Below are 1153433 nucleotides of genomic sequence, written 5' to 3'. Positions count from 1 at the left end.
GACAATGGCATTAAGAATGTGTGGGCCAAACAAGAGGAGAAGAATGACACACACTATAAGGCCTAATAGTTAAGGTATGAACCAAGTTAAAGTAGGCAGGGCTGCTTTTATTTGATTCCAAATTTCATCTGTACTACATGCCTATTTTTATTAAACCTGTGTAGCCTTTTTGCTTTATCATATATTTTCTTTACATTTATTTCAATCTCTCCTGAGGGACTGATGTAAGTGCAGCACTACGTATTTGTCGCCACATAAACTTCCCCCTTGTTCTGCCAGAATATAGTCCAGGGCAAGGCGATGGTCTAAAACTACCTTGGGAAGAGAATCTAGGTTCTTTTGTTGGGCCTCAAAGCCTTGAGCAGTCAAAGCTGCAATATTTCCCGAGGAGTAAATGATATTTCATAAGGTTATTTTGTGATAGGCAAAACCTCTCCCTGGGGCCAGAAACCCGACAGCCACTCTGATGCCCACTATTATGAGGCCGAGTGCCTGTTTTTCTTCACCTAGTGCATGAGGGATCAGGTCTGCTGTGGTAGGTTGGTATATTTGGAGAGGAGTAATGAGGAGTCTTAAGACACAAGTTCCAGTTATTTTCCATACATCTAGGCAGGCAATAGCTGTTACCCTGTCTGGGTCCGTGGTGGTTTTTCCACACAGGAAGATATAACCTGAGGGGTACAGGCTGTTCCCAACTCTGTGGTGGTATTTTGGTACGGAACGGATGGATTTTTTATCCATCCACGGGTCTGTCTGGTTGAGGTAGCCTCGAGGGTAGTATCCCAGGAATCCCTGAGCTAAGGTTCACATATGCCCTCTACAGATAAGCAGAGAGGATGTGAAGGGGCTGCAGAGGTTAGATTTTGGAACAACTGAGTTCTCTGGCTGGTGAACAAATCATGGGTGGAATTCCACTTGCAGAGTCCTAATCCCTTTCCTGAATTGGGTGTCCAGTCCGATGGAAGACTGCCACAGGTTGGAATGGACGTGGTTGTGCGCCTCTTGTGTGTACCCACATGGCAGTCAAAATAAACCAAATCTGGGTCAACTGGAGACAAGGTGCTGGCAGAAACTAGGAAGGGTTGCGAGGGTGGCTACAGGTTTTTGGCTGTTGCTAATAGTGGAATTTAGCACTGGGGTCAAGTTAGTTAGCACCTGGGCAACAATATTAGTTTCTTCCCCACTGGGGTTTGGGTGAAAGATCCAACAATTAGTCAGATTTTCACCCAATGCTATTGCCTGAGGTACATGAAGTATGGAGTTTTCTGTCCATTGAGCACAACTGACTGAAAGAAAGAATCAAACAGAGGATGGTCATTGGGCCAAGGAGGGGCTGATAACCAATCCCTATCTCTATAATACTAGTCATTTTAGGAGCAAGCAAAGTGGCTCAGTCCCCAGGGTAACAGACACAATAAAGGCAATAAGTAGAATATCAGAACTAATATGGCAAACAGGCTAGTAGCTGCAAGGCATGAGGAAACTGCCTATCTGGTCAGTCTAGGTCTTCCTCTTGAAGAGGTACTTAAGTCCATCCAGAGGTTTGCAGGTATAATCCTCGTGAGCCTGTAGTTTAAATAACTACCTGGTGCTCAGGCGGTCAGGGTGCTTTTTGTCTTCTTGTCTAGCAAGACTGTGCCCATCGGCATACCTCTTGGTTATCAGCCGGGGCAGATCACCAGCATATGCAGGCACAATCTGAAGGTGGGTGTGATGGATCCAGGGTCAGACATCCTGAAGTTTTTTTTTTTTAATAATTTTTATAGTGCTTTAAGTGAAAGTTTACAAATCGTCAGTCTCTCACATATAAACTTATATACACCTTACTACATACTCCCATTTACTCTCCCTCTAATGAGTCAGCCCACTCCCTCCTTCCAATCTCTCCTTTTGTGACCATTTTGCCAATTTCTAACCGCTTCTACCCTCCCATCTCTCCTCTAGACAGGAGATGCCAACACAGTCTCAAGTGTCCACCTGCTGCAAGTAGCTCATTCCTCATCAGCATCTCTCTCCAACCCATTGTCCAGTCCAATCCATGTCTGAGGAGTTGGCTTCAGGAATGGTTCCTGTCTTGGACCAACAGAAGGTTTGGGGACCATGACTGTCGGGGTCCTTCTAGTCTCAGTCAGACCATTAAGTCTGGTCTTTTTATGAGAATTTGGGGTCTGCATCCTACTGTTCTCCTGCTCCCTCAGGGGTTCTCTGTTGTGTTCCCTGTCAGGGCAGTCATTGGTTGTAGCCGGGCACCATCTAGCTCTTCTGGTTTCAGGATGATGTAGTCTCTAGTTCATGTAGCCCTTTCTGTCTCTTGGGCTCATAATTACCTTGTGAGCTTGGTATTCTTCATGCTCCTTTGATCCAGGTGGGTTGAGACTCATTGATGCATCTTAGATGGCCCTTTGCTAGCATTTAAGACCCCAGATGCCATTCTTCAAAGTGGGATGCAGAATGTTTTCTTAATAGATTTTATTTTGCCAATTGACTTAGATGTCCCCTGAAGCCATAGTCCCCAAACCCCTGCCCCTGCTTTGCTGACCTTCGAAGCATTCAGTTTATTCAGGAAACTTCTTTGCTTTTGGTTTAGTCCAGTTGTGCTGACCTCCCCTGTACTGAGTGTTGTCCTTCCCTTCACCTAAAGTAGTTCTTATCTACTACCTAATCAGTAAATAACCCTCTCTCACCCTCCCTTCCTCCCCCTCTCGTAACCATAAAAGAATGTTTTCTTCTCAGTTTAAACTATTTCTCAAGATGTTATAATAGTGATCTCATACAATATTTGTCCTTTTGCAACTGCAGGGTCAGACATCCTTAAGTTTTGCTGAGGAATGTGTAGTTAGCAGGACTTCATATGGTCCACTCCACTTTGGCTGGAGTTGACTCTCTGGAGTTCTATCGTCCCAGTTCTTCAGCAACACTACGTCTCCTGGACAGATATTATGAAAAGGCATGTCTGTGGGATGAAGCAAATGGCTAGGAGCAAATCAGTTAACAGTTGCCAGGGTAGCAGATAGAATTTGCCCATGTTTGACAAGATCTAACTCCCTGACAATAGGTAAAATGCCACTTAAGGATGGGTACTCTGTTTTAAGGAAGGGCCTCCCATACAGAATTTCATAGGGGCTCAATTTGAGCTTCCTTCGAGGGGCCACCCTTACTCTCAACAGGGCAACTGGTAATAGCTTTGTCCAGGGTAGGTTGGTTTTTTGACACATCTTGGCCAAAGTCTTTTTCAGAGTGTGGTTCATCTTTTCAGTCTTTCCTGATGATTGAGGTCTGCAGGAATCGTGGAGTCTCCACTTTATTCCAAGTAATCCTGAGATTTCTTGTATTACTTGGGCTATAAAAGCACCTCCATTAACATTCTGGATAGAATAAGGAAGCACAAAACGGGGAATGATTTCTTTGAGTAGGCCTTTGCTTACTCTGTGGGCTTTTTCTGTTCTACGTGAAAATGTTTCTATCCACCCAGTAAAAGTGCCTACGAACACTGACAGATACTTGTAATCTCCAGCAGCCTTTGGCATTACAGTGAAGTCTATTTGCCAATCTCCAGGTCCTGTTCCCCTGGATTGTACTTCATTTTTGGCTGTGGGAGGTCCACCCTTCGGGTTGTTTTTGGCAGAAATCAAGCAATTTTGGGTAACCTTCTATATAGCTTTATGCATATCTGGCCCAGTAATTGACCTGCTAAGCCAAGCATGCAGAACACCTCACCTGTGGGTGTTATTATGGGCAGTCAGAATTACAACATACATTAAGTGAGCAGGTATCAGGACAATGCCCTGGCTGCTGAATACCCAACCATTTTATGTTTGTTTTTCACTGAGTCCTCACTCATGTGCTCTATCCAAGTCATGGAGAGAGTATCCTGGATTGAAGTCTGGTAAGTTCATTTTGGGTATTAAGGACATCATAGAAACAGGGGTCTGAGTTTTGGTGGCATGTTTAGTTGCTGCATCTGCCCGATGATTTCCTTTTATAATTTGAGAATCACTCCCTCTGGTGGCCGCAGCAGTGCATTACTGCTTCTTTGGCAGGTTTATGGCCTCTCTAAGTTTAAAACCTGTTCTGAGTGTTTAATTTTCTTATTCCCTGATGCCAAAAGTCCTTGTTCTTTCCAAATGGCCCCGTGTGCATCAAGAACAGAGGTCTATATATTCACCCATCATCCTTTGCTTAGCTGGAGAGTTCTAGTCAAGGCAATCAACACTGCCTTTTGAGCAGACATAACGGGGGGTAAGGCTCTTGCCTCAAGAGTCTCATGCAGGGTCACCACAGCGGAACTAGCCCTCTGGGTTCCAACTTCAGCAAAGCTACTACCATCTGTAAGAATCTTGACATCTGGATTAGCAAGTAGCTGGTCAGACAAATCAAGATGGCTCGAATACACTTCATCTATTACCTGCACGTAGTCATATTCAGGTTCTCCAAGATCAGATGCCGAAAGTAAGGTAGCCGGGTTCAGGGAGAAAACAGCCTTTAAAGTCACATTAGGATTATCTAAGAGTGCTGCCTGATACCTCCCAAGTCTGTCTGCAGTTAACCAGAATCCTTCTTTTTGCTCAAGCACATAAAGGACAAAGTGAGGGGAAATGATTATTGTTGGTTGTTCTAGGGTAAACTTCAGCTTTGCCCAGGAGATCACAGGTGGCTGCTATCGTCCACAAACAAGGGGGCTATCCCTGGGCCATGGTGTCTATAGTTGTTTGGAGAAATAGGCTACAGGCTTCCTCCAAGGGCCAAGAGTTGAGTTAAAACCCCTAGAGCTGTGCCTTGTCTTTCATGTGTATAAAACTCAAAAGGCTTTGGGGTCTGGAAAACCTAAGGCAGGTGCAATCATTAGTTTTTCTTTTATTTGAAGAAACGCCTGCTGGCACTCTGATGTCCAGAGTAGGGGATCAGTATCTTTTCCTTGGACTGTCTGGCATAAAGCCTTAGCAATTAACCCAGTATTTGGGATCCAGATCTTACAAAATCTAGCCATACCCAGCAACCCTCGCAGCTGTCTTTTGTTGTAGGGGTGGCCACTCAGGCTATGGCCTCCTTTCTATGTGTTAGCAGTTCCCTTTGTCCTTGAGACAGTTTAAATCCCAGATACTTTGCAGTGGGGAATGAAACTTGGGCTTTTCTCTTAAAAACCTTATATCCTCTCTCAGCCAAGAAATTCAAAACAGTCACTGTATTTTCATCTGAAGTTTCGGGCTAGAAATCAGGATATCAACATACTGTAATACGACTCCTTTAGGTAATTCTAACTCTCGTAAGTCTCTTCTCAGTGCTTCCCCAAACAGATCAGGGGCATTTTAAACCCTTGGGACAGCACAGTCCAACAGAACTGAGCCCTTGTCCTGTATCTGGGTCCTCCCATTCAAAGGCAAAGATTTCCTGGGATGATGCCTCCAGGGGAATGCAATAGAAGGCATCCTTTAAATCCAGCCCCGTAAACCAGGCATTATCTCCCAGAAGTGCAGTTAGTAGAGTATATGGGTTTGGTACTACTGGATGGATATCTTCCATAAACTGCTGAATAGGCGTGAAGTCTTGAACAAACTGGTATTCACCTGTGCCCAGCTTCTTAACCAGGAATATGGGAGTGTTATAGAGCGACTGGCAAGAGCAGATTAGTCCGTGTTGGAGGAAAGTCTCTATTAAAGAGTTTTATGCCCATTCTGGCTTCCTGCTCCACAGGATATTGTTTCAGGTGGGGTATAGTGCAATTTGATTTTAGCTTTACCTTGATTGGGTTGGCTGTTATCACCTTCCAGGGACTCCAGTAGCCCACACCTCTGGGTTTAGCTTCTGAAAGATCTCTTCAGGTACGAGATCTGAGCTTAGAAGCAGGAGCTGCAGAAAAGTGGCCTGCAGGGCCAAGCCTGGTCTGGGTTAACTTCAACTTGGAGCCATCCAGCCGAAAAGGTAACCTGAGCATTGAGTTTGGCTAGCAAGTCACACCCTAGGAGGGGGATGGGCATTCAGGCACATATAAGCAGCTGTGAGGAGAGTTGCCTCCCCAATATGACAATCCAGAAGTTGCAGAAAAGTCTTGCTAGAGGATCTCCCGGAGACCCCAGTAATAGTCATTTCTTCTGAAAGAGGACCCAAGTGTTAATTAAGGACTGAATATGTTTCCCCAGTTGCGTTCCCACAGTGTCTTAGTCATTTAGTGCTGCCATAACAGAAATACCACAAGTGGATGGCTTTAACAAAGACAAATTTATTTTCTCACAGTCTAGTAGATTACAAGTCCAAATTCAGGGAGTCAGGTCCAGGGGAAGGCTTTCTCTGCTGGCTCTGGAGGAAGTTCTTGTCCTCAGTCTTCCCATGGTCGAGGAGCTTCTCAAGTGCAGGGACCTCGTGTCGAAAACATGCGCTCTGCTCCTGGTGCTGCTTTCTTGGTGGTATGAGGCCCCCAACTCTCCACTTGCTTCCCTTTCCTTTTATCTCTTGAGATAAAAGGTGGTGCAGGCCACACCCCAGGGAAACTCCCTTTACCTTGGATCAGGGAGTGACCTGAGTGAGGGTGGTGTTACAATCCCACCCTAATCCTTTTAACATAAAATTACAATCACAAAATGCAGGACAGTCACACAATACTGGGAATCATGCCTAACCCAGTTGACACATATTTTTTTGGGGACACAAATCAATCAGTTGTAGCCACCTGGAATTCTTGTGGGAGATAGGAATATGCCCGGTAGGCAACAGAGCCCCTGTGTCCCATCACTCTTGGTGACTGTTGGACAGGTGCACTATCTGATGGGCAACCTCTCGATCGGGCTCTGAAGGGCCACTGCGAGGGCGTCCAGGGAATTCTCGCTTCCAGTATCCCTCCTTTTTGCAATAGGCACCTTGTTCGGATCCCAACTTTATTGGCTGACCCATCTGCTGAGGTCCCTAAGGGGGTTTTGGCAGTGAGGGGCACTGGGAATTTACCCCTCTTGACGGGAAGTTACCCAGTGGCAGACTCCCAAGAGTGGATGCCAAGAGCACAGCCTTCTGTTTCATCCTCTGTCCTTCCCTCCCAGCATGTTCTTGGTCTTGGTTGTTGTAGACCTTAAAGGCAATCTCACCCAATTCAGAGGTGTTTTTCCCGAGTTCCCCTTGACGTTTTTGAAGGTTTCTTCTGATACCTGGGGCGCTTTGGCTGATAAAAGTCTTGTTGATCAACCTAGTGTTGGCGGGGTCTTCTCGGTCAATGTCAGAGTATTGGCAGCATGCTCTGAAGATTCTCTCCAAACAGCTGGAGGGATTTTCCTTTTCCCCCTAATTGACCTTCTGTATCTTATTCAAACTCTTTGTTTAGGCACTTCATGCTCTAGTCTGCTGCTCAAGTAATGCCTATAATGGTCAAGACAGGCCATGCCCAACCTGTCATTGGGGTCCCACCTAGGCTCTGTTATTGGAACAGCCTGGGTCACATGCTGCCTGATGTCATTTGGGGGGGTTCAAAGGATGAAGCTTGTCAACTTCTTACCTATCCTTTTTTCATCAGAGGTTAAAGACCACAATCTGCCCTATTGGGGGGGATGAGTGGCAAACACAGAAGCAAAATGAGCCTCTACTTTCTTGGGGTCCTCCCCAAAAGTGGGGAAGTTATTTTTCCAACTGTGTAAGTTTGAGGTGGAGAACGGAGTGTGCATCCAAAGGAAACCCTGTGGCTGCCCAGCATAGTCCATTCCTGCTGGCGTGTGCCTTAACAGATATTGCCCTGCAGGGATAGAAGGCGGCCCCTGGCTAAATTGGGTTCCACTATGGATGTGGGCAGGGGAGACTGATTCTTGGGAAATGGCCCCAGTCCTAATGTCAGATATTGACAAAGGGGGGTACAAAGTGGCTTGAGCCTTTGGTGGCTCCACTGTTGGACTACAGCCCAGGAATGCAGAGTAGGGGGTCGGGGTCTGAGGTGTGGCGCTAGACGTTCTGACTCTGGGGGTTAAGGTGGTGAGGCAGAAGGGGGCTGGTAGTGGACTGAAAGAGTATGGATCCCCATGGTCGTGTAAAACTTTCTTTTCAGTATCTTAGGTAGACTGAACAATTAATTTACACTGCTTCTGTAGATTCTTATTTTGATATGGGGACACAAAGACCTGCACATATGGGATCTCGTCCTACTTCTCCTCTCTTTTACAAGATAAATCTAATTGAAGGATTGTGCTGTAATTCCAAGCTCCGTGTTCCGACCCCCTCTCTCCTGAACCCAGTTAGTACTGACACCAAGCGGTGTTACAGAGAAATATCATTTACTTCTTTTTTCACAGGCTCATAACTAAGATGTGAATGATTCTTAAGAATACACCTTAGACGACTACATTCTGGAATGCTTGCGTGATTTTCATTCTGCGCTCGCGCACACACACACGCACACACAGTAACACAACACTTACGGCAAGGATTTAAAAATTAGAATCACAAAATGAAGAACAGAGCCAGAACCTGAATAGGACTCGAGTCACGTTTTGTCTATGGTCAAAAGAAACAATTAAGACCACACTGTTGAGTTTCAACAACCCAGAAATGTAATCACCGAGGTATCTAGCCAAACATCAACTTCCCAGAGAGCACACAACAGCTGCTTCTAACCCATCGCGGCTAATCTCAACAGATTTCTCAACTTATCCAAGAGACGTCTCAGACCGGACTTATTTCTGATTCTCGAAGAGTGAAGCGCCTCTGGCCGAAGACCGCCTCGGTCACACGGGAAAACTCATCCGTTCCTCCCCAACAAATGGCTCGGTGTACGCTGAGGTCTGGAGGAGAGTTCGTCCACAGTCCGAGACGATACCGGGCTCTGGGCAGGCGGGTCAGGGGGACCTCCCAGTCCCATCTGGGGTGCAAGAATTTGTCACCGAACCAAAGGCGGATCCTGGCCGGTGCGCGCAGAGTGCCACTTACTGGACATTCTCAAATTCCGATTCAGAGTGACCCTATAGGACAGAGTACAAATGACCCATGTGGTTGCCTAGGCTGTAATTTTTACAGGAACAGAACACCAGGTCTTTTCTCGCCCGGAGCCGCTGCTGGATTCCAACTGCCAACCTCCTGGTTAGCAGAAGAGAGCTTAACCATTCACTCGACTCTTTATCATGCAAAGCCCATAGACTAATCCAAATGGCTGGTTGAGTATGGTCGCTCTGGGGCAGGTTGGTGAACCAAAAAACCAAAGCCGTCGCCCTCGAATTGATGCCAACTCATAGCGACGCCATAGGACAGAACAGAACTGCTCCACAGGGTTTCCAAGGAGCAGGTGGTGGATTGAACTGCCGACATTTTGGTTAGCAACCATGCTCTGAACCACGAACCACAGCCTGCAAAACGTTCGCGAGAGAGCAGAGGACCAAGCCTCCCAGAATGCAGCGCTTCCCCACTTCCCGGACCGCCCCCTCCAGCAGCCCAATTACCAGACTCCGAGACCTCCTCTCGGCTCCATTGGTCGGCTTTCCTGGCCGTGAGGACCCAGCGGGGAGGGGGGGAAACCAAGAGAGCCCGCCCCGGGTGTCCCATTTCCCGCCACCGCCAGGCACCGTAAGGACAGCCTAAAGAAGGAGGAGCTCCCGATTGGATACGCGCTATTCTTGTGTAAGAAGATCTAGCCAATCAGAAAGTGCATTTGCTCGCAGTGTTTCCTCCCTTTCCTTCACGTAACCTTTGGTGGCGGGAAAAGTTCGGAAGTTTTCGCGCCGGGGAGGAGTCATTCAAGGACCACCCGAAAGACTTTTTAGCAGTTTCGAGGTCACGAGCATGGCTGGGACTGTGGTGTTGGACGATGTGGAGCTGCGGGAGGCTCAGAGAGATTACCTGGACTTCTTGGATGACGAGGTGAGGAAGGTGCCGGGTTGCGAGGCTCTGGCGCTTGGAGCCCCAGGGGACTGGGCGGCCGGGGGAGGAAGCGGGTGACGCTGCTCCTTTTCCGAGCAGGGACAGGGCCTGGCAGTAAGACCTCCAGGCGCTATGCTGGTGCCCGAGCCTGGCTGCTGGTCCGGAGCCCCGCGGGCGCAGGACCCTTCCACCCCAGTCTTGTAGTTTTTCTTGTAGCGGAGTCAGTCGTTAGCTGGCTTTATATAGGTGACCCTTTAGAAAACTTTCTCCTAAATACAAGTGATGGACGGGTCACACGAAAGGCAACAAGTTCCCTTGAGTGCAAACAAAAGGGCAAAGCCCACCTTGGTCTTTTCGAAATCACTCCCGGCTCTGTTTTGGGAGAAGGTAGGGTAGGAACTGTTTTAGGGCGGTGTTGACTTACAGCGTTGTAGGGTCCCCAGATATTTAGTAACTGACTTGATACTGTTCAGGAGACAGACTTTCTAATTTGGCTGTATTCTTTTCCAATACCGAATAAGATGCAGAAAAAGAGGGTTTTGTATGCAGATAAAGGGAGTTTTACGTACAACCCAAGACTAAAATGTTGATAAAGCACCTTGAAAGAGGCTGTATCTGTAATCAAATAGCTAAGCTCTCCTTTAGTCTGGCTTTGAGAGCTCTTTCATATATATTACATACATACATGATGGGGAAATAATAATACCTTAGTTCTGTACATAGCTTTTAAATGAAAAGGCATTTTAATAAGTGCCTGTTGGGTTTACAATCTAACAAGGTTTCATCTTTCTTTTAGATTTAATATGCACTCGTTTTAATTCCACACTAGAGACTGAGAAATGACAACATACAGAAACATTTTAACAAGCTGTTGATGATAATAGAAATAATAAGTTGGGTCATTATTTTTGAGGAAGTCATAATTCCTACAGTATCCCCAGAAGATATATTTAGAGTCTGAGGCCGGAGAGTGAAAATGTGGCAGAAATTGATGAATGGATGCTTGGGGTTCAGTTCTGCCTTAGAGGTAGCTTTATTTATCTTGCTGTGACAGCTGCCTCTGTTTAAAAACATCCTGTTTTTTAATCTGGTGCCTATTTTGCAGGAAGACCAGGGACTTTATCAAAGCAAAGTGCGGGAGCTGATCAGTGACAACCAATGCCGGCTGATTGTCAACGTGAATGACCTGCGCAGGAAAAATGAGAAGAGGGCTAACCGGTGAGATGCAAAGGTTCCCAAGGGGAAGGCCTGGCTCTGAGTGAACCAGCTTCCTTCCCTCTTCTCCAGATTGTAATAGGCATCCCAGGAGAGGACGTGGATCAAACACGATTGACCTAGAAGCCCTCGTTGCCTCTCCTGCTCCTTTGTTTTTCTTTCAAAAGTAGTTGGTGGACAGTTCCTCCCAAGGGCCTCTTTTTCCAGTATTTTAACTAGGTATCATTTCTACATCTTTCATAAATGAGTTAAAGTGGGCCCTCAGTTCTGATGGGTTTTACTGAGTTTTGTAGAATGGTAGGAGAAAGTAGGAACTGGATTTTCACTCCTTGGCCTTGATGATCTAAGAATGTCCACTTCTGTTTGCAGGGTCACTTTTTTGGAATTTTGGCCTCTCTGCCTAATTATTTTTATTTTTGCTCATATGCAGCCTCCTGAGCAATGCCTTTGAAGAACTGGTTGCCTTCCAGCGGGCCTTAAAGGATTTTGTGGCCTCCATTGATGCTACCTACGCCAAGCAGTATGAGGAGTTCTACATAGGATTGGAGGGCAGTTTTGGCTCTAAGCATGTCTCCCCGCGAACTCTCACCTCCTGCTTCCTCAGTTGTGTAGTCTGTGTGGAGGGCATTATCACTAAATGTGAGTGGGTTAGAGGTGTGGACTAGGGGAATAAAAGTAGATAAACAGGAGAGGTGGAATACAGCTGGATAGCTTGTGGTTTTAGAAAGGTGAAGGATTGAAGTTATGGGGTGAACTGGGAGAAGCTCAGAGTGCAGAGTGATTAGAATAACCTTGAGTGACTACCTGTGCTAACAGAATGATAAGTTCTGCTGAGAACTGGAGAAGAGTGTGGCTTTTGGCATTTTCCTCATTCCAACCCTGAATTCTTAGAATTTCTTAGTTGGAATCAGTCGTTCTTGAATTTTACATAGATATGGTGATATTTGGAGCCCTCGTGGCGAGTTCTCTGTATAGATGTAAACATGAATAACTGACAGGAGTCCCTGGGTGGTGCAAACGGTTAACACGCTCAGCAGCTATCTGAAAGGTTGGAAGTTTGCATCCACCCAGAAGCTACTTGGAAGAAAGGCCTGGCAATCTACTTCTGAAGGATCAGCTATTGAAACCCTGTGGAGTACAGTTCTGCTCTGACGCACATGGGATCACCCTAAGTCAGAACTGACTCCACAGCAGCTGGTTTGATTTTGGCTTGGTATGTATTCAAATAGCTTAAACTAGTTGGAAGAAGACAGTATTTGGAGTCCTTGTAGGCTTACCTGAATGTAGGTCCTTCTATCACTGTCCACTTGGATGACTTCAGATGCATGTTTTTCATTCCTAGGCTCTCTAGTTCGACCCAAAGTTGTCCGCAGTGTCCACTATTGTCCTGCCACCAAGAAGACCATAGAGCGACGTTATTCTGATCTCACCACCTTGGTGGCCTTTCCTTCCAGCTCTGTCTATCCCACTAAGGTGAGGGGAATATAGTGATTGGGCCTCGTTGGGGGCTGGAGTCAAAGATGTCTGTTTTCATGCAAGTTAATTGGGTAATATCTGAAGTCATTCTTCTAGAACTAGATAGGGTGAAAAATAAAAACCCATAGGAAGGATTGGTTGCTGACCAGGTTTTAATATGGAAAGTCTACAGTTTTTATTTTTTTTTTTAAAAGAGTAAACGTTAACTTTAGAAAATTTGGGAAATTGTCAAAAGGTTGAAAAAGGTAAAAGAGTCATCCAGTCTGCATGGGTGTTGTCACAAGGTTATAATCAAATGTCTAGTTTTATAACCTGCATTTTAAATGGAACACGAGAAAGTACTTATGTTATAATGGTACTATTTAATCTTTCCGAATATTATTTTACTGTGTGTATGGTATTCCAACAAACAAAACGTACACCAATTTATTTAGCCTGTTCTCTGCTGACTAGTTAGGGCTTAAAAAGCCCATAATTCTTTTTTTACTATTTCTTTTTGTGTGTGAGTGTTTTTGGTGAAACTTTACACAGCAAATTAGGTTCCTATTTAACAATTTCTATACAAATTGTTCGGTGATATTGGTTATATTTTTCACAATGTATCAACATTCTCATTATTTCCATTTTCAGTAATCTAGTTTCCCTGCCCACCTTACTGTTTCATCTTTGCTTTAGAGTGAATGTTGACCATTTGGTCTCATATAGATGATTTTTTAAGGGAGCATAGTACTCATGGTTGATATTCTTTATTTTATGAGCCAATCTGTTATTTAGCTGAAAGGTCATCTCTAGGAGTAGTTTCGGTTTAAAGTTTCAAGAATATCTCAGGGCAGTAGTCTCTGGGGGTCTCCTAGTCTCAACTGGTCCAGTAAATCTGGACTTTTTAAGAATTGGAGTTCCAGTCTACATTATTCTCCCATTCTATTAGGATCCGTTTATTGTGGCTCTGGTCAGAACAGAGGGAGCCGATAATTCTTGAAGGTGGTTTTAGGAGCAGTTTGGTGGATTTGGGAGAAGGCTGGTTTAGGAAAGGGTTTTGATTTAAACTGAGCAAGATGCAAGGTCTCCTTGTTCTTGGTAGGTGCTTAAGTCAATTTCAACTCATAGCAAACCCATGTGATAGAACTGCCTCGTAGGATTTTCTTGGTTGTAGTCTTTATGGAAGTAGATGGCCAGGTCTTTCTCTCATGGAGCTGCTGGGTGGGTTTGAACTGCCAACCTTTTGGTTAGCAGCTGAGCACTTAACCAGTTGCACAACCAGGGCTCCTCCTTACTTAATGAGGGAAAAAAAAGATGCTTAATATTGATCACCTGATGTCTGAACTCATCCTATCAAAGAAGCTTCCCCTCTGCGTCAGATTTTAATTAAGAGCTCTTTTATCCAAAGCACTGGGAGGCAGTATTTAGACACAGTTTTCTGACGGAGGAATCTAACATAGAACTTCTCCAGGAACCCATAATTTTTGACTGAGGGGGAGTTCTCTTTTTCTGCAAATCACTGTGGCCAAGCTTCTTTGCTTGAGACCTGAAATACAGTGGACCAGGTCTCCTGGAGGTGGTTTAGCGTGCTGCTTGGGAGCATGGGCTTTGGAGTTACGTCTGGTTCAAATCCTGGCTCCGCTATTTACTGTCTGACATGGGGGAACTTCCGTAACCTCTCCCAGCCTCAGTTCCCTTACCTGTATAACGTGAAAAATACCTGCTTTACAGAGTTGTGATGTTGGAGGAGATAATTTCACAAGATTGTAGTATAGGGCCTGACACGTAGTAAGCACTCAGTAAATGATATCTCTTATGTGTGTGTGGTTTTTTTTTTTTAACGAAAAGCCAAATGGCAGGGAAGTAAAATTTAAGATGTTTGTATCGAAGTTTAATATACGTACAGGATAGCTCACATAAATGTACAGTTGATGAGTTTTCACAAGCTGAATGTACCTATATCTATATAATCAGCATCCAAACCAGGAAATAGACCCTTACTGGTACTCAGAAGACCCTCTCAAGCCCTCATACTACCCAAGGGTAATCACTCTCCTGGCTTCTAACAGCATAGGATACTTTTACCTGCTTTTATTCTTTTTGTTGGGCTACTTTTGTTCAACATTGTGAAATTTACCCTTGTGTATAGGTGTATATCACACATTCTCATTGCTGTGTAGTATTCCCTTGTATGACTCCCGCATTTATTTACCCATTTTGGTATTGACAGTGTTTGGATACTTTCTAATTTTTGGCTATTAGAAATTATGCTGCTATGAACTTTTTAGTACCATTGGTGGGTTTTGGTGAACATTTCTGTTGGGTATTACCTAGGAGTGGAAATATTGTGTCATAGTGTAGGGGAAGTAAAAATCTTAATTTAAATGTTAATCTAGTTTGTGTTATTACAACCATGGTCCCTTTAGACTATGGTTTGCCCCTTCAATTAGATGGTTAATTATTAGAACAGATATGAATGGAAAAAGCTGGAGAAACATTTAACTTTTTTTGTTCCTGGATGCTAAAATCTCATTAAGTCGTCTCCAAATTATATTTGTTTCCCATGACAAATGGGTGTGGCATTTCTAAGATGGGGCTGAGGTAACGACTTTTCATTTGCCTTTCTCCAGGATGAAGAGAACAATCCTCTTGAGACAGAATATGGGCTTTCTGTCTACAAGGACCACCAGACCATTACCATCCAGGAGATGCCAGAGAAGGCCCCAGCCGGCCAGCTTCCTCGCTCTGTGGACGTCATTCTAGATGATGACTTGGTGGATAAAGTGAAGCCTGGTGACCGAGTCCAGGTGGTGGGAACTTATCGTTGCCTTCCTGGAAAGAAGGGAGGCTATACCTCAGGGACCTTCAGGTAAAGGGTCAGCCATCAAGTGTTAGGAATGCTTCTGGCAGCTTTAATTTCTGGCAGTATTCTTCGGTTTGCCATATTTCAGAGAGTTATGTCTGACAGATGGAGCACTGTGAGGTGGAATACCTCTATTCTATCAGATAAAGCTAGTGATACTATCTGTCAAAAGTGTGAGTTACTGGTAACACGATCACAGTGTCATAGTTAATGGGAATTTCCCATACACTCTTCTGTCTGAAACTCGGTGGGTCAACAGGGGATAAATGAATTCCAGAGGTGAGGCGTGATTAGCATATTTGGATCACTGACTGAGAAAGAATTAGTTATTGAATTCAGAATAGCTTTCCCCCCGCCCCCCGATTCACTATCCTAGATTAGCTTAAAAAGGTTTGCTGCTACTAATGTTAAGAACTGAAAATAGCAGCTTGCTCTAATTCTCATCTTCGTCCCAGGACTGTCCTGATTGCCTGTAATGTGAAGCAAATGAGCAAGGATGTGCAGCCTTCATTCTCTGAGGATATACCCAAGATCAAGAAGTTCAGCAAAACCCGTTCCAAGGTCTGGGCATCCTTTTGGGATAGCATTGTACCTTGAAATTAGAGATTTGAAGGTGGGGAAGGATTTGTAAGGGTTGTGTTTGGGTGCATGACCATCTTTTGCACTGTTAGGATGAAGGTTGAGTTTTTTTCTCTGAAGTGTTTGATGCTTGCTTCTTACAGTTTTGTCCCATTCAGCAAGTGAAAGGGTGTTTTTTTTTTCCAATATTCTGTTGTATTACCTGCTTGGCTGCTAAGTAGATCTAATGCAAATATTAGAATAGTAGTTAGAATATACCAGTGAGTCTATTTATTGCTCAGGATGTTAGTGATGGCTTAGTAATTCATGTAATATATAATGTGTGTTAATTGTAATACATATGTATTTTGTACATTCCAGGTCATTTATTTGCTTTGGAACTATAAAATATTATTTTTGTTACAGCCTTCCAGTTTATCCCATTTAGAACTGAACAAAATGTATGAGTACGTGATAAAGGTTAATGTTGAAGTACAATGCACATGAAGTTTTAAATGTTTTGAACCTGGGAACAATTTTTTTTTCTGAAGTATTAAACCTCTAAGCAGGTTTTACTGTCCTGTCTGCCTCTCCTATCTGTTTTGTGAATGGTCTGGTCAATGTCATTTATCTCAGAGCAGAATCTTTTGCAATACGAACAGTGTCCATAGTTGTGTATTTTTTCAAACATATTCTGTAAATGAAAGTATAAAGGGGGAGCTCAGCAAAACCCCACTGAATCTCACAGGGCTTTTCACTCACTTGGTTATTCCTCTAGGATATCTTTGACCAGCTGGCCAGGTCACTGGCCCCTAGTATTCACGGGCATGACTACGTCAAGAAGGCAATCCTCTGCTTACTCTTGGGAGGGGTAGAACGAGACCTAGAAAATGGCAGCCACATCCGTGGGGACATCAATATTCTTTTAATAGGTATGATGCTAGGGATTGCTGTGAAGTCTGTCTTACCTTGTGTGTGGTTGTGGGGATCTATAACCTGTGAGACTGTGTATTTATCTGGCAGTATTTCAGTTCCACTGAAGGGCAAAAGGCTAAGAAAAATATTTTTTATTATTGTTTCTAGATTTTCTGATTTTTAATATCTAAACTCTATTTTTCCACAAATGGTAAAGGGAAAAGTGGAGGAAATAATATTAACAACCAGTTATTAAATGTCTTTGATAGAGCTGTGCTAGGAAAGCAGAACTTGCTGGGGGTGGAGGGAGTTAGGCATCATCTCTCAATTTCCTAGAGAGTCACTACTGCCCCCGGAAACCCTGGTGGAGTAGTGGTTAAGTGCTACGGCTGCTAACCAAAGGGATGGCAGTTCGAATCCACCAGGTCGCTTCTTGGAAACTCTATGGGGCAGTTCTACTCTGTCCTATAGGGTCACTAAGAGTCGGAATCGACTCGATGGCACTGGGTTTGGTTTTTTTGGTTTTTGGCACTACTGCCTCCACCCCATTCCAGGAGACCCATCGGTTGCCAAGTCTCAGCTTCTGCGGTATGTCCTTTGCACGGCACCCCGGGCTATTGCCACCACTGGCCGGGGCTCCTCTGGAGTGGGCTTGACAGCTGCTGTCACCACAGACCAGGAGACAGGTAAGAGTGTAAGAGTCTTTAGCAAAGGTCCAGCAGTGAGACTGAGCACTGTTTTTGAGCTTGCTCTAGGCATTGACTTACATTGGGAAAATACAGTTGGGAGGTTAGTTGGGGCCAGATTGATTGATACTGATTATCTGGCAATAGTAGGTAAATTTATGTCTTTGGGGTGGCCCTTTATTGACAAGAATGTCTCCTAAAAGGAGATTTGAAAGAGTTTTGAAGGCGAAACCTTGGCAAATTGGGGAAATAAAAATGAACATTATCCTATTTTATGAATTAGAGGCAGAGATTTGAAAACCAGTGAAAAAGAGAAAATCTATTAAGGAAGTGTGTGGGAGGCCAGCTGCTTAGGAGTCACAGTAGGCTAAGGAGACATTGTTTAGGTTGGGGCAAAAAAGGTGACCCACTCAGGGTTTCCGCTAAATCTCTAGCAGCTGATGCCTTTCACGATGTTCTCCTGTGCTACAGTGAGAGATGGCTAGGAAGGAGACAGAAATCCCTCCCGTGTTCCCCTACAACCTAGAGCTTGGCACATGTGTTTTCCTCCCCACTGCCCAGGGGAGCGCCGTCTGGAAGCAGGGGCCATGGTCCTGGCTGACCGAGGCGTGGTTTGCATTGATGAATTTGACAAGATGTCTGACATGGACCGCACAGCCATCCATGAAGTAATGGAGCAGGGTCGAGTCACTATCGCCAAGGCTGGCATCCACGCTCGGCTGAATGCCCGCTGCAGTGTTTTGGCAGCTGCCAACCCCGTTTATGGCAGGGTGAGTGGAATCAGGCACTGGACTGTCGTCTCACCTTCATTTGGCTTTTCTGAATCACTGGGCTGAGATGTTTATTCTGTGTGACCCAGGGAAGCGAAAGGCCAGAGACTGAGCTTATCATCTTGTTACTGTCCTTTGTTTAGAGCAGCGGTTCCTCACCTTCGTATACAGCAGACTTCCCTAGAAAATAGTGTGTTTTAAAATGACTTTTAAAAAGTCACAAAGTTGAAAACAAAAAATGACCTGCAGTCTCACATCCCAGGTGTCTTAGTCTGGGTTCTCTAGAGGACCAAAACTAGTGGGACATATATGTGAATACATACAGAGAAATTTACTTCAAGGAAGTGGCTCACACAAATGTGGGGGCTGGTAAGTCCCAAATCCCTTAGTCAGGTGGCAGGCTGGAGACCTCTGCTGGCTTATGGGGTGGCGGAGCTGGCGAATCCAAAATCTGCAGATCAGGTGACAGACTGGAGGCTTCTGTAGGCTTACATCCCAAGAACTGGAGGTAGAAGCGTGGGGTGGGAGAGAGAGCACATCAGATCATATCACGGAGTGTGATTATAGTACATTACGGAAGAACACCCAGTTCAGCGTCCACTAAAGCAGTGAGGATCATAGCCTACCTAAGGTAACACAACCTTACTCATCATACTGGGTAACCTATATTGACATTCACATGGTAGGAAAATTTATAAACAGAACAGAGATAAGAGAAGTAAGACTTCTTTATCTCTCTTGTTCCTGTGTGTCTCTCCCAGGAAATAACCGTTATTAACAGCTTTTTGAGTATTTCAGGAAGCGCAAATGTAACCATGTGCTAGGATATTTCCTTGTTTTTTGATATGAATGAGATTACACTGTTTTGTACCTTTTTCACTTTACTATTGTTAAAACCTACCTTAAAGTGCTATTATTTTTGCTTTTAATAATCAGTTGCCTTTTAAATAAATTACAAGAAGAAAGAAAAGGTAATTTATATTTATTCACATTTTTACTGGTTCCATTGTCCTTCATTTCTTCCTGTAGATCCAGGTTTTCATCTGGTGTCATGTCCATTCAGGCTAAAGGACATCCTTTAGAATTTTTTGGAGTATAGATCTGTTGAGAGCTGACAGGTTCTCTTTGCTTTTAGTTACCTGAAAATGCCTTTATTTAACTGTTATTTTGAAGAATGTTTTCACTAGACATAGAATTCCGGAGTGGCTTTTTCTTTCCGCACATTAAAGATGTCATTTCATTGTTTTTTGGTCCTCATTGCTTCTTAGGAGAAGTCAGCATTCCCTCTTTCCCTTGTTTTGTTGTACATGTTGTGTCCTTATTTTTCTTAGCCTCTTTTATGAATTTTTTCTTGATCTTTTTTTTTTTTTTTGCATGATTGTGATGGGGCTTGATGTAACTTTTATTTATATTTATCCTGCTTGGGGTTTGCTGAGTTTTACCTTTTTGTTAACAACTGTAGTCCACTGTATGGATTTATAGTAATTTATAATAATCTATTTGATAGGCATTTGATGGCTTTTTTCCTCTGTTATTATTAATGAGGAAATCCTGGTGACATAGTGGTTAAGAGCTATGGCTCCTGGCGAAATGTTGGCAGTTCGAATCTACCAGATCCTCCTTGGAAACCCTGTGGGGCAGGTTCTACTCTGTGCTGTAGTGTTGGTATGAGTTGGAATTGACTAGGCGGTAATGGGTTTATTATTATTATTATTAATGAAACTGCAATGAACATCCTTCTACATGTATTTGGTTATAATTTTGGAATATATTGGATAAAGGCCCAGAAATGGAATTACTGGGTTAAGAGTTAAACATGTATTTTTATTTTAGTAGGGACTGCCAAATTACCCTCAAAAAAGATTATATCATAATACTTCTGCTATTAAGTAACCCATTGCTATTGAGTCGATTCTGACTCATAGTGACCCCTTAGGACAAAGTAGAACTGCCCCATAGCATTTCCAAGACTATAATCCTTACAGAAGCAGACTGCCACATCTTTCTCCCACAGAGCAGCTGGTGGATCCAACCCACTGACCTTTTGGTTAGCAGCTGAGCGCTTAACCACTGAGCCACCAAGGCTCTTATTAAATAATACTTTTAAATGATTTATATTTATCAACTCCTTTTATCTCCACAGTAACCCTGTGAGTTAAGTACAGTTATTATCTTCATTTTACAAAATAGAAAAGGGAAACATTAAGTAACTTGATCAAGAGTCATAAGCTAGAAAATGGCAGCCTGGTTTTGAATCCAGAGCCCATGCTGTACTCTGGCAATTTATAATCTCACAGTGTACGGGAATACCTGTTTTTAGTGGCACTTCTTAAACATACAGATGCCTGGGCCCCAGCCCAAAGCTTTGAATCCAAATCTCTGGGTTGGGGCTCTTAGTAGCTGTGGTTCAAAAAGGCTCCACAGGTGGATTCTCTTGTGTAGCCTGGGTTGAGAACCATAGGTTTATAAATTAATGGTAAAATGTGTTTATGTCTTTCTGAAGAATGCTACTGAGAAATGTAGGGAGAAAGTGGCAGGCCTTGAAATGGGAACATGTTGAAAGTTGTTATTAATACTGCCCACAAGATTGTTAGGCCCTCTGACTATGAAGGGTGTGTAGGTGGACAGGCACCAACCCGATTGGCCCAGAATTGAAAGAGTTCAGGGTTTCCTGAATCCCAAGGAAAAACTTCATTGATGCCCAAACATTATGATTTATAGGTCATTGACCATTTTAGTTGAGATTTTACTCATTACCTTTTTTTTTCCGTGGTAGTCTCACAAGTTTTTTTTTTAAATTGTACTTTAGATGAAGGTTTACAGAACAAACTAGCTTCACATTAAACAACTAGTACACATATTGTTTTGTGACATTGGTTACCAACCCTATGACATGTCGACACTATCCCTTTCTTAACCTTGGGTTCCCTATTACCAGCTTTCCTATCCCCTCTTGCCTTCTAATCCTTGCTCCTGGGCTGGTGTGCCCTTTTACTCTCATTTCGTTGTATGGGCCTGTCTAATCTTTGGCTGAAGGATGAACCTCAAGAGTGACTTTATTATGGAGCTAAAAGGGTGTCCAGGGGCCATACTCTTGGGGTTTCTCCAGTCTCTGTCAGGCCAGCAGAGCTGGTCTTTCTTTTTTTGTGTTACTCATTACCTTCTGAGTAAGGGACCCCAAAGTTCCCAAGTGCTTCTGTTTTACCCTGCTTGCCTTATTTTTATAACAGGGAAGGGAGAGGGAATCATCTCCATGGTTGATCTTGCCTTGGGAATGAGAGCAGAAGAAAGGCTTGAGGAGGGGGCTGGTTAGATCCACATTCAGGTTGTTAGAGGTGCTTGGGCAAATAGCGGGGCTCTGTTTGCTTGGAATCCCTGGCCACTGCAGACAGCTAAGCACTTAACTATTAACAGGACTCCATACTGATTCATATCCAGTTCAGTCATGGCCAACAAAGTGAAACTGGAACAGACCTGAAGTTTTAAATTTGGATGATCCAGAACCATCAGTTTGAATCTGCCAGGTGATCCTTGGAAACTCTATGGGGCAGTTCTACTCTGTCCTGTGGGGTCGCTATGAGTCAGCATCTACTCAACGGCACTGGGTTGGGTTAGAACCATAACTGGAACGGGAAAAGTCATGGGCCAGAGCCTTGGAATGGGAAACTCAAAAGAGATGTAGTGACCCATTTCAGGAGCCTGATAAATGAGATTGGATCATTGGCAGGACTGAGGAGAGCGACATATATTCAAAGTGGTGCAGTTGGCCGCCATCTTTGAGCAGGATACTATTTCCTACTTTGCGCCAAATCTGACGGGCAAGAGGTTTGGTTGCTATGAAGCATGTTAAGCTGCCCGTGTTTTCTAAGAGGGAGATTAAGCAGGGCTTCGACTTGTAATTTTTCCTGTTCCTGTTATGGTTCTGGTTCACCCAAATTTTAAAATTTGAGTGTTCCAGTGTCACTTCCTCAGCCATGATTGAACTGGGAAGAACTGGTTCAAGCCGTGACTATTAATTAACCAAAAGGTTAGTGTTTGAACTTACCCAGAGGCACCTCAGAAGAAAGGCCTGGTGATCTGCTTCTGAAAGTCATAGCCTTAAAAACACTACGGTTTTCTGCACACATGGAGTCTCTGTAAGTCACAATTGCCTTAATGACAACTGGTTTGGTTTTGGTTTTATTTGCTTGGAAGAAATTAGGTGGAACTTGAGTTAACTTAGTCACCCCGGCTTCAGTTATAGAAGGGTTGCAGGTAGCGAGTGATAATATTTAGTATTTTAATGGCTGTAGCAACTAGCAACAGAAACAGCAGCATCTTTTTAACTGCATCTTACCCGTTTTGTTTAAGGTCTAGCCTTGCATTCTTACTCCTAGAATCAGCCTAGCCTCGCTATCCTTTCTTCCTATTGATGCCACCTCCCTTTTCCTTTTTCTAACGTTTCCCAGTATGATCAGTACAAGACCCCTATGGAGAACATTGGGCTGCAGGACTCACTTCTATCCCGGTTTGACTTGCTCTTCATCATGCTGGATCAGATGGACTCTGAGCAGGATCGGGAGATCTCAGACCACGTCCTTAGGATGCACCGCTACAGGGCACCCGGGGAGCAGGATGGAGATGGTGAGGCAATGAGAATAGCGACTAGTGGAAGTTATCTCAGGCCCAGTACAGGTGGTGGTGGGTGTTTCAGTGTCTTGGTTGATGCTAAAGATGCTCTAGCCTGCTTAGCCACCTCTCTTCTTGCTCAGTGGAGGTTGTCTTAAAGTGTGCTTTTGTCTACTCTTGGGTCTGGGAATACTCTTGACCTTCTGGGGCCAGGTGGTTTCATCTTAGTGTGGGTTCCATGTGTCTGTTTTCCTTCTGGTTTCTTTGTGAGTTTTGCCTCTCTTTCTACCATTCCTGGTGTAGAACAAGAAATTTCATCTGACCTAAGGTTTTCTTACTCCTCTTTCTCCCAACTTGGGTTTTCCAGCTATGCCCTTGGGTAGTGTTGTGGATATTCTGGCCACAGATGATCCCAACTTTAACCAGGAGGACCAGCAGGACACCCAGATATATGACAAGCATGACAACCTTCTGCATGGGGCCAAGAAGAAAAAGTGAGCATTCCTCATACCTCTCTCCCCCTAGGGAACCCGAGATTTGTGTTGTATTAGAACACATGAATGTCTGAGCTCAGTTAGAGCATCATGCTGTCTAGGCCAAGGTCATACTTGAATTTTATAAACACGTGGACCTGTTTTCTTCTTTTCTGGGTCTGTAGATACCCCCTTTATCCTGGCCAGTTGCCTTAGGATGGTTTGTGTGTGATTCAGCTCAGGTTCAGATCATTCCTCAAACAGAAGGCTTTGATTATGTGCCTTACTAATGGTGGATGTGTGCTGTCACCTTCACAGATAAAGGATGGCATATGTCATGTGGCCATATGTGCTGAGTTTATGGTGAAGGGCTGATAGATAGCAAGCATTGGAAGATTTGCAAATGGGTTTGGATAAAGGAGACCATGGCCAGGTGTCTGAAGCATGAAATGTGGGTTCCCACACCTCTGTTTTTGGCCAAGGTGCAATTTTCAAAACTGTTAGTTTAAGAACTCAGAATTTGGGGTCAGAAAACCATTGAGTCCACTTAGCTTCTTTGAGTCATAGTGTTCTCATCTATAAAACAGGGCAAATAATGTCTAACCCACCTCATGAGGTTGTAAGAATTAGATAAGGATACGTGAAATGGTCTTGTAGATATAAATGGCAGTTGTGATAATGGGCTTTAGGCCTGGCTCCTGCTCTGCTACTTGACTTTGACTCTGAGGAGAGGCACAGCCATGACCCAGGTGGGTGGTGAGGTGTGGCAGGACAATGGGACTCACTCTGTGCGGGTCCAGGGAGAAGATGGTGAGTGCGGCTTTCATGAAGAAGTACATCCACGTGGCCAAATTGGTCAGGCCTGTCCTGACACAGGAGTCGGCGGCCTACATTGCAGACGAGTACTCACGCCTACGCAGCCAAGACAGCATGAGCTCAGACACTGCCAGGGTGAGTACCTGATACAGGGGAGATGGGCTTGGGAGTTCCTTAGGTGTGTGGTTGGGAAGTGGTCCCTGCTATCTGGGAACCACTACTGAAAGCATTTTAACTTAGTGTTTCAACCTTTAACTTTTCTTTCTGATCTGATGGGTTTCCGTTACATAATTTTAATCATCTCCTTTTACAAAGGAAAGTGAAATAATAACCTCAGAGATAATGTATCTCATTAACTCAAATGACATTGACTTCTAGAAGCTGTAATTCATTCAGGAAACATATGTTAGAGTTCTGGGAACCAGTCTCTATTCTTACATGTGGGGTTAAACAGCTCAGATCTGGGAGGGGAAGGCAGAAGGGTAGATAGAAAGATACATACATACATATTTATAAACATATACCACAGTGTGATACTTTTTATACAAAAAGGATTATGGGAATACAGATGAAGAAGCTATTAATTCTCCTTTAGACTTCCCAGAAGGGGTACGAATGTCTGGGGAGGTGTCCCAGAGAGTGTGCTATTTGAGCTTGACTTTGACGAATGGTTAGAAGTTTGGCAACCGTAACGGTTATCTAAAACTATTTCTAGTAACTGAATATAACTGCCTAAACCTCTTTGGGCAGTGTAGTCCATACAGGATTTCACAACAGAAAGGCTGATGTCCAAAACCTTACTAAGTGACACTGACATAGACGTTTGGATTTAGATATGATGCCATATCATCTACTCTAGCCTCACACCTGGGACAGGAATTTTGTCCTCTGGAATCCCTGCCAGGACGTCTTAACATTCCCGGTAACGGCATGTTCGTTACATCGCTGCATTGAAATATTCTACTTTTTGAACTTAAACCTGCTTCTTCATGACTTCTGCTTATGAGTCTTAGTTTTGTTTTCTGGGGATTATGTATGACTTACCTTCTTCAGATTAAATATCTCCCTTTGTTTTCACTTCCTGCTCTGATGTGAACATGTTGCAGTGTGTCAGAGGCCCTCTCACTGTACCTAGAACTGAACATAAAATATCACAACTTTTGGTGTGGTCTTAGTGGGACTTGTAAATCCCTCCATTTGGATTCTGTAGTTCTACTAATAACAGGCTAGGATTTCCTTAGGTTTTTAGGTGAGTCAGTAATTGAAGCTTATAATGGCATATAACTGCCAAGCTCTGGTGACTTTATATATTTAGGATCATGCCATCTGCAGAAAGGGATAGTTTTGCTTCTCCCTGATTTGGATAACTTTTATTTCTTTTTCTTGCCTAATTGGTCTGGCTAGGACTTCCAGTACAACATTGAACAGCAGTGGTGAGAGTGGGCATCCTTGTCTTGTTCCTGAACTTACAAGAGGAAAGTTCTCAGTCTTTCTTCATTAAGTATAATATTAGCTGTGTGCCTTTCATAAAGGCCATTTATCATACTGAGGGATTTCCTTCCCACCCCTGGCTTATTGAGAGTTTTTATCACCAAAGGGTATTGAATTTGGTCAAATACCTTTCCTTTGTCGATTGAGAGAACCATGTGGTTCTTTTCCTTTGTTCTCTTAATGCAATAATTGTTACATCCATTGATTTTTCTAAAGTTGAACCACCTTGAATTCCTGGAATAAATCCCACTTGATCACAGTGTATCATCCTTTTGGATTTGGTTTGGTAGTATTTTGTTGAGGTTTTTTGCATCTTTATTCATAAGGTATATTAGTCTGTAGTTTTCTGTCTGGTCGCTTTCTAAATCATTAAGAGATTAAAAATGTGAATATATTTGTTTTCGAATGTGGGTATAAGTGGTAATTTAGAAAACTCCAAAATAACAGTGACCAGGATACCTCATTGAGGGATCATATAGCAAGAGATGGGGAGGTATGATAGGAAGAACTACCCCATGTCCTGAACCCAGCTCTGTAGCTAGTGTTTGGGCCTTGGGCAGATCCCTTTACCTGCCAGGCCACGGTTTCCTTCTGGATAAAATGAGAAGTTTGGATATATCAGGGATGCTTAAGGCACATTAGGGTCACCTGAAACTTCAAAAGCACATGTGCCTGATTCTGAACAGGGATTCTGATTTAATAGGTCAGGGGTGCCTTTCTGACAAGAGCGTTCAGAAGAGAGAAAAGCACCCCACTCGGTTCTGGTATACACCCAGTCCCGTGAGAGCCACTTGGTAAACATGTCTGAATTCTCTTCCTCCTGTGGATTTCAATGAGTTTACCTAACGTTTTTTATTTGTCCCAAATTGCCTCTTTCACACACTTCCCTTCCTGTGACCTTGGACAAATTAATTGAAGCGATTTGAGTCCCATTTCCCTCATCTATAAAATGGGGATGTTAGTACCTTCTCCCCAAGTTATTAAGAGGATTAAATGACACAGTGAATGTAAAAAAAGTTCCTGGTAAGACTCTGTCAGCTGCAAGAAGTGATTATTTTTGTCCCTTTATCGTCTATCTTTCCTGCTGTTAGAGGCCTAATGTTTAGTTATCTTTTTCCTTGTTCACTCAATCCCCCACCAACGTATTTCCCTGATCATTTTGTTTATCTTTCTAACGTCACATGGTATCTACAGAGCATACAGAGCTCTGAATTCTTTGCTTAGACTTTCTGGAGCTTTTCTGGTCGTGCTTTTATTGCTCTTTCTGTACAGTGGGAATGGCGGGCATGCCTCAAATTCTAGATAAGGAGTCCTCTCTTGCTTTCTTCCCCAGACATCTCCAGTTACCGCGCGGACACTGGAGACTTTGATCCGATTGGCCACGGCCCACGCCAAGGCCCGCATGAGCAAGACCGTGGACCTGCAGGATGCAGAGGAAGCTGTGGAGTTAGTCCAGTATGCCTACTTCAAGAAGGTGAGGGTTCAGATGCCTGGGCGGGCTTCATAGCCTCCATGGTGACCCCTGAATTTGAATCGTCAGCAGAAAGCAGCATTAGTCTGCCAGTATTCAGTCTTCCTCTCTCCTTCCTCTGACGCGTGTATACCAGTGGTTCGCAACCCTAGCCGCTTGTGAGAATCAGCTGGGAAACTTAAAAATACTGATGCCACGGTCCCTGGGGCTTCTGGCTTCATCCGTGTGCTGCATCTTCAGTCAGCTGTATCTCTTTTCTACTCAGACTTCCTTTGCCTCCTAAAAGGTGGATATTTCCAAAGGATTGGCCTTGATGCACTTCCTCTTTCTCTTCTACACCTTTCTCTTTGGCAGCCTCCTCAGTCCCATTGATACCTCAGAGATTCACGTTTCAAGTTAAACCCTCAGACTTGCGTCTCAGCCTGCTTCCCTATTTCTCTTTGTGATGTTGCATCTCTGTCGTTTAGATACCAAGCCTTGAAGCCATGACTTTTTTCCTTATTGTCACCCCCTCTACAATTTGGTTCATTGTAGCCCTTTGTGGTCTAATTGTGGGTCTGACAGGCTTCTCCTGGCTTTTTTCTCTTTGCTAGGGTAGGGGTTGTCTTTAATTTCAGTTAAGTACCTGATTTATAAAGGAATGAATTGTTTTCCACTTAACCATTATAGGCTGGACATTCTTTTTCTCCTTTCTTTCTTTAGTAAACATTTATTGGTACCTACTATATGAAAGACACGGAACATACCTCTCAGCATTTTTTTAAGATGAGTAACAAGCCTATCCCCATGCTTCTGGTCCTGGGACTTGGGCACAAGAGAGGTGGTAGGTCATTAGACCCATTCTCGCTGATGGTACAGAAAGGACTCTTATTTGGATTTCATAATTCAGTTCCCGAGCAACAGTGACCCCGCTATCCCACACTCACTTGGCTTGGTCCTAGGTTCTGGAGAAGGAGAAGAAACGTAAGAAGCGAAATGAGGATGATTCAGAGACAGAAGATGAAGAGGAGAAAAGTCAGGAGGATGGTGAACGGCAGAAGAAGAGGTAAGGTGGGTCAGAGGGAAGTAAGATGAAAAGGCTCAGGGTGGAGATACGGTCAGGTGCTGCGTGCTGACACCAGCTTCTTCAGGGCAGGGGGGCCTAGACTGCAGGTTTTAAGGATGAAGATTACCTGGGCAAAGGAGAGAGCGAGCGAGCGAGCAAGCCCCTCTGTTGTGCTTAGTGTGATACTTTTGACCCCTTTGCTGCTGAAGAAATGCTAAATAGCAGGAGTAGTAACCCACTCACTGAGGTTTTGGGACATATGTTTTAATAGCCTTCAGATTATTTTTATTCCCCTTGTGTCTGTAGTTGAATTTATAAGGGTGGGTGGTTTGTAAAGGAAGCATTGGGAAGCAAGACCTGTTCTGTGTTCTAGCACTTATGATCTCTTTCAGAAAAAGCAGTGATTTGTGCAGGCCTGGGCCTAGTGTTTCACTTTGATTGTTGATGCCCCTGTTTTGTTCTCCCTGTGATCAGAGACACGGGATAGGGGTCCTCAAGTCCTTTCTCTTAATTGCTGCGGGTATTTTAGGAAGAAGACTCGACACTCAGAGGCCAAGGATGGGGACTCCTATGACCCCTATGACTTCAGTGACACAGAGGAGGAAATGCCTCAAGGTGAGTGAGCATCCCCTGCTTATCAAAGAACTTGTTCCCTTGTCTCCTGGCCTCTTTTAGTTGCTCCATCTACTGTATTTTCTTATGGCCTCCCATTTAGCTGCCTGCTTTGGGCTCTTGTGTTCACGAGGTTTGCCCCAAGAGAATCTCAGGGATAACCCACAGTAAAAAAAAGTTGTTTGCTTCTTCCTTGGTGACCTGTGCTCTTTTGCCAAGCCTGGTAAAAGCATCCCAGATAATGCATGTTTAGGGCCTCCTACCTGCCTCGATTCCTTTGTCATTCAGTGGGGATTCCCTTTATCCTAACTGTTATGCTCATTGTTCTGGCTGGCCCCATAAGAACCCTGGGAAACAGGAGTATTTAGCAGGCTTGAGGAGTGGTGGGGAAAATAACTTCTGGTGTTTGTGAAAATGGCTTCATCTTGGTGTCTTCCCAATCTCTCCAACTGTGAATCCTCTGAAGTGCACACTCCCAAGATGACAGAACCACAGGAGACTAAAGAATCCCAGAAGGTGGAGTTGAGTGAATCCAGGTGAGTAGGGGAGTCGCTTCTTTGGCTTCATGAATTCCATGTCCCACCCCCTGGAGAAAATATAAGATTAGCTGGTTATCAGTGGAGCTCAAAACTGAAGGCCCAGTGATTTTTAAATCATATTACGTTCTTATTATAATTTCAAATGTACAGAAAAATTACAGAGATAGAAGACTCCTCTATACCCTTTACCCAGAATCTCCAGTTGTTTACATTTTACCATAATACGCACTGTAGGGATTTGAATTATTATGTCCTGTGGGGTCAGGAAGAAGATGTTAGAACAAGAACAAAATTTGCATCCTACTGTAACCTTGGGTTCTTCTAAGGACACAGAATACTCTTTAGAGTGTTTGCGTGGGATATATATATATATATACACACACACACACATCTCTCTATATATATTTCGTTGTTTTCTTTTCTCATTAAATTGTGGCCATTTGTTTTGAGATGAATTGTTCCCATTAGGATTTCAAAAAAAATATTTTATCTGTAAATTTCATGTATACTGGATATCAAAGAAGCTCCATAGCTAAGGTATACTTTTTTCTTTTTATATGTTAGTTAAACACATGCACACACACAATGGGTTTACTGTAAAAAATGTGGAAAACATTGAAAAGTATTTAGAAAAACAAAACAAAAAAACATTACAATCAACTGGAATTCCATCCCCCAGAGACAACCATTGAACCATATCTTCAGGCACTTTCTGAATCAGCTCATATAGCATTCACTGTTTTTAATGACTGCAGAGTTTCTACAGTGTAGATGTGTCAAATTAATGATTTCTCTAATGCTGGACTTGTAGGTTGTCATACAATTGCTGTTTGTAGTAAAACAGTCTTGTATTTATCACTGTACATACATGTAGGTATAGCTGTAAGATGAGTTCCTAGAATTAGAGTCCCTGGGTCAAAAGATATGTGCTTTTAAAATTTGAGTAGATGTTGTTAAATTGCCCCAAAGATGCCTTAACAGTTTACATTTCTACCAGCAGAATATTAGATGGCCAGTTTCCTACACTCTCAAAAGGCCTCTAATTTTAAAATGTCTTTTCTCAATGTGCATCAAGAGTGAAATTCATGGGTAGAGCAGCCATCAGGCAGAAATGTGTGTGTGAGTGAATACTGGGGGACATCTATACTGTATTAGCCTCTTGGGTTTTCTCAACATAGATCTTACCTGAGAGTATTTTTTTGTTGTTTATGCCTCCTCCTTTTTCTCCTGTCTTGGGCAGGCTGAAGGCATTCAAAGTGGCCCTCTTGGAGGTGTTCCAGGAAGCCCACGCCCAGTCGGTGGGCATGAATCGCCTTACAGAATCCATCAACCGGAACACAGAAGAGCCCTTCTCTTCAGTGGAGATCCAGGCTGCCCTGAGCAAGATGCAGGATGACAACCAGGTCATGGTGTCTGAGGGCATCATCTTTCTCATCTGAGGAGTTCTGCTGAGTTTCTCCCATGCTTCTTACCCTCCTCCCGCACCCTGGTCTTTTCCTTCATTCCCTGAATAACAGAGTTAACAATGGTTAATGGAACTGAAGATGAGGGACGAGGGACACTGGTGACATAGCTGATCAGAACTCGATGGAAGCTTTAGAAATGGGTACCAATCCTGCCATGGGGCAACAAAAGAGAAGAAAGTGGGGAACAACTAAGACTTCATTGTGAGTCACTGGATCTTATTTCTCACTTCCCATCCCCAAACAAACCAAACAATTTTTTTTCTGTAAATAACTTGTTGTTGTTGTTGTTGTTGGGGGGAGGGCTGGGACTCAGCTGGTTTCTATTTATCCTTTCTGTATTTTTTGGCTGATTTTTCTTTCTCTCCAGAGCACTCTGGTCTAGAACATGCTTTAGGTTGTTCGATGCTGGTAGAGAGAAGCTTTGAGGAGAGTCATACTGGCCAAGAAAGCTTTCTTTGCAGGAGCACTGGTTAAGACTAATATATATTTTTTGCTTAAATATCCAGAAAGTTGAATAAACTGAACCATTTTTGTAGCATACACATTACCTTAATACTGTGTGTTTTTATATTCACACTGAACTTTGTTTTCCTTCAAAGTTCTGCCCTGTTGGATTTGCTGCTCCCACATTTGCATCAAGCCGCCACAAGGTGGCAGCAGGCTTCTGCGCTTTCTCTTCGGGGGTTAGGTCTTTTCTTGAGGCAGTTTTCCTTTCTTAGTAATACCAGCAGACCAAGCCCTGTGGATATGAAATAGTTAAATGGCCACACGAGACCAGTGAGTGGAAGTTCTAGAGAAGGACTGACTCTTTGCTTGGCTTTTCCAAGTCCGAATCAAAGCCTCTTTGTGGGGAAATAATACCTGATATGTCAGAGGCCTTGAAGTAATGTGACTTCTTGCTCATGAAGTACTGCCTTATGGGATCCTTGTGAAATCACTTAAACTTGGGGGGTTGGCCCTTGGGGCTTGTTTGTCTGTTTGCACAGAAGTTGGTGGAGTGGCCTGTCAGGATCTCACTCCTATTGTATGGTTTGACTAGCTTCTAAAGAATTTTTAAGTTTATAAAGAAAAAAAAAAAGTGCAAATGTGTGAATTTATGGGGGCCTGGGTCACATGGGGAAACCCTGGTGGCATAGTAAAGAATTACCGCTCCTAACCAAAAGGTCGGCAGTTTGAATCCACCAGGCGCAACTGTGGAGTCTGGTGGGGACAGCAGCAACCAGAGGGCGAGAGAGCGGAACCACTGCTCCTTCCTCCTAACCCGGCGCGGAGGAGACGCAGTTGCGTGCACACCCCCACTGCAGCCCCATCCACCCTCCTACTGCCCAGTGTGAAGTGGAGGTAGCACGACTGCAAGCACCCTTCAGGCATGACTCCCTTCACCTGCCCAGTGAGGGCGGATGAGCTGCGGACTGCTTTCGCAACCATCTGCAGCCCCTTCCACCCTCCCACCCTCCCCCCACCTGGCGCAGCACCACCACCCTATGCGCGTCTTCCAGGCATTTCCTCCCCTAACCCACTCAACAAGGGGCAAAGGAGCTGTGACTACGTGTGCAGCCCACTGCAACCACTTCCTCCCTACCCCTGCCCAGTGTGAGGTGGAGGCGGCGCGGCTGTGCCGGCATCCACCAGGTGTGACTCTCTCCCTTACCACGCAGGCCAGTGGTGGAGAGGCAGGAACAGCACGTGCATCTCCTTGCAGCCCCTTCCTTCCTTCCTTCCTCAGCCCCACTGGGTGCAAGCGGAGGCAGTGGAACTGCTCCTGCACCCTCAAGGCGCAACTCCCTCCCTTAAGCCTCTCAGCGAGGGGTAGAGGATGGAGGAGTCGACAGCACTCCCATCCCCTCTGATGCCCTTTCCTCTGTCTCCCTACCCTGTGAGAGGTGGAAGCAGAGTGAGTGCACTGGTGCCTTGGTTATCTAATGCTGCTATAACAGAAATACCACAAGTGGATGGCTTCAACAAAGAGAAATTTATTCTCTCACAGTCTAGTAGGCTACAAGTCTAAATTCAGAGCATTGGCTCCAGAGGAAGGTTTTCTCTGTCGCCTATGGAGGAAGGTCCTTGTCATCAATCTTCTGATGGAGGAGCTTCTCAGCACAGGGACCCTGGGTCCAAAGGACATGCCCTCCTGCTCTTCTTTCTTGGTGATATGGGGTCCCATATCTCTCTGCCCACTGCTCTCTTATATACCTCAAAAGAGACTGGCTTAAAACACTGTTTAACCTTGTAGATTTCATCAGTATAACTGCCGCTAATCCATCTCATTGCATCACAGTGTTAGGATTTACAACACATAGGGAAATCACATTAGATGACAAAATGGTAGACAGTCATACAGTATTGGGAATCATGACCTAACCAAGTTGGCATATTTTTGGGAGACACAGTTCAATCCATGACATTCCACCCTTTGGCCTCCCCAAATTCATGTCCTTGCCTCATTCACCCCGTATAATAGCAAAAGTCTTAAATCAACTCCAAGTCCAAAATCCAAAAATTCCTCTTCATCTGTGAAATCTACAGATTATCTGCTTGCAAAGTACAGATTATCTGCTTCCAAAGTACCATGGCAGAACAGGCACAAGCTAGACATTTCTATTACAAACCGGAGAAATTGGAGGGAAAGAAGGGACAACAGACACGAAGCAAGTCAGCAGAACATATTACATTAGCCCTCAAGGCTTGAAAAGAATCCTCCATTCTCTGAGACCGTTTACACAATGGCCCTGCACTGCAGACTCTAGGTATTGGCCACACTCTCTGGATTTAGAGTGGAGGCCCCTTGGCCCTGGGCTTCAGCCCTGCCTTCCAGGCCCACTGGGACGGCAACTCTACTTCCTTGGCTTTAGGAGCACTATTCTCCTAGTCCATCTGAGTGGCGACTCCACCCTTGGAAACCCCAGAGGTCCTGGCCATAACTTTTAAGATTAAGGCTGCTCGGCTTTCTGTGTTCCTTGTCTCTTTCAGCTTCTGCTTCCTGGTTTCTTGGCCTTTCGGCTCTCTGTCTTCTCTACCCACGTCTGCCCTACTGGGCTAAGTGTTCCAAAGCACTGTAGCTCCACCAATAAGTGCCTGGAGGCACCCTACTGTGCCAGTGAAATTTTCCTGGGAGGCACTCAGCACTCCTGCTCTGTGGTTTGGCAAGGCTGGCTCCACTGATCAGTGCCCAGAGGCACCCCACTCTGCCAAGAAACCTCCTGCACAAAGGCACTCAGCTCTCTTGCTCCATGGGTCAGCTCCAGTGCCGTGTCACGCTGGTCCCTGTTTCTGCTGCTGCTGATCCTCTGCTGCTGCCAGTCCTGTGCTGCTGCTGGTTTTCTGCTGCTGTTTCTCACCAGCTGCACCTTCTCTGGTGTCGACAGTTCTCCTCACTTCTTTCAGAGTCTTCTATCCATTCACAGTTTCAAAACCACTTCTACATTTTAGGTATCTGTTAGAGCAGCACCCTGCTCTCAGTACCAAATTCTGTCTTAGTCATCTAGTGCTACAGTAACAGAAATACCACAAGTGGGTGGCTTTAGCAAAGAGAAATTTATTCTCTCACAGTCTAGTAGGCTATAAGTCCAAATTCAGGGTGGCAGGTCCAGGTGAAGGCTTTCTCTGTCAGCTCTGGAGGTAGGTCCTTGTCATCAATCTTCCCCTGGCCTAGGAGCTTCTCTGGGCAGAAATCTCAGGTCCAAAGGACATGCTCTGCTCCCAGTGCTGCTTTCTTGATGGTATGAGGACCCTGCATCTCCCTGCTTCTGTCTTTTATATCTCAAAAGAGATTGGCTTAAGACACTACCTAATCTTGTAGATCTCATCAGTACAACTGCCGATAATCCATCTTGTTACATCACAGTGATAGGATTTACAACACATAGAGAAATCACATCAGATGACAAAATGGTAGACAATCATACAACACTGAGAATCATGACCTAGCCAAGTTGACAGATATTTTTGGGGGGCACAATTCAATCCACAACAGCTTGCATCTACCTGCTGCACCTTCCCATGTCTCCACACCCACTAACAGATACAGCATGACTGAGCAGACATCCACCCACCATTCCTCCTTCCCTCCTTCCCAGGAGGAAGTAGAGGTAGAGCAACTGCATGCATGTCCACCTGCCTACCCATGCCTCAAACTGGCAAGAGATGATGACCATATCCGCACCTGTTTGCCACACCCACCACACTGGCCACTCTACCTGCAAGGAGAGCACCACTTTCTGTTTCTGTGCCACCAAACTGAAGACAGATGAAGGCCAAAGCCTGACCAACCTATCTTCAGCCTCCCTGCAAGACCGGTAAACAGAGACCTGAGGTCCCACACCTATGGCTGCCCTACTTGCAAGGAGATAGGAAGGAAGTGCTCCAGCACAGTTAGCTCAGTAACCAGAGCACTATGCTAGCCATGGCTTCCAGGGATCATCAAAATAAAACAAAAATAGGACCCATCAAACAATTATATTTAAATAAAATAACCCATAACGTCCTGGAGATAACAGGCAATAGCAAATCACCTAAAGAAGAAGGGTAAGATGATGCCAGCAAGAGACCAAAATAAAGAACCAGAACTCCTCCCTGAGGAAGAAAAGGTAATAGAGCTTCATGATAAGGAATTTAAAATGCTTATTAGCCAAGGAGCAGTGGTTAAGAGCTATGGTTTCTAACCAAAAGGTTGGCAGTTTAAATCCACCAGCTGCTTCTTGGAAACCCTATGGGGTGGTTCTACTTTGTCCTATAGGGTCACTGTGAGTTGGAATTGCTGGCAATGTGTTATAGGATCCTAAAAGGAATCAAGGAAAGCACAGACAAAACTATGGAAAACACAGAACACTGGAAGAATTCAGGAAAACAATACAAGAACAAAATGACAAAATAAATAGACAATTAGAAACTGCCTTCGATTGAATTGTGCCCCCCAAAAATATGTGTCAATTTGGTTAGGCCATGATTTCCAGTATTGTGTGGTCGTCCTCCATCTTACTATTTTCCTATATATTATAAATCTTAACCTCAGCCTGTGGTTAAAGAGGATTAGGGTGAAATGTAACACCCTTGCTCATCACATTCTTGATCCATTGTAAAGGGAGATTCCCTGGGGTGTAGCCGGCACCACCTTTTATCTTACAAGAGATTAAAGGAAAGGGAAGCAAGCAGAGAGTTGGGAAACTTCATACCACAAGAAAGCAGTGCCGGGAACAGGGCACATCCTTTGGAGCTGGGGTTCCTGCATGGAGAAGCTCCTAGTCCAGGGAAAGACTGATGACAATGACCTTCTTCCACAGCTGACAGAGAAGGCCTTCTGCTGGAGCTGATGCCCTGAACTTGGACTTATAGCCTACTAGACTGTGAGAGAATAAACTTGTGTTTGTTAAAGCCATTCACTTGTGGTATTTCTGTTATAGCAGTATTTTTGGAGATGACTAAGACAGAAACCATACAAAAAAAGCAACTAGAAATATAGACACTTTAGAATAAAATTTCAGAAATAGATAACTGAATGGAAAGTCATAGGAGTAGAATTGGAACAATGGAAGAGAGGATCAGTGAAATAGAAGACAAATGCCTTGACACTAATCTGTTCGAGAAACAATTTAAAAAAATGAAGAAAGCTTAAGAGTTACGTGGGACACCATCAAGAGGAATAATTTACACATGATCAGAAGCCCAAAAGAGGAGGAGTCAACAAAAAGCACAGAATTGTTGAAGATTTGCTGACAGAAAACTTCCCTAATATCATGAAAACAAGAAGATAAGCATTCAAGAAGCACAACGAACCTCATACTGGATAGACTCCAAAAGAGAAACACAGAGACATATCATAATCAAACTCTCCAAAACCAAAGACAAAGAATCCTGAAAGCAGCTTGGGAAAATCAAAAGATCACCTATAAAGGGGCATTGGTAAGACCACGCTCTGATAACTTGGCAGAAACCATCAGGCAAGAAGGCAATGGGATGACGTACATAAAACCCTGCAAGAAAAGAATTACCAATCAAAAATCTACGGAGCATTCTGGTTGTATTTCTTCCAAGACAGATTTGTTCATTCTCTTGGCAGCCTGTGGAATATTCAATATTCTCCGCCAACACCACAATTCAAAGGCATCAATTCTTCTTCGCATGTGTGTGATGCAATTGAAAACACCATGGCTTGGGTCAGGCGCACCTCAGTCCTCAGGGTGACATCTTTGCTTTTCAACACTTTAAAGAAGTCCTTTGCAGCAGATCTACCCAGTGCAATGCGTGTTTTGATTTCCTGACTGCTGCTTCCATGGGTGTTGATTGTGGATCAAAGTAAAGTGAAATCCTTGACAACTTCAACCTTTTTTCCATTTATCATAATGTGGCTTATTGGCCCAGTTGTTTTCTCTGTGTTGAGGTGTAATCCATACTGAAGGCTGTGGTCTTTGCTCTTCATCAGTAAGTGCTTTGAGTCTCCTTTACTTTCAGCAAACAAGGTTGTGTCATCTGCATAATGCAGGTTGTTGATGAATCTTCCTCCAATCCTGATGCCCAGTTCTTCTTCATATAGTCCAGCTTCTGGATTATTTGCTCAGCATACAGATTGAATAAGTATGGTGAAAGGATACAACCCTGAGACATACCTTTCCTGACTTTAAGCCACTCAGTATTCCCTTGTTCTGTTCGAACAACTGCCTTTTGATGTATATACAGGTTCCTTTTTTTTTTCATGAGCACAATTAAGTGTTACAGAATTCCCATTCTTCAAAATTTTATCCATAATTTGCTGTGATCCACACAGTTGAATGCCTTAGCATAGTCAATAAAACACAGGTAAACATCTCTTTGGTATTCTCTGCCTTCAGCCAGGATCCATCTGACGTCAGCAATGATATACCTGGTTCCACGTCCTCTTCTGAATCTGGCCTGAATTTCTGGCAGTTTTCTGTTGATATACTGCTGCAGCCGCTTTTGAATGATCTTCAGCGAAATTTTGCTTGCATGTGATATTAATGATATTGTTCATTAATTTCTGCATTCAGTTGGATCACTTTTCTTGGGAATAGGCATAAATACAGATCTCTTCCAGTTTGTTGGCCAGGTAGCTGTCTTCCAAATCTCTTGGCATAGATGAGTGAGAACTTCCAGCACTGCATCCATTCGTTGAAACATCTCAATTGATATTCCGTCAATTCCTGGAACCTTGTTTTTCTCCAGTGCCTTCAGTGCAGCTTGGACTTCTTCCTTTAGTACCATCAGTTCCTGATTATATGCTACCTCTTGAAATGGTTGAATGTTGACCAATTCTTTTTGGTATAATGACTGTGTATTCCTTCCATCTTCTTTAGATGCTTCCTGCGTTGTTTAATGTTTTCCCCATAGAATCCTTCAGTATTGCAACTCAAGGCTTGAATTTTTTCTTCAGTTCTTTTGGCTTGAGAAATGCCGAGTGTGCTCTTCCCTTTTGGTTTTCTATCTCCAGCTCTTTGCAGATGTCATTGTAATACTTTACCTTGTTTTCTTGAACCACCCTTTGAAATCTTCTTTAGCAGCTAATCTTCTCTAGATGCCCAATGTTCAAGAGCAAGTTTCAGAGTCTCTTCTGACATCTATTTTGGTCTTTTCTTTCTTTCCTGTCTTTTTAATGACTTCTTGGTTTCTTCATGGATGATGACTTTGATGTCATTCCACAACTCTTCTGGTCTTCGGTCATTAGTGTTCAATGCATCAAATCTATTCTTGAGATGGTCTCTGAATTCAGGTGGGATATATGCAAGGTCATACTTTGGCTCTCGTGGACTTGTTCTAATTTTCTTCAGTTTCAGCTTGAACTTGCATATGAGCAATTGATGGTCTGTTCCACATTTGGCCCCTGGCCTTCTTCTGACTGATAATATTGAGCTTTTCTATCTCTTTTTCCACAGATGTAGCTGATTTGATTCCTGTGTATTCCATCTGGCGAGGTTCATGTTCATCTTGGTGAATAAGGTATTTGTGATGAAGAAGTTGTTGGTCTTGCAAAATTCTATGCAGTCTCTGGCATTGACTCTATCACCAAGGCCATATTTTCCAAATACTGATCCTTCCTCTTTGTTTCCACCATTCGCATTCCAAACACCAGTAATTATCAATGCATCCTGAGTGCATGTTTGGTCAATTTCAGATGGCAGAATCTGGTAAAATCTTCAATTTCTTCATCTTTGGCCTTAGTGGTTGGTGTGTAAATTTGAATAATAGTTGTATGAATTGGTCTTCCTTGTAGGCGTATGCATATTATCTTATCATTGACAGTGTTGTTCTTCAGCATAGATCTTGAAATGTTTTTTTTGATGATGAATGTGATGCCTCTTCAAGTTGTCATTCCCAGCATAGTAGACCATATGATTGTCCAATTCAAAATGGCGAATACCAGTCCATTTCAGCTCACTAATGCCTAGGATATCGATGTTTATGTGTTCCATTTCATTTTTGACCATTTCCAATTTTCCTAGATTCATACTTCCTACATTCCTTGTTCCAATTACTAATGGATGTTTGCAGCTGTTTCTTCTCATTTTGAGTTGTGCCACATCAGGAAATGAAGGTTCCAAAAGCTTTACTCCATCCACGTCGTTAAGGTCGACTCTACTTTGAGGAGGCAGCTCTTCCCCATTCGTGTTTTGAGTGTCTTCCAACCTGGGGGGCTCATCTTCGGGCACTATATCAGACAATATTCCTCTGGTATTCATAAGGTTTTCACTGGCTAATTCTTTTTGGAAGTAGACTGCCAGGTCCTTCTTCCTAGTCTGTTTTAGTCTGGAAGCTCAGCTCAAACCTGTCTGCCATGGGTGACCCTGATGGTATCTGAATACTGGTGGCATAGCTTCCAGCATCACAGCAACATGCAAGCCCCCACGGTACGACAAACAGACAGACACATGGGGGTCTGTCTATTGCAGGTAATGCTACTAAAATAAAAGGTTATTAAAAAAAAAAAAGTCCCTTTAGTTCAGCCAGTAAGTGCCCAGGGACACCCCACTCCACCAGTAAGCCTCGGCCGAAGGTGCTCAGCTCTTTTGCTCCATGGGTTGGTGAGCCCAGCTCTGTGAAGTGCTGAGAGGAACCTAATTTCACCAGTAAGCCTCCTCTCTGAAGGCGCTCAGCCGTCTCACTCCATGGGTTGGTAAGCCCACTGGTTGTCTCCTGCCTATCTCCTGGTTCTGCTGCCTCTGCTGCTGTTGTTTCTCTGCCACTGCTCTTTCTCTCTGTCTCGTGGGTATAGAAGTTTCTTGGCTTAGGGATCCCAGGTCCAAAGGATGCAGTCCACTCCTGTCTTTTCTGCTTGGTAGTTAGGCCCCCTTCTGCTCTAAGATTGGCTCTCTTTTAAGCCTACCAGGGTGTCAAAATTAACCAATCCTCTCATTAGGGTAAGATATACTTAATTTGCATGGTCCCACCCCTGCAGGGTTCCCTAAACCTTATTTGCTGTCCAATCTCCTTCTTGGGCCACCAGCATCTTATTTATACAGTCCCACCGATTCAGTGTGTGGAAGTCAAAAAGACTATGGCTAGAAGACATATAAAATAATTCAGTGCACTGCAGGTGTCAAGTAGCTAGCCCCTTACCCTGAAGCCATGAGACAAATTTTCTTTGGTTTCCGTGGTAATGGGGTTTTTAATTTATACATTTATTTATTTTTATAAAGGGAAGGCAAAATTGTGGGAGAGTTCAGTTTCATGGTTGTGATACTCTCATAGATGTGAAATCCAAGTACAACTGGAAGTGATAAAGAGAGTACAGTTCTAAAGGAGATGCAGCAGTGGCTGGAAGGGGGAATTTGACAGTAACTGAGCACTTGAAACTGGTCAGGCACTTTGCTAGGTATAGGAATGAGTGCAAAAATACAATTTTCTGCTTTGGGGCCACAGACTGGGGATATGTATGCTTAATACGTTAGTAAAAATTAAAAATATAAGGTATAATTATACACTAAATAAGAGTACACAAAATAAGAGCTACAGGAATTAGGGTGCATGAGAACAGCAGAGGAGGATGGGAGCTACTGATAGAGCACTGCTATGAAGAAAAGCTAGGGGTTTAAGGGTTTCCTTTTTAGATATGTTCCAGAAAGGCTGCACTGTCAGTGGGACTCTTATTCCCTGTCTTTCACCCCTGAGGAAATAGGTACAGAGTGGGAGACTGACTATGTGCACCCAGCATTTTGGTAATGACAGTAATACCACATTTACCTTGCTTACCATTTCAGCTATCTGCAAGCTAACCAGAAATGTAGAAGGTAGTGTTTATTGGACATAAAATAATGTGACTCTTAGGAACTCAATGAATCTTTACATTGAATTTAAAAAAATGTGTACATGCCAAAGACACAAGGAAAATATGAGCCCAAGAGAAAGAAAGGGCCGCATAAACCAGAGACTCCATCAGCCTGAGCCTGGAAGATCTAGATGGTACCTGGCTACCACCAATGACTGCCCTGACAGGGAACAAAACAGAGAATCCCTGATGGAGCAGGAGAGCAGTGGGATGCAGACCTCAAATTCTCATAAAAAGATCAGACTTAATGGTCTGACTGAGACTGGAGGTCATGGCCCCTGGACTCTCTGTTAGCCCCAAACTAAACCTAGTCTTGAAGCCAAGTCTGCAGAGGAAGATTAGATTGGACTATAAGACATAAAATGATATTGGTGACGAGGGCTGTTTTTAGCTCAAGTAGGCACATGAGACTCTGTGGGCAGCTTCTGTCTGGAGGTGAGATGAGAAGGCAGAGGGGAACAGGAGCTGGTTGAATGGACATGGGAAAAACAGGCTGGAGAAAAGGAGTGTGCTGTCACATTGTGAGGAAAGCAACTAGGGTCACATAACAATGTGTGTATAAGTTTTTGTATGAGAAACTGACTTGAATTTTAAACTTTCATTTAAACACAATTAAAAAAAAGAATATTATGAGATTATAAAAAAAAATGTGTGTGTTGTTTCCTAACTTATAGCAAGTTAAAAGAAGTTGGTAAGCATTTTAAGCATTGCTGTCAGGGGGCATCCAGTTGATTTCTACTCATAGATACCCCATGTGACAGAGTAGAACTGCCCCATAGGGTTTTCTCTACAGTAATCTTTTCTAATCTTTACAGGAGCGGGTTGCCAGGTCTTTCTCCTGCGGAGCTGCTGGGTGGGTTTGAACTACCAGCCTTTTGGTTAGCAGTCAAATGTTTAACCATTACACTGACAGGGTAGGTTCTACATTTTCAAGAGGTCTACTGTTCCTGACACCAATCTGAAAGCGGCTATTCAGGTGGAGGCTAACATGTCTTTACACATTGGATGCACCTGAGGGCATTGCTGTTGTCACATAGTGAAGAGACTGTTACTCAAATTAATTACCCAGGTTCATCACAAAAATATTAAATTATGTGTATGCTTCATTAAGGAGCCCTTGTGGTCCAGTGGGCAAGCGCTCGGCTGCTAACCAAAAGGTCAATGGTTTAGACTCACCAGCCGCTCCATGGGAGAAAGATGTGGCAGTCTACTGTAAAGATTACAGCCTTGGAAACCTTCGGGGTAGTTCTACTCTGTTCTATAGGGTTGCTATGAGTCGGAATCGATGGGTTTGGTTTTATGGGTTTTTATGCTTCATTCCAAAAGGGAAGTCTGCATACATTTCTTTAGGTTTGCCATCTGAAACAGTTAAAATAATTTGTGGGGCTTAGGGAAATAAGTTTTTATGTTTTGAAAAATTTAGCTATCATGGATAAACAAGTGCTAATATAAAGGTTAATACGAAGGTAGAAGCCCTGGTGGCACAGTGGTTAAGTTAAGTGCTTGGCTGCTGACCAAAAGGTCTGTGGTTCGAACCCATCAGCCGCTTTGTGGAAGAAAGATGTCGCAGTCTGCTTCTGTAAAGATTACAGCTTTTGAAACCTTATGGGGCAGTTCTACTCTACCTAGGGTTGCTATGAGTCGGATTCGACCCAGTGGCAGTGAGTGAGTTTTTAATATGAAAGTAGTTTTCAAAAAAAAAGAAAATTTTTTTATGTTTATTTTTTTCACTGTAAAAGAGATTGTACCATAGGGAAAAGAGCGTGAGCCTTATAGTGTTGCTGGAATTGAGTCCCTACTCTGCCACTTAACCAAGTAACTTCTGGTAAATTCTGAGCTGCTTGTTATTTCAACTGTACAATGAGGATACTTACTGTCTTGTAGGATGCTTGAGAGAGATACTAACCACCATAGCAGGCAGCAAGTGCCTGCCTAGTATGAAACTATTTGATGATAGTTTCATTATTACTCCAAGTTCCACTAAAACAAAATGATTGATTTTCATAAATGTTTAAAAATATGTGAGTCTGCCATCAAAATTAGGTAAAACTATTTCACTTTTGTTAAGTTCTTGAATTCTTTTCTCTTCCTGCCTTTCCACCCCTTGATGGTTCCTGTCCTGCAATCAGTGTGGTTCTGACTCAAGTGCTTCCCACAGAGAAGACCATGTAGCTTATAGCAACGACCCTTTAGCTTTCTCCCAGTGACTGAAATCTTCTGCAGAAGGAAGGTAATGTTAACTCAATCTTTCCAACAGCCTTGTGAGGTAGGGTAATTTGGTCTTCGCAACAGCCCCTCACACTAGCTCATCGTGTCTTAGTTATCTAGTGCTGCTACAACAGATATACCATAAATGGGTGGCTTTAACAAAAACTGATTTTGTTACAGATTAGGAGGCAAGAAGTCTGATTTGAGGATGCTGGCACTAGGGGAAGGTTTTCTCTCTCTGTTGGCTCTGGAGGAAGGTCCTTGTCTCTTCTGAGCTTCTGATCCTGGGAGATCTTCATGTGGCTTGGCACCTCCCTCCCCCCTCCCCCCTCCCCACCCCAGCTTCTTTCTCTCCTTTGTTTAATCTCCCTTATATCTCAAAAGAGATTAACTCAAGACACACCCTACACTAATCCTGCTTCATTAACATAACAAAGACAACCTATTTCCAAATAGGATTATAACCATAGGCATAGAGGTTAGGATTTACAACACATATTTTTTGGGGACACAATTAAATCCATAACAGGTAGGGTCATTAGGAAACATAGGAGGAGAAAGGCTCACAGAGACTAAAGAGTAGGTAGGATAGGCCCTTCTCATTTCTCATGAGAAGTTTTTTTTTTTTTTAATGTCAGGGTCCTAATGTTCTAATGATTTCAGACTTGTTTTGGAGTGAGATCTACCCAAAGTGTTTGGTCAGTCGAATAAGGCATGTGTGAAATGGGGTCCAGAGAATCACCTGTGTATTGGCTGCCTCACGTGCTTATGAGACCCAATAACAGCTGTGTGTGTGTTTCCTTTCCTTGTCATCTTCTCCTCTTCTCCCTCATCAAGAATCAGGCATCCATCCAAAGACTTCACCAAAAGAGTAAAAAGATTACCTACAGACGGGGAAAAAGTTTTCAGCTATGACATTTCTGATCAGCGCCTGATCTCTAAAATCTACAAGATACTGCAAAAACTCAACTGCAAAAAGACAAATAACCCAATTAAAAAATGGGCAAAAGATATGAATAGACACTTCACTAAAGAAGACATTCAGGTAGCTTACAGATATATGAGGAGATGTTCGCGATCATTAGCCATTAGAGAAATGCAGATCAAAACTACAATGAGATTTCATCTCCAACAAGGCTGACATTAATCCAAAAAAACACAAAATAATAAACATTGGAGAGGCTGTGGAGAGATTGGAACACTTATCCACTGCTGGTGGAAATGTAAAATGGTACAACCACTTTGGAAATTGATTTGGCGCTTCCTTAAAAAGCTAGAAATAGAACTACCATACAACTCAGCAATCCCACTCCTCGGAATATATCCTAGAAAAATAAGAGCCTTTACACGAACAGATATATGCACACCCCTGTTTATTGCAGCACTGTTTACAATAGCAAAAAGATGGAAGCAACCAAGGTGCCCATCAATGGATGAATGGATAAATAAATCATGGTATATTCACACAATGGAAAACCACGCATCAAAAAAGAACAGTGAGGAATCTGTAAACATTTCATAACATGGAGGAACATGGAAGGCATTATGCTGAGTGAAATTAGTCAGTTGCAAAAGGACAAATATTGTATAAACCCAGTGCCATAGAGTCAATTGTATAAGACCACTATTATAAGAACTTGAGAAATAGTTTAAACTGAGAAGAAAACATTCTTTTGTGGTTATAAGAGGGGGGAGGGAGGGAGGGTGGGAGGGGGGATTCACTAATTAGATAGTAGATAAGAACTACTTTAGGTGAAGGGAAAGACAGCACACAATACAGGGGAGGTCAGCACAATTGGACTAAATCAAAAGCAATGAAGTTTTCTGAATAGACTGAACACTTTGAAGGCCAGTGTAGCAGGGGCAGCGGGCTGGGGACCATGGTTTCTGGGGACATCTAAGTCAATTGGCATAATAAAATCTATTAACAAAACATTCTGCATCCCACTTTGAAGATTGGCGTCTGGGGTCTTAAACGCTAGCAAGCAGCCATCTAAGATGCATCAATTGGTCTCAACCCACCTGGATCAAAGGAGAATGAAGAACACCAAGGACACAAGGCGATTATGAGCCCAAGAGACAGAAAGGGCCACATGAACCAGAGACTACATCATCCTGAGACCAGAAGAACTAGATGGTGCCTGGCTACAACCGATGGCTGCCCTGACAGGGAACACAGCAGAGAACCCCTGAGAGAGCAGAAGAGTAGTGGGATGCAGACCCCAAATTCTCATAAGACCAGACTTAGTGGTCTGGCTGAGACTAGAAGGACCCCGGTGGTCATGGCCCCCAGACTTTCTGTTGCCCCAGGACAGGAACCATTCCTGAAGCCAACTCTTCAGACATGGACTGGACTGGACAATGGATTGGAGAGGGATGCTGGTGAGGAGTGAGCTTCTTGGATCAGATGGACACTTGAGATTATGTTGGCATCTCCTGCCTGGAGGGGAGATGAGGGGGTGGAGGGGGTTAGAAGCTGGTGAAAAAGACACGAAAAGAGAGAGTGGAGGGAGAGAGCGGGCTGTCTCATTAGGGGGAGAGTAATTGGGAGTGTGTAGCAAGGTGTATATGGGTTTTTGTGTGAGAGACTGACTTGATTTGTAAACTTTCATTTAAAGCACAATAAAAATTAAAAAAAAAAAAAAGAATCAGGCATAACCTTGTAGGGAAATGGAGAAGATTGAGCACTTTACATAGATTGTACAGAAAATCTCACCAGAGAACAAAAAGTTTGGAAGAAGGAAATAGCTCTGCCCTGGGAAGCATGGGTGCTGCATTTGGGGTCCTTTTCGGACACTAGCTGGGTTATGTGCCAAGGTAGGTGGGCCACTTTCTTGGAGGAAAGTCTTTGGTTTCTTTGTCTGGAGAAAGGAGGTAGTTGAACTAGGTGATCTCTGAAGTCCTGGTAACGCATATGATTCTCAACATCCAATGTCAGTTCTACCCATAAGACAGACACATTAGCCCTGGCACTACTTGATAAAACCTGGGTAGAGCAGGCTGGGGAGGCAGGTCAGACTGAAAAACAGTTTTCTACCATGTTAAATATACCTTGTGAGAGCAGTTTCTGCCCTTCCCTACTTTGTGGGTAGCGCCCTAGGACATCTCCAAAAATCTTAAGGGATTTTGCTTAATTCCTAGATAAATTTTAGAACAAAATTAGATTTTGTTTAATTTCATTTGAATTTCCTGAAATATAAACCTAGCTCACTTTCTTTTCAGGCCTGGTGCCTCAGCGATGAGTCCTGGATTCTGGCTGGTCCATTATTAACCAGCACGTAATCCTAACTCATTCTCTTCAGTCTTTCCTCAAGGGAGAGATTTAAAGTTTCTAAATTCTTTTCCTGAATATTTTTACTATTAAGCCATGAGTATTTTCCCACAACCCCTAGGAGGATATTAGCTTCTGCTGAGATTTACCATTCTGATAATAGTTCTCTCAGCAGGTACTCTTTGTAGCAAGCTAAGCCTTCCTACCTTTAAGCACCAGCATTTAACCTTGCAATACAAAGGTCAGTTCATGCCATCCAAAAGCATGCTGCTAATGGTGGGTAATCTATTAATTTAAGTGAATGAAGTCCTGAATGAGAGCCATAATAAAGCCTGATAAAATCTCAAAGTCCTTTAAAAACATAGTATAAAGTTGGAATTTAACCATGGGCACATTTCTATATTTTAAAGTATTATGAACAAAGAAAACATAACAGTTTATTGAGTGTTCAGGAAAATCATACAAAATTTTTTTCTCACCACCCTAATATAACAGCTATTGTTAGGTGCTGTCAAGTCGGTTTTGACTATGTACAACAGAACAAAACACTGCCAGGTCCTAGACTTCCTCACAATCGTTGGTGTGTTTGAGCCCATTGTTGCAGCCACTATGTCAATCCATCTCTTGAAGGGTCTTCCTCTTTTTTGCTGACCCTCTACTTTACCAAGCATAATGTCCTTTTCTAGGGACTTGTCTCTCCTAATAACATATCCAAAGTATGTGAGACAAAGTCTCATCATCCCCACTTCTCATGAGTATTCTGGCTGTACGTCTTCCAAGAAAGATTTGTTCATTCTTCCGACAGTCCGTGGTATATTCAACATTCTTTGTCAACACCGTAATTCAAAGGCATCAATTCTTTTGTCTTCCAAATTCATCGGCCAACTTTTGCATGCATACAAACCAAAACCAAGCCCGTTGCTGTCAGTCGATTCCAACTCTCTACTCTGCCCTATAGAGTTTCCAAGGAGCAGCGGGTGGATTCAAACTGCTGAACTTTTGGTTAGCAGCCAGCCTCCTAATCACTGAGCTACCAGGGCTCTGTTCTTGATTGAAAATACAATGGCTTGGATCAGGCACACCTTAGTCCTCAAAGTGACATCTTTGCTTTTCAACACTTTAAAGAGATCTTTTGCAGCAGATTTTCCCAAATGCAATAAGTTGTTTGATTTCTTGACTGCTGCTTCCATGGGCATTGATTGTGGATCCAAGTAAAAGGAAATCCTTGACAACTTCAGTATTTTCTCCATTTATCATAATGGGGCTTACTGGTCTAGTTGTGAGCATTTTTGTTTTCTTTTTGTTGAGATGTAATCCATACTGAAGGCTGTACTCTTTTTAAGTAAGTGCTTCAAGTCCTCTTCACTTTCAGTAAGCAAGGTTTTGTCATTTGCATATCATTTATTTTTGGTGAACCTGAAAATCAGTTTTAACAGTAACTCCTCACAATGTATCTAGTGATATCAGCAAGTTACAGATGAGGCATTTTAGATTGAGATTAATAAAGAAAAGTATAGGAAGTTACAGACTTGACTAAGAATGTTTTGGAACCAAGACTTAAAACTGGTTTGTTCCAGTTTGAACCCCTGCTGAGAATTTGCATTTCCACCCCAGATATACTGAATCAGAATCTACATTTTAACAAGATCTCCAGGTGATTCTCATGTGATAAATTATAGGGTCACTCTGAGTTGGAATCGACTGATGACAGCAAGAGGTTTGGTTTTGGTTTTCGCTCTGCTTATGATTCTCAGAACTGGTCCCTAACCAACAGCATTAACATTGCCTGGAAACTAGTTAAATTAGAAATGCAAATTATCAGCAGGGGTTTGAATCAGAACTAACCAGTTCAAAACCCTGTTTTGAACTTGAAGCAGGATTCCTGAAAATCCTACTGTAGAAGAAATGCAAGCATTCGCTTGTCACATTTAACCCTCAAAACCCAAAAACCAAACCCAGTCAAGTTGATTCTGACTCATAGTGACCCTATAGGACAGAGTAGAGCTGTCCCATAGAGTTTCCAAGGAGCGCCTGGCAGATTCGAACTGCTGACCCTTTGGTTAGCAGCCATAGCACTTAACCACCACACCACCAGCGTTTCCTATTTAATCCTAGGGGGCAATAAAAAGCCAAGCGAATTAGAGTTAACATATGGATCTGCATAGGTTCCAAGTTCCCAAGCAAATTTTGACTCTCACTACCGGAAACAACTTCTTCATGTACTTAGTAATGGGGACAGGTGAAGGACTGGCCTTGCTAATAGCTAGCATTTTTTAAGTGCTTACTATGTACTATGTACTGTGCAGCATATAAACTATGTCCTTAAATCTTCTCTACAGTCCTATAAGGTAGATTTTATTATCCCAATTTTACAGAAGAGGCAATGGATTTAGAGATTCAGTAATTTGCCCAGGGTCTTCTAGGTGGTAAATTCAAACTTGGGACTCTGTTGATTCCTTACCTCTCTGCTTTAACCACCACACTGTGTTTCACAGTGCTGGGAGTGCTCTGAGCGGATGGCAGGTGGTGAAAGCTTATTCCTAAGTGACCTCGATGAACAGGGCATTGGAGTTCTAGTGTGATGAGGTTCACGGGAGCTTGAGCTCAAGATGAAGTTGAAAACCTTCTATAGCTGGTGATGCCCTCTGATCAACCTCAGAGGTATCTCTAAGGGCAAAGAAGCCTATTGGACAATGACTGCTATTTCATATTACCTCACAAAGCTTGTATGGTGGTGGGTGCTATATTACTGGGAAATCACCCTTCTGGAACCTGTTTAAAAAATTTTTGTTTTTAAAAAGTTAAGACAGCTTTAACATAATTTTTTTTCCTACTACACAAACAAGGTATTTTCTTTAGAGCAACACTAAAACATTACTATAAAAGAGATGGCCCAAGATGGTGGCTTAGTCAGATATATCATATTGTCTCCCTACAGCAAAGACAGGAGAAATCAATTTAAACAGATATAGATGATAGTCTTGGAACTCTGAGCAGCAAACAGAAGGTTGAGGAATTAGATCGAACACCTGATAGAAGGAGAAACTGGATGGAAACAGCAAACAAGGAGATTTATGGATCACATGTGCCTTACCAGATGGCCTGGTGCAGCATGGCCATCTTAAGACAAAGCAAGCAGCGTGCCTGGGTGAGGAGCACAGGAAGTCAACTTCACAGGATCCCCAAAAGGAAACAGATACGGCGTAGACAAATCTGAAGTGAAAAAAGATGCGTAGAACACAAACCAGGTCTATGGAAGGAAAGTGCAGGAAGGTGGTGAGAGTTCCAAGGATCCAGGCAACCACAGAGCAGGAAGTAAGCCAGAAAATAGGGATAGAACTACTCACCAGCAATGGTTCCCGGTCATTTGGGTTGAAGGTGCTTATGGAGGGAAGTGTCTGTGGAGTGGTGGCTAGAGATACTGGACTCTGGACATCTCCTCCTCACATTGGGTTGGGTCAGGGCCCTGATCTCCAGCTGCACTCAGCAAGGAATGCCCTAGCACTCATGTCAGTGACCAGTGACCAGAGGAATGTGCTCCCCGCTCCCCACTGCCCTCCTGGTGACCAGTGGTGTACCCCACCATGGCCTCCTCACCTGGTGATTCTGCAGTGTGTGTTCACGAGCTGCCAGGTAGACAACCAGCAGTGTACTGTCCCGAGGATTGTGTGTGGCACACCCACTCCCCTGATGCCCTGGTGATAGGTAGTACAAGCTCCTGCCCAGCGCCACCCCCACACACTCAGTAACTGGTGGCTTGAGCTCCTGTGTCACCTGTCAGGAGACCAGTGACCCATACACTCCCACTCCAACCACCTGGCAACTGCTGAGGTGTACCCACAGCACCCATAACCTGGGTACTGGCGAGAGTGCTCTCTTCACTCATGCCTAGTAATCAGCCAGCCAGGAATATCACATCAGCAATGCCCATCGCATCCTGATAGGAGCCATCTGGACCTCTACCAAACAACAAGCAGGAAATCCTAGTGCTGTCCACTAACGTCCACCCAGTTGCAATGTTATGTATCCCATATCCAGAGAGTTCCTGCAGGCCAACTGCACAGGACTGAAACCCCTTGATCCCCCAATTGAGTTGCCAATTCAGGCACACACAGAGGGCCTATCCTGTCTGTTTGGGAAGCACCCCCTCACAGCAGCTATGGAGACATCCTGCCATGATCTCCAGAGGGTGTGCTAACTGCTAGCACCAACCTGGAAGGACTCCGCAGTTCCACAAAGGCTGCGGAAGGACTCTGACCACCCAACACTTGTCACCCAATATCACGGAAAGAACCTCCTCTCCCACTTCCACTCACCTTAATGCCTCGGAGACAGCAAACAATAACAAATCCTATGAAGAAACAGGATAAGATGATTCCAACAAGTGAGCAAAATAAAAGGGCAGAAAACCTTGAGGAAGAGAAGGTAATAGAACTGCCTGATAAGGAATTCAAACTATTTTATTAGAAACCATACAAAGACAGCAACTAGAAACCCAGAAGATTAACAATAAAATATCAGAAATAGATAACTCACTGAAAGCACATAGAGGTAGAATCGAAGCAATGGAAGAAAGAATCGGTGAAATAGAAGACAAATCCCTTGACGCTAATTTGTTTGAGGAACAATCAGAAAAAAGAATGAAGAAAAATGAAGAAATTGTAAGAGTTATGTGGGACACTATCAAGAGGAATAATTTACATGTAATAGGAATTCCAGGACAGGAAGAGCCAAAAAAAAAAAGTATACAGAATTTTCGAAGGTTTATTGGTAGAAAACTTCCCTAATACCATGGAAGATGAGAAGGCTTCTATGCAAGAAGCTCAGTGAATCCCATATGGGATAGGCCCCAAAAGAAAGTTACAAAGACATATCATAATCAAACTTTCCAAAACCAAGACAAAGAAAGAATTCTGAGAGTAGCTTGTGAAAAATGAAATATCATGTACAAGGTGCATCAATAAGACTGAGCACTGTTTCTTGGCAGAAATAATGCAGTGAAGAAAGCAAGAGGATGACATGCATAAAACCCTGCAAGAACAGAATTACCAACCAAAAATCATATACCCAGCAAAGTTGTCTTTCAAATGTGATGATGAAACTAGGACATTCCCAGATAAACAGAAATTAAAGGAATTTGTAGAAACCAGTCAACCTTACAAGAAATAAGGGGAGTCCTTTGGACAGAGAACCAATGACATCAGACAACAACCTTAGGTTAAGCACACGGCAGCATCACCCAGAAACCGACCCAGATAAAAAGCTCTCCAAAGTAAAATAAAACTACAAAATTGAAAATGGGAACCAGAGATGTCAATCTGTAAATGACAACAATTTTAAAACATAAAGGTGGAATAAATTGTGTAGTTAAAGAACTTCCGTATGGAGAAGTCAAGGTGATATCAAGACATAACAGACTGTTTTAAATTTAGCAAGATACAGGTAATTTTCAGAGTAACCATAAAGAAAATTAATAAAGCTACTCACCAAAATAAAGAAGAAAATAAAAAAGACTCAGTAAACACAAAACCAACAACAATGAATGATACAAAAAGAAAATTCACTCAGCACAGAAAATTAAGTGGAACAAAGAAACCATTAGCACCACACACAAAAAAGAAAGCAAAACAAAATAGCAGCAGTAAATTCATACCTATTGATAATCTCACTGACTGTAAATGGTTTAAATGTGCCAGTTAACAGACAGAGAGTGGCAGAATGAATTAAAAAAAAATGACCCTTCAATATGTCGCCTACAAGAGACACACCTTAGACACAAAGACATAAATAGGTTAAAAATAAAAGGATGGAAAAAAAATATATCAACAAATAGTAACCAAAGAAGGGCAGGAGTGGCAACAATAATCTCTGGTAAAGTAGACTTTAAGTCAAAATACATTACAAGAGACAAAGAAGGGCATTATATAATGATTAAATGTCAATTCACCAAGAGGACATAACCATAATAAATATTTATGCATTCAGTGACAAAACTCCAAAACATATAAAACAAAATCTAACAAAGATGAAAAGACGAATAGACAGTTCTACAATAATAGTAGGAGATTTTAACACACAACTTTTGATGATGGACAGATCAACTACAAAGAAACTCAACAAAGATACAAAAGATCTAAATAACACAATAAAAAGAAACTCCACTTCATAGACATATACAGAACACACCACCCAACAACAGCACAATTCACATTCTTTGCCAATGCACAGAATAGACCATACTTCAGGCCACAAAGCAAGTCACAATAAACTAAACACTGAAATAATACAAAGCATTGTCTCTGACCATAACACCATGAAACTAGGAATCAATAATAGAAAGAACAAGGAGAAAAAAATACAGGAAAACTGAATAACACCTTACTTAAAAGCTATTGGGTAATAGGAGAAAATAAAAATGAATGTTAAAAATTTCTAGAATCAAATGAGAATGCAAACACAGCATACTAAAACCTTTGGGACACAAGAAAAGCAGTACTCGGAGGAGAATTTATAACAATAAATGCACTCATCAAAAAAGAAGAAAGGGCCAAAATCAATAGCTTAACCCTACAACTCAAACAAATAGAAAAGGACCAGCAAAAGTAGTCTGCAGTCACCAGAAAAAAGGAAATTACTAAAGATCAGAGCAGAAAGTAATGAAATACAAAACAGAAAAACAATAGAAAGAATCAACAAGACTAAGAGCTGGTTCTTTGAGAGGATCAATAAAATTGACAAACCACTGGTCAAACTGACAACGAAAAAAACTCTGGTGCAGAAGTCTCCGCAAGCCCATAGGATAGATTCAGAATTGAGGGGTTCCTCATTCTATCTGGAACTTTCTCCAGTGACTTCAACCCTGTTCCACCTAGGATTCTCACTCAGTGCACTGGGGGAATGCCCTTCCTAAGTCTCATTGGGGAAAGATTGAGAGCATTCCCCCTGAGAATGGGAATGAGGCAAGGATGCCCTTTATCACCACTGTTATTCAGTATTCTACTAGAAGGGTTAGATAGAGAAATAAGAAAAGAAAGTGAGGTAAAGAGTATCCATATTGGAGAGGAAGAATTTAAACTATCCTTATTCACAGATGACATACTCCTGTACATAGAAAATCCCAGAGACTCCACAAGAAAGTTATTGGAACTAATAGAAAAATTAAGCAAAGTGGAAGGGTACAAGGTCAACACAAAAAGTTGTTTGGGTTTATCTACACTAACAGGGAGGATTTTGAAAAGGATCAAGAAAACAATACCATTTACAATAGCCCCACAAAGGATAAAATACCTAAAAGAAACATAACCAGGAATGTAAAAGACTTATATGAGGAAATCTATAAATCACTACTGCAAGAAACTAAAAGAGATCTACATAAATGGAAAAACATCCCATGGTCATGGGTTGGAAGATTGCGGAAATGTTACTACTACACAAATTAATCTATAAATGTAATGAAATCCTGATCCAAATCCCAAAATGGAAAAACTAATCTCCAACTTTATATAGAAAAAGGCTCTGAATAGCTAAAGCAATACTGAAGAAGAACAAAGCAGGAGGCCTCATACTTCCCAATCTCAGAATTTACTATACAGCCACAGTAATCAAAACAGCCTGGTACTGGTATTACAGACACATAGAACGATGGAACAGAATTGAGATCCCAGAAGTAAATCCATTCATCTACGAGCAGCTGATCTTTGACAAAGGGTCAGAGTCCATCCACTGGGGAAAAATAGTCTCTTCATCAAATGATGCTGGCAAAACTGGATATTGATATGCAGATAAATGAAGCAGGATCTATACCTCACTTCATACACAAAAACTGACTCAAAATGGATCAAAGGCCTAAATGTTAAAACTTAAACTATAAAGTTCTTGAAAGATAACATATGATCATAATTAGGGGTTCTAGTTTTTGCCATAAATAGCCTATCAAACAAAACTAAAAATGCACAAACTACAGACGGTAGATAACTGGAATCTCCTAAAAATTAAATACTTACGCTTATCAAAAGACTTTACCAAGAGAGTACGGAGAATCTACAGACTGGGAAAAAATCTTTGGCAGTGGCATATCTGATAAGGGTCTAATCTCTAAAATATATATAAAACTTCAACAACTCAATAGCAAAAAGACAAATAGTCCAGTTAAAAAATGGGCAAAGGACATGAACAGACACTTCACCAAAGAGGACACTCAGGCTGCCAACAAATACATGAAAAGATGTTTGCGATCATTAGCCATTAGAGAGGCAAAAATCAAAAGTACAATGAGATACCCTGTCATCCCTGCAAAAATGACAATGACCCAAAAAACAGAAAACGACAAATGCTAACGAGGTAGTGGTGGGATTGAAACTCTTATACATTGCTGTTGGGAATGTAAAATGGTACAACCACTATGGAAAACAGTATAACGCTTCCTCAAAAGCTGGAAATAGAAATACCACATGATCCAGCAATCTCGCTCCTAGGTATATATACTAGAGACATAAGAGCAGTGACACTATGTTAATCATGGCATTATTCACAATAGCAAAAAGATGGAAACAACCTTAGTGCCCATCAACAAATGAATGGACAAATTAAAAAATATTGTGGTACTTACATACAATGGAATACTATGCAACTATAAAGAATAACCAGTCTGTGAAACATAACTTGGATGAATCTGGAGGTCATTATGCTGAGTGAAATAAGTCAGTCACAAAAAGACAAATATTACATGACCCCACTATTACAAAAAAAAAATCAGAAAAGGTATACATATAGAAAGCAAAATTCTTTGATGGTTATCAGGGATAGGAGGGATAGGACTGGTGTGACCATTTAGTCTCTTATACATGGCTGAGCTATGTGTATTACTGTTTGTTTTATGGGCCTGACTAACCTTTGGCTGAAGGGTGAGCCTTGGGAGTGGTTTCAGTACTGAGTTAAAAGTGTGCCTGGGGGCCATGCTCTTGTGGCTTCTCCAGTCTCTGTCATACCCCAAAAAACAAAGTAAGTCAGAATTTGAATTTTGTTCTGCATTTTCTTCCAGCTCTGTCCGGGACCCTCTATTGCGATCCCTGTCAGAGCAGTCAGTATTCCGTTATGTGTATGTACCATAGTTTGTTTATCCATTCATTTGTTCATGGGCACTTAGGTTTTTTCCATCTTTTTGCTATTGTGAATAACGCTGCAGTGAACGTGGGTGTGCCTATGTCTAGTCATGTGACGGCTCTTATTTGTCTAATATATATTCATAAGAATGGGATTGCTAGGTCATATGGTATTTCTATTTCTAGCTTTTTAAGGAAGCACAATATCATTTTCCAAAATAGTTGTACCATTTTGCATTCCCACCAGCAGTGTATAAGAGTTCCAATCTCTCCACAGCCTCTCCAACATTTGTTAGTGCCAGTAAAGTCGGAGGGAAATGGTATCTCATCGTAGTCTTGATTTGCATTATTTTTTTAATGCCTAGTGGGAACCCTGTTGGCGTAGTGGTTAAGTGCCCATTGCTGCTAACCAAAAGGTTGGCAGTTCAAGTCCACCAGGTGCTCCTTGGAAACCCTACAGGGCAGTTTTACTCTGTCCTATACAGTCGCTCTGAGTCTGAATTGATTCAATGGCAATGGGTAATGTCTAGTGATCTCTAGCATTTCCTCATGTGTCTGTTAGCCACCTGAATGTCTTCTTTGATGAAGTGTCTGTTCATATCGCAAGACTATCTTTCTGGGGCCAGGCTTTTCATCCTGACCCACCACCCCGAAACTTTGTTGGTTGTCAGTATGACAACTGGGGAGAAAGTACAAGACCAAAAATTGCTGATCCCTGGTTCATGTATAACCCTGGTAGAAACAAGCTGAGGAGAAATTTTGGTGGGAAGAGGCCAGAAAAATTCGATAGTGTTTAGCAGACACTCACTGGGCTTTCCCAGTCTATGTTGACTAATTCAATCTACCTCAGCACAGGAAATCAGCTTTGCTGCTGAGTAAGTGAAAGTCTGCACGAAACATCGTGGAGCCTGCAGCTAGCCTGTGGTTAGCTAGGTTAGGCGACACCCAAAGAGGCTGCTGTTACATTTTGAGATAGGACAACCTCACTTTCCTATTTTTCTCCTCATCCTCACACTTGCCAAAAACTCTTCCAGATTTGGAGAACAGTCATGGTTCTTAGTTTTGAGGGAGTGAAGATCAGAGATTTAAGGGTCCTGTTTTCGTATCCCACCCATCTTTCAAGGAAGGATGCTTGACTCTCAACTTCTTAGTTTCAGAAAATGCAATGTGTTTTGTGAAACCCACCACAATTTTATGGGAAGTCCAGCACTATCCCTAATGTTCCCTAAAGCAGTGCACCTCAGACTTTAATGTGATATGAATCACTTGGGGGTCTTGTTAAAATGCTGAGTCTGATTCAATAGGTTTGGGGCTGCCTGAGATTCTACATTTAAACAAGCACCCCAGTGTTAACAAGCTTGATGCTGCTGGTCTGAGGGCCCAACTTTGAGCATCAAGGCTCTCTTAGATTGCAGTGCGTAGGGGACAGTACTTATGGTCTCGTTCCAGATTCTTGCTTGCCCCACAATTACTGCCTCGCCTCCTGAGGCTGGTGTCCTCTCCACATCACTTTGCTGTCATGTAGACTTCATAAGGCCGTTTGGTATGTAAAGAGTTTTACTTCACACACAGAAGTAATGGAAGGGAATTAAATCTTAGTGTAGACATGGAAATAATTTGAATACTAGACTCACTACTCCTTTTTTATCTTATTTTTTAATCGTACTTTAGGTGAAGGTTTACAGAACAAACTAGTTTTTCATTAAATGGTTTAGTATATATATTGTTTTATGACATTGGTTAACAACCCCACGACATGTCAACATTCTCCCTTACCAGCTTTCCTGTCCCCTCCTGCCTTCTAGTCCTTGCCACTGGGCTGTTGTGCCCCTTTAGTCTTGTTTTGTTTTATGGGCCTATCTCATCTTTGGCTGAAGGGTGAACCTCAGGAGTGACTTCATTACTAAGCTAAAGCGGTGTCCGGGGGCCATACTCTTGGGGTTTTGCCAGTTTCTGTCAGGCTTATAAGCCTGGTCTTTTTTGTGAGTTAGAATTTTGTTCTACAGTTTCCTCCAGCTCTGTCTAGGACCCTCTATTTGATCCCTGTCAGAGCAGTCAGTGGCGGTAACCAGGCACCATCTAGTTGTACTGGACTCAGTCTGGGGGAGGCTGTGGTAGTCCCTTGGACTTACCTTTCCCTCGTGTCTTTAGTTTTCTTCATTCGTCCTTGCTCCCAAAGGGGTGAGACCCATGGAGCATCCTAGATGGCCACTCACAGGCTTTTAAGACCCCAGACGCTACCCACCAAAGTAGAATGTAGAACATTTTCTTTATAAACTCTGTTATGCCAGTTGAGCTAGGTGTTCCCTGAGACCATGGTCCCCACAGCCCTCAGCCCAGCAATTCAGTCCCTTATTCTATGGAGCTACCATGGCCTTGCCTTGTACAGGTTGTGCTGGCTTCCCTAGTATTATGTACTGTTTTACCTTTCACCAAAGTTATCGCTCGTCTTTTGTCTATTAAGTGTTTTTTCATCCTCACCCCTCCCCTCCCTCGTAACTATCGAATATTGTTCCTTTTTGTATTTAAACGTTTTCTGAGTTTTTACAGTAGTGGCCTCATACAATATTTGTCCTTTTGTGATTGACTTATTCCACTCAACATAATGCCCTCCAGATTCATCCATGTTATGAGATGCTTCACAGATTCACTGCTGTTCTTTATCGTTGTGTAATACCCTGTTGTGTGCATGTACCATAGTTTGTTTATCCATTCATCTGTTGATGGGCATCTAGGTTGCTTCCATCTTTTTGCTATTGTGAACAATGATGCAATGAACATGGGTGTGCATACATCTATTCGTGTGATGATTCTTAATTTCTCTAAGATATATTTCTAGGAGTAGGATTGCTGGATCATATAGTATTTCTATTTCTAGCTTTCTGAGGAAGTGACATATCCTCTTCCAAAATGGCTGTACCATTTTACATTCCCATCAGCAGTGCATAAGAGTTCCTATCTGCCTGCAGCCTCTCCGACATTTATTATTTCCTGTTTTTTTGATTTGTGCCAGTAATGCTGGGGTAAGATGGTATCTCATTGTGGTTTTGATTTGCATTTCTTTAAAGGCTAGTGATTGCGAGCATTTCCTCACAAGTCTGTTGTTGGCTTTAATGTCTTCTTTGGTGAAGTGTCTGTTCATTTCCTTTGCCCATTTTTTAACTGGACTATTTGTCTTTTTGTGTTGGATTTTCCTGTAGATTTTAGAGATTAGACCTTCGTCTGATTTGTAATAGCCAATTTTTTTTTTCCCCCAGTCTATAGGTTCTCTTTTTACTCTTTTGGTGAAGTCTTTTTGAGGAGCTTAAGTGTTTAATTTTTAGAAGATCCCAGTTATCTAGCTTATCTTCTGGAGTTTGTGTGTTATTGGTTATGGTTTGTATCGTGTTAATGCTGTGTATTAGGGCACCTAGCATTGATGCTATTTTTTCTTCTATGAACTTTATAGTTTTTGGCTTTATATTCAGGTCTTTGATCCATTTTGAATTAGTTTTTGTGTATGGTGAAGTCTCACTACTCTTAAAGGTTCCCTACCACCTCAGCTACTGAATGTTTCTTACTGGCACTTTTTTTTTCTCCTATTTCTCTTCTTTCTAGGGGTAACTCAAATTCCTGTTATTTTTATGGATTAGGCTCTACCTTTGTGCTTCCAAAAATGCCCATCAACGTAAATTCTCTCTGAAACAGAAGCTCCATCTGGTCTGACATAAAGTTCATGGCTCTCCTGGATGGCAGAAACTGTTGTGGTCATTTTCCAGCACTTTTTTTTTTTTCTTTCTCTCACCCATGTTAAGTACCCAGAACAGTGACTGGTTCAGAGTGAGTGTTCAATAAATGATGCCATTAACAATAAGGTAACTCTGGTGCAGAAGTCTCCACAAGTCCATAAAATAGATTCAGAATTAAGGGGTTCCTCATTTGATCTGGAGCTTTCTCCAGTGACTTCAACCTTATTCCACATGTGATTCTCACACAGTGCACTGGGGAAGCTCCTTTCCTAAGTCTTTTTTTCTCCCTTCTCTTCTTTCTCAGCTTTTACTTCCAATCTCCCTTTCCCATCCCTCCCCTCTTCTGCAACTGTTTTCAAGAAGAGAGAGACAGGGAAAGAGAACGAGAGCAAGCTACAGCGAGAGTACTTCTACATTTTTATCTTCTGTTAACTGTTGCTAGTTGCTGAAAAGTCTGCTCTGACTCATGGTAACCTTATATATAACAGAGTGAAAAACTGCCCAGCTCTGCACCATCTTCATGATTGTTGTTATGTTTGAGTCTATTGTAGTGGCTATTGTGTGGTGCATTTCAAGCCAGGGGGCTCATCTTCCAACACTATATTGGACAATATTCTGTTGTGATCCATAAGGTTTTTATTGGCTAATTTTGGGGGGTAGATCACCAGGCCTTTCTTTCTAGTTCGCCTTAGTCTGGAAGCTCCACTGGAATCTGTCCAGCATGGGTGTCCCTGCTGGTGTTTGAAATACTGGTGGCATAGCTTCTGACATCATAATGAGTACAAGCCACCACAGTACAACAAACTGACAGTATTCTTCATGAATACTCCTTAAACCTAGTATATGATAACATTATGTAACTCATTGTTTTAATGAGGAGTCAGCGTTCTGATTAAAAAAAAAAAAGAAAAATGATCAGAAAAGCTCATAAACTTTTTTAATGTTTATATCAGTATATGCTATAAACAAAAACAAATGAGTTGCTTTTGATTCTGACTCATGGCGTCCCCATGTGTGCAGAGTAGAACTACCCCATGTTGTTTTTAAGACTGTGACTTTTTAGAAGCAGACCTGCATTCTGAGGAGTCTCTGGGTGGGTTAGAACCTCCGCTCTTTCAGTTAGTAGTCAAGTGCTTAACCCTTTGTGTCACTCAGGATATGCTACCGTAAAAAATAACCCCCAAATCCCAAAGGTTTACAAGAACAAAAACTTATTGCTTGATTATGCTTTGATATCCAGTGTGGATCAGTAGGGAGCTCATTATACTCACTCAGGGATCCAGATTAATGGCGGCTCCATCCTCTTACAAAGATACAATTTCCCCAAGTACTCCCACAGTCCCTGAGGCAGGAAAAAAGAGGGGCTGGAGAATGACCTATGGGTATTTAGATTCTTCTGCTTGGAAGTGACTCACTTTACTTTCACTCGTATTTCATTGGCCAAAGCGATTCACACAGCATGCCAAACTTTAAGGAGGCAAAAGAGTATAATCCTCCATGTTCCTAGAAGTAGAGAGAAACAGCATTTTGGTAATCATGAATACGGCCTACCACAGTCCACCCTTCTGTTCACCAAATACTGGGTTCACTCTGCTTGCATATGTAGTATCTTCATGCCCTCCCAAAGGGAGGGCATCTAAAGTCTCATTCTATCAGAGGATCTAGCTCAAAGTTCAGAATTTCTAATGGTACCCTCTATAGCTCATTACATAAGGCCTGCATGGGTGGAATGGAGACAGGAAAGTAGCAAGAAATACTTTTATTTAGAAAGGAAAAGAATAGGAGATGCACAGCGGATTTAGCCTGTAGCCACTTTGAAATTCTGCTGGGCTGACACTGTGGGAACCGTGTAGCCAGGGCATGTTGAAATTCTTTAATTAGACCCCAATTCTGCTTTTTGAGAGAGTAAACCTTATCTACTTCACTGGCTTGATAATAGCCTCAAAACCAAAAAATCAAACCTGTTGCCACTGAGTCAGTTCCAACTCATAGTGACCATCAGAACAGAGGAGAACTATCCCATACATTTTCCAAGGAGCAGTTGGTGGGTTTGAGCTGCTGACCTTTAGTTAGCAGCTGAGCTCTCAACTACTGTGCCACTGGGGCTCCCCATAAAGATTATAGCCTTGGAAATCCTATGGAGCAGTTTTACTCTGTCCTTTAGGGTCTCTAGGAGTCAGAATCCAGCCTAAGGCAACAGGTTTTTTTTTTTTTTTTTTTTTTTGATACCCTTAGTCTCTTTATTCTGAGTTATTTTATCCAATTAAAAAGATTTACTTCCCTCTGATTTTTTTTTTTATTGTTGTACTTTAGATCAAGGTTTACCTAACAAACTGGCTTCTCATTAAACAATTAATACACATATTGTTTTATGACATTGGTTACTGACCCCCTGACATGTCAACCCTCTCCCCTTCTCGACCTTGGGGTCCCTACTACCAGCTTTCCTGTTCCCTCCTGCCTTCTAGTCCTTGCTCCTGGGCTGTTGTGCCCCTTTAGGCTTGTTTTGTTTTATGGACCTGTATAATCTTTGGCTAACAAGTGACCCTCCAGTGTGACTTCAGTACTGAACTAAAAGGGTAACCTGGGGCCATACTCTTGGGGTTTCTCCAGTCTCTGTCAGGCCAGTAAGTCTGGTCTCTTTTTGTGAGTTAGAATTTTGTTCTACGTTTTTCTCCAGCTCTGCCTGGGACCCTCTATTGTGATCCCTGTCAAAGTAGTCAGTGGTGGTAGCCAGGCACCATCTAGTTGTGCTGAGTTTTACTCTGATTCTTGTCCTAAGGAAATTTATTTGGTTGAAAGTTTTTAGTGGATATTTCTCCCTCAAGGCCTTTTTCAATCTTATCTTTATTTTAGGGAGATAGAAATAGTTGCTTTTTGAACCCTGCAGGGCACTGAATTTCTCCACTTTCTTAATCCCTTTTTGTTTTTGTTTGCAAACTTGCCAACTCTTTCCTGAGCTCATCTTTTTCTTGTATTACCTTACAGTAGACAATAGCATATACAACGAACATTCTGTTTTTGACTCTTGTCCTCTAGAGCTGCAAGTTTATTAGGTACAATATCTGCCTCTCAAGTTATTGTAGGCAATAGTTTTATGAAAGGTTTGCTATACTCTAACACAGATCATCATTTATCCAGTCTATAATGCCAGTGTCATCACAGCCTGCCACCTGCCACTGCTGTCAGTGCCATGTATTTTAGCCTTTTGTTATAGTAGCTCCTCATTTCTAGGCACCAATTTCTGTATCAACAGATACACTGCTTTGTTATGACAGCGTACTTTGATTAGATTAAACTTTTTTTGGAAGGATGATAAAACATCTTGAAATTTGAATTTGTAAAACTAAATGTGTACATTGGTACTAGCAATATCCCCAACAATCTCATGCTATTATCTTATTGGTTAACCTATGTGTGCATGCTTTCTTTCTATAACTAGATTTTAAGGTTCATTAAGGTGGAGACTGTGTTTACATGTACTAGTAACTCCAACCATATGTAGTGCGGCTCCACGCATGTGGTAGGACATAAAAGAAGCCTTGCTGAATTGGATGTGTATAGTAAAGAGTTTCACCTTGCTCAAAGGGAGGTCTGGCCTTTGCCTTCAGCTGCTGGGAGGCAATCTCTAAGCCTTTGGAATGTCTTGCCCGATAAGAGTGTCTTTGTTTATCTGTGGGCCTTGGACCACACCACATAGTCTAACAATATGATTTATGGAGGGGCTTTGAGTCGTGAGGTATCAGCTTGACCTCTGGAGAGGCTAGAGACTGAGGTCAGCCACATAGACAGTCAACTATGTCTACTTGACAGAACCTAATAAAAACTCTTGTCATCAAGGCTCAGGTGAGCTCCCCTGGCTGACAATACTCCATGCATATTGTCACACATCATTGCTGGGAGGCGGTAACACTGTCCATGGCTTCACTGGGAGGGGATAACTGGAACATCTGCATTTGGAACTCCTGGACTCTGCCCTACGCATCTTTTCCGTTACCTGATTTTACACAGTATCCGTTCACTGTAATAAACCATAACAATGATTATAACAGCTTTCAGTGAGTTCTATGTATCCTTATAGTGAACTATTAAATCCCAGAGTAGTCTTGGGGAATCTAGAACTTTGCAGTTGGTGTCAGAGGTGAGGACTGACTTGCGGACTTATCTCACACTTCATGGGATGCTTGACCAGCTATCATATTTTATCATGCATGAGGCTGTGTGTAACTTATTCCTGTAACTAGAGTCTTTTGGATTATTTTCTGCAGGCTTTTGAAGTTGTCTGTAGAGGGTCCTGGCTGTCAGTAAAAAGTATGTTGAATAAAATCCTCACTTGCATTATGGAAACTCTCAGAGCTGTGAGAGCCTGAGTCATGGGTAGTCCAGAGGCAGTCAGTTCACCATTGTCAACTGTGTATTCATCATATATTCATTATTGTGTCTTCAATGTTAGTGCATGACTAATAAGAAGTACTCAATAAATGTCAAATGAAATAATGATCTGCATCTGTTGACTCAGAACTTGATGATGGCCGATTGCTAATTTGGCAACCTGATAGATTAGTTATTTTTAACCTGAGGGGGGAAACTGGTTGACCACTGGATATAAAAGTTAGCATTGCTTTCTTCTTAGATAAATGACCATTTGGTTATCCCCTGTGATCCAGCAAATTATTTTGTATAGGATCAGGTACTTTTAATCCAAGGTGAATTTACTGTTTCTTTTTTCAAGAAAGTGGGTGTATTTTTCTATGCATTGAGGTAAGACTCTGAAAGGAGAGGAGCCCACTAAAGAAAGTGGGTGACTCAACCCACTCAATTTAATATGTATTTAAGGGTCTCTTGCATACATTGCTTTGGTAGCATGAGTGATACAAATAAAACTGAAAACGTGCCTCTTGATTTAATGGAGCTAGCTTTACTGTGTACATGGAAGAACATATCTGGTGAAGCCTTGAAAATTCTTTATAAAATGGGCTTAGGAGCTTCAGTCCAGCTGGAAGGGGTTCCTAGGGGATTTGTCTTAAACAAATCTTTGCAGAAAAAATACACTGTTTTAATTTAGACTGTATATTAGAGGATGTATATTTGGGGAAGAAGACTGGTAGAGAATATGGGGGGGGGTACAAATTCACCCTAAATCTAGGAAGACACTAGAGCATCACTCTAAAAAAATATGTAAGCAAGTGTGAGATAGACAAAATATGAGCACTGAGATAATGAAGAAAGGAATGATTCCTGAGAGGATGATTCAAGGAAGTCATCTTGCAGGTGTTAAACTGAACGTTCAGAGGAGAGGAGCAGAAAAGAATCCACGGGCATGGACAGGAACAACATGAATGAAAGGCTTGTGATCACAAAAGAATTTTTGATCAATCTCTGAGGTCCTTCCAAATGAACTCAAGCATACCTTCCTCTTTATTTCCTTCAGTTAAAGAAAATGAAGGAGAGTTGCCCAAATGTTACTATACAGGAAAATAACTTTGTCTTGGTAGAAGGTACCCCGCCTTTTTTTAAAGAACATGTTCAATTTTATTTGATCTTTCTTGAGATAAAAAGTAAGTTACTGTTATTTTGGAGATGTCTGTGTATCCCTATGGTATAATGGCATATAACCAGTTGTCGTCGAGTTCATTCAGACTCATGGCAACCCCATGTATGTCAGAGTAGAACTGTGCTCCATAGGGTTTTCAAAGGCTGTGATCTTTTGAAAGTAGATTGACAGGCCTGTCTTCTGAGGAGCTCTGGATGGATTCAAACTGCCAACCTTTGAGAAGTAGCCAAGCACAACTGTTTGTTCCACCAGGGATTCCTAAACCAGTTGCTGTAGATTAGACTCTGAAATGGTGACCCCATGTGTGTCTAAGCTGAACTGTGCTCCATAGGATTCTCAAAGGCTAATTTTTTTTTTCAGAGTGGTTAACCAGGCCTTTTTTTGGAGACACCTCTGGGTGGATTCGAATATCCAACCTTTTGGTTAGTAGCCAAGCGTGTTAACCATTTCGTTATAGCACGTGCTTAATAAATGTTCATTGATCTGAACCACGGTGAGACAAATTAAATTTCATAGGTCATCTAGAATTATACATCAGAGGATTTAAAGGCTTTTATTTGTTAATTTATTTTGTTTAAAAAAAAAATCATCCTTAATCAGAAGTAGCCAAGATAATGGTCATTTGTATGTTGTATAAAGAACAATTGTTAAACACCAGTAGAGTTCTAGCCATGGGATTAAAAATAGAATTAGTACAGGTAGACTACCTGGAGATACAATTTTGAATCTCTCACTGATGTTATTCATTGTTTGGTTTTGTTTTCCCATCCATTAATGGAGGTAAAGCTAGTTCTCTAGTTTAAAACCAAGGCTGTTCTAAAGATGATTTACCCACCACTTAAATCATGATTCATATTGCATGATTGGTGAATACTGGAAAGTAGAACATAGAGTGTGTGACAAGGGTTGTCAGCAATTTGTGGAAGAACATAAATGATGATGGCGGTAATTTGTATCTTGGTTCATTTCTGTAGTCAATTCATCAAGAATGTTCTTAAATTAGTTAAGAATACTTTGAGGGCAACGAGGGTGGAAGTGAGGTAGAGGAAAAGGAAGGTTTGGTCATTTTTCTGTCATTCTTTTTTAGGGTTCTCCTTTGGTTTCCCTTCAGAAAGTAGAATTAAAAAAAAAAGCTACATTCGTCAGTAATTTTGGGTCAACCACAACTTAAAGACAGTAAGCAGGTCAAGAGAAACAGGGACAGTGATTGCTATAAAACCAACAGGTACTCTCACTGACACAACACAGGCACAGAAAGAGCTTTCTGCACAAAGCAGGCACCCAGAGTAAAACGACAATGGCCATCCCCAGTGACACAGCTGTGGTGAGTATTAATAATTCTTGTCATCACTAGGGTTTCAGGAAAGCAGATTTCTAGGAATTGGGCTTGATTGGGGTCTTTTTTGGGTCTCTTTATTTATTTTCTGTATTTCAATTTTATTTTTAATTTTTTGTTGTACCTTAGATAAAAATTTATGGAAAAAACTAGTTTCTCATTAAACAATTAGGACACATGCTGTTTTGTGACATTGGTTACCAAGCGCATGACATGTCAACACTCTCCCCTTCTCACCCTTGGTTTCCCTATTACCAGCTTTCCTGTCACCTCCTGCCTTCTAGTCCTTGCCCCTGGGCTGGTGTGTCCCTTTAGTTTTGTTTTATGGGCCTGTCTAATCTTTGGCTAAAGGGTGAACCTTAGGAGTGGCCTCATTACTGAGCTAAGAGGGTATCCGAGGGGCCATACTCCAGGGGTTTCCCCGTTTTGTGTGTCTCTTTAAAGAACAGAGCTGACTTCAGTTTTGATTCCACTCTGGTGGAGAAAAAGAAAAAACAACAGTTATAACAGGACACAGAATATAGCTCCTCACTTGATGAATTTTGCACAGGTGGTGTTAAATTCCACAGTTCTTGGCATCACAGACAACTGGACATGGTCTGTCCTGTCACCACCCACAGCAGAGTTAGGTTAGCCTAAAACTCTTATCTCATGGTGGGAGATAAGACAGCATTTTAGGAGATACATACACACACATATAAGCCCTGGTGGCACAGTGTGTTAAGTGCTTGGCTGCTAACCTGCAACGTAAGGGATTGCCACGAGTCGGAAATGACTCGATGGCAGCTAACAGCAACAACATATCTTTTTTTTAACCAAGAAAGCTGGGGTCCAGAGAGGTTTAATGATTCCTCAAAGACTAGAATTAGACAAGAAATGCCCTGAATGTTGGAAATGAAACCACCTGGTGTTGAACTTTGGACAGCTCCTATAGGAGAGAAATTTCTCATGCCTCTGTTAGCTAATTTTTGAATTGCCTAATTCCTTTTGGAGAAGAGAGATGTTAGTGTGATGGAAATCTACTTCACCTGAGTCTGGAGTCTTGCCCGGTGTTAGTCAGGTAAGGCTTGGGAAGAATTTAATACAGAGGGACATGAAAACAGGGCCTGGAAAATCACTGACCATATTATTGCTTTAGATAATTCTTCTTTCATTCTCCTTTTACAAGCTATGCAACTTAAAAGAGCTTGGATTTCATAAAAGGTTCAAGGCATACAGAGGTAACACTATTTTATAAGTGTATATTGTTTCAGAGATTAAAAGAAATGCAGCAAACTGCAGTATTTAGGGGTATAGGCTTTGGAGTCAGACAGATCTGGCTCTACCACTTCCTAAATGTGGGATTTGGGTTTAGCTTTTTAACCTCTCTGTGCTCAGTTTCCTCATCTGTGTGGTAGAAATAATAATGACATCTCCCTCCTGGGGTTTTCATTTTTAAGCTTTTGTCTGGTTTTGATATAATTGAGAATGACTGAATTCTATACTTTAAAATGGCAGATCTTTGCACACTTAGTTTTTAGTTTTAATATTACATTTTAAATGTACAAAAATCAATAAGGGTAGAGAAAGCATTCAATAAGTATTAACTATTATTGGTTAGTTTAAAATATAACAACTAATAAAGATACAGAAAGCATCACAGTAATATTATTATTACCCCTGAGTGGCACAGTGTTCAAGAGCAGTTCAAATCCACCAGCTGTTCCTTGGAAACCCTATGGGCCAGTTCCACTCTGTCTTATAGGGTCACTATGAGGTGAAACCGACTTGACACATACGGGTTTGTTTTTTTGGTTTTGAGACTCTCATCAACCCAGTGAAGTAGATAAGGATTACTTTCTCCATTATCCAGATGACCAAGAGCTCAATTTGGTTAAGTTTTTATTTAACATCACTGGATACCATAAGAAAACCCTGGTGGTGTAATGGTTAATTGCAATGGCTGCTAACTAAAAGGTCAGCAGTTCAAATCCACCAGGCACTCCTCGGAAACTGTACGGGGCAATTCTACTCTGTCCTACAGGGTCGCTATGTGCCAGAATCAACTCAATGGCAATGGAAATGGGGATACCAGAAGCACAAGAATTAGAACTTGAATCTAGATTTTCTGGGTCCACGTACAAAATGCTTCTTTTCGATTGGTTCAGGGGCAAGATTTCTGCATTTAAAGTCATTGTGTCCAGACAAATCTGCTGGGTAGTTTTTTGCTTCAAAGTAATATCTAGTTCTTATTTCTTTGAAGAAACCTGTTGGGTGGTCAGGAAGAAACCTGGCTGGTACAAGTGGCCTCAGAGCAGGATTAGAAGCTGGGAGGTGTAGGCAGAGGGGCCATCCTCCAGAAGTAGTTTAGGCAACTTCTCATGGACACAGGAGCTGGCCAGGTTTTGGAGTTCATTCCTACATGGGGGAGAGCATGAATTGCAGATGTGCTCAGGAGACAAATAGTGTCTCAGGTGGGCTCACATTCGAGTGAGGAGCAAAGCTGGGCTGAGAAGGTTGGTATCCTGTTACTGTTCACCTTCAGTAGGTTTCTCCTATCTGTGTTGCCTGTCCTGCAGAATGATAGCTATTTATCTGCCTCATAAGTGGAATATAAGAATTCAAGTCTATAAAATGCTCTGAGCCAGCAGGAGCCTTATCAAAGCCACCACCTTTTATATAACCACTAAAATCTACCGTTTCAGATCAAAAGCTTTGTGGAGCAAACTAGAATGATTTTCAAACATCATCTGATTTCCTGATAAAGGGCTATGTGACCTACAGTACTCACGCAATTCTGATACAGCTGTGATATTGCTGAAAATGCTCCTTCCTCTAATGAGACAAAGCTAAGATTAAACATTACGAGTAGTTATGTGTTGATATATATATATATTTTTTAATAACAATAGGCTTAAGTGGAAATAGCCCTGTCTACTGACACCCAGGAAGGCACTAACGGACTGGTTAAGTTGACCAACTTATTTATTACCTTTCGGTCACAACTCTCTCACCTGACTAACTGGGATAATTAATACTAGTTCTACCTGCCTCACAAGTTAGTTAAGAGATGCCAGTATTTAAAGAGTTGTGAAAGCGTTTTCTAAAATGCTCTAAGAATATGAGCAATTATAATAATGAATTGTTAGAAACATGGTCATTATTCCAAAACTACATAACCCCAAAGTACAGTTACTTTAAAGCTTTGGTAATGAAATTAGAAATGATTTAGTGAATATGATACCAAAGAGAAAATGCAAAGGAGGAATTTACTTAGGAAACCTAAAGAAGTGATGGGTAGGCTTGGAAAGCTGTCTCAGGACCCCTTTATAACACTTTGTCACTATGGAAGTTGCATGAGGGCAAATCCCATGTCTCGCTTGTCCACTGGGCATTACTAGCACAGTGTTGATCATGTACATACCGATTGCTGTTGAGTCGATTCTGACTCATAGTGACCCTATAGGACAGAGTAGAAGCGCCCCATAGCATTTGCAAGGCTGTAATCTTTATGGAAGCAGTCTGCCACATCTTTCTCTCCTGGAGTGCCTGGTGGGTTTGAACTTCCAACCTTTCAGTTAGCAGCTGAGCCCTTAGCCACTGTGCCACCAGGGCTCCTTCATATACACATTGTTGTGTGCCATCGAGTCGATTCGGACTCATAGCGACCCTATATAACAGAGCAGAACTGCCCCGAAGAGCTTCCTAAACTGTAATCTTTATGGAAGTAGATCACCAGGTCTTTTTTCCCATGGAGTGGCTGGTGGGTTTGAACCACCTACCTTTTGCTTAGCAGACCAGGGCTCCTTTGAAGAGAGTTAGTTACGGGAACTGTCCATCCCCAGTAAGGTGAGGTGGTGACTGTGGGATGAATGAAGCATGGCAGTGACAAAGGGAAGCTGGAGAGGTTTTTAGTTTTTCTTTTAGTTAAGTCTTCACAGAGCGCTTTTCATTCTTCATGCACTTCTGTAACAGCAGATAAACTGATATTTCAATGTTAAGTGTAAAAAAATAAGTTCCAGAGCTAAAGAGATATACTTTCCACATTCTCTGTGGTTGTGCATCATTAGTGCCCTGTGTCTTTCAATTTGCATGGATAATTAGAACTTTGTGATAGTTGGTTTTGCATAATGTTTTTCTTACTGCATTGAACTTAACTATATTACTTAATTTAACTGTATCATTTTGTTCATTCATTCACTCACCCATTCTTTTATTCATCCAGGAAGTATTTCTGGAGCACCCATTCCATGAGATGTTCCTCTGCAAGAACTTTAAACTTAATGGGTGCAGATCCAACATAATTATGAATACTACTTTTCAAGACAATTAAAAAAAATGCTGCTTGAGTGCTAGACTGTAAAAGCTTTAAGATTTTAGGATAATAAACACACTGTTGATAGAATTACTTTACAGAGAGTTCTGGGCAACTGAGTAGGGCCTTGATGGAAGGGTTGGGTTTTGATAAACAGAGGTGGGGCAGGGTCTTCTAGGTGGAGGAAGGGCTGGGAGGAAGCGTTTTGTGTAGAATTCATGGGCTGCGAGGTTGGAAATAAAAATAAGAGCTATAATTTATTAAACATCCATGTTGTGTCATGCAGATTTATAGGTGTAAATGAATAATTTCTTTTTTAAGTGTCAGCACAAAGCTGGTTCCTATGACTTGGATATTGAAGATGTCCCAGATGTCTAACTTTTCCAAGCTGCTGTACCACTTCATCATCTCTAACATCAACTACTCCCTCTCGTCTCAGGATTCTCCCTCCTGTCTTTGGGTTCCCTAATTCCCTGCAATGTCTCACAGAGCTCAGGAATTATATAAAGGAAACGGCTCATCCAGCTGTGGAGGCTGGCAAATCCCAAATTCATGGTTCAGGCAAAGACTTCTCCCTGGCCCTCGGTCTCTGCCCAAAGGCAGTCAGCTTTCTCCCACCATGGGCCAGGAAGCCCACTGCACCATCTCCTGCGGGTCTCTGCTGAGGATCTCTCCTTCTTTGGTGGTGGTGGGCTCTCCTCTCTGGTCTGGAATTGACTCTTTTAAGGCAAAACTGACCAATCCCCTTGATGGGCCACAACTACCTTATCACACAGTCCTGTCCAATCACCTAGGTGGGAATTACGTGACCATGGCTAGAAAGGCCACACATGAAAGTAATTAATTGTACCACAAGGTGGTTTACATAAAAAATTTCACAAAATCCTGTTAATATCATTATAAGATGAATATTATTGTCTAATTGGAAAGAAGAGAAACTAGAGGCTCAGTGAGGAAGTCAGAGTAAGATTCAAATCCAGCCCCAGGCCCTGATGTTCTCTGTCTCACTGTTGGGAGCTCGGAGACTGCAGAGGGCTGCAATCACCAGGCTTGTGAGTTTAGTTCTTAGTTTGATGCCCTGCTATTTTCAGGTATGACTATTACCATTTTCAGGTAATGGTAATAGTTCAAAGAACTGAAGTTCAAAGAAAAGCCCCGAGCCTAGAAAAGGATCTATTTTCCTAGAGCTGCTGTAACAAAACACCACAAAGTAGATGGCTTTAAGCAACAGAAATTTATTGTTTCACGGTTGTGGAGGCAGGAGTCCATATTCAGAGCATTGGCAGGGCAGTGTGCTCTGTCTGCTCTAGGGGAAGATCCTCACCTCTTCCAGCTTCTGGTAGCCCCAGGTGTTTCTTGGTGTTCCTTGGCTTGTGCATGCATCTTCGCATGGCCAGTTTCCCTCTGTGTGTCTCTCTGTGTCTCTTCTCCTCTTTTATAAGATCACTCCAATGGGATTAGGACCTACTCTGCTCTGGCATGAGCTCACGTTAACTGACAACATCTTCAGAGATGCTATTTCCAAACAAGGTCACCTTCACAGGTACAAGTGGCTAGGATCTCAACATTACTTTTTGGCGGACACGATTCAATCCATAACAGACCGGGAATGCTGAGTTCAACGGGAATGTGCAGTATCTCTTTCCAGTAAGCAACACCAGAGGCCCTAGCCAACTGTAACCTCCTCTCTTTTCCAGGTCAAGCCCCTACTGCTGTTGATATTAGGGCTCACCCTCCTGAGGATGGTGGTAGCTTGGAAAATCCCCAAAGCAGGGGCAACTGCCCTCCGAACACCTGAGAATTGCCCCTCTCTGGAGGAGAGCACCGTGGCGCTTGACATTCGCATCCTCAATAAAAACCAGGGTGGTCCCACTCTGCCAAGCATCAACAACCGCTCCACCTCCCCCTGGGATTACAAGTAAGTATAAAGGAGACAGATCTTCACTTTCTTTTAAAAAATATGCTAAGTGGTTCTAGTTATAGAGTTGAAAGTTTAGAAAATATAGACAAATAAAAATAAAAGCACTCACGTTCACTCTTCTTTAAAAGCAGAAATCCTGCTTTACCTGGACCTTCACAGTTTTCTTGCCGTTTTGGGCTAGGTCTGCCTATGTGGTCAAAGGTCCTAATACTTTAATTCCCAGCTTTCACTGACTCTCTGCCTTTGTCTGCTTCATGCAGTCCTAGTTTGAGATTAATAACTTCCTGTGCTGGAAGAGGTCTTTTTAAAGCAGCCCTCATAATTTATCTTCGGATGGAGAGAAGCGGCAACCAGAAAAGTCAACTTAGCCAGATACATTCTAGTTAGACATCAGTCTTCAAGGACTGGGGAGGAGGTAGGAGTGGAGGAAAAAGACCAGTTTGAATAGAGGGATGCAAGGTGAGAATCTTGACAGTATAGCCTCATGATTTTGTCTTAAGGTGTAGGTTCTCAGAGCACCACCTGCACTCTCCAAATCTAAGCATGAAAAGAGAGTCCAGGAACAAGAAGTGCTTCTGGGGATGCCTGCATTTTCTTCCACGTGAGTGGAGTGTGTATCACAGCAAATTGGCTGGATTGACTTTGTTGCCTTCACGCTTCGTGGTAAGGATCTTATTGAGGGAGAAACTGAGAGAAAGCACTGGATTCATAGATCTCTGGGGCTTTGAGAACCCTCTGACAACAGGTGTTGGCTTTCCTTTCCAAGCAGCAAGCCTAGCGGACTATATATTGGGAGACCTAAATATGATATCAGGTTCCTGGGTGGTGCAAACAGTTTACACTCAACTATTAACTTGAAGGTTGGTAGTTCGAACCCACCCTGTGGCACTGCAGAAGAAAGTCCTGGCGATCTGCTTCCATTAAGAGTGTTGTTGATGTTCTCAAATGCCCATCGAGTTGGTTCTGACTCATAGTGACCCTATGCACAACAGAACGAAACACTGCCCGGTCCTGTGCCATCCTCACAGTCATTGCTATGTTTGAGCTCATTGTTGCACCACTGTGTCGATCTATCCCATTGAGGGTCTTCCTTTTTTTTTTTGCTGACCCTTTACTTTACTAAGCATGATGTCCTCCTCCAGGGACTGTTCCTACCTGATAACATATCCAAAGTAAGCAAGACAAAGTCTTACTACCCTCACATCTAAGGAACATTCTGGCTACACTTCTTTCAAGACAGATTTGTTCCTTCTTCTGGCAGTCCAGGGTGTATTCAATATTCTTCATCAGCAGATTACATTTGCTATTAAGATTACAGCCAAGAAAATCCTATGGATCAGTTCTACTCCGTAACACATGGGGTTGCCCTGAGTCAAAATCTACTGGATAACACCCAGTGCTGTCGAGTTGATTCCGACTCATAGTGACCCTATAGGACAGAGTAGAACTGCCCCGTAGAGTTTCCAAGGAGCGCCTGGTGGATTTGAACTGCCGACCCTTGGGTGAGCAGCCGTAGCACTTAACTACTATGCCACCAGGGTTTCCAATCTACTTCATAGCAAGTTTAATTTGATGTTCAACCTCTGAGTAAATGGATAAATAATAATGATGTTGATAATAATAACAACAGCAATACAGATTGAGGTAAAATAAAACAGCTAACATTTATCGAATGCTAACTTTTCACAGTGCGATGCTTTCTATGTTTTTGTATACCTGAATGCTTTCAACAATCCCATGAGAGAGAATCCCCATTTTATAGTTGAGGAAACAGGCCTAGGGAGTTAAGCAACTGCCGGTGGGTGGTGTGTGAACTCAGGCAGTCTGCGTTAGGACATGACTCAGAACATCTTCTGTAGGTGAGCACCCGGTGCTGCGGGCTCTCATCCTCTGTCCACCTCTGCCTCTCTTGCCTCACCATTCTGCTTTTGCCTGCTCCGTCTGCAGCATCACTCGGGACCTGAATCGCTTCCCCTCTTCGATCGCAGAGGCCCGGTGCAGGTCCTTCAGCTGCATTGACGCTGATGGGAAGCCAAACGACTTCATGAACTCTGTTCCCATCCACCAAGAGATCCTGGTCCTCCGGAGGGAACCCCAGGGCTGCTTGCCCTTTCGGCTGGAGAAGATACGGGTGACTGTTGGCTGTACCTGTGTCATTCCCCTCGTCCACCAGGTGGACTGAGAGCTGCATGTCTTCTCAGCTGAAGAGTGGTTAGGGGCTGTAGAAATGTTTTTTTTTTTACCTAGTGCTCTGCAACAAGTCCTGCCTGGTCCCCGATGCCCTCTGCTTCATAGGAATTTTAGTAAGACCTGTATGGAATTCTCAAAGCTCTGTATTAGATATAGTAGTAACTTTCTGGAGGCTCTTTAGAATCATAACATCTTCCTGAAATATTCCAATGTCGCACCCCCCCACCCCCGAAAATGGACGGAGAAATGAAGAAGCCATTAGTCCACTCCCTTCATGCTCTTTTATGACCACCTCCTAGCCATGCAGCCACCCTGATACAGTGCCACACAGAGCTGGGAGCTCTGTTGGTAAAATGGGCCTCTGTTCCATGCAGATGAAAACACAGACAACATAATCAGAATATAGGAGCGTGTGGGTGAGGGCTGGACAGGGTGGGAGGATTTGGTAAAAAAGGGGACAAGGATCTAGTATATATGTTTATTATTTGCTACATATAGATGAGGTTGCCTGGAAGGACTACATATTTATATTTGTAAGGACACTGTGCATATATTTATGACCTGTTGATTATATAAAATTTTAGGAGAAAAAATATATCAAGTACTCATATAATAAAGTCTTGTGATTGAAAAAGACTTTGGGTGTTCGTTTCCAGTCTCACCTTGAACTCGGAGACCTTGTCGCTCTCAAGATTTTCACATTTATATACCTATCATTTGTTTTTCACATTTCCTTATGAGAGCACCTGTGTTGGAGTTATTTTATTACTAATGGTACATGGGATGGACATGAAAAGTTAAGGAAAATGGGGCAGGAAGAACTCAGTATCCCTGGTAATTGCTTATGAAGCAAACATTTACTGGCCACTGCAAATCCACCAGCCACTCCCTGGAAATCCTGTGAAGCAGTTCTACCCTATAGGGCTGCTGTGAGTCGGAATCAACTTGACGGCAAGGGTTTTTTTTTTTTTTCTTTGGCGCTAGCCACTGCGAATACAAAGAACAGTAAGCAAGGCATATGGAAGGGCCACAAGTGTTGGTAGCGGCCATCCACAGAGCCTCCGGTCATTAGGGCCTTGGTGGTCACTTTGTATTCCTTTGTTATGACTTCTGGGCCCTTTGGAGCTTTCACCCATCTCTTATGCTTCTTGGGAACGTAAGAGCTTCCAGACAGTCTCCAGACCACTCTGGGTAACTCAGAGGCTCTCTCTTCCATGTCTTACACAGACATACCACATCACATTTTCTCCTTTCCCACTGCCATGCCATTGGCCCAGAGAACATCAGCATTACTCTTGTCTTCCAGGTCCCAGAGAAGAAGTGTGGCATACATTCTCACTATTCAGATTCCCAACTCCCCAGCTCCCACCTGGGACTTAGATTGAGAATGGGCAGGTGGCAGGAGCCCTGAACCCATTTCTAACTGGGTGGGCAAATTCTATCTAGTCTGTTGGTGAGGGTAGGGATGGAGTGGTTGGGTAGGCTGGCTCTTCGTCTCTTTGCTCCAGAATCTTTTGCTTGTGGTACAAATATTGACTTTTGTACTTAAAATGTTCAGGATTTTGAAATCTAAAAAAAAAGTTTCTCCCATAGCTATCAGCCTTGTGTGTCATGATCTCACAAATTCCTTTTGATACTCAAATCTGTGCAATGAATCTTTTCTCTTTCTTATTTTGCAGCAATAACTTTGAGAGTGGTCCATATAATAAGCAGTCTGTATGGTTTGAGTGATGGGGGAAGTATAGAGGTGAAAGGAAATTGTATGGGAAAAATTACACCTCTGAGCATATCAAGCTATTATCTCATTATATACGTACACAAGCAATTTCATGGTAGGGAATGTTATGAAAACACAGGTGATGATAGTGCACCAGAGCATTTCAGAGAAGAGGTGACTTTTGCACTGAGATGAGCATGAGTTTGCCTGGAGGAAAATGAGGGAAGGGCATTCCTAACAAAGGGAACTGCATAAGCAAAGGCATGGAAGTACAAAAAGTCTGCTGTGCTAGGGGAATAGCAAGCAGTTCTATGTGCCCAGAATATGGGTATATGGGGACACAGTGGTGGACACATAATAAATATTTCTGAAATGAATGAATTCATAAATTAATGTGGCACTAGTCAAAGACAAGTAGGCAAATGGCCCACTTGTGGAGGGTTTTGCATGCTCTGTTACAAGGAGTGATAATAGCATAGCTAGCTGTATTGCCTAAGATAACTCTGGTGGTAGTGAACAAAAGAGATTGGAAGCACACAGGCCAGTTAGAAGATCAGAGAGAAAGTAATTTCTTTCCTATGGTGGGTTCACATTGTTAGAGCACCTATAGATCACCTGGTCAACCTTTCAGATTGGCAGATGAGGCTTGGAGGAATTAGGTGATTGCTTGAGGTCACTTGAGTAGTTAGTGGCAGAAACTACTGTCACCGAGTTTTCACGTTGGTTTTGTAGCACTCTATGGTGCTTCCAATAAAGATCCATTTCAATTATTTCTCTATGTGGCCTGGGGCTGGCCATGGGAGAGAGTACAGAAGAACCTCCACACCCTGCAACTTCAAAATACATTGTACATGGTGCCCCCTGGAGTCTGGAACCTTGAGGTACAGCTTCCCTTCCCAAGCTGTACTGAAAGCAGGCATTAGGGAAACTGCGCGTCCTCTCCTGCTCACAAGGTGGCACAATGCACACACTCCCAGATTCCTTAGCACAGGTCAAAGGGAAATTAATTTTTTTTTTTTTTTTAAGGGGAGAATCTGTCTACTCTGGCAGCGTGGCACTGCTGAGGCTGAATGAGAAGGCTGTGTTCTTCAGCCCTTTCGCCAGCTTTCTGGGATTTGGAAGTTCCCTGTTTTACCTGCAGGGGAAATGGCCTAAGTTGATCGGTTTAGGTGCCATCATAATGTGTGGAGAGAACTTTTCTTTCCCAGTGGAAACCTAAAAGGATATAGCCTTTCTCTTGATATCCAGTTCTTATTTATGAAAGCCTGGCTGAGAGGAAAAGACATATTCATTCATTCATTATTTTTCTCTCTCTCTCTTTCCTCTCTGCCACCTTCCTTAACTAAGACTGTGCTCTTCATCCCGATCCTATTTTCTTTGCTAGGCTTCCTCCCCCACAGTGTTGCATTAAAAACCCTCTTACCTTTCCTGGGCTTCCTTCCCCCCTCTACCCCCAGCTTTGCATTTGAATCCTGCTTTTGCTTGGAGATTACATGTAAACCCCATTGTGCCTGGGTGGTATGATTAAGAATGTTACTGACGTAACTTCTATGAACTCCCGACTTGTAAATCCCTTTAAAAGTAACCTGTCTTCTCATCTTTAGAGAGCAGTCTTGGCAGCAGCAGCTCTGACTGACTCCTTTTCCTTGCACAATGAGACCAACTTGATCTCTCATTTATTGGCCAACATGAGTCATGCCGAGAAGAATCTAAGGTTTCCACTTGATAACATTTCTGGCGAGCCAGCCAAGAGTCATCTGCTCAGTTCCGGAGGTGGATCAGACAAGAGACTGGCCCTGATGTCTGGCACCAACAGGAGATTTCTCCTGGAGACCTTAGAGCAGCTCTGGAAGCAGATCCACCTGGACCCAAAAGATGCCTCTGTGGGAGACACGAAACTTGCCTGCATTGTTTGGTAAGTACCTAGGTAAGGCTGTAGAAGAGTCCCAGGAAGCAGAAGAAATTGACTGTTGACGGCATTAGGAATTTGAGGTAATTTGGTATATAACAGGGTAATTCTTAGGTAAGGCCTTAGAGGAGTCCCAAGAAGCAGGACAAATTGACCACTAAGGGCATAAAAGCTTCAGGTACCTGTTAGGTTGTGTGAGTGTGTAAGTGTGTGTATTCAGAGAATGCGGGATGTTCAAAGGATCCCTAATGCAGCCTCCTAAGATCATCCTTAAGAACTGGGAACAGAGAGACTCAGACAGACACGGCTCTGGCAGCATGCTTCATCCTTTTCTACTTTTGCCTCTTTAAATACATGCCAAATAAAACCTTTCTTTTTGCTTTACTAAACTTTGTGGTGTTTTCACCCTACAAGAGTTAATGGTTAGTCATTGCAAGGATTCTAAAGCCATGAATCCAGTTGACCTCGGGGAGACCTGGACTGTGCAGCAGAAGTTGGCAAAAAAAAAAAAAAAAGAAGTCCTGTCTAATGGACCCATGTGTTCCCACTCCATGTCCCTTTAACACTGGCTGGGTGAGTGCCCTTGGAAAATGAGCCTTCGCTTATTCTTTTTGTTTTCTTTCTCATGTTTTCTTAGGCATGTTTGTTTTGAAAACCAGTTGTTTGGTTCAAGAGCATCTTCCTTAGATTTTGCCTGGTGTTTGGTTAAGAGTGACATTTACTAACTGTTTTGGTGAACTGCAGTTTAGCGTCTGGATTCAGGTGCTTGAAACATTAAAGAGGTAATTCTATTTCCAAAGAGCTCTGGGTCACTATAAGCCACTAAATTTGGACATGGGTACACCAGTAAAAGCCATTAGGGTGGTCACTGGTGCTCATCATGAGTGCTAAAGACTCTTGTGACAGGATAATGTGGTTGTGAGAAAGGCAATGAGACCAGGGTAGAATGACAGGGATATTCGTGAGGGAAAATCATGAGCTTGGAGCAAACAGCAGAACACCACCCCTGGAAAAGAACTTGTTATCAGCAGTATTAATCAGGGCTTGCTTAGCTCACTTAACCACAAGGCTGTTTTTCTTGAGCAACCAGGTGCCAAGCATGTGCTGTGAAGAAGGAGATGACTGCTGTATGACCCTCCACCAGAGGCAAGAGTGAGCAAAAGTCCCTTACAGAGAATCAGACTATGATCTTAACAAAAGGACCTCAACTGGACATGTACAAAAGTGACATGGCAGGCACTATCTGAACAAGAGCGACTCCATCTTGAAAGAAATATGCACATGCACTTCATTATAATGAACTACACCGCTTCCTAGAAGACCATGCCTATTCCCAGAAAACCCAGAATAAAGATGACATGATTATCCTACCCTAAACTATAAGAGCTGTGACCTCCCTGACTCTGGCAAGTCAGTCTTTTGGAGAGGCTTACTCCCCCACTGACTCCTTTTACTTGTCACAAGTAAAATAAACTTGCCAAAGTTATGACCAACTCTGTCTCCCTTGTGTATTCTTACTTGGGGAAAGACAAGGACCCTTTGTGTTAATTGGATATTGGTAATAGCTAGAGCACTAGAGAAATCTGGAAAATAGTGCTCTGTTTTGCCAAATTCTCAGGGGAAGGTGATAGCTTCTGACCTGTTTTATGAAATTCACAGGGAAAAGTTTTATAATATAGTTTCTCAATAAAGAATCACAGTGTTAAAATTAAATCATCAGTAGCTACTTTAAAATACTTTCCAATTAAGGAACTAGTATATTTAAGGTATAAAGAAGAGACTAGGTCTCTAGCCAACAGAATAAATTAATTTCAAAAAAAGAAAACCAAAAGCTTGAACCTTAGAGCTTAATGTTTTTTGATTTATGAGGTTTTTAGGAACTTTAATGTTAAATAATATATAAAACAAAGAATTGGGTTTTTCACAGCCTAGTTTTCTGAGGCTAATTGAGACACTGGTTTAGGGTTCATATTTAAAAAACACTATGAACTTAATGTGCTGGAAGCAATTTAGAATTTCAGTGGCCACTTTGAGAAAATGAGCTTCCATTTGTATTGTGCTATCTTTTAATTTTGGGGGAATTTTTCTTGATGTGCAGGTTTTGTCAAAAGGTCTAATATTCCTTCATCTGAGGCTCTGGTAAGTTAATAATTTTTACCTAGAATCTTTTTTTTTTTCTTCTGTGAATTGAGTCAAGAGAGTGAGGATGGGGCAAGCTCAGGCCTCCCCAACCCCCAGCCTTGCTAGCCAAGAAGCGATAGATTCATTTACAAAATTGCTAAAGGGTTTTGGTATTTACTGGGTAGATAGCCCTTCAAAATGCCTACGCCAACTTAAACATATGTAAATGAATTGGGATGACCCAATCTTGTCTTCCCTGCGTCAACAGAGTAAGAGCAAGAAAAGATCCAGCCTCTCCAGCCCCCAGTCTCTGAAGTCGTATAGCTCCAGGGAAGAAAATTAGATAGATCTTGATCCTAAAAGAACTGTAAATAAGTTCTATTGTAAGAGAGCTCCGTTATTGTTGTTGTTAGGTGCCATGGAGTCAGTTCTGATGGGTAGGGACCCTATGTACAACAGAACGAAACACTGCCCAGTCCTGTGCCATCCTCACAATCGTTATGCTTCAGCCCATTGTTGCAGCCACTGTGTCAATCCTTCTTGTCGAGGGTCTTCCTCTTTTCTGCAGACCTCTACTTTACCAACATGATGTCCTTCTCCAGGGATTGATCCCTCCTGATAACATGTCCAAAGTATGTGAGACGTAGTCTTGCCATCCTTGCTTAGAAGAGAACTCTAAGAGGCAAAAAATAAAAATCACACAATGAGACACATCTAAAATGGCCTAGAAAAATGTTTCCACCCCTAGCCAGAGACTTAAGGTTGTATCCATCTCAACAAATTGGTCAGTTGACTGGAAACTTTGTGATTTCCAAAGTTGGTTGATAAAATCTTTAAGGGCTAATATCAGATTGAGAAAAATAAGAAAAATAGTAAAATTTAAATAAAAACTTGAAATGTTTGAAAAAGCTTCATTTCAACAATTATGTTTTATGGTATACAAGTTTAAAATAATTTCTAAGACCTTTTAGGTAAATTACAGATATTAAATTGAGGAAATAGATATTTGTCATAATTTCAGTTTATATAATTTTGTTTTTTATAGCACTATATATATATATATATATATATATAAACATTTGGGTCTGCTACTGAGTGTGTTCATTTTCGCCGTTTTAAAAGAATGTACTATAACCAAAAAAAAAAAACAAAAAACCCAGTGCCGTCGAGTTGATTCCGACTCATAGCAACCCTATAGGACAGAGTAGAACTGCCCCATAGAGTTTCCAAGGAGCACCTGGTGGATTCGAACTGCCGACCCTTTGGTTGGCAGCTGTAGCACTTGTTTTATATCTCTTATGTACTATAAGAGATATAAAACAAAGACAATGTTTAAGAGGTTTATTAAAAAGAAATTTATTTAATATGATCAAAAGTTTTTTCTGTCTGACTAAAGTTTAATTTATGAGGTTTTTAGGAACTTTAATGTTAAATAATACATAAAACAAAGAATTGGGTTTTTCACGGTTAAAAATACCAAAAATTTTCTTTGATTTCTGAGTTAAAGGGTTAATTTATTCTTCGTGTAATCTGCTTCAAAGACAAAGGTTCAGCCTCTCATTAGGATAATATTCCTGAGTCAAAAACCAAGCCATGTGGCTTGAGACGGAAAAAAAAAGAAAAAAGATTTTTTTTTAAAATAAAGGAAAATTTTATTTAATACATTATAAGTTATATAAAATATGTAGTCAAAATCAAGAGAAACACCTGAATCTCTTTGGGTCAACATTTGTTTTAGTATTTCCTCTTATGTTTCTGCCTAATATTAGACAGCAAATGCATATTATGCCATAATTTTATTATTTCTTTATTGCTAACTTGGCTGCAATTTAATTTTTCTGAATCTACCATCAAAGCCAATGGTTTGACTGGAGCATTCTCATCGTTTACCTATGAAGTCTTTTTATTACTATTCAGGTATTTAGAGACTTGACAATCTTGGCATATCCTGACTATATGATATTATGTCTCAAAATTATTATATAGTGTATTATACCTGGAACTCTTTAAAAATAAGGTTAATAATTATATTTAAAAATATTTTTGTCCGAAGTTTTTTCAAACTGACTTTATTTAGCTCTGAATTTTTATAATTAAGAGTATTGTGTTTGTAAATTAATCACGGCTATATTAAGATTTGTCAGCTGCTGATAAGTTTTTAGTTTGCTGATTTGCTGAAAACATTTGCCCAAAATATCTCAAGAAAAAGATGGACTATATTAGACTTATTAAAAGAACTATGACTAGACTGAATCAAGATTTCCAAAACTCTTATGTAGAAGCTTATGTGTTCATAGACTGCAGCTGATCCAGAATCACATCAAACAGAAATTAACTACGTAAGACTGAGTAAAAGAATACTGAGGGTTTTATGTGGGAATATTGCTAATGTTTTAAGGTCCTACTTTCTGGATATAAGAAACCATTTTTCTTTCTCCTAAAGTATTTATCTAATGGGTTTAAATATTTTAACACTTGAATTAGAAATTATTATTGGTAAACATAGCAAAGTCGTAAATATCATAACCAGAGAAGTGTCTGAAATTCATACAAGTTATAATTTTACAATGTAGAATAGCATTAAATTTCCTATTAGTTCTCTGAAAAAAGTTTTGTGACACTTCTGCTTCTGAGAAAGTGACTGTTAACAGGTAAACCAAGGAGGGGCAGCTTGCCCTCAAGAAGAATGCTTAGTATGTTTTAAACAGATTAACTGAAGACCTCCAACAGGAGAGGTTCATCCTGTATTATCTTATTAATCATGTATCCTCTAATGAAAATGTGAATTCTTCTATACCTTCTGTTTCCTTTAGACAAACTCTGTGTGCTCCTTATGGATATATGTTTTTGTGTGGTGGATTCAACTATACTAGTTTAAATGATCCTTTTCCAACTGACAGTGCGTTTACATGGGCACTCTCTTGTTTAAATTCCTGCTGAATGCTTGGGCAAAGCACATTGAGAATTTTAAGATTACCTTTACATAGTCATAGTAATGATGCTGGTAAATATTGAAAAGGTAAAGTTAAACTATTACACATTATAAAATGAGAGTCAAAAAGAATTGGAAACTTTAATTTCTTATTATGGTATAGTTAAATTGAAAAAATCTTTAAGAAATTTATTAATCTTTATGGGACAAATAACGATGAAGTTGCTAGTGAGATAAAAACACAACAGCAATCTCTGACCTCATTAGCCCAGGTGACTTGAGATAACAAAACAGCCTCAGGTTTTTTTAGCCCAAGAAAGGGTAATCTGTACTGTAGCAAATACCTCTTGCTGTATTCAGAGAAATAACACAAGAGAAATAGAACAGGATACACATACAATTAGACAACAAGCTACTTGGGTACACATTATTACACCCTTACAAACACCAGATTTATTTGGTTAGTTACCATCAAAAATAAATATGTGAGCTAAATCACTACTGCAAGAAATAATAATATTCTTAGTCTGCATCCTGATAGTATTAGGCATAATAAAACTTGTCTTCTATTGTATTACACACTTAAAAAAGCCTCAGACTAAAATGTTGATGTACATTGAGTTCACTCACTTCAGCAACGTGATTGATGTGAATGTTGCTCTTACTTAAGATCCTGGTGAAGAACCAGATGGTATCAGATGGAAAACAGCACTGTGAGTTTAAAGAGCCTGCCATGGCCACCACCTAAGGGCTCAACTAAATCCAGGTATTAATCATCAATGCGTTATCTCTAATCTCCAATCAACAGAAAAGAATGATTTAGGAAATAATGTGGGAGCCATTATTCCCTGTTCTTGAGCATAAAGAATGTGACCCAGCTGGAACTGGACTCACAAGGATGCATAAAGACACATCAAGTGGGTCCTGAGGTATGAAGATAATAGCTATGACAATCTTAAAAAAAAAAAAACAACTTTTAGGGAAACATTCGTATAAACAGGACATAAAAGCCACTCTTTACTTTGAATATTTAATAAATAGTTATAAACCAACAAGAGGTCAATAGCCACAATGAAAGGCCTACATCCAATGTTTGCCCCTCCCCAACAATATGTCAATCAATTTTGAGCTGGGTTATAGTTCAAAATGGACACCTGTCCTGAATGACCAATGTTCAAAAAGAATAGAAGGAATGAGGTAGAGCCCCACAGTGTTGCATTAGAAATTCTGTTTCCTTTGTTGGGCTTCCTTCCCCTCAACCCCAGCTTTGCATTTGAATTCTGCTTTTGCTTGGAGGTTATACGTAAACCCCATTGTGCCTGTGTAGTATGACTAAGAATGTTGCCGATGTAGCTTGTATGAACTTCCTAATTGTAAACCCCTTTAAAGTAGCCTGTCTCCTCGCCTTTAGGGAGCTCTCTTGGCAGCAGCAGCTCTGACTGACTCCTTTTCCTTGTACAATGAAATAAGGTGCCTTTCCTATTCTCCCACCTTGGTCTCTCATCAATTGGCTAATACGAGTCATTCTGAGCAAGAACCTGGGGTTTCCACCAGGTAACACTCTGACTCCCAAGCTGAGATTAAGTGAGACCATTAACTTAGTTTCATACTTGTACCTCCTTAGTCTTTCTCTTTGGTTCCTTTCATTAAATTGTGCTACAGTGCTGTCCTACCAAAGGCCGCAGCTTCAAGAAACAGGCTCCTGAAACATTTCTGTTTTCTCCACCATCTATCAAATTGCTCAGTGTGAGAGATTTGTAAAGTTCCATTTGAGAAATTTCACTTGTAATTTACAGTAGGGAAAATGGTTAAGAAGTTGGTTTGTTCCCCCCCACCAATTAAATAAAAGAAGAGGTAGATTGGCACAGTAGAAAAAATGCGTTTAATATTCAGACAATTCTGGCTTTGAAGCTTGATTCCACCACTTAACGGTTGTATGAGTTTAAACAATTTAGTCTCCCTGAGACCCAGCTTCCTCATATGTTAAATGAGGATGATAAATATTTTAAAGACTTGTATATAAAGTAACAGAAATGATAAAATGTAAATGACTTAAAGATGAGGCCAAGATGGTGGAATAGTCAGATGTTTTCTGTGGTCACTCTTATAACAAAGACTCCCAAAAAACAAGAGAATCAATTATATATGACAATCTAGGAGCCCTGAACATCAAAGACAAAGTTGAGGAGTTGGACTGAGTGGCAGGGGGAGGGAAAGACAGTTCAGAGGCATTAAAGAAGCATCAGACCTGACCTGGCCAGCACTCTTCAGGCTGGTTCAGCTGGTGCACACAGGCAGAGGCAAGCAGCAATGCTCGGGTATTCAACAGCATAGGACCTCATTAGCATAGTACAATAGGGTATATCCCTGAAGCCTATTTTCAGCTGCAACAGCTAAGGGCAAGTGGCAGATTCCTGACATTTGACACTGCTCTGCCCATTAAGCAGGGTCCTCACCTACCTACACCAGGACTGGCGGCTCCACCCACTTCGCCTGGTCACCCACGACAGGGGTCCAAGAATAAGTGGCACCTCCTAGGCCTTATAACCAACAGCATTGGGTACCCAAAGTCTGGCTGCAAAACCCACCCACCTATGCACTCTAGGTGACAGAGACACACCTTCTACCTAGGCACTCAGGGCAGCCGTCAGCCCCCTACATTGCTCAGCATATAACCCCCTACTGAAGCCAGATACCCATGCTGGCTCCAATCACCCCAAGGTAGCCCTGCCCGTCTAGGATGTAGGTGAGAGCCTGCATCACACACTTGGTGACTGATGACCTGGACACTTGAGCTGAATTCACACAAGAAAAGCAAATGGACTCCTGGGCTCACATACCTAATAGCAGCTTTAACTACCTGGTGACAGGATGTGAGAGCATCGAAGATGCCAATAATCAAAGTAGCTCACACGTCCAGCCTATTTGGGCATATCAAAACAGAACAAAACAAGAAGCTAAGACACAGTAAGCAAACATACAATAAATAACTATAATAATTTAGTGATGACTTTTTAATCCGGTAAGTCCCAAGGGAGGTACAGGTTCAGCTGAATTCTCTTCTAGATAGGAAGGAGTGCACATTTTCTCAAACATGGAGACATTTTTTGGGGGCACTCTGTTTGGTGCTAAGGAAAAGGTCATTGAAAAAACGGTAGCTTATAAATTGATAAGCTCTAAATTTGCCTTCACATCTCCAAGCATCATAAAAGGCTGCAGAGAATGAGTCCTTCCTCCTTAAAGAGTGCCAGGAAAACCTGTAATTCCCTCAGACAGTGAGAAGGATCAGGTGTGGAATACTGGCCTACTGGTAGTGGGGAGGAATATTTAAGTATGGAGGATTTTCCTTCATTTATTCCTTATTACACTTGTAAATTTGATAATCAGTAAGGTGATACCTATTTTACTAAGTTGTGATTATGCATTTTCTTATATTTTCAATAGTATTACATTGTATTTGCAACAGAACTTTATTTTTTATGTCTGGAGTATTATTGTGATTTAGGGAGCTAAACCCAACAACAATTCCATTGGGGAGGTGTTAAAAATAACAAAAATGAAAACAATAATAGCAGCTCACATATATTAAGTGTTTGCTATATGTCAGGCACCATGCTATTTTATGCACATGATCTTAGTCCTCAGAATAAGTGTGAGTTTGGAAATATGACCATCCCCATTTTACAGATGAGGGAACTGGGGAAACAGGAACTTCTCCAAGGTCACAAGAACTAGTAAATATTAGCACCAAAGAAAAACCCCATGTTCTTGGACTCCAGACCCCATATTTCCTCATCATCTAATTGGTCCATCTGCATAAAGTTGATGTAGTTACCTAATATTTCTTTAGCAGAGTATTTTCCTACCTGAAAATGAGAAATAGCTAAAATGTTTCTTATGTAGGTCACATAGGGGTCTCAGGATTAACTCTTGATGTACAAAGAACACTGAAGATCTCTTACTCTCTGTCATTCCAGGTATACACTTATATTTACTAGGACCAGATGAATGACCTCAGTCTCATGATTTTATAAGGACTACATGAAGTATGTGCTTTAAAAATGATGACCTATTGCTGACTCACTGGTAGCAAATTAGTGGGTGCTGACTTTTGAGACTTTTGCTCAGTAATGAAGAAGAAAATATTTGGAAACTAAGATTAAAAAAAAAAAAGTGATTTTTCCTTGTTCATTAAGATGTCCCTGCCCACAAAAATTTCTCTCTTCTCTTAACCTGTACAAGCATTGTAATGATATCAGTGATCACAGCATCATGAATGCGTACATGGACATTGGAGCTAGATGGTCAGATTGAAATGCCAGCTGTGCCACTTACTAGCTGGGCGACTTATTAATGATCATGGGCAAGCTGTCCAACCTCTCTTTGCCACCCTTTCCTCAATTTCGAAATGACGACGATAACAGTACCTATTTCATAAGGTTGTTGGGAGAATGGAATAAGATAATATATGTAAAGTGCTTAGAATAGCACCTGGCAAGGTTAGTGTATTAGCCACTGTTATTTAAAAAATGAAAAAAAAAAAAAAAGAGGCTATCTGTTATCACAATAACACATCACTTTTAATTTTTTTGTTTTCTGCCCGCACAGAAATGCTTCACTAGGCTATAACTGTAATATATATGCAATTTGTATTTTGTTAATTTTTAGCTTAGTATCTCTCTCAGTTTGTCATACTGTGGTGGCTTTTGTATTGCTCTGATGCTGAAAACTGTACCGCTGGTATTTCGAATACTAGCAGGGTCACCCATGGTGGACAGGTTTCAACAGAGCTTGTAGACTAAGGCAGACTAGGAAGAAGAACCTGGTGATCTACTTCTGAAAAAATTGACTGCTGAAAAATTGGCCATGGAATACTATCTGATATAATGTCAGAAGATGAGTCCCTCAGCTTGGAAGGCACTCAAAATATGACTAGGGAAGAGCTTCCTTCTCAAAGTAGAGTTGACCTTAATAATGTGGATGGAGTCAAGCTTTCAGGACCTTCATTTGCTGATGTGGCATGACTCAAAAGGAGAAGAAACAGCTGCAAACATCCATTAATAATTGGAACATGGAATTTACGAAGTAAGAATCTAGGAAAATTTGAAGTCATCAAAATTCAAATGGAACCCATAAAGACTGATATCCTAGGCATTAGTGAGCTGAAATGGACTGGTATTGTTCGTTTTGAATCAGATAATCATGTGGTCTACTATGCTGGGAATGACAAATTAAGAGGAATGGTTTTGTATTCATCCTCGAAAAAAATTTCAAAATCTATCCTGAGGTACAATGCAATCAGTGATAGGCTAATATCCGTATGCCTACAAGGAAGACCAGTTAATACGACTATTATTCAAATTTATGCACCAATCACTAATGCCAAAGATGAGGAAATTGAAGACTTTTACCAACTTCTGCTGCCGGAAATTGATCAAACATGTAATCAAGATGCATTGATAATTATTGGTAATTGGAATGCGAAAGCTGGCAACAAAGAAGAAGGATCAGTAGTTGGAAAATATGGCCGTGGTGACTGAAACAACATGGGAGATTGCGTGATAGAATTTTGCAAGACCAATGACTTTTTTGTTGCAAATACTTTTTCTCAGCTACATAAATGGTAACTATACACATGGACCTGGCCAGATGGAAAACATAGAAATCGACTATATCTGTGGAAAGAGATGATGAAAAAGCTCAATATCATCAGTCAGAACAAGACCAGGGGCCAACTGTGGAACAGGCCCTCAATTGCTCATATGCAAATTCAAGTTGAAGCTGAAAAAAAATAAGAACAAGTCCAAGAGAGCTAAAGTACGACCTTGAGTATATCCCTCCTGAATTTAGAAAACTTCTCAAGAATAGAAGACCAGATGACTTGTGGAATGACATCAAGCGCATCATACATGACAAAAGCAAAAGGTCATTAAAAAGTCAGGAAAGAAAGAAAACAGCAAAATGATGTCAGAAGAGACTCTGAAGCTCTCTCTTTGATGTCGAGTAGCTAAAGCGAAATGAAATGATGAAGTAAAAGAGCTGAACAGAAGATTTCAAAGAGTGTCCTGAGAAGACAAAGCAAAGCATTGTAATTTAATGTGCAAAGACCTGGAATTAGAAAACCAAAAGAGAAGAAAACGCTTGGCATTTCTCAAGCTGAAAGAATTGAAGAGAAAATTCAAGCCTCAAGTTTCAGTGTTGATGAATTCAATGGGCAAAATATTGAATGACTCAGGAAGCATCAAAAGAAGATGGAAGAATTACACAGAGTCACTGTACCGAAAAGAATTGGTCGACATTCCACTATTTCAGGAGTTATCATATGATAAAGAATCAATGGTACTGAAGGAAGAAGTCCAAGCTGCACTGAAGGCATTGGTGAAAAATAAGGCTCCAGGAATTGATGTGATACCAATGAAAATGTTTCAACAAATGGATGTAACGCTGGAAGTACTCACTGATCTATGCCAAGAAATTTGGAAGACAGCTACCTGGCAAACTCACTGGAAGAGATCATATTTGTGCCCATTCAGGAGAAAGGTGATTCAACAGAATGTGTAAATTATTGAACAATATCATTAATAAAAGAAGTAAGTAAAATTTTGCTGAAGATCATTCAAAAGTGGTTTCAGTACATCAGCAGGGAACTGCCGGAATCTCAAGCTGGATTTGGAAGAGGTTGTGGAACGGAGGATATCATTGCTGATGTCAGATTGATCTTGACTGAAAGCAGAGAACACCATAAATACGTTTACCTGTGTTTTATTGACTACGCAAAAGCATTCTACTGTGTGCATCCTAACAAATTTTTTTTTTGTTGGATAACATTGTGAAGAATGGGAATTCTGGAATACTTAATTATGCTCATGCGGAACCTGTACATACACCAAGAGGCAGTCGTTCTAATAGAACAAGGTGATACCGTGTGGCTTAAAATCAGGAAAGGTGAATGTCAGGCTTATAGCCTCTCACCACATTTATTCAATCTCTATATATAAAAAAAAAACAACAACCCAGTGCCGTGCAAATAATCTGAGAAGCTGAACTATATGAAGAAGAATGTGTCATCAGGATTCGTGGAAGACTCATTAGCAACTTGTGATATGCAGATGACACAATCTCACTTGCTGACAGCAAGGATGATTTGCCTACACATATAACACGCATGGCACGCCTAGGAAAATAATGGGTGAGGGGGGTGCACGGTTGGGGGAAAAAAAAAAACACAACAACAAATAATGCTCATGCTATTTGTGTAAAATACGGTATATGTTAACATTTTGTGTGTGTGTTTCCATAGCTATAATCTGTCTCAAGCAGGTTGCTTAACTTGTCTGAGTCCCAGTTCTCTCAACTATATAATGGGGATGATAGTAATATGTGCCTCATTGGGTTGTATTGTGGATTAAATGAAATAATAAGTGTAAAAACTTTAGAGCAGTTCCAAGTGCATACTAGCTATTACTAGTCTTCCTTGCTAGTTTAATAGGTCACTTCAAGGGGGCACGTGGATAAAAGCTCTCACCTTTTAGTTCTTGTTTTCAAGGTCAAGTAAATCAGTGCATTAGACAAAGATGGATTTATGAGTTGTTTGGGGTTGTGGCTGTCACAGAATACAAAGACTCTGACTCCACTAGCTTACCTCTGTGGTTTCCTTACGTGCTGTCTGTAGGTGACACACCACAGCCTTTGCATGGCCTGAAGTGAGGACCAGACCCTGATTATAGTGGTGACAACACCAGAAGCCATGTGACCATTTCCCACAACCACATTCTCATGGCTTTAACAGAAACCAGCTCTGGGTAGGCTCTGTGGGCAGAATGTTGGAGCGTGATCTGGATGGGACTGGCACCTTTGGAAGAGACATCATGCCCTTGGCAAAGTCTTAAGATGCTAGCTAATACACCAGACAAGTGTTTCGAGGGGTCCTAGACATTTGCTGATTTCGTGCCCTGGGCTTCACAATACGTAAGAGAAAAAAGGCACAAATTATCCCACAGACCACTTGTCAAATGCCTGGTTACCTCCTGTGGTTGCCTCAAACCCCAAGTGAAATCCATTAAGAAAGCATGGTTTGCTTCTGCCACTTGCTTTTGACCGTCTGTACATATGGGATGCCAAACTTCTGGTTACTGTATTCAAAAGCACATCAAAAATAGAATTTAATAGAAAAGAAAACAGATCTTTTGGATCTATGCTCTTCAGGTTTGTAAGATCTACTAAGTACTATAATTTGATTTTAAGAGTTTGGATAAATTACACATGACTCCTGTCATATGGGAGTGAGCCTCTCTGGGTGAAGAAATGATGTAATTACTCCTACTGTACAGTAAATGAATATCAAGTAATTCCCATTATCCTTATTAATACTGGAACCTGTTTTAATGAAAGCTACCATTTGTTGTACTATGGTGGATTCTGTGTTGCTATGATGCTGGAAGCTATGTCACTGGTATTTTAAATATCAGCAGGGTCACCCATGTTGGACAGGTTTCAGTGGAGCTTCCAGACTAAGACAGACCAGGAAGAAAAGCTTGGCAATCTACTTCCAAAAATTAACCAATGAAATCGCTATGGATCACAACAGAATATTGCCCGATAGAAGACGAGCTCCCTAGGTTGGACAGCACTCAAAATACACAGTGGCTGTAACAATGGACTCAAACATACCATCGATCACGAAGATGGTGCGGGACCAGGCAACATTACATTCTGTTGTACATGAGGTTACCATGAGTTGGAGCCAACTGGATGGTAACTAATAATAATAAAAATGGTTGTTGAATGATTACAGTAGATTAGACACTCTTCTAATTTTATTTCTTTCTCTCATTAATCCTCATAACAACTCTGTGAGGTGAGAGCTATCAGTCTCATTGAATAGACGAGAAAATTGAGGCACAGATAGAGTCAGTAACTTTTTCTTTTTAATTTTTGTTCTTGTCATAGTAAATTCTTTCTTCGCATACAATTTAATATTTTTTTCTTGATGCATTTATATGATTTTTTTTTAAATAACACTCCTTTGCTTAATTTGGAAATTAGGATTTTGACTTTATCTGTCATATTTGTAATAAAATAAAATGTACTGTAGTTATAATAACACATATTTGCTCAATACAATTTTTGAAGTGTACAAGTATAAAAGAAACCCTACATGTACTATTAGCCAACAATTATAAACATTTATCCCAATTATTTGCAGATCACTTTCTTTTTCTACATTATAATCCAAGTTTAAAGCTAAGTTTTCCCATTTAGAGTTTCTAAATTTTTCTAGATCACTTTTCAGCATCAGCAGTTATGACTAGTTCATAATATGTACATGAAATATTCATTTTCACAACAAATATTTATGACCCCAATCTCTTTAATCTGAGAAATATCATGGACTATAAAAAATGTACACCTTTTTTTGCTAAAATTTGATTCTTTAGCATAATTAAATTAAATATTGCTGAAAATTAATTTTTTTTTTTGATGAAAGTCAATCAGATATTTTTTGAAAAATTGTCATTTGGTGCCTGAGAGAGTCAGTACCTTTCTTAACATTACAATAGTCATTTGGTGGTAGAGGCCTGCATTTCATTGCCAAGCTACATTGTCTGTCTGTAGATCCACCACAGACTACTTACCTGTATTGGAGTTTCCAAACAATGGAAGCTACTCTGAGGATTATTCTCTCTGAGTGGTCGGAGTATGTTAATTTCATCATTTGCTAAGTCATACAATTATGGCTCTGTGGCTGTTTTAATAATGACTGCAAATTCTTTGGCATTCCCCTCCTGGAGAGGTGAAGTCTGTGTCCACTAACCTTGTATCTGGATAGGCTTACGGCTCCTTCAACCTATAAAGTATGGCAGAAGTGAAGATATATGTTGCCCAAGGCTAGGTCATAAAAGGCCGTGCAACTTCAACCTGGTTCTTTTTAGGATGCTCACTCTGGGGGAAGCCAGCTGCCATGTAAGAGACCCAACTACCCTGAGACCACTGTGTTGGACAGTCCATGGGTAGGTGCTCTGGTTGACAGTCCCAGATGAACTCCCACCCGGCAGCCAGGGTCAACTGCCAGTCAAGCAAAGGATCCATCTTGGATGTCCAGCCTAATTGAGACTTCAGTTGACTGCAGCCTCAGCCAAAAACTTAATGAACTTCGTGAATAAATAGGACCCTCTACATAACTCGTAGAGCTTAGTGCAAAATAAAAATTTGGGGCCCCTTGTTAAAAAATTATATATATCTCCCTTCCTCAGCAGGGCATTAAACCAAGCATGGGGCCCTTTTTAGCATGGGGCTCTGCGTGACTACAGAGTTTGTACATCAACGAAGCCAGTCTGCTCACGAGAAATCCTAAGAAACAACTGCCCATCTGAGCACTTCTTGAATTTTTGTGTGCAAAATAAATTGGTTTATTTATCCAGCTCACTAAATTTTGGGATAATTTATTACACACTAGTAACCAAATAGCAATCAAATGCAATAGTAATCCAAGGGCAAGCATTTTAGAATGCAATAGCCTAGCATTGTTACGTTGTGCAAATGTTCCTTCAGCCTTCAATTTGTATCAAATTGAGCTCAACTATGCCTAGTCCAGTTCCATTCTTTGATCTTGTGATGGTTAATGTTATGTGTCAATTTGGCTAGGCCATGATTCCCAGTATTGTGTGGTTGTCCTCCATTTTGTGATCCAATATAATTATCCTCCATTTTGTGATATGTAATTATCCTCCATTTTATGTGTTGTAAATTTTAACCTCTATAGGTTAATGAGGCAGGATTAGTGTGGGGTGTATCTTTAGTCACACCTTTACTCTGATGTAGAGGGAGTTTCCTTGGAGGTGTGACCTGTATCCAATGTATATATGGATCCTCTGGCAAGGCTCTCCTTTGCTCTGGATCCTGCTTGGGCTCCTCATTATCCAGTTTCCAGGTCTTGGGACTTGAGCCTGTTGTCTGCCTGCGGATTCTGGGATTCACTGGCTTCCAAAGCCGTGTCAGCCAACAGACTACCATCTGACCTGCTGACTGTGGGTTTGTCAGCCCCTGCAACCACATGTGTCAGGAGAAGCCTCCAGTCTGATGCCTGACACACTGATTTGGGACCTGCCAGGCTCTACAACTGTGTGAGCCATTTCCTTGAGATAAATCTCTCTCTGTATGTTATGTATATACGCTCCACTGGTTTTGCTTCTGTAGAGAACACAGCCTGAGACAGTCTGTCCTTCAGCATGAGTTGAAAATTGTGCCTTTATATCTCTGCTGCACTTTTGGCTACCTCGTGAACAACTGCTAATTAAGGACACACAAACACACATGTCTATCATAACAAGCCATGGTGCACAATAGCACAGTATATCCGTACTTCGAAAGGCGTTTTTCTGCAAAGGACATAGTCTGCAGAGATGCAACTCCTGCCAGCAGTATAAATGACCTTTTACATCACTTTTTATAAAGGGCAATTTAATCCCCAGGAACCACAGCTTCCCAAACTACTCCACTCAACATTTGCATAATTAAAGGGCCCAACAGGGTGCATTTCTCAGAAAAAAAAAAATAGGGGATTTCAAGACACATCTCATGCAAGGCAGAAAAATGCTTGCCTCTTGGAAATGCAGATTTTCAAATTCCACTATCTGTAGCAATGTTTCAAAGATTTTCGAGCACTCTGTTATTGAATAAAAAACAACCCTATAACTCATAATTTATTCTGAAGTCAAATGGAGCTGAATCTCTGGTTCCACTTATCAACCATTAATGAGACTTCTGTACCCCTAGAATATAATGATGAATTGGTGTTCGTAGTGATAACAATCTTAGATATTGTTTTCCAAATAACCAAGAAAATATTAGGTTCAGTTGTGTTGGAGTGCTGTGTGTGTCTGAATTTTTTTTTCTTCGTTGAAAATCTTTTTTGCATGCTGTGGTAGGTTGAATAATAGCCCCTAGAAGATGTCCATATTCTAATCCTCAGAACCTGTAAATATGTTACAATACATGGCAAAAGGGACTTTGAAGATGTGATTAAGTTAAGGATTTTGAAATGGGGAGATTATCTTGGATTATCTGGGTGGGCCCTAAATGAAATCACAAGTATCCTTGCTAGAGGGAGGCAGAGGGAGGTTTGATGAAATCAAGATGCTATGTTGCTGGTTTTGAAGATGGATGGATTGCAAGGAATACAGTTCTAGAGGTTGGAAAAGGCTAGGAAAGCTTTCTCCTCTAGAGTCTCCAGAGGGAGCATGACCCTGCTGACATCTTGATTTCAGTTCGGTGAACTGTAAGAGAATAAACGTGGGTTGTCTTAAACCTCTGAGTTTGCAATAATTTGTTACAGCAGCCATAGGAAGCTATGTGTGTCTGGTTTTGTTTTCTTTTTTGGAAATCTTTCTTCCATGGGTAACTCTTCATCAACTTGAATGTTCGATTAGCCTAAGCATTTTATTCTGCATCTAGAAGAGCATTTATGCTAGAAACAGTGGCATCACGAGGGTTGATATCATCCAATGCAATAACTCATGGTGTCACCCCCCCCATGGACCTCCTCCAGTACCAGATCATACAGAATCCTTAGTAATGTTTATTATCAATTTCAATCATAGACTAATACATGATAATATGGTTGTAAATTGCTTAAATGTAATATTTCTTAGATTATATGAATAAAAATACTAACAACAAAATTGTTTTGTAAAATCATTCTACATTGAATTACAACATTATTAGTTACAACATTACTAGTAACTGAGCAGGAGCCTTTTTTGATTTTTCTCTTTTCCTTTAATTATGATTTCATTCTCAAAAAAGTTATTGATTTGGGGAACATCTAGCTCAACTGGCATAACATAGCTTATAAAGAAAATGTTCTATATCCGACTTTGGTGAGTAGCGTCTGAAGTCTTAAAAGCTTGTGAGCAGCCATCTATGATACTCCATTGATCTCACCCATCTGGAGCAAGGGAAAATGAAGAAAACAAAAGGTACAAGGGAAAGATAAGTCCAAAGGGCTAATGGACCACAACAACCACAGCCTCCACCAAACTGAGTACAACATAACTAGATGGTGCCCATCTACCACCAGTGACTGCTCTGACAGGGATCAGGATAGAGGGTCCTGGACAGAGCTGGAGAAAAATGTTGAACAAAATTCTAACTTAACAAAAACAAAAAAACAAAAGAGAGAGAGAGACTAGACTTACTGGTCTGACAGAGACTGGAGAAACCCTGAGAATTTGGCTCCTAGGCACCCTCATAGCTCAGTAATGAACACTCCTGAGGTTCACCCGTCGGCCAAAGATTGGACAGGCCCATAAAACAAAATGAGACTAAGTGGGCACACCAGCCCAGAAGCAAGGACAAGAAGGCAGGAAGGAACAGGAAAGCTGGTAATGGGGAACCCGAGGTCGAGAAGGTGAGAGTGCTGACATGTCATAGGGCTGGCAACCAATGTCACAAAAAAAATGTGTATTGTTTAATGAGAAACTAGTTCGCTGTCATCTAAAGTACAATTTAACGTAAGTTATTGATATAGGTTCAAAAATATGACTTACCACAATATTGTAGATAGAACACTAGAAAATCTGACAAAATCAGTGACTATAAAAACACCAGCAGCAATGAAAAAAACAGCGTGTTCTTGTAGTGCTTGCAGACAAAACCACTTGATTCCAAGCATCTTAGTAATTGGATGATAATGACAGTTCAGACCAGAGCGCATTATAAGTTTCAAAAAGTAAATTAGCATAGAGTTTCAGCCTTGTAAGTACGTTGATACATGTAAGCTGGGTTTACGAAAAATGTTTCTGCTGTTAAAACTAACTACAGGGATATATATATACATATATTTGTTATTGTACTTTAGATGAAGGTTTACAGAACGAACTAGTTTCCCATTAAACAGCACACATTGTTTTATGACATTAGTTAACAACCCCACAACATGTCAACACTCTCTGTTCTTGACCTTGGGTTCCTTATTACCAGCTTTCCTGTTCTCTCCTGCCTTCCAGTCCTTGGCCCTGGGCTGTTGTGCCCCTTTAGTCTCGTTTTGTTTTATGGGCTGGTCTAATCTTTGTCTAAAGTGTAAACCTCAGGAGTGACTTCATTATTGAGCTAAAAGGGTTTCTGGGGACCATGCTCTTGGGGTTTCTCCAGTCTCTCTCAGGCCGGTAAGTCTGGTCTTTTTTTGTGAGCTAGAATTTTGTTCTACATTTTTCTCTAGCTCTGTCTGGGACCCTCTATTGTGATCCCAACTATAGGGATATTTTTATAAAAAATAATAAATGCCTGATGAAACACTGCACAAGAATTTTATAGACAGCCATTTTGGTGTCACCCGGTGTGGTCTGCGCCCCCTGCATACCCCTAGGGATGACACTGGCTAGGAATTATCAGAAATGATCCACCCATTTGTAATTTCTGTGCCACTGTTCCCTGCTGCAGAGCAGTAATTGTGGTTCATTGTGTTTTAGGTCTTTCTTTTAGTCTATTCCAGACAGTTTGCTTTATTCAGTGTCCAGCCCGGTAGAACAATGTCTTTGGTGGTAGTGGGAGACATGCATGCTGGGAAATGCTTCTGACTCACCCATGCGGTGGGTTCTAAAAGGATGCAGCAAGGATGCTGTTTCAGTTTGACTGCTGTGTTCCTTGTGTGGGGAGACACACAAAGAGCATTCTAAGACCTGAAGCTGGCCTGAAACAAACAGGCAACTTCTTACAGTAACCCCAGGGGAAGGAAGTCAGTGTTGGTGGAGTGCTCCTTCCACGAACTTAAACCGAGATACTTGACCTACATTTTTAGCCTCCAAAGTGACCTTCATTCTACTTGTAGCGGCTCGAGGTTGCATGAAAGTAAACATTGCGTGATGATCATATTTTATATAAAGGTTATTTGAAATTGTTTAGCTTCATCAAACTCCTTGAATTTGGTACATTAAAGGATAATAAGGCAAAAAGTTTGAACGGGTAATTGTCTTTGTGGGTTTGTTAAATTATTTGGTGCAAAAGGCAAGCCCACTAGGGCCTGGTTTAGAGGACAACAGAGAAACAATGAGATAGTGGAACTATACTGCAAAAAGAAGATACTAGGATGTGGGAAGGGGCCTTGGGGACTGGGTGAGAACTGAGAAGAGATGAGAGGTGGAGATGGGGCCCCTTCCACTTCCAGGGCCTCTCATTTTTTTTTTTTTTTTTAATTCTGCTCTTCCTACCAGAGAGTGTTACTAAATGGTAGCAAGGTCCACGTTAGTACTAACAGATAGTTTTCTTCTATGTGAAGCCTGGTGCTTCCATGGACTGGCTGTCCCCTGTCAGTTGTTCTAGGTCTCTGTGGCCATAGAGACAGAGGAGGCAAGGGATTCAGACCATCTAAGACTCACATGGCTCCAGGAATGGCAACTGTGGCTGGGGCTCAAGCTTAGTAAAGCATACTGTTTTCTATGTGGGTGATTTGTGGAGCACTGGGGGCTCTGCCTCTAAAATACATCTTTACATTTTGGTGGAATACCCTTTTTGAAACATCACTTTTAAAAGCTTTTTGAAATAGACACATCTCTAGGAGGATGACACCTGGTCTTGGGGTGGTTCAGTTTGCATTTAACTACTAACCTAAAGGTTGGCAGTTTGAATCTACTCAGCGGCACCACAGAAGAAAGGTCCAGTGATCTGTTTCTGTAAAGATTACAGTGAAGAAAACCCTATGGAGCAGTTCTACTCTCTAACACATGGGGCCACCATGAGTTGGAATCAACTCAATGGCAATGGGTTTCGTTTTGGTTTAGGAGGATGACACATTGAGTTGGTGCAGTAGATTCAATTTTCTAAACTCTGAATACTCTCCTTGTAAAGAGAGAGCATTGTGCTAGCCATTGGGGAGTCAAGTATCAATAAGGCACCATTCTTTCTGTCACAATGCTTACAATTTAGGAGAGACAGAAAATAAGTCAACAAATACAACCCCTGTCAGCTGAGGCCATCATGTCTACTGAAATTTAGATAAAAATTGGTTCAAACAACCTAATGGGCCCTCCTCTCATCTTTCTTGGGGTTTCTGGGGTGGGGGAGAGAATTTTGGGTATCTTTTAGGCCCCTAGGTTTGTTAAGGTGCTGCCCTGAATGTCTGTTCTGAATGTCTGTTCTCACTCACCACCTCCTGTGAGATGGTGCTGCTCCGAGCAGATCTGGATGCTTTGCCTCTGAGAAAAGCACACTTGCATTTCTGTGTGTGGCATGTGTCCTTGAAGGTATGGTGTAAGGGAGGGAGCTGCAATCAACGCATCACTCAATAGGAGACACCTTGTGCTTAAACATTCTTCAGTCTTCACTGGTAATGAGGAATTCCCAGAGGCAAACATTTCTCCACAGGCTCCTTGCCTGCCTTCTAGCAGCTCTGTCCCTGTCTCCATCACACCTGTCTTCTCAGTTCTGACCCAGTCTCTATGGCCATTTCCCACATTCTAGTACCTCCCTTTTGCAGTACATTTCTGCTATCTCTTTGTTTCTCAGTTGTTTACTAAAATCAGGCCTCTGTGGCCTTGCCTTTCGCACCAAATAGTGTTTTGCAAACATTTTTGCTTTGAAGAGAAATTATACCACACCCTTAGGATTAAGTTGGTTGTGGTTTTAAATAGCATTGTCTTTTTTACACTGCTACACAATTTTTTTTTCACAGCAAATTACTTTAATACAGTGTGATAAAAACATCCATTAAATATACACGAAGCAAAGAGTTTAGATAAAATAAAGTGCAATTCACATTTTCTGAGATCAAGAGGTAGTCCAAGAAGGCCTCCCGGAGAAGGTGACATTGATATTATGTCTGAAGGATGAATAAGAGTTTACCAGGAAGACTGGGAGGCAAATAAATGGCTTTTTGGGTGGAAAGTATGGCATTCACAAAGGTGTAGAACCAAAGAATGACACATCATATTTGGGAAATTATGAGTGGTTGGCATAGCAGGAGTACGAAGTGTAGTGAGGGGGGCAGCAGAACGTGTGACTGAAGAGAAAAGAAACTTGTGTGTCATGATAAGAAATTTGGATTTCATTGCCTAGATAAAGGAGAACCATGTCAGGAATTTTCTGGAGTCCCTGGGCACTGCCAACAATTAATGCACTTGGCTGCTAGCTGGAAAGCTGGCAGTTAAGAGTCTACCCAGAGGTGCCTTGGAAGAAAGCCCTGGCAATCTACTTTCAAAAAATCAGCCACTGAAAACCCTATGGAGCACTGTTCTACTCTGACACACATGGGGGCATCATGAGACAGAGTTAACTCCATTGCAACTGGATTTCAAGACTTTAGGCAAGGGAGTGAAATGAGCAAATTTGCATTTTAGAGACTTCATTCTGGAAACAGTGTGAAATTGGGTTGGATTAGGTTAAGCTGGTGGTGTGGAGATGCTGTGGTTGAATTGTTACTGTTAAATCCCAAGAAAGAAATAATGAGGTCCTGAAATGTCAGTGGTCATGGAACTGAGAGAAAAGGAAAGGATTGAATCGGTAGACTTTGCTGATTGCGCATATGAGTTTGGGGGCAGGGGACGGGAAAAGATTAATAAATGGGAGGAGTTTAGGATAACTTTTCAGGGGTCTGATGAGGCCAGTGGGTGGATGCTGCTGCCAAGATGGAACTATTTGAGGAACAGCATTTTTTAAGCTAGGGGAGACAGTGAGTTTTGATGCTGCCATGTTTACATATTTGTCCATTGTTTGGATATGTTAAGTTTGGTTAAATTTATATGCTATAAAAACAACATAATCACATGCACTTATCCATTAAAAATTATTCTGTAAGTTCAGGCATGATATGTGTCTCTGAAGTTTGCTCCTTCTGTTTGATTGCTACTAACCTGAACAAGGATGAGAGCGGAAGGACGTGGTGGCTGAGTCACGCTTCAGGTGCATGGATCCGATTTTCTGATATGTGTTACTGACATAAGCATGGATAATTAATCTCGTTGAGCCTTTGAGTCACATCTGAGTATTCAGCACATGTTTAGACTACTGTCTTTACCTTAGTTCTCCCAAGCATAAAATGCTGCTGACCCATTCCAGGGCATTTAAGGAGTAATCCACAATGAACATTTAGAAATACCATCTTTTGGTTTCCTTCCTTCTTTCTCCCCCTCTTCCCTCTTTTTCCTTCCTCCTTTCTTCCCATTTTTCTATTTTGTTTAGGTCTCTTTGGACTTGTTGATCTGCCAGTATTTGAAGAATTTCAGAAAAATTACAACTGCAGTAACAATTCAGGAATGTTTCAGGTTGGGTCATGAACCATTGTGGGATTGTTCACTTTTGCTAGAAGAGAAGAAAAGTTACTTTTGTTTAATTTTTCTTTAGTGCTTATCTTGAAGCTGATGCTAAAGCAGATGAAGTGTCTGTCTTAGAAGGAAGAGGAAGTTTCTAAAGAGGATGGAATTGGAGTAGCTCTCCTTCTTGCTCTGCTGAATTCATTCGTCGTTATTATTTGAGATGAGAATTTCTACTTCACTACAAATAAGAAAGTACATGCATTTTTTCCCCTCCTTCTTTCTCTCTGGATCTGAGAAAGAGTGTTATCACATTACTATGATAAGCATCGCTATGGTGAGCCACCAATTGTAGGGGGCGGTCATAGACAGTCTGGTTAACCACAAGGCTTGCTGAGAGACAAGATAGACTGAGCCTGGAGAGGTGGGGGCTCATGGGAGTTGATCTGAATGTGACACAGATAAAGCCTAGGTTATCTGGAGCAGTGATGAGCTTCATGAATACTTCACGCAGCAGTATCGGTTCAAGGGTAAAAAGTTACCATGTGCTCTTATGTCATCTCAGAAACTTTGGAAAGTAATCTGAAGCCCTTGGTTAAAGAAATATTAAACAAATGTTTAAGCCCAGTTGTGGACATTGCCCTTCTTGAGAGAGAAAATATATATATTGCAGAATGAATTTAGTCTGCCAATACTTTTCCTTTTCTTTTCTGGATTTGCCCTCAGGTAAAATTGTTTACTCACCACTGGTATAGAGAAATGGTAGTAGACTGAATGCATAGCTTTCAAATATCAATGCAGTTCCTCACAACAGAGCTTTTGCTAAAAGTTGGGCAGCAGGCAGTTTGAAGCTATATTTTGTAGCAATTGGCTGCAGTGCAGGTATTCTTTGTTGCTGCTTGAGGAAGTGTGCTAGGTAGAAACCAGTTTGGTTGCTGTGACAAAGATCCCAAAGTAACAATGGATTAAATAAAATACGCTTATTTCTGTCTCATAGAAAAGTCTAATCCGTACTGTGGTCAGGAGCCCAGGTTTACGTGGTCTTACTGTTCAAGTTCCTGTGTCCCATTATATATTTACTGCATTTTCTTCCTTTGGCTAACTTTTTTTTTCGTACTTAAATAAATATCCTACTGTGCTTTCTTTGGGATGTTTTGGGGCATTTTTGCACTCTGGTCCCCCATATATTTAGTGTGCTAGGAGTCTATGTATGGCAGTGGCCCAAGTACACTTTGGTAATGGGGACAAATGCAGAGCATGACCAGGGGATTCCAGTGTCTGGGTGCCCCCTGCAGATTTCTGTGGGGCCCTGCACCTTGTCGGGGGTGTAGGGAGCTCTGTGAAGGCCTCTGAGAAAGCAGAGAGTGCCTGCAATGGTAAAGTGATTGACTGTTAACCAAAAGATTGGCATTTCAAATCTACCAGCCATGGCACAGGAGAAACACCAAACCTGTTGCTGTCAAGTTGATTCCTACTCATAGCGACTCACATAGGAAGATGTAGAACTGCTCCACAGGGTTTCTAAGGCTGTAATCTTTACGGTAGCAGATTGCCACATCTCTCTCCTGTTGAGCTGCTGGTGGGTTCAAACGGCTGATCTTCTAGTTATTAGTCTAGCACTTAACCACTGCATCATGAGGGTTCCCTCCCTGTAAAGATTACAGCCTGGGAAACCCTATGGGGCACTTCTCCATGGCACACAACAATAACAGCTGCAATGAATTTTTGTACAATGGTACATGACCTAAATTCAAGACAAAGATTTCAGTTGGACATAAGAAGAACTTCTTGCTTTTTGGGTTAATGAGTTAGTGGATTATAGTATTTCCATATTTGAAGCTCTTCATGCATAATTTAACTTTCTCCTATTTTTTGCAGAGGAATAGACTGGAAAACCATTCAATATTTCTTCCAGCATAATAATTTCATAATTATCCTTATAATTACCCAGTTGGACTCAGCTAAGGCCCTATCCCTTTAGGGGGGTACTGGGTGGACAAAGGAGAACGAGTCAGGTTTCTCTCCCACCTTGGCCTTTGAGTATCTAATGCCAGACCAATGACTCAGGTGTCCTCAATAAATGTTAGTTTATGACTGAATCCTTGATACCATCACCTCATCATTCACATTCAGCACACATCCGGGGATGTGCACACCACAGTGCATCGTTAACCCTTCCAGGAACTCATGATAGCAACCTACCTGCAGCATTACGTCATAAGGCATGTGAAGTACGGGTTACGCCTTTGATCTGAGTCTTTTTTAGCTGCTTGCTTTTAACCACAGAGATGTATGGATTTCCCTTACATCACCAAGAATGAGCTTCATGCTTTGAGAACCAGCCTTGTCAGTTCTGCCCTAAATTGAACACCTGGTGAAAGCTGGTGCCTGAGAATGTGGGGAAGCACGAAGACAGACCAATCACCGTTTTAGTAGTTAGCAATATCCTTCCTGATTTGTTCTTTTTTTTTTTAATGTGGTAAAAACATATGTAACGAAACATTTGTAATTCAGTATTTTTTACATGTACAATTTAGTGACATTGATTATGTTCATCTTGTGCAACTGTCACCACTATCCCTTTCCAAATTATTCTATCACCATTAATAGAAATTCAGTGCCCCTTAAGCAATGACTTCCCTTCCCCCCTTCCTACCGTCCCTGGCAACCTGATTTGCTCTTTTTGTGATAGACTCTCAGCTTCTAAACCTGCATTTTAAAAGTGCCTTTAGAGTCAAAGAAACAGAAAAAACACAGGCCAGTCCCTGCTCTCTTGCTCTGTTTCCTAAGCCTTCAATTCCTCTTCTCTCTCCAGCTAACTTTTCCCAGGCTCAGTTCAAATTCTTCCTCCTGACCATCCCATTCAGCAGTGAAGTGTCTTTCTTCTGAAAGTCTTTGACACTTACAATCTGTACCACTCATTTAATCCATATGCTTCCAGGAGACTCCAATTCTTTCTTCACACTTAACTTCCATTCACGCTTGCACTTTGCTCCATTAAATTTTAGGTTCCTCAAAGCAGAATGGTGAAAGCCAAAGACACAAGGTAAATATGAGCCCAAGAAACAGAAAGGGCCACATAAACTAGTGACTACATCACCCTGAGACCGGAAGAACTAGATGGTGCCTGGGTATAACCGATGACTGCCCTGACAGGGAACACAACAGAGAATCCCTGATGGAGCAGGAGAACAGTAGAATGCAGACCTCAAATTCTCATAAAAAGACCAGACTTAATGGTCTGACTGAGACTAGAGGGACCCCAGAGGCGGTCCCCAGGCCTTCTGTTAGCCAAAGACTAGAACCATTCCCGAAGCCAACTCTTCAGAGAGGGACTGGACTGGACTACAAGACAGATAATGATACTGGTGAGGAGTGAGCTTCTTGGCTCAGGTAGACACATGAGACTCTGTGGGCAGCTCCTGTCTGGAGGCGAGATGAGAAGGCAGAGGGGGGCAGGAGCTGATTGAATGGACATGGGGAATACAGGGTGGAGAAGAGGGGTGTGCTGTCTTAATAGGGGGAGAGCAGCTAGGAGTACATAGCAAGGTGTCTGTAAGTTTTTGTATGAGAGACTGACCTGATTTGTAAACTTTCACTTAAAGCACAATAACTAAAAAAATAAATTAAAAAAAATTGTAGGCTCCTTAACGTTAGGAACCTCATCACTCATCTTGGATTCTTTCCATAGCTCCTACCATGGTGTTTTGCTTAAAATAGGTGCTTAACATAATTAAAAAATAAAATATAATTGTTGATCTATATTGCCATTGATCTATGCCTCTGTGGATGACAGTTGTTATATCTGAGAAAGAAAGTCAACTGTGTTTGATCAGCTGAATTCGTCTTATAAATTCTTACTAGAGAATAAATAAGAAAACCTGTTCAACTGGCAAAGCTAAATGTTCTCTGTCTTGCAAGCTCTCCACCACCACTGATGCTCAGGGATGCCTCCATTTTCTTCCAGCTCTATTGCCCCGGTCTATATGTCAGCTTTTCTTATCACTCCCTGTGTGTCCTTACAGCACCACCTCTCCCTACCAAGACACAAGAGCACAAGAGGTCTGGGACTTGTATATCAGAAGTGGGCGCTACCCCAAAATGTGTTACTGTTGTTGTTAGGTGTTGTTGAATCTATTTTCACTCTTAGCAACCCTACGCTACCAGGTCCTGCACCATCTTCATGATCATTGTTATGCTTGAGCCCATTGTTGCAGCCACGGTGTTAATCCATCTCATTGAGGGCCTTCCTCTTTTTCACTGACCCTCTACTTTACCAAGTATGATGTCCTTCTCTGGGGACTAATCCCTCCAGATAACATGTCCAAAATGTGTAAGATGAAGTCTCTCCATCCTTGCTTCTGAAGACCATTCCGGCTGTACTTCTTTCAAGACAGATTCGTTCATTCTTCTGGCAGTCCATGGTGTATTCAATATTCTTTGCCAACACCATAATTCAAGGACATCAATACTTCTTCAGTCTTCCCTATTCATTGCTCAACTTTCACATGCATATGAAGCAATTGAAAACATCATGGCTTGGGTCAGGTGCACCTTAGTCCTTAAGGTGACATGTTTGCCTTTTAACACTTTAAAGAGGTCTTTTGCAGCAGATTTGCCCAATGCAATGCCTCATTTGATTTCTTGACTGCTGATTCCATGGGTGTTGGTTGTAGATCCAAGTAAAATGAAGTCCTTGACAACTTCGATATTTTCTCTGTTTGTCATGATGTTGTTTATTGGTCCAGTTGTGAGGATTTTTGTTATGTTGAGGTGTAATTCATACTGAAAGCTGTAGTCTTTGATCTTCATCAATAAGTGCTTCAAGTCCCTTTCACTTTCAGCAAGCAAGGTTGTGTCATCTGCTGTTAATGGGTCTTCTTCAAATCCTGATGCCCCATTCTTCATATAGTCCAGCTCCTCGGGTTATTTGCTCAGCATACAGAGTGAATAAGTATGGTGAAAAAATACAACTCACACCTTTCCTGACTTTTAACCATGCAGTATCCCCTTGTTCTGTTCGAATGACTGCCTTTCGATCTATGTACAGGTTCCTCATGAGCACAATTCAGTGTTCTGGAATTCTGATTCTTCACAATGTTGTCCATAATTTATTATGATCCACATGGTCGGATGACTTTACATAGTCGATAAAACACAGATAAACATTGTGATGGTTAAGATTGTGTGTCAACTTGGTTGGACCATGATTCTCAGTGTTTTGACAGTCATACAGTGTTGTGAACACTTCCCTGTTGAATTCTGACATGTGATCCCCCCCGTGATGGAATCTGCTGTGAGTAGCCAGTCAGTTGAAAGGGAGTTTCCTTGGGTACTAGGCCTGCATCAAATATAAGCAGATATTCTAGCAAAGCATGGGGGCTTTTTGCTTGTGCTGAATCCTGCAGCTGGCTCTGTTCGTCTGACTTCTGGTTTTTGGGACTTGAGGTAGCAGGTTACCTGCGGTCTTGCCTGCTGATCTTGGGATTCACTAATCTTTGCAGCCTGTGAGCAAGAGCCCTGCTCTGTGACTTGCCGATCTTAGTTTCGCTAGCCGCTGTGGCTATGAGAATCAGGAGAAACCTCTATTCTCACCCATGGACTTAGGACATTCCAGCCTGTATAACCATGTGAGCCATTTTCTTGGTATAAATTTCTCTCTCTCTATATATTTATATGCTTTACAGGTTTTGCTTCTCTATAGAACCCAGCCTAAGACAAACATCTTTCTGGTATTCTCTGTATTCAGCCAGGATCCATCTGACATCAGCAATGATATCCCTCATTCCACATCCTCTTCTGAATCCAGCTAGAATTTCTGGCAGTTCCCTGTCTATGTACTACTGCAACTGCTTTTGAATGATCTTCAGCAAAATTTTACTTGTGTGTGATATTAATGATATTGTTTGATAATTTTCACATTCTGTTGGACCACCTTTCTCTGTAATGGGCACAATTATGGATCTCTTCCAGTCAGTTTGCCAAGTAGTTGTCTTCCAAATTTTTGACAAAGTCATGTGAATGCTTCCAGCATTGCATCTGTTTGTTGAAACATCTCAATTGGTATTTCATCGATTCCTGAAGCCTTATTTCTCCCCAATGTCTGCAATGAAGTTTGGACTCCTTTCTTCAGTACCATTGGTTCTTGATCATATGCTACCTCCTGAAATGACAGAAAGTTGACAAATTCTTTTTGGTACAGTGACTCTGTGTATTCCTTCTATCTTCTTTTGATGCTTCCTGCATCGTTCAGAATTTAGCCCATAGAATCCTTCAATACTGCAACTCAAGGCTTGAATTTTCTCTTCAGCTCTTTCAGCTTGAGAAATGCCAAGGATTTTCTTCTCTTTTGGTGTTCTAACTCCAGGTCTTTGCACATTTCATTATAATATTTTACTTTGTTTTCTCAAGTCGCCCTTTGAAATCTTCTGTTCAGCTCTTTTACTTCATCATTTCTTCCATTTGCTTTAGCTACTCAACGTTCAAGAACAAGCTTCAGAGTTGCGTCTGACATTTATTTTGGCCTTTTCTTTCTTTCCTGCCTTTTTTTAAAAAAATTTTTATCGTGCTTTTTAAGTGAAAGTTTACAAACCAACCTATAATGAGACAGGACGCTTCTCTCCTCTCTCTATTTTTCTGTCAATTCAGCCAGTCTCTGACCACCCCCTGCCCTCTCATCTCTTCTCCAGAGAGGAGCTGCCCACATAGTCTCATGCGTCTACTAGATCCAAGAAACTCATTCTTCACCAGTATCACTTTCTGTCCCTTAGTCTAGTCCAACCCCTGTCTGAAGAGTTGGCTTTGGGAATGGTTCCTGTCTTGGGCTAACAGAAGGTCTGGGGACCATGACCTCTGGGGTCTCTCTGGTCTCATTCAGACCATTAAGTCTGATATTTTTATGAGAAGTTGAGGCCTGCGCCCCACTGCTCTCCTGCTCCCTCAGGTGCTTTCTGTTGTGTTCCCTGTCAGAGCAGTCATTGGTTGTAGCCAGGCACCATCTAGTTCTTCTGGTCTCAGTCTGATGTAGTTTCTGGTTTGTTTGGCCCTTTCTGTCTCTTGGGCTCATAATTAACCTTGTATCTTTGGAGTTCTTCATTCTCCTTTGCTCCAGGTGGGTTGAGACCATTTCATGCATCTTAGGTGGCTGCTTGCTAGTATTTAAGACCCCAGATACCACTTTCCAAAGTGGGATGCAGCATGTTTTCTTAATAGATTTTATTACGCCAATTGACTTAGATGTCCCCTGAAACCATGGTCCCCAAATCCCTGCCCCTGCTATGCCGGCCTTTGAAGCATTCAGTTTATTCAGGAAACTTCTTTGCTTTTTGTTTAGTCCAGTTGTGCTGACCTCTGCTGTATTGTGTATTGTCTTTCCCTTCACCTAAAATAGCTCTTAACTACTATCTAATTAGTGAATACCCCTTTCTCTTCCTCCCTCCCCACTCTCATAACCATCAAAGAATATTTTTCTACTCTGTTTAAACTATGTTTTGAGTTCTTATAGTACTGGTCTCGTACAGTATTTGTCCTTTTGCAACTGACTAATTTCACTCCAGATTCCTCCATGTTATGAAATATTTCACGGATTCATCTTTGTTCATTATCGATGCGTAGTAATCCATTGTGTGAATATACCACAATTTATTTATCCATTCATCTGTTGATGGGCACCTTGGTTGCTTCCATCTTTTTGCTATTGTAAACAGTACTGCAATGAACATGGGTGTGCATATGTCTGTTCGTGTAAAGGCTCTTACTTCTCTAGGATATATACCAAGGAGTGGGATTGCTGGATCATATGGTAGTTCTATTTCAGCTTTTTAAGGAAGAGGCAAATTGATTTCCAAAGTGGTTGTGCCATTTTACATTCCCACCAGCAGTGTATAAGTGTTCCAGTCTCTTCACAACCTCTCCAACATTTACTATTTCGTGTTTTTTGGATTAATGCCAGCCTTGTTGGAGTGAGATGGAATCTCATTGTAATTTTGATTTGCATTTCTCTAATGGCTAATGATGGTCAGTATTTCCTCATGTATCTGTTAGCTACCTGAATGTCTTCTTTAGTGAAGTGCCTGTTCATATTGTTTGTCCATTTTTTAATTGGGCTATTTGTCTTTTTGTAGTTGAGTTTTTGCAGTATCATGTGGATTTTAGAGATCAGATGCTGATCAGAAATGTCATAAGTAAAAACTTTTTCACAGTCTGTAGGTAATCTTTTTGCTCTTTTGGTGAAGTCTTTGGATGAGCATAGATGTTTGATTTTTAGGAGCTCCCAGTTATCTAGTTTCTCTTCTGCATTGTTGGTAATGTTTTGTATACTGTTTATGCCATGTATTAGGGCTCTTAACATTGTCCGTATTTTTTCTTCCATGATCTTTATCATTTTAGATTTTATATTTAGGTCTTTGACCCATTTTGAGTTGGTTTTTGTGCATAGTGTGAGGTATGGATCTTGTTTCATTTTTTTGCAGATGGATATCCAGTTATACCAGCACCATTTGTTAAACAGACTGTCTTTTCTCCAATTATCATCAAATATCAGCGGCTCATATGTGGATGGTGTTGTGTCTGGATTCTCAATTCTGTTCCATTGCTCTATGTATCTGCTGTTGTACCAGTACCAGGCTGTTTTGACTACTGTGGTGGTATGATAGGTTGTAAAATCCGGTAAAGTGAGGCCTCTCACTTTGTTTTTTTTTTTTTCAGTAATGCTTTACTTATCTGTGGCCTCTTTCCCTACCATATGAAGCTGGTGATTTGTTTCTCCATCTCATTAAAAAATGTCATTGGGATTTGGATCGGAATTGCATCGCATCTATAGATGGCTTTTGGTAGACTAGACATTTTTACAATGTTAAGTCTTCCTGTCCGTGAATAAGGTATGTTTTTCCACTTACGTAATTCTCTTCTGGTTTCTTACAGTAGTGTCATGTAGTTTTCTTTGTATAGGTCTTTTACGTCTCTGATAAGATTTATTCCTAAGTATTTTTTTTAATAGTTTTTTATTGTGTTTTAAGTGATAGTTTACAAATCAAGTCAGTCTCTCACATATAAACTTATATACACCTTACTACATACTCCCATTTACTCTCACCCTAATGAGTCAGCCCACTCCCCCCTTCCAGTCTCTCCTTTCATGACCATTTTGCCAGTTTCTAACCACCTCTACCCTCCCATCTCCCCTCCAGACAAGAGATGCCAACATAGTCTCAAGTGTCCACCTGATGCAAGTAGCTCACTCCTCATCAGCATCTCTTTCCAACCCATGGTCCAGTCCAATCCATGTTTGATGAGTTGGCTTTGGAAATGGTTCCTGACTGGGCCAACAGAAGGTTTGGGCACCCTGACCACCCGCGTCCTTCTAGTCTCAGTCAGACCATTAAGTCTGGTCTTTTTATGAGAATTTGGGGTCTGCATTCCACTGTTCTCCTGCTCCCTCAGGGGTTCTCTGTTGTGTTCCCTGTCAGGGCAGTCTTCGGTTGTGGCCAGGCACCATCTAGTTCTTCTGGTCTCAGGATGATGTAGTCTCTAGTTCATGTAGCCCTTTCTGTCTCTTGGGCTCATAATTACCTTGTGAGCTTGGTGTTCTTCGTGTTCCTTTGATCCAGGTGGGTTGAGACTCATTGATGCATCTTAGATGGCTGCTTGCTAGCATTTAAGACCCCAGATGCCATACTTCAAAGTGGGATGTGGAATGTTTTCTTAATAGATTTTATTTTGCCAATTGACTTAGATGTCCCCTGAAGCCATAGTTCCCAAGCCCCTGCCCCTGCTTTGCTGACCTTTGAAGCATTCAGTTTATTCAGGAAACTTCTTTGCTTTTGGTTTAGTTCAGTCGTGCTAACCTCCCTTGTTTTAAGTGTTGTCCTTCCCTTCACCTAAAGCAGTTCTTATCTACTATCTAATCAGTAAATAACCCTCTCCCACCCTCCCTCTGTCCTCCCTCTCGTAACCACAAAGAGTGTGTTCTTCTCAGTTTAAACTGTTTCTCAAGATCTTATAATAGTGGTCTTATACAATATTTGTCCTTTTGCAACTGACTAATTTCACTCAGCATAATGCCTTCCAGATTCCTCCATGTTATGAAATGTTTCACAGATTTCTCACTGTTCTTTATTGATGCATAGTATTCCATCATGTGAATATATCATAATTTATTTATCCATTCATCTGTTGATGGATACCTTGGTTGCTTCCATTTTTTTTGCTATTGTAAACAGTGCTGCAATAAACTTGGGTGTGCGTATATCTATTCGTGTAAAGGCTCTTATTTCTCTAGGATATATTCCGAGGAGTGGGATTGCTGGGTCCTATGGTAGTTCCATTTCTAGCTTTTTAAGGAAGCGCCAAATTGATTTCCAAAGTGGTTGTACCATTTTACATTCCCGCCAGCAGTGTATGAGTGTTCCAATCTCTCCACAGCCTCTCCAACATTTATTATTTTGTGTTTTTTGGACTAATGCCAGCCTTGTTGGAGTGAGATGGAATCTCATTGTAGTTTTGATTTGCATTTCTTTAATGGCTGATGATGGTGAGCATTTCCTCATGTATCTGTTAGCCACCTGAATGTCTTCTTTAGTGAAGTGCCTGTTCATATCCTTTGCCCAATTTTTAATTGGGTTGTTTGTCTTTTTGTGGTTGAGTTTTAGCAGAATCATGTAGATTTTAGAGATCAAGCGCTGGTCCGAGATGTCGTAGCTGAAAATTTTTTCTCAGTCTGTAGGTGATCTTTTTACTTTTTTGGTGAAGTCTTTGGATGAGCATAGTTGTTTGATTTTTAGGACCTCCCAGTTATCTGGTTTCTCTTTGTCATTTTTAGTAATGTTTTGTATTCTGTTTATGCCTTGCATTAGCACTCCTACTGTTGTCCCTATTTTTTCTTCCATGATCCTTATCGTTTTAGACTTTATGTTTAGGTCTTTGATCCATTCGGAGTTAGTTTTTGTGCATGGTGTGAGGTATGGGTCCTGTTTCATTTTTTTTGCCAATGGATATCCAGTTATGCCAGCACCATTTGTTAAAAAGACTGTCTTTTCCCCAGTTAACTGACACTGGGCCTTTGTCAAATATCAGCTGCTCATATGTGGATAGATTTATGTCTGAGTTCTCAATTCTGCTTCATTGGTCTATGTGTCTGTTGTTGTACCAGTACCAGGCTGTTTTGACTACTGTGGCTGTATAATATGTTCTAAAATCAGGTAGAGCGAGGCCTCCCACTTTGTTCTTCTTTGTCAGTAATGCTTTACTTATCCGGGGCTTCTTTATTCCTAAGTATTTTATCTTCTTGGTGGCTACTGTAAATGGTATTGATTTGGTGATTTCCTCTTCAATGTTCTTTTTGTTGGTGTAGAGGAATACAACTGATTTTTGCATGTTTACCTGGTTTCCTGATACTCTGCTGAACTCTTCTATTAGTTTCAGTAGTTTTCTTGAGGATTCTTTAGGGTTTTCTGTGTATAAGATCATGTCATCTGCAAATAGAGATACTTTTACTTCTTCCATACCAATCTGGATGCCCTTTAGTTCTTTATCTAGCCTAGTTGCTCTGGCTAGGATCTCCTGTAAAATGTTGAATTAGAGTGGTGATAAAGGGCATCCTTGTCTGGTTCCCAATCTCAGGGAGAATGCTTTTAGACTCTGTCCTTTTGGGATGATGTTGGCTATTGGCTTTGTATAAATGCTCTTTATTATGTTGAGGTATTTTCCTTCTATTCCTATTTTGCTGAGAGTTTTTATCACGAATGGGCGTTGAACTTTGTCAAATGCTTTTTCTGCATTATTTGATAAGATCATGTGGTTCTTTTGTTTTATTTACGTGATGGATTACATTAATTGTTTTTCTAATATTGAACCATCCCTGTGTACGTGGTATGAATCCCACTTGGTCATGGTGAATTATTTTTTTGATATATTGTTGAATTCTATTGGCTAGAATTTGTTGAAGATTTTTGCATCAAAGCTCATGAGGGATATAGGTCTGTAATTTTCTTTTTTTGTGGCGTCTTTACCTGGTTTTGGTATCAGGGATATGCTGGCTTCATAGAATGAGTTTGGAAGTATTCCTTCCTTTTGTATGCTCTTAAATACCCTTAGTAGTAGTGGTGTTAACTCTTCTCTGAAAGTTTGGTAGAACTCTGCAGTGAAGCCGTGTGGGCCAGGGCTTTTTTTTGTTGGAAGTTTTTTAATTACCTTTTCAATCTCTTCTTTTGTTATGGATTTATTTAGTTGTTCTACCTTTGTTTGTGTTAGTTTAGGTAGGCAGTGTGTTTCTAGGAATTCATTCATTTCTCCTAGGTTTTCAAATTTTTTAGAGTACAATTTTTCATAGTAATCTAATATGATTCTTTTAATTTCAGTTGGGTCTGTTGTAATATTGCCCGTCTCATTTCTTATTCAGATTATTTGCTTTCTCTCTTGTTTTTCTTTTCTCAGTTTGGCCAATCATTTACCAATTTTGTTAATTTTTTTTCAAAGAACCAGCTTTTGGTCTTGTTAACTCTTTCAATTGGTTTTCTGCTTCATTTAATTCTGCTCTCATTTTTATTATTTGCTTTCTTCTGGTGCCTGAGGGTTTCTTCTGTTGCTCTCTTTCTACTCGTTCAAGTTGTTTGGATAATTCTTTGATTTTGGCCCTTTCTTCTTTTTGTATGTGTGTGTTTTTTGACATAAATTAGCCTCTGAGTACTACTTTCACTGTGTCCCAAAGGTTCTGATAGGAAGTGTTTTCATTCTCATTGGATTCTATGAATTTCTTTATTACATCCTTGATGTCTTCTAGAGCCCAGTCATTTTTAAGCATACCAAGTGTTTGATTTCTTTTCTTTGCTATTTCTGTTATTGCTTTCTACTTTTATGGTCTCATGGTCAGAGAAGATGCTTTGTGATATTTTGATGTTTTGGATTCTGCTAAGGCTTGCTTTATGACCTAATATGTGGTCTACTCTAGAGAATATTCCATGTGCATTTGAAAAGAAAGTATACTTGGCTGCTGTTGGGTGGAGTGCTCTGTATATATCTATGAGGTCAAGTTGGTTGATTGTGGCATTTAGATCTTCTTTGTCTTTATTGAGCTTCTCTCTGGATGTTCTGTCCTTCACCGAAAGTGGTGTGTTGAAGTCTGTCTATCTCACTTTTCAATGCTGTCAGAGTTTGTTTTATATATTTTACAGCCCTGCCATTCGGTGCAAAAATATTTAACATGGTTATGTCATCCTGATATATTGTCCCTTTCATCATTATGTAGTGTCCTTCCTTATCCATTGTGGTGGATTTAACTTTAAAGTCTATTTTGTCAGAAATTAATATTGCTACTCCTGCCCTTTTTTGATTGTTGTTTACTTGATGTATTTTTTTTCCATCCTTTGAGTTTTAGTTTGTTTGTGTCTCTAAGTCTAAGGTGTGTCTCTTATAGGCAGCATATAGATGGGTTGTGCTTTTTTATCCATTCTGCAACTCTCTGTCTCTTTACTGGTGCATTTAGTCCATTTATATTCAGCGTAATTATGGGTAAGTACGAGTTTTTATGAGTTTAGTGGTCATTTTGATGTCTTTGTTGTGTGTCATTGACAGTTCCTTTTTCCCACTGAATTTTTTGTACTGAGCAGTTTATGTTTATATATTTTCTTTTCCTCTTATTCGTTGTTCTTAATTTTATTTCTGCCGATTCTCTGTTTTTTTCTTGTATTCTATTTTGATGAGTAGGATTTTAGTCTCCTTTGTGATTACTTGAATATTTACCCCTATTTTTCTAAGTTTAAACCTAACTTTTATTTCTTCATATCGCCTTGTCTTCCTCTCCATATGAAAGATCTATGACTGCGTTTCTTAGTCCCTCTTTATTGTTTTAATGTTGTCTTCTTTTACATAATGACATAGCTGTTTCTGTGTTTTGAGCTTTTTTTAATCTTGATTTATTTTTGTGATTTCCCTGTCTGGGTTGACATCTGATTGCTCTGTCTGGTGTTCTAGTCTTGGGTTGATATTTGATCTTATTGTTTTTCAAACCAGTGAACTCCCTTTAGCATGTCTCATAGTTTTAGTTTGGTTTTTACAAATTCTCTAAACTTCTGTTTATCTGGAAATGTCCTAATTTTGCCTTCATATTTGAGAGACAGTTTTGCTGCAATTTTTTTCCTTCAGTGCTTTATAAAAGTCATCCCACTGCCTTCTTGCCTGCATGGTTTCTGCTGAGTAGTCTGAGCTTACTTTTATTGACCTTCTTTGTAGATGACTTTTTGTTTATCCCTAAATGCTCTTAAAATTCTCTGTTTATCTTTGGTTTTGGCAAGTTTCATTATAATAAGTCTTGGTGACTTTCTTTTAAGATCTACCTTATGTGGAGTTCAATGAGTATCTTGGTAAATATCTTCTTATCTTTCACAATATTAGGGAAGTTTTCTACCAACCAATCCTCAGCAATTCTCTCTGTATTTTCTGTTATCCCTCCCTGTTCTGGTACTCCAAATACTCGTAGGTTATTTCTCTTGATAGAGTCCCACATAATTCTTAGGGTTTTTTCATTTTTTAAAAAATTCTTTTATCTCATTTTTCTTCAAATATATTGGTGCCAAGTGCTTTATCGTCAATCTCACCAATTCTGCCTTCCACTTGCTCAATTCTGCTCTTCTGACTTTCTATTGAGTTGACTAATTCTGTAATTTTTATTATTAATCTTCTGAATTTCTGATTGCTGTTTCTCTACTGATTCTTGCAGCACATTAAATTTTTCATTATGTTCTTGAATAACCTTTTTAATTTCTTCAACTGCTTTATCTGCATGTTCCTTGGCTTGTTCTGCATACTGCCTGATCTCCTTTCTGATGTCTTGAAGGGTTCTGTATATTAATCTTTTGTATTCTGCATTCCGTAATTCCAGGAAATCACCTTCATTCAGAAGATCCTTTGGTTCTTCGGTTGGAGATCTTGACGAAGTGATCATGATCTGCTTCTTTATGTGATTTGTTATTGACTTTGGTCTCCGTGCCATCTATAAGTTATTGTATTAGTTTATTTTATGTTTGCTTACTATAACCTAGCTTCTTGCTTTGTTTTGTTTTGATATGTCCTAATAGGTTGTTTGAGTGAGCAAGCTTGATTATTTTTGCCTTTGAAGCTCTATTATCCTGTCTCCAGATGGCTAGAGTTGTTACCAGGTATATGAGCCTAGGAGTCCATTCACTTTTCTTGTATGGATTCAGCTCGGGTGTCCAGGTAGTTGGTCATCAAGTGTGTGGTACAGGCTCTGTCCTACAGTCTTTGAAGGGCGGGGGTAATTGCTGTAGGTACTGGTATCTGGTTACAGCAGGGGGATACTCTCTGAACAAGGCAGGGGGATAACAACCATCCCCCGAGTGTCTGTGAGAAAAGTGCGTCCCTGTTCCCTAGAGTGTACTGGTGGGTGGGTTCTGCAGACGGACCTTGGGCACCCAGTGCTTTTGGTTGTACAGACTGGGAGGTACCAGTTATCCTTGGACCCCTGTCATGGGTGGCTGGGTGGCCTGAGTGGAGCCACCAGTCCTTAGGCCCCTGATGTGGGTAGGTGAGGGCCCTATTTAGTAGGCAAAGCCATGTCAAACATCAAACACCCACCTCTCCACCACACAGCTGAAACAGTTGCAGTCTGCCAACAAGGCCCATTCTCCTGAAATAGGCCCACACATGTCCATGCAGGCAGGAAGGTATTCAAAGCTGATGGACCGTTTATGCCTGGACAGAAGCCACTTCTGTCCTGAGCTCCCCAGGTTAGTGGAGCTGGCAGATTATCTTTTCCCCAACTGTGAATTTATTCCTTCTCCAAGGCCTGGAGAATGGCTCAGCCCACGCAACAAGACCTATCTCAGGCCCAGGGAAATCGACAGCCAGTGAAGCTGGCTTGGGGGTTGGGGATGCGGTAAAATATACATAAGTACTTAGCTTTTGCTGACGGTGCCGTTCTTCTCTGGTTCTGGAGGTGTGAGTAGGCTGTGTGGCTGGCTGTTCCTCCCTGAGGAAACTGTGGCTGAACGCTACCACCAGCCCGGTGCTGTCACTCCTGGAAGTGGTGCCTGGGGGATCCCAGCGATTCAGGCCTGGCAACTTCTATCTGCTTCTTAACTGTCTCTGCCTCCCCCCGACACTCAGTCCGTTTTCTAACTTTTCCTTTGATGTTCAGGGCTTCTAGCTTGTCATAAATGTGGTTGTTTCACTTGTGTTTTTGGGTCTTTGTTCTAAGAGGGTTCACCGGAAGTGTCTGACTACTCCGCCATCTTGGCACCCTCTTTCCTGCCTTTTTAATGACCTTTTTCTTTCTTCATGCGTGGTATCTTTGGTGCCATTCCACAAGCCACCTGATGTTTGGTCATTAGTGTTCATTGGATCAAAGCTATTATTGAGATGGTCTCTAAATTCCGGTGGGATATACTCAGGGTTGTGCTTTGGCTGTCTTGGACTTACTCTAATTTTCATCAGCTTCAACTTGAATTTGCATAGGAAGAATTGATGGTCTGTGTCGTAGACAGCCCCTGGCCTATTCTGACTGATTATTTTGAGCTTTTCCATAATCTCTTTCCACAGATGCAGTCGATTTGATTCCTGTGTATTCCAACTTTTGAGATCTATGTGTATAGTAGCCGTTTATGTTGTTGAGAAAAGGTATTTGCAATGAAGATGTCTTGGTCTTGCAAAATTCTATCATGTAATCTTTGGCATTGTTTCTATCCCCAAGGATATTTCCCAACTACTACTCCTTTTTCTCTGTTTCCAGCTTTCACATTCCAATCACCAGTAATTATCAATGCATGCTTGATCAATTTCATACTGCAGAAGTTGGTAAAAATTTTCAATTTCTTCATCTTTTGCATTAGTGGTTGGTGTGTGAATTTGAATAATAGTCATATTAACTGGTCTTCCTTGCAGGCACATGGACATTGTGCTATCACTTACAGGATTGTACTTCAGGATAGATCTTGAAATGTTCTTTCTGATAATGAATGCAACACCATTCCTCTTTCATTTGTCATTTCCGGCATACTAGAACATGTGATTGTCTGATTCAAAATGACCAATACCAGTCCATCTCACTAAAGCCTAAAAAAAAAAAAAAAAAAGCCTAGGATATCAATATTTATGTGTTCCACTTCATTTTTGATGATTTCTAATTTTCCTAGATTCACACTTTGTACATTCCACATTCTGATTATTAATGGATGTTTGCAGCTGTTTCTTCTCATTATGAGTCATGCCACATCAGCCAAGGAAGGTCCTAAAAGCTTGACTCCATCCACATCATTAAGCTCGACTCTACTTTAAGGAGGCAACTCTTCCATAGTCATTTTTTGAGTGCCACCCAACCTGAGAGGCTCAACTTCTGGCACTATATCAGACAATGTTCTGCTGCTATTCATAAGGTTTTCACTGGCTAATTTTTTTCAGAGGTAGACTGCTAGGTCCTTACTAGTCTGTCTTAGTCTAGAAGCCCAGCTGAAACCTGTTCACCATGGTTGACCCTGCTGGCATTTGAATGCTGGTGGCATAACATCATACCAACATGCAAGCCACCAGTACAACAAACTGCAGATGTGTGGGGGGTACTAAACTAATAAAAACAGATACTACACTTGATCTTAGCCGGAAGGATAAAAGGAAAGAGCTTTGTCATTGTTGCAGAAAGCAAAGCATGAAGCCTGAAGTGTAGAAGTAGGAATGAATGAAAATAAGCACAAGAATGCTTCTCAGAAAGTCTGTAATAACTCCCATGTAATTTTCCAGCAGCACAGTCTTTTTGAGGTCCTTAGTGGCTAAACCTTAGAATTTAAAAGGAAGGGAATGCTATATACACAAAAGCCCTTTCAGGTTCAATCTATTTCACACTTTCTTTTTAGTTCACAGTAACTTGGCTGAGGACTCTGTACACTGTAGAACCCTGAATAAGAAAATAAGAAGGAAGCAACTCATCATTGAATTGTTTCTTTATGAATGCGCTGAACTCAGAATTTGCTAAATATGTTTGAATGTGTTCACTTGACTGATAGAGTGGTTGAGATTCAGTGATCTTAAGTAACTTACCTAATCCACACAGCTAAATAATAAATGGAGCTGGTATTTAAACCAGGTCTTCCAACTAGTTCTGCCCAGTTTAGTCATGGCCAGCAAAGTGAAACTGAACAGGCCCAAATTTTTAAAATTTGGGTGAAGCAGAAAGATAGCCGGAATAGGAAAAATTACCGGTGGAAGCCTTGTTAGAAACCTAGTCTCCGTCCTAGGAAACAAGGGCAATGTATGTGTTGCAAAGCAACGAAATCTCCTGCCTGTTGGATTTTGAGCAGAGTCAGAAACAATGCTGCCCTGCCCAAAGGTGGTGGCCACCGCACTGCTTTGAATGTGTATCACTCTCCACAGTTCTGCAATAATCCAATCTTCCGTGTCAGGCTCCTGAAAGGGGTCACTACACCTCTTCCAAGTCTCCCATTCCAGGGCTTGAACTTATAATTTTCCTATTGTGGTTATCTTTCTTCACCCAAATTTTTCTTTTCTTCTTCTTCTTCTTTTTTTTTTTTAATGTATTGTGCTTTGGATGGAGTTTTATAGAGAAAATTAGTTTCTCATTAAACAACTAATAACATTGTTTTGTGGCATTGGTTGCCAACCCCTCAATCCATCAACACTCTCTTCTTCTTGACCTTGGGTTCCCCATTTCCATTCGTCCAGCTTTCGTGTCCCCTCCTGACTTCTTTGTCCTTGCCCCTGGGCTGGTGAGCCCATTTAGTCTGTTATACATGGTTCAGCTATGAGTATTACTATTTGTTTTATGGGCCTGTCTAATCTTTGGCTGAAAGGTGAACCTTAGGAGTGGCTTCAGTACTGAGTTAAAATGGTGTCTGATGTCCATACTCTCAGGGTTTCTCCAGTCTCTGTCAGGCCAGCAAGTCTGGTCTTTCTTCTTGAGTTAGAATTTTGTTCTCCCTTTTCTCTAGCTCTGTCTGGTACCTTCTACTGTGATCCCTGTCAGAGCAGTTGGTGGCGGTAGCTGAGCAGCATCTAGTTGTGCCAGACTTATTCTGGTGGAGGCTGTGGTAGTTGTGGTCCATTAGGCCTTTGGACTAACCTTTCTCTTGTGTCTTTGGTTTTCTTCATTTTCCCTTCTCTAGACAGGGTGGGACCAGTGGGGTATCTTAGATGGCTGCTTGTAAGTTTTTAAGACCCCAGGTGCTACTTACTAAAGTATGGTGTAGAATATTTTCTTTATAAATTATTTTATGCCAGTTGAGCTAGATGTCCCCTGAGAGCATGGTTCCCAGCACTCAACTCAGTAATTCAATACCTCAGGGAGTTTGGATGTGTCTCTGAAGCTTTCATGACCTTGCCTTGGTCAAGTTGTGCTGGCTTCCCCAGTATTGTGTACTGTCTTACCCATTACCGATGTTATCACTCATCTATTTCCAAGTGTTTTTCTCTTCCAGGCCTCATATCCATCAAATGTTTTGTTCAGTCTGGTTACCCACAAGTTTTGAAAACCAGATCTGTTCCAATTTCAATTTGTTGCCCATGACTAAACCAGTTTGAAGCCCTGATTAAAACCCATTCCAGCCCGGGCTGTTTGTCCTTTGGGCCCTAGATGCATTGCTCAGAGCTTATAAGCTTTTCTAGGGCAGTGCTTATTTATATTTTTATGACTGTAGTCAAGTTATTCGATGTCCCTATACCTTAGTTTTCACGTCTGGAAAGTAAGGATAACAATAGACCAAACCCTTAAATTTGTTTTGAGAATTCAACAAGATAATGTAATTTTCTTTCCCAAGAAAGGGTGCCCACATAGCATTTTTTTTTATATGTCTTTACATAACTGAGAAAGTGTTTCTGTTGACTTTGCAAAACATCGCTTGATACAGAATTTTTGGTTTAGTCATTCTTTTATGTAACAAGTATTTATTGACCTACATTACTAAGCACTTTTTTTATTTCTTCAGTAAAAATTTTATTGACCTTTTACATACATACAGAGAAATGCATGAATCATAACAGTACAACTCAATAAAATATCACAAATATGTCATTGGGTGGTCAAGGAAGATTTGCCTGAGAAAGTGGTATTTGAGCTGTACTGTTTCTCTTTCAGTACTTTGGAGGTTTTATAGCTCCATTATTCTGGTGTCGGATGTGGGCAAGTTTGAAGTCAATATAATTTTGGTTCCTCATTTGGTATTTTATATTTTTCTCCTGGATATAGGTCTTATATTTTATTTATATTTAAAAATCAATAAAAAAGTTGAATATATTTAGGTGTAGCTCTCATTTAACTAATTTTATTTACAACTAGCTTTCAGATTTAATTTCTATTTTAATCTCTCCCAACTCAGGAATACTTTCTTCTATTATAACTTTCCTTGTTGTTACTCTTTAATTTATTCAGTTTTCTTATTTGGAAATTTCTGTTGTTCACAAGTCCCACCTCTGCTCTTTATCTTTTGTAACTACCATCAATTTATGTTTACCGTATGCTTACTTCTTGGGTAATCTTCACCTTCATTCTGTGGTTCTTCATCAGTGGTTTTCAAGGGCTGTTCTGTGGATGGTTGCTAGACAGAATGTATCAAAACCACCCAGGGAGCTTGTTAACAATAGCTCTTCAGACTCCATCTCCAGAGACTTGCTTCTACTTGACCTGATTTTGAAAAACATGTATTTATACCAGTTTAGTGGTGATGAGAAATGGGGAGATCAAAGAGGATATTCCTGGTGAGCTAGAAGGATAGGCAAAATCCCAGATGTGGGAACCAGTTAGGCATGGCATTGAGTGCTAGTGGTTGGGGGAGGGGTAAAAGTGCTAGCGGTGGGAGGCAGGATGGGCTAAGCCATTAAAAAAAAAAATTTTTTTTTAAAAGCCATTGGGTACCTTTTATGCCTTGCAAGAGAGTTTGCACTTTATCCTGTAGGCATAGAGGAGCTCCTAAGGGATTATAAAAAAAAAAAAAAGGGGATTAGTCAGGGAATAATGTGATCAGACTTCCATTTTAGAGGCAATATCCTAGAAGCATGGAGAGAGAATGATTCTTTATTGCATTAGCACAAAACAGGCATGCCGCAGTTTGTTGTGGGGTATGTCTCAAGTAAGTCATTTGTAGTTTTTTAAAATACCAAAATGTATGAAGACTATCTTTAAAAAATTAGGGTGGATTCAAGATTATTTCTATATTATTGCTCTCACTTGCAACCCAGGGCTTTCTTCCAGGAGAAAGTGGCTGTGCAACAGCTCAGCTGCCTGGAATTGTATAACCCTGAAAGTATGTCATACATGAGATTTTATTCATATGTGCAATGGCAAAGACAATGCTACATGTTCACCAAATCCCATTTCATTTTCCTCTTTCTAGACACACAGAAAGTCTACATTTCTCAATCTCCATGGTGTTCCTTTAGGTCTGTGTGACTGGGCTCTGGCCAATAAGGCTGCTCCTTAAAAATTGCCCACATAGTTTCCAGCCTTCTTTTTTCTTTATTGATTATGCATCCACCATAAACATAATGCTAGCCACATATCTAATTAAAAGTGTAGTAACATTAAAAAAAATTTAAAACAGGTTAAATTTTCATAATTTTTATTTTAAAAATATATTTAGTCTAATGCATCTAAAACATTGTAATTTCAACATTTATCAATACACAATTATTAAAGAGATATTTTACATTTTTTTAATTAAGTCTTTGAAATCCAGTATGTATTTGATACTTACAGAACCTCTCAATTGGGACTAGTCATATTTCAAATGCTCATTAGCTACATGTGGTTAGTGGCTGGTTATTAGACAACGCAGTTCTGGGTGTTACTGCTATAAGAAGGTGGAACCTCTGTCAGCCTTGGTCCCTGAATAACCGGGTGGAGCAGAGTTCCTTGAGGACCTCTGTTGGACAGTAACATGGGCAAGAAATGCACCTTTATTTAAGCTTTGTCTGTTGCAGCATCTCCTAATTACCTACTCTAATTAGGCTCCCCCAAATTTTTGAGAGACACTAAATCACAAAGTGTAAGAAGTAAGGCAGAGGGATGAGTTAGGATCATTTTGCAAAGCAACTATAGTGGTAAACTTGGAGTTAGGGAAGAGGAAGAGGAGGAGGACACAAAAGAAGCTCAGGAAAGGTTTATCATTGATTGGGTGAGAGGAATGAGTGACAGAGAGAAATCTAGGTTTCTGGCTTGGGTGAGTAGGTGATGCCATCCGAGTAGATAAAAAAAGACATGAGTTTAGTTTTGTCTTTGCTGGGGTGGATTATTCAACAAGCAAGGGAAGCACCATGCTCACCTTGCTTATTGGATAACCTTACAGATTTGTGAGTAAACACAAGCAAACCCATGCTTAACTGCTTACTGGGTCATCCATCCCTGTCAGAGATTGTAAATTTAAAGTCTTTGATTCTGTAGGCAGGTGCTGTGGGGTTAGGAGGAAACAGATACCAGCCATACCTAGAAGCAGAATCTTTTTTTTTTAATTGTAGTTTAGATGAACATTTACAGAACAAATTAGCTTCTCATAATACAGTTAGTACACATGTCATTTTATGACATCGATTAACAACCCCATGACATGTCAACGCTCTCCCTTTTTGACCTTGGGTTCCCTATTACCAGCTTTCCTGTCCCCACCTGCCTTCTAGTCCTTGCCCCTGGGCTGGTGTGGCCCTTCAGTCTTTTTTTTTTGTTTGTTTTATGGGCCTGTCTAATCTTTGGCTGAAGGGTGAACCTCAGGACTGACTTTATTACTGAGCTATAACGGTGTCTGGGGGCCATACTCTCAGGGTTTCTCCAGTCTCTGTGAGACCAGTAAGTCTGATCCTTTTTGTGAATTAGAATTTTGTTCTACATTTTTCTCCAGCTCCGTCCAGGATCCTCTGTAGTGATTTTCCTGTCAGAGCAGTCAGTGGTGGTAGCCAGGCATCACCTAATTGTACTGGACTCTATCTAGTGGAGGCTGTGGTAGTTGTGATCCATTAGTCTTTGGACTAATCTTTCTCTTGTGTTTTTAGTTTTTTTCATTCTCCCTTGCTCCGGAAGGGGTGAGACCAGTGGAGTATCTTAGATGGACGCTCACAAGCTTTTAAGATCCCAGATGCCACTAACCAAAGTAGGATGTAGAATATTTTCTTTATAAACTATGTTATGCCAATTGAGCTAGATGATCCCCTAGACCATGGTCCCCACAGTCTTCAGTACAGCAATTCAGTCCCTCAGGAAGTTTGAATGTGTCTATGAAGCTTCCATGACCTTGCCTTGTACAAGCTGTGCTGGATTCCCCAGCATTGTGTACTGTCTTATCTTTCACCAAAGTTACCACTTATCTATTGCCTATTTAGTGTTTTTCCACCCCCACCTCTCCCCTCCTGTGTAACTGTCAAAGATTGTTTCTTTTTGTATGTAACTTTTTCATGAGTTTTTATAGTAGTGGTCTTATACAATATTTGTCCTTTTGTGATCAACTTATTTCACTCAGCATGATGTCCTCCGGATTCATTCATGTTGTGAGATGCTTCAAAGATTTATTATTGCTGTTTATCCTTGCATAGTACTCCATTGTGTGTATGTACCACAGTTTGTTTATCCATTCTTCTGTTGATGGGCATCTAGTTTGTTTCCATCTTTTTGCTATTGTGAACAAAACTGCAGTGAACATGGGTGTGCATATGTCTATTTGTGTGACCACTCTTATTTCTCTAGGATGTATTCCTAAGAGTAAGATTACTGGATCATATGGTATTTCTATTTCTAGCTTTCTAGGAAAGCACCATATTGTTTTTCCAAAATGGTTGTACCATTTCACATTCCCACCACACAGCATAAAAGCTCCAATCTCTCTGCAGCCTCTCTAACGTTTGTTATTTTCTGTTTTTTTTTTTAAATTTGTGCCAGTAATGCTGGGGTGAGATGGTATCTCATTGTGGTTTTGATTTGCATTTCTCTAAAGGCTAGTGATGGCGAGCATTTACTCATGTGTCTGTTAGCCGTAGAAGCAGAATCTTTGATGTGGTGAAAAAATGTGAAATTGTTCACTACAGATGATCTAACAAGCAAGGTAAGCACTGTGCTTGCCTTGCTTATTGGATAATCTGTCTCTGGGCTGATTTTGAGGTGTCTATGAGCTATTGGTTCAAGTTCAGTTCAATATTGACCATCTACTATGTGCCAGGCCATATGCTGATGTCCCTCCACCCAAGGAACCACAAACTGGTTTAGGAGGCCAATGTTTAAACAGATAAAGTCAATATAGCCTGTAAGAGCAGTCATAGAGGATAGCCACAATGTTCTTGGAGCTGAGAAAAGAGGAACCTAATATGGAGTGATGGAGAGTGATGGCTCCAGGAAGACCCTTTAGAGGAGATGATGTCTGAGTGGAGACTTAAAGCATGAGGAGGGAGGTGGGAGTACAACTGGTGAGGAGACAGGGTATGAACAGAGGAGCAGGAGGGGAGAGGGTGGTAGAGTATTCAAGGTGGAGGGGACATCATGACATAGACACTGAGGGCAGGAACATCATGGCAGTCATCACAAGAACTTCACTATTGCTGAAGGGTAAAACATCAGGGAGTTAGCAGCATGAGATGAAGCAGGAGCTAGTGGCAGGTCAGGTTATGGAGGGCGCTGTTTGCCGGGTTTGACTTTGTGCATAGGTAGATGTTGGGGAATGGATTGAAGGGGCAGGAGCAATGAAACAAGAACAGCCCGGAAGTTGTAGCAATAACTGAGATGGGAAATGAGAAAAGATGCAGTTCTGAACCTGGGCAGAGTGGTATTGACGAAGAGAAAAGGATTGACTTGAGAAATTTTAGGAAGTGAAATGTAACGAATTTGGAGATGTGAGGGTGTTGGAAGTGAGGAAGAAGAGAGAAGAGTCAGGGATCCCTCACAGATTTTTTGCTTGTATGACTGGGTGGATGATAGTGCTAACTGGGCAAAATGAAGACAGAAAATAAAAAGCAAATCATGCCAGGGGAAGAGGGGCATGGAAGGCAAATTGCTACCTCTTGCCCATTCCTCTACCACAAAAAAAATTTCCAGGGAAACAATCTACTGGGAAAGAATAGGTCAGGACCACAGATATCTACGCCTTTCTCTTGCCCCACCTCCCAACAAAAACAAAAACAGAAATAAATTTTTATTCCCACACTACCAAAAAAACGAGCCCTGGTGGTGCAGTGGTTAAGCACTTAGCTGCTAACCAAAAAATCAGCAGTTCAAACCCACTAGCTGCTTTCTGGGAGAAAGGTGTGGCAGTCTGCTTCCATAAGTATTTACAGCCTTGGAAATCCTATGGGGGTCTATGGGGTCTCTATGAGTTGGAATAGACTTGATAGCAATGGGTTAGTTAGTTTGTTTTTTGGCCTTATGCAGGGAAAACTGGAAGATGAGCAGTAAGTTTTTAGCAAGAGGTTTTAAAGCCTAAAGTTTGTGAGAAACTGTCAGAAACTGCAGACTACTTTTGTTTATGAAGATGGTGATAAGAAACGGCCATGAGAGTTAAGGTGTAGGAGTACAAAATGGCACTGGAAAGAGGGGAGCTGGAGAAGTCCACCCTGAATTTGGAATTGGGAAAGTGGCTGAGAAAAGCCGCTGGGCTCTGGATGAGGCTGGAACATGCTGGAGAATGAAAGAGTGAAGGAGATAGTGCTTCAAGGACGCCCATGTGCCCAGCCTGGGGGGCAAGTAGGGCAAGATAGCCAGTTGGGCCACAGGGGGAAAACGGTTATGGCCCAAAACTGGAAACTAGCCTGGAATTGAATATGGTTATATTCAATATGTGATTCAGTTTTTATTTTTGTGATTATATTCAACATCTGATTCAGTTATCTTACTTGGACTGAACCATTCTCACACTTTGTGTGTCCTTCTCCAACAGCTCCTTTGTGGTTCAAAGGCTACATTGGATCAGGTGCTAGGGAATAGGAGGGAAGGTCCTTGGGGCATGGCCTGAGGAAGAGAAAATGTTTCTCTGTTGATCTTTGCGGGGCATTAGGTTCAAAGGAAGTCTGGATTGGGATCAGAGACTGGGACAAAACCAAAAGCCATTTGCTCTGGAGTGGGCTCTGACTCATGGCGAACCTATGTGTGTCAGAGCAGAACTGCACTCCATAGGGTTTTCAGTGGCTGATTTTTTGGAAGTAAATTACCAGGCATTTCTTCCAAGGCACTTCTGGGCGGATTCAAGCCTCTAACCTCCTAGACTGAAAACAACATCTCCTCTTGGCACCCCTCGTCCTTCTTCATGTCAAACTCAGGCCATAGTTTTAGCAGGGTCTTTTCTTTTCACTACAAGATCTTCAATAAAGGCATGCCATTTTCCCAGGCCCTTATTCTATTTGCTTAAACCATTTCCGATTGCTTGTATCCACAGTATCGACACAAAAGTCACAGTCCTCAGCTGTCTTAAAGGCATGTAAAATTGAGAACTTGCATGTAAAATTGAGAACTTGGACCTGCTTGGATCTAGGGCATTGTTACTCAGAGGCATGCTTTATTTTGCTCTATAGGCTAATTTACACGCTCTCCCACATAGGGATGAGTTGAGTTCCCTGAAGCACTTTTAATGAGAAAGAATAAGGAAACAAATGTTCTCCAAAAGCTTTATTATTACCAAGTGTTTTTGTTACACGGGTTGAATAGAGCAGATTTAGACTTGCTGTCTTTTCTGTGAAACCTCAACAATTTATAAAATTAACTTAATGAAACTAGGTTTGATTTTTCTCTTTTCAGCCATGTCATGCGCTCCTAAGTGACAAAGAAGAGAAAATCCTATATCCATAAATAGAAAGAACTTGGAATTTCCAACTACCATTTAAAAAAAAAAAATTTTTTTTTTTAGGACTTCCTTAGGCAGAACAGATAATCCTACTATTTCATCTTTCTCTAAAGACTTAAGAAACATAAATAGATTCATAAATAGCTCATATAAATATAGGTTTCACCCCTTAAATAATAAAATTCTCAAGTCTAGAATCTTGTCTCTAAAAAGAAAACAAGGTAGGCAATACATAAAATGGAATTACCTGCCTTAAAGTTATCTGAAGGAATATTAAATACATAAATAATTTAAAGCCCTTAGAAAAGCAAATAAGAAGCAAAACTTGTACTCATTCTAAGCCTTGGTGAGTTGGTTAGAAAAGCATTTGGGACTGTGAAGGGTGAGGGTTCCTGAGAGGCTGGGTCTGCTTCCCAGAAAGCCTAACTGCTTCAGGGCAGCCTCAGGTCTGACGCGTAACTCTCAGCTCATGTGCTGGATGATGGGGGTAACGCAGGTGCAGCCCACAGTCACCAGCATCTTCTCCAGTCTGAAGGAGCGGGGACATTGCCCATTTTCTCTTCTCAGGACCAGGATCTCTTGCTTGACGGGGACGGAGTTCATGTGGTGGTTCACTTGCCCGTCAGCGTTGACACAGCCTAAGTGGAGGCACTTCGCCTCCCAAATCACAGAGGGGTATCTCTCGGGGTCCTCATTGCGACTGCAGGGGAGACAAAAGTCAGGAGGGAAGTGAGTTCCTGGTAAAGCAGGAAGGAGATCAAACAGGAATAAAAGAAGGGAGGGAAGTTCAAGGGTGACAAATTATAAGCATTACATGTTCTGTAAGTGCTGTGAGTGTGAAGACATTTGGAGGAAAGCTGGATATTCAGGCACATGAAGTATTATTGAAAATAAGACACATTTCAGTGTTTCCCAGTTTCTCGGAGGAATGAACAAAATAAGATAGGCGGAGACTACAGAAGGAATTTAAGTTTGACACAAAGGATAATTTATTTAGAGTACAGTTGATAGAAAAAAAAGACCAAGGCAAGCGTCGATTTGGAATTATCTGGGAATAAGACAGCTGTTGGTCTGACTTGATGAAGCCTTTCTATGCAGCAGGGAATGCATCATAATTTTATCTAAGGATGCATTCATAGGACAGAGCCCAGAGTGAATATGAGGGCTGGAAACAAAAACGCAAGCCCCTCGGTAACCTTCTCTCTTCCATCTGAATAACTCATTTGTTTTGCACAAAGCCAAATGATCAAAATGCATTTTGCATTTCATCTCTAATGGGGTCCAAATTCTCAAGGACACAGCAATTATGGGTGTGCTGGGGATGTAGATCCAGATCTAAAGATCAAACTCAAAAAGGGATGGAAATACCCTACATGATACATCCTTCACTGGGGCTAAGCTCATTTTCCCAATTATAATATGACCAAGAAAAAAAAGAAAAAGAAAGGTGCAAGAACACTAGTTAATCACTAGTTATTTGGTAGCTCTGGCAAAGAATATTCAAGCATTAATCCCCTGTCTTAAACATCTATTTTTTTCTAGAATAAATAATAGATTTGGAGTCTTTTAAATATTAGAAGAGTGACTATCATTAATCTGGGTGGAGTTTTGGTGTCAGTGAGAATGAGATCAAATGGGATATGTGGTGTCAGGGGAGGGTCGTTTGTTCTACCAAAGAAGTCTGCGAAATGAAAAGTCAAATCCTTCAAGGTTTGACTGATGATTTTGAGTGAACAAAATCATTCTCAAGAAGATTTAACTGAAGTCTCTAGTGCATAAGGGTGCTAAAGAACACATAGATACGTACTGGAGACTCCAGGGTGAGGTGGAGCGCTTGTAGTAATCTGAGGACCTTCTGGAGTTTGTGTTCGGGTTCCGGTTAGTGATGTTAAGGTTGAGCCTCACAGTATGGGGAAAATTCTTGTCCTCAGCATTTGGGCATCCTGGATTCCGTGGGGCTGCTGGTCCTGCTATCACCATAGCCAGCATACTCAGCAGTAGAAGTAGTGACTGGAAAGACAAGAAAAGTGGAAGGTAGGATTAGTATGTGGATTTTGTTAATAAATTAATTGTGATAGTGACTGCATTGCTAATCATAAAGAACATACTGTGTTCTAGGACAATCTATATTAAATTTTCAGATCTGTTAAAGAAAATTCTGGTTATATGGCCCAAACTACGTAAGACTCTGAAGTTTTTAGAGTATTAAACATTCTTCTTTTAACTTAGGAAAGGCACATTATGCATCCTAAACCAAATCCGTTGTTGTCAAGTTGATTCCGACTCATAGCAACCCTACAGAACAGAGTAGGGCTGCCCCACAGGGTTTCTAATGCTGTAATCTTTATGGAGGCAGACTGCCACATCTTTCTCCCACAGAGTGGCTGGTGTATTCGAACCGCCAGCCTCTTGGTTGGCAGCTGAGTGCTTAACCACTGTGTCACCAAGGCTCCTTACACTATGCATAGGCTGGCAGTAATTTTACTAAACATGGCAAGTAGTGCCACGTCATCCACCTCTCAGCACATGTGTCATTACCAGGTGAATGGGAGAATAGTAACCTTGATTTTCTAGCTGGGAAAGTCCTCCTGCACCATTCTTGGTCCTAGCATTCTGTTAAACCCTATGTGAAGTCAAGCCCTTGAAAGAAAGGGCTATAGGAAACCAATGTGGTATCAATATTCATGGTAGACACACCGTTGGTACCACTGATAAACATCGAACCAACAAGATCCCCCTCATATTTTCTTATGTGTATTTTCCAGTTTGTCTAAATTAACGTGTTGATTCTACAATAAAATCAGATTTCAAAAAAGATGCTTTAGTTTAAATATTTTAAAAACCTGAAGCCCTTTTGTTCTAAAACACAGTTATACATATATCTAATTAGAACAAGTAGTTTTGATGCCCAAATCTTTGGTATAGGATAATGAAGAGAAAGATCATTGCCACAGTTTTTAAATCCTCAAGGATAGTGACCCATTGTCTTATGGGTTAAAAAAAAAAATGCCTTAAGGGAATTATATTAAATGATTTGTACTCAGGAAAAAAAGACTTTCAATAAACATTCTCACTGTACAGCATCACATGACACTTCTTATGTGGTTTAGCCCTAATATAGCTGTCTTTCAGTTTTAATCTCATCTTTCAAACTGATGTGTATCAGTTCTTGAAAATGTTATACAATGACTTAAGTATCTAACAAAGATTTTTCATTTTCCATTCTACATATAATATTCTTGGATTTCCCACAGTTAAAATACAGAATTTCATGGCTATAGCCCAGAAATATTATTTGGTACGAATCAACAAGTACATTACACATTATTACAGAACTTACCAGAGACGAGATCCTCACAGAAGACATGGTAGCTTCTCCTGGTTGACTGGGGATGGATGACCTTGTGCCTGCTACAAGGTGCGCAAAGTGTGGCGCTGCCGTCTCTCTTTTTATAGAACTTTGCTTCTTCTGTGGTCACTTACGTTGGTGTATCAGAGTGGGTTTGGCAATGACACCATTTTGGTTAAAAGTTCCATCCCCAAATGAGGTCAAAGAAGAACCTCCTCTTTGTGACGAGTAATACCTGCTTCTGAAGGAAAATGGGAAGGGCAGAAGTTCATGTTTCAAAGGCTAGGTCCACTCTTCATTCTCCAAGGAACCATTACTTGTTGGAAGCCTAGCAAAGATGCTTTCCTATGGGCTGATATCATTTATTTATGGGCATATATGGAAATGCTGTAAGAGCTATGCTCTATTTTAATTGCTCATAGGGAAATAAAAGTTTGACATAATATACAAGTCTTCTGGTGTCACGTACCTTGATTTCTCATTTGATCTTTCCTTTCCTCACTAGATTCCCTGGCCTGATGTCAGGACGACAATTCCAGAAGCTACTCAAGTTCCCTCCATATAAACAAAGGAATGAACAAATAAATAATTTAATGATGACAGGGTATATCATATGTAATTGAACTTAACAGCTGTTTTGTTGAATGTCTACTCTGCTCTAGATTCTAAAGATATGATGTTTACTATATGTCTAGCACAGCATGTGACCAAGCAAGTTGTTAATATTTGGTGTTTTGAGGCTCAGTCTTGTGCAGTTCTTTAGAGGAGTGAGATGAAGATGGAGAAGAGAGGAGAGGCAAGTGGACAAAGGGAGGGAGGAACTGAAAATGAAGATAGAGCCATGAAAAAAAAGCCAAGGAGATGGAGAAAAAGGAGGGCAAAGGGTAGCAGAGCAGAATAAAAACAAGAATGTAAAGGAGGAATGAGAGGACATAGATGGAAAGATAGAAGGAAATAGCCGTCTCTCTTTTTTTCTAAGATGAAATTTGATTTCTGGTCTTTGGGAATAGCTGCTGCGCAGAAATACAGAGGTCTAGCACAAAGATGATAAAGGTGAGGGGTCAGTGGATACAGATGTGGCTGGCTACATGTCATTCCTCTTTTGGCTCCCTTTCCCCAGCTCCCGGGTCCTCTCAGCTGATATCTCCTATTCTACACAGTACGCAGGGATGCTGATCCACATTACTAACTCAGCAGTTGGGATGTACAATAAGTTTACCTGTTTGTTCTTATGATCAGCCCTTCATGCCTGCCTCTACTCTACCTCAGAGAACTGACCCCTGCAGACTGCTTTCTCAGATTCTCCGTTAGCTGGCTTTCAGTTGGGTTCAGCCAAAGGGAGACTGAGGGCAGAAAAGTGAGAGTAGGGAGAAGGGAAGGGGAGGAAGAAGCCAGGGTGTTTTTCCCCTCAGTCTCTCAGAGTACTCCCTGCTTCCTTTATACCTCCAACCTTGCAGTGGTCTTGCTGATGTCAATCTTCATTACCCATACAAACAGTTTCATTTATTAAATTCTTTCTGTTACAAATACCTGAAGTGGCATCTGTTTTTCTGGTTAGATAGGCCCAGAATGATCTTCTGAAGGAGGCCATGAGCAGCCGAGTTTCAGTGGTAATGGTAAATAACCTCAACAGGCTAAGCAGACAGAAGAGCAAGTTGAATGCAGCTTCCCTCGATTTCCCTACTTCTACTGTTGGCCCTGGAGCCCTGGTGGCACAGTGGTTAAGAGCTTGGCTGCTAACCAAAAGGTCGGTAGTTCAAATTCACCAGCCCCTCTTTGGAAAACCTATGGGGCAATTCTACTTTGTCCTATAGGGTCACTGTGAGTTGGAATCAATTTGACAGCACCTAAAACAACAACAGTGTTGGCCCCAACCATCATTCCTTGAAGACATGGAGTCACTGTGAGTCTGCCTATTCTTCCTCTATATGGGATCAGGTAGCAATCTCAGAAGCTGCAGTGTCTCTCGCACCTGTCCGCTATTCCCGGGCCCACTGTCACTCCTCTAACTCAGACTCTTACCCATTTGGACTGTTTTAATATCTACCTTTGCTTTTCCCAATTCCTGCCCTTTTACCACCTCCAACATTCCTCCAACAGGGATTTCCAAAGCACTGCTCTGTTTGTGCCTTTTCTTTTCCCTTTATCTTGCATACACAATGAAATGTAAACCACTTGAGTAAGTCTATGAGTTTCTCCATGATTGTCTGCAAACTTCCTTTCTAGCCTCTTCTCCTACCATGCTCTGTGTGACCTAGGCTCATGGAGTCCTGATTTTCCTCCAGGTCTCCACTTAATACCTACATGCCTTTTGTTAAGGAACCGCCTCTGAAATAATCTTTCCCTTCCTCACTTTATAAAAAGTAGTATTCATTCTTCAAGATTCTGTGTCCTCTAGGTCTGGAGGTCTTTCCTGATTTCCTCAGTTGGAATGAACAGCTCTCACCTAGCTTATACCTAGCTCTCTAGTAACCCTTTTTTTTTTTTTTCTTGGCTTTGACAAACAGAAGTTTATTTTATCACAGTAAAGTATGCTAAAAGTCCAAATTCATGGTGTCAGCTCCAGGGGAAGTCTTTCTCTCTCTGTTGGTTCTGGAGGAAGGTCTTTGTCATCAATCTTCCCCTGGACTAGGAGCTTCTCTGCACAGGAATCCCGGGTCCTAAAGGACACACTCTCCTCCCGGTGCTTCTTTCTTGGGGGTATGAGGTCCCCAGCTCTCTGCCTGCTCCCCTCTCCTTTGATCTCTTGAGCTTGTCTTTTAGACCTAGTAACCTTTGTTTCACTTTGTTTTATTTGGCTTTAAAAAATATTCTTGAGACATAGGTACATCTCATTTTCTAGATTTGTTTTATAATCCTTTACTGCCAGTGTTTTACTGATCTCTGTAACTCCTGTGGGGCTAGTGTACTGCTTTATACAACATAGGTCTGAATACATTGCTTTTGTGTTGCTCTTTCCTTTCTGATACACAGGCATTCATACAAAATTCTAGTGAATAGCATGTCATGTGTTCACATATCTTATTTTTCTGCAAGACAGGTAACCATCTTATCAGTCTTTGTATCACCTAGCATCCACCACCACCAGTTGCCATTACGTTGACTTTGATTCATGTGAGTCAGAGTACAGCTGTGCTCTACTGGGTTTTTTACCATAAATTTTATTTATTTTGTTGTTACTGTTGAGAATATACACAGCAGAACATACATCAATTCAACAGTTTCTACAAGTACAATTTAGTGACATTGATTACAATACATTTCAGTAACATCAATTACATTCTTTGAGATGTGTGATCACTCTCAACCACATTTTCCAAATTGTTCCTCCCTCATTAATATAAACTCACTGCCCCCCTAAGGTTCCTATTTAATCTTTCCAGTTGCTGTTACCAGTCTGATGCCATATAGATAGTTCTTAAAGGAGCATAATTGTCAAGGTAGACTATTTTTTTTTTTTAGTAGTTAAGCTAAACTATTGTTCGGTTTTCAGATGATTTCAGGGGCTATTTTTGATGTAAGTTTTAAAGATTATCTCAGGGTAATAATTTCAGGAGTTCATCCACCCTCCTATGGCTCCAGAAAGTCTAGAGTCCATGAGAATTTGAAATTTTCTTCTGCACTTCCCCCTTTTTATGAGGATTCTTCCATGGCAACTTTGATCAAAATGTTCAGTCATGGTAGCTGGGCACCATCCAGTTCTTTTGGTCTCATGGCAAAGGAGGCAATTGTTCATGATCCATAGGGTTTTCAATGGCTATTTTTTTTTTTTAATTAACTTTTATTGAGCTTCAAGTGAACGTTTACAAATCAAGTCAGACTGTCACATATAAGTTTATATACATCTTACTCCGTACACCCACTTGCTCTCCCCCTAATGAGTCAGCCCTTCCAGTCTCTCCTTTCATGACATTTTTGCCAGCTTCCAACTCTCTCTATCCTCCCATCCCCCCTCCAGACAGGAGATGCCAACACAGTCTCAAGTGTCCGGCTGATATAATTAGCTCGCTCTTCATCAGCATCTCTCTCCTACCCACTGTCCAGTCCCTTTCATGTCTGATGAGTTGTCTTTGGGGATGGTTCCTGTCTTGTGCCAACAGAAGGTTTGGGGACCATGACCGCCGGGATTCCTCTAGTCTCAGCCAGACCATTAAGTATGGTCTTTTTATGAGAATTTTGGGTCTGCGTCCCACTGATCTCCTGCTCCCACAGGGGTTCTCTGTTGTGCTCCCTGTCAGGGCAGTCATCGATTGTGGCTGGGCACCAACTAGTTTTTCTGGTCTCAGGATGATGTAGGTCTCTGGTTCATGTGGCCCTTTCTGTCTCTTGGCTGATTTTTTTAGAAGTAGATTTCCAGACCTTTCTTTCAAGGAGTCTCTGGTTGGATTTGAACCTCCAATCTTTTGGTTAGTAGCTAAGCATGTTAACTGTTTATGCCACCCAGGGACTCCATCACCTAGCATAAAAAAAAAAAAAAAATAGTGTCTAGTAAATAGTACATGCTCCATATTCCGACTGATAGACAATATAAATAATGTTATTTGGGAAGCTCAGAATCTTGTATATTCTTTTGGGGCCAGCTACATTCCAGTGACCATGTCTAATGCCTTGACTCTCCATACCGATCTTTCTGAAAGTAGTGTGACAAGGGTGTAGCCTATTCTAGAACATCCTGGGGTGGAGAATTCCTCACTTGTTGCTTTCTGGAAAAGATGAGGTGGAGGAGAGTGTGTTTGCTGTCACTTCCTTGGTTGAAGACAGCACAGGTGATAGTAAAAGGGAAAAGCTGACTCTAGCTGTTTTCTCTACCCCTGCCTCCTATTCCAATGAAATTCAGCCTGTGTGCTGTTCTTTGGCATGCCAACCCTTGCTTTAAAACCAGAATGCGGAAACAAGCTGGGTTTTTCCGAAAGTGTGACAATGACAATTTTGAAGTGGTGGCCAGATCTGGGTGTGCCCAGCCTTGTGTGAGGCCGATTTCCCAGATGCATGCTTAAACCAGAAGCCTGTGGCTCCTAGAGAAGCAGTTGGAAGCTCAAAGAGAGTGTGCTTAGCAGGGAGGGGCTCTTCTGTATTTGTCTGGAAGCTAGCTCAGGTTAGGACCCCAGGCTGTTGAGGTAGAAGGAATGCTGGACTGAGAATTAGGACTCTGAGAACATTGGGTGAAATAACATCTTTGTTTCAGTTGTGGCTCTGCCATTAAATATTCATACTCTTGGATTCTTTTCTTATTTGAAGCTCAGCTTCCTGCTCAATAAAAAGAGAAGTTTTGCACCAGGTAATCTTTGATGGTCTATGACTTTTGGAGAAAGAAAGCATTGAAAGAACAAATGGAAGCGTCAATTAAGGGGTGATTATTTTACTTAGTGAGGTCCTCAGATTTGTCAGTCTTGCTTCTCTGAGGACTTGTGAAGAGATAGCCACATTAATATGGAACTGCAAGTTGGGAGTTGGGAGCTTGGAGGGATGGGAAGAAGGTGTAGATCTAGAGACCGGGAAATATTCCAGGAGCCAAATGCACATGAAGAGATGACATTGATGAAGCATTTGTGGGCTTCCAGGGCTGAAGGAAATTATTTTCAAGGCTTCTTGAAATGTTTAGACCATTAAACAGTGCTCCTTTCTGCTTATAATAGAGAACAATGAGAGGCACAGAAGAACATTTTCTTCCTTTTGTTTCCAGGAGAGAGTATTATGGAGTCTCTGTCTCAATTTGGTGGAAAGTTAAAGACTGTTAAAATAAAATCAATGAAAAAGTTATATATATATATATATATATATATATATATATTTGTTTTTATTTATTTATTTTTTCTTAAGTAGCAGGGTTACTATTAAGAGACTATTGTCTTTTTGATTTCTATTCTGCAGCTTTTCTATTAAAAAAATGATGGTCTTGGTATAAGAAAAGGCACATTGCCATCATTAGTGAGGTATTAGTATAATTTAAAGACAGCAGCTATTTGAAGAGGTAAGTGTTATTTTGTTTAATGCTGTGTACATTACCATGCAAGACCCCCTCTCTCTTGGTGTTGATCTAATATAGAGAGGATAATGAATAACTGGAGAGAATTTTCTTGGGCTTTAAACCTAGAAGGCTGATATTTTGAAAATGAGCTAGCACACAGAAGCAATGGCAAACACACACTTAAAGGAAGATATGGTTTAAGGGAGGAAAATATCTGCAATAGAGAGTCATCTGGAGCTCACTGGGGACTTGAGAAAGTCAGGAGTTAATTAAGATCCAGATTTGGATCCAGCTTATCAAGAGCTGGGAGTACCTGGGTGGTGCAAATGGTTAATGCACTTGGCTGCTAACCGAAAGGTTGATGGTTGGAGTCTGCCCAGAGGCACCTTGGACGAAAGGCCTGGTAATCTACTTCCAAAAAATTAACCATTGAAAACCTTATGGAGCACAGTTCTACTCTGACACACATGGGGTTGTCTTGAGTTGGAGTCAACTTGATGGCAACTGGATTTTTTTTTTTTAACCAAGCTGTAGATCATCTACCCCCAACTTCAAGGTTTTGATACTGTTCATATCAGAGGCTCAGCTATAAGATTAAAGCCGTTGTCTAGTTTAACAGGTACAAAATTAACATAGTTTATTAAATAGGATGTATCAGTCTTAGTATCAGCCTGATAGTATCATTGTTCCTTTTCAGTGTAACACTGTTTGCCCTGTATTCATTATGGTTCTGCTCCAGAAGGCCATCCAGAGCAGTGAATATATGGATAGGGACACTTCTTGGGGTGAGTACAGGCATCAGTAGAATCTTTGGTGGAGAAACTTCCATTCCTTATATGGCAAGATGAATTAAAGGACTGATTAACAATGAGAACATTTTAACAGGGTCATAGTTAATGGGCTGATGTGGTGAGGGGTGAGAGATAGGAGGCAGAATCTTTTGTTTATAGCATTTGGATTCTGTTTTTTCACCGGCCGTCACTGTCATAGATTGAATTGTGTCCCCCCTCCCCACCAATATCTGTCAATTTGGCTGGGCCATGATTCCCAGTATTGTGTGCTTGGTACCATTTTGTCATCTGATGTAATTTTCCTTCGTGTTGTAAATACTATTTCTATGATATTGATGAGATGGGATTAGTGGCAGTTACATTAATGAGGCAGGACTCAATCTACAAGATCAGATTTTATCTTAAGCCAATCACTTTTGAGATATAAAAGAAAGAAGCAAGCAGAGAGGCAGGGGGACCTCATACCATCAAGAAAGTAGTGCTAAGAGAAGAGTGCGTTCTTTTAACTCAGGGTTCCTGCGCTAAGAAGCTCCTAGTCCAGGGGAGGATTGATGACAAGGACCTTCTTCCAGAGCAAACAGAGAGAGAAAGCCTTCTCTTGGTGCTGACGGCTGAATTTGGACTTGTAGCCTGATAGACTGTGAAAGAATAAATTTCTCTTTGTTAAAGCCATCCACTTGTGGTATTTCTGTTACAGCGGCACTAGACAACCAAGACAATTGTTCCAGCTCTTAGTAGCTTGTTTTCCCTGATGAAAACCCTCTGTGAATAGCCCCCATAGGTAGCTAATTTGCTTTCTTGTACTTTGGAATTTTCATGCTGCCCCTACTTAGTCTAGACCAGATTATATTTCTCTGATGAAATCAGATCACAAAACTGCTTGGACATGTTGGAAAAAAAAAAAATCCATACAACCAGTAAAATACTAAACAGCGGTTACATCATCCACATAGAGTGATTGAAAGGCATTCTGCCGCTGGCGACTTCCGAATAGTGTGTAATTCCATTGTCATTTGGGTAAATGAGGTTTGCTCTTACACATCCTTTTTGCCAACCCCAAACACGGAGATAATGTAAGAGATCAAGCCGCGCGAGAAGGAAGACACGTCACATCACATCATCTTAAAACAACCGCAGTCCATCACTGTTTCCCCAATCCCTTTACTAAAATGCACACACCGAACATGTGAGCATGTCAATTTCTCCTTTGAGTAATAACTATTTAACCTCATGGAAACCAAGGCTCTTCCTTAGGTGGGTTTCTCACTAGTTTTTTACTGAAACACTGATTTAAAGTGGGTCAGAAAACTTTCCATTTTTTTTTCAAACAAACAAATTTAGAATTCTACACATATACATGAGCAGGCACATGCAAATTTGTCTTACGGGTGGCCTTCCTTTTGGTAATGCTGACTTCATCTGATACCCTAAGAATTAAGGTCAGCAAGTGACTGAAGCTTCAAGTTTGAACGGATGTCACTGAAAAGTAAGTCTAAAATTAAACAAGCAAACCAAACCACACACTGTGATTAGGCTATCAGGTTATCAAACTTTATTTTCTTTTCAGCAGTTTTGAAGTTAACATAATTTAGAGACAACCACAAGGTGTTATCTAAAAGGAAAGATATAGCATATGAACCTGGAACAAATTGCTAGTTGGTTTTTCTTATTTAAACAATACAGAGGATGCTATGGTGAAGTAGCTAATATGTGAAGTGGAAAGGTGGTGAACTCAATACATAATGATGCTACATTCCTTTATTCCAAAGTTCTTCAAAGAATTTTGGATGACTTATAGTAAAAGTTTAGGTAATAAAGTAGAATGAACCAGGCCCAAGGAACATAGAAACACAGGTAAAAGTCAAGGTCTGGGAAAAGAAAACCCCAAAGTCGTGGTCCATAAGGACCAACATAGTTATTACAAAAATAACGTACATCTACTACATTTGTTTGCCAACAATGCCCTCCCCCCATGAGGTGTTTTCGTAAGGTCCTTATGCTAATTTTTTAACAGCAATATGTAAAAAAAATTGGTATAGAGGCACTTAGGAAAATACCTTGTGAGGGGAGGGCGTGGTGGGCAAACAAACATAGAAGACGTGCATCATTTGGGTAAAAATACAGCACTTTAGTTGAGGTTTACATTTGCCTCTGAGCTTCCAGGCAGCCAAATAGAAAAGGGAAGCATGCTCAATTACATACTGTATTTTTATGCAAATAATGTGCACTTTCTACCTTTGTTTGCCAACCATGCCTTCCCTTCATGAGGTATTTTCATAAATGCCACTAGGACAATTTTTTTTTACGTGTTCTGTAAAAAAGTTAGCATAGTGTGCTTACAAAAATACCTCTTGAGGAGAGAGTGTGGTTTGCAAACAAATGTGGAAGGTGTGTGTATTATTTGCATAAAAATACAGTAGTTCCTATTATGAGAAAGGAAAAAGCTGGCTAATTCCTTAGAGGAGGTGAAGTTTTTCCTATCAATACATTCTGAAATAAAATTTTTGTCCAGAGTTTATGATGGACTCCTGGTTACTATACGGGTTAAGAAAAAGTTTTCAGCATCAGACGTTGCCATGATTGAGCTTTAGCTTCACTTTAGTATCTGCATGATCTTGGGTAAATTATATCACCTAAATCTCACTTTTCATACCTACAAAATGGGAATAAAAAATTGTGCTTTGTAGGTAGTTGTGAGGAGTAAATTAAATAATACACGTGGCCTGATATGTATTAAGTGCTCAATTAATGTTGATAAAATATTAATGTTTATAGGCACATAAGGGCATGAGAATCCGGCAGGGTTTATCCAAACTTTCTGAGGAGAGACATTGGATCTGAGAGATACTAGATTTCTGCCCATCTGTCTACCCTGTGAGGGAGTAGGGAAATTTATTCAGGCTGCAAGGTGGTCTGGATGATATATTTGTTCATTCAACGGGTGTTTCTTCAACACCTAATATGTGCCAGGTACTGTGCTACACTCTGAGTATATAGCAGGGCTCAAGCAGACAAGGCCCTGAATTCACAGAACTAACATTCCAAGTAATCCAGGCCCTTTACTCCTATTTTGCATCTACCATACTATTTGCCATTAATGAATCAGGCAGGGCTGGAGTCCCTGGGTGGCACAGTTAATGCACTTGGCTGCTAACCAAAAGGTTGGGAGTTCGAGTCTATCCAGAGGCACCTTGGAAAAAAGGTCTGGTGATCTACTTCTGAAAAATCAGCTATTGGAAACCCTATGGAGAAGAGTTCTGCTCTGATACAGGGGGTCACCATGAGTAGGGATTGACTTGATGACACCTGGCTGGTAATTAGACAGGGTACTTAGCTTGGAAAATAGTATGCTGGATATTGAACACAGGTGTTCTGGTTACTGGAAAATAGTCCATGCTACAAATTATTGAGATACCTGGTTTATATATTATTACACTGACAAAACGGGAGTTTCAAGGTTTATCACATATTGTATTGAACTTAACCCAGAATTGCCATTCTCTGTGTGTGTTTATGTATACAGTGTTTCTTCTGATCACGAAAGTGATACATGCTCATTTGTATACCAAATAATAGGGTGTGGAGGGAAAGAAAGAAAGAAGGAAAGCAAAAAGGAGAAAGTAAAAATTAGTTCATAATCTACTTAGAAATGAGTGTTTGGAGTATATTGCTCCTGTTATTTTACAAAATTGGGATCATTTTGAGTTGTATTGTTTTAATTTTCTTAAATACTATTTATAAAATGACAAGCATTTTATTTTACAAAGTTAGGCCATATTATAATAATGTTTTATAATCTGCTTTTCTCACTTCACAATGTGATGCAAACATTTCCCCATATTTTTGTTCTTTTTTTTTGTTTGTTTAAAGATGAATAGACTATTTTTTACAGCAGTTTTAGGTTTACAGAAAGATTAAGAAGAAATTACAGAGGGTTCCTGTATACCTACCCCCTCCTCATGTCTCCTCTTACTAACATCTTGCATTAATGTGGCACATTTGTTACAATTGCTGAACCAACACTGATACATTATTATTAACTGAAGTACATAGCTTAATTAGGGTTCCCTTTCTGTGTTGTGCAGTCCTGTGAGCTTTGACAAATGTGTAATGTCATGTGTCCATCATTACAATATCATACAGAATAGGTTCACTACCTGAACTCTCCCCCCCGCCCCCCCGTGCTCCACCTATTGATTTCTCTCTGCCTCCTGAACCCCTGGTAAATCACTGATTTGCCTTTTCCAGAATGCCATATAGTTGAAATTATATACTGTGTAAGTTTTCAGGCTAGCTTCTTTCATTTAACAATATACGTTTAAGTTCCTCCATGTCTTTTTGTGGCTTGATAGCTCATTTCTTTTTATTACTAAATAATATTCCATTGTATGGCTTCAACGAGTTTTCTTTTTTGGGAATCCATTCACTTACTGAAGGACATCTTGTTAGCTTCCAAGTTTTGGCAATTATGAATGAAATTGCTATAAACATTTGTGCGCAGTCTTCTGTGTGAACTTAAGTTTTCAACTTATTTAGATAAATATCAAAGATCTCAATTGCTGGGTTATATGGCATGATGACTAAGATTGTGTGCCAACTTGGTCGGGCCATGATTTTCTGTGTTTTGGCAGTCATATAATCTTGTGATCACTTCCCTGTTGAGATTTGATATGTGATCACCCCCATGATGGGATTTGCTGTGAGTAGCCACTCAGGTGAAAGGCAGTTTCCTTGGGCATGTGGCTTGCATTGAATATAAGCGGACTTTCTGGCAGGGCTCATGGACTTTTTGCTCATGCTGGATTCTGTTGCTGGCTCCTGTTTTTCTAACTTCTGGTTTTTGGGACTTGAGCTAGCAGCTTACATTTGGTCTTGCCTGCTGATCTTGGGATTCATTGGATCTTTGCAGTCTGTGAGCAAGAGCTCTGCTCTCTAGCCAACTGATTTTGGGTTCACCAGCATCTGTGGCTATGTGAATCAAGATAGGTCTCTATCCTGACCCACGGACTTGGGACATTTCAGCCTCTACAGCAGAGTGAGCCATTTCCTTGATATAAATCTCTCTCTCTCTCTATAGGTATTTATATGCTTTACTGGTTTTGCTTCTCTAGAGAACCCAGCCTAAGACATTTGGTACTGAGAGTGGCTCTAGAAAAACAAAATTGTAAGGATGAGTTTTCTAAATTGGTTCTCAAGTCTGGTTAGTCTTAAAGATGTTGATGACTCTGCTTCTAGTAGTGAAGAGGGCACTGCTAATTCGTGGCATTAGGTGGCAATACAAATACACAAAATATCACCAGCAATAGATCAGGTCCTGGTGAGAGGTAAGGCTCTGGGTCATGGCATACAATTTTATCATAATGAGAAGTATAAGAAAGTGGTTGGTTGGTCCTATTTTTGCTAGATAAGCTGTAAAAGAAAGAGGTGCACTTAGGGCTTCAGAATCAAAGCTCAAGTGCCACATAAATGACTTCAAAGTTTCCCCTTGTCCTTTGAAAGAAAGTCGTATTTCTTGTAGTAACAGAGGAGATATTGCTGAAAACCAAACACAGAGTCTTATTGTAAGAGTGGCTGAATTACAGTGCCAACTCAATTGCTAACCTTGAAAGGTGTCAGAAGTTAAAGGGAAGGTATTGATTGGGAAGAGATGGGATCCTGAATCTTGGGATGGGGATATACGGGCAGATAATCAGGAAGCTGAGCCCCTAAATTCTGTTGAATCACTGCTGCCAACAAAACCAGCCCTCTCATTCCCATTTGAAGAGATTACTCCAGATTTGTTTGATAAACCACCCTTCCCAGTAAAACTATTAGCCCCCTCCACTCCCATCTAATGAGAATAACCCAGCTGCTTCTAAAGAGCCCTTGTCTGAGTCATTGCCTGAGGCAGATGCTTTATAAGACAATGCTGAATGTTCTCAAAACAATTCCACACTACAGATTTTGACTTCTAGGCCTATAACTAGATTTAAGTCCTAGTGAGTTCCAAAAGGTGAAGTACAAAGTGTAACTCCAAAAGAACTGCTTGACTTTTCTAATATGTACAAATAGAAACCTGGGGAATATGTGTGGGAAGGACTATTAAGGGTGTGGGATAAAGGTGCAAGGAACATAAAGATGGATCAGTGTGAGTTTATTGGTATGGTCCTACCAAATACAGATTTTTTATTCAATGTTCCAGCTCAAGAAGTTAGGAAAGGATCTAATAGATTATTTGGTTGGTCACTGAAGCAGGGATTATGAGGTGGCCTACACTAAACCAAGTTGAAGTACCAGACTTGCTCTCGTGTACTAGACAGTATCCAAAGGCTTAGGGAAATTGGCATGCTAGAGTGGATTTTTCAGGTTAGACCCACAGGCCCACGCATGGCATGCCCAGAGGTTACAACCTTTACCACAACTGTGAGGAATAAATTTGTGAAGGGAGCCCCAGCATCCTTGAAGACTGCTGTGACTGCTATTTTATGTAAGTCAGATTTCACATTGGGAACTGCCCTAACTGAATTAAGACGTTTAAATACAATGGGGTTGATTGGACCCCCTGGTGGTAGGGGCCAAGTGGTGGCACTCAATTGACAAAGACTGGGCATGGTTACTGTAAAGGACAGCAGAGTCAAAGCAGCAATCAGAACATGGTATGACTTATATGGACTTATTACATTGGGTACTTAGCCATGGTGTCCCTAGGAGTGAAATAGATTAGAAATCTACTAAATATTTATGTGATCTGTACAAGTGGATGAATTCTAGGTCAAGTGAACAGCAGTCTAACTTGAATCGTCAGAACAGAGAGTCACAGTCCCTCAATCAGTCCCAAGACGTGAGCATGTTTAAAGATCCACAACCCCTTGAATGAAGGGGAGGCAGTTTACCCTTGAGGAAGGACTCCAATACGCTACCAAAAACATACTGTTAATCTTTCTCCTAGCCTTCCCCAAAGAGGTCTGTGGCCTTTTACGAGAGTGACTGTTCACTGGGGAAAAGGAAATAATTAGACTTTTTAGGGATAACTGGATACTGGCTCTGAGCTGACACTAATTCCAGGAGACCCAAAACATCACCGTGGCCCACCAGTCAGAGTGGGGACATATGTAGGTCAGGTTATTAATGGAGTCTTAGCTCATCGTCTTAGTTATCTAGTACTGCTATAACAGAAGTACCACAAGTGGATGGTTTTAACAAAGGGAAACTTATTCTCTCATAGCCTAATAGGCTAGAAGTCCAAGTTCAGGGCACCAACTCCACGGGAAGACTCTCTCTGTTGCCTCTGGAGGGAGGTCCTTGTCATCAATCTTCCCTTGGTCTGAGACCTTTTCCGTGAAGGAACCCCGGGTCCACAGGACACACTCTGCTCCTGGTGTTGCTTTCTTGGTGGTATGAGGTTCTCCACCCCCCACCACCCACTTCTCTCTCCTTTTATCTCTTGTAAGATAAAAGGTAATGCAGGCCACACCCCAGAGAAACTCCCTTTACATTGGATCAGAGATGTGATCTGAGTAAGTGTGTTACGTCCCACCCTAAGCCACTTCGACATAGCCTAATACTGCCTCATTAACCACAGGCAGAGGTTAGGATTTACAACACACAGGAAAATTATATCAATCAGAAAATGGAGGACAATCACACAACACTAGGAATCATCGCCTAACCAAGTGGACACATATTTTTGGGGACACAGTTCAATCCATAACACACATATCCATCTCACGGTAGGCAGTGGATCCCCAAACCCATCCTGTAGTGATTTCCCCAGTTCCAGAATGTATAATCGGAATAGAAAAACTCAGCAACTGGCAAAACTCCCACACTGGATCCCTGACAAACGAAGTAAGGGCTTTTATGGTAGCAAAAGTCAAGTGGAAGCCATTAAAATTGGCCCTACTTGGAAAAATAGTAAACCAAAAGAAATACAGCATTTCTGGAGGGATTTTGGAGATTACTGTCGCCATTAAGAACTTGAAGGATGCAGAGGTGGTGATTTCCACCACATCCCCATTCAACTCACATTTTTGGCCTGTGCAAAAAAACAGATGGATCTTGGAGAATGACAGTAGGTTATTGAAAACTTAACCAGGTAGTGATTCCAATTGCAGCTGCTGTTCCTGACGTGGTTTCATTGCTAGATCAAATTAATAATATGCTGGCACCTAGTATGCAGGTATTGATCTGGATAATGCCTTTTTATCCATACCTGTTTTGAAGGAACACTGAAAGCAGTTTGCCCTCAGCTAGCAAGGCCAATAATATATGTTCAGCTGCCTACCCCAGAGCTACATCAACTCTCCAGCCCTATGTAGTAATTTAGTCTGCAGGGAATTTATCGCCTTTCTCTTCTACAAGACATCACACTAGTCCATTATGTTGATGACATTATGCTGATTGGACCTAGTAAGGAAGAAGTGTCAATGACTGAGCTTATTGGTAAAACATTCGTGTGCTAGAGGATGGAAAATCAATTTCACCAAAATTCAGGTGTCTTCCACCTCAGTGAAATTTCTAGAAGTGGTGTGGGACATGTCAAGATATTTCTTCTAAAGTGAAGGATAATTTATTGCATCTGGCCCCTTCCACAACTAAAAAGGAGGCACAACGCCTGGTGGGCCTCTTTGGATTTTGGAGGCATCATATTCCTCATTTGGTTGTGCTACTCCAGCCTATATATCAAGTGACTCGAAAAGCTGCTAGTTTTGAGTGGAGCCCAGAACAAGAGAAGGCTCTGCAACATGTTTAGGCTGCCTTGCAAGTTGCTCAGTCTCTTGGGCCATATGACCCAGCCGACCCATTGGTGTTTGAAGTGTCAGTGGCAGAAAGAGATGCTGTTTAGAGCCTTTGGCAGGCTCCTATTGGTGAATCACAGCATGGACACTTAGGATTTTGGAGCAAAGCCCTGTTATCCTCTGTAGATAAATATTCTCTCTCTCTCTCTTTTTTTTTTTTTTTTGAGAAAGAGCTTTGGCTTTTTACTGGGGTTAGTAGAGACTGACGCTTAAGCATGGGACACCAAGTCACCATGCAGCCTGAGCTGCCCATCAGGAACTGGGTGTTGTCTGACCCACATAGTCATAAAGCTGGATGTGCATGGAAGCACTCCATCATTAAACAGAAGTGGTATATACAAGATTGGGCCTAAGTAGGACCTGAAGGCACAAGTAAGTTATATGAGAAAGTGGTCCACATGGCCTTAAGGGCAGTTCCTTGTGATCAGTTAACTGAGGAAGAGAAAACTCATGTCTGGTTTACAGGCAGTTCTGCGTGATATGCAGGCATCACTCAAAAGTGAACATCGGCAGCATTACAGCCCCTTTCTGGGACCTCTTTGAAGGACAATGGTGAAGGGAAACCCTCCCAATGGGCAGAACTTTGAGCAGTGCACCTGGTTGTTTGCTTTGCTTGGAAGGAGAAATGGCCAGAAGTGTGATTGTACACTGATAGATGGGCTATGACCAATGGTTTGGCTGAATGGCCAGGGACTTGGAAGGAACATGATTGCAAAATTGGAGACTAGGAGGTATGGGGAAGACATATGTGGTTAGACCTCTCTGAATGGACCAAAGAAGTGAAAATATTTGTGTCTCATATGAATACTCACCAAAGGGTGATCTCAGCAGAGGAAGATTTTAACAATCAAGTAGATAGGATGGCTCGTTTTGAGAATTTCTGCTTTGTGTGTGTGCATCAAATGTTTTTGTTTTCTTCGCTTATAAAATATAAGATGTAAATAGGTCAAGAGGATTTTCAGTTGTATGTGTGTTTGTTGTATCATGTTAGGCACAAGTATGACTTTATAATTGTCTTTATTCAGAGATTATACATGGTTTAAGGAGATGTGTATAGGTGCCAAGTTGACAACGGGTGGACTGTGATGGTTAAGGTTGTGTGTCAACTTGGCTGGGCCGTGATTCTCAGTGTTTTGGCAGGCGAATAATGTTGTGACAACTTCCCTGTTGAGATTTGATATGTGATCACCCCTCTGGTGGGATCTGCTGTGAGTAGCCAATCAGTTGAAAGGGCATGTGGCTTGCTGTCATGCAAAATGTCCCCCCAAAATGTGTGTCAACTTGGTTAGGGCATGATTCCCAGTATTGTATCATTGTCCTCCATTTTGTGATTGTAATTTTATGTTAAAGAGGGTTCGGGTGGGATTGTAACATCCTTACTAAGGTCACATCCCTGACTCAATGTAAAGGTATTTTCCTGGAGTGTGTCCTGAACCACCTTTTATCTTACAGGAAATGAAAGGGAAGCAAACAGAGAGGGGGGACCTCATACTACCAAGAAAGAAGCACCAGGAGCAGAGTGTGTCCTTCGGATCTGGGGTTCCTGCACAGAGAAGCTCCTAGTCCAGGGGAAGTTTGATGGCAAGGACCTTCCTCCAGAGCCGACAGAAAAAGCCTTCCTCTGGAGCCGATGCCCTGAATTTGGACTTGTAGCCTCCTAGACTATGAGAAAATAAATTTCTCTTTGTTAAAGCCATCTACTTGTGTTATTTCTGTTACAACAGCACTAGATGACTAAGACAGAATTTGGTACAGAGAGAGTAGGGTGCTGCTCTAACAGATACCTAAAATGTGGAAGCAGTTTTGAAACCGTGAATGGATAGAAGACTCAGAAGGAAGTGAGGAAAACTGTTAACACCAGAGAAGGCACAGATGGTGAGAAGCAGTAGCAGAGGGCCAGTAGCTTCAGTGAACTGGCAGCAGCAGAACCAGGGAACCAGTACCAGATGGCGTAACTCGAGCCATATGTCCAATCTGTTATGTTTGGGCAGGATCAAGTTGTACAAAAATGGCTGCTGGGGTTCAGACCGGTGGCTAGGTTAGCAATGCTCCTGAAGAAGAATAGTGGGGGCTAGGTAGACATTCCAAAAGGTGTGTGTACTCTAATTAAATTTCCTCTTAAAACAGAGTAAAAACATATGCAGATGGCAAAATAGTTTTTCTCTTGCATATCAAGTCTTGGCAAAGGTGCATCCAGTTCTTTGAGCTTTGTTATTTCTCCTCAGAAGTGATTAGTTTCATTTTGTGGTTTATGACATTATGTTTTCATACGTGTGTGTAATACAAATTTTGGGGGGCCTACCTCCACTAGATTTAAACTACTTGATGGCTTTTTTGCAGTCATAATTCTTAGCTTTGTACAAAGATGCTTTATACACTACTGTTTACTACTTTTTTAAGATGCTTTCTGTACCTGAAAAGGCTGGATGTAGAACCATTGCCTCTCACCTTGAAAAATAGTTACATGGTTTATACAGATATATGCGGATACTAAAGGGCCCTGGTGACAAAGTGGTTAGTTTGTTGCTGGAATTCACCAGCTTCTTTGCTGGAGAAAGATGTGGCAGTCTGCTTCAGTAAAGATTAAAAATCCAGTGCTAAAGATTACAGCCTTGCAAACTCTACGGGGCAGTTCTACTGTTTTATAAGGTCACTATAAATTGGAATAGACTTGATAACAATGAGTTTTTGGTTTTGTGTGAATCCTACTGAACCTATGTGTTTTTTAGGCTTCCTTTGCTAAAATCTGCTGCATATGACATTGGGATCAAATGTGGTGAACTTAACACCTGAAAATGAAAGATGGGTGGGGGTGGGGAATGGAGAAGAGCCTTACCTCAGCTAAACTCAGCATCTTCCAGAGACAATGAGGAAACAGCCATGAGGGAAGTGATTGACAGACCATTTGATGGAGGTGAAAACCTCACTCATCTCCTGCCTTTTCGGTTGTTGCCAGAAAACGAACTTGAACAAAGCGCCTGGTGCATGCATAGGGAGACTCTGCAAAAGCATTTATTTGGGAGCCTGAACAGAAATGATCACAACAGAAATGTACTGCCCATTAGCCGTCCTAATACCACAAACATCTCCACCTACCCATCAATCCATTGACCCATCTATTGATCCATCCATCCATCCATCGATCCGGCCGTCCGTCCGTCCGTCCATCCATCCATCCATCCCATCCAAGAAACATTTATTAAAGAATGGATTGTGTAAAAAGCATTAGGAATATAAAGTATTAGAAGGAGCACTGGTTGAAGCATACACAAAGTAAACAAACTATAGGCACATCTGCATTAACTCTGTTGCCTACTAGCTATGCGATTTTGGTCATGTTACTTAAAGTTCTCTAAATCTCAAGTTCCTTGTCTTTAAAATGGCAGTAATAATAATAGTATTACATCGTAAAGTTATTTTAAGGATTGGAAGAGATACTATATGTAAATTTCTTTGGACAGAGCCATAAATATTATTTATCATTATTTTTAATCATCATCATATTCATCATCAACGACAAGTTCTTATGAGTGCTTAAAATTGTATGCATTGTGGAACATCTAGAAAGAGGGCAAGTCCTGCCTACCACAAGTTGTCACTCTACAGAGAAAATTGCTTCATGTGGTGTGTGTCCGTCTTAGTTTCCTAGTGCTGCTGTAACAGAAATACCACAAGTGGGTGACTTTAAAGCACAGAAATTAATTTTCTCACGGATCAGGAGGCTAGAAGTCCAAATTCAGGGCAACTTCCTTCCTTGTCTATTTTATCTTCTAATAGCTGCCAGCAATCCTTGGAGTTACTGGGTTTGTAGATATATCTGTCTTCATTATCTGTCTTTCTCTTCCCCTTCTGTGTGTCTCTCAGTCTATTCTGGTCTTTTTGTACCTCAGGTGTGATTAGGTTTATGTGACTCAAATTGGTTTTGCAGAAGAGGAAACTTAGGGAAGGGATAGGGTGTAGTGGGGAGAGTGAAGGGGCCATCTTAGCTGAAAAACGGGAAAACATGGCTTTGCAGCTGTTAGTGAGAAGAACCCCCTTTCTGCAGCTCTGATTGAGGTTTGCCATATGGACCTTTCACTTATAGCACCCTGACCCCGAATATCTATAACTGAACTGTCCTTTGATCTCATGCCAAATCCATAAGGCTGTAACTCTAATTAATCTCTGACTAATCCATCATTCCTAGAGCAGTGGTTCTTAACCAGGGAGAAGGTTGGGAGTTTTTACAAAATACTCCGTCCCCCAATTGAGGGCACATATTGGGTGTTGTTATTTGCTGTCAAGTAGGCTCCAACTCATGGTGACCTTATGTAGAACAGAAAGAAACTTTGCCCAGTCCTGTCCCATCTTTATGATTGTTGCTATGTTTGAGTTCATTGTCATGGCCATTGTGTCAATTCATTTTATTGAGGGTGTACTTCATTTTTACTGAACCTCTGCTTTACCAGACGTGATGTCCAAAATGAAAACTGTTGCCACAGAGTTGATTCAGACTCATAGCAACACTCTAGGACAGAGTAGAACTGCCCCATAGGGTTTCCAAGGAGTAGCTGGTGGATTCAAACTGCCAACTTTTTGGTTAGTGACCAAGCTCTTAATCACTGTACCATCAGGGCTCCAGATATGCCACTTGTTTTTTTTTTTTTAAAGTGCATTTGATATTTAGTTCTCTCTTTCTCTGTGCATGCATGCATGTATGAGTATGTTTATCTTCCCAGGAATACTCTAAGTTTATTTGGGGTATTTTGGGATCAGACATGTGAGTGCAAATCCTGATTCTTCCATAATCTGTATTATCTAAAGTAGACTACACAACTTGTTAAATCACGGTTCTCCGTCTTTAATTTATTAACTGATAACAGATGATAATCTAATAAACTCATTGCAGGTGTTTAAGAAATACTGAACACTGAGAAGAATTGAGATTGATAATATTTAGTGGCAGAAGAATTTATATTGAAGACCAAAGTGTAGCAATGTATTCAAAATTCCCCATGTACAAAATATCATTAAAAAGAAAGGTTTTTCAAAAAGAGACACTTAAGAAATAATGAATACAAATTTAACTAAATGGAATTCATTGGTACATTAGATCCTATGTTAGAAATACAAGATACAAGAGTAGAATGTCAAATAGGTTTCAGGCAATCAAGTCCAAATAAGGGCAGGGAGAAGAAGGATCCATAGTTTTTATTATTAAGAGATAATATTAAAATTATTAAGAGAGATGGAATTCATAGTTTATATCCTCTAGAAGGAAGATCAAATGTTGCTGAGTTAAAAAACTATGCTAGTACTGTAATTTAAACTACTAGGTTACAACATGTTAAACTTTGAATGTTAGTAAAATAGATGGATTCAGTTAAAATGATCTTATGACCTATTTTCTAAGGAAATAAAGTTTCACGTTTACTTACAGAAACTATGCAAATGAAAAGAGATGGTAACTCAATGATGACAAACTGACAGGATGAGTGAGGCAAATGAGTTGTAATTTCCCTATAAAATGATTTTCTGATTGAAGTAAAAAATCTGACGATTCAATCCTTACGAAGAAATAAAAAGATATCTATTAACGAAAACTTACAGGATGGCTTGGAAACATTCATAGTCTCGCGAATATACAAAAAACAGCGTGTAACGGGAAAGACATATTGAATAAGAGCCGAGTGATACTGAATTTATGTCTCAAACAGCATAGCAATTAAAAAGACAGCCTGGAAGATGTATCAAATAAAATGTTGGAAATATAAGAAGGAATGGAATTGTAAGTGGAGTTAAGTCTTCACTGAACAATGAAACAGCAAAAAAAAAAAAAAATTATTTATCTTCAATAAAGAAATAAAATAAATTTATTTAATGATGTCAAAATGGAAAGGAAAAATGGTCAGGAAATAAATAGTTTTCTTCAAAAGTTTAAGAATCTTTTACGAAAATGGGCATGATTATTAAGTTTGTTCTTCAGATGTTTTCAATGTGCGATTTTGAAGAGTATCCACATCCTAGCATGACCAAGGAAGGAATAATCCTTCTTTCTTGCATGTGGTGTATTAAGAGGCCTAGGGTGCCCTTGGATGCCCCCTAGACATCTGAGTAATGAACAGACTAGGACCCCCAGAGGCTATACGATTTACATGGCACATTCTTGGTTATCAGAATACATATTTCAATAATAATAATACTGTGGACTGCCAAAAGAATGAACAAATCAGTGTTAAAAGAAATATAACCAGAATGTCCCTTAGAAGCGAGGACAGTGAGACTTTGACTCTTACACATCATTGGGAAGCACCGATCACTAGAAAAGGACATCATCATGTTTGGTAAACTAGAAAAAAAAAAAAAAAAACTAGAGGATCATTGAAAATGAGAGAAACCCTCAATAAATGGATTGAAACAATAGGCACAACAATGGGTTCAAACATACCAATGGTCATGAAAATGGTGCACGACTGCGCAACTTTTCATTCTGTTAGACGTAAGGTCACCATAAGCCAGAGCCAATCTGATGGTGACTAACAACAACATAATAAAAACAATATTAGGTGAACCTGGAAATCCTCTTGGAAAGCCATACTCCATCGTTCTACCTCTCATGTATCTGTAGATGAGTGAAAATCTTCTTGCGGACATGCTTGATTAGATATATTGGTCTTAGATCTGTTGCTGTAATAGGGAGCCTGAAGTGGGGTAGGGATTGAGGACAACTAATACAGTTCATTTTTTTCATGAGATTCGCTCCACATTTGGGTGACGGCAAGTTCTATTTAGCCTCTTAAGCATCAGGGCAGTGAGACTGGTAAACTGTGTGGGCAAACTGTCTTCCACATTGGGGCTGGCAGAAGGGGAGTGAAACCTTCTTACTGTCCAGTGAAAGGAGAGCTTTAGAGGCCAAAGCACAGGATGTGTTTTAATTTAGGAAGACTGAACCCAGACTAAACCCAGAACACTTCACGGCATGGTCAGGTTGTCACATTTCTCTCACAAGGCGGTCACTATGGTGCTTGAAATGCTGTTGTTGGAGGTAAATTTCTTTGCAAAAGGGCAAGCTTTGCTCGTTCCCTGGAAACTCTCTTTTAAAATGAAGATGACTCAGGGGTAGAATGACTTTAAATTACGCACACGATGGTGTGGGTTACTTGGTAAAAGTCTTTTCTGATATTCCAAGAATGCCTAGGGAGGGATGTAAAAAAAGAGCATATAAAAGGAATAAATAATAAAATCTTTAAAAAAAAATTCTTTTTATTGTCCATGAAGATCGTGTTCTAATTATAATTCCATTCCTTCTTATATTTCCAACATTTTATTTGATACATTTTCCAGGCTGTCTTTTTAATTCCTCTGTTGTTTGAGACATAAATTCATTATCCTTAGGCTCCTATTAAGAACACTGGGGGCGCGGTGGTTAAGCTCTGGGCTGCTAAGTGAAAGGTCAGCGGTTGGAATCTGCCAGCCACTCTGCAGGAGAAAGATGTGGCAGTCTGCTTCCATGAAGATTTACAACCTTGGAAACCCTATGTAGGCAGTTCTACTTTGTCTTGTAGGGACACTATGAGTTGGAATCGACTTGAAGGGTATAGATAAAAAAAAAATAGATAGGCTCTTATTATTCAATCCATCTTCCCCATTGCATGTTGTTTTTCTTATATTCACAAGACCCTGAAAATTTCCAAACCATCCCCTAAATTTTTACCAATATATATCTATTTAATTTTTTGTAGGGATTAAATTGCCAGACTTTTTTTTTTTTTTAAACTGAGAAAGATAAAGAATTGCATTTTTTTACTTTAAATTTTATTGTGTTTTAGGTGAAAGTTTATAGCGTAAATTAGTTTTTCATTCAAAAATTGTTTTGTGACATTGGTTGTAATCTCCACACTGTGTCAGCTCTCTCTCCCTTTCCACCCTGGGTTCTTCATGTCCATTTGTCCAGGTCTCCTGGCCCTTCCTGCCTTCTGGCCTTCGCTTTTGGGCAGGTGTTGTCCATTTGGTCTCATATGCTTGATTGAACTAAGAAGTACATTCCTCATATGTGTTTTTGTTTGTTTTATAGGACTGTCTAATCTTCGGATGAAAGGTGGATTTCAGGTGTGGCTTCAGTTCTGAATTAGCTTTTTTTTTTTTTTTTTTGGGGGACCATAGTCTCAGAGTTTTCTTCAATCTCTGTCAGACCAATAAGTCTGGTCTTTTTATGTGAATTCGAATTTTGCTGTACACTTTTCTCCTGCTCTGTCCAGGATCCTCTACTGTGATCCCTATCAGAGCTATCAGTGGTGGTAGCCAGGCACCATCTAGTTCTTCTGGGCTCAGACTAATGGAGGTTGTGGTTCATGTAGTCCATTAGTCCTTTGGACTAATATTTTCCTTGTGTATTTGGTTTTCTTCATTCTTCTTTGCTCCAAACATGATGGGACCAATAGATGTATCTTAGATGGCCGTTTACAAGCTTTTAAGACCCCAGACACTACTCTCCCACGTATGATATAGAAGATTTTCTTTATAAACTATATTATGCCAATTAACCTAGATGTCCCTAGAGACCATAGTCCCCAGCTTTCAGAATTGCTGAAGTTTTAATTTCAGTCAGTTGCTTCAGTTTTTATATTTATTAAAATAAAATAAAAATTCAGTTCCTCAGTCCCACTACCTACATTCAAGTGCTCAATGGTCTCAGGTGGCTGATGTCTACTGAACTGGGCAGCATAGCTTTAGAAAGCTCCTTGACAGAGGCGTTTGTGATGATGGAGGACTCTTGGCATTTTCTTTGGGGCTGCTCTGATCTGTGACTATTCAGGGGAGTCTGTCACAACCGTGGTTATTCTTAGACCTGAGGACTAGTGATAGCATTGATTCTTGGGTGCTGTTTGATGGGTGTTGTGGACTGAATTGTGTCCCCCCAAAATACATGTTGGAGTTCTGACCCCATATCTGTGAATACAATCCCTTTTGGAAATAGAGTTTTCTTTGTTATGTTAATGAGGCCATAACAGTGTAGGATGTGTTGTAAGCCAATCACTTTCAAGATATAAAAGGAACAGGTTAGACACAGAAGCAAGCAAGTGGGGGAGAGGGAATAGATGCCACGTGGAGATCTCCAGGGAACACCAAGAAGAATGCTTGGGAAGCTGAGACAAGGATTTGGCCCCAGAGCAAAGAGACTTAGCCTTCCTCTAGAGCCAGGGCCCTGAATTTAGACTTCTAGCCTCCTGAAGCGTGAGGAAATGAATTTCTGTTCGTTAAAGACACCCATTTGTGGTGGCTAAGGCAATGAGGTTGGAGATCTGTTTATTAGGTGGTCCCTTTGGGATGTCTCCAAGCTTGTATTAGAAAATGCTTCATTATGGCTGGTTCTTTCTAGGCAATAGAGCCTAGTAGTTGGTTAAAAGTGGTGCCAAGAAAACAGAGTTCATTAAGCAGGTTTATTGAGTGATTTATCTGCTATCAAAGGAGCGTTTGGACTAAAAGCTCATTTTTGGGAAACGAGGAAAGGTTTTTAAAGACAGTGAGGGAGGCTCTAACAGAGAAGTTCTGAGTGATTGGTTAAGCTAGAGGTCTTTAGTTTTTAGTGAGGAATTATAAAAGCAGGGAAAGATAAATCATTGGTTACTATGGAGCACTGGTTTCTTTATGATTGGTTGGCCTTGGTTCAACTGGATCAGAAGGACTTTTAACTGTTAAACTGATATAAATCAGGTTCTCTTGTTCCCGTTAGTGCATTCCAAAGTCTGTGGCGTTTTATCTCCTGAGAGACGCATGACTTTACTCAGGACACCAAGTCTGGCTTTACTCAGGGCACAGGGTCTGACTCTACCCTAGGACACCAGGTCTGACTTTACCCTAGGTCACCAGGTCTGACTTTACTCAGGACACCGGGTCTGACTTTACCCTAGGACAACAGGTCTGACTTTACCCTAGGTCACCAGGTCTGACTTTACTCAGGACACTGGGTCTGACTTTACCCTAGGACACCAGGTCTGACTTTACTCAGGACACCAGGTCTGACTTTACTCAGGACGCCAGGTCTGACTTTACCCTAGGACACCAGGTCTGACTTTTACTCAGGACGCCAGGTCTGACTTTACCCTAGGACACCAGGTCTGACTTTACTCAGGACACCAGGTCTGACTTTACCCTAGGACACCAGGTCTGATTTTACTCAGGACACCAGGTCTGACTTTACTCAGGACACCAGGTCTGACTTTACCCTGGGTCACCAGGTCTGACTTTACTCAGGACACCAGGTCTGACTTTACTCAGGACACCAGGTCTGGCTTTACTCAGGACACCAGGTCTGACTTTACTCAGGACACCAGGTCTGACTTTACCCTAGGTCACCAGGTCTGACTTTACCCTAGGTCACCAGGTCTGACTTTACCCTAGGTCACCAGGTCTGACTTTACTCAGGACACCAGGACTGACTTTACCCTAGGTCACCAGGTCTGACTTTACTCAGGACACCAGGTCTGACCTTACCCTAGGACACCAGGTCAGATTTTACCCTAGGACACTGGGTCTGACTTTACCCTAGGTCACCAGTTCTGACTTTACTCAGGATACCAGGTTTGACTTTACCCTAGGTCACCAGGTCTGACTTTACTCAGAACACCAGGTTTGACTTTACCCTAGGTCACCAGATCTGACTTTACTGAGGACACCAGGTCTGACTTTACCCTAGGACACCCAGTCTGACTTTACCCTAGGTCACCAGGTCTGACTTTACTCAGGACACCAGGTCTGACTTTACCCTAGGTCACCAGGTCTGACTTTACCCTAGGACACCAGGTCTGACTTTACCCTAGGTCACCAGGTCTGACTTTACCCTAGGACACCAGGTCTGACTTTACCCTAGGACACCAGGTCTGACTTTACCCTAGGTCACCAGGTCTAACTTTACTCAGGACACCAGGTCTGACTTTACTCAGGACGCCAGGTCTGACTTTACCCTAGGACACCAGGTCTGACTTTACTCAGGACACCAGGTCTGACTTTACCCTAGGTCACCAGGTCTGACTTTACCCTAGGACACCAGGTCGGACTTTACCCTAGGTCACCAGGTCTGACTTTACCCTAGGACACCAGGTCTGACTTTACCCTAGGACACCAGGTCTGACTTTACCCTAGGTCACCAGGTCTAACTTTACTCAGGACACCAGGTCTGACTTTACTCAGGACGCCAGGTCTGACTTTACCCTAGGACACCAGGTATGACTTTACTCAGGACACCAGGTCTGACTTTACCCTAGGACACCAGGACTGACTTTACCCTAGGACACCAGGTCTGACTTTACTCAGGACACCAGGTCTGACTTTACCCTAGGACACCAGGTCTGACTTTACCCTAGGTCACCGGGTCTGACTTTACCCTAGGACACCAGGTCTGACTTTACTCAGGACACCAGGTCTGACTTTACCCTAGGTCACCAGGTCTGACTTTACCCTAGGACACCAGGTCGGACTTTACCCTAGGTCACCAGGTCTGACTTTACCCTAGGACACCAGGTCTGACTTTACCCTAGGACACCAGGTCTGACTTTACCCTAGGTCACCAGGTCTAACTTTACTCAGGACACCAGGTCTGACTTTACTCAGGACGCCAGGTCTGACTTTACCCTAGGACACCAGGTATGACTTTACTCAGGACACCAGGTCTGACTTTACCCTAGGACACCAGGACTGACTTTACCCTAGGACACCAGGTCTGACTTTACTCAGGACACCAGGTCTGACTTTACCCTAGGACACCAGGTCTGACTTTACCCTAGGTCACCGGGTCTGACTTTACCCTAGGACACCAGGTCTGACTTTACCCTAGGACACCAGGTCTGGCTTTACTCAGGACACCGGGTCTGACTCTACCCTAGGACACCAGGTCTGACTTTACTCAGGACACCAGGTCTGACTTTACCCTAGGTCACCAGGTCTGACTTTACTCAGGACACCAGGTCTGACTTTACTCCGGACACCAGGTCTGACTTTACCCTAGGACACCAGGTCTGACTTTACTCAGGACACCAGGTCTGACTTTACCCTAGGACACCTGGTCTGACTTTACCCTAGGACACCAGGTCGGACTTTACTCTAGGACACCGGGGATAAATTTTGTACAGCTCTAAAAAATCGCCCTGGGAAAATGTCTGAGGTTACTGTGAGATTAGCCAAAATTTATGGCTTGGGTTTGAACATTTAAGAAAAGCCAAGTTTTAGGAGCTAAGTCCTGGCTAAGCCTTTTACTGGCTATGCAACCTTGGGCCTATTATCTAACTTCGTCATGCCTCAATCATCTCATCTGTAAAACAGGGGTAGCAATAGTACTTCATACGGTTATTATATAGAGTAAATGCATTTATACATGTAAAGCACTTATTAGTGTGCTTGGCACATGCTAAGCACTCAGAAAGTGTTTGCTCTTATTATTACTAACCACGGGCTAAATGCACCCTTTGATCTCTAGGGTTTAGTGTATGCTGTTCCCTCTCTTGCAAACACTCTATCTGCATTATGTCTCTTGTCCTTTCTGTCCCAGTTTAGGTTTCACTCCTCTAGGGGAAACCTTGCCTTACTTCTCAGACTGGCTTAGGCAAGCCTCCCCTCCAGCCCCCACCACGGGTTCCACAGCACCCTGCTCCCCCTCTTTTATAACCTTTAATCCTCAGTGCATGTCTGTTTGCTTGTGTGTATCTCTGGCCTGTGAAGGCACATGTCTATTTTGTTCTCCATTGTATCCTCAGAGCCTGACATATAATGTTTGTGTAATGATAAAAAATAATATTACTAGTGGCTAACATTTGCTGAGTACTCATTAATTAAAGTTTGCATATGTTCTATAATTCTTTGAAAAGGTACTACTATTTCCATTTTATAAATCTGGAAACTAAAACTTAAAGAGGTCAAATAAATTCTACAAAGACAACCAGAGAGAAAATGGCAGAAATAGAATTTGAAGTTAAGCTGCCTGACTCTGAGTGCATACTCTCAGTGGACCCTCTGGCTTGGGTACCCCCTGAATGGTGCCTTCCAGTAGGATCTTGCACCTGTTAGCTGAAGTTCCCAATATCTGGCCCAGAGGCTCAGGAGGCTAGTTTTTACTTTTTTTTTTTAATAGCAGCTCTCTGCAGCAACCCCCTCCTACCCCTACTTTCTTACTCTCCTGAGGTCTGCACGTAGTCATTTGCAGCATAATTTAGGTTGGAAGGACTGAGTAAGATTCTCATTCATTCAATTCTTGGGGTTTAATCAGACTTACACAACCCTCTGTTCTACATAAGCCCTCCAATTGACTCTTCACTATGCTTCAATTACATGTCAGGTGGGGCTGGAATGTGTAATTTTTTCAGATAAGTGGGATCTTATTTTATGAGTAACTGCTCTTGTTGGCCTGGGCGTAGTTTATTCCCTGGGGAAATCTGGTTCTATATTAATCCTGTAACTCCTGAATTTTTTTTCTTGGCATTATTCCTTCAAAATGGATAATAACTAGATTAGTTGCCACCAAGTTGATTCCGACTCACGGCGACCCCATGTGTATCAGAGTAGAATTGTGCTCCATAGGGTTTTTAATGGCTGAGTTTTTGGAAATAGGTTGCAGGCCTTTCTTTCAAGGCACCTCTGGGTGGACTCGAACCTCCAATGTTTTTGGTTAGCGGGAACTAACTACATGTATATTAATTAATAGAGTGTGTTCTTTTATGTTTAAATCCTTATTGGTAGCATATATTGTAGGGCAGAAGTTCTAGAGAGAAAAGGAAATTGACTCTTTAATAGGGCTTTTTACAAAGACAGGTACTTAATGAAGGCTGATAAACATGCTCTGAGGAACCCTTAATCAGCTTGTGCCTGAAGGCTGAACCATCTTTCCTATTATCAGCTACTGTCATCTGGTGGCAAATCTGAGGAATAGCAGAAACCTTCAACAGCCACAATAATTTTCTCTTTTTATTTCTGGCAAAATGGATTGAATGCTTTCACTGTGCTTGCCTCTGGCACATGATCAAGTTATGCATACCTTGCCAAAGCTAGGATTTATTACAAACTAACACCTTAAGTCATCTCTTCAGTTTATGGAAACCGTGGTGGAGTAGTGGTTAAGTGCTACAGCTGCTAACCAAAAGGTCAGCAGTTCGAATCCACCAGGAGCTCCTTGGAAACTCTGTGGGGCAGTTCTACTCTGTCCTATATGGTCGCTATGAGTTGGAATCGACTCAGCGGCAATGGTTTTTTTTTTTTTTTTGGTTTTCATTTTATAATAATAATAATCAATACTTACATTGAAAGCATATTGAAGACCAGGGCCAGTTTTAAGTGCTTTAGATGAGTCATCTCTTTTAATCTTCACGTGACTCCTATGAGGTGGACTATTATCTCCATTTTATCCCAGTGAGGCATCGACAGATTAAGTAACTCGCCCCAAATCACACTGCTGCTAAGTGGTGGAGCCAGAATTGTAATGTTAGAGATCCGATTCCCCTGCCCACGGCCTTATCCACTGCTTTACAACGGACACTTAAGCTAAGCTGGCCTACAACAGGAAACAATCTGGAAGTGGGAGGTTCGGGTGTAAATTTTATCTTTACTAAAAACCAGTTGCTGTTGAGTGGGGTCCAACTCATGGCAAGCCCATGTGTGTCAGGGTAGAGTTGTGTTCTTCTACTACCTAATTAATGCTTTGTTCCAAAGAAGATTTCTATCAGTAGGCATCTGACCTTGGTCACCCTCCCCTTCTCTGGGTCTCATGAATAAAATCATTGGATTGGACTGTATCGATACACCTTAGAATAAATAACTTTACCGATTCCCATGTTGCTGGTGTGAACACGGATTTTAGTAATATTGACAATATGATATGGAGGGTGAGATTCACCACCTAGATTTCAGCGAGGGAATCTTTTTCAAGACAGAAGCTCTAACTCCAATGGTGTCCTGGCCGTTTGAAGAAATTTCTTTGAATACATCTCCATCTAATAATCAAGTACTGGTTATTCATAGCAATAGCATAAAGTTTGAAATACTGAGCTATTTAGTTTGTTGAACTTTGTTGTATTGTCCTTTTGCCTTGGCTACCAGGAAGCTCCCGGCTAAGTTTAATGCTTCACTGTGTGACCATCTTTTCCCAAGTTCCAGGATATTTCCCTTATGAATGCATTTCAAATGATACTCTTTGACTTTGTCTATATGTACCTTAGGACCTTAGAGAGTACCTAAGCTTCAAGTGCATGATTATAGCCTTTGATTTTGCAGTTTCATCATCTTCAGAGTGGAGATAGTGACGCCCACCTCGCGAGGTTGTTTTGAGGATTAAATGAGATGGGGAAGAAATTTGAATCCCAGAGCCGAGGGGCAGATGTGGGGCAGCCTGCTGGGCTCACTCATTTCTAAATGACTCACTTCCACACACCAGCTTCAGAGGGTACACAAATTCCTGTCTTAGCAAAATTATAAATGCCTACATCATGGGCCTTTAGAGTCACTTATGTCAAATTGAGGAGCCCCGGTGGCACAGTGGTTAAGTGCTTGCTGCTAACCAAAAGGTCAGTGGTTTGCATCCACCAATGGCTCTGTGGGGGAAAGATGTGGCCGTCTGCTCCCGTAAAGATTTACAGCCTTGGAAGCCCTATGGGGGAGTCCTGCTCTGTCCTACAGGGTCAGTACGAGCAGGAATTGACTCAACAGCAATAGGTATGTCAAAATGGCAAGTGCCCAGAGGCTACTGTATATATTCTTTGGGGGAAGTAGGAGTGGCAAAAATGATAAACAAAGATGCATGCCTGTTGAGCGAGCAGAAGTAAGGGGCTCTACAGGGTTCAAGTCACCCAGAGGCACCTTGGAAGAAAGACCTAGTGACCTACTTCCAAAAAATCAGCCACTGAAAACCCTAGGGAGCACAGTTCTACACTGATACACATGGGGTTGCTAGTAGTCAGAGTAGACTCAAGGGAAACTAGTTTGGTTTGCTTTTCCCTCCAGCCAGCATGGAGGAAAGATTTGCTCGCTCTGTTCCTCCAGTTTGAAGCTTGGCAGCTCTGGCTGGGAGGACTCACATTCCTGCAAACCAGCAAAGGGCTGAAGGCTAGGTGGGGCCTCTGGCACTGAGGGACTCAGCGCCCCCTCCTGGGGGTGATGCTCACAGACTCAGCCCAGTCAAGGGAGACTCACCTGTTGTGATGTATACAATTAAGGTGGAGACCTCGTAGGGAACCAGGGGAACCCATAGAGAAGGCGGGAAGGGAACAAGAGAAGTAAGAGAAGAAAAAAAATGCAACAGAGAAATATTGGAAACTGCTAATGCACATTGATTTTTTTAGTGTTCATGTTTTCTGTCTTTTTTTTTTTTTTTTGATTTCTACCTTGCCATAACTCTCCAAATCAACTCTCCTTGAGACCCTTCGGAATCCCTCTTCTTTATCAAAAAACAATTTCTGTGGATTAAAAAATAGTCTACATTGTTGGTGTTTGAGAGTTAGAGGTGGAAAAGGGGTTATATTCTCCTGCTTAGAAACTTCCTAAAGTACAGCAATTTATTTGGAAGACATACAGTTCAGGAATACAGTATTTGCTCTCAGTATTTAAAAAAACTTTTCCCTTTCTCTTTCCCCCATACTCTCCTCCGCCCTTCTTTCTCTTTCACTCCCCCCGCCCCATACCCCAGCACACCCTGCTCCTTGTCCACATGTGTGTGATGATGAATAAAGCACATTGACGGGTGTCAGTGAGGAGTGACTGAAAGTGCCATTTGTCGCTTGGGAAGGCTGGGAGCCAAAGGAATGTCTGTAATACAAGAAGCTTATTTTTTTAAGGATTCCCTTTCTCCTTCATTCTCTGGACTATGTATTTTTTAACCCTATAAAAGTGTGTGTGTTTGTGTGTGTTCACTGCCACAGGCAGGGGTGAGATGCTGTTTCCATTGCACAGCATAAGTGTTTTACTTTGGCACGTGGCCCTTGTCACTGTGCAGCCCTCTAGTTTGGAAGAGTCAAGCAGACTGTGGGTTACTCTGGCTAGCATGTTTTATTAAGTGCCTTTGGTTTGGGGGTTGAAGACCAGGTAAAGCTGCTCAACAGGTGGTGCTTTTATGGGGTGGTATTTTTCTAATTGTCCCAGGTGCCCGCAGTTGCTGCCTTGGGAAGAGGATACGGAAGGGGAGGGAAGTGGGAAGTGAGACAGAGGTCATGAGGGCTGTCACATATGCTGAACAGCTGAGTCAGGCGGGCCAGGCTACAAGGACATTGCTTTGAGCTCGGGCCACTGGGTAGAATTTCTATGACCAGCAGCAGTCCTCCTAAAAACCTAAAAAAGAAAGGAAAAACGTGCAAACTACCTTAGAAGATACCATTGGTCAGAGTTCATTTGCTCTCTCAGGACTAGCAAATACCATCGACACCTTCTCCTTTAGGTACCTCCTGGATCCTTGGCCTCAGCTCAAACTTTGTGTGTGTTGACCAAAGGAATATTTTAAAAAGCCATTGTGATGAGGCCACTAGTATATTTCAATGAGAACTAAAAAAGACGCCATAAATCTTTAGCTTTAAAAAAAAAAAAACCCACCAAGTCATATGCCCACATCACCTTCACTGCATCTCTCTTCCCCAGCTCACCCTGGAGAGGTAGGCAGACATCTGGGACCGGAGGAAGTTTGGGGCAGGATTGGTGCAAGACCTGGGAGGCATTAGGGTTTAGAGATGGGGTGAGTGTGGTTCTGCATGTAACTTGGCTTATCAGTCAGAGCTCCACAGAGAAGCAGAATCAATAATGTGGGGTGTGTGTGCGTGTGTGCATTTATTTATTTAAAGATTTTTTTTTTTTTTTTTATGAAATGACACGATTGTGGGGGTGGCAAGTCTGAAATTTGTAGGGCAGGCACCAGGCTGGAAATTTGGCAGGAGTTGACACTACAGTCTTGAGACAGAACATCTTCTTCTCCAGGAAACCTTAGTTTTTGCTCTTAAGCCCTTCCAACTGATTAGATGAGGCATACCCACATTATCGAGGGTGATCCTCGTTACTTAAAATCAACTGATGGTAGAAGTTAACCACATCTACAAAATACCTTCACAGCAACATCTCTTTGCTAAATAACTGGCCTAGCCAAGTCGACACATAAAACTCACCATCACATTTGCTAATAAGGGAAAGAAGAAAATTAAAAAAGTTATGAAATAGCTACAAATGTCCAAACATCACTGGGGTCAAAACAGCTGTGTCAGAATGGTCACAATAAAATTTTGGGTTCCCAGGCTAACATGGAAAGAGAGAAAAGCAAGAGAATTTAGACACTAATGTTGAAAATACATGAAAGAAAAACCTGTGGAATGTTGTTCATTTTTCATGAAGAAAGTACTTGTGACATGGTGCACTGAGACAAGTTGTAGAATATCAGGAAGTTTAGGGTGTGTATTTCATAAGGGTGGCTCCACAAATGCACTTTTTATTTATAACAATAAGTTCTTCTATTAAGAGAACAAGAATTTCTGATATTTCAGTTGAAAACTCTAAGCCCATGAGACATATTTGCTGGCCTTTGATAAAGAAAGAACTGCAAACTTTTTTTTTTAAATAGTTTTTATTGTGCTTTAAGTGAAAATTTACAAATCAAGTCAGTCTGTCACATATAAGCTTATATACACCTTACTACATACTCCCATTTACTCTCTCTTTTTTTTTTTTTAATGAGTCAGCCCGCTCCCTTCTTCCAGTTTCTCCTTTCATGACCGTTTTGCCAGTTTCTAACCCTCTCTACCCTCCCATCTCCCCTCCAGACAGGAGATGCCAACACAGTCTCAAGTGTCCACCTGATGCAAGTAGCTCACTCTTCATCAGCATCTCTCTCCACCCCATTGTCCAGTCTCTTCCGTGTTTGATGAGTTGTCTTCGGGAATGGTTCCTGTCCTGGGCCAACAGAAGGTTTGGGGACCATGACTGCTGGGATTCTTCTAGACTCAGTCAGACCATTAAGTCTGGTCTTTTTATGAGAATTTGGGGTCTGCATCCTGCTGTTCTCCTATTCCCTCAGGAGTTCTCTGTTGTGTTCCCTGTCAGGGCAGTCATCGGTTGTGGCCGGGCACCACCTAGTTCTTCAGGTCTCAGGATGATGTAAGTCTCTAGTTCATGTGGCCCTTTCTGTCTCGGGCTCATAGTTATTGTGTGACCTTGGTGTTTTTCATTTTCCTTTGATCCAAATGGGTTGAGACTAATTGATGCATCTTAGATGGCTGCTTGTTAAAACTGCAAACTTTTTGAGGTGAGTGAAAATGGAGCTACTCTTAGTTTCCCCAGAGGAAAACTCAAGGAGATGGGCTTGTCTAGCAGTAGGGAGATTTGTGTGGGGCAGCCTGCAAAGAAAGGCCTGGCAATCTAGTTACAAAAATTAGCCAATGAAAACTTTATGGATCTGAATAGATTATTGTCCGGGATGAAGCAGGACTGGGCGATGTTTTGTTCTGTTGTACGTGGGGTCACCATGAGAAGGAGCCAGCTTGATGGAAACGATAGCAACATAGGAGAATTTCAGGAGCAAACTTCTTTCCTTGGAACATAGGTTATTACCAAGCCTCAGAATAGGGTCTGTACTGGACCTTGGATGGAGTGGCCTCTACAGTGACCCCTAGCCACCCTTGTTTCAGGCTCCTGTGCTTGCTGCCTTCAGGTTGGCACACTATGGGGGTGCAGTTAGTGTCAGAACTCAGGCCTTGCCTTTGAAAGAGTTGTTGAGATTTTACCATAAGCCGTGGTCCTGTTCAGAGTAGGGATGGCATGATATAGTTCCTAACAGATCCCAAACTACATTTCCAATAATGAACTGTGTTCTCTTAGCTATTTTAGTATTTTTGAGCGTGAATACCACTGGGGAAAAGAAATTGGGGGTGGGGTAGGAGACTACTATTTTTTAGTGTGTTAGAAATTTAACCTCTTATGCTGTTTGTTGCTCTGGGAAAAATAAAAAATATAATAATAATAAAAAAATCCCTGCTGCTTACTTATTTGTTATACAAGTAATGCATGATAATTGGGCAAAATTTAGACAATTCAGAGGAGACCTCTCCAAAAAAATCCACCATCTGGAAGCATATACTATTGACCTTTGTTCTAGATTTTTCTCAACATAAGCATACTTTTTTTTTTTTTTTTTAACAAAAATGGATCAGGTTGTTGTTGCTTTTGTATCTCAACAATATGTTTTTGGAATAAATTCCTAGGTCAAAACGTATACACTTGATGCTATGTAAGTGAGGATTCTTGTTTCCAAGCAACACTGTCTTAGGTAAAAAGGGATACAGGATATCCTCAGGAACAACTGGGTCCCGGACTCAAATGCCTTTCAGACCAAAACCGGTATTTCTTCTCTTTGGCTCCTTTTTATGTAACTGTTTAATTCTTCTCTCTCACTGAACATTGGAGAGAAATATGGAGAACAGTTGCTGAAATTTCTTTCCACTTTACCTCTCTGAGGAAACACATCCCTGATTTTCAGAGACCACGAGTTCAAACTCTTATGCAAGAGCTCACTAGGATGGCTTAGATCAGAGAGTGATGTGTGGTGGGGAAAGGCTCTCGTGGAAACTTGGTGAATGGAGTGGAGGAAGGGGCAATTTTAAGGAGAATGGCCAAGAAATGGGAACTGAGCTATAAACAGAGGAAGGGAGGATTCTTGGCAAAGAAAATAACAGCATCTTAAATGGATATGTATTGATAAATTCTGCTCTAGAGAGTCAATCTCCCCCTGCCTACTAGTAGAATTGCCTGTTTGCCAACAATCTTGCCAGCACTTGGAATTATCATCAAAAAGAAAATCTTTGATGAACTGTGTCAAATGGAATTTTTCTATTTGTTCTGAATTCCTGTAAGGTATGTAGTCCTGGGACCATTTTCCATGAATTCCTTCAGGAGGATGCCTTGGGCACTTGCGTGCTATCATTTTCTCCCTCTTAGCTCACTGGATGTGGGGCGGGGGGATCAATTTTGAGGGTGACCCAAAGTCGTGGTGTTTGACTGATGTGATGTGATAGGCTGCCTCTTACTGGCACAGGAACGATGGTTATACAGGAACACACACGAAGGGACACAGCAGCAATAGCAAAACCACATGCCCCACTGGGCGGCCTAACCTAGATTTCTGCCCTGAAAAGGGGCTGTGGCAGGATGAGCTACAGCAGCCCTTGGGCAGGATGCCCAATTCTTTTATTCAGCTTGATTCCTTACTAAAATGTAAAGTTAGCTCTTTTGGGACCTTTAGACAAGACCATCCAAACTTCCAGGAAAACATGTTTTCTTAAATGTTCCACTTCTCTTTTTGGTGGCAAACGGGAGCAGGAATGCTCTTGCTTCCCTCTGGCTTTCCGACAATCATACAGAAACTGGAATTGCAGTTGTATTCTCAAAGGGCTGAATAAGAGGGGCCAGCATGACACCTGGAGTTTGGATGCGGGGCGCTGCTAGAACTGCTTCCATCTTGTGGTCCTGAAAGATGGTGTGGCCAAGGGCAAGGCAGGGGGAATCTGGATAAGAATGTTCACCCTGTGTTCTATGGCCTGCCTATACTCTCTGCCATTGGTATGGAGTGGCTTCTAAGACCACCCAGAAGGTGGGGATGGCTAGGTGTGAGTCGGATTCTTCCAAACATGAAGGAGGACATTATTTAATCTTAGCTTACTAAGGGCTTGCCCAGCTTCGTAAGGCGTGTTAGCCATAGAATTGCAAATTTCAAAATGGCCTTTTTGCTCCCTTTCTTACTGCTTGCACCTACCATAGCTCATCTGACCTTTACCTGCACGGCCTCTGCCTTTCCAGAGAGAAAATGTCCCTCCTGTTAAATAAGTCTAGTATTTCACCTTGTCATGAAATAATTTGTTTTTGTGTAGTTTAATCCTTCCAGATGTCTGACTATGCTTCTAGACCGTTATCATTTCTGCCCTCAGAGGAGTACATCTACTTCTTAGGGAAGCTCCATCACATTACAGAGCTGGGAGGAGAGAGAGAGGCTTGACTCCCACCCTTTTTAATACTGTGTTTAAAGAGATTAGTGGAACTAGTTGAACCAGAAATGACATGATCCCATAGTTTGTGTTTAGAATTAAAAATAATAACAATAAAGACAGTGATCATTTATTAAACAAGTTTTTACTGAAGACCAACTTAATTACAGGTACATTGTCAAATATACAAACTTTTGAGGGCTTATTATGTGCTTAACACTATTAGACCTTTACATGTATTCTCATTTCATTCTCACAAAAATCTTAGGAGGTAGATATTATTATTATACCCCCATTCTACAGAGGAGGAAACCCAGGCCCAGAGAGGTCAAGCAACTTGCTTCAAGTGGCACAGTGGTGAGTGGGGGAGCTGGATTTGAGCCCAGTGCCCATGTCTAAACTCCACCCTGTACTGACTTTTGGAATACACACTCCATGGCCTTCCTGTCCTCAGAAGGACGCATGGTTACAGACTAGCTTCTCTAACAGCACTCTCAAATGAAGGCTTTTCAGACAATTTCTTTGAGATGATAATAGCAGTCTCTCATGTGAAGCATATCTTTTAGTAAATCCTATTTCATATTAGTGATCCATACTGGGATGAATGCATGCGACACACTAGTAGGATTAATAGTTGGGATATAAAAATACCCTGTCACAAGGCTTTATGCATGTATGTATGCATGTTATTTTTCTTCTTCTTCTGATCTTCCCCTTCCAGGTAAGAGTGCCTATGGACCCAACATTGCTTTTGTGCTGTTCCATTTACAACAATGAAATAACAACAGCAAAACAATAGCAGTTACCATTTCTGGAGGGCTTGTATTTGGCTCTTTATAAACATCATCTTTTTTGATCCTTATATCAACTTTGGGTTAGGTATCATATTTCCCATTTTAAAGATGAGGTAGTTAAGGTTTATACAGTGTTAGCTGAGACCCAGAGAGGGTATATCACAACCAAGAAATGAGAGGGGCAGGATTTAAACCTGGGTCTTCTTGACTCTAAAGAACTTGCAGGTAAGCACTGCACTCTTCCGGGTGGGGACTGCAGTGGCACTTACGTGACCGCATTTGTGTCAGAGTGTAGCATGTAAACACGTGCTTACGGAATTCAAAAAGCAAGGTTTATTGAGCACTACCTAAGTTCTCTGCATCCTCTTAAATACATTATCAAGGATATAAATCTTAAAAGAGAAATCAGAAAGACAGGTCAAGATTCTCCCTTAATAGCTAAGAGTTATTGAGAGCTTTCTAATTCCTGTATATATTCTCATTTCATTCTACAAAAACCGTATGTGGAATGTACTATTATTATTATGACCATTTTACAGATCAAGAAACTGAGGTTTGAGTATACTGTTTAGTAAATAGATATCTTGGACTGAATAAATAAATAGAAACTTGATGGTATATTACGTGCCAGGCATATTTAGTGGGCTGTGTAAGAAAAATCATGTCTTGGAACTAGACTTGCTCTGACTTGCAATTCCATTGAATTGTACCATATTTATATGTCCAATTTCTTTAGTTAGACTGTTAGCGCCTTGTTAGCAGAAGACCTGTCTTCTGTGTCTTTTGTTCTTCCCCTGGCTGGCCCAGGGCTGACACAAACTCCATCCTCAAAATCTTTACTGACTGCGCATGTCAAGAGCATGTGAATGTGTCAAGTCGTGGGCGCAGAGGCACAGATCTATATATGCTGAGCATGAAAATCTTGCTCACTTTTGAACCCAGGGCTCCCCTTTTCTTCCTTTCTGGGAGCATGACAGTATGATGACAAAGCCAGAGCCCATTTTCTCAAGGAAAACTTTAGCAGGTAATTTCAGCCACAGGTGAATCTCTTCTGATTTTCCAAGGATTGGACATTGCCAGCCCTGCTGTAGCTGGTTGAAGGGGACCAAACCTCTCAGGAAGACGGACTTGGTTCCGTTTGACCAGCCAGAGCAGGGGGCAGCTACCTTGGGAGGTGACTGCTGCCTCTAGTGTGAGGATACCTTGATATGTCCTGAGCATCATCTGTCCAAACCTGCAACACAGAGAGAACCAATATTAGCATGTATCAAATCCCAGTGGCTTGCCTTGCCCCGAATGTCCTCTCACATGATCTGTGAAAACCATACTTCATTTGTATTTTGCATTGCATAACTTTGCTTTGTTTTCTTTCTTTAATCTTTACTGTTTTTTCAAATGAAAACATTATGAAGAATTAAAATGATATAGCATTGTAGAATATGAAATCTGAAAAAAAAAAAAAAAAAGACAGAAATAAACAAACCGGTTGGATTCAAGTCAATTCTGACTCATGGTGGCCACATGTGTATTAGAGTAGAACTGTGCTCCACAGGGTTTTCAGTGATAGTGTTTTGGAGGTAGATCACCAGGTTTTTCTTCCAAGGTGTCTCTGGGTGAACTCAAAACTTGAACCCTTCTGTTAGCAACCAAGTATGTTAACCATTGCAGCACCCAGGGACTCCTAAAAATCAAAACCAAACCCATTGCTGTTGAGTTGATTCTGACTTATATGACTCTGTAGGAAAGAGTAGAACTGCCCCATAGGGTTTTCACGGCTATAACCTTTACTAAAGCAGATTGCCACACCTTTCTTCCATGGAGTGGCTGATGGGTTTGAATCACCAACATTTTGGTTAGCAGCTGAGTGCTTAACCACTGAGCCGCAAGGATCCTTAAACCCATTAAAACCAAACCCATTGCTGTTGAGTCGATTTTGACTCATAATGACCCTATAGGACAGAGTAGAGCTGCCCTATAGGGTTTCCAAGGAGCTGCTGGTGAATTTGAACTGCCAACCTTTTGGTTAGCAGCTGAGCTTTTAACCACTGTGCCACCAGGCTTCTTATGGACTCCTAAAGTCTCCCATAATTCTCTCTCATCCCATCTCCCAAAGTAAAGTTAACATTTTGGTGTATGGTCTTTGGATATTTTATATTTAAAATTTTGATTTTAAATGTGATATATTTATAAAAGGATATATGTAATGCATATGTAAGTTATGACACAATGATAAAACCAATACCAAATGAACAGCTATCTACTTAAAAAAAGGAATTTTATTAGTCCTATTGAGGCTTCCTGCAAGCTTTATTCAACTTATCTTTTTATGATTTCTCCCAAAGGTAACTATTACCCTGAGTTTGTTTTTATTCCTCAGAATTTAACTGTTTTTCTTTACAGTTTTTACCATTTACGCATATATTCCTAAACAATATTTATTTCTGTATGTAATAGTATCATACTATAGGTATTCTTCTGTGACTTGGTATTTTCACTTAAAAAATAATATTTGTAAGATTCATCCACATTGATGTGGTAGCTGTAGCTGATTAATTTTCATTGTTTTATGGTTTTTCACTATGTAAATATACAACAATTTACTTATTCATTCTCCTGGAGATAGACATCCAGGTTTTTTTTTTGGTTTGACAAATGGGTAGAATTTTTGAGTAAATAGTTTCTCAAGGAACATGAGAAAATCTTTGTTTCTTGTAGATTTTAAAGGAAAAGCCTGGACTCCAGTGTCTAGGAACTTGTAGGTTGATCTTGCAAATGAAAAGCAACATTGACTAGCTCAAAGCATCATTTGGGTAGTTATATTTCTTTCCTTCTGAGGGAAGAAGAATGAAGATTCATATTCTTTGCTAGTTTCTTAGAAATGTGAGGCAGAGCAAGCTTTTCTTCCACCAGGGAAATTACCTAATTAGTCTGTGGCAGTTACTTCTACCTCTAGTGGTCTACAAGCCATTGGTTAGAACCAAACTTTCGTTTGTGCTCGATTTGTTTCTATTGGAAATTGGAGGAGACCATTTTGGTGTTTGTCTATTCTACAAAGACCTCCTTACCCTGAGAGGTCTTCCACTGTTCATGGGGATGGACTCAGCAGCTATATTTGTCCCCAAACCCCATCCTCCTGGCTGCAATGGTTTGGGCCAGGGGCAGATGGACGCCCAGGCTAAATGGGGCCAGTCAGGTCTTCCTCTTGGGAATTTAGCCTCCAGAGAAAATATTCTCCCATCCTGTTATTAGACTTGATTTCCTATCATTTCCATCAGGGGACACCAAACCTGCCTCTACCCCGCCAGGAGGTTCAGTGATACACACATTGTCACTATCAGCTAATGACACAAGGTTGGTATTATTAGCATCTTCTCCTTTCTAAAGTTGACAAAACAGGCTCAGACAAAAAGTCACTTGCCAAAGTCACATCCCTAGGTATGTTAGAAAGAGCAGAAAGCTCTTCTTAAAGGAAATGATAAAATCCACCCCAAAGCTGGAATAGAGCTTCACCCCCATGGAATCACCCCAGAAGTAACAGAGTATCAGAAATAAGTTGCCATTTCCCTGTTGGTGATGTTGACTTTCCTCTTGCTCTTCTGCAGCCTGGCGCCTTCGGAAGAAGAGGGACCAGGGTCTGAGTCGGTCTGCACCTGCCTAACTCAGGAGTGATCTGAAGGAAGGCTCCGCCTCTGAAAAGAGCTGTCCAGACAGGCAGCATTCCAGCCCCAGTGCAGGAAGGGAAGGGCCTGAAGCCCTGAGCAGGACAAAAGTTGCAGGAAGCTCTTGGTCCTGAGAGATGAATTTGACCCCTACTTCCGTGGTAGGAACTCTGGTGGTGCAGTGGTTAAATGTTTGGCTACTAATTGAAAAGTCGAGGGTTTGAACCTATCAGCTGCTCTGCTTCCGTGAGGATTTACAGCCTTGGAAATCCTGTGGGGGTGCTTCTACTCTGTCCTATAAGGTTGCTGTGAGTCAGAATTGACTCGATGGCAATGGGTTTGGTTTTTTTACTTCCATAGTGGGGGTTGGGGAGGGGGCTGGGGGGTGGGCAGTTGGGGGCAAATTACCCAATAAGCAAGGCATGTAATGGCATAATTGTGTTTATTTACTAATCCGTAGTGAACTATTTCTTTGATCAAAGGTGTAGTAAAACCCAGGTGAAGTTGTTGACTACAGATTAGATTAGATTGTCACTATCAGCTAATGACAAGAGGTTGGTATTATTAGCATTATCTCCTTTCTGAAGTTGACAAAGCAGATTAGTAAGTAAACACAATTAAGTCTGTGGTACCTTGCTTACCGTAAGCTGATACATATCATGTTTACTGATTAATCTGACCCCGAGGGCAGTCCTTACTGGGAGGCCCTCACAAATAACTGGCATGACTTATATTTATTGAATGGTTACTATGTGCCAGGGACCGACCCTTTTACCTGCACCATCTCTCTTACTCTCCAGCACAAGGGTTGAATCCTATCATCTCCTTTCCATATGATAGATGAGAAAACAGAGATATAGAGCAGCTAACTAGCTCTCCTAAGATCATAGAGTTAGTAAGTGGGAGAGTCTGGGATTTGACAGGTGGTCTCATTCCTGTGTCTGTATCCATAACGGCTGTGCCCTATGACTTTTGAAGGCCAGGGATTGAACTACTTCAATTACTGAGCAAGGATTTCCAGTTCCTTCCATGGATTAAAGCAGTGATCACCTGAGCACTGGCATTACCTGGGAACATGTTAGAAAACAAAAATTCAGTCCTACCACCTTGGGCACTCTGAGGGTGGGGCCAGCAAGCTGCACTTTAACAAGCCCTCCAGGTGATCCTAATGCAGGTAAAGTGTGAGACCAATTGGACTAGCAGAGGTACCCACTGTTTTCCCTCTCTTTTTAAAGAAGACGTGATTGAGGGTTCAGGGAGCTGATTCAGTAAGAAGGGAACTCTCCCCAAAAAGCGGCCTGCCTGACTTCACCAATGGTGGGGAAGAGGTAGGCAGAAAGGAAAGCTTGAAGGAGCCAGAAGGCTGCCCTTCTATCTTGGGGCCAGGCATTGCCTGCCTCTTATTCCCTCTCCCTGAGGAAGAGAAGTATAATCCAGGGGAAAGAGTGTGGCCTTAATTGGAGTCACACTTATCTGGACTCAAACCCCACTGATGCTTTACTAGCTCTTGCTTTTAGGAAGTGGCATACCTGCTTTACAACTCAGTTTCTATACATGTACTACAAAGAGCGCACCTGCCTCACCTGCTTGTGGCAGGGCTCAGCAATAACGAAGGAGAGGTCCCCAGCACTGAGCCCCTGCTGGACACAAAGGACACTGACAGGGGATGTAGGGAAGTCTTAGAGACAGGCTGTGCCGACTTCACAATTCTGGCTGCTTTTGAGGCAAAGGGTTTCACTCTCAGTTCCAGACTATACGTGTTTCTCTTCCCTCGGCCACACGTATTTTCATTTCATTCGATCAGTTGAAACCATTGATCAGGAATAGCTGAATTGGTTTAACCAGCAAAGTGGACTTCTGGCCAGATGGACTCAGCTTGGAAGCTCTGTCTGGAATACACGAGATATTCCAGAAATCGAAGCTCTCAACAAGGCACCCTAGGGATGGCGACTAGGTAAAACAAACTGGCGGTGGTGAGAAAGTGAGGGAACCGTAAAATCGTGCTGGGCTTAGAGTGATTTGTGCAGGGTGATCTTTAAGCTTCTTTCTTCCGCTAATATTGTCCAGTCTGCGTCCCTGTTCCCTGGCATGTACCCTTCCTGCTCTTCCCTACTCTCTCCTCCTTCTACCAATGACATGTGTCTTGGTGCTACTGCCTGTGGCTGTTCCTCTGGCTAACCTCATCCTAGCCCACCTATCCTCCTCCAGAAACTCCTGGTTAGCTGTAGGGGCGGAGGACAGCCAGGCAGTCTGAGATCAGAACCCAAAAAGCATGTGTGTCCAACTCATCAGTCAGAACAACAAGCATTTTTCAGTGCAAAGTCTTCAATTCTGTATATTGCTGTTCTATCATTTTTCTTCTCTTTTTTAACCTGTGTCCCACCCCACCCCCAGCAATGGACCCGCCCACCTACCCACCCCTGCAACATACCTACAATTTCTGAGCACACTACAGGAAATCATCCTTTAGGGTAGGAATAGGAAAACTATCTTTAGAGCAGGAATGATTTAGAAAAAGAATAGGGCTGCCCAGGGGTAGATTATCCAATAGGCAAAGTAAGCATGGACATACCTTGCTTACCAGATCATCTGCAGTGAACAATTTCACATTTTTTTTTGCCATATCAAAGATTCTGCTTCTAGGTATGGCTGGCATTTGGCTCTCTCCCAAACCCACAGCACCTTGCTACAGAATCAAAGCCTCTTTTCAAATTTACAACCCCTGACAGGGGTAGATGATCTAGTAAGCAAGGTAAACATGGGCTTACATGTGCTTATTTACTAATCTGCAGTGAACAATTTCACGTTTTTCATCACATTAAGGATGTGGTCACCCTCTGTCTATCAGTTTGTCATACTGTGGTGGCTTGCGTGTTGCTATGATGCTGGAAGCTATGCCCCTGGTATTTCAAATACCAGCAGGATCACTCATTATTGTAGAAAGGTTTCAGTGGCGCTTCCAGACTAAGACAGATTAAAAAAAAAAAAAAAAAAGCTTGGTGATCTACTTCTGAAAATAAGGCAACGAAAACCCTTTGGATCACCGAATATCTTCTAAGACTTTGACTCACTTACTTTGGATGTATCCATCAGGAGGAACTGACTGCTGGAGAACATTCATTCTGTTTGGTAAAGCTGGGGGCCAGCAAGATGAGAGAAGCCCTCAAGGAGATGGACTGATAGGATGGTCACAACAATGGATTCAAACATACCAATGATCATAAAGACGGAATAGGGCTGGGCAATGCTTTGTTCTGTTATACAATTATCAAAAACAACACATTTTCTTTGGAGATACAGTGTGCTATAATATGTCGATGTCAGAGACCTTATTCATTCAAAGCACTACTGTTTAAAGGAGGGTTTCTCTGCCTTGGGACTATTGACATTTTGGGCTGGACAATTCTTTGTTTGAGGGATTTTCTTGTATGTTGTAGGATGTTGGCAGCATCCCTCCTCCCTACTCACTAGGTGCCTAACAACTCTCCAGTTGTGACAACCAAGAATGTCTCCAGACACTGCCACATGTTCCCTGGGGGGTAAAATCGTCTCCCATTGAGAATCACTAATCTAAATCTATACCTTTTTTCATTCAGTCCTATAGCTGCCCCATTCCTCCATGTTCTTCTTAGTTTCCCCCCACCCCAAAAAGAGTATAGGTTGGAGTGCCCAGTATAGACGACTGCCTGGAGTCTGGAAGGACAGGTGGGTGGTGTCACCTGTACTCTGCAGCCCAGCCAGGGGCAGTGAGGAGCCTTGGCCCAGGGTGCTGTGTGCTGTGGGCTCTGAGGGGAAGGTGCCTTTCATCTCTGGCCACTCTGCATGCACCTGCCATCTGCCATGTATGGTGTGTATCCTTCCTTCTGCCTTCCCTGACCACCTCTCCCCGTGTCCCTGTCCCACTGCTACTCCGTTCCCTTTTACATGTGCCTCCTGTCAAATCCCCTGGTGTTTCCTTTTGTGGTCCTGCTTAAGGGCACACAGTATAAATGTAGTGTGGGCCCTGCCCCCATCTCATACACACTCGCCCCCAAAACAAGGAAGCAGAGCTGTGGAAAGCCTGAAGCCACCCTGGAGCTGGGGTTTAGGGGGAGGAGGGAGATCACTTTCATGCTTCTTCTCTCTTCCTGGTGTTGGCAGAACCTTGGGTGACTGTAGTCTCCCCTCATGCTTAGTCTTCCCTCTATTAGTCCAACTACTTGGTGTGAGTTCAGACCCTAAAGGGCTGGGAACACAGACTACAGGGAAGAGAGAAGAAAGAAACTTATCCTATTAGATGAGGGAATCAGTATTTTAGGATCTCAAACCTTTTTCTCAAACAACCTCACCAAGAAGCATCACCGTGACAGGACTGGGCTGTGAAGTGGAAGAACAGCAGAGCAGTGGCCAGGAGTTCCAGGTCCATCACAGACTGTGTGACCAGAGGCAAATTGCTTACTGTCATTTTTTCCTGAGCTCATAGCACCTGCCCCCATCTGGTACAATGAAAGTCCTTTGAAGTGGGCAAACTGCCATAGACACAGAATACAAACAGTTATAAAGGAATTATGATTCAGTTTGGAGTCCCTGAATGGTGTAAATGGTTATGGGACTTGGTTGCTAATTGAAAGGTTAGAGGTTCGAGTCCACCCGAGGCACCTTGGAAGAAGGATCTGGTGACCTACTTCTAAAAAATCACCCGTTGAAAACCCTGTGGAGTACAGTTCTACTCTGACACACATGGGATCACCATGAGTCAGAACTGACTAGATGGCAACTTGTTGTTGTAGTTGTATGTTGTGGAGTCTATTACAACTTGTAGAGACCCTATAGGACAGAGTAGAACTGCCCCATAGGGTTTTCTAGGCATGAAATCATTATGGGAGAAGATTGCCAGGTCTTTTCTCCCACTTGGCAACTTGCTAGGATTTTTTTTTTTTTTTTTTATTAGTAGAAACATCTTATTTCTGGAGTAATCTGATCAGGCAAAGGAGGCTAGGAGGGTGAGGGCTGTTTCTGTGAAAAATCTTTAGGTGATGTGGCTTTCCCCACCAAGTGGAGCTGAGGAGTGAGGTCTGGAGCTGCAAGGGGTCACTGGGACAACAGTCAGTGTGCCTGAAACCTTGGGCTGAGAGATGGCACCTGAAGAGGGGGCAGAAGGGGGCATGGGGGAGGAGCCCAGACAGAACCTGGAGGTTCTCCTCAAGTTGGTAAAGGAGACACCTGCTGGCCTAAGCCTCTAACGAGGAAGGTCACCAAGCCTGTGTTCCTGGTGGGACCGTGGGGCCAGCGACGAGGCACTTGCCGAAACCACACACTTCCTTACATTCCATAGCCAAGTAATCCGTATGGGGATATAAAGAAGCATGTGGCCTCGGGAAGCAGTCTGAGACCCAGGCTAGCTTCTTCTGTCATCCAGATGGACGCAGCTGAGCTGCGGCCACTCACATCCTCCCATCTAGGTGGAGACCACTAACTTAGAGGGTAGAGCCACTGGGAACTTATCTCACCCATCCTGCAATTCCCCAAAACCTCCCCAGAACCCCTACTCTGCCAAGGAAATGTCCATGGGAATGACCTTTCTGGAAAACTATTTGGCCTTAAGCATCAAGAACCTGTAAATGTTTTTTCTCTTTGGATTCTAACAATTTCACACTGGAAATCTATTCTCAGGAAATAATAAAAGATGGTGAAAAAAATTGTATGAGTAAGGATTTTCTTTTCAGATATTAATAAAGGGAGGGGAAATAAGATTCTATTTAAACAAGTTATAGGTCACCTACACAATGGAATGTTATTCAGCCCTTAATATTTTGAAAGAACTTTTAATGATTGGGAAAAGTGCTCATGATAAAATGTTGTGTGAAAAAAGCAGGGTATGTATTTCAGATACAATATGAGCCCAATTTTATTACATATGGGAATAGAAAACAGTATTAGAGGAAATATTCCACATTACTAATATAGAATATCTTTGTATGGGATCTTGGGTGATTTTTTTTTTTAATTTTCTAAAATGAATGTGAATTAGTTTTCCAGTAAGATAAAATATAGCTTATTTGAAAAGAGTTTCAGTAAAATTTCATTCTTCCATCTGAAGCCATTTTCAAAGTATCTACCACAGTGCTTTTTCATGGTAGAGAATCAAGAGGTATCGGTTGCTTTAAGGATGAAGCAGTTTGGTGTATTGGATGGAGCAGGAGTGTGGCGTCAACACCTCTGAGTTTAATCTTAGTTATAGTGGGATACTAGCTATATGATTCTGAGCAGTTCACACAATTTTTCTGCTTACTCTTTTAAACAATATTCTGCCATGATTAAACTGATATGTACTCATTCTAAAAAAAAAAAAAATTTTCATTCTAGAAAATGCCAAAAATTCAGAACGGCAGAGAGAAAGGGTAAGTGCCCGTTGTCCCGTCATCCAAACTTCTTTACTTCTAGGTTCTTAGTTTTATAGATCAGTTTATTCATCTTCAAAGTAGACATGCTAATTTTAGGATGAAAATTGAGTGAGACATTATTTCATTTAGTGCAAATAGTGCCTATGAAGTAGATCCACAAACTTTCAACAAATGATGGTCATTGTTATTATTATTAAGGAATAAATCTGCTGTGGAGAAGGGCTGTGCTTTTTGGGATCTGATCTCTTTGCCTACTGCTTGCTTAGAAATAAATGACATCAAGATTTCACTGGTTTATTTAGGTGTGATAATAATCAATCAAACCTGTTTTATTATTAATTAATTTGTTGATGTTGCCTTATGCATTTTAATATATTATTCTTCTAAAATTTTTGACATCTTTAAATTAGACTCCAACAGAGAAATATCCTGCATGTGCCCAGAAAGTGACTGACACTTACAAACACACCCAGGGTCTACTGTACTTTCTACTGTATGTCTGTCCTGGGCCCGCGTTGATGGACTACAGCTGCTGTGCAGTATTCCTAGCCCAATTGTTTACTGTGGGAAGTATTCCTTTGTTAGGCTTCTGCTGCCCCTAGCCCATCACCTGTCCCACAATCCCATCTGTGAGGCCTGAGCTGGCGATAAGTGAAGGACACAGGCAGCTGTCGAGCTGCTCTGGCTAAACGCAGACAGGGTTTTCAGCTTCATAACATCTGATTCCTGCCAGAAAATGAGAAGAACTATGCCAAGAGAAAGATTGGACCCCAAAGAAGGTCTGAAGTCCACTGCACTGACAAAGGTCATTAACAAAATCGAATAGTATCAGTGATACAAATAAGAGCTAACATTCTCTATGACAGAGATATTTTCAGTGTTTTGCATGTATAAGCTCCTTTGATTCTCACTGCTGTATGTAATAGCTATTATTTTTATCTGATTTTAAAGATTAGGGAGATGAGGTTCATAGAAATGAATTAATTTACATATATAAATGTTAAATATAAATATATAAAATAGTTAAAAAAAAAACTAATTGGATTGGAGGGACTATCTCAGATCAGCCTATGGGGAGAAGCTTGGAAGGTAAGAGGAGCTAAGAAAGGAAGAAAGAAGGAAGGAAGGAAGGAAGGAAGGAAGGAAGGAAGGAAGGAAGGGAGGGAGGGAGGGAGGGAGGGAGGGAGGGAGGGAGGGAGGGAGGGAGGGAGGGAGGAAGGAAGGAAGGGAGGAAGGAAGGAAGAAACCATGGGCTTTAAGTTCTATGCACATTTATTCTTCTACAACTTTGCATTTGGGGTGCTGGTGGCCTGGAAACCATCATTTTTCTCAGAAAAAAAGGGAAATATCCTAGGTAACCAGTCAAAATCTTCCTGACTGACCTTGGGAATCACCCGATAACTCATTTAATCCAATGGCTATGTATATTTCTGCTCCAAGAACACAGGTTTCTCCCATGGTCGTATGTAAGCTTCATATGAGTAGAATGTAGGGCTGCTTTTCCTCCTTCAAGTTTGGGGCAGTGGTCAGTCAAATCCAGAGTGTCAGGGGCTGGTAGGGTGGGGAGGCAGAGGGGCCAAAGGAGATTGCCTCTGCCCCTGAGAAGATTTAAATGTCTTATCTCACCAGTGAATCAGGGAATTTAAGAGCTGAGTAAATGTCTATTTTAACTGCTTAAGTCTGTTTGATCAAGATCCTCCAAAGTGTGTGCCGGTGAGTTGTCAGGAGTGAGAGTTTGCAGAGGTAAGAGGGACCACAGACTTTCATGGTCCAGAGAACTAGAAAGAGCCAGCTTCAAGAGCTTTCTTTTCAGGAGTTAGAAGAAGGCCCAGACGGTGATTAATCCATGTAAGAATACAAAAGAAATAGGTTTCCAAGGAAAAGATTTGAGGTGACCAAGACAACATGCTAACCACCCTACGAGACTGTTTATAACATTTGGGTGTGAATTGTTTGTGAAGCCCAGCCTCACAAGGTCAAAAAGTTAGTTCAAATCATACTTCAAAAATGGCAGGAAAACAAACAAAAGCAAAACTTTTTAATAACTAATTACTTGACAGTTAAGAGTCTAAGAAACTAAATTCTTATCAATTTAGACCACATAAAGAATTTTGAACCCCACGGGAAAGTCTGAAATGAACATATCTCTGACTAAAGTTTCATATAAAACCACATACCACTTTTCCTGGAGCCCTGGGGGAACAGTGGCTAAGAGCTCGGCTGCTAACAAAAGGTCGGCAGTTTGAATCCACCAGGTGCTCCTTAGAAACCCTATGGAGCAGTTCCACTCTGTCCTATAGGGTCGCCAGAAGTCGGAATCAACTCAACGGCAATGGGTTTGGTTTCTTGGTTTTGGACCACTTTCCCTGATCACCTAATAAAGGTGAAAGGAAGGAAATTCATGGAGCAGATGAGAAAATGGAGTGAATGGTGAGCTGGAAAAAGAAAACAACTACAACACAACCAAAACATTTCAGACCAGGCAAAAAAGGAGAGAAAAAAAATCTAGGATAGGGAAAGAGAGAGGCATGCTTCTTTGAGTTTTGCACAGGGCAAAAGGCATTGACTGAAATGATGATTGGGTGTAGGTTTTCCCAGACGGTTTATTTATTTATTTTCCCAGTCCCTTTATGCATAAATAGCAGTTGTGTAACCCTACCTGCCCGACTGAAGGTGGACTGAAGATTAATAGTTCACGTGAGGGTCTTGAATTTCTTAAGAGAACAGACCGGTGGCAGTATAAAATATCACTCAACACGTTAATGAGAACAAATTTATTCCTGTCCCCCTTCTTCCATCTTGTAATTGGACAATTGTTCAAAAACTTTAAATGACTAAACTGTCCTTTCCCTTGTTCTGAGAAGTGAATACCAATTAAAAGCATTCGTAACTTAAATAATAGTAAAAGTAGCATCAAAGGCATTCACAGCAGTTGTGGTTCTTTTCCTATTGCTTTCACTGGGCAGGGCAGTGTGTGAACATGAATAACTGACCTATCGTTACAGAGACATGAGGACGGTGATTTCTCAATAATGGTCCTTAGAAAGTTTTTCTGACTTGGGAAAAACTCAAGGACAATTTGAGAAGGGAGAAATCTGAATTAAAGACTAACAAAATGTTAGTCTCCAAGGTTATTTGGTGGTAGATCACTATAGAGAGAAGAACTGTGTGTTCTGGCTCTGTGACCTTGAGTAAGCTCCTTACCCACTTTAAGACTCAAGTTCCTCATGTGTAAACTGAGAAAACAAATGCTTACTCAGCAGGAGGCATCAATGAGATGAATTTATGTTAAGTGCCACAGACATAGAATTAAGAGCCTAATAAATGGTCCCAGCAGTTCAAATCCACCAGCCACTCCTTGGAAACCCTATGGGGCAGATCTACTCTGTCCTATAGGGTCACTATGAGTTGGAATTGACTCAATGGCAACAAGTTTGTCTTGTTTTAGTTATTATTATGAACAATATTAATATATTAACTGAAACACCCATTGCATGGAAGTTCTTAAATTTTATCTACTTTAACCAGTTAGCATGACTATTGCTTTTTTATAAGGAATGGTTCTAGAATACTTGGCAAAGCTTAAATGTTAGAATATATATTCCTCCCACAACTTTGTTCTGCCTTTTTTTAAAAACAACTTTTAATATTTTCATACATTTGAGAAGAATTTGCTAAGATGCAAGGAAGAGGACTCATGGAACAGATTAGAAAATGGAGTGAAAGATGGGCTGGAGAAACAAACCAGAAAAGCAGGGACGGATTACCCAATAAGCAAAGTATGCACGGGTTTAGTTGTGCTTAATTACTAATCTGCAGTGCACAATTTCATGATGTGAAATTGTGCACTACAGATTAATAAGTAAGCACAGTTATGCCTGTGGGTAACTTGCTTAATGGTTGATCCATACCCAAAAGGTATTCATCAGCATCATTTCTGACAAGAATCATTATAGGCTCTGAATTCCTTGGCCCCAATCTCATTTTCAGTACCTTTATGAAAGGGTGTATATTGTAAGTAGCCCTGGTGGCACAGCGGTTAAGTGCTCAGCTGCTAATCAAAAGGTCGGTGATTTGAACCCACCAGCCGCTCTGTGGGAGAAAGATGTGGCAGTCTGCTTTGTAAAGATAGCAGCCTAGGAAACCCTATAGAGCAGTTCTACCTTGTCCCAATAGAGTCACTACTAGTTGGAATCAACTAGACAGCAACGGGTTTTGTTTGGTGTACGTTAAGACGGTTAGACCTTTATTGCCCTCAAGGTATTTGACTTCTGAGGGCAAATCTAGCTTTATTTAATCAGCCCGTTGCTGGTTGAAGAGAGGAAGCCAGGACTCTGTGGAGGAAAATTCCCCCTATCTCACTCTGAATTTTTAATAAGGTATCTCAGCTCTCTTTCCCTTCTTTGGCCTACGATCATGCCTGAAAGTTTTAATCAACTGATTCTTGCTCCTTAAAATGTAATTGGAATTGCATGCTTTTATGGGAATTAAAGGCTTGTAGTGTCTGCAGGTCCTTGGAGGGTGGTCTGCACAGACGCGCCCACCCCAAAGCCTGAGGACTTGTAACCTTATGCACTGGCGCCTACTGCTGGTGTTCTTAGTGGCTGCCCATGAAACAGAAGCTATTCTGGAGCTCATCAAGGTAAAAGCCAAATACTGTCATCTGACTGAGGAGGTAAGAAATAAAGTAGAGGCCACTCCTTTTAAGGCAAGCATAAGATAGTAAGTTGGGATGGGACTTTATTTTTCCAGAGGCTATGCCAGAACATATTGCTAATTTTGGAGGACTGGCCAGTTCTGAATGTTCATTCAATCACGGGCATGCATCCTATTTTAACTTCCTGGGGACAGCCAAGAGCAATGCCAGCTCCACGCATCCACCTTGTCTCCCTGTGGCATTCTGCCATCTTTCTGGGGATAGGTGAGTACTGGTGGCATTTTACAATCACTATTGTCCTTGATCTGCTTCCCATCCAGGAGAACTGCAGCCAGAACTTCAGGGAGGAGGGGGCAAGGGGAACAGAGGGAGCCAACCTCATACTAAGCCACTTATTGAAAGTATTTATGCTTACATCAATTGTGTGAAGTAAATTTCATTTCACATATGATAAAACTGTTTCAGGCAGGTTAAGTAATTTTGAGGCATAGAGTGGTTAAGAAACTTGCCAAAATCACCCAGCTAGTAAATGGCTGACCTATTATGGGGAGCTTCTCTAACCCGAAGCACACACTCGTTCTACTATGTTGTATATCCCAACCTTGCCTTATTATTTGTGCCAGTGAGACACTTAATAAAAAGTCTGTTCCTTACACCCCAAGCCAGAACCATTGACTCAGAATTGCCACTGTAATGCCTGGGGTAACTGTATTTTTAACAAGCACTCCCAGATGATTTCTATGCTCAGTGAATTTAGCTCAGATTAAAGGAAGAATTCCCTAAATTGCAAACTTGGTGACAAATGGTTAGACCCAGAAACAGAATTTTCTCACTCGGCGATATGAGTAGTTAACCTATTAGTAACAGACAGGGCTTCCAATGGGTTCAGTCTGGTTCAAGCCCCTGCTGAGGATTTACATTTCTAACAAGTTCCCAGGGGATGCTAATGCTACTGGTTAGAGACCAGTTCTGAGAACCACTAGTAAAGCAGCGGTCCTCAAAATTTATTATACATAAGAATCAACTGGTGATCTTGTTAAAATATATATTCTGATTCAGTATATTTGGGGTGGAAATGCAAATTCTTAGCAGGGGTTCAAACCAGAATGAACTGGTTTGAAGCACTGGTAACAGAAAGGGGAACAGGTAACTGTTGTCCACACCTGAACACCAATGGGTTACCTTTCCAATGTTTCCTATGCTCAGCCTCCTTCTTTTCTCTTTTCCCATCTTCACTTGTCAAAATTACTCTTTATTTAAGGCTTGGTTCAAAAGACACTTTCTTAACAAAGATTTTCCCCTGATTGTCTCTCTTCCTCTTCTTAGTTCCTACTGGAAACACATCACCTTTTTACCTTGAAGTATAATTCCTGTGTACATGTAATGGACACACCTCCTCTCCTAACCAACCAGTTGACCTGGAGTTGATTCTGACTCATGGCGACCTCATGTGAATTAGAATAGAACTGAGCTCCACAGGGTTTTCAACGGCTAATTTTTTTTTGATATAGATCACCAGTCCTTTCTTCTGAGGTGCTCCTGAGTAGACTTGAACCTCCAACCTTTCAATTAGCAGCTGAGCTAGGGACTCCTCTCCCCTTCTAGGGTGCTGAGATTCTAACTTTTAAGTTTTTGATTCTCATCACCTTTTTACACATTAAAGGCAAAGCAGATAAACCACCACCACCACACTTACAGAGCACTTACTGCTTGCTACCCACTGTTCTAAGCACTGTAACATATCACTTAGAAATAATCTGTTTTGTAGATGAAGGAAATGTTGTTGCCGAGAGGTTGTTGCTTGTTGCATTGAAGGATCTCCTTCAGAAGCTGTAGCCCTGTAGACAGCTTCATACTGTAAGGAGACCTGAGCTCTGTGGATTTAGGAAACAGTGCAATTTTAAATCTTCTAATTTTTTTGCATCAGAATCACTTGGAGGGCTTGTTAAAGCTCAGCTAGCTGGGCCTCACCTCCAGTGTTTTCTGATTCAGCAGGTCTGGTGGGGGACATAGGAATTTGCATTTCTAACAAGTTCCCAGGTGATGCCTATGTTGCTTGCCTGGGGATCACTGCTCTAATTCAATATTTCTGATGCTCAGCAGTTTAGGGCAAGCAACTGGCTCTTACATTCTGAGGTTCCTAAAAATGAGGTGAGAAGAAGGAGGAAGAGCCATACAGAAGCCCAGAGGGTATGAGTCGCCTTCAAGGGTATGATTGTAGTAGCTCTAACCAGTGAGGGTGGAGACAGAGGAAAGTCAACACTCCAAATAGAGAAAAATTCTGCATGGGAAGCTCTCAAGTGTTTTAAACTTGAGATATTGTATACTTCTGGGAATGATCCCTTTGGCTCTCAGTTCTCGCTAATAAATCTTAAGTGAGGTGTGGTGCAGAACAGATATAAATTGAGGCAAATATTTTTCTTGAGAAGGTAGCCAGTAGAGAGTCCACTGAGTCACATTAATCTCACATTATCGTATTTTCAGAGAGATTATGATAATAATGGAGCCCTGGTTGCACAGTGGTTAAGAGTTTGGCTGCTAACCAAAAGGTCAGCAGTTCAAACCCTATGGGGAGGTTCTACTCTGTCCTATAGGGTCGCTGTGGGTCAGAATTCAAGGCAACGGGTATAATGATAATATGACATAATGTAACATAATAATACAGCATAATGATAAAGCTCTTTAACTCCATATCTTTTTTTTTTTTTTTTTTAAATGCATCTATTAAAAATGAGTGAGATAAAGAATTGCTTAAGGTTCAGGGCACAAGTCAGGAGACTCGAGGTCTTGTCCTAGTTTTCAAAAAAAAAAAAAAATGCATTGCTCAAGGACTTAGTTTCTTAAAAAGAGATAACAGTTCACATTCTTTTAGTGGGGACATCTGTGGGATAATATGAAACCTACCCCCATTCAAAAATTGAATATTTCAGATATATTACATATTAAGAATAAATAGCCTTGAGTTTTCTTGAAGGAAAATTCAGCATACATTCAAAATATTTTGCCATGGCACTGAAAGAACAAGCTGAAAGTTCAAGGTTATGTGCTGTCAGCTTCTCACCTACCACTCCTAGAACTGGTAGCTCCTCTTCAGGTCTCTGACAGTCCCTAGGTAATGACCGTGAATTCTCTTTTCCAGAGCTGCCTTTTGCTGTCCTCCTGTCTTCCACACTCACCCTCCTTCCCCTCTGCCTTTGCTTCAAGACCCAGCACACAGAAACAAGTCCATTATCATACCAACCGACATGTCATGCTCAAGCCCCGATAATGCAGGAGGGGGCCATTTCTCTCCTTCATTCCCTCTCACCTAGCTCTGTCTGGTGGACCTGGATCCTAGCAGTCCTTCCCCTCCCATCTGAGTCTCAGAACTTGGAGCTTCACCTGCTAGTATAGATACTGCAGTGCTGGCTTCAGATGACAGAAGCAGATCGCCCGCAGGGCTTCCCAAAAATTCACAAAGAAAGAAAGACAGATGGGCAACACAGGAACGGCCAGAGGACAATTAGAGGAGAAAGCAGCACCCGGGAAAAGCTCAGTACATACCTGGGGGAAAAGTTGCAGGCAGGTCCCTCCTCCTTTCTGTGAGCTTTCTTCTCTGGCATGCTTCAGCCCCCACTGAGGTGTTTAGAGTATGGATTGTCATTTTATTTTATTTTTCAGAGCTGGCAGTGTTGGCTTGCATTCTTCTGCTTTCCTGTCAGAATTCTCTCAAGGAAACGGCAGTTGGTGAGCTCAGAAATGTCAGTCAGAATCTTGGCCTAGTTTGGGGCCTTGAAGATTCTTACAGAAAGTTAAAAAGGTTTCTGGGCCAGTGTCTCCTTTGGGTTTTCCCTCTCCTGCTTCTCACCTTTTCCATCTTCTATGCGTATATATATACATATATATATATTTTTTCATTTTTACCTCAGTAGCTAGCTACTTAAATTGCCTGCCTCTGTCTTTCTGATGGTCTCCTCTTGGTTATGGCTGTGCCTCTTCTTTTCCGGCTCAGCCTAACTTCCCAGTGATTTTCTAAGCACTTAGACCAGTACTTGCACATTTATTACGTATTTTGTCTTCTGCTTATTCCCCTTTCCCGTTTATACCCTTCCTTTCACTCTGTCTTTTTAAACACTCTCCTTCTAGTTTCCCAGAGATGAGTCATCTTTGTCTTTACGCGCATTCCCTATCCTTATAGGATATCTGCCATTTCCCCCTTTTTGTGCCCCGTCTACCCATTTGTCTTTCCTTCTTCTAGTTCTGTCATCTGTTCTAGCTTTACCTCTGACTGACTCCTGTCTATGTGTGATCGAGCTTCAGATCTTTCTTCACTCCTGCCCCCAGCGCTCCTCTTCTCTCTCCTTCTCACTTCTCCCCTCCCCTCTCCCCTTCTCTCCTCTCCTCTGACTCTGTCCTGTCTAGATTATGACCTAGCTTCACATCTCTCTCCTCTACGTCTTGTCTAGGTTATCACCTAGCTTTACGTATCCCTTCTCTCCTCTCCTCTTCTCCTCTTCTCTTGAGGTGGCTGATCCTCGGGAATTCTCCCCCACTGCCTTCTCCAGTCTCTGCCCTTGGAAGGCAAACCTCCTTTTTGTACTCTCCAACCCTCTGCCCATCCCCGGCATACTCTCCCACCTGTTTATGTCTTTTAAGGGCCTTGGTCATGTCCATGCCTTCTGTCCACCTCAATCACCACAGTGACGTTCCTCTGAAAGCTGTTAAATTACACCTCTTCAGCTGTCCCATTGCAAGGAGAAATGCCCTTTGCGAAATCCTTTTTTCAGATAGGCAAATCCATATTCATGTTTCTGTTTATAGAATATCCTGAAATGATGAATATAGCACTTTAAAGAGTAAGAACATTATTTTTTTTCAATTGAATGAATCCTCATCTCTTAATACTGTTTTTTTTTTTTTTTAGGTTGTGTCAGTATGTACTATCTCAGATAGAGCTCTTTTAGCTTGTTTAAAACTTGTTTGAGCCATTTTCAAATGGGAGGGTGGTTGTGGTGCAGTTTATAGAAAACACGGGTACTTTGCGACTTGACTAGATGCTCCATCACATATATTTAGCGAGTGCCATCAAATTGCAGTGCATCGTTTTAAGAACTGGGAATACAAACAAGTGTCTATATCCCCTACCCTTAAGAGACTTACCGGCTCTTTTGGGAATAAAACTTGAATCTGAAAAAATATACAAAAAAAAAAAAAAAAAAAAAGAATGTGCTAATCACCAAGCTGATAGTATAGAAAATAAGTATTATTGGCATTTGGAGGCAGAGATGCGTAAGTAGTGGGCCAGGTAGTGAAAACTTCATGAAGGAGTTTGGGTTTCAGCTGGGTTCTGAAGGATGGAGAGGGCTTCCATACATGGAGAGGTGAGGGAAGGGCTTTCCCAGATGGGGGAACACTTGAGCAAAGGCATAGAGGCAAGAATGTGCCAAGCGTGTTCAGGACATATTAATTGACCTGTGACTGGATCCAATGCTTTGTGGAGGACAGCTTTGGATTAGGGTGGAAAGGTGGCCTGGGGTCAGATTGGGCACAGAGCCACTATTTTGAGAAAATATATTTATGGTTGTTTTTGTCATTATATGATGTCAAGGTGATTTCAATTCATAGCAATCCCATGTGCCAGAGTAGAGCTGCCCCATAGAGCTTCCTAGTCTATAATCTTTATGGAGGGAGATCTCCAGGTCTTTCTCCCTTGGAGCCTCTGGATGGATTTGAACCACCAACCTTTCAGTTATCAGTCAAGCACTTAACCATGGTACCACCAGGGCTCCTCCTACTTATGGTAAACAAATGAACAAAAAAATCAAACCTGTAGTAGTCAAGTTGCTTCTGACTCACAACAACCCTGTGGGACAGAGTAGAGCTGCCCCATAAGGTTTCCAAGGAGTGGCTGGTAGATTCGAACCCCTGACCTTTTGGTTAGCAGCCAGGCTCTTAACCACTGTACCACCAGGGCTCCATACTTTCCAAATTTAAAAAAAAATTGCTTTAGACCACACATTTACAGGTAACCTCATTTACAAAGAATAATGCCATAATATTGATGTGTTTTCTGCAACTTGAATAAATAGAAATTTGGATTCTTTGATAATTACCATCTGGATAACCATGGTGTGAAATCTGTTTATATCAAATATTCATAGAGAAATAGATACCTTTCCAACCCTCAAGACTTAAAATTCCTTTTTAATTTATTTCTGGCATTTATTTGTTACTGGAGGTATGCCTTCATAAGATGTAGAAAATTGTTAACTAGGAAGAGGATAAAATTAGAGCCAATCAGGGCAAGAAGTAATCTTCAAGATTATCTCACTTGGTTGTCTCGTTTAACAGATGAGGAAACCAAGGCCCAAGTTAGTAAAGAGTCTTGCCATTGGTCACATAACTGGAGTCTCCTGATTCTTAAGTTAGTGCTCCTTGTCTTTTTTGACGTAATTATAATTGCTTCTTTGAAAAGTCTTCCCTTCCCCTAGGTGACCACGGGGAAGGGCGGTTGTGGTGGACAGAATACTCAGGCTGACTTATTCATGGCTGGAGGCCACCTGTTAGGGCCCTCCAACAGTCAGTAGAAATTGGGGGGAAGCCCCACAACTGCTGGGGGAATGCAGAAAACTGTTCCATGTTGAAAAGCGTCTTTTGTAGCAGGCTCAGCTACTGAATTTCATAAGGGCGGTAATAATAATAATGAAATCATGGGGTGATAATAATAAATCCTTTGAGATGCTGCCAGAAGTACATACTGCAGGCATTAGACGCCAATGGGCAGCTGCTTGGCTAAATGTGGCCCCCAGTTGTCAAGGAGAGACCCACCCAATACAGGAGAAACAAATCAACAACAATGTACAGGGCACACACGGACAGAGCCATTTGGAGATGAAGTTTGAATTTAGGCAACATCTCTGTTCTTAAGGAATTAGCAATTTGAAAATTTGATCAAAATTTCAAGTTTGTCATAGAGACACGAACTGGCTTGCAAGAATCAGAGATCAAATAAAGTATAATATGTCCTAGTTCATGACCCTGTTTTCAACCAAATGGTTGACATTTGTCAGTGTCATGGAGCTGTACACCCATGAAGGTAGTGTTAGCAATAGGTTTATGTTAATGTCTTTGTTTCCAAAATGGTTTGGTTTTCTCAGAATTAGAAGGTGGGGGAGTTTGCCACTTACTGTATGATTTGCCGGACATAACTGATCCTCAATTCATTATTATTATTAATATTGCTTAAAAACTAGAGGTCATAAAACCTAAACTACCTCCCTTATTAGGTGTGTTGGGAGGATTAAATGAAGTAGCTTATTTGTTCTGAAATATGCCAAGGTGGTTTTGCTTTGTTTGCTTTAATTGCCATTTGAGTGGGTAAGCAATGAGTAGTGAGATAAAAGTAAGGTGTCTGTTGGAGTTTCATGAGGTGAATATTCACATAAATAAGAAGATGGGAATGGATGGAATTTTATAATGGCAATTTCACAAAACTCTTTGAACTAAATCTGAGTTTTATGCCAGAAATCATATAGTATTCCATCATCAAAATCAATGTTAATGATCAATCATTGACAACTTGAGGTTTTTCTTCAATTTTGTTGAAAGCTAAGAAATGAAAACTGTATAACATGCAGAACAACGTTAAACATAATACTAACTAAAACTTAACAGTAGATGGAGTTGGCTGGGCACTGGAGGCGGCAAGGGCTGTTGCTTTAAGGCATTGCCCCTCACTGTAAATTAAGCGGAGATCATGTAGTCTAGTCTTCTCATTTTAAAGTAAGGGAATAGAGTCCTGAGAGGTAAAAAGCGATTTTTTTTTTTTTTTTTTCTCCCTGATGTCACTCATGAATAAGCATCAAAGCTGATCAGAACCCAGACCTTTGGCTCAGGCTTCATAATGTTACAGGGTCTGCCAGGATTATTCTGAAGACCAAGCGAAGCCAAATGAAATAACAATTTTGAAAGCTGTCTGTCAATGGTATAATTCCATACAAATGTGAAGTGTTATTTTAATGAAATGTGCCTCCAATAGCCTGTTACTGCAGAAAACTAATATTCACTCTGGGTGAGGGTGGAGATGTGAGGCCTCAGATACCAGCTGTTCCCCAGGAGGTTTTCTCAGCTGCTGCTAAGGCCAAGTCTGTGGTGGAGGAGTTCAGAAATGGGGTATTCCAAGACTGCCGATTCCATATAAGATCAGGCTAAAGCAGGTCAAAAGTAAAACAGTTGAGGTTATTTGGGAAACAGGTGGGCACAATGGAAAATTCACTGGGTTAAGTGTGTTCTTAAATCAACACAAAAGTTATCCCACTTGCTTGGTTTTGGAAGACAGTGTATGTAGTGTTTAAAAATTTTCTTTCTTTCCTTTCTTCCTTCCTTAATTCCTCACTCCCTCCCTCTCTCTCTTCCTACCTTCCCCCAACCTTCCTTCCTAAACACCTAAGGCTTGTTGTTCAGAACTAAAAAAAAAAAAAAAATTCTGGAACCGTGATTAAATTTTCTTTAGCTTATGAAGCCACCACCTGTCTGTCAGTTTGTTGTACTGTGATGGCTTGTGTGTTGCTGTGAAACTGGAAGCTATTTCATCTGTATTTCAAATACCAGCAGGGTTACCCATGAGTGGACATGTTTCAGAAGCTTCTAGACAAAAACTAGGAAAAAAGGCCTGGTGATCTGATCTACTTCTGAAGATGAACCAATGAAAACCTTATGAATCACAAGAGAACACTGGCTGACTCACTTTCTTTGGACACATTATCAGGAGAGATCAATTGCTAGAGGAGGACATCGTGTTTGGTGAAGTAAAGGGTCAGTGAGGATGTGGAAGACCACTGGTGACATGGATCAGCGCAAAGGACTTGAACGTGTTGGCAGTTATGAGCATGATGCAGGACAGGGCCATGTTTCTTCTGTTGTGCATAAGGTCACCATGAGTCAGAGCTGACTTGATGGCAGCTATCTCTCTCTAGTTTATGAAGAAATATTAAATAAAAATTGAACACCAGTCATGTGATTTTTTTTTTTGTTGTTATTTTACAAGAAAAGAATATGTGATTTCAGTGAAGGATTTTAATTACATTGAAGGGAAACTAAATTTTATTAGGCCCCTAGCTTGGGAAAATTCCGTGCTGAGTGCTTTCACACGTCTTTTCTCATATAATCTTTGCACCACTGCTATTTGCCCCAGATAGATGCTGAATTTCTTAAAGGTAGGGATTATCTTCTTTGTCTTTTCTTTCTTTTTATTGTAAATATTTTATTTACTTCAGGTGAAGCTCCACAGAGCAAAATAGTTTCCTGTTCAGTGATTTGTACACAGGATGTTCCAGGACATTGGCCATAGCCCTCTCAAAGTGTCAGCACTTCCCTCATTTCTGCCCTGGGTTCCCCGTTACATTTCCTTTGGGTTTCCTGCCTCTTCCTGCATTCTTGTCTTTGCTTTTGGGCAGATGTTGCCCTTTTGGTCTCATATAATTAACTCTTCTAAGGAGCTCATTCCTTTTGGGTGTTATTGTTTATTTTGTAGGCCTGTCTACTGTTTGGCTGTAAGGTAGTCTCTAGGAATGGCTTCAGCTCTATGTTAGAAGAATGTCATAGGACCATAGTCTTGGGGGTTCCTCCAGTCTCTATCACACTAGTAAGTCTGGTCTTTTTTATGGGTTTAATTTTTATTCTACATTTTTCTTCCACTTTGCCCAGGACCCTCTATAGTGATCTCAGTCAGAACTATCAGTAGTAAAAGGCAGACACCATCTAGTTCTTCTGGTCTTGGGGTCATGTAGCTGTGGTTCATGTGGTCCATTAGTCCTTTAGACTAATTGCTCCCTTGTATCTTGGGTTTTCTTTACTCTTCTTTGTTCCAGATGGAATAAGACCAATAGTTGTATCTTAGATGGCTGCTCCTAAGCTTTAAGACCCCAGACGCTATTCACCAAAGTAGGATGTAGAACATTTTCTTTATGAACTGTGTTATGCCAGTTGACATAGACTTCCCCCAAGTCTATAGTCCTTAGACTTTAAGGCTAGTAAGTTCATGCCATGAGGTATTTGGTTATGTCTAGGAAGTTTACTATGAGTTGGAATTGACTCGACAGCAATGGGTTAGTTTGGTTAGATTAGGAAGTTTCCATGTCTGTACCGTTTGTGTGCTCTATTGTCTGTATTGAAACACATGCAGAATCTACTAATGTGTATGTAGTAATATCCTCTACAAACCAAACCTATATCTGCAGGTAGATGTGCTCCCTTGCACTCTCTCACTCCTCTTTAGCATACCTCTCTACCTATATATTCATACATAGATTATTATTTGTTAATACTATTGTTGCAAGGTCGTCTACGTTATGGTAATTACTGTGATTGCCCTTTATTCTTGCATTTCTTTCAGTGCCTTACTTTGCCTTGGTCCTGTTGTGCTGACTTCCCCTCTATTGTGTAATGTCTTTTCCTTTACCAGTATTAACACGTCTTCTTTCTAGTCGGTGATTTTCCTTCCCTCCCCCTCCCATCCCATGTAACCACCAAAGAATTCATGTGTGGGTGTGGGTGGGTACATGTGTAGGTGTGTAACCCTTTTCTTGATCTTTTATAGTGGTGGTCTCATACAATATTTGTGTTTTTGTGCTTAACTTATTTCACTCAGCATAATGTCCTCCAAGTTCACCCATGTCATGACATGTTTCGTGGATTCATCGTTGTTATTTATCATTGTATAGTATTCCATTGTGAGTATGTACCACAGTTTGTTTATCCAGTTACCTGTTGATGGACACTTAAGTTGTTTCCATTTTTTTTTTTGCTATTGTGAATAGTGCTGCAATGAATGTGGGAGTGAATATGTCTATTTGTGTCACAGGTCTTATTTCCCTGGGATATATATCTAGGAGTGAGATTGTTGGGCCATATGGTATATCTATTTCTAACTTTTTAAGGAAGCACAACACTGCTTTCCATAGTGGTTGTACCATTTTACTTTCCGAATCTCCCCACAGCCTTGCCAACATTTGTTGTTTTCTGTTTTTTCTGATTAGTGCCATTATTGTCGAGGTGAGATGGTATCTCATAGTTTTGATTTGCGTCTATCTCTCTGATGGCTAATGATCTTGAGTGTTTGTTTGCTGCCTGAATATCTTCTTTGGAGAAGTGTCTATTCATATCTTTGTCCTATTTTTAAGTTAGACTGTTCGTCTTTTTATTCTTGAGGTGTTAAAGTTTTCTATAAATTTTAGAAATTAGACCCTTGTTGGATATGTTGTAGCCAAAAAATTTTCCCAGTCTGCATTTTCTCTTCTTACTGTTTTGGAGAAGTCTTTTGTTGAGCATAAAAAAACAGAAACAAAAACAAAAACCAAACTCATTGCCCTTGAGTTGATTCCAACACATAGTGATCCTATAGGACAGAGTAGAACTGCCTGTAGGGTTTCCAAGGAGTGGCTGGTGGGTTCAAACTGCTGACCTTTTGGTTAGTAGTCTGAACCCTTAGCCACTGCACCACCAGGGCTCCTTTGTGGAGCAAAGGCGTTTAATTTTTAGGAGATCCTGTTTATCTAGTTTATCTTCTTCTGTTTGCATATTTTTAATTATGTTTGGTATACTATTTATGCTGTATATTAGGGCTCCTAGCGTTGTCCCTAGTTTTACTTCCAGGATTTTTATAGCTTAAATTTTATGTTTAAATCTTTGATCCATTTCGAGTTGTTTTTTTGTGTATAGAGTGAGGTACGGGTCTTGTTTCATTTTTCTACAGATAAATATCCAGTTTCGCCAGCACCATTTTTTAAACAGACTGTGTCTTCACCATTTAGTGGACTTTGGCTGTTTATTGAAGGTCAGCTGTCCATAAGTTGTTGAATTTACTTCTGGGTTCTCAATTCTGTTCCATTGGTCTAAGTGTCTGTCCTTGTACCAGTACCAGGCTGTTTTAGCTACTTTGGCTGTATAATAGGTTCTGAGATAAGGAAGTGCGAGGCCTCTTACTTTGTTCTTCTTCTTTAATAATCTTTACTTATTCTTTCCCTTCCATATAAAGTTAGTAATTAATTTTTCCATCTTATTGAAGAATGCTCTTGGAATTTGGGTTGAGACTGCATTATATCTGTAGATCACTTTGGGTATTGTTGGTATTTTCACAATGTTAAGTCTTCGTATCCAAGGGCATGGTATGTTTTTCCACTTATGTAGGTCTCTTTTGGTTTCTTGCAACAGCATTTTGTAGTTTTCTTTGTATTAGTCTTTTATGTCCCTGGTTAGGTTTATTCCCAAGTATTTTATCTTTTGGGGCTATTGTAAATGGTATTGTTCTCTTGATGTCCTTTTCAAAGTTCTCTCTGCTGATGTAGAGGAATCCAATTGATTATTGTATATTGATCTTGTATGGTGCCACTTCATTGATTCCTTCTAATAGCTTTTCTTTACCTTTATTTTGATGACCTTTCTTTCCTTTCCTTATTCCTCTAGCTAGGACTTCCAATACAATGTTGAATAAGAGTGGCAATAAAGGGCATCCTTGTCTCGTTCCCATTCTCAAGGGGAATGCTCTCAGCCTCTCTCTGTTGAGGATAATTTGAATGCTGATTCTGTATAAATTCGCTTTATTATGTTGAGGAATTTCCCTTCTAATTCTATTTCACTGAGTGTTTTTTTTTTAAATTAGGAATGAGTGGTGGACTTTATCAATGCCTTTTCTGCATTGATTAAGATGATTATGTGATTTTTTTCCTTTGTTTTATTTAGGTGGTGGATTGCACTGATTGATTTTCTAATGTTGAACCATCCTTGCGTGTCTGGTATGAATCCCATTTGGTTACGATGTATTATTTTGTTGATATATTGTTGAATTATATTAGAAAGGATTTTACTGAGAATTTTTGTGTCTATATTCATGAGAACTGACACCTTTGAATTGCGGTGTTGGCGAAGATTATTGAGTATACCATGGACCGCCAAAGGAATAAACAAATCTGTCTTGGAAGAAATACAGCAGAATGCTCCTCAGAAGTGAGGATGGTGAGACTATGTCTCACGTACTTTGGGCACGTTATCAGGAGGTATCAGTCCCTGGAGAAGGACATCATGTTTGGTAAAGTAGAGGGTCAGCAAAAAAGAGAAGACCCTCAACAAGATGGATTGACACAATGGCTACTACAATGGACTCAAGCATAACAACGATTGTGAGGATGTCGCAGGATGGGGCAGTGTTTTGTTCTGTTGTACGTAGGGTCATTATGAGTCAGAACCGACTGGATAGCACCTAAAAACAACATATTCATGAGGGATATTAGTCTGTAGTTTTCTGTTTTTAGTGATGTCTTTGCTTTTCTTTGGTATCAGGGTTATGCTGGCTTTAAGAATGGATTTGGAAGTGTTCCTCCCTTTTCTATGTTCTGGAGTAGTTTCAATAGAATTGCTGAGGGTTTGGTAGAATTCTCCAGTGAGGCCATTTGGGCCAGGGCTTTTTTTTTCTTGGGAGTTTTTTTTTTTTGTTTTTTGTAATGATCTGTTCAATTTCTTCTTTTGTTATGGGTCTGTTCAAATTTTCTCCCTCGGTTTTTGTTAGTTTAGGTAGTTAGTGTGTTCCTAGAAACTGGTCCATTTCCTCCAGGTTTTCAAATTTGTTGGAGTACTTCTTTGTCTTTCATAATCTACCACAGCTTTTTGCATTTAGATTATTATTTAAAAAATGTAGCCTATGTCTTTTTTGTTTGTGTACCACTTAATTTTGAGAAAAGACATATCCCCTAACATAATTTAAAATTTATACTTGGATTTTTAAATTATAAATGTAATCATTTGTTGGACATTATTTCTGGTGTATTGTAAATATTAACATGTTAAATTCAAATGTTATATTATTCTTTTAAGTATATCCAATGAAATCTAATCCATAGTAATTTGACACCCACCATATTTGATTAAAGAAATTAAAAAAATAAAAAAACAAGTTCTTCTAAACAATTCAAAAATTATAATGTTCCTTTTTCTTCTGGAACCTGTGTTGCCTTATTTCATTTCCCATAGCAAATTTTATCCTAATGAAGTGTATTACTTGAAAGTATTTTGTTTATCACCCTATCAGATTTTGCTACAGCAAACGTATGTACAAATATGGAAATTAAATTTCAGATTAAAACTTTCTGATTAAAAATTAAAATTAAATTTGTTTTAATTTCCTATGACTATAGAGCTAAGTATTACAAATTTTCTTTTAGGTTGAACTATCATTGCTATTGTTACTAGTATGCAGTTACTCAAAATAGTATAAACATAATACAAATATTAATACTTACTAAACATAAAAATTAACTTTTACTGGAAATATATCTCTTATGAAATTGATATGGCTTTTTTTTTTTTTTATGACTTCATACATTCTGGGATGAATATCACTAATTTTAGAGTGAAGGTTTGACATTGACGCTATCTTTTTTTCCAGTTATAGATACCAGCACTGAGAGCACTTGTTCACATACATAAGAAGATTGGAATGGAAGGAATTTCTTATGGCAATTTCACAAAATTCTTTGAACTACTTCTGAGTTTTATGCCAGAAATCATATCAAATCAATCTATGATCAAAGTTATTATTAATGATCAATCATTGACAACTCAGTGATGTTTTTCTTCAATTTTGTTGAAAGCTAAGAAATAAAAACTACATAATATGCAGAAGAATTTGTTACTGAGTCATGAGAGTATTTTGCTGCGAGAGGCAATCTGCATGGCCCTGAGTGTCCCTGCACATTCTTGCTGGGCATGCCAAGAATGTAAGGTCCTGATTACTTTTAACCCAAGCCATTTCTCAGGGATATGTTTGCAGTGAGCAACCTTGAAATGAGGCACATTTCTTTCCAAAGGGTAGGCTTTGCTTCTGCTTGCTATAAAAGTGGTGAATCCCTCAAACTCAGTGTTATACAAACCCACAGTGTATACAACATCCAAGTCCACCTGCATTGCACGCATGGGACTTAGGGAACATGGGAAGCTGATGCAGTCCAATCTGATACCCATGCTTCTTGCTGTGCATGTCTTCTGCCAGCATCCATGAAACAGGAACAGGCTAGCTGATTAGTTTGTAAGTAAGATATAATCCCAAATCTTTCACAGACACTGACATATTTACATTTTGAATTTCTGGGAGGAATACCAAGAACGCCTACCAAGATTCACTGAATGATTGCTAGTTATACTGGTTACTTTTTTACTTGTAAACACACTGTTTACTTTGATAAATTCAAAGCGTTGGACAAATCTGAATATTGTTAACTTCAATGCACCTTTGTCTATAAGTTATTTTACAAAAATACTTACAAAATATTATCATGCACTTTAAATATATATTCATCAAAGAATGGGAGCCATAGATTTAGTTAATTCAATTTATGGGAATGTCTGCCATTATAACCCGATTGACAAAACCAGTCTTTATGGTCAAACTAACCAGCCAAAATGAACTTATTCAATGTCACATCTCTGTCTTTATTTTTCCAATCCAAATAAAGATGTTAATATGCCTTTCTGGGACACCCATTTCATTTCTGAATGTGACAGTAAATGAGTGTGAGTTTCCTCACACATCTCAGAAAAATGGAGTTCAGTGTGCCTAGTTTCTTAACATTTGCCATCTTAAAGGCAACCTAAGCTTGTTCATGAACAACTAAAAACCATAACCAAACCTGTTGCTATTAAGTCAATTTCAGCTGATAGTGACCCCATGTATCACAAAGTAGAACTGTTCCATCGGGTTTTCTTGGCCATAATCTTTATGGGAGCAGTTTGCTAGGCCATTTTTCTGTGGAGCTGCTGGGTAGGTTTGAACTGGTAACCTTTATGTTAGTAGTCCAGTGCAAACTGCTTGCTCCACCCGGGCTCCTTTGTTCATGAATAAAACAGTATTTACTTAAGGCTTAAAGCATGAATCTGAGCAATGAAGCCCCTCCTGTGCCTGGATATTACGGCAGTCTCATAAGTAGACATTCCTAGTCACTCTTCCCGAAGAAAACCCAAATCAACACAAATAAAAGTAGGAAAGTTTGAAAATAACTCCCCTTAGTCATAAACCTAGTAAAGTCATTGCATGGTATAATTTCAACAGTAATGCTGTTTCCTTTGCTATAATGGTGGACACAAATTATTAAATGACAATATTCTTGTATTCATCAATCTCTAAGGTAGATATTTTGTCTCCCTTAATTTTTGCCACAATCTGCTGAACAATTTCTACCTTTTCAATGAAGCACCATGGTATTTGAATAGTCAGTTTGATTGCAGGAATGCTGTTTCCTGAATTCCCGGATCACATGTCCACCTGCCTGCTGGATATGCGCACATCTCCAGTAGACATCTCAAATGTGAAATGTCTAAAACTGATTCAAATCTTCAACTCTAAAATTTCTTCACCCTCAGCCTCTCCTATCTCTGTTTTTAAGAATTTTTTTTATTGTGCTTTAGGTGAAAGTTTATCGAACAAATTAGTTTCCCTTTTGATAGTTTGTACATAAAGTGTTCCATGACATTGGTTGCATCCCCCTCAATGTGTCAGCACTCTTCACATTTCCTTCCTGGGTTCCCCGTTACCTTTTGTTTGGGTTTTCTACCCCTTTCTGCCTTCTCATCTTTGCTTTTGGCCAAATGTTGTTCTTTTGATCTTGTATAATTGATTATTCTAAGGAATGCGTTCCTCTTAGGTGTTGTTTATCTTATGGGTCTGTCCATTATTTGGCTGCAAGGTGGTCTTCAGAAATGGTTTTGATACCAGTTCAGAAGGGTGTCTTAGGGCCATAGTCTCAGGGGTTTTTCCAGTCTCTCTCAGGTCTGTAAGTCTGGTCTTTTTTGTGAATTTGATTTTTTGTTCTACATTTTTCTCCTGCTCTGTCCAGGACCCTCTGTTGTGATCTTGGTCAGAGGGGTCGGTAATGGTAGCCAGGCACCATCTTGTTCTTCAGGTTGTGGGTTCATGTGGTCCGTTAGTCCTTTGTACTCACTGCTCCCTTGAATCTTTGGTTTTCTTCACTCTACTTTGTTCCAGATGGGAAGAGACCAATAGTTGTATCTCGAATGGCTGGTTGTAAGCTTTTAAGATGCCAGATGCTACTCACCAAAGTAGGATGTAAAACATTGTCTTTATGAACTATGGTGTGCCAATTGATGTAGATGTCCCCTGAGTCTATTGTCCTTTGTCTTCAAGCCTAGAAACTTTGTCCCATGAGGTGTTTGGATATGTCTAAGAAGTTTCCATGATTGTGCCCCTTGTGTGCTCTATTGTTCATATTAACATACACGTGGCACCTACAATTCTGTGCGCAAAAATATTTACAACCAAACCTATATCTGCAGGTAGGTATGCTCCTTCACACCCTCCCACACCTCTTTAGCATCCCTATCTACCTATATATCCATTTGTAGATTGTTTGTTAATACTATTGTTACAGGATTGTCTATGTTACAGTAATTATCTTAAAATCAAACCAAACCCATTGTTGTTGGGTCGATTTAGACTCATAGCGACCCTATAGGACAGAGTAAAACTGCCCCCATAGGGTTTCCAGGGAGGGGATGATGGATTCAGGCTGCTGACCTTTCGTTTAGCAGCCAAGCTCTTAACTACCGAGCCTTCAGGGGTCCTAGTAACTACCTTAAAAAACCAAATCCAAACCCAGTCGATTCCAACTCATGGCGACCCTATAGGACAGAGTAGAACTGCTCCATAGGGTTTTCAAGGAGCGGCAGGTGGATTCGAACTGCTGATCTTTTGGTTAGCAGCCTGAACTTTTAACCACTGCACCACCAGTAATTACCTTAGTTTCCCTTCATTCTTGCATTCCTCTCAGTGTCTTCCTTTGCCTTGGTTATGGTGTGCTGACTTCCTCCATATTGTATTTTCCCTTTCCTTTCAACAGTATTAACATATTTCTTCTGTCTAGTTAGTAATTTTTCTTCTCTCCCCCTTCCATCCCTGTTAACCATGAAAAAAATTTTTTTTTTTTCCTACCTGTAAGCATTTTTCTTTCTTTAAAAAAAAATAATAGTGGTCTCATACTCCCTCGCTCTGTTGATGGCAATTCCATCCTTTCAGTTTTTCAGGCCCAAGTTCTTGGAGTCATCCTTGTCTCTTGTCTTACGGCATGAAGCTAAATGAAGAAATTATTTATCATCCTCCAAGTCTATGAAATTTGAGAGTAACAGATTCTGTAGATTTAAATGTACATGCATGTAAGTTGGTGAAATAAATGCACTCCAGTAGAAAATGATTATGGGCACCAAAGCAGGAGAACAGAGATCTAAACTGAAAAGGGGAGTCCAGGTGACTGTCTTATGTTTTTCAATTACAATTAAAAATCTACTTTATTTGAAACATCTGTCATTTTGAATTACACTTTTTCTTCTAGTAATGGAACGGTATTTCACGAATCAATAATTCCATCTGGGAGACTTATTACACAACAGTATAAATAAGCCGTATTTTTAGCTACATATGTAAATATTCTATTAATATTTAATGGATGTAAAATGAGTAAGGATTAAATGCGTAGAATGCTTCAGTCAGAGGGAACATTTAATTATGTGCAGAAAGTGGTAAGATATCCATTTTGTGTCTGAAAAGGAATTATTTTAAGGCCATATTCAGTTTGGAAGTCACTGTCACTATCAAAGGGGACAGAACCGCTTCTCCATCAAGCTGGAACTTGATGGAAACTTTCACCCTCAGAATAGGGACATGGTCGTATGGAGCCATCCAAATAGGGAGATTACACTCCTGGAGGAGATTCTGTGATGTTTTTGAAGTGGGTCATATAAAACTAAGAAACCAAAACCATAAAACCAAACCCACTGCCATTGCATCAATTTTAACTCACAGTGACCCTAGGCCAGAGTAGAACTTCCCCCTAGGGTTTCCAAAGAGCGACTGGTGGATTTGAACTGCCAACCTTTTGGTTTGCAGCCAAGCTCTTAACCACTATCCAACCAGGGCAAAAGGTAGCTAAATCCATAGAAATATTATTGGTGAAGCCTGAGCTTTAAGTTAATTGCAGCCTGAGAGACTCAGAATTCTCTGCAACTAATATTGAACATTTTAACAAAAAATGGCAATTCTGGTAAGGCCTGTGTGGAACCAAACAACCGTATGGGCACAGCAAAGACAGATACATCAGCTATGCAGAACATGGCCAATGAAAGAGGAATCCAGACAGAGACATTTTAGGTAAAGGGTTTTCACTAATTCCCCATGGAGGAGTTGAGGTTAACATCACATTCTACTCTGTACATTTATTCATAGCTGTTTAAATAGATAATTGTGCCTATCTTCATTGTTTCATTGTTAGCAAATTGTATGCAGCTGCTGTTTTGTAACGTGGGGCTGGCCATTCTCAATGAATCCTTTGGTCTTTACAAAGCCACTAGTTTTAGGTTTTGTTTGAGATAAATTTCTGAGCGATGAAAATGACCTTCAGTAAGCCTTTATTGTCTCAGTTCTGGAGGCTGGAAGTCCAAATTCAGGCTATCGGCTATACTGGTTCCTTCTGAGGGCTCTGAGAGAGAAACTGTTCCATGCCTCTCTCCTCGCTTCTCCTGGCAATCCTTGGTGTTCCTTGGCTTGCAGCTGCCTCTGCCTCCATTGTCACATGACCGTCTTTCTCTGTCTCCCTGTCTCTGTGAATCTTCTCTTTCATAAGGACATCAGTTGTATAGGATAAGGATCCACCCTGATCCAGTATGACCTCACATTTACCTAATTGACAACGTCTTCAAAGACCCTGTTTTCAAATAGAGTCACATTCACAGGTACATGCTTTAGTATTTCAACATATCTTTTGGGGGGACACTATTCAACTCATAACGCTCTCTTTCACTGTAGACCAACTTGCAGCATTGGCTCCCTTGCCTCAGGGCTGGTGCCCGGTGGGAGGCAGTGGTGCCCAGAACAGACTGCCTGGCAGATGCCTGGGAAGGGATGCAAGAGGCAGTGGGGCTGCCTGGTGGGTGGCAGCAGTGCCAGGCAGAGAGAGGCATGCTTTAGAGGACAAGACAGTGCCCAAAGAAATATCAGTAGTACCTAGCAGAAGTCAATGGTAGCTGGGTGCACTTACTTGTGAATATTAAAAAAAAAATCATCCTTGAGGAGTCCCAGAAATTTCAGTGTATTGAGAGGGAATTTAATGTATTTGCTAATTTTGGAGGTGTCGGTAAGTAGCACAGTTTAGGCCCCAAATTGTTACAAAATTTTGTAATAAAGAAATAAAAAACCTCTCCCAATAATGAAGTTCTACTATTTGTTCCCGTATCCCAGTGCCTCCCATTATAAATTATAGTGATTTATAATTAAAAAACAAAACATCTCACAATGATTGCTTACAGTTCCTCCTAACCCTACAGGGGAGCTCAACTCATGACTGAATCTGGTAGCAGGATTCTGCTGAGAGCAAGGGCTAGTGACATTTGGGTTAATGACATCCTGTTTGCTACCACATTCCAATATATGTGGTGGTTCTGGGGAAACTCAGGTTACATATAAAAGCCTTAGTCCTTTTTGAACAACAACTGGTGAAGCCCGTTCCTTCTTCCCTATCAGCTGCCTCTTGAGTTATCACCCCCTTGCACTACCCCTTTTCACAAGTCAAGACGGGGAAGTACTGTTCTTGCAATGACTCCAGGTGAAGCAAATCTTTTCCTCTTTTTCTCCAAGGCAAAAACCTGAATCTCCTCTCTAAACTTCCTGGAGGACTAAACAACAAACCAAACCAAACCCAGTGCGGATGAGCTGAGACAACTGCACAGTCCTCCTGGGAATCATTTCCAGGAGAAATGGGAGGGTGGTCCTCACAATGGCAAGGAGAATGGTGAGTGCAAACTGCCTGGCCTCCCTTCATCCACGAAAACTTGCAGTCCCACCTGTTTCCCCAGCTTAGCCCTGCCCTCAAAGCCCAAGACTGGCAAATTGCCTGGTTAATGTTTAAAGCAAAAACCTGTTGAACAGAAGGAAATTCCCCCTTAGCACGAGAGACCTTCATACCGAAACCCTCTACTAAATCTCTACTGGGCAGGGTGCACTAGAAAATTACCTCAGATAATGCCTGGTGAGAGGCCGTTCAGCTTCTCAGGGAAGAAAATTATTAGCATTTAGGTCAAGAAAGACAAAGTTTTGAGGAAGAGCCTAGAATTTCAGGGAAGGGTGCAGGGCTCAGAAGATTAGTGGGTTTTGGACACGAACATGTCCAGAAGAGGGTCTTGGCTCTTTGAATACAAACCAGGCGCAGGGTTTGCCATGAGGTGGGGCCATAGGACAGCTGGATATTTAAAGGAGTAGTCAGTCAAAAAAAAAAAAAATTTTTTTTTTTTTTAGTCAGCCAGGGTGATTTCTGGAAAGGATGACTCCTCTCAGCTCTTTTGTGATAAGGCAATCATTAATCTGCCCTAACTACACTGAAAGAATGTTTTAGAGTTTTGGTTAAATGTGGCTAATGTGGGCAACAAAAAAAAAGAACTAAGTAAATGTTTGACATTTAGACTGTGACCTGGAGGAGAGAGGGAGATAGAGGGCTCTACTGAAACAAACAGTGTCCCCCTGTCCCATTTTCATGCAGCATTTATTTTATTTTATTTTATTTTATTTTATTTTATTTTATTTTATTGTTGTTGTTGAGAATATACACAGCAGAACATTTACCAATTGAACAATTCCTACATGTACATTTCAGTGACATTGATTACATTCTTCAACTTGTGCAACCATTCTCACCCCCTATTTCTGAATTGTTCTTCCCATGTTAACACAAACTCACTGCTCCCTAAGTTCTCTATGTAATCTTTGATTCCAATTTGATTGCAAATAGACAGTTCTTAAAAGAGCATAATGCTCAAGGTAGACATTCTTTACTAGTTAAGCTAAACTACTGTTTGGTTTTAAGAAGAATTCAGGGGATATTTTATAAGACCGAGAGAACATGTCACAGGGGTGTCTACATCCTTTCTTTCCAGCTCGGAGCATCCTAGCAGGAAGGGAGGTATTATAAAGGGGCACAGGGAAACTTTGGGTATGTTCACTATGGTGATATTAGTCATAGGGAAGAGAGCCCATATAGGTCAGCGGCTACAGAAGACCACCAAAGCAAACCCAACCCAACCCATTGCCTTCAAGCCGATTTTGACTTGTGGCGACCCTATGTGATAATGTGTAGAGCTGCTCCGTAGGGTTTTCTTGGCTGTCAACTTTATGGAAGCAGATTGTCAGGCCTTTCTTCTGCAGAGCCACTGTGTGGGTTCACATTGCCAATCTTTAAGTTAGTAGTTGAAAGCAAACTGTTTGTGCCACCCAGGGACCTTAGAAGTGCACGGGAACAAAGAAGAGTTCTATTTTGCTGTAGACAAGATCTGAGCATGTCTATAGGTGGAGGGGAATCAGTCTGCAGAAAAAGATGAAGGTATTAGAAAGGGAAAGCCTAATTCAGGGTTCTCCACCCTAACAGCTCGCCACTCCCAGAGATTCTGACTTACTGGGTCTGGGGTGAGTCTTGGGCATTCAGGTAATTTATAGAGTAAACTTCACGAGGAGTTGGGAGCTAGTGGGGTTAAGAGCACAGGTGGAGGATATTGTATGACTTTGGTGCATTTTGAAGGTGATTTAGATGCTAAGTTATTTTTGTATTGCTTCACTCTTTTTTTTTTTTCCTGCCAATTTTGACCAGAACAGTGGTGGATAACTGAGATGAGCATGTTTTGCTGAATCTCTGTCTTTCTCTCTCATTTAGAATATGAACAGTCAGGGTAATTCATTCATCTGTTTGTTCATTCATTTAAGAAATATTGTCTGTCCATCTTGCTCTGTGCAAAGAACTTGAGGATACAGCCAAGTCAACGGGCAATTATAATAGAGACTGATAAGTGTGGAGACGGGGGTGGAGAGGACTAAGGGTACATGTCAGAGGGGCTGCTCAACCTTGGAGCGACAGGGGAGTCCTGTCTACGGAGAGAACTAAGAGGTGAGTAGGAGTGAGTGAATGGCAGAGAAGAGAATGGGGAATAAGACTTCCAGACAGAAGGAATAGTCAGGCAAAGCCCTAGGGGTGAAAGCAAGCATGCCATTTTGGGGAACCTGGACTTCAACCACAGGACCCTGGGGGGATGTTGAAGGGTTCTAGCTGGAGGAGTTGTGTCCTTGCCTGTGCTTGAGAAAGGCCAGGCTGGCTACAGGCGTGGAAAAGGGCCAAGGCTGGAGGAAGCGAGACTGGTTAGGAGACTGTGATGGTAATTCAGGCATAAAGAGATGGAGGCCTGAGTGTGGCTGTGTTTGTGGAGGAGGTGAGAGAGGCTGGGTTTGAGAGACAGTGAAGAAGTCTTGACGGGCTTGGTTATAGTGAAGGGGTTAAGGAGAGGGATGAGTTTAGGAAGATGCACATTTTGTTGGGGGGGGCACGATGGTAGATTATGAGTTCAGTTTTAGTATATTGTGTTAATATCCATTAAAAAAAAAATTAGGATGCGTGATATATGGCTTAAACTGAGAGAGAGACAAACAGAGACAGAGAACCTGGACGAAGATTTGGAAATCAGTATATCCTCCCTTTGCTTATAAGGCAAGGAAGTTGGCTGGTCCCTTCTACTCCTGTATATCTATGTCACAGAATAAACAGAAGTTTGGGGAACACTAGACTATGCTACTGTGTGGAGTAAGCCCGTCTTCCTAGTTTTTATTTCTGACCATACCTGCAGAAGCCACAGCTGACAGTCCATGCCATTTGCAAAGTCCAGAGAGGGAGAGACCCACTAATCTTTACACCCCACCCCACACTGAGAACATTTGCTGCCCCTGTGATGGCCATGGCTGGTAGCACACATCTAAGCCCCTGCAGATATAGGAGGGCTGCACGGGGCTGGGTTGATGGCTGAAACCAAAGAAGCCGCAAACCTGTTGTCAAAGCAGCTGCGCGAGCCATAAATTGTGTGTGGAAGCAGAGCCAGTGGCTGTCGCAGGGGAAGGAGTGAAACAGGAGCAGCTACTGCTGGGATTGATTTCCCTTTGGTTTCTTCATCACAGCCCCCGGCTCAGAGCTGCAGGATTTCAGGCCATTTCTTGGAGACAAAAACCCATGCGCTGCATTTTCCTTTGGAGCCCCTTAGGCAGTGTGAGCAGATGAGATCTACCACCCAAGTGGCCGATTCCCTTGCAAGGTCAACAACAAGGCTGCCCTTCTAGGCTGATCAAGGTGCTTCCTATCATGTTGGTTTTTATGGCATAATAAATGTCTTTTTACAGATGAGGGAAAGCAATCCTGCACATTTGTCTCTATTTTCTCCCCTTGCGGACTTCAAGTGAAAACCCCGGCCAATCAGACGAGGTCTTTGACCTATCTCAAGGAGTTCCTGGGTAGGCCAGTTAATGCACTTGACTGCTAACTGAAAGACTGGAGCTTTGAGTCCACCTAGAGGTGCCCAGAAGAAAAGCCTGGTGATCTACTTCTGAAAAATCAGCCACTGAAAACCTGATAGAATACAGTTCCACCCTGACACACATGAGGTTGCTGAGAGAATCAACGGCAACTGGTTTACCTATTTCAAGGAGTGGCCATATACCATACATGAATAGTGGGTTTTTGTGTGGTGTAGAGTTCGTTTATTAATAAATTTCAATTTTAACAAATGCTTTAGTTTACTTGGTGCTACAGAAGAGGGCTTTTTTTTTGCCCATTCATGAACCTTATTTATTTTTAATAATATTTTATTGTGTTTTCAGCAAAGGTTTACACAGCAGTTTAGGTTCTCATTCAACAGTTTCTACACAAGTTATTCAGTGACATTGGTTACATTCTTCACAATTTGTGAACATTCTTATTATTTCCTTTCTGGTTTTTCTGTTTCCAGTAACCTAATTTCCCTGCCCCTTAACATTCTCATCTTTGTTTTAAAGTAATTGCCGACCATTTGGTCACATGTAGGTGATTTTACAGAAGACTTTTAAAGGAAGCAGGTATATAGAAATTCATACTGGTCATTAGAATCATGATCAGAGCAGTGGCTTTCATCTTACATAGTATATCTTACACATATTTTTCTTTTCTTCTATCATCTATCCAGTAAACCTTTATCGAGTGGCTTCTATGTGCCCAGTATCACACTAGGTGCTGTGGATATTGAAATGGATCAGAGGTATTCCCTATACTCCAGGAGCTGTCTACCCTAAGCGGGCTTGTTCTGTATGCCAGTTAACCATAACCAGCTGCATATTACGTTGACCACCAGGTACTGTTGATCTACCTTCATCAAGGCCTGCATTTGGAGTTCTTTCCTAGTTGTACTAATGGATTTGAGTTGGTCCATTTACATGCTATCATCTAGTTCCCTGGTGACTAAAGAATCTTTCCCCCAATAGCTGGCCATAGCTGAGTGTACAATCTGTGATTTTGAAAGGCAGGAAAATCAACTGGAAGGTACCTTTGATAACTTGGACTTAATTAGAATAGGATCCAAATAGCAAAGTAGTATGTACCTCTTATGGGGACTCAATTTCTCTTATCCTACTGAATCCTCCCTATTATCATACACGCATGCTCCAAGATCTTCACAACAACAAAAATCTCGTATAGTAAAATTTTTGAAAAAGCTGTCTAGAGTCTCTGTATCCATGTTCTCACTTCCTATTATCTCCTTTTCTCCTTAACTGTTGGGCTTCTATTCCTCCCTGCAGTGATATTACACTTGCAAGGTCACAATGACTTTCATATTGACCAAGTTCAACTACCGTTTTTCTATTCTCATTTTGGCATTACAGCAGCATACAACACAGCTGATCACTCTCTCCTTTTTGAAAGACTCTCAATTTCTGTGGCCATTCTCAGTTTTCCTCCTACTTCACTTGCTTTATCTTCTGTTACTCCTTTTTGCTCCTTCTCTTTTGCTCAACCTACAAAGATTAGAATGCCCCAGTGACCTCCCAACTCTTCTCTCCCTAGCCAATCCTATACAGTCCCAAGCCTTTAAATCGTATCCATGTGCGGATGCACCAGACTTATTTTTCCAGCCTCAACCTTTCTCCTCAGCTCCAGAATTGCATATCCAACACTTGACATCTCCATTTGGAAGTCTAAGAGATACCTCAAATTTAACATGGCCAAATAGCAATTCTTTGTTCTCATCTCCAATTTATGTTCTTCTCCCACTTTTTCCATCTTAGAAAATGGCACTCAGTAGTTCAGGCCCAAAATCCAGGTTACTGTCATTTTTGATTCTCTTTTTCTTCATTCTCCACATTTAATCATTCAGCACGTCTTCTGAAATATATTCCAAATCTGTTGTGTCCAATCCATCACCACCTTATTCAAAGCCACCAATATTTCTTGTCTGGGTCATGGCCACTCTTGTTTCCCTTCAATTTGTCCCTAGATAAACATAAGATTTTAAAATACATAAATCAGATTATTTAAAATAAGATATTTAAAACGCTCTAATTTGTTGTTAGTTGCCTCAAGTTGGCTCTGACTCATGCGATCCCATGTACAGCAGAACAAAATGTTGCCCCTTTCTATACCACTTTCACTATTGTTGGTATGCTTGAGTCCATTGTTGCAGCCACTGTGTATTTTGAGCAGCTTCCAACCTTGAGGACTCATCTTCTAGCATCATATCTGACAATATTTTGTTTTCATTCATAGGGCTTTCATTTGCTGATTTTCAGAAGTAGATCTCCAGGCCTAGCTTCTCAGTCTGTCTTAGTCTAAAAGCTTAGTTGAACCCTGTCCACCATGGGTGATCCTTCTGGTATTTGAAACACCAGGGACATAGCTTCCAGCATCATAGCAACACACAAGCCACCACAGTACACAAATGGACAGAGGGGTGGTGTAAAGCCTTCTAATAGGGTTTTATTTTAACCCAAAAGCCTTACCATGGCCTCTGAATCCCTCTCATGTCAACCCCTGTACTATTCTTCAGGCACTCTGTCCTCCCTTCTATTTCTTAGCTATTCCTGCTTAAGCCGACTTTAGACTCTTTGCACGTGTTTCTTTTAGTGGACTCTCTGCCCCAGATGTTCATGTGGCTATTTCCTTCTTGACATTTTGGTCTTAGCTGACACATCATCACCTCAGGGTGGCCCTCCTGGAATATCTAAAGACCCTTGTTGCTAGGCAACCTTGTTCATTTCTATGATATCATCTTGTTTTAGTTTTTATTGGTACTTCTCGTTATCTGAAATTTTTCTTGTTCATTTATTATTATTTGTGTGTTGTCTATCTTCCTTCAATAGAATGTATTCTTCATGGGAGCATGGACTTTAACTGTCTTATTTAAGGCTCAATCCCCAGTGCTTAGAATGGTGCCTGGCATATAGTGGGTGCTTCTAAGTCACTCCTCTGCTCATTACCCTTCAATTCTTCCCATCTAAGGTTAAGTAAAGTTCTATACTTAAAAAAAAAAAAATTGTTTAAACAGTTTTATGAAGGTATAATTGACATACAGTGAACTGCATGCATTTAAAGGGTATAATCTGATAAATTCACACCTTTGAAATCATCACCATACTCCAGATAGTGAACATAACCATCATTCCCCAAAGCCTCCTATGCTCTTTGGTCTTGTACTTTTGATGATCTACGTAACTGCAATATCTCCCCTGCCTGTCAACCACCACCACCTTTCTGACTTCCTCTCTTTCCTTACTCCACTCCTGTCATACTGGCTGCCTCACAAATCTTTATCATGGCAAGCAGGCTTTTCTTTCAGGGTCTTTGCGCTGTGGGATGTTCCCTAATTCTTTCAGGTCTTTTTCTGAAGCTTCTCTTGGTTCCCGATCAAAGATTTTAATCCCCACTCTGACATTTTTATTTTCTCCTTGGCATGTAACACTATCTAACCTGCTCTATGTTTTGCTTACTTTCTATTTCTCCCATTAGACTATTAGTTCTTCAAGGGCAGGGGTTTTTGTCTCTTTCATTCATTCATGTACTCCAGTGCGTCAACAGTGCCTGGCACATAGTAGCTCTTAGTTAACATTTTTTGAGTGAATGAAAAATTAGGGAGGGCCTAATAGGTACCACTACAAATTCTGAACTTTATTGGCAACAATTTTAAAGAGTCATAATCAGTTTTTCATGTAAAAACATCACTTTGGAAACTTGGGGCAAATGAATTCAGAGGGTAAGTACATGTATTGAATGACAAGTTAGGGAGGGGCTCTGGCGGTAGTTTAAGGGAGGGACGCTGGTGGCCTGGACTAGGGGTGTGGCAACGGGGATGGAGAAAGAGGCTGGATTTGAAACACTTAGGAGGTTGAGTCATAAAACTTGGTGATTGAATAGAGGTGGGAAGCCAAGGAGAAAGCTGTGTCAAGAATGGATCTAACGTTTCTAACATGAGTACCTGTGTGAATGGTTGTTCTATTCCTGGAGACAGAAAACACTGGAGGAGGAAGAGATTTCGGGCACAAGATCAAGGGCTTAAAGTCTTCGGACTTGTTGAGTTTCGGGTGTCTGAGAGATAGCTGAGTGGAAATACTGTGTTGGCAGTTGAATATTCAGGTCAGGAGCTCAGAATATTCGAGTCATCAGCACATAGATAGTACATGAAAGCATGGGAGTGGATGATAGATAAAAACCGGTATCAGATTGTACCTGTGAGATGGAAATTCACAGAATATTTTTATGGTTCCAGCATGGCTGTTTCTGAGAAGACTCATTTTCTAGATTACTCCTATATTAAGTGTCAGAGTACTCACAATTTCCAACTGGAACCTTCAACTTCAACCTGGGACTCTCCCATCAGACTTGATTGCAATTCTGTCTTTAGGCTCAGCTCTGTTTTGGGATTTCCCTTCTGCCTCACCCCCAGGGCCTGTCCTATCAATAAACCTGGCTGTGAGGGAGGTGTAAGAGGATGGTGACAATCACCTAATCCATCTGCTAGTGGGAGCAATTTCCTCTTGGGATTTCTGGACCTGCATTGAGGCCTAGCATTCGGTTTCACGTGGGAGCAAGGGGACAAGTGCCTCAAGAAATAAAGAGGGCAGGACAAATGGAAGTGTCTTAAATTGGACAAAGATCTTGGGTATAGTTTGGTGATCATTTTGATGTCTTTTTTTTTTTTTTCCTGAATCAATAGCTGTAGGAAATCATGCATTTATTTTAGTGTATTATGGCAAAATATAAAAATACATATAACAAAAAATTAGCCATTTTAACCATTTGTAAGTGTACAATTCAGTGGCCCTAATTATATTCACAGTGTTGTGCAACCATTATCACTGTTTGTTTTCAAAACTTTTTTCATCACCCCAAGCAGAGACTCTGTACCCATTAAGCATTAACGCCCCTGATCCCCTGCCCAAACCCATGGTAACCACTAACCCACTCTCTGTCTCTATACATTTGCCTATTCTAGATATTTCATATAAGTGGGATCATACATTATTTGTCTCTTTGTGTCTGGGGCATTCATGTCTGGTTCATTCATGTCATGGCATCCATAAGAACTTCATTCCTTTTTATGGCTGAATAATCATGCATTTATTTTTAGTTTGAGGTTCCCCCCCTTTTTCTATTTAAATAGATTTTTTTTTTAAAGATTCCATATTTATTGTAAAAAGTTCAGTTTAGAAGGTGAAAAATATGTCTTTTACCCCCTCCACATTTTCCCCCCTTTTTAAACTGGTTCAATTGTTAAATTTTGTTTTAAAGTCACATTTAGTTGGGTTCAGCAACTTAGCATGATTCAGCCTGGTTCCACTCAGGTTTCATAGCAGCAGCTGTTTGCCCTGAATGAATATCTTGCTTGTGCTGGGGTCTTCTATGGGGTTCTCCAGGCAAATTCTGCCTCAAAAGCACCTGGAGTACAGTCAGATCCTTTAATTCTTGGGCAGGAGATTGCAGGCTATGAGGACAGGCAGCTGCCTCCCTTCGGGAGGAGAGAGAGCAGGTGGGGTGAGAGGATGAGGTGCCACCAAATCCCTCACAATGTTTCCCCCGCCCCGCCTCAGCCGAGGCTCCCAATCGGGCTGAATACCACAGAGAGATTTTTTTCCACTGTGAACAACTGTCCCTGGGACATCAAGCCAGGGATCATGTTTCGGGAGTCTCGCATTGCCCTTGAGAATCCGTGTGGATGGCAGTCAAGTATGTGCAGGAGAGAAGAAGGCTCCAAAGAGGGGTGATGAGTCACTGGGCCCTGCGGTGACAGGAGGACTGCTGGCTGGCGGCGGGAGGTGGGTGGGGGCATTTACCTCCAACTTTTGCCTCAGCTTTGCATGGAATAAGTTATCAAAATCATAGCAACACACTTTCACAAATTTATTTGTTTCATTTAATTTTCTTTTTCCTTTTAAATATTTTCACTTCATTTCATTTCAGTTTCCAATTAATTCAATTTCGAAAATAGTATCATGAAATCAAATTTAATAATTTGTTGAAATTAATAGTTGGAATTGACTTGATGGCAACTAACAATTGTATATTTAAAATAACGTTTCTGTACCCATTTTCTTCCTTATCATCATTTGACTCTAGAACATGTCATTAGGGCCTTCACTCCTAACACCATCCATCTCTATTTTTTTTAGTCACAAATGTTAAGCATGAAAACACCCTCTTGGTAAATTTTCAGATAATGTGAATCCTTTACATTTGAGGGCACATTTACAACTTAAAAAGTGTATTCGTGATTATTATCTCATCTTACATTCAAAAGAAACAGATAAAGTACTTTCTTTTATCTGACAGAGGAATAATCTGAAAGACAGAGAATGAGGGACTTGCCTATGTTAACGCTGAAGCAGGAGTCAAACTAGGATCTTTCCCACTCTCCACAGTGGCTTCCCCTCCCCGCATGAGCACAAAGGAGAAGAGGCTCAGTCCCCTAAAAGAGTCCCATTGATAGTAGAATAGAGCAAAAGAGATCTTTAACTAGAAGGTGCTCTCAGCTAAAAGTGCTTATCTTTTGAATGAAAACCAAACCAAACCCTTTGCCACTGAGTTGATTCCAACTCATAGCAACCCTATAGGACAGAGTAGAACTGCTCCATAGGGTTTCCAAAGAGTGGATGGTGGATTCAAACTGATGACCTTTTGGTTAACAGCCATAGCTCTCAACCACTGTGCCATCAGGGCACTGGGGAAGCAGCCCTTCCTGGCAGACTGTTCTAGAACAAGTATGGTACAAGGAGGTGGAAGAAGAGGGAGAAGGTGGCTGCCTGGAAGTTGAAGGCCAGAGGCAAATCTGGTTAATTCCTAATTTAGCTCAATGCCCTTAAATCACTGCCCAACATGCTCTGTGTGGCTCCTGACCTTGGCCCAGCTCTGTTACATCAGGGTGTCTTTCCGAGATTCCAAATCTAGAGACAGGGAAGTGAAGATTGCATTGATTTGGAAATCAAGGGCACCTACAGTGATTCAGGGAGACAGCCAGCTAGAGCTAAACAACAAGCCCAGGGAATTAAAGCAGATTTTACCACGTCCATAGCTCTGCCTCACTCTCTTTGCCCAGCTCATTATTCTCAAAGCAAAGTAAGGGGGTGAGGGCTCCTCTCCATTCCCACCCATTCCCCTCGAGTGCTATTTTATGTGTCTTTATATTCTTTAAGTCAGTAACTGGAACTTGTATTACCCATATTTCATCTACATAAACATGTCTCTGGAGAGAGTTTGGGGTAATGAGGGCAAGGCTAAGAGGATGATTTATCCTGCACCTTGTACTCTGTGAAAGGGACCCTACCTTAACTGGGAGATGTCCTTTGAAGTTTGGCTGGAGGGTAGGTGAGGGGCTGTGATTTCATAACATTACTCCCTGTTAGATAACTAAAATAGTATAGTTAACTCTCATTGCTCCTGAGATGTAAATTGGGGAAAACAGTGCATTCTTAAAGCATGGGGGTAAACTGAGGCTCTGATTAGTTAAAGGAGCCAGTGCCAAAGCCACAAGAAAAATTACACACTGTGTACTCCAGATTTCCCATTTACCAAGTGCCTCTGACAGGAAAGGAGGCCAGTTTAAGGTGATTAAGTTAAAGTGCAATGGGAAAACCACGGGGCTGGGTGCTGGGCCTGTCTTGCCCCCCAGCCAGCTATGTGATCTTGGGCAAGTCATTTTCTGTCTCTAGGTCTCAGTTTCTTCTTTATTCAAATAGATTGGTCTAGGTGATTGACATCTAATTCTAATATCTTCTGATGCAAAATGTAAGGCTTCACAGCCCAGGAGATTGGCAATGCTATGGAGCAGTGGGTCCCTTGATGGTGCAAATGGTTAATGTGCTTGGCTGCTAACCAAAAGGTTGGAGGTTCAAGTCCACCCAGAGGCACCTTGGAAGAAAGGCCTGGTGATCTACTTCTGAAAAATCAGCCTTTAAAAACCCTACAGAGCACAGTTCTATTCTGACACACAAGGGGTCACCATGAGTCAGAACTGATTTGATGGCAACTTTTTTTTTTTTAATGGGGCAGTGGGAAGTCACTTCTCTGCTTTCAAAGACCCTTGACTCTGTTTTGCTTTGCAACCTCTTCGGGCTCCTTTTCCCTCTGCTACCCACCAGTGCAGCTCTACCCAGCTACACACAGCTCCTCTTCTACACCTAACTAACCTCTTTAATTCTGATGCCAGTCATCCTCAGGAAGTAAATTCCTGCTAATGGGATACCTGGCGATGAAGACTGCTAAACTGCCTCAATTTTCCAATGTGACCGAGAAGGACCACGTGAAGAGATGCATTGGAGCAAACATTCCTTTATTTGATCATCTCTCTACAGAAGTGGACTTAAACACCTGGGGTCCCCCAGCTCAGAGTTCCATGAGAAAAATCCTCTGCTCATTCTTGTAGGAAACAATGGTGCCACTGCCTGCTTCTCTGGATGTCTCTAAACTCTTTCATTGGTCCGACATGCCTGAACTCTGTGCTCCTGGTTCATCTAATAAGTTCTTTGGTTAACAAAGGATGCATTAACACTCAAAAGGATAAACAACATGGACCAGGTAGCTAGTCCTTCTGGAAATGATTGCACACTATCAAATTACAAAAAAAGCCAATCTCTAAAATTCCAACTTGTATTTCTGGAATATGTTGCTTCTCTCAAGTAACAGACTGGGGCTTTTTGCACTCAACTCTGTAAACCAGAGTTTTCCAAAGAGTGTTCAGGAACATTAGTTCTAAGGAAAATGGTGGATCTGTGATGAAATAAGTATTTGGGAAATACTTGAACAAACTTAAATTGGATTCCTTTCTGCAGGAATTCTCAGAGCCTTTAATAAGCCAATGTACTTTGTTATTCTTCAAGAAAGGGATTTAGTTCTTAGCATTATTCAAATTCATTTGACCACTGTTATGGATCGAATGTGTCTCCTAAAAATGTGTGTCAGCTTGGCTAGGCCATGATTCCCAGTATTGTTTGATTGTCCACCATTTTGTCATCTGATGTGATTTTCCTGTGTGTTGTAAATTCTTCCTCTACGATGTTTGTTAATGAGGCAGGATTAGAGGCAGTTATGTTAATGAGGCAGGACTCAACCTGTAAGATTAGGTTGTGTCTTGAGTCAATCTCTTTTGAGGTATAAAACAGAGAAGCAAGCAGAGAAACAGAGAGACCTCATACCACCAAGAAAGTAGTGCCAGGAGCAGAGCTTGTCCTTTGCACCCAGGGTCCCTGTGCTAAGAATATCCCAGACGAGGGAAAGGTTGATGACAAGGACCTTCTCCCAGAGCTGACAGAGAAAGCCTTCCCCTGGAGCTGGTGCACTGAATTTGGACTTCTAGCCTCTTAGACTGTGAGAGAATAAATTTCTCTTTGTTGAAGCCATCCACTTGTGATATTTCTGTTATAACAGCACTAGATAACTAAGACAACCACAAAACTATTTTTCACAGATTGCTGTTCTGAGCTACTGAGTTTCACAGAACATACTTTTTTATGATTCCTTCAAATGAAAGAAGTTATTCTAATGGTACACTCTGTGAAGTAGATTAGTGGGAAGGTTTTTTGGGCTAGGTTGGGCACTAAGGTACCTGAAATTTTACATTTTGAGGAAGGAGAAAGTAGCGCCTATGGAAATTAGTTTTAAATTGGTGAATGATTGCTCATGGCTGGTGATGGAAACTGCTATGGTCAATAGAACCTGCTCGTTAGCGTCCCTCCTCAAGTGGTGCCTTGGGGCATACTCCCTACTTGCTGTACCTTAGTTACGCCTTCGCTTTTGAGTGGCTATCTGTTCCTCACCAATGTTGCTACAGCAGTCTGGGTTGGTGTTTATCTTCAAGGGCTCAGTATTGCCCCCTCCCAAACCCAGCAATGGGTCCAGTCAGATCCTAAATTCTTCATGCAATTTTCCTAAATTTGAGAAGTAACATTGGGAGTTTCTAGAAAACAAAATCTTTTAAAGTTACAAAAAAAAAAAAAAAAGAGATAACATTGCTATCATATGTGATATCACTTAAAAACCACTTTTTGTTTTAAAGTGAGAAAACCAAAGTAAACAAAATGAAGACAATAAAAATGACTCATAATCTTATTGCTCAAAGGTTAACTTTTAACATTTCCATGTGAATATCCTTCCAGTCTTTTCTACACATGTATGTACAAATGTATACCCATCCCCACAAACTGATATATTTCCCCAACGTTTTTATGTACATTTTATTTGAACCTCAATTAAGCACCTGTTTTTTGAGTAATCTGGGTCCTTGTAAAGGGGCCAGGAGGAGAGAGAATGTGAAGTGTCAAAGAGGTAACTCAGAATTTAAGTAATCCACTACTAGCTCAGGTCCTCTTGTCCCCCTCTTATGAGAACCATCATGAGTAGCTTTGGCCCACCTGGATAACCCAGAATAACCTCTCCATCTCCCAAGATCCTTAACTTAATCACATCTGCAGAGTTCCTTTTACCTCATAAGGTACTATATCCACAGATTCAGGGGATTAGGATGTGGATCTCTCTGGGGTCCATTATTCAACCTACCACACTAGCTTTTTATTTTTAAAGAATTTAAAGTGAGAGTTAGGTATTTATTTTCTGGAAGTCATGGTCCCCAAAGGCCATGGATTAATCTGGTAATGTGAGAGTGTGTCAGACAGAAGCAGAAAGTGAAGTAAAGCCCACTTGTATGGCTTGCCTTGGCTGAAAGCTGTATTCTGGGGTTGACATAAAGGACTTTGGCCATCTACTGCATCAGGGGGACAATTGGGCATTCCTGGCATGGTTCAGAGCTTGATCCCAGAAGCCTCAGTGTAACATCCTTTCCATTCTGATTTTGAGAACTTAGCACTTCAGAGTGTTCCCTCCACGTCTCTGGCTTGGCTACGTGCCCCCTTTGAAGTTCTGCAGCAGTTGTTGTCTATAAATAAGGCATGCCCAGTGCCTTCAAAGCTCTGGGATAAAGGGCACAGCTCACTTACAAGAATAGTGAGAGGGCAGAATAATGTTAGAGAAGGGCCTAGTTTCACACTTCTTCCCCTACCTCTCCTCAATCCTTCCACCTCCAGCTTCATGTTAAAAATACATGAAGGCCCCAGAGATAATAGTCAAAGCTCTGTCACAGTTGGCACTCTTTCTTAATTCCCTTTAACAAGAAGGGAGAAAAAAAGAATGAGTTTTGGACAGGAGCCCAATAGCCCCCACTGGGGTCTTCAGTCCAGACTTTCCCTGGGCAGCAATGTCTCCTGGACATCTCCCCTGGATTGTAACACTGATGATAATCACATTTATTGGGGCTTACTCTTGTCTTCGAGGAACCCTGGTGGGACAATGGTTAAGCACTTGGCTGTGCACCGAGAGATCGGTGGTTCGAAACTACCAGCCGCTCCACAGGAGAAAAGCTTGGTGATCTGCTTCCATAAAGATTAAACCCACTGCCTCTCCATAAAAGTTACAGCGGAAAAAACACTATGGGGCGGTCACTGTGAGTCAGAATCAACTTGACAGCACCCAACAGTAACAACAACAACGACTCTTGTCTGCAGGATCCCTGGATGGTGTAAATGGTTAACACGCTTGGCTGCTAACCCAAAGGTTGGAGGTTTGAGCCCACCCAGAGATGCTTTGGAAGAAAGGCCAGGTGATCTACTTCCCCAAAATCAGCCATTGAAAACTCTGTGGAGTACAGTTCCACCCTGCCACACACTGGATTGCCATGAGTTGGAATTAACTCCATGGCATTTGGTGTTGGTACCCTTGGAGGCATTACATTGGTTATCTTATCTTATCCTTGTGATTATACTATGGAGTTAGAGTATAAGAATTTCCATTTCACAAATGGGAAACTGGGGCCGCAGAGAGGTTAATCAGTGCTTCCCCAGTTTTTTTTTTTTTTTACCCTTAGGCACACATAGAAAATGATAATATTTGAAGTTTTCCCTGAAGTAAACTGATAAAGCTGCCCAAGGAGGAGGTCTCTCTCTTAGTCATCTATTGCTGCTATAACATAAATACCAGAAGTGGATGGGCTTTCACTAAGAGAAGTTTACTCTCTCACAGCACAGTAGGCTAGAAGTCCGAATTCAGGGCACTGGCTTTAGGGGAAGGGCTTCTCTCTCTGTTGGCACTGGAGGGAGGTGCTTGTCATCGGTCTTCCCTTGGTCTGGGAGCATCTCAGCCCAAGAATCTCAGGTCCAAGTACGCACACTCTTTCCGGCGCTGCTTTCTTGGTGGTATAAGGTTCCCATGTCTTCCTGCACACTTCTGACTTTATATCTCAAAAGAGATTGGCTTAAAACACTGTCTAACTTTGTAGATCTCATCAATATAACTGCTGCTAATCCATCCTATTATATCATAGTGATGGGATTTACAACACATAGGAAAATCACATCAGATGATAAAATGGTAGACAATTACACAATCATACAAGGGAACCTAGCCAAGTTGACAGATATTTTGGTAGGGCACAATTCAATCCATGACAGTCTCCAACTACCCCAGGTACCACTCAGCTGTGGTGCTGGCAAGGACAATATGACAGCACACTTCTGGCTCAGTCAGGGTTAAATAACTTGTCTAAGACTCTAAGACCCTATAGGACAGAGTAGAATTGCCCCACAGGGTGTCCAAGGAGCAGCTGCTAGATTCCAACTTTTGGGTAGCACCTGTAGCTCTTAACCACTGTGCCACCAGGCTTCCCTAAGACTAGTAAATTGTAGAGATTGCATTTGAACCCAAGTTTGTCTGATTTCAGATTCCTTTTTTTAAATATTAGCCTCTCTGGAAGCATCTCAAACTGGAATTGTCATCTTCCCTCTAAGTCATCCCTTGTTATCTATCTTAAGTCAGGTTCCCCAAAAGAGAAGCATGTGAAAAGAATTCTTGGGCAAGTAGCTTATTGAGGAAGTGACTTTAGAAGATAATCCGTAAAGGAAGTGAGGGAAGTGGGATGGGGCAGGGAGGAAGCCAAGCAAAGATGTGGTTTAGCTGAAGTCTAGCCTCAGCCTGATCCCTCGGGGAGCTCTGGCATCACAGAGTTGTTCCTCCTCGAGGCAAGGGGGCTGGCCTTTTTAAAATGTTATTTTAGTTTTGGTGAAAATACATACATCAAAACATGCTCCCATTCAACAATTTCTGCATATATCATTCAGTTACATTAGTTACAGTCTTCACGTTGTGTCAACATTCTTGTTATTTCTGCTGTAATTGTTTCACCCCCATTAATTTTAGACTCATTGCCTCCTAAACTTCTCGCTTATGCTTCAGAGTTATTGTTGTTCCTTTGGTCTCATGTATATATATTTTTAAAAAATCACAATACTTAAGGATAACATTTTTTACTTTTTGAGGTAATCTCTTTTTTTTTTGTTTTGTTTAAAGATGACTTCAGAGGATATTTTTCTTTCAGGCTTTGAATAGTATCCCAGGGCAATAGTCTCAGGGGTTCCTTCAGCCTCAATGAGTTCAGTAAGTCTGGATTCTTTGGAAATTTGAAGTTCCATTCCACTTTTTTCCCCCTTTCTCTCAGGATCCATATATTGTGTCTCTGATTGAAATGTTCGGTGATAATAACTGGGCACCATCCAGGTCTTCTAGACTCATGTTAGAGAAAGAGGTGGTTCATAGAGGCTACTAGTGCTATACTCCAGTTGCTTCTCTGATTCTTGGGTTTCCTTCGTCCTCTGTTGCTCCAGGCAAATAGAGGCCAATTGTTGCACTTGGATGCTGCTAGTAAGGTTTAAGACAAAGGGGCCTTTTGTACTCCATATCAGTCAGTCCCACGTCATGTCAACCTTAGAAGTGCAATGGCTTTAGGCTGCTCTGGGGGGAGGATGAAATCTTCCAGGTATTTCTGGACAAGGTGGCTTCCTCTGCTGAGGGAGTGGTGTGGCTATAAGGGAATCCACACTCACTGCAGATGGAGGATGTTAAACCAGCCTGGTGAAGGGATCTGAGCTGGGCATCAACAGCCATCCACCACAAGATCTCAGTCATAATTTCATCATTTATCTACTTACCCAAACTAAAACCTCAGACTCATCTTTGATGTCTCTCTCTGTTATATTCTGACATTGGTCAAGTCCTCTTGAACCTGTTTTAGAAATTCCTTTCGAATTTGTTCTCTCTTCTTCCTTTCTCTGGCTGCCGCTGGAGTTCAGGCTATTGTCATTTTCCTATTAATCTATTTTCCTTGGACCACTACTAAGACTTCTTCAATTTCTCTTTCCTACATCCATTTTCCCCTTCTCCAACCCACACAGCCACTAGAGATATCCTTTTGTGTCTGTTTATGCCATTCGATGGCCTAAAACATCGACAGCTTTCCAAAGCCTGTCAAATAAAATCGTTATTTCCCTGGCATGGCCAAAAATGCTGTTCCTAAATAGGTCCAGTCCTACATGTCCATTGGTATTCTCAGTCTCCTAGGTGATCCCAGAGCCACACAGAGCTCTTCATCCTTCCTTATACACCAACTAAGTTTCTGTTGAATGAAGAGTGATGATTTTGTTCAGAAGTTTACATGTCAAGTTTGTTGTTGTTGTTGGGTGCTGTCCAGTCAATTCTGACTCATAAAGGTCCCATGTGACAGAGTGGAACGGCCTCATAGGGTTTTCATGACTGTAATCTTTATGAAAGCAGATTAGGTCTTTCTGACACGGAGCCACTGGGCGAATTCAAACCACCAACTTTTTCAGTTAGCAGCTGAGTGCTTAACCATTGCATCACCAGGCTACTATAGAGAAATTGTGTATTTCTGAGGGACTGTTTAAAACTAAACAGCCCTGGTGGTACAGTGGTCAAGCCCTTTGCCGCTAACCAAAAGGTTGGTGGTTTGAACCCACCAGCTCTTCCGCTGGAGAAAGATGTGGTAGGCTGCTTCTGTAAAGATTATAGCCTTGGAAACCCTATGGGGAAGTTTTACTCTGTCCTATAGGATCACTATGAGTTGGAATTGACTCCATGGCAACGGGCTTTGTTTTTGGTACTGGTCTAAAATTAGGATACTGGGACAGGGAGCTCTGCTTTTAATTTCAGGTCTAAAACATGCTACCCATGGGCTTGGACTCTACTTTCTCTTATGTTGCATTTTCTTTAACTTCAAATAATCTAGTGAGTAACTTATCTGATTAAAGTTTATTTGTTTCCTTGCTTTTTAAATGTTAAAAGATCAGAGATTCTTCTATAATGACCAGGTCTTGTCTATTTTGAATCTTCTCAGGTTCTACTTCCATCTCGTATTGAACCCATTTGCACAACTTATTTTGGGCATTCAAATGTTTGGTATATCAATGTCTAAATCTAAAATATACGGGGGAAGCATTCATTTCTTAAGGGTGGTGCTACTGATCTTGGCAGGCAATACCGATACAGAAAACCAATTATAACTATTTTCTTACAGTTTTGGGGAGGAGTGGGTGGAGCTGGCTGTTATTTGTATTAAAATATTTGACATGAGTGCACACTGGTTATGTTCATTAACTTATTCATTCAATATATATTTACTGAGCGGCTACTATGTGCTGGCCCCTGTGAGCAAGATGGACACTGACCTTGTTATAGATAGAATTGTGTCACCAAAAAATATGTGTTGTGAATTCTAACCCCTATACCTGTGGTTGGAGCACTGGCAGTCCAGTGGTTAAGAGCTTGGCTGCTAACCAAAAAGTTGGCAGTTGAAATCCACCAGCTGCTCCTTGGAATCCCTATGGGCAGTTCTACTCTGTCCTATAGGATCGCTATGAGTTGGAATCAACTCGATGGCAAGGTGGGGTTATACCTGTGTTTATAGTCCCATTTGGGAATCAGCTTTCTTTGCTATGTTAATGAGGAAGTATTAGTGTAGGGTGTGTCTTAAGTCAATCTCTTTTGAGATACAAACGTAGCAAATTATGCTCAAAGAAGCAAGCAGAGATGGGGGATGATAAATGCCAGACCACATGAAGATCACCAGGGAACCAAGGAACAAGGACCTTCTTCCCCCAGAGCTAACAGGGAGTAAAAACCTTCCCCTAGAGCAGGCGCCCTGAATTTGGACTTCCAGCCTCCTAAGCTGTTAGAAAATAAATTTTTGTTTGTTAAAGCCACTCACATGTGGTATTTCTGCTATAGCAGCACTAGATAACGAAGACAGTCCCTATTCTGGTGGAAGCCACAATGTTATGGGGGAGACATTCAACTAAGTGGGTATATAGCAGGACATTGAATGAGATTGTCCTTGTTACCCAGCATTTGGTTACTGTGACTGAAAGCTAAGGACAGAAACTATCAAGTACTCAGCATTTAAAGAAAGCTCCTCACTCCTACAAAAAATTAGATTATGCATCTTCTTAAACCAAAACCCATTGCTGTTGAGTCAATTCCAACTCATAACAACCCTATACAGAAGCAGACAGCCACATCTTTCTCCAGCAGAGCTGCTGGTGGGTTTGAACCACTGACCTTTTGATTAGCAGACCAGTGCTTAACCACTGCACCACCAGGGTTCCTGTGCATCTCCTTAGGGTTAATTAAATATGACTGAATAGGCCTTGCAAACATGATTCATGACAGATTGATATTATTGGTCCATGAATGACCCTCTTTAATTTGTTTCTTTATTTGGTTTTAATACTATAAATATCTGTGAATATTCCCCCCAGGCCCCACCACAGAAGATTTTTTAAGAATGTCTACTAGCCAAATCTAAGCTGTCATTTTTTAAATGCAAATGATATATGCTTTGACACTATTTTTCTTGTTGTTATTAGTTGCTGTCCAGTGAGCTCCCAATTCATGGAGACCTTATGTATAACAGAATGAAACGATGCCCAGCTCTGTGCCATGTTCGTGATTGTGGGTATGCTTGAGTCCATTATTGCAGTTATTGTGTCAATCCGTATTACTGAGGCTTTCCCTCATTTTTGCTGACTCTTCTCTTTATCATACTTGATGTTCTTTTCTAGTGAGTGGCCGTTTCTGGTGATGGGTCCAAAGTAAGGGATTTGTAGTCTTGCCATCCTTGCTTCTAAGGAACATTCTAGTTGTATTTCTTGTAAGACTGATTTATTCGTTCTTTGGGCAGTTCTCAGTATATTCAGTATTTTTTTGACAACACCACAGTTTGAACGCATCATAGACTCTACCTTTCAATGAGATAACTGTCGAAGAATTTATGATCTTTTTTTTTTTTTTAAAACCACCACACTACCCATCTTCACAAATAGGCCATCTGAATTGTTTTCTTTAGGTATCAGAATAGCTTTAAGTCTTGCTTAGCAATATGATCCATTACTTGTTGTTTTCATCTTTTATCTCTGGAGATAATCTTATTTCTAGATTTTGGATTTCCCTCAGTTTTGCTGCTTATAGCTCCCACATGTCAGGTATTTGACTTTATGCTGTTCCATCAGTCGTATAGCATTTGCCAGAAAAAGGGCAAGAATTTCATCCATTTTTAAAATAGCTTTCTTTAAGATATAGAACTTGACAGTATCATAATATTCCACTGCTAAAGCAAACATTCTACTGGGCTGTAGAAATGTGTGACTTCAATGTCACTCATAATTTTAAAACTAAGTGTGAGATACACTTCAGAAATCTCAGTTGGGCTCTTGGACTCGGACAGTAACATGGTATTAAACTAGAAAAAAATTAATTGCTTTCGTATTGTTGCTCCCTGCTGGTACGATTTATTTTAAATTCTGCCGAACCCAGGGAGGAGGAACTGTACTGTAACGTAGCAACTGACACATGATGCTTTGCCCACACCTCTCACAGATGCAACAAATCCAAAGAAAAGAATGCTTCCGAGGTCTGGAAAAAATCGGATATCGCAACATCTATTTTATCTGATGTGTCAGGAATTGAGTTATTCACGTAAGTGATATTTATGAGCAGTTAAAGTTTACCCCTTTTGAGTGCCAAAGGTTGTAGAAAGCGTTTAATTTTTCTGGAATAAAATCTGTTTAAAGTGTATTACAGTCATTTCCTTGTGTTCTTAGATGTAGAGTGACCAGCCATTCTGGTTTGTCTGGCACTTTCCTTGTTTTAGCATCAAAAGTTCCCTGCTGTGGGAAAGACTGTGTGTTTACTCTAGGCAAATTTGGACAGTTGGTCATTCTATAGTTAGATGTGAGTGTGGTTTTACAGTTTCCTGATGATTCTGGGTCATCAATATGACCTTTCGCTATGTTGAGTACTGAAATCCCATAATGCCCTCAGGGATGAATTAGGCATTGTATTAGTTTCCTGGGGGCTGTCTTAACAAAATTCCACAAACTGGGTGGTTTTAAAAAATAGAAATTTATTGTCTCACAGTTCTAGAGGCTAAAAGTCTGAATTCAGGGTCTTTTCAGGGCCATGTTCTCTTGAAGTCTCTAGAGGAAGATCCTTTCTTGTCTCTCCAGCTTCTGGCAGTCTCAGGCATTCCTTTGCTTTTTCTTTGCAGCGTAACTCCAGTCATTACATGGTCATCTTCCTTCTATCCATCTCTTCTCTTTTATAAGGACACCACCCATATTGGATTAGGACCCACCCTACTCCAGTATAACCTCATGTTAAATTAACTGACAACATCTTCAGAGACCGTATTTCCAAACAAGTCATGTTTACAGATACCAGGGGTTAGGACTTCAGTATATTTTTTGAGAGACGCAATTCAATCCACCACAGATATATAGCACCATTTGTCCCCAAACTAAATGATGCTAGAGTAGCCAGTAAGCTCTGATCAGCTGAGTGAGAAGCTAGCTACCTGTAGTTCAATACTCTTCCCAAAGTGCAATTTTCACCTGTGCCCCCAGGGGCTTTGGGTTTTGGGACTCCCATCAGGATGATGAAGATATACCCGGAGAATAAGAGAAAAGCTTGCTCCAGAGCTCCCATGCTCTTTGGGGAAGGGGCATGCTAACGTCCTGCTCCCTGATGGCCTTCTATCAGAAATATGATTATAAGTTGAAGAGGACATAATAACACAAGTTTAGTAAGGAGAAATAATAATAATAAAATGACAAAAATACATGAGGATTCCTAGTTTCCATTTAAAACCTAGTTTTGGCTTTTGTTGCTCTCACCTACTCTAGAGTGCTTTTCCCTTAGTGGAGTCACAAGACATCCCAGTCCCTTTTACTGTGTGTCTATATAAGGTACAGTGAAAATGTTTAGAGATACAAAAGGATAAAGATCATTCTGGTCTTTAAGGAATTTGCCATCTAGTTTGAGACATTGGTTGGGTAGAATGTATATAACCCAAATGTTGCCAGGCATCACCGGCTTGTACATACTGATGAGGCCCTATTTATAGAAGCCCCCAAATTTTGATGACCTTGAGCTCTACATTTCCCTGGTGGGAACTTAGTTGTCTCTTAAAACTAAAATATTAGTTTGGGTTTCAGCAGGGAACAGATGATACATTCAGGCTGGAAAATTAATTAAGGGACACTATTTCTCAGAGGTATGGTCAAGGTATAGTATGTACAAGCTAGCAGCAGTAGGAGCTGCTGTCACTCTTAGAACTAAAGGGGTAAAGAGAAGAAGGGTTACCAGAACCCAGGGGAGATGGAAAGAGAAAGAGAGAGCACTATATGGAGAGAGCCCCTTGTCAGAAATTGAGATCTAGTAAGGGTCTGGGTTAGGGATGGAACTAGAAGAAAACATCCTTCTCAAATTTTCCCCCTCCGCACACCTCCCTGGTGTCCCGGTGGTGCTTCCTATTGGTGGAATCGACCAGATGCCAATGGCCAAGGAAGCTCATTGGTGCATTCTACACAGACCATGCTCTAGGGCACGGAGCAGGAGAGAGAGCAGATCTGAAGCATCAAATGGAAGATAGCAAGCACAATGATTCAGTAAGTTCCATAGAGGGTGCCCCTCTTACCTTCCACTTCTGGTTTCTCTTGTTTAATATCTACAGCCTGCAAAGCTACCTAAAGGACACTCACCATTGACTCTGTTCCTGGGGCCATTCATGAGACACCCAAGGTCCTTGTCAGTGGTGTTCTTCTCCAGTGTTTCTGTGTTAGTCTGGGTTTTCTAAGAAGCAGATGCCAAGACAGGATTAAATGTGCAAGGATTTTATTAGGGGAAGTGCCTGCAAGAGAAAATGGGGAGGGAGCTGGGAAAGACTGTGAGAGCAAGTGTGACCCTAAGTGAAGGAGAGTTAGGTGGAAGCATCCTAGACTGCCATGTAGACTAAGGAAGGTCTAGCAAGGTTGTTTGTTTGGGAGTCCTCAAGCCAAAGTCACCTGTCAGAGGAACCCTGAGTCTCCTTTGAATGGTCCTGCTTTAGTAGCTCAGCAGCCCTCAGTCCTTGGCTGGGAACAGCCTGTAGGAAGTGTGGCCTTGGCCCAAATGTGGTGATGGATTTCAGAGCACAGCAGCTGGGCCCTTGATCAATTATGCCTCCTGTAAGTGGAGATCTGTGAGGTGCATTTCGTGACCACCCTCAGTACCCAAAGCTACTAGTCCCCAGGAATTCGGAGTAATGTTGAGATCCAACAGAAAGGGGTGAGAGAATGACCTCCCCACAACTTCCACAGAGTTTATTTCAAAGGCCTGAGGCAACAATTTTTGTGCCCAGAGTTTCACTGAATCTCACAGAAATAGCTCCTTGTGGTATATTGTTATAACAGATGAGTTAGGATAGCTGCCAATGTCAATGTCTGGGTGTAGGCATGGTTAATAATCACCTTAGAGTGGCAGTGGAACCATGCTCATCAATGGGTTAGTGATACCAATGCAATACTTTATTTAGAATTTCTATGTGGCAGTGTTTTGGGGGTGATTAGATGGAAGTGGGGGAGCAGAGGGGGTAGTGCTTATCTGGAGGTTGCGTTTACATGACAAACACACTGTATTTACTTACATATGTGTGTATAGTTTGGGAGCTCTGGGGAGGGTGATGGAGCTCAGGAGGAGGAGTGCTTAAGTCTCCCCAAGCCTCCATTTGGTATGCACACTTCCCCTAAGAGTTCTGAAACTTCTCCTTTTAGGCCTTAGAACATGAAACGGCTCTTTCAACTTCATTTCTTTAGTAGTAGCACTTGATTGCCTACCAAGAAGTTCTTAGAGTCCAGAAACCATTTATCATTCAGAATTCTTTTAGTTAATAGGGAGCCCTGTGGCACAGTAGTTAAGAGTTCAGCTGCTAACAGAAAGGTCAGAGGTTTGCACCCACCAGCCGCTCTGCAGGAGAGAGATGTGGCAATCTGCTTCCATAAAAATTACAGCCTTGGAAACCCTATGGGGCAGTCCTACTCGGTCTGCAGTGTGGTGAATTACTTAATATAGCCCTTCTAGCCATAGTCTTTGTAACTCCCACCAAACAACTGGCTGGGACTATACAAATGAGGTTCTTATGCCCCACCAAGGGGATTGGATTGCTTACTAATAATGTAAATATGGTGTATGGCATCCTTGTGGGAGTTGGACCATGCAATTAAGGTGTATGGAACCCTAATGAGGGAATTGGTCAGTTATGTCATACCACTAGGCTTAAAGGGGAGACACAGAGAGAGGGAGGAGCTGTAACACTAGAGACAGCGAGAGACAGCAGTGCTAGATGGCAGGAACCAGGAGACCAGCAAGAAATGGCTGTGGTGAGGCTTGCTGATCCACGAAGCTAAGAGGTGTAACACTTGCCAGAGAAGGCCCCCAGTGGGGCCCAGTGGTAAAAGGCCCCCAGCAGGGCCCAGCAGCAGAGAATGAGGAGATACTGTCTTGTTCGAGGAACTGCATCCTGAGTTGTTTCTGTTCCAAGTTGATCCTGATCCTGAGTTGTACCCTGTTACTTCCCTAATAAACCACTTAACTATAAGTATGGTTCATGAGTTCTGTGAGATGTTGCAGTGAATTACCAAACCCAAAGACAGGAGGGAGAGTACTGAGGGGAGAGGGAGTAGTTGATGTTAGAGATGATGGAGTGGTACAGCTGTTTGGAAAAGTTGGACATTTGGGACATCTTTAACTTCTGCCTCAGAGGAACCAGCTTTTTGCTGATCCTTATAAAAGAAGTTACTCATTTACTGTCCTATAGGGTCACTATGAGTCAGAATCTACTCCACAGCAACGGGAACCCAAGGATAGATGTGGTTAGTTTCTGAAAACCTTTTGCTGAAGTAGCAAGAAATAAACACGACATGAGGGTTTATGAGAAGATTTTTTATATTATAGGAAAATAACCTGATTATGTTTTTGCCTTTCCTATCAGACAGCAAGCACTTTGAGGGCAGAAACTGCATTAAAAAAAATTTTTTTTTTTGAATCATCCTAGTGATTAAAAAAATAGTTTTCTTTACGAGAATAGAAGGTACCAATAATACTGATGTTGCTTTTTGACTATCTGCCCCAAACATGGTCTGTCCCCACCCCCCATTGCCAACGTACCAGGCAAGCAAATGTGGTTCATATGATGATGCTTGTTAACCTGCACTGGAGACATGCAATGTGGAAACCGAAGTTCAGTAGGCACGCAGGGTGGCAGTAGGTAGGCAAGCAGGCCAGGCAGATTCTTAGCTTGCACCCACTTGCCCAACCTGGCCAGACACCCTCTCTCTGTACTCATGGCTACAGGGCTTTGGAAATCATTCAGGTTGTCACTGGTTGTCAAGCTGTGATATACAGCCAGTGTGTTTATAAGTTCCCACTCTATCTAGTGGATAGTTTCACTACTCTCAACAGAGTTGTGCAGTTTTTCCATAATTAAATCTGGAAATTATCCCCAGTAAGACTCAGGCTACCAAATTTGACCTGAAAGGTTCCTCTCCCAAAAGAAGGCATGAGAATAAAAAAAAGGTGAGAATATCTTCTGGCAGGAATCATCGGACATGGCCTGACATGATTAGGAAGCAGCTGATATAAGTTAGAATGAGCAGTAGGACGGGGACAGAGAAGTTAGAAGAGGACCATGTAGGAAGGTGGTATGGACCTTCCTATGCTCACTGGTTCTCTAATTATCAAGGGAGAGTCAACCCAATGACTGAGAATCATGGCCTGTGTTCTACTGGAAGGCAGGTGGGTGCAAGTCAAGGGCATCCCCTTGGTCAAGAAAGCAAGGTCAGGAGGGAGGGAGGAAAGTTAAAAAAAAAGGAATGCTAGTCAGCCCTTGGAGTCCCTGGGTAGTACAAATGGTTAATGTGCCCGGCTGCTAACTGAAAGGTTGGAAGTTTGAGTTCACCCAGAGGCATCTTAGAAGAAAAGCTTGATGATCTACTTCCTAAAAATCAGCCACTGAAGATCCTATAGAGCCAGTTTGACTCTGAGACACATGGAATTGCCATGAGTGGGAACTGACTCAAAGTCAACTGGTTTTTTTAGTCAGCTCTTCTTAGCAAGACTTTGAATCAATCGCTTCCTTTCTCTGCTTCTTTACAGCCATACCCCTAATGTGAGTATATGAATGTCAGCCCATAGCACAATGTTTTTGGGTTGTTCCTCTTGATAAAGGACCAGAGACTACTCACGAATGGCAATCAGCCCTCTAACGGCCCTCTCATGGGCCTTCTGCTCAGTCACTGACTTATTGGCAAATTCTTTCAAACATTGAATGCCTATTTGTCTCACTGGGTGGACTTTTACTTAAAATTCTTGTCTGGGGCACATGCAGTAAGTGCAGAAAAATGTAGGACACTTTTTCTGTGGTCATTAATACAAGACCCTGAGGAAAAGAGCTTAAGCAGCTTGTGTTAATCATTAAGCTTGCCCTATGGACAGCGTTGAACTTTTACTTTGGCACATATTTGGCCGGGACACAAACGAGTTAGGTGAGTTACAGTTCAGCCTGAGTGAGTACCTGCATGGTAGCTGCAGGCTGGGCTCTAACCAGATAAAATGGCCATCGGTTCTCGGCAGAAAGAAACAAGATCATTTAAAAAGGAAAGATAATTTCTCCCTTGAGTCACAACAAGGCAGAAACAGAAAAAGGTACTGTCTGATTCTCTGCTCTCTGTTTTTAAGAGATTGATTCTCACACCAATGTTGTGGTGAGCAATAGGAAATGGGGCATCTCTAATAGCTACCTTGTAGTCCTATCTCTCATTGTCCCAAAGGAGGTGAAGATCAGAGGGAAGAAGGGAGAGGAAGAGGAGGGGATGAGAGTAGGGAGAGAAAGAGACAACAAGAGAGAATATTTGACCAAATGCACGCAGCTCTTTTCTGTGGTTGAAAATATTATGTTAAAAAGAAAAAAAAAATGTCGACTGAGTTTATCCTTAGGAAGAATTAGTGGATTAATTACACTAGGAAAAATTACATTTATTATTCATTTGTTTGCTTTATTCTGGAGGAAAAGGTGTAGGTCTGAATTTAGGGTTTTAAAGAAAACCAGTGTGGGAATGCATATTTCCATTGTTCTAGGTTTGGGAGAAGCTGCTGAAAGGAAATGTTAAAATTGCGCAGCCAGATTGGAAATAGACTCTGCTGGGCAGAATATATTCTGATGGATGTAACAAGCAAATCAGATCCTGGGCTTTTGGACTAAGTAGCAAATGCTCCCAGGTGCCTTTCTTTCTTTCTTTTAAAAATTATTTTTATTGTACCTTAGATGAAGGTTTATAGAACAAACTCGTTTCTTATTTAAACCGTTAGTACACGTATTATTTTATGACGTTGGTTAACCACCCCACGACATGTCAACACTCTCCCTTCTCAAGTTTATGTTCACTCTTACCAGCTTTCCTATCACCTCCTGGCTACTAGTCTTTGCCCCTGGGCTACTGTGCCCCTTTAGTCTCGTTTTATGGGCCTGTCCAATCTTTGGCTTGGGGGGAACCTCAGGAGTGACTTCATTACTGAGCTGAAAGGGTGTCCAGTGGCCGTACTCTCAGGGTTTCTTCAGCTTCTGTCAGGCCAGCAAGTCTGGTCTTTCTTTTTGGGTTAGAATTTTGTTCTATTTTATCTTCAGCTCTGTCCAGGACCCTCTATTATGATTCCTGTCAGAGCAGTCAGTGGCGGTAGCCAGGCACCATCTAGTTGTACTGGACTCAGTCTGGTGAAGGCCGTGGTAGATGTGGTTCATTAGTCTTTTGGACTAATCTTTCCCTTGTATCTTTAGTTTTCTTCATTCTTCCTTGCTCCTGAAGGAGTGAGACCAGTAGGCTTTTAAGACCCTAGACGTTACTTACCGCAGCAGAATGTAAAACATTTTCTTTATAAACTGTTTTATGGCAATTGAGCTAGATGTTCCCTGAGACTGTGGTCCCCACAGCTCTCAGTCCAGCAATTCGGTCTCAGGGAGTTTGGATGTATCTGTGGAGCTTCCATGACCTTGCCTTGTACAAGCTGTGCTGGCTTCCCCAGTATTCTGCCTTGTCTTACTAGGTACCTTTCTTTATGCAGCACATGCATTTCTAAAAATTGAATGTTTGTGAATTAAATTCTATTCGAAATAGACATAACAATGCAAGGAAAAACTTTGCAATTGAAAGGAATGCTTGCTGAGTCCACCTGGAAATTTTAAAACTCCTTACATAATGCTAATGGCCTCCTCCCCTGCCCTTTTTGCTAACGACTTGAGGGCAAGATACACAGCTTGTTTTTTTCTTTTCCCAGGACCTAGCTCAGTGCACAGAATACAGTAGGCACACAATGAATGTCTGCAGAATGGAATTAAATATAAATTGTTTTATGTATTGGGCTATCTTAATCAGGACATACGTCTAAGAGGAGTTTATTATAAGTTTTTTGCAGTTATCATTTTCTAGGAGTTTATTGCGGTTTTTACATTTCCTGAAATGGAGTAACCACTACTTCTGTTCATCTCAGTGTTTTCTGAAAAAAAAATTAAGTGTGTATTTAGTATATTTAACATGTGTGTGTATACATACATGTATATATGTATATCCTGTTGCCACTGAGTTGATTCCAACTTATCACAACCCCATGTGTAACAGAGTAGAACTGCTCCATCTGGTTTATTGGCTGTAGTCTTCTATCAGGTCTTTCTTCCATGGCACCTCTGGGTGGGCTCAAACTGCTAACCTTTAAGTTAGTCAAACTCATTGCCTTCGAGTGAATTCTGACTGATAGTGATCCTATAGGACAGAGCAGAACTGCCCTATAGGGTTTCCAAAGCTGTAATCTTTACAAAAGCAGACTACCACATCTTTCTCCAGCAGAGCAGGTGGTAGATTTGAACCACCAAACTTCTGGTTAGCAGCCAAGTGCTTAACTACTGCACCACCAGGGCTCTTTTTTTGGGTTAGTGGTTGAGTGCAATTCGATTGCATCAAGGAACATGCATGTCTATATGCATATATATGTATATATAAATATATTAAATATTTGTTATATAAAAATATATACATATAAATATAAAAAACAAAGGCCAGACTGATTCCAACTCACAGCAACCACATAGGATTTCCAATGCTGCAGGTTTCTACAGAAACCAACTGTGGAGCCGCTGATGGTTTTGAACTGCCGACATTTCAGTTAGCAGTCAATTGCTTAAACCACTGTGTCACCACACACACATACACCCACTGCTGTCGAGTCGATTCTGACTTACAGTGACCCTATAGGATACAGTAGAGCTGCCCCATAAGGTTTCCAAGGAGCAGCTGGTGGATTTGAACTGCCAGCCTTTTGGTTAGCATCCAAGCTCTTAACTACTGCACCACCAGGGATCATATATATATATAAAACCCTGGTGGCGTAGTGGTTAAATGCTACAGCTGCTAACCAAAGGGTCAGCAGTTCAAATCCACCAGGCACTCCTTGGAAACTCTATGGGGCAGTTCTACTCTGTCTTATAGGGTCGCTATGAGTTGGAATCGACTCGATGGCACTAGGTTTGGTTTTTTGGTATATATAGATATATAGATGTATATATCACACACACACATATATATACTCAGACCAAAAAAACCCATTGCCAGTTGAGTCGATTCCAACTCATAGTGATCCCATGGGATGGAGTAGAACCGCCCCATAGGGTTTCTAAGGAGTGGCTGATGGATTACAACTGCTGACCTTTTGGTCAGCAGCTGAGTTCTTAATCACTGCTCCACCAGGGCTCCATATATATACATATATATGTATTTAATTCTGTAATTTTTAAAACTTTCAGAAAATTTCAGAGCCAGTATTTTTAAAGATAATTTTGTTTGTGCCCTTTGACTTGCGGTTGCTGGAAAGCAGCTCAGTAAACTTTCTGGAGCAGGCATCAGGGTATTATTTAAGACATAAGACTTTTCAGCCAGGCTTCTATGGATTCAGTCCATCCCACACATGTGTGAAGGCCATTTCTCTCAGACTAGGCCAACTCAGAATTAGAGTATTTAAATATGTATTCATCAATTAGAATTTACTGAACACTGTGTGGGGCCTTAGCACTAAGAGGATTATGGAAATAGAAGTCTAGTCGCTAGATCTCTTCAAGGAATGTCCAATCTAGAAGATGAGGCATATCTAGGCATATCTAGACCAAGCTCTGCTGGACATAAGCTAGAGGTTCCATGGAGGAAATGTCAGTGGGGACTAGAATGACTGGGGAAGGATTCAATGGAGGACGGAGCTCCTGAGCTGGGCATGAAGGAGGGTGAAGACTTTATTAGGCTGAGGAGAGAGTTGGGGATGCCAAGAAGGGTCCAGCAGAAGCAAAGGTGGAGGCTGATGTGTTGAAGGCTTGTCTGAGTGATGATCGGGAGAACACATGGCTGGAATGCACAGTTCAAATTGAAGAGCAATGCAAGGGAAAGTTGGAACGGCTGGATTAGACCAGGTATGGTGGGGCTGAAAAATCAGAGAGATAACCTTACAGTGGTTTCGCTAGAAATAGAGGGTCCATGAAAGGAGAGCTAACATTTGTGGTGTTCTTTGCCCCAGGCCCTATGCTAATTTATATGTATTATTTAATTTACTCTTAATAAAAATCCTAAAAGAAAGTATTCTTATCGTAGTTTTACAAAGATGAAACTTCTTCATTGAATTAAAAAGTTCTCTGTCATTTCGTTGTTGCATGTTGCTATGATGCTGGAAGTTATGCCACCAGTCTTTCAAATACCACCAGGGTAACCCATTGTGGACAGGTTTCAGTGGAGCCTCCAGACTAAGCAGACCAGGAAGAAAGGCCTGGCAATCTACTCCCCAAAATTAGCCAATGAAAACCTTACAGATCACGACAGAACATCGTTCAGTATAGTACTGGAAGATGCAACAATTGACTCAAACACGTCAACAATCGTGAAGACGGCATAGGACTGGCAATACTTCGTTCTGTTATATGTAAGGTTGCCATGAGTTGGACCCAGGCATCATGGATTAGGAAAGAAAGACCTGAAGTCATGAGGTCCAGTGAAGAGGGTCTGACACTTTCTTCCTGTTTCTTTCCTCCCTTTCTCCTCTGCTGTAAGGATAAGAAAATTTCCATTAGATACCATTTTCTGAGCCCATAACCATCCTTAACATTTGCTTTGCAAGACTCTTTACTTTTTTGTGTGGATTGGTTTCTGGAGGACTAAGAGTCTATTCCAGAAAACAAAACAAAACAACAAATGAAACAAAATAAACAAAAACCCAAAACTGCCATTAGTTTTTTTTTTTAATATCTAGAACTTATTACTATTTTTTATTCAGCTTTTGCTCAACAATGAGTTCATGGAAGGGATTATTATGATATTATTTACCCTGCTTACCCATGTATTTCTTACCCATGTATTAAATAAGTAGCCAGGGGTAGGATAGTGGTGGTGATTTTACATAAGATTCTTAGATGGTTCTTTCCTCCAGAGCTTGGAAAGATGGTGGGTCCCTTTGAAGACTCTAGGGCCATATTTGTATGATCTGTCTAATTTCTCCAGTTCCAACACAGCAAAGAAATAGCGTGCAAGCAAAATATGATAATGATAAATTTTCATTTTATTTTTTATAGAGCACAAAAGCTATGCTGGTCCGATTAAAATGGAAAATGCTTTTCATGTCTGAGCAAGCTTAGGAGGCTTCGTTTAAGAGGGCAAGATGACTGTCTGGTTGATCTTCCTAATAAGTATTGAAGGACTCCTTTTGATAGGTGAGTAAAGTTTCTTTTGAAGGGATTACAGATAAAAACATAAGGCCCCACTGCTGTCGAGTCAATTCTGACACATTACTGACGCTCTAGGACAGAGTAGAACTTCCCCATAGGGTGTAATCTTTACGGAAGCAGACTGCCACATCTTTCTCCCTTGGAGCCTCTGGCGGGCTTAAGCTGTCCACCTTTTGGTTAGCAGTAAGCGCTTAGCCACTGCACCACCAGGATGCCTAAAAACATAAGTTATCTTAAGAACTAGTTTGTTGATATTTAAAATATTACTTTGATGGGAGATGTTGAAATGCTTCTAGGTTTATTTTTTTTTCAATAATAATGAGTTCTTAAGAGGGGTTATTGCGATATTATCTGCACTGCTTAAATTTTTTGTTCAGTAATAACATTTTCTGTTTAATAGTTGAGGTTATATAGTAAACAGTTATAAATATATACCTCAATTTTTAATGGCCAGTGAAGGTTGCTGTTATAGTCCATTGCTTTTAACAGTAGCTTATTACATTATTTTTTAAATTCTTTTTGGGTTATATGATGTAATTCTTTTTAGATTTTATTGCTTTATATTCTCAAATGGAGTAGCTTAGCTTGTCTTGGAGTTCTGGTGGCTAAGAGCTCAGCTGCTAACCAAAAGGTTGGCAGTTGGAATCCACCAGCCACTCCTTGGAAACCCTATGGAGCGGTTCTACTCTTTTCTGTAGGGCTGCTAGGAGTAGGAATTTTTTTTTTTTTTATCTTGTCTTAATGATTGATAAATGACCACTTGCATTAAAATCTCCTTTTCTTACATCATGTCTCTAATTTCCTTTGTAAATTTGGTTATCCTTTGTATCTTTTTAATAACATTTGCTTATAGTCTTCTTTAAGCAGAAGTACCCACTATACCTTTGAGGGGGAGAAAATGGGTGGTCTGGCTAGACCTGGTTGTGTAGCTGTGAATGTTTCCTCACCACCCTTGGGTGTCTAGTGGGCCACTTGAATGGCTAATTGTACATAGAAGCCCTGGGCTGGCCACAGTTAAGGTGTCCTGGGTTGTCCTTTGACTTTTCTGATATGGAAATTGAAAAGTATTCTGTAGATAACACTTTCTTTGTCTATGATCTCACTGAGGAGCTGACTGATTTTTGCTAGCTTCCTTGAATTGGCTTTACCTTGACCAAGATGGTTGTACGTCCAGGAGCATCTTTAAAGATGGAAGGATTGATTACTCATGCTCAGCTGATTCCCTTGGGGAATATAGAGGAATAAAATCTAAAAAGAATTACATAACCCAAAAAGGAATTTAAAAAATGAGTGTAATAAACCAAAAATCCAAACCCAGTGCCGTCAAGTCGATTCTGACTCATAGCGACCCTATAGGACAGAGTAGAGTTTCCAAGGAGCATCTGGCGGATTCGAACTGCCGACCCTTTGGTTAGCAGCCCTAGCGCTTAACCACTACGCCACCAGGGTTTCCATGAGTGTAAGAAGCCATCATTAAAAGCAATGGACTATAATAGAACCCTCCATGGAAGAACCCTATCTGACTTAGTACATGAAATCTGTAACGGATTTTGTTTAAAGAAATTCCAGAAATGACCCATGCTTAAGTCGCTCTCTGAGCAAGCAGGGCAAGGGTGATGTTGTTGTTAGGTGCTGTCGAGTCATGTACAACAGAACAAAACACTGCCCAGTCCTGCGCCATCCTCACAATCATTGCTATGCTTGAGCCCATTGTTGCAGCCACTGTGTCAGTCCATCTTGCTGAGGGTCTTCCTTTTTTTTGCTGACCCTCTACTTTACCAAGCATGATGTCCTTCCTTCTCCAGGGACTGATCCTACCTGATAACATGTCCAAAGTATGTGAAATGTAGTCTTGCCATCCTTGCTTCTAAAGAGAATTCTGGCTGTACTTCTTCCAAGACAGATTTGTTCCTTCTTTTGGTGAAAAAAATGTATTTGCAATGAAGTCATCAGTTTTGCAAAATTCTATCCTGTGATCTCCAACATTGTCTCTATCACCAAGGCCATATTTTCCGACTACCGATCCTTCTTTGTTTCTAACTTTCACATTCCAATACCAGTAATTATCTATGCATCCTGATCGCATGTTCACTCTTCTACTGCAGAAGTTGGTAAAAATCTTTAATTTCTTCACCTTTGTCCTTAGTAGTTGGTGCATAAATTTGAATAATAGTCATGTTAACTGGATGTCAGAAGAGACTCTGAAACTTGCTCTTGAATGTCGAGTAGCTAAAGCAAATGGAAGAAATGATGAAGTAAAAGGGCTGAATAAAAGATTTCAAAAGGTGACTTGGCAAGACAAAGTTAAGTATTATAATGACATGTGCAAAGACCTGGAGATAGAAAACCAAAAGGGAAGAACACACTTGGCATTTCTCAAGCTGAAAGAACTAAAGAAAAAATTCAAGCCTCGAGTTGCAATATTGAAGGATTCTACAAGGAAAATATTAAATGATGCAGAAGCATCAAAAGAAGATGGAAGGAATACAAAAAGTCACTATACCAAAAAGAGTTGGTCGACATTCAGCCATTTCAGGAAGCAGCATACGATAAGGAACCGATGGTGCTGAAGGAAGAAGTCCAAGCTGCACTGAAGGCATTGGTGAAACACAAGGCTACAGGAGCTGACAGCATAGCAATTGAGATGTTTCAACAAACGGATGCAGTGCTGGAATTGGTCACTTGTCTGAAGGCAAGGGTAGAGAATGAAAACTGAGATTCCAGAATGGGGAGGGGGGTGGTTAGAAAACAAACTAGGAAATCTTATGTCCATTTGGGATGATAAAAGGAGTCATCCCGACCATGTATTGAGGAGGAGAAACTAGAGGATGGTGTAATGAGCAGGAGAATGAAAATAAGGACAGCTTCTAGAAGTCTCTCTTCTTTGGGAAGTGGAAATACAGGAAATAAGTGATTTTACATAGGGCCATCTCAATAAAGAGTGGGAAAGAGAGGAGAGAGGGAAAGGGGTTTAGTTAGGAACCAAATGTATTCTTGAGGCTCTTCAAAGGAAGTAAAAATTCAGGATTGTCCTGGTGAACACTGGGTTTTCACATTTTTTTTTTTTTAAGATAAGAGGATTAGTCAGGCTTTTCCTGAAAACGAGGGTTCTGAAAGTGTGACCAGCATTACCTGGGAACGTGTTAGAAATGCAAATTTTGGACTCACCCCTGACCAGTCTAGACGTGTGTTAAGAAGCATGTCTGGTGATTCTGATGCATGTTAAATTTTGCTTTAAAACACTGGGGAAGCTGGTGGATTAAATCTGACCTTCAAAACCAGTATTTGTTTTTTCACTTATTTACAGTGCCTGGTCTGAGTTTACATATTGAACCTGAAGAAGGCAGCCTTGCAGGGGGAACGTGGATCACAGTCATTTTTGATGGTAGGTTTGTGTCTTACCAAACGCCACTTTCTTGTTTACTGAATCATGATTATAATGAGTATGAGACTTTGGTGTTTTTCCTTGTCTAAGGACAAGGTGATAAACGGAGCACATGGAACACTTGGCTGACCTGGGAGGGAGGGCTTGAAGGAAGATGGACCAACCAGTCAACTTGTCTTTGCAGGTGCTCACTTGCTAATGCCACAGAAGCAGAGCACATCACACCACCGTATATCTGTGTTCTCTTCCTTATCCCGAACTGCAGGATGTGACTTCTAGGAACCCTAAATACAATGATATATGGAAATGTACAGCATAGCACTTGGCAATGTGTCCCCCAGTATTTTGGTTATCTTGCTTGTGAATAGTTCTATACTTGGGAGCTTCTAAACCATAACTTAGCATACTCAATTCTGCCATAGTAAAGAATAACTTTGAGGGTCGAAATATACTTTCTTGGATTTATATGGGCCTAATGAGAGAAAAAAAAAATTTTTTTTTAATGAGAGAAAACTCTTTCATACAGAATCTGTAAAGTGCCTTTGGAATTAAGGAGTATGAAACTAATGTTGGGAGTCGTGGTGGCAGAGTGAATAAGAGCTTGGCTGCTAACCAAAAGGTTGGCAGTTTGAATCTACCAGCTGCATCTTGGAAACCCAGTTGGGCAGTCCTACTCTGTCCTGTAGGGTCACTCTCGTTGGCAATAGGCTTGGTTTGGTTTAAACGAATCTTTAGGTGAACTCAGTGTCTCACATTGCCCCCGTGTGGCCATGTTTTTATATTATCCAGTGTGGATTGCCACTCTGCTCAGCTTGAGATTTCTCCTTTCCCTTGTGCTTAGGTTTGGAGTTAGATCTTCTTTATCCCAGCAATGGCTCTCAGCTGGAGATAAACCTGGTGAATATGGTGGTGCCTGCACTGCCAGCCATCCCCTGTGACATCTCTCCTGTCTTCTTGGACTTGCCTGTGGTGGTGTGCCAGACCAGGTATGCATGTCCAGGAATAGGAAGACCAGACAGGATGAGTGCTTTTTGTATACCTGGGTAATTCTTGCTGGCAAATTAAAGCAACTCCTGCTGTGATTGCAATTATCAGCTACAGTTTTTAAAATGTTCCATATGAATATAGTTCTTAAATCGTCCCTGCCAGGGCTGTGGGACTCAAGGGAGGATGAGAACATAGAGAAAATTTTTGAGTTATTTTTAAGAACGGATGGGATCGTGTTTCCATTTGCTCTTTGTAGGGAACCCTAAGATTTCAATAAAAGGTGCCACTTTGCCATCTAAAGAACTCATCCGTTAGAATAGACATAATTGTAATAATTGTGCATAAACTCAAAACCAGTCAGAAAGGAGATTTGCTCTAATCCTCAGCATTTGCCACATATGATATTACCTCTATTTGGGACACATTGTACAGGATTCCAGGTAATCCATTGTCCTATTCAACTTTCTGTTGGCCTGTTTAGTTTCCCCTAGCTCATTTTTTCTTTACTCATGTCTTAGAGATGTTACATGAAATGGATCATTGATTTACAGGAAAAAAACTGCCATTTCCTTTTATTTTCTGTTTCCTCTGTTAGAAAGGTTCTCCTTGTTCCACCTTTGCCTACTGAAGTCCTAGCCAACAATACTACAAAGACCACTTCTTCCCTGAACATCTGACTGAGTGTAATTTCTCCATTCTTTGAACGAGGGACAAGAGGGGCTGAAATCCAGTCTGTGGTTACATCAGCTTTGAGAAAGGAGCACAATTTTGTAATTAATATACTGGGTGCATGTTTACATGTGTGTGCATGCGTGTACACTCTTTGCACTATTCATTCTTCTGATTTTGAACTTATTTTCAAAATTTCTAACCATATGTTTTGCTCAAGGATTCAATCTTTAAAGTCTAGTAATGATGAGTGGCTCTAGGAGGTGAAAAGTGAAATATAGCTGTCTTGGTTGGCTCTGTTTCATAAGCACTGAGAGGAAATTTGAAATGGCCAAGTGGGGCTGTAGGCTTAGAAAATTCATGGGTTTTGATTCAAGAGGATATTCACTTCCTTCTCTTAGATCTCTGTTGTCTGAAGCACATGAGGGGTTGTACTACCTGGATGTGCACTCTGGGGGACAGGTGGTAAGCAGCCAGAGCCTGGGACCATGTGACAGCTGTACTTTCAAGGTGAGTTCTAAGGATGGAGGAATGTTAGGGTGTGCCTGTGCTACTGACAAGAGCAAACATTGTAAATCAGCTAGGGAGTCTGCTCTGAGATGGTAAGAAGAAAGGTGGCTGATAGAGGCAGACTCTCTTGGACTATCCTAATGAATGGTACGTATTGAGCACTTGTAGGTCAGGCTTTAGCTAAGTGCTTTATGTCCTTTGTCTCATCTAACGCTCACAACCACCTCATGGGGTAGCTGTTATTATCCTTCTTTTACAGGTGAGTAATCTGAAGCTTTGGGAGATTCAATAATTTACCCATGTTGCTCAGGTAGTAATTGGCAGAACAAGGATTTGAACCTGTACCTGGAATCCTCACCTAAACTGAAGTCCATAGAGGAGCCACAGAGTTTACCATTGTTCCTTTTTACAGTTGAGAATACTCAGAGTCTCAGGATGGTGAAAAGATTCAGGGACACGACTTCTTTGGTGAAGGGAGCCAACTTCCACCTCCCCTTGTTGCTTCATGGTCTATTTGTTGCTCTTTCCAACACTAGACTGGAGAGGCATTTCTTGGTGGAACTGTCCTTCAAACTTAGATAGAGCAAATAAGAAGGAGAAAGAAAGAAAGCAAGAGACAGCGAGAGATATTTAGTTTATGAGGCCAGTGCATGACTTATTTTAGAGCCTGGGTACGTATACTGGGGCTTAATTTTATGTTTGGTTCAGTCTACTATCCATTTGAGATTAATTTTATACAAAAACAATCTCTGAAGAAGTAGGTCCTAAACTTCACATGAAAGAAAGAGAATTGGCAGTTTTCCTTTTTGCATAGTTGTACCTTATATAGACAGACTAGAAAAAAAAGGCCTGACGATCCACTTCCAAAAATCAGCCAAGGAAAATCCTATGGATCACACTAGTCTGATCCTGCTGCGCATGGGACTGTTACTAGTTGGGGGTCTGACTCGGCGGCAGCTAATAACAACCTTATATGGGGGTCTCTGTTTTAAGATCTGTTCTAAGGAGTACACTTTAGCATTTTTTTTTTTTTTTTAGTGCTCTGTTAGAGCAAGACTTCACCCTCTAAATTCATCTCTAATAGCTTCCACATTTTATACTAGCAATTCAGTTTTTGAAATTCAGAATTTTCTATCAATTCACATTCAACAACTTGTTTTGAGTCCAGGAGAATCTTGTTTACCTGAATTTTGCTTCTGCACACATGCAGCAGAGAGAAAAAAATGTCCTTTCTTATTAAGTCCTGCACCACCACCTCTGCGCTGTCTCGGGGAATATAACAGAAGGGAGATAGCTAAGCATGCTCCTTAACCACCACGCTGAGTTTGGCTTTGATGTTCCTTTCACCCCAGACACTAGTTTTCCTACTTATTAAAAGATCGGTAAGGAGAGGGAGGGGAACGAAGACACACACTTCCTAAAATTGCACATTAAAGCAAACAAGTCCTTCCGTGGTTCAGATAGCTTGGTGAGTTGATGAAAAATCACCAGGGGATGTAGTTAATGAGAGGCATTCCAAGCTAAATAAAACACGGCATGTCTCTTTGTTTTGGGACTGGTACTGAGGGAGCCATGAGTATTAAAGATTAATTTCTCCTCACCAGTCCACTCCAAAGAGCCTGCTGCAGGCACTGACAAGTTTGAACAACTCACAGAAGGTTTATCAAGCAGCTGGTGGCTGTGGCTTTCTCATTCTAATCCGCCTCTTCTCCTCTCCCCCATCTTGATGCTGCTGACCTCACTTCAGCTCAAGGATCAGCATGCGGGAAGCTTGATTTAGAAGCTCATTAATTTTTCACTTTGCCATGTCTCTTGCTTGGTGGGTGACCAGGGGCCTGTTTCTCTTAGAAGTGTGCCATTTTAGGTTGTGTCAGCTCAGAGAGAATCACAAGGAAGCCCTTTTTGAGGTTGAATCCCGAGCCTGCTCCACCACTCTCTGAGGGTGTGAAAGCAAGTAACAAGGGTGTCACTATAACCCCCACAAACTTTTGGTAGAAGGATTCCAGGTTTTCTGAGCGATAGGTCTTAAAACATTTCAAGTAGGAAATTGTGAGGTATGTTTTCTGATTTGATTTAGATTCGGTTCTTGCATCTGCCTCAGTTTCTAATGCCTGTGAGTTGGGACAATAATCACTGCTCTACCTCATGAGGCCCCTATGATAAAGTTCCACCTGAAATAACATTGGTATGAAGGTCTTCCCAACAGAAGACAAAGGCCTGGTTAAGGGAAGAGGTGTGGGGATTGTGTGTTTGGCAGGTATGTGCGGAATCGCATTAATCTTTATCTTCTGGAGAGATCAGAGCCAGCTCCAGATTAGCAAGGTCACAGCATGCTTATTTTGACCCCCTGACTGCACATATTTTCTGTGAACTATTTTATAACCCTTTCCGTTAAAAAGGGAGCAGCACTAACCTTGACAACAGACTGTATAGCTATGTGGATCAATACTTAGAACCCAAACTTGTCAAGCTACCATTAAAAATTAAAAAGCCTTGATTTTAAGTATCTGATTAGGGCTGTTGATTAACAACGGAGTTATTCTTTGGTAATATTTGCCCTGGGAAGGTGGACTCCCGGGGTGGTGGAGGCAGACCAAGCAAAACAATTTGGTGTCATTTGTTTTACAAATGGGAAGCACCGTAGATTACGGGGAATGGAGGAGGTTGTAGGCATCTAGAGGAGGTTGGGAGTCGGGGTGGTGGGAGCAGGAGACTAGGTCTGATCCTCGGTGAGTCATTGGCTCACGGGTCAAACCCTGGCCTGGTTAGTCCATCCTTATGCCTCTCCTTTTCTTCACACTGGCCCCCAGCATAATTTCCTGATAGTGATGTGCTAATCTTGTCCTTGCTGTTGTTGTCAGCTGCCGTAGAGTTGGTCCCTGACCCACGGCGACCCCATGCACAATGGAACTCAATACCGCCCAGTCCTGCATTATCCCCATGATCAGTTGCAGATCAGATTGTTGTGATCTGTAGGGTTTTCACTGACTGATTTTTGGAAGTAGATCACTAGGCTTTTTTTCCTAGCCCATCTTAGCCTGGAGGCTCTGCTGAAACCTGTTCAGCATCAGAGCGACATGCAATTCACCCCAGACAGAAGGGCAGTGGCTACGCATGAAGTGCATTTGCTGGGAATTGAACCTGGGTTTCCTGCACAGAAGGCAAGAATTCTACCAATGCCCTATTCTTAGACTAACACAAATGCTTATAGTTGAGATGGAATTCCTGAGATTGTCTCATTCTCCCCTCTGCTTCTAGGCAGTGTATTAGTCATCCCAGTTGGGGCAACTCTGTTCATTCACAAGAATTTGAACATCTTCTACATACCAAGCTATACATGGGGATATGACATTGACTGAATCAGGCACTGTCCCTGCATTTATGGAGATTATGTTTAGTAGATGATGTGCCTGGGGAGACGGGGGCATTGTAAAATGATTGAGAATGCCATGACCAGGTTTTTGCCGGCCCCAACCTCTCCCATTAATGCCATTTTCCTCCTTCTTGAAATATAATATTGCTTCCTATTCCTTATTTTTGAATCATTTTCCTCCCAATGGGCACATTCCAGTTCCCCAATAAGCACTTCACTTACGTGCCTACCCAACTTACCATTTTTCATAGCTTGTTAATACCTATCAAGATGCTGACTGATAATAATTTAAGTTGCACTCCTTCCAGTTAAATAAGTGAATTCTTGTCTAGAAAAATAAAAAGCACAAAACTTCGAGGCTCAAAGGAATCAAGTTACAATATGGAATAAAAAGGTTGATATTCTAAAGCATGGCCTGCTATGTTTCCTTCTGGTAAAATGTGTTCCTGGCAGATGGGCAGATAGAAACAGGCTTGCCAAGGTTTAGGGCAATATGGATCAGGATAAAGAGCTGTATGACCTTGATCAAATTCCCTTTGTCTCGTCTATAGAAGAAATGTAATAATGTCTGTCATCTCAGCTTTACAGAAACACAATGAGGATAAAAAAAAACAGATGCGAAGGTGATTTGGAGAGACATAACTATTTATTATTCTAGACTAATGCTTTACGAGGAACCCTGGTGGCACAGTGGTTAAGAGGTTGGCTGCTAGCCAAAAGGCCGGCAGTTCCAATCCACCAGCCGCTCCTTGGAAACTCTACAGGGCAGTTCTAGTCTGTGCTATAGGGTAGGTGTGAGTCAAAATCCACTCGACAGCAACGGGTAATGCTTTATGAGGACTGACTTTCACTTCTTGTGTATGTGGTTGTGAGATTCTAATGTAATACTCACTTGTGATAATGTTTTCTAAACAGTTTTCCAAGGCACAGACACCCATTATTTACCAAGTTAATCCAGCAAGTGGAGTTCCAGGTAAGAGATCTTCTATTAAAACAGAAATAGTTACGAATCCCTTTGCTGAAAGTTGTTGCAAACTCTTCTACCCAAGTGGACAGTCTCTATAAATGGGCAAATTTAGCTTCTCTGCTGCTGTTTTGAAAATAAGTATCAACTTCTGGTTCACTTTTAACCTGGTTTGGTTTCACCACTGGGCATCTTACTCTATTACTTCACTGATAGCAAAAAGGAATCCAAACATGAAAAGAAAAAGGCCAGCAAAATCAAACCAGGTGATGCAGGAGAATGTAGGAACCAGAAATCATCATTGCTCTTAACTCACTAATCATCTGCATAATGACAAATCTTTATTGAACACTTACTATGTGCCAGACTCTGTTCTAAGCCCTTGATGTGCATTGTCTTATTAGAGCCTCAGGAAACTCTGATGGCACAGTGGTTAAGACCTATGGCTGCTAACCAAAAGATTGGCAGTTCGAATCCATCAGATGCTTTTTGAAAACCCTATGAGGCAGTTCTACTCTGTCCTGTAGGGTTGCTATGAGCCGGAATTGACTCCACGGCAACCAGTTATTAGAGCTTCACAAAATCCTAACAATAGAGGAACTCTTATTCTTGTTCCCATTTTGGAAGATAAGGAAATGAGGTGCCAAGAAGTTACATAATTTGTTTAAAGTCAAACAGCTAATAATTGGTACAGCTGAGATTTGAACCCAGACAGTCAAAATCCAGGGTGGCCCCACATACCCATCATTCTGTCCTGTGGTCAGTAGTGTTGGATACTACTTGAGAGGCCATTAACTCTGATTCTTATCTGGAAAGTTTATTTCTGAGTCAGAAAGCACACAGATATATATGTAGAGGCCAGAACGAGAGAAGAGAAAGGGAGAGAGAAAGCTGGGGGATTTACATAAAAGGAGATGGGCTTGCCACTAAGAAATGGATTCGGGAACTGCTAATTCCGCCCTAAAACTAAGTAGTAAACACAGCTAGGATTATATAAATTTGCCATCTGATTCTTAGCAAACTTACACTTCTATTTCAGTTTTTTCATTTGTTCAGAGGGGTTTGCAGAATGGCCTAAGTGTAGGAACACAACTTGGTAAATTTTTACACGTGGTTGTGTCTAAATGCATAAACTGATCTAGTTGTTTTGAATGGCTTGACTGGTCAAGACTGTCACAATGAATATCTAAGTTATTGAAAAGTATTTGTACAACTTTTTTTTTGTGTGTACAGACACAGATTATGTATGTGTGTTTAAGTTATATTCCAAAGAATATGAACTTAGTGTTATCTTATTACTGTGGCCTATTTACAGATCTGTTCTTCTGTCTAATGAAGACATGATCATGTTTAGTAAAAAGAGATGTGAGCTGTGAAACTCACATGCAGACACTCGAGTCCCTGCTACTCTGGTGTTAGACGGCTTCTGTCTAGATGCAGAAGTCTTGTTAGGGTGAGGGATGAGGATGGAGCGGGCCTCTACAGGTGTGAAATGGAACATCAGCTGGCACTCAGATATGTCAGGCTCATTTCTGCCACCAAGTCTGAGTTCCGCACACCGTTTCCTCCACCTTTGTGGGGAACGATTGGTGTTTGGCCTTGTTAGAGTGGTCCCTCTGGGCAGGATCCACACAGCTGCATCTTTGCGATCACTTTCCAGACGATTACTCTGATTTTGTTTGGGAAGCCTGCCCTGAGTTTGCAGCCAGAAAGATGGGGGAGGTGGTGGGGATAGGAAAGATGATGTTTTACGAGCAGTTGAATTTCTATATGTGGTTAACAATCCTCCACTGTGACGCAGAATCCCCTGGCACCATGGTCTGGCTTAGGCATTAGTCAGCCTCTGGGCGGGGGGCGGGGGGGGGGGTCTTTGTTTAGAAACAAAGCAAAAACTCCCAGAAACTTCTGATTTCTATAACCTGTTACTAGAATTTTAAATAGTGCCCATCAAAGCAAGAAATCATGCCCACCAAAGCTGGGAAATGGATAATTTAGGCCTACTAAAATAAGGAGAATTATTCTGCCCATTGTTGGCAGTAGCAGAGAACTTCAGACTCCAGGCTTTCACTAACTCTATGACCTTTGTCTAAGTCATTAGTTTCCCTCTCTTTCTACCCAACCACCTGTAAAATGGCTATAATAAAACTTGGAAGGTTCCCATTGTTTTAGTACAATCAAAAGGCATCCAAGGACTGCAGATGAAAGTCACTTATTGTTAATAAAACACAGGCATAGAGTAAAGGGAACAAAAAACTTGTTAGTAATGTTTTTGGTGGTCTTAAGGGTCTGTGAAAATAACTCAAATTCCTCTGAGTTCAGACCTCATGAGTCCCTTATTGCTTCCATTTTTGAGATTTGACCTCATTAACTAACACCTTTCTCGTCCCTACACATCATTTGTGATGCTAGAAGTTTACACCATAAACGATTAAATCCTCTAATTGCTTGGAAGGCATGTAATTCCAGGCTGTGGGATTGTGTGGTGAACTTTAACTACATCGCCTTACTATGGTGTGTGTGCTTAAAAACGTTTGCCTTGAGCAGTTCCACAGAACTGAGTTTAGGTGTTTTCCAAATGTGAAAGAAATCAGGCTGTGCAGCATTTGGTAGAGGCTCTCAATTGCTATGAGCACTGGGGGTGGAGGGTCATGCTGAGTGCACCTTGATTAAAAAAAAAAATATATTGGTAATGACTGTATCTTCATTCTTGTGGACTAAAAAGGGGGGGGGGGAATATTAAAGAAAAACTTGCTACCCAATGGAAATCCCTTCAAGTCATAGAGAGAATGCCCAGTCGTAGAAGTTATCCATAGATTAGTGAGTAAGGCAAACATCAACCCTTTTGGGAGCCCCAATTGGCCCTATTTTTGAACATGAGCCTAGGACAGAGTGGGCGCACAGTAAAATATTTTGCATAAATGAGATATGCCAATTGCCCACCCTTTAATGCACAGCTTTACTGCTATTTCATATCCTTTTTACTTGTTCTGTTGTTGTTAGTTAGGTACGGTCAAGTTGGCTTCAACTCACAGCGACCTTATGCACAACAGACTGAAATACTGCCTGGCTCTGCACCATCCTCACAATTGTTGCTATGCTTGAGCCCATTGCTGCAGCCACTGTGTCAGTCCATCTTTTCTAGAGTTTTCCTCTTTTTTGCTGGCCTTCTACTTTACCAAGCATGATGTCCTTCTCCAGGAAATGATCTCTCCTGATAACATGTCCCAAGTATGTGAGACATAGTCTTGCCATCCTTGCTTCTAATGAGCATTCTGATTGTTCGTTCATTCAGGTTTGTCCATTCTTTTGGCAGTCCATGGTATACTCATTATTCTTTGCCAAAGCAACAATTCAAAGGCGTCAATTCTTTGGTCTTCCTTATTCATTGTCCGGCTTTTGCATGCATATGACACAACTGAAAACACCATGGCTTGGGTCAGGTGCACCTTAGTCCTCAAGGTGAGATCTTTGCTTTTCAATACTTTAAAGAGGCCTTTTGCAGCCAATTTGTCAATGCAATGCGTCTTTTGATTTCTTGACTTCTGCTTCCATGGGTGTTGATTGTGGATCTAAGTAAAATGAAATCCTTGATGACCTCAATCTTTTCTCTGTTTATCATAATGTTGCTTATTGGTCCAGTTGTGAGGATTTTTGTTTTCTTTATATTGAGGGGTAATCCATACTGAAGGCTGTGGTCTTTGATCTTCATCAGTAAGTGCTTCAAGTCCTTTTCACTTTCAGCAAGTAAGGTTGTGTCATCTGCATAACGCAGGTTGTTAATGAGTCTTCCTCCAATCCCGATGCACCATTCTTCATATAGTCCATTTTCTCACATTATTTGTTCAGCATACAGACTGAATGGGTATGGTGAAAGGATACAACTTTGATACACACATTTCCTAATTTTAAACCATGCAGTATCCCCTTGTTCTGTTTGAATGATTGCCCTGTGATCTATGTACGGATTCCTCATAAGCACAATTAAGTGTTCCGGAATTCCCATTCTCCACATGTTATCCATAATTTGTTAGGATTCACACAGTCAAATGCCTTAGCATAGTCAATAAAACACAGGTAAACATCTTTCTGGTATTCTCTGCTTTCAGCCAGGATCCATCTGCCATCAGCAATGATATCCCTTGTTCCACGTCCTCTTCTAAATCAGGCTTGAATTTCTGGCAGTTCCCTGTCAATATACTGTTGCAGCCACTTTTGAATGACCTTCAACAAAATTTTGCTTGCATGTAATATTAATGATATTGTATGATAATTTCCACTGATTAGATCACCTTCCTTGGGAATAGGCATAAATATGGATCTCTTCCAGTTGGTTGGCCAGGTAGCTGTCTTCCAAATTTCTTGGCATAGAAGAGTGTGCATTTCCAGCACTGCATCCGTTTGTTGAAACATCTCAATTGGTTTTCCGTCAATACCCAGAGCCTTGTATTTTGCCAATGCCTTTAGTGCAACTTGGCCTTCTGCCTTCAGTACCATGGATTCCTGATCATATGTTACCTCCTGAAATGGCTGAACATCAACCAATTCTTTTTGGTATAGTGACTCTGTGTATTCCTTCCATCTTCTTCTTTTTTTTTAATTTTTATTGAGCTTCAAGTGAAAGTTTACAAATCAAGTCAGTCTGTCACATATAAGTTTATATACACCTTACTCCATACTCCCACTTGCTCTCCCCCTAATGAGTCAGCCCTTCCAGTCTCTCCTTTCGTGACAATTTTGCCAGCTTCCAACCCTCTCTACCCTCCCATCCCCCCTCCAGACAGGAGATGCCAACACAGTCTCAAGTGTCCACCTGATACAAATAGCTCACTCTTCATCAGCATCTCTCTTCTACCCACTGTCCAGTCCCTTCCATGTCTGATGAGTTGTCTTCGGGAATGGTTCCTGTCCTGGGCCAACAGAAGGTTTGGGGACCATGACCGCCGGGATTCCTCTAGTCTCAGTCAGATCATTAAGTATGGTCTTTTTGTGAGAATTTGGGGTCTGTATCCCACTGATCTCCTGCTCCCTCAGGGATTCTCTGTTGTGCTCCTTGTCAGGGCAGTCATCCGTTGTGGCTGGGCACCAACTAGTTCTTCTGGTCTCAGGATGATGTAAGTCTCTGGTTCATGTGGCCCTTTCTGTCTCTTGGGCTCATAGTTATTGTGTGACCTTGGTGTTCTTCATTCTCCTTTGATCCAGGTGGGTTGAGACCAATTGATGCATCTTAGATGGTCGCTTGTTAGCATTTAAGACCCCAGACACCACATTTCAAAGTGGGATGCAGAATGTTTTCATAATAGAATTATTTTGCCAGTTGACTTAGAAGTCCCCTTAAACCATGGTCCCCAAACCCCCGCCCTTGCTCTGCTGACCTCTGAAGCATTCAGTTTATCCCGGAAACTTCTTTGCTTTTGGTCCAGTCCAGTTGAGCTGAACTTCCATGTATTGAGTATTGTCCTTCCCTTCACCTAAAGTAGTTCTTATCTACTAACTAATCAGTAAAAAACCCTCTCCCACCCTTCCTCCCTCCCCCCTTCATAACCACAAAAGTGTGTGTTCTCAGTTTATACTATTTCTCAAGATCTTATAATAGTGGTCTTATACAATATTTGTCCTTTTGCCTCTGAGTAATTTCGCTCAGCATAATGCCTTCCAGGTTCCTCCATGTTATGAAATGTTTCACAGATTCGTCACTGTTCTTTATCGATGCGTAGTATTCCATTGTGTGAATATACCACAATTTATTTAACCATTCATCCCTTGATGGACACCTTGGTTGCTTCCAGCTTTTTGCTATTGTAAACAGAGCTGCAATAAACATGGGTGTACGTATACCTGTTTGTGTGAAGGCTCTTATTTCTCTAGGGTATATTCCAAGAAGTGGGATTTCTGGGTTGTATGGTAGTTCTATTTCTGTTTAAGATAATGCCAGATAGATTTCCAAAGTGGTTGTACCATTTTACATTCCCACCAGCAGTGTATAAGAGCTCCAATCTCTCCACAGCCTCTCCAACATTTATTATTTTGTGTTTTTTAGATTAATGCCAGCCTTGTTGATGGAATCTCATCGTAGTTTTAATTTGCATTTCTCTAATGGCTAATGATTGAGAGCATTTTCTCGTGTATCTGTTAGCTGCCTGAATATCTTCTTTAGTAAAGTGCGTGTTCATATCCTTTGCCCACTTCTTGATTGGGTTGTTTGTCTTTTTGTGGTTGAGTTTTTACATAATCATATAGATTTTAGGGATCAGGCACTGGTCGGAGATGTCATAGCTGAAAATTCTTTCCCAGTCTGTAGGTGGTCTTTTTACTCTCTTGGTGAAGTCTTTAGATGAGCATAGGTGTTTGATTTTTAGGAGCTCCCAGTTATCTGGTTTCTCTTCGTCATTTTTGGTAATGTTTTGTATTCTGTTTATACCTTGTATTAGGGCTCCTAACGTTGTCCCTATTTTTTCTTCCATGATCTTTACCGTTTCAGTCTTTATGTTTAGGTCTTTGATCCACTTGGAGTTAGTTTTGTGCGTGGTGTGAGGTATGGGTCCTGTTTCATTTTTTTGCAAATGGATATCCAGTTATGCCAGCACCATTTGTTAAAAAGACTATCTTTTCCCCAATTAACTGACACTGGGCCTTTGTCAAATATCAGCTGCTCATATGTGGATGGATTTATATCTGGGTTCTCAATTCTGTTCTGTTGGTCTATGTGCCTGTTGTTGTACCAGTACCAGGCTGTTTTGACTACTGTGGCTGTATAATAGGTTCTGAAATCAGGTAGAGTGAGACCTCCCACTTTCTTCTTCTTTTTCAGTATTGCTTTACTTATCCGAGGCTTCTTTCCCTTCCATATGAAGTTGGTGATTTGTTTCTCCAACACATTAAAAAATGACATTGGAATTTGGATCGGAAGTGTACTGTATGTATAGATGGCTTTTGGTAGAATAGACATTTTTACTATGTTAAGTCTTCCTATCCATGAGCAAGGTATGTTTTTCCACTTAAGTAGGTCCTTTTTAGTTTCTTGTAGTAGTACTTTGTAGTCTTCTTTGCATAGGTCTTTTACATCTTTGGTAAGATTTATTCCTAAGTATTTTATCTTCTTGGGGGCTACTGTGAGTGGTATTGATTTGGTGATTTCCTCTTCGATGTTCTTTTTGTTGATGTAGAGGAATTCAAGTGATTTTTGTATGTTTATCTTATAACCTGAGACTCTGCCAAACTCTTCTATTAGTTTCAGTAGTTTTCTGGAGGATTCCTTAGGGTTTTCTGTGTATAAGATCATGTCATCTGCAAATAGAGATAATTTTACTTCCTCCTTGCCAATCCGGATGCCCTTTATTTCTTTGTCTAGCCTAATTGCTCTGGCTAGGACCTCGAGCACAATGTTGAATAAGAGCGGTGATAAAGGGCATCCTTGTCTGGTTCCCGTTCTCAAGGGAAATGCTTTCAGGCTCTCTCCATTTAGAGTGATGTTGGCTGTTGGCTTTGTATAAAAAACCCACTGTAGATGCCCTTTATTATGTTGAGGAATTTTCCTTCAATTCCTATTTTGGTGAGAGTTTTTATCATAAATGGGTGTTGGACTTTGTCAAATGCCTTTTCTGCATCAATTGATAAGATCATGTGGTATTTGTCTTTTGTTTTATTTATATGGTGGATTACATTAATGGTTTTTCTAATATTAAACCAGCCTTGCATACCTGGTATAAATCCCACTTGGTCATGGTAGATTATTTTTTTGATATGTTGTTGAATTCTATTGGCTAGAATTTTGTTGAGGATTTTTGCATCTATGTTCATGAGGGATATAGGTCTATAATTTTCTTTTTTTGTGATGTCTTTACCTGGTTTTGGTATCAGGGAAATGGTGGCTTCATAGAATGAGTTAGGTAGTATTCTGTCATTTTCTATGCTTTGAAATACCTTTAGTAGTAGTGATGTTAACTCTTCTCTGAACGTTTGGTAGAACTCTGCAGTAAAGCCATCCGGGCCAGGGCTTTTTTTTGTTGGGAGTTTTTTGATTACCGTTTCAATCTCTTTTTTTGTCATGGGTCTATTTAGTTGTTCTACTTCTGATTGTGTTAGTTTAGGTAGGTAGTGTTTTTCCAGGAATTCATCCATTTCTTCTAGGTTTGCAAATTTGTTAGAGTACAATTTTTCGTAATAATCTGATATGATTCTTTCAATTTCAGTTGGGTCTGTTGTGATGTGGCCCATCTCGTTTCTTATTTGGGTTATTTGTTTCCTTTCCTGTATTTCTTTAGTCAGTCTGGCCAATGGTTTATCAATTTTGTTAATTTTTTCAAAGAACCAGCTTTTGGTTTTGTTAATTCTTTCAATTGTTTTTCTGTTCTCTAATTCATTTAGTTCAGCTCTAATTTTTATTATTTGTTTTCTTCTGGTGCCTGATGGATTCTTTTGTTGCTCACTTTCTATTTGTTCAAGTTGTAGGGACAGTTCTCTGATTTTGGCTCTTTCTTCTTTTTGTATGTGTGCCTTTATCGATATAAATTGGCCTCTGAGCACTGCTTTTGCTGTGTCCCAGAGGTTTTGATAGGAAGTATTTTCATTCTCGTTGCATTCTATGAATTTCTTTATTCCTTCCTTAATGTCTTCTATAACCCAGTCTTTTTTCAGCAGGGTATTGTTCAGTTTCCAAGTATTTGATTTCTTTTCCCTAATTTTTTTGTTATTGATTTCCACTTTTACGGCCTTGTGGTCTGAGAAGATGCTTTGTGATATTTCGATGTTTTGGATTCTGCAAAGGTTTGTTTTATGACCTAATATGTGGTCTATTCTAGAGAATGTTCCATGTGTGCTAGAAAAAAAAGTATACTTTGCAGCAGTTGGGTGGAGAGTTCTGTATAAGTCAATGAGGTCAAGTTGGTTGATTGTAGTAATTAGGTCTTCCGTGTCTCTGTTGAGCTTCTTACTGGATGTCCTGTCCGTCTCTGAAAGTGGTGTGTTGAGGTCTCCTACTATAATTGTGGAGGTGTCTATCTCACTTTTCAGTTCTGTTAAAATTTGTTTTATGTATCTTACAGCCCTGTCATTGGGTACATAAATATTTAATATGGTTATATCTTCCTGGTCAATTGTCCCTTTTATCATTATGTAGTGTCCTTCTTTATCCTTTGTGGTGGATTTAACTTTAAAGTCTATTTTGTCAGAAATTAATATTGCTACTCCTGCTCTTTTTTTGCTTATTGTTTGCTTGATATATTTTTTTCCATCCTTTGAGTTTTAGTTTGTTTGTGTCTCTAAGTCTAAGGTATGTCTCTTGTAGGCGGCATATAGATGGATCGTGTTTCTTTATCCAGTCTGAGACTCTCTGTCTCTTTATTGGTGCATTTAGTCCATTTACATTCAGCGTAATTATAGATAAGTATGTGTTTAGTGTTGTCATTTTGATGCCTTTTTATGTGTGTTGTCGACAATTTCATTTTTCCCACTTACTTTTTTGTGCTGAGACATTTTTCTTTGTAAATTGTGTTCCTCATTTTCATAGTATTTGACTTTATGTTTGCTGAGTTGTTACGGTTTTCTTGGTTTTTATTTTGAGTTATGGAGTTATTATACCTCTTTGTGGTTACCTCAATATTTACCCCTATTTTTCTAAGTAAAAACCTAACTTGTATTGTCCTATATCGCCTTGTATCCCTCTCCATATGGCGGTTCTATGCCACCTGTATTTAGTCCCTCTTTTTGATTATTGTGATCTTTTACATACTGACTTCAATGATTCCCTCTTTTGAGTGTTTTTTTCTTTTTAAAATTAATCTTAATTTGTTTTTGTGATTTCCCTATTTGAGTTGATATCAGGATGTTCTGTTCTGTGACCTTGTGTTGTGCTGGTATCTGATATTATTGGTTTTCTGACCAAACAACTTCCTTTAGTATTTCTTGTAGCTTTGGTTTGGTTTTTGCAAGTTGTCTGAGCTTGTGTTTATCTGTAAATATCTTAATTTCACCTTCATATTTCAGAGAGAGTTTTGCTGGATATATGATCCTTGGCTGGCAGTTTTTCTCCTTCGGTGCTCTGTATACGTCACCCCATTGCCTTCTTGCCTGCATGGTTTCTGCTGAGTAGTCTGAACTTATTGATTCTCCCTTGTAGGAGACCTTTCTTTTATCCCTGGCTGCTTTTAAAATTTTCTCTTTATCTTTGGTTTTGGCAAGTTTGATGATAATGTGTCGTGGTGTTTTTCTTTTTGGATCAGTCTTAAATGGGGTTCGATGAGCATCTTGGATAGATATCCTTTTGTCTTTCATGATGTCAGGGAAGTTTTCTGCCAGCAGATCTTCAACTATTCTCTCTGTGTTTTCTGTTATCCCTCCCTGTTCTGGGACTCCAATCACATGCAAGTTATCCTTCTTGATAGAGTCCCACATGATCCTTAGGGTTTCTTCATTTTTTTAAATTCTTTTATCTGATTTTTTTTCAGCTATATTGGTGTTAATTCCCTGGTCCTCCAGATTTCCCACTCTGCATTCTAATTGCTCAAGTCTGCTCCTCTGACTTCCTATTGCGTTGTCTAATTCTGTAATTTTATTGTTAATCTTTTGGATTTCTGAATGCTGTCTCTCTATGGATTCTTGCAACTTATCAAATTTTCCACCATGTTCTTGAAGAATCTTTTTGAGTTCTTCAACTGCTTTATCAGTGTGTTACCTGGCTTTTTCTGTAGCTTGCCTTATTTCATTTCTGAGGTCATCCCTGATGTCTTGAAGCATTTTGTAAATTAGTCTGTATCTGGTAGTTCCAGGATTGTATCTTCATTTGGGAAAGATTTTGATTCTTTAGTTTGGGGGGTTGTAGAAACAGTCATGGTCTGCTTCTTTAGGTGGTTTGATATTGACTGCTGTCTCTGAGCCATCACTAAGATATTGTAGTGATTTATTCTATATTTGCTCACTGAGTCTTATCTTGTTTTGTTTTCTTTCAATATATGTAGATGGGCTACTCGATTGCACTGTCTTGATTGTTGTAGCCCTTGACTCACTTATGACCTATTACCAGCTGGTTTGGGCTGTTACCAGATATATATGCCTGAGTCCATTCACTATTCTGGAGTAGAATCTCCAGATATATATGCCTGAGTCCATTCACTATTCTTGAGTAGAATCTGATTTTGGGTCTTCAAGTGTGTGATGCACACTGTCACCTAACCACCTTGAGAAGTAGCGGTGATAGTTGTGTGCACCAGATTCTAGTAGCAGTTGGGGTTCACACTCTAGCGGGGGCAGGATGCTGACAGGCTTCCCCCAAGTGTCAGTGAGGTAGGTGTGTCTCTATTCCTAAAGCACCTTGGTGGGTGGGCTCTGCAGCTGTACCTTAGGCCCCCAACGCAAGTACCTCTACAGATTGGTAGGTGTCACCCTCCTTAGACCCCTAAGGCAAGAGGCTAGGTGGTCTGGGGGGAGCTTCAGCCCTCAGTTCCCTGTTGTGGGTCAGTGAGGGCTCTGTTGAATATGCAGAGATATCAGACCTGGGAAACTTGTCTTTCCAGTAAATCCGCTAAAACAAATGCAGTCAGATCCCTATCAGAAATGCCTTTGCATTATAATAGCCACCTTATTCCCCGTAGGGATGAAAGCCTGAGACTGTGGATCACAGATGCTTGGCTGGAGCTGGTTCTGTGTTTTTAGTCCAATTAGGGAAGGATTTTTGGTCCCTGGGTTTTTTGTGGTTGCTTCTCTCAGGCCAGAAGAATGGGTTAGGAAAAGACCAAAAAAAAAAAGGAAAAGTAAAACCGTGGAGCAGTTCTCCCTCTGGCTCAGGAAATTCCAAAGTTAATGAAGCTGCCTGGGAAGGGGAGGGGAGGGTTCAGAAAAACAGGAGAGAGTAGCACCCCGGAATATAGACAAAGTTACTTATCTTGCTTGGGATGGCTGTTTTATCTGAGATTTCTGAGGGGTGTGTTGTGTGTGTGCGCTGGCTGGGTAGAGATTGCCCCCGAGGGTCAGGCCCGCGTCCTGTGCTTGCACTGTCTCAGAAGCTGCGGTTAGTTCCTCCGCTCCCAGTCCAAAGCCCAGTGTCAAGGTTCCCCGGCTGGGACGCTGCACTCCCGGCTCCAAAAACAGTTGCTGCCTCCCGGCGACTTCTCCTCCTGCCAGCCGTGTCGCCGCGCCGCCTACGGGGACCGGCTGGGCCCCCTCCCGAGGTCAGTTCAGGGGGGTAGGGCTGCGTCCCGTGTTTGCACTGTCAGAGGATGCTGTGCTCAGCTCTGCTGCACCCAGTCCAAAGCCCGGTGCCAAGGTTTCCGGACTGGGACGCTGGCTCCAGGCTCTGAAAACAGTCGCTGCTTCCCTGTAGTTGTTCGTTCTCGGTCTCTGTCACTCAGGTCAACTCTTTAAATCTGTGTTTGTTGGTCAGGGTTTGTAGATTGTCATGTATGTGATCAATTCACTTGTTTTTCCGAGTCTTTGTTGCAAGAGGGATCCGAGGTAGCGTCTACCTAGTCAGCCATCTTGGCCCCCTCCTCCTTCCATCTTCTTTTGATGCTTCCTGTGTCATTTAATACTTTCCCTGTAGAATTCTTTGGTATTGCAACGCGAGGCTTGAATTTTTTTTTTCAGTTCTTTCAGCTTGAGAAACGCTGAGCGTGTTCTTCCCTTTTGGTTTTTATCTCCAAGTCTTTGCACATGTCATCATAAAACTTTACTTTGTCTTCTCAAGCTACCCTTTGAAATCTTCTGTTCAGCTTTTTTACTTCATCATTTTTTCCTTTTGCTCTAGCTACTCGATGTTCAAAAGCAAGCTTCAGAGTCTCTTCTGACATCCATTTAGGTCTTTTCTTTCTCTTCTGCCTTTTTTAATGACCTCTGCCTTTCTTCATGTTTGATGTCATTCCACAACTCATCTGGTCTTCGGTCATTAGTGTTCAACGTGTCGAATCTATTCTTGAGATGGTCTCTAAATTTAGGTGGGATATGCTCAAGTTCGTACTTTGGCTCTCATGGACTTGTTCTAATTTTCTTCAGTTTCAACTTGAACTTGCATATGAGTAATTGATGGTCTATCTGCACTTGGCCCCTGGCCTTGTTCTGACTGATGATTTCAGCTTTTCTATCATCTCTTTCCACAGATGTAGTTGATTTGATTCCTGTGTATGTACCATCTGGCGAGGTACCTGTGTATAGTCACTGTTCATGTTGGTGAAAAAAGGTATTTTCAATGAAGAAGTCATTGTTTTTGCAAAATTCAATCACGCAATCTCTGATATCGTTTCTATCACCAAGGCCATATTTCCAACTGCTGATCCTTCTTTGTTTCCAACTTTCACATTCCAATCACCAGCAATTATCAGTATATCCTGATTGCACATTTGATCAATTTTAGACTACAAAAGTTGGTAAAAATCTTCAGTTTCTTCATCTTTGGCCTTAGTGGTTGGTTCGTAAATTTGAATAATAGTCGTATTAACTGGTCTTCCTTGTAGGCGTACAGATAGTATCCTATCACTGACAGCATTGTACTTCAGGATAGATCTTGAAATGTTCTTTTTGACAATGAATGCAATGTCATTCCTCTTCAAGTTGTCATTCCCAGCATAGTAGACCATATGATTGTCTGATTCAAAATGGCCGGTACCAGTCCATTTCAGCTCACTAATGTCTAGGAAATCAATGTTTATGGGTTCCATTTCATTTTTGATGATTTCCCATTTTCCTAGATTCATACTTCGTACATTCCAGGTTCTGATTATTAATTGGATGTTTGCAGCTGTTTCTTTTCATTTTGCATCATTACACATCAGCAGGTGAAGGTCCTGAAAGCTTTACTCCATCCACATCATTAAGGTCGACTCCACTTTGAGGAGGCAGCTCCTCCCCAGTCATCTTTTGAGTGCCTTCCTACCTGGGAGGCTCATCTTCCAGCACTATATCAGACAATGTTCCACTGCTATTCATAATGTTTTCACTGGCTAATTCTTTTCAGAAGTAGACTGCCGGGTCCTTCTTCCTAGTCTGTCTTGGTCTGGAAGCTCAGCTGAAACCTGTCTGCCGTGGGTGACCCTGCTGGTATTTGAATACTAGTGACATAGCTTCCAGCATCACAGCAACATACAAGCCCCAACAGTACAACAAACTGACAGACACATAGGGGCCTTCTTAATTAGGTCCTGTCTGGGTCTTTCATAACACTTTGTACTTTGAGATATGGAAAAATGTGTAGGACCCTTGAATACCTATTTAGGTCATGTGATATGATATTCTCATACTCACATCAGCAAGTCTAGAGAAAAGTCTTATGAAGTGTGGAGCACCACAAGGCATGCTGATTTAATCCTATATTGGGCGGATGGTCTACACATAGCCAAGAGAGTGGGACAAGGCAGTGTATGAAAACCGCCCCACCCTCCTGAAAGCCTCACACTTTATGGGACTGTGAGGAAGACCCATTATTCCTTCAGTGTTCCACATATAGATAAATCTATGATGGAAATATGCCAGCAATCATGGGGATGATTCAGGAATGGGCAAAGTTTCATTCTGTTGCATATAAGGTCACCATGAGTTAGAGTTGACATAATGGCAGCTACCTATCTATCTCTATGATGGAAATAGTTAATTATTTTAGCTTTCTTATGTGTAATATTGATCACTGGGTCTTACCACTGACTTTACTTATCGTACAGTTTATTAAAAAAGTGTTTGGTTTTTTTGGGACATGATTGGCTTGGCCATATTGAGTAGAGGTAAACAAAAGGAAACCCAGCTTATGTTATACATTTAGAATTTGAGCTAAGTACATTAAATCACAAATATCATCCTAAAACAGGAGAACTAATACATGTGTATGGCTGGTTTATCACCGGAAGATTGGAAACCTTTGATTTTGATGCTGAGTACATTGATAGGTAAGTGTGTGTTTTGTTTCTGTTTGCAAATAATTATAAATACACTGGATTGCTTCCTAAGACCAGCTTCTTTGACAGCAATAAATTGTAAGCAGTTGGCAGAGAGTTGCTATTTTCCTCTTTGCAGTTTGTGGTTGCTGGTGAGCTGGGCATCACACAAACTTTGTTAACGTAATTGTGACTGCTTGATTAAGTTTGTCCGTTTATTTACTGGCAGCTAGTGACTCTGGGCTCAGTGTGAATGGGATTTTCATTTTTGATTCTTAACCCTCCTCCCTGTTTCCCAGGCTGCAATAAATTCTTTATAAAATGATGCTTAATACCATAAGTCCATTATAACTTCCTTGTTTGGTTGTTACTAATTTGTGCATTTAGAAATTCTATTAGTGTGATCAGAGGAAAATGTGGAAGCAGGTACTGAAAGCCATTGAATTTTTAATGTTTTCTGGGAACGATTTGGATGTTGTCTTAGGCTGGGTTATCTAGAGAAACAAAACCAGTGAAGCGTATAAACATATGTATAGAGAGATTTACATCAAGGAAATGGTTCATGTGATTGTAGAGGCTGGAAAGTCCCAAGTCCCTGGGTTAGGCTGGAGGCTTCTCCTGACTCATGTAGCTACAGGGGCTGCAAACCCAAGATCAGCAGGTCAGACAGCAGGGCTCTGGCTCACAGGCTGTAGAGACTGATAAATCCCAAGATCAGCAGACAAGACAGCAGGTAAGCTGCTAGTTCAAGTCCCAAGAACTGGAGATCAGATGAACAGAAGCCACCTGCAGGATCCAAAGTGAGCAAAAGCCCATGAGCCTTGCCAGAAAGTCCACCTATACTGGATGCAGGCCATGCCCCCAAGAAAACCCCCTTTCAACTGATTGGCTACTCACAGCAGATCTCATCGTGGAGGTGATCACATTATATCAGATCTCATTATCAAAGTGATCGCATCATTATATAACCGCCAAACTACACCATAACTGCCAAACCGCTGAGAATTATGGCCCAGCCAAGTTGACACACAACCTTAATGATCACAGATGTCAACGTGACTCTTTTCACTGGAGACTTAAGTGGAAATTGGTGTTATTAAATTATTCATGCTAGGGAAAAAGAAGAAAAAGAGGAGCAGTGTTAAAGTTGTGGCCTTTAAGCAGCTGTCATTATTCAATATATGAAGTAATTACAGTGAGGATTTATAAGATAAAAGGAACATAGTCCTTCTATATGACTAGCTGAAAAGATTCTATACACTGGCTCTAATTTTCTTTTCATCCCTGGAAGGAGTGAGAGTATACTTCTCCTCTGTTCTGTTCTATCTTTCTAATTCTGCTGTAGCTGAAGAGAGCATGATTTGACTACTCACAGGATCTACATTTTGGCATTAAGTACTGGTCAGCTTGTCTTGAAAGGAAATTTCTCTTCCTGTCAGGGACAGGAGTGCCATGTCCATCCTTAACAGTATGCCATGTTCACTACTTGGTCACATCTCAGTACTGGTCCGGGATACAGCCTTCGAAGGGGAAAATATACAAAGCCATAAACTCCACAGTTGTTCTGTATAGATCCAATACAACCAGAGTCAGGTTGATAAAGATTTTTTGGGAAAGGGAAACTCTTCCTCTGCAGTGTCAAAGCATGGATTATGATAACTGCTGAACACCCTTACTCTCAGGCTGAGCATTTGACTCAAGATTTCCTCAGGGACAGTCTTTGATCACCTGTAATAATGCTTCAGAAATCCAGAGGCGAATGTTCCTAATAATGCCTCCTCTAAGTTCTGTCAGGAGTGTTTGCTGGGAGCATTGCACTATTGTCTCCTGTCTCATCTTCCTACTTTTTACCCAGCCCATTGACCTTGGAAGCTCAAGGAGACCAGTGGTTCACTCCTTGCTCTCTTGTAAACAGCAAGACAGAAAGTCGGTGAGTGTCTTTCTTTTCTTTCCAACAAATATGCTTTTAGATTCTTCCACATGAGTACAACACACACATATATGCCTTTTTAAAAAAATATATAACTCATCCATAACTGTTGACTGTCTTATCTTTAAACTTACTGAAAAAACTCAGAATTGATTCAAAATGCAAACTGAAGTGGAATCTAAGAATGGAAATTGAGGTGGATATTGAAAACGAATAGCTAATACTAAGTGCCTACTATAGGCCAAGCCTTGCTATAAGGCTTTAAATTTAAGTCACCTAATAACCTTGTGAGTATATATGGTTATTAGTCCTACTTTACAGATGAGGAAACTGAGGCACAGAGAGGTTAAGTAATTTGCCCAAGGTCTCACAGAGAGTAAGTGGCAGAGCTGGGATTTGAACTCTGGCAGCCTAACCAGCCTACAGAGCTCAGCTCATGCTCTTAGCCACTACACTATAATGACTAGCTATGGTGGGTGGTGGTAGTGGTGGTGGCGTGTGACTGATAATTAAAAAAAAAAGTATCCACACATTCACAGTTCAGATAACTAACATTTTCCTGGATTTTCGCTTTACTCTGAACTGAGCATTTTCACCTTTCCTCGAGGCCATCACAAGAATTACTCTCTATGGCTAAGCTTTTGGGGACTTGCATTTAGTAGAGCCGAATTCCATAATGTGGTTTCTGGTTTCTTTAATGTCTTTGCTCAGGGTTTTTCTTTTTTGGATTTGCACTTGGTAACAGGCCCCCCCCCTTTTTTTTTTGCTAAGCGTTTTGTTATACTTGTCATATAACAGATTTTGGAAAGAAAGAACTAGATGGAGGGTAGGAATAAGTTATATTTTATCTCTCACATTGTGTGCTTGATTGATAGCATATGTATCAGCAATAACTCTAGCTGATGTTACCCTAAGCGTTTGCCCCAATGAGCTCATTATAACTTAAGTATCTACCAATTTTCTCTAGCTGCTTTGTACTATTTTATTTTACCTTACTTTCCAGGCTAAAGAGTCAGAACTTCTGAACTGAGTTGTCTGGTAATTCTTACCTCAGTTTTTTGATTCTTTTCTCAGCTATCCTATTCAGGAAGAGCATGGCCTTGGGACTCTGCAGTGCCGTGTGGAGGGCAATTACATTGGTCTGTTGGAGAAGCAACGTTATTTTAAAGTCTTGTCCATTTTTTTCCCTGTATATATAAAGAAAAAAAAATTTTGGGAATTGGTACTCATGAGGATAGTAATAATAATTAACATTGGACTTAACATTAACAAGGACTCTCTGAGAAACACTATGTGAAGCAGTTTATCTATAAACTAATTTAATCCTCACCATAAGCCTGTGAGGTAGGTGGGATTATTTTCACTTTACAAGTGAGGAAATTGAAGCGAGTAACTGGTGGAGCAGGATTTAAATCCAGCTTAATCTAACTTGAAGCCTGGGCTCTTGTCTGCTCTATTCTACTACATTTGTCCTTATATTGCTGGAAGTCAGTGCAGCTGATGGTGCTAAGCCTATGAAGTGTTTATTTGGGACACCATTAGAAAATTATGGCATGGAAACGAAAAACCAAACCTGTTGCCGTTGAGTCAATTCCAACTCATAGAGACCTTAGAGGATAGAGTAGAACTGCCCCATAGGGTTTCCAAGGAGCACCTGGTGGATTTGAACTGCCAACCTTTTGGTAAGGAGCCATAGCACTTAACCACTATGCCACCAGGGTTTCCTATAGTATGGAGGGTAACTTGATATCTAGAGTCCTTGGTTTTATGGTAGCAGTGGCCTAGCCTAGGCAATTCACGCAGATCCTTGTATTCTGTTTTTCTTTTTGTTACAGGTTCCCAGAACGTTAGCTTCTCAGTATTTAATAAAGGAAAGTAAGTAATTGGGAGTATGAAAACTTGTCTACACTTTACATTATCTATCTTTCTCATCTTGATTTCTTAAAAATTTTTTTTAAATGAAAAATTTCAAACATATACAAACAGAATAGTACAATGAAACCAATGTACCTACTTGACTTCTTTTACTTGGCTGAATATTATTGTGTTCTCATGATGCATCTACAGATACAATACAAATATTTCAATGTGACAATGGCACAGAATTTTGGAAATGACCTCTTAAGAAATATCATAATGTTGTAAATTCACAACTGCCACGTGTGTCTCATGTGAAATGTAGTTTCATAAAATGCATTGTATCATTTCAGGAAACTCTAGCTTCAAGATGGGGAGGGTCCAAATTTGATAGAGCTTTGTAGAGATACTTTATTTTTTTTTTAGAGACAAAAAGTTTAATTTTATTACAATTGTTTTTTAAGTCAGCTATGATTTTGATAAATATTATAGGTAAATCTTTAGAAGTCAAAATTTCAAGATACAAAAGACCGTAAATATAGACTGTAATTCAGCCTAAAGACAAGATTCTAAATCTAATTACCTGTAGTGTAGCTTAGTTTCAGTATTTCAAATATATGTATAATCCTTAAGAGTTCTGTATGCCTTAATCTCATGTTCTGCCACTATATAATTTTCCAAGTGTCTTTCTTAAAAGTGCATTGTCTAGTTGATATTAGTTTCATCATAATGGTAAAAGCACATACTACCTATAGCCAGACAGCCGAAAGTACGGAGATTCTTCTCTCTCCAATTTAGGAAGGAATAAAATTAAAGTCTATTGAGTGTCTCTTACGTATAAGGCCTTTTCACAGTCATCATTTCATTTAATGTTAAATGTGGTATTATTTCACATTACATTACCACATTACACAATACCTGTGAAGTAGGTATTGCTACTCCCACAGGATGATTTTATAGGTCAGGAAACAAACTTTGCCCATCGGTATCATTTTCTAATTATCAGCAGGAGCTGGTGTACAAACTGTCCTAAAGATCACTAGAGACTAGTCCACGATCTTCCCTTTAGGCAGCCAATTTAAAAAATGCAACTCCGTGGATATTGCTGTTTTAACTCCAAACACTACTTCATCTTTTTTGAAGGTCAATGGTTCATAAGAATGCATGGATGATCAGTGCCAAACAGGACCTTTTCCTGTACCAGACATACTCAGGTACTATTTCCTTTCACACTGGACTGCTCATCCCTTCCTTCACATCTCAACATCGGACATCCCTTCCCTTCCTTCCAGCCACTTCTCCATGACCACTAATACCTGAAGTGCTATGGGTTCACTGACCGTTCCTATAGCCATGACCAGGCTTTGGTCTGGGTTGAAAATACACTGACTGTATGAGTGTCAGCTTTAGTTACTTAGTTTCCTAGTGTTGCTGAAACACAAGTACCACAAGTGGGTGACTTTAAAGAACAGAAATTTATTTCTTCACAGTCCTGGAGGCTAGAAGTCCAAATCAGGGTCTTGGCCATGTTGATTCTTTCCTTGTCAGTAGCTCAGGGCATTCTGTGGTTCTTTGGCTTGTAGGTGATTCTCATATGGTGTCTGTCTTCCCCTGTGTGTGTCTCTAATCTTTTTATTACTCAGAAGTGATTAGATTTAGAATTTACCCTACTCGGTCTGATATAATTAACAAAAAATCTCTATTTCTAAATAGGATTTCAGTCACAGTGCATAAACCAAAAAACCAAAACCACTGCCAGCGAGTTAATTCCTACTTGTAGCAACTCTGTAGGTGAGAAAAGCAATCTTTATGGAAGCAGACTCCCACATCTTTCTCCTGTAGAGTGGCTGGTGGGTTCAAACATCCAAACTTTTGGTTAGCAGCTGAGTGCTTTAACCACTGTGCCACTAGGGCTCCTGCCACAGTTATAGGGGATAAGATTCAAACACTATTAATTGGGGGACACAATTCAATCCCAAACAGTTACTATATTGAAAGAAACTCAAGCACAGGCTTCAACACAGAGTCTATGGACATAGACTAAATGAAAGAAAGGGTAGTCATGCCTTGTTCTATGTTCTGATAACTAACAGAAAAGCAGTGGCACTTAAAAATACAAAAGCCCATCTTTCCATTTATTCTGACTCCTTACCTCTGAGGATTCACTCGGTAATTTATGGCTTGCTGATACTGATGCTAAGCAATTGTGTTGCCATCTGGTGGGTAAAATGTCATACTAAAAAATGAACAGGTATTTTATATGGCCCTGGTGGCACAGTGGTTAAGAGCTTGGCTACTAATCAAAAGGTCAGTAGTTCAAATCCACCAGATGCTTCTTGGAAACCCGATGGGGCAGTTCTACTCTGTCCTATAGGGTTGCTGTGAGTTGGAATTGACTTCTTGGCAATAGATTTTTGGTTAGGGTCAATATCTTCTTACAATGAGGACTCACAGGCCAGAACTTTCTTATAGCAGAGGAGGCAGCTGTCTGTGGGGAGAGGGGATGTGGATGACTGCAAAGAGGTCTAGACTGAGTTTCTCAAGGGCCAGCATTCAACTGCTAGTTGTACGAGCTTGGTTAATTCATTTAAGCTTTCTGAGCCTCAATTAAAGGTCTATAAAATGGACAAAGCAATGTTTGTCCTTTTGATCCCAAAGGCTGTTGAAAGAAGCAAATGAGAAAGAATGCTGGGATTCATCCAAGATTTTCCTTTCTTCCTCATCTCCACCTTAATTTAATCACTATTTTTGGCCAATTTTACCTCCACTTCCCATGTTGTTGTTAGTTGCCCTTGAGCCAATTCCAACTTAGGGAGATAGTGACCCCTGCTCCACAGGGTTTTCAAGGCTGTGACCTTTCAGAAGCATATCACCAGGCCTGTATTCTGAGGTGCCTCTGAGTGGGTTTGAAACACATTTCCCCCTGTGTATTTCTTAAATATGAGGTCTCCACTCTATCTCTACAACCCCTGCCTTAATTCAGACCCCATCATCTCTTTCCTGGCATGCTGCAATAGTTTCTCAGGGGTCCCTGCTCTGCCAGATCTGTTCCCTGCTGACCCATGCACTATATAGCCACCACCATTCTCTACACCAAGTACACATCTGATGCTTCTACCTGCTTGCCATCCTCTGATGGCTTTCCATCGCTACAGAGAATGGTTCAAGCTCCTGATCTCTTCAACATCTGTTTCCAGCAATACCTATGTGCTCTGTGCAATTTCTTCTCTCCACAGTCAGGCTTTTCATCTCTACCGCCTCTTCACTTGGTCAGTTTCTAATGCATCCTTTACAATTCAGAGGTCATCTTTAGAAAGTTTCTTTCTACCCTTCCATACTCCCACCCCAGCCCTAAACCTTCCCCCCATACTTTCATATACCCGTTATACCCGTTGCTGTCAAGTTGATTCTGACTCATAGTGACCCTATATGACAGAGTAGAACTGCCTCATAGGGTTTCCAAGAAGCACCTTGTGGATTCGAACAGCCACCCTTTTGGTTAGCAGCTGTAGCTATTAACCACTACTTTCATACAATCTCTAATTTCACTAGCTCTCGATAGTATAATTATACTTTTGTGTAAGATTCTTCTTTACTAGAATTACCCCCTTGAGGACAGGAACTATTTTACAGTCTCTTCATATCCCTAGTACCACATAGTAGGTGCTCTGTGAATGTTGAAAAAATTATAAAGAAGTAGATTAAAATAAGGAGATTATTTTTACTAGTGAAAAAACTAAAAAAGCCAAATCTGTTGCCACTGAGTCTATTCCAACTCATAGTGACCCCATAATAGTAGTAGTAGTGGTGAATTTTGATTTTGCCCCCAAATATCTCATCTGCATTGTCTCGTGGGTAAAATAATTACATAGGAAATGCCTTGATAAAATTAATATTTTGGAATGATTAGCCTTTTTGTACCTTTGGTTTATTAGAGAACACAACCTTTCTTCCCACTGGGGGAATTAAACTTAGAATTATTAAAGTTTGATCAAAGGAGAGGAAAGGACCAGGAAAAATTAAATTCTTGGGCATATGTGGCATATTATCGTAGGAGTTTTAAACAATCAGGAGGCAGCACAAAAGAACTGGGTATGCGGTAGTGAGTGCACATGGTGGGAGGGGGGTGCAGGAGGGGAGGAGTGGGAGGGTACTGATGACAGCATCGTGCATTTGTTTGCTTACAGTAAATTGCAGACTCACGTGATTGGACTGAGGCCTTGTCTGGTCCATCCAAGGCTGATTCTGCCATATGGGGTAGTCTACTGTTCTCTGACATATAAATAAGTCCTTGAGATAGGAAAACAGATTTCTGAAGAAAGCACCATGGTATGGGGGTGAGAGGGGGAGGGTGGTTTGTGAATACCATGAGTGACTCTACATTTCCCCATCCCTAAAAATTTGATCCTTCATATTTCATGTATATATAGTCCTTTTCATATTATGTACATATATATGAGTTGGAATTGACTTGAAGGCAACAGGTTTGGTTTGGTTACTAAACCAAAGCCAAACCTATTGCCATGGAGTTGATTCTGATTTATGGAGCCCCTGTGTGTTACAGAATAAAACTGCTCCATAGGGTTTTCTTTGCTGTACTTTTTACTGAAGCAGATAGCCAGGGCTTTCTTTCATGATGCCCTTAGGTGGGTTTGAACTGCCAACCTTTAGGTTAGTAGTTGAGTGTGAGCCATTCACCTCCCCCAGGGACCTGAATGATTACTACTAGAAAATAAAAATTCTAACTATTGCTGGTCTTAGAAAATTGAAGCAAGAAATAAATTACTGATAGCTTCTATTATTATATTATTTTTTGGGTCACATCCTGATCTGTACTCAGAAGCTTCCTTTTTATTTATCTTGCAGAAATACAATCTGTGTTTCCAGAAACTGGGAGCCTTGGGGGAAGGACAGACATCACAATTACAGGAGACTTCTTTGGCAGCCCTGCCCAGGTGACCATTGCAGGTAACCAAGTTGAAATGAGTGAAAATAGTGGATGTTTTAAATGCTGTAGGCAATTATGTACCTCCTGTAGCATGGGGTGGAAACCCTGGTGGTGTAGTGGTTAAGTGCTATGGCTGCTAACCAAAAGGTCGGCAGTTTGAATGCACCAGGAGCTTCTTGGAAACTCTACGGGGCAGTTCTACTCTGTTCTATAGGGTCGCTATGAGTCGGAATCGACTCAACGGCAGTGGGTTTGGCTTTTTTTGGTTTTGGTAGCGTGGGGACTTTGTGAGGGGGGAAGTAATTTTTGTCCCCTCAGACTCCCCGTGCATTCTGCTTTACCTGTGCTTGGCTGGGGACAGGTGGGATCGAAGTCCTGCAGCTCTGCAAACGTGTAACAGGGAACAGGATGTTAGTTTTCTGTGCTCACAGCTCGTGGGCAGTTCTCTCAGGCGTCTCCATCTTGGGGATATGAGGTGGGGCAAGCTGAGTGACTTCTTTCTTCCTCATGGAGAACAGAAGGGAAAAGCCTAGTTGCCTCATTATAAAGGTTTATTTCCACCAAAAAGGAACTCCTCTCCCCACCCTCCTTGCTCTAACCAGTGACCAACTGCCATCATGTTGACTCTGACTCCTGGCGACCCCATGTGTGTCATGGTAGAACTGTGCTCCACAGAGGTTTCAATGGCTGATAGTTTGAAAGAAGATCTCCAGGCCTTTCTTCTGAGACTCCTGAGTGATCCCAGATTTCCAACATTTTGGTTAGCAGCTAAGCACATTAACCATTTGCACCATCCAGGATACCTCGGTGTGGGCAGGCATTGCTGTGCAGATTCTTCTGGAATGTCTCCTGACAAACGCTTTTGTGGGATCTGTCTAGAAAGTTTTGTTCTGTGAGCTGGGCTGCTCCTTTAGCTGGTGACATCAAGGATCCAGGAAAGTGTCCTCACTTGCCCTCCCAAGGTCAGCTGAGTGGATGGCAGCTGGAACACATGCCGTACATCCTCACTGCATTCCTTTCTTTCTGATTACTATAAGCTGCTCTATGGTCTACTTACTGCTCTACACGCTCCCTTTCCTGGCCTCCTTCAATTGGAGTGACATCTTTTGCTATGCTCTCGACGTCCAGCCCCTTGCCTTAGAATAGGAGCCTGTCTACTTCAGTTTCATTCTGTCATCTCATGACATATATCCCAAACCCAAACCCGTTGCTGTCAAGTCGACTCATAGGGACCCTAAAAGTCAGAGTAGAACTGCCTCATAGGGTTTCCAAGGATGTAACGTTTACGGAATCAGACTGCCACATCTTTCTCCCTTTCTAACCTTTCAGTTAGCAGCTGGGCGCTTAACCACTGTGTCACCAGGGCTCTCTCTCTCTCTCTCTCTCTAAATACACATATATGTATATTTTGTTCTTGTTAGACATTCCATGCGACATTAGACATGTGTCTCCCAGGAAGATCGAGTGCACCACGAGGTCTCCAGGAAAAGGTGCAAGGCTCACTGCTCCTCAGGCAGGTAAGGAAGTCGTATCATCATTCCACAGCTCTCTGGTTACATTTTTATCACAAGGGGCTGGGAGATAGAAATGAAAACATTTGAACTCTGTCTCAGCCATTGGACTGGATAGCTCAGTGAACCCTGGGCCGATGATACCATTGTTGATGGTTCAGATCAAGGAGGCTCTTAGCTTAGGGACACTTTGCACTCCTAGCCCCAGCCAGGTGGATGGCCAATGCGGTTTAGTAAATACCATCATCCAGAAAGCATAACTGTCATTAAGATATTGTTATAGCTGCTGGAAGAAATCCCCACACTCTCCCTAGTTGCATGCCCATTGTTTAAGAAGACAGGAACATTAGAGCATACCCATAGCAGCAGACATTAGACAAGGCAGAGAGGCGGGCACAATGGGGTGCAGTTAAATGTTGACTCTTCTCCCCTGCAGGCAGCCGTCTGCTACTTGGAAAGTGAGGATGTACTGTGATGTTGCCCCCAGCTTACGCATGAAGCGGGCAGAAATGGAGGAGGCAAGGTGGCAGGTTCCGCCTGTCCTTCTATATTTAAAGCTCCCATATCATGGATGCCAATTAAAAGCTTACTATTTTGCTAAGCATTACATCTACAGACTCAAGTGTAGTTAGGAAGTAAGAGCAGTTGGTGTGTTACCCACCCCAGAACCACAGGCTGCACTGTGTATTCCTTACCTGTCCCATAAGAGGCAGACTTAATGGTCAAACTACAGGCAGGTGCATGCCAACTCCAGACACTCAGCACTCAAAAGGAAAGTTGCCCAGCAGGGGAAGAAACTCTTCTAAGGAAAGGCCACTCAGGTGTGGAAATGCATGCAAATCTTTGGCCTGAAAATTCTCCAGGTCCCAGATCTGCAGTTTTCACTCAGGGAAAGCGCCCATCCACGGAAACAAAACTACTGAAACAAGTGCTTGAGAGAATGCGTGTTTCCTGTGTCAGGAAACAGAGTGCCTGTTCCCTCTTTGAGCATTTTCTGCTTTAGCTACCTGGGTAAAAAAAAAAAAAAAACTTTTTTTTTTTTTTTAGAATAATTTCCTAATGCAGCTGTTTTTGAGAGTTAGTTAATAATGTCCTTAATGAAGAGCTTTTGAAGTTTCTTCCATGGAAGTTGAGTAAAATTACTACTTTTAAAGAAGTGGCTCTCAACTGGTGGCTATTTTGTCCCCTGGGGGACATTTGGTCATGTCTGGAGGCATTTCTGGTTGTCATGACTCGGGGTGGTGGTGGTGGTGGTGTTACTGGCTTTAGGAGGTGGAAGCTAGAGATGCTGCTAAACTTTCTACAGTGCAAGAGAAAGCCCCATGACAGAGTCATCCAGCCCCAAATGTCAATAGTGTGAGGTTGAGAAACCCTAATTTAAAGTAATATTCCTAATATATATTCTTATATGTCTGCTTATTCTCTATTTCCCAGTTTTAGGAACAACAGTAGTAGTTTAAAACAATAACATTAAAAAAAAAATTGCCCTTGAGTCAATTCCAACTTATGGCAAACCCATGTGTGTCAGAGAAGATTATGCTCCACAGGGTTTTCCATGGGTGATTTTTTGAAAGTAGGTCACCAGTCTTTCTTCTGAGATGTCTCTGGGTGGACTTGAACCACAAGCTTTTGGTTAGCAACTGAGCATGTTAACCATTTGCACCACCCAGGAGCTCCATAGCTATCCCTTATTGAGCACTTAGTATATTTCAGGCTCTTTATGAATATACTTTAGGCTCCCTTAGTCCTCAGCATATTGTCTCTATGTATAATTAACCACATTTTGATGCATGAGAAAGAGTAGACACGAGGACACTAAGCAGTTGTTCAAAACCTCAGATCTAGTAAGTGGCAGGTCTGGAACCCACAGCTGCCTGATTCTACAGCTTTTACCCTGAAGCCTAGTTAGTATCCAATACATTGCACCTGTGCCTTTGCCCACCAGGTTTGCTTAGTATAAAACTCAAATTAATAAATACAACATCATTTAAAATATCATGCAATAGTAACATGCCATATAATTGGCTCTATGTGCAGGGTCACAAATTAGGGCATAACATGTGAAAAATTAAAATATTGCCAAGTTTCTGAAGGAAAGGGGCTTTAAAGGAATGGAATTCTTAAGATGAACTGGACCTTAACAAATATCGAAGTCCACTCCCAGCTTTGGGAAGCACAAAAAGCCACAAGCACATGATCACTGTATCTTCCTTTTACTCAATCACAGCATTTGTTTCTGCTTTTACATTTTCTTCAGGACTGGGTTCTTTTCCTCGTCACTCCCATTAAAAAATACTTCCCATTCTTTTCCATTCCTCTGAGACTATCTTTTCTCTTACTATTTCTTATTGATTCTCTCCTTCTAAGAGGCTAACTCCTACAGCAAAGAGCATTTTCTGCCTTCTAGAACATTTGTATTATCTAAGAACCAATTGCTAGAAGTTAACATTATATTTAGTATAGTAGAAAACCTGCTGCCATCAAGTCAATTCTGACTCATAGTGACCCTATAGGACAGAGTAGAACACCCCCATAGAGTTTCCAAGGAGTGGCTGGTGGATTCAAACTGCCAATCTTTTGATTAGCAGCCCAGCTCTTAACTGCTGCGCTACCAGGGCTCCTGGTATAGTATAGGGTCAGCTAAAATGGGGGAAATGTTCAATGAGATGGATTGACACAATAGCTGCAACAATGGGTTCAAACATATCAAAGATTATGAAGATAGCGCAAAACTGTGCAACGTTTAGTTCTGTTATACATAAAGTCACCATGAGTCAGAGTCAACTTGACAGCAACTAACAACAATGACAAAAGAACCTCTCACATGACTACTGTATCTGGAACTCAGTTGACTTACCTTTATAGATAATACCTGGGTCATCTTCTACTCTGTAATCTATTGGGGAGGAATGCCCTCTGATGTTTATGTGTTATACATGTCTTACAGGCAACAGAGGGCTTCTTTTTGAAGTTGGAGATGCTGCTGAGGGCTTGGACCTAACTGAAGCCACCCCTGGGTACAGGTGGCAGATTGTCCCTAGTGCTAGTTCTCCATTTGGATTTTGGTCAAAGGAAGGGCAACCTTTCAGGTATGTTGTAGATCCCAGGAAAAGTGGGAATCCCATATCAAAAGCATCTTTACTAGCCTAAGTGAGGCTGGGATATGGATAAGTAAGGTAGTGAGATTTCCAGGGGAGAATTTATAACACTAGCTAATTCAACAACATAGTTTGACTTGTGTCTCAACTGATATTGGACCATCATGCTGTGTATCACAAGGTCAATACAATGACCAATGTAATAGCTGGGGAAGTTCTTGTAAACTCTGAGAGACATTGCTTTCTGTTGTAGCAACTGCATTATAATAATGCTTTATGTCTAATACTGTCTCGAATCTTCATGATGTAGTTGAAATTGCTAGTATTCTAAAGTGGGCTTACAAACACAGAAAGTTTGAGAATTGCTTAGACACACTGTTTCTTTAGTGTGCTCACAATGTTCATGTAGAATAATAGGTCCTTTATTCTTCAAGGAATCTCTCCCCTTTTCTAAATCCTTCTCAAAAATGGGTTTGATGTTGGTCATTATTCCTGAGTGTGAATTTCAGCCAATCTGTGACCTCCTCCATGGATTTCAGCATCTTACAACTCAACTAAATTGTGGAATGAAAGTCTTCATTCCCTGTTCAGGGACTTTCAGGCATTGATGAAGCAAACCTGTTGCCATCGAGTCAATTCTGACTCATAGTGACCCCATAGGACAGAGTAGAACTGCCCCTAGAGTTTCTAAGGAGTGCCTGGAGGATTTGAACTTCTGACCTTTTGGCTAGCAGTTGTAGATCCTAACCACTATGCAACCAGGGTTTCCTGAAGAAGCAAAGTAGGGAAGATATTCTGCAAACTTCTAGAATAGCGTCTCCATTGGCCCTTCAGTCTTGCTAACTAAGCACTGCATACAGGCTCTGGCTATACCCATAAAGGTATTTAACCACCAATTTATGGTTTTAAAGTCGTAGCAATTTGTGGTCTCCTGTAGCACCTAATAATACATTTTTGTCATAGCTTTAAGGAATGCTGGTGGTGAAATGGATAAGAGCCTGGCTATAAAAAGAAAGGTTGGTGGTTTGAACCCACCCAGCCGCCCCATGGGAGGAAGACCTGGTGATCTGTCTCGTTAACATTATAGCCAAGAAAACTCTATGGGGCAGTTCCACTCTGTCACATGGGGTTGCTATGAGGTGAAATCAACTCCACAGCATCTAATAACAACAACGTCATTAGAGCTTTTGATGATGATTAATAATATTCAAATGGAAAACTTTCAGCTATATTTCATATGTGTGGGCTGTTAAGGAGAGAGTTAAACCACCTCCAAAGTTAAAGAAAACAAACAGAATTTTCTCTATGACCTGTAGGGTATATTCCTTTAATTGCCATTCTGAGAAGTCACAAACCAGATAGCAACTCTTCTTCCATTTCCTCTCTCATTTATTTGCTGAAAATTGAAATACTTATTGACTGATAAATCAATTTTATTATATTGATGAACTTTTCAAATACAGTCATGTGTCACTTAACGTCTACTATACGTTCTGTGAAATAGGGTGTTATGTGATTTGGACATTGTGCGAACACCGTATTATATACTGGCAGTCCCTAGATTATGAACGTCTGATTTAACTACAACCCTGCAAATCCTATTATATTAAAACCTTATGGGACCACAGTAGCAGTGGCGAGGGCAAGGTGACTGCTTAGGCCATGGTGAATGATGGGTGGCTGGGCTGACAAGAGCTGGGGTGGGCCAGCACTAGTGTGTGTGAGGCTTGGCCTTGCCTGCCCTCCCTGGTGACCTTCATAGACTGGGCAGCAGCAGTGTGAAGTTCATGCAGCAGGAGATATTCAAGGGCAAGGTGCTGCAGCTGGACATCTGCTCGGCCAACGGCATTGAGTGGCTGGAGGAGGAAACCAAGGACACCTTGGTGGAGAACCTCAAAGGGCACTGCTTCAGGCACTGTGCACATGGGAATCTAGAAGACCTCAGAAGTGCAATGCATCATAAATTAATACAGCTACTTCACAGAGGGTACTGAATGATACCAAAATGATCTCAGAAGAGAACATGGAAGACAAAGATGTCTTATTATTGATGAAAAAGTGGGCCTCAGCTCCACTTCCTAAGATAGCTGATGTCTTTGTGGAAGAAAAGAAGAAACAAGACCACACAGCCCCAGACAGAGATGTTACATTCCGAGCAATGTCAACCTGTCCTCCTACAACACGGACCAGGCCTTGGCCCAGACCAACATGCCAGACTTCCAGACAGAACTCTGGGAAGTCTTGCAACCTTTCATCAAGGTGGCACAAAAATTGCTTGTACTGAAGCCCAGTGCCATAGAATTATTTCTTCATGAAAGAATTTTGTTCGTAATTTTTTGGTGATGTAATGTTTTTTCATTAAAGAAATGCATGCTGAATCATGAAGTATTAGGTAATTTTTGTTAGGTAAAATGGATTTTGATAAATATGTGAGACACATGTCCCCGTGGACTCTGGTGCTAGGATGTGGGGACTTACGTGTCCCAGTGGTCATGTAGCATGCTACAAAGTGTGCTTGCACTGTACTGTACCTGAAAATAACTTATTCACTTGAATATTACCTAATCCTGAAAACTCTCACCTTCCCAGTAACACACAGAAAACTGTAAGTATATTTAAAAGGCTTATCTTGCTGTGCAGAAACCCAAGGAGACAAAAGTTCCACACAAACACTCCTCGAGGATGCACCACCTCATACACTAACCTGTCAACACAGAGATATGGCACCAACCATCTGACAATCCTTTACACAATTATGCATGGCCCTACCCCGACACCAGCACAGATTATAAGTGGGAAAGGAGCCTCTTAATTAACCCCAAATGTGAAAAATATAAGCAGTACTTATATGTTCCACCACACATTACAGGGATTAAGGACTAAATGCCATGCAGGACATGGAAGAGGAGGAGTGAGGGAAGGAAGCTGCCCTGCAGCAGCTCACAAAGAGGGACTTTCCAGAGGCTAGAGCCGTGAAGGCCCTGCAGCTACAGGCGCCTGCTGGGAGGAGTGCGGAAGAAGAAGAGGCCAAAAGCGAGCTAACCTAGGTCTTCAAAAGATCTGAAGGGAAAAGAAACTCCAGGCGTAGGCGCAGGCCGTCATTTCCCTGATGGAAATGGAGTTCGAGGAGAAGGAGGTGATTGACACCCTCTGAGTAAACAATAACCAGGAGAACATTGCTTGTGAGTGGCTGCTGGGAGACCGGAAGCCCTCCCCGGAGAACTGAACAAGGGCGCGGACCCGGACAACCCCTTATTCCAAGCCTTCCTGGACAGCTGCGGGGTGCAGTTGGGTCTGACTAACCTTAAGATGCTACTAGCGTTTGAAGGCGTGCTCGAGAACCCGCTTAACAGCATGCAGTGGATGATGACCCTGAGACAGGGCCAGTCATGCTACTGGTCTCCAGGAGCTTCCGGACCCTGAACCTCATGTAGCACCACCTTGCCGCTCCCTTCTGCAGTGGCCACAGGAGGAGCTGGCCTTGCTCTCACTGCTCGGCTGGCATAGAGGTCCCGGTGGGTTCACTGGTAACAGAAGAGCCATGGTCGGAAGAGCAGAAGGCTGTGGAGACCCTTATGGCTCAGCTGGGGGTGGTGTGAAGAGAAGGGCACCGTGGGAGGGGCTGCTGGAAACCGCCCTCAGAGTCTCGCCTGGATTGTTCCAGGCGGGGCGTCTGCTCCCAGTTTTTAATCTTCTGCTTAAAAACTTGTCATGGTAGTTTGTAAGTCTGCGTTTTTAGCATCTGACAATGTTTACAAAAAGTGACCGACTGTTTCACTGGGACGTGGAATGGTCACCTTTCCCTAAAGAGTGTTCCCCTGTGGCTCTGGAGGCTACATGAATCCACCCTTAGGTGTTTGCGTTAGGGTACATTTGTTATATGAAAGAAGGCATGTTTCAACCCAAAGTGCTCCTATCAGACCTACTTATTTAAGTAGAGTATTTCACGAGCGACTTTTCTTTAATAAGTGATTGCCTTTGATCCTAGAGGGGGAAAAAATAACCTTATGGAACCACAGATGTCTATGCAGTTCGCGGTTGCCGGAAGGGACGTTATGCAGCACATGACTGTAGTTCTTTTTAAGAAACTATTTTTAAAAACAAAACTCTTTCCAAAGATGAAAATAACATATACGTGTACATTAAAGCAAAACAAAAAAAGCTCTTTATATCGTTGAATTGAAGATTTAAAAAATAACAGAAGCAGAAAATATTTTTGGTGTTTTTTCAGGCACTTTAATCAGGAAGATATCTTAGTGCTATCTCTCTCTAATACTATTTTGCTAGAATTTATCTTAAACTTAAAAAAAAGGATCTTATTTTTAAAATGTTTCATAGAATTGCCTGAAACCTTCTTCAAAGTTGCATTTTATGGCTTTTAAATTTGAAATTGTTGACACCTTCCATCAGCTCTTCTCTGTGGTTCATAATATTTTTAATTGGAAAGATACACTCTGCAGGTGTTGAGGTGTCTGGTAAGCTCAGAGCAAGTTCTGCTTGATGACCTCTCTTCATTTCTAATAATAAAAATAACATTTACTATCGATTGAGTTTTTACCAGGGGGCACACCCTGTACTGGCTGTGTTAGGTATGTTTTCTCAGCTAAGCTTCCATCCAGCCCTGTGCCACGGATACCACATACCCAAAGATGTCTCAATTTGCAGCCAGTGTACCAAGATCGATAGCGACATTGAGAACTAGGCAAAGACTACAGGAATAGCAATTTCTAGAGGACTCCGGCCAATCAGGTGGCACAAGGATCAGGTTTTTCTTTCTCATTACCATAAAGAGAAACAAAAGATAATGGCAAGCAGTGGTTGGTTCTATGAGTCAGGCCTTGGTTGCTCTCTCATGACTCTGTGTTCCTCTGCTTCACAGAGCACGGCTCAGTGGGTTCTTTGTGGCCCCAGAGACAAATAATTACACTTTTTGGATCCAGGCAGACAGCCAAGCTTTCCTGCATTTCAGTTGGTCAGAAGATCCAAGGACCAAGGTATTCACCTTCCTTTCATTTTCCTTCTTCTTTCCACCCGCAATCCATTTCTCCTGAAAAAAAAAAAAAAAAGATCAAAACTAAAGCTCTATGTCCTGCAGATGGTTGTAACATGCCATTAGGTGACCAGGGATTTTAATTGTTGAAAGAGAATATGACTGAATGTAATGGCACCTTCCATTTATTGAGCACTTACTGTAAGCCTGGCATGCCAGATCTTTTACATACCATGACTCTAATCTTCACAACATCTCTGCCAGGTACGTATGTTTAGCTCCATTTTCCTGGTGAGGAAATAGAGCTTTAGAGAGATTATATGGCCAGTCCAGGGCCACTTAGATAGTATGCAGCAGATTCAGGATTCAAACCCAGGTTTGCCTGACTCCAAACATGCGCCTTTCCCACTAAGTTTGGGTAGGGAGGCAGCTAGTCTTACATTGCAATATCCTCATCAAGTTTGAAGGATAAGAAAATGTACATTTAGCAAGCAGTAAAAATTTACTAGGGATATTTACAAAGAACCACAATATTTTTTTCTCAGATTATTAGTATGCTTCTATGAAATTGCTTTGCTAGTTGGTAAGAAAAATGTTCTAGATTTTTGTCGTGGTAAAATATTCTACAGCTCTCAAATATTTTAATACTACTTTATGCACAGCATCATATAAACCTAGAGTTTTATGTTAGTTATTTCTACTCTGAATATGTACCATCGAGTCTTGTTTGAGTATTTACCAATTGAGAGAGAGAATGAGGGGTGGAGAAGCATACACACAACCACAGACCCATTTTCAACTGGGCTAACATGTTGGAAGGGAGCCCTGGTGGCACAATGGTGAAGCGCTTGGCTGTTAACTGAAAAGTTGGTGGTTTGAATCCACCCAATGGCTCCATGGGAGAAAGATCTGGCAATCTGCTTCTATAAAGAATAAAACCAAACCCACTGCCGTCAAGCTGATTCTGATTCATAGCAACCCTATGGGACAGAGTAGAACTGCCCCATAGGATTTCCAAGGCTGTAAATCTTTATGGAAGTAGACTGCCACATCTTTCTTTCACAGAGTGGCTGGTGAGTTTGAACCACCAAACATCCATAGGGTGAATTTGAACTGCTGACTTTTTGGTTAGCCGCCACAGCTCCTAACCACTGAGTCTCCAGTGCTCTGCACCAAAGATTACAGCCTAGAAAACCCTATGTGGCAGTTCTACTCTGTCACATGGGGTTGCTATCAGTTGAAATCACCTCGATGGCACCCAGCAACAACAACAACATGTTGGACAAGGCAGACCAGTCATTCTGGTCCCCTTGAGAGAAGGTTCCACTGTGGAGAAGGCCAAAAATCCCTTGTTAGTGGCTGTCCAGACATTTCCTGTTTGAGAAAGAGATGCCCAGAAGCTTCAGAGTATTGATCCTGCTCTGCTTATTTGGATATAGGTGGAAGTGGCCTCCATCAGGGTTGGTACTGCTGACTGGTTTGACTCCTGGGAGCAGAATGGGAATGAAGGGACCTGGCACCGGAAGACCCCCAAATTGGAGCTATTAGGTGGAGTCAGGTACTACCTGGAAGCAGAGCATCATGGGATTGCTCCCAGCAGGGGGATGAGAATTGGTGTCCAGATTCACAACACCTGGCTGAATCCTGATGTGGTCAGCACCTACCTCCGGGAGAAGCACCAGATCCGAGCCCATGCTCAGAGGCTTCCTGAAATACAGGTCTGTGTCTCTTCCCCATCCCATGCGTGGGGCTAGGTACTGGGGCTGAACTCAGGGAGGAAAACAGTCTTAGCCTAATATAAGGATCACTGGCTGGGAGCCAGGAGACCTGAGTTGTAATTACGGATCTGCCATCTAAGGCACAGGATATCTATCTGATGGAGTTGTGAAGACACTCTAAAAAATGCAAAGTCTTACTGTTGAGATTATCTTACTCACTGAATTAGTTTTAGGAATTTAACTTCCAGGTAAGTCTTCTTTGGAAACTTTTCCCCCAGTATAGGATGAGGTCCTCCAAACACACACACAGGCAAACGCACACACAAACACAAACACACACAGGCAAAACATGCACACAAATACATAAACGTGCCCCCCTCCCATGCAACTCCATAGCTTTTTCACCTATTCAGGTCCTACCTGCCCATGTACTGTCTTTTCTAAGCTTACTTTGTAAAGGTCAAGACCTTTGATTCTCTCTGTTGCTGCTCATATTTTTGTTGAACAATTTTGGTGTACTTTTTATTGTGCACTTTTTGGTGGACAAGGATGTATCAACATAAACTTTGCCACCTATAACTTACAGTCTAAAAGTCAGATATATACACCAAGAACCAGAAAACGAAGTAGAAAATAATAAGTGATATGAGAGATTAAAAGCTGTAAAGGCGTTAAACACCATAGCAAAGTGCAATGTGCCCAACAGGTAACGTATTGGAAGCAAAGCTGAAAGTCTGGCGTTCAATGGCAACATTTAAGTCTCACACTCTGAAGTAAAGGCAGGGGGGAGGAGTAGGGACACAGACATGGGTATTATTTCAAGAAAAGCTCTCATTGGAACTTGTGTTCTTCAGCAGTTTCTAGATGATGGTGAGTTAAAAAATGGAAATTATAATAAAATGGAAAGACCAAGGTGAGAAAGTATGCCCCATGTTCTGAGACTGCTTCTCTGGGTTTACTTAACGCATGTGATCTAGTCCTGCTCTTCTTGGATTTTTAGATGCTGAATGTGTCTGGCAGAGGGAACTTCTTCCTTACTTGGGGCAATGTCTCTAGCCAGCCAATCCCTGCAAATGCCACAGCCCATCAGGTGGGAAACTTCTTCAGATAATGGGGGGAGGTGGGAGAACTACAGGTGGTCTTTATGCCGACAGTATGAACTTGCGGTTTTTTTTTTTTTTTCTGTTGAATAGATTCAAACAGCCATAGAGGAGTTACTTGCAGTAAAATGCAAACTGGAACCACTTTCAGCTAACATCCTTCTCCGGCTTGGATTTGAACAAGGTGCTGCCCCTGGTTTGAAAAATTCTGACCCTCTTTCTCACGATTATCTTCTTTTTCTGTAAAATGGGAACAATACTCATTTCCCTTCCAAGGTGCCAGCAGAGTCAAATGAAGCTATGGAAACTGGATTTGGCTACTGAGTGAGTGGCCAAGGGAGTGGCTTGGTGCTTGGGAGGGAGGCGCTTGGTGTGGACATCAATAGAAAGAAAAGGCATTCCTCCTCATCTGTCAGGTGGAGCAACCAGTCCAGTCGCTGTCAAGTTGAACCCAACTCATGACGACTCCATGAATGTCAGCTTAGAACTGTGCTCTGTAGGGTTTTCAGTGGCTGACTTTTCGGAAGTAAATCATCAGGCGTTTTTTCTGAGGTGCCTGTGGGTGACCTTGAACACCCAACATTTCGGTTTGTAGCCAAGCACTTAACCATTTGCATCACCCTGAGAGCAAAGTACTACCCAAATACTTCCCATTGTGCTGTTTGCAAACAGCAGAACTGTACAAATCTTGTTCAATTCAGATTTGTATCTCATTTGAAGAAATCGTTGCATAAGAGAGTAGTCTTAACAAATTCTTAAAATGTGAGGGGGTGTGTGTGTATGTGTGTGTGTGTTTTCATACTACTAAGGTGAACTAAATTCCAGTCAGTATTCCTTCTTTCTTTGTTTCTAAACAGTTTTTCAGGTCATAGTATATACAGAAATGATAATAAATTCTCAGTGCCCATGGGCAGACGATGGGTTTCTCATGGCTCAAGCTTTCCTGCTGGGGGTGCTAGCCAGCTCAAACCCTGCCCAGCTCCCCCAATGGCTGTGAGGGGCCAATGTCAAGGTGAACTTGTAACTCATTCCCTGCACATGTTGGGAAGCTCTTTCTTGTTTTATATCCATGCTTGTCTTCCTCCTGGTCTTTGCTTTTAAACCGTGTTCTACCTTATGTGGACTGCATCCAGGCCCACAAGGTTCCAGCTCTGATGGGGACCACACCAGTGCAACAGAGCCCTTCTGTGGAAGGTTCAGCCTCCATCAGCCTCGACACCTTGTCCTGACACCCCGCGCTGGCCAGAAGGGCTATCAGCTAGACCAGTACGCACATGTAAGTAGCGGTCCTCATGCTTCCAGGCAAGGTGGGCAGGGAAGGATGAGTACTGTTTCTCTGCATTTGAGACTGAAAAAACAGAAGCGCAAAGTAGTGATTGCTGTGGTTTGCCTAACGGGTTTCACGCTGAGGTGCTGGGCCTCTTCTCTTTCAGGTGTGTACCTAACTGAGAGTCCTATTCCCCACTGGTGACTTGTTACATGGCAAGACCTCTGTATTAGCTGTGACACCTATAGAAATTTATATATGCTTCAGTATTTTCTTTGTTCTCCAGGTATAAAAGTTCAGGCTCTGTGGTCAGACTATCTGGGTTTGAATCCTGACTCACCATCTTGCGTGCTCTCACTATGCCTTAGTTTACTCATCTGTAAAATGGGTAACCATGTGTTCTACCTTTCAGGATTGTGGTGAAGATTAAACGAGATAATCTAGTAAAGTGTTTGCAAAGTGAGAAGGCCTGGTTATTGTTATTATTGATGGATTTGCTGACGTATCTCTTGAGCACATCTTAGACCCTTTGGTTGAGTAGCTCTGCTGCCCTTCAAAAAGTAGATGCTGCTCACTTGCCCTTGGGGAACCAAAGTGAGTGAGACTTGCTGGGGTTGCTGAGCTCATGGCAAGAGTTACAAGCCCTTTTCTAGCTGGGCTGCAGTGGAATCCAGGACTAAGTGGTTCACGTCAGGTCACCACCCACCTTCCAGCCCTCACTCTTGATCAGCAGTTCTAAACCAGGGCAATTTTGCCCTTCAGGGGACATTTGACAATGTCTAGAGACATTTTTGGTTGTTACAACTGAACTGGGTATGGGGGTACTATTGTCTAGTTGGTAGAGGCCGGAGATACCACTAAATATCCTACAATGTTCAGGACAGCCCCCACAGCAAAGAATTATTTGGCCCCAAATGCCAACAGTGCCAAGATTGGAAAATACTGCTTTAAAGTCTTCCTATGTCAAACAATTTTGCATGTAACTTAGAGACCAGCGATGCCTGGGAGTGAGTGTTGAGAAACTGGGGGTCAGAGAAGTTAAGGGTCTTGCTCAAAGTTGTACAGGCAATTGCATAAGAACAGGTATTTTCTAAGTGAGACACTAGGCATAGAGTCTTTTCATTCAAATCTTCATTTTAAGCACAGTACTAGGTATTTAATAACGCTGTGTTGAACAAACAACAATTTAATAAAAACTATTTGCCTTTCCAGCTGGTAAGCTCTAGGAAGGCAGGAACTGGGCCCTTTGTTTCTTATAACATGTGGTAAGGTTCTAGGGATGTGGGTTATCCTTGACAACGTATTGATTGCATGGCTACTTCTTGCACTAAGAGAACTGAAGGATTTATTTGGTGTCTGTAGCTGTGCTTTGCACACAAAGGCTTCATGAATGGCATCCTGAAGATGATCCTGACCTTCACAAGTGACCTTCAAAGCATCGTAAAGAACATTACCTGTGACTGGAGTCCCGTGGAGACCAGGCCTGAGAGGTAGCTAATCTGTGGTGGGCTGTGGTAGGAATGCAGTCAGCTGGGATTTTAGCTCTGTGGGGACAAAGGTCCACCTGAGGTCCTAACAGTCTCTTATATTTGGTTCTCGGTACTAACCTGTGATTTTGAACACATTTTACTAGACAAAGAAATTAGATTTAACAGCAGTTAGTTGTTAAGAAGGGAGTACCTGAGTAGTGTATATGGTTAATGCGCTCGACTGTTAACTAAAAGGTTGGAGGTTCAAATTCACCCAAAGGCATCTTGCCAATCTGCTTCCAAAAGGTCACAGCCATGAAAACCCTATGGATCACAGTTTTACTCTGACACATGTGGGGTCACCACGAGTCACAATTGACTCCACAGCAAATATTTTGTTTGTTTGTTTTGTTTTGTCTTTATTCAAACCAAAACCAAACCTGTTGCCATCGAGTCAATTCTGACTCATAGCAACCCTATAGACAAAGTAGAACTGCTCCATAGGGCTTCCAGGGAGTGGCTAGTGGATTCAAATTGCTCACCTTTTGGTTCAATGGCAGACTCTTATCCACTGTGCCACCAGGGCCCCTCTTAGTTCTTAAAATAATATACTAATTCCTAGATGAAGCCTGGCATTTCTCATAGGAATAGGAACATAGAACATTGTATTTGGGAGAGACCTTAGAAAATATTCCTTGACACTGTAGATGAGAAAAATTGGGGCCCAGGGAATATGTGATTCACTAAAGTTCACTCAGTGAGTGAACAACAGAGCCTGGAATACAATCTAGCCCTTGATTCAGTGCTCTTTCCACATGTGTCTTAAGGCTTTTGTAAGTGGTTTAAACCCAAATGAATCCAGTAATGTCCTGGAGTATCTGTCTTCTCTGTGGTTAGAGCCTTAACATATAATTTGCTTAAGACACACAATTGTATTGTAATTCGAAAGTGCCGCTGACATTGAGGATCATGAATGAATGCTTGACTTAATATGTGACTCACTAGTGTTACATCAAGGGTGGTGCAAATGGTTAACATGTTCAGTTGCTAAGCGAAAGGTTGGAGGTTCAAGTCCACCCAGAGGCACCTCTGAAGAAGGGCCTGGCAATCTACTTCTGAAATACCAGCCACTGAGAGCTCTATGGAGCATAGTTCTACTCTGACAGACACAGGGTCGCCAAGAGTCAGGATTGATTTGATGGCAAGTGAAAAAAGTGTTATATCAAAAGCAGAGCTGAACTGTCTTGGATGGGATGGGATGTTTGTGCCTGGGGCACACAGGACTGTTTAGGTGCAGGGGTTCATGGGGCCTCGCCCCTGGCCGCATAGTTTGTAGGCTCCCAGGTTTGAGAAGCAGGACGGTAAGGGGAGAGGGCTGTTGGTGCACACCATGAGGCCCATTTCTGCTGGGCACTTGTTTTTCAGCTGGCACTTCACCTGTACCAACCTCTGGGAGACTTGTGTGCATCCCTCTGGATATCTACAGCCTCTTCCAGCAAACTCCTCAGTGCTGCTTCATCGGATAGACCTCCTTCCTCTGGCTCAGGACATGGGCCTGTTCTATGTGGATGAAATCATTATCACAGACACAAACGTAACAGGTGATCACCAAAGCCACTCTACCCCGTGGGCCTGTCAGTCAGATGCCTACCTCAGATTCATCTGCTCAGGGCAGCTGTTCTTTTAATGGAGTGAGGGGAGGCAAGTGATTCTCCATTTTGCCTGCCTCTGTTCTAAAAGGAAATGGGGTTGGGGTGGTGTGACCTTAGTCCCTGTACTCTCCTGCTAGTCCCTCTTCTTTCTATTAACCACAATGCCTGCTTTTACTACTGGTTCCTGTGCTGCAGACTGGGAACGTTAAGTGTCCATGCTCTTACTGCAACTTCACCACTTTCTTGGTGGAGGCCTTGGTTTTCTCATCTGTAAGATGGATAATAAGGACCCTACCTTATTGGATTACTCTAAAGATTAACTTGAAGTACAATGTGAAGCACTCATCACAGTTCCTGATCATAGTAAATGCTCAATAAATAGAAACAATATTATTATTAAGCCAGCAGTATTTTTCCACCACTTGGGATGATAGATATTTGAGTTAGTATCTGTTATACAAAGTGCTGGAAGGAACAGCCATGTCTGGACCTATAACATGGGCTGATGGTCTGATTTGCGACCCTTGAGGCAAACTCAGTGGGAGTTTGGAGAGTAACCATGTCCTTAAGAGAACACCCTAGTTGTTCTTCCTGCCCATCCTGATTCTTCCACTCATTTAGAGTGCAAGCCTGACCACTTCCTCTATGAAGCCTCCCTTGACCTTTCGGGAACAGTGATCTCACCTGGCTCTGCTTGCCCACAAGAATTTGGCCCAAAATTTTCGTTAGGGGTCCTTCTGAGGCTAGCGTATGATGTGTACCCAGGGGAAGAGAAGCCCAGGGCCATGACAAAATAGTGGACTTTACTTTTAGGACTTCAGGCTTCCACCTTTTACTGACTTTCGCTTTTACATCAAATTCCTTGTGACTCTAGGGCTCAGCTTTGCTGCTTTTTGTAAGTTCTCACTTTCTCCAAGGAGAAAAGGATAAGAAAGTCATTAGCGCTTTGATTGAAATGGATTTATAAAATGGACAGCTTTCAGTCTTTTGCCTAAACATTGCAGAACTGAAGAGAGGGAAGCTTGTGGGTGGGTGGCAAGAGGGTTCTTTATTGCCCCTGAAATCACATCATCTTTGATACTCGTCACAATTCTATCTCTTCTCTGTTTTAATGGTTTAAATCTGTTTGGGCAGCTGGGTCACCGCTTAGCATTCCTAACCCTGTGCATGTTCTGGTACTCTTAGAAAAGAGTAATATTCCAATGGCATGCTGGAGTAACTGCCAGAATTTATTGGTGCCCAAGACAACTGGCTGGATGCCTTTAGTGATCCCAAGTCCTGCCCAGGGCTGAGGGGATCAATATTTCCTATACTGGAATTCAGTGATTGGGAACTCAGGACCAAATACTAGGTGCCTTCTCCCTTTCTCTTTTCTCTTCCTTAAATTCAATCCTGCCCCTCAAAACCCTAGTAGTGAAGGATCCAGAGCCCTTTCTCACTGCCCTGCTTTATTGCCACCAAATCTTCCAAGTATCTGGAATTTGTCCTGAGGTGAGACGAGGTGGGAAGAAGGAACTGAGAAGGTGAGATAAAAAAGGAGACTGGGGGTGGCTTAGGCGAAATGGTCTATTTTCCACTTTATCTAGTTACCCTGTTGGCAATAGCTTTGTTTTGAGGATTATTTATTGGCAATAAAAACTTTACATGCTTGAAATGAATATTCATAGCTGATTCTATGTTGTTTATTTGATCAATTTAACACTTGATTATATTCCCCAATCTAATGTCCTCTATGAAAGTTATTTTCGTCTATGTTTTTTTCCTCCTTTCAGTTGCTGTTGAGTAAACTCCGATTCATGGTAACCCGATGAGTATCAACCCATGTACTCCATAAGGTTTTCAGTGGCTAATTTTGTCAAAAGTAGGTTCCGTTTCTTCCAGGACACCTCTGGGTGGACGTGAGCCTCCAGTCTTTCAGGTAGCAGCTGAGTGCGTTAACCGTTTTCACTACCCAAGGATTCCTATGTAGTGGTTGTTGTCTTTAGGTGCCTTTGAGTTGGAGCCCCCAACTCATGGTAACCCTCTGCAGAAAGAACAGAACAGAAAACTGTCCAGTCCTACACCATGCTGTCAATTGTTGCTATGTTTGAGTCCATTGTTACACCACTGTGTCAGTCCAGCTCCTTGAGGGCCTTCCTCTTTTTCTCTGAACCTCTACCAGGCATGATGTCCTTTTCCAGGGACTGGTCCCTCCTGATAACATGTCCAAGGTACGTGAGATGAAGTCTTGCCATCCTTGGTTCTAAGGAGCATTCTGGCTGTACTTCTTCCAAGATAGATTTGTTTGTTCTTTTGGCAGTTCACGGTATATTCAGTATTCTTGGCCAACACCCTAGTTCAAATGCATCAATTCTTCTTCGGTCTTCCTTATTCATCATCCAGCTTTTGCATGCATATGAGGTGATTGAAAACACCATGGCCTGGGTCAGGTGCACCTTAGTCTTCAAAGTGGCATCTTTGCTTTTTAAAGAGGTCTTTTGCAGCAGATTTGCCCAAGTCAGTACGTTGTTTGATTTCTTGATTGCTGCTTTCAATGGGCATTGATTATGCATCCAAGTAAAATGAAATCCTTGACAACTTCAGTCTTTTCTCCATTTATCATAATTTTGGTTATTGGTCCAGTTGTGAGGATTTTTGTTTTCTTTACGTTGAGGTGTAATCCATACTGAAGGCTGTAGTCTTTGATCTTCATCAGTAAGTGCTTCTAATCCGCGTCACTTTCAACAAGCAAGGCATTGTCATTTTTGTAACATAGGTTATTAATGAGTCTTCGTTCAGTCCTAATCCTGCATTCTTCTTCATGTAGTCCAGCTTCTCAGATTATTTGCTCAGCATACAGATTGAATAAGTGTAGTGAAAGATACAACCCCAATGCATACCTTTTCTGACTTTACCATGCAGTATTCCCTTGTTCTGTTTGAACAACTACCTCTTGGTCTATGTACAGTTCCACATGAGCACAAATAAGTGTTCTGGAATTCCCATCCTTCGTAATGTTATACATAATTTGTTATAATCCACACAGTCGAATGCCTTTGTGTAGTCAATAAAACACAGGTAAACATCTTTCTGGTCTCTTTTGCTTTCAACCAAGATCCATCTGACATCAGCAATGATATCCCTCGACCCATGTCATCTTCTGAATCTGGCTTGAACTTCTGGCAGTTCCCTGTTGATATACTGCTGCAACCTTTTTTGAATTATCTTCAGCAAAATTTTACTAGTATGTGGTATTAATGATATCGTTCAGTAATTTCCAGATTCCATTGAGTCACCTTTCTTTGAAATGGGCATAGATGTGAATTTCTTAAGGTCAGTTGGTCAGGTAACTGTCTTCCAAATTTCTTGGCATAGATGAGTGAGTGCTTCCAGCATTGCATCTGTTGAAACATCTCAGTTGGTATTCCATCGATCCTTGGAGCCTTGTTTTTCTCCAATGCCTTCAGTGCAGCTTGGACTTCTTCCTTCAGTATCATCAGTTCTTGATCATATGCTATCTCCTGAAATGGTTGAATGTTGACCAGTTCTTTTCGGTACAGTGACTCTGTGTATTCCTTACAACTTCTTTTGATACTTCCTGTGTTTTTCAATATTTTGCCCGTGGAGTCCTTCAGTATTGCAACTCGAGGTTTGCCTTTTTTATTCAGTTCTTTCAGCTTGAGAAATGCCAAGTGTTTTCTTCCCTTTTCTTTTTCTAACTCCAGCTCTTTGCACATTTCATTATAATATTTTACTTTGTCTTCTCCAGCTGCCCTTTGAAATCATCAATTCAGCTCTTTTACTTCATCATTTATTCCATTCACTTTAGCAATTCTACATTCAAGAGCAAGTTTCAGAGTCTCTTCTGACATTCACTTTGGTCTTTTCTTTCTTTGCTGTCTTTTTAATGATCTTTTGCTTTCTTCATGCATAATGTGCATGGTGTCATCCCACAACTCGTCTGGTCTTTGGTCGTTAGTGTTCAATTTGTCAAATCTATTCTTGAGATTGTCTCTAATTTCAGTTGGGATATACTCAGGGTCATACTTTGGCTCTCATGGACTTGTTTTAACTTTCTTTAGCTTCAACTTGAACATGCGTGTGAGCAATTGATGGTCTCTTCCACAGTCAGCCCCAGGCTTCGTGCTGACTGATGATGTTGAGCTTCTTCATCATCTCTTTCCACAGGTGTAGTCAATTTGATTGCTGTGTATTCCATCTGGTAAGGTCCACATGCATAGTCGCCCTTTATGTTTTTGAAAAAAGGTATTTTCAATGAATAGGTCATTGGTCTTGCAAAATTCTGTCATGCAATCTCCGGCATTGTTTCTATCACCAAGGCCGTATTTTTGAACTACTGATCCTTCTTCTTTGTTTCCAACTTTCGTATTCCAATCACCAGTAATTATCAGTGCGTCTTGACTGCATATTTGATCAGTTTCAGACTGCAAAAGTTAGTAAAAATCTTCAATTTCCTCATCTTTGGCCTCAGTGGTTGGTGCAAAAATTTGAATAATTTTCATATTATTATTCATATTAATCTCATTATAGTTGAGATTAACTGGTATTCCTTGTAGGTATATGGATATTATCCTATCACTGATAGTGTTGTACTTCAGGATAGATCTTGAAATGTTCTGTTTGACAATGAATGTGACACCATTCCTCTTTAATTTGTCATTTCTGGCATAGTAGACCATAAGACTGTCTGATTCAAAATGGCCAATACTAACCCATTTCAGCTCACTAATGCTTAGGATATCTATCTTCAAGAATTACATTTTACTATTAACTTCCATTTTTTCTATATTCATGCCTTATACATCCCATATGCTGATTTTAATGAATGTTTGAAGCTATTTCTTCTCAGTTTGAGTCACATCACATCAGTAAATGAAAGTCCCAAAAGCTTTACTCCATCTACATCATTAAGGTGAGCTCTACTTTGAGAAGTCAGCTCTTTCCCAGTCATATTTTGATTGCCTCCAACCTGTGGAGCTCATCTTCTGGTACTATACCAGACAGTGTTCTGTGGCTATTCATAAAATTTTCACTGGCCAATTTTTTTAGAAGTAGATCAGCAGGTCTTTTTCTTCCTAGTCTGTCATAGTCTGGAAGCTCCACTGAAACCTGTCCACCATGCGTGACCCTGCTGGTATTTGAAATACTGGTGGCATAGCTTCTAGCATCACAGCAACAAGCAAGCCACCACAATATGACAAACTGACAGTGTATGTAGTGGTGGCTGCCATTTATTTGTCATTTAGTTCTCTGAACTCCATGAGATGGTCCTATTATCCTCACTCTGTATATAAGCAAACCAAGGCTGAGAAGGGTTAAATATCATCCACCAATCACATGGCTGGGGGTGTAGGGGAAATTGGAACTCAGCAATCATTGACACCAGCGCGGAGCCTTCAACAACTCCCTACTCATCAGAGCAAATAAGCGTTTATTGAGCACCTACTCTATGCCTAGGAGCCCTGGTGGTATAACACTTAAGTGCTCAGCTGCTGATCAAAAGGTTGGTGTTTTGAACCCACGCAGGAGAAAGACCTGGCAATCTGCTTCCATAAAGATTACAGCCAAGAAAACCTTACTTTATCACATGGTGTCACTATAAGTCAAAAATTGGCTTAATGGCGCCTACCAACAACAACTCTGTGTGTGGCATTGTGCTAATCATTGGGCGTGCAAAGGTGAATAAGACAAAGATGTTGCCCTTAAACTGTTCGCAGTCTTGATTGTAATCGATCTTGGGGAAGAAGCTGTCTTTTACCCAGTGCCTGTAGAAAAGGATATTAACATCTATTGTGTTGATCATTTTACATTTGCTGACTCACTAATCTCTCTCTGCCATGCAGATTGATGTATGTCATTATCCCCACTTTATAAATGGGAAAACTGAGCCTTAGAGAGGTTTTGTTGATTAGCTGGTGGTTACAGAATTAGTGCAAATGGTTAATGCACTCTGATGGTAACCAAAAAGCTAGATGTTCGAGTCCCCCAGAGGCACCTCGAAAGAAAGGCCTGCAACTTACTTCCGATACATTAGCCATTGAAAACCCCGTGGAGCACAGTTCTACTCTGACACACACAGGGGGTTGCCTTGAGTCAGGGTGGACTCCACAGTAAGTGGTTTGCAAAACTAGAAGTGCAAAAATCAGGGTTTGAGCAGTAGTCTGTCTCTAAATTGCGCTCTTTTCGTGGCACATGTTGTCTTCCACAGGACCACACACGGTGGATAAAGACTTGAGTACTTCGACTATGTGCCTCTGTTAAATGAAGAAAAAAATCAGTCTTCAATAAAATGTTGGTGATTTCATTCGAGCACACGACATTTGTATATCTGCAGCAACTCAAAACTGAAAGTGGCAGGGAGCGCCACCCAGGAATAGGAGGGGAGCGCTTTTAGTAGACAAACCCGGAAGTGAAGCAAGCTAACCCGTGATGGGTTCGAACCAAGTGTTTAACCTTTTAGGACCTGGATACGGAGTTATGTGAAGATTAGCTGAGTTGGCAGCATCTCATTGGTTAGCCTAAAGTTTCCTTTTGCTTACAGAAGGAGTCTTCAGTTAGGAGCCCATTCAGTCTAATGCTGTCTTTTATATTTCTTAATCACTTCATATAATCAAATTAAAAAAAAAATTTATTGCACTTTAGGTGAAAGTTTACAGTGCTGATTAGCTTCTCATTCAAAATTTATACACAAACTGTTTTATGACATTGGTTGCAATCCCTGCGTTGTGTCAGCACTCTCCCCCTTTCCATTTCCACCCTGAGTTCTCCATGTCCATTCTTCCAGTTTTCCTGTCACTTCCTGCCTTCTCTTTGCTTTGGGGCAGGTGTTGCATATTTGATCACATACACTTGATTGAACTAAGAAGCACATTCTCCTATGTGTTATTGTTTGCTTTATAGACTTGTTTAATCTTTGGCTGAAAGGTGGACTTTGGGAGTGGCTTCAGTTCTGCATTAGCAGGGTGCCTGGGAGCCATAGTCTTGGGGGGTTCCTCCAATCTCTGTCAGACAAGTAAGTCTGCTTATTTTATTTTATTTTTTTTGTGAATTTGAATTGTGTTCTATGTTTTTCTCCTGCTCTGTCTGGGACCCTCTGTTGTGATCCCTAGCAGAGCCAGCGGTGGTTGTAGCCAGGCACCATCTAGTTCTTCTGGGCTCAGGCTGGTGGAGGCTGTGGCTTACGTGGTCTCTTAGTCCTGTGGACTAATATTTTCCTTGTGTCTTCGGTTTTCTTCATTCTCCTTTACTCTTGACAGGGTGGGACCAATAGATGTGTCTTAGATGGCCACTTGAAAGCTTTTAAGATCCCAGATGTTAGTCACCAAAGTAGGGTGTAGAACATTTGCATTATGAACTACGTTATGCCAGTTGACTTAGATGTCCCCTGAGACAATGGTCTCTAGCCCTCAACCCCATTAACTCGGTCCCTCAAGGTGGGTATGTCTAGGAAGCTTCTATGACTTTGTCTTGGTCAAGTTGTGCTGACTTCCCCTTTATTGCATATAGTCTTTCCCTTTACCAAAGTTACCACTTGTTTACTATCTAGTTAGCGAATTCCCCTCCCCAGCCTCCCCCTTCCTCGTAACCATCAAAGATTGATTTTTTTTGTGTGTGTGTAAACCTGTTCTTGGGTTTTTATAATAGTGATCTCATACAATATTTGTCATTTTGTGATTGACTTATTTCACTCAGCATAATGCCCTCCAGACTCATCCATGTTGTGAGATTTTTTCAAATTCATCATTGTTCTTAAATGTTGTGTAGTATTCCATTGTGTGTGTATACCACAGTTTGTCCATTTATCTGTTAATTGGCACTTAGGTTGTTTTTATCTTTTTGCTATTGTGAATAACGTTGCAGTGAACATGGATGTGCATATGTCTATTCGTGTGATGGCCCTTATTTCTCTAGGATATATTCCTAGGAGTGGGATTGCTGGATTGTATGGTATTTCTATTTCTAGCTTTTTAAGGAGGTGTCATATAGTTTTCCATGGTAGTTGTACCATTTTACATTTCCATGAGCAGTGCATAAGAGTTCCAATCTCCCTGCAACCTCTTCAACGTTTGTTATTTTCTGTATTTTTTTTACTGCCGGTAACGTTGGGGTGAGGTGGTATTTCATTTTAGTTTTGATTTGCAATTCTCTAATGGCTAATGCTTGTGAGAATTTTCTTATGTGTCTGTTAGCTGCCTGAATGTCTTCTTTGGTGAAGTGTCTATTCATATACTTGACTCTTTTTTTTAATTGGATTATTTGCCTTTTTGTTGTTGAGGTGTTGAAGTATTCTATAGAATTTAGAGATTGTACCCTTGACGAATATGTCACAGTCAAACATTTTTTCCCAGTCTGTTGGTTGTCTTTTTACTCTTTTGGTGAAGTCTTTTGATGAGCGTAAGTGTTTAATTTTTAGGAGCTCCCAGTTATATAGTTTCTTCTGGTGTTTGTCCATTGTTAGTTATGGTTTGTATTGTATTTATATCATGTATTAGAGCCTTAGTGTTGTCCATATTTTTTCTTCCATGATCTTTATCATTTTAAGTTTTATATTTAGGTCTTTGATCCATTTTGAGTTAGTTTTTGTATATGGTGTGAGGTATGGGTCCTGTTCCATTTTTTTACAGATGGGCATCCAGTTTTGAGAGCACCATTTGTTAAAAAGACTGTCTTTTCCCCATTTAATGGACTTTGGTCCTTTGTCAAAGATCAGTTGACTATAGGTGAATGGATTTACATCTGGGCTCTTGATTCTGTCCCATTAGTCTATGTATCTGTCATTTTACCAGTTCTAGGCTGTTTTGACTCCCATGGCTGTATAGTAGGTTCTGAGATCAGCTAGTATGGGGTCTCCTACTTTGTTCTTCTTCTTCAATAATGATTTGCTTATCCGGGGTCTATATTCACTGTTTTAAACAAGATCAGACGTGCATTCTTGGTGTTGCCAGGGAGCTTTGGAAGGAAATGAAGAAAGGATGGTGGTCTGTGCATCAATAGGTTACCTGTAGGAGTGCCTCTGAGGGCACAGGGTGGCTGGCTCAGGGCTTATTGACTTTTACTGTAGATCAATCTTCCTCTCCTTGAGCCATGACCTTGCATTTTCTTTTTGGTACTAAACCAAATAGTGGGTCCTACTGTCTCTTCTTCCTTTGCGTCACGTGGCAGCGGGTGGGTAGGACTCTGTTTTAATGGGTGCTGAGGTCTAAGTAACTCAGCATCTCCAGTTGGGGTTTCCCATACAGCAGGTCTCCCATCCTGAGTTACTTAATAATAATTGGATCTTTGATCTCTAGTTTCTCAGGCTGACTCTGGCACAGCTCGCCCAGGTGGGAATCTGGTGGAATCACTCTCCGTGGTGGGATCCTTTCCAGTCTACAACGTAACTTTCTGGTCGGCAGGGTGTGGCGTGGAGCTCCCACTCATCTCTGCACGGTAGGGAGTGGTCTTTGTTGTCTGTTCCTCCTTAGGCTTGCTAGTTGGTTTTGGGGTACAGAGGTGGGACTCTTATCAGAAAAAGCTACCTGTCTTGTTGCTTAAAGCAGTGGTTCTCAAACTTGAGTTTGACTCCTGTCAGACTAACCTGGAGGGCTTGTTAACACACAGATTACTGGGTCCCACTCCAAGAGTCTGTAATTCAGCAGGTCTTGGATGAGGCCTGAGAACTTTCATTTCTAATAAGGTCCCAGGTGATGCTGATTTTACTAATCTGGAGACCATATTTTGAGAACAAATGGCTTAAAGGATGAAAGCCCTTTGTTTCTAGTGAAATTGTTTTAAAATAGTTCTATTTTTAAACTTTCCATTAGTTCATATTGGCACTGTCATCTTTTTTTCCCTTGCCCTTCATTCCATCTGCATGTATTAACCTTTTTCAAATCCTTTGAAGTGAAATGAAATATTCTGAGTGAAACTTGCTGTTTCTAAGAACTAACCACTAGGTGGCACTAGAGCCCCATAAGCATGACTTCCTGATAGTCAAGCATTTCTAACGACTAAAACCAAACGCAAACCTGTTGCTATTAAGTCGATTCCGACTCATAGTGACATTGTAGGACAGAGTAGAACTACCACCATAGAGTTTCCAAGGCTGTAAATCTTTACGGAAGCAGACTGCCACATCTTTCTCCCATGGAACGGCTGGTGGGTTTCGACTGGCCAGCCTTTCCGTTAGTAGCTGAGCATGTAACCAATTAGTACCTTTTCTAGGTACTAATTACTGTCAATCTGCTCCTGTAAAGATTACAGCCGTGGAAACCCAATGGGGCAGTTCAGCTCCGTTCTATTGTGTCACTAGGACTTGAAATTGACTCAACAGCAATGGGAGTTAACTGTTTACAAAATAGTAACTAAGGATGAGGGTCCTCTGAGACCCTGGAACACATGTATTCTCTAGTTCTTTTTTCACTTAAAGTACAGTAGAATGGGAGGAGGTGAGATGCTCTTCCTTAAAAAAAAAAAAAGTTTCCAGTCTCTCTGCCGTGCTCCAAAATGAGTTCTCATACCTTCCACAGGCTTGGGACCATTCCTTAAAGGCTGGCACAGAAAGCTTGAATTGGTGCTTTACTCTCTTTGACTTAGTGTCCTATGCCCTTCTGGGGGATTAGGAGGAAAGAAGAAGAAAAAAAAATTCGTGTAGAATGAAGACGTAAGAGGTTCAGTGGCTGAAAGGGAGCCTGCCATATTGGCTGTCCTGCTGTCCTGTGCTTTGAACACCAACATCATTAACTCCGAAGCGGCAGAGGCTGATGTAGGTTATTCTGAGCAGGCGCACACTTGGAGTGGTCCTGACAACCTTCTTTTCTGGATTTTCTTCAAGTCCCTTAGCTCCTTCTGAGAGTCACCAGCCTAACAAAGACAGGACAACTTTTAGATTGGGCACTCCAGATGCCTCCCCTAACCTAGACATATCACTCTGTCTGTCTTTGTATGTTTGTATTCGTGTAGGTCAATATGTAGTGCGTAATATTGTTTGAAGGAGCCCTGGTGGCGCAATGGTTAAGCACTCTGCTGCTAACTGAAATGTTGGTGGTTCAGATCCACCTAGTGGCTCTGTGGGAGAAAAGACAGTGATCTGATTCCATAAAGTTTAGGGCCTAGAAAACCTTTTGGGCACTTCTACTCTGTCACGTTGAGTTGCTATGGGTCGGAATTGACTCAATGGCACCTAACAAAATTAACAGCAATACTGTTATTATGAAATGGTATATATTCATTGCTGAAAATTTAGGGAATAAAGAAAAACCCGTAGAAGAAGGTAAAAATCACTCATAATTCCTCTCCTTGGAGATAACACTCATTAACATATTGAATTCATATTCTAATAGCTTTTTTTCCCAAGCCATGTATTTAGTTTTTAAGCATTGAATTGGGACCAGATGTTGCATACTATATGAGTCACCTGCCCTTTTCACCTAAGTGTGTATATTGAATATTTCCCAATTTCACTAAACATCCTTCTAAAATGTAATTTTTAATGCCTGAACAGTATTCCACTGCATGGTGTGTCACAGTTTATTTAACACAATTGTTACATTACAAGCAGGATTAGGCAGGGAGTGTGCTTGTACACGGGGAAGAGATAGGAACTTTGCTAGACGGAATAGCCTGTATGTCACCTGGGATACTGGATGGGCAGAGCATCTGAAGAACACTGACTTTTCTTTTGATTATGCAAATATACTAGAGAAAACCAAGTTCCCTTTCGGCTCTGGCTCAGCATCAGAACCATTACTCTTCCCTCTGGATCCCTGAGCTCTCAGGGTCAGTGCAGAGTCAAGGGTGGAATGCTCTTAGAGAATCCTAGTATTTAGACTACACTTTTCCTGCTGTGATAGGAGAGGGTCACCAAGTTTTTGGGAGCTGGAGCGTATGGCCTGGAAACATGGGAGATTGCCTGGTCTTTGAGGCTATGTTTTGTCTGGCCTGGCACTTCTTGAGGGTTGCTGTTGTTAATGTTATTTTTGATGTGTCACAGCTCGTTGCAGGCTGAAGGAACAGAAGAAGGTTCCAAATTGGTCCAGGAGACAACACAGCGACTACAGAGGACAAGTCCACCCTTAGGAGGACACTTTCGGATTCAGCTTTCAAATACAGTGATACCTGGTAAAAAGGCAATTGGGGCTCAGCATTTCTCATTTACATTTTTAGGGCCATTGTCAGGTAAACAGCATCCCAGCCTTTTAATGTTGTGGATGTGGAAATGGAATGTATTAGCTTCCTTGAGCTACTAAAACAAATGACTACACTTGGTGGCTTGAAACAACAGAAATTGATTCTCTCACAATTCTGGAGGCTAGAAGTCCAAAATTAAGATGCCAGTAGACCACACCCCCTCCAAAGATTCTAGGGTAGAATCTATTTCTTGCCTCTTCCAGCTTCTGGTGACTGCAGGCATTCCCTGGCTCATGGCCATATTACTTCAATTTCTGCCTCTGTGGTCACATCACCCTCTCCTCTTCTGTCTCAAAACCCTCTCATAAGAATATATGTGATTGCATTTAGGGCCTACATGGGTAACCCAGGACAAACCCCTCTTTTCAAGATCTTCAACTAAATCACATATATAGTTTATTACGGTAGATATATATGTAACCAATTGTTTGCCTTTTCAAAATTCTTCATGGGTACAATTCAGTGACATTATGTTTATCATGTTGTTCAACCACTGTCATTATCCATTTCCAGATTTGCCCATCATCCTTAACAGAAGCTCAGTGTCCCCTAAGCAGTGACTCTCCCTTTCCCCTCTCTCTCACCCGCCCCTGTGAGCCACTGATAAACATTGGTCTCTATATGCTTGCCTATTCTAGATATTTCATATAAGTGAAATCATATAATATTTGTCCCTTTGTTAATCATAGTTTTTGCCATATGAAGTAATATTCACTCTGCCTTATAAGATAATACTCACAGGTTCTAGGGATTAGAAGGTGAGCATATCTTTTGGGGGGCTACCATTTAGCCCAATATATTGACACTTGCCCAGATGTGAACTCAGGTGTTTGATTCCTAGGTCTGTACTTTTCTCTCTAGGGGTTCTCTGAGCCAATGGTAGCTGTGGTCCTTCAGCATTACACTCAATGAGGACACCATATATTATAGAGGATTTTAATGGTCATAACAAATGTAGAAAGAGCTTTTAGATGCCACTAACCTGTTGTCATTGAGTCGATTCTAACTCATAGTGACCCTATAGGACAGGGTGTAACTGCCCCAGAGGGTTTCCACTAAAGTAGAACAATATCTAAATATTTAGGAGTACACACATTTCATGAAGAGTGAAGATTAGAAGTGATTATGACATGCTATTTATTTGATAGAAAAAGAGAGCAATCAGAAGCAAGATTCAGGAGAACTCAGGAGTGGCTGTGTAAAAATTGACACATGGTCCAGAAGTCTTTTGCCCTCCCAAGCAGAAAGATGCTGGGCTTGCAAAGAATTCGCTTGGGTGAGAGGAATGGAGGGGTCTGTTGTGATGGAGGAACTTGGGAAAAGTTGAGGGCCCCTAGGTTGTTATGGGTGAATAAGCACCAAGTTCATTACCACTCGGCCATGTTTCTCTGCCATCTCATGGACAAGAGCCACTGCTCTTGGGTAGAGAGACTTTACGTGCCACAGTGTTCTATTGCTAAAGTTCCTCATATCACTGCCCACAAAACAACTGGGGAGAGTCAGCCTTAACCTGGCCTTTTGAAATGATGACATCCCTCAAGTTATGTATTAGTGTCAAAATTTTTTTTAAAAAGATGAGAGTTTTGTTTGCATTTTTGAAATATAAAAAAATCCACTGCTATTGAGTTGATTCCAATGCATAGTGATCCTCTAGGACAGAGTAGAACCGCCCTATAAGGTTTCCAAAGCTATAAATCTTTACAGAAGCACACTGCCACATCTTTCTCCTGAGGAATGGTTGGTGGATTCAAACTGTCCACCTTCTGGTTTGCAGCTGAGGGCTTACTCAGTGCACCACCAGGGCTCCTGTTTAGAAATAACCAACCAAAACCAAACCTTTTGCTGTTGAATCAATTTTGACTCAAAGCAACCCTATATGATAGAGTAGAACTGCCCCATAGGGTTTCCAAGGAACAGTTGGTGGATTTGAACTACAGACCTTTTGGTTAGCAGCCAAGCTCTTAACCACTGTGCCACCAGAGCTCCTTTGGAAATACAGTAGTGTTTTGTTAACGCTTCAGGGCAGTGTGGAATAAGGCAAGGCTGTTGAGTAGGTAGAAGGCAACCTGGCTTTTAATCTAAACCTCTCTCACTCACTTGGTTGGCAAGCATCCGAAGCTCGTTGTATTTCATTTTCCTCATTGCTAAAGTCGGTGTTAGCGTACCCTCCTAACCTACCTCACAGGCTGTTGTGAGTAGCTAATGAAATGGAAACTTTTGGTAAAGCATGAAGCAGGGTTCAATAACAAGCAGAGTTCAAACGCAGAGTGTTGTTATTTCTCTGTGGGGATGTGGAATGGGGAAGCAGGTGGTTGGGCTTAAAGGAAATTCTAATAGAGAAACTGAAGTTGGATGCCAGCATTCCTCAGCTGGGTTGGCTGCGTTTTTATGGGTCAGCTGCTATGTGCCTCTCCCACTCTCTCTGAAAAGTGGCCAACTTTTTTCTGTTTACAGGGCCAGCTAAATTTTTCCAGAGAAACTCCACTATTTAATTAGACTTTCGGGCACTACTAGCGTGTCTGGAGTTTATGCTGAGTTGACAGTGTTGAGATGGTTCGGTCTGATGTGACTGTGTCTTCTGCTCTGTGGTAGTGATACTGATTAAAGGCGTCACAATGTGAAAAGTGGGCCCAGCACCAGTTGCCATTGAGTCGACTGGCTCACGGTGACCTATGCATGTCAGAATAGAACCATCCTCCGCTGGGTTTTCAATGGCTGACTTTTCAGAAGTAGATCGCCAGGTCTTTCTTCTGAGGTGCCTCTCGGGGGACTAGAATCGTCCCCCTTTTGGTTAGCAGTGGAGCACAGTTACAGTTTGTACCACCCAAAACAAAAAATCGAACCCATTGCCGTTGACCCAGGGACTCCAGAAAGTTGGTAGCTACTTGTATTTTCCTGAGAGAAAAATGGTTTAGCTAGGACTGGGGTTCTCTTGAAGCTATATTTTCATCTTGAAGCTTTCCTGCAAATTTTAGTCAGCTTCTTGACATTTATTTCTGTTATCTTTGATGATGAGACCCTGCAAGGTAGAGTAGTGTCTCGTATTTTCTCTATAAAAATCTTTTCCCATAGATGTCCCTGTGCACATTTCTCCGGGCCATCTTCGCAAACTCTTGCAGAGCAGTGCTGATGACTTCACATCCATGTACCTCAATGTCAGTGATTTGACGGTGAAAGAAGATCTAAGCTCTTGCTACGAACATGTGTGGACACTCTCCTGGTCCACCCAGATTGGGGATTTGCCCATTTTCATCAAGGTATGTACGATATCCCTTTTGATGGTATAGATTTGGTGCCCTGGAGCAATTTGTGTAAAAACAAAACATCAGAATTGTACAAATGGAAACTGACGTGAATCGTTAATTTTGTTGGAATATTCACGAAAAGGAGTCCTGTGATTTATCTTTCTGGAAGTTTTTCAACAATTTTTTTGTGTCTTGTATTCCTGATGAAGCAATCTAAACCCACCATCTTCTTTCCCAGCTCACTTTTGGTTGAGAGTACTTTACCCGTACCAGTTGCCATTGAGTCGATTCACTCATAGTGATCCTATAGGACAGAGTAGAACTGCCCCATAGGGTTTCCAAGGTGTAAATCTTTATGGAAACAGACTGCCACATCTTTCTCCTACAGAGCGGCTGGTGGGTTTGAACCACCGACCTTTTGTTTAGCAGCTGATTGCTTTAACCACTTTCACCAGGGTTCCTTGGTCAGTGTCCACCATACGATAATTCTACATCTGTTATTGGGTAATTTAAGCAGATGTGATTGACTTAGATTATCATGGAGGCAGATGGCGTAGCAGAAGGAGGTTTGGAAAAGGATTTGCTGTCTTTGGATAATGACAAAACCAGCTGTGGTTTCATATTTAGAGTTTTAAAAAATAATCTAGTGATCTTCTAGCATTTGGTTATTATAAAATGGAGCCCAAGATGAAATTTTACCCCAGTCATCTGGTTTTCAAATGAGATACTTGGGTGGAGTAGAGGGAAGATGGGAGTCCTTACATTTATTTCGTAACACTTGTTTTCTTACATTCTATTTTAGTGTTTAGGATTGCAAACACATGTAAAATAGAGAAGCACATAGAAGCAAAATATATCAAGACCTATAGAGAAAATAGGGGTATTGTGACTCATTAGACAACTCTGCTTGCAAATAAATTACTCCTCTAGTCTACTGGGGCTTTCATTAGACATTACTTCCTGTTAGGTTTCTAGATTTTAATCCTCTGTCTCCCCATTTTCACTTTTTTAACTGTCTGATTATCTTAAGCAGAATGTGAAAAGACCCCTTATCATTTGTTTTAATCAAGATTAGACTTCTGTTCCATGACAGAATTCACCAGAAATGTAACCTTCTCAGGTCTCTGATGAAAATCTAACTGGAGTGAGCCCTGCTGTAACTACTCGTGTGCTATATGATGGTGGAGTATTTCTTGGCCCCATATTTGGAGACATGTTGGTGACTGCCAACCAGCGCACTCAGGTGAGAGTGGATGGGCCATCCAGAGTGCAGGCCTCAGTCTAACTCAGCCCCTCACTGATTTGTAATGAGGCTCAGTTGATTTATCTCCCAAGGGCCATTTTTCCAGTCAGTAAAACAGGGATAATTCCAGTTACCTTCTTTCTATTCCCACAGAGTCTGTAAAATGCTATTAAAATATAAGCGCTTTGTAAACACAGCATTGGATTATCGTAATTGTTAATGTTATTATTATGGTACAAAAATAAAAGAGAACCTTATAGCTAAATATGATTTATGCCACCACACAGTTGAGTTGGAAAATAAATCAGCTAAGTTGATTCCTTTTCACTTTAAGATGGCTTTTTCTCTTTGTGTCCATATTCCTGTTATAAGTCATCTACTTTTTTTTTTAATTTTTATTGTGCTTTAAGTGAAAGTTTATAAATCAAGTTGAACTCTCATACAAAAATTTACAAACACCTTGCTATATACTCCTAATTGCTCTCCCTGTAATGAGACAGCACACTCCTTCCCTCCACTCTCTCTTTTCGTGTCCATTCGTCCAGCTTCTGACCCCCTCTACCCTCTTATCTCCCCTTCAGACAGGAGATGCCAACATAGTCTCAGTCTACTTGATCCAAGAAGCTCATTCTTCACCGGTACCATTGTCTATCCCGTAGTCCAATCCCTGTCTACAGAGTTGGCTTTCGGAATGGTTCCTGTTTTGGGCTAACAGATGGTCTGGGGACCATGACTTCTGGGGTCATTCTAGTCTCAGTCAGACCATCAAGTCTGGTCTTTTTACGAGAATTTGGGATCTGCATCCCGCCACTCTTCCGCTCCCTCAGGGGTTCTTTGTTGTGTTCCCTGTCAGGACAGTCATTGGTTCTTCTGGTCTCAGGCTAATGTAGTCTCTGCATTATGTGGCCCTTTCTGCCTCTTGGGCTCATAATTACCTTGTATCTTTGGTGTTCTTCATTCTTCTTTGCTCCAGGTGGGTTGAGACCGATTGATGCATCTTAGATGGCCGCTTGTTAGCATTTAAGACTCCAGACGCCACTCTCCAAAGTGAGCTGCAGAATGTTATCTTAATAGATTTTAGTATGCCAATTGATTTAAATATCCCCTGAAACCGTGGTCCCCAAACCTCATCATCTACTTTGAACATGAGAAAAATTTAAAATCCCAAACTACAAAGAATAAGATAACCCACACCTGGGTACCCAAACTAAGAATCGACAATTGTCAATAATTTCATATATGTATTTTGTCTTTGGTCCTCACGTGTAAATTAAACAGTATAGATGAAATTGAAGTGTTCTTTATCACCCATGATGTTCTGGTCCCCCTCCCCTCTGTAAATAAAAACAACAAAACCCGTTGCCTTCTGCTTGACTGTGACTCATAATGACCTATAGGACAGAGTAGAATTGTCCCATAGGGTTTCCAAGGCTGTAGTCTTTGTGGAAGCAGGCTCTCACATCTTTCTCCTATGGAGTGGCTGGTGGGTTTGAACCTCTGACCTTTCCTTTAGTAGCCAAGCACTTAACCACTGTCCCACCAGGGCTCCTTCCCGTCTATAAATAAACAGTCATAAATATAGTGTGGTGCTTTTAGTCCATTTTTTTTATTTGTAGAGAGGCATTCGAGGCATATCTGCTTAACCTTCCTCATCTATTAGTATTGTTTGAGTTCTGCTAGGTTAACATTAGTTCCAGTGAGAGGGGAAGACATACGATTTCTTCTAGGGGACCCACCATTTTAGGACAAAAAAGACGCAAAACGAAATAAACCCTGTTGTTGTTCTTGGGTGCTGTTGAGTCGATTTAGATTCATAGCCGCCCCATATGACAAAGTAGAACTCCCCCATAGGATTTTTTGGCTGTAATCTTTATGGAAGCAGATCACCAGGTCTTTCTCCCCCAGAGCTGCTGGGTGGGTTTGAACCATCAACCTTTTGGTTAGCAGCTGAGCACTTAACTCTTGTGCTACTAGAGCTTCTTATATAGACATGTAGATGGTGTAAGGAACATGCCTGCTTTGTTGGCATTTACCAGTAAAGAAAGGACTTTTCAGAGGGAGTGAGTACTCAGTTGAAAATACAGAGTGTTACAAAGTCCTTGTGCAGTTTTAATTACATTAAATTCACTTCTATATAAGACAGAGAGGGAATTGACCCAAGTTTAGCATATTTAATTGCAGAAATATTAGGTTTCAGTATACCCACCATCATTTTAATAAAACTTGACGTTTTGAGCCATTCACTATAATTTAGGGTTTATTACCAGAAAAAAAAAAAGAAAGGAAACCCTGGTGGCTTAGTGGTTAAGTGCTACGGCTGCTAACCAAGAGGCTGGCAGTTCGAATCCACCAGGTGCTCCTTGGAAACTCTATGGGGCAGTTCTCCTCTGTCCTATAGGGTCGCTATGAGTTGGAATCAACTCGACAGCAGTGGGTTTGGTTTTTTTTTTTCTTTTTTGGTGACACATTTTAATTTTGGAAAACTGCACAAGTACTTTATAAATACCTTTGTGCATATGGAATGCATACATTCGTTTTTAATTCTATTGCGTTTTTCAGGTGGCTGTGCGAGTGAATGATATACCAGCTTATTGCTCAGGTTCCTGTTCTTTTCAGTACCTCCGAGGCTCAACTCCCCAGGTTCATTCTGCATGGTATTCTCATGGTATGATCTGTGGCTTGGCACTGAGTTGGGTGTGAACTTTAGACTCAGAATAATTTTGTTAGAGGCTGTGTGTCTGGGTATGGGGTGGGTAGAAGATGCATCAATTCATGAGGTAGAGGTTGAGTGGTGCAGCAGAAAGTGTATTTTTTTTTTTTTTCTGTCTGGTTAAGCACTGGGCTGCTAACCCAAAGGTCAGTGGTTTGAACCCGCCAGTGGCTCCACGGGAGAAAAGACCTGGTGATCTGCTCTCATAAAAAACTACAGCCTAGGAAACCCTATGGGGTAGTTCTACTCTGTCACGTGGGGTCGCTGTGAGTTGGAATGGACTCGAAGGCACACAACAACAACAATCAAAATGATAATATGGTCATGATTTGGAAATAGAGACAAATGGATTTTTGATGACTTAAAATATTCTTTGTGCCTTGTTTTGGAATGTTCTTTATTTTGATTTTACTTCCATTTTTTATTGAGCTGCGATCTCATTACTAGTTTGAGAAAATTTTAGGTGGGGGCTGGGTATTCCAAGTAAATGCAGATGCCCAACGTTTGGGTCAGCATACACTTCCCTGAATTTTGGGAGGTGAAGGTGAGAGGGAATGAACATTTGATGTCAGAGTAAGGTCTCTTAAATGGAGTGATACCATTAAGAGACTATTTTGTTTGTTTTTCTTCCTTTAAGACAATGACATCAACCTACTGGTTCATATAATTGGAACTGGTTTCTCTGGTGACTCCCAGGCCTTGCAGGTTACGGTGAACAAAACAAGTTGTGAAGTTATTTTCTCAAACTTAACGTATGTGGTCTGTCAGATGGGCGTGCTATCAGTTGGAGAGCACCGTGTCTCGATGTTGGTGAGACCCTCTGGTCTTGCTGTCAACGCCAGCGGAGAAGGCCTCTTCTTACGTGTGGAGCCCAGGCTGGATGCTGTGGAGCCTTCCAAAGCTGCAGAGATTGGTAATGGAGGAGGATACCACATTCCATCTACCCCTCTGAAGCCAGCCTTCTGGCTGACCAACAGGAATATAGTCCTTCCACCAGATAAATTCTGTATCCACTATGATTCACAGCCTTTTGTTTTCTGCCATCAGCATTTATTCTAATGAACAACAGACTTTTGGGCCCTTAAATGAACTCACTTGCCACATAAATGATCATAGTTTGGCTAGCGTTGTCAGGCATAATTGGGTCAGTCACTGAGTAAGCAGGACTATTTAGTCTAGTGGAAATAACCCTGGGTTGGGGTTGAAGGGGTGAGGGGGGAACCCTAGTGGCGCAGTGATTAAGAACTGGGCTGCTCATCAAAAGGTTGGCAGTTTGAATCCACCAGCAGCTGCATGGAAACCTTATGGGGCGTTTCTACTCTGTCCTGTAGGGTCGCTATGAGTTAGAATCGACTTGACAGCAGTGGGTGGGGGTTGAGGGGATGTGTCTGAGTTTTTGTCCTACCCCAAGTCAGATGTGTGACCTTAGAAGTTTCAGTTACTTCTGTGGGACTCACTTTCCTAATTAATGATTGTGATAACCATAATATCATTTATCTTCTAAATGCTTTCAATTCCCCAAAGATGGAATTATTATTCACATTTTTTCAGGTGGTTTTAAGAGGTAAATGATTTGCCCAAAGGTTTCCCAATGGAAAGAGGTGGATCTAAGACAAAAAACTAAGATCGCCTGATGCCAATGCCCTTGTCTGTTGTATAGTACCATGTCGTTTTACTTATACAGTGGGGCTAATGATGCTTGACTTATATGACTTCTAGTTTTCTGGGAGGTTAAATTGAGGCAACTTTAAATTGATGGGAAAGCCCCTTGAACATAAAAGCATTTTGACAAGCGTGAAATAGTGGCCTTTCCCACTATGAGCTTTGCGCATAGTGGGTGCTTATAAATGATTGTTAACTGATGTACACTGGATACTTGGTTGGCATGCAAAGCTGGCTACCGTTTGCGTAGTAGGAATATGGAGGGCAGTAGGTCTTGTTAACATTTAGCCCTGTGGGTAGGGTTGGTGCTGTGAAAACCAGGGACTTTCCAGGACTTGCTCTTTTCTGAGGGGCATGACCAGTTAAAAATGACCCTGTTGGATTGCAAGAATCACAGAAACACTCGTGTTTGCTAAAGCATAATTTTTGGAGCATAAAAATGCTTCCTTAACTCCATTCTTGTTGTTGTTGCTGTTTATTCTGTTGGCCAGAGACATGCTACTGAGAACATTTTTAAAAACTGTGTGTTCTGGTCACAAACATATTGTCCAAAGGAACAACTCATTTCTGGCTCTGTTTTGCCTAGAAAAGTGAACTAAGAGACCTACGCCATCTTGTCCATGTACACAGAACAGCAAGCAGTGGTTGCTCTTACTTCTTGATGATTTAAGGAAGGAGCCAAATGATATGTGGTACTCAGAGTTGAAGGTCATAGTCTATATTAACCCAACAATTATTGGTTTGGGTTCAGGGCATATAATTGTTCCTCACTAGGCTTATGAGGGGCTTTGATCTTCTTACAAAGTTACCTTTGTAGTTGAGGCCACACAAACCTTCTTCAGCTCCCACCTAGATAATAGGCCCTTACAGGGCAGACAGGTGACTGAGTCATCTTTGTATCCTCTATACAGAGTGCCCAGCACAGATAGGGCTACCAACTGCCTGAGTTTTTCCAGGAGTGAGGGATTTCCCAGGACGTGGGATTTGTAGTACTAAAACTGGGGCAGTCCCAGGCAAACGGTTAAGTACTCAGCTGCTGATCTAAAGGTTGGCAGTTCTAACCCACCCAGTGGTTCCATGGGAGAAGGACCTGGTGATCTGCTCACATGAAGAATCCAGCCTAGAAAACCCTATGAGATAGTTCTACTCTGTCACATGGGGTAGCTATGAGTTGAAATCAATGGCATCCGACAACAATAATAACAGCATTGGAGTCTTGCCCCGATTCTTCAGGGTATTATTTCACCCAGTCATATTCTCCCCAGAAGTTTTCTTCAGGTTACATAAGTTTCTTTTTTCTTGCTGATGTTTTTGAGGAAGATAACCTTGTTACTGAACTCTTTTCCCATTCTTAAGGAGTAGTGTCTGTTTGGCAGCCTCTCTTGTACCCCTTGTGGGGAGATGGTGGACAAGAATCATTTCCTTCATCAGTAGTAAGTGGGGCTTCTGTTCACATGGAGTCACCATGAGTTGGAATCAACTCGGCAGCAGTGTTTTCTTGTTTTATCTGTTCAGCAGCTATATGGAGGGCTGCCCTTCAAAATGGGAAAGCATGCCATGATATCATATGATTGGTGCCATCTTGTTTTTTACCCATGTCTGCAGTGAGGATACAGGGATTTCTGTGGTTGCTCTTCAGTAGCCAGCAGAGAAATTCTGATGGCAGAGGGTGGTGATGCCAGTCACTTATATACATTGTGGTGACCGAAGTTTAGTATGTTGTTGTTGTTTCCTGTCAAGTTGATTTTCCACCCATAGGGACCCAGTGTGACAGAGTAGAACGGCCCCTAGGGTTTTCTAGGCTGTGATAGTTATAAGAAGAGATCACCAGGTCTTTCTTCTGTGCAGCCTCTGGGCCTTTTGGTTAGCAGCCCAGCACTTAACCATTGTACCATCAGGGCTCCTTGAATTTGGTATGTGTGGTATCAAATTACAAAGCTGCAAGGGCTAAGGTTGTCGTTTAAAGATGAGGGAAATGAGGACCACTGAGCTAAGGAACAGTAGCATAAAAACCTGTTTTTAATTGGCAGGGAAACCCTGGTGGTGTAGTGGTTAAGTGCTACCGCTGCTAACCAAGAGGTTGGCAGTTCTAATCCGCCAGGTGCTTCTTGGAAACTCTGTGGGGGCAGTTCTGTTCTGTCCTATAGGGTCGCTATGAGTTGGAATCGACTCGATGGCAGTGGGTTTAAGTGGCAGAGTAATCTGGGCCCTGACTCTACTAAGTCCACTACTCTTCCTACCATGATACTCTTTTATGCTTGATTTCTTGGGAAAAGTGTAAGTTTTACAGGATTGGCGGTGATAATATTTAAAAAATCTAGGGCAGTAAGAGTTTTCACAAACCATCTATTTTACTCATGGCAGTATTGTACCTCTATGCTTTATTCTTAAATATCTCCAGGAATGTCTTACTACTTCTCTCTGCTCTCTAGTTACCATTTCTCTCTTTATATATGATAGACTATATATTTAACTTCAGTCTTTGAGGATTGCCTTGTGTTTTGACAAATTAAGGAGATTCATGTTTTTTTGATTTGGTTTAATCTGTCTTGGAGGTGCTTAATTTTTCCTCTGCCTATAGGGCTGTGGATACCATCTGAAAATGTTGTTTTTGTTACAGGGGGTCTCTGGGCCACCATCCGAGGTTCTGGTTTGGAAGGTGTTAGCCTGGTGTTATTTGGGTCTCAATCTTGTGCCATTGATGTCAACGTAAGCAATTCACAAAGGATTCAATGTAAGGTTCCACCCAGGGTAAGTGGAATTCTCTGGTATCTCCTCTGTGGATGGATTACCATTATTAACACATAACATAAGGGTTTGAGTGAATCACTTCTTGGAACAAAATTAACTGACATAAGCTCTCATCATAAAAGTATGTTTATATTGCCTGCCTTGCTATGCAATGGGAAATAGACCCCTCCAGTGGGGCTTGTAGTTAACATCAGTTAATTCTTTTAAAAAGACAACTAAGCAGTCCCAGTCCACATTCTTAATATTATGCCACAGAAGAATGAACAAATCTGTCTTGGACGAAGTACAGCCAGAATGCTCCTTAGGAGTGAGGATGGTGAGATTTTGTCTCAAGTACTTTGGACATGTTGTCAGGAGGGGCCAATCCCTGGAGAAGGACATCATGCTTAGTAAAGTAGGGGGTCAGCGAAAAAGAGGAAGACCCTCAACAAGATGGACTGACACAGTGTCTGCAACAGTGGGCTCAAACATAGCAATTATTGTGAGGATGACATGGGTCCGGGCACTGTTTCTTTCTATTACACATAGGGTCGCTGTGAGTCAGCAGCAACTCAACGCCACCTAACAACAACAACATTACGCCACAGAATAAATCTGTCTAGTGCATATTATGAGTTTGGGTTTGCAAGATTTACACATCTTGTAATCTTACCCTCTTTTAAACAGACAAATAAGTTAATTTTCACCAGCAATTTTGTTTTCTGTGTGGATGTGATGGTGAAACTCGGAAACTTCTAGAATGTCTAGTTCTTATGAAATACCTTCCCAGTTGTTCCCTACTGCCTCTTTCTTCTCTTAAAAACAAGGCCCTGAGCTCTCTCTTTTTTCTTAAGTTAGTGATATATCATGGCCTATTTGTGTCCAGGCCCTTTCCTGGTGCTGCTGGGGAAAGTCATGCTCACAGCTACAGTTGGACTTTCTATAAAGAGTTAACTTTATTGTCATCAACATTCCTAGCGCACCCATGACCCAGGCAGAAGACCTCGCCATGCATTTTCAAAGACCAGTGGTAGTTATTAGCTATGGACTCTATTCAGCCATATTTATCTTTCTCTCCAATGTTTTCTCCTTTTCTTATTTTTCTCTAGCTCTGGGAGCCAGCATGGTGTTAAGTTAAAGACTAACCAGTCAGACTGCATGAGTTTAAAAGTTAGCTCTACTGTTTACCAACAGTGTGACATTAAGACAATTGCTTAGCTTTCCCGTGCCTCAGTTTCTGCATCTTAAAATGGAAATAATAATAGAACTTACCTCATAGGCTATTAAGAGGGTAAAATTACATCAGTTAATATTTGTTAAGTGCTTAAAACAGTGCCTGATATTTTTAAGTATCTGTTAAATAAATGAAATAAACTTTTTGTTTTCCTACTTATTCAATACCTTAGTTTCAACCGAAAGTCAGCTGTAAGAACTTTATAGGACCTTTCAGTATAGGAACAAGTAAGCCATGAACTGTAAGGGCCCTTGAACAGTCATGTAGTTTAGCTTCTTGGGATCCCCAAAAGATGGCCATCTCTTGGACAAATAAAGATCCCTGAGAAGGAGGGTTCAGAATATCCTTTTATCACTGGTTCCACATTTTAATTTCATCTAGCTTCTTAAATGTTATGAAAAGTTAGCTTTTATATGTAAGCTGTATGCAATTCCAACATACGTGGGTGTACCATAATTTAACTAGTTCCCTATTATTGGACATTTATGTAATTTCCAAAATTTTCCAATTGTAAACAGCAGAACTTTGATCAACCCAGTCACTGTACTTTTAGGTACATTTATTTGCTCAGGATAAATTAACCCAAATTCTAAAGCTTTCGATATGTGGCATCCAGTTGTCTGAAAGTCCTTTTCAGTTTATGCTTCAACTCTTATGGTGCTAGTGTCTGATTTCTGGCACTTTTGGCCAACCTTGGGTATTATCACTTTAATATATATTTACTATTTTAATGGGTAACATTTATGTTGTTTCGATTTCTTTACTAGAGAAGATAAACATTAAAAAAACAAACTTTGATTCTGATGAAAGTAATACATGCAAACATTAAAAGGAAATGGTAAACCAATCATGCTCTCCCACCCCCTTTCTGAAACCAGTCCATGCTGTCCAGTGGATTCTGACTCATAGTGACCTAGGACAGAGTAGAACTGCCCTGTAGGGTTTCCAAGGCTATAAATCTTTACTGAAGCAGATTGCCCAAGAGACTACCATAATAAACCAAATTGTTAGCATTGGTTCTTGGATGTGGGGTAAGCTCTCACGTAAACAAAGACACCCTTATCAAGCAGAATATCCCAAGGGCTTAGAGGTTACCTCCTAGTATCTGGGCAAGACCCAGACCTTCCTTTGGGCAGGGTTCATCCTTTACTGCCCAGTAGGTAACTTCATTTTTTTTCTCTGTGAGCGCTTAAGGTTCTTTGATTTGACAATGATACACGTTGGCATGAATCATATTTACTGTGATGAGCATTTGATGAATCCTCTCAATCTGGAGACTCATGTCCTTTAGCTCTGAGACCTTTCTTTGCCTGTATAATAAGTTTTCAAATATTCATTGAACGTTTGTAACTTCTTTTTTCTACTCTGTAACACGTGGGGTCATCACGACTTGGAATTGACTTGCTGGCAATGGATTTGCATTTTTTTTCTTTTTTTGTGAATTACTAGTTTATTGATTTGTAAAAGCTCTTTGTGTATTAAACACATTAATCCTTTGTCAAATATTTCATGTATTTTCATCCTAGTTGGTTGTTTTGCTTTTCAGCTTAGGGTGTCTTTTGACATAGCATCTCTTCTTTCCTGTAAGTTATAGCTGGGATAAACAAAGGGTAAATGGATTATGAACAGGTAGGACTGAAAGAACATGGTGGTGATTGAACATGTGGTGGGGTGTCTTGTTGGGGAGAGAGAGAGGCCAAAGATAATTCTCAGGTTTCCAGCCCAGACTGTCATGGATTAAAAAGTAAATAGTAGAAAGAGTTGAAGAAAACAGAGGTGGACAATTCCTTTGGGAAGTTGGATGTTGGGAGAAAGTGTTACAGGTGAAGAGATTTATGTAGGAGGAGGGCGACATTTAGGAACTTATATACTAGTCTTTACAGAAGCAGATTGCCAGGCCTTTCTTTGGTGGTGCCACTGTGTGGTTTCAAACCACCAATCTTTAGGTTGGTAGTTGAGCTTAAACTGTTCGCACCACCTAAAGACCTGGGCAGTGTATGTTATTGTTGCTGTTTGGTGCCATTGAGTCAATTTCTGACTCATAGCTACCCCATATGATAGAATAGAACTGCCTCATAAAGATTTTGTTGGCTGTAATGTATATGGAAACAGATCACCAGGTCTTTTTCCCATGGAGTTCCTGGGTGGGTTCAAATTGCCAACTTTTTTGTTAGCAGTTGAGCGCTTTACCGTTGCATCACAAGGGTTCTTTGGGCAGTGTATAGAACCTATTAAAAATATCAGTTTCCTTCTAGGATCTTGGGTTCTGCTAAATGTTCTGGATCTTTTTTCACATGGAGGATTTAAATTCTACTTCAGTGCAATTTTTTTCAGTGCAACTGGCTGAGCAAAAAAAACTTGTATTAAATTATTGATCTTTTAGAAAGAACTCTGAAAGGTTACTAGTACTCTTTTCCTGGAAGGCAGGATGCTACTAAAATCTCAAAATGATGAACGTCCTACCAAATGATAAAAATTCAAAGTTGAAAAAAAAAAAAAAAGAAACATAATACATTTTATTCATTTTTTTTTGTTCTGAAATTGGAAACTACAGGACGATTATATTCACATTTCACAACTTAGAAATTTGTCATAATTTAAAGGAAATTAACCTGAAATTTACCTTTTTAATAGTTTTGAAGAAAGGGTTTATTGTGCAAATCTGTGTTTGGAGGGTGGCCTTGGGGAATTTTACTCCTGCATTCTTTGGAGAACAAACTATTTTCAGCCTTCCACAAACCTATTAGCAGTAACCATTTACTTAAGAACAATTGGCACGTTAATTGCAAATCATTCTTATTTACCCTTTAGAGCAGGTCCCTCTGCATCTGTTCAAGTCTGCACTTGGGTAGACACGAGGCACTTGCCACTGTGTGTGTGTGTGTGTGTGTGTGTGTGAGAGAGAGATACTTGCAAGTAGCAAATATATCCTTTAAAAACAACTTTCTTGAAATTAACCTTTTAAACTAATTTGATTTGTACTTCTCTTCCCTCAAGTCAGTCTTATTTACTGAGTTTGATTTAAAAAATTGATTTTTAGGGAAAAGATGGATCCATTGTGAATGTGACTGTGATCAGAGAGGACCATTCCGCAGTTCTTCCCGCAGCATTTACATACGTCTCCTCTTTAAATCCGGTGATCGTGTCTCTAAGCAGGAACAGAAGCAACTTAGCAGGTAAAATACATGACCCTGCAGGACTTTTGTTTTAGAGCATTGATCCTATAAAAAATGCACGCAGTAGCCTGTGGTTTTTATTGAAGATAGTATTATAATTTGGATGGAATTTTTTTTTTTTTTTCCCTGAGAATTAGAGGACTGGTTTTCTCATTTTACCCATCATGGAGTCAGTCTCATATGTGTTTCTCCCTCTGTAAAATTGGGGTCACTTCCATCGTGGAAATGATGTGAGAATTCATAGGTAATTTTTAATTCAATAAATATTTATTAAGTACCTATTGTGTGACAGTATTAAACCCTGGTGCTGTAGTGGTTAAGTGGTATGGCTGCTAATCAAAAGGTCAGCAGTTCGAATCCACCAGGTGCTCCTTGGAAACTCTATGGGGCAGTTCTTCTCTGTCCTATAGGGTCGCTATGAGTCAGAATTGACTTGATGGCAGTGGGTTTGGGTTTTTGGTTATGTGCCAGTATTAAGGAGCTCTGGTGGCACAGAGGTTAAAGCGATCGACTGTTAACTGAAAGGTCGGTAGCTGGAATCCATCAGCGGCTCCACGGAGAAAAATGTGGTAGTCTTCTTCCATAGAGATTTAGAGCCTTGGAAATCCTGTAGGGTTGCTATGACTCAGAATTGATTTTTTGGGATGTGCCAGTATTAATAGCATAGACATGTTGTAGACTTTAATCCTTGTTACAAATTTATAGGATGGTTATTCCCATTTTACAGGTGAGGAAACTTAAAACAGAGAGAATAAGTAACTTGCTTAAGACGCTACCTTTAGTAAGTAGCAGAGATGGGATTTGAACCCAAGCAATCTGGTTGCAGATCCTAAGCAATTAGCCACTTATAGTTAATTATAAAATACTTTTTCTTAAAATTTGATTTGAGTAGAGGATAAAGTGTTCTGATTAATCAAGGATTTTTGTCCTTTGAGACATATTACAGGAAATAATTTAATATTTCTTTGATGGTTCAGATGATATGCCAAGATGGAATTATAACAGTTTCTTACATCATAGCATGTAGATTTGGAAAAATGGCAGGTAACACACCTTTCTGGTTAATTGAATGCCAAATAACAGAGTTTATGGTAGCCATATCTAAAGGTTTATTTTAGAAGACCACCATATTTCCCAAAGAAAGAGCTGGGCTCAATTCTTTTGGTACTATTTTCATTTTCCACTGCTCAAGAGTTCATAAATAAAGGGAAGTGTCCTTTAGCTTCTCAATATTACTCAGATCGGATAGTGTGGAAGAAGAATTTGCTGCCTCAGGCGACCAAAGAATGTAAAATTCCTTAGTGGTATAGATTCTTCCAAAAGAGGTAGAAACGGGAGGAGGGAGCTCCATGTTCTATTCAGAATTCAGTGATTTTGGCTTTTAATAAAATTTTCTACCTATAATGAAAAGGATAAATACATTGCACCAGTGCCTCAAAGGCATCTAGTATTAGATTGACAATTGACCAAGAGTCTAAGGAGTTCATGTTATTGATGTATACAACGTGATGCATTATTTTCGGAGTTTACACTTGTATTTAAATCTTTCTATGGGCAGAATAAAGAAAAACATGCTATAAAATCCACAAAGGATGGGAGCCTACTGGGAAAAGTTTTTTTTGAGCTGGAGTGCTACACATCTCCATTCAGGAAATGATGTTGATAATGATAGCGAAGCCAGGGAGAAAGTGAAGAAAGGAGGAAGAGGAGAGGGAGGAAGAATTCGATGCGCGGGGCCATTAGTGTGGTCTTTGCTGTCAAACAGAGCTGAATGTGAATGAATCCTAACAATCTCTTCTTGGGCAAGATACTGAACTTCTTTTATCTTCAGTTTCTCCATTTGTTAAGGTGGGAATAATTCTTTCCAGTTTATGGTGAAAATTTCAGGTAAAGCAGGTAAAAGTATCTAGCTCAGGAATTGGCATGGAGTAACCAAACCAGTTGCCATAGAGTCAACCCCGACTCATGGTGACCCCATGTGTGTCAAAGTAGAACTGTGCTCCACAGGTTTTTCAATGGCTGATTTTTAGGAAGTAGGTCGCCAGGTCTCTGGGTGGACTCAAATCTCCAACCTTTTGGTTAGCAGCTGAGCTCATTAAGTGCACCACCCAGGAACTCTGGCATGGAGTAAGCACTCAATAAAAATGCTTTGTTGAAGTCAATGCCACCATTCTGGCAGATACTCAGGCTTCAGACTTCTGAGTAGAAACAAGATGGAAAACCCCTGAAGAAGTAAGGAGTATGCGGAAAGAGGAAGAAATTGAAGTTAATTGGGGCTGTTTTATGTGCTGTACTGTCCCAAATACTTTCCCATGGTATCAAATTTAATCCTTACAACTGATAGTATGGGGTAGGGTAGGCTTTATTACTATCTTATTGCTGAAAAATCCAAGGCTCTGGGAGCCCAAAGTGAGTCACTCAAAGTCACCCAGGTAGTTAATAGCAGATCAAGAATTTGGGTACAGACCTGTAATCTTCCCACTGCACTATAATCCTCTGTAAATTTTCTCTTTCAAGCAACCTCTTTCTATTCTTCATTGGCTGTGGGGTCTTCTAGACACCAGCCCTGACACGGTTCTCAAATGCTAGTGGCTAAAAGAAGCAGTTCAGGTGGCACAGTGGTTACCACTCAGCGGTTAACTGAAAGGTCAGTATTTCCAACCCACTAGCTGCTTCACAGGAAAAAAGACCTGGTGATCTGCTCCCGTAAAGATTATAGTTTAGGAAACTCTATGGGGCTGTTCTATTCTGTCATATGCAGTGGCTGTGAGTTGGAATTGACTCAAAGGTACGTAACAAGAATAGTGGTTAAAAGAGCTTTAGAGATTCTTTAGCCCAAGCTGTGTCTCTGTGCACACTGAGACACAGGAAAGGTAAGTATACTTAACTTCCACTTCTGTTGTTACACTTGACAGTCCTCATTGAGACTCCAGGTGACTGCAGACCAGATTTCCTTTATTCTCTTCAGCTTGTCTTACAGAGTGGAAGAATAGCTTCAACCAGATCCTTCCCTTGCTTGGAAACCTCTGGTGGTCTCCACTGTCCACTGAATTAAGTCAAGACCCCTGAGGTTTAACTTTCTTGGTCCTCAGCTGTTGAACCACCATCAACTTGTCCAGCTTCTGCCCTCATGGTGTTCCTAACCTGTTTATCATGTCCTTTGTCTTCCAGTGAACCACCCAGTTTCCTTTTCTTCCCTCCAAGCCAGTGGGTGATTAAATGAGAAAATGCTACAAAAGGCTTTGGGTAAAACTGTAAAGAGTTTAGAATTGAATTATAAGTCCCCTCTTCTCTTTTACTTCCTTTTGGGATTTGTCTTTCAAATTGAATTTACAGCACCATCTTACCTATAAGGCCTTTCCTGATACCCAAAATGTTATTTTGATTTGAACAACCCCATTACATAATTTGCACCCTTTTTATGGTATGTAACTTGAACTAAGGAGCCCTAGTGGGGTGGTGCAGTGGTTAAACGCTTGGCTGCTAATCGAAAGGTTGGTGGTCGGTGGTTTGCACCCAGCAGCCACTCCGTGGGGAAAGATGTGAAGCGATAGTCTGCTTCCTTAAAGATTACAGCCTTGGAAACACTTTGGGACAGTTCTACTCTGTCCTATAGGGTTGCTATGAGTCGAAATTCCACTCGAGGGCAATAGGTTTGAAGGCTATTTGGGCTCCTATTTTATCCCTTTTGAGGGCAGGGTCTGTGTTTCACTTATTTTTGTGCCTCTCGCAGCATCTTCTTCGTGGTACAGAATGAATATCTGAGTTAAAAGAAATCAAATGAACAGTGTCCATAGTATGTTGTTGTTAACTGCCATTGAATCAGCCCTGACTCGTGGCGAGCTGGTTGCACAACGGGATTGATTGGATCGTGGTGATCCATAGGATTTTCATTGACTGTTTTTTCAGAAATAGATTGCCAGAATTTTCTTCCTAGGCCTATAGTATACATGGCATTCTAGTACAGTGAATGATTAAACTGAAAAGGAATTGAAATAGGAGAACTAAGACTGGGCGCAGGCCTTGACTTTTCTGTTATTTAGCTGTGAGGCCTTGGCTGCGTAGCCTGAGTTTACTCAAAAACAAAAGGCCAATCCTACTGTTTACCCCATACAGGCCATCAAGATGGAGTGAGGATCAAATGGAATAACATGTGAAAATGCTCCGTAAGCTGGGAATGACTGTACTCACCACCCCCATCCCCAAATAAATGAATAAACCCATTGCCATCCAACTGAGTCCGACTTCATAGTGACCCTGGATAAGGAAGAACTGCCCTATAGGGTTTCCAAGGCTGTGCATATTTATGGGAGCAGACTGCCACATCTTTTTCCCACAGAGCAGCTGGTGGGTTTGAACCACTGACCTTTCAGTGAGCAGCCGAATGCTTTAAGCACAGCACCACCAGGGCTCCCTCACTGTACTTGCAAGTGGCATTATTATAAGGTTCAGCGTGCACTGAAGGTACAGATTTAGATTTTTATCAAGTAGAAAGAAGAGGCAAGAAAAGGACATGGGATATTATTTTTTGGTTATGAAGATCCTCAGTCTTCAAAAATACTTCTTGATTTGCTTTTGCAAGAAAATAATTTATTGTTTCTTGAGTAAACTTGCTGTGATAATTTTCCTTTTTATGTCCTTGAGGTATAGGCCATAGCTCTGTTAAAATAGTTGTTAGAGTTTCATTAAAAAAAAAAAGTTGTCATTAAAACTCTGAATTAGAGTATTATGCACAGGGTTTAAGAAAAAAAAAATTTTTTTTTTTTTAGCTTGTGTTTAATCATATAAGACAGTTTTAGAATTGAAGAGGTGGTTGAGGTCACAGGCTGAAATTACAGAGGCTAATGGATTCTTCTACACACAGGAGGTGACACCCTTTTCATTGGAATGACGCTGCTGCAGAACTACACAGAGTTGGATGTGGAAGTCCATATTCAGGACACCTGGGCTCGACTTCATGCGCAGACGGCTCAGGGCCTGGAGGTGGTACTGCCCCCCATGGCGGCTGGCCTCCACAGAATTTCAGTTTCCATCAATGGGCTCAGCATTCACTCACAAGGGTGAGGTGAACTCTTGCCATTTTAGGTCTATGGATGGTCTAGTGGTTCAACTTGAGTTCCTATTACAGAGTTAGGTCTTAGTTAGGGAATACATATAAGAGTCATAAAATTTGAACAAATCTGAGAGACCCCGTAGGCCAGTTCGCCCCCAAGATGACCCAGGGGCTTACTACTTGGGGAAAAGGAAACTTCCAGGAACTAAAATTTCATGGCTCTTGGAGTGCAGGTGGTGTGGACATTGTATATGTGAAAAGGGGAAGAGCCTGTTCTAGACCTTTTGTAAGATTATGTCATGGGCTATGAATAAATCATTTGTAATTGTTGCACAAGCCATCTCTTCTACCTCCCCCATCTCCCACTCTGCCTTGAAGGCCCTGGACCAAAAATTCTCCTCATTCAGAAAGTAGCTAAGCTTTATGGGACTGATGTCACCAGGTGATACTGGTCCAGGACAGGCACCACACAGTATTTTTTTCCCCACCATTTCCTTTCGTCTCTGCTAGGTAGTATCATTCACATTTGCTTTACTTCACCACTGCCTCTCTCTTCTTTCTAAAATACATCCATGTCTTTTCCTCACTTTTTTTTTTTTTTAACTCAGTTATTTCAGAACAACTGTCTGTCTTGTAGGGTTGATCTCCATATCCAGTATCTCACAGAAGTTTTTGACATAGAGCCTTGCTGCGGATCCCTTCTAGGTGAGTGGCTCTGATGTGGCTGTTATCGTTTATCCAGGGAGTCTGTACAGGAGACATTCAGGCTTTGTTCCTGGGTTAATTAACCCTTGGAGCTTGTCAGCTGTGACCCTTGAGGCCTGAGACAGGAGCAGGAGAGAGTAGCCTTCCTCATGATCCATGAACCCAGTGGTTCCCTTTGAAGGGTGTGAACATTCGCTGATTCCTTAGCTCAGTAAGCTCAGGAAATTAAAGAATTTTTATGAAAAAGAGATGCGCCTGGCTTTCCTTTTCCTAATGGAAAGAGGCTGAAATATCTACTGGGTAGCACATCTCCAGCGGATATTAGAAAAACAAGGGAAGCGTTTCCTGTGTTAGGCTTTCAGATACTGCATGTGTGAGGAGAGGAGGAACGAGTCTCTGGTGTCTTCACTTTCTTCTAGGGATGCAGTTGAAGGGCCCAGAAATAGTCAGAAACATGAATACCAATATGGGAAATGTAAGGGCACGATAAATAGAGGAATCTCTAAAACCACTAATTTTCAGAAATAATTCAAAGCTATATATTTGCATGTGAATAATCATTGGGATTGTGTGAAAAGCACATTATCCTTTTTGAGTCTAATAAAGTCCTTTTAAAAAAATTCTTAGCTTACCACAGACTTGGTTATGCTGTGGGTTAAATTAATCCAACCTCCCTCCTGAAGATGGGGTTTGACATGTTCCCTGACTAGAGAGCAAGACAAAGTGTATGAATATTAGGAAATTCATAGGCATGATTCAGTGACTTTTGATATGCCATCTATGTCATATATTCTGCATATTCTGGAATATATTCTAATATATATTAGGTAGAATGATGTAACAAATAAGTATATTTTAAGAAATTTGATTTTTCGTTAATTGTAAGTTGAATATATATAGGATAATATACGTATACTATATAGAATAATAAGTCAGATAGTATAGGGGATGATTAAAAGACTTTGGGGATTTTGATTTTTCATTAGTGTATTTAAATTGAATAGAAATGGGGGCTTCCTCCATACAGCCATTTATATTATTTACTTACGTGAACTTCAGCCCCCATGGCTCCCGTAAAATGATCACAGATTTGATATTGGTGGGGTGAGGTAAAATAATTGAGGTCTCCCTAGTGCTTTTTCCCTCCCACTTTCACTGGGACTTACACAGGTGCTATGAGTCCTGGTTCTAAATATCCATTTTAAATTTTGTTTTTGATATTAATGTTTAGGTGGAACCATCCTCAACATTTCAGGAATAGGGTTCAGCCAGGACCCAGCCTTGCTTTGGGTAGCTGTGGGCAATCGGTCCTGTGACATCATGAACTTGACAGAGGAGAACATCTGGTGTGAGACTTCACCAGCCTCTCTGCTGCCTGGTATGGACATGCTTGCTATCCCGGCCCGGGTGCAGGTGTGGGTCGGCAACGTGTCCTTCCCCCACAGAGAGTATACCTTCCTGTATGAAGGAACAGCAACACCTGTGGTCACCGCCCTGAGAGCAGAAACCACGAGTAGCAGCCTGTGGTTCTTTGTGGAAGGAAATAGCATCTCCAACTCCGTGATTCTTCTGGGGAGCTTGCACTGTGACCTTGAGGCACGGTCTTTCAGGAGCAACATGAGCCAGTCTGGGTGCTCCTTTCCTCTTCACAGTTTGGAGGCGGGCGTCTATCCTCTCCAAGTCCGTCAGAAGCAGATGGGATTTGCCAATATGTCTGTGGTGCCACAGCGATTTGTGTTGGCACCTCAGATAATTGCCATCTTCCCTACACAAGGTTCTACTTGTGGTGGGACAGTACTCACTGTGAGGGGCCTGATGCTCAGCTCTAGAAGGAGGTCAGTTCAGGTTGGGCTCTCAGGCCCTTTTACTTGTGCCATTTTGAGTTTGAGTGACCAGACAATCCTCTGCCAGGTTAACCTGGTGGGTGACCCCTTGCCTGAAGCTTTCTTCGCCATGAATGTCACAGTCCTGGTCAATGGGCTAACCAGCGAGTGTCAAGGGAACTGTAGTCTTTTTATTCAGGAAGAGACAACTCCTGCTGTGGATGCCTTGACCACTAACGTCAGTGGGTCTCTGACCACTGTGCTGATTAAGGGGCAGAGGTTTGGCACCACAGTAAATGAGCTTGTGGTCTTTGTGGATGATTATACTCCTTGTAGTGTAACTTTCTTTAATGCAAGCCATGTGGCATGCCAGGTTAGTGACCTGAACCCAGGTCTGCACTATCTGTCAGTGGTTCATAAGAGAAATGGGTATGCTTGTTTGAGAAATGTTTCCAGACACTTCTACATTTTTCCTCAAGTGTTTCATTACTTCCCTAAGACCTTCGGCTTACACGGTGGGGGCCTCTTGACCATGGAGGGTGCGGCCCTGAAAGGACAGAACGCTACATCAGTCCACGTTGGCCAACAGGCCTGCCTTTCAGTGAACATCAGCGCTAAGCTCATCCAGTGCATTGTCCCTGCAGGCAATGGCTCCTTTGCCCTGGAATTAGAGGTAGATGGACATTTGTACCACATGGGAGTCATCGGTTACAGCAAGGCCTTCACCCCAGAATTGCTCTCTATTTCTCAGACGGATGACGTCCTAACCTTTGCAGTGGACCGGATCACAGGAGCTGTGCATGTTAAGATATTTATCGGGATGTCACCCTGTGTGGGTGTCTCTGGGAACCACACTGTTCTCCAGTGCATTGTCTCCTCCCTTCCTGCTGGGGAGTACCCAATAAGAGGTTATGACCGCATGAGAGGGTGGGCTTCTTCTGTTCTGGTGTTCACATCGGGGGTCACTGTTACTGCAGTGACTGAGAACTTTGGTAAGTGTCTTCATGTCCTAGTGCTGTGTAACAAAAATACCACAAGTGGGTAGCTTTAAAGAACAGAAGTTTATTTTCTCATAGTTCTGAAGGCTAGAGGCCTGAATCCAGGGTGTCCGCAGGGCTGTGCCTTCTCTGTGTCCTTCAGGGGAAGATCCTTCCTTGTCTCTTTCAGCTTCTGACGACCCCGGGCTTTTCTTGGCTTGTAAATAGATCCTCACATGCTGTTTTCCCCTGGGTGTGCCTGTTTCCCTGTCTGTCCTTCGCTTTTTATAAGTCACCAATTATGTAGAATTAGGACCCACCCTCCTCTGGTATCATGTCATTAATTTACATGGTAACATCTTCAAAGAAAAACCCTATTTCCCCAAACAAGGCCACATTCACAGGTATGGGGGTAGGACTTCAACATGTCTTTTTGGGGACTCACATTCACAACACTAAGTCAAAACAAAGCAGAGAGAGTACTTTCTTTATGAAAGTGGATTAAGAAGTAGGAAATCAACATTAATCTGAAAGCTAGAAGGAGAGAGAAGAACAGTTGATCACTTACCATCCCAGTTTCTTTTTTGAGACTTGTCTTTTTCATTCTCCACCTATAAGGCTTTGATTTTTTTTTTTTAATCAAGGAAATTGCGTATATTCTCTAAGTGTTTGATGATATTTTAATTTGATGCATTAACCTGACTTAATTTGTTTTAACTTAAACAATACCATGTGTAAGAGCTCATCATTAGATCATTTAAGTAGAATATAAATGTTTTCACCTATTTTTAGACGAAATGTGTCAATTTGCATTATTTAAACTTAAGAAATACACAGGCAGACCCTGGGTGACGAATGTCCGACTTATGAACAACCCGTACTTGCCCTTTAATGTTATGTAAATTTGCCCTCACTTTGAAACATTTGAACCAACCCCTGCTCGCAACAAATTCTTCATCACAGTCGCCTTCACTTGTGCACGTGCAGCTTTTAAATCACTGAAAGGGCTTCGAGCCTTTTCTTGCGCCAAAGTAAGGCTAAATAAGAACCGTGTGCGCCTGTTCCAGCTTACCGACACATCCTTAAAGACACAGTCAGGACGGATCTTGTTCCTAATCCAGGGACTGCTGTAGTTAATTTTTATCAGTTTGTAATATTTCGCAGATGAATTCATACTTTACCAATAATAAGGCTATGGCATTGTGCCATTGCATTTGTTGAATTTCCCTCCTTTTAGAAATACAGAAATTTGCCTTGCCTTTTCTTCCAATGATAGTTTTGGTTTCTGTTCACTTAAAACCTTATGTTCGGGTTACCTCAAATCTCAATATGACATAGAAAACATAGAGGAAATTATGGGAGCAGAATCTTAGACTGATGAGGGACTAACTAGGCCACTTCCTAGAACACTTTTCTCTGGCCTCAGCTGAATGGAATATTGTAGAGATGGGATCTGGGTCCTGTGTCTGTCACTCACTTAGCTGGGTAACTTAGAGCACACTGCCTGTGTGAGCCTCAGATTCCTTATTTGATAAAAGGGTTTGGACCAGATGGTTCCCAAAATACTGTTCTTACTCTCTAAGGGCCATGATTTTTATGGTGTAGAGCAGAGGTATAAAACGCACCCTATGCCAAAAGCGTTATTCTTGAGCTTGTCAGGTGGCTGTGCAAGTACTATATAATAGACTTGACATGAAGCCAGTAGACACCTGGAGCTCTGTGGACTAGAGGGTTCCACCTGTCTGGGAGTGTGGAGCTCAGACAACAACATTTCCCTTTATCGGTTCTCAGACTGGAGCAAAACATGGCATTTGCTTCAGTGCCTGTTAAGGATTATCATGCTTTTACCCATTAGACACAGTTGCCCTCAGACAGTGCTGGTAGGAGAGTAAACTGGAGCAGCATTATTTTGAGGACATTTGGCAATATCCACACACAAAAAAAAAAAAATTCACTCTTCCTTTGACCGAGCAGATTCGCTTTTAAGAATTCGCAATTTGTAACAAACCACATATTACCAAAAAAGTTCCTAAAATATGTATGATTTATTGCAACACTATTAATTTTAGCAAAAATGGGTAAATAATTGAAGTATCCATCAATAGGGCAATTGCTGAACAAATTGTGTCATAATCATGTAATGGAATTCTAAGTAACTAAAAAATGATGAGCTAGACCTAGATAAATAGATTCAGAAAAATGTTTAAAGTATACTTTTAAGTAAAATAAATTGCAGAATAATATGTGTAGGATAATCCTGTTGTATAAAAAAAACTCACCCGTAGAAAATTCTGGAAGGATTCGCAAGAAACTCTCTAAATGGCTACCTGTGAGGAGTGAGGTAGGTGGTTGGGGGGACTTTATACTCTTTTATAAAAAATTTCAAAACTATAGATATTACATTTCAATATAAAAACTGGCACATTTAAAAAACTATTAACATAATAGTTTATTGAAAATGATTTTAATCTAATAGAACAGACTTTAGATCCTGGAAGCCAGAGCCTCAGTGGAGATGAAACTGAGGTTACCAGGGACCTAAAGGCAGTTGTGTGGATTGTGGAGGGCATAGGGAGAAGGATGGGCAATAGGAAAGCAAAGGTTTGAATTTTGAGTTAAGAAAGACAGCTTTGCCTCTATGATTGTGAACTTATTGTTTTGTCTTTAAAGGCTGCCTGGGTGGAAGGCTTGTGCATGTGTTTGGAGCAGGATTTTCTCCAGGGAACATCTCAGCTGCTGTGTGTGGTGCTCCCTGCCAAGTCTTGGATAATGCTACAGTGTCTGCCTTCAGCTGCTTGGTTCTACCACTGGATGGTTAGTAAAAATGCAGGTTTTTTTTTTTTTTTTTAAAGCATATATATGAGGGCGATATTTTTTTGGTTAACACCATTTTTTTAATTAACTGTGTACTGACCACCAGTTTTCTATGAGTTCCTGGGAAAAGAATTTCTCTAATCCCATCAAAAATGGTAGTTAGAATTTAAAAAAACTAAACCCATTGCCACTGAGTTGATTCCGACTCATAGCGACCCTACAGGACAGAGTAAAACTACCCTGTAATGTTTCCAAGAAGCAGCTAGTGGATTTGAATTGCTGACCTTTTGGTTAGTAGCCAAGCTAGGGCCACCTATTAAAATGGTTCATTAGTAACTTTTGTCATAATAATGGGGTCAGTGTTAAATGAACAACTAAAAATGTATCATTAGCATTCTTGACTGCAGTCATACGAAGATGGAGAAAACAATTCTGAATTCTGAGTATTAGTTTCAATGACAGCCATAGGCATTATGGAGGAAACCACCTCCTAGTCTTGTTCAGAGGTGAGGCTGCTGCAGACATCTGCTTATTGGAGGTATTAAGAAAATGAGGAAGACTATCAAGGTGGGCATTTCTGGGATGTTGGCCTTGTGTACTCAGTTTTTTTTTGAATTCTTATTATAGGCAAAGGAATCAATGTTAACCTTATCCTCTTATTCTGTAATTGTCCATGTAATTACCTGATCCCTTATTCAGTAAAATACCATGACCACTCATTATTTTAAGCCATGTGCTATCACGTTAATTGTGGTACTGGAAGATGTGTCTTTGTGGAATGGAGAGATTAGAGAGGAAGTTACAAAGCATTGATATTTCCATATTAGGGTGTCAAGTCACGTGGTAATTACTCATTGAGCTTAAAAAAAAGTCAAAGGGAAGAGATGACCGTTATTACTATAGGACCAGCTTAGCAAGGTGATTATCCTCTTTGCATAATGATAGATTTTGTAAGTGTGTGCGTCAAAACATTTACTCCACATGCTTTCTGTGCAGTGCTTTAATTTATATTCCTAATTTGTCTGAAATGTGAACATAGGCTAAGGATTTACAAAGTGATACAAGTTACATTTCATCTAAGCTTGGACAATAATTATCTGATGGATAATACTATCATGATGGCAGTTTATACTGTATTTTCTTAGACGACAAGAAGAAAAACAAATCCTTGTTTAAAATACAAGAAATGGAGTTTCTGTTATTATGTATATAAGGAGAACATTATGGAAGGGAGATTGATTCCACAACAGAAAACCTAAGATCAGTGAAGATTTAAGTTTATGTTTAAGACATTTTTGTTTCATTCAAACAGTTAAGTGCTCTACGACTAGCCGAAAGGTTGGCGGTTCCAACTCAGCCAGAGGTGTGTTGGAAGACAGGCGTGGTGATCTGCTTCAGAAAGATCACAGTCTTGAAATCCCTGTGAAGGGCAGTTCTCGGGTTGTTATGAATCAGGATTGACTTGATGGCAGCTGTTTCCTTCACCACTCTACCTCTGTGCATAGAACAGTGCTGGCGCAGGGCAGGTGCAGAATTAACGTTTGATAAAAGAATGAATGAAGGAATTGGACAATGGTGGAAACAGAACATGAAGGCTCCACATTTTGGGGTTCTAATCTTTTTAACTAATACCACTACATTTTGATTTTATGTTTAATCTTTCACGTATACTAATTAGTAAACTTTTTCAAGCTCCTGGGTGTTACTTCACAGTAGTTAAGCTCTCAGATGCTAACCAAAAAGAAAGGTCAGTAATTCAAACCCACCAGCCACTTCAGAGGAGAAAGATATGGGAGTCTGCTGCCATAATGCTTTACAGCCTTGAGAACTGCATGCAGTTCTACTCTGACCTGTAGGATGGCTATGAGTTGGAATGGATTTGATGGCAACAGGTTGGTATTATTTCAAGACATTGTAATTTCAGCTGGAAGTACAAAATAAAAATAAGTGGGATTTCAGGGTCAGATAAATTGTGGTATTGGAAGTTTGGTAACTTCGAGGAAGAACAAAAGAAATTATTGTATTTTAAAAGATTCGATTAAGCTGTAGAAAAGGATTTCTCAAAATTTCTTGATTTTTTTTTTTTAAGAAGAAAACGAGTTGGAAGCTATAATTTTATCAGTACCACTAGGTGTCACCAAACACTCATTGATTGTGCAAGGAAACACCAGGGACATGGATGATTTGAATTATTTTCCTCTTTCATAAAAAAAAGGAAAGTCTTTCTAAAGACTTTTAATCACAGTGTCTAAAGATGAAGAGGAACTGGGATCGCCAACTCCAGAATCTGCTCTATTTTAAAAGTTTATTTCAGTGGACAGTTTCATAGCAGCAATCCTTACAAGTGTTTAACAATTGCCAATCTAAGGAATCCATCATCTACCTAACTGATGCTATCCCGTTTTAGGGAAGGCTAGAGAAACTTTTTTTTAGAGAAACCAGCTGGCAGCCCGTCAGAAAGCTGACTGATCTCAGTTCCTCTAAGACAGCATTACCATCATCTGTGAGTTTGTTAGAAATACAAATTCTTGAGACCCATTGAATCAGAAACTGTCCAACAAGAAAACATTTTGGTATTTCTCTTCTGATCCCTTTCTGAAGTCCTACATTTTTTCCCCTAGTTTGCAGCCCAAACTAGGTAACTCCTCTATATAAGCAAGTTCTAGCCATATTGGGTAGTAGTGCCCCTGCATGTAATCTGGTACCATGTTGTTATAATCGGTTACCTACTATTATTCCAAGGTGTGTGTGTGTGTGTGTGTGTGTGTGTTTTCCTTACATGGTTGTGCATAGCTGGACTGTCCTTATTTTATATTTACGTGATTTCTTTTTTCTTCTGTGGTTGACTGCCTTCCCATTTTCATTTTGGTCTTGTGTTTATTTCTGTTAACTTCTCTAATTTACAGAAGGTCACTTTGAATTCTGACCCTCAGTTTGAATTTTATTCCTCAGTTTGACTTTGTACACTAAAGAGAGTGAAGTTTCACATTCCAGATTGTAGATGGTGGCCTACAGCTAAAACTAATTATGTGTTGCTTGTTCTCGTGCCATAGTACCAGTGTGTTTTCTTTTCATGAGTGGGGCAGCTTTAGGTAGAGCTCTAAAGAAAGTTCTTTTGCTACTTTTGGTGTCTTCTATCGTTACTTTTCCCCCACATTTGACTTTTAACAAAAGATGAATTTTACTTTTTAATATGATTTGTTGCTAAACCATCTTGATGGCTGAAAGCAGTACTTTGTGTTTGTTTAAACATCATCACGGCCTTTGATGTTCAGATTTCTTACATTATGTGAATTCTATCACATGACTTTTTTCATGGAATCTTTAACTTTTCCGTGAGTCATGAATAGCTAAATTGATTAAGGTCACACAGCTATTTAGTTACAGAACCTGATTCCCACCCTGGGTACTTTTCAGAATCCACTTTGTCAATTTGTCACTTATAATGAGTTTATTATTTTATAGATGTTGAGCCAGTTTTTTATTTGCCTTGTGTCTTAAGAACTGGAAACTTCTCATGAAACTCCTCACGTTTTGTTTATCTATCTCAGAGTCTCGCTGTCAATCGTTTTCATTGCTATAATTCATTTGAAATGGATTCACAGAAAATCTACTACTAGGTGTCAGATGCTTTGGGATATAACACCAACAACAAGAATATTTGTGTGTTACTAATAACTGCAAACTCTCTCACATGTATTATCTCATTGTCACGTTGCCACAGCACTATGATGTAGGCAGGGCAGCTAGTTTCAAACCCTTGATAGCATTTGTTGTGTACCTGTATGGACAGGTTAGCTGCAGAGGTAGCAGGCTCATAAACTTTTCTTCTTCTTTCTGTTTTTTACTTTATTAAGGTTTTCAAACAGAACTGCTTCTAAGTCATATTTTGCTGAGAATTGTCTTCCTGTTAAAGGTCATTGCCAGTCTGCCTTGTTGATGCTGCTTACACTGTCCCATGACCCAGAAAGAAAGGGCCTGAGTGTCACAGGGCTTCAAGTAGTTGCTTTCCTTCTTCATAAAATGTTAACAGCCATGATTATATTAAAATTAAGAACTTCTGTTAATCAAGAGATCTCATAGAGTAAAAAGCTTAGTTACAAATTTGGAGAAGCTCTTAGTAAACATATAATTTTCATAGGATTAGTACTCAATATATTCAGAGCACAACTCAGTAAGAAAAAGACAAAGAGCCCAATAGAAAAATGGGCAAATGACAAGAATAGGAATTTCATAGAAGAGGAAACACAAATTATTAATAAATAAAGAAAAAGTTGATCAACCTAAAAAGTAATGACGAAAATGCAAATTAAGGCCAATGATAAACCATTTTATACACACTAGATTGACAAAGGAAACCCTGGTGATGTAGTGGTTAAGAGCTACTCCTGCCAACCAAAAGGTCAGCAGTTCAAATCCACCAGGCACGTCTTGGAAATCCTATGGCGCAGTTCTACTCTGCCCTATGGGGTCACTATGAGTTGGAATTGACTTGATGGCGGTGGGTTTTGATTGGCAAAATTAGAAGTCTTATAATTCTAAGTGTTAGTAATTATGTGGAGTAATGGGAACTCATATACAGCTGATAAACCAAAAAACAAAAACAAAAAAACCAGACCCGTTGCCATCGAGTTGATTCTGACTCATAGCGGCCCCATAGGACAGAGTAGAACTGCCCCATAGAGTTTCCAAGGAACAGCTGGATTTGAACTGCTGACCTTTTAGTTAGCAGCCATAGCTCTCAACCACTGCTGCACCAGGGCTGCATACAGCTGATAAGAATGTAAAATGGCACAATCACTTTGGAAAACAATATGACACTACCCTGTAAAGTTGAACTTGTACCCACGCTATGAATAAACAATTTGCTCTCTAGGCATATGCCCTAGAGAAAATTTTGTACATGTTTGTAGTAGCAAAAACTGGGAAATACCCAAAAGTCCATTGGAAAGACAATAGAAAAATACATGGTAGTATTTTTCATGCGGTGCAATATGGAACAGAAGTGGAAATGTATGTATAACAGCTATATACAATATAATGGAAAATCTTGGAAACAATATTGAGTGGAAAAAGCAGGTCCAAGAATATTATTTCATGTATTTTATAAAGTTCAATAACAAGCAAAACTCAACAATCTCTTGTTTATGAATATAAGCCCCTATGATAAAACTATTTTAAAAATGCAAGTGGTTATTTTTGGGCATGAGGAGGGAGGGATGGAATTGGGAGAAGCACATGGGTTTAAGAGTATTACAATGCTTTTAGATCTTATGTTGGCTTGTGGGTTCACACGAGTTTTTCCTATCATTAAAAAAGAAAAAAGTTGCTGTAGAGTTGCTACTGACACATGGCGACCCCATGTGTGTGGAGTAGAACTGCCCCATAGAGTTTTCAAGGCTGTCACCTTTTGGAAGCAGATCAAAAGGCCTTTTTTCTCAAGGCCCTTCTGGGTGGGTTTGGACCACTAAACTATTATAATGATTTATAATTAAAAAAAAAAAACAGTACTTATTTTCTTCTGTATGTATTATATGTAATTAATATCCTGTTACCTGTTGTAGCCTAGTCTATTCTGACTCATAGCCACCTCGTGTGGTAGAGTAGAACTGTCTCATAGGGTTTCCCAGGCTGTAATCTTTATGGAAGCAGGTCTTTCTCCTGCAGAACCACTGGGTAGGTTTGAACTGCCAACCTTTTGGTTAGCAGCTAAGTGCTTAACCACTGCACTACCAGGGCTCCTTATATTTTTTGAAAAAGTAAACGGACTTCATTTTGTGATTGGCTAAGGAAGAATACATGGACTTCATTTGGAAACAATGTGAGGCTTCGGTTCTTTGGGTGGTTATTACCTAACCTAACCTAGCCTAACCTAGCCTAACCTAGCCTAACCTTGACTGTCTCCTGCAGTGTCCTTGGCTTTCTTGTGTGACCTGAAGTCTGAGGAGGAGGGCTGTGAAGCCTCCAGCCACACCTATGTGCAGTGCGATTTGACTGTCACCATGGGCACAGAGAGACTGCCCAAATCATGGCCTTACCTCTACATTTGTGAAGAATGTTCTCAGTGCCTCTTTGAGCCAGATCATAGGACAGAGTCAAACTTTCCATCGTTCTCAGGCCTCTTCATCAGGTAACCCTGTCCTCTCTGTCTCTGGCCCTTCCCCGTGATTACATCGACAGTGGTGTTATTAGGGGGACTCACAGGATGTGGACTGCACCAGGTGACACTGTCAGAGGGGGTGATGCCAATGGCTGTCTATAAAATTTTCGTGCAGTGTTCCACCAGAAATTTATTGTTTTTTATAAAAATATCCCTGTAGGTACTTACAACAACAAAAACATTTTTCCTAAGCCCAGCTTACATGTATCAATATACCTATAAGGCTAAAACTCTATGGTATTTTACTTTTTGAGTTTTTTTTAATGAGCTCCAGTCAGAGCTTCATTCTTACCCAATTACAAGGACTCTTCAAATCACGTGGTTTCATCTGTATGTGCTACAAGCAAATGCTGTGTTTTTTTTATTGCTGCCAATGTTTTTATATTTGCGGTTTCTTGTTACATGTTTAGAAATATAACTTAAGTCTTAAATTCAGGTTTTTTTTTAGTCTTTTCAAAATTTTCTTTAAAAACATTACTGTCTTGCAAATACATATCTGACTTTAATGAAAATTTCAGGGCTTAGGTTTGAATTATGATTTAAAAAAAACAGTGACACATTAAAAAATAAGTTGGTGAGAGGCATTGATTTTAATGAAGTCATTCACGAGTTCACAGCTTCGAAGGCCAGGAGAGGAAAGTTGTGATTTAGTCGCGATATTCAGTAAGTGCTAAAATGGTTATGTATTTGTTCCTGTCTATTTTTATGGTATTATTTCACTTATGAACGTATTTCCATACGCATTTGTCTACAACTTCTACGTTATTTGGGCCATTATTGATCATGCAGAGCTAATCCATTAATGTATCTCATGTAATGGTAAAGTTTAATGTTAAAATGAACATAATTTTGATGTAGTTCTTAAATGTTTTTACTTCGAATTCTGTTGTTTTCTTACTGAATTTTCACTTTAACCACATGAAACTATGTAAATGTAAATACATTTAGAATGTGCGTATGATATTGTAATTTAAAGGTATCATTTTAATTTTGCTAGTTGTTTATGTTACCGCTATTGCCATTACATTCAGTGATGTACGGGAATTACAATTTATGAGTAGCATTAGTACAAAAAAACATTACTAAGAGTTCTGTATGGTCTGGTACGGAAGAAGGTCCGGCAGGGGGGTGACACCATGAGTTACCACACTGGGTGACACCAACCCTCATGACGCCACTGATGGCCAGTGGGCCAGTGAAGCCATCAGGGATGGGAGGGTGAGTGGACTTTGCCCCAGGCCCTGCAACTCTCCTTGGCCGTGTGTCCATTGTGAATTCCAGCCAGCTGCATATCAAAGCATCTCCTGTCTTTTTCAAGTGTTCAAGGGAACATCTGAAAAGTCTGCCCAGTAAACAGCTCGCTTTGTTCTTGCTTAGATTTTAATATTTATCTTCCGATCCAAAGCAACATCTGGTGAATGCCAATGGGGAAAAAGATTAGACATTATGAAAAACAGAAGGCTTTTTTTCCTCTTTCCTTTTTCTTTTCTTTCCAGACAGAGTCACAAGTAGGAAAAAAAAGTCACAGAGAAATCCAGCAGATTGTGCAGTGTTTATTCAAAAGAAGAGGGATGCACAGACGGAATTACTGTAGATTTAGGATTTGGAATCCATAAGCTTGTAAGGATTTTTTTAAACTAAAAAAAAAAAAAAAAAAAGCCACAACTTTCCAGGTTAAACCCTTTTCCCTAAAGAAATTAAAAAAAAAAAAAAAAGTGTGGCTACACTGGTAACTCTAAAACCATTGCTGTTGAGTCAGTTCCGACTCATAGTGACCCTCTAGGACAGAGTAGAACTGCTCCATAGAGTTTCCAAGAGCACCTGGTGGAGTTGAACTGCCAACCTTTTGGTTAGCAGCCATAGCACTGAACCCTTACGCCACCAGGGTTTCCTTATAACTCCGGATGGTCTTCATTTTCAGTAGCAGTTCTTCTGTGCAGTGTGATACAGCTCAGTGCTGAACATTGCCACGTACCTTCTTTATTTCTTAGATGGAGTGGTTACATCTTATTATTTAATGAAGGCCTGTTTCCCATTAAAAAAAAAAAAAGAAAGAAACTAAACCAATGGCACAGATGAAAGATAACCAGCCCTTTTCACAGCAGTCTTACTTCTTGATGAACTGAGACAGTCCATGTTTTAGTATGAAATTGCCATCAGAGGTTTGTATTTAGCCAGAGGAGCAAGGAAACTCCCAGGCTGGTTACTTTCTAGAAGGGCATGAAGAGCCCTGTTTAGGTCACATAAGAAATGGAGTGCTGGAGTTTGGACTCATGAGTTGGATTTCAGAACTCACTGATGTTGGACACTAGAAGCACATGTCAGCAGTTCCTGGCTTCATTGAATTAAGAGTTTATCTGGATCCCTAGAACTATTCTCTGGAGTTCTCCCATGCCCTTCTTCATTCTTAGAGTTGACTAAGGCAACTGAATCTCAGACCCCATTAAAAGCCACACCCCTATCTATTACCCATTGCTGTTGATTTGATTCCTACTCATAGCGACCCTATAGGACAGAGGAGAACTGCCCCATAGTTTCCAAGGACGACCCAGTAGATTCTAACTGCTGGCATTTTGGTTAGCAGCTGTAGCTGTTAACCACTATGCCACCAGGGCTGAGCTTTGAGGGGGTAAATGAGATTTCAAATTCAGAGGTAGCAACTTTCAGGTTAAGTGGGGAGATGGAATGCCTTCAAGTATTTTTTCCTACCTGTCCTAGAGAGCACATACATAAAGATGACTTCATTACTTTGGGGCCTGAATAGACCAACTGAAAGGACAACAGATTAGGAGTTGGGAAGTCTAGGTTGTAAGAACAATCTTTGCTGCCACTTGGACCAAAAATCTTACTTTAGTCCTCCTCACCCTCCCACAAATAAGTGTGTGTGTGTGTGTGTGTGCGTGCATGTATGTATATACATAGACACACATGTATTTAGCCAGTGGTACTACTTAATTCACAGGATTATTGTGAAGGAAAACATTAATAGCTATTAAGAAATTTTTTAAAGTTAGTGTAATTTTGATAACTTGTGCCTGCTTATTTTAGTGCAGGCATTTTGTTTTTTAGAATCTTTAGTGAGGTAATCAGCAACAAACACCAAAAGGAAGTATGAGCTAAAGCTTATTAAAAGTCTAAGTGAACAGAGAAGAGTTTTAACTCTTTTTCGCAGAAGAAGGATGTGTTTAGGGAAGACAGTGCATTGCCAAGAGGCAAATAAAAGGAGGGCAGCGGGACTTACCCCCTTTTGCTCTTACCTTGCCAGCACAGAGCCTAGAAAGGGCAGAAGGTGGCTCGTCAGGACAATGTAAGCCCAAGGCCAAGAAAGGTTGTAAAGGAAGTCTTTCCTTTTCATGAGTTCAAGTCTGTAGTCCCAGATCAGTTATACACGAGGTACAAAGAACTTGCTTGAATGATTGAAGATCCGCTGCTGGTGATGAGCCATGGAGAAAGGGGCATAACAAAGAGAGGTGATAGGCAAGTAGTCCCTAAATTGCCTAAGAAAGGAAAAGAGGGGAGAGGAGTCTAGAAAATTAGACAGCTAAGCTGGACATTAGATAGTCCCTGGGTGGCTCACACGGCTAAGCGCTTGACAGCTAACCAGAAGGTTGGCAGTTTGAACCTACCCAGAGGCACCTAGGAAGACAGGCTTGGCGATCTGGTTCTGAAAGATCACAGGCTTAAAAACTCTATGGAGCAGTTCTACTCTGCACATATGAGGTTGCCATGTGTCAGAATTAACTCAATGGCAGCTAACAACAATAACAAGCTTGACTTTATCCCTGACAAAATTCTATAACGAATGATTAATCAGTTGGTTTGTGAGCCTTCAAAAATGAAAGTAGTTATCTGGGAATGTGATGGTTTGGTAACCCAGCCTCATTTCCCTTCTGATGTGTTTGTAAGTGATTTATGATGGGAATACAGAAAGAGAGCTGCTCAAACTATTCTAACAATCTCCCTGCCCAGTAGCAAAAGAAAGGTTCCAGGCACACAGCCCAGAGTGGCCTGACTCAGACTCAAATTGCTTTGAAGTCAAGTGTTTTATTTTAAAAGCCTATGTGGATTTCACATTCTATTCTATCATTTTTCCATATTTATCTAAATATTACCTTTTGATTTAAAAGTTAAATTATTTTGCTTTTCCTTTCTGAATCTTTGAGTAAAAAGGACTCTCTGGGAGCAAATGCTGTGGCTTTGTCTACCCCCGGTTGATGGCTCGGGAAAGCGGATTTGTAGCTAGATTATAGGCTCAAGATTCAAAATGTATCTGAGCAATGGGTCCAAATCAGTGAGATGAAATGTAACGGTAATGAATGTGAAGTCCCACATTTACATTTCAACAATAATGCCACTACCTCCACCACCAACCACCATAACAAGAGTTGCCTTTATTAGATACTTACTGTGTACCAGGTTCTGTGCTAATCACTTTACATACTTCATTTTATTCAATTCACTCACCACTTCAGTGACATAGGTACTCAATTATTAGTAACTCCATTTTATAAACAAGGGAAGCAAAGCTTAGAGAGTAATGTCTCCGAGGTCATACAGCTGGTATCTGCGCTGAGATTCAAATCTAGCTGGTCTGATACCAAGCCGAACTTTTGCATGTTAATGCTTCTCAGAAAACCAGTTAAATAAATACAGCACGGTTGAGTCCCCAGGTAACTGCATCTCTGAGACTTCTAAGCTTACCACCATCTTAGTATAAATATGGAGGCTACAAGATGAAAACAATCAGAGGTGTTATGGGAGGGATGGCTCAGATAAAGGGAGACCATAGTTCCAGTGGTCAGCCAAAGCTATTTGCATTCAGTGCTGGGTAGCATGATATTAAAATATTGACAACCTGTAGTAGGTTTGGAGTCCCTGGGTAGTGTTAACAGTTAAAGCATTTGACTACTAACTGAAAGGCTAGAGGTTTGAGTACAATCAGATGTGCCTCAGAAGAGAGGCCAGGCTCTCTTCTTCTGAAACTGTGGAGCACAGTTCTGCTGTGACACACATGGGGTCATTGTGAGTTGGAGCCAACTTCATGGCAACTGGTATGTGGTAGGTCTGCAGGACAGTGGGCATGAGGTCATGTGTCGTAGATTGAATTGTGTCCTCCCAAAATATCTGTCAACTTAGCTAGGCCATGAGTCCCAGTATTGTGTGATTGTCCACCATTTTATGTGATTTCCCTGTGGGTTGTAAATCCTATCACTATGATGAAATGAGATGGATTAGTGGCAGATATATTGATGAGATATGCAAGATTATTTAGTGTTTTAAGCCATCTCTTTGAGATATAAGAGAGAGAAGTGAGCAGAGAGACAGGGGAACCTCATACCACCCAGAAAGCAGTGCTGGGAGCAGAGCATGTCCTTTGGACCTGTGGTTCCTGTGCTAAGATGCTCCCAGACCAAGGGAAGACTGATAACAAGGACCTTCCTCCAGAACTGATGGAGAGAGAAAGCCTCCCCGTGGAACTGCCACCTTGAATTTGTATTTCTAGCTTACTGGACTGTGGAAGAATGAACTTCTCTCTGTTAAAGCCATCCACTTGTGGTTTTTCTATTATACGAGCACTAGATGACTAAGACGTCATATCTTGGGTGGATATAGAACTGAGAATATGGTTGCATGAAGAAGGGAAGATAAAGTGGTGAGATGTGATAGTTATCTTGCTAATGATTTGTAGCAAATTGTGGAGGAAATCATTTTCACAATGATTCTAAAAAGATGCTATAGTTTGACATGATTTACAGGTTCTCAAGCTTTTTCACTTTTCTCCATCCTTCCTGGTTGTCCCATGGAAAACCAGAAAGGGTAGGGAAAGAGGAAAAAAGGCCAATGTTTGGCTGGCTTCTCAACTTAAGAACACTTCTCTAGAAGACAGGACACCTGAGTTCTAATCTCAGCACTGCCACAGTTTTGTGTTTGACTTTGTGCAGATCCCCTAATCTGTTTGGTCTACATGTTTTATGCCTCTACCTAATTTACAGATTGAAATGAGATTATACATATGAAATTGTTGGAAACAATATCAGGCATTATTATAACCAATTATTACTATTACTGTATTATAATATCATATAAAACCTCCACTGCCATAGAGTTGATTCCAACTCATAGTGACCCTATAGAACAGAATAGATCTGCCTCATAGGGTTTCCAAGGCTATAAATCTTTACATAAACATATTACCATATCTTTCTCCTGCGGAGCAGGTGATAAGTTCGAACTGCCTACCTTTCAGTTAGCAGCTGAGAGCTTTAACCATTGCATCACCGGGGATCCTTATATTGTAGTTTATAATAATAGTAATATAATCACAGTTATATTATAATAATAGTTATAATAGTTTATAATATAAACTATAACTATTATTAGTAATTATTATTAATCCAGCACTTGTCTGTCAGTTTTTTGTACTGTGGTGGCTTGTGTGTTGCTGTGGTGCTGGAAGCTATGCCACCAGTATTTCAAATGCCAGCAGGTCACCCATGGTGGACAGGTTTCAGTGGAGCTTCCAGACTAAGACAGACTAGGAAGAAGGACCTGGCAATTTACTTCTGAAAAAATTGGCAAGTGAAAACCTATGAACAACAAGGGAACATTGTCTGATACTGTGCTTGAAGATGAGCCCCTCAGGTTGGAAGGCACTCAAAATATAACTGGGGAAGAACTGCCTCCTCAAAATAGAGTAGACCTTAATGATGTAGATAGAGTGAAGCTTTTGGGGCCTTCATTTGCTGATGGGGCACGACTCAAAATGTGAAGAAATAGCTGCAAACATCCATTAGTAATTGGAACATGGAATGAGTGAAGTATGAATCAAGAAAAATTTTAAGTTGTCAAAAATGAAATGGAATGCTTGAAGATTGATGTCCTAGGATTAGTGAGCAAAAATAGACTGGTATTGCTCATTTTGAATTGGATAATCATATGGTCTACTATATTGGGAATGACAAATCAAAGAGGAATGGTGTTGCATTCATTGTTGAAAAGAACATTTCAACACTTATCATGAAATAGAATACTGTCAGTGATAGGATAATATCCATACGACAAGGAAGACCAGTTAATTATTCAAACTTTCGCACCAGCTGCTAATAACAAAGATGAAGCAATTGAAGATTTTTACCAACTTCTGCAGTCTGAAATTGATCAAACATGCAACCAAAATGCATTGATAATTACTGGTGATTGGAATGTGACAGTTGGAAACAAAGAAGAATCAGTAGTTGGAAAATATGGCCTTGGTGATAGAAATGATGCAGGAAGTCACATGACAGAATTTTTCAAGACCAATGACTTATGCATTGGAAATACCTTTTTTTTAACAAGATGAATGGTGACTATACATGTGGACCTTGCCAGGTGGAATACCGAGGCATCAGATCGATTTCATCTGTGGAAAGAGATGATGGAGAAACTCAACATGATCAGTCAGAACGAGGCCGGGGCTGACTGCGGAACAGATCATCAATTGTTCATATGCAAATTCAAGTTGAAGCTGAAGAAAATTAGAGTCCATGAGAGCCGAAGTACAACCTTGAATATACCCCAACTGAATTTAGAGACCATCTCAAAAACGGATTGATGCATTGAACACTAATGACTGAAGACCAGATGAGATGTGGAATGATATCAAGGACATTATACAAGAAGAAGACAGGAAAGACAGAAAAGACCAAAATGAATGTCAGAAAGAATGCTGAAACTTGCTCTTGAACGTAGGGTAGCTAAAGTGAAAGGAAGAAATGATGACGTAAAAGAGCTGAACAGAAACTTTCAAAGGGTGACTCCAGAAGACAAAGTATTATAATGAAATGTGAGGCCTGGAGTTGGAAAACCAAAGGGGAGGAACATGCTTGGTATTTCTCAAGCTGAAAGAACTGAAGAAAAAAATTCAAGCCTTGAGTTGGAAGTCCAAGCTGCCCTGAAGGCATTGGCAAAAAACAAGGCTCCAGGAATTAATTGTATACCGATAGAGATATTTCAACAAATGGATAAAATGCTGGAAGTGCTCACTTGTCTATGCCAAGAAATTTGGTAAACTGCTACCTGGCCACCTGACTGGAAGAAATCTGAATACATGCCTATTGCAAAGAAAGATGATCCAACAGAATGTGGAAATTATCGAAAAATATCACATGCAAGTAAAATTATGCTGAAGATATTTAAAAAAATGGTTGTGGTGGTACATGGACGGGGAACTGCCAGAAATTCAAGCTGGATTTGGAAGAGGCCGTGGAATGAGGGATACCATTGCTGATGTCAAATGAATCTTGGCTGACAGCAGAGAATACCAGAAAGATGTTTATTTGTGTTTTATTGACTATGTAAAGGCATTCGACTGTGTGGATCATAACGAATTGTGGATAACATTGGGAAGAATGGGATTTCCAGAACACTTAATTGTGCTCGTGCGAAAACTGTACATACACCAAGGGGCAGTTGTTCAGATAGAAAAAGGGGATACTGCATGGTTTGAAATCAGGAAGGGTGTGCATCTAGGTTGTATCTTTTCACCATACTTATTCAACCTGTATGCTGAGCAAATAATTTGAGAAACTGGATTATATGAATGAGAACACAGCATTAGAATTGGGGGAAGACTCACTAACGACCTGTGATATGCTGATGATACAACTTTGCTTTTTGTAAGTGAAGAGGACTTGATGCACTTATTGATGAATATTAAAGACTACAGCCTTCAGTATGGATTATGCCTCAACATAAAGAAAACAAAAATCCTCACAACTGGACCAATAAGCAACATCATGATAAGTAGAGAAAAGATCGAAGTCATCAAGGATTTCATTTTCTTGGATCCACAATCAATGCCCATGGAAACAGCAGTCAAGAGATCAAACAATAAATTACATTGGACAAATCTGCTGCAAAAGGCCTCTTAAAATGTTGAAAAGCAAAGATGTCCCTTTGAGGACTAAGGTGTACCTGACCCAAGCCATGATATTTTCAGTTGCCTCATATGCATGTGAAAAAAGCTAGGTAACAAATAAAGAAGACCGAGGAAGAATTGATGACTTTGAATTACGGTGTTGGTGAAGAATATTGAATATACCATGGACTGCCAGAAGAATGAACAAATCTGTCTTGGAAGAAGTACAGTCAGAATGTATAGAAGTACAGAATGTACAGAAGTACAGTTAGAAGCAAGGATGGTGAGACTTCGACTCATGTACTTTGGCTATGATATCAAGAGGGACCAGTCCCTGGAGAATGACATCATGCTTGGTAAAGCAGAGGGTCAGTAAAAAAGAGGAAGACCCTCAATGAGATTGGTTGTCACAGTGGCTGCAACAGTGGGCTGAAACATAGCAATGATAGTGAGAATAGCACAGGACCAGGCAGTGTTTCTCTCTGTTGTATATATAGGGTCATTATGAGTTGAAAAGGACTTGACGCCACTTAGTAATAACAATTTTTACTAATAATCCATGAGTTAGTTGTAATGGTGCCTTAAGCCAGGATTATTCTTAAATAAATCTCACACCTGTTGGGGACAATACCCTTCAATCTCCATATTCTCACCTCTTCTAGACAGTGTATTTTTAGGTTTTCTGTAATGCTACACTGCTGTTTTTCATTTTAAATCCAGTCTGGCTTTTCCCCTTAAAGCCACAGGACTTTTAAAGTGAGTGGCTGGTAGTATAACTGGCACATATATCGAATCTCCTTAGTCTGGGCTGTTAAGTAAGTTTAATTAATTTACTAAGTTAATGTTCCACTGCTAGCAACAGAGCCTCATTGCCATCAGCTGGGAAGAGGGAATTGAAAGCCTAAATGAGCTCATTTTTTCACAGTTGGAATTAGGGACCAGTTAGCCAGTTGTGTGGGTTTTCCAATTTCTCCGTCTGCCCGAGGGGGATTCAGGCAATTCACTTCCCCAACACAAAGTGTGAGTAAGAGCAGGAAGAGGGAAGGGAAAAGAAAGAAGAGGGGGGAACTCTCCCCAACATTTACTTCCATTTTTGGAACTGGAAACGTCATCTGGCCTTTGCTTGTTAAGCTGGGCTTAGGGGAGCTTTTGCTAATGTTCTTAATAGATTGGAAAAGAGAAGGGCCTCAGTGAAAGATATTTACCACGTGTATTTTCATTGCAGGGTGTGCAGATAAAGGGAAAACAAATAAACAATCAAAGAATGGAAACAAAATTACAGAAATTTGCAAAATTTGACAAATGGTGGCCTGTAGTTGCCACAAGCTAATGGCTTGCAATGATTAATAAGAGTAAAAATAATTGCATTTCATTAAGATTGATGACACCCCATTTAACCTCCCCTCTCGTTTCAGCCCTAAAGTGGAAAGAGATGAAGTTCTCATCTATAATAGCTCCTGTAACATTGCCATGGAAACTGAGGCAGAGATGGAGTGTGAGACGCCTAATCAGCCAATTACCGCCAAGATTACTGAGATATGGAAAAGCCGGGGCCAGAACACTCAGGTATAATCAAATCTTTTTTACAGACTGATTCAAACAGCTCAAATTAAATTTGTAATATTGTGTACATTAAAAAAACAATTTAGTCCAAATGGCAGCAATAGATAATATTAAATGCTCTCAAAAGTTTGAGGAGCTGGTCTAATGTACAACCTCTGAATTCATAGTTTTAACTATGGTTAATCATATATTTTCTCAAAAATAAATGAGCTCTGCCTGGTCTCTTTTAAAGTGAATTCCAAACAGATAATCTCAGCATTTTGTCCTGTTTTCTATGTGCATGTTCCAAAGAGGCTTTCTGTGGTTTATTTCTTCATGAAATCAATGGCCTACAATTTAGCCAGACCCTTTGCAATTGGAAGCCTTCCAGATCACTCAGCTATCTTCAGCTTGGTGGGACGGCAGTGTCTGCTGGTCCTTCAGTTCCTTTCTGTTCCCTGGGGAGGCAGAGTGGAAAGTGCAGTTTCTGAGGGAATTATATGGAAGTGGAGGCTGCAGAGGACCTGAGGGTTGTTTTGTCCAGCCCCTCAATTCTTCAGCTTTCCAATTGTCTACACCACTCCCTCCAAGTGGCTCATCTCAGAGTGTGTTCTTAAAACTCCCCAGTGAGAGATTCCACAGCCCCCTTAGGGAATTTGCCAGAATTGAAATCAGAGGCTGAAGGCTCTTTGGAATGTAGCGGATAATCTTTTACAACTCCCCAGGCTTCTTACTGTACACAGATAAAAAATAATATTTATTGAGCAGCTACTCCCTTGGGTGTATTTCTCTTTATGAAAGCGATTCCCAGATTTTCTTCTCTTTGTCTCTTTTATTTGGAACAGACATTTACTGAGTGCCTATTATGTGCCCCACCCCACCCCAGCTTCTCTCATGAATGCTGCTGCTTCAGTTACTAAACCTTCCCAATCCAAAACGATACTTCCTGGTTCGTAATGCATACTTTTCCACAACTTCTGGACTGCTGCTGAAAAATGTGTGTAATTACAAGAGCATGCTTTTCCCGTCCTTCCTAAACTGTGACCTGTCTACTTTCCCCACCCTCCTGGGGCCTTGCTGTCCATTCTTTCACCTGTCCAAGCTCATCACCCTCCTTTACTCTCCCTTCCTGTGGCTGCCCACAACTGTCACTTCTGGCATCATTGCTTCCCCAGAATAGGCCTCTTCCTTTCAATTCACTGCCAATTTTAACTCTTCATCCCCGATATCACTCTCTTCTAGTTGCAGCCTCCACCTCTCTGTGCACCTTTCCCAGCAGCCGGCTGTCAGTGATGTCCCTATTGTAATGAGGTGGGACTGCTGAATCAGGGCTGTATTGTGGAAAGAGGCATGTGGTCAGACAACCTGCACTCCTAGTTATATGACACTGAGCAGTCTTTAAACCTCTCTGGGCCTCAGTTTCTACCTGGGTAATGACATGGCATGGCTGGGATGGTCCCATGAGTAAATGCTCATGGAAGGAACAGAGAGGCAGGTGAGCACAGGGTTAAGTGTGTGATCTTTGGAGCTAGACTGCCTGGGTTTGAATACATTGGTTGCTACCTGGAGGACCTATGCAAGTTATTTAATCTCCCTGTGCTTCAGTTTTCTCATCTGTAAAGTGGGAATAGTAATAAAAACCAAAAAGCAAAACCTGTTGCCGTTGAGTTGATTCCAACTTATAGCAATCCTGTAAGATAGAGGAGAACTGCCCCATAGGGTTTCCAAGGAGTAACTGGTGGATTCAAACTGCTGACCTTTTGGTTGGCAGCTGTCTTAGTCATCTAGTGCTGCTATAACAGAAATACCACAAGTGGATGGCTTTAACAAAGAAAAGTTTCTTCTCTCACAGTTTGCTAGAAGTCTGAATTCAGGGCACCAGCTCCAGAGGAAGGCTTTGTCAGCTCTGGAGGAAGGTCCTTGTGATGCATCAGTCTTCTCTGGGTCTGGAGCATCTGAGCGCAGGAACCTCAGGTCCAAAGGACATGCTCTGCTTCCTGCACTGCTTTCTTGGTGGTATGAGGTCCCCATATCTCTCTGCTCGCTTCTTTCTTTTATATCTCAAGAGGGATTGGCTTAAGACACTACCTAATCTTGTAGACCTCATCAGTGTAACTGCCGCTAATCCATCTTATTACATCATAGTGATAGGATTTACAGTACATAGGGAAAGAAAATATGGTAGACAGAAGACAATATGGTAGACAATCATAAAATCCTACAAGGGAATTGTGACCCAGCCAAGTTGACAGATATTTTTGAGGGACATAATTCAATCCATGACAGCAGCCAAGCTCTTAACCATTGTGCCACCAGGGCTCCAGGGATAATAATAGAACCACTTAATTTATTATGGAGTCCTTGAGTGGTGCAACAGTTAATGTGCTGCATTAAAATGTTGGAGGTTTGGTACACCCAGAGGTGCCTCATAGAAAGGTCTGGTAATCTACTCCTGAAAAGTCAATCACTGAAAACCCTATGGAGAAAAGTCTACTCTGGTAGTGAGGACTACAACATATAAACTACTGAGAACTGTACCTTAAAAAAAAAAAAAAAAAATTTACACCTTGTAAATTCCCAACGTTAACAATTATTGGTAGTAGTAGTAATTATCTTGTAGAAGCTGGCTAGTAGTAGTGCTACTGGTAGTAATAGCTAGCTGATAGTGGTGCTAGAAAATGATATGGAATTATTTTTCTGTTATGCTTGCTGGTTTGACCAGAGCATTTAACATCTTTGATTATGTTTAATTTTTTATTGCCTCAAAGTCTAATTTTGAATTTTTTTTTCCCTTGGAAGCTTAAATACCTCACTCATTCAAAATATTCACGCAACACGTACTTATTGAGTTCCAGCCATGTTCAAGTCCTCAGCCATGCTCTGAGGAAGAAAAAAGTATTGTGAAAGGAGACTCTACCTTTAAGAAATGGTAGGGGAGAAAGGACATGTGGGGAAATAAGAAAGGTTCAAAGAAGGGTACGTGGAGTCAATTCATCGGAGTTGGATGGAACCTTGGACACCATACAGAGCAGCCCTGTCATTCAAGAGATGAATTAACTGAGGCCCATAAAGGGAGGTGACTTGGTAAATGTCACACAGCTAGTTATTTGGCATCATAAGCGATGTAACCATACACCATTGGGGGAAAGTAAGCCATTTAATCTTTAGGAACCAGAGGGGCATGTCTGTCAAAACCTCTTGGGCTCTGCCAGTATGTAAGTAACTTCAGTCCTGAGGGTGGGCAAGGGTAGACTTTATAGATGTTGATTCTAGGTGTGATAAGCATTAGAACCAGATGTTGGTAATGATGTTACAGTTTTAAACAGTTAGTCTGTTGGGAGCAGGGCCCATATTGAGTAGCCAGGAGTACAAAGGGACAGTGGCAGGGCTCCAAGGGATTCCTTTACTTTGGCTCCACTCAGGCAGATGGTTTACCCAGCTGCTTTAGTTGTGATAACTTGAAAAGGTTTCTCTGAACATCTAATATCTGCCATATCAGAGGAAAAAGGAGCCTGAAACAATGCTACTAAAGTTCTCTGAGAAAATATTTTAAGTTTAGAATCCTTGTTGTTAGTTGCCATTGAGTTGATTCTGACTCATGGTGACCCCACGTTTTAGAAAGTAGAACTGTTTCCTAAGGTTTTCTTGGCTGTAATCTTAACAGAAGCAGACCACCAGGCCTTTTCTTCCGTGGAACGGCTAGGGGAGTGTTTCCGGTCAAGTGCTATTTGGAGTAAGTACAAAATAAAGACATGGCAGTTCTGCAAAACTCAGAAAGTTTATTATCCTTGTGTGCTCTCTGAAAAGCTATGTACTCTGGCAAGCTGTAAAATGAATCCAAGAAAGAAGATGATGTGGCGTATAAGAAACAGTGGTGAAAAAAGAACCTGTAGAACTACCAAAAAAAAAAAAAAGTAAAAATGGTTAATAATGTGGCTGTAAAGCTTAACGCGGTTGTTAAGAGTGGGTTCTCAACCAAGCAGAGGCAGGAACCTCCTGTTTCAGGTAGGCGTAATAAAAGAAGACCAAGAAACAGAAGCATAAGCCCCCTCTTTGATAAATGAAGAGACACTTGTAACACAAACCACATTACATGAAGATATAAAGCAAATGGAAGAACGGCAAATGAATTAACAGAGTGGAGGAAAGTCAGAATGAAGTGCCAGCATAGGGAAATTTTGGTGAAAAGTAAGACAATTTGGCCCCACAGAACCCTAGAAAAGCTCTGAAAGTTTGAGAAATCAGGTATCAGCAAATGGGCATGAGGCAGGATGCTGAAACAAGGGGGTTATTTGAAATCCTCTCTAAGGAGTGGTTTGATCCCCACGACAATATGCCTAGCTGGCCCAGTCAGACATCTATTCCTACCCCGTCCTTTATGAGGCAGAGACATGGTTTCAGGACAAATTGAATCAGTGATATATTAACTACGTACTTGATACAAACACGGGAGAGTGGGGATAAAGAATGCAACTAAAGTCTGGAGAATGAATGGAAAGTCTGCTTCCTCTTTTGAGAGAGGTCAACCCTCATCCCCCACTGATTTCTTTTCCTGCCCAGCTACAGAATCTAAGTTCTATTCCTACCAGGATGAAGACTGGAAGGCACTTCTCTGGAGAGATTAAATCAGAGCAAAGACCCACAGATACTGACATTTAGAAACCTCGTGAAGTTCCACTTAACACAGACTGCATACTTAGCTTTTTAGTACATTGCTCTTAAATATGAATGGACAGGCTTCTGGCTCTGGCCATGAGAGAGTAATGAGTTCCAGACATATCGTACTGCCATACCTGACTGTAAAACAAGTCAAAATGTATTTCAGGCATTGGATGACAGCACAAGGCTGTGAACCATGAGAAAAGAGAAAAACATAAGGTGAGCTCCACATTCACCCTGTCTTTCTGTCTGGGGGCACTATCCAGGACACAGCACAGGGCAGAGGAACCCAGAGGGCAATTAGCAGCCCCACTGGGAGGAACATCCAGAGACCAGAGCTCAGGGATGCTGATGTTGTTGGAATTTGCAGGGCAGGGTACTGAGAGGAGGGAGTTGTGTAAAGAAAGGGCTCTAGAAATCTGCATGGGATTCCCTTGGGTCTTTGGCCCAATAGTAAATTAAATATGCACTGAGTACATTCCTGTGAGATCTGGCGGAGAACAACATCTAGGAGGCTCATGGTGAACGATATATTCCAGAGGTTGCACAGTGAGGTTTTGGAGTGCTGACCAGTTAGAGTTGATGAAATGTCATTTCATACCAAGTCATTGAGTTGAGACCCCAGAAAGGTCAAACCTTAGGAACAGGAATAACTCTAGCCTTAAAGTAAAGCTACTCTAAGAGCTTGAAATTGAACCTGAAAACAAAGGCTTACCCTGGATATGGCTGCTCTTCCAGTAAATTAGCTGCCTGCCAGGAAAAACCAAGAACAACAAAAAGCTCAGCACAATTTAAAAGGCCATAACAAAATCCAAACTCTCAAGAACACAGCATTTGCGAAGTCCGACATACAATCTGAAAAAAAAGCCAAACCAAACCTGTTGCTGTCGAGTTGATTCCAACTAATAGCAACCTTATAGGATGGAGTAGAACTGCCCCATAGGGTTTCCAAGGAGTGGCTGGTAGATTTGAACTGCCTACCTTTTGGTTCACTGCCATAGCTCTTAACCACTGCACCACCAGGGCCCCAACATGCAACCCGGAACCTGCAAAAAAGCAAACATAAAAAAATAATAAATTGAAACAGACCCATGGGTGACAGAGATCCTGGAATTTAGCAGACAAGGACTTTTAAACAACTGTTATAAATGTATTCAAGGTTTTACAGAAAAATATGGACTTAATAGGTAAACCTATTAGAGAATTCAGCAAGGAACTAGAAACTATCTTAAAGAACTAAATGGAAATACAGCACTGAAAGAAGTAATATGTATAATGAAAAATTTACTAGGTAGGCTTACGGTTAGATTGGATACTATGGAAGCTAAGACCAGTGACCTTGGAAACAAGACAATGAAAACTATTCCAAGTGAAGAAAAGAGAGAGGCAAAAGGACAGATACTCAGTAATATCTCACCAGCGTTAAGTAGTCTAATAATTGTTTAATTGGAGTTGCAGGAGAGGAGAGGTAGGGATAGAAGGGAGGGATAGAAAAATATTTCGAACAATAATAGCTAGACAATTTTCAAATTTGATGAAAACTACAAACCCGTAGATTTAAGAAGCTTAACGAATTCAAAAGAAACATAAAGAAAACCATTATTGGAGTTTTAAATCACACTAAGATGTCAGTTCTTCCAAATTAATTTTCATATTTAATACAATTCCAATAAAATATCCAAAGAGTCCTTTTTTTTTTTTTTTGGAGAAGTTTCCAGGCTGATTAAAAAATTTTATTGAAATGCAAAAATCTAGCTGAAGTACCTTGAAAAAAAAGAACCAGTTCAGAGGACCTTACACTGTCTGATTTCAAGTCCTACTGTAAAGCTATGTAATAAAGATAGTGTGATATTGGCATAGAGTAGACAGAGAGAGATTAAGGAAAAATAAGAGAGCCTAGAGCTTAACCCATGTTTTTATATAGCCAGTTGATTTTTGACAAAGCCATCTTAGCAATTTAATGGGGGAAATGAAAGTCTTTTCACCAAATAGTACTGGAACAACGGTATGTCCACATGGACAGAAATGAACCTTGGTACCTACCTTACACTGTACACAAAAACTTAATGTCCTGGGGATAATTTGAGATGGATCATGGACCTAAACATGAAATCCAAAGCTATAAAGTCTCTAGAAGAAATCATAAGAACTATCTTTAGACTTTTTAGGAAAAAAAAAAATGATATCATCTTTGGCAAAGATTTCTTAGCTAGGAAATACAAAGCACTAAACATAAGAGAAGGAGCCCTGGTGGCACAGTGGTTATGTGCTTGGCTGCTAACCAAAAAGTCCGCAATTCAAACCCATCCACCGTTCCATGGGAGAAAAATGTGGCAGGCTGCTTCCATAAAGATTATAGCCTTGGAAACCCTATGGGGAAGTTCTACTCTGCCCTCTAGGGTAAGCATGAGTCAGATTTGACTGAAGGGCACACAGCAACAACAAATGTAACAGAAAAAATTGATAATTGGACAGCATCAAAGTTAAAAACTTCTCTGGTCCATCTTCAGGCACCATTGAGAAAATGGATAGACAAGCCATAGACAAGGAGAAAAAATGTCAGAAAGCATATATTTGGTAGAGGACTGTTATTCAGAATGTATAAACAACTCCTACAACTCAATAACATGAAGACAAATAACCCAATAAAGGGTGGCTCAACAACTTAAGCAGAAACTTCATATAGAAAGGTATATTATACTAATGGTCAATAAGCCCTGAAAAGTGCTCAACATCATTATTCATCAGTAAAATGCAGATAAGTATCATGGTTGGGTAGCACCTTCCTTGTGCCCATACTCTCTATCAGTAATGCTAGGCAGTGCTTAACCACTGTACCACTGGGACTCTTTAAGTTAAAGGTACTTTGAATAAAGCTGTCTCTTCAAGTGTGTTACTTAATCTATGAAATATTTTAACAAGATCAAGACTCCCCATCCATTCTGTTGTTGGGTGCTGTCGAGTCAATTCTGACTCATAGCAACCCCACGTGACAGAGTAGAACTGCTCCATAGGGTTTTCTTGGCTGTAATCCTTATGGAAGCAGGTTGCCAGATCTTTCTTCCATGGAACAACTAGATGGGCTAGAACTGCTAAACTTTTGCTTAGCAGCCGAGAGCTTAACCATTGTGCCATCAAGGCTCCTTCCATCCATTTTAAAAAAAAAAAAAAAATCCATTCTAGTGACTACAAAATAGTCCTCAGACACCCTTAATGTTTGATTGGTTACATCACCACCATTTTTTCCCCCACAAATATCTATATTTTTAAATTCATTTGGGATCGTCAATGCACACCTCCCTCAGGAAGATGTTTCTTTTCTTAAAAAAAAAAAAAGGTTTTTCTCCTGCAAAATCCCATAATACTTTATTATACTTGTTTTATAGAATTTATCTTTTTATACTGTAAAAATTACTCCTATTGGGACATCTAGGTCAGTTGGCACAACAAAATGTATTATGAAAACATTCTGCATCCCACTGTTTGGGGTTTTAATGCTAGCAAGTGGCCATCTAAGATGCATCAATTGGTTTTAGCCCACCTGGAGCAAAGGAGAATGAAAAACACCAAAGACATAAATTAATTATGAGCCCAAGAGACAGAAAGGGTCAGGTAAGTCAGAGACTACGTTGGTCTGAGACCAGAAGAACTAGATGGTGCCTGGCTACAACTGATGACTGCTCTGACAGGGAACACAACAGAGAATCCTTGATGGAGCAGGAGAACAGTGGGATGCAGACCTCAAATTCTCGTAAAAAAGACCAGACTTAATGGTCTGACTGACACTAGGAGGACCCCGGAGGTCATGGTCCCTGTACTTTCTGTTAGCCTAAGACTGGAACCATTCCCAAAGCCAACCCTTCAGACAGGGATTGGACTGGACTATAAGACCGAAAATGATACTGGTGAGGAGTGAGCTTCTTGGCTCAAGTAGACACATGAGACTGTGTGGGAAGCTCCTGTCTGGAGGGGAGATGAGAAGGCAGAGAGGGATATGAGCTGGCTGAATGACTATGAGGAGTACAGGGTAGAGAGGAAGAGTGTGCTTTCTCATTAGGGGGAGAGCAACTAGGAGTACCTAGCAAGGTGTATATAAATTTCTGTATGAGAGACTGACTTGATTTGTAAACTGTCATTTAAAGTACATATATATACATATATATATATGTGTGTGTGTATATATATATGTATATATAAAACTCCTATTTATTTAAATGTCTTATCTCCCAACTAGAAACCAAACTCCCTGAGGGTGGATCCATGCTTGTTTCATCTTTGAGGAATGGATGGATCAAGGAGTATATTTGCACTAGGTTACTGTTAAAAAAAACAAAACCACACTGCTTAATTTAATCTCTACTTTCAGCACCTGGGTGCTAACCTAAAGGCCATTGGTTGGAACCCACCTGCTGTCCCATGGGAGAATGATGTGGTAGTCTGCCTGATGGCAATGGATTTTTTAGTTCAAGGAGACTCCTAGAAAATGGTGTAATACAGTGATGTGACAAGTTTTACATTTTCTTTATGATGTGTATAGCTATTTAGAAGCTAATTTGAAAATATTTTTCATTCCCTAATCAATTTTGTTCTCCTTTTTAAAAAAAAGAAAACATTGCTGTAAAGTTGATTCCAGCTCATATCCACCCTAGAGGACAGAGTAGAACTGCCCAATAGGGATTCCAGGGAGCTGCTGGTGGATTCGAACTGCAGACCTTTTAGTTAGTAGCCAAACGCTTAACCACTTGCTTCACCCCTCCCCTCAGATCCCTTCCCCCTTTCCTTTCTTTTCTTTTCCTCCTCTTCTTTTCTTCCGTTAAACTCACTTCCTTTATTGAGGGTTGCTATCAGTTGAAATCACCTCCATAGCAAAGTTTTTTTTTTTTTTTTTTAATCTTCAGGGCTGGGTGCCCATGGAGGGAGGTACTGTTAAAAGCAGGGTGGAGCTTGTTGTTAGGCCAGGGACTTAAGAGGCAGGAACTCAACCATTCCCCTGACCTGGCTGACCTGGAAGAAACTTTCAGGGTTCTTCGTGCCTATATTTTCTTTGTGAGATGAGTCTCTTAATCTATGCCAGCTACCTCTTTCTAGGGGCTGGGAAGGCAGGTGGTTGCACAGCTGAAAGGAGCTTCACCTCCTTAGGGTAACTGGACAGCAGAGACACAGAGGACGCACAGTGAATGGGACTCCTGGGGCCTGGCTTCTTGTTCCAACTGTGTCTCTGTTTGACTTCAAGGTATGTGGCGAGTCACTTAACCTTTCACCTGATTGAGGTTTGTACTACTCGAATTCCAGCTTTTGGAGGGAAGAAGACAATACACATCAAAATGTGGTAGAAGGAGGAACCTAAAAGCTGAACAGAGGCATTATGATATCCTAGTGAGGAACTTGGGTTCTGGAATAAAAGATCTGAGGCTGATTCTGATACTTCTTTGCTATATAAAATTGGACAAATTCCTTAACGTCACAGTCTCTTAATTCCTACTTCATAGGGTTGTGAGAATTAAATAACATGTGTAGAGCGTTTAACACACTGCGTCATTCATTGGAAATCCTCAAAATGTGCCACGCATCACTATTTTTCGTTAAATACCCAATGGGACAACTATACTGGAGAAGGGAACCATTAAAAATCTGTTTTTCAAAGGATATTTAGAGACATGAGGATGTGTCTAAATATAGCAGGCTGCAAAACAATGTGATTCATATTTTTAAAGTCCATCTGTGGGCATAAAGAAAAATGATTGGAAGGACATTCAAGACGTATTTTCGTCATCTGTAATGATGGCCGATAACATCTGTCCTGATATTTGGGTTGTACTGTAGAAATTAAGAAAGATAATAAAACTGTAAATGCTCCCCAAACTGCAAACTTTTATGCAAAGTTAAGGTGTTAACAATTAATGCCATTGTTTATTGCGGTTTTGTCATAAAGAGATCTTGCTGTGTAAAAGAGGCTTTGCCACTTATCTGAAACCAAAACTTCTGTGTGTGTGCGCTTGTCTCTCTCTTGCTTTTTTCTCTTTAAAGAGGGAATTCACAAAATGTTTAGCCTCGCTACAGGCTTAACTTCATCTGAACAAGTTGGTTGTACGTCTCCATGTGTTTCTATTAAATGGGCTCGTGACATTCAGCCTGTTCTTCTCAATCCAAGGTATGTTAGCAGTAAACGAGGCTGTAGTTTTGATGACTTTGTCATATTTTGGAGACCAGGTGGCCCAGTGGTTTAGAGTTCAGCTGCTAACCAAAAGGTTGGCAGTTCCAATCCACCAGCCGCTCCTTGGAAACCTATGGGCCAGTTCTGTTCTGTCCTATATAGTTGCTATGGAATTGACTTGACCACAATTTTTTTTTTGTCATATTTTGGCCCCAAATCTTATTGTTCTTAGTTAATATATGGCTATGTAATTATTACATCACCATATGGGAGTTTAAATCAGTTCAGGTAAACTTCACTTAATTTTTATCTTAAAATAAGTTTCTGTTCTCAGTGGAAAACAGTGAGTTTTATTAACCCTGTGAAAATTCACCTATTAATAACAGACAGAGGGTAGCCCCATTGGGACTTGACATGATTATTTCCTTCCAAAGTACAACTTTTTAAGTTGAAACCATCCTGGTCTAAATAAATACTGCGTGGAATTTTCTCAGTGAAACCTAATATCCTGCAGAAATACATGGGCTCATTTTGGGTATGACTGTGGGAATGGAATGATGAGTTATCTTCTGGGCCTTTGCAAATATGAGACTTTAGCTGGTCCTCAGATAGGCACGAGTGCTATGAAATTGCCTTGGGTGGTGGAACAGCCCCACATTAAGGTTCTTTGGACTCTGCAGGAGAAAAGTTTGGTGAGTGAAGAACCCAAAATGTCCAAATTAGTTTGTTATTGACTCTTTGGGTGATTTTGGATAACTCTATTTTGTAATCTCATGTCTCAGTTTTTTGATCAGTTTCTTGACATGGAAGTCCTTAGGAATGGAACTATCAGTATATTTAATGCTTCGCACGAAGGAAAAGCTTGCTTTTCAGAGGTCCATGGGTTCATTTCCTGAAGACATTGTAGTAAATCACCACCCTCATGAAACCTAATAGGAAATTAAGAGCACCTAATTTAATATAGGTACCCTTCCCAGGTATGAAGGGCCTAAGATAGTAGGTGAATAGGTTTCAGAAATTATATGTAGTCCTACTTTGCATGTGTGGTGGTGGTGGTTTTGTGTGTGTGTGTGTGTGTTCGTGTTGGAGGAAGGCACAGTATGTGTTTCATAAGAGTTTGGTTATGTGGCTTCTTATTAGACATGTTAAACATTTAAAATTTTGCCACAAGTTATAAAATGTCACCAGTTTTGAGTCTAATAAATGCTGCATTTCCATTTACAATAGTAAATAATCATCTCGGTGTTGAGATACAACAGGCAATTCAGTAAATTTTTCTTGGATTTCTTCCTCAGTGATACCTGAGGAAAACGTTATTGGCTCATCCCTCCATCTCTCTCTCCAAGGTTCTTGTTGTTAGTACCACTGCCTGAAGTCTGCTCTTTCTTTAAAGAGTCACTGTTGTTGTTAAGTGGCATTGAGCTGGCTTGACTCATTGAGACCTTATGTATAACAGAACAAAAGGTTGCCCAGTCCTGCACCATCTTTATGTAGATGCCCCTAAAGTGTACCTCTTTGTGGAAGAAACATAGGAAGCCTTGACTAGATAGCTGTAGTAGAGCTGGAGATCAGAGAGTGAAGAAACTTGGGTAAAAGTGTTTTACTTTTTACTCAAATTTAGAAATTAGGGGAATAGGAAGAACATCTCATTTTGGATGAGGGAGAATGTGTTTGTTCAAACACTGAAAATGTTGTAGAAACTGACTCCATTAAATTGAAAATTCAGCTCAGAGAGAAAGAACTCCCTTCTCTCAGGGGGTTGTTTTAGAGGAGAAGAGAAGGGGAAGCAGAAAGAAAGAAGCAGGGGTGTTGGGTAGAATTAAAAGAGTGTTGAACTTGTTTTTAGTAAAAGCTGTTACTCAGAGATAGAGGTTCTCGTAATAGTATTATGCTGTGTATGGGTGGATTAATATTAACTTGCTATTGACTATAAAATGGTTGTCTCAGGTATTTGTTTTGCTACATTTTTTAAAGACTTTATGCTGCTGCTGCTTCTTTTTTTTTTTTTAACCAGTTTGTCCCAGCTTTGAGGGGACTGATATAATCTCATTGATCAGATCAATGAAGGATACATATACTCTACTCATTGATGGTTCATTTAGTTAATGCCTTTCTGTTGCCTTCATGGGTCTCTTCACTGCTGATTGGACGTTTAGGTAGCACCTCTTCTGGCCCCTTGGTTGTCCTTGGCTAAGGTTAGTTTATGACAGGATAGTGACGGGTGTTGATATAGGTGTATCTGACCCCAACACTGGCACAAGGCATTTCTCTGGTTACCCTTCTCTATGGAACCAAAATAAATGCAAGTCAAGGGAAGACTTTGTGGATGAGGAAATCTTTTCCATTAAATATCCACCCAGGGATCACCTTAGCCACCCCAAAAGGAAGGTAATGTGTCCTTTCTAAAGGAGGAAGGAAGTATGTAGAAGCAGCCATTTAATGAGGGAATAAATTGTTCTTAGGAGCTTATACACAAAACAAATAATAATTATCATAATAATAAAAAGGCATGTCTTGAGACCATTAGTTTGCCAAAGACACGCCTGGCCTTCCTGAAAGTATCGTAATCACTGAGCTATTTTCTCCAGGTTCTCCTTTTGATGAGAGGGATGCAGATATAATACAGAAGGAATCATTTTGAAGGGTTTTCTTACTTCCAACTAGGTGCTAGTAACCTCTAAGATTAATGAATATTTAACTAATTTTCTAGAACTGGTTCTCTTTTTTACTAAGAGAATGTATAACATGCTCTCCTCTGGATAACCGTCTCCAACATTCAGTTCTCTTCCACTTGGAGTACAAGGGAACAATACACTTGTCCACCTTCTCAAAATTTTATGTGGCCATATGACTGGCTTAGAATATGGGTGTCGTTAGCTGCTGTGGAGTCAGTCCCTGACTCATAGCGATCCCGTGTACAATAGAACAAAATGCTGCCTGGTCTTGCGCCATCCCTATGATTGGTTGCGAATCAGACCGTTGCGATCCATAGGGTTTTCACTGACTGATTTTTGGAAGCAGGTCACCAGGCCTTTCTTCCTAGCCCATCTTAGTCTATAAGCTCTGCTGAAACCTGTTCAGCATCATAACAACACGCAAGCCTGCACTGCCAAACGAGTGGTAGCTGTGTATAAAGTGCATTGGCCGGGAATCAAACCCAGGTCTCCTGCATGGAAAGCAAAAATTCTACCACTGAACCAGCAGTGCCTCAGAATGTGGGTTGGTTTATTATTACTTAATTTTTTTTTTTGCACCACTGAGGGTTTTGCATTTGTAGGCTACTGCACATAATCTAGCCAGTCCTGGGTGATGACGCCATCTTTCACAAGTGTTTCTGTAGCACTGTGGCTCTCTCACTGCATCCAACCCTGTGCCTTTAATTCTTTTCTGTGAGTCCACATGGAATCATCACCCGTTTTATGTTCTTGGTGGCAGGTATGATAAGCTAGACTATGATATGGGACCATTAGGCAGACTTTATGGACTGATGGAATTTAGTGGGGAAAAACAGCCAGATATTTGGTAGCTGTCAGCCTCTTTCCATCCTCTGAATCCTCATTTTACTCTACTTTCATTTGTTGTGTGCTTCCATTCTCACCCACAGTCCCTATGCCCTGAAAATCCTCTGTGGAATTTTCTAGTGCTGAGAAATTAATCACATTTACAATGTTGTTGCACTTTATTGAGTGGGAGTTTGTGGGGAGACATGAGTCTTTCTGGCATTTTCACCTGTGCTAGGTCTCTGTTTTCTTCTAAGAAACCCTTCAGAATATTATGTGTAAAGAAAATTTGTCCAAATCAATCATGTATCCATATCTCTGTCTGTATAAAAAAAACAGTTGCCATTGAGTTGTCTCTGACTCATGGTAACCCCGTATGTGTCAGGGTAGAACTGTACTCCTTAGGGTTTTCAATGGCTAAATTTTCAGCAGTAGGCCACCAGGCCTTTCTTCTGAGGTACCTCTGGGTGAACTAAAACTTCCAGCCTTTTAGTTAACAGCCAAATTCATTAACCATTTACACCACTCAGGGACTCCATATCTTTATATGTATCTCTGTCTTTATCTGTAGCATCTATATCTACAGTCTGTAGATATCATCTATATTATCTGTATATGTAGTCTCTGTACAATCTATTTATAGTTATTTCCCAAATACTCATATTCTCTCATTTCTCCATTTAAATTTCACTTTAGGATTTTTCAGTCTTGTTATGAAGATTTCAACCATGAGGAACAAAAAACCTGATTCAGGTGGCCTTAAATGATAAAGAGACTTTATTGGCTTATAGAACTGAAAAGTTCAAGAGTCAAGTTTAATCAAGATTCAGCAGCTTAGTGCTCACTAATGAGATGGGTCATTCTGTGTCTCTGCCCTGTCTTCCAGAGAGTCAGATTCAACCTAAGGCTGCTTTCTTTGTGGCCACAAAATTGTTGCCGGTAGCTCCCAGGGCTACTTGCCTCCTTGTTTGTATTTTGTAGAAATAAGAGGGTCTTTCATGAACATAGACTCTGAAGAAGAAAATTTCTTTCTCCAGAATTCCCAACAAATGTCTGCTCATGCATGACTCATTGGTCCAAACTGAGTCAGTTGACCATACTGCTCTGTGGCCCAGTGGCTTTGCTGATTGGCTTTTGCTAATCTTTGTCTAGTGTGGGCCTTACATTAGAGCTAATCTCACTCCAAATGCCAGCAGAAGAATATGGGGGCAGTGATGTCTGGATGGATAATCTCTGGGCTGTTAATTGGTGGGAAGCTGGGGGAATGGATTTTAGGGAGTCAGCCAGCGCTTGACCACAATGACATTGCTTTTCTGTTTATAGATCTAATCTTAAGTTTATTCCTTACTGGTTCTTTTTGGTAACTGAAGGCATCGTTGTTGCATGGACTTTTGACAGAGGTGAAAACAAGGCATCTTTTCTGTAAAAGGAAGTTAGCTAAGAGAAAAGGAAACAGAGTTTGGTAAACCTCCCTTAGAATTCAGTAGAGATGTTTGCTTTTCACAAACAAACAAATAAACAAGCAAACAAGAAAGCATAATGACTACATAAAATACACACACCTTCAGTAGCCTGCAGGACCTCAAAATCAGTTATGTGTTTCTTTTGTGATGAGCATCTTCCTGATTCAAAATGACAGTAGTTGTTTTTATGATGGACCAGCTCCCAATGGGGATGGATCATCACTCAGTTCTGTGTGAGACAACCTTCCTCTAATAATAAAGAAAAGAGCAATCTAGGAAAAGAAATGGGCCATTATAGTGTTTGCCTCTCATAATGGGTATTTCTACTTTACAAATATTAATTAAACCTACCAGCATCACTGTGTAATGAATACCTATTTATACAGAGTGGAGAAGACAGAACCCACTGACCAAGGCCCCTCCATGAATTAATGTCAGAAGCAAAGACCTTGACAGTTGGGGCTCACAGCTCCAGTACCAGTCACCTGACAGCATTGCCATTTAACTTCTCTCCATTCCCAGAGGGGAAAAGCGTGCACAGCCAAGCAGAAGCAAATATATTTTGTTCCGTTTCTGCCTGGCACCGATTAATATGAGTTGGAAGGACACTACCTGATGCCTTTACTAAGACACACAGAATGAATGGAGCAATATGGCCAGTAGAGAGCATGGTACTCCGTTGTCTGGAAAATGAGATTATTGTCCTTTAATCCTTCTCATATATTATTTATGGAACACTCAGAAGATGCTATTTATTGTATTAGCTCCTATACAGGATTTTCAGATAATTGTTTTGAGAAATGACAGAAGACAATGAAATTATGAAGAAACCAAAAAACCAAACCCAGTGCCGTCGGGTCGATTCCGGCTCATAGTGACCCTGTAGGACAGAGTAGAACTGCCCCATAGAGTTTCTAAGGAGCGCCTGGCAGATTCGAACAGCCGACCCTTTGGTTAGCAGCCGTAGCACTTAACTAGTATACCACCAGTGTTTCCGAAATTATGAAGGGCTTGTATAAGATTAATATGTTAAAAAAACCCAGAATGTTAAAACTAGAGGGCACTCTTTGGACTTTGAAAAGTCTTAGGGTTATGTTAACTCTCCAGACAAATGAGATACAACCCCTACGTTTTGGAATTTACTGTCCAATATAGGAAAGATAACATATAAACCCAGTAATTATACTATCCAAAACCAAACCAGCTCATGGTGATCCCATGTGTGCAGAGTAGAACTGCACTCTATAGTGTTTTCAAGGCTGTGACCTTTTGGAAGCAGATTGTCAGGCCTTTCTTCCAAGGCACTTCTGGCTGGGTTCGAACTTCCAACGTTTCAGTTAATAGTTGAGCAATTAACCATTTGTAGCACCCAGGATCTCCTGATAATTATACTATAATTGTATGTGATAAATGTGATAATAAACATGTTTGTATTTCTATGTGGAACATCAGTGAAGGCAGATTTTCTGGCTGGAAAAATCACAGGAAGACTCCTTGGGGAGTATGGCATCTTTATCTGAGCCTAGAAGAATGACTAGGATTTGGGTAAAGGGAGCTAAGGAACAAACGAATGCTGGTGAATACACTAGTATTAAAAAGCCCAGAAGGTGGGAACACATCACTTATATACAAATAATTATATTTGGCTAGAGTGTAAGATTTGACAGGAAGCATTGAAAACAAAGGTTGAAAACCATCATGAGCAGTCTTGGGTGCCAAGTGAAGGTGTCTGGATTTGACCCAGGAGGGAATGGAGAGCTGCCGGAGACTGTATTTTGTAGCTACCACTTCGTGTCAGGAAATGTCCTGTAGAGCCTGTGTCAGAATCAGAATGCTAAAAAAAAAAAAAAAAAAAACCTGGTTTAACTGTGCCTGGCGCCAGGCTAGTCCTAATACAGGTAACTGCTGTTCTCTTGGAGCTCAGATTCAAGTCCCTGAAGGGCAGTGATGTCTACTGAGGCTAATACGTAAGGAAATGAGGCATCTTACAGCTGCAGGTGAGAGAGGGTGATATTCTGAATAAATGTTCTGAAGTTAAGATGGAGAAACACCAGATAGACTAATTGAGTGACAGAAAGCCCTGTGGTTTCTGCTCTGGTGTGGTAGCTTCCTGGGAAGTTACAGAGGCAGGACGTGTTGCCTTGTGGTTTGGGAGTGGGTGATCTGAGTCCTGCCTCCCAGGGTTGGTATTACTTACCTGGGTGACTGTAGCAAGTCCTTGGGAAAACTTTCACAGTTTGAGTTACCCTGTCTGAAATAAGAAACTGGACTAAATGAGCATTTTCCAGTGTAAGTTGTGTGGAAATTAGTAGCAATGGATGTTCCATTAGAAAAAAAAAAGGGGTTCTGTGGCCAAGTAAGTTTGGGAAATGTTGCAGATTTTATTTCACCCTGGGAATCATGATGTGCTGCAGTTTTCCTCTGTTTTTTGATTGTAAGTATCTTATTTATGTTTTTATTCCATGCATCACCTATTGCTTCCCTGTGAAACACTGGGGAATTTTGGGCTAGATCATTTTAAGGTCCCTGGATGGTACAAACAGTTAAGTACTCAGCTACTAACTGAAAGGTTGGTGGTTTGAATCTACCCAGAGGTACCTTGGAAGAAAGGCCTGGTGATCTACAGTTTGAATCTACCCCAGCGCACCTTGCAAGGAAGGCTTGGCTACCTACTTCCAAAAGATCACGATCCCAGCCATTGAAAATCCTATGTAATGCAGTTCTATTCTGACATATATGAAGTTGCCGTGAGTCGAAATCAACTCGATGGCAACTGTTTTTTTCCCCCTACTCTCATATCTGTGATTCTGTGTTACCTCTGAAGGTTTCTTTTCTGTCTGATATTTTATAAATCCAGAGGAAGTTTGCTCCTTCTGTCTGGTTGAGTGAATTTTTTTTATAGCGTAGGATTGATGAACAACCTCCAATCAACTTTCTCTCAGAGTTGAGCCAAGAAGTTCTTAAAAAGTATCTTTAAAAGTGCTTTGAGATCCTCTGAGGAAGGAGATACCTGGGGGATTTGTCATATGACTTCATTAGGAACCTTGTATGCTAAGGAGCCATCAACTTCAGCTTCCTGTTTGGAATCATCATATTGCTAACTTACTCTACTAACCGGGAAAGAGCTGAGGGATTATTTTTTTCTTCTCTTTTGCATCTGTATATGATGTAATTTAACCTAGCAAAAAAGACACTGATTGTCTGTCCCATAGGACTTAATTAACTCCCAACTTCGTGGTGTGCCACAGAAATAATAAGAAAAGTAAAAGTTGTGGTGTTCAGTACCTGTCCACTTCCACCTCTGGTGCATAATGAGATGTCAGGAGCAGTGACATTGATGAGGTATGTGAAGCGTGCTGATTGCAGGAGGCGGCGAGCTGCCTGCTGGGCTCCTGGGAACTCTGGCCAGGCTGGAAGAACCGCCGACCCAGCGAGCAGCCTTTTCCTTCCTATGACAATTTCCAACCTTCTCCCCATGTTCACCTCCCTGCCACCGGAGTGGTGGTTTTGTTAACCTTCAGCTCTGCCTTCTGCACCCTGGTCAGATGTTATGACAATTGTCACAGGGCAGATGCCATGTTTATTAAGTTGCCGGTAGCAAATCCTGGCTGGTAGTGCAGGATTCTACCAGCCAGCCCTCAGGGGAGCCCATTAAGAAATTGCAAGGCTAATAAAAATCATACTGGATGAAATTGCAATCCTCTGGTGTCACTCCATGATGGGTTGAATCCAGTTTTAAATTTTAATGGGAGTGGGGCCTGAAGGTTTGAACTGGGACCCTTGTCCCAGCAGCACTGAATGTTGTACCTTCTTAGCCCAGAGCTGGAATGATGTAGCACCAGGCTGAGCTGGCTTCTCGCCTGGTTGTGAGGTTTCTGCACACTGAGACAGGAATTTATTAATGTTTCTTATGGGCTGAGAATGCACCTCTCCTGTCAAAGAGCCTCACTATGACACGTGGCATAAAATTTGGGCCACAGGGTCCTCTAGCCGCACATCGAAGCCTTCAGGGCCCACCCCCGAGGGGAGCCTTGAGAACGCATGGGGTCCAGTTCCTCGTCTGTGGATAAAATTGTTCTGAAACTTTTTCTTTACTGGTGGCTTCTCGAAAAAGAGATTTGTGGGCTCTCTGAGGGAGCCACTCTAACATTTAAACTTTTCTTCACACTGCATTCACCTATTGAATCCAGGACCATTGCATCAAGAAGTGGTGCTCTCTGCTTTAATCTACTGACTTTGTTGACAGAATTTATAACTTCACCTGGATAAATTGATAGCTTTCAAACATTAAAGCGAAACAGCCAAGTATATAATTGCTGTTTTGAGAAGACTGAGAAGAATGGATGGAAAAACATGCCAGTGTCTTACAGTACTAGGTATGAGGCCGTGTAGAAAAGTATATTTGTATTTTATTGTAAATGTGTAGAAATAATAATAATAATAATAGGAAGAGGTAACATTAAAAGCGAATGGTTACGTCTTTTACATGGAGCCCTGCTGGCACAGTGTTTAAGAACTTGGCTCCTAACCAAAAGGTTGGCAGTTCAAATTCACCATCCGCTTCTTGGAAACACAATGGGGCAGTTCTACCATGCCGTACAGGGTTGCTGTGAGTCAGAACCGATCAAGTAGCAACAGGTTTAGTTTTTGATTTGGTTAAAAAAAAAAAAAATTACCCCCATTTAATCCTTAACATGAAGCTTTGAAGTGATTATTATCATCATCTCCACTTTACAGATTAAGTAACTGCTCACAGAGGATCAGTGGTTTGTTTCAGGACACACAGCTGGTAAGTGGCATAGCAGGGACTCAAACTGAGAGAAGAATCCTAGAACCAGTGCTCTTACTGCTGATTTTCTTCAGAAAAATAATTTCAAAAAAAGAAGAAAGAAAATCTGTTCTCTTTTGTAAATATCCCCCAAATACGTGAAGTTACAGTATAAAGTTATATAAGTAGATCACTTGGGAGTGGAGAAAATATAAGTATATTGAAATCCAAATCCTAAGCTTCCAGCTCAGCTCTGAGCATAGTTCCAGTTCCGCCTCCATCCGCTGCCCATCACAGCGCTGCCCTCTCCTGCCTCCTTAAGGGGATTGTCCTACCACTTGTATTCTAGATCCTTTCCAGCATGACTCTGTGTCCTTCTACCCTTCTGCCCTGTCAGTGGTTTCAATGGAAGTATACATTGTGTGTGTGTATGTTGGTGGGGGTAGTGATGGGCAATCCTCTCTGTAACTACTACAGTAGTATATAAAGTTTTATTGAATGAATACACGAGGTTAACAAAATGAAAATGAATGCCCAGTATATTGAAATCATGTCTCAAAACTTCCATTGTTAATACAAAGGCAACCACCTTTTCACCTAATTACAAAAATGATACATGCTCGGAGTAGAAAATTAAAAAAGAGATAATCAAAAGACAAAAATAAAATAAAATTCCCTAAAATTTCAGCACCCAGTTGCTTTTACCCTGGCCAAGGTGATGCCATGAGCCATTAAAAGGCCTCCTCACCATCTTCACATTGTAACATTTAAGCTGGAGAGTTTGGAGATGACAATTACTGATTTCAATGTCTACAGGCATTGGGTTATAAGTAAGATAATTTGGTGAGGTAATTAAAAGGCATTCTTTATACTTTGAATAGATAAATTTGAAAGGGCCATAAATTCAATACCAACAATGTTTGGGGTGATATATCTATGCCTACGCCTATGACTATGCTGGACTCCTTGGGTGGCACAAACTATTAACTACTACTAAATGAAAGTTCAGCAATTTGAACCCACCCAGAGGTACCTTGGAAGGAAGGCCTGATGATCTGCTTGAAAGGTCACAGCCTTGAAAACCCTATGGAGTGCAGTTCTACTCTGCAACACTTGTGATCACCGTGAGTCAGAATCGAATTGATGGGAACTGGATTTTGGTATGCCTATGGCCCATGGCCTTGACCTGTATGTATAGCATCTATATCTGTATGTCTGTCCATAAAATCCATCATTAAGACAATTTTTAAGACTTCTTTGTTTTATTTCAAAAAAACATCTCTTTCAGCATCATGGGGAATTGACTCTGTTTTCTAAGATGTGACACATTTCTATGGTAAAATTGGAAGAACATCCCAATTGACCAATTTAAGTTAACGTATTTATTGGGGCCCATTTTTTCTTTAAGGAGTTCTGGTGGTGCAGTGGTTAAGCTCTTGGCTGCTAACCAAAAGGTCAGCAGTTCGAACCCATCAGCCACTCCATGGGAGAAAAATGTGGCAGCCTGCTTCCATAAAGATCACAGCCTTGGAAACCTTATGGGGCAGTTCTACTCTACCCTGTAGAGTCACTAGGAGTCAGAATTGGCTCAAATGCAATGAGTTTAGTTTTATTTTTTATTTAACTTTTTTAAATAGACAATTTCGAGTATATAAGACTACAGTGAATAGTATTTTTTTTACTTTTAATTGACAACTAATTTCTATTGGTCACACTTTGAAAAGGGAAATCCGCTAATGGGAATTTAAGGATAATGACAAGTTTTAACCTGGGGATATCTCATAATTTAGTATTTTATAGTACTTAGTGTACAGTACCATAAAAAATGATTATATTTCACATTTATTTGAAACTATACAATCATGAGACAGCCGGGGTTGAGATTAAAATCTGGAGCAAAATTCATGTATAAACAAAGTTTTTCTTTGATGCCCTTTGATTTTCCCTTTCTTTTGTTTATATCTTCGTTTCTACTCTTACTTAAGATTTAAGCGCATAGGATCTAAAACTTCCCATGTGTATCTGCATTTAGAACAGAATTCTTGGACACCCAAATAAGTGAAGTTAAAGTAATAGAAAAACAGGCAGGGGAGACGATTTTTCTGTGTGGGGCGGACTATTTTTGGTATTCCATCACCTAAGCAATAGAGTATTTATTAACTTTAAGGAAATAAATAATAGCCCAAGTATATTGAGATTTTATATGTGACAAGCCCATGCTATATAAGTATTTGATATTTGTTTTCACAGCACTATGGAATAAATACTATTAGTTTCATTTCACAGATAAGGAAATCGATGCTTCCAAAAGTTTAAAGACTTGCCCAGTGCCCCGTGGCTAATGATGTAGAGCTGGGGATTTTGCAGTGCAGTCTGTCTGATGTTAAAACTTGTTCTTAACCATGATGCTACTTGCTGAATAAGTTATTAAAAATGATAGCTAATGTTATGTTGGAGGTGGGGTTGGATGGAAAATAGAGTTAATAAAAAAAAATCTTTTGATAAAGCAATGCTATAAGAGTTCAGTTCAACTTAAAGGGCATAGCTATATTTACCAGGGACCAAAAGGATTTTAATTTTATTTTGTAAATCCTGGCCCAGAAAGGCAAGATTCTTTTTATAGCCCATAGCTGTTTCTCTGGCCCTGAAGTACAGAAGAAAGGAGGGGCCTTGCTCATTCCTACCCTTATTTTGTATGAAAAGACGTCCAGTGGAATAAAACAAAGAAATATGCCAAACAAGGAAGCAAAAGGACTCGGGGAGCAGATATTATCAGTGCTGGGAGAGGCAACATCTGCACAAGGTTGTTAAGACGTAGCAAGTCAAGATGGCTGCGGCAGTAACCACAGGCTATGTGAAGAGATAAATGGTTGACCCCAGCCCGTGTCAGGCTACGATTGATGCCACTATCAGCCCTAGTGCCTTCCCAATGATTTTTTAAAAAAATCTTTGATAGAGTGTGTTATCTAGTTACTGGCATGAGGGCAATAGCCCGGGGGGTGAAGGAAAAAGAAAGAATAAAAGGTCACTCCAGGAGGATAGTCTCTGTCGGACTAAATGAGAAAAAAGGATCTCGCTCAAAAGGGGAGGAAATAAATAAATAACAATAAAAGTGACTGCTAGGTGCGTGGACAGGATAAGTGAAACTGCTGTTTCCCGTTCTTTCTTTCTTTTCCTCGGTTTTTCTCCTCTCTCTCCCCCCTTCCTTCCTTCCTTCCTTCCTTCCTTTTTCCCTTCCCTCCTTTCTTTTTCCCTTCCCTTTCTCTCTCCCAACCTTTCTACTTCCTTCTTCTTCTAAACTGAGATAGACCTTGAGCTATGCTAAGAAATTTAGCAGATGCAGCTACAGATTATTTGTTTTACTCTTAAACTTTTTTTTAATGGTCTGGTTGGGATCATTAAGTCTTTTAAAAAATCTCTAGGAGACATGAAATTAAAGGTCTTAATTAGACCCCAACTCTGCCTGTAAAATAATGACCATTCAAGAGTGAAAGACAATTAAAAAAAAATTTTTCTCAAGATAATGGAAAAATCTGCCTTTATGACATACCATTATTAATTTAATTTTGGTAGATATGTGAATTCAGTTCTCTGGTAACTGTCCTGTCTCCTTTCCCTATGTGTGCATGCTCACGTGCATACTCACACTCCTGCAAGCATACTCGCACGCATGATTTTTTTTCAAATACACCCATACACACTTTTGCAAGTGCAGGAATAAAATTGTTTTTCCTCAGTAGTGCTTCACCAAAAGAGCTCTGTTTCATGATAATAGAAACTTTAATTGGCTTCTTTTAGCTTTGAAACAAATTTTGCAAGGGAAAAAGAACAAAAGGAAGAGCAGAAATAGTTTCTTTTGTTGTTGTTTAAGAGTATGGCTTTAATTAGCATGGCTTCTTTCTTTTTTGTTTGACCTGGAAAATTCCAGTTTTTTTCCCCCACAGAGTTTTTGTAGAAAGTAAAATGTTGGTGCTGGGACAAGGGGCCTGAAGGCAGGCACGAATTCGTGGCATTCATAGTCTTCTTTGAGAAGAACCGTTGTCTGATATAAAAATATCAGTCCCTAACAGTAACTCTGGAAAGAATAGAGAAAAAAATTTTTTTTTGGCAGAGTCCATCCTTTTTTGAGGTCAGAGGATGTTAATAATGTGACTACCTGGCCTTACACTACTGGTTCTCACTAGCCAGTGCTATGGGGGATCGTCTTTAACTGGTAGGAGTTGGAAGACTTGCCCTGCTAACTCTTCCCTTTGTCAAAGATATGAGTAATGGAAAAAAGCATGAGCCTAGGTGTTGGAAGACTTGGGTTCTAGTCCCTGCCAACTCTTTCTACTAGCTGAGAGGCCTTGAGTCTCTGGCTCAATTTCTCAGATCCATAATTTCCCTCATGCATACAACAGCAGTAGTGTCAAACAATATGTACCTTACAAAGTTTTTGAGATTTAAATGAGTTGACATTTGTGAAAACCCTCTGAAAGGACTAAAGCACCATTCGGCTTTTAGGTCTTATATTAACGTTTTTTCTAGCGGTGGCAAAAATGGTTAAGCGCTTGACTACTGAAAGGTTGGTGGTTCTAACCCACCCAGAAGCACCTTGGAGGACAGGCCTGGACATTTGCTTCTAAAAGATCACAGCCCTGAAAATCCTATGGAGCAGTTATACTCTTTCACATGAGGTCTCTATGAGTAAGAATTGACTCCAGGGCAGCTAACAACAACAATAATTGTGGTGGTGGTTGACTGTAATGTGGCCAAAATGCTTGCATAGAAAACTGTCATTTGGTTTGGTACCTTCAAAGCAGAGCAGTGGAATAATGTTTCTTGGAAACTTCTATAGGATTGTTTAAAGTAGTAGCAAGGCATTGTGTATTTTTAGTATTGTTAAGTTTCTAGTTTGACAACACAAAATATATATTGTATAATTTGATTTGTTCACTAATTAGTATATTTGAGATATTAAATTAAAAATTAAAGTTTATTTTTCCAGTGATTTATCTCTCTTTTAATGAGGTATAAATTACACATAATAAAAAGCACAGGGCTTAAGTGTATAGTTCATTGACATGTGTATATATTGTGAAACCCACACTCAAAAATCAAGGCATAGAATATTTTTGTAACCCAGAAAGTTGAGTTTGTTTTCAGTTGTTTTTATTTTGTGTCATAAATGGTGATGTAACTAACTGAATCTTAAAAACAAAACAAAACAAAAAACAACTTATTTATGCTGTTTTTTTAACAATAAGTAGAAGCACGAGAAAGACAATGAGTGAGCTGTGACTGAGCTTGTTCTATATCAGTCCCTAAGTGGTACAAATGGTTTGCCCTCAACTATTAACCTAAAGGTTGGTGATTTGAACACACACAGTGGTTTCTTGGAATAAAGGCCTAGCAATCTTCTTCCTTTAAGATTATAACCAAGCAAACCCATGGAATAGTTCTACTCGATTACATGTGGGGTTGGCATGAGTTGGAATCCACTCAATAGCAACTTTTTTTTGGTTATATATTAGACACTGGGTTAGTCTCATTATAACAGCCTTTGAGAAATCTCCATTTTATGGCTGAAGGACTGAGCTTCTAGGAAATTTGATGACTTCTGTAGGTCACATAGTGAGTAAGTGGTGGGGCTGGGATTTGGATGTGTGTTGCTGCCTCCAAAACCCATTTTCTTCAACTGTCAAAATAAAAACAATTATTATGATTTGAGGACTTGAGGGACTTCATGAAATTGAAGAAATACTGAAAGCCCACATTTTCAGAAAAAAGACCTGAAGGAGAAGAACTTCTCCCTCGTGAGGGGAGAAAACTGATTGGGTAAAACTTTTGATTGGCGATTCAGTCTAACTGGAGCATCCTTCTGCTTCTGGGCTGTATTTTTATTATCATTTCAAATTTATGACAATTTTACCATTATCGAGACAAGTTAGTATATTGCTTAAGGGCATAAAAACTCAAAAATCTGAAAACAGAGGTTCAAAATCCTGGCTCTACCACTTTCCAGCATTTTGTCTTTGGGTGTGTTTCTTTGGCTCTGCAAGCCCTTGTTTCCTCATCTCTAAGTAGGTAATACGGTCTCTCCCTCACAAGGTTGTTCTGAGGGTTAAATAGGGTCACGGGCGTAAAGGTCTTAGTATGCTGCCTGGTGTCTAATAAATTCTCAATATTTATTATTGTTGTTGTTATTGTTAGTATTATTATCACTTCTTCCAGCCTCGTGCCTTCAGCTGTGTGTATTTTACATGCTGTTCTGGTTTTTGTTTTGATATTTCCAAACACAATCAATTTATTTAATGTGCTATCAAAAGGTGGGGAGGGGGAATCTGAGCAAGTGAGAAAACAGGTGGAGACTCTACTATGAACAAGCCTTGTCCCCAGACCTGGAGGGCTTTCTGAGCCCTGCTGGCTGAGTTGGATGCTCTACCGTGGTGTCCACATATCCCCTGTACCACCACTGCCAGTTGCCATGTAGTCAATTCTGACTCATCTGATCCCGTATGTGTCAGCATAGAACTGTGCTACATAGGGGCTTTGTTGTTGTTGTTGGGTGTTGTTGAGTCTATTCTGACTCAGTGACCTCATGCGACAGAATAGAACTGCCCCATAGGGTTTTTTTTTTTTGGCTCTAATCTTTATGGAAGCACATTAACAGGTCTTTCTCCCTTGGACCCTCTGGGTGAGTTTGAACCACCAACTTTTGGTTAGCAACTGAGCACTTAACCATTGCACCACCAGGGCTCAGTGGCTGATGTTTTGGAAATAGATCACTGGGCCTTTCCTCTGAGGTACCTATGTGTGGACTTGAACCTCCAAACCTTTGGTTAGCAGCTAAGTACATTAACCATTTGCGCCATCCGGGGCTCCATATCCCGTTTACCAACCTCTATATCCAGTACCTGCTACTAGTTTCCGTAGATTGTGTGCCCCTTGTGGGCAGTCCTAGCACCTAGCACTGGCCTGGTGCTTGCTAAATAGGTGCTGCATCACTATTTGTTGAATGGATGACATTTCCAAATTTTACTCCTGGTCCAAACTCCTGATGATGTCATATATTTTTCCAGCATTAAAGTAATCATAACATCTCACACTTCTATTTTCCTTGGGGAATGAAGAATACCACGGGAATTAATTATCTGGGCAAATGAAAAAATTCCCTTAAAGTACCAAATCTTGTTTATTTTGGGTATTATCTTCTAAAACATAGGGGAAGCTTTTCGGCCTTTTAAAACAGAATATATGCATTGCAGTTGAGTTGGTTCTGACTCATAGCTACTCTCTAGGACAGGGTAGAACTGCCCCATAGGCTTTCTGAGGAACTGCTAGTGAATTCCAACTTGTGACCTTTTTGGTTGATAGGCAAGCTCTTAACCATTGGGCCACCAGGGCTCCAAATGAAGTATAGGCAATAGAATAAACGTTTTCTTGATGCTTCTGGATCATCAGCATACACTGAAGTTAATTTAGGTTTTAAAAAATAATACCTCTATCCTAGACGGCACAGTGGTTAAGAGCTATGGCTGCTAACCAAAAGGTCAGCAGTTCGAATCCACCAGCCTCTCCTTGAAAACCTCATGGGCAGTTCTAATCTGTCCTGTAGGGTGGTTATGAGTTGAAATAAACTTGATAGCAACGGGTTTGGGTTTTTTTTTGGTTTTGGTCCTACATGGTACTGAAATTGCAGGAAGGTATGTGCCCCTTGCCAGATGACCCATGACTATATTGATATTTTTGTTCCTTCCTTTGCTATCAGGCTGCAGTTTACAGCCCCCACTTCCTTCTAGGTGATCCTTCCATTTTTTTTTTTTTTTGGCCAACTAAGAAGATCACAAAACTTTAAATTGTGATCTGATTCTGAGTGTTGTCCTGAAAGGCTCCTCTTGAAGAAGTGCTTGAGCTCTGGTGTGTGGACATTGTGGCATAGTCCCCTCCCCCTTATTTCTTATTAGTCTTCTGTGCAGCTTTGATTGTGAGATAAGCTGCGTACCTCTCCACCATCAAGTCCCAAAATGCTGTTTCTATAATACTAGAGCCAAATGCTATATATTATTTACATTTCTGTTTTTTTATTCTTAAGAAGAAAAGATAATTATAATGATGCTGATTCCCAAAATAGAACTATTTCTGTTTTTCAATTAAAAATCTAGTTTACGTTCTCATTTTTATAACTGGAAATAAAATGAGATTAAAAATCTAAGATTAAATTGTTAATGTGACCTTCCCCATTAGTTAAGTAACGACTATCACGATATTCACTAATGGTTACCATAAATTACTTAAAAAAAAAAATACCACCCATTGCATAACTTTGAAGTAGTTTATAAGTCATGTGGCATGTGAGAATAAAGGAACAGAAAACATAAAGATTTTTAAAACTATTTAAAAAGAAATTTTAGTCTAAGAGTTTTTAATTTTTCTATGGGAAAGTATCAAGTAATAACAAAAATATCTTTGGGCAAAGAGCCTACCTTTCCTTATCTCTCCTCCCTCCTCCTGTGGTTATAACGTCTCCAAATAAGCTTCATCCTTTTGTGTCTTCCTCAGGCATTTCCTCCTTTGTGTGGTAGGGGTAGACCAACCTCAGTTTAGTGAATGAATCTTGAAATTATATGTTAGTGCTAGTTCACAGATCCTGAACTTTCTTTTTTTTTGTAACTAAGATTTCTTCTCCATTCCTCAGAGGCATTCCAGATTAGGTTATAATTTCTGCTTTTACTTTTACTTGGTCTAGAAATGCCTCAGGCAAAGGATACTCCTAAATTCTCTGGTATAACACTGGCTTCAGGGAACGGCCAGTGGTTCTGAATTTTATACTGACATTAGTACCTGGGCAAGGTTAAGGTCAAGAATCTGTACAAGATTACCGAACATTGGACTTGGGATCATGGCATGAGATTCCAAGTGATGTTCCCACTTTAATACATCGTGGAGGTGGAAACTGACAACATGTAAACTTTTTGTAGGAGCAGGGAATGTATGAGTATTCTTTTATTTCAAACTCATTTCCTCTTTTTCATTTCAGTCCTTTCTAAACAATTCAGTGTGCCTAAGCCTTCTTTGAAAGCCCTGGTGGCGTGGTGGTTAAGTGCTATGGCTGCTAACCAAAAGGTAGGCGGTTTGAATCCACCAGATGCTCCTTGAAAACTCCGTGGGGCAGTTCTACTCTGTCCTCTAGGGTTGCTATGAGTTGGAATCGACTCCGCGGCAGCGGGTTTGGTTTTGTTTTGGGAGCCTTTTTTTGTCAGGAGTAAGGTGAGCAGCTTCATTTTAGGTCTTTCTGTTTGAGAACACAGTAAGTCAACTTGGTTAACAATAGATTCATTTTCATTTGATGAACCAGGGGTTTGGCTAAGAAGGATCCTTGGCCATGTTCTCTAAGGAAATAAGTTAAAAGGTATTTCAAAAATGTTAATGACATAGCAAAAAATGGCCCCTCCTCATAACTAAATGTGCCACCCAAACAAAAAGCAAAGTAGACTTTTGTATTTTATTCTGAATTTAGTTTCTTGTCCCTCTTTGAGATTCGTCCTATAATTTAAAAGAAAATATTTTGTAATAAGTTGAAATGGCTTTAAAATTTTTATCTAAAAGTCAACGTTCAGAGGAAATATCTCCTCCAGTTATAGGGGCTCTGTGCAAGAATCCCACATTTTGCCATTCCATAATTTCCTGGAAATGAGAAACTCAGTTTTGTGCCTTGGTTTCCTTCTATGTCTTCTAAGATTAAAGAGATTCACTCAGTTCATTTACTCTGAAGGGCTGAGGACTAATGAGGTCAGTGTCAGCATTTAAAAAATATCTATCCAGTTGCCAGTAATGCTGAAGATAACAGTATAAACAGCCAATGAAAAGAGTAGTGGTGAATTTCACACCAAGTGAAAAAAAACTGCAAGGAAAAAATATTCTAGCATCATTGAGCTACTCGGCTTTCTCTTTGGGGGAAAAGATCATTTTAATGGTATTACCAATAAAATGTATTTTCATCTTGTCTTTCTAACGAGCAAATTCAAGAGCTAAATCTCCCTGTGGGCTCGATTCTTTTTTCCTTGTGTCCTGCCCATTTGTCATAACTCAAAGTTTTCCGATCTGTCCTTATAATCTAGGTTGCTGTAGAGCAAAGAACTTCATTAACGTTTTCCTGCTAGGCTTGAAAACAATTAGAACAGTGACTAGAAGGAGTTAAAGAGGACCCCCCAAACCCTGAAACCAAACAGACATCACAGGGCAGGGATAGCAGGTAAAGTGGTTGCTATAAACACTTTCTCTTGAAAGCTGTGTCTTTTCAATAAACACACTGTTAGACCTTAGCAAAATATTTCCAGTTGCCTTCATGGGTGGTGCAGTGCTGGAAGCTGTTAGCTCATGCTCAGTTAAATTTCAAATGTCAAAGCTCATTAATAGTGATTTTAGCCAAAGACGTCTTGTAAGGAGCTGTGCAAACTTAACTTCCTCAAATAAAATGAGAAGAAAGATGACCATTTAACATTGGTTTTCTCCCCCCTGCTTTCTTCACCTCCGCTTCAAGTTTGTTTTTGGTTTTATTGACAGTAGGTTTCAAGTTTATATTCTGCATTTCCCTTGTCCTTTTATCCCTCCCTTGGGAAATAGGCCTATTACAAAGGTGTTGCGATGTTTCTTTGAGTTTAGGAGGAGTGTTTTGTCTGTTTGAAGCCGGCCTGGTGGAGTCTGTGAAAGTGCTAAAGCAGAAGGTTCCACTTTTGAGAGAGAAACATACTGTAACATGATTATGTGTTCACATGCTGTTTCCAGCCCTGTCTGAATACAAATGTAAAAGGAGGTCCTGTTTACACAATGATAATGTTTAAAATTAAAATATTAATGTAAGCAAGCACCCCTGTTGTAGTCTGGACAGTTCTCACCACTGTAGTTACCTGGAAAATTAAATGAAAACAAAAAAAAATTTTTTTTTTTGGATCTGGTCTGAATTTACTTATGCAGTTGTGACTGTGGATCAGCCGCTATGTTCAATTCTGTAACAAATGGATTAATAGTTGAGCTATCAATCACAAATTCTACGTTGACTTGGCCTCCCTTTTGATTTGGGGTTTTGCTTGAAACAGCTTTACCGTGCCGCCTCCTTGAATCTTGCAAAGGCTTCCTGGACCCTGAGCAACCAATGCTGAGAATTTCAGCATGTGGTGCAGGAGGCTTGAAAAGGAGCCTGGGCAAAGGCCTCAGAGGTATGCCAGGTGTGGATGTTTTGTAGCCTCTCTTGCAGGGCTCTGTGGCCACAATTCTCCTGAGGAATCTGAGCTTGGGCTGCACTGAGATTTTTATGTGATTCTAATCTGAGTAGAGGTAGAGTGTGGTGGGAAAAGTGTATATGGGTAGTGTGTATTGGGGGATCTCGTTCTATCAGAGGTTTTTTCAGTGTGTTTATGATGATTTCCTCTTCCTTTCTTGGGGGAAAATGCCGATTCCAAATAGCAGCTTATGATCCTTACAGCTTTTTATATTTCTGACCAAAGTAAGGGAATTTTACTTTTTTCCCAACAGTTTATTTGTACTTTTAAAGAAGTTGATTTGGACAAATGTTGCCATGCTACCAAAGGCCATTAATTGTGAACAGGGTACCACCTTGAGATTAGAAGGAATCCACTTACAGTCTTCAAACGGATATGTGTTCAGTTGTTTTCATAAATTTCAGTGAAATTTGGCTCATGGATAAAAGTTTAATAATATGGCATCATGTTGAGTAGGCTGTACTGTTCAGAGTATTATAAGTTTGCATGATTTCCTCTAAAGGCTAAGTAATTAGATATTTCTGCAAGTAGGATCATGGTCTGGGAACTATTCCTAAGAATACTGTCTTTTAGCTGATATCTTCTCTACCTTCTATAAAAATCCAGATTTTGCCCCTCTAAGAGAAGAAATAATATTATTGTGTTATTGTAATAATTGGCTTGTGTGTTGTTCTCTTCTAGACAGAGAGCTTCCTGAGAGCAAGGAATTATATTATTTATCATTTTGTCCCCAGGACCTAGCACAGTACCTGGCTCAATAAGTGTTTATTGGTTGAATATAGTAAAACCTCATTAATTGATACACTAACAACATTGTAGGAATATTTAACTTAAGAGAAAAATCAATTTTATGGACTCTTAGCACATTAATTATTTGCATGCAAATGGAAGCAGTGAATTACAAATAAGTGCTGTCAATTTACTGAAGCAAGTCTGGAGGCACGCTGTTGGGAGAGCACATTGCCAGCAGTTTGAGTTATGCCTTGATTAATATTTTCTATAATATATGGAAAAATAATGAAATGATTTTAATAGAGGATAAAGAAATTGTGAAATTTCAGGCAAGAGACAACTTTTTGGTATCATTGCCATCCATTGTTTGTTGGCTGCCTTTCCGCCTAGTCAGTAAACTGGCTTAGGTCATTAATTTGGTCTAATTATTTTGACAAGTGCCTACTGTGTGTCAGGTACTCTGCTAACGACTTGTAATACACAGATGATTATGATATAGTGCCTGCCCTTGTGGAATCCATACTCTAGCAAGGTAAAACATCGAAGTAAACATGGACCACGAAATTGGTTACAGCAGAGTGGTGGGTGGGCACTGACAAGAGAATAGCTTTTTGAGGGCCTGAGAAGTTCTCACAGGGAGATTTAAAATGGAGCCAGCCTTGAAAGATAATTGTATTGGCAAGGAGAGAAGGAGTGTATGCATAAGCACAGTCATCACATGTTTAGGAAATGGTATGGCTTTGGTGTAGCTTGAGGATGGTATGTGTCCCAGTGGATGCATGGGGAGGTATGGGAGATGAGGCTGGGGAGACCAACTGCAGAGGTGGGAGTTATATGCTTATTTAAATTTGTAGTTTGTTCTTTAGGCACCAAACCGGCTCTCTTCTAAATTCCACACCTATATATGCTAAGTGTGCTGATCGTGGGGGGCCAGGCCAGGTGGACAGGTTTCTGCAGAGCTTGTAGACTAAGACAGACCAGGAAAAAGGACCTGATGATCTACATCTAAAACAATGGCCAGTGAAAACCTTATGAATAGCAGTGGAATATTGTCTGATATAGTGCTGGAGATGAGCCACTCAGGTTGGAAGGCACTCAAAATACAACTGCGGAAGAGCTGCCTCCTCAAAGTAGAGTCAACCTTAACGACATGAATGGAGTAAAGCTTCCGGGACCTTCATTTGCTGAAACACTTACTCATAAATATCAAAGACTACAGCCTTTAGTATGGATTACACTTCAACATAAAGAAAACGAAAATCCTTATAAGGGCACCAATAAGCAACAGAGAAAAGACTGAAATTGTCAAGGATTTCATTTTTCTTGGATCCACGATCAACGCCCATGGAAGCAGCAGTCAATAAATCAATTGATATATTGCATTGGGCAAATTTGCTGCAAAAGACCTCTTTAAAGTGCTAAAAAGCAAAGATGTTGCTTTGAGGACTAAGGTGCGCCTGACCCAGCCATGGTATTTTCAATTACCTCATACGCATGGGAAAGCTGGGCAATGAATAAGGAATACTGAAGAATTGATGCCTTTGAATTATGATGGTAGTGAAGAATATTGAATATGCCGTGGACTGCCAGAAGAATGAACAAATCTGTCCTGGAATAAGTACAGTCAGAATACTCCTTAGAAGCGAGGGTATTGAGACTTGTGTCACGTACTTTGGGCATGTTATCAGGAGGGACCAGTCCCTGGAGAAGGACATTATGCTTGGTAAAGTAGAAGGTCAGCAAAAAGAGAAGACCCTCAATGAATTGGATTGACAAAGTAGGGGCAACAATGGGCTCAAACATAGCAAAGATTGTGAGGATGGCGCAGGACCAGGCAGTGTTTCGTTCTGTTGTACATAGGGTTACTATGAGTTGGAAATGACTCAATGGCACCTAATAACAAATATAAGAGGCCAGGTGTGTAAGTGAGTGAGTGGGTGTGTGTGTGTGTGTGTGTGTGTATGTGTGTGAGAGAGAATGAGTGAATGAATGAATCACGTCAATTTTTCTAGGAAATGAATATTAGCAATGGTGAGGAAAATAGAATGATGTGAGAGTCGAATAGAAGCTGACAGTCCAGATTAGATAGTGCAGTAAATGGTCACTCGTTCAACATTCTTTCATTCGTTTAATAAATATTTATTATAAGTCTGCAATGTGCCAAGTACTGTACTGAACTCTAGGTGCACAAACCGACATGCTCTCTGCCTTCAAGGGGTAAAGAAGATCCAGGTGGGAGATAAGTATCTCGTGAACTAAGGCAGTAGCCCCAGACATGGAGAGAAGAGTGAGAGACATTTGTGAGGCAAACAGACATGGTTTGATGACCTATTGGGTGTCAGAGTTGAAGGGAATAATGGAGTTGTGGATGATTATAGTTTTGAAGTTGGGGAACTTGATAAACTTGGTGGGTAGTGGTGCCATTAACCAATATTTCAAAGTACCAATAGCTGAGTGTGTGTGGGGGGAGGGGAAAATGATGAGTGCAGTTTTATACCTGCTATGAATGAGTGCTTCCTGGAACATACAAATAGAGATGTCCAGTCATTCAGAGTTTAGGAGAAAGTCCAGGACTTGAGATATAGATTTTAGAGTTCGTGTTATGTAGGTGATAATGGAAGCCAAAGGAGGTGGTGACATTATCCAGGAAGAATGTGCAGATGAGAAAGAAGGGGATGGATGCCTGGGAACTGTCAGTATTTGTGGGATGAGTAAAACCAAAAACCAAACCCAGTGCCGTCGAGTTGATTCCGACTCATATAGTGACCCTCCCTATAGGACAGAGTAGAACTGCCCCACAGAGTTTCCAAGGAGAGCCTGGCAGAATCAAACTGCTGACCCTTTGGTTAGCAGCAGTAGCACTTAACCACTATGCCACCAGGGTTTCCGTGATGAGTAAAGAAGGAGACGAATATCTACGCTTGGGTTCTAGATACCATCCTTTACCACCTAAGCAGCACCCAACTTCTTCAGTGGCCCCACCTGTTTTCTGCATTTTCCATCTCTCCATATTAGCTTTTTTCTTAGTACATACCAGTCTAATCTTAAACAAAGAATTCCCAAAAATCCCCCTAACCATTCTTTGGCCCTATAGTCCCTTTTAGCAAATGGTTGAGCTCTATTCTTCCCTCCAGAGCCATGTCTGTTGAGAGGTTTCTACATTGACTACTTCTGGTTCCTCACCTCTGGGCCATTTTCTCCCTAAGCAGCTTGGCTTTGACAGCCCCTCAGCACTGGCCAAGGTCACCCAGAACCTCCTAAAAATACAAGGGCTACTTTTTCCTCCTTATCTGATAATCTGTTTTTGAACACATTGGACTTGATGGACTCTAATAATCACCTAACTTCAATTTATTCCATTGTAATTTCAAAACCTCAACTTTTTCTCTATTTTTTAGAGAACTTCTCTCTCCTTCACCCAGATGAGGTGTGCTTCTGGCTTGGAAGCCTGTAGTGAGGAAATGGTCATTTCTCTCCTGTCTGCATCTCCTTCCCAACTTCTAGGAGTTGGCCCAGGCAGAGAGAAGATTAGGGTAAAAGGACACATATATTTGGTAGGTACAGCTGTTATCTGAAGTATATGTGCTCTGGGTGGGAGAAGTATATTTGTTAACTCTCTCTCATGGGTATTTGTGTGAGTTCATCAGAAATTATCTTTCTGGGGTCTTCGGCTTGCAATTCTCTCTGACTAGTCCATCGCTCTTTGGGGTGGGGATGGGGCTTTGCTTCTCTCCAACAGCCCAGTTAGCCTCTTGGACAAGAACCCTTTTAATCACCCCAGACCTATTTCCTTCAGTGGGGTCCATATCTTATCTCCAGAATGTATTTACCTTTGTCCTTCCAGTTCCTTCTTCTCTCCTGCTGGGGAGGGGCAGATTCAGCCACAGTCTTCTGCCTTTAGACTCTCCAGGTGTAAATCCAATATTAGTGCCTTTCCCATTAAATTCTCCCATTGCTTGTCTTAAAGCCCCTCTCATTTGGTCTAGTTGAGTTGGGAATGGAGATAGAAAATACCACAACATATCAAACATTGTTAAGTAGTCTGGGATAAGTGGTATATAAAGAATCCAATGGAAACAGTAAGCAGGAGGACCAAGAAATGCTTTACAGAGAAAGGAAGATGACCTGACTTTTGAAGACTGAGCAAGATTTTGCGTAGTAGAATAGGGTCAAAAGGCTCTTCTAGATGGAGGTAAGAGAGGTGACCTCCAGGAATGAAAGCATGGAGACGTGAAATAGCAGAGTATGTCTAGGGAGCTACAAGCTACACAAGGGTGATGGACTGAAAGGTGAACAGGGACTAGAGCACAGAGGGCTTGTAGATACAACATATGCTAACAGAAACAAAGGGATATAAACCATATTCCACAGAGCAACTAGGCGAGGAAATATAAAAACCCACCAATGCCATTGAGTCGATTCCGACTCTATTTTCTTTTCTTATTTTTCATTCTTTCATCTGGCTTCAGGACCTTGAGAAAGCCACTTAAAATCTCAGGGATCCATTGTCCTCATCTGAAGACTGAGGAGATTGTTTGGTCTAAATTTCCCTGATTCTAATCTATCTCTGTAGAAGCATTGAATGAACTGGTCAAGCTGAGTTTTTAATTCTTTGGTTTGGTCTAGAGAACCAGAGGACTCCAGAATGTGATTTTATTAAAAAACAAAGAAACATCTCATATAAATTATGTTGTTAGTTGCTGAACAGTCAATTCTGAGCATGGCAACCCCATATGTGAAGAATAGAATTGCTCCGTAGGGTTTTCAAGTCTGACATTTTGGAAGAAGATCACCAGGCCTGTCTTCTGAGGCCCCTCTGGGTGGGTGTGAATTGCCGACCATTTGGCTAGTAGTCAAAGGCTTAACCATTTGTACCACCAGGGACTATATAAATTGGCCTAAGTTCTATTTTAAAAATCTAAATCTCTTGCTTAGTCTGTAGAATACTGTCAAGAGTCATTTATTTTCTGCTTTTACCTCCTGTCCTCTAAACATGTTTCAAGTGCTTTCTTTTCATCTTGGAGTCTTAGAGAGTCAGGCAGGTTTCAATTGTCTGAGCTCATTACCTTGTCTTTAAATGTTTTCAGTTTGTTCAAAAGGTTTAAATAATGTTTTAAACTAAATAGGGTGTAGGTGTATTTGGACATCCAGTAGGAGAAGTTTAAAGACTTAAGGTTAATGTCCCCCATGCCCCAATTAGTTAGGTATCATGGGAAAGAGGAGGGAGTAAGAAAGAAAGTTTCTTTCTGGTTCATGTAACTGAGAAAGAGTTGAAGAGATTTTTCTCAATTTCCTAAAACAAAACCAAATACTAAAAAATTCACGTGAAATTCCATCTGGAGAGGGGGATGTCAGAAAGCTGTCAAATAGCAGGAAATGAGGAATGAAAGTTGTGCCACATGCTTGTCTGCTTTTTCTTGGGGCCTATGGATGAGGCTCATACCTGCTGGAATGCGTATTGATTGCACCATCAAGAAAATTTCAGAAGAGCTTCTTGTGTTGTTGTTGTGTGCCGTAGTGACCCTGTAGGACAGAGTAGAACGGCCCCATAGGGTTTCCTAGGCTGTAATCTTTACAGAAGTAAATCCCTAGGTCTTCTCTCCTGCAAAGTATCTGGTGGGTTTGAATTGCCACTTAACCACTGGCTGTTTAACCATTGTGCCACCAGGTCTACTTAAGAGCTCCTTATACTATGTTAATTTAAAGACCAAGTCTTTTGGTGGGAAAAAAAAAAAAAATCACTGTCATCTGGCTTTTGTCCTGACTCTGCCCCTGCTCAATTCATTGGGTAATCTTGTATGAGTCACTTAGTTTTGTATTTATAAAATGAGATATTAGGCCAGAGATCTAAGCTTTCATTAGCCCCAAATTAATACAGGGGCTTATGGGGACTATAATTCTTAATATTAAGATGTGTTGATAATTAGTGGTGATTGAAATGTCAAAGTTGGAAACAAGGTAGAAGGATCAGTAGTCGGAAAATACGGCCTTGGTGATAGAAATGACACTGGGGATTGCATGATAGAATTTTGTAAGACCAATGACTTATTCGTTGCAAATAATTTTTGAACACCATAAATGGTGACTATACATGTGGACCTCACTGAATGGAATACACAGGAATCAAGTTGACTACACCTGTAGAAAGAGAACAAGACCAGGGGCCAACTGTGGAACAGACCATCAATTGCACATATGTAAGTTCAGGTTGAAGCTGAAGAAAATTAAAACAAGTCCACAAAAGCCAAAGTATGACCTTAAGTATACTCCACCTGAATTTAGAGACCATCTTAAGAATAGATTTGACACACTGAACACTAATGAATGAAGACCAGATGAGCTGTGGGATGACATCAAGGACATCACACATGAAGAAAGCAAAAGGTCATGAAAAAGACAACAAATAAAGAAAAGACCAAAATGAATGTCAGAAGAAACTCTGAAACTTGCTCTTGAATGTAGAATAGCTAAAATGAGTGGAAGAAATTATGAAGTAAAAGAGGTGAACAGAAGATTTCAAAAGGTTGCTCGAGAAGACAAAGGAAAGTATTATAATGAAATGTGGAAAGACCTGAAGTTAGAGAACCAAAAGGGAAGAACATTTCTCAAGTTGAAAGAGTTGAAGAAAAAATTCAAGCCTTGAGTTGCAATACTGAAAGATTCTATGGGCAAAATATTGAACAACAGAGGAAGCATCTAATGAAGATGGAAGGAGTACACAGAATCACTGTACCAAAAAGAATTGGTCGATGTTCACCCATTTCAGGACGGAGCATATGATCAAGAACTGATGGTACTGAAGAAGAAGGCATTGGTGAAAAACAAGGCTCCAGGAATTGATGGAATACCAATTGAGATGTTTCAACAAACAGATACAGTGCTAGAAGTGCTCACCTGTCTGTGCCAAGAAATTTGGAAGACAGCTTTCTGGCCAACTGACTGGAAGAGGTCCATCTTTTTGCCCATTCCTAAAGAAGGTGATCCAACAGAGTGTGAAAATTATTGAACAATATCATTAATATTGGAAACCTTAGTGGTATAATGGTTAAGAGATATGGCTGCTAACCAAAAAGTCCACCAGTCACTCTTCGGAAATCCTATCGAGCAATTCTACTCTGTCCTATAGGATTGCTATGAGTTGGAATCAACTCAATGGCAATGGGTTTGGTTTTTGGTTTATCGTTAATATCACACACAAGTAAAATTTTGCTGAAGATCATTCAAAAGCGGTTGCAGCATACATCGACAGGAGACTGCCAGAGATTCGAGCTAGATTCAGAAGAGGACATGGAACAAGGAGTATCATTGCTGATGTCACATGGATCTTAGCTGAAAGCAGAGAATACCGAATAGATGTTTACCTGTGTTTTATTGATATGCAAAGGCATTTGATTGTGTAGATCATAACAAATTATGGATAACATTGCAAAGAATGGGAATTCCAGAACATTTAATTGTGCTCATGCAGAACCTGTACATAGACCATAGTTCTAACAGACCAAGGGGATATGGTATGGTTTAAAATCAGGAAAGGTGTGTATCACTGTTGTATCTTTTCACCATACTTATTTAAACTGTATGTTGAGCAAATAATCTGAGAAACTGGATTATATGCGGAAGAATGAGGCATTAGGGTTGGTGGAAGACTCATTAACAATCTGTTATATGCAGATGACACGACCTTACTTGCTGAAAGTGAACAACACTTGAAGCACTGATAAACATCAAAGATTGTAGTCTTCAGTATGGATTACACTTCAACATAAAGCAAAAATCCTTACACACAAAAAAAGCAACATCATAATAAATAGAAAATATTGAAGTTGTTAAGGATTTCATTTTACCTGGATCCACAGTCAACACCCATGGAAGCAGCAGTCAATAAATCAAACAAATGTATTGCATTGGAAAAATCTCTTTCTAAAGATCCCTTTAGAGTGTTAAAAAGCAGAGATGTCACTTTGAGGGCTATGATGTGCCTGACCCATGCCATGGTATTTTCAATTGCCTCATATGCATGTGAAACCTGGACAGGGAGTAAGGAAGACCAAAGAGGAATTGATGCCTTTGAATTATGGTGTTGGCGAAGAATATTGAATATACCATTGATGTCAGAACAATGTATAAATCTGTCTTGGAAGAAGTACAGAGAGAATGCTCCTTAGAAGCAGGGATGGTGAGACTTTGCCTCCTGTGCTTTGGACATGTTATTAGGAGGGACCAGTCCTTGGAGAAGGATATTATGCTTGGTAAATAGAGGGTCAGAGAAAAAGAGGAAGACTCTCAATGAGATGGATTGACACAGTGGCTGCAACATTGGACTCAAACATAGCAATTATTGTGCAGGACTGGGCTGTGTTTCCTTCTGTTGTGCATAGGGTTCCTATGAGTCGGAACCAGCTCCACAGCACCTAACCACAGTAACAACATATTTCTTCCCAGTGTTTATATGTTCTTAAAGCAAAAGAGAACCACATGAATAATTAACCCTCAGCAAGTTGAGCAATGGGTTTCCAGCACAGGGGTAATTCCCTGAAATTGGGAGAATTCTGCCAAGAGGCATTTTGCATGTGTTGTGGCAAGGTCTTGTGGCCTCTGATAACTCTCTTGTATTGCTGTTGATTTAGCCAGCCTTGAATTACTAGGTAGATGATTACTGCTGCTTTAAGGCTTGTTTCATGGGGGTCTCTGTGGCTTTTGAATCTCCAAGCTTTGAGGCGCTGCTTGGGCGATAACTGTGCCTGTGGATTGTTTAGTATTCACTAAGGATTTTGCGTTTTCTGGCTTTAAAAACATACGACATGGAAAGTTGTTCAAATGTTTGTATAAACTTATGTGTATATGTGATATGCACATGTTTATACACTATGTGAATTGTATACAATGAATTCCAGGTGACTGCGAAGCAAGTGATTAAAGTGCTATTTTTCTATCTGGAAATTATCTGGAGCTTCATGAATTTTTGGAAGGAGGCTGGGAAAGTTTTCCTTCATGGGATGTGCTCTGAAGAAAGTTTACTGCAAAGGAGAATGGATATACTTCATTAAGTTTATTTATCAGCAGTCGAAGCAGTAAATATTTTTTAAAAAGCTAAAACATAGTACTTTCATATACTAAATACATGGTAGGTGACTCTCGGATGTTGTGCTTTTAATCATGGGGGTGTTTAAACTATGCCTCCACCTGCTTGCTAGTTCATCTTCATGTTAATAACTGGCATATGAAAATTTGGAACAATAAACCACAGATACTTCTTCTTCATGTCGAAATGGCATGTGGTTTTGATCCTGAGAGTGGAGGGTTTCCATCAGACTGCCCTATCTGAAATCTCTGGGCCTATTTCCTCCTTTGCCTGGACTGCTGTTACTGGTAGTTGGTGTTATTCAATTATCTCTACATTTTAACCTTGGTGTTTACCTCTAATGTTGCTCAAGTCAGTAGATGATTCATTGCATCTGGAACCAATAAGCAGGGTTTGGCAGAAAAGGGACAATGTGTGGCGGATGTGTTTGGATGAAAAGGAACAATGCGTTTGAAAGTGGCCTCTAAGAGCTTCGAAATTCAATTATGCCTTCATGGGTCCAGGGGTCCTTACAGCAATGCCTGGCCCACAGTGAGCACTCAGTGAATGTGAGCCGTGGTGACGGTGACGACGAAACACAATCTGTATACAAAGAAAAGCATCTGCGCCCCGGTGGACAGGCGAGTGCCCCAAATTTTAAATTCCTGAGGTTTCATCTCAGCTCTGAAACATATCATTTAATCTTTCCCGGTTTCCTCATTTCTTAAATAGGGCTGATAGTTTTGTGGTATTAGCCTTAAAACTTAAAACCTTGTGTATTAACAAATATCAGGCAATACATGCATGAATGCTAAATGCTAAAACATAATGCTGCTTTGATATCAGGAGATCTCAAAAACTAAATTAACATTTATTTTGTTCTCCCTAAAATGTATATTAGTCTCTCCTCTGAAGCTTAGAGAATTAACAAAAAGTTACTTAGTCAAGGTAATCCCTGTGTGATTAATGCACTTGGCTGCTAATAGAAAGTTTGGGGGTTCGAGTCCACCTAGAGACACCTCAGAAGAAAGGCCTGGCAATCTATTTCTGAAAAATCAGCCAATGTAAACCCTAGGGAGCACAGTTCTACTCTGGGTCACCATGAGTTGACTCGACAGCAACTGGCTACTGGTTATTTAGTCAAAGCCAGTGACGATGCCAGGTAGAGGATGAATTTCTCTGATTTCTGAGTTTGGTCTTTCCCTGCAATTCATTGCCTATTTCTTTAGTAAGGGAATAAAAAAGTCCGATCTTCTTCTGTCCTCAGAAAGCAATGCTATCGAAAGAGTAGCACTATTAATACTAATTACATTTAAATACTGTTCTCAGGAAAAGAGTTGGAGTATGAGCTTTTAAGAATTCTCATTATCTCCCAAAGGATGCATATCATGGCAGGGTTTAGGATCGGGACGGTCTGACTTTTCTTCAGCCTGAATAGAGGCTGTGAAGATGTATCAGTTCTATGGCATTTGAAGTTAACTTTAGTAGTATTAAGTCTTTGTGAGCAAATGAAAGGTCTGCATCAGGTTTTAATTTAAACTTGTGGCATCATAAATTTAAATATTCTGCCTTGCATGTCCAGTGTAGAAGCCCTGGTGGTACAGTGGTTAAAGCTTACCAAAAAGTTGGCAGTTTGAACTCACCAGCCACTCCATGGGAGAATGATGTGGCAGTCTGCTTCCGTAAAGCTTTACAGCCTTGTCAAGGTCATGGAAGCTCCATAGACACATCCAAATTCCCTGAGAGACTGAATTACTGGGCCGAGGGCTGTAGGGACCGTGGTCTCAAGGAACATCTAGCTCAATTGGCATAACATAGTTTATAAAGAAAATGTTCTGCATTCTACTTCGGTGAGTAGTGTCTGGGGTCGTAAAAGCTTGTGAGTGACGATGTAAGATACTACACTGGTCTCACCCATCGGGAGCGAGGGAGAATGAAGAAAACCAAAGACACAAGGGAAAGATTAGTCCAAAGTACTAATGGACCACAATTACCACAGCCTCCACCAGACTGAGTCCAGCACAACTGGATGGTACCTGACCACCACCACTGACTGCTCTGACAGGGATCACAATAGAGGGTCCCAGACAGAGGTGGAGAAAAATGTAGAACAAAATTCTAACTCACAAGACCAGACTTACTGGTCTGACAGAGACTGGAGAAACTCTGAGAGTATGGCCCCCTGGACACCTTTTTAGCTCAGTAATGAAGTCACTTCTGAGGTTGGCCCTTGAGCCAAAGACTAGACAGGCCCATAAAACAAAACGAGACTAAAGGGTCACTCCATCCCAGAGGCAAAGACTAGAAGGCAGGAGGGGACAGGAAAGCTGGTAATAGGGAACCCAAGGTCAAGAAGGGAGAGTGTTGACCTGTGTGGGGTTGGAAACCAATGTCACAAAACAGTGTGTACTAATTGTTTAATGAGAAGCTAGTTTGTTCTGTAAACCTTCATCTAAAGTACAATTAAAAAAAAAAAAAATTTACAGCCTGGAAACCTGATTGGGCAGTTCTATTCTGTCCTATAGGGTTGCCATGAGTCAGAATCCTCTTGATAGCAATGGGGTTTTTTATGTCCAGTGTGTGGGGAGTCATTTCTGCCATGACGGAACCTGGCCTTTTGCCCAGCCCTTGCATCCCAAATTGGTCTTGCTGTTATCTATCCTTGTAAGCAGTGACTTCAATATAGAGGAAAATATTCGACCACCAACATGTTCTCTATGATGATAGCTCTCTAAAGAAAGACATTATAGTAGTATATTCATTTTCTATTGCTGTGTGACAAATTGCCATAAACTTAAAACAGCTTGTATTTATTATCTCACAGTTATGTAGGTCAGGAGCCTATGCACAGTATGACTGGGTCCTCTGTTCACACTCACAAAGCTGAGATCAAGGCCTTGGCCAGGCTACCTTCTAATCTGGAGCTTGGGGTTTTCTTCCAAGCTCATTCAGGTTGTTGGCAGAAGTTAATTCTTGGAGAGGACTGAGGTCCTCATTCTCTTGCTGGCTGGTGGCTGAGGATCTCTTTCAGCTCCCAGACATCCCTTAGCGTGGCAGTTTGCTCCTTCAAGGCCAGTGGGAGAATCTCCTTTTAAAGGCTCACCTGATTAGCTCAGGCCCATCTTCTTTTGATTAACTCAGAATCAACTGATTGGGGACCTTAATCCCATCTACAAAATTCCTACACCTTTGCCTTATAATGTAACCTAATCGTGGGAATAATATCCCAGCATATTCACAGGCTCTACCCTACTCAAGGAGTCCCTGGATGGTGCAAATGGTTAATCATGCAACTACTAATTAAAAGGTTGGTGATTTGAATCCACCTATAGACTTTTTATAGACATTTTTGGAAGAAAGACGTGACAATCTGCTTCTGAAAAGTCACAGCCTTGAAAACCCTTTGGAGCACAGTTCTAGTCTACACACATGGGGTCACTATGAATGGGAATCTACTCCACAGCAATGGGTTTTGGTTCCTACTCAAGGGAGAGGGTTATACAGGACCTGTACATCAGGGGATGGGAATCTTTGGGGCCATCTCAGATTTCTGTTTATCATAGGTGGTATGCTTGAATATGGAGATTGAACAAAGTCTCTAGACATAGCCTTTGTGAAAGTCAAGTTTCTTCTGCTGGCATTACAGTGATCTGTTTTATTTCACTTATTCGTGTGTTCTCCTAGATTGCTAAGGAATGAGCTGAGTCTGGATAATTTCTTTTTCTGGGGACTTCAGTGATGCTAATTTGGTTCCAGGCTCCTTTGAGGGCTTCAGGTGTGAGGTGGCCCTGGGGAGATCACTCCATGAGGGGACCTACACTTTTGGTAGAATACCCAGCTCTTTTTCCAGTATTTCTCAGAACTGTGGCAAGAAGACTGGGAGAAGACTTTGTCTTGTCTGCTCCTGATCCAAATGTAAGGAATTGGTGTGGTATGAGTGGCACAAACCTTTAAGCACTTGCCTACTAGCCGAAAGGTTGGCAGTTCAAATCTACCCAGAGGTATCTCAAAGGAAAGGCTTGGCAATCTAGTTCTGGAAGGTCAAAGCATTGAAGAACTTATGGAGCACAGTTCTACTCAGGAGCACTTGGGGTTGCTATGAGCCTGACTTGGGTCCACAGTAACTTTTTTTTTTTTTAACGCCGGCCCAGAAACAAACCTCATCATGTCCTTGCCCTCTGTGAGCTGTGGGCTATACACCCCCCAGAAGGCAAGGAAACCAGGAAAGGAAAGGGGGGGAACACCAAGTGGACCCAATTTGTTTGCGTTAATTGGAGCCTTACTTTACTATTTGATTGTTCACTAGAAAGTAGCTTGATGCTTCTTTAGCCTGGGAGCTATACGTAATCAACTTTTGTTTCTATAATTTTTTTTTTTTTTTGCCCTTGAGGAGATCATTATTTCTATTGTATGAAGATGGTAGCCCAAACATTAGACATAATTAGGCCAGATGGCAGTGAATACTTCTATTGTAAAATACAGTGATGCTTATAAACTGGTTCTCACTCACTGGGCTACCTCCTTTTTCCCCTGCCACCACATATTCATTTTGTTTCCCTTCAGGTATAAAGTGGAGGAAAAAAGAAAAGAAGGGGAAAAAAAAAAGGTTCCCTGGTGTATGAAACTGAGGGGCTGTCAAAGGTTCATAGCAGGGAAAGTGCACTCCGTGTATTCAATCACGGAAATTAAGTGTTTTCGAAGGTGGTGCAGTCATGGGTCCGTTACATGGGGAAATAACACGCTGTAGTCCATCACTTAAAATGTTAACCTTGTCTCTTACTGGTGACTGGGAGCAGAAACATGTGCTCTGTGCTCGCTGGTTAAATGGCAGTCTGTCAGCTCTGTGGAGAAGGCTAGCGTGTAGATGTCAATCTTAGGATTTGGCTCCATGTGTGTATGTGTGCATGTGGCTTGCAAACATGCACACACTTGCCCATACACACATTCACTTATCTTAAAGTGATCACTGTCACTGAATTGTACATGTGGAAACATTGAATTGGTGTATGTTTTGCTATGTATATTCTCAAAAAAAGAACAACAAAATAAAATTATAAAAACAAAAAGCAAGGAGAAGGAGATGTGAATTCTCGCATGGGAGTTCCTATTTGCTTGACCACTTCACATAAAAATAGCAACTCTCAGCCTAGAAATCACATCTCCTTCTCCTTGCTTTTCTTTTTATAATTTTATTTTGTTGTTCTTTTTTTGAGAATATACATAGCAAAACATACACCATTTCAACCATTTCCACATGTACAGTTCAGTGACATTGATTACGCTCTTCGAGTTGTACAACCATTCTCACCCTCTTTTTCTGAGTTGTTCCTCCCCCGTTAACATAAACTTACTGTCCCCTAAGGTTCCTATCTAATCTTTTGAGTTGCTGTTATCACTTTGATACCATATACAAAAAAACAAACCCACTGCTGTTGAGCTGATTCTGAGTCATAGTGACATTACATATAGATAGTTCTTAAAAGAGCACAGTGTTCAAGGCAGGCATTTTTTTACTGGTTAAGCTAAATGATTGTTTGGTTTTAAGAGGGCTTCAGGGAATATTTTTGGCTTAGGTTTTAAAGATTATCTCAGGGCAGTAGTTTCAGGGGTTTACCCAGTCTTTATGGCCCCAGAAAGCCTGGAGTCCATGAGAATTTGAAATTCTCTTCTGCATTTTCCTCCTTTTGATCAGGATTCTTCTATACAATCTTTGATCAAAATCTTCAGTAATGGTGGCTAGGCACCATCCAGTTCTTCTGGACTCATGGCAAAGGTGGCTTTTGTTCATGGAGGCAATTAGCCACACATTTCATTTCCTGACTCTCCTTCTTCCTCTGTTGCTCCAGGTGAATAGAGACCAATTGTTGTGCCTTCGATGTCCACTTGAAAGATATTAAGACATCAAGTACCACGCAACAAACTAGGAGGTAGAACAGAAGCATTAAACACATTATTAAGCCAGTTAACTGGGATGTCCCATGACACCATGACCCTAAACTTCCAAACCAGGGGACCAAATCTCATGATATTTTTGGTTGAACATAAGCAGCCTCAGAAGCTACTTTTTTTTGGGTCATTTTTGTAAATATATCACACAACTTTTGCCAGTTCCACTTTTTACAGGTGTACAACGTATTGACAGAATTATTATTGTAATTACAACTTAATTACAATAATCGGCTGTGCAACCCTACACTTAATCAGTGCAATTTTTCCGTCACTGTTAACCTCCCTTTCCCCGTCCCTGCCTCCCCTGGTAACCACTAATAAACTTTAGCCTATATATACATTTGCCTATTTTTGTCTTTTTATATAAGTGAGGCCATACGGTATTTGTCCTTTTGTGATTGACTTGTTTCACTTAGCATAATGTCTTCAAACTCCATCCATATGGTAGCATGTATGAAAACTTTGTTTTTTCTGTTGGCTAAGTAGTATTACATTGAATATATGTGCCACATTTTGTTTAGTTATTCATCTGTTGACGAACATTTAGTTTGTTGTGAACGGCGCTGTGATAAACTTTGGTGTACAAGTCTCTGAGTCTCTGCTTTCAAGTCTTTTGGGTATATACCTAGGAGTGGAATTGTGGGTCATACGTTAGTTCTATTTTTAGTTGCTGTTTCTTTTTTTTTTTTTTTTTAATAGTACACATATTTGTTTTATATATTTATCTGTTGTCTCTCTAAAATATAAACTCCATGAGGGCAGGAACTTGTTTTGTTCACAGCTGTATCCCCAGTGCCTAGACCGGTGCCTGGTATGTAGTAGGGGCTCAATAAATGTTTGTTGAGTGCAGAGATCTAGTTACTCTGCAGTTCGAAGTCTGCAAAGAGTCTGTAATTATTGAGATCATATCTTTTAAGAGCAGTCAATAAATGTTAGCTATTTTTATTAGTTTTTAGGATTACACTTCAAGGGAAGAGAGTAATACCTATGTTTTCCAGTTGTGAGGATCAGTGATACTGTAAGTAAAATGTCTAGCACTGTCCTTGGGACATTAGAGGCATTCAACAACCAGTAGCTATCATTATTGTTATTATTTTCTCCAGCAAGTAGAAAGACCCTCAGGCTTAAAACTTAGAAAAAACATTGTTAGAGAAAGAACTGAAGATTCAAATGGAAGAGAAGACAAAGAAAGGCTCTGTAAATTGGTTCTGTCTGCAGACTGCTGTAATCTTCTGAAGGTTAAGACTGCTAAAACAATTTATATATACAAATCATTGAACTGGTATCAGTAATCTTAGAAAAATCTCAGAGCACAGGAAGTATGTGGAATCGGGAGATCAGCCAATAAAATGCCTGGTTTTCTAAGGGGGGCAAAGGTTAAATTTGAATTGGACAGAAGCCTTTGGCAAAATACATCGTTGATGTTTCTTTGAGCAGCCAATGTGCTGGGCAGTGTGGGAGGACTTTCTCATGTTATCGTGTAATCATGAATGGTTTACGAGCGCCGGGAAAAGAAAGTGATCACTTAAAGCTAGCCTGAGCTCAGTAAGAACAAATTATGCCAAACTAATTTAATTTCCTTTTTGTTCCCTACAGGGTTATTGCATTATAGGTCAGAGGCTCTATTCTTAATCCTGGATTTGCAGATGGTTGAATTTTCTACAATGAGCATCTTTTGTTTCATAATGAGCTAAAATAATCTCAGCCTGTGTTAATTTTACGTATAGATTTTTTTTTTTAATGTAATTAATGCGCTGGTGTTCAACTATAAGGCAGCCTCCACCAGAGTCAGGCATCTAATCCTCTGAGCTCCCATAGCACCTTGGTTATCCCTTTAATTATTGAATTAATCACACTTCATTTTAATTATCTGGCTATTTGTCTTTCTTTCAGTTCTAATGGGAGCACTTTAAGAACAAGGACCAGGTCACCTTTGTCTGGGATAGATACCTTTATATTAGCTCATAGATAAAAGTGTTAGGATTTTAATTGGCCAACAAGTTTAATATCATCTAACATTACAGTACAGTTATTAAAATAGCAACAGTTATTAGTTGAGAACAAATATTATTCAATAAACGGTACTAAGATAACCAGTTAACTAGAGAAAAAGCAAAAAATAAAAACAAAGAAAAATGGAAATGTCTATAGAAATAAATTCTAAGTGAACATGAGAATATATATCCACACAAATCAAGAAGAAAATTTGTAATATTTATATCTGAATGAGGGAAGGATGTTCCAGTCATGAAATAATGGACGATGCCACAAAAGAGAAGATAAATAAATGTAGTTTATAAAAATTAAAAATGTGTATGTAAAGGAGTGCTGAAGAAAAGTTAAAAAAAAAATTTTCAGCTTCATATCAAATTACTTTAGTTATTTAAACTATATTTTTAGTTATGGTATAGTGATTATGACCCCAAACAACAGTCGACCATCTGTAAATTCAAGAATGTTTTGGGGGTATCTACTATGTGCCAGGCACTGTTCTAGGCGCTGGGAATACAGTAGAAAACCAAGACAATCTCAAGAAGGTTAGTATTAGTGGGGGTTGACTGACTGTAAACGGATATACAATGTGTTAAAAAAAAAAAAAAGCCAAACTCACTGCTGTCGTAACTCTTAATCACTATGCCACTAGGATTTCCACTATATAATGTGTTAGGTGGTGATAAGTGCTTTGGAGAAAATAAAGCAGGGTAAGTAGTGAAGAGAATGGTGGTTACAAAGACATTGTCTTTTCCTATTTTCACAACTTAAATGCTGAGGAAGAAGGCGGTCTGGGGAAGTGTCAAAACAGCTCGTGCTCGCCTTTGTCATCCACGAGACACCGTGACTAAAATGATTCCCATACCCCACCTCGTTCTCCCTCCAGCTCAACATACATGCTCACAAATAGGTCCTTGCTTTGCCTGGTATTCCAAGTTGCTGATCAATGACTTCTTTCAAGATAACTCTGGTGCTGTTGCAAGTACATTTTAGGTGACATGTAAGATTTGCAAACAGTGCACATTCCCTGAAGTCCAGAGAAGTGCTGACATGCTGCAAGAAGAAAACAAATTGCATAAGCTTCCTAGCTGAGGCAGGGAAGTTTTTGCTTGTTTCTTTTTTAGTTTATTTGGGGCTGTATGTACTGAGGGTCACTAAGAGTCAGAATCAACTTGATGACAGTGGGTTTGGTTTTTTTTTTTTTTTGGTTTATATACTGAGATAAAGATGAGGGCATGTTCCAGATAGTTCTTGTATCTGTGTTCTGTTCTTACATCTCTTATATCTCTATTTCCACCCTGTCCCCATAAACTCAAAGAAGCAAACTGAAGTAAAGGCTGAGCACCTTGGGAACTATGGTGGAAAGAGTATTAGGTGGGTGTATAATGTACTTTTACCTATGGGCTGTGTTGGTGATTCAGAGCATGGTTTTCACCAAAAGTCCATGTTGGTGTCAACAGATAGGCTTTCAAATAAATCGACAGGAAATCTTTTATCAATGCCATCAGCATCCTTTTTCGCTTGATTGGTTCAAAATGATAGGGATTGGGGGATAAAGATATCAGAAGGTGAGTCATGCCCAATACTTCATGGGGCATCTCCCTAGGGGTCCTTTGTATGGAATGATACCACCAGCAGTACTAACAGTACAAGTGAGGAGGAGCTAAGATTCTTAAGCCTTATATGCTTGTAATCATAAATTTACTGGCATGAAAATTGTATGATTATGTATTTGTGGATGTAAATTGCCCTTCTACTTCCCCAGCTACCCGGTAAGTGGGTTGAGGCTAATTTTTTAGGCCTTTTAGTCTTAAACGAAACAAAAACAAAATGAGTGGATTCCAACTCATGGTTACTGGGCTCTATAGGGTTTTCAGTGGCTGATTTTTTTGAAGTAGATCACCAGGCCTTTCTTCTAAGGTGCCTCTGGATGGACTCGAACCTCCAATCTTTCAGTTATCAGCTGAGCACATTAACCGTTTGTACCATCCAGGGACCCCCTTTAGTATTTAATGATTGTTTCGTATTAAATCACAAATCACCAATAAAAACGTATGCATTTCATGATACCTTTATTATGCTAAGGAGAAGTCTGGGCATAGACAAGCTTAGATCTCTTGAAACTGAATGTTTAAAAATTGTATGCATTTGAAATTTATCACATTGAATAGAGAAGCTTCAGGTAAAAGAAAAGTTCAGTGAAGTACTTCCTATAGAGAATGAATTTTGAGTCTCAGGTTCTAATCTAGATGTACTCCCTATCATTTGGTTTAAGTTTAAATAGAACTTGAAAACACAGTAAGGGCTGTGAAAGCATTGAGCCAAACCCAATGGATCAGGAGATCTAAGGGATGGAGCATTTTGAAGTATTTTAGGTCTTATCACCTACTGTATCAGGAAGAGATGTATATGTGTAGTGTCTATAAATGTGTGCATGGGGTTAGCAGGTAGAAGATTCATGTAATAAATTAATCAATTTTTGTTGAGCGCTTACTGTGTATCAGGAACTTGCCAGGGAGGTAGGGATATAGCCATGAGCAAAACAACGTCCCTGCTCTCATTGAGCATATATTTGAGTAAGCTCAATTGATGATCAACAAATAGACAAGTAATTAACTGATCTGGTAGTGATAGGTGCTAGGAAGAAAAATGAAGCAGTGTTAGGGAAGAGGGAGTGATTGGGAGTGCTATTTTAGATAAAGAGACAGGGAAGGAGGTGACATTTGAGCAGAGGCTTGAATGAAGTAAGAGAGTGTGAAGAGTGTTCCAGGAGAGGGCGTGGTATGTGAAGAGACCTGAGGTGGGAGCTGCTTTGTATGAGTCATGGCTGTTTCCACAGCTATGGCCTTTGACTTACCATTTAAGCTCTTTGAGCCTTTACCTTCTTGTCTGTAAAGAGGAGATAATATTTGACCTTCCCAATCACTGGGTTGGGGCTGAATATAGCAATTAAAAATTTATTGTATTTTAGGTGAAAGTTTACAGTGCAAATTGGTTTCTCATTCAAAAATTTATGCACAAACAGTTTTGTGACATTGGTCCCCGCAATGTGTCAGCACTCTTTCCATTTCCCTTTCCACCCTGGTTTTCTGTGTCCATTTGTCCAGTTTTCCTGTCCCTTCCTGCCGCCTTGTCTTTGCTTTTGGACAGGTGTTGCCCATTCGGTCTGGTTTACGTGATTCAACTGAGAAACACGTTCCTCACATGTATCATGTATTATTGTTTTATAGGCCTGCTTAATCTTTGGCTGAAAGGTGGACTTCGGAAGTGGCTTCAGTTCTGAGTTAGCAGGGTGTCTGGGGGCCATAGTCTTGAAGGTTCCTCCAGGCTGTGTCAGACCAGTAAATTTGGTCTTTTTTGTGAATTTGAATTTTGTTCTACATTTTTCTCCTGCTCTGTCTGGGACCCTCTCTTGTGACCACTGTCAGAGCGATCAGTGGTGGTAACTGAGCACCATCCAGTAGTTCTGGGCTCAGGCTGGTGGAGGCTATGGTTCATGTGGAGTAATGTTTTCCATATTCTTTGCTCTGAACATGGTGGGACCAGTAGATGTATTTTAGATGGCTGCTCGCAAGCTTTTAAGACCCAGATGCTACTTACCAAAGTAGGATGTAGAATATTTTCTTTATGAAGTATTATGTCAATTGACACAGATGTCCCTCGAGACCATGATCCTCTCAGCCCTCTCCAGTAACTCGGTCCCTCTGGGAGTTTGGCTGTGTCTAGGATGCTCCTATGGCTTTGTCTTGGTCGAATTGTGCTGACTTCCCCTATATTGTGTATTGTCTTTCCCTTTGCCAAAGTTAACACTTGTCTACTATCTACCTAGTGATTTCCCCTCCTCACTCCTCTCCTCCCTCGTAACCATCCAAGATTTTTTCTTTTCTGTGTATAAACCTTTTCTTGGGTTTTTATAATAGTGATCTCATACGATATTTGTCCTCTTGTGATTGACTTATTTCACTCAGCATAATGGTCTCCAGGTCCATCCATGTTGTGAGATGTTTCGTGGATTCATCATTGTTCTTTATTGCAGAGTACTATTACATTTATGGTTTCTGGGTATTACATTTTATGTACCATAATTTATTTATCCATTCTTCTGCTGATAGGCATTTATGTTGTTTCCATCTTTTTGCTATTGTGAATAATGCTACAATGACCATGGGTGTGCATATGTTTATTCACGTGATGGCTCTTATTTCTCTAGAATATATTCCTACCCAAAAGTAGGATTGCTGAATTGTATGGTATTTCTATTTCTTGCTTTTCATGGAGGCTCCATATCATTTTTCATAACGGTTGTGCTATTTTACATTCCCACCAGCTGTGCATAAGCGTTCCATACTCCCTGCAACCTCTCCAACATTTGTTATTTTCTGTTTTTTTGATTATTGCTAGTAATGTCAGGGTGAGGTGCTTTCTCACTGTAGTTTTGATTTGCATTTTTCTAATGGCTAATGATTATGAGCATTTCCTCATGTGTCTGTAGCTGCCTGAATGTTTTCTTTGGTGAAGTGTCTGTTTATATCCTTTGCCCATTTTTTAAATTAGATTATTTATCTTTTTGTCATTGAGGTGTTAAAGTATTCTATAGATTTTAGAGATTATACCCTTGTGGGGTATGTTGTACCAAAATTTTTTCCCAGTCTGCAGGTTCTGTTTTTACTTTTTCGGTGAAGTCTTTTGATGAGCATAAGTGTTTAATTTTTAGGAGCTTAGTTATCTAGTTTATTTTATGGTGTTTGTGCATTGTTAAAGTTTGTATTCTATTTATGCCATGTACCAGGGCCCCTGGCTTTGACCCTATTTTTTCTTCTATGATCTTTATCGTTTTAGGTTTTATATTTAGGCCTTTGATCCATTTTGAGTTAGTTTTTGTGTATGGTGTGAGTTATGGGTCCAGTTTAATTTTCCCACAAATGGACATCCAGTTTTGCCAGCAGCATTCATTAAAAAGACTGCCTCTTCCCCGTTTAATTGACATGGGTCATTTGTCAAAGATTAGCTGACCATAAGTGGATGGATATACATCTGGGTTCTCGACTCTGTTCCATTGGTCTATGTGTCTGTAGTTATACCAGTACCAGACTGTTTTGACTACGGTGGCTGTATAGTAGTTTCTGAGATCAGATAGTGTGAGGCCTCCTAAAATTTCTTCAGTAATGCTTTGCTTATCCAGAGCCTCTTTCCTTTCCATATAAAGTTGGTGATTAGTTTTTCCATGTTTTTAAAGAAAACTGTTGGTATTTGGATGGGGATTGTGTTCTATATGTGATTGCTTTGGGTAGAATTGACATTTTCATAATCTTGTATCTTCCTATCCATGAGCATGGATTATTTTTCCATCTATGTAGCTCTCTTTTGGTTTCTTGCAATGGAGTTTTATAGTTTTCTTGTATAGGTCTTTTATATCCCTGGTTAGATTTATCCCTAAGTATTTTACCTTTTTAGGGGTTATTATAATGGTATTGTTTTCCTGATTTCCTTTTAGAAGTTCTCTTTGTTGGTATATAGGAATCCAACTGATTTTTTTATGTTGATCGTGAGTGCTGTTAACTCTATCGAATCTTTCTATTAGTTCCAGTAGTTTTCTTGTAGAATCTTTGGGGTTTCTACATATAGGATCATCGTCTGTGAATGGAATAGTTTTATTTCTTACTTTTCAATTTGGATGCCCTCTATTTCTTTTTCTTGTCTTATTGCTCTAGCTAGGACTTCCAGCATAATGTTAAATGTGAGTGGTGATAAAAGGCATCCGTGTCTTGTTCTCTGAATATAGCAGTTTTTGAAAGTTGACAGACCAGGCCAAAATGTTGTAACCAGGGTTTTGAACTGTTTCATCCCTGTTTGAACCCCTGTTGAGAATTTGCATTTCTAACGAGTTCCCAGGCAGTGCTAACACTGCTGGTTAGGGACCAGTTCTGAGAACCACTAGTAGAACAGTGGTTCTCAAAATTTATTGTACATAAGAGTCACCTGGGGATCTTGTTAATATGTAGATTCTGATTCAGTATATCTGGGGTGGAATTGAAAATTCTCAGCAAAGGATCACACTAGAACGAACCAGTTTGAAGCCCTGATTGTAAAATATGGAGTGCACCTGATGACACACAGGTGCTTCAGATGAAGAGATCAAGTCCTTAAAGTTCATATAGAGCTAGATAACAGGTACCCATGCTAAATTATAAGAGACTTAAAATTTTATTAATTAATGAAAGACAATGGGATGAACTTCCTTTGACCCCCTTAAAGAGCTCATTAATGTCTGACTGTTCCAGATCTTTTCACTCTGGGGGCCACGAGCTCTGATGATCTGTTTAATTCTGTGCTGGGGTGTAGATCTGACCATCAAGTCAGAGTCTCAGAAAGAGCTGTGCTGGTGAATTCTTCATACTTCCTACAGCCCATCCACACACCACCCTGTTCAGCTTGGCCTTCATTAAACGCTTGAGCTAGAGAAAACATCTTGGTTCTGTTCTTGGATGTATTTTTCTCCCCTCTAGCCCTTTGTCTTGAATTAGCCCTCAAATATTAATACATAAGTGTCACTTGAGGAGATTATTAAAATTACAGATCCCTGGGTTCCACGTCTTGAGCTTTTGGTTCTGTAGGTTTGTGATGGCATTGAGGAAGCTCTACTTTAAACAGCATTAAGCTGAGAAGCACTGTCTGAAACAGCATCTTTAAAATCAAGAGAGAGAATTTCTCTAGAGTCTGACCTTCTTGAAATCCAGGCCTCTTCTAAGGTTTACCCTCTTATGCAGGTGATTGCCCCTCTTTATCCATTTCAGCCTTTTCTAACCTCTCACCACTTTATTCCACTCTAGTTTCCTCCTGTTCACCTCACTTTCCTCTTTATGCATTCTACATGAGTGAATTAAGGGTTATAAGAATATATAATGGATAGCCTTAATATGAGGCATTTTTTGTAATTTTACCTCCCTGTAACTGAGTTGGAATTGACTTGATAACACATAACAACAACAACAACATAACCAGCTTCAGTGTGAAATCCTATAGAGTTAAAATACTCTCCTACTTTTTGAGTGTGTGGATAGTCATTATGGAGACATGGTTTGAGTGGCCCACAATAATGCTCCCATATAACCCATTCTTCTCTCTCTGGTGTTACAACTGGTTATCACTATGTCTTATGTCTTTCCATCTCTTAAATTGAGATGAGCCATAGACTTTTTTTTCTCTTCTGTAGACATAGAAAATGAAAAGACTATAGATTTCCTAATTCCAAAGACTTGTAGGTAATTGAGTTGGGTGTAGTACTTGGCATTATTGTCCTAAAGGTCGGTATGCTCTCCTAGAAAATCTACAGGTTCTTCTGGCAATATGTTTTTCCATTTTCTCTCTCAGAAATACTCCAGGACACTGTTCTCTGTGTAGGTGAATTTGTTGGCATTATAAACCCTTCTTAATGGTTTCCCATCTGCCTCTAACACCTCCTAAGAGGATCTTCTAGGCAGTTCTTTTATAGGAAGTCATGCTTCACATTTGTTTGGAAGCAGGGTGGAAGAATTGTATGTAGAGAGGACTGTACACATTGTATGTATTACCTTGAGGGAATTGCTTTCTCTATACTGATTTCTTGAATTATTAAAATGCTGGATAATTTAATGAAATATAATTGTATGGAAACGAAAGTAAATCAGACCAAAACAGAATATTAGTATTTTTTTTAATATCTATTAATGATATAAACTCATGGCCTGTATAATGAGTTGGAGCCCTGGTGGTGCTGTGGTTGAGCATTCGGCTGCTAACCACAAAGGCTGACAGTTCGAATGCACTAGCTGCTCCTTGGAAACTCTATGGGGTAGTTCTGCTCTGTCCTATAGGGTTGTTATGAGTCGGAATTGACTCGACAACAATGCGTTTGGTTTTCTGGTTTATACTGATTTCATTATATTTATCATACTTATGAGAACTTTTTTTTTTTTTATGAGAACAGTAGTGGTTCAGTGGTAGAATTCTCTCCTTCCATGCAGGAGACCTGGGTTCAATTGCTGACCTGTGCACCTCAAGCATAGCTATCACTTGTCTGTCAGTGGAGGCTTGTGTGTTGCTGTGATGCTGAACAGGCTGCAGTGGAGCTTCCAGGCTACGACAGACTAGGAAGAAATGTGTGGTGACCTACTTCAGAAAATCAGCCAGTAAAAACCCTATGGATCACAATGGTCTGATCCCATTGTGCATGGAGTCACCATGAGTTGGGGGCTGGCCTGACAGCAGCTAACAACATCATAATTATAGTTCCATAACTGCACAGGACATTTAGACATCTTGACTTCTTGCAGGAGCTGAATGCTGACTGCTTTCTGTGGTTTTCCATCCTTGTTTTGAAAAACACATGACTTCAGTGTGACTGCAAATTAAAAGGAAAGCCAAAAGTTCTGAGATGGGACCGAAACCTGGGATGGAAAGGGGCTGCTTCCTCCTCTGGGCGCCTTCTCTCAGCCTCACTCCCTGCCCCTGACTGGAAGGTCCCAGGCTATTTACTTGTCATCTGAAGTCAGCGGTCATTCTGGCTGTGCACGGGATTTGTTCAGCACTGGTACAGTGAGTGTAGAGGGAAAGGCAGCAGTAATATTTAAAAACAGGAGTGGGAGGATGGATCTGAGCACTTGGGAAGAGGAATGTCCCTATAAAACAGGGACACTTGGCAGTAGAGCCAGTGAAAAATGATGCCAATTACATAAAGCAAAATGCCACCCATCAAGCAGAACATTTTAATTCTCCCTATTCCAGGCTATTTGTGAGTTTTTGTCCAAAACTTGATACATGTCTGTAAGAATAAAAAATGGAATTGATCCCATCTGTTAGGCGGACGGGGGCCCTGTGTTGTGGCGGTGGAGGGAGAGGTAAGAAAACATAACAGCGTGTCGTTGGAGAATTCCAGGGGTCCTGCACAGAGGCACTTCAGGTATAACTTTGCCCCTTCATTAGTTTTCCCTGTTTGGATTAGTTGTATGGGGAAGTGGGACTAATTTTATTGAGATATTTAAAGTTATATTTAAATTAATTTTATTTTCTTTGAGAAGTTCTATGTTGGTGGATCACCTGTGCTATCCTGCTTAAAACAAACAACAAAACAACACAACCAAAAGAAAAACAAAAAACTGTCTGTGTTCCAGGGCAACTTTTCCTTCCAGTTCTGCCAGAGATGGTCGAAGGCTCACAGCTGGTTTCCTGAAAGAGTGCCACAAGATGGCGACAACGTCACAGTGGAGAGTGGCCAGTTGCTACTGCTGGACACCAACACGAGCATCCTCAACTTGCTGCACGTTAAAGGTCTGTGGGGTCTACAGATCGCTGGCATTAAGTATGTAATTCTACCACGCTTAGGGGGCAGGAGGGAGGGAAACTTTTTGGATAAGTTCCAGAACTTGGTTGAACAATTTATTTGCAGATCAAATTGAGATCTTACTATGGAAAGGAAGAAGTGGTCAGAGGGTTCAAAGTGAAAGCCGTTTCTTTTGACTCGGATAAGCACAGAGCTTGATTATTTTAATTTTTTTAAAAAACAAGAAGGTTAACAGCCTTCTTAAAGAAAATGCTTCTTTCTTCAAGCACTTTGTAGTCATGCTTATCCAGGGCAGCCCCCACAATAGAGCAAAATGCCCTGAAATTGGTTAATGCTGCTCCCTTTGAAATTCCCTGCCAAAAAAGCAATGTCTTCCTGCCTTTACCCTGTTGTGGTTTTGACTTTTTGGTCCCATGGAAAAGTCATATAAATAGGCTTTCTTATTGCAAAATTGGTCACATAGCTCTAGGGTCTAGGAAGTTGGAAGACATAGAGAATTCAAATTTCAGCTTTTCCACCATATCACCAAAGGACTAGGTCAGTTATTTCATCTCTTTGCGTATTTGTCTCCTTATCTGTTAAATGAAAATAAAACCATTGTCTACTTCAATGGCTGATAATAAAGAATGGTTATCAAAGTGTCTGTCTTCGTTGGCAAATGAAAATTGCTTAGGAAATGTGATTAGTTATGGCTACCTATAAAACTCTGCACTAAAACACTGTTCTTTACTATAAATATATTTAATACTTACACAAGCATTTGTACTTGTTGAAGTAAAAGCATGACTACATGAAGGGAAAATAAAATATTTTCAATGGACATAAACTGATGTAATTTTGATATCTGTCTCTTACAGACTAAATCAATTTTTTTTTTTTTTCTGATTAGGCATTTTATCATTCTATGTTTTGGAAACTTCAAGGAGAAGTTTCATGCTAAATCATTTAATTAGTGCCCTTCTGGGGAAAATATAGGTCTTTTAGCTGGGCCCTTGCCCTGTGCTTGTGGTGTGTATATGTGTGCATGCATGTATGTGTTTACATGTGTATGTGTGTTTGTGTGTATGTGTGTGTATGAGCAATGTTGCTTTACTGACACCTATAAACTACCTAATATAACAACGACAAAGGAAAACTATGGACTTAAAGCCTTGGGTTAGAGAAAAGAAGCTCGTTGCAGGCCTTTAACTAAGGCTGTACCTACAAGAGTCAAATTCTGCTGGAGCCAGCATGTCCTTCAGTAGTTTAGGGTCTTCCCCTTATATTTATGCAACTATTTGGAAAAAGTTTTCCAGCTAAAAATTGCCCAGTTGAGTTTTGGGATGTACTATTAGTTCCAGATAAATGTTCAATCAAGGAAGGATGTTGAGAGGGCCAGAAACCAAAGATGGAATAGAGGGATCAGAGAGAGAGGAAAGGGCAGGACAAAAGCAGGGGCATGTTTACAGCATACACTTGCCTTCTCACTCTTAACCGAATTCAAGATCTTAGCAACCCAAACACTTGTCCAAACCTATCACCTAGCAATAGTGTTTTTCTTGAATATCCTGGTTTAGGCAATATTTTATCCTTCTATTATTTAGAATATGAGAATAAAATATTCTTATCCTGTAGAGGGGAAACCCTGGTGGTTTAGTGTTTAAGAGCTACAGATGCTGACCAAAAGTTCGGCAGTTCAAATCCACCATGTGCTCCTTGGAAATCTTATGAGGCAGTTCTGCTCTGTCCTATAGGGTTGATATGAGTTGGAATCGACTTGATGGCAATGGGTATCCTGTGGAGGGGAAGAATGAATTAAATGAAGAGTCGCCTTCCTCTCTTGGGGAGTGGGACAGTTGGTAGGACTGTGAGACTAAGTAATGGACACCAGCTTCTGTACAAGTAAGACTACAGGAGGTGTTGGCAGGGAGCAGGGTTGCCGAGAGTAAGACTGAGATTTTTATCATGGACATATAGGTCATGGCTTCTAGGAAGAATGAGAAAAGGGAGAGAATTCAGATCAAATTTGGTGTAACAGATGATTTGCGAGTGTTTATTAAGTGGCCTAGGAACTCCTTGTGTGAGGTATGAGAAAAAGCAAGGAATAATATTTTAATGGTAGTAATGTACAGTCTCACTAAAGAAAAATTATTAGAGGACAAATATAAGATGGTAGAATTTCTGGTTCTAAAATAGGTATTGCAGGCAGTAAAGACAGAATGTAGACTGGAGTGATCAGGGCATCAAAGATGGGAGATTAGAGTTGAATAATGGAGAGAAGGAGAAGAGCATATTATTTGTGTCTGAGATGTGTTTTTATCACACAGGTACCACTATATACACAAGTCAAAATTTGAGGAACTTTCCCATCTTGGTTAATGGAACTGCATGTATTCTGCAGCTCATACCATAACCTTGACAGCATCCTAGACCTTTACCTTTTCTCACATCTCATGCCCAATCCATCATCAAATCCTGCTGACTGAATCTTTACCATGTGTCCCATATAGCAACACCTCCACTGGTACCAACCTTGCTCTAACCACCATAATTTTTTGTCCAGACCATTTCAAATTGCTTCTTCATTGGCTTCTATGTTTCCAATTCTTTATCTTCTTTAATAGCACAATTTTATTTGGAGCAGCCATGTGGCTAGCTTAAAAGCTGTATTTCTTTGCCTCCTTCATAGCTACACATAGCCTGGTAACTAAGAACTGGCCAATCAAATGTAAGAGAAGTATGGGCCGTTTTGGAGCTTTCCTAAAGTAAAGCTGACCCAGGAGGAGGTATGCCTTCTTTGTTCTTCCTTTTTTTTTTTTTCCTCTTCCTGGAGTATAAATACAGTAGTTGCATTTTCAGCTACCATCTTGGACCATGAGGTGACTCATTAAGAATGGGGAAGCAGAAGCCTCGGGCCCTGGTGATGGTGGAGTTGCCATGCCAGCTTTGGACTGACCAACACTGAAGCTACTTTTTGTGATAGAAAACTAAGCATTTCTGTGTTTAAGTCACAGGAATTTGGCTTTCAAATTGTATGCTAAAATAAACCCCGAACAGTTTATTGTCCACACCACACACATCCTTTAAAAATATGTCAGATCTTAATACTTTTATCCTCACACCCTCCCAGGGGCTTCTCATTTTACCTGGGTTTAGAATAAAATCTAAAGCCCTTGGTGGAGGTGTAAGGTACCTGGAGTTGGTTCCGACTCATAGCGACCCTATGTTAAATAGAACAAAACACTGCCCAGTCCTGAGCCATTGCCTCAATCATTGATATGTTTGGGCACTTTGTTGCAGCTGCTATGTCAGTCCATCCTGTCGAGGGTCTTCCTCTCATTCACTCACTCTCTACCTTAGCAAGCATGATGTCCTTCTGCAGGGACTGGTCCTTCCTGATAAAGTGTCCAAAGTACGTGAGACAAGTCTCACCATTGTCACTTCTAAGGAACACTCTGGCTGTATTTCTTTCAAGACAGACTTGTTTGTTCTTCTGGCAGTCCATGGTATATTCAATATTGTTCTCCAGTACCACAATTTAAAGGCATAAATTCTTCTTTGGTCTTCCTTATTCATTGTCCAGCTTTCGCATGCATATGAAACAATTGAAAATATCATGGCTTGGGTCAGGCTCACCTTCATCCTCAAAGTGACATCTTTGCTTTTTTTTTTTTTTTTTAACACTTTAAAGAGATCTTTTGCAGTGAATTTGCCCAATGTAATACATCCTTTGATTTCTTGACTGCTCCTTCTTTGGGTGTTATTGTAGATCCAAGTAAATTGAAATTCTTGACATCTTTGATCTTTTCCCTGTTTATCATGCTGTTGCTTACTGGTCCAGTTGTGAGGGTTTTCGTTTTCTTTACATTAAGGTATAGTCCATACTGAAGGCTGTGGTCTTTGATCTTTATCAGTAAGTGCTTCAAGTCCTCTTTGCTTTCAGCAAGAAAGTTTGTGTCATCTGCATATTAACAGGTTGTTAATGAGTCTTCCACCAATCCTGATGCCACATTCCTCTTAATATAGTTCAGTTTTGGGGATTATTTGCCCAGGATACAGATTGAATAAGTATGGTGGGAGGAAACAACCTTGATGCACACCTTTCCTAATTTTAAACCAAGCAGTATCACCTTGTTCTATTTGAACAAATGCCTCTTGGTCTATGTACGAGTTCTGCATGAGCACAATTAAGTGTTCTGGAATTCCTGTTCTTCACAATGTTATCCATAATTTGTTATGATCCACACAATCTAATGCTTCTGTATAGTCAGTAAAACACAGGTAAACATCTTTCTGGTGTTCTCTGCTTTCAGCCAAAATCCATCTGACATCTGCCGTGATATCCCTGGTTCCCTATCTCTTTTGAATCCAGCTTGAATTTCTGGCAGTTCCCTGCTGATGTACTGTAGCAACCAGTTTTGAATGATCTTCAGCAAAATTTTACTTCTATGTGGTATTAATCATATTGTTTGATAATTTCCACATTCAGAGGTTCACCTTTCTTTGGAATGGGCACAAATATGGGTCTGTTCCAGTTGGTTGGCCAGCTAGCTATCTTCCAAATTTCTTGGCATAGGTGAGTGAGCACCTCCAGTGTTGCATCCATTTGTTGAATGATTTCATTGGCATTTCGTCAATTACTGGAGCCTTGTTTTTTGCCAATACCTCCAGTGCAGCTTGGACTTCTTTCTTCAATACCATCAGTTATTGATTATATGCTACCTCCTGAAATGGTTGAACACTGACCAATTCTTTTTGGTACAGTGACTGTATTCCTTTTATCTTTTTTTGATGCTTCCTGCATCGTTCAATATTTGGCCCGCAGAACCTTCAAAACTCAAGGTTTGAATTTTTTCTTCGGTTCTTTAAGCTTGAGAAATGCCAAGCATGTTCTTCCTTTTTGGTTTTCTAACTCCAGGCCTTTGCATATTTCATTATAATACTTTACTTTGTCTTCTCCAGCCACCCTTTGAAATCTGTTCAGCTTTCACTTTATCATTTCTTCTGTAGGATTTAGCTATCCTATGTTCAAGAGCAAGTTTCAGAGTCTCTTCTGACATCAATTTTGGTCTTTTCTTTCTTTCCTGTCTTTTAAATGACTCTTGCTTTCTTCATGTATGATGACCTTGATGTCGTCTACAACTTACTGGTGGTCTTCAGTCATTAGTGGCTAATGCATCAAATCTGTTGTTGAGATGGTCTCCAAATTCAGATGGGATATACTCAAGGTCGTATTTCAGCTTCAACTTGAACGTGTATATGAGCAGTTGATGGTCTGTTCCATAGTTGGCCCTTGGCATTGTTCTGACTGATGATATTGAGGTTTTCCATTGTCTTTTTCCCCAGATGTATTTGATTTGATTCCTGTGTTTCCCATCTGGTGAGGTCCATGTGTATAGTCTCTGTTTATGTTTTTGAGAAAAAGTATTTGCAATGAATAAGGCGTTAGTCTTGCAAAATTGTGCTTGCATCATTTCTGTTACCAAGGCCATAGTTTCCAACTACTGACCCTGTTCTTTGTTTCCCACTTCCACATTCCAATCACCAGTAATTATCAATACATTCTGATTGCATGTTTGATCTATTTCAGACTGCAGAAGTTGGTATAAATCTTTAGTTTCCTCATCTTTGGCATTAGTGGGTGGTGTGTAAGTTTTGATGATAGTCGTACTAACTGGCCTTCCTTGTTGTATGGATATTATCCTATCACTGACAGGGCTTCACTTAAGGATAGATCTTGAAATGTTTTTGATGATGAATGCAACGCCTCTTCGATTTGTCTTTCCTGGCATTGTAGACCATATGGTTGTGTGGTTCAACATGGCCAATACCAGTCCATTTCAGTGCACTAATGCCTAGGATATTGATCTTTTTGTGTTTGCTTTTAATTTTGATGACTTCCAATTTTCCTAGATTCATACTTTGTACATTCCAGATTCTGATTATTAATGGATGTTTGCACCTGTTTCTTCTCATTCTGAGTTGTGCCATGTTAGCAAATGAAGGTTGGGAAAGCTTTAGTCCATCCACATCATTAAGGTTGACTTTACTTTGAGGAGGCAGCTCTTCCCCAGTCATGTTTTAAATGCCTTCCATTTAAAATGCCCTGAGGGGGCTAATCTTCTAGCACTAAATCAGACAGTGTTCTGCTGCTATTCATAAGGTTTTCACTGGCCATTTTTATTTCAGAAGTAGACTGACAGGTCCTTTTTCCTGTCTGTCTTGGTCTAGAAGTTCCACTGAAACCTGTCCACCATGGGTGTCCCTACTGGTATTTGAAATATCAATGGCAAAGCTTCCAGTATCACAGCAACACGCAAGCCACCACAGTACAACAAACTGACAGATGTGTGGTGGCCCAAGCCCTTACCATGATCAAATATTTAATTCTTTCACTGACCCCATCCTCTGCTCTTCTGTCTCTCAGGGCATTTGCATGTAATGTCCTTTGCTTGGAATATTTTTCCTCCAAATATTCACATGGCCAGTTCACTTGTTTCATTCAGCAATTTGAGAAAATGTTACCATATCACAGAGGCTGTGCTGGCCATCTTCTCTAAAATTTATTCACTCACCATCACTCTCTATCCTTTCATTCTGCTTTACTTTTCTTCATAGCACTTATTACCACATGACATATACATTTACTTTTTATTTTTTTAAACATCTTTCTCCTCCACTAGAATAAACTCAAAAAGGCAAAGGCCTTCATCAATTTCTTTACTATTTACTCTCTCTTCATGATCTAGAATAGTGCCTGATATGTGATGAAGGCTGAAAAAATATATATTGATTGTTGAATGAATAGACAAGTCACAAGGTGCAGCATCCAGTGCTGGATGAAATTGAAGAGGTATATTTTTCAAACCCTTGCTTTCTTAAATATCATTTTTCTCAACTAACTTACCCTTCACTCTTCCCACTTGTTTTCATTGACTCACACACATACATATACACACACATATATATGATAGACACACATATATATGTATAGCACTGTGAGTTGTTAGGAATATAAAATCCATTGGTAAGTTTTTTTTTTGTTTGTTTCTAAAAAGCATTTGGAGAATGCCTTCACTGGTTAAGAACCCCAACTCGTGACTATCTGGTTGATAATGAGTAGCTCTAAATCTCTAACATTTTCTCCTGGTCTGTAATACGTGTGAAAGCACTTGAAGAATAATAAACAGCTATTTGGATATAAGATTGAATCAGTATCATTATCATCATCAACAGCAATTCAGTCTTTGAATTATCTGTGTTACTGTCTATCTTTTTCATATCCATTTATAGTATCAGACAAATAGCTGAGTAGGATTTTCTTTATTATTCTGTTATTTTCTTCAGGATGAGAAAAAGCATGAAACATTTCAAGCCAAATACAGAGTATTATAGTGGAAGTCCTTTTTTGGCCATTTTCACAATATTACAAAGAATACACTCTACATGAAGTATGTATACACTTGGGAAAGGCTTGGTCCTATGTAAAAATGAAACTAGATCACCTAACAGCTATATATAGAGGACCAGGCTCTTATATTAGGAAAACCAACACTTCTACATAGGAGCCTTTACAATTCTTGAACTCTATCTGCACCTTACTCGTATTTCCATCTATAAAATAGAATTGACATTTCTTTCTTAGAAGTACAACATGTATGGTAGGAAGGAGGGTTGTAAATGTCTTTGAGGCAATGGGGAAATGGCACCAGAGACAAAGTTTTGTTCCATTATTTATGGTGCTGTGTGTACTGATCCCTGAACTTTATTAAAAAAATGGCAGATTATTTTGTGACCGTGGTAAGAGCGTCAGCTATATTTATTATGATTTTTACCTTAATTAACGTAGGATTCAGAACTTTTGTCTACTTTTTCCCTCCCTCATTTCCTCTTTTTTTTTTTTTTTTTTTTAGTGGTACTGTTAAACACAAAAGAAAATTAACCCAATCAATTAATACTAATGAGCTGGGATGGAAATAGGCATATTGCCTTGATTTAGTTAATTATATTTTTCGTTCTTTTATGTTAAGATGCCCAACGGCCATAGGCATTGCTGAATTAAAATTTATTATTTTTATTCCAAGTAATTATGATGAGCCATAATAACAAAGAAGGAATGTTACCCTCTTGTCAGAGCCATTAAGCATCTCAGGCAAGGATCTCAGGCTTGTGGTCTGCAGTTGGAAAGCATTCGTATTTCCTGAATTAATCGATGAATGTCTTTCTGATTTGGCGGTCAAGCAGTTTGATGTAAAGTGGCCTGGAGATAATGATTAATAAAGGGTTGATCAGAGACAGTAAACTCTAGAAACCCCTTTCACTTTGCTGTTGGGCTTTCAAAAGGAACTAATTTTTTAATTTCTTACTACTCACAATGCCATCTTTCTAAAATGTTTGAGCAGAAGCTTATATCCAGTCTCTATTGCTGCTTAATAGTGCACTGGTTTTCTTTAATGTGATTTTCTATTTCTTGGTCTACTGGTGTATACTAAAGCAGTTAAGTGCTTGGCAAGCTTTCAAGCCACAAAGAACTGAGTCTGAATTTGCTTACTAGCTCTGTAACCTTGGGCAAGTTGCTTACCCTCTGTCTAAGTTACCTAGTGTTGCTGTAACATAAATACTACAAGTGGGAGGCTTTAAAGCACAGAAATTTATTTTCTCATAGTTCTGGAGGCTAAAAGTCCAAATCAGGGTCTCAGCCATTTTGATTCCTTCTTTGTCAGTAGCCCAGAGTGTTCCTTGGCTCCTTGGCTTGTAGAGGATCCCCACATGGCATGTCTTCCCTTATTTGTGTGTGTGTATCTGTGTCTAAGGCGCTCTTTTTATAACTCGGAGGTGATTAGATTTAGAACCCACTCTACTCAGGTGTGATCTAATTAACATAACAAAGAAAACCCCTATTTCCAAACAGGATTACATCCACAGGTATAGGAGTTAGAATTCCAATGCATATTCTAGGGGACACAGTTTAATACATAACACCTTCCACAAACCTCAGGTTTCTGCTCATTGGGATAATGCCTGATTATAATAACAGAAACATTAAAAACAATGAAAGCTAGCATTTATTATTCATTATTGCATGCCAACATCAAACTATACTGCTCACCTGCTATGAGTGAATAAGAAATGAGGCAGTATTAGTGAAGCCCTGAACACAGTGCCTGCTTGGTTGTTGCTATTTCTTTTGGACTGACGGTAACAGAAGCGATGGCTGAGTATCAGGCCTAACTCTCTATTTTATTAACAGATAGAGTGGCTGCTTCTGTATACAAAGTAAAATGAATTACTGAAAAAATTAGGTCATAAGCACCCTAGATTGCTTTTGTCTCAAGTTATCTTGAGAATGTATATTGAAGTATTTTTCTTTGTGTTGCAAGGCGGGGGGGGAGGCATTTTTCTTTATGTTGCAAGAGGGGGGAAGGCTAAAAATTTTAGCCTTCCCCCCTCTTGCAACACCAGACAGGTGGAAATAGCAGAGTTGATCCATTTTGTTGTCTTCATGCTCCTTTTTACTTTTTACTTTGACTTCATGGAAGCATGATTTTTTGGTGCAGTTTGGAACGTGGTCTCATTTTCTCCAAACTGGTTTTTTAAGTCCAGTTTTGAAGACACTCAGATCTTTTTGAGTCCATTATATTTGAGATTTCTATGGTGTAGAAATGCATATTCTTTGTTTGAGATGGAACATCTCTTGATCAACTATCAGGTTCCTTGTAGATTTTTTTTGTTCTTGGCAAATGTTTGAAAATTCCAGAGCAAAGTATTAAGTGCTGTGCCCAGCACAGTCTTTTTTTATCCCAGAGGTTATATACTTGGCTCCTTCTAGTTAGGTGTGAACTATCCACAGAATCAGCAGGTGCTTGCTTCAGATAATGTTTACAATGAAATGACCTGGGACTGCTGTGAAGCAGGATTTCCCTGGGATGTCACTCTGGTCTCTGTGCATCAGGCCTGTATGAGTCACTGGGCTGATTACTCCCTGCTGAGTTTCAAGGCGTCCCCATACTAGCTTAGATTTGAAGGAAATCCAACTGAAGGTACCTTGGGGTTTTGATAAAAACAAAATATTCTATACTAATATTTCTTTCTCTCATAAATATAGTATATCTTGGTCAGCCTGAGAGGGTTTTGTGGCTGGAAATGTTTGTTGCAAATTGGTAAATTTCAAGTAATTTATCTGCAGTGATTTTATGTTAATGAGGGAGGAACAACTCAGAAAAGGAGGGAGAGAAAGGTTGCGTAGCTGGAAGAATGTGACAGTGTCACTAAATGGTTGTGAGAACAGCATGGAGGAGGTGTCTGACTTCCTCCAACCCCACAAGGGGGAAGGAGAACCAAGATCAGCAGCACAAGGCTGACTTCCATGAGGTGGAGGCCAGACAAGCCTTCTCTCTCTGCCACCTTTACTAATCTGACAACGCCTGTCCCTTCCATAGTACTGTTTACTGAGTTCAATAACTCATTGCAATGGCCACACAGAACTCACAGACCGTACTCACAGAAGGTTTATTAGGGAAGTAGCAGTTACAATGGCTCAAGAACACTCAGGATACAGTTCTTCCAAAAGGACAGCCTCTCCCCAGCTGAGCTTGCAGGCATTCCGCTCTCCCTGGCCCTCAGTGTCTGCCCAAAGGCACTCAGCTTTCTCCCTCCATGCCCACCTTCTCTCTTCCCAGCCCACTGTGAGGTCTCCTGCAGTGAGGTCTCTGCTGCGAGGTCTCTGCTGCCGGCTGCTCCTTCCTTGGTGGTGGTGGTAGGCTCCCTTCTCTGCTCTGTCATTGGCTCTCTTTTAAAGCAAAACTGACTAGTCCTCTTGGTAGACGACAATTCCCTTATCACACAATCACCTGCGTGGGAGTTGCAAGACCATGGCTTGAAAGGCCACGCATGAAAGTAATTAATCGTACTGCAGTTGTGCTTGTTGAAAATGTTGCATGGTGTATGTTTTGTGTATATTCTCAACAACAATGAAATAAAATTTAGGAAAAAAAAAGTGATTTCTCTGCAAGTTGGCTATAAAACAAGATTAGCTCAATTTCCTTCTCTCTCAGTTGAGAAGTAGCTACCCTTCAATTCAACAGTTGGAGGATTATGCACAGGCAATACAATGAACTTGATTCACTGAAGTTTGGTCAGCAAACTGGAGACCTGAGTTCACATTTGAGGCAACCACAGAGTCTCCTGTGGCTTGGATAAAACTTTGGTCATTAAATCAATGCACAAAACAGAAATGATGTTGATTCTCTTCCCTTTGCTGGAAGGGAGTGGCTTGTATATACCTCTATTAGATGTTAATATTCTTTGTATGGGCAACCCTGTGGAGGCAGTGCAGTAAAAAATAAACTTTCTTCCCGTATCTGTAAGCATGATGCCCTGTAAGGGGCTGGTCTGTGCAATAATTTAAATCATTTAATTTGAAGTGGAAGCCTTTTTAAGAAATCGACCTCAGAAAGAATTTACCCAAGTTTTAAAAGCTAAGCAATGTTGATAGACTTAATTCGCTAATAACTTGAATTACCCTTAAATCAATTACTTAAAAATTTAGCATTCAGGCTTTTTTTTTTTTAATCCTTTCTTCCTTTAGGGCAGGTGTGATCTAGGCTATAAGCCTAAGAAGGTAGGATCCAGGTCTGCTTTTGTTTGCCTTTATATTGCCAGCATCTCCTGGCACATAATAGGCACTCAAAGAGTTGTTAAATGAATCAGTGACTGAGTTTTTGATCTGAAGAGGCAGGATTGGACTCAAAGAATTTCTCCATAATCAGAGTCCTTCCTGGCATCCTCAGATGTTAGAGTAGTAGCCCAGACAGCGACTAGTTTTGTTTAGTATTTTTGTATCAGGAGATCAGAGACAAGGGCTTTTTAATGTGGGGGACACTTGGCCCTGAAATGCCTTATTTTTCCCCAGCAGACAATGACTTAGGTTATTACCTCCAGAGAACGGTCCCAGACACACTTGATTAGCCTTAAATGAAAGATAAACCATTGCTGTGAGAAAGGACATGCTTTCAATAGATGGGCACACAGACAGATAGATAGATATTAAACAATTTACAGTTTTATGTCTTGACAACTTGGATATTGTAAAATGAAAAATGCTACTGAAAAGGACCAGTCCCATCCTAGCACAGAAGCTATAATATTTTCAGTAATGAAAGATAAATGTTGCAAACTTCCCTGCTTAAAACTTCCCCTCACTGGCTTTCCATTAGCCCCTAAGAGCAGGTCTAAAATCCGTAGTCTGGCTTATACAGTCCTTGAGGACTGGGTGTCTCCTTACCTCTGGACTGCATTTGTTGATTAATGATACCCAGATCCTGTTTATCCAGAGCTGGGAATGTAACTAGAAACCTGGAATACTTGTATATATGGAGTTCTTGTGCAGATTAAAATATATTGGAGACTGAGCTTTTCGTTACTATTATTTCTCATTTACTGTAATATTCCTGGGGCCAGGTAAAGGTAGGAATGCTCTCATTTTTTAAAAATAAATAAATACTATGAGGAAACAAAGATTATCTTTCATTGCTAAAACTATCATGCTATAGCCAAATCATGTTAACAATAGTCAGTGAAAAATTATACTTGGGACCTTTCGAAAAAACAAATCACTCAGAGAAGTGTAACCAATTGTAGAAGTGGTCAAAATGTGATTGGGTCAATGCTAATTGAACTTTGATAAAGAGAAGGTGGAAGATTATCTTTATGAATGAGTAATGTGCTAGCTAGGGAGAGTTTTACCTGCCTGGCATAGACTTTAGGGAAAAGACAGTACTCTTTTTTTTTTAACCTGTTTCTGAATAGAAATAGCTTTCTTTCTGGAGTCTTAAGTGTCTTTTTAGAAATCCAAGGAACAGCTGAGGGCTGTGAGCACTGAAATGCATGGAAGCACTGTTGGTTAAAGGAAGTAATGGTTTTCTGGAAAGTAGAATGGAAATCACAATTTAGTTAAGTAGTAATTGTTAACAGTAGCTATGATGACAAAGGCATTTGTTTATATCTCAGCGTTTGAGTTCCTCTAAATATTTCTTTGCACTTTGTCTTCCACGAATATGTTGACAGTAATTAGTATAGAGTTCATTTATTTACAAGGTTAATTAATGAGTTTTTCTTTTTATTAAAAAAGGAAAAGGCTGAGTTATAATTTCTGTCTTCGCTCTCAATTATCTGTAAAGTTGTGTCAATTCACTGAAACTAGGGTCTTTCCATCCCCCTGGAAAATTAAGGTTCATTGTGATCTTCTGGAAGCAGGGATTGTATTTTTTACAGCTTTATTTCAGCACTTGCCAGGGTATCTGGAAAATAACAGATCATTAGTAAATGTTGGTTGAGTGAATAAACGAATTAATCTATAATTCTGGCCTTGCAGTTTTCAACCTGTTTTAGATGATATCAAATGTCACAAGACTATGGTTCTCCAAGTGTGATCCTCTATTAGCAGCATCAGTATCACCTGGGGACTTTCTAAAAATGCAAATTCTTGGAACCTGCACCTTACCTATTCTGGGTGTGGGGAGCAGCAATCTATGTTTTAAGTCCCTTAGGTGATCCTGAGGCAGTTTGAGAGATCACTGACCTAAAACAATCAAGGGAAACATATAGGACTGTCAGGACTGGAAGCCAATTCACCTAACCCAGCTATTCTTGTCCCAAAGGCTATGCGACCCTTTGCAAAAAACAGCGGACCTTGGCTGGCCACATTAAATGTGCTTATCCTGAGCATGGCATTTTTAGTTGGACGTGGTTCCCTGTCCTGCCAGGGAAATCTGAGCTGACGAAAACAATTTCTCTCAATTGGTGTTGTTTGTGACTCTGAGTGGTGATTTTATTTCAGATATGTTTTCCCCCTACGTTGCCCATTTGATGGCAGTACCAGGCTAATTAAGGAATTGAAATGTGGTAGCCATTCCAGGGAGGTGTCTGATTCTTTTCCTGCATCTTGAGAACATTTTTGCAAACACTTTCTAGTTCATATTTTCTTTTTTTAATCAGGCAGAGACATTACAATTAAAATACCGTTAAAGTGATTCTGGGAAGTATTGCAATAAGCATGTTTTTTAATTAAAGGAAGAACAGGGGGATGCATAAGCAGCACCAGCTAAAGGGGAAAATTCCATCCGATATCTATTTTAATTGAAATGGGGGGAAAAAAAAAGGGAAACGCAACACCAGCAAGAGCAGCCTGTGCCTGCGTGTGCATGGCTCAGTCCCAGGTTGCTAGGTTTAGGTGTTCAGTGCTTGATTAATTAGTAGCCAGGCAGAGAGTCCATTCTCATTGCCCCCAATCCTTAAAGCCTGATTTATGCCTCACATCCCCCATGAATATGTGAGGGCCCAGGCATCTATTTCCTGAGCTGCTGGTGGATAGGATTATGGAGTGTGGACTGAGATCTTGGGGGTTCTCGTTTGCCAGCCAAATTGATTTTCCGCCTCTCTGGTCGGGGACAAGCCCACCTCGAAGGCTTCCCAGGCCCTTCTCCAGTGGATCAGGCACAAGTCTAATCCGGATCTTGCCAACAAAGGAAGCTATGTGCATCCCCATCACCATGCAGGCTGCAGGCTGCAGCTGCCTTCCCTACATGCCACTCTTCTCTGTCTCATCTCCTTCTGGCCCCCACCCAACAGCAGCACAGGGCAGTAGGCTACAGCAGTGTACCCCACATGTGCCCAGATCATGCTGCCAGCCTGTCTTGTCCAGGCAGAGTGGTATCCCTGAATGGATGGTCACCTACAATTCTCCAGGGGAAAGGAATCCCAGAGGCTCCCCAGACGATCCATTGCCTATTTAACAGCTGAAAAGTAAGGAGATACAGGCTGCTAAAATTTTAAAGGAATTATTTAGGGTTGACGTAAAAGTTGATTAGAGATTAATCAATGGAGATAGTAAATTGGGTAATTTACATCTTAAAATTTATATAGTTCAAGCTTTGGGTAAGTGAATTACCCAGTTTGGTGACACTGATCATATTAATTGGAGTTCTTGAATCCCTCCCTAGGCCATCTCTGGTTTTCCCTCCTCTTAAAAATAGAGTCACTATCTCTGGGTTCATTTCATCACCTGTCATTCACGTCCTAACCCAGCACAGTCTGGCTCTGCCCTCTTCCTCCCTGACCTACCACCAATGGCATAAAGGGTTTGACACCATCAATTACAACCTTCGCAGTTCTTAAAACTCTTCCTGGAGCCTGTATTTCCATAATCTTCTGATTCTTCTTTTCATTCTCCTAATTCTTCGATCCACTCTCAAGAAGCTTGCTACTTCCTTTCCTTATTCTAGTGTTTATATATTGGTGTTTTGAAGTTTTTTTTTTTCTTTTCTTAATTTCTTTTCTGTTATCACTACAATGTCCTCCATGAGAGACCTCATTTTGTTTCATAACTTCAACTCCCCTTCAGTCAACAAATATTGAGTGAGCACTTGTCACATTCCCCATGTACCAGGCACTGTTCTAGACACAGGGGCTATAGCAGTGAACAAAATATACACAAATTCCTGGCCTAATGGAGTTTGCTTATATAAGTAAGCAAATTATATCATTTGTTAGATTTACTTAGTACTTTTTTATGGAGAAAAATTCAGCAAGAAAGGCAGGTATAGGTTACTGTGGGGGAGATTTGCACACAGTAAGTTCAAAGGCTGTGAGGCAGGGAGAACAAGAAGGTTGATGTGGCAGCAGCATTGTGAGCAAGGGCGAAGTAGAGGGAGATTGGGCCAGAGAGGACCAACTCCTGTAGGATTTGGTAGGCTTTTATCTGAGTGTGATGCGCATCATAGAGATTTTTGAGCAGACAGGGAACATGATCTGGTTTACATTTAAAAAAAAATCACACTGGCTGCTATTTTGAGAAGAGACCCTGCAGTGAAGGGCAGGGGCAGAAGCAGGAAGCTGAGTTCAAAGGCTGTTACGAAAATCCAGGGGTGACATGAGAGTAACTGAGACCCCAGAGATAGAAGTGGAAGTAACCAGAAGTGGTTGGATTATGGGGATATTTATAATGTAGAATGTATAAAGCTTTCTGAAGAATTTGTTGTTGGGTGAGTGAGAGGGAAAATTGACTCTATGGTTTTTTCACTGAGCAGTTGAAAGGATGGAATTGCCATTTATGGAGTTGGGAAGGACTATGGGAGGATCTGTGGGGCAATATGAGGAGTTCATATTTTAGACATGCTAAACTGAGAAGCCTAGGAGCCCTGGTGGTGTATGGGTTAAGAGCTATGGGTGCTACTCAAAAGGTTGGCAGTTCAAATACACCAGCTACTCCTTGGAAACCCTATGGGGCAGTTCTACTTTTTCCTATAGGGTTACTATGAGTCAGAATTGACTCGACAGCAGTGGGTCTGATTTTTTTGTTTTTAATGGGACAACCAAGTAGGGATCTTGTGTAAACAGTTGGATATATAAGTCTTGAGTTGAGGACCAAGGTTATAAATTTGAGAGCCATCAGGCATTAGCATAGGATGATGCTTAAAAGCGTAGGACAAGATGAGACAACCAAAGTGGTGTATATAGACTGATAAGAAAAAATGGTCAGAAGACTAAGTCTTGGGACACTCCAAGTGTCAGAAGTTGGGATGATGAGGCAAAATCAGCAGAGGTGCCTGGGTAGGGGGAACCTAGGAGGTAGGAAGAAAATCAGGAGCGTACAGTGCTGGGGAAGTAAGGGGAAGAAGGAGTTTCAAGAAAGAAGGAATACCAAGTGTGTCAAATGCTTCTAGCTCCTTGGGGAAGGTAAGGCAATGTGGTGGCCATTTGTGATCTTGACAAGAGAAGTTTTGGTGGAGAGGTTAGGCAAAGGCCCAACCTGGAAGGGTTCATGAGAGAATGGAAGGAAAGAATTGAAGATAGCAGGTATGGCCAGGTTTTTTTTTTTTTTTTTTTAAAGAATCTTATTGTATAGTAAAATATTTACACTCTAAATTTTTTTCTGCCAGGGAGAAAATTGCTAGAACTGTGCATTTTTCTTAAAACATACACACACACACAACAAATTATTTTGTGGTTGTTACAGAGGATGGCTAATTGTAGGGTTAGCCAAAAGCAGGTTTTGATGTTCTTTGCAAATGTTAGCTAGCTGCTAAAAGTCTCCTTTACTTCCCTTTCCAATAAATAAAAGAGATATTTAATGGGAAGAAGTGATTACATGTAAAGTTGTGTTCATTTATATATTTTAAGGGGGACATAGTAACAATGATGGTTGATTGATTTTTAGAAACTTTCCCAAGGTCACTTGTTGGGCACATTCAGCTTTTGTAACAAGCAATTTCTGGGTCACAGCCAAAGGTGCCCTGCTCTTTATTTCAGCTTTCAGAAATGGGGTCAAGCTCTATAAAATAGAGTCCTCCCACTTCCCTCTCATACTCAAGTCACTCTCCTTTAAAGCAGCCCACTGTATATTTATTTTCAGCTAAAAAACGGTGAGGATGAAAAACTTGGGGCCTTGACGCAGAGCTAAATTAAATATAAACTTCACGTTCTTTCACACAACGCAGCTAATACTTTGATTATCTCTGTAATTATATCAGGTAAAAATAGCTGAATTCCTCATCATACTCTCTTCTTTGTTTACCTAGATTTCCTAATGTGTATCACTGATAACATGAGGAGGGAATGGTTTTTAGCAGGGAATAACAATTATATTAATTAGTCCTGTTTTAATACTCTTACCAACACAAAACATCCATTTTCTTTGGGCTGAGCTTTTCTTCCTTCATTAGTATCATTATTAGTTCCTGTCAGTAGATGATGTTTTTAAATTGCTTCCGTGTCTTTAATATTTTGCTTGGTGATACAAGAGACAAAGCCCAGGTTTAATCCCAGTAGTCTGCCTCAAATCCTTTTTGGAATGAGACAAGGGATATCTACATGAACAAAATTAAAATAAATCATTTATAAACAAGCCATAGGCAAACTTGCTTATGTTAACACATGTTTTTCCTTAAATGTAACTATGAAAACAATCCTAATTAATTAAAAAAGCTACCTGGGAGGGTTTGGGGAATCGGATAGAATATAAGTTGTTCTGTCTTATGGTTCTGGGTTCTAATGCTGCTGCCTGCTTTAGACCTGGAAGGGTTAGATTCTCTCAGCCCATGCAGTGCTCTGGGAAATAAGGAATGTGAGATCAAGCTCAGAAGCTTGTTTTGAAGATCATTTCAGACAACATAACTAAAGATTTTGGTACGTAGTGAAAAAAACAAAACTAGTTGCCGCCAAGTCAATTCCAACCCCATGTGTTACAGAGTAGAACTGCTCCATAGAGTTTTCTTGGCCGAAATTTTTTATATCACCTTGTCTTCCTCTCTATACGAAAGATCTATGACTACATACATTTCTTAGCCCCTCTTTATTGGTTTAATGTTGTATCCTTTTATGTAATAACATCGCTGTTTCCCTGTTGTGAGTGTTTTTTTATCTTGATTTATTTTTGTGATTTCTCTGTCTGGGTTGACATCTGATTGCTCTGTCCAGTGTTCTAATCTTGGGTTGATACCTGATATTATTGATCTTCTAATGAAAGAACTCCCTTTAGTATTTCTTGTAGTTTTGATTTGGTTTTTACAAATTCCCCAAACTTTTGTTTATCTGGAAATGTCCTAATTTCACCTCCATATTTGAGAGACAGTTTTGCTGGATATATGATTCTTGGCTTGCAATTTTTTTCCTTCAGTGCTTTATATAAGTCATCCCATTGCCTTCTTGCCTGCGTGGTTTCTGCCGAGTCGTCTGAGTTTATTCTTATTGACTCTCCTTTGTAGGTGACTTTTCGTTTATCCCTAGCTGCTCTTAAAATTCTCTCTTTATCTTTGGTTTTGGCAAGTTTGATTATAATATGTGTTGGTGACTTTCTTTTAGAATCTACCTTATGTGGAGTTCGATGAGCATCTTGGATAGATATCTTCTTGTGTTCCACGATATCAGGGAAGTTTTCTGCCAACAAATCTTGAACAATTCTCTCTGTATTTTCTGTTATCCCTTCCTGTTCTGGTACTCCAATCACTCGTAGGTTATTTCTCTTGATAGAGTCCCACATGATTCTTACAGTTTCTTCATTTTTTAAAAATTCTTTTATCTGATTTTTCTTCAAACGTATTGGTACCAAGTGCTTTATCTTCAAGCTCATCAGTGCTGCCTTCCATTTGCTCAGTTTTGCTCCTCTGACTTTTCTATTGAGTTGTCTAATTCTGTAATTTTATTGTTAATCTTCTGAATTTCTGATTGCTGTCTCTCTATGGATTCTTGTAGCTCATTAAATTTTTCATTATATTCTTCAATAACCTTTTTAATTTCAACTACTTTATCTGTGTGTTCCTTGGCTTGTTTTGCGTATTGCCTAATCTTCTTCCTAATTTTGTTCCTGAGGTCTTGAAGAGTTCTGTATATTGATCTTTTGAATTCTGCATCCAGTAATTCCAAGAAGGCACCTTTATCCCGAAGATCTGTTGATTCTTTGTTTTGAGAGTTTGTTGAGGTGATCATGGTCTGTTTCTTTATGTGACTTGAAATTGACTGTTGTCTCTGAGCCATCTATAAGTTATTGTATTAGTTTATTTTATGTTTGCTTACTGTACCTAGCTTCTTGCTTTGTGTTGTTTTGATATGTCCAAATGGGTTGCTTGAGTGAGCTAGCTTGATTATTTTTGCCTTTGGAGCTCTGATATCCTGTCACCAGATGACTAGAGCTGTTATCAGTTATATCAGTCTAGGAGTCCATTCACTTTTCTTTTATGGATTCACCTTAGGTGTCCAGGTAGCTGATCATCAAGTGTGTGGTACAAGCTCTTCCCTACAGTCTTAGAGGGGCAGGAGTGATTGGTGTAGGTACCAGTATCTGGTTGCAGCAGGGAGTCACACTCTAAACAAGGCAGGAGGCTGAGAACCATCCCCCAAATGTCTATGAGGAAAGCACATCCCTGTTCCCCAGAGTGTACAGGTGGGTGGGTTCTGCAGACAGACCATGGGCACCCAATGCTTTTGTTTGTAAGGACTGGGAGGTACCAGTTATCCTTGGACCCCTGTTATGGGTGGCTGGGTGACCTGAGTGGAGCCACCAGTCCTTATGCCCCTGATGTGAGTAGATGAGGACCCTATTTAATAGGCAAAGTGATGTCAAATATCAAACACCCACCTCTTCACCTCACAGCTGAAATGGTTGCAGTCTTCTAATAAGGGCCTATTTTTCTGAAATAGGCCCACATAGGTCCATGCAGGGGGGAAAGGTATTCAAAGTCCACCGACTGTTTATACCTGGACAGGAGCCACTTCTGTCCTGAGCTCCCCAGGTTAGTGGAGCTTGCAAATTATCTTTTCCCCCCATTTGTGAATTTATTCTTACTCCAAGGCTGGGAGGATGGCTCCGGGTGCTCAACACAGCCTATCTCAGGCCTAGAGAAATCAACAGCCATCGAAGCTGGCTTGGGGTCCGGGGGCGCGGTAAAGCATAGGCACGTACTTAGCTTTTGCCGAGAACACCATTCTTCGCTGGTTCTGGAGGTGTGAGTAGTTGTATGGCTGGCTGCTTCTTCCTGAGGAAACTGGCCGAGCGCTACCGCCAGCCTGCTGCAGCCACTCCCAGGAATGGTGCCTGAGAGATCCCGGCGATTCAGGTCTGGTAACTCCTCTCTGCTTCTGAATGATCTCTCCCTGTCCCTGCTGCTCAGTCCGTTTTCTAACTTTGCCTTTGATGATCAGGGCTCCTAGCTTGTCATAAATATAATCGTTTCCCTTGTTTTTTCGGATCTTTGTTGAAAGAGGGATTGCCGGAAGCATCTGGCTATTCCGCCATCTTGACCCTGCCTCCTTGGCTGAAATTTTTATGGAAGCAGATCGCCAGGCCTTTCTTCTGCAGAGCAGCTACATGCCAACTGCCAACCTTTTTTAGTAGTCTAGTACAAACCATTTGTGCCACCACAGTTGCAATTGAATTGATTCCAACTCATAGCTACCCATAGGACAGGGTAGAGCTGCCCCATAGAGTTTCCAAGGAACTACTGGTGGATTTGCACCACCAACCTTTTGGTTAGCAGTTGAGCCTAATAAATGTTAAAACCAGTTGTCATCAATTCATTTCTAACTCATGGTGACACCATGGGTGTCAGTAGAACTGTGCTCCATAGGGTTTTCATTGGCTGATTTTTCAGAAGTATATCACCTTGTTTTCCCTGACTGTGCATATAATAGCTTTCCTAAGAGAAATCCCAAGTTCAGTAGAGCATAGGTGCTGTAAGGAAAACTCAAACTCATATCTTCATCATTGTCAGATGGACACCTGACTGCCTTTTTAAAGCAGTGAATGTCAAATTGTTCTAGAGCTGGAAGGTGCCTCAGTCAACATACAATTCTACTGTCTGCTTTACAGGTGAGAACATTGCTAGGTGCTAAGTAGGACAGATTTGAGACCTGGGTAAAATGAGGTCCAGCAATTTTACAGGACTTAATGTGGGTCATGTCATTCAGAGGCCAATAGCGGAGCCAGGGCAGGGATCCTGCCTTCGCTGCTTGCTCATCAACGTCAGTTCAGATTCCCTGAGTATTTATAATGGGGTAGTCTTGCCATGCAAACCCATGGCCTACGAGTTGAAGATAATTAGGTGGGACACTAATGTTCTGTGGCTATGAGTGAAAAAAGAGTTACTAGACAGAATAAGCTTTGACCTGTAGCACAGGTCACATTCCTTACTTCTAGTTCACAGCAGGATTCATAACTACTATTACACTTCTATGTATATTGACAATAGAGGGGAAAATTAAAGTAAAAAATTGCTAGTGGGCCCATTGGATGTTTGGTAAGCAGTATGGTGCCACTCTGGCATTAATCCTGTAGATTGCCAAAGGAAAGCCTCTCATTTCTTGGATAATTTACCTTTGAGTATGATGTACATGCCATATTTCAGAAGCAAAGTCAGGACTAGTGACAGTGAGAAGTTGAAGGCAGATGGTGTAGTAACGCTCAAGTAATGGAAGACTGTAGAAAGTGAGCAGCAACAGAAATAATGGGGGATATGATGAGGAGGAGTGTGATGAGAGCAGCAGACACCACTGCATTAAATGCCTAATAGGTGTCAAACCTTGTACCAGGGATTTACAAGCATTATTTCAATAAATATCACTATAATTCTTTGATGGAGGAACTCTTACCATTCAGATTTTACAGGTGGAAAAACTGGATACCCAGGTGGGGTGTGTCATTCTAAATTGTGGCTGAAAGGGAAAAACCAAAACCAAACCCGTTGCTGTCAAGTCGATTCCGACTCATAGCAACCCCATGTGTTATAGAGTAAAACTGTTCCACAGAGTGTTCTTGCCCATAATCTTTACAGAAGTAGATCAACAGGCCTTTCTCCCATGGTACCATCAAGTGGGTTCAAACTGCCAACTATTAAGCTTGAAGTTGAGCACAAACCATTTAAATAAACATCCTATGGTTGTTACTGAGTTGTGTGGTTTGGGCTTTAGGATCAAAGACTAGAGAGTTTGATGAAGAGGGCTGAAGAAACCTGAAGAGAAATTTTAGAACAGGTCAAGAAAGAAGTGGTCTCCAAATCTGACCATTGGGTCAAGCATTTATTGATCACTATCTCAGTACTAAGATGGAGGTAAACAAAATAACTAAAGGCATTTTAGCCTTTTTCTTCTTTCTTCTCATTCCTCAAGTACATGTTTAACTACTTCTAGTTATGATTTCTGGAAGGCAACAATAGTCCAACTTGATAATTTCTCGCATTGGATTTAGGCGTAGATTTAGTATGCTAAGAGTCTTTGTTTTCCACTGCCCCTCGCCAAGATACTAGAAACTGTCTTTGGTGCCATTTCTGTCACAGTGCTCTCTTCACATCCTTTGTCTACCTTTGGATCATTGAGACAGTATATAGGCTTATAGATTAAGTGTAATAGCACCATCCTTTCAGAGAAAATGTGTGTGTGTGTGTATAGGAAATTTAGGTACTTAAAGCAGATAAGAGTAACACCCTTGTGTGAAACCAAAAGATCAATGATACAGACTGTGATTTAAGCTAAACTGGAACCTGGTCTGGGGACTATCCTGTCTAGGCTTTTTCAGACCCCTGGTGTCGTTAATATAAAACCTTGGTGTGGTGTAGAAGGTCTTTTGCAAACCACTTACAGTAGAGAAATGACTGAGAATTGTCCATTCAGGTAAAAGTGTTTATTTATATGAGATACTTTGATTATTCTGGTGTTATTGAGAAATCTGTGGGAAATGTAAATATTCTAAATCTTTTTGAATAAAGGTATTATAAAGATGAGGGTATCTTTTTACTATCTTAAGTATTTACGCTCACAATATAGAGTAATTTTTTAAAATCGTATTCCTCCGTTACAGAAAAAATGGACTTTAGAGCAAAATAGCATCTGTATCAGTTTAGGTTTTTTGGTTCCAATTAACAGAAACCAACTGTCCTTTAAAAAAGGAAATTTATTGGAAAGGTGTTGTGTAGCTTACAGAATCAATAGGAAGTCTGGAAAACCGGGCACAGAAATAGACATTTCTACACTTTGGAATGAGGTGTTTCCGAAGCAGGAACTTTTTCTAGACTCATCAGGATGACACCATAGGAATTAATGAGATCTAAGCCTTTTCAATCTTTTGCTCCAGATTTCCTTTTCGAAATCTGGGTATGTGACTCAAACTGTGATAGGACAGAGCACCTGGATTGACAGTCCCACTCAGCTGTATTCCATGGAGTAGAGTAATTCCTTAAGGAAATTAGGGTCTATTATCTTATCTAAATAAAGTACAATGATGCTGTCAACTAAAATGCTTCAAATGCCGTGATGTTAGCCCATCATTATAATTCTTTTTGTCATCATTCTTGTAATTTTGGTACATTTTCTTCTACTCCTGTTTGCTAGCTTTTTTCCCCCGCTTAATTTTGTAAGCATTTTTCTCTGTTGCTACATGGTAAAAATAGAAGCTTTCACATCTCTTATTTAACCAGTCTAAAAAAAAATTTTTTTTTTAAGAATGTTGGGCATTTAGGTTATTGTTATAAAAATAAATAAAGCTACAAATATTTAAACTTAGAGTTCATTCCATATTTTGTGTTATGTCCTTATCAGAGAGGAATAGAAGTTGAATGTATTTCATGACTATTTGACTGTGAGGGCCAAAGGAAAGAGAGAACCCAGTCCTAGTGCATTTTGGTATGTCATATTTGGAGGGCTAGCATATATATGATCTCAGAGCTAAAGAGGATTTCCCAGTAACATCTCTTTTATTATCATCAGGAATACTTTGGGAAGGAAGGCATACTAAGGATTACGCATACTTGATAACTAACCTAAGCTGGCTCAGAAATATAGTACTTCTACTCCCAGCTGTCTGATCCACCCTATTGTGCTTCTAGAAGAGAGACCAAGATAAAATAAGTTTAAATCCCAGCAGAAGTATAAAAATGAAGAGAATTTCACCACTTTGGAATTGCCAAGAGGAAACGAGCCTCATCGTCCCAGAGACTGACAATTTTCTTTTTCATTATTAGGAGGCAAGCTGATTTTCATGGATTCAGGACCCATCGAGCTCAGGGCCCACTCCATCCTTGTGTCTCATGGTGGAGAACTCCAGATTGGATCCGAGGACAAGCCCTTCCAAAGCAAAGCTCAGATAAAACTCTACGGGAGTGCCCGCTCCACCCCCTTCTTTCCATATGGAATCAAGTTCCTGGCTGTGAGGAATGGAACTCTTTCCCTTCATGGTGAGTGAGGCAACTGACCAGAGAAAATGAGTTAAAGAGTTGTGTCTAGTCAACGTGGGGGAAATAAGGGAAAATTACAAAGCTATTAAAAAACACACACGTTGGCTACTAGATTCTGAGGAAACAGGTTCAACTAGGACACAGGCAATGTTTCCTTAAATGAGAAATATTAATTGTTCTCATTCCTGTCACAGAATATTTTATGGTTCCCATTTATTCATTCCCCTTCCTCTAAAAGGATTATACACCCCGATCACCTGCTAACCAAACGGTCAGCAGTTTGAACCCACCAGTGGCTCTGAGGGAGAAATATGTGGCAGCCTGCCCAGTAAAGATTACAGCCTTGGAAACCCTATGGGGCAATTCTACTCTGTCCTGTAGGGTCGCAGTGAGTTGAAACTGACTCAATGGCAGTGGGGTTTTTTATGCACTGCTCTGTGACTTGCAGTGCCTCCCCGTGGGTAGAGCTCATTTCCCTGCCTCCATGGAGAGTGGCTTAGGCATGGACTTGCTTTGGTCAACGGAAGGTGAAGGCATAATGTAATCCATGGCCAAGCAGAAGTTTTAAGGGCTGTTGTGATCTTTTGGTCATTTTGCTCTTTTCCTTCTGCTGGAGAATAGCCTGCCCTAGATAGGGGCAGCTCCTTCAGCTTGGGAACTTGAATGAAGACACCTTGGAGCAGAGCTGCAAATGACCTACTGCTGTCAGGCATGTGAGTGAAGAATAAACCTTTATTGTCATAGTCCACTGAGATCTGTGTTTGTCACTGCAGCATAACCTAGTAAAAACTGACTATGCAGTTACCTAGGCTACACTCATGTTTCTGACGTGTTATAGCCTGACATCACAAACTCAACAGAGACAGCTTCAATTTATTGTTGCTGTTTTCCCTTCTGTGAACAAGGTTCATTTACAGTTCTGCTTAGCCCATTTACAGATGGCCTGGGTGTCTGCATTCCTGGGAGAGGGCACGCGTTAGGCTACAGTGTGTTTCTGTTCAACTCCGTATGTCTTCTGATCACCTAATCTCACTTTGCAAAAGAGATTTTTTTTTCCTTCAGATTCAGGAAATTAAAAGTCACAACTGAAAACATGGTAGGATAACCCTTAGTTACAACTGGATAATGTAAGTTTAAAATGCTGCGCTTTAAGTTTGTGTCTTTCAGTGGTTACATAGCATGAGACAAAGGCATATCAAAAAATATGGGCTCCAATAGTGGCCTAATCTCCAGAAAACGTGTTTTCATCTTCACTGGCATTTCAATAATTGCATAACAAAATAGAACCCCACCAAACCCAAACCAAACTCATTGCGGCTGAGTCGATTCCAACTCATAATCACCAGATAGGACAGAGTAGGACTCTTCCTCGTAGGGATTGGTTAGCAGCTAAGCACTCTAGCCACTGTACCACCAGGGCTCCTTAAAACCCTACCACCTATCATAAAATAATTGTTCTAGATACTGCATGTAGCTTTGCTGAGGAGCCTGCCATTTTCCTCTGTCTAGATTCTACTAAAATCATTGATCTACTACAATTACTATGAGAGGAAGTATTTAGGTAATTAACATAGAGTTTTCTTTTTATTCCTTCTTCCAGTTTTTCATCATGCATTTATTAAGTGTTCAGTGTGGGCCAGGCAATGTTCTAGATACCAGGGATCACGTTTTGTATACAAAAGATTTAAAAAGCCTGTAACTACTTGGAACAGAAATACCAAATGCTTAGAATATTGACTGTTACATGCTACTTCAAGGAGGTCTTTTTTTCCTCCTATCTTTATCTGCAAGCACTTCTGTTGCTCTTGTAGCCCAGGATCCATGAGGATCTTTTGTCTGTTCATATGTCAGCCATTGTCTTCAAGTGTTTGTTCTAGTCCAACAGCCGCTTAGGTCAGGAACCCAACATGCTATGGTTTATCACTGGAAACTGCTAAAGGACAGCAAGAGGGCATAGATCAGTGATTAAACCAGCCTTAGACCATCTGAAGGACCCTGAGGATTAACAGGGATCCTCTGATTTGAGAACCACTGTCTTATATGAGGAGTCCCTCAGTGGTATAAAAGGTTAACATACTCGATTGCTAACTGAAAGGCTGGAGGTTCAAGTCTATCCAGAGACACCTCCAAAGAAAGGTCTGGTGACCTGCTCCTGAAAAATCGACCATTGAAAACCCTATGGAGTACAGTTCTACTCCAACACACGTGGGATCCCCATGAGTCAGAACTGATTAGAAAGTAACTGGTTGGTTACCCATTGCCGTCGAGTTGATTCCGATTGCTGGTCTTATATATGATGCAGGTGCCACAACTCTTGCCAGAAATTGAAATTCAAATGAAGAAGAATGCAAACTGCCCTAATTTTACTCTGCCAACTTTTCATTCCAACTGCTTCTCATTTTCATGCTCTAGTATGAAGGATTTTTTTTTTTTTTTTAGTATGAAGGATTAGTGAAAAAGCTCATAAATAAATACACCTTTATGGGCTTGTATTTTAAATGTAACCTGTGTTCATAATCCTTAATGTTTAAACAAATGTCAACTTCAGAAAATCCCTAGTGCCATTGATTGCAATCAATACTGGGCAATTAAAACAAAGTGTTCTAGTTGTTAGGTGCCACTGAGTCAATTCCAACTCATAGCAACCCCGTGTAACAGAGTAGAACTGCTCCGTAGGGATTTCTAGGCTCTCATTTTTATCTTTATGGGAGCAGTTTGCCAGGTCTTTTCTCCGGCGGAGCTGCTGGGTGGGTTCGATCCACCAACCTTTTGGTTAGCAGCTGAGCACTTAACTGTTGCACCATCAGGGCTCCTTAAAACAAGGTAGGTATTTCTAATCTGTTTTGAGATTGTGAAAGTTAAAAAAAAAAAGAGAGAGAGACAGAGATTGCTACCCTAATCCTGTGATGTTACTGGATTTTGAGAGTGCGGATAAGTCCTCTCCCTCTGCTTCCCTCCTCTCCGTTCCTTTCCCTCCCTCTCCCTTCTCTTCCCCAGCCCACCAACCCATTTTGTCTTCCTTTCTCTTCTCTTATCTTCCCAGGGTTTGGCTGTCATCAGTAACTGCTTAGCTCATTCCCCAAAGCCCTCCCAATGTAGGAGTGCCCAGGATCTCATAGGAACCATAGAACATGCCCGTCGAACTCAGGCAAAAGCAAGCGGGTTTCTTCTCTGAGGTGCTACTGCCGCATCTCATTCATTCAACAGAAATATTATGTGGAAATGAGCTCAGCCATTTGGGTGAGCGGGATTCCCTTCCTGCTGTCTCTGCCAGAGAATTGCAACCACACCGTGTCTCATCAGTCCTCCCCCTTCACCACTTCTTCACTGCTCGACGTCGCAAACAGATTTCCCCTCTGGCATGGTGGTATATCATGGTTAAAATTGTTATGTAATTTCACTGGCCTTTTCCCAGGGCCAAAGGTGGGCCTGGTGACACTGGAGCCTTACGGAAAACTAATTTTCTTTTGCTGTCAAGTATGCAAAACATTGAATGACTTGATTCACTGCTCTGCACTCAGAAAATCCCTAATGATGCAACATTCACTCAGCTTCCCAGGGTAAGGTAGTGAGGAGATTCGCCAGAAGACTGAAGACTCTTCTGGGGAAATTTTTAAAATTCAGATTTGTGGGCCTCACCTCCAGAATCTGATTCAGTTGTCCTGAGGTGGGGCCCAGGAATGTGCATGTCAGTGGACCCCTCAGGTGACGTGATTCAGGTAGCCCATTGACTAGACTTGGAGAAACACCGTTTTGGTGGTTAATAATTTTGGAATCAGAAATCAGTCCAGCCCTGCCACTATCAGCTATGACCTTGGGCAAATTAATCTCTTTGAAATCAGGAAAAATCAGCGCCTAATTTTTTTTATCTCAGAGACTTGCTTGGTGTGAAGTGCTCCAGAGTGTTGGCCACACAGTAAGCAATAAGTATTCATTAGTGTTATTTCGATGACATTATCCTTTTTCCCCAAAGCATTGAGCATCGAGCACCAATTATATTTCCTTCTCTTGGGGTAGAGAAGGGGAGCTTCTATTTCAGTATATGGGGTGGGACCAGCTCTACCTAAAGAATTCTCTTGTTAGTAATTTTCTTCTCTATCTCCTTTCATCAGAGCAGGAGGGAGTTTTTTCTTTGGAGATCCTGAGGTAACAACATTCCCAGACATCTTCTGCTCCGCTCCTACCACCCACCGAGTGAACAACACCTTTTGATTTTAATCTCTCTGGGTACAGCTGCTTCCTAGCAGTGGGTAACCACCATGGCCAGCATGGTTACAATAAAGGCTTCTTGGAAACCATTTGCATGAGCCTCAGAATAGCCAGAAGGAGAGCGCTGCCCAGCAAGCGAGGCCTATTGCGTGCATTTTATTCCTAACATCCCGCAGTAAGAGGACTGACAGATTCTAATTTAACTCTAGCTCGGGTTATGTGGAATCACACAAATGGCTCTCTGCACGTCAGTAATACCGCTTTCCCCACTTCTCCCTCCCACCTCATTCTTCACTGTTACCCCTTGCAGCCCTTCTACTCAAGCTGATTTTTATCATAGATTAAAATTGCTAAGCAAACAGGCTTTGCTGCTCAGCTGTCACAAGGAAAGATGGAGTTGAAAGCACTTTTCATGTCTTTCTTTTATTGTAGAAAAACTCTCACTCATGCATACACACCCTCTCTCAGACATGTGTACACACACACACACACACACTGCCACGCCTACATGTACGCACACCCCATGAAGCGCTTTCTTTCCATCTGTTCTGCGAGGCTAGGGACAGGGCATGTTCTGATTCTCTGGTAGAGTTCAGATTGCTTAGTAAATTCTGTCAGCTTCTTGCTTTGATATGTTAATATGACAAAGGGTCACAGGATTCCTCCAAAGCAGCAGTCTGGGGCTTTAGGGTGGTTGTAGTCAAGAAAGAAATTTCATTCCTGCCTTTTGCTATCACTACCCTGTTTGCCAGTTGAGGTTCACCACCCCAAACCAAGTGCCAATCATACGTCACTTTTCAAGGGGGTCGCTGTCAGCCTGAGCAGCTTGAATTTTTGACAATGTAATTACGGCCCTTGCTTCCACAGTGGGAGTCTGAGCAGGATGGTGGGGTTTTATTGATTGTTCAGCAGGGAAATTTATCAATGTCTCTTACTTCATTTTCCAATTCCTCCCTGAGAAATTTGGCTGACAGTTTCTTAGGAGCAAAGCAGTCTTATGGCCTTGACTGGACTTATGTCTTTGTCCTTTTCAAGAAATTACAAGATACAGGCATTAAATATAAACTGAGATTTCACAGAAAAACTAGTAGCTGGGACATAATATAAGAAAACACTAATGCAGTTGTTGCAAACCTAAGAGTTCAGTAGAAATAAATAAGGAAAAGTGGGTTAAACAGACAAGTCTATGGTTTGTTTTCCTTCTGAAAGTACCAAGTGTATGTATTTAAGTTTTATACTTTTCACAAGTACTGTATTGCCAGGACTGTTATTATAGTTGTTAAAGAATGTCTGGCTGTCTTGGAGTGCAAGATAGAGCCTGTCAAGTAAGTATGCCTATAGGAGTGTTTCTCTGGTCAGTGGTTTTCATATTGTGCTCCACAAAATCTGAACTTCCCTGGAGAGGCTTTAGGAGTTACATAAGCAATGACGTATTTGGGAGTCAAACGATAAAGGTTTAAATTGCTTAAATAATTCATTTATTGAGTGTATTGTCCATGTGTTGGTATTCAAAATAATATTTCATTTAAAGAAAGTTCTATTGCTGAATAGTGATTAAGAACAACCCTATTAAGTCATCCTTTTGACTGTCATGTGTGGATCCTTTTGAGTCCAGGGCCTCTCTTTGCATGATTCCAATTTTCCCTAAGACTGATTGAGCCCCTGAACATTTTCTATAAGGTCTTTTCTTTAAAGTGAGATGAAACTTTCCAGAGCCCATTTTCATTTTTATAATCATTCCTTTTTATCCAACAATATATTTTGAGATCTCTGCTTTTTTTTTTTTTTTTTTTATCATTTGATGAATCCTTTCCAATCCTGTCTCTTCTCCATCTATAACATCTCTTGCTCTTTCTTCTTACCTATTTCTTCTGGCTCATTACTCCTTCCTGTCCTTCTAGCCATAGCTGTGGCATGACTTTTTATGTGTGTGTGCATATATCTACATCTATGTATTTTTCAAATACCAGCAGGGTCACCCATGGTGGACAGGTTTCAGCTGAGCTTCCAGGCTAAGACAGACTAGGAAGAAGGACCTAGGGGTCTACTTCTAAAAAAATTAGCCAGTGAACACCTTATGAATAGCAGCAGAAGATTGTGTGATATAATGTGAGAAGATGAGCTCCTCAGGTTGGAAGGCACTCAAAATATGACCAGGGAAGAGCTGCCTCCTCAAAGTGGAGTTGAACTTAATGATGCGGATGGAATAAAGCTTTCCAGACCTTCATTTGCTGATGTGGCACAACTCAAAATGAGAAGAAACAGCTTCAAGCATGCATTAATAATAGGAACATGGAATGTACGAAGTATCAATCTAGGAAAATTAGAAATCATCAAAAATGAAATGGAATGCATAAACATTGATAAAGCAGAGTGTCACTTTGAGGTCTAAGGTGCGCCTGACCCAAGCCATGATATTTTCAGTTGCCTCGTATACATGCAAAGGCTAGACAATGAATAAGAAAGACCAAAGAAAAATCGATGCCTTTGAATTATGCTGTTGGCGAAGAATATTGAATATCCCGTGGACTGCCAGAAGAACAAACAAATCTGTCTTGGAAGAAGTACAGCCAGAATGCTTCTTAGAAGCAAGCATGGTGAGACTTCATCTCACATACTTCAGACATGTTATCAGGAGGCACCAGTCCTTGGAGAAGAATATCATGCTCGGTTAAGTAGAGGTCAGTGAAAAAGAGGAAGACCCTCAACAGGATGGATTGACAGAGTAGCTGCAACAGTGGGTTCAAGCATAATGATTGTGAGGACCAGGCAGCGTTTTGTTCTGTTGTACGTAGTGTCGCTATGAGTTCGAGCTGACTTGATGGCACCTAACAACAACAACAACAACAACAACATATATCTGTATTAATCTTAAATATTTGAGTTGTATGTGATGGAAAGGTGTCCCAGGGCAGTGCAAATAATTAATACTCTTGGTTGCTAACTGAAAGGTTTTTGGAGTTTTAGGCCCATCCATAGTTGCTTTGAATGAAAGCCTTGCCAATCTAGTTCTGAAAAATCATTCCTTGAGAACTCTGTGGAACATAGTTCTACTTGGACACACATGGGGTCGCCATGGGTAGGTATTGACTCAGCGTCAGTTGATTACAATTAAGTGATAGAAAACCAAACAACACCAAACCAGTTGCTGTCAAGTTGATTCTGACTCACAGCAACCCTATAGGACAGAGTAGAACTGCCCCACAGGATATCCAAGAAGCAGCTCATTGATTTGAATGGCTGACCTTTTAGTTAGCAGCCAAGATCTTAACCACTGGGCTACCAGGGCTCCGACTGATAGAAACCCAGTGCAAAAAACCTTCAACAAAACAAAGGAATCAATGAGCTCCTGTAATCAAACATCAGGATGGGCAGGAAGGCAACTGGCCTGGGACATGACTGCATACAGGGGTCCAAACAGCATTAGGATTCAGTCTCTCACCCCTGGTCCCCTTTGCATGGATTGGCTTTGTCCTCTGCTATTCCTTATTGGCTTTATTCACATGTCTTCACATGGGCTTAGGATTCCTACCAGAGAAATTTCCTGGTTTCACATGAGCTTAGGATTTCTACTAAAGAAAAGAAGTCTCTCGTCTATTATTGGTTCAAAAAATAAGCAAGGAACGCCTCAGAAAGTCCAGCTTAATTCACCTAACAGGGTTAGGACTATACATGATGTTCAGGGGAATAAGGCACTGTGATTGCTGCAATTTGAGTTACTTTTTTATTCCTTTACCCCCAGTAAGGCCATGAAAGAAGGTGGTAACTCTGTCTTGACCAGGAAGGGGTGTATATGTATGTATCCATGTGTGTGCATGCATATTTGTGTGTTTGTGTTGGGGAACAGTTCACCAAAAGAAGGGGAGGTGGCCAGTCCCAGAAGCAAGTGTTACTGGGAAAACAAAACCATAGGGATTCCCTAAGCTAGTTAAACTAGAGTCAGAGTCGACTCGACGGCACTGGGTATAGTTAAACTAAAAGCTTAGGTTTTAGAATTCTAGCTCAATCTATGAGGTCTTAGGATAACTGAAACTCACAGGTAGAAATATGCAAATAAAGTACAATATTTATTGCTATATAGACTTAGTGTTTTAGGTTGAAATTAGTTGTCATTTAGGTTGCATTTGGACTGAATGAAACACCTGTGTGAGATAATGTCCATTAAATTCCCAGCACAGAGCTTGGAACGTAGGGGGATACCATCAAAAAGCAGAAGAGGTTGAAAAAACAAACAAACAAGCAACAAAAAAAAAAAGGTTGAAAACTTTTGTACTCCTGATGTTACCCTGAAGCAAAAAAGCTCTATTATCCTGGGATCTTGTGGAATCAAATATTCTAGTATCAACGGCACTGGGTAGTATCTGTTACGGTTTTTCTATCTCCTTTACAGGGATCTTGGATTTCTTCAGTATTGATTAGGTTCCCTGTCTTTCCCTAACACTTATCACTGCAAAATTTTACCTGGGATTTCATGTTATATTAGTCTGGGTTCTCTAGAAGAGCAAAATCGGTGAAATGTAGATAGATAGTTATAAGTAGATATATAGATATAGGTTTACTTCAAGGAAATAGCTCATACGGTTGTAGGGGCTAGCAAGTTCCAAATCTGTGGGTCCAGTAGCAGGCCGGAGATCTCTGCTAGCTCACAGGGTTGCAGGGGCTGGACAATCTAATATCTGCAGGTCAGGCAGCAGGCTAGAGTCTTCTGCAGGCTTATGTCCCAAGAACTAGAGGTCAGATAAGAGAGAGAGTGAGCTTGGCCAGAATATCCATTTATATACTGGAGGCAGGCCACCCCTCCCATGCCCCTCCCCCCAGTAAACTCTACTTTCAACTAATTGGCTGCTCATATCAGATCACAAAATGGAAAGTGATTACATTATGGAAGAGCACATGCCAAATCGCTGAGAATCATAGCCTAGCTAAGAGGGCACATAAAATTAACCATTATACATAGGAAACTTGAAATAGTGTGTAAATCTGGCACAGGGCTAAGCCAATGGAAGACGTACATTTTTAGTGGTGGCTGGGAGATCTGAAACTTTTAGACAGAAGTCTGACTCAGAGAAGACTTTTTCTCTAATTATTATCTTCAGTCATATTCTGATGGATGTCTTTTTCCTGTCTCTTAACAACACCTTTCCAATAGATTTCAAATATTAAAAAAACCAGTCCCAGACTTTACTACACATTTAATGTTCCCTTTCTTCCCTCTTGAGGCTCCAGGCTGGAACACTTGAAGTGGTAGGGGGCATGTTCTCCACCTTCAGTCTTCCTCCTGTCATTCTTACTCTTCCTTCTCCTAGTGTCCAGACAGGTAGGAAAGGTTAGGCAAGAAGATGAACAATTTTTTTTTTAGTTAACAGTGCAGCTGTATTCTCTATTGGGTGTTGCTCCTTCTCTGGATAATACTGACTGGCTGTTGATTTTTTCTTATGAGATGACTGCTTGAGATCATGGAGGCTGTTATGGGGCCTTTCCACTGAACAGTTTTCCAATGTGAAAGCTCCTCTGATTTTGCAATCCTCTTAGCTGTCACCTTGCGGTCCGCCCTTTGAATGAGGTACTAGCAAGTTGGCTTGAGCCTAAGCTGTCTTCCCTAGAATCCACTTGGGCCAGGGGAAACTTAGAAATCCTTCCACCCCAAAGATGTTCCCCTCATCACACTTTTCTCTGTTCTTTTGCCTATAATTCTCTTTTCCCTTTCTCAGATAGGCATGGGCAGCCAAGGAAATCTGCTTCATAGGCAGACTTCCAAACCGGGAGAGAGAAGCCAGTGTCCCCTTCTTGCAGGTAACTTGTCTCTGTGATTGGTTTTTTTGAAGCCTTCTGTCTTTGCTTAATTTGATAAAAATACCATCACACCTCTATGAAGAGAGGAAAAGGCAATGGTTAGCACACCCAGGCTCATGCTTTACTCCCATCCCTGAAGATTCCCTTGAACCTTCTTTATTCCCCACCTTTGTTGCTCCTGTAGCCTGGGGTGGATTCCCTTGGAACTCTTCTCTTTCCCACCCTTATTGCTCATATGTCCTGAGGTGAGGGTGGCTCTAGGGGGTGGCTAAACTAAATTAGCCATATTTTATTAAGCCCCAGGCTGTATCTATTCCTTAACTGTTTATGGCTGGATTACCATATGAATTGCTTATTATCTCTTTGTGCCCTACTTGGGTGGGTCCTCCTGGTAGGTTCTGGGGGAGCAGAAGTCCTTCTCAACAACATGATACATATGTGACAGGGCACTCCAAACGGGCATTGATTAAAGGAAAGAACATCTGTCTTTTTTTTTTTTTTTAATTTGCTGTGCTTTATTTTGGTTTGTTTTGATTTAGGGATGGAGAAGAATAAGATTAACTTGAGGGGAGGTATGTAGTTAACTAAAGGAAAGGGAACTGTGGAAAATTAAAAACCTATTTGTTGCTTTCTGTAATCTTAAATTCAAGCAAGCTTCAACACAGCATTGGTTCTGGTCAGCTGGCATGTTATGGGAAATCATAATTATGCAGCTGAGTTAACACCGTTGTTGTGTGCAGTCAAGTCAGTTCCGACTCATAGAGACCTGATGTGACAGAGTAGAACTTCCCCAAAGGGTTTCCTAGGTTATATCTAGTTATAATCTTTACAGGAGCAGATTGCCAGGTCTTTTTTCTTGCAGAGTGGCTGGTGGGTTTGAACCTCTGAACTTTTGGTTAGTAGCTGAGTGCTTAACCGTTGTGCAACCGGGGTCCTTCCGAGTTAACACAAGTGAGCATGATTCTGGTGTACTTTGGACCCTCAGCATGGTAAGACAGCTGGTAATAAGATAACTGGCTCTCCCTTCAGAGCAGATAAGGATTGGTTTTTAACTGTATGTCCTTTAAAAAGAAACCCTGGCGGCAGAGTGGTTAAGTGCTATGGCTGCTAACCAAGAGGTCGGCAGTTCGAATCTGCCAGGCACACCTTGGAAACTCTATGAGGCAGTTCTACTCTGTCCTATAGGGTCGCTATGAGTCGGAATCGACTCGACGGCAGTGAGTTTTTTTTTTTTTTTTGGTCCTTTAAAAGTAGTACCAACACCACCAACGAAAGTAAAGTGGGAACTTCCTCTGTTCTGTCAAATGACACTTCAAAAAATTCAAAATGCAGTCATTCTAGGCACAGTGCCAGGAATGTATCTGGTAAAATCTCATTCATTTTTAACTCAGATAACTTAGAATTTATAATTGCCTGATGTGGACGAGAATGACCTTGTCTATAAGGAAGAGTTCATTAAATCAATAGTATAATCCACATTTTAAGGAACTTGTTAAAGTACTTTTAAATGAACATGCTGTTTTCAGGGTCTTTAGGATTTTAGATGTTTACATGTAAATGTACACTGCTAATTAGAATGAGTTCTAGCTATTCAGTAATCCAGGTACAGCAGGAACCCCACTTAGGAACACATTGTAAGGTACTTCAGTTTCTATATAGACTTGAAAGTGTTGGTATTAGTTAGGTCTGTTTTGGTTGTAAGTGACAGAAAACTCAATTCAAACAAAAAATAAGGGCATTTCTTGCCTTTTATAACTGAAAGGTCCTCAGGTAGGTCTGAGTTGAGGCACGGCTGAATCCAGGTGCTACAGTGAAGTCATTAGGACTTGTTTCTTGGTGACTTTTGGTTCCGGTTTCCCCTGAGTTGGCTTCATTTTCAGGCAATCTCACCCCTCATGGAGCCAGAAATGGGGCCCTGTGATTCCATGTGAAAGAGGGTGCCTCTTTTCCAATGTTTATTTGAGCCTGAACAAATTTCTGCACTTCCCCAGCCAGTATTTCATATCCTCCCTTTGTGTTTTCTCCCTTAGCATTTAATACTAACTTATTGTATATCAAGAGTTTGTTTATCATACTTACTGTATTTATTTTATTGCCTCCTCCAGTAGGATATATTCATCATGATGGCAGGATTTTCCTGCTTCATTCACCTACGACATTCCCAGTGCCTAGAGCAGTGTCTGGACTGATAGTAGGCTCTCAGGAAATATTCGTCGCATGGATAACTGAATGCATGCCTTGAGCAAAAGCCTCAGGGTTGACCTTGGCTTCCTGTGGCTCATAAACCTATCACTGAACCAACTACCTGCCTGAGAAAAGTGATAGTCTATGGGTCTTGTGGCCCTTGCTGGAACCAGTGAGTGGGGACAACATCTCACGACTACATGGTCTGTGAGCGAGGGAGGTGGTTTCTTAAAATAGATGTGTTTTTATCATAATAAACGAGAATAAAACAAAACAAACAAACAAACAAAAACCCATTGCCCTCGAGTCAATTCTAACTCGTAGCAACCCTATAGGACGGAGTAGAACTGCCCCATAGGGTTTCCAGGGAGTGGCTGGTGGATTCAAACTGTTGACCTTTTGCTTAGCAGCCATAGCTCTTAACCATTATGCCACCAGGGTTTCCGATAAAAGAGAATAATAGGCAGGAAAAACAATAGCTTTTCCACTTCTAAAATATTTGACAATCCAGCATTCTTAGTAATTTGGAGTTGCCTTCCCTCTAATTAGTGCAAATTAATAAGATTTTACTGGATAGTCTGTAATAATATATTTCAAAAATGTTTACTTTGGCTAGGAAAAAACCTAATGAACTACTTCACTGGTAAAGCCAAAGCCCTTAACACAATTAATAGGAAAATTAGGATTTAAAAAATCTATAATAGCATTGTGATGTCTTCTAGATTTGATTATATCTTCAAAGTGTTATTAAAATTGTGAGGTTGACTTCAAGATAGCCTTTAGTCGAAAGACCCAGGACCATGTGCATCCTAATCCCTAATGACCCTTTACCTTTTTGTGTAAAGTCTCTGTCTCAGGCTGGGTTCTCTAGAGAAGCAAAACCAGTAAAGCATATAAATATATTTATATCAAGGAAATGGCTCACATGATTGTAGAGGCTGAAATGTCCCAAATCTGTGGATCAGCATAGAGACTTCTCGCAATTCACGTGGCCACAGAGCTGGCGAACCCAAGATTGGCAGGTTGGAGAGCGATGCTCCTATTCTCAGGCCGTGAAGATCTGTGGATTCCAAGACCTGCAGATAAGCTGATTGCTCAAGTCCCAAGAATCAGAGGTCAGACAAACAGGAGGCAACACAGAATTCAGAGTGAGCAAAAAAGCCTGAACATCTGCTTATATTTGGATGTAAGCCACACCCCAGGGAAACCCCTTTTCAACGGATTGGCTACTCACAGCCGATTCAATCGTGGGAGTGATTACATATAAACACTGAGAATCATGGCCCAGCCAAATCGACACACAATCTTCACAGTCTCTTAGTGAAATATGTACATGCAAGGCAATGGTCAGCAAAGACATCAATGCTCAATGTTAGGATTCAGGCCCATTAGAGAACTTCTAATGAGCAATGAAGCATCATGTGACTCATTCTTTTTACCTAATTTATGAGGGGAACAGGCAGCTAACTTGCTTTTCTTTCTTACTCTAAGGCCACACACAAAACTGAAATTGTCACCTTTGAGGAAAGGCAAATCCAACACAGCCAGTCAGTCCAAGAAGAGAAGAGAGCAAACTTACCTCAGTGTCCGGGGGAGAGCCGGTCTAGCCATCTACTTTAGGCCTTTCTAGGGGACAGATCCTAGGGAGCTGGCTCCTGGCCTGTTTTCCTTATCCTTATGAGGGTAAACAGTAAAAATGGAGACCTTCCTTTAATTTGGCCTAATGAGTTTTCCATTTCCTGGGACTGTGTCAAGTACATCCCAGAAATGACCAGTTTATCACAACATTCTTCCTCTTTGTGGGATTGAGAGGAGAGAGGCTAGGGAAGAGAGTTGTGAGTGTCTCTTAGGTAATGATGAGAAAATTATGATCTTAAGTCAAAAGCAAAGAGCTATAAATGTTATAAATATTAAACCCATTGCCATCAAGTTAATTCCAACTCATAGAGACCCTTTAGGACAGAGCAGAACTGATCCATAGCCACCGGGGCTTCCGTTATAAATATTAGCACTGCCTTAATCTGGGTTATCTGGAAACCCTGGCGGCATAGTGATTAAGAGACAAGGCTGCCAACCAAAAGGTCAGCTGTTTGAATCCACCAGGTAGGTGCTCCTTGGAAGCTCTATGGGGCAGTTCTACTCTGTCCTGTAGGGTTCCTATAAGTCGGAGTTGACTCAAGGGCAACAGGTTTGGTTTGAAATCTGGGTTTTCTAGAGGAGCAAAACCAGGGAAGCATATATAAATTTACATATAGAGAGAAATTTACTTTCAGGCAATGGCTAATGCAATTGTGAGGAAATGGCTCACAAAATTGTGGGGGCTGGCAACTCCCATATCCATGGGCCAGGTGACAGGCTGAAGACCTACTGGCTCATGTGGCTCAGGAACTGGTGAATCCAGAATATGCAGATCAGGCAGCAGGCCAGAGACTTCTGCAGGCTTACATCTCAAGAACCGGGGTGAAGCAGGGTACAGAGGTAGCAAGCTTTGCCAGGACACTTATATACTGGAGGCAGACCCCCTTTCAACTGCTTGGCTGCTCACATCAGACCACAAAATGGAAAGTAGTTACATAGTGTCTGCCAGACCACTGAGAATCATAGCCTAGCCAAGTTGGCACATAACTTTAACCATCGCAAGTATTATAGTAGAATATTTAGACCACAGAAAAGGTAAATTGGGAGGAGATTTCTCAAACTAGAACAATAGGTTTTTTTTTCTCTTTCTTGTGCTTTAAGTGAAAGTTTACAAATCAAGTCAGTCTCTCATGCAAAAATTTATATACACCTTGCTATATACCCCTTATATAGTTGCTCTCCCCCTGATGAGACAGAACACTCATTCTTTCCATCCTGAATTCCCGTGTCTGTTCAATCAGCTCCTGTCTCCCTCTGCCTTCTCATCTCCTCTCCAGACAAGAGCCGCCCACATAGTCTCGTGTGTCGACTTGAGCCAAGAAGCTCACTCCTCACCAGTGTCATTTTCTATCGCATTGTCCAGTCCAATCCCTGTCTGAAGAGTTGGCTTTGGGAATGGTTCCAGTCTTGGGCTAAGAGAAGGTCTGGGGACCATGACCTCCAGGGTCCATCTTATCTCATTCAGACCATTAAGTCTGGTCTTTTTACGAGAATTCGAGGTCTGCATCTCACTGCTCTCCTGCTCCATCAGGGTTTCTCTGTTGTGTTCCCTGTCAGGGCAGACATCGGTTATAGCCAGGCACCATCTAGTTCTTCTAGTCTCAGGCTGATGTAGTCTCTGATTTATGTGGCCCTTTCTGTGTTTTGGGCTCATAATTAGCTGTGTCTTTGGTGTTCTTCATTCTTCTTTGGTCCAGGTGGGTTGAGACCAATTGATGCATCTTAGATGGCCTCTTGCTAGTGTTTAAGACCCCAGACACCACTCACCAAAGTGGGAGGCAGAATGTTTTCTTAATAGATTTTATTATGCCAGTTGATCTAGATGACTCCTGAAACCATGGTCCCTAAACCCCTGCTCCTGCTACTCTGGCCTTCGAAGCATTCGGTTTATTCAGGAGACTGTTTTTGGTTTAGTCCAGTAGTGCTGGCCTCTCCTGTATTGTGTGTTGTCTTTCCCTTTACCTAGAATAGTTCTTGTCTACTATCTAATTAGTGAATACCTCTCTCCCTCCCTTCCTCCCCACTCTCGTAACCATCAAAGGATATTTTCTTCTCTGTTTAAACTGTTTCTCGAGTTCTTTTAATAGTGGCATCAAACAATATTTGTCCTTTTGCAGCTGACTAATTTCACTCAGCATAATGCCTTCCAGATTCCTCCATGTTATGAAATGTTTCACGGATTCATCATTGTTCTTTATCAATGTGTAGTATTCCATTGTATGACTATACCATCATTTATTTATCCATTCATCTGTTGATGGGCACCTTGGTTGCTTCCATCTTTTTGCTATTGTAAACAGTGCCGCAGTGAACATGGATGTGCATATATCTGTTTGTGTAAAGGCTCTTATTTCTCTAGGATATATTCCAAGGAGTGGGATTACTGGCTCGTATGGCAGTTCTATTTCTAGCTTTTTAAGGAAGCACCAAATTGATTTCCAAAGTGGTTGTACCATTTTACATTCCCACCAGCAGTGTATAAGTGTTCCAGTCTCTCCACAACCTCTCCAACATCTATTCTTTTGTGTTTTTTGGGTTAATGCCAGCCTTGTTGGAGTGAGATGGAATCTCATTGTAGTTTTGATTTGCGTTCTCTAATGGCTAATGATCATGAGCATTTCCTCATGTATCTGTTAGCTACCTGAATGTCTTCTTTAGTGAAGTGCCTATTCGTATCCTTTGCCCAGTTTTTAATTGGGTTATTTGTCTTTCTGTAGTTGAGTTTTTGCAGTAACATGTAGATTTTAGAGATCAGATGCTGATCAGAAATGTCATAGCAAAAAACTTTCTCCAAGCCTGTAGGTAATCTTTTTACTCTTTTGGTGAAGTCTTTGGATGAGTGTAGGTGTTCGATTTTTTAGGAACTCCCAGTTATCTACTTTCTCTTCTGGTGTTTGTGCATTGTTAGTAATGTTTTGTATACTGTTTATGCCATGTATTAGGGTTCTTAGCGTTGTCCCTATTTTTTTCGTCCGTGATCTTTATCTCTTTAGATTTTATATTTAGGTCTTTGTTCCATTTTGAGTTTGTTTTTGTGCATGGTGTGAAGTATAGGTATTGTTTCATTTTTTTGCAGGTGAATATCCAGTTATGCCAGCACCATTTGTTAAACTGTCTTTTCCCCATTGAACTGACTTTGGGCCTTTGTCAAATATCAGCTGCTCATATGTGGATGGATTTATGTCTGGATGCTCAATTCTGTTCCATTAGTCTATGTATCTGTCGTTGTACCAGTACCAGGCTGTTTTGACTACAGTGGCGGCATAAAAAAAAAAAAAAAAAAAAAATTTCGTTGTACCAGTACCAGGCTGTTTTGACTACAGTGGGGGCATAATAAAAAAAAAAAAAATTTTTTTTTTTTTTGGCGGTATAATAAGTTCTAAATTGGGTAGAGTAAGGCCTCCCACTTTGTTCTTCTTTTTCAGTAATGCTTTACTTATGCGGGGCCTCTTTCCCTTCCATATGAAGTTGGTGATTTGTTTCTCCATCTCATTAAAAAATGCCCTTGGAATTTGGATTGGAATTGCATTGTATCTATAGATCGCTTTTGGTAGAGTAGACATTTTTACAATGTCGAGTCTTCCTATCCATCAGCAAGGTATATTTTTCCACTTATTTAGGTCTCTTTTGGTTTCTTGCAGTAGTGTCTTATAGTTTTCTTTGTATAGGTCTTTTACGCCCCTGGTTAGATTTATTCCTAAGTATTTTATCTTCTTGGGGGCTACAGTAAATGGTATTGATTTGGTGATTTCCTTTTCAAAGTTCTCTTTGTTGGTGTAGAGGAATCCAACTGATTTTTGTATGTTTATATTGTATCCTGATACTCTGCTGAAGTCTTTTATCAGCTTCCGTAGTTTTCTTGAGGATTCTTTAGGGATTTCTGTGTATAAGATCATGTCATCTGCAAATATATTTTTGTTTCTTCTTTACCAATCTGGATGTGCTTTATTTCCTTATCTAGCCTAATTGCTCTGGCTAGGACCTCCAGCACAATGTTGAGTAAAAGTGGTGACAAAGGGCATCCTTGTCTGGTTCCTGATCTCAAGGGAAATGCTTTCAGACTCTCTCCATCTAGGGTGATGTTAGCTGTTGGCTTTGTATAAATGCCCTTTATTATGTTGAGGGATTTTCCTTCTATTCCTATTTTGCTGAGAATTTTTATCATGAATGTGTGTTGGACTTTGTCAAATGCCTTTTCTGCATCACTTGATAAGACCGTGTGGTTCTTGTCTTTTATTTATGTGATAGATTACATTGATTGTTTTTCTAATGTTGAACCATCCCTGTGTACCTGGTATGAATCCCACTTGGTCATGGTGAATTATTTTTTGATATGTTGTTGAAGCCTATTGGCTAGAATTTTGTTGAGGTTTTTTTGCATCTAAGTTCGTGAGGGATGTAAGTCTGTAATTTTCTTTTTTTTACCTGGTTTTGGTATCAGGGGCATGCTGGCTTCATAGATTGAGTTTGGGAGTATTCTGTCCTTTTCTATGCTCTGAAATACCTTTAGTATTAGTGGTGTTAACTCGTCTCTGAAAGTTTTGTAGAACTTTCCAGTTAAGTCATCTGGGCCAGGACTTTTTTTGGGGGGGGGGGTTTAAATTATGTTTTCAATCTCTTCTTTTGTTATGGGTTTATTTAGTTGTAGAACAATAGATTTTTTTAAAACTGTGAATGACTTCTTTTAAAATCTCAGTTGTTGATGGAATGAAGTAGTGAAAATTATCTGTTTAAGTGTTTATAGTTCCAAAACGTTTTTGCTAGTTTCTTTTGCCAGTGTTATTAATGCACTAATAATTTGCCAAAGTGGGTCCATTTTCTATAGCTGACTGTATCATATTTTGTGTACTCAGTGCAGAAAAGTATCAAGCCCAACAGACATAAAGCTTCCGTAGGGGCAATAACCACCACCAAGATCCATCTCTTTTTCTTGGGTTTCTATGGTGTCCTTTTACCTGCTAGAGCATGAGAACCTTTGCTGACGTTCTGCATCTTGACCTTGCTCACTTATGGAATGCTCACTTGCTCATCTTCTTTTGGAACCCAGAGCTTGGGTTCTGAAAGTGCTTGGGTTTAAACCCCATCTCTGCCACTAACTAGTGGGTGGGCCTTGGAAAAGTCAACTTCTCAGTGTCTGAGTTTCCACATCTGAAAAGTGGAGATGATGCTAAAACATTTCTTATGGTGCTGTTATGTGGCTTAAATAAAATAATACATGTAAAGCATTTTGCATATTTGTGGGCAGCAAGCAACTACTCCAAAAAATGTTATTTATTGTTGTCATTGTTATTACATGCCTGCAGTTTTGATTTGGTGATACTGTCTTATTATTTTAAGAATGTTGGGATGGTATTTATTCTGTTCCAGGAATCTGTTAACCCGAAACCTGGTAGTCATTCTTGCTACTTCCATCTTTATCATTTCCCATATTGTAACCGTCACTGTTATGGATTGAATTGTAACATATGTATTGTAAAATACATATGTATTGTAAATCCTAAACCCTGTAGTGATTATAATCACATTTGAGAATAGGTTTTCATTGTTATGTTAATGAGACAGTATTAGCGTAGAAAGCGTAGAGTGTGTCTTAAATCAGTCTCTTTTGAGATATAAAAAAGATTAAACAAACAAACGAGCAAGCAGAGAGGGGGGTAGAGAGATGACAGGCCACATAAAGATCACCAAGGAAGCAAGGAATAAAATATGAAGAGACAAGGACCTTCCCCCAGAGCTGACAGAAAGCCTTCCCCTAGAGCTGGCACCCTGATTTTGGACTTCTAGCCTCCTAAACTGTGAGAAAATAAATTTCTGTTTTTTAAAGCCACCCACTAGTGGTATTTCTGTTATAGCAGCACTAGATAACCAAGACAATCACCAAGTCTTGCTGATTTTAATTCTTGAATAACTCGTAAACACATCTACTTCTCTTTACCTCCATTACTATCACCCAATTCCATGCTACCATCAACTTGTGCCTGAACTATTATGTGAGCTTTCTAATTTATCTTTTAGTTGCTACTTTTGTCTCTGTCCAATTCATTTTTTACTCTGAAGCCAAAGCTATAATTTAAAAACAAATCTTTTTATATCACTCCCCTGCTTGATACCCTTCCTTGGCTTCCCATTGTTCCTAGAATAAAGTCCGCAATTCCTAACATGGCTATAAGCCTTACCTGATTTGGTCCCTGCCTACACCTGCTTGTTATTCTGCCACCCCTCTGCCCTCCTCTCTGTGCTCTAGTCTCAGTAGCATTGTAGTCTATTGAATGGTTAATGTAGTCTAAGTAGTAAAAAGACTTCACAGTTTTGAATACCAAAAGGAACTCAACTTAGTTTAGGACATGGAAAGCTACACAGGCAAGAGCTTGTGATTTTCCTTCAAAGAGAATTCTTCCATATGCATCATCAAAGCAATCATGTTACTAATATTGCTTTCTGCCTGGTCATGGAGGAAGAGTATCATTGAATTGGGTATTATATTCAATATTTGTTAAAATTGGATTTTACGTAGATCCAGGCAGTTTATAATTTTCAAAGCTTCTTCTAATTTTTTCCTCTCATTTAACTCTCAGAACAACCCTGTAAAATATGAAAGACTGGGACTATTCATTTTAGAGATGTTGAAACTGGGACCCTGAAGGGGAAGTAACCAATATTAATTCCATTCTCTTCATGGGATTAAGATGTTTGTAGAGTTGCTTCTATTTTGTGTACCCGTAACTGGTGCTTATCTGTGGCAGAAAGACAAACAGAAGACACATGTTTCAGGTCTCTGGAACAGTCTTCTCAATTTTAATTTCTTCAAGTTATTTTGGGTTGCAAGTGGGCCTTATTTCTGTGGCTCCCTTTCTTACATTCTTAATAGGGAGTCTGAGAACTTGTTTCTTTCCCACTTTGCCATTCACCTTTTGGTATTTTTATAATTTTCAGACCTCTATGATGGCAAATCTATAAATATTTTCCTTTGTGGTTTCTGCTTTTGGTTCCATGCTTAGAAAACTCTTGCCTATACAAACTAAGGAAAAAAACAAAACAAAAACAAACCCATAGCCGCTGTGTTGATTCCGACTCATAGAGACCCTATAGGACAGAATAGAACTGCCCCATAGCATTTCCAAGGAGTGGCTGGCTGTTGAATTTGAACTGTTGATTTTTTGGTTAACAGTCATCGCACTTAACCCCTGTGCCACCAGGGTTCTTTCCTATACAAGGACAATGTAAAAGTCCGCCTATTTGTTTCCTAACGCTTTTATTGTTTTGTTTATATATCCATAGGCTTTGTGTCTTTAATCCAGAGGCTAGCAAACTACATCTTATGGCCAAATTTAAATAAAATTGTTATTGGAACATGGCCACGCCCATTTGTTGATGTACTGTCTTTGGCTTCTTTGCCATACTACAATGGCACAATTGAGTAGTTGGGACAGAGACCACCTAGCCCACAAAGATGAAAATATTCATGTCTAGCCCCTTCCAGAAAAATAAAACAAAACAAGCGAACAAAAAACTGCCAACCCTTGCTTTAATCCACCTGGAACATATTTTGATGTAGTGTACTAGTCAGCTATCTAACTTTATATTTTTCAAATGATTAATCAGTTTTCTGAACACCGTTCAAAAGTGCTGCTGTGGTAGGCTGAGTAATGGCCACCAAGTATGTTCACATCCTGATCTCCATAACTCAAGAATGTTGCCTTTTATAGTACAAGAGACTTTGTAGATGTGATTAAGTTAAGGATTTTGAGATGGAGAGATTAGCCTGGATTATTCAGGTGGGCCTTATGTAATCACATCAGTCTTTCTAAGTGGGCTGCAAGAGGAGTCAGAGTCAGAGGAGAAGGTGGTGTGATGACAGCAACAAAGATTGAAGTAATGTGCTTTAAAAATGGAGGAAGGGGCCACAAGCCAAGGAACATAGGCAGCTACTACTACAAGCTGAAAAAGGCAAGGAAATTGATTTTCAGAGCCTCCAGAAGGAAGCAGCCTGCTGATACCTTGACTTTAGCTCATTGAAATGGATTTTGGAATTCGGACCTCTAGAAATTTAAGATAATACGTTTTTGTTATTTTAAGCCATTAAATGTGTGGCTTAATTTTTTACAGCAGCAATAGGAAATGAACATAGCAACATTTCCCTGGAAATTCTAAATGTCACTTTTATCATACACTTACTTCTTACTTGATACAGATTAATGTCTTTTATAAGTAAATGTAAAGAACAAATTTAAAACCTGGCAAGGATGTGAATAGATATATAAGAGTAACTAGTGCAAATGGCCAGTTGATATGAATGCATATGGAGAAGGCTTGGGTTTATCTTGTGTTCTCAGTGAATGAGATTCTTTTTTTTTTTTTTAATGAGTTTTCCCCTGTCTTTTCTCATTAGTAATCCAAGAACTGCAAATTTAAACAAAATGATTTTTTTTTTGGTATCAAATTGGCCAAGATTAAAAATGAAAAAAAAAAAAAAGCAATAGAAGATCTGGGGGAAATTGGCACTAGTGTCAGTTACTGCTAGTGGGTGTAGAAGTGTGTACAGTCTTCGTGTAAGACAACTTGGTATTTATATCAAAAGTCTAGGTATATACCTTGATATAGCAATTCCACTGTAGAGAATTCATCCTAAGGAAATAATCATGAATTTGCACAAAAATTATGCTTGAGAATGCTCACGTCAGCATTGCTTAGGAGATCAAAATATTGGGAACAAATTAAATATGGAGAAATAAGGGATTAGTTTATAAAATATACATATTTAAAATATATAGCCATCAGGATGTTAAATGATATATGACAACCCAATACAAACTCAAATATGTAATACAATATATAATATAAAATATGTTCTCAATATATTAAGTAAATCAAATTTACAAAAATAGTATACATAGTATTACTGCATTTTTAAATGAAATTTTGTTAATATATGAACACAGAATAGGAAGAATAGGAAAAATATATATTGACCTATTGTCTTAGTTATCTAGTGCTGCTATAGGAGAAATAGCACAAGTGGATGGCTGTAACAAACAGAAATTTATTCTCTCACTGTCTAGAAGGCTAGAATCCGAATTCAGAGCACCAGCTCCAGGGGAAGGCTTTCTCTCTCTGTCAGCTCTGGGGGAAGCTCCTTGTCATCAATCTTCCCCTGGTCTAGGAACTTCTCAACAGAGGGAGCCTGGGTCCAAAGAACGCACTCTGCTCCTGGCTCTTTGCTTGGTGGTAATGAGGTCCTTATCTCTCTGCTTGCTTCTCTCCCGTTTTATCTCTCATAATATAAAAGGTGATGGAGGCCACACTCCGGGTAAACTCTCCTTACGTCAGATCAGGGCTGTGACCTGAGTACAGGTGTTGTATCCCACCCTAATCCTCTTTAATATAACCTAACCTTGCCTCATTAATCACACACGGAGTTTAGAATTTACAACACATAGGACAATCACAGCAGATCAGAGAATGGTAGACAACCACGCAATACTGGGAATTGTGACCAGCTAAGTTGGTACACAGTTCAATCCATAACACCTATTGTTCCAAGATCTTGGATGGTTGTATTTTCTTCTTTTTATTTTAAACATTGTGTATTTATTGCCTTTCTAAAAAGAAATTGTTATTAAAAATTAGCCCTTTCTTTCCTCGCTGTCAGTTCCACTCCAAAGCATAAACCATAATGATGGCTATCAAAATGATTATCTATCCTGTCAGAAATAAATATGAAATTTTCTGCATTTTTCAGCCAGTGAACAAAAACGGGTGTTAAAGACGTTTCATGAAAACTGTCACCGTCACCAAGTGGTGTTTGCACCTCTAATTGAAGGACTTTCCACTAAAGTTCTGTATGTCCTAAACAAGGCATTTATCAATTGGCCCAAAATCCTCACAGGAGCTAGGAGCAGTGTTCCAGATGTTTCCACTTATCTCACAATGCACTATTTCCTGGGTATTTTGAGCCTTCTCCTTTGATTCTTCTAGCCACTTATTTTGAATCAAAGTAGCAACAGTAAAGCTCAGGCTGGGTAGAAATAAAAGTTAGCCTTTCTTTTTTTTTTCTTTTATACCTCTACAAAAGGTCTTCAATCAAAGTATGGCTCATTGCACCTTCCAAATAACCTTGGTTAGCCTTGGACTAAACCTCTGTGCCAAAGGAACGGTAGACTTGTTTCTAAGCATTGGAACCAGACTTTGTGCCTGATTCCCTTTCATCGTAGTGTAGAAATATTTGCTAATCAGCTGTGGATGCAGCCAGCTGATCTGCACATTTAGAGGATTGCTCTGGCTCGCCTTCTCCTTCCTGCAGGCACATGTTACCCGCTCAGTTGGTACCACTGGAGATGAACCAGTAACGATGCAGAAGGTTCACAGGGCACACACAAAGCTGAGCTCAGGCAGGATTTCCCCCTGCCAGGTTTTGTCTTCATCCAAGGGAGATATCAGAGCAAGCAGTTCTCAAGGGCAAAGGGAAATGGTACATGAAAAATGCCCCCATTCCATCTCTTTGGTCTGCCAGATAGTCTTTTTTTAATGCTAATGTCATAGCTTTCTCTTCAGAAGTACAGCAAATTGGATCGCCTCCAATTCACGAATGGTGTGGGTTCAAAAAGTTTCCTTATTAGTTGGCTGCTTGGAATGTGGAATACATTTTTTCTTAAAGAAATGGTGATGAACCTCATGGTGAGCCACCCAGGTGAACCCTCGAAAGTCTGTTTTACCTAAATGTGTTTGCTGTCTAAAGCTAAGGGGAGTATAGCAGCTGACCACTGTGTATAATACTGATTGTATGGGGAAGTCGGTCCATGTCCAACCTGGGATGCCAGGAACATGTCTCTCTTCATTTGGGCTTTACTATCCCAGTTCTTTTTTACCTTGTCCTAGTAACAGGGCATTCTCAGGCCCTCTGCCCTGGGGGGCTTCTGTGGCCCAGAGGAGGGATCCTGGCACAGTGTGTGTTCTGGGGGCAGAGAGGGCCAGCATAGATGCAAGGTGGGGTAATCAGCAGCAGCTAGCCTTTCTTTAATCCCTCTGATAATTTATCTTCTTTTGTCTTAGCAATGGTGTCTGACTAGAGAGTCCGAGCCAAGTGCTAGGTAGAAGGACAGGGTTTTTCTTCATCCCTCTCTCCTCAAAGCTCATACCCTGCTGCTAAGCACCATACCTTCTGCTAGCAGAGCAATAAAATTAACAGTGAGGAACGGGGCTTAGGCACAAGAAGTTGGGCAGGACTTCCAGACTTTAGCCATAGCAAAAAAGATGAAGATGTTGAGGAATGAATCCCCAAGGAGTTACATGGAGGGGCAAGACTTTCTTTCTACTGCATTATTTTGTTTATTTATGGATAAGTGCTTGACCATTAACGTCAAAGGTAGGAGGTTTGAACCCACCCAGAGGCACCTTGGGTGCACACATAGAGTCGCCATAAGTTGGAATTGACTTGACAGGCAACTGTTTTTTTTCTTTTTTGGTGCGGCTTGATCTTTTGATTTTCTTTTTTCTTCTGCTCCATCTTAGGTTTCTCCTTATCTATCCAATCGTCAAATGACGATGTTCCCACGGGCTTAGTTTCATTTATAACTTTATACTTTCTCCCTACGTAATCCCATATATTCTCATGGTTTAGCCTCTGTTATATATATCTTTATATATCTACCCCCAGTCCTCTCTTCTGAGCTCCAGATTCAACTTTCCTCTTCGATATTGTCTTTACATGTACATTGTAATCTTCCTAAAATCATCACCTAAAGCTTAACATATCTAAAACTGAATACCATTAGAATAAACTATATAAGGGCAAAAATTTCTGACTGTTGCTCACTACTACATTCCTAGTACCATAGTTTTCACAAACAACATGCCCACACATATCACATGCGCAGCGCAACTAGGAAAATAATGCACGAGGGGGTTGCACGGTTTGTAAAAAACATAAAGTATGTATTATTTGCATAAAATACGGTACTTAGAACAGTGCATGGCATATAGCACATTGTTGTTGTTAGGTGCCATCAAGTTGATTTCAACTTATAGTGACCCCATGTAACCAAGTAGAACTGCTCCATAAGGTTTTCTTGACTGCAGTCTTTATGGAAGCAAATCACCAGATCTTTCTTCCTCAGGGCTACTGGGTGGGTTTGAACTGCTGACCTTTCAGTCCACAGCTGAGCACTGAACCATTTATACATAGTAGGTACTTGGTATTCATTAAGTAAATTTGTCATCGCCTTCCTCAAATGTCCCATTTATCTACCAAGTTGTTCCAGTTATGGGCTGGTGAGACATCACTGACATCTTGTCTGTTACCCCTAGATCCAATTGCCCAGTCCTCTTGATTCTCCAAAATATTCCTCAGATTTGCACTCTTCTCTCCAGATCTACTGCATAACTAATCAAACATCCAAAACTTATTGCCTGAACTACTGTAATAAACAGCCTTCTACATAGACTTCCTACTTTCATTTGCTTTCTTGCAGTCTACTCTTCACACAATGTCCAGGGTGACCTTTAAAAACATAAATTTCATCATGTAACTCTCTGTTTAGAATAAGATTCAAGTCCTTTAAAACTGCCCAGCAAGTCCTGGATTATTTTGCCAGTCTCATTGTCTTGGATCAAATTGTGTCCCCCAAATATATGTGTTATAAATTCTAACCCCCTGTTCTGTGGTTGGAAACCCTGGTGGCATAGTGGTTAAGTGGTTAAGAGCTACGACTGCTAACCAAAAGGCTGGGAGTTCGAATCCACTAGGCACTCCTTGGAAACTCTACGGGGCAGTTCTGCTCTGTCCTGTAGGGTTCCTATGAGTTGAAATCGACTCGATGGCAACGGGTATGGTATATCTGTGCTTATAATCCCATTTGGGAATGAGTTTTCTTTGTTTTGAGACAATATTAGTATAGGGTGTGTCTTAAGGCAATGTCTTCTGAAATGTAAAAGAGATTATAAAGCAAGCGAGCAAGCAGAGATGGGGGAAGAGAGACGTCAAGCCACACGAAGATCACCCAGGAGCAGAAACTTAAAAGAGACAAGGACCTTTCCCCAGAGCCAACAGAGAGAGAAAACCTTCCCTTAGAGTTGGCATTCTGAATTCAGACTTCTAACCTCCTAGCTGTGAGAGAAAATAAATTTCTGTTTGGTAAAGCCAACCACTTGTGGTATTTCTTTTCTTTTAAAAAATTTTTTTTCGTGTGTGTTTTAGGTGAATGTTTACACAGCAAATTAGGTTCTTATTTAGCAATTTTTATACAAATTGTTCCATGACATTGGTTACAGTTTTCATAATGTGTCAGCATTCTCATTATTTCCATTCTGTTTGTTCTGTTTTTATTGATCTAGCTTCCCTGCCCCTACTTGCCTTCTCATCTTTGCTTTTGGGTAAATGTTGACTGTTTGGTCTCATATAGTTGATTGTTTAAGGAAGCACATTACTCAGGGGTAATATTTATTTTACAATCCAATCTATTATTTGGCTGAAAAGTAACTTCCAGGAGTGGCTTCAGTTCCAAGTTTAAAGGGTATCTTAGGTGACAGTCTCAGAGGTTTCTCTAGTCTCCATAGGTCCAGTAGGTCTAGCTCTAGCAATTTTTAGGAATTTGAATTTTGTTCTACATTTTTCTCCCACTCTATCCAGGACCTTCTATTGTTTACCTGGTCTATTAGCTACCTGGTAGCCAGGCACCATCTAGTTCTTCTGGTCTCGGGATAAATGAGGCCGTGGTTCGTGTGAGTTATTAGTCCTGTAGACTAGTTTCTTCTTTGAGTCTTTGGTTTCCATCTTTCTCTTTTGCTCTAGATGAATAGAGACCAATAGTTGTATCTTCAATGGCTGTTCGAAAGCTTTAAAGATGATACTCACCAAACTAGGATGTAGAACATTAATTATCTTTCCCCTTTGAACACCATTGCTGTCGAGTCGATTCCGACTCATAGTGACCCTACAGGACAGAGTAGAACTGCCCTATAGAGTTTCCAAGAAGCTCCTGGTGGATTTGAACTGCTGACCTTTTGGTTAGCAGATGTAGCTCTTAACCACTGTGTCACCAGGGTTTCCTAAGAACATTATCTTTATGAACTATGTTAAGTCAATTGTCTGAATTGTCCCACAAGACTATAGTCTTAGACCTCTTAATCTAGTAAACCAGTCCCATGAGGCATTTGGATATGTCTAGGAAATCTCCGTAATTATGCCCCTTATGTGCTTTATTATATATGTGAATATCTATGCAGTACACTCAAACATGTATATACCTATGCCTGCAGATACACCCATAAATGCATGTGCATGTACTCACATGTCCCTTCCTATACGCATATATACCCATGAAATAATACTCATATTTTTTGGTTATTATTACTGTTGTTGCAAAATTGTATATGTTATAGTATTTACCGAAATTGTCCCGTATTCTTGTGTACTTCTTAGTGTCTTTATTTGCCTTGGCCAAATTGTGCCGACTTTATCCATATTGGCTATTGCCTTTCCCATCACCAGAAATAACAAGTGTCTACTATCCGGAAAGTGATTCCCCTCCCACCCATAGTAACAATCAAAGAACATTTCTTTCTGCATATACACCTATTCTTGACTTTTTACAAAAGTGAGACCATACAATATTTGTTCATTTGTATTGGCTTATTTCACTTGGCATAATGTCCTCCAGATTCATCTGTGTTATAAGGTGTTTTGCAGACTCCTCATTATCCTTCATAGTTGCATAGTATTCCATTGTATGTATGTACTTCAATTTGTTTCTCTATTTATGTATATTCCTCTTGTGGTTTCTTGCAGTACTGTTTCATAGTTTTCCTTGTGTAAGTTTTTTACGTCCCTGGTTAGGTTTATTCCTAGGTATTTTATCCTTTTGGAGACTATTGTAAATGGTATTGTTTTCTTGATTTCATTTTCGGAGTTCTTCTTGTTAGTGTAGGGGTGTCTAACCGATTTTTGTGTGTTGGTATTGTACCCTCGCACTTTGCTGATCCTTCTAATTTGTCCAGTAACTTTCTTGTGGAATTTCTGGGATTTTCTATGTATAGGATCATGTCATCTGTGAATAGGAATAGTTTTACTTCTTCCTTTCCGATTTGGATACCCTTTATTTCCCTTCCTTGCCTTATTGCTCTGGCTAATATATTGCATGAAAGTGGTGATAATGGGCATCCTTGTCTCATACCTATTCTCAAGCCACTTGTGGTATTTCTCTTATAGCAGCACTAGATAACTAAGACACATATCATGCCGCCTCATTCTTTGTGCTCCAGATACACTGCTCTACATTAGGTCCTAGAACACACCAAGCTCACTCTTTCCCCATTACTGGCTCTTGCTCATCATGGGACTCAGGCTTTCCCATATTCTGCTTACAACCAGAGTTAGTCAATCTTTGAGGTTAAGTGTGCATGCAGTCTTCCAGAGTGACAAGTCTGCCCAACACTTCTGACACTAACTGCAAGTTTGAGGGTTTCCCAGAAGCACTCTCATTCAACAAATCACTAAAAAGACACACCAGAAACAAACAAAACCCTGAAATCTGTTACTGATGAGTAAATTCTGACTCATTGTAACCCCAGGTATTACAGAATAGAATTGCTCTATAGAGTTTTCTTGTATGTAATTTTAATGGAAGCAGATTGCCAGACTTTTCTTCCATGGTACCACTGAGAGGGTTAGAACTGCCAAACTTTAAGTTAGTAGTTGAGCACCAACTGTTTGCACTACCTAAGTGCCTAGACAGACACACAGAACTTATGAAAAAATATCTATTACATGGAAAGGATACAAATTAGAATCATTCAAAGGAAGAGAAACTGAGAGGGGCCCAAATGTAAAACTTCTGGTTGTCCTCTCCCCATGGAGTCATGGACGGTGTTAACTCCTTCTGGTCACAGCGTATCATAGTATTCACAGAGTATTGCCAACCAGAGATGCTCACCCACACATTCGACATCCAGAGTTTTTATTGATGCTTGATCACATACTGCCCACCTGGCTGACCATTAATCTCCAGTCCCTCCCCCAGAGGTTCAGGCTAATACCTTTAGTCTCCAGTTTCTCTAGAAGTTGGAACTGATATGGAGTGCCCCAAAGCCTCTATCATAAATCATATTATTAGGTTGCCTGTTGGTCAAAGCCTCCACACAAACAAAGGTAGTCCTATCAGGCAGGACATTCTAGGGGCCTAGAGATCACCTCCAAGTAGCTGAAGGCAAAGGCTAGACCTCTCATTAGATAAGGTTAGTTCTTCACTACTCCCCAGCCCCAGCAATATATATCATTTTTCATAAGAATTCTCTCTCCCAAGTTAAATATGTGCACTATGGGCTTAAAAAATTATTAATTACAATAGTATGATTTCTTATTTATCCCAAATATTTTTTATGTGTGTGGCTTCCAGATCACTTTTTGGATAAACTCTACGTTTTTCGGGAAGACCTCTGAGGCACTTGCTGGAGAGTCCTGTGCACCTTTGCAGGTGCACCCTCAGCTAGTGACTCTCCATCAGGTCACCATTTCTTTGGTATGCCTGTACTCCCGCCATTCCACATATGTAGAAGTTACTTGGATGTGCCATGTTCTCCATGCCATTGTACGCACTGTTGCCTTTGCCTGGAGTCCTCTGCCTTACTTTGCCATCTGACCCACTTTGGTTTATCCTTCAAGACCCAGCTCACTTATAACATCCTCTGGGAAGCATTCACGAAACAACCTGTCTTAGTTTCCTAGGGTTGTGATAACAAAATACCACAAAGTGAGTGGCTTATAAGAACAGAAATTTATTTTCTCATGGTTCTGGAGACTAGAAGTCCGAATTCAGGGCCTTGGCAGGGCTGTACTCTCTGTATGCTCTAGGCAAAGACCTTTCCTTGTCTTTTTGAGCTTTTGGCTGCTCTGGGCGTTTCTCTTGGTTTGTAGATAGATCCTCACATGCTGTCTTCCCTGTCTGTATGACTCTTTTCCAGGCCTGTCCTTCTCTTTTATAAGAAGCCACTGAAGAGATTAGAATTGGTACCCACTCTGCTTCTGTTTGACTTCCTTAACTGATAACATCTGCAAAGAAAAACCTTTTGATTTCCCCAAATGAGGGGAAAGAGGTACAAGAGTTAGGACTTCAACCTGTCTTTTTGGAGGACACAATGAAATCCGTAATATAGACCCCTCCCTTGGTGTGAGTGAGGGGCTGCATGTCTGTGTTCCTATAGACTTGGATGTCCCTTTGTCTCAACATGTTAGCATGATGTGTTTGTGATTTTTCTTTGTGTCTGTCCTGGTCATGGGCTTTGGAGGCCAGGGCTTCTGTTCACTTCATCTTCATCTCCCCAGTACCTGACAAATGTTCATCTACACGTAAGAAAGGACAGCATTCATTGTTCTGCTATGGATACTGGTGAAGCTATAACCAGAAGTGAAGGGGAAATGATTTGCATATACTCGAGAAAAATATTTCTAGTCATTTTGTGAGTTTCTTTATATTCTAATGTGAATGTTATTTTAATGAAATGACTTCTTTGTTCCTTTTCTAAACTGTTTGGAGAGATCTTGGCAGTTATTCACTCGCGATAAAGATTGAAGTCCTACAAAATAAACAAACAGAGGACAATTAGTGATTTTAAAGTGTGCTAACCCACAAAGATTATTTTCTTTCTCTCCGTGCACATTTGGTAAGAATGGTTCTCTGGGACTGTGTAATTATGGATGAATGACACTGAAATGCTTGAACAATAATTTGTAGGAAATACAATTATGAGTAGAAGTCATTAGCGGGAGTAAATGAACAGTTTGTTGGTTAACAGGTCAACTTTGAAAGCCTAGAGTGGTTAAACATTGTATTAAATTACAAGTTAAGAGCATAACCCTTTTTAATTTAAGCATATTCATAAATTATTGAGCTTTTCAAACTGCATTTTTATATGTTTTTTTGATTTGTGGTACACAAAGGAAGGGAGCTGCCCAACCTTTCTTAAGAGTTCTGTGCAGTGAGATGACTCACTCACATTTGAAGTGTGTGCAGTGCTTTCTTCATTAGAGAGGTTGGTAGGTCCACCTTGTGTGGCATTTAAATAACATTTGCAAAGTAATGAATATAATTTTTTGAGTATCAAAGCTAATTGGGTACAGTTAATTTACAGTTATTTCCAGAGGCCAGGAGTTCAATTACTTGTCTAGTTCCCTGGGCCTGGATTCAGAAGACCTGATTTCAGAACTTGGCACTGGCATCTTACAACTGTGCAGTCTTGTATTTGAAGAATCTTAGTTTCTTGATCTGTACACTATGTTAGAAAAAAAAAAAAAACTCTTGCCTTAGTGTAAAGCTACCTAGTATGGTTTGGGTTCATTCTAAGTTCTCAATAAATGTTTATGTTTGTTTTTTCCCTGCTATTTACACATTGGATATTATTTATCATGACACAGTGGCTGCAACAATGGGCTCAAGCATAACAACAATTGTGAAGATGGCGCAGAACTGGGCAGTGTTTTGTTCTGTTGTACGTGGGATAGCTATGAGTCAGAACTGACTTGATGGCACCTAACAACAACAAGAACATTATTTATTTACTTGGTATCTGATGGGGCTTCCTAGTGATTTTCCAGAAGACAGTGTTCAAAATAATTAAATCACGTGAATTGAATGCTGATCATATGCCCAGGATTGTGTTAAGAATTGTGACATGTGTAAAGGAAATATAAGACAGTGGCCCTGCATTTAAGTTGCTAAGTGTTGTGGTGGGAAGATAAGATATATATACACTGTAATAACTACAGAATAATTTAGTACTGAAATATATGGTACTGACTGTAGGTTAGATAACTCTAGTTTTCCCAGGACATCCTGAGCCTCCTCAGCCTATGGATATTTCCACATGGTGACCCCATGTGTTACAGAATAGAATTGAGCTCCATAGGGTTTTCTTGGCTGTAATCATTACTGAAGCAGAACACTAGGCCTTTCTTTTGTGGTACTACTGGATGGGTTCAAATTGCCAACATTTCAGTTATTAGTTGAGCACAAATTGTTCGTGCCACCCAGGAACCTCAACAGGACATTGATCTATGTTAATAATTAAAAATGGGTCTCTAAAATTCTCTGTGATTTTGTTTATTCTGACTTCCCTATCATTTATTAAGAATAATTAGTTGAGAAATGTATTTGTTGCTTCTACTCTTGGTTCTTCCATGTGTAGCTTGCTTACTGGCGGTTACATAGTAGGTGTTTATCATATATTGATTGAGTACTGTGATCAATTATTCACAAAGTTTGATAGCATTTTGTCTTTGATAAACATTTTCCTATGCTTGTTAGCTTTTCCGTGCAGACATTCAAGACTGGATCATTGAAATTCACATATATATGCCATACATATAAATAAACTTTATTTCATTTTATTGTTCCCAAAGGTTACAACATACAAACATAGAATAAAATTAAAATTATTTTCTTTTGGGATGATTTATGTCTTAATTTTCACCTGCCCTATAATTAGGAATTTCGAACTCTAATTTTTTTTGAGATAAAATTATTGCCCAAGTGAACTTCAGAAATTATATCATTAACCCAAGGACCTTTCCAAGCCTAGAACAACATTGTTGGTACAAGTGCCTGCACACACACAAATAAATAAAGAGGAAAGTTTAAAATAATTTGAAAATGATTTATTGTCGGCCACCTCTGTAGTTAGCAATTCCAGTCTTATTACTTTACTTCAGTGTAACAAGGGAGGACAGTAACTTGCCATGGGCTAAGGGTAAATTATGGTCTATTGCAAAGGAGGAAGGAAATGTACTAAGAAAAGGGGAAGGAGTTGGGAGTAATCTATGTATTTTCTGAGGTATTGCTTTAGATAATAGTTTGAAAAAACACTTGGCTTTGACTTTTGTTGGAAAAGGCCAGGGTAAGCTGTGAGACAGACTGTCCTCTTCAATCTTTGATAGTTAAGGACTAGCGTGCTTGTGTGGGAGGAACAGATGGAGGCACTTGAGCCTAATACAAACCAAGATACGTAGAGTCACAAGTTCCCTCTGCTTCACCTTAACTTCATAGTCCTATCCTGGCTATACCAAGTTTTAGAGTTGGAATTGAAGCTGGACCAGTGGGTCTGTGCCCAGCATGCAAGAAGCCAAACTCTGAGACGCTGGTCTTGGGAGGAAGAAAGAGTTTATTTTGCAGGCTAGCAAGCGGGAACTCAGAGGTATCGACCTCAGATGGAGTTCCCCAATCTGCCTGAGCAAAGTACAATTTATACTTACACATATTCATTTAGGGGTGGAGGGAAAAGATAGGCAGGATCAGAGGTTTTACCTATTCATGGTTTCTAATGATTATTTATTACGAGGTGGGGCTAAGACTCGGCACAAAGTGGCCAACAGACGAGACACTTTTGAAATGGGCTCAAATACAGTTGATGATGCATTTCCGGTGATTTTGGTTCCTTGGCGTGAGTCTTTTGGTTCCTTGACATAGGTTCTTTTGCGTTATTGAGCATGTGTGGCAGCCCAGGGTTGTTTGTCGGTCATCGTGGTCTGCTCTGCGCATGTCAGGCTACTCTGAGCCAGTTAGATCTGGACTCTTCAGGGCTCTCTAGAGGGTCTGAAAAACAACTTAGAGGAAGCGAGTGAGGTGGTGGTGGGGGGGTGGTGACTGGGAGTGGCCTGATATTTGATGGAATACTAATAAATTAGGTATCTTCAGTGTCTTGAGCCTCCAGAGTCCCCTAACAAAAAGGATCATTTAATACACCAAGATTTAGAACATCCATTTTAAGGTGATTTTGGTTTTCTACTCTATTGACACTTTGTGAAGTAAATTGAAGTCTTCAGATTGGAAATTAGTTATGGACTTCTACATCAGAGAGTCAAGTAATTATTTGTTTTTATTTGAAATAAGGAAAAGATGGAAAAAAATCATCCTCAAAACAGAGTGATGTAGGGAAGGAACAGATAAGACTAGAATACATTGAAGGTCTATTATGTGGCAAGGTCCAAGCTAGATATTTCATAGATTTTTTTTCATTTAATCTCTTACACTCCTATAAAGTAAGAGATCGCTACTTTTACTTTGTAACTGAGGAAGCTGAAGCCCACCCTGAAGTATATTACCCAAGGTTGCATGGTTAGAATATGGCAAAACTGGGATTTTTACACTTTACCCCTTTACCCTGGATTATTTGTCTTGTCACCATGTTACAAATGAGAAAACTAACATTCAAAAAAGTGAATCCTGAAGCTTGTTTTCCCAGGTTCTTCTTTCACAGGCTTCTTGGCTGAATAGCGTTATACTCTTACTAGTCATTAAAATGTCTAAAGGGAAGTTTTCCTTGGGCTACTTTAGGTCGGCTACCAGAAGTAATGGTCACCCATCTTCGAGCAGCTGCCCATGCCTGGGACACAGTGCTGGCTCTAGAAGATGCTGTGGACTGGCACCCTGGCGATGAAGTTGTCATCATCAGTGGTATAGGTGTCGAAGGTGCCAAACCAATGGAAGAGATTGTCATTGTGGAAACTGTGCACAATGCAGACCTCCATCTTCGGTCACCCTTGAGGTACTGAGCTGTCAGCTTGGCTAAGTGTTGATAGAAAAAGATGAGACCTTAGGTGTGTTAAGAGTCTGGATATTTACTGGTCTTTCAAGATATATTTTTATATTAAATAATGTTAGACTTTTTAAAGTTATGGTAAATACATATGTAATTCCACAGCCTTCACATGTACAGTTCAATGACATTAATTATGTTCATCATGCTGTTCAACCATCATCATTAACCATTCCCAATTTTTTTCATCACCCTTAAGAGAAGCTCAGTGCCCCTTAAGCATTGTGTCTTCCTTCCTGCCCCCCTGCTGCCCACTTCTGGTAACCACTGATAAACTGACCACTGTATACTTGCCTATTCTAGGTATTTTATATATAAGTGGAATCGTACAGTATTTGTTCTTTTGTGACTGAGTTATTTCACTCAACCTAGTATTTTCAATGTTGTAGCATGTATCAAGATTTCGTTTCTTTTTATTGCTAATATTCCATTGTATGTATGTACTACATTTTGTTTATCCATTTATCTGATAGAAACTTGGGTTGTTTCCACCTTTTGGCTATTGTGAATATTGCTGCAACAGGCCTTCATAGATACTTGATAGATTTTATCTCATTTAATCTCTTACACCTCTATAAGAGATTGCTACTTTTGCTTTGTCACTGAGGAAGCTGAAGCCCAGTGCATAAGTATCTGTTTGCATTCTTGCTTTTAATTATTTTTGTAGCTGTCTTTGTCATCTAGTGCTGCTGTAACAGAAATAGTACAAGTGGATGGTTTTAACAAACAGAGGTTTATTCTCTCACAGTCTAGTAGGCTAGAAGTCCAAATTCAGGACACCAACTCCAGGAGAAGGCGTTCTCTGCCTGCTCTGGAGAAAGGTCCTTGTCATCAGTCTTCCCCTGGTCTACGAGCTTCTCTGCTCAGGAACCCTGGGTGCAAAGGACTCATTTTGCTCTTGGCATTGCTTTCTTGGTGATATGAGGTCCCCCTGTCTCTCTGCTCACTTCTGTCTTTTATGTCTCAAAAAAGATTGGCTGAAGACACAATCCAATCTTGTAGATTTAGTCCTGCCTTGTTAACATAACTGCCACTAATCCCATCTCATCAGCATCATAGAGATAAGATTTACAACACATAGGAAAATCACATCAGATGTCAAAATGGTGAACAGTCACACAATACTGGGAATCATGGCCCAGCCAAGTTGACAGATATTTTGGGGGGACATAATTCCATCCATGACAGTAGCTCTAGACATTTTGATAAGAAAATCACAAAACATGAAACATTTTTAAGATTTGGACTTCTTAAATAAGTTTCTCTTATAAGACCTTGGACCTTCATCCTTCTTCTAGCACCTGGTCAGTGTAATAATCCACACAGTTCCTGATTTTCACATACTCATACCCATTGTTTGCTCTTTTGTATTCGAGTTTCAAAAGATAAAGTTCCTCAAACAAACAATCACACTAATCTAGTGCCTTACTATTCCTAATAAGATTAACAGTGTGGTGTTTTCAGATATGACTTTCCCCTTTTCTCTTTTTCAGATATTCTTATGACTACACAGAGAATTGGGTGGCTGGAGAGCACCTTGTTTTCAAGGCCACAGTGGCCTTGCTCAGCAGGAGTATTACCATTCAAGGAAATCTCACTGAGGAGAGAATGAGACACCTTGCTTCATGCCAGGGGACCAGTGTTTCAGAAGGTAGAGAAATATTTTACCGGGAAATCCGATGAGTGAACTAGATTGTTCTTGTTGTCAGGTGATTTGTGGCATTACTATGCTTGACCTTCTTCAAAACAGAATAAACCCTTAACTTTTGCATGCCCGTAATAATCTATGGTTTTCAGAATACTCTTGGTAAGTAAGTTGCCATTTGATTTTCTCCCACCTTCCCCCAGCATTTTGAAATATATAGACAAAAGTGTTCATTTTGTAAAGCACTTACTTCTCTGGGGGAAATTTCCCCTTAAAGTATTAAATTTGCGGACTTTCAAGAGAAATTTGGATTCTGTCGAATTAAACTCCCTGGGTGTAATGAAGTCTGAACTCTGTTGCCAGGCCCCTTCTAATCTTCTCAAGAAAACCGTAACACCAAAGTTATGCGCTCAGCAGCACATTCTTACTGATAAGACTTGTAGGACTCTCTGGCTCCCTCCTTTTTCTTTCTTTCTTTTTTTTCTCCCAGTTTGTTTTCTGAGCGAACTACCACATACTTTAGGTAAGTGGTCAAAAAAAGTCCATTTATCTTCTAGTAGAATAAGAATAACAGGCACTGAATCACATTGATGTGCCTATTAAACATCTATTTCAGGGATGGTTAGTTTAGTAGGTTATGTTTTGGTTTCCCAGCCTTTAGATTATGAGGCTTTCACACGTTGTGAAGACATCATTTGTCAACTTTGGTCCAGGATGATGTGGGTGTCAAGGATGACTCCCAGGCACGAGCTCTCGATGGATGATGAGGCTGTTTACTGAGATGGGAAGAGCATAAGGTTTTGGCGTAGGAGGGTGAAGATCATGAGTTCACTTTTGTACATGTTAAGACTGAGATACCAGGTCAGTTATCTAGTTAAAGATGTCCAGTAGTGTCTGGAGCCCAGAAGAAATGTTAGGGTTAAAGATTTGGGACATGTCTGCATATAGGTACATGTGGCTATAATTTGGGGATACGGTTGGGTGTGGAGAGTTGTTAGTAGTGAGAGGCACCTTGACCCCCACTTTCATTACCCAGTCATCACGAACATGTCATTCTTTACAAAATGTTTGGGAGACGCTGGGTTAGAATCCAGTGACTGTCAGACTTTAACGATCTGCCGAATCAGGAACTGCTATCTATTCAGACACTTCTGGTGATTTGTCATAACGGTGGCTCTCAGATCACATGTTGTGAAACATTGTGTTTAGTCCTGCTGTGAGACCATGCTTTTAGGTTTGCACCATTGTGAATCAGCTAGCTCCTAACAGAAAAAGAGAAAACCCTTAATTTCACCACAACGCTTAAGTGTTACTATAAAAATCTCAAAATAAAACTAAATTCATAGACCTTAATTAAAAAATAATATGTTCCTCACCCCTTCTTTGTGTGGTGCTGACTGGGGGAGTTAGGCAGCTAAATCAAACAAGAAGAATCATGATCACTCAAAATTATTATGGATTGAGAATATAAGTCATCAGAATTGTGATAAAGCATACACATAGAAAACATCTCTTTATTCGCCTCTTACTGCATTAATTCCCTGGGCATTATCAAACAAATGGACTCTGAAATTTACTGTGGATTATTTGGGAGTGATACATCATTTCGTATTACTGGCACTTCTTTGCTTCATTAGCATGGACAATGAAGAATCAATTCAGGAGATGATTTCTTCTCTAATCTGAGACTGGTTCACACCATCAAAATGCCACGTGTCAACAAAAAGTGGCCTGGGTCTTGAAGTCACAACACTTTGTAGTAATAGTAGTGGTGGATGTTAACATTTACATGGTCTAGTGTCTTCTTGTCATCACAGAACTCACCCCAAGATGAGCTGGCAGCAAGACTCGATCAGAAGGTGTTGCTCCGGAGGGTTGGTCAGTTATTTCTCTGGAGCTCCTTGCTGTTTCTACAGTGGCATTATTGCTAAGCCCTCAAACATAAAGTAGCAAAGTAAAGGGGAAGCCCCACTGGACAGCTTCAGACTAAAAAGTGCTGTGATTACAGCACCTTGTGCTCACATTTTTTCCTTACAATTATCCACCCCAGAGGTCATTTTGTTTTTTTTTTTAGAGGTCATTTTATTGCACACTCCCTCCAGGGGATCTTTTTGGGTTGAAATAAGCATCTATTTAGCTTGGGCTTGTGGATTATAGTCTGCCTCTTTGTGACAGTAAATTAAGGTGATTGATTTGGGGGTTTCTGGAAATAATAGAGTGAAGGCAACATGTCCTAGTTATTGGATCTTTTAATTAATAATCTACAGAGGATAATCAAAGTGAAAGGGAAGTAAATTATTCAATAAAATAAACAATTATGGTTTGTTCTTTGTGCTGGCAGTGCTTTTCAAACTGGGAGATTTGTCTAGAAGCCTGTTGGACATGCTTCAGGTCCCTTTGACATCATTCTGTGTTTCAGGTAATTCACAGGACTGTTTGTATTCCAAGAGTGAGAAGATGCTGGGATCCAGGGACCTGGGGGCCAGAGTCATCATCCAGTCCTTCTCAGAGGAACCCAGCCAGGTCCAGCTGAAGGGAGTACAGTTCCGGTACTTGGGACGAGCCTTCCAGAAGCATCTGAGCTCATTGACTCTGGTGGGGGCTATGAAAAGTAAGGGAGTCCAGGCCTATGACTTACTTTTCTTTCCTCTCTTCTCCCATGTTCAAGGCACACATGCAGGGGACTGTGATATGGGATATGAGGGATTCAGAGATGGATAGTTGTTTATTTTAAAGATGTTTATACTGCAGTTCAGTTGTTCTGAAACTTCAAGTTACCAGTTGCCTTTGAGTCAACTCCAACTCATGGCAACCCTATTTGTGTCAGAGTAGAACTGTGTTCCATAGAGTTTTCAGTGGCTGATTTTTCAGAAGTATATTACCAGGTCTTTCTTCCAAGGCAACTTTGGGTAAATTCAAACCTCCAACCTTTCAGTTAGTAGCCAAACTCATTAACTGTTTGTACCACCCAGGGACTCCTATCAAATAGTGTTATTGTTGTTGTTAGGTTCCGAATCACAGCAACCCTATGCACAACAAAACACTACCCAGCCCTGCACCATCCTCTCAATCATTGCTGTGTTTTAGCCCATTGTTGCAGCCACTGTATCAATCCATCTCGTTGAAGGTCTTCCTCTTTTTTGCTGACCCTCTGCGAAGCATGATGTCCTTCTCCAGTGACTGGTTCCTCCTGATAACATGTCCAAAGCACGAGAGAAGTCTCACCATCCTCGCTTCTAAGGAGCATTCTGCATTCTGGCTGTACTTCTCTCAAGACAGATTTTTTCTTCCGGCAGTCCATAGTATATTCAGTATTCTTAACCAACATCACGATTCAAATGCATCAATTCTTTTTTGGTCTTCCTTATTCACATTGTTGAGCTTTTGCATGATATGAGGCGATTGAAATTTCCATGGCTTGGGTCAGGTGCACCTTAGTCCTCAAAGTGTTACCTTGGTTTTTTAAAAGGCTTTTGTGTCCATGGGTGTTGATTGTGGATCCAAGTGAAATGAAATCCTTGACAACTTCTGTCTTTTCTCTGTTTATCATAATGTTGCTTGTTGGTACAGTTGTGAGGATTTTTGTTTTCCCTTATGTTGAGGTGTAATCCATACTGAAGGCTGTGGTCTTTGATCTTCATCAGGAAGTGCTTCAAATTCTCTTCACTTTCAGCAAGCAAGCTTGTGTTATCTGCGTATCAAAGGTTGTTAATGAGTCTTCCTCCAATCTTGATGCCCCGTTCTTCTTCATATAGTCCAGCTTCTTGGATTATTTTCTTAACAGACAGATTGAATAAGTATGGCGAAAGGGTATAATGCGGACACAACTTTCCTGACTTTAACCTATGCAGTATCCTCTTGTTCTGTTTGAACAACTGCCTCTTGGCTATAATGTGCCTAAAAGAATCACTTGTGGAGCTTATTAAAATTCAGAGTTAGAGACCCTGCTCTGAAAAATTCTGGTCTAAGATGGGCCTAGAAATCTCAGGTTTTAGCAAATAAACCTTCTGATTTTAAAGCAGGTAGTCCAGGGAGTACACTTTGAGAAACATTGCTATAGGTACAGCTTGAATCCTGCTTCTACCATTTACTAGCTTTGTGATTATAGGCAAGCTGACATTGAATAGTATAGATAATTAGTGCTGTGGTAATTCAGGCCTAGCAGAAAGCACTTCTGTGTGAAGCTGTCCTAAATCAGAGGAATATTCTGCCAGGGAAAATGGAAATAATGGGCTGAGACCTAGATGCTTTTCCTGGGAACATGGAGCAGGTAGAGTGTGCAAATTGTGACCAGAGCTGAAGATGTGGGAGGGAAGCAGGAAACATCAGATCCAGGGGAGAACCAGAAGTAACCAAACCTGTTGTTAAGTTGATTCTGACTTATGGCGACCCCATGTATTAGAGAGTAGAAATGCTCCTTAGGTTTTTTTGTTTTTTTACAGAGGCCTTTCTTGCATAGCACTGCTACGTGGGTTTGAATTGCCAACCTTTTAGTTGGTAGTTGAGCACCAACTGTTTGTGCCATCCAGGGACCTCCAGAAGAGTACAACTAGGTGAAAAACAAGATCAGGACCAGAAGGAAAAGATATGACCAGCTGCAGTAATAAAGGTTCTGAAACCAAAGTTGAAGGGAAGGAAGATCCAGGGTAAAAACCCAATACCAGAATATGATATGCAAAGAGTCACAGAATTGGGGTACAGGTGCTAAGTAGTGGGGACAGCCGCTCCATTTGTGAATTACCCTCAGCCACCTCCGACACCCACACATTCTAGCTTTGCTTCCCTTTTGTTGTTGTTAGGTGCTGTGGCATCAATTTCGACTCATAGTGACCTCATATGACGACAGAGTAGAACTGCCCTTAGGGTTTTCTTCCTTATTCATTGTCCAGCTTTTACATGTACATGGGGTGTCTGAAAATATCATGGCTTGGGTTAGGCTCATCTTAGTCCTTAAAGTGACATCTTTACTTTTTAACACTTTAAAGAGGTCTCTTGTAGCAGATTTGCCCAGTGCAACATGTCATTTCATTTCCTGACTGCTGCTCCCATGGGCAAACCCGTTGCCGTGGAGTCAGTTCTGACTCAGTGACCCTATAGGACAGAATAGAACTTCCGCATAGGATTTCCAAGGAGTGACTGATGGATTTGAACTGCTTTAGTTGTGTATGCAAGTAAAATGAAATCTTCGACGATTTCAATCTTTTCTCCATTTATCATGATGTTGCTTATTGGTCCAGTTGTGAGGATTTTTGTTTCCTTTAAGCTGAGGTGTAATCCATACTGAAGGCTGTAGTCTTTGATCTTTATCATTATGTGCTTCAAGTCCTCTTCACTTTCTGTAAGCAAGCTTGTGTATTTGCATGTCGCAGGTTGTTAATGAGTCTTCCAACAATCCTGATGCTGTCGTGGGGGTTGAGGGTAGGTAGGCATTCATATGAGTTATTGATTGAACATAATCAGAACCCTCCCTTGCTCAGAATTTTCATTTAATCCACCACCCCCACCTCTGCTTCAACCAGAGTGGCTATAGTTTTACCTATTTTTATATATATTAAATGTTGTTTGAAGAAAGGATTCACTGCTTTATAAAAAAGATTGAAAATCAACACTGAATTAATAACATTTTCCCTTGTAGGTATCTGTTGGAATGCAGGCATGTTTCCTGGGAAGGGTAACATATTAACTCAGAGATTAGAAACTTCTGACATGCTGGCCAAAGAATCAGGTTCCTTTTGCTGTTTAGTGCCCTAAAGGCTCTCTTACCTTGTGGGCCAATTGCCTCCAGCTGCTAGAGTTAGAGGCACATTGAAATCTTTGCAAGCTGCTTTTAAAGGCTTACTGGATACCCACACTTCACACATTAATAGCTATTAAGCACTTCAGTACTCATAGGTTGTTCAGATGAATAAGCACATCATAATAAACCAAAAAACCAAACCCGTTGCCGTTGAGTCAATTCCAACTCACAGGGACCCTATATATTATATTGGAGATCTGGAGTCAGGAAAAGTCTGTAGCAGATAGTGTTCCCTGTAGAAGTGTACATGGATGGGTTCCCTTATTGAGGTGGATCCTTGGTTAGTAATGTGAGGTCACAGGTACTAGAGGACCTGAAATGGGAGAAATGTGGAGGCCCACTACCTATGATGACCTTATATTTGAGAATTTTCTGGATAGTCCCAACTTTATAGAAGTTAAATTATTACGTAAACCAAAGAAGTTTTTCCAATAGCCCCTAAATTTGACATTCATATAGTATCTCTTTCATTCTCTGGAAATAATACAAAACTCCCTTTTCAGCGTTTAATTATCCAAATAATAATTTTTTGTTATATTAATTTCTGTTTTCTCCATCAGACTGAAGATACAGAAGTGCAGAGTTCACTTATTCATCGTTTTATCCCCAGCACAATGCATACTGCCTTAAACATACAGTTGATACTAAGTCAATATTTATTCATTCACTGGTCTAGACTTCATAACATGATTTGGGGATCATAAAATGTGCCTGTGGAGCTAGCGTAATGATTTTCCTAAATGTCATTTCCTTTTAGCGTAGTACAGGATTCTTTAGCTTATAAATTTACTATAATCAAATGTGAGAGCCAGCTTCTTCAGGTCAACCCACGACTTCGCTTGCAATGTGGAATTAGAATCTCTAGGTGTCTTGGGTCAGAAATATTGTTGCCTGACAAGTTAGAAATATTAATTCACAGCTCAAGAAATAATGACCACATCTGCTCATGCCAGATACAGTTTTCAAAGATCACGGTTGGCCCGTGAGCAGTACCCTTCATGTTGTCCTTAAATTCTCACTAGCTGCTCTCTGCCTTATTGTGATGAAAGCTGGTGCCAAAGATGGCAGCCAATAGTAAATCTTGGTAGAGATGTACGCTTTTCTGTGGCTTGGCCATATTCTCACATTCTCAGATAGTTTTATTTTTTAACACTTGGCCCATGGATTACACTTTGCTTAACTCACTGGTGTCTTTGAGGCTCGTTGATTTTCTTGATTCGATTGCTGCTTCTAGTTCTTTGTCTCCCGAGTCTCATTATGGTGTGAGGGATGCTTTTAGCTGTAGTATAGCTTGCTTTAGATCTGATAAACAAAACCTAAGGAATCTTTGTGATCCACTTTTATAAGGTCCCTAAACAAAACAAAACAGACCCACTGCTGTTGAGTGAATTCTGACTCACGGGGACACTACAGGACAAAGTAAAACTGCCCTATATCATTTCTAAGGCTGTAAATCTTTATAGAAGCAGACTGCCATATCTTTCTTCCACAGAGCTGCTGGAGAGTTTGAACTGCCAACTGTTTGGTTAGCAGCTAGGCACTTTAACCACTGTGCCACTAGGGCTTCCTAGAAGTTCCCTAGGTAGCATAAATGGTTTGTGCTTCACTACTAACCTAAGTGGTTTAAACCCACCAGTGGTACCAAGGAGGAAAGGCCTAGCAATCTGCTATGGTAAAGATTACAACCAAGAAAACCCTGTTTACCAAAGGACTAATGGACCATATGAACCACAGGCTTTACTAACCTAAGCCCAGAACAACTAGATGGTCCCCAGCTACCACCACTGACCACTGTGATGGGGATCACAATAGAGAGTCCCAGACAGAGTGAGAGAAAAATGTAGAACAAAATTCAAATTCACAAGAAAAGATCAGACTTACTGGTCTGACAGACTGGAGGAAGCCCTGACACTATGGCTCCCCGAACATCCTGCTAACTCAGAACTGAAGCTACTCCTGAAGTTCACCTTTCAGCCAAAGATTAAACAGGCCTATAAAACAAACAATAACACATGTGAGGAACGTGCTTCTTAGTTCAATCAAGTATATGAGACCAAATGGGCAACATGTGCCCAAAAACAAAGCTGAGAAGGCAGGAAGGCACATACTGGACAAATGTACATGGAGAACGGAGGGTGGTAAGGGGGAGAGTGCTGACACATTGTGAGGATTACAACCAGTGTCACAAAACAATTTGTGTATAAATTTTTGAATGAAAAACTAATTTGTGTTGTACATTTTCACCTAAAACACAATAACATTTTAAAAAAGAAAACCTTACTGAGCAAAATTCTACTATGACACACATGGGGCCGCCATGAGTTGGAATAGACTCAGTGGAAACGTGTAGTAGCAGTAATGTAATTCTTACCTTACTGTTTCCTATGCAGATTCCTATGTACAGGGCTGTTCAGTGTGGAACTCCTTCAGCAGAGGCCTCAGCATGTGTGGGACCTTGGGCTTGAAAGTGGACAGTAATGTATTCTACAATATTTTAGGCCATGCACTGATGGTGGGTAAGTGGAACGAATTTGTTTAATTTTGGAATTCTTGATTAGGACATGTAGTTTTTCAAAAGGAATTAACTTAAAATTTTGAACTCCTTATTTATAAAAACTTGGCCTCTGATCATTGGAAATAGGCCATACTTCAAAATTCTAAATTTAAATTTAGTTGTCACTTGTTGGCTTACTAAACTTAACTAAATAGGAAACTGATCTTATAAAGGTGACATTTTAGTTCAAGTTAATAAATATATAATGGGTAGGTTTTAAAATTTACTGCCAGCAATTTTCACAATAAATTCAAAGTCACATAAGTATGTCTTTTATAGTCTCACAGATTGTAAAACCTGGATGTTAATCAAGGATTTAAAAATCTCCATTTTTGTTCCTAACTGCTCTAGCGGTTTGCTGAAGAAGTCCGCATTTCAGAGTCTCCTAACTGGTCACATGTGTCTACTCTTGCCTCCTACGGTTCATTCCATATTTAAAAAAAAAAAAATCTAACATTATCCTTAAAAACCTCACATTCCATCATCTCATTCCTCTCCTTAAAACTCTTTATCAGTTTCTTAATACCATTAAAAATTCTACACCTGGCTGAGAAGACCCTCCTCGGTGATCTGACCTCTGTTTACCTTTGCAAACTTGTTTTGCTCTTTTTCTTCTCCCTCTAAGGAGCTCTGGTGCCGTGGTGGTTAAGAACTCGGCTGCTAAGGAATTGACTTGACCGCAGTGGGTTTTTCTTCTTTTTTTTTTTCCTCTCCCTCTGTACTCTAGTGACACTAGAGTACTCTTTAGTATAAAAAAAAAATTTTAGTATATTTTAGTTTAATTCTTTCAGTGGGCCATAGTTTTTCCTGCCTCAGGGCCTTTGCACAGTTTTTTCCTCTGTTCATACTATTCATCGTTCTCCTAAAAACCAAACTAAACCCATCGCCATCGAGTTGATTCCGATTCCTCGCTCTCCACCAGTCTCCTGGTCAAGTCCCTGTGTTTTAGCCCTTTTAACGCCAATTAGCACATGTCGATTTAATATTATATGACATGTTTGTGATCATCTGTCTAATATCTTTTTTTTTAAACCAAGGACAATATATCCTCAGTGCTTAACACATTAACAAAGTGCATTATAGCTATCTTTGTTGAAAAAACTGAATGAGTTAATAAACAAAGGATCTCTGTAATCTGAATACAAAAGCAAAGTAGAGGTTTTCACTGAAAGTAAGAATAAACTGTTAAATAATTTTATATTTAAATCAATTCCATGATTTGTTTTACTTGAGAATGATCTGTCTGTTGCTGGAAAAACTTACCATTAACTTTATATGGAAAGGGAAGAAGCCCTGGATGAGTAAAGCACTATTGAAGAAGAAGAATAAAGTAGGAGAACTTGTACTACCTGACCTCAGAACCTGCTATACAGCTACAGTAGTCAAAACAACCTGGTACTGGTACAATGACAGATACATTGACCACTGGAACAGATTTGAGAACCCAGATATAAATCCATCTACCTATGGTCACCTGATCTTTGACAAGGGCCCAAAGTCCATCAAATGGGAAAAAGACAGTCTTTTTAACAAATGGTGCTGGCAAAACTGGTTGTCCATCTGCAGAAAAATGAAACAGGACCCATACCTTACACCATATACAAAAACTAACTCAAAATGTATCAAAGACCTAAATATAAAGCCAAAAACCATGAAGTTCATAGAAGAAAAAGTAGGATAAATGCTAGAGGCCCTTACACATGGCATTAACAGGATAAAACCACAACCAACAACACACAAGCTCTAGAGGATAAGCTAATATGCTTATCAAAAGACTTCATCAAAAGAGTAAAAAGAGAGTCTACAGACTGGGAAAAAAATTTTGGCTATTACAAATCAGACAAAGGTCTAATCTCTAAAATCTGCTAGAAAATCCAACACCTCCACAACAAAAATACAAATAATACAATTAAAAAATGAGCAAAGGAAATGAACAGATGCTTCACCAAAGAAGATATTCAAGCGGCTAACAGACGCATGAGGAAATGCTCATGATCACTAGCCATTAACCATAACCATAACCCATTGTCATCGAGTCAATTCTAACTCATAGTGACCCTATAGGACAGAGTAGAACTGCCACATACAGTTTTCAAGGAGTGCCTGCTGGATTTGAACTGCTGACCTTTTGATTAGAAGCCATAGCCCTTAACCATTATGCCACCAGGGTTTAAGAAATGCAAATCAAAACCACAACGAGATACCATGTCACCCCGGCATTACTGGCATGAATCAATAAAACAGGAAATAACAGATGTTGGCGAGGCTGTGGGGAGATTGGAACTCTTATGCACTGCTGGTGGGAATGCCAAATGATACAACTATTTTGGAAAACAATATGGTGCTTCCTTACAAAGCTAGAAATAGATATACCATATGATCCAGCAATCCCACTCCTAGAAATATATCCTAGAGAAATAAGAGTCATCACACGGACAGACATATGCACACCCATGTTCATTGGTGCATTGTTCACAATAGTAAAAAAGATGGAAACAACCTAGATACCCATCAACAGATGATGGGTAAACAAACTGTGTTACGTACACACAATGGAGTATTATGCAACGATAAAGGACAAAGATGAACCTGTGAAGCATCTTATAACATGTATCCATCTGAAGGATATTATGCTGAGTGAAATAAGTCAATCACAAAAGGACAAATACTGTATGAGACCACTACTGTAAATACTCATGAAAAGGTTTACATACAAAAAGAAACAATGTTTGATGATTATGAGGGAGGAGAGGAGTGGGGATGGAAAAACAATTAATAGAGAATAGATAAGTGGGAACTGCGGTTAAGGGTAAGACACTACACGATACTGGGGAAGCCAGCACAACTTGTACAAGGCAAAGTTGTGATAACTCCATAGACACATCCAAGCTCCCTGAGGGACCGAATTGCTGGGCCAAGGGGTGTGGGGACCATTATCTCAGGGAAGATCTAGTTCAGTTGGCATAACATAGTTTATAAAGAATATGTTCTACATTCTACTGTGGTGAGTAGCGTCTGGGGCCATAAAAGCCATCTAGGATACTCGACTGGTCTCACCCCTTCAGGAGCAAGGAAGAATGAAGAAAACTAAAGATACAAGGGAAATATTAGTCCAAAGGACTAATGGACCACATCTATCACGGCCTCCACTAGACTGAGTCCAGAACAATGAGATGGTGCCCAGCTACCACCACTGGTCAACTTCTCTTTCAGGGATCACAATAGAGGGTCCTGGACAGAGCTGGAGAAAAATGTAGAACAAAATTCTAACTCAAAAAGAAAGACTAGACTTGCTGGCCTGACACAGACTGGAGAAACCCTGAGAGTATGACCCCTGAACACCCTTTCAGCTCAGTAATGAGGTCACTCCTGAGGTTCACTCCTCAGCCAAAGATGAAATAGGCTCATAGAACAAAACAAGACTAAAAGGGTGCACCAACCCTGGGACAGGCACTGGAAGGCAGGAAGGAACAGGAAAGCTGGTAATAGTGAACCCAGGTTTCAGAAGGGAGAGTGTTGACATGTCGTGGGGTTGTCAACCAATGTCATAGAACAATGTGTGTACTAACTGTTTGTTGAGAAACTAATTGGTTCTATAAACCTTCATCTAAAGTACAATAAAAAAGAAAAAAATGATCTGTTGAAATGCAAAGCAGTAAAGGTTCTAATCCTGAGGGGGAAAACTGTCTAGTGAGAAAATATGGATCATATAAACATGCTTTAAAACAAACTCCAGCTCTAGAAGTCACAGAGCTATGGACAATAGAGGGAACCACTTGTAGAAAAATCTGATTAGAAAGGAAAGGTACAGAGAAGTCAAACTAACAGATGTAGGATTGACTTTGTTTATTCTTCTTACTTTTGTCTGTGGAAGGGAAAAGTTTGCAGAAACCTGGAGCATAAATCCAGGAAGGTATCCCAACAATATTATTTTAGAGAAAATAGGAAATGCAATAAACACTAAGTAGGCAAGGAAGAAATCTTGCAGGAGGAATTTAGCCTTTAGTGTTTGGAAATTGTGGATTGGGGGCTCTTGATATCTCTTATTTTGTGAGTAAGAGAATTAAAATAATTGTTTTTTAGTATATTATTGACAAAGTACTCAATCTCATAAGAAGTTTGCAAACCCAGACCTGTCAAATGACATGGGAATCCCCGGCCAGGAGGGCGCTGTGGGGCTGCTCCCTATTCACCTTGTGGAGGTGACCAATATTTCCCTTTAGCATGGCCCATCCCTTCTGTTCCAAACCTCAGTGTTTTGTATGTAAGAGTCTCAGGTGCTATCCAGTCTAGTCCTTCAGGATATTCTAGTTATTCCAGGAGAAGAGGGAAGCATGCAGATAGCTGGTGGCCAGTTTGAACATCAAGGGATGGGGCTGGAGCTGACACTAGGGCGTGTGGCACTTGACTATGGAGACATCACTGGGACTGTCCCTGAGACATGAAATAGTAGATCTATTTCTCTGCTTTTTTTTTTTTTTTTTTTAAATGACCTTCTCATCCATAATTCTCTAGAACTAGAAAGTCCATGTGATCTCTAGCTCCTTGTCTGGCATAGATAAAAACTCAAAAGCAAAAACAAAACAATATATACCCAAAAGAAGAAATAGTACTGCAGTTCCCCTTGTTTTCCTGAGTGGCATGAAATGCACTGAGGTAACGTGGTCTTTTGTTTTTAGGGACATGCATGGAGATGGGATACATCTCTTGGGAGACTATTCTTAGAAGAAAAAATGGTAAATATGTAAATTGGTTTTAAATCTATTATAGTCCATTTAAATTATCATATATTTAATAGACTAGCCTGATGCCAAAATGTTAGCTGTCTTAAATTTGTTGAAAATACCAAATGTTTTCTAAATATATATCATATATGTGTGTGTGTATGTACTGTCATATGTATTAGTTGATTCAAGAGTGCTGAGTTGTGTAAATTTTAATTATGGTTATTAATCCCTGTGTTTGATTTATCTTTTTAAAATCAGACTGGTCAGAACAGGGAAATACAATAAGAAACAATGTGATCATCAGTGTTTCTGGTGCTGAGGGCCTCTCCAATCCTGAAATGTTGACATCATCTGGTATCTATATCCGCAATCCCACCAATATCGTGGAGGTAAGATCTTCAGCATTGTTAGGAAGGTCAGAGCTGAGAGGGCATAAAGTTTACTCCAAAAGTTAGTTGAAGTGGTGGCCTCAGTGGTATGGTATGAAATGTCTACTTGCTGCACATTAATATTGAGAAACTAATTTATGATTTTATGTTAAGGGCTTTAGGATAAATACACTCATCATTTCTCATAGAAATCCTGTGAACTTTCTTTGAAACACAATCTATATGGAAGTCAACAAAGTAGGTATTGATATTTTCTGATTGCTTAGAGTAATATAAACTAAAATATCATCCTGAACTATCCACTCTGGGTGCTGACTCTTTGTGTTTATTGATTCTTATACCAATTACTTATTCACTCTTCACTATCTTGCTGTGTGAGTGTCCAAAACTGAGGGTAGGCAAAGTCACAATATGTCTGAGATTATGGCAGATTCCAGGAGGATGGAGTACACTTTCTTGGCTTTGATTTTTTATTCCATTATTTAGTAAAATTGAACATTACTTTTTCTTGGTAAATTTGTCCGAACACTTTAGGAAATTAATTTTTCCGGCTACAGTTTAATCATAGATCTATGAGTGAGGAATTGCTTCAGAGTACTGGGAAGGACCATTTAATTTCTCCTTTCCCAATTATTTTATCCCATGAATCATCAGTGAAAGTGTTAAGGATCTCATTTCTTCCAGGATATTCCTCTTAGCATCTCCTTATCATGAAAACCATGGCCTGTTTCTGAGGAACTGAGAGAACTCACTATTCTGTCTTCCTTTCATCATCTGTGTTCAGTTACCTTCAGCTGACTAACCCCTAATAAAGTTGTGAGTTATCTTCTCAACCCTCCTCCAGACTCTTAATTAACGTTTATTCCAAGCACAGCACTTAACACACTGTTTTAGGTGCCTAATGGGGGCAGCTAATACGCCAGTGAGGAAAGGAGGCAGAACTGCACGAATTTCAGAAAAACCAACTCTAGACCTGGAACAATTGAAACTGTTTAACTTGCCTACAAGTACAGGTCTTGTTGCATAGCTCTGCCAGCAAGCTTTGTCACCTAAAGAATCAAGTTTTGGCATGCCTTCTTTGGTATCGAAATTGTCAAATAAAAACCAAACCTGGACTTAGTAAGGAGGGACTTTATTCAAAAAGATTATTACAAAGGGGGAAAGAAATGCTTCCAATAGAGTGGTATACTGGCTCAGGATGAGGGTAGGCGAGTGTTCAGGGACTTGAACAAAAGAGAAGCTTAACCAAAATTCGGTTAACAAAAATTTTGTTCCATTTGGTCAGTGGAGACAAGCAGTTCAACTAATCATTTATGAGGCAAAAAAATGGGAACTCGGAGGGTCTGTGTCTGGCCTTTTCATATGTAAACAGGAGGCATCCATGAGTCTTATGTAAGTCATATGGAGAAGGGCGATTCTTTGCAATAAGCTGTTTTCTGGAACACAAAGGATGGGGAATTTCTTAACATTCACTCTTTTCCATGATCACAAGGCTCAGGTAAAATTCAATAGTGTCATATCTTGACTACCTAGAGGAAAGTAAACCCTCAGGATTACCCAGGTCATCTTCCTACGGGAGGCTGAAAAGTATCTAAACCCAACATTGGATGCCAGGGGTGCTGTCTGTATGATTTTGCTTTACTGGGTAGCTCACTGTCTTCTTAGTAGGTGTGATAACCGCTAGCCAGTGGGTAGAAGAATTGAGGTTCAGAGAATTAGAAAGCCATCTAAAAAAGCTGATAAGGCCCTGAGCCTTTGCAGAATGACCTGTAGAACAATGCTCAGTCAGCAATGGAAACCCTGAGTCTAAAATGGACTGCTTGCACCCCCTCAGATGCCTTCCATTGCCATTCATTTACTTTCTTCCTCATATACCCACTTTACAAAATTTAATAAAATACAGTGCATGTGTATGATCTGAGAATAAGGTTTCAGGTTAATACAGATTCATTAGTTAGGTTGTTGTTAGGTGCAATCAAGTAGATTTTGACTCATAGTGAACCTAAGTATAACAGAATGAAACGTTGCTCAGTCCTGTGCCATCCTCACAATTGTAGGTATATTTGAGCCCATTGTTGCAGCCATTGTGACAGTCCATTTCATTGAGGATCTTCCTCTTTTTTGCTAACCCTCTACTTGAACAAATCAAGTGTCTTAGTTATCTAGTGCTGCTATAACAGAAATACCACAAGTGGGTGGCTTTAACAAACAAATTTATTTTCTCAAGTTTAGGAGGCTAGAAGTCTGAATTCAGGGTGCTGCCTCTAGGGGAAGGCATTCTGTCTCTGTCAGCTTTGGAGAAAGGTCCTTGTCTCTTCTGAGCTTCTGCTCCTGGGCAATCTTCATGTGGCTTGGCATCTCCATCCACCCCCACCTTCTTTCACTTGCTTGTTTAATCTCTTTTACATCTCAAAAGAGATTGATTTAAGACACACCCTACACTAATCCTGTCTCATTAACATGATGAAGACAGCCCATTCCCAAATGGGATTATAACCACACAGGCATACCAAAAACCAAATCAAGCCCAGTGCCACAGAGCAGATTCCAACTCATAGCCACCCTATAGGACAGAGTAGAACTTCTGCATAGAGTTTCCAAGGAGCGCCTGGCAGATTTGAACTGCTGACCCTTTGGTTGGCAGCCGTAGCCCTTAACCACAGCCACCAGGGTTTCTGACCACACACAGACGTAGAGGCTAGGATTTACAACACATATTTTTTGGGGACACAATTCAGTCCATAATATTCTACCCTTTGGCCCCCCAAAATTCATGTCCTTCCCACATGTAAAACACATTTATCCCATCACATCATCTCAAAACACTTAAATCAATTCCAAGTCCAAAATCTCATCTTCTGAATCATCTAAAATAAATACATGGGTGAGACTTTAGGTGTGTTCCACCTGGGGCAAAATTCATCTTCAAGTTTTCTGTTTCCAAAGCACAATGGTGGTACAGGCACAAGGTAGACATTTCCATTACAAATGGGAGATACTGGAGGGAAAGAAGGGATAACAGGCACCAAGCAAACCTGAAACCCAGTAGAACAAATTCCATTAGTTCTCGTCTTGAAAATAATCCTTTGTTCTCTGAGACCATCTGGGCAATGGCCCCACCCTCCAAATGCTCAGTGGCCACACTGTCTGGATTCTAGGTGGAGGCCCCTCAGCCCTGGGCTTCAGCTCCACCTTCCAGGCTCACTGGGCTGGCAACTCTGCTCCTTTGGCATGGCAGTCCCACCCCCTCAGCTTTGGGTGGCAGCCCAGTCCCGCTGGTACACCTTAAAGGCAGCCCCACACTCCAGAACTGAGCTGGTGAATATCCGACTCTTTGAAACCCAGGAGACTGAGGTCCCATCCTTTGAGATCCGGGAGACCATAGCCCCACCCTCGGAAATTGAGAAGGCCCTGCTTCCCACGCTCATTCCAACAGTTCTGCTGATCTTTTCTTTTCTTGGAGGACAACAGATGTAACTCCTTTGGCCTGTTTCCTGCCTGTGGAATTCCAAGAGGTAGACAGAGTTTTTTCCTTTTGTTCTTTCTCTCTCTCCTTCAGTCTAAGCGAATGGGTCTTCTGCTGTGCTAGTTGGTTAGATCTATCAGCCACAGGCTTAATCTCTTTAAGAAAAGATTGTGTGGCCATGTCCTTGGTGAAAATTCTAGGATACGTGTCCTTAGTTTGTACAACAGCATTTTCCAAATCTTTAAGTTCTGTTTTAATTTTGCACAGTTCATTTTTAAGACCATCTCTTTCCTCTCAGATTTTACTATATGTGGCAAACAGAAACCACATGGCCTCTTTAATATTTTGCTTAGAAATCCCCTCAGCCAGGTATCCAAGTTCATCACTTACAAGTTCTACCTTCCACCAAACATTTGAACATCATTCAGATAAGTTCTTTGCCATTGCATAAAAAGCATCACCATTCGTCCATTGTCTAGTCACATGTTCATTATTTTCTTTTAAAGCCTCACCAGGAGCACATTTAGCATCCACATTTCTACCAACACTTTGTTGATGACGCCACATGTATTCTCTAAGATGATAGAAACTTTCTCTATTACTTTTGTCACTTCCTTCTGAGCCCTCACCAGAATTGCCCTTGATGTCCACGATTCTACCAATAGTCGCTTCAAGGCAATCTAGGCTTTTACTATTAGGCACCTTAAATTTCTTCTAGCCTCTCTCCATTACCCAATTGCAAAACCATTTCCACATTTTAGGTATTTGTTAGAACAGCACCCTTACTTCTTGGTACCGAATCCTGTTCGTTTAGTTATTCAGTACTGCTATAACAGAAATACCACAAGTGGGTGGCTTTAACAAATTTATTTTCTCACAGTTTAGTAGGCTAGAAGTCTGAATTCAGGGTGCTCGCTCTAGGAGAAGGCATTCTCTGTCTGTTGGTTCTGGAGGAAGGTCCTTGTCTCTTCTGAGCTTCTGCTTCTGGTTGATCTTCATGTGGCTTGGCACCTCCCTTCCCCGCATCTCTGCTTTTCTCACTTGCTTGTTTAATCTCTTTTATATCTCAAAAAAATTGATTTAAGAAACACCCTATACTAATCCTGTCTCATTAACATAACAAAAACAACCCGTTCCCAAATGGAATTATAAACGCAGGCATAGAGGTTAGGGTTTACACCACATCTTTTTGGGGGACACAGTCCAGTCCATAACACCAAGCATGATGTTCTTCAGGGATTGGGCCCTCGTGACAACATGTCCAAAGGAAGCAAGATGAAGCCTTGCCATCCTCACTTATAAGGAGCATTCCAGCTATACTTCTTCTAAGACAGTTTTGTTTGTTCTTCTGGCAATCCATGGTATATTCAGTATTCTGTGCCAACATCATAATTCAAATGCATCAGTTCTTCTTCGGTCTTCCTTTTTCATTGTCCATGATAACCAGAGAAAATATTGAAGTTGCCAAGGATTTCCACTGCTATTCATAAGGTTTTCACTAGCTAATGCTTTCCAGAGGTAGACTGCTGGATCCTTCTTCCTAGTCTGTCTTAGTCTGGAAGCTCAGCTGAAAACTGTCCTCCATGGGTGACCCTACTGATATCTGAATACTGGTGGCATAGCTTCCAGCATCACAGCAACATACAAGCCCTCGCAGTACGACAAACTGACAGACATGTGGGGGAAACAGAGAAGGATCAGTAGTTGGAAAATATGGCCTTGGTGATAGAAACAATGCCAGAGATCGAATGATAGAATTTTGTAAGACCAATGACTTCTTCATTGCAAATACCTTCTTTCACCAACATAAACGGCAACTATGCACATGGACCTCGCCAGATGGAACACACAGAAATCAAATTGACTACGTCTGTGGAAAGAGACGATGGAAAAGCTCAATATCATCAGTCAGAACAAGGCCAGGGGCCGACTGTGGAACAGACCATCAATTGCTCATATGCAAGTTCAAGCTGAAACTGAAGAAAATCAGAGCAAGTCCATGAGAGCCAAAATATGACCTTGAGTATATCCCACCTGAATTTAGAGACCATTTCAAGAATAGATTTGACACATTGAACACCAGTGACTGAAGACCAGACAAGTTGTGGAATGACGTCAAGGACATCATCCATGAAGAAAGTAAGAGGTCACTGAAAAGACAGGAAAGAAAGAAAAGACCAAGATGGATGTCAGAGGAGACTCTGAAACTTGCTCTTGAGCATTGAGCAGCTAAAGCAAAATGAAGAACTGATGAAGTAAAAGAACTGAACAGAAGATTTCAAAGGGCCTCTCGAGAAGACAAAGTAAAGTATTATAATGACATGTGCAAAGAGCTGGAGTTGGAAAACCAAAAGGGAAGAACATGCTTGGCATTTCTTAAGATGAAAGAACTGAAGAAAAAATTCAAGCCTCGAGTTGCAATAGTGAAGGATTCCATGGGAAGAAGATGGAAGGAATACACAGTCATTATACCAAAAAGAATTAGTCGATATTCAACCATTTCAAGAGGTGGCATATGATCAGGAACCGATGGTACTGAAGGAAGAAGTCCAAGCTGCTCTGAAGGCATTGGTGAAAAACAAGGCTCCAGGAATTGATGGAATATCAATTGAGATGTTTCAACAAACAGATGCAGCGCTGGAGGTACTCACTCATCTATGCCAAGAAATATAGAAGACAGCTTCCTGGCCAAGTGACTGGAAGAGATCAACATTTATGCCTATTCCCAAGAAAGGTGATCCAACCGAATGTGAAAAGTATAGAACGATATCATTAATATCACACGCAAGCAAAATTTTATGAAGATCATTCAAAAATGGCTGCAGCAGTATATTGACAGGGAACTACCAGAAATTCAGGCTGGTTGCAGAAGAGGATGTGGAACTAGGGATATCATTGGTGATGTCAGGTGGATCCTGGCTGAAAGCGGAGAATACCAGAAGGATGTTTACCTATGTTTTATTGTCTATGGAAAGGCACTCGACTGTGTGGATCATGACAAACTATGGATAACACTGCAAAGAATGGGAATTCCAGAACACTTTATTGTGCTCATGAGGAACCTTTACATAGATCAAGAGGCAGTTGTTCAGACAGAACAAGGACATACTGATTGGTTTAAAGTCAGGAAAGGTGTGCGTCAGGGTTGTATTCTTTTACCATACCTATTTAATCTGTATGCTGAACAAATAATCCGAGAAGCTGGACTATATGAAGAAGAACGGGGCATCAGGATTGGAGGAAGACTCATTAACAACCTGCGTTATGCAGATGACACAACCTCGCTTGCTGAAAGTGAAGAGGACTTGAAGCACTTACTAATGAAGATCAAAGACCACAGCCTTCAGTATGGATTCCACCTCAACATAAAGAAAACAAAAATCCTCACAACTGGACCAATGACCAACATCATGATAACTGGAGAAAAGACTGAAGTTGTGAAGGGTTTCATTTTACTTGGATCCACAATCAACAGCCATGGAAGCAGCAGTCAAGAAATCAAAAGATGCATTGCATTGGGCAAATCTGCTGCAAAGGACCTCTTTAAAGTTTTGAAGAGCAAAGATATCACCCTGAAGACTAAGGTGCGCCTGACCCAAGCCGTGGTATTTTCAATCACATCATATGCATGTGAAAGCTGGACAATGAATAAGGAAGACTGAAGAAGAATTGATGCCTTTGAATTGTGGTGTTGGCGAAGAATATCGAATATACCACGGACTGCCAAAAGAACAAACAAATCTGTCTTGGAGGAAGTGTGTCCAGAATACTCCTTAGAGGCAAGGATGGCGAGACTGCGTCTTACATACTTTGGACATGTTGTCAGGAGGGATCAGTCCCTGGAGAAGGGCATCATACTTGGCAGAGTACAGGATCAGCGGAAAAGAGGAAGACCCTCAGCGAGGTGGATTGACATGGTGGCTGCAACAATGAGCTCAAGCATAACAACGATTGTAAGGATGGTGCAGGACTGGGCAGTGTTTCGTTCTGTTGTACATAGGGTCACTATGAGTCGGAACTGACTCGATGGCACCTAACAACATCAAGAACAAGGGTTTTATTTTACTTGGATTAGCAGTCAACACCCATGGAAGCAGTAGTCAAGAAATCAAACGATGTATTGCGCTGGGCAAATCTGCTGCAAAAGACCTCCTTAAAATCTTAAAAAGCAAAGATGTCATTAGATATATTCCTGACATAGTCATCTTTGATGAACTTAAATTTCTGTAGTTCTCTTGTCATTAGATTATTGACTTTTAGACCATACCTAACACAAGGTCTGGCACTTAGTAGGTGCTCAATAAAAATTTATTGACTGCAATAAATGAATAAATGTAGGGATAATTCTATAACTAAAGAGTGGGAGAAGGAAGAGGAAAGTAGAGAGTAGATTCTGTAATCATTTTGATGACTGAAAAATAAGATATTTAACTTGTTACATCTTTTAGATCCTGCTGAACTCATCCGTTGCTGTTAAATCCTGTGCTGCCCACTCCAATTTTTCAGCTGTGACACCAGCTTTCTGTTATGCTGCCTCTTTTGTCTGCGTATTGGCTGAAATGTGCCATTATTAAAGACATGGGCTACAACTGGGCCTCCTGAGGATGGCACAGGACTGGGCAGTGTTTCATTCTGTTGTGCAGAGGGTTGCTATGAGTTGGAACTTACTTGATGGCACCTAACAACAAAAACAACATGTGCAAAACCTAAAAGTAATGTGCTGCTCCTACCCCTTTACAAACAATAAAGTTCATTTCAGTCATTGAGCAAGCTATGAGTTACTATTGTGTCCTGTGTGGATGAAACACAGAGTACTTTGAATAATATATTTTAGAAATACAACTTGTAGTAATTTCCTAGAGCTGCTATAACAAAGTACCACAAATTGGATGGCTTATAAGAGCAGAAATTTATTGTTTTATAGTTCTGGAGGCTGGTAGTCCCAATTCAGAGTGTTGGCAAGGCCATGTTCTCTCTAAAAGCTTTAGAGGAAGATTCTTTCTCATCTTTCCGTGGCTTCTACTAGCCCTAGCTCTTCCTTGGTGTGTAGATATATCTTCACATGGCTATCTTCCTTCTGAATATTTGTGTCTCTTCTCTTCCTTCATAGGACATCATTCATATTGAATTAGGACCCATCGTACTCCAGTATGAGGACTTCAACATAAGTTTTTGGGAGACACAATTCAATCCATAACAGACCTTTATTCCAAAGGAGATAAGGAGGCTACAGCAACAACTTGGGTGTGTCTGTGCGTGTGAGTGCGTGTGTAATGCATAGAATAGAAACAGATGTGGTAGAAAAACTTGCCATCCTCTAGGATTGTTCAATGGTCTGACATTTGGGAGACAGATTCCTTTATACTGCGGAACTGTTACATGGGTGGTGACTTGGGTTCTGCTACGAGTGGCTCAGAGTTGGACTGCCCCTCAAGGGAACATACCCAAGCCTTGTGTGTGGTCAGTTTTCATGACCTTTCTCCCACCTTGTTTTCCAGTTTTCTCTCAGCCTGGAAAATTATTTTTTAAAAAGTCACTGTATTATTGAGATTAATTGATATTTTTCTACTTTTTGTAATTTTAAACTTTTTATTTAAAAATAATATTATATTTGCCAGAAGTTGCAAAAATAAAAGAGAATTCCCATATACCCTTCGTCCAGACTTCCCCGATAATAATATCTTACATAACCAAAGAACATTATCAAATCCAAACAATTGATGTTGGTAAAGTACTATTAACTAAACTACGGACCTTATTTGAATGTGAAGGTGACCTACTCTTAATGGTTGAGCAACCAACCCTGAAAGCCTAACCTTTCTTCCACATACATGAATCTGACCTTGGAATCTCTGACCTGGCAGGTAGCTAGGGGAAGAAAAGGAGTTGGTCCCTTGGTCTCAGCAGTGATTTGTGGTTGTATATTATTCCAGAATTGCACTGACTCAGACCCTAGGACCAAAACCCATGGCCACAGAGTAAGGAGCTCACCTTGGCTGCCAGCCAATCACCTTTATGGCTCACTCACCTTCAACCCTTCATGGTACAAGAAGATTTCAAGTGTGATACTCTTTTTTTTACTTCTCATAGCCGCAAATGGTCCCTGCCTCCGTGCCCAGAGTATAGCTAAGTCCAAGGCAATTCCTCTGAGAAGCAAAACCTGAACTTTGTGCCTTCTTGCCAGGGAGAATTCATGTGTGATACCCTGTTTGAGTCTTCAATGGCTTTGTGGTGGTATTCTTTTGCATACTTTTAGATAGGCCTTTTGCAAAAACACGTTGATAGAGGTTCGTTTGTAGCTTCTTAGGGTGCTGCACTGCCCAGGCTGTCTTCACTCAACAAAACCAGCATCTCAGTCTCTACTCCTTTTAAGGAGGCTCCTTCTTATCTACTCAGAGGCCCAAGCTTTCCTGAAGACATAACTTACGTCAGTCTATTTCCATAATCTCAAGCTGGAAAGTCTTTGCTGTTGAACAGTGAGTGCTTGTTCACTTTCAGAGGTCCAGAGTATCCCCTATTTATGGACGTGTTGGAAATTTCCTATGGACAGACTCCTGCTTAGGGTATTCTGTGAAAAACCCTAAAGAAGAGCCTTTTGGAAACATCCATTTAATTTGAAGGGAATTTGTTCAGGTTTAGTGAATCAATTTTTTAGGGGATACTGTGTTTAAAGGCCCAGCTTCAGGTCTCTGGCTCCCCCACTCAATAGTAATGTATATTTAAGAGCTGCCTGAAGGGTTAACTCTCTTTTCTCTAGTGACTATAGATGCAGACCTCAAGGAGCTGGCTTACTTGGGCAGTTAATTTCTTTCTGGAATTTCTCTTGCTTGACTGTCCATAATACACTGACTTCTGCAAAGAATTGATTTCCACACAAAATTCCCTGCTTGCCTTAAACCCTTCCCCAGAAGGCGATGGCTGCCTGCATAAATATGTGGTTTTTCCTCATGAATCATTTGTAGCATACCCAACTGGAACTGAGAGTAAAAAGAGCTGGGAACTAATGTGAGCTGACTGTTAAGGGCTTCTTTAAAAGAAAAGTAAGACTAAGACTTATCAGCTACCCAACTAGAAGGAAGGTCAATACTTGGAAAGCATTTATACATGATCATCCAGATGCTCCATAAATACTAGTGGTGCTAGGGGAGATATTCAAGAAATCCGTTCATTCTTGAAAAAACTTACATTCTGAGCACCTGCTCTAGCAAAGGTAATGAATAAAGATGTAACCCCTGGAATACATTCTTGAAATGCTTGAACATTTCCCCTCCTTGTAAAGTCTTGGTAATGAACTAGATTTCACTGGTAATGCAGCACAGGTGTGTGTCCAAGTGAGTTTATCATTTTTGACCTCTAGTGGACCTTTGTCTTTGTTGCATAGTTGCAGAAAAGATAGGTGTTTAAGAAGCCAACCATTTCCTGACCCTCAGTTCTTGTGTACCCACAGCCTTTTCTGTGGCTTATAGGTATGGTAGAGAAAGCTGCTCAGTGCAGGTTATGTGGAAGGTGGAGCTACACGTGTACTGCCCGAGGGTAGATTTCAGCTATGTAATCACGACTGAGAATCAACAGCTCTGGTGATACCTTGAGTATCTATGGGGAATGTAGAGATACGTTAGGCATTTGTATTGTACAACTCAGAGACATTGATTCTTCCTAAAGCTGAGAATCATGTTCTGTTTTGTAGCACAAAGAAAAGAATTGAGATAACAGATTCAATCCTAGTAAATACTCTTTTGGGAAAGCCTAATGCCAGATTCGATTGTTTTTAAAGAGATAAATACCCTCAAAGTAAAGATATTGAAGCATTCTTATTGTAATTAGCCATGTTTTCATATTTAGGTTGGTCTTTCCATCAAAATGTGGAGAAGGGATATTGAGTTATTTAGATAACACATGGCTCTAGTCTAGACTATAGAACAGGGTTTCTCAACTGTGGCAGTATTGCCATTTTGGGCCATATAAATTGACTCGATGGCAACTAACAACGACAATGATTCTTTGATGTGGGGGTCTGTTCTCTGCATAGCAACATCACTGGTCTGTACCTACTAGATGCCTGTAGTATCCCCAAGTTGTGACAACCAAAAATGTCTCCAGTGATTTGCAAATAGCCCCTAAGGAGTAATCATCCTTGGTTGATAACCATTGATCTAGGCTATGCCATCCCAAGATAACTCTAATCTTAGAGATAGCCCCGGATCCCTGAAATCATGCTGGCATCCGGCATGGTAATTCAACCTCATATTCAATGATATCTAAAAGTCATTTTTGCTGAGTACCATGTGGTAAGTGAGACATGTGATTAGAATTTTAAGTAGTGTCAGAAAATTGGAGAAATGCTCAGAATCCAAAATACTGAAACAGTGGAGAGTGGGCAAGCTAGTCCACCAAGGAAGAACACATTCTGTAAAAGAGTTAAAAATGAGGAATGGCTGTCTATTTACAAAAACCCCTGGGTGAAAAAATTCCTTGGAGTCTATGGTGAATAACAGTCTAAAGTAAACAACATCAGGCTATTGTGTCAGCCTGGCTTCCCTGACCAGTTTCCTGGCTGTTGTCCGCTGGCCAGGCTTCTAGTCCCTGGGTAAACTCTGCCTCTGACTCACACTTCCCTGGTGACTGAAGGCCTGGGGGAATTGGGACATTGGTGCATTTGTTTCTTCTCTCACAGGAGGCACAGAGTTGAGTACTGTTGGTTTTAAAACAACTTATTTGAGTTTTTCTCCCATATTGACTTTGCTTGGCTGACTATTTCATGTGCACGCTTGCATGTGTTTGTGTTCCCAGTGAAACATGTGGCACATCCAGAGAGGAATAAGGCTCTTTAGGGGGTCTTCTTCTGTAGGATGTAGGAGTCCCTGGGTAGTACAGATAGCTAAATGCTGGGCTATTAACTGGAAGGTTGGTGGTTCAAACTCACCCAGAGGCTGCTTGGAAGAAACACCTGGCAGTCTGCTTCTGAAAAGGTCACAGACATGAAAATCCTAGGCAGCAGAGTTCTACTCTGAAACACATGGGGTCACCATGAGTGAGAATCAACTTGATGGCAACAGGTTTGGTTTTTCTGTAGGACGTACTGCTGTATTATGATTCCCAATGAGTTATCCAGGTTCAGAGACCTACTTTTAATTATTTCCAAAGTTGCCTTTTCATTTAGGAATTAAAGTTAATAGCATATTAATTAGTCTAGAATGACTGAAGCCACAGCATAAAACAAGTTTACTCAACCTAAGCATAAATAGATAGGTAAGAGCTACAATTAAAATACTATGATTAGAGTCTTCACATTCAGCCCTTCCTTACTATTGTTGTTGCTAGGTGCCATCAAGTCTCTTCCAACTCCTAGCAACCCTGTGTACAACAGAATGACACGCTGCTGGGTCCTCACAATCCTTGCTATACTTGAACCCATTATTGCAGCCACTGTGTCAGTTTCGTTGAGGGTCTTCCTCTTTAAAAAAAAAAAATTTTTTTTTTTTTTTCTACTTTACCAAGCATGATGTCCTTACTGAGGAGGTGGTAAAAACTCCCTGAGCTAGCTGTTTGTGGCTCTGTGAAAGAGTTCTGTCCTTGAGCAGGTCAGAACTTCCTCTTTAACTCCTAACCCTTTCTTGTGCCCCACCGTGTCTTCACCCTTCAGTATCTGCATTGATATTAAATAACAATGGCAGGTAATCTCAGTCTCTTCATCTCTCCTTGCTTAAAATTCCTGTGTTAGTAGCCAGTGTACATTAACTTCAATAATGCTGGAATTTCAGAACACTTTGCCTCTTTAGGAAACCCTGGTGGCATAGTGGTTAAGAGCTACCATGGCTTCTAACCAATAGGTCAGCAGTTCGAATCTACCAGGCACTTCCTGGAAACCCTGTAGGGCAGTCCTCAGTCCTGTGGTCCTCTGTCCAGAATCGACTCAACAGCATTTTTTTTTTTTTTTTGTCTCTTTGAGGAGCTCTGGTGGTGCAGTGGTTAAGAGCTTGCTGCTAACCAAAAGGTTGGTAGTTTGAATCTATCAGGCACTCCTTGGAAACCCTATGAGACAGTTCTACTTTGTTCTGTAGGGTTGCTCTGAGTCTGAATCGACTGGATGGTAATGGATTTTTCCTCTTTAAATGTACTTTTCAAAATGTCATGTCGCCTTGCTTACTGTTGGGAATCGACCTATATCGTTATCCATGTCTCTTTCTCCACTCTGATATGAACATTTCTTTTTTTCTGTGTGGTGAGGAAAGAAGGATTTTTGGTGTGAAGAACGTAATTTTTTATTTAAACATAATCTGAAAAATGCTTTTCCATTTTGGAGAAAGCTATAAGAAATATAGCAGTATCACACACTATTTCAGTCCTGGCCACCAGATAAACCCAAACCAAACCAAACTCATTGCTGTCGAGTTGATTCTGAGTCATAGCCACCCTACAGGACAGAGTAGAATGCCCCATAGGGTTTCCAAGGAGCAGCTGGTAGACCTGAATTCCCGACCTTTTGGTTAGCAGTTGAGCTCTAAGGCCACCAGTTAACAACAGGTCAAAGTACCATTGTTCAATATGTTGCATCCAGTGTTGGGGAGGTTGCAGCAAACTCTCCTGGTCTGCCTTTGACCTGGTGACAGGACTTTGCATCATACTCTACTGTCAGAATTCCTTTTCTTGTGCGTCCCTGCAGGCTCTTAGCATCCTGTAGTTTGGTGTTCTGGCTCTGGGTCCTGCCTTTATTTTTCTACCTAGGCTATAAAAAAAAATAGTCTGTGACTATTTCAGGCTTGAGCACTGATTGAGTTGGCTCTGCCAATTATTAGCTGCTTGAGTTTGTGAAAGTTACTCAACATCTCTGAGTTTCAGTTTTTGTTTTGTTTGTGAAATTTTGCAATAATAACACATAACTCACTGAATTGTGAAAATAAATGAGACTATACAATTTGGTGGAAACCCTGGTGGTGTAGTGGTTAAAGGCTACAGCTGCTAACCAAAAGGTCGACAGTTTGAATCCACCAGGCACTCTTTGGAAACCGTATGGGACGGTTCTACTCTGTCTTATAGGGTTGCTATGAGCCGGAATCAAGCCAATGGCAATGGGTGTTTTTGGTATAGAATTTGGTACCTGGACTGTAGTGGGTTTTCCATAAAGCTAAACTATGAGTATTATTATTGCTTGGTTGTAACTTAAAAAAAGTTAAACTACTTCTAAGGAAAAGAAAAAGGTTCAACATAAATAAAACTCTCACTGAGTTGGGCTATATTTTTGCTGGTTACCAGGTTACTGGTTTAAGCCTCCCACTCTGATTTTCTTGGCTCCAATCTCCTTTAGCTATCAGTGGTGACTCCCATTTGCAGTGGGCCCCTGAAGCAGCTCCAGGTAGAATTGCCAGGAAATGTGGCCTTCCCTATGTGTCTCTCCCTTGGAACATCTCCTAGGACCACTGATGACTTGACAGTTTGGTATCTCTGTCTCAGTCACCTCTAGAAGAGTAGTTCTCAAAATGGGGTCAAAAGACCACCTGCAGCAGAACCATCTGTAGTGCTTGTGAGTGCAGAATACTGTACCCCACAAAACCTCCACATAACTACTAAATCAGAATGTCTGGTGGTGAGGCCCAGAAATGTGCATTCCGCCAGGTTAGAGTTGCCAGATGAGATACAGGATGCTCTTAAACTTGAATTTTAGGTAAACAATTTTTTTTTTTTTTTTGGTATAAATAGGTCCAATGCAATATTTGAGACATACTTATACTAAAAAAAGTATTCACAACTAGTCTGAGATTTTAATTTAACCGCTCATCTCTATTTTTATATGCTAAATCTGGCAAACCTACCCTGGGTGTGCATTAAAATTTAAGAAGCTATTCTAGTGGTAGGTTCACAGTATAGTCCCCACTGAGCGTGGTACAGAGGCAACTATGGTGCTGAGATATTGATTTTTAAAGAAAGATATTCAGTGCCTTGTTGGATTGCACAGTGTCGGAGTCCTACCTGTTTCTATGCTCTTTTCTGTGTCCTGATGCAAATGTCTTTTGGTTCAGGATGAATTCTTCTAGTCCCATAGTTTGTGCTCCTTAGAGACTGAGGTACCACAGAGAGGACACTCCCGGCTTTCTTTGTCTCATACCAGCCAGTCCTTGTCAAATCCCCCAGATGATCAGGGATAAACTTGTGGGGGCCTCAGGGACTCCCATTATTCCTGTAGTACAATCCTTTGGCCAGAGGCAGACTAAGCAGCCTCTTCCTTAACTTGTATTCCCCAGGTAGATGCAGGTATCTTAGCCTTGGACCAACAGCCTCAGGCTGGGAGGGCGTAGAAGCACACAGATACGTGGAAAGTAGCTCAGCAGCTCAATAGTTTCATTTTTCCCTCTAAAACTGCCACCCCAGTGGAACAGCCTGAAGAGACCCCCTATGTTCCTTAGAGTTCATTCTACCTGATGATGGAGAGAGGAAGAGAGGACTAACCTCCTTTCATATGATGGTGTGCATTGAGAGAACTTGGGAGCAATTCAGGAAGGAATAAATAGAAACTTCTATACAACAGCCAACATATCTTTGATATTAGCCAACAACTTTACGTCCTGGAGTATGAGACTGCAAACTCAAAATGCCTCTAGGGGCTAGGCTGATATCATAAATGAGTGAAGTGGGAAGGGTAGGGACTTAGGCAAAATAATCCATGGTGTAAGAAAGTAGGCCCTTCTTAGCTTCAGCTGATCATGGCTACTCTACAGGAGTTTGAGCCCAGTATTTTTAAGAAGATAGGAGTCTGGATTTTTATATAAAGTCTCCTTGTTTTAAAATATTGGAAACAAAAAATTTCATAAATATTGGACAGGCCAAGCAAAATACCTCTGTGTACCTATTAGGCTCTTTGGGAAGCCATTTTTCTACTTCGTCCTAGAGCATATTCCACAGTGAATGAATAAGATAATCTCATTGTGTTCAGCTTGATCAGAATTAGAGCCCCAAACTCTTATGACCTAGTGATGAATTTAGGTTTTGTATGAACATATAACATACATTAAATTATTTGCATAGTGAGTCCTATAAATATTAAAGTGATTAATCAAGACTATAGCTTATTAGGGATATTTGGGTTGTTTTTGAAATCAACCACTGTGCCCCAGGGCTAAGGCATGGTCAGTCCAACCATGTGGCTTTCATCTTACAGCCAAAATAATTGAGTTTTTCCAGTGATCAGAGCGAACACTTTGTGTAGACCTGCCTTCATGGACACATCTTTTGCCTTGGAGAGCCACTATAGATTCTTGTGTATACATACTAAAGAGGAGAGGCTTAGACTAGATGTTACAAGTAACCTTCTCACCTTGCAAGCTTATAAGGAGGCTTCAGCCATGAGATGTCAATTATTGTGGTGGGTAAAATACAGGTTGGTTGAGTGGCCTAGAATAAGAGGAATGGTAGTCTTTGTTTTTTATTCCCTCTGGGGATAAAAAGGAAATCCTGGTGGTGTAGTGGTTAAGAGTTACAACTGCTAACCAAAAGGTCAGCAGTTCGAATCTACCAGGTGCTCCTGGGAAACCGTATGGGGCGGTTCTACTCTGTCCTATGGGGTTGCTATGAGTCAGCATTGACTCAATGGTAGTGAGTTGCTTTTGGTTTGGGAATGAAAAAGAATAAATGAGTCCATGAAAGTGTCAACATACCTTCACAAAAAGTGACTGAAAAAGCAGAATGGGCACAAATAAGAGACTTTTTTTTTTTCTCAGCAACCTTATTGTACATGGAATAACTAATTTTAACTTCTTTAATTTCTGTAGGGGAACAGGGTGTGTGCTGCTGGTTTTGGCTACTTTTTTCATCTTGTGACCAGCAAAACATCACAGGCTCCACTTCTCTCCTTTACCCAGAACATTGCACATTCTTGTACAAGGTAACTTTGGGGAAGTTCATTTATATTTAGGATGTAGGGCTTATGCTTTAGACAAGACACTTCACACAGAGGGTATAATGTTTGTTATTTATGTGAGATTTGACAGTGCTTCTGTGTAAGAATTTTGGTGGTGAAGGGAAGGGAAAGAGACACAGTCACTTGAGATGGCAGTAGGGCAGAGGGCACCTTTGTGGCCAGAGGAGAGTTCAACAGAGAGAGCAATTAAACCTTCAAGAGATTAGGAGCAACTGGCAGTGCAGAGCCCCTGGGAGGCTGGAGTACGTGGGCTCAGGAGCTGAGGTGGAGAAGCTGAGGAGCTCTTTGCCTGGACTCTGTACATTACATAGTACAATTATGTAGTTATATAGTGTAAATATGAAAGTATACATCCCATCTACTATGAACACTCTAAAATGAGGAAGTGAAGAGAAGAGAGGATTCAGATAATTAGGAGGAGGATGGAGGGACTTTCAATCATGTTGGTGTCTTTGTTATGTAGAGGGCAGGGTCATTGCTAAGAACAAGAGAATGGTGCAACAAAGTGGGATAGGGGATTCAAGGAGAATGCGAAAAATGAAGGCTTCAGATGCAATCAGGCCCTGGTTCAGATCTGGATTCTTTTCCCAGTAAATTCCTTTTTTGTTGTTGTTTTTTTAAAGGGTCAGATCCCTTATTTGTAAAATGGGCCCAAACTATATTGAAGATTTGGTCAGAGAATTAGGGATGATTTATGTAATGTATCTAGAAGAGCACCTGGAACCTAGTAAACAAACCAAAAAAACCCAAACGTGTTGCCATCCAGTCGATTCTGACTCATAGAGACCCTATACGACAGAGTAGAACTTCTCGTAGGGCTTCCAAGGCTGTAATCTTATGGAGGCAGACTGCCACATCTTTCTTTCATGGAGCAGCTGGTGGGTTCAAACCACCAACCTTTCAGTTAGCAGCTATGCACTTTAACCACTGTGACATCAGGGCTCCTCCTGAAACCTAGTAGGAACTCAATAATTGATAGCTACTGCCGTAGGCTGGGCTCTCTAGAGAAGCAAAACCAGTAACGTGTATAAATACATAGAGAGAGATTTATATCAAGGGGTTAGAACATCCCAAGTCCTTGGATCAGGATAGAGGCCTTTCCCAATTCACGGAGCTGCAGAAGCTGGTGAACCCAAGATGAGGTCGGACAGCAGGACTCCTGCTCACAGGCTGTGACAGTTGAGGAATCCCCAAAGTCGTCAGGCAAGACCTCAAGGTTTCTCCTGAGTCACTTAGCTAAAGGGGCTGGTGAACTCAAGATAGGCAGGTTGGGGAGCAGGACTCTTGCTTCCAGGGTGTGAAGATCGACGGATCCCAAGATGGGCAGGTAAGCTGCTAGCTCAAGTCCAAGAACCAGAGGTCAGGCAAGGGACAGCTGCTGGATCCAGAAAAAGCCAACAACCTTTGCAAGGCAAGTTGGAAGGAAGTAGGTGGCGGAAGGCAGAGAGATGAAGGCTGAGGGAGTAGTGAGCTGCCACAGGCCCCACCCCGGCCGGTACCACTCAGCAGATTCCATCATGGGGGCGATCACATATCAGATTTCAACAGGGGCGTGATCACAACATTATACAAGTGCCAAAACCCTGAGAATCATGGCCCAGCCAAGCTGACACATAGCCTTACCATCCCAGCTACAAATAATTATGATAATAATAGTATAGTAATCCTACTATGATGGAAAATGATAAGGAGTGTGAAATAGGCAGTATTAAAGGTTGCTAAGCAATGTTGAAATGCCAGTTGAGGCTGGGATTAGTACTTATGTAATGAAATTACCCGTATAATCATGAAACTATTATCCAGGAGTTCTCAGCAGCCCTGGGATGTGAAGGAAGAAGTTGTCCAGAGAACAGCAGTGGGAGGGCATTTCAGGTAGAAGAACAGAAAGTAAAGGGATTATAGGTGCTGGTATCCAGTCTCCTCAGAACAGCGTAAGTCTGGGGGGTGAGGGGAACATGATAGAGTAGCAGGGGATCATGTCTTAAAGCACTAGACAGAGGTGTCCACTCTCCTGGGGAGGAAGGGGGTGAGCCTAGAGAGGGGCCGACACAACAGCAGGGGATCATGGCAGTCTACATCCGGTTGCCATCCAGGAGCAGGTCATGAAGGGTAAAAGACTGGAAAGTCTGAGGGATGGGCGACAAGAGTCAAGAGAGAGGTCACAGGTCTCAGGTCCACTCTCCCCCATTCATTCCCTTTACTTTTGTATTTTCCAGTGAGAAGTGGGAAACATCGAAACTGGCTAAATTTCATTCTTGGGTTTTGTTTTCCAGGTATGGCCTCTTCGTATACCCTAAATTCCAGCCACCATGGGATAATAGCACTGGCCCTACCCTGTTCCAAAACTTCACAGTTTGGGGAAGTGCAGGTGGTACCCAGGTAAACGTTTCTTTAGTTATTATTATTAAAACCTTTATTTTCTTGGGGTGATTTACTATGCATCTTTTATTTAAAGGGAGGTGATTTGCCACTTAGGGGAACATTGCAACATTATCACAGTTTTAAAGAGCCAAAGGCATCATAGGTGTGTGTGGAATCGTCATTGAATGAACCAATTTATAATCAGCAAGCATGATTAGTTGGTTTCCTCTGTGGTGACTTTCCAGCAGCTCTGATAGAGAACAACGGGATCACAGAATTTTAAAAGCAGGAGGGAATCCAGAAGTTATCCATTCCGTCCTTCTCTTCCCCATTTAGAGATAATAAATTAGGGAAGTAGAGAGACTTGTCCAAAGTCACACAGTTAATTAGTAGCACAACCTGGTGTAGATTCTAGACCCCAAATATTGTGCATTTGACACCCTAATATCCCGAATAATACATGCTTCAGGCTTAAGAAAAAGTGCTACTCATCATTAAGAAAAAGTGCTACTCATCATTGGAGCACAAAAATTCCAACACAAAGTGCCATTTTTACCTTTGTAAATGAGTTGAATTTATATTTTTATAAACTCCAGCCCAAAGTGCCATTGTTATCTTTGTAAATGAGTTGAATTTGTATTTTTCCTCAAAAGACATAAAAAAAGGTTCATGTTCAATCATTTAATTTTTATTGTTACAGTGATTTTCTAGCAATACTCACTGTTAACAGCAGCATGTAGATATTGTACAGGATCACTGTTTGGTACTATACAGATGAAATTTTATATATATACACCTGTTCTCTGTGACTTAGAAATCTAGAGCCAAGGATATATAGATGAGGAAATATGTTTACAGGGAATTTGGGAAATGGAATATAAATATAAAACCAAGTCACAATAAGAAAGCCAGGCATTTATTTCATATATTCACCAAGAGAAAGGCAATTGTTGCTGGAAAAAGCATGAAAATATATAAATAGGGTAGCTAACAGGAAAGATTCCAATTATATTCAGTATTCTCATTTGATTTTATAAATATTCTGTTTCTATAAGTACTATGAATATGGGGTGACAAATATTTGTTGGGTGCCCTCTTTTGTGGAGAAGCAATTCATGTCTTGTAGACCCTGTCTTCCTGTTCTTCAATAGCCTTGTTCTAGAGGAAATAAACCACTAATTGTAGCCAGTTCTCAAGTTCTGCAATCAGAAATGCTAAACCTGTGAAAGGAAAAATAGAGCCTTACAGATTGAAATTGAACTCTTGTGTTCTAAATTTAATCATTCAAAAGCTCAAATAATGAGAATGCTTTTAGAACTTCACTTTTTTTTGGAAGGAATAAAGGGGAAATTAAATAACATGACAGTTGCTGTTGTTGGGTGCTGTCGAATCCATTCCAACTCATAGTGACCCCATGCGACAGAGTAGAACTGCCCCGTAGGGTTTTCTTGATTGTAATCTTTATGAAGCAAATCAGTAGATCTTTCTCCCATGGACCTGCTGGGTGGGTTTTAACTGCCAACGTTTTGGTTAGCAGCTGAGCACTTAACCAGTCTCCTATGTGCAAAGCTATTGTAAACTCTCAGTTATTCCTTTTACTTTTAAAAAAGTGTTCCTAATTACTTTCTTCATGGCCTTGGGAAAATCCCCTAAGTTTTCCTATCTCCTGTGTAAAATGAGGATAGTAATAGTCCCTAAATGATAAGTTCTGAGAATTAAATAAGTGCCTGTGTGTACAGTGCCTAGAAGAGTATACTCTTGTCATTTGGACATTAAGTGTCAGATATCTAGATTCTTGAACTGAATATTCCATTAGGTAAAATTTCTAGTTTGTATATGGCTAAATCTATTTGACAATACTGATAGCTAATATTTATTGTGCATTTTCTTATTTAATCCTCATAACAACTATGGGGGGTATACCATTGTTATCCTCCTTTTGTATATGAGAAAACTATCTAAGGGGATATTTTCCTTGCTAAGGTCACACAGCTGAGAATTCCTGGATTCCAACTCTAACAATCTAACCCTTCTCATGTATGTTAACAAGAGTTATCTCAGAAGTGCAGAGTGATTATTTAGAAGAGGGAGAGATGACAGTACACTGCAAAAGCTGTATTCACACCACAAACTGGTGCATTTTGTTGTTGTATTTTGGTTTCCTTGTAAAATTAGCAGTTTCCCTAGGTAATTCTAGGTGTTAACTGATTTTGAATGTGAGTGTATTTGCCAGAACTTGGACTTATGCTTGTAATTGGATTATAACTGTAGTCATTCATTCAGATCATGCCTTGCTTGGTTAAATAAACCTCTATGTCTTTTAAAGAATTATTTTGTTTTAAAACAACAACAACTTCAGGTGAATATACAATAGGGAATGCAAGCTATTCAATTCTTAAAAATTCAAGCAAGACCAGTTGACAGGTAGAAGGACCATACTATGATAAATCAACGATACGTTGGCCATAATAGAAAATTTTCAGTTAAAGATACAAATGTAAACATGACCCTATGTAATGAATACAGGGTGACTGTTTTAGGTTATCTGCTACCCTGATCTTCATGCAGATTTTAAAGTTGGCTGAACAGAGGCCTAAGTGAGGTGAAATGTCTTGCCCAGGATCACATAGTCAGCTACTGGAAGAGCTAACTGAAAACCCAGGCTTCTGCCTACCAGTGACATTCTGTTAATATTTGATCCCTGCTCAGGCATTCTAACCCAAGTAGCCATAAATGTTGGTGCACGTAACATACGTTGGGGCTACATACAGTGAATCAGTCCTCATGCTGAATTACTTATTTCATGTTTGCAAGTTCCTGGCAATGTTAGTTAATATCTACTACACTGAGGAGAATGTTAAGCATCAGAGTTCTTGGGTGCTCTGTTTTCTCTGTTTTGTGTGATTTGGCAACTACAAGTTTATTTTAGATATGTGGGGCATTCATGTTGACCTTTTTAGTATGTTAGTGTCATGAGGAGAAATGAAAAGTGGAGAGGGGGTGTTACCAAAGGGGACCAGTTAGTGCTGACCTCGTGGCAACTTTGGGATGTCTGTAAAGATATGCATGGACAAAAGCTGTTTAAATATGATATAGCATGCTTGTTTATACTTAATCAATAATTAAAGGAGCTACAGAAAGCCTGAAAGAAAAACCAAGCTGTAGACCTTTGCCATAAAACATATGCTGTTATTTTCTAGATTTTTAGAAATAGCAATCTTCACCTAAAAAACTTCCAAGTTTACTGGTGCAGAGATTTTGGAATTGACATCTTGGAAAGTGATGCAAATACTTCAGTTACTGACAGCTTATTACTTGGTCATTTTGCCCACAAGGTAAGTGCCTTACTGTGATTGTTTTAGTTGTCCATCACAACAGAATCGTATGTGTTGGGCTCCCTGGTGACTCGGGATATGTAATTTTAATAGCATTCTTTAGTGAATCTTGTATTTTATTGGTAAAAGTTAGAGCTTTTTATTTGTAACAGTGGTGATATTGACAACAAAATTCAAACTTACACATGATGTCAATGTTATGTGTCCACATAAATCATAAAAGTCATGAGTTAATTGCTTGTGATTTAGAAATATTATCTGTAAAAATTCAGTAATAAATATAACTATTTAGGTTAATTTTCTCTAATCTTACAGGATTATGGAGTAGGATGATTCCATATCATTGCTCTGCATCATTTTGTTCATGGGGACCTTACACCATTTCGGGTACTCTCTAAAAGAGGTACCGGTACCAGTACCAATTACTATTGAGTTGACCCCACGTGTGTCAGAGTAGAGCTGTCAATAGGGATGTCAATGGCTGATTTTTCAGAAGTAGATCTCCAGGTCTTTCTTCCCATGTGCCTCTGAGTTGAGTCAAATCTCCCACCTTTTGGTTAGCAGACAAGCACTTTATCTGTTTACACTACCCAGGGACTCCAAAAAAAGGCAGAATCTGGTAATATAAATTTACTTAAAATTTGCTATAGTGTACTAGGATTTCTTATGTAATTTCTTAATACTACCAAAATGTCTGTTTCTACATCATAAAAGTCAGAATATAGTTGACTGACTTCTCAGCCATTGCAAAGTCCAGGTACCAGAGCTAAACAGAGTACTTCCCACATGAGAAGTACTGGTTCTCTTTAAGGGAAAGCCATGGCTTCCATTGGTCTCTATAAGTTTCCAACCTATAGCAGGTCCCCTAGTTCTTGTTTGTAAAAGAGTTACTTGATGTGCATATTAGTAATCACATTGTCATAAACATCACATATGGAAGAGACCTATAGTACTTCTTTGAACAAAGGAAAGAACATTCTTTTTAGTTCTGAATGCTTTGCCCAACTGAAATGCTAATTATTGACATTTGTATTTTTCCTTGGAGATTATTTACTAGCGATGGATATAAATTTAAGATTAATAAAGTCATTTTCTTATTGAGGATATATTTTCCTATGCTCAATTTCAAACCTGTCTTAGTTAAATGTCTTTTGAACCATTCTTTTCAGGAGGGAAATACCTGCCAGTTTTCCATTTTCTCTAAAAGGATTACTTCCTTGAGAGAGCTGTTTCTTCTGTTTAGACTGCACAGTTTTTAAGAGGAGGAGAGCCAGATTTCAAATCTATGATGCTGGTAGATCAAAGACCCTTAAATTTCCCAGAAACAACCTTACAGTAGATGCTAAAAACAAAATCCCATTAAGCTGAGTAATTAAACTATCCCATTAATTAATGTCACAACAGCTTAACTGATGTTAAATAAACATCATAATTAATGGGAGAATGACAGAAATTAAGATACAAATTATGACCAAAGAGTGCTTATTATGAGATAATTAAAAATAATCACACCCATAGTGTGTGACTTACTGGGAATGCAGTGCAGCTGAGGATCCTTCAGTCTCTTAATAGTAAGTGCAGGATGAGAGGTCCTGACGAAAAGCATTAGGCAAGCTTCTCAGTTTTGTTCTAGGAGAAATGTGGATGCTGGTTACTCATCCATTTCTCAAAATCGTACGATATTAGTGATAAATGTTATTTAAGAGATGATCTAGTTCTAACTCCTGAATTTAGCCAGTTGGAATTTGAGTAGATTCAGACTCATGACGACCCCATGTGTGCAGAGTAGAACTGCTCCCTAGGGTTTTCAAGGCTGTGACCTTTTGGAAGCAGATCACCAGGCCTGTCTTCCAAGGTACCTCTGGGTAGTTTCCAACTGCCAGCCTTTTGGTGACTAGCCAAGGGGTTAACTGTTTGTACCACCCAGGGACTTCTTTTTATTTTATTTTTTTTATTGTGCTTTGGGTGAAAGTTTACAGTTCAAATTAATTTCTCATTCAAAAATTTATATGACGGCACTGGGTTTATCCTTTTTTGACATTGGTTGCAATCTCCGTAATGTGACAGCACGTACCCCTTTTCTACTCTGGCTTCCCTGTGTCCATTCATCCAGTTCTTGACCCTTCCTGCCTTCTTGTCCTGCTACTGGATAGGAGCTGGCCATTTGGTCTTGTATGTTTGCTTGAACTAAGAACCACTTTCCTCACGTGTTATTTTTTGTTTCATAGGCTTGTAGTGTCGGATATGAGTTGGAATTGACTTGAAGGCAATGGGTTTTTTGGTTTAATATTTGAAAAATGGGCTTCAGGAATTGTTTCAGTTCTGGTTTAGGAGAGTGCCGGGGGCCGTAGTTTCAGGGGTTCCTCCAATCTCTGTCAGACTAGTTAAGTCTGGTCTTTTTATGTGAGTTTGAATTTGGTTCGCCATTTTCCCCCTGCTTTCTGGAACTCTCTGTTGTGATCCCTGTCAGGGTGGTCATTGGTGGTAGCCGGGCACCATCCGGTTCTCCTGGTCTCAGGCTGGTGGAGTCTGCGGTTCATGTGTTTTCCTTGTGTCTTTGGTTTTCTTCATTCTTCTTTGCTCCGGGTGGAATAATAGGACCAATAAATGCATCTCAGATGGCTGCTCGAGGGCTTTTAAGACCCCAGATGCTACTCCTGAATTTACAGGTAAAGAAATGAAAGCTTTGAGAAGTCAAATGACGGCTCAAGATTCATGCCTATTATTGCAGAGCTAGGACCACCTTGATATCCTTCCATTCCTGGTCCAGTACTCTTTCCATTAGAAAATGGCTTTGGCAATGAGCACTTAGGAAGAGGAGGATTCTTGGGTTAATTAAATTTAGGATATGCCATTTACCATATCCTCCCTACCCCGTGAAATTTGCACTGCATGTTAATACATTAAAGGCTCTGAGCAATCCTAGAGTTCAGACAAACAAAATATATATTAATCTTTATTTAACACAGTATGTTATGTGTTTATGTCAATTTAAAAAAAAAAAAAAGGTATAACCTGGTAGATGTAACCACCTGAATGTTGTGATTGTAGAACTCTGATTTTACTCACTGTCTTTCGAGTCCCTGCCATTTCTTTAGGAATTCAGATTATTAGAAAATTTGACCAATCCATTCTTAGATCATCTGCCCACATATAATTGTTGGCACAGAATTATCAGTGAATCAAATCCTAGAACAAATACAACTTTCTGGAAGAATTTTCGTCATCAGAAGGATTTTTTTTTTTAGGCATACTTGTATATATGTTAGTATTTTCATACTCCATGTTACCTTTATGTCAAGATGGGTAGAATAATTATCAGTGAGGGTGGCTTTAATATATAAGAAAAAAAGAATGTATTGTAGCATCACTGTACATCCTAGTTTACATGGTCAGTGCTAGTTCATATGTGTTGTTCTGGCATTCTATCTAATTAACATCCCCTTTCTCACTCTCAAAAATGTCCTGGTTTGGACATAAATTATGGTCACTCTACTTTTGGAAGTATCTTTGGGATGGCTGTCTTTTCGTTGTTATTGTAATTAATTTGAGATTAAAAAAAAATATCTATTTAGATACATGCTGATGGGGTTGCTTAATTCTTCCTCCCGTTTCTCTAGGGCTTACTTCTGATTTTCACTTGTGGATTTCTCTTCTTCAATTTTGACTGTTCATCTTTTTGTTTCTCTAAATTCTTTTATAGGGCCCCCTCTCTTCTCAATATACTTGTACTCTCTGGGAGAAATCTCATCTTCTCTCTTGTGGTTTCAGTTACCATCACGTGCTAATGTTGCCCATATATTTCCATTTATTTCTTCCATCTTATTTTGTGCTTCCAGTCTGCAATCCTTTTTTTTTTTCCTTCTGCTTCCCTAATTTAAATTGCCTTGCATTCAATCGTATATTTTTTTCTATTTACTCATTTGAAGCCCTTCATTCTGTTATGATTATTTTAGTTATTGGTCTTAAGTTTTTAACATGCATGTTTGCCTTCACTAAGTCTAAATTACATCAGCACTGTTAAACTTCGCCTGAGCAATTCAAAGACCTGAAACTCCTTTGACTTCTTTCTTCACCCTCCCATCTTCCATGCTGCTATTCTCTATTATTTGTTTCACTTTTTTAAACAAATGTTTTATAGAGATATAATATTCATGGAGAAAAGTACACAAATCATAAGAGAACAGCTCAATGAATTTTTCTAAAGCAAACACACCATGTATATACCTCCCAGATCAAGAAATAAAATATTACCAGGTCCACTGAAGCCTCTTTATGCTTCCTACTAGTCAATAGCTTCCGCTCCTCAGCCAAAGAGAACCGTTATTCAGACTTCTATTGGCGTACGTTAATATTGCCTTTTTTGAGCTTTATATAAATGGAATTATAAAGTATTTCGACTCTTTTGTGCCTGGTTTTTTTCACAAGATTATGTCTGTGAGATTCGTCCATGTTTTTGTGTGTTGCGGTAATTTGTTCTTCTGACTTCTATGTTGTTGGTAGTTGCCATCAAGCAGGCTCTGACTTGTGGTGATGTTACGTTGTAACAGAAGGAAACATTGCCCAGTCCTATGCCATCTTCATCATCTCCTATGATATATGTGAGCCCATTGTTGAGGCTATTGTGTCAGTCCATCTCATTAATAGTGTTTTCCTCATTTTCCCTGACCTTAACAAACATGTCATTTTCCAGCAATTGGTCTTTTCTGGTGTTGCATCCAAAGTAAGCAAGCTGAAGTCTCACCATCCCTGCTTCTAATTGTTATGTAGTATTCCATTTTATAAGGAGCCTTGATGGCACCATGGTTAAGCGCTGGGCTGTTAAGAAAATGATTGGCGGTTTGAACTCATCAGCCTCTCCTCGGGAGAAAAGACCTGGCAATCTGCTCCCATAAATATTACAGCCAAGGAAACTCAATGGGGCAGCTCTGCTCTATCCTGTGTGGTCACTATGAGTTGGAATTGACTCCATCCGTGGCAAACAACAACAATATTCCGTTTTATGACTGCTCCACAATTTTTTTTTTTAAACCAGTGGTGCTATAATGGACATTTGATTGTTTCTGGTTTTGTCTATTACAAATAATGATGCTACGAACATTCTTCTGTAAGTCTTTTGGTGTCCATATGCATGCATTTCTGTTGAGTATATGCTGAGTTGCAAAACTGATGGGTCACAGGGTATCCCCTCAGCTTTAGCGGATAATGCCAAACCACAATCCAAAGTGTCTGTACTTAAACCAGCAGCGTATGAGAAGGTTTCCCAGCTACATCCTGGAATCTCTCTTGACCAACATCCCGTGATTTCCTTCACCTCTCTCTAGTGTTGGAACTCTTGTTCCTGAGTCCCACATCTTCTTCCTTTTTCGTTTAATTTTTCATTTTGTTAGAGAGTAACCTTTAGTAACTTTCTGGAAAAAAAAAAGAGGGTGCATAGAAGGTATGAGTTTTGAGTCATGTATGGAGACCACCTTGTTGGTAGGTTGATGATACAGAATACCATGTTGGAGTTGACTTTTCCTTGAAATTTCGAAGGAGGTGCTCTCTTGTCTTCTACCTTCTAGTCTTGAGGTTGAATAGTTTTACGATATTCTGATTACTGGTCTTACAGATGTAATCTTTTATTTTTCCTCCTTGGAAGATTTTAAGATCTTGTCCTTGTCTCTGGTGTTTTGCAATTTCAATAGGATGTACCTCGGTATGTCTCTTCATTCTAACCACTGTTTTCGGCACTGGGCAGGCCTTCTCAGTCTGGAAAATTGTGTTTTTCTCTTCTGGGAAGTTTTCTTCAATTATTTCTTTGATAATTCCCTCCCCTATATTTTTCTTTTTTCCTTTTTTTTTGAGACTATTATGTGAATTTTGGACCTCTTGAGTTGTTTTTCTAATCTTAAATTTTCTTTCTAATTATCCATCTCTTTGTCTTTGTGTTCTGCTTTGTAGGATATTTCCTCAATTTCTATATTACATTTCTTATTTCTGCTCTCCTATTTTTGAATACTACACATTCTTTTTTGAAAATTCTCTTTTAGATTTCTTCTTGTTCGTAGATATAATACACTTATTTCTCTGAGATTATTGATCATAGTATTTAAGTTTTCTTTTGATTTCTATACTGGCCTTATCTCCTTAGATTTCTTTTCTTCTGTTTTTCTTTTTTTGTAACTATCTTTAATGTTGGAACCCTGGTGGCACAGTGGTTAAGAGCTTGGCTGCTAACCAAAAGGTCGGCAGTTTGAATCCACTAGCTGCTCCTTGGAAACTCTCCGGGGGAGTTCTACTATATCCCATAGGGTGTCTGTGAGTCAGAATTGACTTGACAGAAATGGGTTTGGTTTTGGTTCAGATCTTTAATGTTAAAGGTTTTTGTCAAATTTCTGGTGGCTCTCAAAGTTCAAGTATTTTTAAGAGTGGAACAGTGAAGCACTAACAATCAGGTTAGACAGGGCTTGTTGAAGAGATTTTGTGGAAAGTCCTGGAAGCAGTTTTTGTTTCTGTATTTAAAGATGTTTTGTTAAATTTTGTATGTATTTAATTTTTGACAAACAGTAAAACTGACATTTTGATACATGGTTCTATGAATTTTACCACATATGTAAATTGTGTAGCCACCACCACAGTGAGGATACAGAACAGTCCCATCACCCCAAAAAACTCTCTTGTGTTATACCTTTTTGGTTATATCTTCCTCTCACCTCTGACCCCTGACAGTCGCTAATCTATTCTCTGTCACTATTGTTTTATCTTTTCAATAATTTCATAAATGGAATCAGGTAGTATATATACTTTAGATACTGGCTTCTTTTACTTCTAAGTGACTTTGTTATTCATCCAAATTATTGCATGTATCAATAGTTTATTGCTTTTTATTGCTGAGCAGTATCCCTCTATATGGTTGTACAAATAGTTTGTCCATTCATCTACTGAAGTGCGATTGAGTTGTTTGCAAATTATGAGTAGAGCTGTAATAAACATTTGGAATAGGTTTTTGTGTGAATGTAAGTTTTCATTTCTCTAGGATAAAAACCTAGGAGTTGAGTTGCTGGGTCATATGGTAGGAGAGTATATTTAACTTTATAGGAAATTGCCAAACTGTTTTCCAGAGTGGTTGTATCATTTTAGATTTCCACCAACAATGTATGAAAGTTTCAGTTGCTCCTCATCCTCATCAGCTCTTGATATTGCCACTGTTTTTGTTTTTAGCCATTCTAATAGGTTAAGTGCTCAGCTGCTAACTGAAAGGTCGGCAGTTCGAATCCACCAGGCGCTTCTTGGAAACTCTATGGGGCAGTTTTACTCTGTCCTGTAGGGTCGCTATGAGTCAGAATTGACCTGACAACAATGGGTTTGGTTGTTTTTTTGAATAAGTGTGTAGTATATCTCATAGTGGTCTTAATTTGCACTGGTGGCGCAGTGGCTAAGAGCTCGGCTGCTAACCGAAAGGGCTGCAGTTTTAATCCACCAGCTTCTCCTTGGAAGCCCTATGGGGCAGTTCTGTTCTGTCCTATAGAGTCACTATGAATTGCCCTCTACTCAACAGCAACTTTTTTTAATGCTTAATGATGTTAAACATTTTTTTTTCATGTGCTTGTTTGTCATCTCTATGTTTTCTTTGATGAAGTGTCTTTTCAAGTTCTTTTTCTGATGTTTAAATTGAGTTGTCTATTCCTGTTGAGTTTTGTGAGTTCCTTCCATGTTTTGGATACAAGCCGTTTGTCGGATATGTGATTTGCAAATATTTACTCCCAGTCTTTAGCTTGCCTTTTTATCCTTTTAATTGTTTTTATTCATTTATTATAAATTGTATTTCACGGCCAGTTCTCTTATTTTGCTTTTCTTTCTCTTTCCTTCCCTCCTCCCTCTTTCCTTCCCTCTCCCACTCCCTCTCTCTCTCTTTAAATCACAGGGAAGCCTGTGTATGTCAGCTGGGATTAAAACTCCCAAGAGATGGGAGCTGATGGTATCAAACACAACCTTTGTTAATTTTGATCTCACTGACTGTGTGGCCATCAGGACGTGTTCGGGCTGTTCCCGAGGACAAGGTAAGTTGTTTGAATAGACAGGGCAGACGCTAAGTAAATATCAAGTGAATATGATAAATAGTGGCAAAGCCTTTGTGAGCCATAGTTTCTTTCAGTTACAAGATGGCGTCAGTAGAAACTACTGCTTGGATCCCCGAAAAGAGGTCCTAGAGGTGGCAAGGCGCTCCCATGTGGTTCCTGCAGCTCCCCACCCTCTCACTACTTTGGCACCTGTCACTCTCTGTGATTGTGGTGCTGTGCCTCTGCTGGACTTCATGAAGGGAGGGATTAGGTCTCACTTGCTCAGGGTCATATCATTAGTACCTGAGAGAGCCTGTGCATAGTGGGCAGGTCACTGACTGAATAAACGAATGGGATCGGATTGAGGGACACATGCATATAACCTAACACAGATGCAACCTTTCCTGAAAGAGCCAGGGTTTAGGCACTTAAAGTTTGCAACAGCCCAAGGCTTGTTACATGCACAAAGGGAACCCTACGGATTCCTTCTCACTTGTTAAGCACATCTCAGAGGGGGTGAGAAATAACTTGGAGGACTCATGGTCCAAGGTGAAAAGAGATAGAGAGCTATCTAGTTGATCTGATCATTGTAAACAACCAAATCAAGTAATTCAAGTAAATATGCTCTTGTGGTTTGAATCACCAATTTAGATAACTGTTTGTTTTTTTAATTAAATGAATAATCAGCAAGTCTCCACTTTGCTTTTTTTTTTCTTTTCTGTGTAGGCAGAGCCAAAGATTGTTTTTATTTGAGTAGTATCTGGATTTAAGATTGTGGAAATAATAATAAGAGTAAAAAATACCTTATGGCAAACATTTCAAACCATGACTCCTTAGTTCTTTAATAGCTTCACTGTTTCATAAGACACTGAAAAAAATCACACTGCTTATGAACACTAATTGCTTCTCACTGGATGGCCTTGGCTAAACCATCTCTTTCATATGTTTAAAAACTGTCTATCCCAGGCCCCGTTTAAGGAACTAGGGCTAGAAAGAAGAAAAACCACATAGTTCCTGTCCTGTAGGAGCTCTTGATCCAGGCACGAAAAGAAATGTCTGAACTAGTCATTGTAATACAGTGTAATGAGTGCAGGATTAGAGGACAGAACAAGGTCGGTGAAGGGACCGAGGAAGTGGGTCACGTAAGATTTCATAGGGGTGACTCTCCATCAGGGTTTTGAAAAGTGAATAGAAAGAAGTTTGCCAGGGGGAGGAGGCAGGGAAAGGTTTCTAGGTATTAGGAACAGCATATGCACACATATACTATAGAGAGATGGATAGATAGATAGACAATAGATAGATAGATGATAGACGATAGATAGATAATAGATAGATAGATGACAGATGATAGATAGATAGATAGATAGATAGATAGATGGATAGATAGATAGAGGATAGATGGATAGATGGGTAGATGGGTGGATGAGTGGGTGGATGGATGGATGGATGGAATCCAAAGAACAAATTATGCGTGGGGAATTGAAGTGAAGTCCAAAAACCTGAAGTGTAGAGATGCCAGTGGTTGTTCTATTAGAGGACCTATGGAAGTTGCCAGAGGTAGAATCGTGGAATTTTGGATGCATGACTTAATTCACTGCATGCATTCTAATGAGATATAGAACAAAAACATAAGAGGCTCAGTTTATTTGTATCTTATGCTTTTAAATTTATAGACTTTATTTTTAGAGCAATTTTAGATTTACTGGAAAATTGAGCAGAAAGTATAGAGAATTCCCAAATACTGCCTCTCCTTCTGTCCACAATTTCCTCTATTATTAATATCTTGCTTTAATGTATTACATTTCTTACAATTTATGAACCAATATTTATATATTAACTTAAAGTCCATCATTTACATTAAGGTTCAGTCTTTGTGTTGTACAATTCTTTGAGTTTTGACAAATGCATAATGTCATGTATCCACTATTACAATATCATAAAAAATAGTTTCACTGCCCTGAAACACCTTCTATGTTCCACCTATTCATCCCTCCCTAATCCTCTTAAGCCCTGGAAACCACTGATTTCTGTCTACTGTCTATACAGTTTGGCCTTTTCTAGAATGTCATATAATAGAAATCATATAATATATAGCCTCTTTTTCTTTTTTCTTTTTAATTTTTTATATATTTTTATAGTGTATGTAATACAGCAGTTTACTACTATATGTCTTGGGAGATATGTACTCAATTATTTTTCTTTTAACGAGAGGGGCGTATGAATCAGAAGACCCCTGCCATAGTGTCTTCCTAGGTAACTGGACTAGCAGTCCTGATGAATCACGTGGTGGTGGTGTGAGGGGAAGACTGTCAAGAAGTACAGCCCTAGCACTAACACATAAAAATATGTTACTATTACTCTTTGACCACATGGTTGATTGAATGTCACTTTTGAGGGTAAATGTCTAAAGCATAAATCTCATGAAAAGAGGTTTTGTTGATGGAATTAGACACATCATAGTCAAACCAGAGCAGAAAGATTGAAAGATCAAACCACAGCACATTTGTTGTTGTTGGATGCCATCGAGTCGATTCCGACTCATAGTGACCCCATGTGACAGAACTGCCCCATAAGGTTTTCTTGGCTGTAATCTTTACTGAAGCAGATCACCAGATCTTTCCCCTGAAGGGTTCGAATGCCCAAACTTTTGGTTAGCAGTTAAGCGCTCAAATGTTATGCCAACAGGGCTTCTTATAGCATATTTAGTGTTTAGTAATTAGGAAATTAGTGTTCTGGGTTTCTATATCCTACTAGACCAGAGTTTCTCACGCTCATCTCTATTGATATTTATTTAGGTCCAGATAATTTTTTTTTGTTGTAGGACTGTCTTGTATGTTGTAGGATGTTTAGCAGCATCACTGGCCTCTACCCTCTTGATTCCAATAGCATGCCCCAACCCCTCCATTCCAAGTGGTGCTGCCAAAATTGTCTCCAAATAGTTTCAAATGTTCCCTGGGAGACCACTCCCCAGTTGAGGATCACTGCCCCAGGCTACAGATAACAAGGCAGTGCCAGTGCTGGTCTTGTTTACCTCTGTATCACCAGCACCTACCACAGACCCTGCATATAGTAAATATTCACAAGATTTTTTTTTCATGAATAAATAAGTGAATTTCTTTAAAACTATATAAATAGCAATTTCAAATGTTGAGAGCACTCCAGTGGACTTAGTTGCCATTTGTGACTTAATAGTCTTTCTGTCTTCCAATTTACAGGTGGATTTACTGTGAAGGCCAAACAGTTAAAGTTTTTAAACTCTCCAAATTTGGTAGCATTTCCATTTCCTCATTCAGCAATTTTGGAAGACTTGGATGGGTCTCTGTCTGGGAAAAATAGAAGTCACATTCTTGCTTCTATGGAAACTCTTCCAGCTTCTTGTTTGGTCAATGCAAGCTTCAGTCAGATGGTCCATGGCAGTGTCTGTGGGGAAGGTGTACTCTTTCATCGTATGTCTATTGGCTTGTAAGTCCAATTAACTATACTTTTTAGCTTGTCAATAAGCATGTATGTATTGTTCTGGCTATTGAGGCTTGTAGAAGGGAAATTGTTTTCTCGATTCTCAATTTGAACTATCTTGTTCCACGGAAGTGATAAGGGAATAATTTGACAACTGTCAAATCATGAATTGATGGTTGAGTCAATTTTAGGCTGAGTCAAATGGTAGCTAACTTTCAGTATCACTGGACCTGATCTCAGAGCCATGACCTCTCACTGACATTTTGAACTAATAGCTTCCTCTTGAAAAGACTTGTAACCAACAGAGAATTTGAAATATATTTGAATTAGAAGTATTATTCAAAAATGCCATTAATGTCCATTCTCATTTATATACATGTAAGCTCCCCAAGCTCTTTTTAAGTGTTCAGTGTGCTCCAGGGAAGCAATTGCTAGTGCCTCCTATTACTTGCAAAGTTGCTGCACTCCAGTTCATTTTCCTTGTTAATTTCATGAACTATTGGATTCGTACAATACATTTCCTATTAATATTGAAGCAAGGACTCCTTGGATATGCTACTCAGACTACCATTAAGTCAGCAGCTGAGCTGTTTATAATGCATAATAGGATTGCTTCTGCCCTCTTTAATTTCCAGGTAATGATTGTTGAGTGTCTAGGGTTCCGTTTTTCACCTGTTTCAAATTCATCATATATATTTAGCCACCCTTATTTTCTTCTTTGTTTTAAGTATCCTGACTTCATGAATATTAAGTCAAGTGATTCCAGCAGGCTGCATTGTCATCTTATTTGAATAGGTGAACTCCAGAGAGTGAGAGTCAATGTGGTCAGGATTGCACTAACTGCATCTTGAATGCATATGGAATTAAAATGTTGACGTTCTGTATTGGAAGCCTCAGCAATACTCTGCTAGCTTTAAAGAGTCTGAAAATTTTCCACTTTTGGTTTCCAGACTGTTTATTATTCTATCGAATGTTAATGGGCCCAATTCCAGTGAGTAAAGTAACAATATGGAGGGGTATGTTTTTATTCCTAATGATTTAATTGTATAGAGCATGACTTTTTCTTTATCCTCAGGGGTACAGCCTGATTTTTATTGGTACACTAGTGATTTTTACCAATGATGCTTTCTGAGTGTTTTGAGATTTATAAAACTTTATAATTCATTTCCTATATACTTCTTACAAATGAGGAAAATAAAACAGACTCATGTAGTTTAAAAGCACAAATAGGCTTGTATGATGTTTATTTCCATGCGTACTTCTTCATACTCCTTTTTTACTCATTACATTGAGACCTAGTAGGCTGTCTCTTGGAGAGGTACTTGGCAATATAGTGTTGGAAGGTTATGCAGAGGCAATCCTGCCTGAGCATCCGTTCTTCGAGAGCTTCAGGACAGGTTACTTAAGTACTTACCTTGGTAGATGCTGAGTGATCCCAGCACTCAGGGACTGACAACTTCAATAAGACAATAATCCTGATGTCATATTCTAAGTAGATTTAAAAGGTTCCCCAGTAGAGTGACCAAAAGGTTGGCAGTTTGAACCCATCCAGAGATGCCTCAGAAGAAAAGCCTGGCAATCTCCTTCCTAAAGAGATTCACAGCCATGACAACCCTATGGAGTGCATGGCATCACCATGAGTTGGAATCCACTCTGTGGCAACTGGTTTGTTTTTAGTAGAGTGACCAAGTTGTCCCAGTTTACCCAGAGCTTTCCTGGTTTTAAAATGAAAACCCCATTTCCTAGAAACTTCTCCCCTCAGTCCCAGGGAAACCAGGACAGTTGGTCAGTCTACTCCTTAGGCTTCTCTTTAAAATCTTCAAGTTGAGCCACAGGTTTGTGGACTGCCCCAAATCAGCCCTACAGGAGTCTCAGCATGCTCTCAATTATAAGTCTCTTGGTTTCAGTGTCCTCACCTCTAGGGTAAGGCAGTTGGATTAGATGATCACTAAGGCCCTGCTCGTCAAAGGTTGGTCCATGGACCAGGTGCATCAACATCAACTGGGAGCTTGTTAAAAATGTGGAATCTCAGGCCCCACCCTGGAGCTACTGAATCAGAATTCCCAGGTGATTTGGGTTAAAGTTTGAGACACACTGAAGTCCTTCTAACTTTATCTTTGTATGACTCTATCCCTAGCTGTTTGTGCACAGTGACTTGATCTTTGTCCCAAAGCATTATAACCTCATTAGGAACATATCAGAGCTAATGAGCACTTTGAATTCAGCGTTGATACCAACTTTGCTACATTTCATGGAAAGAGCATTAATTTGTTGTGCTATTTGCCTGGGGGCAAGCACCCTAAGAATTGATTTACAAAGCTCTCATAGCCATGATCTTTTGGGGTTGCATGTTGATGGAGATCTGATATGGCACAAGCACCCTGCTGTCTTCACTTTCAACCATCATTCCTCCCTCAGCAAGAGGTACCAAGGGGGCAGAAGAGTGAGGCCTTACAAAGGACTGCTATAAATCTAGCCCTTGGAGTGTGATTTCTCCGTTGGTAGGCCTCCCTGGTCCTTTTCACTGTAAGTTCTTTGTTTGACATTGATGACCTACTGTTATTATCCCTCACTGTCTTACTTAGGTCTGACAGACACCCAAATTTGTGACACTTCCTGTTTTATAGGTTTCTATGAAACCCTGGTGGCATACTGGTTAAGTGCTACGGCTGCTAACCAAGAGGTTGGCAGTTCAAATCCACCAGGCGCTCCTTGGAAACTCTATGGGGCAGTTCTACTCTGTCCTATAGGGTTGCTGAGTTGGAATCGACTCGACAGCAGTGGGTTTGGTTTTTGGGTATGAGGCTTTGGTTGTTCCATGGTAAATTCTTGCCTTTCTTGTGGGTACCCTCCAGGTTTGATTCCTAAATGCACCTCATGTTCCGCCACCATCCATCTGTCAGTGGAGGCTTGTGTGTTGCTGTTACACTGAACATATTTTAGAGGAGCTTCCAGACTAAGATGGACTGGAAAGAAAGGCCTGGGGATCTACTTCTGAAATCTAGCAGATGAAAACCCTATGGATTACAGTAATCTGATATTATTGTGCATGGTGTTGCCATGAGTCAGGAGCCAACACAATAATAGCTAACGCCAACGATAACTCAGTCCTAGCAGCTGGGTTGACAGAAGCATATAAAAATTTGAAGGTAGCCTTAATATTTGATACTGGATGAAGAAAAAACTCCCGTCTCCTAAAAGGCAGAATCTATTTTTTGTTAAAATGACAACATGCTTGATCTACAAGACTGCTGCTTATATTGTTCTCTCTCACACCAGTGCTAAAATGGGCTCTCTGGAGGTATTCTGGATTGTTCTTTTCCAGCTTCTGTTTCTACCAACTTCCCCATAAGGCAGAGGTGGTGTTAGCCCTACCGATGGAAGTCAGGACATTGGTTCAGTAAACATTTATCTCCAGGGCTCCCACAGTGATGACTCTGATGCCTTGCATGGCTCTTGGTCTTATCAATCCTAACATTTAAATAAATGCTTTCTTTTGTATAGAGATAATTAGATGAAACAAAAATCTTATTACCATTAGATTTTTGTGAGGTCTTTCTAAGTCTCCTTTGTAAGCCCTTCTCTTGTCCCTTGAATGCTGGTGTTTCTTGGGTTCTGTGAAGAGCTTTCCTTTCTTCTCAAGCCACATACTTTTTCGAGGTGATTTTTTTTTTCTCCCACAACCTCAGTTAAAATTCACTGATGATTCCAGACTTTTTTCTTCTAATTTAGACTCCAGAGCCATATATCCAACTGCCCCTGGGATCGACACTGCCCAGTGCAGTTGCTATTAGCTAAATATGGCCACTGAGCACTTGAAATGTGCATAGTCCAGATAGGGTCACTATGAGTCAGAACTGACTCAATTTGTACACAACAACAACACTCTGATGGGGTGCATCTGCCTTTAATTCTTGCCTAACTCTGAAATGGGAGAGAAAAAAAGCAGTTGCCTGCCTTCAGCATGATTCGTGATAAACAAATGGAGAGACTGACTGCCTCTTATTAGAGCTCGAGTATGTGCTCCAGGACTCAGGGCAGAGCCAACATGGCGGTATAGACAGAACCGCAACACCATCCCTCCATAGCAAAGATCCAGAAAGCTAAGTAACAGAGACAGATGTCAATCCTGGAACCCTAAGTGTCAAATGAAGAGATAAAGAACTCAACTAAGCACCGAATGGAATAAGAAAGTGACAGAGAACAGAGAGTGAGGAGACATACAGAGTGGATGTCCCCCGTGAAGTCATACAGCATGGATTTGCCATCATGGACTCCTTAACCACTGAGATAGGTGGGCAGGAAGGACTCCTTAACCACTGAGATAGGGAGTACGAGAAAACAGCTTCAAGGAACTCTCAGCAGGAGACAGAACAAGTGTAACTAGCAATACATGCCTTCTTACTCCTCACCGTTCTTCCCCCTGCTTGGCTTCTGCTGCTTCCTGGCTGTGGTTGCCTGGCCGGGGAGGCACTGGCTCCACGCTGCTTGGTTTCACCCCATGCATAACAGCCGGCCCCTTCAGTGACATTTTTTTGTTCTTGTTTGGCTTTTTTTTTGGTTTCTTCTGTCTCTCTCATCTCCTTCCCATCCTTTCTCTTGAACACCTGGCTCTATGTGCCATCTCCACTTCTTCTTGACAGGCTGTGTAGCACCACTCAGCTGTGAAACAGCTTCCCTGGTCTGCACTGCCGTGTTGGTGGGATCCCTGAGGGCATTTTTCCTTTCTTTTTTGTTTTTCTTCATTTTTCAGTTTCTCACCTCTCTCTGCTTTCCTTTCTTTTCCTGAATACCTGGCACTGTGTGCCATCTCTGCCCCTTCTAGACAGGCTGTGCAGTGCCTAGTGATTTGGGGAGCTGCTTTCTCAGTCTGTGTAGCCAAGCCAGTGGGCTGCCTTGGGAATTTTTTTTCTTCTCTTGTCTCTGTCTACCATCTTTCCGTTCTTTTCTCCTGAACACCTGGTGCTGTGTGCCACCTGTGCTCCTTCTAGATGTGCTGTGCAGCGAGTGCCACACAGCTGGGGAGCCACTTCCCTGGTCCAAGCCACCACACTAGTGAGCTCCCTTGGTGCATCTTTTTTTTTTTTTTATTTTCTCAATTTCTTGTCACCCTCTTCCTTCCTTACCCTTCTCCTGAACACCTGGCATCATGTGCCACCTCTGCTCCTTCTTGACAGGCTGTATAGTGCCACTCGGCTGGGGACCCACTTCCAGTGGGCTCCCTTGGGGCATCTTTTTTCTTTACTTTCTTCTTTTTTTCTTGGCTTCTTGTCTCTCTCTTCCTTCCTTCTTTATCCTTCTCCTGAACACCTGGTGCTGTGTGCCATCTCCTTCCTGATGGGCTGTGCAGTGCCACTCAGCTGGGGACCCACTTCCAGTGGGCTCTCTTGGGGCATTTTTTTTCTTTCTTTTTTCCACTTTATTTTCTTGGTTTCTTGTCTCTGTCTACATTTCTTCCATTCTTTTCTCCTGATCACCTAGCTGCATATGCCTTTCTCCTTTTTTTTTTTTTTTTAAATCTAGTTTCTTATCTCTCTCTCCTTTCCTTCGTTATGCCCATCTAACTGCATTTGCCATATCTGTCCCTTCTTGGCAGGCTGTGCCTCATCGCCTGGCTAGAGAATGATTGGCACATGGCTTCCCTGGATCTGCGCCACTCCAATGGAAGGCTCCCTCGGTGCTTTTTATTTTGGCTCCTGTTTCTCTCTCCTTTTTCTTTTCTTTCCCACACCCACTTAGCTTCACACATCACAACCTCCCCTCTCCTTCCTCCCTATCTGTATTGTGCACTGAACATCACACCCCTGAGCAGCACAGACATGGTCTACCAAAACCTGACCTACGCTGACCCCCAGCCTCACCCTGTTGGCCCCAGTATGTGCCCAAAACAACCCATCCCAGCCCCTCCCCTTGCACTGGATGTGTCCTGCTACACCACAGCTGAGCAACTGGCCCTGCCCATTGGACAAGGCAGTGAGAAGTATCATGTCTACAGATGAGCAAACAGCAAAGAATGCCCAGTCCACCTGCTCAGCCATAACCAAATAAAACAAAAAATCAGGATGAAACAAAGAAATCATCAATCAATAAAGGAAGAAAATAATTACTGAATGTCCCAAAGACAGCAGACAGTATCAAAACATATATATATATATATATAAAAAAACAGGACAAGATGGTTCCATTAAGCATCCAAAATAAAACACCAGATGGCCTTCCAGTAGAAGAAAAGGCACTGAAATTACCTGATAGGGAATTCAAATCTCTAGTAATCAGAGCTATCCAAGAGGGATAAAGCAGACAAAATGAGGAAAAAATAGACAAAATCATGGAAAAGACAGACAAAACAATGGAAGAATTCGGAAAAATAATACAGAAAAATAACAAAATGTCAAAATAGATTCACAACTAGAACTCCAAAAGATAAACAAAAAGATTTCAGAAATGGACAGTGTCATAGAAGGTCTGAGGAGCAGATTTGAAACAATGGAAGACGGGATCAGCAAAACCAAAGACAAATACTTAGATACCATTTTGTTTGAGGAAAAATCAGAGAAAAGAACAAAGAAAAATGAAGAAACCCTGAGAATGATGTGGGATACAATCAAAAGCAAATATTTGCAAGTGAATGGAGTTCAAGAACAGGGGGAGAAAATGGAAAACACAGAGAGGATCATTGAAGAATTGCTGACAGAAATCTTCCCTAATATCATGAAAGATGAAAAGCTGACCATCCAAGAAGCTCCATGAACACCATATAGGATAGACCCCAAAAGAAAATCTCCAAGGCATATCATAATCACATTTGCTAAAACCAAAGACAGAGAAAGAATCCTGAGAGCAGCTTGGGAAAAATGAAAAGTCACATACAAAGGGGAAACAATAAGACTAAGTCCTGATTACTTGGCAGAAACCATGCAGTCAAGAAGGCAATGGAATGACATATAGAAAACCTTGAAAGAAAAAAAAAAATAGCCAACCAAGAATAATACATCCTTCAAAACTCTCATTCAAATATGATGGTGAAATTAGGACATTTCCAGATAAGCAAAGATTAAGGGAATATGTAAAAACTAAACCAGACTTACAAGAATTATTAAAAAGAGTTCTTTGGCCTGAGAACAAACAGCATCAGACAATAGCTTGAATCTAGGACACAAGACCGCATCAGCCAGATACCAGTCTAGGAAAAGAACTCTCAAGGATTAATCAAAACTGAAAGATTTATAACAGGGAACCAGAGAGATTAATCTGTAAATGACAACAACATCAGAACAATAAAAGAGGGAATAAATGGTGTAGTTATAGAACTTTAAAATGGAGAGGAAGGGTAAGGCAATTAAAAAAAAAAAAAAAGGCAATACCAAGTAATAAAAACCTGATTCAAACTTAGGAAGATAAGGGTAAATTTTAAGGTAACCACAAAGAAAGTTAATAAATCTACTCTTCAACATAAAGAATAAAAATATAAAGTCTCCGTAAAAACAAAATCTACAAAAACAAAATAAATTAAAAAAAATCCGCAAACAAAAGGAATTCAGCACAGGAGAGTAAGAGGAACAAAAAAAACGTCAGCACCACAAAAAAAAAAAAAAAAGCAGTATAAAATGACATGAATAAACTCATACCTATCAATAATTACACTGAATGTAAATGGCCTAAGCACCCATAAACAGACAGAGAGTGACAGAATGGATAAAAGAACAGGATCCATCAATACGCTGTCTACAAGAGACACACCTTAGAAACAAAAACATAAATTTATTAAAAATCAAAGGATGGAAAAAAAATATCAAGCAAACAGCTACCAAAAAGAGCAGGAGTGGCAATACTAATCTCAGATAAAATAGGCTTTAAAACAAAATCCACCAAAAAAGACAAAGGGCATAATATAATGACTAAAGGGATGATCCATTATGATGACATTACCATAATAAATATCTAAGCACCCAATGGTAAGGGTCCAAAATACATAAAAGAACCTCTAACAGCACTGAAAACAGAAGTTGACAGTTCTGCAATAATAGTAGGAGGCTTCAACACACCACTCTCAGTAAAGGACAGAATATCTAGAAAGAAACTCAAAAAAGATACAAAAGATCAAAAGGCAGCAATCAGCCAACTTAACCTCATAGAGATATATAGAACACTTCACCCAAGAGCTGTGAAGTACGTGTTCTTTTCCAATGCACGTGGAATGTTCTCCAAAATAGACCACATCTTAGGCCACAAAGGAGCCCTCAACAAAATCCAAAACACTGAGATAATACAAAGTATCTTCTCTGATCACAATGCCATCAAAGTAGAAATTAACAACAGGAAGAGCAAGGAAAAAAAATATCAATTATGTGGAAACTGAGTAACACCTTGCTTAAAAATCACTGGGTAATAGAAAAAATCAGAGCTAGAATAAAAAAATTCCTAGAATTAAATAAGAATGAAAACACATCATACCAAAACCTTTGGGACAGAGCCAACGCAATGCTCAGAGGTGAATTTATAGCAATAGACGCACACATCAAAAAAGAAGGGACAAAATCAAAACATTTAGCTACACAACTCAAACAAATAGAAAGAGAACAGCAAAAGAAGTTCACAGCCACCAGAAGAAAGGCAATAAGATCAAAGCAGAAATAAATGAAATAGAGAGTAGGAAAACAATAGAAAGAATCAACAAAACCAAAAGTTGTTTCTTGGAAAGGATCAGCAAAATCGACAAACCACTGGACAAATTGACAAAAGTAAAACAGGAGAGGATGCAAATAACCCCAATAAGAAATTAAATGGGAGGATATTACAACAGACCCAGCTGAAATAAAAAGGATAATAACAGTATTATGAAAAACTATATTCCAACAAATTTGAAAACCCAGAGGAAATAGACAAATTTCTAGAAACACACTACCTACCGAAACTAACACAAAATGATGTAGAAAATCTGAACAGACCCATAACAAGAGAAGAGGTTGAAAAGGTAAAAAAAAAAAAAAAACTTCCAACAAAAAAAACCCTGGCCTAGATGGTTTCGCTGGAGAATTCTACTAAACATTTAGAGAAGAGCTTACACCAGTACTATTCAAACTATTTCAGAACATAAAAAAGAAAGGAATATTTACAAATTCATTCTATTAAGCCAGCATAACCCTGATACCAAAACCAGGCAAAGACACCACAAAAAAAGAAAATTACAGACCAATATCTCTCATGAATATAGACACAAAAATTCTGAACAAAATTCTAGCCAATAGAATTAGGCATCATATTAAACAAACAAACAAACAAAAAAACCATGACCAAGTAGGATTCATACCAGGTATGCAAGGATGGTTCAACATTAGAAAATCAATCAATGTAATCCACCACATAAATAAAAGGAAAGAATCACCTGATCATCTCAATTGATGCACAAAAGGCATTTGACAAAGTCCAACACTCATTCCTGACAAAAACTCTCAATAAATAGGTATAGAAGGGAAATTCTCCAACCTAACAAAGCGTATCTAAACAAAACCATTATTAATGGAGAGAGGCTGAAACATTTCCCTTGAGAACAGGAACTAGACAAGAATGCCCTTTATCACCACTCCCGTTTAGTATTGTACTGGCAGTCCTAGCTAGAACAATAAGGCAAAAAAAAGAAATAAAGAGAACCCAAATTGGTAAGGAAGAAGTAAAACTGTCCCTATTTGCAGATGATACAGCACTACATAGAGAACCCAAAAGACTCCACAAGAAAACTACCGGAACTAATAGCAAGATTCAGCAGAGTAGCAGGATACAAGGCAAACAGACAAAAATCAGTTGAATTTCTATACACCAATAACGAGAATAATGAAAAGGAAATCAGGAAAAAAATGCCATTTAGAATAGCCCCTAAAAAAATAAAATACTTAGGAATAAATCTAACCAAGGATGTAAAAGACCTATACAAAGAAAACTACAAAACACTGCTGCAAGAAACCAAAAGAGAACTACATAAATGGAAAAACATACCATGCTCATGGATAGGTAGACTCAAGATTGTGAAAATGTCAGTTCTACCCAAAACAATCTACAAATACAATGCAAACCCAATTCAAATACCAACAGCATTCTTTAAAGAGATGGAAAAACTAATTATTAACTTTATATAGAAAGGGAAGACGCCCTGGATAAGTAAAGCACTATCGAATAAGAAGAATAAAGTAGGAAGGCTCGCACTACCTGACCTCAAAACCTACTAAACAGCTATGGTAGTCAAAACAGCCTGGTACTGATACAACAACAGATACATTGTCCAATGAAACTGAATTGAGAACTCAGATGTAAATTCATCCACCTACAGTCACCTGATCTTCGACAAGGGCCCAAAGTCCATTAAATGGGAGTAAATAGTCTTTTTAACAAATGGTGCTGGCAAAACTGAATGTCTATCTGTAAAAAAATTAGACAGGACCCATTCCTCAGCCACACACGAAAACTAATTCAAAATAGATCAAAGCCCTAAATATAAGACCAAAAACTATAAAAATCATAGAAGAAAAAATAGGATGAATGCTAGAGGCCCTAACACATGACATTAACAGGGTACAAACCATAACTAATAATATACAAACTGCAGAATATAAGCTAGATAACTGGGGTCTTCTAAAAATTAAACACTTATGCTCATTAAAAGACTTCACTGAAAGAGTAAAAAGAGAACCTACAGACTGGGAAAAATTTTTTGACTATGGCAAATCCGACAAAGGTCTAGGCTCTAAAATCTACAGGAAAATCCAACACCTCTACAACAAAAAGACAAATAATCCAATTAAAAAATGGGCAAAGAAAATGAACAGACACTTCACCAAAGACAACATTTAAGTGGCTAACAGACACATAAGGAAAATGCTTGACATCACTAGCCAATAAAAAAAAAAATATGTAAATCAAAACTACAGTGTGTACAGAAAACCCCTGGGGGAGCAGGAGAGCAGTGGGATGCAGACCCCAAATTCTTGTAAAAAGACCAAACGGTCTGATTGAGACTAGAAAGACCTCAGAGGTCTTGGTCCCCAGACCGTCTGTTAGCCCAAGACAGGAATCATTCCCAGAGTCAGCTCTTCAGACAGGGATTAGACTGGACTATGGGATAGAAAATGATACTGGTGTCTGGAGAAGAGATGAGAGGGCAGAGGGGGCCAGAAGCTGGTCAAATGGACACAAAAGTAGAGAGTGGAGGGAAAGAATGCCCTGTCTCATTAGGGGGAGAGCAACTAGTAGTATATAGGTGTATATAAGTTTTTGTATAAGAGACTGACTTGATTTGTAAGCTTTCACTTAAAGTACAATAAAAATTTAAAAACATTCATAACAACGACAAAAAACTACAATGTGATACCATCTCACCCTGGCATTACTGGCACGAATCAAAAAAGCAGAAATAACAAATGTTGGAGAGGCTGCAGGGAGATTGGAACTCTTACGCACGGTTGGCGGGAATGTAAAATGGTACAGCCATTTTGGAAAATAATATGGTGCTTCCTTGTTGTTGTTGTTGTTAGGAACCATCGAGTTGGTTCCAACTCATGGCGACCCTATGCGCAACAGAATGAAACACTGCCCCGTCCTACGCCATCCTTACAATCGTTGTTATGCTTGAGCTCATTGTTGCAGGCACTGTGTCAATCCACCTCGTTGAGGGTCTTCCTCTTTTCAGCTGACCCTGTACTCTGCCAAGCATAATGTCCTTCTGCAGGGACTGATCCCTCCTGACAACATGTCCAAAGTATGTAAGATGCAGTCTTGACATTCTTGCCTCTGAGGAGCATTCTGGCTGCACTTCTTCCAAGACAGATTTGTTCATTCTTTTGGCAGTCCATGGTATATTCAATATTCTTTGCCAACACCACAATTCGAAGGTGTCAGCTCTTCTTTGGTCTTCCTTATTCATTGTTGAGCTTTCACATGCATATGATGTGATTGAAAATACCATGGCTTGGGTCAGACACACCTTAATCTTCAGGGTGACATCTTTGCTCTTCAACACTTTGAAGAGGCCCTTTGCTTCCTTAGAAAGGTAGAAATAGAAATACCATATGATCTAGCAATCCTACTCCTAGGAATATAGCCTAGAGAAATAAGAGCTGTCACACCAATAGACATATGCACACCCATGTTCATTGCAGCATTGTTCATAATAGCAAGAAGATGGAAACAACCTAGATGCCCATCAACAGATGAACGGATTAAAAAACTATGGTACATAGTACTACGCAGTGATAAAGAACAATGATGAATCTGCGAAGCATCTCATAACGTGGATGAATCTGGAAGGCATTATTCTGAATGAAATAAATTGATTAAAGGACAAATATTGCATGAGACCACTACTACCGCTCATGAAAAGGTTTACACACAAGAAAGAAACAATCTTTGATGGTTATGAGAGAGGGGAGGGGGAGATGGAGAAACACTAAACAGACAACAACAAAAAAATGTGCCTAGTCCAAGTTGAGATGTGCTATAAGTGTACATTATGAACTGTATTTCAAAGACTTAGTACAAAGAAAAGAGTATAAAATGACTCAATAATTTGTATATTGACTACATTGAAATGATAACATTTTGGATATACTAGGTTTAGTTTCACCTGTCTCTCGAAGCCATGGTTAAGAACTCGGCTGCTAACCAAAACTTTGGCAGTTTGAATCCACCAGCCGCTCCTTGGAAATATACGAGGCAGCTCTACTCTGTTCTGTAGGAGTCACTATGAGTTGGAATAGACTCAACAGCAACAGCAACAGGTTTAGTTTTTTTGGACTACAAAATTTAAAATTAGATATGTGTCTTGCATAGTGGCTTCCATTATATTTCTGTTGAGTAGCAATTCTCTCAATATTTCCACTAGTGTGTTTAATAGGAACCTGAAAGCTACCTTACCAAAATGGAGTTTATGGTCTCTCTTCATAGGCCTGTTTCTCTCTGTGTGTTTAGAGTCCCATTGAGGCGCATCTGCCAGTCATCCAAACAGGGACCATGCAGTCATCCTTGATTCATTTTCTAACCTTATTTCCCACATAAATCACCTACAAAGTCCTGTCGATCTTATCTTCTAAAAAAAAATCCATCTTGAGTCTATTTCTCTTCTTCCCAACTGCCCCCTCTCTAGACCAGGTTGCCCTTATCTCTCACCTGGGTGACCGCAGTGGCTGCTAGCTTGCCACCCTACTGTGTTCTAGTCCTTGAACTTCATAAATGCAGGTCTGGTCTTGCCATCCATTCCCTGGGTTGAAACCTTTTAATGGCTCCCTGGTGCTTCCCCAGGAAAGTCCAGCATCCTTAATGTCCCATGGGCTTTTCTTGACCTGGTCTTTGCCTATAGTTCTAGTGTCATGTCTCAGCACTCTGCCATCCCTTCCCTGCACTCTGTGTCTCAGCCACATCCAACAGCTTCATGCTGTTCAGTTCATAAGGTTCAGATTCCGTGAACTTCACACAGAGGTCATTTTCTCTGGCAAGCTTCCCTGAGCTCCCTTATAGGTTTTGATATCCCTGTTGTGTACTAGTTCTCTATACTTGCTCTAACCAATAATCATAGCTCCTACATAGCTTTATAAGTTTTCCATCTTTCTTAGTATATGATAAGTAGGATGATGATAGGATTTTTTTTATGTTATGATGTCCAATGTCATGTTAAGCATATAGTCCCTCAATAAAATTTGTGTCGAATAAATGAATACAAATAAAAAATTATAGACTGCATCAAATCTTCTTATAATGTCATTATTGTCTACTTCTCTTTCAGGACATGTTCATAAGGAGTCCAGGGCATTTAACTTTTCTTCAGAAGACCCAGAATTAAAATGCTATACCAAGTCTTAGTTTCTAAAATCCTAGGAACATCTAATACTTTGGAATGTCCTTTAATAATGTGCTCTGGGTTTTTGCCTTCCTGGGGCTATCAACATTTCTTCTAACAGCTGATTCCTTCTTCCTCTCTCCCTGCTTTCAACTCAGTCAGCAGTTTGCCTACAGTTGCCAGTTGTTCTCTTGCCCTGGTGTTGTAGACACGTAGAATTGTGTTGAGGGAGAACAAGAACTCAACCCTTACAACCACCATCTTGGGATTACATCTTTGTGTTATAGAGCACTCTATAGCTCCTTCAGTCCTAACAGACTTTTTCAGACATCAACAAATCAGACCTTGAATTCATCTTTCAACTATTGACTAGATGGAGTGTGGGGGAAATCAAAATAGTTTGTTAGATGCTATGGATTGTCCAACGAGTCCTTCTGAGTTTGTATAGGGTGTGCATAAAATAAAGTCAGGAAATGTTCATATATTTGAAGTTATTTTTCAAAGACTGAAGATTAGAGCCATAATTAAGAATCATTTGTGATTCTTAGGTACAAGTCATGACTCACCTACTTCCTAGGTGGGTTCTTGTGGACTAGTTATTTCACCTCTTTTTGTTTCTGTTCTCTCATCAGTAAAATGGGAATAATGGTATTTATGTAGCAGGGTCATTGCTTGGCTTGTAGTAAGTGCACAATAATGTTGGCTTTAGTAAGCCTGTATTTTACCCTTGTGATTTATAAAATAACACATGAGAGTACTATTAATTGATTCAAATACTCTAGATTATTATGTTTCTGGAAACAAATCCCTGGCAAGGGAATTCAGTGTATTCAAATGTACCACAATCCACTTCTTGAAAAATACGGGAATAATTCCCAGTAATCACATGGAAATTATTCCAGAGAACCTTCTAGGTTGTCATACAATCTGGAGTCATGCAAGACGCAGTCTTTGATTCGTTGTACCCCAGCGCCTTCTGTTTCTTCCTTCCTGCTTTGCTTGGAAAAGAAAAGGTTAATGCTCTGTCGATCGCCTTGATTCTTAGATCTTGCTTAATATCCTCTCCTGTAGTGCTTGCGTTCAGTTTTTACCTATGTAACTGCTCTTAATGTGTCAGTGTTCAAAGTATGAGGCACCCCCTGCCTCTGTGAAGGCAAAAGTAAAGAAGAGTTCAAATGGAAATTTTGGCCTAGCTTTTCCTTTAATAATTGCCTGACTCTCCTTCCTAGGGATAAATAGGCATGGCATCACTAATGGTATCTTTTCAGTCCTCAAAAAAACAAAACAAAACAAAAAAAAACCCTGTGAGACAGGAAAATTCCAAGAACTATCCTGGCTTGGCAGCAGAAGTTACAGCAATAAAATAGAAAAAGCTCTAAAAATCATAATGGATGTCAAACTGAGGAATACCTTCAGAACACTGTATGGTTAATAAGGTTCATGAATAATAATGGGGCACAGTGATATGCTGGTAAATGTTTAACAACTGGCTTTTCAGAATAAAAAATCCTGATTTGTAGCATTTATTTATTTCTGTGGTTAAAGCCACCCATATGATGTCACTGCACACAAGCTGGGGAGAAGAGCTAACAATAGCTTCTTGGGAGCCGGGGTCAGTCACCTCTACAACAGGACTACTGAAGACAGATTTTTTATTTTTTGTCCAACTCCCTGTCTGATGTATAGCATTGTTTTTCAATATCCCTGACAAGTACTTGTCTACCTTCTGGTTGAAAGCCCCAATGATGGCATTCTTACATTGTTGTCATTAGTTGCCATTGAGTTGGCTCCAACTCAGGGCGACCCCATATACAACAGGAAAACACTGCCCTGTCCTGTGCCACCTTTACAATCATTAGTATGCTTGAGTCCATTATGGTGGCCACTCTGTATTTTGAGTGGTTTAAATTAGGAGACTCATCTTCTAGCACTATATTGGACAGTATTGTGTTGTGATTTGTAAAGTATCCATTGGCTAATTTTCAGAAGTAAGTTGCCAGACCTTTCTTCCTAGTCTGTCTTAGTCTGGAAGCTCTGCTGAAACATGTCTACCATAGATAACCCCTGCTGGTATTTGAAATATCAGTGGCATAGCTTTCAGCATCACACCAATATACAAGCCACCCACAGTATGACAAACTGACTGACAGGTGCTAGATTCTCATATTTGAGGTGGTCATTCCATTTGGGCTCAGCAGATCAAGAGAAGGGATGCAACGGTGTATCAAGGATCATCTTAGGTAATATCACTCATATCTTTTGTTTCTTTTTGTGGATTAAGAGAGAATGAACAAGGAGTGTTGGCCTAGTAAAAGAGCAGATACATATATTGCAAAAACTGTGGTAGTCTGAAAACAGACTACTTTAAGGAGATACCAGGTTAATTCTCGGGCTTCTCTATGATAAATTATTGCTTTAGCCAACTCCGAAAAAAGGCAGACAGAAATATACATCTGCAAACTCATGGAGGGATGAAGGTGGGATGTGCCTGCTAGAAACACAGGAATCATTAGGTCATGTGACTTGCGTGTCTGTCTCCCAGTTCTGTTTTGTATGTGAGTGTATGTGAGTGTAAGGATTTATTAAATGTTTGGTGAGAGACTGAGTATTACAGTTTCTTTTCTCTTTTTTAGGCATACCTGAAAGGAGAAATATTTAAGTGTTTCTGAATCTATAATGGCATATATGAAAAAAAAAACTTATGAATTACATAAAATATCACTGGATTGTGGCAGGTCAACAGGTGGCTTAGCATCCTGTAACAAGGACTACTATAAACCCAGTGTATTTTTTAAAGAATGCTTAAGCAGAGCTGTGCCACACAAATTTTGTTGGGTGGTCTTAAAATTTGGATTTTGTCCTCTTTGTGTCGTGAAAGATGAGAGCGAGAGCAGCAAGTACCACTATCCAGGAGATGCTTGCAGCACAATTTGAGACTAGCTATTTCAATGTGTCTAGCTTAGGAGATGTGTAATTACAAAGAGTTTATTTTACATTTGTTCCGAATTCAGAGCATTTAGAGCTTAATGCAGTATTTGTCTTGATACATAGAGATATGAACCCTCAGGAAAAGTAAGTTAATGGTAAACACAAACCAGGGAGTTAATATTTGTCCTCATTGGTATTGATGATTACCTGACAAATCCTTTGTGGGCAGTATACATTCGACAGTTCTGTGCAGTACATGGGCACTAAATTACATCACCGTTTTTTTTTTTTATGGTAAATTGGTACTTAGGCTGGGAAGTTTTAACAAGTGACAGTGCTATATTTCTAAAGAAAATTGTCCCTGACTTTAAAAAAAGCTTTTTCTTTTTTTTTTTTTAAAGAACAAAAATAAGACACCCATCCTCCCCACCCCGAAAAGAAAAAGTAACGTGCAAGGCTTGTAGTCCTTTTGTCTTTTTGATTGTATACAGGAGCTGTTGCTGATGCAGAGGCAAGGGTTAATGTTGAAAATGGACTGGTTGCCTCCTGATTTCTTGCACGTAAAGCCATGAGAAGTTCAGGGAGAGACTTCTTCCCCTAGTAATGAAGCTCTCTGCTGCTAATGGCCCATGCAGACTCCCTTGGCTCCTCCAAATTAGAAATACTTTTGTACTCCTTTGCTTCATTAACAGTAAAGAGTGGGAGATTGGTGGCTATTTAGGGCACGGGGAAATTGGTGGCTATTTAGGGCAAGCAAAAATTGTGGTAGTTATGGTTGGTAAATTCTCTTCCTGGTGTTCTTCAACTCTTGATGTTCTTTGGTTGCTTTTTAGAAGAACCCGTCACTGTCACTGCTGGCATTTGGCCTAAAAGGATGGGAGCTGACTTGACTTTTAAGTTTTGACCCCAGGTGATGGTCAGTGCAAGGCATCTTTCCTAGTGGGTTATGGGTCTTTTACATTTTGATTTGCTTTTCAGAATGCAACATATGACCCTTTCCACTACCAGCTAGAATAAAGGTATATTTGGTAACCTCCTTCTCTACGGGTATGGTACTACAGAAAGTTGCTGCTGCATGTGAGTGCCTGTGAACTTGGTTGAGACGGATGGGGATGTTTGACAGGATCACAGCTGTAAGAGAATGGGCGATGCACACAGGGGGAAAAGGAAAGACAATTTAGGATCACGGCGTGCTATGGTAGGTCTCTGCTTGATCAAGGGGTTAGCATCAGACTCCTGGAAGCTGACTGGAAGGAGAAGGGCATACAAAAAAAGGTGTGAAGCTGTCAAAGACAAAGAGAGCCTTATCAAGGCTAATAGTGGTTTGAAAATATTTGAAGAGGGTGTCATATTTATAAGGGCCTTCAGAAACTGGGGAAATGTATAGAAAAATTGTACCTTCCAAAATTGAGATGGCAGTCTATAGAAACTAGACTCATTGAGGAAAAATAACATCCTAAAAACTGATTTATCAGTGTGGTGCTGATGGAAGTTTGAGAAGTAAGATTAAGTCTAGTGAAGGTAAACAGTGGGACTCTTGAGGACACATTGCTAGAATTCAGAAACATTTCTGCAAATAGCTCCTCAATTGATTATATTATAACATATTCAGGCACTTTTTTCTTAATTTTCAAGGTAGGATGCAGAATATCTAAGAAAAGAGGGACAAAATATAGGTTGGTAAGGTAGGAGGTCACTATGCATCAGAATCAACTTGATGACAATGGGTTGTGGTTTAAGGCAGGAGGAATTCAATGTGAACAGATGGGTCAATTGACCAAATAAAATTTTTCTTTTGGTATATAGTTAAAACAAACAAAAACAAACAAACAAAAAACCCAACTACTTGTAAAGTTAATTTAATTGAGAGCATTTGACTAGGGTAGAAAAATATGAATTTTCTTTATTCTTTACATATATTGGGCCAATTTGTATTGGATGATCTGGAGCTTTGGACTCATGATTTCAGTCAGGAGAAGAGAGAACCATGAAGATTAAGGACAAATGGCTGGAAAATACAGAGAGAGAGAAAAGAATAAGGTTTTCTAAAGCCTTCCTAAAGGTTAATATTTAAAAATAAGTCCCATAAGTGGAGTGATCTTTTGTCTGATGATGTGAACTCCCCATCAAGACCAAAAACCCAAACCTGCTGCCGTTGAGTCAATTGCAACTCATACTGACCTTGTAGGACAGGGTAGAACTGCCCCATAGGGTTTCCAAGGAGCAGCTGGTGGCTTCAAACTGCTGACCTTTTGGTTAGCAGCTGGGTTCTTTAACCACTGCATCACAAAGCCTCCAAACTCCCCATAGCTGGATGAAATTTAGAGGGGAATGGATGAAATACCATGGAGGCAAATTTTTAGAATGGGTGGTGTTATGAATTGAATTGTGTCCCCCCAAAATATGTGTTGGAATCCTAACCCCTATACCTGTGGATGTAATCCTATTTGGGAATAGAATTTTCTCTGTTATGCTAATGAGGCCATATTAGTGTAGGGTGTGTCCTAAATCTAATCACTTCTGAATTATAGAAAGAGCGGATTAGACACAGAGGCAAGCTCTTACTAGGGAAGACAGATTCCATGTGAGGACCTTCTACAAGCCTAACCAAGCAACACTGGGCTATGGACAAAGAAGGAATCAACATGGCCCAGACCCTGATTTAGACTTTTAGCCTCTAAAACAGTGAGAAAATAAATGTCTGTTCTTTAAAGTTATCCATTTGTGGTATTTGTGTTACAGCAACGCTAGCAGACTAAGACAGTTGGGAATTTAGAGCCTTCATGCCTGTTCTGACTCTAAGAATGTGATTTAACGATTGTCTATTAATCCTGGTTTAAATCCTGATAGAAATGTGGACAATAAAACAAAAACTAGGTATTCTAATCTCAAAGAGGGGAAAGGGTATTTAATTCTCAGATATCCCAAGTATTTTTCATCCCTTTCATTTCACTGATTAAGGGATGAAATAAACACACATCATCTTGCCAGAAATATGTATCAAGTGCTACAGTGCTAAGGTCAATGCTCTGTACCATGAAAGGCTGGGGTGTGTTTGTAGATGACCAAATATCCTGAATAAATAGAGATAGTCCAGGATGGAAATCTGGCTCACCTGAGGCTCTTCATTAAATGAACTGCGATGGATATGGATACCCTTGGCGATGGGTTGTTGTTAGTTGCCATCGAGTCGACTCCGACGCATGGCAACCCTGTATGCAGAGTAGAACTGCTCCATAGGGTTTTCAAGGCTGTAATCTTTCAGAGACAGATTACCAGGCTTGCCTCCTGAGGCAAATGTACATAACAAAACATACACCAACTCAACAATTTCTAAATGTACAATTTAGTGACACTGATGAGATTTTTCAAGATGTGCAACCATTCTTGCTGTCTTTTTCCAAATCTAACACCATTAACATAAACCCAATGCCTCCTGAACAAAAACTCCCCCTTCCCCCCACCCAACCCTGGTAACCACTATCTTTGGTTTCTGTATATTTGCTGATTTTGTCTAAGTGATTTTATCTAAGTGATTGTCATTTTGCTACTGACTTATTTTGCTTGGCGTGGTGTTTTCAAGGCTCACCCCTGTTGTGGCATGTACCACCTCTATTTTACAAAGAAAGGAAACTGAAGTTTAAAGAGGGTCAGTAATTTGCCCAGATTCACACACTCAGTGCTTGCAGGCCTAGATATCTAATTTACACTCACTTGATTCCAGAACCCGAATGCTTAACACTAAAAAAAAAAATGTTTCTTTTTATAATATGCCACTGGATTATAAACTGTCTTTGGATAGATTCATGCCACACCTCATTTTGAAAACCCAACATCCTCATTCATCTCATTTCCCTTTACTTTGAGAATTTAATTGTCTGCCTGAAGCAAAATGCCACAGTTAAAGATTCTCATGAAAACTAAACCAAAGGGGAACAACAGTCATAAAGTGCATTGGGTTTTTTTTTTTTTTGACTTTTGCTTTGTTTTTTAGGTCCACTTTGACTTTCTTTCAGCATGTGGTTAGGTCTGTTTATGTTCTAGTGAGGTCTTAAAAATCACTTCTGGGGACAAGCTATGTAAAATGATCTTGGACTATAAATTTCTAATTCTGCAGTGTGACATTTACCTATTTCTTTCTTTATACTCTGCCTCAGTTTCCTCATTTGGTAAAAATAAGTTTTTCTAGAACTCTTTTATATTAATTAGGAAAATGGCACTGACTGCTTTTGGAAATTCTCATTCATGCGTTTTTTTTTTTAATTTTATTTTTGGTGAAAATGTATACAGCAACACCAGCTCCCATTCCACAGTTTCTAGACATAATGATCAATGATATTGGTTACATTCTTCACATTGTGTCAACATTTGCATTATTTCTGTTCCAGTTGTCTCACTTCCATTAACTTAATCTCCCTAACCCACAACCTTCTCATCTATGCTTTAAAATAGTTGTTGACCCTTTGGTGAACACAATATTCAAGGATGACAATCTTTATTATTTGGGCTAAACTGTTTCTTAGTTTAAAGGTGATTTCAGGGGATATTTCAATTCAAGGTTTGAAAAACAACTCAGGGCCGTTGTCTTGGAGACTCCTCCAGTCATTCATGCATTTTTCAGTCATATAATAAACCTTACTTGAGTATGCTGTGTGTGCCAGGGTGGAGGATACCTAAGAGGAAGGAAAACATACCTCTAACTCAAGGATCTTACAATCTGTGTTTTTTGAAAAACCAAATCAACAACAATGAGCTGCTATAATAAAAGTGAACACTGGGCATTGTGCAAGCCCACAGGAGAGGAGCCAGATCACCTCTTCATTCTAGAAGATCAGCTGAAGCTGTTCCTGCTGGGTAATGGGACCTAGGCTTCTGAGAATGTAGACATCACATGCCCTGTGTCTCAGTCATTGTTCTCATAAAAAAAACTAGTTGCTATCGAGTGGATTCCAACGCATAGTGACCCGTGTGTGTCAGAGTAGAACTGTGCTCTACAGGGTTTTCAATGGCTAATTTTTTTCAGAAGTAGATCGTCAGGCCTTTTTTCTGAAGTGCCCCTGGGTAGGCTTGCACCTCCTACCTTTTCTGTTAGCTGAGCGTGTTAACTGTTTGCACCACGCAGGGACTCCTTGTTGCTCCTCTAGGAACACCTAGTTATCGGTAATAATATGGATATTTTCTGCTGCTGATGCATTTGGTCTACAGCAAAATTCTGGCCATGGGCATTTCTTTGTTTAATAAATAGTATATATTCCTGGCTCATATAAACTCTCTAAGGGATACTTACTAGTGGCCTAAGAGCTGAGTGTTATACCTGTAGCCCATCAGGCGAGTGTGATGCACAAACAATCCAATAGCAACTTCCTCCAGGGCAGTTTGGACCACTCACTGACTGTTAAAACCACCATAGACATGTACATGAAGAGGGCCTGAGATGTACAGGGAGAGAATACAGTCATGAATTACAACTGATAAAAGAGGAGTACATTAGATCCAGAACTGGCAAATAACTGGAAACCCATTTTATTTATTTTTAATTACCCTAGAACTAATGCACCAGATGTTTCTTATGATTTAACTCTGACTGACAGCAGAAATCAGACAACCACTGTCAGTTACGTACGTGACACGTTGTCAAACCCACATGGCTGGATGGCTCTCCTCTTGGACCAAGAGACCTACACTTTGCGATTTGAGACCCCTTGGATCAGCAGACCTCTGCAGGTAACCCCAGGCATTCACTCAGTGTTACATCCCATCCCCTAAGGGTTCTTACCTTTCCTTCTGTGAAATAAGGGGTTGTAGGTATTAGCATCTTTTCATGCTGATAAAGAAAACTCTGCATCAGCATTTTGGGCCAAATAAACATAACCTGAATATGAGATTTGGTTGCTTTTATAATTTGAAAATTTTAGAATTTGCTTAGGTCTCACCTTGAATGGAGAATGGTTCTGCCAGAAATTTTAATCTTATGGATATAATGAAAAACAGTTCCTAAGCATTCTATAGGATTGCATTCTTATCTTAGGGGTTAAGAATCAACTTACCCCAGAGGGAAGTGTTTGTAGCCTGAGAAAATGGCTTAACAAAAGGCATTTAGACATTGAATACTGCCACCTTGTGGTCAAATATTAACTTGTAAATGAAGGTCTATATGGCTTGTGTGCGTGTGTGTTTCTCAATTTTTTAAACCCTCGTGGCCTAGTGGTTAAGTGTTACAGCTGCTAACAGAAGGGTCAGCAGTTCAAATCCGCCAGGCGCTCCTTGGGAACTCTATGGGGCAGTTCTACTCTGTCCTATAGGGCCGCTATGAGTCGATGGCAGCGGGTTTGTTTTTGGGTTTATGAGTCCTGGGGCCTACGTTGGGCTGAAGGAGTCATATGTTTTGGGGAAGCAAAGATTGGACTAGTGATCCTGAAAATGGATACAGTTTATGCAAAAATAGCAATACAGTGGATTTCCTCAAGCTTCTTTTCTTTTAACACACTTTCTCCCCTCTCACCAAACACATTCCTCCTAAGGGTCATGAAGGCAGTGCTTAGGGAGTTAGAAGCTGCTTTTAGTGTGACATAGTTCTGGGAGAGTCAAAGCAGAATCTCTTGATCCTCTAGTCACGGATCTCAAAAAGGCTGCACGCCTCCCCTTCCTCTTCTTGAGGTTCCAGTGAGGACATTCTGTGGAATTATCGTAACTTGAGGGCAGAGAGGTGGTGATTCTGGAGCTAGATGGCCTCAGTTTATATCCTGGTCCTGCACTGTCCAGTTTTGGGATGCAGGGCAAGTTACTCAACCTCTGCCTGCCTCAATCTCTCCTCATCTGTAAAGAGGGTAGTAACAGTAACCATCACAGTGGGTCTTGCAAGGATTGAATGACTTACAAAAATAAGAATGTGCCCAACACTCTATCAATATTAGCTCTAATGGTTGTAAATGGATGACATTCCCATCACTACCTGCCTCTATAAGTTGTGGAGAAAAATTGGAGAGAAATTCTAGACCTGTTTCTATCTCTTCTAGCTGTACGACCTAGGACAAGTCTGTTCACTTATCTGGGCATTGGTTTTCTTATCTGTTAATTGAGGTTGTTAAACAAGAAGATCCTTAGGGCCTCTTCCAGTTCCTCACAACATTCTATGAATTTGTAACTTTAAAGATGAAATTACTAGGGAGTGGATTTAACTTTATATATATGGAGTGGATTTTAATGTAGGTCCATTCCCCCCCCCCAAAAAAAAAATTACAGTTTGGGTCTGAACTGTCTTATTTCTAAACCGCTCCATCAGCCTTCTCTCTAGTCCTTTTTTGGGGGGGGAGGGGCTTCCTCACTAAATGAGCGCTGTTGTTCTTTTCTCACTCTTCAAGTTCTCGGCGACATTTGATAACTTTGCTCCTGGGAATCACCTCCTGCTGGTGCACACAGACCTGCCACCATACCCTGAAATCCTCGTAAGGTGCGGGAGTCAGGTGGGCCAGCCCCTTTCCTCTCTTCCATCACCTGATCAGGACCAAAGCTGTGACTGGTTCTTCGATAGTCATTTGAGGCAACTCACCTATCTTGGTAAGTATAATTGGGTAAATGTTTTGAGGTTATGTAGTCAGAAACCACTATTCGCTCTTTGGTTACCGACCTTGGTGCTATGAAAGGCTGATGAACTGAAAGGGACAGTTGTGTGTATGGTTAAGTGCATGGGCTCTGCAATCAGAATGCCCACATTTAAATTCCAGCTGCAACACTTAGTAGCTATGGGACAGTGAGTAGGTACTCTCTCTGTAAGCTCAGTCTCCTCATCTGTAAAATGGGATAATAGGACCTACCTCAAAAGATAGGAAATTAAATGAAGGATAGCATGGAAAACACTTCAGTAGAGTGCCTATCTCACCGCAGGTGCTTAGTAAATATTGGTTGCTATTAATAGTTTTGGAGCCCTGGTGGCACAGTGGTTAAGGGCTTGGCAGCTAACCAAAAAGTTGGCAGTTCAAATCCACCACCTGCCCCTTGGAAACTCTATGGTGCAGTTCTACTCTGTCCTGTAGGGTTACTAGGAGTCGAAATTGACTTGACGGCAAAGGGTTTTTGTTTTAGTTTTATTAATAGTTTTAATTTGCTTTAGGGCAGTGTTGTATTTGTGTTTGTACAATGAAAAAATAGCTGCACATGGAAAGACAGAATGGTTGATTGTGGCCACAGGTACAAGGAACCGCAGAGATGACTAGTTGACAGATACAGAGAGAGGAAGACCTGGTAAAATAGGTCTCTAGAATGACAATTGGTCTTACTTGATCCTGGGCAAATTCAGGGGCCCTCATCCACACAGCACGCCCAAGGCCTTGTCACAAATTGGCTGTAAGAATTTAGAGAGCTGGGAAATTTTCCTGAGTTCCTTGTCCTGCTCACATGTGCCTAGCCATATGTTAATGTAATCTGATCTACTGTTAGCCCTAACTATTAAATTTCAATAGCATCAGAGAACAGAGAGCAGAAGCCTGGTGCTTCCCTGGTATTTTTTAAGTATTGGATGAATGGATTGTTGTATGTGGTATCGGCGCTGAATTGTACCATTGAAGTTTTATTTCTGATTTGATCTCTCTGTAATTGTAACCTAAAACTGTAAACACTGGGAATGGACAGAGAACCCTGAGACTAGAGTTTTACCAATAGAGTCTTCAGCTTTAACTATGGACCCCTCAGTTGATGTATATCATGGAACAAAGTTTTAACTTCAAATTGCTTTTCTACTATACTTCGCATGGTTCTGAAGAGCCTCTTGTGTCCATTGGTCAGATTGTGTTCAGTAACTGCAAACTAATTCCAACCCTTAGATAAGCCAAGCATGATAAAGGGAAATTTATCACAAAAAGAAAAAAGATGATTTTAAAAATTTGATTCCCCTTTGTTAGCATAGTTAATTGAGTTGACAGCAAGTTGTAATATTGTACTGTATATGCACATATATGGTGAAAATACACATTAGTGTATATACGTCTATATAGATGTATATATGTGTATTTACATATAATGTAGATGAGTATTTCAATATAAAACATTGCTATTGGGTAGATGATCTTTAGTAAATAAAGTAATTCTTTGTATCATAATATTCTAGTGTTTCCACCTTCAAATAATGAGTGGGAAAAGGAGCAGGAAGTAGCAGAGGGTTGGTTGAATATTTAATAAATTTGGAGACGATTCTCAGTGGTCCAAATAGTGGCTTTTGTGGTCAATGTGCCTTCTCTACCAAGGGTGTGGGGTAGATGCGTAGTTGGAGACATGTATGTTCCCATTTCTGGGCTGGCACAAGAGAGGACGTGGGAGCAAAGGAGGAACAAAGGCTTGCACTGCTCCTTGATGGTGGTACCCAGCGGCTATGTTGAGTTGTGTAGGTTTGGTTATAGTTTTGGATATCCTCTGTGTAAAGTTTACAACATTGCTAGCAAGTTGGTGATTAGGCTACTGTGTTTTCTCCAGACCTGACTGGACTCCCTAATGCCATAATGGCAGTGAGGTAGTTGTCATGGATACCTGTCTTAGTTACCATAAGTGGGTGGCTATAAAGAACAAATTAATTTTCTTGCAGTTCAGGAGGCTAGAAGTCTAAATTCAGAGTATGGCTCCAAGGGGAAGTCCTTCTTTGTTTATTTCAGCTCTTAGTAGTCATGAATCCTTGAAGTTCCTGGGTTTGTAAGTTCATCTGCTGCCTTAGTCGTCCAGTAGCTTCTGTCTTCATTCAGTATGTTCCTACTCTGTGTCTAATCTGCTCTTTTTGTAGCTCAGAAATGATTAAATTTAACACACACCTTACCCCAAAATGACCTCATAAACATAACAAGAAAATACTCTTCCCAAAATGGATCACATCCACATATATAAGGGTTAGGATTCCAACACATATTTTGTGGGGGACACAATTCAATCTCTAACATACTGCAACACCACCCCAAGAAGTATAGTTTCTGATATGTATAGTGGATTTTAAGTATTGATTAAATTGTTGCTTTCGCTTAATTTTCTTTCAGACCATATGACTTTATAGGTCTGTGACTGGGATAATGTTTAGAAAATACATTTTATTTAAGAAGAGAACAGAAGTCAAGCGGTCTTCCTGTGAAAACATGGGGAGAGTTGTGAATCCATGAGTTTCGTTTTATTTTAGGGAAACTGCTTGACCTCCTTCTGTTCGACCAAGTTTCCTCTGTGACTTTCAACAGTGCTGCTCATTTTCCTGGCCGGCGTTTCATTCCCAGACAATTGACAATTGGCTGTGCTTCATTCATTCGTTGACCACTTCTAAGTGGACCATCTTTTGTTTTGTTTGCTTGGAACCTTACCACATCCCGTGGGATAGGAAGTTGTAAAAAATCACAATTATCTTCATTTCCTCCATTTGGCTGCTTCATGTGTCGTTTGAGATGCCTGGCTAATCTTAGATCAAATGAGAATGAGAGAAAAGATCAGAACCCAGGCATTCTAGCTCCTGGCTATGGATCTCTCCACTAGAGTGTGCTGCCCACTAAATAATCATTGATCACTCACCAAGAAAAAAAGGGGGGTGGGAGGAATGGTACTAGGCAGGGTGATGGCAGAAAACTTCTCACTGACCCCCAGGGACAAAGAAAAAAAAAAGAAATCTGCACGTGCAATATATTTTGGTCCTTGCATTCCTCTTCACCAAGGCAAGTTTTATCCTTGTTTAGCAAATGTCTTGATAAAATGCAGATTCTTTGGTAAGCTCCTGAGCAGAGCTTAGGGTTTAGGAATTTAAATCAGTGGCTGGCTGTCTTACCTGGGGCATGCCATCATAATTGCTCCATGCCTCAATGGCTTCATCTATAGAACAAGGCTAAGAATATTTACTTGTCTCTTGAAATTGTGGCACGAAACACCTAAACACGTTCAAGTGTAATTAGCGTGCCAAGTTACTTTACTAAAAATTTTCTCAGCTGACTGTTTTTCTTGAATTTTTGTGTTTACCCAGAAGATCAACAATGTTGTGTGGCTTGAATTCAAGTATACATGTCATAACCTTTCTCAAAGGGTCTTGTTCTACCTCCTTATACTAGATTTTGTGGGATAACTGAGATCCAACAATAAATATGACACATACGATATATTGTTCCCATGATTGAAATTTAATACTATTTAAGCAATTGTTATTTGCGGGATAATATTAACTTCACTCATCTAAAAACATCTCTTAAGGTGAAGGGTTCAGGTTACCTTTCTAAAGCCATTGAGAATTCTGCTCAAGGAGCCTGCTTATAAAACAGACCACACATAAAGTAAAGAACTTATATGTTATAATTTGTGTTTAGACCCACCCATTGCAATATTTGATGTGATAAACTATTATGAACGGCACTTCCAATCTGTAACATCTCCGCCATGTTTGGGCATGACTATGACTGTAATACAAGTGTTCCTTTATGTTTTCAGAGTTGGAAGCAACATCAAGCAAGCCCATTTTTCCATTTACACGATTTGATTTCACTGGTAGCTCATGTCTCTTCCACACAGAGCCAGTTCCCCACTGCCTCTTTTCCTGCTGTTTTTTTTTTTACCAGGGATGTTTCTGTTCATGGTGAACTATTTTTATTTTTTAGTTACATTAACGCTATGAAATAATTAGTCAGCTAATTAATCTGGTTTACAAGCTTTGTCGGATTCTTCAGCTGTCAGTCAGGCCCAGGCCTGAGGCCTACATTTAGTTTCAGCTCTCTTGCCCATGTGATTCCCGTTGCCATGGCTACTGGCTACATCTGCTGACACCCACGCTGTATTTATTGCTTAATTAAGAATTTCACGCTCAGCCCTTATCTGCCTCTAAGAACAAGCACACACTGTTAAGAAATTCCAAATTTAGGACCGGGCACAAGGACAGCCTTTCTTAGTGGCCGGGCTGTATGGAGCCTCTCTAACGATCCTCTCAGCATCCCAGCCGCCACCCTTCAATCAAAAATCATTAAATGGGGCAGAGATAATGAGCATGTAGCATATCAAAAGAAGGATGTTTGCTTGGTCCAAAGGAGGAAAAGCTGCTAGGCCCCACGCTCAGCAACACTTCAAAGGGAGATGAGACCCCTCATCACTGGGCCTGATAAAGCCTCATTTGTTCTGGGCTTGACTTATGCAAAAGGTCTGGTATGTCAGAGTCCCATCTCACAGACGTGGATCCCCCACCTCCTGCCTCCACCAACCCCAGCCCCCGCCCTGGCCTTCCGCACACTCGTGTGTCAGCACTTAGGCAGCTGGGTCCCCCAAAGCATCAGGTGGAGCGTATAATCACTGACCCTCCTCTCACAATGGCCACTTGTAGGGGGGTGGCCAGGAGGAGGTCTCCATCACAATAGGAACACAATTATTGCAGCTGCTGGGGAGGGCGATGCTTCTTCCTGTAGAAATATAATAGAACTTGCCCAGAACAGGAGGAGAAGATTGGGAGGACGTGGAGGGGGTGGAGGGGGGTGGAGAAAACAATCTTGAGTCGATTATTCATATTCTGACTCTTCGAAGCCTGACGCAGAGCTGTGGGGTTCCAGCAGCTGCTCGTACACAGCCCTCTTCTAATAATTGTACATTCTGTCAGGGGTCAACTTACTTTTGACCCTGCCCTTTTATATTGGTAAAAGGCTCTTTAGGGGAAACGGTTGGGTTGTGGCAGGGTGCATTAAACACTCACGGCCCCTTTCCCTTACTTTATCCCCCATCCAACCAGTAGCCGGTGATAAATTGATCAGATTCTGGGCCATTCACAGTTGCAGTCCCCAGTTCACACAGACCCCGCTCACAGCAGAGCTGCAGCTGAGCTGGGACATTGTGCGAGGTGGCAGCTGAGGAGGTCCGCCTGGGAGGACTCTTCAGATCGGACTCAAAAAAGGCACAGCTAGCCAGCCTGGCCAATGCTTGTCTCCAAATGTCCCCGTTACAGAGATAAAGGCAGGCTGTTTGTTGAGGAGCTGGGGTTTTGGTCTATGAGGGCAAGAGGGCTGTGGCTGGAAAGACAGATGGACACGATTTTTTGTGTTAGTTGCCCGAAGAGCTCAAGTCACATCGCACAGAGGGATCAGAGAAGATGCTGTTAAATTGGGACATCCTGAAAATAAGAAATATTTTCCCGAATCTGGGATTAGGTAATCATGGCCACCAACTAGGTTTTTCTTTTCTCAAAGGGAAGAGGGTGCTGGGATGGAGCACACTGCTGGAGAGACCATTCTGTTCTGAAGCTGATCTAGCAGATGTCATGCGAGTCCTTGAGAAGGAACCCTGGCAGCATCTGAGAAGGAGAGGGAACTCAACTGGCTCCCAAAGCTCCTTAGGCGGATTTTGTAGGCAGGTCGGAATCCTAATCTTTTGAAACTCTGCAGCCCTCCCATGCTGAGGCCCTCACAGGCAATCTATAGTATTCTAGTTAATAAATTAATTTACATTCTTATGGGAAACTCATTCCCCAAGGATCCCTAAGGAACTTTACCAGTAGAGGATTGGCTCCAGGGAAATGCTGTAACTTTTACAGCAAAAATATAGATAATGGAAAAGAGCTGGGGATGTGAAAAAGGATATTGCCTTTTAGTTAGAAGCAACTTCTTAAAAAAAAAAAAGAGAGAAGGGAAGAAGGAAGGAAGAGAGGGAGGGAGGGAAGAAGGAAGGAAAACTTAAACCCCAAACCAAACCTGTTTGGTCCAAACCTGTCGAGTAGCTTTAGACTCATAGCGGCCCTATAGGGCAGAGTAGAACCACCCCACAGAGTTTTCAAGGCTGTAATCTTTATGGGAGCAGATGTCCAGGTCTTTTCTCCCATGAAGCAGCTGGTGGGTTCAAACCACTGACCTTTTGATTAGTAGCCAAGTGCTTAACCACTGTGCTACCAGGGCTCCTTAAAGAAAACTTGGAAGTCAGAAATACTTTTTCTAGGAATCACCCAGGTCAAGAAGTTAAGTATTAGCAGGAAGGTGGTAATTGTACAACCAGTGTTCAAACTCAGCTTTTCTGACTCTAAATTCAGTGTTCATTCTAATAAGCCATTTTTTCTTAATCCAAGCTTATATCCCTACCCTTGTAAACAAATTTTTCTTCCTTCTTTTTATAGGAAAAACCTGTACTTATTAACACTGTGCTTCTTAAACTTTAGATATCTGAGTATTACCTTTATAACCTTGTCGTATTCTTATGCCTCTGTACTATCATTTACTTAATGTTTTTCTTAAATCGATCCTCACACTATTTTATTTTTAAAACCCAACCTCTTCTTAAGCAATAATATGTATAAAGTCGTGGGTTTGATGAGCTAGTTGTTTTTTCTAGCATACATTAAAATCCATAGCCATAAACATAAAACATTTTTGTGCCAGCTAAAATAATCACCTCATATTTTATATTTTGGGGGTATAATGTAGTCTGTATGTTTCCAGTATATTTGATGAAAGAATTGTGAGCATAAAGATATCTTTTTCACCTGGGTCTCTTGGTCTTTGCTTGCTAAGAACAACTGCTCTTGAGGAAAAAAACCCTTCATTTTTTATAATACTGTATGGGAGAAGTTGTATAATTCCTTAAATCAGTGTTTTATAAACTTGCTTCATTTGCAGACAGCTGGAATGCTTGTTCCCAGGTCCTTCCCTGGAGATTCTGATTCAGTAGATCTGGGATCCCATTAAAACCAATGGTCATTGAGTTGATCTGGACTCATACCAACCCTGTAGGCTGTAATCTTTAAGGAAGTAGGCTGCCACATCTTTCTTCCATGGAGTGCAGGAGGGTGGGTTCAAACCGCTGACTTTTTGTTAGCAGCCAAGTGCTTAAACACTGCACCACCAGGGCTCCTTTTAGGTGTGGGGTAAACCCAAAACCCATTGTTGTCAGTCGGTTCCAACCCTATAGGACAGAATAGAACTGCCCCATAGGATTTCCAAGGATCTAATTTTTACCGAAGCAGACTACCACATCTTTCTCCTGCAGAGTAGCTGGTGGGTTGCAGCCATGACCTTTCAGTTAGCTGAAAGCCGATGGCTTAACCACTGTGCCACCAAGGCTCCCTAGGTCTAGAGTACGGCTCAGGAAATCACCAATGCCCCACACAAGTGTGGTAAACATTGCTCTGAGTCAAAATAACAATTGTTATTGTTGTTTGAGTTAATTAAAAAAAAAATTTTTTTTTTTTTTTAATTGAACTCTCAGGACTGGTTAATGCAGATACAGGTTTCCCCACTATCTGAAAGAAGAGTGGTCCTATGAAGCCTTTTGTAAGCTGAAATGGTGTACAGCGAAGAAGCAATTACCATTAATTTACATGGGAAAAATTTTTGAACATAACCAGACCCAAAAAACCTACCAAATCATACCAAATAACACATAAACCTAAAGTAACACTAACATATGGTAAAAGCAGGAGTGATATGACAAATACACAGCCTGTATAAAGCAGACATAATGTATGTACAGTGTAGTAGAACATCCAGCTTTATCCTAAGTGTAACACCCTTGCGAGCTCTGTTAGGTTCTTTTGATACTTAGGATGCCTCTTGTTAACGGATACACGGAGTAAATCAAGATGAAGCACAGATGCTCACAGATGTGGTTCAAAGCTGTGGTGGCTTGACGCTGAGATGCTGAGTGTAGCTCCCGGGGAAGGAGCCTGGTGACTTTTAATGGCTTGCTGCAAAACAAATGCAGAATGCTATTTCTGCTTTTCACCTTTTTCCGTAAAAGCGAAAATCCTATTCGGATTTCTTTCAGTTAGTGAAAACAGGTACTGATGCAGGTCTCTCGTAAAAGCCAAGTGGCGTAAAGTGAACTTTTGAAAAGCAGGGGATACCTGTATATCTGTTGTCATCTTGATCATTTTTCTTTCGTTTATCCTTAAATGATTACATACTTCCATGAATGAATTTTGCTGGGAATCACAGACGACTCAAAGGTGACCTTAGGGATTCTTTAAAAGATCACATGTTACGAAGGCCAGGTGACTTCGTGGCTGTCACTGTCTGCTGCCCACCTTTGTGAGGCTGGAATAAGAGAGGAGCGTGGTCTTGATGAATCAAGCCTTAGCTGCCCAGGCACCAATTCGCAAGAATGCCTTCTCTGTGGCTAAGATAAAGAGGTCAACTTCTGGGAGCAAGATCAAGTTCACTGAGCAGGAAGGGAGATACAGAGCAGGAGTATGTATGCAGGTGTGCAAGGCAGATCGGGAAGAAGAGGTGGAGGTAGAAGATAGGGCAAGCTAAGGTGAAAATCTAGAGAGAGGATTGAACCTAACAGCTGGCTTGGGGACAAACCAGAGTCTGGATCCAGGGCAGACAGAGACAGAGAGCAAAGCCATGGGTCAGGGTGGGACTGAACGAAGTTTACAGACATGGTTTGGAGTTACTATTTCAGGTCCTATCCATGTGTAGTCAGTGGCTGACTCATACTAGATAATGGCAGACTGAACAGGAGGCTCTAGTATGTGCATTAACTGCAATGGGAATGTGAGAATGGGAATACGAATGAAGAGTGAAATAGGGAAGGAGCCAGTGATCTGCAAGATGGCAGGTGTGTTTATTTTTCGTTTTAAATTTGTTGTTGCTGCTGTTGTTAGCTGCCATCAAATCAGCCACCAAATCGTGGGGACTCCATATCCAACTGGACGAAATGCTGCCTGGTCCTGCAGCGTCCCCACGATCAGTTGGGAATAGAACCTTGTGATCCATGGAGTTTTTTATTGGCTGTTCTCCTTTCAAAATACCGAGAAAGAATGGGGCCTGCAGGCGCTCGTGTTATATCTAAGTAACTTAATCTTTTTCCTTTTACCAGGAGCCATTTTCTTAGCACATTTCTCTCTTCCTCCTAGATGTCTGTGTTTATAGCAAGCTTAGATCATAGCACTCTTCAAAATAATTAGACAATAATTGACCTAAAGACTGCCTTTTCTTTTTGAGAACCAGATCTTACAATCTGGGAAGGATCAACTACAAAGGGCTCCATTTATAAACAAGGTAGATTAATCATTCTCATATTACAAATACAAAATCAGGAATCATAAGCACTGAGAAAACATATATACAGTATCACAGCTTGTGTAAGACTTTTAGACTCTTCCCAAGTCAATACCTTTATTCTCAAATGATTTTCATCCCTCTTTGTATTTATCCAAATTGGAAATGACACTTAACATTACACTGCCTTTTACAGAGTCAAAGCACTTAGCATATCTGGTTAAATTGCTTACAACTCTGTAATCCTATGGATCATCATGATTAGATGCAGCTGTAAAAAGAGTAAAAGCATATTTCTTGGGTCTTGTTAACTGGCTCCTAGGATAAAGAATATGCCATAGTAATAATGTTGTTGTTGTTAGCTGCCATCGAGGTGCCCCCAACTCATGGTGACCCCTTGCACAATGGAATAAAACCCTCCACAGCCCTGCACCATCCCCATGACTGCTTGTGAATTGGATTGCAATATTGATGATAAAACCCAAAAACCAAACCCAGTGCTGTCAAGTCGATTCCGACTCATAGTGACCCTATAGGACAGAGTAGAATGCCCCATAGAGTTTCCAAGGAGCGCCTGGCAGATTTGAACTGCCGACCCTTTGGTTAGTGGCCATAGCACTTAACCACCACACCACCAGGGTTTCCATATTGATGATAGCTAGCAGTTATTGTTTGTTGTGTGCCAGGCACTGTGCTAAGCATGTTACGTGGGTTTTCCCAACTTTTAGTCTCAATAACTCTGAGGTAGATGATATGATTATCGTATTTTTATGCAAGTAGTGCGCACTTTCTGTTTGTTTGCCAACTGTGCTCCCCCACCCCGTATTTTCGTAAGCACACCATGCTAATTTTTTTTTTTTTTAACAGCAACATGTTAAAAAAAAAAAAAATTGGCATAGCAGCACTTATGAAAATACCTCTGGGGGAGGACACCATTGGCAAACAGACATTGAAGGCGTGTGTTATTTGCATTAAAATACAATATTCTCATTTTCAGATTAAATGGTGAGTAACTTATTTGTTGACCCAGAGCTAAAGAACTGGAAGAGCCAGGAATTCAAGTCAGGCTGTTGGATGCCAGCACCTACGTTCTTCCCCTTTACTCTCTGTTGTCTCACATGGCCCAGCAATGATGTTTGGGAAGAAATGGCCCTTTGACCCAGTGCACATGCTCAGAATCAGCCCCCATGCTCAGAACCAGGCCCCAGATTGACATGCTGAGGTGGCGGTATAGGAAATCAGACTCGTCTAATTTTTCTTACTTTTGGTAACTTTTTTTTTTCTTTTTTAATTTTTATTGTGCTTTAAGTGAAACTTTACAAATCAAGTCAGACTCTCATACAAAAATTTATAAACACCTTGCTATATACTCCTAATTGGTCTCCCCCTAATAAGACAGCACACTCCTTCCCTCCACTCTCTCTTTTTGTGTCCATTCGGCCAGCTCCTGATCTCCTTTACCCTCTCATCTCCCCTTCAGATAGGAGATGCCAACATAGTCTCGTGTCTACTTGATCCAAAAAGCTCATTCTTCACCAGTACCATTGTCTACCCCATAGTCCAGTCCAATCCCTGTCTGAAGAGTTGGCTTTGGGAATGGTTCCTGTCTTGGGCTAACAGAAGGTCTGGGGAGCACGACTTCCGGGGTCATTCTAGTCTCAGTCAGACCATTAAGTCTGGTCTTTTTACGAGAATTTGGGGTCTGCATCCCACTGCTCCCCTGCTACTTCAGGGATTCTCTGTTGTGTTCCCTGTCAGGACAGCCGTATGTTGTAGCTGGGCACCATCTAGTTCTTCTGGTCTCAGGCTAATGTAGTCTCTGCTTTATGTGTCCCTTTCTGCCTCATGGGCTCGTAATTACCTTGTGTCTTTGGTGCTCTTCATTTTTCTTTGGTCCAGGTGGGTTGAGACCAATTGATGCATCTTAAATGGCTGCTTGCTAGCTTTTAAGACCCCAGATGCCACTCTCCAAAGTGGGATGCAGAATGTTTTCTTAATAGATTTTATTATGCCAATTGACTTAGATGTCCCCTGAAACTATGGTCCCCAAACCCCCACCCCTGCTAAGCTGGCCTTTGAAGTGTTCAGTTTATTCAGGAAACTTCTTTGCTTTTGGTTTAGTCCAGCTGTGCTGAGTTCTTCTGTATTGTGTGTTGTCTTTCTGTTCACCTAAAATAGTTCTTATCTACTTAGTAAAAGCCCTTCTCCTTCTCTCCCTCCCTACCCCCTCTCTTAACCATCAAAGAATATTTTCTTCTCTGTTTAAACTATTTCTCGAGTTCTTATAATAGTGGTCTTATACAATATTTGTCCTTTTGCAACTGACTAATTTCAGTCAGTATAATGCCTTCCAGATTCCTCCATGTTATGAAATGTTTTACGGATTTATCATTGTTCTTTATCAATGCGTAGTATTCCATTGTGTGGATATGCCATAATTTATTTATCCATTTATCCGTTGGTGGGCACCTTGGTTGCTTTCATCTTTTTGCTATTGTAAACAGTGCTGCATACATCTGTTCTTGTAAAGGCTCTTATTTCTCTAGGATATATTCCAAGGAGTGGGATTGCTGGATTGTATAGTAGTTCTATTTCTAGTCTTTTAAGGAAGCGCCAAATTGATTTCCAAAGTGGTTGTACCATTTTACATTCCCACCAGCAGTGTATAAGTGTTCCAGTCTCTCCACAACCTCTCCAACATTTACTATTTTGTGTTTCTTGGATTAATGCCACCCTTGATGGAGTGAGATGGAATGTCATTGTAGTTTTGATTTGCATTTCTCTAATGGCTAATGATTGTGAGCATTTCCTCATGTAACTGTTAGCTACCTGAATGTCTTCTTTAGTGAAGTATCTGTTCATATCCTTTGCCCATTTTTTAATTGGGTTATTTGTCTTTTTGTTGTTGGGTTTTTGCAGTATCATGTAGATTTTAGAGATCAGGTGCTGATCGGAAATGTCATAGCTAAAAACTTTTTCCCAGTCTGTAGGTAATCTTTTTACTCTTTTGGTGAAGTCTTTGGAAGATCATAGGTGTTTGATTTTTAGGAGCTCCCAGTTATCTAGTTTTTCTTCTGCATTGTTAGCGATGTTTCATATACTGTTTATGCCATGTATTAGGGCTCCTAACATTGTCCCTATTTTTTCTTCCATGATCTTCATCATTTTAGATTTTATATTTAGGTCTTTGATCCATTTCGAGCTCATTTTTGTGCATGGAGTGAGGTATGGGTCTTGTTTCATTTTTTTTGCAGGTGGATATCCAGTTATGCCAGCACCATTTGTTAAAAAGATTGTCTTTTTCCCATTTAATTGACTTTGGGCCTTTGTCAAATAGTAGCTGCTCGTATGTGGATGGATTTATGTCTGGATTCTCAATTCTGTTCCACTGGTCTATGTATCCGTTGTTGTACCGGTACCAGGCTGTTTTGACTACTGTGGTGGTATAATAGGTTCTAAAATCAGGTAGAGTGAGGCCTCCCACTTTTTTCTTCTTTTTCAGTAATGCCTTATTTATCCTGGGCCTCTCCCTTCCATATGAAGTTGGTGATTTGTTTTTTCATGTCATTAACAAATGTTCTTGGAATTTGGGTCGGAATTGCATTGTATCTATAGATGGCTTTTGGTAGAATAGACATTTTTACAATGTTAAGTCTTCCTGTCCATGAGCAAGGCATATTTTTCCACTTATGTAGGTCTTTTTTGGTTTCTTGCAGTACTGTCTTGTAGTTTTCAATGTATAGGTCTTTTACATCTCTGGTAAGATTTATTCCTAAGTATTTTATCTTCTTGGGGGCTACAGTAAATGGTATTGATTTAGTGATTTCCTTTTCAAAGTTCTCTTTGTTGGTGTAGAGGAATCCAAATGATTTTTGTATGTTTATCTTGTGTTCTGATACTCTGCTGAAGTCTTTTATTAGCTTCTGTAGTTTTCTTGAGGATTCTTTAGGGTTTTCTGTGTATAAGATCATGTCATCTGCAAATAGAGATAATTTTACTTTCTTCCTTGTCAATCTGGATGCCCTTTATTTTTTTGTCTGGCCTAATTGCTCTGGCTAGGACTTCCAGCACAATGTTGAATAAGAGTGGTGATAAAGGGCATCCTTGTCTGGTTCCCGATCTCAAGGGGAATGTTTTCAGGCTCTCTCCATTGAGGATAATGTTGGCTGTTGGCTTTGTATAAATGCCCTTTATTATGTTAAGGAATTTTCCTTCTATTCCCATTTTTCTGAGAGTTTTTATCCTGATTGGGTGTTGAACTTTGTCAAATGTCTTTTCTGCATCGATTGATAAAATCATGTGGTTCTTGTCTTTTGCTTTATTTATATGATGGATTACATTAATTATTTTTCTAATGTTGAACCATCCCTGCATACGTGGTATGAATCCCACTTGGTCATGGTGAATTATTTTTTGATATGTTGTTGAATTCTATTGGCTAAAATTTTGTTGAGGATTTTTGCATCTAAGTTCATGAGGGATATAGGTCTGTAATTTTCTTTTTTTGTAGTGTCCTTACTTGGTTTTGGTATCAGGGATATGCTGGTTTCATAGAATGAGTTAGGGAGTATTCCATCCTTTTCTATGCTCTGAAATACCTTTAGTAGTAGTGATGTTAATTCTTCTCTGAAAGTTTGGTAGAAATCTGCAGTGAAGCCATCCAGGCCAGGGCTTTTTTTTTGTTGGGAGTTTTTTGCTTACCTTTTCAATCTCTTTTAGTTGTTCTACCTCTGTTTGTGTTAGTTTAGGTAGGTAATGTGTTTCTAGGAATTCATCCATTTCTTCCAGGTTTTCAATTTGTTAGAGTACAATTTTTCATAGTAATCTGCTATGATTCTTTTAATTTTGGTTGGGTCTATTGTATTATTGCCCATCTCATTTATTTGGGTTATTTGCTTCCTCTTCTGTTTTTCTTTTGTCATTTTGGCCAAAGATTTATCAATTTGGTTGATTTTTTTCAAAGAACCAGCTTTTGGTCTTGTTAATTCTTTCAATCGTTTTCTTGTTTTCTACTTCATTTAATTCTTCTCTAATTTTTATTATTTGCTTTCTTCTTGTGACCGAGAGGTTCTTTCGTTGCTCTCTTTCTATTAGTTCAAGCTGTAGGGATAATTCTTTGATTTCGGCCCTTTTTTCTTTTTGGATGTGTGCATTTTTTGCTGTAAATTGGCCTCTGAGCACTGCTTTTGCTATATCCCAAGGTTCTGATAGGACGTGTTTTCATTCTCATTGGACTCTATGAATTTCTTTATTCTGTCCTTAATGTCTTCTACAACCCAGACTTTTTTGAGCAGGGTATTGTTCAGTTTCCAAGTGTTCGATTTCTTTTCCCTGCTTTTTCTGTTACTGATTTCTACTTTTATGGCCTTATGATCAGAGAAGATACTTTGTAATATTTCAATGTTTTGGATCCTGCTAAGGCTTGCTTTATGACCTAATACATGGTCTGTTTTAGAGAATGTTCCATGTGTGCTAGAAAAGAAGGTATACTTGGGTGCTGTTGGGTGTAGTGTTCTGTATATGTCTATAAGGTCAAGTTGGTTGATGGTGGCATTTAGATCTTCCGTGTCTTTATTGAGCTTCTTTTTGGATTTCCTGTCCTTCACTGAAAGTGGTGTGTTGAAATCTCCTACTGTAATTGTGGAGCTATCTCACTTTTCAATGCTGTTAGAATTTGTTTCATGTATCTTGTGGCCCTGTCATTGACTTCATAATATTTAATATTGTTATATACTCCTGGTATATTGTCCCTTTAATCATTCCATAGTGTCCTTCCTTATCCTTTGTGGTGGATTTAACTTTTAAAGTCTATTATGGTAGAAATTAATATTGCCACTCCTGCCCTTTTTTGATTGTCGTTGGCTGGATATATTTTTTTCCATCCTTTGAGTTTTAGTTTGTGTCTCTAAGTCTAAGGTGTGTCTCCTGTAGGCAGCTTATAGATGGATTGTATTTCTTTATCCATTCTACCACTCTCTGTCTCTTTATCCGTGGATTTAGTCCATTAACATTCAGTGTCATTAGGGATAGGTATGAATTTAGTGCTATCACTTTGATGTCTTTTTTTGTGTGTTATTGACAGTTCCTTTTTCCTACTTAATTTTTTGTGCTGAGTATCTTATATATTGTCTTTTCCTCTTCTTTGTTTTTGTTGATTTTTTTTCCTGCTGAGTCTCTATTTTTCCCTTGTGTTTTATTTTGATGAGTAGGATAGTTAGTGCCCTTTGTGGTTACCTGAATAATTGCCCCTGTTTTTCTAAGTTTAAACCTAGCTTTTTCTATTTCTTCATATCGCCTTTTCTTCCTCTCCATATGAAAGATCTATGACTACATTTCTTAGTCCCTTTTTATTCTTTTAATGTTGTCTTCTTTTACATAATGACATCGCTGGTTCCCTGTTTTGAGCCTTTTTTTTTTTTTAATCTTGATCCATTTTTGTGATTTCCCTGTCTGGGATAACATCTGATCACTCTGTCAAGTGTTCTAGTCTTGGGTTGATACCTGATATTATTGATTTTCTACCCAAAGAACTCCCTTTAGTATTTCTTGTAGTTTTGATTTGGTTCTTACAAATGCTCTAAACTTCTTTTTATCTGGAAATGTTCTAATTTCACCTTCATATTTGAGAGACAGTTTTGCTGGATTTATAATTCTTGGCAGGCAATTTTTTTCTTCAATGCTTTATGTAAGTCATCCCATTGCCTTCTTGACTGCATGGTTTCTGCCAAGTAGTCCAAGCTTATTCTTAGTGACTCTCCTTTGTAGGTGACTTTTCATTTACCCCTAGCTTCTCTTAAAATTTTCTCTTTATCTTTGGTTTTGGCAAGTTTGATTTTAATATGTGTTGGTGACTTTCTTTTAACATCTACCTGATGTGGAGTTCGATGAGCATCTTGAATTGATATCTTCTCAACTTTCACTATTTTTTTCACTATATCCAGGAAGCTTTCTGCTAACCAATCCCCAACAATTCTCTCTGTATTTTCTGTTATCCTTCCCTGTTCTGGTACTCCAATTACTTGTAAGTTATTTCTTTTGATAGAGTACCACATGATTCTTAAAGTTTCTTCATTTTTTTAAATTCTTTTATCTGATTTTTCTTCAAATATATTGGTGCCAAGTGCTTTATCTTCAGGTTCACAAATTCTGTCTTTTACTTGCTCAATTCTGCTCCTCTGACTTTCTATTGAGTTGTCTAATTCTGTAATTTTATTGTTAATCTTCTGAATTTCTAATTGATGTCTCTCTATTTTTTCTTGCAGTTTATTGAATTTTTCATTATGTTCCTGAAGATCCTTTTTAATTTCTTCAGCTGTTTTAATGTGTGTTCCTTGGCTTGTCGTATGTATTGCCTGATCTCCTTTCTTACGTCTTGAAGAGTTCTGTGTATTAATCTTTTGAATTCTACATCCAGTAATTCCAAGAAGTCACCTTCATCCAGAAGATCCTTTGATTCTCTGTTTTGAGAGTTTGTTGAAGCGATCATGGTCTGTTTCTTTATGTGACTTGATACTGACTGTTGTCTCTGAGCCATCTATAAGTTACTGTATTAGTTTATTTTATGTTTGCTTATAGTATCCTAGTTTTTTGCTTTGTTTTGTTTTGATATGCCCAAATGGGTTGCTTGAGTGAGCTAGCTCGATTATTTTCTCCTTTGGAGCTCTGATGTCCTGTCACCAGATGCCTAGAGCTATTATCAGGTATATGAGCTAATGAGACCATTCACTTTTCTTGTGTGGATTCAGCTCAGCTGCCCAGGTAGCTGGTCATCAAGTGTGTTGTACAGGCTCTGCCCTACAGTCTTAGAGGGGCATGGGTGTTTGATATAGGTACCGGTATCTGGTTGCAGCAGGAAGTCACACTCTGAACAAGGCAGGGTGCTGACAACTGTCCCCAAAGTGTCTCTGAGGAAAGTATGTCCTTGTTCCCTAGAGCATACAGGTGGGTGGGTTCTGCAGATGGACCATGGGCACCCAGTGCTTTTGGTTGTAAGGACTAGGAGGTACCAGTTATCCTTGACCCTTGTCATGGATGGCTATGTGACCTGAGTGGAGCCACAAGTCCTTAGGCCCTTGAAGTGGGTAGGTGAGGACCCTGTTTAAAAGGCAAAGTGGTGTCAAATATCAAACACCCACCTCTCTACCGCATAGCTTACACAGTTGTAGTCTGGCAGCAAGGGTCTATTCTCCTGAAATAGGCCTACACAGGTCCATGCAGGGGGGAAAGATGTTCCAAGTCCACAGGCCATTTATGCCTGGATAGGAGCCACTTCTGTCCTGAGATCCACAGCTTAGTGGAGGTGGCAAATTATCTTTTCCCCCTGTTGTGAATATATTCCTTCTCCAAGTCCGGGAGCATGTCTCAGGGCCCTCAAATGGGCTTATCTCAGTCCCAGGGAAATCAACAGCCACTGAAGCCAGCCTGGGGGCAGTGGGTGCTATAAAATATACGCAAACACTTAGCTTTTGCCAAGAGAGCTGTTCTTCTTTGGGTCTGGAGGTGTGAGTAGGCTGTGTGACTGGCTGCTTCTCCCTGAGGAAACCATGGCTGAATGCTACCACCAGCCCACCACAGCCGTTCCCAGGAGTGGTGCCTGAGGGATCCCAGTGATTCAGGTCTGGTAACTCCTCTCCACTTCTGAACCGACTCTCCCTCCCCCTGCCAGTCTGTTTTCTAACTTTGCCTTTGATGTTCAGGGCTCCTAGCTTGTCAAAAGTATAATCATTTCCCTGGATTTTTTGGGTGTTTGTTGTAAGAGTGATAATTGGAAGTATCTGGCTATTCTGCCATCTTGGCCCCGCTTTCAGTGACTTTTCTCTCTCTCTTCTGGTGTTAAGGTTAATAAAATTAACAACAGCTTTGCAATGTCCTTTTTAGTTTTCCAATGTCCAAGAGGTTCCGTTGGTGGTGGGGACTATTGGGTCACTGAGTCCAGAAACCATTGGTGCAGTGCAGTGTAGACATCTACAGACATGACAGAACATTGCACCAGGAAGCCTTGGCTTACCAAGAACAGTGCATGTAAACTGGGCCTGCTCCAGCTTGGGTAAACCATTGAGTGAATGGAAGAACAAGTAGAACAGCCTGTGATGGGAGTAGATACTTTGAGGGTTAGTCTCGTTAGTCTTTAAGGGTTCATTATCACAGTGATAGCTGCTGTGCCTGAGTACTTCGGGTATTTCTTTTATCCCAAGGGATTTTGGATAAGTTGATTGTTTTTGCTCTGCTTCAAATTTTCTCATCTATGTAGTGAGGGGGGGGGAGTTTACTTTGTTCCTCTCCCCAACTATTTCTCTTACAAGTATAAATCATTCTTTTTTGGGGTGAAACTAATCACTACAAAATGACGAGAGCAGGTTTGAAAAATATGTATGTTTTATGTATCTGTTATTATTTTTCTTACCTCAGTGGCTGTGTTTTAAGGACAAGGTCACAGATGTACTGAAGTCTACAACTCTTGGACATCATTAACAAGAATGAATTGTGTGACACTTTTTAATGAACTGAGTTTTCTTTCCAGATATTTTTGGCAATTTTTTCTAATTTACCTTCTTTTTGATCCTATTAAAATGTTTAGTTCCCTTTACTTGTAGATGGGTATTCTATTGTTATAGCTGTTTGCATATTTTTAGATGTTATTTTGTGCATTTTTTCTCCACTTTTTTTCTGATTAAGACCTAACTTGTTTTCTGTTTTGCATTTTGACTCCTCAAAGTGGGTTATTTCCTGGCTCTAGGACAGTGGGCAGATGTATTTAAAATGTCAGGTAAGTAGTAAGTATCCAGAGTAGAGCACCACCATATTAGGATTTCTGAACTGGCCCATGAAAATTAAGTATCTACATGTCCAGCAATATCTGGTCTCAGAAGGTGTATGAGAAAAGTCCAGCCCTAAACTCTGCCTTGAAAGTTTTGGAAACATAGCCAACTATGATGAAATTCTGAATTCACAGGTAATGCTCAATAAATATTGACTAAGTTGAGAACCAATTTGGGATAAATATCACAGTATGAACTTAGGAATGCTTTTTAATTTTAGAGAATGTAATATAAACATATGTGGGTGAGTTAAACCTTATAGAAAAGATCAGATACTTGACTGGCTGCTATATTTTTTTTTAAGTTAGAAAGGCAGGTGTAATATGTATAATGTAACAGAACATCATAAGCAAAGTCTTGGAATTAGAGATAATAGTACAGGTAGTCCCTGATTTACAATGTATTTGAGTTAAAATGAACTGTGCTTGTGACTTTTTTTTGGTACATCCTATCTTTAGTAATACGTACTACATACAATGTTGCAGCATGTAATTTGCTGATGTCATCATATCTGTAGGTTTATATGTAATGTTTCCAACCCCCAAAGACAAATGAGGATTGGATTTATAAAGATACTGCTAATAAAAGGCAATAATAATGAAAACTAAAAAAAAAAATAAAAAGGGCATTCTGCTTAAGACAGAACTGACTTATAACAAAGTCATTGGGGCAGAACCTTGTTATAAGTCGTGGACTACCTGTAGAATATGTAAAGAACATATTTGCCACGGTACCTGGTTGTAAGATGTGTGCAGTATAAGGAGAAAGCCACAGACTAATGCTTTTTATAATGGGAAATTTTAAAATGAGAATGTTGTAGTTGTTAGCTGCCATCAAGTCAGCCCCCAACGCGTGACAACACCATGCACAATGGAACGAAATGCCGCCTGGGATCAGTTGCAGGTTGGACCATTGTGATCCATAGGGTTTTCATTGGCTTGCTTTTTGGAAGTAAATTGCCAGACCTTTCTTCCTAGTCTATCTTAGTCTAGAAGTTCTGCTGAAGCCTGTTTAATATCATAGCAACACTCAAGCCTCCACTGACAGATGGGTGGTGGCTACACCTGAGGTGTGTTGGCTGGGAATTAAACCTGGGTCTCCTGCACAGAAGGTCGCTGAACCACTGAAAAAAACAAACCAAACCTGTTGCCCTAAGTCAATTCTAACTCATAGCAACCCTATAGGACAGAGTAGAACTGCCCCATAGGGTTTCCAAGGATGCCTAGTGGATTCAAACTGCCAACCTTTTGGTTAGCGGTTGTAGCACTTAATCACTGCACCACCAGGGTTTCCATTATTGCCCCCCAAAATGAGAATGGTGTCCGAAAAAAAAATAGAAGAAAAGGGAGGCCAATGTAATAGAAACCTCAGGAAACCTCATCACAGATTCCTTTAGGGATTATCTTCTTTGTAATGTTCTGAAGCTTATGCTTCATAATTAGAAAGAATGATCCTTGGTCTTCTCCACCCTGTGATGGAGGAAAGAGCTTGGGCTTCCAGGGAAAGTCAAATGAAAACAGAATATGGGGTTGGCCAAGGCCCGGAGCCTGTGAACTGCAACTGCCGTTGGGCCCTCCAGTGGTGCGAGGTGCCAGCACGCATGACTTCTGATAAGGCAGAAAGGTAATTAACCAATAAGAGACAAGGTGTTACTGAAAAGTGGAGTTCATGCACCTGATTACTAATTAATCAGGCATGATAGCACCTTGTAGATGCATTCACTATTTAATTATAGCAGCCTCTCTTGGCAAAGGAGCATATGTTCCCAGCTTAATCTACTGGTTTATACTGACATCAAATTGTCATTATCAGAAAGACTCAGGCCTTTTGATTATTTCCACTAATTTATTGAACATTTAAAATTAATGAACCCCAGGCCTTTTAAATGTGCTCAGTTGGTTTGGAAGATGGGAGGAGAAAGGGGGGTGGAGAAAAGCCTTCATTAAAAGGACAATTTGTTTAGATAAAGGTAAAGCAACTACATTTTGTGGGCGATCTGAATGCTATTGGTAAAAAACACGTGAATTCTAAAAGCTGAGCTTTTGAAATGATGGTAAGGAAATAAAATACGAGGTATGCCATGCTGGCCATGCTTGTCCACCAAAGAACAGATGGTTAACAGTTTTATTTTTCCTGATTATTTATATGCTGATTCTCTAGGAGTAATCACCACAATTAAGTTTAATCAAGTGAAAATAATCAAAATAAAATGTTGGATATCAATAGTTAGATAGCTAACAAGGACTTCAGTTTTTTTTTTTTTTAAATAATTTATTTTTGTTGTTGAAAATATACACAGCAGAACATATACCATTCAATAATTTCTGCATGTACAATTCAGTGACATTGATTACATTCTTCAAGCTGTGCAACCATCCTCACCGTCCTTTTCTGAGTTGTAAGGACTTCAGTTTTTTATTTTGACTGTTTGGTTACCAAAAACAAAACCAAACCCATTGCCGCAGAGTAGATTCTGACTGATAGTGACCCTAAAGGACAGAGTAGAACTGCCCTGTAGGGTTTCGAAGGAGCACCTGGTAGATTTGAACTGCTGACCTTTTAGTTAGCAGCCATAGCTCTTAACCACTGTGCCACCAGGGTTTCCAGACAGGGAAAGGGAGGATTTAGCATAAAGCTACCTTCTCACATGTGAGTATCTTCCATCTTAAGATCACCTTTGCATCACATCTAATTTTTAGTTCTAATTTTTGTGTTCAGTTTCAGGCGAAGGCCAAGTTCAAGTAACTCTCCAGGTGAAGGAAGGTGTTCCCCCAACTATTTCAGGTGAGTATTAACCCACCAAGTAGAAGTGCCTAGTACAGCAGACTGTCCTTCAATAGTTCTTCAAATTTCTTCTCCACGTCTTGTTTATAGATGGGCGGGTATCAGTCCTAATGTTTCAGTGCCTGCTAACAGTCTCTATTGTATCACCACTATAGCTAATACGTGTGTCTGTATGTCTAAGAAAGATATAAGGGCTCATTTATTTTTTAAAACAATGGAAAGTAAGAATTGAAACATGTAAATAAGCACATTTTGTAAATTATGGGCCATATGCGCACACGGAAGTCCAGACCTGCAGATGGGCCATTAGGCCCCCACCAAATGGAAAGAAAAACTCATGGTGTCTCAACACTTTAATTGTTCCCAGTAATTTCAGAAGCCAGGGTAAACAAACACTCCCCAAAAGTCAGCTGGTTCTATATAGTCTTTCTAACTGATAAAAGCAAAATTCTCAAAGGCTAAATGTTTCATAAGTATCTTCTAATGTATTTGTTTTTGTTTATCCTAAGTCAATTTTTAACTGTACATTTGAGGCAGGGATGAACCTTTTCAAAGACTGATTTTTCCTTTGATTTTCAAGGATACTTTTGCATTATGTCAGAGCAGAGCCTATGGTAATCAGAATATGATGTAATTCCTCTAATTAATAAATAAATGCGGTAAAGGTACTGAACTAAAACTATAAACTCTAAGTACTGGTGGTTACTACTCCATGCTTATGAAGAATGTGATTTTACGTTGTTTTTATAACTGTTTCTGAGCTGTCATAGTACTTTGCTCTTTATGCCCCTGCCCTTTATCCCCCTTTTCCTTTACAGTGGCTCCTATTGTATTGCTTACTGAGGGCCTCTTGTGTGGGGTCGGGCAATATCATGGTGACCAAAATGGAATGGTCTTTGACTTGATGGAGTCTTATGGTCTCCTGGGGATGTCAATCAAATGATTAACTAAATAATCAATTAACAACTTTCCTTTATAATAGCTGTTACCAAGAAAAAGTACCCTATAATCCTCTCTTTTTTGAAAATGTTATGTTCAAATTCCATAAAAGAGATTGAATTGGGTGGGTCACTCCCCATCTCGTGGAAGACAAAACTGTTGTAGGGGCTGTCATGCCAGGCTCCCTCAGAGGACACTGGACCATCCATTAATGACCATTCTGGTTAAACCAGCAGTAGGCAGGGTGGCACCATCACACAGCATTAATTTGAAGATTTCTGTATAAGGCGCTCCTTGGAAGGACAGACACTTTGGGTGGCCAGTGTCCATGATTTTCAAGAAGGGGCCAAGTTAATTGGGAGATGCTTCCCTTGGCCTGTCAATTACAACTTGCTAAATAAATAGAAAGTTGATGCTTCATAGATTTGTAGCAATTTAACAAGGAAAACACCTTACAGGCCATCCTATTGAACTGCCTCGTTTTACAAATGTGGACTTGGCAGCCTAGAGATTAAACAGTTTACTTAGTCACATCAGTAGTCAGTGGTTGAGCCTGGATTAGAATTTAAGTTTTCCAACTCAGTCTAGCGTTCTTTTTTTTACCATGTAGTTTCTAAAGTGTTTAAATTGTCTCTCTTTCTCTCTCTCTCTTTTTTTTTTGGTGTATATTAATTTTTATATTAATTTATGTATTAGATTAAAATTGATTATTGCCAGTCTTCCTAGAGTAATATAGAAAATGATTCCAAAACACAGGGAGTTAACAGAATTAATATATTAGCACCTATTGGGAGGAAATTTCAAATACTAACATAATTGCATAACATTGCTTAATTCTCATGGTATGGGGTATATTTTGTGCTAATGTCAAAATTTAAATATGTATATTTTGTTTACTGAAGAGCTTTATGGAAAACAGTAAAATTGCAATGACAAAAATTTGGATTAAAACAAGAATGGAATGATTAACAGAGCTCTATAAAAAAAAATAAAATTTTTTTTTTTAATGCCATATATGGAAACCGTGGTGACATAGTGGTTAAGTGCTACAGCTGCTAACCAAGAGGTCGGCAGTTCAAATCCACCAGGCGCTCCTTGGAAACTCTATGGAGGCAGTTCTACTCTGTCCTATAGGGTCACTATGAGTCGGAATCGACTCGATGGCAGTGGGTGGGTGGGTATGCCATATGTGATACTGGGCAGTATGCCAGTATCCCCATCGGAAATGATTAGGTTTAGCTTTCATTCTCTGATGGAGAGGCCAGTAGGATAGTTGAAAAGAAAATGCCATTTGATCATCAGAGGTAGAATCAATAAAAACCAGTTGGAACATAGCTTTGTAACTTACTGCAACGAGAGATGTTAAGATTACTACCCTGTCTTTAATATGTGTTAAGAGTCATGAGAAGATCATACCCCTTGATGCAGTAATTCCATTGTTAAGAACCTGTCTTAAGAAAATGATCAGGATTATTGGCAGGTTCATGTAAAGATATTTAATACCACATTATTTATAGTTAAAAAGGAGGTGAAAGTAGCCTGAATGCTGAATATTAGGGATTAAATAAATTATGGACTTTTTATGTGACAGAATATTTCCTGGCCATTAAAATTATGTTTGTAAGGTATTTTAATGACATTAGAAAACGTGTATGAAAAACTGCTAAGCTAAGCAAAAAGAGAACTGGATGTAAAAGTGCATATATGATATAATCTGAATTATGTAAAAAGGCTGAGGAATTCTGGAAAGATATACAATAAAAGGTTAATGGTGGTTATCTCTAGGTGGTGGGATTATGGGCAATTATTTTTTCTCTTTCTGTATTTGTATATTATAAATATTTTACAATAAGCATATGTGATATTTATAATCAGATAAAATGGAAGTGTTCAATAACCAAAGTAGGATATATTTTTCATTTAAGTGACAGTAATCTATGAATTGAATAATTTCTTTCTACTCGATAATTGTTTTTAGAGAGGCTTATATCAAAAGGAAACTACTTTGGTAGGTGAAATTATAACCGGCATCTTAAAATAAGGATAGAATTTGGAGGTTATCGTAGTGAATTAGATTTTCGTAGTTACCCTTCCTATTTTCCTTTTGTTTTGTAGTTTCTACCTCTGCACCTGAATCAGTTTTAAGATGGTCCCACCCTGAAACCTGGCAAGGGGTTGAAGAAGGCTGGGGAGGATACAATAATACCATTCCAGGCCCTGGGGATGATGTCTTGATTTTACCCAGTGAGTAAAACAACCCATGAGATTAGATAATCACAGACAGACCAAACCAGAACCAATCTGATTGGGGATTATCTTTCATTAAATATATTCAGAACATAGGAAAGAGTAAGCAAATACATGGGCATTTATGTCTAAACCAAACACAATCAAACCCCTTGCTGTTGTCGAGTCGATTCTGACTCACAGCAATCCTGTAGGACAGAGTAGAACTGCCGTATAGAGTTTCCAAGGAGTGCCTGGTGGATTCGAACTGCTGACCTTTTGGTTACTAGCCGTAGCGTTTAACCAGTATGCCACCAGGATTTCCAAAACCCTTTTTTCTGGGTTAATTTGGGAAGAATTTCATAGACCAGCTGTCTCAGTCATCTAGTGCTGCCATAACTGAAATACTACAAGTGGTTGGCCTCAACAGAGAGAAGTTCATTTTCTCACAGTCCAGCAGGCCGGAAGTCTGAACTCAGGGCGCTGGTTCCAGGGGAAGGCTTTCTCTCTCTGTCGGCTCTGGAGGAAGGTCCTTGTCATCAGTCTTCCCATGGTCTTGGAGCATCTAAGCACAGTAACCTGAGGTCCAAAGGACGCGCTCTGCTCCCAGCACTGCTCTCCTGGTTATATGAGGTCTCCATGTCTCTCTGCTCATTCTGCGTTTTATATCTCAAAAGAGATCGGCTTAAGAGACTACCTAATCTTGTAGACCTCAGCAATATAACTGCTGCTCGTCCATCTTATTACATCATAGTGATAGGATTTACAACATAGAGGGAAATCACATCAGAAGATAAAATGATAAAATCATACAAGGGAATCATGACCTAGCCAAGTAACAGATATTTTTGGGGACACAATTCAATTCATGACACCAGTGAAATCCAGAAAAAATAGCCCAGCCTCGTTTCATTAAAGGTGGAGTAAATAGTCACCATGTCGAAAGGAGTTAGAATAATCCATTAACTGGATAATTTTTCTTCATGTGTCAGAGAACAGGTTTATAGCAACTTCTAGTGTCCTCATGTGTGAAAGACACAGAGGGTATGGAGGATGTAACTTGAGAATGTCTCCATATCTTTTGCCTCTGAGAATTCTTTACATGTAGGACTAAGGAAAAATGACAGATAAGCTCTTCTATTGACATAATAAGGAGCCCTGGTGGCTCAATGATGAAGCATTTGGCTGCTAACTGAAAGGTTGGCGGTTCAAACTCACTCAGCAACTTCATGGGGGAAAGACCTGGCAATCTTCTCACTATGACTGCAGCCTGGAAAACACTGTCTGGAAGTTCTTCTCTGCCACATGCAGTTGCTATGAATTGAAATTGACCAATGGCACCTAACAGCAACAATTGCGATGATTTTTCAAAGGTTCTAGAAAAAGAACACATTAATAAAATCTGTCTATCATCTATCTGTCTACTTACCTACCTATCTACCTATCTAGAACTCTCTCCCTGTGTAGTGAAAAAAAGATGATTGCTCAGATATATATAAACACTTACCTATACTTATGAAATTCTTTTTCCTGAGAGTTCTTGAAACTCCCATAAATCTTCCTAGCTCAAGAAGAAAATGGTGTCCATATAAAAAATATATTTACCTCAAAATATCTAATTCTATTCCTGGCTTAATTTGAACATCTTAAGATAATACTGAATCAAAGAAGGACTATAATAGAAGAACATTTGGACATCTGTGAAGTGACAAATATCTATTGAGAATTGACAGTGTGCTGGGAACTGTTCTCCATGTATTAATTAACTTAATCCTCACAGTAATCCTATGATGTAAATAATATTATTACCCCCCCTTTTACAGACAGAAAAACAGTAGCCCAGGACAGTTGAGTAACTTGCCCAGGGCCACACAGCTTGCAATTTGGCAGAGTCAGAATTTAGCCCAGGCAGTTTGGTTCTACTAAACTACGGAAGTGCATTCCCTTTCTAAAGAACTAAGAGTAACTAAAAGAGAGTAGTTGTACAGTTTGCTTTATTTAAAATGGAGAATGAAGACAGAATGAACAAAACATACTACCTACCTTCTGGACATTGGTGATGTGTCATTGTAACTGTGCATGCAGAGATGAGGCACAGGAGGGTGTGAGTTGACCAGTATGAATTTCAACTATTATTATCATCCAGCTCCCCATCACCCACTTCTCCCAATGAAGGATGTAATTTTTTGGAATAAACAGGCTCATGAGTCATTTCTATATGGAAAGGAGAAATATGTTCTGTCTCAGTCATCTCTTTGATGAATCTTGCCAGTGGATTGACCCTGGGCTGTGGTTTTTCCCATTAAGCAAGCTGGTTCTCCCACCCCATGCAGGAAGCAAGAGAAGCTTTTGAAGGCTGCCAAGCTTTCAGTAGCCTTTGGGGCTTTTATGCCAAGTGGGCGAGGAACTGTTTTAGCAATCTCACTTGGCACTGCAGCTGACTGTATTTACTGTGTGTGCTGGTTCCCTGGAGCCCCTAGCATTCTCCGTCATTCTTCATTCCATTGTTCTTGGTTAGATCGTAAGATGGATCCCAGTTCTTCATGGAGCTGCTCTTAAATAGCACAAATCAGTACGTGGGAAAAAAATGTTGAGGCACAGGCATTGGAGGTGTAAGGTATCTTCCAATTGGTCCTTTTATGTTATTGTGAGACTCTGAGTGTTCAGAGTTTTAAAACAGTTATTGTTCATTATTTTTGTTTTCAAATGAAAACTCCCTAGGTGAGTGAAAACAGATATGTAAGATGTAAAAGTAAAAACTAATAAATTAATTCTTTGTTCTTTGTCTGTGGCCTCTCACCTCTTCCCTAATAAGCCCTCTTCTAATTCCAGAAAATTTCTTTATATTGTCCAGCATTTTAATTCATTGTTCTGTTCAGTTTTGGGTCTTACGTAGGAGCTAATCTGGCTCACTTTTTCTTTCTGATTTTTGGCCAACTCTTACTGATATTTTGACCCCTGATGAACCTTTGTGTTGAATCTACCATTTATCTCTACTTTTTGTTTTGCTTCTCTCTGCACTCTAGACCTTTTCCTGATTTTCCTTGGTTCTTTCATTCCCTGACTTCTTTGACTCAGGTCGGTACATTCACCTGAGTCCAGAACAAAATAAACTCTCAATAAGTATTGCTTGAATAAAGTGCACAACCTCAATGCTGCCATCCGTAATTTAATACCAGGAATAAAGCCTTGAGTTTGACACAGTACAGCTATAACATTTTACAGGTCTGTGGAAAAGAATTCTTACGTCTTAACCTTTGAACAGATTTCTAAGAATTGTGATGTGCTTTTTATAGTGATGATAATGATGGTGTTTGCAACTATATTTTGAGTGATGGGTGTGTACCATGGATTGTGTTAAGTGCTCTACATGGATTTTCTTGTTTAATTCGCACAACTACCCTATGAGTAGGTCCTGTTATTATCCCTGTTTTCACACATGAAGACTCGGAGACACAGAGAGGTTATATAACTTGCCCAGCTTTCACCTAGCTAGTAAGTAAAGAAGCTGGGGCAGAAACTCAGACCATTAGATTCAAGTCCTAAATTTTTACTGCATCTTTTTTAAAACTCACCCTCCATGCCCACTTTGATGTATCCAAATCAGGCTACACTTTTTTATTAACACTGAATTTATACTTCTCTGCCTACTTTTCCCATCATTCCTTTCACTTTGGAATAATAATAATCTATTTTTTTTTTGAGTACCATCTATGTGTCAGAAACTCTATTTGAGGTATTTAATCTTACCAGATCTCTATTAGCTATATTCATGGAAAAACTGGAGAAACTTCCCAAAGAGTTCTCTGATCCAGTGAACCATTGGTAAAAGTATTTGCTTTGTATCTGATAGCAGATGTGGTTATAATTGAAATTATCACCCCCTTTCCAATTCAGTTCAGCAAATATTTACTGAACATGCCTTGTTTCAAGGCACTGTACCAAGTGCTCATGATCTGGAGATCCAGTGACAAGTAAGAAACAGCTGTGACCTCAAATAGCTGGTGACCTAGAAGGAGTAATAAAACCCATACTGCACAATACATAGTAATAACATAGTAAATAGTAAAAAGGCAGGATGTGTATAGAATCAGTGTCTCAGGTGAGTAGAGGAGAGATTTCTTCATGGAGGAAGAGGCATTTGAAGTGGACTTTGAAAGATAGGGTAAGATTTGAGGGGCAGTTATGAGGCACAAGAATATACTGGGAAGTTAGTGGTGCTTCAGTGAATAAAGGATGGGCTGTGGAACAGATAGATATGGGTTCACATTTGAATTCTGATATTTACCAACTGTGTAATATTGGAAGTGTTTTAGATCTTTCTGACGGTCCTCTATAACATGAGGTCTATAATTAATATATCATATTTTGAGAAATTAAACGATATAACATCAGTACACATGACTACTGCATAGGTTATTGGCAGTAATGAAATTACTGATGAGAGCAGTGACTTTCAATGTATTGGTTGCTCTTCTCCTTCATTTTTTCATCTGACTGCCCCTCTTGGCCTCTGGTATTAGCAGCACTTTGTATTTTCTTTCCAATGGCTTATTATTTAATTTTCACAACATCTTTGGAAGCTAAATAGGTAATAACTATTATTACAGTAAAAACCCATCTTTACATAATCTGATTTTAATGGAACTGCTGATTTTACAAAATGAAAGTGACTGGTAAAGAAGATTTAAGTGATACTTTTGAACCTCTAATATAATTTTATGGTGTTTTGTGTATTTTAATTCATTAATAAAGGAAAAGTGGAGAACATTCCCATCATTATTCAAATAGAATAGCATAATTTTTCAATAAAATTCTTAGGGTAAATTGCCTATTTCCATTTTCTGGAAAATCAATTTTATGGAATAACCTTAGACTCATACTATTCCATAAAAACAGGACTTTACTGTACTAATAAAAGATATCACTATCTTAACTATGGTACCATTTTCCTTCAAGGTGTTCTTTCTCTATAGACATTGGATTTTGAAAGAACTGTAAGTTCTTCTCTATGGTATTATATGGAGTAAGCTGAAGTGATCATGAAGGATTTGCTTTTGTAGTTTAGTTTATGATAACTTGACATCCCACGAACAAGAATATCTAACCTTCTTTGCCTTCTGAATATTGTGAGTATTGGACTGAATGTATTCTAGACATTTCAAGGAGTAGGAGCCAGCTCTATCTAACTTACTATGCAAATCTGAAACCTTCATATAGCAAAGCTGGTAAATTGGTGAAATGATCCCACTAGCTGCTACTCCATGGTCCTCAACTGACCTGAGAGGATGTGGTGGGTAAGATGCTTCCAGTGTTGTCTCTGACGGAGTTTCAGCCGTGGCAGAATGGCACCCTTTTCATACAAGGCAGGCTCAATGGAAGGAAAATGTGTTATAATTCGAAATGATAGGATTCTGTTTTTGAAGGGTGCAGATATGATATCATGTAGCCTCTAGCATGTTTTTTTTTTTTTTCATGGTGAAATTCACTGTGTTCCATTTCTGTATTACTTAGAACTGTCCTTATTTGAAGAGATGAATGGGTGCATACTATTTTTACTTTATGATAGTTTTTCTCTTCTGATTTTCAACACTTGGATACTTTAAATGGCAGAGAGGCTTATCAAAGCCATGTGATGTTCAATGTTGGCAATACAGCTGCTAACCAAAGGATCAGCAGTTCGAATCTGCCAGGTGCTCCTTGGAAACTCTGCGGGGCAGTTCTACTCTGTCCTATATGGTCGCTATGAGTCGGAATCGACTCGATGGCACTGGGTTTGGTTTTTGGTTTTTATTAAGATGCAAAGGATTGTGGTTGGTGATATGAGGTAAGGTGGCCATAAATCATTTTTTGGGAGGAGGAATTTAAAAAATATATTGTGGTTATAGAATCATTTGTTTGATTAATCTATTAATTATCTGAGATTATAGCCAATTTTCAACTCATAGTAATCCTATATGAGTCAGAATCAACCCTTCGGCAATGGGTTTGTTTGTTTTTATAGCCAGTTTAAGATGAGCTACACATAGAGAATTAGGTCTGCAACACCCGTTAGAAACCAAATATAAATTTTGGTATTGTCTCTGTAGTTTGAGTAGTTCTTAAAATTTTTATCTTGTACCGTTTGGATGGGACAGAAAAGTCCTGCAGACCAACATCCCACTTATTTTGGATTACTAATAAGTGGAATGAGGAAGAAACTTGGGCTTAAATTACTGGGGTCCTTTTTATAGTACATGGTATCAGTAGGTGACAGCTGGAGTGTGTTTGTTCTGGAAATCTGTATTTCCAGATATACCTAACAAACCACCCAGAAACTTAACAATTTAAAACATGTATTTTATTTTGCTAAAATTTTGTGGGGAAGTGGTAGACTGTGCTGTTCTTGGTTGTAGTTTTTCATGCATTGCAGCTAGATGTTGGCTGGGCTCTGGTCATCTAAAAGCTCAGTTTGGTTTCGTGGACCAAGATGGCTCACTCATGTGGCTAGCAGTTGATGCTCAGCCAGGGTAGCCAGGTGGGGGCTTTGGTTCTTCTCTGCATAGGTTTTAATTTTGTAATAAAATGTTTATTTTATGACAGTTTTAGATGTACAGAAAAATTGTGAAGATAGTATAAAAAGCTTCCATATATTCCACGTCCATCTTCCCCCATTATTAACATCTTGCATTAGTGAAAACAAGGCATTCTTGATCAAAATAAATCAAGCATTCAACAACAACATCATAGTGGTTAAGAGCTTGGCAGCTAACTAAAAGGTCAGCGGTTCGAATCCACCAGGTGCTTCTTGGAAACCCTATGGGCAGTTCTACTCTGTCCTGTAGGGTCACTATGGGTCAGAGCTGACTCAACAGCAGTCGGTTTTGGTATAGCATACTATTTAATCTTATTGCAAAAATGTTTACAATATGGAGTCCTTTAATGAACTGAATGATTATTAAAATTTGTTTGGTTTATTTTGAGGTATATTTACATGGATTTACTTGCATTAAGTAAATACTAGTATATATGTAAAAATATAGATGCATAGGATTGTTGAGATGGTAGGAAACTTCGTGGCTACCTAATGCAATTAAATGGAGCCAAGATAATGCAAGTGTTTTATAATAGTGAAATGCTCTGAGTTATAAGTTGTTATTTTTATCCAGACTCATATGACAATTTGTACCAAGGGTAACAGTAGAATTTCAGTCTCTTGGTTTTCAGCCTAGTGTTACAAATGGCCTACTAAAATTTATAAGAAGGCCTCTTAAAATTAAAATTAGTTATGTTTTAAATTTGTACCCCTAAGATAGGATTGGATTTTTAAGACAACACTTGGAGGCTAGGAAGTTCCTTCTAGTTGCAATGGCCATGATTCAAATGGCTTTTCTCAAATAATAGCAGTAACGCCCTAAGTTACTGACCAAGCCCTGGTACAGAGTACCCTTGCCAGGGGTGGACAACTGGAAGTTGTAATTTAAAAAAAAAAAGTATTTTTATAAGTAAATATATTTTCCCATAAAGATGAGATCTCAATTAAAATAACACCGGAGATTTTTATTTCCTATAAATGAGAAAGGACACATGATAAAAAATGGTAAATACATTGAAGCAGATTTGTACCTTTTCTGTAATCTCAGTTTGTCAATCTCTGCTTGGCTCAATCCTGGCATTTGTTTCTGGGCTAATTAGAACTGACTTAGGATCTTCTCTTGGGACCCAAAGTCACATAGGCCCTGACACTCTTTATGGCTTGCTAACTTGCTGGAACCAATTAGAGTTTAACTCTAATCGAGTGGTTTTTCAAACCCTCTTCTGTTTTCAGTCACCTGAGTGATATACTCTTTGTCATAACCCATTTCTATTAGTACCACAGCAGTTTTCTAGGGGGCAGGAGATACTTCTCAGGGTACACAGATCATAACTTTGGAGGGGAGGTATTGGCAGGTATGAAGGGTGTAAGAGACCCAAGTATTATTTCGGTACTTGCCCCCACCTAGATAATGACCACTTTTATGACTTTATCAACTACCATCTCCAGTTTTCCAGAGATGTGGCCCTAGTGGGTACCTTGTGACCCAGCCTGAAAGGAATATGGCAGGCATCTCTGTAAAACACCCATGATGCTTTTCTTCAGTTAGAGTAGGTGTGATTTTTTTCTACCGTAGCAACTTCTTTCTCCTGTATAATCTCTATATGCTTCCATACACCGTTTAAAACTACTTCTTAATGTAATCGCCCATTCCTCTCCTCAGAACTTTTAAGAACATTTGAGACCTAACAATGCAAATTATAGGCTTCCTAGCAGCAATAAATGCAATGGTAGTTGCTATGGAAAGATATAAATACTTATCATAAACTTGAAGGAATCCTGGTGGTGCAACAGTCAAGTGCTTGTCTGCTAACTAAAAGGTTGGTGGTTCAAACTTACCTAGTGGCCCTGCAGGAGAAAGACCTGGAGATCTGCTTCTGTAGAGATTACAGTCAAGAAAACCCTATGGGGCAGTTCTAACCCATCACATGGGGTCGCCACAAGTTGGAATCAACCTGACAGCATCTAACAACAACACGACATCACATACTTGGTTAAAAACAACAAAAAAACACAGAATCGAAAGGTCTTGTTAATTTATTAGTTGTGAAAGGTAAAGGAGAATGAGGCTGAAAAGATGAATCAGAACTTTTGAGCCTAGGTAAATGGCAAAGGATTCCATCCATAGAATAGAGGATGCAGGGGAAGGCCTAGGCTAGCAAGAAGGTTACTAAGTCCCATTGTAGATATACTAAATTTCATTTACAAATACCTAGATGGTAACTGGAAATGTGAACCAGGAGTTTGGGAGTGAAACCAGGTTTGTGTTTAGATTTGATAATCATCAGAAGAGTTGACTAAGGAAGCCTTGGGTATTGAGCTAGGGTTAGAATCAGTGTGTGAGCCATTGCAGAGAGATATAAGAAATGGGTAGAAGACAGCACCTTAGGTGAAAATCTAGTTTAAGGGGCAGGATGAGAAACCAGAGAAGTAGCAAATGGAAAAGCAGAAGAAGAACTAGGAAAATGAAAGCCAAGAAAGGAGCAAATTTCCCCAAGGTGGTGTAAGTGGTTAGTGGGGTAAATATTCCAAGGAGGACTACCAGTACCAGTTGTTATCAATTGATTCCAATTTGTGGTGATCCTATATGTGTAAGAGTAAAACTGTGCTCCATAGGGTTTTCAATAGGTGATTTTTCAGAAGGACATCACCAGGCCTTTCTTCTGAGGCACCTCTGGGTGTACCTGAGCCTTCAATATTTTGGTTAGCAGCCAAGTGTTAACCATTTTCACCACCCAGGAACTCCCAGGGAGGACTTAGAGGACAGTAATTTAGAAATTGCTTGAGATTAAGCTATATACTCTGAAAGTATCTACAAATCAAATGTAAATTTTATGCCTCATGTCTTCCTTGTCTTACAGTTTCACAGGTTTGGATTGGATATTTATGAAAAACCCTTTAGAGATCAATGTCTTCAAGGAACATCATATCTTTGTTAAAATTAGAAGCAGTTATTCCCTAACAAGACAGCAACATGGCAGCCTGGACATCCTTAGTTCCATCTCTGGTTAGGATATTGCGAAGTGTTCCAAATTAATAGGCTCATGTCATAGGTACATTCCCACAGAACTGATGAATTTGTACAGCTCAATCAGTTCAACTGGGAAAACAGAATAGGGCAAATCCTGTAAGTTATTGCTGTCACTTTCAAAGGGAGCACAGTATCACAAAAATATAAACCAGCATAATAGCATATAAATATGTTATTAAAAAAGATCTAGGGGATTGCACATAACTCTTATCATGAGTTCAATTTATGAGATAAGAATTGATGCTAATGTTATCACTTAAAGCATGCAGCATTGGTCTATCAGAACACATCGGCTAATTCCTCTCAACTTCTGGATACTGAGAGCAGCATCCAGAGATTTTGATTATTTATTTGTGGATGTCAACATTAAGAACTACTATCTTTAAAATCACTAGTAAATAGAGTTTGGCAGCAATTGTACTGGTGTGCCAAGGACTGAGGAGTTTCCTGAGACACAGGACTTTCAGTGCTAATACTGAGAAAGTTCCAGATAAACCAGAATCAGTTGGTTAGCTTATTAATAAATCACCTTGAAAATTCTTACCAACCCTATATTTGCTGCTCTGCAACAAATTTGCTGAGAATTACTGAAATTTTTCCTTGACTTAAATGCATAAACTTATGTTTTACCTGGTTTTTTTTCCCCAAAGAAATTTGTCTGATGGAATTAATATTCTTGAAGGAGACACAGGCATTTCTTACAAGAGAAGCGGACCTGAGTGATAGCATATGTTTTTCCCTCCTGGTTGGGGAAGTAGGAGCCAAGTAGGGAACAGCTGCCCATGGGGGCCCTTAATGCAGAGCAGGGCTTTTTTCACTTGCTGTAATTGAATTACTTCTTTTTCTCTTTGCTTTATGGTCTGTTTTCCATGCAGATATTTTTGGAATGTAGAATTAAATAAATCATGATTTCCCAAGTATTGGTTTAGGTATAGTTACCATTTCTTGAGTTGATTAGACTCCCTTAAGGGAGGTTTTAGAGTTTTCTCATATGCAGTGCTTTAAAGATAAGAAGCGAGGAGGCCACTATAGGTACAGATGGGCCAACAGGGGCAGGAATAGCGTAGGTGGCTCAGTGTTGACCCTTGGGTTACCATACTTTTACATAGTCCAGCGGGTCTTAAGTTTTTGCGTGCCCTCGATCCCTTTGGCAGTCTGGTGAAACCTAGATCCATTATCAAAATAATGCATTGAATGCATAAATGAAAATACAAATGATTATAAAAGAAACCAGCAATATCAAAATATTAAAAAATTTGTAATATAATAATAATATTTGTAATATAATAATATAAATGCTTCTTTATTAGAGCATTAATAAGCAATATATAGTGCTGAGTCTAATAATTATCATTATTTCTCTAAAAATGGCTACCACAATTCCCTTCCCTCCCTGTAAAGGCATGCTGCTGTTCCTCTCATGGAGAGGTGAGGGCTCACTCCCCTTCCCATTAATCTGATCTTAATGATGTCCTTGACCAACAGAATGTAGTAGAATTGATGTTCTGGAACTTCCAAGGTCTAAAGAAGCCTTGCATGAAAAGGTCCCTCATTTGGGTGTCTCACTGACTATTGGGATGCCTCCTCTTGGAACAGTTTTCAGGCTATAGAAATCCCAAATCACGTGGAGAGGCCATGTGTGGGCATACTGGTCAGCAGCTCCGGATAAGTTCCATTCAGTGGCCAACATCAGTTTACAGTCATGTGAGTGATCGTTCTTAGACATCCAGGCCAGTTGAGCTCAGTGATGGATATTGCTGAGTACTCTGAGTTTTCCTTCCTTGCTCTGCACGTACGTACATAAATATCTCCTATTTAATCTTTAGGTCAACATTACTCGGTGTTTCTTTCAGTTTATTAGGATTACATTGAAGCACTGGAAGAGTTAATGGATCTTCTTACTAATCTCATTATACCCAAGAAATCTAAGAGAAATTCAAATCCCTCTACAAAGTGAGTATCGGCTGTTCTTCTTTAAAACTGGCATTTGCACAGTGTGACTGATATTAAGCACAGTTCAGAAATCGTGCTTTTATTGAGTAACTATTGGTTGGAACCACCACCTGTCTGCCAGTTTGCCATACTGTGGTAGCGTGCATGTTGCTATGATACTGGAAGCTGAGCCACTTGTATTTCATATACCAGTGGAGTCACCCATAGTGGAAAGGTTTCAGTGGAGCTTTAACACTAAGTCAGACTGGAAAGAAGAGCTTGGGCTCTTCTGGCCAATGTGGTCACATAGACAGAAACACCACAATGTCCCTCCACAGCAAAGACCCAAAAAACTAAGTAAAACACAGACAAATGTCATTTGTGGAACCTGAAGTGCCAAATGAAGAGATAGAGATCTCGGCCAAGCACCGAATGGAGTAAGAAACTGACAGAGAATGGAGAGTGAGGAGAGATACATGTGGAGGGCCCCATCAGCTAACACAGCATGGATCTTCCATCTTGGGATCCTGTTGGGGATTGGCAGACAGGGAGCATGGGAAAGCAGCTTGGGCAGAACTCCCAGCAGGAGACAGAGCACCAGATAACCAGCGATACACACTTTCCCATCCCGCATTCTCTCCTGCTGCTCTACCCCTGAGCTTCCTGGCTGGCTATGGTGGCTCGGCTGGCAAGGATGTGCAGCATCCATGCTGCTTGGATTCATCCCACCCATGTCAGAGATCAGCAGGCAGGGAGTATGGGAAAGCAGCTTCATGCAGTTCCCAGCAGGAGATGGAGCACCTGGTACAGAGTGATATACACTTTCCTAGTGCCCCCCTTCTCCTCCCCTCTTTGTACTCCACTGCTTCCTGCCAGCCACAGTCTCTTGGCCCGGAGGCAACTGCTATGGCTGGGCCCCTGAGCTGATATTGCTTCTTTCTGTCTCTTTTGGTTTCTTCTGGGCCTTCTACCACCTCCCCCTTCTTTCTCTGGAATGCCTGGCTCTGTGTGCCATCTTTGCTTCTTTTTAAAAGGCTATGAAGCCACGCTTGACTGGGGAACCATCCCCCCAGCCTACGACACCACCCTACTTGGATCCCTGGGGCTTTTTCCCCCCTTGTTTTGCTTTGTTCTGTTTTTTTTGTTTTCTGTTTCTTTTTGCAGCTTGGGAGCCCCTTCTATCCAGGCTGCACTGCACAGCTTAGGAGCCACTCTGCCAATCTGCTCAGCCATGTAGGTGGGATCCCTGGGGGCATTTCTGTTTTTCTTCTTTCTTTTTTTTTCTTTTCTCTCTTTTTCCCTTTCTGTCTGTCTTCATTTCTCAGTTCTTGTCTCTCTACATTTGTCTTCTTTTCCTGTCTCCTGAAAACCTGGTACTGTGTGACATCTGTACCCTGTCTAACCAGGCTGTACTGCGCAGCCTGGGAACCACTTCCCTTGTCTTAGCAGCCCCACTGGTGGGACTCCAGGACTTCTGGGAGCTTCTCTTTCTTTTCCAGATTTTTATCTGGTTATTCTTTTTCTTTCTTTCCCCCTTTTTTTTTCTTTTTGCTTTTTTCCATTTCTCAATTTCTCATCTCTCCACTCCAATGGCAAGCTCCCTTAGTACCCTTTTCTTTTTCTCTTTCTTTGTTTGCTTGTTGGTTTTTGGCTCCTGTTTTTCTCTCCTCTCTCTCCTCTTTTCCATACCCCTATTAGTTCCACACATTACAACACCCCCCCCTTTCCTGCCTACGTGTACTGTGCACTGAACATCACACCTCCAAGCAGCACAGGCATGGCCTAGTGGAACTGGCCAGCACTGATTCCTGAGGCCTGCCCTGTCAGCCCTAGTATGTGCCATAAACAACCCATCCCAGCCCCTCCTCTTCAGCTGCACCTTCCCTGCTGCACCATAGCTGATCGACTGGCCCTGCCATTGGACAAGGAGGTGAAAAGTATCGTGACTACAGACAGCAAACAACAAAGAATGCACAGCCCATCTGCTCAGACATAATCAAATAAAACAAGCAGGATGAAACGAACAAATCTACAATCAATAAACAAAGAAAATAACTACTGAATGTCCTGAAGACAGCAGAAAATATCAAAACATATTAAAAAACAGGACAGGATTTGTCCAGTAGGCATCCAAAATAAAACACCAGATAACTTTCTGGTAGAAGAAAAGGCACTAGAACTGCCTGATAGGGAATTCAAATCTCTAATATTCACAGCAATCCAAGAGTTGAAGCAGAAAGCAGACAAAAATGAGGAAAAAATAGACAAATTTTTTGGAAAAGGCAGACAAATTCATGGAAAATACAGAACAATTCAGGAAAGTAATACAGGAACAAAATGCCAAAATAAATTCACAACTAGAAATCATAAAAAAACAACAATTAGAAATTCAAAAGATAAACAAGATTTCAGAAATGGACAGTGTCATAGAAGGGCTGAGGAGCAGATTTGAAACAATGGAAGACAGAATCAGTGAAATTGAAGACAAACACTTGGATACAACTCTGAGGGAAAATCAGAAAAAAAAATGAAGAAAAATGAAGAAACCCTGAGAATTATGTGGGATACAATCAAAATCAAAAATTCACGAGTGATCGGAGCCTAAAACAGGGAGAGAAAATGGAAAACACAGAGAGGATCATTGAAGAGCTGCTGACAGACTTCCCTAATATCATGAATGATGAAAAGCTGACCACCCAAGAAGCTCAACAGACCCTATATAGGATAGACCCCAAAAGAAAATCACCAAGGCATATCATAATCACACTTGCCAAAACCAGACAAAGAAAAAATCCTGTGAGCAGCTTGAGAAAAACAAAAAGTCACATACAGAGGAGAAACAATAAGACTAAGCTCTGATTATTTGGCAGAAACCATGCAGGCAAGAAAGCAATGGGATGACATATATAAATCCTTGAAAGAAAAAAATTGCCAACCAAGGACAAAATGTCTTGCAAAATATGATGGTAAAATTAGGACATTTTGAGATAAATGGAAATTGAGGGAATATGTATAAACCAAACCAAACATACAAGAATTATTAAAGGGAGCCTTTCCATTGGAGAACAAACAACGTCAGACCACAACCTGAATCTAGGATGCAAGATTGTACCAGCCAGATACCAACCTAGGAAATGAACTCTCAAAGACTATCCGAAACCAAAACAGATTAACCCGAGAGGTTAATCTGTAAATGACAACAAGGTCAGAACAATAAAAGAGGGAATAAACAGTATAGGTATAGAACTTTCTAATGGAGAGAAAGGCAAGGTGATACCAAGTAATAATAGGATTAGGAAGACAAGGGTAAATTTCAAGGTAACCACAAAAAAAGTTAAACCTACTCATCAAAATAAAGAAGAAAAACATAAAGTTTCAATAAAAACAAAATAAATGAAAAAGAAATCCACAAACAAAAGGAACTCAGTACAGGAGAGTAAGAGTAACAAAGACAACATTAGCACCACAAAAAAAAAAAAAAAAAGCACTGCAAAATGACAGCAGTAAACTCAACAATAAAGAACAACAGTGGATCTGTGAAGCATCTCGTAACATGGATGCATCTGGAGGACATCATGCTAAGTGAAATAAGTCAATCATGAAAGGACAAATATTGCATGAGACCACTACTGTAAAAACTCATGAAAAGGTTTACATACAAAAAGAAACAATATTTGATAGTTACGAGGGAGGGGAGGAATGGGGATGGGAAAGCACTTAATAGACAAAATATAAGCAGTAACTTTGCTGAAAGGTAAGATAGTACATGATACTGGGGAAGCCAGCACAACCTGTACAAGGCAAGGCGATGATAGCTCCATAGACTCATCCAAACTCCCTGAGGGATGGAATTGCTGGGCCAGGGGCTGTGGGGACCATGGTCTCAGGGAACATCTATCTCAATTGGCATAACAGAGTTTATAAAGAAAATGTTTCACATTCTACTTTGGTGAGTAGCGTCTGGAGTCTTCAAAGCCTGTGAGTGGGCATCTAGGATACTCCACTGGTCTCACCCCTTCAGAAGCAAGGAAGAATGAAGAAAACTAAAGATACAAGGGAAAGATTAGTCCAAAGGACTGATGGACCACATCTGCCATGGCTTCCACCAGACTGAGTCCAGTACAACTAGATTGTGCCCGGCTACCACCACTGATTGCTCTGACAGGGATCACAATAAAGGGTCCCGGACAGAGCTGGAGAAAAATGTAGAACAAAATTCAAACTCAAAAAGAAAGACCAGATCTTTTGACCTGACGGTAACTGGAGAAACCCTGCGAGTATGGCCACTGGATACCCTTTCAGCTCAGTAATGAGGCCACTCCTGAGGTTCACCCTTCAGCCAAAGATTGAACAGGCCCGTGGAACAAAATAAGACTAAAGGGGTGTATCAGCCGTAGGGCAGGGACTAGAAGGTAGGAGGGAACAGGAAAGCTGGTAATAGGGGAGCCAGGGTTGAGAAGGGAGAGTGTTGACATGTCGTGGGGTTGTTAACCAATATCATACAACATTGTGTGTACTGTTTGATGAGAAACTAGTTTGTTTTGTAAACCTTGATCTAAAGTTCAATAAAATGTATACATGTATACATAAATAAAGAAAATAGCTACCATGAAGAACAAAGAGAAAAAAGGATAGAAACAACAGCACAAGCATGATATATATGGGATATAAAAGGAGAACTTGGAAATCTGCTTCTGAAAATTAGCCAGTAAAAACCTTAGGGATCAAAAAAGAGCATTGTCTGACTCAATTGCTCTGGACATGTCATCTGGAGGGATCAATTGTTGGAGAAGGATATCATGTTTGGTGAAATGGAGGGCCAAGGAGGACATGAGAAACCCCTGGTGTGACTGACTGGCATGATGGCCACAACAATAGACTGGAACATACTGGCAACTGTGAGAATGATGCAGGATGGGCAACATTTTGTTGTGTTGTACATAAAGTCACCAGGAGTCAGAATCGACTCAGTGGCAGCTAACAACAACAAATTATTGGACACATCATGTATTATGTGCCACTTTGCATCATGTTGGGGACAAAATGATGAGCAAAATAGTTCCAGCACCTATCTTTATGGAAGCTACTGCCTAGTGGGGGAGACAGAAATATCATCATATGTGTAATGATAAATTAGTAAAGCTAATAATCGTGCTGCAGGAAACATTCAGAGAGTGATGGAAGTGTCTGACAAAGGGGGTCTGGACTGAAATGGAAGAGGAATTCTTAGTTAAACCATATTATCAGGCCAAAAACAAGCATTTAGATATTCATTATTACTAATAATAACTAGTATAACTAATAATAGGGAGTCCCTAGCTGGCACAAATTGTTAAACACTCAACTACTGGCTGAAAGTTTGGTGGTTCAAACCCACCTGGAGGCTCCTCAGAAGACAGCCCTGGCAATCTGCTTCTGAGCCTTGAAAATCCTATGGAGCAGTTCTCTGACACACGTGGGGTAGCCATATGTCGAAATTGAATTGACTGCAACTAGCAATGGTAACTTTAACCAGCATCTCTCAAAGTATTTCACATGAAAACTAGCTCAGTATAAGCATCATATGGGACCAAGATAACAAAGTCAAGTAAGCTTGGGTAACATTGAACTAAGCACAAGATAAATAAATTTCTTTGCACTTGGTCTTTTGAAAACCTTTTATATAGTAATGTGGAGTATATAAGTTCCAGATATAGCCTGCACTGTTTCTCAAATATGTTTGACCATGTAACCCTTTTATTTACAGAGCAGGATCTCATGATATTTCAGAGAAGTGCTTTGAGTAAAATATACTTTCACACTTAATCTGATTTAATACTCGGAACCATGAGTATTACCATGAGGTTAGGTGAGGTTAGGTAAGGTTAGGTCTTTTGTGACAAAAATCTAAAAACCAGAAGTTTATTTTCCTCTTTCATAAAAGAAGTCTGTTCCACAGTGTCAGAAACTTGGACTTCTATCTTCTTGCTCCACCATCTGTTGCTTCCATTCTTAGAGTCACTCTCAGTGGGCCAATGTGTCTGCTGGAGCTCCAGCCATTGCAACTGCCTTCCAGAATGCAGGAAGGAGAAAGGGGCAATGAAGGGTGTGACCCCTCTTCTTAAGAATTCTTCCTGTAACTATCACATGATACTTCTGTTTACATCTTTTTTGGCAAAAAATTCAGTCAAATGACCATATCTAACTGGAAGGGAAGCCAAGAAGGATAATCTTTTGGCTAGGTGACAATGTGTTCAGCTAAAAATTGGAGCTTTTGTTTCTAAGGACAAAGGAGAGAATTGATACTGGAAGGCAACTAGTAGTCTTTGCCAAAACTATCTCCCATTTTAGGGATGAGGAAAATGGGCCTAACGTGGCATGCCCAAGAAGGAACTTGGAAAGCATAGAGACAGCAGGGCTTCGAACTCTTTCGAACCGGTTCAGTCATGGCTAACGAAGTAAAACCGGAATAGACCCGAATTTTTAAAATTTAAGCGATCGGGAACTATAAGTGGAATAGGGAAAAATTATAGGTCAAAGCCCTAGAATGGGAAACTCAGAAGACAACAAGAAGTCAACAGGAAAGGGAACAGCAACCCTAAAAAACAGCAACCCTAGTGACTGAAATCTCAGAGTGTGGGATGACACTGGAAGACAAAGCCTGCCATCACTCAGGACAGTTTGCATGTCTCCTCCAGGATGGCTAGTGGCTTCAACTTCTGGCTCAGCATGAGTCCTTAACAGTTTAATGAGTGATCTCCTTCAAACCTAGTTCATTTCCTCCTTTGTTTGCCCAACAAAGGCAGTAATGCTCAAGAAGCTCCACTTCATTCGGGAGTTTAAGTGACTATCCTGCCTACTTCAGCCGCGGTAATCTGCTGTACAGTTGTACCATGTCAACTGCTGTTGCTGTTTCCCATCCATTTGACAGCAGCTGTTCTTTCCGTGATGCTAAAGATTTGCACATTTCCATGCCAGCCAGGTTGCACTGTCGTCTCTACAGGTTTTCGGTCATGATCTGCCTGAACTGATCATCCATGTTTACCTGCTCTTAGTTTATGAACATGGCAGTCCCAAACTGTTGGCTGTCCACTTTAGAAGGTTTTCAGACTGCTCCAGGATCATGTAAATCAGCACACATTCAGTTATGAGGAGTGTTGGCAATTGTGTTTTCATTTGGCATTTTTTTAGTTTTTCTTCCAATTCAGGGAAATCTTGCAGATCTGCTCCCATAACGGCATATCAGTTGGAATCCAACATGTGTCCATCTATTTGAAGTGTATTCTCTGAACGCAATTCTACAATGGGTTTTGATAAGGGAGACTTGGATTTGATGTTGTGTATTTTTCTTGTGGCTATCATTGGAAAGCCAACTTTAAAATATTCACTTGGAAGGTTTTCATCCTTTAACTTCCAAAAGTGATATCCATTCTAGCCTCAAGATTTAGAATTTGACAATGACATTCTGTCTTCTGTAGAAATACCTTTATAAGCTGACTGACACCATGGAATTGAGCAAAATATCCTGACGCATGAGATTGGATTATTGCCAGGACTGAGGAGAGCAACACATGTTCAAAGCCATGTGATCAGCTGCCATCTTCGAACAAGACGCTGCTGTCTCCGACTCTGTGCAAAATCCACTGGGCAAGAGAGTTGGTTGCTAATGCAACGTATATACCACCCTTTCTTGATTTCTAAGAGGGAGACTTAAGTTTCTAGCAGGGCTTTGACCTGTAATTTCTCTTGTTCCAGTTATGGTTTCTGTTCACTCAAATTTAAAAAAATTTAAAAATTTGAGTCTGTTCCAGTGTCACTTGCGTGGGTGTGATTGAACCAGGAAAAACCAGTTTGAAGCCTTGAGAGACAGCACAGATTCAAATCTAGACCTGATGATCCCCTGAATCTCTAGTTCACCACACTACCCTTATGTAAACATGTAATTCAGTTGCTATCGAGTTGATTCTGACTCATAATGACCCCATGTGTGTTCAGAGTAGAACTGAATGGTTGTAATATCATGGAAGTAGAGCGACAGGCCTTTCATCTGTGGTGCTCTGGGTGGACTCAAACCTCCAACCTTTCATTTAGTAGATAATTGGAAACTGCACCACTATGGGGGACTAAGAGCCTTTCAAAGGCCATGATATTAAAGGACATTGTGGTATATATGGATAACATCAATGTAAACTATAATTTAAGAGAAATACAGAAATACATATTTTTAGAGGTAAATCTCTGTATATGGAAAATAATGGCACTAGATTAGTGAAAACTGTGAATGGGATGTGACTGCCTGTTGCTTTGGATGTGTTATTAAGACCATGATTCTGTTTGTCAAGCTGCTCTCTCTCTTGTTGAATGGCTTGTCCTCGGTTTTCTTCATTTATCACATCAGTGATGCTCTGCCAGCCTTTTATCCAGTCTAGAGCCATCTGTTTGCCTCTCTTTATTTACATGATAACTTCACCTGATGGCAAGTTAGTGTCTGGGTAGAGAACATTGATCTTTCCTAGACTGAGCTATGTTTTTGTCTGTTTGGTTTAACGACAGTAGGCTAGCCCCTCTGACTGCATTTCTCAGGAAGCAGTGTTGTCTGTAAAGCCCATGCCAAATGTTTGCACCAAGGTGGAGAGCATCCTGCCCTGCACCACTACGGGCTGGCTGTGCTCAGTGGTGCACATGGCAGCAATTGCTTGGCCATCTTCTAGCACGTTATTGGTGCCAATGGAGATGTCTCATCTTTGTGCTTTCAGTGTTTTGCATAGCTCCAGAGCACAGAAGATGTTCTTTGGTTTGTTAAATGAGGGCATGAGTGAATGAATGAATGAATTATTGGATGAAATTCTAGTTAAGTCATGTCCGTATCCTCTGTCCCCATGTTGATGGTATAATTGATAGACTTGTGATGGATTGGCAGTAATGGTTTTTGTTGGCACAGTGAGGGAATGCCTTGGGATGGTTTCTCTAGGGAAATGGTTAAAAGGCTGATGATAGTCCTGAACTGGAGCTCTGGGATTAAGAAATTAGGTACTTTCCCACTTCCTAAAGCCCTTCATAGGGCAGGAGGTAGCATGTGGAAGTTTTTCTTCTCAAGAGATCTCAGGGCATGAGTGACTGGAGCAGAGTTTTCTCCTACAGGTTCAGGAGTGGGTGGTTCCAACCCTCACCTCAATGGCAAATTTTCTAAATAAAATCCTGGGGAAAAGAAAAGTTGGCAGAATCCTATGATGGCACAAATCTTATGGATACTAATTAAACTTAGCATTGTTACTTCTGGCAAGGAAATAGACACAAATACTTCTGATGTAGAGTCGTTCCCAAATTGCTGACTCCCAAACTCTCCTGAGAGTTCATGGGTGGGGCAAAAGATTAAGTGCTTGGTTACTAACCAAAAGGTTGGTTGTTCTCATCCACCCAAAGGCACCTCAGAAAAAAAGCCTGGGAGTCTGCTTCCGAAAGATCTGAAATCCCTATGGAGCACAGTTCTACTCTGACACACCTGGGATCTCCATGAGTCAAAATTGACTTGACAGCTACTTTTTTTTTTTTTTTTTTTGAGAGAAACTGTTCATGAGAGAAAACTGGAAAACTAATCTGTCTCTGAGATTCCAAAGTTTATATAATATGGGAAAGAACTTCCAGAGCCAAAGTTATCCTAGAAGCCCCCTGATGCCCCCTCACTGCTTGGGGGAAATGCTCTGCCTCTGTCCCTCTGTGTCCTCCCCAGGTTGCTTTCCTTGTTCTATAAAGGGGATCAAGAGTTTGCTTCATAATTTGTGTTATTCCTAGGGAGCTGAGGGTAGGGAGTCATCTTCCATCCAACTGTGGTCTATTACCTCAACCATGTATCAGCTACACATCAGGTGGACTGTGGGCATGTTACAGCATCATCATCTTTGATTTCTCTCCTTATCTCTGTTTTCCTTCATTTAGTTTGTTTGGTTTAATGAATGGCATATTGATATCTATGTCAAAAACCAAACCTGTTGCTGTTGCGTCGATCCTGACTCATAGTGACCCTATAGGACAGAAACCCTACCCCATAGGGTTTCCGAGGCTGTAATCTTTACAGAAGCAGACTGCCGTATCTTTTTCCTGGGGAGTGACTGGTGGGTTTAAATTGCCAACCTTTCAGTTAACAGCCAAGTGCATAACCTCTTTGGCACCAGGGCTCCTTTGTGTGCATATACACAAAGTTGTATGTCTAATTCATTTGGTTTAGCTGTCTAATGCCGTGTTTCCAAATGGAATGTGAAAGATAATTCATTGAGATGCAGATAGAAAATATTAGAACCTTTATTTACATTTATTTTTATTCTATCCTTTGAAAAAGTTCTCTTTTTATATGTTTTATGACATATATTTTTATTATATTAGTACTGTAGTGTGTATATGTAATTTATCAATAAATTTATAAGGAAATAAATAATATTGGGAATATATGATTAAAAATACTATTCTAGAGAAAGAATATTGGGCATTTACTTGAGTTTTAATACCACGTTAAAAAACAAAGCCAAACCTATTGCCGTCAAGTTGATTTCAATGCACAGCAACCCAATAGGTCAGAGTAGAACTGCCTCGTAGGGTTTCCAAGGAGTGCCTGGTGGATTCAAACTGCCAGCGTTTGGTTAGCAGCCATAGCTCTTAACCACTGTGCCACCAGTGCCCCAAATATTAGTGTGTATTAACTTTAGTATAGTCACCTTTCAAGGTACTTACTAGTGAAATATTTGCTATATATGGTACACATCGTTACATATGCATGTGATTTTATGTAAGATTTTTAAATTAAGTGATAAAACATAAAATTGGAAATTCGACTTAAAAAACCAGAGCTAAAACCGGATCGTGACCTAAAAACAATGTGATTTTTCATGTGTTTATGTTGAAAGTGGGCTAACCTTTGTGGAAACCTGAAAAACCTAATTGTAAAAAGGAACAAGTTTTAATTTTCCTAGGGTCTTGTCCTTGTGTATCCACGTGGTATAATAGTCAATGGTTTCCCAAAGCTTTCAGGGTAAATTTCAAACTCATTCATTTAAGCTACAAAGCCCTCTTTGATCGCCCGTCACTTTCTGAGTGCATCGTTGGCCTTAATCATGCTCGTCTACTTGCAGTTCTCAGATGGGACCAGCTATTTCTCTTTTCCAGTTATTTATATTTGCTGTTTCCTCTCCTTGCACCTTTCTCCACCTCCCCTTTTCCTCTTGCCTCACCCCTTCCCACTCCAACACTGTCTTCCAACTATTTTTTTTTTTCTTTAACACTCAATATAGTGCCACCTTTTCCAGAAAATGCCTTGATTCCCTCTGTATTCCTATAACACTTTAGGGTGTGTGTGTATGTATACATATATACATATATATATATATATATATATATATATATATATATATATATATACCTTTATCATATTACACTATAGTTTGTACTTCAGGAGTCCTGGTAGTGCAGTGGTTAAGTGTTCAGCTGCTAACCAAAAGGCTGGCAGTTCAAATCCACCAGGTGCTGCTTGGAAACCCTATGGGGCAGTTCTATTCTGCCCCATAGGGTCCCTATGAGTCGAAATTGATTGGACGGCAGTAGGCTGGGTTTTTGGTTTTTCTGTCACCTTGAGCACAAAGGCCATATTTTATTTGGCTTTTTATATCTCTATTGTAAAGTACGGAAACCCTGGTGGCGTAGTTGTTAAGTGCTACAGCTGCTAACCAAAAGGTCAGCAGCTCGAATCTGCCAGGTGCTCCTTGGAAACTCTACGGGGCAGTTCTACTCTGTCCTATAGAGTCACTATGAGTTGGAATCGACTCGACGGCAGTGAGTTGGGTGGGTTATTGTAAAGTACACGGCTTGGCACCTTGTGTTGTTATTGTTAGGTGCCATTGAGTTGATTTCCACTAATAATGATCCCATTGACAGAGTAGAACTGCCCATAGAGTTTTCTAGGCTGTAATCTTTATGGGAGCAAATCGCCAGGTCTTTTTTCCCACAGAGCTGGTGGGTGGATTCAAACCTTCAGCCTTTCATTTAGCAACCATGTGGTTTAGCTAGGCTCCTCACTTGGCACATTATAAACCAAAAAAAAAAAAAAAAAAAAAACCCAAAACAAAAAACAAATCTGTTTTCCTCAAGTCGATTCCAGCTCCTAAAAATGCATTGCTGTCCAGTCGATTTTGACTCATAGCGATCGTGTAGGACAGAGTAGAGCTGCCCTATAGAGTTTCCACGGAGTGCTTGGAGAATTTGAACTGCCACCCCTTTGGTTAGAAGCCATAGCACTTAACCACTACACCATAAGTGCTTGAGCGAGTCAATGCAAGAGTGAGATGCAGGTACTGACTAATCAGTCCCTACTAATGTATTTCTGGAAACCCTGGTGGCGAAGTGGTTAAGAGTTCAGCTGCTAACCAAAAGGTCAGCAGTTCGAATCCACCAGGTGCTCCTTGGAAACACCATGGAGCAGTTCTAATCTGTCCTACAGGGTTGCTATGAGTCAGAATCGACTCGACAGCCATGGGATTTTTTTTTTTTTTTTTTTTTAATTAACGTATTTCTAGGGATTTTGGAAGCTGCGGTGGTGAGAGAGGTGTAACTGCCATACTGAGAATCTTGGAAAACAAGGTTGGGGTCAGTCTCTGAGAACTTTAACAGCTGACTAGGAGGTGCTGACCTCGGCGGGGAGCCCTGGTGGTCTGCCACAGAAACTGGTCCGGGTTCATTCAATAGCAGCACTCATTTAGAAGCCCTGGGCCAGAATGGTACCTTCTGAGAGATGTGTTGCCCACAGGCAAGGATTTGCTCTATGTAAGAGAAAGCGGCATGTTCCTTTCCTTAATGGAGTTCTTTGAACTCTCTTGTTCCCAGGAGGTGCCTCTCATTTCTCCTCTCTCCTGGTGAGCTGGTGGTCTTTCATTCAAGCTACACCTCCACACAGCTTGCCTCTTCCCTCCTCCTTCCTCCTTCCACCTGAGCAGTTGATGGACCTCCTGTGGCTCAGCACCTGAGGAACTGAAGGGCCTGGTGGCTTGCCAATAAGGAGTTTAGAGCTCTCCGGGGATTTACTGCCTACCCAGCCTACAGGCCTCCTGTGGCTTAGCTCTCTAGGTTGTTGACACACCTCCTGTGGTTTTAGCGTGTGAGCAGCTTGCAGGATCTTCTGTTTGCTGGGAAATAGTTTTTGAGGTTACCTTTTCCTCATTTGCATAGTGTGGATGCACCTGTTTTTGTTTGTTTTATTTTTTGGTGAAACTATAAAAGGAAGAGTGTAAATGAGAAAACATTGGTACCTGCTTAGCCCATAAGTTATCATTGGGTTAGCACTATACCAGCCACTTTTATGCCTCTGGACCTCAGAAGTAAGGTGTTATTCCAGTTCTAATACATTTAGCATCAAGTTGGGTCCCTTTTAAAATGCACAAAGCTCAACAGACCAGAGTTGTAGGCTCATAGTTGTGTAGGTTGAGTATTCTATAAGGTGATGCTTCCTGGATGTGTTAGTTTTGTAAACTTTTGCCTTTTTCTCCTTTATTTCTGTGAGATAAGACTTGCAAGCATAATTATGGCTTTCCTTTGTGATAGTTAGGGACCCCTTAAGGGTTTGTTTTGGTTTTTCTGTGTCATATTTGGAAAACCAGAGGTTCCCCATGTAACCTAATGGGAAGGCACCCTCAATAAATTATTTATATAGATCTCTTATTGGTATATTGTCATACCACAGATTGGTGGCACCACAGTGCCACTTGCCTCATTGCTGGCTTGTATTTCTCAAAATCTATATTAAGAACAAACAAACAAACAAAAAATCTGTTGCCATAAAGTCGATTCTGACTCATCGCAGTCCTACAGGACAGGGTAGAACTGCCCTACAGGATTTCCAAGGAGCAGCTGGTATATTTGATCAGCCAAATTTTTGGTTAGCAGCTGAGCTCTTAACTGCTGTGCCACCAGAGCTGCATATTACCAGCCAAAACTTTAAACACATTCAGTTAGTAAGCATGCATTCCAATACTGAAAACGCTTGCCGTAAAAAAAAAAAAAAAATTAAGGAGAAAAAATGTAGTCAAGAAGGGGTTAGAGCTATGGCATTGGCTACTGGGAAGGGGTCCACATTTTGCTGTTTGGGAAAAAGTTAAGGCCTCAGTCGCAGTATTGGTGAGAAAATTACTTGTGACTGAGGGAATTGGAGAGTTCTTTTAGGCTCCAATAATGTGTACGTGGTGTGTATTCAATGATATCTTGAGAGTATGAATGAATTAAAATGGCTTTTAACACTTCCTAAGTGATCTTAACCATCAGAAAGTGCTACTCCAAGGAAAAGTAGGCGAAGCAAGCTATTGCCTGATTGGTTCCAGTGGAATGGGGAAGGAAATAGTTAAAGAATTTCAAACTGTGAAAAAGGGCTTCCAAATTTTTCTGGGAAAGCAGCAGTTTGCACGGAAATCATGGCTTTTATCAATTAACTATGGTTACGAATCTCTTCCCCAAAGTTGTGTGAAAAATGGGGACTTTCTTTCTTTTTTTCCTCAAGAAAAAAGGAGAACCAGGACCAAAGAGTCTCCAGGTAACGCAGAGGTGGAAGAGACTGCTTGGTTCACTTAAAATAGATTTTATTGATAACATACAGTTCACAACATCATGCTTAATCCAAGCCTAACCCAGAGAGGAAAACTTTAAACATGATTTTTATAAATGCTACTATTCCATCATCTTTTTCATTCTTCTCCCCATTCTACCATTTCCCATTACAGGCAAATCTATATCACATTCTATTAATTAGGAGCACGGCAAAAGTTTTAGTACCAAGTGCTGCACTTGTCTTTTCAGGATCCCAGATTACTTGAATGTTCATAGTCAGAAGGCCTGGGTTAAAATCTGACAGCCATAAAGCACAATTAGCAAAAAATGATGCAGGAAATAGCTGTTGTTGTTGTTAGGTGCCATCAAGTAGGTTCTGACTCATAGTGATCCTGTGTACAATAGAACAAAACACTGCCTGGTCCTTTACTATCCTCACAATCATTGCTATGCTTGAGACTATCCTTGCGGCCACTGTGTCAACATATCATTGAGAGTCTTCTTTTCTTTCACTGACCCTCTAGTTTACCAAGCATGACATCCTTCTCCAGGAACTGGTCCCTCCTGATAACATGTCCAAAGTACATGAGATAAAGTCTCATCATCCTCACTTCGAAGGAGCATTCTGGCTGTACTTCTTCCAAGACACATTTGTTCATTCTTCTGGCATTCCGTGGTATATTCAATATTCTTTTCCAACACCATAATTCAAAGGCATCAGTTCTACTCTGGTCTTCCTTATTCAGTGTCCAGGTTTCACATGCATATGAGGTGATTGAAAATATCACGGCTTGGGTCAGGCACACCTTAGTCCTCAAAGTGACTTTAAACACTTTAAAGGTGTCTTTTGCAGCAGATTTACCCAATGTAATATGTTGTTTAATTTCTTGACTACTGCATCCATGGGCATTGATTGTGGATTCAAGTGAAATGAAATCCTTGACAACTTCAGTATTTTCTGTTTATCATGATGTTGCTTATCAGTGCAGTTGTGAGGATTTTTGTTTTCTTCGTGTTGAGGTGTAATCCATACTGATGACTGTAGTCTCAGATTTTCATCAGGAAATGCTTCAAATCCTCTTCTCTTTCCACAAGCACAGTTGTGTCATCTGCACATCACAGGCTAATCAGTCTTCCTCCAATCCTGATGCCATGTTCTTCTTCATGTAGTCCAACTTCTCAGATTATTTCCTCAGCATACAGATTGAATAAATATGGTGAAAGGATGCAACCCCGATGCATACCTTTCCTGATTTTTAAACCATGCACTATCCCCTAGTTTTGCTTGAGCAACTGCCTCTTGATCTATGTACGGGTTCTTCATGAGCACAATTAAGTGTTCTGGAATTCCTGTTCTTCCCAATATTATCCATAATTTTTTATGATCTACGCAGTCAAATACTGTTGCATAGGCAGTAAAACACAGGTAAACATCTGGTATTCTCTGCTTTCAGCCAAGATCCATCTGACATCAGCAATGATGTCCCTTGTTCCACATCCTCTTCTGAATCCAGCTTGAATTTTTGGCAGTCGCCTGTCGATGTACTGCTGATCATTTTTGAATGATCTTCAGCAGATTTTACTTGTGTGTGATATTAATGATATTGTTTGATAATTTCCACATTCTGTTGTATCACCTTTCTGTTGGAATGGGCACAAATATGGATCTCTTCCAGTTGGTTGACCAAGTAGCTATCTTCCAAATTTCTTGGCATAGCAGAGGTACTCAAATTTATTATTTTTTGAGCTAATAAAAAATTATTGTGTATATAGACAGCCACTGAAGGATATAACACCTTGTGGAGATGTCAGATCCTTCATTTAATAATAGTAACTGTAATAACAGTATAATGATAACAGTTGTTGTTGTTGTTGGGTGCTGTCTAGTCAATTCCAACTCATAACAAGCACATGTGACGGAGTAGAATTGCCCCGTAGAGTTTTCCTGTCTGTAGTCTTTATGGGAGCAAATCTCCAGGTCTTTCTCTCTCAGAACCACTGGGTGGGTTCAAACTATAGACATTTCAGTTAGCAGCCAAGTGCTTAAGCATTGTGCCACCAGGGCTCCTTAATAGTAGTACTTCTAGGAATGATATACCCATTGTTGTAATTAGGTAATAGTATGAGATGTTCAAGTTTTACATGCCAGGCACAGTGTTAATTTTTTTTTTTTTTAATATCGTTGAATCTTCATTCACACAGTGACATTGGCACCCCACTTTAAACACAACCAAAAATGCACTAGCCCTATTTACATCTCATATTTTATAAGTGATGAAAACAAAAATATTTGATGTGCACAAAGAAAGCAGAAATACTCATAACAATTACAGTCCTTGTTTCTGTAACTGGTCATGTGGTCGTAACTGGTATTTAGAACTACCTTCTTCCACCACCCACTTCCGTATTCCCTTTGCCCTCAGCAAGCACTTCAGCTGGTTGTGATTCTTTCCCTGGTGGGGTGACCCAAACCTTCATTCCTGAAGGGTTTGGGCCATTAGCAGTCATGTCAAAATTGGATTGCTGTAGTTTTCCATTGACTTTAATCACAGAGCATGGGAGTACTAAGAGACATCCTAAGGGATCTCCTGCATTCCAGACATACTGTTCTTTACCTCCATTATGTAATATCAGTCTGATTTCCTCTTGGTAATCAGGATCAATCACACCAGCCAGTAAGGTAACTCCCTTCTTTGCTTGTTGATCCAGAGGCATAAGGAGCCCAAAGTAGCCAGGTGGCATTCTTAGCTTCCAGTTCAATGGAATCAGTGATGTGTCTCCAGGTAGGAGCATTCCTCCCTTTGGAACTAAGACCCCTAGGCCCACAGAGCATAAGGTCATGGGAACAGGAAGCAAAAATCTCACAAGTGGGTTACTAGGGCTAATAGTGAGTGGTGCCACTCACATTTCCATCCCTTGATTCCTGGACGCATGAATCCTGGCTATGGGGGAAACAGCACCGTATACTGGACATTGGTTTAGAACATTTACAGCCTCCTGGAGAACATTGACCCAACCCAGCAAGGTATTGCCACCTAGCTGGCACTGTAATTGTGTCTTTAGGAGGCCATTCCATCGTTCTGTCAAGCCTTCTGCTTCGGGATGATGGGGAACATGGTAAGACGAGTAAATTCCATAAGCACGGGCCCATTGCTACTCTTCATTCACTATGAAGTGAGTCCCTTGATCTGAGGCAATGCTGTGTGGGATACCATGATGGTGAACTAGGCATTCTGTAAATCTGTAAAAATGGTAGTTTTGCTGGAAGCATTACGTACAGGGAAGACAAATCCATATCCACAGTAATTGCCTATTCCAGTAAGAACAAAATGCTGCCCTTTCCATGATGGAATTTGTCCAATATAATCTACTTTCCACTATGTTGCTGGCTGATCACCTCGAGGGATGGTGCTATATCAGGGACTCAGTACTGGTCTCTGCTGCTGGCAGATTGGGCACTCATCAGTGGCTGTAACCAAGTCAGACTTGGTGAGTAGAAGTCCATATTGCTGAGCCCCTGCGTAACCTCCTTCCCCGCTACCATGGCCACTTTGTGCACGAGCCCACTGAGCAAAGACGAGTGTAGCTGGGGAAAGAGGATGACTGGTTTCCACAGAATGCGTCATCCTATCCACTTGATTATTATAATACTCCTCTGCTGAGGTCACCCTGTGGTGAGGATTCACATGAGACTCAAATATCTTTGCTTATTTGGCCCATTCAGAGAGGTCTATCCACATACCTCTTCCCCATACCTCCATATCTCCAATTTTCCAATCATGTTTCTTCCAAGTCCCCGATCATGTAGCCAAACCATTGACTACAGCCCATGAATCAGTATACAGTTGCACGTCTGGTCATTTCTCCTTCCAAGCAAAGTGAACAACCAGGTGCACTGCTCAAGTTTCTGCTCATTGGGAGGATTCCCCTTCACCACCGTCCTTCAGGGAGGTCCTAGAAAAGGACTGTAGTGCTACCACTGTCCACTTTTGAGTGGTGCCTGCATATCACACAGAACCATCTGTAAATCAGGCTCGAGTTTTCTCTTCCTCAGTCAACTGATCATAAGAAACTCTCCAGGAGACCATAGGTACAGACTGGGAGATGAAAGGTAATGTGACAGGAGTAGAGACCATGGGCATTTGGGCCACTTCCTCATGCAACTTACTTCTGCCTTCAGGTCCTGCTTGGGCCCGATCTCGTATATACCACTTCTATTTAATGATGAAGTATTGCTTTGTACGTCCAACTTTATGATTCTATAGGTCAGATAACAATGATGGGAAGCTCAGGCTGCATGGAGACTTGGTGTCCCATGGTTAAGTATTCGGTTTCTACTAAGGCCCAGTAATCAGCCAAAAGCTGTTTCTCAAAAGGAGAGCAGTTATCTGGAGAGGATGGCAGGCTTTACTCCAAAATCCTAAGGGTCTGCGCTGTGGCCCGGCCAAAAACTCCAAACAACATCTCTATCTGCCACTGCCACTTCAAGCACCATTGGATCAGCTGGATCATATGGCTCAAGGGGCACAGTGGCTTGCGTGGCAGCCTGAACCTGTTGCAGAGCCTTCTTTTGTTCTGGACCCCTCTCAAAACTAGCAGCTTTTTGAGTCACTGGATAAATAGGCTGGAATAGCATACCCAAATGAGGAATATGTTGCCTCCAAAATCCAAGGAGGCCTACTAGGCATTGCGCCTCTTCAGTCGTAGGAGGGGCATTGTGGGAGGGGCCAGATGCAATAACTTATCCTTCACTTTAGAAGGAATATTTTGACATTCCCCACACCACTGGACTCCTAGAAATTTCACCGAGGCAGGAGGCACCTGAACTCCCTTTCAACTGGCTATTCACAGCAGATTCCATCATGGAGGTGATCAAGTTATACCAAATATCATGGAAGTGATCACAACATCATATGACTGCCAAAACACTGAAAATAATGGCCTAGCCAAGTTGACCCAGAACCTTAACCATCATAGATGCCAAGGCACATGGAGATCTTCAAGGAACCAGGGAACAGAAGCTGAAGAGACAAGGACCTTCCTTCAGAGCTGACAGAGGGAGAAAGCCTTCCCCTAGAACCGGCACCTTGAATTTGGACTTCTAGCCTCCTAAACCATGAGAAAATAAATTTCTGTTTGTTAAAGCCACCCAAGTGTGGTATTTCTGTTATAGCAGCACTAGATAACTACAACAACCACCTTATGAGGCACTATTATTATCCTCCTATCAGCTGAGGAAACTGGGATTTGGAGATCATAAAGTTGATTGGTGGTGGGGCCATTGGTGTAACTACTGGGGTGCGGGAGTAGGGTGGGAACCACACCAGGTGACACCATCAGAGGGGGTAATGCCAAAATGATTGTCTGTAAAGTTTTTGTACAGTGTTTCAGCAGAAATTGGTTATTTTTTATAAAAACTTCTCTGTAGTTATAACAACAAAAATATTTTTCATAAGCCCAGCTTACATGTATTAATATACTTACAGAGCTAAAACTCTATGCTAATTCACTTTTTGAACCTTCTAATGTGCAACAGTCAAAGCTGTCATTATTACTCAATTGCAGCGATGCTTCAAATCACTGTTGTTTTCATTGCTGCTGGTGTTTTTATAGTTGCTGATTTTGTTAGATTTTCTGGTGTTTTAGCTACAATAGTGTGGTAATTAGCATAGGGGGGTGACAGTATGAGTTACCACACTGGGTGACTGTCATGGATTGAATCGTGTCCCCCAAAATGTTATAGATTGAATTGTGTCACCCCCAAAATATGTGTCAACTTGGTTAGGCCATGATTCCCAGTATTGTGTGGTTGTCCTCCATTTTGTGATTGTAACTTTATGCTAAAGAGGATTAGGGTGGGATTGTAATATTCTTTCTAAGGTCACATCCCTAATCCAGTGTAAAGGGAGTTTCCCTGGGGTGTGGCCTGCACCACCTTTTATTTTATAAGAGATAAAAGGACAGGGAAGCAAGCAGAAGTTGGGAACCTCATACCACCAAACAGCAGTGCCAGGAGCAGAGCGCATCCTTTGGACCCAGGGTTCCTGCACAGAGAAGCTTCTATCCAGGGGAAGATTGTTGAGAAGGACCTTCCTCCAGAGGCCACAGAGACAAAGTCTTCCGCTGGAGCTGATGCCCTGAATTTGGACTTCTAACCTACTAGACTGTGAGAAAATAAATTTCTGTCTGTTAAAGCCATCCTCTGTGGTATTTCTGTTATAGCAGCACAAGGTAACTAAGACAATGTCTTTCTGCAGGGATTGGTTCCTCCTGATAACATGTCCAAAGTATGTGAAAAATCTTACCATTCTCGCTTCTAAGGAGCATTCTGCATTCTGGCTGTTCTTCCAAGACAGATTTTTTTTTCTTTTTTCCTTCTGGCAGTTCATGATATATTCAATATTCTTAACCAACATCATGGTGTAAATGCATCAATTCTTTTTCGTCTTTCTTATTCATTGTCCAGCTTTTGCATGCATATGAGGTGATTGAAGTTCCCATGGCTTGAGTCAGGCACATCTTAGTTCTCAAAGTGATATCTTTGTTTTTTAAAAGAGTTTAAGTAGGTCTTTTGCACCAGGTTTGGCCAATGCAATAAGTGTTTTGATTTCTTGACTTCTGCTTCCATGAGCATTGATTACGGACCCAAGTAAAATGAATTCCTTGACAACTTCAATCTTTTTTCCATTTGTCATGATGTTGCTTATTGGTCCAGCTGTGAGGATTTTTGTTTTCTTCATATTGAGGTGTAATCTGTTCTGAAGGCTGTGGCCTTTGATCTTCACTAATAAGTGCTTCAAATCCTCTTCACTTTCAGCAAACGAGATTGTGTCTTCTGCATATTGCAAGTAATTATCATGGGGGGTTAACAGTATGAGTTACCATACTGGGTAACAGTCATGGATTGAATTATGTCCCCCCAAAATATGTGTCAACTTGGTTAGGCCATGATTCCGAGTATTGTGTGGTCGTCCTCCATTTTGTGATTGTAATTTTATGCTTAAGAGGATTAGGATGGGATTGTAACACCCTTACTAAGGCTACATCCCTGATTCAAAGTAAAGTGAGTTTTCCTGGGGTGTAGTCTGCACTACCTTTATCTTACAAGAGATAAAAGGAAAAGGAAGCCAGCAGAGAGCGGGGTGCCTCATACTACCACGAAAATAGTGTTGGGAGCACTGCGCATCTTTGGACCCAAGGTTCTCATGCAAAGAAGCTCCTAGGGGAAGATTGATAACAAGGACCTTCCTTCAGAGCTGAGAAGAGAAAACCTTCCCCTGGAGCCGATGCCCTGAATTTGGACTTGTAGCCTACTAGACTGAGAGAGAGAAAGTCTTCCTCTGGAGACGATGCCCTGAATTTGGACTTGTAGCCTGCTAGACTGTGAGAGAATAAATTTCTCTTTGTTGAAGCCATCCACTTGTAGTATTTTGTTATAGCAGCACTAGATAACTAAGACAGGGACGCCAACATTTGAACACAGTAGTTTGCCTCCAGAGCTCTTATGTACCAGGCTAAAATGTGTGTATACTTAGCAATAAAAATTTGGTTTAAGCATTTATATGTGATTTTTACTAAGTTAACAATATATCTTAGAGATACTATTAGATTAGTAAAGAGAAATATACCAAATCCTTTAAAATGGCTGCATAGTATTCCAGAGTAGTAATATACCATGATTTTCCCCAATTTTTCACTTTTACACAAAATACAACAGCAAACATATTTGTGCCTTATTTGTACAAGTGGGAAAATTTCTCCAGGCTGGTTGATTGTGGAAGTGTAGCCCACAGTTTATCTACATTCGAAATCAATCAAGGTTTTTCTTAAAAATGTATAATGTATCTGCAAGAAACAGATAATCATCATGTTATGAAGTTTTTTAGAGCCCAGGGAACAATGGAAAACTTCCCAGTTCATTCACAAGGGTACAGAATTGATTGTAAAACTAGAAAAAGATAAGACAAAGAAAAAAACTAGAGGATAATCTGATTGACATAGATGAGAAGCCCTAGCAAATCATTGTACTTGTGTTTTAGAAGAATCAAAATAATGATTAAATAGGGTTTAATGGTTTTAATGCAAAAATAGTTCTACTTTTGGGGAAAAAAATCCACTCACATAATTCATTAAGGGAGAAAGACATTATATCATTGTTTTAACTAAGGCTGGTTCTTGATCCTGACAAAATTAGAGCTCTCTGTCTACGCAAGACTGCACTTAGATGCTCTCTTATAATTATGAGGCAAGCGTTCAGTAGTTCAGTTCTTGAAGGGGCAGAGAAAGGACAATAATTTCACTCTCCCTTTCGCTTTATCATATGTAACCGCCATATACGCTACTCTGACTCTCTACTGAAAAGTGGGCTTCTTTAATAGTCCAAACAGTCCAAGGGCCATGGGGGTGAAGGATGAAAGTGTTGAGCATTATAATTGTGTGAGTGAGCAGAGAAAACTATTATTAGGGCAGTGGGCAGAGAAAGAATGAGATAGGGTGAATTGAGGAAGAATAACAGTAACAGCATGTTTGGAACACTGAGGGGCAAATTTTTCTCATGTTTCATAGAAGCATTAAAGCAAAGATATATGAAACATAAGCAGATATTTCAGGCAGGACTTTTGAAGGCATTCCATGTTCTCTTTTCTTTGTGGAAGTAATGCAGTCTCCTTTTTGAATGGGGCACAGAGTTATTTTTATGCCTTACTTGAGGGCAAAAGATGACATTTTTAAACTGATGAAAAGACTAGATTTCAGTGAATGATGTTGGACAATTGTCTACCTGTATGTTAAAAAAAAAAATCCTGTCATATCACCAAGTCGTGCCATGTCAGCTGACCTACATATTCTTTCTTTCATAGCTCATTCTTTTCATAGAGCAATTAAAGCACTTTGAAGATATCGTTGTATTTTTTCTGTACATAAGACTGAAATTCATTTGATTTTTATTTATTTGTAGATAATTTATTTTAAGCTTTGAAAAATTTTAAGATTTTCTTTTATTCACTGGATGCTTTTGACCTGAGGATATATCTTTCTTCAATACTGATAATTTGTTTCTTTGGTGATTTTTCTACCTTCTGTTTTGTCTATTCTCTTCTTTTGGAATTCCTAACTTGATGGATATTAGGACTTTAGGGTATATTACTATGCTTTATAATCCCTTTTTTAATGTTTTCTATTTTTTACTCTTTTATTTTCTGGAAGAATCTATGAGGGTGATTTTCCAGTTCAAACTTCTAGCACTATCCAATAGCAATTTACTCAATCTGTTGATTAAAAACAAAAAGAGAAAGAGAAGACTTTTTTCAATTGCTATATTTCTAATTGTTTCCTTTTTTGTGGATGTAGTTTCTAAAGTATCTCTGGAGACATGATTATTTTAGTCTTCTATCTGCTCTGTTGTTTTTAGTTCTTGAGATTATTAAATTTATTATTAACTGTTTCACTTTCATGGTTCTCTGTTTATCTTCATGTTTATAATTCCTCATTTGCCTGTGCATGAATCCTTGTTTCACTTATAAGAAACTTGTCTCTAATTATGATGGAGCAGCAAAATTACAGTAAGGAAAATTCTCTAGAGAGCAGGTAGAGCAGCCATCTATGCAAGGTAGTTTTGTTTTATCCAATTATTATTTTTTAATTGTGCTTTAGGTGAAAGTTTATAGCTCAAGTTAGTTTCTCATACAAAAATTTATATACACATTGTTATGTCACCCTAGTTGCTATCCCTATAATGTGACAGCACACTCCTCCTTTCCACCTCGGATTTCCCATGTCTGTTCAACCAGCTCCTATCCCTTTTTGGCTTCTCATCTGCCTCTGGACAGGAGCTGCCCATTTAATCTCATGTATCTCAAAAAAAAAAAAAAAAATTTTTTTTTTTTTTATCTGCTTGAACTAAGAAGCACACCCTTCACGAGTATCACTTTATGTCCTGTAGTCCAGTCTAATCTTTGTCTGAAGAGTTGGCTTGGGGAATGGTTTTAGTTCTGGGTTAACAGAGAGCCCAGGAGCCATGTCTTCTGAGGTTTCTCCAGTCTCGCTCAGACCATTAAGTCTGGACTTTCTACTAGAATTTGATTTCTGCACCCCATTTTTTCCTGCTCCGTCAGGGACTCTTTGTTGTATTCTCCGTCAAGGTGGTCATTGGTGGTAGCTGGGCACCATCTAGTTCTGGTCTCAGGCTGAGGGAGTCTCTGGTTTACATGGCCCTTTCTGTCTCTTGGGCTAATATTTTCTTTGTGTGTTTGATGTTCTTTATTCTCCGTTGCTCCAGGTGGGTTGAGACCAATTGATGTATCTTAGATGGCTGCTCACTAGCTTTTAAGACCCTAGATACCACTCACCAAAGTGGGATGCAGAACATTTTTTTAATTAACTTTATTACGCCAGTTGACACAGATGTCCCCTGAAACCATGGTTTTCAGACCCCTGGCCCTGCTACTCTGTCCCTCCAAGTGTTTGGTTGCGTTCAGGAAACTTCTTAGCTTTTGGTTTAATTCAGTTTTGCTGACTTCCCCTGTATTGTGTATTGTCTCTCCCTTCACCTAAGATAATTCTTGTCTACTATCTAGTTAGTGAATTCCTCTCCTCCTTCCTCCCCACACTTGTACTCATCAAAAAAGATTTCCTTTTGCGTTTAAACCTTTTCTTGAATTCTTATAACAGTGGTCTCATACAATATTTGTCCTTTTACAACTGACTGATTTCACTCAGCATAATGCCTTCCAGATTCATCCATGTTATCAGATATTTTACAGATTCATCCTTTTTCTTTATTGTTGCGTAATATCATTCCATTGTGTGAATATACCATAATTTGTTTATCCGTTTGTCCGTTGATGGAGATCTAGGTTGTTTCCATCTTTTTGCTATTGTGAACAGTGCTGCAGTGAAATGGGTGTGCATATATCTATTCGTGTGACGGGTCTTATTTCTCTAGGATATATTCCAAGGAGTGGGATTGCTGGATCGTATGGTAGTTCTATTCCTAGCTTTTTAAGGAAGCACTAAATCGATTTCCAAAGTGGTTGTACCATTTTACATTCCCACTGTTTGTTGTTAGGTGCCGTCCAGTCGATTCTGACTCGTAGTGACCTTATGTGCAAGAGAATGAAACACTGCCCGGTCCTGTGCCATCCTCACAACTGTTGATATGCTTGTGCCCATTGTTGCAGCCACTGCGTCAATCCATCTCGTTGAAGATCTTCCTCTTTTTTGCTGACCCTCTACTTTACTAAGCATGATGCCCTTCTCCAGTGACTGATCCCTCCAGATAACACGTCCAAAGTATGTGAGATGTAGTCTCGCCATCCTTGCTTCTAAGGAGCATTCTGGTTGTATGTCTTCTGAGACAGATTTGTTCATTCTTTCGGCAGTCCATGGTATATTCGATATTCTTTGCCAACACCACAATTCAAAGGCGTCAGTTCTTCTTTAGTCTTCCTTATTCATTTTCCAGCTTTCGCATGCATATGCGGTGATTGAAAACACCATGGCTTGGGTCGGGTGCACCTTAGTTCTCAAGGTGACATCTTTGCTTTTCAACACTTTAAAGAGGTCTTTTGCAGCTGATTTGCCCAATGCAATGTGTCTTTTGATTTCTTGACTGCTTTTTCCATGGGTGTTGACTGTGGATCCAAGTAAAACAAAATCCTTGGCAATCTTGATCTTTTCTCCGTTTGTGATGATGTTGCTTATTGGTCCAGTTGTGAAGATTTTTGTTTTCTTTATGTTGAGGTGTAATCCGTACTGAAGACTGTGGTATTTGGTCTTCATCCGTAAGTGCTTCAAGTCCTCTTCACTTTTGCAAGCAAGGTTGTGTCATCTGCATTACACAGGTTGTTGATGATTTTTCCTCTGATCTTGATGCCCCATTCTTCTTCATATAGTCCAGCTTCTCAGATTATTTGCTCAGCATACAGACTGAATAGGTATGGTGAAAGGATACAACCCTGACTCCCACCTTTCCCACCAGCAGTGTATAAGTGTTCCAGTCTCTCCAGAACCTCTCCAACATTTATTATTTTTTGGTTTTTGGATTAATACCAGTCTTGTTGGGATAAGATGGTATCTTATTGTAGTTGATTTACATTTCTCTAATGGCTAATGATTGTGAGCATTTCCTCATATATCTGTTAGCCACCTGAGTGTCTTCATTGGTGAAGTACTCTGTTCATATCCTTTGCCCATTTTTTTTATTGGGTTATTTGTCTTTTTTTGTTGAAGTTTTGAAGCATCTTGTAGATTTTAGAGATTAAATGCTGATTGGATATGTCCTAGCCAATTTTTTTTTTTTTCCCAGTCTGTAGGTTGTCTTTTCACTCTTTTGGTGAAGTCTTTTGATGAGCATACATGTTTGATTTTTAGGAGCTCCCAGTTACCTGCTTTCTCTTCTGGTGTTTGTGCCTTGTTAATTATATTTTGTATTCCGTTTATGCCATGTATTAGGGCTCCTAGCATTGTCCCTATTTTTTTCTCCATGATCTTTATCATTTTAAATTTTATATTTAGGTCTTTGATCCATTTTGAGTTAGTTTTTGTGCATGGTGTGAGGAGTGGGTCTTGTTTTATTTTTTTGCAGATGGATATCCAGTTATGCCAGTACGATTTGTTAAGGAGACTGTCTTTTCCCCTTTTAATGGACTTTGGGCCTTTGTCAAATATCAGCCGCTCATACGTGCATGGACTTATGTCTGGATTCTCAATTCTGTTCCATTGGTCTGTTTCTGTTGTTGTACCAGTACCAGGCTGTTTTGACTACTGTGGCGGTATAATAGGTTCTAAAAATCGGGTAGTGTGAAGTCTCCCACTTTGTTCTTCTTTTTCAGTAATGCTTTACTTATCTGGGGCTCTTTCCCTGCCACATGAAGCTGGTGGTTTGTTTCTCCATCTCATTAAAAAATGCCCCCCTTTTTTTTAGTTCTTTTTTTGTTTTGTTTTAATGTTGTCATCTTTTATATATTGACTTCTCCGTTTCCCTATTTTCAGCATTTTAGCTTTGATTTATTTTTGTGACTTCTCTGACTGGGTTTGTAACTGGTTGTTCTGTTCTGTGTTCTAGTCTTGTGTTGTTATCTCGTGTTACTAATTTTCTTACCTGAGAACTCACCTTAATATTTCTTGTAGTTTTGGTTTGGTTTTTGCAAATTCCCTAAACTTCTGTTTATCTGGAAATGCCCTAATTTTGCCATCCTATTTGAGAGACAGTTTTGCTGGCTATATAATTCTTGGCTGGCAATTCTTTTCCTTCAAGGCTTTATATATGTCGTGCCATTGCCTTCTTGCCCACATGTTTTCTGCTGAATAGTCTGAGTTTAGTATTACTGACTCTCCTTTGTAGATGACTTTTCATTTATCCCTAGCTGCTGTTAAAATTCTCTCATTGTCTTTGGTTTTGATGAGTTTGATTTCCTCTTGGTGACTTTCTTTTGGGACCTACCTTTTGTGGGGTTCAATGAGCTTCTTGGATAGATATCTTCTTATCTTTCATGGTATCAGGGAAAATTTCTGCCAACAAATCTTTAACAATTCTTTCTATATTTTCTGTTATTCTCCCTGATCTGGTATGCCAATCACTTTAGGTTATTTTATAGAGTGCCACATAATTCTTAGGGTTTCTTCATTTTTTTAAGTTCTTTTATCTGAGTTTTCCTCAAATAATTTGATGTCAAGTGCTCTTCACTCTCACCAATTCTGCTTCTATGACTTTCTATTGAGTTGTCTAATTCTGAAATTTTATTGTTAATATTTTGGATTTCTGTTTGCTGCCTATGTATGGATTTTTACAGGCTGTTAAATTTGTCATTATGTTCTAGTATAACCTTGTTAAGTTCCTCTCTTGCTTTGCCTGTGTGTTCCTTGGCTTGGTCTACGTTTTGCCTGATCTCCTTCCTGATCTTTTGAAGAGCTTGTATATTAATCTTTTGAATTCTACCTTCAATAACTCCAAGACTTTTTCTTCCTCTGGGAGGTTTCTTGGTTCTCTGTTTTGGTCGCCTGCTGAAGCCATCATGGGCAACCTTTTTATGTGATTTGATATTGACTGTTGTCTCTGAGCCATCAATGTTATATTTATTTATTTTATGTTTGCTTACTGTGTCCTAGCTTCTTGTTTCATTTTTTTTTTGATATGCCCGAATAGGCTGGTTGTGTGAGCTAGTTTGATTAATGGTGCCTTTGAAGCTCTCACATCCTGTCTCCAGGTGGCTAGAGCTGTTACTAGGTATGTGAGCCCAGGAGTCCATTTATTTTTTTGTGTGGATTCAGTTCAGGTGTCCAGGTAATCAGTCACCTGGTGTGTGGTACAGGCTGTCATCTACAGTCCTAGATGGGCAGGGGTAATTGGAGTAGGCTCAAGTATCTGGCTGCAGTAGGGGCTCATGTCCTGAGCAAGGCAGGGGGCTGATAGCTGCCCCTATCTGGGTGGAAGGTTTGTCCCTGTTTCCTAGAGCACATAGGTGGGTAGGTTTTGCAGCTGGATTATGGACACCCAGTGTTGCTGGCTGTAAGGACTTGGAAGCACCACTTATTCTTGGACCCATGTTGCAGGTGGCTAGGTGAAGTGGGTGGAGCCACCAGCCCTCAGGCCCCTGATGTGGGTAGGTGAGGATCTGCTTAATGGGCAGGATGGTATCAAATGTGTAATGAATCTGCCTCTCCCCCTTATAGCTGATGCAGTTGAAAATAGGATTCAGGTATACAGTCTGTTGTACAGTGTTAATGAGGGCCTATGCTGTTGAAATGGTCCCACACAGTTCTATATGGGCTGAAAGGGATTCAGTGTCCATGGACCCCTTATGCCTGTGCCTAGGCAATGAGGCTGTGCCTGCCCTGAGTTCCTGGCTTAGGGGAGCTGGCAGATTATTTTTTCCTATTTGTTAATTTGTTCCCTCTCCAAAGCTGGGAGAATGATGCAGAGTGCATGACAGTTCCTACTTCTGGCCCCGGGGGTGCAGCAATCACTGGAGCTGGATTGGGACCCAGAGCAGAGTGGTGAGAGGGCAGGTAAATGGGAAAGAGGTACATCCCAAAGGTGGGGGTGGGGCTTGATCCACGCTATAGGTTAGACGCTTGTACTTACCTTTTGCTGATTTAGCTCCGCTTCTTGCTGGTTCTGGAGGCTTGAGCAGACTCTCAGCCCATTGGTCTCTCCGATGTGGAAAGTACATCCTAAGCACCACTGTTTGCCTCACCCCTCACGTGCCAGCAGATCCAGCCTGCAGGATGCTGGTGCCGGCCATGTTGGTTCTGGCAACTCCTTGGTGCTTCTGAACTGTCTCTCCTTTTGCCTGCCATACAGTCCAATTCCTCAGCTTTGTCTTTGATGTTTAGGGCCCCAAGATTGTCATACATAATTGATTCACTTGTTTTTTGGGTCTTTGTTGTAAGAGGGACCACAGGAAGTGTCTGACTACTCTGCCATCTTGGCCCTGCCCACATATCCAACTATTAGTATAGCAAGCAAGAACTGATGTCAGAATAATTGAAACATTGTGCCAAACTGTACTTACAGTGGCAGAGTCAAGATTTCCCTGGATTCCCAGATACTTAGTAGTGGGAATCATTTCACAAATATCCACATGTAAAAAGGGCAAAGATGGAGATAAAATTGGAAAACAGCATTATATAACAAGATATAATGTAGGCACATTAGAAATGGGAAGTCAGAAGAGGCAAGCCAAGTAAGTAAAGATTCACACCTAACTATTTCACGGCAGTAGAACAAAATTGCAAGTGTGCCAAGGACAGGAAGAAAATTCAAGAAAAAAATCTCACATGTACACAACTAAGATTTTGCCTGTAGCAAACTAAAAAGAAATATATATATATATGCACACGCATATATACGTATCATATATGTGTATATATATATATATAATCGATCTATTTCTATTTCAATGTTTAATTTTTTAGTAAACAATACATTTTATAAAGTTCAAAGGACAGAAAAGAATATTAATTGAAAATTCTGCTTTCTCACCTATTTTCCAGCCACGCAATTTCATTTCCTAGAAACAACATTATCTGTCCCTTGAGTATCCTTCCATAGAAATTCTATGCTGCATATACGAAATTAAAAACATATATGTTATCTAGTATTGCCATAACAGAAATACCACGAGTAGATGGCTTTGACAAACAGAAATTGATCTTTCACAGTTTCGGAGGCTAGAAGTCCAAATTCAGGGTGCCAGCTCCAGGGGAAGGCTTTCTCTCTCTGTTGGCTCTGAGGGAACGTCCTTGTCATCAAAATTCCCCTGGTCTAGGAGCTTCTCAGCACAGGGACCCAAGTCCAAAGGATGCACTCCACTCCCAGCTCTTTCTTAGCAGTAGGTGGTCCCTTTCCTCTATGCTTGTTTCTCTCTTTTATATCTCAAAAGAGATTGGCTCAAGATACAACCTAATCCTGTAGATTATGTGCTACCTCATTAACACAACTGCATCTAATCTTGCCTCGTTAACATCATAGAGGTTAGGATTTACAATGCACAGAATAATTACAATAGATCACAATATGGAGGACAATCACACAATACTGGGAATCATGGCCTAGCCAAGCTGACATAAGTTTTTGGGCACATAATTCAATCCATGAGTTTCCATGCTTTGACCCCCCAAAATTCATGTCTTTGTCACAAGCAAAACACTTTCACACCATCATATGATCCCCAAAGTCTTTAATCAATTGCAAGTACAAATTTCATCCTGGAACAAACATTCTTTTCATCTGTGAAATCTACAATACAAATTATATTTCCAAAGTACAGTGGTGGAATGGCACAAAGTAGGTATTTCCATTACAAATGGGAGAAATTGGAGGGAAAGAAGGAATAACAAGCAACAAGCAACTCAGCAGAATACATTAAATTAGTTCTCAAGGGTTGAAAATAATCCTCTGTTCTCTGAGACCATTTAGGCAATGTCCGTACCCTCCAAAATCTAGGTGTTGGCCACACTGTCTGGATTATGGGTGAAGGCCTTTCAACCTTGTGCTTCAGCTCTGCCTTTCAGGCCTACTGGGACAGCAACTGTGCTCCCTTGGATCTGGGTGGCCCCATTCTCCTAGTCCATCTGAGTGGCAGCCCTACCCTGATCCTGGCAGTCCCTGTTCTTCTGCTCCTTGGGCATTGAAGCCACACTCTCTCAGCTTTGGACAGTGGATCTGGCCCCACCCCCCTCGCACTCGTGAATGGCAGCCCCACACTCTGGGACTGAGTTGGTGAAGATCTGACCGTTTTTAACCTAGGAGGCCTTGGCCCCACCCTTTGAGACTCAGCAGGTCGTGATTCCTTCCTTTGAGGTCTCAGAGGTCATGGCTCCATGCTTTGAGACTGAGGCAGGTCTGCTTCCTGTGCTCTTTGTCTCTTCAGCTTCTGTCTCCTGGTTCCTTAACCTCTCTGCCTTTCAGGTCTCTTGGGCCAGCCCAGCCTCTGCCTTGCTTGGGCAAGTGTTACAAAGCTCTTTAGTTCTACCAATAAGTGCCAAAAGGTATGCCACTCTGCCAGTAAGCCTCAGCTTGAAGGTGCTCAGCTCTCTCATTCAGTGTGTTGGTAAAGCAAGCTTCACTGACAAGTGCCCAGAGGCATCATACTCCACCAGGGAGCCTCCTACCTGAAGGCACTTAGCTCTCTTGCTCCATGGGTCAGATCTTGTGCTGTCTTATGCGGGTTTCCTGGTTCTGCTGGTGCCATTTCTCTGCTGCTTCCTCTCAACATCTGCACCATCTCTGGTGTTACAGTTCTCCTCACTTCCTTCTGAGCCCTCACCAGAATTACCTTTGACATCCATAATTCTACCGACAGTCTCTTCAAGGAAATCTAGGCTTTTATTGTTAGGCACCTTAAAACTCTTCCAGCCTCAACTCATTACTCATTTCCAAAACCACTTCGTCATTGTAGGTATCTGTTAGAGCAGCACCCCACTCCTGATACAAAATTTTGTCCTAGTTATCTAGTACTGCTATAACAGAAATACCACAAGTGGATGGCTTTAACAAACAGAAGTTCATTCTTTCAAAGTTTAGGAGACCAGAAGTCTGAATTCAGGGTGCCAACTCCAAGGGAAGGCTTTCTGTCTCTGTGAGCTCTGGGGAAAGATTCTTGTCATCAATCTTCCCCTGATCTAGGAGCTTCTAAGCACAGGGAACCTGGTTCCAAAGGACACACTCCACTCCCAGCTTTTCTTTCTTGATGATAGGAGATCCCGTTCCTCTCTGCTTGCTTCTTTCTTTTGTATCTCAAAAGAGATTGTCTCAAGATACAACCTAATCCTGTAGATTGTGTCTTAACTCATTAACATAACTGCCTGTAATCCTGCCTCATTAATATCATAGAGGTTGGGATTATTACATCAGATCACAAAATGGAAGACAATCACACAATACTGGGAGTCATGGCCTAGCCAAATTGACACATGTTTTGGGGGGCAGGGGGAAGGACGCAGTTCAATTCATGACAATATTCTAATTCCCTTCCTTTTACAAATGATAACGTACTATATACTGTGTTGCATTTTGTTTGAAAAGATATAATTTGAAGATTGTTCCATATTAGTACATAAGATATTTCAATTTTTAGCATATTATTGGGTCATAATTCACATACCATACAATCTACCCATATAAAGTGTACAATTCAAAGACTTGTAATATATTCACAGAGTTGTGCAACCATCACCACAATCATTTTTAGAACATTTTTATTGTCCCAGAAAGACACCTGTACCCTCTAGCTGTAACTCTCCAATTCTCTGTCCCCATCCTCCAGCTCTAGACAACCACTAACCTACTGTTGCTATAGATTTGCCTATTCTGGACATTTTATATAAATGGAATCATGTAATGGTTCTTTGTGGCTGGTTTCTTTCACTTGGCGTAATGCCAGGGTTCACCCATGTTGAAATATTTAACTGGTCTCTATTTGATAACGATTAAAATTTATCAAAATGTATACTCTTCTTTTATAGGTGTTCTATGGATTGCAAGGTTTTTTGTTTAGATGCAGCCAGTTACCCAGTACGTTTCAACTAGAAATCCCAGGCCTTTTTTTTTTGTTAGGCTTGAATCAATTGAGCAATCAAAGGACTATAGACCTTGGTTCAAACGGCTACACCAGGTCTGCCCCTCTGAATTCTTTGGGATCTTATGGAGGAACAGCAGCTTAGCACCTTATCTAGATTAAAAATAAACAAAGGAAGCCTGAAATGAGAGAAGACAGAGAGTCATTTCTATTTTTATGAAAACAGCAGCACCTTCTGGTATTTTCATTTCAGAGTGGATGGATCTGATACAGTTGGTAATTTTACTTAAAAACCTTCCTATTAAATAGATTCACAATAATTTTGAAGAACAGATGGTATAGACTAGAGCAGGAGATAAACACTGTATGTTAAACATTTTATTGATCAATTAAAATATCATAATTTAAAATGTTGATTCTACTATGGGAATTATGTGTTTCTATGTGTGAAACAGAGAGTCTGTATGTAGGGAGTGCAGTGGGAATTTATTATCCAAAGTTTAAATTGGCCTCTTCTCTATAAGGTGAAAAGGAACAGAGTTGTTTTCCTCCTCTCTCCTCCCTTCTTCTCTTTTCTCCTCTCTGTCTCGGTTTCTCTCTCTGTATCCCTCTCCCTTCACACAGACATACACACACACAAATACACACATATCTATATCCTCTCTCTTTCTGTCCCTCCCCCTTTCCTTATCTGCTCCTTCCCCTTCCTCCCCTTCTCTGCCCCAGGCAGGCAGATGCTTTTTCTTTAAGGTGTATGAATCTGGTTTTCAGTCTTGAATAATGTGCCTTTGGGCACCTTCAAAACTACCTCTTCTTCCTATTTTTAAGACCCAATTAAAAAAAAAAAAAAGGCAGAGGAGAATAAGGGAGCCACCTGTGTGGATCTGATGAAAACGGAAGGGTATAAAGTTAGCAGCTCTTTGGAAAGAGTTTAGTTACAGAAGGAATGCATCCTTATCTTCTAGCCCGTCTTTGTTCAGCTTTTCTATAGGAGAATTAACTCTTGAGAATCTCATACCAGCATCTCAGTAAATTAGTCTGCTTGACACTCATTTTCAATCATGTTAACCTTTACCCTGTGAACTATTTATGTATGATGGCTTTTAATCTATTTTTGGAGTACTTTTCTTGGCTGTATCAGCCATCCTCATAAATTATGGTAGCTAGAATATTCAGATAAAATCATTAGATTCTCTGAAAGTTAAACAATACTGTAAAGGAAAGAAAACACCACCAATCATTGTTTAAAATATTTATTTAAAGTTTTTAAAGTAGTCATGTTTGAGTTAAAAAATATTCTTCTCTTTTTATAAAGGAAAATTAAGTCATTGAATAGTCATTCAAATGGTATTAAAATTTATTTTTCCTTTGGTTCACATGTTTTTAGGAAAATATTGGGGACAAGATTGAATGTAGAAGCAAACCCATTAATTATAGAGGGTACCAGAAAATAATGAGCCTACAAATAGTCCTGGTATGTCTTGCTCTGCCTTTGCATGCCATCACTCTTTTTCAGAAGTCTGAGCTATGTCCAAAGTTGTTATAGGCTGTGTTCCCTACAATAGCAGGGTTGTAGTGGAAACTGTCTTCTCCACCTAAGTTATGGGGCCTGATACAGTGAATGCCATACAAGCCTTGGGCTTGCCTGCCCTAAATTATGCCTGTTCATGTGACCCCATCATTATTCCCAGGATCTGTGCCCTTTACCCTTGATCTCATTTCAATAGGATTTAGACAAGTGTCAGACCTTTGGAATGCTACACAATAGTGACCTTGATTCTCTGACTTTGCTGGGGAAAAAAAAAGTGAATTTAAACTTGGTGTTGAAATTATATGGAATGCTTTGTAACTATGGTATTCAAATTATTCTTGGTATAAAAGAACCCCTTGCCCTCTGCCAGAGTTATCTTTCAGCTTGGCTCAGGCTCTATGGTTTTGAGGGCCGCTCATGTGTTTATGGAAGACTAAAGCTTTTTTGTTGTTGTAGTATTGGTGTACGAGGAAATTCACATGATTTTTCTTTAGCTTTAACTTTCCAGATATTATTTCTGAATATTAATTCTTCTAATTGTCAAAATACCACCCTTTCAGAAAAAAAAACAAAAACACTGCTTTATAAAAGATGCTAGCATAAAGATGGTGGATGTTTAGTGCTTGATGGATGGACAAGTGGTAAGGGGGTGTAATTCGGAACCAAGATTCACCACCCTGTGGCTAGTCCTGAGCCCCTTTGGGGGGAATAGCAATCTTTAATTACATCTGGAACTCATTAATTCTTTTTGGAGTCTCTTTCCAGATCAGCTCCCCCATCAGCCTCCTATCGAGCAACAGAAATTCCAGATGGTTCCTTCCATATGCCAGTGCTCATTCTCTCAAGTAGGATAGATTGGTCACCGACAGAGTAGGATGGAATAGCTGTGACCAAGTCAGGGCAAGGTGGCAAGCATTGAGCCACAGCTAATTTAGAGGCGGTCTGTCATTTATGCTTATTAAATAGGTTGTACAAGTAACTACTTCTGAGTGATTACTCTGAAATGTCTTGAGTAATTTCATAGAAAGGATGTTACTTCTAGAGAATACGAAATTTTGATCCCAACTTTCCTCACCTGGAAAGGAAAAAAAAATTTCTGCAAGCTGTCATGTGGTTGAGGATTGGTATGGTTGAGCCTGCAGCTGATCTACTCTGGAGGCCACAGTGGGGTGAATTTTTTCACTTGTGTTACTAGGAATCATAGCTGTGACCACTGAGTATTATCGTGATACAAGGAGAATTCCTTTATAAAAATATTTATAGGGCGTATATTTATTTTTATTTTAGCAGAATTTAGTTAGAAGAGGCATATTGCTAGACTTTCTAACTTGATATAGCTGGGGAAGAAGAAGGGGTCAACTTACCTATAATAAAGGAGTATATCATTATTTCAAATATATCACACAATGTCTGTGCATTTATATATGTCTGCATCTAATAGTGGGAAACATACCTTACTCATCTTTGAATTACCATCACCCACCAAGATTTGGCATATCAGTGGGAAGAAAAAGAATAAAGAAAAAAAGACAGATAGATGGATCCAAGAGAGCTAAAAATGATAAGTGTGAGACAAAGTTTACTAGAAATAAGAGCAAAGCTTCTGCTCTTGTCTTCATCCTATACTTCCCTCTGATAGTTATTAGATTTTACATGTGCGTGTGTGTGTATGTGTATGTGTTTGATATTCTTTGCTGAGCACCTACTATGTGCTAGGTATTGCTCTAAGGGCTGAGCAAAAAAAAAAAAAAAAAAGTGAGGATGGCAGCTCTGGTCCCTGACCTCATGAATCTGTAATAATTAGGCTATTTGTGATTCATGAGAAATTTGTTGGCATATTTGGAGTAGGTAGGGCAATTAAAAGGGAAAATTTCTTCTAAGAGGGGTATGTGGTAAAGATCATAATGGTAATTATAATGTTTTGTATAATTGTCATATTTTAACTGAGATGTATGCTCAAATGAGACTTTAATTTTTTTTTCAAGTGAGTACTCTGTGGATGAAAGAAAGCATTTATTGAATTAATACAATTATTTTGTACAGTCAGACTCAACAATCAGACATTGGTAAGTTTAGTTAGACTACATAAAGGCCACTTGTGTAGAACTCTTGTTTTTAAAGGTATTTGCTTTAAATAATTTTTATCCTGCTTTTGGAGTCGTCTTAAAAGCCCATAAAATATATTGTTAAGCATAGAACATTCTCTAGATATTTCAGTCTCTTGCTTGAATGTTTTTAAAAGTGCCAGAGATGGGATTAGAGCAAATATATTTATTTATGTCTATTTAACCTAATCATTCATTTTGTATCAGTCACTTATAAACTCTTGAATTTAAGGTATGTGGGGGACTAAACTCAACAGATCTAGGCAACATTTATTTAACATTTTTATCTTTGAGGTTACAGTAAGCACTGAGAATTTAAAAAAAGAACATGAATGGTCTGTTCCCTAAAGGAAGTAACAGTGGGGGAGAAAGACATAATTACAACAGTGCGTTGTAGTGCTGTCATGTAAATATGTGCAAAGTGTCATTGGAACTGTTTCCAAAGTGGGAGTCATGGGAGGGATTATGCGTTGATGGATAAGCAGATGATGCTGGATCACGACACACTTTGAGAACTACTGTTCTACATCTACATCATGGTAGACAGGGGGAGCAAGAGAGAACACGCAGGAGAATTTATGGACCACACCTGGAGATACTTCAATTCTGCCTACACATTGTTGGCTACAACTGAGTCACATGATTTCATCTAACTGCGATGGGGGCTGGGAAATGTAGTTTAACTGTGAACCCAGGAGGAAGTGGGAAACAGTTTGGTTTACAACCACGCAGTCTTCTCCGCAGGAAGGTATGGCCAGTCTTGTAGCTAGGGAAGTAGGCATAGGCTAGAAAAGACAGTTTATGAAAAGTGAATTTGCTTGAGCAGGTCCTTAAAACCTGCATTGTTTCCTGGAGTATGAAGTGGAATTATGTTTTAAAAAAGAATTCCTTAAAAATTTTTGCATGTAAAGAGAAAAACAAAGTTTTCACATGTGCTAGTGATTATGGATTATGGCACTTTGTTTTTAAGTAGAAACATTTGATATCTTTAATTCCTGTTTAATTGCTACTAAGCTTCAGAAAATAACCTTTAATGCTTTGGCATACATGAAATATTCACTGTGTTTTAAATGAGAACTTATTATTCATATGTTACTCTATTGTTACCTTCAGTCAAAATCCATGATTATGTCTTCTGATGTTATTTGGAAACTGCTTTTATGAAAGAGGAGATGAAGAATAGTGGTTTTAAGTTGCTTGATGAGCTCTGTAAGCATGCCAAGCTAATGGACGACAGTGCAAATAATTATAATAACCAATATTTATTGAGCATTTACCAGGCCTTTTGCCTTATACAGTGGGAGGTGGGGGAGTGGGAACATCTTACTGGCACTGTTTAAGCACTTTAGATGTATTAACTCATGTAACCCTCACCAAAAAAAACTCTATGAATAAAGTATTTTTATTGTTATGCCCATTTTGTGGTTGGGGTAACTGAGGCACAGAAAACTGTGTTGTCCCACACAGCTAGTAAGTGGCAGAGTTGGGATTCACATCCAAATTGTCAGACTTCAAAGGCCAAGGTCATATCTAGTGAAACTGCCCTTCTGAAACTAGAGACAAAGTAAAGGGACAGGGGCAAGGACAAGAGAGCTTCCCTGTGCGTTTGCACTGAAGTAGGTTTAGAACATTCGTTTGGGGCATAAGTAGTACCTTTTGTCCATAACATTTGACGTGTTAAGCGATAGCAGAATGTATTAATCATGTCTTTTTTTTTTTTTTTTTCTTCTGTCTTTTTATTAAGACCTAGCCTTTAGCAGACTCTTCTTCCGGTTGCTATACCTGTCCTGGCAGAGGTAGCAACTAAGGCATCTCCTGAATTGCCCGGAAAACCTCAGAGTAAAATCACTGGGAGCAGAAGGTGGTTCTTGTTTAGGTTATATATCTGAGCAATTTCTTTTTCTTCTGCAGACAGAACTGTCCTTGTGGATATAGATCTTCCACTCCTCAAAGGCCTCTATGTGAAGGGGACTTTAGAATTCCCTGTGGACAGAAGCAACGTTCTGAGTGTGGCATGCATAGTCATTGCAGGCGGGGAGCTGAAAGTCGGTGAGTAAGGGGCATAAGGACTGGGGCATAAGGGCATAAGCTTAAATGGGAATTAAGGTCTGTCTGTGAGAAGGGGCTCTGGGTTGCTTAATGGGTCTTGGGGACGGCTAAATCAAGGAGTGAGTTGACTACTAAAGCTTTCCCTAGGGAAGCTTTAGATTGGGCAGAGTTGGCTCTTACTGGTCATTCTCTCTTGCCTACCTATTGTCATACCATATCATCAGACCATTGTCATTAGAACATGTTTTGAACCCTAGGATCTTCATACTACTGCTCATTTCAGGACTCTCTGTCTTCTCTAGGCTACACCTTGATTTGCCCTCTTTTTCTCTATATCGGAATTTACATGTGGCTCACTCTCTCAGGACAAATCACTGAATTCGTGTTGAACTTGATATCCTCTTGTCAAAGAACTTACAATAAAATTTCAATTGTTGTCTGAACGCGCTACCTTGGGAAACAGGCCCTGCAGCAAAGGTTATGTGCCAAAACTTTATTGGGGCAAACAATCCCAGAGAAGCAAGAGAGGGAAAGAGAAATGAGGGAGAAAAAGCAGGGAAGCAAGATGGCCACAGCTTCTCAAGAAAACGTGGTGGTTACTGGTTATGTGAGATGCCTTGGAAGAAGCCTTATAGAACCACAAATCTTGGGACAATATGGGGAGGAAGGTGCAGGAGAAGGGCAAGCAATTCACCGCAGATCCTTCTGATCTCCTGCCTTTCTTGGTCCAAGCCTACCCTAAAGCCATTAACTCCCCTATCTTTTTTTGTTATGTTCCCTATTTCTCTGGGCAGCTAGCGGAGGGGCCAGAGATTCAGTGGATGCTAGGAGATAATGCTCACCCAGCTGGGAAGTGAGATCTGGGGTAGTGCATTAACTGGATCTGGTACACTGGCTTACTTAAATTAAAAAAAAAAAAAATTGTTTTGGGCAGGCCCCATACATGGAACTATTCTAGACAATAATGATGTAATGGTGACGAGACATGTACCCTGATTCCAGAGGAGCTAGGTTTGAACTTAGTAAGGCGTTCTGTTTTGACCCAACAAGAAGACTAAAAGAGAATGCCCAGAATCCCTTCTTAAAACCTTTCCCTAAGAAATAAATCTCTCATGGTGAGGAAATATTCACATGTCATTTGTTCAGAAGCACCCCAAGTTTAGGATCTCTTGTGGGAGAAAATTCTAGGCATAACTACCTGTCCAAACCTTACATCACAGTAAGAAGATTCCTGAAAAATCATCGAGCCTATTCTTGAATACTTCCAGTGACAGAAAAAAAAAAAAAAACACCTTTCAAGGCAACTTGTTGCCATTTTTTGAAATCCTCTTGGAATTCTTATCCCTGTATTAAGCCAAAGTTTGTCTTCCTTTAAGTATTGTGTGTTCACGTTCTGCCACTTGAGTCATACAGGGCAAGTATGCAACCCCCTTCCCTTCGATAGCTCTTCATTCACATTTTCTTGAATCTCCTCTTTTCTAGGTTATATGGTTCCTATTATTTTAACAACATAACAATGATCATGAGGATGGCACAGGACCGGGTAGTGTTTCGTTCTGTTGTACACAGGGTCGCTATGAGTTGGAACCGACTCAACAAAACAGCACCTAATAATATTATTTTAACCATGGCTTATAGTTTTTTATTTATGTTTTAAAATAATTTTTGTTTTTTCAGCCTACCATACAAAACTTGAGAATACAAAAAACAAATAGAACATTCTACAAAAGAAATTAAGTGATCATGCATATTCCCAGAACATAAAGATAACCATAGTCAATATTTTGATGTTTTATCTTAAAATATTTTTTTGCACTACACATACAAGCATATGTAAACACAGACACTTTAAAATGTAGAGTATACAGTTTGATAACCTTTTTTGATCCTATATTAACATTGTGAGAATTTCTTTAACTCATATCTTCAAGGCCACAATTTTAATAGCTTTAATACTCCATAACATATATATGAATATATACATATATATAATTTATTTAACTATTTTTCTATTGTTGAACAATAGAATTGTTTATTTTTTCAATTTTTTTTCCTGTAGCACTCTGCAGTAAACAACCTAGCATTATTTATACCTCTGATTATTTACTTAAGATTGACTTTTATAAGTGAAATTACTGGGCCTAAGGATAAGATCCTTTTTCATGGTTCTTGATACATTTTTCCAAACTGCTATCCAGGAAGATTTTACCAATTTGCACCCCCTCCATATTTCTCAGAGATGCGAGGACTTCTCACTCTTCCCAGCGTTGCCTTTAACCACACCTCTGAAAGTATGAAGACAGAGTGAAAGAACTATTCCCAGGTGGGACCTGAACTATTCAGAACAGAATGAGATGAGGATAGGGGTTAACAGCATGGGCTCTAAGTCAGATGGCTTGGGATCACATCAGCTTGGCCACCTACTTGTTGTTTGACCTTCATCAAGTAAACCTCTGGGCACCTCCATTTCCTCATCTGCATAGTATGTGGGGAAACAATGGAACTACTTTAGAGAGATGTTGAAGACATCAAATTCAATACCACATACCAAGTGTTTGGCACAGGTTTTGGCATATAGTCGGTATTCAATAAATGTTAGTTTTATCATCCAGGGAAATAGACATATTGAATTGGATAATTTCAGGATATTTTAATAAAGGGGCTATTTACAAAAATCTAGGTGGGATGGAACTCGTGATAGCAGGGTATACTTACCACCCCTTTCCTAAAGGAGGAAGAGAAGAGAGTCACACCTGGAATGTAGAGGTGGAGAAGGATATGTGGAATTGGTTGCCAGGCTGAGCCATGACCTTTTCTAGAGGAATTCAACCAGCTATAGGTCCAAGGAGGGACCTATGGTACTAAATACCCTGACCTCACTCTCTTTCCTCCCTTTTGCCTCCTGCCTGGGCCCCATTTGGCCAAACCCAAATGGAAGCTAGAGTAAAAGAATGCTCATTGATATAGTGCATACAGGTAAGGAGCCTTCTGGGGAGCAGCACTGAATGGAGAAGGGTAGAACCTGGAAATGGAGATACAAATAGAAGCTCTCCAGCATAGTTAGCATCCCACTACCACAACAGATATGAGTCTTCTATTAACACGGGTTAAACTGTTTAAACTACTTTTTTTTTTCCCCCCAGCTATGTCATGTTTTTGGGCCTCCAACTATGTTGTCAGTTCTAATTCCTAGTCTTTTTTATATGTACTGTCAAATACCTATCTACATCATACATTTGTGTAGGCTTATTTTTCCCTTGAGTTTTAGGGGGATATAAGTGCAATACTTTTTATTTATCTCTTCATTTTATGATTTCAGTCCTCTTTTGACCCTGGGGAAATCCTTTTGAACATCAATCCTTTCTTCTCATATTAATATCATTTGCCCATTTATTTAATATTCTATAGGCTCCTCTTCCAATTAACTGATAGAAGTATTAACTGAGACCAAGACCTGTCTCTTATTACTAAGAAACATTTCTTCATTTGATATCTCCTTGGAATCGACTTGAAGGCAGTGGGTTTATTGCTAAAATTGGTCTTTTTTTTGGTAAGTTATTTTTAGGTTTCTGAGGTCATTTATTACTATAATATAAAACTTGTTTCCTGAAAATCTGTACCTTTGAAGGGAAATGATGCTGTTTTGCTTTACGCATTTAAAATCTAGGTTTTAAATGTGTCTATTCTCAGTGCTATTTTTACCCATTACTAGACAATGGTGTATTCTTTTTCTCCTTCCTTTGTCCATGTGTTCCAGGCCTAGAGGTTGCTTATTGGAGCCCATCTGCCCAATTCTATGTGTATTATGCCTGAAGGAAGACTTTCAACCCATCTGTCCAATTCTACCACACCCTAAAGAAATTCCGACATGAAATAGATAATGAGACTAGTTAGTAAACAAGCTTAATAGAAATGGACATTGGCACAGAGAGGTGCCAGAATATATCTGATGCCATTTGATCCACGTCCCAACGTTGTGGAATTACATTTCTTGGTGGTTCTGCTTTTGAGGCAAGTGGTGCTGGCAAAAAGTGTGTCAATTGACTTTAAGTAGAGTAGAATCATGGAAGGCTGGAATTAAAACGGAAGTTCATGATCAAAGCTTTGCTTAGAGGGCTCCAGCAAATGCCAAACTCAATTTCACTCTTTGTTCGGTGGTTATCTCATTAGTCTGATAAAACACTTGAGATGAGCTTAAAGCATTTCACTTGTGTGTATGTTCTTTCATTCATCATGTAATTTACTCATTGTCTACCATGTGCCAAGTGCTGTGGGAGATGTTGGATGTACAGAAAAAGAAGTCATGTGCCCTAGTTTTCAGAAGGTGTCCCTATAAAACTGTGGAGAAAAACAAGTAAAATCATAATTGGAAGAGTCACCCCTTTAAACCTCGAGGGGACTTAGGATAAGGAAGAGATTTGAAAAGGCACATATTTGTGGACTATACCTTCAGTAAATTGTAAAGAATGAGTATGTCTGGATTGTAGGATTCATCTGGAATGGTGGTGGCAGGTGAGGCTGCTTGACCTTATGTGCCATGCTGAGGAGTTTTGATTTTATCATGAAGGGAGTGGGGTAACCTGCATAGTTTTAGGCTGCAAGCAACATGATTAGATTTGGTTTTAGATATATTACTCCTGGCAGTGTGGGGGATGGATTGGAAGAGGTAAGACTTAGGAGCATGGTAAAAAGTGAGAAGGCTACTGAGTTGTTTTGGAAAGAAATTGTAAGGGATTGAATTAAAGTGCTGGAGCTAAAGAAGAAAGAATGAATTAGAGAAATACTTAGGAGGTAAAAATCAATAGAATTTAGTTTCATTTTGAAATGAGGTGAGGAGTTGTTTGGTGTGAGGTGTCTTATTGGAAAATCTGGGTCAGTGTTGGTACCAAGGCTGAATTCCATTTCCACCGCTTAATAGTTGAGTGACTTTGGGCGAGTTACATAAACTAGCCTTGTCTCAGATTCCTTATTACTAAGATAGGAATAATAATTGTGCCTATTACATAGAGTTTTATGACAATTACATGAGGTAATATTTGTTAAAATGCTTGAGCAGTATCTGGCACATAGTAAGTTCTATACAATGGTTTGTTAAGCACATAGACTCATGTATCTCAAGCTTAGATTTCAAAGAGATGTGTAGTTAGTAATATCCAGTAGGCATATGGAGCCTTGGTGGCACAGTGGTTAAGAGCTCTGCTGCTAGCCAAACGGTCAGCAGTTCAAATCTACCAGCCACTCCTTTGAAACCCTATGAGGCAGTTCTACTGAACTGATTCTACAGAAATGGTTTTCTTTTTTTAGGTTATTCATAGATTTGCTTTCCTTCACTTTGTCCCTCCCTTCTTCTTCCTTCCTTTTTCTTCTCTCTGTCTTTTATACAATGCCAACTCAGGCATTGTTCCTGGCACTTGAGTATTCAGCAGTGATCCCTGCTCTCACAGAGCTTGCATTGTTTTGTCAGGGGAAACAGACAATGGAATATTAAAATAAATGGAGAGAATAAGTTTAGATAACAAGTCAAGCTCTGAAGGAAACTAAGTAAGTATATACGTTGAACAGAGGTTCAAGTTGGGTGTTACCACTCATATGTTAGATAATAGAAATCTTTCTGAAAAGACATTGTGACCTCAGACCACAGAGATAAGAAGGAGCTAGCTCTGCAAAAATTTGCACAAGAGGTTTTCAGAAAGAGGGAAGAGCCAATGCAAAAGTCCTCAGGTAGGAATGTGCTTTGTATAAATAATCATATGGCAGGAAGATAGCCACTGTAGCTGCAGAATAGTAAATAGTAGATATGAGTTAGGAGCCCTGGTGGTGCAGTGGTTAAGCACTTGGCTGCTAATGAAAAGGTCAGTGGTTTGAACCAACTAGAAGCTTCACAGGAGGAAGACTGGGAGATCTGTTCCTGTAAAGATTACAGCCTAAGAAACCTTATGGGGAAATTCTGCTCTGCCCTATAAGGCCACTATGAGTCAGAATCAGTTTGATGGCACACAACAACTACAGACATAAGTTTTCTGGTATAGGCTGGATTTTGAGATACGTTGCGCTGCCCTCTAAATCATTAAAGAATAAAAATGAGGCCAAGTGCTACTTTTTGATAGTCTCACGAGTATGACTTTAACAAGGCAGAAATTTGTTTAGGACCTTCATGAATATTGTAGTTCAGCAACTCATACAATTTCTGGGAAGTTCTCCAACAGTAGACTTATAACTGTGATATTGCAGACCTTAGAGATTGTCTGAATCATCTGCCTCACCGTATAGATGAGGAAGCTGAGATCCAGAAAGATTATTCATTTGTTCCAAGATCTCATAGCTGGTAAACATCAGGACCAGGATTAGAACTTATAGGTACCTTAAATACTTTCAAGTCTTTGCCCTAGTACTGCCTTTACTATATATGAAACCTTTTCTGTCTCCATTCGGTAGATTTCAGTGTTTCTTTCCTTCTGGTCCATCTTACTCATTCATGTCATCACTATTGCATTCATTTTATTGTTATTAAATGGTATGTTTTCATGAAGGTCTTCTCTCCATTAAATGATAGGCTTCTTCAGAATGTTTTGTGTCATACCTAGTGCATAGTAGTCTTCTAATGTTTGTATGACTGATTAACGTATACATAAATGAATGGGTATATCTAGGTCTATCTTTCAGCTCACTGCCTTTTTCTTGTAATATATTGAGTCTTCCTATACTTAAATGTCTGTATCTGTGAGGAAGGAATTATAGTGTTTATGTATAAATGACCACAATAAGTTTATTTTATTTTTTATGAAAGGAACAAAACAAATGTAAAGATACTTTGAAAAAGTTGGTGATCTTGTACAAATTCAAAATATTTTTAATTTTTATAGCCATTTTAAGACAAGAAAACTGATTTAAAAAAATGCCTTCCTCAGAGCCTGTTCAATAAATATTGATTTATTATTTTAAGTTGTTATTCAGGAATGGCTGTTTGAACCCATTCCTTTCATCAGTGTCTCCTGTTAGATGGGACATCAGTTCTATGCTTTAGTACGTGTTCCTTGTTATCTTAGGTATTAATGATGTTAACGTGTTATTGACTCAATTGTTCAACTCGATGGAGACTGTGTTTTAATATTGTACATTTGAAATTTCAAATGAAAAATTCTCTTGCGATGGTTTGTAGGAAAATTTCAGAGAGATAACTAGTAACAATAAATGTCTTTCTTTAAAACTTAACATAATCTTATTTGTTTCCTAAAGTAAGCAACGATATGTTCCACACATTGGTAGCTCTGGGGACTCAGTGGTTTGTTGTTTGTTTGGCTTGCCTAACCAGGTCACATGGTGCACTGCCTAGTTGCTCAGTAATTATACTAAGAACTTGGATTTTTATCCTAAAACTTGTCACTTATTGTTTTGCAGGACCAGTGATGGTTATTTGTCAGCCTGTCTCACATTTGTAGCCAGGAGCCTAAGGTCATCATTAGCACATGACTTTGATTGTCAGGAAATGAAGTACTAGGTGTATGGACGTTTCTTTCATTGCTTCCATGATTGGGACTTTTTTAGTCCTAAAGAAGAAGAAAAATCCATACACAGTTTATTGCCTTCCAAACTGACAGTTCTGTAAGGTTCACTGGATGATTAAGTAATAAGAAGGAAAAAACCAGAGAAAAGTATAGATTAAAACATATCCTCCAGCCTAAAGCCACAATACCTAGTGCTCAGTCCCACTGAGCAGCCAGAAAGAATCTTGTGTGATGATGTTTGTTTAGAAATAATATTTTAAGTAGAATATGTGTGTGTTGTTATGTGTGTGTGCCTATACATTATATATATAAATATATACACATTCTATATATATATTCTGAAATGCCCTCTTCCAAGTTTAACTATGATTAGAAAATAATACAAAAAAATCAAACATATATGTGTATATTTAAGTGTACATAGATACCTACAAAATAGATGAAGGTTTGCAAATTAGCTAACGTGGATCATCAGGTAACACATTCGTTTTTTTTTTACACTGACACTCATCTAGTCAAATTAGTTCTGATAAAATAAAAAGATGACTTCAAAGGCGTGTAACTTTTAAGCATCGTATATACTTAACTTTAAGAGCAAAAGCTTAAAAGGTTTATCCTTTACCCATCCGGGAAATGTCGAACTCCATTTTACTGATCAGAGAGTCCCTGATAAGGCTGGCAGCCCACAGTTCAATAATTCTTATTTCAAAATGAGGTTAAGCATAGAAAGATAGGTCTATTTTCTGATGGATATTAGTTCTTTGGTAGTAAAGCATCACATTATTTTCAAATATATGGGTTTTTAAGCAAAACACTAATACAATGAAACAGTTCTTCTGTCCCGTTGGGCCCTCTGTTAGTCTCTACTAACACATTTACAAAGGAGCCCTGGTGGGCAGTGGTTAAGAGCTCGGCTGCAGTTCGAATCCACCAGCCGCTCCTTGGAAACCCTATGGGGTAGTTGTACTCTGTCCTGTAGTCTCACCGTAAGTTGGAATTGACTTGACGGCAGTAGGTTTTTTTTAAAACACATTTACAAAAATCAGCTTTACTTTAATATTTTTTAAATCAGTGTCTCCCAAACTTTATTTTTTTACTCATGAACCTCTATCACAGTTGTATAAAATTTCTTAGACATTTAGTAATAATTCCATTATTTTTACATGTAAAAGCAAAAACATTTTAAGAAAAGAGATTCATTATATATAAGCTTGTTATAAGAGATTGATTTAAATTTTCATTTTGTGCAGTCTTTAATAACATCTGTAATAAATAGACAAGAACAAATTTTGACTTTTTTTCCTTTAACAAATGAATCATGAAGTTTAATATACTTTGAATTCATTTTGTAGAGGAAAGTATGATTTGACAACAAATACATTCAAACATGACATTTTGTTGTGTTTGGTGATGACTGAATGTATATTAAAGTGTAGACTTACACTTTATACCTACACATAATGTTGTATGTGTTACAGTATTAAAATGATTTTTCATGATTAAATGATTGGGATTTTTACAACTTGGGCTTTAGAAAGCCTTTTTTTTTTTTTTTTTTTAAAGTAGTGTTTGTCCTAAATGATAAGCTCAGATTAAGTGGTTAAAGGTTTTAGTTTTTGTTTTTCTGTATATATATACATATATATAAAACCCGTTGCTGTCAAGTCAATTCTGACTCATAGCCACCCTATAGGACAGAGGAGAACTGCCCCATAGTCTTCCCAAGGAGCTGGCTGGTGGATTTGAACTGCTGACTTTTTTGTTTAGCAGCCTGAGCTCTTAACCACTGAGCCAGCAGGGCTCCATATATATATATAACCACTACACCACCAGGGTTTCCTGATATACATTTGTAATTAAAATATTATTTCTAAACTTCCTTATTAATAATAAAGTTGGTACATGGGAGGGCTTTATTCCTAATAAAAAAAAAGGAAATTGAATATACATAATTGGCTTCATGATTTCTCCCTTTAACGTAGTTTTTTTTTTTTTTTTTTTCTAAGTGCTAGTAACACCTTGATATGCTGTATAAAATCTCTGATCCTATCAATGCATTGGGCAGATACGGTGAGGGTTATCTTCAGAATGAGTTTATGGAATTTTTATGCATTCATTAACATGTGTTTCATCTCCAGCCTTCTTTATGCTTTCTGTCTTAAATTACATGTCCATTGTGAGCATAGGTTAAACAAGAGCTGACAAAAATAAAAGCTATATAATTCTCAAAACCACCACAGTGCTGTTCAGCTGAGTGATAAACTATCGCATGATTGAATTGCAGGATTACTCTCATCTCCACTTGCTGTTCCACATACCATTGACATAGATGCCATTTATGACTTTCATGATGTTTGAGTGCTGGACTCCTTATCAAACCTCTGTGTCTCCTAAACTTGAGTTGATGATGATATTAGTAATGATGACACTCAATATGTGTCAGGCACTATTTTAGGCACTTTATCTCTCTTTTAACGCTCCCAACTTCCCTATAAAGTTATCCTCCCTTTTTTACTGAAGGGGGAGGTGTTCTTGGTAACTTGCTTAAGGTCACATGGCAAGAAAATGGTAGGTCTGGGATTTGAACCCAGGCTGTCTGACTCAGGGGCAGCACCTTTCACCATTCCTCTTTACCCTCTCCCTAGGGTAGCATGATGGTTAATTTTACATGTCAACGTGGCTAGGCTATGGTGCCCAGTTACTTGGTCAAACACTAGGTGCTATTATGAAGTAGTTACATGTGATTAAATCAGTTGACTTTAAGTAAGGCAGGCTATCCTCTGGAATGTGGGTGGGACTTATTTAATCAATTGAAGGTTATAAGAGCAAAAAGGGAGTCTTCTCCAGGGTGTATTCTGCTTCCAGATTATAAATAGACACTCTGTCAGAACTTCTTCACTCTTGTCCTGTCACCTGACTTATAGATTTTGGGACATAAACAACACTGCAGGAATCTCGAGCCTGTCACCTGACTTACAGATTTTGGACTTGCCAGCCCCCCACAGTCTCTTGAGCCAGTTCTTTAAAATCAATCACTCTCTCTTTCTCTACGTGTGTGTGATATTTGTATTGATAATACCCACTATGTGCCAGGCACTGTCTTAGTTGCTTTGTCTCTTTTAACACTCCTAACTTCCCTATAAAGTTGTCCTCTCTTTCTTTCTGATATATTACCGCACCAAACCCATTGCTGTTCAGACTTATACTGACTCTATAGGACAGAGTAGAACTGCCCCATAGGGTCTCCAAGGTTGTAATCTTTACAGGAGAAAGATGAGGTGGTCTGCTTCTGTAAAGATTTATAGCCTTGGAAACTGTACGGGGTCTCTATGAGTTGGAATTGACTGGATGGCAGTGGGTTTGATTTCGGTTTTTTGGAATCTTTAGGGAAGCAGATTATGACACCTTTCTCCTGTGGAAGTGGCTGGTGGGTTCAAACCACTGACCTTTGGTTAGCAGCTGAGCACTTAACCACTCTGTTTCTCTAGAGAATCCTGACTAAGACAAATGGAGAATCCCATCTTGGAAGCATACATATAAGAGAGGCTGGAATATATATGACTTGATGTTCTGGCTTTGTGTTGATTCTTTCACATAGCATCCTTTATATAATCTGAGGGTTTTTGTTGGCTGCTTTTGTTCTTCCTGTCTACAGTGCATTAAAAAAAAAAATTTGTTTGAATTTCCCTCTCCCCTCCACACTAAACTGCTTTATTTTTCTCTAATAATTCTCGCATTGCCCCCAAAAACTTCCTTTCCCCATTGACATTTGTCTGATATTTAAATGTGGAAACCAATGGAATGAGTAGAAAGTTTCATAGGCTCTGTAATTTCCAGTAAGATTTTGTGCCTGCCATAACAATAAAAAGGTGAATATCTTGTGTGTTTCTCCACAGTGGGTGGGTACCTCACAAATGCATAATTCCCAGCTCTTAACCTTGCCCTCCTCAGAAGTAGTTTAAATTAGCTAATCCGTATCTCCCTGTGTTTTCCACAAATGATGGCAGCTCTGAGTGTCTACTGAACTATAATGATCTGTATTCATACTTCCCAGTCCAAATTATACCACTGATAATCTATTTAAATTATCTGTAATGAACTGCATGTCTTTCTCTATAGACTAGATACCAGGTGAAGGCAGACACTGAATCTGCCTTATTTAGTGCTATTTCTCCATCCTCTAACATAGACCCGGCACATGGGAAAAAATAAATATGTGTTGCATGAATGAAGGAGAATGAATGGGGGCGGGGATTGGTCAGAAAAAGGAGCAGGTGTGAAGTGACAAACACTTGTCTAATAGGCCAACAAACAGCAGCTGGGAAATATTGATCAAAAATACTTTTGCGGTATTTAATCAGTTTTTACAACTGGCTTCCTGACTGTATGTTTTGTTTTCCCAACTAAATTGTCAGCTTCTTTAAAGCACATTTAGTTTTTTTTTCTGCTTCTTTTGAATCTTTTACACCTATGTGCACATTGTAGGCACTCTAAAAATTCCTTCATAAATTCTCTCTTCGGAGAGTGGAAAAAAGTCTAGTAAAATTTCCTCCAAATAATTAGTCATTTTGTCTTTTTTTAACCCAGAAAGTCTTTGACCCTAAAGCCTGTGTTCTTTTCATAGCACCGTACTGCCTATTTAATAGTATATTCAATTAAAGGGTGAAGTATTGAGAGAGGAAATATTTTGAGCCATTTCGTCTACGTTTAAAGACACAGAATCCAAAAAATTGTGGTTATAACATTGCTAAATTTGATTATTTCATATTTTGAGACATACAACATTTATCTAGAGTCAGTAGTTCTTGGAAAGAAAGGACAAGTAGGTTATTAGTTTTTTCTTGTCCTCATCCGTACAATGACCTCAACTAATAGTAATATAATTTAAATTTACATGCCGTTCACCCTAACTAGAAGGTCAGTAACTTTTACTTGTCATTCTCTATACAATGATGTCAACTAATAAAAAAAAAAAAAAAAATTTATTATTAGTTGATGTCAATTAATAATATTCAAATTTAAATGGACATAATGCCATTCATCCTTTATTGAGCATTCGGCATGTGCAGGCATGGTGCTGAGCAGTTTTCATGCATCACCAAATGCGGCCATCACAACACTCCGATGAAGTGACCTTTGTTATTATCTCCATTTTATGCTTAAAGAAACAGACCCAGAGAGGTAAGAGTACTTGTGCAGGAACACACAATCAGTCATAGCAGAAGACAGAGCCACAAACACGTTTTTCTGCCTCTGCAGCAGTTACTCTTTACTGCTGCACTTAACTCCTCCTCAACTTGCGCCTTTATTCTCAGTAGGTCCAAGTGCCCTGGGTTAGTCTGGGTCCTATGAGAAGCAGATGCCAAGAAGTGTTTAAATGTGCAAGAATTTTATTAGGGGAAAAACCAGTGTGAAAGGAAATAGGGAGCTTGGTAAGGCTAGGAGAGCTGGCAGAACACAATGCAAGCATGACCCTAGTAAAAGAGAGAGAAAGAGTTGGGTGGAAGCATCAGGCTGCCCTTTAATCTGAGAAGGTTCAGGAAAGCTAGAAGTCCTGTCTCCCAGGAGCAAACCAGGCTTAGTGTCCGCTTGTTAGTAGCAGGAGTCCATGGGTGGGGCAAACTGTTAATGTGCTCAGCTGATAACCAAAAGGTCACCTTGGAAGAAAGGCTTGGAGATCTACTTCCAAAAAATCAGCCATTGAAAAGCTGAGGGAGTGCAGTTCTACTCTGACACACATGGAGTCTCCATGAGTCAGAGTTGACTCAATGGCAACAAGTAGAGTAGTACATGTGGGAGGCCAAGGCGCAGCAACTGGGGCCCCCTGGCCGTGAGGTTCCCTGCAGCAGGAGGCATGCGAGGCACATTCTCATGGCCTTCACATGCCCCAAGAAAGCATCTCTCTTCTGCCAAATAATAGATTACAACAACTAGGAGATTTGGAAGTTGATGGGAGCTAAATCCAGATTTTTTTCAGGCTGTCGATCATGGGGTGATCTGTACAATGTTGCAGTGATGTCAGCACAATGGACCCCATTCAGGACTCTTCTTTCTTAGCCTTGAGTGAATAGTCGTCCTGGAGCCACTAACCCTGTTGTTTCTTCAATTAGTTTGTAAACTCTGAGGAGGCAGGGACTTTGAGGATCTTTTTCATCTTTTATTCACAGCCCAGCAGAGTATATTTTAGAGGCTCAACAAACATTTGTTATTGATTGAAAGGATAACACTATGGTATATTGACTGGCTTGTCATTTTCATACCCAAACAAAAATGTAGCTTACTTTTCAGGGAGTGAATAGTTTATTAAATGAGGAGCTGGGAAAAGTCCCTGAGATTAAAGTTTCATAGGAGGAGCTTCAGTCAATTCACATTTATGAAATAGTCACACCAACAAGGAATCTGATTTTTTAGCTAAACCTTCTGACATTAATAATCTCGATCATCCTTATCTACACTTACACATCCTAGAGAGAGAGGAAACCCAACACATGCAAATAGAGGAAATATCAATTGCCCAAAGCAACAAGAATTAAAACAATAAATATTAAACCTTCAGCTCTCTCACTTTTTATTTTGAAAATTGAATCTAGAAGACATTCAAATATTAAATGAATAATGAAACTATATTATATCCAGCTGAGGAAAAAATAGAGATAGCAGGATAATGAAAGACAAAATGGGGATAGTAAACAAGTTGGGAAAAGAAAGAGAAAGAGGGAGAAGTGGAAAATGTGAGTTGCAGAAGGAGATAAAAAGGAAGGTGAGAAGATAGATACATGATGAAAGGGATAATGTGGGAATGTGTTGGACACTAAGAAGGGATAAAAATGAATGGGCCTGGTTATGTAAGATGCTATCATTGAGAGACGCTAGGTGAGGAGTACATGGGAACTCTACTATTTTCGCAACTACTACTATGTGAGTCTAAGAGGGGGCAGTGGGTAGTTCACTGGGAGCCCTGGGTTTGATTCCCAACCACCACACATCGTGCGCAGCCACCACCCCTCTGCAGTGGAGGCTTGCGTTTTGCTATGATGCCGAACAGGTTTCAGTGGAGCTTCTAGACTGAGATGGACTAGGAGGAAAGGCGTGGTGGTTTACTTCCAAAAATCTGTCAATGAAAATTTCATGGATCGCAACGGTCTAATCTGTAACTGATCGTGGGGATAGTGCAGGACCAGACAGCGTTTCATTCGGCTGAGCCATAAGTCAGGAGTGGACTACACAGCAGCTAACGACAACAATATGAGTCTAAAATTATTTCCAAATAAGTTACAGATGGAGAGAGCCTGAGACTTAGAGAAATTAAGCAAATTGCTTAACCTTATGTACAGACTTTAAAAGATTTTTATAAAAATATATTTTCAAAGAATGTGAATGAATAGCCTGTGGTTTGATACTTATTTTAGTATTCTGTCCATTGTAGGTAAATCAAATATACACTAGGAATTAAAAACTACCGTATTTTTCCGTAAATGACGTGCCCACGTAAATGATGCACCCATACGTATAACGTGCAAAAATGATGAAATTCGGTTGACAAAAATGTGTAACATATGAGGTATTTGCAAAAAATACGGTAATTTAGAAAAGGTAGTTTTCATAACTTAATTTGTCCAGCAATGTTTGCCAATTTGGAGGCTCTGAAGAAAATAGGAATCGTAGGATATGAGAAAAATGGTTATGCTCCAAGTAAAGGCTCAGCTTCCAAAGTCATTACCATATAACCTACTTCCAAAAAAAAAAAAAGGTAGGAGGAAAATATGTAGAATTGATTTGGGGAGATAATTTCTCAACCTAGTCTTTCATGTACAATCGTGGTATCTATGGAACTTCAAGGTTAACTCAGAAAGAAGTACAAATTAGTTAGAAAAACAGTTTTTTGTTTGGGATTTAGTGAACAGAACCTGAAAAAAAAATTTATTAGATGAGTCTAAAATTTGGGTCAATTATTATTCTTTTGCTCAACAAAATACTGCTGAGTGTCTTTGGAATGTAACAGTCACTTAATTTTTATTTATTGTGAAATATGACACACATATACGGGAAATTTTATAAAATAAAAAATATACAGCTCGATTAAACATAAAGCCATCCTGGTAGATGTGTAGTGGGGTCTTGTTTGCATTTTCTTAATTTCTAATGACATTGAATTTATATATTTATTGGAGATTTGATATACTGTTTTGGGAAGTAGCTGTTCTCTTGCCTTTTTTTGTGGTGGATTATCTGTCTTCTATTGATTTCTTGAAGCTCTTTATATATTTTGGAATGCACCTTTTGTCAGGCATATATATGTATTGCAATATGTTATCCCACTTTATGGCTTGTGTTTTTTTTTTTTTTCTTTCTCTCTATTTTTTTTTTTAAGGGAGTTAAAAAAAAATTCGTGATTACCAGGGGCAGGAGGGAGGGGAAAGGGGAAATTATTTCTTATAAAGCATTGAGTTTCTGTTTATGGTTATGGAAAAATCTCATTGATTAAGGGCAGTGGATACGATGCTGACTGTTATAATTGATGTTGCTAACTAGTACCCCTGCAATAAATTGAATTGGCAAATGCAATGTGTTATCTATATCTAGCTTTTGATTATGTGAAAATCTTTATTTTAGTAAGATAAAATCTTTGTTTTAATTTAATAAAATAAATATAAACATTTTCTATTATGCAGTGCACATTTTGATTGAACTATGGTGAGAGAGCATAAGATTTCAGTCCTTTTCCATTTGTTAAACTTGTCTTACGGTCATAATGCGATCAATTTTTGTAAATGCCTTGTGCGTGCTTGAAAATAATATGTATTCTTTATTTGTGATTCTAGTTTTCCATCTATGCCTATTTGCCTATTATGTCAGGTTTGATAATTGTATTATTCAAACCTACCATATCTTTACTCTTATTTTTTGTTTATTCTATGAGCAGTTGTGTTGAATTTGTATTATGGATACATATGTGTATATGTATTTCTCTTTGTAGTTTTGCCAATTTTTGCTTTATATATTTTGAAGCTATGATACTAGGTGCAACATGTTTAAAATTGTTAAAGCTTACTGGTGAAGTGGATATTATTACTATGTGGTTTTTCTATATATATCTAATTGTTTTCTGCAGGAGGGTTCGTTAATATTACTTGGTTCGCCATTTCTGGAATATGGTATTTCAGATGAACTCTGCTGGCAATACACAATCCCTTCTCTCAGTTAGCTCTCCATCTAGAGCAGGAGGCAGATAACAGCCACTGGAGTACAGGCTAGAAGTAATGAGGTAAAGCATGGTATGCTGTGATAGTATGTAGAGGGCCACCTAACTGAGGCTTACTTGACAAAAAAGATGTCCAGAAGATGTGACACCTCAGCTGGATTTAAAAAATAAGAGCCACTAACATAAGGGGAGTGAAGGTGCTCCAGGCAGAGAGTGCGGAGGTGAGGATGGCATGTTTAGGGACTCGTGTGGCTTATATGTTGAGTGTGTCAAGGAGATTGGAGAGGGAGATGTTAGTTTCCACCGAGTCGATTCCAACTCTTGGCAACCTCATGCATGCTGAGTAGAACTTCTCTCTAGGGTTTTCAAGGCTGTGACCTTTTGGAAGATGATCACCAGGCCTATCTTCCGAGGTGCCTCTGGATGGATTTGAACTTCCAGCCTTTTGGTTAATAGTCCAATGCTTAACCATTTGTGCCACCCAGAGAAGGAGAAAGGAGCTCTAAATGAACATTTTTTCCCCCAACTCTTTGCTATTTCAAAGTGTTTTCAAATGTTTGCTATTATAAATAAATAACATTGCACTGCACAACTTTGTGTACTAACCTTTTTCCTTATATATTATTTCCTTGAAGTAGACTTATGCAGCAAGGGGCACAGACATTTTTAGAAGTAAATTACAGTGAAGCCAAGCCTAATGAGTTGATTAGGAGCTAAGGAGGATGAAGGTGAAGAATATAAAAGGCTGGGGAGTTTCATTGCAGAGAGGAGAGATAGTGGAGGGAATAGAAAGTAATTCAGCTTGGGTTGGCTGTTACAAAGTGTCGGGTGTCATGTTGATAGAGTGGGCTTAAGTGTAAACTAGGTTTATATTTAATTCAATCAAAGAAGTTCAGTTAATAAAATAATAAGTCATTTCCTCCTTTTTTTTTTTTTTTTTACCTTTTGAAGTTCATGAAATCCATTTGTACCATATTTCCTGAATCATTACAATGGTTATCTTTCATATATAAGAACTTACTTTCTTCCATCTCCCCAGGTGATTTTTGCATCTGGAACATATTCTGTTTCCCCTCCATTGCCCACCATCATGCTGCCATTCTTATGCCTCCTTGTCCCTATGCTCTAGGATGGTACTCAGTCAACCTAAGGCCCAGCTTCACCCCTTACTAGTGTGTAATCTTCGACATGTGCCTTAACCTCTCTGCCTCAATTTCCTCATGAGAACCTCTAAGATACCCATCATAGGCTTATGAGAATTAAATAAAATCATGTTATGAAAACACCTGGCGTGCCTTTACAGTACAATAACAATTACTTCCTCTCATTATGATTATCTAAATTACTCCAGGTTTAAAATTCCTCTTGCTACTGTTTGGAGCAATGGTTAGGTGCTTGGCTGCTAACCGAAAGGTTAGTGGTTCAAGTCCACCAGATGGTCCCTGGCAGAAAGAGCTGGTAATCTGGTTTCCATAAAGATTACAGCCTAGGAAACCCTGTGGGGCAGTTCTACTCTGCCACATGGACTCCCTGTGACTCAGAATTGACCCAAATTGCACACAACAATAACAACAACAGTTTGGAGCAGCTTGAAAGAGGAAAACCAGGGATGAACTGCATTATCTTGAGATTTCTCTCAGAGGTGGCTACTCTAATTTTGAGACAAAGCCCACGTTGGAGACAGTGCCTCATCATTCTTTGTTAGATTTGAGAGTAAAATGAAGAGTCCAGCATTTAGGGCTTTCCCTTCACCAGCTTTTACAAATTCAAGAAGCACTTCATTTTAATGTCACAACAGCATGTATTTCCTTCTCTCGGGACACTATTCTTTCTTCTCAGTCCCTATCCTCCATCTTTCCCTTCCCCCAAGTTGCAAAGAAAAGAATCCAAACTCTGGTCATTGCAGATACCAAACGATCACGGTAGGCTGACTAATTTTGCCCAGACTTTCTGCAAAAGCTCCACATGTGCTGCAGTTTTGGGTTGCATAATTGATTTAATCTCTGATTTGAAAGGAACGCTGAACTCTTTTTGTGGGACTCTGCATACATTTCTCTAGGGCAAAAACTGTCCTACTTTTTTCTCTCTACTATCTGTTTAGTGGTAGGCCATTTTTTCCCCCCAAGACTCTAAACTACCCTCCGTGAAATAAATGGAATCACAGTTGGAAAACGGCTTACTGGACAGACTTATAACTTGCAAGATAAGAGCTATACCACACACATTTGCTTTGACATTCTCCTCTTCCCTGCTTCCTTTCTTTCTCCTCTAGCACATCCTTATTTTGGCTGAGAGGATACATTAGGGTCTCAGCTGGGGACTGGCATTACCTACACAGAGTGGTGGCATGTCTTAGTACATTCAGCTCCTCACTGGAATTGCACAGGCTGTGGGTTCTAATCCTTGCTCATTCACTGACTTACTGTATAACCTTAGGCAGATTTATCTACTTCTCTGGGTCCTGCTTTCAGCAGTTCTTATTACAGTAATGCCTGTGTAGGCTGGACAGTAAAGATAGGTATGTCGTAGGCCATAAGCTTGCAGTGAACCTTTTGGCCAACCAGGTATATATCACATGCTAACTGGAGCTTTTGTTGTGTGCCGTCCACTCTATTCTGTCTCATAGGGACCTATATGACAGAGTGGACCTGCTTCGTAAGGTTTCCTAGGCTGTAATCTTTACTGTATTTGGCAAACTCATTTTTGATTACAGGCAGTCGGTACGAACAACCAACTTACAACTTGTACTTAAGAATGGACTCATAAGGCCTATTACAGTAAGTTCCAGGGTTAAGAATGCCCAACTTATGGGCAACTTGGACTTAAGAATGGACTGCCATAAAGCCTGTTATATCAAAAATTGGAGTTAAATACAATGGTTCATAATAATGAACACGCACTCTACTTTGTGACACTCATGAAAGCATTGCATGGTTTAGCAGTGTTTCTTAAGTGTTTTATATACGTAAAAAATATGCATATGCATAATGCATAGAAAGGTAAAATACAAACTATATACTAACATTTGATTAACTGACACTAAGTAAGAACTGTATGTACCTGTTCCGACTTACCTACAAATTGGACTTAAGGACAGACTTAGGAACCGATCCCATTTGTAACCTGGGGAATGACTGTATTTTAAAAGGAATTTCTAAATTAAAAAGTTTTCTTTGATATAAGGTGGTTTTTGTGAACCCATTTGATACAGTATCTAGTTTGAGGATTGCTTTTCCACTAGTTACTTCTTGAAAAATTGATCTCATTTATTACTTTCTTTATTCTCAGATACATTTTCTAATGAAAATAACTTTGCCTAAGTCCATACTTGCTAACACTGTTTCAGCAGATTACCCAAACAATTGTCAGACTACACAAGTGACCAAACTGTGCTGTTTATATCAGTAGAATAAACCCAAAACCCATTGCCATCAAGTCAACTCCGACTCATGGTGACCCTATAGTACAGAGTAGAACTGCCCCACAGCGTTTCCAAGGAGCACCTGGTGGATTCAAACGGATGGCCTTTTGGTTAGCAGCTGTAGCTCTTACCCACTACGCCACCAGGGCTTCCTCAGTAGAGTAAAGGCAGAGCTTAATTGCTTACTGCTGTCTGAGTTGTTGTTGTTGTGCGCCATCAAGTCGATTCTGACTCATAGCATGCTATAGGACAGAGTAGAACGTCCCCATAGGGTTTCCAAGGATGTAATCTTTACAGAAGCAGATTGTCACATCCTTCTCCTATGGAGCGATTGGTGGGTTCGAACTGCCAGCCTTTCTGTTAGCAGCTGAGCGCTTAACAACTTTGCCACCAGGGTGTACCATTAATGAGTTTTGTCCTAATTCTACTAAAAGAATTTAGATTTAGAAGATAATCTATTACTTGTTTAATAAAACACTTAGCATAAACAAACCTTTGTTCAAATCTAGACTCTCTTACTGGTGGAAAAATTTGGACAATCCCTTTAACCTTTAAACCTCCTTAAGAAGATTTAAAATCAAGATAAAAAGAATACTTTCTTAGGTTTTGTAAGGATTAAATGCTAAAATGCATGTAAAGCAATTTGAGGATCTAACCATAGACAGTATATCAGTCAGGTTTTGCTATAATGATGGTGTGTAACAAAAAATCCCCAAATCTCAGTGGCTTACACCAAATATTTATGTTAGTCTCAGCCAGACTAGGCCCCAGGTCTATTAAGGTCTGCTTCATACCTCTCCTCGTTCAAGGACTAGAGGCTGTTTATAGAATGTGCTTGTCATGACGGAGAAGAGCACTGAAAGAAGTCTGCTGGAAACTTGCTAAGCTTCTGAAAGCATTAGCTCAGAACTGATGGCATACCATCACTTCTCCCCCAGTTCCACTGGCCAAAGCAAGTTACATGACTAGGCTAAATACTGGTAGCTCAGGGCGGTATATTCTGCCCTAATAAAAAAGAAGAGTGAATATTGCCGAATAGGAATTAAGTCTCCTACAGAGAAGTTTGATGCATCTCATTTTTCTCTCTTACTTTATCTGTATGACTCTTGGCTCTTTTCATGTAGTCTACTTTATGTCATCCATTTTGGCATTCCTGAAACTACACCACAATTTTCCCCCTCTATTTGTCTTAATTTCAAATTACTTTGAATGATATGCTTTTCTTTGCAAACAGGTACTTTAGACAATCCATTAAAAAAAGAACAAAAGCTTCAGATCTTCCTTCGAGCTTCAGAGGAAGTCTTTTGTGACCGTTTCAGTGGAATTCATATTGACCCAGGAACAATTGGTAAGAACATACTATAATATGTATTGAAAATGAAATAAATGTGTGTGTGTATGTCTGTGTGTATCTGACAGAGAAGTACCATTCATAGAGCATCTACTAAATGCAACGCACTCTTCTAGGTAATTTGTATTTTTTATTTCGTTTATTAGTTCCCCTCTGAGTAGTGTCTGTATTACAGATGTCAGAAGTAAGGCTCAGAGGGGGCAAATAGCATGCAGAAGAACTCACAGCTTTATATATATGTGTGTATGCAAGCACTGTATATATATATCCGGAGCTTGGATCTATATCCAGACCGGTCAGACACCAGAACCTGGATAAGAGTCTAAGCTCTCAACTATAAATAAAAATGTCAGATCGGTTCCAACTCATGGCGACCCCATGTACGTCAGCGCAGAACTGTGCCCCACGGGGTTTCAGTGTCCGACTTTTTGGAAATAGATCCCCTGGACTTTGTTCTGAGGCTCCTCTGGGTGGACTTGAGACTTTAACCTTTCAGTTAGCAGGGGAGCGTGTTAACAGTTTGCACTACTCAAGGACTCCCAGCTAGCCATCTAAGCGGTCTGTTTCTCAGCTTTTAAATGATTATGATGTGGTACAGGATTCATTTCTCTATAGACCCTGAGTTTCACAGCCATCTGAGGTATGTTTGACCTGATGTAAAATAGAGCACTTAAATTTTCTTTTGCTGATAAAATGGACACTTTCATATATGGTTTCTATGACATATATTTTTCACATTAACCTCAGGAATGCATTTTACTTGTGTGCCCTTAAATCCTCTGAAAGATTTTCCTGCTCGTATGTTGTGCCTTCTATTTTCAGGGGTTTATGGAAAAGTTCAGCTTCACAGTGCTTATCCTAAGAAATCCTGGACACATCTTGGAGCGGATATGGCCTCAGGAAATGAGAGGTAGGAAATAAGAGTAAGTTAGGAAAGTATTTGTTTTTTTCAGTTTATTTTGCTTTTGCTGGAGGTTGTGTTACAACATGAAATTTTAGATGAAGAATCAGAATTCAGGATGAATAAACAGAACAATAAAGGACTAAAGGGAGAAAAGTAATCTCTATATTGTAATAGAAGGAGAACACTGCAACCAAAGGCGAAGGAGAAACATAGTTTATTCCAGGAGTAAACTTGAGATAATACTTGTTTACTGTTAACAAAATCTCAAAAAATCTAGATTCTCTGAGGCAAGAGATGAAAGGTGAGGTGAGAACACAATAGACTGAGGTGAAAAGGTAGCTGGTTTAGGGAGAGACAGAAGTAAAATGGTAGTGAGAGGAAGCATATGAAGAATCTTACGGAATTTAAGATATAGTAACAGGATTTAATAATGCATCAGAGGCAGTAAAGGACAGAATCACTGCTACATCAAACTGAATAGTTAATGTGAAGAACAAACTGGTGGAGTACTAATTGAATATAGAAGACAAAAACCGAGGGATAAAAGAGACGGTGTTAGAAATAGAGAATAGGAAATGGAAGGCCACACATAGGAAATCACACTCCTTTAATAAGAGACTAGAATAACTACAATGGAAAAAAAAGAATGAAAACTATAACTGAAATACACATAGCAAATCTGAGAGGAGTTAAATTTAACTTGAACAGATCAGTATCAAAAATATAATTGTTACATATCCTCATAGTAAAAGAAAAAGCAGAAAGGAAAATAAAGCTTGCTAACCTTAGAATTCTCCTCTACAACAGTAACTGTAGGAAGATTGTAGTGCTATGTCTACAAACATTTCTGGAAAAAAAAAGATCATGACTGAAGAATTGGGTACTCTGCTAAGAACCATTAACATATGAAAGCTAACAAAAGATATTCTTTGCTTTGAAAAAAGTGGAAAAATGCAACATATAATTCTAATCAAGACATTAACCTGAATTTAAAATTTAAAAATAAGAATAGTATAATACAAAGGATTGATGGTAAGCACTGAAATAATTTAAATATAACATGCTGTAAATATGGTTATTAAAACAAGATACATTCTAGTAATTTTTTCTTGAAAAATAAACTATATAAAATTTGAAAAGTTAATTCTCAGATACAAAATGTACATTTAAAATCTGGGATATAGTAATAAGAAACTGAAATGGGACATAAATTCCTATGGGATTTGCAGCTATAGGAAGTAAATATGAATCAATTTATTCCCTATCGGGATTAAAAATGAAGTATATATTTTTTAAAATAGCTTTTATTTGCTGTTGAGTAGATTCTGATTCATGACAATCCCATGTGTGCAGAGTAGACCTGCTCCATAGTGTTTTCAGGACTGTGGCCTTTCTCAAGCAGATTTCCCAGGCCTCTGGCTGGGTTTGAACTGCCAACCTTTCAGCTAGTAGCCAAACGCTTAACTGTTTATGCCACTTAGGAACTGTGGAAAAATAGAGTATATGGCCTCCAAATCACCAAGGGAAAAGGAATGAAAGAAATTATAAAATAATGAGTAAAATAGGAGAAGAAAAGACAATGAAATAGTAAGAGAACAAAAATAAAAGCCTATAAAAGATAACAGAAATAAGAATACATATCCCAATTATAGAAACAAAATATGCTTTCTGAAATGATCCTGTATTGAAAAAGGGTTAAAAATTGAAATGTAACCATATTTTCTTTTACCAGAGGTAAACTTAAAACCAATTCAGAAAAAGTTGAAAGTAAAGATGAATCATTTAAAATGGAAGCAGAAACCTCAAAATTATTAACAAAAAAAGTGAAAATCAAAATAAAGGTATAAAACTGGTCAAATAAATACATTTTAGATTAATAAAGACTTCATTCTCCAGAGAGACTTTACCAGCCAGGAAAATTTTATACCAGCTAACATATTGTAGAGATATGTAAATCATACTTTAAATAGATCTTTTGCAGCAGATTTTCCCAGTGAAATATGTCATTTGATTTCTTGACTGTTGCTTCTGTGGGCATTGATTGTGGATCTAAGTAAAATGAAATCCTTGACAACTTCAGTATTTTCTGCCATTATCACGATGTTGCTTATTGGTTCATTGTTTACATGATGTTGCTTCTTGAATATAACATGGACTGCCAGAATAATGAACATAAATCTAACTTGGAAAAAGTACAGCCAGACTGCTCCTTAGAAGCCAGAATGGTGAGACGTGGTCTCACGTCCTTTGGGCATGTTATCAAGAGGGACCAGTGTCTGGAGAAGGACATCATGCTTGGTAAAGTAGAGGGTCAGTGAAAAAGAGGAAGATCTTCAATAAGATGGACTGACACAGTGGCTACAACAACGGCTAATAGCAACGATTGTGAAGATGGTACAGGACCTGGCAGTGTTTTGTTCTGTTGTACTTAGAGGCACTATGAGTCAGAACTGACTCAATGGCACCTAACAAACACTATAACTTTGCAGTTTTTAACCATTTAATTAGGTTTAAAAAGATATAGAATATATCGAAACTGTAAATAATAGGGTCGGTATGAGTCAGAATCGACTCGACGGCAGTGGGTTTGGTTTGGTATAAATAATAAAATCAGTTTAATTTATATAGCTATCAAACTCTTTACCTCAGAACCAAAGATTATATATTTTTTCACTGCCAACGAACTATTTACAGTATGTGCAGTATAAATGGAATTTATATATAAAAATAATCATTAATTATTAAATTTAATAAATATGATTAATTATTTTATTAAATTATTGTTTAATTAAATTTAATTATTTTAATAAGAAGAAATGATATAGGATATAATTACAATATAACAAACATAGAGATTAAAACAACACATAAGCCAAAAATCTTAATCTCTTACAAGATGAAAAAAGATGAGAACTCAGCCCTAATAAGTTTTACGTCAGACAGAAGATCAAAACTTTATCCACAGAATACATGAGGAGTAGCAATTATGAGAGTACTCTACATGAGTCATGGCCATCATATTGAATGCTTTCATTGTTGAATAAGAAAGTTCAGAAATAAACACGCTAAGCTGTCAATATGAGAAACCAGATGCAAAATAATCAATAAGCCTAATCAAATCAGTCAGCGCAGGGATGAAGGCAGAAATTAGTGAATTAGAAAGTAGGAAATTAATAGACTTGAATTTTTTTTAAAGGGATAGTGGTTTAATATTTAATTACTTAATCATACAAAGAAAAAAATACATAAAATGAGAAATAGGAATTCAAATATAATAGGTATAAACCAAACCAAAACCAAACCCGCTGCTGTCGAGTTGATTCCGACTCATAGCGACCCTATAGGGCAGAGTAGAACTGCCCCATAGAGCTTCCACGGAGCACCTGGGGGATTCAAACTGATGACCTTTTGGTTAGCAGCCGTAGCACTTAACCACTATGGCACCAGGGTTTCCATAATAGGTATTAAAAAAAAAAAAAAAAAAAAGGTATAGAAGAGATTAAAGTTGTAATGTAAAAAAGTGTATATCTATATGTTGCCATTGGAAACCCTGGTGGCATAGTGGTTAAGAGATAACATTTGCAAACCAAAAGGTCAGCAGTTTGAATCCCTCAGGCACTCCTTCGAAACTAAGAGGTAGTTCTACTCTGTCCTATAGAGTTGCTGTGAGTTGGAATTGATTCAACGGCAATGAGTTTTTTTGTTTGTTAGTTATATGTTGTCATTAGGAGCCCTGGTGGCTCAGTGGTGAAGAGCTCGACTGCTCATCAAAAGGTTGGCAGTTTGAATTCACCAGCCGCTTCCTGGAAACCCTATGGGGCAATTCTACTCTGTCCTATAGGGTTGCTATGAGTTAGAATCGACTCGAAGGTAGCGAGTTTGTTTTTTTCTTTTTTGAGGTTTTATGTTGTCATTTAGAAACTTTTGAGAAAAATGAATTATTTATAGGAAGACAAATTATCGTAATTATCTAAAGTAGAATAAAACTGAAAGAATCAATAATAGTGAAAGACATGAAGTTATCAAAGATTTACCCCCGAGAATGATTTGGCTCAAATTTATAGCAAGTTCTCTCAGTCATTGAAATCAAGCACTTCCAGTGATATATAATGTATTCCACAGCATAGGAAAAAATGTCAAGCTTCTCAATTAATTTTAGGAAGTAAGCATAAAACTAACTTTTAAAACGGCTGCTAAAGATAAACCAGAAAAAGCAATCTAATGCAACATCCAATTGTAAATATAATATAAAAAGTCCTAAATAAAACAGCAAGAAGCAAAACTCAATAATTCATAAAAATTACGATTTATGATTTCAGTAAATGAGGATGGTTCATAATGAAGTAATGCATTAATATAATTTATCTTAACACTAGGTATAAAGTTTTAAAACATGACTATTTGAGCAGAAAACAAAAAGTCATTTATAGATTCAACATACAGTCTTGGGATAAACACTTGTTAAATTAGGACTATAAGAATGCTAAGTAGCCCTGGTGGTGCAGTGGTTAAGCACTTGGCTGCTAATCAAAAGGTCGGCAGTTCAAACCCACCAGTGGTTCTGGAGGAGAAAGATGTGGCAGTCAGCTTCCATAAAGATTTACAGCCTTGGAAACCCTCTGGGGCATTTTCTACTCTTTCCTATAGGGTCGCTATGAGTCAGAATCAACTTGAAGGCAATTTTTTTTTTTTTTTTTTTTAATCATCATCAGAGGAGAAAGCATAGAAACAGGCTCAGGTATGTGGTATTACTTAGAATTTGAATAAATTAGCATTCAATTTAGTTGAAAAACCTGTGCTGGCATAGTTGGAAAAATATAAAATTAGATTCTCTTTCTGTGGTTTACTCAAAAATAAATTACAAATGGATTAAAAAAATGAATGTAAAAAATCAAAACCATAAAATAACTTAAAGAAAATTTAAGTGAATATTACATAATCTTAAACTAGGGAAGACCTTTCAGATCATAACAAGAAAGGCAAAAACCATAGACAAAAACTAAGAGATTTGAAAACATTAAAAAAAAATCAAAATTTCTCTATGTCAATAGCAAAATGTAAATGAAAATTACAAAATAGAAAATCTTTGTAGCATATAGTATTACAGATGGAAGACTAACATTTTATGTGTAAAGAACTCTTAGGGAATAAAAAGAAAAAAATTGTGAACACACCAGAACAATAATTGTTAACGGGTATGAATATATGAGACAAAAAAGAAACTTATATTTGACTAATAAACATAGGGAAAAAATATCCATCCTTTCTAGAATCAAAGTAAACATTAATTGAAACAGCAATGAAATACCATTTTTGAATTTCAAATTAGAGAAGATGAAAAAGAGGAGGAGATGTGGACATTCAGGTGGGAATTAATAGTATTTATTACCCTAGTTTTGTAAATAAAATCAATAAAAATATTTTTATGTGCATATATGTGAGTAGGTAAATGTCTGGAAAGACATAAACCAAAACTAGTTGCCTTCAAGTTGATATTGCACAGCAGTTACCCCAGTGGTGAGATGATAGGTAACTACTGCTTTGGTATGCTTTTCTCTATGTACAAAATTTCTTCAGACAGTAGTTATTCCTTTTGTAGTTATTTTAAATTATTTACTTATTTTCAGTAAAATTTTGTGAGTGCTTGTCCTGTGTCAAACACTCATTTATGATCTGAGGTACAATAAAGAGTCAAACTGCACACGGCCCTGCCCTCAGACATTAATCAAATAAAGATAAAATAGACATAAAACTGCAAATGTGATAAATGTTCTGAAGGAGAGGTAGCTAAGATTCTAAAAAAAAAAAAATCCACTGCTGTGGAGTCGATTATGACTCATAGCAACCCTATAGGACAGAGTAGAACTGCGTCATAGAGTTTCCAAGGAGTGCCTGGTGGCTTCAAACGGCTGACCTTTTGGTTAGCAGCTGTAGCTTTTAACCACTATGGCACCAGGGTTTCCATGATTCTGAAGACATATGAATATGGGACATTGAGGCAGTCAGGGAGGGCAGAGAAGGCTCCCTAGAGAGTGATTTCATAGGGTGGAAAGGAAGGTGAGTGGACAAGAATTGAGCAAAGAAGGGCTATATAGAAAGAGTGCTCTAGCCAGAGCACACACTATTCGATCATTCAACAGATAATTGCTGTGCACCAGTCTGGTTCTAAGCAGTAGGGATATAGAGGCAAATAAGGTAAGATTCCTATCCTCCAAGAGCTTACATCTTAGTGGGGAGACATAGATAATAAACAAGTAAAGATAGAAATATAAATGACACAGTTGCAGATGATAAAATAATCTGGGTGGGAAAATAGAAAACTGGAGGATGTGAGGTGCAAGCTTTCAGATTGAATGGACAGTGAAGGCCTTTTGGAGGAAGGGAAATTTGAGCCAAGATCTGAAGGATAGGAAGGAGCCAGCTGTGTGATAAGAAAGAGCAAAAGAGTGCCCCATGAAGGGACATCCAGCATCTTCCCCAAGGTAGTCTGTGGTGACGACAGGAAGGAGGTCACTGTAGCTGGAGCAGAGTGAGCACAGTGGAGAGTTGTATGGCATGCCCGGTGCCAAGTTATACAGGGCCTTGTTCAGTCTGTGAGAGGTCCAAGGGAAAACCACTCAAGAGTTTTAAGTAGGAGAGTGATGGGATCCGATTTATGTTTTAGAAAACCACTCTGTAGATGATGGATTGTAGGGGAAGCTGGGGTATCAGTAGGAGCCAGTTCATGCCAGAAATCATCGTAGCTAGGACTATGAAGTAGGCAGTGGAGGTGGAAAGGAGAGATGAGTTTCAGATGTGGTTGGAAGATGGGAACTGGCTAGACATGCTGATGAACAGAATGTCGAGATAAGGAAAGAGTACTTTTAACTGAGCAACCAGATGAATGGTGGAAACAGGCACTAAGATGGGAAGACATGGAGTGGAACAGGTTTGTCAGGGTGGAGGGTGGCAAGGAGTCTTGGTTGAGACATACTAAGTTGGAGATGGCCAGTAGACGCCAAGTGGAGATATCGAGAAGGCAATTAGATAAATAACTTCGGGCTCAGGGGGAAAATGATAGGGGGTCATCCTGAAAGTAGAACGATGTTGCTGATGGACAGGACATAGGTAGTGGAGAAGACTGGAGACTGGGAATGAGATATGAGTTATGTGGAAACTTTTTGGATGACCGAGGAAAAGTCAGCATAGATTGAAAAGCAGTTTCCAGAGAGGTAGTTTTGTAGTGGGAGGGAGAGTGGAGAACGTGAGGAGAAAAGAAAGCCACAGGGCTGAAGTGGAGAGGACGGGACTAACATGAGGAGGGTTGCAAGTGCTCACTGTGCACCAGGTCTGACTAGTACTTGCTGTGCTAAGGGTCAGGCCCGTAATTCATTGGAACAGCAAAATATTTTGTTTTTATCTGAAGAAGTTGTTGTACTGTATTAAAGGGTATAGTAGAGGTGGGAGTTGGAACTGACTCAACAGCAGCTACAACAGCAGCAACAATGGTGGAAGGTAGCAATTACAATCATGTTTGTATTTCTAAAAAATCACTGTATTTACACAGTGGACAACTGGAGAGAGGGAAGAAGTAGATCAGGGACGTCAGTTAGAAGTCCAAACAAATTGTAGTCAGGAGCAGCAAGGTAAATGGAGGGAACTGGGCAGATTTAGAGACAGGAGATAAAATGTACAAGTTGGATTGAATATGAGGAATGAGGGAGAGGGCTGCGTTAACATTAATTTTTGGTTTCTGGTTTGCATAGATGGATGGCGGTGCCATTCACCAGAGGGTAACTAAGTTTTGGGGGAAAGATTATGAATTCAGATTTGGTTATGTGAGTTTGAAGTGCCTATGTGACACCCAAAAGGACTTGCAAAGTAGACATTTTTAACAGTGATCAATAAAAAAAAAAAAATTTTTTTTTTTTTTTAGTGATCAATAAGAACCTTTAATTGTAATTGTAAGGTTAGCAAGTTAGAGTTTGGCAGGAGCCATATGAATAGATTTTTCTTATAAGAATGTGTTAAAAACCTCATTCAGAGTCTAAGCTACAGGCTACTTTGAAAGAAACTCAATTTTATTAACTAGAAGAATCCATAGCAATTAACTAGCTACCATTTATTGAGTTCTTATCATGCGGGCTTACTCTGTGTCAGCCCTCTAATAAGCATTTTACATACATTATCTCATTTAAATCTCTCAACGTGATGTTAGGCATTATCATCTGTATTTTACAGATATGGAAACTGAGGCTAGGCAAGTTAAGTAACTTTTCTAAGTTCATAAGACTAGAAGTTCCTGAGACTAGATTTTTACCCTGGTTTGTCTGCTCTCATTGCTTGTGTTCTATGTATTACAAATATTAAAAAACAGAATTGCTTAACATCAGTCCTGAAAAGAAGTACTTTATATTAGTTTGTATGGATGATGCATAATTAACATACTGTATTCATTTTATGGGTATCTGCAAACCATTTCTTTTTTAAACTTGTTTTAAAAAAATTTGAAACAATTTAAGACTCAGAAGAAGTTGATAAAAGTAGAATTTCCATGTACACTTCACTCAGCTTTTCCTGATACCATCTTACGTACCGTAGAATATGATTAAAACCAAGACTGATATTGATACAGTATTATTAACTAAACTGCAGACCTTATACAAACTCTTTCTTTAAACACTGTTCTGTGATCTTCCTTATGTTGAAAGTCAGTTTAACATTTACTTTGAAATATTTTATGAAGTGGGCAGATTTCACTTGAACCACGTTATAAATTTTCACCAACAGAATTAGAGATCTGAGTTAATTTGTGTATAATTGATTTAATTTTATGAATAATAATAGAGTGATCCATTCAGAGGAAAAATTTTATGTTACCTTCATAAGCTTAGACTCAATTCTTACACTGCCAACCCTAATGCCAACAAAAATAAGCTTAGCAAGATATTTTGAAGAAAAAATTACTTTCTTTTTTCCTATGTTATACATTTATTTGTACATTGGAGCGTTCCTTATTGCTGCTTGCATCAGTTGACTATTGAGGGTCCTGTTAAATAAAAGTGTTGGCTATTTTGGATTACACGTGTCAAGACAAGTTATAATTAGACACAGAATTTTTTTTTAATTTTTTTTTACTCATTAGGAATGTTAGATATCTGTTTTACTTGTGGGCCTTTTAAGGGTAACCATGAAGTCTTTGAAATTATGGCTGCTAACCAAAAGGTCGGCAGTTCAAATCCACCAGCTGCTCCTTGGAAACCCTACGGGGCAGTTCTACTCTGCCCTATGGGATCACTATGAATCAGAATCGACTCGATGGCAATGAGTTTGGGTTTTTTTTTTTTTTTTTTGGTTTTATCAATCAACCCCCTAATTACTGGAAGATTTTAGAAGGGCAGTGGCATGGTCCGATTTATGCTTTAATCTGCTTTATGCTGTGTGGAGAATTAATTGTTGGGAATGGGGGGTACAAGAGTGGAAGTGAAGCGACTAATTGTTAAGAAAGTCATGAGAATACTTCAGGTGAGACATGATGATGGCTTAGATTAGGGTGGCAGTGATAGAGGGGGAAAGAAGTGACTAAATACAAGTTGAAGACAGATGGAACGTGATTTGCTGATGAATTGAATACTGGGTGAAAGAAAAAGACAAGAGTCAAAGGTCACTTGAAAATTTTTGAGCTGAGGAGCTAGGTGAGGAGTGGTATCATTTACTGGGATGGGAGAAGACTGGGAGAAGAGATGATTTATAGGGGAGCCTTCCTTGAAGGTTCTTGGTTTTTCTTATCTCTTGTCTTATTTACTTTTTAAAGAAAGACCCTGTATAAAGCATTATCCAGTCTCTTTGTCCTCTTATCCTTTGTTCTTCTCAAGTGGTGCATTAATTTATTCTGTAATTTACAAGAAAATAACGTTCACTGGGACCTAGACCTTTAATTTAAAACCATTGTTAATTCTAGCTATTCTAATATCTCCTTTATCCAATTTGTGACAATATTCCTTGCTATACTTTGTTTGGAATATTTCTTGCTCTTGTCACTTCTGCAGCGTTCCTTCTTTCAGCACTTCACACATGGCTTTCTATTACAACTTTTACACTGCTTTCCTAAATACTTGATAAATGAAATAAGGTAGTTAAAAACACCACTCGCATCTCCTCTTGCCCTTTACGTTGCCTGCTTATCCTTAAAGATTCCATTACATTTCCCACAAGGCTTTCACTCTTCCCTCCAGCAAACACTGATTTTCCCACCATCTGAACCACTAAAACATATGCTTTTATGATTCATAAATTTAATAACAGTGTGCTTCCCTAGTGAGTGATACTAAGCTGCTTAAGGTATCTATGTCCTGTTCCTCCAAGTGGCTTTGATAAGGTGGGGGAAATATCTTTTATTGATTCGGTATCTCACTTAGCATCTAGTACATAAAAACTTGTCGTGGAGTTGATTCCGACTCATAGGGATTCATAGTGACCCTATAGGGCAGAGTAGAGCTGCCCCCCAGGGTTTCCAAGGCTTTAATCTTTATGGAAGCTGACTGCTACATCTTTCTCCTGTGGAGCGCCTGGCGGGTTCAAACTGCTGACCTTTTGGTTAGCAGCAGAGCACTGCATCACTGTGCTACCAGGGGTCCTCTAGATAGTAGGATTTAAATTAGGCTTCCATTTGACTCAGTAGCACACAAAAACATTAATGACAACATTGAATTGATGTTTCTTTTTTGCAAATCAAAACTTATTGAGCATCTTGGCTCACTGGCATGTTGTCTAATAAATGAGAATCTTGTATCTTAATTTCAGAAATTACTGTATTTTATTTTGCTTATTACTTGAATCTCATTATTATAAAAAACACTTTGTGTATTAGAATATAGAGTTGGTGACCTTTTCCATTTACAGGCAGGAGCTCAAGATCACATATGTAGCCTCCACAAACACATGGTTCCTTCTGGCCCGATGAACTACCAGTTTTAATCTTGTATTGGAGTATTCTACAAAGAAAAAGAGCTTGAGCTTTGAAAGCAGGCCAACTAAAATAATTCTGGCTCTACAATTAACTAAATATCTACCTGTGGTTAAATTATTCTTTCTAAGCCTCAGTATCTTTTTCTATTGTATGAAGATAATAACATCTAGCTAATAGAGTTTTTTTTTTTTTTTAATAGAGTAGTTATAAGGACTGTATTCGTTTGTTAGGGCTGTTGTAACAAAAAAATATATAACTTAGGTGGCTTTTAAGAACAGAAATTTATTTTCTCATAGTTCTGGAGGCTAAAGTCCAAATCAATGTGCCCCCTCCAGGCTCTCTAGGGGAAGATCCTTTCTTGTCTTTCTCAGCTTCTGGGAGCCCTAGGCATTCCTCGTCTTATAGATACATCCTCACATGGCCATCCTTCCATCCTTCCTCTGTGTATCTGTATCTCTTCTCTTTTAAAAGGACACTGCTCAGATTGGATCAGGACCCACCCTACTCCATTGGACCTCATGTTAACTGATAACATCTTCAAAAGCCCTCTTTCTGAACAAGGTCACATTCACAGGTACCAGGGGTTCGTATTTCAACATATCTTTTTGGGAGACACAATTCAATCCACAACAAGGACTAAGTGAATTAATCTATGCAAAGTGGTTAGCACAGTTTTCAGCAAAAAGTAAGCCTCAAGATCTGGTAGTTAATGTGTTAATCAGAATTCTTTTAGATGAAAGTAACAGTAACCCTCCCTAATCCATTTGGAAGATTGCACCAACTCCACCTTTCTATCTCCCTCTATCTAGCTCTCTTATTTCTACATTTCAACCTCATTTGATTTTACTGAATAATGGCTTTTTCTGCTCTGTAGGTTGCAAGTAAGCCCAGAGTTCTAGGACTCTTCCTACCTTCCCCGCAAGACAGGAGATTACTCTATTCCCTTAGTTTCAGCTCAAAAGTACTGGGGAAAGATTTTGATCCAGCAGAGGTTGGATCTCATGTCTATGTTTTGGTGAAGGGCTATGGGACTATAATCTATGGCTCTCACTAAGATCACTTAGTATGTTGGGTGAGCAGAGAAATTCTCAAAAGAGATGTGATGAATTTTCTGGATGAGGGAGAAGGAAGGTCAGGTAGACAAATAATTGACATCCACTATGAGTTGGAATCGACTCGACGGCAATGGGTTTGTTTTTTTGTTTTTTTATAGCTATTATTTAGAGGCCTAGTGGTGCAGTGGTTAAGCATTTGGCTACTAACCAGAAGTTCAGCAGTTCTAATCCATTAGCCACTCCTTGAAAGCCCTAAGGGGCAGTTCTACTCTGTCCCGTAGGGTCGCTACGAGTCAGAATCGACTCGATGGCAACAGTTTTTAAAAAAAAATTTATAGGTATTATTGGAGCCCTGGTAATGTAGTGGTTAAGAGCTCAGCTGCTAACCAAAAGATTGGCAGTTTGAATCCACCAGCCACTCCTTGGAAACCCTATGGGGCAGTTCTGCTCTGTCCCTTAGAATCGTTATGAGTTAGAATTTACTAGTTGGCAATTGATTTGGTTTGGTTTTTGAATGCTGCAAATAGCTTTTTAAAAAATTTTGCTTATTTATTGTTTTAGGTATGTTTTGCTCTCCTCTCCCTTGTAGCCTATAGGACTCTCATTAATATTAATCAGAGACAGGGGATACATCTGGTATTCAAGCAGTCATTAAACCTAGGATTTCTTGAAATGGGTGAAGAGTAACCATAGTGGTAGAAGACTAGGACTAGAAATAGTGTATATTGGAACTTAAGGAAACTGATACTTGAATAGAAGAACCAACTAGGCTATTGACCATGGGACCACAAGTTTTTTCTGAAGTTACCACTGTTGCTACATGGACATAGAAGTGGAAGGAGCCACACCCTCTTGACATCTGCATATGGTCCTTATGAGGTATACAATCCCACAGCTTCAGGAGTATAGAGGAAAGATAAATTTTTATGAACTTGTACGTTTTAGAAGCCTTAGTGGAAAAGATTGGCAAGTTCATTTCATTTTTTAATATAAAGCTTGAATTAATACTTTAGTGATTCCTTTTTCTCTTGGCCTAGAACCTTGCTAGGTGCTATGAGGTTTACCTAGCAAGATAGATCTGTTTTCATTAAATACTAACAAACAATATCAAAGTTGAATAACCACAGAAGACAAGAGTATGCTATTAGTCACAAGTTAGTAGTATCTGTTGTGTTAAATTATGGTGGTACGGAAAGGGTGATGGGCTTTTAGTGAAGAGACTCCCATAGGAAGACTTCTAGAAGGCATTGCAACTCATGTCAGTCTTTAGGAATGAGGGAATTGAAAAGCAGAGTAAAGACAGGATATTTTAAAGTGACAGATAAGAAACACATAGCTGTTTCTTAGAAAAGCTGATTCATCTGGTTGGGAGAAATGGCTTATATTAGGGATGATTTTTAATGGCTTATGTTAGGGATGATTTTTAATCTCATCAAAGAATTTATCAGAACATTATGGTGATCTATTGTCTGAAGAGATTTATTAAACAATATAAATAATAATAAAAAGATTAGGTAACGTGGACTACAAAGGAAAAAAAAATTTTTTTTTTTACTTAAATTATACTGCTGATTGACTTTGGCGTGACTTTATACCCATAGACTTATTTTCTTTTCAAAGAGTATTTTTTCTATATATGTTAAGTTTAGGAAATTTATATTTAAGTGAAAATCACCAATAAGCCCATCATCCATAGGTGGGCTAATATTTTAACATGCATCTTTCTTGTCATCTGCTTTTTGTGCCTACATTACTTTTATTAAAAAAAATAAATAAATGGGGCGTATTATTTATATCCTTGTTTCTTTAATAATACAATAAAACCTGTGAAAGCCAGAAATCTGTCAGAGAAGGAAAACTCAAATATTTTTCACTAATTGAGAGTGATAGAAAAGTAGTAAGATTATACTCTGTCAAAGGCAGAAAACTTGCGAGACCCGGAAAAACAAGACAGTCCCCTTGAGTTCCAGCTCTCACAGGTTTCACTGTACATCATGAACAGTTTTTCTAATAACTGAATGTTTTGCTACAATGTCCTTTTTAATGACTGCATAATATTCAGAGTCCCAGTGGTACAGTGATTAAGTGCTGTGGCTGCTAACCAAAATGTTGGCAGTTTGAATCCACCAGCTGCTCCTAGAAAACCCAGTGGGACAGTTCTACTCTGTCTTATGGGGTCACTATTGGTTGGAATCCACTTGATGGCAGTGGGTTTTTTTTTTTTTTTTTCCTTTGGTTTTACATAGCATTCAGTTATACAGATTATAGACTTTTTGTAATTTCATCAATTATCATGACATCATTATGAAATCGATAAGCATGGCTTATTATTACCAGTTAGCAGGTGAAAAAGGAAGGATCAGACAGGTGAAGCGAATGTTGGTTAATGAAAAGAGCCAAGCAAGTGAGGTGATATTGGTTAGTGATCAGGGCCCTGAACTTAATCTGGAGTCTTTCTTTGTTCCACTTCAACCTCTGGCACCAATCAGATCTTGAGTTTTATTATTTAATCTCCTTCAATCTTAGTTTCCTCCTCTTGAAAGTTAGGAGTTGCTTTACTATTCTGTAACCGTGAGTTTCCTAAAATGTCATAGCAAATCAGAAACAGAGCTAGGACTAAATTCTTTCATTAAAATTGCATCATCTTATAGTTGTCTTCCTCTCTATGGCTCCTATGGCTGTCTCTCAGTTTTTTTAGCCTCAGGTTTGAATTACTCACAGTATTTGATTCATACCATTGGCCCATAAATGACCCCCTTTATTTGTTTCTTTATTCATTTTTAATACTTTATGTTAAGCACCTATGAAACCCCCACACAAATCTTTCAAGATATCTACTAGCCAAAATCTAAGTTGTCATTTTAAAAATGCAAATGGCATATGCTTTGTTTTCCATTATGCTTCTAGCACCTACTATAGTGCCTGGTGCATGCCCATTCCTCAATCAATATATGCTGTGCAATTGAATGGTCTTCACATGGACCCTGTTGCCTGGATAAACAGTTACTGGTAGAGGAGAATCTACTGTCAAAGCTTGCTAAAAGTTGAGCATTAATTAAAGAGGCAGGTAATTAAAATAAACCTATACCCGTGGAGGTGGGCAATGACAGTGAATGGAGAATAAAAACCAAACCCACTGTAGTCAAGTCGATTCCGACTCATAGCAACCCTATTGGGTTTCCAAGGCTATAAATCTTTGCAGAACCAGACTACTACACCTTTCTCCCATGAGGCTGGTGGGTTTGAACCACCGACCTTTTGGTTAACAGCCGAGCTCTTTAACCACTGTGCCACCCGGGCTCTGAATGGAGAACAAAGCAGTCATATTCACTAGGGAAAGCGAGGCAGCAATGAAAGACAGAACAGAAATTTTGCTAAATGTGAGTTTTTTTTAAGCTAGTAAATGGCAGTTCTAGATTGACAACTGGATCTAGAATTTGATCCTCAGGGTCTGGCTGATCCTAAAGGAATGAACCTTAAACCATGACGATAAATGTTTTAAAAATGACATTTTAAGTCTTCAGAAAGTTTGAGAAAAGATCCCCTCTAAAATACCTTTATTATTCAAACCATTTCCCAATCAAGGAGAAAGATTGCTGTTCTAGGAAATCATGAGCATAAGGTGTGTCCTAAACCCTGGACCTTTTACTCTTTCTCGTTTCTTTTCCTTGTACTTCACAGCCATGAAATATTGTTGCTGTCCCTATAATATATCTACTTATCAACCAGAAATTGACTCCATTAGAATTAAACTTTTCTCAAAAGTTCTTTTTCTTTGCCACGCCTATTTCAGTCTCCTAGTGGGAATTGTTTGCCACACTGGACGTCATTTCCTCTCTGTGTAGTTAGCAGGTGATCTGTGTCGCACTATCAGTATATTTGATGCTATCTTTATGCTGTTACAGAATTATAGTAAAGGATGCAGTAGATTGGCAACCCCATGATAAAATCGTCCTTAGTTCCTCCTCTTATGAACCTCATGAAGCGGAGGTCCTCACTGTGAAAGAAGTCATGGGCCACCACATTAGGATCCAGGAACCTCTCAAATACCGGCACATTGGTAAGGCTTTGGTATGTTGGTTAAAGGAAGTGAATGAATCGGGAAGAATGAGTTCAGCAACCTGCTGAGGGACCTCAGATCTGTTTGCCATTCAGAGGGGATGGATGATACCTTACTGTTGCCCTAGACTTTTCCAGGGAGGCTTTATCTCTTATTCCTTCATTAATTTTATTGCCTAATTTTTAAAGAATACTTGCAGGTGAGGGAATTTTTTCTTTCTGTTTGTAATGGTGAGTCTCAAAGCAGAAGTGTTGGAATCTTGTTCAAGGTCACTGAGTAGATGCAGGGCCAAGATGGAATAAAACTCATGGATGCTAAATTTCCAGTTCATTTCCTGGCACAGTGAATCAGTCACTTAGAACGTGGTAGTTACTGTAAATAATGACTTCATTTTTCTTACTTAGGCATGTGTTCCTCCTGACATGAAGTACATTTTATGTGTTGGTGACTACTACTACTATGACTCCACCAAAAAAAAAAAAAAAAGTCAAATCCCTTTTTCGTTAAAAAAAGGAGTACTGAATATTTTATGCACTATTTTTTATATACTACACATAGTTTAAAATTTTTATACACTACACACAGTTTTTAAAAATGTTTTTATACACTACACACAGTTTAAAATGCATTGCAGGTAAATAATAAATAATTATACACCTCCTAAACCAAAAACAAAAAACCTCCTAGTTTAGTCTAAACCTGATTCAGGAAATATAGCTAATAATTAGTAAAACATGGAAATAAGGGGGTAAGAGAATACATGTTTTCAACAGAAGATATCCAAACCTATTTCTAAATCATAACTCCAAGGATAATTTTATTTTAAAAAATGTAGCCAAGAAAAGAAAAATCTTCAGCAATCCTTGCCGGTAAGATCCAGGTGAAATGCAAACAGAGGACAGGGACACAAAATAGCGAACCATGTCGGCTCTCACTGCTGGGGAAATTTGTTCAGAAGTACTGAGTTTAAGACCCACCGTGAGAGGTCACTGCTGCTACTGCTGCTTGGTGCTGCTTCTCTTTGTCCTTTTCCTCTTACACATTGCTGCCCTAGCACTGTCACCACCCTAGTTGATCTGGGATTCCTCATCCACTTGAAAGAGGCCCATGGACAATGAAGAACCAAGCACTGAACCTTCACCCTGATGTATTTAAGTAAGGAGATTGGGGACCTGCTAATTGGCCAGGTCTGCCCCAACTTCCGGCACCAGTGGCCTGTCCCAGGACCCACCATTATTGCGAAAAAATGAATTCTTGCTCACACACTCTTAACTCTGATCCCAAAGAGAGTCAAGTGAACGGGCTTTTCATTTCTCAGCTGACATTTGTGGAGAATGCCTGAGGAAAAGCAGACTTTAATGTTGGTAGGACTTCCAAAGGGAAGGAGTGTTTTCATTTATCACGTTCACTGGGTCCCCAGCTGGTGGTTTCTGAAATAGGTTTTTAACATGTTTTTTCTTCCTAGGAAGTGTCCATATCGTGGAGCATGGCCAATATGTTCCTTTGGCTGCTGAGGTAGGACTATTGACTCGAAATATACAGATCCAGTCTGATATATCATGTAGAGGGAGACTACTTGTGGGGCCCTTTAGGAAGCCCAGCAGAGAAGAATTTTCAGGTAAATGAAATTTTTAAGTGACTTTGCTTTACCAACTGGAGCCCATTGATCTGGGACAGTCAGAAGTTCCAAATGTGAGAATTTTCATTTGCAAACCAAAATATCTGAATTAGATGGCTCCTCTGGGCTCTGAGATGCTACGAATTTTCAGCCCTAATCTGTGCTTAATTATCAGTGTGATATTAAAATAATATACTAGTAATCGGCACATATGTGTATTTTTGCCTCCAAGAAAATGTCTTCGGCAGATGTGAAATTTCCTCTGCTTTGAAATTATAGATGATTTAATGACTGCTTGAATTTTATCTATTTCCCAAATTTCTATTACTCTTTCCCAGTAGCATGCTACATCTGATGGCAGGCATGAGCTCATGCTATAATCTGGAATAATCCATATTCTAGATTGCTTTAAGGATCAGTTTAATCTCTCTCACTTCTTCCCAGTTGTAGCCCTTTTGGAATGCCACAGACCTATTTGATCAGGACCTTGTTTCTTAAACTTGTATTCCTTAAATATTATTTCTAAGTTGTTCCCTGATCAAATAAGTTTGGGAAAGGCTTTATACTATAGCTCTGTCTTAGAAGGTCACTACGTACATGAATATAATAAAGACTCTGAGAAGCCGTTGAATAAAGGATCTAACCACTTCCCAAATATATTGAGCATGGAACACTTTGTTGCACATCTGTTTCTCCACTTTGGTGTAAAGGACAGTGTTTGGGCCTTAAAAGTACAGGATTTCTAGTCCTTACAAGAACTCTCCCTCTATATTCTTCCATAATTTCTCAACCACAATGATCCTGCCCCCAGAGAACATTGGCAATGCCTGGAGATGTTTTTGCTTATTGCAACTGGTTGCTTCAGGCATCTAGTAGGTAGAGGTTAGGATGCTGCTAAACATTCTGTGTTGAACAGGATCACCCACACAACAAATGGCCTCTCAGTAGTATCAAAGTTGAGAGACCCTACTCTAGAAGACTGAAAAAAAAATCTCGGTCCTGGTTCTATAACAATGAGGCCATCCTGCAGTTTATAAAGATAGAGAATCAGGGAGAGGAAAGCATGACAGTGTCCCAGGTACCTGAAAGTGCAAGCCAAGCTGGAACATGGTCATAGGAACAGGACAGAAGCCAATTCATAGAGCTTTGTATTAAACTAGAGCTGAGCCAACAGCAAGATTGACTTGATCCTGAAGCTCTGACATTGCTCATTCAGAATTTCTTAAATCATTCCAGGACAAGGGAAAGAAAAGCAATACTGGATTCATCTTGTGGGCCAAGAACGATGCTAGTTTTCACACTTATTATCTCACTGAATGTCTTAGGCTGGGTTTTTTAGAGAAGCAAAATCAGTAAAGTGTATAAATATGTATATATACAGGGAGATTTATATCAAGGAAATGGCTCATGTGGTTGTAGAGGCTGGAGCGTCCCAAGTCCGTGGGTCAGAATAGAGGCTTCTCCCAATGCTCATAGCCACAGGGCCTGGCAAACCCAAGATTGGCAGGTCAGAGAACAGGGCTCTTGCTCACAGGCTGTGAAGATTGATGAATCCCGAAGATTGGCAGGCAAGACTGCAGGTAAGCTGCTGGCTCAGGTCCCAAGAACCAGAGATCAGATGAACAGCAGCCAGCTGCAGGATCCAGAATGAGCAAGAGCCCACAAGCCTTGCCAGAATATCCACTTATGTTCAATGCGGGCCATATGCCCAAGGAAACTCCCTTTCAACTCATTGGCTACTCACAGCAGAGCCCATCATGGAAGTAATCACATAATATCAGATCTCATCATGGAAGTGATCACATGACTGTCCAACCACTGAGAATCTTGACCCAACCAAGTTGACACACAACTTTAACCATCACACTGAATCTTCAATATTGTGAGAGAGGTTTTTTTCCTTATTTTTGTAGACATGGAACTGAATTGATAATAAAGTTGCTAGTTTATTTGTATAACTTCTTCATGAGCATGTGAGCTTCCTGAGGGTCAGGCTGGGCTTTTCACTTCTTTTTCTAGCAGAGTACCTGCTGATTATTAGGTGCTCAATAAACATGAATGGATAAAATAAATGAAGCTTAAGAAACATCATTCAGCTAGTAAGCAATAGAGATAAGATTCAAATTCAGGAGTGACTCCAAAGCCCTTGAATTTTTAAAGTAAACTTCTAATTTTGGAATAATATATACTATATGTAATAAGAATAATACATATTTGGATTTCACCAAGTTTTCCACTAATATCCTTTTTCTGTTCCAGGATCCAATCCATGTTTCCCACATTGCATTTGGAACCCTTGCGTTTTTGTCCATGACATACTCCAGAGCCTAGATGAGGTTGGATCTGCAGGTGTAAATCAAGGGTGCCAGCTCTGGGTGTTAAATTGTTGTAGGTCAGAAAGCAGGCCAGGACTTCCAGTTCCTAGTTTTATTTCCAAGGACTGTCATTCTTCTCCTCTGACCAATAACATCCAGCAAGTTGCACTCAATTTGCTAGAAAGTCTTTTAGAGATGTGATTTTCAAAAGGAAAAATAAGAATAAAAAAAAAGTGTAGAAAAAATTATTGCTTAATTCTTCACTTAAATGCTAAAGGTTAGTTTTCATTCACTGGCTAGTATTCACACAGTAAAAAGATCTTGTATAGTTTAAAACTATGGATTGTAACCATGGAAATGTGACATAAAAAACCACTAATTACAATAATACTTATACATTCCCTTGATATAAATTCTAGAACCACCTACCATTCTAGAAAATGAGCTATTTATGTGTAGATTTACATTGCATTTGTAATCTTTTGTACTAAAATTCCACGGATGCAGTTTTGATAACCCTTTCAGCTATTTGTGAGGGCACTTGAATTACAGAAAAAATGATATCACCAGACGAATAACTTTAGGCTTATTTATCATCCTGTGAATATTTCTACACCCTCTGCTGGTACCTCAACAAACAGTGTCAGTTGAGAAATTTAGGTATGTTGAAATCGTGTCTGGCCACAGAGACTTATGTGGTCTTTCACTTCCTCTGTCCTTTCCACAAGGACTTAGTTCTCCATATCAGTTGATTTGCAGGGATTCTAGTTTCTCAGCTGTGAAAAGGAACGGGAATGTGGAGAGTTTGGGTTGGACTACCTTTGAGCTTGAAATACTGTTACTAAAACACGGTGAAACTGAAACTTCAAATGGATAGCCCCTCAATTTTTAGTGAGAAAAATAACTTTATAGCTTACCTTTGACATTCATTCATTCATTCACTCAGTTTTAACAAAACAAGTGAGGACCAAAGTAGTAACCAAACTAAGGGCACATAGCTAATTATTGGTACCCAGCTGTAGTCCAATTACATGAATCCCAGTGCAGAGCTGCTATTTTTATGCCACCACATCTACTCTCCCCAGTGTCCCCCCACAGGGGTGAATGGTACAGCCTCTGCATCCACATGCCTAGGTCCAAAATCTATCTTGCAATTAACCCTTCTTTGCCTCAGTTTTCTTATCTGGAAAATGCAGGTAGCAACTGTATCTACCTCATAGATTTGTGTGAAAATTATAAGTGTTTATATGTGTGTGTGTGTGTATATGGAGCCCTGGTGGTGCAGCGCTTAAGATCTCGGGCTGCAAACCAAAATGTCAGCAGTTAATCTACCAGCCAATTCTTGAAATCCTATAGGGCAGTTCTCCTCTGTCCTGTAGGGTTGCTGTGAGTCGGAATCTACTTAATGGCAGTCAGAGACGGGAGTGTGTATATGGCTTAGAACAGTGCCTGGCACAAATGAATACTATATGTGAGTTAGGTATTGTAGTTATTAATTTACTTCATTTTCCCCGTAATTATGTTGTTATCTGTTTTACCAAGAGTATGTACACTGACTTATTAGTGCTCACTGTGTTTTTTAATTAACTTACTGGGTACATTTTATACTGTATTTTAACAGTATCTCCTTAAAATAGTACAAATAAAATCCCCAAATGAGACTTAATAATCAACTATCCTCTCCTTACATAAAAGCCAAAACCAAACCCAAACCCATTGCTGTCATGTCGATTCTGACTCATAGTGATCCTATAGGACAGAATAGAACTGCCTCATAGGGTTTCCAAGGAGAGGCTGGTGGATTTGAACTGCAAATCTTTTGTTTAGCAGCCAAGCTCTTAACTGCTGTGCCATCAAGCCCCCCGACATAAAAGATGTAGAAAAACTTATTATTGTGAAAATGAAACAGGGAATATGATGTGGCTAGGACAAAATACAGAAAATACTTCACAAGGCTTTTGAAATGATTTTAAAAGTATGTTACGCTTCTATCATGTCTTGGTCATGATAGAATATAATGTTTCTGGACATGATTGAACAGAAGTAAACTTTGCACTTAAATACTCTTCTTCAGAAATGCTTGAAATACTTTTTAGAGTGGCCATTATATTCATTCATGCAGTATCTCTGTGAGGATGGCTATGGCCTTTTCACATGGTGTCACTGAAACATGGAGAGGGAGACATGATTTTGAGGTGAGTGGCCAGGAGCTCATATTCCCTTCATTCTTATCCAATTTCTTGCTCTAGCCCTGCAGACAAACGCACAGAATCTTAAGCTAGCTGTGCCCATTTCCAAATTCTATCTCTTTTCTCCCGGTGTCTACTCTTCTATCCCCAACTACCAGACTCTTCAGCTTGGACATGAAACCTTTTCAGGCACTAATGTGATATTTCTAAGGATTCATGTTTTGTCAGTGAAACCCAGTGGCATGAAAGATTGTGCTGGCGCTGTGAATACACTGTTAATTTAACTAAAAATCTGCATACCCTGATGCTCACAAATAGACCATCCTATGGCCTTTTGTAGAGAAGAAGAAAGTGCCTGATGACATGCATTTTGTTTGCAGGAGTCCTTCAACTTTTAAATGTGGAAATTCAGAACTTTGGGTCGCCACAGTACTCATCCATTGAATTCACTAACGTGTCGGTGGGATCCTGGATGATATCTTCTACAGTGCACAAGAGCTGCGGTGGGGGCATTCATGCAGCTGCCAGCAATGGCATTATTTTGAACAACAACATAGTGTTTGGCACAGCTGGCCATGGCATTGATTTGGAGGGTCAGGCCTGTTCTGTCACTAATAACCTTGTGGTACTGACAACACAGTCAGCGTGGTCCACCGTTTGGGTAGCAGGAATCAAAGTGAATCAGGCAAAGGACATCAGCCTCTGTGGCAATGTGGTGGCAGGTTCTGAGAGGATTGGCTTTCACATCCGAGGCCACAGGTGTTCCCTTCATGAAACACTTTGGTCTGACAATGTGGCTCATTCAAGCCTTCATGGCCTTCATCTCTATAAGGAAAATGGACTGGACAACTGTACAAAAATCTCTGGCTTTCTGGCTTTCAAGAACTTTGATTATGGTGCCATGCTACATGTAGAGAACAGTGTGGAGATAGAGAACATCACTCTGGTAGACAATGCTGTTGGTCTTTTGACAGTGGTGTATATGTCTTCTGCTCCACAGAGCTCCATTGAAAATATACAGATTGTGCTTAGGAATTCTGTTATTGTGGCCACTAGCTCCTCTTTTGACTGCATTCAGGACAGAGTTAAGCCTCGCTCAGCCAACTTGACATCAACAAATCATGCTCCTTCCAATCCAAGAGGGGGTCGAATTGGTATTTTGTGGCCTGGATTCACCTTAGAACCAAACCAGTGGCCTCAGGAACCGTGGCACAGAGTGAGGAACAGCCATTCAATTCCAGGAATCATGAAACTTCAAGGTAGGAAGTTTGGGTTTATCCAAGCAATTTTATTCTGTGTACCTGTGCAAGGAGCCTTTTTAATAGTGTTCTGAAGTTTTATCAATGAAAGGGTACAGTGTGGTCTAGTGCCAGCTGTCCAATTAACAATCTGTTTGGGCATTGATAAACACAGTGGTGGTTTACCATGACAGTGAGTGATTCCTTATAAAGTCACTGATTTATACATTTTGAAGAGCTTTCACAGAGATTATTTAATTTGATCTATATTATGTTTCTCTTAGGGGTTATTGGTCCTATTATACAATTGAGAAAACTGAGAGTTGGATATTGTTCCTTGTCTGAGGTTGCTTGGTAGTTGGTAAGGCACCTAGGGTTAAAGTGAAAGTTATACCATAGCCTGTGCAGTTCATCTTCTAATCAGATTGCTTTCTATTGTGCTCATTCCCTATACACTTAAACTGTCTCTGGCAGTTGATTTATATTTAAAGTGAATAGATTTTGATCAAGTCTTTGATAGAAATAACCACACTTAAGGCTTTAATGGAAACCCTGGTGGTGTAGTGGTTAAGTGCTACGGCTGCTAACCAAAGGGTTGGCAGTTCGAATCTGCCAGGCACTCTCTGGAAACTCTATGGGGCAGTTCTACTCTGTCCTATAGGGTTGCTATGAGTCGGAATTGAATCAACGGCACTGGGTTTGGTTTTTAGTTAAGGGCTTTAATGTTTTAGAATAGTCTTGTATTTTGCAGTGTCCATATCTTGAAGAATTGCAGATATTTTAAGTAGAGATTTATACAAACTTCTGGAATTATCCTGGATAGCTTACACTAACTCCTGAACATGAATTATTATCAGAGTTCTTAGTTGTGCAATCTGTATTTGTAGTTGGTAATTTACATGATATAATTTTATTTCTTTTTAATTTTAGGTGTCACCTTTTCTAGTTTTGTGAAGAGTTGCTACAGTGATGATGTAGATGTCTGTATTCTGGCAAATCCAGAGAACACTGGAGTCATGCACCCAATTACGGCAGAGAGGACCAGGATGCTAAAGATCAAAGATAAAAACAAGTTCTACTTTCCTCCATCACAACCCAGGTATCATGTTTAGTATGTATAGGAAGCCCTATTTATGAAAACTTTGGCAGTTCTTCAAATCCCTGAGCATGTTAAAAAGAATAAAATTATCAGTGGGAATAGTGGTGAGTCCTTCTAGAAAGGTACGGTAGATTGATTTAATGGCCCCAATTCTTTACTCCTCCTATATACCTGCCCTTTGATATATGATTTTTGCAGAGTCTATTTCTCTACACCTTGAATCTGGGCTCAGCAACTTTCTTTAGCTAACAGGAATGGCAGAAGTGATGGAATACAAGTTCCAAATCAAGGCTCTAAGAGACTTCGCTTGTTTCCAAGCGTCCTTTTGTAATTCTGGCTTCCCTGCAAGAAGGAGAAGCCCAGGCTAGCCTGTTAGTCCTGGGAGAGGGTGAGGGAGTGAGGAAGCTAAAGAGCAGGGAGATTGAGTTGCTTTTTCTTCTCCCCAACATTGGGGAGAACTTTAATTAGAAAAAAAGAATCAAGAGAGATCAACTTAATGAGAAAAGTTTGTGTTTGGCCTAACACCAGCCTCTTTTTGTTGACCATTCCTGAGCCATTTTAGGTTCCTAAACAGTTAGATATGAATTTTGTATTATTCTGTCATTTTTCTTCTACTGTCTAATTTTCCTTATGCTCTTGTTTACCTATAGGGTGAAATAGTTATAAAGCTAAATGATAATAGCATCTAATTTTCGTGCTATTTAACACCTGTCACATGATTGGCATACAATAGATATTTAATGTTACTAATGGTACCTAACAGAATTAGACCAGGGGAATAAGATAAATTCTCTATAATTCAGTGTTGTAATTACCTATTAGTTGTTTACATATTCCATTTGACTCTAAATTCCAAAAGCACAGGAACCATGTCTATCTTTATCACCATTGTATTTCCCAAACCTATTGCTAGTAGGTTTTCAATGGATATTTGTTGAATGTGAGTATCTATCTTTGCTTTGTCTATAGCACAAATATAATTGGTATTTATAATGATGACCCTAAAATACTACAAGGCTCCGAAGTACGTAAAGAAATAATTATGTTATGCCCAGTAGTTATTAGAGTTAGGAGTATTTTATTCTATTTTGCTTCCTAGAAAATTAGCACTTTATGTAAAGATTACATATCCAGATATCTAGAATATTTGGTTAATAAGAACCTTTTCTTCTTGACAGCATAACTGGGCAATAACTTATTTTGTATAGAGTTTATGTGTGTGTGTGTGCTTTAAGTGAAAGTCAGTCTCCTATACAAAAAGTTATACACACCTTGCTATGTGCTCCTAGCTGCTCTCCCCCTAGTGAGACAGCACATTCCTCCTTTCCACTCTGTATTCCCCATGTCCATTTAACCAGCTCCTGTCCCCCTCTGCCTTCTCATCTCGCCTCCAGACAGGAGTTGCCCACATAGTCTCATGTGTCTACTTGAGCCAAATACAGTTTTATTTCATATCTATGTAACACATTATTAATATTAAAATCCTGTTGAATTTCTTTTTCAGAAGATCAGTACTATGAACATATGTTTTCTTCTTGCTGTTTATTATGATATCAGAGACTTTCTTTTGATCTATCTTCACAGGACAGATTTAGAAACAGTGGTCTGCCCTGAATGGAATTGTGAAAGTCCGAGGAAATATCTCTTCAAGGATCTGGATGGGAGAGCCCTGAATCTGCCTCCACCAGTTTCTGTATTTCCTAAAACAGAGGCAGAATGGACTGACTCTTTCTTCAACACAGGTCAGTTGTATCTGAATAAGAAAAGGAAACATTCATGTGAAGGAACTGGCTTGGCTGTTTTGTCCAGTGGGAACAAGATTTACTGGAGAGGAACTAAATGAGCTTTAGAGTTGGAGTCTGTGCTAATATGCTGTTCAACACACCTGTCTCACAGGAATGTTGAGAGATTAAGATATGGTATCACTGCTGTGCTCACCATGAAATTGCCTGTGTCCATGCCAAAGGTACAGATTCCCCATGCCCAGCTCTGTGTACAAGTGGGGAAAACAACCCTGTTACTAGCTCTGCCACCTGGCCTGGAACAGTACTCCTTGTGCTCAGCGTTTCACAGTGTCTACCGTGGAACTAGCTCTCCTGGCTTCCTAGTCTACCTTTGTCTTCCATTAGGACCTAAAGGCCTTCATTCTGGAGAGGGTGGTAGAATAGATACCATGCAGTTTGTCTCCCTTTTCTCCATCTCCTTTTGTCCCCAAAGAACTGTGCTCAGAACTCCTTCTTCCTCTTCTTGCTTATACAACCAAAGCCTTTTGGGTATCAATTTTTTATAACCCCTAGAGAGAGCATTGTAACCTCTAGAGAGATCAGGGACTGGAAAAAAACATCATGCTTGGTAAAGTAGAGGGTCAGTGAAAAAGAAGACCCTCTATGAGATGGATTGGCACAGTGGCTGCAAGAATGGGCTCAAGCATAACAACGATTGTGAGGATGGCACAGGACCAGGCAGTGTTTTCTTCTGTTCTACGTGGGGTTGCTGTGGGTCAGAGCCTACTCATCAGCACCTAAGTGCAACAGCAACAAAGAGATCACTACTCTTATTCTTCAAAAACAATGAGACCCTGAATTTCCCTTTGAGCTCAGCTAGAACCTGCTGCAAGTAAATCTAAAGAATATCCCTGGCTTTCTTTCAACCACATTGGTTGATTCTTCTCAGATTTCATTTGTGGTCTCCTTTGCCCTTTTTAAGCTCTTAAAATTTTTTGTATGTTGAAGGTTTATCTTTGCAACAAGTTGTGGGGACTAGAGTATAGGTTTTTAAAAGTCTGTGTTGAATATATGGAGCATGCTGAGTAACTATTCATTTTGGTATGCTGGTTATGAGTGTTGGGTAAAACCAGCAAAGCCATTTTTTGTACAGAAGAATTAATGAGAAAATATTTGGGAAATAGTAGAAGATAAAAAAGAAGAAAATAGATTAATCTCCTATTTACCACCAGATCTATCCAAATTATTTCCTATAGCCAGTTTTTCTATTGATTTTAAGATTTATCTCACTATTATAGGTAAACATCTTATACTTCAAAATAAGTACATGAATAATTTGGGGACTTTTCTGAACTGTGATTTTGGGTGATGATCGTGCTTCTTTAGAATCAGTAAGAAGGGATATATGCTCTAGATTATTTAATGAAAATTACATTTCATTCTAGTAGAAGAGAAAGAGGATTAGAGATGGTGTCTTACTTTTGGTTGTCCTAGAAGCAGATCTCAACATTATGTTCAGAGTACAAGTAGTTCATGTGTGTGTGTGTGTGTGTGTGTGTGTGTGTGTGGAGGGGGGTGATCCCAGGAAACACCCGTGGGGAAGTGGGGAAGTGAAACCTGGGATGGGAATGAAGCCAGTAAAAGGTGTATAATATAGGAGGCAACTGGAGCTCGAGCCTGATGATGAACTCTGGAAGCCCATGGGGAACATGAGTCAAAATTATCCCAACCAAGCAGGTGAGAAAGATAGTGTACTTATACTTCAAATCCCTATCCATCGTTGGCCAAGGGCTGCTTCTGGGGATATTTACCTCTTCAGTCTTTGACTTTCCCTGAACATGGGTGAAGTTTGCTCGCATGGCCAGGAAAAAACTCAAAATAGAGTCCCAGGTTTGTGCAGTAAGCAGTGTTTGGTATGTGAAGATGTGGGCCAAAAACATATGGGTGTGGCATCAGCAAAGTCTGTTATACAAATAAAAAAAATAGAAACTCTAAAATGTTGACCAAATGCTGAGGATTTAAGTAATAAGAATATCCCTTCGATGAACTCTTTGCTGGTTGTTTACTGTGTGGTGTAACACACTGTTTAGGGGCAAATATGCTCTGGCTGGTGATTGTAATGCTGGTGTATTTTTTGTTAGTTCTCTGTCTTGGATGTGAAACATGATTCAAAGGTAAAACTCTGGCAGGTATTATAATATTACACACCATTTTGCTATCAGTGTGTGTGTGTGTGAAAGTGACTGGGTATATATGTGGAGATGATATGACTGCCTTAAACTCTTGATGTGTTAAAGCTTTATAACATTTTAAATGAGGTTGCTGTCGGTACCAACTGCAAGGATTCCTGCAGTGGAAACTGCTGTTTACTGCACTAAAAATACAATCTGTGTCCTCTTGCAACATAGGTGATAGCATATAGTAAACAGTGCCTTCCAGGTGCTAACAGGATTGTAGTGTTGTTCTGAGGAGATCCTCTTTCCCTAATTCAAGTCCCTTTTTATTATTTATACCATTCTCTCCTATTCTACTTTCCAATTCCTGTCTACAGTCTGGTGGAAGGGAACAGCACAAATTGAATCTCAAGGAAACTAATGTCTGTTTTGTCTTTTCCCTGTTCAAGGTAAGAATCTATGATCTTCTGTAAAACAGGGAAATTGGTGTAGTGAAGATGAAATTGGAGACCACTGGAACCAGGTCTCATATTTATTCCAAATGCCATTGACTTCAACACAGCTTAGGTTCCTTTTCTGTTTTATTAACAAATCTTTCCAAACAGCTTGGTGTCCATGGGATTTGAGGTTTGGTTTTAATTTGAAAAATAACAAATTTTATTTGAACCTGCAAGTTCATACACAAAAAGTACCCACTCAGACTTATATCCACAGGTCCTAGCATATTGTCACGTGTTCCAGCATCCGGAGCAAGAACCAACCATGTGGATCAGCTGTGAGGAACACTATGCCAGTGGGTTTTGCAATCTGTGAAATGCAGGGTGTGTAGCCAGGGGAAAAGTGAGCTGATAATTTTGTTTCGTACCTATCTGTAAGTTTGCATGTGCAGCCAGTTTTGAAAAATGCTTGGCAATAGAGCGCAAGGCAGCTAATCCCAAGTGGGAGCTTCTCTAAGAATCATTTACGTTTCTTTCTGGAAAGGATTTCTTTTGATTATGGATGCATCTAATCATCTGAAAATCCAAAATTATATAGCAAAACAAAGTCTGGAAATTAATATCTCATCTAGGCAGCACTAGAAAGATACCAGAGATCTACTTTCTGGCTTCTTACTCCTTTACTGTCTGTCCCAGACTAAAAATGGATGGCATCACCTCTTGGACTGGGTCATTCCTGTGGCGCACCAGCGTTGTTGGGAGAGGACTGAAGGAAATTAGAGCTTTAGTTTCTATGGGACTTTATGATGTCTCTGCTATGACAAAGAAAGTAAAAGAGAGATAAAATGGAAGCTAATATTATGTGAGTACCCATTATATGTGGGTGGTGAAGTTGGCGTGGGTATTTTCATTTATTCAGCAAATGTGTTTTGACCATCTACTGTCTGTTGTTGTGTGCCGTCAAGTCCATTTTGACTCATAGCAGTCCTATATGACAGAGTAGAACTGCCCCCTAGAGTTTCCAAAGTTGTAATCTTTACAGGTGATAAACAGAGAAAATATTGACATTGCCAGCGTTTTCATTTTAATTAGATCCACAATCAACACTCATAGAAGCAGCAGTCAGGAAATCAAACCACATATTGCTTTGGGAAAATCTGTTGTAAAAGATCTCTTTAAAGTGTTAAAAAGCAAAGATGTCACCTTGAGGACTAAGGTGCGCCTGACCCAAGCCATGATATTTTCAATCACCTCATATGCATGCGAAAACTGAACAGTGAGTATGAAAGACCAAAGAAGAATTGATGCTTTTGAATTATGGTGCTGGCGAAGAATATTGAATATACCATGACCTGTCAGAAGAAAGAACAAATCTATCTTGGAAGGAGTACAGCCAAAATGCTCCTTAGAAGGGAGGATGGCGAGACTTCATCTCACACACTTTGGTCATGTTATCAGGAGGGACCAGTCCCTGGAGAAGCATATCATCCTTGGTAGAGGGTCAACGAAAGAGATGAAGATACTCAACAAGATGAATTGACACAGTGGCTACAACGATGGTCTCAAGCATAGCAACAGGGCAGTATGGTGCAGAACCGGGCAGTATTTCATTCCGTTGTGTGTGGGGTCGCTCTGAGTTGGAACCAACTTGATGGCACCTAATAACAACAAACAACAAGCTTTACTGGAGCAGATCACCAGGTCTTTTCTCCTGCAGAGCTGCTGGTGGGTTGGAGCCCCCACCCTTTTGGTTAGAAACCAAGCGCTTAACCATCGTGCCACCAGGGCTCCTTATCTATTGCCTACCAAAGGCTTTTTAAGTGGGGGAACTATAGTGGTGAACAAGATAAAATCCCTTGCTTGTATTTCATCAAGCTTATGTATCAGTAAGACACATACATACATACATAAATAAATAAAAAATATTCCAATAGTAGTAAGAGGAATGAAAAAAATAAAATAGGGTGTGGGACTAGAGAGATAGTTTGATTTGTGTGTGTGTGTTGTGTGTGTGCGGGGCGGTGGCATGTGCTCCCACATATGTATGCTCAGGAGTTGCTATTTGAAGTACATTGGAAGTGAGATTGATTGAGGAGCTGCTGTCCTGAGCAGGGGGAGGAGACTTACAGCCAGAGGGACTAGCCAGTGCAGAGGCTCCGAGGTGAGAATGGGCTGGGCATGTCTGAAGGAAAGTAGGGTGGTGTGACTATTGCATAGTTAATGAAAGGGGGAGTAGTTGTTAAGGTAAACTGGAGTCAGCTCCTTGTAGGACTGTGTCAGGGGTTTGGATTTTATTCAAATTTAATAAGATGGAGCTGGAGGATTTTAAGAAAGGACACAATCGGATTTGATTCGCTCTCTGAAGGAATCATACTAGCTGACTTGGAGTGAATGGTTAATGAGTGGGAGCAAGACTGGAAGCAAGTATGCAATTAGGGAGCTGTCTAGGCTGGAGAAAATAGGACTTAAAGACATGCCACTTGGTGAATGGTCCAAAGACCTATGCTGGCCACAGACTCTTGGTTACCAATCTGCAGTGACATAGTGACAGAAATTTAGTATGTAGAAATTGCAGATTGACAGGGTAATTTTATGTCTGTTGAATCTAATAAGTAAAAGTTGGGGCTTATATTTTGTATGTCTAATTTACCTCATACTTTATTTTGTATTTTTAAAGCTATTAATCTTCAATGGACTCTACTTTTTAAGACAAAAAAAAAAAAAAAAAAAACCTACTTCTTTGCCATGAATAGTTCTAGAAACATTGGCTTAGATGATATTTGTAGCAGAAGAGATACTAAGAATTGCTTGGGATCGTTTTAGTGGTATAGTCAACAGGACCTTCTGATGGATTGGATTTGAAGGGTGAAGGCAAGAAAAGACTCAAAGTTGTTATCCAAGATTTTTGGCTTCAGCAGCTGAGAATGGTGGTGCCAATTTTAAGAACTAGCTGTGAGTGGCAGCATGGGAATCCGGACTGTTCTGAACCTGGATCTAAGTGGAGAAGTGGAGAGGGATGTTTGATGTACAAGCCCAATGGTCAAGGAGCCATCAGGGCTGGGGACTTGGATTTCCATTCAGGGAGGGAGAGAAGAAGAGGGAAAGAAGACTGAACTTCTTTTGTGATAATTATGAAATCTCATAAATTATTATAAGGAATACATTAAATATTATTATTATTTTTTTACAAATATATTTAAAGTCATCATAGTGCTCTTAGGAGGGTGTTTTGTTTTGCTTTTTTTCCTTGAACATATGATACTCGTCAAGCACCTTGTCCATGGTGATAACTGCCAGAAATACCTGCTTCTAAAATCCACTCTTTCTTCTTCATTTTTCTTCAGTTGAGGAGGTTGACTTTGATGTACTTAGAACCAAACCAGGAAACCCTGGTTGCATAGTGGTAAGTGCTATGGCTGCCAACCAAAAGGTTAGCAGTTCAAATCCATCAGGTGCTCCTTGGAAACTATATGGGGCAGTTCTACTCTGTCCTATAGGGTGGCTATGAGTCAGATTCGACTCAACTGCGAGGGGCTTTGGTTTAGGACCAAACCAAAAACCAAACCTGTTGCCATTGAGTCTTTTCTGACTCGTAGCGACTCTATAGGACAGAGTAGAACTGCTCCATAGGGTTTCCAAGGAGTGCCTGGTGAATTCAAACTGCCGACCTTTTGGTTAGCAGCTAAGCTCTTAACCACTGAGCCACCAGGGCCTGTACTTAACACAGTGGCTCCCAAAACTGAATTATCAGAATCATCCAGGACATTAAGAGTGCCTTTGAATGTGAGTAATTTTAATCCAGTGGGTGCACGGGCACACACACATGTGCAACCTCCCCAAGTGATTCTGCTGTGCTAGGTTTGAGAATCACTGTCATAGAGCTGTATGTTCCCTCTGAAGTAAGTAAACAAGATATCAAGATAATGTTTTTAATTTAAAAAACGGGAAGTTTAGATTTCTCCTGAATAATCAAGAATTAGCTTTTTGTGCCAAGCATCAACAGATATAAACACACTTTCTTATATATATGCTAGGTATATTTATGAAGGGGAAAAGAATGTTAACTATAAAGATACTAGGTATATGTGCAATCTAAGTCTTTGAATAGTACAAATATGTTGAAACTTTTTTTTTTTTTAAAGATTATTTTTCTTAGCATTGTGGGTTGAAAGACCTCCAAATGTCACTTTTATAATACACCCCTGGATAAAAATGGTTTAAATACAAATCTAAGTTTGTTTTTTAAATTCCACATTAAATCATCATGTTACAAAGCTAAACTCTTGATAAGCTTTTTCCCACACTTTATACTTTTGACATTGTTCCCAGTAAAGGACTGTGGTTTGATCAGGACTTCGGACCAAATTTACCTTCAGGGCAGGTAAAGTTTCCTTCATTCTTTATCATGAGAGGATAAGACACATTTTTCAAATTGTTAGAGACTTCTTGAGAAAGAAAGTTAAAAACCATTGTGGAGACCTTAAAAGTGACATGTCTCAAATAAAAAATAAAAAAAATAGGTTGATAAAAAAAGAAAATAAAGCTGGCATTTGACTGTCAGCCCATCCAATGAAGTGGTTTCTGACTGAATGATGATGGGGAAGCGCGAACAGTATGGAGACCAGTGCTTAGCTGCTTAACAGATACAGAGGGGCTAGCATTTTCTCAACTCTTTGTTGCTAGCTCTTGAATTGAATCACTTTCTAGGCTCCTCTTTCTCTCCATTTGTCCTGGGAATGACAGCAAGATGGTATTATAAAATGGGAATGTGGAGAGGGAGGGAGAAAATGAGAGGACAGAATGGAGAGAGGAAACGGTTGTTAGAAAATTTGTCTGCCAGTATCTGTACTTGCAGAGGTCTTTTTCTTCTAGCTAGAGGGGGAAATACCATTCTCTTTTCCCAAGCAATTATAGGCCCCAAAGATTGAAACTTGGTATATAGCTCTTTAATCTCAGTAGATATTTATGGTTAAACATTAGACTTTTAGGATCCCAGATGTCAGGGTATTAAAATATAAAGGCACAGTGGAGTCTCAGAAAATATTATAATCTTTGGGATATGTGGCTGCAAGTGATTTTTATCCCAAGCAGAAGAGAGTTAAAGCTTCCAGTGATACTTTGTAAAACTGAAAGAGCACCTAACCTCCACCTTATTCTTTCTCTCTGCCATGCCTTGCCTGGACTTCAAGGCACTAGATGCCATAACAATATTTGATTGCATTTTGAAAGGGTCCATAGTGGAACTCAGAATGATTTTCATATGTGATTTGTTAAGGAAGACATAAAAAAGGTATGTGATCCATGGGAACAATGTCATTTCCTTTCCTCAATCTAGAGAATTTACTACTATTATTATCTTGCTCCTCAGTTCTTCCACTAATAGCCACGGCAACTAACATGGTATCCATCATTTCTGGGCTCTGTGCTAAGACCTTTAGATGAATTATCTTACTGAATCCCATTAACAGGATCTATCATATGATATAGGTATTCCTATTCCCTCCATTTTATAGATGTGGAAACAGAGGTAGAGACTTTAAGTAACTTGCCCCAAATAATACAACTAATTAACAGGAAGTAGCTAATTAACACTACACCTTAGTGGCACAATGCTTAGTGGTCGGTTGTAACTGCAAAGTTGGTGGTTCAAACCCACCAGCAGCTCTGCTGGAGAAAAGACCTGACGATCTGCTCCCATAAAGATTACAGCCTAGGAAGCCCTATGGGGTGGTCCTACTTTGTCCTATAGAGTCAGTATGAGTTGGAATCAACACAGCAGTGCACAACAACAACAACATACTGTATTGTACTTGGTACGTTCCTTTCAAGTTTTCTTCCTTCTTTCTCTACCTTCTCCAGCTTTAGCTCCCTTATTTACCTGCCTTTCTTACACACACCTCTGTCTACACAAATCAAAGAAAAATGAGACTGAACAATTATTCCAGCAATTATCCATCCAAGCTAGCAATAAGAATAGTTACCATTTACCTAGCACACTCCGTGTGCCAATCGTTAAATATTAAGTGGTTTATAAACATTCTCCTTTATCCTTATAACAACTTTAACATGCAGGGATTGTTATTACCATTCAGCATTTGGGGATATGCAGGTTTAGAGAAGTTAAACTAATTTTTCATGGTACTACAGCTAGAATGTGCAGAAACAAGATTTAAATCTACATTTGCCCGTCTCCGTACCCTAGGCTTGTGACCATGCCTAGAAAATTATCATTGTGTGGTCTGAATCATCTGGAGGGACTCTGTACACAGATACATTTAACTGAATAATTCACATATTTCTACTTTACTTGGTAACAAATAGATTTGTAGATTTTTGAAAGTAACCGTCAATGACTTTAATGTTTTGAAAGGCAATGAAACAGAAACTATAAAAAAGCATCATTTAGTTTCTCTTCTTTCCAACACAAATATATATACATATTTAAAATATGGCCATTTCTCCATGTACAAGATAAATGGACTATGTCACATCCAAAAAAAGCATTTTAACCAGTGTTAACTAAAGGAGGTTGTGATGATAATGGATTAGTATAGAGTAGTAGATTTGGCCATGAAGTAAAAAAACATTTTTTTGTGTGTGTGGCACTTTGTTACTTTAAGGAGCCCTGGTGCACAAAGGTTAAGTGCTCAGCTGCTAACTGAATGTTGGTGTTTAGAGACCATCCAGCAGCTCTGTGGGAGAAAGACCTGGTGATCTGCTCTCAAAAAGATTACAGTCTAGAAAACACTATGGGGCAGTTCTACTCTGCTGTATGGTGTCATTATGAGTCGAAATGGACTCAACAGCAGTTAACAACAACAACATGTTAATTTAGGCCTTGTTCTATAGTCCCTCCCCCCCTTTTCTCAGTGAATTGATGTGGTATTTTTTACAACTTAAATGTTTATTGAGTACTTACTGAGAGCAAGGTACTTTGTTTTGTTGGGGTAACCAAGTAGAGATTTTGTGACAGTTGAGATTGTTGTGTCAACTTGGCTGGGCCATGAGTTTCAGTATTTTGGCAGTTGTATAATGTTATGATCATTTTCCTGTTGAGATATGATATGTGATCACCCCCATGATGGGATCTGCTGTGAGTTGGTACCAGTGGGGGTGGGCCCTGTGGCAGCTCACCACCCCCCTCAGCCTTCATCTCTTCATCCTCTGCTGCCATCTTCTTCCTTCTGTCTTTGCTGGGGTTTTTGCTTGTTCTGGATCCTACAGCTGGCTCCTGTTCATCTGACCTCTGGTTCTTGGGACTTGAGCTAGCAGATTACCTGCAGTCTAGCCTGCTGATCTTGGGATTCATTGATCTTCACAGCCTGTGAGGAACAGCTCCGATCTCTGGTCTGCCAATCTTGGGTTTGCCAGCCCCTGTGGCTACATGAATCAGGAGAAGCCTCTTTCCTGACCCACCAACTTGGGACATTGCAGCCTCTACAACTGTGTGAGCCATTTCGTTAATATAAATCTCTATCTCCGTCTGTATATTTATACATTTCAGTGGTTTTGCCTCTCTAGAAAATCCAGTCTATGACACACATCAAGGTGGATAAGAGACAGTTCCTGCCCTCATGGAGTTGTGACCTAGCCCATGGAGAGAAAAGGACTAGTTTATGACATGGAGGAATGTAATTGGTATAAAATTGGCAAAGTACACTGTAGAGGTCATGTGTATTTGGGGATATAGTTGGGAATGGAGGCTGCGTGCCTCCCCTGTGAAGTTTTCCCTGGCTTTCACATGCAATGTGGATCTCTGTCTCCGTAATGCCCCTGCTTAAGCTATCACCCACCTCTTATATAGCACTTATCATGCTCTACTGCCATCATTTCCACCACTCATCTGTCAGTTTGTCGTACTGTGATGGCTTGCATGTTGCTGTGATGCTGGAAGCTATGCCACTGGTATTTCAAATACCAGCAGAACTACCCATGGTGGACATGTTTTAGCAAAGCTTCTATACTAACACAGACTAGGAAGAGGGACCTGGTGATCTACTTCTAAAAAAATTGGCCAGTGAAAACCGTATGAATAGCAGTGGAACATTGTCTGATACAGTGCCGGAAGATGAGCCCCTCAGGCTGGAAGGTGCTTGAAATATGTCTGGGGAAGTGCTGCCTCCTCAAAGTGGAGTTGGCCTTAATGACATGGATGCAGTCAAGCTTTTAGGGCCTTCATTTGTGGATGTAGCACAATTCAAAATGAGAAGATAATAATCAGAACATGGACTATAGGAAATATGAATCTGGGAATATTGGATGTTGTCAAAAATGAAATGGAGCTCTTGAAGATAGATATCCTAGGCTTTACTGAGCTGAAACAGACTGATATTGCCATTTTGATTGAGGCAATCATATGGTCTACTATGCTGGGAATGACAAATTAAAGAGGAACAGCTTGCATTCATTGTCAAAAAGAATATTTCAAGATCTATCCTGAAGTACAACCCTGTCAGTGGTAGGATAATATCCATATGCCTACAAGGAAGACCAGTTAATACAATTATTATTCAAATTTACGCACCAACCATTAATGCCAAACGTGAAGAAATTGATTTTTACCAACATTTGCAGTCTAAAATAGATCAAACATGCAATCAAGATGCATTGATAATTATTGGTGATTGGAATGTGAAATTTGGAAACAAAGAAGAAGAATCGGTAGTTGGAAAATATAGCCTTGGTGATAGAAATGATGCCAGAGATCGCACAATAGAATTTGCAAGACCAATGACTTCTTCATTACAAATACCTTTTTTCAACAACAGAAAAAGTGACTATACACGTGGACCTCACCAAACAGCACACACAGGAATCAAATCAACTACACCTGTGGAAAGAGGTGATGGAGAAGCTTAATTCATCGTCGATACAAGGCCAGAGGCCGACTGCAAAACAGTCCATTAGTTGCTCATAGCCAAGTTCAAGCTGAAGCTGAAGAAAATTAGAACAAGACCATGAGAGCCAAAGTATGACCTTGAGTATATTCCACCTGAATTTAGAGACCATCTGAAGAATAGATTTGATGCATTGAACACTAATGAAGGCAGACCAGAGGATTTGTGGGATAACATCAAGGACATCATACATGAAGGAAGCAAAAAGTGATTAAAAAGACAGGAAAGAAAGAAAAGACCAAAATGGACGTCAGAAGGGATAATGAAACCTGCTCTTGAACATAAAAAAAAAAAAAATAGAGCAGCTAAATCTAATGGAAGAAATGATGAAGTAAAAAAGCTGAACAGAAGCTTTCAAAAAAGCAGCTCGAGAAGACAAAGTGAAGTATTATAATGAAATGTGCAAATACCTGGATTTAGAAAACCAAATGGGAAAAACATACTTGGCATTTCTCAAGCTGAAAGAACTGAAGAAAAAACTCAAGCCTCAAGTTGCAATGTTGGAGGATTCTATGGGCAAAATATTGAACAACACAGGAACCAGCAAAAGAATATGGAAGGAATATATAGAGTCACTGTACCAAAAAGAATTGGCTGATGTTCAACCATTTCAGGAAGTAGCATATGATCAAGAACCAATGGTATATGAAGGAAGAAGGCCAAGCTGCACTAAAGACATTGGTGGAAAACAGGCTCCAGGAACAAATGGATGCAATGCTGGAAGCACTCACTTATCTATGCCAAGAAATTTGGAACCAACCAACTGGAAGAGATCCAGATACATGCTCATTCCAAAGAAGGATAATCCAATGGAATGCAGAAATTACTGAACAATGTCATTACTATCACACGCAAGTAAAATTTTACTGAAGATAATTCAGAAATGCTTGCAGCAGTGCATTGATAGGGAACTGCCAGAAATTCAGTGCGGATTCAGAAGAGGAGGCGGGAAGAGGGATGTCATTGGTAATATCAAGTAGATCTTGGCTGAAAGCAGAGAATACCAGGAAGATGTTTACCTGTGTTTTATTTACACAAAGGTATTTGTGTGGATCATAGCATGTATGGATAACATTGTGATGAATTGTAGAACACTTCCAGAACACTTAATTGTGCTAAAGCTGTACCTGTACATAGACCAAGAGACAGTCATTCAAACCAAACAAGGAGATACTGCATGGTTTAAAGTCAGGAATGCTGTGCATTAGTGTTGTATCCTTCACAGATTTATTTAATCTGTATGCTGAACAAGTAATACGAGAAGCTGGATTATATAAAGAAGAATGTGGCGTCAGGATTGGAGGCAGATTCATTAACAATCTGTGATACATAGATTTAGATGATGCAACCTTGTTTGCTGATGCAAACAGGACTTAAGCGCTTACTGATAAAGATCAAAGACTGCAACTTTCAGTATGGATTACACCTCAACGTAAAGAAAACAAAAGTCCTCACAACTGGATCAGTGAGCAACATCATGATAAAGTGAGAAAATATTGAAATTGTAAAGGATTTCATTTTACTTGGATCCACAATTAATGCCCATGGAAGCAGCATTCAAGAAATCAAAAGACACATTGCATTAGGCAAATCTGCTGCAAAAGACCTTTTTAAAGTATTGAAAAGCAAAGATGCACCTGACACAAGCCATGGCATTTTCAATCATCTCATATGCATGCAAAGGCTGGACGATGAATAAGGAAGACTGAAGAAGAATTGATGCTTTTGAATTATGGTGTTGGCGAAGAATATTAATATACCATGGACTGCCAGAAGAAGGAGTAAATCTGTCTTGGAAGAAATACAGCCAGAATTCTCCTTAGAAGGGAAGATGGCAAGACTTCTTCTTAAGTACTTTGGACATGTTATCAGGAGGGATCAGTCCCTGCAGTAGGACATCATGCTTGGTAAAGTAGAAAGTCAGTGAGAAAGATAAAGACCCTCTATGATATGGATTGACATGGTGACTGCAACAATGGACTCAAACATAACAGTGGTTGTGAGGATGGTACAGGACTGAGCGGTGTTTCGTTCTTTGTACATAAGGTTGCTATGAGTTGGAAACCACTAAACAGCACCTAACAACAACTGCCATTATTTTACAAGTTTATTTCTTCCACCACACTGAGCATACCTTGAAGGCATACATTTTTGAATATTTTGTAGATTTCCTAGAACATAATACATATTCAGTAAATGTTTGCTGAATAAGGGAATAAATGAATGAATACATGAGTCAATATGTCAATGCAACAAAGTACTGCATTGGGCAAATCTGCTGTAAAAGACCTCTTTAACATTTTAAAAAGTAAAGATATCACTTTTCGGACTAATGTGTGCCTGACCCAAGCCATGGTATTTTCAATCGCCTCATACGCAAATGACAGCTGGACAATGTATAAGGAAGACTAAAGAAGAACTGATGCATTTGAATTATGGTGTTGGCGAAGAATATTGTATACACCATGGACTGACTCCCAGAAGAAGGAACAAATCTGTATTAGAAGTGCAGCCAAAATGCAGCTTAAAAGTGAGGATGGTACAACTTCCTCTCAGGAACTTTGGACACATTATCAGGAGGGACCAGCTCCTGGAGAAGGACATCATGTTTGGTAAAGCAGATTGTCGGTGAAAGAGGAAAACTCTCAACAAGGTGGATTGATACTGTGGCTGCAACAACGAGCTCAAGCATAACAAGGATTGTGAGGGTGGCACGGGACAGGGCAGTGTTTCATTCTGTTGTATGTACACAGGGTCGCTATGAATCGGAGCTGACTCAAGGACACCTAAGAACAACAACACTTGAGTCAAAAAGTCAAGAATTCAAGTTTAGTTTACTAGCCAAGAATTCTACAAAGTAAATTTCATATTTTTAATTAATGTATAATTTGTTCTAACAATATCAAAAAATGTTCTTCCAGTCACTAATCTCAGGAGATTCTCTGTGAAAAAAATGATCCATGGTCAGTCAAATACATTTTGAAAACCCTAACTACTCTACTCCAATATTGGAGATTCACCACGTGCATTAAAATATTAAAGATTCTGATAAATGCTGCAGTTAAATACAAACTGTTTAATTTTTTCCCCAGTATTTATCAAATTTATTTGACTAGAGAATACTTGTTTACACTGCCATTAATGCTCTTTGGAGCTAGTGTACTTCAGAACACATTTTGGGAAATGCTGTTCCGTATTAATCCTTTATTCCTTGGGCTCAGGAACACGTATCAGTTGGAAAGAAATTATAAAACTATAGAATCTTTGCTTTGGATGTTCCCTAAAAGTTAGCATCACTTCCCATCCAGTGCACAGACTGTATCTACCTTTAACTTTTCAGGAATTGGGGGTTCACTCCTTTACAAGGCTGCCTAATATATTTTGAATAACTCTAATTGTTAGGACTTTACTGTTACCCAATGATCTAGTCACCTCTGTCATGGCAGTGTAAGTCTAATTCTTTCCATATTATACCTTTTACATATTTAAAGACAGTAAGACAGTGATCTTACAAGTGCAAAATCTTATAAATCTTGTTCAAACATCAAAATACTAAATTCCTTCAGTTTGTCAATACATGACAGATTTTTTTAATTCTCCACTTTCTTGGCTGGCTTATTTTTGATGTTCTTCAATTTATCAATGTTATGGTTGTTGCAAGGTATTGTCAAGTAGGTTTCAACTCATAGCCACCCTATGTACAGCACAAGAAAACACTGCCTGGTCCTGTGCCATCCTCATAATGGTTACTATGTTTGAGCCCATTGTTGAAGCCACAGTGTTACTCCATCTCATTGAGGGTCTCCCTCTTTTTCACTGACCCTCTACTTTACCAAACCGATTGTCAGTGGTTCTTTCCAAATGTAGAAACAAAAACTGAACATTATCCATCCAGAATAGCATTATCCAATAGAAATGCATTGCAAACCACAAGTGTAGTTTAAAATTTTCTAGTGGGCAAGTTAAGAAAAAGTAAAAATAAATAGATAAAATTAAATTTAGTGATATATTCTATTTAACCCAGTATATTAAAAATATTATTTTAAGATAGTTAATATAAAAATTGAATATTTTACCTTCTTTTTTATACTAATATTTTGAAATTTGGTGTGTATTTTATAGTTACAGCATGTCTCAATTCAGAAATGAAGTTTTCATCAGAAATACTCAGTTTTTGTATCTAGATTTCATAAACTTTATAGTTGGGAAATAAGATTCACATATACAAGTTGTTCCAAACTTATGTAAACATTTTCAATAATTGAATTGTCAGTTTTAAAATTTAAATTATAACAAATTAAAATTAAAATTCAGTTCATCAGTGGCACTAGTCTCCTTGTGAGGGCTCAAGAGCCTTGTTGGCTGTGGCTATCATATGGACATCTTCTTTTGTTCTGCAGGGGCATATGTTAAAGAAAATTGATATATATATATATATATTTTAACCTGTGTGCTAGACCCTATTCATGCCTTTTAAATTCCTTTTTAATAAGTCATGCATCATTAGATGTAGCTTGGGTTTCTAGGATTAGAAACTAATCTCAGGAATAGTGTAACTATCCTAGAGACTACCTAATTGATTGTGAGCATATAACTCAGTCAGTAAAAGAAAGAGGCTTGTCTAGCCGGGGAGTATCTGCTATTAGCAGGAACTACTGTTTAAATACCAGGCCTGCAAGCAAAGCTTTAAGGTTTTCTGTGACTGAAATTTTTACTCCCCAAGTTAATGATGTGTTATTGAGAAGTCTACTCACATTTTTATGCTTTGATGAATGAGGAGCTGTAATATCAATGTTCCACAAAAGGGGCTATTTTTGAATACCTGTAGCTAGATGAGGAGTCCTAGTAGCACAGTGGTTAAAACATTCGGCTGCCAACCAAGAGGTCAGCAGTTCAAACCCATGAGCCGCTCTGAGGGAGAAAGATGTAGCAGTCTGCTTCCGTAACGATTTATAGCCTTGAAAACCCTGTGGGGCAGTTCTACTCTGTCCTGTAGGGTTGCTACGAGACTTGACAGCAGAGGATTTTTGGTAGGTAGATGAAAATCCCTTCACTTTTTGCCATAATAACATACCTACTTTCTCCTTTCTCTTTCTCATTTTTTCCTTTTTGTTTTTCTGTACTAGTTCTAAAAGGTCATTGAAAATTAACCTGCGTCCCTGTCTTTAAATTTTAATAGTGGAGGAACCCTGCATGGCTGCTGTCATTCTGTTGGTACAGTAATATCAAAATATTTAGAAGGCTGAAATTCAAACCTTAGCTTATCTTACACATAAGACAAATAGACAATTGTTTGTTGATTTGTGTGATTGTTTCATATGTTCATATGTGTTTATGTCTCTGTGTGCATTTTCACGGAAGAGAATACCTGAGCAGTCCCGTGAATATGTAAAACTTCCCAATAAGTACAAAGCAAGTTCATAATTGAGACCTTCTCATCTCAAAATTATGGATCTGAAAGATTCCCTAATCTAGTTTGCAGTTTTCCTCTATATATTTGCATGCTCATTAACTGTGAAAATAATGTTAGTTTGTAAAAGTTTGAATGCATTCATAGAAAACATCCTAAAAGTAGATATATTAAGGAAAAAACAAACAACAAACCTGTTGCCGTCTAGTTGATTCTGACACATAGTGACCCAATAGGATAGGGTAAAACTGCCCCATAGGGTTTCCAAAGAGTGACTGGTGGATTTGAACTGCTGACTTTTTGGTCAACAGCCAAGCTCTTAACCACTGTGCCACCAGGGCTCTAGATAAACGCTACTGGAACAAAGTTTTTTTTTAATTCATTAATAGATCCAAATGCATTTGGCATTTTAGTCTATAGCAAAGATAGCATTTTAAAGAAATGGGAAAAGAGAGATTATTCAATTCATGATGGTGGGGCATTTGATCTTTTAGGGAAAAAAATTAGGAATTTCATATCTTTCTCTTCATAAACATAAATTCCATATGGATTAAAGATGAGGAAAAATGGATCCATCAGATTACCTGAAAATATTGGTGAGGGTATATAGTCTTAGAATACGGGGAGAACTTTCTGAGCATGATATCAAATCCAGGAAACATTTGGAAAAATTTGACAACATAAGAACTACACCTATTCCTCACTTATTGACTACCTCGTTATCCAACATTTCACATTTATGACAATAGTAAAAAAATCTATCCTGCTCTTTTGCACATTAATGGTGTACATTTGGCAGTAATTAATACCAAGGTGCAACACAAGAGTAATGCTGGCTGTGATGGTTAAGGTTATGTGTCGACTTTGCTGGGCCATGATTCTCAGTGGCTTGGCAGTTATGTAGTGATGTAATTTAGAACTTACATAATGAAATAATTTGGAAGTCGTCTAATTATGTAGTCATCCTCCATTTTGTGATCTGTTGTGGTCATCCTCCATTTTCATATAACCACCTGGTCTTTGGAACCTTTTCATGTCAATAAATGAGAAGTGAGTGTAAAAACTTCCACAAAATAAAGAATTTCAAAAACTAAACAAAGAGAAAGTAGGAAGACTTGAAACTCATATGGCAAAGGGCTAATTTCTTTAATATACAAAAAGAAATCCTATTTAATATTTAAGGTAAGGGAACAAACCAACTGAAAAAATATGCAAAGGGTTCCGAAAGGCATTTTGCAGAGAAATAAATGCAAATACTAATAAACATACAAAAGGACTCATTGTTTCTCATAATTAGAGCAGAGGTTAAGAGCTCCGGAACTGAGTCAGACTACCAGACATTGTCCACTTATTAGACATGTGACTCCAAGCAAGTAGCTTATACTCTTTAAGCCTTAATTTATCTAATTTAGTGGAGATATTAGTATTATATATGCATAGGATCCTTGTACAGATTAAAAGAGATAAGCTATTTAAAGCACTCAACACAGAATCCAGAAAGCCATAAGAACTCAATAGAAGTGTCCTCTACTTACTACTATGACAATAATGACCACTGCTGCTATAATTATTATTAATGTTATTATTTTACCAGTTGGATTGGCAATGATTAATTCTCAGTTTTGGGGAAAGTGTGGGAAAATAGTTCTCAAACCTTGTTCTTGGATATGACTTGATATAACTTCTTTACATCTGTCAGCCATCTAATGACATATACCTCTGACTCAGCAACTCCACTTTTAAGAACTTATCCTTAAAGATTTTTATTGAAAGAATAAATAAAGCAGTAAAAGGTATACAAGGAGAAGAAAAGGTTCCCTGCCTCTTACCCCTACAATATCTCCATCTTCAGTTCTACTACCCAGAGGGAACAACTGGGATATTGACATTTTTTAAAGTCATGTGTATATATTGGTTATTACTTTAATAAAAATAATGATAGTAAATATCATTTGTATGCCAAATGGAAGTCCTGAAAAATGAGTTAATTACTGTTTAAATCAAGTCAAGAAATGGGTCCCAGAAGAAAAGAAGTTTTTGTAGACTTAGAAGCCAATGTTTCTACTAAATCTACTAAGGAATTAGTGACTTCTTATAGGACCTGATTCTTATTGGCTTAATTATCTCACAGGAGAAATATTAATATAAATTGAATATAAGTTCCTGAAAGTAATCACCACAGATAAAAAGAGTTGAAGCTGATTCTTTTATGTTGATGTGGATAACAGCCTTTTTCCCTTCAGGTGATGTTGGTAGGATACATTGTCCGTGTGGAAACCAGCCTATTCATACATCTCAGCCATATTCTTTCTGCTTGACCGCTTTAGGGGCAAAAGAGCAGATCATAAAGCCGTAGAAGAGACAACAAATATAAAGTTCTCAGCACCATGCCTGGCCCAGGATAACATGAAATAAATGCTAATGACTACTATTACGTTGCCACAGTTGTCACCCTCTATCATGGCTCTGGTTGTGGTGGTGACTTGAACATTTATGTATTACATTTACTAGTTTTCTATTGCTCCTATAACAAATTACCACAAATTAAACACTTAAAACAACACCCATGTGTTATCTCACAGCTCTATAGGTCTGAAGCCTGGTGGACTTGGCTCTCTTTGCTTTAAGTCCCATAGGACCAAAATATGTGTCTATAGGACTGCATTCCTTTCTGAAGTCTCTGGTTAAGAATCAGCTTCCAAGCTTACTTAATGCAAGTTCGCAGAATTCAGTTCCATGTGGTTGTAGGACTGTGCTCTTCATTTCTTTGGTTGCTGTAGGTTGGAGGTCATACTCAGCTTCTATAGTCCACCCACATTCCCTGGCTTGTGGTCCCCTTCTTCTTCAAAGGTAACAACAATTGGGTTCCTCTCATTCTTCAAATCTCTCCTCCCTGTTCTTCTATCACATCTCTCTTGTTCCAGCCAGAGAAAGTTCTCCACTTTTAAGGGATCATGGTATTAGATTGGGCCTACCCAGATAATACATGATCATCTCTTCACTTTAAGATCCATAACTTTAATCATATCTGCAAAGCCACTTTGCTGTATTCATATGTTCAAGGATTAGGGCTTGAACATCTTTGGGTGGCTGTTATTTGGTCTGTTTTTTTTTTTTTTGTAAGGCCAGAAACCCTGGTGGCGTAGTGGTCAAGTGCTACAGCTGCTAACCAAAGGGTCGGCAGTTCTAATCCACCAGGCACTCCTTGGAAACTCTATGGGGCAGGTCTACTTTCTCCTATAGGGTCACTATGAGTCAGAATCGACTTGACAGCACTGGGTTTCTGGGTTTGTAAGGCCTCAGTTTTAGTAGTGGAAGGGGAAATAATAAGAAGTAGTGTAAAATAAGAAATATTAAGTTGGAATACTGATGATATCTCTGCAAGGTTTCTTCCCTCTCAGAGGGACTGTGGAAACGGGGAGGATTCCATATCCACTCTGCAGAGAGGACATCGGGTTTTGATGGTAAAGCTGTCAGCACAACCTCGTTGTCTTTGATGTGATTATGTAATATCGTGATGCTTAACCTGATCTTTGCATCATTCTTGTCGCAGCTGAAGCAAGAAAATATTTTATTTTGATATGTTTATTTACCATGCGTATTTTAAATATGATTATTTAGTATAAGCTACTATTTGATATGTTTGTTTAATATGTTATAGTCTCTAAATACAGCCAGCATTTTTCTCATCCACCAATTTACCCCTGGGTTAATGGAATCAGAATTTAGGCATTAGAAACTCCTGGATGTCCAGTGCCTGATGATGCTTGATGACACAACCATAAACTTGTATAATAAAGAGAAGCAGCTCATTTTCCCTGGATCTTTCAGACACATCTATGGCCCGCCCAAATAGCTGAGTATAAGCTTGCAAAAGCTTAGATGAGGGAGCAGAGCATTTTGCAGCAATTAATTTTGCAGGGGAAGCAGGCTGTTTAAAGACGCCTGCAGCACTCACTAAAACAGGAGTTGTTTTTCAAGGCCACCGGAGCTGCAGTTGGCTAAGGCTGGCTCATCAACAAAACAACAATGCTAAAATATGGCCTCCTGGGTTTTGCAAAAGAAAGGACTAGAAGGGCAATGAATTATGCTCACCTGCTAGAGCTGGGTGAAGACTGTAATTGTTTAGCCCCCTAGCACAACCCTGCAAGGGTTAAAATGACAGAGATATTAGTTGGCGATGGCTAAAATTGTTGGTTTGAAGCTCTCGGCAATACACAGACTGTTATTTACCGGACTTGGTCGATTTACTTCTTAATGCAATAATGACCTGTGAAATGAAACGTGAGCTAGACAATTGTTCCTCATTGTTTCCAGTAAAACATCCTTTCATACCCCATTAAGCCACCATTAATTCCATATGAAAGAGAGTCACGCACAAGCAACCGATGGTCTCTTTTTTTCTTTCTCAGAATTTCTTGTCCCCGTACTCCTGGGGTTTTTTCCTTCTTTGTGTTTTTTCTTCCATTTTCTCTCCATTTTTCCAAATAAAATGTGGACGTAATTGGGTACGTGGTGAGAAATTCCTTTGGAGGACATACTGAGTTACATCTCTTCCAGAACTGGAGCAGAATAGCAACTGCTGTGCATCCACTTGGCTCTCCATTTGCCTTGGCCAGGAAAAAAGCTACAGACACAGGAACTTTTTTTAAAACAAGGAGTGATTGTTTAGTCCTGTTTAAAAAAGATCCAGATGCCTATTCCAGATGGGTGGGCACACATCCCCCCACACGGGTGTGCTGAATAACCACCACTGGGCAGCCACCAGTGGCTGGGCTAAGTGCCTTCACTGACCTGGGGGTGAGGGTCCTCACCCAGAAGGAGCACACATGGGTCACATGAAGTCCCTCTTGTTTTCCAGAAGCCTGACTAGTTATAGACCTCTTTCCCTTATTCCTGGACCTACTCTGACTTTCCATAGCTAACCCATCAAAAAAACTTTTTGCCCTTGAGTCGATTCTGATTCATACTGACCCTATAGGATAGGGTAGAACTGCCCCATCAGGTTTCCAAGGCTGCAGTATTCACAGAAGCAGACTGCCACATCTTTCTGCCATGGAGTGGCTGGTGGGTTTGAACTGCTGACCTTTCAGTTAGCAGCTGAGTGCTTAACCACTGTGCCAACAGAGCGCCTGATAACTAAAGGCCCCACCAAGAGATGCTGAGCCATATGGCATGAGAGGTACTTCTGTTACATTTCTATTCTCTAACCACTTTCTCCCACAACCTCACAGTCTTAATTTACTTCACTCTGGGATGGAGATTTTTGCTGTCCATTTTGCCCCTTGTTGTTAGCTTGGTCGCTATGTTAGAAAAAAAAAAAAAATTTTTTTTAAATGTTAGAGGACCTGGTTAATTCCGTGACATTGTTTTCAGTTTCTCAGTCCTCCAGATGGATATAACCAGTGTCAGTCTGACTCATGGACACCCATATGTTCCCAGAGTTGAATTGCACTCTATAGGGTTTTAATGACTGATTTTTCAGAGGTAGATTGCCAGGTCCTTCTGAGAAGCTTCTGGGTGGAGTCGAACCTCCAACCTTTCAGTTAGCAGCCAAGCACATCATTAAGCATTTACAATACCCAGGCACTATTGATGGATATTTAAAAAACAAAACCCGTTGCCATCGAGTGGATTCCTACTCATAGCAACCCTACAGGACAGAGTAGAACTGCCCTATAGGGTTTCCAAGGAGCGGCTGGTGGATTCAAACTGCCAGCCACTGTGCCACCAGGGCTCTGATGGATATAAAGTAGGGTCTTAATATCATAGATAAAACAAAAGCAGAAGCTAATGGAAGGTGTTCGGGTTCTGTAGCTGAGTAGTGGGGGCGTGGTTCATTTGGGTTGTGAGACTTCAATTGGATTTGAAGCTGCATTGTGCTCATGAAGAAAGCATGATATGCATTTATTTCTACCTCAATATCGGCTCCCATTTATTGAGCACATACTCTGTGCCAGATCTTACAATAAGTACTTCCACATGTTACCTAATTTATTCCTCACAAGAGTATTGTACTAAAATTTAATCATAGGTATATCCAATTTACAGTTGAGGAAAAAAAGCCTCATTGAGTTTAATGCACAAAGCTAGTAAGTGATAAGGCAGATAATCCAACCCTAAATCTGGATCTTTATGTTACACTAACAATTTGAACTTTACGCAATTTATTAGTTTCTTAAGGGTGCTATAACAGATTATCAAATCGAGTGGCTTGAAATGTCAGAGATTTATTACCTTCCAGCTGAGAAGTCCAAAAGGAGCCTACGGAACTACAGTCAAGGTTTTGGCAAGGCTGGTTATTTTTGGAAGCTCCAGGAGAAAATTTATTACTTGCCTCTTATAGCTACCAGCATTCCTTGGCTTGTGGCTACCTCTCTCCAATGTTTGCTTCTGTCATCACATTGCCTTCTTTCTTGGGAAAATCTCCCTCTGCTTTCCTTTAATAAGCACACTTTGATTACATTTAAGGCTCACCTGTATAATCCAGGCTACTCTTCCCATTTCAAGATCATTGACTTAATCACATTTGCAAAGTCCCTTTTACCATATAAGGTAACATTCTCAGTTTCCTTGAATTGAGACTGTGCACATTTTTGGAGTGCCATTATTTAGCCTACCATACGCAGTGATTCCAAGATTATATATATGTAATTACATATGTATATATGTATGTGTATACACACACACCAGGATTGGAGGAAGACTCATTAACAACCTGTGTTACGCAGATAATACAATCTTGCTTGCTGGAAGTAAAGAGGACTTGAAGCACTTACGGATGAAGGTCAAAGACCACAGCCTTCAGTATGGAATACACCCCAACATGAAGAAAACTAAAATCCTCACAACTGGACCAATAAGCAACATCATGATAAACGGAGAAAAGACTGAAGTTGTCAAGGATTTCATTTTACTTGGATCTACAATCAACACCCATGGAAGCAGCAGTCAAGAAATCAAGAGATGCATTATGTTGGGCAAATCTTTTGCGAAATACCCCTTTGAAGTGTTCAAAAGCAAAGATGTCACCTTGAAGACTAAGGTGCACCTGACCCGAGCCATGATATTTTCAATTGCCTCATATGCATTCGAAAGCTGGACAATGAATAAGGAAGACTGAAGGAGAATTGACGCCTTTGAATTGTGGTGTTGGCAAAGACTATTAAATATACCATGGACTGCCAAAAGAACAAACAAATCGATCTTGGAAGAAGTACAACCAGAATACTTCTTAGAAGCAAGGATGGTGAGACTGCATCTTACGTCCTTTGGACATGTTATCAGGAGGCATCAGTCCCTGGAGAAGGACATCATGCAGAAAAGAGGAAGACCCTCTATGAGATGGATTGACACAGTGGCTGCAACAATGGGCTTAAGCATAACATGATTGTGAGCATGGTGAAGGACGGGGCAGTGTTATGTTCTGTGGTACATAGGGTCAACATGAGTCGGAACGGACTCGACAGCACGTAACAACACCAACACATACACACACACACACACACACACACACAAAAACCTGGAAATCCAAGTTATGTGAGTGTGTATGACTGATTTAGAGTATTTTCTCTTCTATTTCTTCATTTGAGAAGGATGAAGGATACAAGGTCTTTATTGTCTAGAAATCACTAAGGCAGAACTTGTGAAAATCTGGCTACAAAACCATGGCAAGTAACTGCTTTTACTAAAACTATTCTTCTAGGATTATAAAACTTTCCCTCTTTGTCCGTTATGGAGGCAGCTCTCATACACCAGGGCATTCTGCCTCAGCTAACCTTGGAACTTACTGATGATTTCTCCCACTTCATAATCTTTTGGCAGTTTAGTGGCAGAAATGTATGATTTACCACAGTTTATGGCACAGAAATCTTTTATGCGAAAGAAAATGAAAAGCATAGACAGTGAATTAAAACCATGTTAACAAAGACTATAGTAATTATTTGTAATGCAACATGGGTTTATTTACATGTTTTATTATCTTCATTTTTTAAATAAAAATACAACATCTCATCATGTTTCTTTTTAAGTATCGCCAGCTTTTAAAATTCTCCACCATTTATTTTCCCACTTCTCTCCAAATTTTTCCACTTAAACCTGAATTGTTCTTCAGTAGTCAACAGTTTTGTCAGTATAAGCTCTAACACTGGTCTATGTGATAAACCAAACCAAACCTGTTGCCGTCGAGTCAATGCTAACTCATAGCAACCCTGTAGGACAGAGCAGAGTTGCCCTGTAAGGCTTCCAAGGAGCTGCTGTTGGATTTGAACTGACCACCTTTTGCTTATCACCTGAGATCTTAACCACTACACCACCAGGGATCCATATGATAATACCTGGTAATTAGAAAGTCAGTCCAATCTCATATATTCCTCCTTCTAAATTGGGCTATCTATACTGGAGAATGAGTGGTGTGGGAGGCTGAGTACTAACAAAGGCTGTCTCTGTTTATAAGAAGGAGAAAGGCCATTTAGACCTACCACATGAATCATTTTTGGATCTGTTGTAAAACAGGGCTTATCACCTCACTCCTTCCTAGAAATTTCCTGTAGAAACCATAGCCAGTATTTACTGCTTTACAGCTGATATCATGTAAGTCCCAAGGGGAAAATGACTCATTTAGGATCATATAGCCTATCTGATCAGACTTTAGTCCCTCTTCCAGCCAGTACTTTTTCCCCTCTATTAGGAGGCCTTTTAATAAAAAGGTAATTAAGAAAGAAATCAGTAATTATTGAAGTATATAAATGATTAATGACTCATTTAAAATAAACTTTATTTATTTATTTTGAAGAAAGTACAGATGAGAGTAACCCTTTACTGTTCAGAGTGAGCCCATTCCTGTGGGTGTTCTATGTTGCAAGAGAGTGTTGGGAGGTCCTGTGTATTGTTCAAAGGGATGCCTTTTCCATATTGCCCAGGAGGAAGTGGGGTATTCCTCCTCAGACAACCTTGGGACTTACTGATGATGTCATTCATTCATGTTACATTTGGCTTAGAATGGTTAATTATGTTAGCAAGTGTTGGTGACTTCTTTTCACAATTAGATTATAACCTCCTGGAGGGCAGGAAAGATTATGCTAATGTTAGTTTAATTTAACTAATATGTATTGATTTTTCTATTACTGTATAATAGTTACTTTTGTTACAGCAGCTCCCTTTACTGGATAATTCTTACATGTCAGGGATTGTGTTAGGCACTTTATCATATCTTTACAATAACTTGGAAAGTATCATTTTCACCATTCTAAATATGATATGATAAAACTGAGACTCACATAGACTAAAGATTTTGCTTGAGATAATTTATCAAGTAGTGAAGTTGGGATTTGTGCTTAGGTCTGTCTGACATCAGTGCCCATGGCCCTTCCTGTGCATAGGCTCTTTGGGAATTTAGATATAAGTGGGATTCAGCCTTGACCTTCAAGATATGACAGATTAGTCAGGGGGATAATTAAGCACCAACTATAATATGAGGCAATATAAGATAAGCAACTGCGAATATATAAATAGTACTCTGAGTGGAGTACATCATGAAGAAGATGGCATTGGAGGGATGGGTGGGATTTTGACAGAAGGAGAGGGCTTTCCCAATTGAGAGAAGGCATTAATAAAGAGCATAGGCATCGCAAGGTGTGGAATATTTTTCATTTGGCTGCAGCATGGGAAACTTATTAAGAGGAAAAGGAAGGCAGAGCCATATTTTTTGAAGAGCAAACTGAAGTACTTCTATATGCTTCAGTAGTCACTGAGAAGCCTTTGAAGATTTCAGAATAGAAGAACATGTAGGAAACTGTATTTTAGGAAGATTAACTCAGGCAGCAGGAAACAGGGTGAAGAATGGGTTGAAGGGTGGACCAAATTGGAAAGAAGGGTGGACCAAATTGGAAAGACTTGTTAGGACACTGTTTCAATTGTTTGGATTTAGAGGAACCCCATTGAGGACCTGAAGGAAATTGATGGCAGTCAGAATGGAGAGGATGGTACAGATCAAAGAAATACAAAAGAGAGGAAATAAAAAGGGTTTTCCAACTCCTGGCTGTTGGGGTCTGAGAAGGGGAAGTCAACAGTGACTCCATTGTCCAGACTCAGGCTATCTCAGGGAATGGAGTTTCCAATAGCTGATATGGGAAATAAGAAAGAAGAGAATGATTGGTTAAGCTTTGCCTTTAGTGAGTTTGGGGTGCCCTCTGTGTAGGAGAGGAGTTATTCGGATATGCAACTGGTAGTGAATCTCTGGGATTAGAGCTTGGGAGGTAAACTGCAGCTAGAGATAAAATTGAAAATTATCTGGAATAAGGTGGTAGATGAAACAGTTTGCTAAAGAGGAGAGAAAGAAAATGTACCAAAGCTAGAACTTTGGGGAACACATGGCATTTTTGAGAGGGCTTTTGTTTGAAAACATGTGAAAGCAAATGAGTGGCTCATGACATTTCACTGTCACATAGATAAGGGGGCACAAAGGAAGTCTACCCACCATGGGAGCACAAGCTCTCACTGCATGTATACTGGCTGTGTTCCAAGGTGCTTTAAGAAAAACAATAATCTGGACCTAAAATAGGGAGGGGGAGTCAACCAGTGAAAGGAGAAGCTGAGCCAGCCTTGTGTGCTGATGGAGGAAATAGGTGCAGATACAATGTGATTTGAGAGATTGGTTCCCCCAGGGCCTTGCTGACCCCCAAATCCCTCCTGTACCCGTGCTATCTTCTCCTTTCTAGCCTGAAATTGCTACATTTGATGCTATAGCTTTTCTTTCAGAAAGTCAGTGTTAAAATGTGTATATTCATTCATTTATTCATTCATGCATTCATTCAGCAGATGTTTATTGGGCATCTCTTATGTGCAGGTATTATGATAAAAGCTCAGTGTACAAAATGACATAATCTCTGCCCTCATGTACTCGTAGGGAAAATAAAAAACCACAAAAAGACAAATATGTAATTGTATGTTATGTTACGTGCTAGATAGAAGAAACTAGGAACATCATAAGTGCATGATAATTTAGAACGGTAGAAGGGGTACAGGGAGGGTCACTGATGGCTGCTCTTGAAAGAGCTATTTGAACTGAGACAAAAAGCGTTAAGAGTTGCCCAGGTAATATGTGAAGGAAAAAGCTTTTTAGACATAGAGAGCAGTTTGTGTGGAAGCCTTAAGGCAGAAAAAGTATGAGGCATTGGAGGAAGAAGGCCAGAAGGACTGAATCATGGTGAGCATGCAAATGAAGAGCCTATGATGAGTGGACGAGGTTCAGATCAATGGGATTTTATTCTTCTTGCAATGGGGACTGACATAATTTACTTTATATTTTTAAAACTAGAAAAATGGAGACTTGCAAGAATGGATAAAAGAGAGGTGAATTAACAATTCAAGGGCAGTAATCGAGGCAGGAAATAATGGTTATGTGGATTACTGTGGTGGCAGTGAAGATATGTTAGTTTTCTGATAATTTTGAAAATATTTAATACAAGAGATAAAGATGTTGTCGTTAGCTGCGTTGAGTCAACCCCCAACTCATAGTGGCCCCATGCACAACAAAACTAAGCACTGCCCAGTCCTGTGCCCTCTCCAAGACCGGGTACAGATCTGACTGTTGTGATCCATAGGGTTTTGACTGGCTGATTTTTGGAAGTAGATTGCCAGGCCTTTATTCCTAGCCTATCTTAGTCTGGAAGCTTTGCTGACTAAGATGATGCTGAAATCTGTCAACATCATAGCAACATGTAAGCCTCTGCTGACAGACAGGTGACGGCTGCACATGAGGTGCATTAGCCAGAAATCAAATCCAGGTCTTCTGTGTGGAAGGCGAGAATTCTAGCACTAAGCCACCAATGCCCTCAAGATAGAAAAATATGATTGCTAAATGGAATTAATAATATTCTGTTCTTTTGGCAATGTATCCCTGCCCCTGCTTCCATGTACATACTTCTGAAAGCTTTCCTAATGATTGGGATGCCAAATACACATAATTCATTGGGACTCATTAAAGTTAGGGCATTCTTAAAAAATATGCATAGTAAAATCTCTTTTAAGACTTTCTTTCTTGTTCATTCACGGAAGATTTATGGAAATGTGCCATGTGTCACGAACTGTATTAGGTACTTGGGATACAGATGTGCATAAGGTATGATTCTTGCTCTTGAAGAGCTGCCAACAATGTAACTAAGCCTTTGCTACAAAGGAGGAATCCTGTTTATTGTATAATAAAATATAATTAGTTCAATTAAAAGATTGGAAAATTAGTTCTAGTATTATACAAATAGATATGATATTTGTAAGGTAATTTACAATTTATAAAGGCAATAACATATATTATCTCTTTTGATTCTCACAACTCTCCAAGTCAGGGCTTTTGCTCCCCAAGGGACATTTTCAGTGTCTGAAGAGATTTTTGCTTGTCACAACTGGAGGTGGTGGTGCTACTGGTATCTAGTGGGTAGAGGTCGGGGTGCTGCTGAACATCCTACTATACACAGGATAGTCCCCACAACAAATAGTTATCCAGACCAAAATGTCAATAATGCTGAAATTGAGAAACAAAACTCTAATTTATTATGTTGTTTTTTTTTACCTATTAAAAACATTGCCAAAAACATAATCTAACTCCTGATTTGGCACGCTGTCTATTACATTGTCAGTCTCAAAAGCTTTCATATCTTGCTGACATTCAAGTTATATCTGTATAACGTATACATTTTTTAAATGATCTGTTTCTTTGATACTTTTACGAAGCAGCCACATCAATGTATTAATATCTGGTCATTCTAGTCAGCTACTGATCATTAGCCTGTGTGGGCTATATACTAAATTAAATAAAGTGGTGAAATCTCCAAACAGTTGAAGCATAAAAATGTACAACCCCCATACCTTATTATGAGTACTGAAATGATAATTTCCCACAGCATAAATAAGAAATAAACTCCAAACACATGAATATTGCATTTGTATTTTCTTTTGTCTGGATAAAGTATGCTTGCATATATCATCACACTGAACTGCATTATAAACTTTAAATGCTGTTTCCATGTTTATTTAATTATATCTCTATTTATAGTTGTTCTCATTTTATGTGAAAGAAGCTTGAAATATCATAAATCATTTCATTAAGACTATCTGTATTTATCTATAGATGAGATGGCAGATAAATGTTATTTAGAGATTGTGACAAGGAGTCTTGGTAGCACAGTGGTTAAGTGGTAGACTACTAACCAAAAGATCGGTGGTTCAAACCCACAAGCCACTCTGGGGAGAATGATGTGGTAGTCTGCTTCCTTAAAGATTTACAGCCTTATTTTGAGCATCTTTTTAATCTTGATTTATTTTTGTAATTTCCTTATCTGGGTGATATCTGATTGCTCTGTCCTGTGTTCTAGCCTTGAGTTGTTATCTGATGTTATTGATTTTCTATCCAGAGGACTCCCTTTAGTATTTCTTGTAATTTTGCTTTGGTTTTTGCAAATTCCCTAAACTTCTGTTTATCTGGAAATGTCCTAATTTCACCTTCATATTTGAGAGACAGTTTTGCTGGATATATAATTCTTGGCTGGCAATTTTTTTCCTTCAAGGCTTTATGTATGTCATCCCATTGCCTTCTTGCCTACATGGTTTCTGCTGAGTAGTCTGAGCTTTGTCTTACCGATTCTCCTTTGTAGGTGACCTAGACACTCTTAAAATTCTCTCTTTATGGTTTTGACAAATTTGATTATAATATGTCTTGGTGACTTTCTTTTGAGATCTGCCTTGTATGGGGTTCGATGAGCTTCTTGGATAGATATCTTCTCATCTTTCACAATATCAGGGAAGTTTTCTGCCCACAAATCTTCAACAATTCTCTCTGTATTTTCTGTTATCCCTCCCTGTTCATGTACTCTAGTCACTCGTAGGGTATTTCTCTTGAGAGAGTCCCACATAATCCTTAGGGTTTCCTCACTTTCTGGAACTTTTTTTTTACCTGATTTTTCCTCACATATGTTGGTGTCAAGTGCTTTCTCTTCAGTCTCACTAATTCTGACTTCTATTTCCTCAGTTCTGCTCCTATGACATTCTATTGAGTTGTCTAATTCTGAAATTTTATTGTTAATCTTCTGAATTTCTGTTTGTTGCTTCTCTATGGATTCTTGCAGCTTATTAAATTTGTCGTTATGCTTTTTTATAATCTTCTTAAGTTCCTCTAATGCTATGTCTGTGCCTTCCTTGGCTTGTTCTGTGTTTTGCCTAATCTTTCTGATCTCTTGAAGAGTTCTGTGTATTAATCTTTTGTATTCTACCTTTGCTAGTTCCAGGGAATTCTCTTCATTCAGAATATTTCTTGATTCTTTGTTTTGGGAGCTTATTGAAGTCATCTTGGGCTGCCTCTCTATGTGATTTAATATTGACGGTTGTCTCTGAGCCATTAATAAGTTATTGTATTTGTTTATTTTATGTTTGCTTACTGTGTCCTAGCTGCTTGTTTTGTTTTGATATACCCAAATAGGCTGCTCGAGTGAGCTAGTTTGATTATTGGTGCCGTTGAAGCTCTAACATCCTGTCACCAAGTGGTTAGAGCTGTTACTAGGTATATGAGCCCAGGTGTCTGTTTACTTTTCTTGTATGGATTCAGCTCAAGTGTGCAGGTAGTAGGTTACTATGTGTGTGGTGCAGGCTCTCACCTACAGTCTTAGATAAGCAGGGGTGATTGGTGTAGGCATAGGTATAGGGTCATGCACTGAGCAAGGCAGGGGACTGACAACCACCCCTGAGTGTCTGTGAAGAATGTGTGTCCCTGTTCCCTAGAGCACCTAGGATGGTGGGTTTTGCAGCCGGACTATGGGCGCCCAATGCTGTTGTCTGTAAGGACTGGGAGGCACCATTTATCATTGGACCCCTGTTGAGGGTGGCTAGGTGGTGTGGGTGAAGCCACCAGTCCTCAGGCCCCTGATGTGGGTAGGTGAGGACCCCGCTTAATAGGAAGAGTGGTGTCAAACATCACAAACCTGCCTCTGTACCATATAGCTGAAAGAGTTGAAGGTAGACTTCAGGTATATACCCTGTTGTATTGTGCTAATGAGGGCCTACGCTGTTGAAATGGGCCCACACAGGTCTATGCAGGGATGAAAGGCATTCAAAGTCCATTGACTGCTTATATCTCTGCAAGGAGCTGCTTTTTCCCTAAGTTCCTAGTTTAGGGGAACCAGCAGATTATTTTTTCCCTATTTGTTAATTTGTTCCTTCTCCAAGGCCAGGAGGATGGCTCAGAGCACATGACAAGTCCTCCTTCCAGCACAAGGAAAGTGGCTATCATTGAAGCTGGCTCTCTCTCCCCCTGCTGCTCAGTCTGATTCCTCAACTTTGCCTTTGATGTTCAGGAATCCTAGATTGTCATATACAATCAATTCACTTGTTTTTTCGTTTCTTTGTTGTAAGTGGAACCACTGGAAGTGTCTGACTACTGAGCCATCTTGGCCTCGTCCCCAAGTTTGGTTTTGTTTTAATGCTCATGACGTAGTACACCGGTATAATCTTCTCTCTGTGCCCAGCTTCAAATCGAACCAGTAATACCCTTATTCCTTAAACTTGAAATGGAATATTTGAAAAGAAGTTTTAAATATTTCTATATATCCTTCAAAATTTCACCACCCAAAATGTTGACAGTTTGAATCCACCAACTGCTCCATGGATACCCTATGGGGCAGTTCTACTCTGTCCTATAGGGTCACTATGAGTTGGAACTGACTTGATGGCAACAGGTATGGGTAAGCAAAAGTGACTAGATCTCCATTTATAGGCTGTGAACATTAGTGTTATCAACTGAATTATGTCCCCCCCAAATATGTGTTGTAAATCCTAACCCCTATACCTGTGGTTATAATCCCATTTGGGAGTGGATTTCCTTTGTTACATTAATGAGACAATATTAGTGTAGGGTATGTTTTAAGTCAGTCTCTTTTGAGATATAAAAGAGCAGATTAATCAAGAAAGTATAAATGTAGGCGAAGATACATACCACAGATCACCAAGGAACCTAGGAATAGAAGATGAAAAGAGACAAGGACTCTTCCTCAGAGTGGACATAGAGAGGGCCTTCTCCTGTAGCCAGTGCCCTGAATTCAGACTTCTAACCACCTAAACTGTGAGAAAATAAATTTCTGTTCTTTGAAGCCACCTACTTGTGATTATTTGTGTTACAGCAGCACTAGGTAACTAAGACAGAATTTGGTACCAAGAGTAGGGTGCTGTTCTAACAAATACCTAAAATGTGGAAGTGATTTTACAATGGGGTAATGGGTAGAATCTGGAGAAATTTTTATGTGGTTCATAGTAAAGCCCTAGATTGCCTTGAAGAGACTGTTGGTGGAATAATGGACATCAAAGGCAATTTTGGTGAGGGCTCAGAAAAAATTGAGGAAAACTATAGAGAAAGTCCCTATTGAATTCCCTAAGAGAATATGAATGATGTCATCAACAGAATGTTCCTAGAAATGTGGACTTTAAATGTGCTTCTGGTGAGATTTTAAAAGGAAATTATTAGATCATGATTAGACATTGGAGGGAAGTTGATTCTTTTTATGCAGTGGTAAAGAGCTTATCTGAATTATGTTCAAATATTTGGTGGAAGGTAAAACTTGTATGTGATGAACTACAATATTTAACTGAGGAAATTTCTAAGCAAGATATTAAAGGGGCAGCATGGTTTCTCCTTGCTGCTTCCAGTACAGCACAAGAGGAAAGAGAGGGACTTAAAGATGAATGTTGCAGAATGAAACCAGAACTGAAAAAAAAAAGAACTGAAAGATTTAGAAAATTCTCTTGTAGAAACTAAGGACATGTGCCCTAAAACTCTCACCAAGGACTTGATGACTCCAACTTTTGTTAAAGAGATTAAGCCTGTGACTGATGGAAAGCAAAAATCCTGTACAAAATGAAGGAAAGCTACCTGCCTCCTGGAATTCTACAGGCAGGAAACAGGCCGATGGAGTACTTGTTTCCAAACATCTGTTGTTCTCCAAGAAAAGAAAAGGACCACTCTTGGAGCAACTGGGAGATCAGTAGAACTGTTAGAAGTAAAGGATGCAGGGCTTCTGTGGCAGCAAAGGATGGAGTCATAGTTTCTTAGGTTTCAAAGGGTGGAGCCAATGCCTCCTGTGTTTCAAAGGGTGGAGCCATGGTCTCCTGGGTTTCAAGGGTGGAGGCAAGGCCTCCTGGGTTTCAAAGAGTCAGATCTTCACCAACTCAGTCCCAGAGCGTAGGGCTGCCATTCAGGTGGGTCATGAGGGTGGAGCTGCCTCTGAAAACTGAGGGGGCAGGCCCACCATACCCGAGGGGCAGGAGAGTAGAGCCTGCTGGGGCCGAGGGGCATCACCACTCGGATGGACTAAGAGAGTGAGACCACCCAAAGCCAAGGGAGCTGAGTTGCCATCCCACTGGGCTTAGAAGGTGGGCCCAAAGTCTAGGACTGAAGGGCCTTCACCCAGAATTCAGAGAGCATGGCCAACACCCAGAATCTGGAGAACAGTGCCATTGCACAGATGGTCCTGAGAACAGAGGATTGTTTTCGGCCTTGAGACCTAATGTAATTTTTAACTGGGAGAGGCCTGACTGTATGACCTGGCTGTATGACCTGGGGACAGGCATTTATGTTCCATGAACCTGTTGCCTCATCTGTAAAATGGGCCCAGTAATACCTTTTCTATCTACTTTTCAGAGTTGCTTTTAGGTAAAAATGAGATAATTCATACTTACAAAACACCATGAGTATAAAGAATAGTAGCTTCAGTGGGTGCTATTCGATGTCCCATTAAATGGATGGAAATAGTGGAGATGCTTACTCTATGTGAGTAGCTTTTTAGACTTGAGTCTCTATCACAACAATTCTAAATGTTTTTCCACTTTGGCCTATGATTTAAGCATATGAAAAATTATCTCGTATTCATATACTTTGACAAAGTCAGATTCACATTTGTAGTACAGAACCCAGGTATAAAAATCTACTTGTTAATGTAAAATGTGACTTTTCCCCCTTGAACTGTAGTTTCAGCAAAGGCTTCATGGCCTGAGAACAAAACTCTGGATGCCAAAATCCTTCAGCTTCTAAAGTGAAGCTCCAGAGTTGCAGCTCTGTCTGTAGAACTTTTTGCAGAGATGGAAGTTTTCTATATTTGTGCTGTCCAAAATGGTAACCACTAGCCAGATATGGCTATTGAGTACTTGAAATGTGACCAGTGAAACTGAGGAACTGATAATTTGATTTAATTTTTATTAGTTAAAAATTAAATTCCCATAGCCTCATGTGGTGAGTGATTACTTTGTTGGACAGTATACACTAAGACCATCTATGCTAATCTTGCGTACGAAGTGGCTAAAACCTAGTGTGGCTAGCATTAACTCGTCATCCACTTCAAAGATATATAAGAGGTGAGAATTTATTGGGACATGGAAGAGGACGTGTGTGAGCATCATTTGAAGACAATTTTCAATGTGCAATGAATTCTCTCTCTCTTTTCATAGTGGAGGGAGCATGGTATGTCCCCTCCTATCTCATGCCAAATGAGTTGTTCTGTACAGTAAAATAGATAGATAGGGGCTTTTTTCTGACGCACTGAAGAAGAGTCTACAGAACAGAAACTGGTTGAAGCAACTCCTGGTAAAGAGGGCTGCACTTGCCAGCTTGCTGGGCAAATATGCCTGTGTGTGTCCTGTTGGCCAACTGTAGACCAAGTATGGACCCTTTATAGGAGCATATCATGGATCATTTAAAAAGTGATTGATCTAAGAGTTGTGAGGTGACACTGGATGCCCGGGTCTGGTAGATAAGTCTTAAGTAGCCAGCAGGAGGAGGAATTGCCTGTACCAGGCAGGCAACATTAGGTACCTAGTGTAAATCTCAGAAGAACCCACAGAAGGAACTGACTAGAAAAGAGAATTAGTTTTAAACATCTGCAGTACTCCAAAGACAATGCTAGATTAGTTGTTCTTAGTCAAGGAAGACCTTTTGTTTCCTCTTCCCTTTCACAAGTCCAGGCCCCAACCTTAACCCTCAGGGACCAGAGGCCTCATGGTAGGCGGAGGAGAAGGGATAGCACATCAAGGTGGGAAAATGGTGCAAATCCAACCACACACTTACTCCCCATCACAGATTTAACAGCCTGAGGCAGACCTAAGCTGAGGGAAAGAAGAAATTTTCACAAGGATTTGAGATTGTATTAGATTGAACTGGATTTTTCTCATTTCTGTAAGTAATCAGAAAAACTTTGCGATCTGCCCAGGTCAGGATCTGAAAAAAATCTTTTGACAGAGTGAGTTTAAATGGGAGTTGGTTAGACTAGATTTCCTCTATTGCACCTTCTGAATCCAGCTCATTTAGTAAATTGATTATAATGATAAGGATAGTTACACTTTATTAATGATACATCAGGAGTCCTGATGGCATAGTGGTTAAAGCACTTGGCTGCTAACCAAAAGGTCAGTGGTTCAAACCCACCAACAACTCTGTGGGAGAAAGATGTGGCAGTCTCATTCCATAAAGATTTACAGCCTTGGAAATGGGGCTGTATTGGGCAGTATGGGGCAGTCCTACTCTGTCCTATAGGGTCAGTATAAGCCAGAATCAACTCCGTGGCAGTGAGTTTAATGATAAATCAGTAATGATTGAGATGAATAATTAACACTTATCAAGTGTTTACAACTTGCTAGACACTCTTCTAAGTGTTTTGTCAGTTTTCACTCCTCGGCTAGAAATATGTAAGGAACTGATTTCTCTCTGAAACAGTTCAGATGACTGGACTGTAAGACTTTATGAGTAATACTGGAAAATAAAAACATGCACACTGGGGAAAAAATCACCTAATATTTATTAAATGTATTTATTAAATTTATTAAATAATGCTTATATGCATTATTTCATTTAATACTTCAATGATACCATGAAGTAATCACTCTCACTTCATCCATTTTTATAGATAAGTAAATTGCTTTTCAGAGAAGTTAAGTCAGTTTACCCAATGGCAAGACTAGGTTGGGAATCTACAGCTGGAAAGTTTCAACTCTTTACCGATATTCCACATCAATGGAAAGGATTAACAATCACTTAATTTTTTCTTCTTGAAAAGAAGAAGAAAAGAAATACATTAATTATAAGGAACGAGAAGGTGCTTTGCTCAAGCAAAGTAATAGATTGGTACACCTGGCCATCGTAAACCCCTTTACTGAATAAAGAATGATTAATGAAAAATTAGTTTCTTCTCTTGAATTTTCTTGGTGATTGTCCCCAAACTCTTAACATGAGCGTGGAAAAAAGAGTATACTGAAATAGCTCAAATTCTCAGTCAGCATGTATTACTACATACGTACAAAACCAAAAGCAAGGGGCAGCTCTTCGTTTCTGACCCCCTTGAGTACTCCTGGCCCTCTCGGATCTTCTTCCTCTCCATTTTATTTCATTTTTTGTTGTTGTTCTTAAAATGAATTCCAAAGCCCAAGAGAGGAATAAGGCTCTTACCCAGAAGAAAAGGAAGAAGCTATGCCGTTACGGTTCAGTGTATTCTGAACTCTTAAAATTTGAGGCCTATTTATACTTCAAGACAAACAGAGATCATGTTAACAATAGCAGATGTTGCAAGAGAAGGATAGAGTTTATTATAGGCTGATCTATGTGGGGTCAAAAGCAATAGGCTCTTCCTGCGGAAGAAGTAGGATGGGCAGCTGCAACTTGGCTGGAACAAGCTCCTTATTGTGTTACAGTCCAGGTTGAGAGCACAGCGTGATGCCCATCTCTGCTGGTTGGGTGCATGTGCAACCTTGCTACTCCTGGTATGGTTTTTTGGTTGGTTCAAGGAGTTTCTTCCAAACTGCATAGGTAGCTTAAGTGTAAGGAAAACACCTAACCATCTTGAAAGAGGTAGGAGCTATCTCATATTTGCAAATATGATTGGAAACATTTTATCTTTCTCTTTTTCCCTCCACATCTTCTAAATATTAGCATTTAATAAAATACACATTTGTTTCATTTGTTTTGAACTCACTCCAAAGCCAGCAAATACCAGAACCTCCAATGTTATGATAGGATAGGTTCTTTATTGGTTTGTTTTCTTTTCATTCTTTCTGTTTTTACTGTGTGATTCCTTTTCATTATAAATCCTTATGTTTCCAACTCAAGGAGCCTGACTAATCAGAAGGGCTTCCAACAGAGGTAGACAAATATTCTCGACGTGGTCTTGAGACCCTACAGATGCAGATAGTTCTGCTATTCACAGGAAATGAAGAAGTCAGGTCCATCAGAGACAAGGGATTTCCTCTTCAAATAAAGTATGCTAGCTGTTGCATATTAGTGAGAGAAAGTTCAGAAATAGAGACAAGGTGATTTCAGATGGTGGGAAATAGTTTCTTCTTATCCTGAATTCCATTGAAAGCAGAGCCTGAGACAAAGGCTTGCACCTAGGTTATTTATTTGGAAGGTGATTCCAAGGGCAGGAGTAGGGGACTGTGGTAATGAAAGAAGGAGGAAAAGCAACTCAAAGTGCCTGCATGAGGTGCTTAATCCTATGATGTCTTCCGAGGGCCATTATGAAATGTATCTCAGTACTGCCAATGGGGGAAAAAGGGGAGACATGGACTTATGTCTCCAAGTAGTCAAGTGTAGCCCCAACTCCCATACTTCCTGGTTGCGAGTGCATGAGTGCTAAGTGGTTCACATGGGCATCTCATGGCTTGGTATCAGAGAAGCCTAGGGGCAGAAGCAAAGAGTCTTTCTTCTGCATGAAACTGTAACCACATTAGTAGCTAGAGTAAGAGATTGGCCAAGAGAATTTGAAGTGGCACACAAGTGTCTAACACAACTCTCTAAAGAGATGGTTATTGTAGGGTGGTGGTTCATAGTCAACTCAGAGAGATCTGAGTTGGGGCCCCATTTATATTACTTACCAGTTGTGTTTTCTTAGGTAAGTCATTTGCTCTAAGTCCCAGTTTTCTCGTTTTTAAAAGAGGCTAAATAATGACACTTACTTCAACTGGTTGTGATGCATAAATGAATCACAGAAGCTTAATGCCCAGTACATTGTACCTCTTCAAAAAATACTTGATATCATTGTTATTAATAGTGTTAATAGACAATAGTAATAGACATATATTTGATGATTTTGGCCTGCAGCTCAGAGCAGTGGTGGAATGATGGAAACCACTTATTTAGAGAAGAAAGTGAAAAGGTGAAGGATTCTTAAACTTCCATTGGATATGTAAGATACAATACACATAAAGTGCAAAATAGATTTCTGTGCATTAGGATGAACCAGAGGCATGAGGATTCCAAAGTGATTTTCAAATCATTTTTAAAAAAGGAATACAATATAAACATGTTTGATTATTACACATGTTTAATTCTACTTATATATATGAAAAAATATTTAACCAGGTTTGTTACTGATTCCAAGAAGCCTTATACACTGCAGTATTATTTGCTTCTGTCTTCCTTCATGTCCATGTCCATAAAATAAGAGCGTTGAACCGGATGACTCCTGAGGTTAATTTCAATTCTTAAATTTTATATCCCAAAATAACTCTATTCCATCCTTCCTGAATAATTATTAGCTAGAATATCTGATTTTCCCCATCATGCAAAAAGAAACAAAAGCGACTTAACCATATACGGCATGCCCCCAAAAAGAACTTGTGATAAATGCATTCATTAAATGTAACAATACTGCCTGTTCAGCTCAGGTCCAAAAGCCAGAGTACAGGTGAACCTATTGCTTTTGGGAAAGGCCAAGTCACATATAACAGCTAATGGTACTTCTTTGGCTTTCCAAAGAACTGTAGTAGAATTCATTTACATTTCAGAGAAGAATCAGAGTCACACTTTCTTAAGCATTTTATTTTAAGAGTTTGGCCTGGGGTGGGAATATGTGGAAAACGGATGGGTGATGAAATGGGCTAGAGTTTGGGAACTGAACAGGAGTCTCAGTGATCGAATAGATGAAAAATGGTTCCTTGGATTTAATGATTTTTCCTCTTCCTGCTCCTGTTCCCTCTCCTCCTTTTTCTTTCCTCCCATTTTTACTAGTCATTTTCTATCATGGACCAGTCCTGAGGTGAGGTGAGAATTAGAGGCATTCAATTAGAAGTATTAAGGACGCTCCTTCTTGGAGCTGCAGTACCTCTTAGATAGGTTAAATAGGTTATTCCCTGTTGCTCTTGTGTACATAAAGGATATGTATAGGTGTGATACAACCTGCAGATGACACAACCTTGCTTGCTGAAAGCAAAGAGGACTTGAAGCACTTACTGATGAAGATCAAAGACTATAGCCTTCAGTATGGATTACACCTCAACAAAAAGAAAACAAAAATTCTCACAACTGGACCAATAAGTAACATCATGATAAATGGAGAAAATATTGAAATTGTCAAGGATTTCATTTTACTTGGATCTACAATCAATGCCCATGGAAGCAGCAGTCAAGAAATCAAACAACACATTGCATTGGGCAAATCTGCTATAAAAGACCTCATTAAAGTGTTAAAAACCAAAGATGTCACCCTGAAGACTAAGGTGTGTCTGACCCAAGCCATGGTGTTTTCAATTGCCTCGTATGTGTAAGAAAGCTAGACAATGAATAAGGAAGACCAAAGAATTGATGCCTTTGAATTGTGGTGCTAGTGAAGAATATTGCATATACTATGGACTGCCAGAAGAATGAACAAGTCTGTCTTGGAGGAAATACAGCCAGAGTGCTGTATTTGGAAGCAAGGAAGGCGAGACTTCAACTCATGTACTTTGAGCATGTTATCTATCAGGAGGGATCAGTCCCTGGTAAAGGACATCATGCTCGGTAAAGTAGAGGGTCAGTGAAAAGGAGGAAGACCCTTGATGAGATGGATTGACACAGTGGCTGCAACAATAGGCTCAGACATAACAATGATTGTGAGGATGGTGCAGGACTGGGCAGTGTTTCGTTCTGTTGTATGTAGGGTCACTATGAGTTGGATCCAATTCGATGGCACCTAACAACAACACAGGTGGGACATACATAAATTGTGAATAACGGTCTTCAATATAAGAGAGAATTATATTGTCCTGGTGGAACTCTGATTGGAAGACAGAGAACTTGGGGTGGGGATAGCAGCAGACACCACAAATACAAGCATCAGTGAGTTGTTTGAATTGTTGAAGAAACGTCAATAAAGTCACCTAGGAACTACTATCAGACTTAGCTGTCCACAGGTACTTCCTCTATTTCCGTGGTTATACTTAGGAAAATTATAATAGATCACCATACATTTGACCTCAGGCCATTTAACATCTGTATCAGGTCAGTATCATCTGTATCACCTAATTTTGGTCCAAATTAGTATGAAGTTTATTAAGTTGAATATTCTTAGAAATGGGTACTCTGTGGTTAATGCCTCTCTCTATATAGGGCATAAGCTAATCAGCACTGCCTAATTAATCAGAACTCCCTGCTCCGCCCATACCAGAACACGTAATTTTCTGCTATCGCTAGTGATTGAATTCCAGGCCAGCTCAGGCACAACTGTGAAGCAAAGATTGCTTTGGCGTTCACCTTCTCACTTCCCCTTTCTACCTCAAGCCTCTGTCCTGGCCTCATTTCCAGCTGCTACCTGGGTATTTATACTTTAATAGAAAATCGCCTCCAGTAAAAAGCCTTTAAGGCCCAACTAAATGAATCTTTCATAGTGGACTTTTAGATGGAAACGGGGCCCTATGGGAGAGACATTTTCCACAACAGGGCAGCCATCAATTTGTGCTGCCTGCATTGCAGGTGTATCTACAGAATTCTGAGGAGGAGCTCTGAGACAGGGTCTCAACTTGGGTCTTCAAACTATTCTTGAGGCACTTTAACCTGTATCCCGTGTGGCTACTGTCATATCCTCCTTCTTCTCTATACAGTCAAACTTCTTTTAAAAAAAGTCAGCCCTCATTGACTCTTCCTGCCTTCTCAGTCTCTCTCCACTGCAATGGCATTTCTTTCCCATTACTTCACTGAAACGGTACTGGAAAACATTAGCAGTTGCCAAATTGACTGGATAGCTCATCCTTACTTATATGATCCCTGAGGAATTTGACACTGAGTTCACACCCTGATTCCTAAAATCACACCCTCCTTTGGTTTCCAAGGCAATTGCTCTCTCCTGGTTCTCCCACCTCTCAGTATTAGAATAACTGAAAGGTGGAGATGCGGTCAGAACCTTATGTCTATAAAGCATCCTCCACCCTTTAATAGGAACAATTGAATTCTTTCAATTCTTATCTCAAACTCTATGCAAATAAATCTTCTAGGCCTCTTCTGACCAGATTACTTCTGAATTCTTTCAAGATAGAAATTTCAGAGCCAACACTGTTCCAACCATTGCTTTCTCTTTTTATTCTTTGTCTGAATTCTCTTCCTCTGTCTATACCTTCGATGTTATTAATCCCTAAAGTTTTGTCCTTAACCATCTTTTCCCTTTCTTTTTATTCTTTTCCTTCCTGATCTTATCAATGTCCTGGCCTTCTACTACCAGATTAGTGCTGATGAATCCCAACTAAACTGCCTAGCAGACATTAAGTATCTCTGGTGGTGCAAGGGTTAAAACACTGACCTAAAGGACAGCAGTTGGAAACCATCAGCTACTCAGCAGGAGAAAAGACCCTGTGAGTTGTTCCTATAAAGAATATAGCCTAGGAAACCCTATAGGGATAGCTTTACTCTTTCCTGTAGGGTTGCTATGAATTGAAATCGACTAGATGGCACACAGCAACAACAACAGTAACAGCAGACATATCCATCCACCTGTTTTAGAGGGCCTTGTCTTTAGCACTTCAAGCCCACCAGCTGCTGCCCTGGAGAAAGATGTGGCAGTCTGCTTCCATAAAGATTACAGCCTTGGAAGCCCTATGGGGCAGCTCCGCTCTGTCCTATAGGGTCACTGTGATTTGGAATCAGCTTGATGGTAATAGGTTTGGTTAGATTTGGCTTGCCTTTAGCACACCACTGTCTACCTAGTCTCTCAAATTAGTAGTCCCCCAATGGCTTCTCCCTCTCAGCCCCTTCCTTTGTATAGTCACAAATGCTTGCCAATTCAATCTTCTTAATAACGTTAAATCCATCCTCTCTTTTCCATTTTCTTGCTACTACCTTGGTGTGAGCTTTTATTTGAGTGAACACTTTCCCCCTTTTTTTAAATAGAAATAAGTCACGTAACATAAAATTCACCATTTTAACCATTTTAAAGTGTACAATTCTATGGTTTTCAGTAAATCTACAATGCTATGTAACCATCACTACTGTCTAGTTTCAGAACATTTCATCACCCAAAAAGAAACACTGCAGCAGTAAGCAGTCACTCCCCATTCAATCCTTTGCCCCTGCAACCGCTAATCTGCTTTCTGACTCTATAGATTTGCCCCTTCTGAACATGTCATATATATGAAATCACACAATATGTGGCCTTTTGTGTCTAATTTCGCTTAGCATAATGTTTTCAAGGTTCATCCATGTTGTAGCATGTATAAGAACTTCGTTTCTTTTTATGTTCGAATAGTAGTTTATTATATGGATCCACCAGGTGCTCCTTGGAAACCCTATGGGGCAGTTCTACTCTGTCCTATAAGGTTGCTACGAGTCAGAATTGACTCAACGGCAATGGGTTTGTTTGTTTGTTTGTTTGTTTAAACCACGCATTTTTATCCATTCATCCATTGATGGACATTTGGGTTGTTTCCACGTTTTGAATTATGAATAACTGCTGCTATTAGCAGCATATTACATGTGTGGGCATGTATCTTCATTCCTCTTGGGTATTAAAAACAGTTGCTGTCAAGTAAATTCCGACTCATGAAGACCCCATGGGTGTCAGAGTGATTTTTTGAAGTAGGTCACCAGGCCTTTCTTCCAGTGCACCTCTGGGTGGACTCATACTACCAACCTTTCAGTTAACACCGGAGAACTTAACCATTTGCTCCACACAGGGACCTTCTCTCTTGGATATGTTGTTGTTGTTGTTAGGTGCTGTAGAGTCAGTTCTGACTCATAGTGACCCTATGTACCACAGAAAGAAACACTATCCAGTCCTGCATCATGCTCACATTTGTTTTTATGCTTGAGCCCATTGTTGCAACCACCGTGTCAGTCTACTTCATAGAGGGTCTTCTCTTTTCTGCTGACCTTGAATGTTACCTGATGTCCTTCTCCAGGGACTGATCCCTCCTGATAATATGTCCAAAGTACATAAGACACAGTCTCACCATCCTTGCTTCTAAGGAGCATTCTGGTTGTACTTCTTCCAAGACAGATTTGTTCATTCTTTTGGCAATCCATGCTATATTCAATATTCTTCACCAACACCACAATTCAAAGGCATCAATTCTTCTATGGTCTTCCTTATTCATTGTCCAGTTTGCACATGCATGTGATGTGATTGAAAATACCATGGCTGGGGTCAGACACACCTTAGTCTTCAAGGGGACATCTTTGCTTTTCAACACTTTAAAGTGGTCCTTTGTAGCAGATTTGCCCAGTGCAATGGATCTTTTGATTTCTTGACTGCTGCTTCCTTGGGTGTTGATTGTAGATTCAAGTAAAGTGAAATTCTTGACAATTTCAATCTTTTCTCCATTTATCATGATGTGGCTTATTGGTCCAGTTGTGAGGATTTTTGTTTTCTTTATGTTGAGGTGTAATCCAGACTGAAGGCTGTGGTCTTTGATCTTCATCAGTAGGTGCTTCAAGTCCTCTTCACTTTCAGCAAGCAAGGTTGTGTCATCTGTGTAATGCAGGTTGTTAATGAGTCTTCCACCAATCCAGATGCCCCTTTCTTCTTCATATAGTCCAGTTTCTCAGATTATTTGCTTAGCATACAGATAGAATAGGTATGGTGAAAAGATACAACCCTGACGCACACCTTTCCTGACTTTGAACCACACAGTATCCCCTCGTTCTAACCGAACAACTGCCTCTTGATCTATGTACAGGTTCCTCACGAGCACAATTAAGCGTTCCAGAATTCCCATTCTTCACAATGTTATCCATAATTTATTATGATCCACACAGTCAAATGCCTTTGTATAGTCAATAAAACACAGGTAAACATCTTTCTGGTATTGTCTACTTTCAGCCAGGATCCATCTGACATCAGCAATGATATCCCCGGTTCCACATCCTCTTCTGAATCTGGCCTGAATTTCTGGCAGTTCCCTGTTAATGTGCTGCTGCAGTTGGTTATGAATGATCTTCAGCAAAATTTTCTTGCATGTGATATTAATGATACCATTTTATAATTTCCACATTCAGTTGGATCACCTTTCTAAGGAATAGTCGTAAATATGGATCTCTTCCAGTCAGTTGGCCAGGTAGCTGTCTTCCATATTTCCTGGCATAGATGAGTGAGCACTTCCAGTGCTGCATCTGTTTGTTGAAACATCTCAGTTGATATTCTCTCAGGTCCTGGAGTCTTCTTTTGCACCAATGCCTTCAGTGCAGCTTGGATTTCTTCCTTCAATACCATCGGTTCCTGATCATATGCTACTTCTTGAAATGGTTGAATATCCACCAATTCTTTTTGGTATAATGACTCTATGTATTCCTTCCATCTTCTTTTGATGCTTCCTGTGTCTTTTAATATTTTTCCTTAGACTCCTTCACTGTTGCAACTTGAGGCTTGAATTTTTTTTTTTTTTTCAGTTCTTTCAGCTTGAGAAATGCCAAGCATGTTCTTCTCTTTTGGTTTTCTATCTCCTGGTCTTTGCACATGTCATTATAATACTTTACTTTGTATTCTCAAGTTGCCTTTTGAAATCTTCTATTCAGTTCTTTTACTTCATCATTTCTTCCTTTTGTTTTAGCTGCTTGACGTTCAAGAGCCAGTTTCAGAGTCTCTTCTGACATCCATTTTGGTCTTTTCTTTCTTTCTTGTCTTTTTAATGAACTCTTGCTTTCTTTATGGATGATGTCTTTGATGTCATCCCACAACTTGTCTGGTCTTTGATCATTGGTGTTCAACGCATCAAATCTATTATTGAGATTGTCTGTAAATTCAGATGAGATATACTCAACGTCATACTTTGGCTCTCATGGACTTGTTCTAATTTTCTTCAGTTTCAACTTGAGCTTGCAGAAGAGAAATTGATGATCTGTTCCACAGTCAGCCTCTGGCCTTCTTCTGTTTTCACAGATGTAGTTGATTTGATTCCTATGCATTCCATCTGGTGAGGTCCATGTGTATAATCACCATTTATGTGGGTGAAAAAAGGTATTTGCAGTGAAGAATTAGTTGGTCTTGCAAAATTCTATCATGTGATCTCCAGCACTATTTCTATTACCAAGGCCATATTTTCCAACTAGCAACCCTTCTTCTTTGTTCCCAACTTTCACATTCGAATCACCAGTAATTATCAATGCATCCTGATTGTATGTTTGATCAATTTCAGACTACAGATGCTGGGAAAAATCTACAATTTCTTCATCTTTGGCCTTAGTGGTTGGCCTTAATTTGAATAATAGTCCTATTAACTGGCCTTCATGGTAGGTGTATGGATATTATCCTAAAACTGACAGTGTGTACTTAAGGATAGATCTTGAAATGTTCTTTTTGATGATGAATGCAATGCCATTCCTCTTCAAGTTGTCATTCTCCGCATAGTAAACCATATGACTGTCCAATTCAAAATGGCCAATACCAGTCCATTTCAGCTCACTAATGCCTAGGATATCGATGTTTATGTGTTCCATTTCAATTTTCCTAGATTCACACTTCGTACATTCCAGGTTCCGATTATTAATGGATGTATGCAGCTGTTTCTTCTCATTTTGAGTCGTACGACATCAGCAATTGAAGGTCCCAAAAGCTTGCCTATATCCACGTCATTAAGTTGACTCTACTTTGAGGAGGCAGCTCTTCCTCAGATGTATTTTGAGTGCCTTCCAACTGGGGGGCTCATCTTCCTGCATTATATAAGACAATGTTTCACTGGCTAATTCTTTTCAGAAGTAGACTGCTGGGTCCTTTTTCCTAGTTTTTCTTAGTGTAGAAGCTCAGCTAAAACCTGTTCACCATGGGTGACCCTACTGGTATCTAAATACCAGTGGCATAGCTTCCAACATCGCAACAACACGCAAGCCTCCACAGTACAAAAAACTGACAGACACATGGGGTATAGTTAAATGGTCTACACTAGGAGGACATATGCTTTCTAACATGCAGATCTAATCATGTGTACATTGGCATAAACCTGTTAACTGGCTTCCCTTCATCTTACAGGATAAAGTCTCAGTTCATTGGCATACTTACAATGTCTTTTATGGCTCTGGCTTCCCCTTCAGGAACCATACCCCTCACAATATAACTAAACACTTCATGCTGCTTGAACCCTCTAAACTTTTTTTTTAAGTATAGTTTTATTTATTTTGTTGTTGTTGAGAATATACACAACAAAAAATACACCAATTCAACAGTTTCTACATGTACCATTTAGTGACACTGATTATATTCTTTGAATTATGCAACCATTCTCACCCTCCTTTTCTGGGTTGTTAGTCCTCCATTAACATAAATTCATTCCCTGCTAAGTTCCCTATTCAATCTTTGAGTTGTTGTCAATTTGATCCTCTACAGATAGTTCTTAAAAGAGCATAATGTTCCAGGCAGATATTTTTACTAATTAAGCTAAACTGTTGCTTGGTTTTAAGGAGACTTCAAGGGGAATTTTTGGTTTAAGGTTTAAAGATTATTTCAGGGCAATAGTTTCAGGGGTTCATCCAACCTTCGTGGCTCCAGGAAGTCTGGAGTCCATGGGAATTTCTGTTCGTCATATCCCTCCTTTTGATCAGGATTCTTCTATGGAATCTTTGACCAAAATATTCAGTAGTGGTAGCCAGGGATCGTCCAGTTCTGGTCTCATGGCAAAGGAGGCTATCCTTTTGAGTAGATCATGGAAATGTTATACTGGGTCATTCTCTTAGTTTCATGAGTGACACTGCCTTATCTATCCATCCAGAAAATAGAGTATGTGCTAGAAGTGAGTGTAGAGTAAAATTCTCATCCACAGCTGTTTATTGACTGAAGAGAATGTCAGAGGAAGGAGAAAGAAATGTACAGGATATTGTATCATTTCTTATCTGGTTACTGCACCCATTAAGTGACTTTGGCATGCCTCTGAGTTAAAAATGACCTTTAGAAAGTGTAGTAGGTATTCTACAAACTGGGGTCACTAGAACAGAGGAGTGAATCTCCTGCATTCCCTCAAAAATAGAAGAACATCTTGACTTCTGTTGCTGGGTGCTGTTGAGTCAGTTCTGACTCTTGGTACCCTATGTGACAAAGTAAAATTGCTCTGTAGGGTTTTCTTGGCTGTTATCTTTATGGAAGCGATTGCCAGGTCTTTTTGGCTGTGGAACTGTTGGGCAGGTTCGAACCATTTGGTTAACAGCTGAGCACTTAACTGTTGCACCACCAGGGCCCCCGTCTTGACTTCTTGACCATAGTATTTATGTTTATTGGCAGATAAGGTTTCCAGGAATTATCACACAAAAGGTTTGAGTCCTTTTAGTTCAGTTTGGGCTGTTGCTGAAGTGAGAATCTGATTGATATCTGAAGAGGAAAAGATTGTCAGAGTCTTCAGTACTTGACGAAATCAAGCATGTTGCCATGTTTCAGGTCGTAGTTCACCACCGGCCTTTGGAGAAAGATGAGTCCTGAGACTTTGGAGTCCTGAATTTTTATAATAAGTATGTGGCTTTGGTAGCTTATTGCCTGTTGGGTGGTACAGTAGTTTGAAAGACAAAAAGTGATAATAAAGTTTTTCCTTCTCTTTTCTCTGGATTGATTTATATTGAATAATAGGGTTTTTTGTTTGTTTTTATAAATAATCCTTTTAATTCTTGAGACTTCTAGGGGAATTTTTTCAATTAACTGGAGTCCTCGATCAGAATCTTAATTGCTAAGACAAAATTTATTGTAGTAAATGTAGTAAAGAATATAAAATAGTTCTTTTTTTAAATTGTGCTTTAGATGAAGATTTGCAGAGCAAATTAGTTTCTTATTAAATAATTAATACACATATTGTTTTGTGACATTGATTGCCAAACCCTGGACATGTCCACATTCACCTTCTCAGCCTTGGGTTCCTCATTTTCATTCATCTAGCTTTCCTGTCACCTCCTGCCTTCTTGTCCTTGCCCATGAGCTGGTGTGCCCGTTTACACTCATATACGTGGTTAAGCTACATGTATTATTGTTTGTTTTATGGACTGTCTAATCTTTGACTGAAGGGTGAACGTCAGAAGTGACTTCAGTACCGCGTTAAAAGGGTGTCCAGGGGCTATACTCTTGGGGTTTCTCCAGTCTTTGTCAGACCAGTAAGTCTGGTTTTTTTTTTTTGTGAGTTTGAATTTTGTTCTACATTTTTCTTCAGCTCTGTCTTGGACTCTCTATTGTGATCCCAGTCAGAGCAGTTGGTGTTGTGCAGGACTCAGTCTGGTGGAGGCTGCAGTAGTCCTTTGGAATAATCTTTCCCTTGTGTCTTTGGTTTTCTTCATTCTCATTCTTCTTTCTCACTTGCTCCAGATGGGGTGGGACCAGTAGTTGTATCTTAGATGGCCTCTCACAAGCTTTTAAGACACCAAATGCTACTCACCAAAGTAGGTCGTAGAACATTTTCTTTGTAAAATATATTATGTCAATTTAGCAAGATGTTCCCTGAGACGTTTGTTCCAACCCTCAGCACAGTAATTCGGTTCCTCAGGGAGTTTGGATGTGTCTATGAAGCTTCTCTGACTTTGCCTTGTTCAAGTTGTACTGACTTCCCCAGTATTGTGTACTGTCTTACCCTTCACCAAAGTTATTTATTTATTTATTTTTACACCAAAGTTACCACCTATCTATTGTCTGATTAGTTTCTTTCCTTTCCCACCCCTCCCCTCCTACGTAACCATCAAAGATTGTTTCTTTCTGTGTGTAAACTTTTTCATGAGTTTTTATACTAGTGGCCCCATACAGTGTTTGTCCTTTTGTGATTGACTTATTTCACTTAACGTAGCGCCCTCCAGATTCACCCATATTGTGAGATGTTTCACAGAGTCATCATTGTTCTTTATCGTTGTGTAGCAGTATCCCATTGTGTGTATGTACCCTAGTTTTTCTATCCTTTCGTCTGTTGATGGTCACTTAGGTTGTTTCCATCTTTTTGCTGTTCTGAATAATGCTGCAATGAACATGGGTGTGCATGAGTCTATTGATGTGACAGCTGTTATTTCTCTAGTACATATTCCTAGAAGTGGGATTGCTGAATTGTATAAATATTTCTATTTTTAGCTTTTTGAGGAAGTGCCATATTATTTTCCAAAATGGTTGTACCATTTTGCATTCACACCAGTGCATAAGAGGTCTAGTCTCTCCACAGATTCTCCAACATTTGTTATTTTTTGTTTTTTTGGTTTGTGTAATGTCAAAGTGAGATGGCATCTCATAGTAGTTTTGATTTCCATTTCTCTAGCAGCTAGTGATCTTGAGCATTTCCTTAAATGTCTGTTAGCTGCCTGAATGTCTTCTTTGATGAAGTGTCTGTTCATATCATTTGCCCATTTTTTAATTGGATTATTTGTCTTTTTGTTGTAGAGGTATTTGCTTTTCCTGTAGATTTTAGAGATTAGACCTTTGTCAGATGTCATAGCCCAAAATTTTTCCCAGTCTATAGGTTTTCTTTTTACTCTTTTGCTGAAGTCTTTTCATGAGTGTACGTGTTTAGTTTTTAGAAGATTCCAGTTATCTAGCTTATCTTGCAGTGTTTCTGTATGTTAGTTATGGCTTGTATCCTGTTTATACTGTGTATTAGGACCTCTAGTATTGACCCTATTTTTCCTTCTGTGATCTTTATAGTTTTTTGTTTTATATTTAGGACTTTAATCTATTTTGAATTAAATTTTGTATATGGTGTGAGGTATGAGTCCTGTTTCATTTTTTTACAGATGGGCATCAGTTTTGCCAGCACCATTTGTTAAAAAAAAAAAAAAGTGTAGTGATTAAGAGTTTGGCTGCTAACCAAAAGGTCAGCAGTTCAAATCCACCAGCAGCTCATTGGAAACCCTATAGGGCAGTTCTGTTCTCTCTATAGGGTTGCCATGAGTTGGAATTGACTCAGTGTCAACAAGTTTTTGTTTTGCTTTCCTCATTTAATAGGCTTTGGGCCTTTGTTGAAGAGCAGGTTGACTGTAAGTGGATGGGTTTACATCTAAGTTCTCCATTCTGTTCCATTGGTCAATGTGTCTGTTGTTGCACCAGTACCAGGCTATTTTGACTACCATAACTGTATAATAGGTTTTGAGGTCAGGTAGTGTGGGTCCTCCTACTTTATTCTTCTTCTTCAATAGTGCTTTACTTATTTGAGGCCTCTTTCCTTTCCTTATAAAGTTAATGATTAGTTTTTCCATCTTGATAAAGAATGCTGTTGGTATTTGGATCCAGATTGCTTTGTATTTATAGATTACTTTGGGTATAATTGACATTTGCACAATGTTGAGTCTGCCTATCCATGAGCATGGTATATTTTTCCATTAATATAGATATCTTTTGTTTTCTTGCTGTAGTGTTTTGTAGTTTTCTTTGTGTAGGTTTTTTACATCCCTAGTTAGATTAATTCAAAAGTATTTTACTTTTTTTAGGGGCTATTATAAATGGTATTGATTTCCTGATTTCATTTTCATAGTTCTTTTTATTGTTGTATAGGAATCCAACTGATTTTTCATGTTTATCTTGTATCTTGCTACTCTGCTGAATATTTCTATTAGGTCCAGTAGTTTTCTTGAGGAGCCTTTTGGGTTCTTTACATACAGTATCCTATCATCTGCAAATGGGGATAGTTTTACTTCTTTCTTACCAATTTGGATGCCCTTTATTTCTTTTTCTTGTCTAATTGCTGTAGCTAGGACTTTCAACACAATGTTAATAGGAGTGGTGATAAAGTACATCCTTGTGTTGTTGCTGTTCTCAGGGGGAATGTTTTCAGTCTCTCTCCATTGAGAACGATATTGGCTGTTGGTTTTGTATATAGATGCCCTTTATTATATTGCGGAATTTTCCTTCTATTGCTATTTTATTGGGAGTTTTTATCAGGAATGGGTATTGGAACTTATTGAGTGCCTTTTCTACATTGATTGAGATGATCATGTGATTCTTTTGTTTTATTTATGCGGTGGATTACATAGATTGATTTTTTTAATGTTGAACCATCCTGGCATAGCTGGTATGAATCCTGCTTGGTCAGGATGTACTTTTTTTTTTTTTTTTTAAATAAAATACTTCTTGATTATATCTTTATAGTCTCTTCAGATTCAGGCAAATTGTCTGGAACACTCATCTCCATACAGCTATGCAATGAAAATAGTCAGAATGGTTATTCTGAAGCAACACAGGAATTCTCAATCAAGAAATATTATGAAGGTTCAGGATCCTAATAACTAAGACTGCAAGGGAGAAATAAACGTTGTTAGAAAAACCTTCAACAATATTTTCATAAGTCTCCACCTGTATTTATGTAGTAGCACTTTATGCAAATATTTGTGTAGCACTTTGTACGTACTTTAATTGCAGCGAACGTTACATGCCATTATTACGCTTTGTCTATTTGTTTCTTCTCCTTAAATTGTAGTTCTTTGAGGCCAGGTGACAGATATTGGTCTTTGTGTCTTCATTACCCAGCAAAAATTCCAGGAAAATCATAGTAGATAACTTGCTACCTATAAAATTGAGGACAACTGGAAGCAAAAATAATAATAATAATAATAATAATAATAAATAATTTTGATAATTTCAAATCACAGAGAAAATGTGATACATTTTAAATACCAATTCTTTATTAAGGGCTTAGTGTTGTTTGTTGTTTTTTTTTTTTAGTGTTGTTAGATGCCGTCAGGTCGATTTCAACTATAGGGACCCCATATGGCAGAGGAAAATGCTCCATACGGTTATCTAAGCTGTAACCTTTATGGGAACAGATTGCCAGGTCATGCTCCCTTGGAACTGCTGGGTGGGGTTTGAATAGCCAAACTTTATTCAGCAGCCGAGTGCTTAAATTGTGCCATCACAGGGCTCCTTTATTAAAGTCTTAGAAGATAAAATATATAGCAGTTCTACTAAGCACATCATCTGAGATAAGGTCAATATAAAGTATACCTCGGGTCCACAGAGCAATTCAGAAATATTAGCAGTGACATCATCTCAGACTATTTTAAAAATTTTGTTCTCTGAAAGAGTGAAAACAAAAACATTGTGCAAATTGGGCCCAAATTAAGGATGACATTCTGGAGGAATAAAGGATGGATAAAAATAAATATTTTTATTTTTATTTTAGCAAGCCTTGCCCAGAGCAGAAAGGCAAAACCGACACTGGAATTTCTCTGAAGCACTTAGTTTTGAAATTGCCTTAAAGACTAGTTTGTTGGGACAGATTTGTCTTCGGGAAAAAAAAAAAAAAATCATCAAGGGATAGTGCTCTCTGCAAGTATCGTTCAGAACTGAGAATATCAATTTGTAATTTACAATGGATTATTTATTTTATTGCAAAGTCTAATTCTACTGTGCTTTCTTTTTGGATACCTTAGGCATAAAATAAATGAAAATTGTGGGCTTATTTTGTATTTTGTGGTGACATTTAAAAAAATAAATAAAATACATGTTATTTGAGAGGTTAGCCATCCTCTTTAACAGCAGTCAGCAAACTATGGCCTGTGAGTCAAATCCAACCCATCACATGTTTTTTTTTTTTTTAATAGCCTGTGAGCTAAGAATGGTTTTTACATTTTTTTTTAATAATTTTTACTGTGCTTTAAGTGAAAGCTTACAAATCAAGTCAGTCTCTCAAACAAAAACTTATATAAACCATGCTAAATTCTCCAAATTGCTCTCCCCCTAATGAGACAGCACGCTCCCTCCCTCCACTCTCTCTTTTCGTGTCCATTTCGCCAGCTCCTAACCCCTCCACCCTCTCATCTCTCCTCCAGGGAGGAGATGCCAACATAGTCTCAAGTGTCCACCTGATCCAAGAAACTCACTCCTCACCAGCATCCCTCTCCAACCCATTGTCCAGTCCAATCCATGTCTGAAGAGCTGGCTTTGGGAATAGTTCCTATCCTGGGCCAACAGAAGGTCTGGGGGCCATGACCATTGGGGTCCTTCTAGTCTCAGCCAGACCATTAAGTCTGGCCTTATGAGAATTTGAGGTCTGCATCCCACTGCTCTCCTGCCCCCTCAGGGATTCTCTGTTGTGTTCCCTGTCAGGGCAGTCATCTGTTGTAGCTGGGCACTATCTAGTTCTTCTGGTCTCAGGATGATGTAGTCTCTGGTTCATGTGTCCCTTTCTGTCTCTTGGGCTCGTAATTGCCTTGTGTCCTTGGCTTTCTTCATTCTCCTTTGATCCAGGTGGGTTGATGCATCTTAGATGGCTGCTTGCTAGCGTTTAAGACACCAGACGCCACTCTTCAAAGTGGGATGCAAAATGTTTTCTTAACAGATTTTATTATGCCAGCTGACTTAGATGTCCCCTGAAACCATGGTACCCAGACCCCTGGCCCTGCTATGCTGGCCTTCGAAGCATTCAGTCTATTCAGGAAACTTCTTTGCTTTTGGTTTAGTCCGATTGTACTGACCTCCCCTGTATTTTGTGCTGTCTTTCCCTTCACCTAAAGTAGTTCTTATCTACTATCTAATTAGTGAGTGCCCCTCTTCCACCCTCTGTCCTTCCCCCCTCTTGTAACCACAAAAGAATGTTTTCTTCTCAGTTTAAACTATTTCTCAAGTTCTTACAATAGTGGTCTTATACAATATTGGTCCTTTTGCAACTAATTTCACTCAGCATAATGCCTTCCAGGTTCCTCCATGTTATGAAATGTTTCACAGATTCCTCACTGTTCTTTATCAATGCATAGAATTCCATTGTGTGAATATACCATAATTTATCCGTTCATCCATTGATGGACACCTTGGTTGCTTCCATGTTTTTGCTGTTGTAAACAGTGCTGCAATAAACATGGGTGTGCATGTATCTGTTCTTGTAAAGGCTCTTATTTCTCTAGGATATATTCCAAGGAGTGGGATTTGCTGGATCATATGGTAGTTCTATTTCTAGCTTTTTAAGGAAGTGCCAAATCGATTTCCAAAGTCGTTGTACCATTTAAAATTCCCACCAGCAGTGTATAAGTATTCCAATCTCTCCACAGCCTCTCCAACATTTATTCTTTTGTGTTTTTTGGATTAATGCCAGCCTTGTTGGAGTGAGATGAAATCTCATTGTAGTTTTGCTCTGCATTTCTCTAATGGCTAATGATCGTGAACATTTCCTCATGTATCTGTTAGCTACCTGAATGTCTTCTTTAGTGAAGTGTCTATTCATATCTTTTTCCATTTTTTAATTGGGTTATTTGTCTTTTTGCAGTTGACTTTTTGTAGTATCATGTAGATTTTAGAGATCAGGCGCTGATCAGAAATGTCATAGCTAAAAACTTTTTCCCAGTCTGTAGGTTGTCTTTTTACTCTTTTGCTGAAGTCTTTGGATGAGCATAGGTGTTTGATTTTTAGGAGCCCCCCGTTATCTAGTTTTTCTTCTACATTCTTTATAATGTTTTCTATACTGTTTATGCCATGTATTAGGGCTCCTAACATTGTCCCTATTTTTTCTTCCATGATCTTTATCGTTTTAGATTTTATATTTAGGTCTTTGATCCATTTTGAGTTAGTTTTTGTGCATGGAGTGAGGTATGGGTCTTGTTTTATTTTGTTGCAGATGGATATCCAGTTATGCCAGCACCATTTGTTTAAAAGACTGCCTTTTCCCCATTTAACTGTTTTGGGGCCTTTGTCAAATATCAACTGCTCATATGTGGGTGGATTTATGTCTGGAATCTTAATTCTGTTCCATTGGCCCATGTATCTGTTGTTGTACCATTACCAGGGTGTTTTGACTACTGTGGCGGTATAATAGGTTCTAAAATCAGGTAAAGTAAGGCCTCCCACTTTGTTCTTCTTTTTCAGTAATGCCTTATTTATCCAGGGCCTCTTTCCCTTCCATATAAAGTTGGTGATTTGTTTCTCCATCTCATTAAAGGATGTCTTTGGGATTTGGATCGGAATTGCATTAAATGTATAGATTGCTTTTGGTAGAATAGACATTTTTATAATGTGAAGTCTTCCTATCCACGAGCAAGGTATGTTCTTCCACTTATGTAAGTCTCTTTTGGTTTCTTGCAGAAGTGCACTGTAGTTTTCTTTGTATAAGTCTTTTACATCTGTGGTAAGATTTATTCCTAAGTATTTTATCTTTTTGGGGGTACTGTAAATGGCATTGATTTGGTGGTTTCCTCTTCGATATCCTTTTTGTTGCTGTAGAGGAATCCAACTGATTTTTGTATGTTTATCTTGTATCCTGATACTCTGCAGAGCTCTTCTATTAGTTTCAGTAGTTTTCTTGAGGATTCCTTAGGGTTTTCTGTGTATAAGATCATGTCATCTGCAAATAGAGATACTTTTACTTTTTCCTTGCCAATCTGGATGCCCTTTATTTCTTTGTCTAGCCTAATTGCTCTGGCTAGGACTTCCAGCACAATGTTGAACAAGAGTGGTGATAAAGGGCGTCCTTGTCTGATTCCCGATCTCAGTGGGAATGCTTTCAGGCTCTCTCCATTTAGGGTGATGTTGGCTGTTGACTTTGTATAAATGCCCTTTATTATGCTGAGGAATATTCCTTCTATTCCTATTGTGCTGAGAGTTTTTATCATGAATGAGTGTTGGAGTTTAACCATCCCTGCATACCTGGTATGAATCCCACTTGGTCATGGTGAATTATTTTTTTGATATGTTGTTGAATTCTATTGGCTAGAATTTTGTTGAGAATTCTTGCATCTACATTCATGAGGGATATAGGTCTATAATTTTCTTTTCTTGTGGTGTCTTTACCTGGTTTTGGTATCAGGGTTATGCTGGCGTCATAGAATGAGTTTGGTAGTATTCCAACCTTTTCTATGCTCTGAAATACCTTTAGTAGCAATGGTGTTAACTCTTCTCTGAAAGTTTGGTGGAGCTCTCCAGTGAAGTTGTCAGGACCAGGTTTTTTTTTGTTGGGAGTTTTTTGATTACCTTTTCAATCTCTTTTGTTATGGGTCTATTTAGTTGTTCTACCTCTGTTTGTGTTAGTTTAGGTAGGTAGTGTGTTTCTAGGAATTCATCCATTTCTTCTAGGTTTGCAAATTTGTTTGAGTATAGTTTTTCATAGTAATCTGATACGATTCTTTTAATTTCACTTGGGTCTGTAGTAATATCGCCCATCTCATTTCTTATTCAGGTTATTTGCTTCCTCTCCTGTTTTTCTTTTGTCAGTTTGGCCAGTCGTTTATCAATGTTGTTTATTTTTTCAAAAAACCAGCTTTTGGTCTTGTTAATTCTTTCAATTGTTTTTCTGTTTTCTATTTTATTTAGTTCTGCTCTAATTTTTATTTCCTTTTGGTGCCTGTGGGTGTTTTTGGTTGCTCTCTTTCTATTTGTTCAAGTTGTAGGGATAATTCTTTGATTTTGGCCCTTTCTTCTTTTTGGATGTGTGCATTTATTAATATAAATTGGCCTCTGAGCACCACTTTTGCTGTATCCTAAAGGTTCTGTTAGGAAGTGTTTGCATTCTCATTGGATTCCCTGAATTTCTTTATTCCATCCTTAATGTCTTCTATAATCCAGTCTTTTTTGAGCAGGGTATTGTTCAGTTTCCAAGTGTTTGATTTCTTTTCCTATTATTGATTTCCGCATTTATGGCCTTATGGTCAGAGAAGATGCTTTGTAATATTTCAATGTTTTCGATTTTGCTAAGGCTTGCTTTATGACCTAATATGTGGTCTATTCTAGAGAATGTTCCATGTGCACTAGAAAAGAAAGTATACTTGGTTGCTGTTGGGTGGAGTGTTCTGTATATGTCTATGAGGTCAAGTTGGTTGATTGTGGCATTTAGATCTTCCGTGTCTTTATTGAGCTGCTTCCCGGATGTCCTGTCTTTCACCGAAAGTGGTGTGTTAAAGCCTCCTACTATTATCGTGTAGCTGTCTATCTCACTTTTCAATGCTGATAGTTTGTTTTATGTATCTTGCAGCCCTTGGGTGCATTGGGTGCATAAATATTTAATATGGTTATACCTTCTTGGTGTATTGTCCCTTTAATCATTGTATAGTGTCCTTCCTTATCCTTTACGATGGATTTAACTTTAAAGTCTATTTTGTCAGAAATTAATATTGCCAGTCTTGCTCTTTTTTGATTGTTGTTTGCTTGATATATATTTTTTCCATCCTTCGAGTTTTAGTTTGTTCGTGTCTCTAAGTCTAAGGTGTGTCTTTTGTAGGCAGCATATAGATGGATCATGTTTTTTAATCCATTGTGCCACTCTCTGTCTCTTTATTGGTGCATTTAGTCCATTTACATTCAGGGTAATTATGGATAGGTATGAATTTAGTGCTATCATTTTGATGTCTTTTTTTGTGTGTTGTTGGCAGTTTCTTTTTCCCACTTGATTTTATGTGCTGAGTAGATTTTCTTTATATGTTGTCCTTTCCTCATATTTGTTGTTGTTGATTTCGTTTCTGCTGAGTGTGTATTTTTCCCTTGTATTTTATTTTGATGAATAGGATAGTTTGTCTCCTTTGTGGTTACCTTATTATTTATCCCTATTTTTCTAAATTTAAAACTAACTTTTATTTCTTTGTATCACCGTATCTTCCTCTCCATATGGAAGCTGTATGATTACATTTCCTAGTTCCTCTTTATTATTTTAATGTTCTCTTATATAATAACATTGCTTTTTACCCTATTTTGGGCCTTTTGTTTTGTTTTGTTTTTATGTAACCTTGCTTTATTTTTTTGAATTTCCCTGTCTAGTTTGACCTCTGGTTGCTCTGCCTAGTATTCTAGTCTTGGGTTGATACCTGATTTTATTGATTTTCTAACCAAAGAACTCCCTTTAGTATTTCTTTTAGTTTTGGTTTGGTTTTTATGAATTCCCTCAACTTGTGTTTATCTGGAAATGTCTTAATTGCACCTTCATATTTAAGACAGTTTTGCTAGATATATGATTCTTGGCAGGCATGTTTTTTCCTTCAATTTTTTAAATATGTCATCCCATTGCCTTCTTGCCTGCATGGTTTCTGCTGAGTAGTCTGAGCTTATTCTTATTGGCTCTCCTTTGTAGGTGACTTTTTGTTTATCCCTCGCTGCTCTTAAAATTCTCTCTTTATCTTTCGTTTTGGCAAGTTTGATTATAATATGTCTTTGGTGACTTTGTTTTAACATCTACCTTATGTGGAGTGTGATGACCATCTTGGAAAGATATCTTCTCATCTTTCACAATATCAGGGAAGTTTTCTGCCAACAAATCCTCAACAATTTTCTCTGTATTTTCTGTTATCCCTCCCTGTTCTGGTACTCCAATCTCTCATAGATTATTTCTCTTGATACAGTCCCGCATGATTTTTAAGGTTTCTTCATTGTTTTAAATTCTTTTATCTGACTTTTCTTCAAATATATTAGTGCCAAGTGATTTATCTTCGAGTTCAGAAAGTCTAGCTTCTACTTGCTCAATTCTGCTCCTCTTTCTATTGAATTGTCTAATTCTGTAATTTTATTGTTAATCTTCTGAATTTCTGATTGCTGTCTATCTATGAATTTTTCCAGCTTATTATAATTTTCATTATCTTCCTGAATAATCTTTCTAATTTCTTCAGTTGCTTTATCTGTGTATTCCTTGGCTTGTTCTGCATATTGCCTCATTTCCTTACTGATGTCTTGAAGGGTTCTGTATATTAAACTTTCGTATTCTGCATCTGGTAATTCCAGGAATGCACTTTCATCTAGAAGATCCCTGGATTCTTTGTTTTGAGAGCCTGTTGAGGTGATCATGGTCTGTTTCTTTATGTGACTTAATATTGACTGTTGTCTCTGAGCAATCTGTAAGTTATTGTATTAGTTTATGCTTGCTTACTGTGTTGTAGCTGCTTGCTTTGTTTTGTTTTGTTTTGGTATACCCCTATGGATTGCTTGAGTGAGCTTGCTTGATTATTTTCACCTTTGGAACTCTGGTGTCCTGTCTTCAACTGGCTAGAGCTGTTATCAGGTATATCAGCCTAGGAATTCATTCAGTTTTCTTGCATGAATTCAGCTCAGGTTTCCAGGTAGCTGATCACCAAGTGTGTGGTACAGTCTCTGCCCTGCAGTCTTAGAGGGGCAAGGGTGATCGGCATATATACCAGTATCTCACTGCAGCAGGGGGTTATGCTCTGAACAAGGTGGGGGGCTGAGAATCAACCCCCAAGTGTCTCTGAGGAAAACGCATCTCTTTTCCCTAGAGTGTGCTGGTGGGTGGGTTCTGCAGACGGACCATGGGCACCCAAACTTTTTGGTTGTAAGGACTGGGAAGTACCAGTTTTCTTTGGACCCCTGTCGTGGGTGGCTGGGTGACCTGAGTGGAGCTACCAGTCCTTAGGTCCCTGATGTGGGTAGGTGAGGACCTTGTTTAATAGGCAAAGCAATGTCAAACGTCAAACACCCATCTCTCCACCACATAGCTGAAATGGTTGGAGTTTGCCAACAAGGGCCTATTCTCCCGAAATAGGCCCACACAGGTCCATGCAGAAGGGAAAGATGCTCAAGGTCTACGGATGGTTTATGCCCGGACAGGAGCCGCTTCTGTCCTGAGGTCCCCTGGTTAATGGAGCTAGCAAATTATCTTTTCCCCCAATTGTAAATTTTTTTTCCTTCCCCAAGGCTGGAAGGATGGCTCTAAGCGCTCTTCAGGGTCTATCTCAGGTTCAGGGATTCAGCCGCTGAAGCCCGCTTGGGGGTGGGGGGGGGCGCGGTAAAATATAGGCAAGTACTTAGGTTTTGCCGAGAGCGCTGTTCTCCTCAGGTTCCGGACGTGTGAGTAGGCTGTGTGGCTGGCTTCTTCTCCCTGATGAAACTGCGGCCGAACGCTAGTACCCACCCGCCACCGCCGCTGCCGTTGCTCCGGGAATGGTGCCTGTGGGCTCCCTGTGATTCAGGTCCGGTAACTCCTCTCCACTTCTGTATGGTCTCTTCCTCCCCCTGCCTCTCAGCTCATTGTCTAAGCTTGCCTTTGATGCACAGGGCTCCTAGCCTGTTACAAATATACTCGTTTCACTTGTGTTTTTTGGTCTTTGTTATATAGAGGGCTCACCGGAAGTGTCTGTCTATTCCGCCATCTTGGCTCTGCCCCTGGTTTTTACATTTTTTAATTATTTTAAAAAATAAAAAGAAATGGACTCTTTAATAATACATAAGAATAATGTAAAATTCACATTTCTGTATCCGTAAAGTTTTGAATTTTATCAGTAAAAATTTGTGGAATTTTTTTTCTCTCTTGCTGTATAAGCCCTCCCCCCAACAAAACAAAACAAAAACTTGTTGCCATCTAGTTGATTCTAATTCATAGCTACCCTACAGTACAGAGTAGAACTGCACCATAGGATCTCCAAAGCTATAATTTTTATAGAAGCAGACTGCCACATCTTTCTCCTAAGGAGTGGCTGGTGCATTCAGGCCACCTACACTTTGGTTAGCAGCCACGAGCTTAACCATTGTACCATCAGGGCTTCTTTTGCTATATGAGCACATATATAAAATCTTTGATTTTGCCTCATGGCCTGCAAAACCTACAATATTTACTATCTAACCCTTTATAGAAAAAGTTTTTTGACCTCTGCTCTATAAAATACTTCTGAATACAATTAGTTTCTAAAAATTTTCCTAATACAACATTTTAACACTAGCCTGGGCATTGAAATCATGAGTTCTGTATCTCATGTACATATATGTCTAATCCTTCTTTTGTAATTCATTTGTCTTGGCATAGGCTGAATATATAATTAGTGCTTAGAAAAACTTGGTTAATTGATTTGTTTCTCCAGCTGTTCAGTTTTGGAAAAAGACTTTACCTTATCCTTTTAGAATTTTAATTAATGGAATCCTAAAAATGTAACGTAAACACATTCATAATGACTTGGTGGGACCCTGAAGGATATGTTCAGGAATAAATGCTAGAATCTTCAGATGGACTTAACTCTAGCCCAAATCTGTAAAGGACTGGAGGTGATAACTCGGACAGCCTAAGAGATGTGTCTGAGCTGATATGCTGGGCCAAATAGGCTGATTTTTGCTTATTTCTGGTCTAATAATTTCAAATACAGCATTACCAGTGACACTAACCATTAAAAAAGAAAAGACCTCAAAATTAGGTTGCCATATATAACAAAGGAGTTCCATTCAGTAAAATATAATCTGGAATTTATGTCTTGATCATTTAATATCAGCAACTTAGTGAAATCTTTCTCTTGAATCTTTTCCTTTGGTTATCAGGAAGCCCATAATAATTTCACTTGTTAAAGATAGTGCATTTTCTGGCTGCTAGGATAAGGCAGGTTGTATTGTAAATCTTGCCTAAATCTAGCTTGAATAAACCAATCAAGAATTTAACCTCTGTTTGACAAACTAATTGGCTGAGGGTTTAAAACCATCAGTTATGTAATAAAACTGTATGCAATCAATTAGGGTGAACTGATTATGTTCATTCGGCTTCATTTCTGAAGAATCTTGTTAGCAGTTGAACTCTTCGAGTTACTTGTGTAACTCCTAGAAAATGATTCAGCCTTTTATATAAGCATGAGGTTTTCAATTCCCCGCAAATTTCACAGGGCTTTAATGTAATGGGCTACATTTTACCAAAGAGAGCGATATTGAGTGCACATGGGAAGTACAGTTCTGACGTATTATTAGTTTCTTAGTGAATTACGAATGGGCCATTCATGTCTTATTCCCCCTCAGAATGAACCCCAGCCTGGTCTGGGGTGCGGTAAGCCAGGAGTCTGAGATGGAGACAGTGCTCCTTCCTCGTGGCTGTTATCTTCTACTGGGAAGCTGTGGAAATGATCCAGAGTCAGTGAGTCATCAATCCAGAAGTATTAAATAGAGAATAAGAATCCTGCTATAATCCTATATCATGAGATAGGAAACCGGACAGGAGAGGGACTTTTCAGAGGAAGAAAGCAGAAGGGAGGTGGAGCCTGGTGACATTTCTCAGCCAGAGAGGGGTGTTGTGTGTGGCCACCAATGACATTTCTCTCCTTTTCTCAAAAATGATTTGATTTTTAAAGTACCATGCCTAGTTTCCTTTCTCTTTGCATTCTAAATCTGTTTTCCAGAGTCTTGGGATTAGAGGTTCCAGTACAGTTATTGAAATTTGTACTATATATAATTTTTTTCTAGTTTATACTAATTTCTCAAAAACACTGGGTAATTTCATTGTTTTCTATGAAATCCAAATTAAAGTACATTTAATGTTGTCTATTTACATTTCCTGTGTGTGAGTATCTGGCATTGATCAAACTACGGCCCAGTTCTTCTAAAACATCCCCAGCTAATGCAATGCACTAGCACATCTTTATATTGAACAATTACTCATGTAATTGATTATTATATTTATCCCCATCAATGTATATGTAAGCTTCATGGGAACAGAGGCTAAATCTGTCCTATTCATGACTACTCCTAGCATAGTAACCCCGAAAACCTGTTTCTGTCGAGTCAATTCCAACTCATAGGGCCCCTATAGGACAGAGTAGAACTGCCCCATAGGGTTTCCCACTGCTGACGTTTTGGTTAGCAGCTGAGCTCTTAACCGCTGTGCCACCAGGGCTCCCTAACCTAAAAAAAGAAACAAACTCATTGCCGCTGAGTTGATTCCGACATGTAGTAACCACCAAATGTTTGTTGATTTAATGAATGTGGTTCTGAGATATATGTCTGCCCAAAAAGTATGGAGCACATTTTTAAGTTACCATGCATGCAAAATGAACTGGGCACATTACACTTCCCTCTGAAAAATTATGTGACACAATTCTAAAGGGTCTTACCAGATAATATTGAATAAAATATTTATTATGGCTTCAAAATGTCATTGTTGTTGTTGCTAAGTGCCATCAAGTTGGTTTCAACTCATAGCGACTCCATGCATGGCAGAATGAAACGTTGCCTGGTACTGTGCCATCCTCACAATCATTGCTACATTTGAGCACATCGCATCAATCCATCTCATTGAGGATCTTCCTTTTTTTCACTGACCTTCAACTTTACCAAGCATGGTGTCCTTGTCTAGGGATTGGTCCCTCCTGATAGCATGTCCAAAGTACTTAAGAAGTCTCCTCGTCTTCGCGCCTAAGGAGCATTCTGGCTGTACTTCTTCCAAGACAGATTTGTTCCTTCTTCTGGCAGTCCATGGTATATCCAGTATTCTTTGCCAACAGCATGACTCAAAGGCATCAATTATTTCAGTCTTCCTTATACGTAGTCCAGCTTTCACATACATATGAGGTGATTGAAAATACCATGGCTTGGGTCAGGCACATTTTAGTCCTCAAAGTGACGTCTTTCCTTTTTAACACTTCAAAGAGGTCGTTTGCAGCAGATTTGCCCAATGCAATATGTCATTTGATTTCTCAACTGCTGCTTCCATGGGATACCAAAATACTTTCTACAAAACATCTTACTGGAAAATAAAATAATGCTGTTTCCCATCTGAATTGACAGCTGTTTTATATTAAGTATGTCCAATCCTATAACAGGAGCCCCTGGGTGGTGCAAACAGTTAAGTGCTTGACTATTAGCTGAATGGTTGGAAGTTCCAACCCACCCAGAAGCACCTTGGAAGTCAGGCCAGGTGATCTGCTTCCCAAAGGTCACAACCCTGAAAACCCTATAGAGCAGTTCTACTCTGCACAAGTAGGGTAGCAAAGAGTCTGAATCAACTTGACAGCAACTAACAACACCATTGTCTTATAATGATGTTATCATCTTATAACATCTTATATACAGCTGGTGGAGATACATTTTAATTAAGTCATGCAAGCATTCTTAGATTAAAACCATCAACCTGCAGTACTAAATGCTGGTGAAGACATGGAGCAACTGAAGCATGCAATGCTGGTGGAATACAAAGCTGTATAGACACTCTGGAAAATGATTTGGCAGTTTCTTATAAAATTATACATATGCTTTTCCTGTATCCCAGCAACCCCACTCCTGGTTGTTGACCCTAAAAAATAACCCAAAAAACCAGTTGCTCTCAAGTCGATTTTGACTCATTGCAACCTCGTATGTTGCAGAGTTTAACTATACTCCCTAGGGCTTTCATGGCTGTGACTTTGCGGAAGCAGATTGCCAGGTCTTTTCTTGCAAGGAACCTCTGGGTGGGTTTGAACTGCCAACCTTTTGATTAGTAGCCGAGTGCATAGCGAAGTGAGAACTTATGTTCACATAAAAACTTGTATATGAATGTTCATAGCAGCTTTATTTATGATAATCAAAAACAGGAAATAACCCATGTGTCCATGGTTAAACAAAGTGGGTACATCCACACAATGGAATACTACTCAGCAGTAAAAGAACAATGTTGATATATGCAACACCTCGGCTGGATCCCATAGACATTTATGCTGAATGAGAAAAGCCAGTCAAAAGATTAAATATTATATGACCTCATTTATTTGACATTCTTGAAAAGACAAAATTATAGTGATGGGAAAAATATTAGTGGTTGCCAGAGGTATGAGTCCAGTGTGGGTATAACTGTAAAGTATAGCACAATGGAGTTTTTGGGGTAAGGGAAGTATTCTGTACCCTGAGTGTGGTGGTGGTTACACGAATCTGCACGTTTGTTAAACTACATAGCAAAAGAAAACAAAATTACCATACGATAATTTAAAAAAATAAAATTCTCTCAGCCTATAATATTCAAATAATTGTTTAACCAACCTAGACTCACACACATCACAACTGGAAACCATGGGTTTTTGATATAGTTATCTGGGAAACGGAAGGGTAAAAACGTCAACTATAATTTAAAAAAAAAAAGATATGATTAAAAAGGATATTTGTAATTATTCAAAAAGGAGAACTGTGGAATCTTATTTGTACCTATCACTTTATTGTCTAGTCATATGAACCTCTTCTCTTCTAATGCTTATTCTGGCGTTATTTAATACAACAAGATTTGCCAGAAAGATTATAAATGTGTTGTTAGAAATAGCCTTGCTTTAAGGGACGTGCATATTGATATGCCAGGAAAACTTGGACAATTTTCTCACCACTGAGGTTTTTTTTCCTTCACCCAGTCTGGAGTCCAGTGGAAACCATGTATTTATTAAATGATTGATGTTTGTGCTCCTTAGGAACCATGGGAATTACCATCCTAGAACAGATCATTAGTCTGCTTAGTCTAACATCTTGCTTCTGGCTTAAGTAATTATCTGATGCTTTTGAGGGACATTTAATTCTTTCTTATAAAGCATTTGACCACTGTTTCACATAGTGTAAATTCTCATTGTTGAGACATGGGCTGAAGATAAACAGTACAGCTCAACTAAATTCTTATACATTTTTAAAATGCAGTTTTGTTTTGACTGTATTGATGATACTGGTTAGATCCCAAATGGTAAGAAAGTTTGCTACACTTGATGTAATTCTCAAGGATTCACTACTCTACTATGAAGCTGCAACCCAAGAATGACTAAATAACAGTCCCTTTTACTCTACTGGGTTGGATACTTTTAGAAGCCATAGTAACCAAAAACCCACTGCCATAGTAGTGTTATTATAATCAAGTAAATTTTGAAACAGTGTTAATCTAACACAAATTTCATAATATGCATTACCATTATTTCACAGTATGTTAATTAGGCACACATGCAAAGCTGCTTATCAAGAGGACTGTATTTACTAGTATCATTTTTCACCTGTGAGACCAAATGTTGTTTGCTTCTCTCTTATAGTTTCCAAGAATCAGTCATCAGTTTTTGCATATCTCAAACTCTCAATGACACACATTGGAGCTGATGTCCCACCAGCCTGGGTTCTCTTGTTCCTGTTTCACCTTGAATCTTCTAGTTTACTAATCTCCTTAGCTGTCTGGTCCCTGAGGAGGAAATCCGGTGCTTTCTTTCTCTTTCTCTTTGTCTGAATACTTGTTCTTGACTACAAGCTTTTTACTAAAAGATAGGAAATAGTAGGGTAAGGAGGTGATTATAAAGCGGGTTGTCCAGGGGAGAGTGCACAAGAGAAGGGCTTGGGTATCTCAGGACTCAGTTTGGGACAGAAGATGGCCCCATCCTGGCCATTTGGACAGATTTTTTTCTTAACCATGGCACTACTTGAAACTTGGTGCTTACAATTGCTTTGCATGAACTTAGAGCTTTGATTCAACTAGAATTTTTTTTAAGACTACAGATTCATAAATGTAAACTGAGAGTGCTAGTTTATTAGAACAAGTTTTCATCAAAGTTCAGGCAATTATAACAGAATCTTTCTTCCTTGAACAGGTATAGAGGATAATTTTTCAAGTCTAAAACGGAGAGGTTATTTTTCCAAGGACTGAAAGGGTCATCAAAATCCAGCTTTTTTCACTTCAAAATTTCATTTTGTGCTTGTGCCATTTTTCTTCTACTCTTCACATCTAGATATACAAACCAAAAAGCCAAAGCTGTTGGCTGTTGATTGCAGCTCATAGTGACCCTATAGGACAGAATAGAACTGCCCCATTGGGTTTCCAAGGCTGTAAATCTTTACGGAAGTAGACCACCACATCTTTCTCCTGAGGAGAGACTGATGGGTTCAAACCAGGGCTTTTCCATCCCAAATATAGTCATGTGCCGCATAACGTCTGTTTGGGCAATGTCTGACCACATATAGGTCTGTGATCCCATCAAGTTAGAGTTCAGAAATCCTGATCGGAGAATGGGACATAGCAGATTTAAGCATGTCACACTTGACAATCACAGCGCTCCTCAAAAACAAATAAAAAATTCTCCAAGCATTTAAAAGATGGACCCCACTGAAAGCTACAGGGCTATATTAGATATGGAGAAATTGCTAATTATGTGGATTGAGGACCAAACACAAAAGCGAATCTCTCTCAGCATGTTGACTCACTGCTAAGGCAAAAAGCTTGTTTGAGATGCTTAAAAAAAAAAAGAAAAAGCAGGACCAGACTACGAGTTTAATGCTAGCTCTGGGTGGTTCAAGCGCTTCAATGTTTTCGCTGCATAATGTCAAAGTGAGTGATGAGTCTGTGAGTGCTGATGTGAAGACAGCAAAAGAATTTATTGAAACTGTAGATCAACTAATGGGAGAAGGAGGTGGTTTGCCCCAGCAAATTTTTAATATAAACGAAGTCTCCTTATTCTGGAAGTGAATGCCTAGGAGGACCTTCTTCCATGATATAGTATTCTTACAACGTTTAAATCACGTAATGTCCTATTTCACGGATTGTATTGTGGATGTTAAGTGACACGTGACTGTACTGAATCTGAACCAACATTTTAACAAGATCCCCAGGTGATTCTTTTGTATACGTAAGATCTCGTTAAAATGTAGATTCTGATTCAGTATATCTGGGGCGGCAATGCAAATTCTTGGCAGGGAGTTGAACCAGAACAAACCAGTTTGAAGTCCTTGTTCAAACTGCCAGCTGTTTGGTTAGAAGCCAAGGACTTAACCACTGCACCACTAGGGCTCCAACAGACACAAAAAGCATGAAGAGATGGGATTAAAAACTTCATTGTAGAATTTACTAATATATGATAGAATTTTATTTACCTTGTAGCCTCTATAAAACCTAGAAATTTGTAATTAATATAATTCCCAGCAATAGTGGGAATTACATTGGAAAGCTCTCAGTCATCACTTTCACAGCCTATGAAAAGATGTTCTCAGGATGACAAGAGCACTAAATCCTGAGGCTCAGGTAAATGCAAGATTGCTTCAAGCTGAAGAACTATGGGCATGAATCCTAAAAGCAGGTTGGATAGATAAAAATAATGTCTAGATCACTACCAATTGAATCAACTATTCATTTCAGGATTTCATTTTATTTTCTTGGCAATAGAGTCTTAATATTTCAGAAATAACAGTAGTAAATGCTATGGTGAAGGGATAGAGGATCGAAATTGAGGTTGCATTATAAAAACGAGTTAAAAGCTTTTATTTTTGCTTCAAAATAACAAGATATGAAAGGATTTTGTCAGAATCCTTTGTTCATTAGCTAATGTTTATTTAACAAGGAATGAGTGTTTTCAATGGATTAAACCATGGATTTTATTGAAAAGACTTTAAGAAGTAAAATCTCTGTTGTTTAAACCCTGCCGATTTAAAGAAATATTACTAAATACTTTAAAGGCCATTTTTATTCAGCTTTGTTTACTTGCCATTGGTTATTACAGACTTAGAACTTTAAATCTGATTATTTTATTCTTCATTTTCTATTTTAAAATTTTGGCAAGATTGTGTTCTTTGTGCTTGCTCTTATTTGAAGGTTCTAGCAGAATTCCAACTCTCATGTCATCCGTGCTGTTGGAAGAAGCCGTGATACCATTGCTAGTGGGACAGCTGTTAGCTTGGATGTCCCTTCAGTTGACAATGTGCAGCTGCACCATTTTCTATGGTTCGGAAATAATGTGACTGCTCCTCCTGTTTGCCCAGGAGAGTCCAAGTTTACACCTGCCGTCCCAGCATAATTGTAATAGCACCCTCTTTCAAAAGCACCCTAGTTTGAATGATATCTTATATGGTCACTCTACACTTAGAAGTTTATAAGGAGAGAATGGTAATGGTCTCAAGTCATTATTTATTTACTGTGGGGAGAGGGGAGCTTGTGCAAAAGACCAGTAAAAATTAGATTATCTGGGAGGAGACAGGGTGTGATAGGGGGTTTGGAAACTGAGAAAGAAAACACTTGTGGATGTTGTTATAAACAAGCCAAAAGGGGGGAGGGAGAAAAAAAAATTGAGCCACATAAAAGCAAAGCTATTAATTATTGGGATAAAGCCAAGGGCTATGGCAAGGGGAAGCAGGGAATCCATAGCACCAGGTCCACAATATTACTTTGAGAAACAGGACAAAATGCTTAAATAGCAAGATAGTATGATGTAGAGGTCAGGGGCATTGGTTTTGGAATCAGATTGCCTGCCTTTCACTTTCCCCAAGCTATACAAAAATGGAAAAGATGCTTAAACCCTCTATGCTTCATTTCCTTTATCTGTAAAATGGGAGTAATAATACCTATTTTGTAGAGTTAATGTGAGAATTAAATGAGTTAATGCTTATAAAGCACTTCAGACAGTGCTTATGAACACACATACATGTAGTCTGCTATTATTCTTGTTGTTCTTATTGTTTACAGTGGTTAAAGGAGATAGTGACTACACCACTGTTATCCTATGCCTTAAGTGAAGCTACGGTATTGTTTCCTGGGCAGTATAGCACACTGAACAACCTGGCAACCACACAGGCTAGATGTGATTCTGTCTCCATCACTGATTTGTTTATCAGATCTCTGAAGTTCCCTTTAGTCTATCTCCTATCTTTAATATATTTTTTTTTTTATCATCCATTAAGCGAAAGTTTATAGAGAAAATTAGTTTCTCATTCAATAGTTTGTACGTAAAGTGTTTCACGACCTTGGTCATTTCTCATAATGAATCAGCGCTCTCATTTCCACCCTAGTTTCCCCATTTCCTTTCATCCAGATTTTCTTCCTCTTCATGCCTTCTCATCTTTGCTTTGGGGCAGATATTGCCCTTTTGATCTCGTAGAATTGATTGTTCTATGGAGTGTGTTTGTCTCGGGTGTTATTGTTTATCTTATTTGCTTGCCTGGTGCAGTGGTTAGAAACTACAGCTGCTAACCAAAACATCAGCAGTTTGAGTCCACGAGCTGCTCTTTGGAAATCCTGTGAGGCAGTTCTACTGTGTCTTGTAGGGTCACTATGAGTTGGAATTGACTCAATGACAATGGGTTTGGTTTTTTGTTTGGTTTATTGTTTGGCTGGGGGGTGGTTTCCAGGAATGATTTTGGTTTCAGGTCAGAAGGTGTCTTAGGGCTATAGTCTTGGGAGTTCCTCCAGTCTCTGGCAGACCAATAAGTCTAGTCTTTTTTGTGAATTTGATTTTTTGTCTATAATATTATCCCTCTCTGTCCAGGATCTTTGGTTGTGATCCCAGTCAGAGTAGTTGGTAGTGGTAATAGGGCACCATCTATTTCTTCTGGTCTTGGAGTTGTGCAGGCTCTGGCTCATGTGGTCCATTTGTCCTTTGGAGTCTTTGGTTTTCTTCACTCTCTTTTGCTCCAGATGGTAAGAGACCAATAGATGTTTCTCAGGCGGTGGCTCACAAACTTTTAAGACCCCAGATGTTACTCTCCAAAGTAGGATGCAGAACATTGTCTTTATGAACTATGTTGTGCCAGTTGATGTAGATGTCCCTTGAGTCTATAGTTGTTTGTCTCCTAGCCTAGGAAGTTCATCCCATGAGGTATTTGGTTACGTCTAAGAGGTTTCCCTAACTGTATCCCTTGTGTGGCTGTATATGAGCTACATCAACAGTCATGTATGTAGAAATACCTACCTCCAAACTTATATCTGCTGGTGGTTGTGTTCCCTTACTTCCTCCTACACCCCTTGACATATCTATCTACCTATTTATCCATTCATAGATTATTTTTTGTTAATACTATTGCTACAAGATTGTCTAAGCTGTAGTAGTTAGCATAGTTGCCCTTTATTATTGCATTCCTTTCAGTAGCCTTTCTTGCCTTGGTCATGTTGTGCTGACTTCTCCCGTATCATATATTGCCTTTCCCTTCACTAATATTAACTTGTGTGTTCTATTTAATTGGTAATTTTCTCTCCCTGGTAACCATCAAAGAATGTTTATTCTTCTTTTTGTGTGCGTAAACCTTTTGTTGTTACTTTATAACAGTAGTCTCATACAATATTTGTCCTCTTGTGATTGACTTATTTCACGCAGCATAATGTCTTCCAAATTCATCCATGTTCTAGGGTGTTTCATGGATTGGTCATTATGCTTTATTATTGCATGGTATTCCATTTTTTTTTTTTATTCCATTATGTGTATATGTACCTCAGTTTGTTAATCTATTCATCTGTTGATGGGCACTTAGGTTATTTTCATCTTTTTGCTATTGTGAATAATGCTGCAATGATCATGTGTGTGCATATGTCTATTTGTCTCACAGCTCTTATTTCTTTAGGGTATATTTCTAGGAGTGGGATTGTGGGATCATATGGTATTTCTATTTCTAGCTTTTTCAGGAGATGCCATGCCATTTTCCAAAGTGGTTGTACCATTTTACATTCCCACTAACAATATTTAAGAGTTGCAGTCTCCCCACAAGCTTGCCAACATTGGTTATTTTCTGTTTTTTTTTTTTTTTAATTAGTGCCAGTAATGTCAGGGTGAGATGATATCTCATTATAGTTTTTATTTGCATCTCTCTAATAGCTAGTGATCATGAGCATTTCTTGCACCTGAATGTCACCTGAATGTCTTCTTTGGTGAAATATCTGTTCATATCTTTTGCCTAAACTTTTAATTAGGTTGTTTATCTTTTTATTGTTGAGATTTTGAAGTTCCCAATAAATTTTAGAGATTAGTCTCTTGATGAATATGTTGTACCCCCAAATTTTTCCCAATCTGTAGGTTCTCTTTGACTCTTTTTTTTTTTTTTTTATAATAACTTTTATTAAGCTTCAAGTGAACGTTTACAAATCCAATCAGTCTGTCACATATAAGTTTACATACATCTCACTCCCTACTCCCACTTACTCTCCCCGTCTTGAGTCAGCCCTTTCAGTCTCTCCTTTCTTGACAATTTTGCCGGCTTCCCTCTCTCTCTATCCTCCCATCCCCCCTCCAGGCAAGAGTTGCCAACACACTCTCAAGTGTCCACCTGATATAATTAGCTCACTCTTCATCAGCGTCTCTCTCCCACCCGCTGACCAGTCCCTTTCATTTCTGATGAGTTGTCTTCGGGGATGGTTCCTGTCCTGTGTCAACTGAAGGTCTGGGGAGCATGGCCGCCGGGATTCCTCCAGTCTCAGTCAGACCATTAAGTTTGGTCTTGTTATGAGAATTTGGGGTCTGCATCCCACTGATCTCCTGCTCCCTCAGGGGTCCTCTGCTGAGCTCCCTGTCAGGGCAGTCATCGATTGTGGCCGGGCACCAACTAGTTCTTCTGGTCTCAGGATGATGTAGGTCTCTGGTTCATGTGGCCCTTTCTGTCTCTTGGGCTCTTAGTTGTCATGTGGGCTTGGTGTTCTTCATTTTCCTTTGCTCCAGGTGGGTTGAGACCAATTGCTGCATCTTAGATGGCTGCTTGTTAGCATTTAAGACCCCAGACGCCACATTTCAAAGTGGGATGCAGAATGATTTCATAATAGAATTATTTTGCCAATTGACTTAGAAGTCCCCGCAAACCATGTTCCCCAGACCCCCGCGCTTGCTCCGCTGACCTTTGAAGCATTCATTTTATCCCGGAAACTTCTTTGCTTTTGGTCCAGTCCAATTGAGCTGACCTTCCATGTATTGAGTGTTGTCTTTCCCTTCACCTAAAGCAGTTCTTATCTACTGATTAATCAATAAAAAACCCTCTCCCACCCTCCCTCCCTCCCCCCCTCGTAACCACAAAAGTATGTGTTCTTCTCAGGTTTACTATTTCTCAAGATCTTATAATAGTGGTCTTATACAATATTTGTCCTTTTGCCTCTGACTCATTTCGCTCAGCATAATGCCTTCCAGGTTCCTCCATGTTATGAAATGTTTCAGAGATTCGTCACTGTTCTTTATCGATGCGTAGTATTCCATTGTGTGAATATACCACAATTTATTTACCCATTCATCCGTTGATGGACACCTTGGTTGCTTCCAACTTTTTGCTATTGTAAACAGAGCTGCAATAAACATGGGTGTGCATATATCTGTTTGTATGAAGGCTCTTGTATCTCTAGGGTATATTCCTAGGAGTGGGATTTCTGGGTTGTATGGTAGTTCTATTTCTAACTGTTTAAGATAACGCCAGATAGATTTCCAAAGTGGTTGTACCATTTTACATTCCCACCAGCAGTGTATGAGAGTTCCAATCTCTCCGCAGCCTCTCCAACATTTATTATTTTGTGTTTTTTGGATTAATGCCAGCCTTGCTGGTGTGAGATGGAATCTCATCGTAGTTTTAATTTGCATTTCTCTAATGGCTAATGATCGAGAGCATTTTCTCATGTATCTGTTGGCTGCCTGAATATCTTCTTTAGAGAAATGTGTGTTCATATCCTTTGCCCACTTCTTGATTGGGTTGTTTGTCTTTTTGTGGTTGAGTTTTGACAGAATCATGTAGATTTTAGAGATCAGGCGCTGGTCGGAGATGTCATAGCTGAAAATTCTTTCCCAGTCTGTAGGTGGTCTTTTTACTCTTTTGGTGAAGTCTTTAGATGAGCATAGGTGTTTGATTTTTAGGAGCTCCCAGTTATCGGGTTTCTCTTCATCATTTTTGGTAATGTTTTGTATTCTGTTTATACCTTGTATTAGGGCTCCTAGGGTTGTCCCAATTTTTTCTTCCATGATCTTTATCGTTTTAGTCTTTATGTTTAGGTCTTTGATCCACTTGGAGTTAGTTTTTGTGCATGGTGTGAGGTATGGGTCCTGTTTCATTTTTTTGCAAATGGATATCCAGTTATGCCAGCACCATTTGTTAAAAAGGCTATCTTTTCCCCAGTTAATTGACACTGGTCCTTTGTCAAATATCAGCTGCTCATACGAGGATGGATCTATGTCTGGGTTCTCAATTCTGTTCCATTGGTCTATGTGTCTGTTGTTGTACCAATACCAGGCTGTTTTGACTACTGTGGCTGTATAATAGTTTCTGAAGTCAGGTAAGGTGAGGCCTCCCACTTTCTTCTTCTTTTTCAGTAGTGCTTTGCTTATCCGGGGCTTCTTTCCGTTCCATATGAAATTGGTGATTTGTTTCTCTATCCCCTTAAAATATGACATTGGAATTTGGATCGGAAGTGCGTTAAATGTATAGATGGCTTTTGGTAGAATAGACATTTTTACTATGTTAAGTCTTCCTATCCATGAGCAAGGTATGTTTTTCCACTTAAGTATGTCCTTTTGAATTTCTTGTAGTAGAGCTTTGTAGTTTTCTTTGTATAGGTCTTTTACATCCTTGGTAAGATTTATTCCTAAGTATCTTATCTTCTTGGGGGCTATTGTGAATGGTATTGATTTGGTTATTTCCTCTTCGGTCTTCTTTTTGTTGATGTAGAGGAATCCAAGTGATTTTTGTATGTTTATTTTATAACCTGAGACTCTGCCAAACTCTTCTATTAGTTTCAGTAGTTTTCTGGAGGATTCCTTAGGGTTTTCTGTGTATATAATCATGTCATCTGCAAATAGTGATAACTTTACTTCTTCCTTGCCAATCCGGATACCTTTTATTTCTTTGTCTAGCCTGATTGCCCTGGCTAAGACTTCCAACACGATGTTGAATAAGAGCGGTGATAAAGGGCATCCTTGTCTGGTTCCCGTTCTCAAGGGAAATGCTTTCAGGTTCTCTCCATTTAGAGTGACATTGGCTGTTGGCTTTGCATAGATGCCCTTTATTATGTTGAGGAATTTTCCTTCAATTCCTATTTTGGTAAGAGTTTTTATCATGAATGGGTGTTGGACTTTGTCAAATGCCTTTTCTGCATCAATTGATAAGATCATGTGGTTTTTGTCTTTTGTTTTATTTATGTGATGGATTACATTAATGGTTTTTCTGATATTAAACCAGCCTTGCATACCTGGTATAAATCCCACTTGATCAGGGTGAATTATTTTTTTGATGTGTTGTTGGATTCTATTGGCTAGAATTTTGTTGAGGATTTTTGCATCAATGTTCATGAGGGATATAGGTCTATAATTTTCTTTTTTTGTAATGTCTTTACCTGGTTTTGGTATCAGGGAGATGGTGGCTTCATAGAACGAGTTGGGTAGTATGCCGTCATTTTCTATGCTTTGGAATACCTTTAGTAGTAGTGGTGTTAACTCTTCTCTGAAAATTTGGTAGAACTCTGCAGTGAAGCCGTCCGGGCCAGGACTTTTTTTTGTTGGGAGTTTTTTGATTACCGTTTCAATCTCTTTTTTTGTTATGGGTCTATTTAGTTGTTCTACTTCTGAATGTGTTAGTTTAGGTAGGTAGTGTTTTTCCAGGAATTCATCCATTTCTTCTAGGTTTTCAAATTTGTTAGAGTACAATTTTTCATAATAATCTGAAATGATTCTTTTAATTTCATTTGGTTCTGTTGTGATGTGGTCCTTCTCATTTCTTATTCGGGTTATTTGTTTCCTTTCCTGTATTTCTTTAGTCAGTCTAGCCAATGGTTTATCAATTTTGTTAATTTTTTCAAAGAACCAGCTTTTGGCTTTGTTAATTCTTTCAATTGTTTTTCTGTTCTCTAATTCATTTAGTTCAGCTCTAATTTTTATTATTTGTCTTCTTCTGGTGCCTGATGGATTCTTTTGTTGCTCACTTTCTATTTGTTCAAGTTGTAGGGACAGTTCTCTGATTTTGGCTCTTTCTTCTTTTTGTATGTGTGCATTTATTGATATAAATTGGCCTCTGAGCACTGCTTTTGCTGTGTCCCAGAGGTTTTGATAGGAAGTATTTTCATTCTCGTTGCTTTCTATGAATTTCCTTATTCCCTCCTTGATGTCTTCTATAACCCAGTCTTTTTTCAGGAGGGTATTGTTCATTTTCCAAGTATTTGATTTCTTTTCCCTCGTTTTTCTGTTATTGATCTCTAGTTTTATTGCCTTGTGATCTGAGAAGATGCTTTGTAATATTTCGATGTTTTGGACTCTGCAAAGGTTTGTTTTATGACCTAATATGTGGTCTATTCTAGAGAATGTTCCATGTGCGCTGGAAAAAAAAGTATATTTTGCAGCAGTTGGGTGGAGAGTTCTGTATAAGTCAATGAGGTCAAGTTGGTTGATTGTTGTAATTAGATCTTCCGTGTCTCTGTTGAGCTTCTTACTGGATGTCCTGTCCTTCTCCGAAAGTGGTGTGTTGAAGTCTCCTACTATAATTGTGGAGGTATCTATCTCGCTTTTCAGTTCTGTTAAAATTTGATTTATGTATCTTGCAGCCCTGTCATTGGGTGCGTAAATATTTAATATGGTTATGTCTTCCTGATCAATTGTCCCTTTTATCATTATATAGTGTCCTTCTTTATCCTTTGTGGTGGATTTAAGTCTAAAGTCTATTTTGTCAGAAATTAATATTGCTACTCCTCTTCTTTTTTGCTTATTGTTTGCTTGATATACTTTTTTCCATCCTTTGAGTTTTAGTTTGTTTGAGTCTCTAAGTCTAAGGTGTGTCTCTTGTAGGCAGCATATAGATGGATCGTGTTTCTTTATCCAGTCTGTGACTCTCTGTCTCTTTATTGGTGCATTTAGTCCATTTACATTCAGGGTAATTATAGATAAATAAGTTTTTAGTGCTGTCTTTGACTCTTTTGAAGAAATCTTTTGTTGAGCATAAGTGTTTACTTTCTAGGAGGTTCCATTTATTGTGCTCTATGTGTATTTTTAGTTATGTTTAGTACTCTATTTATGTCATGTATTAGGGCCCCTAGCTTTGTATCAATATTTTCTTCAATGATCTTTATAGTTTTAGGTCTTATATTTAGGCCTTTGACCCATTTTGAGTTAGTTTTGTGTGTGGTGTGAGGTATGAGCCCTGTTTCATTTCTCTACAGGTAGACATCCAGTTTTGCCAGCACCATTTGTCTCTTTACCGTTTGTCTTTGGCCATTTGTCGAAAATCAGCTGACCATATGTGGATGGATTTTTATTTGGGTTCTCAATTCTATTCCATTGGTCTATGTGTCTGTCATGTACCAGTACCAGGCTGTTTTGACTACCATGGCTGTACAGTATGTTCAGAGATAAGGTATTGTGAGACCTCCTGCTTTGTTCTTCTTCATCAATATTTCTTTACTTATGTGGGGCCTCTTTCCTTCCCATATAAAGTTAGTGATTAGTTTTTTCATGTCTAAAGAATCTTGTTGGAATTTGGATTGGGATTGCATTTTTTATCTGTAGATCACTTTGGGTAGTATTTGGGTAGTATTTTCACAATGTTGAGTCTTCATATCCAAGAGCATGGTATGTTTTTCAATTTATATAATTCTCTTTTGGTTTCTTGGAGTAATGTTTTGTATTTTTTTTTGTATAAGTCTTTTACGTTTCTGGTTTATCACCTGTCTTTAGATAGAGATAATAAATGACATGGAATTTTAAAATTTATTATGAGAATTAGATGGGTTAGAATCCTTGTAAACTACTTGACACAGTTCCAGGTATCTTGTCAATGCTAAATATATATTAGAACTTGTTCTACATGAACCTCCCTCTATGGGCTTTCATGTATAGTAAGGGAATAAGCAAGTTCTAGACGTTCTGGGTTTCTTAAATCTAATGATTTTTAAATGGTAAGTAATGAGAATGTGGCTTATACTGAAGCATGGAGGGCTACTGGAAAGGAGGTACTTTTAAGTACATGTGAAGTACCTTGGTAGAGAAGGGCAGTTGGAGGTACAGTCCTGACATTCAGGAGAGATGATGGGTTTAGAGTCCATTAACACATGAATATGTGTGTGTATGTTGAGCTTATCCGAGGGGTATACGTGAGAAGAAAAGAATGCAAAGAATTGAACCCTGAAAATACTTTCCGTTAATGGATTGGATGAAGAAGGAGGGCCATCAAACAAATAAAGTAACTAACTACATACATACATGCATAAAACAAAACAAACAAAATAGTTGGGGAGAAACACATAAGAAAGGAATAAAGAGACAATAATATCCTCAGGGTCAAGGCAAGAAAGCATTGCGAGAACAGCAATAGCAAATGCTATAATGAATCAAATATGATTAAATCAGAAAGAAAAAGCACCTGGATCTGTTACTTAGGCTTCTAATAACATTAGTAAGAATAGTGTTGGTAGTGAAGTGGGGCAAGTTCTTGATTTCAGTGAATTGAGACCTAGCTTCATATGAGAAAGACTAAATAGTAAATAATATAAACAAAAATCAAAAGAGCACCTAGCTTTTCAAGGAGTTTGCCAGTAAATAGAAAGAAAGGAAGAAATATGATATTTATGATCGCCAAAAGTCAGTATCAACTGATGGTAACTAACAATAACAACATCATGTAAGAAACTTTGTACTTGTTTTAGGTCGATGGAAAGATATTTGAAGATCAAAGAATCAGGGCAATAATGGTTGGGGCTCATGTGTAAAGTTGAAAGGGGAGGGGACAAGCATGAGGTCACACATGTAGAAGTTAGACTTGGGAAAGAGAAAGAATATCCATTTCTCTGTGTCAGATGAGAGTGATATAAGGAAGAATGAACATTTGAAAAAAACCAGGGATAAAAGTGGGAGAGTTAATTCCTGGTGCCTCCAAATTTATTTGCAAGGCTGGTGACTAGGGCATGAAGAAAGAAGGATGGGGGAGCTAAAGGGTTGAGCAGAAAAGAACTTTAATTAGGGGTGAATAAAAAATAGATCAAGTAGTATTGAAAGCACAATTGAGGGTGGCGATAAAGCACTTGTGACAATACCAAATGGCACAGTCATCAGTTATGCCTGTGTTTTTTAATTAATTAATTAATTAATCAGTTAATTAAATAGTGTGATTTTCTACAGAATTCTTAAGCTTTCCAAGAGCAGAAGTGATGCAAGTAAATGCATACCTTTGTCAAGGGCTGGGGATTTTAAATATAGACGTGGCAGAAGAATAAGGAATGAGAGATTGGGAGGACTGAGAATACTTACAGAAGGTCAAGGAAGCGATGAGGAAAGAAGTAGCAGTTAGGTAAGAAATGGAGGGAAGCAAGGAGAGGGCCAAAGAACTGCAAGACCAAGGAAAAACCAGAAGACTGAAGTTTCAGTGTGATAAAGGAATAGGTACAACAGGAATATAAATACATAGAGACATAAAAGCTGAAGTTTTGGTTGGAGAGAAAAGTTTCCTTGTTTAAGATGCTGGAGACAGAGGGGTTTTGAGATACAGAAAAGAGCACAGTATGGCCCTTAGAGTAGTACTGGCACTGTAAGTGACAAGATCCTTTTTGTGGTGAATGTTGAAAGGGACCTAAGTGATAACTTATTTAGTTGAATCCTATTTTAAAGATTGTGAGTCTAAACTCCCAAGAGCTAAAGCAATTGTTCAAGAACAGTGAATTTGGGCAAAACTGCTAGTAGATCCTAGTTTCCCTTGTTCCCAATATGGGAATGTATTTAATAAACCACATAGTTCCACTTCAAACAGTCAAGTGTTGATTTGCTTAGAGAAAGTGGAAACATATTATAAAATGAATCAGGATTGTACTTAGATATTAGCAAATCAGTCTCTTTTTGTACCACTTCATCAAATTAATTCATGGTGTCAAACCCTGGCAGCCTACTGTGATGGATGATATGTACATCAGAGGGAAAATGTAATCCAGGTGACATATGACATAAAAGTTCACATTGCCTAGCACTGGGCCTAAGCCTAGTTAATTAGTGGTACTTTTTGGTTAATTCAAGTGGATGTACCTCAAGGCAATACTGTTTGTAGAATGCAGTCCAATAGTGTAGTTATCCTTCTATATTCTAATAAAAAATGTTTTGAGTATTAACTCACATAGTTTGAAAATATGAAAATAATTTCAAGGTGACTTTGGGGATTATAGACTCAAGTCTTGACTCATTTGTTCAAGTATAAACCCACTCACTATTTGTGAAACATTAGTAACATAGCCAACATCAAGAGTATCATGTTATGGCAAGAATTTTGGACTAAGATGTCAAACCAGTTGCCATCAAGTTGATTATACCTCATGGCAACCCAAATGGACCAGAGTAGAACTGCACTCCATAGGGTTTTCATTGTCTGATTTTTCAGAAGTAGATCACCAAGCCTTTCTTCTGAACATCTTTGTGTGGACTCAAACCTCCAACCTTTGGTTAGCAGCTGAGCACATTAACTGTTTCCATCATTCTACATGTGGACCTCGCTAGATGGAATACACAGGAATCAAATCGACTACATCTGTGGAACGAGACAATGGAAAAGCTCAATATCATTAGTCAGAACAAGGCCAGGGGCCGATGGCGAAACAGGCCGTCAGCTGCTCATATGCAAGTTCAAGTTGAAGCTGAAGAAAATTAAAACAAGTCCATGAGAACCAAAGTACAACCTTGAGTATATCACACCTGAATTTAGGGACCATCTCAGGAACAGATTTGACACATTGAACACTCATGATCAAAGACCAGACAAATTGTGGGGTGACATAAAGGACATCATAATGAAGAAAGTAAAAGGATATTAAAAAGAAAGAAAAGACCAAAATGGTTGTCAGAAGAGACTCTGAAACTTGCTCTTGAACATAGAGTAACTAAAAAAAAAAGGAAGAAATGATGAAATAAGAGAGTTGAACAGAACATTTCAAAGGGCTGCTCGAGAAGACAAAGTATTATAACAAAATGTGCAAAGACCTGCTGTTAGAAAACCAAAAGGGACGAACATGTTCAGCGTTTCTCAAGATGAGAGAACTGAAAAAAAAATTAAGCCTCAAGTTGTAATACTGAAGGTTTTGATGGGCAAAAAATTGAACCATGCAGGAAGCATCAAAAGAAAATGGAAGGAATACACAGAGTCACTGTACCAAAAAGAATTGGTCAATGATTAATCATTTCAGGAGGTAGCAAATGATCAAAAACAAATAGTATTGAAGGAAGAGGTCCAAGCTGCACTGAAGGCATTGGTGAAAAAACAAGGTTTCCAAGAATTGATGGCATACCAATTAGGATGTTTCAACAAACAGATGCAGAGCTGAAAGTACTCAATCATCTATACCAAGAAATTTGGAAGATAGGCTACCTGACCAACCAACTGGAAGAAATCCATATTTGTGCCTATTCCAAAAAACATGATCCAACAGGATGCAGAAATTATTGAACAATATTATTAATATCACACACAAGTAAATTTTGCTGAAGATCATTCAAAATCGGTTATAGCAGTACATTGACAGGGAACTGCCAGAAATTCAAGCCAGATTCAGAAGAGGACATGGAACCAGCGATATCATTGCTGATGTCAGATGGATCCTGGCTGAAAGCAGAGAATACCAGGAAGATGTTTACCTCTGTTTTATTGACTATGCAAAAGCATTTGACTGTGTGGATCATAACAAATTATGGACAACATTGTGAAGAATGGGGATTCCAGAACACTTAATTGTACTCATGTAGAACCTGCACTTAGGCCAAGAGGCAGTTGTTCAAACAGAACAACAGGATACTGCTTGGCTTAAAATCAGGAAAGGTGTGTGTCAGAGCTGTATGCTTTCACCATACTTATTCAGTCTGTATACTGAGCAAATAATTTGAGAAGCTGGACAATTTGGAGAAGTACGAAGCATCAGGTTTGGAGGAAAACTCATTAACAACTTGCATTATGCAGATGACACAACCTTACTTGCTAAAAGCAGAGTATTGAAGCACTTACTGATGAAAATCAAAGACTACAGCCTTCGGTATGGATTATACCTTAACATAAAGAAAACAAAAATCCTCACAGCTGGACAAATAAGCAACATGATAAATGGGGACAATATTGAAGTTGTCAAGGATTTCATTTTACTTGGATCCACAATCAATGCTCATGGAAGCAGAGGTCAAGAAATCAAAAGACATTGCATTGGGCAAATCTGCTGCAAAAGACCTCTTAAAAGTGTTTAAAAAACAAAGCTGTCACTTTGAGGACTAAGGTGAGCCTGACCCAAGCCATGGCGTTTTCAATCACCGTATATGCATGTGAAAGCTGGACAATGAATAAGAAGACCAAAGAAGAATAGATGCATTTAAATTATGGTGTGGGAAAGAATATTGAATATTCCATGAATGCCAGAAGAAGGAACAATTCTGTCTTGGAAGATGCACAGCCAGAACACTCTTTGGAAGCAAGGATGGTGAGAATTTGTCTCAGGTATTCTGGACATATTATTGGGAAGAGACCAGTCCCTGGCAAAGGAGATCATACTTAATAAAGTAGAGGGTTGGTGAAAGAGAAGAAGACCCTCAACAAGATGGATTGGCGCAGTGGCTGCAACGACAGACCCAAGCATAGCAAGGATTGTGAGTGTGGTGCAGGACCGGGTAGTGTTTTGTTTTGTTGTACATTGGGTTGCTGTGAGTTGATACTGACTCAAGGACACCTAACAACAACAACATATACAATGCCTAATGTATCTATTACACAAAAGGGACTATTATTAGCACATAATAGCAAGAGTTACAATTATTTGGTATTAAATTGTACCACACAAATCTCAAGGTTTCTTTTTCTCCCTTTCACGTCCATTTCTTGCTGAAATCTCCCTGCCTTCCATATTCCTTTGCTTCATTCAATCTGATTAGACTCACATACCTCACTTAGTGACTGTATTGCTTTGTATTTAATTCATTCCTCTCTGTGGAGAAATGGTTCTAGAAATAGTATCATCCATTCTTTCTCTGATCCTGTTTGCCCCTCTCCTTGTCATTGACATTTGGCAATGAGATACCTTACATCTTCATTTTAGGCGTTAGGATTCCAGGAGGCCAAGAACATCAGCTTTTTTGGAAAACCAAGGGAAGATGGAATGTCTGGGAAAACATATTCAGAGTTGATACATGAAAGGTGTAGAATGAGTTTGATACCCAGTCGTTTTTGAACATTTTTTGAAGGGTTTGTAGATGTCAAACCTACATTCCATGTGTAAAGAAAATTTAGCTTGAAATGATCTCAACTTGAAAAAGTTCAGTCTTGAATGTGAGTGAACCAGAAAAACTCTAGAGTTAGTGATTGAAAGAAATGAATGAGTTAAATGTATTAAATTCAACACATGTCTAGTACTCTTCTAGGTAGTTGGAATAAAAAAAAAAAACAAACCACTGCGGTCAAGTTGATTCTAACTCATAGTGACCTTATAGGACAGACTAGTACTGCCCAATAGAGTTTCCAAGACTGAAGTTTTCACAGAACTAGACCGATACAATTTTCTCTTGCAGAGTGGCTGATGGGTTCGAACTACCAACTTTTTGATCAACAGCCAAGTGCTTAACCACTGTTCCACCAGGGCTACTTAGGTAGTTGGATACATAAGTGTAAAAACTAGACAAAATCCATGCCATCATGGAGCTTACCTTCTGTAGGAGAGAGACATTAATCAATAAAAATAATAAATAAATTATCTAGGTATTGCTAGGTTAGAAAGTGAGAAGTGCTATGGACAAAAGAAAAAAATGTACAGAACTCTGAGGGACCAAATTGCTGGGCTGAGGGCCCTGGGAATCATGGTCTTGAGGAACACCTAGCTCAATTGGCATAACATAGTTTATAAAAAAAATAATTTATATTCTACTTTGGCGAGTAGTGTCTGGTGTCTTAAAAGCTTGTGAGTGGCCATCTAAGATACTCCACTGGTCTCACCCCGTTGGGAGCAAGGGAGAATGAAGAAAACCAAAGACACAAGGGAAAGATTCATCCAATGGATTAATGAACCACAACTACCATGGCCTCCACCAGACTGAGTGCAGTACAATTAGATGGCGCCCGGCTGTCACTACCAACTGCACTGACAGGGATCACAATAGAGGGTCCCAGACAGAGCTGGAGAAAAGCGTAGAACAAAATTCTAACTCACAAAACAAAGACCAGACTTACTGGCCTGACAGAGACTGGAGAAACCCCAAGCGTATGACCCCTGGAGACCCTCTTAGCTCAGTAATGAAGTCACTCCTGAGGTTTACCTTTTGGCCAAAGATTAGACAGGCCCATAAAACAAAACGAGACTGAAGGGGAACACCAGCCCAGGGTCAAGGACTAGAAGGCAGGTAGGGACTGGAAAGCTGGTAATAGGGAACCCAAGGTCGAGAAGAGAGAGTGTTGACATGTCATGGGGTTGGTAACCAGTGTCACAAAACAATATGTGTACTATTTAATGAGAAGCTAGTTTGTTCCGTAAAGTTTCATATAAAAGTACAATAAAAAAAAGAAAATATATACAGCAGCAGAAGAGGCAACAAGAGAGAGTGTGTGTGTATGTGTGTGTGGATAGGCTGAACAGGGTGGGCCTCACTGAGAAAGGAGACATTGAGCAAAGTGGAAGTCAGTGTGGGAGTGAGCCACAGGAATATCTGGGAGCAGAGCAGGAGGATATGCCTGGGCAGAAGCCCCAAACAGGGTGTGTGCCTCAAGTGTTTGAGTGTCAGCAAGAAGGCCAGAATGGCCTGAACAGAGTGAGAAGAGGAAAAGGAGCAGAAGATTTGTTTAGAGGTCAAGCATCCTGGTTCTCCGCAAAGCTCTCCAGCTTTTGGTGTGGCTTTTACAATCACCAAGTAGAATCATTTTAACATATAAAGCAGAGGGGCAGTCATCCTTCTTTACAAAGGGACCATTTATCAATGCTTCAAAAGACTTCTCACTCTGAGTCCCTAATGCCTTTCTGAATTCAGGCTAGGTGAAATTTAGAGATTGCCAGCCAAACCTGACATCCATCCGGGACAAGACTTTCAATTTTAGACTATATTAAGTAGTGAATCTTGTCAGCCAATGATTATGATTTTCAGTTGTTTAAATTTTCAGTTATAGAGTAACTGATGATATGAGTTTTGCCAGCCAATGATCAGCACAGAATGAATATTAGAAAAATCTTATTAGAAACTTAAAAAATATCAGATGTGGATTGGTGGAATGTGGATTGGGATAGAATTCTGGGTAAAGCAGTAACATGGAAAGTTCATATGAGTGCTTGTGAGCAAGGGTTTACCTAAGAGGTGAAGCAGTTTTATTGAGAATCCACAGTATATGCTACCTTCACCCCAGTAGACTGCTAATCTATCCCAGTGCTTTTCCTACCAAGTCCTCAGATGGCCCCATGATCTTCCTAAGACAATACTTTGGAAGCCACCCCACATTCGGACACCAGCCCCTGAAGTGAAGCCTACTCGTCATTTTCTGGGTAACCTAGAACGAAGAAGTTGCTTTGGAAAATAGTAAGGTGAAGCTTGCACAGAGTTGTTGTTGTTGTATGCTGTTGAGTTGATTCTGACTCATAGGCAGCCTGTATGACAAAGTAGAACTGTCCCACAGGGTTCCCTATGGGTTTTTATGGTCACAGGTTGCCAGGTCTTTTCTCCCACAGATCAACTGGTGTGTTTGAACTGCTGACATTTCGTTTAGCAGCTGAGCACATAACTATTGCACCACTAGGGTTCCTTTCACACAGAGTATGGGGGGCAGGTGGGTAGTTGCAAAAGATCCTGTTTTATTAGCCAAACCATGTACTTACAGGTTATATCCAGCCTCTGGGTGGCAAGGTGATAGAAAGTGAACAGTCTTAGAAGCATTGGGAGACAGTAAAAAAATATTCACATTTCATTGGAGTAGTGAAAAATTCTTATTTTCTTTATTCTTTATGCCATTTTATGATATGAGAACAAATATGCTCTCAATGAAATTAAAAGTGGGAAATTTTTAAACAAATAAAAGGAAATACTTCAATACTTCATGTATAATCAACCCATAGACTTTTCTGTTGAGGAAGGTCAGGGAGTCAAATGCTGAAGAGGAAAAGAAAAGAGAGGAAAATCTGGTTAATTTTATGACCAATAATAACATTGTAATTATGCCTTGAGATAAGAAAAATGATGTTGAAGCTTTGGGGCATAAAATGATCGTCTCAAAGGACAGGAACGAATTCTCCCACTGTTACCCTAACCATTTGAATGGCACCACAGAGCTGGCCAGATGCATCGTGGAGTGTAATATTTTCCCAGGAGGCAGCTCCTATTAACCTAGAAAACCATTCTTGAAAGACCAGTGGCTGGTTTTATCTGGAAAATCAACCTTGAATACAACAAAAAAGAGTTTTATAGTTTGTTGAATGATAAATTCCCCAATGATGGATATAGTGTAATTTTGCTTTTGACCCAGTATGTGAATTTTATCTAAACATAATATTCATATAACTAACTTAGAGTATCATAATGGGTGGAAATTGGCCTTTGACACAGAGCAGGTCCAATGGAAAGCACATGAGCTATCCCAGGAGGATCTTGCCCTTTTGCCAAACTTTTTCAGAGTTTAAACCAGTTACTTGTAGCTTCTGCCTTTGTTTCTTGGCAGTGCAGAATGCTTAACCGAGGGATTATATTCCTAGTTGTTCGGGAGCTCTGAATTCTTGGTGGTCTCCAGGGCCTCTCAGATTAGTTTTGAACTGGTCACCAAGAGGGGGACACCTAGAAGGGCACAGTGCATCTGTAATCACTTCTCAGGGAAGTTCAGAGGAGAACACAGAGTAAGGGCAACAATTCACCTCAGATCACCTTGGAGTTTGCTTTAGATGGTAGATGTAGTCGGGGTCAGAAAGTCGAACACTGGGCCTTTCCTTTTAGTATTGCCAACTGGGGCCCTAGCCTTCTTGGTTATTTGCTCCTGCTTTATTAAATTCTTAAAACTTACTCCATTTACTTACATATAACACAGGCATTGTGTGAAACTAACCCTAGTTTTAAAAAAATAACCTGTAAATCTAAGTTGCTTAACAAAAGAAAAAGTTTTCATGCTCACCCTTATCTCAGTCTGAAGAAGGTTGGCCGGCTCTTCTGGCAGCTATCCTTCTAGGGGTGACTCAGGGGTCTGGGCTCCTTCTAATGTTTGGTTTCTGCAATCTTGGAGTCCTTCAAGTTCAGCTGCACAAATGGGAAAAGAGTATGCACAATCATATAGGGGTTTGTGACCTGGCTTGGAAGTGATGGGCATCAATCATATCCACCCTCATCTACTGGACAGAACCCAATTACACGGCCCCAGCATAATCGTGGGGGAGGTTGGGAAATGTGTCTTCCAGTGTCCTCACTAAGAAAAAAACAGGATTGGCATGTATCTAGCCAGTCTCTGCCACTTATTTCAAGTTTCCCCCCAACCACCGGAATTGTTTTTAATAAAATGAGGTGATAGATTTGCCAATACTTTGGTAAGTTGAATGTGCTATTTACCTACTCGTTAAAAAAAAAAAAAAAAATTTTTTTTTTTTTTTTGGACAGCAAGCATTTATCAACCACATGTGGTAGAAAGCCCTTTAGAATCATTCTGGGTTTATACCAATGCTCTAGTATGTTATCCATTGATAACCTCGGAAAAGTAGCTACATTTTTCTGAGCTTTAGTTTCTTTATCTGACAAATTGAAGTAATTAAACACATCTTTCAGTTTGTTGTGACAAATAATATAAGACATGTTGAATGACTCTCAATCCCTGACCTGTAGTACACACTCAGGGATTTTTGGCGTTTCTTCCCACGTACTGTATCAGGCACCAGCACATGTGTACAGTAAAGGAGGGAGATTGTGCAAAGCTAAATCAGGCTGAAGTCTGTACTCAAGTTGCTGAGGAACTCACTATCTCTAAAAAGGAAAACAAATTTGTTTTTAGAAACTGGTCTTAAAATAAGCTCCATGAAGGCAGTGCTGTGTCTGTCCTTTTATTCTTAGCCACTGTATACCCAAAGTCTAGGATACCAGGATAATAGTAGTTGCACAATAAAAAAAAATAAACAGTGTTAAATCAGTGCTGAAAGTATCAGGACTTTACAATGAAAGAGCTAGAATATGGGATTCTTTCCTTGTTTTCTCTCGCCATCACCCACACTGCCGCCCAAATCCGCAAAAATGTGAGGTGACGAGATAATACTTGGGATGATTACTGATTACCTCCGTCTTTTATACCAAACTTAATCCAAGCTGAAGGGATCATCTTGAAGTATCCCTACATGCATGTCATAGTACATTCTGCTTATAATTTTTTTCTTTCTTTTATTGTACTTTAGGTGAAGGTTTACAGTACAAACTAGCTTCTCATTAAATAGTTAATACACATATTGTTTTATGACATTGGTTATTAACACCATGACATGTCAACACTGTCCTTTCTCGGCCTTGGGTTCCCTATTCCCAGCTTCCCTATCCCCACCCCCGCCTTCTAGACCTTGCCCTGCACTGGCATGCCCCTTTAGTCTCCTTTTGTTTTATGGGCCTGTCTAATCTTTAGCTGAAAGGTAAATCTCAGGAGTGACTTCATTACTGAGCTAAAAAGGGGCCTGGGGGCCATACTCTTGGGGTTTCTCCAGTCTCTGTCATGTCAGTAAATCTGATCTTTTTTTGTGAGTTAGAATTTTGTTCTACATTTTTTTCCAGCTCTGTCTGGGACCCTCTATTGTAACCCTCCTGCCCTATTGTCAGTGAAGTCAGTGGTGGTGGCCAGACACCATCTGTTTGTACTGGACTCAATCTGGTGGAGTCTGTGGTAGTTGTGGCCCATTAGTCCTTTGGACCAATCTTTTCCTTGTATCTTTAGGTTTTTTCATTCTCCCTTGCTCCCAAAGGAGTGAGACCAGTGGAGTATTCTAGACCACCGCTCACAGACTTTTAAGACCCCACACTCTACTCACCAAAATAAAATGTAGAACATGTTCTTTATCTGCTATGTTATGCCAACTGAGCTAGATGTTCCCTGAGACCATGGTCCCTAGAGCCCTCAGCCCAGTAATTCAGTCCCTCAGGGAGTCTGGATGTGTCTGTGGAGCTTTCATGATCTTAGCTTTTACAAGTTGTGCTGGCTTCCCCAGTATTGTGTACTGTCTTACCCTTCACCAAGGTTACCACTTATCTATTGTCTGTTTGGTGTTTTTCCATCGCCACCCCTCCTCCCTTGTAACCATCAAAGATTGTTTTTTTTTGTGCGTAAACCTTTTCATGAATTTTTATAGTAGTGGCCTCATACAATATTTGTCCTTTTGTGATTAGCTTATTTCACTCAGCATAATGCCCTCCAGATTCATCCACGTTGTGAGATGCTTCACAGATTCATCATTGTTCTTTATCTTAGCGTAGTATTCCATTGACTCTATATACCATAGTTTGCTTACCCATTCATCTGTTGATGGGCTTCTAGGTTGTTTCATCTTTTTGCTATTGTGAACAATGCTGCAGTGAACATGGGTGTGCATGTGTCTATCCATGTGATGGCTCTTATTTGTCTAGGATATATTCTCAGGAGTGGGATTGCTGGATCATATGGTGTTTCTATTTCTAGCTTTCTAAGGAAGCACCATATCATTTTCCAAAATGGTTGTACCATTTCGTGTTTCCATCAGTGCATAAGAGTTTCAGTCACCCCACGACCTCTCCAGCGTTTGTTATTTTCTGTTTTTTTGATTCATGCCAGTAATGCCGGAGTAACATGGTATCACATTGTTGTTTTGATTTGCATTTCTGTAATGGCTAATGATCTCAAACATTTCCTCATGTGTCTGTAAGCCACTTGAATGTCTTCTTTGGTGAAGTGTCTGTTCATTTCCTTTGCCCATTTTTTGATTGGATTATTTGTCTTTTTGTTGTAGAGGTGTTGGATTTTTCTGTAGATTTTAGAGATTAGATCTTCATCGGATTTGTAACAGCTGAATTTTTTTCCCCAGTCTTTAGGTTCTCTTTTTTACTCTTTTGGTCCTTTATGAGCATAAGTGTTTAATTTTTGGAACATTCCAGTTACCTAGCTTATCTTCTGGAGTTTGTGGGTTGTTAGTTATGGTTTGTATCCTGTTAATGTTGTGTTTTAGGGCCTCTAGCATTGATCCTATTTTTTCTTCTATGATCTTTATATTTTGAGCTTTATATTTAGGTCTTTGAACCATTTTGAATTAGTTTTTGTATATGATGTGAGGTATGGTTCCTCTTTCATTTTTTTTGCTGATGGACATCCAGTTTTGCCATCACCATTTGTTAGACTTTGGGCCCTTGTCAAAGATCAGGTGACTGTAGGTGGATGGATTTACATCTGGGTTCTCAGTTCTGTTCCATTGGTCAATGTTTCTGTTGTTGTACCAGTACCAGGCAGTTTCAACTACCGTAGGTCTATAGTAGGTTCTGAGGTCAGGTAGTGCGAGTCCTCCTACTTTATTCTTCTTTTTCAATAGTGCTTTACTTATCTGGGCCTTTGTCCCTTTCCATACAAAGTTAATGATTAGCTTTTCCACCTCTTTAAAGAATGTTGTTGGTATTTGGATTGGAATTGCATTGTATTTGTAAATTGCTTTGTGTAGAATTGTCATTTTCACAATGTTGAGTCTACCTATCCATGAGCATGGTATACTTTTCCATTTATGTAGGTCTCTTTTGGTTTCTTGCAGTAGTGTTTTGTAGTTTTCTTTGTATAGGTCTTTTACATCCCTGGTTAGATTTATTCCTAATTATTTTATTTTTTTAGAGGCTGTTATAAATGGTATTGTTTTCCTGATTTCCTTTCCATCCTTCTCTTTATTGGTGTATAGGAATCCAACTGATTTTTGTGTTTATCTTGTATCTTGCTATTCTGCTGAATCTTTCTATTAGTTCCAGTAGTTTTCCCATGAAGTCTTTTGGGTTTTCTATGTATAGTATCATATCATCCACTAACAGGGACAGTTTTACTTCTTCATTACCAATTTGGATGCTCTTTATTTCTTTTTCTTGCCTTATTCCTCTAGCTAGGACTTCCAGAAAAATGTTAAATAGGAGTGGTGGTAAAGGGCATCCTTGTCTCATTCTTGCTCTCAGGGGGGAATGTTTTCAGCCCCTCTCCATTAAGAATGATGTGGGCTGTTGGCTTTGTAGAGATCCCCTTTATTATGTTGAGGAATTTCTCTTCTGTACCTATTTTACTATGAATTTTTATCAGGAATGGGTGTTGGACTTTGTCAAATGCCTTTTTGCATTGATTCATATGATCATGTGATTCTTTTTTTAAATTTATGTGGTGGATTATGTTGATTGATTTTCTAATGTTGAGCCATCCTTACATACCTGGTATGAATCTTACTTGGTCGTGGTGTATTATTTTTTTGATATGATGCTGAATTCCATTGACTAGAATTTTGTTGAGAATTTTTGTGTCTATGTTTGTGAGAGATATTGATCTGTGGTTTTCTTTTTTGGTGCTGCCTTTGCCTTGTTTGGGTATCAGTGTTATATTGGCTTCATAGAATGAATTCAGAAGTATCACTTCCCTTTCTATGTTCTGAAATAGTTCGAGTAGTACTGGTGTAAGCTGTTCTCTGAATGTTTGTTAGAATTCTCCAGTGAAGCCATCTGGGCCAGGGCTTTTTTGTTCAGAGTTTTTTTTTTTTTTATTATTACCTTTTCAGTCTCTTCTCTTGTCATGGGTCTGTTCAGATTTTCAACATCATCCTGTGTTAATTTTGGTAGGTAGCATGTTTCTAGAAATGTATCCATTTCCTTTAGGTTTTCAGATTTTTTGGAGTATAGTTTTTCATAATACTCTGTTATTAACTTTTTTATTTCAATCAGGTTTGTTGTAATGTCCCTCATTTCATTTCTTATTTGGGTTATTTGCATTGTCTCCTATCTTTCTTTTGTCCATTTGGCCAGTGGTGTGTTGATTTTCTTGATCCTTTCAAAGAAACAACTTTTGGTTTTGTTGATTCTTTCTATTGTTTTCTATTCTGTATTAAATTTATTTCTGCTCTGATCTTTATTATTTCCTTTCTTCTGGTGGCTTTAGGCTTCTTTTGCTGTTCTCTTTCTGTTTGTTCAAGTTGTGCTGCTAATGTTTTGATTTTGTTCCTTTCTTCTTTTTTGGTGTGTGCATCTATTGCTGTAAATTGATGTCTGAGCACTGCCTTTGCTGTATTCCAAAGATTTTGGTATGGTGTGTTTTCATTTTCCTTTGACTGTAGGAATTTTTTGATTCCATCTCTGATTTCTTCTAATACCCAGTGTTTTTGAGCAAGGTATTATTCTGTGTCCATGTAATTGAATTTTTTTCCTTGCTCCTTCTGTTGTTAATTTCTACTTTGATGACATTTTGCTCAGAGAAGATGCTTTGTATTATATCAGCATTTTGGATTTTATCGAGGTTTGCTTTGTGGCCTAAGATATGGTCTATTCTGGAGAATGTTCTATGTGTGTTGGAAAAGAATGTGTACTTTGCAGCTGTTGGAGTGTTCTATATATGTCTATGAGTTCAAGTTGGCTGATTGTGTCCTTTAGATCTTCTGTGTCTTTGTTGAATTTCTTTCTAGATTTTCTGTCTTTTACTGAGAGCGGTGTGTTAAAGTCTCCTACTATCATTGTGGAACTGTCAATTTCTCTTTTCATGCTGTTAGAGTTTGTTTTATGTATTTTGGAGCCCTGTCATTGGGTGCATAGAAATTTATTATGGTTATGCCTTCATGATGGATTGTCCCTTTAATTTCTATATAGTACCCTTCAATGTCTTTTATGGTGGATTAAGTTTTAAAGTCTGTTTTATCTGAGATTAGTGTTGCTGTTCTTTCTCTTTTTTGGTAGCTGTTTGCTTGATATATTTTTTCCATCCTTTGATTTTTAATAAATTTATGTCTTTGTTTCTGAGGTGTGTCTCTTATAGACAGCATATTGTTGGATCCTATTTTTTTACCCGTTCTGTCACTTTCTGTCTCTTTATAGACCCATTTAGGCCATTTACATTCAGTGTAATTGTCGATAGGTGTGAGTTTATTGCTGTCATTTTATAGTGCTTTTTTTTTGTTGTGCAGATGTTTTCTTTGTTCCTCTTACTCTTCTGTGCTGAATTCCTATTGTTTTTTCATTTTTGTAGATTTTGTTTTTACTGAGACTTTATGTTTTTCTTCTTGTTTGTTAACTTTCTTTGTGGTTATCTTAAAATTTACTCTTATCTTCCTAGGTTTGAACCAATCTACTATTACTTGGTATGGCCTTGCCTTTCTCTCCATTAGAAAGTTCTATACCTACACTGTTTAGTCCCTCTTTTATTGTTCTGACATTGTTGTCATTTACAGATTAACCTCTGTGGTTCTCTGTGGTAAATCTTTTGGTTTTAAATAGTCCTCGAGAGTTGATTTCCTAGGTTGGTATCTGGCTGGTGTGATCTTCTGTCCTAGATTCAGACTGTGGCCTGATGTTCTTTGTTCTCAAACCGAAGGCCTCCCTTTAATAATTCTTGTAAATTTGGTTTGGTTTTTATATATTCCCTTAATTTCTATTCATCTGGAAATGTCCTAATTTCACATCATATTTGAGAGTTTTGTAGAATATATTATTCTTGGTTGGCAATTTTTTTCTTTTAAGGTCTTATATATGTCATCCCATTGCCTTTTGGCCTGCGCATGGTTTCTGCCAAATAGTCAGAGCTTAGTCTTATTGTTTCCCCTCTGTATGTATCTTTTTATTTTTCTTAAGCTGCTCTCAGAATACTTTGTCTTTGGTTTTAGCAAGTGTGATTATGATATGCCTTGGTGATTTTCTTTTGGGGTCTATCCTATATGGGGTCTGTTGAGCTTCTTGGATGGTCAGCTTTTCATCTTTCATGATAATAGGGAAGCTTTCTGTCAGCAATCCTGCAGTGATCCTCTCTTGTGTTTTCCGTTTTCTCTCCCTATTCTGGAACTCAGATCACTCACAAATTTTTGCTTTTGATTGTACCCCATATAGTCCTCAGGGTTTCTTCATTTTTCTTTGCTCTTTTTTCTGATTTTTCCTCAAAGTTGTATCCAAGTATTTGTCTTCAGTTTCACTGATCCTGTCTTCCATTGTTTCAAATCTGATCCTCAGACCTTCTATGACACTGTCCATTTCTGAAATCTTGTTGTTTATCTTTTGAATTTCTGATTGTTGTTTTTGTATGATTTCTAATTGTGAATTTATTTTGGCATTTTGTTCCTATATTATTTCCCTGAGTTCTTCCATTTTTTTTTTTTGTATTTTCCATGAATTTTTCTGCCTTTTCCATGTATATGTCTATTTTTTCCTCATTTTTGTCTGCTTTTTGCATCAACTCTTGAATAGCTCTGAATATTAGAGATTTGAATTTCCTGTCAGGTAGTTCTAGTGCCTTTTCTTCTACTGGAAAGTTATTAGGTGTTTTATTTCGGACCCCTGCTGGAATCATCCTGTCCTATTTTTTTTATATGTTTTGATATTGTCTGCAGTCTTCAGGACATCTGGTAGTTATTTTCTTAGTTTATTGATTGTACATTTGTTTATTTCATCCTGCTTATTTGTTTTATTTGGTTATGTCTGAGCCGGCAGGCTGTGTGTTCTTTGTTGTTTGCTCACCTGTGGGCATGATACTTTTCCTCTTCTTGTCCAATAGGCAGGGCCCGTCACTTAGCTAGGGTGCAGTGAGGCAGGTCCAGCTGAAGCAGAGGGGCTGAGATGGGTTGTTTGTGGCACATACTGGGGCCAACATGGTGGGCCATGAGTTAGTGTGGGGCAGGTTACAGTGTGCATGCCTGTGCTGTTCAGGGGTGTAATGTTCAGCACACAGTGCAGGTAGGCAAAGGCGGAGGGCAGAGGCTGTGATATGTGCAGCTAAGATGAGTATGGGAAAGAACAGTAAGAGGAGAGAGAAATGGGGGCCAAAAAAAATGAAAAACAAACACATAAAAAACTGAGGGAGCTTGCCATTGGAGTTGAGAGATGAGAAACTGAGAAATGAAGAAAAACAAAAAGGAAAAGAGGAAAAAAAGAAATGCCCCCGGGGATCCCACTGGTGAAATGGCTCCCAGGCCTCAGACACAGTCTGTCTAGAAGAGGTGGAGATGGCACACAGTGTCAGGTATTCAGGAGATAAGAAAAGAAGGAAACCAGAGAGGGATGAGAAACTGAGAAATGAAGAAAAACAAAAAGGACAAAAGAAAGAGAAGGAAAAATAAAAAGAAAGAAAAGCCCCAAGGGATCCCACCAGTGTAGCTGTGCAGACTGGGAAAGTAACTCCCAAGCCACGCAGTAGCACCCGGCCAGAAGGGGCAGAGATGGCACACAGTGCCAGGTATTCAGGAGATAGTTAAAGAAGGTAAGTAGAGAGAGACGAGAAACTGAGAAATGAAGAAACACAAGAGGGAAAAAAGTTAAAAGAAAAAAAATGCCCCAGGGATCCTGCCAGTGTGGCTTTGCAGACCAGGAAAGTGACTTCTAGCTAGAAGGGGCTTCCAAGCTGAGAAAAGAAAAAGAAAACAAACAAACAAAACAAATAAAAAGAAAAGAAAACAAAAAAAGGATCCTATCAATGTGATGGCATAGACCGGGGTAGCAGTACCCTAGCTGAGCAGCACTTCATAACCTGTCAAAAAGAAGCAAAGGTGGCACACGGATCCAGGTGTTTGAGAGAAAGGAGGGGGAGGGGGTAAGAGGCAGGGAGGGAAGGAACCAAAAGAAGCCAAAAAAAGCAACACTAGCAACAATGTAATGGCACTGAAGGAGCCGGCTGGTGTGAGTGTGACAAATCTAAGTGGCGCGGAGCCAGCTCCTCCCAGTCAGCCGAGCAACCTTGCCTCATGGGGAAGTGGTGGAGGCTGAGCAGGGGAAAAAAGGGTGGATGGCGGGAAAGTGTGTATCACTGGTTACGAGGTGCTTTGTCTCCTGCTAGGAGCTCGGTGAAGCTGCTTTCCTGTACTCCCTGTCCGTTGATCTCTGACAGTTGTCCAAGATGGTGAATCCATGCTGCATTAGCTGATAGGGGACTTCTGCAAGTATCTCTCCATTCTCTGTCAGTTTCTCATTCCATTTGGTGCTTTGTTGAGTTATCTCTTCATTTGATGCTTAGGGTTCCAGGATTGACATTTGTCTCTGTTTTACTTAGTTTTTCGGGTGTTTGCTGTGGAGGGATGGTGTGGTGCTTCTGTCTGTAGCACCCTGTTGGCTCTGCCTCCTCTGCTTATAATCTTTTAATCTTGTATTTTATATAACTAAAATGTTGCTTAGTCAGGCATCTTTGTCCATCCTGAGCCTGTATGTTGTGTGTTTGTTGTCTGATAGATTTTGCAGTACCTGTTCTTATAACTAAGGAGACAAAGAGACTCAGTGGTTAAAATGCTCTGCTGCTAACCAAATTGCAGTGGTTTGAACTCATCTTCAGCTCCAAGGGAAAATGATGTAGCAGTGTGCTTCCATAAAGATTTACAGCCTTGGTAACCCTATGGGGCAGTTCTACCCTGTCCTACAAGGTAGCTATGCATCGGAATTGACTAGATGGTAGTGGGTTTGGCTTTTGTTTTTTTGGTTTCTTGTGACTCCAGCCACTACTGTGACTCATAGTTTGCACCTAGACTTTGCTATAAATAAGCATTCTGTCTCTCAGTTTTTAGTGCCAATCTTGTATCTCGGTAATCTAGCTGTTTTGTTGTCCAAAATTGAATTCCGTGTTTTCCTTAAAAAAATCCCTTTCATCTTGTTGAACTGTGATGCAACCCTTTTCAAAAGGGAAGACATTGAACTTAAAGGATGACTTGGAAGTAGTTTGCCTGGGAGCCCCTGGCCCAGTATCCTATTTTTAAAAATCTTAATAAACATTTACTTCAACTGACTAAATGGTATCTGGCTGATCTGACTATGTATTCCAACCTCTTTTTTGTCCTGGCTCATATTTATTAACCTGGGTGATCAGATTGCTTAGGTGATTGCCTCCTCTTTCAACCCTCTTTTCCATGCCATATCTCCCAGACATCAGTGCAGTTAATTTTCATGGAGTCTCCTGTGTTAGATAGATAGCCATGTGTGTTGCTTTGTATGCATGATAAGGAAACTGAGGCACATGGTAGGCTGTCTGTTCTCAGAGGTTACCAGGAGTAGGAAGAAAAGAAATTGGAGTTGACATCTTCAAACTAGTGTCTCTATTCATCAGATCACTGAGCTTCTTTTGGCAAGATTCCCCTTGGCTCTGTCTCCTGTGGCTGATACCAGCAACACAGTGCTCTCATTATGCTTCCAAAGAGCAGCAGTGGCAGTGGGCTGTCACTCAACTTGCTGTTTTTGGCCAAGATACGGACCTGTTTCTTTTCCCCCAAAAGAAAAGATCAGGAATATCAAAATGAGCACGTAGATCCAACTGTATGCATTTTCACCCATATTAAAAACATCAAAGCCCAAACACAAGAACATATTCTGAAAGACTTCAGCATCCCAATTCTGGGTGTATGAAAATATTTTCTCCTAATTACTTTAAGAGCCTTCTGTGTATAATATATGGAGGAAATGTCGTCTTTATATCACAATGGCAGGGCAAATTTGCAGAGGTACATGGAACTAGTTTTTCAGATGGTTTAAAGAGAGATTGATTCTCAGGTAATTAGGTGAAGCAAACATTGGGATAAACTATGTAAAGAAAACTATGTTTAGAGATGGAAAATTTTCAGTCCAAACATTGACTGAGAGCTCAAACCACTTATATCTTCCTTAGGTCTCCTGAGGACAAAAAAAGAGCCCTCCTGTATTCTTTGTTCTCTTCCATGAAGCAGGATGTATCATGATGTGTGTTCAGAGAAAAAGATACATCTGGAAATAGCACAGGGTAGGCTAGGTTAGGATGTGGGAACAAAAACCCCACAGATTTCAAGGGCTTAAAACACCACACACACCAGTTGCCATCAAGCCGATTCTAACTCATGGAAGTCCAAATGTGTCAGCGAAGAACTATACTCCATAACGTTTTCAATGGCTATTTTTTCTGAAGTAGGTCACCAGTCCTTTCTTTAACGTAACTCTGGGTGGATGCAAACCTTCAGCCTTTTGTTTAGCAGCCAAGTGCTTTGAACATTTGTACCACCCAGGGACTCCTAGCTTCAAACAACAAAGGTTTATTTTTTGCGTAAACTTCATGCCCATCTCTGGTTGGCAGGGGCCCTGGCAGAGAGATCAGCCCCCACCTTTTACATTGCGGGTCACTGTCTCAGAGACGAACTCAGAACTCTTTGACCAGGGGTCAGCAAACTTTGCCTTTAAAGGTCCAGGTAGTAAATATTTTAGGCGTTGTGGGCCACAAAGTCTCTGTTGTAGTACAAAAGCAACTGCAGAAAATATGTAAACAGATGGGCAAGACTTTGTTCAAATAAAATTTTGTTTATAACAGGCAATGGACTGGATTTGGCCCATGGCCTATATTTGGCTGAACCCTCTGCTCTAGAGGGTTTTACTATTGCAATTAAATTGTATGGCCCAAAAAGGATACTTGTTACTCCTACCCAACGATTAATGATTAATTAATGATTCCACCCAACCACAATAGAACCAGGAAGTGCAAGCCTGTCACTTCCTGAGGTAAGCCAAGTCTTATATGTATTCACACACATAACCAGAAATAATAATAAAAGAGCTAACAACAGGTATTTTCACAGCTCCACAAAGCTTGATTAAGCCCACTGGTCTTTTAGAGTTCCTTTATCCCCTCAGTTTTCCTTTTAACTCACAAAAGTAGACTTTATAGGTGACAGTATTCATTTGTTATTTAAGAGGCAATGGAAGTGGCTGATCAATCAAAGAGGACACTGTTCAGCCCTCTGTTTATTCAGCCTTGGTGTGAATAAAAAAATAGCTAGAGCTATTCAAAAAAAAAAAAAAAAAAATTTTTTTTTTTTTTTTTTTTTATTCATAGCATTAGATCTTCACCTTTGGGAGTCCTAAGGTGAGTCAGGAAATGCATCCTAGAAGTAGAACTTGGGAAGGATTTAGAAGTAGCAAGGGAGGATTTTTGTCAGATGACATTCCACAACAGTGGAATTGCCTAGGGGAAAAAGTCATTTTCTCACAGACCAGTTTCTGAAAAGTTTCCTAGACGTACAATGCAGCTTGCACGCTGGGATCAGTGATGAGTTGAGGCTTTCAGTCTATTTTACTACAAATGGGGTCTCACTTAAAATTGTTTTTAGCACAAGAGGATGTCATTTATGTATTTGTTTTCTGAGTCCCATCCCCTCAACTCACAACCCACCCTGTTTTGAACTGTATATTTCTTTTGCCCTCTTCTGGCTTGTCTGTTTTATGAAGTCACATGGCTCTTTATCCTCAGTTGACACTCCTTTTTCAAGTTATATTGGTTCTGCTTTAAGAGACAAATTTAAGTAGTGCATTTATTTTTATGGTTCAATTCCTTAATATTTCTGACTTCTCAGTAGTACTAGTTTGGCTAGATATGGAGAAATGTGTCTTGAGATGAATGTGTCAGTTAGTTGAAGTACAGATACTAGGAATCTATTGTGTAGGTAGTAGGGTCTCTATAAAATAAAATAATATCTGTCCCAAATTGGTTACAATCCATGCCTTCTAAAAATTTATAGCACTGTCATATATTATTACACAAGCAAGATACCTTACTGAACCAATTTTAATAATTAAATTAGGAAAAAAAGAAATAAGCAACAGAGAACAGAACATACACCTGGACTAAAATCCATTAGTTGGTAGCAGTTCTTGACTTTGGGTCCCCTTATCGGTGGTGTTTCTTCTGAATATGAGAGATTCTAGAGGCAACGAACCAGCATGACAAAGAATACCACCTTAGAAAGAACAAAAATAACTTTCACCTAAAAAAATGTATGTTTTCAAGGTCCGGGTGATATTTTTATTTCAAGAAGTGCTGTAATATACCTTGAAATTAATTGTAATTGGTTTAAATGAAGGAATGATTATTATTTTCTCCAAAAAGTTTTAAATTTCATGCCCATATTAGCTGCCAATATTTATTACTATCTAGCTAACACAGAGAATTTCTCTAGTGTTGCTAAAAGACTATTATCCGATTTCTCTGTTTGGTGTAGTAATAATAATTACAGTACTTATTATGTGCGAGGTACTGTTCTGAACCTTTAAAAAAAAAGTTCATCTAATTTTCATAGCCACCTTATGAGATCGATAACATATATTACTTTGCAAAGGAGGAAACTGAGGCAGAGTGAGATTAAGTTACTTGCTTAAGGTTAAAAAGAGAGTAAGTAACAGAGCCAGGATTTGAACCCAGACACTTTGCACCAGAGTCCATATGATTAAACAGAGTCCATGAGAATAACCACTGTACATAACTGACATTGAGATGTCTGAGGAGGATTAGAGAAATTCAAGGTCATACAAACAGCCAACCATATAATTAAGGAAAATTTATGCTCTTCTTTTTTTTCTTTTTTCCTTTATCGGAATTGGCCAGAAATTTGCTGCATATAGGCAACTTCATTTTACCGGGACTACATAGATACAGTGGTCCCACGGTGGCACAAATGGTTTGCTCTTGACTACTAACCTAAAGGTTGGCAGTTTGAACCCACCCACTGGTAACACAGAAGAAAAGGCCTGACAATCTACTTCCATTAAGATTACAGCCAAGAAAGTCTATGGAGAGCTTCTATTCTATAACACGTGGAGTCACCATGAGTCGGAATCTACTCGACAGCAACTAATAACAACAAGATACTCTCCCCCCACCTTTTTTTTTTTTTTTTTTTTTGTTCTTGGATAAAGGAAAGGTGAATGGAGGGGAAGAATTCATAAGCTTCCATTTGTTTTCAGTAGGTAATCAGTGAGGTTGATCATTATTTCTACCTCTCTACCTTTTTACTTGGAAACCCCGGTGGTGTAGTGGTTAAGAGGTATGACTGCTAACCAAAAGGTCAGCAGTTTGAATCCACCAGGCGCTCCTTGAGGGACTCCCTTGGTGCAGCTCTAACTCTGTGCTATGGAGTTGCTATGAGTCAGAATCGACTCCGTGGCAGTGGGTTTCTGTACCGTCTTACTTGAAAGTCCTGCTTGCCTTGTCTGCCTCAAGCTTTCTTGGAAGCTCTTTTCTGTACCTGAGTTCCCATATATGACAGTTTTGCCTCACAAATAAGATTAATATAAAATACCAGTCAAAGACTTTGTATCCCCAGCCCAGATCTTTATCTCAGAATGAAGGGGTTGGGGGGCTGGAATTTATCTCCTTAAGACCTGTGAGTCAAGGGCATTGAGGAGCTGGGAACGTTTCACTGGCAGGGAGAGTTGGCAAAAATAGTCCTAGTGGATTTCAAGTTTATTTGACTAATTCTTTCACCACTTGTCAAACGAAACTACTTTTGTTTAGGTAACAAAACAAGCTGTTTCCTCCGCCATTTCTCCAGTGAGTAGTATAGGCACTTGTGGCGAACACACATTACTGCTAACTGTTATGATGTTTGCTGTCAAATTCATTTATTTATACAACTGCTGTAAAAAGCCCGAGGCCCATAAGCAGCCATGAAAGATTTCAGAGTCATGGTGTGGGGTCATGAGAGGGGGAAAAAAGTCTCCACTGGTTATGAGAAAGGAACTGACACAGGAAATGGTCACATATGGCGCAGATTTATTGTGTCCGGGGCTTCCCATTCAAATCTCATTATAGCCACAGCTCAGAGCAGGGCATGGCACAAATACATTCATTTTAGTTTTGGCATCCAGCAGAATTACTGCTCTAGCTGCAAACTGAGGGCTGGGGAGGTGATAAGTTTATCATTCTGGGGAAAGAGTGAACCAGGGATTGTGTTTGTAAAGAATGCAGTTGGCTGCCCCTGCCTTTAAATTAACCCATGAGCATCACTGTGTTTAAAGCTGGCAGGCACGGTTTGCTAGAAAAAAGATCAAGGAGGGTGGAGAGAAAAGGGTGGGATGGAGAGAGGAGGGCATTACAAAAGGGATGAAGAAAAAATTTAAGATTAGATGAAAGCAAAAGCCATCTTGGATTTGGCAGAGACTTTTTTTTTTTTTTTGGTGGGTGGAAAAAATAAACATCCTGCTTATCACACACAGACATGTGTATGTATTCAGGTATGCATGTCTGTCTTTTGCCTATATTTTCTAGAAACATGAAACCTTATGCCCATGGTTTAACATTTTCTCCAGCTGAAACTTGTTTTCAATGTAGTTCATTATGGATATTTGCTCCACTTACAGGTGCTGTTTCAGACTATGGGGCAAGTATTCCCAGTTTGTGATGAGGATAGGGCCAAGAAAAGCAAAAGGAGAGTGTGAAGTGTTTTAAAAATAACCTTTTTTCTATTATTTGTTAGTATGTGTTTGTCCCTGGTTCTGAATATACATTATTTCATTTAATATCCTCACTTCAGCCTATGGATCGAGCACTATTCTCAGTCTCTTTTAGGCATGAGAAAGCTGAGCTGAGAGAGAAGAGTAACTTGGTCATGGTTTTGCACCTAGAAAGTGGCAGAGCTAGGCTGCAATACAAATCTCTGACTCGAAATCCTAAATCTCTCACACGCTAAACTGTACTTCCTGAGCTTGCATTTGCCTTGGCCGTTTTCAGTGTAGTATTTGAAGAATAAAAATCATAATTGAGATCACATCCATTGATGTTTGCAGGTCAAATCATATTACAACAAAATAACAAAAATACAAAAACACTGAGCTACTTATTTCAAGAAATATATAAAACGAACAAACCCACTGCCGGCCGGTCAAGCCCAACTCATAGCAACCCTAACTCATAGCAACCCTATAGAACAGAGTAGAACTGCCCCATAGAGTTTCCATGGAGTGCCTGGTGAATTTGAACCACTGACCTGTTGGTTAACAGATGTAGCTCTTAACCACTACACCACCAGGATATATAGATGATCATATTTCAGCATAGTACAAGATTATAAAATAGTCTTTTCAAATTTGTTTGAATGGACTTTTGTAAATAAGATTTATTATTTAAAAAAGTAGTTGATTCAGAAAAAGGTTCTTTTTTGATACAAATCTGACCCTCCTTCGTTCATCTTTAATGTCATTTCATCTTATGCTTTCATCTCCTGATTATTTTTATAACAGTTTTATAAAAAGAGAACAAAATAATTTAATATACCACCAAGAGAACTTACGAAGGCAGAAAGTCTTTAACAGAAGGCCTTATAAGCATCCCTTGCTTTATGCAGTGGCTGGTTTTATGAGGTTTTCAATTTTTCTCAGACTGATTTGGAGATGTCTTCCCATGGAAAATAAACCCAAGTATGAGAACTTCACTGACATTGCTGATAAAATTGTATCAGATGCTGTCATCAGCTAGCTCCCCTGAAGTCCACTGGCCCACCAAGCCTGCAGAGGTGTCTACTTCCCACCTAGCGGCTAGCTTCCAGTTCCTGTGTAGTAGCTTCAATCCTTTAGAGCTGTCTTCAAGCTTGGGCATCTCTTTTCTGGCTTCCCGTGACTCCTATGTGTTGGAAATTCTCTCAACACCAGTCACCAACTGCTGTCTTCCTCACTGAGAAGTATGCCAGAGGAGAATGTGCTCCTAAGTGCTACTGTCTAGCAGACTATGTAAGCCAACCTAAAAATGCCTTAATTTTGAAGCTCCAGGACCTAAACAGTGAATATGTTATACTTTTTCAATTCAGTGAACTTTCTCAAATGAAGTTTGAAATTTCTCATGTTACATTACTTTAATATTAACTATCTGTGTATATGGATATATGTGCAAGCATGTGTTCCTTTCTCTTTTATTATAATGACTAGAACTACCAAATTATGATCACTAAGTAGACTTTGGAGCCCTGGTGGTGCAATGGTTAAGTGTTCAGCTGCTAACTGAAAGGTCAGCAGTTTGAATCCACCTTGGAAACCCTATGGGACAGTTCTATTCTCCTGTAGGATCGCTACGAGTCTGAATCAACTCAACAGCAATGGGTTTAGTTTGTTTGGTTGGAATAGACTTTAAACCAAAAAAAGAAAAGAAAAGAAGCAAACCAGTTTCTGTCAAATCGATTCCAACTCAAGGTGACCCCATATGTTGCAGAGTAGAACTGGGCTCCATAGGGTTTTCAAGGAAGTGACCTTTCAGAAGCACCTCTCCAGGCCTTTCTTTCAAGGTGCCTCTGGGTGGGTTCAAATTGCCAACCTTTTCGTTAGTAGTCGAGCATTTAACCATTTGTACCACCCAGGGACTCCTTAATAGACTAAAGACCTCCAATTCTAGACTCCAAATTAGCAAGTTTGTGCTGTCATCTATATTGACCCTATTGCGCATAAGAACATCACTCTCAATTTATCTACACATTGCAAATGCACTAGTTTTTTTTTTTTTCTTTTGCACACAGAACACATACCCATTATTTTTGAAGTTTTAAAAAATATTTTTTAGAATCGGCATTCTAAAACTGTAGACTGTTTTACTCCATTATTTCTAATATGGTCAAAACATGTTTTTTAAATATTTCTTTTGAAGATCTAAGTTACTTATTTTGTATATTTAGGAGCACAGCTCTGAGGTTTTGGAGTTTCACTCCTCATACCCTAAGGGTCTATGACAACATATATAATGAGGATAAATTGAACCTTTCTTCACTTTATTTGAACTCTGGCTATTTGTAATTGTTAAATTAGAAATAATGAGGTGTAAATGTGATTTGACAGAAAATAATTGTAAAAGATTTCTTTTCATTTCTTGAAAGTAAGAGAATGATTATATATTTTGTTTTTGTCAAAATCTCCTATATTTGACCATACCATGAATTGTGAAATCTATCACAAAATGGCTAAAATAATTATTGAGGGAAATGGTGATGTTAACCTCAAGGAAAAAAAATCATTAATGTTGATGTATTTCATTCAATTTTAAGGATATAAATTTTTCTCTTTTGTTGAAAAGAAGATGGAAAGATTCTATGTGCCTTTGAGTCAAAACATTTATTTTAAAAATACTGTTTTTTTTTCTTTTCTTCTGATTCATTTTTCTAAATAAAGGATAGGAGTTGAATTTTTTTTTCCCCTTTCTTTTTTTATTCCTAGCAAAGACGACCCCTTTGGCATATTTTCTTTTCAAACGTGAAATGAGGTGGAAAATCCTCATTTCACGACAGGAAGGACAAATATTGACACAAAGTTAATATTTGTCAGAACCCTGGAAGCAACCTTAGTATTCTAACACATACACACACACACACACACACACACACACCCCTTCTCCTCCCCGCTCCCCCATCAGATATACCTAACTTGCTTCCTTTCTTTTGCTTTTTAGGTCTATGGCTTCTAATCCTGGGAAAAGTGGATAGAGCATATTGCATGTGTAGGATGTTTTAGGAAGTTAATGTATACACAAAACATATTCATGTGCACACATGCACATACAGATACAACATGCTTAATCAAATTTCCCCCACGCAGACAGCTCCTGGACTTTATCACTGTTCTTGTCCATCTTGAATGCAATAGCATATGCTAACGCGATACTAACTGGTCACTCAGCATTTATTAAGGCCTGTCCACTCTTGCCTTTTTGAGAGGAATGCCCTGGGGTGACTGGGCGGCTGCCCTGGCAGGCTGTGTCACTTATCTATTCACAGTGATTATGAAAGTCAGCTGTGGCCAGACCTTGCTTTTTTTCCCCTCTTCTCCTGGTCCCTCTTACAAGCACCCCTGCCTGGATTTTCATGAGGAAATAATCAGATTAGGTCTTTCACGGTGAGTTCATATGGAGTTCTCTTTCTCCAGTGTGCTACTAACTGAATAAACGTGTTTAGTGGTAAATTGTAAATGACATTATGATTACCAAAGCCAGCATGGGTTTCATTTAAAAGTGATCAGAATTGCAGACCACAAAAAATGTGACTGGCAGATAAGGCCATTTGGAGAAGTGGGAAAAGGAAAGACAAAAACAAGTGAGAAAGATAATCATTATTCAAAACTAAACCTTCCCCGACTGAGAGAAGCAAGAGAGAAAAAAAATCCAGAGGAAGAAAAGATGGAACACTATTTAGAAGTGAAGCTAGACTCTATCCCATTGGCTGGGGCCGGGAGATTGTACTGTCGGCTGTGTGTATCGCCCTCACTTGAGTAGTTAATATGTGTTTTCTGCCACAGTTAAGAACTATACCTTTTTAGTCTTGGAACCCCCATATGTTGCTTATGTATTCATTATTTTTTGCTTAAACTAAAATTAAAATACTAGAGCTGGCTAAATCTGAACATGAAATAGGAAACTGGACTTCATCTCTTAAATCATTGGTAAATTCTGGAGAAAGAAGAATAAAATTTCTTGTTTATGAAAACCAGGGTTCCAAGGTTTGCTATAAAACTGAATAATTAATTTTACTTATTGATAACCTTTAGGCTATTGCCTTTGTACCTTCACCATACTTTAAATTTGTGGCTATACCTTTACATTCCTGGGATAGTATGATAAAATATTAAAAAGACCAAATGATAATATAAAAAGCAATTGAGATCTCACCAAGTAAGTGATTTGACAATTTGGATTATTAGGTCCATGGATTATTAGGGTACCTCTTTCACAGCATTTATCATTATACCTAAATGCAATCCAAGAATGAAGTTAATCAGTTATGTTTCATTTTACCAAAGGCACAGGGAGAAGTCTGGAAAGAAGATTTCTCTCTTTCTCCTCTTCCTCTTTACTACTACAAAGTAACTATGTGAGTCAAAATTGCTCTGACTCAATTTTTCTATGAACTGGGTACAATTAAACTTGCCATTAGGAAGTTCTAGGTAAAGGATGGAGGCAAGAAGGAGGGGAAGGAGAGAAAGAAGGAGAAAAAGAATGACTAATGGACCACCGACCTCATGGCTCAAAGGCATTTTTGTAGTGAGAACAAGGCTTCCTCTTTACCATTCTAATTCCTATCGCACTGCATCTGGCTTCTAGGAATCACACTCATTAGTCTTTGGGCTTTCTGTCAAATAATTCTATACCTGAAGTTCTCCTAAACAACCTTTATATATTAGCTCAAACAACCATGGGATAACCACCACCCTACCTCCTTAAGACTTGACTAAGCAGTCACCTAAACAGTCACCTAGAACCTGCTATTAACAAAAAAAACTGTGTGAAGTACTTAGGAGCTCTCTGATATGTCCTAATTTCCAAATCACTGCTGAAGACTCTAAAGATGTAGTATGTATGACCTAATATTCCTGTTTGCCTCAGTTTCGACCAGAAGTCCACCACCCACCATCAACTAACTACCTTTAGAATATACATCCCTTCACTGCTTTATTCATGATCTCATCCAGCCCTCTGTCACCTTCCTTCCAAGCTTGTTTGTGGGTATTCTCTGGAGCTCTGAAGCTGAAATCAACAAAGTCTTCTTTATCTTCCTAGAACGTTGTCTTTACCTGTCAGCCTCAATTGGAATCTAACTACCATCTAACGGTGCCATTCCCTGCCAAGTCTCTTTAGTGTCACACACTTTAGACCTTGAGTTTCCTTCATGCTCTCATGCTGGTCCCATGCCATATATATATCATATTCCCCAAGTAAAACCCCCTGCTCCTCTGTAGCTGATACTATCTGGCTCACTACCTGTTCTCCCTACTTGATGTGTCTTATATGTACGTATTAGTTATTGCTCTTCACTCTCTGAAGGCTATAGGAGCTGGCTATCTCTTTTCCCCTTCATCCTAACTCTGCCATGATGCTTATCCAGGTGGATAACTCACCCAAAACCTAGGCCATTCAATTTATCTTCAGATTCTCTCTAGAAGAATATGTGGCAGAGAAAGCCCTCAATAAACACGAGTGGTTTTTGTTATGGATGCTTTTTCTCTGTACTACCTTACCAGTCACTTCCACAGTCATTGGATAAAATTGTTATCACTAACTACAACAATCTTCAACATAATGGACTGAAGCAGCCTACTCTCAGACCATGACTTGGTGTCTTTCCTCAGCTTACTTGTTTAAGAGACCTTTCATTGTATCCTTAAATCCATTGCCATATTCACTTTTTCTGCCTTACGTAATCCCCTCTTCACTTCCCCCCCTTCTGCAGTTCAGATTTACTATGCTTCACTGTAATTAGTTCTTCACAAATATCTTTAATACTTGTGGCCCTCTGCGCCTTCTCCTCAATCATCAGGCAAAAACCCCACCTTAAATGAACCTAGCTCTCCTATATGTCTATGTCATCAAGGCATTTGTTCATTCTCCACAGCATAGACTGATTTATTGTGAAGATAATCATATTTAGGTGTCAGGGTCCTCACTTACATGGGCCCCTTCCAAGGACTCAAAAGGAGTTCTAGCAGTGTTTTCACATGACCCTATGTTTTTGTGAAATTTGGAAAAATAAGATATTTTAGCTACAGTGGTTAAGACATCGCTTTCTTATCACTCTCCATCATAAGTACTGTAGGGCTGTGTGGCAATGGAGTGAACATAAAACATTTTTGGTATCTAGCTAAGAGGCAGTTGAGTTAGACAGATATTTTAGATTTAGAAGGATGTGGTTCTTGTGGTTCACTTTTATGTAAAGTCATTACTAGCCATCTGTGTTGACTCACCCAGTGCAGTGACACAAAGGAGCTGGGCCTTTGGTCACTCTGTGATATACACATGTCCTAACGCACAAGAAGAAGGTGAGAGGTGGAGGAGAATTAAGGTTTGAAATGACAGCTCCAAAAAAATTAGTCTGTGAAAACGTATTTAAATATCACAGCTCGTACATGAGAAGAGCTTGCTAAGAAATTTCCCACATTTGACAACATTCTAAACACTTATACAACATTACCAATAATGAGTTGTGAACCTGCAAAAAACTCTTCTAAACTGCCGGTCATAAAAAACTCATGTCAACCAACCTGGCTAAAGGAACTGAATTATCTTTTTTGTAGAAAACGTTGCAACATCGTTGTTATATGAAGAAGCAATTAAAAAAAAAAAACATGCAACAAAAAATGTAGGAAAAAAGTAATATAGAGGTTTGTTATGTCCTTAAGTAATGACATTTTTTTTCCCATGGATTTTATCATGTTTTTGGTGTGCATGGGGCTTCTTAAATTTGTAATTTGTTGTGATTTTTTTTTCTCACTCTAAATAATATTCATTCTCACTCCTAATTTTGAATTAATTTGTACTTGTTTTCTTAGAATTGTCCTTCCACACTGGGTAAGCACCAAACCCCACAAAGACTGGATCCATTCATTTCCTACAGTGACTGTTTCATACCATTTCCTCAATCCAAAAGCATTCTGCCCAACCTCTCTTCTCTCATCCCAAATCCCAACTCACATCCTTACACTTGATGACCTTGCTTTGCCTTACACCTCCCAGCAGATGGGAATGGCTTTAATCTCCTATGAGGGAGGCTCCATTCACCTACATGACACTCCAGCCGTCCTTCCTGCTCCATGGGAGATAGAGCCTTTCAACCTATCAAAACCCACCTTCTTTAAAAATGCTCTGGACCCTGTACCCCCTTAGTCTCTCAGGGTGCTTACACCTTCAGACATCCACTTCCTTCAACCTCAATCTCTCCCTTTTTATGGGTTCAGTATTATCTGCAGAACTTCAGTTTTTGCCTAAACACAACTGTCCGTCTTTTGTTTCTAGTGCATTCTATGAAGCTCTGAATTATCATGGCTATGAATTTGTTGCTCTTCCCAGTGGTATCTTGAGTGTCAGACTGATTTACTCCAATAAAATTTAAAATAATTTAAATAATTGTTTAAAAGGACCTGCTTTCACTTCAAGCAGAGTGTTTCTTTTGTATGGAATCTTTGTCAAACCATAAAGCCTTCCTGCTAGAAACAGGCCTGCATTATCAGAGATGACTATATCATTGGTGGTGTCATTTAGTTTTAGCTTCCTTTAAAAAGGGAGGATTTTCTATAATTTACTCAACCCCCATTGAGTAAATCTTACCTGTATGTAGCTTTTTCTCCTTTACAAAAAGGTTGGAGCAGCCCCTTCCCAATCATGTCATTCTTGTGCTACTGCCAAAGAAACCTAGACACTGGATTAGAAGAAGCATATATTTCATAACTCTGGGTAGCCTTAAAATATAATCAATATGTTATTTATCACAGAATTTTTTTGCACAGTGTTATTCCTAGGACAGCAAAAAGTATAGAGTATATGATTTTGGAGAAAAGGTGTCATAACTTGTTTTACAGTTTATTGAGAAGATCTGGACCAAAGAAGCAACTTAAATGTTTTTTACACTTGGATCAAAACAGATATGTCCTCTATTTGGTGGTAGTGGTGGGGTGGCTGGGAAGAAAGGCATGATGAGAGTATTTATGATAACCAACATTTCTTAAAATTCTCCTTTTGTAATGAGGAGTTACTAATTATTAGCTGTGTGAAGGTCATAGTGGCAAGTCTCCAATCAAATGTCAGAGAAATCAGAATGCATGTGGTTTCTTCATAATAAGATGTTCATACACAGAGTTCAAAACATAAAATTGGGAGAAATTAGGAATAGAAATGATGCATGTAATTGGCATTGCACTAGTTCCTGTGAAATCAGAAAGGTACCTGGCTAAGTATAAACAAGCAAATAAACACATATTTGAGTACCCGGTTTTTTTATATTTAAACCCTAGTCCCAGCACGGTGCTTAATAATAATAAGGCAACTTTCTTCTTATCATCGAATGGAGGAGTGATGCAGTTAGTAACAAAATCATCTTTCTCTTAGAAAGTAGAGCATACTGAAAGAATCCCAGTAAATACTTATTCCATTCCTTACTTCAGTTTCTAGAGCTTATAATCCAACTCATACACAATTGCAAAGGGTTGTAAAGATTTGATGAGGGCAGTGGTAGAATTCTCTGAAATTCTGCTACATGGGATTCCAAGGTTTGATTCCTGGCCAATATACCTTAAGGGCAGCCAACACCCATATGTCATTGGGGGCTTGTGTGTCGCCGTGATATTGAACAGGTTTCAGCAGAGCTTCTACACTAAGACAGACTAGGAAGAAAGGCTTGGCGATCTACTTCTAAAAAATCAGATAATGGAGACCCTATGGATCACAATGGTCCTATCCCACTGTACATGGGGTCACAGTGAATCGGGGGCTGACTTAACAGCAGCTAACACCAACGGCATAAAGATTTGACAGTGACTTTTCATACTCTATCACCTTTTTCCTGAGCTTATTTATGGACACGTGGCCTGAGTTCCAGACTCGGGAGGGGATACAAACGCTCTACCACGCATTCAGCAGAGATCATGCCTTTCCGGAACTCTCATTTTCAAATCCTCTCTGACATTTTCCCAATTCAAAGCCCTCTCTTCTCCTTTGTTCTATCCTCTCTCTCAAGATCCTACCTCCTGTGTGTCTAGCCTAACACACAGAAGACATACCCTTCTTCATTCATTTCCACTGCTGAACAAGGGCATGGAGAACTTTGACTTCTGAGCACAGAGATGGGTGGGGGGAAAAGCCTTCATGGTGAATTGACTTCTGGTAGGAAGATTAGATGAATGAGTGGGTGGGTGGGTGGGTGGATGAATGGATGGATGGGTGGATGGGTGGATGGGTGGGTGGCGGGGTGGGGGGGTGGGGGGATGCATGCATGCATGCATGGATGCATGGATGCATCCATGCATGCATGCATGCATGGATGCATGGATGCATGCATGGATGCATGGATGCATCCATGCATGCATGCATGCATGGATGCATGCATGCATGCATGCATGCATGGATGCATGGATGCATGGATGCATGGATCCATGGATGGACGGATGGATGGATGGGCGGACGGATGGATAGATGGATGAATAGGTAGGTAGCTAGGTAGGTAGATAGACAGGCCTCTCTATCACTGGATCTCTGTGAAAGCACACCTACTCCTCACTTATCAACTGTCTTATTTGACATTTCACATTTATGACGATAGTAAAAATTCTACTATCTGACTATTTTGCACATTAATGATGTATGTCTGGCAGTAACAAATGCTGAGATACAAGACAAGAGTAACACTGGATGTGATGGTTAAGATTATATGTCACCTTGACTAGGCCACGATTCTCAGTGGTTTGGGAGTTATGTAATGATGTAATTTGGAAGTTATGTAATGATGTGGTCATCCTCCATCTCTGCGTAACTCCAGTTTTTGCATAATGACCTAGTCTTTGGAACCTAACTATGCCTATAAGTGAGGAGTGGGTATATGCATTCCACTAGTACAGCTACTGTACTTTATTACTCCAAATGAGTGTCTTGAAGACTGTATGTCATTACTACAAAAGAATACTTGAGCCACATTTTAAATGGTCCTTTTTGTTATTTTTGCTTTAGAAGGCTTATGTCATCAGGAAAGAGGAAAAAACTCATGCCTACATGCATGTTTATTTAATGAATGAATAAGTCAAGAAAAAAATGCTTAGCACATTAGAATCTTCTGTGAATGAATCAGTTATGTGATTCAAGAACAGGAGAAAATTTGTATAAAAATTATCAGTCATAATTGCCATCTTATGGTCTCATGTGTAATAGTTGGATTTCCTACAGTATTGATCTATCATATATTAGCATCAATTCAGGAGTGATATTCACAATGAAGTTTTATAATATACTTGATTATAATTGTTGTGATGAATTGGCTTAAAATGTACTTAAGCTATAGAATAATAATCTTTATAACTCAACACTTGGTAAGAATAGATAAAAGTGATTTGAAGATTCAGAGTTTTATTTTTGAAAAGAACCTTATGTATCAATCGACTAATACGTATTAGTTATTGTGTTTGAGATGGTGTGTTGAGCTCATTGGTAATTTAATTATGAGATATAGGTCTTGGCCTTAAGAAATAATCTCTTAATCACACTGATTTCTAGTAAGGTTATATGATTTATCATAGTGCATACAGTTAGTAACAGAACATGATTTAGAATCATATCAAGTAGGATAATCTTTTTATTTGGGGGTAGGTCCAAGAATTTAGCAATATGTGGAAGTCAAGAGGTTAAGCTCTGCACTGCTAACCAAAAGGTTGGCTGTTTGAACTCACCAGCTTCCCCATGGGAGAAAGATGTGGCAATCTGCTTCTGTAAAGATTACAGACTTGGAAACCCTATGGGGCAATTCTACTCTGTTCTGTAGGGTTGCTATGAGTTGCAGTCAACTCCACGGCAATGGGTTTGGTTTGTTTTTTTTATAGAAGTCAAATTAAAAGACATTACATCATTACATCTCCCAGGAGAGAAACAGGAAGAATAAAACCAGAAATCTATAAAACTGGATGGAATGTGAATAATGTCTCTAAATTAATCAATGGCATCAACATGGCTGAAGGGGGCAATTAGTATTAAAAAAAGGAGAGTAGGCTGTAGAGTTTAGAAAAGGAAAATCAACAAGATTCAAGGATTGTCTATGAGGGAAGGCCACCTAACTATATCATTTAGAAAAGGTATAACTGTAGTAGGCATTGGTGCATAAGGGTTTCAAAGCAATTTCCATGGTCATTAAGATCATGCAATTAATTCCTTTCTTCCTGGTTTGGTGCTTTTGAAGATAATTCTTTTAATTAATTAATTAATTTTCATTGTGCTTTAGATGAAGGTTTACAGAGCAAATTAGTTTCTCATTAAACAATACACATATTGTTTTGTGACATCTTTTGCCAGCCCCACGACAAGTAAACACTCTCCCCTTCTCGACCTTGGGTTCCCCATTACCAGCTTTCCTCTCCTCTCTTGCCTTCTAGTCTTTGCCTCTAGGCTGGTATGCCCATTTAGTCTCCTTTTGTTTGACGGACCTGTTTAATCATTGGCTGAAGGCTGAACCTCAGGAGTGACTTCAGTACTGAATTAAAAGGGTGTCTGGGGGCCATACTCTTGGGGTTTCTCCAGACTTTGTCAGGCCAGTAAGTCTGAGCTCTTTTTTGTTGTTGTGAGTTAGACTTTTTTTCCACATTTTTCTCTAGATTTGTCTGGGACCCTGTATTGTGATCTCTGTCAGGGCAGTCTGTGGTGATAGCTGGGCACCATCTAGTTATGCTGGACTCAGACTGGTGAAGGCTGTGGTACTTGTGGTCTGTTAGTCTTTTGAACCATTGTTTTCCTTGTGTCTTTAGTTTTCCTCATTCTTCCTTGCTCCAGACAGGGTGAGACCAGTGGAGTATCTTAGATGGCTGTTCTCAAGCTTTTAAGACCTCAGACGCTACTCACCAAAGTAGAGTATAAAACATTTTCTTTATAAACTGTTATGCCAATTGAGCTAGATGTTCCCTGAGACCATGGTCCCCATAGCCCTCAGCCCAGTAATTCAGTCCCTCAGGGCGTTTGGATGTGTCTATGGAACTTCCATGGCCTTGCCTTGGAGAAGTTGTCCTGGCTTCCCCAGTAGTGTGTACTGTCTTACCCTTTACCAGTTATCTATTGTCTATTTAGTGTTTTTTCCTCCCCCCAATCCCCTCCCTCATAACCATCAAAGATGGTTTCTTTTTCCATGTAAACCTTTTCATGAATTGTTATAATAGTGACCTCATACAATATTTGTCCTTTTGTGATTGGCTTATTTCACTCAGCATAATGCCCTCCAGATTCATCCATGTTGTAAGATATTTCACATATTCATCATTGTTCTTTATCGTTGCATAGTATTCCGTTGTGTATATGTTCCATAGTTTGTTTATCCATTCATCTGTTTATGGGCACTTAGGTTGTTTCCATTTTTTGCTATTGTGAGTAAATGCTGCAATGAACATGAGTGTGCATATGTCTATTCATGTGATGGCTCTTATTTCTCTAGTATATATTTCTAGGAGTAGGATAGCTGGATCATATGGCACTTCTATTTCTAGCTTTTTTGTGGAAGCACCGTATCATTTTCCAAAAAGGTTGTACCATTTTGCATTCATACCAGGCTTTGCATACAAGCATCAATCTCCCTGCAGCCTCCCCAACATTTGTTATTTTCTATTTTTTGATTCGTGCTAGTAATGTCAGGGTGAGATGGTATCTCTGTGTGGTTTTGATTTGAACTTTCTAATGGCTCATGCAGAAATTCAACCCAGAGTCAGAAGAGGACATGGAGCCAAGGATATCACTGTTGATATCAGATGGATCCTGTCCGGAAGCAGAGAATGCCAGAAAGATGTTTACCTGTGTTTTATTGACTATGCAAAGACATGTGACTGTGTGGGTCATAACAAATTATGGATAACACTGCGAAGAGTGGGAATTCCCGAACACTTAATTGTGCTCACGGGGAACCTATACATGGATCAAGAGGTAGTCCTTTGAACAGAACAAGGGGGTGTTGTGTGGTTTAAAGTCAGGAAAGGTTTGTGTCAGGTTTGTATTCTTTCACCATTCTTATTCAATCTTTTTGCTGAGCAAATAATTGGAGAAGCTGTACTGTATGAAGAACAGGGCATCAGGATTGGAGGAAGACTCATTAACAGCCTGTGTTATGCAGATGAAACAACGTTGTTTGCTGAAAGTGAAGAGGACTTGAAGCATTTACTAATGATCAAAGACCACAGCCTTCAGTATAGATTACACCTCCACATAAAGAAAACAAAAATTGTCACAACTGAACTAATAAACAGCGTCATGATAAACAAAGAGAAGATTGAAGTTGTCAAGGATTTTATTTTACTTGGATATACGACCAATGCCCCTGAAAACAGCAGTCAAGAAATCAAAAGCTGCATTGCATTGGGCAATTCTGCTGCAAAAACCTCTTTAAAGTGTTAAAAAGCAAAGATGTCACCTTGAAGACTAACTAAGGTGCACCTGACCCAAGCCATGGTATTTTCAATTGCCTCATGTGTATTCGAAAACTAGAAGATGAATAAGGAAGACTGAAGAAGAATTGACACCTTTGAATTGTGATGTTGGTGAAAAATATTGAAAATACCATGGACTGCTAAAAGAAGGAACAGATGCATCTGTAAGAAGTAGAACCAGAATTCTCCTTAGAAGTAAGGATGGTAAGATTATGCCTCACATACTTTGGACATGTTATTAGGAGGGACCACTCACTGGAGAAGGACATCATGGTTGGTAAAGTAGTGGGTCAGTGAAAAAGAGGAAACCCCTCAATGAGATGGATTGACACAGTGACTGCAACAATGGGCTCAAGCATAACAACGATTGTGAGGATGGCACAGGACTAGGCAGTGTTTTGTTCTGTTGTACATGGGGTTGCTATGAGTCGGAACCCACTCAACCGCACCTAAGAACAACGACAGTGGCTAGTGATCTCCAGCATTTCTTCATACGCCTGTTAGCTGCCTGAATGTCTTCTTTGGTGAAGTGTCTATTCATATTCTTCATCCATTTTTTAATTGGACTGTTTGTCTTTTTGTTGTAGAAGTGTTGGATTTTCCTGTAGATTTTAGAGATTAAACCTTTGTCAGATTTGTCATAGCCAATTTTTTTTCCCCAGTCTGTAGGTTCTATTTTTACTCTTTTGATGAAGTCTTTTGATGATCATAACTGTTAATTTTTAGAAGATCCTGGTTATCTAGCTTATCTCATGGCATTTGTGTATTGTTAATTATGGTTTATATCTTGTTACTACCCTGTGTGTCCTCACTTATAGACATGCTTAGGTTCCAAAGACTAGGTCATTTTGCAAAAATAGGTGTAATGCAAAAATGGAGGATGACTACATCATTACATAAGTTCAGGATTACATCATTACATAACTGCCAAACCACTGAGAATCATGGTCTAGCCAAGTTGACATATAATCTTAACCATCGCGTCTAGTGTTCCTTTCGCCTTGCACCTCAGTGTTTGTTACTGCCAGATGTACATCAGTAATGTGCAAAATAGTCAGATAGTAGATTTTTGCCTATTGTCATATGTGTGAAATGTCAGATAAGATCGTTGATAAGTGATGGGTAGGTCTTTGTTGAAGATCAGGTGACCATAGGTAGGTTGATTTACATCTGTGTTCTCCATTCTGCTCCATTGGTCAATGTGTCTGCTGTTGAGCCAGTACCAGGCTGTTTTGACTACCATAGCTGTATAGTAGGCTCTGAGGTCAGGTATTTGAGTCCTCCCACTTTCTTCTTCTTCAGTAGGGCTTTAGTTATCTTTTCTTTATTCAGACGTATAGGTTCATATAAATCCCCTTCTTTCATGCCATAGTTGTAATACACATTACTCCATGAAACAGTTAAAAATTGTTGCTTTTAAAAGTCCTACACATTTTAAAGAAGTTAAGAAGAAAATAGAAGTAAATCGTATTTACTCAAATATTTACTGTTTCCTGTGATCTTTATTCCTTCCTGAAGATCTGTGTTTCTATTTGGCATCATTAACCATCTTGGAGAATTTTATTTGCATTTCTTTTAGTGCATGCCTGCTGAAGAAAATAAAAATATAATTGGAGTCCAGTCCAGGTCTGAAGGAATTCACTACTTTATAGGGCAAATACCTATACTAAAAAAATAGCTATAATTCAGGTAATGATACATCTCAGTATGCCCAAGAAGCTCCGGGTGTAGGTCTCTTGCCCTTGCATAATTATTAATAGCACTCCTTTTATTCTTAAATTTCCAGTTTTTGATGATAAATAGTGTGATCCCCATTTCATTAATAAAAGATAGAAAACAAGAAATGCCACCAGAGTGATGTGCTATAGGAAAGATTAATCCCATAATTGTAGGGTTGGGGAGGGGATGGCACTTGTGCTGCCATGGTAGAATGTAGAATATAGATTGTAGAATGTGGAATTACATAGTTGGTGCAAAGAATATTATAAGCCAAGTCATGATAAGAAAAGCATTGCTCGTGTAGTGAACAGAAACTAGCCTAGTTGGCTTGAAACTTAGGGTTTCTATGCAGAGTGGAAGGAAATTAGCTTGGATAGATGCGTTGAGCCCAGATAATGGAGTAAGGGGTAGAACTCCTGGAGTGATAAAGAAATTTAGAATGTCTACTGCAAAGCAATGGAGAGCCATTGGATATTTTAAGAAGAATGGTATGATTAAGTGAGTATTATAAAAAGCTGGATACTCATATTTCAAAATTCTTTTAAGTTTAAGAACATCAATATCTCTTTCTGTATTTTTTTTGCATACCTGTATGTATTAATGAATCTAAGATACTCTTATATTGAGGAATGTCGTACAGAAACAAACGAAAGCAAGTTTGATTATATTTTGTTATTTTGTTGTGTTGTTGATGATGATGAGGATGATTATGGTGATGCAAAAAGAAAACATGTGCCCTACCAATGAAGTAACATTTTGGTAATTAAATTCATTGATACAATGGACAGCTTTGACATATATGTCTAATTATATCATTTGGAAGGAAGGATATAAGAGAACGTTAGATCATGCACCAATGTAATATTTTCTATGTCAACAGTAATTCAATTTTCTTGTTCTGAGCCTTAGGCTATTTTGATGAACTTGCACTAAGGCAAATTCAAAATATTTAGAAAACAATACAGAAAAATGCTATCAATACAAATTTTAAATCAAAGACACTGTGCTTGTTGGAGGATAAAATATTTCTGTGAATTCAGAGTAAGAAACTCTAGATTCATAGAAAGGAGGATTAGAAATAGGTAGGATTAATGGGTCAAGGGATAATGCTTTCTTTTTTTTTTTTTAATTTTTATTGTGGAAGTTTACAAATCAAGTCAGTCTCTCACACAAAAACTTACATGCACCATGCTACATTCTCCCAATTGCTCTCCCCCTAATGAGACAGCCCACTCCCTCCCTCCACTCTCTCTTTTTGTGTCCATTTCACCAGCTTTTAACCCCCTCTACCCTCTCCTTTTTACCCTCTCATGTCTTCTCCAGGCAGGAGATGCCAACATAGTCTCAAGTGTCCACCTGATCCAAGAAGCTCACTCCTCACCAGCATCCCTCTCATCCCATTGTCCACTCCAAGCCCTGTCTGAAGAGTTGGGTTTGGGAATGGTTCCTATCCTGGGGGCCATGACCACCGGTGTCCTTCTAGCCTCAGTCAGACCATTAAGTCTGGCCTTTTTATGAGAATTTGAGGTCTGCATCCCACTGCTCTCCTGCTCCCTCAGGGATTCTCTGTTGTGTACTCTGTCAGGGCAGTCATCGATTGTAGCTGGGCAGCCTCTAGTTCTTCTGGTCTCAGGATGATGTAGTCTCTGGTTTATGTGGCCCTTTCTGTCTCTTGGCCTCATAATTACCTTGTGTCCTTGGTATTCTTCATTTTCCTTTGGTCCAGGCGGGTTGAGACCAATTGATGCATCTTAGATGGCCACTTGCTAGTGTTTAAGACCCCAAATGCCACTCTCCAAAGTGGGATGCACAATGTTTTCTTAATAGATTTTATTATGCCAATTGACTTAGATGTCCCCTGAAACCATGGTCCCCAAACCCCCTCCCCTGCTATGCTGGCCTTTGAAGCATTCAGTTTATTCAGGAAACTTCTTTGCTTTTGGTTTAGTCCAGTTACGCTGACCTCTCCTGTATTGTGTGTTGTCTTTCCCACCACCTGAAGTACTTCTTATCTACCATCTAATTTGAATACCCCTCTCCCGCCCTCCCTTCCTCCCCTCTTCGTAACCATCAAAGAATATTTTCTTCTCTGTTTAAACTATTTCTTGAGTTCTTATAATAGTGGTCTTATACAATATTTGTCCTTTTGGATAATGCTTTCTTTACATGTGTGTTTTGTGCCCCAACCATTCTCAACTTGGTCTCTACTTAATGTCTACAACTCCCAAAGTCACTTTCTTCTTTTTCTCTTCTTGCATTTATTTACTCTTCACATATAGGGAAAAAAGAGAAAGTGAGAATTATGTGGTCTGACATTCCAAATCCTTTACAATCTGGTCAAGCACACACTTCTTCAGTTTTAATATACCTCCATAAATTCTCTGGTCCAGCCCATCAATTTACCTTTCTTCCCAGTGACTCAAATCTTATAACATCCTTTTTCCCTACTTTTCTTTCATTATGGATCCCTTAATGATTATTTCTTTTTCTTAATTCTTGTACTTCTTCAGCTGTTTTTACACTTAGCTATTACACTTTTTTTTTTTAACACAAATAACCCATGCCTTCTGTGTTTGTTTGCAACCCACCCCTTCTTCCCACGAGTTATTTTCATAAGCATGCTATGCTAATTTTTACAGCAGCACATAGAAGAAGATTCACATGGCGGCCCTCATGCGGATGCCTCAGAGCAGGGGGGAGGGTGCAGTTGGCAAGCAAACACAGAAGACACGTGCTATTTGGGTAAACACATGGACTATACATTATTAAAATGACATACATTATGTAACATATACATTCAAAATATATTAAATGGCTATAAAGGTCAGCTATTCTAACCTACCAGCTGCTCCTTAGGAAAAAAGATGTGGCAATCTGCCTTTAAAGATTACAGCCTTGAAAGCCCTTATGGGGAAGTTTTACTCTGTCCTATGGGGTCACTGTGAGTTGAAATCAACTAAAGGGCAACCGTTTATGTCTTTTTATATGTATAACCCTAGACTTTAGGAACTTTAAGCACAGGGATTATGCCCTAGACTTCTTTGTATTTCCAGTATCTAACATTATATAGATGTTCAAACATGTTTTATTAGGTTATAGATGATACTGAGAATGATGGACTACAAATCATCTTTGGAAAATTGTGGCTAATATGTCAATTGATTATTTTTCTTCATTTTATAGGTACATTTAGGGAAGAACAGAAATGCACGTACCAACCACTGATGCAAGGCTACATCTGTAAACAGACTGACCAAGTGGTCCTAATTCTTGACAATGCTGATGCCGGTTGGGTGATCGGGAAGTTATATCCAGTTGTATCTGTGACTGGTGGTTTTGTGGATACCTTTAGTAGTGTGAATGCCCACACTGTCTGCTCTACATCAGGGTCCGTGTCTACTTTCTATTCCATTTTACCCACCAGGCAAATCACCAAGATCTGCTTTGTGGATGAGACTCCTCAAGTTTTGCGTTTTTTTCTTTTGGGGAATGAAAGCACCTCCAAGTTTCTCTTGGCTGTATTCTACCATGAACTCCAGAGACCCCATGTTTTCATAAGGGAACGTTTCATTCCACCTACTCTGGTTCATTCAGCTTCTTCACTGCTGGATGAGTCTGTTGGTGCTAACCACTTCAGCATCATGGATAACCTCTTGTATGTTGTCCTACAAGGAAAGGAACCTATTGAAATACGCTCAGGTGTTTCCATTCATTTGGCTTTCACCGTGATGTTTTCAGTCGTGGAAAAAGAATGGGAAACAGTGATCCTTCAAAGACTAACTGACTTCTTACAGATTGGCCAAGACCAAATTAGAATTATTCATGAGATGCCTGGCAATGAAGAGACCATAAGGGCCATTGCTGATAGTAGGGCAAAAAGAATACGCAATTGCCCAACTGTCACTTGTGCCAGTCATTATAGAAGAGTTAGTCAACGTAGACCTCTCATGATACAGACGAGCTCATATAGAGTCGAACCAACAACCACTGTGGAGACTATCTCAAAAGTGATAGTCATTGAAATTGGCGATTTGCCAATAGTAAGGAACACTGGGCTGACTCCATCCCTATCAAGTAACAAATTACAGAATTTGGTTCACCAGCTTATTACTGCTCAACAGACTGGAGTGCTAGAAAGTGTCCTGAATGTGACTATTGGGACCTTAATGGTGACTCAGTCGAAGGGAGTCATTGGCTATGGGTAAGTACTAATTATAACAACTCCTAAATGAGGGCAGATTTCTTGGGCCCATATTGAATGTCAGTCTTCTTGCACTGAATCATATAACCAGTTTACTTCTTAAGAATAAAAAATTAAATAGTCATACAGATTTAAATTCTCAATTTTAACATTCTTGATCAAATCCACATTCTTCATGATTATTCTATTTCCCAGGGTATTGGAGAGGTTATAGTTCAGTACCTTCAAGTAAAAATTATGTAGAAAGAGATCTTTCTAAAGTAATTTGTTTTCAGTTCATTTGTGCAATGAATTTAAACAGTAGGCTAGGTTCTGCGGTTGCAAAGGTAAAACAGATATGATCTTCATTCTGTGGGACAAAAGCACCATTTATCAGAATACCATAAAGCTATGAGCTAAAACCTGAACACTGAGAGTAATGGAAAAAATTCTGTCTGTAAGGATTGGGGAAATGAAACCAAACCAAACTCATTGCTGTTGAGTCGATTCTGACTTATAGTGACCCTATAGGACAAAGTAGAACTGCCCCATAGAGTTTCCAAGGAGCACCTGGTGGATTCGAACGGCTGACCTTTGGTTAGCAGCCATAGCACGTAACCACTATGCTACCAGGGTTTCCTGGGATTGGGGAAGGACCTTTAATTTATGCAAATTTAGGAGAGATGACCAGAAATTTGCTAGGCTAAAGCAGTGACCATGATAAGCTATTATTTAAGATAGGATTACAATACCTCCAAAAGGATAGCTTTGTCAAATTGTGTAAGGCAGGAGCATCATTGCTGCCAAATATGTTTATGGCACAGACCTGTACAGTGCCTATAATGTGCTTTGTGTTACATTATGCTAACTCTCTGAAAGCTCATATTTTGAAGTCCTCCACCAGATTTGTATTCAATACACATTTCAGAAGTAAATTTACCTGAGTGTTCCCAGTGCTTAAGAAACAAAGAAGTGCATGAAGTATATAATAAGGGAATGGCAAGTATAAATTACTCTCACTCTCATAGACTGAGTTAGCCAAGGAATGAATTGGCCAGCCTAAGTTCATCTAAGACATCAATTACAGTGTCAAAACAGTTAAAGTCATGAGCTCCAATTTGTAGCAAATGCAAAGGAAGAAAAAAAAGGTACTCAAATTTGAGAGACAATATGAACAGGTCATAATGCTTCAGAAACAAATATAAAACTAATCATCTCACAAATGCATGCTGTTTTGTTATAAAGGACTTTGGAGGGGTAAACACGGATATTTCATATAAATTTATCAACACCACTAGAAAAATAAGTGTAAACATATGCACATTTTGAGTTGATATTGGATCCCTGAAACAGGTAAAATTGTTTAGATTCTGGGATATTTTACAGAAAGAATTTTTAGAATGTGCATATTCTTTTAAGGTAATTATGCTATTATTTCTTTCTCATCTTGTGGTGGTGCTAATACTTGTAAGTGATTAATTTTTGATTGATTGTAATTACTTTTATACAGCCAACTCCAATGGACATGAACTTCAGTATAGCTGAAGTAAAAAAAACAAAAACAAAAACAAATGAGAGATGCCTTCACACTTTGAGTATATTCAATTCATTGATCGCCTTCTTATACACAGAGCAATTTACCTGCATGAAATTTTAGATAGTGTTTTTACATAATATTTTCCCTATCAAAAAAAATTTTTTTTTTTTTTATACAATGGAGATAGTTGTCCTCTTCCCTGTCATACTTTAATATTTAGCGAACATGTTAAAAAAAAGAAACTCAGGCAATTTTTCCCCCCTGGATTCTGGTAGATTTGAAGGCCCTTAAGAATTGCTTAAAGTAAAAATTACTTATAGTTGCATGCTTTCTCATAATCTATTAAAACTTGTATTTTTTTTTTTTTTTGCCAACCATCAAAACTTTACTGTCTTACCTATGATATTTCTGTATTACATATGAGAATCAGGAATCTGACAAAACTGATGCTAATACATCTTAGTTTACATTTAGTTTTTCTCTTTCATTAGCCCAGGTGTATTTATATCCCACTGAGTTTGTGTAAGTATATTATGAGTATAGGCAACTAGAGAGAGAAAGGATCAGTCTGTTGCTAAATTTTATTTAGATTTTGTGGTATGGAGTTTTTCAAAGAGGTAACCATTCCAAACTTACTGATTTTTACATCGTATATTCACAAAAATTCAGTCTTTAACTGGGAGAAAGAAACATCAAAGAGTAGAATCAAGAGAGGTATGGCAGATGAAAATCAGCAAGGAGAATGGAATGGCCACTTTTAGGCACATGCATATGGTATAACTTTTTGTCTTGAGGAAGTGAGACAGTTCAGGAAAAAGATCACCTTTCTTTAGATTCCATAGCCATTATTCTTTCACTTTTGACTCAGACATTTCTGATTTATTAAGAGCTTCCTAATGTTAATGGGGGAGGAACAATTCAGAAAAGGAGAGTGAGAACAACTGTACAACTTAAAGAATGTAATCAATGTCACTGAATTATACATGTAGAAATTGTTTAATTGGTATATGTTCTGCTGTGTATGTTCTTAACAACAAGAAAAAATAGATTATTAAAAAAATTAAAGAAGAACCTACCTAGCATGTGTATTACAGCACAGATTTCCTATTAGGATATATTATACCCTCCCCTTCCTCCAGCCTCTCTCTGCTTTTCTGGTGTTTTAAAAGAGATTTTCTAGACATGAGGAAAAAATCAAATTTTATGAAGATAAGGAAAAGTTGCTTCTTAAGTATATCTGAATAAATCTCTACAGGATGAGAAACACTGTGCTCTATGGAATTGAATAAGAATCAGCATGGTTTCTCGTGGTCCTAAGAGTTACACCATACGGCAAACAATCTGAAACCCTGAGCAGACCCCGAGGCCAGCCCTGTTTCTTTCAACTTTGGTCACTGTCCCAAAGTTGAACTCACTGGAGAACCATTGACAAGCTAATGCATGACTTCAAGGCGGCAGAAAAGAGCTCAGGGACACAGCTCTTTCAGTGAAGAGCACCAAGAATGTCATCTGGAGTTCACTCTTATTAATTTAATGGGGTTGTATACATTTTAACAAGCTGAGGTTGTATGACACTTATTTTTCAAGGTGAGTTCTACCTACTTTCAGGAAGCTTCCTACATCTGCTTTGTGGGGAGAAATGGAGTTGTCATCTACTTTTTAAGTAAACAGTGAGAATTGAAAGCCAGAGAAACCCAGTTAAATGCTACCATTTTTCCTTAAATCTGTGTAACCTAGTCTGCCTTATTCTCTGACTTGGTCTTTATTTTATTTTCCTATTTGTTCTTCTAGTCCTAATTTTTATTCTTTACATTTAATTGATATTTAAGGTTTTACAAAAACTTTTTGTGGAGGAAGGAGAATTCTTAATTATGCATGAGGTTTTATATATATATATAATTTCATTTAATCTTTAAACAGTCCTATGAGGGAACAACTATTAATGCTTGACAAATGAGGAATCAATTTCAGGGAAGTTGAGGAACTTGTCTAAATCAGACAGCTAATAACTACAAAACCTGGGTTAGGATTAGACCAATCCGACCCACAGAATTAAGACTTTCTATGAATCTGCAAAACATCTCACAATATGGATGAATCTGAAGGACATTATGTTGAGTGACATAAGTTGATCACAAAAGGACAAATACTGTATGAAACCACTATTACAAAAACACTTGAAAATGTTTTCACACAAAAAGAAACAATCTTTGATGATTACTAGGGTGGGGAGGGAAATCACTGACTAGACAGTAGGTAAGTGGTAACTTTGGTGAAGGGTAAGACAGTACACAATACTGGGGTAGTCAGCACAACTTGACCAGGGCAAAGTCATAGAAGCTTCACAGACAAACCCAAATGCCCTAAGAAACCTAGATACTGGGCTAGGGACCATGGTCTTGGGGAATAACTAGCTCAGTTGGCATAACATAGTCTGTGAAGAAATTGTTCTATATCTGATTGTGGTGAGTAGTGTCTGGGGTCTTAAAAGCCTGTGAGCAGCCATCTTAGATACATCTACTAATCCCATCCCGGCTAGAAGAAAGGAGAATAAAGAAGACCAAAGACATAAGGGAAAGATTAGTCCAGAGGACTAATGGACCACAGCTACCATAACCTCCACCAGACTGAGCCCAGAATGACTAGATGATGCCCCGTTATCACCACCGACTGCTCTGGGAGGGATCAAAATAGAGGGTCCCAGATAGAGCGGGAGAAAAATATAGAACAAAACTCAAATTCACAGACACACACACAAAAGACCAGGCTTGCTGTGACAGAGACTGGAGAAACCCCGAGAGTATGGCCCCTGGATAGCCTTTAACTCAGAACTGAAGTGACTCCTGAAGTTCACCCTTCAGCCAAAGATTAGACAGGTCTATAGGGGCCAACAATAACACATGTGAGGAATGTGATTCATAGCTCAGTTCATGCTTAGGAGACTAATGGGCACACCAGCCCAAAAGCAAAGATCAGAAAGCAGGAAGGGACAAGAAAACTGGTCAAATGGAAACAGGGAACCCGGGGCAGAGAAGGGGAGAGTGTTGATATATCCCAGGTTTGGCAACCAATGTCACAAAACAATTTGTGTATTAACTGTTTAATGAGAAACTAATCTGCTCTGTAAAAGTTCACCTAAAGGACAGTTTAAAAAAATTAAGACTTTCTTTTTGTCAGAGTTGTTAAATTATTTATTTATTTATCAAATTGTTACATGCCAGTAATTAAAAATCAGATCATAATAAAGGATTAGAATTACAGCCCTCTCCCCTGCCATCCCTCTCTGCTCCCTCTCCATCTCTCCAGAGGCAACTACGTTTAGCTATATTTTTCTAGTGTTTAACTATATATTGTGAAAGAATGTACTTATATAGGTTTGTTTAATCAACATTATATATATTGTCTTTTTGTAACAGATAAGATATGGCTTTATTATGTTGATCTATTCCCACTCTCTCTTCCTTCCCCTATTCTCTTAAAATAGGAAGTAACCATTTTCTGTCTTTTCACCTGTGAGCCTCATCCCCACCCTCTTTGATACCTGATGCCCCAAAGTCCCAGACCTTGCTAGTTCTGTAGGTTGTTTGGCACCTCCTGGTCTTTATCCTCCTCTAGAGACACATGGGTTATGATTCTTATGCTTGGCTAAGTCAGTTGCAGGAACCTCTGTTTTTCATCTTCCAAAACTTTGTTGACCTCTATTGTCAGTTGTCTCCTCACTTGTCTTCTTTATCCTTCTGGATTTGCATCAATTTTATGCATTTTTACTCTTTTGAGTCATTTCAGTGGAGTTTGTAGAGGGAGCAAAGATAAACGCATATTTTCAATCTGCATTTTTTAACTGGAGGTCCTTCACTGGGGTTTTATTTGTACACATTGTCTTTTATCTGCAATTCTGGTAGGATGTATTTTATAGTTCTTCCTTTTTTCAGTAGAAACTTGATTTTTGCTCTCTTTAGTTACCTATCCTCTTTTCTCTCCTCACTCCCTCTCTCCTGCCTCATTCATCCCTATACTAGGAAAAAAAAAAAAAAACTCTAATAATATTCTTTCTTGCACAATAGAGTTAGAGATAAATGTGCATCTCTTATGGAGATTTAGCTTTTGAAATGTTAATGCTATCTGTGGTTGGCAGAATTCCTTAAAAGGCCTCCCAAAGATGTACTGCCTTAATCCCTGAAACCTTCATCATCCCAGTGATTTTGTTATGATATATGGCACCATTAGTTTTAAGAGAGGAAGAATATTCTGGATTATTTAGACCCAGTATAATCACATGAGCCCTTAAAAGAGGGGAGTTTTCTTCTGCTATGGCAAAAGAGGAAGTCAGAGAAATTCTAAGTTTGAGAAAGACTCAGTGTGCTATTGTTGCTTTGAGAATGGAAGGAGCTACATGAAAAGGAAAGTGAGTGGACTGGAAGAGTAGAGCTGACAGCATGAAAACATAGACCTCATTTCTACAACTGCGGGGATATGAATTCTTTTTTTTTTTTTTTTAACTTTTTATTGTGCATTAGGTGAACATTTACAGAGTAAATTCATTTCCCATTCAATAGTTCATACCTAAAGTGTTCCATAACATTGGTTTCATTCCCCACAATGTATCAGCGCTCTCTCCATTTCCATCCTAGGTTCCCCATTTCCTTTCATCCTGATTTTCTGTTCCTTCTCGCCTTCTCATCTTTGCTTTTGGGCAAATGTTGACCTTTTAATCTCATGTAATTGATTGTTTTAAGAAGCATTTTGTTTATTTTATGGGCCTGTCTATGGTTTGGCTGAAAGGTAGTCTCCAGGAATGGCTTCAGTTCCACTTGAGATGGGTATCTCAGGGCCATAGTTTTGGGAGTTCTTCTAATCTCTGTCAGAAGAGTAAATCTGGTCTTTTTTGTGAATTTGATTTTTTATTTTACAACTTTTCTCTCACTTTCTCCAGGACCCTGTGTTGTGATCCCAGTCAGAGCAATAGTTGTAGCTGGGCACCATTTAGTTCTTCTGGTCTTGGGGTTGTGTAGGCTGTGGTTAATATGGTCCATTAGTCCTTTGAACTGATTGTTCCCTTTAACCTTTGGCTTTCTTCACTCTCCATTGCTCCAGACAATATGAGACCAATAGACATACCTTAGATAGCCTCCTGCAAGCTTTTAAGACCCCAGACACTAATCACCAAAGTGGGATGCGGAAATTTGTCTTTATGAACTATGTTGTGCCAATTGACATAGATGTCCCCTGAGTCTATGGTCCTTTGCCTCGAGCCTTGGAACTACAAGGATATGAATTCCTCCAACCACCTAAGTTTGGAAGTGGATTCTTCCTGAGAGCCTCCAGATGAGTAGTGAACTCAGCCCAGCCTGTCAAGACTCCTGACCTATGGAAAACTGGAAATGAGTGTGTGCTATTTTAAACCACTAAGTTTGTGGTAATTTGTTATGCAGTAAGAGAAAACTATGCAGTATTTCACATAAAGCCCTTTGTTTATGACATTGCCATGGACCTGCAGACATTTAAAGGCCCTGAAAACAGTTACAGTGAGGGTATAGTATGTCACTGTGGGTGTGTATATCTGCGTGTGTGCACACGTGTATGTGTGTGTACACATCACATTAGTAGCTTTTTAAGTCTTCCTTCTTTGTGTAAGGAGCACCCTATCAAGTTGACTTTGAATAGAGAAGAAAAGTAGGTTTCTCAATTGGTGAGACAAGTCTTTTGGCAGTCTCATTTAATATTTCCTCTTCTGCAACCTCTCCATGCCCCTGGGCACCTTCTTTCTAGAAAACAGCCCTTTGAAGTATGTAAGAACACCATCTTTCTGTCAACACTAAAGGATGCTCCTTTCAAGATAGGCTATAGCAGGCAGAATGTTCATTCTGGGAGAGATCCTTATGTTGTCAGCTTCTTTCTTTCCTCTCCCATGGCAAAAACACAGCTTTGCCATTAAAGAATGCTTCGATACATAAAGAGCCTTGGTGCCAAAATGGTTAAGTGCTCAGCTGCTAACAGAAAAGATGGTGGTTTGAACCCATCCAGCGACTCCATGGAAGAAAGGTCTGGGGATCTGCTCCCATAGATTACAGCCTAGAAAACCCTATGGGGCAGTTCTGCTATGTCCTAATAGGTTGCTCTGAGTCAGAATCTACTTGACAGCGCACAAAATAGTATGAATTCACTACTTTGTTGAGTTAGGTAGCTGGCAAAATGACCATAAAAGCATTTCTATATATGAGGCTTTGTGGGGAAATGAGATGTTCTACATAAGCAAACTTCTCATACAATTAAAAATTGTTCCTTTAATCACTAGCATTTTTTAAAAGCCTTCAGTTCTTGTCTTAAATAAAAAAAAAAAAATTATGTATTATCCTGCCTTATTAAATGGGCAATAATGTAGACCATTCACATTTTTATTGATGATTCATGGTCATCATTAAAACTATCATTTATTTCATAGTCTTGTTTCTGCAGTAATGCCCTTGGGGACTACTGTTCTTATACTAAATGGTCTCAGACCACTATGCCTTTGATTCTTGTTCTGCAATTTATATTTTTCTGCTGTTTTCCCTGTGAACAGGATGTTAGTTGTAATCTGTTGCTACTGTTGACATATCTGCATCTAGTAGTTCCCTGCCCTCATGCACGTGTAGTTCTAGTTTCAAAATTGATCTTTTCCTGGAACCATACTACCTTAAAACAAATAATTTAAGATTTAAAAGCACATACGATAAAATCCTAGGTAAATATAATAAAAGTTCATGAATCTACATTTCAATTTTTTTTTTAATTCCCCACACATTAATTGAAAAGCTACTATGTTAAAAAATATGGCTCATGAAAATCCAGAGATGTAAAAATTAATGGACAGGCAAAACAAACATCTATTCAACTACTTTATGAGAACATATAATATTCATCTTATTCTCTTTTATCTATTACAAAGAAAAAATTAATTGAACATGCACCTGCTTAACCATTAATCTACTTTTTCATAAAATTAACTTGAGTATATTTTAATCTTTACAACATGTATTATGTGGTCAAGGCTCCAACTTACTATTATATCTTTCAGAGTACCTAAGCACAGTACCATCTACAATAAACATCCTTAAATATTTTGTTGCAAATAGTGAAATACAGCAGGTTTGGCTTTACATTGTTCTAATACTCCTTGTAACCAATATCCTGCATTCAGTCTCCATTAGAAAGGTTTCTGTTTTCTTTGCCAGACTCTGATTGCTACAACAGACCACCACAAACAGAAAATTTGGAACACTTGTGTATGATCTAAAAAATATATTCAGAGCTTCTGTTCTCCTAGATGAAATACTCATGCTAAAGGCTTCTTTAAAGTGTTAAAAAGCAAAGATGTCACTTTCAGGACGAAGGTGAGCTTACCTCAAGCCATGGTGTTTCCAGATGCATGTGAAATCTAGACAATGAATAAGGAAGACCAAAGAAGAATTGATGCCTTTGAATTATGGTTGGTGAAGAATATTGAATATACCATGGACTGCCAGAAGAATGAACAAATCTCTCTTAGAAGAAGTACAGTCAGGATGCTCCTTAGAAGTAAGGATGGCAAAACTTCTTCTCACATACTTTGGATATGTGATCATAAAGAAACCAGCTCCTGGAGAAGGACATCATGCTCAGTAAAGTAGAGGGTCAATGAAAAAGATGAAGACCCTTAACAAGACAGATTGACACAGTGGCTGCAACAATGGGCTCAAACATAATGAGCAATTGTGAGGATGGTGCAGGACCGGGCAGTGTTTTGTTCTGTAGTACACAGGGTCACTATGAGTCGGAACTGACTTAATGGCACCTAACAACAGCAAAAATAGAATTATTATAAAATATCATTTTAATGATTTACCATTTAGGTTTATCAATTAGAGTTTTGTCCCTCAAATTTGTGCTTACCATTGGCATTGCTGGAAGTGTGCTTCTGTATATTCCTGGCATACTGCAATCTACACTTTGGGTTACTCAAATTTAAATTTGAAATGAACAATTTCAAGGAAACACAAACGTTTAATAAGATGTATTACAGCACATTGGTGAGCACGCATCTTGAGGAGTGCACTAGAACTTGTAGTTGGCAGGCCAAGATGAGTGGTGACATTCCAGAGGCATTTAGTGACCTAAGAGAGAAGTGCATGATGGGTACTGATGTGGCATAGTATTGCTGTAATAACATGTATTGTGTGCTTACAGTGTGCCAGGCTCGGAACCACAGTACCATAGTTCCGGAAGGGAACTATCCGAGAATTAGACATTGCCTCCCTCCCGAGTTGACAGCCTCTAAGAACATCTGATTAGGTTTAATAGGCAGCATAAGGACTATAACATTTAAATGGTATGTGGCATGTCAGAAAGAGAGCCAGGAAAGTCATTCTTTTCTTACAAACTATATAGAAAAGCATTCCTAAGGGACAGAGGTCATGGTATTTTATTTATGTTTACCTATCTCACAGTGCCTTGAAAAATGTTTTGTCCATAGTAAAAAAAATAAAAAAAATAAAAACCTGTTGCCCTCGAGTCAATTCTGGTAGTGACCCTATACAACAGAGTAGAACTGCCCCATAGAGTTGCCAAGGAGCACCTGGTGGATTTGAACTGCCAACCTTTTAGTTAGCAGCCATAACACTTAACCACTACACCACCAGGGTTTCCTTTCCCATAGTGGGAGGGTTAAAAGATGTTCATTAAGCTGAATAGACTAGAGAACTTACTTTTCTTCTCCTGATGCATGGAATTTTCCATATTCCTTTGGAATTCAAGTCAGGTCCCCTCATGTACCTACAGGCTATTCTGCCTTATCTGGCCTATTTAAAGAGGGCAGTGGTGGGTCTGTGGTAGAAGTCTCACCTTCCATGGGAGAGACCTGGGTTTGATTCCCAGCCAATGTACCTCAAGTGCAGCCACCACCTGTCTGTTAGTGGAGGCTCGTGTGTTGATACGATGCTGAACAGGTTTCAGCAGAGCTTCCAGAGTAGGCAAAAAAACAAAACAAAACAAAATCAAAAAACCTGGCGATATACTTTTGAAAATCAGAACGCTGTAGGTTATAATCATGGGGATGGTGCAGGACCAGAAAGCATTTTGTTCCCTTGTGCATTGGGGAGGGGGTACGGGGAATGTGTCGACCCAAAGACACCTAACAACAACAACAAGCCTATGTAAAACAATAGAGATTAAAAGTGCTCAGGACACCCTGGAACATTTAATAAAGACTTGCAGCTCTTTTATAGGAACCTGGCTTAGTAGGTTTTAGGAGGAGTAGCACTGATCACCACCATACCTCCAGCAAAAATCTAGCCCTGAGTCAATGTTGGAAAACCAGCAATCTTCATTTGTTTGCTGAGTTTGTCCTGCAAATACAAATACCCCCACCTCCACAGGGTAAAGGTTTTGGATCTGGCAGATAAGAAGACAAGAGTTAGAGTGGAAAGTGGTGATCTCTGAACTGGGAAATGTCTGCCTTCTCTTGATCTTTCTTTTTTAGCCTGCGCTTAAGCATCGTAAGAAAAAAAAAAAAAATTCTTCCACATACCTGGCTGAGTATTAGAAGCTGTTAAATAGTGGTTAAAACTGGGAGCATCAGAGGGAAGTTTCCTCCCCCATTTTTAAAGTTTGGCTGTAGGTCCCTCTGCCTGCAGGCTACAGTCACATTAGCAGTTGGAAATTGGATAACGACAGCACAATGACAAATCCAGGTTGCTTGCAATAAGTTGCTAATCCCTTTGCTTTAATATCGGAGCAGCGTGTAATGATGTTTGGACATCACTCCAGTTTACTGACGACCCCACTGGGGCCAGCAATAGAACCTTACAACTGTCTAACAAGGCGTCAGGTGACTCCCGTCGTCACAGCAACGGACACTGGAATCTAATCTTCCCTCCATCCCTTCTAGCACCCAATAACGCCTAGATTATATAAGTGGCCCATCATTGCTTGGTAACTTGAATCAATTAACGTTAATTCGCACAATGCTATGATGTATTGTGATCACTTTCATTTCAGGGAAGGGGGAGAAATTGCTATAAGTCACCTAAAATGAGGTTGTCTGTGGTGCTGAGGTATTAATTGGGTGTCCATATTAAATGCAAAAGGAGCCCCATCGTGAAAGAAAAGTGGATGAGTGACTCTCTTGGCTGCTATTGACCTATCAGAAGAAGACAGTGCCCTTTTCCTTTGCTTTTATCTATTACAGTTTTCCCTATTGCGTGTCAAGTTGATGTATTATAAAAAATTCATTTGGTGACCTTTCACCCCCTTAGCAGATTAAACAATTTCACTTCGATGGCATCATTAACAGGACCCTGCATTTAATGATGATTTCTCTAAAAGGCCACGGAGATTCGATTTTAAGCTAACAGATTTATTGCACTATTATAACATATCGTAAAAAACTGTACCACCTACGGTCAGGTTTTAGGATAGAAACTGCTTAAGAGTTTATGTGGAGCTTAAAGTGGTATTACCTTGGGATATGCTGTAGCAGCAAGTCTCTGACCTCCAGTGAGATGCTGTTTACATTTAATAAGAGATGTTTGCTCACAATAAACTTTAAAGTATGTCAAGGAAGGGCCTTTTCACGGGTTTTCAGGCAGTTGGTTCCCATCCCCGGGTCACTAGACATCAGTGTACTTCTGTCAGAGTCCTTGATAGGGTCTTTCAGTCTCTTTACCCAGACTACTTGCCTGCATCTTGCCTCCACATCAGAAAGCATTTAAGGGACAGGTAAAGGGGGAATTAGGACCTGATAACAATGTTAGAATTTTCTAATGGCCTAGGACACAAAGAAGGATAGAATTAAGTATGGGTTTTAAAAATCTGACTTAAATTGTTTCCTTAAAAAAGGAAAGGATTCTTACCTACTTAGACTACACAAACTAACTCATGATGATTGACCCAGTGAATGTTGAATTTCCAGTGAGTGTAGTGTAGAGGCCAGCGCCTTAACTGGTTGATGACCAAAGGGGGTCCTAAGAACCGCGTGTCCACCTCTGCCCACGTTTCCCAGCATTCTCAAGGGAAGAGGGGAATCGCTTTCTACAGAAGCAGGGTACTTTTTAGTCTTCTGTATTTGCTTTTCTGCTTTTTCCTGTTTTTAGGACTATTCTTCACCTTTACGTGGCATATACCCTCCGTGATAAATAAGTAGTTTATCTTTTCTTCCCCACATAGGACAAAAAAAAAGGTCAGGGAATACAGTAGGTGACTCAAAAACATTTAATTTGGTAGGTTACTTTTTTTTTTTTTTTTGCTTTGTTAGGCCTGGCCTAGGCTGTGTTGACGATAAGTTACCAAGGGATGGCCTATATTAAGGATATATATATATACATATATATATATGTACACATTTAGTTGTCAAATATCTATTGTATGCCTGCAATGCAATAAGTTTAATTGATTAGTGGTGTATATTCTTTTTAATTTTTTTTTCAATTTTTGTGGCACTGTACACAACCAAGCATACATTCATTCACAATTTTACATGAACAGTTCAATGGCATTAGCTACATGCTTCATGTTGTGTCACTGTTCTTTATGTCTACCCATATTATTTTATCACCATTAATTTAGGCTCTCAGCCCCTTAAAGTTCTCATCTGTGCTTCAGATTGTTGTCAGTTTAAACTCATATAGGTAACTCTTTATAAGAGCACAGTGCTCAAGGCAAACATTCTTTATCTGTTGGGCTAAATTATTGTTTAGTTTAATGAAGGCTTCATGGGATAGTTTTGCTTCAAGGTTTAAGGATTATTTCCAGGCATTAGATTTAGGGATTCCCTCAGCCTCAATGTATCCAGTAAGTCTGGTTTCCGTATAGGTTTGAAGTATAATGTTCTTTTAATATAGCTAGTTGGTCATCAAAAATACCAAAACCAAAACTCTGAGTAAAAGACGTGTGGACGTGTTATGAATCCATTGTCTTTTATTTTATTTTATATTTATTCCACTTATTTTAAGTCACATTAGCAATTAATAAGCTTGAAGAGGGGAGAAGCAATATAGCTCATTCACTGATTAAGAGCTTTAGCCCTTGGTCATAACGCTTATTAGCTGTAAAACTTTTGGCAAGTTAAAACTTTTTGGATCTCAGTTTCTTCATACATAAAATAGTATTGTAAGAATACTTACCTCATAGTCTCATTTTAAAGACGCAATGAGGTAACACATGAAAATCAGAGTAGTATCTGGCGTACTGTAAGTGCTCACTACATGTTAATTGTAAGTGTTATTCTACCTAGGGGCTTCATTCAATTAAAATAATTTAACCAATTAATTCCACAATTTGCTGAACCTACTTAATGCAAGTTGCACTGTGGAAAATATAAATATAAACTGTTTCTGTGAGGATTGAGTGAGGGACTACACATAAAACAGCAATGTGCTGCAGCTGGCTTGCAGGCAGCTCTTCCCAGCTGTGTTCAGTGACGTCATGTTGTTACCCTGGAATTGGCTATAGTGGGAGTATTTACACCACAGAAACTGGAAACACTACAAATCAGGGCCTTCTTGTTTTTTTCTGAGAACTGGTTTACCGGTATGCTATTGAACATGTCTATTGAACATGTCCCTGCTTCCTAAGTATTCTAGTCTGATAAATTTCCTCATTGAGATTTTTATTGACTGATGGTAAGAAACAGTGATAAAATCTAAATTCATAATTTATGCTTCTCTCAACCCACCCCCAGTCTGTCCTTTGTTATGGCTAAGCAAATCTATGAAAATAAATATATAATTATAATTCTTTGGTATACATTCACTGCACAGTATAGTATTAAATTCCTAGAAACATAAACAAATGCAAATATTATCACTGATAATTGTGTATTATGGAAAATAGCTACTGCAGTGATTTATAATCTCTGTATGTATTCTATTTATTTTTACATGTCCCAGAAATACAAGCAGTGTCAAAACTGGGAACTTGATATATATTCGGCCCTACGTTCTTTCAGTCCTAGTCCAGCCTTCAGATGGAGAGGTGGGAAAAGAGCTTCCTGTACAACCGCAGCTTGTTTTTCTGGATGAGCAGGTAACTTTTTCACAATCTTTCTATAGAGCTGGGAAGCATGTTGTATTCAGCATATGCTTTACATTTCATCATTATTGAAAGACATTTCTAGAAGGCCTATTGTGTGACATTTGCTACACTTAGCACTTCTAACTCCTGTCTTCATTTTCCTTCCATTTCACAGTCTGCTTTTCCTCCCATTTCCTATGGATGTTCAGAATTTGATCAAGGGCAAAAAATATAATTCTGATACTTTTCTTCCCTAAGTAAAATTTTAAAGTGAGTCTCTCATGTCTTCTTTGAAGTCGAGCCTTCTTGAAGAAGTATATTGGAAGAAGTCTGTTCACATGTTAATGGAAAGAATTTTTTTTTTTTATAAGGAGCCCAGAAACCCTGGTGGCATAGTGGTTAAGAGCTACGACTACTAACCAAAAGGTCGGGAGTTCAAATCCACCAGGTGCTCTTTGGATACCCTACGGGGCAGTTCTACTCTGTCCTATAGGGTTGCTATGAGTTGGAATCGACTCGAAGGCAACAGGTTTGTTTGTTTTTGGTATAATGAGCCCTGGTGGTGCAACGGTTAAGCACTTGACTGCTAACTGAAAAGCTTGCAATTCGAACTCACCAAGCGACTTGGGAGAAAGACCTGGCAACCTGCCGTCATAAAGATTACAGCCTAGAAAACCCTATGGGGCAGTTTTACGGTGTCATATAGGGTTGCTATGAATGGAAAACAGATTGGACACTGCACAACAATGACATATTATTATAAAAAATAGTTTTCTGTTATTTTAAAATCCTTCTCTAATACGTGGTTAAGAATATGATCAATAAGAGGCTTCAGTGCTTTATTCTAATTTTAGTGTACATGACCTCTGATTCTATTTTACCTTTTCTGTATTTACCAAACTCATGGAAAATAAAGTGAAATATGATCTGTAAATCAGCTTTTCCACTCTTTACATTAAAAATGCATTCCCCGACATGTTTGCAGAGAAGGCTGAGCAACTGAGGGCCACTCTTGGGAGCCTGTCAGTTTTGATCTAGTCGATCACTCATCTAACTCTCCTGCTTTCTTCTCTCAACCATTCCTTGCCTATTAACCTTCCACACACAATGCCACTCTCTTCTGCAAACTTAGTTTCCTTCCTCCTCTTCACTGTTGGCACCCATCTTTTCCTATATAATCTCCCTTCTCTCAATAAGCTGATTTTGATGCATTCTTAACGTAAGAGAGAGAACATATTTATTTATCATGTCCTTCTTTTGTGTTTTTTCCCCCCATGGAATATGTACTTTATAAAAGTTTCTGTCTAAATCATCTTCATTTTTAGAACGTTTCCCTTTTTTTTTCTTCCCCCAATTCTAGAATCGGAGAGTGGAGACCCTCGGGGCTCCCTCAGAGCCTTGGCTCATTTCAGCTTTCCTGGAAGGGACAGCAGATTCAGTACTGAAAGGTAGATATCTGTAATTTTCAGAGACCTGTGCTTAAAGCAAGATCAGCAGATGGAATCCACCAGCCGTTCTTTGGAAACCCTATGAGGCAGCTCTCCTCTATGCTATACGGTCGCTATGACTTGGAATCAACTCAATGGCAATGGGTTTGGTTTGGTGTTTAAAGCATTTGCACAGAAAATGTTTGCAACTATTAGAAATTCATAGTGAAGTCTGCAATGCTCCATTTCTTAAATAATTGATTAGGAATCTCCCTCACCCCTCTCTCTAGTGCCAATGTCTGAGAAAAAGAAGGTCAGGCTAGCAGTAAATATCTAAGATGCCGCCTCCTCTTTTCCCCTCCGGTAGCCTGACGAGGGAGCATTTTCATCACACCAGTATCTCCCATATGGCATAAGGAAAAGTGTATGGAGTCTTAGATTGAGTCTGAAATCTCAGTTTCCCTATAGACTGATTAGTCATCCAATGAGACACACATCTTTGATACAGTAATGTAGACTGTCCTAGGAAGCAATTCACCAGGTGCAATGTATTTTCTATAGGGAAATAGAAACTTTTGCTTTCAGTGTTGTCAAGAATAAATGAGATGAAAAAATGCAGGAGTGCATTCAGAGTTATTTTTCCCATCTCCAATTGCCTGCTCTCCCTTACCATCCTCTTCAATCTCAGCACCACTCCCAGGTCTATCTACTTTCCTTGGACCCTGAAAAGCAAAATCAAAATGGGTGCTTATTTAGAATGCTTACTGCTAGGCCTTTGTCCAAGATCATCTATGTCTTCTGCAGAGAGGCCGAGCAATATGCATTTTAGTAAGCTTCTTTGGTGATCTTCAGAGTGCTCTTTGAGAAACACTGACTAGGTATACAAGTGTCAAATTGGTATTAAGGTCTGGTCTAGAGAGATATAAGCATGTGTAACATGGTTTTTATGGGAGAAATGGTTTCTGGTCCTAAATTCCTGACTACTTTATCCACAAAGGAGTCTTTGGGTGGTGCAAATGATTAACATGCTGGGCTGCTAACCAAGTTGATTCCAAATGTGGAGACCCCATGTGCGTCAGAATAGAACTGTGCTCCATGGAGTTTTCAATGGCCAACTTTTCAGAAATAGATCACCAGGCCTTTCTTCCAAGATGCCTCTGGATTAACCTGAACCTCCAAATCTTCAGTTAGCAAATTAAGACAAGGGTCTTTTTTTAATGTCTGATGAAAGTTTTAATACACCAGGAATAAGAGATTTCTGGTTTATGATTGGTCCCCTTCCAGCTCACTCCACAAATCATTAACCATTGTTCCTACTAAGAGCCTTCCCCCTACTGCATACAGTTCAGGGGGTATCTCCCAACACACAGATCTTGCTTGAGCCCCGCAAACTCTCTATGAACAGAGGGCTTCCTCTCAGCACGAGGGGCCTCATGATAATCATAGCACCCAGGTGTGCTTCCTGTGGTTAAGGGGGAGACTGTGTGCTTCCTTCTCATTTGAGCATTCACAATTATGCGCAATCACAGTTCAATTGTGAAGCTTTCTCCTGAGGTGAAGAGAAATGTATTTTGTATCAAGCTTATATAATCAAGAACAGGACGATGCTGTGGGGCCTCCTGAGTTCATCTTCTATGAATGGAGAGCCAGAGATGACTAACAGTGTGAAAAATCCCTCTAACTGTCAAATCCCTCTAACCCCTCTAACTAAAAACCAAAATCAAACCAAACCCATTGCCATCAAGTCAATCCTCTGACTCACAGTGACCTTAAAGGACAGGCTAGAGCTGCCCTATAGGGTTTCCAAGGCTGTAATCTTTATGGAAGCAGACTATCACATCTTTCTCTTGCGGAGCAGCTGGTGGATTTGAAACTCTCACCTTTCCGTTAGCAGCTGAACGCTTAACCACTGTGCCACTGAGGCTCCTACCTAACCAATAAAGTATAACAAAAATTCAAATTGACTAAAAGCACATTTTTAAGGTAGGTCATGGAAAATATCCTCAGAAAGTTACCTACCCCCAACCCTACAACCTCTATTCCAGACACTTGTCAAAAATCCTCCCAGCATAATCTCACTGAAAGAATAGAGCCAATGGGTTTATCTTGTCAGCTTGAATTTAGAATTGTTGAATAGTACTGACCAAGAGCTAGAATTTAAGCAAGTCTCTGAACTAAACATTTGTATTTTTGTTTCAGTTAGAAAACAATTCAAAATATTAGCTCAATTGAAAATATAACTTTTCAAATTATATATTAAAGATAGATATTATAAAGATTCATTTCAATATTGGTAAAACAGAGGAGGTAATAGCAGTCGTCAGTTTTAAGTATAATTATCTATTATTACCATGACATTTACATATCATAACAGGGGAAGAAAAAGGGATCTTAACTTTTACAATTCCTGCTTTCTAGAGAGATGGTTTTAAGTGCTGGCTATTCTGCAAAGTCACCATTGTCATAGTAATGATGCATCTTTCGAGACTTGTCAGTATGTGGTGAAATGCAAAGTCTGGACCAACAAATTGTTGGCAATTTTAAATTGTTATGGTGTGTAAACAGCTTTCAATAGTTGGTCAAATATCCTCCTCCCTATACTTAATTGTGCCCATGCAAAGCCTGCATGTAGACCAAAAGGCAGTTGTTCAAACAGAGCAAGGGGATACTGCATGGCTTAGAGTCGGGAAAGGTATACGTCAGGGTTGTATCCTTTCACGGTACTTGCTCAACCTGTATGCTGAGCAAATAATCCAAGAAGCTGGACTATATGAAGAAGAGTGCAGCATCAGGATTGGAGGAAGACTCATTAACAACCTCTGATATGCAGATGACACAACTTTGCTTGCTGAAAGTAAAGAGGACTTGAAGCACTTACTAATAAAGAGCAAAGACTACAACCTTCATTATATATTACACTTTTACATAAAGAAAACAAAAACCCTCACAACTGGACCAATAAACAATATAATATACAAAGAAAATATTGAAGCTGTCAAGGATTTCATTTTACTTGTATCCACAATCAACGCCCATGGAAGCAGCAGTTAAGAAATCAAATGACGTATTTATTGCATTTGGATAATCTGCTTCAAAAGACCTCTTCAAAGGCAAAGATGTCACTTTGAGGACTAGAAGCCATGGTGTTTTCATTCACCTCATGTGTCTGAAAGTTGGACAACGAATAAGGAAGGCTGAAGAAGAATTGATGCATTTTAATTATAGTGTTGGTGAAAAATATTGAATATACCGTGGACTCACCAGAAAGATGAACAAATCTGTATTGGAAGAAGTACAGCCAGAATTCTCCTTAGAAGCTAGGATAGTGAGACTTTGTCTCATGTACTTTGGACGTATTGTCAGGAGGAACCAGTCCCTGGACGAGGACAGCATGCTTGGTAAAGAAGAAAACCCAGTGCCATCGAGTCAATTCCGACTCATAGCGACCATATAGGACAGAGTAGAACTGTCCCATAGAGTTTCCAGGGAGCGCCTGGCGGATTTGAACCGCTGAACCTGTGGTTAGCAGCCGTAGCACTTAACCAGTATGCCACATCTTTGCCTGTTAACACTTTAAAGAAGTCTTTTATAGTAGATTTGCCCAATGCAGTAAGTCTTTTGATTTCTTGACTGCTGCTTCTATGGGGATTGATTGTCATTCCAACTAAAATAAATCCTTGACAATTTCCATATTTTCTCCATTTATCATGATATTACTTATTGGCCTAGTTGTGAGGATTTTTGTTGTCTTTATGTTGAAGTGTAACCCATACTGAAGGCTGTAATCTTTCTTCATCACTAAGTGCTTCAAGTCCTCTTCACTTCCCGCAAGCAAGGGTGTGTCATAATTGTGGTATTGGCAAAGAATATTGACTATACCATGGATTGCCAGAAGAACAAACAAATATGTTTTGGAAGAAGTACAGCCAGAATGCTCCCTAGAAACAAGGATGGTGAGACTTTGTCTCCCAGGCTTTGAACATGTTATTAAAAGGGACCAGTCCCTGAAGAAGGACATCATACTAGGTAAAGCAGAGGGTCAGTGAAAAAGAAAGAGACCCTCAGTGAGATGGATTGACACAGTGGCTGCAACAATGGGCTCAAACATAGCAATGATTGTGATGATGGCACAGGACCGGGCAGCATTTTGTTCTGTTGTACATAAGGTCACTATGAATTGGAACTGATTCAACAGCATCTAACAACAACAACAACATACCTTACTCACACTCCATACCCTTACCCCTACTCTGTAATTTACTCATACACAGTATCTCATTCATACTCTATGCCTTACCCGTATTTCATATCTTACTCATACTCCATCCACTTGCCCACATTCTGTGTCTTACTCATACTCCATACCTTACCCGTACTTTACCATATTCCATACTTACCCATACCCACCACCTTACTCATATTCCATGCTTTATTTATACTCTGTATCTTACTTATGTATTATACCTTACTCAGACTCCATGCTTTACTTTGCCACATCCTTGACACTTACCGTTTTCCTTCATTATGTTTCTTTTGATTATTCCAAGGATGTGATCATTGACCAGCTTAGAATCATATTGTGGCGATGCAAAATGAATGCAACATGAAAAATTTTTGTTATTTTGTTCTACTGATGCCAAGTTCCATCTGGGCCAGCTGACCCACCTGGATCAATATTGTCACCATTGTCCCCCTTGGGAATATTCAGTGGGAAAGTGTGAGGGAAGAACTGAGGGTGTCTTCTAAACACACAATTTTTCGTGTCATGAAGTAGGGAGGAAATCGTGTAGTTTTTTGCCCACAATACCAAAACACCCTATTTCATCTGATTGAAAGCTTCTCTTGCAGCTCTCACAAAAAACTTCTGCTTAACTCCAGAAAGAATGGCATGAAAACCATTTGAGATGGATTATCTAACTTACTCTAAGTGTTTCCTGGAGAAAAACAAAATCCAACAATAAAACCATCCACCCCCGTGGAATATCTTTTTCAATATATTTCAACTTTTACTATTTGTCTAGCCTAAATCCTTTATGCTGCAATTTAACTTCATGTTCCTTTGTGTTAGTAGATACCCTTCAGTGGAAAGAAGATGCTATAAACTATCACCAAAAAAATGGATTTAAATACTCAAAGACAATTATTTAAAGGTGTCCCAGACATTTGATATTTATAGTTTCTAGTTGTAGAAACATAAGTTCTTAATATTTTTTAAAAAATAAAATGCTAACATTAGCAATGTAACAGTTTGCTAGTATGTATAGTTCAGGGTGGCAGGATGGGTAGTTGGGGAGAGTATTTGGGATGAAAGGTATTTTAAGAACCATATACAATGTAGAAACCTATTCAGGTAGTATTTCCTGGGAGATGTATAATCAATTTCAATCTTTCTTCAAGCTCAACACCCCACCTCATTCCAAATTCCCCCAGCCAGTACACTGCTTATACCAGCTTGATCAGGGTGCCTGTCAATGGCATTTGTATATTTTATAATTGCTCTTCAAAAAAAAAAAAAAAATTTTTTTTTTTTCTTTCAGGGATATGATGAACCCTGGAGTAATGTACTGTACTTGGCAAAAACTGCCTCAGCTTTTGGGCACATATGCTTCAAATCTGAGAATATCATAGATATATGTGGGAATCTTTGTAGAGATCTCTGAGGCAAGCTGGTATTTAACACAAAAGCAAACCAATTTCGAGCTAAAGCACTTTCCATTAGGCAGTTTGGCGGCTGTTCTACGAGGCAGGCTCACGGTGCTCATTGGACACATTTCGATTAAATGCTGCTTTGTATTCTTCCAAAGATGGGAACAATAAGGACGTTTGTCAAAGGAAAAACTGCAGCAAACGATTTCATGGTGAACATCTGTACTCTGTGGTTCATTGTTTGCAAGAGTTTATTGACCATAATTTTGATGCATATAGGTTTTAAAGAGTATAAACTGCATTTATCTTGAGCGCCTATCATTTATTTGAGTCTTTGCTTATTTATTTCCATTTTTTTTCTGGGCATTTATTTATTTTGGGACTCTAAGGAGATGAAGGAAAAGATGTTTCTGAAAAAGGAAGTTTTAGCTCTGCAAAATTGATGAGGAAAGACAATGTTTTCACAAAAAGGATTGAGCAATTGAATTGAAAAATGTAACACTAAGCATATTATATCTTTATGACACCTTTCAGCTTTAGAGATCTCAAACCAATTTATAAACTTTAAGACCACTCTTCAAACTCTTTGCCCACCATACCAATCATAGTGACATTTCCAGAGTAAAAGCAGCAGCTGCTAATTAGCAAAGTCATTTGGGGGCAGTGGAGTCAGAGATTAATTAATGACATTGTGAATATGATGCTGAATTAAGTTGCTTTCTTTCATATTATGAATGGATGATCTACTGTTTGGAGATGTGAGCTTTCTTTTTTTGCATTTTATAGGGAGATGCAAAAGGCCGGTCTATCCAAGTTGCTGAATCAGGGTAGCCTTATCAGTTATGATTAGGTAATTGATGTGGTCCTGATCCATTGGCCTAACTCTGCTACCACGTAAGCTACAAAAACAAAATACAGAAAAAGTGTTCCTGTTAAGTCAATTCCGACTCGTGGCAAACCCATGTATTACAGACTAGAATTGCCCCAAAGAGTTTTCTTGGCCATAATCTTTACAGAAAAATGTGACCTCCAGGCCTTTCTTCCACAGCTCTGCTGGGTAGGTTCAAACCGCTAACCTTTAGGTTAGTAGTCCAAACCTTTTGTACCACTCAGGGATTTACATAAACTACCCAAAAACAAACAAACAAACAAAAAACAAACCCATTGCCGTCAAGTGAATTCTGATTCATAGCAACCCTATAGGACAGAGTAGAACTGTCCCGTAGAGTTTCCAAGGAACAGCTGTGGATTTGAACTTCTGACCTTTTGGTTAGCAGCCAATCTCTTAACCACTTTGCCACATAAGCTACAGATCCCTTAAATAGACCAGAGGTAGACCCTAGGAACTGACCACCTAGAAATATAATAGAATTTTTGTCTTGATTAACATTTAATAATAAAATAGTCAATATATAATAGTGATTAAGAATGCCAACTTTGTAATACAGCAGATTTGAGATGTAAACTCAGCACCAAGTAATTTAATCTTTCATGAGCTTGTTTCCTAATCTCTAGAATATGGCTAATATCATATTTTATAGAGTTGTTGTATAGCTTATATATTATGTTGTATATAAGAAAAGCATGGTGTCGCACATAGTAAGCTTTCAATATATGCCAGCAGTTGTTATATTTTCTCTTGGATTATTTGATTCAAAGACTCGTCTAAGAAAAGCTGGATGGATTAGATAAAAAGCTTTATTAATTTATTTTTATTTTACTTTACCTTCCAACCACCTCTCTGCAGAGAAGATTGAAGAAATTGCTCTTGAATAATTAACATTTACTTTATTTGATTCCTTTTTGTGTTTGTAGGGTGTACACAGGCAGAAACTCAAGATGGTTATGTGAGCTTCTCCAATTTGGCTATCTTGATCACTGGATCAAACTGGCATTTTATTTTTACTGTCACTTCCCCACCAGGTAATTTCAGCACAGTGTGTTACTTTATTATCTGTTTCTCTTGAAAATGTAAAATGTGTTGTCGATAGAAACTTCTTAATTGCACTTTTGATTTTGAACTGGGCTTGGTGATCACACTTACTACACAACTGTTTCCTTCTAGTTTCTGCTTCAAACTTGTAGAATGGACATACTGATGAATTGTCTCGTTATGTTTTTCTTTGTGTTTTTTCTAAATTATTTTTCATAATTTCTAAGACCAATTCTATGAGATGATGCTCTGTCAGAATGAGATTTACAACAGTTTAAATTTAGAAGAAAGTAGATGGAGAATAAAAAGAAATGCAAAACAGTAAGAGCCATGCACTTCTGTGACCCCTTACAGACGTCATGTTGAGTATCAGTGCAGACCCTGAGAGTAACTCTTTGTTTCCAAGTATATCAATTTCCAGTACCAGGGTTGTTTAGGAAAGTGACTCTCATTCACATGTTTTGGCCAATCAATGATATTTATTTCTAACAGGCTCCAAAACAATGAAAGGGACAAGCAATGATTCGTGCTATTTTTGCTTTTGGTTTTATATATTTTTGTTTCATTCATCCATGAATCAAGCAGAGAACCTGCAATCATTTTCACTATTTTTTTTCTCTCCCCAATATCTTAGAGAAAGGACCAAAACATTATTCTTGTTTTTGAAATATAAAAATTGAGGAAGAGAAATTAAATAAATCTGACCTAGTGTGTATTTTGCATATCTTTATTGTCACTTTACATCATAGACTAACAATGCTCTCTTTACCACTGGTAATACAGTCATCAGTTCCTTAAAATTTAATCAGATTAGATGACCAAGCCCAGAAAACCCAGAACCAATTCAGAAAACTCATCCTTAAGATTCTGTTCCCGTTGAACCAACCTAGGTATCAAAATCTGTATTAGTGTCCTGTGGCTGCCATTATACATTGCCACAAGCTGGTGGCTTAAAACAATAAACATTTGTTCTCTCACAGTTCCACAGACCAGAAACCCAAATCCAGCAGGGCCATGTTCCTTCTCAGGTTATAGGGGAGAATCCTTTCTTTGCCTCTTTCAACTTCTGATGGTTGCCAGATTCCTTGATTTGTGGCCATACCGCTCCAATCTCTGTGTCCACTTTCTCGTCACCTTCTCTTCTCTACCTGCATCTTTTCTTCTGTCTCTTAAAAGAATGTATGTCATTGGATTTAGGACCTGCACAGGTAATCCGGGATGATCTCATCTCAAGATCCTTAATTACATCTGCAAAAACCCTTTTTTCAAATAAGGTAATATTCACAGGTTTCAGAGATTTGAAAGTGAATTGATCTCTTTAGGGGTCACCCTTCAACCCACTACAGGAACCTTCATAAGTCTTTCTTATATGTTGATGAACCCAGCTCATTCATTATTTATTATCCAGCTCATTGTTTTTATTACCCAGCTTCTGAGACACTAACCAGGGGTAAGGGTTTCTGTAAGTGTTCAGTACTGACTTCCTACTTAGCCTCTCCAAGGTCACTGTCATTACCACGATGTAGGCTGTGGTTTTTCTAACCATTTCCAGAAACCCTGGAGTTCTCAGGTCCTTAGGGGCTGCTGGGCTTAGAAGAGCTTTAGAGTGCCGGCGATAGCTCCACCCCCAATCAATCCACAGAAGGCAATCTACTTGTAGTTGCTGTTTCTTTGCCTACAATACTCTTTCCCTGGCAATTCACATAGCTCACTCACCAATTCCCTCAGGTCTCTCCTCAAACGTCACTTCCCCAGAAAGGCCTTAGGTGGATCGCTCAGTCATCCCCAGTCTCGTCCCTACCTCCAGTCATTCTCTGCCTTTTTATAACATTTTCGTCTTCTTTTTGGCACCTGTCACTACCTGGAGTTATAACCAGTTGCCGTGGAGTTAACTCTGACCCATAGTGACCTATGTGTGTCGTAGTAAAACTGTGCTCCCTAGGGTTTTCAATGATGTTTTTTGGGGCCAGACCTTTCTTCCGAGGTGTGTTTGTGTTTAGTCCGGTGGAATAGCCTCAGGGTGTAGAAGAGCTTAGTGCATCAAGAACAGAAATAAATATTTGCTTATAAATTAATATATTGAGATTATGTTTAAGATGGCATTTAAAAAAAATGTTCTGTTCCTAAAAATGTTTGAAAGCCAGTGCTATCCACCCTAAAAAAAAAAAAGCATAGGTTGTTTCTCTGGGCTATAAACTGGTCTCCCCTACTTCAGCCTCTCTGCACACCTGTGTGGACTACTCTTCTGTATTCCACGTGGCTGAGGTCACTTCCCAGCTCAGAAATCTACCTTCTATGACACACCTCACTGCCTATAGACTATTGTCAGGGGTCTTTTGCCTGACGTTTAATGCCCACCAAAATTGGTCTCAAATGTTTGCCACCAGTAATTCCAGTGATTTCTCAGCATTGATTTTCTAAATATGAATTGATATTTTCTCTTTTCCATCTTTATTTATGGCATATGCTCAGCCTTCAAAGCCCTGTGCAGATACTTGCTCCTCTAGGATGCTTTCCCTGATCCCACCAATGGAAAATAACCGTCCAAAGCAGTGGATTTACATTATCATGCTGGATGTGACACATTCTGATTTGTAACCTATCTACCTTGTAAACAGTTGCTGAACAATCATTGGAAAATGAATAAAGGAATGAGGGCATATCACTTTTACTTCTCTGAAGTTCTAGTAAAGCTGATTCCCTTGTCTCTGGGCTGGATTTAGCTTATTTAGATGCTCATGGGAAGCAACTAATTGATAACAAACAAGCCAAATGTGGCTCAAGTGTAAGATGTATGCTTGAGAGAATCATATCTAGCTAATTTTCTTATGGTGGCTCTGGGGCTGGGTCAGCCAGAAGTGAAGTGATTGAAGATCTGACTGTAGCTTCGAACCAAACTCTGTGTTTCAGCCCAAGAAAAGCACAGCAAATAAAATACGGTGTTTACTTGACTACAGAAAATAAAAACTCTGTTTTTGCCTGAGTTATTCAGCTCGAAGCAGAGGTCTGGGGTTTGTTTGTTCATTTATTTGTTTGTTTTGAATGAAGTACTTCAGAAATTCTAGCTGTCACTAACCCATGTTTATGGGGAAGTTTTTTTTTTTTTTTTAACTTTTAGTTTTTTTATTGAGGCATAATTGATGTATGATAAACTACAAGTATTTAAAGCATACCATTTGATAAATTTTGATGATTGTATACTCCCATAATTAAGATAATGAACATATCCATCATTCCTAAAATTACATGCACTTTGAAATTTTGATTTTCTAAATTAATGTATAGTAAAATCAACCATTTTTGTTATACAGTTTTACGAATTTTAACACATGTATACATTTATGTAACCACAACCACAGTCAGAATACAGAACATTTCTGTCACCCCCAAAATTCTCCTTATGATGTATTCCTTCGTAGTCACATCCTCCTCCTCCCCGCTGCTAGCCCCGGGCAACCACGGCTCTGTTCTCCATCACTATAGTTTTGTCTTCTCAAAAATGCCATATAAATGGAATCATATGATATATACTCTTTTGAGACTGACTTCTTGGCATAATGCCTTTGAGAGTCATTCAATTTTTTGTGGGTTATTAATAGTTTCTGTTTGTTTGCTTGCTTTGGCTAAGCAGTATTCCATTGTCTGGATAAACCACAATTTGTCTATCCATTGCCCTGTTGAAAGGCATGCATATTGTTTTTGAGTTTTTGTTGATTATGAAAAGAGCTGCTATATACATTTGTATATAGATTTTTGTATGTTAGGCAAATTTTCTTTTTAGGTTATTTTATGTGTTGCTTCCCGAGTAATAATGGGGTGGGAACCAAGGTATTTAGTCTACAAAAAGAAAGCAGTTTCACATGAATTTTTAGAGACATGCACTTTCTAAACAGAAAGTCCCCCATCTTGCCTCTATCACCCATAGCCAAAGCAATTCTCTACTCCCAGTTTCCTGGATAACAAAATCCTCTTGGATATTGGGAATTTTCTTGCCTCTATAGTAGGAGTCTTGCATCCCTGTTTTGATGTGTGTCTTAGTTAGCTAGTGCTGCTATAACAGAAATACCACAAGTGGATGGCTTTAACAAAGAAAAAGTCATTCTTTCACAGTTTAGGAAACTAGAAGTCTAAATTCAGGGTGCCAGCTCCAGGGGAAGTCTTTCGCTCTCTGTGGGCTCTGCGGGAAGATCCTTGGAACTTCCTGAAAACTTGTTAGAAATGCAAATTCTCAGCAGTTCGAAGCATTGATTACAGCCTAGGAAACCCTATGGGGCAGTTCTACTTTGTCATGTAGGGTTGCTATGAGTCAGAATCAACTTGACAGCACAGAACAACAACTCTAAACCTATCTTTTTGCCATATTTTTAATTATATTAGAATATTATTAATATAATACTATTGGAGCTTTTTTTTTTTTTTCAGGAGTCAATTTTACAGCTCGGTCCAGATCATTTGCTGTCTTGCCTGGGGCTGGGCCCGAGAGGTCGGCTGTCATCCTGGCTGCTTCCCTGTGCTCAGCGGTCTCATGGCTGGCTCTGTGCTGTCTGGTGTGCTGTTGGTTTAAGAAAAGTAAAAGCAAAAGCAGAAGTACATGGTTTTGTTTTATTTATATTTTCAATGAAAACATCTGAAAAAATTCTATCTTGTATAATAAATTGATGATCCTTTTTCTTCCACAGAAAGAAATTTCTATGACTCTTTGCAACATACAAACCACATAGAGTCAAATTTTTCAACTCCTATAGTAGAGAAAAGGCTTACCTAATTTAAAATAAAAATAGCAATAATAATGAAAATTTATATTTATTGTAGAGGGTCAACGAAAGAGAGGAAGACCCTCAACAAGACAAATTGACACAGTGGCTACTCAAGATGGGCTCAAGCATAGCAATGACTGTAAGGATGGCTCAGGACCAAGCAGTGTTTCATTCTTTTGTACATAGGGTTGCTATGAGTCGGAACCAACTCAACAGCACCTAACAACGACAACAACATATTTATTTAATGCTTACTGTGGGCCAGGCTCTAAGTACGTTAGATACATGAATTTATTTAAGTCTCATAACAAACTATGAGCTAACTATGAGGTAAAATGAGGTGGAGGAAGGTATGCCTCTGTTATGAGTGTGGAAAAGATAGGCACAGAAATGTTAAGTAACTTATCCAAGGTAACACAGCCATGAAGAAGCCAGACAGTTTGGCCCTGGACCCTACTTTATCAAACACTATGCTCCACTAGCCCAGTGGACCCTCCACAAGGTAAGTTAAAGAACCAGGGGAAATGTCCTCTTCTACTTCAGGGAATGCTTGGTGGTGTTTCTCTAGGAACATAGAAATTCAGTATGTTCTTGAACATTTTCTCAGAAGCAGAAGATCATCTTTTAGGCTGGAGACATGACGAGTTATTGAGGAAAAGCCTTCTTCATATCACTGTACTGTGATCTTAGAGTGGAGGAGAGAAAGAAGGAGATCCAGCACTGGCAGATTCCCTACTCTACCCACTCTCACACACCAGACTATCAAGTTAGTGGAAGAAACCCTTATGACATTAGGAGACCAAAGTTATAAGCAAGAGTGAGTATAAAAGACGCTAAATGAGGAGAGGCAAAAAAGAAAAAGCCAAAATAAAGAAAGGAAAGAGGAAGTAGTATAATGCCACTAATACTCTTCCCATGTCACCTCTGGTGCTGGGTCTCACTGTGTCAACCTTGGAAATAGACTAACTTCATTGTTTCATGATCTAGTTGACACCTCTATGGAAGAAATGGTGTGAATTTAATATAATCTGCAATTAATAGGAAGCTTTTAAATTTATTATTTTCAAGTAAGGAGCCTGCTGCTAGTAGCCTGCTGCCCTACACCATCATATGGTCAACAATGCCAGACACAATAACATCTTCTAGTCACATAAAGATTAGAAGGAAAAGTTCACTTTCGTGACTAGTTTTCGGCATTGGAACGTATTTCCAAAGGACAGAAAATTTTGTCTCAGGCTGAGAGTACAAGCCACCTACTTACCTTAAAAATATAAACCTACATACTTAATTTTAAAAGGTTTTGATTTTCCTCTTAAATAATAAAGCTATTAAATGACTCACAGAAAAGAAAAAAAAAAAAAAACCCTTATCATGATTGGCAGGTAAAGTTTTTGGATGTGTTTTTGTTTTCTGTTGTGGTTGCATTTGCGTTTTCAAACTCCTGCTTCCTCAAAATGCAACATCATGAATTCCAGCTTTTCATTCTGTGTAACGTTTTGAACTTTTTCGAATGCTTTCAAAGGCTACCTTCACTGAGTATCTTCTGTAGAAATTTTCTACTATGAAGTATACATCTAAATCAAACAAGTAGGAAATTAAATGGTACCATCTTTATCATCGCCATCATAAAATAATTTTTTTGCTAAAGTAGACTAGCAGAAGAAACATAGGGCCAGGACTTGTATATTAGAGAACCACTGTTTAAATTCAGCTTTTCTTCTTGGTGCTGGATGATTGTGGACAAGTCATTTAACCTAGTCTAGCTTCAATTTCCTCATCTGTAAAATGATGAGTAATCTCTGCAAAATTGTGTTCTACAATTTCATTATTTTAAACAGGTATTAAGTTTATGTCATGTAATGAGCACTTGCTAGATCCAAGAGCATCCGGGTGATGAATTTTGCCTTGTTTATTAGCCCAGCAGTACCTTAAATAATTTCTCTTAAGCCTGCTATCCCATTGCCGTTGAGTAGATTCCAACTAATAGTGGCCCTATAGGACAGAGTAGAACTGCTCCATAGGGTTTCCAAAGCTGTAAATCTTTATGGAAGCAGACTGCCATGCCACATTTTTCTTCCAAGAAGTAGATGGTGGGTTTGAACCACTAACCTTTAGGTTAGCAGCCAAGCGCTTAACCACTGCACCACTAGGGCACCACCAGGGTTCCTAAGCCTACTATCCAAAACCCAAACCCTTGGCCATCAAGTTGATTCCAACTCATAGCAACCCCATAGGGTTTCCAAGGCCCTAAGTTTCTATGGAAGCAGACTGCCACATCTTTCTCCCGTGGAGCTGCTGGTGGCTTCAAACCATCGACTTTTTGGTTAGCAGTCAGTGGCTTTAACCAGGGCACCACCAGTGCTCTACCAGAGCTCCTAAGCCTACTATACCAAACCCAAACCCATTGCCGTTGAGTCGATTCCAACTCATAGCTTCCCTACAGGACACAGGAGAACTGTCCTATAGGGTTATCCAAAGAGTGGCTGGTGGATTTGAACTGCTGACCTTTTGGTTAGCAGCTGAGCTCTTAACCACTGTGCCACCAGGGTTCCAAACCTACTATAAACCAAAACCAAACCCAGTGCCGTCGAGCTGACTCAGACTCATAGCGATCCTATAGGACAGAATAGAACTGCCCCACAGTTTCCAAGGAGCACCTAGCAGATTTGAACTGCCAACGCTTTGGTTAGTAGCCGTAGCACTTAACCACTATGCCGCCAGTGTTTCCGGACCTATTATAGGTTCTAATAAAGGTATCAAGGTCCTTAATTAACACTGACTCCCATTAGGCATGTCACCTTGCTAGGCTTCAGGGTATGCACAAGAGTTTGGGACAAGCAGATCTGGAAATTCCATTGTAGTTCCGGCATTCAGGAATCTGTGGCCACAGAGGATGCAGGCTCTGGAAAGGATGCTACTTCTCTTATGCTTTGTCAGGCAAACTTGTGTTTTGTCTCCTCTGTTTCTGCTGTGGAAAATATTGGGTTGGTTCCTTGCTCCCTTGTGCTTCCTTCCCTGTGCTTGAATGCTATGTAATACTGGGGGAAGTGAAGCTCCACCTAAACCAAAAGAAACCAAGCCAGTTGTCTTGAGTTAGTTCTGACTTAGGGCAAGCCCATGTGTGCCAAAGTAGAACTGCGCTCCAGCCTCCTGGTTAGCAGCCAACCATGTTTGTATCACCCAGGGACTCCTCCACCGAGACACACGCCCTTTATTTTTAACTGAGCTTTAGCTTGAAATCCTCCCCTCTCTCCCTGTCCTAGTGATCTGAGCCGTAGAACCTACAGGGAAACCTGAAGGTTCCTTTCACCTTTTTCAAAAAGAATAGGATCTCATCCTGGTTCTGCTCTGTTGCCAGTGGTTTGTTGAACTGCAGTTTTTTGTTTTTTATCTAAAATTTTATCTACATTTTTTGTTTGTTTTGTAGTGCTTTCTGCTTTGTAAACAGACTTTTCATAATTTTTTGGCTCATGTGACCCCCTGAAGGAGATGATTTAATTCTCATTCTCATTTTCCAAATAAACCTACTAGCCATACAGGGAACTCCCCCTAAGCTCTTGTACCTCCATCTCTTCCCTTTTGTTCCACTAGCCCTAAAGGTGGAAGCTTCTTCCCACAGTTACTAATAAGTTGATTACCTCAGTCCCCTCTTTTTGCTCTTTCAGCCTTTGCTATCTACGGACACAGTTCCCTGCATTAAATTTCCATGTTTTCTGGACGGACACAGAATCTTAACTATGTTTTAAAAAATAAGTAGTAAAGAAATTTGAAGAAATTTATGGAAAAAAAAAAGCACAGTAGTCAATTAATTTTCTTCTTTGTGTATTCCTGTATTTTTCAAATGTCTAAAATCAGCACGTATTACTTTAGAGTCACAAAAGTTTATCATCTCCCCATCTCCCCGAATCCCTCAACTTTTTAACATTCTGGTAGTGTTAACCTGTAGACAGGTGGCACCTGTGAAAAAGCAGTCATTTCCTGTCCTTCTGAAATTATAATCTCCAAGAGGGCAAGATCTGCCTCTCATTTATTGGTAGTCGTAATAGTTCTTTAAAATAGTAAATTTAGTTTGAAATCTTAGTGTTTTTACATCCGTTTTTAGTGTTTCTTTTTTAACTTGAAAATTTAAATTTCTCAGAAATATTGGAGCCTAATTTTTAATAATCTCACTAGCCATAGGCCAGCTTCATAACTGATGATCAGAGCAGTGAGCCTCAGCCCTTTTTCCTTAGAACAATCGCAAAACAAATGTAAAGGCCCTAAAACATCACCCTCTCAATTTGCAAATGAAAAATACAGAACTCAGAAATATTCCATGTACTGCCTCAGGACAAAACACGAGTTAGTGGTAGACTGGAGCTGGGAAACACACTTCTTGAATTTTAGTCTCTGCTGCTTCAAAATCTTCCAAATCGAGGTAAAAGCTTTTTCAGCCTCCAAGGGGTACAGACAGATGGAAACACTTTCACAGCTAAGTAGTGAGTTCCTTTCTGTCCCCGCCCTTATTGAAGATGATCCCTGATTCACCTATACTTTCTATGTCTGCAGTTTTCAAACTTTTGTCTCAGGTCCTCTTTACACTCTTCGTAATTAATCAGAACCCCAAAGAGCTTTTGTCTTCTATCAAGCAATATTTTCAAATCAGAAATTAAAACAGAAATTTTAAAGACATTCATTTACTTTAAAATAACAACACATTCATTACACGTTAACATAATTAATGTATTTTTATTTTGAAAACTATTTTCAAAAAAAATTAGTGAAAAGTGTAGCTTTTCTACAAATTTATTTGTAAAAGGTTTTTAATGTCTGCCTTAATAGAAGTCAGCTGGATTCTCTTAGCAGCTTGTACACCCCATCTGTTGAAATATGTTGTTTTGGTTGAATTATACGAAGAAAAAAGAAGCCCTGGTGGCGCAGTGGTTAAGCACTTGGTGGCTAACTGAAAGGTCAGCAGTTCCAACCCACCAGCCACTCCATGGGAGAAATCTGTAAAGATTACAGCCTTGGAAACCCTATGGGGCAGTGAGTTGAAATTGACAGGACAGCAGTGGGTTTGGTTTTTATATGAAGAAAATTCAGTCTCATACAGATATCAGTTAGAAAAGGGAAGACTGACTATATTAATAGCTTTTACAGATGATTGTGGATATTCTTCTTTGATATTGTATCCAAATATGACAAGAAGTAGTTTCTTAAGGTTAGTTGCCATGTGGAATCTGAAACCATTTCAGTGTACTTTTCATATTCTGTTACCTGAAAATCCATTGGTCTATCTTATACTTTGAATGGCTGTTTTACCCATGGGTGGTTTTGAAACATTATTCTTAGGTCATTTGGAAAATACTGTTTCACTGAGTTATATAGCTCTTCCAAATGCTGACACATTCTATTAAACAATTTAAAAAAATCACTTTTTTGAATATTAACGTGTATCTTTAAGTAATAGGAGTCTAGTTTTGATATTGCTCTATAGTTACGCAAGTTAACAATGGGCAACTGGATGGAAGTACATGAGTACTCCTTTCACATGTCTTTACAACTTATTGGGAATCTATAAATATTGTTCCTGTTGTTAGGTGCCGTTGAGTTGGTTCTGACTCATAGGGACTCTGTGTACAAAGAACACTGCCTAGTCCTGCACCATACTTTTTTATTTTTACAAAATAAAAAAAAAGTTTTAGTTATGTTCTATGCCAACTCTGTTCAATAGAAATATAATGTAAGCCATAAACATAAGCCACGAATATAATATTTTTAGTAGCCATTTAACTAAAAACACAGCACCTCAACATATAATCAGTATAAAAATATGAATTAGCTATTTTACATTATTTTCACTAAGTCTTCAAAATCAGGTGTAAATTTTACACTTAAAGCCCATTTCAATTTGCACTGGCCACATTTCAAGTGTTCATTAGCCACATGTGGTGGCTACCATATTGGACAGCACAGTTTCACATCTTAAGGTTGGTGGTAGGTATACGGAATTTTATTTCTTATTTTTTAAGCTGTAAATATATGTATTCAATTGCATGTACGGCAGTGAGGTATTGCATGTATATCACAATCATTTTCGGGGAGGTAATAAGGGAAACGCCTTAACATTTAGGGCCCACTTACAAATAAAAAAAAACTTTTTCTCTAAAAAACAAACAAAAAGCTGCTTTATTTTTTTCATTGATACAGAAACAAAAACTGAAGAGATTTCTGAATACCAGACTAACGATCAAAGGAACCATATTCACGTCTCATCCAAACATCAGGCATCACAAGTAGAGACTGAACAAGAAGGCTCTGTGATGGGAGAAGGTAAATTTGGGCAGTGGGGATGATTCCTACAAGAGACACTCATAGTGGGTAAGCCATAGCCTCCTTCTACCCCAGCTGTCATTTTCTGAAGAAATTCAGCTTACAATCCCTTCTTTATTCTTTGTCACTTCTTTTCAAGGAAATTATACCCCAGCACAGAAATATGCAAACCGAGCTGATTCACTCAGTTATTAGCAATTAGTCAAGGTGACATTTGTATTTTTTTTCCCTTGGTAGAAGATTATTGGTTTAGCATTTGAGTTTTTTGCACAGAGAAAGGGAAAACTAGAATATAGGCATATAATCTTTCCTTTAGCTATGGCAAAGCTGCCAGTTTGGCAACATTATTAAATTTGGGAGAGAACAAGCTATAGTTGCCAAATACCAGCTCTGAAAATTAAATTGAATATAGGACCCTCAAGAAAGTAGTTGGCTTTGTTAAGCCCTGCTTTGTTGTTTAGGGGTATTTTTAGCAGAATGTATTATTTGCCTACTTTGTGCATTGTACCAGATGATCATAGTTGTTCTGTTGCTAAATTGCTGTTACAATTGGTGCCAAACAGAAAAAAGATAAGCATTTACCTCATACCAATGCTTTGTCCTTGACCTACTCATGACACAGAAAATAGGAGGCCAGTGTCTCTGAATACCAGATGACATATGAAAAATATTCACATAATTTCCATGGGTCCAAAACATATGCTGTTAATAGAAGAATGTTCCTATTTTTTTCTAAGTACAAACCAATGATCATAGTATTTTCTACTTGAAAAGGAATACCAAACTTACTAGTTCTGAGTGCATGACTAACCAACCAATAGCAGCCGGTTGTTCTGGCTCCAGCTAGGTGACTGAGCTTTTATGTGTGTGTGTATATCAGATTATTTGCCTGTTTGTATTTTTTCCCATGGAGGAAATGAAATATCTATATATATATTTAACATGGCTGATATTTTTCTCAATAAATTAGCCAGCCATACTGGCTCCTGGACTTATATCAAAAGATGGCAAAGGGTGTGGGGCAAGGTGGAAGTAAGAATGTATGTCAAGAATGGAGACAGAGAGAAGGGAACTGGAACTCTTTCTAGATTCCATCTAAAGCTATTTTTATCTTGGTTTTCTAGAAGCCTCTTGTCCATATTATTGCATGGAAATTCAAGACAGATATTTGGAAACTCTTGTCTCTGTAAAGAACAGAATAAGCAGCCACATTCTTCAGCAGAAGGCTGGAGTGATGTTAATCTTTCTGCTAATCTAATATGGCCATCTACATGAATCTCAGTTGCCCACTTAAATTAACTACATTAAACAGTTCACAATGCCTGGGTGTTTTATTAAGGAACATTTTTTATGTGGTGGCTTATTAATAAATTATCGGGGATGAGACAAAAGGGACAAGGCTTCTGTGGAAGAGTTTAGATTGAAGAGATGGGAACATCAAAGAGGCCATTTTATTAGGACATCCAAGTTAAAAATAGAAAGATGTGTTATCTGAATCCTCCCCTGGGGATCGTAGCGGATTTGTTTCCTTATTGTCTAAGCTTTGTCCAAATCTTAAGAGCATCATTTCCAAGGCAAGCAATAAGGCATCTCCTGCTTTCCTTCAGAAATTATTACCAGCTACAAAACATCTAATTATTGCTAGCTTTAAATAAATTTGGTTTTATTCCATCATTTCCATGGCACTTTAGTTTCCCTTTCCCTTCTGTGTTTTTAAACTTTTGATGTTTGCTGATAAAGTGATTGGCTGTCTTGCTCATCAGCACTTTGCTTTCACTAAGCACTGCCAGAGCACTCAGGTTACTTATCTGATGGAACTGAGCATTACCATTGTCCAGTAGATTCAGGGTGTAAACTCACCGTATTACAGCTTTTACCAAAAATTGCATGCTATAGAGAAGGATGCAAGTGAGTTATGGTGGGGGAAGGAAGAAAAATCTGTATCTCACATTTTATTTTTACCAGGGTTATTGACAGGTACAGCCATGTGAGTCATCTTTCAAAAATTCTATCTGTTCACGTCACCGCTACTTATAAGATTTAATGAATTTCCAATGTCAGGAGAGGCAAGAGAATGTGATGGTTAAGAGCATGGAACTTAGGAGTCAGATAGACTTGCTTTGTGGCTTCAAGCAAGTCAGCTCACCTCTCTGTGCCCCTTAGTTTCCTCATCAGAAAAATTGCCATAAAAATACTGACTACACGTAGGGTTGTTATACAGATTAAACAAATTAATATTAGTAAAGAGCACAGAAAAATTCCTGACATATGTGTGCTATTAAAGTGTTATTTATTGTTGTTGCTCTTGTTATTTAAGACTCACAGCCCTCCAAGGTCTGATTCCATCTTACCTTTATAACCTTCTCTTGGATTTCACCCTTCTGGCCTCTGTTCACCCCACACTAGCTCACTCATCTCTGGCCTTGTCTAACATCTTCCTTCCCTTTTGCTTGTACAGTTTCTTCCAATTGCATTGCTTGTCTTCATCTTTTAAAACCTCCTTAAGCTTTTAAGCACCAGCTGAAATGCCCTTTTCTTCCTAAAGTCTGTCCCAATCCCAACCAAAATGAGAATTTTGCTCATTGGGTTCCAAGAATACTGAATGTGTGTCCATCCATGATTATGGGCCATGTGTACTCTGCTTCTGATCTTTGGAGGTCATTATATAGACGGTTCTCTGTTCCTACAGGCTGGTGGTTTTCATAAGGGGCAATTTTGCCTCCCAGGTAGGGTGACCAGCTCATCCTGGTTTGCCCAGAACTGTCCCAATTTTAAAACTGAATGTCCTGTGTCCTAGAAACTCCATTAATCTCAGGCATACCGGGATGCTTGGTCAGCCGACCTCAGAGGACATTTGGCAATGTCTGGAGATATTTTCTGGAGTTCTGGTGGTGCAGTGGTTAAGAGCTTGGCTGCTAGCCAAGAGGCTGGCAGTTTGAATCCACCAGCCACTCCTCGGAAACCCTCGGAGGCAGTTCTACTCTGCCCTACAGGGTCACTATGAGTCAGGGTCGGCTCAATGGCAAAGGGTTCGGTTTCGGATTTGGAGACATTTTTGGTTGTCATAACTTGGGATGGGAGGGTGCTACTGGCATCAGGTGAGCAGAAATAAGGTAATGCTAAGCATCTTACAATGCACAGGACAGTTCTCAACAGCAAAGATTATCCAGCTCAAAATATTAAGAAACCCCGGCAAAAACTGTTACTCGTCTTTGTAACATGTAGGTGAGAGCCTGCTAGAATAACTTAATAAATGCAATTAGATTTTAACTCCCAATAAATATTAAATAAGTATTTCTTTATCTCCTGAAATTTACCTTGAAATTTAGTTAGTATCTTATTAGGCCTTCTCTGTATAGTTACAAAGAGGTAATAATATCTGGTCTCCTGTCTCTTATCAGCTTCTAATATGGTTGGGACATAAGCGTGGGATGTTTGGGGAAATTAGAGGACAATTTCAGGCAGTACCCAAGTGTAAAGCAATCACAACAGACAATATGTATGTGTATTTGAAGACCGAAAATGGGGGAGAAAGCTAAAGGAGGGAAAGAATATCATTATTTTGGGTTACATGTCTAGCAGCCCTGGTGCCACAGTGGTTAATGTGATCAGCTGCTAACCAAAAGGTTGGCAGTTCGAATCTACCAGCTGCTCGGTGGAAGAAAGATGTGGCAGCCTGCTTTCGTAAAGATTTACAGCCTTGGAAACCCTATGGGGCAGTTCTACTCTGTCTGAAAGGGTCACTAAGAGTTGGAATCGACTTGATGGCAGTGGATTTGGCTTTGGTTTGGGGTTACATGTTTAGCCCCTCTAGCTCCAAAATCATATCACATGGTTGCAAATTCCATTTTTCTAAGGGTTTGGTTGTCCAGTTTGCACAAACTCAGGTTTATAGAAATGCCAGAGAGGTAGTTCTGCTTTGGTCTGTCAAAGGTCAGTTTTCTACCATTTCTCCCCAACTGCTCCCCTTGTGGCCCTAACTTGGTTAATAGGCCACACAACCTCACACAGTCTCCCAGGCTAGGTACCTCAGAGTTATCTTTAAGTCCTTTGCTTCACTTTGCCATTCCATCCCTTGCTTGCCAAGTTTGATCAGTTCTACCTCTGCAATGTCTTTGGGTTTTACCCTCCTCCCTCCCCACGCCATTTTATAGGTGCAGCTCCAGTTCAGACTCCTTACACATATCCACTCCTCCTTCCTCTTTTCCCTCCAAGCCAGTATTCCCCATGCCATAGGTCTCCCAATCTCAAATTGTCCTTCTCTAATGTATCCACACATTCAAAGTCTCCCACTCCTTCCAATCCCAGATCAAACACTTTTACTTCAGGAAACTTTACCAAATCCCTTATCTAGAAGTAGAAGTTCCTTTTACTCGACTACTATAACATTTCTCTCTTGTTCACTTCCATCTTTTATATGTAATATAATAATTTGTGTTCACTCCATTTGGTCCTTTGGTTGGTGTACGTTCTGTATCTTTTCTAATTGCAGTAGCACTTCCACCACAAGGCTTTGTAGATATTAGACCACTGGGAATGATTTTTTGAGTGAATGAGCTCCTCTTCCTGCCACCCCTCCTTTCCAGAGAGCCGTAGATTCAGTCAGCTCTTACAGCTGCTGAAAAAAAGACCCCTCACCTCTTCTAAAAGGAATATAGAAGGTCTCTCCAGAGCTCACAGATGAATAACAGAGTAATGACTACACATATTTCGTGTCCTGTAAAAGGGCAAAATATGACTTACTTGCTTCCAGATATGCTTTCTGCTGGCCACTCCAGATTCCTCTCCCAGTTGCCTTGCCCCTACCTTTGTTTCTGCAGATGGCCACGTTGCAGACCTTGGTGCTGCTTCCTCCAAGTCATGTACTGATCTTTGTCTGGCCTCTGTCTACTTTTCTTTGTGAAATCCGTGCTCCCAATGTTGGGAATGGAAAACTGACATGTAGAAAATGCTACCTAATAAATACTTGTGACTATGAACATCAACTTCAGAGACTTCTTGTCTCTTTGCAATCCCATTGCCTATATATGGTGTAGTTTGGGAATGTAAAATAAAAAAATAATAATGTCCATTTGACTTTTATAAGTACAAATCTAGGAGAATGGCAGAGAGCGGGGAGGAGAAGGATGGTATCAAGATGTGCTTGATAGCATGGGAAAGGCTAAGAATTAGAAAGTACTGTAAGTTCCCAGAAAAGTAAAACTATATTTGGAAATTATTAATACTGTGTCCAAGTCATACAAAAAAAACTACATGAACATCTCCTAATATAAAAACATGCAGTAAAATACAGTACTTATTCCTTAAGAAAACATAAAAAAAAAAAAAACAAGGAATAAGAGATGCCTGCTAAATCAGATGAAGAATTCCAATGCTATTTGCAGCCAAGATCCAATATCACGTGTAACAATGGAATATTAGAGGAAGTTCTACTTAAGTGAGGGCAAAGCATATAAACTCATTCTCACCACCATTTTGTAACATATTTTATAATGCCAAGAAATATAGCTGGATATAAAACAAAGAGGATGATGTTGGAGAAAATACATGATGGTTCGCAGGTGATATAAATGTTAGTACCAGGAAGACTTAACTACCCAAGCCTTAATTGCTACAATTAATAAATTACTTGATTAACTTATTCAAATATAATGCCAATCTACAAAAAAAAAAAAAAAAAAAATCTATGAGGCAGTGGTATCCAGTAAGAAAACATAATGAAATATATAATAGTGACCCAAGGATATGCTGTCTTGGGGCGGGGAGGGGGAAAGAACTACAAAATATACATAGAACTTGTAAAACAAAAAAGACCAAAAAGCTATATTTTCCAAGATAAAGAGAAGACTTGAACACTTAGGGAATTACAACATATTTCTAATAAGATTGACTAGTATTACAAAGGCATCAAAACCAAAAAAAAAAAAAAAAAACCCACTGGCATAGAGTCGATTCCAATGACCCCATAGGGTTTCTGAGGCTGTAAATCTTTACAAAAGCAGACTGCCACATCTTTCTTCCATGGAGCCATTGGTGGGTTCGAACTACCACCTAGGCTCCCCTACAAAACAAAAAAAAAAAACCGAACCCAGTGCCATCGAGTCAATTCCGACTCATAGCGACCCTATAGACAGAGTAGAACTGCCCCCTTACAGTGATTCCTAAATTAACCTCATGTTAATGTAATTCCAATAATTTTATAAAGTGTGTAACAAGATAAGGTTATCCTAAATTTCATCAGAAAATATAGACCAGTGCTACAAAGCAAATATTATAAAAGAAATGTGATCACATGGGAGTAGGGATGTGTAGCTCTACCCAAGAGAAAATGTTTGTTACCATTCTTAAAGAAATGTGATTCTGACACAAGAATTTTTATGCACAAGAATATTTAGACACAAGAATATGCAGAGACATTAGTGGAACTGAATACAACACCTAGAAATAAACACAGTTAGAAATAGAAATGTAATATATGATAAAAGAGGTAATTGAAATAAAGGGAAACAGAAGGGTAAGTCTATAAATGGAACTGGAAAATTTGACTGTTTAGAGCACTGATCAATCTAAACGCACACTTCAAAAATATGCCAGAGTAATTCCAGATGGATTAGTGAGTTAAATTAGATTTACAAAAATACTTCCATTGATGGAGTATTACATAGCCACTTAAATGGAAACCATTTATGATATAGTGTGAGACTAAAGATGATTTTTCCTTTTTTAGTGTTTCTCTAATTTTCGTTTTCGTACCTTCCTCATATGTCATGTATTCCTTATTAAAAATAAATGATAGTTTTTCACTTAAGGATAAAATAGTCATCTAGACAGGCCACAGTTAATAGTATTTATTAATTATTGCATATATATTCTCCAATGTTTGGAACCCTCGTGGCACAGTGGTTAAGAGCTACAGTGCACTACAACTGTTAACTGAAAGGCTGGCAGTTTGGATCCACCAGCTGCTCTTTGGAAACCCTATGGAGCAGTTCTACTTTGTCCTGTACGGTCTCTATGAGTCGGAATAGACTCAACAGCAATGGATAATATGTGGGCAGTACTATCCAAGCTGCACTGAAGGCATTGACAAAAAACAAGGCTCCAAGAATTGAAGGAATACCAATTGAGATGTTTCAACAAATGGGTACAGTGCTGGAAATACTCACCTGTCCATTCCAAGAAATTTAGAAGACAGCTACCTGGCCAACCGACTGTAAGAGATCTATATTTATGCCTCTTCCCAAGAAAGGTGATCCCACCAAATGTGGAAATTATTGGACAATATCCTTAATATCATATGCAAGTAAAATTTTGCTGAAGATCATCCAAAAGCAGCTGCAGCGGGGAACTGCCAGAAATTCAAGCCCAATTCAGAAGAGGATGTGGAACTAGGGATGTCATTGCTGATGTCAGATGGATCCTGGCTGAAAGCAGAGAACATAAGAAAGATGTTTACCTGTGTTTTATTGACTATGCAGAGGCATTCGACTGCGTGGATCATAAAAAATTATGGATAACATTGTGAAGAATGGGAATTCCAGAACACTTAATTGTGCTCATGAGGAACCTGTACAAAGATCAAGGGGCAGTCGTTCAGAGAGAACAAGGGAATACTACGTGGTTTAAAGTCGGGAAGGGTGTGCATCAGGGTTGTATCCTTTCGCCATATCTATTCAATCTGTATGCTGAGCATATAATCCGAGAAGCTGGACGGAATGAAGAAGAATGGGGCATCAGGATTGGAGGAAGACTCATTAACAACCTGCATTATGGAGATGACACAACCTTGCTTGCTGAAAGTAAAGAGGACTTGAAGTACTTATTAATGAAGACCAAAGACTACAGCCTTCAGTATGGATTACATGTCAACATAAAGAAAACAAATCCTCACAACTGGACCAATAAGCAACATCATGATAAATGGGGAAAAGACTGAATTTGTAAATGATCTCGTTTTACTTGGATCCACAATCAACACCCATGAAAACAGCAGCCAAGAAATCAAAAGATGCATTGTATTGGGCAAATCTGCTGCAAAGGACCTCTTTAAAGTGTTGAAAAGCGAAGATGTCACCTTGAAGACTAAGGTGTGCCTGACCCAAGCCATGGTGTTTTCAGTTGCTTCCTATGCATGGGAAAGCTGGAAGATGAATAAAGAAGACCGAAGAAGAATAGATGCCTTTGAATTGTGGTATTGGTGAAGAATATTGAATATACTGTGGACCGCCAAAAGAACAAACAAATCTGTCTTGGAAGAAGTACAACCAGAATGCTCCTTCAAAGCAAGAATAGCGAGACTGTGTCTCACATATTTTAGACATGTTGTCAGGAAGGGTCAGTCCCTGGAGGATATTATGCTTAGTAAAGTAGAGGATCAGAGAAAAAGAGGAAGGCCCTCAATGAGATGGATTGACAGAGTGGCTGCAACAATGGGGTTAAGCATAACGATTGTGAGGAATGCACGGGACTGGGCAGTGTTTCATTCTGTTGTACATGGGGTCACTATGAGTCAGAACTGACTCGATGGCACCTAACAACAACTACCACCCTTATTGACAAATGAGAAACCAAGGCGGAATAATATTCTTTATGTTGACTGACCTACCATCCATCTCTCTGCTTCAGACCCTATGTAGGCTCAAAAGTCAAGGCAGTTATATTGGGCCTCCTGTATTGAATATGGCGACCTTAGTAGCGAAAAGGTTAAATTCTTGGCTCCTAACCCAAAGGTTGATGGTTCAGATCTACCCAGAGGTACCTCAGAAGAAAGGTCTAGGGATCTATTTCCAAAAGGTCCCAGTCATTGAAAATCCTATGGAGCACATTTCTACTCTGATACACATTGGGTTGCCATGAGTTGCAATTGACTCGAAGGCAACTAGGTTAGATTTTGGTTCGGTACTGAATTCAGGTCTTCTGATAATGCAGGACTTGGAGACTTGACTGGGAAAATATAAACAGTGGGGTGAAGTGGGGGGATGAAGGGCAGGATTAATTATCAGTGGCGCTATTGCCAAAAAACCAGTGACTAGTATTCGCACAAATTAAAAGGTCACAGGCATAGCATTTATTTGTTGCCCAAGAAAGTTTTGAAAGCCAAAAGAAGTCAATGATAGCTAGAAAAGCTACAGTTGACTGTGGCTAAATCCAGAAAGAAACCAGTTAAGCCCGCCTCTTTGTAAAGAAGAGATGTATGGTCTCTATATTTTAACACATTCTTCCTAAAATTAGGTCAAATCCACCTATGGTTGTTTGATTCCTCCTCCCTCTAAGAGACAGGGAGGAGCAGTTTGAAATCCCACCTTTCCATCTTAATGGGGACTCATCATCAAGGAAGCATGCCAGTTCAGATGTTTTGATACTTACTATCCTTCCTTCCCTAAAACCCAAACATTCAGCTGAATGCCTTAGGACACATATCTGTTATAAATTCATTTTTTATCTAATTTGTCTGAGATCTAAGCTTCCTGTGGAGGTCCGAGATCAAAGGATTTGATTCTTTCTGATGTCGGCACTGACATATAATGTGTGCTGACTTAGTTCTGTCTATAACCTCACAGTGGGAGGCAGCCAGCCTTCCTGGGCACCTTTACGCAGTGAACTTTCATTTCAGCTAGGGAGTCTGTCAGGTATGTTGCTGATTGGAGTGGCCATGTAAATAATTCATGGGGAGATTCTTAAATGTTGTTGGGTCTGCAAAGGCAAGCTACCCCGTTAGCCTTTTATGAATAGACACAGACTTTTGAAGAATAAGATGGAATAGATTTCAAATGATGGTCTCTTAAAAATAGGATAACAATGTCTTCAATGAATTAAAAATAAGTGACTTGCAGTGTCTGATTCCTTGTATAGGAGGTGGTATGGGTTTTACCAAGGGATACAATTCAAAGCCTTTTTTTCCTTAAGTTTGCTTCTACCTGACAATTTACCATTCATCATCTTTGGTTATTTGCTGATCCTGATAAACTGTGTCTTTTCCTCCTAGTGGTGTTATAATTATGGTGATGATACTATGCTTAGTATTTGGCATAGGACTGGGCGTAACGAGGGGACAAGGTTGAGGCATAAAAAATTTCCGTTTCTGAAAGAACTCAGAGTCTTAAGAGAAGACAAGACTGTCTCACAAGGAAAGGTGACCAATAATAGAAGTAGCTGCACAGGCCAAGTGAGAAACCCCAGTCCACAAGTAGAGGCATAAATCAATGTAGTCTGAGCTGTCAAGAAACACTTCCAGAAGGGGTCACAGATTCCACAGGGAATATAGGTAACCTGAAAATTCTCGTAGTTCTAAGCAAGAGAATTGTTTATGTGGTCATGGCAGATACACGTTAGGCAAAAATACTGTGGGAAAGGAGAGAGAAAATATGAATACCATGGGTTTAACAGAATATTGATTAATGCATCATGGAAACAATAGAAGCCACATGATTACTTTATCTCATTTTACTGTTCCAAATCAAAAGCACATTATGTATATTTATATATATATTTATATTATGCTGTTACCTTCGCTCTTCTTCATCTCATTTCCCATTTATTGTTGGGTTAAATTGAAGGAGGAAATTGGTATCCTCTACCCTAATGTTGTCTCTTACAGTATGATATAGACGAGATTACTGTCTCTTAACAAAAACCAAGACAGCTCTCAATAAACTGAGAGAGGAGCATAATACACAGGTTAATAAATTTGCATTTTCATTGTATATAAAAGAGGGTTAACGAATTTAGTGGAAAAAGTATGAGAAAACCAGGGATGGAAATTGTACATGACAGTATTGCCACCTCCCTTACAGTGGGCTGGTTAGAGCAGTTCTCAACCTTTCTCCATCGTAAGTCACATGAAGGATGACATTCGAATGCCTAATATACTTCTGTATATGTGTCCAATCAAACGTGCATGTATCCAACTGAACGTTCTTCTCAACTCTACATCTCAGTTGTTAAAATTACCCAGTATTGAGTGGTGCTTAGAAGACAGATTCTGGAGCCAAAATTTTTGAATTCTGTAAAGTGAGTATACTCTGCCACTATTTTCTGCATGGTCTTAAGGAAGTTACTTAATCTCTCCGTGCCTCATTTCTAAAAATTGAGCCTCCCCCCTAAACCAAACTAAAACCAAACCCATTGCTGTCAAGTTGCATCTGACTCATAGCAACCCTAGAGGACAGAGTAGAACTTCCCCATAGGGTTTCCAAGGAGCAGCTGGTGGATTCGAACCGCTGACCTTTTAGTTAGCAGCTGAGCTCTTAACCACTGCACCACCAGGGCTCACTAAAAGAGGGGTAATAATAGCACTTACATCCAAGGGTTATTGTAAGGATTAAATGATAATTTAGAATGGTGCCTGACATGTGGTAATTGCTATGATTGCTACATGTGTTATTTTAAATTATTAACCTTGTCAACCCTGGTGGCGTAGTGGTTAAAAGCTACGGCTGCTAACCAAAAGGTCAGCAGTTCAAATCCACCAGGCACTCCTTGGAAACCCTGTAGGGCAGTTCTGTTCTGTCCCATGAGACAAAATTGACTCAAAGGCAACGAGTTTGGTTTTTGGTTTGGTCTCCTCAAAGAATACATATTGGAATATAAATGAATAAGGGTTTCACTAATACAGGAATAATCTTGAATTTTCTTTTATGTATTAATAAAACCTATCATGTGATGAAATCATTTAAAAATTGAATTATGATACTTATTGTTAAAAAAAAATTTTTTTATTGTTTATAACAAATAAATTGATACCCTCAACACACAATGTGTTATCCTTCTGAGTTAGGGAATAGTTTTTGAAGGTGGTAAGATACTTTGCAAAATGAGTAAAAGAAAGGAGAGAGCTATGAAAGCCAGGAGAAAACATTATTTCAGACCTAAGGTGTGTTCTTAGGTAATTCTTAAGGGTGGTATAATTAGGGGAAAGAATTAAATATTCAGGCTTAGAGTAGGCTGCAGCTAGCAGATAAAGAACTATAACATATATAAAATATTTTAAAGAAATTGTATTTGGATATTCAGCAAGAAGAATTTTAAAATACTGGAGTCAGAAAGAGTACACATTAAAAAAATGCTTTAATATTCAAGGCTATTCAAAGCCAACATTTATTTACACTAACTTCTATGAAATATTCCTATGTTTGGTCCTTTTGTTTCTTCCTCCAGTTATCATCAGCTTTATCATCACACATCATCATCATCAATGCCATCAGAACAATAGGACATAAGTACACAACAGCTGGTTTTTATAAGGTCCTTCATAGTGGTTTTTATTTTTTTTTCATAGTTGACAAGGCACCTTGACATGTAGTAGATCATTGGCTCTCATAGAAACCTTATGAGATAGCAAAGCAAGCTATCCCATTTTACTAATAAGAAAACTGCAATTCAAAGATGAAATTACATTTTCTAGTAAACCCAGTTAGACATTCAATAGTTTAGTTAGCAGCCAAGCATATTAACAGTGTGTACCACACAGGGGTATCTCTCTCTGTTGATATTCATGTTTCTTATAAAATCAAAGATTTTATAAATTTGACATAAAACTGTAAGTATTAGATAAGAATTGTTTTTAGAGCTCATTTGACCACATTTCTGAATATAGGAATGAGCTGGCCCCCTTGATAAGGCCTGACCATGGTCTTGTTTTCATACTTCAGCAGTGTGTTGCACTGAAAATCCTTGTTATCAACATCATAGAAGCATTTTTTCTGGAGAGCACTATTATGAAACTTTCATCAGACACTTTATTACAAAGTGGGCAAATTTACTTTGTCTGGAAAAATAGAAAGATCTGTCTCCAAATGTGTTTTCTGGTGAGGCTGTTTTGCTGGGATGATGTAGAAACTGGCATGATTCTCTCTGACACTATGCCCTGCATAGCAGTGCCATCCCCACCACTTTCCCAGTCTTCTGGGGTTCCCTAGGTCTGTGCCTCTCTCTTTGGCTCTTCACCACACTCTACCTCTCAGGGTCCTCTAATTGTTTTATGTGTTCTACATCTCACTTCCCCTTACAGAGGGCACACCCCAAAGGGCAGGGAGAGTGTATGCTCCCAGTATTGTCAGCGTCACATCCCAAGGGCACATCTGCCTCCAGGCTCTCCTGCTCAGCAGGTGTACCTGCAGGAGAGCCCCAATAGCACCTAACTCACCAGAAGTCAATAGAAATATGCAAGAAATGGTTAGGAAAAGAAGCCAAACAAGATCTGGAATGCCCAGTCAGTGACTGGTGCATAGCAACATGAACATATTTTTAACAAATGTTCAAATTATTCCTTTATCTATGACCTCATCTCCAACCATTCTCTATTTCTCTTGCTTACTGTTCCTCAGCCACACTCTTCTTCTTTGTGTGTCTCAATTCTCTTTAATTTCTGCTTCAGTGCCTTTGCCCCAGCTATTCCTTCTGCCCCAAGGCTCTTACCCAAGCTATTTTTCATGGCTGACTTCTACTCGTTATTCAAATCTCAACTCAAATATCATCTCCTCAGAAAAGCCTTCTATAGAAGAATTCTGGCCAACATCACCCTCTTTTATCTTCATCAACATTTATCCCTTGTATTCTCTTTTTTGTTTAGTTGTGGCTCCAGCTCCATACGAGTATAGGCCTTGTCTGTCTTGTTCGTTACTGTGTTCCCTGTGGTAGAAGAGGATCTGGCACATAGTAGATGCTCAATAAACATTTGTTCTATAAATAAGTTGATTATCCACCTGAATAAACATCTTAAATGAATTAATCACCAAATACTGAAGACTGGTAAAGGGCAAGCTCCTTCTTAACCTAGCAAGACTCCAAACCTGTGAGTTTTCACCATGGGCATTGGATTATGCATCTTTTCAGGAAAAATATACTTCCAAAGATAGTTGGAAAGCTGTAAGGTTATACAACTCAATCTTTAATTATTTGGCAACATCTTTTCAGGAATACACATTTAATATTTTGCATTTTTCTAAATATACAAAATGTGTAGTCCATTGGTGGCAAACTAAATTTATTTCTTCTCCCACTTCTTCAGATTTGAGGATGAAGGTCATGCTGGGCAAGCCGAACCCCCAGCTCCCTCACCAGTCACTGAATGGAGTGTCCAGAAGGAAGATTACCCCCCGTGCTGCCCGGGAGGAGGGCAGCGGCCAAGAAGAGGCCACTGTGTCTGCTCCTGGTATTGTCAGCATCACATCCCAGGGACACACCTGCCCTCCAGGCTCTCCCGCTCAGCAGGTGTACCTGCAGGAGACCAGAAAGTGGAAGGAGGCCCAGGAGCAGTTGCTTAGATACCAGCTGGCAGGACAAGATCAGCGGATGATGCTCTGCCCAGACCTGAGACAAGAGAGACAGCATTTGCAGGGTCAGAGTTGGCTGAGTAAGGACAGTGGCAGTGTGAGACTTTCCCAAGAGAAGAAATCCTCCTGTGGTGCCAGTGAGGCATTTGGCTTTCATTCAGTACATCCAGAGGCTATTCAGGAACAGCTGTGATTAGGGAATGGTATAGGCATTTGTCTAGTAGGCTAGAAGTTCAGATTCAGGGTGTCAGCTCCAGGCGAAGGCTTTCTCTGTCTGTCAACTCTGGAGGAAGGTCCTTGTCATCAGTCTTCCCCTGGACTAGGAGCTTCTCTGTGCAGAACCCCCAGGTCTAAAGGATGTGCTCTGCTCCTGGTGCTGCTTTCTTGGTGGCATGAGGTTCCCCTGTCTTTCTGCTCATTTCTGTCTTTTATATCTCAATAGAGATTGGCTTAAGACACAGCCCAGTCTTATAGATTGAGTCCTGCCTCATTAACACGTCACCTATCCCACTTCATTAATATCATAGAGGTAGGATTTACAACATATGGGAAAATCACATCAGATGACAAAATGGTAGACAATCACACAGTACTGGAGAATCATGGCCTAGCCAAACTGATGCATGTATTTTTGGGGGACATATTTAAATCCATGACACTCTGGATTTCTTTTTCAACTTAAAAATGGAATAATATCGTATAAATGCTTGAAGACTGAAAATGTCTGCTATGTCTTTTGTGTCTATCACTAATCCTAGTCCAATGACAGGCAAATAACAGGTTCTCAAATGCTTCAATTTTTGCTTTTTTAAAACTTATCTAGTTATCTTTTGGAGTCCTGGTGGCACAGTGGTTAAGAGTTTGGCTGCTAACCAAAAGGTTGGCAGTTCGAATCCACCAGCCACTCCTTGGAAACCCTATGGGGCAGTTCTACTCTGTTACAAGGTTGCTATGAGTTGGAATCCACCCAAGGGCAATGGGTTTGGGTTTTTTGGTTAGTTATGTTCTGGATTTCGCCATCTTAAAAATGGTGTAATTCCAACTTATACCAGTAGTGGTTGTGATTAAGCTTCCTATGCGATGGCTACCTGCATCTCTGTGTAGTACAAATGGTTACTGAGCTGGGATACTAACCAAAAGGAGACAGTTCCAGTGCACCCAGAGGCACTTCAGAAGAAAGCCCTAGCAATCTACTTTCAAAATCAGCCTTAGATTTTCAGTGATTTACTTCCAAAGAAAGCAGTCATTGAAAACCCTATAAAGCACGTTCTACTTTGACACATATGGGGTTGCCATGAGTCAGAATCAATTCCCAGGCAACTCTTTTGTGTTTTTTTTATTTTTTGATGACCATCCAGAATGCTTTCGGCTTCTTTTATAGAAGGGATCAGGAAAAGGCCTCATCTGCTATAATTATTTCTGCAGTGTTGCCGCAGAACATTTCTTTATTTTACAGGAACACCTGAAGGACAGGAGAAGACCCTGCGCTGTGATCTGTCAGAGCTTACTTTCCAACCATGGGGCAACTTTCTGGTTTCTTACAAACTGATTTTATTTCATGGTTTAAATTTAGTCGTTGTTGGGCACTCCCAGTAGTGCAAACATACCAAGTTTGCACCTCATGAGTAGTGACGCATGAAAATTGATATTCTCATGGGCTTTGCTGAGATTTTAGTTATGAACAAAGATGTATAAATAGCAAATTTGGGAAAGGAAGCTGTCCATGGACCAAACTTATATTTTTTCTTTGGCTTATTAGTACCTGGGACTCTGGTGGCAAAGTGGTGAACAGCTCAGTTGCCAACCAAAAGGTCAGCAGTTCAATCCACCAACCACTCCTTGGAAACCTTATGAGGCAATTCTATTTCATCCTATAGAGTCGCTATGAGTAGAAATTGACTCAATGGCAACAGTTTGTTTTGTTTTGTTTTCATTAGTATCTGAGTTAAATTTACAACTAGAAGAAAACTATTGGAATACCAGAGATAACCAAGTGGCCAAGTAGATTATCAGCTAACTCCTTTATTGGAGAGTCTGTTTTTTGGAGAATGTAATGCATAGAGCTGTCCAACAAGGGGAGGGAGACCATATCATGTGTGCTGGGGTGTCTGATCGAGATCAGAGCAGAGGGTCAACTGGTGCTATTAAGATGAGTAAGGGTGTTAATTTCACCTAATTCACATGCTTGCCCATCTGTATTCAAACTAAAGGATACTTCAGCATTGTTACTGTATCTTTGGCTCTGGATTTATACTCCCAGTACAGGAAGCAGAGGTGAGGAGACTTTCCAGAAAAAACTTGCTCTAAGCTTGTTATTAAGCATAAACCAGGATTTTCCAATCTCTGGAAGGTGAAGGAACTGTCTTGTGTTTGAGCTGGCACAGAGGAAGGAAGCACACTCTTCTTTTGGTGAATTTTAAATAAACGTGCCCTGGAATTAGCCCCATAGGAATTACTGGCAGAAAACCACTGTCTTCAAGACAGTGACTATTTGTTTAGTTGACTATTTTTTTTAGTTTACTATTTTTCCATTTTTTAGGTGTCTTGTGAACATCTCAAACCTTAAGGCTGTTGTTGAACGGAGTTAGGTGCCTTCTTTGTGTCGTTGCTTTGGATTCTGAGGAAGATCAAAGTAGACATTAAGGTCTGTGCTCTCTAAAAGCATCATTTCAGCCTCTCTGTGTGTAGGGAGGGCATGGAAGGGCAACCTGATCTATAGAAATTTACTCTGGATATACAAGCTGGCTTCCTGCAGGGTAAATTCTCTTTGTAGATGTATTTTGTTTGCGCACCAACAGTGTTTAAATGCATAACAAAACAAAAATAATTTGAATGACTTAGACAGAACATGCCTTTTGTAGTTTAATCAATCCCTGTTATAATCAGCTTTTTATTCCATTCCTGTAGCTTCCTGGTCTATAGTTTGTGATCTCTACTTTAGGGCATACATACCAAAACAAACCCGTTGTTGTTGAGTCAATTCTGACTCATAGCGACCCTATAGGACAGAGTAGAACTGCCCCACAGAGTTTTCAAGGAGCACCTGGTAGATTCGAACTGCTGACCTTTTGGTTAGCACCCGTAGCACTTAACCACTACACCACCAGGGTTTCCTTAGGCTCACATAGGCTCCTCAAAAAGATGTGATATTTTTGGTCAAAAACATATCAGGAGTTAAGGCTTTTGAGGATTATAAAATGGTAGTTCTCTTAGTCCTTGCCCTACCTTCTGAGGATTTGTCTCCATATTCTGTCTTTTACCCCAGTGAATTCTCTCAACACGTCACATTCCAGCCCAGCATATTTGCCTGAGTGCTATACACATATATTCAGCTGTCTACTGAGAACTTACATTAGAATATCCTACAGCTACTACAAAGTCAACACTGCCCTAAAATATACTCCTCCTCATGCTTTTCCAACTCAGTGTATGACTCACTGTGCCCAGGTCAGAAACCCAGAATTCAACCATGACTCCTTGCTCTATTTCACCCTTCCAGCTAGTCGACTACCATCTGTGTTATTTCTATCCCTTCTTTACCCTTCTCCTAGTCTTTGTTGTTGTCGTTGTGTGACACCAAGTCGATTCTGACTCATAGCGACTCTACAGGACAGAGTAGAATTGCCCCATAGAGTTTCCTAGGCTATAATCTTTATGGGATCAGATCACCAGATCTTTTCTCCCATGGAGTGGCTGGTGGATTTAAACCACTGACCTTTCAGTTAGTAGTAAGCATTTAACCATTGTACCACCAGGGTTCCTTTCTCAATCTATACTATCCCTTTATCCATTGTTCATATGGGTGCAAGACCGATCTTTCTGGAAGGCAAATTTTATCCTATCCCTCTGCTTAGGAGCAACCATAAATGACCAATTAATTCTACCCCAAATCCTGGGATCCTGGAGGCCAAAATTGACTGTTCTTAAACACTTAAACACTAGTCAGAAACATCCAGAGTAAACACTAACCAGAAACATTCAGAGTAAACCACAGGGCTCTTGCATGTGGCCTGGTGTTACAGAGTCTAGCCAGAATCCCTCACCCTGCAGTTAAGCTAGCCTTCTTTTTTCTCGTCAAAAAATAGGAAAGTTGGGTAAATACTAGAAGCAAAAAGGGCAGCCCTAGGTACATTCATGCCTGAATATGAGCTAATTAAACAGAGAACCGTTATAAGCCAACCCTATACTTATTTAGGCCACTAGCATGGGTAACTCAATAAATATTTCTCAGCAGTGATAAGCCCTACCCTTTATCCAAATAAATAATTGAAAAATGTGTTGTTTCTATGTTATACTGATTTTCTATACATGATATACTCCTTTCTCCCAAGAGACTGAATATGCCAAAACTGTGGATAGTTCAAAACTATTGAGAGGTCAAAATTGAGAGATAAGTGTGAAAGTAGCTAGAGTAGTTTTGACCATCTCTCCATGCTTTGGGGGTTATGTTCAGGAAAGTACCAGACTTTGGCAGAACTTCATGTTCCTCCAAGAGTGAGAGACTAAACCAATGAATCAGGGTCACGTCCTGCAGCAAACTGGCCCATGTTATTGCTCAATGAGGCTGCTGAGTACAAGGAAGCCTTAGGCTGCTTCAGGGACTGCCCCTTTCAAGGATTATTCAGTTGAATAACTCCCTTCCATTTAGCACTCTTAACTTCAAATGTGTGAAATTACTATACATTAAATTGTATGTAAACTATATGCAAAAATAAGTGTGGGGAAATTGAATGTAAATCACATGCAAATATTATTCAACCAAGCTTCTATAAAATTGTACATGCCAATAACAGTAAAGGATTTTAATTAATGCTGTCATTTAAAATTCATGCATTTATTCCATGTTTTGTTCCCAGGATATTTAATTGCTTGATGTCAACTTTGAAAAAGCTGTAAGCAGAAAGAATTAAACTCTGGTGTTTGTAGAACAGATGATTTTAACCTACACTGTAGTACTGTAACCAATTAAAGGTGCATTTCAGAGACAAATTGCATTCCCAGAACATAATTTTTTAAAAGAGATAGAACAGTCTTATAAAATTAAATGAGGCTAAAGTGGTAGAATACAGAGGTTTAGGTGCTTAAAAATATTATTCTAACATTTGTTATTTTAAGTCTGGAATAAGTTGCTGAAAAGAATTGGGATCCCCTTGCTTGGAATATTGAAGAAAAGAGTAGATTCCACCTATCGACCTGGTCTGTTTTGAGATAAGTTTTATTTATTGACATTTGTAGGACTGGAGGAGCCCTCGTTGTGCAATGGATAAGGGCTCGATTGCTAATCAAAAAGTCAGCAGTTCAAACCCTCTAGCCATACTCCTTGGAAACCCTATGGGGCAGTTCTACTCTGTCCTATAGGGTTGCTGTGACTAGGAATCAACTCGACAGCAATGGGTAGGCCTGAATTTCAATGACTTGACTGTTTCTATATCAGAATCTCAAAATGATGATCTTATTTATTATCACCATATTTTTTACTTCAAAATTAGTAGCTGGGACAAGGGAAAAGAGTCCATTTCCTTTTGAAAAGTGTGGGAAGGACCCACTCTTTTCCCCATTTTATAGATGAGGAAACATGAGTTCATTGCCTTATCTCTTGCAATGGTCCAAAGTAAAACTGGAAATATGTTTGGACTGTACTTAATTCTCTTTTAACATTTTAATGGTACGTTCATCCATATATATTAGGGAAATGACTAATGTAGAAAGATATTCGAAGTATGTTAAAAGGCTAAAAAAAATATAAAGCAAACTGCAAAATAATTTGTATAGAATAATTCTATATATAATTTGTTTATGCATGGAAAAGTTATGGAGAGATAGCCAAGAAGTTTTTGTAAACAACCGTTACCTTTAGGCAATGGAGTAGAGGATATGAGTTGCTTTACACTTAATATTTTTCATCCTTCAGTATCTCATTATTTAAAAAAAATTAAAAAGTTTAAAATATTTTAAAAATAATAAAATTTAAAAAGTTATAATTGACTAGAAGTTAGCACTCTCTTTACATTTCAGCTGGGAGTAGGAAATTCTCGCAGGAAATGCTCTTGGTCCTTGTGTACGAGATATATTCAGAAAAGGGTAAAGAGTGGAAGATGAATGGACCACAAGAGAGCCCAAGGACTAAAAGAAGCTAATGGAAAGTTTATAGGTGACAAAAAGAATGTGCCATAGTGTATAGTGGTTATAATGTGGTCAAATTTACTTTACCACTACAGGGTCCCTGGAATATCATTTAGGGCAGGGCACCAAGGGTCCCATCTGTGTGAAGAGCCAATAAGGAAAACTTATGTATGGCCATAGGGTTAGTATCTCTCAAGTTTCAGAGACAGAAGAGCCACCTACCCACCACTTATATGGAGGAAACCTTGGGGAGGCAGATACCCACAGTAAGTCAAGCATGGACCCAGCACCATGCCCATAACCCTGAGAAGTGCTCAGTGGATGAAACGGCACCTACCCTCCAGATTAGTACCACACTGTGTACTTCTTCCAGCCCAGCTCCCCAAGGACTTATTCTAAACCCACACAGAGTGGGGGTATAACCCTCAAAACAAAGGACAGACTCTGAGTAACAGAAACTGCTGCACACTTACTAGGAAGATTCCAAAGTGTCAGACTCTTGTGATTGGGTCTTAAGTCAGTCAGCTGTGGACTTTAATTCTCAAAATAAGTTGCTCCAAAGTATGCTTAAACTTTGGGATAATTAAGCAATTCTGGGTGCTTATCCACAGTTTTGACGACTCTAGAAGTGTAAATTTGAGCCAGAAATCTGGTAATATCAGATTTTCTCATAGGTTTTTTTTTTTTTTTTCCACCATATATCTTCATTCGATAGTCAGTTATGTCACTGCCTCAATTACCACCTCCCCCCCCCCATATCATCAATCTCTCCCCATTTACTGGATTATTCCTATGACTATCTAACATGATTAAGTAACTCCCACCTTAAGAAACAAAATATTATTTGATCCTATATAGACCAGTCAGTTCTGTACCCATTTTTCTACCCCTCTCTCAGCCAAGTTGTTTGAAAGATTTTTGTTCACATCTTTCATGACTTCTGTAGTTTCTATTTACGCAACTGAACACTCCAATATGCTTTGAGCCCTCCACAAAACAGAAGTTGCTCTTGCGGTGATCACCAGTAACCTCCAAATGCCTATGCTAAAGAACAGTTGTTTTATCTTCATCTTCCATGGACTCTCAAGAGCATCCAACCCAACCATTCTCTTACTCTTTTTTGCCCTTTGTGATGCCTTTTCTCCTTGATTTTCGCTTATCTTACTGGATATACCTTCTCAAAAAACAGCTGAATAAAGGCTTAAAGCCTAGTCTCCGATCCGAAACCCGTGCTCATGGCAAGCCTACAAAAGATAGCTCTGAAAAAAAGAAACACTTTTTTTTTTATGGCTTTTAATACGTGTTGCCAAATGTGTATACCAGCCATTGATATGTGAGCATGTATTTCTCCATATCCTTGCTAATGTATATTTTTAGTTTTCAAATTTGAAATGGTATCTTATTATTGTTTCTAATGCATTAAATTTAATACACCTTTATACTCCTGCCTCAATTGAGTCTCATAAGGATAGATTTTATTAGATCAAGAAATCAATAATCCCAACCCCAAATTATATTAACAGAGTCAATGTTATTCATGTAACATTTTGATTTTCCTCTTTCAAAATAATTTTAACATTTGCATTTTGTTTTATAAACAAGTGTACAACCTCTATTTAGATGCATATTTATGTTTAATTAGTTTCTGTGTTTATAGGTGTTTATAGGTGATCTCTTGTATCATGGTTTACCCATTTATGAGCCATTAATTTGGTTCTACCTTAATTTGCTGAAGTAAATCTCTAGGAATTTTTTGCAAAGAAGGTACAAGGTGTGTTTTTTTTCTTGAGACTCTGTCATAGTGGATGACTTTCATATATTTTTTTTTCATATATGAAAAACAATTCGGCTGGCTATAAAATTTTTGATCCACAACCTTTACTTTGCAAAATTTTGGAAAATTATTCTCATATTTTATGACTGTAGTGTTTTAGAGGAGACCACAGAAACCAGTGTGGGCTTTGGCCCTGTCTAATAATAATTGGGAGATCACAGGATCACAGGTTTTTGTTTTTTAAACATTATTTTATTTTTTAAATTTTAATAATTTTGTCCATAGATGAGTTTTCTTACCACGCTAGGCAATAATCATTGCAAAGAGAGATTAATAATATTTATAATAAGAGGAGTTGGCTTCACAGAGAAGGAAAACTTAAGTGAAATTTAGGATAATAGGCACAATGTAAAAAGTCAGAGAAGAGAACATTTTAGGCAGGGGGAAATATGTAAGTTTGACGAGAAGAGTTGCTTATCCAAACATAATAAAATGAATTAAGCTGGTTAATCCAAGAAAGAAAAGTCTCAATGAATAATTAATAACCATTTTAAATATGTGAAATTATATTTTAAAAATGAAAGAAGTGATTTAAACTTTAATTGGGCCAGATGGAAGGATGCCCATTTAAAGAGGTTAGACATTAGGAAAAAATTTCTGAAAGCTTATAAAGAATTGTTGGTAAATATTATTAGTATTTCAGCATCCTACACTGTTGAGATTTTTAACGTTCAGCTAAAATAACTGCGTCCCTAGTCTAATTTACATACAGGACGATCATGGGGTAGATGACTTCTAAATTCTTTCATTCCCTCATATACTAAATAAAGCTTGGATCAAAGATTCACAGTATCCCAACCAATACTGTCTTTACCCAGTCTAGAAGGGCTTCTACTCCAGCCCTGTGCTCTAGAGGGCTCCACTTTGACTTCCCTGCACCCCAATATGAACCTCTCTACACAGACAGTCCATGAACCCAAGGGCATGTGCCCACCTCCAGACCATGTCCATGCCTTCTGGTCCATTCACTGAGTGCCCAACTCTGAATTCCCTGCCTAAACCACCCTGAGCCCACCACCAGGGCTTACATAGGCTTGTTTCCCTAGGTTCATCTTTTGCTTACCATGTTAAGTCAAGTGAAAGAAGAACCATTTTGCACTAGATAGTGCTGAGGAGTCCCTGGGTGGCACAAACTGCTCTACTACTAGTCGAAAGGCTAGTGATTCAAACCCACCCAGAGGAGCCTCAAAAGATAGGCATCTGCTTCCAAAAAGTCACAGCCTTGAAAACGCTATAGCTAAACTGCACCCTTGGGGTCAATATGAGTTGGAATCGACTCAACAGCAACTAATAACAACAACAACATCGCTGCTGAGAAATGTGTCAAACTAAAGATAAATAGAAAATAATTTTGACTTTTGTATCACATTTTGTTTTTACGAAGGACACAGATTAAGACATTTGTAAATATGGTACTTAAATATCTTCTGGCTTGATAGGTCCCCACCTGCTTAATAAGACCTTAACCCCCTCTGCTGAAATAAATTCTGTTATTTCTGAGATCCAACAAAAAAAGAAGCTTCAAAATGGATTCTATCCAGGATTCACAGTGACCATATATACTCTCATGATTTTTAGATGACATCATAAGGAAGAAAAATCTTACTTCCTAGCCTCCAGGGTCTCCAAGCTTCTCAGCAGCGATCAGTTAGCCTCTGCAATGTGCCATACTGTCACCCCTGTGATGGCACCCATGAACCACACATAGGGCATTTGTGGTAGGCAGAATTCTAAGGAGGCCTCCACAATCTCAGACACTCAGTGTCCACCCATGGTCATATTACAATAAGTAGCAAAAACGATGTTGTAGATGTACTTAAGGTTACTAATCAGTTGAGCTTAGGATAGGGAAATTATCTTGGTGGGCCTAATGTAATCACATGAGCCCTTTTAAAAGAAGAGAATTTCCTCTGGCTGGTGGCAAAAGAGGAAGTCAGAGATATTCCAAGGGATAGAAGGATTCAATGTGCCATTGCTGCTTTGAAGATGGAGGTGGCCACCCAGCCAGGGGTGTAAGTGATCTCTAGGAGCCGAGAATGGTCCCCGCCTTGCAGCTATCATGTGAATGGGGACCTTAGTCTTATAATAGCAAGGAAATGAATCCTGTCAAAAGCTTGAGTGAGCTTAGAAGCTGATTATCCTCTGTTGTTAGGTGCCATCAAGTCGGCTGCAGCTCATAGTGACCCTATGCACAACAGAATGAAGCACTGCCCAGTCCTGTGCCATCCTCATATTTGTTGCTATGCTTGAGCCCATTGTTGCAGCCATTGTATCAACTATCCTGTAAAGCCTTTAAATAAAAGTGGTCCTTGATTTCAGCCTTGTGAGACCGTAAGAAGAAAATTCAGTTGAGCCTACCTAGTCTTCTTATCTACAGAACTGTATGCTAATAAATCAGCGGTGTTGTTGTAAGCCAGTAAGTTTGTGGTAGCTTGTTATGCAGCAATGAAAAAGTAATACAAACACCATGATTTTACTCTCCTTTTGTCTTTGCTCAAGGAGCCCTGGTGGTGAAGTGGTTAAAGCACTTGGCTGCTGACTAAAAGATCTGTAGTTCAAATCTACCAGCCACTCTGAGGGAGAGAGATGTGGCAGTCTGATTTCAAAAAGATTGTTGTTGTTTTTAGGTGTGATCCAGTTGGTTCCAACTCGTAGCGACCCTATGTACAACAGAATGAAACACTGCCCAGTTCTGTGCCATCCTCACAATCATTGTTATGCTTGAGCACATTGTTGCAGCCACTGTGTCAATCCATCTTGTCAAGAGTCTTCCTCTTTTTTGATGACCTTCTGCTTTACCAAGCATGATGTCCTCCTCCAGTGACTGATCCTTCCTGATAACATGTCCAAAGTAAGTAAGATGAAGTCTTGTCATCTTTGCTTCTAAAGAGTATCCTAGCTATACTTCTTCCAAGATAGATTTGTTTGTTCTTTTGGCAGTCCGTGGTATATTCAATATTCTTCACCAACACCAAAATTCTAAGGTGTCAATTCTTTTTCAGTCTTCCTTGTTCATTATCCAGCTTTTGTGTGCATGGAGACGACTGAAAACACCATGACTTGGGTCAGGCACACCTTGGTCTTCAAGATGACATCTTTACTTTTTAACACTTTAAAGAGGCCTTTTGCTGCAGATTTGCCCAATGAAATGCATCGTTAGATTTCTTGACTGCTGCTTCCATGGGTGTTGATTGAGGATCCAAGTAACATGAAATCCTTGACAACTGTAATCTTTTCTCCATTTATGTTGTTTATTGGTCCAGTTGTGAGGTTTTTTGTTTTCTTTGTGTTGAGGTGTAATCCAAACTGAAAGCTATAGTCTTTGATCTTATCAATAAGTGCTTCAAGTCCTTTTCACTCTCAGCAAGCAAGGTTGTGTCATCTGCATAAAGCAGACTATTAATGAGTCTTCCTCCAATCCTGATGCCTCATTCTTCTTTATATACTCCAGCTTCTAGGATTATTTGTTCAGCGTACAGATTGAATAGGTATGGTGAAAGGATACAACTCTGACGCACACGTTTCCTGACTTTAAACCATGCCGTATCCCCTTCTTCTGTTCGAATGACTGCCTCTGCATCAGTGTGCAGGTTCCTCATGAGCACAACTAACTGTTCTGGAATTCCCATTCTTCACAAATGTTACCCATAATTTGTTATGATCCACACAGTTGAATGCCTTTGCATAGTCATTGAAACACAGGTAAACATCTTTCTTGTATTCTCTGCTTTCAGCCAGGATTCATCTGCCATCAGCAATGATATCCCTGATTCCACATCCTCTTCTGAATCTGGCTTTAATTTCTGTTGATGTACTGCTGCAGCTGCTTTTGAATGATCTTCAGCAAAATTTACTCATGTGCGATATTAATGACATGTAAAGACCACAGCCTTGGAAACCCTATGTTGCAGTTCTACCACTGTCCTATAGTGTCGCTATGAGTTGAAATTAATTTGATGGTGGTGGGTTTGGTTTTTTGTTTTTACCTTTTCTCCTGTCTCTTGGATATCGCTGCTCTCTTTTTCAGCAAACACAAATCCCTTGCAGGTTCCCAGAAGCATAAACACCTCATCCAATCTACAGATTCCCCTCCAACAGCACATCTGCCCACTGTGGGTTGGCAGAGCCATGTCAGCTCCCAGGTGCCTTGCCCAAGTTTCCCCCCTGGCACATTTGCTCCTTCCAGCATGGAGATGACCAGCCATCAGTGCCTCCAGTCAACAATGCGTTTGTTTTCATCCCTGAAACCTCTGGTGAAAACAAACTCGATTGTTTTCTCTCCCTTCTCCACTTTTGTCTTCTCATTTCCCAGTCTTTTTTCCCAACTAGATTCTGAGAAAAGTTATTTGAGGCATTCCACCCATTCCATGAGTGACAGGAGACTGGTGTCAAGTGAGAAAATGAAATGTAAATTTTATTAAATACCCTCTCTCATCTCTGCGTATCAATCCAGTTTCCAGCTGAACATAGCAAATCAAATCCTGTCTATGCCGGCCCTCGGGGCATGCAGAAAATCACTTCTTCTTAATACCATTCCCTTCTAGTAAAATATTTGTCTGTTTGGTAAATGAAAATTTTAAATGCAAACCCTGTTTTAATCCCAGTGAAAAGTCTATCTTCAAAATGAGCATTTGAGGAGAGCATCAGAAGAAGAGAGGGAGGATTTAGGGGCAGAGTGGAAGGAAAAAGGACTGGGAAAAGGGAATTGTGATTAGCCCTGTTGTGAGCAATCTGGTCTAGTGGCTGTGCAGGGATGCATATCCATAGTATAAATGGTGACATTCTTTGAAAGCTTGGGCCATCAGGACGTTTATCTACATGCTGTCCTGTCTCAGATAATAAAGATCTTAACTCTGATATAAAAAAAAAAATCTGATATACTACCCTGAAATAGCATTAGAAATACAGATGCTTCATTCTGGGTGTGAACTGATGTACAATTGCTGGCTCATCTGGGGTTTTGACAGGTGGTAGCCGACTGTGCGTAGAGAAAATCTTCAGTAAGGGCCTTAAGGGGATTAACTTAAAAAGGAATAAAAACATATTTTGATTGCATATTGAGGTAAAAATAAAACAAGTTAAAATTTCAGTCAAGTTAAATTAAAAATTAAAATATCACTATGACTTAAAATACATTATTTATCCATGTTCCACTTAGTCAAATGAAAATTGTAAATACTCCTCTGTGTTAAAAAAAAATAATTTAATGTATTTTTTTAATTGTTCATTTTAAATGAGGAAAACCATTTCTGAAATGACATTTTGATGGGAATATATTTGTATTTGGACGACCTGTCCTGATTTGCCTGATAGTGAGGGGTTTCTTGGAAATATGACATTCTGTGCGAAAACCAGTAGGCACCAGAAAGTTCTGGGTAAACCAGAATGAGTCACCCCAATATATTGCCATTATTAAAAAATACAAAATAAAAATTCCTTACATATTAACAAAATTTTGGCATTCTGGACTATTTTTGGAAAAGGGTTTTGAGTTAAGTGAATTTGTAGTGTATCTGGAAGTTATCTCCTTGATTTAGTTAAACTTGGCAAATACAGCTTCCCAAAGATGTAAGACCACAACTCAAGAATTACTGTTACTTTGGGAAAAATGGTATTCTTCCTTTTTTTTTTTCCTCGACTTAAGGTTGAATTTAAAAACCACTCTTCCTAATCTGGTCATAAATATTTAGTGTATGATAACTTGGGGCAGTGGTATATATAAAATAAGTGGTAGAATTCTTGCCTTCCATGCGGGAGACCTGGGTTCAATTCCCAGTCAATGCACTTCATGTGTGGGCACCACCCATCTGTTAGTGGAGGCTTGTGTTGCTATGATGCTGAACAGGTTTCAGTGGAGCTTCCAGACAGACTAGGAAGAAAGGCCTGGTGATCTACTTCAGAAAATCAGCCAATAAAAACCCTTTGGATCACAACGGTCCAATCCCCAACAGTTGATGGGGATGGCTCAGAACCAGGCAGATTTTTGTTCCCTTGTGCATAGGTGGCTTCTCTGGGTCCAACTCAATAGTAGTTAACAGCAGCAACAAGAACAATGGTAACTTGAGTTTTACTTTTTATATACTTAGGAATATGCTGGATCAACACAACAAATAGTGTATAAACAAATGCCTATAGTTAAAAGATAGCTCAAGTTTAGATGCATTTCTGCATTTAAGGTCTAAGAAAGTAAACCAAGTGTTACACTAAAGGGTGCATTGGTTTCCTGAAAGAGCTGTATCATTTTTCACCTAGCGGATACCTGACGCCTGAGACTGAAGATGTCATACCAACCTAAAAGCAAAGATGAGAAGGCAGGAAGGGACGGGAAAACTAGATGAAAGGAAATGGGGAGCCTGGGATGGAGAAGGCGAGCATTGATACATCCTGGGTTGGCAACCTATGTCACAAAACATTTGTGTACTAATTGTTTAATGAGAAACTAATTTTCTCTGTAAACTTTCACCTAAAGCACAATAAAAAATAATAATAAAATAAAGCCGTGCTCTCTTGGGCACAAGGAGAAGTGTTCATATGGTTATAATATAAACATTTTAACTTGAATGATTGTATTTGATCCATAATTCTTATTTGCTAAATTGGTTATTTTTGACTTCTAAAATATTCTGTTTTAGTATGTTTGTGTGCTAATGAAAAAACAGAGCACTTTTTTTTTTTTGCTTGGCAAATGGGTGTAAACTGGATTTGTCAAAAGCAGGAAAGTGGAGCGAACTCAATGTAAAATTGTGGAGTTATTAAAATGTGTTTTGGCTTTTCCCTGACTTTCTCCCTATTTTATTTCTTAAGCCTTTCGTCTCCAAGTCTTAGGTGCTCAGAGTAGCTCACCCCACAGGTATTTCAAGCTCTGAACCTATCTTTCCATATCCTTCACATCAAACTTACTTATCCAGTAAGCTATTTCTTTCAAAATTTCTGGATAGTTTAAAATAATTCACATTAATGTTGTAATGTTAAATATACATACCTCCTGAGAGGTATTGCTATTTCAACAAATTTCTCAAGCCATGATCCAAAAGAATTTCTGTATCTATATGTAGAATTCTAATTACTGGAGAAGGCCATTTTAGGGGAGGCACTTCAAATAATGTATTAGCATTCTGTTTTGGCTGAAACAAATTTAGTAGCTTAAAATGATATAAATTTATTCTTACAGTTCTGGGGGTCAGGAGTCCAAAGTCAGTTTCACTGGGCTACAGTCAGGATGTCAGCAAGGCTGGCTCCCTCTGGAGGCTGGAGGTAAGGATCCATTTCCTCGCATTTTTTCAGTTTCTGGTGGCAGCTTGTGTTCCTTGGGTTGTGGCCCCTTTGTCATTTCAATCTCTGCTTTACTCCAGTTTCTTGCTTCCATCTTTACCTCCTACCATCTCTCTGATCTTTTGCCTCCATCTTTTAAGGGTCACTGTGATTACGTTTAGGGCCCACCCAGATAGTCCTGGATAATTTCTCCACCTTAACTACATTAACTTAATCATACCTGCAAGTCCTCCTTGCCATGTAGGGTAACACATTCTTAGGTCCCAGGAATTAAACATGTTTCCATGAGTTAATTCCCACTCATAGTGACCCTATAGGACAGAGTAGAACTGCTCCATAAGGTTTATAAGGCTGTAAATCTTTACAGAAGCAAACTGCCACATCTTCCTACCCCGAGGAGCTGGTGGGTTCAGACTTCTGACCTTTCAGTTAGCAGCCAAGCACTTAATCACCACATCACCAGGGCTCCTCTTGCTATATAAGTACATGTATATAATCTATGTCTATGGGAGAGATTGGCTGTATGTTATTGTTGTTATGTTAGGTTCCATGGAGTTTGTTCCAACTCATACCGACCCTACGTACAACAGAAGGAAACACACTGCCTGGTCCTGTGCTGTCCTCACAATTGTTTCTATGTTTGAATCCATCGTTGCATCTACTGTGTCAATCCATCTCATTGAGGGTCTTCCTCTTTTTCACTGACCCTTTACTCCACCAAGCATGATGTCCTTCTCCAGGGACTGGTCCCTCCTGATAACATGTGCAAATTATGTGAGACGAAGTCTTGCCATCTTTGCTTCTAAGGAGCATTGTAGCTGTACTTCTTCCAAAACAGATTTGTTTCTTTTCCTGGAAGTCCAAGGTATGTTCCGTATTCTATCCCAACACCATAATTCAAAGTCATCAGTTCTTCTTCCGTCTTCCTTATTCCTTGTCCAGCTTTCACATGCATATGAGGTGATTGAAAATCCCATGGATTGAGTCAGGCACACCTTAGTCATCAAAGTGACATTTTGCTTTTTACCATGTAAAGAGGTCTTTTGTAGCAGATTCAGAGTTGGAATCAACTTGACAGCAATGGGTATGGGTATACTGTATTTTTACACAAATAACTCGAACCTTCTGTGTTTGTTTGCCAACTGTGCCTCCCCTAGTGAGGTATTAAGTGCTTGCTACCAATTTTTTTATGTGTTGCTGTAGAAAAAAAAAAAAGTATAACAGCACTTAGGAAAATATCACGTGGTGGCGGGGGCGGTGGTTGGTGATGATGTGGCTGGCAATCAAAGTAGAAATCATTCGATTTCTTGACCACTGTTTCCATGGGTGTTGTTTGTGGATCCAAGTAAAATGAAATCCTTGACAACTTCAATGTTTTCTCTGTTTATAATGATGTAGCTTATTGATCAAGTTGTGAGGATATTTGTTTTCTTTATGCTGAGGTGTAATCCGTAAGGAAGGCTGTAGTCTTGATCTTCATCAGTAAGTGCTTCAGGTCTTCTTCACTTTCAGCAAGCAAGGCTGTGTCATCTGTATATTTCAGGGTGGTTTGGTTTAATGACTTCCTTCAAACCTGATGCTGTGTTCTTCTTCATATAGCCCAGCTTCTCAGATTATTTGCTCAGCACGCAGAGTGAATAAGTATGGTGAAAGGATAAAACCCTAAAGCACACCTTTCCTGATTTTAAAGCATGTTGATGTAGTGCTGCAACCATTTTTGAATTTTCTTCAGCATAATTTTACCTGCATGTGACATTAATGACATTTTTCAATAATTTCAGTATTCAGATGGATCACCTTTCTTTGGAATAGGCATAAATATGGATCTTTTCCAATTGGTTAGCCAGGTAGCTGTCTTCTAAATTTCTTGGCGTAGACAAGTGAGCACCTCCAGTGCTGCATCCATTTGTTGAAACATCTCAGTTGGTATCCAATCAATTCCTGGAGCCTTGTTTTTTTTTTGCCAATGCCTTCAGGGCAACTTGGACTTCTTCCTTCAGTACCATTGGTTCTTGATCATATACTACCTCCTGAAATGGCTGAACATCGATCAATTCTTTTTGGTACAGTGACTCTGTGAATCCCTTCCATCTTCTTTTGATCCTTCTTGCATCATTTTTTCGCCCTTAGAATCCTTCATTATTGCAAATTGAAGCTTGAATTTTTTTTTCTTCAGCTCTTTCAGCTTAAGAAATGCCAAGTGTGTTCTTCCCTTTTGCTTTTCTAACTTTTGGTCTTTGCACATTTCATAATAATTTACTTTGTCTTCTAGAGCTGTCCTTTGAAATCTTGTCCAGTTCTTTTACTTCATCATTTCTTCTGTTTTCCTTAGCTACTTGACGTTCAAGAGGAAGTTTCAGAGTCTCTTCTGACATCCATTTTGGTCTTTTCTTTCTTTCCTGTCTTTTTAACGACCTTTTGCTTACTCCATGTATGATATCCTTGATATTATCCCACAACTCGTCTGGTCTTCAGTCATTAGTGTCCAATGCATCAAATCTGTTCTTGAGACGGTCTCTAAATTTAGGTGGGTTATGCTCAAGGTTGTACTTTGGCTCTCATGGACTTGTTTTAATTTTCTTCAGCTTCACCTTGAATTTTCATATGCGCAATTGATGGTCGATTCCACAGTTGACACCTGGCCTTATTCCACTGATGATATTGAGCTTCTCCATCATCTCTTTCCATAGATGTAGTTGATTTGATTCATGTCTATTCCATTTGATGAGGTTCATGTGTACAGTCATATGGTTATAGTTAAAAACAGGTATTTCCAATGAACAAGTCATTGATCTTGCAACATTCTATCATGCAATATCTGGCATTATTTCTTTCACCAGTGCCATGTTTTCCAACTACCAATCCTTCTTTTTTGTTTCCTTTGGCTCTATAGGGAAGCAGAATCTATATGAATGACAAACCTTATCCCTACATGCTGCTGAGTGTATTATTTGAGAATTGAAGAAGTCGTCCATTGTAGTAACACACCACCATTAAAGGCTTCTTTTAGTGCTGTTGGGATGGATTTTGTGCAAGTGCCTATGGAATGGCACCACAGACCATTCAAGCCACTGGGTCCATCAGATCTCAAGACAAAGTAGTGCTTTTCTTTTTCAAAGTAGTATTTTTTAAGTTTGAGAAATGCAAAAGAGAATATTTATCCTTTTCTTTACACGTACAACTTTCCCTTCTCTTCCCACAACCTATGTCCTATACATCCTTTAGGGCCCAGACTAGGCCTGCCTCTGGCCCGTCATTCCATAGTAACTTTCTGTTGCCTGAAATCATTGTCTGTGCTTCCTTCTTTACAATACGAGGCTATGCCAAGCCATGAGTGGTTGTTGACATTTTAAAGACTATGTCTCTTTCCTTAACTAGATTATAAATAAATTGACAACAGGGGCTATGTCTCCAGTATCATCGAATTCTCCTCCATACTCCTAAATCAATAACTTAGTGACAGAGTGGGTGTAAATGTTTGGACGGGTGAATACAGGAAGAATTGTTTCCTTGACTTAAGTCAAGATTTATGGTTTTAAAATATTTGTAAATAAATATTTCTAAATATTTATGATTATCCACCAATGAGGAGAGTAAAAAAACAAAACAAAACTCACTGCCGTGGAGTCAATTCTGACTCATAGCAACCCTACAGGACAGAGTAGAATTTCCCCATTGGGTTGCCAAGAAGCGGGTGATGGATTCAAACTGCTGACCTCTTGGTTAGCAGTGGAGCTCTAACCACTACACCACTAGGGCTCCTAGAATGAGAGTAGGTGTTCAGTAAATATTTGTCAATTGATACTTTAAGTCCTACAAAAGGAAAATAATTCGGGGTTCACTTTAATGTCATTCACTAGCTTTATATTTATTTTTTCCAGGATATTCTATGTCAAAATGATTGGAGTTTTAAGTGTCAAACGAGTTTAGGAAGGAACTGCCAGTAATTTTTTCCTCTTTAGTCTGCTTCTGGACACTACAAGCTAAAAGCAAGGACATTATACATATACCATGTGCAAATATCGTTTTATGTGATCGCATGATGGTTTGTAAACCATTGGTATAGATAACAATGGCTGAAAGTTAACAACATATTTATTTCATGATCCCTTTTAGATTTTTAATTTACTGTTACCTTGAAGCTTTGGCTACTGGGTAAAAGTATCTATAACATATAAAGCAAAAATTAATATATTTAACAAATTAAAAGGCTTTAAAACTGTTTAGGAAACCATGATCATGCTTCTGACCTAATAAAAGGGAATGTGATCTTTTCTTACAAAAGAAAAAAATACAAACAGAAATAAACATACAAAAAGGTTAATCTCAGTGGTGATTTTCTTATTTTCCTAGTGCTGCTATAACAGAAATACCACAAGTGAGTGGCTTTAAAGAACAGAAATTTAATTTCTCACAGTTCAGGAGGTTAACAATTCAAATTCAGGGTGTGGCTCTAGGAAGAGGACCTTGCCTATTTCAGTTCCTTGTTGTGTGCCATTGAGTAGATTCAGACTCGTAGCAACCCTATATATATTCAGTGTGATTATCACCTAGTAGTAACTTTATAGAGGGCAAATTGACCATTATCAAAAGATTTGAAAATGCACATATACTCGTCTAAATAATTCAAAACTAGAAATTTTTCCCAAATAATTTGTCCTAGTTTTACTGAGAAATATATGGACAAAATACACACTGTACTCATATACTAAAAGCAATGATGACAAAAAAAGTTGCCTAAACTATCCATAAAAGATAATTAAATCAAGATTGGTAGGTCCATATATTCAAAGCCTCCATTCACTAAAAATACTTCTGAAAGATAATTTCATGCGAAACCGTTTTTCTTTAATATTAATTGAAAAACCTAGGATGCGAGTCGAGTAGAATTTCACTTAAATTTTTGTGTTTACGTGTTACGAAGGAGTCTCTGGGTGGTGCAAATGATTAAGCACTTAACTACTAGCCAAAAATTTGCCAGTTCAAACCCACACAGAGAGGCCTTAGGAGAAAGGCCTGACGATCTGCTTCCAAAAGGTTACAGCCTCGAAGACCCTATGGAGCAGTTCTGCTCTGCACACATGGGGTCACCATGAGTTGGAATCAGCTCGACAGCAACTGATTTGGGTGGTCTTTTTTTGTTTATGTCTTACTCTTCTTTGAAAGGTGATTTTATTTTTTCTTTATTTGTTTTTAAATTATCCAGAATTTCAACAATTAACATGTATTGCTATTTAATCAGATGAAATCCCAGCAAGTTATTTTTAAAAGAGGACTGGAAACACCGGCCTGTGTATTGACAAACACAACTTCTCGATGCTGACTCTGGAAATGCCCACCTGGGCAAATTCACCTTAGACTGATATGCTTCCCTCCTGTCATACTGTGGGAGTATCAGCTTCAGGGAGCTGAGCACAGTCTGTAGTCTCATGGACACCTGGAGAACATGGCAGACTTTGGGGAGGTCATGGAACCTACTGCCCCTTGGCAAGGGTGACTTTTTTTCTGCTTTTATTCCTCTTCAGCATTATCACCCTTGTCCAAAGTTAGGATAAACGTGGTCGGCACTCATTGACATACAACAGAAGGATTTTCCACAGACTCAGGGCCCTGGTAGTTCAGTGGTTAAGAGTTATGGCTGCTAACCAAAAGGCTCAGATCCGCCAGCCATTCTTTAGAAACTTCGTGGGGCAGTTCTACTCTGTCCTATAGGTTAGCTGTGAATTGGAATAGACTAGATGGCAATGGGTTTTTTGGGAGTAGGGGAAACATTTTTCTTGTTGCTCCTCTCCCTACATTTGCCTCACTAGAAAGTGATGGAAGAAGTGTGTGTTAACATGCAGCCAGCAGAGGATGGAAGTAGTAATAAATACACGCATTGACTAGACCCAATATTAGTGATGATGCTGGGAAGCCATCCTGGCTTTGGGATGCCTGAAGGCAGTGGTGATCCCCTGCTTGTCCTATCTGTCAGTCTATTTGATCTCCAAATGAATTGCTTTTGATAACAGCTATATAAATGCAGAAATGATCCGCTGGGCCTTCTTAAATGAGACTCCTCTCTTTCATCTCCCAGTCATTTCAAAAAGCAGATAGACTTGTTAGAGGTTTTAATGCAATGATTTATGTTTTATCTTGCCTGGTTTGAGGCAGCATTTATTTAGCACTAAATTCTTCCCATGCTTCTATGGAAGGGAGAGAAATGTTTGAACATACAACATTTGGGGTTTCATTTTTTAAAAAATTAAATAATATGTTTTTCTGTTTTATTATAGCTAGAAAAAACAATAAACTTTATTTTGAGGAATGAGGGAGGGAAAGGAAAAAGTCACCATACAAAACACTTTCATTATCATCCTTAGCAAAGTTATAGGGAACTACTGTATTTTTATCAAAAAAATGCCAGTCTTCTACTTTGATTGCCAACCACACCACCCCACCGCCTTGTGATATTTTTGTAAGTGCTGTTATGCTTTTTTTTTTTTACAGCAACATGTAAAAAAACTTGGTAGCAGTCACTTAAGAAAATACCTCACTGGGGGAGGACGTGGTTGGCAAACAAACACAGAAGGTTCAAGTTATTTGTGTAAAAATACAGTATACCTGTATCCATTGCTGTCAAGTCTGTTCCAACTCATAGCAACCCTGTAGGACAGAGTAGAACTGCCCTATAGGGTTTCCAAGGCTGTAATCTATAGAAGCAGACTGCCACATCTTTCCCCTACAGAGCCACTGGTGGGTTGGAAACACTGACCTTTTGGTTAGCAGGTGAGTACCTTAACCACTGTGCCACCAGGGCTCAAATATCAATTCTTTTTTTTATTATACTTTAGATGAAGGTTTACAAAACAAACTAGTTTCTCATTACACAGTTAATACACATATTGTTTTATGACATTGGTTAACAACACCACAACCTGTCAACACTCTGTTCTCAACCTTAGGTTGCCTATTACCAGCTTTCCTCTCTCCTCCTGCCTTCTAGTCCTTGCCCCAGGGCTGGTGTGCCTCTTTACTCTTGTTTTGTTTTATGCTCCTGTCCAGTCTTTGGCTGAAGGGTGAATCCCAAGAGTGACTTCTTTACTGAGTTGATAAGGTATCTGGGGGCCATACTCTCAGGGTTTCTCTAGTCTCTGTCAGTCCAGCAAGTCTCTTCCTTTTTGAGTTAGAATTTTGTTCTACATTTTTCTCCAGCTCTGTCTCGGACCCTGTATTGTGATCCCTGTCAGAGCAGTCACTGGTGGTAGCTGGGCACTATCTAGTTGTGCCGGACTCAGTCTGGTGGAGGCCGTGGTAGATGTGGGTGGTCCATTAATCCTTTGGACTAATCTTTCACTTGTATCTTTAGTTTTCTTCATTATTCCTTGCTCCTGAAGGGGTGAGACTAGTGGAGTATCCTAGATGGCTGCTCACAGGCTTTTAAGATTCCAGATGCTATTCACCACAGTAGAATGTAGAACATTTTTTTAATAAACTATGTTAGACCAGTTGATCTAGATGTTCCCCAACACCACAGTTCCCACAGCCCTCAGCCCAGCAATTCGGTAGCTCAGGGAGTTTGGATGTATCTGTGAAGCTTCCAAGGCCTTGCCTTGTACAAGTTGTGCTGGCTTCCCCAGTATTGTGTACTGTCTTACCCTTCACCAAAGTTACCACTTATCTATTGTCTATTAAGTGTTTTTCCATCCCCACCCCTCCCCTCCCTTGTAGCCATCAAAGATTGTTTCTTTTTGTATGTAAGCCTTTTCATGAGTTTTTACAGTAGTAGCATCATACAATATTTATCCTTTTGTGATTGACTTATTTCATTCAGCATAATGCCCTCCAGATTCATCCATGTTATGAGATGCTTCACAGATTCATTGTTGTTACAAATATCAATTCTTAAGTCCTCTAAAACAAATAAGGTTCCTCTACCCAGTGAATACCCAAAATAAAGAAATCCTCACTAATTTCAATTAAAACAAAGGAAGACAGATTTCTTACTTTTTTTTTTTTTTTTTTTTAATGTTTTTGCATTGTCCCTAAGAGAAATATCTGTGAAAGTTTTAATTATTTGTTTCATAGCCCTTGCTTTCCTTCTACCTCATCTCCCAACCTCTTTCCATTCTCACCATTTTCCCATTTTGTGAATGAAGAAAACTCTTATTAAAGAGAGTGGAACATCCTTTGTAATACACCGAATCTTCTGATCATTTACCTCTGATATGCTATGAGTGAAGGGAGCCCTGGTAGCCCAGTTTGTTTGTTTGTTTTTGGTTTTATGCCTGTAAGTTGCCATATTTAAGGGGACACACTTATGAGAAAAGACCTATTACCTATTGCCATCAAGTCAATTCTGACTCACAGGGACCCTACAGGACAGAGTAAAACTGCCCCATGAGTTTTTCAAGGCTGTAAATCTCTACAGAAGCCAACTGCCACATCTTTCTCCTTCGGAGTGGCTGGTAGGTTAGAACCACTGGCCTTTGGTTAGCAGCTGAGCACTTAACCACTAAACTACCAGGGCTCCTACGGGAAAAAGACACAACCTATAAACCAGAGAATGAAAGAGGACTTGATTGCCCTTTCATTAAATAAATCTCTCACTTCATGAAATAACTGTTAAGTGAAGAAGCGCAATGTAAACTATATAAAACAAAACCAAACCTTTTGTCACTGAGTCAATTCTGACTCACAGCAACCCTATAGGACAGAATAGAACTGCCTCATGGGCTTTCCAAGTTGCTGCTGGTAGATTTGAACTGCCGACCTTTTAGTTAACTGCTGAGCTCTTAACAATTGTGCCACCATGGCTCGTATATGTGTGTGTGCGCATATATATATATATATATATATATATATATATATATATATATATCATTGCTGTGGAGTGAATTCTGACTCATAGTGACTCTATACAAGGGAGTAGAACTGCCCCATAGGATTTCCAAGGAGCAGCTGGTGGATTTGAGCTGCTGACCTTTTGGTTAGCAGCTGAGCTCTTAATCACTGTGCCACCAGGGCCCCAATATCCATATACCTAAATCAAACTTTCTAAATGAAAATGGGACAACTTGCTATTTTAAATTATTATTTTAAATAAAACAAATAATGAGCCCTGCTTTGAATTTTCTTATTGATTATGTTTGGTTAAAATGAGGTCACTTTCTACAAATAGCCCAAATAAAGAATGAAATGGGGGACATAACAACAGATCCAACTGAAATAAAAAGGTTCATAACAGAGTACTATCAAAACTATACTCCAACAAGTTGAAAACCTAGAGGAAATGGACAATTTTCTAGAAACCCACTACCTACCCTAACTAACAAAAACTGATATTGAAAATCTGAACAGACCCATAACAACAGAAGAGATTGAAAAGGTAAAAACAACAACAACAAAAAAAACTCCAAGCAAAAAAAAGTCCTGGACCAGATGGCTTCCCTGGAGAATTCTACCGAACATTCAGAGAACAGCTTACGCCAGTACTACTCAAACTATTTCAGAACAAAGAAAAAGGATATTTCCGAAAGGCCGCATAACCCTGGTACCAAAACCAGGCAAAGACACCACAAAAACAGAAAATTACAGTACAATATCTCTCATGAATATAGATGCAAAAATTTTCAACAAAATGCTAGTCAGTAGAATTCAGCATCATATCAAAAAAAATAATACACCATGACCAACTAGGGTTCATATCAGGTATGCAAAGATGGTTCAACGTTAGAAAATCCATCAATGTAATCCACCACATATATATAAATGCCAAAGTCCAACACCCATTCCTGATAAGAACTCTAAATAAAATAGGTATAGAAGAGAAATTCTTCAACATAATAGAGGGCATCTATACAAAATGAACAGCCAACATCATTTTTTTTATATGTAATTTTTATTGTACTTTAAGTGAAAGTTTACAAATCAAGTCAGTCTCTCACACAAAAACTTATATACACCTTGCTACATACTCCCAATTACTCTCCCCCTAATGAGACAGCCCACTCTCTCCCCCCACTCTCTCTTTTCATGTCCATTTCACCAGCTTCTAACCCCCTCTACCCTCTCATCTCCCCTCCAGGCAGGAGATGCCAACATAGTCTCAAATGTCCACCTGATCCAAGAAGCTCACTCCTCACCAGCATCCCTCTCCAACCCATTGTCCAGTCCAATCCGTGTCTGAAGAGTTGGTTTCGGGAATGGTTCCTGTCCTGGGCCAACAGTAGGTCTGGGGGCCATGACCACCGGAGTCTTTCTAGTCTCAGTCAGGCCATTAAGTCTGGTCTTATGAGAATTTTGGGTCTGCATCCCACTGCTCTCCTGCTCCCTCAGGGGTTCTGTGTTTTGTTCCCTGTCAGGGCAGTCATCGGTGGTAGCCAGGCACCATCTAGGTCTTCTGGTCTCAGGATGATGTAGTCTCTGGTTTATGTGGCCGTTTCTGTCTCTTGGCCTCATAATTACCTTGTGTCCTTGGTGTTCTTCATTCTCCTTTGATCCAGGTGGGTTGAGACCAATTGATGCATCTTAGATGGCTGCTTGCTAGCGTTTAAGACCCCAGACACCACTCTTCAAAGTGGGATGCAGAATGTTTTCTTAATAGATTTTATTATGCCAATTGACTTAGATGTACCCTGGAACCATGGTCCCCAAACCCCTGCCCCTGTGACACTGACCTTCGAAGCATTCAGTTTATTCAGGAAACTTCTTTGCTTTTGGTTTAGGAAAGTTGTGCTGACCTCCCCTGTATTGTGTGCTGTCTTTCCCTTCATCTAAAGTAGTTCTTATCTACTATTTAATTAGTGAATACCCTTCTCTCACCCTTCCTCCCTCCCCGCCTCGTAACCACAAAAGAATGTTTTCTTCTCAGTTTAAACTATTTCTCAAGTTCTTACAATAGTGGTCTTATACAATATTTGTCCTTTTGCAACTGACTAATTTCACTCAGCATAATGCCTTCCAGGTCCTCCATGTTATGAAATGTTTCACAGATTCCTCACTGTTCTTTATCGATGCATAGTATTCCATTGTGTGAATATACCATAATTTATCCATTCATCCATTGATGGACACCTTGGTTGCTTCCATCTTTTTGCTATTGTAAACAGTACTGCAATAAACATGGGTGTGCATATATCTGTTTGTGTAAAGGCTCTTATTTCTCTAGCATATATTCCGAGGAGTGGCATTGCTGGATCCTATGGTAGTTCTATTTCTAGCTTTTTAAGGAAGTGCCAAATCGATTTCCAAAGTGGTTGTACCATTTGACATTCCCACCAGCACTGTATAAGTGTTCCAATCTCTCCACAGCCTCTCCAACATTTATTCTTTTGTGTTTTTTGGATTGATGCCAGCCTTGTTGGAGTGAGATGAAATCTCATTGTAGTTTTGCTCTGCATTTCTCTAATGGCTAATGATCGTGAACATTTCCTCATATATCTGTTAGCTACCTGAATGTCTTCTTTAGTGAAGTGTCTATTCATATCTTTTGCCCATTTTTTAATTGGGTTATTTGTCTTTTTGTAGTTGAGTTTTTGCAGTATCATGTAGATTTTAGAGATCAGGTGCTGATCAGAAATGCCATGGCTAAAACCTTTTTCCCCGTCTGTAGGTAGTCTTTTTAATCTTCTGGTGAAGTCTTTGGATGAGCATAGGTGTTTGATTGTTAGGAGCTCCCGGTTATCTAGTTTTTCTTCTGCATTCTTAATAATGTTTTGTACACTGTTTATGCCTTGTATTAGGGTTCCTAACATTGTTCTTGTTTTTTCTTCCATGATCTTTATTGTTTTTGATTTTATATTTAGGTCTTTGATCCATTTTGAGTTAGTTTTTGTGCATGGAGTGAGATATGGGTCTTGTTTCATTTTTTTGTAAATGGATATCCAGTTATGTCAGCACCATTTGTTAAAAAGACTGTCTTTTCCCCGTTTAAGTGTTTTGGGGCCTTTGTCAAATATCAGCTGCTCATATGTGGATGGATGTATGTCTGGATTCTCAATTCTGTTCCATTGGTCTATGTATCTGTTGTTGTACCAGTACCAGGCTGTTTTGACTACAGTGGCAGTATAATAGGTTCTAAAATCAGGTAAAGTAAAGCCTCCTACCTTGTTCTTGTTTTTCACTAATGCCTTTTTTATCCAGAGCGTCTTTCCCTTCCATATGAAGTTGGTGATTTGTTTCTCTATCTCATTAAAGAATGTCGTTGGGATTTGGGTCAGAATTGCATTAAATGTATAGATCGTTTTTGGTAGAATAGACATTTTTATAATGTTAAGTCTTCCTATCCATGAGCAAGGTATAGCCAACTTCATTCTTAATGGAGACAGGCTGAAAGCATTCCTCTTGAGATCAGGAACAGGATAAGGGTACCCTTTATCACCATTCCTATTTAACATTGTTCTGGAAGTCCTAACTAGAGCAATAAGGCAAGCAAAAAAAATAAAGGCCATCCAAATTGGTAATGAAGAAGTGAAACTAGCTGTATTTGCAGAAGGTATGACAGTACACACAGAAAACCCAAAAGACTGCACGAGAAAACTATAGAAACCAATAGAAAGATTCAGAAGAGTAGCAGGGTATAAGAGAAACATACAAAAATCAGTTGAATTCCTCTATACCAGTAAAGAGAATGACTAAGAGGAAATCAGGAAAACCATATCATTTATAATAGCCCCTAAAAAAATAAAATACTTAGAAAAAAATCTAACCAGGGATGTAAAAGACCTATACAAAGAAAACTACAAAACACTACTGCAAGAAACCAAAATAGACCTACAAAAAGGAAAAACACATCGTGCTTATGACAGGTAGACTCAACATTATGAAAATGAGAATTCCACCCAAAGCAATCTACAAATGCAATGCAATCCCAATCCAAATAACAGCATTCTTTAAAGAGATGGAAACCCTAATCATTAATTTTGTATGGAAAAGGAAGAGGCCCTGACTAAGAAAAGCACTATTGAAGAAAAAAGGAGGAGGACTCACACTACCTGACATCAGAAACTACTATATAGCTATGGTAGTCAAAAGAGCCTGATACCAGTACAAAGCCAGATACACTGACCAGTGGAACAAAATTGAGAACCTAGGTGTGAATTCATCCACTTACGTTCACCTGATCTTCAACAATGATCCAAAGTCCATCAAATGGGGAAAAGACAGTCTTTTTAACTAATGGTGCTGGCAAAACTGGATGTCCATCTGCAAAAAAATGAAACAGGACCCATAGCTCACACCATACACAAAAAATAATTCAAAGTGGATCAAAGGCCTAAATATAAAACCAAAAGCAATGAAGATCATAGAAGAAAAAATAGGATCAATGCTAGAGGCCCTAATACACAGCATTAACAGGATATAAACCATAACTAGTGACACACAAACTCCAGAAGATAAGCTTGATAACTGGGATCTTCTAAAATTTAAACACGTATGCACATCAAAAGACTTCAGCAAAACAGAACCTACAGACGAGGAAAAAATTTTGAGCTATGACAAATCCGACAAAGGTCTAATCTCTAAAATGTACAAGACACTGCAACACCTAAACAGCAAAAAGACAAACAATCCAATTAAAAAGTAGACAAAGGAAATGAACAGACATTTTACCAAAGAAGACATTCAAAATGCTAACAGAGACATGAGGAAATGTTCGCAATCACTAGCCATTAGAGAAATGCAAATCAAAACCACAATGAGATACCATCTTACCCTGGCATTACTAGCACAAATCAAAAAAACAGAAAATAACGAACGTTGGAGAGGCTGTGGGGAGATTGGAACTCTTATGCAGTGCTGGTGGAAATGCAAAATGGTACAACCATTTTGGAAAATGATATGGCACTTCCTTAGAAAGTCAGAAATAGAAATACCATATGATCCAGCAATCCCACTCCTAGGAATATATTCTAGAGAAATAAAAGTCGTCACACGAATAGACACATGCATACACATGTTCATTGCAACGTTGTTCACAATAGCAAAAAGATGTAAACAACCTAGATGCCCATCAACAGATAATTGGCTAAAGAAACTATGATACATGAATCTGAAGGGCATTGTGCTGAGTGAAATAAATCAATCACAAAAGGACAAATATTGTATGAGACCACTACTATTAAAAACTCATGAAAAAGCTTATACACAAAAAGAAACAATCTTTGATGGTTATAAGGGAGGGGAGGGGTGGAGATGGAAAGACACTAAATAGACAATAGATAAGCGGTAACTTCGGTGAAGGGAAGACAGTACACAATACTGGGGAAGCCAGCACAACTTGTCCTGGGCAAGGTCATGGAAGCTCCATAAAAACATCCAAACTCCTTGAGGGACCGAATTACTGGGCTGAGGCCTGCGGGGACCATGGTCTCAGGTAACATATAGTTCAGTTGCCATAACATAGTTTATAAAGAAAATGTTCCACGTCCTGCTTTGGTGAATAGCATCTGGGGTCTTAAAAGCTTGTGAGCGGCCATCCAAGATACATCTACTGGTCTTACCCAGTTTGGAGCAAGGCAGAATGAAGAAAACCAAAAACACGAGGGAATGATTAGTCCAAAGGAGTAATGGACCACAACTACCACAGCCTCCACCAGATTGAGTCCAGCACAACTAGATGGTGCCAGCCATCAACTGCTCTGACAGGGATCACAATAGAGGGTCCCAGGCAGAGCTGGAGAAAAATGTAGAACAAACTTCTTACTCGTACACAAAAAAGACCAGATTACTGGCTTGACAGAGACTGGAAAAACCCTGAGAGTATGGCCCGCAGGCACCCTTTTAGTTCAGTAATGAAGTCATTGTTGTTAGGTTCACCCTCCAGCGAAAGATTAGAGAGGCCCATAAAACAAAATGAGGCTAAAGGGGCACACCAGCCCAGGGGCAAGGAATAGAAGGCAGGACGAGACAGGAAAGCTGGTAATAGAGAACCCAAGGCTGAGAAGGTTAGACTGCTGACATGTCGTGGGGTTGGTAACCAGTGTCGCAAAAAAAATGTGTTCTAAGTGTTTAATGAGAAGCTAGTTTGTTCTGTAAACCTCCATCTAAATTACAATAAAAAAGAAAAAGGAAATAAATAAAATGAGGTCACTTTCTCATGAAATACCATGCCAATTTATTGCAATCATGATACAGCAAGACAATCTTCAATGATGCCTGCTTGAAAGTGATATGTAATAGAGAAAAGGAACCCACATAGTATTAAATACTTGACATCTCTATCTCTAGGAAATGAAATTCATTTTTTTAAGAGGTGAGAGAGACCACGTAATTCAAAATCATCAAAGCTAACTAGAGATAGATTAAAAAAAATTTTTTTTTTTTTTTCTGTGTGGCAGAAAACACATTCGTATCCTGCCTGGGCTTTTATTCTGTAGTTTTCTTTTGAGTCAGAAGGAAAAAAAAAAAAAGATTTTTAAATTCTTCAACATTTAGTTAAAGCAGCCTATATCATTCCAATAGTCCCAGCACTGAAAGCAACAAGTTACAGATGCTGGTGATAATTAGCCCTAGTGGCGCAGTGGTGAAAGCATTCAGTTGCTGATAGGCCGTGGTTTGAATCTACCAGCTGCTCTGCGGGAGAAAGATGTGGCTGTCTGCTTCCGTGTCACTATAAGTTGGAATGGACTCAGTGGTGATGGGTTTTGGTATGATCTTTTTTTCTTGTTACTCTTTCTAAATGTTTATATGAATACTGAAAAATGTATTAAATTTCTTGAAACTGAATATGCAAGTTAAAGGAGAATTGAAAAGCATACAGTTTTCATTCAAAAGAAACATGCTTCATATTAATATTAGCAATTATAATAACAAGAACTTGTAGCTATAAAAACGTTTTTCAGTGAGGAAATATAAAAATAGTGAGCTCCATTTTGCAGATGAGCAAGCTAGCAGTTAGTTAAAGGCCATATATCTTATAGGCAAAATTATGACAATATGTTGCCTGATACTCACTTTTTTGCCTTTCTAGGATGCCATATGGTTCACCCTTTATTTCGAATATAGACACTTTGATTAAATACAGAGTGCCACACAAAGAGCCTCAGGGAAGTATATTCTTCAAAAGTATAGTATCACTTGATATTATAAAAAGAGAAATATTTATCATAATAATGATTCAAAAGCTTTCAAATCACTATGTTGAAACTGATCCACTGTGAAAATCAAATCCATTTAATAGGTAGAGTGACTATGATTAATCTCATGAAATACGGTGTATACTAATATATAATTATTGATAGTGTTACTATTTTTTTGCTCTTGAGGATCCTAAAATTCAGAAATGTAGAGCAATTTGCCTAAAATAAGATGTGTTACAGCTAGTCCTGAGTTTTGAATAAATTTGGATCTCTTGGCTTTAAGGCCACGAGCCTCTCAGGACACCAATGCTTTGGTTGTAGAGAATTCAAATCATTCTCAAGACTAGCTCCTCTGCAGTGAACAGCTGACAGTAAGGCATTTTGTTCCATTATAGAAACTCGAGCCATGGGTGTGCTTGTGGCTTGCCCAAGGCTGAACAACCTTGGGCCTCTTAAATGCTCACTGTCATCTTTTTGATCTGTGTGCTCAACTCCTACATGATCTAAAATTTATTTCTAGAGGAAAATGTCATGAATTTTATTATCCAAATATATTAATTGAAATGATACCCATTTGGGATGAGATCGTATCTCAAACTATATTTTACTCTTTCTTGAAACTGTACCAACTTCCCAACTCTACAACAAAATACATAAATATCATTTATTTATGTAGCTACATATTTCCCTGTACTTTCTACTCCTTCTTCCTAATTTTCAATAGATCGATGCTGCTCAGCTTTTTCCTGTAGAAGTCCATTCACTGTTGGGAAAGTATAACCAAAAGATTCTATGCTTGCCCTTTCTTCCTCATGGCTCACCTTTGGTGCTCAGGAAATACAAAGGCTTATGTCACTGCGTCAGACTTTTCAAATGCAGGCCAATCTTAATGTTGATACCAGGATACTTCTGTAGTTATTAATAAACATTAATTCGCAGTTTAAAATCTCCTGAATAAGAAATCTCCAGGCCCAAATGGTATCGCTGGCGATTCTACCAGTTTCTTCTATTTAAAGAAGAAATAATATCAATTCTAGGCAATCTCTTCTGAAAAAAAAAAAGAAAAGGGAACACTTTCCACCACATTTTGTGGGAGCAGCATTACCCTGATACCAAAAGCAGATGGGAACATTGCAAGAAAAGAAAACAAATGAGTTATTTATTTGAAGGTAAATCAAATAAATAACTCCTTTGTTTTCTAGGTACTGTATAGTACTATGTAGATAGTATTTAGTACTCATATATTAGTATGTAGTACTGTATAGTGTAGTGTATAGTACCATATAGAAGGATGGTTCTTATAAAAAAGATTGTGTGCGAGTAGTAAATTTTTAAGAGTCCCCTTCATAAAGTCCTCATCCTTGAAGCAGAAGTGACAGATTATCTTGATTCCACTCTGAAAATAGTTGTGGAATATAGATGTGGAAATCTTCAGTAAAATAATAGCAAATAAAATCCAGCAATGTGGAAAAAAAAATAACATACCATGAATAAGTAGGTTTTGTCTTGGGAATTCAAGGCTGGTTGAATATTCAAAATCCAATTGATATAATTCACCATGTTAACAATATAAATAAAAACCACGTGATCAAACCAATTGATGCAGAACAAGAATTTGGCAAATTACAATATCCATAAAATATAATACATACATACAATGGAATATTACTCTGCCCTAAAGAGAAATTAAGCCTTGATACGTGCTACAACATGGATGAATCTTGGAAACATTATGCTGAGTGAAATGTCAATCACAAAGGGACAAATATATGATTCCACTTATATGAAATATCTGGGACAGGCAAGTGTATAGAGACCAAAGTTAATTAGTGGTTGCAAGAGGAGGGGAGAGGGGGAAAGAGAGGGAAAAGGGGAGACTCACTGCCTAGGGTACACTAAGCTTCTATTAAGGGTGGTGACAAAATTTGGAAAAGGGTAATGTTAATGGTTGAACGACATGATGAGCATAACTAATGTCACTGAATCATACAAGTGAAGAATGTTGATAAGGCAAACGATTTGTTGCATATGTATTTCCCACAATTAAAAAAAGACAATTGAACATACTTCATTTAAAAACAGTATTAAATTTATAAAATACCTATTTTTAAATCTTTTGGACCATTAGTACATAAAAAAAAATTAGTACATAAGCCTATGTTTATTTTCAGAGTTGAATCAAGATAATCTATTACTTCTGCTGCTAAGGAGGAGGACTTTATGATGATGACTCTTGTTAAAAATTTGCTACTCACAATCTTTTTTTATAAGAACCAGCCTTCTACATGGTACTATACATAATACTATATAGCACTGTGTACTACTATATGAGCACTGAGTGCTATCTACATAGTGCTATATACTATCTACATTTAAACAAATAACTCATAATTTCTGAAGCCTTCATTTACTACCTTGAAGCTGGTCATTGATGAAGGTAATGAATGGAATGCACTTGGACATAGTATTGAACATTGTTGAACACACACAAAATATTAACTGTAGTTACCATTTAGCTTATACACAGGAGCCAGTGTTGAATCTTTATCACCAAAATATTTCTTCAAGCCTAGCCCACATCTATTTCTAAGACCCTTTAGTTTTAAATGCCTGATGTTGCTAAGGCTCAAAATATACGAAGACATGTATTTTTGAAACCATATATACGGATTCCATCTAATTTGTCATAATAAATCTGAATGCAGAGTATAGTGATTTAGGGCTAAGGTAACAATGGGGTTGTTTTATGATAATATATTTATCTTCTAGATTTCAAAATATGTTAGAACTGCAATTGTTCACTAATGTATATTAATTATATATGGTGTAATTTTTAATGCAATTATTTAATAGTATAATTCAACATCCTTCACATTTGAATTTAGTTGCACTGTGACAAAGAGGATTTTTTTTTTTTGCAAAATATAAGCAAGGTTTTTTTAAATTTTTCCAGCAAGGTCTCTTAATCCTTTGGAATACAAACTGTTCTTCTTTGACCTTAGACTAGGGTGTCATCATCCTTTCAGATATTCTCTTGTTTTTTCTGGTTTAGTCGAGCTATATGATCATTAGTAAAGGCATTTTATTTGAACAGTGCTGCATTGTTAGTTCCATCACCTCCATAAAATCCATCACTGACCAAGAGTCAAGCCCAACACCAGTTGAATGCTTTTTTATTTTCAAGGATTCTCTATGGATCTGGCTGGCCCAGCACCCTGGGCTTTCTACTCCATTTTCTGTTCCTTATGCCAGGCCATGGTGGTACAACCGTTAATTGCTTGGTTGCTAATCAAAAGGTTGGTGGTTTGAGCCTACTCAGCGGCTCTGTGAAAGAAAGACCTGGTGATCTGCTCTCGTAAACATTACAGCCTAGGAAACCTAATGAGGCAATTCTACTCTGTCACATGGGATCACTATGAGTTGAAATCAACTCAACAGTACGTACCAACAACACTGGCCTAGACTTGACCTGGTACTCTCATAAACATCTGTTTTTCCAAGCATCATCCAAGAAATCTTGAAGCAAAAAACTCTTCCTCCCCACATCTCTGCTTCTTCAAAATCTCCCAGAATTATTCACTCTGGACACTCAGGATTCCTAAGTTGAAGCTTGCAGGCCCAACTTTAAATGTCAGAGTCAAGACTTTCACATGCCGGTTTGTCCAGAACTCTCCCAGTTTTGTACTGAGAGTACTTTGCTCCATGAAACCTCTCAGTTCTGGGAAAACTGAGTCAGTTAGTTACCCTAATGGGAGCCCAAAAGTTTCCCAAGCTGGGCCCAGTGACACTCCTCAAAATTTGCTTTGTACTTATTCAACCCTTACTTCCAAATTATAGATGACCTTCTTGCCCACTGTGATAAGGTCATTCCTAGAGAAATGCAATGAACCAAAGGAGTTCATGTGTCTATATTCATACATACTTGTATGGTGAAAATCTCTTCTTTATCTCTAAACTCATGCCAGTGAGTGAAAAGAAATGCAGAGATCAAATATCAAATACACTGGTCTACCCTCCTTTTCAGATGTAAGGAGAGATACAAATTGTGTTCTCTGTTCAGAAAATCAGTTCAAGATATTTAATACACTGGGGTCCAATTCACACACAAGCCAGTGTTCAAGAGATTCAAGTAAGGAGTGGGGAGCACAGAAACAGAGGATCAGTACTTTATTTAAGTAGGTGATCTTGATGGGCCCTGGCTGGTGACTGAAGATTCTGGGGAATATGATCTAGGTCTGTAGAGGTGAGAAAGGAGAAAAACAAATGGGAAGGACAACGATTAATGTGGTTCAGAACAATGACTTTGACACTGGACTTCCTTTGGTTTAAATCCTTTTTCTGTTTATTAGCATTTCAATACTGGTTAAGGCATTTTACCTTAGTTGTCTCATCTGTAAAATAAGGCCAATAATAGTAGTCATTTTCTAGAATCACTGTAAAGATTAATGAATTAATCTCCATGAAGCATGTAGCAGAGTGCTTGGCACTTAAAATTGGCACATCGTAAGCACTAAAATGGGTGTTAATTATTAGCTGTTGTTATTTTACTTCCTTTCCTCAGACCAACACTCTGATGAGGTTATTAGTATTCTAATTTATAGAAAGCATTTGCTGCACTATTACATATTTAAAAGTTAATACTTGAGTTGCCTTATTTGCTTAGTTTCTATCACTAACCCAGAGTTGCTGGGTGGTACAAACGATTAACACACTCAACTCCTCGCTAAAAGTTTGGAGGTTCACCCAGAGATGCTTCAGAAGAAAGACTTGACAATCTACACTTCTGAAAAATCAGCCACTGAAAACCCTGTGGAGCACAGTTCTACTCTGGCACCATGAGTCGGGGTTGACTAGACAGCAACTGGGAAGAAAATCTCTAATCCACCCCTAAATTTTCTCATAAAAATGTAAAGTACCTTCACTATGATCAAACAATTAGGTCATACTTCATTTCTAGATTGTTTTGAAACCATGCTTTCTGAGATTCTTTGTCCCTTTCTTCTAATTTTAGTTAATTATTCTATAGACCTGCATAACTATAGGCCTTGGGACATGCTACACTATTTTCCTGGGTGAAATTAAAATATCTTTTACTTCTCTTTTGTCTATGACCTTCCATGTCCTGGATTCTACCTCCTCCTATTTTGTAGTTGAAATGGGCCCTTGTTTTGTTGGAACACATTCTCAAATCACTTTCTGAGGGTGTACAGAAAGGTCAGTTTGTTGAAATTTCACGTACCTGAATTTTTGTATATTCTACATTCACTTGATGTATAATTTTGGTGGGTACAGAGTTCTAATTTACAAGTCACTTTTGCTTAGGATTTTGAAGTTACTGCATTTTACTTTCCGGGTTTCATTGCTACAGTTTAGAAGCTGCATTGCTGCAGTTTATAATCAGGACAGTACAATTCTAATTTTTTTTTCTTCCCAGGAAGTTTTTAGAATTATCTATTCATCAATAGTCCTCTGAAATTTACTGGTGTGCATCTGTTCCTTCATTTATCATGCTAGACACTCAAGAAAAAAAATAAATAAAAACCATTGCTGTCAAGTCAATTCCAGTTCATAGCAACCCTGTAGGGCAGGCTAGAGCTGCCCCATAGGGTTTCCAAGGCTGTAATCTTTACGGAAGTAGATTGCCACTCTTTCTCCTGGGAGCAACTGGTGGATTCAAATCATCCACTTTTTTGGTTAGCAGTTGAGCACTCGAACCACTGTGCCACGAGGTCTCCTTAGATACTGTGTTCTTATTGTTGTTAGGTACTGTAGAGTTGGTCCCAGCTCATAGCAACCCTACGTACAATAGGCTGAAACACTGCCCGATCCTGCACCATGCTCACTATCATTGCTATGCTTGAGCCCACTGTTGCAGCCACCGTGTCAATCCATCCCATTAAGGGCTGATCCTATCTTTTGCTGATCCTCTGCTTTACAAGGCATGTTGTCCTTCTCCAGGGACTAGTCTCTCCTGATAACATGTCCAAAGTACATGAGATGAAGTCTTGACATCCTCGCTTCTGAGGGGCATTCTGGCTATACTTCCTCCAAAACAGGTTTGTTCTTTTTCTGGTAGTCCATGTTATAGTCAATATTTTTCCCCAACACCATAATTCAAATGCATCAATTCTTCTTCAGTCTTCCTTATGCATTGTCCAGCTTTTGTATGTGTATGTGGTGATTGAAAATACCATGGCTTAGGTCAGGCCCACCTTAGTCCTCAAAGTGACATCTTTGTTTTTTAACACCTTTAAGAATTCTTTTGCTTCAAATTTGCCCAACACAATATGTTGTTTAATTTCTTGACTGCTGCTTCCATGGGCCTTGATTATGGATCCAAGTAAAATGAAATCCTAGAAAATTCAATATTTTATCCATTTATCATGATGTTGCTAATTGGTCCAGTTGTGAGGATTTTTGCTTTCTTAATGAAGAGGTGCAATCCATACTGAAGGCTGTGGTCTTGGATCCTCATTAATAAGTGCTTCAAGTATCTTTACTTTCAGCAAGCAAGGTTGTGTCATCTGCATATCAGAGATTGTTAATAAGTCTTCCTCCAATCCTGATGCCCCATTCTTCTTCATCCAGTCCAGCTTTTCGGATTATATGCTCAGCATACAGATTGAATAGATATGGTGAAAGGATACAACCCTGATGCACACCTTTCCTGACTTTAAACCACACAGTATTCCCTTGTTCTGTTTGGAGGACTACCTCTTGGTCTATGTACAGGTTCCTCATGAGCACAATTAACTGTTCTGGAATTTCCGTTCTTCAAAAAGTTATCCATAATTTGTTATGAACCACAGAGTTGAATGCCTTTGCATAGTCAATAAAACACAGGTAAACACCTTTCTGTTATTCTCTGCTTTCAGCCAAGATCCATCTAACATCAGCAATGATTTTTACAATGTTCCTTCACCATAGTGTACAAATACTGTGGGAGCAACGTCTGACCTCCTTTAACTTCACAAGGGGAAAGGAGACTCAAGACCAACAGCCCAATGCTGATTCCCATGAGGTGGAGGCCAGACAAGCCTCCTCTCTGCCATCTTTACCAACTTTGACACCAACTGTCCCTTGCACAACACTCTCTCCTTCTCTGCTGGGTTCAATAATTCATTTCAATGGCCACACAGAACTCACAGACCATGCTCATGATTATAGGGTTTATTAGGGAAGTAACAGCTACAATTCAGGCTCAGGAACACTCAGGATACAGTTCTATCAACATAGACTCTTCCCAACTGTGCTTGCAGGCATGTCTCTCCTTGGCCCTAGCCCTCTCCCCAAAGGAACTCAGCTTTCTCTCTCCATGGGCCAGGAAGCCCACCGTGCCGTCTCCTGCTGCTGGGTCTCTCCAGCCACTGTTTCTCAGGGTTACAGCTTGCTCTCTCTCTCTTGGTCTCCTGCTTCTAGGAGCTTCTCAGTGTAGGGATCCTGGGTCCAAAGGATGTGCTCTCCGCTCCAGATTGTTCTTCCTTGGTGGTGGTAGGATCCTCCCCTCTGCTCTGGAATTGGCTCTCTTTTAAGGCAAAACCAACCAATCCCGATGATAAGCCACAAGTACTCTATCACACAGTCCTGCCCAGTTACCTGGGTGGAAGTTACAAGGTCATGGTTAGAACAGGCACATACAAAAGTAAATAATTTCACTGCACATAGTATCCTGTTATTTGTTCTTAAAGGCAATATCTTCTCTTAGTTCTGCTAGGATACTACTACACCTACCACTATTGCTACTACTACTAGTAATATAACTCTATGGGGCAGTTCTACTCTGTCCTATAGGGTTGCTATGAGTTGGAATCGACTCGATGGCACTGGGTTTGGGTTGGAGTTACTAGTAATATATCCACATATATATATATATATATCCATGTATATATTATTATATATTTTATACTTACATGTTATCTATATTAAATGCAAATATTACATATATGTTTATTTATATGTATTACATTTATATATGTTATAAACATATACTTTTATTTTTTTAGTTCCCTGCATTGTTATTATTATTAATTTTTTTTCTTCAAGTTCTGTTTTTGACATTTGGTTTGTTTTGGTATGTTGGTGGTCTACCTCAAAATTCTGGTAGACTTGGGCTATGTGTTTATATTTAAAATGATGAACTAAAAGCTGACTGGAAACTCTGTGTACATGGATGATCTCATAACACAGTGGCCCTCACTGTAAAGTGATAAGTCACGAATGTAACTATTGTGTTGGAGTCCCTCGCATGTCGGTGTGTGTAGGCTAATTGGATGGGTTCATTTTCCCTAAGAAGAAATCTTCCTGTGCTTTGCCTGGACTTTGTAAGCATAACTGCTATCATTCTAAGTGCAGAGTAAGGGAAGGATACTAAGAAATAGCATTCTGGATGTACGTTTTTACTTCATAAACTTGTATGCCTAACTGCAAACTTTCTCCCAGTCACCCTTTGTGGGGAATAAATTTTCTGTTTTCTGTTGGGATCAGGATAGGGAACAGAGGTCTAACTCTCCCTTTACAAATGATCAACTGAACCTCTTTTTCAACTATACCGCGTACTGCATCTTTCAGAGTTGCTGGTGCTCCCAACTCCCAGACCTTTCTTAGGCTCTGTAAGCAGGTGTCAAATCAGCTGGCTTTCTCAGGCTGTTGGATTTTAGCTTCCTTTGCTCTGCTAATTTAATTACATGTATACATCTGCTTTCCATTTCAACATTTTCTTAACATTTTTCATCTGGTGTCATCTCTTTTTCTGTTATCTTTGTTTATGTGGAAGTTTACATATTTTCTTCCTTTATTGTCATTTTAATGTGTTTCCCAGAAGAAGCAGGAATAAAAATTACATGATCAAGCCCCACCATGTTGAACTAGACATCTTCCCCTTAGATATCTGATCAATCCATCCCTTATTCTACTTCCATTTTGAGTCTTATCTCTCCTTTTCTCCTTAGCACCAGCCTCTCTACTTCCAGCTAAAGCCTCTTTGTTCTGTTTTCCACACTGCTTGAAGAATATTCTTTATAAAACCAAATTTTGAACATGTCAATGCCCTGCACAAAACCTTTCAGAGCACTAGCAGTGGGTACTTTATAATGTGACATGCTAGGTTATGAATCTAGTTCCCTAGACTTTTCCCTCACCACTGTCTTGAACTCTTCCGCATTCAAACTGACCTCCATGATACTCTCCAAATGAACTCACTCAGCCTTCTACCTAAAGAACACTTTCCTTATACTTTTCTAATTGTGCATTTCTATTCTACTTAGAATATTCAACTCAGAAATCACCACCACCAAAAACCCATCTCCAACTACCAGCTTTCATGTGTCCCCAAAATATCTTCTCTATCCTTCACCCACAGTAGTAAGGTGAATGGGAAGGGTTACGATACTGTCTAAGTATTTCCCTACTGGAGTCTGAGTCTATATTCTCTGATCCTATTACAGTGCCTGGCATAAAGTAAGCAGCCAGTAAACGTTTGCTGAATGAATGAATGAATTGATTAGTTGGCTGTTGGGTAGAGCTGGGCTAAGATATTTTAGATTGAAGAAAAAAATACATACGTAAGTCAGTGGTGTCACTAGGATTGGTGTCACCCAGTGTGGTAACTCATGGTGTTACCCCACCTCCGCCCCCACCCCATGGGCCTCCTCACATACCAGACTATACAGGATACTTAGTAATTTTTTTTTCCACTAATGTTACTCATAAATTATAATTCCAAATATCACTGAATGTAATGGCAATAGTAGTGACATAACTAGCTTGCAAATTTAAAATTACACCTTTAAATTACAGTATCCTACACACAGCCTAAATGTTTTTACACTTACATAGTCTGATGTGGTTAAAGTGAAAATTCGGTAAGAAAACAATAGAATTCAAAGTAAAACCATTTAAGAACTGTATCAAAATTGTGTTCATTTTAACATTAAACTTTCCTGTTACATGAGATACATTAATGGATTAGTTGCATAATCAGTAATGGCCCAAATAATGTAGAATTTGTAGGCAAATACATATGGAAATATGTTCATAAATGAAACAATACCCTAAAAATAAACAGGAACAAATATACCAGCATTTCAGCACTCACTGAACAGCTTGACTGAATCACAACTTTCCTTTCCTGGTCTTCAGAGCTGTGAACTTGTAAGTGACTTCATTGAGATCAATGCCTTTCGCCAACTCAATTTTTAATGTCACTATTTTTTTAAACTATAATTCAAATTTAAACACTAGATTTTTTTAAAGTCAGATATATATTTGCAAGACTGATTTTTTAAAGAAAATTTAAAAATATTAAGTTAAAAAAAACTGAATTTAAGGTTTAAGTTGTATTTCTCAACATGTATCAAGAAACTTAGCATTTCCTCCACTTCATGTTTTAAATGGCCAGTTTCTCTATTTAGTTATTAAAGAGTTATATAATCAATAATTGTTATATATGTAATTTGTTATCAATTTTAATCATAGAATAATATGTGATATAGTTGTAAATTGCTTAAATGTAATATTTCTTAGATTATATTAATGGTAACCACAAAATTGGTAAAATCTTTCTACATTGAATTAACATTATCAGTTGCATTATTAGTAACTGAGCAGAAGCCATTTTTGATTTTTCTCCTTCTTTTCCTTTAATTGGAAACTCTGGTGGCATAGTGGTTAAGTGCTACAGCTGCTAACCAAAAGATCGGCAGTTCAAATCCACCAGGCGCACCTTGGAAACTCTATGGGGCAGTTCTACTCTCTTCTATAGGGTCGCTATGAGCAGGAATTGACTCGACAGCAATGGGTAATGTTTCCTTTAATTGCTACTTCCTTCTCAAAAAAGTTATTGGTATAGGTTGACAAATACTAATTACTATAATATTGTAGCTAAAACACCAGAAAATTTGACAAAACCAGTGACTATAAAAACACCAGCAGCAATGAAACAACCGCGTGTGCTTGTAGCAACGTGTAGACAAAACCATGTGATTCAGAGTCATTGTAATTGGGTGATAATTACAGCTCGGATGTGAGCACATTAAAAACCAGAAGCCAAACCCATTGCCATGGCATGGATTCGGACTGATAGAGACCCTATAGGACAGAGTAGAACTGCCCCATAGGGTTTCCAAGGAATGCCTGGTAGACTCGAACTTCAGACCTTTTGATTAGCAACTGTAGCTCTTAACCACTATGCCACCAGGGTTTCCAGAGCCCATTAGAAGGCTCAAAAAGTAAAATACCATAGAGTTTTAGCCTTGTTGGCATATTGATATACGTAAGTTGGGCTTATGAAAAATGTTCTTGCTGTTATAACTAACTACAGGGGTCTTTTCTATAAAAAATAATAAATTTCTGCTGAAACACTGCACAAACTTTTATAGACAGTTATTTTGATGTCATTCCCTCTGGCAGTGTCACCCTGTGCCGTCCGCCCCCCCCCGGAGCTTCCTCGTGATGCCACTGATGTAAGTTTATCGGCATAACACAGGATTCGAATTCAAGAAAGATGTTGTTCACGATTGGCTTCCAGAAGAAATCTTTCACACTGCTAACTTAACAGTCAGACTAAGGATGGTCTTATTTTATTGTTGGTTATTCATTTTAACTTTCTAAAACAAACGAGCGATAAGGCGGAGGGGGATGGACTGGGGAAGCAGCTTAGAGTAGATGGAACGAAGAGCGTATTGGAAAGCAAGGAGAAATTGCCAGAAATAAATGATCACATGACTCCGTGATTCTCTGATCTGACAGTGACTGGTTGCTGCTCTTGCTGCATTGAAACCTCCATGTTGCCCCATGTTACCACAGGACAAATGTCCCTGCATCTGGAAACCGTATGTGTTATCTTTGTTTCCACTTTGTTGAGATTTCTAAAAGGCTGTTACTTTGTATGGGTGGGGAGGATGGACACGTCCATTTGTCTCCATGAATCTTTTGTTTATATTACCTCCCTAGCCACTCTTCAGTAGGGACTAATGCAATTTTCAGTATTGTTGTTTGGTTTTAGATAAGAAAATGTCAGCATCAACTTCATTGCTTGTTTTACTTGACTCTTCCCCCTTTTATCGCTGTTGGAGTTAAAACAACTTTTTATCCCCAGTGTTGGTGATGGTGTGGGTTGCTTTAAAATAAAAAGGGTGGAGGATCAAGCCCTGGTGCTTTTATATTTTCCCCTATGTATCACTTATTAAACTCCTGTTGCCCTGACCATTGTTGCTTCCCACTGAAGTCTGGTTTATTTACTTGAAAATCTGATTTGTTTCATTTTATTACTGTGTTTGCGAAGTAACTGATATCAGATTCGGAGGGAAAGAACTGCCATTTACCAGCAGGCTGTGATGGCTTTGCCTCGGTCTGCAGGCCTGATTTTGAGGCCTCGTCTGCCCTGGGGCTCCCACAGAAATAAGATTACTGGCAATAACTGCTTCAACTGCTTTGAATAACAGACACAACTCAGAGAGCATAAAATTAGCATAAACACAGCACTAGTGTGTTCCCTCAGCGGATATGAGACAGGCAGACTATGGAAAATTGACTGAAATGGGGTCAGACAATGTAGAAATCTGAAACATAGAAAATACCGCCTAAAAGATATGAGGTATTACTACCTCTCTCGTTTTCTTTTATCTCTTTATATATATTCATGCAGTTTTAATGATAAAATGTTAGAACTGATAAAAATTAAAGATGCATAATCACTACTCCCCCAAAATGCCTGCATTATCTTTCTAGACAAATTATTATTAATCATTTCAAGCTTTTTAATCCTGAGGGTAGAGAAATAAACACTTTTCACAGTCGTTTTAAATTGACTTTTCCTTTCGGGGGGGATATGAGTTTGAGAATAGAGAATTTGCTGCAGAAGAGAGGTGAACAGCTGAACAGTCAAGGATTGCAGCTTGAAACAATTCGTCCTATATCTATTTATCAAATATTAAAATGGAATATGCTGCTGACAAATGCAATAAAGTCTAACATTATAGGGAAAGAAGGAACGCTGTGCATCTCAACAGACGGATTAAAGCTATGGTTTTGCTGTTCTAATAATATGTTGTCACATATGGAATACAATTTTCAATACAGCTGCATGTAGAGGGGCTCCGTTGCTTCTTTCTTTATTTTTGGTGTGAGGTTCGTGTGATGTTCCAAGTTATCGTTCCAGAAAATAGAAATCCCCTTGGAATTTAGCAGTTTTTGGGTTTATCATGGACAGAGATGGTGTTCAAAGGTCAATAATCTTACACTACAAATTCGGATTATGGGGAAGGCTCTAAATATTTAATAGCGCCCCCCTCCCACAAGCTTAGCTTTATGTCTCTCTATCATAGGGAAGGCCCTCCATTAGATGGACTGAAACAGTGGCTGCAACAGCGGGCTCAACAAATAGTAACTATTGTGAGGATGGCACAGGACCTGGCAGTGTTTCCTTCTGCTATACATAGGGTCACTATGAGTTGGAACCGACTCAATGTCGCTTAACAACAACAGCATAGTCTGTGTACATTCTCTTTCACAACATTTTTGAAATTGTTAATTATTTAGGTAGTGTGAGTCTTCCCCGTTAGTCTGTAAGTTCCATAAAGGGAGGGATCATGGTCTTACTACCATATTTCCAATGCCTGGTACTTATTAGGTACTCAGTAAATATTTTCTGAATGTGTGAATAATGTATGATTGAATGAGTGACAGGGGAATATAATACTGCAGGGAAAAATACAAATTTTAAATGATGATTCTTCTAGCTTCTCTATCAAAGTTAGGATTAAAGAAAGATAATGATAGTGAGGTCATTTTCCTCAGGTTTATGCTCCAGTCCCTTATCAGGCCTAGCTACTATGCTGCCCATGAACCATGAGTAGCCCTATAATAAATTACATTTAAAAAATTAATCTAGTTTAAGTTGTATTCTGCTACTTGTATACTACCCTCTCCTCCTACAAAAAATAGTCTTATTAAGAAAATGGCCCTAGAAGTAGATGAAAATGATTCAGTCTACCAGTCAGGTCTGATTTCTTCATATGGAATTTTTAACAGAAGTTTTGCAAGGGCCAGGACTGCACATATGGGTGTACGTAGTATCCACGTAATGATCTGCAGGCAGGGAATGAATTTTGCACAGCTATGCCCTGAGTAAACCAACCCAATTGGTTGGATTCCACCTGATTTAAGTTATTGTTGCATTGCTTTTTCTACATATTCATTGAAGTGAATTCAATTAATTTCAGCAGGTGTCTCTAAATACTTAGAATACACAAGAAGTTATACTGGAATGATGGCTGGGAAAAAGTAATTTTCCTTCCAAAAGAAATGTAAGGGCAGATGTGCATTTAGCTGAAAATAAATGAAACACTTTTTAACTTTTAGAATTATGGGAATATAACTAGAAAATAGTATCAGGTAATGCCTGTCCCCTTTCCATACATTTCTCTCTCTAGAATCCTTAATTATGCTTTCTCCCTGATCTTGCTTATATCTTCAGGTAAGAACTCTGAATGTACCCAATGCTTTTAATTACAATTTTTAATATGGTAAAATATATATAGCATAAAGTTTGCTGTTTTGACCATTTTTAAGTGTACGATTCAGTGGCATTAATGACATTCACAGTGTTGTGTAACCATCACCACTGTGTTTCCAAAACTTTTCCATCACCCTACACAAAAACTCTACCCATTAAGGGATAACTCCCTATTCCTCCCTCAATTCCTGGTAACCTCTAATCTATTTTCTGTCTCTATGAATTTTACTGTTCTAGACATTTCATGGAGCCCTGGAAGCATAGTGGTTAAGAGCTCAGCTGCTAACCAAAAGGACAGCAGTTTGAATCCACCAGTTGCTCCTTAGGAACTCTATGGGGCAGTTCTACTATGTCCTATAGGGTGGCTATGAGTCTGAATTTACTCGATGGCAAGGGCAACAGGTAAGCATTTCATATAAGTGGAATCATCTAATATCTGTCCTTTTGTGTCTGGGTTATTTCACTTAGCATAATGTTTTAGAAGTGTGTCAATGTTGTAGCATTTATCCGAAAGTCATTCATTTTTATGGCTGAATAACATTGCATTGTATGTAAGTACCATGCTGTGTTTACCATTCATCTGTTGCTGGGTACATGGGTTGTTTCCTCCTTTAGCCTGCTGAAAATACTGATGCAATGAACATTTGCGTACAAGTATCTGTTTGAGTCTCTGTTTTCAATTCCTTTGAATATATATGTATAGAAGTGGAATTGCTGGATCATTTTTCTGTTCTCTATTTCATTTATCTCTATGTTAATCTTTATTTTTATTTATTATTTATTATTTACTTCTGCTAGATTCATTTAATTTGTTCTTTTTCTGATCTTTTAAGGTGTACAGTTAGGCTATCATCTTGCAATATTTTCTGTATAATATAGGTGTTTACTACTATATATTTTCCTCTGAGCACTTCTTTCATTGTACCCCATGAGTTTTGGTATGTTGTAGTTTTATTTTCATTGATATCTAAGTATTTTCTAATTTCCTTTATGATTTCTTTGTTGGTTCATTGGTCATTTAAAAGAGTGAATTTTCCAGTTTTCCTTCTGTAATTAATTTCTAGGTTCATTCCGTTATTAGAGGTGATACTTTGTATGATTTCAAACTTCTTATATTTATTGAGACTTGTTTTGTAGCCTAACATATGGGCCTCTCCTGGAAAATGCTCCAAGTGCGTTGAAGAACAATGTGTATTCTGCTGTTAGGTCTAGTCAGTTTATAGTGCTGTTCAAACTTCAATTCTGTATTGATCTTCTGTCTACATGTTCTAACCATTATTGAAAGCGGATTATGGAAATATCCAAAGATTATTATAGAACTGTCAATTTCTCCCTTCGAGTCTGTCAATGTTTGCTTAATATATTTTGGAGCTCTATTGTTTGGTATGTATGTGCTTATAATTATTATATTTTCTTGATGAATTGACCATTTTATCAATGTACAATACCTATTTTGCCTCTTGTAACAGTTTTTGGCATAAAGTCTGTTTTGTCTGGTATTAGTATAACCACCTCAGCTCTCTTTTGGTTATTATTTGCATGGAATATCTTTTTTCCAACCTTTCACTTTCAACCTGTTTTGGTCTTTGGATATAAAGTAAGTCTCTTGCAGACAGAATATAGTGGAATCTTTTTTTTTTTTTCTTAATCCATTTTTCCAATCTATAACTTTTGATTGGAGAGTTTATTCCATAATAATAATTTCTTTGTAGTTACAGTGTATATTACATTTAACTTCCTAAATTTGTAACAGTCTAATTTGAATTGATACCAAGTTGACTTCAATAGTATATAAAAACTTTTTTCCTATATAGCTCCATCTCATCCCCTTTATGCTGTTGTTGTCACAATTACATCTTTATACATTGTGTGCCCAATAATATAGATTTATAATTATTTCCTGTGCACTTGTATTTTAAATCGTGTGTGAAATAAGTGGAGTAACAAATAAAAATACAATAAATGGACTTTTAAATTTGTCTATGTATTTACCTGAGTTTACCAAAGTTCTTTATTTCTTTGCATGGCTTTGAGTAGACTTTTGTTTCAGTCTGAGGGCTCCCTTTAACATTTCTTGTACAGTAGATTAACTGGATATAAACTCTCTCAGTCTTCATTTATCTGGAAATGGCTTAATTTCACTCCTCATTTTCAAAGGATAGTTCTGGCAGATATAAAATTCTTTGTTTACAGCTTTGTTTTTTTCAGCACTTTAAATATGTCTTCTCATCCCCTTCTGGCTTCCATGGTTTCTGCTGAGAAATTGGCTGTTAATCTTATTAAAGATCTCTTGTATTTAATAAATCCCTTCTCTTTTGTTTCTTTCAAGATTCTCTCTGTCTTTTGACAATTTGTTTATAACATATCTCAATGTATATCTCTTTGAATTTGTACTATTACAAGTTCTTTGAATTTCTTAGGTGTGTACATTTATGTCTTTCCTTAAATTTAGGAACTTTTCAGCCATTATTTTTTCAATATTCTTGCTGCCCTTTTCTGTCTCCTGGAACTTCCATAATGCATATATTAGTATGCTTGATGGTATCCCACAGGTCCCTTAGACTCTGTTCATTTTTCTTCAGTACTTTATCTATCTATCTGTCTATCTTCTATCTCTCTATCATCTCTCTCATCTATCTCTCTCTCGTCTATCTCTCTCTCATCTATGTCTCTATCATCTGTCTCTCTATCATCTATCTCTCTATCTGTCTGTCTCTCTGTCTCTCTATCTCTCTATCATCTATCATCTATCTTCATCTACCTGTCATCTCTCTATCATCTATCTATCTATATCTATCTAATCTATCTATCAACATCTACCTATCTATCATCTATCTATCTATCTGTCTACCTATCTACCTATCATCTAACTATTCTCCTCAGAGAGAATATTTTCAATTGTCCGATCCTCAGGTTTGTTGACTCTTTCTTCTGCTTGCTCGAATCTGCTGTTAAACTCCTCTAGTGAATGTTTCATTCAGTTATACTTTTGAGCTCCAGAAATTTTGTTTGGTTCCTTTTTATAATTTCTATTTCTTTATTGATACTCTCACTTTGTTCATACATAGTTTTTCCAACTTCCTTTAGTTCTTTGACCATGTTTTCTTTTAGGTATTTGTGCATATTTAAGACAGTTGTTTTATAGGTTTTGTCCAGTAAGTCCAATGTCTGGACTCCTCAGGGATGGCTTCTGTCAATTTATTTGTTTCTCTCAATGGGCCATATTTTTGTGTTTCTTTGTATGCCTTCTGACATTTACCATCTCCTTTACTTCCCAGATGGCAGAGGTGATGCATATACTAGGGTTTATTGGTCCAATCAACCAATCAATTATGTCATGGTGGACTCAGTTTCTTTCTGTCTCTCTGCCATGTCACTTACTGCTTTGGCTTCATCTTGTTGCATGCTAGCAGCCAGTGATCATCAGACTTTGTTTCAGATGAGCAAAAGAAAGAAGACTTCTTCAAGAACCTCTCCATTCAGCTTAATTGGGTCTAATTGGGCCACATAACTCTTGCCAGATCCATAGCCCTATTCAAGGGAATGTCTATGTTGTGATGAGAGTTGATCTACTTCCCTTCAAGTGTGAGTTTGCTGAGGGAGGAATGTATATTGTTGTTGTTAAATGCCATCAAGTTGGTTTCAACTCATAGCAACCCTATGTATAACCCCCATCCCTCCAAAAACAAAAAACATTGCCATCAAGTTGATTCCAACTCATAGTGACCCTATAGGATAGAGTAGAACTGCCCCACAGAATTTCCAAGGAGCACCTGGTGGATTCAAACTGCTGACCTTTTGGTTAGCAGCCATAGCACTTAACCACTATGCCACCAGGGTTTCCAAAAACCCATTGCTGTCAAGTTGATTCCAACTCATAGCCACTCTACAGGACAGATGTGAACTGCCCCATAGGGTTTCCAAGAAGCATCTGGTGGATTCAAACTGCCTGCCTTTTGGTTAGCAGCCATAGCTCTTAACCATGATGCCACTGGGAGGGGGGCCACATATTTATAACAGAATGGAATATTGCCTGGTCCTGCACCATCCTCTTAATAGTAGCCACTGTGTCATTTTTGCAGCCACTGTGCCAATCATTGAAGGTCTTTCTCTTTTTCACTGACCCTCTACTTTAATGAGTATATTGTCCTTCTCTAGGAATTGGTCCCTCCTGATAACGTGCCCAAAGTAAGCAAGATGAATTCTCACCATCCTCACTGCTAAGAAGCATTCTGGCTGTACTTCTTCCAAGACAGGCTTGTTCATTCTTCTGACAATCCGTAGTGTATTCAGTATTCACCAACATCATAATTCAAATGCGTCAATTCTTCTTCCATCTTCCTTATTCATTGTCCAACTTTCACATGCGTATGAGGCAATTGAAAATACCATGGCTTGGGTTGGATGAACTTTAGTCAGCAAAGTGACATCTTTGCTTTTTAAGACTTTAAAGAGGTCTTTTACAGCAGATTTGCCCAATGCAATATGTTATTTGATTTCTCTACTGCTGCTTCCATGGGTGTTGATTATTGATCCAAGTAAAATGAAATCCTTGACAACTTCAATATTTTCTCCATTTTTCATGATGTTGCTTATGTGTCTAGTTCTGAGAATTTTTGTTACCTTTATGATGAGGTATAATTCATTCTGAAAGCTGTAGGCTTTGATCTTCATCAGTAAGTGCTTCAAGCCCTTTTCTCTTTCAGCAAGCAAGGTTTTGTCATCTGCATATCACAGGTTGTTAATAAGTCTTCCTCTAATCCTGATGTCACGTTTTTCATATAGTCCAGCTTAACATATTATTTACTCAGCATACAAAATGACTAAGTATGGTGTAATGGTTAAGACTGTGTGTCAACTTGGCTGGGCCATGATTCTCAGTGTTTATATGGGATCACTCTCATGATTGAATCTGCTGTGAGTAGTCAATCAGTTGAAAGGAATTTTCTTTGGGGGTGTGGCCTACATCCAAATATAAGCAGACATTCTGTTTTTTTTGCTCACTCTGGATACTGCACTGCCACCTGCTCATCTGACCTCTGGCTCTTGGGACTTGAGCTATCAGTTTATCTGCAGATCTTGGAATTCATTGATCTTCTCAACCTGAGAGTGGGAGCCCTGCTCACTGACCTGCCAATCTTGGGTTCATCAGCCCCTGTGACACACAGTCTTAACCATCACACCATACTTAGTCAATTTAGAGAAGCCTCTATCCTGATACATGGACTTGGGACGTTTCAGCCTCTACAACCCCGTGAGCTCTTTCCTTGATATAAATCTCTCCATATATGTATTTATATGCTTTACTGGCTTTGCTTCTCTAGAGAATCCAGCCTAAGACATATGGTGAAAGGATACAACCCTGCAGCACAACTTTTACAATTTTAAACCAATGGATACCTAATAAAATTGAGGTTCTGTTTATAGAGGAAAAAAAAAGGAAATAAATTTTGGGTAGGCAAACAATAGAAGGTGGAAGAGGGGAATCTGCAAGTTGAAAAAAGTTGAGAATAGAAAGTGAAAGGTTAGGGAAAATTCCTTAATGGTAGGGTGTTCAGAGGCCAATGATGCTAATGCTAATAAAAAACAACGATGCCTAATAATCCATTTGTAGTTGTTTATAGTTATCATGGAGAAGTCCTTGGGTGGCTCAAAAGGTTAAGCACTCCACTCCTAGTGGAAAGGTTGGTGGTTCAAAGCTACCATTTGTTCTGTGGGAGAAAAATGTGGTAGTCTGCTTCTATAAAGATTTATAGCCTTGGAAACCCTATGGGGCACTTCTAATTTGTCCTACAGAGTCACTCTGAGTCAGAATCGACTCTAGGGTAGTAGGTTATAGTTATGATGAGACCCCTATTCTATTCTCTCTCACCATCCATGCCTTCTGTAAAAGCCTATCATATTTAAGAGTATGTCTTCTGAATGAGTCATTTTGTGAAAATTGAATATTAGCTGGAGTGCAGAATAGCAAGTGTACACACATACACATACACAGATGGTAAAATGGGGAGAAAGAAATTTAACTTCACTGCTAAGTCACAAAACCTTTTGTGAGGTTTTTGGGCTTCTGCAGAGCAAAGAAATGAGGTTGGAGCCAAGTATACCTAGATCTGAAAGGGAGAAAAGTCTTTGGCTGACATCTAGGTTACAAATAATATGTACTCTAGGATTATGAAAGGGAGCTCTGGTGGCACAGTGGTTATATGCTTGGCTGCTAATCAAAAGGTCAGCGGTTGGAACCATCAGCCACTCCACAGGAGAAAGAGGTGGCAGTCTGCTTCCATAAAGATTACTCTCTTCCAAACTTTATGAGGTAGTTCTACTCTGTCCTTTAGGGTTGCTATGAGTTGGAATTGACTCAACAGCACTGGGTTTGGTTTAGAAGGATTATGAACAAGGTGGCTATGTGAGGATATTTAAAATTCTTCCCGAATTTTTTAATCTAATTGGAAAAGAGAAGTCAGATACTCTTGAAAAATACTCTCATCCCCCAAAAAAATACCTTCTCAAAGCTTTCTATCAAAGTACCAAATGAATTACATAGGCTAAAATAGCTCAGAAGAATCCTTTGTCACACAATACATTCTTCAATTAAAAAATCTTTTGTTTATAATTATTTAATTTCTGCCTTACCAAAGTTTCCTTGTACTCAGGTGAATATTGTTCCCAGTTTATACATGAGGAAACTGAAACCTTAGAAGTCTACACACACACACACACACACACACCCCAAAACGCATTGCCCTCAAGTCAATTCCTACTCACAGCAACCCTATAGGACAGAGTAGAACTGCCCCATAGGGTTTCCAAGGAGCGGCTGGAGGTTTTGAAACTGCTGACCTTTTGGTTAGCAGCTGAGCTCTTAACCACTGCTCCACCAAGTCTCCTGGGGGAAAATTCCTTCTGTGTTCTCTTATTTCTTTTAATACTTCCCAATTAAGCAACTACAGAGTGTTTCAAAACTTCTTTTGCAGGCTAAGCATTTTCTATGAACTGAATAATACATCTCACATATAGTTACTGTAAATGTTGCGATAAATAAAATGTAAATTTTCAAAATCATTGCTTCAGAGAAACACAGTTTTAAGAATCAATATATATATTTATATAATTATATTAAAATATAGATACTATCAGTTAAGAATCCACAATCGTTTTTGACATTAAAACAAGGTCTTCAAACTCGAGAAGATTAGGAAGATGGGGAACCTATCTCACATACTGAGTGTTGGGATTTTTAAGGCAAAGAAGTGTATTCATTTTGGTAGCCATACTGCTGTAAAACAAACTACCAATTTGTCAGCAAGATAGCACCTTTCTCTTCACAAATATTCATCCATGTACTCACGCATCCATAAATATGATAATTACATTGGTTCAGGTTTATGCTTGAAATAAAGATAATTATTTTTAAAATCACAGTAAAAGGCTTATCTTACTGTTCTGACTTCTGAAGAAAACTGTGTGTGTGTGTATGTATGCACTAATACAGTGGAACTATAAACCCAAAAAAACCCAGTGCCGTCGAGTCGATTCCAACGCATAGCGAAAAATATATTGAAGAAATGTCAGGTGAAGAGAAATCACTGTCATGATGGTTGACATGTTTCTCAGTTTTCTTCCACTTTTGGTGGGATGAAAATTGGTCTGGTGCAGAGAGTAGATAAAAGATTAATATTTCCTCTGTTTTTAATGACAATACTGTAGTCTTAATTAAGCACAGTGTATAAGTAGATCACTAACAGATTTCAAAGTCTCTTTTCCTTTGGGCTTCAACACACATGTGTGTTTTCATGATTCCCAAGAAGGCAGCATTTTCTCCATTAAAAAACCAAGACAAAATAAAACATTATCATTCTGCTATTTTTCCTAACTGTAGATTGAACACTCTCTCATAAGCAGCATTGAGTTAATCTTAAAATAGCTTCATCACATTTCTGCCTACCTTTAGCATTGTTGTTGTTAGGTGCCATCGAGTCGGTTCTTACCCATAGTGATCCTACGTACAACAGAATAAAACACTGGCCTATCATGTGCCATTCTCATAATCGTTGCTATGCTTGAGCCCATTGTTGCAGCCACTGTATCAATCCATCTCATTGAGTGTCTTCCTCTTTTTTGATGACCCTCCACAGCACCAAGCAGGACGTCTTTCTCCAGGGACTGATCCATCCTGATAACATGGACAAAATACATAAGGTAGAGTCTTGCTATTCTCCCTTCTAAGAAGGATTCTGGCTGTAATTCTTCCAAGACAGATTTGTGAGTCCTTTAGGCAGTGCGTGGTATATTCAGTATTTTTCATCAACACGATAATTCAAAGGCATCGTTTCTTCAGTTTTCCTTATTAATTGTTCAACTTTTGCATGCAGATGAATTGATTCACAAAAACCATGGCTTAGGTCAAGTGCACCTTAGTCCTTTGCAGCTGTTTGAGTCGTGTCACATCAGCAAATGAAGATCCTGAAAGCTTTACTCCATCCACATCATTAAATTGTCTCTACTTTGGGGAGGCGGCCCTTCCCAAGTTGTATTTTGAGTGCCTTCCAAACTGAGGGGCTCATCTTCCAGCACTATATCAGACTATGTTCCACTTCAATTCATAAGGTTTTCACTGGCCAATTTTTTCAGAAGTAGATTGTCAGGTTCTTCCCAGTCTGTCTTAGTCTGGAAGCACCGCTGAAACCTGTTCACCATGGGTCACCCTGCTGGTGTTTGAAATACTGGAGGCATAGCTTCTAGCATCATAGCAACATGCAAGCCACCACAGTGTGACAAACTGACAAGACGAGTGGTGGTACCTCTAGCATCAAACCAGAAAGACAAACCCACTGCCATCAAGTTGATTTTGATTCATAGCGACGCTGTAGGACAGGGTAGAACTGACCCACAGGGTTTCCAAGGAGTGGCTGGCGGATTCCGACAGCTAACCTTTTGGTTAGCTGCCAATCTTTTAACAATTACGTTACCAGAGTTTCACCTCTAGCATAGTTCCTTGTATTAAATAGGTGGTAATTAAAATAATAATAATAATAAAGACCATATTCTAGATTTCCAGATAGAGTCTCCAGATCGACCTGCTCCATGGAACATCACTGAGGTACATTTTTCAATTTACCAAATTAAAAATGCCTTGAATCAATTAACAGGGTACAATAGATACAGTCAAGAGAAAAAAAAAAAAACAGCTCCTGACAAGTTTATTGTAACTCATGGCAACCCCATGTGTATCAGAGTAGAACTGTGCCCCACAGGGCTTTCATGGCTTACTTTCCAGGAAAATGACCCCAGGCTTTTCTTTTGAGGTGTCCATGGGTGGACTCAAACCACCAACCTTTCAGTTATCTGCCAAATGAGTTCACTGTTTGCACTACCCCAGGACTCCATGATTATGATTACGGCCATAAATAATCTAAATAATCAAAAATGATAGAGTTATTCATTTATTAAACGTATGCACCAGCCACCAGGTTTTTCTCCCCCCTTAGCTTTGTCTTTATACTATCTAGAGTTATTTCAACTGATTTGGATTTATTTGATCTTAAATTTTTTAAACGGGGAAAAAAAGGTAGGACTCTTCCTCTACCTCAAAAACCAAAAAGCCAAACCCATTGCCATCGAGTCGATTCCAACTCACAGCGACCCTAGAGGACAGAGTAGAACTGCCCCATAGAGTTTCCAAGGAGCGCCTGGTGGACTCGAACTGCTGATCCTTTGGTTAACAGCCGTAACACTTAACCACTATGCCACCAGGGTTTCCTCCTCTACCTCAGCATCTAAAAAGGATGATGTGATCTGGTATTTCCATTCAAATCTATAATCATATATGTATCTATGCAGATTTGTCTACATTTATTTAGATTTTCAACATTACTAAGCTCCTGCTACAGGTAATTTTTGTCTGGGTGCTAGAGGCCCAGAACTTTATAAGACAAGCTGCTTTCAGAAACTCAGTATTATAAGAATGTATAAGGATGCAAACATACAAATTTTAAACCGTGGTCCCATTTGTCAGTATGGTGAAGGATTGTGGTTCTCAACCAGGGGCAGTTTTACCCCCCAGGAGACAAATGGCAATGTCTGAAGGCATTTTTGTTTGTCACAGTTGCAGGGGGGTGCTCCTGGCATCTGGTGTGCAAAGGCCAGGGCTGGTGGTAACCTTTCTACAATGCACAGGACAGCCTCTCATGACAAAGAATTATCTGGCCAAGATGTCAATAGTTCAGAAGTTGGGAAACTCTAGGATAGAAGGATATGGGCACAACAGTTGTTGTTGTGTGCCATAAACTTATAGGAATCCTGTATGACAGAATAGGGTTTCCTAGGCTGTGATCTTTACGGAAGTGGATTGCCAGGTCTTTTCTCCCATCGACCTTTTCAATTAGTAGCTGAGCGCTTAACCATCTTTATGGGCATAGCCAGCAGCTCTGAATTAGAACCCAGATTTGTTGACATGGGCATTATCATTGCACAAATTATATCACTCAGTTCATTTTTTTGTGGTACCCATGATGAGTCTGTTTCTCTTAAATGGAGAAAATTATACCTTCCTTAAAGAGTTCTTATACGGGTTAGATTAAAAAAAAAACTTAGATTAGATGCATGTATATATCTCAAAATTCCCTGAGTGTTTACCTGCTGCTCTAAATAGGAGCTCTAAAAAAAAAAAAAAATAGGAGCTCTAGCTCTCTGCAAAATAAAGCACTTACTCTCTGAACTTCCTAACCTCTGCCAGTAATAAAATAACATGCCTGGCCCAAGAAGGTCTTCAGCAGTCCCTGTAAATCAGATCCTCATGAATCCCTAAACACCTACCTCGGCCCCAGTAATGAATGTATCTTGGATTCACTTTGAAATTCTACTACATATGAATAATAATTGTATATGTATATATACATGTATATGTACACACACACACATATATGTGTGTTGCCATCAACCCCTACCAGGTCACTATGATTTGGAATCAACTCAATGGCAGTGGCTTTGGTTATAAGACAGAGTAGAACTACCCCATAGTGTTCCTAAGGTTGTAATCATTGCAGACGCAGTTTACCACATCTTTCTCCTGTGGAGTGGCTGGTGGGTTCGAATCACCTACCTCTCAGTTAGCAGCAAAACAGTTAACCACTGTCTTGATACTTTATGACATATAAAGTATCAATAACTTTTAAGTACAGCTTGAGGAAAAAAAAAATAATATAAACACTGTGCACTCACTATTCAGTTTAAGAAATAGAACAGTATCAGTTCCCTGAGTCCCGTCACAGCTTTATCCTCCTCCCTAACCACCCAGGGCCCTTCCCTCTTCCTCAAGTGATGACAACCTTGATTTGCTATTAATCATTCACGTGTTTTTAATTTATGTTTCTTAACCGTAATTTGTATGTATTATTCAATAATACATTGTTTAGTTCTCCCTGTTTATGATCCTTACTGGAACAGCATTACACAGTGTAGCTTTTCCCATGACTTGCTTTTCTCTTACATTATGTTTTTGTGATGTCCCTACGTTGAAACAAATAGTTGACTTTATTCATTTTCTTCAATATTTCATTTTATGAGTAAGCATTCACTTCATTGATATTAAATTTTGTGACTAAATAAACCGCAGTTAATGTTTCCGTTAGGCATTGACAATTATTTAGGTTGTTTCCAGTTTTTTGCTCCCACAGAAAATGTTGCCAGGAACATTCGTCTGTACTTTTCCAGGTACACACCTAGCAGCAGAGGGTCTAGGTATTATATAAAAAAAAGGTATTATAATGTGTATTTATTCAACTTGCTTAATTAATACCCCAAGCAGAAAATGAGTTTTATTGCATTAATCTGTGCAATAAATGCTTGTCATTGCCATGCTTTTTCAGTCCTTTCCAAATTTAAAGAATATGAAATGCTAATTCATTTTTATTTTAATTTGCACCTGCATGATAACTAATGAGGTTAAACATCTTTTTATATGTTTATTGTTTATTTTCAGTGAAATGACTATTCCTGGCTATTATCCTTTTTTTTTTTTCTTACTGATTTGAAGGAGTTATTTTTATATTCTGGATATTAATCTTTTTGTTGTATGTGTTGAAAGTATTTGGCTCATTAGTTTTTCTATGGCATCTTTTGAGTTGGAGTCGACTCGACGGCAACGGGTTTGGTTTTTTTGGTTTATCTGTTGTTAAACAGTAAATCTTAAGTTTAATGTGATTAAATGTATCCATTGTTTTTAGGTATCTTGTTTAATAATCCTTTTTCTATTCCAGTTCTGAATAATATTTCCTGTTCTACCTTGCAAACGGTTTTAAATCTTGCCTTTTACATTTTAGTTATCAATCCATCTGCAGTTTTTTTTTCTTCTTTTCTGTTCTTTTTTTTCACAAAAGTGTGGTGTAGGAATTTAATTTATTTTTCTCTTTTGAGTAATTGATTTTCCCAGCACCTTGTATTCAATAGTCCTTTACCCTATGATCTGCGATGTGAATTTTGTCACATGTCAAGATCCCCTATATGCATGGGCCTCTTTTGTGGCCCAACTTCTATTCCATTGGTCCCTTTATCTTTCCCTGGGCCAATGCTACAATACCTTTATGATAAGTTATCTCTCCTTGTTAGTATATGGCAGGCCCCTTACCTTTTGTTCTCCTCCGGGAGTCCTTGGCCATTTTTAGTGCTTTTCTCTTTCATTTAAATTTTGCAAGCATCTAGTTAATTTCCATTAAAAAAAAAAAAAAAAACTCTTTGGCATTTGACTGGAATTGCATTGAATTTCTAAATCAATTTGGGAAGACTTGATCTTATGATACTGAGATTTCATATTCATGAAGATAGTGTGTTTCCATATTTAAAAAAATATTTTTATATCACGTTTATAATATTCTCCATGAAAGTCTTACAGATAGTTTTATAAATTTATTCCTAGACATATTATTTTTGGATGCATTTAGAAAAGATATTTTTTTTTTATTACTTTTAATAAATTTTCCAACTGGTATCAAGAAATGCAAACGATATGTAACATTTTCTATTTTTTTATTGGTGAAATATCAATGGATGGTTTGTGATCTCTTGAGTATGCAGAAAATAATCAGCCTTTGCCTTCTTGTAATTTTACATATTATATAGCTTAAAAACTAATACTGTGATTATTAGACTTTCTCTCATCATGTAGTCATGTTCATTAGGCTAATCACCCTGATAATAACCATGCTTTTATCCCTGTAAGTGCAGCGTATGTTCCACCAATGCAACTTTCCAAAGAGTATCCTCTTCTTTATTTTTCTAAATAATACCCCTATTTAGAACCAAATTCTTATGTGGATGTTTGTCACTGTGTGAAGGAACCAGTGCAGGTATATTTACTGTAAGCAGAGACCAGCTATCATAAATCCATTAATCGGGATCATGTTTATACTTCTATTGTAAGGATATTTAACAATTTATTTAAGCTCGTGCCTCAATTACATTTAAAATAGCCTCTCACTAAGGAGTATACATGAGTTTCACAATAAAGTGTGAATTTTCTGGGTGGAAATTTTATTGTGGGGAGTGAGTCGAGACCTGGGGGAACATGATCATTTTTTAAAATGTTAAGCTCTTTCTTAACCTGAAATTTTACTCTTCCTTATGTAAAGGTTTTTTTTTTTTTAAATCCAGTTAGTTAATTTTCTAGAAAATGCTAATGGCCTGTCTTCATCTACTGTTCCAACTTTCACTTTCCATTCTTCCAGCTGTACTCTAGCAAAGGGAAATAGCTAGTCCAAGATCTCTGTTGTCTTAATGATACAATTTGAGAAACACTGACTGTGAGAAATGTTGATGGTTTAAAGTCAAAGGGTGTGCCCAAACTAACCTCTCTTACTTACGGGCAGACAACAGCAACAAACAATCCAATTACCCATTCTCTTCCTGCAGCCGTAGGCATCTAACTTGCATTTGAGTCCAGCAGCCCTTCTTTAGATAATTCTATTTTTATTGGACAGTTCTTCATTCATTATTTTAATATAAACTAATCAATTAAGCCAAGGTCTGGACTACAAAGTCAGAAACCATCTTTTTCAGCACCTCCGACATCCATGAAGCTACCAACATGTATCTCTAAAGGATACATATGAAAACTTCCCACTAATTTTTAGAAGTGGAGTAGGGGTTAATGAAAGGTCAGAAGGTTTATACCTTTTTATAGCATATTTATTTGCACCTGTTTTTATTCTTAGTTACTGATTTTTACTTCTTATTTTTTTGCCTTCCTTATGTAGTCTTTATTGTTGTTGGTAGTTGCCATTGAGTTGATTTGGACTCATGGCGACTCCATGTGTGCAGAATAGAACTTCTCCATTGGGTTTTCAAAGCTGTGACGTTTTGGAAGCAGATCACCAGGCCTGTCTTCCAAGGTATCTCTGGGTGGTTTTCAACAGTCATCCTTTCAGCTAGTAGTCGAGCACTTAACCATTTGTGCCACTCAGGGACCCCATACCCTTTATAGTGCAGTTGAAACTAAGGTGATAATGATAGTTATAGAATGGCATATAACCCACATTCTCTAAACCCATAAGAGAAAAAAAGTGCATCTTATATCCTTTGCTCCATCACTGAATTAAGTCTCTATTAACGCTCTCTCTCGGTGTCTGAAGACCTAAGAGAGCAAAGGTAGAGGAACTCCAATGTTTTCCTCTTCGCCACCGTTCTGTGTTTTATAACCCATTTCGTCAAACAGAGCAGGAGAGAGGGGAAGTGTTACTTATGTTATTTCTCCCAGGCCAGATGAAATAAACCTGGCAGGAGCAGATGTTAAATTGAAGTCTATGAAAAGTTAACACTATCTTCTGTAATTGAAACCTTAGGGAGGAGGCCTGAGACAATTGCCAATGGACATAGAATACCAATGTAAGAGTTTATTCCCAGTGTCATTTCTTGTACCTTCTCACACATGAAAGTGAAGTAACCAATAGCTAGGCAGTGGTGTGTACAGGAAGTGATTGGCACCAGTGAATAGAAGCCTCAGAAAACCTGAGCCTCTGCCCTAATTTCCCCTGGAGCCCCACGACCAGCCTTTCTTAACGGATCACTCCTGGGCATTTCAGTTGGGGGTGGGGGGCCTCAACATCAAGGGGACTCAATTCCCTGTATTCACGGAGTTTCTGGAGCTTATCCTCCTTTCTGATGATAGTCTACGTGAGGAACAGCCAGGACATCCATCCAGACCCAGAGATGCTGAAAATAATGTCATCTTTGACCCCTTTTGGTAACTCTTTTTCAGTCCCATCATCACTCCTTTATCACTCAGCCCTTCCAAAAAACTCTTTATTATGAAATCATTCGTGATTATATATGTTGGGTTTGTTTTCTATAAGCCTTTCACTTGGCCACTGAAGAGCACTCATTACGCATAAATCAAGGTTCTGTTTAGGATGTGTAGACATATATATCCTACTTACAATTGTAAAAATTAAAAAAAAATTGAATTTATTAGAATTCAAAGACTGTGAACTCAAACTGGCTGGGTCAGAATTCTGGCTTCACCACTTCCTGGCTATGTAATTTGGGGCAAATCACTCCCATATGATTCAGTTTTCACATCTGTGAAATGAGAATAATGACTGCAACACTCTCCTAGCTTTATTATGAAGATTAAATATAATACATGAAAAATGCCTATGACAGTGCTTGACTCATAGGAAGAGCTAAAAAACAATTAGCTATTATTGTTTATTTCATTATTTTACTTGACTTACATAATAATACATACATACTGCTATAATGATTTCAGCACTTTAAGAAAGATTTCAGGATACTATGGACTGCTATTACCTCAGGGTCTCTCATCTACTCTGTATCGCACAAGTAAGTCAGAACAAGCTCAAGGAATTTTTACCCAGGAGGGCATTATCTTTCCTAAGTAGAAAGGAAAATTCGAGCTCACTTTAGATAGAGAGATGAACAAAATAGCAGAAAGAAGTGCAGGACAAAATTTAGGGACAGAATTATTTTTAACACCTCCATATTTGTGGGCAACATGTTTTAACAAAAAGTATGATAAAGATCATTTCCTAGAGAATTTGTGTCTAAAAAACAACTGTGCATAACTGTACCTGAGAGAGTAATTGCTCCTGCCATTTCTGGTGAGAATTATGTTCAGAAGCTTTGTAAGTATATCTCACCTCTGAAGAGGAAGTGGGAGGGGAAAGGGCAGCAGAGGGTGGAACTGGACCTATAGTGGGAGCTGTGGAAGAAGAAGACGTCGCTATGATGATGGCCAATCATTCTGGTAAAGGAAAAGTAGCATAAACACCATCAGAGAGAGAAGAGCTGGAGGGGCTGTTTCTTCATTTGTGTTCCTTGTATTTTCCTCAGGTGTGTTTTCTTAGTTACTATGAAATCTCCTGGCTTATCTGTCTCTTTCCCACCTCATTCTCATTCTTACCAAGTCCATCTTCTTTGGTTCCCTTCAGTTCCTGCCCATCCTCATTGTTTACTTCTTTTACCTCTTTAAACTTCAATTTTTGACCTTTCGTTTTGTGGTTTTATACTAAGTCTCATTTGGTTTCTTCTGTGTTCTCATGCTTCATGTTATGTGTCAACAAAGTTGTAGAGGAATATTCTCTAAGGCTTAAGGTAAGCCCTGCTTCTATACATACACACACACACATAAATATATATAAAACCAACTAGTTGCTGTTGAGTCGACTCCAACTCATGGCAACCCTATGTGTTGCAGAGTAGGACTATGCTCCATAGTGTTTTCGAAGCTGTGACCTTTCAGAAGCAGATTACCAGGCTTCACTTCTGAGGCACCTCTGGGTAGGTTCAAACTGCCAACTTTTGGTTATTAGCCAAGCACTTATTTTTTTTAACCATCCAGGGACTCAGTTTCTGTACACACACATGCATATGCACATATATATATGAGCCCTGTTGGTGCAGTGGTTAAAGCGCCCAGCTACAGACTGAAAGGTTGGTGGTTCAAACCGACCATTTGCTCCAAGGGAGAAAAATGTGGCAGTCTGTTTCCATAAACATTACAGCCTTGGAATCCTCATGGGGCATTTCTACCCTGTCCTATAGTGTCGGAATCGACTCGACAACAATGGGTTAATATATATATATATATATATATATATATATATATATATATATATTTCTTGTACCTTCTCGTACATGAAAGCAAAGGAATCAATAACTGGGCAGTGGTGTGGACAGGAAGTGATTGGCACCATTGAATATATATGATTTCCTGCTGAATCATAAATCTTACTGGAATTTAGCTACTTTTTTTATGGTCCTATTAATTTTTTTTTTTAATTTAGCACTTAGATCATTCTTCAGATTTAAATATTGCATTCTGTTCAGTTCTTTCAGTGTCTTTGAGATCTTGTTCTTTCTCTTTTCCTCCTTCATTTACTTAAATCTTGCTTTTCTCCCTGAGGAGGAAGCCTTCACAAAATTAGTGAGGCATCCCCAAGCAGGAACCAAATCTTTCAAACAGCATGGTGTACTTTTACTTGGGTCTGATAGCACCTTCCCTCTGTCTGACACATAATTGTGAATTAAGTGTGCTATAACTCTCCTGCTGCCACCAGCAGACACTGGAAAGAACGGAGGCACGCTCAAGTCAGGCTTCACCTTCGCAGATCCTGGCAGTAGTAGGAATTGGACTGTTAACGCATACACAGAATGGGAAACAAATACATCAGGCCAGATTTTCCAACAGTTAACTTCCCAACTGTTTCCCTTTCTCATCAACTAAAGGAAAAGGAGTTTTGGCTTTCAAGGTCAGAACAGTCTCCTTCACAGTCCCCTCCTCTTGCTACCTTTTGTGAAAGAAGAGAGTTGCATTTGAGCAAGAAGGATTTATGTCAGCTTCCTTGAATCATAAAAAGAAAACAAGAGAATCAGTGGGCGACTGTGGCAGCCTTAGGAACAGGAGAAACGATTTTTGTAATTCTCACAAAACTTCTAGTTTCACCTGGTCTGCCACAGTACTGAGGAAAGGTGATTTTGACGGACCCCAGCACATTTATACTCTGTTGTTAACATAGTGGGTACTCTCTTAAAGCCACACCTGTCCCACCAACTCAGAAATGCCTATAATCTTCAAACTAGGCAATACTTTATTGAGTTTAACTGCATTATTATTTATACAAATATTTAGCTAAGCTAATTTTTAAGAATTGCGGAGAGTCTAGAGAACTTGGCTGTATTCAAAAACCTCTTTAAATTACCTTTCCAGCATCTTCTCCAAATATTTCCCAATCTTAACCAAACCACTCGACTTTCTATCAATGTTTCTTAAAATGTTGCTTCTTTATCATTTATATTGTCTTTCTCCCTTCAATTGCCAAAATACTGCACAGTATTCAAAACCAAGTTCAAATTCCACATACTCAGTCACCTTTCCTAGTCATCCCAACTAGCTGTAGTCTCCCCTTGCTCTGCTTGCTTAGAGAATTTCTAAGTCCTTAATAATTCCTGGTAGTTTCACATAATGCAAAAATTCTCAAACCTTGGAGTGCCTGCAAAAATGCAGCTTTCTGGGCTCCATCTCCCACAGCTTCTGAATCATTAATATGGAACGGGACCTAGGTGTATGCATTTTAACAAATAACAAATGTATCTGATACAAATGGTATTTACTTGGGATAGGATACTCTCCTAATATTTTGGTACACCTCCTTTAAGGGGACACTGAGGATTCTTTATTTTCTAGCTGTCATGACTTGTGGTAAAAGTGAGTGCTGAGAACTGAAACCTAAAATTATAAGGGTGCCGTAGGACATCTTGTTGAATGGAAACCAATTTTCCTGGTGAGAAACTTGGTTTCATTTTTTATTTTATAAATGTTGGCTTAATACTGATTACGTGTCATGGAAAAGCCCCACAACATTCGCTACATCAAATGCTGTGAAAATTATCCAGCTCATATTATACCTCTAAGCGCTTCACCAAAAATGTAATAATTTTCTGAAACATGAAAGAAAGTTTTTCCCATCTTTATTTTTTGTCAAGTGAGAGTACTGTATTTGTACTTTAATTCTCACATTCAAAACTAGAGGCAATGAAACCACTTTATTTCCTTCCACTGACAGTGAAGTTGGCTGTTTGGTAGTATGAATCAAGAGCTCCAAAGTTTCTGCCCCTGGATTTACTGGATCCATCTTTCTTGGTGTCAATGGCAGTGAACAATCTCTGTGATTCTAGGCAACTTAAGAATATAAACCACCAACTAAAAGAACCATAGAATCCTCTTTCTGGAAGAGTCTTCCTGTGTTCAATGAATATACTTTCCTGAAACAGAAAGAATTTGTTGTAAACTCTTTTCCAAAAACATGGCTCCACAGCCTCTCTCAATCCAATATAAAAGCCCTTTATGTCTATTCCTGCCCTAGACCCTTTCTTCGAGAAGTCACAATACTTGAATTGCCTTCGCACCTGAACCTCATCACAATGCACACAAGAGATGCAGGCTAGACTAACTAGAAGAGGGATTCGAAAAGGGACTATCAGCCAATCTGCCCATTTCTATTGCCAGTGGTTGGTTTAGAAATGGGCTTGTGGCTAATACTGGCCTTTGAGATTTGAGAAGTCCAATGGAGGCTTTGCTAGTAAGAGACATGGAAGAGTTACCCATTTTCTTCTTCTGGATGTTGCAGCGTCTGGATGAGAGGCTTGCAATTGCTGCAGCCATCTTGCACCAATCTGAGAATGAGTCTGCACACAGAGAAGGGAAAAGACAATGGCATCTCAGAGAGAAGGATCTGGGCTCTAATACAACACACCTGAGCTAGCCCTACCTCTGAACCATGTATTACAAAGGACAGTACTTTGCCTTATTTAAAGTTAATTTGGATTGGGCTTTTCTGTTTCTTGTATTCAAAAACAATTAGTGTATTTATTAGTTAAATGGAAATCAAATAATTTGCTAGAACACAGGATCTTACAAGTAAATGTATCAAAACTTTAGAAAACAGAGGGAGAAAGTCATCTACAATTCTATTCGTTCAACATATATCTATTATTGTTTTTGTAATTCTTTCCCAGGATTTCCCATGTTTACGCATCCTCTTAGCGTTGTCATAATAATTTAGACACAATTTTGTGGATATTTTTCTCACTTAGCAGTCTACCAAGTACTTTCCACGTTGTTAAAGTCCTTACCATTTTCACTTAAAATAAAATTTTATTTATACAGGAAGAGTAGTTAATTTGCTTAGTCATTTAAATGTTAGGTAATAAGCTGCACAGTTAAAGTATTTCTAATTTCTCACTATTATAAATATTTTTATAGATATAGTCCCTTTCTTCTTTTAAAATAGCCTCTAAATTGTATTCCAAGAAGTGGAAAATTACTAGGTCAAGGTTTTGTGCCCCTTGATTTTCAAAAATTTTATACTGACTGTAACTGCTCTTGTCAGTTTAAAGTTTTCAGTCTGATCGTACCTGGGAAAACATCAGGCATCATCCATTTTCGCTAATGTTTAAATTTGCTTTTCTTTGATTCCTGGTAAGTTTGAATATTTTTCCCATATATTATTAGTTAGTAGTAGTATTTTCTCTACACTTCCCATTTATTTCCTTTCTGTCATTTATGAGTTTTTTTTTTTTTTTAATAAATATTTGGGAATTTTTCATACAGTTTTTAGTCCTTGCCTCATTTGTTGAAAACATTATTTGCTTTTCCACTTGGACTACTTCCTTTTAACTACAGAATTTTGTGACTTTCAGGTCATCACATTTGTTTATTCTTCTTTTGTGATTCCTTTTATTGTTCTTCAGTGGAGAGCCCTTTCAAAATCCCCCAAATCTACTGAATATTAAATTTCTCATCTGGTTTTCCTAACATCTTATTGTCATGTTTAATTATTTTATCCATCTGGAATTACTTTTGACCAATAGTCGGAGTTACAGGTCTTGATTTATTTTTCTTTCCAAAATGCTAACCAGCCATTCAACTGCCATTGACTGAATAATCCCTTGCTTCCCTGCCGCTTTGATAAAATAAATCTTACATATAATAAAGTCTCTTTGCAAGGACTCTCTTCTGCTCCATTTAGCTTTGCTTTGTAGTTCTCAAGACACTTTCACATACATTATCTCATTTCATCCTTTCTATCCCACACTGATTGCCTGGCTCACCCCCTGCTGTTCCCCCTGCAACGCAAACATCAAACAATCTTACTTGTCCCATCCGCATCTTATAGATGGAAAACAAAGCCCTGAAAGGTGAAGCCACTCATTAACCAGCCCTCACAGCCGTTTAGTGTTGGGAAAAGAATGGGAAATTGCAGTCTTCACTTGCCCTGTGCCCTGGGCCACTCCATGCCTACACCGGGGAAAACACAGGTTGCTATTTGTTTTCCCTTCAGGTTTATCTGTGAGCCTTCGTGTGGATTCCCCCAAACTACAAAACATCCACCCTTCAGGATAGCCTGGGAGCTTCTGCTCATATAGCAGAGGGGAACGAGCGGAGGGTGCAGAAACAGCCATCCGTGTCTGTGTTTCCCAGCCGCGTATACTTGGCACTGACTGAGAACTCTGCTTTCTGTCAGTGTATTTGTGCGGTGACACATATTCTCCAGTGATTAGATTAACGTTGGCAAAGCCAATATGAAAAACCCACACAGATTACCACTGTCACCCGCAGTAATTACATTTATTCATTTCCATTTAGCCAAGTTTTTACAAGCCGAGCAAGGGGCCAAATAAGCAATAAACACAGAGGCAAGAAATTAAAATGCTGATCTGTTTGCTGTGAAAACAATCAAACCATCATCTTTCTTTAGGCACCTCATTCATCATCAGAGAGGGCCACACTGGTGAAATGGAGGTTGGGAGCCTAATGTTATTACATGTAAATTCACTAACATGAAATTACTGCCCCTGATGTGATTTTACTAATAAATTAGTTCATTTCTACCTTTCCGCTAGAGACTTTAGGGACCGTGGAGAATCGTACATGTGTCTCGTAATCTCGCCTGCTTTATTTCGAGCTGGCTGGCTGTTAAATGTCTTTCTTTTCACTCCCTCCCATCTGATTCTTTAGTTTCCTTGCTATGCCTTATTGGATAAACATGCCACACAATTTGTTGTCTTCACATGTAGTTTGAAAATAAGCAGCTTAAGGACCAATTCTCTTTCGCAGGGGATGAGAACAGCATCAGCATGCATTATGAATATAATGGCTCTCCTAGCTCCTTGGCAGCTTTTATTAATTCATTGTTGGGTGTGGTGGTTTTTCTCATTTCCGTATAAATTTTCAATTTGAAAACAGAATAGAGCCAAACTTTGCCATGTCAAGCAGCAACTGAAGCGAGGACATCAATCTGTAAGCAGCTCTCTAGACTCGCTCCCCCCCTCTGCTGTGCCTTCAAAGTAGCAAAGCTGCACAGTGGCAGGGCAGCCAATGGTTCACAAAAGACAGATGAGTCATTTCCAAGGATCCACTCCTTCCGTGAAGCTTGCACTGCGCTTCCCTTGCTTATTGTTAATGGTCCATGTCTGGATCCAGAATATTTCATTTACTTTTTAAAAATTTCGTCTGCTCTGCTGTTCATCCTCAACCCAATATCACAATCCGTTTGGCAAGATAACAAATGGTTTCTGTGGAAATGATTTTGATGCCACCGATGAAGGAGTGGAGATGCTGAGAAGCGGGTTGGAGAGGGCAGGAGAAACAAGTCTTTGGTGGGGATCCCCTCCCTCTGTCAATGCTCTTCATTTCCCACCCAAATGGAGATTCTGTGAGATGTGGCCCAATATTAAGCCCTAAGGGAAAGATAAAATATGCACAATAGTATGTTCATGCTTTGTAAAGGGAAAATAGGTTAGAGTTTCTTCGATGCATTGCTTCAGTGAAAATCTAAGGCATAGAAATGGTAGGCATTATGCAATGGTAGACATTATGCATTATAACCGCTTCAAACATGACCATTGAATAGAGTTCCATCATCTCCTTCATAGATGTAGCAGTGATTAAACCAATGTATTAATAGAATAAGCCAACATGAATAGGAAAAAATTGACTTCCACACTCCTTGATTTTCATTTAACTTTACACCATGCAAGGTTATATCATGAGAGAGTGGTGTATATAATCTCTCTCCCTCTCAAAAAAATAAATAAATAAAACAAGAGTAAGTACCTATTGATCTAAGATTACTAGGTAATACAATGTCCTGGGTAATTTAATATTTTCATTAACAAATGAAAATATATGGACTTTCTGTTGGAAAATAATTCAATAAATATTTATTGATCAACTACTATGCACAGAGTCCTAACTAGATGCTCTGCCAAAGACAAAAATAAATAAGTGCTACTTTTCCTGATTTAAGGTGATTGAGGGTTTTTTAGTGCCTCGACTCGACGGCACTGGGTTTTTTGGGTAGTCACCACTGTGACCACATCTCATTTTACACCTATGAACCTTGTGCATTTCTTTCAGAGTTCTTATGACACAGTTTGTTATTATGCTTTAATTGGTTGATAATTTTCTTAGTATCTGTCTTCCCAAAGAAACTGTATTCTCCATTAGAGCAGGGACTCTTTCTGGTTTTCTCGCCATTGAATCCTCATTAAGCACATACAAGGGTTCAGTAAGTAATGAAAATAAATGAATGGTTTAATTGCACAGTTCTGTAAAAACAGAGCTAGGTAGTGTAGAAGATTGCTTTACATCAGAAGTGTTCCAAGACAAACCATTTAACAAGTAATGTCAAGAACTATTTATTGAGCACCTATTATGTCTTAGGTACTCTTCTCAGTACTTAAGATACAACAGTGCACAAAACAGAGAAAAATTTTTACCCTTACAGTATTTACTGACCCCTGGTGGTGTGGTGGTTAAGAGCGCGGCTGCTAACCAAAAATGACTGGCGGTTCAAATCCACCAGCTGTGACTTGGAAGCCCTATGGGGCAGTTCTATTCTGCCCACAGGGTTTCTACGAGGCAGAATCGACTCAATGGCACCTAAAAACAACAGTGTTTACATTTGTACTTAGGGTGGGTAAAATAAGGAAGATATTTCAAACCACGAACAATATTATTTGTTATATATATATATTTTTATATAAGTCCCTATAGCACATGTAGACCACTTATCTTTGCAACCGATAATTTCATCAATTTCTTCTTTCTTAGTGTAGCACTATCGTAAGGATATATATACATGTATATAACTGACAAGATATATACATTTCATCAGTTAACGAGAGGTTCTCATTCTCTCTCCCTTCTCTACAAATCCACACAGACATCAGTGCCCACTTTCTGTACCCCCTTCTTCACAGAGGCTTCTCTTACCTGAGCACGAAGGAAGCCCTCGTAGCTCCAGGGTTGTAGCTCATCTTGCAAATAATTTTATTGTGCTTGGGACAATCTTATATTGTCATTTATATAATTAACTTAATTCTGGTTTTATACTTCTGTGTTTAATTTGCCAATCAGTATCTGATCTCGAGGACAATATTTTTGTGTTACCTGCAGTGCCAGCTATAGTACTACACCCATAAGCACTCCATAAATGTTTATTAAATGACGAAACAGTGAATGAATGAAGTGTTGAGGTTTGAGTCCCCCCTACTGAAAATTTCCAGTGAAGACTCTTGATTGAATTGACATTATTTTATCTACAGCAAGAATCTTTTAGCCCTTCCTTATCTTTTCTTTAGCTCTTCCCCCCAAAAGAAAGAACCACGTCATTTTCTAAGTTCTGTTAAGTACCCAAATGGATGGAACAAGTGGGTGGGCACAGATATAGTCACCAGCATTTTTGAGGCTTCTACAAATATGTTTTTTTTTTCATAAGTTTTCTGTCCATATCAAATTTCTAGCCATTGAATATTAATATATCAAAACTGTTATATTAATGTGAAAGGAAAACATTGCTTTAGAAGGTATTTTTATAAATTGAAATATTGGTGACAGTTATGAAGCGTGTTTATCCCTTACTGAGTTCTAAATTAATAGCATGCCAATAAAGAATAATTTTGATTTAGTTGGAGATTGTCTAGTTCCTCATGAAGGAATTATTGCACTTTTAAAATAAATCACTCATGTAGAAATTAAAAAAAAAAAAACTCACACAAGAAAAGTAGAAGCCGTTTCCTGTATTTAGTAGATACTTCCTCCATCTGCCTTAATGAGTTATAAGAAGGATTCAAAGGGCCGAAGTTAGCAGCTGCAATTAACTTATGCATCTAAGATTTATAACTTCTTGAGAAATAAAAGACAAAGTATGACATACGTTACTTTCTAAACACCCAAGATGTGATATTTTATCCAGCTTTTAATCTTCTGATAATGAATCCTTTATTAGGAGAGGTGTTTTCCTTGATCTCATCTGACTAGTGATAATCATTACTTTTTCAGAATGTATTGTTTTAGTTTTTTAAAACTTGACAGTTCCATAAACTGAGTCTTATCCCCCCTATAGGGCCTTACTAGTTTTTCTAATTTTAGGTTTATTATTGAGGCTTTAAAAAAAAGGGGAGGGAATAAAGCATTTGTTCCAAAAGATAGATTCTGCTGAAGATAACTCAGTCCTTGTTTTCTAGTCACTAACGTTCACTGCCTTATTAGGTGGGGACAAAGACAGTGATGAGAAACAAATATTTAGTGTACGTGTGTTCTCCAAGGAGAGCTGACGAGAAATCTATAGTCTGTAGACTTGGAAGATTGAACTCATGATTGGAAGAGTGTGTATTTATTTCTCTCTTCCTCAGATGACTGGTTGAGGAAGATGAGAGACTGCCAAGAACAAGATAGACCCAAAGAATTAAACACAAAATAAAATTAAAAAGGAGTCTTTGCCTAGGATGTAAATCTGTGTTAGACAGAAAGCTTAACAGTCACAATCATCAAGTACTCAATAGGGACAGAGACACAATGATGCCCTGAATCAATTCTGGCTCCAGTGAGAAAGACTCTAGTTTGCAGCCCTGAGCATCAGCGTTTCTAGAAGATTGGTGGATGGTGCTATTTATCTATATGATATATAGATAAATATATCTTAAAGGTCTGTGTGATATATTTATCTATCTATCTATATATCATAAAGTATTGGGTTATAACTCATAAAGTAGTACAGTGAAGTTCTCTCCAAAGTGGAATTGTTACTTGCCAACAAGACCCTTTGAGTAAGTTAGATGACTTTATCTGGAAATTCCAAGGGTTTGTAGCTTAGTATCTGTGAAGAAAAATTCAAAGGCGTTACTTTTGCTAAATTACAATGATGTGTGAGAAAGTGATGGGATCAGATGACCTGTAAAGACACGAGAAGATGGAGAGCTGTATACATGTTTGTGTTTGTGTGTCCAGGCACAGATTCCCTCCATCATCAAGGAAAGCAGTATCATTCCTCTGCCCTTCTGAAATGTTCTTTGGAGTACTACAATTTCCCCCCGATCCATGGCTTTCTTGGCTAATCATGAGTACCATTAAATGTATTCAGAAACCTTCCACATGTATATTAAGCAAAGGTACGGTTTAGTGTTGGTTTAATAACATAGTGTTATCTTGCTCAACAACTGTAATTTCCATGTTCTTATTGATTGTAATTTATAACATCATTAGCTTTCTAAACTGCCATTAACTAATGATGGACTCTGTGGGCTTAACAGCTCTTTGAAATCAGTTACTGACAAGTTGGCCCCAGAAGCATTTATCAAAAGGGTAATGGATCCCTCTTGGAGTGACAATAAATTAGGTTATGCTCTTATCGAATTAAACAATGGATGAAGGAAAATTAGCTATCAATAAAAATCTATAAAGCCTTCCCGATTATTCCCAGTCAATTATATCAATTAGAGATCAAACAGGGAACCCCTGCAGTACGTTAAATAGGACTAACCAGAGCCCAAAGAGGCCAAATTGTGTTACAAAATGCACCACCAGGGGCAGCTGCAAAAGAGGTAATCATTATCGCCATTGACAAAAGGGTTGCTTTATTAGAACATGGGATAGTGCCTGGAGGCCTGCTTCTGGCCAAAGGACAAAGACTCCCTAGTAAGGGCAAAAAGAGGGAAAAGGAGGAGACACTGGAGAGGAAGAAGAGTGCAAGAGAGAAAGAAAAGGGAGAATTGTGTGAGATGGATTATATATTGGAACAAAAAAGGGTACTACAGAATTATTTCTGTACGTACAGCCTCTCCCTCCTCTGGTACAAGAAAATTAAACCTCTTGGGTTGTAAGAACGTTTTCTTAGCTCTCTAGTAAGTGTTGAAATGCCAGCGTTTTGTGGGGCCGTTTTTATCTTTAGTAAGTTTTAATCATATAGATATAGATACATAGATAGATAAAGAAAAAAAGGTATTGATAAAAAAAGGTATTGATATATACATATATATACAGATTAATCTATTGATTGATTGATAGATATACACACATCACTCTAATAGATGGGTCTTGACAAGTTTGTGCTCATGTTCATTAAATTTTTTCGTAAAAATTACAAAGCTTAAGGAAAATGGAGCAAGATATGCTTTTGAGTGATTGAGATCATTTGGTGTGATTTAAGAGAAGTTGAAAAACATAGTGGGTTTTTTCATGGTAGCACGTTAATCTCTATATGCATTATACACAGCAGGCTCTCCGTAACCATGTGTTGCTTAGATTTAACGAAAGTCCTGAATTTTACACATGAGTAAAGGGAAATCAAAGCACAACATAGTGTATCGGCCATCTGAGGCTGGGGTCCGAAGCTGCTCTGACATATGTGCCTTTTTGGTCTTGCTGACATTTTTTAAAGGGGGTGTATATCTATCTTTTTGCTCCATGCCTTTGGATTTCATAGGCATTTATCATGCATTTCAGACAGATACCACTTTATTGTTCTCCATGAGAAATTGCTCACCAGGAGCTGCTGCCAATTCTTTGCGCATTTGTCACCCCTCTAGGAACCCTTCTTGATACCCGTCTAAGTAACTCAAATTTCCTGTTCCCATTTGTGATCCATACAAAGCTCTGTTGGGTCGGCTTATGGCCCACAGAGTGAAATAAACCATACAGAGGCAAAGGAAAATCCTAAGGAAGGTGGCATGTCATGGGACAATGACGTTGGAGCCAGTCAGAGCAGAGCTGGGATTCAATTCCTGCCACTAATCAGCTTTGTTCTCAGTCGAGTCACTTAACCTTGGCATCTCCTCATCAGTACAATGGGGACAATAAATCTGACCTCTCAAAATTGTTGTGATGGCTGGAAATGATGTTTGTGTAACACCTTCCAGAAGCATCAACATCCTCAGTGAGTCACTTACTTTGAGCTTTCAGTCTCCTCATCTGAGAATTGAGCAGATGATTCTTGCCTATGTCACAGGGCTTTTGTGAGGCTCAAAACCATCATTAACTTGAAAAATACTTTGTCAACTATAAGGCACTAAACAACTGTTGGCTGCTTTAAAATAAATAATAAGCGTTATTACTAACCCGCTGCTGTCGAGTCGATTCCGACTCATAGCGACCCTATAGGACAGAGTAGAACTGCCCCATAGAGTTTCCAAGGAGCACCTGGTGGATTTGAACTGCTGACCTTTTGGTTAGCAGCCTTAGCCCTTACCAACTACGCCACCAGGGTTTCCACGTTATTACTATCTCACTTTTATTTCAATAAGAAGCATGTTGATTCTGCCTGTGATGTCTTTCAGAAGTCATTTCATAGGTAAATGAGATAGAACACATCCCTCTCCTACTCTGACCCTCACCGCCAGCCCTCAATCAGCCTCACCACCATTTACTCCCATTTCTTCAGCCTACTGCTGGTGAACATCCATTCTGTTACCTTGACTTCATGCTGAGCACTGAGGATTTGGGGGCTGCTTATTTTTTTTTTTTTTCCATTCTCACGGAGTTGTGGGAATTTGCATTCCTATGTCTGCAGGATCTGTTGGTGTTTTATTGATCTGTTGGTGTTTTATTCTTCGTGCCCCAGTCCTGACAAGGAAGAGACCATGGGTTCCTCCAGCAGCACTGATCATTTATTCCAGTTCTCTTTTCAACACTGTAATTTGGGGGTGTAAGGATATCAAAATCAGTACAGGATGTCACAATAGGATTTTATTTGAAAAAGGGTACCAAGGGTGGCTGGTAAGAGGCCATGGGGTCTCCTAGACACTCCTACCCTAATATAGGAAGGTACCCATCTACACGGATTTGCTAGGGCTACTGTAACAAAGTACCACAAGCTAGGGGGCTTAAAACAACAAAGAAGTATTCTCGCACAGTTCTGGAAGCCAGAAGTCTAAAATCAAGGTGTTAATAGGGCCATGTTATTTCTGAAGCCTCTAGGGCAACATCGTTCCTTGTTTCTCCCAGCTTCTGGTGGCCCCAGGAATTCCCCGGCATATGGCAGCACATCTCAAAACTCTGACTTCACATGGCCCTCTTTCCTCTGTGTCTGTCTATGTGTCTCTTCTCCTCTTTTTATAAAAACATCGGTCAAATTGGATTAGAGCCCACCCTACTGCAAAAGACCTCATGTTAATGAATTCTATCTGAAAAAACATTATTTCCAAATAAGTTCACATTCACAGGTACTGGGAGGTAGGACTTTAACATATCTTTTGGAAGGACACAATTTAAGCCATAACATCACTAAATATCTGTAAGTTAAGAGCTTGTTTCTTTGCTATTTAAGGGAAGACAAAATTCGAGGAAAGTGTCTTTGGCTACAGAAAATGAGCTTGCAAATATAGGTAACCATCTATGATTCAGATTCTCCAAAACAAAATGTGCCTCATTTACTTTTGATAATTCAGGAAAATATGGGCATCATCTTGAAACATCTGAAAAGATGACTCAACGTGCAATTGTTCTTTGCAGTATAATGGGAATTTAAGGCCTTGGGTTTGCAGTGGGATTAATAAATCATGAACCTAAATTCTGGTGTTGATGCTGTGAGAGATTCTTGGAAAAGGCCCAGCTGCTGTGGTCTTTCCCTGGAGGATGGTGGTTAGGAGTGAGTGTTGGCCTCCCGAGTCTTGGTTTCTCCAACTCCTAAAACTATAACATTTAAATCATAGGATTGTTACAACAATTAAATGAGACACTCAGCACAGTACCGGAACATAGCAAAGGAGCCATAAATGCAGATGACTGACTCGTAGTTTTACTTGGAGGAAGGTAACATTTTTCATGCTTCTACTGTACGTCAGGCAGCCCACCTACAGTTTTCTTTTATAAACTCTCTAAGCCTTAGTTTCCTAGTCTATAAAATGGGTATGATAGTGCTCATCTCGAAGGGTGGTTTTACGTGTAACTAACTTGCTAAGTGTCACGCACAGTTTGTAAGTGGTGGACTTAAAATTTAAACCCAGATTGTCTTACGGAAACCCATGCTCTTTCCAATTTTCCTTGCTGCCTTCCAACAAAGTTTATTGTGAACAGTATCTTTTATTTATTAATGTTTATCTTTTATGTATTCATATTTTTACTAAAACTTGGTCAAGGCCCTTAAAGGTACTTTATAATATTAACTCAAGGAAATGCCTGTTATGCTTAAGAGAAAGGTAGAGGGGGTGTCACTCTTTGTCCTCCTTGTGTTGTAAAAATGAGGAATCACACTTGCCTGCGAATAACCAAGAAAAGAAAAAAGAAAGAAAGAAAGAAAACCCAAACTCTCTGCCATCGAGTCGATTCCGACTCATAGCTACCCTATAGGACAGAGTAGAACTGCCCCATAGGGTTTCCAAGGCTGTAATCTTATGGAAGCAGATTGCCACATCTTTTTCCCACAGAGTGGCTGGAGGGTTTGAACCACCAACTTTTTGGTTAGCAGCCTAGTACTTTAACCTCTGTACCACCAGGGCTCCTGAAAATAACAGAGCCACTATTTTACATTTATTCTAGGAGTCTTTTGTGTCTATGGATAATATAACACAAGCCCTTACTACTAATAAACATCAAATGCATCCACGGAAGCTCAGGCTTGGGGGAAATAAATCATGAAAAGCTACGGGTAATCTTGTAGTGATATGAGTATGTCTATGTCCGTACAGGAGCCAGGAATAGGTGTGCAAGCATACACATTTACGTGACTCTAAGAATTTTTTTGTTTTGTTTTGCCTTTGTAAGTAATGCCTTATTGGGATTCTTTCTACATACAGAACACTTTTTTTTTTATGCACCAGGAAGGCCTGGTGGCACAAACAGTTAAGCACTTGGCTGCTAACTGAAAAGGTTGGTTGTTCAAACCCACCCATCCACCTCACAGGAGAAAGACCTGGCAATCTACTTCCATAAGATTACAGCCAAGAAAACCCTCTGGGTCAGTTCTACTCTGTCACATGAGGTCACTATGAGTCAGAATGGACTCAATGGCATCTAACAACAACAACATTTTCTGTACCAGAAGGTTGTAAAGCCGGGAGGGAAGATGTGTGCGAGGGGGAAGGGAATGGGAAGTGGAAATTCATAGACAAAGATCCAGCCTTACTTTATGAAAGCTTGCAAGGGAGAAAGAATGGACATACACGGAACATAGGTAGACGATTTAACGCATTATATCAACATACAGGTCATAGGACAGTAATGAGATTTCAGTGGAGAAGGATTATAAGACACGCTCAAGCTTTTCAAAATAGCTTCCATGCTAGCTAAGCTACATTGGTTTGAGCCTACTTACCACAGGCACCCTACCATTTTTTTTTTTCAACACAACCCCTTTAATGTACTCATCTCATTAATCTGACGGGTCACATGTAGAAACCAGTTGCCAGTATTTCAGCATACTTCCCCAAACCACATTCTTTTGCTCTTCCAGTAAGGAGAAGGAAATAAATGGGAGAGTTTTTACTGAATTCCTATTAGACCATATGTCTTGTATCCTTCCTGACTTGTTCCATGAGGGCCCTAAGCATAAGCAACTTTGCCTACCTGAGTGCTGATCAGACAGGACAGCCTGTGAAGTGCACAAAGGAAAAGAAAAATCTAGTTAACACACATACTTCTGAAAGCATAAATATGTATTTAAAACGTTTGTAGTTCCACATTACAAAATGCATATTAACGCTAGCAGTAGACAAAATGATACACAATAAACTACAGATTTTAATTCAACACAGTGTCTGAAATTAGCGAGTTAAATTAGCTACAGTAGTTAAGGTTTATAAATTAGCTTCACTGAAGCTACACAAGATTTCTGAAAGAGACATTAGCAGTTGAACATGCATTTATCACTCTGAAATAGACACAGTCTGCCGCGTTGCTTTTGAAATCATCTGGGCGGCCTTGAATGAACTTGCGTGGTTTCATTAAAGGCTCGTAATTTGGTCTGTGATTTCAATTTGTTCAACTGGCCGCTTTAAAGAAAGTTAGTTTCTCTGAATGCTTAAACTTACTGCCTGCTGATCCCACGTTAGCCCATCAGATTTCTATGAACATTCTCTGCCTTTGATCTCCAGGACATTCCCCAAGATTCATTCAACACATGTTTATTGAGCACCTACTGAGTGCCAGATACTGTTCTAGGTTCTGAGGCTACAACAGTGAACAGAACAATTCCTGACCTTTTAAGCTTATATTTTACTTGGAGGATACCAATGAAAAACAAGATAGATAAATAAATAGAATGTAAACAATGGGAGTTATGAGATCCAAGGGAAAAAAAATAAATAAATAAAGGAGGGCTAACCAGGCAGTTGTTGTCAAGTCAATTCCAACTCATGGTGACCCCATGGTTGGAGAGGAGAACTGCCCCATTGGATTTCCAAGGGGTGGCTGGTGTGTTTAGAACTACCAATCTTTTGGTTAGCAGCTAAGCCCTTAACCACTATGCCACCAGGGCTCCAGTGATAAACAAGATAGATAAATAAAATGTGAACAATATGAGATCCAAGGAAAAAAATAAAGCAGGGCTAACCAACCAGTTGCCATTGAGCTGATTCCAACTCATGGTGGCCCCGTGTGTGCAGAGTAGAACTGCTCCATAGGGTTTCCAAGGTTGTGAGCTTTCAGAAGTGGATTGCCAGGCCTTTCTTTTGAGGTGCCTCTGGGTGGGTTCAAACCACCAACCTTTTAGTCAGTGGTCTTTTCTAGTGCTTAACCAGTTGTGCCACTCAAGGACTTCTAAAAGCAGGGCTGGGGATAGGAAACATCTAGGGGTTGGGAAGGGAAAAGAGTGTTAAAAACTTAGGTGAAGGCTAAGGAAGGCCACCCTGAGAAGGTGACACTTAGGTCAAAGGTGAAGGAGGGAACCATGTTAAGTATCCAAGCAAACAGTAGACAGAAGGAACAGCAAGTGAAAAGGCCCTGAGGCAGAAGAGATTCTGAAGTTCTTAAGGAATAAATAGTAAGGAGCCCTGAGTGGAGTAGATGTTCGGGAGATTTAGGAGATGAAGACAGAGGAGTAAAGGGGTGCAGAGCAGGTAGGGCCAGGTCTGCCTTGGCAAGGACTCTATAAGATGGGAAGTCATTGGAGGGCTTTAGACAAAGGAATGAGATAGTTTTAGGCTGGGTTCTATGGAGAAGCAAAACCAGTAAAGCGCATAAATATATATAGAGAGAGAAATTTCTATCAAGAAAATGGCTCATGCAGTTGCAGAGGCTAAAATGTCCCAAGTCGGTGGGTCAGAATAGAGATGTCTCCTGACTCATGTAACTGCAGGGCTGACGAACCCAAGATCGGCAGGTCAGAGAGCAGAGTTCTTGCTCAAAGGTTGCAAAGATCTACGAATCCTAAGATCAACAAGCAAGACCTCAGGTAAGCTGCTAGCTCAAGCCCCAAGAACCAGTGGTCAGATGAACAGGAGCGCTTTACCTACTCTACCTCACGGGGTGCTGCGATGCATAATTAATTCATGTGTTTAAAGAGCTGGGGGATCCTGCGATGCAAGAGTCCAGGTAAGTGCGAAGAATCAGAGCAAGCAAAAGCCCATGAGCCTTGTCAGAATATCCACTTATATTTGATGCAGGCTGCACACCCAAGGAAACTTCCTTTCAACTGATTGGCTACTCACAGCAGATTCCATCATGGAGGTGATCACATTATATCAAATCTCATCATGGAAGTGATCACATCATATGACTGCCAAACCACTGAAAGTCATGGCCTAGTCAAGTTGACTCACAATCTTAACCATCACAAAATTTCTGTTAAGAATGTCTCTTAATCTCTTGAACCAGAAACCAGTATTTAATCAGGCCAGGTGAGTGAACCCAATGGCAAATTTGGTTGTTGCAGAAATCATGCCAACAAAGAAGGGGCCTGAGTACAGTGAGAGGCAGTGGTGATGAGGGAGAAAATTGCCATCCCCATCACTGTGAAGTCACCACCACATTGCCACTTGTCACCTTCTATCTCTCTACATCACCCCAGAATAGTAGATGAAGCCAAGCAGCTTAAAGTCCTTTTAAACCTTCATCCACTGATCCTGCTGAATTCAAAAATTTTTTTAAATAAAATATTATTTAAAAGATTACAGAACTAAAAATGACCCTCCAAGGGTGCAAGTCCTAAAAATTAAGGAATCTGTCACAAATGCCTTGATTTTTTAAGACCTACACATGTTCCTTCCTATCACTACCTGCTTTGCAAATAACAACATATTTCTAGTGCTTGCTCTTCACCCAGGAGGCACATAACCACAGAAGAGTGAAATACATACTCATTAATATTCACCTGGTATAAAGTGTTGCTATCTTACGCAGAGGCTTCCTGTCTATTTGTAGGAAAAGATAATACATAGAAAATATGAAATTCTTATTTTTTAAAACAGAGCATTATAAATCGCTGCACCCATGAACTACTGTTCATGTAATGAAATGAAAATAAATCTATTGCCCTATAGCTTGGTATGTGATTCCTCAGCTCGTTTACCACTGCTTATTTGAAGATGAAACAGTCGTCAATTTATGAGGAGGAAGGAGTCCCTGGGTGGTACAAATGTTTAACTAAGCTTTCAGCTGCTACCCACAAGGTTGGTGGTTTGAATCCACCCAAAGGTGTCTCAGAAGAAAGGCCTGGCAATCTGCTTCTGAAAAACTATCCGTTGGAAACCCTGTGGAGCACAGTTCTACTTTGACGCGCATGGGGTCGCCATGAACCAGGAGCAACTCAACGGCAACCGGTAGGTTTCAAAACTGTGTTTGCACCTCGCGATTTGGAACTCTAAAGGCATTTTTCTCAGAGAAACATGATGACTGAAGGTATGTGGGCTCCTAGGTGAGCTCCTGAAGCCTCCTAACCCAGAGCATAGTTGAATTATAGCTCAGAAGTATTGCCTGGGAGCAACAGGTCAAACAAAGGGCAAGATAAAGGAGAAGGAGAAGGCAGAGGAGGAAGAAGGAATTTCTTTTTTATTTCTGAGTCATTGAAACAGACCAAGACAACATTTTGAGATTGATAGTTGTATCTGGTATCTGCTCATATCTCTTCCAGTATCTCTCTCTTTCCCTCCAGACAATAACACTCTTAGATCCCAAGTTGCCAGGGGTCTTAGGCCCAATATCACTCAAGCATGTCCCTCCCCAGAGTATGCCAAGATTCAAAATGACTCACCCCACTTCTACCCCGAATGTCCACTGTCTAGAGGATATCCGATCCGAGTTACAAGTTGTGAGAAAAATTTATCAAACTTTTCAGTCTGATAAGTGAATAACTTATAGACCAGAACCCAGGAACCCAGTTGCCACGGAGTCGATTCTGACTCATGATGACCCCGTGTGTGTCAGAGTAAAACTGCTCCATAGAATTTTCAGTGGCTATTTTGTTCCCCTTTGGAAGTAGATTGCCAGGCCTTTCTTCCAAGGTTACTCTGGGTGGACTCAAACCTCTAGTCTTTTGGTTAGCAGCCAATTGCATTAACCATTTGCACAACAATAAACAAAAAATGTTTACCGTTGAGTCGATTCCGACTCACAGCGACCCCGTAGGACAGAGTGCACCACGTTAGACCAGAAATAAAAGAATTCTAAAAAAGGAATACACTTCATGCAAGTGAATCTAGAATTGGTAGAATTTGTCAGTATGGCAACATGAACTGCAAAACACTCAGAGAGTAGAAGAAGGGAGTGTGTTCCTAGTGGCCAGCTCTCATACCTTGAGCCTGCTTTTCTCAGCATTTTCACTTTCTCTAATTTTGAACCTAGGTTGAGGGTTTAATTTTCCACAATGATGTGCCGGAGGTTTATGAAGACACAGATGGGTTCCGATGTGCTGGGAACGTGGAGGAAGAGTAACAGTGGGTGGGAGGTGGGGGGCAAGATTGTAATTTTTAGTTTTGGTGTCTGTGCTCCAGAAGACAAGAGAAGACAGGTCACCCCCAAATTCCAGGGTGCCGTTTATGCTCACTTGTGCTCAGTTTTTTTCAAACCCAATGAATATAAGAGTTTTGCTCAAAATAAGTTGTTTGAAAGGCAACTTATTGTTATCCTCATAAAAACAAAACATTACAATAACTTACACGAAGACTATAAAGCATTTCTCCAGCCTTTTATCATGTCTTGATGTCTGCAAGCTAGTGATTTTATGACACTTTTCCTCTTAAGCGGAATATTACCTTTCAGCTTAGAAATGAATAGTAAGCCACAGAAGTTTTAGCTCCATGAAACTAAATAAGAACCATGCCTAAAATAAGAACCTAGAAGAGCTACCACTTCAAGAAATAACAGCTGATCTACTACCATAAAAGACTAGAAGGATTCCAAAAGACAGTTTGTTTATATAGCTGTACTTGGTGGCATAGTTTAAATCCCACAGCCTCCAAGCAAGCACATTTTTGCATGGAAACTTGGGTGCTATTTCTCTTCCCCTCCTTTTCTGTCCACGCCTCCAACCCTGCCACAAATGCACAAAATGCCCCCATCATAAATCCAAGGACCCTTCAACTGTCACCGGCCCTCAGTGACTACCGACTCCGGGGAATGCCAGGCAGCATGAACATCCATAGCAGGGAGTGTTGTGAAGGAGGCTGAAAACACAGGCTTGGGAGTTTTATTGATGATTTCCTGTCTCCGGTTTGGTTTCCTATGAGCCCTTGCATAAGTTGCTAACAACCAAATTAGTTAATGTTCAGGCCTTCAGAACTTGTGAAGCAATCATTCCTTTCTAAAGAGCACAGTGGGGGTAATTCTTAGTTTTATTTGTTTTCTTTTACATTCATGATCTCTCTCTCTCTCCCTCCTTTTTTTTAGCCTCCTTAATTCACGCTCCTATGGTTTTCCCCTCTGTGTCTCAGCTATATATTGCTTTGAAAAATCAATAAATCCTTCGCACATAATAACGCTTTACCTACTCTACCTCACAGGGTGCTGCGATGCGTAATTAATTAATGTGTTTAAAGAGCTGGGGGATCCTGCGACGCAAGAGCCCAGGTAAGTGCGAAGAATCATTATTAATAAGTGTTATTACCCAAATGCCTCTAGGTGTCAGCAAAACATCTTTTTAAAAAAAATATAATTGGGCGGCCAGGTTTTAAAAGCCCAGGTTTATTCTTTCTCCCATGTTGAGAGGAAGCAGGGAGAATGGCGTCAACCACAATGCCAGTGGGGCCTTTTCTTTGGGCTCAGAGAGGCTCATTTTAATCTTAGAGTATGAACTTTGACTAGAAGTAAGCGTTGGAACAAAGCAGCACTTGAGTGCCTGGAGGTCGGCATGGATGGTAGGCTGGGCCATTTTCTGCACAGTCTGCACTGAAGATCAGTCTCTCCCCTCCCAAATAGCATTTCATTTCCTCATCTCTGAAGCAATGGGGGTTATTAGCAGATAGATGGGAAATCTTAGGCAAGTATGTATGTTTATATTATATTTAAGTGTGTGTGCATTTTCTCTCCACACTCAACTATGTGTATGAGGAGTTACTACAGAGAACCAGGTATGGCCAGTTCTAAATATACTCAAGCTCATGGTGGCTGCTGCCCTTCCTTCTCAGTAGAAAGGTAGAAATGAAAATTATGGCCATTTTCCACGCAGTGCAGGCAGTGACACCCCGTACTGATTTTCTACAGAGAGCACCTACTAACCTAAATGATCAGTTATGGATGCTTATCTCAGTATCCAGTTATTCACTTCTCTGCTTCCTTCTTGCACATCGTTTGGACCAGAAAGGTAAAATGTGAGATGTGGATAAAGGAGGATAAAGCCACGGCCAGTGAAACATGGTACGAGGGCTCACAGGTGTGTGAGTGTTAGTGTGCGGGTGGTGAGCTGTGAAGGAAGAAAATGAACTCAACTGGGAGAATACAGTCCATTAAATTTATTTTAATTCAATTCAGCACACCTTGATTTTTGTGATTGGGTGCTAAGACAATTTAGCTTAGCAGATACTTCTCAGGGAGACAAAACTTTTGCTTCAAAAATTTCCTATGTTAAAAAATTTTTTTTTCTACGTGTTATATTTAAGTCAAATATTTTTCCCCATTATCCAGTATCATAGGCTTTGTTTCTAAAGGGAGTTTCAAGAAGAAGTTTGAACCATTTATTCTGTTTTTGTCTTAGGTGACTGGGAGTGTGCTTTAAAGGGTCCGGCTTCCTAGGGTGGAGCAGGCACCAGCCTGTGGCCCCACTGTTGCTGGAACAGCTTTCTCCAGGCCAGACTTGGAAGCTCCAGACCACAGGGATATGATGAAATGTGGTCTGGGCTTGGCATGGACGAGGAACCTGGTCATTTGCTTTACTTGATTGGGCCTTGGTCAGTCTCGTGGCACCTCAACAACTTGAGCCCCAGAGATGTGGCCAAGGAGAGGAGAGATAGACACAGAGAGGAAATACAAACATTGTTTAATAAGCATTTTCTTCAGTAAATTTGAAATTGTTCTAGGATACAGAGCTTTTGCTCTTTTGGAGTGACAAACATAAAATCCCACAGGGACCCTTCAGGGAGATTCAGATGGAAGAACTCCTTCCAGGTGCGCAGCTGGTTAGAGTGGTTTAAAGGCACGTCTGCTTCAGTCCCCCTCTCTACTTAACCTCCCAACCTGTCTCCTCCTGCTCTACTGGCCCGCTTCTCCTGACAGGTCTCCTTACCTTTGCAGAGATTAAGCCAATCTCTTAGTTTGCCGGTATCCCTCACAGGACTGTCGTAAGGCTTAATTAAATAATGTTGATAAAGCATTCGGCTGTTCAGGCGTCCCTGGATAAAATGCAAAGCACAATATTATTGTGATTATTATTAATTAGGATGATCCTATCGGAGGCAAGGGATGTTTCCTGCCAGCTTCAGATGATTTTGCCCTGGTCTTTAACTCTGCAGAGGGGATTTACAATTGAGATGGCTGAACTGTGATCCTGGATCTTAAAGGAATTTTGGGAGAGCAAGAGGCATACCAGGAGAACCGAAGACCTAGGGTTTCCAGGCTGATTATTAAATGGGAGAAAGGTAGACTTTGCAAACAATTTACCAAAACCCTTAATTCTAGTATTCCTCCCCACAAAATAATCAAGACTGTTTATTAAAGGACTGGCTTATGAATCCCTGGAGAATGTAATAGTGACCGTTAAGAGCCAACATGGGGTCACCCAATACAAGCAATTTTTTCAACCTCTAGTTCTTTCTTTGATAGGCTCCTTAGACCAATAATTAGGAAAGTGTAATAGACACAGAAAGTCCCTGGTGGTGCAAATGGTTTACACTTGACTACTAACCAAAAGGTTGGAGGTTCGAATCCACTCAGCAGCACTGTAGAAGAAAAACCTAATTAACTACTTCCATGAGATTCCAAAAAGCCAAACCAGTTGCTGTCCAGTTCATTCCATCTCATGGCAACCGCACGTGTTCAGAGTAGAACTGCACTCCCTAGGGTCTTCAAGTCTGTGACCTCTCAGGACCAGATCACCAGGCCTTTCTTCCGAGGCACCTCTGAGTGGGTTTGAACTGCCAACCTTTCAGTTAGTAGTCAAGCTCGGAATCATTTATGCCATGCAGGGACTCCTCCACAAGATTACAGCCATTGAAAGCACTTTGGAGCGTGGTTCTACTCTGACACACGGGGTTTTCATAAGGAAAAGCAAAACTTCAGGAAAACATTTAGAAAATGAAAGCCTTGTGGACAAGTTTGAGAACCACATATTGTAAATGAGTAAACAGGTAGTGCTCAAACAGCAGAGGCCACAGGGCATTGATTATCGGATAAGAATTGTGCTGGGTAACAGGGATCCATCCTGGACTCTGCTTTTTTCAGCATTTTAAACAGATGATTTAAAATGCCCTGTCATTGACAGTGAATATATTGAATATTTTTTTAAAACATTGATAGCTGGGGCTTGTTGGGCTGTGTCTTAAGAGATAGATCTCAGCAGGAATAAATGTAAAGCTTTTCAAACCAAACTGCCAAAGCCTAGGTAGGTAGAGATGTGGCTAAGCACCTGACATGTGAGTTTGACAGTAATAAGCCTACAGTCGAGAAAGCGATACCATTTAGTCTTCTTCAGCTGAGTGTGTTGTTGAGCCCAAGACTCAGCATAAGGGGGGTATCAACAAACTGGGGCATGGCATATATATTCTCTGAGGACAGAGGCTGTGTCTGATTCACCTCAGTATCAACAAAGCCTAGCATACTACCTAACACAGAGTCAGGACTCAATAAATGTTTATCAAATGAGCAAATTTAGGATTTGAAAACGTGCCACATGAAGCAGGATTGATTCAATTTACTATGTTTAACTTCAAAAGAGAAGACTTGGAAGAACGTGCTTGGTGTCTCCAAGTATTTGAAGGAGGATTGCCATGTGACAGAGAGATGAGATGGGTCCTTATGGCCCAAGGGGTCACAACTCAGACTAGTGTGTTCATGGCTGCCCAGCCGCACAATTCTGGGGGCAGCATTCACACAGACAACGGCTGGGGACTCCTGGAGGCAGGCAGTACACGGCCTGCACGGCCATATGGAGCAGCCCTGAGAGTGTGTAACTTGAAGGGGAAGGAAATTTCTCCGTATACTGAGTCAAAATCAAGTCAAGCTTTCCAAAAATTCTATGAGTTTCTTTCGGACTGAGGTGTAAAGGGATATTGTTGGCCCGCTCCAAATCATGGAGTTTGTAAAGCTGTTCCAAGAAATTCCTCTTTTAATAGGTGGTAATGATGTCAGTTTCAATTTCAATTAAAAAATAATTCCAAAATGTTTTCTCTTAAAAAAGGAGGAGCTTGAATATGGGCAAATGAGCACAGATTTTGCATGCTGGCTGATGGATCCTAGAAGCACGCATGTGACTCAGCCACTGGGGGTTTGCCATCCAGCTGAAAATTCTCATTGTAATTTTAACTACATGTTTTAAAATCATTTTCACTCTTAGACATTAGGGTATAATGTATATAAGAAATGGACTTAAAAAACTCTGATGTTTTAATATAAGTTAATGAGGAAAGTATAAATGACTATTTAATACGTTTTTGGTACTTAATATATGTCAATGTTCTAATTGGTTTACTAACTGACTAACTGCTCTACTACCTAATTCAATCCTCCTAACAATCTCATGGGGTGGGCGCTATTATTATACCCATTTTACAGGTAAGGAACCTGAGGCACAGAGAGGTTAAGTTACTTGTTCAGGGTCACACAGCTAGAAAGTGGGGTAAAAAAGTAAAAGTAGGTGAGTTTAAATTCAGGTGCCTGTCTCCAGGGTCCCCTCTTCTAGACATTGTCCCGTGCTGGCTCTCTGTAAAGTCTACTCCAGACCCTCACAGTGAACTCATCTGATCAGTATTCTTATATCACTGTGTCTTCAATCCTTCAAAACAAATATGGGAAACATAAAAATGATAAAGGGCAATTGGCTGTTCATTTTATTGGGAATAAAGACTACCTAATATGCGTTATATGCAGAGACACAATGCAAATAGCAGCCCCAAACCATCTCTCTTACCTTGTCATTTAGAAACACAACAAAAAATATTTTTTAAATAATAATTACTTTGTGCAATATGCAGAAATTCCAAATAATAGTGTATAATAGTATTTTTAAAAGATTTTAATGATGTGAAACAGTTAAATTTCCATCTAAATTTTAATATATATGGTCCAAAAAACCCCAAATATATTTCAATGTGTATATTTTTAATTCATTTGCAGGTAAATAATGCTTTTTCTTACACAATTAAATAATGTATACTTGTTAAATGGGAAAAAGTAAAAATTTATTTTTATGTTATAAATATTATTACATAATATATTAGAATGTAAAATTTTGAATGAAATATTATTCTAAAATAAAATGTATTTTATTAAAAAAATTTCTTTATCCCATACCATACAAATTTTATGAAATTGTTTAGTAAATTACTCAGGGTGTTCTCGGGATTATATGGTTCTGTGAAAGTGACTTGCAATTTAAAAGATGTTGCAAAATCCCATTACAGACTAATCAATAATAGAAATGAAATTGAAGTCAAAAAACATTGAAGACCGTTCTCTGGCTGACGTTCTATGATTTGACATCACCATGTTTAATGTTGACTCTGTTTGTACACAGGATGAGTTTGGAATATTTACCAGATCCATCATGTTTATTCAAATGAGGAAGCAGCCAGGGTTCTGGGCGTCTCCTAAAATAAGGAGTCAAGTGTGTTGTTGTTCGGTGTCTTAGAGCTGATTCCGGCTCATAGTGACTACATGTGACAGCATAAAACTGCCCCATAGAGTTTTCTAGGCTGTAATCTTTACGGCTCACTCAGAGCCCCTCAGTAGGTTTGAACTGATAACCTTTCGGATAGAGCTTAATCGTTGAGGAACCAGGGTTCCTTGAAGTCAAGTTTAGTTCATATATTTCAGAGGGAGGGAGAAATTTTAAAATGCTTCTTTCTAACTTCAGGACTTGTTCAAATTCTATTAACTTTTCATTTTCCAACTAAAATGTTGCCATACCCAAGCCATCTCTGATGACAACAGCCTCCTTGATCATCTTTAGGAATTGTGCCCTCAAGTCATCTCGTAAGGAGCCCTGGTAGTGCAGTGGTTAAGAGATTGGCTGCTAACCAAAAGGTAGCTGGTTCGAATCCAGGAGCCACTCTGTGGAATAAAGATGTGACAGTCTGCTTCTGTAAAGATTTACAGCCTTGGACACCCTATGGGGCAGTTCTACAAGGTCACTATAAGTCAGAATCAACCTGATGGCAAAGGGTCGTCATCTGGTGGCTGCCATTGTTAGCACAAGAGGAAGTCTCCTGTTTTTCTTTTATAACCTTGTTGGCAATTCCTTTCCTCTAACTTATGGTTCTGTTTTTAGTTTTCCTTTGGGTTGTGGTAGTAGATACCTCGGTGCTATGCACATAGTAGGTGCTCAAAGTGATGTCGGTTTTAAGTTGCTCTGAAGATGTAGTGAAAATTCTTAATCTTACATTTCCTCAATTTGCTTTAAGTGCACTTAGTAAAAACAAGACAAGACAAAACAAAGTAACGTAACAGTGTATTCTCGGGGACTCTTTGCCTGGTTCTCTGCTCCTCTGACTAAAAGAAAAGAGAAAGGCAGCTAAGGTGCCTGAATGATGAGAGATTGGAGGGCAGAAAGCCTGTCCTAATGACCACATGTCTTTGGGGTCTTCTCTATTTGCAGTGCTAGTTTATCATCTTAAGTATTACCAGAGCCATCTAATCTGTTTAATTTCACAAAGTTTTACCTTTTCCCTCCATAAATCTCCTCATTCCCAGTTTTATGCCAGGGATGACGCTCTGTGGCTGCCTTACCTAAAAGAGTAATGAAAGTTAGAAAGTAACTAGTGACCCAAGTTTCCTGGGAGAACTTTAAAAAAATAGCCCCAAGGACTGAATTTTTGATCCTCAGACTCCTGCACTATTGCAACAACCCTACTCCCTACAAATGGCTTCTCTACTTTGACATCTCTCTATGGCAATTTGATTAAAAAATTATTTCTGATTATTGAAAGAAAGCAGCAAAAATCAGAGCATCGTTGAAGGAGAGGATGGAAGCAAACCTTAAGGAAAGACAGGAACAAAGAAAAACGCATCTGCAAAAGTAGTGCATCAAAATCCGGAAGCTGTGACTTGTTCGTGAATTTCTCTCTTAGGCATTTTTTTAGTCTTTGCCTCTCTCTCTTTCTCTCAACAAAGGCCTCAAGTGTTTAAAATGGAGACACTCTATGCCACTTAATAGCATCTCTGTTGATCTTCCTCCAGTAGGTGTAAGTATTGAGAGCAACAGCACCTCTTGTCACCAGCTGTGGATGGGGAGTGGCTGCCTCAGGGGGATCTGAGTCTAAAAAATCCACCACTGAGAAAAGGCAATAACAGAAGTCTGTTGCTGTCTAACCTGCCATATAAATGAAACAATCAAACAAGACAACAAAGGAAACTCCAGTAACCACCAGAGGCAAAAGCAGTTGGTGTAATATATCCTGGCTTCGGTGACTATTTTTAGTTTCCTCCCATCCCCTCCTTTAAAAAAAAAAAAAAAAAAAACTCTAATTTATATTAACTGAAGAAGAGTATTAAATAATTCACGAGAGTCGGAAATGGAGAGGTGAATAGCAGAGAGACAGCGAGGGCACATGGCTTGAATTAAATGAAAAACACATTGATGCCTTGAATTGTAGGCATAAATGTGCTTGTGATCAGTGGATACTGGAGATGGTTTAAGGACCAAAGGAGAGAACTTCAGAACTCTCATCCTCTGTTCCTTTTTCCTGGGTCATGAATCCACACTGCAAATACACTGAGTCCATTCAGAGAAAGGGTTTCCATGAATGGAAGGAAGAGAAGTCATCCTTTATTTCAACCATTATCATCAGCTGACTTCTTTAGGCTCCCTCTGGCTACAGAACTGTAGGTGCTACACGGATGGACCAACTGATCCAAAATTGCCTCCCAGAACTTCAGTGGCAAAAGAGTCTGTAAATGTTACTCAATTACTTTCTATGGAAGCATATGCTTTTGATATCACCTGACCCAGTACCCTGGTACCTGTGGACAGGGCTGATTACTGAATTCCCATTGGAAGTGTGAAGTCCTTTGGACCCAAGAAAGATTTAAATGCTTCAGACACAAATCCCTGAAGCTTCATATGTATAATGTTTTGGAGAACCCTGGATGTGCTCTTCTGGTGTAATTAATACCTGAGAAAAACCGAGGCAGGATGACCGAGGAAGGAGCTTTCTCAGAATCCCCTCTCATTATGCCTTCGACAGTTAACATGCTTGGCTGCTAACTGAAAGTTTGGAGGTTTGAGTTCATCCAGAGGGGCATTGGAAGAAAGGCCTGGCAATCTGTTTACAAAAAATCAGCCATTGAAAACCCTATGGAGCACAGTTATAATTTGACACTTGAAGAAAGAGGCACCATGACTAAAAGCAGATTTGAGTTTGTGTGAGTGATGGCTGGAATGAGAGATGGGCCAGGAGCAGTGGAGAGGATGGGGATGCCCAGGCATGCAGGAAAGGGGCCATAGCTGGAGTTCACGGGATCCTTGTGAAACCTTCTGCGTGATCAGGAAGGACACTGTTAGGCTCTGGCTTGGTGGCTGAAAGCAAAAAATTCCATACAGAGAGAAGAGAGATGGCATTAAATGCAGATACATATGGAGATCCCCCAGGAGATCTAGGGAAAAGTGCATTTCACTCATTTTATTGTGTTGCACAAAACCGTGGTTGAGTTAACATGGGTTCATTTATTTAAGGGCCTCGTATGATGATTGATTCATAGAATATGTAGGAATAGTCTCCATGAATAATACTGTCAATTCCATCTGGGTAAGTAGACAAGCACCTGACTTAGGGCTTTAGTCTGTATTGGCTTGCTCTATTTTTTCTTCAATAATATAAAGTCTATTACTTTATCTTCCCAGTGCTGCTTTTGCTAAGCCTGCTTCTTATTCTACCTCTTTGAATTTTTGGAGCACTCTCCTCTCTCTCTCTCTCCCCCCTCACCCACCCTCAAATGCCTCTGAATTTCCTGCCCTGTTCATTTATCCAGTGTCTCTGTGTTTCCTGTAAGGACTATGTAAGTAAAGTCCCAGAGAGCGCCCTGCATTTGGTAGTAATCATAGTTGACATTTATGAACATTACAGACATTTATGGACAAGTAGTAATCATAGCTGACATTATAGGCCAAGGCATGTTTAGGTATGTCACATTAACTCATTCATGCCTCATGACAAGCCCATCATGGTAACCAAACCAGTTGCTTTGACTTGATTCCAATTCATGGCAACCCCACACGTTTCAGAGTAGAACTGTGCTTCATAGGGTGTTCAGTGGCTGTGACCTTCTGGAAGCAGACTGCTAGGACTTTCTTCTAAGGCGCCTCTGGTCGGCAGATTCAAACTGCCAGGCTTTTGGTTAGTAGCCAAGCACTTAACCATTTGTGCCACCTAGTGACATCATGGGAACAGGTAGGTACTATTACAAATGAGGAAACTGAGTCAAACATGGTCACCCAGGAAGTGGCAGAGCTGGGATTTGAGCCCCAGCAATGAATCCCTGGGAACCCACTCAAAGGTATCTGGAGAGATAGGCCTAGGAATCTGCTTTCTAAAGGTCACAGCCCTGAAAACCCTATGAAGCAGGTCTACTTTGCACACATGGGGTTTCCAGGAGTCAGAATTGACTTGATGGCAACTAGCAGCAACAACAGTCTGCTCTGAGCCCATGTCCTTAGCCTTTACATAATTGTTATTAGTTGCCATTGAGTTGGCTCCAACTCATGTTGACCCCATATATGGTGGAAAGAAACATTGTGCCATTTTCATGATCATTGGTATGCTCGAGTTCACTGTTGGGGCCACTGTATATTTTGAGTGTCTTCCAACCTAGGGGCTCCTCTTCCAGCACCAAATCAGACAATGTTCTGTTGTGATCCGTAGGGTTTTCACTGGTTAATTCAGAAGTAGATCTCCAGGCCTGTCTTCCTAAACTATCTTAGTCTGGAAGCTCCACTGAAGCCTCCCCACCACGGGAGTTTGAAATAAATACTGGTGGCATAGCTTTTAGGATCACAGTAACACACAAGCCACCATAGTACCACAGTACCATAGACTATAGTACCACAGACTAACAGACAAGTGATCCTGACCCCTATGACATATGTTTAAAAACAATCCCTTGAGGGATAAGACCTTAGATATATCTATAATGCTTTATAGCTCATAAGGTTCTTTTACATACACTTTTTTTTTTTTTTAATCTCTGCATCCAGGAAAATGTGTGTTACTAGGGAAATGCGAACTATTAAACTGAGTGCTTTTCCCACTTCAGTTGCGTTAGTTGCAGAATGGGAATTCTCGTGCAAGATCCCGATGGCCAGGTGTGAGTTGAGCATATAGTTGGAGCATATAGGAGGAGGTAGAACTAGGTAGAAAGAGTGAGTGGCAGAAGGGGATATAAGACAGACATAAAAAGAGATTTGGCAGAGGCCTGGCCCTGAGGCCCAGAAAGAGCTTTGGATGCAGAAATTTGTTTAAGCGGGGGGGGGGGGGGGGGGGGGCGGGGAGCTCCTTTCTCTTGAAAAGCGTCATTGCAGCCAGTATAGACGGCTGCTGTAAAGTTGGCCCTCAATCCATGGTGACCTCATGCACAGTAGAACAAAATACTGCCAGGTCCTGCACTATCGTCATGATTTGTTGCAGATCAGACTGTTGTAATTCATAGGGCTTTCACTGGCTGATTTTCAGGTTAGAGCCCCAGGCATTTCTTCCTAGCCTCTCTTACTCTGGAACTTCCACTGGAACCTCTTCAGCGTCATAGCAACAGGCAAGCGTCCAGTGACAAGCAGGTGGTGGCTGCACAGGAGGTGCGTTGGCCAGGAGTGGAATTCCCAGGTCTCCTGGAGACTTCTACCACAGAATCACCAATGCGTCTGTGGAGTATAGACTAGATCAGTGTTTTTCAAACATAAGTGCACATAGGAATCACCGGGTATTTTGTTAAAATATGGATTTTGATTTAGAAGGGCTGGGGTGGGGCCTGAGAGTCTGCATTTCTAACAAACACCTTTAGGGGTGCCCATGCTGCTGGTCAGTGGACCACACTGGGATTGTCAAGGGTCTAGGAATCTTCTAGAAAGATTTTCCTGCCTTAGTTCTCTGAATTCCACAAAAGTTTTCTGAATACCCTACCAGTCTAGCATCCCCTTTAGTTCACATAGTAAATCTGCCCACTCCCCTCTGATAGAAGCCTGGGAGGCTGGGAGGCCTAATTCTGAAACTGCAGTTACAGAAACAAATTCCCAGTCTTGCCCAGGAAGCGCCTATCATGGGGCCACTAGTCTCAGAACCGAGACCTTTCTGTAAATTAATGAGGCAAGGGCACTGCCTAAAGAAGCCCCTTATCCTCCCAAAAAATTTCCTAGAAGTTTTTTTAGATGACTCAAGACAAAACCTGCCCTTACTGACCTACATTTAGTGAGTGAGGTAAATCAGGAATGGACCCCCAACCCCAGCCCAAGCCCTCCCCTTCCACTGGGAGCCCAAAGTTTTCACTCATAGATCACACAGGGCTGAAGGGGTGCTCCAAGGATGCCCTCCCCATTTGACACAAAAACCAAACCAAATCCATTCCATTGAGTCAATTCTGACTCATAGTGACCCTATAGGACAGAACAGAACTACCCCCAAAGGGTTTCCAAGGCTATAATCTTTATGGAAGCCGACTGCTACATCTTTCTCCCACCAAGCGGCTGGTGGGTTCGAACCGCCAACCTATCAGTTAGTAGCCGAGTGCTTAACCATTGCGCCACCAGGGCACCTTCCATATGACACAAGCCCTTTCAAAATGATATTAGCGCTGGCTAATGGTCTGTAAATGTGTCAGAATGATGCCACCTAGTGCCACGGACGCCATTTCCCCTTCTGAAGTTAAGCCAGAATATAATTAGTGTTAATTTGGTTTTCCACTGAATGACTACTGCACAGCATTCAAGGTCTCCACTCTGCGCTTACCTAGGAGACTTTTTTTAACACACTGAGATTTGGGCGTGAGAATGTTAGGATGGGGGAGGAGGATGCATTAGGCTCCTTTTTTATAGCTGATGTCTGGAAGGCACTTGATATGTTAATGGAATAAGTGTGCGGGTTGGTGTTCTTATTTACTTTACTTTTCAATATAGGCTTCATATAGGTCTGGAAAGGGTTCCAGGACGGATATTCTGAGTCCTCCATATTGTTCCCTAAGGCAAGATAGCACGCGAACCTTTCCAGCTGGACCAGTACCCATTAGTTTTATAAACTAGTTCAAAAAAGTCTCCAGGACAATAATTCTGCTTACCAACAAACAACCTGGTGCATCCACAGTATCATTACCTTGAAGTACAATTCTAGTACTCTAAGTCCCATTTAAAAAATATATATATATATAGTTCTACTCCTCGGTTTTGTTTAGGACTAGACTGCTTTCTTTCAGGTTCAGGTATTGTGGCTTTATAATAACTTCATGAGTGCTCTAATTTGTGTATAAAAAGTCCTTGAATAGCCCTGTGAGGTATTAACAGCCTCAATAAAGAAGCTGACATATATGTCCAGTCTGCATTCCTGTTAAGACCTAACTAGGCCATTTCCTCTTTCACTCTCAGAAGAAATAGAGAGTAGCTAGGCCCATTCCCTGATTTCTCCTACCTGGAACAGGTATATGGTCCTTCTATAAGTTAGCATGTAATGGTCCACTTGTGGAAATACCCCAGTAATATATGTATATATGTTCAAAAACTTGCAAATTTTGATTTTGCTTTGAAGAGATAAAATATATTGAGGAAAGACCTGTAGGATCAAGAGTAAAAAATTGTTAGGAAGCTATTGCTGTAGTCCAAGCAAGAGAAAATGGTTCTTTGGCCACAATTGAAGAAGTTGAGATGGTAAATACTAACTAAAATGATGATTTATTAAGGGGGTAATCCAATAGAAATTGATTTTGGTTTGGATGAGAAATATGAGATAAAGAGGAAAGTCAAGAATGACTCCCAGGTTGTTATCTAAGCAACTGAGTGGTTAGTGATGCTATTTATTGAAATGGACAAGACTTGGGGAAGCAAAGATTGGAGAGTGAAAGGCAATATAGAATTCTATTTTAACCATGTTAACCTTAAGATGTGAATAGATAAGTGAAGTCCACCGCAAGATATGCAAATATAAAATCTAGGGAAGAGGGTGACTAGAAACTGGCAGAATTCATCAACGTAAAAATGGGCTTAAAAGATATGGCAGTGCCAGTGTTCATTGTAGCAATATTCATATTTACAATAGTCAAAAGGTGAAACAACCCAAACGTCCATCAACAAATGAGTGGATGAATAAAATGTGGTACATACATACGAATGGCATATTACTCAGCCATGAAGAGAAATGAAGCCCTGATACATACTGCAACATGGATGAACCTTGAAAACATGCTGAGTGAGGTTAAAACTGTCACCAAAGGACAAATATTATATAATTCCACTTATATGAAATAGGCAAATATATACAGACCAAGGAAACCCTGATGGCGTAGTGGTTAAGTGCTATTGCTGCTAACCAAAAGATGGGCAGTTAGAATTCACCAGGTTCTCCTTGGAAACTCTATGGGGCAGTTCTACTCTGTCCTATAAGGTCACTATGAATTGAAATCGACTCAATGGCAACAGGTTTGGTTTTGGTTTATAGAGACCTAAGTTTATTAGTGGTTACTGGAAGTGGGAAGGAGGAGGAAAAATGGAGTCATTGCTTAGAGGGCACTGGTGTTCTGTTAATGGAGGTGGATCGTAGTGATGGTTGCACAATATGATGAATGTAATTAACGTCACTGAATTGTGCATGTAAAAATAGTTGAATTGGCAAGTGTTTTGTTATATATATATATTTACCACAATAAAAAATGATATGGCACTGGATGAGATCATCAAGGGAAAAGATGTAGATAGAGAGGGTCTGAATGGATAGGTAGAGGGACACCAAGCTTGAGAGGGGGCATAAAGGATGCCTACAAAGGAGACAAGATAAAAAATCTCACAGAGGGGGTGGGGAATGAGGAGGGGGGTGTTGTGGACGCCAAGAGAGGAAAGCGTTTCAAAAAGAGTGTGAGAGACCATTCCACACACTGTGGAGAAGCTGAGCAGATGGGAACAGAAGAGAGTCCAGTGACTCTGGCTCTGTTGAAAAGGGGAAGTAGGGATGGCTAAGCATCATGTCTTCCACACAACCTCAACTGGGGTTGTGAGACAGTCAAATTAACAACTGTAGGTTAAGGCCCTTTACAATCTGCACAATGCTATGCACATATAAACTTGTTGACTCTGAGCCACTCTCAGCCTCCTGGCTTTTCCTTGTACTTGCCCGTCTTCCCTACCCATTTGGTCCACCCGGAATCTTCACCAGGATCACTTCTATTTCTTCTTCTAAACTCAGCTCAGGAAAGCTTTCCTGAATCCACCCCCCGCCCACACACACACAACCCCCAGTGCATTTGATGACCCTCCAAGACCTTTCCCTATATGTACCCTCTCAGATAGTACTCATCACTCATTATCATAATTATTTATTTGCCTATTACCTCACTGGATTGGGAGCTTCTGAAAAATAGGAAATGTGCCTTTTATTTCCACATTTCCAGTGTCTAGCTTTGCACAAAGTTGCTTGACAAATATCTGCCGATTTCAAGTACTCTCCTGTCCACTGACCTGAAATCTACCCTGTCTTAACCCCCAGGTGGCTCTTGGGTCCTCCTCTGGGCTCACTTATTAACACATCTTCACTGGTCTAAGTGCTTCTTCTAAGGGCCTCAGTCTCAGACTCTGGGCTTCTCAGGAGGAAGAGGGTCAGATGTTGGTGGAGGGCCAAGCATTAGACATCTTTTATCCCTGCAAAACAATCATTTTAGTTTAGTTTTGCTTGTTTCTAAGTGATATAGGCTGGGTCTTCCACCCAAAGTAATGTATCATCAGAGCAGCCAGTGGGGCCTTGGCCAATTAGAATCTTGGAACGTGTTTATCAGTCAGTCAACAACAGTTAACCGGAGCCCACTGGGTGCGGGGCACTGAGCCGGGCATGCAGCAGCAGTTATACTGGAGTTAGGCTGAATTAGTTTCATTTTCACAAACGTATAAAATCCCTAAGAATCCTCACAAACTGTTAATTCTACTCTTGTTTTACGAGTGGGCTCATGGGGCAAACAGATGTAAACTACACCGGACTCTACAGAAAAGAAATAAAATGATTGTGAATTTAGGGCAAATACTTCTTCAGAGGGTGCCTGGGGTGCTTTCCTAAACTCATTCTCAGAAGGCAGTCTCCAAACACTGCCACCTGTCAAGTATTAACCAGGCCAGGACACAATTCTACTCTGACACACATGGGGTCACCATGAGTCCTAATCGGCTCAATGGCAACTGGTACTGGTAGTTTAAAAATAGAAAAGCTGGTTAAAAATTTAACTAATGTAAAATTGGGAGCTCCCATCTGCCAGGTGCTGTAGAAAGAACCTAGAATCCCAAAGAACAATAGCAAACATTGGAACAAAATGGCGCCTCTTATAATTAATTGTTCAGGGCTCCACTTGTGTGGCTGTTTGCAGCTGCCCTGTGTCCTGTATATACAATTATAGCTGATCTGCTCCTGTGAGGTAGGACAGGGAAGTGTCATTGTTACCTGTATTATTTCTCAGGAAAAGAAACTAAGATGCTAAGAAGCCAAATGACTCACTTTGGCTTTTATTCTGGACATAATGAAAAAGCTGGGAGAGTCAATCCCTTGTGTGGAGGTGTCGAGACTTGTATTTTCCCACTATATCCATTACTGTTGAGTCGATTCAGATTCATGGTGACCCGCCCCCGATATGTGCAGCATAGAACTGCTCCTAGGGTATTTTAGGCTGTGACCTTTCAAAAGAAGATCACTAGACCTTTCTTCTGAGGTACCCTTGGGTGGGTTTGAACTACCAACCTCCTGGTTAGCAGTCGAGCTCTTAACAATCTGTACCACCTAGGGACAAGTTATTATCTATAAAGAGGGAAGAAATGAGATATTGTCCTATAGGGAGTGTTGTGTCCAAGAGCCTGATAAGTCAAAATCTTCCTCCAGATTTCCTGGCTTTTTCTTTCTTTCTTAGATGGTCTTTTCTCTTAGAGTTTAAAAAAAAAAAAAAAACTATTATTTGGAATACAAATAGTCACTCTCACGCCCCTTCCCTGTTTTAATTCTCACTTGACTTATTTGTTCTTGGAGTTAAGAGTTTTGGGGATGTGGACTCCAGCATGAACGTGCAGTTCTACTTCTTTCTCTGTCTCTGATTTGCCATTAGCCCCTCGTGCTATGAGTGACATGTTACAAGATGTTACCCTGAGTTCCAAATGCTGCAAGTAAACACTAGCGTGAGGCCCTGAAAAGTCATTTGCCAAAAGGAGACCCCATGCCTCACTATGAAAATCACCAGAGGAAGTTGTCAGAAATGAGGCATATGATGTTGATGACTGACAAGTAATACAGCCTTCTAAGGAAAGTTCTCGTGGTTCAGTTTTGCTCAGCATTTATCAGGCACATGATATGAGCTAGCTTTGAGTTCTGTGGCCCTGTCCTTGAGGAGTTCCTGTCTACTCTGATAGACAAATGTCACTTGCCTGGTAAACATTGACTTCCAGGCTTCTGATGCGTGCTCTGATATTGGTGTTCTCTGTGGCTTTTAGCTTCCCACGAAACACACAGAGTTGTTTGTAGAAGACAAACTGCAGAAGCTCATGGTGCATTCTGAGGCACAACTAGAAACATTTCTTAGAAATCTGTCATCTCTTGGGAACAAGGGCTTCAGATCAAGTGCCAGGCTCATCTTGCTTTTCCTGGGTGATGAGTTGCTCTTACAGCTCCACCTGGAACAGCCTGGGTGTGAGGGTGGACAAGGGTAATTGTGATGAGGTAACTGCATGAGGCTTCATGGAGGCTGGATGCCTTGAAATAAGTGTAGGCTGAAAATTCTTGAAGAAGATTTCTGATAAGTGTGAGATACCTCTATGCAGCTTCCGGAAACATGGAGCTGGTAGCTCTCCAATAATAAATGCAAATGGTAGCCAAAGAGATAACATTACTGTGGCTTCATTTTTATCCCTAGACTGGCATGTCCTGAAGAGTATGTACTGTATATGATGAAGTTCAGTATGAGAACTCCACCTATTTTTCTAAATTTAATTATGAGTATCTTATCCCATTGCTTCTCATTCCTCTTCTACTCTATTACTTCTCTTTCAGGCAACCCTTATCCTTTGAATTCTAGGAGGCCTGGCTTTTCTGACTGGGAAGGAAATTCAGATGAATGCTAACTCCTAAAGAGTGAACTCTTTGTGCAGGGAGTTAAAATATGCAGTCCATTCTCTTAAAGGTTTGCCCTGATGGTCCCAGGTTTTTTGGCTTGAGGTCCAAGGTCATTACTTTCTCAGTGTCTCTTCCTAACACTTATTGCAAAGAATCCATACTCAAGAGTTACTAGAATAAAGAGGAGAGACTGGTTAGTGAAAGGGATGTGGACTTCTGGAGTCAGTCAGCTCACCTTGAAATGGCTAATTTCACCTAATTTCTTGGCCTTTCATTTCCTTATCTGTAAATAAGAAATAATAAGGAAAGAGTAAGGTGAATTTTACCATATTGAAGTAAGGATCAGGTATATGTAAAAGACCCTATCACAATGCCTGACCCAGGTTTGGCTTTCAATAAGTTCTCTTCCCTTCCACTAAAAATATGCTAGGATGTACACTGGGTGTCCAATAACTCCTGCAAAAGGAAAGATTATTTGCTTTTCCCTCCCTGACAATTCCCACAAATCAGAGGTCTCAGCATCTCATATTAGCTATCACAGTGCAGTGCACATGGCATATTCTTAGTACATATTTTTTGAATGAGTGGATGTATAAAGTATAATAAAAATGTGTTGCAATATTAAAAGCAATGAGTTAGAGACGGTGTAAAACAGGCAGATCATAACATTAACTTGCTTTCCTACTAGGCTATTTAAGAAGCTTTTTTAAAAAACCATCTTATTAGGAGTGAGATCTCTTGCTGAGAAACTGGTACCTCACCACATATAACCATGGGAGGCTAGGGGGATGGGAGGACTGTTACCTAGGATGGTCAGGTGCAGGGGCTTTCTGCCTGCTAGGTGAACATTTAGGGGATAGGAGCAATAAAGCCCCAAATTGCCTAATTGACTGAAGACGCCATTCAGCTTCCACAAGCATCTGGCTTACTCCCAGAGAGAATCTTACACGACTGGCCAACCTGATTCAACGCGTCATTATCCTGCCTGTGAGGGACTGTTTCTTTCTGCGACCATTTTACAGAGCAGAATACTGAGACCCTGGGTAACCTAATGATATCTGAAGTCACACAACCTGGCCCATAAGCTCTGCAGAAGGGTATCACCTCCATATGAATTTCTAAAAAAATAAATAAAAGTGATTTCTATTCAAGCATTTATACATGGGTCACCATGGTGAGTATACAGTGCCTAACCAGCAGTCAGGAAATATGAAATAGAGGGTATATGGTACAGTAGCTAAGAATGCAATCCATAGAGTCAGACTTCCCAGGCCTGCAGCTGGCATTGCTGTGGACTACCTCCCTGATCCTGCACAGTACTTCAACTACCTATGCCACCGTTTCTTCAGTTGTAAAATCAGTCTAATGAAAGAACTATCCTCACGTGATTGCTTTTACAATTGAATGGAATAAAGCATTAGAGGCAGGTAGCTCATAGAGACCACCCGTTATCCCATTTACCTAAGTGTGTTCCCTTACGCTGTCCTCTAGTTCCATAGAATAGTAACGAAGGTTGTGGAAAAACAAACTCAGGACTCAAAACAAATTTTATGAACAGCACATTAATAAACTACTTAATAAACTGTATATGGAAAAAAAGGATTAGTTGTTCTGCGGCCACCAATTTGAGATGCAGTTTCTAAGCTCCTTGTCTTAAAATGACACTTGTTAGAACAGATGTCCCAAGTAGATGTTTAGAAAATATAGTATATACAGGAAATATATAGAAAAGTATATAAGTATATAGAAAATGTACTCATACTTACAGTACTTACAACCACAGGGGGCTTCATAAAGTGTCACTTCTCTACTGGACTTGAGGGAGTAGCTCCAGAGAATACTATCGTCCTCATCAACAGGGTCCCCCAGGTTGCCTTGTGCCAAATGGAAACTGCTTTTAGTTTCTGAAAAGCTGGTTTGGAAAGCAAGCAAGAGAGATGGGCCCATTAAACTTTTTGGGATCCTCTCTTGGTGGTGGAAGAAGTAGGCTCTTTCGCTTGAGTTAATGTCCTGACATACAAGGATTCCTGTGAAGTCCCTGGGACTCCTCTTCTTAACAAATGGCATTTCATTGCTTAATCTAGAAAAAAAAATACAGCCGGCTCTCACGCAGATGGGAGCCCTGGTTCCGCAACTGCGGCTGCTAACCTAAAGGTCAACAGTTCGAACCCACTCAGTGGCTCAGGGGAAGAAAGACCTGGCAATCTGCTCCTGTAAAGATTACAGTCTAATCACTTCTTGGCGTTTTAGCTAAAATCAGTCTTGATAACTCTATGGGGCAGTTCTGCTCCGTCGCATCTGGTCACTGTGAGTCGAAATCTACTTGATGGCACACGAGAACATCTCATAGATCATGGGATCAACTTTAGCAACATCACCTACATGGTATTTTTCAATTTCTCCATACTTTACCACACGTTTTGCGTCTAAAATAGGCAGCCTTAATTTAAAAGGCTATCTGTGGAGCGAATAAAAAATCAATTTAAGAGATGCCTAAGAATTATATGAGAAATACTAGATTGGTTTTCAAAATTATTGCGATGGCTTATTCCTGGATTATCCAGCAAAGTTCATTCATTAGAAAATGGGAAATTTACATATGCAAACAGCTTTTCATTCAAAAGGAACCTGATGATTATTTATGAGATCATCCTTTCGCTACAATCCTCTCATCTTCATGATTTAATCTATGCTAATGGTTTTTTAATATGTACTAAGAGCCCTGATGACACAGTGACTAAGAGTTATGGCTGCTAACCAAAAGGTTAGCAGTTCAATTCCACCAGCCGCTCCTTGGAAACTCTACAGGGCAGTTCTACTCTGTTCTATAGGGTTGCTATGAATAGGAATCAACTCGATGGCAATGGGTTTGGCTTGGGTTTTAATATGTACTAAGGTGCGCCTGACCCAAGCCGTGGTCTTTTCAATTGCCTCATGTGCATATGAAATTGGGACACTCTAAAAGGAAAACAGAAGAACTGATACATTTTTTTTTTAATTTCATTTCTACCCATTTTTGGTTCATTGTCTCTTAATTTTTTTTAAATTTTGGTGAAAGTATACACAACCAAAAATACACCATGTTGACAATTCCTACATGTATGATCCAGTAACATTGATTACACTCTGCAAGTTGTTCTCCCATTCTCATTACCCTTTTCTAAATTATTCCACCACCATTGTGGAAGTTGTTCTTTCCTTTATTTCTTTGAGAAACCCAAACATACTTATTTTGAAGCCCCTGTCAGAATACTTTATCAAATTAGTATATCCTGATTTAATCTCTGTTTGTCCTTGAGTTTTAATATTGTTTGGAACACTGGTTTGCAGCATTATTTTGAATTTTGGGTCTTCTGTTATTTTTTATTCTACTTCTGTGTCTATTTCTTCTGCCAACATTTTATTTTCAGGAGTCTCCTTTTATCCCTTGACGTAAAAATAGATCTTATACCTATGTGTTAGAGCATCTGTACTTTTTTTTTTTTCCTGGCACCTCATCAATTGTTACCAGATTGTTATCCAAGTTGATATAAAATGTCAGTTGACTCCTCAACTCCAATTTTGTTGTTTCCCATCAGCATCTCTTCCTGTCAAACTTTCTGGTGTTCTTCATGCTTCCACTAAAGTGAACCTTCTAAAAAATGGAAATCTGATCAATGTAATTGCCCCCTTAATACCTTTCAATGGTTCTACATTTAGGAAAATATCCTCTACTTGAGTTACAAAGTACTTTATCATGGAACCCTGACTCCTTCACCAGCATCATCACTTACCATCTTCTTTCTCTAATCCCATAACTGTCATACTGAATTTCTTGCCAATCCTTGAATGTGCTGTGTTCTTTCAGAATTTCTATGCCTTTTCCCATTCTAATCTTTCTGATTATGGCACTTCGTACATCTCCTCTTGCTCCATCCTTCTTCTATGCCTAGTTGATGCCTACTCATGCATCGAAATGCTACTCAGATTAAATCTCCTCTAGGAAACATTATAGACCTATCCTTCCACTTACCTCCTTCCCCTTAGAATTGTCTTTCATAGAAAATTGTGAATACCCATAGTACCCAGCTTACTTCCATCATCCTGTTTATTTGTTTGCAGTTGTCCCCATCAACATTTGAGTTCCTTGAGGGCAGAAGCTGTTTCTTTCTTTCATTTTTTTCAACCTGTTTATTCCCAGCACCTAGCATACTGTTGACCCAGGAGCAGGTGCTCAATACTTGATGAATTAATATATGAATGAATAGACACCAGAAGCATGCTGGGTAACTGGTGTTTGGCTATAGAAGAGATGGAAATCAAGGGGAAACAATCTGGGGTCTGAGAAAGAATCCTGGTGCTTATCCACAGAAAGGCCCTTTGGGTTCCCAGACACATCATTCCTGGGAAGGGGCTTAGTTAGTATCACCTAGTTTATCACATGGAGCCCAAACATCTCCTGTCAGTTATGTGCCATGGTTAATAGTTAAGTATTGAGACACAGGCATGAATGAGACAAGACCTCTCTTAAAGGAAGTCATAATCTAGAGGTAGGTAAAACAAACAAACAAAAACTCACTGCCATCGAGTCAATTCTGACTCATAGTGACCCTATAGGACAGAGTAGAACTGCCCCACAGAGTTTCCAAGGAGTGCCTAGTGGATTTGAACTGCTGACCTTTTGATTAGCAGTTGTAGTTCTTAACCACTACGCCACCAGAGTTTCCAGAGGGAGGTAAAGACGACTAAAATGATAATGCTCATACAACATAAAAAAAAAACTGCTAAAAAAGAGGAATGTTATGGAGTGCAAAGAATACAAAGGGAAAATCATCGATTGCTTATGGGAATCAGAAAACGCTTTATAGGAGAGATGACATTTCATCTGTGTTTTCAAGGGTGGGCAGGAGTTTGGACAGAGAAGTGGATGAAGACCTTATAGGCAGAGTGGTGGGGAGGTGCTGAGAACCATGTATGAGAATGCAATGAATTGAATTGTGTGGTTCAGGCTACATGGCCATTGCTGCTGAGTCAATTCTGACTCATAGTGACCTCACAGGACAGAACAGAACTGCCCCATAGGGTTTCCAAAGAGTGGCTGGTAGATTTGAACTTCCGACATTTTGGTTAGCAGTCAAGCTCTTAACCACTGTGTCACCAGGGCTCCTTATTATGATTTGGATGACAAATATTTAAGAATAACTAAATAAAATGATGGGGTCTTTTCTCTTTGGCCAGATGACCAATGATTAAATGGACCATGTACATTTTCATATGCTGCAAATAAGAACCAAAAAGGAGACCTGGTGGCACAGTCGTTCAACGCTTGGCTGCTAACTGAAAGGTTGACAGTTTGAACCTACCAGCCACGTAATGGGTGAAAGATATGGTAATCTGCTTCCGTAAAGATTTACAGCCTTGGAAACCCTATGGGGCCATTCTTCTCTGCCCTATAAAGGGTTGCTGTAAGTCAGAATTGACTTGACAGCAATGGATAAGAACCAAAATGAAAATACTCCAAAAGCAAATTCCTCAGACCTTTTATCCTCTCCCTGAGAGTTGAGAAGTCATTTGCCTTTCTACATGTTCTGATCTGTGCCAGGATTCACAGTGCTTCAAGGTCTATCAGGTGCTTTCTGAGTTCAAAAGTCTCAACAGTTCTAAAAAAAAAGGGATGAAATTTCCCTTTTACAAGTGCCATTGTGCCACAAGGGGGTAGGGGAGCTCTGTGCAAGTCCTTGCCACGTGCTCTTGCTAAGCAAACGTCTTGACTAAAATATAAGATAAAAAGCAAGAAAAAGCAAATTGAATTTTAATGGATATTTTCTATGCCATCTACATTTCTAATATCCTTTTTCTTATAATTAACATCTGTCCAGGGACATCAGCAAAGAAGGCAAAGACCGATGTATTAAAGGTCTGTCTGTCTTTCTGTCTAATGCTCAGCAGGACAGTTCTAGAGGGCCAGAGAGGTGACCGTAGGGTAGGAAGATTTGGTTACAAAGGCCACCTTTCATTAATCTGAACAGACAGCCACAGGGCAGCGTGAGCAGTTCACAACTGGATTTTATCACACTGAGTTCCTTCCGATGTACACACATTAAAAAGAATGCAATTAAAAAAAAAAAAAGTTCTTTTTTTCTCTTCTTCTGTTCATGACGTATTTCCTGAATGAAGAAGAAAACAAAATGACTAGATTAAAGAGGAACCGGCTAATCCAGCAGGCATTAAAAAAAATGTTCACAGTGTGTGTGCCTCCTAAGCAACGTGCCTTAAAAAAAATAACGAGTTGAAGCACGCAGCAAAAAGGCTAATGACATCATTTCTGGATAAGGTGTCCTTCCTCTATGCTGAGGCTGTCTAGTGCTTACATCCACAGACATAGTCTGTGTGGTACAGAGAAACACAGCTGGGACACCAGGGAATTCCTTCCAGGATCCACAGAGCAAGTCTGATTATTTACCTACAATATTAACAGAGCTAATATATCCCACCTGCAGCATGCTGGCCACCACACCCCCTTTCCTTCCAGCCTCCTGAAACACTGAATCTATAGCTTCCACCTTTTCTTTGTATGTTCTTTCTCTTTCATTTGGGGTATTAACCCATCTGTACCCTAGGTTCAGATGATTTCATTTGTTCGATGGACTCCACCATGATGTCATTAGGACTTCATGTCCTTATTCTTTGAGTGCTTAGAGAAGAAAAACAAAGCTCTGAGTACGTGATGGCTCTGGGTGGAGATCGTGTGGTCAGAGTGTTTCCCTCATTCCTGCGGTGGCACACAGCCGCTCTGAGCCCACGAGCAATCTGTCTGTAATAAGTGACAGATTCCGCCTCGTATAAAGGAAAGGACTGGAGGAGAGCAGCCAGACCCAGCACAATAGCGAGGCAGGTGCTCCGGTCAGACTCTGCTCTACCAGGAAACGCTTCTGGAATGCATGACCAATTTGGTTTCAGAACAGAATACTGCCTTTAATAGACAGAAAACACTAACCTTTTATTTTTCCTCTTTCCTTCCCTCAGACCCCTACCTTACAGACTCCCCAGTTTCAACAAGCTCCCTTTTCACTTTAACCCTTTCAAAGGATAAAGGGCCAGGCTCCAATCTGCACACATCCATCCATCTATATGTTGCTCTTCTAACAATCCAGAGAGACAAGTCAATGTTCATTAGCAAGGGGAACAAATACACTTGGGGCTGGGGGTGGGATGGTGGGAGTGTGGAAGGGTAGACTTTACTAACTTGCTAAACCAAAACTACTAAAAATTTCAAGTTTCACTTTTTCTTTTAAATTCACATTTTTAAACAGCTCCAGGAAGCAAAGTTTTAGAAAAAGGGCTAGAGTAGAAAATTTCTGGAAATAAAAAGGAGTTGAAGCGGAATAATGCAACATTAAATATGAAATAGTCATAATTACATTAACTCACATATATTGTTTTTGAGGCCCCCTTGTACCCATCTGAGTGAAATCAAAGCTCCCACTCAAAGAGATTGCAGAGTTTTGTCAAGTCTTTACGATATGGATTGAATAAGATAGTGAATGATACTGTTATCACCATGACTCTGAGGGTTGCTCCCCTGCGCGTATAGGTGGTATAACTGGATCGTATGTTATTCAGTATACCAGTTTCCAGTTTCCCTACACACCAAGAAAATAACTGTAACTTGGAGGGGAATAATTATCCAATATTTCAATTAAATTCTACATATGCATACCCTATCGACAAAGAAAGATTTAAGCAATCTTGCATGATCTCTTTCTGATGCAACAGTATTTGAAACGTAGTAATAGTCATGTATATTAACAGCAATAAGGGTTTCCCCTCGGAGAGTTGTTGTAACTTATCTTTGAAGTTACGATCATTTATCATGGGGAGAATAGACCCCAAAAAGTACAGCAGCCGTAGCATCCTGCCCGAGGCAGAGTTAGAGATTTCCAATAGCTGCTGTAAAGAAACATTTTGAAAATGCGTTCACTACTGCACCAATAAATCTTAAAACAGAAGAAGAGTTTTAATTACAGAGGATGGCAAAGTCAAGATTTTTTCAAAGGAACCCAAAAGTGTGACTGGAGTGAGCTTCTCCCTCACTCCTGTGCTACCCAACCCTTGATAAATTTATATGTCTTCTTCATCTGGAAACAATAGTCTGATTTTTAAGCAGAGCTCCTGGAGGATATCTTCATTTGTAACAGAGGAGCAAGAGAAACAATAGGAGTGAAATATAGTAAGCCAATCTATATGCATGTATGAGGGGCAAAGAATATGATAGGTGCACCGTGAATTCTTTGGGGGCATAAGGCAGATTGTATATACGGGAGAACGTGTTACGCATGTCTATGCAGCTTCCTTGCTTGGATATATGGACATATGTTTCTATGTGGCCTGATCCTCAGTAGCTTGCTTCTTTAAAGGAAAGGAAAAAATATTAGTGTCATTTGTGTCTTAGGACTAAAAATGAACTGTTATTTTGTGAAGAAAAAAAATTAAGGCTAATGAAATTAGGGGTTGTTTAAATCAGAGGAAATTAAAATGCACAGATTTCTTTTCCTGGAATCTGCAATTGTAGTCAACGTTTGCTGTACAACGCCTGCCTGTAGGATAAATAATTTAATGGGTTTTGTGATTTGGTACTAAAAGCATAACAAAATCCTACAGCTGTAGCCTCATTTTTCTCCACACTCAAACTGTTCCCTTCTTAAATTGCATATTTCCTACAGTGTTTTTTTTTTTTTTTAAGGGCACAAAGTGGGTTCTACATCTTTGAGAACCAATTTCCAACATAATAGGTAATTGCACATAATTACAGGAGTTTTAGAAACTGAAACAAGAACACAATAAAACAGAATTTCTCCCCATCCCAGCCCTTCTTTCTTCTTAAAAATTGGGATTAAATCGCCATCTGATTTCTTTTAAGTTTGTCTGCCCTTTATTACAACAAATGATTTATGCTAATAACAAAACATGAGAATCACCCTAAACACTTCTGTTTTCTAGTTATCCATTGTCAATTTAGCATTTTCATTATACAAACATGAGAGCAGGTTTCTAGATATTTCTTTCATTTTTATGTTTTATCACATGTGCCACACTACAAGGCACAGCTTAACGGTTTGAAATCAAGCGGACCACATTTTGACTCACCTTCATATATTCTGTATCTGCACAGAGGTTCTCTTTTCTGATTTCTTATCATTAACCCACACACATTCGGAATAAGAATAAAGACCAAAAGAATATCCAGTTTCTATGACCCACAGAAGAGTATGTCAAACTTTCCGAAGAGGAAATGAAAGAAAAGTATAGCAGTGAGCGGATGAACACTGTCTTCTCTCACCTTTTCTGTTTCCTTGGGGTTGGCATGACTGAAGTGAATTTGGGACCTCAGGCAGAGGTAAGTTCTTCCTACAAGGCCTTTGTGGGAGTGAGTTTCACAGCTAGAAATCAGGGACTCTGGGTTTTCAGCTTGTTTATAATAAAACCAAAAAAATCAAACCTTTGTCATCGAGTCGATCCCGACTCATAGCGGCCTTATAGGACAGAGTAGAACAACTCCACAGTTTCCAAAGAGTGGCTGGTAGATTCCAACTGCCAACCTTTTGGTTAGCTGTAGCTCGTCATAGCTCTTAACCACCAGGCCACCAGGGCTCCAAGGCTTTCAGCTTGTTTATGGTAGACTAACAACAACAACAAAAAAACTCATTGCCAAGCTGATTTTGCTCAAAGCGCCCTTATAGGAATAGGACAGCGTAAAACTGCCTCATAGGGTTTCCAAGGCTGTAAATCTTTATGGAAGCAAATTGTCACATCTTTCTCCCCTGGAGTACCTAGTGGGTTCAAACCTTGACCTTTCAGTTAGCAGCTTAGCTCTTTAACTGCTGTGCCACCAAGGCTCCTTTCTGGTAGACTAGGGTCTCTTATTTCTCTTTGCTGGCTCTCCGTACAACGAAGGTGAGAAGAGGGCTCCAACACCTTTCTACCGTCTCTCCCAATCCCTCCAACTTAAAAATAAACAGACCCCATTCAGTGGGTAGACAAACACAGGCTGGATTGTCTGTTAGCTTGTGTTGGCTATGACCGCCACTGAGAGGCTTACAAACTAGCCGTGGCTCAGATTCCAGGGGTAAGAAGTGGGGAGGTGGATTTGTCTTCAGAACTTAGAGAATGGCCTACTGGTTATTATGCCTGAGTCCATTATTTCTTTCTCTGCTGTAACACTGAAGTGTTACTCAATGACAGTAAAAAATAAACCAGGTGCTAATCAGGAGAGTACAGACGTGTTTTTTTTAAACATCAGGCTTAAAAACTCAAGCAAGAGTCTCAGCCGAATGTATACGAAGGGAAATGTATCAGGAAGTTTAGGTTGCTCTTTCTCCAACAAAGCAAGAGCATTATAGATATTGGCAATTCAATATTCTTCTCTCCCTTTAGATTTACAAAAGGTTAGAATTGAGGAGGGAGTCCCTGGGTGATGGAAGTAGTTAATGTACTTGGCTGCTAACCAAAAGGTTGGAGGTTCAAGTCCACCCAAAGACACCTCAAACAAAGGCCTGGAAATGTGCTTCTGAAAAATCAGCAGTTGAAAATCCTATGGAGCACAGTTCTCCTCTGACACACATGGGGCTGCCATGAGTCAGTTGATTGGTCAGCAACTGGTTACCGGTAGAAGTGAGACAGGACTTGATTATGAGGATAAAGGTAGGAGATTTCAGTCCCCTAACACATAAATTATTTTGCAATAAAATTACCACAGATAAGAAAAAACATCAGCATTTCCAGAGCAAACATTTTCCAAATTCAGAATGCAAAGTAGGCAAAGATTAAGTGTCATTTCCCCCATTTTGCAGACCTGAATGATGGCATTATAGATTAGAGCAAATCACAGATGAGGAAAGAAAAATACCTTGCTTTTTCTTTTATTGGTTCCAGCGCACAGTCCTTTTCTTTTTTAATTGTTGTAAACATATATATAACACAACATTTATGAATTCAAGATTTTCCAGGTATACAGTTTAGTGGTATCAATTATATTAACCATGTTGCAACCACCACCCACATAGTTGCCAAATTTCCCATCACCATAAACAAACACTCGCTGCTTCCTAAACAATGGCCCCCTCTCCCTCTCACCCTTGGTCACCACTAATAAGCTTTGGTCTCTATACATTTGCCTATTCTTATTATTTCACATAATAAGATCTTACTATATCTGTCCTTTTGTGATTGACTTATTTCCCTGAGCGCAAGGTTTTCGATGCTCATCCATGTTGTAGCATGGATCAGGGCTTCATTTTTCCTTATGGCTGAGTAATATTCCATTGTATGTATGTTCCACATTTTTTTTATCCATTCATCCTTTGGTGGATACTTAGGTTGTTTCCGTCTTTTGGCCATTGCAAATAATGGAAAAAGCCTTACTCTTGAAGACTGATGTCATAGAATCACTTTCTTAAATAGGCGACGTTGGGAACGTCTCTGAACCTCACTTTGCTCGTTTGCAAGAGAGAATAATAAAAACAATGAGTCTACATGAAGACAGGGACTGGGTCACAGGATGCTTTAGAATTTGTCACATGGTATTTCGATTGTTAGTATGTCTGTGTTCTACTACACTGTCAAGTTTTCATCTATGTTTCTGTACCCCTTCTGGAATGTCTGGCATGCAAGTATTTCACCATATTTGATAAATGCCTATGTGAATTAAGCATTAGTGCTCCTGAGGTCCCTAATCATTTTTCAATCTATAATCTTAGGACAGTCTATTTAAGAAAAGGTAAACTCTCTTTTGTTTTTTAAATTTATTTTTGTGAAAGTATACACAAAGATACACCATTTCAATGTTTTCTACATGTACAATTCAGTGACACTGGTCGCACTCTTCAAGTTGTGCTACCATTCTTGCTATCCTTTTCCAAATTATTTTACCAACATTATCTTAAACTCACTGCCCCCTAAATTGCCAACCCTCTAATTAAGATAAGCTTTTTTTTATTTTTCGGTTCAAAGAAGACTTCTGAGGATAGTTTTGATTTAAGGTTTAAAGCAGGGCTTCAAACCATTTCTTTTTGGTTTGACCCCCTGCTGAGAATTTGTATTTTCACCCCAGATATACTGACTCAGAATCTATGTTTTAACAAGACCTCCCCACACACACTCACATAATACATACCCATGTACATGTACCACACTTACGCAACATACACACATACACACACACCACACTCACACACACACATATCCTCAAATATACTCTCCATTTCTTTTTACCTGAGGATACATAAGAATCACCTAGGGATCTTGTTAAAATGTAAATTCTGATTCAATAGACTGTATTCAGGGTAGAAACGCAAATTCTCAGCAGGGGGTCAAACTGGATCCAACTGGTTCAAAGCCCTGGTTTAAACTTGAAAGATTTCTCACCCCAATAGTTTTGGGGGCTTATCCAGCCTCAGTGGCTCCAGAAAATCTAGTTTACTTTGAGGACTTGAAATCCTGTTTGCATTTTTCCTCCTTTTAATCAAGATCCTTCCAAAGAAACTTTGATCAAAACGTTCAGTGATGGTATCTGGGCACCATCCAACTCCTCTGTCCCACAGCAAAGGAGGCCACCGTCCATAAGGGCAACTAGACACATATTCAATTTCCTCCTTCAATTTCAAAACCCCTCTCTTCCTGTATTGTCCCAAGTGAATGGACATCAATTTTGTACCTTGAATGGCCACTTGCTCGTCTTTAAGAACCCAGTCACTATGCAAAGGATGAGCAGGTAGAACAGAAGTACTGAGAAACAAAATCAGGCCAATTGATTGGGATGTCCCTTGAAACCATGACCCTAAACCTCCAAACCAAGAAAAAAAAATACTGTGAGCAGTTTGGTTGTGCATAACATAAGATAAACTCTTTTGTATAAGATCTTGTAATTGCTTCTTGCCTATTTTTTCCCACAAGGCATCACTCCCAACACCAGTAGATAGATGATAGATAGATAGATAGATAGATAGATAGATAGATAGATAGATAGATAGATAGATAGACAGACAGACAGATAGATAGGTGATAGGTAGACAGACAAATAAATGAGTGTGGTCAGGTTGCCCTACATTTTTTTCCTTATTACAATGCCTTACACAGTTTAGGGACTTATTAAATACATGTTGAAATGCATTGAATATTGGACTTATAATTTAAGACAAGGGTCAGCAAACTACAGCCCAAGGTAATCTAAACCAAAAAAGACCCAAACCACCTGCCATTGAGTTGGTTCAGACTCATGAGGACCCCACGTATGTCAGAGTAGAAATGTGCTCCATAGGGTTTTCAATGGCTGATTGTTCACAGTAGAATGCCAGGCCTTTCTTTCAAGGCACTGCTGGGTTGGCTTGAACCTCCAACCTTTTGGTTAGCAGCCAAACAGTTTAACCATTTGCACCACACATGGCCCCCAGGTGGCCTACTCCCTATTTTTGTAACTGAAGTTTTATTGGAACACATCTATGCCTATTTATGTATTATCTGTAGCTGTTTTTATGCTCTAACGGCTGAGTTGAATAGTTGCAAGAGAGGCCATGTGGCCTGTAAATACTAAAATATTTAATATTTGGCCCTTCACAGAAAATGTTTGCTGACTCCCAACTTAGAAGATTATCTCTTTTCTTCACTCCCAAGTTCACACACAGATGAGAAATTAGGCTCAATCTTGTTAGTAATGATGTGATTAACAGGAGTTAAGTCACAGAGTCCCTGATACAGGTGCTTGTTAGAAGTGACATGTTGTTGTTAGGTGCCCTCGAGTCGGTTCCAACTCATAGACACCCTATGCACAACAGAACGAAACACTGCCCAGTCCTGCGCCATCCTTAAAGTCGTTGCTCATTGTTGCAGCCACTGTGTCAATCCACCTCGTTGACGATCTTCCTCTTTTCCGCTGACCCTGTACTCTGCCAAGTATGATGTCCTTCTTCAGGAACTGATCCCTCCTGACAACATGTCCAAAGTATGTAAGACGCAGTCTTGCCATCCTTGCCCCTAAGGAGCATTCTGGCCGCACTTGCTCCAAGACAGGTTTGTTCGTTCTTTTGGCAGTCCATGTTATATTCAATATTCTTCGCCAACGCCATAATTCAAAGGCGTCAACTCTTCTTCGGTCTTCCTTATTCATTATCCAGCTTTCACATGCATATGATGTGATTGAAAATACCATGGCTTGGGTCAGGCGCACCTTAGTCTTCAGGGTTACGTCTTTGCTCTTCAACACTTTGAAGAGGTCCTTTGCAGCAGATTTGCCCGCTGCAATGCGACTTTTGATTTCTTGACTGCTGCTTCCATGGCTGTTGATTGTGGATCCAAGTAAAATGAAATCCTTTGCAGTTGTCAAGGATTTCACAATCAACAGCCATGGAAGAAGTGACATAGTGTAGTCATATGATCCTCTTAACTCTTGGGTAATACAAACCCTCTTTTTCCACCCTGAACATGATCTAGTTTTCAGGAAAAGCCTACTTGTCCCATATTCAATTGTGTGATGTAGCAAGTTATGGTGAGGTGCCAGTACATAGAGTATTGTTAAGATCAAATAACCAATATTATTTTTCTTTATGATTTGTTAGTCTAGATGCGGGTGATTTGGGTAGATGTGAAGAAAGTTTGTTTGGAGAACACAAATAAAGGAGCTGATGATCTGTGCATATATATTGTGTGTTAATAGAATAAAGCTACTTTGATCATGCTGAAAACTTTTTTCTCCAAATAATGTTTACTGTTCTCAGAGTTTAAAAAGTAATATGCAGTGATTTCAAAATGAAGAGTTATACCACATATGATTATGTTTATTACTCTACAAAGACATGGCATAATTTTAAAGACTTTGTAGATTGCAGTTTATATATTACAGGTAAAATATGTATATATCTTTGGTAGAAATACATAAGCTATGTTTATACTGTGTGGACTAGGGTTAAATATTAAGATTGGTATTTTAGATAGTATTATAGAAAAGATCTTATGTCTATGATATGCTGTTTTGAGCCCATCAAATGCTTCCATTGCATTAGAAAAAAAGCAGATGGCAGTGTTCCAGAATCTCCATCAAGATTCAGCTGGGGCTAAAAGAGTTCAGGTCTGTCTAGATTTACCTAAACGGGGTTGATATAGCGAAAAAAAAAAATTTAACATGGAGAGATCATGAGCATGGATTAGTATTCATACATTCAGAACCTGACCTTCAATCCTGGGTCCACCCCTTAGACTATGTTGACTTCCTACTTAACTCTCCTGTTACTCAGTTTCTTCTTCTATAAAATGGGAATAATAATAGTGCCTCCTGGTAAGATTGTCTTGATAAGTACATGAGTTCATATAGACAAAGCTCTTAGAACAATGCCTGGCACTTTGCACACACTCAATAAATAATTATTATTACTTCGTCCTTTCTGAGCCTCATTTTTTTTTTTTTTTTGGAAAATGGGACTTGGGGGAGAAAAATATCTCTAAGGTCCCTTACAGATTTAAGGCTTTTGTTATAATTTTGTAGGGTCTATGAGAAGAAGTGTAAAGAATACGAGAGGGTTGATTCAGTCAAAAGCAGAGATTATAAAGATAGTGAGTATGGCCATTCATCTGCACAGGCATCTGAGTGTTAACACCAACACACTTACACTCACACATACACACCACACTCACACACACATACACACATACCCCCAAACATACACTTTATTCCAGTCGTCAGCATTTATCATCTCCTGAAGAAACCTTAATGCTATGGTCAACAGATACCAGAGTCTAAGGAGCTGCTGCTCATAGGAAATTGGGGTTTGTTTTACTTTCTCAGGTTCATTACAAAAAACCTTTATCCTTGGAAACATAAAACCAACCTGTTTTCATATAAGTAGCTTTTAGGAAAATGGTAGCTTTTAGGAAAATACGTCAGTGCAGAGGTTAGAAGAAAGAAGTGGATTCTAGAAGATTTAACCTTGTCTGAGAATACACAGAGAACAAAAAATCCTTTTTCTTGGTATATCTGAAAGCAAGCCATACAAATAAATCTCAAGAGTTACTAGAAAGAAGATCCAAGATTTTGGGGTGGGTTTTTGAGGTTAAGGAATTAAATATACTAGAAAGGTACTAGAAAATATTTTGCAGTGAGATGCCTTTATCATCAATTAGATTCATCCACCAGAGGTCATTAGATGATCAAGTGACATGTTTCCCATCACCTTTTGAAATGAAAGGTTACTACACCCTCTAGGCTCTTTAAAGAAATTGCAGTTTAGTCCCAAAAATGGGCTTAATGGAGATGAAGACTTTTGGGGACCATAAAACTTTGGACTATGATAGTTTGTCTTAAGGTGAATTACTTCAATCCTTTAGGGGCACTAGGGTCATGATTGGCAACACAATACCGTAATATCAGGAAAAAAAATTGCTACAAATGTATTCTTTATAACCATGCCACTTATTCTTACTTATGTTATTGTATAGCATTGCATAAGAGAGTAAAATTCCATATTTCTGGTTAACATCCCCCTCTACTACTTACTATGTAATCTTGGGCAATCATTTAACATCCCTAAACGTCAGTTTTCTTACCAGTGTAGTAGGTATAACGATACTTACCTCATGGGATTACCGTGAACATTAACCAAAATATTCCAGGCATAGTATTTATCTATTGCTGCATAACAAATTACCCCAAAACTTAGTGGCTTACTACAAGATTTATTATCTCACATTTTCTATGGGTCAAGGCTACACGCATGGCTTAGCCGTGTCTCCTCTCTCAGGGTCTCTCATAGGCTTCAATTAAGGCATTCGCTGGAGCAAAGTCAAGGCTCAGCTGGGGAAGGATCTACTTCTAAGCTCATCACATGGTTGTTCACAGGGTTGTTGGACTGATAGCCTTAGTTCCTCGCTGGCTATTGGATAGATGCCACCCAAGCTCCTTGCCCCTTGGGCCTCTCCATAGGACTGTTCACAACATAGTATCCTGCTTCATCAGAGTGAGCAAGTGGGTGGCAAGATGGAGAACGTGAGCAGGACAGAAGTCACAGTCTTTTGTAATCTAATTTCATAAATGCCATCCCATCACTTTGGCATATTATATTTATTCAAAGTAAGTCCCGAGGTTCAGCACACACTCAAGGAGAGGGGATTATACACGGGTATGAATACCAGGAGGTGGAGATCATTAGGTACTACTTTAAAAGCTATCTACCACTCCATGTAGCTTTCACAGTGCCTGGTACAAAATGAGTGCTCAGTATTTTTTCCCCTGTGAATGAGTGCGTATATTTCTAAGAATTTTGCTGTGCTAGCATGTCCAGGAGCAAAGAACTACGGAGTCAGGGGTACATCTGGGATTTTTACAAAGACATGCAGCTTTTCTGTACCTGGCTTTCTCTATTTGTGCCTGAGTTTCTCCATCTATTCATGGAAAGTATCAAAGGATCATATCAATAATAAGGTGGAATAAATCACTCAGAATTTAATGGTGATGAACAATATAAATACGGATGTTTGTTCTTACTCCCAATTGTCCCCTTCTAGTCATAGGGTACATGGGCTAAGAGGAATTTCATTTTTCCAGCTTGATTCCCTAGCCCACCCCATACTTGCTCCAAGCAAAAATAGGAGGCTTCCTAGGCAGTTGCACGCAGAAGTAATGGCTAACTCACATGTCTACATAACTCAAGTGGATTTTCATTTCATCACTTCTATTGCCCTGGCTTTTGTTCCTCAAATTCAGTAACCTCATCTCTTCTATGTTTCAGCAACAGCATTTCTGAATGCCCATGCTTCAGACATCACCACTTTGCGACTGCTCCACCTATGCAATCTTTAACTCTGAAATCACTGTCTCAGAATATACTGTATGTCATTTTACCTCTTCCACTCTCTAGCTCCGATTAAACTTGCTCTTTATCTTTTTACAAAATTCCAGTTACAGAAACATTGGCTCAATTTTGTCATCTCACCTTTCATTGCTGTTCTTCCATTTCGAAACCTATTTCGATCAATTCCGCCAGTAGATTTTTCAATCCCTGAATTTGTGCCATTTCCTAACCCGGGGTAAATCCCCTTACTTACTTTTTCTACTATAGTTTCCAGGTACTAAGTATTATTGGAGAAGATAAAAAGCCATACTGATTTGGTCCTCTACAGTTTTGATGATTAACTTCAGCATGACCCTCAATGTTACTTAAGTTCATATACTCTTTAAATTCTGGAGCTGTCATTTTCTGGCAATACTAGCCTAAGCCAATTGTTTATACTCTTTAAGTCTTAGTTTCCTCATCTTTAAAATACAGATCACATCCAACTCAAAAAACATGTTCTTAATTTTCCTTCACTTAAAACTTTCAGAAGCATTTATTTATTTCTCATCACAACCTCCTCTAAGGAACTCTCCTTTTGCTTTTTGTAATCATGCGTCATGCTGGCTCTTCCTGTACCTAAGCTCTGCTGGCTCCATCTTCACTTGTTCCCCTTTCTTTCCTCACCTCCCAAATACGAGTATTCCCCAGCATCTCTCTCACTGTCTTTTTTCTCTGTACCACAACTTTGTATAGTCCACTCATTCCCATGTCTTCCATTCTCATGTCTGCATAAATGATTATGATATCTTTAAAATATTATCATGACCTCCATTACCCAGTCCATTATGTGTGATGGAGCAGACTAGAAGGGTGGAGCATGGGGTTGCTGTCAATGTTGGGAAAAGAAAACCAACTTCAGTTGTTTGCTGAGAGGAAATTCAGTTCAAAAGGTATGCCATGGTGTGGTGTCCAAAAGGAGCCCTGGTGGTGCAGTCTATGATCTCAGCTTCTAACCAAAAGGTTGGCTGTTTGAATCCACCAAGTGCTCCTTGGAAATCCTATGAGGCAGTTCTACCCTGTCCTATAGGGTCTGTATGAGTTGGAATTGACTTGATGGCAACAGGTTCCATTTTTGGTTTGGTTGATGTCCAAAAGACTGCCAGTAGACACTAACTAAGCTGTCAGAATCTGTGTATATTTCAGTATTGGTGTTTTTGATGGTGGTGATAGTGATGGTGATGTGTGTGTGTGCGTATGTGTGTGTGTGTGTGTGTGTGAGAGAGAGAGAGGAGTCTAACAAGAAATAACCAGAATATCTCAACTGGTGGATATTGTATAATGATGTGAAATCATGTGTCAAATGATATCAAGGAATCTAGGCCCACAGGCGGAAGTCTTCAGGACCCCAGTTATGTGGAGAGGTTTTGAGGGAACCCAATTCTAAAAAAAAGTTAAATGCAAGGCAGGCCACTTTTAGATAGAATTAGAAAGGAAGTGACTAGAATGGATGTAAGAGTTAAGAACTGAATATTTAGGATACAGCTGAGACTGTATTACCAGAACTAAATTCCCAAAGGCAGTGATGGACTTGCAGGAAGTGTAATCTGACACTAAGTCTGATTTTGGAGCTGGGGATCTTAAGCACATTCCTGCCCCAATTCAGGACTGATCTATGAGTGGAGAGTGTTAGGCTTTAGCCTGATCCTCTCTCTCCAAGTTTTTCCATTTGGTTACTGAACATCTCTATCTAAATGTTCTGACAAAACTTTGAACTGCACTTGTCCAAACTGAACTCATCCTTGACTCATCCCTTAAATTGGCATCTCCCCCTAGGATCCATGTTTCTGGTAATGGTAACAGCATGCTCCCATCCACCTTGTAGTAAGGCATGTTTTACTCTGGATTCTCTCTCTCTCTTTCTCCTTCTCTTTTCAGCTTTCAGGCACTCAAGGTTCTACCTACATCTCTTTCCAATTGATCCCTTCTTCTGTCTTTTCACTGCCAATGCCCTAGTTTAGGCTCTATCACAGGGACCACTGCAATACCCTTCTATATTCTGTCCTCTGATTCTCCTTCAATTTGTCCTAAAAAACCCCATCAAATAATCATCAAAGATGCACTTGCCTGTCAACCCAAGTATAATCTCCTTTTGCAAGCTGAGGCTCTTTCCAACATTATTCCAAATATTGTCTCTGCATCCTGCTCCTCCACATCTCCTGCACACTCCAGTCCAGCTGGCCTAGTTACTCTTCTACACCCTATCCCTAGACATGACTTCCTCCGTGTCTTTGCTGGTGTGCTTCCCTTGGGCAGGAGTGTACGTACCTATGTTTATCAACTCTTACCCATTGTCAAGTCCCTTTGCAAATGACCCTCATCCTTAGTTTTCCTTGATTCTTTCAATAAGATATGAGCTTTGGCTACCATGCTCCCACACACATATTTCAAGTCCCCATAGAATTTTGGCATGATTTCACATATTTTGTTTTGCAGTAGTGGTCAATATATTTCACATGGTTTCTCCTGGTCATAAGTACCCTAGGGCACAACTATGTTGGACCAGCTTTGCCTATATCACAGTCCACAGAGCACCTTGTATATGATAGGGGCTTAATAAATGGCATTGATCAGGGCTAGATTTAATGTAAAAAAGATGATTACCTGCATACTTTTTAAATTTTAGCCCCATTCGTTGTGTAAATCTGAAGAGCAATTATCTTCTTAAGTTTATTCTTCATTCTTCATCTGAGGACCACACAGTTATTATCCTGATGTAGTGATTTCCTATTTGGTGGTTATTGGTCTACATATGAATAATATAGCAAACCTCAGCATGTAACACCAGGGTTGTTGTTGTTAGTGGCCATCAAGCCCATTCCGACTCATGGCAACCCCATGTGTGCAGAGTAGATCTGCTTCATAGGATTTTCAAGGCTGTGACCTCTCAGGAGCAGATCACCAAGACTTACTTCCAAGCTGCCTCTGGGAGAGTTTGAACCTCTAACCTTTAGGTTAGAAATCCAGTGCTAATATTCAGGCACCATTTTTTCCCCAATTACCATACAGTTTGATAATTTCAGATCACAAGATCATAAAATACTTAAAGCTGTAAAAACAGAACAAACAAACAAACAAACAAACAAACCCAAATCCATACTAGCGCAGACTCCCAAAATGAAATTAAAGTAGTTCTCACTTAAAATTGGCAAATGACACAAGAGGAAAACTAGGGAAAAATGATGAAGAATATTACGTTGTCTAATATCAAGACAGCATCTCATTCATAGATAAACAGAAAATACTCCAGCAAGCAAACTAGATAACACTTCTTGATATCTTACATTATTGAAATTCCTTGCAGCCAGAGCTTCAAAAAACTAATATTTGACCATTTTTAATTTTCAAATGCTCTGACACTTCTCTGCACCTTTGGTGTCAGCTGTAAACTAATGAATCTGGAAATGATCAATTCATATTTCTTTCCTTAGTAGCTTTTTATCAGAGCCTGCCTGAAGCAATGTGTCTTCCTTAGTGCATGTCCAGGAAGTCGGAAGCATTTTTTTCCTTTGTGACCCAGATTCTCTGATCTGTGTGTCTGTATCTAGCTTTCAATTATGTAGAGCATCTCCTTGTACATGCTGTGTAGTCCTTATTAGTAACTTATAAAAACAAGTAGCTAAAATATGATAGGTGTATTCTCCAAAGGACACTGGAAACAAACGTGATTTATACTAGGTTTTTGCCATTAAATACCTATGTATAAAATAAGTGTAATAATATGTCTCTGGCTATTTCCCTTACCATCCAATGTAAAACTCCATACTATTCCAAAGTCTCAATTTTAAAGTAAATTTGGGAGTTTTCAGAGGGTATTTCACAAGTTGCTTTCTGTCTTTTTTTTTTTTTAATAATATTTTATTGTGTTTTCAGTGAAGATTTATACAACAGTTTAGGTTCTCATTCAACAATTTCATCACAAATTGTTCTTTGACATTGGCTACATTCTTCACAATGTGTAAGCATTCTCATTATTTCTGTTCTGGTTGTTTCATTTCCGTTAATCTAGTATCCCTGCCCCCTTATATTCTTATCTTTGTTTTAAAGTAATTGTTGACCATTTGGTCTCATATAGGTGATTTTTTTTAAAGGGGAACAGGACTTATGAGTGATACTATTTTGTGAGCCAATCTGTGGTTTGCTACAAAATGATCTCAGGGGTTAGATTTGGTTCAAGGTTTGGAGGGTATTTCAGAGCAATTGTCTTGGGGAGTCCTCCAGTCTCAACCAGTCCAATAAGTCTGTTTTTTTTTTGGGGGGGGGTGGAATTTGAGGTTCTGTACCACATTTTTCTCCCATTCTATTAGGGTCCACCTATTGTGGTCCTGATTAGAAATATCAGTAGTAGTAGCTGGGCACCATCTAGTTCTTCTGGTCTCAAGAGTAGATGAGGCCAGATTCATGTAGACTATTTGTCCTGCAGAATAGTTTCTTTGAGTCTTTGGTTTCCTTCTTTCTCTTTTGCTACAGACGAGAGGCCAACAGTTGTATCTTAGATGTCACATGTTTCTTGAACATTCTCTCAGTTATCACCAGTGCTCCTGCCAGGTACCTTTTCCACTTCTCTGGGTACTGTCTTGGCATTGTTCATGGTGTAAGGGCCGCATGGTCATATAATGGGAAGTGGGGGAAATTGTCTCTCTTCTCTTTCATGCTCTGCTAAAGTTTAGTTAAACCGATTCTTTTTGATTGTTGTTATTTCTCCTGCTTCTTCCGACACGACTCTGGCTTCAGTGGATTCAGACATGACTCAGTGGCTGCCTTGGCCAAAGGCAGGGCTGAAGGACCGTAATGCCATATTCAGATGAGAGAAGCTTTGTTCCTCAGTCAAGTTTATCTTGGCAAACTCTGTTCTTTCTCAGAGCCCTTGTGGTGCAGTGATTAAGAGCTCAGGCTGCTAACCAAAAGGTTGACAGTTCATATCTACCAGCCATTCCTTGGAAACTGTATTGGGCAGTTTTACTCTGTCCTATAGGGTAGCTGTGAGTCAGAATTGACTCCATGACCACAGGTTTGGTATTCTTTCTCAGATGTGTTCTCAGCCTTTCATGAAAATAGCCCTCTGTTGTTCCTGCCCCAATACTGGACAGAAATGTTTAGGCTTTAGCTGCAGCCCCTGCCACAGACTAAGATGAAATAAAGTGACCTGGCACACATAAAAATGCTTAGCCCAGAGTGGGCCCTTAGCCACTACTGTAGCACGATGCAGATACTTCAATCACAAGGAATATCAAACTTTTCAAAATCAACATCATTAACTGTAGATTGGTTTTGTTCCCATTTATGAAATCTTAGTAAAAGTGAGAATTCCTGATTTTGGCGTGAGTCAGTGGGGATAAAGTACATGTGATTAAATAGTTGTCATCAAGATTAGGGAACTTCAGGGTACAATTTGTTGGATAAAGTTAGAGATTATAACATCATACCCTGAGGCCCAATCAGAGTTGTGTCACTGAGCTACAGGGCTCTTTTTATGCCCTGGATCCTTGAGACATTTTATTTACCCCAGAGCAGTGCCTCTCAAAAATTTTGGGGTGAGACTTTATAAAAGCTTGTAGAACCTTCAACCTCTTGGTTAGCAGAAGAATTCATTAACTGTTTGCAACCCCCAGCAGACCCTAAAAGGACTAAATTGTTGTTAGGTGCTATTGAGTTGATTTTGACTCATAGTCAAATTTTGGGGTGAGATATTACAGAATGACCTGGTGCATGCATGTATACACACACACACACACACACAGACCCTCACACACACATACACACGCTCTCACACATGCATGTTTTACGTGTAATAGCTAAAACTAGTTTCATAAAATGATACCCACTCTCTTTACATGTAATGTATTCTGATATTCTTTATTCTATATTTTCCTTTATTTTTTATTGCTGATCAGAACCCATTGAGGGGTTGCTACTGCTGTTTCTAAACACTTTCCAAGAGGACGTCATAAGATTTCAGAATACCTCAAAGCACGTCAAGCCTATTTGGGAATTCTAGGAAATCAGTAGTGAGCATCAAAAGTTTTTCTTCAGAAACCCGTATCAGGTCACCCACGCTTTCGGTCACCCTTCAGCTCAATTTCAGAAGCTCGAGCACTACTCCAGATGGAACTATGGCTTTTTAGAAGATTCTCCTCATTTAAAAAAGTTCTAAGTAGTTTAGCCAAACATTGTTGTGGAAAAGCATGGGGACTGGGCAGAGGAAAGTGAGATAGGTGATAAATGCCACCTTCATATGTATTTGATTTTTGGGCTAGTCCTTACCCTGAAAGCATTGGTGGTTAACAATGAAGCCTTCTCTCTGACTGAGAAGTAAAGAAAAAGTCTTATTAGTTGAATATTTCTGTCTCCAGGGTTGAGGGTTGGTAGGAAAGTGAGATAGGAAAGGGAAAAAGGCCAATAGAGAAGGTCTCTAGGTAACTGCTCCATCTATGAATTTCTTGAACCCTATAGTCCTCTTGAAGGAGCCCTGGTTCCACAAAGGGTAAACACTTGGCTGCTAACTGCTACTCTGAAAGAGAAAGAACTGGTGATCTGCTCTTGTAAAGATTATAGCCTAGGGAACCCTTTGGGGCAGTTCTACTCTGTCATATAGTCTTGCTACTAGACGGTACTCGACAACAACAATAGTCCTCTTGAGGTCCCAGGGCGGTACAAAAGGTTTGAGCTCGACTACTAACCTAAAAGTTGGCAGTTCAAACTCATCCAGTGATGCTGCGGAAGAAAGGTCTGGTGATCTACTTCTGGAGAGATTATAGCCAAGAAAACCCTATGGAGCAGTTCTGCTTTGCTACATGGGATCACCATGAATTGTAATCAACTGAAAGACATTTTTTTTTGGGAGGGGGTGGATATTCCTCTTAGGTCCCTGGGTGACACAAGTGGTTTGTGTTTGGCTACTAACCTAAAGGTTAGTGGTTCAAACCCACCCAGAAGTACCTCAAAATAAAGGCCCAGAGATCTGCTTCCATAAAGATTATAGCCAAGAAAACCCTATGGAGCCGTTCTACTTTGTAACACATGGGATCGCCATGAGTCAGAATTGACTTGATACCAACTGGAAATGATAAAGAAATGACCTCATAAATCACACTTTAAGGTTTTTTTTTTTTTTTAAGGTAAAGGTAAATGTGTAGGACTGCTTTGCTGTGGTTTCAGTGCTCAGGTGAGGGCATGGCCTTATATTCAGCACATAGCAAGGCAGATGTAGTATGCATATACATACATCTCAGTGAATAACATCTGCACCTCCTCATCCCCACTGCCCAGGCCACGCCCAGGCTTCACAATGGCAATGTGGCACAGGCACACAAAGCCAGTTGCTGTGGGGTGGATTTTGATTCATGGTGACTCCATGTGCCGCTGACAACATGACATAGGAGTCAAAATTGGGATCGTTATTTGGTACATTGAAGTAATGAGTGTAGAACACATTCGCCCCACATTAGATTTCCCTGTACCACAGGGTGGACTAGCACCAAGATCTCTGGACTCCCATCAATGGGCTGCTTTTCACATTTACTCTCTATTCCAGGAAATATAAAAGGGCTGTGTTAAGCATAGTGTTCTCTTCAGCATCTCACACATTGTGTGTGGTTGATTATAATTGTCAATGAAGCCCTTTCCTCGGGAGTCGAATGGACACTTCATGGAGAACGGGATCCTGTCAGGACCCTGGGGGACCATTCTAGAAGTTGCTGCTTCAGTGTGCTAAATGGTAGCCTAGAGCCTGGCAGAGATTTCATGCTGCTTCCTAAGCTGCCTGGTGAATACCCAGGGAGCAGCTTAGGTGAGAAGCTGCTTCATTAAGCAGAGAAGTCTCAGTGTGAATAAAAAGGCAAGATTTTTCTTCTTTTGAATGGGTTGCCTATTTCTAAGCATTTTACAAACAGCTTCCCATTTGCCCACACAACATCACCATGAGGGACTAGAAAGAGGTGTTGCTATCTCATCTCACAGATAGCGGATATCAAGCAAGTCTCTGTCCAGCAGCATCACCGAAGAAAACAAGGGCCTCTTACGCACTGTCTCTGTGCAGCTTTTCAGATTGGCCACCAGCAACCCCTGTACAAACTCCCCGCCCCAAGCACTCCAGTGTACTGTCCGGTCTTCCCACGCTTGTACTTTCTTCCCTCCCTGCCTTGATATTCAGACTGTTTTCCCTGTCCAACTATCTGTGCAAACCTTGCCAATCCTGTAAGGCTCAAATCAAATCCTACTTCCTCATTCAATAATTCCCCGAGTCTTCCAGCTTGGAAATTCACCTTCTCTGCTTTGACACTTACATTCAGTAGAAAGGCATCATTTACTTCCTCATCATGTGGTCCTCTTTTATCTCCCCAGCTAGGAGACAGCTTCTTAAAGACAAAGACTAACTCTGAAATGCCTTCTTTCTAACGGGGGGCTTCTTAAAGGCAAGGACAGTTTCAGCAGAGCTTCCAGACTAAGATGGACTAGGAAGAAAGGCCTGGTGATCTAGTTTTGAAAATCACCCAATGAAAACCCTGTAGATCACATAGTTACACCCTGTTGTGCATGGGGTCTCCATGAGTTGGGGGCCAACTCAATGGCAGCTAACAATAACAACAACTCTGAGATTCCTTCTCTGTATGGTCACCAAGCACCTAGCAGATCTTTGCTTATGGCAGCCTCCCAATGGATACATGGCAAGTACTTCCAAAGTTAATATTTTCATGGCAATTCATATATTCCAAATTCAGAAAGGAGCTTATGTCTAGGGAGCTCAGATATAGCTAACATTCACATACTATTAAATGGTCCTGCTTTCCTGAATTGTACTTACTGCTCACAAGAAGTGCCTTTACTCTGAGTATTTTCCTCCTGGGGGGCCATGGAGGGCCAGGCCAGCCAAGAGGCAGAGGAATGTCTGAACAGACAGTTTAATGAGTGATCAGTGGGACGTAGTGGGTCCCCATTCACGTTCTTGGAAACTGTCTGTCTGTGGCGTGATGAAAAGGCCTGGGTTTGGGGCCAGAGGGTGAGAGTGGCTCCACATGTCCCCTGCCTCCTGCTGCTGGAGGCCCGAGGAACAATGGGGTGGCAGGCAGGCAGCGGCACGCGTGACGCAGCTGACTCCAGCTGATTGGAAATAGGCCATTTGTCCTGTTCATTACTAATGTGTACAGGGGCCCACACAGTTGGGGTTGCACAGGGGGGACAGGGAGGCGGTTGCATTTATACAAGAATGTGGGGGGCGGGGAGGAAGCCCACTTCCTTTGCTTTTTTTTTTTTAATAACTTTTATTAAGCTTCAAGTGAACGTTTACAAATCCAATCAGTCTGTCACATATAAGTTTACATACATCTCACTCCCTACTCCCACTTGCTCTCCCCCTCTTGAGTCAGCCCTTTCAGTCTCTCCTTTCTTGACACTTTTGCCGGCTTCCCTCTCTCTCTCTATCCTCACATCCCCCCTCCAAACAAGAGTTGCCAACACAATCTCAAGTGTCCACCTGATATCATTAGCTCACTCTTCATCAGCGTCTCTCTCCCACCCGCTGACCAGTCCCTTTCATTTCTGATGAGTTGTCTTCGGGGATGGTTCCTGTCCTGTGTCAACTGAAGGTCTGGGGAGCATGGCCGCCGGGGTTCCTCCAGTCTCAGTCAGACCATTAAGTATGGCCTTTTTATGAGAATTTGGGGTCTGCATCCCACTGATCTCCTGCTCCCTCAGGGGTCCTCTGCTGTGCTCCCTGTCAGGGCAGTCATCGATTGTGGCCGGGCACCAACTAGTTCTTCTGGTCTCAGGATGATGTAGGTCTCTGGTTCATGGGGCCCTTTCTGTCTCTTGGGCTCTTAGTTGTCGTGTGGCCTTGGTGTTCTTCATTTTCCTTTGCTCCAGGTGGGTTGAGACCAATTGCTGCATCTTAGATGGCCGCTTGTTAGCATTTAAGACCCCAGACGCCACATTTCAAAGTGGGATGCAGAATGATTTCATAATAGAGTTATTTTGCCAATTGACTTAGAAGTCCCCGCAAACCATGTTCCCCAGACCCCCGCCCTTGCTCTGCTGACCTTTGAAGCTTTCATTTTATCCCGGAAACTTCCTTGCTTTTGGTCCAGTCCAATTCAGCTGACCTTCCATGTATTGAGTGTTGTCTTTCCCTTCACCTAAAGCAGTTCTTATCTACTGATTAATCAATAAAAAACCCTCTCCCACCCTCCCTCCCTCGTAACCACAAAAGTATGTGTTCTTCTCAGGTTTACTATTTCTCAAGATCTTATAATAGTGGTCTTATACAATATTTGTCCTTTTGCCTCTGACTCATTTCGCTCAGCATAATGCCTTCCAGGTTCCTCCATGTTATGAAATGTTTCAGAGATTCGTCACTGTTCTTTATCGATGCGTAGTATTCCATTGTGTGAATATACCACAATTTATTTACCCATTCATCCGTAGATGGACACCTTGGTTGCTTCCAACTTTTTGCTATTGTAAACAGAGCTACAATAAACATGGGTGTGCATGTATCTGTTTGTATGAAGGCTCTTGTATCTCTAGGGTATATTCCTAGGAGTGGGATTTCTGGGTTGTATGGTAGTTCTATTTCTAACTGTTTAAGATAACACCAGATAGATTTCCAAAGTGGTTGTACCATTTTACATTCCCACCAGCAGTGTATAAGAGTTCCAATCTCTCCGCAGCCTCTCCAACATTTATTATTTTGTGTTTTTTGGATTAATGCCAGCCTTGCTGGTGTGAGATGGGATCTCATCGTAGTTTTAATTTGCATTTCTCTAATGGCTAATGATCGAGAGCATTTTCTCATGTATCTGTTGGCTGCCTGAATATCTTCTTTAGTGAAATGTGTGTTCATATCCTTTGCCCACTTCTTGATTGGGTTGTTTGTCTTTTTGTGGTTGAGTTTTGACAGAATCATGTAGATTTTAGAGATCAGGCGCTGGTCGGAGGTGTCATAGCTGAAAATTCTTTCCCAGTCTGTAGGTGGTCTTTTTACTCTTTTGGAGAAGTCTTTAGATGAGCATAGGTGTTTAATTTTTAGGAGCTCCCAGTTATTGGGTTTCTCTTTATCATTTTTGGTAATGTTTTGTATTCTGTTTATACCTTGTATTAGGGCTCCTAGGGTTGTCCCAATTTTTTCTTCCATGATCTTTATCGTTTTAGTCTTTATGTTTAGGTCTTTGATCCACTTGGAGTTAGTTTTTGTACATGGTGTGAGGTATGGGTCCTGTTTCATTTTTTTGCAAAGGGATATCCAGTTATGCCAGCACCATTTGTTAAAAAGGCTATCTTTTCCCCAGTTAATTGACACTGGTCCTTTGTCAAATATCAGCTGCTCATACGTGGATGGATCTATGTCTGGGTTCTCAATTCTGTTCCATTGGTCTATGTGTCTGTTGTTGTACCAATACCAGGCTGTTTTGACTACTGTGGCTGTATAATAGGTTCTGAAGTCAGGTAAGGTGAGGCCTCCCACTTTCTTCTTATTTTTCAGTAGTGCTTTGCTTATCCGGGGGTTCTTTCCCTTCCATATGAAATTGGTGATTTGTTTCTCTATCCCCTTAAAATATGACATTGGAATTTGGATCGGAAGTGCGTTAAATGTATAGATGGCTTTTGGTAGAATAGACATTTTTACTATGTTAAGTCTTCCTATCCATGAGCAGGGTATGTTTTTCCACTTAAGTATGTCCTTTTGAATTTCTTGTAGTAGAGCTTTGTAGTTTTCTTTGTATAGGTCTTTTACATCCTTGGTAAGATTTATTCCTAAGTATCTTATCTTCTTGGGGGCTACTGTGAATGGTATTGATTTGGTTATTTCCTCTTCGGTGTTCTTTTTGTTGATGTAGAGGAATCCAAGTGATTTTTGTATGTTTATTTTATAACCTGAGACTCTGCCAAACTCTTCTATTAGTTTCAGTAGTTTTCTGGAGGATTCCTTAGGGTTTTCTGTGTATATAATCATGTCATCTGCAAACAGTGATAACTTTACTTCTTCCTTGCCAATCCGGATACCTTTTATTTCTTTGTCTAGCCTAATTGCCCTGGCTAAGACTTCCAACACGATGTTGAATAAGAGCGGTGATAAAGGGCATCCTTGTCTGGTTCCCGTTCTCAAGGGAAATGCTTTCAGGTTCTCTCCATTTAGAGTGATATTGGCTGTTGGCTTTGCATAGATGCCCTTTATTATGTTGAGGAATTTTCCTTCAATTCCTATTTTGGTAAGAGTTTTTATCATAAATGGGTGTTGGACTTTGTCAAATGCCTTTTCTGCATCAATTGATAAGATCATGTGGTTTTTGTCTTTTGTTTTATTTATGTGATGGATTACATTAATGGTTTTTCTGATATTAAACCAGCCTTGCATACCTGGTATAAATCCCACTTGATCAGGGTGAATTATTTTTTTGATGTGTTGTTGGATTCTATTGGCTAGAATTTTGTTGAGGATTTTTGCATCAATGTTCATGAGGGATATAGGTCTATAATTTTCTTTTTTTGTAATGTCTTTACCTGGTTTTGGTATCAGGGAGATGGTGGCTTCATAGAATGAGTTGGGTAGTATTCCGTCATTTTCTATGCTTTGGAATACCTTTAGTAGTAGTGGTGTTAACTCTTCTCTGAAAATTTGGTAGAACTCTGCAGTGAAGCCGTCCGGGCCAGGGCTTTTTTTTGTTGGGAGTTTTTTGATTACCGTTTCAATCTCTTTTTTTGTTATGGGTCTATTTAGTTGTTCTACTTCTGAATGTGTTAGTTTAGGTAGGTAGTGTTTTTCCAGGAATTCTTCCATTTCTTCTAGATTTTCAAATTTGTTAGAGTACAATTTTTCATAATAATCTGAAATGATTCTTTTAATTTCATTTGGTTCTGTTGTGATGTGGTCCTTCTCATTTCTTATTCGGGTTATTTGTTTCCTTTCCTGTATTTCTTTAGTCAGTCTAGCCAATGGTTTATCAATTTTGTTAATTTTTTCAAAGAACCAGCTTTTGGCTTTGTTAATTCTTTCAATTGTTTTTCTGTTCTCTAATTCATTTAGTTCAGCTCTAATTTTTATTATTTGTTTTCTTCTGGTGCCTGATGGATTCTTTTGTTGCTCAGTTTCTATTTGTTCAAGTTGTAGGGACAGTTCTCTGCTTTTGGCTCTTTCTTCTTTTTGTATGTGTGCATTTATTGATATAAATTGGCCTCTGAGCACTGCTTTTGCTGTGTCCCAGAGGTTTTGATAGGAAGTATTTTCATTCTCGTTGCCTTCTGTGAATTTCCTTATTCCCTCCTTAATGTCTTCTATAACCCAGTCTTTTTTCAGAAGGGTGTTGTTCATTTTCCAAGTATTTGATTTCTTTTCCCTAGTTTTTCTGTTATTGATCTCTAGTTTTATTGCCTTGTGATCTGAGAAGATGCTTTGTAATATTTCAATGTTTTGGACTCTGCAAAGGTTTGTTTTATGACCTAATATGTGGTCTATTCTAGAGAATGTTCCATGTGCGCTAGAAAAAAAAGTATACTTTGCAGCAGTTGGGTGGAGAGTTCTGTATAAGTCAATGAGGTCAAGTTGGTTGATTGTTGTAATTAGATCTTCCGTGTCTCTTTTGAGCTTCTTACTGGATGTCCTGTCCTTCTCCGAAAGTGGTGTGTTGAAGTCTCCTACTATAATTGTGGAGGTATCTATCTCGCTTTTCAATTCTGTTAAAATTTGATTTATGTATCTTGCAGCCCTGTCATTGGGTGCGTAAATATTTAATATGGTTATGTCTTCCTGATCAATTGTCCCTTTTATCATTATATAGTGTCCTTCTTTATCCTTTGTGGTGGATTTAAGTCTAAAGTCTATTTTGTCAGAAATTAATATTGCTACTCCTCTTCTTTTTTGCTTATTGTTTGCTTGATATACTTTTTTCCATCCTTTGAGTTTTAGTTTGTTTGTGTCTCTAAGTCTAAGGTGTGTCTCTTGTAGGCAGCATATAGATGGATCGTGTTTCTTTATCCAGTCTGCGACTCTCTGTCTCTTTATTGGTGCATTTAGTCCATTTACATTCAGGGTAATTATAGATAAATAAGTTTTTAGTGCTGTCATTTTGATGCCTTTTTATGTGTGTTGTTGACAATTTCATTTTTCCACATACTTTTTTGTGCTGAGGCGTTTTTCTTAGTAAATTGTGAGATCCTCATTTTCATAGTGCTTGACTTTATGTTAGTTGAGTCATTACGTTTTTCTTGGTTTTTATCTTGAGTTATAGAGTTGTTATACCTTTTTGTGGTTACCTTATTATTTACCCCTATTTTTCTAAGTAAAAACCTAACTTGTATTGTTCTATATCGCCTTGTATCACTCTCCATATGGCAGTTCAATGCCTCCTGTATTTAGTCCCTCTTTTTGATTATTGTGATCTTTTACCTATTGACTTCCATGATTCCCTGTTATGTGTATTTTTTTTTTAATTAATCTTAATTTGTTTTTGTGATTTCCCTATTTGAGTTGATATCAGGACGTTCTGTTTTGTGACCTTGTGTTGTGCTGATATCTGATATTATTGGTTCTCTGACCAAACAATATCCTTTAGTATCTCTTGTAGCTTTGGTTTGGTTTTTGCAAATTCTCTAAACTTGTGTTTGTCTGTAAATATCTTAATTTCGCCTTCATATTTCAGAGAGAGTTTTGCTGGATATATGATCCTTGGCTGGCAGTTTTTCTCCTTCAGTGTTCTGTATATGTCGTCCCATTCCCTTCTTGCCTGCATGGTTTCTGCTGAGTAGTCAGAACATATTCTTACTGATTCTCCCTTGAAGGAAACCTTTCTTTTCTCCCTGGCTGCTTTTAAAATTTTCTGTTTATCTTTGGTTTTGGTGAGTTTGATGATAATATGTCTTGGTGTTTTTCTTTTTGGATCAATCTTAAATGGGGTTCGATGAGCATCTTGGATAGATATCCTTTCGTCTTTCATAATGTCAGGGAAGTTTTCTGTCAGGAGTTCTTCAACTATTTTCTCTGTGTTTTCTGTCCCCCCTCCCTGTTCTGGGACTCCAATCACCCGCAGGTTATCCTTCTTGATAGAGTCCCACATAATTCTTAGGGTTTCTTCATTTTTTTTAATTCTTTTATCTGATTTTTTTTCACCTATGTTGGTGTTGATTCCCTGGTTCTCCAGATGTCCCAGTCTGCATTCTAATTGCTCGAGTCTGCTCCTCTGAATTCCTAGTGCATTGTCTAATTCTGTTATTTTATTGTTAATCTTTTGGATTTCTACATGCTGTCTCTCTATGGATTCTTGCAACTTATTAATTTTTCCACTATGTTCTTGAATAATCTTTTTGAGTTCTTCAACAGTTTTATCAGTGTGTTCCTTGGCTTTTTCTGCAGTTATCCTAATTTCATTTGTGATATCATTAAGCATTCTGTAAATTAGTTTTTTATATTCTGTATCTGATAATTCCAAGATTGTATCTTCATTTGGGAAAGATTTTGATTCTTTTGTTTGGGGGGTTGGAGAAGCTGTCACGGTCTGCTTCTTTAAGTGGTTTGATATGGATTGTTGTCTCCGAGCCATCACTGGGAAACTAGTTTTTCCAGAAAATCCACTAAAAAAAAAATGCAGTCAGATCCCTATCAGAGTTCTCCCTCTGGCTCAGGCTATTCAGATGTTAATGAAGCCGCCTGGGGAGGGTGGGGGAGGGAACAGAGAGATAAGAGAGTAGCACCTCAGAATATAGCCAGAGTTGCTTGTCTTGCTTGGAATGACTATTATATCTGAGACTCCCGCGGGGCGCGTCGCCTATGTGTGCTGGCTGTGTGGAGATTGCCCGGGGAGGGGTCTGGCCCGCTGGAGTCACGGTCAGATCCTCTGCTTCCAGCCCCACGCCCAGCGTCAAGGCTCCCCTACTGGGACGGTGCACTCTCGACTCCAAAATCAGTCGCTGCCTCCCGGGGACTTCTCGTCCCTCCAGCCACGTGGTCGTGCTGCCTCCGAGAACCAGTTGGGCCTCCTCCCGGGGTTAGTTCAGATGGGTGGAGCAGGTCCCCGTGCTTGTGCCATGACCGAGTGTTCCGGCTGGGACGCTGTTCTCCCCACTCCAATACCAGTCGCTGCCTCCCAGGGACTTCTCCTACCGGCTGCGTTCCACCCCGCCCACGTGACCCGGCTGGTCCCCTTCCCGGGGTTAGTTCAGGGGGGTGGAGCAACTCTCCGTGTTTATGCCGTACCTGCGTCCAGTCCAAATCCCTGCGGGACGGTTCCCCGGCTCGGACGCTGCTCTTTCTGCTCCAAGACCAGTCACTGCCTCCCGGGGACTTCTCCTACTGGCTGCGTCCCACGCCGCCCATGGAACCGGCTGGTCCCCCTCCCGGGGTAAGTTCGGGGGGGTGGAGCCGCTCTCTGTGCTTGTGCTGTACCTGACTGGTACGCTGGCTCCAGGCTCTGGAAACAATCGCTGCTTCCCCGTATTAGTTCGTTCTCTGTCTCTAAATCTGTGTTTGTTGTTCAGGGTTCGTAGATTGTTATGTATGTGATCGATTCACTTGTTTTTCCGTGTCTTTGTTGTAAGAGGGATCCGAGGTAGCGTCTGCCTAGTCCGCCATCTTGGCTCCGCCTCTCAAGGAAATTCCTTTGCTTTTTAATCGTCTTTCTCTGCTTGATAAATTACCAATAAGAACAGCCTATGATTTCACCAGTTTTTCTAGTTGGCAAAGACATAAGGCTTTGCAACAAACAAAAACTTGGATTCCAATTCTAGAGGTAGGTGGGTCCCCTTCAGGTATTTCTCAACATAAGGGGAAAGATGATCAGAAGTAGGATAGCTAAAATGCCAGAATAATAAATTATATGGCACTGCTGAATATTCTAATTAATTGGACATTTGTTCTCGAAAGTATTGCTTTACTAAATGGACATCCACAGGGCTTAGAAATCTCTCGGCAATACCCAGATTTCTCCCAAGGTGATAGTTGCAGCCATGATAACCTGATTAACCTTCAAGAACCACCCACTCAAAGTCAGCTAGTCACTTTTTGCATTACAGGCACCTGGGGAGGTGCATACATAGCCAGCCCACAAGAGGGATGATTCGATAAATTGTTCTTTTTGAGCTTTTTTTTTTTTAGAAAAAAAATAAAGAAGACACCCAAGGGAATGTGAGTGTGTGTGTGTGTGTGTGTGTGTGTGTGTGTATGATCGACTCATGCAACCCCATGTGTGTCAGAGTAGAACTGTGCTGCATAGGGTTGTCAATGACTGATTTTTCTGAGGTAGATTGCCAGGACTTTCTTCTGAGGTGCCTCTGGGTGGACTCACACAACCAAGCTTTCAGTTGACAACCAAACACTGAACTGTTTGCACCACCCTGCCTTTCATGTGGCTATGACAAAGGGGCATAGGCTTTTACTTGGGTGTTTTCAAGAGTCATCCAGCTTTAAAGCAATGCTGTCCAAGCCCACCCCTGTGGTCTCATAATGGAGAACTGAGTCCCAGAGAAGTTAAATGGGTTGTCTGGGGCCAGTTCACGGCACTTATCCCTTCAGTCTGTGCCAGCCGGACCCTCTGCTAGGTCAAGGCCAGAGCTCAGATCTCATGGCTTCCAGACTGGAACTTTATCCCATAGCACCACTATTGGTGTTCACATAATCTGTCTGAGCTAGGCAGTTGGGAGCCTCCTGAAGAGAGCAAGACCCTTCCTCCCCAGGCAGGTGTCTCTACCTCTGTAACAAGGCTGGTGGTTCTGACCCAAATGGGCAATTATCTGCTGGCTGCATTTATACGAATCGTTGATCCCTGTCATTGGTGTGGAAGTTGAGAGTTGGCTTATGTGTACTGGGCTGTAAAACACCAGCCACTGTGTTAAGTGTGCTGCAGAGCTAGAAAGGGATGAGTTTAATTGTATCCAGGGCGTTAAGCCAGCCAGTGCTACTCCCAGAGTCCCTACAGCAATGTCCTTTTGTTTTGCCTTTAAAAAAAAAAAAAAAAACTTTAAGAAGACATTTTTAAAATATTCCCATGTTCTACTTTAAAAAATCACCCTGCATAATTTTTTAAAAATAAAGACAAGCAATATTTCTTACAGAATTTTTCTTTCCCAGCAAATACTGCGAATACTGTGTGCTGTCCTTTTCTTCTGGTTCTTTGGGAAAGCTAGAAGGCAGGAGAAATTTCCAGTTTGTTCCACTTTCCATTGCCATTCATGTTTTCAACTCAAAGTTGCTACCAGGAGAGTGTATAGGGATGGAAAAAAGAGCAAGGCATGGACTCTGACTTCAAAGAGCTTGTATTTTAGTAAGCAGGGGAGAGGATTAACAAAAACATACAAATCAATCAATGTAAGGTAGACAAATATAAACATTACAAAAGCTCTGAGGAGGAACATAAGTTCTTCATGAGCCCCCAGCTAAGGCTTTAGGGAAAGGGTCATATTTGAGTTGAGCTTTAAAGAACTGATAAGATGTCATCATCCAGCCAGGTCAGGGCAATCATTTTAGGCAAGGTCATATTGCAATTTCTTGGTAGCTTTTGCCATTTTAAAACTACTTTTTAGAAGTCTGAAGTACCATCCTCTTCATAATGTTTTTCCATAAAACTGTCTCATTTCTCATCCTTGGTTTCAGGTACCCAGCCTAAGTCATTCTCAGTAAAGCACACACTGAGATAAGTTTCCAATTTACCTTCACAAAACACTAGGCTGTAGGAAGAACACATTCTTAGTCTTTGATGAAGTAGTGAACCTAGAACGTTGCCAGGCACATAGAACTCAATAAAAGATGATATTACTGACTGCTTGCTACAGCCAGGTCCTGCTCTGAAGGCTTTGTATCTATTAACTCCTTAACCCCCACAATAATACAGGGGGATAACTTCAAGGTGGGCTTCTATTCTTATCCTCATTTTACAAGTGCGAGAACTGAGACATAGAGAGGTTAAGTAACTTGGCCAAATCAGTCATTAAGTATGTGATCCAGGGTTTAAACTCAAGCAGTCTGGCTGAGAGTTTTTGTGCATAAGCACTATACCAGATAGACTCTTCTCAGTATAAAAACAAATGCTTATTGATCTATTTTATTTATCAATTTTTTATTGACCGACTACCATCTTCTTCTTCTTCTCTTTCTCCTTCTTCTTTTTTAGGTGCCATTGAGTCAATACCTACTCATGGTGACTATCTTATAGGCACTACATTATGACCTAAGAATAAAACTAAGAAATAACATCTCCCCTTAGTCTATCTAAAACCTTGAAAGACATTGCATAACAGTATTAATAAAGAAAGGGGTAGAACTAAAGTCTTTCAATCTTTGTCTTTTAGGCCATACATTGGAAAGAGAGAATACTAAAATAAAAAAAAAAGAAAAGTCTTTTAATCTTTTAGGCCACGCATTGGAAAGAAATAATACTAGGTGTTCCAAAAGAGGAACCTACAAATATTGGTAGCTTAGCATAAACAAAGTTTGTTTCTCACTCAGATAATAGCCCAAAAGGATGCTCCTGTCTGAGCAACTCTCCAAGCAGAGATTCAGGGACCCAGGTTCTTTCCATCCTGTGTTTCTGCCATCTCCCCAAGCTCATCCTGGGGACTCATCCTTTCCAGTCAGCCAGAAGATGCAAAGATTATGAAGAATCAGGCATGGGATGATTTTGTGGCATTCATCACATGCACTCACATTCCATTGATTACAGCTCAGTCATGTGGTCACACCTAAATGCAATGGATACTGGGAAATAGAGTCTAACCATTGGTCCAGGTAGAAGAGGAGGTGGGTTTGAAGATTAGCTAGATGTCTCTATGATGTATCCCTGCATCATCAACTTTCCAATATAAGTGAACTTCCAAATTATACAATTATGTTGTTTAAAAATAGATGTAATTTGTAAAATCCAAGCACATCATATAGACAGTCCATTACATACCTAGATAGAATAAAATGAGTAGAGGGAGGATCCTCCTTCTGCCTGCATTTCTTTCCTACGGTTCAGTAAAGAGCTAGTGGAATATAAGGGACAGGAAGAACATTTAGTTAACAGAGTTCCAATTCTTGATTCTTCTCAGCCTCGTATATGGATATTAACTACTGTGTGAAAACTCAGCAGAAACCCAATTATTTGTGTACAATATCACCAACCTTCAGCTATTTAAAAAATGTCAAATATATATCATCAAAGGGAATGGGAAGGATGCAAAGGCTATTAGTCTTTATTGAGCACTTACTCTGCGTCTGCCATTGTTGTATACCCTTTGCATAGTATTGCAGTTGATGCTTATGAGGCATCACTATTGTGTGCATTATACAGATGGGGCTTTCAGAGAGTTTAAACAACTTGCCTCATGTCACACAACTCATACAAGGCAGAGCCAGGATTCAAAATCTAATGTGTCTAATCCCAAAACATTTTTTCACCACTGGAATGATTGAATTTACTCAGTCTGGGCAGGCAATATAGATAATTCAAAGCGGAAAAGAACTTAAAAGCTTTTTAGTTTATGAACTTAAAATATCCAGGTTATTTCTACTACTTTCCAGTTAACACCATCTGGGATGTTTATGATGCAAAGTCAACCGGAAGCAAAGAGATCAGAGTAACTGTGTCTCAGAAAGCATTTAATCACAGACTTCTTTCATTAATTCCATGAAGATTTACTGAGTACGTATTATATGCAAGTAATTCCTAGGTTTACTGAGTACGTATTATATGCAAGTAATTCCTAGGTTCTACAATGATGGATAAGCCATGATCTCACCCTCAAGCACACTTCCTTCACCAAGACAGGTTTAGGGTTTCTCCCAAAAGTAGATGTATACTACCCTTGTTGTTACACCTATTTCACGTGTTGTTGCAACGCCTTTTTTTTTTGCCTGTGTCCTATATTCTTTTATGACCATGTCAGCTCCTAGCCTCACATCTGACACATAGGCACTCAGAAAACACACTCCGTAGTATACAAATAAATACATGGATGGGTGGATGGATGGACGGATGGACGGATGGACGGTTGGATGGAAAGATGGATATATTTTAGAGGAAAATAATTAGTAAAAGCAAAGGCATTAAGGAGCAAACTATTACAGCAGAGTCAAGGAAGTAGCAGAAATTCAGTAAGTGTGGAAGTAAGACAAGATAGGAGCCAGATCACAGCTAATAATCTTGGGCTTAAATCAAACAAAAATGCCACTGGAGGGAGGAATTTTTTTTTTTTTTAAGTGATAGGTTGAAAGTCATGAGCACTTAAAAATAAAAACTTTTTATTTTTTCTTTATTGGAGAATAGATCCACCCCAATTTCCATCAGAAGTTGTGGTTAAAGTCCAAGAGAAGGTTTTATTTTGTCGGCCTGAGATAAAGGGGAAATATTTGAAAATTTAAAGTGCTTCCAGTAGAAAATCCCAGTGAATTTGCTAACCACTTGAGAACAGATTAGGGCTCTGTCATAAAGTAAATATTCATAACCAATAAAAAATATAATCTATGATTGTTTAGCTCTTAATTATTGGTATTGCCTGGAGCACTGTTGAGTAAGCACTTGAAGAATATATTTTGAGTGCATTTCCTGGTCAGATGTAAATCAGTGTTTACATAGGGTGGAGGATGCAAGAAAAAAAATCAATTTAATAATGGTAGTTTCAGGGAATGAAACCTCTCTGAACCACAGTTTCCTCATCTGAAAAGTGAGGATTTGAAATGAGACTATTAAATCAGATAATCTGAAAAATCCTTCCGAGCTTTAAAAGCTGTGCAGGTTTCAAAGCATATAATTTATTTTAATTCATTTTTCTCATAATACATTCTTAATGATGTTGCATTACACTCTTATGAGCCCCGCCAGCATTGGACTTCTGGGACTGGGAGTGAAAAGGTCTTAGGAATGCCAGGCTAGGGCCCTCAGTATTGCCTATGGGAATAATTCAAGAGAGATGGTTCTAGGTTGGTCTTCAATATTCTACCACCTTCAAGTCTGAAGACTAAGAGGAGGCCAGATTGGTAGACAAAGCTGTGAGATGGGCACAAAGCCAGCAGAGATGTATGAAGGAGGGTGAGCAGTGTATACTAGCTATATTATTTTTTCTATGGCTGGTATAACAAATTACCACAAATTTAGTGGCTTAAACAACACACATTTATTGTCTTATAGTTCTGTAGGCCTGACATAGTCTCAATGTGCTAAAATCAAGGTGTTAACAGGACCTTTATGGAACCTCCAGAAAAAAATCTGTGTCCTGTTTTTTTTCTAGCTTCTAAAGGCTGCCCACATTCCTTGGCTGATGGCCCTTTCCTCCATCTTTAAAGAGCAACTTTGCATCTGACTGTTCAGTTTTTTTGTAATCATATGTCCCTCTGACTGACTGTCTCCTTCTGCTTCCCTCTTAGATTTTTAAGGACACTTGTGATTACATTGGGTCCACTAAAATAATCTATGATAATCTCCCTACCTTAAAATCAGCTGATTAGCAACCTTAATTTCCCTTAGCCTTGTAACTTAATGTATCCACTGATTCCAGGGATTAGGACATAGACATTTTGGGGGGGTCATGATTCCACTGAGTACACTGGTTCAAGATGAATCCAGGGGAATGCAAGAATCTAATTGCCACATCCCTGCGTGCAGGGCTCGAAGGCCATGATCAATCCCTACTGTGATAATTTTATAGTATTAAATAAATAACTAATAGACATGGGGTTAGAAATAATTTGAATCTTAATTAACATTTCGTTTTCTGAGAAAAAGGAGATAATAGTGCATAGCTTGCAGAGTTTTCTGAGAATTACAAAGTTTGATAAATCGAATCTAGTTTTCTGATACTTTTTACTATATACAATAATTATTGAAATATAAGCAGTTTTTATATTTTGTTTTTAACTTGTTTTTGCTGTTCAAGACTAACCCTTGTAAAATATGCTTCAAGTCTTGATAATTCACATCCTGGTCATTAGGAAGCGACACCTAGGTTTCTTTTTTATGCACAAAGGAAAAGAACAAGCTTTTAATTATTCTTTTGAGGAAGAGCACACTTTCCAGGCATATAATCCATTACAATTTTTTGAAGAATATAAAGGCATATTGGTCCAGAGCAAGACCTAAAAGAAAGTTTATACATGAAGCTTGACTGAGACTAAAATATATCAGGTTTTTGGCAAGAAGCACTTGTGTTATACTAAAAATGAAACTTTCAACCCTAGATCTGAGCTGACTTCCATGACTGGCATTAATTCTAGAACAGGAAGGGTGGTGATGAATATCTCAGCAGCTATAGGCTATTACCCATGCCCATCCAGGATCTTCAAGGACATCTTCGATATTGTTCATTATGTTGTAGTGAAGGGAATTATCACTTACAGAACTTCACATGATGGGCAAGAAAACGTCAAGAACATTTGCAAGTTCCACTGTGAGCCTTCTTCACATTACTGAAACTTGAACTATTCTTGTTCAGTCGGTTTGACAGTTAGTTTTGTCTTTGTGATTTAAAAACAAAAGCAAAAACACACCCATTTTTCCTGATGACTTTGCTTAAATAACCAAAATGGTTGTTATGCTGTATCTACCAGTACACTGTCTTAGGTTGGCAGTGGTACAACATCCTGTTGTAACTGCCAGGTCACAACTGAATTAAAGAAAACAGGGCAGTGTTGGGCCAAGATCTAGAACAGGTAGCATGATGCATGGAATATGGACCAAGCTGGATGTCTCTGGAGGACATTTTGGCTTTGGCTGGCTGTGTTGTATCTTCTGTGCCTCTCTCCTTTGGCTGCTTTGAAGCTGCCTTGCTTGCAAGTTGCTGTCTCTTAGTTATAGCATTATGTTGGCACATCGTTTTGCACCTTCAAAAGGTAATGAAAACTACCCATTTTCCTGCTAATGCACGACCTAGCCTCTATTCATCTGTTTCACTGGATGACATTAACTGACCTCCCCCCCGCAAAAAAATGGGATTGCTTTAGTCTGAACCAAGAAAAATGCTCCTACCTCAATACTATATTGTTGTTACATGCTACATACTTGCATTAAACCCTCAAATCAATAAATATATTAAAGTCCTACTATGTGCAAAGCCCTCCATTTGTCAGTTTGTCTTACTGTGGTGGCTTGCATGTTGCTATGGTACTGGAAGCTGTGCCACTGGTACTTCAAATACCAGCAGGATCACTCATGGTAGACACGTTTCAGCGGAGCTTCAGACTAAGACAGACTAGGAAGAAGGACCTGACAATCTACTTCCAACAACAACAACAAAAAATTAGCCAGTGAAAATCTGATGATTAACAGCAGAACACTGCCTGATACTTTCTTGTTGTTAGGTGCCATTGAGTTGGTTCCGACTCATAGCAACCCTACATACAACAGAAGAAAATACTGCCTGGTCCTGATACAGTGCTGCAATATGAGTTCCTCAGAATGAAAGGGACTCAAAACACAACTGTGTAAGAGTTGCCTTCTCAGAGTAGAATCGACCTTAGTGGTGTAGTTATTGAATATACTACCAACTGCCAGTTGTTGTTGTTGTTGTTAGGTGCCATCCAGTCTGTTCTCATAGTGACCCTATGCACAACAGAATGAAACACTGCCCAGTCCTGCACCATCCTTACATTGATTGTTATGCTTGAGCTCATTGTTGCAGCCACTGTGTAAATTTACCTCGTTGAGGGTCTTCCTCTTTTCCACTTACCCTGTACTTTCCCAAGCATGATGTCCTTTTCCAGGGACTGATCCCTCCTGACAACCTGTCCAAAGTATGTAAGATACAGTCTCGCCATCCTTGCTTCCAAGGAGCATTCTGGTTGTACTTCCAACACAGATTTGTTCGTTCATTTGGCAGTCCATGATACGTTCGATATTCTTCTCCAACACCACAATTCAAAGGCATAAGTTCTTTTTTGGTCTTCCTTATTCATTGTTCAGCTTTCACATGCGTATGATGTGATTGAAAATATCATGGCTTGGGTCAGGTGCACCTTAGTCTTCAGGGTGACATCTTTGCTTTTCAACACTTTGAAGAGGTTCTTTGGACAGATTTGCCCAATGCAACACGTCTTTTGATTTCTTGACTGCTCCTTCCATGGCTGTTGATTGTGGATCCAAGTAAAGTGAAATCCTTGACAACTTCAATCTTTTCTCCATTTATCATGATGTTGCTCATTGGTCCAGTTGTGAGGATTTTTGTTTTCTTTATGTTGAGATTCAATCCATACTGAAGACTGTGGTCTTTGATCTTCATCAGTTAGTGCTTCAAGTTCTTTTCACTTTCAACAAGCAAGGTTGTGTCATCTGCATATCACAGGTTGTTAATGAGTCTTCCTTCAATCCTGATGCCCCATTCTGCTTCATGTAGTCCAGCTTCTCGTATTATTTGCTCAGCATACAGATTGAATCTGTATGGTGAAAGATACAACCCTGACGCACATCTTTCCTGACTTTAAACCAATCAGCATCCCCTTGTTCTGTCCGAACAACTGTCTCTTGATCTATGTTAAGGTTCCTCATGAGCACAATTAAGTGTTCTGGAATTCCCATTCTTCACAATGTTATCCATAATTTATTACGATCCACACAGCCGAATGCCTTTGCATAGTCAATAAAACACAGGTAAACATCCTTCTGGAATTTTCTGCTTTCAGCCAGGATCCATCTGACATCAGCAATGATATCCCTGGTTCCATGTCCTCTTCTGGAACTGGCCTGAATTTCTGGCAGTTCCCTGTCGATATGCTGCTGCAGCCATTTTTGAATGATCTTCAGTAAAAAGCTTTACTACATCCACATCATTAAGGTCTACCCAGTTTGAGGAGGCAGCTCTTCCCCAGTCATCTTTTGAGTGCCTTTCAACCTGGGGGTCTCATCTTCCAGCACTATATCAGACAGTGTTCTGCTGCTATTGATAAGGTTTTCACTGGCTAATGCTTTTCAGAAGTAGACTGCTGGTCCTTCTTCCTAGTCTGTCTTAGTCTGGAAGCTCAGCTGAAACCTGTCTGTATGGGTGACCCTGCTGGTATCCGAATACCAGTGGGATAGCTTCTAGCATCACAGCAACATGCAAGCCCCCACAGTACAACAAACTGACAGGCACTTGGGGGCCGACTGCCAGAAGAATGTACAAATCTGTCTTGGAAAACGTACAGCCAGAATGCTACTTAGAAGCAGGGATAGCAAGACTTTGTCTCACTTGCTTTGGACATGTTATCAGGAGGGACCAATCCCTGGAGTAGGACATCATACTTGGTACAGTAGATGGTCAGTGGAAAACAGGAAGACCCTCAAAGAGATGGATTGACTCAGTGGCTGCAACAGTGGGATCAAACATACCTACTATTTTGAGAATGGCAAAAGGTCTGGCAATGTTTTGTTCTATGTAGGGTCATTATGAGATGGACCCTACTAGATGGCATCTAACAACAATGTGTAAAGCATTGTAAAAGGGGCATGCAAGGTTATAATAAGAGCTAAAATGAAGCTTTACCTTTTGGGAAATTATGAAGCTGTTTTATTAACATTGGAAGGTGTTTTATTTACATGGATGACCTTTTAAGGAAGTGGTGATGTACTTTGGAAAGGTACGTGGTTAGATATTTCAGGTTTGAGGGTAACATCAAGCTGAACCAAAGTCACTGTTACTCTAGTTTGAAGATAAAGGGTATGTTCCATTTTTTTTTTTTAATTTCACTCTAAAAGTCTGTAAAGCTCAGGGTTGCAAGAAATTGTGTCATATACTTAATGTGTCTGCTTGGGACAGATCTGAATCCTAAAGGAATCCTAAAGGATAGGGGTTTGGACTTACATGTAAGGATTTACTACTAATAGTATCTCTTGAAGAAAAGTTAAGGGTGACTTTGGGCTATTTGTCAAAGCAATTTGTACAAGTCGGGGAGCTGTCAAAAGGAAATTTTGTGTTGCTTGCTCAATTTAAAAAAGAGTTATATACAGCCTTGGTGGCGTAATGGTTAAGAGCTTGGCTGCATCAAAAGGTCAGCAGTTCAAATCCGTCAGCTGCTCCTTGGAAGCCCTATGGGCCTGTTCTACCCTGTCCTATAGGGTCACTATGAGTAGGAACCTACTCGATGGCACATAACAGCAACAACAACAACAAATATACACACACACACATATACAGATATATATGTAAATGAAATATCAGAGAAGTCGTCTGAGGAGACTGCCTAACTCTTTGCTGACAACCAAAGGACCTGGCAAAAAGAGTGAAGTAGAGGAAATTATGTACACCACATTGTGAGACTCTCTTCCCTACTCCCCTCTTTCATACCTTGACACTCACCAGCTTTAAAATGGATCATTACAAAACCAGTGATTTCATTCTACACTTGTCTAATTTGGAAAGAAAAATAAATAAATAATAAACCTGGTGGTGTAGTGGTTAAGTGCTACGGCTGCTAACCAAAGGGTCGGCAGTTAGAATCCACCAGGTACTCCTTGGAAACTCTATGGGGCAGTTCTACTCTGTCCTATAGGGTTGCTATGAGTCGGAATCGACTCGACGGCACTGGTTTTTTTTTTAACTCCTTTACAAGGCACCAGAAAAGAAGAGCAATGATTAGGAATATTTTTACTTAAATGATAAACCCAGACAGGGGTTATGAACAAAGGGTACTGAAACCCATGGTCCAGATGTTTTAATGCCAAGGAATTCTTTTATGCACCTCACAAAGAAGGCCATCCACTTACTACACACTCATCTGGCTGGCCATGGACCATGGAGCCTCAACCTAGGTGATTCATGAGATAAGACAGGCAAGATACTGCATGTGTTTCTTAGTCATCTAATGCTGCCATAACAGAAATACAAGTGGATGGCTTTAACAAAGAGAAATTTATTTTATCACAGTATAGTAGGTTACAAGTCCAAATTCAGGGTGTAGGCTCCAGGGGAAGGCTTTCTCTCTCTGTTGGCTCTGGAGGAAGGTCCTTGTCCTCAGTCTTCCCATGGTCAAGGACCTTCTCAGGCACAGGAACCCCATGTCCAAAGGATGCGCTCTGCTCCTGGTGCTGTTCTCTTGGTGGTATAAGGTCCCTAACTCTCTGCTTGGTTACCTTTCTTTTTATCTTTTGAGAGATAAAAGGTGCTGCAGGCCACACCCCTGGGAAACTCCCTTTACCTTGGATCAGGGAGGTGACCTGCGTAAGGGTGGTGTTACGATCCCACCCTAATCCTCTCGACATAAAATTACAATCACAAAATGGAGGACATCCGCACATGGCCTAACCAAGTTGATACATATTTGGGGGGGGGGTGCACAATTCAACCCATGACACTGCACTTAAATTTTTTTTCCTTCCTTTTCATATTTTGTGATAATAGCACTTGTTATTGTCATTGTTAGGCACTGTCAAGTTGGTCACACCTCATAGTGACCTTATGTACAACAGAAAAAAATGCTGCCTGGTCCTGCACCATCCTCACAATCATTGCTATGTTTGAGACCGTCGTTGCAGTCACTGTGTCAATCCATCCCATCAAGGGCTTTCCTCTTTTTTTGCTGACCCTTTACTTCACCAAGCATGATGTCCTTCTCTAGGGACTGATCTCTCCTCATCTCATGCCCAGAGCAAATGAGATAAAGTATTTCCATCCTTGCTTCCAAGGAGCACTCTGGCTGTACTTCTTCCAAGACAGACTTGTTTGTTTTTCTGGCAGTCCATGGTTTATACAATATTCTTCCTCAGAACCACAACTCAAAGACATCACTTCTTCTTTGGTCTTCCTTCTTTATTGTTAAGCTTTCGCTATGAGGCAATTGAAAATATGGCTTGGGTCAGGCACACTCTAGTACTCAAAGTGACATCTTTGCTTTTTAACACTATAAAGAGGTCTTTTGCAGCAGACTTGGCCAATGCAATATATTGTTTGATTTCTTGACTGCTACTTCCATGAATATTGATTGTTGATATAAGTCAAATGAAATCCTTAACAACTTCAATATTTTCTCCATTTATCATGATGCTGCTTATTGGTCCACTTGTGAAGATTTTTGTTTTCTTTATGTTCAGCTGTAATTGATACTGAAGGCTGTAGTCATTGATCTTCATCGGTAAGTGCTTCAAGTTCTCTTCACTTTCAGCAAACAAGGCTGGGTCATCTGTACACCTCCGGTTGATAATGAGTCTTCCTCCAATCCTGATGCCCCATTCCTCTTCACATAGTTCAGCTTCTCGAATTATTTGCTTGGCATACAGATTAAATAAACATGGTGAAAAATATAACCCTGACACACATGCAGTATCCCCTTGTTCTGCTTGAATGACTGCCTCCTGGTCTACGTACAGGTTCCACATGAGCACAATTAAGTATTTTGGAATTCCCACTCTTTACAATGTCATCCAGAATTTGTTATGATCCACACAGTCAAATGCCTTTGCATAGTCATTAAAGCACAAACAAATATCTTTCTGGTATTCTCTGCTGTCAGCCAAGTTCCACCTGATATCAGCAATGATATCTCTCTTTCCACAACCTTTCTAAATTCTGCTCAAATTTCTGGCAGCTCCCTGTTAATGTACTGTTACAACCACTTTTGAATTATCTTCAGCAAAATTTTATTTGTGTATGGTATGAATGATACTTTTTCAATAATTTCTGCATTCTATTATATCACCAGGTAGCTGTTTTCCAAATGTCTTGGCATAGATGAGTGAGCAACTCCAGGGCTGCATCCATTTATTCAAACATCTCAATTGGTATTCTGTGAATTCTTGGAGCTTTGTTTTTTGCCAGTGCCTTCCGTGCTGCTTGGACTTCTTCCTTCAGTGCCATCAGTTATTGATCATAGGCTACCTCATGAAATAGTTCAATGTCTACCAATTCTTTTGGGTACAATCACTCTGTGTATTCCTTCTGTTTTTTTTTTTTTTTTTTTTGATGCTTCCTGTGTCTTTCAATATTTTGTCCATAGAATCCTTTAAATTGCAACTCAAGGCTTCAACGTTTTCTTCAGTTCTTTTAGTCTGAGAAATGCTGAGCGTGTTCTTCTCGTTTGGTTTTCTAACTCTGGATCTTTGCACATTTCATTGTAATACTTTGTCTTTTCGAGTCCCCTTTAAAATCTTCTGTTCAGCTTTTTTACTTCATCATTTTTTTCATTTGTTTTATCAACTCTATGTTCAAGAGTATATTTCAGAGTTTCTTCTTACATCCATTTTTTCTTTTCTTTCTTCCTCTTTTTTTAATGACCTTTTGCTTTCTTCATGTGCGATGCCCTTGATGTCATCCCACAATTCATCTGGTCTTCAGTCGTTAACGTTTAATGCTTGGAATCTATTCTTAAGACAGTCTCTAAATTCAGTTGGGATATATTCAAGTTCATACTTTAGCTCTAGTGGACTTGTTTTAATTTTCTTCAGCTTCAACTTGAACTTGCATATGAGCAAATGATGGTCTGTTCAGCAGTTGGCCCCAAGCTTTATTATCTTTCCACAGATGTAGGTGGTTTGATTTTTGTATACTCCATCTGGTGAGGTCCATGTGTACAGTCACCTTTTATGTTGTTGAAAAAAGGTATTTGCAATGAATAAGTCATTGGTCTTGCAAAATTCTATCACGCAATCTCTGGCATATATTTCTGTCAGCAAGGCCATATTTTCCAACAACAAATCCTTCTTCTTTATTTCCAACTTTCTCATTCCAATCACCAGTAATTATCAATGCATCTTGATTGCATATTTGATCAATTTCAGACTGCAGAAATTGGTAAAAATCTTTAATTTCCTCTTCTTTGGCAAGAGTGGTTGGTGCATAAATTTGAGTAATAGCCATATTAACTGGTCTTCCTTGTAAGCTTACAGATATTATCCTATCACTGACAGCATTGTACTTCAATATAGATCTTGAAGTGATCTTTTTGGCAATGAATGTGACTCCATTCCTCTTCAATTTTTCGTTTCCAGCATAGTAGACCATATGACCGTCTGATTCAAAATGGCCAATACCAGTCCATTTTAGCTCACTAATGCCTAGGATATTGATCTTTATGCATTCTATTTCATTTTTGATGACTTCTAATTTTCCTAGATTTATACTTCGTACATTCCATGTTCCAATTATTAATGGATGTTTTAGGCTGTTTTTCCTCATTTTGAGTTGTGCCATATCAGCAAATGAAAGTCCCAATAGCTTGACTTCATTCACATCGAAGGTTGACTCTACTTTGAGGAAACAGCTCTTCCACAGTCGTATTTTGAGTATCTTGCTAACAAAAGGGTCGGCAGTTCGAATCTGCCAGGCACTCCTTGGAAACTCTATAGGGCAGTTCTACTCTGTCCTATAGGTCATCATGAGTTGGAATCGACTCGATGGCACTGGGTTTGGTTTTTTTTGGTTTGGTTACAACCCGAGAGGCTCATCTTCTGGCACTATATCAAACAATGTTCCACTGCTATTCATAAGGTTTTCACCGGTCAATTTTTTCAGAAGTAGACCATTAGGTTTTTCTTCCTAGTCTGTCTTAGTCTGGAAGCACCACTGAAACCTGTCCAATGTGGATGTCCCTCCTAGTATTTGAAATACCAGTGGCATAGCTTCCAGCATCACTGCAATACACAGGCCATCATAGTACTCCAAACTGACAGATGTGTGGTGCACCTATTCCTAGTGAAAGATGCTTTGTTGTTTAAAAAAATATATTAATTGAATCCGAAAATCTTACTGTTAGAAATAACTAAGTGGCCATTTAGTTGTTTGCTAAAGGTCATGATCAGCTAACGACCATGATCAGAACAGTTGTCTGTTCTTCTCTTTGGCTAGATTATTAGTTAGGCAGCAAAGCTTTAGATCCTCAGGGGGAGTTATAGCTTGGTGCCGACTCCTTTCAAAACTCAATTTTCAGAAATCACTCCGACAATAACTTAGAATTACTCTAACTAAGGATTTATTTTCACATATTTTATCTCAGTTTAAGAGCTATGTTTACATGTAAATGTTTTCTTCCTAGGTGTCCAATGTACTTTGGAATTTGATTTCATTATATTAAATCCACTTAGAGTAGCTAAAACAAATGAAAGAATTGGTGAAGTAAAAGACTTGAACAGAAGATTTCAAAAGGCAGCTTGAATACACAAAGTATGATAATGAAATGTGCAAAGATCTGGAGTTAGAAAACCAAAAGTGAAGAAAACGCTTGGAATTTTTCAAGCCGAAGGAAGTGAAGAAAAAGTCAAGCCTCGAGTTGCAGTATTAAAGGATTCTATGCACAAAAACATTGAACAATGCAGGAAGGATCAAAAGAATACACAGAGTCATTATACCCGAAAGAATTGGTCAATGTTTAAACATTTCAGGAGATAGCATATGATCAAGAATTGACGGTACTGAAGGAAGGAGTCCAAGCTGCACTGAAGGCACTGGCACAAAACTGGGCTCCAGGAATTGACCAAATACCAATTGAGATGCTTCAACAAACAAATGCGGCACTGGAAGTGCTCACTTGTCTATGCCAAGAAATTTGGTGGGCAGCTACCTGGCCAACCAACTGAAAGAGATCCATATTCATGCCTATTCCAAAGAAAGGTGATCCAATAGAATGTGTATGATATTGAACAATATCCTTCATACCACATGCAAACAAAATTTTGCTGAAGATAATTCAAAAGCAGTTGTAGCAGTACATCAGGAGCGAACTGCCAGAAATTCAAGCTGAATTCAGAAAAGAATGTGGAAGAAGGGATATTATTTCTGATATCAGATGGATTTTGGCTGGAAGCAGAGAATACCAGAAAGGTGTTTACCTGTGTTTCATTGACTACGCAAAAGCATTTGACTGTGTGGACCATAACAAACTATGGATTACATTTTGAAAACTGGGAATTCCAGAACACTTAATTGTCTTGTGTGGAAGCTGTACGTAGACCAGGAGGCAGTCATTCAAACAGAACAAGGGGATACTGCATGGTTTAAAAGCAGGAAAGGTGTGTGTCAGGGTTGTATTTTTCACCATGTTTATTTAATCTGTATGCCGAGCAAATAATTCGAGAAGCTGAACTATGTGAAGAAGAATGGGGCATCAGGATTGGAGGAAGACTCGTTATCAACCGGCGGTGTACAGATGACTCCGCCTTGTTTGCTGAAAGTGAAGAGAACTTGAAGCACTTACTGATGAAGATCAATGACTACAGCCTTCAGTATCAATTACAGCTGAGCGTAAAGAAAACAAAAATATTCACGAGTGGACCAGTAAGCAACATCGTGATAAATGGAGAAAACATTGAAGTTGTTAAGGATTTCATTTTACTTGTATTAACAATCAATATTCACGGAAGCAGCAGTCAAGAAATCAAAGAATATATTGCATTGTCAAATCTGCTACAAAAGACCTCTTTATAGTGTTAAAAAGCAAAGATGCCACTTTGAGAACTAATATGTGCCTGAGCCAAGGGATGGCATTTTCAACTGCATCATATGCATGTGGAAGCTGCACAATGCAAAAGCAAAACTGAAGAAGAATTAATGCATTTGAATTATGGTGTGGGCAAAGAATATTTAATATGCCATGGACTGTCAGAAGAATGAACAAACCTGTTTTGAAAGAAGTAGTCAGAATTCTTCTTAGAAGAGAAGATGGTGAGACTTTGTCTCATGTACCTTGGGCGCGTGATCAGGAGGGACCAGTCCTGGAGAAGGACATCGTGCTTGGTAAAGTAGAGGGTCAGCAAAAAAGGGGAAGATCCTTGATGAGTTGATTGACACAGTGGCTACAACAATGGGCTCAAACATACCAACTATTGTGCGGAAGGCATAGGACTGAACCGTGTTTTGTTGTTATACATGGGGTCAATATAAGTTCGAACTGACTCGAAAGCACCTAACCACAAAATTTTAAATCCTAAATTCTTTGACTCTTTCAAAAATATACAAAAGAAAAGAAAGAGAAGAGAGAAGAGAGGAGAAGGGAAGGGAAGGGAAGAGAAAAATTCCAAATTAGGATTTTAGTGGGTATATCTAGAGGAGCCTTGTTGACACAGTGGTTAAGCATGTGGCTGCTAACTGAAATCTTGTTCAAACTCACCAGCTGCTCCATAGAAGAAAGATGTGGCAATCTGTTTCCATAAATACTACAAACTTAGAAACCCTATGTGGCAGGTCTACTCTGTCCTATAGTGTTGCTGTAAGTCAGAAAAGACTCGATGGCACTGGTTAGATGCCATCTTTTGTTCCTTTAGTAATTCAGATGTTGCTCATGTGTGTGCCTTGGCCATGGCCCTTGTCATACTGGACCCTGTGCTACGTAATATGCCACTGCTATTTGTTTTGATTTGATTCATATATTTACCTCCCTGGACTGCTCTGCATGAAGATATGTTCTTACGCTTATATCTGGAATCATGATCCAGTATGGCAAGAAAATCAATATCCTGGCCAAACTGGATTTCTCAACCAGTGTTCTGAGTATACTGATCTTTGAAGAGACGTTGGTGAATAAGTAAGCTATTCTTCATTCCAGAGAAAATTAGGACATATCTATTAGCATAATTTCAGGAAGCCTCTACACTTACTCCATTCTTGGAAATTAGGGGAGCTTTTTTCAGTTTGTTCTTTAATAACATACCAGATAGCATAAGCAACAATATGACCCAGCAAGAAGAGAGGGAGACATATAATTCCTATTTGTTGAATAAAAGGAAAGACTAATAATTATACTTCTGATAGTAATTTACCTGCATAGTTCTTTCTTCTTTTTTTTTTTAATTGTACTTAAGATGAAAGTTTACAGAGCAAATTAGTTTCTCATTAAACAATCAATACGCATATTGTTTTGTGACATTGGTTGTCAACCCCAAAACATGTCAACACTCTCCCTTTCTCGACCTGGGCTCCCCATTACCAGCTTTCCTGTCCCCTCCTGCCTTCTCGTCCTTGCCGCTGGACTGGTGTGCCCATTTAGTCTTCTTTTGTTTTGTCGGCCTGTCTAATCTTTGGCTAAAAAGTGAACCTGAGGAGTGACTTCAGTACTGAGTTAAAAGCATTTCCAGGGCCCATACTCTCAGGGTTTCTCCAGGCCCTGTCAGGTTAGTAAGTCTGGTCTTTTTGTGTGTGTGCGTGAGTTAGAATTTTGCTCTACATTTTTCTACAGCTCTGACTGGGACCCTCTATTGTGATCCCTGTCAGAGTAGTTGGTGGTGGTAGATGGGTACCATCTAGTTGTGCTGGACTCGGTCTTGTGGAAGCTGCGGTACCTGTGGTCCATTAGCTGTTTGGACTAATCTTTCCTTTGTGTCTTTGGTGTTCTTCATTCTCCTTTCCTCCAGATGGGTTATGACCAGTAGAGTATCTTAGATGGCTGCTCACAGGATTTTAAGATCCCAGATACTATTCACCAAAGTAGGATGTAGAACATTTTCTTTATAAACTATATGCTGATTGAGCTAGATGTTCCCAAGACCAAGGTCCCTAGCCCTTGGCCCAGTAAAATGGTCCCTCAGGGAGTTTGGATGGGCCTTTGGAGCTTCCATGACCTCTCGTTGGTCAACTTGTTGCATATTTTCTTTACTTTCTAGTTCCCCAATTCCATAATAAAATATTCTGAGTTTAATTACTGCTGGCTGGGGGGTTGGTGGAAAAATGCAAATTGATAAGGAATCTTTATCTGTACCTTTCCATAAAAACTTTAATTATGGAAATGACAAACTGTCCAATATTTTCACTATAAATATCCAGACCAATGGAACCCCATGCCTGGTTCAAAACTCATTTGTACTCATGTAAACATGGCAGTACGGCTGGACCAGGCCCAGCCAGAGAAAAGGCAAATGCTTTCTTTATTTGCATCCATTTACTCAAAGTTAGCGTTTTTCTTTACCCAGTTTTATTGTTCCATACTTCTCCACAAGAAACCAGTTGTCATACATGAGGCTCTGTTGTCTAATGACTCACAAAATATTCCACACCAAACTTTCCCTCCTGCAAGACTTTAGTAGATTTCATTTTTAAATGCAGAGTCATTGCTTTGTGAGTTACTAATACCAATTTGTCTTTTATTTTTTCCTTCACTGAACGATAAAGGGAATGGTTAGAGCTTTAACAACCAAGACATAAATAAGAAAAACAGCTCGAAAGCAGAACACTGTGCGGCTGTTAAACGATCTGCTCTTTTCAGGTCCTCCACAAGGATTAAGGACTAAATGAATCTTTTCACATATTGTTACTTGGACACAAGGCACAGAATCAACTTCATTCTTCTCCTTTGAACCAAAACGACAATCATACTGGGAAACCTCCCCGTCCTCCCCCGCCACCCGCCCCAACATCCCCTCAGTCAATTAAAGATCCTGTTACTGGAGTTATTTTAAATGGATGTGTATAAAGCGCTAGGGGACAGATTGTGGGGTATAATCCTCAACTGACGGGGTTGGAGCGTTGTGCCAAAAGTGCCCCAAGAGATCACCCCTCTTAATTTTTGTGAGACACATGGTGGCAGAGATGGACAAACCAATTTGAATGAGATACGAAAAGCCAAGTTTTCTCTACCCTTCCCCCAAATCCTCAGCCACCTCACAAGCTGAACCTTTCAAATACACTTAGTGTAAAGGCAATTTGACATGGGTGGTAGATTAACACACCCACACAATACAAACAGGAATGGCACCTCCCTTATGGATGCTGAGTTCACAGAATCAGCTGCTGCACAGTAGGCCAAAAGCCAGCCCGGAAAGGCCAGAATTGCGTCCTTGACTGTCTTTATCTTACAACTCAACTGGGACTCTCAGAGAGGAACGTTCTTTAGCTTTCCAAATGTTCTTAAAAAGCCCTGAGAGCCAGTAGTTTTTTTTGTTAAAGAAGGGGCAAAAACCCCATAAAACATGTCTTGAGAACATGCTTGTTTTATTTTTTATTTGAATTGTGCTGGTATTCAGGGGCATTGCTGGGGAAAGAAGTAGAGGAAGGGAGAGTAAGAGAGCTGGATTCACCCAAATTCTGTTATTAAAGCAGGAACATTGCATATTTTTCTATTTTTAACATATCCTCTTTGTGTTATAATTTGTAATCCTTATCATCCTTGTAGGAAACCCTGGTGGCATAGTGGTTAAGTGCTATGGCTACTAGCCAAAGGGTCAGCAGTTCGAATCCGGCAGACGCTCCGTGGAAACTCTATGGGGCAGTTCTATTCTGTCCTATAGGGTCACTATGAGTCGGAATCGGCTTGACGGGACTGGGTTTGGTTTGGTTTTGGTGTCATCCTTGTATGTTTACTCTGCTGGTCATATCTTGAAAATCAGAGGAAGATACATCCACTGATATCCACAGGCATATAATCGTATTTTTTATAGTGTAAGTTTGTGCAGCCCTGTTCACATGGGAAGGGAAACTTCTCCATCATTTCTGCTTCTCTTGGGCTCATAAATGAATATAAATATGTGCTTTTGTTTCCGAAACTTCAAGTACTCTAGACCCAAACACGAGTCCCTGGTGGTTCAGTGGTAGAATTCTTACCTTTCATGCTGGAGACCTGGGTTCTATTTCTGGCTTCAGCTGTCAGTGGTGACTTGCATTTTGGTATGATGCTGAACAGGTTTTGGTGGCACTTCCAGACTAAGACTGGGAATAAAGGCCTGGCAATCTACTTCTGAAAAATCACTGTAAGCCTTATAGATCATAACTGTCGATCATGGGCAACATTTCAACAGCCCCTAACAACAACAACAAGACAAAAACACACAATAAAGCCCACATGCCTCTCTGAAAATGACCTACCCCAGCAGACATTATCCTCTTTACCTGATAACTCTTATTTCTTGAATGCTGTTGTTAGTTGCCATTGAGTCAATTAGAACTCACGCGAACTCCATGTGTGCAGAGTAGAACTGCTCCACAGGGTTTATAAGGCTATGACCTTGGAAGCAAATCGCCAGGCCTGTCTTCTGAGGTGCCTCTGGGTGTGTTTGAATAGCCAACTTTTAGGCTAGTAGAGTACTTAAGCGTTTGCCCCGCTCACCTGCCTATTGCATATTTTCTTCCTAATTTCACACCAAAATGAATCAGTGGGAAAAATTTCAATAGCACCCATTTGGGTCATTACAATAATGCAATGTAGTGGAAAGTAAGCTTTTAATTTTTTTTTTCTTTTGCAGGCTTTATTACTTACCTTGGAGTTAAATTTTGTGTCAAACAACATTGAATTATCTCAGATTTGCTACAAAAATATGTTGCTTTATCTTGGTGTTATCAAGCTTCTTTTAAAATACAGAATACTTGTGAGCCACTGAGACAAAAGGACGTTCAATGCAACTGAGAGAAGTAAAAACATATTTAGTTGTCAAAATAGTAAACACTGCACGGGAATATTTACAGTGTCTCATAGGTAATCATTTCAAGTGTAGTTAGAAAAAGAAAGTTTAAAATTGCCTCTATCCAGGAAGTAGCCTTTGAAGAGATAGAAACTAAATTTTAGTCAGAGTATTAGTGTATCGCCTATGGAATACCCAGGTTTCATGAGAGCAGGGATTTTCCCAGGAATTCATAGACATTTTTCGGAGATGACAAAACTTAAATCCAGAAACAGAGTTGATAATCTGGAACCAACATACATACTGAAGTCATATAAATCCTTTCAAAACATGGTGCAAAGCTACCATAAAAAAAGTCCAGCTTTTGGCAGGGGGTAGCTTAAGCAGCTCCCTTATGGCACTGTTTTGTTCTACCCATCTGTAGTGGCTCACGCTTGTAGAGCCTGCTGCTCAGAGTTCCCAAGTACTGCATGATAGCTCCTGCTACCTTTTCCTGGTTTCTTGGAAGAACCTTTAAATTCTTAGAATACTACTTCTTCCGTATGTTCTCTACACTTCCTTTTCTAGTTGAATTGTTCATAACACACATGCCCAAGAATATCTTGTTGGAAATATGCATATGCTTTCTTTCTCCTGGCTTCTAGTCAATTTAAATAACTTTCCAAGTATGGAAAAGAGGTCATAATTTTGGAACCTACTAGTAAATTGTAGTAAACCCATTGTTGTCAAGTCGATTCTGACTCTTAGCGACCCTATAGGACAGAGTAGAACTGCTCCATAGAGTTCCCAAGGAGCACCTGGTAGATTCGAACTGCCGACCCTTTGGTTAGCAGCCGTAGCACTTAACCACTATGCTGCCAGGGTTTCTGGTAAATCGTATATTAACTTAAAATTGTTTAACAACAATAACATTAGCATTCTCAGTGTAAAATATGCTCAGAGCAGCTTTTAACTATTTGTCTCTGAATAAATGAGCACTAAGGTACTTAAAAGGAGCCCTGGTGGCACAATGGTTAAGGCACCTGGCAAGTAATGGCAAGGTCAGAAGTTTGAATCTACCAGCGGCTCCATGGGAGAAAGATGTGGCATTCTGCTCCCCTGAAAATTTTTAGCCTTGGAAACCCTATGTGGCAGTTCTACTCTGTTTTATAGGGTTCCTATGAGTTGGAATCAATTCAGTGGCAATATGTTTAGCTTTTGGGGATTAGGAATTTAAAAGGAGCCCTGGTGGTACAATAGTTAAATGGTTAGCTGTCAATCAAGTGGTCAGTTGTTCAAATCCACGTGCAGCTTTGAGGGAGAAAAACTTGGCAATCTGCTCCTGAAAAGATTACAGGCTGGGAGACCCTACAGGACAGTTCTACTCTGTCCTATAGGGTCAATATTAGTCAGAATCAGCTCAAGAGCACATAACACCAACACCAACAAGGAACTTAAAGGAGCCCTGGTGGCACTCTACTGCTAACGGAAAGGTTTCCGGTTAGCAGTTCAAACCCACCCAGTAGCGCCACAGGAGAAAGATCTGACGATCTGCTCCCGTAAAGACTACAGGGTAGACAACATTATGAGGCAATTCTCTGTCACATGTCACTACGAGTCGAAAATTAACTCGACAGCGCACAACAACAATAACGAAATTAAAGGAACCGCTTGGTGGCGCAAATGTCTAATCACTCAACTACTAGCTGAAAGGTCGACAGCAGAGGTACCTCAGAAGACAAGCCTGGTGGTTTTCTCCTGAAAGGTCACAGCCTTGAAAACGGTATGGAGCAGTTCTACTCTGCACACATGGGATTGCAATGAGTTGGAATCCACTCAATGAAAACTAAAGACAACAACAAGGAACTTATAAATCATGTAAACCTGTGCACTCATTTCCCAGTGTAACGACTCTAGACATATACTCCATCTGTGTGTATATCCATCTACCTGACTCTGTAGAGGAATATTCTTGTATCTTTAAGATAATTATTCCGACGTTGAATTCTGTTCATTGAATACATTTGTGGCTCAATAAAAAGACAAAATCTTCCATAAATCATTTATAATTCCTTTCCATGCATTTATTAATTAATGGTTATAATCTCCCTCTTATAGATTTATAAAATATTGGGCTGTTTTTCCATTCCATGTCATTAAATTACCTGGTTTACACAATCTGCCAATGTGCCCTGCACAGTGTCTGAAGCAGAATTGATGGTAAACAAAGTTTGTTTGATTATGTCTCATTTTCTTTCTGTCTTTATACTTTTCTTTTTTTTTTAATTACACTTTAGATGAAGGTTTACAGAACAAACTAGTTTCTCATCAAACAGTTAGTACACACATTGTTGTATGACATTGGTTAACAACCCCATGACATGTCAACACTCTCGCTTCTCAACCCTGGGTTCCCAATTACCAGGTTTCCCGTTCCCTCCTGCCTTCCAATCCCTGCCCCAAGGCTGGTGCGCCCCTTTAGTCTTGTTTTTTCCATAGGCCTGTTCAATCTTTGGCTGAAGGGTGAACCTCAAGAGTGACCTCATGACTGAGCTGAAAAGGTGTCCAGAGGCCATACTCTCAGGGTTTCTCTATTCTTTGTCAGGCCAGCAAGTCTGGTCTTTCCTTTGTAGTTAGAATTTTTTTCTACATTTTTCTCCAGCTCTGTCCAGGACCCTGTATTGTGACCTCTGTCAGAGCAGTCAGTGGTGGTAGCTGGGCATCATCTAGCTGTACTGGACTCAATCTGGTGGAGGCTGTGGTAGATGTGGTCCATTAGTCCTTTGTACTAATCTTTCCTTTGTATCTTAGGTTTGTTTATTCTTGATATAAGGTGGAGACTTGGGGGTGCTGAATGATCCATCCTCCATATGTACTCAAGAGGTCTCTCGTGCATGTTTGCAGCTATAGGCATAAGAATCTCTGATAAACCACAATACAGAGTATGATAGCACAGCTTCCCAATTGTGGCCTTCATCTTGTTTCTAATATCAAAGACATGATGGTGAATCTCTCTACTAAAACAACAATCACATTTTTAAAATAGTTTCCGGCTTGGTGTAAGAAATAGTAGAAAAAAAGGATTTTTTATAACTTCTTTTTTTTAATACTAAAGTTCTGCTTGTTTTGTGTTTTCCTCAATTTCTAATTCCATTGACTTAACTTCAGTGCATAGAACTACCCTCTCACCTTGGGCAGTCAATCATGCCACATGGAGCAGAAGCCCTCAAGCTGGGGATATTGGATACAGTGAAGAAAATACTATAAACTGTAAATCAAAGATGATGTCTAGTTTATGAGGATTTTGCCTGAAGACACAATTTTATTCCCAAAAGCCTCTTTGCTAAAGCATTTATTACAGATCCTAATTCCTCTTGCAAACTTAGTTAATACTCATGGATATCGTTTGCATACAGAGCAGGGCACATGCTGTCAGAGCTGATGCATCTGTCTGGCAAGTGCAGAGAGGAGTAGAGCCCATTACAGAGAGGAAGGCAGACAGCGGAGAAGTGTGTGCTTTTCACAGCAGAATGGTACACTCTGTGAGCCTCTCTTGACATCCTTAGGACCATCTCCTAGGACCACAAGCTGGAAAGTTCACACCTGAGAAGAGGCAGTCCCCTCTGTTCTCCAAAAGTCAACTTTGTGACCAGTTTTGAAACAGCTAGAAAACGTGTGCTCTTTTCACATCAGGTTCCTTCAAGCTAGTGTTTATTTAATTCATATTTCTGAAGTTTTCTGGCTTGCTTTCACTTGAAAGTTAACATTCTTAGCCTCCTCTCCTTGTCTCAGCATGTTTAAGTTGAGAATGTGCTCTTTCTTGCTTCTTTAAAAGCTTTTGCCAAATCATTGGGCATGTGTCTTTTGTTCATCTTCTTGGAGTCCCCGATAAATACATGTCTTGATCCTCCCAATTAGTCAAAATTATAAAGCTCACTTCTTTTTGTACATGAATGGCATTATCTTCAGTCACAAAGTTATCTTATATGCGTGCCTTCCCAACAATTGGAAAAATCAGGCTATGTAGCCCTCTTAAAGTATCCTCCATCATTTGTCAACCCCATCTCTATATCAAGACATGGCTGAATAACCCTTATGTCCACTAACCAGGTTCTCCTACTTCTATATGATGACCTGTCATATCCAGTTGCAATAAAATTCTATACATAGAAATTTCCACATCTTTGTCTTTTGACCCACTGATTTTAAGCAAAAACTTACATAACCAAATTATGAACTGATAGAGGCGTATGCATACAGTTCCTTGAGAGTTTGAACTATGACCTATCTTTCCAGCTCTCAGAAAGTGTCAGAAGGGGTACATTTTATTACATCCATTTAAATACACACATCAAGAAAAGAGTTCTGAAACCCAAACAAGGCTTCACTCTTGCTCACGCCCTCCCACCGCACTTATAGAGTTTGCTTTTTTCATTTGATAGTCACAATGTGTTACCATTTTATTGTTAGTTTCTTTCTCGCTTTCAGACCATAGTCCCTACTCATTCTAAAACCTTCGAGCATGCCAGGAGTTACCTGTCTTATATTAAGTGGTTGAATTCTCAGAGAATTACCCCAAGTCTACCTGGCACTCAATATTGTCTATATGCATGATTGTGCTGCTAATACACAAGGCCTGACATGAAGCTCTTGCCTAAGATGATGGAAGTCCGTGAGATAAAGAATTGCCTACTGACTTGTTGTAAACATTCCTTAAGAACTTCACCCTGGAAGTGACTCATCCAGGAGGGAAAACTACTCCCCCATCTTCAGGCGAAGTCTTCCTCTGCCTTCTCCCAGCCTGGTCTCCTGGAGCTGAGATACCATGCGGGCCCAGACCCTGCACCCAGAAGGGCACACTGAAGTCTTCAGCACAAGCTACGAAAGAAATGATGAGATATTTGTTTGGACTTTGTTGTTGTTGTGAGCCATTGAGTTGATTTTGACTCATAGTGACCCCACGCGAGTACAGTAGAACTACCCCATAGGGATTTCTAGGCTGTAGCCTTTATGGGAACAGATCATCAGGTCTTTCTACTATGGAGCCGCTAGCTGGGTTTGAACCACCAACCTTTCAGTCAGCAGACAAGCACTTAACAGTTGTGCCACCAGGGCTCGTTTTGGACTCTTAGGGTGTTAAAAAGGAAAAACCAAAATAATAGGCTGGGAAATGCCTAGAGTTTGAAGAGTTGCTTTGGTTTCTTCAGTGTACCAAAGAATCTTTCACATTCTCTCTTCTTCAGGGAAAATGTTGGGTTGCAGAATTCTGCCTTTTCACTTCTCCATTCTGCACTTCTCTTCCTTTTGATGGTTCTCCTATCAGGTTCTCTGTGTCCATATGCTTTCTCTCTCCTCTCAGCCTTTTTTTCTCCCCCCAGTTCCAAAATTTTTCATTTATGTGTTAGATATTAATTCATAAAATAAAAAAAAAACCTGTTGTTGTCGAGTCGATTCTGACTCATAGCAACTCTATAGGATAGAATAGAACTGTGCCCATAGAGTTTCCAAGGAGTGCCTGGTAGATTCAAACTGCCAACCTTTTGGTTGGCAGCTGGGCTTTTAACCACTATGCCACCAGGGTTCCCAGATATTAAGTCACACTAAAGGATAAATTACTGATAACAGCTGTGTGAGAGGAATGCAAATTGTATATGTGATACTTAAAAATATAAAAATAGATTAAACCTGTTACTTTGAGTTTCAGGAAATAGCATTAGTTAGGGGAATACAGTTAGGGGAAAAGAGGCTTATGTGAGACCCCTAAAATTGTGCAAGGTAAGCAATACTCTACCCCAGCTATCAGTCTCTGCATGAGAAGATTCTAATTTTGTTACTTTCCCTTGAAGACCCTCACTCGTCTCAGCTCTAACCTTGCAGGTATCTTTCATCTTTGTATATTCCATGTTATGAAGAAAAACTGGCTCCTAATAGACTCTTAATGCATATTTGTTCAATTATCATATAGATGAATGGATTGGCGCCATAGCAGATATAGTTATGTTCTAGTATTATAATCTAGTAAAGAAGATTCTTACTGGAGAAAAAGTCATAATAGTAAATATAACCCAAAAGATACTGAGAAAAATAATTCAACTAAAAATTGGCATTTGGAGCATGAAACATTTTGGCAGTCATTTTTTTTTTTTTTTTTAACAAAACCAAGAAGATTTTAGAGTTTACAGCCCCCAAATCCATTCAGTTTATCATACAAAGTTCAGAAAACAGTCTTTTGGAATGATGGCAACCTTCATTAATACAAAACTCAAAACAATGATACTCAGAATTTTTTTGCGTCACAGCATGCCCTAATCATTGGCTTTTATTTGGATATCGGATGCAGCTTAAATTCTGAGTAAATTTGCTAGCATCCAGTGACCTTGTTGTTGTTGATGGGTGCCGTTTAGTCGATCCCTACTCACAGTGACCCCATGTGACAGAGTAGAACTGCTCCATAGGGTTTTCTTGGCTGTAATCTTTATGGAAGCAGGTTGCCAGGTCTTTTTCCCACAGAGCCACTGGGTGGGTTCAAATCACCAACATTTGGTTAGCAGCCAAATGCTTAACCATTGCACCCCCAGAGCTCCTTTGCAATGACCTTAGGTATGTCTAACTTTAGGAAGAGTATTGCCATTATCATCACTCTTACACTGTACCCTCAAGAACTTCATACTGCTGTCCTCTTTACCTGGAACACTCTTCCTCCAGATATTATCACTCCCTCACTTGCTTCGGGTCTTAGCTCAAATGTCAGCTTCTCAGTTAGAAGATCTCCTTTGACACTTCTGTCTTACTCTCAACTTATTTATTCTTCCCGGTACTTGTCACTATCTAACATACTAGATATTTTATTTCTATCAAGCTTATTGTTTATCTCTCTCACTAAGATGTAAGCTCCACGAGGGCATGGATTTTTTCTGTTTTGTTCAGTGCTGTATCCTCATTTCCTACTTTTTAGCAGATAGTAGGTGCTCAGTAAATGTTTTCCGAATGCAGGAATAAATGAATGAGGCAGAATCTGAATTCAGAGTTGTTAAAATCCACTCAGTCAGGTTTTCTTTGACCCTGAAAGAGGTGAGGAAGGGATAAGGATTTTATTATTAAAATTTCCTAATCCTTCCTACTTTTTTTTCCCACGTTGGTGACATTCTTCCCAATCCATGCCTGTAATCATTTAATTCCTCTTTGATGGAAACTGACCATCAAGTGCTTGAAATTTGGAAAACTTCCTTGCTGACTCAGATATCTGGAACTATAATACTTGAAAAAAATAGAACTAACAACCTTGATGGCCTTTGCTAGACCTTGTCTTCCTAGCTGCTAAGACCTTTCTTTCCCAAACCAATGTCTCCTGACTGGTTTTTGGGTCCATAACCCTGAGTCCACCTAAAGACAGGGATAGACAGTTTACAGTGACATAAAGCCTCCACCCCCCCATCCCTTTTGCCTACCATCTTGCTTCATCTCTGTAGAGCTTCTCCCACTTCAGACCTGCCCCACCCCTCTTACCCTTCTGTTTACATGGCCAACGTACAGCCTATCTCCAATATGTGTCAAAACAACTGTTTGATTCCATCAGTAGGCATTTCAGAAAGGAACTAGTCAAATATCCTTTATATCTGTGAACAGAACAGCCAAATAACATAACTTCTAAAATGTCAACCAGTGGTTTAGGTGTTTTCTTATTAAAATAGGGGTAAAAGCTGTCAGTAGAAGATTGCATGCCAAAAAGCAGCAGACAAGAGAACTTTCCCCAAATCACCTACTTATAAGTTTCAGAATCTCACAAAAATTGCAAATGTCGCACATTAGGAACAACTCCCCATGTGGCTAAGACATGAAAGGGGAACGAAGAGAATGGGAATGCTAGATGGGCCAACTCTTCCTACCTGGCAAGTTTCTCAGAACCTCACTAATTAGGGCTGTATTTTATTAACACCCAAAGTAGAGATCAACAGAGCAAGGACATTTTTTGATCAGCATCTTTCTACTGGGACGCTCACTGGTCAGTTAATATTTATCATATTGTGCTGATAAATTTAAAGACCTCTGCAAGTACCAAGTAGTCATTAGGAAGGGAAAAGTGAGAGCTGAAACAATGGCAGAGTTTTAATGTAACATCTGCGGGTGTCTTTGTGAATCCCAGATTAAAATAGGTGTCTCAATATTTCTGGGAATTAAATACCATCTTCAGCACAAATTGTGTGAATTTTAGTGTAGTAGCAACAAAAGGAATTTAATGCATTTTAAAAGGCACACAGGCACGTACTCTCTGAAATTGCTAGGTTTAAAAGTGTTGAATTGGTGATCTTCAAATATTTACGGACATTGATTTGCCTTTTCCAAGAAATTTACCCTAACTCAACCACTTACTCTAATTTTTAACTTGTAATATTCCTTGACTTTAACGCCTAGAATCCCATACTTTGTCGCTGCTTGTAAATTGTGCATCGGTTGTTGGCTGTGTCTATGCCCAGTTTCCTTTACCATGTTATGAACTAAGTAGCAGCATGCTTTCTCCTCACCCTGTGCCTCGCATTGCATTGAGGGCTGAGCTGTGCGTGGTGTGCAGTCAGAAATGCCTATTGAATGAACTTCTTGTCTATGTTGATCCTATTAACCAGATAATTGCCTAATCTCCACTCAGCTTTGTGCTCTCTAAGTATAACATAACAGGTGAAGTGAATAAAAGCTCTCTTCTAGGAAATATGCTCATGAATGGGGTCTTTTTTTGAGAGGGCATGGTCGCCTGTACCTCTGAAAGACAATGTTCATCTCACACCAATGAGCAGATTAGACCCAAAAGATCAGATTTACTATCCACACAAACAACCTTTTATAGAGGAGAAGTCAGAGGGAAAGCCACACACCCAACAGGACTTACCCTTTGCTTCTCCACTTTTCTCTGAGTAAACATCCGAACCACAGACATTCTAATCTCCATCAACACTGTTTACTTGGGCTGAGGCAAAACTCAATAAGATCGATTCCAAGTTACAGAGCCAGATATGGGGAGGAGGAGAGCTGTGGTATGAATGCAAAAAAAATAAATAAATAAAAGAGAAAGAAAAGGAAAAAAAGATCTGTGCACAAGCAATAGGATGCTAAACAATTGGGCAAGTTGTGAGCTTTTGGAGAACAATCCACCTTCTCAACAGATCCTTTGCAGCTGAGGCGCTGAGTTTATCACATACAGTTCACCAGTATTTCTGGAGAACATTCTGCTATCCCTGAGAGTTGAGAATGTTCACTTGAAGAAAGTTATTTCAAGCAGCTACCTGTATGTCTTACATCCCCACCCTGGAGATATAAAAATATAAATATGTGACACACTATAATATTTTCATATTGGGTAACTACAGAGAATATTTTGGCAAGGGTGCTTAATCTAAAATGTTCAATTTTAATCAGTTTGAACTATGGTCTGTCTTTCTGTGAACTGAAAGCCACCAATCAATTTTCCTTTATCTTTTTTTCTGTTTTTCTTACCCAAGGCAATGCCTTTTGTAAAAGGGTATTTATTTTTAATGGATTTTTTAATGAATTTTTCAGTCAAGCTATTAATAATGCCATTAATTATAGGCAGCTTGTATTAAAGTGCACGCTGGTCTCTTAATCCTGACCCCCAGCTATTGGCTTGCAGCTAATCCAGCCTGGTGCTTGGCAGAGAAGGGCAGGCCTCAGCCAGCGGCTGCTAGGAAACAGGATGGGGAAGGCAGAACCAAGGGATAAGGGGGAGGAGGGGACGAAAGAACATTTCGCCTCTTCTTTGCCAGAGGGGCTGAAGTTTAAAGCCAGATGATGTGTGAGTGGGGTGGGATAATCCCACCGATGCCATGCAAGCACTTAGGAAGAACTTCCCAGTGGAAGGGCTTTGCTCTGCCTTCAAGGCCTGGCCTGTTTGATAACCCCACAGGAACACAGCGCTCCCTTACCTGAGGCGGTTATGTGCGACTGCCTCAACTTCAATCTGCTTAAATCGACCAGACAGAAGCCTCAGCTACATAATGGATTCCAATCCCTAGCTTTCTTTCCATCTCCACCCCAACTTCCCAGTGTTAGGAAAAGTGTTTAATTACCATTTGCTTTCAAGATAATTGAATGTTCCAGGATTTCATCCTTTGGTGAAAATGCTGCTGAGAGTTTATGTGATGGGTGTGTTGTGTATTTTTAAAGAATGTTGGCAGTTAGTACAAGTAAACTGTTAGGTTTCGATGAGTAATGAGTGAGCTTTTGGGTGTTTGGGTGTCTTTTATTGTAAAAGCTGGTAGTAAAAACCCTAGTGATTAAAAGCTACGGCTGCTAACCAAAAGTTGGCAGTTCAAATCCACCAGGCATTCCTTAGAAGCCCTATAGGGCAATTCTACTCTGTCCTTTAGGGTCACTATGAGTTGGGATTGACTCAAGGGCAATGGTTTTTTTTTTTTTTTTTTTTTTTATGTTGTTGATTGTTATGGCTGACATGGTAAGTTCCATTTGAAAGAAGAAAGCCAGTTCAATCTGAAGTTGATGGGAAAAAAGGCTTAAAGGTACCAAAGCAGCCCAAACTGAAGAAAGGAAATACAAGCAATAACAACTAGAAAATAAGGTACAGGTAGAAGGTTGAACAAAATCTTCATCATGATTATGAGACAAAAAGGCAGAAAAACAGGAACTCATGGGTCTTCCTGACAGCAACTCATTTTGTCTCCCAAAAACAAGTGGTTGCATGTAATTGGTATCATAGAAAATATTATTCAAATAACGAATCATTTTAATCAAAATAAACAATAATCCTATGAAGGGCAATGTTATAGCTATTTTCTGGTATAGTGATTTCGACATAAAACAAGGTGAAACCTCAGATGTAGTTAACACCCAGAATAAATCTGTGTTCAACTCTCCAAAGAAATGAGAATAATTTCAGGGCTTATTTCATACTGGATTATGATAAGTATTTACGTTACATACAGAGATGGAAGTGTATCATATGGAGTTGGTTTCGGAACCAATTATTGATTTATAAATGGCATTTTTGTTTATTTTTTCAACTAAAAACATTATCAGTTTCACCTATCTGAAAGAATTTCTGGTATATTAAAGGGTGATTTTTATTAGGACAAATTGGAAAAGTATCATCAAGACTGATTAAATTACTCCTCCATCGAACTAATATACGCCTTACATGTGTCTGTGACAGTGCTGAATTTTGAGGATGGAGTGATGAACCAAAATAGCATACTCTTAAACTTACAGAGCTACAAGTTAACCAAGGTGCCTTGGTAATGCCTTCCTCCCAAAACAGTACTCCTTTTTCCCGACTCTGACCCATAAGCATGTGGGCAAAGGCGAACAATTTAGGATTTGATGGTACATGTGCCAGAGACCACTACCAAAATGTTTATCAAAGTCTTCCAAGAGAAATACTGGAGATGTCAACAGTAAGACATGAAAAGTAACTGATCCCCTCCATTACTTCTACCTTTGATGAGTCTAGATTTTTTTTCTCTTTTTGGGGGGCTAAGTGCATGCATCTTTGTTAATATAAGTTTCTTCCCTGATGAAAACTCTGTACAGAATGAGATTGTGAATTGAATGCTATGACATGAATTCTTTTCTTCCTAAGGAAACATATTCCTTAACTTGTAGAAGGAAATGACTATTCTATCTTCTATTTACATTTTACTTGGACAAAGAGTTCAGTTAAGTTACTACCACTGGGAGCTGGGATCTAGGATCTGTCTGTTGAGTTAGTTTTAGAAGTCACCTTTGTCAGGAAATAAAAAGAAACTCCCTCTCCAGTTCATCATTATATTGCCTGTGCACACACCCCTTCAAACTCTAGACACTTGATGTCTAGACACGCCCCTTCAAGCCCCACTCGAAAATCTGTGCACAGAGTATGGAGAAATGGTCTTCATATGCTCCAATAGTTACCCAGTTCACCTTATTTTCTTTGTGTATGGGGAATTTGGCTTACAATTTCAGAGGATAAGCAAAGTTTTTCTGTATATTACCAATAGTTCATATGCTTGACGACCTACCAAATAAGTCCCTAGGGAACAAAAACTGTATATTTTTTCTTCTAGGTAGTCTTAGTCTAGCACAACAATAGACACAGTTGGCTCTCAGGACATTCATTGAGTAAATAAGAGAGCCAAAGGTGACAGAAACAAAATGAAATGAATTTTCATTTCATGAAAGACATGAGGCAATGTTAATTTTATGCTAAAGAAAGCTGGTCCTATTAAACTGCTATTGAACACTTGATTCTTCTATTCCTTATTTTGATTCCCTCTTAACCATCCACAAGCTAGGCAAACTTGAGCATGTTATTTAACTTCTCTAAACTTCTGTTTCCTCATCTTTAAAATGTGAATAAAAATCCCTATTTGGCAGGGTAATGCAACACAATGAATGCAAAGTTGCCATAAAGGAGCATGTGTGTGAGCTTAGTATATAATAAACTTATTATTACACCTCTGCTCTGTGATGCTACATGAATTAAAACCATATCATAAGGACATTCTTCTTCTGAGAGCGTCTTTGAAGGAAAATAACTGTGCCCATTCCTTGTATTAATTCCTGCGCCTACTATTTCATGTGCTTGATTTAGCTGGAGATTAGATCTCATTGGCCTTTATATTATTGTAATAGTTATAGATCTTGAAGCCAGTTTCTTACAATTAATTGATTCAAGGGCAAACATAACTCTCAACTAAATGTTACTTGGATCTTTCTGAGTTCCTTTGTGAATCTCTATGTGTTTAAAATGAATATTTGAACTCATCTTTAAATGTAGGAGGTTAATGTTTTTACGATTTATCAGGTTTTGACTTCAAAGTCAACTCAAACTGGACAAACTGTTATAACCAGGTTACTATCACACTATTACTCCACCACTTGGCTGGAGATGAGGAAGGGTCTATGTAAGTTCAATTCTACGAGCACTTGAAACTCAGTAAAGGAATATACTGTATTCACATTTAGGTGCTAGGCATTCTTCCCACTAGATTCATGCATTAGTAATTGTGCCTTAAAACAAGAATTAGAATGAAATTAGGTTGGTGGTGACAGACTTAAGATGTGATAGAAGCCCAGATAATTTGGATGTGACGGTGGTATCTTCCTTCAGAAGATGCTGAAATTGAAGTGTCATTGTTAGTTTTGTTGTCCAAAGTGTTTGCTGATCTTTGCTTTCATTTTCTGTATTGATTAAAGATTTCAAAAATTTCCAGAACAGATAAAACTGTCAATTATGTTGCAAAATTTACCTAGATGGTTTCAAATGTGTTGGTGGTTTTATCACATGTCCAAGAGTTCTACCTGTTTTGCTCTTGGACTTTTTTTTCTGGGAAGCTCAGTTTCTGGTTGCTATGGAGGGGGCAACTTAGCAGTTCTCTCAAAGTCCATTAACTTCATGATCAAGCCAGTCAGAGCCCTGAAAGGTTACTAGTTCATTTAAATGTTTGCAGCACAGATCAGGACTTGGGAGCAGACAGAGAGCAGTTCTCTTATCCAGTATTTATTTTGGGATAAATAGGGAACTCGGAGGCTCGATCTTTGCCATCACAAAGAGGGCATTCAGTTAATTGGGCAACTTGTTTCAATGAATGTATGTTTCATGTCTCTGTTCATCCCAGCTCGTCAATGTTCTCCTTTCAATTTTATCTCCAGGCTTCGTGATTTTTATATTTTTTATGGGTTACATGTAGAATCAATTACGATTTCCAAGACATTTTTATAAATAAATGTTTTGTGAAAAGAGTTGTACAAGCTCTGAATTCAGCTTAGTTTCATATGATTGTGTCATTGACTACATTCGTAATCTTTCTCCTATGTGGATGACATTGCAATTTTATACATGGTAGAATATATTAGAGAATATGTACTCTACATTTAAGTATATTTAAAAGAAGTCAGATAATGAGATAAGATAAATTCTCCTAAAACAAGGTTGAGATGGATTTTCAGCTTTCCTCAATGGGTGCAAAATATAACCCAGAATTCTTTAGTACATCAAGGATAGGATTTTCAGAAAAGGCCTTAAGAAACTTAATTTTATAACTCTCTGATCCTCTCCACCCTGAACCCCCAAATAAATAGCATAAATCAGTTAGTTTCTGACTCTGTTTATAGATGCTGTCTTGTATGGAAGTCACATTTTTTCCACTTCGTTTTTCAACATACCACACCACTTTAAAAGATGGAATGAAATGACTCCTTGCTTTTATATAGCACCTCATCATTTATAAAGTGCCTTTGCATTCATTTCTTTATATACTATCCATGTGATAACCTCATGCAGTAGACCAGAAAAAGGATCATGTCTTCAATTTACAGATTAGAAATTAAAGCTCAGTGAATTCAAAGGATGCTCACCATCCTATGACTGTAAGTGGCAGAATTAGGACTTGATCTCAGGTCATCTGAATCCCCATGCAATGCCCCTTTGCATCATGTCAAGCTACATTAGAAGTACTAAATGTTGATGGAAGCTAACTTGACTTCCCACAATATGTGAAAAAAGCCATGATAGAAACTTGGTTGATAAGTTGAACCATATGAAGTAAAAGGTTGCTTTCGACTGTAGCCTTTCAATTATTTTTGTTTCTGGACTACTTTGGAATGTTTAGTCTATGCTGGGAGGAATACAAGGATGTCAGCAAGAACCATCTTTCCCCCTGCTTGTAATCGGTAGAGATATTTCTAACAGGGCTTCTGGTTCCATGTCACTTAACAGAGAAAGTAGACATAGAGTATCTGTGGTGGAAGATTATTAAAAAAAAAAAACTAAATCTTTCAGAAAATGCAGTTTATTAAAGTCATAAATTAGTCAATTAAGGAAGGACAGGTAATTTTCCCAAGATATGTTAGAAAATGAAATAGTTACCCAAGGATTATGAAAGGAAGATGATGGAGTAAAATGAATTTTTAACATAGTTGTAGGATTTATGCTCTCTATAAAACACTAGCCTTGAATTGTTCCAGGTCAGTTCATTCCAGCTTCTTAACCAACTGGTAGTGGGTGGTGAGGGGTGGAAGAGGCATAGGGGATGATGAAAGCTGTCTTACTGTCATCAATTCTGGATGAAGGAAAATGACTCTTGTTTAGTCACAATCAAGGAAAGGGAATGAGTCTTCCTTCCATTTTTCAATTAATTTGTTGGCAGGACAAACTACTGTATTGCCAAATTTTGTATGTGGTCAGTCACATCTCTCTTCTCTCTCTATCTCTTTCCGTCTTTCTCTCTGTCTAGTAACTTTCAATGGAAAATTACATGATAGTAGGGTAATATTGTCAAAATCAATATTCAGTTGGTAAATCTATAACTATTTCAAATGCTTTATCTGTTTGCTTGTTTCTCTTGTTCATTCTTGCCCTTTCTTTCTCTTCCACCCTTATGGCATGCCTTTAAAAAATATATTTTCAAGGCTGTCTGGAAAATAATTGGATATTGTTCCTAATCTCACTACCTTCCTTTTCCTAGAGAAGTTTCAAATGGCTGATGCTTTATTGTTTCACGTCACTTGCTAGTTATTTGACTTTGACAGAGCTGGGTTGTGGATTTAAGGAAAAGGAAGAGTGAAAGAACAAAAGGAGTCCAAATCATGCTTCAGGTTCTATCTCTGTCTTCCCAGTGGGACAGTATTTTTGTTTGTTCTTCAGAGGAATGATGAATACTGATCAGACTAAATTTAAGACCCACAGGGAAGTCGTATATACTATAAAGTTCTTTGGGTCCCCAACAAGGTAACACACTTTATGATTTCAAAAAGTACTGATGAATCTCAGTAAGGACCAGGGGAAAAAAATGTTAAAGCAAAGTAAATAGAGAGCCCAAGGGAGTAGAGTTTTTTTTCTCATTTCTCACCTTCTCTGTTTTCTCTTAACTCTTTAGTCCCCAACCTTCCAACATTTCTCTAGGGAGATACACAATCCCCGAGGTTATAACAACAACAAAAATGACACTCTGTGAGTGTCAGTGTAAACAAAGGCTGTGCCTGTGTACAGAATCTGTCTTATTGGCCCAATTTAACACACTCCTTCCACATAGCCCTGTGAATAACAGGAATCAGGACATAGTTCCTGGAATCTAAGATTGTCATATGGGATCCTGGCACGTGAAAGCAATTAGAACTTTCAGTTCTATCTGATTTCATCACATGCGAATAGACATGGCGTTATAACAATTGTAGAATAGTTGTTTAAGAGGAAGACAGTGTAAATAAATGCATAAGGTCATTTGTGAATTCCCAGATACCATGCTATGCCTATTCCTTATACCTTTTAACTATGCCAGTTATAAAGAAAACTGGAATTCCTAACAACACCTTCCAATACCTGTATGTCTATATATATTTTCTTTTTGAATCATCTTTAAAAGACAAATTGATAAACATTAATCTTAACTCATTTGAATGAGCCACCAAAAAGCTAAAAGCTAATGTGTGACTTTACTTTTGTTGTTATTGTTTTTTAAATTTAAATATTTTTCCTCCTTGGCAGTAAGAAGCTCTATAGCAGAGTATCAGATAGTATAGTATAGCATAGTATGGAGTCTACATTAGGGGACAGCAAAGTTTTTCAGTAAAGGGCCAAATAATAATATTTTAGGTTTTGCAGGTCATATACTTTCTGTTTGAACTACTCAATTCTGCCATAGTAGTGCGAAAGCAGCCATAGATAATACGTAAAGGAATGGGTGTGGCTGCGCTCCAGTGAAACTTTCTTTATAAAACAGATAGCAGCTGGCCCATGGACCATAGTTTATCAACCATGTGCTTACTCCATAGCCAATGAGACATGACCTGGAGAAACATTTTCTTATCAGTTGTTGATACTAATACAAAGGAATTATAGTTAGTATAATTCAAAGTAGAACTATTCAGTTAATTCTTCAACTGGAATATTGATTCCTCTAAGGACTATTATCCAATAAGCCTGAAACTATCTTTCCATTCATTGTTAAGTAAAGAAAGACCATATTGAACATATGTATTTGTTAGGGATGTGCTTGATGCATTAAGGAAATAAATGAATATGAGATGGAATTCTTGATCTCCTAGGAATTTACAATCTGTTTAGGATTTTAAGAAATTAACTCCAGTTTGTTGTACTGTGGGGGCTTCCGTGTTGCTGTGATGCTGGAAGCTATGCCGCCGGTATTCAGATACCAGTGGGGTTACCCATGGGGGACAGGTTTCAGCTGAGCTTCCAGACTAAGACAGATTAGGAAGAATGACCTGGCAGTCTACTTCTGAAAAGAATTAGCCAGTGAAAACCTTCTGAATACCAGTGGAACATTGTCTGATATAGTGCCAGAGGATGAGCCCCCCAGGTTGGAAGGCACTCAAAAGATGACTGGGGAAGAGTTGCCTCCTTAGTAGAGTTGACCTTAATGATATGGATGGAGTAAAGCTTTTGGGACCTTCATTCGCTGATGTGGCACAACTCAAAATGAGAAGAAACAGCTGCAAACATCTATTAATAATCAGAACCTGGAATGTATGAAGTACGAATCTAGGAGAATTGGAAATCATCAAAAATGAAATGGAATGCATAAACGTTGACATACCAGGCATTAGTGAGCTGAAATGGACTGGTATTGGCCATTTTGAATTGGACAATCATATAGTCTACTATGCCAGGAATGACAACTTGAAGAGGAATGGTGTTGCTTTCGTCACCAAAAGAACATTTCAAGATCTATCCTGAAGTACAACACTGTCATTGATAGGATAATATCCATATGACTACAAGGAAGTCCAGTTAATACGACTATTATTCAAATTTACCCACCAAACACTAGGACCAAAGACGAAGAAATTGAGGATTTTTACCAAATTCTGCAGTCGGAAATTGATCAAATACACAATCAGGATGCATTGATAATTACTGGTGATTGGAATGAGAAATTTGGAAAGAAAGAAGAAGGATCATCAGCCTTGGCGATAGAAACAATGCTGGAGATCAAAGGATAGAATTTTGCAAGACCAACGACTTCATTGCAAATGCCTTTTTTCAACAACGTGAGTGGCAACTATACACATGGACCTCACCAGATGGAATATACAGGAATCACATCAACTACATATGTGGAAAGAGATGATGGAAAAGCTCAATATCATCAGACAGAATAAGGCCAGGGGCCAACTGTGGAACCGGCCACCAGTTGCTCATATGCAAGTTCAAGTTGAAACTAAAGAAAATCAGAGCAAATTCACGAGAGCCAAAGTACGACCTTGAGTATACCCCACCTGAATTTAGAAATCATCTCAAGAACAGATTTGAAGCATTGAACACTAGTGACCGAAGACCAGATGAGTTGTGGAATGACATCGAAGACATCATACATAAAGAAAGTAAGAGGTCATTGAAAAGACAGGAAAGATAGAAAAGCCAAGATGGATGTCAGAGCTGACTCTGAAACTTGCTCACAAATGTCAAGCAGCTTAAGCAAAAGGAAGAAATGATGAAGTAAAAGAACTGAACAGAAGATTTCAAAGAGCGACTCAAGAAGACAAAGTATTATAATGACATGTGCGAGGAGCTGGAGATAGAAAACCAAAAGGGAAAAACACACTCGACGTTCCTCAAGCCGAAAGAACTGAAGGAAAAATTCAAGCCTCAAGTTGCAATCATGAACGATTCTACGGGGAAAATATTAAACGACACAGGAAGCATCAAAAGACGATGGAAGGAATACACAGAGTCATTACACCAAAAAGAATTAGTCGACGTTCAAACATTTCAAGAGGTAGTATAGGATCAGAAAACTATGGTACTGAATGAAGAAGTACAAGCTGCACTGAAGGTATTGGAGAGAAACAAGGCTCCAGGAATTAGCAGAATATCAATTGAGATGTTTTGACAAATGGATGCAGCGCTGGAAATACTTACTAGTCTATGCCAAGAAATTTGGAAGACAGCTACCTGGCCAAGCAACTGGAAGAGATCCATATTTATGCCTATTCCCAAGAAAGGTGATCCAACTGAATGCAGAAATTATAGAACAATATCATTAATATCACATGCAAGCAAAATTTTGCTGAATATCATTCAAAAGTGGCTGCAGCAGTGTATCAACAGGGGACTTCCAGAAATTTAGGATGGATTAAGAAGAGGATGTAGAACCAGGGATATCATTGCTGATGTCAGACGGATCCTGGGTGAAAGTAGAGAATACCAGAAGGATATTTACCTGTGTTTTATTGACTATGCAAAGGCATTCAACTGTGTGGATCATAACAAATTATGGATAATGTTCTGAAGAGTGGGAATTCCAGAACACTTAATTGTGTTCTTGAGCCACCTGTACATAGATCAAGAGGCAGTTATTCAGACAGAACAAGTGGTTTAAAGTCAGGAAAGGTGTGTGCATCAGGACCGTATCTTTTCACCATACCTATTCAATCTGTATGTTGGGCAAATAATCAGAGAAGCTGGACTATATGAAGAAGAACTGCGTATCAGGATTGGAGGAAGACTCATTAACAGCCTGTGTTGTGCAGATGACACAACCTTGCTTGCTGAAAGTGAAGAGGACTTGAGGCACTTACTAATGAAGATCAAAGACCACGGTCTTCAGTATGGGTTGCACCTCAACATAAAGAAAATGAAAATCCTCACAACTGGACCAATAGGCCACATCATGACAAATAGTGAAAGGACTGAAGTTGTCAAGGATTTCATTTTACTTGGATCCACAATCAACAGCCATGGAAGCAGCAGTCAAGAAATCAAACAATGCATTGCATTGGGCAAATCTGCTGCAAAGGACCTTTTTAAAGTGTTGAAAAGCAAAGATGTGCCTGACCCAAGCCATGGTATTTTCAATCAGATCAAGCAGCAGTCAAGAAATCAAACAATGCATTGCATTGGGCAAATCTGCTGCAAAGGACCTTTTTAAAGTGTTTAAGACTAAGGTGTGCCTGACCCAAGCCATGGTATTTTCAATCAGATCATATGCATGTGAAAGCTGGACAATGAATAAGGAAGACCGAAGAAGAGTTGACGCCTTTGAATTGTGGTGTTGGCGAAGAATATTGAATACACCATGAATTGCCAAAAGAACGAACAAACCTTTGTTGGAAGAAGTACAGCCAGAACGCTCCTTAGAAGCAAGGATGACAAGACTTTGTCTTACATATTTTGGACATGTTGTCAGGAGAGACCAGTCCCTGGAGAAGGACATCATGCTTGGTGAAGTACAGGGTCAGTGGAAAAGAGGAAGACCCTCAAGGAGGTGGATTGACACAGTGGCTCCAACAATGGGCTCAAGTATAGCAACGATTGTGAGGATGGATCAGGATGGGGCACTGTTTCATTCTGTGCTACATAGGGTCACTACAGATCAGAACCGACCTGATGGCACCTAAGAACAACAACTGCAATACAAGATAGACTATGAGAAGTGTCATATTTAAAAGTATTGATAGTGCATTATATAGAAATCCAGAGAACGTAGAGGTTATTGTAGAGGCAGGAAAGATACTAAAGTATCCCTAGGTACCAGTCAATATCTGTGTGTGTGTTTTAATAAATTTTTCATCTAACTCTCATAATTATCCTGAGACAATGATATTACTCTTTTCATTTGTTTCAGATTTGGAAATTGAGACTCAGATGGGTAGACTGGACCCAAACATTCTTTGCCCCCTTTTTGTCTTTTTCTGTAAAGTCATTGTAGCTATTATAGAAGGAGTGTTTGTTCATCTCTACTCAGAGAAGTGAATGAGAAGTTCCACTTCCTTTCAAGAAGTAGAAATTGAGTGAGATGGAATGAGTTGCATTCGGTCTCACAGTCAGTGAACAAAAGAACCAGACTGAAATTTACAGCCTTACATTTCTAAACCACGGCAGATCACACCACCATGCAAAAGAGCAAAATATAAACCATATTACGCTAGTACAAAAGAAAGTTGGGCCTGGGGGTGGGGGAGCGGGGATGAATTTAACCATCATTGTAAATGGTATTGGAAGACTTTGAATGAAATGTCATAAATACGCTAGTAAGTTTGGGAAGATTGTAGACTAATGAAAATTATTCACGGAATGATACTTCTGAAAACTCTGTGCAAAGCAAAAACTAAGGCAGAATGAATCTCAGATGCCATGGGGATAATTGTAACATTTATTTGCCAATCATTAGATCTTATAAGTGTCATTAACTCATTAGGTGATAAGTTATTTCAACTCCTGGTCCCCAGTTTTCTCATCTGAAACAATAACAAGTTGTACCTATACTGACGACTAAGGTTACTTCCAGCTTAAGAAATCAAATGTATCTGCGATTCCCTCACTCATCTGATCTAAACCTGTGTGTTATATACATTATGGCCTTTGTGTATTAACCTGCCCATCAGAGTTTGGAATGGAACCATAAACCAAAAATCAAGTGACCTAATATAGAGCAAAGGGGGCCACTGATGGTTAATGACAGAATTCTTACCTTCCATGCAGGTCACTTGGTTTGAATCCCAGTCGACGCACCTCAAGCACAGCCACCACCAGTCTGTCAGTGGAGGCTTGCGTGTTGCTATGATGCTGAACAAGTTTCAAAGGAGCATTCAGACTAAGGTGGAGTAGGGAGAAAGACCTGGCCGTCTACTTCCCCAAAAATCAGCCAATGAAAGCTCTTATGGTCACAGTGGTCTGGCCTACAACTCATCATGCGGAGGCAGGACCAGGCAGTGTTTCCATTCCATTGTGTATGGGGTCATCATAAGTCAGGGGCCAGCTTGATGGCAGCCAATAACAACAACAACACAGAGAGAAAAGTAGATACAACACTTGCTCTAGTGACCGTTAACATAGTTTTTTGAGTATACCGTCAACTCCCCAATGATTTTTTTGTTTTATTAAACTAGGGATGCTTTTTTTTTTTTTAATGTTCCATGGCTTTGGTATTTTTCACATATGCCCCAAAGTCAGACTTATCAGGGTATCAGACACTATAACGAGGCTTCGAGAAGAGAAATTTCAAGCGTGAGTTTTCCTTCTGGGTACGGTCAAGTAAATTTGGGACCCAAGAGCAATCATTCTGGACCAGGTAACCAGGGGATAGTGGTTCCCATCTTCCCCCTTTAAAAGATAGAATTAAGAAAACGACTTGTTCCCCATCCTTTTCTTCTTTCTTTTTTGCATTACGGCTATTAAGTATCAAGGGAAAAGCCTGCCTCTACCGACCACATACATTACTGGGCATCTCTGCATTTAGCACAGGGAGCCTGATCAATTAGTTCATTTAACAGGAGCTCCCCAGCCAGTCTCCCTCCGGAAAATAGGTGAGAAATTCTTATATTCCTCTCAATATGTTAATCAGACAACTGGTATCACAGTTCTCTAACTGTGTAATACCAGTCCCCCTTGGCAGACATATTTTATTTGGATAATGATGTGAAATTTAAGATCTACGTTTCAATTGTGCAGAGCCATAGGCAGTTGTCAATTTTAGTGACAGACATAGACCTCGAGCAAATTCCTGTGCACAAGCAAAAATTCCAACAAGCATAGCACAATTCTGGTCTCTTAATAGAAATACATTTTCTCCCATCGAGGGGCAGTATTTTTAAACTGTTCATCGTGTCTCTTGGTACCGGCAAATCATTAACACTCTCGAATATTTCCTTTAACATGGGCATCAGTGACTTGAGCCATCAACCAGTCTGACAGGAAATCAGATGGTTATAACCTGATATTCTCCTTCTACTCCAGGAGGGAAGTGCTGAATATACACCATCCTTTATCCCTCTGCAGTTTCTCTAGCAATGCTGCTAGTTAATAGGTCCAAACTCCAAGGCAAAAAAGAAGAGCTCTCGAAGGCTGAATTTCTAAGACTTAGGATCCACGTACTGAGAAGAATTCCCACTGCTGATTTTGCTGTTGGCAATTACATTAAAGAAGCAGCCAGCAAGTGAACTCCGTGGCCTGGGGGATTGGTAATGTGATGCATGGCCTCTCACCTTGAGGTCACTGGTTCAAATCCAACTGTGGCTAATGGGGGCTGAACAGTGTCTGATATTCTAGGTAAAATTATTTGTCAAATTTGTGAAAACACACATCAGATCCTGAGGCAAATGTACCAAAATAAACATCACAATTAATCCTAACCTATTGGTATTACGATTTAGTAGTTGGTGAGTTTTAAGCAGCCAAGTTGAGAAGTAGGAAGTTAAAAAAAAAAAAAAAGAGTCTGTGAAATGTGTGCTCCTCGTACTGAACTGGCTGCTTTGTACTGTGGCCTAAAGGTAAACAAGCCTAGACTTTGTCTAAAAAAAAAAATTGTCTAAGCAGGAAAAAAAAAAAAAAAAGCAGAAGACCAAGGAAATTCTAGAAGGAAGGCTCCACTTCCCTGAAATGCAAATCAGGGACCTCAGCCAAGCAAAGGAGCTGGCTGAGGTTTCCTCCTCCGGTGGTGGACTGGGAGAGGGCTGTCTTGACACAGCTTGTTTACATGCTGCCTGGTACGAATAGATGGTACAAACGGGCAGGCCAAGGATCCGGGGCTGAGGGTTGATAACCACCGCTTCTGCTCTCTGCATCTCATTTCCTTGACTATAAAGGATTAATAGAAAACAAAAACAAAATCTCTAAAGCTCCTACTAGCTCTGTGAGTCTGTGATTCTTATTCTGAGAGCTCTAACTTCCAAACGGCTTTTTACTCCACTGACGACAAGCAGTGGGACCTCTCCATGCTCCATCAAGGACACATCAGAGTTGACAGGCTTGGGGGGTCACTAGGAGCAGAGCTCAAGTCCTGACCCTGTTCCTCCTAGCTGTGTGTCCTCCTGCAGGGTCCTGCCTCTTCCTGAGCCCCAAGTCCTTCATACACAAGGTGGGGGTGGGGGGAGGTAGATTATAAACCACCCACTCTGTGGTGCTTTGTTTCAGTAGCCCTAGGAATCTGTTGCTGTTGGTACAGTAGATTCAGACTCATGGTGACCCTATGTGCGCAGAGTAGAACTGTTCCATAGGGTTTTCATGGCCCTTACCTTTTGGAAGCAGATCACCAGGCTTATCTCCCAAGACACTGTTTGTGCCACCTAGGGACTTCCGGGGTTGAGGGAGGGGATTAATAAATAACTTGAAGTACAAAACTAAAACCAAACCTGTGTTACACGGTAGAATTAAGCTTCATAGGTTTTTTTGGCTGTAATCTTTACAGGATATTGCCAGCCCTTTCTTCTGAGGTACTGTATAAATTAAAATCAAGAATATAATAATCTAGTACAGTGCCTGGAACATAGCAGATTCCAAATAAGTGATAAAAATTTAATTAATATCACCTTTTTCACACCCCGCCCCCCCCCAAAAAAATGGTTATTACTTCACTCACTCAAGGGCTCTTGAATTACTGACTTAATTTTTTTGTAGGATCCATAGAATCAGGAAAAGTGAATAACTTGTTCTGATTTCTTTCCCATCATAACCCGACTTTCTCTGAATAAAGTGGGGGTGTTCACCCTAGTTTACTCAAAAAGTTCAAGCACTGATCAGGCAAAACCTAATGCTTTCAAGATGCTTGGGCAAACCTTTAATTAGGGCAAAGAAAGAAACTGGTGGCATTCCAAAACAGAGCTTTTTTTTTCTTAAATAAGAGATTTCCAGGAAAACCAACAAACCAACCAGCAAACAAAAAACCCTCAAGTTTGAGTAGGCAATTGGATGCCTTTACAACACCTGCTCAGTTCCATTCTGGACTCAGCCTGTTTGTCTACCCCAGCCGCATAATCTCTTATTCTTCCCCATATATACACTCAAATTAACTGCAATGACTCATCAATTGGCATTTCATAGATAAAAGGGAAAGTCTCATGAAAGATAAATGAAGCTCTCTTTTGGCTACTTAAATTCTTATTTCTGTACTTATACATTTAGATCAGCTTTTATCAACCTCAGGCTTGGCACTGTTGACATTTTGGGCTGGATAACTCTGTCTTAGGGGGCTGTCCTGTGCATTGTAGGATGTTTACCAGGAGGCCTGGCTTCTACACACTAGATGCTAGTATCAAACCCGCAGTTGGGAAAAACAAAATGTCTCCAGACCTTGCCAAATGTCCCCTGGAGGGCGAAATCACCTCTGCTTGAGAACCATTGGTATAGAGGCTCCATTTCCTCCCTAAGCCATCTGGGAAAATAACACTCATGGAAAATAATTGGTTGGCATTTCCCCAGAGGGCAAAGGGCTGTGGTTTGCATTGTATTTAACTAGCTTTAAGATTATTCGTAGCCATTGTTTGCCTCGCTGGTCTCTTCAAGCCCTGTGGGTGGCTATGGATAGGCATGTTGGTCTTTAGAGGTATCCTGGGATTTGGAAACAGAAGTTGGAGGATTGGGGTTTGTTTTTATTTGACAGTTTTTGAGATTCTGTGTTATTGATCTCCTAAATGTCTCCTAAATGGAAGGTAGAGCAACAAGATACAGCTCGTGATTAATTAAAACAAAGAAATCACATGGCAGTTAGGAAAATCAGGCGGGAAAGTAGGTATAGCAGAAACCCAGCCACAAAGCAACACACCTGCAATGGGGACTAGCACCTGAGAGCCATAGCATGCCAGGGCCGGAGCCATAGAGGAGGAAATCACACACGTAGAGAATTCTACCTCACAAAGAAACCTGTGCACTTTTCAGAATACTAAGACAATAAACAGATTGTGTTCTCTTAAGATTGACTGGCAGTTAAGCTTTATTATGAGTGAGCATGTCAAGATAACAACAGAAAAGTACTGAAAATATGCAAAGAAAATTATTGCACAACAGTTTCCATAAGTTACGGGGGGAAGGCGGAGGAGGAAAGATGACAAATGACCCAGCCACACCATCTGGGCAAGACCATGAAACTGGTTAAACTGGACTCAAGAGCTGCTTGGCACCCTACACTTTCCAAAGGCCCACACCGTTCTGGGCCATATTTACGGTTATAAATGTAGCTGATGTCTTGCACAGATCCTTGATTGCCAGTTAACTTTGTCAGGTACTTTGGCAGTGTGCCCAAGCCTCCTCAGCTGTGTCTTGTAACACATCAGCTACAGAAAAATACTACTGACATTTCCCCCCATTTGGGCACTCTGCACTGAAATAGCACACTCACAGTTGTCCTTACCATCTCACATTTTTTCATAAGAATCAAACTCTATGAAACTGAGTAATAATATACTTGGGAATCCATGCCTTCAGGCTACCCCCACTTGGCCTCTCCTAGTGGTCTGGGAAAAAGCAAATGGAATTAAGATGGTAAGAAGAAGGGATGGAGGAGACAAGAAAGATGGGGTTAAATTAAAGGATTCTTCAACCCATTTGTTGAAAGACCCTTATAAACTCCCCTCTCCCCTCCTCACCTGCCAGTAAGTTACTCCTTGGAAGAATGCAGTGGAATGAATTGCTTTTATATGACTTTGCTACCCATGGTCTTGTAACTCCCACAAAGTGATTGGCTGGGTCACAATCTTGCAACGATTGGCTGATTACTATGCAAATAGTGGCTTGAAAATTCACCCAATAGGATTGAGTCCCTCGCAGTCCAGCTGGGGGATTAGTCGGTTTTGCCATCCTACCCATTGCAGTCGAGTTGGTTCCGACTCCTAGCAACCCTATAGGACAGAGTAGAACTGCCCCATAGGGTTTCCAAGGAGTCCCTGATGGATTTGAACTGCTGACCTTTTGGTTAGCAGCCATTGCTCTTAACCACTACACCACCAGGGCTTCCGTTGCCATCTTGGTAGACTTATATAAAGGCCAATCTCACAGAGGTTTGAGGGTGGTGGGGACCTCACCATCAAGAATGGTCTGGAGCACAGTTCATCCTTTAGACCTGGGTCTCTTTGCCGAAAACCTACTAAACCAAGAAGAGAGAGCTGTAACACTGAAGACCGAGAGATGGTGGGCTATTTGGCCCATGGAGAGAGACAGCTGTGGTGGGCTTCCTGGCCCACAGAGAGCCAGTCACCTCCCTGTAGGAGATTTGCCTACTACTAAAGAGGTATAATACCTGTACAAGCAGCACATAGGCCTAAGGTGCCCCATCCAGGGGAAGCTGGCAGAGGCTGGGAAGATCCTATGCAGGGGTTTTCCTACGGCAGGGTGGAGCTGAGTGCCCCTGGACAGGAGGCTTGCCAGCAGAGCTAAAGTGCTGTAACAGTTGCCCAAGCAGGGCAAAGGCCCAAGCGTGCCCCATACAGGGGTTGCACAACTTCTCACCTGAGCAGTGTGGCAGGAGCCACGTGGAGCAGTGCAGGTCCCTGGTGCATGGCAGGCTCAGGTAGCACGGTGAGACCCAGAGGAAACGGTAACATGAAGACAGCATCTGACCTGAACCAAGGTGTGCTGGCCCAGCAAGGTAAGAATGGATGTAGAGGGGAAGGGAAAGTGGTTCCCCTTTGAGAAACTGTTGTTATTGTTTACTGTTTGCTTTCTATAATTAAGAATAATGACTTTTGCTTTGCCAACACTGTGTAAGTGTCTCCTGTGTCCAGCTCAATCACAGATTAAGGTAGTGCCTGTGGAACTGTTGATGCCAGCTGGTGTGTGTGCCTCATGCATAACAGTCCTATGGCCTCCTTAAAGCCATCAGCACAGCCTGTCTGCATGTGTAATGCAGATAGACACTCAGGATCACCACAATGAGGATGAGGAATGGCCATCATTTCAGCATAACAATAGGGTAAGCTGCTGACTCCCATGGCAGGGCTTTCCTTGTGTGGGAGCATTTCTCAGATTTAGAGCTAATTGATCAGCATTAATGCACTTTCTTTACTCCAATGCACTTTTCTTGTTCTCTATAAGTGATCTAGAAATACCCATTTCCCAACCTCCTCCTCAATCAAAACACCACCACTGAGAGTATATGCACTCTGCTGCTCACTGAGTAAGAACAGCTTTTTCAAAGCAAAGGTGACAATGTTGAGCCCACAAAGCAGTCCCCAAAGAATGGCTGCAGCTCGGCCTGTGCAGGGAAGAGAGGGCTCTATTGGCATTTTCAGCCATTACAGGCTATCAAAAAACCCAGTGCCCTATAATATAATAATTATATATTACAGGCTATATAGGCATACCCAAACCCGTCTCCTTCGAAAATGAAAAAGCAGCAAAGCATACACTGTAAACACATCAAGAATTCACAAAATGCTTTTCACCTCTGATGGTCGTTTTAACAACAACTAGAAAAGGAAGTTGCCCTTGGGATTTAAACCAGGGAAGATGTTTACTCCCAACTTCCTTTCAGTAGAGATGGATAGAAGGAGATGAGCAATGGTGCCCTCGGCTGATGCAGCAGCCAGAGAAATTGTATAGGTTGTTTTGGAGTAACGTGTAGAAAAAAAAAAAAAATTTTTTTTTTTTTTTGTAGAACAGAATAGTATCAATGACTGTACAGAGTTGTTTGGAGGATCAAATGAGATGGTCCATTAAAGCACTTTGAAAGGATAAAGTGGCATTTAAGTGTATGATCTTATTAACAGGGATGGTTACTTGTTTAAACAGCAGCTCAGTCTTTAGCACACTATTTTGGCAAATCCTAGATGTGGAATAAAGGTAAATTGTGTGAATGTTTCCATCCTGTGCATTGTAACCATTATTATCCACGGTCCTTGGTAAAGAATCTTTTTTTTTGGTAAAGAATATAGCGATATGTTAATTGCATTCTGCAGTTAAGGGAGCCTGGGTTTTTTTAGGTCACCAGCGTTATCACCTTTAAATGCTTGAGGTTACATGTGGTTTTGGGCTTGTTTCTGTCACATGAGAGAGGGAAACCACTGAAAAGTGTGCATGGTGTGTGGCATGATCACAAAACACTTCCTTGCATTCACATCTTAGTTATAACTAATGCGGCTTTGTGATATTTCCCAGCTGACATTTTTTAGGAGCACAATCCCAGTCCCTAAGGGACTTAATATTGAAGACAGATAATAATTACATGGACATGAACAGCCCAAGTGCAAACAATAAAGCAACAGGTGAACAGATGATTTTGTGACACAGAGAGATCACATGCTTAAAACACCCTGGGGACTGCAGCCAGGCTTGTGCCTGGGAGAGGGAAAGAGTGTAGACACGGAAAGGCTGCTCTTTATTTGTCCCCGCGGTTTCTCTTTGGAAACATTCTCAATTTGAAACATCTCTTTCTTTGTTGGTAAGGACAGACTATCTACATTCTTCTGCTACCATCTCTTCTCCAAGAGAAAATTTCCAAATCTCAGACGCAAAAGGCATAACTTCCGTATTTTACTTGGTAAGAGTAGAAGAAAATAATGGAGTCCTTTATGATTACACTATTTTATGTTGTTACTCTAGGCAAGAAGATATTTATAGAGAATAAATATCTAAACCATTTAATTAACTAATTAATGTATTTGCGTTAATACTTGTCTCAGGCATAATTATCAAAGTGTTTAATCCCTTGCTCTTTGATAGTGATTTATATTTTAAAAGTTACTAAAATAAAGATTTTAATATAGATTCTTAAAAAGAGAGGACATACTATTTTTACATGAAATCTTTGTTAGACGACACTTGAGAAAATCCCCGTTCTAAAAGGTTTTCCGTATATTTTAACAATTTGGCAGTCTGAAAAGCTAAAAAAAAAAAAGCTCTTTTGAATACTGATTATCTTGTCTAATTCGGTTCCTTCTCTTTTATAATGGGGAGGTGCTTCTCCTAAGTCTTTGTGAGTAATAATTTATAATAAAGAAAACAAAACCCCTTACAAATTCAAAAAATGGTAACCAATACTAAATTATAGCTAATAAATGCAAATTATACATAATAGCAGGAGAGAAATCTGCTAATTTATAGCCAATACATTAAAATGCTAAATATTAATACATTTCACTTCTTCCTTCCCTTAGAACTGGTTGAATCATGAGCCTCATCAAGGAACCATTAAGAGCCTGAGTTGGGCCCCATATAAAGAGAACAACTCAGACCTGTTCCTCGCTCCCTTGGGGCTCAGAAACCAATTTAGAAAATAAGAACGTGGGCAAAAAATTTACAGACAAAAGGAAAGAAATTAAATCAGCGTCTTTATAGGCAATATTTTCCATCCTATGCCTGTCCCATGTATACATTTTTTAGAGATAAAGAAGCAGTATCCTACACACAGTAGGCAGTCAATTGGTGGGTCCTGGTTATAATTTTTGACTCATCTGTTGGTTTGTTGTAGTAGTTTGCGTGTTGCTATGATGCTGGGAGCTATAATTAGAAATTATTTATGATTTTACAGCCCAGCGCTACATTTCTGAAGCTCTAAGATAGACCCACTACTTGGTAGAAAATCTTACAGGGGATATAAAAGTGGTCAAAAGCCAAAGACCTCACAGTTGGTCTTCTAGGTCTCCTTAAAAAGAATTTACAGACTGGCAAGGAAGGTTGTATGCAGATAATTGCTCCCTTCATAGAAATGCAGAGAACAGCACCACTATTCTATAACAGAAAGGGAAATGACAATATGATTAAAAGCAGAGGGTGTTGATCACTACAGCCTGAGAAAAACTTCAGAACCAACGCCCCCCCTCTGCCCCGCCTTAAGCCTAACAAATATCAGAAACCGATGGTACCTCTTTTTTCTATTTGTTCTTGGATGCAGAATTCTTCATTAAAGTTGAGGGATTAAATATAGTGCTTTAGCTAATTAATTATAGTTTGATCGTTTTGACACCTCCAAATGACTCAGCCATATACCTTGAAGCTTCGTCAACTCAATTGCATCTTTATTTTTGTTGCCTTTAACCAACAATGAAGACTAATGCCACTCTTTCTAGTTTTCAATCACCTCTACAGAAGTGTTCCCCTGGCAATGTGCAAGGACAGACCTAATTAATCCCTCATCTGCCCTCCGTGGTGTCTATACATCACACTGGCAGTTGGAACTGCTGCTTGTTTTAAGGCTATTGCTGGAATGAAAAGCTCATCTGTTTTTCAATAATTTTACCACAGGTGGTGATTTGTAATTAGAAAGGGCAGAATCCAAATTTTGGTGTGCGTGCATGTGTGTGCGCGTGCGCGTGCGCGCGTGTGTGCGCGCACGGGCGCGTGCATGCTCGCATGTGCTTATTATTGACGAGAGAAAAGGAAGGAGAAGCAGTTGCAGAGCAGGAGAAAAACATTAACTTTTGGCATCAAGCCGAACAACAGAATATTAAAAGAACTAATTTTTTCGGTTTTGATTTTTGTTTCCTCCTTTTTAATTTTTTAAAAATAGATGTAGTCAAATACAGGTTAGAGATCAAACGGTTGGAGAAACTGGGAAGACTGTGTAAGATTCTGGAAATTTTAGGGCTAACTTGTGTTCCCTGGAGGGAGTGTAAGCTTGCAGTGAGTGTGTGGAGGTGGAAAGTGGAAACCCCTTCTTTTGGTTTTGGTTTCTCTTGGCCCTTGGGTCTCACTCTAAGAGGAGGCATTTGCATTCTCACCTTCACCTTAGGTGGAACTTGCTGTAACTAGAAAGATAGCTGAGCTTAAGGAAGGAGTCTGGCTAAGGAAGGAGTCTGGCTAAGGAAGGAGTCTGGCTAAGGAAGGAGTCTGGCTAAGGAAGGAGTCTGGCTAAGGAAGGAGTCTGGCTAAGGAAGGAGTCTGGCTAAGGAAGGAGTCTGGCTAAGGAAGGAGTCTGGCTAAGGAAGGAGTCTGGCTAAGGAAGGAGTCTGGCTAAGGAAGGAGTCTGGCTAAGGAAGGAGTCTGGCTAAGGAAGGAGTCTGGCTAAGGAAGGAGTCTGGCTAAGGAAGGAGTCTGGCTAAGGAAGGAGTCTGGCTAAGGAAGGAGTCTGGCTAAGGAAGGAGTCTGGCTAAGGAAGGAGTCTGGCTAAGGAAGGAGTCTGGCTAAGGAAGGAGTCTGGCTAAGGAAGGAGTCTGGCTAAGGAAGGAGTCTGGCTAAGGAAGGAGTCTGGCTAAGGAAGGAGTCTGGCTGGCCTTATTAAAACAGGCAAGGTGGCTTGCTTTCAGGTGGGCTGACACTATGGAGATGCCGCAGTAAACTTAAAACTAGGACTCATCTGTTGTTTTAGAGGTCACTACGCTGCTTCGGAAACCCTGGTGGCATAGCGGTTAAGCGCTACGGCTGCTAACCAAGAGGTCGGCAGTTCAAATCCGCCAGGCGCTCCTTGGAAACTCTATGGGGCAGTTCTACTCTGTCCTATAGGGTCGCTATGAGTCGGAATCGACTCGACGGCACTGGGTTTTTTTTTTTTTTTTGGTTCTACACTGCCATTCCTGGCACCTAACTTGATCTTTCTTGTTGCTCCTCTTAGCCTATTCAGATTCGACTCTTTCCTCTACAAGGTACCGCTCTTCCATGAAGCCCTCCGTAAGTATCTATCCATTTTCTACAGACTATAAAAAAAAAAAAAAAAAACTAGTTTTTTTTTATGTGGCTTAAGGCTCTCTCCTTGGCCTTAAACGTAGATCGCCTAGTACTGCCGATGATTAATTTGGGTATAAATGTCTTGCCTGTCCAACTAAACTGCAACTCCTGGGGGTGGGGGCAGAGAGGGCAAAGGCTCTTTGGGGTTCCTTTTGACTCCCAGAACAATGCTGTGGAGCTAGCTTGTTGATACATGTATGTTGAATTACATCGGTCTTTATGATTGCCAGTGTGAATAATGGAGACAGAGACAGTGGCTTTACCCATATGCTGCAGAAAGGAAAGTGGTATCTCACAATGGCAGAAAAGTCAAAAGTAAAGTGCCTCAGACTAATTTCAGCTTAAGTGTTGATGGAACCTTCCAGGTTATAAGTATAATGAGTCACTGAAAAGGAATTATCATATAATCTTCTCCAGACGGTTTTTTTTTTTCTTTTTTCCTTCAAACAGACAGTTACTTTCCTAAGTGTAGTTCGCTTCAGGGGAGATGAATAAAGAAAAACTCTGGTGTAGGTTCCTTCTAGTCATGGGGTGCTGTAATTATGGGACCTGGTGGTAGTTAGAGGGTAGTGGGGTAGAATAGAGAAATGGAATGCCAACTTCAGGATAGTTTCTGCCAACTTGTGTTCTTTTGTATAGAAAGAGGCTATTTTACACTTCTTGGTATCCTGGAAGAATAATGGCACATCGTGCTGCAGAAATATGAGATCTACGTCAGAGGCTAGGATGTTCTTCATGCCTAGTGCAGCAAGAGATTTCTTTGTTAAAAGGAAACCCTTTCCTTGTTCTAGGGCTTTCTTCTTTAAGAGCTGATCAGGACTGCACTTACCATTTCCTCATGGCTGTATCCTCTTATACAGGGTAATTGTGGGAAATCATAAATCCAAACAACTGGAAAGCACTTGGATCCCGTAATATGCTGGCCTCCCATTTAAATAGTCACTGAGGTTCTAAATGTATCAATATCTTCACATCCTTTGTCTTAACATACATGGGAAACATCTACTATATCGGTCCAAAAGAAAAAAAAAGAAATGAGACTATAGATACAAAGAATAGCTTCCATTCAATCTTTTTGCAAAGGCTACTTTTTTTTTTTTTAATAGTTTTAGTTTTACTGTTTAGACCTTGGTTTTTTCAAGTATATGAGTCCCTGGGTGGTGCAAACGTCTAATGTGCCTAGCTGCTAACTGAATAATTGGAGGTTTGAGCCCATCCAGAGTCACCTCAGAACAAAGGTCTAATGAGCTACTTCTGAAAAATCACTCACCAAAAACCGTATGGAGTACAGTTCTACTCTGACACATATGGGGTCATCATGAGTCAGAGCTGACTTGACAGCAACTGCTTTGGTTTCAAATACATGGAATACCATTATATCTCTTAGTTCAAACTGTTCACCTCGGTGGCACAGTGATTAAGCACTCAGCTGCTAACTGAAAGGTTTGAACCCACTAGCCACTGTGTAGCAGAAAGATATGGCAGTCTCTTCCAAAAAGATTACAGCCTTGGAAACCGTCTGGGGCAGTTCTACTCTGTCCTATAGGGTCGCTATGAGTCAGAATCAACTCAATGGAAACCAGTTTCTAGTTTGTCTGCCATGTTTATCTTTAGCCTGATTCCTCACTGTTTTCCTACATGGATCTTACTCTTTAATTAGACTTTCACATCCTACAAACATGTGTTGTACATTTCCATCTCTGTGCCTTCACACACAACATTCCCTTCACCAGGAATACCCTCCCCACTCTTTTCATCGTGTGAACATTTTACTTTTATTTCTAGGCTTAACCACATTTTTTCAAAATGACTGAAATCTCTATAGACTATTCCACTTGATCATGGTGTCTACTGTTTCGGAATGTTCTTAGCATGTTCTTTAGCTCTATACCTCATACCACGGCAATAAATCATGTCTTGCCATAGGACATCACTGTATGTTTAAATTTATTGTTATTTGTTGTAGTATCATCATTTTATACATTAATGCTTTATTTCCCTATTATGTAATAAGAATTGTTATTCTTTTGCCTTCCACAGTGTTTAACACACAGGAGACACTCAATAAACATTTGATAATTTGCTTTTAAACTGAACATGCATATTGTCATTCTACTTCCTGAATCTGTGCTTCAACTAAAGAGGAGGAAGAATATAAGTTATTGAACATTTCTACAAAGGAATCAAGAACCTAATCCCTAGACCATAAAACCAAAGTTGGTGGAAAGAATTGTGCTTTTGCTGAATTGAGAAAATATTTCAGACTTAGACCTAGATCAAGCAAGATCAAGCTAGAGGGGATCTTAAAGCTAACTTCCCTTAATTCCCACTTTCAAAAAAATGAGAAAACGGAAATCCTAGGATGACAGTACTTAATTTTTTAAAATCTTTTTGATACTGTACTTAGACAAAGTGTCCTTTTTAGCATACTTCATATTTTTCAAAGCATTTTTATATACATTGATTTTTACCTCCATAACAGCATTGTAGACACTTGTTGTTAACTGTCCTCTTTTTCTTAGATTAGTAAACTTTTAGAAGTTCACTTGCTCAGTCCAGAGGAGAGTCAGGACTAACACTTGCATTTTATGCCCTCTCTCCCTGAGTGATCTTTTCCAGGACCCCAAAATTCAAGTTTATATTGCCAATTCCAACCTTGTCTTTGAGTTCCAGGTATATATACATACACATACAAACACACACATAGGCATGAGCCAGGTGAGTATGAGTTGTGAGAATGGAGAGATATGGAAGTAGAAAAGAAACATTCCAGGCAGAGGGAAAAACGTTTTCAAATGCTTGAGCTAAGAGGAAGCATGCCAATTCCATAGAATGAAAAGAAGGCTGAAATACACATGGAGGAGAGGAGAAAATCTATATCATCTATCTATCTATCTGTCTGTCTGTCTATCATCTATCTACCTATCTACCCATCCATCCATCCATCCATCCATCCATCCATCCATCCATCCATCCATCCATCCATCCATCCATCCATCCATCCATCCATCCATCCATCCATCCATCCATCCATCCATCCCTCCATCCATCCATCCGCCTACCCAGCCATTTACCTATTACTCTTTTTCATACTTGCACTTTTGTGTCTGAAAAGCACTTCAAACTTAATATATCCAAAGGCAAACTCATTATAGCACCACATCTGGTCCTGCTCCAATGTTTCCTAGTTTGGTGAAGGGTGTCTGCATTCATCAAGGTGTGAAAGCTGGAAGCCTGAAACTTATCCTGGCCATCTCTATCACCCATCATATCAATTCACCTCCAACGCCAGGCAATTCTTCCATCTAAATGTCTCTCCATTCACTTATGTGTAGATAATTGCCACCCTATCCATGTGCCTGTTGCCTTTTGCCTCACTGGTCCTACCTGGTTTTAATTCTACTCTGTCCATCCATTCTAATCCATTCTTCTACACCACATCCAGTAAGATCTTTTAAAAAAATATATAAATTTGATCACTTCACCAACCTACAAATATCTTTCAGTGGCTTCCCATTGCTATAATCATTAAGACTAAAATCTCTAATCAATTTTAGATAGGTATTTCTCAAATTTCAATGTGTATACAAGTCACATAGAGATCTTATTAAAATGTAGATATTGATTTGGTACGTCAGGCAAGGGTCTGAAACTGCATTTTTAATAGGATTCCTGGCAATGTCAATGCTGTTAGCCTGCAGATGATGCTTTGAGGAGCAAGTGGCCCACCACTTGTAGGCATCTCTCCCACTGTTGCATTCTGTATTCTAGCCACAGTTGCCTCTTTCCCATTCTTTGACTTGCTTTCTCTCAATTCAGCCTTTGAACAACATATTCTTCCCTCTACCTGGAGAATTCCTTCTCCACCTCCATTTCTCCCCACTCCCAACTCTCATGTATCTGGTTCACTCATATTCATCCCTTAGTGCTTAACTGCAGACTAGCTCTGATTCCTGCCTGTACGTTTTCTTCACAGCATTTGACACAGTGTGTATTCACATTTTTAAGTTGTGTGATTATTTAGGTAATGTCTGTATTACCCCACTAAACTCCAGACTCCATGGGGATTGAATTTAGAAGTAATCCAAGAACTGAGCTATCAGGGTTCAAGCACCTTTGTTACATATCCCTCTTCTGACCTCCCAAGAAAAAGCTGGGTACTGGATGACAACATCATTTCCTTACTGGGTAAAGTGAGATATGAGCACCAGAGACCTGGATACAGGCCAAAGATGACAAGGAATAGAATTTTCTGCAGTAGCTAAGAGAAAAAACCAACTTTAAAGCACCAGAGGCCAAGTTTGAGCCACAAATCATTGGGTCTGTTTGCCCACCCACTAAAACCACATCTTGCTCAATGGCTGGCACATAATCAAAGTTCAGTAACTATTCATTGAATAAATAAATAGATAAACAAATAACTGGAACTCATGTCTGTCTCATGATCTAGTGGCCTCTCTGAACCAACATTATCCAATAGAACCTTAATACAAGCCACAAATGTGAGCTATATATGTAATTTTAAATTTTCTTGAAACCACATTTTGTTGTTGTTAGGTGCTGTCAAGTCGGTTCCAACTCATAGCGACCCTATGCACAACAGAACGAGACACTGCCCGGTCCTGCGCCATCCTTACAATTGTTGTTGTGCTTGAGCTTATTGTTGCAGCCACTGTGTCAATCTACATCATTGAGGGTCTTCCTCTTTCCGCTGACCCTGTACTTTACCAAGCATGACGTTCTTCTCTAGGGACTGATCCCTCCTGACAACATGTCCAAAGTATGTAAGACACAGTCTCACCGTCTTGCTTTTAAGGAGCATTCTGGTTGTACTTCTTCCAAGACAGATTTGTTTGTTCTTTTGGAAGTTCATGGTATATTCAATATTCTTCGCCAACACCACAATTCAAAGGTGTCAGTTCTTCTTCTATCTTCCTTATTCATTGTCCAGCTTTCACATGTATATGATGCAATTGAAAATACCATGGCTTGGGCCAGGCGCACCTTAGTCTTCAAGATGACATCTTTGCTTTTCAACACTCTACAGAGGTCTTTTGCAGCAGATTTACCCAATGCAATGCATCGTTTGATTTCTTGACTGCTGCTTCTGTGGCTGTTGATTGTGGATCCAAGTAAAATAAACTCCTTGACAACTTCAGTCTTTGCTCCGTTTATCATGATGTTGCTCATTGGTCCAGTTGTGAGGATTTTTGTTTTCTTTATGTTGAGGTGCAATCCATATTGAAGGCTATGGTCTTTGATCTTCCTTAGTAAGTGCTTCAAGTCTTTTTCATTTTCAGCAAGCAAGGTTGTATCATCTGTATAACGCAGGTTGTTAATGAGTCTTTCTCCAATCCTGATGCCCTGTTCTTCATATAGTCCAGCTTCTCGGATTATTTGCTTTTTAGATATGTTGAAAGGATACAACCCTGAAGCACACCTTTTCTGACTTTAAACCACTCAGTATCCCCTTGTTCTGTCCGAACTACTGCCTCTTGATCTATGTAAAGGTTCCTCACGAGCATAATTAAGTGTTCTGGAATTCCCATTCTTCGCAATGTTAAAAAAAAAAATGTTACCCATAATTTATTATGATCCACACAGTTGAATGCCTTTGCATGGTCAATAAAACACAGGTAAACATCCTTCTAGTACTCTCTACTTTCAGCCAGGATCAATCTGACGTCAGCAATGATATCCCTGGTTCCATGTCCTCTTCTGAAACTGGCCTGAATTTCTGGAAGTTCCCTGTCAATATACTGCTGCAGTCGTTTTTGGATTATCTTTAGCAAAATTTTGCTTGCGTGTGATATTAATGATATTGTCCTATAAATTCCACATTCAATTGGATCACCTTTCTTGGGAAGAGGCATAAATATGGATCTCTTCCAGTCAGTTGTCCAGGAAGTTGTCTTCCATATTTCTTGGCATAGACGAGTAAGCACCTCCAGTGCTGCATCCATTTGTTGAAACATCTCAAATGATATTCCGTCAGTTCCTTGAGTCTTGTTTTTTGCCAACGCCTTCAGAGCAGCTTGGACTTCTTCCTTCGGTACCATCGTTTCCTGATCATATGCTACCTCTTGAAATGGTTGAATGTAGACTAATTCTTTTTGGTGTGATGATTCTGTGTATTCCTTCCATCTCCTTTGATACTCCCTGTGTCGTTTGATATTTTCCCCATGGAATCCTTCACCATTGCAACACTAGGCTTGATTTTTTTCTTCAGTTCTTTCAGCTTGAGAAATGCTGAGTGTGTACTTCCCTTTTGGCTTTCCATCTCCAGCTCTTTGCACATGTCATTATAATACTTTACTTTGTCTTCTCGAGAGGCCCTTTGAAATCTTCTGTTCAGTTTTTTTACTTCATCAATTCTTCCTTTTCCTTTAGCTGCTCGACATTCGCAAGCAAGTTTCAGAGTCACCTCTGACATCCATCTTGGTCTTTTCTTTCTTTCCTGTCTTTTCAAATGACCTTTTGCTTTCTTTATGCATGATGTCCTTGATGTCATTCCACAACTCGTCTGGTCTTCGGTCACTAGTGTTCAATGCATCAAATCTTTTCTTGAGATGGTTTCTAAATTCAGGTGGGATATACTCAAGGCCATATTTTGGCTCTCGTGGACTTGCTCTGATTATCTTCAGTTTCAGCTTGAACTTGTATATGAGCAATTGATGGTCTGTTTCACAGTTGGTTCCTGGTCTTGTTCTGACTGATGATATTGAGCTTTTCTGTTGTCTCTTTCCACAGATGTAGTCAATTTGATTTCTGTGTGTTCCACCTGGTGATGTCCATGTGTACAGTCACTGTTTATCTTGGTGAAAGAAGATATTTGCAATGAAGAAGTCTTTGGTCTTTCAAAATTCTATCATTCGATCTCCAGCATTGTTTCCATCACCAAGGCTATGTTTTCCAACTACCAATCCTTCTTCTTTGTTTCCAGCTTTCACAATCCAATCAACAGTAATTATCAATGCATCCTGAAACCACATTTAAAAAATGTAAAAAGAAACAGGTGCAATTGATTTTTAATTTATTTTATTTAACTCAAATATCCAAAATATTATCATTTCAACATGTAATCAATATATTTCATTCTTTGTTTTTTTTCAAACTGTCAACAAAATCCAGTGTGTGTTTCATGCCTATACCAGACCAAAACCAAACCCACTGCTCTCGAGTCAATTCTGATTCATAGCGACCCTGTTGGACAGAGTATAGCTGCCCCATAGAGTTTCCAAGGAGTGCCTGGAGGGTTCGAGCTGCCAACCTTTTGGTTAGCAGCTGTAGTACTTTACCACTAAGCCACCAGGGTTTCATTTAAGCCTACAAAAAAAGAAAAAAAAAAAAAGCCTATAGTACATTTCAATTCAGACAAGCCATTTTCAAGTGCTTAATAATAACATGTAGTTAATGGCTACCATACTGGAAAGCATAATTCTAAACCATTTGGCCTCTAACTTTCTCAAATGAATACCATATTTTTATGAAAATAACACGCACTTTCTATGTTTGTTTGCCAGCTGTGCTCTCCACCTCGTTAGGTATTTTCATAGGCTCTGCTATGCCAGTTTTTTTTTTTTTTTACATGTTGCTGGGAAGAAAAATTAGCATAGTGCACTTGGGAGTATGCCTTGTGGGTGGAGGGCACAGCAGGCAAAGAAATTCAGAATGCCCGTGTTATTTGTGTAAAACTGTGGTATACGACTTGCACATATGAGGCATATAGAAAAGGGTGCAGCTAACAACTGCAAACGTGCTGCATCCTTTTTTCCAAGACCCAAGCAGCAAAGTCATCTTTTTACCCAGTGATGTGTAGTGTACACAGGCTGCTTGCAGTTGAGAATCTATTGTGTTAGAACTCTGGCTGTGAAGAACATAAAACAGAACTGGAAGTAGAGACTGTTTTTTTTTTTTTTTACTAATATACCTGGAGAATAAACAGTTTTTAAAATACCTTGTAATTAATTTGGAATCTTGAAGGAAGGTGATTGAAGGATTTCTGATTTTACGTCATTTGCACGCTCCTAATGAGCCACTGATAATTCTGTGTAACCTAAGCAGCCTGTTTGTATTTACATGCATTAGCACTGGCTGGTGACAAGGAATAGCTCCTTAATAAAGCATTCAAGACAAATTTTCTGTGACTACTAGAAAAGCCATTCATAAACAAATGTGTAATTTTAAGATTAATCAGTTGTACTTGTTCTGTGCTGCACATGGTGAATAATATCGTATAAGTAGTATACTAAACAGTATATATTTTCCTTTGTAACTCTCGGGATCTTAAATCTACATAGAAGCTGGTAGACTTATCCATTCTTTAATTCATTCATTTATCCTTTCAACAAACACTTTTGAAGCAATCTTGTGCATGGTGCCATGCCAAGGACTGAAGACACAGTGACCAATAACACATGGTATCTGCACTTTACAGTTTAGGGAGTGTAATGTATAGACATAAGTTTTGGATATTACTAACTCAAGGAATCATTACATATATTTTGGAGATACTGGTAAATAAGCTAATCAAACATAACAGGTGTGTATTTTTATTAGGTCTGTAGAAGCTCCCCATGCCAACAATGCAAGCCAATGTTTCCTAGACTCCACCCCCTAAATTCCAAGGGAAGGTCACTTTCATGGTTTGCCTACAAGTCTGCTGATCCACATGTCCATCAATCACATGGCAGGATCTCAGCAACTCCCCACAATATCATCTGTCCTCAATTTTTCACCTCTCAAGGGGGAGGGAAGTGAGAGAGGAGAAGTGCCTTAGGTATCATCGAAGCAGTTCTATTGTAGGCCTTATTTGCTATGGATTTCTGAGGCTTAAAAGCCCACTGTTGCTGCTCACCCAGGGGCCAAAAAAAATCAAACCCATTTCTGTTGAGTCAATTCCCACTCAGATCAACTCTATAGGACAGAGTAGAACTTCCCCATAAGGTTTCTGAGGAGTGGCTGGTGGATTCGAACTGCCGACCTTTTGGTTGGCAGCCAAATGCTTAATCACTGAGCCATCAGGGCCCCCACCCAGGGATGGGGGATGCATGGGCTTGTGCTTACTTGTGCTTACTTACTAATTTGTAATGCACAATTTCACCAAATGAAAAAAGTGGTGAAACCCATATAAGTTGTTCACTACAGATTAGCAAGTAAACATAATTAAGCCTGTGGGTACCTTGCTTACTGGATAATCTGTCCCTGTGCTCACCGATGGGACTAGGACACTGATGCCTCATAATCTGCTTGCCAGCATTGTTCCTTTCTCTCGCTCACTCTTTATCTTACTCTCGCTACTGTCACTATAGGGAGTACCTTGCCATCTTTAGGGTACCCCCAGGTCTCCAAAACTCATCTATTTTTTTGACCAAAAGGAAAACAATACCGTCTTCTAATATCCAACTCTTTCAGAAAGGAGAACCTGAGAAGAAGTGCTAAGGCCCTTAATAATCAGTTCTTTCAGTCTCTTCACACACATTGTCTTCACTTTAGCAGGATGGAAGTTTCCTAAGGAAGGGTCTGGGTATGGGAGGGTCAGAAGTAATCTCTAACTATATCCTGAATTAATTCTCAGCCCCCACTGCCTGGGTCTGCAGCTAGCCCTCTTTGCAAGACATTTGCAATAAAAGCATGAATATTTTTCTCTTAATTTTTCTCTTACTCAACTGCAATCTGGATTCAGTCAGGTACTCCTCCTCCCGTAGATGAACTGACAGATACATGCACATACATTTAAACACCAAGTTTTTGGTCATAGAGCTCCTTGGCCCTTGGTTAGATATTTAAGTGTCCCTGAACATTGTGTGACAGGTAAAGAGGGTGTGTCTGCCCAGAGAACATGAAGGATTGCCAGGAGGTATTGGCTCTGTCCTTGCCAAGAAATCCTGTTATACCAGATGCACACATGCCAAGTGTATTGGTGCATTTGTGGCCATGAAGTTTAAAGAATCAGTCTCCAAATCCCCAGCTTTTTATTATTATGGAATTCACAAATTCTGTTTAAAATATCCCAAGCGAATAAGGAAATGGAATTTGTGTCTTCATCACGGTAAAGAGTAGTCACTTAAGTTAATTTTTGTGTGCATGATGCTTTGGCATATGCAGATTCTACCATGTCATCCCAGGTGACGGCCTTGCCGAGAAAGGAAGGACTGTTAGGAGAATGGGGATTTTATTGTATGCAATTATTAAGTAAGAACACATTGATCCATTCTTTGAAAGCCTAACTTCTTCATTAGAAGCCAATAAGAATTTGTTGTGTGCCTACTCTTTGAATCTAGGCTTTTACTCAGTTAATCCCTTCAGGATTGTGAATATACTCTTATAGAGGAGTTTGTGATATTCACAGTGTATTTTTCCTGAAAAAAGAATTAAAAAATGTACTGTACACAGGATCATTCTCCTGCTGACTTTCATGATTATTTTAGAGAAGCTTTCCTATATAGAAATTCGTAATGAAAAACATGATTAAAATTTCAACTTTCTAGTCAAAGAACATATTGGTTTATTAATATATAGCTTCTGTTTTTTTTTTTTTTTTAATTTTCCTAGTTACTTTGCCGAGAATTAGGCAGATGGATGGATAATCCACATGAATTTAACACATTCTCTCAGGATTATCACTATGTATTAATATGTTACTTAGAGATTCTTGTGTACTTCATGAAATTTGACTATTGAATCATCAGTTCTGACTATATTAAACTGAAAAATCCAATTAAAATTTTTATTTTCTAATGTCTCAATGTCAGAAAGTATTACTGTCCTTCCCAATGTGGTTCTCTGCTTTCTGTAAACCTTGGGAGGTATCACTGCTTGCTGCTGAATTGATAAAAGGTTTTGTTAAACTCTTGGGTTTGATGTAAAGGATGATCTTATTTTGGAGTGATTCAGTAGAAAGAATTCTTGAGTGGATCATCTGCTGCCACCCTTCTTCAAGCTGGTATGATGGGTTGTTTTGGGTGGCTTGTTTGGCATTTTTCTTAAAGTGAGCCCCAATCTTGGCATCTTCCTTAAGGTGAGCCACAGTCTTCCCCCAACTAATTTCAGACAAAAGGAGATGGTCCCCAAACAGCTCAGAGCACTAAATGGTATCTCTGTAATGTGTAAATATCTATGCTTTCTTCCTAATTTCCACTTTATATCACCTCCCATAGGCAGTAAGAATATAGGTCATTAAAATGGAAAAACAATGCACAGTCATTGCTTACCTTCTCATACTTCTTCCACTCCTCCTACCCTCAATGGAGGGAAATGAAATTGAGAGAAGGATGCCAGCATACATGCCTCTAGGCACAGCTTCTCTTCCAGCCCTTGGACTCCTTCCCAAGTTTCAGTTTTACTACCTACCTGGGAAAGTAAACAGTCAAGTGATTTTCTGGACATTTCTGAAACATTGCCTTAAAGATCCCTGAGCAGGGCTTGTGTTTGCACATTTTAAGCCTTGGAGGCAGTTTGGCAGAGCCAAGAATGGCTTATAAATCACCTTTGGGTAGCTTGGCCAAAAGTCCAACAGTCTTTGATTCCCCCAAGTGATTTTACTTTGCCACTTATTTTCAGTTCTATCCATAGATTGTGTGGTTGATGAGTAAAAATCTCAACAATCAACTGGCCTAGGTTTGAAGTGGCAGCAGACTGAAGCTGATAAGCACTGGGCCTGGTGACAGAACTTGTCAGAAGCACAGGCGGGGCCTCGGGTTGTAAGAGTAGGCCTGACCCTTCCAGAGGAATAGGAGCTGACAGGAGTGATCGCTGCAACATGGAACAGAGTGATGACATGAAAACAGTGACATGTTTGGGATTGAAACACTGGGAGCATATATGTCACTTATAATGGCCAGAAAAATGACAGGGGACATGCACTAACTTGACTTGACTATAGTTTAAAAACGTTCTTTGTGCTAAGAGCCAGAGCTAACTGTGGGTCATGCATTGGGAAAACCACTCACTCCCCAAGTGTCCCCAACCCCAATTAAATCTGAGGTACAAAACAACTGGGATTCTGTGCCACTGGAACTGTGGTTCTTAACACTAGCTTCACATTAAAATCACCTGGAGCCACCTCGCGTCCTGGCCTCAGGAGATTCTGATTTATTTGGCCTGAGGTGGAGGAACACAGGCATTTGCATGCCTTAAAAGCAACCTCAGGTGATTTTGAAAATGCAGCAATTGTTGAGAACCACTACATTAGAGGACTAAAAATGAAAAATAAATGCCCTGGAAAATGGGCATAATTTTCATAACAACACTATGAATCCATATTGCCAAGGAGCTCAAATCCGTTCATATTTTATTACCTCATTATTATGATTTCATTAATCTTATTGGGTAATGGGAGCCCTGGTGGCTCAGTGATTAAGCACTTGTCTGCTAACCAAAAGGTCAATGGTTCGAACCTACCAGCCACTCCACGTGAGAAAGACGTGGCAGTCTTCTTCTGTAAAGACTACAGCTTTAGAAACCTTATGGGGCAGTTTTACTCTGTTCTACAGGGTCACTGTGAGTCAGAATCAACTCGACAGCAAAGGGTTTTTTGGGTGATGAGCACCATGTTACTTTTTTTTTTCATCTAGGTACCTGATGCTAAACAAGGTTAAAAGCATTAGCTTGGCTTACCCAACCAGTCACTGGATGGTTCTGGGAACACGTTTTGCCCTCTTCCTGTTCAACATCCTCACTTTGACTGAGCAAGAAGTTAGTTTTCTTTGTGAACCCCAAACAAACAAGCTTAATTTGAACTTTGAGTTTTAAAAGACCTGAGAGAGAGAAACATGCACCAGAACTATTTATTCAATAATAGAAATGGGCCACCCTTCTATGCAGAGGTGATGAAGATCCTTGGATGATACAAAAGTCATGCACTTTCTAATCTCCCTCTTAGCCGGGAAAGTAGCTTCCATACTTTTTTTTCTCATCCACATATTCTAACTCAGATGGAGGGGTGGTTAGGGAGGTGGGGAGAGTCAAGATTATGACAAAGACCAAAGTGAGTTGATCTCCTCTCCCACTGTCCTGGCCTCTCACTTGGGATTTCATCCCCATATAAAAATCTGTCTGCCTAAAAGAATCCAGGAGCCATCATTTCCTTAGCATAACTTTATCAATCTCTTTACATTTCAAACATAAACTCTAATATGGACTAAAAATAATGTGGACATGGGAAAACAGGTTAGAAATATAAATAGATCCTAGCTATAGATAGATGATAGAAGGATAGAAAAGTAGAGAGAGATGATAGAATTTTGCATTGTTAGAGGTATCTCATGGAATTCCACAACGTAGGTAACTACCTTTTGAGTGGCTCTGTAGATAGCGAGCTATGAATATGAAAACTAATCCTTACACTTTCCTTCTCTATCACTTTATAGGCTAGGTGGGAAGATATCTGTGATGCCTGTGCACAGGGACAGGGTGGGATAAAGGAGATCAAACTGTATGAGCAAAACTGTCTTTGATCCAACCACCTGAAGTAACTTGCTCCAGTTGTAATATCTATTGGGATATGAGAGTGAATAGAGTTGTTATTATGTTAGGAATTGAGAGAACAATTATAACTGGAAAATTATTTCTTATTGATTTATTATTAATTCAGCATAATAATTTCTGCTTTAAGCTTTATAATAAAAAATAGCAAAGTAGGCTATACATATCAACGTATCCTAGGACGAATGGTCATTTCATTTCCCGGTTATGAGCAACAACTTGGATTCAGAAATATGATTGTCATTGAGATATAATTCTCCAAACATAAAAGATTCTCCACTTAAAATACACCAGGGGCATGAGGCAACTAGAAATATGTGCCAGAATCATTTTTATCCATCCATAAGAACAGAAAAATATTTAACACCACAACAGACCTGAAAACTAAGGCTATCGATGAAATGTTTACCAATTTCATTGGAGAATTATACTCATCTAGGTCCCCCATGTGTCTGTCAGTTTGTCGTACTGTGGGGGCTTGCATGTTGCTGTGATGCTGGAAGCTATGCCACCGGTATTCACATACCAGCAAGGTCACCATGGAGGACAGATTTCAGCTGAGCTTCCAGACTAAAACAAACTAGGAAGAAGGACCCAGCAGTCTACTTCTGAAAAGCATTAGCCAGTGAAAACCTTACGAATAGCAGCAGAACATTGTCTGATATAGTGCTGGAAGATGAGCCCCCCAGGTTGGAAGGCACTCAAAAGATGACTGGGGAAGAGCTGTCTCCTCAAAGTAGAGTTGACCTTAATGACGTGGATGGAGTAAAGCTTTTGGGACCTTCATTTGCTGATGTGGTATGACTCAAAATGAGAAGAAACAGCTGCAAACATCCATTAATAATCAGAACCTGGAATGTACGAACTATGAATCTAGGGAAATTGGAAATCATCTAAAATGAAATGGAACGTATAAACATCAATATCCTAGGCATTAGTGAGCTGAAATAGTCTGGTATTGGCCATTTTGAATTGGACAGTCATGTAGTCTACTATGCTGGGAATGACAACTTGAAGAGGAATGGTGTTGGATTCATCGTCAAAATAAACGTTTCTAGATCTATCCTGAAGTACAATGCTGTCAGTGATAGGATAATATCCACACACCTACAAGGAAGACCAGTTAATACGACTATTATTCAAATTTATGCACCGACCACTAGGGCCAAAGATGAAGAAATAGAAGATTTTTATCAGCTGCTACAGTCTGAAATTGATCGAACATGCAATCAAGATGCATTGATAATTACTGGTGATTGGAATTCAAAAGTTGGAAACAAGAAAGATCAGTAGCTTGAAAATATGGCCTTGGGGATAGAAACAATGCTGGAGATCAAATGATAGAATTTTGCAAGACCAACGACTTCTTCACTGCAAATACCTTCTTTCACCAACATAAACGGCGAGGTGGAACACACAGGAATCAAACTGACTACATCTGTGGAAAGAGACAATGGAAAAGCTCAATATCATCAGTCAGAACAAGGCCAGGAGCCGACTGTGGAACAGATCATCAATTGCTCATATGCAAGTTCAAGCTGAAATTGAAGATAATCAGAGCAAGTCCACGAGAGCCAAAATATGACCTTGAGTACATCCCACCTAAATTTAGAGACCACCTGAAGAACAGATTCGACGCATTGAACACTAGTGACCAAAGACCAGACGAGTTGTGGAATGACATCAAGGACATCATACATAAAGAAAGCAAGAGGTCATTGAAAAGAAAGAAAAGACCAAGATGGATGTTAGAGGAGACTCTGAAACTTGCTCTTGAGTGCTAAGCAGCTAAAGCAAAAGGAAGAATTGATGAAGTAAAAGAACTGAACAGAAGATTTCAAAGGGCACCTCGAGAAGACAAAGTAAAGTATTATAATGACATGCGCAAAGAGCTGGAGAAGGAAAACCAAAAGGAAAGAGCACACTCGGCGTTTCTCAGGCTGAAAGAACTGAAGAAAAGGTTCAAGCTTCAAGTTGCAATAGTGAAGGATTCTATGGGGAAAATATTAAATGATGCAGGAAGCATCAAAAGAAAATGGAAGGAATACACAGAGTCATTATACCAAAAAGAATTAGTCGATATTCAACCGTTTCAAGAGGTGGCATATGATCAGGAACCTATGGTACTGAAGGAAGAAGTCCAAGCTGCTCTGAAGGCATTGGCGAAAAACAAGGCTCCAGGAATTGATGGGATATCAATTGAGATGTTTCAACAAACAGATGCAGCGCTGGAGGTGCTCACTCGTCTATGCCAAGAAATATGAAAGACAGCTTCCTGGCCAACTGACTGGAAGAGATCCATATTATATGCCTCTTCCCAAGAAAGGTGATCCAACCGAATGTGGAAATTATAGAGCAATATCATTAATACCACACACAAGCAAAATTTTGCTGAAGATCATTTAAAAACAGCTGCAGCAGTATATTGACAGGGAACTTCCAGAAATTCAGGCCAGTTTCAGAAGATGACGTGGAACTAGGGATATCATTGCTGATGTCAGATGGATCCTGGCTGAAAGCAGAGAATACCAGAAGGATGTTTATCTGTGTTTTATTGACTATGCAAAAGCATTTGACTGTGTGGATCATAACAAATTATGGATAACGTTGCGAAAAATGGGAATTCCAGAGCACTTAATTGTGCTCATGAGGAGCCTTTACATAGATTAAGAGGCAGTTGTTCAGACAGAACTAGGGGATACTGAGTGGTTTAAAGTCAGGAAAGGTGTGCTTCAGGGTTGTATTCTTTCACCATACCTACTCAATTTGTATGCTGAGCAAATAATCCGAGAAGCCTGACTATATGAAGAAGAACGGGGCGTCAGGATTGGAGGAAGACTCATTAAGAACCTGCATTATGCAGATGACACAACCTTGCTTGCTGAAAGTGAAGAGGACTTGAAGCACTTACTAAAGAAGATCAAAGACCACAGCGTTCAGTATGGATTGCACGTCAACATAAAGAAAACAAAAATCCTCACAACTGGAACAAAAAGCAACATCATGATAAATGGAGAAAAGGTTGAAGTTGTCAAGGATTTCATTTTACTTGGATCCACAATCAACAACCATGGAAGCAGTAGTCAAGAAATCAAAGGATGCGTTGCATTGGGCAAATCTGCTGCAAAAGACCTCTTTAAAGTGTGAAAAAGCAAAGATATCACTTTAAGGACTAAGGTGCACCTGACCCCAGCCATGGTCTTTTCAATTGCCTCATATGCATGTGAAATCAGAACAATGAATAAGGAAGACCGAAGAAGAATTGATGACTTTGAATTATGGTGTTGGTGAAGAATATTGGATATACCACGGATTGCCAGAAGAAAAAACAAATCTGTCTTCAAATATGTAGAGCCAGAATGCTCATTAGAAGCCAGGATGGCATGACTTTGTTTCATGTCCTTTGGACATGTTATCAGGAGGGACCAGTCCCTAGAGAAGGACATCATGCTTAGTAGAGAGTCAGCAAAACAGAAGACCCTCAACGAGATGGATTGACACAGTGGCTGCAACAATGAACTCAAGCATAACAATGATTTTGAGGATGGTACAGGACCCAGCAGCGTTTCCTTTTGTTGTACATAAGAGTGCTATTAGTCAGAACCAACTGGAAGGTACCTAAGGACAACAAGTCAAAATACACTGAGAAATTCCAGTGACCAGCTCATGCCAAAACCTATAAAACAAAGTAACTCAGCTAAACTAGCTCAGAATAAATAGTGAAAGACTAAAAAAAGAAGCCCATAATCACTCCCCCCTGTGTACTGTCCCCATCCCCTAAACTCTTTTATCTTAGAGAAGTAGGCTGTACCACCAATCACTTAGCCTGGGGTTGATCCCACTAACTCAGGTGCGCAGAAGTGCCTACTCCCTTGTTTTTCAATCTCTTCAGGACCTTTCCTTGGTCCTCCTTTCAGAGATGATTCTGTATAGATGATATATAGTATATAACATAACTGGGAGTGAAAAGTGGTGAATACTCCTACCCAGCATGCTGGAATGTGCATCCAGGATTGGACGTGGCAGAGGCAGGGAGTGCTCTAAGGATTTCAAACTTTTCATAAAAGACATCTAGCAAAAGAAGAACTGCTGTTATTTAAGTATCTATGAATAAATTAACCTCCCCAGAGTCAGAACCTGAATGGTGAAAGTAAGAACCATGTTCAAGAACAACAAACGAGAAGCAAGAGGGACCCATACTTTGACATATTTTAGAATATCTTTACTTCTCTAGAATAAAGAAAAAAATCCAAGTACCAATCAAAGGGGAAAAGATATCTACTCTTAAAGAAACAAATTTAAGCTGGTCTCAGATTTATTTGCCTGCATTATTTTATACTGAAACGTATGTATTTTTAAAAAGAAAAATTCTTCATTGGCTAAATTCAATAGCTAGCGTCCTTGTTCCAAGATGTATGATAGCAAAAGACTTTCAAATAGGGCCATAAATGTCAAAATGAGTTGTACTGGTAATAAGTCTTCTGAAAATTCAGAAGATAGAGAGCTAGTTGTTTGGGGAAAATGGACTATCTTATGAAACATAGTTGAAATCAGATTCAGAGGCCTTGAATGCCAAACTATGATGGAAGGAAGGAGGACTTTGTTCGGATGCAAATAGGAATCCTTGAAGGGATTTTTGTAATCCTAATTAGTGAATATCCTTTGTTCTTCTCCATTGAAGCTGATACATTGAAAATGTATATGTATATGTGTATTCATATCTGAATGTATGTACACTGAATGTATTCACCCCCAGGCAGGAACTAATGTGTCTGTAATGAAGAAACAGGAAGAAGGACTAAGGTATTCGTTAATTAGGGTCCATTTACATTTCCAGAGTCAGCTAAAATCATCCACTTATTTAAACAGTAATTCCCTTCGTTTATTGCAGCCATTATTACTCCGCGGTAAGAGAGAACTAGTTTGAATTTCACAAGTAAAGAAATTTGCATAGTCTGCTGCTTCTCTCAGAGGTCACTATTAGTCAATGTTTGAGTCAAACTACAGTTCCTAGGAAAGGAATTAACATGTATGGAGTATCTACTATGTGCAGGACAATGGCAAGAATTCCGTATATCAACTCATTTACTTCTCACAAGCCTACAAGGTTGGCATTCTCAACTGGCACTTTATAATAGTAAAGGAGTCTGAGGAAGATTTTAAAGTCAAGCAGTAGATGGCCAGTGGTGTTAGCCTAGATTTGAACTTAGAACTGTTCTGCTCTCACCATCCAATATAATCCAATGTATGATATCATCACACTAAAAAACAACACCCAAACCAATGGCTGTCGAGTTGATTGTGACTCATGGCAACTCCATGTGTTTTAGAGTAGAACTATGCTCCATAGAGTTTTAATAGCTATGACCTGTCAAAAGTAGAATTATCAGGCCTTTCTTCTGAGTTGCTTCTAGGGAGGCTCAAACCATCAACATTTCAGTTAGTAGCCAAGGATCACACTAGAGGGCAACTATTAACACATACATATTCTAACAGTTATTGTTGAGTTATGTATTTTTTTGAGGATAGGCCACTATGAGTAGGGATCGACTTGACAGCAACAGGTTTGGTTTTGGTTTGGCATATAGACATGCAATATGTAAACATATATGTATACATATATGTGTATATTACACATGTATGTACTATGTAATATACACTGATATATTTATGCATGATGTGTGTGTGTATATATATATATATATGCACTATAGTGATACAGGTATTCCCAGACTTACGACCTATTTGAGTTACAACAAACCACACTTATGACCATCTGTTTTTTGTTTTCTTTTTGTACATCTTATCATTAGTAATATACACTACATACAGTGTTGTAGCACATAATTTGCCGATGTTATTACTCTCACATGTTCACTCTCAGATGTTCAATGCTATGATTTACTGTTCAAAACACTGCTGTATAGCAGGCTATGGCCTGGTTTACAATGAAGGTTGTGTCACTGTAGGGAGTCATAACAGATAGAAAGTTGGACAATACTCAACTCTAAGGACGGACAACAATTGAACTTTGCACATGCCCAACAGCCATTATGACTCCAACTTCATTGTTATGACACTGTTACTGACAGATAAAGACTAGATTTATAAAGATACTGATAATAAAAGGCAGTAATAATGAAACTAAAAAGAGAGGTATTCGACTTATGTCTGAACCAACTTACAGCAGAGTTGTCAGAACAGAACCCCACTGTAAGTTGGGGACTACCTGTACACACATAATTGTATCAACTTATTGAGTACTTATTGTGCTATACTTTTTATACATATTTGTTGTCACATATAAATACTTATACATATATTATTAAATAATATATAAATTATATATAAGTATACACAATTTACACATAAAATCATATATTAAAACATAGTATTTTATACAAACACATAAACTTAAAATTGTTTTCTCACTATCTTTACCTAGAAAAGACAACCACTAGGCAGTTGGAGAACCTATTTTATAATTGAGGAAATGCTACCCTCATTGAAAAATGAATTCTGACGCTACCTCCATATTGCAGCCCAGAAGAGAGTTGATATTTGTCTCTCAAGTCTAAAGGCTATGCATCCCTAAGGATGACCTAGAACTGCTCAGGTATGAATGTGAGGGGATCTCCTTTCCCCTTTTCCTCATCTCTTGCCCTTGCCTCCTCAACACCCATAACACCAACAATGCACCATGAAAGTCCACAGTTGTTGGCAAGTGGCAGAGCCCTCTTTAGCCATGACTGTAGTTCTACTCTGTTGTTTTTGCTAGTTGCCTTCAAGCTGAGTACAACTCATGGTGACCCGGTGTGTGTCAGTGTAGAAGTTTACTCTTAGGGTTTTCCAGGTTCTAACCTTTCAGAATCATATGGCCAGGCTTGTTCCCCGAAACACCTCCAGGTGGGTTTAAACCACCAACCCTCTGGCTAGTACTGGAGCACTTAACCTGTACCACCCAGGGACTCCAAATTCTACTCTATGTACTTAAACTATCAGCTCTAATTCTGGTCCTTACAGTGAAAGGACGATCACCTACTAGTGAAATTCATTCCTCTCTTTATTCAACAAAACAAGGTAGCATTTTCATCAGTAAACCAACTGAACAATTAGCTTTCCAAAAAATAAAGTGTCGACTGGGGCAGAAAAGAGGCCTTCATGGGAGTCTGCGTTCCTCACAAAAGCTGGGGAGGCTAAGCTGTCACTCCTTTTCTTCATCCCAGTACTCCATGCATAGCACCAGCTCTAGCGTGAAAGGAGATTTAAAAGCAACTAAGTACATATAAACATTTCTCATTCATTATCGGGGGTTTCTACTACTGGGTGACATATCATTAGTCCTAGTGTAAGGCAAGCTTTAAAAAGTAATTACTTAATCATGCAGTTAGTTTCCCATCAATCCTAGCAGCATTTGTTCTTAACTAGCTCTTAAGAACAAAATTAGGAGTAATTTGTAAACAAAAGTAATTGAAGAAAGGCAGATATTGCCAAGGTGTTGACAGCATTAGCAGACATTATTGTTTCCCTTAATTCCACCGCAGCACTGCAGTTAACAATAGGTAGCTGGCAAAAGGTAGCACTAAGAAATGAGTAGGTGACATCCTGAGGTAGTGTCAGATGAGGCAAAATCGTTCTTCCGCAAGTCCTACAGGCATCCAACTCCAACAGGAAAGTTGACATTTTACTCTGAAATTGAGTTGTATTATAATACCATGGGTAGGAGATTTCTATTGTGGTTTAACATTTTTAGCACGACCGTGACAAAAGGGAGCCCTGATAGCATGGTGGTTAAGAGCTCAGCTGCTCACAAAAAGGCCAGCAGTTTCCGCTCCTTGGAAACCCTATGGGGCAGTTCTATTCTGTCCTATAGGGTCACTATGAGTTGGAATTGACTAGACAGCAGTGGGTTTGGTTTTTGGGTTTTGTTATAACAATAATCTCATCAAAAATTTCTATACCTTCTTATTAGATGTTGAACCCAAGAATTTTTCCCTGAAGGTGCAGTCACATTTATGTGAGTCACAGAGATACAGATTCTTAAGGTAAGACCCACCCAGGTGAGTGACAAGTGGAGACGCAAATGGCTGAGGCCAGTCCTTTCCTTTTGATTGTCTTTATTCCTGGCTGTCTGTTATAGATTCAATGAACTTTTACCAAAACAAGTCTCTAGGGTAGACACTGTCCTAGACACTTGAGAAATGGCAGTGAGCAAGATAAGACCCTTGCCTTTAAAGATCTCATGACTGAGTAGGGAGAGAAAAGTAGAAACAAAACATGATCAGAAAGACTTGAACCAAACTAGTACTAGCCCTCAACGGTGAGGTTCTAACTCTGCCTGGTGGTACTGGAGACGTTATAGAGCCTCTGATGGAAATCATAGGAGCCCTGGAAGCATAGTGGTTAAAGTGATCAACTGCTAGCCAAAAGGTCAGCAGTTCAAAACCATAAGCCACTCTGCAGAAGAAAGATGTGAAAGTCTGCTTCCATAGAGATTGCAGCCTTGGAAACCCTATGGAGTTGCTATGAGTTGGAATCAACTCTATAGCCGTGGGTTTTGGCTTTTTTTGTTGTTGTTTTTAATGGAAATCATAAAGAAATGAGAGTCCTGGAGTACAAACAGGAGTGTGCCAGATCTAGAAGGAGAATATTACTATTCCCACTTTGTAGATGAAGCAGCTGAGTCTGAAATGAATCCATCAACATGTCACAGTAAACTCCATCATCATTATTATCATCATCATCAAAAATTTTGCGACACTGAAAATCACACAGCTAAAGAATGTGGTTGCCTATGAAGGGGTAGAAATTGACTGGAAAAGGGCACAAGGAAACTTTTTAGGCTAATGCAAATGTGCATCTTGTTTAGGGTGGTGGTGGTTATATGGGTGGTTATGTGGATATACAGTTGTCAATACTCACCAAATTAAACAATTAAAATCTATGCAGATTACGGTATGAAAATGATGCTTCAAAAATCACACTGAAAAAATAAAATCTGATTATTCCTATTAAGGTCGGTTTGTTTATTTGTTTGTTTTTTGGAAACTAAATAAAACTTTTCACATCAATTATCACCATGTCAGGAGTGAATTGACATCTAATGCCTGAAATCAACACTCCGAGGCAGTCACCTCATGTACTATAGTTGTTGTTGTGGTTATTAGATGCCGTCAAGTCAGTTCTAACTCATATTCCATCTAAGACAGATATTACCTCTATTTTACAGTTTTAAAAATCAAAGCATTAATAACCACCATGAACTTCCAGGTACTGGCTCTAACATACACGCAAAAGATGAAAACTTACTGTTCTCTATCTTTTTCAATGAAAAACAAAAAAGTCCAAAACTTAAATTTACCAACCAGAGAATGTAAATAATAATAAATGTGGTCTAGGGTTAGTTGTAATAGAGAACTTTTGATTCAGTGGCTTTAGGACCACAGAAATTTTTACCAAAGCAGGTAGATGTTCTTTTCCATCATTTTGGGCTGGGTAAGTCCTATTTCTGTCTTTCTTTTTTTTTTTTTAATGACTAGAGCATGTTTTACTTCTTACAGGGTTTTGTGATTCTAAGATAAGCAACAGTAAATAAATATGTTTTTCCTAAGTGCTCAAGGCATTTGGCCTTGAGAATTATTGGGTCAAGTCTTCAGAGTCAAAAGCAAATCAATCAGCAAGTTTCCATCGAGTGTCTATTATGAGCCCAGAACAGCAGAGCCAAAAGAGTTGAGATAATTATCCAGATAATTACCCAGGCCCCAAAGTGACTTTTATTGGTTTACATAGATCATTTGTGCAGAAGGAGGCTTTTCCCTTTTAATTATCTATAAAACTAAATCATTATATTACAAGACTGGCCTACTTCTTAAATAGATTAAATAAAAATTACTTGCAATAAAAGCAAACACTTTGGCTGGAAAAATTCTTTTCACAAAACTTCAAAAAAATACATTAGGTTAGGTGTTAACATCAGCGAGTTGAAGAACTCTCTAATCCTGTGATTTTCTCAATATTCGCATTGCAAGGCGCAGTTCATGGCCCTGTCTTGAAAAGAAGCAAAAATGAAGCTGACCTTCAATGGCCAGAATAAAACCTCTGAATAAATGCCCCTGTGGACCAGGCTGAACTCTGGAGTAGGTCAAACATTTATGTGTCACCTATGTGAAACTCTGGGCAGTTATGAGAAACTCTGGGCAGCCCCTTGTCAAAAATAAAAATTTTTGTCCAGCTACATGTCACAGTAAACTCCTCCACCGTCATCATTATCATCATCATCATTACAAATATTTTGTTTAACGTTATCTTTCTCCAAAGTCTGTAAAAAACTGCAACAACAAAAATAATGTTTGAAAAGGGTGACCAGCTGAATTCATGCTGAGGCCTTGGCCCCTTTGCTTTCCTCCATGACAAACAGCTTATAACGCTGACAGAGCCCAGTATCCGGAGAAAGAGGAGGCACTGGGGAAGGAGAAGGTAGGCATGGTGAAAATGTTGGTCTGCCATGGTACCTGCTGGAGGACTTGCCTCCCACGCCTCTCTCTTCTGTAGGTTTTGCTCCAAGTCTTCGCTTCTACTTCACAGTCAGGTTTCCAAACCCATTGCCACTGAGTTGACTCTGACTCATAGCGACCCTATGGGATAGAGTTTCCAAGGAGTGCCTGGTGGATTCAGACTGCCAGCCTTTTGGTTAGCAGCTATAGCTCTTAACCACTATGCCACCAGTGCTTCTCAATCAGGTTTAAGGTGGGGAGAAATACAAACACTGGAAGACAGTACTACTCCATGATGAGGGAAAGAGCATGGGCTCTGGCACCAGGGAATCCTGGGTTCAATTGTAAAATCTGTTTCTGGAAAGCTGTTTCATCAAAGTAAGGATAGTGTGTTATATGCATTAGTTTATTAATCCTTCAACTCAAGCCTAAAAACATTTTTCTTGAATATTTGAATTGCTGCCTTCTCCTCAACTCAAATGCCATCTTTTGTTACCATATCAGAGAAGACTTCCTCTTCCCAGTCACTTTTCAACTTATTTTTATTTTCTTCATATCACTTTTTTCTCTCGAAAACTTTTAAATTGTGTATGTATTTATTGCTTACCTTCTTCAAAAATGAAAGTTCAGGAGAGTATAGGTTTTATTTGTCTTGTAATTCCAGGAATGGTACCAGACACAGACCAGGTGTTCAACAGCAATTGTTCAGGAAGTGAATGGAAGGATATCCTTGTATGGAAGGAGAAGGGACTCATTATTCCCATTTTACAAGTGAGGAAAGTAAGGCTAAGGGGGGATATAAAACTTGTCCGAACTCAGTTACACGGCAAGTAAGAGCAGAGCTGGGATTCCAACTCAAGAAAACAGTCTCTACAGCCCGTTCTGTATCACCTATGCTTAAGCTCTCCAACTCTCTTTCGTCAGTTGAGAAATGTGGAGACTATCTATGTGTTGGGGTTGTCATAATGCATGTAAAGCTCCTGACACATTCTATTCTACTCAATCAATGAATGTGGGGGAGGGCACGGACAGAGTGGAAAACTGTGCCCTTCATTAAGATGGTGCCTGTGGCTGTTGGTCACATTCTTCCTCCAGCCTGGAGTAATTCATCTACTTATGTAGTTTGGACCCAAGCTACATGGAATCAAGAAGGAAGGAAAAGAATTATCATTTATTATTCATTCTGTGTCAGATACATATTAGCATACTTAATTTTCAAAACAGCTCTATGCAGTATCCACATTTAATAGAGAAGGAAATTTAGGTTCAGAGAGTAAAGCTACATGCTCGTAGACAAGTTAGATAACATAAATAGGTCTTCAGGAGGAGTCCAGTGAAGTCACACTGTATTTTAATTATGTGCCTGCATGCCTCCTCCACCAGACTGAAAACTCCTTGCAAACAAGGATCATATGTTCAAGGTATCTTTGCATCTCCAGAATGTAGCACTGTATTACATAGAGAATACATGCTAACATATACCTGCATATACTTTCATTAAACTTTGGTTAAATAAATGAATGAAGTAATAAAGTTCAATGTTCTTTCTAATATGTCCCTGCAACCTAATTGAGCTCTGAGACTAACTCGCAGCACTGTGATTATGTGATGTGATGCGGCACTCCACAAAACACTTGGAAAGAGCTACTTCAGGATTAAGAATGAATGTAGATTTTTGTTTCTGACCAGGGAACATACTGTTCAGAGATAAAGAACTGGTTTCAAATATAAAAGCAAGCAATTGGTCCTAAACAACCAGAGTCTTTAGTACATCTGAGAGATTTGACTAAAAATCAATAAATAAATCAATCTACTGATATTTATTGTGAGGAGCCAGAAACCATGGGGCATAACATCAGTAATTTACATTTGCATAAAGTCTGCATTTATACATGACTTTAAAATATACTCTGGAGTCCCTGGGTAATGCAAATGGCTAACATGCTTGGCTGCTAACCAAAAGATTGGAGATTCAAGCCCATTCAGAGATGCCTTGGAAGAAAGGCCTGGCAATCTACTTCCAAAAATCAACCATTGATAACCTTATAAAGCACAGCTCTACTTTGACACACTTGGGGTCGCAATGAGTCAAAGTGTGCTCATCAGCAACTGGTGTTTTTCAAATATACTCTACTTTCTCTTTAATAGTTGACCCAACTCTATGATTTGGGACTTATTCTCCTTGTGTTACAGATGAAGAAACAGGCCCAAAGCTGCTTAGATTTCACTAGGTTGCTGAGTTGGTTACCGTTAGGGTCTGGACTTGAACTCAGGTTTCAGATCTAAACTAATACCCAGTAGTTATAACAGCTAAGAAAACAGATTTATGAATACAGGCTCTGAATTTCAACAGGAAGAGACAGTCTGAGGGCAGTAGAGATTGAGAGAGCAGTACAGTCTTCCAGAACGGATGTGCCTAGGCTTGCTATTTGACAGGAGTGGAAGAACAATGAGTCTGAAATCTCATCTTCTCGTGTCTTAATCACTGACGTAGAGAAATAGCTACAATTAAAAAAAAAAATGCTGTATGGTGTTTTGCTATTTTAAAATAGAGTAATTTCCTTTAGTCAAGGAGAGAAGCTGGTTTAGAAAAAAGTGTTGAATTTAGCTTTGGATGGTTGAGTTTGAGGCGATACTAGAACATTCTAGAAAACCCGAGTAAAAATGGTCATTTGAGCCTTGACTTTGGGTGAGGAGCCAGAGCTTCAGATTCATAGCTAAAACGTTGTGGAATCTTTGAGAAATCATTTTTTTTTTTCTTTTTTAAATCATCTTTGCTTTCTCATATCCATCTTTTATCCAGAGCTTCGATCTAGATCCCTGGAACATATTGGGGCTAAATATATATTTGTTAATTATTTGAATTAATGATTGATTTGATTTTTGTATCAGTGATTCACCTGAAAAAAAAAAAGATAGTCAAAGCCAAGAAAGAATAATTCAAATAACAAAAGGAAAGTATATACAATCCACTGTGCTTTTCCCATTCTTTTCTTATCCAGGTTTCACTGGAAACTGTATTTTCAAGCAAACTATTCTGCAAGTCAGGTCTTCTGATCTTTTATGGGGTAAGAGAAGGAGGAAGGGCTAACACTCTTAAATACAGCTAAGGTCAGTGTCCGTCAAATACAATCCTCTCGTGTGTAGTTTTTTTCATGTTGGTTTGTTTGTTGTTTCTGTGTCTGTTTCTAGAAAAATACCTGAAACACCCTTCCACCTATTCTAGGACTCCCAAATGCTTTGTAACTTGTAGACTTCCTAATCTTGAAGGATGGCTCTTGTTTAAAAACTGAACATTGTAAATGGTATCTGGTTTTTAATGAAAAACACAGAAATTGCTATATGGTACCACAGATTCACTGCCAAACATGTCATGAGGCAAAACTTTATAGGCATTGTAAAGTATTTTTACCACACACAACTGCATTATTCGAAATTACTCAAATCTGCAGGGCATCTGAAACTCACTCGATAGCAGTAATAGGCTTTGCTGCTTTAAAAGTGATTATAACTAATGCACAAAAACAATTATCATTAGACTTAATTGCCAGGGATTAAGCTCTGTGTGTGTGCTTGTGAGTGTGTTTATATGTATATATATACACTCACAAGTATATCTATAATTTCAGTGAGAATGAACATATATATATGATAAAACTATATATAGTTATCTATATATACATATATATATATTGCACTGAAATTGAGCAAGCACTAGGAAAAGCTAAGTTACTTTCAAAACTTGTAGGATCATGAACCAGAAGTAGAAGCAGAACTGGGAAAAAAAAAAACAAAACAACTTTCGATCACTCAGTCTATACTAGGAAGATTCTGTTGGCATTATTTTTACAAACCCCAACAGTTTTATGACTTTTAATACCCACTTTGGATTCACTGGTGAAATTCTGAAAAATATTAATGAGTAAAACTGCCCTTTTTTTTTTTTTTTTTTTTTATAGGCTCGCCCTACACCAAAGGAGATAGCATGAGCCTCAGAAAAGTGACCAGGAACGGAGTCCAATGGACTTGGCCACTAGTCATGGTTTCACCACAGGCAATCTCTTTATCTCTCAGGGCCTTAGCTGCTTCTCCCAAGCAAAGAAAAGTTTCGGCAAAGAATTGTTAGGGCCTCTTTGTGCCCTAACCATGTAGGATTTTATCTGAGGTGTTCTATGATAGGGAAAGTTTGCTGTTCACCTTTCTCCTCCTCCTTCTGAGATGCAGAATGAGAGAAGGCTTAGTGAAAAAGGTAGTATTGTTCTGTGCCTGAAAGAAAGTAATTTGGAGCATTGAGGTAGAGCGGACAGTCAGATAAAGATAGTGTGGTAGAAAAGTACAGAGGTGGTTCAGGAAATGACTGGTAGGGTGCACTGAGGCCTGATATACTAGAGACATTTAAAGTTACCAATAGTTTGGGCTTTCTTCTGTAAATGTGGCAAAGACTTGCTAACTGTTCAGAAAAATTCACATTCCGCTCTTCTCCCCAGCCTCACAGTTTGTCTACATGTTGTAGCAAAGCAATGTGAGTGAAGATGATGTGTGCCACTTCTAGGCCTGACCCACAGAAATTTCCCCCTTGCACTCTTCCATGCTCTTTTCTCTTGGCTGAACAAATGAAGATGACCACAAGTGGAGGCCCCAAATGGTGGAAGAAAGCCTCTATCAGATTAGGTTTCTAAATGAATATGTGGAATAGGGCCACCCTGTTGCCCCAAAACCACTCCACACTGTTAGGTAAACAAGAAATAAACCCATAAAAACTTTGAGTGTTGTGTGATTAAGAGAGTGTTGTTGTTGTGTGCCACTGAGTCAATTCCAACTCATGACACCCTATAGGACAGAGTAGAGCTGCCCCATAGGATTTCCCAGGATGTAATTTTTATGGGGAAAGATCTTCATGTCTTTTCTCCCAGGAAGATGCTGGTGAGCTCAAACCTCTGACCTTCTGGTTAGTAGCCGATGCCACTGAGGTTCCTTATTAGGAGAGCAGTTGATGATATGTGAACTATCAACTTAACTGTCATTGGTCACCATCTAGAGAATAACCGTTCTGGTATAGTGGTGACAGAGTCCAGTGGATTACAGAATGAAAATTATTTTACAATGAAATGCAATGTGAATGGACAACCTTTTCATAAATTTTAGTAGTAAAACGAAGAGATTAAAGGGGTAACGAGGTTAAGGAAAGAGACATTTGAGAAAGTTGAGCAAGTTTTTGGGAGACTGAGGGCCAGGAATTCAGTTACTGGAATCAGACAACCTGAATGTGTGTCCTAGAACCTGCCTTATTAGATATGTGACCTTGAGATGTACTTGATACACATTTTGTCATTTAATCCACATAATGACCCTCTGAGATAGGTACTCTTACTAATCCCACTTTATATATGATCCAGCTAAGGTTTAGAGACATTAAACATGTTGTCCAAAGTCATTTATGGTAAATGGTAAAGTTAGAATTTAAACCCAGGTCTATCTGACCCAAAGGCATACAGTATATGCTTGGATGAGGATGAAGTTGGTCAGCTAATGGAACAAGACACCTTCAAAATCAGGGATGTGCTGAAAGCTGGGAAAGACCTGATTGTTCTAAATTTGAGATCGCTCTCTTTTTTTTTTATCTGTGTGCTTCCTGAAGGACAGACAATCGGAGGCCTCTGAGCATAAAGCACCACCACCACTTTGATCACTGGTCCCATGACTGCCCCATACCACATGAGGTGAAACTAATGTCTCTTGCCAAAAAGAAATCCAGAAATAGTTACAGGAGACTGGAAAAACAAATCATCCCAAACTCACATCCCTGTTTCTAGGAGTCAACTGCGAATAAACCACCGTTGCATTGTACTGCATTTTACTAATTTCTAGCTTGACAGAAATCAAAAGTCTCTGTATAACCCCTACAGGCTATAACTTGGTGGTCTTAATGGGCTCTGGTTTGATGGTTCAATTAGGTCTTTTTTTATGGCCTCTACTGCTCCTGCTATCCTTGCCATGGTCAAAGGCATATGATCCCCATAACAGACCTATTCTTTATTGAATATCTATTGTGGACTGGGTAGTTTGCTAAGAAATCAGAATCCAGGGAAAACTAAGACATGGCTTCTGTGTTCAAGGAATTCCCAATCTAATGGAGAAGATAGGCAAGTAAAAGTCCACTTAGTTTTGGTTTAAACGGGAAGAACGTGTACTAAAGACAGGCTATATTGGTTTAAACCCTAACTCTTCCAGTTACTAGCTATATGAACTTGGGAAAGTTACTTCATGTCTCAGTGCCTCAGTTCTCTTATCGGTAAAACAACAAACTGCCTCATACGGCTGTTATCAAAAGGATAAGTTCATGTATTGAGGTTAGCTAGAGTTAGCTATTATTATGACGGTCTGATGAACATTTGAACATAAAGCAACTTATGGTTGACTTTGTCACTGTGGGCTATCACTGAAGGTGATAACTGAGTTGAGCATTAAAGACTGAGTAGGCATTAACTAGGCAGTCAATGTTGGCAAGGCCTAGGCAGGAGGTGGCATGTACATGGAAACCAAAAGAGCCTGTTACATCATTAGGGAAACTGCAAGAAAGCCCCTCGGGCCACAGGATAGTTTATCTGAGGCAGGTGATGTGGACAAGGCTGGAGAGGAAGGTAGAAGCCAGCTCATAAAGAACCTGTAAGTCAGGCTCAGGGGTCAGACTCATTGCTGGAGACAGAGTGGAGCTAAGGGCAGCCTTCAAGCAGGACAGTGACAGGTGGATGCCAGCAGACTGAGGTTGAATCAACAGACCCTGAGTGCTCTCTGAAGACTCTCTGAACACTCTGGGTGTTTCATGAAGATGGGCACAAATATGCGTTGACTCACAATTGCTTTCTTTTATGTGCTCTGTTGGTATGTGCAGGCATTAGAAACCAGAAATAGTCACGTGATACCTGCAAAAAGTGAAGCCCTCTGTGTCCTGTGTCCTATTAGCAATTTCAATTTCCATCCTTTCTTCCAGCCTCATGTAAACTGAGGGCAAAAATGAGCTTCAGTCCATGCCTGGTCTGATGATACCGTAAGTATGGAGCACTGAATTCAGTACAACAGCGTTAATGAGAAAGCAAAAGTCCAATCCATTGTCTTGATGATGTTATATTCTAAGTATAGCAGCAGGAAGAAACTCATAAAGAAGGGACATAGAAACATGTGAACACTGGTGGCTAAGAAAGGGGGCTTGACATTTGTAACCGTGTCTTCTCAAACTACAGCCTACAGATACCAGCAGCAGAATCACCTGGAATGTTTCTTTAAAATGCAGGTGCCTGAGCCGCACCCTAGCCTTGTTGAATCAGAATCTGCGCTTTTAACAAGCATCTCAGCTGACTGCAAGATGCCCTAAAGTTAAAGAATAACCTGTCTGCACGATTCCTTGTTTTACATAATGATGCATGGTTTATAAACATCTGTAATTAAAGAGCTAGAATTACTATTCATCTCTCCGGGATACCCTGTTTCCTCAATTTTAGGGAGAGATTGATTTTTATATTTCTAAGAAACCATCTTATTTCTCCTAGGACACTCAAACCTCTTAATCTTATTAGAGGTCTTGTTAAAGGCCTAGACCAGGTCAGCCACCACAGATAAGAGAATCATCCCAACTATTGGTTTGCGAGAAAAGAAGCATCAATATTTTCCCAGAGTAACTGTCATGTGTGAAGGAGGATAATGCTTCTCCTTAAATGCTATCCATTTTGGGACAGCACTCTGGCTTTTTTATCTGCCATTATTATTATCTATACATGCCAGGCACCAGGTACCAAGTCCATGGCTTATAAAGAGGAATAGGATATGACCTCCACATTGGGGAAGCCATAGTCTTTTTCTTTTTTCCCCCTTCTTTTTGGGTCAAGAGAAAGGAGTGTCATTGGGAGAAGATATATAAATAATACCAGAGGAGCATAATGTTAGAAGTACGTGACAAGGGACTCTCAAAGGAGTCTCTGGGTGGTGCAAAGGTTAATGTGCTCGGCCGCAAACCGAAAGGTTGGAGATTTGAATCCACCCAGAGGTGCCTTGGAAGAAGGTCTCGGTGATATATTTCTGAAATATCAGCCATTGAAAACCCTATGGAGTACAGTTCTGCTCTGACACTCATGGGGTCGCCATGAGTTGGAATCGACTCAGTGGTGACCAGTAACAACAACATGACAAAGAAGTCTGGAAGCCGGTATTAGGAAACCTCAATGTATCAGAGAAGGCTTCTCAAAGGAAGTTACTTCTGAGGAGATGTTGACAGAGGGGTAGGGAAGCTCCTTGCTAAGATATCAGTGGAGGAAGAAAATTACAGGCAGAGTGACTCACATGAGCCAAAGAAGAACTTCGTGCTTCAAGGAGATACTTGTCCTTCATTTCCTATGATCTGACCAAAATAGTCTTAACAGATCTCAGACTCATGATACCTATGAGTGAATAGGAATACTATTCCTGCCAACATCTAAGATGAGAATTAACCCAGTACGTTCACTTGAAATCCGTTAGCATCTCCATTTACTTTGTCCTGGTAAAGAAAAATGCTACATTTTCTTCACAGAAAGACATTTCAAGACATCCTGTATAAATTACTAAGAAGAAAAAAAACATTATATCGTTATTAAGTTAACTCTGTTTCCTCCCTTCTCCCTCTGGCCACCTCCTTTCCAAACGGATCACTTCATTAGAAAAAAAAAAGCAGTTATTCAAAACAAAATATGTCAGCGTGTCTTGCAGCCAAATGAAATGGATCAACAAGGCACAATATGAGCCAACCTCAAATTGATAAATTCGCCCAGTGAACAATGTAGCTTGAGCAGCTTTGTTGATCATTTTAAATGTTAATAGTAACATGCTCCTTTACTATTGAGATATTCATGACTGATGGTGTGATGCTATTTAAATTTACAACATTCGTTAATTTTGGCTGCTTTAAATCATTAGGAAAAATAATTGAAAGGAAACTTCAATATTTTCTAAGAAGAACATGTGTAAAAAATACCAGAGTGCTACCAAATACGGAAAGCCCCTCCCTTGGACTTTGTCCTGCCAAATCCAAGCCTTCTAAAGAAGACTTCTGCTGGGTCACTTCTGGGTTGCATCCAGATTTCCAAAGACTTCAAAATAACTTTTCTTATTCCTCAATCTAACTCGGTATCAGAATATGATTAGTTCCATTGTGGTTATGATTAGTAATATATAAAGACCACATTTATGCCCCATGTAAAGGAGGTCATATGAATAAAGTGATTTTCCCCTTAAAGCCATGGCTCACTCAAGACTATTGTAATGCTTACATTTTATAACAGGAAATAGAAAGTTAATTGATAGCTATTTACAGCCATTCAGATCCCTTTGGAAAAAAAATACTGCTAGACAATGAAGAGTTACTTTGTGTAGATTAGCAGGATCACAGAAAATAATTTATTAGGACTGATTTCCATATTGGTTGCTGAGCCAACAGACAACTGGAGCTAATTGTTTACTTAAACTAAGCCATTGCAACTCCAAGTCACATGTTTCCATAGGCTGCAATTGGCTTCAGCCTTTTACCTCCCAAAATTGATGTGTATGAAGGTTTCACAGAATATTACTTCTATTTTCTTCTTTCTCACTCTAAGAAAGATACTACTGTTGTGTGAAGTCAGGGGTTTTAATTTATTTTTGTTCTGTCCTACGCGATTCTGTCTCTATCCATGTTTATGCGTATGGAACTAGCTACATTCATAGCCATGCTTATAATATCTATAAGCTCCTTGCCTTGCTCATTGAGAATGAGAGTAAAGAACCAGTGTTTGTTACCAGATAATTAAGCAGTAAGCGATGTATTAATATTCAGTATATATTATTGCCAAAATTAATATGTTCATAGCAAATGAGATAATCATGCTTGGTTCAAGAGGAAGAAATCTCAGCAGGGACAGATTAACCAGTAAGCACAGTATGCACTGGCTTACATTACATGTGGTGAAAAGCAGGTGAAATTGTACACTACAGATCAGTAAGTAAGCACACTTAAGCCCGTGCATACCTTGCTCATTGGGTAATCTGTCCCTGTCATCTCAGTCTGTTGTGATCAATTAAATCAAGGAGTGTCTCATGCTTTACAGTCATGAGTATCTAACCTGGGTGTAACATACATATCTGCAGATCATGGTGACCTAAGCAATCAGTCACCAACTGCTTGCTAGTAAGGTGAGTCTCATTTTCTTAATCAACAATAACATTAAAGACGTCAATGAAGATGCCAGGAACTGTGAAAGTTCCTTAAAGAAAGTGAGAGGAAACATTGACAGAGCAAGCCATGGAAGAGAATGCTTGATCAGGCATTCTTCATGGCTCTTAGGAGAGATCATTGAGCTCAGCTCCAGGACATCCAGAACTGCATGGCTGGCTTATTCCTGAATTTGAGCCAAGTATGTGAGGGACTTGCATCTGCTTCTCTTTCACAAGAAAATCTTTGAAATTTAGGAAAAAGCAAAGAAGACAAAAAGAAAGAAAGAAAGAAAGAAAGAAAGAAAGAAAGAAAGAAAGAAAGAGAGAAAGAAAGAGAGGGAAAGAAAGAGAGAAAGAAAGAGAGAAAGAAAGAGAGAAAGAAAGAGAGAAAGAAAGAGAAGAAAGAGAGAGAGAGAGAGAGAGAGAGAAAGAAAGAGAGAGAGAGAGAGAGAAAGAAAGAGAGAGAGAGAGAGAGAGAGAAAGAGAGAGAGAGAGAGAAAGAAAGAGAGAGAGAGAGAGAGAGAGAAGAGAGAGAGAAAGAGAGAAAGAGAGAAAGAGAGAAAGAGAGAAAGAGAGAAAGAGAGAAAGAGAGAAAGAGAGAAAGAGAGAAAGAGAGAAAGAAAGAAAGAAAGAAAGAAAGAAAGAAAGAAAAAGAAAGAAAGGGACCAGAGGGACCAAATCCTGGATGAATTAGATTTGGCAAATCCTAGATGAATTAGATTTGGCAGCAGGACAATGGTTGGATGGGATCATGAACTCTTTTAGCAAAAGAGACTGTCTGGTTATCTACTGCTGCATCATAACCCACCCCACCCCACCCCCCAATTTAGTGGCTTTAAACAACACTTTGTTATCTCCTGCAGTTCTGTGGGTTGACTGGGCTCACCTGGGTGGTTGTCATTTGGCAACTCTCATACATTTGAAGTTGGATGTCATCTGGGACTGAAGTCATTGGAAGGGTTGACTGGACTAGACACCCAGGATGACTCATTCCCATAGTTGGTATTGATGCTGACACTCAGCTGGGAGCTCTGCTGGAACTGTCAAGTGGGGTGTCCTACACATGGCCTTTCCATGTAGTTTAGGCTTCTCAGAGTGCAGTGGTTGAGATTTGAGAAGGAATATTCCAAGAAGCAGCATTTCATGGGATTCAGGTAAAAACTGCCAGACATCTTATGACCTAGCATCAGAAGACCCAGATTATCACTTTTGCCATATTCCATTGGTCAAGCAAATCACCAAAGTCATCTTAGATTCAAGAGGAGAGAAATGCTGAGCAGCATGTGCATACAGGGAGGAAAGGAACTGATAGTAGCCATCTTCTGAGACACGCACAGTGGCACTGTCCCTATCCTGAACATGTTAATATTAGTTATTAATTCACCCTTCACGTAGATCCTTCATAAGGTTTGTAGATTCTAGGTACGTATATGTGGCCACCAATATTGATCAGAAGAGCAATATACCAATAAGGTCATGTCTCTCCTCCACTTAAAACTAACTATGCTTAGAATAAAATTCAAACTTCCTTACCATGGCCTGCAAAGCCCTATATAGTTTGTTTCACTCCTACCTCTCTGACTTCATTTCCATCCTGACTTTCCCTTGCCCACTTAGCTGTACCTTGCTGGCCTTCTTGATTTTCTTCCAAAAATGTAAGCTAATCCCTGCATTATAGCCTTGTCAATTTCTATTTCTTCTTCCTGGAAAACCTTGCCCCCAGATTTTCATGTCTCATTCCTTCACTTCGTTCAAGTTTTTGTGCAAACATTTTTTCAGAGACGACATCCCTTGACTATTCTAAGTTACCACCTGCCATGTTTCACTCATTCTACATCGTGTCATCACTATCTGAAACTACTTTGTTCACCTATTTGTTTAGTTTTACATGTCATCTCTCCCTACCAGGCTAGTAGTAACCCAGGGACCTTATCTGTCTTGCTCAGAGCTATATCCATAGAACTAGGAACAGTATGTGGCCCATAGTGATACTCAGTTCGTATTTGTTGAATAGATGAAAGAAGGTGGACCATGCCCAATTTTTCTTCTTAACTGATCATACATAGAAATGACCTAAAAAATATGTGAGCCTTTTGTGTAATTCATTCAATTTTCAATTCTACCTCTGAATGTCCCTATGAGATATAACCTAGAAGGAAAAGACTCACCCTTTTTAACTTACCTTTACACCTCTAATCTGTTGGTTATGTGAACCCCTATTTCTGCCACACTTGGCAGGGGGCCTTTCTAGTAGCGTATGACTTTCTTTGTTTCTGGTCTGCTACCTAAAACAAAGCAATACGATACAAAATGTCCTTCTATTTTTCCAATCCAATGTGATCTTTACTAAACTAAGGATGGAATCATTGAAGGAAGAGGACAAGAAAGGTAGCAATAGCTAGCTTTCAAAATGATATTTTTCTACTTGTTTCCTGGATTCAATATCTCCCTGCTTATCATTTGGTATTTGTTGTCTTAAAACCTGCATTCCAGACTCACTGAATTACTTAAAGTGCCTTAGAAACCTAGACTCTCCCCTACTGCATGCCTTTCTGCAACGTTGCTTCCGTCTTTCTTCCTCCAGCTAAGTATCTTTCATTCTGGAACACTTATTTCATATACCTGCAGATTTGGAAAGACTTGCCCTAACCTCCATCCCCACTTTCCATTTCCCAAACCTTTCTGGATTAGGTCTTGTGTTGTTAAAGACAGTACAGTGAGGTGAGTACTGTCTTCTCATCAAGCCATGTGGTCCTTGGAGGCATGGGTATTGTCTTATTCATTTCTAGAGTCCTAGTGCCAAGTCCAATTCACATAGCACATACTCAGTCGGTACTTAGTGAATTGAATAAAATTAAACTGAAGCAAAGGAAATGGAAGAAAACAGAAGGGAACTGAGACAATGGTAGATAATGTCAAGAGGTTAAGAACAAACTGGCCCCTTCCTTTTACACACATCCAATTTTATTAGTTCAGGCCCAATTATGTTTGCTTTTCTAGAAATGTCACCATTGTCTAATATGTTAAGAAAAGAAATTGAAAATAGTTATTTAGAGGCAGGCATGAAATCAGGCATTTTCTACACTCCTTTTGTGCCACACCCATTACTCCTCCTCCTGTTCATTTGCATTTTTCTTGCTCAGTCTGCGGGGGGCAGGTGCAGAAACATTGGCAGAGCAGGCACCAGGTGCATTCTATAGAATTCTGTGCTCTCTCTCTGACAAAGGGGCTGTCCATCCATGTATTTCTATAATTGTAAAGTCTCCCTTTTTCATATCTACTTAGATGTATCTCTATTTATGAGGTTATGTCTTTTGTGTGGGTTCGTGTGGGTTTTCTGGCATCATGGGGAGGTTTCCATAGTCATATAGAAATCATATGTGATACCCATCTTCTGTACACAGAACTAAGTTTGTTGTCAAGCGAAGTTTTCCTTTAAAAGGAACGTATTAATACTTTTTTTTTATTAATACTACATTTTAAGAAATTAAGTATATAAACAAAACACTTCCAAAAACATTATTAACATGGTGCTTTCCACTTTAAAAGAATGAAAACAGAAGCAGACTGACAGCAATCTAGTTAAGTCTCACTTTGTTCACGCATACAGAGAGCAATTTCAAACTGCACCTAAGCAGCCTTCAGTTCAGCACAGCCATTCATCACCCTGTTAACAGCTCTGTTATGGGGCCCCTTAGAAACGCCCCTGTAATTGAAACTTTCCAGGTGGGAGAGATGGAGCAAGTTGAAATAACAGGTTTAGCTATGACACAGTGCTAGCAACACTTGCAAGGATTAGCAGACATTTTACCATGTGGATTGATCAATAATTGCAGAACGAGTTTTTCCCGTGATGTCTGAAGGATTTGCGTCAACTGGTGGAAGGGGACTAGTAGATGATTTAAGCTAACGACAAGACAAGAAAAAGTAAATCATAGTAAAAATTCTGACTTAGTGGTGGCTTAGAAAATCAGGGATTGTGCTTTCTGGATCAAGATTTCCTATTAAGTGAAAAAACGAAAACTAAAACCCACTGCGGCTGAGTCGATTCCAACTCATAGCAACCCCATAGGGTTTCCAAGACTGCAAATCTCTGTGGAAGCAGACTAGCCACATCTTTCTCCCAGGGAGCAGCTGGTGGTTTTGAACAGCCAATCTTTCAGTTAGCAGTCGATCACTGTAACCACTAAGCCACCAGGGCTCCTTGAATGAAAATAGGTATTTAAAAAATATTTCTCAGTTCTCTGCATGTAAGTTTCTTCATTGTAAGGATTAGACTAGCATCAAATTTCTTAAATATCATAGTGATAGAAGTTTTAATACATATAACAGAAGCATCAGACTGAATCAGGCTCTAATTCTTTCACTTCCAGAAGGAGTACACCCCCCCTCCACCCATACTCACCCCTTCTATCAGTGCTTGCCTATTAAAGGCCATATTTAACAGCTCCTCAGCTGTATGGCTAACTCTGTAATCTAATGCCGACTCCCATAAAATTCAAGCTGTAACAAGTAACCTTGCACAATAGGTCATTCACACAGCCCTGTCCCTTGTAGTTTATGGGAACCAGGAGGAAAGTCAGTAGAACATATCCAGGGTTGGTGTAGACAATCAATCACTATCCCTGACTAATGATAGGTTCTTGGTGGTCATTTATGAAAGTCAATACTCAGATTATCCAGTCACAAACAATTTTTTTTTTAATCTTCTAATAGATTTCCTTATGCGTAAATTATTATTTTTTTCATATTGAACATCCATGAGAAATATTTTGATTTTTCCTGAACTCCCACATATTTCATCTTGCTTCATTCTTTTTGTTTATCATATCCTACCTTGTATTTTAATTATTCATACACCTTCCCTATTTCCCCTACTAGACTGCAAGCTCCCAGAAGGTGAGGCCTTTGTCTAATTCAGTTTTGTATGTGTCTGGCAAGTGGAAGGATAGAATGCACATTAGAGGCACTTCAGATTCATTTATTGAACATATGAATGGACAGATAATTTTGGGAGACTGAGTGGCATGGATTCAGTTTTGGAAATAGGAAACCAAGACATAATCAGCTCAAGTCTGAAGTTATATTGAGCAGATCATCTAATTTTAGTCAACTGATTTCCTGACCACAGGCCAACTTAAAGTACATAAGAAGCTAGAATTTGGGGCATAGAGTATTTTACTAAGCTCATTTAAGAGAAAGTCAGAAATTAGGTGATAGAGATGCCAAATCTGACTAGTTGTCACTCTGCATTGAGAAGGATTTTGTGGCCAATCTGTACTTAGTAACAAAGAATGATGAGATTGATTCATCATGTCTGCTATGGGCACAGAGAGGAGTATAGACACTCCTTACACGCCTTTGAAACTTATGATCAGATTACAAACCAAAAAACCAAACACATTGCCATCCAGTTGATTCCAACTCATAGCAACCCTATATGACAGCGTAGAACTGCCCCATATGGTTTCCAAGGCTGTAAATCTTTACCCAGAGCAGACTGCCACATCTTTTTCTCATGGAGCAGCTGGTGGGTTGTAACCACTAACCTTTGGATTAACCAAACCAAAAACCAAACCCAGTGCCGTCGAGTCAATTCCGACTCATAGCGACCCTGTAGGACAGAGTAGAACTGCCTCATAGAGTTTCCAAGGAGCGCCTGGTGGGTTCAAACTGCCGACCCTTAGGTTAGCAGCCGTAGCACTTAACCACTACGCCACCAGGGTTTCCTTTAGGTTACCAGCTAAGTGCTTAACCACTGCACAACCAGGCCTCTTGCATGATCAGGTTCAGCCTTATTTTAAAGATGATGATACAAAGACATAGAGGCCGAATCACCTTCCGAATGTCTTATAGCAGCACTCAGTTGTTGCCAAGACTTCGACCAAGATCTCAGTTCTCAGGACCCTACAAAGGCCCCTAAAGGGGTAAGTCCTAATAAAGACGGTCCTGAAAAAAGAAGTAAAAATCCTTTATCTAACACAAGCGATAAAAAACCTTCAACCCTGGGCTCCTAGCCTGTCCAAAGGTTCTATGGCTTTCATCCACCATGGTTACCGAAGCTACAGGGGACTAAAGGTGAGAAAAGTACTGGAGTCAAGGAATAGGACTTACCTTAACAAGCCTGTGGCTCCTAACACCAATGAAGGCTGCATTCAAAGGCATAGGAGTCAATGGAGAAGACCTGGTATGTCTCTATGGCCAGGTTCTAAAGAAGCACTAACTGCTGTTGGAAACTCTCTCTGGTGCTGCCACAGCAAAAACCCAACCTACAAATGTGTTATATTTTGCTATTGTAGCTCTAACCTCTGTTTGTAGGCATAGCTACAAAATAATAATAATAATGAAATCTTATTTTTAAACATTTTATTTTGGAAATTTTCGCACACATCAAAAGTTGGGAGAATAGTTTGATGAAATCCCTTGTACCCACCACCCGGGACTTTCCTCATCGCCAGTACCTGATCATTCCTAACTGTGCTTTCCCAGCCCATCTTACCATTTTGCCATGTATGAACCATCCTCCATCTTCGATAGCCCAGGCTAGGAAACAATTTAGTCTGATATAAACACGTGCCTGGCTCACCATGCCACTCCCAAGCCTTTATATCCCTTTACCCCAACAGGCCATAGCTCTCAACTCTGTCCATTCATTCATTTGTTTACTTATTTTTTACCTTCATTCACCAAACTTTTATTTAGCATTTATTAGGTACTCAGGCACTGTGCTGGGCATTAGGAATGTAATAAGTTATAACACTCAGCTTCTGTCCTGAGGAGATCATGTGTGATCTCATAGAGGTATGTTCTAAGTACTATAGGGCCTTAAGAAGAAGAATATGTGTCTTTTCCCCCATAGTTAAGACCAAGAAATAGTCACAAAGGTAGGGCTAAAACCTAAATCCCAGGGTTTTGCATTTCCATAGTATCAGTTTTCTACTGGGCAGCACCGGATAACTTTTGATTAGGCAACTGTTGTTTACTAAGCAGAATTAGAATTCAGTCAGTGTTCTGGATGAATTAATTACTAAGTCATTCCATTGGTACTTCACATGAGAACACAATTCCTTCCAAAAGAGATCAGATGGAGTTACGCGTTGCGGAGTGGGATCTTCCTACTACTTCTATGTTATAAAGCAATGAGAGTGATATCACAGAGTAGTGGAAAAAACATATAATACACCATTGAGAGACTTGGGTTCTAGTTTTGCTTCTGCCAGTAGTTAGATGATGACTTTGGGTCAGTATACTTTTCTCTGGATCTGTTTTTTCCACTGTAAAATAAGGGAATTTGACTTAATAATCCCTAGGATTTCAACATGTTGTATGACTATGCTTTTCTCTGTTCTTATCTTAAGGCCGAATAAATGGCTGTTATCACCCCATGGTTAGGATTGGCTGTGGGTTGTGGTCATTCTGCTGGGCTCCACTTACTGGGAGCCAACACTGAAACCTATGACAGAAGATTTCCCTAAGCATTGCCATGTAATTCCTCATAACTGTACTACGCACTGTGGCTGTCAAAAGGTTCTCTCGTGCATCCTCTTTCCACTTAACACAGCTAGCTGAAGGAGGTATTAGTATCCTCATGTTTTTGGATGAGAAAACTGAGGCTAAGACATTTACCCAATGTCATTTGAAAGACGATTATCTTCTCCGCTGCTTCCAGATGCCTATGTATAAGCTATTTTGCTATTTTTCCGACATACATGCCATCCAACCATCTTTTCTTTTGACGATTTGTTAGATCTGATGTTTGAAAATGGTAGGTCTGAGGTATGGGTAAGTATAGATACCTCTCCTGGTAAGATAATGACACATGTTGGAACGATTGTGCACAAAGAGTTCTTTTAATCACATTTTAAATATGTTGAGGGCCTACTCAATATGAAAACTTTTATACAGTGAATAATTCCATGTCATGGCCCTCCCACCCCAATGATCTGTTCTGGAAGCTTAAACGTATGTGTCCTGGAGTAGACACATAGCTGCATTCTAATGGGGCCCACATGAGCTTCCTGTTGAGAACATTTATTCTGCAGGAACATCCTGCTGAATTGGGGGGTCCAGAGCCTTAGGCCACCTTGCTTTGTTTAATTCATCCTTCCTGCTGTAACACCTATTTGGAGACCCCGTATTTCTTGGCAGCTGTGCTATTCTTACATCATTTTAAGTCAATTAAAATTATTAGATTATTAGTGTAGCTTTAATAGCCAGTCCCCCTGGAGGCCAAGTAACAAACGGTGCAATTTGAAGACAATTGAATAAATAAAATAAGGGGGAGATAAATGAAACAATAGTCCAGGAAGGAATAGAAAAAATTCAGTCTGTTAACAAAGCCACCTACATATTAAAATATAACAGTAATAATAGTGTGTGACTTGAAAAACTAACCAAGATACAGGACAGCCAGACTTACAAGTAGACGAAACTGCTTGTGGCTGACAATGTTGTGATTTCCATGACACTGGGACAAAGCCAGAGTCCCACCCTATCTTCACCAACCTTTAGGACACTTGAGGGGATATGATTGATTACTTTGTCCTCCACTTAGCTTGCACCTTAGGGCGATGCATTATGCTTTATTTTTAATGTATATTTTTGTGGACATGATGTTTTTATTATAAGTTTGCCACTTCCATTTCTTTTGTAAATAAAGTAGTTGTACCAACCTGTTTTTACAGCCTCTCAAAGATCTGTAACATCACGCTCTCTCTTTCCAGAAAGGAGTCAGCATGAACACTCCAAATATGTAAATTTTTAGGACATGAACACTGGGAAGAAAAAAAGATAGCAGCCATGAATGTGTGAAGATTCAAGCAGATTTCAGTAGTAGGAGAGTACTAGGCATGGTGACATAGATGTCCCCTGAGTCACTTGCTGGCTTTTAGGCCTTAGGCAAGTTGCTTGGCTTCTCTGAGCATCAGGTTCTTCATCTGAAAAAATGGGGTAATGAAGAACCCATTTTAGAGAGCTCTTGTGATGATTAAATAATCTCATATGTGCAAAGCACCTTCACAGTGTGTGGCACATGATAAATACACAATACATGTCAGTCATTATCATCATCATTAGTCTTACTATTCAACAACAGCAGAGAATGCTTAGGAGTAAAAGAACCTGTATGGAAGGGTGAGGCTAACAATCCTGCAGGCCAACACTAACTACTTCCTATTTTTGCTAAGGTTAGGGTATCTTAACCAGTTGCCGTTGAGTTGATTCTGACTCATGACATGTGTTGCAGAGTACAACGGCTCTCCATAGGGGTTTCAAGGCTGTAAACTTTCAGAAGCAGATCTCCAGGCCTTTCTTTCAAGGTGCTTCTGGGTGGGTTCGAACCACCTACCTCTTGGTTAGTAGCTGTGATCTTAACCATTTACGCTACTCAGGGCTCCTGAGGTAGCTTAGCCCTCTGGTATTCATAAATAGCAACAGCCAACATTTAGTGAGAACTTTCTTTGTGCTGGGCACTGTTCTAAATGCTTTCTATGAATTTTTCAGTTAATCCTCATGATGTCCTCTGAGCTAGATACTATTGTTGCATAACCATTTCACAGATGAGAAAATCAAGATAATAGGCTTGCACAGCTCATACATGGTGGTCTGGCTGTATGCCCCATGCCCCCAGTCAGAGTATCACTTGCCTGTAAGGTTGGCTGGAGCTCAAATGGCTAACAGAGGTGTCATGGCCGACTCAGGCTACCGTGCATAGTTCACATTTGAGCACAGGAAGTATGGACTCCAGCTGTGGGTCTGGAGGGCTGTGTCCACGGAGAGGAGTCAACTTTTCCTGATCTGTCAGCCCAAAGGGAGCAGGGTTTTCAAATTCTCACAATGGCCCATTCTGTGCCAGGACAGGCCCTGGGCTTAATCTACCCTTTCTCCTCATGCCTTGGATACACTCTGCCTCTGGAGCCAGGCTCCGCTGCCTCTACAGCCGGCATTCTGTTCTCCACACGGGTGTGCCTGGGAAAAGACTAATCATCTGAAAAGGTTGGCCATGAGAACGGATGCCCTGGTGTCATTTGATCAAAGAAGACAGGGCTGTTAATGTACCGGAGCACCCTCACTGCGGAAATGAGTCACACCACAGATTCCGGCTGCTGCAGCATCATACGGAAACTATAACAAAACCTAAGGGCCACTCTCAAGTGGAGGAGAGGTTGGCAGATGGCCAGGAAAAGGTGCGGAGGGTGCCAGACTCCTAATAAAAATGGCTTCACAGTCAGGCCTCTTAGTATAACTGCCTCTCCCGCTTTCTCTTTTTAAAGCTATTTTTCCTATTGTATATAATCTCATTAAATGAGGACCATTGTCTCTCCTCTCACACAAGAGACCCATTCAGAGCCTTTAGCAGTAATGAAAGGGAAAAGCACACACAATCTAAAAGACAAGGGGCGTGTGCTCCACCATGAGGCAAGCAGGAGACAGAGGAAGGAAGTAGCTGGGGTGAGCAAGGAAGGGACCAGTGTGTCAAATTTGCCCAGCCATTTGGAAAATCTCTTGTGAAGCCTTCCCATAGTTAATAGGGAAAGGAGAGGCATATAAAAGAGAAAATAGATGTAGGAAACTTGTAGTTTCTAGTACCTCTGCTATCGTTGCTGTTAGCTGCCATTGAGTTGGCCCTCGACTCCCAGCAACTCCATGTACAATGGAGCACAACACTGCCCAGTCCTGTGCCACCCCTGTAGACAGTTGGGGAGCAGACTGTTGTGATCCATAGGGTTTTCACTGGCTAATTTTTGGAAGTAGACTACCAGGCCTTTCTTCTTAGTCCACTCACTCTGAAAGCTCCACAAAAACTTGTTCAGGATCACAGCAACACACAAGCTTCCACTGACTGATAAGTGGTAGCTGTGCATGAAGGGCATTAGCCTGAAATGGAGCCCAGGTCTCTATACAGAAGGAGAAAATTCTACCACTAGACCAACACTGCCCTAACCAGAAAAATAGGATGTTTATCAATGCAAGCAGAAGAGCAGATCGGGTGACCAGAACAACATATTTTAGCATGAAAAGTTGACTTCATTTAGCCTTAGTTCTCCTGGCAGCATTGGAATGAGTTTCTCTGCCATTATGCAAGATAGACATTTCATAGGATGGGCAATCAGCTGATCTTAAAAAAATAAAAAAAGCCGTTAAGAAAGTTAAGAGTCTTTCTAGGGATGGATTGTTGGTAATGCTTATGGTTATCTGTTAACAGTAGGGCATCAAGGCTAGATTGGTTAATCGCTCGACTTTTCTCTTTAATTTGTAAAGCAGAACTGATAAATTTCAAGAGACATGAAGAATGAGCCAGGCAGACAACATGGCATACTGGTTAAGAAAGAAGGCTCTAGAACCATGTTAAACCCCAAAACGAAACCCATTGCCATCGAGTCGAATTCTGACTCATAGTGACTGTATTAGACAGAGTAGAACTACACCAGAAGGTTTCCAAGGCTGTAATCTTTATGGAAATAGACTGCCACACTTTTCTCTTATAGAGCGGTAGGTGGGTTTGAACCGCTGACCTTTCTGTTAGCAGCTGCATGCTTAACGACTGTACCACCAGGGCTTCTCCAGAACCAGACTACATGGATTCAAATCCCAGCTCTATCATTTACTAATGTGTAAACTTGGGCAAGTTACTCAATCTTTCTGTGCATCTATTTTCATCCATAACTTGGATAATAGAAAGTATTACAGAAGGCTGTGAAGATTAAATAGGTTAGTATTGATAAAGTACTTAGAAGAGTGTCTGGCATATCGTAAATGCTCAATAAATATTTGCCATTATTATTGAAGAACCACTCACAAGTAGTAGGAAGATCAGTATCTCACCAGACATTGTCACATAAGACTAATCCATGAGCAGATAACACATGGAATGTATCTTAGCATGAGTTTTCTATTTTGTATGACACAGTGAAGGCTTAAGAGTTTGTTCAGGACAAAAATGCAAATCATACCTTGTGTCTTCTCTGTGACCTAACACATTTGATTAAACTCATCACCCAGGTTGGGTATAGAAGTGTCAGTCATGAAATCCTTATTCAGCCTTGCTGTGGTTTAGTCAGAGTTATCTTAAGGACACATGGAATCAGAGCAACTGGACCAAGACATATTTTGTTGGAGGTTTTTGGTAACTTCTGGGCTGTGACCTGGGGAGAGAGAAAATGAGTACTAACAATTTGAATCATATTCATGCCATTAATCTCTGACTGCCTCCCAAAAATCACCAAGCAAAACTAAGAGACTGCTTCTTCTTAATGCCCCTGAGAGTATAAATTATGGTTTGGTGACTATTGCCCCCGGAAGTTGTCCCTTAATATATTTTTGATCTAATTTTCCTTTGTATAAATGTTTGTGGGAAGGGTAATACAAGGCAGGGGGCATGAGCTTAACTTTCACCAGGCCTGTGTGAATCTCATTAATAATGACATTGAATATGCTAGGACATTAATTTTTGAGGCTGCTTTCTGTTAGAGAAGATCTATATATTTCACTGTAGCATTATCGTTAGAGCTCAAGCTATTTCATGATGGAAGGACTAACATATTATACCACTCATAAGTTTTTAGACTGCCCTTAGTAAAGCAAATGTACCAAATGTTTCAGCCTCATCTATATTTAACCTATATGAGATGAAAGCAAAGAAGGCTTAGCATATGGAAACCTGTAACACCTTTAAATATGGATGGAAAATAATTATAAACCTCAAAGAAACAAGTTTTAAATAATACAATATTTCTCATTCAAATCATTTAAATGGAGAGTGAATATCTGGATAAAAACAATATTCAGTCCACTTATAGCGGTGGCTCTCAATAGGAGAGGTGTAGCCCCCTAAATGTGCTTTGGAAATTTCCAGTGGTAATTTCGGTTGTCCCAATGATTGGGCTGTTGTTGTTGTTAGGTGTTGTCAAGTTGGTTTTGACTCATAGCAGCCCCATGTACAATAGAACAAGACACTGTCCAGTCTTGAGCCATCCTCACAGTATAGTTGTTATGTCTGAGCCCATCGTGGCAGCCACTGTGTCAATTCATCTTGAGAAATGAGGGTCTTCCCTCTTTTCACTGACCCTCTACTTTACCAAGCATGATGTCCTTCTCCAGGGACTGGTCCCTCTTGATAACATGTCCAAAGCATGTTAGATGAAGTCTCATCATCCTTGCTTCAAGGAGTATTTTGGCTGTACTTCTTCCAAGACAGATTTGTTCCTTCTGGCAGGCCATGGTATAGTCAGTATTCTTTGCCAACACCATAATTCAAAGGCTTCTATTTTTCTTTGGTCTTCCTTATTCATTGTCCAAGTTTCACCTATTGAAAATACCACGGCTTATATCAGGTGCACCGTAGCCTTCAAAGTGACATCTTTGCTTTTGAACACTTTAAGGAGTTCTTTTGCAGCATATTTGCCCAATGCAATACGTTGTTTGATTTCTTGACTGCTGCTTACATGGGAACACCATGGTACAACAAACTGATAGACGAGTAATGATGGGGCATGTTAGTGGAATTTAATGGGTGAGATCCAGCGGTGTTAATGTCCTACAATGTGGGGACAATCTAACACAATGAAGAGTGGCCCCACATGCCTCATGAGTTTTTGTATCCCTTTCAACATTCATATATGCAAAAACTTGGTAGTGTTTTGGCATGCTGCCCCCCTTGGCTAGGGTTATTTTCCTCTTCCTCTCATAGTATGCAAATAAATCTAGTCTGTTATTATGTCACTAATGCTAGTTTTAGTTTAGCGTTTGCTCGTACCTCTGTTCTTTCATTTTCCTTTTTAGCTTGACTGGCACGGCTTCTGATCTTTTTACAGCTCTTAGTCCAAACGTAGTTATTTTATGTAGGTAAAAAAAGTCAAATTCAGCATTGCAACTTCTAGTGTAGTAATGCCCAAGATTTCTCATATTGAAATACATATTTTTATTGCTCTCTTTCTATTCCTCCTTTATAAAAGAGCATTTTAATAAATATTTAAATTACATGCAAAGGTGTATTTTACATCTGTGAATTCAACTTAGAATACAAAAGGGAGCATATTTATAACATAGATATGTTATTTGTATATTTTATAAACTGTTATATATGGATTACATGTATATACTCTAAAATATGTCTTATGCTATATATAGTACATACGTTATATGTATATATTATATGTGTATTCTAGAACATTATTAATGTATGTTATATTCTCACCTGTCAATATATACATGCTACACATATGCAGGAAACCCTGGTGGCGTAGTGGTTAAGTGCTACGGCTGCTAACCAAAGGGTCGGCAGTTCAAATCCACCAGGCGCTCCTTGGAAACTCTATGGGGCAGTTCTACTCTGTCCTATAGGGTCACTATGAGTCGGAATCAACTCGACGGCACTGGGTTTGGGTTTCGTTTACACATATGTATATACGTGTGCACCATGGACACATAACTTACATACGTACATGCTATATGCGTATATAGTATGTGTTAGGCAGGCACATTGTGAACATTTAATGTGGGTTTGCGTGTGTTTAACATGCTTGTGTGCACATACGTGTTGTATGGATATGTGTGACATATTACACGGATTTTAAATACACATATGTGCATGTTGTATGCGTGCATGTTATATGTATAATTATGTACATTTAGGTGGCCCTGAGTAGCACGAATGCTTAGCTGCTAACTGAAAGGTTGGGGTTTTGAACCAACCTAGAGGTGGCTTGAAAGAAAGGCAATGTGATCTGTTTCCAAAAGATCAGAACCATGAAAACTCTATGGAATGCAGTTCTACTCTGCAACACATGGGGTCAACAAAATTAGGAATTGGCTCAATGGTAACTGGGTTTTTTTTTTTTTTTAATATATGTTCAAAGAAGGCCTGGTGGAGCAGTGGTTAAAGTGCTCAGCAGCTAACTGAAAGGTCAGCGGTTCAAACCCACAAGTCACTTCATGGGATTAAGTTGTGGCAGCCTGCTTCTGCAAAGATTAGAGCCTTTGAAATCATATGGGGCAGTTCTGCTCTATACGATAGAGTCACTACAGGGTTGTTATGAGTCGGAATTTACTAGATAGCAATGGGTTTTTGGTTTTTAGTATACATATTCATGTACTATATATATTTGGAGCCCTGGTGGAGCAGTGGTTAAGAGCTCGGCTGCTAACCAAAAGAAGGTTGACAGTTGGATCCACCAGCTGCTCCTTGGAAATCCAGTGGGGGCAGTTCTATTCTGTTCTGTAGGGCCGCTATGAGTCAGAATCAACTTGATGGCAGTGGGTTTTTATATATTATACTTATTATATTCATGTGTTATGTATTATATAATAGAAAGGAAAGTATGTTTATTTTATATGTATATATATTTTTTATGAAAGAAAGATGCCCTATAAGGATAGGTAGTACAGAGGCCTTCCTGTTAAGTCTGTTAAGTCTGATCTCTCTCCTTGAACAGGTAGTTGACAGGTCTACAACTTTTAGCATTTGAATCATATTTTAAAGGTGTATTTCAAATAAGAATCAACAAGTTTAGAAATATCTGGGAAAGCATGGGGTATACGAATGAGGTAATATAGGACTTACTGATTCATCAGCAATAACATGATTGAAGTTGCATTGGAAATGAGGACGTTCTAGCCAGTTTGCTTGCATCCATGTCTTTCCCCATTTGTGGGTCTGAGCCAGAGGCAAAGGCCCAGAAATATTCTGTGACTCACATTTGCATTTTTGAATTTGCATATAATTCAATTCCTATATCCAGCTGAAGCTAGCATTAGGAGTGCCCAAAGACATAAAGAAAGAGTAGGAGAGAAATTAGAGATGTAAACCCATTGAAATACACTGGAGGTAGAAAAAGCCCGGAAACCCTCTTGGAAGCTCCAACTTGTACAGAGTCTGGCTCCCCATCTCCTAGGAATTCTTGCCAGTTACCAGACACTATGTGGATATTCCACCTCCTTTATCTTGACATCTGATTCACTGTACTGTCATGTGAAAGGAACTACCTCTTGTCTATAAGGCTTGATGCTAAAAATCGCTCAGATATTAGGTTACCAATGGACCAGTGATTCTATTCCTTATAGTTGGCCCTGAAGTTGGCATTAAATTGTCCTCCTTGGTTTAATCTAGTAATGGTTAGAAAATGGGATTTCTTACTAGATCACAAAGGGCTGAGTAAGCCTTTGACTGAGCCTAGCTGTAGCCTAGTCAAGGTTATATATTCAAGGCAAATTTCACTCTTTTTTGTTGGCTTTTAGCCTTAATTAATTTGGAGATTTTGCCTCTTGAAGCCAGGGAGGGCTTATAAACTGCATGTTCATCCTTCATTTTCCTTGGTTCTCAGGGGTAGAGATCCTGAGGAGAAAGGCACACCATGAACAACTGCTAAAGCCAAGTTAACCATTAACCTAGAATGGTCAAACCTTTAAAGGATGTAGACTCATCACCAACATTTAGGCTGTGAGCCAGTCAAATAGGTAATGAGCAGCTGATGTAGCAGGAATATAGCAAAAGGTAGAAGCAAGTTCTTTGGGATTTTACAGAGAGCCTGAGATCCTATCCTTATGAGCGTATTATTAGCATTTTAAACGCCTAGTATTGGCCTGGAAACTCTGGTGTCATAGTGGTTAAGAGCTACGGCTGCTAACCAAAAAGGCCAGCAGTTCGAATCCACCAGGCACTCTTTGGAAACTGTATGGGGCAGTTCTACTCTGTCCTATAGGGTCACCGTGAGTCAGTCCAACTCTACGGCAATGGGAGTTTTTTTTATTGTTTGTTTGTTTTAGTATTGGCCTACATAGTGCCAACCTTTCCACTACTCTGAATTGAGCTAAATGCAGCTCAAGGACTCTTGACTGATTGGAAGTGGCTGCCTGGAACGATGGGCTGAGAATGAGTCAGAGCCTGAGCCCAGGCTTAGGCTATATAGGAGTATGCATGTGCACGTGTGTGTGTGTGTGTGTGCGTGCGTGTGTGTGTGTGTGTGTACTGAGGAGGTGCACAGCGCAAGAGTCATTATAAACATTCATTTTGGGATGGAAGGGGACTGGGCCACAACATTTCTGTCTCTCTTCATTCAAATAATCCTTTAAAATTAGCTCCTTGTGAAATAGTTCACGGAATATCATCGCATCTCCTCTGCCCTTCCCTCACTCAGAGGTGAGGGAGTTGGGACAGCACTGGCAAGAGATTGAAAGAGGGTAGGAGAAGAATTTTCTTCAGGAATTTATTCCACAAACTCCCTTCCTGCTGAGTCATTCCAGGTTAATTACAATGCTCTACCAAAACTCACAAAGAGCCCTAGTGCCGCAGTGGTTAAACATTTGGCTGCTAAGTGATAGGTCAGTAATTCGAACCCACCAGCCACTCTGCAGGAGAAAGATGTGGCAGTTTGCTCCCATAAAGATTACAGCCTTGGAAACCCTATGGGGCAGTTCTTTGCCCTATAGAGTTGCTGTTAGCCAGAATCAACTCAACAGGCAACGAGTACCAAAAATCACAGTGTCTGCCGGGCAGCCCTCTCCATACAGCTATCTATCCAGTCGTGGTTAACTGTTCTCTCCCTTGCCCATTCAGCTTAGGTTTCTTAACGGCTTTCTTGTTCTCACTAGCACTGAGGCGCTGCTCTATCCCTGTGCTTTCTCTACCCCTCCTCTCACCTTTACAAATAGTCTTCATTAAACCATCTTCCATTTCCTGCTTGCACGTTCCATCTGTTTTCTGCCTCGACCATAGTGACATAACACCCACTCTTCTAATCTTTCAACTATCTTTCTTAGACAATATTTTCCTTCTGTAATGTTTTATCAGGATAAGGACTATGGGAGGCAGAGCAATGGCCCAAAAAGGTATCTATGTCTCAATCCCTGAAACTTGTGAATATGTTACCCAACATGGCAAAAAAGAACTTTGCAGACATGGTTAAGGGTATGGATCCTGAGATGGGAAAATTGCCCAGGATTGTCTGGGTTGGCTCAATCTAATCATATAAGTCCTTAAAAACAGATAATCTTTACTGGTTTTGTTCAAAGGAGATATGAGTATGAAATAAAGGTCAAAAATATGCAACATTGCTGGCTTTGGAGACAAAGGAAGGGAATTAAAAAGCTCGCTATGAGCCAAGGAATGCTGGCAGCTTCTAGTAGCTGGGAAAGGAAAGAAAGTGAATTCCACCCTACAGCTTCCAGAAAGGAACACAGTCCTATCAACACCTTGATTTTAGCCCAGTGAGGTCCATATCAAGCAGTTGATCTACAGAGCTGTAAGGTAGAAAATTTGTATTATTTTAAGCTATTAAGTTTTTTATTAAGTTTGTAGTAATTTTTTTATGTTTGATCACCTTTCTTTGGAATGGGCACAAATATGGATCTCTTCCAGTCTGATGGCCAGGTAGCTGTCTTCCAATTTTTTTGGCACAGATGAGTGAGCACCTCCAGCACTGCATCTGTTTGTTGAAACTTCTTGGTTGTTATTTCATCAATTCCTCGGGGCTTGTTTTTCGGCAATGCCTTCAGTGTAGCTTGGACATCTTTCAATACCATCAGCTCTTGATCATATGCTACCTCCTGAAATGGTTGAACGTTGACCAATTATTTTTGCTACAGTGACTCTGTATTCCTTCCATCTTCTCTTCATGCTTTCTGCCCATAGAAACTTTCAAAATTACAACCTGAGGCTTGAATTTTTTCTTCAGTTCTTTAAGCTTGAGAAATGCCGAGCACGTTCTTCCCTTTTGGTTTTCTAACTCCAGATCTTTGAACATTTCATTATAATATTTTACCTTGTCTTCTTTAAAATCTTCTGTTCAGCTCTTTTACTTCATCATTTCTTCAGTTAGCTTTAGCCACTCTACATTTAAGAGACAGTTTCAGAGTCTCTCCTGACGTCCATTTTGGTCTTTTCTTTTTTTCCTGTCTTTTTAATGACATTTTGCTCCTTTCATGTATAATGTCTTTGGTGTCATCCCATAATTTGTCTGGTCTTTGGTCATTAGTGTTCAATGTGTCAGATCTATCCTTGGGATGGTCTCCAAATTCAGGTGGGATATACTCAGAGGCTCTCATGGACTTATTTTAATTTTCTTCAGCTTCAACTTGGACTTGCATATGAGCAACTGATGGTCTGTTCCACAGTCAGCCCCGACCTTGTTCTGACTATGATATTGAGCTTTTCCATCATCTCTTTCCACAGATGTAGAGGATTTGATTCCTGTGTTTTCCATCCATTGAAGTCCACTCATATAGTTGCCATTTATGTTGCTGAAAGGGGGTATTTGCAATGAAGAAGTCTTGCAAAATTCTATCATGTGATCTTTGGCATCATTTCTATCACCAAGGCCATAGTTTCTAACTACTGATCCTTCTTGTTCATTTCTAACTTTCACATTCCAATCACCAGTAATTATCAATGCATCTTGATTGTGTGTTTGATCAATTTCCTCATCTTTGGCATTAATGGTTGGTGTGTAAATTTTAATAATAGTTATATCAACTGGTCTTCTTTGTAGGCTTATGGATATTATCCTATCACTGACAGTGTTGTACTTCAGGATAGATCTTAAAATGTTCTTTTTGATGATAAATGCAATGCCATTCCTCTTCATGTTTTCATTCCCAGCGTAGTAGACCATATGATTTTCTGGTTCAAAATGGCCAATACCAGTCCATATCAGGTCACTAATGCCTAGGATGTCATTATTCACGAGTTCTATTTCATTTCTGATGACTTCCAATTTTCCTAGATTCATGCTTCTTACATTCCATGTTCCAATTTTCAATGGATGTTTACAACTTTTTCTTCTCATTTTGAATCGTGCCACATCAGCAAATGAAGGTCTTGAAACCTTGACTCCATCCACATCATTAAAGATGAGGAGGCAGCTCTTCTCCAGTCTTCTTTTCAGTGTCTTCCAATCTGAGGGGCTCATCTTCCAGCAGTATATCAGACAATGTTCTGCTGCTATTCATAAGGTTTTCACTGGCTAAGTTTTTTCAGAAGTAGACTGCCGGGTCCTTCGTCCTAGTCTGTCTTAATCTGGAAGCTCCACTGAAACCTGTCCATCAAGGGTGGCCTTGCTGGAATTTGAAACATCATTAATATCACAAGCAAGTAAAATTTTGCTAAAGATCATTCAAAAACAGTTGCAGCTGTACTTTAACAGGGAACTGCCAGAAATTCAAGCCAGATTCAGAAGCAGATGTAAAATGAGGGATATCACTGCTGATGTCAGATGGATCTTGGCTGAAAGCAGGGAATAACAGAAATATGTTTACCTTGTTTTATTGACTGTGCAAAGGCATTCAACTGTGTGGATCATAACAAATTATGGATAACATCGCAAAGAATGGGAATTCCAGGACTTTCACATAGACCAAGAGTAGGCATTCAAACAGAGCAAGGGTACACTGCAATAGTTTAAAATTAAGAAAGGTGTGTGTCAGGGTTGCATTCTTTCAACATATTTATTCAATCTGTATGTTGAGCAAAAAATCCGAGAAGCTGGACAATATGAAGAATGTAGCACCAGGATTGGTGGAAGACTCATTAACAACCTGCAATATGCAGATGATGCAATCTTGCTTGCTGAAAGCAAAGAGAGCTTGAAGCACTTACTGATGAGATCAGAGGCTACAGCTTTCAGTATGGATTATACCTTAACATAAAAAAAAAAAAAACAAAAACCTCACAACTGGACCAATAAGTAACATTGTGATAAACGGAGAAAAGACTGATGTTGTCAAGGGTTTCATTTTACTTGGAATCACAATCAAAGCCCATGCTAGCAGCAGTCAAGAAATTGAACAATGTATTGCATTGGGCAAATCTGCTGCAACAGACCTCTTTCAAGCGTTAAAAAGCAAAAAACATCACTTTGAGAACTAAGGTGCACCTGACCCAAGTCATGATATTTTCAGTCCTCTCAAATGCATATGAAAGCTGGATGGTGAATAAGGAAGTCTGAAGAAGAACTGATGCATTTGAATTATGGTGTTGACAAAGAATATTGAGTGTTCCATGGAATGCAAGAAGAATGAACAAATCTGTCTTGGAAGAAGTACAGTCAGAGAGCTCTTTGAAAGAGAGGACCAGTCTCTGGAGAAAGACATCATGTTTAGTAAAGTCAAGGGTCAGTGAAAAAGAGGAAGACGCTCAAAGAGACAGATTGACACAGTGGCTGCAACAATGGGCTCAAATATAGCAACAATTGTGAGGATGGCACAGGACCAGGCAGTGTTTCGTTCTGTTGTACACAGGGTCACTATGAGTCAGAAGTGACTAGAGGGCACCTAACAACAATAATAACAACAATTTTTATGGCAGCAGCAGAAAACTAATACAATGATAAAAACAAAAACATAAAACTTTAGTAACCCAGTCCTAGGATCTTCTACTCTCTTAGGAAATAATAACCTGACCATACCTGAAAAATACTAAATTCACTGATGAAGTGATCAGGACAAGAGCACTGTGTATCCAAATTTGAGAAACATTAGAGGCTCCCCTGTCAAAAAATATTTTCTTCACTATGCACGAAATGTCACTGTAATAGACTTAATTTTAGTTAAGGTGTTATTTCCTATTAAAAAGCAAATGCCTCTGAGAAAAATAGTACATTATCAATTATCAGTTATCAGCTCAATAGAGAGAAGTATATGAATGAATAAATGTAAACTTTTATTATTAATAATAAGATTAATTACATAAATAGTAAATATTTTTTCTGGAAAGGTAAATGCCTTGGAGCAGGCTCCTGGAAGAATGTGATATAGACTATGCGTGACGGCACAGAATGAAAAGTTAGGTCATCTTAGGGAAAAGAAGGTTATAGCATGGAAAGATGAAGAGGGATGGCAGAAGATATTCCAAAATTATGGACAGAAAGTCTCAAAGGTGGAACAGGATAGGGACTAATTATAAAAGAGAATAGGACTGCCCTGACAGGGAACACAACAGAGAGCTCCTGAGGGAGCTGGAGAACAGTGGGATGCAGACTCCAAATTCTCATAAAAAGACCAGACTTAATGGTCTGACTGAGACTAGAAGAATCCCGGCGGTCATGGTCCCCAAACCTTCTGTTGGCCCAGGACAGGAACCATTCCTGAAGACAACTCATCAGACGTGGAAAGGACTGGACAATGGACTGGAGAGAGATGCTGATGAAGAGTGAGCTACTTGTATCAGATGGACACTTGAGACTGTATTGGCATCTCCTGTCTGGAGGGGAGATGGGAGGGTAGAGAGGGTTAGAAACTGGCAAAAGGGTCACGAAAGGAGAGACTGGAAGAAGGGAGCGGGCTGACTCATTAGGGGGAGAGTAAGTGGGAATATGGAGTAAGGTGTATACAAGCTTATATGTGACAGACTGACTTGATTTGTAAACTTTCACTTAAAGCATAATAAAAATTATTAAAAAAAAATAAAAGATACTAAAAAAAAAAAAAGAGAGAGAGAATAGGACCAAAAAATCAGCGTGCTGGGGTAAGAAAGAAGATTTATTTGGTTTAAAATTTGGCTGAGTCTGAACTTAGCAAGAGTAATACCCTCTTAATAGATTATGAAATCCCCTATGTTGCACCAACATGTTGCATTGCTCAGCAGCTTTTCTCTGATGCGTTACTTGAACAACATTTATCATTACGTGCCAGGCAATGTGCTAAATGTTGTCATTGTAGAAATAAAGACACAGACCCTGCCCTACAGAATACCTCACTTTAGCTAAGCATCGAGCATGTGTATCTGTGGGAAGGAGATGGGAAAAAGGAAGTGGGGTGGGGTGGGGAAACTAGGTGAAGAAGATAGAAGATTCAGTTCCATCCATACCCATGTAGAAGGGAAATTCTACCCTGCTTGCCACCAACCCTCTGCTTGTGGCTCCAGTGGGAGTAGAAGACCACAAACACAGTGTATTCAGTCTTGAGATTCGGGTGTTGAAGCAAGACTTAGCTACTTTAAAGAGAAGATTGGTGACTGAATTTGAAGCCAATCTTAAGATCCTTTGTCGGTCAAAAATGGACTTCTGAATCAAGAATTATAAACCTCACTGGATTTACATTTCTAAGTTTCCATTTGCATTTCCTAAATTTGCAGATAAGATTCAGAATGCTGATTTTCTCACAGAATTTGGTAAAGTTTTAATGGATGGATGGATTCTATGATGAATTATAATTAATATTAGTAATTAACCAGCTTAAATAAGACAGCACCTGTAAAAGCTCACTTCAAGTTTTTAACACTTCGTATGAACAAGTCAGACTCTTGCTTTGGTTTTACAGAAAAGCACTAATTCAATGAACTTGCATAGACACTGCCACACAGCTGGTACTTTAATGATGGACTCGGAAGCCTGCCAAGAATTTCAAGAGCTCACCTAGTTCCTTCTTCTTACAAAGCAGGACCTAATAGGCAATTATCTACTTTTAAGAATGGAAATCATCAGATTATAACACAGAACACAAACATTTCTGGCTTGAGGTTGCTACAGGATCTGTGTACTTCTGAAAGACAGAACATTTGAGGAGCAAATCTCATCTAGTGAAACAGAAAAAAAAAATGAAAAGTAAAGAAAAATAGGAAATCAAAATAGATAGAATGGGCAAAGTCATGACAAGTACCCAAGTACTGAATTCTTTTTCTAATCCTCAGAGTTTCAAACTTTCTAAATACCATACATGGAAATGAATATTTGTTCATTGTGATATTGGGGAAAACTCATTTCTGTTCACTGAACTTCAGATTTTATTAATTATTCTGGTTCAGTGTTATTATAAACTGTTGTTGATTGTTTGACTCTTCTGGGCATGTGAGTGATGCCAGGATGTCAGTTTCACATTAAAAGGATGTTGTTTGTGAAAACTAAATACAGAAAAAAAAAAAAAATATGTGTTTAATTAAGGCTTTAATCTTCCCTGAGTTAATTTTTTAGAAAGGAAGGTGGAGCCCTGGATGCCTATGGGGTTGATAATATTTTCCTAAAATGATTCGTATTCCTATATCAAGTATTAGTAAACATCCGTTCGTGTTAGTAATTAACTTTAATGACTTGATATTATTTTACCTCTCTTGATTGTATGTTCCAGTCCAGATATTTATAAACTAATGGTGCCATCTAAATATATATAGAGAAAGAGAAGCTGAATTAAAAAAAAAAAAAAAAAGCCAAATACAACTGCCCACATAGCAGACAGCTTCATGAAAATAATCAGGCAGAAAAATGATCGTGTAACGGGTGGTGAGGGAACAGAAGCAAAGAGTGTATCTGAGGAGCTAGGAAGAGAAGTAGAGAATTAAAAAAAAAAGAAACACACGAACAAACAAAACTAAACCAAACCAAAGTCATGGAGCTGGGAAAGGAGAAGAGGAAAGCAACACAGTGATGGATTAAGGCCAGGGTCAGCTAACTCCAAGCCCCAGGTGTACAAAAGGGATCTCCACTCTCCCAGTGACTGAGAGCCAGGAGCAGAGGGGCGGGCCACGCTAAAGTTCGCAGCTGGTTCTTCATATAGAGAGGGTGAAGGTAAAAAGAAATGTCTGAAAATTAAGCCCACTGCTAACAGATACTTTCTTTCACAGGTTTCCAAAGAAAACTTCCTTTCCACTTAGCAGGCCCCATTATTGTACAAAAAACATACTCAGCATTTCTTCTTCAGCCTTCAACAGCTTGGTAAGGTGAGGGTTTCCTTTTCTATCTTTTTGCCGTCCTAAAAAAAAAAAAATTATTTTTTTTTTACCTGGATGAGGAGTCCCTGGGTGTTGCAAATCCGCACTTGACTGATAACCAAAAGGTTGGAGTCCATCCAGAGGCACCCTGGAAGAAAGGCATTAAAGAAAATCAGCCATTAAAAACCCTATGGAGCACAGTTCTACTCGGACACACATGAGGTTGCCATGAGTGGGGACTGACAACAGTTGGTTTTGGTTTTCACCTACACAAAATACACTGAGGTAAAGAGTGGCCTGGCTTTTGAACCACTGAGAGCAGATCATCATCATTGATGGGAGGGAATCATTCTGCTTCCTATTTCTGGAGGAAGGGGAAAGAGAATGGGAGGAAAAAGAAAGACCCATGGACCCTACTAACTTTGAAGTGCTGATTGTGGCTAGTTTCAGAAAAAACAAGCTGTCCATCTTTTGTGAGAATAACCAACAGGTTACAAAGAAAAAAAAAAAAAAGTCTCTTCCAAAATAGGTCAAATGTTGAAATAGCATATAAAAATTTCTATTTTATCCATTTTTTGTTCCATCCATGGCTCTGGAATGCTTGCTGACATAGCCTCCTTAGGCTTCAGCTTCCAGAGAGTGCCCTTGAGTTCTAATGATAACTGTAATGATATTTTGTGGGTTCCCCACTGCTTAAACAAAGACAGAATTTATAATGTGCCTCAGAGCATCAAAAATGGATGTTAGAAAACATTAATATTACTATTTTTATCACTATTTAGTGAGCAGTGCTGGAAGATATTAATATTACCATGATCATTACGATGGTGAGATAACGAAGAAGCGGAACTCCATGTGGCAAAGAGATTGTGGAGGGGACAAAAAAGTAGATGAGCCTATTTTTCCTCTAAACCCATTGCCGTTGAGTTGATTCTGACTCATAGCGACCCTAAGTTCTTTAAATCAGGCTTAACTAGAAAAATAACCACAGTGGCTAACAGAGTCAGGAGTCAGGGTAATTAAGTGGGTGAATGAGGCCGGCATCATTTGAATTTATGCAGATTCCTTCATCCCTTTGTTTGCCCTGCCTTTCTTTTTCACCAGGTCTCCACCGAAATGTTGTTTATTCATGGAGGGCATGCCACAGTTTTTAATACTGGGGGGAAAATCTGAAACCCTTCATCCGACCGGCCAATGTGTAGACTGAAGAGAACACAGGGGATCAAAGTGATATGAAGACAACAGGGGTTTCATTAAAATGTTCCATTCTCTGCCTGAGGACAGAGCAGTGAGAAAAGGGTGAAAAAAATCATCTAGCCCAAACAAGTTTAACTTAAAAAAAAAAAAAAAAGGCAACGAACCACCTGTGGTCTCCTTGGAAACAGGCAAGCACACCCTCCAGCCACCTTTTAATGAAACCCCAGAGCCCCTTTATTAATTTATTAAAGAATCTATTTTCTGAAGACTCATAAACTGCATATAACTCATATTCCAACACATCTCTGCTATGCTAATGGCACACATGGCTATGAATAATTAATTATTTAATTAGTAATAATTAGAGGTTGTTGTATAGGTCAAAGCATTGGAGTGACAGCATGCTATTGTCAAAATGTCACACAAATTAACACAAACAGCATTTCAACCGAGAGTGAATCATTGTTTAAGGTGGTTACTTACCAATTCACTCCCCCCACCCCCAAACGCCTTTCAGAGCTTATGCCATTTTAGGATTCATACAACATGTCACATGGAGCATTTAATATTGAGCATTCTACAGAAAGTGTGTAGCCTTCAATACTTTGTCAGGCACACAGGACAGGGTGAGTTAGGTAACTGAATTTATGACATTCATACACTACAGCAGTACAGGAGTTTACACCATTTGCATACAATTTCTAAGACACCTTTTATATGAGTGACCCTAAGTACACAAAAAGAATAAATAGACTCAAAGTGAGTAATTGTCCAAATACATTTAAGTACAATTGTTTGCATAGCTCTGGTGAAATGGTCCTTAATGATGATTATTTTAAAACAATCTAGCATTATTGGAAACCCTGGTGGCATAGTGGTTAAGTGCTACGGCTGCCAACCAAAGGGTCAGCAGTTCAAATCCACCAGGCGCTCCTTGGAAACTCTATGGGGCAGCTCTACTATGTCCTACAGGGTCGCTATGAGTCGGAATCGACTCGGCAGCACTGGGTTTTTTTTTTTTTTTTAGCATTATTGTGTCACTATGCTGTGCCAAGCCTTTACAACTGGCATTCACATTCACTCCCTACTCTGGCTTTGATGAGAGAGATACCTGATCCTTATTATACAGATATGGGGAATGAGCTGGGAGCCAGGCTGCCTGGGTTCAAACCTAAACTCTGACTTGCTGGCCATGTTACTCAAGCTTTGTTAATTAAGCTGTTAATCCCCCAGTTTCTTCATTTGTCCAGCAGAACTAATAGTATCTTTCTCCTAGGTGTGAGAATTGAACAGGGTAATTCATATAAAGGATTTAGCATGACGTTTGACTCATTATGAGCTCTCAAAAATAATGGTATTATTACTTTCCACTTCCTATTTATCAGTTTGTTCTACTGTGATGGCTTGCATGTTGCTGTGATGCTGGGAGCTAAACAAATGGTATTTCAAATACCAGCAAGGTCACCCATGGTAGACAGGTTTCAGGTGAATTTCCAGACAAGACAGACTAGGAAGAAAGGCCTAGCAACCTACTTCCAAAAATCAACTAATGAAAACCTATAGATCATAACAGAATATTGTCCGACTTCCTTACTTTGAACATGTCATCAGGAGGGATCAGTCACTGGACGAGGACATCATGTATGGTGAAGGAGAGGGCCAACGAGGGCAAGGGAGACCCTTGGTGATATGAATTGGCACAATAGCCACAATGATGGATTCGAACATGCCGGTGATCCTGAGGATGGTGCAGAACTGGGCAACATTTCATTCTGCTGTACATAAGGCCATAGGAGTGACAGCTGACTTGACAGCAGCTATCTGTCTATCTATCCATCCATCTATAATCCCTGCTCTTAATCTTAGTGCTATACTTGCCCAGATTGTTGTTGGTGTTAGGTGCTATGGAATTGGTTCCAACTCATAGCGACCCTATGTGTAACAGAACAGAATGTTGCTCCTGTGCTATCCTCATGGTTTGTTTGAAACCATTGTTGTGGCCACTGTGTCAATCCTTAGAAACCCTATGAGGCAGTTCTACTCTGTCCTATAGGCTCACTATGAGTCGGAATCGACTCTACGGCAATTGGTTTTTGTACTGGTGTAGATATTACCTTGTTGTTGTTTCGTGCTGTCAAGTCGGTTCTGACTCATAGCAACCCTATGCACAACAGAACGAAACGCTGCCCAGTCCTGAGCCATATTACCTTAGGGAATCCTATAATGCAAAGTTTAAACAAAGCAAATAGACTTTGAAAAATCTATACCAAAAAAACAAAGTAGCTGCATCTGAGTAAATTCGAAATCATGGTGACCCCACGTGTGTCAGAGTAGAACTATGCTCCGTAGGGTTTTCAATGGTTGTGAAGTAAAACACCAGGTCTTCTTTTTGAGGTGACTCTGGGTGGATTCGAACGGACAACCGTTCAGTCAGCAGCCAAGTGCTTAACCACTTGTTTCACCCCAAAACTCCATAAATGTCTATAGATGCCCCCTCCTTTTTTAATTAATCAATATGTACATCATCAGTACTAGATTTAACTTAGAGATGATTGTTGTTGTTGTTATTAGGTGCTGTCGAGTTGGTTCCAACTCATAGCAACCATATGTACCACAGAACGAAACACTGCCTGGTCCTGTGTCATCCTTACAATTGTTGTTATGCTTAAGCCCATTGTTGCAGCCACTGTGTCAATCCACCTCCCTGAGGGTCTTCCTCTTTTCTGCTGACCCTGTACTTTGCCAAGCATGGTGTCCTTCTCCAGGGACTGATCCCTCCTGACAACACGTCCAAGAGTGTATGACGCAGTCTCGCTACTCTTGCTTCTAAGGAGCATTCTGGTTGTGCTTCTTCCAAGACATATGTGTTAGTTCTTTTGGCAGTCCATGCTATATTCAAAATTCTTCGCCAACACCACAATTCAAAGGCATCAATTCTTCTTCGGTCTTCCTTATTCATTGTCCCGCTTTCACATGCATATGATGCGATTGAAAATACCATGGCTTGGGTCAAGCGCACCTTAGTCTTCAAGGTGACATCTTTGCTTTTCAACACTTTAAAGAGGTCCTTTGCAGCAGATTTATCCAATGCAGTGCAGCTTTTGATTTCTTGACGGCTGCTTCCATGGCTGTTGGTTGTGGATCCAAGTAAAATGAGATCCTTGACAACTTCAATCTTTCCTCAGTTTATCATGGTGTGATTTATTGGTCCAGTTGTGAGGATTTTTGTTTTCTTTATGTTGAGGCGTAATCCAATGGTCTTTGATCTTTGGTGGTAGAAAATAGAGGGATCTGTCTTCTTTCTTAAAAGAGCGTAACTTATTTTGTTCATCCTTCTCCTCTTTGTCTTCCTCTTATTTGTAGAAAAATGTCTAGAGTGAGTTGAAGGGAGAGAGCTTGAAGTCAGAGGCAGGCTCCTTTTCTTTTCACCCCTGCTACAGCCCAAAAGTTCCCTTCTTTCATTTTCCTCCCCATGCCCTCCATGGTCCTTTTCTCCCTACGGCTTCTTCGCAGCCTCCTTGAAGGACAGGCAGTCCGTCTTAGAACTCTTTTCATAGGGAAAGTCTCGGAAGATGTGACCAGAAACCTTACACTTCAGTTATTCAGTCAAATTGGACCCTGTCAAACCTATAAAATTATAACAGAGCACACAAGCAATGACCCATCATGTTTTATGAAATAGTTTTAATAAAAAAGATACAGCTGCTACATTGTTGTTACTGTTGTTAGCTGATGTTGAGTCGACTCCAATTCATAGTGACCCCATGTGTATAGAGAAGAATTGCTCCACGGGGTTTTTAAGGCTGTGACTTTTCAGAAGCAGATCTCTTGGCCTGTCTCCTGAGGCACCGCTCTGTGATTCTAACCGCCAATCTTTCAGCTAGTACTTGAGTACTTAACCATTTTCCCCATTCAGGGATTAGCTGCTATAAATGGGAGAACATCTCTAATAAAGGGAATCAAAGTGAACTGGACACCATAAGGACTCAGAAAAAATATATATACTATCAATCACTTCTATGTGTTTGTTGGAAATTTGAGTCAAGAAATTGATAAAATGTATCAAATTATCATTTGTCCCTTTTGGATTCCTGGCCTATCAGAGACATATTGTTGCTGTTGGTAGGTCCCATCAAGTCGGTTCCGACTCATACCGACCCTATAGGATAGAGTAGAACTGCCCTGTAGGGTTTCCAAGGAGCAGCTGGTGGATTTGAACTGCCAACCTTTTGGTTAACAGCCAAGCTCTGAACCACTACGCCACCAGGGCTCCGTTAGAGACATGGTAACTAGTAAATCCAACAGTTATCATTTTATATCTTTTATAAATAGTGAGATGTGGAAAATGCATATGGGAGCTCAGTGATAAAGTAGTTGTCAGATCAAAAGTAATGGGACCATATGAAAGCCATGTGCACCTACATGTACATAAAATATAACCAAAAGCAGTTGAAATTTGAAGATATGGTAAACTAATCAATTCTAAAAAATAGTCCTGTGAAGTAATTGCTTCTGGGTTAACAGATCAGCTTATGAAACCAACATTCCCTGCATTTTCCAGGGAAGGATGATTGATTTATCCAAGTGTCCTCCCTTGAAAGGGCAGCCCATGTCATCATTTCAGTGAATTATAATATGACTGAAGGACATGTTGTTAAATGCATTTGGGGTAAAGTATCTCATGATATGACCAAAAACTTGGAACAGGTTGACTATTGTCAATGGAGCAGGTAAAGCCAAGTTTATGAAAATTTACAAGAGTATGGGCAGGATATAGCAAATGGATAATAAGTTCTATTTTATAGAGTATATAGGCAAACGTGCAACCAATAGGGTTAAGAGTAGATCAATCACCTCTTGCTGCTTGGATGGGTAGAGTCCTTGTCCTCTCCAAGGACAAGCTCCCCAGTATTACCTTTTCCTAACCAACTAAATTTTAAGTGACAGGTTACCAAACAGTTAGCTAGAACTCTAAACAAAATTGTTATTCGTGATAGACTTCAGTTTTCAGTGACACACTGAAGGCAAAGTTACACATTAGGAAATGGAAATATTTATTTTAAAAATAAAAATATTTGAACCTTTAGCACAACACAGTTTTGATGAATGATACAAATATGTTCTATCTCTATATTTTTCAAGGTTTTGTTCATGGTGAATTTGATTATGGTGTGTGAGTGTGTGTGTATGTGTGTGTACTAAAGTTAAAATAAAGTTAATTAAGACAGAAAAATAGGGCATAACTGCTTTCCATTTCAAAAGGATTTGGGGCTCCCTTGAGTGCATTCCTTGGGGAAGTCTATCAGCTTCCCCCAAAGTATTTTGGCGTGTTTTTATAAAAATAGAATCAATGGTTCTAACCAAGGTTGGTCCTAATCAAAATGAGAAGCTCCATTTCCATCTTCCTTTAATTGTCACTAAGTGGAACTTATATAGGCAGCGTTCCAAGGCTTGGGTTTTTCTTCTTTTTTCCTCTTAAAAACTTTACCCTTGAATGGACACACCAGCCCCGGAGCGAGGACAAAAAGGCAAGAGGGGGCACAAAAGGTGATAATGGGGAACCTAAGGTGGAGAAGGGGAGAGTGTTGACATGTCATGGGGTTGGCAACCAATGTCTCAAAAAGAAAAAAGAAAAAAAGGGTTTACCCTTTCCTAGACTGAATATGGGTGGCGTTTGTGTTTTCCCATTTTCCCAGTCATCTTTGGTGCCATTAACTCACTCAAAAGAGGGGCATAATGGTGGCGGATTGGAAATGGGGTGGGTGAAGTTACTGATGGAAAGCAATTTTTCATTGCTGTTATTAGATGCCACTGAGTCAATTTTGACTCATAGTGACCCCATGTGACAGAGTAGAACTGCCCCATAGGGTTTTCTTGGCTGTGGTCTTTGAGGGAGCAGTTCAGATCGCCAGGTCTTTCTCAAAGGAGTAGATCAGATTGCCAGGTCTTTCTCCCATGGAACAGCTGGGTGGGTTTGAACTGCCAACTTTTCAGTTAGCAGTTGAGTGCTTAACCATTATGCTACCAAAACCAAAACCCATTGCCATCGAGTCTATTCTGACTCATAGTGACTGTATAGGACAGAGTAGAACTGCCCCACAGGGTTCCCAAGGAGTACCTGGTGGATTCCAACTGCAGAACTTTTGGTTAGCAGCAGAACTCTTAACCACTGTGCCCCCAGGGATTCCCCCTGTGTGTTGATAGGAAACACTTCATGGATTTTAAGATGGAGAGATCTTTGATTGGTGGGTGTAGTTGACAGTGAGGATGTAATCTGGTATGACAGAGCAGGAGCTGTAGAGACTCTGCTAGTCATATATTTGCAGATGAGTAGATTGCTATGTCCCTCTCTGAGGCCTCACACAGCTGGGTGAAACAAAAACTAGTTGCCTAACTTGCTTCTTTCCACCTAAATACCAAACCCAAACCCACTGCCGTTGAGTTGCTTCCCACTCAAAGCAACCCCGTGTGGATTTCAAGGCTGTAAATCTCTGTGGAAGCAGACTGCCACATCTTTCTCCCACAGCCATTGGTGGTTTAGAATGGCTGACCCTTCGGTTAACAGTCCAGAGCTTTAACCACTGCACCACCAGGAAGCCAAGCCTACTCTAACTGAAAACAGCAACAAAGTATGTCAAAGGCTGGTAACTAGTTGCTAAAGATTCATACGTACTGTCATAAGGTAGAGCTGTTTCTGGGAAGCAGCTACTTAGCCAGGGATTATGTTTCCCAGCACCCCTTGCATCTAGACAGGACAGTGCGACTGGGTTCTGAACAATAGAAGGTGGCAGAAAACGCTATACGCCACTTCTAGTCCAGATCCCTTCTAGGATCCTTACTCGCTTTTCTCCCTTTTGCCATTGGGTGTTGACATCCAGGGTGGCTTTGGAAGCCCAGGGTTGAAAATAACAGTCTCTGTCATCGCCAGAATGACGGTGCAGAATTCAGCTCCCCCTGCCACTGGTTAGACCTTAAGTGGAACAAGAAATAAATATGCGTCATGTTAAGCCACTAAGATTTCTGAATTTATCTGTTACAACAGCTAGTGTTACCTTAATTAGTATATCTTGAAAAAGAATGAGTAAATTTGTTTTAAATATACATATTTCTCCCTCCAACCCAGTGTTTCTCAAACTTTAGTATGCATTAAAAAATGATCCAGAGGTCTTGTTAAAATGTTAATTCTGATTTTGTAACTCAGATGTGGGGCCTGACTTTTTGCATTTCTAAGAGGCTCCTGGAAACCCTGGTGGTGTAGTGGTTAAGTGCTGCTGCTGCTAACCAAAGGGTCAGCAGTTCGAATCCACCAGGCACTGCTTGGAAACTCTGTGGGGCAGTTCTACTCTGTCCTACAGGGTCGCTATGAGTCGGAATCGACTCGACGGCACTGGGTTTGGTTTTTTTGGTTTTTGGAAGAGGCTCCTAGAAGGTACTGAGGTTGGAACACACTTTGAGTAACAAGGTGCTAACACAGGGGTTCTCACACTTCTGCGGGTATCAGAATCTCTTACAGAGCTTATTAAAACACCCTGGCTCAGCCCCACCCCCAGAGTTCCTCATCTGGTAGGTTTGGAATCAAGCCCATGAATTTGTATTTCTGACAAGTTCCCAGGTGGTGCTGAGGCTGCTGGTCCTGAGACCACACTTTGAGAACCACTGGTGTAAGCAATTCAGATTTAGCCCCTAATCTTCACTTCTATAGCAACTCATTGTTCCTCAGGTCAGTGTATCATTTACCACAGGTGCGTTGGTTAAGAAGAAGAAGAAGAAAAAAAAAAAGGTTGTGGACCAATGCCATAAAGCCATTATCATCAGCTGGAGTGTATGTGTGTATGTGTATATATGCGTGGGTGTGTAATGCTAATACCTAGGTCCCAGTCCAGACTAATTGACTAATTGAATTTCTATCTTGTGATAGAAGAAGCACTGGGCCTGAATTTAAAAATCAAACAAACAAACAAAAACTCCTGTCATTCCATTAAGCAGCTAGGTTTGAGAACCAATGCCTTAAAGAAATGCCAAATATCAGTAAGCTGAGAAAGAGGACTCTTGCTGTTCCTAAGCTATTAAACTCTTGATATGAAGGCCAGTCCTATGTAATTCTTTTTCTGACCAATGGGTAAGAGCATAACTTCTCAAACATATGGTTTGCATCAATGCTATTTGATTAGGTAACTCTCCCCTGGCCTTTGACAGGAGAGTGAGGCTGAATGAATGCAAATGAAACTCAAAGAAGTCCTTCAGTTTTAAAAATAAAAAAAAATGCAGGTGAAAGCTAATAACAGCAACAAAAATAAATAAAAGAAACCTACAGCAGTTTATCCTGGGGGAATGGAAGTTATTTTGCTCCAAGTCAAAAAATAATTTCCTGATTTTATTAGAAATCATTTAGCATTTTTACATTTTAAAATCAAACCTATTGCCATCGACTCTGACTTATAGCAACCCTATAGGACAGAGTAGAATTGCCCCATAGGGTTTCCGAGAGGGGCTGGTGGATTCAAACTGCCGACCTTTTGATTAGCAGACAAGCTTTTAACCATGACGCCACCAGGACTCCTTTGTACACGTTAGTGACTAGATTTGGACCTGCTAGTACTTTACTATTATTAGCAAAACAAGGTCAAAAAAGATACAGTAGTGAATTCCTTTGTAAGTGACACCAAAGGTATGTTTTCACCAAAGAAAACACCATTTAATGTTTCTTCAAGTAAGTATATGTCACTTATTTCCTGGCATATACTAGCTACCAGAATCATGCAGGTTCACACAGAAACATCACCCCCTGGGAAGATCATAAATGCTTTTTCACCAAGAGATTAATGGACAATGGGTTTGATTTGTTCCTTCAAATCCTTGGGGTTGCTAGCTGCACACCCTTCTGGGTAAAATGGGATATACCATTAATACAATATTTGTCCCAGTTGCTTAACTCCTAAGAAGACCTCATCTTCCTGGAAATGTCCCAGAAAATATGTTTCCAGGAGCAAGTCCTATGTGGTCCACCCCAATGCAGTTTTATGAAATAAAAATGTGGGAGGTAGGACAGCACAGTGGCTGAAGTCAGGGGAGTTGAGGCTTTGATTCCCAACTCTATGACTCAGATCGTTAGGCATGTCCTTTGACCTCTCTTTGTCCCCTTCCTCCTGGAGTTCTCATGAGGACAAACAAGAGCTTTAGAGTGTCTTGCATAGTGTCTAGCACGTGGCCAGCATGCAGCCTTGGCTATGAATGAATGTGGAGGGCAGCCTTGCAAAAAAGTCATAGAAAAATACCGATCTGTTGTCATGTGCCCAGCCTTAATCCTTTCAGCTTCCTGTCCTGCTTTAAGGATAGCAACTTTCTACTTCCTCCAATGCCAGTTGTCTCTCTGTATTCCCAATGCCCAGGTATTGGGTTGCAAATTTTTGAACAAAAATTAAAAGAGTTGATTTATATTCTTGGGATACCTGGATCACACCTGGATAAAGGACTTTTACCTGGAAAAAAGTATTGTCAAATAACCTCACACAATAGGACTTATGCTATGTTTTAAAATATAACACAACACCATAATAGTGCTATGAACAAAATGCTGAGAGAGTATATATAAATGAGGGAATTCTGGGGAAAGGGCACATAGAAGATGGTTTTCTTCACAGAGGAGAGACTCTTCTAGACCAATGGTTCTCAAAGTGTGGTCACCAACCAGTGGCATCGGCATACCTGGGAACTTGTTATAAATGCAAGTTCTTGGGCCCCACCCAGACTTACTGAATCAGGAACTCTGAGTGAAGGCCAGCAATGTGTTTTAACAAGGCTTATTTTTATTCACTTGTGTTTAGAGTTCTGTAGCTTTTCCAAGATGTGTCTTGTGAGGATTGATTTTTATTTATCCTGCTTTGTACTCATTGTGCTTCTTAAGTCTAAGGGTTCATTCTATAATCTAGTTTGGTAAATTTTCAGTCATTATTGATTTAAATATCTTCTGATCACCACTAACTTTGTTCTCTCTTTCTGAACTGTCTCATTTTAGCTTCTGGGTCTCTTAGCCTCTGCATCATTTTCTCCATCTTTTTCTTCTCAGGCTGCATTCTGGTAATTGCCATAGATACGTGCTTCTGGTCACTAATCTTTTATCTGAGTCTAATTCGAATATTTACCACATCCAATTAAGTTTCACTAAAATATCAATGACTGTATATCTTGTTTCTAGTTCTATTGGGATCTTTTGCAAGTCTGCCTATTCTGGTTCATAATGGATTATTTTTCCTTATGGCTTCCATGCTATTTTAATTATTTAAAATGTACTTCTTTTTAGATTATTTGCATCTTATTTATTTATTTATCTACTGATGTAGATTGTTCCACCACATACAACCTTAGCACCCATCATTTCCTCGTGCGGGTTGTAATTCTTATTATGAGCTCCTCTTAGCGAGTTTTTCCACTAGTTAGCTGGCAATTCTGGGAGTCTTGCTATGGAGAAATTTTGCATTTATTCCTTGCTGGCATTCTAGGCATTTCACTAGTCTAGGATTGGTTTTTACACTGATTTATACTATTGGGGAAAGTCCTGTAGCATGCATGTAGTACAAATTATAGCCCACACTCACAGCTTGTGCAGGCAAACCTGGGTTTTCAACTTCTCAAGAAGACTTTTCGTCCATTTATAACCCTGAGCACAAAAATGCATCCAGGTCACTTCTCTGTGCTGGCAAGTGGGATCTTTCTTGTTTTGCTTCACTTAAAAGTTCTGGTTTTATGTAAGTTCAAATCCTAAACTTGACACAAGTCCATTGCCACATCCCTTGACTTTGTATGGATGTTCAAGTCCCATTCCTTAGCCCTAGGGCCTATATTCAGTGTCTTAACCCTCTGGGCATTGATGACATCAGCTCATGAGATTTGTGTTCTGGCTTTAATTTTCCTTTCCACTTCTGATACCAGAGGGGATTTTTCCTCTCTCTCTCTCTTTTTTTTTCTTCAAGCTCAGTTATGTATTTAAAAGTTTAGCTAAGTCTGACAGACTGGAGAAAATGAGAGGTAGATGGCATTCAATGGTCTTTCTTAAATAGCTTTGGTTCCTTTGATACTATTGGGGTTCTGCAAGGCTATTTGAAGTCAGCCTTTTGGCAACAGTGATTTGAAACAATTCTACTCCATACTTTTATTTTGGTGTAACCAAACAGGAATGCTGTCACATTTTTCATTGTTGTGTCCTCACTGCCTGCCACATGCCTTTTATTTTTTTCCAAATAAATGACTGTGCTATTAGCAGAAAGGAGGAAAACCAAGAGAGAAGGTAATGTTTACAGTAAAAACACTAGAGTGTGTATCAAAGGCAAATGCTTGTCAAGGAACCAGGCACCTAATTTTAAACTAGGCTGGCACTAAAAGCCTGACTAGGTGTGATGTGGAATGTTGTATTTCCTATCTTCTCTCTCCTCTTTTTCCCTGCCTCAGCCAGAACTGGCAGATCTCAAAAGTAACTATTTTAACATTACAGAATTTCCAAGTACAGTTCATTGAGGAATAAAGTTCCCACTTAGATCAGTCAGTACAAGTTAGGTTACGCTTTGGTAATATACAACCTAAAAGTGAGCAGCCTAAAACAACAAGGTTTATTTCTCACTCATTCTACATGGCTTTCATGGATTGGAAGTATTTTAACACCCCACCCAGAAGTGACGCATGTCACTTTTCACAGTCCAAAGCAAGTCATACAGCTGCATCTAACTTCAAGGGTACAGGTACCTGCCAATCCTACCACATGCTAGAGAAGAGGACTGAAGATATTTGGTGGACAGAACTCATGATGAGCACACCATCCCATCCCATTCCAATTTTCTTTGTGTGGAGGCAAAAGTCTTTTTGGAGCTACAGCTTGTGATCACTTCAGAGAAGCCCCAGGTAGTGCTACCTCTGTGAAGGAAGAAGCTGCTAAAGAGGAAAGCGTGGCAGCCGTTGGTAGCTACATCCTGACTTACTCCGACCAGCTGGGGTTGGAAAGAGTTTATTCTGTGTATTATATGTATCTTCCATAAGGAATGACTGTTTTGGCACATTTGAAAATGTTGTTATTGTTGTTAGGTGCCGTCAAGTGCATTTCAACTCATAGCGACCCCATGTGACAAAGTAGAACTGCCTTATAGCATTTTCTGGGCTGTAATCTTTATTGGCTAGGTCTTTCTGCTGTGGAGCCTTTTAGTTAGCAGCCTAGCACTTCACAGATACTCCATAAAGCCAGACTAACTGCAAAGTCATATGATTTTATAAGTCACTTTCATTTGTTGTTCTGACAGGGAAATATCATTGTCCTCATTTTATATATGTTCCAATTCAAACTAAGAAAGAAGAGAAGTTAGTTTTTCCTCAATCTTCTCATCTGTCAAACAGAACTAATCATACCCACTGCAAGGTTATTATGAGAAATAAATAATCTCAGTCCCAAAATTCCAGGCATGTTGTGTGTACTCAGTGAATCTTAGTTCCCTTTCCAATCCAAGATACAGAAGATCAGTGAGAAATGGATTGGCCAGAAACTTCTTCACAAAAAATAAAACCAAAAAACCCCTTGTCATCGAGTTGATTCCAACTCATAGTGACCCTATGGGACAGAGTAGAACTGTTCTATAGGGTTTCCAAGGCTGTAATGTTTATGGAAACAGACTGTCCCATCTTTCTCCCTCAGAGTGACTAGGAGGTTCAAACCTCTGACCTCTTGGTTAGGAGTCGAGCACTTAGCCACTGCACCAGCAGGGCTCCTCAAAAAATAAATAAATAAAACTTGAGCTAAAGGCATTTCACTTAATGTGAGGCATTAATTTAAAATCAGTAACAAGTACAACAAAATAATATACATCCAGCTCTTAAAAGAGTATGACTAATTCCAAAATAATTTAAAAAATTTTGAAGTAGCATTGCTATGAGTCAGGCTCTGTTCTCAGTTCCTTATAAATATTAACTCATTTAATCCATATGATAACTGTAAGAGGTAGATGCCATTATTCTTATGATTTTGTAGATGGTGAAACTGAGGCACAGAGAGGTTAAACTATTGGTCCCAAGGTCACAAAGGGATAGAGCTGGGATTTGGACCCAGAGTTTGGCTCTAAAACCCCATGCTCTTTGCCTGTATAATATCATTCTTTTTTTTAAAATAACAAATATAGTCTATTTGGAACTGTGAGTCCATTTAAGGGATCTGTCATTTCTACTCCCCAGAAGCAGTAGGTGATGTGTAGTTTCACTAGCAAAGCTCTCTCTTCTTGCCATTCACCTCCTAACACAGAGGAAGGCATGGCTCTGGCACGCTGTGTTCCTGGTGGCTGGTGAACTGGAAAGCAGTCGTGTTGTTTTAATACCCATATGCCACTTTTCTTTTTAACATCTGAGTTTCCACAAGTCTTATCTACAGATGGCTATGAAATTTACAGACTTTTTTTTAGTACCTATTAAGTATTTTATGCAATCTTTAATACCTTGCATCGCAAATGGATCAACCATACTGCAGCTCTATTTAGTGGTTTAGCAGACTGAGTGCACTGGAATGTCCGTGCTGGAATCTCAATTTATTTCACAACACAGATACAGCCACCATCTCCTTTTTAACTCTATAAATGCTACAGAGACACCTTGTAGATATTATTTCAATTGAATCCACAATCAAGTCAGCGTAATATTAAAATAATTAGTAATTCCCTAGATATGGGCAATACCCCTTCTTTTAATAAGAAACATTTCCCCCTTAACATCTGTGTATTACCATTGATTAACACAGTCACCATCAGCATCATCTTCACAGTTATGAACCTCAACGTGGCAATGGAACATGAAGGCTCTTAATTTAGAGCAAGCTTGAAATCAAGGCTTATTCAAGACACCTCCTAGTTCTTCTGTTCCAACATTTAGGAAACTGTATGGTTTACTGTTCTAATACTTCTTCTTTTTGGTCTTTGACAAAGGCCACAAACCCTTTGTTCAGTTCCTTGTGTACTTCATTTCATTTCTGAGATCATTTCTCTATGATTCTCTACAGGTATTTTGTGAGATGAACGAGGAAGTTAAAACCTAAATAACATCTCAGAATCCCATAAAAACCAAGCTAAATGGCTCAGGTAGAGGCCCTTCCAATGAGAATTTCTACCTAAGGAGATCCCTGAGTAAGTAGTCTGTGACATTCCTCCATTTGCATAAGCACTTAACCCCAATACAGGTGACTATTCCAAAACAAATTAAAAGTGAAAGAAATGTATGGCAAGAGAGCTAGATGGTATTTACCCTTGGCTAAAAAGGAAAAAGAAAATAAATAAGACACAACTACCCCTCTCCAAATGAAACAAAACCCAAAAAGCTACTCCTTAATTGGCACACAGCCAATTAATTTTAATTAGATCACGGGTCCCTCCTGTTTACCACCCAGTGGTTGAGGGGTTAATGGAGGTAGAGATAGCCGAGGAGCAATCCTTGCATGAACAATAATTCCTGAGTGGGAGTGAGATGTGCCACCTCCCTCCCCATTTCAAGGTACTTCAGGCTCAACTGGATATAAAAATTAGACAGTGTTCTTTCTGCTTCATACATCACCCAGCAGAACACAGCTGGCTGTTTGGCTACAGGGCAAACACATTTGAATAGACAAAAATACGATCTATGTTAGGATAGCTTGACTGAATTGCCCTTCATCCTGGATTTTTTTTTAATATTATTATTCATTTATTTTATTCATGTGTTTGTTTTTTTCTTGACAAGAGGTCTTTGAAAATTTTCCCCAATTTCCAGAACACCCCTTCTTTTAATAAGAAGCCTTTCCCCCCTAAAATCTATGTACTGCCATTGATCAGCACAGTCACCATCAGCATCATCTCCACAGTTAGGAATCTAAAACTAGCAATGGAGCTGTGGAGGCTCTTTTAGTTAGTGAAAGTTTGAAATCAAGGCTTATTCAAGACACCTCCTAGTTCTTCTTTCCAACGTTTAGGAATCAGCATGTTTTACTGCTCTCATGCCAGTCTATATAGTTATAATCTCCCGAAAGCCTTCTGAAAATCGTCCCCTGAAATGGCAACCTGCACCTCTTTGGTGTTGTGGGGAGCTGCCCTGCCTATTTAGGGTTGTCTTGATCTGACACTAAGCTGAAGATTTTACCAACTGATCGTTGTTCATAAAGTAAATGATGGTGTTTTCAGAGTGAAGGACAAATGAAGTCTGGAAGACAACTAATCAGGTAAAGTAGAGGTTCGTAATAGAAAAAAGATGGGCTCTGGGAGTCAGAATTCCTCAGTGCTCCTGCTTCTTCTTTTAGAGCGGATGTGGACAGTATACATAGGGTTGCTAGGAGTTGGAATCAACTCAATGGCAATGAGTTTGTTTGTTTGTTTGTTTTTTGGTGGACAATATGATAAAGAAAGAAGCCTCCTATTTTAGCAAATCACAATAGCACATCTCATGGAACAGTGAAAGAATTTGCCAAACCTCTTCTCGGGACTTAGCAAGAGACAACACTAATGGATTGGCTCTGCAGGCTTAATTACAGTCATATTAAAGAGATGAAAGAAATACAAAAACAACAACAAAAGTATTTTTTCCAACTGAGAAAGGTCTGGTGATCTACATCCAAAAATTAGTCATTGAAAACTCTATAGGATCACAAAATATTGCCCAAGACATCGACTCGCTTACTTGGGCATGTCATCATGAGGAATCGATTGTTGGAGATGGGCATCCTGTTTGGTAAAGTGGAGGGCCAGTGAAAGTACGGAAGCCCTCAATGAACTAGACTGACACAATGGCCACAGCAACGGACTCAAACATACCATTGCTCATGAAGATAGTGCAGGAACACACAGCATTTTGTTCTGTCATACATGGGGTTACCATGAGTCAAAGCTGACTCAAGGGAACCTAACAACAACACGATCAAATTGAGCCTAATCTACTCCTTTAAGAAAAATACATCCGATAAAGATATCAGACACCTCAGAGTATAGGAATAATTGCTGAAATACACTCAAAAGAAGAAAAAAACGTGGCTTCCTCCCACAAAAAGAATTAGATTTAGAGATATATTATTATAATCTTCAACTTCTTAAAAGACTGAAAATTTTCCTATTAAAAAATAACTTGTGCATGGTTTGTAAAGCCCAGATGCTGCTACTGTACTTTGAATGTTGTTTTGGAAGACAGTTTACTTGCTTTTTTGCTTTGGGGTGTGCATGTGAGGGGGGCGGGGCATGCGTGCATTGTAATGAATAATTTCTGAGTACAAAAGAGACATTATCATTGAATATAAGCAATAAAAAAAAAAACGTTGCCTTTGAGTCAATTCGACTCTTAGTGACCCTATGGGACAGAGAAGAACTGCCCAATAGAGTTTCCAAGGGGCGCCTGGTGGAATTTAAACAGCCGACCTTTTGGTTAGCAGCAGTAACACTTAACTACTACACCACCAGGGTTTCTATAAGCAATACAGTTTCTATAAAATTACAGGTATAATGAAATCAATTTTTATTTTCCCCTCCCCCACTTTTTTAACCTTTAGTCTTAAATAAACAAACTTTGACACTTTAGGAATCCTGGTGGCACCATGTTTAAGAGCTATGGCTGCTAAGCAAAAGGTCGGCAGCTGGAATCCACCAGCCACTCCTTGGAAACTCTATTGGGATATTTCTACTCTGTCCTGTAGGGTTGCCATGAGTCAGAACCCACTCAACAGCAACAGAATTTTTCAAGGTAAGGGGGAAAGACCTTTTTTTTTTTTTAAATTAAGGAGTATTCTGATTGCATATTTATTTTGTTCCTTCTGGTCCTGGCAGTGGGTCTAAAAGCCTAAAAATCTATTACTGTGGCTGTGAGTGAGTTTTCCCATGACACAGGAGTGTAGGGATTTAGGGCAAAGAATATGTAGTGAACAAAAGCAAGAATACATGCTTGCATAGGTTGACAAGTAACCCTAAATAGTAGAGACTTTTAACCAAGTAGGAAAAAATATATGGCACTACCAGTGTGGAGGGTTTAGGAACTGGAAGATGGCCAAGAGAAATGGACCCAGGAGAATGGAGCAGAAGTTGATAGACTCCTAGAAAATAGTTCAACTTTTTGTACAACTAGCGGAAGTGGGAATTATTCAGTGATTGATTTTGAAGACAGAAGGGGAACGTGTCCTTGAGAATACAGTCTGTAGTAGTGATTCTTAATGTGGAGAGTAACAAACATGGTGCTTTTAAAGCTGCTTCTACCCATCCCAGAGATTTTAATATTCTCCTTTTAGGACAACATGTCCCCAAATAGCAAAAACCCCAGGAACTTTGTTGGACAGAATCATGGACTCTCCTGGCTAGAAGGAGTTGAGGAACCACTGGGCCCAGGCTTTGGGGATAGCCAGTGCCACTAGGCTCAAGTAAGGATTCTTTTTTTATTGACATTCATAAACACTCTACACACCTAGCCATAACCCTTGGCCATTTGCTTTCACATTTCCTCTGCCGCCAATGCCTGTCTTGCATTTGTCTTCCTTTTCCACCCCTCCCACTCTACCACACTCACCTCATTGGCCTAAATCCAATCCTTCCTTTAAGACTAGGCTCTCAGACCACCCACTGCCTACCACTCCAGGACTGAGTTAAAGACTGCTTACCTGTGACCTTCTAGCACAATGGGTTTCCCTCTGTTTTAACCAATTACCAGTAGCCATCATGTCAACTCCAACTCGTGTCTACCCCACGTGTGTCAGAGTTAGTACTATGTTCCATAGGGTTTTCAATGCTGATTTTTCTGAAGTAGATCACCAGACCTTTCTTCTGAGGTACCTCTAGGTGGACTTGGACCTCTAAAACAGCAGGTGTTAACCCATTTGCACCATCCAGGGATGCCTCCCTCTGGCTTAGCACCTCCTATACTTAATTTGTTTATGTACTTGCTTGTGCCCTCATAATAGCCTGAGTTTTGAAAGGCCAGGGAATGTGTTTTTGCCTTTGAAATCCCCCTTTCTCTAGAGTCTGGTTCATGACACACATCTAGTAAACCTTTGTTGAAATAAAATAATAAGCATTCTAAAAGGTACAGCAAAGGAAAGGGGGCAGGGCAATATACTTTAATTATTCAATGATCTTAATAAGTAGCGGCATCTAGAGAATATTATAAATATGAGATATAAATTATTGCCAGAGCTATACTTAATAATGAAATGCAGGGAATGTTCAGGAGATTTGGATGGATACTAAAGAGCCCTAGTTAGTGCTCCTTGGCTACTAAGCAAAACATCAGTAGTTCGAACTCATCAGTTGCTTTGAGGGAGAAAGATGTGGCTGTCTGCTTCCATAAAGATTTACAGCCTTGGAAATCCTATGGGGAAGTTCTCTTCTGTTCTACAGGGTTGCTATGAGACGGAATCAACTCGATGGCAGTGGATTTGGATGGATACTGCTGAATTAGAAGCTTTTCCTTTGGATAAATCCAATTTTGCATAAAATAGACTGTGGGGACAGGTGCAGGTTTTACTCTTCCTTGCCATCACTAAAGCTACAGAATCCTACTGCGTGGAAAGATTTCTAGAGTATCTGTGATCCTCTGCCTCCCCATGCTCTTTCTAGGTTAAGTCAAGCCAGAACAACAGGGCTTACCCAACTCTGTAAATTTGGTTTGGGAAGGCATATTAGGTAAGTCTAGAAGAAAGAAAATGGAAAAGATAAAATAAATGATATTCTCTGAGTAGCTACTATGTGCTGGAAATGCCCAAAGGATGCTACATACGTTCACAAATTTAATCTTCACAACCAGAGCTCAAGAGCATATTTGTATTACCAGATGAGGAAACTGAATTTCACTGAGGTGACACCATGTGCCTGAAATTATACAACAGGTGAAGGGCAGAGAGAATTGGAGTCCAGGCCTGCCTGACACACAGTCATGGTATAGCCCCTGCATTTCTCCATCCCCAGCCCCATCTGTGGACTGGTTCATGGAGAGCAAGGTCCAGAGCAAAGGGCTGACTCAGCAAACCCTGCTGCTAAGGTGACACACGCAGAAATATTTAGCTAGAGTCGAAAAAGGGGTTGTACCACATAGTGGATATATTAATTAATCTGGGGAGATAAACCCAGGAAATTGCACATATAAATTCACTCATTCAACAAAATATGTATGTCCTTGTCCTCATGCTGGGAGCTCAGTATCAATATTACATGACTGTCATCCGTGTATCCTGTGCAGGGGGAAGAAGATTTCATTCCACTTATATTTAGAGAAATAACTATGTGAGTGATTTATTCCTTGCAAATTATGTTTAGCATGTATTTTAGTTTATCATTTCCTCTTTTCCCTTTCCTATATCTTCTGACTTAAGTTTTTATGCATCCCTTTTCTTCTCTTAAAAATTTGGGAGTTCTACTATGCTCTTTCTACCACTCACCTATCAGTTTGTCATACTGTGGTGGCTTGCTGGAAGCTATGCCTGTGGTATTTCAAATACCAGCAAGGTGAACAGGTTTCAATGGAGCTTCCAGGCTAAGACAGACTAGGAGGAAAGACCTGGTGATCTACTGTTGAAAATTAAAATTAGCCAACAGAAAACCTTTTGGATCACAACAGAATATTGTCCAGTATAGTGTTAGAACATTTTCCCCCTAGGTTGGAAGGCACTCAAAATACACAGCAGCCCCAGCTATGGACTCGAGCAGGCCAGTGATTGTGAGCATGGCGCAGGACCAAACAGCATTTCATTTCATTACATAAGAGTTCACTGTGAGTTGGAGCTGACTCAAGGGCTACTAACAAAAACAACTATGCTTTTTAATTTGTCTAGTTATTATTCTCCCATTCCTATTATGATTAAGCCTATATCCCACTATTATTATACCTGAATATGAAAATTCCAACTCTACATCATTGCACAGCAGCCCAGCAAGATGAAATATGATTTCCAAAGTTATTTTCTTTTTCCCACCCTTACTCCTAACTCAGATTTTATTGAGTTAAACTTTAGTTTAAGGTTGTTGTTGTTGTGTGCCATCAAGTCAATTCCAACTCATAGTGACCCTATATAACCGAGTAAAACAGCCCCATAACGTTTCCGATAGTCTTTATGGAAGCAGATTACCAGGCCTTTTCTCCCACTGAACCACCAGTGGGTTAGACCCGCCAATCTTTCAGTTAGCAGTTGAGCACTTAACCATTGCACCACCAGGGCTCCTGTAGTTCCAGATTGTTAGTTATATTTTCCCCTATCCCACAATGTCTCTTCATCAATTTCAGGCTGCAGAAGTTGGTAAAAATCTTCAACTTCTTCATCTTTAGCATTAGTGGTTGGTGCGTAAATTTGAATAATAGTCACATTAACTGGTCTTCCTAGTAGGTATATGGATATTACCCTAACAGTGACGGCTTTGTACTTGAGGATCATTATTGAGATGTTCTTTTTGACAATGAACGTGACGTTATCCCTCTTCAATTTGTCATTCCCAGCATAGTAGACAACATAATTGTCCAATTTAAAATGGCCAATACCAGTTCATTTCAGCCCACTAATGCCTAGGATATTGATCTTTATGAGTTCCATTTCATTTTTGACGATTTCTAATTTTCCACAATTCATATTTTGTACATTCCACATTCTGGTTATTAATGGATGTTTCCACCTGTTTCTTCTCATTTTGAGTCATGCCACATCAGCAGATGAAGATTCGGAAAGCTTGCCTCCATCCACATCATTAAGATCAACTCTACTTTGAGAAGGCGGATCTTCCCCAGTTGTTTTTCAAGTGCCCTTCAACCTGAGGGGTTCATCTTCCATCACTGTATCAAACAATGTTCTGCTGCTATTCATAAGGTTTTCACTGGCTAAGTTTTTTCAGTAGTAGACCACCAGGTCCTTCTTCCTAGTCTGTCTTAGCCTGGAAGCTCAGCTGAAACCCACCTACCGTGGGTGACCCTGCCGGTATTTGAATATGAATGGCATAGCTTCCAGCATCACAGCAACATGAAAGTCCCCACAGTACAACAAACTGACAGACATGTGGGGCCCATAAAGATTTCATCCATGGAAACCCCATGGGGCAGTTGTATTGTGTCCTGTAGGGTTGCTATAAGTCAGAATCGACTTGAAGGGAATGGGTTAGCTGTGGTATTTTTTAATAAATTTCCCATCCACTTTTTTCATTATTTCTACTTCAGTGGGGACTGCATGTTCCAGACAATCAGATTGGTCTTCATCCCTCTGATTGCTTTGGCCCTGGAATTGTCCTTTGTCTTTGCCATCTTAGGGTATATGCACTGGAAAGTCCAGTTAAACTCTGACGTCTTCTGAACAATGGAAAACCAGGAAGTGAGGAAAGACAATGTAGTGTCCATTCTCATGAACCATCAGTGGCCAAATTGCCAAATTGTGAAACCTCTGTTGAGGCTTTCTTTTCCTGAGCCTCCTGGGAACATGAGGCAGCTTTCTACAAATTACAGGGACTGAAAGCAACTCAGCCCACTCACACAGCTGCCCTCCGTGTCCTCCAGGGTCATTTGGACCAAGGTAGTCTTCACAAGATGACAAAAATTTGGCAACATTTACTGCATGGAATCATATCAGTTGACTGCTCTCTGGCAGGCACAGAATTCTGGGCTTCTCCTTAGTCCCAAGGAGGAAGCAAGACTTCCTCTCTGTAACTAGTTCCCTGGCTTCCCCCATGAACAACCACACTGTGAACCTCCTCTCTCCTTAGAACCCAAGTCCTCAGACCTACCCTTCAGGGGCTACCAGCCTGCCTTCCCTGGCTGATGTCCCATGTTTAAGAGTAAGATGGGAAGGAATGAGGAGCAGGGTCACATACTCAGGTGGCTCTCTTCCGAGAATTTCCTCAGAACATAGTTACTGAGCATCCATCACATGCCGCCATTAGGACATCTTGAAATGGAACCCTTAGAGACTTTCACAAATTGATCAGGAGCCACAATATTTGAAGGCTTTTTTTTTTTTTTTTCAAATGAATGGTTCAAGGCAAACTTTGAAGATAAATAAGACAGGAGGAGCAAAGTTGCAAACATTTTTATTGGTGGTGCATGAAAACTTCAGTAATATGCAAAACTTTTAATATGAAAAACTGACATATTGCATATTTAAGGCATGCAACATGACCACCTGAGGATATTTTTGAATGGCTTTTGATGCTTGTTAGGGCTTCACAGCTAACAAAGCAAATTCACTAGTGTCTCATAGATTTCCAAGAGAACTCATGATCTAGGTATTATTGTGATTCCCATATCCCTGTTAAGTTCACAGACCGAGATAGGTTAACTCATTTTTTCAATAAACAAATAATGAACAGTGATACCTACATCTTCTTACTGCATAAGCCAGCCCTAACATACCACCAGATCTCCTACCATAAGAGTAACTGAATAGCGATGGTATAGTAGAATGCTAGCTTTAATTTCCTAAGAAATGGTGGAATTTCTGCAGTGTAACAAACTGATAAATATACAAATAATACTTTTTCAGAGTGTGCATTAACCTTCTAGTCCAGAGATGGATTACAAGCAGACTATTTTCTTCTGTATAAGTACGACTGTACACAGAGGTAGACAAGGTAAACATAGAACACATACAAACTTTAATGTCACCTTCCAACCCCCAAGATCCAGTAGGAAAAAATAGGGAAAGAACATTACCACAGAGGGGAGTTGGGAATTACCATTCCTTGCTTTTCTGAGCAGGGAAGTGTACATGCAGATGGCAGAGAAGGGTGTGGAGTTTCTCTGGAATCCTAAGTGTCCCAAGGAGTTGGATTTTTTTTTTTTTTTTTTCTTTTCCAGCAGGGGAGGAACAATGTTCTCATCAGCAGGTCTCAGCAGTGCACTATTGGTAACATAAACCCCAGGTAAGGGTTCTTTTGCCACTAAGTTCCCTATATATTAGGCCAGCTGGCTGAAGTGCCCATACCTATCAAGAGTGGCCAGGCATTCAAGAGCTCAACAGCTCAGGCATAAGTAATTCATTTATCCCTTAAGAATGCATAGCTAAACATATATCACAATTATAATCTTAAAGATGGCATCATAATCAAGTTGCATCATTCTATATTATATTTAAGGCCAATAAGCTTAACCAATTAATGGAACAATCCCATTACTCAGTTCGTAAACCAAAACAAAGCCAAACCCATTGCCGTTGATTTCAACTCATAGCAAACCTTTAGGACAGAGTAGAAATACCCCATAGGGTTTCCAGGGAGCAACTGGTGGATTCAAACTGCAGAACTTTGTGATTAGCAGCTGAACTCTTAACTACTGCATCCCCAGGGCTCCACCCAATTCATAGTGCTATTTAACTGAGGGTACCAAAAAAGTACAAGGTCCCTAAAATAATTTTGTTTCAGAGTTCTACCAACATAAATATACATAGACACCCAGCTTCTGGACTGTGAGGCTGTCTCAGCCATTGCATAGTTACCACTTGTCCTTAACGCCTACCTTCCCTACCCGTCATTCCTTAGAACTTGCTGTCTTATTTGAATGCTTTATCTCTAGACCCACCCAGAAGCATGGCAATATTTTCACAATTCCAAATACTAATTTTATAGAGGATTATTTCCAATTTCAAGTAAATCCTTTTCAAATACCCATGCTTGTGCTTTTAATTGTCTGAGATTGTTAAAAAAAAAAAAAAAATACTCTTTGTGCACGTAATTAACATTACAGTCTGTCTTTCATTTGTGAGGGAACTGCTCTAACATGCTCATCACCCACCAGTACAAGGCCCCTGAGAGCCAACAGGTTGAGAATAAGATAAGCTGGGTTAAAACACTAAAACTCTAATTACATCTAAGGGAGCTGTTTCTTCCACATTTGATTATACACTGACTCTGCAGTAGGGAACAGATTAGAGTGGGGGAAATGGAAATGGTTCTACATATTTTGTTGGTGAGGCAGCTTTTATGCCAACTTAACAGAAGGGCCTAGAACTTACAGAAATGGTATTCCATAGATTAGTTAAATGATTTCCTATATAGATCCATGATAACCCAAGCTTACTGGCGCCCAGTCAATTCTGACTCATAGTAACCCTATAGGACAGAGTAGAACAGTCCCATAAGGCTTCCAAGGAGCCATTGGTGGATTCAAACTGTCACCCTTCTTTTTTTTGGTTAGCAGCCGAACCCTTAACCAGTGACCACTAGGGCTCCAAATTCACTGTAGGAAGTGTGAAAGGAAAACTTTTCTAAGAGTTATTGTCTTTAAAACATTAAAAATAAAAAAATTAGAAATGCTTTAGATTTAAGTTCCTAATAAACCCTTTCAAGTGTCTGGCTTATTTTCATACATTATTTTTATACTTTTTCTACATCTGCTTACTTAACCACTTACGATATTTTTTTCTATCAGTTGGTAGTAATAATGTACAAAATAAGGAGGAAAAGGAAATTAAGTGCATATGTATATGTGTATTTTACATAATGTACAGAGCCCTGGTTGCACAGTGGTTAAGAGCTCTGACCAAAAAAGGTCAGCAGTTCGAATTCACCAGCCGTTTCTTGGGAAACCCTATGAGGCAGTTCTACTCTGATCTTTAGGGTTGCTATGAGTCAGCATAGACTCAACAGCATTTTTTTTTTAATGTATGAAGATAACATGTATATGTGCTTAAAAATGGAAATATAATGATCAAATATTCCTAAAAATAAACACTCTTAAGAGAATTTGAAGAAATGTTTTCATCTTACCTGTTCTTACACTGATTTTACACTTTATACTTTTCAAAATCACTTCACAGCTTTTTTTTTTTCTTTTCTTTTTCTTTTTTTTGTCATTGCAATAGTGAGATAGTGAGGGAAGACAGATGTTAATCTTAATTTTAAAAGGTGCAAACACAAAGGGTGATCAAACTCAAAATCAAAAAGTGACAAATGGAAAAAGTATTTGAGTTTTTGTCTCTTAATGCTCAACTTTCATCTACTAAAAACATTGAATAAAGAGACATACTTGTACCCATAAATGATTAAAGATCATATTGTCCTTCCAGACAGGGTTTACCTGGGCCTTTGATTAATCTTTTCTCTTTCTATATCCTAACCTACAATGGCAAATCCTCAGAATGAAATGTTTTGTGGTCCTGCACTATCTTCAGGATCATTGGTATGTTTGAGTCCACTGTTGTGGCCATTGCGTCAATCTATCTCGTTGAGGGCTTTCCAAACTTTTGCTGGCCCTCCGCTTTACCGGACATGATGCCCCAGCCACTATCATTGTTCCTTGGTCTGAAGCTTCGTGTTATCCCACACTCAGCTCCCATACACAGAAGACAAGGGTGGAATCCCCTTGCCTTCTTCAAGATACCCCCAGTCCCCTAGGAAAGGGCACTGCCCTGCTCCCAAGCTCCTGAGCATGAGATACTGCATCAGCCTGAAGGGATGGTCACATTTACTTACAGACCATTGATCTCTCTTCCTCTCCCAGGTAACAGAATACGCATTTTAGAGAGAGTTCTTACAGAATAAACTCCCCAAATCAAACCCTGTTCCCATCAAGTTGATTGTAACTCACAGCAACCCTATGTATTACAGAGTAGAACTCTTCCATAGGGTTTTCTTGGCTGTAATCTTCATGGAAGCAGACCACAAGGCCTTTCTTCCCTAGAGTCACTGGGTGGGTTCAAATCGTCCATTTTTTGATTAGTAGCCAAGTGCAAACCATTTGCACCACCCAGGGATCTTCTTACAGAATAAGTAAGAGATAATTAAGAGATCCTACTGGAGCATAAGGAACATAGAAGCGAGGAGGGCAAGACTTTGGCTCACTTACTTTGGACATGGCACCAAGAAAGACCATTTGCTAGATAAAGATATCGTGTTTGGTAAAGTAGAGGGCCAATGAAAATGAGAGAAACCCTCAATGAAATGAACTGACACAATGGCCACAACAAGGACAAAAACATACCAGCAGTCACAAAGACAATGCAAGATCAGGCAAGGTTGCATCCTGTTATATGTAAGGTTGCCATGAGTCAGAGCTGACTCAACAACAAATAACAATAACGATTAATAGACAATAATTAAGCTGCATTGCATCTGCTTTTGCAAATTTCCAAAGGTAGGGAGGGATTCAGACGAGAGGACAAAGCAGTACTACGGCAGACCAGAAGGCCAAATGAAAGAGCCAAATTATCTCTTCGCATTCCATACCGTCTCACATACTCTTTATAGGCAGGGAAAACTTTACCTTGCTGCTGTGAGGCACAGGTATTTGGGAAGATGCTAGGAGCGTGGTGCCCCAGGAACATGAGGGAGAAGATACTACTTCCTTCTCTTGCTGAAAATCCTGGTGAGGATAGATCTTCTTGTAGGTATGTGTCTAGTTCCTTTTTACATGAATGGGGACTTAAATAATGCATACTTCAATCCCATTTCCTCAGGGTTCTGGCTTACCTCTAAACACCATGACCAATAGGAATAGGGGAAGAAAGGGATAGACTTAACATGTTCCACTTTATTGATGCAGAAATATTTTCTATATTAATAAGTGTATTTCAGTATATACATATAAAAACTGAATGGGGAATTCATCAAGGTCCATTAACCATAAAAATATGGGTTGGGTAAACATGGACCCATGAACTTCACACAGTCAATAACTCAATAACTATTCATGTTTTGAGGGTTTTTTTATATACTCAAGGCTTATTTACCTAATCCCATAACAGCAAATACATGAGGTTTCTAGATTTAGGCAAAAGGAATAAATGCAAATACAATAACCTCAAGAGATAGCTTAGTCTAATAATCTAATAGATTCAATACACATTTTACCCATATTAATTGATTGACCCCAAATCTACTGAGTTTAATATATTGTGCATGTATCAGTTGATTGATCACCTTTTTTTTTTTTTTTTAAGGAGAACGGACTTATCAGGGGTTATTACCAAACTTTGATGTTGTTAGCCCATAGGAAAGCACAGTCCCACTGCACAGAGTTCTCTCCAAAACACTAGGGGAGTCAAGGTCAGCCATAGGTTAATCTTGCTGCTAATATATCCCTCATAAGAAAATATTCCATGCTTTGTTCCAGCTATGGTTATCTTAACAGCTCCAGTCTACCCATGGTTCTGAGCTCTACTCAAGAAATTCAAGAAGTTCAAGAAAAAAGTGAAGAAAGACACTGTATATCTTGCCTTAGAAGTGATACACCATCAACTATCTTTTCAAGTTCACTGGGTATTCCAGCCAACTAATTCAAATCACTGGTGATCATTATGCCTATTGCAATGTTACCCAGCTATTTATTGCCCTTAACACAGCTATACTGACATTTAGAGTCGAAAAGACCTATGTCCGTGGCTCAGTAATGTCATTTGCTACATATAAAACCAAAAAACCAAACCCACTGCTGTCGAGTCAATTCTGACCCCTAGTGACCCTATAGAATAGAGTAGAACTGCCCCACAGTCTTTCCAAGACTGTGATCTTTAAGGAAGCAGACTGCCACATCTTTCTCCTAGGAGTGGCTGCTGGGTTTAAACTACCAACCTTTTGCTTAGCAGGCAAGTGCTTAACCACAGCACCACTAGGGCTCCTTTTTTGCTAGATATAGAACCTTCAAAAAACAATTTAATCTTTATAAACCACAGTTTTCTTGTATGTAAAATTAAGCTAATAATAAAACCTGCCTCACAGAGAGAGGATTAAATAAGTGCATTTACTAGAGTATCTAGACAAATACAAATGGTAGCTATTATAATTATTATTCAGTAGTTCAATTATCCAAACCCTACTCAGTTTCCCCATAGAGGTAGGTCTTCCATCTTCCTTGGTGGTAGCACTATAATCCTCTTCTTAGATATTTGTAAAAGTGAACATTAATAGGTAAGCTATATTATTTACAGATTTCAACTAGAATATTCTTCCTTCCTTTTTACTCAGCCCACTTTTTTTGCTTGCATATTATGTTCCAAAATTCTGTCCTTTGGGGTTGAATTTTTCCATGCATGATCTCAGCCAAAAGGTGATTTTTTTTTATGTTGAATCAAATTCACTCTGTCTAGTTTTGAATTAGAAGCAGATGAAAATAACTTATTTTATTTTTCTGCCTGAAAGAAACATAGGGCTGTTTCTGTGCCCAGATAATTCACTAATAGCTGAAAGTATCCAAATATCTCATCTTCACTCAGGAAGTCTCCTGGCTAATTATGAAAATATTAATTAAGTTAAGGGCAATTGGAAAAAGTTGCTTTTGAACCTGCTGAATATGAGCTAGTATTAAGTTACTACTGTATTTGTGTGGAGTCAGATTTCAGAAACATCTGGGAACAGATTCCCATCAAATATAACTATGGCTTATGATCTTCTCTCTCTAGAGAAATAGATAATTCCACTGTCAGTCAGCACACTTGACCTGTGGAAATTACCCAAAAGTTAAGGTTGTCCAAAACCATCCAAAAATATGCTAAAACGCTTCCATAATGCATTCCTTTTGTGTTCTGGAGACCTTCCATTTGCCTCTCTAGATCCACTGTCCACTATCCTCACCCTGCTCTGTGCCCTGGAAGGCTGACTCTTACAGACAGCATCCGTGGATTCATTTGCCCTCTGGCTTCTAGCTCAGTTCAGCTAATGGGCAGCATGGATAAGAGCTCAGAGGGTGAGAAGAGAGTGAATTTGGGGTGTTTATTCCCTGTCTCCTCTCCTTCCTCCATGCTATGTTGCTGTAGGTTGGCTACATCCCTCCACCAAGGGCTCCTGTCAGGCTACCATTTCCATACGCCATGTGGTCCTGGGTAGCCGCTCTCTCCCCTTCAGACTTTGAGATGGTACTGGCTCCCTGCTGTTACTATTCTGGGGTTCTGTACCATCCCTTGTTAATTTCAGTAAATTCCACCCGTACCATTAAATTTGTCCTTATATTAAACTTCTTCAAATTTTCCTTTTTTGAGTGTGCCATAACACACTTAGTGTTATCTGTTTTAAGCTTTTACGGCTTTTCAAATTCTGTTACTTTTACCTAGGATACCATTCCCTGTCTTATCTGCCTGGAGAATACCTATTCATCCTTTGAGACGTCACATCAAGAACTTCTTCTCTGTGAAACCTTTTCTTCTGCTCCTCTAGACCCTGAGTCATGCCTTTCTTTGAGCATAAATCTTGTGGCAGGCTACCTAGATTCAAATCCTGGCTCCACCACTTAATGGTTGTAGGACCTGACATCAAATGAGTTACGTTCCTTAACTTTCCTGGGCTTCAATGTTACCGTGTATAAAACAGAAACAATAATGGTAACTCTCTTATAGAATTATTGTGAGAGTTAAATTAGTTCATACTTAGGATGTACTCAGAACACTGCCTGGAACATCCGAGTAAGCTATCAATAAACGTGTTTTTTGTGTCACTGTTATTATTACTCTTATCTACTTTGCTGGGTTGTCCCTAGTACTCATCTTGGTCTCCCTGGTCTTATCAATAGTGGATTTTCAGTTAAGTGTTTATTGTACCTTGAAAACAGTGAGTCTTGTAGTGTACAGTCTCTTCTCTAGGCTATTTTCCATTTCCGTGGAGACACCGAAGGCTGCATGAGGTGTAGAATTCCATTTTCACCTTTCTGTGGAGTTATATTTGCAGAGGCAGACTCTAGTGTTAGAATCTGGTGTTAGATACAGTGTTAGATTCTCCGGGAAATTCTTCCAGTTTAACAAGTTACAACAAGCTAAACAATGTTGAAAAAATGCTTCCAGGATTTCCAGTATATAATACCGTGTTGTAGGAACACACACAGATTTGAAGACTTAGGGAAGAGAATCTGGAAACACAACACTTCTAGGTAACAAGCAGAGGTGGGAATTTGGGAGTTGCCTGCCTAAGACTGCTGACTCTCCTGAAGCCCAGGTGAATGACTGGTAAGCTATACAGTCTGATTTTTCTTTTCTACCATGGAGAGCTATTGTTCAAAATTACTAAATCTGAAGGTCATTTCTCCATCTTGAAGGTTACTGCTGATCACAAGCCAGCCTGCAACAGATAAAACCTATTCACTTGAAACTTGATTTACTGAACATCACGGCAGACTTATTAGCCAAGTGAAGATTAAATATTCAGGGATGACTTGGCGGAACACGGGGCATTTTAGGGACAGCAAAACTGTTCTCTATGATACTGTAATGGTGGACACATGACATCATTCATTTATTAAAACTCATAGGGCTGTATAACGCAAAGAGTGAACCCTAATGTAACCTATAGACTTTAGTTAACAGTAATGTATCCATACTGGTTCATTAATTGGAACAAATTTACCACATGAATGCAAGATGTTAATAATAGGACAAACAGTGTGTGTGGAGGGGGGAGAAGAAGGAGTAAAACAGTTCATTTGTTAGACAGAAATTACCCCACACGTAGAGATTTAGCACAGTGTTTCTCAAAGGGTGTGTGGTATGCTTAAGCTCTATGTGTGGGGTAATTTCTGTCTAACAAATAAACTGTTATTTATGAACTAGTTCATTTGTCTGAGTTTTACTTTAATCAAATACATCTATTTCCAGCCATTCAGATTATCTGAATTGGGTCACAGTAATTATATATAATTCCATTCCAAAGTGCAGACATTTGACGAATTAAAGAACCTATGCTTTCTGATCTCAGATCAAAGTCCAATTGTCATTGAATTTTTTAACACATCTGAAAACAAATAAGATCTCACAAAACCTTTTCATTAGTAGTCACTGCTAGAACATTCAGAGTAATCCTGGTGAGATTGATAAATTACCATGTTTTCTAACTTTGCTGATAAGCCTCTTATCTTTAAATGTAAACAATTTGTAAATTATCATATAAAGCTACAATATACTAGAACCTTCTCGTCAGAAAATGCCGTACTTCAAAGCCCTCACTCTGAATTGATATATACATTCCAATAAATACGTCCCCATCATTCCAAATCCATTTGTCAATTGTTTGCATTTGTAGGTTTTTAGAACCTACTATACATTCTTTTCCGTATCTTCAAATGTAACCTCTGTGAAAGAATTTAATTTTGGACATTAGTGAGGAGTTGCCTGTAGCCAACTCTTAGTCCACTGCATTCAATTTCATTGAATTTTAAAAAATATGTTGTTGATACCATGTGACAAGATAGAAATGAAGAAGGCAGAAATCAGCAAAAGAGATGGGTAATCCTTCTGAGTACCTTCTGAGTAATGCTTTCCTTTGTTTAATTTTAGGTGGGATGATAATCCTTAAACTGATTGCCCTGTGTGCATAAAAAAATCAAAACTGGGAGCATTTCCTAAAGCAGAGTTCCAAAAACATGCCAGATACAATTAGTCTGGATACACAGGACATATTCACATTAACATATATATTAAGGCCTATGGCTGCTAACCAAGAGGTCAGCAGTTCGAATCCACCAACCACTCCTTGGAAACCCTGCAAGGCAGTTCTACTTTGTCCCATAGGGGTCGGAATCGGCTCAACAGCAACGGGTTTGTTTGTTTGTTTTTGTTGTATTTATTTGATAAATCAATTTTATGATGTTGTAGTCACACTTTGGATCTGCTCACACAAATTATCTTATAGCCTTTATTTGCTTCTTATTTTAGGGTGCATATTTCATTCTCTCTTGCCCCTGTAGAACAAACTGGTCACACTGCAGCTACAAGAAATGATGTGAACATCAGAGGAGGCATCGATAATTTGACAAACTAGGGATGTAGAATCATCAAAGTGATAACCGCTCAGGACTCCAACCTAGTACAGAAGCCTGTAGGGACCCATGATTTATTTTCTTTTCAGCCTCACCAACCTGCCATAATTACTTGTATAAACTGAGACTGCCAAATAGCGATAGAGGGATGTCTCTCAAATTAAGTAATGAGCCCAGAAGAAACGATGAGACAAGAAGCCTATATTCTGGACTAACTCTGCAACATCTCAGTTGAGTAGCTTTGGGCAAATCGTTTGACATTCCTGGGCCTAAGTATCCTCATCTGTAAAATAAAAACATGCGACTAGGTAATTTCCATGATTCTTTTCACTTTATCACTTTAAGAAATGGCAAAAGAAGGAATGATCTCTTAGAAAAGATAAAGGAGCTAAGAAATTCAACAGCCTTAGTGAAAGAAACTGGATTAGAGGGACATTTTCAGCTTTAGAAATCTAGGTCCAAAACAGAAATGGCTTCATGACACTGAAATCTTTGCAAATGTTGCTACTCTTTCCTCTTCTAATGAGTATATTTCCCCCCACTTCACTGCCATCTTCTCATAAAGCTTTTATCATTCATTGCAACATGGGGTCAGAACTACTCTAAGATTAATCTAGCTTTAGCTACACATTCCCTTCAAGCTTTCCACTTAAGGAGATTCCTTGGCTTAAGTCAAGAATAAATCCTAGGATTCCCCAAACATGTAACAGGCAGTCTTTCCTATTGTCTGACTTAAATATCCTATGGCATGACTTTAAGTCCTGGCCCTTGTGTTTCCTGACTCAGTTTAGATGGAGACACTGGGAATGTCTCAGCCACCCTCTCAGAGAGAGTTTGAGATTCATTCTACAGATAAAGAAGATGTCCTTGGGAGGAAACCGGAGGTCACTCATGCTGTCAGGAAAATCTTTGTCTATACCGAAATGAGAACTAATTTGACTTAATCTAAGTTGACAGGAGTTAAAAAAAAAAAAAGGCGTTCAGTAAAAAAAAAAAAAAAAGGAGTTCAGTACTGGGGATAAATTCACCAAGGATATTGAAATTGGGAGACTACAACAACAAAAATACATCCACTGTTTGAGGGCAGTTTCAAAGCATTTTGTAATTATGTAGAGCACCATAACAGAAGTAGCAGAAATAAGAATTCCATGCAGTTGTTTTCAATTTATGACTAGAGAGGATAACCATTTCTTCAAATGGCTACATTTTATAATCAATTTCTGTTCTGGGTGAATGACACTCTTCTATTTTGGAATTAACAGAAGTACTCTGAAAGAATCTAAGAATTTAAATAAATAAATAAATTATCACATCAGTTTATAAATAATTCTATAGAGTTTATTTTATGTGGTCCTTTTCCAGAGCAAAGGCAACATCCCCTCACTCCATCGTGGGTGGTTTATTATATTCTTGGCTTGGTTCCCATACTGTAAGTAAGGAAATGCTTTTTTAATGATAATTGACATTGTTATGGCAAATGTTTTGATTAGTATCATAATCAAGATCTTGGTTACACAATTATCATTATTATTCCTATTTCATTTTGATAACAAGATGGGTCACTGAAGTGATCCTGGAGACCTGTTCACTGATTGCCTGGCAGTAAAATCAGACTATGACAGTATGTGCTAGATTTGAGACAACACGGTGATAGGGTAACCAACTTATCCCAGTTTGCCTAAGAATTTTCCAGTTTTAGCACTCCTGGGCAAACTGGGACAGTGGATCACCCTATGTAGTGGAATGGGTCAACGGTATAAAACTAATTGCCATCTAGTTAATTCCGACTCATAAGATGCTACAGGGCAGAGTAGAACTGACCCATGGGGTTTCTAAGGCTGTAAACTTTACAGAAGCAGACTGCCACATCTTTCTGCCATGGAGCAGCTGATGGGTTCGAACCACTGACTTTTTGGTCAGCACCTGGGCTCCTTGTCTATGGTATATCAAAAAAAAAGCAAAACTATGCCACCAGGGCTCCTGTCTATGGTATAGAAATCCAAAAACCCGCACTTGATTGCACGCTGTCAGTCTCTATCTGTTGGCACTGGGTTAGTCGGTCAACTTCTCTGAGCTTCAATTCACCACCTATAACAACACAAATAACCCGAGAAGCTGGACTATATGAAGAAGAACAGGGCATCAGGATCGGAGGAAGACTCCTTAACAACCTGCGTTATGCAGATGACACAACCCTGCTTGCTGAAAGTGAAGAGGACTTGAAGCGTTAACTGATGAAGATCAAAGACCGCAGCCTTCAGTATGGATTACATCTCAACATAAAGAAAATAAAACTCCTCACCACTGGACCAATAAGCAACATCATGATAAATGAAGAAAAGATTGAAGCTGTCAAGGATTTCATTTTACTTGGATCAGTACCCATGGAAGCAGCAGTTAAGAAATCAAAAGATGCATTCATTGCATTGGGCAGATCTGCTGCAAAGGACCTCTTTAAAGTGTTGAAAAGCAAAGATGTCACCTTGAAGACTAAGGTACACCTGACCCAAGCCATGGTATTTTCAATTGCATCATATGCATGTGAAAACTGAACAACGAATAAGAAAGACCAAAGAAGAATTGATGCCTTCGAATTGTGGCATTGGCGAAGAATATTGAATATATTATGGACTGCCAAAAGAATGAACAAATCTGTCTTGGAAGAAGTACAACCAGACTGCACCTTAGATGCAAGGATGGCGAGACTGCATCTTACATACTTTGGACATGCTGTCAGGAGGGATCAGTCCCTGGAGAAGCTTGGTAAGGTACAGGGTCACTGAAAAAGAGGAAGACCCTCAACGAGATGGACTGAAACAATGGCTGCAACAATGGGCCCTAGCATAACAACAATTGTGAGCATGGCATAAGACCGGGCAGTGTTTTGTTCTGTGGTTCATAGGGTCGCTATGAGTTGGAGCCGACTTGACGGCACCTAATAAAACAATGCTTATCCTGCTTAATTTGAGTCTTTTAAAAAATCTCTATTGGTAACACATTTGACTATCTTTTGAAAATTGTAAAGTTATATACAAACATTAGATCTTTTCATTTTTATCTTACAAACCACCAGCCTGAACAGTTATGCCCGTCTTCCTGAGAGCTGTGAATTGTCTTAGCTTCTGTTTAACATCATTAGATGCTAGGATTCATTGAGGTGCTGCTTGGAGTGAAGTTTTGGCTTCACAGTTGTTAAGTTTACTTTACGCCCTTAGAAAAGTTATCTTTTCTATTCAAATATGAGCAGCTGTGTGGCATGGGGGAAAGATACTGAATTAAGTTCCATCTCTGACAGGTATTAGCAGTGTGACTTGGGTGAGTCACGTAACTTTCTTAATATCAGTTTTTTCATTGGAAAATTAGATAATATGACTTGTGCTACACATTTTGAAGGGTTGTTTGGATTATGAAATAATGTATATAAAAATATACAAAGTATAAAGCAATATAAAAATAGTATATTAAAAACTGTATTATTATATTATTTATTTTAAATAGCACTACAGTATATATAAGATCACATATATCGATTCCAAGTCACACACCAAGAATTTGTCCTTCAGTCATGATATCTATAGTCCAGAATATTCTGGGATGACATTATGAACTGATATGGCCCTAGAATGATAAAGCTGGAAGGAACGTTATACACCATCTGGTCCAACTCTTGATATATGAAAAATGACAATGCTGGAGCCCTAAAATGTGAAGTGAATTGCATCCATTTCTACAGCTAACTAGAGGTGGAGTCTCACTTGAATCCCAGTGTCTTGACCCTGGATTCAGGTCTGTTTAACTATGCCTCTTGGCTTTTTTCTACCACAGCTTCAATTTAAAATTCAGCACACTTGATTTTGTAACTGTGTCTAATTTGAGATATAAATATATGGATACATATTTTTATCTCATTCACCCAGAAAAATTCAAACTTGTCATTCTAAGAAACTACCAAGACAGTTGTGAAATATGACAAAGGATTAGGGCATAATTCTTTTATTCTTTAGCCAGCCAATGGCCTCCTAACACAGAAAGGGTAAAGTACAAGGCTATGGCAATCAGCAACAAGACAACCTTTCCACATCCGTGACCTAATACCCTTCTTAAGACTATGGCGAGAGAGAGAGAGAGGAAGGGAGCATAAGCCGCATGCCCAAGTAAAGTGGGATATCTACCGCATAAATGTTTGAAGCATCCCTCAGACTGAACTGTAGATGAAGGTGGGAAAGTACTCAAGGGAAACTGCTGCAATTATAAATGAAGTCTGGCAGGAAGATGGGCGAAGGGGCTGGAAAGGAAAAGGAACTCCAAGGCTTTGGAGAAATCTCTGTTAAACAGAGGAAAGGGATTTTCATACTTTAGTGTGTATACAATTTGGCCTGGTGAGCTAATAAAATAGACTCTCGAGTCTCATCCTGAGAGATTCTTACTAAATAGTTAGAGAGAGGTGGCCTAGGAATCTGCATTTTAACAAGTGTGCTGGGTGATTTGGATATGGGGTTCATGGAACACACTTTAAGCGCACTGCTTATGGGCATCATTTTGTGTCTCTCAATGTCGCTCTGGAGCCCTGGTGGCACAGTTGTTAAGAGCTGCAGTGAGCTATGAGTGCTAATCAAAAAAGGTCGGCAATTCAAATCCACCGGCTGCTCCTTGGAAACCCTATGGGGCAGTTCTACTCTGTCCTATAGGGTCGCTATGAGTCAGAATCCACTCAATGGCAAAAGGTTTTAACAGTCGCTGTAACCATTAACTTCCGGGCTACAGTGAAGACTCATCAAGAATTTGTACAGGGCCAAGGCTGTAGACGTGCTCCTCTGGGACCATCAGATGGAGGGAGACAACTGGATGCTCACTCTGAAGACTTAGGATGAAGCCAGAATTTGGATCTCTATCTGACTAATCATAATGATGATGAGATGGTGGTGACGATGATGACGGTGGTGGTGATGATGTTGATAGTTACCACATAAGTACTTGCAAGGTGCCGGGCCCTGTTCCAAAGGCCTTACAATGCATCAGGTGATCCTCACAACAACACTATGAGAGTACCATCATCTTCACTTGACTTCAGAGGAAACTTTTGTTTAAAAAGATAGTCATGTCCCCACATGCCCAATGCAGCAGAGCATGAGTCAAACCCAGCTGTTTCCACAAAGCCCATGCTCTTAACCACTACATGTGCTGCTTTTCACAACTTATTTTCTAGAGAAGGTTTCCTTTCCCTTCAAGAATCAAGTGTCTCCTCAATCCTGCAGCTTTCACTGAATCCTGCCTCTCAGGAGCAATTTCTCCCTCAACTTTTTTCCACCCATAGCACTCTATGACTCCATTGTATTTGTGTTATAGTTATCTGTTGACACTCTGGCCCTCTGCTAGATTGAGAGCTCCTGAAAGACAGGAGCTGTATTTTATTCTACTTTGTATTCTCTCGCCTGGCCTAGAGTATCAGTTCTGTAAATGGTGGTTGAATTGAGCATTTAGATAAAGCTATCTTTCAAGGAAAAGTTTTTACAAAATGTTGTTGTTGTTTTCAAAGCCAAACTGACTTTGAGGATTCTAGAGCTTCAGTTTGAAAGTGATGGAAACTAAAAGAGCATAATGATTAGACACAGCTTACTTTCCTCAATCTGTGATAGCAAATTTAGAGGACATTCTTGAAGTTTGCAAGGAAGTTCTTAACTGCAAATAAGGTAACATGTGGAATTTATTATGTCAATTATTTATATGAGTTGAAAGTAAAAATAAGCTCAGGAAGGGTTTAGATAAATTCAAAGACGAGAGTTGCATAACAAATTGCTAATAGCAAATTAGACTGGTTTAGGTTTGTCTACAATTTCTTTGTGAAGGCTAACAGTCTTATTCTCCCTAAAATGTCCTTGATTCCAGTATTTAGAGCTGAATGAGGAGTTAATAGAAATTAAACCAAAAAAACCAAACTCATTGCCATCAAGTCGATTCCAACTCAAATTAGTCAGGTTTAATGTTGTCCTTCCATTTATATATATATATATATATATATATATATATATATATATATATTTTATTTTCTTATATTTGTACTTGCATTCGGACCCCCTCAGAAGGTGAGCAAGAATTGGCACATGGGCTAAGACTTTGAGATCAGTAACACTGAATCAGGCTGTACCTATCAGTAACCAAAAGTAAATATTATTCAGCAGAGAGCTGGATGACAGAAAGTGTGGTTATTCTTCCTAGAGGCCACAAAAAAAAAAAAAAGGACACCTTAAAAAACCCAGTGGAGATTCACGTGACTGGTCACCAGTCCTATAAATTGCTAGGTTTGTTTGTTCAAAATGCCTTGATCAAACTATGGCATCCAAGAAAATAAAAAAGGAAATGCTGAACATAATAATAGAGTCCAGTTTGCCAATATCATAAAATCATCCCCTGAGAATTTCCTAGTATCAACATTATTTGGATTCAAGAAACTATGAAAAGTTCAAGTATTGAAGGGCCTACAAACGTATTTTGAGGGTCCTTTTTCCCTCCCCATTCCAGTTTCTATGAACCCATCCACCTAAGATATGCTAAAGAGAATGACACATTTTTAATTTAGAAGGAAGTAGGGACACAGCAGATTCTCCCTGGATAGACATTCTAGTTACTTTGTTATTGATTAGTGAACAAATTATCCTTAATAAAAAACTTATTTATTAGACTTTCATATATGTACTGAGTATTAGCTCTCTCATCAAGGAAGGCTCTTATTTATGTATCATACCCATTTCTCCAAAAATCTTATTATTGCATGTAATTTCACTTCCCTCCAGAAGTAGCAGAAAAACGGGTTAAGTTGCAATTACCAACACAGTGACAACATAGAATTAGATGTGTATTTCCACAGGCCCTTCTCATTTTGCCCAACTCTCTGTGGGCATGGATAGTACAACGTTAAAATGCTTAAGATCAAGGTAATCAGATCACCGCTAAGTAAGTAAAATGTAGTTGCCTATACAAGGTAATAGTTCTCTCACCTGTGAAGAATGAAGATACTGCAAGCAGTGCTACTGCCTGCTGTCTGTGTTGAGTTATTAGTAGCAAAAGAAAGAACCCTTGCCCTTGGCACACAAGCTATCACACTTCAAATAGATTTTTCTAAAATGCAATCTGATCATCCTTGCTGAATGTCTGTAAACTCAGAATTATCGCTGGAGTTCCAAGGTGGATGGAGAATTCTAGAAATAGAAGGCCCACAAGAATGGTTTCGCGCGCACACACACACACACACACACACAAAAAACACACACACACACACAGAGTTTAGGAATTTTCAGTGCATCCAGAGAAAGGAGCAGACTGTTCCCTCTTTAACCAGAGACTCATTATCAAGTATTTATAGAGTCTTTAGAATGTAATCTGTATTGTGGGAAGAGGACAATAGAAGAAAAATGAAAAATACCAACCCTAAACCCAAAATGTATATAGCTTTGTAAGAGAGACAAGACATGAAGCAATTACCAAAGTAGGTGATTTGTAATAAAATGCTACATTATGGGTCATATTTATACAAATTCAATTCAACAAACCTTAATTGATTACCTCCTAAATATAAGGCCCTCTGCCAAGTGTCCCAGGGGATAAAAGATGCTGGGTAATATTTAGGGAAGACAGGGAGATAACAGAAATAATCTTATTGTGGGCTTATGACAAGGCTGTCTGCTTGGCACTTTTGGCCTGCTGATTGACCATGCATGATAATTACCAGGGTGAATAGCAAATGAGGAAACTGAGCTTTCGAGTAACTTATCAAAGGTTTCACCTGCACGCAGAGTCAGGTTCTGACTTGTTCCTCACATAAAATGTCTCCTTCTACATCACTGGAACTTGTAATTCTCAGCGGGGTTACAGCAGACTGGTCCAGCACTGGTCTGTGGTGACATGCCACTGGTTTGTTGCAAAATGAAAAATACAAAGCCACTGTTGCAAGTTTTAAATAAGTCTACAGTGATGAAATTGAAGGTCTTTTCTATTTGCATTACTTTGTTTCCTTCTTCCTCTTGGAATTATGAAAGAAATAGCCCTTTTAGGATGTTTTAGAGAATGATGGTGCCCGTCTATGGTAGTTTTGCTCTTTTTTGTACACTTTTTCTGGAAAAATAAACTTGAAATGGGTAACTCTATGTTAGGTCCCCGTAGTTTTTCTTTTTAATGACCTTGAAATCCAAAATTTGTACTGATTGAATAGACAGTTTTGAGGTCAGCCCTGTATAGGACTTGGGAATGTAAAAAATTCTGGAAACTTTCAGTAGATTTTTAAAAGGAGAAAAAAAAAATTCTGGAAGCACTGGCTTTAGCTCTGTATCATTTTCCAGCTCTCCTTTACCCACATTTTTTGACAAATTGCTCAAACCATAGGAAAATGTCCCATTTTTCACCTCCCTGGAACCTCATCCTTCTTAGCCACCTTCCATGAATACAAAGGTAACAACCAACATGCAGAATGAAGATCCACTTACACAAAAGTAAGACAAAACTGTTGGCAAGCTGCACTGTAAGGAAAGGACTATTATACCAAGTTGCTTTATTTTTCTGCTTTGAAGAGTTAAACTCACCCCCATCCACTTTGGTTTGCCTTTCCTGGTGATATGATGCTGCATTGCAGCTTAAACTGCCTTCCGCCTCAACGTCAACAACTTGCTCAGTTGTCACACGGACAGGTATTATCAGGTGGGGGTAAGAAGAGGAAGGTGTGGTGTGTCAATATTTGAACAAGAAACTGATCTCAGTTTAGCACCATTCACCACGTGGGGCTGGCCAACAATAAAGGCAGCAGTGCCAATAAATACAGTGGCAATTTTTCAGATGAGAAAAGTTTATGACTCAGACTGAAAGGCAGGAAGCTGGAGTTTTTTGCCTTAGTCGTCTTTTATGGGAATTCCATGTTTCCTTCTCCTAAACTCAAAGCAGGGGCTAGATCCTAAAAATAAGGACACAGAATCACAAAATATTGTCTGGCTTGTGGTTGTGTTTCCTCTCAGTAATGCCAAGAAAGTGGTTGAACTGGTCCTTCCAGGCCCAGGTCTAGCTGAGGATGAGGCAATGCAGGGCAACTCAGTCCTGCATTTGTTAAACATCCCATACCTGCAGGCTACCAGTGAGGAGGCAAAGGATACAGAGCAAGATAAGGGAAGAGATTTGGTGTATTTGCCCTTGTATTCCCCACTGCTAACACAATTCGTAACATCTGGTAGGTACTTAATAGATTCTTGATGAACAAATAAATGCAGAGGTGCCATATGTGATCAATAAATATGGGTGGAGTAAAGAACTGAATGTAATGTCTGTTATTTTAGGGTCAAGACTGAGTCAATGGAAGTGGCCTTCTCTTTAGGAAAAGTTACATCACAGTTACTCAAGCTTCCTTTTTTGTCTATGTATCTCTCTGTTCATCTCAGCCTGTATTCTCCTCCTCCTATCTCTCTCTTAGTCCCTCTGCCTCTCTGTCTTTCTCTGTGTCCAACTCTCTTCTCTCTCTTTTCCTGTCTCTCTGTGTGCCATCTTTCTTTCCTTCCTGTTTTGCTTTCTCATTGGCTTGTAGGAGAATCATCAGAAAAGGTTCAGAGGAAAAATAATTCCAAACCAGTTACTTCCTTTGTCAAGCAAAGTATTGGACTCATTCCTGCAATCTGACTTAGCTTTTCTCCTCTTTTGGTTTATTTCCTAGCTCCACTCCAGCCCCCAAGTCCTCTGGCAGTAGGCCGTGGACTTGTAAGCCCTGAGAGCTGTCTGCGGTCCCTGTCATTTATCCTGTCCCTGAGGTGCCCTGGGAGGCCACCGGGAACAGAATATATGGAAGGTGGTAAGAGTTTCCTCTCAAGGGTTTACGGAATTGCAGGGCATAAAAGGAAACTCTAGGCAAAAATCGCCCACGTACTCTACTAAATGAGGCTTGTCATCATGTTCAAAGGACAAAAAGAGCCCTGTTTCATTCTCTACAGCATCTTCAATTTTATTTTATTTTTTACTTGGTGCTTTTTTAGGCCATTGGTCCAGATTGTTAAAGAAAAGAGGAGGTACCACAGTTCAGCAACCTCTAATGTGAAAGTGAATGATTTTCAGATTTCCTCTTGTGATGAGACACTCCTAACTGACTCCCAGGAGCACTCATTGCCACAGCCTGCTCACGCGTCCCACACCAACTCCCACTGACCTGTGACAAGATCCATAAGCAACAGCAACCAGGCCTCATAACTGGCAGCCTCACTGCACACACAGGCAGCCTTGACGCCTTCTGTGAGCACAGGGGCCGAAGGCAAGAGCCTGACTCACAGGTGCCTTCTCACTGCGCAGTGGAGGAGGCCTGGACCAGAACCGGCTCCACCACTTGCTCCTAGCAGACTTCCCGCAGATACATCTTCACCAGGAACAGTTCCTTGCTCCTAGGCTAAGCTCCACTTCCTCTGAATGGCCTGTCATCCCCCAGGGAGCCCAGCACTTGGCGCACATTGTAAACAGAGGTTCCTTCTACATCTGCCTACTTCACTTTAGCTCACCTTCCAATAGCCAGGAAAAATTCCACCCCCTTCATGAAGCCTTCCTCAATTTGCATGAGATGCAAATTATCCCTTCTCATTTCCCAGAGCATTCTGGGCATTTGACAAATGACTTACCAACACCCAAACTCAATGTTGTCATGTACAAAACAGAGCACATAATACACACTAAAAGGCTGTAGTAAAGATAAAATCAAATCACATACATGAGCATCCGACACAGAGTGGGCATTCAATAAATCTTAGTTTCTTATATTCATGTATCACAATTTTATTTTCATTGCAGGTATTCATCTATGTTTTATCTGCAACACATCATAAGCTCGGAGTAGACACCATCAAATCCATCTTTGTAAATTGCCTAGCACAGTGCCTTGCATAGAGCTGTTTTAAAGTATGTGTATCGAATACATTTACTTCTCTATCTCAGTTTTTCCATCTGTAAAATGGGAATGAAAATAGCTATTTCACAGCATTATAAAAAAAAAAAAAACAGCATTATAAGGACAAATTAAAATGGTCCATGTAAAATTTTTTTAATAGAAAGACAAAATAGTAGCCAAATATAAGCTATTATTTGATATATTATTATCACGCGTGTGCTTCAGTGAAATAAAATTACCCAATTTATCCAATAGATGGCAATGATACCCACATGTATATTCATATTTTTCTACTAAAGTCTAAAACCACAAATTAAAAAGTGAGAAACCCTTTGCTATTATGCAAACACAATAAAGCAAATTTTCTAGATTCAACTGCTTTGTTCGTTTCTTTTACTGTTTTGCCAATGTAATTTATATGCATAGAAAGGACCATACAATTAGATACCGTTGGAAATACCCTGGTGCTTCCAGGGTGGTTCCATGACCTGGTGTCCTAAATTCTCAATTCAAATTTCCACTTGCCCATCTGCCCAGGATGAGGAATGATTCCAGCCACTCCAATGGGAAGAGAATGCTGCTGTCACTGGTTTTATTAGCTTGGGCCTGTGCACAAGCACTTGCATAGGACTGGTGAGGGCTTGGCCCTGATCTGGAAAGCAGCTTGGAAGGAAGGGTTTCCATGCTGGGGGAGGGATCGGACGGAGAAAGACTTAGAAAAACAACGCCGACCATTGTTTCCTTAGCCTGCTTTGGCTCCCCTTAGTCTGGTCTGTTAAGTGAAGCCATTGACTAAGCCACTGACATTTTCTTAGGACGGGAGAAGACTCCCCAAGCACAGGGAACAACAAGAGGGTGGTGGATGGACAGGCGTAGGCTGCAAATGTGCCCACTGTAAATGCAGCCGCTCTCCACTTGATTCTGAAATTATTAAGTTTCTAACAGAAAAATGGCTTCAAGTTGTACACAGGTGTGTGGTATTTGTCCCCTAAGAATTCAACATTGAATATGAGGTCATTAAGTATAACTTAGATGAACAGAATTTGAGCCCCATATTGAGTACTCCCTGTGTGCCTCACAATGACTTAGGAAGGGACAGATATTGCAAAGATGAGAAGTAATGCTTACCTTCAAAGAACTCACAGTCTAGACCAGAGAGTGGAAGGAGGGCAGGAAAGCAACCCCAATACAAATAGATGCGACTATGGTGATAATAGAAATAACTGCATTCAGTTCTGTTGTAACATTAAAAAAAAAAACAACATGAATTTGTTCCAACAAATTATTATTACGGGACAATTTGAGCATAATGAGGATTTCACCTTTGCTTATGTGTGATTCCATTCATGTAAAATATTAGGTGAACACAGGAAACTGCACCCAGATGAACTGAGCAGTGTAGAAATACTCCAAAACACACACACGCTCATCTAAATAAGTATCAGCTCCCTCGGGCCACTGCATGTGTTATGAGCCATGCCCATTCCCACCTGGTGCTATAACTTTCCCTTAGATTTCAGAAAACCCTCCACTTCGCATTAATTCACAAGCTGAACCCTTCAGACGGCTACTTCCAAGAGCAAACTTGAGGTCTTCTTCAAGGTCAAGTGCCATATTTATTTATTTATTAGCCATTTAGCATGTGTAAAGTTATGCTACTGTTTTCATTCAGTTTCTTTATTTTTATTGTTGTTAATTTCTGACTGATAAACTTTTTGAGTGTGGTGCCCCAATCTCATTTTTCCTATTAAACTGTTGGGTTTTTAGTGATTTTGCATAGCACAGTGATTTTTAGTAATGCATATGTGTTATTATAGTAGAACTGACTGTACAGCAAACCCATGGAAGTCAGCAAAGCAAGGAGCTACCAGCCCTGCGGGAGGGGAGGAGACTTCCGAAAAGCCTTCACTTAGGGAGGATCGTGGAGAATCACCAAAATATAATCAGAGCGTGGTTTTCTGTCATTCTTTTAAACCTGGCTTATTATGACAACAATGACAAAGGATTTAAAATGACTTATAAAAATGTATATAAGATAAATCAAACTAAACCCATTGCTGTCCAGTTGATTCTGACTCATAGTGACCTCATAAGACCAAGTAGAACTGCCCATAGGGTTTCCAAGGAGCGGCTGGTAGATTTGAACTGTCAACCTTTTGGTTAGCACCTTGAGCTCTTAACTGCTGCACCATCAGCGCTCTGTATAGAAGATATCCAGGTAAAATACATTAAAAATAACTTTTAAAAATAAGGCAGAGTGAAAATAAAAAGGAACGCAAGGTGAACACTGGTGTTAGGTTAGCTTACAAAACCCGTACTTTAAGTTCCATACTATAGGATCGCTATGAGTCGGACTCAGACTCGATGGCAATGGTATTGGGTTTTTTTTGGTCTAAGTTCCATACAAATATTTGCTAGACATGAATCTCATGTTTGCCTCTAAGCTTTCTAGCCGTCAGCGCCCGGCTCTCTACTCCTCTGACTTGATCCAGAGAGGATTTTGAAATGTCCGCAGCTGTGCTATACAATGCATTAGCCCCTAGCCACCTGCCATGGCTACCGACACCTGAAATGCGGTTAGCCTGAATTATAATACACAGGAAACCCTGGTGGCCTAGTGGTTAAGTGCTACAGCTGCTAACCAAAGGGTCGGCAGTTCATATCCGCCAGGCGCTCCTTGGAAACTCTAATGGGCAGTTCTACCCTGTCCCATAGGGTCGCTATGAGTTGGAATCGACTTGATGGCACTGGGTTTGGTTTTGTTTTTTGGGTGGTTAAAGCGATCAACTGCTAACCAAAAGGTTGGTGGTTCGAAACCATCAGTGGCTCTGGGAGACAAAGATAAGGTAGTCTGCTTCCGTAGAGATTCACAGCCTTGGAAACGCTATAGGGTCACTATGAGTCGGCATAGACTAGATGGCAGTGGGTTTGGTTTTTTTGGTTGGTTAAATGTAAAACAGAGTTGCTGAATGATACAAAAGGTTAATGTACTTGGCTACTAACCAAAAAGTTGGTTAGAGTCTACCCAGAGGCATTTCAAAAGAAAAGCTTGGCAATCTAGTCCCAAAAAATCAGCCACTGAAAATCTATGGAGCACAGTTCTACTTCGACACACCTGGGGTCACCATGAGTAAGAACTGACTCAATGGAAACTTAAAATGTAAAATACACACTGAATTTCAAAGACCAGAATAAATAAATAATGTAAAATATCTCTATAATTTTTAACTACTACATCTTGAATTGATAGTATTTTCTATTGGATTACATAAAATATATTAAAATTAATTTTACCTGATTTTTTTTTTAATGTGGCTACTTTTTTTTTTTTTTTTTTTACTGTTGTGTTGTTGTTAGGCGCCGTCGAGTCAGTTCTGACTCATAGCGACCCTGTGCACAACAGAACGAAACACTGCCTGGTCCTGCGCCATCCCCACAATCGTTGTTATGCTTGAGCTCATTGTTGCAGCCACTATGTCAATCCACCTTATTGAGGTTCTTCCTCTTTTCCACTGACACTGTACTCTGCCAAGCATGACGTCCTTCTCCAGGGACTGATCCCTCCTGACAACATGTCCAAAGTATGTAAGATGCAGTCTCGCCATCCTTGCCTCTAAGGAGCATTCTGGCCGCACTGCTTCCAAGACAGATTTGTTCATTCTTTTGGCAGTCCGTGGTATATTCAATATTCTTTGCCAACATCACAGTTCAAAGGCATCAACTCTTCTTCGGTCTTCCTTATTCATTGTCCAGCTTTCACATGCATATGATGCAATTGAAAATACCATGGCTTGGGTCAGGTGCACCTTAGTCTTCAGGGTGACGTCTTTGCTCTTCAACACTTTGAAGAGGTCCTTTGCAGCAGATTTGCCCAATGCAATGCATCTTTTGATTTCTTGACTGCTGCTTCCATGGCTGTTGATTGTGGATCCAAGTAAAATGAAATCCTTCATAACTTCAATCTTTTCTCCGTTTATCAGGATGCTGCTCATTGGTCCAGTTGTGAGGATTTTTGTTTTCTTTATGTTGAGGTGTAATCCATACTGAAGGCGGTGGTCTTTGATCTTCATTAGTAAGTGCTTCAAGTCCCCTTCACTTTCAGCAAGCAAGCTTGTTTCATCTGCATAATGCAGGTTGTTAATAAGCCTTCCTCCAATCCTGATGCCCCGTTCTTCTTCATATAGTCCAGCTTCTTATATTATTTGTTCAGCATACAGATTAAATAGGTATGGTGAAGGAATACAACCCTGTCACACGCCTTTCCTGACTTTAAACCAATTAGTATTCCCTTGTTCTGTCTGAATAACTGCCTCTTGATCTATGTAAAGGTTCCTTATGAGCACAATTAAGTGTTCTGGAATTCCCATTCTTCGCAGTGTTATCCATAGTTTGTTATAATCCACACAGCCAAATGCCTTTGCATAGTCAATAAAACACAGATAAACATCCTTCTGGTATTCTCTGCTTTCAGCCAGGAACCATCTGACATCAGCAATGATATCCCTGGTTCCACGTTCTCTTTTGAAACCAGCCTGAATTTCTGGGAGTTCCCTGTCGATATACTGCTGCAGCAGTTTTTGAATGATGTTCAGCAAAATTTTGCTTGCGTGTGATATTAATGATATTGTTCTATAATTTCCACATTCAGTTGGATCACCTTTTTTGGAAATAGGCATTAATATGGATCTCTTGCAGTGAGTTGGCCAGGAAGCTGTCTTCCATATTTCTTGGCATAGATGAGTGAGCACCTCCAGCATTGCCTCTGTTTGTTGAAACATCTCAATTGATATTCCATCAATTCCTGGAGCCTTGTTTTTCACCAATGCCTTCTTTGCAGCTTGGACTTCTTCCTTCAGTACCATCGGTTCCTGATCATATGCCACCTCTTGAAATGGTTGAATATCGACTAATTCTTTTTGGTATAATGACTCTGTGTATTCTTTCCATCTTCTTTTGATGCTTCCTGCGTCGTTTAATATTTTCCCCATAGAATCCTTCACTATTTCAACTCGAGGCTTGAATTTTTTTTTCAGTTCTTTCAGCTTGAGAAACGCTGAGTGTGTTCTTCCCTTTTGGCTTTCCATCTCCAGCCCTTTGCACATGTCGTTATAATACTTTACTTTGTCTTCTCGAGGTGCCCTTTGAAATCTTCTGTTCAGTTCTTTTACTTCATTAATTCTTCCTTTTGCTTTAGCTGCTCGACGCTCAAGAGCAAGTTTCAGAGTGTCCTCTGACATCCATCTTGGTCTTTTCTTTCTTTGCTGTCTTTTCAGTGACCTCTTGCTTTCTTCATGGATGATGTCCTTGATGTCATTACACAGCTCATCTGGTCTTTGGTCACTAGTGTTCAATGCATCAAATCCATTCTTCAGATGGTCTCTAAATTCAGGTGGGATATACTCAAGGTCATATTTTGGCTCTCGTGGACTTGCTCTGATTTTCTTCAGTTTCAGCTTGAACTTGCATAGGAGCAATCTATGGTCTGTTCCACAGTCAGCCCCGGCCTTGTTCTGACTGATGATATTGAATTTTTCCATCGTCTTTTTCCACAGATGTAGTCAGTTTGATTTTGTGTGTTCCATCTGGCGAGGTCCATATGTATAGTCGCCGTTTATGTTGGTGAAAGAAGGTATTTGCAATGAAGAAGGCTTTGGTCTTGCAAAATTCTCTCATTCAATCTCCAGCATCGTTTCTATCACCAAGGCCATGTTTTCCAACTACTGATCCTTCTTCTTTGTTTCCAACTTTCACATTCCAATTGACAGTAATTATCAATGCACCTTGATAGCATGTTCGATCAATTTCAGACTGTAGCAGCTGATAAAAATCTTCTGTCTCTTCATCTTTGGCCCTAGTGGCTGGTGCATAAATTTGAATAATAGTCGTGTTAACTGTTCTTCCTTGTAGGCGTAAGGATATTATCCTATCATTGACAGCATTGTACTTCAGGATAGATCTAGAAATGTTAATTTTGATGATGAATGCAACACCATTCCTCTTGGAGTTGTCATTCCCAGCATAGTAGACTATATGATTGTCCGATTCAAAATGGCCAATACCAGTCTATTTCAGCTCACTAATGCCTAGGACATCGATGTTTATGCGTTGCATTTCGTTTTTGATGATTTCCAATTTTCCTAGATTCATAGTTCATACATTCCAGGTTCTGATTATCAATGGATGTTTGCAGCTGTTTCTTCTCATTTTGAGTCATGCCACATCAGCAAATGAAGGTCCCAAAAGCTTTACTCCAACCACATCATTAAGGTCGACTCTACTTTGAGGAGACAGCTCTTCCCCAGTCATCTTTTGAGTGCCTTCCAACCTGGGGGCTCATCTTCCAGCACTATATCAGACAATGTTCTGCTGCTATTCATAAGGTTTTCACTGGCTAATGCTTTTCAGAAGTAGACTGCCGGGTCCTTCTTCCTAGTCTGTCTTAATCTGGAAGCTCAGCTGAAAACTGTCCTCCATGGTGACCCTGCTGGTATGTGAATACGGGTGGCATAGCTTCCAGCATCACAGCAACACACAAGCCCCTGCAGAACGACAAACTGACAGACACATGGGGGAGTGTGGCTACTAGGAAATTTTAAATTACAAGTGTACATCACAGTTATGGTTCACATTCTATATCTGTTGGGCAGCCTAGGTCTAGCAGAATGTAAGGGCTGCACAGATGACAGAAGAGATCTTCTACAAAGATGCATTTCTCAGCGAGGGTGACTTCAAATGATGCTCCCTGACGAACATCTGTGATGAGGAATTCCATGTGATTGTTGAAGGAAAGAGCCAGATGCTTTAAAAATCAGCCAAAATGAGAGTAGCATTAATAAGCTCTTGGGAAAAGTGAGAAGCCTGATTAGTTCATGAGCCGAATAAGAGGCTATACCACCTTGGTGAGACTGAGACCAAGAAAGGAGCAAGGATTAATGTGCACGAGCCGGAGCGTAGGGTGTGTGTCCTTGGGTGTCTGCTCACTTCTGCACATGTGAGTGTGTGTGTCCGTGTTTGTATTCGGATATACCTGCCTGTGTGTGAATACATGCCGATGTGTATTTGTGTGTACTGGTGTCAACACCTACGTGTGTACTTGTAGTATCCGCATGTTCACATATGTGCTCACACATGCTTACACATGTGTGTACCCATGTGTGTGTCTCTGTGCACATGCATCCATGTACATGTGTACCTCTGTGTGCATGCATGTTAGACGTCCTTTTATACATGCCTGTGTGTCTTGAATGTGTGCCCATGCATCTTGTATGTTTGCCTGTGTGTACATGTGTACATGTGTGCAATTGTGTATATGTGTGATCAGTGTGTGTCTTAGTTATCTAGTGCTACGATAACAGAAATACCACAAGTGGACGGCTCTAACAAAGAGAAGTTTATTCTCTCACAGTCCAGTAGGTGGAAGTCCGAATTCAGGGCACAAACTCAGGGAAGGCTTTCTCTCTCTGTGGGCTCTGGAGGAAAGTCCCTGTCATCACTCTTCCCTTGGTCTGGGAGTGTCTCAGTGCAGGAAACTCAGGTCCAAAGGATGTTCTCTGCTCCTGGCACTGCTTTCTTGGTGGTATGAGGTCCCCTGTCTCTCTGCTTGCTTCTCTCTTTTATATCTCAAAAGAGACTGGCTTAAGACACTACCTAATCTTGTAGACTTCATCAGTATAATTGCTGCTAATCCATTTTGTGACATCATAATCATAGGATTTACAACACATAGAGAAATCACATTAGAAGATAAAACGGTAGACAATACAATCATACAAGGGAATCACAACCTAGTCAAGTTGACAGATATTTTGGGAGGACACAATCCATGACATTCCACCCTTTGGCCCCCAAAAGTTCATGTCCTTGCCACATGTAAAACATTCACCTATCGTATCATAGCAAAAGTCTTAATTCAGTTCTAAGTCTGAAATCCAAAAACTCCTCTTCATCTGTGAAATCCAGAATACAAATTACCTGCTTCTGAAGTACAATGGCAGAACGAGCACAAGCTAACATCTCCATTACAAATGGGAGAACTTGGAGAGAAAAAAGGCATAACAGGCACCAAGCAAGTTATCAGAACACATTACATTAGCCCTCAAGGCTTTGAAAATAATCCTCTGTTCTCTGAGACCATTTATGCAATAACCCTGCCCTCCAGCCTCTAGGTATTGGCCACACTCTCTGGATTCTGAGTGGAGGCCCCTTGGCCCTGGGCTTCCCCTTCACCTTCTAGGCCTGCTGGGACAGCAACTCTGCTCCCTTGGCTTTAGACGCAGCATCCTCCTGGTCCATTTTAGTGGCAACTTCACCCTTAGAAACACCAGAGGCCTTGGTTCCACCCTTTGAAACCTGAGGTCACGGCCATGCCTTTTGGAACTGAGGCAGCTCAGCGTCTTGTGTTCCTTGTCTCTTCAACTTCTGTTTCCTGGCTTCTTGGCCTCTCAGCTCCTTGGGCCTCACACCTGCCCCTGCTCTGCTGGGGCAAGTGTTCCAAAGCTCAGTAGCTCCACCAATAAGTGCCTGGAGGCACCCTATCCCGCCAGGAAGCCTCCTGTGCACAGGCTTTCAGCTCTCTTTCTCCGTGGGTCAGCTCCAGCGTTGTCTCACACTGGTCTTCTGGTTCTCTGCTGTTGCTCCTTCTCTGTAGCTGCAGGTTCTCTGCTCCGCTAGTCCTCTGCAGCTGTCACGACTCTATCCATTGTTTCAAAACTGCTTCCACATTGTAGGTATCTGTTAGAGCAGCCCCCCACTCTCTCGGTACAAAATTCTTAGTCACCTAGTGCTGCCATAACAGAAATACCACCAGTGGATGGCTTTAACAAAGAGAAATTTATTTTCTCACAGTCTGGTAGGTTACAAGTCCAATTTCGGGGCATCAGCTCCAGGGACAGTCTTTCTCTCTCTTTCGGCTCTGGAAGAAGGTCCCTGTCCTCAATTTTCCTGTGGTTGAGGAGCTTCTCAGGCGCAGGGACCCCGGGTCCAAAGGACATGCTCTGCTCCTGGTGCTGCTTTCTTGGTGGTATGAGGTCCCCAACTTTCTGCTTACTTCCCTTTCCTTTTATCTCTTGAGGGATAAAAGGTGGTGCAGGCCACACCCCAGGGAAACTCCCTTTACCTTGGGTTAGGAAGGTGACCTGGATAAGGGTGGTGTTACAATTCCACCTTAATCCTCTCAACATAAAATTACAATCACAAAATGGAGGACAACTGCACAATACTGGGAAGCATGGCTTAACCCAGTTGATACACACATTTTTGGGGGGATATAATCAAATCCATGATAATGTGTGTGCCCACAAGTGTGTGTCCATGTGTGGTTGTGTGAGTGTGCCCATGTGCTTGAGTGCTGAGCCTTGTGCATGCATGTGCATATTGCTTTTAGGTGGTGAGATGAGGAAACTGGGGTAGAAGTAAACATGGAAAGACATACTCAGAGCCCAGAGGTAAAGGGTTTTATAAACCAGCCAGAAGGTTTGGAACATTTTCTGTTGATATTGATATGTTTCAAACCAGAAAATGCTATGGGTAGTTATGCATTTCTGGATAGATCATATTTGCTATAGTAGTGAACGGACAACTGGACAGGAACACTTTTACTAAGTATCTATACATTTTATAACTTCTAAATAATGAAAAAATATAATCTTTAAAGTCAATCGTTCTTACATACTCTATAGAATACATATCCTTTTGCCTTAGGTATCTAAAAATTTGAAATGAATGCTGGAACTGTCCATTACCATGTCAGTCCCAGAGGGAGTGGTTTAATGGGCTACTCACTTAATCATTACGTTTAGGTAGCAACTTTTTTACGCTCACTGTCTGCGAAAGCATTTCAATAAGCTTCCCCCCCCCCGCCCCCGCCGCATCATCTTTGCAGAAGGGCCCTATGATCCTCCTTTCTCTTTGATTGAAAAGTAAACAAAATCTATGTGGTTATTACTCTTGTCCTACGTCTGCTAGAGCCAGAGCTATAAACTGAACTCAGAGCCAGAGTAGGGTTTGTGATTCATAAGTTTGCCTGCTACTTTGGCCCAAATATGGCAAAATGTGATGACTGTTTTCAGAGGACAGGAAGGGTTTTCTCCCTTCCCCCCACTCCCACTCAATCACTTTTACCTCTGACCTGCTCTTTTCTTAATCTCCTTAATCTAGGCCTTTAACACAAACACAAAGGGGTGATGTCATCATATGTGTAGTTAGGGTATCTGGACCATTTAGAAAAGTTAACATCAAAGGACAAACTTTTCCTACCCATAGTCCTGGGGAGTGACTAATTCCAACTCCACAGCTCCTTCATATTAATGGGTTCTGCTATATCAGTGGGAGAAAAAAAAAAAAATCAAGGGAGCCAACTGATTGTAAAAGTTCAGGTATTCTGATTTATCTTCTCATTGTCATGTCCTTACCCAGCTCCACTTTGGAATGTTTTGTAGGGTTTATAGAATATAAGGGACAAAAAGACCCAGTCTTCACAAACTTAGATTGAAGTGAAGTCCATGTAAGTATGAAGATATTATAAAATATTTTATCTGTTTAGCTCAAAATAATCAATCTAAACCATTTAACAAAAACATACATGGAATAATTAGTGCAGCCCAGTAGACTGAGCCCTAGACAGAGGAACCTAATAACCTTGGTTCTAATCCCCAATTTACCATAACTAGTTCTGTTTACCTAGAGTAAGCCCCTTAACCGCTCCTTAGTCTATTCCAGCTTTAACAATCTACAACAGTAGAATATCAGTGAACTTTTCATAGGATATTATGTAGATGAGATTATAACAGATAAATGTTTTTTATGTAGTTTAGTCAATAATTAATCCATTTCTTAATTCAGCAAACATGTTCATTATTTATGTGCTAGGAGAGAAAATGAATAAATAAAGCCTAGTACTTGCCCAAAGATGCAGATCGTCTAGTAGAAAACCTGCAAAGAAATAATGGCCGGTGGAACAATCAACTCAGTCCATGAGTGGAGGGCATGGGCAGGGGTCATGGTCAAAGAGGCCTTTTTCCCTGGAGTAACTAAAAGGTGGAACAGAAGTGAACAAGGTGAATGAAGGAGAAAGGAGTTGGGAAAGGGGGGTGGGGAAGGAAGAAAGGAAAGGGTATTCCAAGTAGACAGGTCTTTAGGAAAGGCTCAGAGTGCGAGACAAGCTATGTTGGGACACTGCAAGTAGGTCAACCAAAGCTGTTCCTTGAGTAGGCAACTCAAGACAGCTCTTGGGCACACGTTTGGGGGTGTGTGATCACGTGGAGCTGTGGGACACTGGATCACATGAGTTTTTACATATGCACCCACACAGGCCAAACTAGGAAGGTGCCATACTAGATGAGTCCCTATGCAACTCATGAATGTCCTGAATTTCAAGTTCCTGCAATAGATAGTGGGAGATGGATATGGTGAGTGAGAAATGCCACAGGGAGCTGTCAAACGGTTTTAAGTTAAGCAATGGCTTGGTCAATTTCATGTTAGTTGGGTTAGTCTTACTGCAGCAGCTGTGAGAGGTGAGATCACATTTGGGGTTAAGGAAGGAAGATCTTATGATATTCCAGACAGGAGGCAATGATGAGCCAAGTGAAGAAGAGAAAAAGATACTAAAGCTAAAATTGTTAGGGCTTGGTGAATGATTGAATGTAAGAGAGAAAATGGAGAAGGGCATAGACTGACTCAGAGTGCTCTAGCTTAGACAATTGGGTGGATGGTGAGGCTACCTGAAGTAAAGAAGATAGAGGTGAGGTCAGAGTCCACAGGATCAGAAAGAGTTCAGTTTTGAACAGTTTGCACTTCCAGTGATTTGGGACACCCTCTAGAGCTGTGTCCAGCAAGCCTTCAGATATATGCTTCTGCAGCTTGAGATACAAGTATACACGTCTGCACCACATATACAGACCAGTGATTCATCAGCATACTGATAGAAGAAACTATGAGTGTGACTGGGGTCAACCTGTGGGGCTTGTCATTTAAGAGCCGTGGCTGAGGCACAATCCAAGTCTGGGTAATTTTAGTGGAATGAAAGGTGTCAGTCTATGAAAGAAGCAAAAGAAATTGAAAAAAGAAAAAAAAACAGTTGGAGAAAAACCACGAGCGTACATTGCCATGAAAGCCAGTGGAGTAGAAGCAGCAGAGGACTGACTTGGGGAGGCCCCTGAAGAAGATGCTCCTGAGGTGAGTGCTGAGTTCTGAAGAGAAGTTAATCTGGAGAAGAAGATGGTGAACGGTGGTCCAGTGTTGTTAGATGTAAGTGCCCTAAGTACATTCACTACAACTCTACATATTTCTCATTTTATAGCATCAAATGTGTAGTGTGATGCTTTGTGCAGATCAAGGGCTTAAGTGTGAGCTTATTAAAATGAAGTGACTTTCATGACAAAACACATTAAGTCACCAAATTGAATGGCTATTTAATTGAAAACCATAATAATTGAAACAAGTAAGTAAGTAAATAAATAAGCCAGTTGCCTTCTAGTCAATTCCAACTCATGGCAACTCCATGTGTGTCAGAGTAGAACTGTACGCCATAGGATTTTCAATGGTTATGATCTTTCAATGGTTGTGATTGCCAGGCCTTTCTTCCAAGGAGCCTCTAGGTGGATTCGAAGCACCAATCTTTCAGTTAGTAGCCAAGCACTTAACCTTTTGCATCACTCAGGGACTCATAATAATCATAGGTTATGGTTATGCTCAACTTACATAAAATGCTTTTACACATATTATTTCATTTAAACCTCACGGCAACCTCCTGTCATAGGAGGCATTATCATCACCTTCACTTTACAAATGAAGAACCTGAGACTAACAACTTGCCTGAGTCAGGCTGGTAGCAAACGGCAGACTAGGGCTTGAGCCTGAGTCTTCTCAATCCAAGCCCACACTTTTTCAGTTGTATAGCACTAATCCCAGTTTCCTTAGTGACTCCTAGGATAGTGTCTTGAAACTCAGGGCCATACTACACAGGCCCTAGCTAAGCCTTACCCCAGCTTTGTGGCGTGTGGTAATGTAGATACATGGCAATGCTGACTTGCAGTTATAGAAAATAGGCTTTTTCCTTTGTGAAGTATTGATGACTCTATTCATTGTCTTCCTGATAACTATACCCTCTTCTTACTGAGTCTCGTTTTTGTTTGGAATGGAAATGTGCTCAGCCACAATACTCACCCCACCAGTACCACCACCAATCTTCCTTCTAGCTAGGAGTGGCCATGTGACTGGATCTCGTGGCAGAGCTGGCTGGCATGCTCCATGTACTCTATTTGCATTCTGCCCTTTCCCTTCTCCCTTGTTGGAACATGGACATAATGGTTAGAGGTGCAGCCATCATCTTATGAACATGGAAGCAGAAGCCACAGGCTAAGGATGGTGGAACAGGAAGATAAGAGGCTGGTCCCTGTTGGCACATTTGAACCACCACACCTGCTCTGGATAAACTTCTGGTCAAGTTTGAAAATCAAAGTCCTTCCAGTCTTTTGGCTATTCTGTTAGCTGTTAAATGTGCTCCTGACTGATACACACGATATACATGCGAGTTTGTCACAGTGCCACCCAGCCCACTTCCTTCATTTATTTCTCCTACCTGTCAGTTATCTGGGTTTGTGACCCACAGTTTAAAGAAACAGTAGAAGGCATATCATGGGAACATGCAGCTTGGGTTTAAGAAGGAGCCTTTCAAACCAAACAGCTGCACTTCATTCAAAATAAAGCAGGTATAAGCTAAGCTAAGAACTAATTTATTACCACAGAATAGCATATAAGGGCTTATACAGATTTTGATAGACATCTCAGCTCTTTTATTTGCGAGCTGGGCTACCTTGGGGAAGTTACCTAACCTCTCTGAGCCCTGGTTCCTTTACCTGCGAAGTGATCATTGTACTAATTTTATAGGGTTGTATAAGGATTAAGTGGGAAAATGTCTATAAACTTCTCAGTACGGTGCTTGGCACAATCAACCGTACTTTCACTAATGATAGATGTTAAGGAAGATAATTCATGCTAACTTCAGCATAATACACTTTATGTAAAATATGACCTTCTTCACTTACTGTGTGTCACCAGGATGGGATGTGGTTGTGATCCATCATTCACTGGCTCACCCTATTCTCCTTGGGACCAATGGAGGGGGACAAGCACAAAGTATCTCAAGGTAAAGTCAGAGGCACAAAAGGAAAGGTAAACTTCAAGCTGGCAGCCTCTTTAGCAATTAATAACAGAGGGGTCTAATGTGAGTGGGAGTAACTCTGAAAACCCAGATCACCTTCAGGCTAAAATTATAGCCACTGTTGGATGGTTCGCCCAGAGCAGGGAAGCACCTACACTCAGTCAACATACAAAAAGCAAACCAAACTCCTCATGGGAGGCCAGAGGTCCAGGACCTGAGGCACATCCTGCTCCCACAGTTCCTGTTGGCTCTCAAGAATGAGAACCAAAATCTCTCTTACCAAGATGCCAAGTCGTTGCACGGTGCCTTTGGTACTTTCTTGTGCAACATGAAGATAAAGAAGATAACGATCCTTATTTATAAGCCTAAGTGTACTGTGCTCTAAACCAGGGTTCTTAACCCTTTTGAAGTCTCAGAACTCTTTGAAAGTCAGATGAAAGTTATAAATCCATTTTACAAAAAATTCCCACTAAATTTTGCTTATAAAATTTTAAGGTTTTCAGAGACCCCTGAGGTCCATCCATGCACCTGTTATGGGCTCGGAGTTGCAGGTAAAAAAAAAAAAAAAAAAAAGAAACCCTACTCTGAGCCTTCCTTCTTGTTTTTTTAATATCAGCTGACATCAATCAGAGTCCAGGAACTTCATATTTTATTTTTAAAAGGTCTGCAGTGTAAGATAACAGCGAACCACCCTTCCACGGCCTTCTGCTAAGCCCTGGCATTTTAGACTTCAGGGCCATGGCGAAACAAATCTTATTTCAGGTTTGTTTTTCTGGGGGCAGGGGTTGTTTTCTTTTCTTTCTTTCTTCTTCTTTCTCCCCTTTTTTGGAATGTTATTTTTTTCTTCCTGGTTTGTAGGCGCTGACAATAGGCTCTATTGGCAGCCCAAGGTAGAGTTGTCTAGGCTTGTTTTCTTAGGATGGTGAAAGGCCGGCCTAGAAGCTTACCGTGGGGGTGATTTTTCAACATGAAAGGGATGACCACTGCCTCCCGCCCAATGCTTGTGTCAGGATGGCCCACGTCACCAGCTGCCTCAGTGGAATGGATACTTTCGATTCATTGCTTCTTTTTATACTGGGTGCTGCTATTGAAGGTGGCCTTAAGATCAGATTCGTAGGGTTGATGACAAAGTTGAAAATGTGGAAGAGAGATTCCTGGGTTCTCACTTCCCCGGCCCCACCGAAATGCAGTGCCCGTTTACTCATAATCAGAGAGCGGCAACGGAAGCTTGTGATAGAATTGATCAGTGATTGCTGTCTACTACATGCCAGATACTTGTCTAAGCAGTTAACATGGATTACCTCAGGTAGTCTTCACCACAGCCCATAAAGTAAGTACAATTATCATCCACATGTTAGAGCTGAAGAAACTGAAGAACGGAACGTTATAGCACAGAATTTACAAAAAAAAAAAGGAAGGAAGGAAAAAAGAAAAGGGAAAACTTTGCTCACATTATTAAATTTAGTACTCATAATAAGGAACATGTGTAGTGAGGAAATAAAACCCCCAATGGCTGACCTACATAGAATATTTGGATGCTCATAATATAGCGCCAATAACATATCAGGCACTTTCCTTATTTTAAGTGATTGATCATAGGAGGCATAATTACTAAACTGGGACTGGAACTCAGGTTTCCTGGCACCTTTCCAGTACATCGCTCTGACTCTTCAGTGCAATCACTTCCCCTCCCCCCCCCCCAAAAAAACCCAGTGCCGTCGAGTCGATTCTGACTCATAGCGACCCTACAGGTCAGAGTAGAACCGCCCCGTAGAGTTTCCAAAGAGCACCTGGAGGATTCGAACTGCCAGCCCTTTAGTTAGCAGCCATAGCACTTAACCCCTATGCCACCAGGGTTTCCAATTACTTTCCCAGCAGGTATGAAATATTTTCTGTGGCATTGTTGGGTACAGTAAAACTAAGTCATGGAAATGTCAAAAGACTGTGCTATTCCTGTTTCTAGCTATGTCTAATTAGACCCCCTTTACCTTCAGTTGGAAACCCTGGTGTCGTAGTGGTTAAGTGCTACAGCTCCTAAGCAAAAGGTTAGCAGTTCGAATCCGCCAGGTGCTCCTTGGAAACTCTACGGGAGTTCTATTCTGTCCTATAGGGTCGCTATAAGTCGGAATCGACTCGATGGCAGTGGTTTTTTTTTTTTTTTTACCTTCAGTTAACTAGAACTACTGGTCCAACTTCCCCCAAATTATCAAATCTTTGCATGTAAACATACACACACATCAAGACCTGAAATTTATCTTTAAACTCCTTGGTTACAACTTCCCTTGCATTTTCCCACTTCTTTATCCTATTCAGTATCAAAACCTGCCCTTAAGATAGGATCAAATGGCAGCCCTTTACACCTTAGTGGGATTTAGAAGTACAGCTACCCCTCTCAGGAGCATCTATGTTTAAACTTTAGCTCTAATAATGGCATGAAACGGGGGTCTTCCTATGAAAGGTATTCGGGACAGTGACACTTCTACCTGTGGGCAAAATTGTGGGGGTCACTTGATTCCTTCCAGACCTTCTGAAATGAGAGATCAAGCATCCAAATATTCCATTTTCAAGTCAGAACTCCTGAAAAGAGCTTCACAGAGAGCCCCTGATTCTAATGAAAATGTGATTGTCACCTTCTTTCTGAAAACTGAATTCTTTAAGGGCACACTGAAATTTTCTGCCTGGAAGAAGCAGTAAAATGGATTCGCTCACCAAGGGTTACGCTTAAGAAGAGAGTCTAGAAGTGACAGGTACTTCTAAAAACTATTTGGAAATTGTGTCTGCCTGGATTTATTTTCATTTATCAAATATTATTTTGCTACCGTACCTAAGGTGGTGTGACTAATGTCTCCAATTGCCCTTCCCCACATCCTGGCCCTGTGCCCGCCAGCTCTGTGGGAGAAGGGCGTCAAGTGACATCGGCAAGACTGCTCTTTAATAGCCGGCATTATTTTATTAAGGAATATTTGTATTGCCCTTTTCCCTTCTCAAATGTGCCAAATGGACAGATTTCGATTTTTCTTGGCTGAGGGAATTAAAGACCAGGGAAGTAGCTTTGTTCCCCCTCTGGCACTTCCACCACAAGTTCAGGAGGCTCCTGCTGAATCCAATCACTTTGAGCAGCTAAGATTTCAGGTTTGAATTTCATCTCAGAAATGCACAAAGCCGTAAAGTTGGTGACAGTATCCGAGTGGGAGTTGTTGTCAATTACCTGTTGTTCTGTTGCTCCTCACAGCTGGCCCAGGTGTATTCCCCCCAGGTAAGGCGGGAGCCCCTGCTGAATGCCACATTTCTTTGTTGCATATTATCTTGTTAGTTAAGCTGTCAAGAAAGTTGCCAGTAAGGAGGTTGTGGGGTGGAGGGACACACTGAGTTTAATCCAATTAAAACTTCACCGGCTCTTCCACATTCCTGGTACCCTGGCTCAAACTAGGAAGAATCTTTCAACACGGAGGATGTCAGGGTGGGGAGAAAGCTAATCTTAAATGTTTGTGTTGCAACGAGAAGTAAGATGGAGCATTAGGTAGAAGAGAAAGATTTCGTGGGATGGAAGATAAAAGGAGTTCACTTTTAACTCTGCTCTCAGTGGCATTTAGCTGCGTGTTGTTTCTGGTGTCAAAAGACTCACTGAGCAAGCCAGGCAAGCAAGTCCTGGATAGCTTCTACCCAAGGCAGGTCTGTTTCCGCAGATGTTCTCCTCTGACTCTAAGAAGGCAAGTGGTGATCTCAGGATGATCTTTCTTCTGAGGGCTAGAGGAAACGATGACTGCAGCACTCGATGCCTTGGAATTAAAACTAAAAAATGTGCTCACGTTTAAATCTGTGCCATCACATATTGACACAGATGGTACATTTTAGTGCTAAATCTTTTTTTTTTTTTTTGACTTGAAATGGAAAACACACAGTGCAAGCATACTTGAAAGAACAGGTTTCTGAATGAATCTATATTAGAAGCAAACCTACGGGTTAAGCCACCTCAGAGCCTCGAAAATGCCTTCTGAAAGGGCTGCACAGAGGGAGCGAGAGTAGGGCTCTGTCCTCTCTGTGGGTAAATGAAGGAAGGTGGATGGGTGGGGACTCCCGGGTGAAGGCAACAGAAGGGAAAGCCTGCTTCGATGAAAGCAGCTGGGTTTGCATTCAAAAACTACACTTCCATTTTAATTTTATAGTAAGGGTGCACATTACAAGAGATCTTGATATTTTCAGAAAATAATACTATATATGGTTACAAAAATAGTTTTGTGACCTGGAAAAATGTCCAAGATACATTGTTAAGTGAGAAAAGTAAGTTGAATTATTTATCTGCATTTTTGTTTTAATGATCTCTCTCTCTCCATCTCTGTCTCTTTCACACACACACACACACACACATACGCACACAGTATGTGTCTGTACTTGCCTGATGTACATGATGCTATTCATATTACCTGTCTCTAAGGAATGGGAGAAGAAGAAGCAGTAAAAATAACAAAACATTTAAATTGTTTTACAGCACGTATTTTTTTTATAATTAAAAAACTAGAAATTCTAATAAGACAATGAGGGGAATATACCTAAATTAAACTTACAGCTTTCTCACTCTGCTGTACATTCCCTGAAGACCAGTACAGCCCTGTCTTCCCAGTACCCAGAAGAATACTTAGCTAATGGCTAGTATCAATTAAATTCAGTGGTTGAACTGAACAAATCTGAATAGAAGTAAATTTCAAAGCTTACCCAGCTAGAAAATTTTTGTTGATAACAGATGAGGTGCTCTTTTCCTTTTTTTATGAGAAAAATAAAAATAAACTATCTTCTTATAGGGAGTTAAGTTATTAGTGTACTGAAGCGATTCTTAAATGGAGGAGAGGTTGTTCAGCCTATGTAATAAGTTAATTTTTAAAAAATTGATCAATTTCTACACACAAACGAAAGGCACAAGCACTGGGTGTTATGCATCATTTGGGGGAAGGGCAGTGATTCAGGGAACTCTGTTGAAACCCATCCAGGGCACAACCTATCAATCTATGGTTATATCAGGTGTGATTTTCAGAATTGCTGATGGAACTTACCTGAGTTTGAAGCAAAAGATGTTGGGTGCTGGGGCATGGGCTAGGGGACAGGTCTGTTTTTGAAAAAAATATTTTCAGGTGAGCTTTGCTTACCCCGAAGTGAGCATGCCTGCCCGCTTGGGCTCCTCAATCTATGTCTATGTGCCTTCACATGTAGCTTTCTCTCTGTTTACGCTTTTCTTTTTTTCTAATGAGCAGGAAGGAATAAGAAATTCTGAGGAAAGGAAGTTCATGTCTATAGGGAGTGATTTCAGAAGCAAGCTGTAAATGAGTGTAGGCCCAGAAGTGGTTTCCTCTGATTAGCTTCGAGGTACTCTGGGGGCTCTTGCAAGTATCAAGTATTCAAGTAAGGTACCGTTAAGTAGCCCAAGGACGTTGTGATATTGTGTAATCTGAGAAGAAACCCCAAATTTTCCCAAAAGATGGAACTATCAGCCCCTCTAAATATGGCCTCCACTGTTCTCATTGACACTAACTAGTCCAAGTCCTTCAAAACCTGTGAGTTGAGACCAAGACTTTGACAAGGAATTGTGCTGACTCAGCAGTTCCTTTACGCAGCATTTCAAATGTGGCTGCGCAATAGAATCACTTAAATGGGGATTTTAAAAGTCCTGATGTCTTGGGTATACCCCAGACCAGTTAAATCAGAACCCCTGGGCGTGGGTGATTCTCACTGCTTTTGAGCCCTCCTGAGTGAGGCTTTCCTCGTAGTCTGTTTGAAATCACATAGGCATTAATAACCTCGTTTAGATTTCACCTGGGGGCTAAAAAGGTGCCTTTTCTCTGCCATGCATTAGCCTTTCAGTGAGGTTGTGAAACTGAGGAGTCAAAAATCTTTAAAATTTATGGAATGAGCAGGAGGAAACCTTCTCAGAATATCACCTCATTTCATTCTGCTGCAGGTCTTTCGGCTTTAATCTCCTTCTCCACTCCACATTAGACTGGAGAAAGCAAGAGACATAGCAAAAGCTTATAGTTATCCAAAAATAAAATAAACTTTCTCAATACTATACAGTGGAAAACTGGACTGAATGCCCATTTTATGATTCTCATTTCTTTGCAAACTTTCAAGTGTGTAGAACATAAATTAACAGTGAACGGATAATTACAAAGCAACTATTCATATAACTACCAATATTACTGCGCTCAGTCAAAAACTACTACTTGCCAGCTCTATAGGAGCCCCCATGAGTTCCCCCCCGCCTTCACAATATCACATCCACTTTCCTTTAACTAGAAGGAATTCTATTCTAGTTCTATGGTAGCCACTTCCTTGCTTTCTTTATAGTTTTACCACTGATTGAAGCCTCACTAAAAATATGGTCCTGTTCTTGAACTTTACATAAATGGAATCACATACGTGTATTCTTTTACACTTTGTTTTTTTTTTTTTCTTCTCAATACCATTTACAAGATTCTTCCACATTGTTGTCGGTAACTGACATTTGTTCATTTTCATTTCTATGCGACACTCCATTGTGCCAGTATGTCCTGATTTATTTATCTAATGGACTGTTGATAGAGGTTTGCATTGTTTCCAGTTTAGGGTTTTTATGAACGATGTTGTTATGAGCATTCCTATATATATATACTTCAGTATGCAATGTGAGAACCTGGAGGGCTAAAACACAAATTGCTGGGGTTTATCCCTGGAGCTTCTGGTTCAGTAGGTCTGGGATGGAACCTTGCATTTCTAACAAGTTTCTCATTTATGTGGTTGCTGCTAGTCTGGGCAAGACACTTTGAGAACTACTGCTCTGGGTCTTGCTACTCAAAGCTGGTCTATGGACCAGTATCATAGATACCATCTAGGAGATTAGAAACATAGAAGTTCACCCTCTACCCTTCAACTATTGGATTAGAATTTTAATTTTAAGAAGATCCCCAGGTGTTTTTAATAAAAATTCTATAGATTATAGATCTGGTTATATATCTGGAGGAGTTCCCAAGTGGTGCAAATAGTTAATGTGTTTGGCTGTTAACTAAAAGGTTGGTGGTAAAGACCACCCAGAGGCAACTCAGGAGAAAGTCGTTGTGATCTGCTTCCAAAAAAACCAACCATTGAAAACTCTGTGGAGCACAGTTCTACTCTGACACAGAAGGGGTTTCCACGAGTTAGAATCAACTTGATGGCAACTGGTATACATCTAGAAGCAGAATTTTTTCTGGGCCATAGTAGTATGGATATCTTTCATATTTATAGGTAATATCTAATTGTTTTTATGGTCGGTTTACAATTGACATATCTACCACTACATAGATGTGTATTTTCATATATTTTTCAAACTGACTAAGAAAAACACACAATAGCTTACTTTGGACTTTGATGAACCTTCCAAAAAAATGTTTCTAATGTATTGTCCATAAAACATTCTTCACATTACATTGCCTTAAGTGTGTAAATATCTTAATCAAAGAATATAAGCCCCTTAGTTGTTTCATATATGCCCTCTTAGAGTATTCTTCAAAAGTCTTTAAGAGCTCGTCATTTTCTCTCCATTTAGAGAAAACGATGAACTCTTAAAGATTTTTGAAAAATATTAGGAAGTTATAGAGAATTCACAAAAATTTTCAAATAAAATAAATAATCTCTCCTGGGCAAGTGAGATTAATCAAAGTGGCCCTGATTTAATTTTTTAAATATATGAAATAATATACGGTAAGCCAAGTTTGAATCTGAATAACAAAACAAAATTAGAAAGTATTGAGGAGGCTGTCAATTTTAATATGAAAATTTTCAAACAGGAGTGATGTAATCATAATTCTTTTTCTCTTTTAATAAACTTTATATGATGAATGTTCAGTGATTTACAAATGTCACATGCTACGAATTGCTCAACCTCTAATCATTGAACATTTATATTTCATATTTCCTTATTATAAGAATACCATTTTTCTCATGGTATTGAAAGCTTGGTGGAGCAATCATGTCTTTGTTTTTTCCTTTTCCTTTTCTTTTAGACATACAATTCAGATGTAATGAGTGACATAGGTTTCTGCCACTATCTATGAAAATGTCAGTTTAACAGAGGGAAAAGCACCATTGCAGAGAGAACATGAGAAGTCAGAAAATATAAACATGACCTACTTCTGATACTCTTCCACACAATCTTAAACGTGTCCTAAAATATGCTTCACAGAAAAAAAGGCAATATGAAAACCTCATCAAAAAATATTTTATATATTTAAATGCAGAGCTCTTAAACATTCCACTTAATGTCTTTATAACTATGCTAAAAACATCATGATGGTTTCCAGCCTAGTTAAAGGATAATTAACCCTAGGACAATGGCTTAAAAAATGTAACTCCCTTTTACGATATAATCATTTATGCTACTGCACTATAAATTGAAATGGCAATACTGGAGACAAAAATAAGCTTGCAAAAGAACTCTAATAGCTTACCATAACACACATTATAAATATAAAAGGGAAACTTGGCTGATAAGAATGTCTGGGCATTTCCATTTATTTTCTCATTGAAGTGTTAGCACTTCTCCACCACCACCACCCCCTCTATGGTAAAAGCCTAGTCCATAGTGGAAGCTCATAGGCATTTTCCATTAAGTCGATAGATTTCTTTCTTTTGTTTTTTACATTTTTGCATATACTTTGCCTTCTCATGGATTAGAAGGTCTCTGACTGACCTAGGTCAGTTCAGTAAATACCCAGCTGATCATTATCATGGCAGCAGTGTGCCAACTAGTTCAGCAGAAGAGCTAGCCTTGGCCATTCCCAAAGGTATGGTATCACTCTACAGTAGGCCTGCACTGGCTGAAGAGAATCCCCATCCTTCCCATCACATGTTCAGAAGAGTAAATCAGCTCAGAGTCCTTCTGTGATTATCCAGCATGACCTAAACTCAAGACACTCATCCAGTTGTGCTCTCCTCTCAAATACCAGTGATGACCATCACCCATCTGACCCCAAATTCATGCCAAACCTCATCCTATTACTCTGTGTCTCACTGATTCGTATTATGAACACAAGGACATTTCTAACCTGGTTAACACTCACTGTGGCCAGTTACCATCTACAAGGATGTGGCTGCCCCAAATGTGCCCTCTGTACTCTGCTGCAAATGGAATTCACTCAACAGAGTAGTGACTTTTCCCAGGCCCAATACCAAACTCCAGTGTTCCATTCTTACGTGGTGTGGTTTGAGGGGTAGCATGAGGCTCTGACTACTCAAACAGATTTCTTTTACTAGTCTGCTGTGTTACATGATTCTTCTACCATTGTCTCCCTAAGGTACTTGTTGAAATTATCAGGAGGAGGGGCAGGAGCATTCTCAGTGCACAGCACTCTTCAACACCAGCTTGGATGTGCGAATGAATTTAGCTAATGATAAAATATAATGGTCCTTGGGTGGTACAAATGGCTATTGTGCTGGGCTGCTAACTGAAATATTGGAGGTTCAATTCTACCCAGAGGTACCTTGGAAGAAAGGGCTGGTCATCTATTTCTGAAAAATCAGCCACAGTTTTACTCTGACACAAATGAGTCTGAGCCCACTCCATGGTAACTGGTAAACATGTGATGAGACATAAAGCAGACGTTTTGATGGGAACAAGAAGTCGGAAATCTAGAGCGAATGGCTCTGCCCAGGCTGGCTTCCTTTCTAGAGAGCTCCTGAGAACCATGGAAAGTACAGGTGTATACTAACTGGAAGGTATGGTGGGAGTGGAATACCAAGGTGCCCAATTTCACCATCCTTTTGCATTCTTAAACCTAAGAATGCAGTTACCTTACAAGGATGAGATACCCCAAGGGCTGGGATGGGAAGTCTTAACAGTTGGAAAATCCCTCCTATATGGGCTGCCAACTCCCAGGAGGCTTAGGAGAAGACCAGAAATTCTTCATATTCAGTCTCCCCATGCTCTAGTCTTTGCTGCCAGGATGCCTTTAAAAAGCCTTTGTTTTGCTCCCAACACTTTCACCTGGAACCACCCCTCCAACCCTGAGAACCTGAACATCTTAGGTGACCACACCCGAACAGCTTTTGTAGTATCATAAGCTTTAAGATTATACTATCACGCATGTGAGTATATGCATGCATGGAGAGGAGGGACGTTAGTTTGATTCAATATAAAGTTGGAATCATGTTGCATTGCATTTAAATACACAAGACAATGAGTAACTCAAACAAAACATCACTTACCTCCCAAGAAGTGGCACTCCCAGGCCTGTGGTAAGCAACAGACAAGCACACTATAATTAGAAATATTCATTTGCCTCCAATCTTGTTTACATTTTTAATTTACTAAGACAGCACTTAAAAGGTGGAGAATACAGAGAAAATGAAAACTTCATCATTAGGAATGCTGAGTAATAACAGATAACAAATCAAAGAAACAATAATTCACAAATAAATTTCTATTTGCAATAAGATTTGACTGCGGAGAATTTACTCATTCTTTTTTCAGATTCCAAGACATAGAGATATTTAATCTTAACTTTAGTAAAATCTAAAGTTAAGTATCAAGTAACATTCCATGAAATACATGAGGAAGACCAACCAGGTAACATATATTGGGGTCTATACTTGACTAGGAAACCCTGGTGGCGTAGTGGTTAAATGCTACAGCTACTAACCAAAGGGTCAGCAGTTTGAATTCACCAGACGCTCCTTGGAAATCTATGGAGTAGTTCTGCTCTGTCCTACAGGGTCACTATGAGTTGGAATCAACTTGACGGCACTGGGTTTTTTGGTTTTATGTTTGACTACTTTAAATTTTTTTTTTTTTTACTTTTAATTGATTTGATGGCAATGGGTTTGGTTTTTTTATTTTTATGCTTGACTACTGAATTAAGTTTTAATGACTACTTTAAAATATTTCTTTAAAAAAATAGTAACCAAGGGTGTATACTTGACTGCCAAATAAAATTTTAATGACTACCTTAACATATTTCTTTAAAAAAAAAAAGTAACTGGGAGTCTATACCGATCTCATGTAGGTTAGAATGTAACAAATTATTGTTCCAAAACAAAACATTAAGGAAAAGGCTAATAAGACCTGTAAATTCTCTCAAATTGTTACTGATAGATTTCTTTGCAAGTAGATAAACATTGGCCCACATACTGATAGATCTCTTTGCAAGGAGATAATATTGGCCCACATTAGAGTGGCTACATCTGAAATTTTCTTCCTTCTCATAAAGAATATTGGCCTGAGAAATCCAAATTTGTACCTTGATAAGGAGAATACTGGTATATATTTTAGGTGGAAGGTCCATTAAACTAGTAGATATACGGGGCTGAGTTGGTTCATTGAATGGCTTGTACTCCAGAGGCATCAAGATGGAACTGTCACTGTGGAGTGGCAGGCCACAGTCCCAGCTTATCCATAAGCAGACACAACAATACAGCTCCTGCCGCAGAAGTCATCGGTGGTGTCTTATTTAACATGAACTGTTTTAATTATCTACAACATATTACAACGAATGCTGGAAATCGGGGAGAGGTCTTGGATAAAAAATATTTGGGCAGTTACTTGGGGGGTTATAAATCTGAGATAAATTAATCAATAGGTGCGAGTACAAATTTTATGGCCTGAATTTCGGGGGTATCAATAATATCTAACGCTCAGTGAGAATGATGATTCCTAACCCTTATGTGGTAGCTTGGCCTTAGGAACGATTTAGGCAAATTCAGACCAGATTGTACATGAAGATGAGCTATCTCAGCATACGCCCAGCTCAACCCAACCTTCCCTGTGTCATGTGGTCACAGGCTGGAAGTAGTTTCTTAGAATATCATCACCTAATCTGTCTTTTGATAGTCAGTGTACCTTATCAGCTAGTAATTGTAGGAACCTAACCCTCTATGCTTCACTACCTGGGCATAAAGAGGTGGATTAAGGATGGGAGACCTGACTACTTACACAGGTCCTTAAATGGATTAGAACGTGTTATTTTCCTGTGCAAATGGCTTAGGCCACTTTAAACTCATTGTACTCATAATGCCATGGATTTACCAGATCTTTCATTCCTGACCTCAAAGCATACTGCAAACAAAGGGCTTTCTTCATTTTGTAAAGATGGAAAGGGTGGAGCACAACACAGTGAAATGGAAGCTAGAGTTTACAGTTCCGTTAGAGGAAGAAAAAAAAAATCTGTTGCTGTGGAGTTGACTCCAAGTCATAACAAGCCAGTAGGATACAGTAATTGTCCCATAGTGTTTCCAAGGCTGTAATCTTTATGGAAGCAGACTGCCACATCTTTCTCCTGCAGAGCAGCTGATGGGTTAGAACAGCCGACCTTTCTGTTAACAGACGAGAGCTTAACCACTGCACAACCATGGCTGCTTTCTGTTACAGGGACCTTAGACTTAGAAGTGCTCCTTGTAGAATTCAAGTTACAAAAAAAAAAAAAAAAAGCTGTGATAATGGAAATTAATTTAGAAACTGAGTCATCCATATTAGCTGTTTAAACAAACAAACCAAGCCTGTTGCTATCAGTTAATTCAGACTCATAGTGACCCTATAGGACAGAGTAGCATTTCCCCATAGAGTTTCCAAGAGTTGCTGGTGAATTTCAACTGCCAACCTTTCAGTTTGCAGCTGAGCTCTTACCCTCTGCGCCATCAGGGCTTTATTAGTTGTCTAAACCAAAAAACTCAAACCCACTGCTGATGAGTCAATTTCAACTCATATGTCCAAAGGATGCAAATTCACACAGTAATTTTTTAACATTCCACTGTTTTCATCTGTATATGTATGGGCCAGTTGAGTCATTAAATTTATTTTACTATATGTACAATAACATAAGCTCTTGTAAAAACAATTGCTGAGTTATCCTATCCAAGGAACAATGATTAGACTCTAACATGAAGAAGATGTACGTAGACAAAAGTCCAGAGGGAGTCTAAAAAATGCAGGTATGAAGGAAGAGAAGGTGTCATCACATACTTTCATTTTTTCTAAGAACCTGAATAATGTACACACTCACTTAAAAGTATTTATTGAGGGTTTACTATGTGCCAAGTACTGTTTTAGGTGCTGAGGATACAGCAGTGAAAGAAAAGAAAAAATTCCTGAAGAATTTGGAAAACTGAAGATCCAGGTCACAATCCGGAGCACATCAGTTTAGAAGACGAGTAAAGGAGAAGAAAGCAGCAAAGGTGTTGGAGGAGGAACAGTTACTGAGGTAGGGGCAAAATAAGTGTAGGATCACAGAATCAAATAAAACAAAGTAGTCAAAAAGAAGGAGTGGTTAAATGCACAGAAACCTGCTGAAAGAGGAAGTAAAATAAAAGGACAAGTGGCTGGCAGATTTGTCAACACAGATGTCACTGGTGACTGTGATTAGCCCATTTTTATGGGAGATGTAGAGAATGGAGTCCAATTTGAGTGGGTTGAGAAGAAAATATGAATCAAGAATTGGATACGGTGACAATGGATCACTTTTTCAGTAAGTTTTACAGTGAACGAGGAGTGAAGAGAGGGGAGGGAGTTAGAAGGAGATGTAGGTGTTCTGAGAATTTTTCTAAGTCGGAGAGACAATGCCAAGCTTATTTGCTGAAGGATAAGATCCAGGAGAGGGGGAGAAATTGATGGTGGTTGCTGGAGAGAGGCCTCTGAGAATGTAAATGTTTGGCCTTTGGTGGATGCAGACACGCATCATTCATAGTAAATGAGAGACAGCATCTAGGTACAGACCTGGGCGGGTTGGTAGTTTTGAAGGTGGAAAGATGTGGGACCTATTAGCTTTATTTATTTATTTTAAGGAACTTAGAAGAAATGTTGTCAGCTAAAAGCTATGAGGTGGGATTTAGAAGGGTGGAAGAGAGAAAAACATGGTACAAAATGCATTAGCATGGTTCTGTGGTCTTGTGCTTTTCTCCAGTAAAATTCAGCTACAGAAGTACAGACTGTTGGATTTCATCAGAATTGTAGCTTTGCCAGGCAAAAGCATTTACAAAGGAGTAATTTTTAGGGATGGATATGAAATCTTACCTAGGTAAAGAAGTAAGAATGAGAAGAAAAAATGATAGGGAGAAATTAGCAGTACCAATTCTTTGATTGTCTAGATAACAATCAAAGTATTGTTAGGGTTGTGGAGTAGGATGCTAAAGGCAAGATCTTGGGGGCTGTGCAGTTACTAGTGTCAATAAAAATAAGGAGTGACTACGACAACAGGTTTTCACTGGCTAGTTCTTTTCAGAAGTAGACTGCTGGGTCCTTCTTCCTCGTCTGTCTTAGTCTGGAAGCTCAGCTGAAACCTGCCCGCCATGGGTGACCCTGTTGGTATCCAAATACTGGTGGCATAGCTTTCAGCATCACAGCAACACTCAAGCCCCCACAGTATGACAAACTGACAGACATGGGGGGTTTAAAGTCAGGAAAGTTGTGCGTCAGAGTTGTATGCTTTCCCATACCTATTCAATCTGTGTTCTGAGCAAATACTCTGAGAAAGAGGACTGTATGAAGAAGAACGGGCATCAGGATTGCAGGAAGACTCATTAACAACCTGCGTTATGCAGATAACACCACCTTGCTTGTTGAAAGTGAAGAGGACTTGAAGCACTTACTGATGAAGATCAAAGGCCACAGCCTTCAGTATGCATTACATGTCAGTATAAAGAAAACAAAAATCCTCACAACTGGCCCAAGAAGCAATATCATGATAAATGAAGAAAAGATTGAGGTTGTCAAGGATATTATTTTACTTGGATTCACAACCAACGCCCATGGAAGCAGCAGTCAAAAAATCAAAAGACACATTGCATAGGGCAAAAAAAAATCTGGAAAAGACCTCTTTAAAGTGTTGAAAAGCAAAGATGTCACCTTGAAGGCTAAGGTGCACCTGACCCAAACCATGGTATTTTCAATCACATTATATGCATGAAAAACCTGGACAATGAATAAGGAAGACTGAAGAAAAGTTGAAGCCTTTGAGTTGTGATGTTGGCAAAGAATATTGAATATACCGTGGACTGCCAGAACGAACAAATCTGTCTTGAAAGAATTACAACCAGAATGCTCCTTAAAAGCAAGGATGGCGAGACCATGTCTTACATACTTTGGACATGGTATCAGAAGGGATCAGTCCCTGGAGAAGGACATCATGCTTGGTAAAGTACAGGGTCAACAGAAAAGAGGAAGACCCTCAGCAAGATGGACTGACACAGTGGCTGCGACAATGGAGTCATGCATAACAACGATTGTGAGCATGGCGCAGTACTGGACAGTGTTTCATTCTGTAGGACATCGGGTTGCCTTGATGGCACCTAACAACAACAACAACATGACAACAGGTGTCTAAGATGCAATGGGGAATAGACTGTGGTGGTGAGGAGGCAAAAGAACAAGTGGCCAGTGTGTTGGGTGGAATCTCCTAATGTATCTTATAGGATCTTAAAAAAAATTAGGGTACATATTCTAGTATAAGCTAAGTTATTGTAACACAGAAACCTCA

General features: G+C 39.9%; 4 protein-coding genes and 2 pseudogenes across 5 annotated transcripts; 4 read left to right on the top strand and 2 right to left on the bottom strand.

Annotated features, from left to right (window-relative positions):
• The first annotated feature begins 9393 nt into the window (after window positions 1–9393).
• On the top strand, window positions 9394–31893 carry MCM3 (minichromosome maintenance complex component 3). 2 transcript variants are annotated; one of them, XM_003404438.4, is made up of 17 exons: window positions 9709–9819; window positions 10925–11037; window positions 11465–11673; window positions 12377–12507; window positions 15120–15358; window positions 15808–15913; window positions 16689–16842; window positions 17380–17511; window positions 18073–18281; window positions 22730–22904; window positions 23257–23383; window positions 24163–24313; window positions 27003–27143; window positions 28082–28185; window positions 28715–28800; window positions 29264–29333; window positions 30577–31893. In XM_003404438.4, exons 1-17 carry the CDS (start codon window positions 9742–9744, stop codon window positions 30773–30775), a joined length of 2424 nt encoding a protein of 807 aa, XP_003404486.2. In that variant the 5' UTR covers window positions 9709–9741; the 3' UTR covers window positions 30776–31893. The 2 variants fall into 2 exon arrangements, with proteins under 2 accessions (XP_010585459.2, XP_003404486.2); XM_010587157.3 differs by lacking the exon at window positions 10925–11037 and having other exon boundaries at window positions 9394–9819.
• A 39719-nt stretch (window positions 31894–71612) lies between these two features.
• Window positions 71613–75618, top strand: IL17F (interleukin 17F). Its single transcript, XM_023547016.2, has 2 exons — window positions 71613–72485; window positions 74436–75618. The coding sequence occupies exons 1-2, from the start codon at window positions 72310–72312 to the stop codon at window positions 74668–74670; spliced, it is 411 nt and encodes a 136-aa protein (XP_023402784.1). The 5' UTR covers window positions 71613–72309; the 3' UTR covers window positions 74671–75618.
• A 53172-nt stretch (window positions 75619–128790) lies between these two features.
• On the bottom strand, window positions 128791–131725 carry IL17A (interleukin 17A). The gene is made up of 3 exons (XM_023547021.2): window positions 131699–131725; window positions 130166–130368; window positions 128791–129058 (listed from the first exon to the last, which is right to left on the bottom strand). The coding sequence occupies exons 1-3, from the start codon at window positions 131723–131725 to the stop codon at window positions 128821–128823; spliced, it is 468 nt and encodes a 155-aa protein (XP_023402789.2). The 3' UTR covers window positions 128791–128820.
• Window positions 131726–237986: 106261 nt separating this feature from the next.
• On the top strand, window positions 237987–833370 carry PKHD1 (PKHD1 ciliary IPT domain containing fibrocystin/polyductin). Its single transcript, XM_003404439.3, has 66 exons — window positions 237987–238038; window positions 241361–241438; window positions 242280–242424; window positions 243496–243604; window positions 247893–247950; window positions 262724–262802; window positions 264646–264720; window positions 265795–265859; window positions 266556–266595; window positions 267721–267791; window positions 271444–271545; window positions 272947–273042; window positions 275984–276125; window positions 281014–281128; window positions 282564–282842; window positions 283843–283932; window positions 284036–284126; window positions 285076–285218; window positions 286572–286699; window positions 288104–288279; window positions 297621–297759; window positions 300302–300429; window positions 303571–303755; window positions 304864–304986; window positions 307546–307651; window positions 308334–308609; window positions 311979–312109; window positions 316363–316498; window positions 321363–321558; window positions 322189–322256; window positions 323488–325071; window positions 327727–327870; window positions 333781–334000; window positions 344345–344495; window positions 403160–403316; window positions 427812–428024; window positions 463166–463376; window positions 464921–465078; window positions 467492–467683; window positions 473260–473385; window positions 478103–478159; window positions 478409–478539; window positions 495769–495881; window positions 498191–498296; window positions 501479–501613; window positions 509520–509655; window positions 512871–513117; window positions 535408–535585; window positions 537223–537418; window positions 559362–559427; window positions 562482–562610; window positions 613252–613389; window positions 634752–634865; window positions 635691–635778; window positions 651681–651835; window positions 653301–653453; window positions 658338–659216; window positions 660126–660294; window positions 661879–662036; window positions 783065–784082; window positions 798501–798636; window positions 799985–800072; window positions 807513–807620; window positions 812053–812211; window positions 818577–818699; window positions 832708–833370. The coding sequence occupies exons 1-66, from the start codon at window positions 237987–237989 to the stop codon at window positions 833163–833165; spliced, it is 12216 nt and encodes a 4071-aa protein (XP_003404487.2). The 3' UTR covers window positions 833166–833370.
• On the top strand, window positions 277922–279568 carry LOC104845699 (ubiquitin-associated domain-containing protein 1-like; annotated as a pseudogene).
• Window positions 580854–603855, bottom strand: LOC104845700 (leucine carboxyl methyltransferase 1-like; annotated as a pseudogene).
• Window positions 833371–1153433: the final 320063 nt, after the last annotated feature.

This window comes from Loxodonta africana, chromosome 1 (assembly GCF_030014295.1).
Source record: "Loxodonta africana isolate mLoxAfr1 chromosome 1, mLoxAfr1.hap2, whole genome shotgun sequence".
Classification (NCBI taxonomy): Eukaryota; Metazoa; Chordata; class Mammalia; order Proboscidea; family Elephantidae; genus Loxodonta; species Loxodonta africana.
Note: the sequence above shows the minus strand (reverse complement) of the source record. Positions and strands in the feature narration are given on the sequence as shown.

Bases quoted from the DNA above. Each gene is read 5' to 3' on its own strand.
- MCM3 (XM_003404438.4), top strand. From the start codon at position 9,742: ATGGCTGGGACTGTGGTGTTGGACGATGTGGAGCTGCGGGAGGCTCAG. The intron at 9,820-10,924 runs GTGAGGAAGGTG...CCTATTTTGCAG, and splicing joins TGGACTTCTTGGATGACGAG to GAAGACCAGGGACTTTATCA. The intron at 27,144-28,081 runs GTGAGGGTTCAG...GCTTGGTCCTAG, and splicing joins AGTATGCCTACTTCAAGAAG to GTTCTGGAGAAGGAGAAGAA.
- IL17F (XM_023547016.2), top strand. From the start codon at position 72,310: ATGGTGGTAGCTTGGAAAATCCCCAAAGCAGGGGCAACTGCCCTCCGA. The intron at 72,486-74,435 runs GTAAGTATAAAG...CTCCGTCTGCAG, and splicing joins ACCTCCCCCTGGGATTACAA to CATCACTCGGGACCTGAATC.
- IL17A (XM_023547021.2), bottom strand. From the start codon at position 131,725: ATGTCTTCTGTGAGGATCTCGTCTCTG. The intron at 130,369-131,698 runs GTAAGTTCTGTA...TTGTCTTTCCAG, and splicing joins CTGTGAGGATCTCGTCTCTG to TCACTACTTCTACTGCTGAG. The intron at 129,059-130,165 runs GTACGTATCTAT...TCTCCCCTGCAG, and splicing joins ACCTCACCCTGGAGTCTCCA to TCGCAATGAGGACCCCGAGA.
- PKHD1 (XM_003404439.3), top strand. From the start codon at position 237,987: ATGACTGTCTGGTTGATCTTCCTAATAAGTATTGAAGGACTCCTTTTG. The intron at 535,586-537,222 runs GTAACCCCAGGC...TCACTCTTCAAG, and splicing joins GGATCAGCAGACCTCTGCAG to TTCTCGGCGACATTTGATAA. The intron at 660,295-661,878 runs GTATCATGTTTA...CTATCTTCACAG, and splicing joins TTTCCTCCATCACAACCCAG to GACAGATTTAGAAACAGTGG.